The sequence below is a fragment of the Canis aureus genome, chromosome 34, assembly GCF_053574225.1.
Source record: "Canis aureus isolate CA01 chromosome 34, VMU_Caureus_v.1.0, whole genome shotgun sequence".
NCBI lineage: Eukaryota > Metazoa > Chordata > Mammalia > Carnivora > Canidae > Canis > Canis aureus.
In genome coordinates, this window is record NC_135644.1 from 18,100,321 (window position 1) to 19,217,596 (window position 1,117,276).

Sequence of the window (1,117,276 nt, forward strand, 5' to 3'; positions counted from 1 at the left end):
GGAGAAAGTCTCTGGTGTGTTCTTTTCCCTCACCTCTCTCTTGGTGAGGTTATCCTTGTCTCTGCTGAAAAATAGTCTTCATCACAAAACCCCCACACGTACCACTGTCCAGACTGCCATATCAAGCAGCCACTGCTGAGTAAACGCTCTGGAATAAACCTTAGAGAGAGAATAAATCACCTTTCACGTCATGCTCCCTCCAGGTGAGGACTGAGGTCATTGCAAGAGGCATAACAAATAGTCGACATAATGTACCAAACTAATAGATTCTATAAGGAAAACTAAATGGAAAATTTTTCTTGAGTGCGAGGCACCTCTGGCTGAAGAGACAGTGGAGCTGGTGTTATTATAGATGTAGTTGAATCAATAATACTTTTTCATTCATTTCTTTTTCATTTCACAAAAATGCCTATTTTAACCAGCAAAGAGGTAAGGAGATATTATCAAGGGCAATTTTTCATGCTCACATGGATTATATTCTGGGACACATCGTTCTTCTAAATAGCCCCATTTTTTTTTCTCTCAGAAATGTATTCAATTCTCTTCCAGCATTGTGAATTTATCTGGAAAGCTTTGACAATCAATTAAGTAAATGAGAAAATAGAATGCTTGTAATTATGATAATCAAGCTATATGAAACCCACCCTCTTAGGTCTAATACCCACACATCTTTAAGCAATATATTAATTAAGCTTTGGATAATTGTTACAATTAGAATCAAGTTTTTATAATTTTTTAAAATCACACAGAGAGAAAAAGGAAATATTTAAAAATATATGCAGCTGTTGGTTTTTGACACAATTCATCATCATGACTACATTGTCATTCTCCTGGCTGCATGGGAACAATTCCAGTACCCTTTATTGATGTGACTTCTCACTTACAATTGGAGGAAATTTGTATGTAACACCTTTGTCAGATGTCTCTCTGTTTCTCTAAGTCAAAGGTTGAAAAATTTTTCCTGTTAAGGACCAAATGATAAATACTTCAAGCTTGTGGGCTAACAGGGAAAATTGAAGATATAGAAATGTACTGAAATAACAAGAAACAGATTTCCATGGTTTCTGTATTAATGAAATTAAAATATGATAAAATAAGCATATATATATAGCAAGAAACAGATTTCTATAGTTTGTATTAATGAAATTAAAATATAATAAAATAATAAGTATATACATATATATGCAATACACATCCATTGAGAAGAGTAGAATTCTTACCGTGGGGAAAACATGTTGCTTAGTTGGGGTTCAATGTTAGTGTCTCCCCTCGTGGAATCTTCACAAATATTCATCCTGAAACCACCCTTAGCCTGTGGGCAGCAGGTTAGACGTGGTTTGCAGAAGGTAGTTTGCCCGCCCCCAGCAGCATTCTCGACTTTTGTGTGCCCGAGAATCACCTAACCACCAGCTTGTTGAAATATATTGGGAAGCCACACCCTCAAGTTTCTGGTAGGTTCCAAGAATTTGCATTTCTAACCAATTCCGACTCAGTGCTGATGCTTCTGGTCTAAGACTGTGCTTTTACAACATTGCTCGAGATGTTGGTCCTTCAAGAGTCACTCTGAATATAAATCTATAGGTTTTATGTTTTCATTGTTAACTCATGTATTTGAGCTCACCTATTGGACTTAACTTTTTGAACTCTGAGGTACAGCAGTAGTAAATCTGGTTAAATTTCCATTAAAAAGCGAAGACCTATTTAAGCTAATGCAGGGTTGATAACAGGAACTTTTGTCTCTTAAATAGCTATTAGTCTCTTGCTTACAAAGTCAGGCATCAGCAATCAGCATCTATTTGTCTGCCGTAAAGAATGCCTGAATAGCATTTTTCCAGTCTGAGCAAAGTTTTAAAATAGTATGCCAACATTCTAAAGGATATATATGGATGACTCATAAGAATGGCAGTTTTGCTTTGACCTTAATATGTCCTAATTCACCAACCGCATTATCAATATAATGCTCTCTGAATTGGAAGAAGTTGCCATGTTCAACCCATAGGATTTAAAACAGAGGCTTTCCTGAGGCTGCCAAGGGGCAAGGGAGATATCTGTTCCTAAATCTTGGAGCAGCCCATGATCTACTGGACCAAACCATCCCTAAGTTGACTGTTAAGCTGCAGTGGGGCTCTCGGGATGAGCTCTGAACGATGTGAGCGCTAATCAATGTTGAGGTTGTGGAGAAGGTTAATGATAACAGGGCATTGGCTAATTTTAATGATCACATTTCACCAAAGAGATTTTTTTTTTCATAAAAGAAGCAAACTGGAAAATATCTTCTCCTTCTGTTTATTTGTCCCAATGGTTTAAAAAAATCAGCTTTATGGAACCATAATCTTCCTCGTGACAGATGGGCTTATACATTGGCATCGTGCTTTCAATCGACAGTTTACAATTCAAGAGGAAGGTGAAGAAACTGAATGTAAAGACATCTTCAGCATCTATTTGTCATTTTTCAGTTTTATAACATTGATACAAAAAATAGTATTCTGATTAGCAGCTTGATTGGCAACCCATGTAACCCTAAATAGTACTACAAACCTGGAGAGTGCACTTTTACAGACAATTACGTTTGGCGAAATAGTATGTACAATTCTGACAAATAAATACATAAATAAACAATCATTCATATATAACGATATACCTAAATGTCAATTATCATCAACAAGCGTTTCTAGTAAATTACTTCTTTCATTCACAAGTTACTTTGTTGCTTATAAAAACTATCCTCACCTTTACAGAAGAAATGACATAATCAATTCCCCCCACTAAACCCACATATTAGGAAAGGTAGAAAAGGAATCCCAGAAGCTTTATGTAAATGTTCCATTGTCTTTTGATAGAAGAGATTTTTGATTGAAAAACTTCTTTCTTAGCTTCTCTGTCAGGAGTTTGTTTCCCCTGTATCATCACACAAAGGGTTCTAGAATTTGATCCAAATCGAAAATGATCTTCATTTTTTGAGTCTGGTTATTTAAAAATATGATATTATGTATTGAAACTGGCATTTGGTCCGATATAAGAAGACCCAAAGCCTTGCAAACTAGCCAGCAAAGATCAAACTTTTTTCCAAAAATAAATTTTAAAAAGAAATTCTAAGAATACAGACACTAATTATTGATACATTTTGTTATCCAATGCATAATGAACAAAACAGGTAGGGGGACAATCAGAAGGTTTTTATAAAAATTATCTGAACGACTCCTGGTACAATACTGTCTGAAACATTATTTTATATAAGAGAAATGAAAATACATTTAAAAATGGCTTAAATAATTGAAACCATAGTTTGGCCAGTGTCATAAAATTAAGAAAAGTAGAAAATTAGAGCTTTTTTCCTGATCACGTGACTTAAACTTTTTTTTTTTTTTTAACATTCAAAAAATGAAGGGCAAACATGCTTTTGGCTATTGAAACACTGGACAAATGGCTTTGCCTCACCAAGCTCCATGCAGAAGAAATTGTACATAACAAGCAGATTCTAACTATACGTACGGGGAGAAGAAAAAAATGCCTTTAAAATATATACATATGGTCTTTGATGAATATTTACATGTTTGTCACATGGGCACTACCTACCATAAAAAAGTTAGGAAATAGTTCTTTAAGACATATGATTCTCCAATTTTTGCTCCTTTTAAAGATTAGGGCTCTATAATGTACACGCATACACACACACAAAACAATTCATAGATGTACATATGTGATGTTTATAATGTGCAATCCCTTGACACGAAGGTGGCTTGACTGAGTATCAGGTAAATGCAAGATGGTAGTTAGTATAAGACAGAGGCTTGATTCAGCTACGTGGTGGAATCGCGAACCAAGTACAGAGTCATGAGACTTTTCCAATGACTGGAACTCACAGCAGTTGAGGGTTGGGGGTGAGAGAGGGGCTCACCTTGTGTTGATCCATCTCTCCCCAGGCTACCTAATGCTGTTTTCCAATCAAACTCGGCAGTCCAGCTGACTGTTTGATGAAGATGTACTGAAGGACAGGAAGACCTGTCTCATATTGCATTCTTTTGGACTGGGGATAAGAGACCCAGTGTCGTCAAGAAATAGGCCATGACTTCCATTTGTTCATTTTGTTTACTTGTTTGCTATCAACTTCTAGGGGGAGCTTCTAAAAGTTAGATTGAAAGAGATTAAAAGTTATATTCTTTCAGTTGCAGGGCTGTCTTTGAATGAAAACAAACAAGTTTTTTAATGAGCAGAAGCTGTGCAGTGTGTGGGTTTGCTGAATGCCTATTCTTCTGATAGAGGGGGACTAGCTCTACCGGCCTCAAAGTTCTTATTGAGAATTCAGATCAATGTTTCCTGAGATCTAAGTTGATGGGATATTACACATTTTGCAAAGCATGTGATTCAATTATTGTAACTTACTTCCAACCAGAGGCTCCTCCCCGAGGAAAGGCAGCTGCCTTCACTTTCAGCACCCTGGGAAATCAAGGCAATGCACAGAAGTAAAAACTGATTCATTGAAACCGGAAGAAATGATAGAGAAATTGAAGCTTCTCCAAACACCTAAGATATCCAGGGAAAAAGTCAAAGTCTTAGGAGAATCGGATGCACGAATAGTTTGTATTCGATCTTTATTTTGGCATAAATTATATTTAAGGTGATGTTACTACTACTGATGATCATGATTGTAATTAATTATTTTAGCATTTGTTATAACGCATGACATACTGCATTAGCACCTTGTAAACTAAGGATCTCAAAATACTTAGCAAATGCAATTTGCTCTCACAGCACCTGTGAGGTAGGTGTTTTTTCCATCTATTTTATAAATGAGAATACTGAAGCATAGCAAGGTTAAGATGCATGCCCACATGACCCAACAAGTGTGATGGTATCAAGAGAAACTGATTCCAAACTTCTCCACTCTTCCTTCCTGTGGACCTTAGTCACAGAGCTTCCAGAACACCTCCCAATAGCATTGCTGCTAGAGGTACTTGGATGTTTCAGACGTTACAATATTACTGTAGGGCTAAAGCACTCAATGACATTGGTATCCATTGAAAGATGATCTCACATGCTTTGCAAATACGTGGGAGGGGCATCTGATATGACTGCTAAGTTTGTTTATGTTAATTATAATGTATATGTAAATTTGCATCTTCTCCGTGTAATTTATTGTTTTTCTGCCCTCCTGACTTTTTTTTCTACACATGTGCCTTCCTGAGCCATAAACTGTAAAATGCACTTAGCAACACCCTATGGAGGGAAGCAGGTGAGATTACATTTGGCAAAATCTCCTTGGAGGCACCAGGTAATGTTTGTTCTGAAAGAACAACAACAACAACAACAACAACCCCAAAAAACCCCTCTTGTTTATTTTGTTAAGTAGCATTTTATATACATTCCACCGGATGACCAGTTTTAATCCTTGGATGAGCAAGCAGAGTTGTCTTCCAAACATACAGAATATTTGATTTTCAAGTTTAAATTTCGATTTATTTAGCTGTAGCCTCCCTGCCAGGCCTAAGTTCATTTCTTGGTGGAACCGCAAATACTGTACACATTACATGGCAATAGATGTAAAAATTCAATGTAACAGCACACATAATATTAATAATCACATTGAGTGTGTCTTCCTGACTGTGCATTATTTCTGAAAAAGAGTTATTTACTTTTATTTTTGCAGAGATGATATGAAGACATTACCGTGAGTCTCGGTTTCCCAGAACCAGATTTTTATCTCAGATGCACAGTATGTAAATCCTAGCAGTTGTTAGGATGTTGCTTTTTGAGATAAATGCAGTGCCTCAGGACCTGAGCATGAAATCTGGCCCTTCTAACTCATGTATTGTTTCTATGACCAGAGCCTAACACTTAGAAATTGGTAATCCAAGAAAGAAACTAGGAGAGGGAAGAAAAAACTTTACAAAACCCCTACGCCAGTTCATTTCCCCTGGTGACACCAGTAAAATACCAACACACTAGGCCCCATTTCTTAAAAAAGAAAGGAAGTGTATTTACATCGGTAAAAATCCTAACATCTGAGATGTTTCTTGCTTGACATGTCATTCCAGATTCTGTGCATTTCTTCTGGAGAGATCTGATGCACGGTGATAACTCGGCGATACCTACACAAACTGTAGGCCATTTTCCAGTGATTGAAGCCACTGTTCTGGAAAGGATGTATGCCCAGTTTTCGAAGACAGAGTCCCACGTATACATCTTCAAGGTGAAGCAGCCTTGTATGGAGTGAGGTCTTATAGATGAGCTCAGCTACATCAGCTGAAAAGATATAGCCAGTCCCCGAACAGAACGGTGGGTAGTTACTGTCAGGGTACAAATCCCTGGGCATGTACCACTTGCTGCGGACGTCCCGGATCGGCCCTCCGTTGATGACATAGCCAGTAAAATACCTTCTTCTTGGCTTGGTGGAGGGTTTTAGTAGCTTATAAATCAGGTTGTCCATGTTGACAAAAATGTCACTGTCGGTTTTCATGACATACTTGGCTTTTGAACAAAAAGTGGCCACCCATCTCATTCCCATTAATGTTTTGAGGGTAAGGTTATGGTAGGAGTCGATGAAGTCCTCCACGATAATGTCGTGGAAGATCTGGCTCTCCTGCTCCACCATCTGATTCAGAACGGGATCGGCGTTCTTGCCCAGGAGGAAGAGCGTGGCGATCTTGATACCTTTGAAGTTGTTCTCGTCCCCCCACGTCTCTCGGATTGCCTGGCGGGCATCGAATTCTTTGTGGGTGGTGCTGATGAGGATAACCAGGAAAGGAATGCTTTTCTCACATTTGTTGGGCTCATTTATGAGGAATTCAAAAGAATGTGGGTTTATAGGTCGAGTTCTTATGTTGCCAAAGGTGAAGTTTTTCCTGGCAACTGTTAGGTGGCTGAATGGCTTGGAGCCAGTGTAGGAGGAAGTGGGACGAGTTATACTCAGATACCAGAGGGCGCTGGCCCAGCACACAACTGTCAAAACATATAGACAGGAGACCTTTGAAGCCATTGTCTTGAGAGCACGTCTATTCCAAATACCGAAGAATATGCCTTCTTGGCATTAGTTTGTTTTCATCTTGCAAAGGCAGCATATTACTGATAAATCTTAAAGTTCGATAAAGAAGTGTGAGTACGGGATTGTCCATGGGTCTTAGTGGCGGTCTGGCATCTCCGCATTCCCTCTACTTTCTTCCAAACCCGATGGAAGGTTCCATGTCTCATAAATCTTCCTCTAAACTCTGCAAAATCAATAAAGTACAGTTGTGATTCAGATTTATTTAGTCACCTTACATCCTCAAATAAACAATAAGGGTGTTAGAATTACCCACGATGACTAAAATCATAAATGTATTCATTCACTTCCACCACTACTGAAAACTTGCTGACACCGCCATCCTCCCTTTCCTCCCCTGGACAGAAGTGATTTATGTATATTTGTGCCAAATTAACAAGTCTTAGATTATAAACTCTGGAAGAACATGGAGTAAACTGAACATTGGTAATTAAAAAAGAGTTTCCCCTCTTCACAAAAGGACTTCTTTGCTGTAAAATACCTTCTGACACCACAGGCTTCTTTCAAGCACAGGGCCTCCTACCTCTTCTCCACGCTTCTAAGTCTGAGCGTTTGTTCGCTCGATTCTGATGAAGTCGGTTCTCAACATCCCTCTGCTTTCTCTAGCCCTGAATTTGAAAACGTGTGCATGCGCGCTGGAAAAATCTCCGCTCAAATGGTCTCTCTGGGCTCTGACTTACAAGTAATTCCTTACTTTTTCTCACTTTTTCTTAATTTTGGCTCTCACACATGTTAGTCCCTAATTCTTAGTTTCCTAGGAGGCCTCAGATGAAGAAGAGCCTTACCCTCGGGCATGGACACCAGCACCCAAGTGTCTTTTCAGACAGCTGGCAGCATTCATTTTGGAGGCGATCTAAATGGCATCGCTTTTTATGGTTTTCAACAATTCATCCTGATGTTCCTTTGATGAAATTAAGCTCGCCCCTTTCAATTCTTTTAAAGTAAACAGCAGGAATATAGTAAGAGACACAATTGAGCTTGGGGCCACAGATCCAATGAAGATGGACAGAACCCTTTAATTGGTGTTCAAATTAAAAAGCTGTTCTCCAGAACTCTAATCCTTTCTAGGACTTGAGCTGCTCTCATGCCAGTAAAAAAATTTATGCCAGGGTACGACATCCATTCATGTTAAAAATTTTCTCTTCCTCCCCAGTTAGAGCAAAATGTGGTAGCCCTGGAAGCCAGAGATAGTAGATAATGGGTAGCAACTTTAACAAAGTCTGCTTCAAAGAAAACTACGGGCTTGAACAGAGAGAGACTGTGTTGAAAAAACTTAACTGGGATTATAGATTGAATATCAGGCTTCCAAGCCAGATATTCATAATGAAATGAAGAGACACGATAGGCAATAGCAGAGATAATACACATCCTCTTGTCAAAGCCAAGAGCTGACTGTGAATATATGATCCATATGAGACCAGCAATAACTCAGTGTGGTTACGGTCCTAACTAAATGAATATTAGAATGGCTTCAAGCAGCATGACTCTAGGCATAGCCAGGCCTTCATCCAATCCATAACTCAATAATAAGCTCCAGTATCCTTGGCTCCTGAAGGAAATGTCCGCTCTAAGGTGCAGCATGGCTGATAAAAGGGACGTGATGTGCAACAAGCTTTGAAACTTTAAATAGCAAGCGAAATGAAGTGAGAAGCCAGCCATAGAGTTCAGAAAAGGGTTTCTCAACTTGGGATATACAGACAGCGGCTCCATTTGAATGCCAAAGGGATGTGAGTGAGTCTCAAGATGGTATTAGAAACCAAATTCTCTCTGTCATTGTTCCAGATGCTTATAAGCCTATCGTTAACCATCACAGAGCCTTTGTCACTTTTCATACTTTCCTGCTAAATTAGGAAAGTCATCTTGTTACTGGGCTGGCGTACCAAAAGTGGGGACTGGAAGAGGCACCTCTCAGGTTCTCTTCTCGAGACCCTACTCACATGCGTGCATGTGAAGTATTGGATAAATGGAAGTAGAGCCCGTACTCCTCCTCGTCTAGGAGGAAAGACTTCATGGAAACAAAACAGAGAGATGAAAAATTTCATCACAAGGCCACTGGAGTACACAGAAGATGAGAGCTGGTGGACAGGGCATGGGCGAAGCAGGTCGTGTGGGCTACACAGTGCAACTCCACAGAGTGCCATTCCTTTTTTTTTAAAAATATTTTATTTATTTATTCATGAGAGACACACAGAGAGAAGCAGAGACACAGGCAGAAGGAGAAGCAGATTCCATGCAGGGAGCCCAGTGTTGGGACTCGATCCCGAGACCCCAGGATCAGGGGGCTCAACCGCTGAGCCACCCAGGTGCCCTGGAGTGCCCATTCCCTTAGACTGTGGTGGGAATCGTACTCCCCCATCCTACCCAGAGTGAAACAATGAGGCTGCCTTGGGGAAGGTGCCATGCAAAAGTTTTCTAAGCTGAACCTTCAAGGGCAAGTAAGAATGATCTGGATGAGAGCCAGACATTTGAGGCAGAGGGATCAGCATATGCGAAGACAGGAAATGAGAAGCACGTTGTGTGCCAGGACTACCAACAGTGGAGGAAGAGAAGAGGATGGGGTGCTGGGGAGGAGGGTGGTGATGGTGCAGTTTCCAGCTCTCGAGATAAGCTGGGGTGAGTGGTGCTCAGAAAGTGTTCTGAGCTGAATAGCTTGGCACCCATCTTTGCAATCCAAAGGGTGTTAAGGGAGGATTTCACCTTCACCAAATCCTGTCCACTGATTTTGGTGGCAATTTCTTGTTCCATATTCAGGATTTCTTTCTCCCATAGTTCTATGCCCCAGAGGAATAAGTGAAAAATTGTTTTCTCTGATACCTTTCTGTGTGGTTTTCTGGGGGAAAGGACTCCATAGCAACAGGTATTGGGGGATTTAGAAAGAGCTAAACGAGGGAGAAATATAAGAGAAATAGGTGAGCACGTAAGTTTATGTATTCAGAAACACTTTTCATAGAAGAATGAGCATTCTCTCGTGGACAGCTTAACAAACCCGACACTTCTTCCGTTGTTATTACAGGTCTCACTTCAAAACGTGTGTAGTACGCCAGGCGCTGGTCCATGCGCTGTGCGCTCCAGGGCCTGCATTATAGAGAGCTTCACCCCTTACGGTGTTACAGGAGGGGTACTGTCTGCATTTTACAGTTGAGAAGACGGAAAATCAAGAGATATTAAGTAGGTTAAGTAGGATGCTCAGGATCACACAGCTAGGGAGTGAGTGACTAAGTGAGCCGTCATCTCGAGCTTCCCAAGGCCTGTGGGGACCGCACGGGAGGGCCCAGGGTGGCAGAGGAACACATGCTGCTACACTCCCTGCGAGCTGTACCTTTGTTGTCTTAGGTGTGTGTCCACTGCTGGAATTTTTGCCTGGTCCATTCTGGTTGGTTACCCACCGCAAGACACCAGTTCTGTGGGGCTCCCTGATCGTCAGAAAATGATGACCTGCAAAGAGCAGATTCAAGCTGGGAGCGGGGGAGAGCTGCAGCAGTTGAGGAGGTTCAGGGACACTTTGCAGTTCCCGGCCTCTGAAATCCTGAAACACGCACATGCACTCACACTCACACACAATCACTCCTTCTACTGACTTTTTTTTTTTTTTTCCAGACACGAGGACAAAAGTAAGCACGGTACTATTACATCTCGGTCACCAGTAAACACAAGGTATCACCAATAAAAACAGAAGATTTGAAATGGGAAAAAGAACCAGCCTAGAATCTGAAGCAAGGCCAAGGATAACGCGTAGCAATGGCGAGGGGCACCAAAAAACAGCCTTTGCGTGTACAACAGCACAGATTTCTCAGGTGGCCAGACAAACACAAAAAGTTGCCTCTGGAACACAAAGAGCAATGTGAGCAAAGATGAGAGAGAACAGTGATGCTGCTTGAAGTAGTCAGTGATGGGCCAGACATCCATGCTTTATTCCTTGAGTAATTCTATTTTTTTAAATTTATTTATTTATTTATGATAGTCATAGAGAGAGAGAGAGAGAGAGAGAGAGAGAGAGAGGCAGAGACACAGGCAGAGGGAGAAGCAGGCTCCATGCACCGGGAGCCCGACCCGACGTGGGACTCGATCCGGGGTCTCCTTGAGTAATTCTAACTTGCTGTGTGGCTTTCTGTGCCTCGGTAGTCTTAAGGATGAAATAAGGGGAAAAATAACATCTCTATTATCTCTGGCGACATTATAGGTATTAGTGATCATCACCAGCCCTCTGAGTTTCTGGGGGAAATGCTGCTGTACAGGCAGATAGTATGATGTAAAGAACAGGTTCTAATGGGGATGAGGGGTTTATGTCAGTTTATCAGTTCTTGATTTGGGGGTCCAGGGCACATAGGTCGATCGATTCTTCTAAATAGGATTGTGGTCAGTTTTTTGGTGTAGGGAATACACTACAGATTTTCTGCTAGAGAGTTCTGTTCTCTTTCTGGAAAACACAAAGGCAAAGGTCCACTAAAGAGCAAAGAAAATGTCAGCTGAAAAGTTCTAGGGAGGGAGCTGAATGTCACAAAGCAAAATCCTCTGGAGGGTTCTTTCCGTTTCATGAAATTTAAAAGAGTCCCATTTAACAGACTCGTTAATGTACTAAAATACAAAGTTGCTCATAGAGCATTTGTCATTCCTTTTAGTGGCCCGACTACAACCACAGACGCCTCCGATGACACATTCACTTGTCATCCATTAAATACAAATCCCTCCCAATAGAAATATTCCTCTCCTCCACTTGAAAGATTTCCTCCCCAGGGGCTTCCTGGATTGCAGATTACCTTGTTCACAGAACCCTTCAGTAGCTAGCTATCCACCTTCACCTTTCAGCAAGTTAATGGGGCAAAATTTTCAATTTAAGGAGCACAGGTTTCTCCCAGAAATCACATCGCACAATCTGGTATTTTGAGTCATTTATTTTTTAAAAGGCCCCTACATTTGCCCAAATTCTTTTCTCATATGTCTCAAAGTAAATCCAGCAGCAAGTGGGTAGAATCGTGTATAGTTTGGGTGTCAAGCTCATGTCCTTCTCCATCATGGCTCAGGCATGTACAAGTCAGTACTGGCTTCCTACGCTCCAGATGCCACTGGGTTGGCTTGGCAGTCATACGAGCTTTCCTCACCCATGGCCAAGGCTGCACAGGCCCCCTCTGCTCCCTGGGGTCACAAGGAATATAGTACCTCCAGGTTTTGATTGCTCTTGGATTTTCAAATCTACTTCATTTGTCCATCAGAGATGCCCTGAACGCCTGTGAGAGATACCAGGCACTGCTCTACAGTCTGGTAAGACAGATGGGGGCTTACTTTCTAGGAACTGTAGGCGGAAGATAAACGTACAATAAATGAATACAAAAATAGTTTCAGGTAGCGATAAGTGATGTATGCAAGTCGGGCAATGGGATAGAGGCTGAGTCAAGCGGGAAGGGAGCAACTGTAGATGAATTGGTCACTCTCCGAAGGGGTGACACTTAAGCCCTGTGATCTCCAGTCTAGTCATTGCATCTTTTACCAATGTTTTGGTTCTTTGCTTGCCTCCTTGGGATTAAAGCTTCATCAGGAGCATCTTTTGGTTTTTGAACTCTGCTCCTGTCTTGTCTTTGGGTAAATACCTACTAGTATAATTGCTGAATCGTAGGGTAAATCTATTTTTAACTTTTTAAAGAACCGCCATACTGTTCTCCAGAGTGGCTGCACTGGTTGGCATTCCCACCAACCATGCAAGAGGGTTCCCCTTCCTCCACATCCTCATCAATATCTGTTGTTCCTTGTATTGTTTCACAAATCTGAAGTCTGGAAGTCTGAGAAGATGTTGGCAGGGTGGTTCCTTCTAAGAGCTGTGCATGAGAATCTATCCCCTATTTTTCTACTTTTCTCCTAACTTCTGGTGATTTGCTGGCAATCTCTGGCACTCCTGGATTATAGATGCATCAATTAGATCTCTGGATTCATGTTTAGACAGCATTTTCCCTTCCCTGTGGGTATCTGCGTATCCAATTTTCCCTTTTTATAAGGACAGAGTCAGATTAGATATGGGCTTACCCTAATGACTTCATTGCAATTTGATTACTTCTGTAAAGATCCTATTTCCAAAGAAGGTCCCATTGTGACGGATTGGGGGTTAGGACGTGAACATGTCTTTTGGGGGAGGAGGATACAATTTCATCCATAACATCTACTTTCCTGGATAGCAACAAAATGAAATACTTGGCTCCCCAATACTTCATTTCTTCACATTTTATTTTCTTGATTTGAGCAGGTTAAGTCTTGGATTTGGGGAAACCAGCTTTTAAAGGATGAAAAATGTGTAATTAGGATTCAAAGAAGAAAGAAACATGAATGTGTAAAAGGACACAAAGTATGGCTTATTTTTAGGTTGAAAAAAAAACCTAGTTCATTTTTTTTTTTTTTTGTAAGACCACATGAAGAACATGGCATAGTTTTATTTTTTAAAGATTTTATTTATTTATTCAGGAGAGACACACAGAGAGAGGTAAAGACGTAGGAAGAGGGAGAAGCAGGCTCCCCCTGGGAAGCCTGATAAGGGACTCGATCCCAGGACCTGGGGATCATGATCTTGCCTTTGCTCAACCACTGAACCACCCAGACATCAGGCGTGGCATAGGTTTAAACAGTCCTGTGCCTCTGCCACTTTCTCTTTCCTTTGAGATATCTCTCTCCACCCACACAAAATCGACCCTAACTATTTGGGAAAGTTGAGGTAGGAGGGTGGCAATTTTCCCAAAGATTGGGGTCAACAATTCGTGAGACACTAACTTGGTTTGAGAATAAGGACGATTCTCCAGTGTCACCTCAAAACTACCAGCATTCCTATTATCCAGAAACAATTCTGAATATTCAGAGACCATATGGCACTACAAAAGTGGTGTGAACGTTAAAATCCATGTAGTGACTTTAAAACGTGGTACAAAAGACAGTTGAAAAAAAAGTAACCCAATCTTAACCAGTTGAGAGAGGAATAAAAGGAAGACAGAAATTCAGAAAAATAAAATAAAGAAAAGAGAAGGCAGGGAGAGAAAGGGCTAACCACTCATGTTTATGAAAAGCTCTTGTAATGGATGAGAAGCACACTGTACAGCCCATCACGATATCGGGGAGGGGAAGAGAGATCCTGTCTGAAAAATGTTTTGATCTCAAATGACTTTCCTCAGAGCTGGTGTATGAGTGAAATCAAAGAATCTTCATTCTGTGGGGAAATACAAGAACTCAGACCGCAACAGAACTAATTGATAAACGAGCCCCAAAGGCCAGAGATTCTTCTCGGCTGCATTAATTTGGCAAATGGTTATCCTGATGCCCAACCTCCTCCCTTCCTCTCGCTCTTGTAATTATGCTCTAAATAAGCACAGGAGAGGAAGAAATAAAGCACTATTAACACTAGATAATGGTCCTTGAAGGAAGAATTTCATAAACCATTATGTTATACAGCTTGCTAACTTATTATCTCTCCGAATCACAGAGGGCTGGCTTTCTCTCCTGGCCTTTCTTTGAAGTGAGCTGCCGTGGCTGTGGAAGGCTTTGTGCCCCCAGAAGCTGAAATCCCTGAATGCTCATAGGAGTAAGCGTTCTGACTCCGCTGGCTCCGAAAGACAAAGAGCTAATTTGAGCCTTTAAAAAATTTAATTATGAATCCTTTCAGAGACCCCGTAATTGAACTCGCCCAACAGATCATTTGCAACACAGAAGTGGCGGAAAGCAAAAGGGGAATATTCATCATGATTGGGCAGTTGAAATCATTTCCCTCCCAAATCTGGAAGAGATGATTTGAACCTTTCTCCTTTTAGTTCAATACACCTTGAAATTTATTGAAAAGGTCTTTATAAATTCCTGCACTCAGAAGAATGGGGCCAACTTGAAAGAGGAGTGGGCAGGATGAGGATGTCTTTGTGTGGGCTTAGGGCTCTTGCTATTCTGAAAGCCACACTCTATTTCATTGCAGAAAAAGTGCACTTCAAATTAGCGGAGAAGATTATAGCTTTCTTCAAATCAATGTGTTGCCCTAGTTCTAGAATTCAGAGAATTTTTAAACATCGCTACAATCCTCTCAGGGAAAAATGAAAATGAGGATGTCTCATTATTTTAAATAAATGCTTGGCTTCCTTTGCAGTGATGGATATGGTGCCTTGACGGCCATATATGAGACACATTTTTAAAGATGGGCAGAGCTATCACTTATTTAATCATGGGAGCCTGGGAGCCTGGCGGTGTAGTCGGGCCGTGGGTAGGGCTTCTCTGCTGGGAAAGAAACGCCAGGATGTTTTATTACAGATGTGGAAGAGGATGAGAGGAAAGACATCCTACTCATAGAAACAGCAGCTGGGAGAACTTAAAAATGATGAGCTATGCGATACCAAAAAGAGTATTCATTTGGCCCATTATTTTGGGGAGGGGAAGCCGATATAAATGGATCTTATTAGAAATCAGGAAGATGTTGGTGGGTTGCCATCTAAAATTTACAGCATCTAAGGAGATATTTCTTAGCCCATCACAGAGAGGTGCTATTTTAGGTCATATTTCAAAGAATGATATTAGTACCATGAGGGAACTGATGACATCATATGGAAGAGAACTTGCAATTTTTATTTTTCCTTTCGTTTCCTTTTCTAATGTCAATCCCCCTTTATACCATATCAATTTATCAATACATAATAGAAATAATTTTGTGTAGTTGCTGTCGATGGAAATTATCTCGTAGGCAATCTTACGGCACTGGAAGAGCTGGATAAAACTTTCAGCTGTTTAGTCATCTGCTCTGGACTCTGTGCATCCCTCTACCTTTGTTTCTCCATCTATAAAATGAGAATGATAGCATCTGGACATACTTTGCAGGGTCACTGGATGGATCAGCTAAGATACCGTGTTTGAAAATACCTTGTAGGTTATATACCGCTACATGAATGAAGAGTATTATCGTTATTAATATAAACACGATAAATAAAAGACAAATCTAGAGAGGATCACCTTTAAAATGTTTCGCAAGTACCAGTCAATACATCTTTTTTTAAAAATTTTATTTATTTATGAGACACAGAGAGAGAGAGAGGCAGAGACACAGGCAGAGGGAGAAGCAGGCTCCATGCAGGAAGCCCGACGTGGGACTCGATCCCGGGTCTCCAGGATCACACCCTGGGCTGAAGGCTGCGCTAAACCGCTGAGCCACTTGGGCTGCTCCACCAGTTAATACATCTTGACTGACTGGTACTAAAGCAGATTTCTTACTTGGCTGATACTCAAAAGGGGGGAAAAAAAAACTTGGCAGTTGACTGTTTTCATAAGAAGATTCAATTTCATTTTATAATGTGTATATTAAGAGGTCTTGCACTTCTGTGAGAAAGGGGTACACAAACTAGAGGAAATATTATGATTATTATCAACACTGATATGATGAAGAACTAGATTTTTTTCTAATATAACTTTAGAATATAAAAAAATCTACCAGATTTAGATATCTCTCTGAGCAGCACTGACATAGCCATCATTAATGTTTTTTTTTTTTTTTAAGACTTTTTAAATTTATTCATGAGAGACATAGAGAGGCAGAGACATAGGCAAAGGGAGAAGCAGACTCCCCACAGGGAGCCTGATGTAGGACTCGACCCCAGGACCCTCGGACCATGACCTGAGCCAAAGGCAGATGCTCAACCACTGAGCCATCCAGGTGTCCCTCACCATTAACATTCTGTGTACATACTAAGTCTGAACCGGCTATCCCATGATTATTTTTGAGATATTTAAGACAAAGCCAAGTCAAGATTTATCATTTTCCTTCATAGACTGGTCTAGGTTGTAACAGAACCTATCCGTAATATAATATTACATGGCATATGGTCATCTCATCACTTAGCCAAGAGACTTCTCAATTTCCACACAGTATCAGCGTTGTGAATTGCTCTAGAAATGTACGCAAATGAAAGCCTGGGTGCCTGGGTGACAAGGAGTTTTGTTTGGCAGAGTAGCTTTATAACCACACCCTTTTGTTTCTGAAATCTGTGATCTTGCGTATAATTTTCTCAAATTAGTACCTACTGGCTGGTCAGGTGAAAAATACTGCCCTTGGTTGCCATTCCCATCCTCGGTCACCCATGTTGGCTCTTCACAGTCCTTACCTCATTCAATCCCCAGCATCGCTCCCCACAAGCTATTTACCAAACACTTGCTCAGTTTCACCACATCAGATACTATTTGGGGCTAGAGATTTACCCTCTTATACATCCCCCCCTTTTTTTTACAACTTCCTTTTTGCTTAAGATTCTTATTTCTCCAATGGTTAGAGGCCCAGGCTGCCAGTGTTCATTCTCCTGGAGCCTTGAACTCTTCACCACAATGCACCCTACATAGCTCTTGAATCTGTTTGAGGCTACACTGGACTCCTCTCACTTGGATTCCACGGGCAGGGCTGAACGCCTCTGAGACTCCATTCTCGTTCCCGTCTCACTGCACCATTCCCTCTTCCCCACCGCATCAGCTCTCCGCAATCATCTGCCATCTTTATTCTTACTCCTGAGTCTTTACATTTTGTGGGGTAAGGTCTCATTGTCAAAGAGACTGAGACAACTTGGTCTCCTGGACAAAGCACAGGATTGACTGTCAACAGAAAAAGATGCAAGTGGTAGGGCTGCCATGAAGGCTCTTTGGAAACACTTTCCTCCTCAAAAATTTCTCTTAGTTTCAAAATTGCATTAACTTTCACTGATCAGAAACTCCTCACCCCTCCATGATTCCTCAACCCACGTGACGGATGGCTCATCTCTGCAGTATCTGGCATTTCCAGTCTTTCCATTCCCATTGGCTCTCTTGTCTCTGGAAGGGCTTTGAAAAATGATGGGAATAACAGTAACAAAACCTCTTCACCCTGGCATCGTTTTCAATTATTGTCATATTTTTCTCTTTCATTTCATATTCTGAGCCCCTAAAGAAGGGCTCTCTCATGCTTTTCTCTATTTCCCCACCTAGTAACTCTTGGGATCTATCCACATGGAACACGACACCATTCTGAGTAAAGCTGTGAGACCTGCCCTGACACACTTAGGCACCCTCTTCTTCCAACTCTTGCCCAGGGTTCCTCCTTACTGCATCCTCATGTTTCTCTGCTCACATTTCTGGTGGTCTTTGAGGTTTCTTCTCGTCACCCCTCCTCTTCCTGCTCTTCTCATTTTCCACACTGGCACTCAGCCCTCCCTCCAGTCTCATTAGCATGGAGAACTAGCTCTCTTGCAAAAGGCTTCTGCTGTCAGCTTTCTAGCAGCGTTCACTGGAAAGGTGGGTCAGGGACCCATGAACTTGCCATCCTTTCCCATTTTCAGCACAGTTCTCTCTCAGGGTAAAAATGTAAGTTTATACCAAAGCAGAGGGATATTTGCTTTTTCTTTTCCCTGTAGAAAATAGACGTCAGAACACGTGTTTAAGTCCAAGTTCTTAAGCTGGAAAGTTTGAATCGGAGGCAAACCCTAACAGGTGTAGAGGACAGGTTTGCTAACGACAGCACAAGGTAAAAAATGATTTTGTGCTTTTGTTCACCTACACATACGAGAGTTCCACTCTTCTTTATGTTGGAGATGTTAGGCTGTTTCTGAAACTGTTAAAATGTTGTAAAGTCCCATTCAAAGCATATTTTTACTTGGCCCATTAGAGATGAGTTTCCGTGAAATTCTGAGGCTACTTTTTACTTTTAAGACTGCATTTTAATAGTCATTTTTTTCCAGTAACTCCTAGACAGATGGTACAGGTGACTTTTTAAAGAGATATCAAGCTATTTGCTTTCCCTTTCCCTTATTATATTATTTGAAAACCATCAGACAGTTTGAGTTCTATAAAAGTAGAATTTAGGAAAGGTCTGTAAGTATAATTGGAAACAGGTCAGTTGTGGAAGGAAATAGACTTTTTGTTTTAAACACATAAGCCATAAAAATGTAAAACCATCAGAAAATAGAGGAAGAAAATCTTGTCATTATTCTCTATCATACCTCTACACTCAAGAGTGTAGCTACTCCCATGATGAACCCCCACGTCTACAGCCTATGGACAAGGACATGAAAGGGGTCTTCAGAAGGTTCTTGGGGGGAAGAGATTGACTATAGGATGTGGGACTGAGGGGAGAGTAAATAAATTAATATTCTGGATTGCCTAAAAAAAAAGTGCAACCGTTTTTATGACCAGATAGACTAGCATAGCATTTCATTTTTCAAATTTGTTAAATCAAGATTATGACATTAATTATTTTGAAATAATGTTTTAAACAATAGTTTCTATTTAATACTATTTGCTAGGACTATATAAAATGCCTTACAAATCACTATTTGTACATGTAATTTATATATTTAGAGGACACATCATTGCTTCTCTGCCTCTACTCACACTTAGGATGTTCTCTATAATTTATGTAGAATCTCAGTAACAATTATAAGAAATAGGCATCCTTGTTCCCATTTTATAAAAGAGGAAACTGAGGCCCAAAGAGTAAACAACTTACCCCTGTGTCACACAGCTAGCGAGTGATTCAATCTGGATGCAGTGATGCCAGGTGGCTTAGTTGGTTAAGCCTCTGGATCTTGATTTTGGCTCAGGTCATGATCTCAGGGTCCTGGGACTAAGCTCTGTGTCAGGCCTTATGCTCAGCAGGGAGTCTGCTTCTCTCTCTCTCCCTTTCCCTCTGTCCCTTCCCCAGCTCCCACATGTGATCTCTCTCTCTCTCTCTCTCTCTCTCTAAAATAAATCAAATAAATCTTTAAAAAAAAACCCAAACATGGATATGAACTGTAATGTGGTTCTATATGCCATATCATACATTTCACTTTTTACATCAGTCAGATTAAAACATTTTTTTTTCTCCTACTTCCAAGGAATAATGTGAACATAGGGAAAATGAACTCACAGCTGCTGTGCATCTCACCATGGCTCAAGGGTCTTTCTGGCCCTGAGATCTTTAGTTCCACAATGTAAATATGTAGTTATTGTTTTTTAATGAGAACTTGAGAAAGGATGAAGGATTCAACTCCATTCATAAAGCTACTCCCTTCACAATATTCAGATGTCTAGAAAACCATACCAGTAATGATTCTTAAAGCTCAAACAATTCTAGGTCAAAAGGAAACAGTTGATCTTAAGGGATATTTTAACTCAGCTTTGAAGGTCAGATGAACTACTCATCTCTACCATAATAAAGCAGTCATTCTATCTTGGGCTGAGTATAAGACTTGGCATCTGAGGCTCTGGCACTTACTAGCTATGTGATTGGAGTCAAGTATAATTCTCCATTTAGGGAAGATTTGGTAGTTTAGCTATTTCAATCTATTTCTATTCCAATTCCCTTTTAGCTTTTCTTCCAGGAAAAGGGCCAGTTGTAAAAGAAGCTCAAGTCCAAAACTGAATTTCCCAGGTCCCTTTACAACTTGGATAAAGGCATATGACCTAGTTTCCACCAATCAGATGCCTCTGGGCAAGACACAGATGATGGACTGAGCCACATAAGATGGCAGCTGCTTTCCAGTGATTTGGACTGACTGGAAAACACATGGAGTGACAAAGGTGTCTGGTATTGCTCGAACAGCTGTGATAGAATTTTCATTCTCCAGATGTGACATCATAGGTGTGAGTAGAGGCAGTGGAAGCAATGCTGTGCCCCCTAAGACAGCTCCAACGAATTGTCAAGCACTGTTTGGGCTGCACTCTTACGGGCAAGCTACTCTGGTTGGTTAGTAACCACATGGGGGTCTTGCCTCCCAGAGATTCCACGAGCTACTTAATGCCTTTCCATAAATTTCTTTCTCTTTTGCCTGGTAAAATGGCTTCTGTTTTTGGTAATTAAAAACCCCAAACCATACTATTCTCTCTACTTCTTTAGGTATAAAATGAAACGATGATAATCTAATTTTCAGGTTGGTTGTGAGATACATATAAAGTGGCATATAAATTTGTTATTATAAATTGCTGGACATTTAAACATTGTTTGAGTGAACTACCTACCACCATAAAACGATGTGTCCCTGCTATATTCATCTTGGAAAATGCTATATAGCATTGCCCATGTAAGGAGCAGCCTTTTGAATGAGGATCACATTTGAAAACTCTATTTTCTCTCTCAAAGCTATCTAAAAATGTATGGCATGTGTCTCTTGGCTGGATGTCACATGGCCCTGTTGTTGTGATCTTGCTCAGGACAAGATGCCCTGGATGACAACTGAATATCTCTTTTAGGAAACTCTTGTGTACCTTTTTTCTAGGTGAATTCACTGAAAACCATGCAGCCTTCATTTAAAAATAGGCCACCATAAATACACTCTCAAAAATTGCTGAAAATTCATTTGCTTTTTTTGTGATGTGTTAATTTTACCTATATAATTACACATGGTATCATACAGGTGCCTACTCCTAAGTCTGAAGACATGCTGACAACTCATTATTCTCTGTTCTTTTTTTCTTTGGAAGGGAGGATTATTATTATTTTTTAAAATTTTCTTTATTTGAGAAAGAGGGAAAGAGAGACTGCACACATGCAGAATGGGGAGGAGCAGAGGGGAGAGAGAGTCTCAAGCAGAACCCTGCAGAACATGAAGCCCTCAAGAGGGCTTGATCTCCTGATCCCAACATCACAGGCTAAGCCAAAACCAAGAGCCAGATGCCTAACTGACTGAGCCATCCAGGAGCCCCTGGGAGGGAGGATTACTGAGAAGAACCAGTATGCTTTTGTTTGCATTTACTCATTCATTATATTCGACAATCCCATGATTAAAATTTATAAATGTTACAATAAATACACAAACTAAAATGCAAATTCACTACCTCTAAGGAGCTTAAAGTTATATTAACTATAATCTATGTGGAAAGAAATAAGGAACAAATAGAGTTACGGTACTATTACTGAAATAGTTCATTTTTGATGTAGATGACTGGGTTACCTTCATGTAAGAAACAAATTTTGACTTGGATCTCAAATTTTAAAAACCGAATAGATAAATCTCACTAGGAGAAAAATTGGTTGTGGGGAAGAGACATTCAATGGTAAGAGAAAAGCATCTGCAAAGAAACAAAGATGTTAAATTGATTTACTTGGGGAATAGGGAGCTGTTTGGTATGGCACAGTGTTGCATTAATGATAGAATGTAGTTGAAATTAAGTAGGTGGAGGTAGTTGTTGCTCATGAACTCATTTTTCTTTCTCCACCACACTTTCATCATTTCTTCACTTTCAAAATACTTTCATAACTTTACCACTGATCACAATTTGGGTTGATTGTTTATGTCCTATGGAAAGACCCCTCAATCACTAGGCTGGTTTCCTCATTGCTTTTAACTGTGTCTATTTGATAAACTGTAACCTATATAAGGACAAAGATTTTCCCTGACTTTATCACCATTTTTACTACTTTTATTTTTATTTCTATCTTTATCACTATGTTTAAGTATAATAGCACGGTGCAGGAGATACTGTACTTGATAAACGAATAACTCTTTGAGTGAATAGTTTCCGGATAGATAGCCATCAACAGTTAATCTGTCATCCAATAAGATGGCATCAACAAGAGAACTTGTTGAGGGCTCTTGAGAGCTGAGATATCATAGATAAGTGGACTGTATTCCAAAGCAAGCATTTATGTGATGTGCTAGAAGGATACATCAAAAGGTGTTGTGTAGTCTGAGTGTAAATCTTCTCTCATGTCTGGCCATTTTTTTTTACTATGCCATTCATGCCAAACCTCTGTCTCTGATTGAATTCCTGAACTCATGACTTTGTTGTAATGATTCTAGATTAAAAATAATTTTTCTGGATAAAAGATATATCTGTGAATGACAATAAACACACACACACAAACACACACGTGCAACTAGCCTGGCATTAATAAAAGAGAAATTCAGAAAACATAATAGAGAATCTGAACTTTTCTGGGGTGAATATTTTAAAAAATTTTCCACAAGTTGTCAACTGTCAAATCCTTGAATTACTCTTTCCTGAATGTCTTTCTGAACCAATTTTTTATAAATTATCTGGCTTGCTGTTATGGTGGGTCATTTGTGATTACATCCATCTTGTCCAGTTACAGCAGTAACATGTGTAAATTGGATCTCTAAGGAGTGATAAAGTGATGCAAATAGTGCTTTTCACCTTGGGTTACCATAGCCACAGTCATTATTAGCAATAGCAACTGTACTGTGTTCTTCTATGAAATCTCCTAACAAGATGCTTTACCTCATGTCAATTCCAAGCTACTGATAAGAGTTTAAACATCGAAAAGTTTGGAGCCAGCATAACTTCACTGCTAAAAATGCCCTTCCAGGAAATTACCTTCAGAGCTATTATTAGGTTGGTTTTTGTATGCTTTGAGATTCTTTACAGTGGCCATATGTTGCCAGATTCAACAGGCAAATATGCATTTTGGGGTAACAGGAATGGGGCAAAGAATAACCTCTAATAACCAAAGTATTTTCAAGGCATGAAGTGCAATGGTAATAATGATCTCCTTGGTTCCTGGGTATGTGTCAGTCCCCGGAGACTATTAGAGCAGTGCCAATGCTTCTGGGTGCCTGGGGAGCTCTAGGGCACGGCTCCTGAAGCAATTGTCAGAAATCAGGATTATTATTTATCTTCCAGTTGGGTCTGAAAGCTAAACAAACAAATAAAAGCCCAATAGGAGTAATGTATTCATGTAGTATGAAAGAGGTTTTTCAAAGTACTGCCTTGTCACCAGACTGTATTCCAATATACTTACTACTTTGGGTTGTGAGATGCTAATGGGCAGAAACACTGGTTTAAATGAAATTTTCACATTAATTTACTGCAGGACTGCTCAGAGCCTTTAATATGATCTATTCCTTTGAGAATCTCAAGACAGACATAAAATGGCTCACTAAACTTTGTTTATACTAAATGCTTTCTAGCAGCACAGTTCAAGATGCTGTGTGCTATCGGACAGTTAAGACGCTCTGTGACTTCCCTTTTGGAATTGTAAATGACTGTCATCACATTATTGTTACTGCATTTTTTGTTTCTTAAAAAAGAGGTCTAAAGAAAGGCAGACTGGTCACAGCCTTTTGGTTACTTTATGGGGTGAGCATAATCCTATTAGAGTATCTATTTTTAAAGATTCTTGTAAGCCTAGTATCTTATAACTCTTAATTTTTCTAACTTTTCTCTTTCTAACACTGTATTTTAAGGCCATATTGCTTTTGAGAAAGCTTTTGTTTTACTTGGACAAAAAAGATACATACTCAACACCCTCCCCAAAAAAGGTACATACACAAGACAGAAAATTTAGGGGATCAAAATAAACAAGAAAAGAAAACCCACCCATAATTCTATCAAGCAGATACAAGGACTGTTGACAAATAGATCTTTTCTTTATTCATATCTTATATTTTTTAATTATAAACATAGGATCGTGTTGTAATGACCTTTTCATGCAGGTTTTTTTTTTTAGCATCATCAACAGCTTTGCATGCCATTACCTACCCTCACTTTGCTTTCAATTACTACTGTATTTCATTTATGTAAATCATCCCTCCACTGCCAGATATTTTAGTCTAACAGACTTCCTGTGTTTCCCAAATTTTTTTCTGTGAGCATTCTCAGAGACTCCAGGCATGTGAATATTAGAAGAGATGACAGTGTTCTCGGTTCCATAAGCCCTGTCCTAGAAACTTCACATGTCTCAATTGTGGTGTCAGGGAACAGAGGCGCCAACAATGATCTGCTGACTGGAGTCCCTGAAACCATACTCATAGTGCTGCTGATAGACATAACTTCCCAACCTGGCTCATTAATCTGTAACTACAACTTATTCCCAGGCTGCTAATATTTCAGAGGAACGATACAAGCAATCAAAACCTGCAATTTATGGGTCAAATCCACAGAACAGTTCTAAGTCAACCTTTCTGGCTCTTGGGATGAGAATAGTATAGCATCTGGGGGCTTTTCTGATGGCAGCACGAAATGGTTCCATGTTTTGTTTGAAGTCTTCCAGATTATTTATCCCGAGGCTCATTCTATAATGAATGCTCATATCACTTACACAATACACAGTATCGTCAGCACAATAAGGGCAGTTATTAAGAGGCCAAAATTAGCACAACCTGGTAGTCTGTTTGATGAGCCAACTCCAATCATGATTTGAGCTGACTATCAAGTATTGAGAATACCTATCTGGAGATTGTTCATCAAAGTTCTTCTGGGCATCAGGTCAGGTATGACATGAGGGAGCCTGTTGGACTAGATCTCTCTGGTCTAAGGAGAGTTCCACACCATGTTGTAAGGATTGAGATCTTGATTGTCATTCATCCTAGTTGCCCTTACTGTGAAGCATCTTGAAGTAATATTTCATAGAAAGGAAGTCAAATTGGACTAGAAAAACTTTGGCTATCTCTATGTGTCAAATAATTGTGAAAAGCAAAACCAAAACAAAAAAAAAAAAGAAAAGCAAAACCAAAACAAAACCAAAAACCAAGAGGCAATTGTATTTTAAAGGAAATATGGCATAATATGGAAACATATTATAGTCATTAAAATGACTTTAATCTATTAGCCTTCCATCTTTATTTATTGTGGTTTACCATATTTTCCCCTCTCTCTGAGATACGCTATTGGCAGCAAATCGAGAATCTCAAAATCTGTACTTACTGAAATGATTTGGATTTTTTTTTTCTTGTATTTTTGTCTGGGGCATTTTACTTTCCTAATTAGGAACATGGCTTCAGTGGCTACTGGCTAAAAAGCATCCAGGTATTGCTTCTCACCCCCAGTTAGGAAAAAGGGGGAGGCTGGAACAGGCCTTTGAGCCTCATTAGACGGCTGATACATTTCATTTGTACATTTTGCAGAAGCTGCTCAGACAAGTGTGGCAATGCCACTGTGGCCAGGTTTGCTAATTGGGGAATGTGAAAGAATATCCATATAATCTCAATATCTTTGGGGAATTTGCCAAATTGGAGGTTTAATCCCATTGTTTTTCTTGTTTTTCTTATCCTAAAGGCACAGGAAGGCACTATCTCAAATTTCTGGTCTCCCTTCAGATACGAACGTGGCTCATAATGATCAGATGCCATATGTGAATGAACCACAAAAGCCAATCTTCCTTCTGATGGGTGAAGACCTAGAGCCTATCCATACTGAGTTATGAGACTGGATGGAGGAGATGGCTCCAGAGAGGCTTCCTAAAAAACCTTTAAATCTTTAAAAACCTTTTATTTTGGGACGCCTGGGTAGCTTAGCAGTTGAGCATCTGCCTTTGGCTCAGGTTGTGCTCCCAGGGTCCTGGGATCAAGTCCCACATCGGGCTCCCCTCAGGGAGCCTGCTTCTCCTTCTGCCTGTGTCTCTGCCTCTCTCTCTGTGCCTCTCATGAATAAATAAATAAAATCTTAAAATAAAATAAAAACATTGTTTTAAATATGAGAAATAGCAATGGATCAGGACAGAGGGCAGCTACACTTGTGGTGAGTACAGCATAATGTAGGAACTTGTTGAATCATGTGTTGTACACCTGAAACGAATGTAACACTGTGGAGCCACTTTTTAAAAACATGTTTTAAAAAAAAAAGCTATTTGAGGTGGTTTTCAGTATTACACAGGTACGTTTATCAAGTTGTCATTCCAGTGAAATGTGTGACAGCACGTAAGGCAGCAGCAGTTTCTTTGCTTGCCTGAAAAGGATGTCAGTGTGTTGATAAGCACGATTGGTGTACAAATGTCGTCACAGCACCTTATAAGGACAATGTCTCCAGAGTGATTAGCCATTTGTAACCAAAGTAAAAGAACCAGTGGAATCCAAAGCTAGAACTTGGGTCTCTGATCTCAAAAAGAGACTTGTTATCTTCTGGAAAGAGAACACACTGTGCCTTTTAGACAAGCCAAGGTTAAGCTGGTCTTTTTCTCCACCTTCCTATGAGACATGTACACTAAGAAGACAATTATTCAGACAGGGATGGCTATTTTCTAAAGAAAAATCTAGACTTCGTTTGGGTACCATCGTTTTTGACTTCAAGTTTAGTTTTCTACTGGGGGCACGAATGTTTACACGGAAGACAGTGTCATGCACTCAGCCTTCATACAAAGGTACAAAGTGGAGGTTCCTTTTAGTCTGAGTCGATTTAAAGATCCTATGACCCACAAGAATACCATTGCCCTGACCCAGTTCTTTTTTATTTTTGAATTCTGACCTGGGTTAGAGTGCTTCTGAAATGGAGATCAATATACCATATTTTGTTCAGAAAAGTTCTCTTTTTAGTTAATAATTACCACAGAATTAACCCTTCACTGATACAGAAGTCCAACATTGAGCTTGATTTTGTTAAAAATTCTGATTTCATCCTTACTCCTTACAGGTTTTTTAAAAAGATTTTATTCATTTATTCATGAGACACAGAGACAGAGAAGCAGAGACACAGGCAGAGGGAGAAGCAGGCTCCATGCAGGGACCCAATGTGGGACTTAATCTGGGACACCAGGATCATGCCATGGGTGGAAGGCAGGCGCTGAACCGCTGAGCCATCATGATTAAAACTCATCCTTACAGTTTTAATTTCAATGTTGGAAGTAGTCTTAAGAATCATCTACCCCAGGGATCAATCACAGCATTTTGGATACAGATGTTTCTTAGGAGCTATAGGAAGAGACTTTTTAGAATTTCCCTTGGGAATTTGTACTAGGATCTGATCATATTCACTTAAAGATATCATTTTTCATGTACAGATCTGCTATTCCTATAATTTCAGCACATATCTTCCAGTGTCACCCTGGGACTTGGTGGGAGATGGTCAAATCAATTTCTTTTATAGTATTTACATGAAGACAGATCAGAACTTTCAGCTTTCCTTTCTCCATATTAAGACATGTCCTTTTCAAAAAAAAAAAAAAAAAAAAAAAAAAAAAGACATGTCCTTTTCAATGGTGGCACAAAAGTTTATATCCCACATAGTCATTCCATTTATTGTTCCAGTGTCACCTTTCAATGAGGAAATCAGAAAATAGCAACCTTTGGGTATGGTTTTTACCTGACTCATTGGTGCTGACACATCGTCAGGATCTTTCTGAATTTTGTTTAAAGAACTGAATTTCTCTGAGAGCCTCGATGTTTGATCTGCAAGGGTCATTGGTCCCTCTATTTTTGTTTCTGTTAAATTAATTTCCTAGTCTGGGAGTTTTGAGCTCATAACCTCTGCAAGGAGACACAGCCATCTGCCATGTAGCTTAGCCTCTGAGCTGTGGGGCTTAGAGGAAGCTATATTTCAAGGACAAGGAAGCCAAGGAAGGAAAGGGGGACATGCTTATTTTCAGTTTTCACGGACAACAGTGGGAGTGAATCTAAACTCTGGCAGGAGACTGCGTTAGGTGCCAAACTGCGACCGTCATTTGCATAATGTGTAATCTAAGGTGTTGATTCATCTCTGATAGACGGGCACGTTTAGTGAGGGGAGGCAAAATTACACATCGCCCCTCTGCTGCCCCTTAAGAAACCAATCACATTCCTTCTCTCCATCAACTCAGCAGAGGCAGAGACCTTTCTGCTCCACTGAACTTGCTTCTTGTCTCTACTTAGCAAATTGACTGATGGCACTGGCTCTTCCCCTGCTGCCACCTCTGATGCTGCTAAGTGCAGCTGCTCCCCCCACTCCCACAAAGGAAAGAAACTGATGATGTCAATGGTGACTGGTTGGTTTGGGGTGTGTTTTTTTAACTTCATTTTTGTAAAATTGCATCCCATCCCTTGATAGGACATACCCTTTGAAGACTGTGGAGGAACATATAGCTTGCAGAGCAGTGTGCTATTAAAATTGAACCACGTTAATGTAATTGCAGAGTCACTTGATTTTAATATGCTGTTTCTTGAAGGTGGGTCTTTGGCACAGAATTTTGGTTTTAGAGACTGGACATATAACTGCATGTTTACGAGAAGCATCGAATGTCTTTTCCAACAAATGGATCCTGTCATTTTAATAAAATCCTTAACATTAAGTAGTTAGTGCAATTTTTTCTCCCACTCTTGGTCCTCCCAGAGAATGTACTAAGCAACACCATTCCTGTACAGTGGGCACAGCAGCAAAGTTAAGACAGTGTTGTAATTTCTATTTTAAAATACAGTGATCAGAAGGGAGACTCCCACAACTTTGACTTTTGCAATATTGTTTTTTTTAAAGATTTTATTTATTTGTTTGTTTATTTATTCATGAGAGACACAGAGGCAGAGACATAGGCAGAAGGAGAAGCAGGCTCCCTCCCCTTGGGGAGCCCGATGCAGAACTCGATCCCATGACCCTGGGATCACCACCTGAGCTAAAGGCAGATGCTCAACCACGGAGCCACCCAGGTGTCCCTGCAACATTGTCTTAGCTGATATTGTTTAGTACACTCTCTGGGAGGACCAAGGGTAGGACCTTTCTACATCCCTCTTACTATACACTTTTCTTTTCTTTTTAAAAAACGATTTATTTATTTTAGAAAGAGAGAGTGTGTATGCATGTGTGGTGGGGGTGGGGCAAAGGGTGAGAGTCTCATGCATTCTCCCTGCTGACCATGGAGCCTGAAGCTGGGGCCCAATCCCATGACTCTGTGGTCATGACCCGAGTCCAAATCAAGGGTTGGATGCCTAACCAGCTGAGGCACCCAGGTGCCTCACCATGAACTTTTTCTAAACATTAACATGAATGTTTGTTATAAACATCTTCTGACAACATTCTTTCCAATTCTCAATCATCCTCCTTTTTAGCAATGAAGAAACTGGGGCCTATAGTACCTAAGAGATTTTTTCCCATTCTTTTTGGTCAAACCACATAAAATTTCCACCACCATGTAGCTTAAAAATAGTTGAACTCAGTTCTGCAGCTTCATATGGCTCAACCCAACAGCTACCGGGGAGATCCAGGATTCAGCTGAGTCAGCCAGGGTCAAAGGCAGCCTTCCCTCCACCAACTGTGATGCTGCCTTATTTGTTTATATTCTGTGTTGTTACGAGAACATAGCTTTGTATGCATTACATACTCAAAGTATGTGGCTAATAAATATCTATTGTTTGGCTTTTTTAAAAGTGGATTTAGGGGAAGCACCATAGAGCCATGTTTTGTAACCAGTTAGTATACTATTAGATCTCAGTTTTTATTGTTTAAATCTGGGTGGTTATAAAGGACTGTCAGGGGCAGCCCTGGTGGCACAGCTGTTTACCGCTGCCTGCAGCCTGGGGTGTGATCCTGGAGACCCAGGATCGAGTCCCACATCAGGCTTCCTGTATGGAGTCCGCTTCTCCCTCTGCCTGTGTCTCTGCCCCTCTCTGTCTCTATGAATAAATACAATCTTTAAAAAAAATAAAGGACTGTCAGATACTCTCTCTTGAATCATTAATTCCTGTACTCTCTACATATGGTACAAGTTTCCTAACATCCAAATAGTGTCCAAAGAGTGACGGGCTCTTCTCAGAACAGGTGAAATCTTGCATCTCTGAACTCTCTTTCTCCTGTGATTTCTCCTGCCAGCAAGGCTTAGCAATTTCACAGCTCTTATGAAATGACTGAGAAAGCATTTAGATAATTTGCCTTCAAAATATCCCTCCCCTTTCTTTCTCACTCTATTAACGTCTCCTTCCACACTTTAATCCCTTTCCCTACAGCACTTTATCTCTTCTAGAGATAATACTCTAATTTTCGGGCCACAGGTGTTTAGCTCAAATCCTTGTATTGACCATTTTAAGAACATATCTGCACATTTTGGAAGAACCCAGGTGTTTTTCATATTGAGTATGTCCAAAAGATATGAATTTTGAGAGCAAATCAATGACTGCACAATTTATAGTGTAATTACATAGTAATTACTCAATTTGCTGGTGAACACTGACTCTTCTCCATGGGTTTTAAACAGATGTCACAGCAGATGCACTTCATTTAAAGGAGAATTTCTATTAACTGCAGCAGTAGTTGGGCTTATTATTGTCAGTAGTGCTGAATTAAATTGGTAAGAGAGGGCACTGTTGAAAACTATTAGGGAATATGACTCAGGAGAAGGACAGGAATTGTTACACACGGGAGTCTTCCCATGAGTAAGTGTATCAAATATAGTGTCAGTCTTTCAAAGGATTGATGAATATTGGCCTTTAGGGTTATGTGACAGTTATTTATAGTAATAACTGAGTTTTGTACAGAATTTTCTAGTGTGCAAGCTTATTTCTACCCACGTTATCTCATTTGATTATCACTGGAATTCAGGATGTAGGTATGAGTGTCCTGAGGCTCAGAGGTCACCCAGATTCTTACGGGTGTGTGTGTAGTGGAGCCCAAACCCATGCCCGGGCTGCCTGGCTCCCAAGCCACTTCTCTTTTCATCACACCATGCTGCCTCTTCAAGCCAAGAGTCAGTGCAGTCAACAAATCAATTAGGTGGTGCATGTGTCTTTAATCAAATTGACGTCTTGATTTGTTAATTTAAAATCAAAGCAATCGAATATCTTGTTTGTGAAAATAAAGGTTAAGAAGTGCTTGTTTACTTTTCCTTCAAACCCTTGGTTTTAGTGGTATATATTTTCAAACAGCTACAGTTTGAAAACAACTTTTTGTGCAACAAAGGAGACTGCTAGATGTGCACCAGCCTTTTCAACTAAAGCCAGGTATATCTAGGAAAATCACTACCGGCAGCATCTTCTTCAGATGTGTAGAACAACATGCCCATATTGATACGGACGGTATAAAACTATGGGTAAGTTGGAAATCAACGAATATACAAACTCCTCAGTTGAAAGAAATCTTGATAGCATTTCACGGAAGGTTGGGAATCACTTGCATATGTTTATGCTCTTCCTTTCTGACCAAAATGTTTATTTATTTGCTTTTAAGTGACTTGATCCCTACTCTCCACCCCATTCCAGTTTCATATATGTCCTCATCCAAATCCAGGCAGTGGTAGGTTTGGCCAAGGGCCTGCTTACTACTGACCCCCGCTCCCTGCTCTGTAAAAAAAGCCTGGCCTTGGTGAGGCTTGTCATTCAGGGGGCTGCTCAAGAGGCAAGGGCTCCAGAGAATTTCCTTTGGCTTAGTCCTTGGCTGCATTTCCCTGGGGCAAGACTTCCAGGTGGTGATTGATGAGAACAACAAAGAGAAAGGATCTGGTTGTTTGTCAACATGATTCCCACTCAAATGCAGAGCTTGGCTGGAAAAATCATTTTCTTTATATATATATATATATATATATATATATACACATAAATCATCAGCGCTCTCTAGAGATTTCTTTCCCATATCCTTACCTCCTCAAAGACTCTGCAGGCCCTAGCTAACCTGTAGCCCTTTCTCCTACCTTTCCCATTTTCTCACCTAAAGGAGCTGGCTGTCCTGCTGTGCTCTCTCCTTGCTCACCCCTCACACCACTCACCTCTTCCTTTCTCCTGCTTGGGATGTCTACCTCCCTTCGGAACACTAACCTTCCTACATCTTCTCTTTCTATTTCCTGTTCTCTCTTGCCTTCCTCCCTCAAGGCTGAGGATGGTCCTCCCAGACCCACTCAGTCAATGGATGAGTCTCAGCTGGGGGAGTGGTGGCCATGAGGCTAGTGGAGAAGGAAACAGAGGAGGAGGAAAGGCGCAAATGAGACTTGTGTAGAGTGGGGATCATGAAGGGGAGGTCAGAGGCCTCTGCAGCCTAAAAGTGAAACTAATCAAGTGGGGTAAGACTTGGTTCTTCCGTTCTGCTCCAACTTTATACATAACACTTTGTATATCTGTTACATTAGAAATCTAATATGAATGTGATATAAATAAATTAATATTAGAAATATCTTAATCAGCGCAGCCCAGGTGGCTCAGCGGTTTAGTGATGGCTTCAGCCCAGGGGCGGGATCCTGGAGTCCCGGGATCGAGTCCCACGTCGGGCTCCCTGCATGGAGCCTGCTCCCTCTGCCTGTGTCTCTGCCTCTCTCTCTGTGTCTCTCATGAATAGATAAATTAAAAAATTAAAAAAAAAATATTTTAATCAATGATATGAGAAATAATTTCTGCAAAATGTCTGATATAATGAGTGAACTATAGTAGAGATACTAGATAAAAGATGGTTATTATATTATTGTTTTTTAAGACCTAAAGTGACTCAAATAAATGAACTGGGTTCAAACCACGGAGCAAAATCTAGTTTTGATAAACACAGCACTATGTCCTTTGCAAAAGGTTCTCTACATTATAATATACAGATTGTGGTGGTCAGTTGTGAGGTATGTCACAGAAAATGTATAATAATAGTCACCAAGCGCTGAAATTTGTGTATGATTTTGGAGACAGGAGAGTACAAATGTAAAGACCTGGATTCCACTCATAGGCATGTATTAGTCTAGAAACATTCTGTAATCTCTATAGGTCGCTGTTTCCTAACCTGCAAAATGAAGATGCTCCAGAGAATCAACCATTCACAGTTGTTCTTCGCTCAAATGGGATCATATGTGCAAAGCTCATGGCACAGTGCTTATTTAGCACATAGTTGACACTCAGTAAGGGCTGTGCATTATTGGGTTTCAGTTTTAAAAATTAGAGATTTAAGTTTATCCTTGTAAAAATACTGATTTTGCTCACTTGCCCTCTGATTAACTTTCCTAAAAAAGAAAGAGTCAAGGCTCATAACCCATTGGGAATGTGTGACCCATGAGAAATTTATCTCTTATGTAGATTGTGACAAGAAAAATATTAGGAGTCACTACACTATGGAATATCAGAACAAAAGTATTAGAACCCACTAAAGTGGGTTTCTTACCAACTGTATGATCTCTGCTTATTTCTGGCCATTTCAAATGCCCATAGGCCATTTTTCCACAGGGTTACATTAATTAATTTATAAGTCCATTTATCATAAGCTAGACTTATTTCACTAGGGTATCAGGGATATTTTGTGCTTTTAGGAAAGGTACAAGAAGCCATTTGGGGGATCTCATGTAGATTTTTTCAGTGTAGAAAGATTTGTTGACCATATCATATTATAGGGCATTTTCTAAATAAATGCCTTATTACTTTATGGTTTATGCTAATTCATTTGACCAACATCTATAGAGTACCCCCTACTTTCCTGCTCTGTCCTAGGTGTCAGGGAGCCAAAGATGTGTTACACATGTCACAGCCTGGTGAGAGAGCATGGCGCCTTGCACACAGCTGAATAAATATTTGCTGAAGCGACTGGAAAATATGTCCTTACTTAATCATACTCAGAGAGCTAAGAACAAGCTAGCCTAGGAGGAAAGGGAAGGGACAAGTACTCTGGATAGCCACATGTTTGCTGCCTGGAAAAGTCTTTATTGTGCTTTAAGATCTCTCTGTGCTATCTCTCCAGGGCTCAGTAGAATTTACTGAGAATACTTGTCCCCAAATCCCAGGACAGAGCACTGTGAGGTGGCCAACCCTACCCCCAACTCCTGCCCTTAGGACTTCTCTTTTTCACTCTTTTCAACCAAACATTGTATAATGTTCTGGTTTCCATCCTAGTCTGCTCAGTGGCTGAAGCACAGTTCGGGAAGGCCTTTGGTTATAGTGCATCCAAGGCCAGAAACAAACACAGCATCAGAAAAGCAAACTTGGGCAGCTGCCATGCAATGAAGGGAAACTGCCATTCTGTGGCCAGAGAGAGAGCAGGGGCGAGTGTCATTTGCAGAGAGCATGCCTGGCTCCCTGCTCCTCAGCCCTCCACTGTGCACAGCTGGAACTACTTAGCTCCATCTTGTTCATTCCGTCTCAGCTCGGTGCCAGTCTAGGCCAGTCCACTTCCCTAAAGGCTCCTAAGGTCACAAGGCAAGTCAACTACAAAGTCTGCATTCAAACCCAGGCTATCTGACTCCCAGGTTCACACTGTAAACCACAATATAAGTTGTATTCCCAGCACCTAGTTCAGGGCCTGGGAAATAGTCACTCTGTCTGGTTTTCCTTTTTTTTTTTTTTTTTTTCAATATTATTCAGCTTTATTTATTTTATTTTTTTAAAATTTTTATTTATTTACAATAATCACACACAGAGAGACAGAGAGAGAGGCAGAGACATAGGCAGCGGGAGAAGCAGGCTCCATGCACTGGTAGCCCGATGTGGGATTCGATCCCAGGTCTCCAGAATCGTGCCCTGGGCCAAAGGCAGGCGCTAAACCACTGCGCCACCCAGGGATCCCTGGTTTTCCTTTTTACTTTAATGTTTTTGTGATGGTTAATTTTACAGGTCAACTTGGCTGGGCCCTGGTACCCAGATATGTGATCAAACATTATGCTGGCTGTTCCTGTGAGGGTGTTTTAGATGAGATTTACATTTATGCCAGTGGACTTTGGGGAAAGCAGATTTGTCTGTAATGTGGTGGGGGATGGGACGGGGTAGGGCTCCTCCAACTAGATGAAAGCCTGAATAGAACAAAAGGTGCATCTTCCCTGAGCAAGAGGGAGTTCTCCAGCAGACAATTTCAGACTTCATCTGCACTGCCTGCTACTTCTGGTTTTCCGGTAGAATGCCTGGGGATTCCAACTGTAATTCTTTCCTGGGCCTACATCCTGCTGGCCTCCCCTCTTAGATTTCAGACTCACCAAGCTTACACAGTCCTTAAAATAAAATCCTCTTATATATACACCTCTCTTTTCCTTTCAGTCTAAGTCCCCCCCACCTTTTTTTTTTGAGGAAGAGAAAGTGGTAGTGGGGGAAGGGCAAAGAGGGAGAGAGGGGATCTTAAGCAGACTCCACGCCCAGTGCAGAGCCCAATGTAGGGCCTAATTTCCCGACCCTGAGATCATGACCTGAGCAGAAATCAAGAGTCAGATGCTTAACCACTGAGGCACCCAGGTACCCCTTGCTTATTTTCTAAGCAAATTTTTCCTGCCCATGGCCTAAGGTGCTAGCCATATGCCAATAACTCTTAAATTTACACTCTAGCTCAGATATACTTATGAAACTCTGGACCCAAATATCCAACCATATACTTGGCATGTGTTCTTGGATTTCTGAGGAGCATCTGACTGTTGCATGTACAAAGGTAAATTCATCATCTTGCAATCCTGATCCTCTTTCAGGGTTGCCTATCTCTCTTCAATGTTTCCACAACCAGGTGAAAGACCTGGAGCCATTCTGAACAGTGCTCTCTTCTATATCTCACACCTAATCCATCACCAATTCCTGCCAGTGTCACTGCAGAAACTTTTCCTATCTTTACTTCCCTCCATCCCCACTACTACTGCCTGACCTCTCTGTGGGTATTCTTAGTTTGGTCCTACAGTCTTTCCAAGTAGTCCACATGTGCATTCTCTGTTTCCCTCCAATCTTTTTTTTTCTTCATAGCCACAGTGATCTTTCTAAAAGACATAGCTGATCATGTCATTCTATGCTACAACCTGTTTGAAACCATTTCAGTGACTTTCTACTGCACTTAGGAAGAGAATCAGTTCTTAGATGACTACAAGGTGGTTCCCAAGGCTTAAATGATCTCATTCTGCAGTGTTTCCTCCTCGCTCTCTATATTCCTGCTACTCTTAGTCTTTTTCAAGTCTTTATTTTTTTAAAAGATTTTATTTATTTATTCATGAGAGACACACGGACACACACACACACAGAGAAAGAGAGAGAGAGCGAGAGAGGCAGAGACACAGGCAGAGGGAGAAGCAGGCTCCATGCAGGGAGCCCGACATGGGACTTGATCCCGGGTCTCCAGAATCATGCCCTGGGCTGAAGGCAGGCGCCAAACCACTGAGCCACCCAGGGATCCCTCTTTTTCAAGTCTTTAAAAATGCTTCCTCACATCACTGGTCCTTTGCACACACTGTTTGTATTTTTAAAAATGTGGAACATTATTCCCAGCCTATCAACTCTCAGGTTAGGAGTCACTGTGAAGAGAAATTGTGTTCCATATACCTTTCCCTCAGTCTGCTCAGATTTTTTGTTATATAATCTTATATTATTTACCTAAACCAATACAAATAATAATAGCTAAGATTTATTGAATGTTTATCAAGTTCCAAGTGTCAAGCATCATGCTTGACATTTTATTTAAATATTATGTAATTAAAAAGTACAAAAACTGAGAAGCAAGTAATATTCTTCTTCTTTTCTAAAGATGAGGAACCTGAGAACCTGGGTGGGAAGCTGAGTGCTTCTTCAGTAGTGTGAAGACTTGGTGGGTACTTGGTCTCCCACTGGACTGTGTACTTGGAGTGAGATGAGGCCAGGTCTGTTATTGATCAGCACTGTGAGAAGACTGCATGGCATATAGAATGCATTTCATTCTACACTCTAGTTACCTATGAGATAATTTATGAAAGTCCTTACAGTTGCTTGCAAATGAGAAAATGGCATCCCCAATGGTAGAGATGTTTCAGAGTACCCTCCACTCTTCATTTTGTTGACCATCTGCTCCATTTCTAATAAGGCAGCTATTTAGTTTAATTTTTCTCACAGTGAAGGATGATTGTTTTTTGTCCCAGTCCTTCTAGGGCTTCTAAAACAGAGGGAGTCACACACACATAGACTCATGCTTACAAACATGCACACACTGTGTTAGGTAAGCCTATATAGTTGCTATAACAAATAAACACTAAATATCTGAGCCTTGTTGATAGTTATTTCTTATTTGTGTAACGACCTAATGGGGGTGTTCCCACTTGGCCAGATAGCTTTCCACCTGGTCATCTAGGAGCCTGGCTCCTCCTATCCTTGAGGACCCGAGACAGCATCAGGGGAGATTAAGCAGGGAGAAGGCACACCTACTTCCTTAAAATCCTGGTCCCTAAATGAAGCACATCATTTCCATTCATATTGCATGTGAGAAAGTCACCATGTGGTCATACCCAATTCTAAAGAAGAAAAGGAAATGCTGTATAGTTATATGCCCAGGAAGAAAAGAGAGAAAATATATCTGAGTGAGTCAGCAGCCATCTTCACCCTAGCTCCATCCCTATAATACAAAGCAGAAACATGCTTTAAGATTAGTACAAAGTGCCCTGGCAGATGGGAAGATGGGAGCTTAATATTAATATTAATTTTAATGGTGAATATCATAAAGACCAGTGGGGGAGAGGATTTTGAGTGGATCTTAAAGGAAAGGTAAGTCCTCAATAGAAAGAGATCCTAATGGTTTTAACTGAGACCAGTGCCAAAAATGGTGATGTCAGAAGCCAGGATAGAATGGGGGTATGAGAGAAATATATGCCTGTGCCTTGGTCTCTGTGTATATAACTCAGAATTAAGTAGAAATTATTTTTTAAAGATTATTTATTTATTTATTCATAGACACAGAGAGAGAGAGAGGCAGAGACACAGGCAGAGGGAGAAGCAGGCTCCAAGCAGGGAGCCCGATGTGGGACTCGATCCCGGGTCTCCAGGATCACACCCCAGGCTGCAGGCGGCGCCAAACCGCTGCGCCACCAGGGCTGCCCAGAAATTATTTTAATAATCTCTTTTTCCTGGTTTTCCTCTACTCCTTCTATAAGTAATTAAATAACAAACAGAATTACCTCCCTCCACCATGAGGATCTTATCCCTAATGTGAAAATATGAAATAATTAGAGGGTGTGCTGTGTAAGAACTTTAATGTAATGGGAAACTTCTATTTTCAAGACTGTGCTAATTATACAGGATGAGGCTGAACAAAGGGAAGATGTACAATTAGCAGAGCACAACTTATTACAACCAGCTCCATTTAGAGGCTCTTCTGAATCTAGATACGTAATAATTGAAGAGTGATGCAGTATATATCTTTTAGAGCACTCTGGAGAACTCTGGAGATCATAGAAATGCAAGGCTGGGCTACTTTAGATATGACTGTGGTGATGGTATAGGGACACTTTCACACTCTAGTCTAAGTAGCAGAGAGGAAAGAGAAGGGTCTTTGGAGGGGAAAGACTCCCATCCCTTCCTTGGTCTTCACTCATTGGCTGGATGATTGTAACCTTTCAAGGCTACTTTCTCATGTATGGGGATAATACTACATATGAAAACACTTAGCACTGAGCCTATTTTAACGACCCTGTTTTTATTTTAGATCCATCTCCCTTCCTTTCTCCTGCTTTTCTTTTTCTTAAGCAGGATTTCATTCACCTCAATAAAAAATCCTTAAGACTTTAAGAACTGTACAAGAATGACTCTAATATCAGCTGGATGTATTTCCTCTAAATCTACCAAACTTCAATAAAGGCAGTTATAATATCTGGGGCTCTATCTGAGCAGTGTCAAGGATAAAGAAATACCTTAGTTGTCAAATCCCAGGAGGGCTGACTCAGCTCTTCTTTTCTTCCAAAGAAGATAAACTGCATCTCTGGCAATTTGCTTTTTGCTAAGGGGTTTTTGTTTTGTTTTCGAACAAGATCTTCAGTGCAAAAGACAATCTCTCATACATATACATTAAAGGAGCTATGATGAGTCCCATGAAAGTTTGGGCTTTTCCCTAGATTCTGTTGCCAGAATATTAGAAATTGATATGAAAAGCTGAGAGCTTAAAAATCACACAATATTACATATGATTCAATTGCAAAATGCCGTGGGCTTCCCATCCCAGGCCTCAGCTCAGCCATGAATGGCCTATACACTCAAGTGCATCTTCCAATTGACTGAAAAGATAGAGGCCTCAGCTCCTGAGAGGGCATTAGGATTGCATTATCATATCAATAGCCCACATGCAAAGTTCTTGATAAAAACGATCATAATCCAGAGGCAAGAGATAAACTATGAGAGTTTGATTTGTGTAAACAAATCAAAAGCATTTAAAGTCAGCTACTTAATCTATCTCCAAGCATTGCCAGGAATATAAATATCAGAACGGCTTTAGAGATACAACAGGCAAGAGTTGAGAGAGTAGAAGGAACTCTAAAGATTATTTGCTACTTCTTCCTGACTTACTCTAATCCAGCCATATTGACCTTCTTTCAATTCTGTGAACTAGCCATGCTCAAAGCCTCTTGTCTTAAAGTCTCTATAAATCATCTTTCTGCCTCTTTAGAAATGCCTCTTGTAATAGTCAGGATTGTCCCTGTTAAGCTACGTTAACAAAAAGCTTCCATATCTCTGTGGCTTAAGACATTAAAGTTTGTTGTTTGCTCATGCTACATGCTTGCTCATGCTACATGCATGTCCAGTGTGGGCTGGCTGAGGTGGCTTTGTTCTCTGGGGTCACACAAGTCCCAGGTGAAGGGAGCCACCACATCTTGGATCACATCCCTGGTCAGAATGCCACAGGGACAGGGACAGGGAGCTAGAGTAACATTAATTAGATGCTCCAGCATGGAAGAGACACATACTGTTCCCATGCACAAGTGATTGGCCAGACCAAATCCCATGACCCCTGGAATCTCCTGGGGAATGAGGCAGTGCAATCATGTCACAGGCCTGGAAAGGGGAGGCACTGGGAGCAGCCCTCTTGCCTCCCACACCTGTCCTGACTACCTTCTAAAGCCAGGTCTAGCTCTTCACTGTCTGAGCATTCCTTTTATTTTTCCATAGTGCTTATCACAATTTGCAATTATATTATTTGCTAATTTCCTGCTATTGTTCTAATCTTTTTCTTCCATTGAACTATAAGGCTCCTCAGAGGAAGGACTGCAATGGCAGGCTCATTCGATGGAAGAGTTCCCCCTACATGGTCACTCTGCCTAGTATATTGAAATACCAGATATATTTGTCTTGAGTTTGGGGAATCCTTATGGTGTTAATGTCACATCTCTTAGTCAGTATCCTTTTTGGCTGTGTGCTGGTGCCTCTCACTCTTTATCAGAGGATCCTCTCCCTGCATTAACAGCCGAGGCTAAGGCTAAGACAAACTCCGTATTCCTTCAAATGCTGTTATGAAGCGAACTGGAAAACTATCCATTAAAATCTCATAGAAACCCCCAAAGGTGGTAGACCCCAACACACCCAGTGCCAATTGCTGTAAGTTTTGTAAATAATGAAAAGAAGAAAGGAATTCAGTGAACTGGCATTTTGTTGAATTTGCTTTAGGCAGATGACTTTGCAGGGAATAAGCTTAAAGCTACCCCCCCACCCCCACTCACAGTATCTCATGGTCAAACTGAGGCTAGCATTTAGTCTGAAATCTAGTCTGAAATCTAGTCTGAAATTCAGGCAGTCTGAAATCATGCACAAGGAAACTGTAATTATCATCCCAAAGCACAGAGGTGATGGTGGAAGAGAGAAAAGTATGATTCAAGTCTCCTGGTGCCAGTGTGGGGCTTCTTTCCCTGAGTCACACTCCAGGAAGTCTGCAATCATTTCTATAGACTTATTAGCACTCTATTTAGGGCAACAAGCATGGAAAGGAATATTCTGAGTATTTGTCTTGAGTTTTATCACTTTAAATAAAAATATTTTAACGATTACTTGTTATTTTGGACACTTTTTATAACTATTCCATCATTTTCTATATAAAAAGACTATTATTTTCAAGTGAAATAAGAAATAATTGAAGCACAATTGCCTGTGGGACAAGGTTATTTCGGCAAAGAAGTTTCAAGAATCAATTAGCTATAGCCTTGGAGAAATGGATTTTTAAATAGGCATTGTCTCAGGTCACCTAAGGCATATATTTAGTTCCCCGTTTCGTCTTAAAAGAGGCCACCACTAAAATCAGTCAAAGGTTTTGTAGGCACTTGTAAATATGAATTTTTTTAAAAGGCCATTCTTTTTTTAGCTTTCATTTTTTTTTTCTCCCAGATCATACAAGAACAGGGGTTACTTCATGGCTCATGGCAAGGGTAATCACATGGTAGAGCACATAAACAGAAACGAAAGCCCCAAACCACACTTTTCTCTCTCCTCATTAGTCCTTAGATGTTGATTTCTGCTTTTATAGAATTGCTGGTATTTTCCCCCAGGGATGGACTGCATAATTGAGCAATGCCTTCTCTTACCTGTTGGGCCAAGCCTGCTGTGGACCTCTTCTTAATGCAGGTGCAGGGCGCGAGGCATTGTCTCTGTTCGTCTGATTGCGGGGAGTTGTGCCAGGAGAAGCTGCTGCTTAGCAAACCGCAGGATCCTGTGTAGATAGCCCGAGGGGAGAAAACTTTAGAAACGATGGAGATTAATCAGTCTCTGAGAAATGCAAACCAAGTTCTCCCCCTTAAAAGCCAAAAGGCTTGTATGTAGGCTCTAAGTACAATACACAGAATGGTGTCTGGGTGAGCACTGAACACAGGTGGATCAAATGAGAAAAATATGAATAAATGAACAAAGGGAGGTTTAGAGCTGGTCCTAGGATGGCAGCCCAGACACCTACAAGCCCAGGCGAGTGGCACAGATGAGGGGCAGGCCAGGGGTGGGACAACAGGGAATGGCGGGGCTGTGGAAGGGTTCGGAGGGGGTGGGGGGAAGGAGAAGGACTTCAGGGGGCCAGGGACTCAGCTACTTAGTGGCAGAGCTGGGGCTTGTGAGCTCAAGCACCTGACCTTTTGCCCACAACCTTTCACGCTCACGGTGACCCCTGAGACTGGCTGAATCTGAGCAGATCTTTAAATGACACACTGGAGGCCAGTTAGAAGCGGCCTCCAGTTGACTTGAGTCTTGGGTCTCAAGCTTTATACCAAGAGGCATAATTTTCTGTTCTCACTGTTCATGTCCTGGGATGAGGTCTGGGTAAAGCTGGGTGACTAAAATAGAATGGTCCCTCCTAGGAAATCATACTCTGATTGTAGGTGTGTTTGGGGTGGTGTTTAAGTGGTGTGGCCAGATGTGAAGAATGGCAGTGCTGGGGGTATGGGCAGAAGCATGAGGGGGTCCCCCCAATCCACCTGCTGGCTCCTGTTGCTGCTAAAAGGCTGCTCTGTCTATACAAGAGGCAATGTTGTGTGGCGGCTAAGCGTAGGGGATGGGCTGTAATACAGACTCAGCTGCTTACCGTGCCTTAAGCCCTCTAGGTCACATGTATAAAACAGTGATACCACTCCCTGAATCACAGAGGTGTACTGAGGTGTAAATGAATCAATACAGAGAAAATGCCTAGAGCGGTATTTGCACAAGGTAGGTGCTCAGTAAATGTTAGTACCTGTAACACATACCAACATTTCTTGAATGCCTAACATACACTAACTTGCCTACATTTATTATCCGTAAGCATCACCACAAGCCCCTTCATCTGATATTATTATCTTCATTTTAATAAAGAGTAAACCATGACCTTAAGAGACAGTCTCTGGTCTAACATCCCCCTGGTAGGTAGCGGGGCCAGTGTTTGGAACTAGGTCTAGCCATTTTTTTAACCCACCTCTCCAGTGCCTTGCCAGGTTCAACTGAAAATACTATGCAGATCTTTGAAGGGAAAGAAAGCCAGCTTTGGTCAAACACCAAAACCTTATCAAAGGAGTCCTAAAGCAACCAATCAAAAGCATTGGAATGCTTGATAAAATCTGCCTTATATAAAAACTGTACTGTTTAGAATGGGAGTGTATCACGTGACTGGGAGTAAGACAGGAGAGTGTGTGGTCAATTTTTAGTGTGCATAAACTCTCATGCTTAACTTTATTTTTTTTTTAAATTTTTATTTATTTATAATAGTCATACAGAGAGAGAGAGGCAGAGACATAGGCAGAGGGAGAAGCAGGCTCCATGCACCGGGAGCCCGACATGGGATTCGATCCCGGGTCTCCAGGATCGCGCCCTGGGCCAAAGGCAGGCGCTAAACCGCTGCACCACCCAGGGTTCCCTCATGCTTAACTTTAAAATGCTATGCCCTTAACAGATGAATAGTGGTAAACCTGGGGGCACTTGGCTGGTTCAGTCAGTAGAGCATGAGACTCTTGATCTCAGGGTCATGAGTTTGAGCCCCACATTGGGGGTAGAAATTATATAAATAAAACATAAGAAAAATAGTGATATATCAAATTCCATGGAGGTAGCTCTTAGGAATTAAAACACATAGTGGGTATTGACATTGGGAAAATAACACCTGAAGATTTTACTTTAGCATCTTAAAAAAAATTCCTTATTTGTATAAAATGAATCTTTTTTTTTTTAATAAAGACTTTATTTATTCACGAGAGACAGAGAGAGAGAGAGAGAGGCAGACACAGGCAGAGGGAGAAGCAGGCCCCATGCAGGGAGCCTGATATGGGACTAGATCCTGGGACTCCAGGATCACGCCCTGGCCCAAAGGCAGGCGCTAAACCGCTGAGCCACCCAGGGATCCCCCAAATGAATATTTTCTGTACAGAAAAAGAACGGAATAAAACATAAGTATTTACTGAAGTATATGAAGTGTTAATATGAAGCATCTTATGTAAAACATTACTGAAGAAAAGGAAGCAAGGAATAAAGGAAATGAGCAGTTACTGACGGCTAACATGAGCCAGATCCAATGCCAGGTAACTTTGTATACAATTTAGCATTTACTGAGTGAAAAATGACCAAACCAGGTCCAAAATAGGTGTGGAAAATGTATATATGGTCAACTCAATTTTCCATGGGCAGATATTTGCATTCATACATCTCAAATCTTACTGGGATATAACTCTTTATCTTGACCACTTATTTAGTTTTTTTTTTTTTGGACATATACATAAAATATAAATATAATTAACTTTAGCCAAGCAAGGGCAGAGAGGGAAGCTGTCCATTCAACCAAAATATTAAATTATCATAGGTGCTAGGAAAATATAAATAGGAAACACGTAGATGCAAATAGGATGAATGTAACATTACCCTAAGGGATAAGATCTATTTTCAGCAATAATATAGAAAGTAGGAAAGTACTATACAAGGCAAGATGAAAAATATAAGCCACTTTCTTCCATCTGATTTCTAAAATATAATTTTAGTGTTTAAGTTTAGGCATAGCAACTTTACAGAATTTAAAAAGCATCCACATCCAAATGTTGGTTTTGGAATACAAAACAATATTTCAAAGTCAAATAGAAATGAATTTGTTCATTATCTACTCTTTTGGATAATTGCCATTATTGCTATTTCTCCTTGGGCAGATAATTGAAAATTGACTATATAAATTGTGTTTTTCTGGAGAAATTGCCTAGACTAAAAATTTGTCACTCACCTCTTAATCTAAGTTACAATTTTACCAGGCCTAAAAATATAGCTACGCTAGTACATTATTTTATTATATCTCATTAATATCTTCCCTTCTTTTTAGCTTTACATGGCAAAAAAGAATTCTGGGGATGCTTGGCTGGCTCAGTCGGTAGAGTGTGCAACTCTCAGTCTCTTGTTCTGTGGACAAGTTGTGAGTTCAAGCCCCACAATGGGTGTGGAGCCTACTTAAAAAAAAAAAAAAAAAAAAAAAAAGAAAAAGAAAATTCTGTCCATGCCATTTTTGTCTGAAGAATCACATTTGCTTTGTATGTCTCCACATGAGAGTTAGCTAGCAAGTATTTTATGACAAAATAGGACAAAGTAGGTAGATACTATCTGGATATGAGGCTCTGTCTACCCAGATTTGCTGCAGCCCTCTTTGCAGCAATGAAGAGATTTGCACAGTGAATCTCTAACGTCAACATCTGGCCACATGTGATCCTGGTTTGTGCGTGGTCTGTCTGTAACCAAGGACTTGAATAAAGACTGACAGAAGAAAGTTGCCTATTAACTTACCAAGGTAAGTTCTGTGAGTTGTTCGGAAACCAGCTGGAGGTAAGAGGTGATCTAATTAGTTAACGAATTTAGGAGTCAGAACAGGGTTCTCACTCTCTAAGTTTCAATGATCATGAACTTAATTTTCCATTTCTCTTCTCACAGGCTGGATTTCTGGGAAACAGACCTTGAGACTCTGAGATATCCGTGCAGGAAGTTTAATGGGGTGTGTTCTGGGGACTAACACCCGTGCCATGATGAGAAGGGAAGGAAGAAAGGGTGGGAGAGGTTGAGCTGTGATGCAGTCACGAGGAGGCCTGAGCCCACCGTGAGGCAGCGCTGGAGCAGGGATGGGTCCATGTGTGCCACCGCCAGCTTGGATACTGTAACTCCCGCAGGCTAGGTCTTCCCTATTCTACACAGAGTACTATTCTAATCCCAGGATTTCTAGCCCTGCTGCGTTGTCAGTGATCTTTTTTGTTGCCTTTCTGAAAGGGGCAATTGAGCTCCCTTAGAATCAGAACAAACCCTACGAGACACTATTCCCTGGTATGACCGCCAGAGCCTAAGTGACAGGGTTGTCAAAGGAGCAAGCACTGACAATGATCCAACATCTGGGATAAAATACTTAGAAAAAAAAAAAAACAACTGAAATGATTTGGTTTAAAAGTACTTCCATTTCTTTATACGTAAACATGGTCATTCATGCTAATAAAGTAGAATGATAAAAACTGTGGCATGTCTTTGTTTAATGAAGTCATTAAATATTTCTGGAGGCAGTTCAGGATGTATACCATAAGGTGGGAAAAGATTTTAAGTGTATTAACCAAGCCACTCGAAGAATTTCAATTAAAAGCATTCCAGCTTTTTTTTTTTTTTTTTTTTTTTTTTTGCATTCCAGCTTTTTAAAAATGGTTACTTTCTAGGAAAGATGAACTAAGCCAATTTCTTTTCGCAAATACCAACATCATTAGGAAACTCAGAGAGTAGTGTGAGAGACTTCACCATTGGCTGAGGTAGCAGAAAGTTTCAGGGGGACCATTCTGTACAAGGCTGCATATCTATTGAAGTTTTTTCTTCTTCTAGAGTCCTTTACCAGAAAAAGATAATAGGGAGACACAAGATTTGACAAGCAGAGACAGATTATACAGAAACTCTTCTCAGCTTTGCCCCTACATCCTACACTAAATCTTGGTGCTGCAGATTTTGCAAAACACCACTTAGACATCTGATTTAGGAAAGAACAATAGACTTCAAATGGAGGAGAACTTGTCATGATATTAGTGCATGAGGCTAGAATTTTGAAACTCAATAAGAAAAGTGTGGATGATTCAAAAATTCAGTGATTAAAAAGTGACTCAGTATCGACTATCTCTATTCCATCGTCTATCACGCTTCTGTAACAGGCATCAAAGCAGAGAGGAAGGGAGGTTTCCGAAAACCGTTCTTTCATGACATAAAATCACTGGGCACAAACTCCATCTTACACATCACAACTTAAGCACAGAGCCTTGTACCTGGTAGGAGCTCAGTCTCTCTCAATACCTTGATCTTAAAAAAAAAAAAAAAAACCCACAAAAACCTTGATCTTAGATGAACTGATAAAATACAGCTACGGCTACACTGTGGATTCTAGAATCAGCTTCTTAATTCCTCTCCTGTAATACCTACTGTTTCACTCAACAAAACTACTTTGAGTATTTTCTATTATTATGGTATTCTACTAGGAGCTGGAAATACAAAAGAACTCATATCCTTCTTGAGAAAAATAAAAAAGTCAGATAACAAAGTATAGTAATAGAGATACTGAAGTATAGAAGATAGATGCTGAACAGTGTGTGTGGGTGTGTGTGTGCGCGCGTGTGCACGCATAGGCCTTGGTGTGTGATCAAATGCATTTTTCTCTTGAATGACGTGTTCAAATACTGAAAATTAAGAGCAATAGCTCCACTAGTTCGGACTGAAAAATATGAATGCAGTTAATGTTTCTGTTAATCAAACAGGGGATATTGTGAGGATAAAGGAATTTAGCACGGAGCCCCAAATTACATGGCCTGTTTTTTCTGATTTTAAGCTGAAATGCATGTGAGCCAGTCTTTTACCAGTTCAACAATATTTTTATTTTCCTTTTAAGAGCAATTCGCATACTAGGTCTTGGGTATTTAAAGAAGAATAAAGAAAATCCAAGTTTGTTTTCAAAGTCTTATTAAGTAAGAAATTCCAAAATTTGGCACACTATGAGCTTTTCAAAAGTTTGATATAACTTCATGATACTTTTCAGGAATCTCAAATGTCCTAGTGTATGTTTACTTTAAAAAGTTTAGCTGTATAGATGAGTTACTCCACAAATGATTCTGGTACAACATGAATTTACCTTTAAAAGAAGCAAACCGAGAAGAACAGAATAGATCCTTGTTTAAGTTTGGCTGTCAAACCTTTTAGCTACAGTTTTTTCTCTGCCTTTATGGATGCCAAAGCTGATTCTGAAAATTAAGACCATTCCAAAGTTTACCCGCAAAGAAATTCTGCACAGCTTGCATATTGACTGAGTCAACTACTGCCTTGCTGGATTTTTTCAGGTCATGCTCCACATATCTTGCAAATACTGTTATAATAAATCATGCCATGTAAGCTCATGGAATTTGAACATGATTGCTGGTTTTGAACATGACTGATTTGAACATGACTGCCTGCAGCCAGTTAGTTCCAGTGCGAATTGAATGTGACCCATCTGTGGGTAGTTGCTTTGCTTTTTTCTTCTTTTTCTAGAGGCATTTTATTCTAGATCAGTCTTTTTAGGAATGGATACAGCATCTGTCACTAGAGATAATGGGTGAAAGAATAGGCCAGTTTCTGCACAAATACATCACCACTATTAAAAAAAAAAAACAGCAAACAAAACCAACAGTCTAAAATGCATGTTCTATAGACAATCAAAGCAGCAACAGCACCTCTTAATTCAAAGGGTAGCATCTTGACTTGACATGTAGGTGGAAAGTGATCTTCCTCCTGATTTAAGAGGTTCCCGACCATACCCAGGCACATGTAGTGCAGATGCCAGCAACCATATTGACCAGAGAGAGTCATGACAGAGAACCTATAGCAGCTTCTGCAGAGGGTGGGGACTTACAGAGAGGTCACTTTTGCTCTTAATGGGTCATCCTGAATGGAGATTTCTATATTCTAAGATCAGCAAGACTTGCTGAAGTTGTGGCATGGCAAGCAACAGGTCTAGGGTGGGAGGAGTCATTTTTTCTTCTGAAACATAAAGCTCTTCTCTTACCCTAGGTTTGATGGGTACTTAGATGTGCAAAAACAAAACAAAACCAAAAAACACAAAAACCCACACATCTGTTACTTCCAAATTGGGCACATTTTCCTCAGCAGACCTTCCAAAAGAATGAGGATTTAAACCCGCCCCTGTGAAAGTGTCCACGCTTTGGCTAACTGGTAAAAGAGATCTGTTTAGAGATGTCAGGGAAACAGAACTCATGTTAAAAAACACAAGTCTTCTTATTTGGAAAACAAAAATAGGTGAAGCCTATAGATTAATGATCTCATAGAAGGACTAAATTTGAATGTCAGACACCTAAAAAATAGGAGAAATAGGAGAAAGCTTACAATTTTCACTACAACTATGCTACATGAATGCGGTTTTATTCTAGTACTTTGATTAATGCTAGTTTTTTTTTTTAATTTTAATATCCATAATGCCCTGCTCCCTAAAGGTCCTGGAAGCCACCTACACCTCATGCCCTTGACAGCAATATCACCTGGGCTGCTTACTGTTGTTCTTTTGCCTTGAACTTTGATATTTAGGCAGCCCACTCTGTCACTGAGAACACGGTGGGCGAGCTACACCCTCATGTTTTCTTCTTGTGTTACTGTTTTTGCCCGATTTTCTTTTCAAGGAGGAAGCTATACATTTTAACTGGACAGATAGAGGAAAAGAAACTATTTTTCTCCAAAGATAACAATCAACGACCTTTGGCAATATGTGCAGAGCTCTCTGGAATTCTATTTAAAAATTATCTGATAAACTGCCTTTGGATCTATGTGTTATTTTCTTTGTGTGGGGCAAGAAGTGGGACCTACTGAGCTTAGCAATTTTAGCTGGATGTTACTTAAACTGTAGGCAATAAACAAATATGTGCTGTGTAGTACACAGATAGCTGGAATGATCAATGTTACAGTTGAAAGTTACATGAAGAATCACCTGGTTCTCCCTGTATTCATTACACTTAGTGCAATAGTAGCTAGCCCCAAAGATACGGTACCTTATGTAGTCCATCTATTCCTTCCATTAAACACCTCTCAGGGTGGTTCCTAAAAACCAATCCGTTCATTTTTCTCTTTCAATGAAAACTAAAAAAGAAATTTTGAGAAAAGTCACAAATCACGGCAACTGTGCATGTACTCCTTGTAATACATTTCCCCTGGAAAAGAATGGTAGTAAGTACCAAAAGGACTTGTGAAATATGCCTTTAAGGCTTCATATGCTTTAAAGCAAAAAAGTTCTTTCACAGGCTAAATGCTTGCCTAGAACTGCCCACTACTCCAGGATCGTGACACATATGATGGAATGAGGGTGTAAACAGGTCACTCTGAGTGTACTTTTTTTCAAAAAAGGTATTCCTTGGGGGAGTTTTGGTTAAATGAACTGTATATGCTTTCATTTCTCAAGCTTTTGAGCAGGAAGCGAATGAAGCTAACTACACAGGTTTAACTCTGTGTAGTTAGCTACCTGCTAAAGGTCAAAGAGCTGAGTGAGCTGCCATAAAACCCCCCTCTCCTCACCTGGCCCCCACACTCCCTGGACAAGGTCCTGCCAGGGGCACAGACATCAGCTCATTGTCTTCTCTTCCTTACCTGGAAGACGCAGTACCTGAAATTATGCAGAATCAAACAACGTGTATTCCAAAACCAATAGAGCTAAGTACATTGTGAGGTCTCTAGGATGAGAAAACACCACATATGCCCACACTATATCCCCACCACAGCAACCGTTTTTATTTTTGTAAAGCAATTATCAACTTATGTATAAGTGATTACAGTATTTGAGATCCAAGATCCTTGGAAAATCTGATGTTGCAATCAAAACGTAATTGAGCTATTTTGGAATAGAAAGCCTATTTGCTCTTCAAAACACATAAATATCTAAAAATTAAGTGATGACCCATTTAGAACAGTGTTGCTTCACTGCAATCTTTTAAGGATTCGTTTTAAATGAACTTCCCTGCTTGATGGAGTTTCTATAGTCTGATGCTGTTAGTTCCCAACCTGAGGGGTGTGTGTGTGTGTGTGTGTGTGTGTGTGTGTGTGTGTAGGGGGTGGATGGACACGTGGGCAGCAATGATGAATTAATTTCCTCATGTGATCTGATCTGAAAATCCATCTGCACACCAATCATTGCAGCCTAAATAAATCATGTCTTGTACATGTATGTACTATTATTTTTTTCAAATGTGTACATATGACTCAGTGATGAGAAAAATGTGAGTTCATTTTAAAGTGTCGACTTCACTGTAGATTTTTGTTATTCCCATTTTTCAATCCGTGGATTATAAAGTCACAGCAATTACTTATGGGCAGTCACAACATTATAACTGTTAAGAAGTTCTTCTTGGGGGGAATCCCTGGGTGACTCAGCAGTTGAGTGCCTGCCTTCGACCCAGGGTGTGATCCTGGAGTCTGGGGATCGAGTCCCACATCAGGCTCCCTGCATGGAGCCTGCTTCTCCCTCTGCCTGTGTCTCTGTGTCTCTCATGAATAAATAAATCTTAAAAAAAAAAAGAAGTTCTTCTTGGATTGGATGCACTGTAGTAATGTATTTCAAGAGTTGCTGATAAAATAGTTATAATAGGGACTTACTAGAGATAGCTAATATATGGGGATATGATAGATATAATTGAATTTCAACTATGAATGAGTCCCATTAGAAGAATCATTAAACCATTTGGTTATATTAAGTTTAAATGTTTAAACCTAACCCCCAAATCAAACAAGAAACAGTTAATAGCCATTACCTCTACGGACAGAAGTGGAATGGTGGGAGCAGACTGTGCAAAGGCAAAATTTACTCTATTCTCTATACCCCTAAATTGCTTCCATGGTTTACAACCGATATGGATTCAACTATTTATATATATATTTTTTAAAGATTTTATTTACTTATTCATAGAGACACAGAGAGAGAATGAGAGGCAGAGACACAGGCAGAGGGAGAAGCAGGCTCCACGCAGAGAGCCCGACGTGGGACTCGATCCATTGTCTCCAGGATCACACCCCGGGCTGCAGGCGGCCCCAAACCGCTGCGCCACCGGGGCTGCCCCAACTATTTATATTTTAAAAAAATATTAAAAACATCCACACATAATGAAATTAGCAGTCTCTTTGAAACCCAGTGAGGTGCTGGCTCCTGTGTGCCTCTCATACACCCATTCTTTTCCATTAGGCTCACGTTAGAAGACTGAGAATTTTTTCTCATTCTTCATCACTTGGGAGGCTTCTCCCAACTTGAGAGTCATGTTCATCAAGGTACTGGGCTGCACACTTTACACGAAGTCAGAGCTCACACTGAGGGCTACAGGGCAAGCTATGTCAACACATCCGCGTGTTTGGGGGCTACAGCACTACAGAAAATTCCCATCCAACGGTGTCTTATGGTCTATGGGTGCAGAGAGAAAAAGGATTATTGATGCTTGCCACCAAATGTGTTGGGATGCTCCTGGAAGAATTTATAAAATCTCACTTTGTTCTATACCAGGAGGGGACTACAACTGGCTATTCCATAGTGTCTTCTCATGATAACCCTATGAGAGCTGGTATTTGGTGTCAGGGACACATAAGGATCATGTGATATTTAATGCATGTACTCAAAAAGCTGTAGCAAATTCCATGCAACACTTGCTAATATGGCAAATTAATCTAAAATACTTTAAAGTCTGTCCAAAAAAATGCTGTCATGCTGAATTACCCCAGGTTAAGTATTGTCATGTTGTATTATGGCATGACATTCAGGTGGCTCATTGTAGCAAATAAAAACATTTATATCCTTTAGGGAGATTTCATGGAAAGCAGACTGTTATTTTTTTCTAAGAACTATAGTCCAATTTTAGAAATGCATATGTGAAATGGATAAAACATCACAAATATAAGATTTCAGTTTTTTTTTTTTTTAATGCGTAAGCTAGACCTTTAAATTTTAAGTAGAGTCTTGGGGAAGTGAATTATTTAAATCTAAGGTTCACATTTTCTCTTCTGTCACCCACGTCTACAATGACTTTCCTTACTCATTCAAAGGGAGGACAAACAAGACGGGGTGATTTTCCTAATTGATGGCTTTTTTGATTTAGGACCAATATATACCAACTGGTTTTGTTTTCACTATTGTCCTTAAGACTTAATCAGAGCCTCAGGCCCTGATCTTTGTAGAAGAGTATTGAAAAACATATAATATAACATAGTACAATATTATATAGTATAATATAAATTATATATTATAGTTTTATTCTCTACTCTTTCCATTCTCTCCATAAGTCATATATATTTTAATATATAATATAATATTTTAATATTATAATATTATATTATATTTTAATATAATATTTTAATATATATTTTAATATATAAGTCATATATATTTTAAGATATATAATTACATACATAATATTATTACATCATTTTATATATATATAAAATATATATATTTATATATATAAATATATATATATATAAAATCATATAATCTAATCATGTGTTGCCAAGGAGCCAGCACACCAACTCCCTACTCATATGTTGGCTGTTTCACCTTTCTCCCTTTAAATTTCTGTTATATAGAAATAACTTGCAATGAATAAATGTGAGTGGCTCTTTTGAGTCAGCTTTTCACGTACGGTTTCTAAATTCAGGTCCAGGGCATGCCTCCTTCCTGCAGATGCTCTCTCTAGACTCCAACACTCACAGCTCGGTGAGCTGAGGGCCTCTAGATTAGGACATAAAAGGTGTGCACCCCAGTTCTTCCTGGTGTGTGAGGGCTCATCAGGCACAGGTCTCATTCACACAATTGCCCAAACCCATGCGCAAAGACCAGGATCAACAGATTCCTTTGGTTCCTCAACAGAAGCCACTCTTTTGTGAGGGTGAAAAGAAGAGTTATTTAAAGTTGTCTCCAGAGGGTTTTTCAATATTAAGGAATAATTCCAAAGTTTCAAAGATAAGGGTGAGGCAGGGAAGCTGAGTTGCAGATGATACTTTTAGCGTATTTATTGCTTTCATTTTACTTGGGACTTTTACTTGCATATTTATACATTTTGTTTTGCTTTTCCTCCATTGAGAAAGTTTAGGGGAAGAGTTTGAATGAGAGTGGGGTGACAGTGGGTTCTGGGGGAGGATGATACAGGTGGTAGTTTTCCCTTCCTAAACATTTGATTTAATGGTTAAAAAAACAAAGGCTCTAGAGGTTGTTTAATCATGGGATTCCAAACTTTAGAAGGCGCCACCTAAGGGGCCCCGTGTGGCTCAGTGTGTTAAGTGTCTGCCTTCAGCTCAGGTCATGATCTTAGGGTCCTGGGATCCAGCCTGTGTCTGGCTCCCTGCTCAGCTGGGAGTCTGCCTCTACCTCTCCCTCTATCCGAGCCTGCCCCACCTTGCTCATACTCTCAAATAAATAAACAAAATATTAAGAAAAAAAGAAGGCACCACACAAGAATGCTCACTGCTGACTATCCTTGGAGCTGCTTGCATGTCCCATATTTTTACTCCTGGGACCCCTTTCTCAATGACTTTATGTACATGAAATCAAATAATGGGAAAAATTAGTTGGACTGAAATAGAGCTAATAATGAAATGCTATCATTCCCTCAGCATGCTATTTTTATATTCATTCAACAAATGTCTAATGAGAATAGATATATGTCAGGCAGTATTCTTGGTACCTGGAATACATCAGTGCACAAAACAGATAAAAATCCCTCCTCTGGGGAAGCTTATTTTTTAGGGGGAGGATCTAAATGTATATATACTTTGTGTGTGCATGTATGTGTGTGTATACATACATATGTATGTATATAATTCATCAATAGAATTCATTTATTCATTTATTGAAATCAGAAATTTTATTAAAACTAAGAACCTTTGTCTGTGGGTCTTGTACACATCTCATATTTCATAAAGTAATTAGATTGCCCTTTAACATTTGCTTTAAACTTTCCCCCTCATTTCTTAATGAGAATACAATCTCTTCACAGCTTGACAAGAGCAAGCACCAGACACAAGGAATATAAAACCACAAAGAAGCATTTAGACTGTTCTAGAAAGCTAAAAGCAGGTTCAAAACTAAAAGCAGGTGTAGTGATTTGGTTTGAAACAATTTTTCAAACTCTCTCTTTACATCTGATGGACAATCATTTTTAGCAAAAGCTAGTGAAGTAAAAAAACCCTCAAAATATTACATTAATTTTTCTTGGGTTTCTGAAACTGACGGCTTGTTTTCAAGAGTTGATTTTGATACATTTCATCAACATTGAGACAAATGCTTGGATGTAGGCTTCTTTTAATCTGATAATGACCCATTCACAGATGAAACGACTGGAGTCAAGATGCAGTATCAAGCACCATATTTAGGAAATGGTATCTATGGCAACATAAATTAAAGTGTATTCATTGAAATCATAGGATTAGAAAGCACTTTGAAAAACGTCTTCACACAGGAAAGTCAATGAAGAGATGAAAACTCACTTGGCATTCAAAAATATTTATCGAAGCCCTACTATGGATCAGATATTGTATTATATATAGGAATGACTAAATCGTGGGTCATATTCTCAAGAAATCAAAGCTAACAATAGCAAAGTCAGAAATACGATGAACTAAGTATAACCCAGTATAACGTCATAATGATGGGATATTTGAGGGGATGTAAAAAAGTTGACAAAACTGTCCTCCATTTCATGGCCTCTCAAAAATGTTCCTTAAGTCTTCCCCCTACCTTGCTAGAGAAAAACCTTTATTTTTACTAATGCCTACTTAATGTCTAGTGTAACGCACCATGTTCATTTCTGTTTTACCCTGTTTTCATATCTAATTAGTATTTCCCTAATGAAGCCTTTCGTATGTTTTAAAATTTAAAAAATTGTTATGCTAAAGTAAGAATATTTTAATTGTTGAATTTACTCATATGCCATCTCTTTCCAATAAAGATTTCAGGGACAGCGATCCCTGGGTGGCGCAGCGGTTTGGCGCCTGCCTTTGGCCCAGGGCGCGATCCTGGAGACCCAGGATCGAATCCCATGTCGGGCTCCCGGTGCATGGGGCCTGCTTCTCCCTCTGCCTATGTCTCTGCCTCTCTCTCTCTCTCTGTGTGACTATCATAAATAAAAAAAAAAAAAAGAAAAAAAAGAAAAAAAAAGAAAAAAAAGAAAAAAAAAGAAAAAAAAGATTTCAGGGACATAAAGCAGAAGATATAATTATAAGGCAAATACAAAAGAAATGGAAAAAGAGACCCAAGCTATAAACAACCATGAAGTAAACCATAAGAGTTATTGTTACTAAGAGCTGGAGATCTTTTTTAGATTTGTATTTGGCTTCCTGGCAGCCAGTGCAAAAATGAGCAATGTGTCAAGTTGGTTACATAAATTTTTTTTAACTATGAAAGTAATAAACATACCAGTTTATCAGGGGAGATATTATTATTATTATTTTTGACATTAAACTCTTTTACATGGAGAGTGCAGATTAAATGTATAATGGCACTATCCAAATGTTGAAACCTATCTCAAATGACCAGTTAAAATCAAGTCCAGTAAAAGGAAAGGCCAAATATTAACACGACTTAGGGAAGGCAGCTCCAGAAGGAAGCGGATCATTATGATATGAACACATGCCTCAGGATATAAATATATGGATGGAGTAGTTACTCAACATTTCTCCTCAAACCATTTTTTCAGGGGACCCCTGGGTGGCTCAGTGGTTTAGCGTCTGCCTTCGGCCCAGGGCCGAATCCTGGAGACCTGGGATCGAGTCCCACATCGGGCTCCCCACATAGAGCCTCTGCCTGTGTCTCTGCCTCTCTCTCTGTGTCTCTCATAAATAAATAAATAAAATCTTTAAAAAACAAAAATAAAACAAAAAACACTTTTTCACCCGGCAGTAGAGATATGTGCATGGTTGATGATTCAAGGGTAACTCTCTCTAAAAAAAAAAAAAAAAAAAAAAAAAAAAAAAAAAAAAACCAAAACCAAAAAACCAAAATCGAACAAACAACTTGTAAAACCTTGGAAACCTGGTTTTCTGTTTTTTTTTTTTTTTTATTTTTATTTATTTATTTTTTTTTACTATTTTATTTACTTATTTGAGAGAGAGGACAAATGGGGGAAGAGGTAGAGAGACAAGCAAACTCAATGCCAGGCTCCATAGGGGCTCGGTCACAGGACCCTGAGATCATGACCTAAGCCGATGTCAGACACTTAACCAACTAAGCCACCCAGGTGCCCAAGAAAGCTGGTTTTCTATAATACTAACTGATGGTGGATGGATGGTCTCCAAGCTTTGGAATTTAAGTCAACCAGTGGTAGGATTGCCAGTTTACTGTTAGAGGTGTGAAAACAAAGCAGCATAGATCTCTGCTTGTTCAGAATATGGGAGCACTGCATCCTAGCACAGAAATGAATGAAAAAAAAATCAGGATTTTCCTTAGATACAGTATTGGATTGATTCTAGGTCTTGGATAAAAATCCCAAATATTACCATAGAAAAGAAAAGCATTTAATGGAGGAGTTATTTTTAAGGCAGATATAAAATAACCAATTATTTTTGTTAATTCAGGCAAATAAAAGGGCCATTCTCCCCATAGAGCAATGATGACTCTAAGCAGGACAGTCAACCCACAGGCAAAAGAGAATTGTTCCTGGCTTTTTTTTTTCCCTAATTAAAATTTCAAAGGGTGTATTGGTGTTACAATGGTCTTAGAATATTCTTCCCATATGTTTCTGTTCTAAAGCAATATATCGAATTGTTTCTACCTTTCCTTATCATTTTGGATTTCTTTTAATGATTTTTTAAAATTAAATTTTTTATTCTGAGGCGACTACATACAGTTTTAACTTTTAATAATTTTTTAATTCCCTTAACTACGTATCTGCTATATAGGTTCTTGGGAAAATACAAATCATAGTGTGCCAATGGAATTTTAATCTAAATAATCAAAAAGCCAAAGAAAGGAAGGCTGAGTTTCATAGTAGAAACCTATCTGGGCTGTCCTGGTGCTCACGGAGACTGCCTGGTAACCAGGTTACGACTACTCCTTAATCCCTTATTCTTTGTTCAGAACGCATTGTTTTCGATCAGAAAGTAAGTACTTGAGTACCTGAGGCTCTGAAATTTATTTTACATCAATCCATATATAATTTCAAAGGTGGAAAAGGAAAGCTATTTCTTTTTTATCTTGATATTGGTAATTGGAGATCTGTGTGACTGTTTACCTTCCATCTTCCATGGAGGCAGTGAGATTAAAGTGAGGTGAGAAATAGCTTAGTCTTTGATCATTTGACTTTATGGAATTGGGTGACCAGGATGAAAGTCACCCGTTTATCACATTAGTGCATTCCAACTTAAGCATTTTAAAAGCGGGGAATAAAAGGACTTGTTCAATAAGTAGCATGTTAGAAAAACAGGGACAATGAAGTTGATTTGACCTTTCAGTTACAACAAAGGGGTTTTACTCTTTTATGGATAAATTTTCAGGTGTAGGTAAATAACCAATACACAGCAAACAAAGCTTTCTGGTTTTTGTTTCTGTTTTTTGTTTTTGTCTGTTGGTTCATCTAGAGAAGGGTCAAAATCCTAACCTATTAATAAACTAGATGCCTGCTAAATGAGGGAATTTTCACCATCTAGTTTGTTTATTAAATGCTCCGGTTAATGTTACACAAAGTACAACAAAGGAGCTGGCACTCTTGCTACGCTTTTTTACGCAATGGTGATTCAACAGAAAGAATTTTATTCTTTTACATTATGAACTAAGGCAACGTGTTCCAGAGAGTGTGTTTCTTTATTAAAAACATCAACTTCAACCAGACTTATTTGAATAAGACATATATTCATTAGACTCACCGTAAGGTTTTAGTTTATTCAATGATAATAAAGCTGAAAAATAATTGAGTTGGACTAGTGTTAATCACAGGAGAACACATTTTTGTTTCAAACAACATTAGCAATATTTCTAAGCAGTTAGAGACAGAGCTCCAGAATGTAGAAGGACCCAGAAGACTGGGGCTATAAGCTGCAAAAAGTGTGTAATATCCCTGCTGAAGTCTCCATCCTCCTAAAATACCTAGAGAAATTCAAAATTTCTCCTTTTTGGAAAAAATCCCATTTGAACAGTGGGCTGGTTTTGAAGTAAAAAGTGTATCAGTTGACAGGTACAGTTTCAGGTCAAGGAGGGAATGAACAGATTGTATTTAAAAAGGGAGGAGTTCAGGGGATTTATATAAAGATACAGTCTATAGAGCCTGTGAAATCCTCCCATTTGAAAAAAGGGCGAGTGACTCTCCATTATTCACATGTTTGCTAAGCCCCTAGGGCTAGCTACCATGCAGGTCAAACATCGCATTGGGGGCTGAATTTTTCATTTCTGAAAACAAAAATGATGCAATATGTCTGTTTTATCCTCTGAGTCTGCAAAACATTGATCTCCCTCTCTCTCTCTCTTATTTGTATTTGGGAAATTCTACTTTGCACCTTGCTTTTACAGTTAGTCTTCCCCGACATGCCTTGCCTCCACAACTAGACTGGAAGAAAAGAAGCCAAATGAATCATCTTCCCTGTAGCAGACAAGGTTCATTCCTACCTGGTCTCATTGTTTTCTGACTCTTCCTCAGAGACAGGATTTCGCTCTGGTCTGTACCCTTCCAGCGCTCCAGGAAGGGCAGACACCGGCCCCGGCTGAGTCATACTGACCTAAGCTGCTCAGTGGTGGCCTCGTTCCCTCTGTCAGTGATGGGGTTAGGCAGGGGCATTTGCCTCAGTTCTGGTCATGAGACTTGCCAGGAGGTCTGCTGAGGGTTTCTGGGAAACGTTCCTTCACTCTGAGAGAAAGGCATCTAGTGGTGTGTCCACGTGCCACGCTTGCACCTGCGAGCTAGCACTATATTGTGACTGTGAGCAGTAGAGGGGGAGTGGAGAGATGGAAGGAAAGGGAATCTGGATTTTTAAAAAAAAATTTAAAAAAAGATTTTACTTATTTATTTCAGAGAGAGAGAGAAATTATGAGCAGGATGAGGGACAGAGGGAGAAGGAAGCCCCCATTGAGGACACTGGGATCATGACCTGAGCCGAAGGCAGACTCACAGCCAACTGAGCCACCCAGGTATCCCAGGTGCCTTGATTCTGATGGACTTGGTTACTTGACCAGTCCTGGGCTTACCTGATGTACACACTTGTGGTTATTGGAGATAATAAATTCCCTGAAAGCACCTTAACTGATACATCTGTATCAGCTACACAAGTGGGTAGTCAGCTTCATTTCTTTCCCTTCCACATCTTCCAATTCTAAGACTACCCATCATCTCTCTCTCTATCCATCTATCTATCTACCTGTCGATCATCTAAATTCTGTCCTCTCTTCGTTTTGTTCCTAAATATCTTTCTTGTGGGCTCTTACAATAATCTCTAATTGACCTCTCTGTCTGCAGCCTTGGTCTCTGGAAACACCCGGCAGACTGTCGTCACTCTGATCTCTCTAGAAGGGAAACTAAATCCCATTATTCTTCCACTTAAATTCTTCAATAGTGTCCCACTATTAGAAATAGTGACTACAAGTCCAAACTATTTTCATATTTACAAGATGTTCTATATTCTGGTTCTCGACAAGTTTTCTATTCATTTCAGGTACTGTGCAACTGGCTCCTACTCATCCTTCAAGACCTAGCTAAAAAGAAAGAAAGTCCCCTCTGAGCTATTGCCGACCCTTCTGCCCCTTTGTGGCATCTCAGTCTTTTACAGGTGATTTAACCAATACTTGTCTCACAGTATTCCTTGCATTTGTTTGCATGTCTGTCTTCTTCAGTAAACCACAAACTTCTTGAAGCCAGGGGCCATGTCTTATTTTTCTGAATCTCTAATGCTCAATACAGTGATTTGTGCATACTAGGTACTTAATAAGTATATTGTGATTGATTCTAGAAAGAGGCCTATGGTGCAAAGCTGGGAAATTTAAACTCAGAAGAGCTTAAGTTTCAGTACAAGAAATGTATATAGCGTCTCTGCTGTCTATACCTTGGGCTAATAATGACTATGTAACGATATGGGGGAGATCAATATTACAACCAGGATCCCATCAAAAAGATTAAATTATTTTTGTTGTTTTTCTTCCTTTTTTTTTTTTTTGATTTGCATTTGTTTTGGAAAATCATTCAGGAAGTAGTGATAAGTGGTCTCTCAGAAGTCATAAATTGCTAAATAATGATCAAAGTATGAATTGTTCAATAGTTCAATCCATAAAGAAGTAGTTACTGCCTGTCCATTGCATGCTAAATTTTTAAAAATATTTTTTCTTTTTAGGAGCATCTCAAATGACTGTCAATCTTTGTGAATTCTTTTGAGAAACACATAAATACAAGATCCAATGATCTAAAGGTCAAAAAATGTAATTTTTATCCTCATTTACAAGGAGAAAATATGATTTTGGTTAAGGGTGTATTCATATGTTCATAAAAATATGGCAGCCTTGATCCCTGCCCACTTTATGTGGAGATATTTTATGGCGTTTCCTGTAATTCACAAAATGGATTCCTTATAGGACCCTCTGGACACATGTGCTTTGCATTAGAGGTCTGATCAAATGATTATATTGACTGCAAAATCAAGTGGGGAAATATAATTCTACCAAAATTCCTTCATGTTCACCCTTCAGAGACAGTCTGTGTAAATCCAGACAAGCAGACATATTGAAGCCAGATTTTGGATTTATAAGACTGCTCTGAGTTTGAGATCTGCCAAATTGTGACTTGGAAAAGCCACTCAGCTTTTTGAGAGTCCCATTTCTTTTCCACATGTAAAAAATGACAGAACCACCTACATTAGGAATTTTTTTCAGTAAGATAAGAAATGAGAAAAAGGCACATAACCAGAGAAGATGAACTACTGGTTAAAGCATGGTCCCCAGAGCAAAGCTGCCTGGATGTGAATCCTACTACTCACTGGCTGTGTGCCCTTTGTTGAATTCCCTACCCTCTCTGTGCTTTCATTTTTTCCCACGTGTAAATGGGGATGACAATAATGTCTACCTATAGGGTTGTCACGAGGATTAAATGTGCTAATGTTTGTAAAACACTTAGAACACTGCCTGGCACCTAAGAAGTGCTAAGTGTTTAGCAGATACACAGTAATTTGTATTCATCTCCTGACACAGTTCTGGCAAATAAAAATCTTTGTATTTATACCATATCTACATAAAAGGGCAAGTAGAAGAAAAAAATGTAATAATGTAACTAGAAGAAGAGGGAGGCACCTTGTTTAAGACCTTAATTAGGTCAATATGAACAGTAATTTCAAAGCTTTGGCTGGGCATTTTTGTAGTTGAGGGAACAGCCATTAAAATTTTTTTAAAAAAATCACTATTTTAAATAATTCCTGATAGAACAAGGATTGGCATAATTAGGAAAAGGAGGAGCAAGAGGTTGATGGAAGAAGCTAACCAGGCTTTGTACAACAACATTGACATGAACCCCATTCTGAGGAGGGGTGGAAAAGATGGAATCTTTCAGGCAGAGAAATGCTTTGCTTTCTTTGTATTAATTTCAAAGTCCTACCTCTGAGTGCGTGCTTGGGAAGTATGCAGTTGTATGGATTACGGCTGTGCTGGGGATAGTAGTGAAGATGAGTGGTCCCACAGCTTCCTGTTCAAGATTCAGAATAGGAAAGCATGGTCCAGGCTTCCCAGGTGGAGAGATCTCTAAAGGAGCCCGACTCACAGTACTTATCCTGACCTAGCAGGCCAGTAGACAGAGACTATCCAAGTCTACTCTAATTGTCCTCACTGAGCTCCAGTGGAATGCTAGTCTAGACTGAACAACTCAGCCCTGGGAAAAGATTCCTTCAGAAAAAGGCACTAAAACCTCAAGTGGATAGAATTAGATTTCCCAAAAGTTGGGTTGAAATGTTCTTAGCAGATGTGCAAAGTAGTGGTAGGCAAACCTGAGTTCTGCAGAGCAAGACTGGGAACTTGAGTGCATCTTCAAGGGGATTGCAGTGAAAGGATTAATTTCTTCTGGAGCTTTTATTGTAATAGAGGATAGTCTGATGAAGTATATTTTAAAGAAATCTCTGCCTCTTTTGTGATTTTCTTTACCTGCTGGTAAGCCACAGAGAAGTCTGAACTACTTCTTCATTCTTGCATGGTTGTGGTTATGTTGTGTAGAAAAAAAAGGAATAAGGTGAAGAAGTGGGCCTGTCCTGCCTTCACCATTCTGTTTGCCTTTGTGTAGATTTGATAACATCATTTCAAGGTGCCTGAGACTATAGTTTCCACACTGTAACCACTAGACACAGAACAACTGCCTATCCAAGGTAGAGCTGGGAGCTGTGGGAGGAGCAGGGGATATAAAGAAGCAATGGAGAGGGATGGAAAACTCTGGAGGCATCTATGACATTTCTCTTCCCCAACTTCTGATGTTGAGGTAATATATTTATTATTACCCAATAGTAAATATGGCAGTTTGCTTTGACAATACCCTTTCAATAATAATGGTCATTATAAACTCAACACCCAAAAACAAATAATCCAATTAAAAATATGGGCAGAAGACACAAATAGACATTTTTCTACAGAAGACATCCGGATGGACAACAGACACAAGGAAAGATACTCAACATCACTAATCATCAGGGAAATGCAAACCAAAACCACGCTGAGATATTGCTTCACACCTGTCAAAATGCCTGTAACAAAAAACACAAGAAATAACAAGTATTGGTGAGGATGTGAAGAAAAAGGAACCCTCACGCGCTGTTGATGGGAATGCAAGCTAGTGTAGCACTGTGGACAACAGTACGGATGTTCCTCAAAAAAGTAAAATAGAGTTATCATATAATCCAGTAATTTGACTACTGGGTATTTACCCAAATAATATGGAAACACTAATTTGAAAAGCTGTATGTACCCCTATGCTTATTGCAATATTACTTAACAATAGTCAAGATGTGGAAGCAGCCCAGTTGGGATATAGGAATATATAAAGGAGATGTCGTATATACACACACTGGAGTATTTATTACTCAGTCATAAAATAGAATGAAATCTTGCCATTTGCAATGACATGGATGGATCTAAAGGGTATAATGCTAAGTGAAATAAGTCAGAGAAAGACAAATATCATGATTTCACTCATTTGTGGAATTGAAGAAACAAAACAAACAAAGAGGAAAAGAGACAAAAAACCAGACACTTAAATATAGAGAACAAACTGGTGGTTGCCAGATGGGAGGTGAGTGGGGGGCATGGATGAGATAGGGAGGGGGATTAAGAGTACACTTGTGATGAGCACTCTGATGAGTAATGCATAGAATTGTTGAATCACTATATGGTACACAGAAACTAATATAACATTGTACGTTAACTATACTGGAATTAAAAAAATAATAATGATTATTGTTGTAATCATCATCATTATTATATTAGAATCTGTCATTATTGAGCTCTTATGTGCCAGGCATTGTGCTGAAGACTTTATTTACATTCTTTCATTAATCCTTAAAACAATCCTATAAAGCTGGGGCACCCAGGTGGCTCAGTGGTTGAACATCTGCCTTCAGCTCAGGTCATGACCTTGGGGTCCTGGGATCGAGTCCCACATCGAGCCCCCACAGGACTGACATGGTCTGTGTCAGAAGAGCCCTGATATCATTTCAAGTCATTTGTACATTAGACTCTGGCACTGACAAGGAAGCATTTGACCCTCAGGAGGAAATATATACAATAATATGATATGAGCTGGACTGGGTAGGATGTTGTCATAAAATACTAATTTTTCTCACTTTATTTCCCCCAATCTGTTCTATTGGTTCTCCCTTTCCCTCCCTTGATCATTGTCTTGAGTTCTTCCTATAGACTTTCTCATCACTGTGAGGCACTAGGAGAGCTTCATTTCCAAGTTATTGGAAGATCAGGTGTCATCTAAATCAAAATTGCAAACGCTTATCCAATCTAAAGAAACTATTTTCCAGCTCAGGCCTGGCAGGTCATGGATGGCAGGGGTGGTGGCATGGCCTTTGGTTCACGGTGCTATCTTACTCTCCTCTCCTTGGCACCCTGCTCACTGTACTCCCCCTGGCTGCACAGGGAAGGGATGAGAGGAAGACAGCAAGGTCTCACCTGCATGGGGCTACTGGAAAACGGCACCAGTATTCTTTGCAGTGGCAGATGCCCAAATGCTGGCCCTGTGGCTCAGTGTCAAGTTGAGGATTTCTTCAAGTTTCTGCCTATCACCCCATTCCTCAACACCTGGACCTCCTAGTACAGCACTCTTTACTGATGGAGGTGATTCCCTCTCCAGCTGACTTCCTCTCAGCTCCTGATCTTTGGGCTAAGAAGGCTGCCCTGCTCTCAAAGAACCTCCTGGGAAAGATTCTTTAAAAATGGCTCTAGCTGGGATCCCCGGGTGGCTCAGAGGTTTAGTGCCACCTTCGGCCCAGGGTGTGATCATGGAGACCCGGGATCGAGTCCCACATTGGGCTCCCTGCATGGAACCTGCTTCTCCCTCTGCCTTTGTCTCTGCCTCTCTCTCTCTGTGTCTCTCATGAACAAATAAATAAAATCTTAAAAAAAACTTACTTAAAAACATGGCTCTAGCTAAGCAGTATTTAGCAACATGCCATGTTCTGGAATAGGGATGGGGCAAGGGATCTCAGAATCAAGTTTTCTATACCTTGGCATGTTTTGCATGAAATATGATGGTACATGATTCCTAATGGGCTTTGAAGCCTCAGCAGAGACTCAAGAAAAAAAAAAAGTGTTATTGCAAGAGAAATATGACTAGATATATAGGACCAGGAAGTTTTCATTTGATTTAGCTGGTAGAAACCACCTCCTAGTTTTAGCGTTAAGGTAATTTTTCTCACCTTCTCTATTCACTTTGCTCACTGAGAAAATAAGGACCTTGTTTGTTGCATTAATTTTCAACAGAGCTATCATTTTTAGTATCTCCTCTATGTGTATTTCTTGATAGAAGCCTCACAGCAGCCCTGTATGATGGGTGCTCTTCTATTCGCATGCCAGATGAGGACATGGGGGGCAGACGGCTGGCTGATGGTAACAGAATGGGGCAAACTGAGATTTCACTCCTTGCTCATTCCAAAACCTGTGCTTTTCTCAATATTCTTCATTGCATAGTCCCAGCTGAATTTAGGTAGCATGGTGATGATGGCCTTCTGACTGACCAAAATATGGACTGGCCAAGCCATAATTATGGCTCAATGATTTCTTAATTCTAGTTAATTAAAATGTAAAACCTGATTCTCAGCCTTACTTACACATTTGAATCATGCGGGGAGCTTAAAAAAAAAAAAGATATGCCTGAGACTAATCCCCAACCATGAAAATAGAATCTCTGGGGCTGGAAATGGGCTTATATGTGTATTGTGCCCAAGCTCTCCAGGTGTTTCTAATTGTGGTCAGGGCTGAGAACCACCCATTTACACAAAGAGATAAGTGTATGTCTGGGTTGTAGGTGAGAATCATGGTCTTTAAGAAAGTAGACAGTAGGTTTGAAAAGGAAATATTAGTAGATACTTCTATATAATCAACAGGGAAGTTACAAAACAGTGCAAGCTTGATAGTTCAGTTATAAATACTCCATGTTCCTGTGGAATAGGAACTCTACAGTAATAGATGTGATGAAGAAATGAAGATACATTTGCTTTATCTATTAGTGCTTGCCACTTAACTTATTTCAAGTTACCATTTAATTTACTGAAATACATACAATCTGAGAGAAGACCAAAAACAGAGAAGGAAGATTTTTCTGGCGACAGTCTGAGATCATATTATTAAATAAGTCCTGAACAAGGTTAGGGAGAAGGCAGCCAACATAGAAAATGAGCAGGTGAGAGGCACCTGGGTGGCTCAGTGGGTTAAGCATCTGCCTTCAGCTCAGGCCATGATCCAGGGTCCTGGGATTGAGCCACCCATTGGGCTCCCTGCTCAGTGGAATGCCTGCTTCTCCCTCTGCCACTCTCCCTGTTCGTGCACTCTCTCTCTCTCTCTCTACCAAAACAAGAAATAAAATCTTAAAGAAAAAGAAAATGAGCAGGTTAACTACCAAAACATCATTCCTTTAAAGAGAATCAAATAATGCTGTGGAGCTTAATTACCATTTCCCCATTTATTACTATTCCATTTGATCCTTGTACATTCCCAGGAGAAAGTGATGCTATTACTCTTGTGTAACAGGTAAGGATCCTGAGATTCTGTGTATGAACAACTTACCCAAGGGCGGGGGGGCTTAAACCCAGGTTTCCTGGCTGCAAATTGTCCCTTTCCACTACTTCACACTGAAGGGAATGATATGGATTCAACGAATCTTTCGTGATATCAAAGCCGATCCAAATTCACAGAGTGAGAGGCAGACCTGCCATTTGCATCTGTGTTGATTTAATAGCTATAGTGATTCAGAAAAGCTGACTAGTGAGAATGATTGGAAATGAGCAGTGGAAATTGCTTTCAATGTAGCACCCATGAATCAATGGTTCTTGCTGATTTGAACAGTTGGGGAAAGTTTACTGATATAAAATCGGAAAAGCAGTTGTAGAAAAGCCCTAAGGGTGAACAGTGCTTTGTCAACGTTCACAGAGGGCTTTTGACTTCTCATTTGATTTCATGGAGAGTGAGCTGAGTGAAAAAGAATACTGCTCCCTAAAGCAGAACACCCCAGCAAGAAGGAATTTGGGGTTTGGCCACCAAATTCATAAGGAAATCCTTACATGAATAATTCTAGATCCAAGCACTCCTGTTAAATGCTCAGCAAAGCATGACATTCGATTATTTTATGCATTTTGTTCCAATTAGCTACTTGATTTATTCCAGCAATAGAAAATAAGATATTTCTAATATGACCTAGACCAGTGCATTATGGTGTCCATCACTAAAAATTACACTGTTTATTTAGAATTCAGAATTCACATGCCTTCTTAACTGCAACACAACTTGAATGCAATGTATGTGACCTCTTTCTAGAAAACCTAAAATGGGTCTTGTCTACGGGGTTGCTGTGTCACTGTCACCTGAAATCTGAAAATAAGGGCTAGGGAGAGTAAAGGCTGCCCCTGGGATGACAAAAAGCCCTTTTTGTGATCTGCTTCTAAGCTGATTCTTTATATCAATCTATGCATCTGGCGGTTCGCTCTCTGTTCTATGCCCCATGATCCTGACCATCTTCCCATGAATTTCTCACTTGACCTTTTAGGTCAGATCTGGTCTTCTGACTCTGAATCCCCCTTCAGTTATGAAATTCTTAACTTTGACTTATATAATGACTATTTGAAATAGGGGACTATTACTGAAAGCAGAATTAGCACTTACTTTTAGGTAAGGCCAATTATATATTGTTTAAATGCATTGGCTTCTCTACAGCCACCAATTTATGTTGATCCTGTGATATAAGTCAGAAGTCCACATCTATGAATGGGCAGACTAATATACGTGGATGGTTTCAATGCTTTTTGAATAATGTCTTTAAATATTGTATTTTAAAACATGCTTACTGTTTTATGTTTTAAAAAAGCCAACTTTAAAATACCATAAAAATACAGAGTCCTCATTCACTCCGAGCACTAATTATAACAAAAGTGTGGTCTTTTCTGGTCTTATCATTGTACAGACATGGTTTTCATGTTGTCATAATAATATTTTGCCATATTATGCTTGGGATAGTGTGTGCTCTCCTTTTTAATATAGCACTGTTTTACAGAGGCTTTCTAAATATTTATATAGTCCAGATATCCACCATTTTTGCCATAGACTTTATCATATTAAAGTTCCAAAGTTTGTTTAATCACACCCTAATTGTTGAGCATTTGGATTGTTTCCAGTTATGGTAGCTGTAAACATCTTTGCAGAAGAAGGCTTAAAAGATATTTTCTTTAGATAATACCCCAAGATGAGGATTCTAGCTCAAAGGGCACGATCATTTTATTTAGCTCTTGCAGTGCCAGAATGTGCTCTAAAAATAACATATTAATTAACAGTGCCACTGACAAGGTAAGAGGGCATCTCCATTCTTTTTTATCTTCATGAATGTTTATACTATCATGAAAAAAGTGACATGGCCTCAGATCCCTACCAAAAGAATAAAAAAGATTTTCTGCAGCCAAGTGCACCCACAGGACTCCTCAGAGGCACATAGGTTTCCTTGCGGTTGGCCATCAATCTGCTGACCACTCGGCCTCGTGCCCTTGTTGGGTTTTACCTGACCTGCTGGAATTCAGTACTCTGGGCACAGCCTGGGAACAGAAGCGGGAGCAATGGTTTGGAGTTTGTGAAGGAAACAAGCTAGATAAGGTGGCTTAGAATCCTCCCAGCTTCAAATCCCTCATGCCATCTACGTCCTACTCATTTACAGCTATCACTGCGGCTTCCTCCCCAGATCCACCTTCCTACTGTGGCCATTGCAAATTGTCATGCTTATTTCTGCTTTATGCAGTCATAAGCCCTGGCTTCTGCCAGAGGTTACTGGCCTAGAAAAACTGCTTTTAAATCTAATAATATGGGTGTTGTCCTCAAGACAAAGGAAGTTAATGACCACAGCAACTTTGCTGAATTCCACTTCACCTGACTACAGGACTTGGCATTTGAAACCAAGATTAGCTAGAAGGGCACATTGCCTCTTTGACCTCTATTCCTTCCTTGCCCAGAGTCGCTGGGGAGCCACGTGGACAGGATCAGAATTTCTTTCCCCTCTCCTCCACCCATGCTAAATAGTCACCTTGTTCTTCCTTATTATTTGCTCTTAAAGGCATCAGCCCTCTTGGACAGGAAAAAAAAAAAAAAAAAACAACCAACTAGCTTCATGATAAGAAAATGTGTGGAAAATGACTATACTTTTTTTTTTCTTTCAGATTCCAGAAAAATAACTGCTACTCTGCTGGTAGAAGCATCACATAGTGACTCAGAGTCAGGTGTTAGATGGAGGTGGGAAGGGAATATAATGGATCTTGCACCTCATTTGGCTCAAGGAGATAATAATTGCATGGACTCTCAGCTTTATTGTCTTCTCCCTCCCCATCATCAGTTGTAGTTGACACAGAGATAAACAGGAAAATGTTCCCTGATGGGCCATAAATATTGGGCAGTAGCTTTTTCCTCCATATACTCCTGTTGAGTCTGATAATTAAACCTCATTGAGAGGGGTATTACATTTTATTTTTGTACTCTCTTTAATCTTTCTAAATATTTTTCCTTTTCTTCCAAACTTTACTTGTTTGGTATGAGATTGAGGGCATAACAGAAAGCAGAAGTGGTCAGGTTAAAATTGTCTACCTTATTCCCCCATGAGTGCAGAACTGCAGTAGAAAGCCTACTTTCTTGTTCTCTGTTGACCCACCATAAACTAAACATCCCAACAGACTCTATACCCATACGGGAGAATTCTCCAGTAATCAGATGAATCATGCAGTCAGAAGGTATGTCTAGCATTTAACCTAAAATGTTGATTTCTATAACATATTCTTAATACTCTCTCTTTATTCTTACTATTACAATAACTTCATGGCAATATATTTTTTAAAGATTTTATTTATTTATTTATTTATTCATTCATTCATTCATTCATTCATTCATTCATTCATGAGAGACACACAGAAAGAGAGGCAGAGACATAGGCAGAGGCAGAGGGAGAAGCAGGCTCCATGCAGGAAGCCCGATACGGCACTTGAACCTGGGTCTCCAGGATCACACCCTGGGCCGAAGGCAGACACTCGACCGCTGAGCCACCCAGACGTCCCACTTCATGGCAATATTAATATTGTTTTCAAAGGGACTTTGATAGATTATATAATTTTACTCATTCAGTTTATAGAAGGTTTCACAAACAGTTCCAGAATTTAAAAATTATATTTAGAAAAAAAAATACTTGCATACTTCTCTACTGAGAATCTTAAAGTACACGCTCTGTTAAAATCACGTGGCCTCTAGGAGTTGAGAAGGGCACATAATTCTTTTATTTATGGAGTAATTGAGATCACACACCACATTCATTTGGATAAGCAGATTTCTTCATTGTGTTGTTGTATTTAAAAGTCTAGAGCTGATCGTGTTTGTTTATTTTTTATTTTAAGTAGGCTCCTTGCCCAACGTGACCCTGAGCCCAAGAGTCGCATGCTCTACCAACTGAGCCATCCAGGTACCCCTAGAGTTGATCATGTTTAGAAAGGATTAGAAAAGGATGATTAGAAAGGATTTTTGTAAGGTGGTATATGTTCACTATTTTGCTGGAATATTCAGGGTTGTGCCCCGTCTTACCAGACAAATGCTGACATTTCTTGACGTTTACTTCGAAGATGCCATGACTTGCCTCCTGGCCCTTTTGCCGGGTCTTGGAGTTCCCCACATCTACACTCCTGGGCCTTTTAAATGAGCCATGCAGGATCCTTGGGTGGCTCAGCAGTTTAGCGCCTGCCTTTGGCTTAAGGCGTGATCCTGGAGACCCAGGATCGAGTCCCACATCGGGCTCCCTGCATGGAGCCTGCTTCTGCCTCTGCCTGTGTCTCTGCCTCTCTCTCTCTGTGTCTCTCATGAATGAATAAATAAAATCTTAAAAAAAAAAAAAAAGAGCCATGCACATCTACCCAGACACATGTAGGGATGTCAAACAACATCACTAGGGGCATCACCCTTCCTCTTCAGAATTTCTCCCAGCCACCTTCACTTGCTTGTTCTGCTGGTGCTCTCTCATTGTGCCAGCTTCTTACTCAAGCCTGGAATCTGGGTTCCTATTCTCCACCCAGGCCCAGCATCATGTGGAAGTAAATTAACACTGGAGCTTGAGCTGAAATCTTTTAGATTTTTAAGATACTTTGTATTTTCATCTTCTTTTTTGGTTCCTGAAGCTTTGTGCACAGATCTTAACTTTCAGGGGAATGACAGTGTGCCTTATTAAATGGAGTGTTGTACTCATCTGGGCAGACCTTAATTTGAAATAGAAACAAGAGACAAATCCCTAGCTTTAGGAAAGAGCTTTGTAAAGAAACTAAAAAGATTTTGCCAGAGGAGAGAGGGTGCCACTGAATCTTCCAGGAGGAGTCACTGCCTAAAACATTTTGAAAAATATTATTCTTTGCTTGATCCTTCAGATTGTCACACAGTCGTACTATTTCTTTAGCCCTAAATGTAACATTATAGAATCCTGAGCACCAGAAATACTAACACGGCCTTAGTAGGGCTTGTTTACATTCATTTATTACAGATGACTGACAAAGTTTCTTATGTTCATTTATTGAGGGCTCTTAAAAAAAAAAAAAAACTTTTGTGTGTATAACTTTGTTTATTCTGAGACATTTTCTTCATTGACTATATGCTTGACCAGGTAGGCTCTGAGCTCATTCTGATATTGTATTCCTCTGATTCCAAATGTGTGTGTGTTTAATTTTTTAAATTAAGGTGAAATCCACATAACATAAAATTAACCGATTTGAAGCAAACTATTCAGTGGCACTTAGAACATGTAAGTGTGGGGGATCCCTGAGTGGCTCGGCGGTTTGGCCCAGGGCGCGATGCTGGAGTCCCGGGATCTAGTCCCGTGTCGGGCTCCCTGCGTGGAGGCTACTTCTCCCTCTGCCTGTGTCTCTGCCTCTCTCTCTCTCTCTCTATGTCTATCATGAATAAATAAATAAATCTTAAAAAACAAACAAACAAACATGTAAGTGTTGGGCAGACCCAGTGGCTCAGCGGTTTAGCACCACCTTCAGCCCAGGGTGTGATCTTGGAGACTGGGATCAAGTCCCATGTCAGGCTCCCAGCATGGAGCCTGCTTCTTTCTCTCTCTCTGTATCTCTAGTAAATAAATAAAAAATCTTAAAAAAAAAAAAAGAACATGTAAGTGTTGTGCACCACCAACCCTACTGACTTCCAAAATATTTTCATCACTCCAAGAGGAAACCTGGTACCCATTAGACAGTCATTCTCCATTTCACTTCCCTCCAGCCCAGAAACCAGCAATTGGCTTTCTGTTTCCATGGAATTACCTATTCTGGATATTACATATAAGTGGAATTCATACAAGATGTGACCATCTGTGTTTGGCTTCTCTCACTTAGCATAATGTTTCTGAGGCTCATCCACATTATAGCACGTGTCAGTACTTCATTTCCTCATGTGTTTTTACTAGCATAAGACTCTAATTCTTCTTTCCAGACATGACTTGCAAGAATAAATGCAAAGATAATAATCCAAAGGGTCATGTTTCATATTTAACTTCTAGAAAGAAGTACTATGGAATACATAGGTTTACCCAAGATTGGTAGGATGCTTCCCTCCATCACATGGCATCCCCATTTGTTGGGACATTCTTGGTGTTACTGAGAGAAATGAATAGCCTACAGACTGTTGGAGATCTTTGACTTTAAAATTCTTTTATTTGAAAGAACCTCCTTTCATGGTCTTTAGCTCTGTGATTTACATATAAGAATAGAGCAGCTTTTGTGGGTAATGTTGCTGCCTTTTGGTATATTCTGCTCATGACCATACAGCGATACCTCCTACAGTCACTCAGGCTGCCTGTCCAGTAGAGCTAACACCTGCACAGCTGAAATCAACTTAGAGTCTATCACTGAAACTTCAGCATGGATCACTTATCTGGTTTCAAAAAAAAATGGCATTTTGGTAGTGTCAGGAAACAATTCCAGGGTACAACTGTGCTTCCAAAATACAGCAATCTAGTCAATGAGTAGGGCTTTGCCAACAAAGTATGCATCTGTGAGAGTATGTCGAAATGGGCTAACAAAAAGATGTAAAAGAGTCCCTAGAAGCTTTATGAGCTGAGTACTGTTGCTGGAACTGAATGCCTAGTTGGAAGTGCTTGGCAATGGACAGCTGTGTATAGATGTCATCATAATAGCTGCCTTCTTTTTGTTAGCGAGTTCTTAAATTTTAGTGGACCTTGCAGAATACAAAATGCTTTTCTTAGAGCATGATTACTACAGTTGATTGTTGAAAGCAGCACTCTTAACCTTTTCGATGCCAATATACACATGGGAAGTAATATTTCAGCAGCACACTGGGGACAATGATCAAAGCTGATCATGTGTGGAGATGACTGGACCAGAGATTCTGGACATTGTGGGCCCCACGAGCCACCCCTAGGGCCAAAATTCAGCATCTCAACACACCAGCTTGAAGACTCTAATCTAAAACATTGTGTGCAATGCAATATGGTCCATAAGTATTTGTCATTCAAGATTCTGTTAGTCACAGAAAATCTGTGTTTGCAAAAACTGCTTTGAAATCCTGATTCACTGTCTTGGGGTACTGTCTTGAATATGGTGGAGGTAACAGAGCAAACATAAAGAAAATAAATTCTTGTGTTGTTTTCTTGAACCTGTTTGAAACTTGCCTGAGATTTTTGAACCATGCAGCAAGATAGACCTTGGTAGTTAGCAATCAAATAATTTTCCTAACATTCACACTGTATTTTGATAGAAAGTTTTAAATGTTGAATGTTTTTAGGATATGTGATATTCAGAGAAAGGGACTACGTATGTGGTAAATCTTTTAATAGTTTCCCACAATTCTCTGAACAGATGGATAGGACTCTATCATCCAGTGATTACTCTGAAATTAATAACAGTTATGGGTTTGAGTGGCACTCTGAGAACAATACAATATGGGATGCTCCAGTTCTTACTGTTCTTTTTGATCGTTGTTTTCAAAACAGACATTCAGATTTGGCCTTGCCTGCTAAGCACTGAGCCACAGAGTCCCTGAAGGCCTGAAATGACCAGTGCCTACAAATTAGGGAGAGGTACTGACAGCCCCTCAGAAACGCAAACCAAGAAGTTTATATCGCAACAGTCATTCTCAGTGTAGTACCTTTGATCAATAAACACCAAAGAGTGAAAAAAAATGCTTATTGATCAGAGCTAACTGCATCAGAAAAACAGGATATGACTATGGATGTATTTTATGCAAGGCAGAGCCTTCCGACAATAGAAAGAAAATGCACCTATATCATAGCAGATATCTTAAAGAAATCTGTTGATCTTAAAATATTTACCAGCCTGAAACATTTCCTCTACCTTCCTGATGAGAGCCTGCCATTCCCTTCTCATCAGGCAGGTCATTAAATTCAGATTATTTGCACATGGCAAGCAATTCTGAGTGGCTCCAAATGCCTTTCTTCTGCTATGTGGCTTGTTTCAAAAGCTTGAAAAAATGTGTAGATGGAGGGGACGGTGGAAGGATGGAGGGAGGAAGAGAAACATGAAGTGGACATGCTATCCAAACAGTTCACTATGTCTGACGTGAATAGATGAAAAAAGTGAATGAATGAAAAAGCATTTCTGCCTCATAAACTCCTCTTAATGCTTACTATTGCCTGAAAGCCCAGAAAAGCGAATGTCAGATCTGGGGTGTGGACAGGGGTCTCCTAATTCTAAGGTCAGGGCCTTTCTTTTACTCCAGGTTAATTTCCATGGAGAGATGGTTGGGGGGAAAATGGTGTGGAGTGTTCCCACAAAACACTCCCTCATATGGTCTCCATCTCAGATTCCCTCAGCATTCACAGCGATGTTCACGTGACTGACATAAGTGCTCAAAGATGGGAGAGAGAGCAGCCAGGTTTGGAGGTGCCAAGAGTGAGCACAGGGGTCACAAAGGTCTCTGTGAAGGTCACAGAACGTCTTAGATGCTTGTGTCTGCATGTGTGTGCATGTGGGGGCACACTTGCATAATTATCTGTTTCTCTAGTTACCTAATAAATTTTCTGACACTCTTTTTGTACTCTGGTTTCTTTCATTTGATTACAGACCCCTGATGGGTAAAGACTCTGTTAATGGTCTCTCTTGGGTCTTTTGACAGAGCAAAAAGACTAGACTAGACTACTTACAGAGCTCTGTATGCGGCGAAAGCACATTTCCTATTATTGCCTGATTTACATAAAGACATTGCTGGTCATGCAAAGTAATTGGTTGTGTAGAAATTGGTAATACACGCAGTATTATTTCTTCACATATTTGTATACGGAGGCACCTGTTTAAGTTTCATGAGATCCCCATGAATAGCATTTAATTAAAAAATCCCAGTGTTGCACAATCTCATTGCAGTATAGATAGCAAGAAATTTGGGAAATCTTCAAAATATGCTACTTAAAAATTCTTTTTGTTACAACATTGCTTTTACCAGAGTTAGAGATCACCCACTGGAGGAGAGGTCCTTTCTAAAAATTTATGAAATAATTCTACCTAATAGTATATCTTGCAGTCTTCCTTTGAATTTGGTTATCTTTCTACTTATGTATTTTGATAATTTTAGACTCCATGCCACTTGTTTATATAAAGCTGGGGTTTCATAAGCTAATTAAAATAATTGTTTTATGATTCATATGTTGCAAATTTACCATAGAAAATCCAGAAATTATAGAAAAGTGTAGGAAAGAAAGAAGTATCATCTATATAGTTCAGGGATATCCACTATGACTGTTTTGAGTGCTTTGCCCTACCGTCTGATTCCCATAAGCATAAGCACATACAATTTTTCTTTTTCTTCCTCTCTCAATCTGTGTGGGCATGTGTCTATATACTTTCAAAAATACATTGCAATTACACTCTTTAATAGTTTCTGTTTTTATATAACATTTTACCCTAAGCATTTCATAATTTTTTGTAAACACACCTTTTACTGTATAAAAATATGACATCATTTATATGCATTAAAATTTAATTTCATAATGTGCACATTTAACTAGCTTAAAATTTTTGTTTCCAATAACTAAATAATTTCCTTATTCACAAATGTTTGCATCTATATTTATCTTGCTTGTTATACACTTCTAGAACACAGAATATTGGGTAAAAAAGGCAGAAAGCCTTTTTAGAGAAGGTTAAATTACTACAAATTGTGCATGGGAATGATTATCCAAAGTAAACTCATCAGCATTAAACATTATCATTTAAAAATTAGTGCTTCTGCTCTGAGAGGCAAATGATAATATCCTATCGCTATTTTAATTTGCTTTCCTTTGATTGTTAGTGAGTTTGATTTTTAATAAGTTTATTAATATAATTAAGAAAATCCAGTTCATTAGCTTAAGTTTTAAGAATAAACACAGGGAAGCTACAGAAGCCAATATCCAAAGGATAGTGGTCTCTCCAGGTTCATACAGAAAGATAAAGCTCTGAGGTGCCTGGGGGCTCGGTCAGTTAAGGGTCTGCCTGATGATTTCAGCTTAGATCATGATCTCAGGGTCATGGGGTTGAGACCTGCAGAGGGATCCCCACTCAGTGAGAAGTCTGCTTGAGAGTCTCTCTCTCCCTCTGTCTCTGCCCTTTCCCTTGCTTGCGCTTGCTCTCTCAATAAATAAATAAAATCTTAAAAAAAAAAGAAAGATAAAACTCTTAGAATGACAACAGAAAGGGAAAAATTGTTCTTCAATCTTACATGTTTTCAATAACATTCTCATTTTGATATGGGTCATAGATGCTTTCCCAGGTAAAGACATAAGAAAGGGAAGGGGCTTTGGCTCCTTAATCAATATTTATTCTGATGCTCACTAACAGTAAATACTCAAATGATGATTACTATAGAATTGGGTCATACAGTTAGTTTATTGTAACCCAGCATTCTTGAACCAAAGAGAAATTACCTTCTCAGTGACTATATCATCACCTGTTTAACAGCCAAAGGATACTTCAACAAATAAGTGAGCATTAAATTGGAAAAGATCCTATAAGTTTGGGCACAGAGAGTATTCTTTCAAATACTTTGAAAAACCGGGACATCATTTCAGTTGGAATATCTGAAGCATGGATCTTTGATTTGAGCACTCAGAATAACAAGCTATCAGTTTAATCTTTCAATTAATGCATTAGCAATATATCCAAGTATGGAGTTAGGCCTCCCCTTGTCTAGGTCAGAAGAATATTCTCCAGATTCGTAGATGACAGGAATGAATGACCCATTAGCATTGGTTATGGTTGTTCCCATGCTGTTTTACTTAGGAGCTAGCTAACAAGTATGCAACACAGAGATGAGAAATCAAAATACATGTGATTGAATGTGGCTCCACTACCTTTTGGAATTCTGTCCAGAAACACAAGTATAGTACTTGGGCAGCCTATGTGGAGTAAGAAATCTGTCAAAAGAGCCTAGAATTATGTGCTCACTGACTTTTGCAACATTAGCCTGGGGAGAGTAAGCTAGAATTTATGGTCTGACCACTACCACATAGGCAATGTCTTGCTTTGCTACAGTTAATTTTTTTCCTTCTATTTTCACTTATCATTAGGCCAGCAGAAGGCCCCAAACCTAACATGCCTGCTACTTGTGACTTCTCTTCTTTTATGCATCTTTTATGAGGTGCTTTGTAGAGGTGATCTAGTTTATAGAAGACCATTTAGAAGTGCCAGTCATGGAGACAAATTCCTGAGCTATAAACATAACATTGTGAAAACAATAGGAAATTAGGGCAAAGGAAACTTGATGTTAATGTTTCCCTTAAAAAATAGTATACACAAACATATACATAGATGACAGGATATTTGTTTTTTTTTTTTTTTGGATATTTGTGTTTATACCTTGGAATATAATATATGCAGTGTTAAAAGTTGCTTCTAAATTACCCAGTTCTACAATTCATGCTCAGTATGCAAAACTATTGCTCTAAGAGCTAACAGATTGATTAATCAATTAATAATTAATCTTAAAAATATTTGAGTTAATATTTGCTGATAGACCCATTCATTCATTCATCAGCACAACAAACATTTACTGATTCTCTCCTCAAAGTAATACATTATGCCATGGTGAATAGATAGGTGAATAAGGTATTTTCTTTTTCCTAAGAAGCACATAGAGATTTTTGATGACAGTTATTTAGAGGTTCCAGATCTTCCCTGCCTAACGGGTTAAGAGAATATTTTCTTTTGGCTGGGGGGAAACTCCGCATTTAGGGAATTGGGAAACATTTGGGTAGCTCTATTAAATGATAATTACCTCTTGACAGGTATCCATAAAGTTTAATCAGTGTCGCTGCATATGTTTAGATGAGCTTGAAAAGAGGAACATACTTGGTATGTTATGCATTTGAAAGTGCTAAAATATTTAGGAGATTAATAAGGAAACATAAAACTGGAGTGACCTTTAATCTTGTAATTGGGAACTGAAATACATATGCACCTAATCAAAGGGCCCTGTGCTGCGTATCTAAAAGTCAGGAACATTACTGATTCATTGGGTTTCCAAAATAGAGACTGCATGTTTGAGAGAGCATTTCTACAAGCTATAGCCATGTAAGATAAGGTGATAATGTATAGCAAACAGTTAAAAACAAGGCTTTCCAGGTACACAGGCTTGAGTTCAAATTCTGAGTCAGTCATTTATCAATAGTGTGACCTGGCACTGGATCTCACCTAAACTTGCAATTTCCTTGTTCATAAAATGAGGAGAATGATAACACTCACTTTACAGAGTTGTTATGAGAATTAAATTAGATAATGTATAGAAAGCCTTAGGGACACGGCCCGGAATTGAGCAAGTGCTTAATTAATCGCAATATTGTCAGAAAAAAATATCAACATGATTTTCTTTTCAGGTCATGTCTCAAAATAACCAATTTAAGAGCACTTCAATATATTTCACTAGTCTGTGCTTCTCAACTATGTAATTTGGGAGGTTACTTTGTAGCTCACCAATGAAGCAACATGATTATGCAGTTTACCAACTAGTGTCTGGGATTAAACTTCTTTTGGTTCCCTCAGTCAGCCATTAATGGGCTAGTGTAAATAGAAATATCCTTTTGCTTCAATAAAAATTTAATAATAAAATGTAGCATAACTTGCATTTGGTAAGTTATTGGTAATGACCTGATAAGCAACCCATGAGCAGAACCATTTATCTCCAGTTTGTATTTAATTATTAGTTAGTGAATTGATGACCAGGTTCTGATTAAGATTGCCTTGCCAAATTCCAATATGTGTGAGAGGGGACTCCCACATGAACACTGAACTCTAGAATTATCCTTGGGCATACTCCCCATCCCAGTTTAGTCCCTTTTCATTCCCTCTACTGTGTGCAGGAGAAGAGTTCTAAGGAGAGAACCTGTAGAAAATGGCCACACAGAACCATGTTAGTCATCTTTGTTGACAAGCACACACGAAAGAATATATTTAAACAGCAGATAGGGAGGCGATTGATTCACAGCATGTAGCAGTTTCAATTTTTCAGCACTGGAGTCGCCTGGCTGTTAAACACATGCATATTCAGGACTGGATGGAAAAAGTAAAAAGGGAGAAAATAACTCTTCAAGAGTTTCCAATGTATGTCAGGTACTGTGAAGACACTTTCACATGGTGCCATACTTCATCTTCACACAAAATCTCAGAATGCATTATTAGCCCATATTTTTAAGTCAGGAAACCCTGCCCAAAGAACATAAGTAAAATGCCTGCCCCAGGTCATGGAGCCAGCAAGATGTGGAGCTGTAATGTGAATAAAGAGCTGACCACAAAGCCTATCCTTCTTGTACTATGCTACACTGAAGGAATCATTTCACTTTTCTGAGAAGATTGATCAGTTCTTAATAAGTGTTTATTGAACACCTAGCTGCTGCCATGGGTGGGGCTAGGGCAAGGCACGGTGATGTCACTGTGAGAAGCAGAGTTAGACTTCAAGGAGTTAATCATTTCTCTGATAGCTTAAATTTTCTATATCCATTTACAATACACAGAATTCACAGAGTACTTAATGGTCTCATTAAAAGGGGACACCAATGTAAAAAAAAAACTATAAACCTTTTAGGGGAAAATACAAAAGAAAAACTTTGTGACCTTGGTTTAGGCAAAAATTTCTTAGGTTTAGTACCAATAGCATGATCCATGAAAGAAAAAAGGTGATAAATTGGACTTTATCAATATATATAAATTGTGCTCTGAGAAAGACACTGCTAAAAGAATGAAAAGACCAGCTGCACTCAGGGAGAAATTATCTGCCAGCCACACATCTGAGAGATGACTTGTATCAAGAATATCTAAAAAACTCTTAAAATGCAACAGCAACCCAATTAAAAAATGAACAAAAGATCTGAATGGACATTTTGCCGAAGAGGATATACAAATGGCAGCTAAGTACATGAAAGGATACTCAATCTCATTAGTCTTTAAGAAAACGAAGATTAAACCCACAATGAGCTATTGCTATATACCTATTAGGATGGCTACAATAAACACTAAACAAAACAAAAATGCAGACAAAACAACTGGCAATACCAAGCGAAGAGGAGAATATAGACCCACTGGAACTTTCATGCACTGCTGGTGTAGATGCAAAATGTTAACAGCCACTCTGATTCATTTGGTAAGATGATCCAGAAATTCCACTTCTAGATATTTCAGATGAAGTAAAAGCCTGTATTTGCAAAAACAAAAAACAGAAAACACCAAAAAACCCCTAACCTTGAATATATCATTCATACCTGGTCAAATCTGGCAACAACCCAACGTCCCTCAGCTAAGGAATAAACAAATGGTGGCACATTTATATAATGAAATACTACTCAGCAATAAAAAAGGAATAAATAATTGACAAATGTGAGAATGCATATCAATACATATCATGTATAATGTATTTGGATGAATCTCAAATGCAATGTGCTAAGCAAAAGAAGACAGATTCAAAATGCTCTATGCTGTATAATTCCATTCATCTAGTATTCTGGAAATGAGAAAATTACAGAGACAGAGTAGTTCTGTTCTCTGTTAAGGATGGGCGGAGAGTTTAACTAAAAAGGGGGTAGCATAATGGATTTTTTTGGTGACTAGGATGATGGAACTATCCCACGTCTAAATTGTGGTGGTGGTTATAATGACTTTATATTTGCCTAAACCCAAAAAACCAGAAAGTGAATCTTAATTGTACATAAATGTTTAAAATATGAAAATGAAAATTCAGAATAACAACAAAAGAGGCACTGGGATTTAGGAAGTTCAGCAAAAGACTATCCTTGTCTACCTAGCCTTGTAGGAGAGTGGAAGGCACCTGGATTTGGCTGCACTCTTATTTCTTGCAGCAAACCACATCTTGTATGCTCCAGGATTTGTGCGGGCTAGAGTTACAGCTACAAGGTCTCAGAGGCCTCTGCCCTTACTGGGACTGGCCAGTAACTCCCCAGAGTTGCTGAACTGCCTGTTTATGGGCACCTGCTACCCCCAGCTAATTTGGTGCAGTTTCAAATACGTTTTTCTTTCTACTGCCACCTCACTCGTTAATGGTAGATTCAATGGAAAAAATTATTGTCTGAGTTAATCCTGTAAAAGAGAGAAAATAAGGCAATTCTGGAAGTATGTTATCTTTTTAAGATGACTAGCATTCTGTTAAGCAATAATTTCCTAAATGGAATAGCAAAGATAACAAGATTCTTTTTTTTTAAATTTTTATTTATTTATGATAGTCACACAGAGAGAGAGAGAGAGAGAGAGGCAGAGACATAGGCAGAGGGAGAAGCGGGCTCCATGCACCGGGAGCCCGATGTGGGATTCGATCCCGGGTCTCCAGGATCGCGCCCTGGGCCAAAGGCAGGCGCCAAACCGCTGCGCCACCCAGGGATCCCAGATAACAAGATTCTAATTTACAATTAAGACATTAGTAAAAACAAACAGGATTCTTCTAAGACACCTTGACTACTCTTAGAATCTTCCCACAGTTGCCACCAAGCACAGTCAAACTTTGCAATTTCCAAATGTCTCTCATGTACTTCAGGCAATGTTAAGTACATTTTAAAGTAGGGAAATTTTGGGGTGTCTGGTTGAGTTGTTGGTGACAACACCAAGAAAAGATGCCTTTATGAACTTTGTCAGAGGCAAATATCTACTTGACACACTGGGAATAACCTTTGTTTTTCCAACTGTCAGTCTGAATATCTAATATTTTAATTTATGTTCTGATATCTTTGAGAATAAATATGTTCCTGTCATCAAAATAGCTGCATCTACTCGGAGAGGAATTTGTAACTGCATCATTGTTCCCTATTGCCTAATCTGGAGTGCATATGCCATACGGGTGAGTGGTAATGTCACAAATAGTAAACGGGGAGGTCTTTTTGCCCATCATATCGCAGACTGCAATGATTTTATTTTATGAAAAAAAAAAAAAGAAAAAAAGAACTCTAGTTAGATGCAAATAAACCCAGTCCCACTGTTCAGAGTAGAGAAAGATTTTGGTTGTGGGGAAGCATGAAGTGAATATATGACTATGGTGTCTAGAAGTTTCTTCATATACTTATGAAGAAATGCCTTCCAAGTTAGAGCTGTAAAGATGTATCAACTTTTTTCACACAACTTTTTTCACACAATTCTCCTTTTGGGAAGATATTTTATAATGAAATTTACTTCATTACAGAAAAGTCTAACTACATTGTTTGCTTTTTTCCCCTCAACCTTGCAACTCAACAAATATTTGTGACTTTGCTACATGACTGAGGTTTCTAGAGAAAGTTTTATTTCCAAGCTTTTATCTTATTTCCTAGGAGTAATGAGTGGAAGCAACACTAGGAGAGTCATTCTTTGATGCTGGTTCCAACTTTGATTTCCCATTGATAGGTTTGTCAGACCCACTCACATGTACTTGCCTTCTCTTGATACAAATCAAGTAGGTAGAAAGAACTTTATTTTTGTAATTTTTTAAAATTTTATTTTATTTATTTTTTGGTAGAAAGAATTTTAGAGCATTAGGAACCTAAGGGGACCAAAACCACTTTGCATCTAGCCTGTGTGAGTGTGTATGTGTGTGTGTGTATGAGGGGGATGATTATTTAAAATATCTTGTAATGTTTAGGAGAATTCTACTCAATAATCATCTCACTTCCTGTTATTGGACAGAGGGGGCTAGCAAATGAGCTGGCACATAGGTAAAGGAAGTACGCTTTTACTTGGTTACAAAGGTGTTATTCACTTCTCAGGTAATATGTTAATAAATGGCAACAGAGTTTGAATGTTCGTAGAAGATCCTTAGCCAGATTATGAGGTATCAAAGAGGTATAAACTTATTATGGTGCTACAAGGCTTCAGTAAACAATACATTTTGGACTAGAGAATCAATGTCCATGATTCATTGGTTCTGTCTTCATTCAGAGAAGGAAAGGCATTTTCTAAGATACATTACCTGAGTTTAAATTTAGGGTTTAGGAACGCCTGGGTGGCTCAGTGGTTGAGCGTCTGCCTGCTTCTCCCTCTGCCTGTGTCCCTGCCTCTCTCTCTCTGTCTCTCATGAATAAATAAATAAATCTTGGGATCCCTGGGTGGCGCAGCGGTTTGGCGCCTGCCTTTGGCCCAGGGCGTGATCCTGGAGACCCGGGATCGAATCCCACATCAGGCTCCCGGTGCATGGAGCCTGCTTCTCCCTCTGCCTGTGTCTCTGCCTCTCTCTCTCTCTGTGACTATCATAAAAAAAAAAAAATAAATAAATCTTTAAAATAAATAAATAATAAATAAATTAATAAATTAATTAATTTAGGGTTTAAAGCACTTTTCTGCATATGTACCACCTAATCAAATTTGGTATCCCATTACATAGCCATGAAAATGTATTTGCTCCTTATACAAGTGGTATTTTTTTACTTGATACAACAGAGGCAAACCAAGTAAGAAAGCCATTTGGCTAATGGGCACATTCTAGTTATCAATCCAATCGTTTAGAAATAACAGCTATTCTGAATTACCTTGGATCAAGAACAAGAGATTTATTGATCATTTGTATTTTCCCTCTAGGAACATGTCTTACATTCTAACCAACCTTGACAGAACTTACACCTATGGACTCCCACATCCTTCTGAACTCATAAATTTGCCATAGCTCCAAGCGGACCAAAAAGAGAGAACGTTCTCATTAAACTTTCTACTTGGGCTTCTGTTGCCTGTCAGTGTAACTGTTCATCTTCCACCCCCCCACCCCCCACAGCAGTGACTACACTCAGCCACCTCATAATTCCGTAATGAATCACGAATCATGAGGCCATCTAATTACAGACAGGAATCATGCTCACATTTTGCTGGATCTCCAGGGGGTGTTTTTAGGTACACATAGTCACAGTGATCAAAGGGTGATACGAAACTAAATCTGATGACCTCAGCACTGGTTGGGATCCCAGTTCCTTTCAAAATGCCAGGGGGAAGGGTTTTCTGAAGTGGGTCAAGGTTCTGGCCTCCACATTATCTGGTGATGGTTCACTCAAAGGCAGGATACCCAAAGAGATCCCACACTTGCTTTCTCTGGCCTTTGTAAGAGCATGGACTACTAAGCCTTCCTAATTCACCCCCAAGAGGTCAGTCTTGCACAGACCAAGATCCATTACTTATTTTACCTATTTTCATGTATCCATGTTTTAATAAATCTGGTGGTGAAGGAAACCAATATGAGGAGTCTTTCCTGATTTGTATTCATTATTCACTCTGTTATGTTTTGGGCCCTTTAGGTAATTTGGAACAAATCAGGAAATAATTATTTTTCTTTTTTTTTAATCAAAAAGTATGTTTATCTAGGAATAGAATTATAAAACTCATTAAATCCTCAAAATGTGTTCATTTTACATATTTATAAAAGTGTATTCAAGATGCATAAATAAAAATGAATGCTTTTTTTTTTTTGTATTTATGCCAACCTAAATTAGACATTTGTAAAACATTAACAAAGAACTATTTGGGGGCAGCCCTGGTGGTACAGCGGTTTGGCACCGCCTGTGGCCCGGGGTGTGATCCTAGAGATCCGGGATCGAGTCCCACGTCGGGCTTCCTGCATGGAGCCTGCTTCTCCCTCTGCCTGTGTCTCTGCCTCTCTCTCACTCTCTCTGAATAAATAAATAAATAAATCTTAAAAAAAAAAAAAAAAAAAAGAACTATTTGGGAGGACTAACCCAGTCACATCTTTGGGCTTCAGAAGGTATTGGCAATGCCTACACCTGAGTGTGGATGCCTTCCTCGGCTGTGCAGACAAGTATGCTTCTATAATTAGTCACTCTGTTTAGTGAAAAGTATGCACTATACTACATAATTGAAAGGGAGAAGCCAACTTGGAAGGACTGTAATCTATTTAGGGTTAATTTAGGAATATGATGATGGGACCTAATGCTAGTGAGGTTATTTGGAATTCAATGACTTGAGTAGACCAGGGTTTTGTAAAGGAAAGGGGCACTTATGTTTAATGCAGGCTACAACACCATTTGGAACTCCGAAGCCTAAAAAAAGAGAATGTTTTTATTGCAGCATACCTTGCTGTTGAAAACTGAGGTAACTGTGTATATAATAAATGCAGGTATCTCTTCTCATGCACTTAAAAATGGAGTTCTTTCATTCCTTATCTTTTAAACATAGAGTGATTCCATTTCCCAAAGCATCTCCTCTACTTCATGTAATTTACTTTTGGCTGAGTTTTATCCCAAACTATTGGTCCTATATGAGAACTCATCAGCACTAGGTTCATTGTCTTCAAGGCTATGTTTGTACTCCTGTTTTCCTTTGTTCCTCTTAAGACTATTTATTATTTTTTTTTAAGGGTTAGAGATGACTCCAGTGCCCAATAGTCTTTTATTTTTGAACACAAATACACTAGCTTCTATTTTCACACCTGAATAGTTTGCTAGAGTTCTCAGAATGACTCTGTTGGACATGGAGCTGGCTACTGAGAAGGAAAAACAAACCATAATTGGTCTCCTCTTTTGTCTCCACAGATGCTGTCCAGTGTATGCTTGGTTCAAAATATGCAGTTGTTATACACATTCCAAAGTGTTTATTTACTTTTTTTATTGATGACTTCATTAAATCAAAGGTGTTCCTTTATGGCCTTGTAATCCCTACTAAAAAAAAGCCAACTAAATATTGAAAGAAAACATTAGTTTCCCCAATCTTTATTCTTAGGAATATATTCAGCATTTACTTTTATAGTTCAAGACAGAGTCTGCATAGTTATTCACTTACAGTATTTTCAGAGTACCTAATATCATTCTATATGCAACCTAGGTACTTGATAAGTGTTCATTGTTTTAAATGGTTTTAACCATAAACACAGCTTAATTATTATGAAACCTAGAGGTCACTTATAGAATATATATCAGTACTACAATGAAGAAAAAAATGCATTTTATTAACAGATGTAATTTTACTATATGGCTGATGAGTTTTGGGTTAATTCACCCTCTGGGCCAGAATGATAACAATTGTTTTAAAATCATAACTCTAACAGAGTTCTTTTTTGTGCTCTAAAGCAAGCATTTTTGGCAAAAGATTAGTTTTTACAGAAGAAAGAATTTTGCCTTTGGGATCATATTGGTTTTCTCACTATTTCAACCTTAACTTAGCTAAATTGAGCCACTTCTAAAATCCATCACATAAAATGTTCAACCTTAATTCTTCTCTAGCCTCTCAGGGAAAATTTGGTGGAGTTCTTTCTTCACAAAGACCCTGGACATATCCCAAACTCTACGTGTAAAGGGGTGTCAGCTCAATCAGCACATAAATAAATCATTAAGCAAGAAATAGCTGTCTTCTTAAATTTTACCTTTGCACTTCATTAGGCTTTCCTTGGTTCAGATTTCCTTTGTATTCACAAAACATTTTCTTTCTTTTAAAATGTCTTAAGACCTCCTACGGCATGTTCACCTGAATGGCAGGAGTAGTGGCCTGCTCCAGAGGAAGAAGACCCATTTTCTTTCTATCTATATATCTTTTTTTTTTTTTAATTTCTGAAGTTATCTTCTCAGCATTGTTATAGGAATGGGCATGTTTGCTCTCAAAAGAGAATTGCAACTGCAAAGGAATTAGAGAAAAAAATAGTTCTCTTTTGAAATGCCATGTTCTTGGTCTAGCAATCTGAATTTTGTGAACTGATAAGTACTGGTATTGTTTAAATAGATTCATATGAAAATATTTTTAAGTTTTATTTTCATTTCAATTAACTATCAAGTGCTATGTCATTGTGCTAAGAACTATAAGGAATAAAAGTAATCCATTTTGAATCCAAAATAACAGGTTGGAAAGTACTAGGTGGTGGTTATGAGGGTGTTCACTTTTTAAAAAGTCACTTGTTAAACAGTACATATGTATTCTATGTATCTTTCTCTGGGTACTTTTTTTTTTTTTAACTAGAAAAAGCGAAAAGAGATGTTGGAATCTGATCATTTCCTTTTCAAATCTGGGCTTCCTCATCCTCAAAGTTCCCAATTGATTTAAATAATTGATTGTGTGCCTACTATCTGTTCCAGGCATTGCAGTGGGGAATCATCGCTGAACAAGAGGTAGATTGTTCAGAACGTGGATATTTAACAGATGTGAGAGTCTATAATATTTGACTCTGTCCTTAAATATGCATAGATTAAATGTCTTGGTTGACTGTATTTGTAGGAGTCAAGATTTTTTTTAACCTATGGAGATGTTGGGGATGAGAGAGATTCAATTTCTTATCTCTATTTCCAGTTGTTGAACTTCATTGCTTTGGAAAGATTGAACCTCTGAACAGAAAACCAGAAGGAGGCTTAGGAAAGAGCAGGAGTTTCATGTGCCCTGGCCAGTTACAAATCTATGAGGTTCTGGTCCACTGCTCTGGGTTAATGTATCAGAGCTCTCTTAAAAAAAAAAATTTTTTTTTGAGGGGGAGGAAGGGATTGGGTGGGGGGTTGGAGGGACAGAAGGAGAGGGAGAGAGAATCTTCAAGCAGACTCCCTGCTGAGTGGAGCCAGATGCAGGGCTCTATCCCACCACCCTGAGATCACAATCCCAGCTGAAATGGAGAGTCCCACATTCAACTGAATGAACCATTCAGGTGTCCCCATATAAGAGCTTTTCCAAACAATCTCCACTCTTCTCACACTTCTGCTTCCCTCTAAACATCCAGTAAATAAATTTTTTTAAAAAGCCTTGATTTAGAGTGTCACTGAACAATAGTCCAAGAATGAATAAAATAAAAATAATTACACACATAAAGAAAAGGACATGTTTGAATCCACTGATTTGAAATACTTCTTCCTGGGGACACCAGTCGAACCTGTAATTGTATTTCTAACTTTTATAAATGGATTCTTTTTTCATGTGTGCCATTTCTCCAAGGATGGAGCATGGGGGTGGGGGATGGAGGTCTGGTAATGGCAGTGTTCTGAGGGAAATGATGCTTTGTGTTAATCCAACATCATCATCTGAAAATCTATCTTTTGCTGCAGAAGAAAAAAAAAACTATCAAAATTCAAACTTGAATTTATTTTGATTACTACAAAGAGGGTACTGATAACAGGCTAAACGATCCCGAGGTGACCATTATTTTGCCATTTCACACTATTTTCTATTACTTTTTCACTTGGAAAAGTTATCTAGAGTCTTGGAACAATGTTGCCAAGAAATGCCCTGCTGATGAGAGGCTGCTCGCAGAGAGCTGAAGGTCAAATAGGCCCACATAACACTGATTTATAAAGCCCTATGCTGCATTCCAGGTCCAAATATGCTGTATCCCAAGCACTGTCTCCAGGTGCACACAATGGTATACAGACTGAAAATATAAACACTGTAAACCCGAGTGTCAAAGACATGGATGACATCCTTTATCCCCTTTTTCTTCTCTTTGTAAAATGTTCAATTATTATCACATATTTCTTAAGCATCCTAATGCACCAATGATAGGAAATAAGAGCTATACTTATTAGGTCGCTTAAGAAACTGCTAGAAAAGCCAGAGGCATGCAAGTGTCAACTGCTATTCTTTAGATCAGCCTATGTCTTAATAAATTCATAAGGTAAAATAAATCTGGTAATGAAAGATAATTTCCTTATGTCTGAAAGGAAGAGGATAAAAACTAGAAAAAGTTCACTGTTTCATTTGATCTCAGAACGAAAAGGGTGACTGTGATGCTGTGGCCTGATTTTTAGCAGGTCCTTCTTGTCATTTTAATGCATGACACTGTCCTTGACTACCCACTTGCTCAGCATGTTGCAGGTAGTAGGTTGGCCTGATTATTACGGAGGACAATTGCTGCTGTGATATCTAGTTTCTTCATTCATCAGAGCAATTCACTTTCCCATACCCAGGGCCCTTATACTCTCAGTGACTCACAAAAGTGTCACTGTCATTGTCATTCCAGGCATGGTAATATTATAAATTGCGGCCTCTAGTAAAAAATTAGTTCTCTTCATTTAGTATGAAATGGGATCCTTTACTTTAATCAGAAAGTTAAACAAGTATAAAATTTTCCCCTTCTGGTCTAAAACAATCGCATAGCAGAAACAAATCTTTGTAGTTCTTACTTTTGTGTTTAATTCTTCATGTGAGGTAAACTAAATACGGCTGTATCCTTAAATGAACTCTCAAGTTCTTCTCTAATGACCTTCCTGGCTGTTAATTAGACTTTCAAACTAGTACCTTGGGTTGGACTCCAGTGATGATAGAAAAACTCGAGCTGAATAAATCCAAGAGCGCAGTCAGTCATGTATTTTTCATACTATGCTTTTCCCAGGAGCAGTTCAACTTAAGTAAACAAACCCTCGAAATGGTGTCTCAGTTATAATAACATCCTCACAGGCCTAGATGAACACAAAATCAATGCAAATCTATAGAAATTCTGCGCTCTCCCATTATAACGGGAGATGCATTTTGCAAGATAACAGAGTAGCTTATTACAGACAGGGCCGCAGATGTCCCTTTGCGCACTGGTGTGCCTCAGTTTCTCCCTGCGTGGTTGTCTCTTGCTCCCTGTCAGGATGGAGAGAAAAGCTGCAGCAGCCCGGGACAGCACAGCAGGGTAAAGGTGCCCCCTGTACTCCTGGGCTGCAGCCATGGCCCTGCCAACTCGTTCTGAACAACTAGCTCCTGGCCACAGCTCTTCCGACCTCTACTTTCTCTTTTTTGTTTTCCATGGTACTTTAGGGATACATTCATTTTAATATTTAGCTTGCATTAGAAAATCTATGGCTATTCTTCAGTAAGATCTCTAAGTATGCCAGGCACTATGCCAGGTGATTTACGTATCATAACATCATGCAAGTAAAGAATTACTACACCCACCCTGCAGTTCTCCACAGAGCACCAGGCTGTGTGGTGCTGAGCCATATTCCAGGACATCTTTCCTCCCTTCTATACTCTCACTACAAAGTGGCACTTAAACAAACAAGGAAACCGAAGCCTGGGGAAGTTAAGGTTACTCAGCTAGCAACAAACAAACAAACAAACAACCATTCAAGCTGGCATCTAAAGCCCATACTCTTAGCCACTGTCATATGCTGCGGCTCTTAGGGGCACACATTCTGTCTTTGGCTACTAGTCTGTGGGCACCGTGGGAATGGGGACAGTGATTCTAGGCAATCATGGTCTCTCTTGTGTTTTGCACAATGTTGGAATTTAGCAGTTACATTATATGCATATTCTTATCTTTATGAAGAATTTATCATCTGCTATATGCCCAAAGCAAAAGCCCAACCCCCTCAGAATCAGTTGGCCATTTAGAAAACATTTTGGGGGGCTTATTCTTCTTTGTCGGAGAAAAGGTGCTGCGAGGCTTCTCTATCTCCAGACTAAAGCTTCTCTCTCTCCAGACTACCCACAAACACACTATGCTGAGGGGGACAGGTTTTGTTGCAGGTAACGCACTCACCCTGGGCCACTGCTGACTGAGCCCGGCCATCAGCCAGGTTATGGCTCTGGGAGATAAATCAATGTGAGAGCCCCGTGGAGAGCCAGGAGTGGAGGCAACCAAGTCAGTGAGGAGGGTGGGGTCACTGGGTGGCCCACCAGAGTTGCTGGAGTGTCCCCATTGAGGACCAGGAAGGGCCAGGTTATGGCTCTGGGAGATAAATCAATGTGAGAGCCCCGTGGAGAGCCAGGAGTGGAGGCAACCAAGTCAGTGAGGAGGGTGGGGTCACTGGGTGGCCCACCAGAGTTGCTGGAGTGTCCCCATTGAGGACCAGGAAGGGCCAGGCTGCAGAATGCTGAGTCCACCTCCTGGACTTCCTTCCATCGAATCCCCATCACTGTCTGAAAGCCTGCTGCTGAGTCAGGGAGGGGGGGGGGGGTAAAAAAAAATGGTAAAAACACATTATCTCAATCTTTAAGGAACTATGATCTAATGAGGCAGATGCAGGTGATTATAACCCAAGACTAAATATGCCTTGATGGGCTGGACTCTATATCAAAGGACTCTCTAAAAGGGGCTCCTGGGACATTGTCACATGTTCTCGTTACAGGTCTATATGACAAAGCTGGGGATGGAGTGAAAGGAGAGGAAGAGAAAGACAGTGGAACATGGGAAGACTAAAAAAGCAAAAACCTATTATAATTCTATTCCCATTTGAGTTCACATATTTCAGTAATTGCCTACAGTGCTAAGAGAACCTAACCTTTTTCTTAATTTCATGTTTAATGAAAACTATCTCTTAGTATATTTTGAGTGAGTTCAGTGCTCATTAGAGTGAGGGACAACTAGCAAATGGGTTATAGCACTGCATAACGAGGAGGGGCACTGTGCAATGTCTTCAGCCCTGAATTCACTCCTTTCCTTCATCCAAATCAGGAGCTGGCTTTATAACGTGCACCCTGGATGTCCCAGTGCTGGATCTGGCCCTCAGCTACAAAGTAAATAGGAAATCAAATCAAATCAACCACAGGCTTCCCTTTGTACAGACAAGACCTGCATAAGAAGGGGACCTTCTCTCTTTTTCAGACTGTGGTCAGTCCAGACCTAAAATTACAATGGAGAAGGCCATATCCTTCCAGAAACTTAACTGGTCATTTTTTTCCCAGCCCATGACCAAGCTGCCTATACGATGGAGGTCACCGAAAGACAGCTATGAGCAATTGCATATCTTGCCCCTCTAGATTTCCAGGGTCATAAGGGTTGCAGAACTGGCCTATAGTGTGGTATTTTGTCTGGATAGGTAGACCGGATGCTATCACACATAGTCCATTACTACCCTGAACTAAATGGCCACAAAAGCAAATTATGTCCCTGAACTTAATAACAGCTTATACTTCGTGAATGTTCATGGTGTGCCAGGCCCCTTGAAGGCATGTCTTCTTCTTTACCACTTCCTCTGAGGTAGTGGGTGATAATAACTATTATTAGTCCCATATTACAGATGAGGAGAGGGTTACTTGAGAAAACAAGTTACTTGTCCCAAACAACATGGTCAATAAGTGGTGAAGTGATGGGATTTGAACCCACTCATTTGGACTAGAGATGTTGCTCTATTTATTGCTTCAGTACACTGCTTCCCAGCATTAGAAAGAGTATTTTACTCTCTTTTAGAGAGAATGGAGTGAAACCAGAGTCCTTTCTATAGTAAGCGCCGGTAAACAGCTTGTTCTTTTGGCAGGTTTCTACCCAGGCCCCAAGATTTTCTTGGATATCTGTATCACGTCTTTCTCTTTCCACCTCTGGAATTCTCCTGCAGTGATTATGTGTTTTTGTCTCTGCAGAGGTTCTCTGGTTGAAACTCATTGACAGAGAGCAGTGATGTGAAATGACTTCCTCTGCTTTCCAAAGCTTAGCCATTCACTAGATCAGTCCTTAAGCAAAGCAATGCATATTTCAAATTCCATCCCCTGAGTAGCCACAGTCTGCAGTTTTAGCCTGCCGAGCCAAATTAATTAGAGATGAATATCATAATAGGACAGCATTGATCGTAGCATATCACTAAGAAGTGCTGGTCTGTGTTAATTAACATGATTTGCCATCAGCACTCAGTATATTTATATACAATCAGCATGGGCATTTGTCCACATAGACCAATACATTCTTCAGTAGAACTCACCTCAGAAATGCTCCATGTGTTCAAATGTTTGTCCTACCTCTGCCCAACACACACATTGGTGGCCTAATTGCCTCTATTTGGCTGTTTCAAAACATAAAGGTGCAACCTTTGGAAAATCTGAATATTTGATAGTGGAGAAGTAGAAATTGTTGATATAAATGTGAGAAGCATCCTGGGAGATGGACTAAGAAAAGATTCCTTGGCAAGTCCAGCCTGCCGATAGAAAGAATCTGAGTACTTCTCTTATGTTCATGTAGTTCTAATACTGATGCTACACTTGCCATTTCCATGAATAGAACTTTATTTAAAAAAAAAAAAAAACTTAAATAGCCTCTTTTAAAAGGCAAATATCTCCTGAAAAGCTAGGGGTTTATAGGTCATTTATCTACTTCATCAAATTTGTCCAAATTTCTTTTCATTACATTTAATTCAGAAAAACTGAGTTTTGGGCTGCGACTTTTGGCTGGGGATGTCCGGGGAGGGTGGTGTGAATTTTGTAGCACTGGGTCATTCCCAAATGTAGGAAAGAGATACGATTCTTCCTTTCCTCCTCCTCCTCCTCCTCTTCCAGAGAGCTTCATGGGGGCATCTTCCCTCTGCAACTCAGTTGGGTGATAATCCAGACCCAGCTTCAGCTCTGCCATAGATTCAAGAACCTTCTGTGAACTGGCTTGAGCAGTTAACCAATGCATGTAACACGGTTTCTAGAGGAAACTGCTTTGAATGTTGAACGTCTAAGTTACAAACCAACCTTTGGAACAGAATCTATTTGAAATTGGGGACTCTCTGTGCCTGCCTCCAGGCTATATCTTCACCCTCCACCCCAGGACACACTCATCAGACACAGACTGTTCAAGCATGGCAATCAATGCATGTCAAAACAGAAGGCCTGAATGCAGTACATGGCTCCGCACACAAAGCCAAAATATCTGGATGAACTGTAGACTAAGTAAGCTATTCAGATGTTTTAAAATAATTAGTGGGGGAGACAATACATTTGTGTGATTGACGTTTTTACCTTTACATATATATATATATATATATATATATATATATGTAGTATTGAGTAGCCCCAGTCATTGTAACTGCAGTCTTGCTTGCTAAAATGTGCCTTTATTCCTGAGAAGCTGGGAGTGTTGAACTCAGTGGGTGCACTTAAGACTATAGGGGATTAGCTCTGTGTTGTCTTGTAAGATGTGGACTTGGTGTGGATCAGGTAAAGGGGAGCAAGATGAGTGGCCTGGCTATATATATTCCTTTTTATCCTCTCCCTCCCTTTTGGCAATCTACTCTGGATCGGAGGCTTGATCTCTGCTCTGATTTCAGCTATTTTAATCCTCTTAACTTTCTGTCCTCTTTCTTATATGTGTCCCGTGAAATCTGATTCAAAAGCAGGATGTACTCTATCGCAGTTCTTCCCAAAATACTATCAGGGCCACAAGCATAGGAACACATTGGATATTTAATGTGAATGCTGATTCATAGGCCTTCTTAGCTCTTGTGACTCAAAGTTTCTGGAGACTACGTGCTGGGAATCTGCCTTTTAAAGAAACTGTCTAGGTGAGTATAGTGCAGACTTATGAGGATTGCTGCATTATAGCCTGTTCTGATTATTGTGGCTCATGAAACTTTCACTCTTCAATTTTATTAATCTATAGAATCTAGAAATCAAAGTGATGGTGGAAAAGGTATAAATCGAAGTATCTAAGTGCTTCTGAAAATGGAATGTAAGCAAGTTAGGAGCTTGATAACCTTTCATCATAGATACTTGCTCTAGAATCTATTCTTAAGTATGTCGGGCATTTTTCTATCTGAAATCTGATTTCCATAGGAGATCAATAGGGGAATATTTACACTGCCAATATGGTAACCATTTATTATTTGATTTTTACAAAATCCTTGCCTCTAAGCACTTGGCATTCAAAACAAATCATTCCTTCATTAGCCATAATGATACTTTATTGGCTTTGTTCTGAAGTATTCATTTTATTTCCATGATCCCTATTGTATAAAGCAGGCACAAAACTAGCAAACACCAGTTTATCACAGTGGAAATTGAACAGAGAAGCTAAATAAATGCAATCTGAGGAGTTTCCCCTCAGATTAGCAACCAGAAGCGTTCATCTTCTCTAAGAGCCCCCAAATTAGTCTGTGGGGTGGCAGTATGAGTTACGAATGTCTAGAATGTAGAGCTATAACTCTTCTAAAATCATTGATAAGCTTGTTTATTTCTATTAAACCAATTACCAAGTGAGTTGTTTGGCATCAAAACAAACCACCCGATAAGTGAATTTTTTCCACATTTTCATGGGAAGGGTAGAGAGAAATGTAGAGACTGTGGGGACAGAGTACACTTTAGAACCTCTGGAAAATGCTGGCTCACTGGAAACACAGGTACTTCTAGGAATAAGAAAAGCTTCATGAAGGTGTTTTTAGTGTCTGAACTCAACTCACCAAGAAAATGGGAGGTTAAACAAGTTGCTTAAGGACCAGGAACCTCAAAGCTAGACCCAAATTTTACCCTGCATAGTCGGGTTTCACCTGTCAGTCAATGATTAGCAGTTTGTTACTGCTGGGGACTTGTTAGCAGTTGTATTCCTCTAGTCTGGATGTGTGTGAATGGCCTTTGCTACTTCTTAGTTTTCCTGTTTTTTTTTTTTTTGTTTGTTTGTTTTTTTTTTTTAGTTAATTGAGTGCTGCTCCCACTCTTGTTTCAAACTCAAGTGTTCAGTTGGATTTAGGCTCTCAGTTTCCATGAAATGGCCCCTCTCTCCAATGCTCTGCATGCAGAAGGACCTTCATCGATGCTGGTGGACTGTCTAGCATATGGTTAGTTTCCAGAATCAGGCTTGGGTGCATAGGATGGCAGATATTCTAACATGGCTCCAGACCCCACTTTTCACATTATCCTGGATACAATTAGCGCTTGAGTCTAGCTATCTCATCTCTCCTGGCTCACTGAGGAAGCATCTCATTTATCTTATCTTAAAATTATCTTAAATTCAGCAACTCTATTGTCAAATTGTGGCTCTCTGAATGTGGTTGCCAAAAAGTCATGTGACTATGAGGTCAGTCTTACAATTTCCAATTATTGTGAGGTTCTGAAGTTTTTTTTTTTTTCCTTTTTAGAGTTTTGTTCAAAAGATGTTAATTTCTTAGAACTGAAATGCACTTTCCTTTCAGGCAAACCTGACCTATAGAAGCTGCCAACTGAGAAACTACAAGGTGGCTGTTATTCTCCATCGGTGACAAAGCCTGCAGTTTATTAAAGGACAAACAGACAATCTTTTTCTGGAAATAAACCTACACAAATGGTATACAAAGTCACATGGGTCTCCCCATGACTATAAAAGCAATATACTTTATATTTACATTGCCTTCACACGATTAATATCAAGCATTCTTCTTTAGTTTTATCTGTAAGTACACTTAAATTCTTGTCATAAAAAGTAGAAATGTTTTATGAGTGTTTAAATATACACATAAAGCTTAAAAGTATTACTCTTTTTATTTTAAAAAATTTTCTTCAATACAATAACTCATCTCAACTTGAAAGGTCTACCAAACATAATACCTATTATGCTGTTCTTTGTTTCCACTTTTCATCCTGAAAATGCTTCCATTTCCAAGTAAAATCCTCACTGCATCTTTTAAAATCTTTTTACAATGTAAAAAGTCTTCAAGTGTTAAAAAAAAAAAGGTAGACAATATGACTGTGAGCAGCTAAGACTCTCATGGAACAATGCAGTGTGAGGCAGAGGGTCTGTTTTCCCTCGGAGGTATAAAACAGACTTCATAAAGAAAGAGTCCATTTTTGGACCTTGTAGCTTTTGTCCAATGTAAGCATAATGCCTACAGTCCTAATTTGGTCAGTAGCTGTCTAGGTCCTGGGTTTGGACAACCCCCTTCTCCAGCCTCTGCAGTGCTTTCTGCAGACATTTACCTGATCTTAGATCAGAAACTTGGTCACACACTCTTGTGGTACCTTAATTAAATCTTGCAAAATACTCCAGGAATTCCGTTGTTGGGAAAGACTTGGGTATCTAAAGTAGCTGCCCAATCACGTAAATTTCAACTTTTCTAAATATCTCATCAAGCATTCTTTGCTCCTTCCCTTGCCTGCACCCCCACTGGCTGCCCCAACAGCCCCATTCCCACAACATGGATATCTTTGATCAGTCCCGACTGGTGCTTACCAAACAGTCCAATATACCTACTGGGATTGACTCTTTTCTCTGAACTGACTACTGCTGTCTACTAGGCTGGAGCACCATTATATTGATGACCCCTACTTTCTCAAGCTCTTGGGTGGATCTTTGTCTGAATTGGACATATTGGCAAGAACAGTATTTGATCTGAACTCCTCCCCTGGTCAGTTTCCCTCCCCTTCTCCCACTTCAGTGTACCCAACCCCACATTATTAATACCTGGGAAAACATACTCTGTCCAGGTCTCAGAGGGTCCTCTTTTGCCCTTTATTCAAGCACTTGTTGCCTGGGTCCCTACAAGCCTTGGCTAAGGGCTTGCCAATGTTAGGACACATTTTAAAGAACTTGTAAGTATCCAAGGGAACTCCGATACTTTCTCTGACTGGACAAGCAATGCAAATTTATGTGGTTGCTCATTCTGAAGTCATGTGCCAAAACACGATCCCCAGGGGGCTGGCACCCTATACCAGGCATTAGTAAATTACAGAACAAAGGTCCAGTAAATCCCATTCCCTGTTCTTGCGTGTGTGTGTGTTTGTGTGTGTGTATTTTAAGATTTATTTATTTACTTGAGAGAGAGAGAGAGAGAGAGAGAGAGAGAGAGAGAGAGAGAAACAGAGACAGTAGGAACAGGAGGGGCAGAGGGAGAGGGAGAGAAAATCCCAAGTAGACTCCAAACTCACTGCTGAGCCTAACATGGGGTTCCAGTCCAGAACCCTAGATTATGATCTGGGCTAAAACCAAGAGTTGGACACTTAACTGACTTTGACCCCCAGGTTCTCCCTCCTCCCTTTTTTGTAAATAAAGTTTTATTTGTACACAACCATGATCATTGCTTATTAATTTACATGATGTTTATACCTGTTTTCCTCCTATATCAGCAGAGTTGAGTAGTTGTGACAGAGACCGTATAGTTCACAAAGCCAAAAATATTTGCTATTTGACCTTTTATTAAAAAAAAATTGCTAACCTCCGCGTTAGGCTCATCCATTACCTCATCTCTGTGCTCAGATCCTAAACAGAGTCGTACTTGAGAGGCAAGTACTCATTACTCAGGAACCAACTTGGTTGAAGTCCACATTACTTTTCAACAAAAGGGATGGAACCTATTTTCAAATTAGTGACATCTGACAAAAAGCATTAGTATTTGTAGAGGACAAAAAGCCCTCACATAGCTAAACTCAAAGACTTCTAGAAGAAATTACTTTTAAAAATGCAGCATAGAGAGAGGCAAACTTGAGATTATTAACAATTATTGCAGCCCAAGAGGAACTCAGAAATCCTGATCCCACTCCTTAGCTGGTGCTCTCTTTCCAGCTCATGTACTCTGACCACACCCTGCCGCTAGACAATTCATCCTCACTGTTATGGAAAGAGAATTAGCATTGATTTTCTCCCATTAAATAAAATATTACAAAGGCATGCTTATAAATGATTATATCACCAAGGCTTGCAAATAGACAAGATAAACATTTCTTTTTCTTGAGCTCATTTGCTAAATTGAACCTGATAGAGAGAAAGCAAAATTTCTCATGTAAATCAAATGACTAGATATGCTGACATTTCATTTCACAAAGGTAGTCTTTCTACAAGGTTACACATGTGACTACTCAAATTTAAAATGGCTGAAGGAAAGGGTTTTACACTCTATTGTGCTAAGTTGTAATTTTTTCCTCTGCACTGATTAAAATAAAGGAGTCGTCGTGTCAATGGGCAGAGCCCGTTTCATTGCTTTTACCGAATGCAAGGAGGTGTAAATACAAACTGTAAAGTAGAAGAGAAAGATCATGACTCACTGTCTGACAGCAAAGCTATTAAACATAATCAAAGACTCAGAGTGAACTCACGTTGCCTTTCAACACATTGCTAAAAAACCCTTTCTGCTGTAAAACTAGCATAAAATGTCACAATCCTGACACTGCTATTGGAGAAACTTGGTTTAAGGCATTTAAAACAACTTCAAGACTGCAAATGAAGGCGAGTTACTTACCAGAGGATAAGTCACACTGCATTTAGTCTGGACACAGGGCCCCTCAAGCTGTAATCAATAACTGTAAAAAGTTGATCTTTCAGGGCATTATAATCTGAAATTTTAGGACACGTATTGGTAATTAAAATATACAGTTTGTTGAATGAACTCAGGCTCACATATGCTCACAACAAGGTCAATATTTTCTTTTATTAAATACAAGGACAATGATTTATTCTCAGGAAGTCAGTTGGACCATGAGGGAAGGCACATGGTTCTATATTGAGAGGTGAAAATCCTGCGCATGGTGTAGGATTCCCAGATCTTGAACGAAAGGAACAGATGGGCAGGTAGATGGGACATGTAGGTGCAAGAGAACAGATATGACAATATACAAGTGCCCTGAGCACTACCTGAAAGAGCCTACTTATTTTCTGCTCATCTATCTTTAAAGGTATGTGTCCTCAAAATCTACTTGTTACAGTACATCAGTTTGTGAAAATGGCTATGAACGAAAGGGCTTTTATGAGTTCTGTAGGAAGCTTAAACATGACAATTTAAAAGCTGAAGCTAGGGGAACTCTGGGTGGTGCAGCGGTTTGGCGCCTGCCTTTGACCCAGGGCGCGATCCTGGAGACCCGGGATTGAGTCCCACGTCGGGCTCCTGGTGCATGGAGCCTGCTTCTCCCTCTGCCTGTGTCTCTGCCTCTCTCTCTCTCTCTGACTATCATAAATAAATAAAAATTTTTAAAAAATTAAAAAAAATAAAATAAGAGCTGAAGATAGTCTTCTAAGGCCAGCCTCTGGCCGGCCTTGCAAAAATATATGCAATTTAGCTCTGTCTGGTTTACCAGTATTTTATTCATGCTCTTTGGACTTAAGGCTCTGAAGCACCAACTACTTTCACTTGACTCTCCATGTACACTCAGCATGGAGCCTGGAACACACTATTTACTTAATAAATGCATGTGGCCTGGAGGACTGCAAGAAATAATTTTCATCACTTTTTGTTAAGCAATGTGAAAACACAAAGACAGAGATATGACCTATCCAAGGAAGACTGGCTTTGGTTATCAATATCCACTCAACCTCTGACCCAGTAACTCTGACCTCAAACCCTTCTCCAGCATACTCCATAAAAGTCACAAACACTAACATTTATTGTAGGGTCTGATGTGACCAACTTATTAGAGAATTCAGGCTTCATACTCTGACTTCAATACCTGCCTCTAGCTCCTTGTAATTTGTTGTCCATGAAGTTTCTCCTTCTGAAATTCTGGATTGTGTACTTCCACACAGTGGGTTCACTTTGAATCTTCCCTTAGCCTTGGTACCTTCTGCTACCTCAGCTCAGAAAGTCTCTGCTTTCAAATCTAACGCCTGGGCACCTCCTGACCACCAACCCTACTCTACTATGACAAGGAGGGAATCTGACCTGGAAGGAATAATCTCAGGAAGAACTTCAATAGATATTTTAATTTCTGTTTCCTTCCTTGAAGCCTTGTGGATCTTTGAGAATTTTTAGCAAAGGTAGGAGCAGAGACTCTTTTCTCAATGGTAAATACTCAAGAATTTTCTAGTTAGTGCTCATCCTAGTGGGTAACTGATGGCTTTTCTTAGGTGATCTGCATGAAAGGAACTATCACTTCCAACTGCCAACCTTTATAGCAATGGCTCAACAGGTCACTTATCATGAAGGGGTTTAGCATTATCTAGCACTCAGCATATACCATATTGTGCTTCATCTGTACTTTCGAAAGAGCTCACATCACTGCCTACCTTGTGTTATATTTATTGTTTTACTTCCTTCTTGCAGTACTTTGGTAGGTAACTTAGGCGGCTCTTTTGTTTTTCTTACTCATTGTATTCCCCAGAACATAAGCAATGAAATTTGTACAAATAAGGACACTAGAAACGCCTACTAAAAGTAAGAAGAGAAAATGGGAGCATATGCAAATATATGCCATTCTAGTTTGGTGAAATGAATATTTAACTATTGGATTGAAATGAGATTTTTGATTAGTTGTTGTGCCTATTTTAATAGTCATTATCAGAATTACTTATGTGTTCTAAAATCCTATCGAGGCAAAAAATAACATCTACCCCCCCCTACATCTACCTACACTCTTTCACACTTTTGATCACCTACAAGTTAATTTCTGTTGATGCTTCCCACTTTCCATTAAATTTGTCTAATGTGATCCCAGATGACATTATAGTTTCCTGCTCTAGGTTCTTAGGGTTTTCATGTGGATGTTTTTTCTTTATTTAAATATATTATACTTGGTAATAAGGATGGGCAAAATGGAAATTAGTTGAGTTTCTCTTAAGCCTCTTCAACCTTTAGGTGTTCCTTCTCTGCCTGTAATGGCCTTCTACTACTCTTTGGATGTTCTATGACCTCATTTAGTCCCAAATCTCAAACTATGTCTCTCTAGTTCTCCTTACAAAATATGTTCTTAGTCTAGTTCTGCTGGAAAGTTTCCAATATATGAATTAGTCATATGATGTTAATGAATGATAGCAGCTTAAGGCATTTTTTTGGCCCAGAGGGATTTGCATTTTGATAAGGGGCAATGCCCTAACCCAAAGGATGAAATTACTAATGGTAGAACTTAAAGTTTTCAGAGATAGCATCAAGGGGTCAGAGAACCTTCCAACCCCTATCATATTGGCTGCCAGCTCTAACAGTGCAGAAGACTTCCACTCCCACAATGCAGTCCCCTTTTATCACCATGAATAATCAAGAAATTATATTCTATGTAAGTCCCAAGTGCTGACACTGGCAAATGCTGAACTTATTAAAAGGGAAAAATGTCAACACAGTGGTTCCAAATAAGTTTTGGACTTGGTGGGGAGAGGTGGGGGAAGAAAGGAAAACAAGAAGGGAAAGAGAAAGGCAAGAAAGGAGAAGGACTGTCAACAGTGAATGAAAGAAGTATCTCTTTTATCTGAATGTTACTATAATATATTACTAGATTTTTAACACACTTCTGAAATTAAATTGTAAGTATTAATCCAATTTTTTATGAAATAAAAAGATTGATTTATAATCTGTGGGGAAAGGGAACTTAAAAGACACAATAGATTTGAGGGCCATTAAATGTAATGTGTTTAAATTTTAAAATGAATTTCATAACTGTAACTCTCTATCTTAAGCTAGTGTATAATAAGTAATACTAATTTTGACAAACAGGTGTCTCAAGGCTATTTACCCAATTGTTATTAATTGAAATGAATGACCAATTTGTCATTGCTAAGAGTGGTGGAAAAGGAATTTTGTAGTCACATATTTTTGAAGAAAGTAAGAAATGAATTTGCTCAATAGCAAGAGAATTCAGCTGTATTTGTTGAACACATGACTTTTTTATCTTTTTGGAAAACAAAAAATCACACACTTGCAGAACATGGTGCTGGCCTTATGTGAGCTCAAGCATACATACCCTCTTAATAGATGTGGGTAGAGTCAGGAAAGGACTTGAAAGATGAACCCATATCACAGATATCAATGCAATGTGTTTTCAAATGTGTTACTGTGCTGACTTTTAAGTTTCCTTTTTTTTTAAAAAAATAATTTTATTTAAATTCAATTTAATTAACACATACTGTATATTAGTTTCAGAGGTAGAATTTAGTGATTCATCAATTGCATACAACACCCAGTGCTCTTTACTTCAAGTGCCTGCCTTGATGCCCATCACCCAGTTACCCTCTCCCCCTCACTCACCTTCCCTTTAGCAAACCTCAGTTTGTTTCCTACAGTTAAGAGTCTCCTATGATTTGCCTCCCTCTCTATTTTCATTTTATTTTTCCTTCCCTTCCTCTATGTTCATCCGTTTTGTTTCTTAAATTCCACATATGAGTGAAATTATATGGTATTTGTCTTTCTCTGACTGACTTGTTTTGCTTAGCACAACACCCTCTAGTTCCATCCACATCTTTGCAAAGGGCAAGATTTCATTCTTTTTGATGGCTGAGTAATACTTAAGTTTCTTAATTAAACCTTGAAACTTTATAAAGATGCCATTTTATTTATCTTTTAAAAAGAAAAATTAATGAAACAATTGGAAAGCTAGGAGTTACAAATTCTTCTAAAGTGAAAAATTTAGGTAATTGTGCAGCATGAGTTTTATAGAAATTCTAAAGCAAACAATAATAGTAATGGTTATTAATTTAGGTTTCTTGGGAAAAATTAATCTATTTCCTGTATCTCTGAAATAGTTCTACCATTTCTTCTTCTTTTTTTTAAGATTTTAATTTTTCACTTGAGACAGAGAGATACAGAGAGGGAGAGAATGAAAGAGAGAGAGACATCATGATCAGGAGGAGAGGCAGAGGGGGAAGGAGAAACGACTCCCTGCTGAGCTGGGAGCCTGATGCAGGGCTTGATCCCAGGTCCTGGAGATCACCACCTGGGCTAAAGGCAGACACTTAACCTTCTGAGGCAACCAGGCACTCCAGACTCTATCACTTCTCAAATTATCATTTGTGTTTCAATTTCCATCCATAAACAATTTATGAGATACTGCAGATTAGATGCAGATGAAGACTTAGATCTGATATAATTATATATACACAAGAAGATGGAAATTATTAGAGAGAGTTTAAGAGACATGGAGAATAATATCAGAATATTAATCATATACATATACAATTGTAATTCAGAGATAATGGAGGTAATATGATAATCAAACTCTTTTTTGGTTGAAAAATTTTCAAAATTGATGAAAAACATTACTGCACATATAAAGGAAGCACACAATATGTCAACAGAATAAATCTTTATAGATATATACCTAGACAGATCCAGTGAAACTGCAGAACATCAAAGATAAAGAGAAGGTCCTTAACATAGTCAGGAAGCGAAGACAGAACAACTATAAAGGATAAATATCTAACAGTAAGATTCTCAATAATAATGGAACCCATAAGCCAAGAGAATAAAATCTTCAAAGTGCTGAGAAAAAGAATTTTCGATATAAGTATAAAAACCTCCTTTAAAAATGAGGATAAAGGGGATCCCTGGGTGGCTCAGTGGTTTAGCACCTGCCTTCAGCCCAGGGAGTGATCCTGGAGTCCCGGGATCGAGTCCCACATCGGGCTCCCTTCATGGAGCCTGCTTCTCCCTCTGCCTGTGTTTCTGCCTCTCTCTCTGTCTCTCATGAATAAACAAATAAAATCTTTAAAAAAAAGTGAGGATAAAATAGGCACATTTTCATTTAAAAACAAACAACAAAATAGAGTTTCTGATAATAGGTGATCATTAAGGGAATATTGAAGTTTTATACTCCTTAGAAGATGGCAAATGATCTCAAAGAGAGATTCAGAAATGCAAGGAGCAACGGTGAGAACAAACTGTTTAATAAGCAGATAAATCTAAATAAACAGTTTATATAAATAACCATAATCATCATTATGGTTAGCATACTGTTTAATATTAGACTTTACTAATATACTAATAAGTATGAATAAAGTATGAATGTTCTAAAATTTTTAGAACCACTAAAATAATATAAATAACTTCCAAACTAGTAGATGGAAAACAAATAAGAAAAAAAACCTAACTTTTAATTCAAAACGTAAAGGCTCAAAAGGAGAAGCAACAAAGAGGCACAGGAAAAGTGTAAAGTAAAATGATAAAAAAAATTCAAGCATATTAGAACTACAATAAATGTAAATGATCTAAGATTGTTAATAAAAATGGAGATATTAGATTAAATATGAAAACAAAACTAGCCATGTTCAGCCTGTAAGAGGCATGCCCATAAGAAAACAGAATAAAAGGACGGAGAAGGCAGACCAGGTAAACATTAACCAAGAAAAGGCTTGGGAATATAAAATGTTCCTTAGGATAAAAAGCCATAGGAAATAGGAAGGGTTACTACATAATGATAAAAGGGTCAATGCACTACAGAGCTATCATAATAGTTGTAAACTTGTGTGTGCCTAATAAAATAACAAACAAAAATAAAAGGAAAACTAGAGCTGCAGTTCTAGTTAGTGTTACAGTATTAGAATTTACAAAGAGAAATCTCTCATTGTAACAAAAGATTTCAATGCAATCCTTTAAATTATTAATAGATAAAGCTGATAAGAATATGAATATATAAAAGATTTGATAATACAATTTACAAGCTTTATTTATTTATGAAATCTTTATTTAAAAAATGTATTTAAATTAGTTAACATACGGTGTAATATTAGTTCCAGATGTACAATACAGTGATTCAACACTTCCATTCAACACCCAGAGACAAGTTTGATTGACTGAACTCTGTAAACAACTAGTGATATTTCATTTTTATGAAGAAACATGGGATATTTATTTATTTATTTATTTTAAGAGGGAGCAAGTAAGAATATGTGAGTGAGGCAGGGAGGTGCAGAGGGGAAGTGAGAAAGAATCTTAAGCAGACTGCATTCCTATTGTGGAGCCCAATGAGGGGCTTGGTTACAATCCTGAGATCATGACCTGAGCCAAAATCTAGAGTTGGGCATTTAATGGACTGAGCCACCCAGGTGCACCAAGAAACACGGAGCATTTAAAAAAATTCACACACTAAGCCATAAGGCAAGTCTCAATTTTGGAAACTCATGCACATGGAGTTCTTTTTTCTAACTACATGCACATGGACTTCTTTTTTCTAACTACAATTTAAATAAATTAGAAGATAATATAATCAAAAGAGTAATGAAAATCTCCATTTAGTTGAAAGTTAAGCACACACACAGGTGAATAACTAAAAAATCAAGACTTTTTAATGAAAATTAAAATATTTAGAAGGAATGATAATATTATACTGAAATAGTACTCAAGAAAACTTTGCAACCTTATCAAATAAAGAAGTTAGGAAAACAGAGTAAGTTCCAAAAGGCAGAATAACAAAGATGGGCTTTTAAAAATAAGGAAAATAAGAAACAGATTAAAATAGCTGGTCAACAAAGCCAAAGTTGTTTCTTTGAAAAACCATTAAAATAGACAAACTGGTGGCTAGATTTATTAAGAGAAAAAGAGAGAAGATGCAAATAAAAAATATTTGGAATATATATGAGGACATTACCATAGATGCATTGGAGACTTAAAAAATAATGCAAAGATACTTAGAGAAATTATGGCAATAACCTGGAAATTCAGACAAAACTGACAGGAAACATATTCTTCCTCAAACTGATTCAAAACATATAAAATTGCCAAAGCCATTTTGAAAAATAAAAATAAAACTGGAGGTATCATAATTCCAGAATTCAAGTTATATTACAAATCTGCAGTAACCAAAACAGTATGGTACTAGCACAAAAAGACACATAGATCAATTGAGTAGAATAAAAAAATCCAGAAATAAACCCACAACTGTAGAATCAATTACTCTTTGACAAAGGAGGCAAGAATATCCAATACGAAAAACATAGTCTCTTCAACTAATGGTACTGGAAAATTTGGGCAGCTACATGCAAATGAATGAAACTGGACCCACTTCCTTACACTGTACACAAAAATAAATCCAAAATAGATTGAGGACATAAATATGAGACCTGAAACCATAAAAATACTAGAAGAGAGCACAGGTGGAAACTTCTTTGACATTGGTTAGAATAACTTTTTTCTAGATATGTCTCCTCAGGCAAGGGAAACAAAAGCAAAAATAAACAATTGGGAATACATCAAGATAAAAGCACAGAGAAAGAAACAACTAAGAAAAATAAAAGACAACTTACTAAATGGGAGAAGATACTTGCAAATGATGTATCTGATAAAGGATTAGTGTCCAAAATATATAAAAAGTTATATGACTCAACACCCAGGAAACAAACAACCGAGTCATGAAATGGGCAGAAGACATGAACAGACACTTCTTCAAAGAAGACATACAGATGGCCAACAGACATATAGAAAGATGCTCAGCATCACTTACCATCAGGGAAATCTCATACCTGTCAGAATGGCTAAAATAAAAATACAAGAAACAATAGGTCTTGGCAAGGATGTAGAGAAAGAAGAATCCTCATGCACTGTTGGTGGGGATGCAAACTGGTGCAGCCCATGTGGAAAACAGTATGGAGTTTCCTCAAAAAGTTAAAAATAGAATTATGATCTAGCAATCGAACTCTGGGTATTTATTCCCAAAATACAAAAGCTCTAATTAAAAGGTATTCATGCACCCCTCTGTTTATTGCAGCATTATTTACAATAGCCAAACTACAGAAGCAGCTCAACTTTCCATTGATAGATGAATGGATAAAGAGGGTGTGGTGTATTTATACAGTGTTATATTATTCAGCCATAAAATAGAATAAAACCTTACCATTTACACAGTGACATGGATGGAGCTAGAGAGTATAATGCTAAAGGAAGGAAGTCAGTCAAAGAAAGACAAATACCATATGATTTCACTCATATGTGGAATTTTTTTTTAAAGATTTTATTCATCCATTCATGACACACACACACACACACACACACACACACACACACAGAGGTGCAGAGACACAGGCAGAGGGAGAAGCAGGCTCCATGAAGGGAGCCCAACGTGAGACTCAATCCTGGGTCTCCAGGATCAGGCCCTGGGCCGAAGGCAGGGCTAAACTGCTGAGCCACGGGGGCTGCCCCCTCATATGCGGAATTTAAAAAACAAAACAAATAAGCAAAGGGAAACAAAAGAAGAGAGAGAGGGAGAGAAACAAGAAACAGACACTTACCTATAGAGACCAAATTGATGGTTATCAGAGGGGAGGTTGGTGGGGGAATAGGCTATCTAGGTGATGGGGATTAAGAATAGCACTTGTCATGATAAGCCCTAGGTTTTGTATGGAATTGTTGAATCACTATGTTGTACACCGGAAACTAATATAACACTGTATGTTAACTACACTGAAATTAATTAATTAACTAATTAATTAGTAAAGAGCACATGTGGGGGGAGAGGGGCAAAGGGAGGGGGAAAGAGAGAGAATCTTTTTTTTGGTATTTTTTTTTTAATTGGAGTTCAATTTGCCAACATAACATCCAGTACTCATCCCATCAAGTGTCCCCTTCAGTGCCCGTCATGCAGTCACCCCATTCCCTTGCCCACCTCCCTTTCCACTACCCCTTGTTCGTTTCCCAGAGTTAGGAGTGAGAGAGACAATCTTAAATAAGTTCCACACTCAGCTCCAGCCCAAGGTATAGCTCTATTTCATGACCCTGAGATTATGACCTGAGCCAAAATCAAGAGCTGGATGCTTAATTGACTGAGCCACCCAGAGGCCCCCAACTACACTGAAATTAAAAAAAAAAAAGGTGGCTCACAGAAACAGAAATATTAAGTAAGAACTGACAAAACAAAGCCTACTGAATGGTAGATGTTTGTAAATGTACATCTGAAAAGGAGTTGATGTCCAAAATATATAAAAATGTATACAACTCAACCCTCAAATCCCCAAATAATTCCATTAAAAATGAGCAGAGAACTTAGATATTTTTCAAAGGAAGTCATACTGATAGCAGACAAATACATGAAAATATGCTCAACATGGTCATTAGGGAAATACAAATAAAAACACAAAGAAATATTACTTTGCTTCTGTCAGAGTGGCTAGAATAAGAAATAAAGAAATCATAAGTGTCGGCAAAGATGTGGAGAAAAAAGAACCCTCATGCATTGTTGATGGCAATGTAAATTGTTATAAACATTGTGAAAAACAGTGGAGGTTCCTTAAAAAATTAAAACTATTAAAAAATTAAAAATTAAACCAGGTAATCCAGTAATTCCACTACTGAGTATTTACTGAAAGAAAACAAAACACTTATTCAAAAAGATATATGCATCCCTATGTTTATTGCAGTATTATTTATAGCAGCCAAATTATGGAAGCAACACAAGGATCCATTGACAGAGGAATGGATAAAGAAGGTGTATCACACACACACACACACACACACACACACACAGAGGAATGTTATTTAGCTATGAAAAAGAACGTGATCTTGTCATTTGTAACAACATGAATGGACCTAGAGGTATACGCTAATTGAAATAACTTAGAGAAAGACAAATATCATATAGTTTCACCTATCTGGTGAATCTGAAAAAGCAAAAGAAAACAAAAAACAGAAACAGACCCATAAATAGAGAGAATAAACTGATGGTTGCCAGAGGTGCATAGGGTGGGAAGATTGACAAAATAAATGGGTGAAAGGGAATGGTAGATACAGGCTTTCAGTTATGGAATGAATAAGGCGCGGGAATAAAAGGCACAGCATAGGGAATATAATCAATATTATAATAATAGCATTGTATGGTAACAGATGGTAGTACACTTGTGGTGAGCACAGCATAACATATAGACTTGTCAAGTCACTATGTTGTACATCTGAAACTAATATATGTAATATTGTATGTCAACTATTTTAATAAAAAATAAATAAAATATAGAAAATTAAAAATGTTTTATAGCTATGAAAATATTTCAATTGAAAAATGAGCAAAAGAACAGACAAGTCTTAAAAGAGACATAATCCCATATAAATATACTAAAAATGCTCAATTTCATTGGCAATCAGGGTGATACAGACTAACACTAAAATGCCAAACATTTTGTTGTTTCCTCGTTTTGCAGAAAGAAGTTTGACTCTACTAAATGCTATTGCTGCTCAATACTGGCCAGTGTTTAAATTGTTTTAGCAGCTTTAGGAAAAATATTGATACTATTTTATAAACTCGAACTTCAGAAACATAACTTTCAGCAATTCCTTTCCTAGGTATACCTGAGAAACTTTTGCTTATGTGCATCAGAAGGCACTGCTTGTAATAAAAGATCTGGAATGTCCATTAGCATAAGTATGGATAAATAAATTTGACATATTCACATTGGCATATTAGACAATGATGAAAATGAATGAACTATAGTTATAATAATGACTGCACACTGATATATCTAAAAATAATATTTGCATAAAAAGCAAGTAATGAAAACGATGTGTAGTATATAATTTTTATAAAGCTCAAAATCAAGGAAATCAAGCAATATATTGTTTAGGGATATAAACATGCTAAATATTTTTTCTTTATAAATGGCTAAAAGTAATAAAATTCATTATAGTAGAGAATTTTGAGCAGGAAGTAAAAGGCAGGTGAGAGGTGAAGCAAAGTACACAGGTAATGGTATTAAGATTATTTTAATTATTTAAGTTGGGTGATAGTTTCATAGCTATTAATCAAATCATTATTCATAACAGATATTTCAAAGATTTTTTTTGAATGTTCAAATATTATATACTATAAAATCAAAACAGATTTATGTAATTTCTGTGGTCAACACTTACCTACCAAATAAAGTTCCAAGTAATTGGCATGACGTTCTAGATGCAACTTGTTTTTGCTATGTTCCGTCATCTTTCAGCAACGTCAGAACAGATTTCTTTCCCTCACATATACTGCCACATATGCTGCTGCTTTACTGTCCTTTAACAGACGTACAATACATTTTCATACTCTTGTATCTTTTCTTAAACTGTTCCCTCAGCTCTCAATGCCTTCACTTTCTCCCTTGCTTAAACAAATCTTTCTCAGCTGTCAGGATCCAGCTCTTGCTCATCTCCCCAGTGAGGACTGACTGAAGAGTGTCCCTTCTCCCACCCATATTACCTGTACCTACATCGCAGTATAATCTGTATCCATCAGATAGGAAATAGCCAAGCTGTAATGGTAAAGCAACTGTCATACTACAATGGAAAAAAAGACTACATTTAAAGCAATCTTGGAGCAAGCAATTCATCAGAAAGTAAGAGTACGAAGGCCTGATTGAGTACAAGGGCAGGACAGATTGCTGCCAGGATGGGAGATGTGCAGAACAGCGTCAGTGGACTAAACTACCTATGTAGGGACATCTAGAGTCATTCAGAGTCATTACAGTCTGTTCTTGTAGCCACACCTGGCTGAGAGATGTCATCAGTTCCTCAGCAAAGACAAACCGGAGGTATATATGAGCTCTCCACTTCATAGCATGAACATTTTGTAGCATATGATTTTCTTTACCCCTTATGTACCTTCATATAGTTTCAGTAAGTTCCTAAGCTGCCTTTATACAGTAGCGAATTAAACACTCCCTATTGCCAACATTATTATAATTAGATAGCTTTACTCCATTATTGCAATCAAGATTTTGGTTCCTATCAGTCAAAGAGCAGCATTCTTTGGAAGCCTTATTTCTGTAAAGGGTGAGCTTCAAGCTACAACAAGGTTGTTTTAGTTAGGTGACTCATCAGTAGTCATTCAAGCACAGCATACCAGGTTTGGGGTCTGAAGAGAGTGGTCCCCCAGCAGGGACGAGTACTTTATCACTGCACTGACATTATTTAGAATTGACAGTGCAGGGCAATCATAAAAAGACTAATGTTTGGTCAATTGTATTATTCTTAAATTCCCTTTAAACAATGCACCCCCTTACTTGTCTGCATCTGTGATGGACCACTCCTACTGTGTCACTACTTCTTGCTATTTACTTTCTGTTTCTCCTACCAGATTGTAACTTCTTTGAGGGTATGAAAGAGATCTTAATTACCTTTGGATTGTAAAAACCTAGCATTTAATAGATTCTTAGCAGATGTTTGTCGAAGAATGGAATTTGACCTTGTTAGGATGTGCTTGGTGACAAGTACCCAAATACCCAACTTACACTGTTATTAACAATGAAGCAGATACAGTGACTCACGAGACAAACTTGGTTCGGTGACTCATCTACTTTGGGTCAAACACCCACTTTCTTTTTGCCTCTCCAGTCTACCTTCTGGAGTGTTAGATCACTCATACAGATACAAACTGGGTGCCAACAACTGCAGAGGCTACAGAAGTCCCCATCCACAACCGTGAGAAATAAAGAAGAGGAATTCCAGAAGCATCCTCACAAGAACAAGGAAGCTTCTATTCTCAGTCTTATTCTTCATTCTCACTCCTCTGGCCTGGGTCATGTTCTTAGTCCTCGATCAATGACTTCTAGAGCCAGGGGAGAACAGGGCTTCTCCCAGAGTTGGGAAGGAAAACCTGAATATTGTTTAGGTAAAGAGGGAAATGGAAATTGTGAAGCCATCACAGTGCCTGCCAAAAGAATAAAGTATAATTGGTTGTATAGTGGGTTGGAAGGCAGGTTTTGACTTGGAAAAAGGTTTCTGATATTGGGCACAACCTAAAAATGATTAAATGTATATCAAGTATTTCTAAAAAAAATTATTGTTTACATGTTTGGTTATTTTACTAATGTTTTACTTTTTAGAGTATTTGCAGAGAGATGATCTTACCTGTACTGTGTTATTGCCATTCAGAGAAGTAACCAGGAAAGATATTTCTACTCTGGGCTCTTTTTGTTCCAATTTACTACGTGGGCTACTCCTGTAATGCATTTGAAAAGTAACTGAAAACCTAAGGTTATTCATTATTATGCTGTAATAATACTGTTTTACTTGCCACATTTGACTTTGATTATGAGTAAGTCCACAATAGTTTTATTTAGTATTGTTTTGCATCCAAGTCAAGAATGGCAGACAGGCCAAAGGCATTTCACCATAAGGTGTTTTCACTAGTGTTCAAGAGCAGCGTGTACTAACATTCCTGGAAAGAAACAGGCCAAAGAGCCCTGAAAATTTTATACTTATACATTATAATATATGCTTCACTTTTTGGCATGCAATTAGAGAAACTGTATGTACCATCCATCATTCCTGGTGCAAAAAGTGGACCTCTCAGAGAAGCTATTAAATGTGTTCCATTTACCCTAATCTGAGAAGTACCAGACACATTGCTTTATAAGTTTTCCCAATAGAATTGCTTTTAACATACTATAGATTATATTAAAAAAGGCTGTCTCACCACTCATTCATTACTTTACTTCACAAATTTTTTTAAAGCATTTTATTTATTTATTCATGACAGACACAGAGAGAGGCGGAGACACAGGCAGAGGGAAAAGCAGGCTCCCTATGGGGAGCCCGATATGGGACTTGATCCCAAGACTCCAGGATCACACCCTGAGCCGAAGGCAGATGCTCAACCACTGAGCCACCCAGGTATTCTTATTTCACAAATATTTAATAAACTCTTACTTTGGGCTAATCGTTGCAGTGATGGGGAGCTTATAGCCTGTGATATGGAGGCTGATAATAAACACATAAATATATACTGTTAGGGGAGAAAATCACCATGGAGAAAATAAGGTAGGCTAGAATTAGAAAAAAAGGACAAACTGCTAAATACCTACAAAATATGTAGTTGAAGAAAATACAAATAAATTTCCCATACTTTTCTAAACATGAGAAATAAACCCATCTGGACCACAATCTTTCCAACTGCAGCTTACAGAAAGAGTTCTTAGTCTATCTCACTGTCTTCTCTCATGCTTTCCTTTTGTGGACCAAGAAAGCTAACACATCTTATGGATAGCTCTCTGATTTTTTATTTTAAAGGATTACTAAAATTTTCCATCACTACAAGCTCTCTTGTAAGTTATATCAGAGCTATATGTGAGTCATAAATTTAGAAATTACACTTGCTTAGGAAAAAAGTTAAAACAACAATTTAAAAATGTCTCCATTTGGTAAAGTACAATTTGGAATGATAGCTATTTTATCCTTCAACACACTTCCTCGATTGTTATAGCTTAGGCAGCAGAAAAGAAATAAATCCAACCAAGAGCAAGAAGGGCAGGACGAATGAAATCTGGACTGGAATTAGACATCATGAAACTGAAAATTAGGGCAGGCTGAGCTTAGGGAAATGGAATATTTCACATCTAACCATAAAGGAATGACTGCTTATAATACAGTCTTAAGAGTTATACATTTCAATCCCAGAGCTTTTGAGGGAAACCTGGAAAGACAGTGAATGTCCGAACACGGAAAATATCAAGGATACACGGAGTTCAAAGGCAAATGTTTCTTGATTTCAAATATAGACACAAGCTGGTCTCACAATGGAAAGTATATAAGCAACAAGCCATTCAGAAGGGTGATTTTGACTTTTCTCTGAAACTTCTAGCTACTCTGAAAGGCTAAGAAATCTCAAGGTATTATTTGAAATCTTTCATTTCAAAGGTTTGAATTATAACCCTGTCTGGAGAGGGATTCTAAACTGTTTTGTGTTTGTGTATCTGTACATGTGTTTCACATAGAAGATATTAGGGGTATTTGAGATAGAAAGAAGACAAAATATAAAAAGAACACCACTATAGTGACTTATTCTTTAGGAAAATATCATTTGAGAAAACGTAAAGATGAAATTGACTCTGGCTTCTGGATATTTGTTGAATGGGTTCTATCATTCTCATTGTATTCATCATTAAGACTGATTTTTTGGGCTTTTTTTCCCCCCAACTAATCTCTATATCCAATGTGGGACTTGAATTCATGAGTCTGAGATCAAGAATTGCATACTCCACCAATTGAGCCAGCCAGGCAACCCAAGACTGATTTGACTGAATTTTAAAAATGGATTTGATTTTATCAATTAATTTGAATTTTTCATTCATTAACTTATATCCATATATAGTTGTATTTAACCAAGAAAGATTCCCTATCAATTAGGAATGTTGTCTAACTTGTTGATATTATTAATAATCTCTAAAACTTGAATGGGATTTTGTTCTTTTCAAACATTTTCTTATGAGTTATCTGATTATTTCTTGCCCGAATTTTCTTTTATTTTTTATTGTGGTAAAAAAGCAAATAATATAAAATTTACCATCTTTGCCATTTTTAAGTGGATAGTTGAGTAGTTTCAAGTACATTCATATTTGTTGTGCAACAGATCTCTAGAACTTTTCATCTTGCAAAACTGAAACTCTATACCCATTGAATAACAACTCCCCCTCCCCTCCTACCTCCAGCCTCTGGCAACCACCATTCTACTTTATAAGACTTTGACGACTGTAGATGCTACATACAACTGGAATTATGTAATATTTGCCTTTTTTGTGACTGGTTTATTTCACTTAGTGTAATGTCCTCAAGTTTCATCCATGTTGTGGCATATGACAAGATTTTATTCTTTAAAAAAACTCTTAATAATAATGTATCATTGTATATATACCACATTTTGTTTTTCCATTCATCTGTCAGTGGACATTTAGGTTGCTTTCACCTCTTGGCTATTGTGAATAATTACATGGATTTTCTTACAACCCTGTCTATGTCATTTTAGAACTCAGATACAAGAGTTAAGAGCTGATGCTACTGTCATCATAAATTCTTCTCTCTAGTCTTCTCTTTCTACTGGAGGCTACTTGAGATGAGCAGAGGGAACACAGGATCTCAGGCTTGGGAAACTTAGCACATTGTTTGGGGGTTTGTAATCACGAAGACTTTATGTATCAATTCATGGGTTCTCCAGGCTGGAAAAGGCATCCAGTTTAATCAATCACTCTATATTTAAATTTCCTTTCCAAAAGTCCTGCCAAGTATTTTTCTGATCTATGCTACAAATTGCAATGATGGTGTAAGTCTAAGGCATAACTACTGCCATTAGATTGCCCTAGTAGAAAATTCTTCCTCAGGCTAGACTGACATGCAGTTTCCATAAGCTCTACCCAGCTATAGAGTGAGTGTTTGTGTCCCTCACCAAATTTATATGTTGAAACACTAATGATATGGTATTGGGAGGTGGGGTCACTGGGAGGTAATTAGGTCACAAGGATGAAGTCCCATGATGAAACTAGTGTCTTTAAAAGAGGAAGAGAACTATTCCTCTATTACCTGTCACGTGAGGATACAAGGAGAATATGGCCAATAGCAAACCAAGCAGAATTACTTCACCAAATACCATTTCTGCTGGTGCCTTGATCTTGAACTTTCCAGCCCCCAGAACCACAGAAAATAAACGTTTGTTCTTTAAACCACCTGGTCTATGGTATCCTGTTATAGCTGCCTGAAACGACTGAGGCATACTTCTTGGATTATCATAGAATCACAGGATGTCAAGAAACTTTGGAAACGTCTCATCTCCTCTGGGCCCCTCCATTCACAGGCTTATTTCACTTCCTTCAGGACAAATCTTCAAATATCTGAACACAGGACCATACTTCTTCCATTCTCCTGGCTAAACATTCTTGGCTCCTAAGATCCTCTTTTAGCTGAAGTGGTTGTGGGCCTTTTGCCCTTCAAGTTGCTCTTTTCTGAGCACACATCAATTGATCTGTATTTCCTTTAAACTGTAAGACCCAGAAGTGAACAACACACAGCCCTTCCATGCTGACAATGATCTATTAATCAACACCTTTGAACATGATCATCTGACCAGCTATGAATTCAATGAATACTGATTAAGAGCTCAGACTCTGTAGCAGAAAAGACTTTCTAGTTAAGTGACACAGGAAAACTAATCTCATTAAGCCATGGTTTCCTCATCCATTTCATAGAGATTATATAGCACCAACTTCAATAACAGAATGTGAGCAAAGTTCCTAGTACAGTGCTTGGCACACAGTAAATAATTAATGTAAGTTCTTGTAAATCCATTTCCAACTATTCAAAACTGATATTGTGAGAGACAATGAGATATAAAGAGTTAAAGGGGAAAATAATTACTAGAATAATATTTTTAAAAATCTCCATTACTTAGGATAGTTAGCAAAGGAAAGGGTAAGCATAAAAAATTGCTTTAACCCTATAAAAGGGATTTATTACAATGAGTTAATTGGTTTCATTCAATTTGGAGCCATAACATCTGGAATTTATTCTAGCTGAGTGCATGCAATGCTTTGAATTTATTAATCCAGTTCATCAGCAATCTGCTAATTTTGCATGAGCGATACAGTTAACCGGATGTGCTGACCCTGCAATTTTAAGACTGTTTTCTCCTCTCACCAGTACTACCTTGAACTCCTAATGGATTCTGAAGAAGGGGTCCTATATGTACTGCAGTGGTGACAAGATGTTGGTGAACACTTTCTAGACATGCTGAATTACCTTTTGACAAAAACCTTTTACTATTTGGGCTATATTAGCATGCTATTCACATTTTAACTAAAACAATCTCTATTTTTCTTAAGTATGGCACTAAAATATATTTTTGAAGCTGAATTTCCATTTCAAATGTCTCTAGAGACGTGGTGATACAGTGAAGAGTATGTGGACTTGGAGTTGGCTGTGAGGAATCGGAAGTCAGTTGGCTATGGTTCAAATCCTGGAGCTTTTACCCACTAGCTCTGTGACTTGAACAAATTATTTTAACTTGCTACCCTTTCGGCTCTTATCAATAAAATGTAAGTAGGAATATAGCTACTTCAGAGAGTAGTAAATGAAATAATGTATATGAAATGCTTCTACAGTATAAGGTCTGTCTCAATAAATGCTCCTTCTTGCTATTCTTCTTCTTCATCATCATCATAATCTGGATTCATAGATTACATTATCGTTTGCTAGGTGACCATTGGCAAGGTACTCAACTCTCTGATGTCTCCATTTTCTTAACTTTTTAAAAAGGTATAGTTGTAAGTACTTCATAGGATTATTGTAAGATTAAATAAAGTAATATATCTAAAGCACTCGGGACAGAGTAGAGGCTCAATGAATTTTCCTGTATTATTTCTTTCCCCTTCTGTTCCCAATCCTTTCTTCATTCTTCACTAATATATATCTGTATCTACATTGATTTATATTGGTAGTAATATATTTAGGAGAGATGTATTTGTTTTCCTGCTTTTGCATAACTTGCTTTGAGCCAGGGGAAATGTTTCTCAAACATTATGCTACATATTACCAAATATAAGCAGTCTCTGCTCAGATGGCAAGGGCAGAAATAGATTGGAATTCATACTCTCATTGCTCTTGCTCCGTGGATGACCCATTGAGATGTTTAGCTGCTGTTGGGGCAAGAGGTCTCTAGACAGTCTATTGGAATTTCATCTGCCAAATGCTGGAGTTAGCAGAGACCAAGGAAATATATTAAAAAGGCATGGCTCCCAGAATTTACTGGCAAGTCCAAGGTAATAAAAAAGCAAAATTTGATATAACCAGGGGCTTTTCATACTATCATTTTTCACCTTTGCCACATCTTCTCTAGCTGACCTAAGCTATTTCTCAGTAAGGTCTTAGAAATCAGAAAGGGGATTTAATGCCTTGCTTGAGCACATTTTCGCTTGGCCCAGGCTGATTTATATTTAAGATTGTATTCTTTTCTCCAGGGATAGTTGGAATATTACTGGAGTGATTGTTTAAAAATATAAAAACCATGAGCAAACTCAGTTACTTGAAGAGAGAATGAGAAGATGATGGTGGCAGAGGCAGCAAGGGGAAAGAAATAAAATACTGAACATACTAAAAATGAGAAGGGACAGAAAAGTGGCAATTAGCAATGAGGTACCTGCAAACAGTTGAGAATTAAGCAAAGAAAAATGGATGGAAAAACACACGTGAAAGAAAAAAACTGGAAGAATCGAAGATGCAAAAACAATATGCTAAAAAGAAATCCACTGACTCTGAGTACATCTTTCTGTTTCTTCTTTATGTTATCTGCTTAACAGAAAATGAGTCCAGGAACTGGATTGTTAAAGAGAAGAAAATTTTAAAAGAAAAACTTTCATAATTCATTCTCACTTCTCGCGGATCCATGGTTGAGTATTTTTTAAGAGGGACCCTTGTGGCTGTTGGGACTGTCTGCTACAGCTTTAGTGCCTTCAGGAACAAATGGATCATTCTGCTGGTTTCCTGGCCCAGGACTCACATGGTGCATGGGACTCTCACTCATATAGTTCACTTTTTGATGCTGTCTGAATAGTCTCTGAAGTTTTCAACACATTCAGGCCATGTTGACAGCATTTGGAAAATTACTATTGCCTTAGAGCAATAATGGCCTGGAAATTGCTTTTAACTTGGTGTTACAGTAGCAGCCACAAGCAAAGAAACTTGTAAACTGGTAGGAAATGAGATCAAAGACCACGGCTACTTTTTTCTCCCTTTTATATCCTGGTTGGGTAGTAACTAATGATTGGATTGACTATATTTACTTCCTTAGTGATTGGCTCTAGAAAATATCATTGGGGAGTTAATTCTGCAGATCATTCCCTGGACTCATGTTTCTGAATCTTTGTAGCAAAATAATTTTTATAGACCCATAAAACAAGCCTCTCACATGTCAGCAAACCAGTGTGTGAAAGGTTGCCTGTGCACAAGGAGGAGAGGCATGTTGCTTAAGGACCTGAGCAGTCTGGCTCTTCTTTCTGATTCACTCTATCTTGGACTTCCACTGCCTGCTTCTTACTTCTCTGGACTTGTAAACTGAGTAATATTAGGTTAAACCAAGAAATGGCAAAACTCCTGGTGCTTTCAAGTGAATTTAGTCCAATAATGTCACCATGTCAATGGCCTTTGCCTAGCACATTGGGGATGACAAGGTCTCATGGATTCTAGCAATCACCACAGAAATTCTCAAAAACCATCAGAAACATGATGAAACACCCACATTTGTGGAAATCTGCGCCAAAGGTGAATGGCTCTGAAAACTAGTGAGTTTAACAGAAGAATGTTATTCCTGAATTCTCATACTGACTTTACCAGCAAACAGCTTTGCATTCTTGGCAAGTCATTTGAAATCTCTCTGCTAGATGTAAAATGGGGAGAATATGCCCTACCGGATTGTCACAGCAATCAAATGGTATCTGATTGGGATGGTTTTAGAAAGTTAGGAACTAGTTGCACCTGGGTGGCTCAGTGATTGAGCATCTGCCTTTGGCTCAGGTCATGATCCTGGGGTTCTGGGATCGAGTCCCAGATCATGCTCCCCTCGGGGAGCCTGCTTCTCCCTCTGTCTATGTCTCTGCCTCTTTCTCTATTTCTTTCATGAATAAATAAATAAAATTTGAAAAAATTAGAAACTATTTCAACAAATAAGGCACCAAGAGGTAGGTCACTATGATGGTTTCCAGCATACTGGAGCCAAACTGCCTGGATGGGAAACACCCATGATGTCATCCATCTAACTGAATGTGCAGGTGCCCGTAGACTCCCCTCATGTGCCTGTCTCTGGAGATCCTGCTAAGAAAATCAGGTTCTCCTCCCACCCTACCAACAACTCTCCTAAAACTGCCCTCGCAGGCTTACAGATAAACCTCCTTATGGTGAGATCTAGCAGACTTTTAAGTACAGCTCTGCCACTTACCAGCTGTGTGATCTCCCTTTGCTTTTCTTTCTTCTGGTATAAAATGGAAATAAAATAGTTTCCAATACTGGTAAGTACATGCCATTATAAATTCATCCAAACCCACAGAAGGTGCAGTATCAAGAATGAACCTTGGATTTTTGGATTTCTAAATTATGTGCCAATGTAGGTTCACCAGTTGCAACAAATAAACCACTCTGGTGGGGAACGTGGACAGTGGGGGAGGGTTTGTTTGTGGGGGGATGATGTCGGGGGCATATCTGTGTACTTTCTGCTCACTCTTGTTGTGAATCTAAACCTGTTTTTAAAAGAAAAGCCTATTTAAAACCAGTATCTATTCCATAAGGCATTATGAGGATTTAAAAGGGTAGCATAGCTAAGGAGCCTATACAATCCCCAACATCTAGTAAACATTCAAAAAGTGTTGGCTGCAGGACGCCTGGGTGGCTCGGTTGAGCGTCTGTCTTTGGCTCTGGTCATGAGCCCAGGGTCCTGGGATGGAGCTCTGTGCCTGGCTTCCTGCTCAGTGGGGAGTCTGCGTCTCCCTCTCCCTCTGTCCCTCCCCCTGCTCATGTGCTCTCTCTCTCTCTTTCTCTAACACATAAATAAAATCTTTTAAAAAAAGTGTTGATGCTGCCACAGCATAATTTTCATGAAACTCCCAGTGAATGTTCTTTGTTCCCTTTTTCCTTTCATTTCATTATCTTCAATGTAGGGCCATGACAGGTTATTGTTATGCCAGCAGAGTACCAATACTATACGTGTAAGAGCAATATCTTCCATTAAAGGACATTTTGTTTTGTTCACATGAAGTAACTAATTCAACTGACTCATTCCTTTCCCTTCTCTATCACTTTCCCCTACTCTGTTCAGTTATGAGTGTCTCACCAAACTGACCATTAGTTCAGTCCTATGCAGAGACACTGCGACGTCCAATGGAAGCCACCATCCTGCTGAAGTTACAGCCACACCACTATCAGATTTAGCAGTAAACACCCCACTAGCTTACTTCCAGGTGAAGTTCAATCCTTGCCAGTAGTAGATCTTACTGTATGCTGGCTTCACTGCTGTGGAAAAGGCTCACTAGGACTTAATTCTGGCCATCTGCTAAAAGTTTAAAGCTGTAAGTATCTCCAGTGAGTACTGTGACTCCAAATAGGCTCAACTTCTAATTATCTCAGTGCTACTCACCACTTCTACTGATTGATTGACTGATTTTTACTGTGGTGCCCCAAAATGAGAAGATTTGACACAAAGTTTACCATAACATTTTATAATATCAATAAAGTTATCCACATGTCCAATTTAGAATTTTATGCCTCATAATATATTCTACTTTTTGTTACATTGGCTGTGTGGACTGCATTTACAGAAATGTTCAGATCAGAAAATGTCTCTACCAATTAAAAGCTTTTTGCAGTTGTCTTAGAACAATGGGATCAGGTTTGACTTGAGCTTACAGTTCTTGTTTTTGGACATATTCATATAGGAAAACATTATATAAGTTGCAATACTGTGTATAAAACACTGCCCTTCCAAGTGAAATTTTGCCAAGTAACTTTTGTGGGCTGATGAATGGGAAAAACAATATCCTGGGAGAAGACACTTGACAACTAGGGCAAAGGGGCCTGGAAACAAATCCACTTATGTGTAGAGAACCATCAAGCACTTCTGCTCTGACTCTGAGGCATCAGCCCATGATCCAGTCTATAAGCAGAAAAGAAAGTGGAACAGAACAAAAGAGGGGCCATTGAGATGGAGGCCTTCATTTTAAATCATGCTGTGGAAATGGGAGATGTCTGCAGTGAAATAGACTGGTTTCCATCATGCACAAGAGAGGGTGTCCTCAAATGGCCCTAGAAAAGAGTCAAACACACACTGGCAATGTGAAGAAGGAGGTATCAGGAGGAGACAGGATGGTAGTAATAGTGCAAAACAAAAGATGCTGGAGTTACAAACTTACTTGAAACAGCAGCAACAATACCAGGCTTAAAAGTGAATTATTCCAAGGCAGGACAGAAGGAAAGGGCCTGGTTAGCCTTGGACATTGGTGATCTTGGAGGCACAGGAGAGATGGAGGTTCTAAAAACTGCATGTGCAGAGAAATAAGAGTATGGCACACATAGTTGCTTTTCCACATATATTTCAGAAATAAGGGCAGCCCCGGTGGCTTAGCGGTTTAGCGCTGCCTTCAGCCCAGGGCGTGATCCTGGAGTCCTGGGATCGAGTCCCACATCAGGCTCCCTGCATGCAGCCTGCTTCTCCCTCTGCCTGTCTCTGTCTGTCTGTCTCTCTTTCTGTGTCTCTAATAAATAAATAGAATCTTAAAAAAAAAAAAAAAGAAATAATGAGCACTGGGTGATGTATGTAAGTGTTGAATCACTAGTACACCTGAAACTATTACACTGTATGCTAACCAACTAGAAATTAAATAAAAACTTTAGAAAAATAAAGTAAATGAAGCTGTGTGTTACCACAGTAGAACAATACTAGCCAATAATTATTGACAACTAGGCACCAAGTTTTTGATCATTTTACAGATGGAAAAACTGAATTCAGAGAGATTAAATATCTGCCTAATTTAATGCTGTTGGTCACTAGTGCAGCTAAAATTCAAACCTAAGGTTGATTACAGAACCAGACATCTTAATCCCTATGGTTTTGTGGTTAAGAATGTGCTCCATGGAGGGGTACCTGGGTAGCTCAGTGGTTGAGCATCTGTTTTTGGCTCAAGGTCATGATTCCAGGGTCCCACAGGGAGCTTGCAGCTCCATCTGCCTATATCTCTGCCTCTCTCTGTGCATCTCTGATGAATAAAAAAATAAAATCTTTTTTTTTTTTAAAGAATGTGTTCAATGGAGACATTTTTCCTAGGTTCAAGTCTCTATTCCACTACTTATTAGCTTGAGTGACTTACATAATCCCTTACAACTGTTTCCTCATCTACAAAATGGGGATGATACTGCTTGATATGATTGTGTACTCCCTCCCCAAATTCATCGTTGAAGCCTAATCCCCAATATGTTGGTATCTGGAGGGGGGGCCTCTGCAAAGTCATTAGATTTAGATTAGATCATTAGGTCAGAGCCCCAATGATAGGATTAGTGTCCTTATAAGAAGTGGAAGAGACCTCTCTCTGCCATGTGAAAATACCGCTAGAAGCCACTTATCTGTGAACTAGGAAGAGGGTTCTCACCAGGAACCCATATTGGCACTCTGTTCTCAGACTTTCAGCCTCCAGAACTGTGAGAAATAATTTGTCTTAGCCACCCAGTCTACAGTACCACGTTATAGCATTCTGAGCTAAGACCCTAGTACTTTCTTTGTTGTGAGAATTAATTAACATAGTATTTGGAAAGCGCTGAGTATAGGGTAGGGCGCATTGTAAGGAGTCAATGAACATAAGCTATTAAAATCTTTAAAAGCACCAGCTACTTACTGCTTTTGTATGTATTGCTTTTATGTTAACAGGCATAAAATGACACATTTTGAGCAAAACCTACACTAGGAACACTAGGAACATCTTTCTAGACACTGAGCTTTATTCTCCTACCTATAAAGTAATAACACATATTTGCTACCCATATTTTCTAGTGTGAAAACACATGGGCGGGCACTAGGTAGGCAGCACCATGTGATAGACAGGGCATGACATTTGGAGCCGAAAGGCCAGTTTCAATCACAACTCTGTTAGTAGCTGTGTAGCCTTTGACAAACTAGTCATATCTTCAAGTCTTAGTCTCTGCCTTGGAAAAAAGAGTTACAAATAATACCTCCCTCTCAGGAGATTATGGGTTTGAAAGTATTTTGTAAACTGTAAAGTACTGTACAAATATTAATTATTATGTTAACACAGTGTGAAGGTTTGAGAAAAGCAAGAAAACAACACATTACTGGTGAAGTTTGAAGGGCTTTCTAATTTAGGAATTGTTGCAGATACCCTTGAGAACTGAGACACTGTACTAAATTTAGTTTAAAACAAACAAAAACTGAAATGTGATTCAACCTGGAAAAAATATAACTTCTGAATCTCTGAAACAGATTCACAGAAACCTAGAGAGCAGCACTGTGGCCGAGCGACCCAGTGGTTGTAGGAAGTCAGAAACCAGATTGGAGCTTTTACAATGTCATGCGGCATTTGAAAGGGCAGTTCTGTTTCAGGCTTTTATCAAGAGACAATGAGCTCCTTTCTTGCTTTTGGAGCTGGGACAACACTGGCCGAGCATCCTGGGCACTGCAGGTTAGCTATAAGGCCAGGTTGCCTCATCTACTACACACACACACACACCCACCCACACACACACACACACACACACCCGTGGGATTCTGACTAGGAAGGAGAAACAGATCTAATTGGAGAAGGAAAACTCAGGGAGGTCTTCACCACCTCCCACAGCATCACAGGCCAGTGCAATGTCCTTTAGCTCCTTTCATGGTTTCCCCACAGGGATTTTGTCCACTTCACTTTGTACACAATTCCTTTGGATCTGTTTGAATCTGATCTGAGTATAAGTGTACAGAAAGCAGGTAGGAGAGAACACTGAGAACACATTAGATAGGATAGAGGGGTATGGTGATTGACTAAAATAAATCATAACATTTGGTAAGGCAACATGTTGAAGAAAAAAACCAGACTTCATTTATTAAAGATTTTTAAAGATTTTTTTTTAAAAAAGCCTTAAATAATAGGCAGAGGGAGAAAATATATGGATCTGACAATTTTTACTCTCAGCAGAAGTTTCCATGGGTGGCCCTAGGGAGGTATGTCCCTGTACATGATTCTAGGCTATCACTTTCCTCTCATACTTAGCGATACAGTGACTGAGCCAGTGCCCTCCATTTTTCCACAGCTCTTCCCTAATTCCCTAACATCATTCTTATGTTCACTATTTCCACCTGCCATTTCACAACAGAGAATTGGTAGTGGTAAGTATGTTAGAGTTTGCCTGCTGTTCAGTAGAAACCCTAGGGCATATTAAGAAGTAGACAATGTTAGCTTTCCTCCATCCTCCATTCATTATTCTTGTTACCTGTCATCACCTGCCCATTCAAGAAAGTCATTCCCTAGTGATTCTCAGGCAGCCATCTGAGTGGGCAAGACTGACCTCCACTGACACTCACTCATGGTCCAGGCCTTCCCTTTCAATCTCTCCTCTCCCACTGTCACCCCTGCCAAGTCCCCTTCCTTGGATCTTTCTAGTACATTAAAACTGATGGAAAAAAAAAAAAACAAAAAACTGATGGAACACATCGATAGATAGGTATATATATCATAACACATGATATATGTGATATATATTATACATAAACACATAGGTATATATCATTACATGTATGATATATATGATATATGTATGATAACATATTACAACACACATATATGGTGATAATGACTGATAATGACTTAAAGAGCCCCTGATCAATTCATTCACACAAAGAATACACTAGAAAGTTAAAATAAGGGTGAAAAAGAAAAACAAATAAGAAATTGAGAAAAAAAAGGTATTTTCATTTGCATATAAGTCCAGGATTTCTTCTTAATTGCTATTAAGATACTTTCTGGAATAAATGTTAAATATCTGAACTCCATTTCAGTACCAGAATATTTATTGCAAACCTCAATTACAGAAATATCAGAAACAAACTAAGTGTTCAATAAGAAGGGCAGAATTGTAGACATTCACACAATAAAATAATGTGAAGCTATTGGAAATGATATTGTAAAAGAATATTTAATTATATGGAAATGCCACATCACCTTAAGTCTAAGTTATACATGGTTTGCTTTTTAATATTTCTGAAATCAGAAAGTCTCTCACAACCAATCTTTTTTTTTTTTTTAAAGATTTTATTTATTTATTCATGAGAGACACAGAGAGAGAGGCAGAGACACAGGCAGAGGGAGAAGCAGGCTCCATGCAGGGAACCCAGTGTGGGACCTGACCCCGGGACAGGGATCACGACCTGAACCAAAGGCAGATGCTCAACCACTGAGCCACCCAGGTGGCCCCTCTCACAACCAATCTTAAAACAATTACTAAGCAGATGAGTGAATTGTGACTTAATATGTTGCCTTCGTGTGCAAATGTAGCTGCACATAAAAGAAAGGTTTCTGTCCACTCATGTTACCTCTGAGTTATTTGTAATGGTAGGAACACATATGTCAAATTTTAACTTAAGTTTGTACCTCTAATTGTCTTTTAGTTGTCATTTTAATTGTCTTAAAATACATTTTGATATAGCTTTGACATGAAAAATATTGTGTATGCAGAAGATTGTATCTGTCACATGCCAGACAATGCAATTAACACACTAGAAATAGCCAAATCTCCAGGAATAGATTACAGGATTTTCAAAGCCAGGAGAAGCTAGTGTGACTGATTCATACATCATGAAAGACTCTCACCCAGACACCAACATATCAAAAGTTTCTGGCTGACTTTCAAGAGAAGCTGTTTAACTTGCATCCATTTTTAATATAATTAAGCAAAACCCCCCAAATTGAATCTAGCACTTCCCTCCTATCCTCCTCCCAAAAGCCTTGTGAAGCTTTTCTGGCCCTTTGATTTGCCTTAAGATTTTAAAATCAACCCCACAGGTGGGAAAATGTCAAAATAGAGATCTTGTGTTATGAGAAGTGACATGTCCTTAGGAAGCAATGCAGAACTGTTGATGGGCAGCATGGCAAGCAAAAGCTTATACGTATTGTAGACTGCAATTTCATTTTTTCCTTTTGGTAGGGTAATGTCTATAACTGTTATCCTATGCCTGTCCCACCACTTTATTTTGGAAATAGATAACTTTTTTTTTCTAGTTTCACAGATCTATAGGTGTTAAGAAAATGTGTCCCATGATGGAACATACCCAGACTTAGACATACTTGATTTATGTAATGAGATTTAGGGCTTCCAACCTAATGATATTTGGATGAGATTTTTGGCTTCAGTTGATACTGTAATAAGTTGAGATTTGGGAGGATGCTGGTAATGGGATGTATCATGCACATGGGATGGATGTGAATCTTTGGGAACCAGAAGATGGATTTGGCAGGGTGAAAAAAATGCCATTCCTCTCCAAAGATATGTTTTCTTTTGAATCCTCATAGCCTGTAAATATCTTATAGGGCAAACAACGTGATTAAAGGAAGGATCTTGAGAATAGACATTTACCCTAGATTATCTGAGTGGGTCCTAAAGTCTAAACATGAGTATGCTTATGAGGAAGAAGTAAAGGGCGTTTTGAGATAGGCGCACACTGTTGCAGTGGAGAAGGTGTTATGAAGAGGGACACAGACACTGAAGTGATGTAACCACTACCCCAGGAGCATCTGCAGTGTCCATAAGCTAGAAGAGGCAATAAACAGTTTCAGCCTAGAGCCTCAGTAGAAAGAGCAGTCTTGACAAAATCTAGATTTTAGATTTCTGGCCTCTGGAACTGAGAGGTAATAAATTTCTGTTGTTTTAAGCAAGTTTGTGGTAATTTCAGCAGCCCCAGAAAACTGAAGCAGAAGACAGAGGACTATAATAGTAAGATGTGGCATCATCATGACTGATAAACTACAAAAGGTTAAAAATACACTATAGCGGGGATCCCTGGGTGGCGCAGCGGTTTAGTGCCTGCCTTTGGCCCAGGGAGCGATCCTGGAGACCCGGGATCGAATCCCATGTCGGGCTACCGGTGCATGGAGCCTGCTTCTCCCTCTGCCTGTGTCTCTGCCTCTCTCTCTCTCTCTCTCTGTGACTATCATAAATAAATAAAAATAAGAAAAAATACACTATAGCATAATACTATTTTAGCTGAAAAGCAGTAGCTATTAACAAATGAATAAAGAAATAAAGAGATGTATCTGGAAGTTAATATGTCTTAGTCTGCTTGGGCTGCCATAACAAAATACTATAGAATGGATGGGCTTCAACAGCAGAATTTTTTCTCTCTCACAGTTCTGAATGCTGAAAGTGCCAGCATGATTGAGGTGTGGTGAGAGCTCTCTTCCTGGCTTGCTGTCTTCTTAACTGTGTCTTCACAGTGTGTAGAGAGAAAGAGTCTGACCTTTCTTCCTCTTCTTACAAAGACATCCATCCCATTAGGAAGGCCTTACTAGGGCAGCCCAGGTGGCTCAAGTGGTTTAGTGCCACCTTCAGCCCAGGGCCTGATCCTGGAGACTGGGGATCGAGTCCCACGTCAGGCTCCCTACAAGGAGCCTGCTTCTCCCTCTGCCTGTGTCTCTGCCTCTCTGTGTGTGGGTGTGTGTGTCTCTCATGAATAAATAAATTTTTTATTTTTAAAGGAAGGCCTAACTATCATGACCTCATCTAAACCTAATTATCTCCAAAAGGCCCCACCTCCTAAGACCATCACATTGGGAGTTAGAGCTTCAACACATGAATTTTGGGTGGGCACAAAACATTCAGTCTATAACACTACCTATAACATGGTATCTCTGGTAACTGTGAGTTTAGGTGATACTTAAACATATTCTTCTAAATATATTTAAGGGGATACAAATATTTAACCCATTGTTGGTATGAAAAGAACTCTTTCCCTTGATCATGTGGCCCATTTAGGGAAATATAATTCTCTCCAGCAAAGACCACAGGCAATTGTCTTAGAAAAAGACTTCATACCCCTAAAGAAGGGAAAACATTTTTTTTTCTATTGTTATGGATGACAATTCTGGTTTTGATAGCTTTTCAAATGTTTTCAGGTAGTCCAAGAATCATTAGTGATAAGAGAATAGGACTTTGATGGGAGGGACTAAAGGGATGGAAATACGAATAGAGAGGAAGGTTAAGGAAGAAGAGTAAAGGGAGAAGGAGCCCAGTAAGTGGTATGATAATGGTCATTGCCAGCGGACAGTGCTGAACCAGTGTGGTAAAAGTGTGGTCAGTGCTTATAAAGGGACACTGTTTTAGGTTCCCATGGGCATTTTGGGTCAGGCCTAAATACCAGACTACAAGATCTTTGAGTGGGTACTTTACCACAGGAGTGGGAACCATGCTCATTAGGTACTAAAAGTCCCTACTCCTCCAACCATCCAACAATCTTATGAAACTCCTAGGCACTTGAAGAGTAAAGGGGACCTTTGGGTACTAGGGTGATGAAGACAACCTCTGACTGCTATAGTTGGCGGTTAAAATGAAGTCCTCAGCCTGGGATAGAGGATGCCTCTTTTAACATTTTTTTTTAATAGTGAATATGCAATACTTTAAAAATAAGAAAAATGAATACAAAAAAGAAAAAAAAAAAGCCCTATAAATGAAGTAAAAGAAGACTCCATACATCTACGAAAAAACCATTTGTTTCATTTTAAAAGAAGAAGGAGGAAAACTGTTCAGTGGTATCATCTCATGGGTTAAAATACTAGCTGACTGGTCAAGTGAGCGCTTGGCTCACAGTTAGTTCTCTGAGCCTTGGGACTGTGGAATTAGAAGAAGCCGATGAAGAAATGAAGTTTAAAAATGAACTCTAAAAGTGTGAACAAAAGCTGATGGAGATAATCACATCGAGGTCTCAAAGGACAAAGCTGAAGTCCATCACTTGCAAAACTTTCCTTCATGGGGCTCTGTGGGGTTAATGGTATCTCGAAGCTCAAAAAAAGTCCAGATGTCTTGTGCTGGTCAATGAGCTTCTGGCCTGGAACAAACCACTCTGATTTAATTGCCTGTTACCTGGTACAGAGGAAGAGATTATTAGATGTTTATGATGACATGGCTTTGCACTTTCACTCATTCAGTTGGTTTGTAAAGAACATAAATTCTCCCTACCCTCAGTCAGGAGTGAGTGAGCATGTGACAAAGAAATGATAAAGTGCCTAAATCAAAGAGATATTAAAGGCCAGATGTCAAACGTTGCTTACATAAAAATAAAAATGAATTTAAGGATGCCTGAGGTTCTTTTAGATTCCATTCTGCAAGGTGTAAATGCGCTGAGTGCAGAGTCAGACAGACAAGGATGAAATTGCCTCTGCTACACACAATTTGTGCTAAACTGGATATGGTATTAACTTCTTTGAGTCCTTGATCTCTTGACTATAAATTGGGGGATAATGATACCTATCTCATGGGGGTGTTGTGAATGCTAATTATACAAAGTATCTAAAGTATTTAATCCAATGCCTTATATAAATCCAGTTACTATTGTTCTTTGATGTTATATCACCAATGTGAGCTTTGTCACACTACAAGTCTATAAGGGGGGATGCTTTGGGGCAAGGCAGGTTTCCCAGTTATCCTTAAATCGTTCTTACTTCTTACTCTTAGAGTGAGTCTTGGTTACTGCCCCATCATGTACCTGGGCCAATGGAGTTCAAGGCAGGAGCAGACACAGATGGGCAGATTCCTGACAAATATAAGGCTAGAAAAAAGAGGGAGATGAACATGTATGGCATAGGACTGGCAATATTAACTTGCAGTGTAAGGTCTCCGGGTATAAAAAATATAGGCATTATGTCAATAAATAATCATAGCAAATCTCACAAAGAAGCTTGGTGTTCCACAAATACTTGGAAGCAGGGCAGATCTGAGCTGGCAAAGCAGGCCAAACAATGATGCCCTGAGATGAGCACTATGGATAGCTCCAAGGAAAGCCATTTCTTCTCTGAAAAGGAGGCAACTCAATTATTCAAACCATTTATATGAGGAAGCCAACATTTCTCTGCCTTAAAGAACCAAAATCTGTTAAGGCATATTTGATCCCCAACATCAGAGGAAATGTTTATCCATTCAATATTTCTAAATAGAGGTCAGCAATAGCTAATATCTGGACAAAACTATTCAAAACTGGTTCTCCCTGTAGAGAAAAGGAGATCCGATGTGACCTTAATTGGTTTGACTAAGGTTGCTCAGCATTCTCAGAGATCCTAAACTAATTCATGGCTCTGTTAAGAAGGTCCTTGCCTCCCTTAACACTAATGCCATGTTGGAGTTTGGGTTAGTGGTGGGTCAACTGTAGAATGTTTCAACCATAAGAGGTCATAGGTGTGGGAAAGGGTTCCCAGGTGTATGTTCTAGGGCCATATTTATTCCAGTCCATTAGACAGTCTAGCCACACTACTGTTAAGAATCTATACAGGAGTAGATATAAATTCTGCTCTACTTCCTGTGTACCCCTGGGAATGTCTTTTGGTGCTTCCTGGTGTCTGTTTTCTTATCTGAAAGATAAAGAAATTGAACTATAATATCTTAGGGAAGATAAGAGGTTCCATTACAAAAGATAAAATAATTTTCAGTATTTGGATTGAAATTATTAGTTCAGGGATTCAGGAATGCAAAAAATATTCCTGAGGAAAAAGAAAATAGCTGTAAAGGTATGTAGAATTGAGACTCAGGCAAGCACTCTAAGGCGGGTGCACACACACACACACACACACACACTTAAGGAGATAAGGGAGTCAAAGAGCGTGGTTGCAAAATACTATGGTGTCTTAGAACTGGAACAAGGGTGGAGTAACCCCTCAGATCTTCTAAACCAGGAATTGGCAGAAATAAGGGTTTACTTTTTAGTTTTGAATTGATAGTTGTTCTCCAAGTTTTGAGGCCTCCAGATAACAGAATGCAGGGTTTATTATATTGTCCATAATGTCTGAAGGGCAGTGGCTCAGACTACAGGAGGCAGCTATGGGGTAAAATGACCCTTTTGGGGCATGGAGGCTTTGGATTATAGGAACCCCTCCAATAAAGCAGTGTTTTGCTGATGGGCTTTTATGTTTTCTCAGAAAAAGGAGTCTTATTGTCATTTCTGAATAATGATAGTGGGGCTCCTCAGTTGTCGTGTTCTCCAAGTAATGGATGGAAGAAAGCCTTGCATTTTCTGGAACTGCGATTCTCAAAGTATTGTTCTTGGACCTCCATGTGTCTCTGCTACCATTTTTGGAGGCCTATAATATCCTTCCCTTTCCAACTACATATCCTCACAAAGCCTGATTTTCTTCTTATACTTCAACCAAAATGATGGATCACAGCAGTTTGACTATAAAAGTAGATATGAAAGCCCTGTAGTTGTCTGTTGGGCCAGACAGTAACAAGATTTGCAAAAATACAAACTGCCAGTGTTCTTAATAATTATGCTATTGTCTTTAAAAAACATTATTTTTAATACATAATTACTTCATTGCATCTTAAAATTAATTAAACAAAATGTAAATCTCCCAGTTTTAATCTCTAATATGGCAAATACTAACAAAAATAACCCTATAATAAAAAAATTCTTTGGGAATCTTCAGTAATTCTTAAGAGTGCAAAGGGAAGAAAATATTTGACAACTACTGTTGCAGGGGCATCAGGATTCAAGTTTTTCTGAAGAGTCTTTTAAAGGTTTTATTGATTTATTTGAAAGAAAGAGAGCACAAGCGGGGTGGACAGAGGAGAGCATACTCCCTGCTGAGCAGGGAGCCTGACATGGGGCTTGATCTTAATCCCAGGACCCCGAGATCACCCAGGTGCCCCCTGAATAGTCTTTTAATAATAGAGCAATACTGAGCAAAAACTTGGTTTCTGAGTTTGTATGAGATGTTATATTGTCTGGGAAATACAGAGGCTGCCCTAGGACATTTAGATGTTTACCTGGGTTGGATATGGCATGACACATGTGAGGTTGCCCCTTCATGGCTTTGAGTTTCTCCACTTTGTACTGGCTTTGAGCTTGATAGATAATACTAGTTGCCATTACGTTATTCACTTAAACTTCTGCTTCTAGAATACCCCAGTGATGAAAGAAAGTGTTCTGCAACCAGGTATAATTGAACTGACTGAAGAAAAAGTAAATAGAAGTGCAAGGAAAATCTCTCTATTGATGTTGGTGAGAAATAATTCCATTTTAAAATATTATGTCTAGGGAACTGGTGGAAGTTTTATCACTTAGACAATATCACATGCAAAAGTATCTCTCAATATTTTACTGTTTTATAGAAAACAGTAAACAATATTGCTAAGCTTTACCTTTGGAGCAAAAGGATTTATGACTGTGGGCAAACCTCAGTAAACTAGGCTAATTAAAATAAAGTCCAAACAAATTACATAAAAATACATTTAGAATGGAAATACTTTCAAATAAAGCACTAGAAGATGAAATTTTAATGTTTTGGAATATATGTCATATTCCCACCTAATATATAGTGAAATTTAAAAACGATATATATATCATTGGATTTACTTTAAAGAAAGCAAAAGTACTGCTTTGTGTTTTTGAGCCAGTCTTTTAGCCTCTAATTTTTTTTACATCTACTAAATAAGGAGAATGCATCAATAATCACCAGCTGTAACATTCATTCATATGTAGGCCATAAACCAAGTAGGTGTCACAAGTGTATTTTACTCTCTAAGGTAGTATAACGTGTCATCTGCTATTTTATATTTTTTTGTTTCTTCTATACACTGTTTTTACTATAAAGTTCAAAAGCAAAGTTCATCAAAATCTTAGATCAATTATCATAAAACAGTGAATGATGACTCAGTTCAGTGACACTCAAGGCCATCTTCATAGAAAATTATGAAATTTCAGGCAGGAGTAGAATTTTTACCCTTTAAGAATTTAGATATTTCAATAAGATAATTTTGGATTCACTTGATTATTGAGTATTATTTTTCCTTTATATGTTTTGCTGGTGGTGGGAGTGGGGTAGCAATGGAGGTGAAGGGAAGGAATCGTCCTTGGGCCAGTTCAATGATTATTTTTTTGGTTCATTGAAATTTGTGTCAGGAATTTCAGTTTTCACTACCTCTGGGTTTTATCCAATTCTAAACAACCTTTTCCTAAGTTTATGATTCCCAAGGCAGTGGAATAAAAATCATATCAAAGACAACACTAATTCAAAGTCATCAGCTTATAGCTTGTCTACCATGCTATTGCATTTTAAGTAACCAATTATTATGTAAAACTCTGGCTTTAGTGGCATTAAGAATATGCAGAAGTCATGAACTCTGTATGATTATAAAAAACATGAATCTTCATTAAAGAACAGAAAGCTAATTAAAAGCTAATTAAAGGGAATGAGGATTTTTGCATATCTGATATTCTCTACTTATTCATACATCTAGAAAGTTACAAACTGGTCAATGTCAGGTAAGACGCTAAAGTCTTTCTTTTGGGGGTAATTTCAGCATCTTGACATTTGAGAAGAGGAGTCAACTGTTTATGTTACATAATCCACTCAAATAGGGAGGAGGAAGGAATACTCAGTCTATAATGTATATCATAGATACATTACCTTCAGAGTATCTGTGCAGGGAATTCTCTAACACAAGTGGAATTTATATTATAGTACATTCATACTATAGCCTACATCAAAGACTAAGATTACTATACAAAGATTCCAAGTAAACAAGTACTGGAACTACAATTAAGAATTTGAGAAGAGTAATTAGTTGACTCCTTTATCCTCTTTACACAAAATAGCTTTGTTTTTTAACAAAAGCAACAAAGAATACCAAAGCCAAGGGTAACATTCATGAAGAAGATAATCAAAATGAATGAAAAAGATAATATTTATCATTAAAGAAAGATCAGAGGCACATAAGCCTACCCCAAAAGAGGTCAGAAATTGAAAATAAAATAATACACTAATATGGCAAATGCCAGTCCCTGCCTGCTCTTCACTATAGGACTGGACTTCATCTGCCTGCAGGACCAGCCCTGCCCAGACTTAGAGCCATTGATTCATGCTTAATGGCCACTGTGTGTGTGGAGCTGAGTCTTGAGATGTGTCAGCCTAAGGTGGATCCCTGAGATTGTACCTTGATTTCCTTTTCTGTTCTGAGTAGTGATGTGTCAGCCTAAGGTGGATCCCTGAGATTGTACCTTGATTTCCTTTTCTGTTCCTTCCTGTTTTGAAAACTTGGTTTGAGCTCTGGCATTCTGCAAAACTATTCCATTTTCTCCTTTCTTCTCCATTTTAAGGTCTGATTCTTGTCCTACAAATTCCTAGTTGCTGCCTGGATTTTTGTTCCCATAAGCTGCTTGTTCGGAAAACACACACTGTTCTACTTCTTTTAAAGACATATCTGTTGTTCTCTGACAGAGAAAAACTTCTAATTCTTTTGGTCCTATTTTCTGCTTCTATCTTTGTCTGTCTACAAGAGGAATTTCTATAATGGAGGATGATCAAAGGCAGTACAGATCACGAGACAAACTCTCCCTTTTCTGTATTGCTTTAGCTGCTCACAAATTGTTTGCCTATCCTTTGCTTTAACCGCATGCAGACCTGCTAAATTCTTTCCTGTTGTCTTTAGCTCCTCTTGCTCCAACTAGAGGCTATGATCAGATACCAAAACTTCCTGGTTGCATTAAATAAATTGTCTGTAACTGTGTATTTGCTCTAGCACATAAACTAAATTGTCTGTAACAGAGTGTATTTTCAATGATGAATAACACCTGCACAGCATTTTCTGGTTGAAATGAGAGAGAGGAGGAGAGGAAGAGAGGGAAAGACAGAGAGGATGCCCAACAATAACAATAGCAAAATAAAATAGAAAGTTAATCCTACAGGATAAGATGGCTTACGTGAACGCCTCAGTACATCCTCCAAGTGGATGATGTACCCTTTGCTCCTCTTCTCTAGGTAACTTCTAGAATAATATATTTATTCTCAGTGTATCAAGGGCAGGAACCTGCCATTCAGAAAGCCCTGTATATTTGGTCAAAGATTAATCAAACCAAAAGTTCAAGAATGGTAATAAGGAGGGTAGATGTGTAGCAGAAGAATTTTCTCTGGGAGAAAATTTAAATAATGCCACTCTTAATGCATTGTTTCCAAAACCAAAGTATGGTTTCAGCAGCATTGCATATACTTACTGGATAAATGAGCAAGGAAGCAAATGAGTAAATGGGATGAATTTACCAAGAGAGCCAAGAGCCAAGAATTCTTAGGAATTCCATGTCCTGTTCGTGGAATTTTTTCTTGGTGACTATACAACTGTTTAGCAGGTTTTTGTTCTGAACTCTCCAAATGGGATTCACTTCATGGATGCTTTACAAGTTGAATGACCCTAATACTTTAATGGAAATGGTGTCTACTGATGGCAATTGAGTTTGGTGTCATTTATAGTCATCTGAATAGAAGTTGAGAACAATTTCCAGTGTCCAGATGTTTGGCATAATAATTGAACGTTTACCTTCCATTCAGATGTTTTAGTTGGTAAGTACATAACATTCCCTCTGCCAGCAAAGACCAAATAAGTGAGTAAATTAATAGAACAGTCAATATAAAACTACAAAAATAAACAAGAACAAACATAAAACCAATTTTACTACAAAAACCAATTCCTAAATAGCAAATGTTGAGATAAAACAAATACTATTTTTATCAAAATTATCTATCCTGCTACATCTCCAGAGTTTCATTACCAAGAAAACCTACTTTAAAAAGTCACATTTTAAGTACAAGATAGAAAAAGGAAATAGGGAGCTAGAACTTTAGACATGGGATAGCATTGCTATTTTTCATGCATGAGTTTCAATCATGCAGTTGTATTGATAAATGTACCTTTGGGCAAAAATCAAGCGGAGAAGTACAACTCATTTTGCCCAGGAGCAGTGGCTGCTTCTTCCCATTCACTAAGGAAATAATCACCAAGCCAGGGTTCTTAAGACTTTCTTATCATCTCTATCACCCAATACTCTGATAAAGACCCAAGCCTCTCAAACAAAGCAATGTTAAGTGAACAAATTTTTCTTCTGTAGGTAAGAGGTAGGGCCTAGGATTCTGTTATAACAGATGGTAATCACAGAAATGAATCCTATTTTCTATAGATTTGATAAGCCTATGGTAAATTATATAAACTTGAGTGCAAGAGAGGTACCTATAATCACTTAATGTTTATTATTACTGCTATAGCATATTAAGAACAAATTCACTGAATCTCCTTCTACATCAAACGTATTATAAAAGTAATAACCAAAGTAGCAAAGCTTATTTATATGTCATTTAAAAACATCTCAATACACACACGCACGCACGCATGCACACACACACACACACACACACACAGGACAAGAAGACCTAGAGAATGACTAAAATCAAATAAATTATAGTCAGGTAGCCTGGGATAATTTCAAACTCTCTCTGAGTAGTAGGGCTTTGGTAGTCATATTGAAATGGCACTGTTTTACTTGGCTTTGGTTGCTCTAACTAATGGTACTATTTTTAAAGTTGTTTTGTGTTTTGATAATTAATCAACTACTAGGATGACACTGCATCATACGTTACATAATTTAGTTTATACAGTCATCTGGAAGCTAGAATTCTTGTCTACATATTCTACATTTAAATTTCAGTGATTGCAAAAACTAACAAGGACATTCTAAAACAATGCTTGTTAAGAATACATTTGCCATAAGCAGAAAGATATGAACATATTTTTATCACACCTTTGTTCTGGAGTACAAAGAACATAATTAATTGTTTCATGAGTCATGAGGAAGAGAGGAAACTGGGGATTTATTACTTTTTTGTTATTGATGAACCACTGTGGATAAATCCTATTTAAGAACTGTTAATTCACATCTGACACAACTCTTGAAAGAAAAAGACACTTAAGTCTTGTTGAGGAAATCGTTTTTCCTTCCCTGACCTCTAGGATTTGGTCACAGCTTGATGTGTATCTTTGTTTTCTGCCCTCACCCACTTGTGTACTCTATAACCCAAACAAATCCATGTACTTTGCATTTATTTTGTGCCTGTGCCTTCATCAGTCTGTGTTTTCTGTTGAAAAGACCTCCCCACTACTGGACAAATTCATTTAAAAATTGCAATAGGCCATACAAGAAGGGGGAAACATAATTACTAGCTAACGTGTTAAAATGATCTCCCTAGTAATCGAAGAATGGATTGAAAACATGAATAAAATACCATTTTCCCTATTAAGTTTCAAAGAGACAAATTGATAGGTATCTCTTTGCTGATGAAGTTGAAGTGAATCTGGAACCCTCTTATATGGCTGGAGAAAGGATTATTTTACTTTGTAAAATAACTCAATATAGTATATTAAGAGTTATAAAAAATTTTTGGAAGCAGAGATCTGAAAATCCCACTTTTACAAATTTATTTTAAGGAAAGAAACCAGAGGAGCTGAAAAAAATCTTACCTGTGAAAGTGTCGACTTCAATATGTTTTGATATTGAAAAGAACTTGAATGTCAAATAATAGTGGAAATATTAATTAAATTATGGTAAAGCTATCTTATAGAATATTATGTTTACAATCCAAAAGTGATAATTATCAGGATGGTTATGGCAATAAAGAAAACTCTTTTGATAAGTAAGTTTAACAGTTTTTAAAAGCTATATATACAATATGAATATCAATATATAAAATATGTACACATATGCAAGCATGCTTGAAAGACATATAATGCAGATAATAGGTTTTTAAGGATGATGAAATTATGTCTGTTTTCTAGCACATTTTTCAAGCACTCTATAATATTCTCATGTCATTTTTTATAATAATTAGAATTTACTTTTAATTCCCAGTCCAAATAGACCTCTTCCAAAAAAACTTTTATAAAACCTTATTTACATCTATTTTTGGAATTTAGATATATTCTTTCATTATAATTATCAATTTCCTTGTATTAAGTTAATAAGCTGCACATTAATTTGGGCCTAGAGTTTGTAAATGTAAAAAACTCTAATAAAAAACATTACTAGTAACTACTGTGGTGAAAATTTGAGGATGTATATACTCATTTTATATTCTGCTTAGGAGGGACAATAATTGCTATGTGACATCTGCAAAATTCGTGAGGCCTCCTTCTTTTATGACTAATTATTATTTAATATTTTCATATGGATATACTCTATTCAAAATGATCACTAATTTCACCTCTTGATATGGTTTTTTTTTTTCTAGCAACAGCAGAGAAATTATTTACTGCAGTTATTTAAACAAAGTTGACTTTGAACACAATATTTTCCTAAATCTCTGCTACTAAAGATGGGGTCACTCTCAACACAGAGCAACCCTTTTCCTAGAATTGAAGTGAAGACAAATCTGTCCCTAACTCATGCAACCTTAATGGCTCAAAGAAATGCATATGCATATGATCTGGTTGAACAGGATTTGGAAAACAAAAGTGAAAGGGTCTTGTTTCAATTCTGTTTTCCCAAGTAAGCACAGGTATCCAATTTGCTAGAAATGTAGTCTAATATGGCTAGTGAATTTGTACTCAGGCACCTTTATTTTTTTTCTCAGGCACCTTTAGATTAAAAAGAATTACATAAAATGTCTAAGTGCAATTTATCTCAGGTATGTAAGGCTGATTCAACATTTGAACAGCAATTAATGTAATCCACATCGACAGCCTAAAAAAGAAAAATCACATGGTCATATCAATAGATCTTATCTATTGGATAAAATCCAAAGCATTCATAATAAAAACTGGAAACTAGTAATAGAAGCAAACTTCTTCAGCTTGATAAAGAAAATATGCAAAAAAAAAAATCTACAGCTAATATCATACTTAATGGTGAGAAATTTGAAGGTTTTTCATGAAGATCAGATGCAAGACAAAAATGTCCCTCTCACCACTCCTGTTCAACATTGTACTGGAAGTTCTAGCTAATACAATAAGAGAAGAAAAAAAAGTATACATATTTGAAAGGAAGAAATAAAATTATCTTTTTTGCAGATGACATTATTATCTATACAGAAAATCTGAAAGAATTAACAAAAAAATCCTAGAACTTACAAGTGATTATATCAAAATTGCAGGATGTGAGATTACCCTACAAAAATCAACTGCTTTCCTAATTACCAACAATGAACAAGTGGAATTTGAAATTAAAAACACTATACTGTTTACATGGGCACCATAAAAATAAAATCTTAGGTATAAATTTAACAAAATATGTACAAGACCTGTATGAGGAAACTATAATACTCTGATCAACAAAATCCAAGAACTAAATAAATGAAGACACACTCCATGTTCATAGATAGGAAGACAATACTGCCAAGATATCAGTTGTTCACAACTTGATCTATACATTCAGTGTAATCCCAAAGTTCCAGCAAGTTATTCTATGGGTACCAACAAAGTGATTCTAAAGATCCAAAAGAGACAATGCAATATAATATTGAAGAGAATGGATGCCTGACACTACTCAACTTCAAGGCTTACTCTAAAGCTACAGTGACCAAGGCAGTGTGATATTAACAGATGAATAGACAAATAGATCATGGAACAGAATTTTCTATTCTGTGAAGAAATAGACCCACATAAATATTGTCAACTTATCTTTGACAATGTGCAAAAGCAATACATTGGAGCAATCCTTTCAACAACATGATGTTTGTCCTTTCAACAAATGATGCTTGAACAACTGGACATCCACATGCAAAAAAATAAAATGTATTGAGACACAGACCTTACATCCTTCACGAAAATGAACTTGAGATGGATCACAGACCTAAATCTAAAATGCAAAACTATAAAACCTCTAGAAGATAATCTAGGTGACCTTGGGTATGGTGATGACTATTTAGGTACAACATCAAAGGCATGATCCATGAAAGAAATAATTGATAAGCTGGATTTCAAGAACATTTAAAACTCCTGCTCTGCAAAAGATACTTTCAGAAGACTGAGAAGGCAAGCCATATAGACTGTGAGAAAATATCCCTCATCTGATAAGGGACCATTATCTAAAATATACAGAGAAACCTTAAAATTCAATAATAAGGACAAACATCCTGATTTTTTTAAAAAAATGGACCAAAGGCCTTAACAGAAACCTCACCAAGAAGATATATACATGGCAAATAAGAATATAAAAAGATGTTCTCATCATGTCATCAGGGAAAAGCAAATTAAAACAACAGCGAGATATATTACTCCACACTTATTAAGTGGCCAAAATCCAGAACACTGACAACACCAAATACTAGTGAGGATGTGGGGAACAACAGGAACTCTCAGTAATTGCAGATGGAAATGCAAAATGGCATAGCCGCTGTGGAAGACAGGCAGTTTCTTAAAAAACAAAACCTACTCTTAGCATACTATTTACCAGTTGCATTCCTTGGTATTTACCCAAAGGAGTTAAAAGTTATGTCCACACGGAAACCTGTATATGTATATTTATAGCAGCTATATTTATAACTGCCCAGACTTGGAAGCAACCAACATGTCCTTCAGCAGGTGAACGGATCAATAAACTCTAGTACATCCAGACAATGGGATATTACTCAGCACTGAAAGAAATGAGCTATCAAGCAATGAAAAGATATAGAGGAACCTTAAATGCATATTACTAAGTTGAAAGAAGCCAATCTGAAAAGGCTACATGTTGTATGATTCCAACTATAGGATAACTGAGAGGGCAAAACGATGGAGATGATGAAAAGATTCATAGCTGCCAATGGTTAGGGTAGGGTAGGAGTGAATAGAGGGAGCACAGAGGATTTTTAGGGTAGTGAAACTACTCTATGCTGCCATAATAATGGATATGTATCATTTATATTTGTTCAATCCCATAGCATGTACAACACCAACCATAATGTAATCTATGGACTTTGAGTGATTATGTGTCAATGTAGGTTTATCAGTTGTATAAAAAACCCCAAAGTACCACTCTGTTGGGGGACATTGATAATGAGGCAGATCTGTGCAGGTGCAGGGGTGGGAACTATGAGAAATCCCTGTACCTCCCCCTTAATTTTGCTATGAACCTAAAACTTATCTAAAAAAATTAAGTCAATTTTTAAAAAAAAGCAAAAAAGAAAACTCGTAAACTGAAGACTAAAGAAGCATTCTTTTAGAATGAGCCAAGCTGAGGTTCATGCTTCTCAGAGGAAGTGCTGGCAAAAATCCTGTGTTGTGCCTGCAGTCTGTGGTAGGACTGGTTGTTGTGAAATTCTGAATGTGAGGTGCTACTTGTAGGTAGGTGGATTCTTTGGATTCCACATCATTTTTATTCCCATTTCTTCATCTCATTTCTTAATTGCCTGTGTTGGTTTGTACTTTGGAAACATTTGGGAGGCATCATGGTTATTTACTTTTGCAGCATATTTGGAGGCTTTCTTTAAATTACACATTTTACACCTAGGTCAAATCAAGGAGACGAATCCATGTTTGGGATCCTATTTCCTTGATCTCTTTCTGTTTGCCCACTACCCCATTATTAAAAGTTTGGATGAAAAGTTGGGAATTGAGGCACGATCGAAAGCCATAAATATTCTGAAAGGACTGTTTCTTAAAGGTTTAAAGGAAGGGAGAGGTAAAAGCCAAAAATATAAAAGTACACTGAATGTTGGGAAAAAGTTCTGTACAGAAGAGCTAATAGGTTTTACATTATATTTCTAACCAAATGTTGAAAGTTTTAAAGATTATTATTTTTATTAACAAGATTTAGGCTACTTATTTAGATCTGGTGGTGACACAATTTCTTGTCACTCAGAAATTGTTAGAAATTGTTAGGAGTTTAGGCTTAGGAAAAAATAGGAAGTAAATTCACTTCAGTCCTTAAATCAGAATACCATTTAGTGCTCCAAATCTCTTTCTCACACATTCTTATCTGTCTGTAAGCCTCTTTAGTGACTAAGAGGACTCTCATGTACCAGCTTTTTACCTGTACTGCCATTCATTCATTCATTCATTCATTCATTCATTCATGTATTCATTCTCTTGTAATTTACTGAACATTGATTGAATATCTCATACTGTAGGTGCTGGGATTACAATGATAAACCAAGCAGATATATAAAACCTAGAGATATCAAACGCTAAAATGGTAAGAAAACAGATATGTGGCAGAGTGGACTAGGGTCTTGTTTTGATTGGACAACTGGGGAAGGCAGTTTGAGATGACACATAAATGAAGATGTGATTGACAATAAGTAGAGAAGGGGGACCTTGGGAGAACATTCCAAATAGAAGCAACATAGTATAAGGGCTGTAACACAGGAATAAACTGGGGGTATTCGAGGAAGAGAATAAAGGCAAGAATGGCTGGAGCACAGGATTGGGTGGAAGATGGATGGGAAGTGAGTTTGATGAGGGAGATGGGGGCCAGGTCACATAGGGACTTGTAGGCAGTGTGAGGCATTTGGATATTATTCTATAGGCAGCAAGAAACGGTAGAGGGCTTCACATGTGGCCACCACAACCCGATGCTGCCATGCGGGGATGAGATGGAAGTAAGGAGAACAGCTTGGGGGGTTATTGCCTTAGCCCAAGTGACAGATGATGTTTTTGATTTGGGTGGCTGATCTCTGAAGAGGTGGGAAAAGGGTGTACGGACTTGCCTTGTGTTTTATTTTTTTAAAGGATTTTATTTACTTATTCATGAGAAACACACAGAGAGAGAAGAGGCAGAGACACAGGCAGAGGGAGAAGCAGGCTCCATGCAGGGAGCCCGATGTGGGACTTGATCCCAGGACTCCAAGATCATGCCCTGGGCCTAAGGCAGGCGCTAAACTGCTGAGCCACCCAGGATCCCCAATCAGCCGTGTGTTTTAAAGACACATTCATTAGGGCTTGCTGGTTGATTTGATGGGATGAGGGGTAAAGGAAGAGAAGATTCAAGAATGATCACATTAAATAGACTTTTAAAAAATCAGCAAAAATATTCCCAACTTAATGGGAAATAGCGAGCTGCACTTGAAGACGTCCCAGGGAAGTGATATCTGGACTGCATTAGGCATATGCATTTCGTTTCAGACATTAATGCCCCCGGAGGTTGGTCTGCTGTCTGCTGAGGACCCTACACATATAACACTTAGAGCTCTGCAACCAGTCCTGAGAGGCAGCTGCATAAGCTCCCAACAGAAACTCCCACAGCAGTTTCACCACCCGTGGGTAGCTTTGGTGCGCTGCTAGAAGTTAGGCTGCTTCCAATTTAAAATTTCTGTGCTAAAACCCTGCTGGGTCTATTCCAGGGATTTTGAATGTATAAGCTGTACACAATAAGTAAGTTACAGTAATAAAGATACTTGAGCTGTTTTTTATTGTTTCATACCTCTACTTAATTCCGGATTAAAAAAATTGTTTGATTTGGTTTAGTATTTATAGTCCTTCTGAAGTGACAGCAAGGCTAGTTCTTTTTGCTGGATTATTACGTCTAGCCTTTGCGTCTGGGACAAAACTATATATTTTCTTTAGAGGTACATAAACCCTAGTTGGAATGTTTCCCTTTATCCCAATAAGCATTTTTTTTTCCCTTACAGAATCAACTCCCCGGAGTAGAAAATACATATAATCTATACTTATGCACATATACGTGTAACATATATTTGCCATTACTGAGCATATGGTCACACACTGCTTCGTGGTAAGTGATTTGGAGTATGATCTTATTTAATCCTCACAACGAGAAAGGGGTTTGTAGATTTATCCCATTTCACAAATGAGTTAATTGAACCTTGGCATGTGGTGGAACGAGGATTTCAGGCCAGTTCTGCTAAGACTCTTTGGCCCAGGCGCCTCCCTCTAAGGTGGGGTCCCCCCAGCTGTTCCCAGTTACATCCTGCTGTGCAGCTATCACTATGCCTTTTATGCTATTTGAGGCTTCAGTCCTTCTAAACTTTTCAAATTATTCATAACTCTGCCCCGCTAAAATTTTCTATCAAAACTGATTACCTCTCTTTAAACAAATATTAACACAATTTTAGTATACACAAAACTCCAGTGACTTCTTGAGCCCTCTGGCACCAGTTAGAAGAGGGTGTATGTCCACCTGTGGCCTTTGGGAAAGGTTTCTTTCTCTCCCTAACCACCCGTCCTTCCCTCTCTTTCTCATCCAAAATTCAGCAGAAGTCCACAGGGCACAGAGCTCAGAATGTATTATCTGGTTATTAGTTTTTAATTTTCCCTGGAAAGTCTGAAGTGTTCTTGCAGACTCTGGGTTACATCTGGGCTTGTTATCCATCCTGCCTTTGGCACCACGCTGCTCTGGGCTGAGGCCAGCTCCTGGCAAGAACTTCCCCTTTTGTTTTTCAAGCACACATTACCAAGTACTTTGCCGTGTTGATTAGCAGCCTCCTAGCTTGGCTTGCTTTGTCCGCTTCTTGGTCTCTGGGTCACAGCAGGGCATGAGGTGATGAGGAGCAAAAAAACCCAGAAAGCATTTATCCTGAGATCCCCAGATCCCTGAATTCACAAGATTTCCTAATATCAGTTACGTACATATTTCTTTGATGCTCACACAACTGAATGTAGGAAAAAATATTATTTTAAAACAAAACAGTGAGCTTTGCTGCCTTCCAAGGGGGTAGAGGGAAGTAGTGGTACAGGTATCACTGCTGTTCGCAAGTCTGCATTACACTACTTTGCTTTTATGAAAGATCCACATGAGTACCTGCTTTTGGTAACTGAAAGAAATCCAAAGAGGATCTTTGCTTTTTTTTTTTTTTTTTTTAAGGTGAAAAGTGAAAACAGCAGTCAGTGGTCAGGGGTCAGCATTTGTTTTGCAGAGAGTGGTTACAGAGTGAGTGTGCACCCTGAGCTGTGAGCAGTCCTTTCTGGGACCCACACTCAGCCTCTCAGCACTGAACCCCCACAGCTCTGAATTGTGTCTATGAGCACTCGTGCTTTATCTCAATGTATCTTATGCAGCTATTAGTGAGATGTGTCCTAAGGTATCAGAAAAGCCTAGAGAGGTTATTTTTTGGGTCTTGGAATGCTTACAAAATTTTCCCCCTATAAATTAATGCTAAACACTTTGCACTGTTTGGGCTCATCTCAAAGGTTTCTTTCTTTCTTTTTTTTTTTTTTAAGATTTTATTTATTTATTCATGAGAAACACTGAAAAAGAGAGGTAGAGACACAGGCAGAGAGAGAAGCAGGCTCCTGCATGGACAGCCTGATGTGGGACTTGGTCCCGGGACTCTGGGATCACACCCTGGGCCGAAGGCAGGCGCTAAACCACTGAGCCACCCAGGGATCCCCAATCTCAAAGGTTTCAAAGGCACACTGTACTTCTGGATAACAGGCGAAGCCTGGATTGTTTACATTACTCTGGAAAGAAACCTTTCTCTTTCCTTTCCTCTCATGGACATTGGTGAGGGAAGGAGAAATGAGAAATGGGGCACATCAATGAACTTTGTGTTTGTAATAGGAAGCCTGGAGTTGAGTTTGGGGTCAGAGGCTGGAGGGGGTCACCTTGTTCTGCTTGAAGCAATAAGATATCTTCTTTTGTTTTGCTCCAGAAGAGAGAGCTACGCCATGTGGGGAGGATGACCTGAGTCGGCTGAACTGACATTTGAAGAGAATGTTTTAGTAAAGTGTATCTTGAAATGTCTCCTGTGATGTGCCTCCCTTCTATTGCCTCACACTTTTAGTGAAATCTTTCTGCATGTTTCATTTTTTATCATATTTGGTTTGATTTGCTTTGCTCTTTTGTGACAATCCGGGAAAGGATGGATGCTATATCTAAGTGAGATATGGTACAGAGCAGGGACACTACGTGTGGGATGGTGAGAAAACTTGACAAATTCATAAACTTGACAAATTTAGGAGTCATGGGAATATAAAAATAGAGGTGACTATGAACAATGTAAGCCGCCATCCTCTCCTCCACCAGAATTCCTGACATGATTGAAAAGACTGTGAAGCCTTGACTAAACGTGATGTTTGAACCAACTGCACTTAGATCTCAATGGATGTGGTGCCTCAGCTGGTATCTCTAGAGGCCACTAACCAATGTAACAGTTACTTTAAAACTATAATGCAAATTTCATTGATTTTTGTCCATTCTTGTAGTAGCAGAGTAATGCATCCCCCAAAGATGCCCACATCCTAACCCCTGGAATCTGTAAATATATTGGGTAACATAAGATGGCAAAAGAGATTTAAGGTTGCAGGTGCAATTAGGTTTGCTTATCAGTTGGCCTTAAAGTGGAGATTTTTCCTGGATTCTTTGGGTGGACTCAATGTAATAACAAGGGTCCTTAAATGTAGAAGAGGGGAACAGAAGCAAGGGGCAGGGTGATGCTCTGAGAGCAGAAATCCATATCATTTCTGGTTTTCAGGATGGAGAAAGGGAGGCATATGCCAAGCCTTTGCCTCCCTTTCTCTAGGAAGAGAGGAAGAGCCTCTTCTCTAGGAAGAGGCTCTGGGAATCCTCTAGAAGACGGAAAAGCCAGGAAATGTATTGTCCCCTGGAGTCTCCAGAAATGAACCCAGCCCTGCCAACATCTTGATTTTAGCTCAGTGACACTCATGTTGGATTCTAACCTACAGAAAGGTGAGATAAATTTGTTATTTTCAGCCACTAAGTTTGTTATGGTAGCAAAAGTGTATCCGTATCAGTTATCTATTGCCAAATAATAAGCCACCTGAAAATGTAGTGACTTAAACAACAATAATCATTTATTTTGCCTGTGAATTGGCAATTTGGCCAGGGCTCAATAGGGCAGTTTGTCTCAGTTTTATACAACATCAACTTGGTACTTCTTTTGAGGGATGGAGAGTCTACTTTCAAGATGGCTCATGCCCATGGCTGAATAAGTATCAGCTGTTAGGTGGGAGTTTGCTAGGAGCTCAGCTGGGGCTGCGGGCTCTGGAACTCATTCCCTTCCCACACGTGTCTCCACATGGGCTGTTTGGGCTTCCTCACAGTGTGATGCAAGATCAAGCATCCCAAGAGAACAAGGGAGAAGAACAAGGTGGAAGTGCACGACACTTTCATGACTGTGACTGTGGGAAGTAACATCATTTCTCTCCTGCCACACTTATTTGCCTGCTCAGGCCCAACGGGAAGAGACACAGACTCACCTCTTGTCACAGAGGGCAAGTTTCTAGTAGTGCATGTGAGGCGGAAGACAATAGGGAAGCCATTTCTGAAAGACACGATGTGCAGGACTCACTTAGTGTGAAATCTCAGCCCTTGGTGCACTATCTCCCAAGATGATTTCTGGAAGATCACAGCACGTTTTCCATATATGTTTAAAATACGATTTGTATTTACTACCCGGTTTATTCGCCTTCTCTTGCTTCCAACCCTTGTTTCTTGGCATAGCTATGCCTTCTGGATAATGGGTGGTTTTTGTTATTCCCACTGCACTACTACTCTGGAGGAGCCAAATGCATATGTTAGGCTGTAACACCAGAGGGATGCCAGCTTCTGGTCTCTCTGCTTTGGTGTTCCAAATGGGACACTATTTTTTAAATATGCAAGTGGAGTGTAGCAAGTCAAGACCTAATTAAACTTGGAAATATATATGTTAGGCTTGTACTCACAACAACAGAATTACTATTCAGATAGCCTTTACTCAAAGTACACAATCCCACACATTCTTAGCTGATTGGCAATGACAAGGATTAAGGTCTGTTCTGTCTTCTTTGCTACAATATCTTTTTTTAAAGATTTTATTTATTCATGAGAGACACACAGAGAGAGGCAGAGACGCGGGCAGAGGGAGAAACAGGCTCCGTGCAGGGGGACTTGATCCCAGGACCCCGGGATCATGCCCTGAGCCAAAGGCAGATAGATGCTCAACTACTGAGCCACCCAGGTTCCCCTGCTACAATAGCTTTATTTCTATCTTTTCCTATTCAGAAGACTAAGCTTGGCTGAATTATAGGTAACATAGGTAAAATGACAACTGTTACAATTTCTATAATCTCTGCTTTTTTATAGCAAATAGTTTCCATATGGAGATCCTATTCTTTATAATTGCCCCCTTTCTTCTGGGCCATTTCCCTTTAGAAACAAAAGCTACAAAATTTTTGCCCCAATCCCAAGTGACTTCAGCCACCTGACTGTCAGAGATGAGTAATGAATGTGTCCTCTTGCCTATAGTTAGTGCTGTCTGATAGATATTTTGTAGTGAGGAAAGGGCTCCATATTTGAGATATATGGTAGCTACTAGTCACATGTGGCTATTAGGCATTTGAAATGTGACTAGTGTGACTGAGCAACTGAAAATTTCATTTATTTTATTTAAAGGTAAATAGCCACATGTGGTTAGAGTTACCATACCTGGCTAGTATGACTCTAAAAGATGGTATCCTACTGTGACTTCCAGGTCCTCAAGTTTCTGTAAGCTCCCTCACAGCTAAGGAAGAAGGTTTGAAGAAATCAGAGCCCCAGTAAGATTTGGGAGCATGTAAAGCTTTTACATATGGTTATAATTTTAAGTGAGAAGTTCAACTAGACTCTGGTTTTATCCGTCAATAGTTTTATTTTATAAGGTTAGCTTCATTTAGCAAAGACACAGTTATACCGATTATCTTGTGACCATGCATATAATGTCTATTTTTACTAGAAAGAGCATCCTGATTCTTCTCACAAAGCTCCTCAAATCTTGCTCTGACATGGGCAAAGTCTGCCTCAGGTTAGCATCACCTTTCTCCTAATTTTTCCAATAGCTTAGCAGAGTCCAAAAGAAGAGTTCTTCAGAGCTTAGAGTTGAGACAAATATTTATTTTGGATCAAGTATAGCTACCAATAAATTAACTATTGCAACCATAATGCTGTTTAACAAATAATTTTAAAAAAACTCAGTGGCTTACAGCACAAACAAGTATAGATAGGTTGGCTGGGTTCAGCTGGTCAAGGCTAATATAGCTGAGTTGCCTATAGGCTATAGGATAGGTTCAGGTCTGCTCTATGAATTTCAGGATATGTTCTCATAGAGATGTTAGAAGTTCAAGAGAAAAAGCCCAGCCTTGAGAGCACAAAGCTCAGATTACATAGGCTAATATCCCAACAGCCAAAAGCAAGTCACATAGCCAAGCCAAGAGTTAAAAGGTGGGAGGTTTACTCACCCCACTATGAGGCCATGGAGAAGGTATGGATGTAAAACACTACTTATATGGGGGTGGAGAATTAAGACCATTAATTTAATTTACCACACTTATATTAGACTCAATCTCTCTTCCTCTTTCTCATTCTTGTTCTCTCTCCCCCTTCATACACACACATTTCTGTTAGTGGTAACAAAATCAATGCTTTAAAAAAAAAAAAAAACCCTTTTTATACCTGGAAAGGCAATGCTTTGGCTCCTGTCTTTTTTACTTCCATGTTGGGAAAGTTTTTTTAAATCACATTTTTATGGCAAATATATCAGCAAATTTAGTTATCTGGAAACTAGGTTCCTAATTGTGCCTATAATAACTTATTTGCTATTCTAAATGTGGTGTGATAGAAGAATTAGTCTCAGCGCATCAGTTCTGTTACCTTTTCTCTTTTTCTTAAAGCCTTTGGTGTTCATTTAGTTAAAAGCAAACCGACTAATTTAGCACCCAATCTCTTTAGAGCTATCCCACTTGGAGCTCTATAGTATCGGTCTAAAATAATTCCAGCTTAGTCTAAAACTTCAAAGTTTTTAGAAGCCAAATCTTTAATGTTAATGATATATTATTATTTTGAAAAGTAGGTTAGAGAAACAAGATAGATAGAATGATATTATTTATATTAATAAATATTTGTGTTTTTATGTGCTTAAAAGAGATCAGAAAGACTTGGTTACCTCGGGGGAGAGGTAGTGACGTCTCATTTTCACTTTAAACTTTACATGCTATTGTATGTTAGATTTTTAATCAATAAGCAGGTATTATTTTTATGACAAAAAGTTGTTAAAAATAAAAATCATATCATTGTACTTTAAATATTTTGACAGGCTGTCACAGTTGGCAGGACAGAAAGAAATTTCCTATTTCTATTATTTACATGTTTCTAATTTTGAGTTATCTTTTCAGAGGAGGAGAGAAAGAGAGGTGGGTCATTTTAAGGGGTCAGTAAGACCTTTCAGGGTTCAGTATTTTGTATTGTTCTAGTTCCAGTTTTTCTTCAGTTTTTGATGTCTAAATATCTTACTCCAAAAAGATCTGTCCTTGTAGCCATCTCTAAGCACTGCAGACCTCAGCTTCTCTTAAAGATAAATTACTTAAAGAGAAAGTGACCAAGAGTTTTTGTTTTCTTATGAAAGCTCTGTGGTCTCTGTAGCATCATCTTGTGTCATCTTAAAATGAATTGTAGCCAGGCAACAAATGTCATCTATTCTAACAGTAAAAGCTCCTTTTTGCATTGTTCAAACATTCCTGTTTTTACCTTAAAATAATCTTGATTCTTCAGTACCAACTCTCTAACAGAAACAAATACAAAACACAAATTTCCCAGGAGTAGGCTCTTCCTGGGTCACTTTAGCATGTGTCAAGATTTCATAAATCAAATTCATGGCCATTCAGGGAAGTTGGTCCCCCCACTCCTGCCATTTCTGGGTATCTAGCGGTGTGGAGAATGGTCCAGCAGTTAGAGGAAACCCTTTGATATCCGAGTTTGAAACCTGGCTGTTTCCATTAGTACATTGCATAACCTCCGGCAAATCACAACTGCTTTATTATATATACTTCTTTTGTAGATTTTTCTATGTTATTACAGAATATATTTGTGATTGTGTAAGAAGGGGCAGAGAATTCCTTGTTTTTGACATGAAAATCCCTTTAAAACTGAAATTAGAAGGCTATAAATCATGTAACATTGTTTCAATTTTATTATAATGTACTTGAGGGAATGAATTTGATTTTCTAAAATATTTCAAAAGGAATAGCATCATTTTTCACTTTGCAGGGTTCTAGCTATATTGAATTACACATCACCACATAATGTTACCGAATTTTATTTTCATATTATATATTATCCCTCTGAAATCAATATCTGGAACATTTAATTCCTGTAAATGGGAATTTGCTTATTAAAAATGCATAGAATGTAAAACAAACTGATGACTATTTCATCTATATTGTGCAATACCTTCCCCTGCCCTTCAACATATATGCACATTATTTTAATCACACTCTCCCAGAAATTGAAGATGGAGGAATATTGCTTCATTGAGTAGAACATTTCTCAGAAAAAATAATGCAGAGAAAACATACAATATTTGGTGGATAAAAGATTGGAACTGACTTAGGCTTAACAAGTGAAATCTTTTCTCTTCTGCCCTGATTGCTTTTTCACAGTTGCTAGGTGAGTGACCAAGAAAGATTGTGGGCTTTTGGCATGATGGGGTAGTCAGTGGGCTAAGCGTTCCTCAGGGAGCCACCAAGGAGGTGGCGAGGGGGGGGGGCTTCTGGGAAAAAAGAGGACTGAATTACACAGAGATTCTTAAAAGCCACTGCTATGGAATTCAGTTAAAAGAACTGCAGGTCTGAATGTTATGAATGTATAATGTTTATTCTGCAAAGGATTCTGAAAGGTCTCAACTCCTTTAAAATATAGTCATAACACAGGCTAGTAGCTGACATGCCACATTTTAGTGGACATAATTTGAAATGGATGAGAAATTATCACAGGTGTTGGGTCCAAATGCAGTGCAATAGTAAAGCACCAAAGCTCTCACAAAGGACTTGAGAGAGGCTTGAGGTGGTGTATTGATGCCTGCCAAATAGCATCTGTCCTTCAAATGCCTGGCTGAAACACTTTATGCCAAATTAAAAGTGTATCTGAATTTTAGTCAAAGAAAAAGATAGCCTTGAATACTGCCTGTTACCTGCAATGATCAGAACCCACAGATTTATATTCTAATTAATTTTTGATCCTGAACATCTGCTTTGGTAAAAAACGGAGGAACATAAAGAAGTCCTAAGATCTTAAAACTCTTTTCAGTCTAACAATGCTTAGGGGGAAAAATCAAGTTCAGGATATAACTTATTTTTATTGTTATGAAACCCAGCATCCATTACTCTTAGGAAACTTTATGACCATAATAGATATCTTCATAGAAAGCTGCTACTTTTCTTAAGATGTTGCTGGCTTTGACTAGTATACGCATCAGTGCCTAGCCTCTATTCATAGGCTATTGCACTGGAAGCCTTCAATTAGTTTCAACCACAGCAAGTGCCTAGTCGATTCCTGAGGAGCTCCTTCTTACTCACTGTCTCTGGAATCCATACCTCTCATCCTCCCATGAGCAAAGGTGAGGTGTTAGTGCTTTAGCATTGCTACATCCATGCCCCACCAGCCCCTGAACACTTCTGAATTTCCACTGAGTCCCAGTCTTGTTAGAATTCACTGCAGTAGGGGACCTTGCCAACCAGTGTGACACTTAGTCACTCCTCTCCCTAATGGTGGTTCCCTGTCTTGTTTGCTTGTTGCCATCTATAAAATAAAGACAACAACAGTGCTTCTCTCATAAGGTTGCTGGGAATATTACATTTATATAAGTGCAAAGCACAAACTGTGGCACATGGTAAACATTCAAGAAGTTATTAATATGAAGGCAGGTGCTAGGATTTGATTCTAAGAAAAAACAATTTGTAGGATCACAGTGCTACACAGTATTTTGCTTCAGTTAGACCTGCTTTCCTGAATTCTGTTTTACCACTTCAGTCGCTGTGCCTTCTAAAATTTATCATCATCTCCAAAAAAAGATTATGTCAAAATGAGCAGTTAGACAACTGTGTGTGAGGTCAATTGTTTTGCAAGACATATGCAATCAAAAAGTTCTAAGTGTCTATTTACCAATAAAGAATGTTTTCACTGAAAAACAAACAGGTATATGGAACCCATGTGACTACAGGTGTCACACTTTCTTGGAGATACTTTCTTTGGAACTCCTCTTTATTCCTCCTGCTACCCCTGGGTGAACCCTTGGGATATCAGTGCTAACCTGGACCAGGCTTGGTTCCTGATTTAGCTGTAGATCACTGTCCTTTTTGTCTCTTTACTAAGAATCCATCATGCTTTTTGAACGCATGTGAGTTATGACAATGGACAAGTATTCTACTAATTTATTCCCTATGTTTCTCTTTGAATAGATAAATTTTTATGACCCAAATAAATTCTAGAAACTCATCCATTAAGAATTAGATGTTAAATCTTAGAAAAATGTGTATTCTTTTTCTAAGCACATCAGTTCCCAAAGTTGTTACTTCAAAGAGATCATATCTTTTACATGGGTAATAATAAAGATATATTTTTGAATGAAGAGCAGTTATTTTTTCTAGGTTATTTCTAGAGTGATGACAAACAGGAAAACAAAAAAATATAAATGATCAAAAAAATTAACCTTTCCCATATTAATTTTTATGCTGTCTAATGTATGATTTGATAAGATATTAGGTAGTAGTAACTATATTAAACTCAAATAAACATTTGTCTAAAATACACTGGCTCATAATCTTGCCTAAGGTAAGTGTACTGACTGTTCCCTAATATTTTATTGATTATCAAGATGCTATAGTGACCAAAAGTAACTTTTGTGAAATTCAATCTTACTCATAAAGATATAGGCATAGAGATTTTAGCAGATCAAATATGTTGTTGTAATGGTATATTTGAGGAATTTAATGTTTTGCAAAAGTTTCCATTTCACCTCTTTTAGTCATTTACTTTCCACCTAAAAACAGCTGGATCATATGCTGGTTAATTGTGGTTTTAGTTAATAGAATTTTTAAAAATTAGGAATAAAAACAAAAACAACAAAACATGTATATATTATGCCCATCCTGGCAACATCTTTAGTAAGGCAATATTATACAAGTGATGCTTACAGATTTATCCTTATACATATATGACTCTATTAAATATTTTTTTAATTGTGTGAAAAATAAAAAAAAATAAATTTATCTTAATACCATTATAAACACAGGAAATGTTTACATCTAAGAGGGGAAAAAATCCAGATCTTTGTATCTTTGTAAATTCACAATAAGTCTATGGTATGGTATTTCTCTCATAACTGAAAATATTAGGGATTCCCTTTCCTCTTGGTGATTTTTTAAATATAAAATAGAACAATTTAAAAATTATTTTAAAGCAAAGAAGAGTTCTTTTTAAAAGGTTTCTTTACTCTCTCTTTATTTTCACTCTAAAAATTAAAGATGGATTCCCTTTGGTGTCAGAAATTCCACAAACTATCCTCAGATGATTTATTGTTTATTCAAAGATCATTGGAGAGAGATATAACCATACTGAATGGACCTAAATTCCTGCCTTAGACCATGTTATGGGCCTACATAGTCAAAATTACAAATGCCAAACCTCCAAAGGCCAAAAGATTTATTTAACATCAGTGTTTTCTTTGTTAGTTACTTTATTGTGAATAATCATCCTTTAACATTTACATTCCAAGAAGATTTTCTTGGAGTGGTTTACCCTTGAATGAACTTGTTAAATCTTGTCCTTCATACAGCTTTCAGAAGCTCTAAAAATAATAGCTGTTTTACTTTATCTTTTCTTCTTAATCAGGAATGATGATTTGGTGTGGGGGAAAAAAAGGCCAGTAGACTGGTAGGCAGTGAACTCAGTGGTTCAATTTCTGCCCTTGCCTGGATTGGGTAGGTCCCTTGGCTTTGAATTGTTGAAGTAATTTGTAAAGTGAGGGACTTAGAAGGACATAATCTCTAATGTCCCATTTTTTAAATATCTCTTTTTAATCTAAATCCATTTACACACTAATGGATTGCAGAAAAGGAAGCAGATGACCTTAAAATAAGTGCTTTAAAAATCATTTTCCATTTTTTCCTCACTAACTTTATTTCTCAGAGTGTTTTTGAACCTGAAAGCATAGCTTAATGAGCCATAAATAAAATTCAAGCCACAAAATTTCGAGTTGCTTATAAACAAAATATCCACAATGACCAAGATGTTTCAAAATACTTTCTTCATTTTCATAAAACTACTAATTTACAAAACCATATGGTTAAGTAATGTAACTAACTCCCTCTAAAACTGTGAAGCTAAGACCAGCTCAGAAGCTACAAAGCAGGAATAAACATGATCTTTTAAAAAATTCAGTTATGAAGTACAATCATGATAATACCAGCAAATAAATATATTTTCCATGCTCCATAATTTAAAAATTTTAAAGCTTTTCCCTAGAAGACAAAGCAAGACTTATGGCACAACTTAAGTGTTTCTGAAGTACATAGATTGATACAGATCAGTGACATATCAAATTTAAGTGGTAAAGTGGTGTCTTCCTAAGGACCACCAAGCTAACTTCCACTGGAGGGTGGGTGGGTTTGTTTGTTTTTCAGTGTCAATCTAATCAATGCCTTGACTTATCTCTTTCTTGAACCAGGCTCTTCTGGAAAAAATGTGGGGTACCTTGCCTCTCATATTCTATTATAACATCTGTAAATTCCTTGGTGGCAGGAATTTCATTTTAACTTGAATGCCAAAGAGAACCTTTGTTAACCAGACAAGGAGATCAAATTGGACTCAGTGAAAAACGCACTGTGAAAGATAGCAACTTGTTCTGTTATTGGGAAGAATCTGTCTGTGTAAGGGACTTAGTGCACTTCTCAAATAGGAAACCAGAGACAGTGGGTTACCTCACAGAGCAGGGACACAAATGTGATCGCCATGTAGCCATCACACTGAAGAGCGAACAACTGTCCCGGCCAGATGTGGAGCTCTGCTGCTAGGAGGAAACAGTCAGTCAGTCCCTCACAATTGCATCGCCATTCAAGGCACAGTGTGCTTCCCCCAGCTGACCAACTCCTTGTTTACTCATCTCTATCAATCCTTTGATCATGACTTTGATGATCATATTTAAACTTTGCAAACTGGTATTTAATTGTTATAACTAATTTCATAATATACTTATTTCCATTTAATATGTTCAATTCGATTTGGTCTAGGGCAATTCTCCAGTTTTTTAGAGTCTCTCACACCTGAATCACTCAATTAAGGCAATATCTGTTATGAGAGCAATGCACAGAACACCATCGTCAGCAGCAACAGTTGCTCAATATTATGAAGCCCTTACTGTGCTCAAAACACCATGCCAAGTGATTTATGTGCCTTATCTCATTTAATCCCAGTGTATGAGGAATCCCTATACCTGATTTTATAGTTTTTATAAAACAGAGACCCAGAGATATAAGTAAATCCCCACAGTTAACTCAGATTAGGTAACCATCATTGCCAAGATTCCTCATCTCTTGATAAAAGAGATGGACAAGTTTTCCTGAAAGTGTTAATGTCTATAAATGCCTGTTATACAACATTGCTTTTACTTATGTTCCCATTCACATCACGATGTTGATGTTTCTCAGTATTAAATAAAAGCCTATAATGTGGATGATATTCTTATCTCTTGATCCTAGATTGTTCAACATTGACCTTGATTATAAAAGTCTGACCAATTATTTTATTATATGTGGGGTTGTACAATGCGGGGAAAATCTATAGAACAAAAATATTACATGGTTTCTGTTTTTAGTTGAAAAGACAAACAGTACATAGGAAACAATGGAAAATCTGCTTGACAACACGTTTGATCACTGTACGTGTGAAACCTAATGTAAAGACAAGAGATTCTCTGAAGGCTGAGACACTCAGCAAGTTTCATTGAAGGAAGTAATACAACATAATCACCATAGTAACTGTCATGTATTCAGCACCTACTATGTGTCAGATGCTGTCATGGTGGTGTTTTTTTTCATAATTGAAATATCTTTATATACAGTGAATTAGCATTACGGTAGGTATTTGGATATCACAGCTAAGGTAGGTATCTGGGATGCCCCAATCAAGGAGGTTCATTTAACCCAGTGGAGCCTATATCCTTGGTGTACTGACAGAAACACTGGTGACACAGCTTGAGGCTGTATTTCTGTATCAGACTGTGCAAGTTTGAACAGATATGGCAAGAATGAAAACCCTGGCCAAATTTCCTTGGATGGCTCTAGTAGAGCTGCTGGTGACCCATCTTGCTCTCTTGGATGCAACGAGGCCAAAGGTGTGATATGTTTTTTATATGCACAGTCTTCTCACTAGCCTTGACAAGTAAATACCATTTTTCATATTTGCCAGTGAGACTAAGTAAGGTTAAATCATTTGTCTGAGGTCATATGACTAGTAAGAGGCAGAGCGGGCATTTGAATGTTGCTCTGTCCAACTCTAGAATATGCTAGGTTTTGAAATGTGTAAATAAAAGTGTGGGCAGAGACAATTTCTTATTCCTGATGTCCATTTTCTCCTTCTTTAGGAATAGAAACCTCAAATTGTAGTTGAGCATGTGGATACTAGTTAAGTTCTACTTTCCTTTGTCTCTTTGCAACAAGATGTGGCTATGTATCTGTGGGGCATGAGCTAAGGGATGCGTGCAATTTCTTAAAAGAGTAAATACACAACCTTCACTTCCCCTGCATCCTTTCCCCTGGTTAGAATGTGGACATGATGGTGGGAGCTAGGGAAGCTATCTTAAGCAATGAATGAAATCTGCATGTGGAGAATGGCTGGGAGGGAGAGAGGTTTCCAGCACCACCAGCATTGCAATATTAGCTCTGAAATCATGTTTTGTCATTATGTAAGAAAGAAATAGTTTTCCTGAATATAAAAAATAAATCATATCATATCATACTTTAGTACTACAGGGCTCTGTATTTGAAAGAAGTCATCTAGTGGGCCAACCAAGGATATAAGGCAAAGCAGTGATGAACATAACTATGGGAAGAAAAATTAAAGCCAAAGGTGCATTTGATAAACAGAAGGAAATATTCTTTGACACATAAGGGGGTCAGGTTATGAAAGGATTTCCTTGGTGGGGCTGAAAATGTACATTTTAGGAAAAAGGAGCAATTGGATAGGCTTTGCGCAGGGCCTTGTATATTTATTAACCCATTAATACCTTTGTTCAGCAAATACATGTTGATTATAAATTCTTGTGATATAATAAAAACTTTTCTTAAAGATTAACCGTTGGTTAAATATAACCAATAATTAACTATTTGGGGGAATAACTAGTAATAGATAGCCAGAAAACAGGAATGAAAGGTAAGAGATTATTTAATAATCTAGATACAAATTATATCTAGTAGGAGGTGCTGATATACACTTTAGAAACTTTCACTGCAGAGTGAATTCAATTCAAGAATAAGAAAGAAGATGGCATATTATCGTAGTTTATAAGAAAAGATGACTCTGACTTGGATAATCAGTGATCATATTCTAGAAGAAACAATGCTTAATTTGGGACCTACACAGTGATTAGAAGTAAATGAGATGAGGAAAGAAGAATGATATGGGAGAGAATGTTTTGAGCAGAGGTCATGAGATAGGTTGGCTCATTCTGAGAATGAAAGGAATTCAGTAGGGTCAGAATATAGAAAGTGTTGGGCAGAACTTGAAGAGCTTTCAGATGAAGTTCTCTAAATAAACTTAGAAAAAGAGAAACAGAGAATTAAGTTCCAACTTTTCAACAATAAAAATAGTTACTGATTAATAAGAGAGAGGAATAGATGGATGAGGTTGTATTAAAAAAACATATTAAAAAAACATACTGCCAATAGAATGTAGTGGAAATGTCACTGGAGGATATTTAGATCTAATATCTTAGAAGGTCTTACTGCTTTCATTTTTTGTCATCTTAGAGGCCTACTCCACCATGGCTGATACCCTGATGGAAAAAACGGTCAGATGAGGCTCCAAAGATGTGAGTAAGGCCAACTTGGATATTCCAGTCTCAGCCGAGATCCTAATGAATATAGCCATATAAGGAACACCAGCCAACATGACATAAAGCAAAACAAAAACAAAAACAAAAAGCCCCCACAAAACTTAGACCAGCTAATTATAGTATTGGGAGAAAGAATAAATTGCTGTTTTAAGCCTCTGTGTTTTGGGGTGGTTTGTTACACAGCAGTAGCTAACTGATACAGTAGAAGAAACTAAAATCTAGGAGAAGTGGAGACAAATCAGAATCATGTATCTTAAGGAGTCAGAGGAAAGACCATTTCAAGTAGAGACAATCTATAGTACTGAATACGGGAAAGAAATCAGACAGTATCTCACATTGGAAATTATAGGCATTCTCTGTGGTGTCAATTACCAAAGTCAAGTATCTGAACTTGTCATTACTGTAGTCAGTTTGTAAAAGGGGCATTTTCTTTTTTTCACCTACTGAATAAGCACTGCTGTGAGAATTCCTTTCTCCCAAATTATGATACTGTCTTTTTTTAAAAAAAATATTTAATGTATTTATTCATGAGAGACACACAGAGAGGCAGAGGCATAGGCAGAGGGAGAAGCAGGCTCCCTGCTGGGAGCTTGATGAGGGACTCGATCCCAGGACCCTGGGATCCCAACCTGGGAGCCAAAGGCAGACGCTCAACCACCGAGCCACCCAGGCATCCCTATTATACTGTTTTCAAAAGAGAATATAGATAGAGCATCCTATAGCAGACAGTCCTTCTCCTTATTTGCTACTCTTTATAAAGCTAGATGAAGCCTACAGTTCTGTTGATTTCCTGGTCTATTCAAGGTTGCTCAAGTTCACTCATAGTCTTCCACTAGGGTCTTAAATAAGGGATAAGCCCAAGGGTCTGCGCCTTTTAAGTATCAGGTTTCTGCTTCCTATACTTACAGACTATCATGCTCATTAGCAGCTGGTGCAACATCTACTAATATCTTTTAGTTTGTTTGTTTCTATCTCCCACTGATTTTAAGTTGGTATTCAATTGGAGTCTGGCTCTTAAAAAAAAAAGCCTCTTGAAATGACTGAGATTAGATAAGCATTTATCCGTATTCTCTACAGGGTTTTGCACCAGGACCTTGGGCACTCTTGTGTTGTGAATTCTCATTTGGCTTTCCAACATCTCAATGCACCCACTGAGAGCCCCAGACAATTCCATCACGAGTTCAGCAACCCCTTATGTTGCTCTTGCTTCCCTAAGGGCTATAATTTCACTTATCGTGCTGCCAGTCTGCACCCTTGCAGACTTCCTTCCTCTTCTTGGCTCATCAAACTTGTTGGAAATTGGCCTGAATTGCATATCTAGGGAACCTGAAAGAAGAGCCCATTTCATCGGTTTTCTCTTGGATTACCCACAGACTATGATGTCTTTACAAAGTTAAAATAGCAAAGCACAATTATTAAACAAAGCAAAGCAAAACAACAACAACAACAATAAAACTAAGATATTTTCTTTTAGTATCATTTATCCATAGTTATGTTATCAACTAGATGACACTTGGTATTTGATTTTTATGATTTGGGGTAATTTTAAAACTCTTGAAAAGCTCTATTATTTAAAAATTTTTACTAATCAGACCTATATCCAAGCCCATTAAAGTGAAAATATCTGTCTAAGTGCAAAGAAAGACATAATATTTAAACTACAGGACACTTATAGCTTGTACCAACTACATTCATAATAAACACACTTTGGTTCTCAAACCATCTTACTGGGAACAAACAGAGGGGATTTTGCTCAGCTCCAAAATTTTAAAAAATGAGTCTGTATGCTCTTTTTATTGTAGAGTAATACACAGTCACATATACCAATATTCTGAAAATTATGCCATATGGATATGAATCGAGGTAGGCTCTAAGTACATGATTAAGTAAATTACCCCAAAGACCATGGAACAGAAAGGCTCACAGACCAAAATAAGATGCTTACATCACTCCAACCATTAAGTCATTGAAACACATAGCAAACAGAAAGAGGCAAAAGATTTAGCAGAAGTGGAAGTACAGCAGGAGGCTTCTGCCTGGATTCTGGGTTATATAACGTGATACACTATCTTTCTCTTGCTGCTGCTGCTGTGGTCATGAAGAGCTAGGTGATGTTTGAGCAAAAGAGCCTGGCAGATGGAAGGTGTCTATACCAACACACATGTGCTCTATAACAGAAGCAAGTAAACCTGGCCACAGTTAAAGGTTACCAATTAGCCTGATGAGCGGCAATCGGATTTATTTGTCAGAATGTATCACATTAAAAGGTGGCTAACTTAATGCCTCTGAATGTTGAGTGCCCCATATACCTCTTGTACATTTACCATATGATGCATATTAGATACTTAGTACATACTGCTTTACTTACTTTATCCATAACCAATTTGTCTCATAGGTAACTAACATCTATATCCATATCCACATCTGCTTGTTTGTTCCCTTTCCCTAACACAGTTTCTGAATTTTGTCTATGCCTTATAAGACACTAAGTTATTCAGTATCTATGCTTAACCTATCCATCCCATTTCCTTGTCTTCCATAGCAGATTAAGTATTCTCAAATACAGGAAACACATACCACACAACATTTATTTAGCAAATATGTATTGAACACGTACTATGTACTAGGCAAAATTCAAGTGCTGGTGGTACAGCAGAGAACAAAATAAAAAATTCTGCTTGTTTAAGCAGAGAACAAAGAGACGACAACTTCTAATAAATTCTCAGTGCTCAAAACTTATTCATGGTGATACTGCAATATATATCTAAATTTTTTCTTGTAATGATCTTTATTTTGTTTGTATTAATTTTAACTGAATGTGGAAAAATACAAGTAAGTCGTTAGTTACATTGTGATCACCTTTGAAAACAAAGTGATTGACAGTTAAAATAAAATGTAACTTTTCAAAATGACCTGTAGGCAATATAGGAAAAGGTAAACTTGCAGATGGATGTGTAGCTGGGATTAGAAAAAAAGCCCCTCCCCCACATGGGAAGGATTAAATGGGCCATTCAGAGCCAGTTTAAATTCATTTTTTTAAAAAAGATTTTATTTATTCATTCATGAGAGACACAGAGAGAGAGAGAGAGAGAGGCAGAGACACAGGCAGAGGGAGAAGCAGGCTCCATGCAGGGAGCCCGATGGGGGACTCGATCCCAGGTCTCCAGGATCATGCCCTGGACCGAAGGCAGATGCTAAACTGCTGAGCCACCCAGGGATCCCCCAGTTTAAATTCAATATACTTTGGAACAAAAGTGAAACTGATACAAATATAAGGGTAAGCTCTGATTAGCTCTAAGGAAGAAATAAAATGAAACAGCAACATGGTCTTAGACCACCACAAGGACTTTAAAATTTAGCAGTAATTACTTTAAATGATACTATAACAGAAAGTTATTTATTAGGAAGTTTAAATATCAGTTTTCTACATTCAGGTGTTCTGGTATTTTGTACTATTTTAAAGAACTGAAATTCTTATATTTTGGTTGGTATTGTTATTTCAGATCTTTAAAAAAAATCAGAAATCTGAATCATTTCTATCTTAAAATTCAACCAGTTTTAAAATGAGTAAAATTTTATATAAACAAGGTGCACCTGTTTAGAATGCATTCTTCCATACGTAAATAATTTCCAAAAGGAGAAGAACGATGAAAATTGACACAGCAAAGCTTCTACTGCACAAATAATTCTTGCTTTGGTTCAAAGACTTTCTGAAAAGTAGAATACCCATCTGTAAGTGATAAAACTAAAAGAAGATAAATTGGTAATATATTCTTTGAAACACAAATTGCAACTTTCACTCAATAAAAACATTTCAGCTCTTGGAGATAACAAAAAGATATTTAAAAAAGTCTTCAAAGGTATCAAATAAGGCACAGAATTGTTTGAAAATGAGAGTCAAAGGAAAATATTTGGAATTGGTTTATAATTATATCCTCATTTTCCCCAAAACCAAGGCTCAGAAAAACTTTTCTTGGAAGAGCTAAAAAATGTGTGCAAAAAAATATACTCAAAACTCACCTACCCAAAGAGGTAAAAGATCTATACTCTGAGAACTACAGAACACTTGTGAAAGAAATTGAAGGTAATACAAGGAAAGAGAAAAACATTCCATGCTCATAGATTGAAAGAACAGATATTGTTAAAATGTCTCTACTACCCAAAACAATCTACCCACCTAATGCAATCCTTATCAAAATGCTACCAGCATTTTTCACAGTGCTAGACAAACAATTGCAAAATTTATATGGAAGCACAAAAGATCCCGAATAGCCAAAGCAATCCTAAAAAGAAAAACAAAGCTGGAGGCACCACAATTCCAGACTTAAAGCTCTATAACAAAGTTGTAGTCATCAAGACGGTATGGTACTGGTACAAAAACAGACACATAGATCAATGCAACAGAATAGAAAACTCAGAAATGGAGCCTCAACTCTATGGTCCACTTATCTTTGACAAAGCAGGAAAGAATAGGCAATGAAAGAAAGACAGCCTTTTCAATAAATGGTGTTGGGAAAACTGGACAGCAACATACAGAAGAATGAAACTGGACTACTTCCTTAGACCATACACAAAAATAAATTCAAAATGTATTAAATACTTAAATGTGAAACAGGAACCATCAAAATCCTAGAGGAGAACACAGGCAGCCACCTCTTTGACCTTGGTCATATCAACTTCTTCCTAGACAGTGGCCAGAGGCAAAGGATACAAAAGCAAATGTAAACTATTCCGGACTTCATCAAGATAAAAAGCTCCTGCACAGTGAAGGAAACAATCAAGAAAACTAAAAGGCAGCTTATAGAATGGGAGAAGATATTTGCAAATGACATATCTGAAAAAGGGTTAGTATCCAAAATCTATAAACAATTTGTCAAACTCAACACTCAAGAACAAATAATCCAGTTAAGAAATGAGCAGAAGATATTAACATTTCTCCAAAGAAGACATCCATATGGCTAAGAGACACAAGAAAAGATGCTCAACGTCACTCATCATCAGGGAAATAACAAATCAAACCATGATGAAATACCACCTCACACCTGTCAGAATGGCTAAAGTTAACAACACAAGAAAAAAACAGGTGTTGGCAAGGATGTGGAAAAGGGGGACCCTCATGCACTGTTGGTGGGAATGCCAACTGGTGCAGTCACTCTGGAAAACAGTATGGAGGTTCATCAAAATGTTAAAAATAGAACTACCCTTTGATCCAGCAGTTGTACTACTAGGTATTTACCCAAAGGATACAAAAATACTGAATTGAAGGGGTACATGCATCGCAATGTTTATAGCATTATCAACAATAGCCAAATTACAGAAAGAGCCCAAAGTCAACTGATTGATAAATGGGTAAAGAAAATGTGGTATGTATACGCTATACTACACAATATCACATAGCCATCAAAAACATGGGTGAAGCTAGAATATGTTGTACTAAGCAAAATAAGACAGAGAAAGACAAATGCCACAGGATTTCACTCATATGTGGAATTTAAGAAACAAAACAAGAGGAACACAGGGGAAGGGAAAAAAAGAGAGGGAAGCAAACCGTAAAAGACTTAATTGTAGAGAACAAACTGAGGGTGATAGGGGGAGATGGTGAGGGGTGGGCTAAATGGGTGATGGTTATTAAGGTGGGAGACTTGCTCTGATGAGCCCTGGGTGTTATATGTAAGTGATAATCACTAAATTCTACCCCTGAAACAAACATTACACTATTAGTTACCTAACTAGAATGTAAATAAAAATTTGAAATAAAAGTCAACAATGACATCATTAATACTCTGTTTTTTAAGGATTTCACATTCTGAAAAATAAATATCTTACTTTCTTTTTAAAAATTATTGGTTGAACAATTCATTTTTACACTGTGGATAGTTTGTAATTTTTGAGCATTTTATTGTAATTACTTTTGCTTAGTAATTATTTTCACTGGAATGTTAATATATGCCTCCCATTCATATTTTGTGGTTAATTTTTATTTGATGTTTTATAATATTTATACATGTTCATATTTTAAGTGTACTAAATATATACTTCCACAGTTTTAAATTCTAAACACTTTTAAATGCAGTTTTGTCATTTTTCTCTTGTATCACATCATTGTGTATGAATCACTCAATTCCTAGTTAACAGTTTAGATATTTCCAAATCTCCAAATTTGAGGGTGGTACCAATACACAAACAGATAAATGCAGCTTTTGGGATGTTTGTATGAGAAGATGATCAAGAAGTTTAAATGTTCTAAAATTTTAATTTTCATTGGCTTATTACTAAACTCATGATCTTTCCTCACACCTGCTACACCATTAGCCCTTTCTATCCATTGATAGCACCCAGATGCTTCCAATTGTTGAGAACAAAACTCCTGGCTTTGTCCTTGATGAAAGCTTTCCTTCCCTCTTGCTATACAATCATCAGTAGCAAATCCTGTTGACTTTACCGTCAAAACATATTCAGGTATAGAGCACTTCTCATTAGCTTCTCTGCAGATGCCCTGGCCTAAGGTCTCCATCATATCATTCTGGATCACTCTGGTGTCCCTACAGCACTCAGGAACATCCTTTATTTAAGATTATTTATTTATTCATGAGAGAGACACAAAGAGAGGCAGAGACATAGGCAGAGGGAGAAGCAGGCTCCCTGCAGGGATCCTGATGTGGGACTTGATCACAGGACCCTGGAATCATGATCTGAACCAAAGGCAGACACATACCACTGGGCCACCCAGGTGTCCCCTCAGGAACATTCCTTTAAATTTCAGATCCAATCACATCACTCCTCTGCACCAGACCTTCCTAGAGCTCCCCATAGCTTTTGGAGTCCAGATGTCCTTACAAGGAGATCAGCCCTCACCCCTTGCTCAAGACCAAAGAGGAGAGGGAAAGTCTACTGGATTTACTCATATTTTTGTTTACCACGTAGTTTCTTCCTAATGCTCCAAACTTCCTCCTTCTATTGTTACCTTTCTGCTTAGAGAACCCCCTGTAAGCATTCTGTTTAAGTCAGGTCTGTTGGTGGCAAGTCTGCTCAGTTTTCCCTCATCTGAGAATGTCTTGGTTTCCTCTTCCTTCCTGAAGGATGTTTTTGCTGGATGTGGGATTCTGAGTTCTGAGTTAATTTTTTTCAGTACTTTAAAAATGTACCACATACTTCTGGCTTCCATGGTTTCTATTAAGTCCCTGTCATTCAAATTGTTCCCCTCTTAAAAAGTAGGTATTTCTTGCCTTTTTTTTTTTTGTCTTTATTTTTGAAAAGTTTGACTATGAAGGTTTTTAGTATAGGTTTCTCCTCTTTGGGGTTTGCTCTTGCTATGTTTACGGTGTTTGTGTGTGTGTGTGTGTGTGTGTGTTTGTGTTTTGGTCAAATTTAGGAAACTTTTGGCCACTGTTTCTTCTAATACTTTTCAGTACTGCCCTCTTTCTCTTCTCCTTCCTAGATTCCAATGATATGGGTGTTAGATCTTTTTTATTAGTCCAACAGATCCCTGAGGACTAGTCATTTTTATTTTTCTTAGTCATTTTCCTCTAGGTTCAGAATGAGTAACTGCTATTGCTCCATTTTTTTGGCTTATTGATTTTTTTTCTCTTCTGCCTCCCCTATTTTTTCTAAGCCCATCTACTGAGGTTTTGAAATTTTAGTTATTCTACTTTTTCGTTCTAAAATAAACCGATTTTCCATTTGGTTTTTCTTTATATTTTCTATTTCTTTGCTGAGACTATTTTTTTTCCCATTAGTTTTGTGTTCATAATTGCTTATTGAAGCAGTTTTGTGATGGCTGTGTTAAAACCTCCGGCAGAAAATTCTAACATTCTGTCAGATTTGTTTTGGCACCTATTGATTGTCTTTTAAAATTCAGTTTGATATCTCCTGGTCTGACAATGGTCCCTTGCTGGAGGCGCTTCTATTATGTCTTTTTTTTTTCCATATAAGGGAATGAAGGTTCAGATGGGCCCCAAAACATACCTTTCAAAATAGGACTGGGAGCTGAAACTAGAATCCAAGTGTGTCTGATATCAAAGCCAGGCTCTTAAGCTCTCAAATTATAGACAAATATGTTTAGTGCAATTCTATTTTTATAAGAAAAAAATGTACAGCTAGATATGGATTTCTAGCATAGAGAAAATTTAAGAATAGACTTCAAAATTTTAGCTGGTATATTTAATGATTATAATATTTAAATGATTTCCATTTTTGTCTTTCTGTGTTTTAAATTATCTATAACCATCTCAATTTAATCACCTGTCCATTTTATGATTCTGAATAAAGTTCTGGATATCTTACATATTTGCTTAAATTAATTTAAAAATTGTGTTGTTCATGCTTTATTTCTCATGTGACTGTCACAAATTATGTGCTCTAAAAGCAACTCATTTAAATGTTAAAATAAAAAAAAATACTCTTTACTTTTAGACTCTTATTTGCAGGAAGTAGATTTAACACATTTTTGTTAAGGCAGAAAATTTGTTTTCTGTTTATTTTTCTCATATTCTTTAATATTAATTTTGTAGTTAAAGTTATTTAAAATTTAAATCAGATTATTTTCAAACCAGCACTTTTTGGTAGTGAAAATAATTAAATTCCATGATCTCTCCATTCTCTCATCCTCTTCTTTTTTTCCCTCTTCTACAGTCAGTATTTAAAGTAGCAACAAAAACCTTTGGAATGATAATATATTTTTGTCTAATAGACTTGAATGACATGGTATATTTTCACATCATGTTGCCATGACTACAAAACCCTTGAGCTCATCTTCATTTAAATATGTTCACTGTTAAATTAGAGATGTAGCTTAAGCAATTTGGGATACTCTATAATTTTTGTTTAAAACATTGGTTATATGGTAAGTCTTAAGTTCACTCTTGCAGTGAGAATAATGCTAGCATGTTGCTGCCTATAGAACACCTATTCTGTTTCATAATTCTTCCAACAGCAGTTAAAAAGAAAAGGCCAACACTTGTCTAGGAGAGATTTTCAAGTTCTGTCTAGGAATTTGCCACTCAGGTACAGAGCAAAATTTATGTATGTTGTGAAATAAATCAGAAAGCTTTTCCTAAATTCCAAGATGTCTGCACTGACATTGAGACTTCGCAAAAATACCCAGAAGCCCACACCAGAATTGCTGAAAAACCTTCAAATGACAACAAAGGTCTTTCCCTGACTGATTTAGAAGTGTTTGTCTAGATACAGCCTCCCTGAGCCCCTCACTGTGTGAAGGTGTGGCTGTTGCACATTGCAGGGACTCCACACTGACTTGCTAGTCAGGGGTGAACTTTGCAGAGAAAAGAAAGCAGTGGCCCTAAATGAAAAATAGTGATTAGCACCTGAAAATTTATATTTGGCTACCTCTTTTCCAGAAGCCTCACATATTAGAGAATGAAGATATGAATTTACTTTGTGTGAGTTTGTGTGTGTGTGTACGTGTGTGTGTGCACGTGTGCAGGCATGTCAGAATAAGCATGGTATCAGACAAGTACACAATTTTGCACACTCCAGATTGCTTAAGTACTATTTTTTAAAAAACCTGACTAGCTTTGAGGACTTTAATGTCATTCAAATACTTTTCTTTTGAAAGCAAAACCAAAATCTTTAAATAAGTAATAGTATAACAAAGAGAAAAAAATTGGTTTGACCTTGATAACTCTTAGACTTGATCTTTAAAATGATACTTCTTTAAATTTTATGGAATTAAAATAGCAACAAATATATCTAGATTCTTCAAATGGCTACTCACAAATTCACATGAAATACTAAGAATTACTAAATTTTCTAATATCATATGTTATCCTCTATTAAAAATCTATTAGGATGAGGTTTTGCCTAGGCGAAAACCACAAGATCAAATTCTAAATAATTATAAATCTATAATTCCCCATATATAATTGTGGATAAATGTATTGGAAGGGATGACATTCGGCATATGTTTTTATTAGCAAACCTAATTCTGCATAAAGTATTAAGGGTTTTTATAAATCTGAGCTGTTCATAAATCCTAATGCACTGTCTAATCTTCCTACCTCCAGTTTCTTTCAAAATGGAATACTAAAAATAATTAACAAGTCAAAATAGAGAAAGCATCTAATAATCCAGAATTCTAATAATCCTTCACTTTGAATTCCAGGATCACAAACTGACAGTCACTACTTATTGCAAATGACCCCTGGTCTTATTTTGGTTTTCAGTAAAGCAAACCAATAACAAATAAATTAGAAGTGACCTTTTCGTTTAAGTGAAGCGGGTGGAGTAAAATATTTAACAGGTTTAAGAAAGCAAATAAAAGTGTGTGAACTTGGTTTAAATTTCCCTGAGACAGTCCTTGTCTGCTTAGCCTTTTCTTCTGAGGGGAAAAATCAGCCTAAAAGCAGTAGTTTGGGGTTACTGAGCATGTGACTACATTTCTTTGGAATTTTTCAGTGGTGTTCCACTGCACAGAATAAAATCCAAATTCTTTCTCTTGGCCCCCATCATTCTCTTTGACTCACATTCTACCTCTTATGCATCATTTTCTATTTTTTAACCATAGCAGCCTATTTCCATCTTTCAAATATACTAAGCTTATTTCTGCCCCAGGGCCTTTGCATCTGCTTAGGATACTCTTCCTCAGGACTTCACAGCTCTTAATTCAAATGATACCTTTCAAGTCTTTCCTGAGCTTCACTGTGAAAGTAGTCCCCTCAAATGCTCTGAAGATTATTTTAATAGTTTATTTAATTATGTGTTTGTTTTATGTTCAGTCTATTGTTTTCTGTTTAGTCTAACTAGAATAATGGACAAGCTTCTTTTAGAACCATGCCTAGATCTGTGTCTGACACATATGATGTGCTCAATAATATTTACAGACTGAGTGGCCTTCAGGTTATTTCAAAGGTGGGGTCTGTGACAGTCTAATTTTGTCTAAGAACTATCATTTGCATTTTACAACTCACAAAAATGTCCATATACAATATCTCATTATATTCTTAGACCTTTATGCAATCTGAGGAAGTTAAGGTGAGGTGATATTGTCCTCCTTTCTATAGAGTAGGAAGTGGCCACCTTGTGATTCATATCCAGATTTCAGTGGTGTGGTTGATGCTGATATTGTGTCCTTCCCTGTCCTTCCTCCATTTTTCATGAGCCCCAGATGGCTGGGATGAAATGATGGGACTGCAATCATGCACCACAGCTGGCTGTCTGGACTCTGGTAGCCAGTCTCCCCACATTTGGCATCAGTCCTACCCGACCTGACCACTCAGCTATTGATATCACCAGTAGGCACAAAGTCACCTTTTCTTCCTTCCATATTAATTTTACTTCATATAGAGGAAAATAAACTCTATTTGCTTAAAAGCCACTGGGTCTTTATTAGTGTCACAAAACATCATTATGAAAACTTCTATTACACCCTAGGAGAACAATAGATGCTTATGTTGTAGAGGTATTTTCCCTGAAATATGAAGAGTTTCTTTTTGGACTCATGGAATCTTTGGGTTAGAAATTAGTTTTTGTAGGTGAGAAAATAAGTAGAAAGGCATAGTGATCTGTAAAAGATCACTTAGCTACTTAATAGTAGAACTAGGACTGAATGTAGATGGTTGACCTTCCAGTTTACACGATTAATGCCTCTTTGGAAATTAAATCAGTAGTTTTGCAGAGCTTGAAAGAATGAAAAACAAGGAAAACAAGAAAAAAAGTAAGTAATCTGTAGGCTGTGATGATACCCAGTGATTTATATTGAGTAAATACACGTAACATCGTTAATTTACTTGACAAATGTTTATTCCATGGCTATCTTATTGTAGGCTCTATTCTAGACACTAGGGGTATAATGAAGAATAGGAGAGCATTTCTCTCTTCAAGAGCTCATGGTCAAGTGGGGAGACTAGCCAATATTAAATGTGCAATTTTGATACACAGCGTTAGGTGCTACGATAAACACAAGCACTTGGGAACACAGACATGTGGCAGCTAATCCAGATGGTGGCAGCTAAGAAGAGTAGTTCCTGGAGTATACTGTTTCCAAACTAAGATCTAAAGGATGAGAAAGAAATATGTGTACAGAGAGGGAAAATGTTCCAGGCAGAGAGGGACACGCATGTCAATACAGATGCATTCCCATCCAAAATGACCAAAACACAAAAATAAAATAATCATTATCCGTATTCTTTTGTCATCTTTTGAACCACGGTTCTTTGTGAGGAATCACACATGGTACTCCAATACCTGGATTGCCTCGTATGTGTTTTTATCTAGACTATCACTGTATAAGACTCAACATCCTGACAAAGTGGGTTATAGTGAGACCCCACTGGCTGGAAGTGCAGAGGGGCAGGGCTTTATGAATTTTGAAGAAGGCCAGGTTCTCATTTATCTAAATCACTTGCACCTACCTCGGAAAATCTTTGGTGTCTACCTCCACTATGTAATTTAAAATGAACATATTGAGGTGGCATTGTGCCCGATAATATTAATATATTGTCACAAATGAGCAACAGTTTTATCCATGGGCTGACTGCCTTAGGGCATTTAAGGATCTATGCCTTTGTAAACTGACAACCCTGAAAATTAAAATTGTTTTTCTTAAAATGTACATGTTTAGAACCATCTTGCCAATAATTATTAGGAGTCATAAATTAGAATTTCCTCCTCTAAGGATAATCAAAAGTAGATGTTAATCAAAACAAAAGCTGAATGCTTTCTTTTATTCTTTGACCACTGATGACTCATTTCAGATACCTGCCCAAATCTCACATGTTTCTGATTTTATCACATCAGGCAGAATGATTTTGAGTATACATTTGTTTCTTTCCTTCATTTAAAAGTAATTATGGAGAGCCATCCATTTCCTAAGCATTCTTCCAGATACTAGGAACACAGTTTGGTTCCTATCTGTAAAGAATTTATAACAATAGGAAGAGACTGGAGGGAGAGTAGAAGTAGAGGAGCTGCCAGCAAGGACACTAGGAAAGAAGGCATCTGGGGCGAGAACTACTGAATCAGAATCTTGGGAGGATCTGGCCTCAAGAATTTGCATTAAAGGAAAGAAACAAAAACCTCAGGTTATTCTCATACACATCCAAGTCTGAGAACTTTTGTTTTGGCAAGGGAAGGTCACTTAAGAGTTTTAGGCAAACAAGTAGGGTGAGAGGTTAAGTGTTTTAAGAGGTAGCTCTATGAAGCGGGGCAGGGCATTTTAATTTTGTAATGTAAATTGGACTAGTTTGATAATGTGGCATCAACTATGGGAGGAAGGGTGGGATAATATACAGAGGAGAAATAAATTTAGGACTTGAAGAATTACTTTTACATGTTATTTAACAATTTTAATTAGTTGAAAGTTTCATATTTTACTTATTTTGTCTTTTTTGCAAAAGCATATTCCATTTGATCAAAATGCCTTAGTTAAAATATCAAGTAATGAAGGTGATAATGAATTGGAGCGAGGCAAGCACAGAGACAGGGAGGGTGCAGTGACAGCTAAAGATAAAAAAGATGAAAACTACGGCAAGAGGAACAGGATGGGGAGAAGGGAGTTACATCACAACAAGGGAGAAATTAAAGGACTTGGTTTCCAGTTGGGTGGAAAAAACAAGAAGCAAATAGCTGTGACTTAAAAAAAATCATTATTTTGTAATTATTGGATATGGAACTGAGTCAATATGATTTACCTTAATGAGATCACTTTATGGAAGTGGTTCGATGGAAAATAGGCCAAAGAAAGTACAGCTTAGCATCATCCTTCACTGTTCTGAAAACAGCTGCACTGATGACAGTTTATGCATCATCTTTGGATTTAAGACTTGCTATTCGGCTTCGGGCCTCACCATGCTGTGCTGCAATGATGTCCTCATGCGCCCGCTTCTTGCACTGCGCTATGAGCACTTCATCAGTAGGATCCATGCTCTTCTACTGCTACCGTGACCCACACATAGTAGACCCTCTGAACTTGGTTTTAGAATACACAAACTGATTAGTTGTGGTGCTGATTGGAAGTAGCACTTTCTGGCTTAAAATAACTTCCAGTGAACCCATAGTAGGTGCCTCTAGTCTTCAGCAAGGCCACTTTGTCCTCTGGCACTACTCTTATCCTGGAGAATCCAAATGAAAGGTGTTGCATTCAGTCACACAGAGAGTTGGGATCCTGTGTGTCCTATCAGGGAATAGCTTGAGTCTGAGATCTCCTGTGTGAACCTTAGCAGATGGCTTTCCAGATGTTTTTCTTGGTTAACAGCTGGCATCGGTTTGACTTTGCAGAAATAACCGGGGTTTGTCCATAGTCTTTCAGATTAAAGTCTACAAAAATTTTGCGTGAAAGAGTGAAAGTACTGCTACTTGCGAACATTACAATTATTTAATAGAAATTTTAAGAAGTGGAATTTTGAAAGCTTTAGATTTGCTTTCAACTTTAGTTGCTAACCTCCCCCAGTTCGTGACAATTCTAGAATGTTAGGGCTGAATAGGACCTGGAAGATGATTTACTCCAGTCCCTGCCTTAGAAATGAGAAAACTCAGACCCAAAAAAGCTGGGTGACATGCATAAAGCCTGTGGCTCACTGGCAAAGAGGTTTAGAATCCAGCTTTTGTGGTAGTTTGCTTAATGTATAAGGATTCTGTTTTAGGTTTATTTTGACTAAGTGCTTATTTTGCTCCCCCATTTATACCAATTGTCCATTTCTTCTTAAATTCCTTTTATTTCTTTGATGTCTCTCTTTATTTTCCCCATGATTTGTGGTTAATGAAGTTCAGTCAGATGGAGTAACCCTAATACAAACCACCAAATATTATTATTATTATTATTATTACTATTTTTCACCAAATATTATTTGTTATGTAGTAAACACCAAGTCTATTTCTATGTAAATCAATTATGTTCATGATATATAATGAAACAGAGAAAGAAAATTCTATGGTCCCATGAAAATGTCTATCCACTGGGTTTAATCTTGAGTTAGTGAAAAGCTCTGTAGTTACTGTTAAATATCAATGGTACCGTGCTAAATCTTTCACATATGAGGTAAGTAAGGTTACCCTCCCAATATACTTAATAAATTGATGCTCAGAAGTATTGAATAATTTGCACCACTAAATAAATAAGTTGCACCACTAAAAAGTCAACTGATAGTCTGGAACAACAGCCCCTTATTTGGAAATTCCTGAGCAGCGCATGAGCTGCCATGTGAATCTTATCTCAGCAGGTTAACAAAATTCAAGGAATAGTGAGAGGGTTGGGAGGTATCTCACAAAGAAGATGGTTTCACAGACTATTTGAGTCATTAAAACAGAGACAGAGAAAAAAAATTTGACTCAAAATCTCTGTTTTATCCAGCAGAAATTGCCAATGTAAAATACATTTTTGGGATGGTGGGAAAACTCTGCATTTGGTGGCTGCAGATTCACTCCTTGAAAGCCAAATGCTGTGGTCAGGGTTCATATTTCTACAGCACGCGGCCCTCTCCCCAGCTGTGTGCTTGCCACAGTGCCACTGTGTAGACCTCTTCTCATTTTCATTCCATTCCCTTCCTAACCTCATTTCTGGTTAAGCAGGCAGGGCTCTCTGCTTACGTCATAGCCTTCGTTGTTGTGTTTGATGCTTTCAGGTTAAACAACAGCAACAACCATGCCATTGTAAATTTTAAATTAATTACTTAGCTTTAGAATTTTTTTATAGGACTGAAAACATCCACAGAAGAAACAAAAAAGCACTTTATTTCTATATATTAGATCAGATTTCTGCAAATATGTGCAGCCTACTTTGCACTGTATTTCATTTGACTTTATGCATTTTATTTTACCAGAAGTATAATGAGAAATACTTCTTAATGCTTTCAGTTCATAGAAATAAGTAATTGCACACCAATAATCAGGGAAGATATGAGAACTGTCTCCAAGTCTGCGTTCTAGCTCTGCTCCGGACATTTTCTATGGCCTCGGTTTAGGTGAATCCCTTTAACTTCTCGAGCTATCTATTTCACTCACTAAAAAAACATGTGAATCATAAATACCTAGTTATTTCAGAATCTTTGACGTTAGAGGATATTGGAAAAATATTTAAACTACATAAAAACATGTAGGATAAAAATGGAGTGAATAGGCTTCTATTCCCCTCCCCCTTTAAAAATAGCCTCATCCTGTGACCTGAATGCTTTGGAGACCTGGTTATTTAATTATTAAGCCATTAGAAAGGCTGCCTTCCCACCTGCTCCCATGCAACAGGCAAACCACCATCAGATTTTGATGTGTGCTTATGAGTGCGTGCAAAACACTATTCCCGCTACAACCCGACCTTCACTCCCCTGCCTCTCTCTCTCTCTCTCTCACTCTCTGTGTCTTGAAATCTTTACTTATGAATTTTAACACAAAATATCTGAACAGACTGACTTGTTGTGACTACTTTTTACCTTTCAATCTCCTTAACTGGAGAAACAGAAATACCTTCTTCCTGAGATTTTTACAATCTGGCGACTCTAGATCACTTATGCTTATCTATAAACCTGTTCCTTGCATCGAAAAAAGGCTTAGCTTTTTACATGCTATTTCTCATTCACAAAATATTTAGGTAAAACTAATCCTTCATTTAAAGAATTTATTGGGATGAATTACCAGAGTGAGAAAAGAAAGCAATTAGCATTTAGAAAATGCCAGGTCCAAGGTTTCACCAAGGAACAGAGAAAAAAAAAAGTAATTTAGACATTGATATGGTTTATTAAGTAGAAGGAACTCATATGTTTATGAATTAGCAGACAAATCTCAGCAAATACATTCTATCAGTAAAAGGAGACTAAAAAAGAAATATATGCTACTTGCCACAAGGAAAGTGATAAAGGATACTCAGTCTGATAGAAAGTTGAGATACTTTTAAAATACAGCCTCTTCCCTCAAAATAAATATGAAAGTTAAAAATAACTAACATTTACTGAGCATTCTGTATGAGCCACTCATTGAGTTAAGCATTTTAAAGATCTTGAGCTAAGGACAATTATAATCCAGTTTTATAGGTGAGAAAACGGGTGCTCAGAGATGATAGGGAACTTTGTTCAGTGTCATCCAGCTAGTAAAAGGCAGAGCCAGCAGGTGCTGGAGCCCAGGACCCATAGTTGGAACTACTGGAAGATCTGAAATCTCAAGATCTGTAAAATTCTTAAAGAATTCTACAAAGGTGGGGCACCTGGGTGGCTGAGTTGGTTAAGGGTCCAACTCTCAGTTTTGGCTTAGGTCATGATCTCAGAGTCCTGGGATCCAGCCCTGTGTTGGGCTCCATGCTGAGCATCCTCTTGAGATCCTCTCTCTCCTTCTTCTGCCCCTCCCACTCCCACTCTCTCTAAAATAAGTAAAATCTTAAAAAAAAAATCTACATAGGCCTCATTTAAGAAGACAGGTTGGGAAGAAGGAATGTAAATGAGTAAGTGGCTAAGTAAGAAGAATAAGTACAAAAAGGTTGGAAATGTTTAAAATGAAACTGATAAAAAAATTTAAAAATGAGTATTTGGAAAAATAAGAATTCAATTATTCCTATGAATATATACCCCTATAAATATATTTTTATGAATTCCTATGAGTGAAAGTGTTCAGTAGGCACAAACTTCTACTTATAAATAAGTCATGGGACTTTAATGTACAGCATGGTGACTATAGTTAACAATGCTATGCTGTATATTTGAAAATTGTTAAGAGAGTAGATCTTAAAAGTTCTCAATCATGAGAAAGAAAATTGTAACTAAATATGAAAGGTGTTAACCAGGTTTAACATCTATCCTGATCATTTCACAGTATATACGTATATTGAATCAGTACATTGTATACTTGAAACTAATATAATGCTACATGTCAGTTATATCTCAATAAAAAAGTTTTCAAAAAGATATAGAGATCCCCTCCCCCAAAAGAAACATACTGATTCCTTATTCTACTTAAAAAATTAAAAAAAAAATTTTTTTAAGTAGTCTCCATGCCTAGCATGGAGCCAAAGCAGGGCTTGAACTCAAAACCCTGAGATGGAGAACTGAGCTGAGATAAAGACTTGGATGATTAATGGACTGGGCCACCCAGGTGCCCCAATTCCTTATTTTAGGAAAGGAAAAAAAAAACATTTAAGATAGCAACACAAAAACTACATATTACATGAAATACATTCCTTATTTAGTAAGGGTGTTTAATGTATTAACATAAAGTTTGTTCAGAAACAATTATAAATCTATTAATTGAGTTATTTAAATATTTTCACTTTCTACTACCATTTGAGCTGCATGCTACTGCACTGTGGTCTAACACTGTTAGTCTTATCCATTTATAAGAAAGTAATGAAAGCAGGGAAAAGAGAAATTGTTCTAGGAAGGCCAATAAACATTTCATGAATTTTTGCGTTAAAGTCTCTCACGTGGAAAAAAACCTCATTTTGATTCTTTCAACAGCATATTTTGAGGTTTATTGAATGCTAGGTATAAGAGGACAAAGTAAGATGTGACTGATGCTTCAGGGAGCTGCTGGCGTAGAAGACAGCAAATGTAAGAAAAATAAATAAGGTGTGGTAATCTGATCAAGCTGACTTCCTAAATTCTGACTGTGGTGTTTCCACTTCCTGGTCGCAAACAACCCTGGAAAAGTTGTCTAGTTCTTCGGAGGGGCCTCAGTTTTCTCATCTGTAAAATGGATGCATGATTACTCTCTCTATTATCAGGTTATAATGAGGAAGAGTTGTGTTAAAACAGGAAAGGGATCAGAAAAGCCCCTGGTACACTGCGAGCCATCAGCCAGTGTTAGCTGCTGTTAGGAAACCTGTGATGAGTGGCTGAACAGAGTGGGGTGGGGACACAGAGACTGGAGAGGCTGATTACCTCGCGGTGTGAAGGAAACATCTCAGATCATCTGATTGCGGTTATGAGCTGGGTGCCTGGACGCAGTGCCTGGCCCTTCCCTAGTTCTAACCTGAGCAGAACTGCTTTTCTGTCTTTCATACATTGTGTTTTCACCGAAGATTTTTATTTCAGGAGATGATCTGCTCCTTAAAAATATTTTGAATTTTATTTATTATTATTATTATTATTATTATTATTATTATTATTATTTTTAAACTATTTGAATTTTAACAACAAGATCCACTGAAGCTTCTGATCAAGGAAGAAATATGATTGGATCTGAATTTTGGAATAACTTTGGGAATACTTCTTTAGTTATTTAGCAAAGATTACATCGCACAACGTAACAGAAACTGTTCTAAACATTTTATAAATATTAATTGATGGAAGCTGGGGAGGAGGATACGAAAAAATCAGACAAGGGATTTCCCCCAAAACTCAGCACCTATAGTACCGAGAGCCTTCTTATATTCACCTTATAAACAAGCCCTTCACTATCAGTACTTTTTCTTCTTTTTCTTCATATAGTTGTGAGAACTTATAAAGAGTTTGGGGATAAAATTTTTTTCACTACTATGCATGTTGGACTTGTTAGGAATTATTCTGATAGACAGGAACTCACTATGGGCAGAGTGGAGGCTCTCCTAGGATTGGGGTGGGCCGGAGTGATGAATGATCACGTGCCATGATGAAAGCCAGGCATAGCTCTCCACACCACTGGTACCACTCATTGGCAGGGGGATGGGGGTGGTGTTCTGGAAATCTTTGCAGATGCTTTTGGTTGCCATGAAAACGAGGTGCTGCTGGCATTTAGTGGGTGGAGGCCTACGGATGCTAGACATGCTGCGATGTACAGAGTAGTTGCTCATCCTCCAAGGCTTTCATATATGCAAGAAAGTAAAACACTTGAGTATAACTGCAGAAGCCTGTAACCTGACACTTTTACAAAAGGTAAAACACATAGTATTTTGGTATGGTTTTAATATATACTGAATTTATCAGGAATGGAACTACCGCATGTATGAAGGAGAGACTGTATCCTGTTCAGGTTTTTTTATTTGCCAGGAGTTGTTCACTGTTTTGGAAAATAACATCACAAAGCAGTAACACTGCTCTTGGCATTTGAGTTTCTGATCTACTCACCTGAACAGTCAGCCTTTGTAGCTGCCACATTCACCAGGAGCCCATGGTGGGTCTACCCCGGGGCGGATGCAAGTGTTTGATTACTTCATTATGTCACCTACTGAAGTTGTGCTTCAGGGCATTTATATATTTTTCCTTTAAATCTAGGGCATCGTATTTGTTTCTTTGAGATAGTCTGTGCAGATAGCTTATATTGAAATTTCTTTGAGGCAAATAAAGATGTCTCATAAAATATCTGCTATAAAAATGGAGCTTGGAGTATGACTGGGTTGAGAGTCAATGTGTCAAAGTAACACAAAAGCACTTCCAAACCACTCGGTTTCTCCTATTCTATAGTGGATAGGGAATCAATTTCATTTCTTGATTTGACTTTAACTTTTCCGAGCGGAGGCCACTTTTATTCACATGCTGTGGAAAGTGGAGGATGATAAAGCACTCCAAAAACAAGAAGACCCTTGTATGTGTGCCACGCTGGGCCCCAGCCATCAACGTGCAGGGGATTCAACTGGCAGGTCCACACCACGGTCCTGGGTAAGATTTTTGAGGTTATTGTTTATGTGTAATTTGGGAAAACACACTTCCAGCATCAGCTCCATGCTAGCTGCTTGTCTTGATATGCAGTGAGAAGTAATTCAGGAAGTGATACATTATAACTCGGGCTTTTTGTATTTGAGGCAAATGGTTCTTTATAATTTGTACAAAATATATTTTGTACACATACAATAACAAAAATGCAACTAGTCATTATATATCACATTTCCCAGCATGGAAAAATAGTCAAAATACACATTCTTCTAAAATACTGCTGTTCCTTAAAAAACAGAAATCTTGATTTTCCTCTCTGTTCTTTCATCTCTTTGGCCTAATATTTTCATCAACTTGTGCCAATTTATCAATAATGCACTTGTCAGCATATCATTTACATATGTCCAAAGCAACATGTTGTAGATTCTTTCGAGTCGACCTGAGTTTACATACTCTGAAAAAATTGAACTCACCATGGACTATTTGGTTACTTCATGTGCTAGTTATTACTTGAAAAAAGCTTCTCCAGAGACTGCATCAAAATATTTTTTAGTCCAGATGTGGCCCCATGCTCATTAATCATTTTATATTATAAGTACATTTTTAAGTATTAATCTTTTGCTTACACAAAATAAATTGAAACATTTATTAAATTTTTTTTGCAAAGAAAATAAAAGATGGTATCTATAATGGGATAGAAGGAAGGGAGAGGGAGAGAAAGAAACTATGCTTTCTACTCATTAACTTTCCACTCAAACTAAGATAAATTCTTGCTTTATAACTCTAATGGGTATTTCTGAACAGCTTGTTGGCAGGCACCATCTTAACAAGTAGAAATATTTGATTCACAGTTCTAGAGGCCCTGAATATGAATGTAAATTTCTTTCCTCTTTTAACACCAATATTAGCTGTATCTAATATATACTAAATCCTGGTAATTGGTAGTTCACATAGATCCTGGGACCACTTATTGCTATTTACTGCAGCTGTATCTTTAATTAAAACAATAATTTCCATGAATAGATAGAACAGCAAAGCTTAATTCAGGACTAGTTAATACTGACTTCTAATTTACCTATTAGGATTAATCATGCAAAGCAAATGTTACAATAATCAGTCATTACTTTTTAATTTTTGTTCAGCAGTATAGTAAGGGGGACACATTTCTGATTATTCAGAGGTCCTTAGAAAGGGTTCACCCCAAAAGTCCTTCCCAGATAGCTAACTAGATCATAATATCTAATTATATCCTAATTATATTCTAAATATCTATCTAGATAATTCTGAAGTAGATAATTCTTGTAACTATTTAGAATTCTAATTAGACAATTTGGTATCTTGAAAAAATGTTAGACCCTTTTTGGGTTCTCAATATAAGGATTTTTCTCTTGGTTTTATAAATTGGTATTTTCAAAATATTTATTCATTATGAGCAAGATAATATGCAAGGAGCTAATCTGGTTCAAGAGTATCCCTAAGTGCTGGGATTATTGGGAGTAAATGGGAAGGACTACAGAATGTCATCTGATTAACAGCAGTTACACTTTCTCAGGATCACAGAATCTACAAGTATTACTCTCATCTCCCATAAGAATTAGTATCAGTTCCTCTTACTTTAGGATCTAATTATTTTCTGCCTGTGATAGTACTTTTTCTATCTTTTAATTTTCTTTGTACCCCTCATTAAAATACAGTGCCTTAAAAAAAATAAAATACAGTGCCTTATTTTACCATTTATGGGTCATAACAAGATAATTGAAAACCTACTTTTTCATTCATTTTCCTCTTGCCCTCTCATACTCTAAGCCATCACCTAGTCCATGAAGCATATTCTGAAGTCTTCCATTATAAAGGATCTTTTTCCCCTAGATGCTCCAGACATCCTCCCATGTCTCTTTACAGGAATCACCATATTTGATCTAGTTTTATAATTATGTATGTGTATTTCCCAACAGCTAACTGTTATGCTTCTGAGGGCTGGGCTACTTTTATTGCGTACCCTTAGTAGAACCCCCACCGACCAGACACCTCTACACATGCACACACACATATACATATACACACACTCCTAGCCCATTCTCAATAGTATCTATTTGTCTTTTGACAAAGCTTCCTGAGAAATTTTAGGTTAAAAATTTTCAGATGTATTATTTAGTTTGGAAAATTATAAAATATCAATTTCCATTATAAATTCATCAACAATATCAACACCATTTTTAGACTATTATATCCTCAGTAAGTTTTAGGACCTATAAATTAGAGTTTGAAATGTAAGCATGTGAGGACATACCAAAGAAAGTGTGACATTTGTATAGGCATGATTAGATGAGTAGATATCATTGGTTTCTTTATGTGCCAACAGCTTTCAAAATTCCACTGGGAACTTCAGGCACATCCACTCAGTGACATTTATGGCATGTGTTCTGATTGGTTGGTACCTAGGGCTTACTAGCTGTTAAGTATTTTGAACACTGCCACATATATATTGACTCTTGCTTCAGTGTCAAGTCACAGTGTCTCTTTTCCCACTCTGATGGCTGAGTGTATTACTGAGCAATACAGAGAAGAGACTAAGACTTAGTTTTCTCTGGAGGGCTGAGTTAAAGCAGCTTACAGTGACTCCAACACCAAGGAAATTCATGAAAAGAACTCTCAGTTGAACAAATAGAACACGGAAAAGTATATGCTTGTAGAGAAGCTGAGCTTTGTGTAGTTCTGAGAAAATCAAAGTGGTGAGAATATGTTTGTTTGGGGGCTGTTACATTCTTCCATATATTTGACTGTCATTGTTTCAAGAATGTAGTTCCGAAATTTGTAAAATTTCTTTTAAAACACTGTATAAAAGTGAAAATGACATTTAATAATATAGAAGCCCTCCTTGAAATGTTACATTTATACCATTTTTATAAGGATACAGAAATGCACTCATAAACCTCCTTGGAATTTGCATTCTTCTTTAAATGGAGGGTTTTCAACAGAGAAACATGTAGAGAGTTTTAAAAATATGTCTTTTTGACATTATCCCAAGAATTTTTTGAAATATTTATTTCTTTCACAGAATAAACAACATATTTCTTTTTCTTTTGAAGGCATTGGAGATGTGTATAGTTTTATTCTAAAGTCATTATTAGAAAAAATCCTTAATACTTAAGAAATTATAAAGAAATGTGGAACACAATGTGGTAGTACAGTTTGTGTTAGCTGACTGAACCACAGTGTGTCCCAGAGGTTTGGTCAAACATTATTGTGGTGTGTCCGTGAAGGTATTTTTGGAGGAAAATAGCATTTTAACCTGTAGACTGGATAAAGCAGATTGCCTCCCTAAAGTGAGAGGCCCTCTTCCAATCAGCTGAAGGTCTGAATAGATAAAAAAGGCCAACCCTCTCTCATCCCTCCCGGATGGCTTGAGCTGGGACACTGATCTTTTCCTGCTTTTGGATTATAATAATAAATTAGTTATCCTCTCATAGTGTGTTTTTCAGTAAATAAAATATTAAAAGTATTAAATTTTAGATTCATCCCTTTTTCCTCACCTGATTCAAGTGATAATAATCTAATCACTGGCATTCTCCACAAAAATTTATATCCACTTCGGAAACACTTCGGAAACACGATGATTTAAAAACCATCTAATATATTTCATATTTCATAATGAGAAATTCTTTGAATTATAAATTATTCCTTCCCATGACTAACTGCTGTTTTGTAAGGTTATAAAGATTAAAAACAGACCACATCAAATATAATTTGAAACTCCATTCTTCAATAAAACTTGAGTCTCAAGAAATCTTGAGACCTCATGGTCTTTGAATTTATATTTTGAAAGTAATTTTGATTTTCATATTGATTACTTATTTTTGTAATATAGATTTCAGAATCATACATATATCAACAACTTTTACCAGGCTTTTGTGATATAGTAGGAGATTAAATGGTAAAAATATTTTCCTTCATTGAATTTTGTTTTTGTTCTCAGGAGGAGTGGAGAATGCAAACAAGAACAAAAAGAAATTAATATATTAGAAAGACACATGCTCTGGGGAAAAATCAAAAAAGAGGAGAGGGAGAAGGGAAGTGGGACGGAGAAGGGTATGAGACAGCAAGTTTAAATAGTCCGAGAAACCTCACTGAAAAAGTGACATTAAAGCAGACCTGAAGGAAATAAGGGAGTGATGCATGTAACATGCATGAATAGTCCGTGGGAAAGCACTGCAGGCAAAAAGCCAGCAGGTACAAAATGCCTAAGATAGATCTGGTGATTTCAGAACACTGAGGAGGCCAATGTAGCTGGAGTGGAGTGACCAAGGTGGAGAGGAAGAGAATATGAAACCAGAGAGATGGGACCTTGCAGACCATTCTATGGTCTTAGCTTTTACCCCAAAGTGCTTTGCACAGAGGATTTACATTTCATTATTTCAATGATAGTTAACAGGATTGCTCTATTATAGTGGAGAGAATAAACTTTAAGGGGTAATATGGAAGAAAGAAAGGAGACCAGTAAATGAACAATTGCAGTAATTCACATGAGAGAGGATGCTATTCCATGCTGGTGCCTGATTGTTGCAGGTGTTGACATACTTGGCTTTTCATACTATGGCATCAGGATCAGTACTTTTCTTTGGCAAATTCTTGGAGATTTATTTCTATATGTGCAAAATGAATGCAGTTTTTGTTTTGACATATTTTTAGGACAGTTATTTTATTTTTTATAAAGATTTTATTTATTTATTTATTTATTAATGAGAGACACACACAGAGAGAGAAGAGGCAGAGACACAGGCAGAGGGAGAAGCATGCTCCCTGCAGGGAGCCTGACATGGGACTCGATCCCAGGACTCCAGGATTGGGCCCTGGGCTGAAGGCGGTGCTAAACTGCTGAGCCACCCGGGCTGCCCAAGACAGTTGTTTTAAAAAGAAATCACAAGCAATCATGGCTGTGAGTACTGAATTCCTAAAGAATACTAAAGAATAAAGCCATTTATATACAAAAAGATGTACTTTTGGGGATGCACTTAGGTGACAAATATTTTCATGTGGATGGGAGCAAAACACTAATTAGGGTAGGAGTAATGTTATTATAATAACATTTTAATTTGAATTATACTACAGTTTGTTATTTTTCTTTGTCTTCATTCTTTATGAAAAACTTTTAATTTTTTACTGCCTCTTAAAAATATATATAGGATCAAAACAGTCTACAATGAATAACACTGAGTTGGTGTGCTTTTGGCTGTTTTATCACGTATCTGAAAGTTTTGTTTTTTCCCCTCACAGAAATTGTGTGAGAGGGGGAGATGTCTTTGCCATCATCCTGCTTGTCTTAAAACCCACCCTTGACACTAAATTATCTTATAGTGTAGCTTCATGTTGCAATTTTGAATCTATAAGCTGAAAGCATCAGCTTTTCTGGTTTTATTTAATTCCTGGCTAGTTCAACCTTTGGTTTTACATTTGATCATTATAATTATATGGGTGTGAACCAATTCTGGAAATATCAGACCTTATCCTTCCAGGGTATCTCTAGCTTAAAAAAAGAGCACTGTAGAGCAATGGTTCTCAGCCAGGTCAATTCTGTGCCCCAGGGGTCCTTTGGCAATGTCAGGAGATATTTTTGATTGTTACTTTTGTAGAGAAGGTACTTCTAGCACCTAGTGGCTAAGAGTTCTGCTGAACATCTTACAGATCACTGGATAGCTCTTGTTGACATAGTCCCAAATGTCAGCAGCAGTGAGAAGGCTTGCTGGAGAAGAACAACTTAGAACCACTTGATCAAGGGGTGGATGGCATTCCAAGCAGACAAAACTCTCCGTCGGTTTGAAGAAATCAGACTGTACAACTTGGTCCTCCTGAGGCTAGAGAGAGTTAATGCGCCTCCACAAGAGGCTTTTCCATAGAGTAACTCAAGCAGCAGTTCAGCACCTGCCACAGTATATTATAGAGATTGTTTTGGGTTTAATGAAACACAAAGAGCTATAAAAGCATCTTCAATAAAATACCAGTGAGATTTTGCACATTGTAATTGAGGGATAAGAGGGTGACAACATTGCTTCCCTGACTTAAAGGAATATTTTCCCACTTTTTCAATTAATTTCTTTAGTAGCCTCAGTGATGATGGTAAATGTCCATTCTGCATTGAGAATTTAAGCTCCATTGCATGATGAAGAAAATCCAGAGATTACAGCCTACCCTCCATTCTTTTCCTTCCAGTTGATCAAACACACATCTGAAGGCTACAAATTGCATTAGCAGTGACAAACCATCAGGAACAATTCTTCAAAGGCTATTTATCAAATCTGTAAATGAATGGAGCAATCTAGGAAATTCTCCCTCATTATGTTATTTCATCAATGTTAGGTGTACCTATTTTCACTTTTTAACCTTCCTGAAACAAAGTTTACCTGACGGTGCGAAGCATTATGCAGTCACTGACTGTCAGCCAGGTAGCAGTCATGCATCAGTTATGTAAAAATCTTCTGATAAGATAATGTCATCATCCGTGTATCCTTTATGTAATAAAATAAGGCTGAGTCCCTAGAAGTCTGCTAACAGAGGCATAGCCCACACCTTCTGGCCACAGGGAAAGTCACATGCACAGTAAAAAAGAGGATCCAGACTCTCACAAACTGTATTTTGAAAGATTCTTCATAGCTATTAATTCACAGTACCTTTATGAATTATTCTAGAAATAGTATGCAAGCAATTAGAATATTGAAAGCACTCTGGCTTCTGAGACCAGAAAAGCCAAATCACGCTAATAGAATCTTTTCTCAAGATACCTTTGGAATTGTAAAGAACGGCAAGTTTGTTCCTTCTACTGAATCTCACTTGAATGTATCTGAACTGTGTTAACATTGTTCTCTGACCTACTGGAGACAGGCCAGGTACCCTCCATGGTACCTACCATTACTCCCATAAAGTAGAGTACCACACAAGCAAGAGAGAAAACAAAACAACAATTAGACGCAGTTTCCTATAATAACTTCCAGGGTTTGCATTAAGAAGAGAAAGGTCTAAATGCTCAAGTAACAAAATCCACTTCTCAAACAAGCTGCATCAACTTCAAATTTCCCTGTGGAAGAGCACTGCTATGTTTATGAAATGTCACTTGTCTTACAAATAAGAGGAGCTTCTACCTGGAGATGGGCCAATGATATGGAGGACAGTGGTATGCCAAGGGCTTTTTCCAAAAAACAACTTTCTTGGGAAAGACCAGACTCAGAGCAAGATAGACCTTCTGAAACTGGGATAAAAATTAGAATTGGGTACCTCTCACTTCTGGAATGAGAAACCATCACTACTAGTCATTATTCAAAAGGAAGAGCAGCTGAGACTATGGTTCCAGGGTAGGACTGAATGTTTTCGTCCACTGTAGGAAGAAGGGAGGAGGTCATCTCTCTCTAAAGTGCCCAAAGACTTAGCTGAGGGTTATCAGCTCACTCATGTCTCCCTGTAAAAAAGCCCTTACATACACAATCTACATCAGACTATAGAAGTATTTTTCACCTGGAGTGGTTAAAATGCTCTCTGCAGAAACGATCCTCTGCCTTTACCGTAGGCAGGAAGGAAAGCAAGAAGACGTAGTTCCGGAACAAGTGCACTTTCCAGTATTTGCATCCCGGCCCTACAACCCACTGAAAACATTATTTTGCTTTACATTCCTCCCCTTAGCCCCCTTGCACAATTGTGCAAATGTCTAAGGAACCAAGGTCTTCTAGACAGTGCTTAAGAAATAAGAAGTAAAATAAATGTTTCACAATTGGTACAAGAAAATTTCTAATATGCATAGTGTCAATTTTTAAAGTTTCCCATATGGTTTATTTTGATAAAATTTCAATAGTTTTATCTAGTGTGATTTCAGTATTGAAATTTTTGTCTGACTCGTCACTTGCCAAAAGGGTTCTATTTACTTATCCATATTGAACTACCCTGTAGTACTTGCATTGCAACTTTGAGCCAAAGAACAACTGTTGACAATGGCCAAAAATTAAAATATTAAAAGAATAAATTATAAACAAAAAAGCACACAGAACTAGCCTAGGATACTTTTCTAATTAAAATTCTTATACCAGTTCCACAATATCAACCATTTAGATACACCTCTTGTCCCCATATCTGATTGGTTCTTTTGTTCTTCTAGATTGCAATCAAGTTCTAAATCATAGAATTATAGATTTTTCAAATTGCTTAGCAAGCAATTGAATAGTAGTGATAAAAATGAAATAAAATAAGAAAAGTGACAAGTGAGTCTTATATCTACAACTCTGGGAGAAAATTTGCAAAGTTTAAAAAATGAGTTGGAATTTGTTGCTCCTTAGCAACATTTTCCCAATATTATCATATATTCATAGAGTGGGTGGCCTTCCAGGATCATCTAGTTCAAACTTCCACCAGATACAGGAATCTATGTAGCATCCAGTAACAGCAGCCATTCAGATTTTATTTAAATACCTCAAGTGTCTATACCTCTCTGTGGTAACTTTGCTTCATCTTTCACAGAAGCAAATAGCAGGCAGGAATGCCTTAACTTGAGAAGAGGAAATATAGTAGCCTATTCATACACTTAGCCAGTGATGTGCTGGTAAATGTTTAGCAAATGTTAGCCCATGAAAAATAAAACCCTTGATTTGTACCATGCACTGATTCTTCTCATATAAATACTAATGTCAGGTCCTGTGACAGTGGAGTTGCAAAGAGATGTGCATGATCTATTCTCCTTTCCTTTGTAACTTTGATGAGATTTTTGTGTAAAAGGCCAATCCCTCGACTTCAGTTCTATATCCAATTCTGTCTTACTTTCTCAAAACTTCATTTACAGCTAAACTTCTTTTCTCCTAAATCATCAATTTATTCATTCCTGGAGGAAAGTTACTATTAGCATCTAACATGGTGTGCATGATCAGAGCACTCTTTTTTTTTTTTTAATTCAATAGCACTTATTACTATTTGCTAGCTTTCCTTATATATTGTAAATTTTTAATTTTATTTATATTCTATCTCCCTCAATTGGAATGGAAGCCTTACAAGTTCAGGGTCTTTTTTTTTTTTTTTTTTTTAAACTCTTGTCCACAAGCTTATCTCCAGAGCCTTAAATAGTTCTAGGCACATCATACAAATTCAACAAATAGTTACCAGTTTCTGGGAACAACACGAAACTTCACCGTATAGCTTTTGGGTTTTTGATAGCACTTACTGTTAGAAATTTCCTCTTTACATTGGTGGGGATGAGCTGTCTCCTAATTCTACCTGGCGATCCCAGATGTGCACTGATTTATATTAAGACAAGAGAATCAAGTTTGTGTGCAGGTGAAGGATAGTGTATACATGGATCATCAATATACTTTAATCAATTACTTGAGGAAATTATATCAGCTTGAAAGTAATAAAATACATGCTTACTTATTCCTACATGGTCATATAAAGTATACCACATTAATTGAAATTGCTGTTTATTGGTAAACGTCCTGACCACCAAGGTTAAGGAACGGTTCAAAAAACCTTGATAGTGTTCCTTGGTTATAACTCTTGATAAGTGAATTATAAGATATTTGTCCAAATTTAATGTATATTTTCACACTGCAGGTAATATTTAAATGATAAAAATTTTATATAAATTCTAAGCAGATGGACTTTCTTAAACATTTTCGTAGCAGATGACTCCATAACTCATCAAGATGAACTCTGCTCCCTTCTTGCCGTGGGCACATGCTGGTTTGCATCTTTCAGCATTGATATTTGGCTCTCAGGCTGTTGGGCAGGCTTCCCCACCCTAGTTCACTCCTTACATATTAGTGACCTTCACGGTTTCTTCCCTGGGCTCTCTCCTTCTTTCTCTCTGCACACTCTTCCCTGTTGATCTCAGCCAGTCCTGAGATTTCAAAGATCAAAGCTGACAATTTCCCAGATTACTCTCCAGCCCAATGTCTGTCTTGAGCTTTGAAATATGCAGACTCCATTGTCCCACCCATCTTCATTTGAATATCCCAAACAGGTACCCAGCTGAACTACCTTCCTCCAATTATCCGTAAGCATGCTTCTATCTGCCAACTTTTCTCAAAGAATGAAACCACCCTCTATCCAGCTAAAAATAATTTTCTCCCATAACATAGACCTTTATCGTACTCATTCTGAGTTACCTCTTAACTCATGAGAGGGTTAGCTTCATCCTCTTCACTGTGGAATCTCCACCACACAGCTCTGTACCTAACCAAATACAGGTTCTCAGTAAGCATTTATTAAAGTCTATTTTTCTCTAGGATATTAGAGAAAAGATCTATGGACATTTGGGCTTCCATTCTTCTCTAAAATCCAGACACTATATTTATTAAAGAAGTGCCAGTTTTGAGTATTTATTAAGTGAATGTGGTCAAATTCTGTATAGATTATACACTATAATCAGTTTTCCCTTTGCTGCACCAACAATAAGCTTTAGGATGGCTAATCCAGTATAAGTCACAACTTTCAAATATGCCAGTTCAATGCCTGAATGCCTTGTCATTATTCTCATTTTTGATGCCCTTTTCTTTCCAATTACATGCTTGAAGCAGAACACATGAAGTACAATTCTTTTTCCTTAATATCATAGTGGTTTAAATTTAGACTCCTTAGAATTTTAAGGGGGAATGCATATAGAAGAGGATTGAAAAAGTTGTTAATACTTCACAAGAAAATTCAACTCTTCTAAGTGCAATTCTAAAAGAAAATAAAACCAGACCCTGAAAATTTCTCTATTCAACAATGTGCTTTATACTTATATTTGTTGTGGTTACTTCTGCTCTTTGTCATAAGGTCTCCATGGATCCACTGTGTAATTAGAACTAAGGGCTGAACCATGGGCAAGACTTTTGAGTGATTAACTTCTCAAATTCACACTGGGCTTCACTGTAACCTGGAGACGAAACCATTTGAAAGGAGAAATTATGGGGAGGAGGAAGAGTGGTAAGTGTTTGTCAGTCTGAAGATCTTTATTGTTTTAGAAAATCTAACTTTCTTCCCTCACATAAATCTAGAGGGGATGAGAATAGAGGACAACTGCAGGATTATCTAAGTCCACTAGAATGTCATTATGATATCTAAACTGACAGTGAAACTCACCGTCTGTGCTATCAGGGGGACAGGAGCTCCAGAATGGCTGCCCCAATGTAGGGAATCTTTCTAAAATGAGTAATATATTTATATGAATGAAAATGTTAATGGTGTGTGAGCATTTTCATTACTTTGCTGACATTTGATCAGATATTTAGAAGTCTTTTGAAGTGACTAACTCACAAACCTACATTGTCAATTTTCACAAGTAGTAGACAATATAAAATCAGTCTTAATAACAGCTTTGACAGGATTTAATAAAGCAGACAAAGAAAACTTGTAATTTGCACAGGCTAATTTACACATATGTATAACTGAGAAATGATTTTGGAAGATGTTAGCTTCCCATCTGTACCACGCAGAGAAAAAAAATGAAAAAAAAGATTTACCAACTGTCAATAAACAATTTTAAATGCATTCTCATGTTCCCATCCCAAAATAAAAATTTCAGTGCCCAAAATATATTTTCTGAGCTCCCTTGCTAAGGTGGTATTTTATTTCCATGTGATTTTGTAATTTCTATACATGTGTCATAATATGTTGATTTTCAGGACCTAAATTATTATTTTTTAAGACTGAATAATCAAATTCAGTCAGGGGAGCTTGTGGTTGAGAAATAAGACAGTGATTTGGCCAGGTCAAATGCATGTGATATTTCTTCAGCTCTACTTTTCTTCTGAATTTTTGAAATCTCACCTTCTTCCGTTGAGTTTATAATTTCTACATCCCTGAGTTATATTATGAAATCACAATGCACACCAACCTGCCTTAGGCTTGAATGTTGAAATTTCTAGATTACAGAGCTAAATATTCTTTGTTAGTCTTCTTGCTTGCTTTAGACTCTAACTTAAAAATATGTGTAGTCAATCACTTGGTAGCATTCACATAGGATTTGTATATCTCATTGAGTATGGTAAGGTTTTTTAGGAATATGTAAATTTGAATAAGATATTAGCATAAATTTTGGGGCAAGAAATATAGTTCCAGATATATATGTCAGAATATTGTTTCCAAGAAAAGGAACCAAGTTCCTTTGCCCTCCTTTGTTCATGGCATTTGTTCACCATTCTACTATAGAGGCCTTCTCTATCTTCCCCAGGCAATTAGAGGCACTAATTACTGATCTAGTGGGTGGTTACTTCGGGTTGAAGGAATATGAAAGATGTCATTATAAGACCTGAGAGTGAAAAAATAACAAAGTAGTAAGCTAAAAAAGAAAAAAAAAAGTTGGTCCAAGGAGAAGAGAGAAAATTCTGATGTAGACTTGCAGAGTAAATTTTTAGCTGCCACTTCATTCCTGGACTGGGAGAGGTGGGACATAGAAAGACTAGCAAAGATTTCACAGGATCAGACCTCAGAGTTCAGCTTGAACAGCCTGCCAACAGAGCAAAAGCTGGTAATAAGGAGATAGACGGTTTGTTCTCAGTTCTATCTGACGAAGTTAATACAGCTAGTATTGTTATCAATTATTTCTTAAATGCCATGTAGTCTACATGACTTATGAGTATTAATTCATTTAATCCTCACAAGAATCCTATAATAAGTACTATTATTAATTCCATTTTATGAAAAGGGAGGTGGAGGCACAAAAAGTGAAATGTCCAAGATCACACAAGCAGTAAGTGCTGAAACCAGGATGACAACCAGCCAACCTAACTCCAGAGACCATATTCTTGATTACCACTTACTGCCCATCCAAGTAATCACCCAGCAGAAGTGCTACCCAAGAACTTGCCCACCAACCCCACAGACAAATGAGAAAGTGTTAAGTTGTATCTACCATCTGTAGATAATAGCTCCCATTTCAGTGGCCCAGAATAACCATTCATAAGCCTCCAAGAATGCATGGTGGGGAACTTGGATAGCTGGGGGGTGGGGGGGTTCGGGGTGGTGATCAACTGGGCAAGGAGCCACTAGATGGAGCCAGTGGAGGAACTCCCACAAGGACACAGAAGTGCAGCACACACATTTTGATTATGCAAATAGTTTTGATACTTTGATTCATGCAGTTTCAAGGACACTCAAGAATAGACCCCCAACACTGCACGTAAGCTCTGGGCAGCTACCAGGGACACCTATTAGGCTGAGCCTGTCGTGTCTCCCGTGAATCACCTGGTAGAGCACGTGAGACACTGGGGAGGGAAGCTGAGCCTGCTGACTTCTAAAGCCTTTATATTTCAGAAGCTTGATAATTCTGTAATTCCAGAGAGATATTGCTGTTCTTTCTGTAGTTTCTATCTTTTAATGTTGGCAGCTCAAACAGGTTCTGGGATGCTGAAGTAAAGCTACTTATTAAAAAATAATTAACAGTGAGATCACCACGAGCGAGGCTGGGTTTTAACAAAAGAGCTCATGGAATTTTCAGAGTTTTAAAATTGCTATATGGGAGCCTGAAGACTAAAATTAGCAACAATGAATAGAAAATGAGGCACAATGGTTAATGTCCACATTGGCCACAACTGAGTAACTGTCTGCTGTTTTGAATCCTAATCTGTTTAGACATACTCATATTAAATACTTTTCAGGACATAAATATATACATAGTCACAGGGATTAAATGACTACATTTTATTTTTGAAGCATAGTAGTCTTCTTCATATGCATTTACTATTATCACCGCTTAATAATACATATAAACATTTTTTAAAGTCCCATTTACAGGCATTCTCTTCAATAAATAGAAAAGGTACTCTCGACAAATCCTTAGCATGTACGGACACCCAGCTATTAATGAACATGGTGAGGTTTGCCATTTTCTACACACAGACACATACACAGGCATGTACATAGATACACATGTTCAGACACAGATACACACATAAACTACTTCGCATTTTTATGATCTGACTGTTCAAGTGAAAAATGTATGGAAATATGGCACAAAGTGATGGAAGAGAGGCATACGTAGTATTAAATTTCATCAAGTACCTACTATGCGTAAGAAGTATGACATCCCTGGGGACAAAGATGAATGAGATGCGGGACTGATTCCCAAGAGCTTCTAGTATGGAGGGGGCAGAGGTAGGAGATGTGAAGGAGACGGATAAATACAACCAATACGTGATAAGGGCATCATCAGGTATATTGCATTTAGGCACAAATAAGCCACTTAAAAGGCCTCTGTCATGAAGGCATCCGCATCCAACATGAGACTTTTAACAGCAAAAGACCTGTTGGAACTTAACAAGGAGTACCAAGGGATTCATTTGTGATGACTGAATACATGCTTCAAAATAAAAGTAGCTGCCACTTATTGAATGCCTACTTGATATTCATTTTCTCTAATTCTCACAATCTTGGAAGCTTGTTTTACAGGCAAAAATCTAAGCTTCAGAGGGGTTCAGTGACTTACACAATGTCACAGCAGGAGAGTGGCAAAGCTGGAATTCAACGCTAGGTCTAGCCACAATTTCACACCACTAAAGCAAGAACAAGCTTGTCCAGCCTTGGCTCTGCTCATGTTCTTTTCTGTAGCCAGGGCCACTCTTTTCCCAGGGTGTCTGTTCTGAGACCAGCTGCTTCCTCATTTCTGCATTTTGAGCTGTTGGTAGATTATCTTACACTTGGCTGTGGAGATTGTGTTGGGTAAAGACTGCATCAATGGCTTTACGGTTTTGCTTCTCCCCCAATATGCTCAGCAAAGTGTTGGCTTCCTACTTTCCTTGTTAACCCCTGGTGTGGCTCTTGTTGGTCTGGTTGATTCTGCAGCCTTCTGTCTATTGTGAGCATTCGGCATTCTCTGCTGGATCAGTGGTATTGGGCAGGCTGGGGCAAAGGGAAGGGATTTATTCTAGTCCCTTTGGCAAGAAGAATTGCTTCTTTGTTGAGGTTAGAGTTGCAAACAGATGCCCCTTTGTACAGTGTCATGATACTTCCTGGGTAACACTATTAAATGTTTCCTGGGCAGCAGAAGCTCTGGGGTCACTGCTGAATTACCATTTAACTTCCAGTGGTATGTGAGCCTCCAACTGTTTTGTTCAACTGCACTACTGCACTCTGCTCATGATAACAGTAGGATTCTCATGAACTGGATCTTTGACAAAAGGAATCATGACCTGAATCTTTGACAAAACAAGCCTGCTTTGTTCAAACTATGTACTTGAAGTACCACATAATATATGCATCATACATAGTAGGTGTTCAATAAATGCTTATTGAGTAATGAAGTTCGAGAAGCAGCTGGTGTTTGTGTTTGTGTATGTGTGTGTGTTTCAGGAGTGTTCCTCTTTCCCCTGGAAAAGCATAATAATAATCTATGCTGACTACCTAGACTAAGATAATTTAGGTGATCAGATTATAAGAGGTAATAGTTATATAGAGAAAGCAATAAAGATATCGGTTATATCCGAAGATATTTTGGGGTATGGGTAATACTATCCTAACTAAACATTGCCTCCTATCAGAGTGACTAATAATCACCAATAAAATGGCTATTTTATTCTTTCTTTCTCTCTTACACACACACACACACACACACATCCTCTCAGCTATGTGAAAACATATAGAAAGCTGATACACAATTTCCAGGAGAAGCAACATGACAAGAGGATGGGAAAAACTGCATTTTGAGTTCCCTAGCAAAAGTTCACTGGATAAAGTGTTGAGTATTCTCCTCACTTAGAGCCTCAGGGCAATTTACCTTTCTAGAAAAAAACAAATCTAGAAAGGCTTTGAGAGGTCAAAGTTAACATGTTTTCCTTAGAAATTTTGTTTCAAAACATAGGAACATATAATGAAGGGCAATCTATTACATGGAAGGTGGAGACATTTTCTTGTCTCATTTAGTTAGTTTTGGTGAGGAAGCTGGCTTAACACTAGTTACCACATTTCCATTTGGATTTACTTTCAAAAGGGGAATATTTTTCGTCTCGCTTTCAGCTTTATTTAACCTCTGAAAATGGAAGGAAAAATAAAAGGTGATTAAAAAAGGTAAGAGACCCAAGAAACATGGAAACTACCAAATTGGTTTAAGGAGAAATAAATCTTAACAGACCTATAACAAATACAGAGATTGAATCAGTAATCAAAAACCTCCCAAGAATGAAAAGCCCAGGATCAGATGCCTTCACTGGTAAATACAAGGGGAATGTGTAAATTAGCATGGCTTAAAGATGAGGGAGATTATTTCATATGGTAAAGGATTTATATTGTCTTCTAAGGAATGGGTAGGCATTGGTTACAGATGAGATGGTTAGAGGTATTACTTACAAGTAAGGAGCAAAATGAATTGGACATAGCAGGGAGGACAGATGAGACAGTGACAACTTTGTTAAGTGTAATAGTTTATGTTGTACAGGGAAAGAAATTAAGACTCGGTATATAGCTTAGGACCAAACAAATGAAGTTCTTAAACGATGATGTGAAGAGTTGGACTATTACTCTAGATAGGATCTATTAGAGGATTGTGAACAAAGCTATATTAGAAAAGCAGATTTTTAGAAGATAAACTTAATTGTATTCACAATGAATAGAAAACATGGGAGAGCATAACAGAGAGATGACTGGTTGGGAGGTCTTTTTTTTTTTTTAAGATTTTATTTATTTATTCATGAGAGACACACACAGAGAGAGGCAGAGACACAGGCAGAGGGAGAAGCCGACTCCATGTAGGGAGCTCGATGCAGGACTTGACCGGGGACTCCAGGATCACACCCTGGGGCAAAGGCAGGCGCTAAACTGCTGAGCTACCCAGGGATCCCCTGGTTGGGAGGTTTTGATGGTAATTCAGGCAAGATTATCATGGGGATAGGATGGTTGCACTGAGATTGAAAGAGAATGATTATATGGATATGGAAGCTTAGTGGCTAATAAGTATAAATGATGGATTCTAGCTGAAAAATTATTAGACGATTCCACAGTATATAACATGAAAAACTAGAAGGATGGTGTAAACACTGTCAGAAATGGAGTGATTTCGGGAAAAAGAACCAGATCTGGGACATGAACAATGAGTGCAACTGGACACTCAGAGTTTGAGATCCCAGGAGCATATCAGGGTGGATATTTCCTGTAGGGCAAATATCCAGGACAAGATTTTAAGAGAGAATCCAGGCTTGCGAGTCATTGCTCGACCACTTCTAGTACTCTCCCCAAAGGTTTCAGAGAGCTGTAGATAAAGGACTTAAATGTATTTTAAATACTTTAATAGAGGGACTTCTTTGCCTTCCCTGTTGTATTTTTGTGTTCCAACTAGAATGAAGACAAAGAGATGTGCGATGAGATGCTGAGGAGTGCACCCAGCGAGTAAGCTGCTGCTTCTCTTGAATGACCCTCTTTCTGGGCTTCCCTTCTTTTCTGTTCATGCTCAGCTCAGCTCAGTTCTAAGGACTTGGGGGAAGTCTTCTGTGTAAGATTGTGCTTGGTGCTGTGAGAAATATGACCATGTAGGAAATAAAAACTCAAATGTATATAGTCTAGTTGAGTTTTCAGGAAAATTTATGTGTAAATGTGTTTGTGATCCCCACTTGCCCCATTACTGAAGCTGTGTGGGGTGCCTTCATGTAGAACATTGCCACTTTCTCTCTGAGATGTACATTGAGTGTAGTTGAGAAGGTTCGTGTCCAATTGTAAGCTGGCTCATCTGGCAGAGGTCTTGGGAAAAATCTATTCTATTAAAGGCAGTTTTCCATGACATAAGGACACTGAGTGTCAAAAGCAACACAATAAGATCAACTAAACTAAGACAAATGAGCTGTACACTTATGCTTTCAAAGAGATTTCTAGAAAATTTCTCAAGACCCAGTGGCACAATAGCTTCTACTGAGTGAATCAAGACCAAAAAAATCAAATTTTTATATTAAGCTCTTATCAATGATGAAAAAACACCCCATTCAAATCTGTTAATAAAATTCACCACCTTTTCACAATTCACTGTCAGAAAAGTGTTATATTTGGCTAACAAATGATCACTGACCAGTGTAATGTTATTCCTTCCTTTCCTTATCATTTTTATTTCTTTGTCTTCCTACAAGGCTGAGTGGGTCCTCACTCACCCTCAGTGAATGAATAGCTTCGAGAACTGTGCCAATTCAGATTTGTTTGTCGAATACATTTTTATAAGTATCTGATTTTCCACTGCTATGGTTATAGGTTTAATTGGATCATGTGTTGGTAGGTGACATTGAACTGGGAAACAAAGCAAAAAAACAAAACAAAACAAAACAAAAAACCCTAGAAAATAAGAACTCATGAAAAGGTAGCTTCAGTTGAGTCAGGAGCTATACTAGGGGGTTAGACAAACAGAAAGAGGTGGTCAGGGACAAGGAGCAGATGGAAGATAGTGTGGGGGGGAAACAGAGTAACGGTAAAATAGTTCTTTCTTGGTCCCCCCACCCTGGGGAAGAGCTCCTCTTTCAGAGCAAGAAAACTTAGATTCAGGCAAATGTGGCAGATACCTCAGATTCTGCTCATGAAAGACCAAAGAGTCTAAAGCAAGGATGCCTTCTGTTCTTTACCCAACCTGCCTGGTCCACTTAGAACTCCTTACTCCCTGCAGCCCTGTGGTCACTCTTCTTGAGGTTGTAGTAGCTTTTCACAATATAACCTTTGAAATTTCATGCACTCTTTGTACCAAACCGTATCTTTTCATCAAGTCTCAGGTGACTTTCTGTAATAGGAAGAAGTCAAAAGCGATCATCTCTAAGCTTTCTTCCAACTTTAACATTCCGTGATTTCAGAGAAGAAACAGAAAACTCTTTGCTAGGAAAGGAATCCAGGCAGATATAATTTACTCACAAGTCATTTCTGCATTTTCATTGATAGTTTTTGAAGCCATTCTCCTGACGGTAAATCACACAGATATTTCACAACTGCTATAAGCCCCCAATTATGAATTTTTGCTGGTAGTGGCCAAGAGTAGAACAAGTACAAACACTGCTAAAACCACTGAAGCATTATGAAACTTGTTGACAACTTAGTTCTCAGTGTAGCAGTGCCTGCTGTTGCTGATAATGTCCGCAGCATTCCCCTTCTGAGCTCATAATTTGATAGTTAAATACTATATCTTGTCTGCATCACCCTGCTTCTCCAAAAAGCTGTTAGTGATTTTTTAGAGAAGAATGTATACAAAACATTGTTAAGAATTTTAAACATTATGTTTCATTATGGTAATTTCTTTCTTCCTTTTTCTTTTTTCCCTTCCCTTCCCTTTCTCCTTCCTTCCTTCCTTCCTTCCTTCCTTCCTTCCTTCCTTCCTTCCTTCCTTCCTTCTTAGTACTGCTAGAAAAGATCTAGAAGAACCATGAAAAGATAAATCAGGGAGATGAGCATTCAGCAGTCCTTTCTGCAGGCAGCCTTTGCTAAACAGCAATGGATGGCTGAGTCCAATTCAAGTCAGCCTCTTAAACCTTACTTGCTTCAATAGGAGTTTGCTTAACGATAATAAGAAGAGTGGATTATAGCAGAAGATAAAGAAAGCCATTGGCCTGGTGCTCTCTGTCATTCTGTACTCAGAATAAATGGGAAACATATTGGAAAATATTCTGAAAGGGAAGTTTCGAACTTTCTTCAGCAAATACTGAGTTGCAATTAAGCACTTTAGGTGAACGTGGCTCTGAGTCTGAACATTGCTAAATCTTAGATAACAAAATCAATATGGTAAATTCTAGAAAGAAGGCTCCTGTGTGGAAGTGCAAGAGCAAATCTATTAGGAGTATATTAGTCAGAATAAAAGCCAGTGAAATGTTTTTTAAGATCAGCTCAATAGGTGATCCTCAAAGATTTCTTTTGGTTACTTGGGGTACAGGGTCTTCAGGGAATGATATAAGTCAAATTAATGGTGATACTCCTTTCAAGTCTAGAAAATAGTCTCTCCCTTTTATTTAACCAGATAAAAAAGGATTTTTGTTTTCTACCAAGAACTTGTTCTCTCATCTGAAACATGCAAATTAAACTCATTCATACACATTCTTATTTTAGATCTTTCTGACTTTTCACAGATTCACTCCAAAATTGCCATTCCAATGGCTGCCTATGGTGTCAAAACAAATAATCAACACAATAAAATATAATGTTAGTTAGATTCAAGGGGCTATAGTGTCACTCAATCTCATTTCCTGGACCAAATCTGAAGAGCCCCTGAGCTAAATGACCCAGACACTGTCCCCAGGTAGGAGGAGCAGGGGAGAGAAAATGGTAGCCATTTTTACATTGTTTTGTATGGTATTTATTGATTCAAGAAACAAATGCAAAATTCTGAATAAAATGACATCAAAACTTAAAAAAAATAAAAATAATTATTGCTAACAATTCTAAACACCACCTTCAGAACTGTGAACTCTGGACTCTGGTGGTTATTTTGTGCTCTTGTATCTTATTTTACACTTCAGTTTTAGGTTGTATTTTGTTCCTCTCTTCTCTTTTTCCCAGATAATCCTGCCCAATTTATAGTCATTGGCAGTGGGTATACATGAAAGAAAGATGAAGGTAATGACAAGACAATTCAAAACAACTGCTTCAGTCTTCTAATTTACTTTGCACCAAGAGCTATAACCAGAAATAACTCCCCCTGCCCCCCCTGGCCCCGCTACTTTTATTCAACATAGTACTGGAAGTCCTAGCCACAGCACTCAGATAAGACAAAGAAATAAAAGGCATCCAGACTGGTAAGTAAGAAGTAAAACTTTCACTATCTGAAAATGACATAATACCCTATATAGAGCCATAGATAACTTCTATGATAATACAGACCAGTCTACACATGGCACCTGAGGTTCGTAGTATGTAAATATGTTGCCAGTTATCCATACCTTATAAACTTGTAAGCAGATAAAGTTCATTTCATATGAACCTCATGAAAGGGAAAATGTGCTATATTTGGAAGAGTTAGGTATGAGTGGGGATCTCTTCCATTTAGCATAATGATGGTGGGGAACAGGCTTATGGCATATTTGTATAAGACATGAGTAATTTGAAAAAAAAAAAGACATGAGTAATTTGGCATTGTTGCTTTTTTCTTCCTTTCTCTTTTTCTGTCAACAGTTGCCTAGGTCAGCATTCCAAATTCAGGTTTCAGTATGATCACTCCAATTCTCCATTGGCAACTTTAATTTCATACTTTTTTCTTTCCTTGCCTCTATTATTTTACAAGAGAAGGGAGCATGACATTGCAAGTCATACCCATGCACCTCCCTGGCCAGCAAGGCCATAGATGGGTAATGTTATAAACCATGGATATCATGAATTTTGATCTAATCCCAATTATATTACATACCACTTATAAATGTGATTAATGGCAGCCAAAATAGAGATAATATACCAATAATATTTGAATCATCAACAAAGAGTTGCAGATAAGGCATGCCTCGGTGGCTTAGTGGTTGAGCATCTGCCTTTGACTCAGGGCGCGATCCTAGGTCCAGGGATTGAGTCCCGCATTGGGCTCCCCGTGGGGAACCTGCTTCTCCCTCTCCCTCTCCCTCTGTCTCTCTCTCTGTGTGTCTCTCATGAATAAATAAAAATCTTTAAAAAAAGTAGCAGATAATCTCTGAATTTCATAATCTTAATGTAGATAAATCATTTGTCCTTAAATCTCAAAGATAGATTTAACGTACATTTGTTTCTATTTTCTTTGTAACTAAGAATTTTAGAAATGGTATATACACAAAACTTACTAGCTGAAGAATTATTTTCATATGACCTAATCCATTCCATGTTTTATAAGACGTATTTGAAATATACTGTAAGTAAATTGCAGCTCCAATCAAGTCTATAATGGAAGGGTTCTTATATCCTTATACATGACTATAGCCTTAGTCTTATGTGGAGAAATAACGCAGGATGAGCTCTTTGACAGCACTCATTTGATTATTCACTTTTCACATTAATAGCACTCATTAATTTATGTGTTTTCATACTGATTTATTGCATGCCTAATGTGAGTGAATGTTTTAGGTGCTGAACGTATCACAGGAGCAAAAAATATGAAGCCCGTCTTCCTGTGGAGCTTCTATTCTTGGGGAAAGTGACAGATAACAACCACCACCACAACTGCAGTGACAAACAGCTCAACAAATCAATATATAATAAATACAAAGACAAATAAAACAGGGAGAGCCAGTACAATGTGATGAGTGCCATTTCAGATCAGGTGTCAAGAACAGCAGACACTTGAAAGAAGGTCTCAGGAAGGACAAGTTTGAGAGTCACTGAAAGAAGGTTTATCTTTTGCTGAGCTATATTTACACCACACTAATCTAACAAGACAATCAGAAAATAATATTACATCAACCATGTAGTCTAATAAACATAATCCAGCAAGTGATTTGTCCTCTGAATTCTTCAATCTTTAAACCAGCTTTTTTATGGTACATGAATACAAAATAAGATATAGCCTTAGAGGGGATCCCTGGGTGGCTCAGTGGTTCAGTACCTGCCTTTGGCCCAGGGCGTGATCCTGGAGTCCCGGGATCGAGTCCCATGTCGGGCTCCCGGCATGGAGTCTGCTTCTCCCTCTGCCTGTGTCTCTGCCTCTCTCTCTCATGAATAAATAAATAAAACCTTTAAAAAAATATAGCCTTAGATTCACTAGTTCTCAGGGCAAAATAAAATCCATAGGTGGAGTCTCTGATGGTGAATCACCTTTGGTGATTATCACTCTTTTTTTATTCTAGAATTCTGGCAGTAAGTGATAAATCCAGGTAGTAGTTGGAAGCAGTGATTGCTGCTGAATTCTGTCTCCCTGAGTCTGCAGTGAGTAAGTAGCTGTCACATACCAGCAGGGATGTCAGCAAACTAGATGGTGCTCACAGCAATCATTCAACCAATAGAGATGTATTGAATGATTTGAACTTAAAAAAAAAATAAATCATTCTGCTGCTTTATTGAGAATGGACCCTCTGGAGAAAGAGTCAAAATTGGAAAACAGAGGTGTGAAGGGAATCAGGAGTTCAAGTTGGAGATACCTGGTAGATATGTTGAGAGGACACTTGGATTGTGCATGCCTAGGGGTTAGGGACAAAGTCAGGGATGGTGATATGTCATAGTCAGGAGAGCAGAGAAGGCCTCTAAAACCATTGATTAGATATGATTACAATGGAGAGGGGTACACAGAAAAGAGAAGGAGGCCCAGTACCAAGCTCTAGAGCACTCCGATATTTGCAGATCTCACAAGGTCAAGGAACCAGCATAGAGAACCAAGGCTAGTCACAGTACAGGGAAACCAAGAGAATGTGATGTGAGGAAGGACAAACCAAAGGAAGAAAGTGTTTCAAAAAGAAGAGAATGCCTATTTGTGCTAAATACTGCTTCAAAAAAGACTAGTAATTGTAGAGACTAATAATTTAACAGTAATCATCATCATACAAAAAGGTAATGTGTTTGTATCCTTATTATCTGCCAAAAATTAAGAGTTCAGTGGATTTTCCCTTATAATCCTCACAATATCCCAGGCAATCCATCCTCACATGGATTATCTCATACAATCAAACAAGGTGGATACTGATATTGTCATAATTTTACAGATGAGGAAACTGTGAAACAATATTAATGATAAATTAATAATATTAATAACATAATATTAATAACCTAATTCCTGATTAGGAATTGATTTAGGAAGATGGAGACTGTTGATAGTCCTAAACAGACTTGTTTTGGTAGAGCAATGTATGCTCTGGACTGACCGGGGTGGTTTGAAGAGCAAGTGGCAATGAAAAGTAGAGACAGTAGATACACACACACATACAGCTGCTTGCCTAGCACCTAGAATATTCAGTAGTTGATGGCTATTATTAAAATAGTGCCGATAACATTTTATTGCAATTATTCTTTCAGACAGCTGTCTTTTCATTGAACTGTGAGCACTCTTTGAGGGTACACCTTGTATTTTTTATCTCTGTATTTCAGTCCTCACTCCAATCTCTCTAATTTGTTAAGTTCAATTAATGTTGATTAGGGTTAGGATAAGGAAAAAGTTAATGGAGGAAATTCATTTTGGAATGGCTTCATAGATAGGTAGAATTTGAATAGATAGAAAGGTCAAGTATAATATCACCAAAGATGCACAGACTATTGCTGAGTTCAATATATAACATTTTATGAAATATCAGTCAATAATTTGTCCAAAATGTTCATTTGTGGGATGATATAGGTCTATCTAGATCAGAGGTCCAAAGCTCAAAAGCCTACAGAGACCATGCTGCAATGGAAATGAGTAGACTGAGCCAGCTGTAAGCTTTGGAATAAGAAGATTGGGGCACACCGGAGGGAAGCCAGAAAGCTGGAATTCTTATATACAATCTTCTCCATTTTGTAATGCAGGCAACTAATTCAATTTTTTTGATAATACTGTTAAGTGTAAAAAAAGACATCTATGGGGTGCAAATGGTCCAAGGGGCACTAATTTATGACTTTTTGGTCTGGACAATGTCAATCCAGCTAGTCAAGAGTTGATTCTTGGGGGAGGGAGGGGAAATCGATCAAAGAGTAAAACGAGTGAAACCTTTTTGACATAATGTATCAGAATTTTATATAGCAGGATAGCTGCTAGTTTAAAAATAAAAGCTATAGGAGAAAAATATATATTCCAAGTCCTTCAATAAGAGTAGAAAAGAAAAGCACAGGCAACCTGCCACAATTAATATTTAAAGCAGATCTGCCTGAAAAATTGTGTGATCCAAGGAAAATCCAGATGCACGGGGATGGCTCTGAAGATCATTGTGTGGTATACAGTGTAGTATATCTTTCTTCCACTTTGGGTGAAGGCAGCATTCACAGAAGTGGAGGGTGTGAGGTCATCTTTATCTAAGGGAAAAATATCTTCTACAGTTAGGTAAATATTTTATAACTGCTTGGCACATCTCCTAGCATACTGCTTAGATCAAAAGAATGTATCTACAGAGATATGTGGAACATTATATTATACAAAACTATTGCCTGTACAGTGCTGACAAATAATATTCTAATCCATCATTTAGTCTTAAATGATTTTCTTTAGCAAATCAAATTACACTGTCTCCTAGGTAACCTCAAAAGAAGTTTTCTTTCATTCTCTTTTACACATCACACCATTTCTCCTAATGGGGTCTTAGGGGTTTGATATCAAGAGAGTGTGGAACTAAAGTGTTAAACGCAGGGACCAGCTAATTCTTCAATGATTTGGATGTCAACTAAATTACTTCTTTTGATCAACAAGGCAGCAGAGTGCTTTGTTGTCCGGATCTATAGAATGATGTATCATTTATACACAGATAGATCGAAGAAAGATTATGTAACCTAAATTTTTTTTAAATGCAGTATTGGATTTTTAGTGTATTGGTACATGACAATAGGTTAATAGGAAGCTGATTATCCATAATACTATGTATCCCTCTATCTAAATATACAGTAATTGTTTAATATATAGTTCCCAGATTGAATTGAGCCAATTACAGGACATGAGCAAATAAACATGGGATGTAAATTTACAGATTTTTTTAAATGAATAATCAATATTTGAAGAAGTTACCAAAAGAATAGGCTTTCTTTCTTTAATGCGTTTGTTTCAACTGAATAGTCTTTATACGTTTTTTACTTGAAAGTTAAAGATAAATTAGTTCATTAAGCCTCAAAGTTTATTTTTTTTTTTTAAGCCTCAAAGTTTAAATTAAAAATGAAAACTGATTACTAAAATACAGATCAATTCTCAAATCATAGATAAGGTATTAGATACCTAGTAAAATACTGTGAAAATAATAAACTTTGCAACGTGACATTTCTTAGAACTAATATTATATACAATGGCCCATCAAGGTTTACACTATGTAGCTTTGTATCTTATCTCTCCCAGAGAATTTATTATGTGATAGAAGACAGATGCATATGGACTTCTTATTTGGGTTCCTGTGAATGCTTCTTGAGTCTAATCATTTTTAAGCATATGTAAAACTTATGTTTTAATTAGAAATTTAAGCCTGCAAAATTATTAACTAAGCATACCCTTCTGCTCTCACCACAGTCAGGCCAATGGAATTAAAAAGCTCTAACTATAGAATGTGAGAATGGAGTTGTTATCAGGCCAGGAAATTGAAGGCCAAAAAGTAACTTGCGTTAAGTTTCTACAGGTAATCAATAGGGGGGTTGCAACTAGAATCTTAGATTGGTGTTCCTTTACCTTATTAACTTTCATAATTATTATTTTTTTTTAAATTTTTATTTATTTATGATAGTCACAGAGAGAGAGAGAGAGAGGCAGAGACACAGGCAGAGGGAGAAGCAGGCTCCATGCACCGGGAGCCCGACGTGGGATTCGATCCCGGGTCTCCAGGATCGCGCCCTGGGCCAAAGGCAGGCGCCAAACCGCTGCACCACCCAGGGATCCCTAACTTTCATAATTAAAAGAATGATATTCAAGAAACACCTGAGAACTATAAATAAGATTCTACTTTAATTTTTAAATTTGCTATGGACATTAGCCCAACCATTCTTTTTAATGAAGGCACAAAAATATAAAATAAAATAATAAAACTTAATAGATCCAGTAATAATTTCAAATTACAGATCAAAAAGCAAATGTTTAGGATCTTACATCACTATTATTTTGGAAGATGTGTAAATTATTCTACACTAAATTCTAACAACCATATTATGCCTTTGAGCCATGTAAGTATTTATCTCCTGCCTTTTTTCCTTCCCTCTTTGTCTTATGAGTCTTCAAACACAAATCTCGTTGCTTGGTACAGTGAAACATGAAACAAGACAGCTGCTGACTATGGAAAGCCAAAGAGCATGGCAGCTTGCTTTAAATAAGATCATTTAAAAATCAGTTTGCTTTAAGTTCATAAAATGTCATTTCATTAAAGTGTGTTTTCATTTATGAAATATGACTGCCATGCCAATGCTATTTTATTTGCAGTGAAGATATAAAAATGTCTCTTTATTATACAGCAGCACAAAACACATTTTATTTACATTTTGTTGAAATTTTTAGGAAATTCTAGATCCCCATGGTTAGTTTTTACATCAATTAAATAAAATCGTATGGGTTGCTCTATCCATGTATCCACTTCGACAGCATATCTACAGGCCTGGAATTTACAGATATACTATTCACTGCCCTTATTCTCTATCCAAAGAAGTATTATATAGTGTCCAGTGCATGATAAATACTTGTCACAGGTTGTTTAGGAAGCAGTCTGTCTGATTCTGACCTCCTTCTTGGTTAGTCTTGCTGCTAAGATTACTGGCCCAATGACCATGGGTAGAGATTGTAGAGAGGAAGGTATAGAGGAGGCATGCAGACCAGAAACAAATGAAAAGGTGGAGGGTCTGATTACTTTGTGCATCAGTACGGTGGTGGTAGTGGCTGGGACCATCAGGGTACTGGTGACAGAAGAATCCCTATAATGTTTCAGTCTCCTAAAAATTTTAGGCCCTTCTGGGCCACTCAAGCATTGTACACACCACAAACTAGAAAATGGAGATGCAACAGAAATCCTTCTTGATTCAATATGTGAGTAGATGTCTGAGGACGTTTCCCATGTAATTCCTGCAGGCAGGGGAAGAGTCCAAATGTGTAACAAGCTGGAATTGCTTGAGCACTAATCAAGGAGGGTGGGTGAGAACAGTCCCAGTGGCATACTTCTGAAGAGCCACCTTGCCACAGAGAATGTCTTCAATTTGGTATGAAGAGGGTCCCCTCTGCTTTCCGAGTGGGCTGGACTGAGCTTCTCCAATCTACTGCTCCAGAAGTGCCTGTTCCTTCCCTGTCACACTCCAAACAGACAGAAGAACTAGTGATGATGGAAGGTTAATACTGCCTTGAGAATCTTAATCCTTTCAGCTGCTGAAAAAGTTGTCTCAGTCCGCCTGTTACTTAATTCCATTCAATTTCTTTTTTGATCATTTTGGGAAAGGAAAGGTATGGGGTAGGAATATGTAAGCTCTGCTGACTCTAAACAAACTGATGTTCAACTGAAACAGCCAAGAAAATATACCTCAAAAGGACTTTTAAAAGTTGCATGTTAATAGTGAAAATGACCATCCAAACAATGCATATTTTTAAAGGCAATTTGTAGAGAATAAAGAGCAAGTATTTGGATATTTCTTCTATTCAGATAAATGGCAAGTTTGTACTGCCAACAGTTTTTCTTCTTTGGGCCTCTGCATCCTGATCCAACCTTCATTTTCTTTATGGTTAAGTCATTATTTCCAACTGGTACATTGCAAAGAAGCATTGTTTTCAGAAGATGGTACACAGACATACTCGAAGGAAGATTCTAATTCAGTGAAATACTATTTTGGTTAAATAGCTAAGAGTAATTACTTAAATTTTTTTGCCTGTGACTTTATTTAAATATTAAAAAATGTAGTTAAAACAATATGTGAATGTGGTAAAAATTCAAATGATATTAACAAAATAAAATGAAAAGTAAAATCTCCTTTCCTTTACCTCCAATTCTAGTTCTTTTCTGTAAAATAACTTATGAGGTTCAGCCTCTCATTTATTCTTCGAGAATTAGAAGAAAAAGAGGAAAGAGGGAAGGAAGGAAGGAAGGGAGAGAGGAAGAAAACAAGATACACTGGGATTATTCGTGCACTCCTTAGCATGTGGCTTTATTTGCTCTATAGTATACCTTGGAGCCCTTTCGCTATTTAGATAATTTTTAAAAAGTTTTTACTATGGGAATTTTATACAGAAGAGTATAAAAGTTTGATATAATAAGCACCAATATATCTCCATCAATTAAAATTGTTAACATATTGCCCAATTTGCTTATTTCATCTTTCAATCACCTATCTCTATTTCTTTGCTGAATCATTTCAAAGTAAACTGTAGATATCCTTACACTTCATTCCCAACTGCTTCCGGACTCATCACTTAAAATGAAGAATACTGGGCAGCCGGGGTGGCTCAGCGGTTTAGCGCCGTCTTCAGCCTAGGGTTTGATCCTGGAGACCCGGGATCGAGACCCACGACAGGCTCCCTGCATGGAGCCTGCATCTCCCTCTGCCTGTGTCTCTGCCTCTCTCTCTCTCTTTCTGTGTCTCTCATGAATAAATAAATAAATCTTTAAACATAAATAAAATAAAATAAATAAAATAAAATAATAAAAAAAGAATATTATCCTGTATGGCATTCTTCTACCAAACAAACTCAACAATAATTCTCACATATAATCCAAGATCCAGTGATTACTAAAATATCTCCAATTATTTCCCAAGTGCAATCACCAGATTTTTTTTGGGGGGGGGTGGACTTGTATTTAATTAAGAATCACATTTTGAATGTGGATGTCTAATCTTTTAAATCTCTTATAATCTAGAACAATGCCCTGCTCCACATTAAAAAAAGGTTGACTCTATGAAGAGATCAAAATTGGTTGTTTCCTCAGGGTGTTACTTGCTCCTCTACTCACTCATCCTCTTCATTAATTAATCAATATGCTTACATTTCACAAACTGCAATAAATGCATTTTATGCATTTAATCTCATTTAATCCATAAAACAACCTTAAGACATTAATAATACTACATCTATTTGATAAGAAAATGGGAGTTAGAGAGATTAACTCAATTCTCTAAGGTCACATAGCATTTGTGTTTTCTTCCCTTTCTTTATATGTGTCTCACATAGTTTAGTCTAGTACTATACCAAAAAGACTTAATTTTACATAGAAGAAAAAGAGGCCCAGAGAGACCAGTTGTATGATATGCTTAGTCATGTAATTATTTAGTACATAATTTTCAAATGTTAAAAGCATTTAATGAGCTGGTGTCACTAGGGAAGGTCAGCTGGATTCTCATAGGGTGGCATTACATTTGTAAATCTGCCAAGGTATAGAGCAGTGTTTACAAAGTGTGATATGCAAGGTAATTTCAGTCCGTGCATAAGTAATTTTTATATTTGCAGTTATTTATTTTTATGCATTTTAGAGAAATACTGTAACTAGTACACTGACCTCAAATATTTTTTAGCCTGAGGCTCAGTTAAAAACAAAGCTAAGTTAATTTAAAGTAAATGTAAAGAAAAATGTTAGGAAAATAATGGGACAGAAGGCATATAGTTAGGGGAAAAACATCATGATGATGGAGAGGAAGGTATACCTCCAAAGAGGAGGTATCTTTTAGGGTGAGGTCATATTAACCTAATTCATGTCTGAAACCAGAGTGTTAATGTATTAATTCATAGCGAGAAATAAAATAGTTGTGTATACTGAAATGCACATCCATCCACGTGACAAGTAAATTATCTGCCTGTAGGCAGAGCTCAAAATTAAAACAAGGAAAGTTATTTAAATGATTCTTAGGCTTAATAACTTCAGGTCAAATATGCCGAGTTTATTCTTCTTCAGAACGATGCTGGCCTTGACAAAGGGACCTTTACATTGAAGCTCCGCTGTTCAAAATTTCCTATCTCTTAGGTGTTACAAGATGACTGATTCTCTCTTCTGGATGATTAGATCTGTTCACATTTACTGGACAGCCATACCTGGGAGGATATTTTGCCTTTCCAAGGAATCAGTAAATATCTCTGCTCTAATCCATCCCCTGTAGGATATACAAAGTAACTTAGAGGTTATACTTACTTCTCTTATGTCTAATTCATGGTAGGCTCCAAACACTAATAGCTGTTGCTAGCGGTCATGGCCTTGACTGCTGGCTTCTTGTCTCCTAACCCTGTGCATATTCTTCTATACTACTTAGCACTGAGTAATTTTCTCAGAATAACATTTCCCACACTAAAGAATCTGAAACCCACAAAATCCTTCATAGCAGGTCAGCATCTCACTCTGAACATACTTATAGTAATTAAAATATATCATAAGTAAAGTATAGGTTCTTACTGCATGTACTTAATACAGTGAAGATGGAAACATAGTAATTTGCTACCAAAGTTCCACAAAGCTTAAATAATTTGTTTCTGGCTATCTTTCCTTCTTCTACCTTTTGTTACATTTTCCTAATTCAGTGACAGAGGAAACAGGAGGATTTTGAGTGAATTCTTATCACTATTTATACTCAGTCAATGGATCTAAAAATGAAAGTTGTTAAATCTATTACCCAGTTTGTCCTTTATTTTTACCATCCTAGGTAAGTGCTGCTGGCTTGAAACCTCGAGGCCAGGTACGTTCATCTTCAAAGGTTGGCCACATGTCCACCTACCTTCAGGGTAGGGATTAGAGACACATTTGGAGTTTGGATTGAATAGTACAGCAAGCCAAATTTCCAAAGAAGGAGAATAATTATAGAAGCAACTATCTCAAGTCTGTCCCCCAAAAGTTTTCCCTTACAGATTTAAATGAAATTAAGGTGGAATCAATATGTGTATTGACATGCCAGGGGCTATCTCTGCTAAAAGAGTTTTGGTGTATTCTCTCCAACTCACGACTGGATATCATGTTAGGAAAATCATTTGGGATAAAAAGCCCAGTGCATACTGTTAAGAGAATAAAAAGCCATGCTGTGAAACTGGGAGAAAATATTTGTAAAACACATATATCATAAAAGACTACTCACCAGAATATGTATACAACTATCAAACCTCAATAATAAGAACACAATCATCCCGATTTTTAAAAAGTGGGAGGAGCAAATAAGTTAAACAGAAACCTCACCAAAGAATGGATGCAGATGGAAAATAAGCACATAAAAAGTTATTCAAAATTATTGGCCATTAGAGAAATACAAATTCAATTCACAAGATACCACCATACACCTATTAGAATCTCTCAATTAAAAATTTTGACCGCAGCAACTTCTGGCAAGGATTCAGAGCAACTAAGATTTTCCTGGATTGCTAGTGGTGGGAACACAAAATAGTATAGCATGTCAATGGTTTGTAGTTTATTAGAAGTTGAGCATATACTTATCATATGACCCTGCTATTCCACTACTAGCTATTTAGCCAAGAGAAATGAAGATATATCTACACAAAACCTCTACATAAATGTTTACAGTGGCTTTATTCACCATTGCCCCAAACAGGAAACAATTCAAATGTCATTAACTAGGGAAGGGATAAACAAACTGTGGTATCTCCACACGCCGGTATACTACTCAATAGTAAAAAGGATAAACTTGATATATGGAGCAACATAGATCAGTCTCAAGTACATTATGCTCGAATAAAGAAGCCAGACCCAAAAGGCTGCATATTACATGAAATTCCATTTTAATGGTCTTCTGGGAAAAGATAAAATGATAGGAAAAGAAATCAATTAGTGGTTGTCTGGACAGTGCAATGGGGGAAAGGAGGGGATTGATGATAAAAGACTAGGACAGAAATTTTTGGGGTGATGGAAATATTTCATATCTTGTCAAAACTCATAGAACTATACATTAAAAGGGGAAAACAATATTGTATAAAGTATACATAAAAAACATGACAAATGCAAACACACACAGATACATACACGCATCACAGATATATATATATACTTGCCTTATTGAGGCCTGAACCTTACTGACTCCAAACCACAACTAGATCAACAGCATCTATGTCATTTTTGGCCTGAGATTTTATTATTTTCTGGTCTATGGGAGGGCTACTGTTTAGTGTTAGGAAAGGAATTCGGAAAATGTCACTAATACTTTAGGTTCTTTTTCTTGCCAAATGGATGAAAACTGAGGATGTCCTATTAATTAAACGACTGTTTACTGAGGACCTACTACATTCTATGCTCTGCTTTAATGCTAGTTGGCAGAAGGAAACTGCAGACACAAACCTCTGCTTTCATTGGAAAAGATTTTTAGTTAGATTTTTAGTTATCATAAAATAGGTTATATGTCAGATGGTCATAGTTTTGATGGAGGAAACAGAAAAAGCAGAGAACAAGGGTAGAGAAAACCTGTGGTATGAAAGGTGGGTGGGTATTGTAAAGTTAACCATGAAGTCATTAAATATACATGTGCTCTGAATACTATGCTGGACACTGAAGATAAGGTGATGAGGAAAAGCAAAGTCTTTGCCTTCCTGGATCATTCACCTAGGAGAGGAGCGATATTAACTAAATGCTGTATAAAAGTGAAACATTCACTGCAATAATTGCTTTTGAAGAAAATTGAAAGGATTCTATAATTAAGTAAGTCTAGGGGATGTTATATACCATATGAAACCCTTTCCACCCCTCCCTTATTAATATATTAACGTATTAAGAAGCCCAAGAGTCTCCCTAGTGACTATAAATGTTTAATATATATATACCAAATGTATCTGTTTTGTGGAATAATTTGTCTATTAGCATCTCGCAGAATGCTCTATTGAAAGAGACACAGGAATAAATATTCATAGTATATTTTTTAAGTATTCGAACTTTCTTCATTAAATGGTTATTAATAGAAAGATAGAGGGTAAGCCAAAACCACCAAGGAGGAAAAAAGTAGTTTTGTTCACTATTTCCTATTTTTTTGGTCTCTGAATAAGAGAGTGAATCAGGAATGAAAAAGAACTGTGTGCTTTCTCCAGATCTATTTCTCATAAAATCTGCCTGTTTGGCAACATTTTCAGCTTCCAAATATAATATTCATACACCAAACTTCTTGACATAGAACTATAAGGAAATACTTTTAGCTACCCATTTTGTTGTGGTGGCATATTGAGGGATGGAACAAATGAGTTAATATATTGATACTATCGAATGCAAATGTTCTTATTGTGAGATAAAGAAGATTTAAATACTTAATGAGGAAAAGCAGAAGAGATCCATGTGGGTTTGGATTAGAATTAGAGCTATGATTATGAATTTATAATCAAAAAAATTCTTGACATGGCTAGGGGCCACCATCACCCCCCCCAAAAAAAGGGGGGTATTTACTAAAATATTTCTTATTCTACTCATGACCAGCTTTATGTTTCTTTTCAAGTTACCTTCTTTTTTCTTTTTCCTAACCCCATTGCTGTAGTTTCAGCTGAGCTGAAAATTGTTCCCTTCAAAACAAAATTGTTTTGGAGTTTTCAGCAACCACTGCCTTGGCTTAGATTTTGAAATTTCTGAAGTGAAAAAAATTATAAAGGGGAAACTAGACCTTGATTTTTCTGTCATCTGGGTGGTTTCTAATTTATATGACCTGGCTTCAGACAGAAAGCAAATATTACAAATATCTCTGTACTCATTGATTTCTATAGCCTCACCTTAATTTGTCACACCCAGAGATAATTTTGAAGTCCATAGGCAGCCACTATATAAGACAGAGAAATTAAATGGGAGAAGAAAATAAAATAAGTTTCCAAAGATTAAAAGGCTGAAAATTAATTATAAGCAAAATGCAGAGAAGCTATAGTTTGGAGTGAATCATGTCATACGGTTAATTATAACACAAATTTAAAGCTTTCCTTTGACATAGAAAATAGATATTAGTGGATTTTTCCTTTTGAACATAAAAATACAAATTGGTATACGGGTTGGTTTAGTTTAATGTTTAATATCCAATTTCTTTCTCTGATATTTAGGCTTTTTGGGTTTTTATTTTACTGATCAAATAATCATGTTATATAACAGTTATCTGCTTTATAGTGCTCCACTAAATATGATGTTTGATTAAAAAAAGTTTTAACCTAGTGTATGATATTTAAAAGCACTTCAAATAAGGGAATAACAAAGCTGTTACAAAAGGAATAAACTGGTGAAGGCCAGAATGATTGTTTCCAAGTGGGCACTGCCTCAAAGGTTAGCCATCCTCTTTTCTTTTTTGTCCTTTAAAGTTGCCGACTGGTCTGTACTTAAAAAACAAAATACACGACTTGAATTTGAATTGTTTGAAAGGAAAAGATGGAAGGTTTCATACTTTTCTATTTTACTAGCACTTTAGTGTGCAGGACTCCAAACTTTTTCTGAAGTTCAAGGCACCTCCATGACAAGTTATTTGTAGAAAATAAAATAAAATCTATATTCCTCATGATGCATGCCTGAGATTTATTCTTCAATTAGGCTTAGCCCTCTATTCCTTATGGAATGAAATTTGGCCCAAGGGAACAGTAAATACTTAAAGTTGATAGAAAATCACTAGCTGGTTGATCAGCTGGGATTGACCAATCTTTAGACAGCTATTCAGTATTTTTTTTAATGAAATAGGTAATTATAGGTTATTTCCTACTAATAAATACTAGATATTTCTCATGAACATTCTTCATAAGTAAACTAAAGCAAACAGGACTTTGCAAAAAAGAACGAATAAACTAAATAAACAGAAAAATACTTCTAAACCCCTAACTGAAAGAGAAAAACCCCTCCAAATCCCTTTTCCAACATGGCAAACTAAAGAGCTAACTCTGCTATTTAAAGCCATGTTTGAAAAGAGATTGGAAGTAAATAAACATATGGATTTAGTGAATGTAAATTCAAATGTTAGGGTTAGATGGACCTGGAGCCAAATTCCAGCTCTATTTCATAGTAGTTTGACCTTGAGCAAGGTACTCAAACTCCATTTTCTCACAAATAAAATGAAGATCACATCTACGTCATAAGATTGTTTTGAACATTGGATATAATAATACATAAGATGTTTAGCACAGTGCTGACACATGAGAGAATTGTTTTGATTTTCATTTTAATTATAACGACTATGATTGTTTGGTTGTAATTTCCTTTCTGGTTCTATACTGCACTGTCCTGAATTTCTTGGGAAAACCATAAGGAAGCATATTAAAGAAAGTTGAAGGTCCAGATATTACTTTTGAGGAATTCCAACATCAGTGTGAGTGGGAAGGTGGTAATGGTCAGAGGTCAAAGATTAGAATTTCATTAATAGGTCTTTCTAGAAGACCTTGGTGAGCATACTTCTATCTTAGCCCACCTGTCAACCATCTCCCATTATTGTATCCACTTTAACATTTTATTGGTAGGCCTCACTATTCCTGGAAAACACTCTAGCCACTGTAGGCTCTGTGAGTTTGCTTAGACAAGTTTCTTTCTTTGGAATATTGTTGCCCCAGTTCATCACGACCTATCTAAATTATACGCTTATTTCAAGATTGAGGTCAAATGATCTTCCTCCCTCCACAAATACTTCCCAATACCATAGTACAGTATACATTTTTACTTCATTGGTGTTCATTTAGTATTTAATATCATGACTAAATCACTCCTACGAGTTATAGTTACCAGTATGCATGTCTTATCTTCCCTAAAACATTATGAGTTAGTAGATTCCTCTCCTATACCCAGTGAAAACTTCCTGTTACACAATAGTCACTGCTGGCATTCAATGATTGATGTTCAATTAATCAGAAATGATTGTATTTTCTTTTTTTTTTGAAATGATTGTATTTTCAAAGCAAATAGCTATATTGTTCCAGCAAGAGGAATGTTAATCATATATGTGAAAATATTTGGGAAGAATCAGAAGATATTATATTCTACTGTTTTATCTTGAATCAACTATTATAGTTCATACTCTATAGCTATATTTTGTGGGTGATACATTATTTTGTTTTGGATCAGCTTAACATTGATTGCCTTAGGTTCTACCCATGGCCAGATGCCTTAGAATGTCACCAGGGCACCACTGTTTAATATAGTGCTCCTGTACATCTTAATGTTGAATATTAAGCTTTGCAAGGAAAAAACTCCTTTAATTCACTGAATTTAAGATGCTATCAATTGTAAGATGAGTTTCTTTTCAGAGATATTAAAATGTGCAAATATGTGCATCTTACAATGGATAAAGTGTGATACAATAAACTCCTTAATGGTGGTCCATATTAGGATGCTTTTGGTTGCAAGTTACACAATTCAAATCCAAATTAAGCAGAAATAATAATTAACTTCAGATAATGAAATTTCCTCTATAGGTGTGGTTAATTAAGTGGCTTTGAAGTGATATCACATACCCAGGTTCTTAACATAGTTCCTTAGGGCAATAGCTTTGGTCCTCTGCTTGAGCTGCAAGATAACTTACACATCTGGCACCACTGATACACTTAGGTCCATACGCACAGACATGTTGCTTTCCATACAGCGCTTTTTATCAGTGGGAAAACCTTTCTCAGAAGGTACCCTAGTAGCTTTCTCCTCATGGTTCTTTGAGCAGAGTTGAATCTCATGTCTTTTCCCACGTCAATCCCTGGCAGAGGGGATGAAATGACAATCATTGGCTAAAGTGGGTCAAGTTCCAAACCTCTGGTGCTGGTGATAGGATGGTCTTTCTTGAGAACATGAATGTGAGAAGAGCACATGTGTCACAATGAGCTGCTGCTAACAAGAACAAAGCAGGTATCTATTTGAGTAGGTGCCCATGGCAATCTATTTATGCCTCTGTTTATGTATATACTTCTAAAGCCAATTATTTGCTAAAGTAATATTCTGGCTGGATTGTTTAATCGTTATAACTGGAAGCTCTTAGATTCTATGTGAAATAAAAAGAAGTCTCTGGTTTGTAGCAGAATGGTTCACTGACAACTACTTTTTTCTCAGAAACCCTTCTAGTCAAGTAAATTAAATTCAAAAATTAACTAAATTGTTTGATAACTCATAAATATATAAGATATGGACACTCCATAAATGTCACAATTGTAGTTAGCATTCACTATTTTGCCCCAAATTCCAAACCTTCCACTGTGGAAAGAAAAGTAAATTAAATTCAAAAATTAACTAAATTGTTTGATAACTCATAAATATATAAGATATGGACACTCCATAAATGTCACAATTGTAGTTAGCATTCACTATTTTGCCCCAAATTCCAAACCTTCCACTGTGGAAAGAGCCTTTTTGAGGCTCTCTAGATAATGATAAGGTAAAAAAATTGCTTTAATAGGCTGGTTACTATGAATATTACAATTTGAAGAAGATGACATTCCCTAATGGAGAATGATTTGATAGCTGTTAAATATATGCCAAAAGAATAAATTAATTAAGCCCATGCTAATTAAAAAATGGTATCAACCATAGTCTTATGAAATGGTCAGTATTGGTAACATTCTTTGAAGGATTTTTAATTGTATCCTATTTACATACCAAGTTAAATATTTAAATATTAAGCATTCATCTGATTAATTTATAACCTAATAGCTATTATTATATAATGAGAAGTTCTTTGAGCAAATGGGCGGCAGAACCATGAGTATTTCTGGGCATCTAAAGAAGAGAAACTGACAAAGTTAAAAACAACAACCACCACCACCTTACCCTGGAATTTTACCTCCAGTCAGTCTTAGTCTCTCAAATTTGTCTCCTTATATCCATATCCACCAAAATCCCAGGACATGTTACCTTCCTTCATTTCCCACATTAGCCACTGAAATATTTCTTAATAGGGCTTCCTACTTCTACTCTTGTCCATTCTCTATACTCCATACTGCTGTCAGGGCAATCTTTTACACAGATCTAGTCAATTTTCAGTATTCATAGCAGTTAAGACCTATAACATTGCTGTAAACACCGAGTTAGCAAATACTGAACGACTGCTCGTAGAGGACATACAGGGCTTGGTTACTCTATGCCTCTGGTCACAATATTTTCTGTTAATTTATCAACACATAACCTTGTCTAATGTGTGTTTCTATTTCAAGACCTTTTATTTAATATACATTGCTAGCTTTTTAACACTAAACTTATGGCTACAGCAATATGACTCATGCCTGAATGAAACTTACCTAACACATGTATGTTCTCCATAGGCACATGACAACCTTAGGAATACTATGATTATATATAAATATATAATTGATAATTATGATAGGTACTAGAGATTAAATTAAAAACGCTAAGAGGGTGTTCAATGGTGAGGGAATAGGGAAAACCAAAGATCTTGTGAGAATCGTCAAAATGTAGGTGTGTGTTAAAAGCCACGGGAGAAGGTAGGTCCTAGATATGTAGGATAGAAAAAAATTAAAGCAAAAAAAAAATTCTCAGAAGTACCCAAGGGAAGATGTTGCTAGGCCTCTAGCAATTGGTTTGCTTTATTCTAATACCATCTTGTTCTAAAACTCTGTGCACACACAGCACATGGACAGGAAGAAAAAAAAAATTGATCTACTTATCTTTAAGCTGAATTTTCATTAATCCCAGTCTCTTTTTTAAATAGAAATATCCTTGGTATATAGTAATAATGAAGATAACATCTACAATGAACCAAGTTCAAAGCCAGCTCTTTACATGCAATATCTCATGTGGCAATGCTGTCTTTCGGTTTGGTATTTTGAGATAGCGTTAGGTGCTGTCCACATTGAATCATTCTACCATTTGGGTGAGGACTCTGGAGTTGAGAGGAGGTAAGTAATTTACTCCCAGCTTACATGGTCAGTAAAAGGTACAGCAGGGACAGGAATCCACCTCTTGCAAATACCACAACCCACAATCTTCAGTAATTGCCATAAATTATTAATCATCTGAAAATTGGGATGTGTGTGTGTACATGAGTGCTGAATTGCAGCTGTCAACATATCATCAAGAGTTATGAAATTGAGGTTTTAATAAAAGGTGTGACAGAGGAAGCATTTTTTAAAAAATATTTATTTATTTATGTATTTATTCAGAGAGAGAGAGAGAGAAGCAGAGACATAGGCAGAGGGAGAAGCAGGCTCCATGCAGGAAGCCCGACGTGGGACTCGATCCCGGGTCTCCAGGCGGCGCTAAACCGCTGCGCCACCGGGACTGCCCAGAGGAAGCACTTATTAAGCTATAGTTCAGTAGCTTTAAGTTAAAGGATTTAAACAAAATTGCAATGTTGAGAATTCGAAAATTAGTTCTAAAAGATATTATTATAAAAGTATTTTTAGAATGAGGACATCTACATAGACTGTTCCCCCCACCTCAACTATTCATGAAATTTTATTTTTCCTGATCTTAAACAATAAATATCTAATTTACATATAGGTACATTTCACTTGGCTCAGAATTTAGAGCCTACTCTATTTGAAATCATTGCTGGATCATTTACTGTAATGGAAAGGATAGCAAAAATTTTTTTCGACTGAAGCACTGTTGCATTTTAACATGAAAGATTTAAAAACAATTTTACTTATACATTTTTTAGTAGTAAAGGAAGGCAATTCTAAAACAACACCGGGGAAGTAGAAAATAAAAGAGGGACATTAGGACAGAAATTTTATCAGTTTGATCCTCACCTGCTAATGAATGAAAGGGGAAGAATTAGAAAATATCTTAATAGATTCAGTGCTTGGGATTGAATTACTAAAATTTCCAAACTAAGGTCTATAAGACATGTCTGTTCATCTGTCCCATCCATCCATCCATCCATCCATCCATCCATCCATCCATCCCTTCTAAACTCTATCCTGTGATTTGACTCTATGGAATTTGTGGAATTCTAATTGTTGTGCCGTTGAAATTTCTACAAATAAAATTTCACACATTTCTTTTCTCATTTAATTCATTGTGACTTTTCCCGGAGTACTTTCACTTAAGCATGTATACTATCTAAAAATTTCAGTTGGTTTTCTGTTGGTATGTTATACTTTAAAACTATGAAGAGTGAAAGTTTGACTTCTTCCTTGACAATTTGGATGCCTTTTATTTGTTTTTGCTGCATGATTGCTGAGGCTAGAACTTCCAGGACTATGTTAAATAACAATGGTGAGAGTAGACATCCCTGTCTTGTTCCTGACTGTAGAGAAAAAGATCTCAGTTTCCCCCCACTGAGGATTCTATTAGCTGTGGGTTTTTCATATATGGCCTTTATGATGTTGAGATATGTTCCCTTTATTCTGTTTGTTGAGGGTTTGTATTAAGGATGGATGCTGTACTTTGTCAAATGCTTTTTCTGCATCTATTGAGAGGATCGTATGATTCTTATCTTTTCCTTTATTAATGTGGTGTATCACATTGATTTGCAAATATGGAACTACTCTTGCAGCCCAGGAATAAATCCCACTTGATGGTGGTGCATGATTCTTTTAATGCACTGTTGGATTCAATTTGCTAGTATTTTGTTGAGAATTTTTGCATTCATGTTGACCAGGGATATTGGCCTGTTCTCTTTTCTCGTGGGATCCTTGTCTGGTTTTGGGATCAAGGTAATGGTGGCCTCGTATTATGAGTTAGGTAATTTTCCTTCCATTTCTATTTTTTGAACAGTTTCAGAAGAATAAGTATTAAGCTCTTTAATGTTTGGTAGAATTCCCCTGGGAAGCCTTCTGTCCCTGGACTTCTGTTTGTTGGAATATTTTTGATTATATATTAAATTTCTTTGCTGGTTACTGGCCTGTTCAAGTTTTCTATTTCTTCCTGTTTCAGTTATGGTAGTTTATATGTTTCTAGGAATTTATCTATTTCTCCCAGATTGCCCAATTTCTTGGTATATCATTTTTCATAATATTCTCTTATCATTGTAGTTCTGTGGCATTGGTTGTGATCTCTCCTCTCTTGTTCATGATTTTATTTATTTGGGTCTCTTATTTCTTTTCTCTTTTTTTTAAGTCTGGCTAGGGGTTTACCAATTTTATTAATTATTTCAAAGAACCAACTCCTGGTTTCATTGATCTGTTCTACCATTTTGTTGTTATTGTTTCTGTATTATTTATTTCTGCTCTAATCTTTATTACTTCCCTTCTTATACTGGCTTTAGGCTTTCTTTGTTGTTCTTTTTCTAGCTCTTTTAGGTATAAAGTTAGACTGTGTTCTTGAACTTTTTCCTGTTTCTTGAGGTAGGCCTGTACTGTATACTTCCCTCCTATGACTCCTGTTGCTGCATCCCAAAGGTTTTGGACTGTTGTGTTTTCAGTGTCATTTTTTTCCATGTAGTTTTTTTAGGGTTTCTTCTCTAATTTCCTGGTTGATCCATTTGTTCTTTAGTAGGACGTTCTTTAACCTCCATTTATTTGTGGTCTTCTCAAATTTTTTCTTGTGGCTGACCTCAAGTCTAATAGCATTATGGTCAGAAAATATGCATGGTATGAGCTCAATATTTTTGTACTTGTTGAGGCCTGATTTGTGACCCAGTTTGAGATCTATTCTGGAGAATAAAAAAGAATGTGCATTCTGCTGCTTTAGGATGAAATATTACAAATGTATCTGTTAAGTCTATCTGGTCCAGTGTGCCATTCAAAGTCATTGTTTACTTTGTTGATTTTCTGCTTAGATCTGTCCATTGCTAAAAATGGGGTGTTAAGTCTCCTACTATTATTGCATTATTATCAATGAGTTTCTTCATATTAGTTATTTATTTATTTGGGTAAATTTATTTGATAAATAAAGTTATTTGATATAATGCCCTTTTCAGCTCTTATTGGAATCTTCGGTTTAAAATCTAGTTTGTCTAATATACATAAAATCTAGTTTGTCTAATATACATATGGATACTCCATCTTTCTTTTGATGTCCATTATCATGATTCATTGTTCTCCATCCCGTTACTTCCCATCTGTGGGTGTCATTAGGTCTAAAATGAGTCTCTTATAGGCAGCATATAGATGGGTCTTGTTTATTTTATTCATTCTGACACCCTATGTCTTTTGATTGCTGCAGCTAATACATTTACATTCAGAGTGATTAGTGATAGATATGAATTTAGTGCCATTGGTATTACTTGTTAAGTTGTTGTTTCTGGAGATTTTCTCTATTCCTTTCTTGTCACTTTTGGTCTTTCTCTCTCACTCAAAAAGTCCCCATTAATATTTCTTGCAGGCTGTGTTAGTGGTCACAAATTCATTTAGTGGTTTTTGTTTGGGAAACTCTTTGTATCTCCTATTCTGAATGACAGCCTTGGTGGATACCGTATTCTTGGATGTATATTTTTGCCATTCACCATGTTGAATATATCATGCCACTCTCTTCTGGCCTGCCAAGTTTCTGTGGAAATATCTGTTGCTAACCTTGTCTTCCCTTGCAAGTTAGGAACTGCTTTTCTTTTTGCTGCTTTTAGGATTTTTCTTTATCTTAATATTTTGCAAATTTAACTACAATAGATCTTGGCATTGTCTTGCTTTTGTTGATTTTGATCGGCCTGTGCCTCCTGAACTTGGATGTCTGTTTCTTTCCCTAGATAAGTTTTCAGCATACTTTCCTCCAATAAACCTTCTGTCCCCTTTTCCCTCTCATCTTCTGAGACTCCTATGATACAAATGTTATTACACTTTATGGAGTCACTGAGTTTCCTAAGTCTGCATTTGTGATCCAATGTATTCTTTCCTCTCTTCTTTTCAGCTGCATTATTTTCCATAATTTTATATTTTATATCACTGAGTCATTCTTCTGCATCTTCCTTCCTTGTGGCCATTACATCCAGTTCATTTTCATCTCAGTTATAGTATTTTTAATTTTAGTTTGACTAGTTTTTAGGTGTTTTATCTCTACAGTAAAGGACTTCCTAGTGTCTTCTATGCTAGTCTCAAACCTAGCTAGTATTCTTACAACTGTTGCTTTAAATTTGGGATAAAAAAATACTAATATTACTTATATCTCTTTCAATTAGCTCCCTGGCTATGACCTTTTCTTCTTTCTTTTGGGATGAATTCCTCTGTCTTGGCATCTTGTCTAGGTTTCTGTCTTCTCTGTGTTAGGAAAGCCTGTTATGTTTCCTGTCTTGAGAGTAACGACTTTACAAAGAAGAGGTCATATACTGTCCAGGGACTGGCACTTCAGGAAGTGTCTCTGTTGTATGCTGTGTATACTCTGCTGCTGTGTTTTGGCTGCTCTTTCCCTCATGTCAGTCCTCGAAGAGTTTCTCCTCATCTGCAGTGGGGAGTGTGTGGACCTAGGCCAGAGTGTGGTGAGTTTTAACTAGGTGTCCTCTGTTGTGCTTGTTAAGAGACCTGATGGTATATCCACCAGAGCTGAAGCTTTGCAGGACATTATGGTGAGTAGATGTGGTACAGGGGAAGGAGGTGCGGTGGGGAGGTTGTGCTGGTCTTTTGGGGGAGAGGCCACTGCTCTGACTCAGGCACACTTGCCCTAGAAAAACAGCACCTGTAGAGTGCAGGGGGGGTGGGGTATGGTGTAAGTGATTTAGGCCACCACTGTTGGCACTGTGCTGCTCAGTGAAGCCAGCTTATGCTGAGGGGTAGGGGACAGAAAAGGCACCAGCCCTCTTCCCCATCCTAGAGAGGGTAGTTCACACCAACTGCTGTCCAGGAAGCAGCAGGGCTACTGTCCAGGAAGTATCCCAGAAGGGCAAACAATCTCTCCTCATGTGTCTCAGGCTTCCCTCAGATTCCTGCCTTCACCAACTGTGTCTAGGCCATCTGCCCACCTGGCAGCACAGTGCACCTGTGTTCTATCCTAGGTGGCCTAGGATATTTATATTAAATACATTTATTTAATATTCATATTATATTAAATATATTTATATATGTTTATATTTATTGGACCTGGTGTAGTGTGTACTTATGTTGGTCCTCTGGGGAAGTGTCTTGCACTCTGGGACTGATGCAGATCTGTCCCAGAAGGGCAGTCATGCCAAAGCACAGGGCAGTGGATTTTGGAGTAAAGCACAACAAGGAGTCAGTGTCCAGGTTAGCTGCCCTTAACAGGTGTCTCTGCACCTATGCTGAAGGGCAGGGATGGTAATGGTGCCATTCACCTGGCTCTTTTGTTCTGAGAGACAATTCCACTTCTCCCAAATGTGCTCCAAGGAGGCGTAACCATTTCTCCCAATGTGTCCCAGAGTATCCTCAGATAGCACCATCTGCCTCAGGGCTGTCTGGCCTCCTTCTCCACAGGAGCAATGCAGTGACTTCAAGGACGCCATACCTGCTATGCCACAGACCTCTACAACTCCAGTCTTTGAGCCCCACTGCTTGTAAAAATTCACGAAAATTAGCCCCTCTCATTTTCCCAGTCAATATCTTTGGGGAAATGTTTTCCTTATGAGATCCCCTGTATACTCCTCTCTCTCTCTCACCTCTCTCTGTGACCAGGGCTCCCTCCTCTCTACAGCAATCCTTTTCTCCCCAAAATTACATCTCTGTACCTCTTCCTTTCCACAATATGGCCTCTTCTCTCCCTCTAGTTGTGCATTTTGTTCTCAGTCCTCAGACTGATTTTTTGAGCATTAGAATGCCTTTTGAGAGAAGAGGTAAGCCCAAGGTCCTCATACTATTTACCATCTTACCTGTGCTCTGCCATCCAGTCTGGCAGTACTTAAATGGGAGAGATTTCTTTTTCATTCTCTTTACTACTGATGGTGTGAGTAACATATGTAGGGAGGCAATGAATTTTTGTGTAATCAAGTATAGCCAAATTATTTTATAAATAATTTTATTAAGCATTTATTTGCTGGCATACTTAGGTTTTCCTCAGTGTACACTCATTTCATCTATAAACAATAATTTTGGCAATATTGCCTCTTATTTGCCACTTACACATTTATCTATTATTGTTGTTTTATTTTATTTGCTAAAACTTTCATAAAAATAATGAATGATAGTAGTGTTAGTGAGATCTTGGTCTTTGCCTCACCTTTAAAGAACATTATTCCAATATTTATTTGTTTCTCAGTTTCTGGTAGATTATAATTTCAAGAAAAAATACCTTTATTCTTAATTTACCAAGAAATGTATTGGGAACAAATGTTGATATTTTTATAATTATTTTAAAATATCCATAATGATGTAAATTCCTAGAAACATATAACCTACTGATACCAAATCAGGAAGAAACAGAAAATATGAACAGACCAATTAGTATTAGTGAAATTGAAGCAGTAATTAAAAAAAAAAAAACTCCCCCAAAACAAAAGTCCAGGACGAGATAGCTTCAAAGGTGAATTCTATCAAACACTTAAAGAAGAGTTAGTACCTATATTTCAAACTATTTCAAAAAATACAAGTGGAAAGAAAACTTCCAAGTTTCTTCTATAAGGCCAGGTATTACCCTGATACCAAAACCAGATAAAATAAAAGAGGACTATAGGCCAATATTTCTCATGAATATAGATGCAAAAATCCTCAGCAAAATGTTAGCAAACTGAATCCAAAAATACATTAAAGAAAATATACACCACTATCAAGTTGGATTTATTACTGTAATGCAATGGTGGTTCAATATTTACAAAACAATCAGTGTTATACATCACATCAATAAGAGAAAAGATAAAATCATATGATCATCTCATGAGATGCAGAAAAAAACATTGGTCCAAGTACAACATCAATTCACGATAAAAACCCTCTGCAGAGTAGGTCTAGAAGGAACATACTTCAACATAACAAAGGCCATATGTGAAACACCCAGAACCAACAACATACTCAATGGTGAAAAACTGAAAGCCTTATGCCTCAGGTCAGGAACAAGATAAGGATGTCAATTCTTACCACTTTTATTCAACATGGTACTGGAAGTCCTAGCCACAGCAATTAGACAACATAAAGAAATAGAAAGCATCCACTATTTGCAGGTAACATAATAGTATATACAGAAAACCCTGAAGACTTTGCTAAAAAACATCTAGAACTGATAAAAGAATTCAGTAAAGTCCTAGGATACAAAATCAAAATACAGAAACCTGTGGTATTTTATACACCAATAATAAAGGAGCAGAAAGTGAAATTAAGAAAATAATCCTATTTACAATTACACCTAAAACAGACACATAGATCAAAAGAACAGGAAACCCAAAAATAAACTCATAATTATATGGCCAGTTAATCTAAAAAAAAGGATAAATGAATATACAATGGAAAAAGATAGTCTCTTCCACATATGGTATTGGAAAAACTGGACAGCCAATATAAAAGAATGAAACTAGCCACTTCTTTTTAACCATACACAAAAATAAAATCAAAATGGATTAAAGACTTAAATATGAAATCAGAAACCATAAAAATCCTTTAAGAGAGCACAAGCAGTAATTTTTCTGACATTAGCCATAGCAACATTTTTCTAGATGTGTCTCTGGAGGCAAGGGGAATGAAAGCAAAAATAGACTATTGGAACTAGATCAAAATGAAAAGTTACTGCACAGTGAAGGAAAGACTCAACAAAGCTAAAAGGCTACCTAATGAATAGGAGAAGATATTTGCACATGACATATCTGATAAAGGGTTACTATCCAAAATACATAAAGAACTAATGCAACCTAACACCTAAAACCAAATAATCCAATTAAAAAATAGGCTGAAGACATGAACAGCCATTTCTCCAAAGAGGACCTATAGATGGCCAACAGATACATGAAAAGATGATCAAAAGTACTCATCATCATCAGGGAAATGGAAATCAAAACTAGACCTGACAGAATGGCTAAAATAAAAACTCAAGAAACAACGAGTGTTGGCGAGGATGTGAAGAAAGAACTGTCCTGCACTATTGATAGAAATGCAAACTGGTGGAACCACTGTGGGAAAAAGTACTTTGGTTTCAAAAAAAAATTAAAAATAGAACTACCCTATGATCCATTAATTGCACTACTGGATATTCACCTCCAAAATACAATAAAACACTAATTCAAAGGGATACATGCACCTCTGTGTTTACTGCTGCATTACTTACAACAAAACTATGAAAGTAACCCATTTCTATCCATAGATAAATGGATAAAGAAGGTGTGGCACAAATACACACACACACACACACACACACACACACACACAGAGGAATATTATTCAGCCATAAAAAGAATGATACCTTGCCATTGCAACAACAAGGTTAGAGCTACAGAGTATAATGCTAAGGGAATGAAGTCAGTCAGAGAAAGACAAATACCATATGATCTCATTCATATGTGGAATTTAGGAACAAAATAAATTACCAAAGGAAAAAAGAGAGAAAGAGAAAGTGAGAGAGAAACCGAGAAACAGATGCTTAACTGTAGAGGACACACCAGAGGGGAGGTGGGGGGGGGGGCACTGGATGAAATAGGGGATGGGAATTAAAAAGTACACTTATCATGATGAAAATAAAATAAAATAAAATAATTTTTTAAAGTTGAACATGAAGAATATGAAAAACCACAAAAATTTAAGTTGTCCTTGATGCTTAATTATTTTTAAATTCATGTAAGACTTTTTTACATAGTAAACAGTTTGAAAGACAAAAAGTATAGATAAGTTTTGCAATATCTTGACCTGTTTTTATCGTGCCTCCCACAAGTTAACATTACAAAAAATTAGTTAATTGCCAATTATTGGTTCTATCAAATCTGGGCTTCCTTTCCAACTTATCTGAAAAGACATCCTCAGAGGAAAAGAGTTTAAGAATGTTTGTAAAACATTTTTTCCTACAGAAGCAACATGTCTTCATTACTTTTAAAACTACAAATTAAAAAAAAGAGAAAGACAAAAGAAAAACAAAAGCTCAAATGCTCATAAACAGAAGATAATTACTAGTCAATATTTGCTATTTGTTTTTCACATATTTTCTTTCCTCTAATATGTGTATAAAATGCATTAAAACAGTTATAATTTAATATCCTGCTTTTAAAATAGGATTAAGAATAGGAGTTATGTAACAAGTACAGAAAAGAAGGTTCAGGGTTGTTTGTGTTGGAAATTCTTCATAAATTTTTCCATGATCCATTGTTAGAGTTTGGCATTATTATCAATACTGTTACTCCTTAATGCAAATAGGGTTTAAAAATTTTTCCCAGTGTATAATTCACACATAAGTATTACAAACTAACTGAAAAAATAGCAAAAATTATTTGTTTTAAAAGCCAATGGAAATGATAATTTTTTCCTATCAGACTTCAAGACCTAAAGACAAGCTGGACCACTTACCTTGTGCAAAGCAATAGAGCCCAGTGGATTCAGTGTTTTACTGGGAATTACAGCATACAGGATTATCAGAGAACTGATTAGATTGCATTGTGAAATTCTATGCCGATTCATAGTGCAAAAACATAGTGATAAGCTGTAGTAGGAAGCACACTTCACCACTACAAGGAAAAAAAAAAAAAGGCCCCAATAATGTCTTTTAAAACCATTTGACTCCTGGTTTCAGGCAAAGATTTTAAAAGGTTAATGTCTCATTTATTGCAAACATATTACCATAGGGAAGAAAATATTGAATTTTTAGGTCCACTATTCATAAATTAACCGTTCAATGATAAAAGCTTCAAACTAGATCATTCAAAGAAATTGGTAATTTTCTTAACTGCCCTTTAACAATGAAAGATGGATTTGCATACAGCTTTAGAATGAAGTAAGTTAATTCTTTTGTTTATCCACAGGCTATCACTACCCCCCTAAGAAAGTCCCACTGTTAATGATTATATATAAAGACATTTTTATCAGCCTTCTACCAGTAATGTCAGGAACTAAAGCAATTCATCAACAGGCCACTCGTTTCCTTTTTCAAATTAAACAATCTGTTAGATATTCTTTTCCATCAGAGAAGAAATATGATGGATTCTATTTCCTGGACTGTAAACGATTTTTGAGTCTTCTTGTCTGAAATGTTTCTGCTTAAACCTGACAAGGGGGAAAAAAACCTTTCATAAGGCAAAGTCATCCTTAAGGTTAGAGTAGATGTGCTGCAGGAGCACAAGTCCAATTTCCTACTGTGGCAATGGAATATGAGAGAGAAGTAGCAGATGGATATTAGATGCTCATTTTGGAAACCATGAGTTTCAGACATTAAAAGATTAGGCTTTACTAGGTAAAGAAAATTGCTTCATGGTAAACTGCACATCTGTGATGCTGTTGTTAACTCATTTCCACAAAGCTTTCTCTTACTTGACCAAGATGGAACTGTGTGACCCAAGGGCACTCCTCTATCTCTGAATTTGCTTGGTACACTGAAATTCTCACAGAACCCCCTCTTACTGAGCACTGCAGGACTACTCATTTCTTAGCTACAAGTCCCTGGCAATGTCTATTTACACCATAAATTATTTATATATATATATATGTATTTCTACAGAAACCAGCTATCTTGCCAGGGCCTTAATGCAAAAATGACTTTTCATGTGACTTTTCACCACTTTCATAAGTGAAACTCCAACATGCAGCCTGGATTTGGCCAGAAGGGGAATTCTGATAAAATGAAAGAAAATGATGAAGGGCCAGAAAGGACAGCTTGCTATAACTTAACAGGAATATGATATGTTATATCATAAAAAGCCCAGTTTTTTTTTAAACAAACATATTTTGAGACATTGTACATATGCCTAGGATTACCCTATATAGGCAAGGCAATAGGTAAGTTCTTATATGGTAAATTATCTGTCATAAAAATCAGATGCTTGAGGTCTCAGTAGTAGGCTTCCTTTTTTTCACCAAATGAACCAGGAAGACAACTTCCTAAAAACTTTTGCTCTGTGGTTGGCACTACGACCCTCGATATCTTACAGTTCCCTTGGTTTGTGACACAGATTTTGATCCCTAGATTCTGTCTTGGAATTAGATACAGTTTCCTCTGGTCCTCTTCTTAGCCACAGATACTTGTTCCAAACACAGGAGTCTGCTCTGTTGCTTCTATTTTGAAGTCTGGCCTGGTTCAGCATTAAACTTGTTAAAGAGGCAAGCAATTTGGAGTGATTACCACTACCAGGTGTGGTTTTTATTTCCCACCTGAAAATCTTGTGGTTATCAATATTTCACTATGGCCTGGAAATTCCTCCTTTGGGCAGGGGAATTTGTCAGTCTCAGAGGGCTATGTATTGACACATTTGGACAGTGATAGTATACATTTTGGAGCTGGTACAAGCACACAATTTTGACTATGAAATGGAAACAGAAATCCTCAAAAAGATGAGATAGGCTTTCTATAAAGAACATGTATTTTCCAATGTACACAGGAGAAGGCTCATTACAGCCTATCACAAGGACAAGCCCATCGATTTTAAATACAGTTGAAATTCTAATTATCTATACTCTGCCTAATTGTAATGAACCATGCAATATGTCAACCTCTATATGGTTAAATCTTTCCATATAAACAAAATACATCCATAGAAATAGGATTAATAGGTTAGTCTTTCTCATATGTAACCCTTACTCTAAATCATGAGTTAACATTGAAAGATAGTATTGTCTCCTTATTTTTTTTGTCCTCTTTGAGTAGAACCTCTTCCTTTCAGAAAAATACAATATTGTCTATTAAAAATATATATTTTTTCCAAAAGTTTAGCATCCCCCCAGCTTATGAAATAGTTCTCACCTATCTTTAATTTGTCATTTCTCCTTTTCTTTTAACTTCACTATTTTGTTTGGCTGGTATTATCTATTTTTAACATTGTGTGTCAACTATATTCAAAAATTATCAAATCAATAAACATAAGAAGAACAGTGCATGAGACAATGATGGAAAATGAAGTACAGACAGATGTGCACTGGTGGCCTCTCAGAACATTCTCCCTATCTCTTACTAGAGAATAGTTGAAACTAAGCTATTTTCTTCTTGACTTGAACACGGAGTATATATTTGCCATTGGAAGTCATTTTATTTTTTATTTTTTAATTTTTTTTGGAAGTCATTTTAAATCAAAGAAGAACCAGCCTCAGCATGAGTATAATACTCTGGATGGCAGAGCAGAGAGCCCAGAAAAAATCTAGGACCTAGGCCATTATTGAGCCCCTGGACCCACTGCATCTTCGCTCTGCTTCTTTATTGTTTAAATTGACTTAAGTTGCCTTTTCTGTTATTTGTCATCCAGAGGAACAAAACCAACACATTTTGATCTGTATATTACTAGCTGTAACAGTAAAATCTATCACTTTGGTAAAGATAGCCATCCAGTGGAAGCTAGGGCTTTACTTCCTTATAGTTTTCCTTTATTTTTTAAAAAGATTTTATTTATTTATTTACTCATGAGAGACACACAGAGAGAGGCAGAGGGAGACGCAAGCTCCCCATGGGGATCCCGATGTGGGACTCAATCCTAGGACCCCTATGACCTGAGCTAAAGGCAGATGCTCAACCACTGAGTCACCAAGGCATCCCTATAGTTTTCCTTTAAATCTAAGTCACAAAAAACACAAAAGAGAATAGATTATTATTGGTCTCTATGTCTAAACAGCTTAAATATCTAAAAATACTTCTATGATCATGATAATTGGTCAGCTTCTTGTTAGGTTGACAATAACAAACTAGGCAGTAGCCATTAAGTTATAAATATGTCACAGGTCCTTTTCTCAAGAAGCAACATCCTGGATGAGAATGGGCAACATATACATCAATAAGTATATATCTGTTGCTCTAATGAACTGCTCTAAGGTCTTTGGAAGCCAATCTCATCACAGAGTCTTTAAGGGGCTTTCACCAGGTACGTGAGACCAAATCCATGTAGACTACAGATGATTATTTTATATTTATGAAAGAGATTCTGTAATAATGGTATTGATGTAAAAGGGGCAGTTTTTAATCTCAAGATTATGGTCCTTTATTTAATTATTTTTAGAAGATTTATTTATTTATGAGAGAGAGAGAGAGAGAGAGAGAGAGAGAGAGAGGCAGAGACAAAACAGAGGGAGAAGCAGGCTCCATCCAGAGAGCCTGATGCGGAACTTGATCCTAGGACTCTGGGATCATACTCTGAGCCAAAGACAGACGCTCACCTGTGAGCCACTGAGGTGTCCCAATTATGGTCCTTTAAATCTACTTATATCATAGATATAGGCTGTGTTCATATTTAATATTCTTGGAGCCATTAGGACTATTTCAAATCCAGTATTCTGGGATGAAACCATTTCTTGTCTATCAATCTGAACACTGCTAAAACTCTTAAAGACTTTAAACTCTAAGATACTAATTTTCAGACCATTTACTTAAGATGCACCTTTATTCAACTAATTATCTTTCCTACTTACCTACCTTTTAATATGTAGGTATAATTATACATATACAAAAACTCCCTAATACAGGACTCTGCAGGGAATCAGAACATGTCATCCTCAAATATGCCACTCTGGCATATTGATTATTTTGAGCTCTTGGTGCTTGAAAAATAACAAATTTATGAAAGGCTCTCTGGGCTCTCTCTTTCTACCTGAAAGTAGGGTACAAATTTCCTATGAAGAATACACCCTCCCTGTACCAGGAAGAAAACAGTCTTATCACAAGAGAAGGAAGTTGACACCAAGAAGAAGCTGTACAGACAAACCTACTAAAATACCCTTATTTTCCATTATTTCCCCCATATATTTCCTATATAGAAATTTCTGTTCAATTTACTGCTCTAGCTCAAACTCCCTTTTCCACTGTCTTGTCACATCTCCACAACCTACTGTTCTTTGTTAAAATGGTATATAAACTCTCAAGCCTACTTGCTTCTTTGGGCATTCATTTCCTATACATGAAGGCTTCTATGTACATGTAAAAATGTTAACAAATACAACCTGCATGATTTTCTCCCGTCAGCCTGTCTTGTGCCAGTCTAAATAGTAGGCACAGTCACAGAACCTAAGATGGCAAAGGAAAAAAAAATCTTCCCTCTACAATACCACTCATTCTAGCAAAACCATGGCTCTTTGTAAACCTAGAAGTTTCTCTTAAAAACTTGATGTTTCTATATTTCAAACCAAAACACTTGGAAAATTTATTTATGTAAATAAATTCATTCTGGTCATTTGAGATTTAATGTAGTCTTCTAAATATCAGATTTGATTACTTGTTTTCTGTTACATTTGATATTTTCCATCATGTCAATAGTATAAAGATTGGAAAGAACTTAAATATCTGATCAGCATCTCTTACAGTTTTATTTTCTATATTCCTTAATGCCAAGTGAATAGTTTAATAATAAAATTCACAGTAAACTCAAAATCAGAGTTAGACATGTTAAGAATCTGGAAGGGAATATGTTATATAACTATTGACAGATTAAACATACACATTAAAATAAAATTTAGATATCTAAGTTATTAAAACACTCTAATTTAAAGGCAGAAGTTCAACCTCAAATACAAATTTCAACCCTCTAAGGTAATTAAGCCACCTTATGACTCTAATGTCAAATTAATTTAAATCTCAACAAATTATAAATTATGCTATAGGCCAAATATGCCAGATACTATGAAAAAAACACAAAACTTGAAATGCCTCCCACGCGGAAAAATAACTTCCCAAATATCTAGTTACAAAGCAACTTCCTCTCCTCTTAGTTATCCATTTACATTTGTTTAATTTTGATGGATGAAAAGCCAGTGTTGTTAACTTCTCTTTCTTTTGTCTCAGGTAGCAGGTAATCATAATATTAACAATTTATATGTTTTGCTACACCTTATTTAATTTACATGGGCAGTTAGACATATCAGCATGTTGAAATGCCTTCTTTTCATAATTTTGTCTATGGGAACACTGTTGCATAAATCGTCTGCACTAGAGGTAGCCATGGGTGAAATGGCCTTTCTTATTAAATGTCACAAGATTTAATGTCACAGTATAATTGGGATGGAAGGATAATTGCACTAAGCTCAACATGTCTTTTTCTGCTAACACATTATTAATCCACAGGAGTGTTAAAATATGTTTAATAAAGGCCTCATTCACATGGAAATTGTTGGCACTTGCTAAAAATTACACTATTTCATTGCTCAGCCCTAAGAATTTCTAGTGGAATTCACAGCAAGTTTGATTTTCAAGTGAAATTATAATGGGAATCCACACTAAAAAAAAAAAACCTTCAACATTTGTCCTTAAAGTATATTTTTCAAAGGATTAAAAATGGTCTTGTGCTTGAAGCACTAATGCAGTCTAGAATTACATTGGCAGTGCCATAGTTCATGTTTAACAAGTGCTTTGAAAGAAGATGTTTGGATCTGTTCTTAGGTTTATTTCTTTTTATCCTGCCTATACACATAGACACACACACACACACACACACACACACATACACACACCTGAGCACACAGCTAAGTTACATTGCTAACTACTAGCTTCCTTTGAAGGAAGGCAGGGTCATATGACTGAGCTCTAAGGAGTACAGGCAGAAGCCATGAAAACCTGTTCCACAATTCTATATGGTCTATTCTATCCTACTTCCATGAAACAGAAGACCCAGGACAAGACTCTGAATCTGATGCTTGCTGAATATCCATACTGACTTATAAGCGAGAAAAAAAAATTATACTGTGACATTTCTGAGACTACAGGACTGAGTGCAATGCAGTTAGACCATCCTGACTTTTTTCTTTCTTTCCTTATTCTTTCTTTTTTAAAAAAGATTTTATTTATTGATTCATGACAGACACACACAGAGAGGTAGAGACACAGGCAGAGGGAGAGCAGGCTCCCCAAGAGGAGCCTGATGTGGGACTCGATCCCAGGACCCCAGGGTCAGCCCTGAGCCAAAGGCAGACGCTCAAGCACTGAGCCACCCAGGCATCACTCTTTCCTTATTCTTTCCTTTTGCCTTTTACAAAGGGTAAAACCTACCTACTGAAGAAAGAAAGAAAATCATCTTCTAATACTCCATGTTTTGTTATCATTCAGTCAACGACCTTAAGCTATTTTTTGGGCTTCACACTCTCAGTCATTAACCCAAGGATATATACTCAAGCATTTCATAAAGTCATAATCTCGAAGACTTTTTATAAACAAACTCCTCCATCTCCATGCTTTCCTGTAGGATCTGTCCTCTCAATGCTACAGACTATATGAGAATTTTCATTGTTTTTAAAGGAACTTATGGTAAAAGATTCTGTGTTATTATTCTAATCTGGCATTTTCAATACCATTCTTGGTAAAATTTACTTGTAAAAAGTCTAACTGCCCATAAATGTCATTTTAACACATTTGTATTTATCTTACTTTCAATAGAGTATAATTCTTCCTATAAGTGAGAATACCCTGTTTCCCCCAATCTTTCCTTTTCTAGGCTAAACTAAATCACACTGGCCTTTTAATCTTTCCTTACAAATGAATCTCAAAATTTCAAGCAGTTCTAACTTTTTTATATTTCTTTTTCATAACCCACAGTCACATAATTGATCTGTTTGGTGGAAAAGTAAACTGAAGCAGAAAAGAAATCCATCCATCCAGCTGTTTATACAGACAAAACTACTTCTGATTGCATGTACTTTTTTTTTCCAAATAGTTTTTATAGCCTAAAAGAACAGAATCTGAAATTGACATAATACTCAAGGAAAACTGTAATAAATGAGCTTAAGGGAATAATTTTTTACGGGTTTAAAGTGTTAGATGTCTATGCATATTTTACAGTACAACCCATTTGGATTTAATTTAGTTGTAATAATAGTTATTTTCATTTCAGCTAGGCACATTCCCCACAGGTTTCTATCTATTAAATATATTTGATCAAGCTAGAACTGGACATGATTGAAAAACTTAGAGGCATATTTGCCCTAATCTATCTTTGTGACCATCCAAGTGGTAAGAACTCAACACACTCATTTATTTGTAAGAACCAGGAGAAGCAAAGTGAGCTAGTATAGAAAACAGTGCCATGGAAATTTTTAGACCATTTAATTAACATAGCTTTATAGGCTAAAAAAAATCTTAATAATTTTAAGATAATAGGAATGGAGGAGGGAACTCAACCAACAGTTTAGGATCCGCTAATAGAGCAATATAACTTACCTAAAAAATGCATAAGCAATTGTTATTGCCATCTCTTTCTCTGTGGCTTATTGGAGCTTTAGAGACAGATAGACTAGGATCAAAATTCTACTTCCTTCCTTTATTAGCTCTGTAATTTAATATTTCTGATCAACAAATTTCTAATCTGAAAAACAGGATAATGATATTTAACCTCCTCTGTGGTTCTGAGATTTATATAAAATGCAAGGGATACAAGACTTAGCACAGTCCCTGGAATATAGTAGGTGGTTGTGGTGAATTACAGATGGCTATCCACCCCTCACTACTCCTTCGCTACACACTTGGCCATCCAACAACATCCTCTTCCCACCCTGAATGTGGGCCTTTTCTGAGACTTGCTTTGATCAAAAGAAGGCAGTCATAATGTTGCTATATAACTTTCAAAGCTGGGCTTCAAGAGATATGCAGCTTTCACTCTCATACTGGGGATGCTCCTACTTTGAACACAGCCACCAAGCCAGGAAAAGCTCAAGCCACAGACAAAAACCATGTAGAAAGACCCAAGGCACTTGAGTTGACAGCCTCATGTCTGCTAATGGTCAGTAAGTACTACACACCAACCATGTGAGTGAGCCATCTAGGATCCTCTAGGCCATTTGGACCTCCAGATAACTACAGCCCTGGGCGATACTACATAGAAAAGGATAATCACCCAGCTGTGCTTAGTCAACCCATAGACTCAAGAGATGGTAGTTTTACTTTCTTAAGCCACAAAATTCTAAATTAAGCCACTAAGTTCTTAAGTTTTGATAGTTTATTACATAGCAATAGATAGCCAACAGTGTGTACAATAAGCAATTGTTATTGTTTTTCTCCAATGATGAGGGAAAATAGCATATACTGGTATTTCTTTGCTCTACTTATAGACTTCGAGGTCAATATATTCTATATTGTCACTCAATATCAAAGCATTGGGGAAATAAAAAGTAGATGAATTGCCAAAAATTTTTTTTAAAAAGGAAAATTTCACTTATACAAGAGACCTCTAGAAGGACTACTGTTTTTGTTCCATTGTAGTCTTCACTGTAGTGTGAATCCTCTCATTTTATCACATACCTGTGAGTTCTTAAATGACTATAAATCATAGGACAGAGAATACGTTTGTCCTAAAGTCAGATATCACAGCCTATTTAAAGGGTGCAGCTCTCATAGACTCCCTCACTCACTGTTCTCTGCCTATGGCCTTCTAAGATTTACATTTTGTTTGCCTCCCTGCTCCTCGTCCCATCTACCTTTGTAGAGATTGCAGAGCCAGCATCTACTTTGCTTATCTGCTCCCATTTCTTACTCTTATAGACTTTCTGTATCTTCTTTATAGTTTTTAAACTTCTCCCTATGCTTACTATCTCTCTCCCTCCTGCACCCTTGACCTTGACTAGTTATCTCCCTACAGCTATTACATCTAATGGACACTACTTTTAGATTTCCAATCTTGGCCTTTCTTGTCCTACGCTGAATCATTATTGCTATGCCCAGTGAAGCACTAGACATGGTATTATCTTAATTGCAGGTATATAAATGCACAATGTCTTCTTTCCTCAGGATACAAATGAATGAAAATTATAGTAATCTACAAAACAAAATGGTTATGTGATTCTAGGTAAATTTCCTAATAGAGGTGATGGTATCAAAATATATAACTGCATATTCAGTGACAAGTCATATTCTTTGCTTTCAATATATAAGCAAGCTCCCAAATCCCTTGAAAGTTTCTACTTTCAGGGGTGCAAATTCTTGCCATCTTTGGTAGGTTTTGCCATCAAATATAACATGGGGGCAATAAAAAACATGGGGGCAACTGAGCAATTATTATGACATGATCAGTACATTAAAGTCATCCTGTTTTAAGGAGCCACCTTTCCTTTACCAAAAGAGGCTATGACTAATTTAGGAACAGAATATTTATTGTGTATCTGCAATGTGAAGAAAATGCTTATTGTAGATTATGATATAAGATTTTACTATGAATAATACATTTTGTTCAGGAACTTTCCTCTTAAACATAGTAATTATTTTAATTATTTCTTCTCTGGCAATTTTTCAATTGAAATTTTCTCATTGTGTTGTTTTAATTGAGAGAACTCAAGCCACAGAAATGTGAAATTATTCAAAATTGCAGCAGTTTTCATTCTATGTGGATTTGAAAAAAATTCTTTTAAAAACTTCATTTTGAAGAAATGTTTTATGTATTTACTCCTCAGCTATGTGTTTCTTGGCTGCCTTGATCTACCTCCATCTACATGGTGGCAGTACTTTGTATTTCATAAGAGTAGATATCCTAGTGAGGACAATTCATTCCGACTGCAAAGAAAACAGGGATTTGAGTTGAGATCCTGAAAGCCAAAAGTAAAGATTGCACTTAGAAACAACTGGCTATCAAATATGGACTTGAACAAGGAGGCAGAGAAAGCAATTCTAACAACTTGTTAGTAGCATGGATAGAAATATTTAGATGACTAGCATGTAAGGACCACAGGTATGGTGGGAGGGGCTTCCTAATGAGGTTCCTTTCATTTTTACCTTTGTGTAGTAATGTTTAATTTACAAAGAACTTTCATGTCCTTTATCTCATTCAGTTCTCACAACAAACACATGAGGGAGGCTGGCATTGTAATGTTTTTCCCTTTTTCACCTATGGGAAAGGAGGTTCCAAAAAGATTATAGATTTCCTAATATCATTAGTTTCCTTAGAAGGTAATCCAAGACAGCCAATAAGAGTTGTCGTTATCTGTGTCTTCTGACTGCTGGGCTCGGGTCCTTGACTGTATGATTCTGTGGCTCAAATTTTGAGATGCATAAAGTTGTAAGTAGTGATAGATAAAGCCTGGAAATCACATGAAAGATCATATCTGCCCGATGCTAAGGAAGAATTAGAATTGGTTAAGAGGATGTATGTTCAGTAAATACTTCTTTATTAAAATCTTTATGATGTATGCACTGAAAATTATACCTGTGTGGAATTCCTGTTTACTGTCATGAGAAAAGCTAAAGAAGCATTCTAAACAGGAAATCTGTGAATAGTATCATTTCATCTGATCATGCTAATTATTGACTACTGTGGTGACCTCACTCATGTGGGTGTGCTGCACAGCCAAACCAAAAGGATTCTTACTTAAGGAATATTATACAAGAGGTGCTGTTTACCTTATCTGACCTACTTTGTGGTGCTGCCACCTCTAAAAATACATTTTTTTAAACTCAAGATTTTGTGAAGGCAACAAAAAAATTAAGATGAACAAATATTACTATGGGCTGTGAATTTCAGTACAGGGTTAAATATAATTTGCATCTGCAACAAACTTTAGGTAACATGTCAATGGTTAGAATAAGATTTTTCTCTAGAAATTATGAAAACATTTAGCGAAATGTACTCAAAAGAAAAGATTTCTCATCAAGACTAGCACTAGTATTATACTCTTACCCTTGACCATTGATCTATTTTCTGCTTGTTAGGAGCCTAGATTGGTCTATAGTAGAAGGCTATTTCCTTTATCAAGGCCTGTAACACAAATGGCAGATCATCCGGAAATCCTTTGTTTTCCAGTTTGCATTTATTTGAAAATAGAGTCTTAGCCGTATTTCTAAAGTGGTTTTTCTTTCCATAAATATGCTTTACAAATTGCCCACGATTAGTTGTTGATGACCATGGAACTCTGCATTTGTGTGGCACTGCAGTTCTGTCTCTCTATATGCACTCTTTGCTGGGAGCTCATTTAGCTCTGAAAATGATAGCCATAGCCTCAGTAAGCTGCTGGTTCTCCAATCTGCCTGATATCTTTTACTTAGCTACTTCAGGGTCCGACGGCAGTGGAAGGACTTTGTTAGTTCCTGGCTATTTTCAAGAAAATCAAATAACTTTCAGATCAGTCTGCAATAAAATATAATCTGTCCTGAATGAAGATACTCTATGCCAATGTTTTCAAATTGTGGTTAGAGATCTACAGGTCCTAAAAACCAAATCAAATATGAATATGTGATTGAGATTTTTGTTTATAACTGGTAACTGAGTTTTGATGTAAGACATATTTTTAAATTTGGATCATGATTTTAAAAACTTTGAGGGCAGCCCCAGTGGCTCAGCGGTTTAACGCCACGTTCGGCCTAGGGTGTGATCCTGGAGACCCGGGATCAAGTCCCACATCAGGGTTCCTGCATGGAGCCTGCTTCTACCTGTGTCTGTGCCTCCCCCCGCTCTCTGTGTGTCTTATGAATAAACAAATTAAATCTTTAAAAATTAAAAAAATTAAAAAATAAAAACTTTGAAAAATTACTCTTCTTTGTTATTTATTTTTTTTTCTTCTTTGTTATTTAATGTGTAATAGTACATATCCAACTATTGGCTGATGTTTTAGATTTTTAACTGTTATGCTTTTCATGTTTGCTGTGGGGTCATATCTATATTGAAGTGAATTGCTGAAACAATTACATAAGCGCTGTGAAGAAAATTCTTTCATTTGGTGTCACTGATCAAAGACTTCTCAATATGGGATAGCCTGGTATGTGGGAACACAGGCTTCTGAGCTGGTTGGCCTTTGTTTCTAATCTGTTTCTATAGCTCCTTAGCTGCAGGCCTTGGGTAAGTCACTTAGTTTCTTTGAGCCTCAGTCCCCTCACCTGCAATATGGGAATATTCATCTCACATGGTTGTTTTAAGGATTAGAGAAATGCATTCAAAGCACCTAGTATAGTACCTGCACATAGAAAGTTCTCAGCATATAGATACTATAATTCTAGCAGTGGAAGGATGGTTTATAAGAAGTATTAAAGCAAGTTATGGAGATATTAGAGCAGTTTCAGGTTAAAGTAAATGTGACCATAGCGACTGATTTTAAAAATCTGAAATATTTAGGGGCGCCTGGGTTGCTCAATCGGTTAAGCGTTTGACTCTTGGTTTCAGCTCTGGTAGTGCTCGAACCCTCCTCAGGCTCTGCACTCAGCAGAGAGTACGCTTGGGATTTTCTCCCTCTGCGTCTCCTCCCACTTGCTTTTACTCTCTTTCTCTCTCTCTCTTAAATAAACAAACAATCTTTAAAAAATCTGAAATATGTAAAGAATCAATACTTTCATCTGGAATTGAAACAAAAACTAAGTAATCTTCTCTATGACCTGAGAGTAAACTATAAAGAAGGATCTAGTCATCTTTCACAGAGGTCAAAACAAGATAATCTGACAATAAGAGAATCTAGTTAGATACAAAAATTAATTTTATTAAAAAACTTAAGAGTGGCTAAATAATCTAGCAATTGCAATCCCAGGTATATAAATACTCAAGGAAAATGGAAACAGAAGTTGATGCAAAAACTTGTATATGAGTGTTTATACCAGCATTATTTATAATAGTTGAAAGTGGAAACAATACCTTTAGAATGAATAAACAATGGGTTAGATAAACAAAATGCCATGTATCTGTATAAAAGAATATTATATAGCTATGAACAGAAATGAAATACTAAAACATGCTATCAATGAATCTAGATGAACCTTGAAAGTATTATGCTAGGTACAAGAAATCATTACAAAAGGCCATGTATTATATGATTCCATTTATATGAAATGTTCAGAATAGGCTAGTCAGTAGAGATAAAAAAATAGATTAGTGACTGCTTAGGGCCAGGGAGGCAGGGGGATTTGGGTAGTAATGAAAGGGTATAGGTATCTTTTTCAGATCATGAAAAGGGTTGAAATTTGATTATGGTAATAGTTGTACAACTCCATGAATATATTATAAACTACTGAATATCCTTTAAATGGGTGAGTTATATAATTTGTGAATTATATTTTAATAAAGTTGTAAAATAGTGGCTAAACATTGGGAAAGGCCATAATAGCTATGAAGCCATAATACTTAGGGGGTTGGGCTATCTCAGTAACATAGTGGCCATGGAGTTGTAAAGTGGGGTGGTAATGATTGATTCTGGAATGTTGCCATTGTGGGGGGTATTTCTTAATTTTTTGCCAAACTTTATCCTACTCTGGTTTTGAAGATCATTTCAGTCTTGATCATACTGGTAGAATTTTCCTCCTTTAAGGATTTTTATTATTCTGAACTGGCTCTCTCAATACAGAGGAGAAATAAATAATGCATCGAGTAACACAAAAGTAGATTGGTAATGTATAACATCAAATGCTTGCAAAAGCATGCATCATATGGAGACACATTTCTGCTATATACAGATAAAAATGAGATAAATGTCCCATTTTTTTGCTTATTGCTGTCTTTTCCATATCTATAATTAATGATCAACAACCAAGTGTTTAATACCCTGGATACAACTAACTTTCCCACAGAAATAACCTGTCAGAAATGGGGGAAAAAAAAACACATGTGCAGTTGGTAGTGCATCAGAATTGTTTAATTCTGTGGCATAACAATTTTAGCCATAAAGCAGTATACATTGTGATAAAGGATCTGATGTTAGTCTACGTTTATCTAAAGTTAGGAATATATAAGATATAAAATAAAATGTTCTACTACAAACTGACACATAGTTTGGTGATACACAACAAAAATATTTAATTTGGGGATATTCTTATGACATGTGGGAAAAAACACCCACAAAATCACAGCTTTCTCCAACACATGCATCTCGAAAAATTGCCTGTCTCTTGCCACCTATGCAATGTGAAGTCTAATTTATAACAAAGCTTGTAATGGGCTCTTAAATGTGCTGTACAGATGGAGATTTTGATAATATCACTGGAAACCAAAAGCAGAAATGCGATCTGTCTGTTTTTTGGATTTGTTATCTTCATAAAATGGAATCTCATTATTTTTCATTTCTTTGATTATTTTATCTTCTATTATGGATGAGTTATACTCCAGACTCTAAAAGTCACACAAAACATAATGAAAAAGAATGAAATCCTATTCATCATAAAATATTATTAGTTATAATAATTTCTGAATCAGAGAGAACTGAATATTTTGCATCTAATAACTAGTATTGAGAGCAAATGCAGATACAGGCAACTTGGGGTAATAGTAAGAATTGTGAACTGAGGAATCTTAATTGTACCTGCTGTGCAGCTCACTCATCAAACCTCATTCTTCCCATTTGTAAAGAAAAGACCAGTTGGACCATATGACCTCTATCTGTATAACATTTTTTTAAGCTTTGGCAGTTTATGATTCTTTGATATGGCACTGAATAGTCTGAAAGGATGGCAGAGAAGAGAATTGTATATCTTTCTCTACTACATCTAAATTAAGCCACCTTTATAACAAATACAGTTTATCTGCTAAGAGTTTGAAGCAATTATGATTTTAAGCCAATAAAAATGAAAAAAATTGAAGCCAGTTCAGATATTGTTACAAGGGTGTCTAATGTATATGTAATAAACACCTAAGCTAGTAAAGCAAACTCTACAATCCAGTAGACACACCATCTGAGAATGTGTTTAGGAAAAACAGTTAAGGGGCAGCCTGGGTGGCTCAGCAGCTTAGCGCCACCTTCAGTCCAGGGTGTGATCCTGGAGACCCGGGATTGAGTCCCATGTCAGGCTCCCTGCATGGAGCCTGCTTCTCCCTCTACCTATGTCTCTACGTCTCTCTCTCTTTCTCTTTCTCTTTCTCTGTGTCTCTCATGAATAAATAAATAAAATATTTTTTAAAAAAGGAAAAACAGTTGACTTTAGTTCTTCAGGGTAGACCGTTAATTATATTTGAGCCTGTATCTGATTTTTGGTACAAAATTTTTCCAAATATTGCTTTTGAATCACTTCTCGGCCTTTTGGCTAAGATCAAGTGGAAATATTGCTTTTAAAGCTTTTTTGGAGTAGAATTTTCTCTTCATTTTATGAGTACTGTTCTTTATTAGTGATAAAACCTCAATTCTGCATAACATCTGATATGTGAGGCAATTTACATTGAATCTTTTTGCCAATCATATTGGCTATGTCTCCCTAACTTTGAAGAACTAATAGTTTAATTTAGAAAATTTCTTGAGGTATTAAAACAAATAAATACATTCTATAATATGTAGTATGTAAATTCAAATACATATACACAAGAGTGTGTATATATGTATAATATATATGCATACATTTATATAGATATATATGCATATAAATATACATATATCTATATCTATGTCTCTATTTAGAGAGAGAGAGGAAGAACACACACAAAACCAGAATTGAGCATTTGAACATAAACTACATCAATTGATTTACATTAATTTATTTGGTTATTTCAGTTTGCCTCAAATTTTCAATAATGAAATAAATGTAATCTCAGTGTCAGTCTACATCCAAAATGAGAACTGTTAGAATTGGCTAGTTTGTGTTTGTGGCTTTCAGTAAGCAGGACTATCTTAGATGCTAAATCTTAACATTACCTATTCTCTCATGTAAATGTCAAGAAATCTGATGAGATTTAAGTTTCTGAAGGTAGTCTGGGGAATGCTATTTGTTTGTTTATTGTGAATGCTAACTATTTGGACAGAGGCAAAATTGTTCTTAATATTCAAAGATAGCATTATTTGACTTTCATTTTTATGTTTTTCCCCCCACAGCAGAAAAGTGACCTCAACATTTACCCATAAAATGGATGCCTAGATTTGGGACCAAGTTTTTCCCCTGAATGAAACTACAGAGCACTAGCGTTTTAGCTTCAATAATACCTCATTCTAGAACAGTAACAGACAATGCAAGGTAATGGCTTTACAAACCAGAGCTAATTCTGGTAAGACAGGTGATGTGTTAATATATGGAAATTTCACACCTCCTTCATTTCTCTAAGACAGAACCAGATCTTCCTCATTTGGTGGCACTATTTCACAGTGATTTTAAACCTTTTACCCATTTTGTCCCTAAGTGGCAGGGCATATTAGAGAACTAGAAGGATATTTTGTCCCATTAAAACATGGCAGTGGACACATATTACCAACATTAGTAGATGATACTCTGGTCACTAAATCTAGAGTTTAGCTTTGCCACTCACTACTTGCATGCACCTGGATAAGTCCTATGTTCTCTAATTCTTACTTTTATTATCCTTAAAATAAGGGATTTCAATGGACTCTCAAGTGCCTTCCATAACCAACTTGACGTTTGACTTTCACAGCACACAAAATATTTCCACAAATCTTATGATATTTGTTTCACACAACTCTGTTGGTTAATTTATGCCATTCCTATTTTATATATAATTACACTGAGGCCTCCCCACAAAAAACCTTGTAATAAATGTGTCATCCAAATTTCTTTTAAAATTATTCAACTGCTGAGGGCACTAATGTGGTCATCTTAACGTGTATTATTTAAGTGTATCATGGTTTTCTACAATAGTCCTGTTTTATATTTTCATATTATTTATCACAGGGGACAAAATTAAAGGGCAGAAAAATTAAGTGGATCTTAATATTACCAAAAATTCTATCATTTTTTGAAAGTTTACTAAGTGACATATACTATTGTGTTACACATTATTTTTAATTCTACTATCCTTCAAGTGTGTAGTAATATTATCTCTGTTTTGCAGATGAAAAAAAATGAGACTTGGAATGTAGGTACATATTAATAGTTGTATAACAAGTAAATGGTAGAGCCATTTGGAACTTAGATAAGTTACTCCCAAAATGGCTTTCTCTCAACTATAGCACATAGCCTCTCTATCTCTTCTTTTTTCTTTAAATATTTATTTATTTTATTTGAGAGAGACAGAGAGATCAAATGGAGGGAAGGGCAGAGGGAGAGAGAGAGAGAGAGAGAAGCAGATGCACAGGGCTCGATCCCATGACTCAGATCATGACCTGAGCAGAAATCAACAATTGGATGCTCAACCGACTGAGCCACCCAGGTGCCCCTACCCTGCCTCTTTCTTTCAATAAAATGAACAAGTATGTAAAAATGCAAATATATATATATAGATATATATCTATATATCTATATATATATCCCAATGTTAAATCTAATAAGTATAGTTAAATAAGGCACTTAACATCCTAGGTACTCTCTGTTATAAGTGGCGTTCTCAGCAAATGACCTGTCATTCTCTGAGTTTAGGTTGTTCTCATTCCATTCCCCTCAATAGATGCTTAAGGCATTGCCCTAAAGTCTAAATACAATGAACACATTCACAAGATATCTATGCTCTTTTAAGCTAAAAGGGAAAAATTTAATTTCCCTCCTCAAGAGACCAAACTGCAAGTGCACAAACTAATTAACCATCACCAACTGACGTATTTTACACTGCTGAGGGAGATCAGGGAGTCTTGCACAATTATCTCTTCTAGGAGGGCTCCTAGGACCATTTCTTTCTCCTACAAAACAACAGTATTAGAATGTAAGAAGATAAAGTCAGAAGAATTGAAAAGCCTAAATCACTCTGGAATGAATGAGAATAACCATTACATGAATATACCAACACAGAAATGGACAAAACAGCCTTCTTAATCTCTCTCACTAGGTCTTTGATATTTTAAGACTGAGAAACTACTTTCATTTTTATTCTACCAAAATACATAAGCTTACATTTCAATTCACATAAGTATTAAATTGTGTGCTCGTTACATTTTGGTGGGATTAATGTTGGAAATTATCATTCTAAAATGATTAATCTCCTTCCCTTTCCCTCACCGTGAAGTTGTCAATGAAACATGTCGCCAGTGCTAACAAGTTTCCGTGGTGTTTTGAGTTTGGGACTCAGTGATTTCCCTGTTTATTTTTTAAAGGCAAAGCAGAATATTTTAATAAATTACACACACAGGTGGATGAAGACACAATTTTTCAAAATATTCTTGAGCAATCTGAAGGCCTCATTTGCCTGTGATTTAAGAGAATCATTTTTGCTTTTATAGTGTTTAAATCTAAGAAGAATAAAATGGCAAAATAGATTAAGAGAGCACATATGATGTAGGTAGGTGGTCTGGAGCAGACAGCTGTAAGTGTGACTTGTTCTTAGACAAGTTTACTCTACAATCTCTAGGGAGTTTTACAACCAGTTTTAGCTTCATAGTGTTGATCTTTCATTATCATCTCCATCATAACTTTTTCTTTGCCCCTCACATGTGGGCACCCTGTCCATCTGCCCACTATGTCCTTCTATCTTCCAACCTGCTGCATTCTCTCTTGAATGCCTGACTTCCAGCTCCACCATTAAAGTTCAGAGTAAGTAGCTGCCTACACCTTTGTCCATTACCCATGTTTTTCATGCAAATTTGTAAGGCTGAGCTATGAAAGCATAACAAGTTAAGTGGCAGCTTAAGAAAGTTTAAAAACAAACAAAAAATTAAAAAAAAAAAAAGAAAGTTTAAGAACCACTAGGGAAAAAAACTGTCTTGATATGACAACAAATCAGGTTCTTATGATATACATGAAATCATAGTTTGGTTATGCTATCAGGAAACATATGCATTATTTTATTATATAGTCCTGTCATTTTAGTCTTCCAATTAGTCCAGAATATTATTTATAATGATCAAGTCCTGACTGAAAAGTAAATTATGGAAATATGCAATATATATCCAGTAAAAGCAAATAAATCTATGATTTATTGAGCACTATGTACCAAGGACTTGCTTTGCATCGACATGTCTAATGCTATCTGAGTGGGAAGTAGCAAAGTCTATGATGTTTGACATTTACACTCTATAGCCGCTGAAAGCAAAACCTTAATGTTTTCTTGCAGTTGTCCTGAAACAGGAGTGTTATGCCGTGGACTCCGCTGGGTGTACTTTATTTCAGCATCAGCTTTCTAAATATTAACATTTTAATTTCACATATATTTCTTCAAATAATGGGAGCACCATTTGGGTCATGTGGATTTTTAAAAATAGCTTGGTGTCAGGAAATTTGTAAAATTGTATTCATTGTAGTGACTAGTGAGTCACTTTAAATGGTCTAGAACAGTGGTTCTTAATCTATATAGTTACGAATTTCTTTGAGAATCTATTGAAAGCTTTTACTTATACTTTGAGGTCATTTCAAATGGGGTAAGATGGTTAGCAGTTATAAACACATAGGCAGTGGAGACGGAAAAGAAATACAAATGGGAAGAATAATGAAGTTTAGGGTTGATGCACAAAATGTGTACCTTACAGCCCTGTAGATTTGTTGGAGGTAGACTCAAGTTTTGTCGCTGAGCTGTTTATTAACCATAGCATTACGACTTTCAATGCTAATGAAATAAAAATAAAACCTCTCTACATTGTGCTATTAGAAAACTGTGTTTTATTGTATCTGTAATAAAAATTTTAAGTAGGTTACAATTATTTTTTCCCCAAAATAATATATAATTTTAATGCAATCTAATAAAAATCCCAGTGACTGATACTAGTGTCAAGACAGGAAGACAGATTAATGGAATGAAATAAAAGGTTAGAAAGAGATCCAATTATATCAGAATTGTGTGATAAAATTGGGATATTACGGTTGTGGGCAAAGTGTAGATTATTTAACAAATAGTACTAGGAAAAGTAGATAGTTATTTTAAAAATAAAAAAAATTTGATCCCTACCTTATACTTTGTAACAATATATTTCAGGTTAAATTTTGAAATAAAATCATAAAACAATTATAAGTAATGTGCACTTTTATTAAAACTTGGGGTAAGGAAGACTCTCCTAAGCATAACAGTGAAGACCAAAACCATAAAACACTGATAGAGGTCTAATTGCTTATAAATTTAAAACTTCTATATATCAAAAGCATAAAAAAATATTTAGAAATTCAGAAAATATTTAGAAAATATTTAGAAAACATGTATATATAGGGATTCATATATAGATGCATATAAATGGATATATATGTGTATGTGCATATATACATATATACACAGAGAGATTACAATTGAAAGTGAGCTTACAAATTAGTAAGAATAATTTGAATAGCATAATAGGGAAAAAATGGCATAAAGAAACAATTCTTCCCAAAAGAAATTCAAATGTCAATAAACACATGGAAACATTCAACTACCACAGTAATCCAATAAAGGTAAATAAAATACTGAGATGCCAATAAATCTGATAAAAATGGAAAAATAACAATGGCTGTAGCTATGGATCTTAGAAACTGGTGCTCTTACATGCTATTGTGGGAGTGCAAATTGGTTCAAAATTTCAAGACAGCAATTTGACAGTATATATAAAAAGCCTAAAATAGCATTTGTTCTAGGACATCTTTTAGCATTTAATACACATAATACTGGTCAATTATACAAATATATGTGGAGTCTATATTAGTATATTTTTTCTTTTGGTTTCATGTACATAAAGATTAATATTTGTTAGGAAAATTAAACAGGAAACATATATCATGATGTTATCAGTAGTGATTGTGGGTTTTTGAGATCTCAGGTAATTTAAATTAATTTTCTATTTGCGCGCCCATGTTTTGACTACAGTCTCCAATTTGGAAACAAGAGGCATATATCCCTGAGTACAGTCCTGAGATGGTTATTTTCAGAAGCACAGTGGGGTTCCTGAGCACATTTAATATGCGCAGCAAAGAGCAAAGTGTGTTTAAAGAGGTGCAATGACTTCATCAGGATCAGTGAGCAAATTCTCATCAGTGCCAGTCAATTTCTAGTCCTCAAATATTTAACAGCGCTCTACACTTCCATCTAATGAGGCTTTGTGATACAACACGGCAGCTATTCAGCTGACTCCACAATGGGACCTGAATTTTGTTTCCAAAGGACAGTCAAAGAATTAGTAGAGATTCCCTCTTCAATTACACTCACAAGGTCATAGACTTTTTTCTAAGAAAACATAAACACACCACAGTACTAGACTAGAGAATTTGCAAATGGATTAATTGGTGGTAAACAGTTCAACACTAGTTACAGAAATTTAGGAGTAAATTTTGATAATATAATTTAAATAGTCTTGTGGAGAAAATACAAATTCAGTATGCAGTGAGAACAGACTTCATGTCCCATAGCTTCCGAAGTAAAGAAAATTTTGTCTTAATTAAGAAGAAGTCAACACTTTACAAAATGCTTTAGATTCCGGAAGCATGTTGGAAGCTTTTCTACTGCACTATGTTAGGCCCAATAAACAAACAAGAGGCGGCATTAGGTAGATTTTAAACTTTAGGTCAGGAGCTCCTACACTTACTGTGTGATACCCTGTGTACACATTCTGTGTACTTCAATTATCTGATTCATAAAGCAATAATAATAATAGCAATTCCATATGGGTTCTACAAAGATGAAATTAGTAAATGAGCATATTTAACATGTAGCATCTAAAAACAAGCTCTGTTTTAAAAGGTTGTGACGGGGATCCCTGGGTGGCGCAGCGGTTTGGCGCCTGCCTTTGGCCCAGGGCGCGATCCTGGAGTCCCGGGATCGAATCCCACATCAGGCTCCCGGCATGGAGCCCGCTTCTCCTTCTGCCTGTGTCTCTGCGCCTCTCTCTCTCTCTCTGTGACTATCATAAATAAAAAAATAAATAAATAAAATAAAAATAAAAGGTTGTGACAAATAAGTATCCCAAAAATAAACTATCAACGAAATGACAATATGTTTTATATATTTATTTTTTTAATAGATTATTTACTTATTCATTCATTCATTGATTCATTCATTGATTCATGAGAGACACAGGGAGAGAGGCAGAGACATAAGCAGAGAGAGAAGCAGGCTCCATGCAGGGAGCCTGATGTTGGACTTGATCCCAGGACCCCAGGATCACGCTCTGGGCCAAAGGCAGATGCTCAACTGTTTAGCCACCCAGGTATCCCGACAGTATGTTTTATAAACTATAAACCAAAACATTTTGAATATTTGATATGCTCTGACATGGCAAGCTTCCGAAGCAGGCAGGAAAACATTTTGAAAAAAAATAACATGGATAGAAACATAACAACTGGAGTTGCATAGCATATAATGTGGATTGATTAAGTGATAAAAATCTGATTGAATAATATGAGGTCAAGGCAGGAGTAGTAACTAAAACTTCTTAGAGAAGGTGGGGTTTAAAATACTCCCTAGAAAAAAAAAGTACGATTCATTTTGCGAGATAAAAGGTAGGGGTATGAGATATTTAAAATTTGTAGCGGAAGCAAACCAAATTTTATTATCCAATTTCGTATGTCATTTCTTTTTCTGACTCTTTTTTGTCCTCTTCTGTGGGAATCCACTTGTAATATAATTTGTTTTTTGTTACTGAATAGGTAGATCCTGTGTTTTTCTTCTTTAAAAGAACTTTAGAAAAATTTCAAGCATATACAAAGTAGAAGGATCATATAATGAAATCCCAACTTCCTTAACTCAGCTTCAAACTGGTTGTCAATATTTTGACATTCTTATTCCATGTTATGGCTTAATTAGCATATAACTTTAAACATTAGGCTCTTTGTTATGACCAACTTTTATTTTTTAATATCTTTTTAAAAGATTATTTATTTATTTATTTATTCATGAGAGACACAGAGAGAGAGAGAAGCAGGCTCCATGCAGGGAGCCTGATGTGGGACTCGATCCCGGGACCCCAGGATCACGCCCTGGGCTGACGGCGGTGCTAAACCGCTAAGCCACCGGGGCTGCCCCTATGACCAACTTTTAATGTGTAGTTGAGGTAACTATAAAAATATGAATTTTTTCATTACTGTGCAGGATGCCCCAAAGGGGCCTACTGGACTTTGTTCATCACTTCCTGGAATAAGGAAGGATTAAAGGATTTTGTTCAAAAGAAATAGTCTCCCATAAGTTGAATAACACTTTTAAGCAAACTTTTAAAAAACTGAATAATATAAGTACAGAAAACCGTGCAAATTGCAAGTATACAGCTGAACTGGTGAATACTCCAAGTGAGTATGTGTGTGTAACTATCACCCACTTCAAGAAATAGTCTACAACTTGGGTACTTCCCTTGTGCTGTCCCAGGAATCATCTTCCCCAATTTTCACCTCTCACCACAGATTAGTTTTGTTTGTTTTTGAGTTCTTGCATACATATATTATGCATTTTTTTTTGTGCCTCCTCAATGTGAACAACGCTATGCTCAAGACAAACACCCATATTGGTTGTAGTATTACATATCCTTCTATGGTATGGATATACCAAAATTTATCTAGTCTATTTTTTTTTAATTTTTATTTATTTATTTATTTATGATAGTCACAGAGAGAGAGAGAGAGAGAGGCAGAGACACAGGCAGAGGGAGAAGCAGGCTCCATGCACGGGGAGCCTGATGTGGGACTCGATCCCGGGTCTCCAGGATCGCGCCCTGGGCCAAAGGCAGGCGCCAAACCGCTGCGCCACCCAGGGATCCCTATCTAGTCTATTATTGATGGATATTTGAGTTGTTTCTACTTTTTAAAAATATTACATATAATGTTGTAATAACTTCTTACATCTGTCTTTTGGGATTATTCATTGCTATTGGGTAAAAATCTACAAGTAGAATTACCGGGTCACACTGATGAATATTCAGTTTTGGTAGATTTGGCAAAAATAGGTTTTCCAAAGCAGATAAACCAAGTATATTTCTTAAATTTTAGCCACAGTCTGGTAGTTGTCTCTAATTTGAACTTAATTTTCAATTACCCAAAAACCAAGGAAATAATGAGATGAGCATGTTTCTCTATGTTTACTAACCATTTGGATAGCCTCTTTTGTGAAGTGCTTAGTCAAACTGGTTGCCAATATTTAAAGGAGTTTTCTATTATTTTTGTTTAATTGATTTACAGGACCTACTAAGATATTTAGGACACGAATTCTCTGTCCATTCTGAATATGGGCCCTAAACTCCAATTTCAGTTTGCTTACAACCATGACAATACCAAGAGCTGAGCTCAGCCTTTGAACTTAGTTATTGGCAAATTCCTCAGTGGAACAAGAGCTGAGGTCTCTCTTTCTTTTTCCCAGGAAGTTCTGACATCACTGCTACCCTTAATTCCAATTTTCATCCCTAGCCTTATTAAAGCGCCAGTTTACCACATTCTCCTTGGCCTCTCAGCCCATGTCACTTAAGCAATGGCAAACATTTTGGGTTGAAAGGCAGAATACAATTCCAAGTTCACTTGAATGCATTTCCTTTTTCTGCTGGATCTTACAAATCCCACTGGCTGTCTTGTTTGCTCTCCAATACCTCAGACAACTTGGTATTTAAAAAAAATCATTATTGTGCTATTGTAGCTCTTTTTAGAGAGATGGTTAGTTTGATACAAACTATTCTGTGATGTCTGGGAACTGACTCTAGATGTAGGACTCAGAATCTGGATTTGTTTTTTAAATTTAAGCAGAATTTTGCATGTGAAAATATTTGGCAAGGTTGGGGGTGGGGTTGCAGAAAATCCATGATTTTTAATCATTCTTAAAAACGTGAGACTAAAAAATCTATTACTGCTGTAATTTCTAGGAGCCCAAAAGAGGCTTAAAAATGTTGTGGATATTTAAAGTAACTCATACAGATCCTACAAATTTCATATATATGATCCATACTGTAGGGGTAGAAAACTTTCCTTTTATTAATTCTAGGTTCTTTGGCTAGTCTAATAATTAGATTGATTAAAGTGGATTAATAAGAGAAAAGCAAACACATGTTGTGTAGATGGCAGCCCCATAAGAATATGAAATGCAGAAATCAGCCAGATGATTGAGGCTTCTGTAACATCTTGAGCCAAGGAAAGGGGTGGGAGTCTGGGGAATCCAAAGAGAAGGAAGGCCATTCACAGGAGGGCAGAGGAGGGGTTTGGAAAACAAAACTGACCTATTATACAGGTAAGTTTCTTAGGTAAAAAAGGTATCTCTAGTAAGAGTTTTCTTCCCAGGACAGGCCCTCTTTCCAGTGTAAATTTAGGCAGGTGGGTGGGGGGAGAGTGGTGGAGAAGTAGCGTTTTTCCTGAATGTGCTGAGTTATAAATACATTCAGATCAAAATAATCTTTATGCCAAAGAACCATATTTTGGGGTAGCAAACTCTATTCCCCTTCAATACTAAAAAAGTTCAGGGTGCCCTAAAATCTGCCACTCTGACATAAGGGTTATTTTGAGCTGGATGCAATTTCAAAGAACCCAACATACACCCAAAAATTACTGACCTCCCTCTGTCTACCAGGAACAACAGGATGATTCTTCATCACCAGAGGCAACCCTGGACTCAGACTACAGATGGCACCAGAATAATCAACGTAACAAAACTTATTAACTAGCTGTTATCTTCCATTAGTTTCCTCACATATTTACCTTTTCAGTTTACCATCCCTTAGAGTGGAAACCCCCTTTCCTTTGTCTCATCACTTTTCTAAAAAATGTATGGTTCTTTGCTCCTATACTATAAAAGCCCAAGTTCTAACCAGCCTTTGAGATACTCAGTACGGAGTTCTCCCACATACATCTGTGATACACGTGTTAACAGACTGTGCTTGTTTTTCTCTTGTTCATCTGTCTTTCATCACCTTATTCTGAAGCCCCAGCTACTGAACCTAAGAAAGTATAGGAATTTTTTCCTCCCCTAATTTTGGCAACTAGGTGAGATGCCTGGGACATCCCACTAACCCCAGAGGCTACAGTAAATCTTAGGACAACTGACCAAGCAAGTAAAAGGTAAGAATTCTTACCAAAAATAAGTTTTTCTGATTTCTGTTTGTAGGATCCAGGCAAGAAAGGATGGTAACATTTCTCCTTTCCAAATTAAGTTTAAAAGCAAAAAACCTTTGTGTAAACTACTTCTTTGGGGATGGGGCATTTTGGCCAATTGCTATTGATCCGTTTCCTTTCAGGTAGTCATAATTTTCCTTTGCCTTTATCTTTTGTGGCATTTGTCATAAGGAGACTCATAGGGTAAAACACAAGCATAAATCCCATAAGCCTATTGTTTGAGCTGGCCTCACTGCCTGGTCAGTTTACAGTTCTCACCAGACCAGAGTTTGTTTGGACAACAAACTTTGCTGTGGGTAACCAATTAAAAAAAAACAGATGAGATTCTTCTTCTGTCTTGTTTTATGTCTTGAGAATTTGGCTTGAATCCAGTAAAAGCATACTCTCCCTGATTCCTCTGCTTCCTGGGAGATATAGGTTCTTGGACCTGCATCTGCAGATGGCCATCTGTCAAGATGAGGACCTGAGATATGTCCCTACTGTCTGTGCAAGCTTTCAGGGGAATTTTTCCAAATAAGATGGTCTCAGCCCATAAGGACCTTTATCATCTTTTCCCTATGTTGCCTTGTCAGTGCTGGAAAAACCTCATGCCTCAATAGCCTACCAAGTATCATAGACTAATGGCCCAGTGACTGAGGCATCTCATTTTTGTGGGAGACTGAAGTTTTCTTACTATCTGGGGGTGAAGTCTGTTTTCTTTTATTATCTTTGGAAGTGACCTTTCTGGGCCATGGAGGCTGCATCGTTGGCACCCACTCTAGGGATACCTCTTGTATCCATGTGAGCATTTATTCTAAGCTTGGAAAGTTGCTTCTGGGTCTTTCCATAAAAAGGCTTTCTGGTTTGTGTTGCAATTAGAATAGGTATACCTTTGGTGATCCGATGTGTTGAAGGCTTGACAATAGACCTTTGGTTTGAAAAAAAAACATATTTGGAAAATATCTAAAAGGATTTTTAGAGAGCTCTCATCCTAAACAAACCTCTTATTGGTACCTATTGGAAGATCATACTAAACATAAAGGAAAAGAAAGAGAGGGAAGAAACAGGAGAGTTCATTTCCTGGCCCTTAACAAGATTAGAAAGTAGAGTTCAGATTTAGAACAAAAAATCGAGCATTGCAAAAGGCACTAAGGCAGTTGTGAGACAAGTAAGTACTGATAGCCAGGAAATAGCTTTAGTAAAGGTCCTGGGAATACACAGTAAACCTATGTTTACTGTCCCTTATTCTATAACCAGACTCAAACAACTTCAGGCCTTCTCATACAAAACTCTTGGCAAATATATTTTATATCTCCCACCACAAAGAATTCACTGGGCTGTCTACAGTTAAGGGAAAGAAAGACTTCAAAAACAATTGCCCTAGATTTTTGATAATAAGCAAATATGCCCCTGAACTCCTTTTTCTTATGACTTTTTGTTTAAAACATTACTAGTTTAATAAGACTCCATTCTCCTTATGACAGAACACCATTGAAAACATTGGTTATATTACCAAGACTTTGACTGAAATTTCATATTTAAGAATGATGTTCATAGAATCAGATAGGAACAGACAGATTTAATAAAGTAAGATTTACTTTACAGAGCCAGTGCTTGCAGGGTCTCTTGAAAAAACTGGTCTCATACCTGACTTACAGGGTTCTCAGACTTACAGGTGAGTAAGAAAGATCACTTCCTAGCAGGCCCACGAATTTTAAATTTTTTGGGGACCTCAAGAAGAGAGAAATTTGCTGAATCTATATGTATTAAAGGAAACGTCTGATAGCTACTTCTTAGTTTGACTTCCCAGCCTCAAGAGGCTTTTAAAAGTCGAGTCTGAGATTCCCTAATAAAAGTTCCAGTCAAGGAAAATAGTGTGGAGGTTCCTCAAAAAATTAAAAATAGAACCACCCTATGATCCAGTAACCATATGACTGGGCATTTCCCAATACAAAAACGCTAATTTGAAAGGATATATGCATCCCTATTTTTATAGCAGCATTATTTACAATAGCTAAATTATGGAAGGAGCCCAAGTGTCCATTGATGGATAAATGGCTAAAGAATAGTCAGTCATAAAAAAGAATAAAATCTTACCATTTGCAACAATATGGGTGGTTGGGAATGTAATGCTAAGAGAAATAAATCAGTCAGAGAAAGACAAATACCATGCAATTTCATTCATGTGTGGAATTTAAGAAATAAAACAAATGAACAAAGGGGAAAAAATAGAGACAAACCTAGAAACAGATCCTTTACTATAGAGAACAAAAAGATCGTTACCAGAAGTGAGGTGGGTGGGGGGATAGGTGAAATACATGATGGGGATTAACGAGTACACCAGTGATGAGCATTGAGTAATGTATAGAACTGCTGAATCTAAACTAATGTAACATGGTATGTTAACTATACGTTAACATTAAAATTAACATTAAAAACCTAGTAAAATAATATTTATTTAAAAATTTTCCAGTAAAGCAAACTTAAAATAAAAAGAGCCTATATGGCCAATCACTAGTCTTGCTGCAATTTTTTTTTTAAAGATTTTATTTATTTATTCATGAAAGACACAGAAAGAGAGGCAGAGACATAGGCAGAGGGAGAGGCAGGCTCCTTGAAGGGAGAACGATGTGAGACTTGACCCCGGGTCTCCAGGATCACGCCCTAAGCCAAAAGCAGATGCTCAACTGCTGAGCCACCCAGGCATCCCTCTTGCTGCACTTTTAAAAAAAAGACTTTATTTATTTGAGGGAAAGAAAGAGAGAGAGACTATGAGTAAGGGGGAGGGTCAGAGAGAGAAGCAGACTCTCCGCTCACCGGGGAGCCCCATGTGGGGCTTGATCCCAGTACCGTAAGATCATGACCTGAGCTGAAAGTGGACACCTAACCCACCCCCTTGCTGCACTTTTGTAAATAACCAGGCTAAGTTTAATGAAACTAGGCTCACAGCATAAACAAAGTAGTCTTACTTTGGTTATCTTTTATAGAAATGGGGGTGAGGTGATTGTAGGGAAAAATTCTCTGATTCAATGGAAAATTATAACTTCTCCTTATGTATGTTTAGTATCTTTGAACTATTTTCATCTCTTTGTAAACTGGATCTTGCATCTTTCTGCATTTTGTCAGTGATTAAGGTTTCCCATTATCTCTCATCCTTTTGGTTTAGTGTCACTGAGAACTAAAACCTGAATGCCCAGATCCTTATCTAAAAAAGCCCTGAAAGCTGAAGCTGGATGCATCCATGGTCTGCTCTGAACAATAGCCGTGACTGTGACACTGATGTATATGCCATCAGAAGAGACACTCAAACTACAGAACAGGAAATTCATTGGATCCCCACTATTTGTTTTCACTTTATCATCTGAGAATGTTTCAAGACTTTCATCTAGAAATCTTGATTCCCCGACTTCTGGATTCAAAAACTGAGTTTAGAGTTTGTTCTAACCATTAAACTTTGTTTGTATTTTCTTTCCACAGAAATGCCCCCTCATTAAATGCTTGAATGCTCACATCCTATCAAGGCCTCATTTAAGTGGGTGCCCTCTTCTCATCTGTACCACTGCCTCCAGAAATGAGACACAATTCTTTATCTGGACTGACCTATTCCCAGGACTGATAGACTGTTCAGTAAGATATGGAGCAATCTACTTAGATTTGTTTTTTCTGCTTTTTCCAATCTTTATTTTTTGGCTCCTTTACAGATCTCTTATCATACAACTTTTAACTCAGATCTCCCTCCCTAGCCACCAACATGATTTTTATTTTTTTATTTTTTTTTTCAACATGATTTTTAATATACAAAACTTCTTAAATTTTCAAACGGGAGAGTGAAGGGGTTTGGAGTATGCTACCCTCAAAGTATGCCACTCTGACATAAGGGGTATTTTGAGCTAAAGGCAATAGAAAAGAAGCAGACACACATTCATTCACACTCTCTTTCTCTCTCTCTCCCCCCCTCTCTCTTTCTTTCCTTCTCTACTAGAAAGGGAAGGGTGATTTTTAATCATGGGAGATAACTCTAGGCTTTTATCAACTCAGAGACAGCACTGAGTGGAATCTCCATAACAAACCTTACTAAAAAAACCCTTACATTAGTTTCCCTATACATTTATCTTCCCACAGTTTGCCACCTCTAAGAGCTTAGACCCCTTTTCCTTTGTCTTGTCACTTCTTTAAAAATTTATTCTTTGTCTAGATATTATATAAACCACCCTATTGGGTTACTCATCCCTTAAGTCTTCCACTGCACGTATTAAAAAGATTCTGTTTTTCTCTTGTTAATCTTGTTTTTATCAGTCTAATTTCCAGAGATTTAGTTAGAGATTCTCACAGGGTAGAGGAAGAATTTCTTTCTCCCCTACAATTCCAAACATAATGTCTGAAGTATACTGACAGCAAGTTTTAAAACATTGAGAAATCCAAGATAACGTTTACACTCTGGAAAAATGAGCAGTAGTTTGAGGTACTGATATATAAGATGGATGTTGAAAATAGAGTAAGGTGAAAGATATAATATTTGTAAATACATATTGGTGCATTGCGATTTATCCTTTAGAAAATATTCTTTTATCCTTCTAACATGTCAGAGAAGGGGCAACTATTTGATGCTTTTAACAAAAATAATGACCTTGACAAACAAAAGAGAGCAGGGAAAGAGAGGAAAAGGAGGATGAAAATAAAAGAGAATAAATTTCTTAAATTTCTTTAATATATCAACAGGAATGCCTAATCATGAGAGTGACAGATCATAGAATTTCTTCCTTAATGTAGAGAAGATGTTCCATTTTCAAATACATCATGAAGCTTGGAGTCATATGATAGGAGGAGAAAATGGCATAGAGAAATAAAAGAAAAGCCTGCTCCTTGTCATTTAAGGGATAGTAAAAAAAAAAAAAAAAAAAAAAAAAAAAAGTGGAAAAAACAGTAATAAAGATAAAGATGGTAGAGTGTCAGACTCCTGAGCCCAAATCTTGCTTCTTTAGCTGAAGCTGCAAGTGTGCTACAGATATTTAAGGCAACATTGAGAGAAGAAGGATTCTTGTCTGTCTCTCTCCCTGATGGCGCTCTGAGAAAAGCACATAGTGTGAAAGACATTCTTTCCAACGGGGAGCTGCTGCATTCCAGGGTGGGATGGCATGGCCAAGCATAGAGTATTCTCTAGCCTCAGTGCCCACATGGCAGGAATGCTGGTGGAAAACCTGTGGGCCACCTTGGTGAAAGTTCAACATGAATATGAGACAGGTTAGCCATCATCCCTGTGCCTTGATACAGACAAGAGAAGTTAGACCAAAGATGTAGGAGGTTCTCCAAGTTCTACAGGAGGTCCTTGTAGAATGCCCAGAGATGGGCCTGCATCGGTCATTTGTTTGTATCCTCCTTCCTGCCGGTACAAACCCAAGGATTAGCAGGGTGCCTGGAGAATCTCTCCTGGCCAGTGTACAAGATCCTCTAACCCTTCCATCTAGCCCATCTAACCCTTCCATCCTCTAGCCCAAACACCATCTAAGGAAGGGTCAAAGTAAGGAGAGAAAATGAGGAAGCTAATTTTTTTTTTTTTTAAGCAGGTAAATCTAGAGAAATTAAATCATTGGCTCATGGCTGTGTTTGGACTAACTTTAGTATGTCTGTACTTTCTACTACTTAGTATGTGGAGGCTAGTGAAATAGATAAGAGCTGTTTTATAAAATAATGGCATTACATTTGCGTGGCACATCTGAATATACTGTGATACATTTGTGAGGCCACTGAAGTATTAACCACAAAGCCAGTTGCATAACATTTATTACTACTGCTAAATCATACCAAGTCTATAAATGTATGGTAGGCAATGGCACTCAGTTTTCAGAACCATTTCAAAATTTTTTGCTTTGGGGTAAGTTTGGAGAGAATAAAATCTCAATGTTGGCTAAAAAGAGAGAAATCTAGCTGGGTTTCAAAATAATTAAACTGGTCAACCAGCTCTAAGATATTAACAGCTGCTATTTTAATCACTAATGAGGTAGTCAGTTCCTATAATCCGGGAGATGGACCAAAAAACATGGGCTTGGTTTTCCTCTCATTTTAAATCAGTTCACTGGAGAAGGGCTATCCTCTATCTTAGTGCCGTCACTCTGCAAGCTGCTGATAACCTGTGGCAGACAGGGAACACTACTGTATCACCGTGACACATATACACAGAGGAGGAAGCACATTGAGTTTAATGGTTATTAACAAAAACAAACACGATGCAGACCTAAGAAATTATTTCTGGGCACTCTAATTTGCAGGACTCACCTGACTCCTAACAGATAAATACATAAATAGGAAGGGTAACTACCTTCTGGATATATTTGGAGTGTGCTCCTCAAACATTTTACAAACTCCTTTATGGTTTTTCAAAAGCCTCTGTGTTCCTGAAAGTAACATTCTGATCTAATGGATGTGACGTTGGTCTTGCAGTACAGTTCTCTGTCATTACTTTTTTATTCATTATTTTCACTTGATATAACTGCATGAATGGCACAGGAGACTTGGCAGGGCTCGAATAATAAAATATCCAGTTCACAAGAACTACGCAATGTAATGATGTCTAAATGTATCTCCTTTTAAAGTAACAGACCGTCCAGCAGAGATATTTTCGTCTGTTTCAGTTGTATTCAAGGCAAGTTTATTTTCCAGTGGGTTAAAAATCTCAAGGAAGAATAAGGGAACAATTATAAATTGTTGACTAAGTTAATAATAAAATAGTCAGTTGGAGAAATATGATTCTAATGATTACTAGCAATTTATCCTAGCGTTTTCAAGGCATATTTTCTTTAAATATTTTGTATGTACCTCTACTACAGCAAATAATATATTATATTGAAATTACTCATTACACAGCTGTTTCTATAGGTAAATGTAGGCATGTTTTGGACAGGGACAGCTTTTACACTCTTATGATGATGCTGTCTGGCATTCAATCAATGCTATTGAATGATAACAAATGATATTTTACTCTGTTAGAATGGAAAACAGGGATCCCTAGGTGGCGCAGCGGTTTGGCGCCTGCCTTCGGCCTAGGGCGCGATCCTGGAGACCCGGGATCGAATCCCACATCGGGCTCCCAGTGCATGGAGCCTGCTTCTCCCTCTGCCTGTGTCTCTGCCTCTCTCTCTCTCTCTCTCTCTGTGACTATCATAAATAAATAAAAATTAAAAAAAAAAAAAGAATGGAAAACAACGAAAGTGAATCAAATTGGAATACCACTGCATAATTTTAAGAGCTTATTCAGATAAAAAGTTTTGGGATAAATAGAATATAGTATTTCCTAGGCTTGAGCCTAGAATGGGATTAATGGAGAAGAGTACGGTTTATAAAACATGATTTAGAGGCCATTTTGATTTCCTCCCCATTTTTAAAATCAGATATCTCATAATAAAAACTGTAGTGAACATATCTACAGATCTTCCTCTGTACTCCCTTGCAGTTTCCTCCCTTATTTTGCCTCATCATTACAAAGCTAGAAGACTCCTGGAGAGGAAGACCTCTTACTCTACCTTCATCTAGGACTATTACTACATGCTCAAAAAAATACTACAGAAATTTGAAGGGAAAAATCCAATCTCTCCCCACCCAATTCCCTGGATATTAGGAAGCTTTTTTTTTTTTTTTTTTTTTTAACCAGCTGAAATGAAACTAAGGTAATTGAAAAGCAAGAAACTTTGCAAAAGCTTATTACTATAGTGATGTAGAGACAGGCCCAATAATGAGTACTTTGTGTTTCTACAGGATGGTTGGTAGGGAGGCTGCCCCAGTTCCAGTCTCCCTGAGAAGTCAGATACAATTTTGCACTGGGGCCGCACTGGTTTTCTCTTTGGGGTCCCAAAGCTAGGGAACAGCGTAAGGAAAGGTAAGAGTGGAATCCGGCCTTTGTTTGAAGACTGAGAGAAGGAAGAAGGACAGAACAGGTAAGCGCCCAGTTGGATAAGAGAACTAAGGGGATGGAGAACAAGTGGGTTTCTATAGGAATTAATGCAAAATATGTTTCTAAAAGCATTTTTGTTTCATCACCTAAAGAGATCACACATTTTAGTATCATACTTAATCTATGTAAAAGCAGAAACATATTTTAAAAGTTATCCTTTCATGAGCCCATCTGTGGCTTATCAGAGGACTTGCCTGACCACAGAAGTAGACGCGGGATGATACTGAGGAACTACATCAAACTATTTTAATTTTATTCAACACTATTTTTCCCCAAATTGTGAAGATGCTGCAAAAACGAGCAAAATTTATGAAGTACTAATCTGTTATGTGAGACAGCCTAAATTTAGTTTTAAAAATTGAACTTCACTATTTTTCAATCACCTATATAAAGCCTAGGTACTTGAAAGAAAAAAGAATATACATTTAAAAAATCCTCTAGCCTCTGCCCTTCAGGAGTTGGTTTTCAACAATGTATTAGGTAAAGGCTAGGAACTTGAAAGGCAGAGATACAGCCCTCTAGGAGTGAGAGAGAGACAAAGAAAGCAACAATTATGATAAAATAGGATAAGCACTATGATAAAAGAAGCCCAAGGTATTGCAGCATCAAGGAAGAATGGCTTCCAATTCAGCTAAACTCCTTTTTTTTCTCAGCAATGTATCAAAATGCCAGTTACTACATCTTATATAAAAAGCTTCCTATTTTTGAGGATTTGAATGCAGAGGTTATTAATTCTCATTGAATGTCAGCAGCCCTTGAGGACATTTTGAAAATATAGCTATGTTCAGACTCTCAGGTGAGGCAGAAATCTAGAAATTTCTAGAAATTAATTGTTCTTGGGTGGAGACAGAGCATCAACACTTAAAGGAGAAAAAATAATCTGCCAACTGTTTTTGCTGTGCAGTTAAGGCTCAGAACCAGTTCCTTCTCCAGGTTTTCCTGATTATTATGCAAAATTTTAAAAGAGAATCATTGAGGGTTAGAGTTGCTTCCTATAAAATTTCATTTTAAGAGATGAACAGATTGAGGAGAGGGTCCTGAAACCAAAATTGGGGTCATGAGGTTAAACAAATTCAGGATAGGACATGTAACATTAACAGAGAAAGGCAACGTCATGCTGCAACTAAATTCATTCTCTGAAGACTTATTAGCAGGCAAAGAAAGTCAATGAGCAATGTAAAAAATGATTTAAGCCCTGCCACTGCCATTCTATCTGGGGGCACGCTCTGTCAAAGACTATTTAGTGCTTCGCCCTAGTGCCACAAACTTATCACCATCTGTTCCTTTTGTACGTTCCTCTCGTTCTGCTGAAAGGAAATGCTTCCCACTATATTATTAGGTTTCCTATTATACACATCCCATACTGTGGTTTGAATATCAGAGTTTTGCAAGTAAAAAGCAGCATATTTGCCCTCCAAATGTCCTCACAACTCCCAGGACTTGTTAATTTCCAGAGCATCACTGATTTTCAACTTCTGGGATTTCCCTGAAACATGTGGAAATGGGAGAAAAAGATTTTGCTGAAGCTCACAAGCATACCTACATTCTGACCCAGACTATTTTTGTTTCTTTACCTCTATCAGGACACCTGTTATGATTTTAAGAGAACTCTTATTAGAACATCTGTTTCAGTTGCTCTGCTCTCTGGAGAAAATACATTTATTAGAGAAGATATCTGTACTTGATTTTCTTTTTTTTTAAGATTTTTAATTTATTTATTCATAGAGACACAGAGAGAGAATGAGAGGCAGAGACACAGGCAGAGGGAGAAGCAGGCTCCATGCAGGGAGCCTGACGTGGGACTTGATCCAGGGTCTCCAGGATCACGCCCTGAACTGCAGGCAGCGCTAAACCGCTGCACCACCGGGGCTGCCCCTGTGCTTGATTTTCAAAGTTGAATTTTTTCTCCCACAAAATGTTGCAAGGAAATTTTTGAGTATATTGTTGCAAATGGGGAAAATCCTGGCCTCATACTTATTTAGACATCATTCTGGTGGCACTCTAAAATTCAATTTCTCCTTAGAGAAGTAACACTAACAGAGAGAACATAGGTCTGGGGAACCCACAGTGTGGGCACAACCTATTGCCAGCATTGCATTTTGTTTTGTCCTTGGATAAACTAGAATTTTTCATTAACCAAGCTTCCACATCTATAATTGGGAAATTTTTCCTTTTATTCCACTGAGATGATTTCGGTGTCTTCTTGCCACAAAACTAGGCTAAATAATATTGGAATGGCCCCTTCCCTAACTCAGTGCTATGCTTTACAAGCATACAAGACTGATTGCTCACATGCCAATATGATGATGAGTACTCATAAACAGAGAAAAAAATGATAAAATGTATTCACTAACATTTCTGTTGCTTAAGGTTTATGATAGATAATAAATCTCTGAATAGAATTATGTGAGATAGAGAAAACACTTGACTGCTTCATTTATGCAGGGTTTTTATATACTCATTTTCAAAGGACAATGTGAAAAGTGAAGTGTCTAATAAGGTTACAGGGGCAGATTTTTTGTTGTTGTTGTTCACTAGGAAACATCTTGTTTGACTTCTCTTAACATTTTTCGGTAGATTACTATGGGGATTCTAAATTAATTTTACTAATTAAGAATGCTCTTGAATGAAGTAACCTTCACCCGCTGCTTGATATTTCTCTCAAAACATTTCAGGACCTGTAGGAAATTCATTTCAATGTGTCTAATCCCGGAAGCCATATTTCAAATGAAAAAACATCCTTACGTTACATACAAATCAGAAATATGATTGAACTAAAAGAGGTACAGGTGAGTCAAGAAAAGAAATATATTCATTATTAAAGGCATCACAAAGCATAGATTAAGTGATCAATTAATGCATATGGATTGATTAATTGAAAGCAATGCCTCATTGTTCCACCAATCTTAAACTTTAGCATATTATTCCATCACTTTATACAGATGTTGATGATCAGAATAACAATAAAGGTGTTTGTTTTAGTTGATTGATATACCATTATTAATCTAGTGTTATCTTTCCATTTTATAAATGAGATTCCTGACACACAAAGAAGGGACTTTTTTCAATGTAACTGAGATCCTGTTGGTATCAGTATTAGAATTTCAGTCCTTTGGTTGCAATTTTATTGTCTCCCTATCATACAGGACCTTCTATGTACCAAGCATTTACTAAATACTGTGGTGGGGTAAGTAAGGTGCAGAAGGTGGTGAAAGTATATCATAAAAAGACAAAGGAAGATATTTCATGATTTGTCCCTTGAGGTTATTAAGATTTCATATTCACTGGTAGCAAAGAGCCATCAGTTTCACAAGCTGTTTGTATGACCAAGTGGTTGCCTGTTCAAGAAGAGAGTACTGGGCAGCCCAGGTGGCTCAGCGGTTTAGCGCTGCCTTTGGCCCAGGCCTGATCCTGGAGACCTGGGATCAAGTCCCACATCTGGCTCCCTGCATGGAGCCTGCTTCTCCTTCTGCCTGTGTCTCTTCCTCTCTCTCTCTCTGTCTCTCGTGAATAAATAAATAAAATCTTTTTTTTTTTTTTTTTAAAAAGAGAGTACTTAGTATATGTGGAGAGGAAGAGGAAAGGGGAGAGCAGACACTGACATGGTGTAAATCCCCACATACTTTAAGCCTGATGCTTCTGGGGACCAGGGATAATGATAGGAAAATCAAAAGTACGATTAGTTTGTTGTTGTTGCTCTCACCAGTAATTCCTCCTTATAAACTGTATGATTTAAGGATGGGTACCATTCATTATACAAGGACAGTAAGAGAATTTTTATTTATGGGGTTTAGGAATTTAGAGACAATTATATATAGTTGAAGGGGTAACTGAAAAACAAAGAGATACACAGATGTATTTCAAATATACCCTAGAAATTAAAAATGTGAACTCCTATTATTAAAATATTTGGGAAACCATTAGAGTCAAGTTATAATGATGATAATAATAATTAATTATTCCACTGGTTCACCCACCTTTGTTCTTTGCACATGGGAGATATAGATATAGATAATCTGCAATGAATGAGTTAATTGAGTAAACCTATAGGTTATAGATTATCTACGTAAAACTTCATTAAGAGATGATTTGGAGATAGGCATTGTTGGTTTCATAAAAATGTATTTCAAAAGGCTTTCCACAATATGTGCCATGATATTCTCATACACAAGATAGGGATGTGTGAGCAGAATGCTAATCTGGCTAAGCAGAGGCAAAGCTGGTTGAACTACTGTATAAAGAGTGTGAGATTAGTGGATCAGTTTCACCCTGGCAAGAAGACCTCTGTTGGTGTGCCAAAGAGCTCTGTACTCAGCCATGTCTTGCTGAACATTATTATGAATGACTTGTATGAAGATGTAAAGAAAATCCTGTCATATTTGCAGATATTATAGAGCTAAAATCTATAAAACAGCATTAGAGTCCTAAAGTAAATGGACAGGCTGGAATAAGGGGCTGAAACTAATAGGACTGGATTGGTGTTCCGGGAAAGTCCCTGTCTAGACTCAAGACAAAATTATAGAGTCAGCCTTTCACCATCTAATCCTGATGTAAAAGGAATAAAGTCAATAATAACAGTGACAATTTTTATTTTAGGCCTTCTAAGTGTTTCTCTGGTACATTTGATGCTTAAAATGGGGCTATGAAATAGTTATTATCATTCCCATTTTATAGATGAGAAAAATGAAAGCAAAGAAGTAAAGCTGCTTTCCGTGAGTCATAGAACTGGAAAGCAGAGAGGAGGTCAGGATGGAGAGCACAAGCCATCTAACTCAAGATACACTGTAAATTTACACAGAAATTCTGCCCTTAGGTTTCAAAAACCAAATACAGAAGCACAGGTTGCTAGAGGAGACATTGTTTAAAGGTCCCTAAGTGAAAGATTTCTGTGACAGGGTTCAACATGAGGTATCAGTGTTGCCAGAATGGTTAATGGTACCTCTAGCGGCATTTGTGGAGAAATTTATCTAGATCAAGAGAAATAACATTCTTGTTCTTCCATATGGTGTCATCCTGCTTCAAATTCATTCATCATCTAATTTTATGCTCTTCACACTTCCTGCATTTACATTGACACTGATAAAGGTACTCAACTCATTAATGAAGAGACAATAACGTAAAACAAAATACGGCACAACTTGAGCTCAATACACAAAGTTTGAGAAAATTTGAGCAGTTATTCAATTAATCGAGTTGATGAAAATCGTAATCTAGATAAAGTGAAATTGAAGCTTGTGAACTGGTCCATTCATTTCTTTTTCAATCATATTAACATACAAGTACCACACTGTCATTTGGATCAACTGGATAATCTGGGATGACCTTCATGTTTCCCTAACAACCTGACCTTCTTTCCACATTCACTTCATTTGATCATATATAGTCCCTGTTTTTTTTTTTTTTTCTTTTTAGTTGAATGCTACTGGCTCAATTATTCAATTAAGGGGAACTGAACCTACATTTAGTTGGCTTCCAAATACTCTAGTTTTACTAGAGTAACAATTTTATCAGTTTTAGATTTGAATTTTAAATTCAGACTAGATTTTTAGATTCTCTGCAATCTACTTTTTAAAGATATTTTTTAAATGCTCAAATTGCCCTTGCAGACTTTTCATACAAAATTACGAGGTACATAGCTCATATTTTACGACATCAAACTTAAAATATGTATGCTTTCTCTAATATTCTGAAGATTGAGGGAAACTTCAATTCTGTAAACAAAATAATTTTAGAAGCTAATTTAAAAAAGATTCTGGAAGAAGAGTAAAATTGAAGGCTCAACCCTTTCAACAAGAAAGTTGTACTATAGTCTATTTTGCCACTCTTATATATCTTTATTTTTGTAAACTAATGACAAATTATTTATACAATAGGAAAAGAAAACTTAAATACAGTGTTAGATTACTCATAGTATGCACAGAAGCTTCCTCTCTTGAATCATGTCTCAAGTTGTTTACCTTCAGTCTTTGTTCCCTCCTGATAAGCCAACAGTCATGTTCAGTACACATCTTGCAGATATTGGAACTAGTTATTTTTGAGGCCCATTCATTTATATAATGAACTTCAGAAACTATACATTAAGCAGAAAAATTAAGTACAATAGTCTATTTTTAATCATGAAGACAATACTAATTATAATTCTCCAGATAAACATACATAATTATAGTAATTACAATTCAACAATAACTCACTGGTACTTACTATTATAAACTCATAAACTATTATTCAGTACCCTATAAAATTCAAAATCTAATTGAAAGTGCTAGTTTAGCATAATTCCCACAAGCCATCATTCTTTAATATTCTGGAATGAATGAGGTTTTGGTTGAGCTATTAATTGATACTGACAAGCAATAACCACTGGAATGAAACTGCAATTATGAGTGGCAATTAATCACATTTGCTGTCATCTCTGGTGTCAAACAAAATTCAATAATATTCTAAATAGTTTTCAAAAGTTTATACCTTTTATGTTTCAATTTACTTAATGGAAACCAAAAGCAGTTTCTTGGGATAATCAAGTGATACCCAAATTGTATTTATATAAAATATGAATATTACATTTTCTTAGTTTAAGAAGCTTTTGTTTTCCTTCTGAAATTATTTTCAGCATTAATCTGTGTTTTTGCACGCTAGGAAAATCTCCTTATGCTCCAACCCCTACCTGCATTATCCCAGCACATCTTTTTGACTCATAGATCACCTTTGGACATGGCCAAAATTGCACGTGTAGTGAAACTCCTGGGAGCAGGAACTTTAGTAGGCATCATTAAGAACTTGAGATCATTTGAGAGGGATCTTTCAGAAGCTTCAATTGATCAATGTCTCTTTGAATTGGGGAAAGGAGGTAGAAGGATTTAATTTCCTTTCCTTCATTTTTTTTTTTCTAATTAACACGGCAACTAGCAATGTTCTTTCTCTGACCTATAGCATTCATACACGGCATCATTTACCCCAACCTGTTCTGTTCAAAAGTCACTGGAGGGCTCCTTAGGCACTAATGCTGTGACCTTGGGATTGAAATATAGCAACGTATTTGTTCTAAACCAAGCAAGATCACCTATTAGATGACCACTTCAAGGACAATATTAGCAACAAAAGAGCCAATCCCAGATAAATGAAGCACTTTAGGCAAAGTGGAGGTTGTGACCTCAACAGGCAATATCTACCAGATATTTAAGCAGATACACAGGCTTACTTCAATATTCATGAATCCCAATTCTTGTTTGCTCAGTGAGACATGTCTACAAGGAAAAAGTCTTGTTTCGTTTTACATGCTTACAGTTTGTGGCAAGTTTAATGTACTGAGATAGTTAATCCTCAATAAACTAAGAAAAGAAATAAAGCATCTGTTCACTCTAAGCTCCAAATTTGAAAAATGTTTTCTGGAAGGGTCTTCCATAAAGCTGAAAATGCCAACAACTTAAAAATAAAAAAGGATTTATGTGCTATAATTAAAAACTTGAATAGACAGAGCAAAGTTACTTATTTAGAAATATTTCTAAATGCATAGCATTTATATATGTTTCAGGGAATGTTAGTAAAGTGAAGGGACTTACTAGCAAGCAGACAGAGAAGAAAAGAACATTATACTAATTGCTGACACTAATAATGTAAATAGAATGACTTTCACTTTAATTATTCTGTTTTTTCCCTTTACTTCTGTTTCTGCTAATTGCATTTATGCTCATTATTGACTTACAATAACATAAAGAAGTAATGGTCAAGACTTAGATTTCATGCTGTTTGAAAGCTGCCTCAATATAACATGACCTTTTCTTCCTTGGTATTTACGGTTCTGACACAGCTATGTTCTGGCATCTTTTTGTTTGTTTCTTTCAAAAGTTATTTAAGTTCTACTCTGATTTTGGATTCGTTTCTTTCTCTTCCTTTTTCCTGCTGTTTTCATAATAGTAATTTTATAAAATTTCAAGTGTACAGAAAATTTCAAACTACTCAGCAGTTCAATTATTTTCAGTTGTCTAACATATGTCTTGACTAACTCATCTTGGTAGGTTTTCTACAAAAAACCTTGTTTAAGTTCAGATGTGCAGCAAGAATAGTACTGAAATTCTTATTGTTAATTAGAATCGCAATTTGCTCTTGATCCTTGAAAAGTTAGGGTTAAAAAAAAATCTTGTTCCATAGCTTGGAACTTTGGTATCTGAACTGAAGCCTAATCTAAGTACATGATCAAGGCCCATATGCTTCCAGAAGAAACTTTGCAGCACATCTTTGTGTTAGGTGCTCTGGTTAAGATCCAAGTAAGATTTCTCTTCTTTCCCAGTTAAGCACCAATTATGTCTTTGTCTGACAGTTGCCCTTCAGTCAGAAACACAGAATTTTCACAACAGAATCTTCTATTTGCCCTCTCCAGGCCTATTAAATGCCTGCCAGCAAAAAGTGTTATTTAATAAATAGTGTTAAGGGAAATCCCGTTCCTATGTGATCTGAGTTCCAGGCTTGTGTCAAGTTATATGACTGGAAAGGTGCACATCTGAATGATATGTGATTCTCCCACTGTAGAATCACTGATACAGAATTATACTTTCATGTTACTGCAGAGCAATTACAAAGCAGATACAAGAAATATTATGCCAAGAATTCTTCTGTGCTTTCTGTTGAAGCTCCTATCTGCTATGTTGTTTAATGTCTCCTATAAAAGTCTCTTTTCCTCCTAGGGTGAATTTCTTTTACACTGTGATACCTAGGAGAAATGAATCTCTTGAAGAAATAGAATGCTTCCTTTCACCGGAATGAGAATTATGTAACTTAACATTTTCTAAAATAGTTTTAAAAGAAAATTATTGTGGAGGATGTTATTATGTATGAAAAGTGAAAAAGTCTATGCCTGTGAATCTAAATTTGTTTAACAATTGAACCAAGATTCAAAAATTGAAGAGGTTTCTTTTTTAACTGTAGGATGTCCTCAAGACTTTGATTTGCTAATATGTACTCTGAGTCTCTAACAGGGAGATTTAACAGCCACATATCCCAGCTCACTGAAACATATAACCCTTGTTTTCAGAGCACGATTAAAATCTTTCCACATAATTAAAGAACTAAAGAAAAATCTAAATGAATGCCATTTAGATTTGAATGCCAGGATCATACTTTCTTGCATTCCTTTTGACCTAACTGCTAAGAAGCAGAAAGTTAAATACACTACTCAATCACAATATCCAAAAGACCTCTTTAGTTAATATAATTCCTCCATCACATTAAAAATTATAACGCTCTTATCATTATCCACTACAAAATCTTAGAAGCAATAAAGTATAAATGCATGAAACTTTAACATTTATAGCATTATTGAAAACACTGTGAAAAACATGCATAGGGACAGTGGTTTTCAAAAATCAGTTTACTCATCATCACTGTTACTATCATTTCGCTTTATTTAAAATATGAAACTTCAAGAATGATCCCTTTGTTCAAGTGATAGGGGGAGCTTCATACATCCTTGAGATGGCCTTGGATTATTAAAACCAAATAAAAATTCCATGCATAATAAAAGAGAACTCCTATATTTAAATCAAAGGGTTACATTCTTTGAACATTATTTAAAAAAATAATCAGGTATTATTGTCTATAGTCTTGCAGATTAATTCTAATTCTTATTTTTTTAAGTTGTAAAATACGGTTTCCTAATCATCAAAGCCACTATCCTAATATCAATTTAATATTAGCCACACTCTTCAGTTTTAAAAAAAAAATCAGATTTTATTCAAGGAAGGGGACACCATTCCCCTTTAATTCAGGCTCTTTACAAGTACTATTTCAAATCTGTGTCCACATAAATCACCAAAGAGCTTGTTAAAAATGTAGATTCTATGGGTCATTTCCCAGAGACTCTGATCCAGAGTCCTGGAATCTTCATAGTTAACAAGTACCCCCAAGTGAGATGGTGGTTTATATTTTAAAAATTGCTTTTGAAGAGATTGTTGCCATGAGAGAGAAATTTTAGTTGTACTTAATTTCCTTCCCATTTCAAAAGGGCCTAGACACTAGTGTTACTTGGGAAAGGACTTAAAGTTCACTCAGTACTTCAGCATAGGAATGCCCACCCTTCCTTCTAACTGCCATTCCGTCCACACATAAGCAGTGCATTTTGTTCAGCCTGGACATGTGAGTTCTGGACCCAGCAATGTTGTTAACTAGTCATGTGGCCCAACCAGCAAATCTCATAACTTTACTTCATGTCATTCAAATAGAAGACTGGATTACATCATTCCAAAAATCACAATCAGTTTCAAAGTTCTGGCAATCAGTAAACTTAGATTTTTCTTTTTTCTTTTCTTTCTATGTTATTTTTTCTAATCTGTAGGTTTTCAAAATGAGCTTTAAGGCTAGGTTTTATTATTGTTGTTTTGTTTTTGTTTTTATTTTTTTTCTGATAACCTGACTTGTCTTTTTCAGAATACCACACATTGTCTCCATTTTCTTTCATTGATAAGACATAAAAAAACATAAAAAACTTGAGAGCATTGTGACTTCATCTGGAGTTCAGTATTACTCCTCTTGACCTCACTTGGTAAATCCACTGGGCCATCCTTATATTACATAGTTCGAAGCAACAAACATAGCAATAACAACAAAGAATGTGATTGAAGGTATTGAGAGTTTCCCCCCTTTTTTCTTGAACTGGCAAAGTAACTGAATGTAGGTACTGCTTCATAGTTTGCAAAAGATGTAGACTGATACAACTACTGTGAAAGTGACACCAGCAAATAAGGTTGATTCTTCCTTTTTTAGGGTGAAATTTTAACACATGCTCTAGTTGGCCTCCAGTCAAGCCAGTGATCTCTGTTTATGTGGAACAGAAAAGTCCATAATGATCCTTTGTTTTAAGTGAGTTAAATAAAGCAACACTTTGTCTTCTATACCATCTTTGAAGAAAAAACAACAAGCATCTGTCACCTGTGGGATGAAGTGTTGCCCACAATCACCTTGATAATCAGTGTGGGGCTATGGCTAGAGCACAGGCTTCTCTGCTCCTGTGTTCTGTCCTCTAAACAAACAAAATAACAAAACAAAACAAAACACCCCAACAAACAAACAAAACAGGTGCCGCCCTGTGTCCTGACAAGTATTGGTTTGTTCTTGATATCCAAGATAAAATGTTTCTCTGTTTTACTAAAACTTTTAGACCTAAACAATTTAGGTATTAAATAATACATATAAAATCTAACATTTCAAGCAGGTATAATAACTTCCATTCTGTAGCCACATATTTTATTACTTTGCATTAAGATGACATGGTTTTAGGTGAGAAGGTAAAAATATCCGTAACTTCTTACTAGAAAAGGTGAAATTCTTGGCAACAAAGAATACTTGTTGATCAATATTTGTAATTCATAAAAGTATACAATAAAAGGTGTTTAAAATGTCTTCAATCTGTCTCCAAACTCACTTCATAATTGACTTTGGTATACAAATAAAATTAGAAAAAAGGGAGAAAAAAGTCGTGTGTGTTATATAGAGAGCTAGCTTATATCACCACCGATTCTGGAAGTAGATATATAGCATTATTCTACAATTAGAGTTATCTGCAATTTTTAGCCAAATGGCTCATTTTAAGGGATGAGCTCTAGAATATGCAGAACTGAACCTTGGCCTAATCCAAGAGCATATTTCCTCATTTCTCCCTAAGCGTCACCTGTAAAAGTGGCACACTATTACCTACAGAAACCTTATACCCAGTAAGGAGTAAATCAGTTTTGCCACAAGAGAACAATTATTCCTAAATGGCAGCCTGAAGAGAAGCATACCTATAATAACCATTCCTCACTGAAATTGCAGTATAGGAAAATGTCCCAAATACGGGCATCATGGATTAGTGAAGATGAGGATGGCCAGTCTATTTACTGTTTCTGCAATGCTTTCATGATTATTCCCTCACTGTCTTACCTCTAGACTTTAAGAAAGCAGTGAGATTTTTGAGTTTAAATATTTTGATCACAATAAAACCATTTTTATTAAAATAAAAGTTTTAAAGACTGGAATTTATGAAAGATTCTAAAAAGACTTCCTTATGCTACTGTAATCTCCCCGTGGCATCCTTATATTACATTTTTAATATTTCCACTCGCATGCTTGACAATAATTGTTTCTAAAAAATTGTACTCCCCACAATTGTGCATTATAGATAGAAAAATTTAGAAGTAGAGCTTTTTCACATTAAAGAACTTTAAGTGCTTTATTCAGTTCTTATAAGAATGGTTAGCTTCTTCTATTCCACTGCCTCATTTGTGCTAAATTCTAAGCATTGTGATTAAACCATATTCTTTTTATCTAACCTCTGAGTAGGTGAGTCTTCCATAATTATTATTTAAAATATATTCTAGATTATGTTATTGAGCGCTTCCACATAGAGAGATTTTTCTTTTCATTACTTTTCCCTCAGATTACCAATGAAAATGTAAAAGCTGTATTATATTATGTTATGAAAAATGGTGATTTACAAATAATTGGTATTTGGCCTTGGTCCCTTCCACACTGTCCCTGGGAACCATGGAATAATCCTTGGCGATTCCATCCTGTTGAATTAGTTCATATTTGACTGATGTCAATAGCTAGAGAATGGCTCAACATGCATTCAAAGAGTCTGGTATTTCATTATCGTCACGGAGTCATTGTGCATGGTGGTATAATCAAAATCCATTCAGACTCAGATGATTATTCAATACACTTTCGAAGGATTCCTTTCTCCTTTCATCCTTTGTACATTTCCCAAGGAAATAGGATATATCAACACAGCATATGGTAAATGGAATCAGTCATAGCACCACATTGTATCTTCTATCATATGCTATTTCACAATATGACATGCTCAAGTTCTTTTCTGATGAACACTGTAACTCCTAATATAGATTTGGCAATAGCTCTTGCTTCTTCCCCTTTCATAGTCATCCCTGTCATTGCTATTAGCCTATTTTTATGTCTGAATAAAAGCCTGTGTTTCTTACTGAAATGCAGCTTTTTTATAACAGTGTATAAAAGTAAAATGTAAGCAAAAAGATGAAATAGCTCCAGATGTGGTAATTCAGTGACAAGTAGTTGAGCTATACACTGGTAAGAAAAAACAAATGCCCATAAAAGATTGGATTTTACTTTATCCTAGAAACACATAGTGGAAACAACGGGGACTTTGCAGTTCTTTCATGCCTTATGACTCACTGTGTGACCTGGGGGGATGTTAGTTCTGAAATTAGAAAGGTAAGAACACTCATTCCATGACACTGCAGTGAAATTTATGTAAGATCATGTGTGTAAAGTTCCCAAAGCACAGTGCCATGGCACAAAATGTAAGTGCGCTGCACTCAATAGCTTTCTTGTTCTTATGCCTTCTACACTTCCTAATGCTTCCTGAAGATTTCCCAGATAGATTGGATATAAAATGTGAATTTGAAAACTGAAGCCTACACATGTCTTTCATGTACTGTCATGGCATAGTTCAGTTAGTTGAAAGATAAGCCTGTCATACAAATAATCACTCAGCATGTTATGTTATTATCATGTCACCTATTTTAAGGTAGAAGATTCAGAAGATAGGCCTATGCTTCTTACCCTATGTTTCCTTGCCCTATACCATGCGTGTAATTATTTAATAAAAGTTATATGATGAGTTGCATATTTTGTGTGGTGACCAAATGACAGGACACGTAAAGAAGTATTATTAAAGAACACAAGAAATTAGCTCAGGGTATTAAAGGTACAAAATACCTTTCAAGTAAGTCAAAAGAAAATTTGATTCTCAGTATAGTTTTACATTTTGATGAGGAGAAAATAGAGGATAGATCTAAAGTAATCATCAAGCAAATAAATAAAATGTCTTCTATGAAAGATTTGCTGTGAGCTTCATGGATTAGCAATGAGAATCAAGTGTGAAATCTAACTTTCTAAAATATTACATATTCTCATTTCATACACTCATTTTCTTCACATCAGCCTTATAATCTAAGGGGAGAGAAAAGGACAAAACTAAAGGTATGTATGTCAAGGGGGCAGACCATAGGAATATTATTTGCATTATATTGGTTCCTGAAAGTACTGGTTTTACAATTCTTAGTGTTATCTTGATCTGTTATCTAATCATTTAACCCTTGGTTCATCCAGCCACTATGTCCTGAGCACGCCTTCAGTGAGCTGACACCAGGCCAGGTGCTTCTCTGTTTAAGGATATTGTCTTTCTTCTCAATCACTCTTACAGGTTTATTATGAACAGGGTGGCATGTTCCAATTATTTAACAACTTGTACCAAGTAGGAAATAACTATTTAGAAAGGATATTTCTTAAGTATTTACTACATATTAGGAATGATACTAAATGTCTATATACATTAGCGTCATGTATTCCCTTAACCAGCACAATGTAAGTACTACTCTTACTCCCATTTCAAACCGGAGAACACTGAGATTCAGAGACATCACTTGCTCAAAGTCATATATTTGCAGGTAGAAGGGCCAGAACTAGAATGTAGGCCAGTGACATAGATCCCACAGAAGAAAATCTGTACTCTGGTGAGTCATGGTACAGCTTTTGCCTCATGGATGCCCTTATTTTTTGACATTTTTCCTGCACAGTTGTTGACTAAATGTACCATATAATTATGCCTCTCATATCTGTCCTTTTACCTTCTTTTCAATCACTAGGAAAAGTGATTGCAAAATTTGTTTTCTGAATTTCAGAAAATTACATCAGCTTAAGTGTTCAGAAAAAATGCCTTGATGATTAAGAACTTCATATCCATAGTTATAGTTCCAAAATTATAAGTTTAAATTGGGCCTGAGGAAAAGATCTGCCATGGAATTAGAGCAATTTAGGGCCAAGAAAGATGGAAGTCCTTATCATTTTATAGATGAGGATGGAAAGCCCAGAGGATTCTTAATTGTTCCCAGGGCCCAGTGTTAGCAGAGCCAAGAGAGGAATGTAAACATAGGACTCTACATGTTTTCTTGGAGGTACAGAAATAAAAGCAAAAATGACCAGTAGTCAAGGGTTCCCTAAATCCAAGTTCTGCCACTAAATGGCTATGCTGTCTTTGGGTAGTCATTCATACTTTTTGGGTCTCAGTTTCCTAGGGTGAAAGAGCATCTTCTTATTTTTGCAATTTTAGTTTGTTTCTAACTCTAACATTTTATTATCCTGAGTTTCATTACATCATGATCAATTTGGTTATGTCAGACAGACATTATTATTATTCATTCGTGTTTCAGCCTACCACCATTCTACTTCCAAATGCAAATACTGCCCTCATTTGCTCTTTTGAGACAAAAAGATTTTATGCTAAGATTTAAGTTTTGTTTTGGATTTGGTTGTCCTTGAAGCCTTAAAAAATATCGACTAGAGTAGCTTAAGAATTCTTTTCTGTATAAGGATTAAATATCTTAATAATGATGATACAATAAATATTTGATGATATATTTTGGTCACATAATGAGGGATAAAATAATACAATCCTGAAGATGTTTAACAACACATTCAAGTACTGAAGCCCTGATTAAGACTGCTTTTAAATAATAAGGAATCTAGATAAAGGTGACCAGTGGAGAAATTCAAGGACTTAAAGCACATTTTAAAAACAGCAAAATGTGATATACCATATAACTAAAAAAGAAACTATCTTGCCTGGAAATCCAGGCCATTTTAATACTCTTTGTCATTTTAACTGGCTTTCTCCTAAAAAAATTATTTCAGGAAGGGCTCATTAGTGTCCTTATAGAAGACCAAAGCCAACTAGAATAAGGGGACCTGGAAACACATTCCAAACTTTACTAAAATGTAACTTTAATATAGAAGAATTTTATTTTACAGTTGGACTATTTATAATATTGGTTCCAGAGGGCAGCCCCCATGGCGCAGCGATTTAGCGTGCTTGCAGCCTGGGGTGTGATCCTGGAGACCCAGGATCGAGTCCCGTGTCAGGATCCCTGCATGGAGTCTGCTTCTTCCTCTGCCTGTGTCTCTGCCTCTCTCTCTCTCTGTCTGTCTCTACGAATAAATAAATAAAATCTTTAAAAAAATAAATAATATTGGTCCCATGGATGAAAGAGTATTAATAATAGTAATAACAACATACACTTAAATTGTGTATATTGTGTGACAAATACTGTTCTAATATATATATGTATATATATATGCATACACATTAAATTTCATGTTGTACATTTATTTTACTGTTTATCTGCTTTATAGTAGTCCTACTGAGTAGTTTACAAGTTTTAAAAAGATATTTTACTTTTATATTCTAAATAAGTAGTTTTATTTAATTTCATTAAAACTGATAAATGTAAGGTTGTACATTTCTGGGTTTCTTAATGTTTATATGAAAATATCTTTGCCTAAACGGTTGTGCTTGCTATGTACCATAGAATCTGGAAATGTCAGAACTAAAAAGGAAATTGGTAATCATGTATTCGAGGAGTCACCAGTACACATGAAACGAGCATTTTACAACTGAGATAATGCAGGGTCAAAGATGTGAAAGACTTCCAAGGTCATCCAATTAGCTAGGGGTAAAGTCAGATCTAGTTCTTTTTGCTTCCAGCACTAAGAACTTTCTACTACAAGCAAAATCCATGTAGCTACAAACTTAGCAGTAACTAGCAATAAAGACAAAGTTCTAAGAAGAAAAAAGAGCCTTTTTACTACAAGTTTTAAAACCCTAGGACATGATAGAAATGTTCCATAGTCTATTTAAAATACTGGGAAAAGAAGCACTTTCAAATAAAATAGTAAAGTTTTAATATAAGGACACAGCTTAGGGAGTTGAGAACCCCTCTCCAGTGTCCCTTCCAGTGTATCCTCAAACCTGCACATAGGGGAGGCACAGAATTACTTCTCATATATCCAAGTCATGATATGTAACTCATATATCTGTCCAAGTCACCCCTGATCTTAGTAGGGCCACTGTTAGCTCATATGGTGCTTTGAGTAAATTTAGGAAAAATTTCTTCCTCTGGATGGTTAAATTAGAAAAAGATACCTCATATGGGTGATCTGTAGCCCCTCAGGCACAAGATGGCTTTGTGCCAAGAAAAATGTATCCTCTTCCAGGAGTGTGCAGGTGTCCCCAGAGCACACTGCTTAGAGAGTCAACCAATGGCTCTTCATCTCTCCCTGCTTTTATGGGATACAATACACAAACTACACAACTCTGTGTAGTGGTCTTGCTCTTGGACCTGCTGTCTGTCTCATGAATTCCCTTGGAGATTAAAATGAAATGTTGTGGTTGTAGAGCCCTCCACTGAATGCCTCTTATCACTTTGTCTTCTAAGTCTGAGAATGTGTTCCTCTACTTCTTGTTTAAAGGCAACATCTCCACCAATGCCTTCTATCTCATCTCCTTCTAACTCAATCAAACGACATTATTTTTTGGCTTATCTATTTTCACCTTTTTCTGTATCCTGACTCCTTTACCATTTATAATTATTCTAGGTAGCTGATCACTAAAACTCTCCTTTTCCTCCTGGGCACACACATAGACCACATTTCCCAGCCTTGCTTAAGGCCAGGTATGCTTTATGACTAAGATCTGGCAAATGGGCAGGTGGATGAAAACAAAGAAGCTGCATGTGGGCCTAGCCTACAACACTTCTCATACAATCGATCATGTTCTCCATTGTTTGTCAAGTAAAGACGATTTCAGTAGTTCTGTGGGTTTTGGGAGATAGTATGGTCATTACACCAAAGAAACTTGGTCCCTAAATAACTGCAGTATGGACCACTCATGCCAACCCTCACCAGACTGTAACGGAAGTGAATACATTTTGGGGGGTTAAGTCACCGAGATTCGGCAGTTGTTTTTCATGGTAGGCCACTGAATTCCACTATAAAATGTACCACTTTCCATTTGTCAGGCTCTACTGAAGAATCAGACCATCACTACAGGCAGCTATCCTTTACGTGGTATAGGAAATTCAATGATACCATGCCTTCTCACTCTACTTTCAAAGACTTCAAGCCTTTAGGATAATGAAAAGTAACTTCAGCTTACCCAAACATGTGAGAACATCAGTAATTCCCACCCTTTCATGCTGATATTGTAAAACTAACTCAGCCTTTTTGGTTTGACATACCTTCTCCATGATTGAAAAAGGACACAGGGAATTTGGTTATTCTTAGTCATACTACTACAGGGTATTCTTGAAAGAAGAGTAAGTTTCCAGAGACCTCCTGCATTTTAGATCACAAAATCCAGTATGTACGCTTTAAACTCTATAAATTTCCCTCCAAGTACTCAGGCTCTCATTTAAATGATAATAAATGTCATTAATCATTTTTTTGAAAATGTATGCATCATACAAAATTACCTCATTATCTGAGATGAACTTGCATATTCCTTTTGTTTTCTCCCACTCCCTTAGTGGATAGTAATGCAAAGAGATGACAAGGATGTTTACTTTTGAGATTAGAACCACCTGTTAAAATTAATTTCAAGTTGGTGGTAGGATTAGTAGGCTCAAAGCAAAGTAGAAAATGGAAGGAAATATTACTATTGATCATCAAAGACTAGAGTAGAAAATTAAGACCTGAAACCTTAAAAAAAATATTATGGTGAATATATCAAATTGCAAGGTAGGTCTAGCACAGTTGTTCACCAGAGTGAAGAATAAGAGCATAGAGTATTTTTGAAGTACTTTTTCCTTGGAATTACTTCTGTTTTAGAAAAACTTAACATAAACACTAAAAGGGAAAATGAAATTATGGGCTTTTAACAATATTTTTGAGGCTAAAATCAGGTTAAGAGAAGGAGGCAAATTTCCTAAGCTTTTTACATCATACAGATTCATATTATCTGACTGTGTAAAATACTTGCTGTTTGATGCTTAGGTCAACTACAAGGTCCAGGAAAACATTTGGTCCCACAGACCACATGGTACTGAGAAACAGAACCCCAGTGACAAAATGGCATCACGGGCAAGGAGAGAAGCTGGTTTCTGCCTTTCAGTGACAACCCCACACTAGGGGAGTGAAGTATGCTTGTTATGTATAGTTAAGTCACTTTTGCCACCATCCCAGGGATATAGTTGAGAGTACAACATAGCAAGGGAAAGGGTAATTATTTGCTAATTTGAAGGAATTATCTATTAGTGATTTTAGTGGCTAGCTGCTAACTGGCAGGGACACCACTTAAGTATGGTACTGCATTTTGGGCAGCAGGAAAACTGGTATGGACACCATTTAAGAGAAGAGCATAAAGTGATTTGTTAATTCAAGGCAGCAACATGCAGTGGAGAGTCTATGTTCTGAAGGCCGTGGTTGGTTCTAGTTCAATCTCTTTTAAGATGAGCATTCTAGGAAGGTTATTATGCTGGTTATGAACTCCTTTGATTCTGTTTCTTGTTTTGGAAAATAGGATACTAATACCTCCCTCACAACTTGGTGAGCTACACACACACACACACACACACACTGCTGGTTTTAACTATTATAAATAACTACATTGATAACAAACATCAATAATTCATTTAACATAGCTCTCTAAGTATTTACTGAGAGGCTTGTACATTTTCAGTACTGAGTTGGAAACTATAAGTGATTCTAAGAAGTGGTTGGACCTTAGTCTCAAGAAGATTACAACTGTTTGGGGAGTCAAGATATACTGATGAAGCAATAAATATTAATACACAATCATATGTTATTAAAAGGGAATGTGTTTTTTAGGTGATGAATAATAGAAAATGAGAGGTAGGCCTTGAACTTGGTGAAATATATTCCTGAACAGGAGAATATTAGTTATTAAATAGTTTAATAGTATAGTTTAATACTTATAGTTTATAGTTATTAAATATTAAATATTAGTTAAGAAGCAAAAGACAAAAAAAAGCATCCATTCAAGTTAAGTCCTTTGAGATTTACCTTAATTCTAGGAATTTAGTTGGATAGGTTTTGCTGCATATGACAGAAAACCAAAATTAGAGTGATTTAATTTCTGATTTAAGACAAAAAAAAATCTCCCTTTCTCTCTCTCCCCCACTTCCCTCATCCCTTCCCCACACATCTGGAAAGACAATCCCAGGCTAGCATAGCATCATCTCAGAGTCAGACTTCAAGTTCTTTCTATCTTGATGCATCCCCTTGCATGGTACTGCATTTCAGGCAGCAGGAAGGAGGGGAGGGTGGAGAAGGGCTCACTTCACCTCTTTTAAGAAGACATTCTGGGCAAAAAAAAAAAAAAAAAAAAAGATATTCTGGGCACCTGGGTGGTTCAGTCAGTTAAGCATCTGCTTTCGGTTCAGGTCATGATCCCGGCCCACAAGGGGCTCCCTGCTCAGTGGGGAGCCTGCTTCTTTCTCTCTCTGCAACTCCTCTTGCTTGTCCTTTCGCTCTTTCTCTCAAATAAATAAATAAAATCTTTGAGAAAGAAGAAAAAAAGAAGACATTCTAGATATGAACTATATTTCCTTTCACTTCTCATTTTCAGAACTTATTCTTATGGCCATATTGAGACATAAGACTCTGGAAACTGGATTCTAAGCATTTATTAGAGAAAAAAGAAAGGGCATAGATGGTAGAGTGGGGAGTAGCAGGGACAATGAACCTCTAGTAGGCTTGGTTTCTCTTTTCATTTTCCTCCTCTAGTCAGAAAACTAACACTCCTAGAAAAGAGTGGGCAGAAAGAGAGTAGAACTATATTCCCTTTCCAGCACTTTCACTAACTAGGTAAGGGTGGTGCCTCTCTCTCCACTTCCTTTCTCAGCTGAAAAATGAAAGTGAGGTCTTGTAACTGATCTGAAACTCTCTAGATCTATCATGGGTAAAATCAGACTGATGGAGCTGGAACTGGTGACTTTACAAATGAGGAAATGTTCAAGAGTTTAACACTTAAAAGATTAGATTAGGTTGCTGAACTAGAAAAAAGTTTATAGTCCCAGAGTCATGAAAGAAGGGGTTTCCTTCTGCAGTGATTTTGGTTCTGGTACAGAGAGCCAATGGAAATCCTCATTTAGAGGTTGCTGATTTGATGCTTCATGAGCCTCAGCAAGCACAAAATTTCATGCAGCAAAGTCTGCTGGATCTGATTCTTTTTGGCAGACAGCTGGAGGAAAGTGGGGAAAGAAGTTAGAGAACTTAATTCCTGTCAGATGTGGTCACTCACTACCACTGGGACTTTCAGCCAATCATCTAACATCTTTAGGTCTCAGTTTTACTAACAGCATCATTTTTGTAGATATCCCAACAAAATAATGTAAAGACCCAAAGATCTCTCACCTTCCTACTCAGTGATTTGACAAAGATGTTAATGTACAGATATACAAGTTAGGCTGCCTATGTAGAAAAAAAGGACCCAGGGATCCCTGGGTGGCGCAGCGGTTTGGCGCCTGCCTTTGGCCCAGGGCGCGATCCTGGAGACCCGGGATCGAATCCCACATCGGGCTCCCGGTGCATGGAGCCTGCTTCTCCCTCTGCCTGTGTCTCTGCCTCTCTCTCTCTCTCTCTCTCTGTGACTATCATAAATAAATAAAAAAAAAATTAAAAAAAAGATAAAACCAAAGAAAAAAAGGACCCCAAATAATCCGATGAAACACATGGCTGCTCTCCAAGTGGAAGGTTCCAGGAAAAGCAGGATGGCATCCAAGGTAGAGCAACTCTATATGGCACTGAGACCAGGGATGTGCAGCAGTGGTGGGATCGAGCCAGTATAGCTAAGAGCCCTGCTTTCTGAGCAAGTGAAGGATTATTTCCAGTAGCCTATGTGTCCAGCTTATGGAGGCTGAACAGCAGAATCCAGGATGTGATGCTGAATGCTGGAGAGCAGCTAGGGACCATGGGGGCGTGGGAGTGAGGGAAGGGGAAATGGAACATGAAGAATGAGGATACATCTTGACCTTGAAGAGGTTTGGCTCAATGCAGAAACAATGGTGAAAGGACATTTGATGCTAAGAATGCATCATGCTCCTCCAGGTTAGTGTTTTGAGAAGATGTTAAATGGTACCATAGGAGAAAATATGGGTGGCAAGAAAATTTAAGGTCAAAAAAATTATAGCAGTGTTATGGAGAGGAATATTCTATATTAAGCAAGAATCTATCACTATACATGGCTGACACATCTGGATGCCAGAATTATATGAGAGCTGAATCAGAATTTCTTTTTCTATTTCCTATGAGTAGTGAAGGATAAACTTTAACCCAGAGAGGTCTGGCCATTGCTCTTTGCTTCTAGAAGGTGATCTCTAGGGCCCTGGAATATCCTGCCTAATAGGAGTGTCTTTGTTTGCCTGGGGACTTTGGTCACCAGTCTAGCAACATGATATGCGATGAGGCTTAGAAACCACCATATCGGGGAATCCCTGGGTGGCTCAGCAGTTTGGCACCTGCCTTTGGCCCGGGGCGCGATCCTGGGGTCCTGGGATCGAGTTCCGCATCGGGCTCCGGGCATGGAGCCTGCTTCTCCCTCCTCCTGTGTCTCTGCCTCTCTCTCTCTCTGTGTCTATCATAAATAAATCAATCTTGAAAAAAAAAAAAAAAAAAGAAAAGAAACCACCGTATCAGTTTTGACCTCTGGAGGAACTAGAAACTAAAGTTATTATCCCTAATTTCCAGGAGGGGGTAGAAACTAGAGGTCAGCCATGTGGGCAGTCTGTGATTGAGTCCCAACAGAAACTCCAGATACCAAAGGCTGCACTAAGCTTCCCTGGTTGGCAATACTCCTTGAGTTACTGAGTCTCAATGTTGAGTCGTTCATCATGGCTGGAAGAAGGCCATCCATTACTCCTCAAGAGAAGATAAGTGTTTTGTGTTTCAAGAAAGAAGAAGGAGCTTTGTTTCAACCCTGCCCTGGCTTTGCTATGTCTCTTCCTTTTGGTGGTTTTAACTTCTATCCTTTTACTACAATAATAAAACTAATTTTAACTGTAGCAATTTTTTGAGCTCTATAAGTCATTCGAGTGAATTATTGAACCCAGGGGAGTCCACAGGGATTCCAAACTTGTAGCCAGCTGGTCTGGGTAAAGGGAGGGGGGCCCTGAAGATCTCTGAATTTACGACTGGTGTCTGAGATAAGGGCAGTCTTGTGGAGGGCTGTGCCCTCAGACTTGCTGTTTGCCAAACTCACTGCAGTTGGTGTCAGATGTCTTCTGTCAATTTGGCAGTCTGTGGCCTGTACCCTTAACTTTGAATTTGAATAACTCTGGATACCCCTCATCTAAAATCTCCTTCCCCTCTTGGGTCAGCTGGATCCTTCAGATTGACATTGGCCATTCAAAATCCATTGTCCTTCTCTTGTTATTTTTAAGGGTAGCCAATGTACTTATCTGGGCCAGGTACTGGATCAAATTTGGTCAAAGTCAATCATGACAATTTTGTGTTCTGCTCTCCCTTTAACATGAGTCTCCATGTGACCCAGTTCTGACTATTGGGCCCTAAAAAGATTTCTGCGGGGGGTGCTGGTATTCTGGGAAATTTTTTGCCTTCCTGATGAGAGAATGCATATAGCTTTTCTCCTGTTGCTGGTTTGTCTGCCTTGAATGTGACATAATGCCTAGCAGGTGGACCATAAGGCTATATAAACCTACAAGACTAGGAGAGTTAGATTGAGCCTGGAGCACTATTAATACGTTTGAGCCACTGCAGCTACCTATTTCAGGACTTCCTGCTATATAAGAAAAATACACTCATACTTGTTTATAGCCTGTATGTATCTGCTTCTCTGTTGTTTGTAGCCAAATGCATTTATGATAGGTACAAAGAAAGAAGAAAGAGGTCAACCACCATGTTCAAAGTCATAGGTGTGCCAAGGCTCCCATGACTTCCATCCCAACACCTTCCTCCATACTCCTTTATGCCCTGTTTTGTCCTTATGAATCATAATGAGCTTAATTTCTACATACTATTCTATATAGTAAATGAAATAGCCTTCTAATTAGAGAAAGTTAAAGTCATATACAGCTCAATGTTCCATTATCAGACCCTTAAAACCATAAACTGAATGATCAATTTGCTTTTCTAATAATCTTTATTTTTTAAATATATCTTTTCCCTTTTGACTTTCACCAACTCCCAATCTCAGTGTCCCAGTGATTTTGATATGTGGTGCATAATCATGTCATACCATTCATGTTAAAACTACTTTATTATAATCCCATCCATCAAAGCATTAATACTTCTAAAGAACTTCAAAAAGTTTATTGATATGATCTCAGCTGACTAAAAGCATCTATGTCGCCCTTGTTCAAAATAAATTTATTTCTTGCTTGATTTAAAATAAACATTAAATTCACTGCTTTTCTAAGTAAATACTAAGTAGACTTCTTCGACCATGTTGTTTATTTACGAAAACCAGCATCTGAGTTCTGGAGGATAATTCCCATAAATAAAAACTCTCTGTTATTGACCAAGCTGAGAGCATAATTAGTATATATTTTCCCTCTAAAATGTCTGAACTGAATAATGACTAATAAATCAATCACTTCCTAGTCTCTCTAATCTCTTAATGTTTAATTAGGAAACATTAAGACTATTTCCAGTGAGAAAGTACATTTTCTTTTTTTTTTTTTTTAATTTTTATTTACTTACGATAGTCACACACAGAGAGAGAGAGAGAGAGAGAGAGAGGCAGAGACACAGGCAGAGGGAGAAGCAGGCTCCATGCACCGGGAGCCCGACGTGGGATTCGATCCCGGGTCTCCAGGATCGCGCCCTGAGCCAAAGGCAGGCGCCAAACCACTGTACCACCCAGGGATCCCAGAAAGTACATTTTCTACAAGACTTCTATGAGACTATTTCCAGTGAGAAAGTACATTTTCACAAGAACTTTATTTTTTTAAAAAGAGTTTATTTACTTATTTGAGAAATAGAGAGAGTGCACCAGCAAGGTAAGAGGCAGAGGAGGAAGCCCACTTCCCCATGAGCAGGGAAACCCACACAGGGCTTGATCCCAGGATCCTGAGATCATGATCTGAGCCAAAGGCAGAGGCTTAACTGACTGAACAATCCAGGCACTCCTGCACACACTGAGAACTTGAAGCTCCCCTTTCAAAATGTTTTACTCTGGAATATTTTTCTAAATGTATGGTGTGAAAATTACAACAGCATACATGTGAAGAATGTCACTGTCAGTCTCAGAACCTACCTTTCTTTCCTTTCATCTTAGAAAACAAAAAGCCTTAGTATCAAATCATATATAGATCTCTAGAATAGTACAGGACTAAAAAGACTTTGCCTACCCTATATAATCCATGCATTTTAAAAAACAAGATACAAAAAGCAGAATTCCACTTTGCAGAGTTGATTTTCCATCAACATCCTGGTCACATCTTTAAGAATAAAGTACGTTTATACAAGTAGACCAGTGATTACTAGATTCATTTAAAATACTCTTCTATTCCTTTGTAAAAAGCATTCTGCTGAATTTATATCTCATCTTATGGCATAAAAACAAGTAAAGGCTTCTAAATCACTATATATAGTTTTGTCCATAAGGAAGAAACTATGCCAGTGCTTTTTCCTTCTTCCAAATATGGAGATATTCAGGTGGAAAAGATAGACCCTGACTTGCCCACATTTTAACAGAACAAGCGTACAGCAAAACCACCATCTGGGTTCCCCATCACAGTTATATGGTTCGTAGGATACCTCACAGCAGAATTACTTCTTAAGGCTTATTTTAAATCTTGAAACTTATCTTAGAAAATTGAATACAACTTAGTTAAATTGTTGAAAACGCAAAAAGAATAGAGATAAATTATGAAAGGGCAGATCCTTCCCTTTTTCTTTTATCAGAGTAGGTAGAAAAATTATCTCACATCATTTATACAGGATTATCAGTGAAATACATTTGTCTCACATTTTAAAGGGGTATAGAGGCAAATGTAAAGAGTTTCAATAAAAGCAGTATAAAACAGTTAACAGTTTGGGTTTAAACATTAGTTCAGAAGAACTTATAATTTTTAAAAGATTTTATTTATTTATTAATGAGAGACAGAAGAGAGAGAGAGAGAGAGAGGCAGAGACACAGGCAGAGAGAGAAGCAGGCTCCATGTAAGAAGCCTGACATGGGACTCGATCCTGGGTCTCTAGGATCAGGCCCTGGGCTGAAGATGGCGCTAAATCGCTGAGCCACCTGGGCTGCCCAAGAACTTATAATTTAAAATGAAAAATTTAATGTTTTTTTTTTTTTTCCCCAAAATATCCCTCTAAGTTCAGTGTCATTTTGCTAATATTGCCATTAAGTAATGGAGCTCAAGTAGCTCCTTCGGGGACATCAGTCAGTCAGCAAACAGATTCAGGAACAAAAGCCTCATGTTGTGACCTCTAAACCCAATTCCATTTCCAGTAGATGATTTGTCTTTTGGGGTAATAGGTCATATTTGAGAGATTAACCACTATGGAAATTCAAAGCATAGGTTAATTAGGAATAACAAGCTACATAATTATGTCTTATGGAGCCACAACTAGAAGTATGGTAAGCTGGGAGACAGTCATGGAGGATGATATCATCATCACATGTAAAAACCTCATAGGTCCTCAATAAATGTTCTGTAGGACTATTGCAGCAATTGTAGAAATATCTGTCCACAGGGATAGAAAGGAAGTAGAGAATTGAGGCGATTTCTGATTAGTTCAGGCTTTTCCAAACATCCAAACGGAAACATCTAGATTATGCTAAAAACACCTGAGTTACTTCAAAACTTTGTCTACTTCACTATCTGTAGATGGTTTAAATCCTTTGTGAGACACTGTAAAGTGCCTCTAAGAAAGAGGTATTTTATATTCTAACAGGGAAAAGGCCATCGACACTTTTACATATTTGAGCTACCTAAAAAGTGTTTTTAATTTTCATTTGATAATTGCTTATATGTAACTTGGTTGCTATAAAATAAATTAGTATTTAGAGATTAGGAGGAGAATGGAATGAAAGAAAAGGGTTGAGTAAGCAGCAGCATCTTTAATCAAAATAAGTCAGAAAAGCTAAGAAGTCTATCCTCTTGATCATCTAATCAGTGTCAAATCGGAAAGGGCAATACAGCTTTTTTTCTACCTTAAAGGGAGGAGTGCAGGTAAGAATGCAAAATGAGTACCCTGTGTGAAAATCAAGGCCTTGGAATTTACTCTTTAGTAAAAAAGCACATGCATGAAGTCTCTCTAAAAAATAAGAATAACTTATTAAGTATAAAAAAAATGCTACCATTTGGCAAGAACAAATAATTCTGTTTTAAAATAATTTCAGAATTTTACCCAAACAAAGCATAACTAATGCTTTTATTTGGGGTTATTTTAATGACTGATTTGCATGTGCCAAGACTGAAAAGTAATCATTTCAATGATTTTATATGAATATCCACTGTTACCATTCAGTTGGCAACCTTGTTTGAATGAGATCATGTCATAGTCTCAATCTCTCTGCCTCCTCTTTCGAAAGGTTTGAGAAGGAAAATAATTTAATTTTACAGAATTAGATGTAACGGGGAGTAAGAAAAATCTAAGAGCAGATTTAATGGTATGTTAGAAATGACGGACATGTGAGTTGAAACATACTTATCCCCCAAAGACAACCAAAAGCATAAGGACAATAAAGCAACCACAAAACCCAGATCGGTTAGTTTAACACCAGTTGGCATCTCTAAAATGCAATAGGAAGTCAGCATCTGATGTTCAGCATAATTTAAATTAAAAAGGCATGCTACCTAGTTTCAATACTTAAAAGAAAACTGATGAGGGACGCCTGGGTGGCTCAGTGGTTGAGTGTCGGCCTTCCCTTCGGCTCGGGGCATGATCCTGGAGACCCAGGATCAAGTGTGGTATCGGGATCCTTGTGGGGAGCCTGCTTCTCCCTCTGCCTGTGTCTCTGCTGCTCTCTGTGTGTCTCATGAATAAATAAATAAAATCTTTATAAAAAAAAGAAAAGAAAGAAAACCGATGAACATGAGGCTAAATACCAGAAAGAATGCTCAGGCACCAAATAAGTAGCCTAGAGCAGCACTTCTCAAACATTAACCTGCATATGAATCACCCAGAGATTTTGTTATAATATTGATTCTGACTCAATAGGTCTGAGGTGGGGCCTCAAATTTTTGTATCTCTAATAAGCATTCCAAGAAAGAAGTATGCTGCTGGTTTAGAAACCCTTGGAGTAGCAGGGCACTATTACATATAGTAGGAACAGGTACAGGTGCTTTTTGGGCTCATGAGTTGAAAAGCATTGAGGCAATCTGGGCAACTTCTGACCTAAACAGTTCTCTTTCTTACTGAAATCATCCTAGGGTGACTGGACCACCACTAAACAAATACAAAATCAGCAGGATTCTCTTGGAAGTGAAAAAGTTGACTAGTGTTCTACCAAACACAGGACTGGGGAAACGACCATTTTGTAATTGCTTTGGACTGATTTGTTTCAGTGGATTTAACTTGTTCCTAATAAATAAAGTCTGAGTCAGGGCAGCCCAGGGGGCTCAGTGGTTTAGCACCGCCTTCAGCCCAGGGCCTGATCCTGGGGACCCGGGATCAAGTCCCACGTCGGGCTCCCTGCATGGAGCCTGCTTCTCCCTCTGCCTGTGTCTCTAACTCTCTCTCTGTGTAGGTCTCTCATGAATAAATAAATAAAATCTTAAAAAAAAAAAAGTCTGAGTCATATTCAATATGCCCTTTCTCCTGTAAGGAAAAGAGTTGTTTTTTTAACAGTTGGAAGAAGGGAAATTCATTATTAACTTAAGTATGATCCAAGGTTTGAAAAATGGAAAAGAATTAGAGGATTTCTAAAAAGTTGTTTGAATTTAATTTAAAATTGTATCTGGGGTGCCTGGGTGGCTCAGTCGGTTAAGTGTCCAACTTGGTTTCAGCTCAGGTCATGATCTCAGGATCCTGGGATTGAGCCCCATAGCAGGCTCCCTGCTCAGTGGGGAGTCTGCTCAGGATTCTCTCTCTCCCCCTTTGCTCCTCCCTCTGCTGTCCCTCTCTCATCTCTCTCTCTTTAAATTAAATATTTAAAGAAATAAAATTATATCTGATTTTCTATTTTTATTCATATTTTGTGTAAAACAAATCATATTATCTTTGTTTCCATTTACCTTGATCAACTCAGAAATAAAGGTGTAAAAAACAGAATGAAGGCTAGTTTTGGTTCACTATGAACAGAGTTATATAAGAAGAGAATGGGTACAGTTTTGGCAGTGATCTCACCATAATTCAATTTCTGCATGCTTATATGACCTACAGTTTACATTATAATGTCAAAGAATAATCAGCACTATCCTCCTGTCTTTACACAAAATATATCAGTACCATAGATCATATCAGATTGAGATTCAAAATACATTACTTTGTTTAAAGAGGGCAACCTATCCTTGCAAAGTAATGCGTTGTTGTGATTTATTTGGGATAATGAATAATTTTTGTCTAACTTTTGCTGGGTGTGTACCTGACTACTTGGGGACATTACTAATATCTGCATATATTTTTTTTGTCCTTGGAGGACTTATTCATCTGCTTTGTATTGCAGCACAAAGATTTTTTTTTTCATTGATAAAGCTAACTTTGGTCTTGCCTAAATCTTTTTTAAATAGAAAAAGGAATGACTATATTCTACTTAAGCTCTTTTTAAGAATTCCAATCATGTTTGTACTATTGGGGAAAGAATAGAGGCTGCCATAATTTATGTGGACTTAAGGAGATTAACCTACTTTCGTTACTTTTATTGGACTGCTTTCATTTGTCATTAATTTTTAGCGTACTGCCTTTAACAATTAACAACAACAACAAAAAAAGACAAAAAAAAAAAAAAACCCACCCACACCTAAACAGTATATTTATCTTTTCACCATTTTTACTTTAACAATTATAAACTAAGTAAATTAGATCCGTTGCCTTTGGAATCTTTTTAACAATAATAAGGCAGTGAGTTGGAGTACAAGAAACATTTGTCACATAGATTTTGAGGTACATTTGGTCTGTTGAATAAACTAATTTTTCTTCTGTCTAATATCAATTTTGTTATCTATCAGTGCTCTAGAAGCAGGTATAGATTTTTCATGAAAGCTAAGAAAACTCGGTTAAGTATTTTTAAGAAGTTCCTGCTAAAAATCTCTTTAGTTTCATATTTAGTTCAGCAGTTTCTATGATTTACATAATGTTCTAAAATACTATTCGGGTTATACAAGGATGAACTGAAGTTATTTTCTTTTCTCATTTTTCATGTTGGTGAGCGTAGAAACCCAGTTTAGAAATAATCAAAGATGCCTTCTGTGAACAGTGTGGTAAGATCACTGCTCCATCCAGGGTGACTCAAGGGGAAGGTACTCAGTAATGTGTTAGTCTTAAGCAGTCAACTCTGCTACAGAGGAGCAAAAGAGCAAGACAGCACTTACAGACGCGAAAGCGGCGCCCTTCATGTATTCTCACCAATACTGCAGGTCTGATGTCCTCAACCATCCTACTATTTGCAAGACTGTAAAAACATACATATGTTTTTAAAATATATGTATTTATACATGTATATGCACAAAACATACATATATGTGGTTATACACACCTTAAAAACATCTAGGTATGTTTTCATATGCATACATATACCTGTGTGGTTTACTCAGCTATGCCAAATCTTTTTATTTATGTTTTTTTAAATCTTTTGTTTGTTAGCAATCCAGTATACAGATACAGCATAAATCTTTGTATATCTGAGTTTATATGACATGGAATCAGAGAATATTTGCAAAGGCAAGAAGCTGGGAGCATAGCTGACTTCAGAATAAGCATCCAGAAATTGAAAGAAAAATGTTTGGCAGGGGCTTCCAACTGCTAGAAATTGTGGATTTTGGATTACTTTGGACCTCAAATAGGTGCAGAAGCAGGGAAACAGTTTAGATAGGTGGCGAGAAGAGGTCAGAAAGGTCAGAAAGATCAGAATTTGCTGATACTTGGAAATGGGGTGGGGTGGGGGCCTGGAGAGGGAAGGAGGAATTTGCTGGACTGATGTTTTGGCTTCAATCACTCGCTGGATCATTGTTCCATTTACAGAAATGGGGGCAAGGGTAATTGAAGGAAGAATATACATAATTAACTACCATCTCTTTAGATTTTAAGTCTTTTTTTGGATTGGATCCCTTCCGACTATATCTTCATCAGTTCTCTCAGAGACAGATTGCATATATAGATACAATTTTTTCTCTATCTTGTTGGTCAGTAAGTCAGCCTTCAGTTCTTGCAACAGGGATCTGGGACTTTTTTCACTCTTTTAGAAATCTAAGTTTAGCAAGAAATAGGCAGGTCAAATTTACCTCCCAAAACATGGTGTCAGAGTGTTGAGGCAAAAGAGCAGCTAAAACTCTCATTTTTCCTGCAACTTGACTGGGCCACTTTCTACTTCCTCAGTCCTTGCATTAGGGTGGCAGGGAGGAAGGACCTGGGTGTATTGGTTCCTAAAGGACCCTTAACTCTTCTGGACTCTTCTGGGAACAAATATTGTATAAAAGGGACGAGAGATGTTTTGGTTTTTCTTGCACATCTTCCTTTCTCTTGTTCTTCCTCTCAACACAAAAACATATCCTTGTCTCTAACAGTATAATTGCTTTCTTGAGGACTGAGGCATTGGGAGGAAGGGAAGGGTGTTCAAATACATGGTGGAAGATTTTATAGAGCACTGATGAATAAGATTGTGTGTGTGTGTATTTATCTATCTATATAGATACACACAAATTACTTTAGGACATTAATTAATTACTTTAGGACAAAATGTTTTGCAGGATGCTTTATGAAAACCAGACTTTCTTTTGAAGATTTTATTTATTTATTTGAGAGAGAGAGCACACATGGGGCATGGCAGAGGTAGAGTAAGAGGGACAAGCAGACTCTGCACTGAGTGTGGAGCCCAGCTCAGGGCTCAATCCCAGGACCCTGAGATTATGACCTGAGCCAAAATCTAGAGTTGGATGCTTAACTGCCTAAGCCACCCATATTCCCCATAAATTATGTCATTTTAAATGACAAATACCTCAGTTGATGTGATGCCTTTTGAGAATTTTTTTTATTACTGGGGTGCCTGGATGGCTCAGTTGGTTACGCGCTGGACTCTTGGTATTGGCTCAGGTCATGATCTCATGGGTCATGAGATCAAGCCCATGTCTGGCTCCACACTCAGCAGGGAGTCTGCCTGAAAGATTCTCTCCTTCTGCCCCTCTCACACTAAATCAATCAATCCTTTTTTAAAAATAATATTATTATGTATGTCATTCTTTTTCTCTTCTCCCCTTTCCCTCCCTCCTTCCCTAATTTCATTCTTTCCTCTTATCTTTCTTCTTCTTTTTCTCCTCTTTTCCTCCTATACTTCCTTCCTTCCTTCCTTCTTTTCTAACATTTTAGAAAATATCTAATTGTAATACTGTTACACTGAACGAATTTTGTCGAGTGAGACACTTCTGAAACTAGACTTTAGACCTTGTACACTTTAATGGCAAAATATACTTTGACTCAAAATGGCTCTTATTATTCTATTCTGTATAATAATAAAGTTGTCTAAGAGAAATGACATAAACAGCATCTTTCTTTTAATATAAAGAAAAATTAACTAATCTAATTGCTGTAAAAACATAATTTATGCCAAAAATTTATTCCTGTGAAGTAACATAACATTGGTTATATTGGGGGGATGACAAGGGATGTATCTCCTTCAAATCCCTATGCCTTTTATTTTGTTTTTGCCTTCTTCCCAGACTAGACAAATTCAAAGGATAGAGCCACCTCTTTCTAGTAAAATATGCTAGCCCTAAATTAATTCAGTCAACTGACCAAACTCGATTTTTCCTGATTCCCCATCCCCTCCTCTATTGTCTTCCTGGAATTATATTGCAGGTTGCATGTCATAGCTTCGAAGACCAGATGGCCATGGTTTCCCCACAGTGGGCAGCTGCACTATGTAGGGTGGAGACTAGAGAACTCAAGGAAGCAGCATTTTCATTACATTTCTAGAGATATAGAATTCAACTTGTGCAGCCATGCTCTGTGGCCTGAGAGCCAATAAATCCCTACCACAAATAGAAGTCTCCTCCAACACAAAATATATCTATAATTCTAATTTCCTGCAACACAAAATATATCTATAATTCTAATTTCCTGCTTTGATTCTTTACACCCTATAGCTACTTAATCTGGGAAAGTTGAGTCATCTTTTTTCCCCTTCTTCCTGTGTTTCCTTGATGATGTGTGTGATAGAACCTACAATAAAATAGCATGGTTTTGTGAAAGATCATGGTCCTTGGAGTCAGACTTGGGTTTGAATCTGGTTCTAACAACTGTAAGAGTTCTTTTTTTTTAAGACTTTATTTATTTATTCATGAGACACACAGAGTGAGAGAGAGAGAGGTAGAGACACAGGCAGAGGGAGAAAGAGGGAGAAGCAGGTTCCATGCAGGGAGCCTGACTTGGGACTTGATTCTCGGTCTCCAGGGTCACACCCTGGGCTGAAGGCAGCACTAAACTGCTGAGCCACCTGGGCTGCCCCAATTGCTAGCTTTATAGTCACAAGTATCTATGCTCCCTGAATTTCTTCTTTTGTAATATGAGGATAACAAAACTTTCTCCTCGGAACCACTGTATGTCTTAAGTGTATGCAGTGCTTAACACAGAATATCATAAATCCTTAGGAAATACTAATTTCCTGATTCCTCACATTTGCCAGTTTGGATTTGATTACTTAAATTGTGGGAGAATGAAGTACTAATAACACATCACAAATTACCCTCAAGATCACCCAATTTAACTGTAGCTGTGTAGAATTTAATTTTCTCTATGTGTTTGTGTCATAGGTGGCTTAACAGAGACACTGAGAGGGTCCTTAAGGTAGCTCATGAGTCAGCTCAATTACTACTTTGGGGTCTCTCTTTGAACCATTCCCTATAATATTCATTCCATTTATACCTTTTCAATTTAGAAAAAGATTTTTAATTTTACAATAGCTTATAAGTTTTTTTTAAATTAAAAACGCACACCTTCATAAATATTTCCAAATAATATATTTAACCACCTAAAAACAAGGCAAATCCTGAACAAATTCCTTTCTATTCTCTAATCCTCCAAAATTTCATTATCTTCACTTTTACACTCTCCCCAGAACATAATCTCTTTATTTTTAAAAAGAACACTAAACATAGGCATTTTATATATAAGCATAACATACATGTGAGTATAAATGCTATTTTAATTTTCCTATTTTTTATTTTCCTAAGTAAATGAATGGGAAATTTGTGTGTGTTTGTGTTTATAGGTGAGAACATAGTGAATTAAGAAAATATAGGAAGTGTGGACAAAGAAACAAACTTTACTTGATTTGAAACAACAGACAAAAAAAGATTTAACATATAAAATAAACCTAAGTAGATCAGTATTGCCTATAAATAAATGATTCATGATATTTTATTTAGAAAGGGTTTTAATACATCCTAAACAGGGGATATTTTTTAAGTGATTATCTAGCACTTGGCCTTAAACATTTCTTTACCATTTTGTGATGTAAGTTAAACTGTTAGCAGAAAAATGAAGTAGATCATAGACTAGTTAGTTTTGTTCTGACTGTAGAAACTGTTTACTAAAGAATGTAAATACTAGAGCCCAAATAGTAAATTAACATATTTTATGAAAAGGTCCCCAAAGAAGAAACACAAATGGCTAATAAACATGAGAAAGTGTTCAATATCAATAGTAAGCAAAAATATACAAATTAAAATAACAATGAAATTCAATCAGCAATTTAAAATAAAATTATGAGGAATGCATAAGAGCAAAACATTCACTTACTTGTAGGAAGTTAAGTTTTTATTTATTTAATTTTTTAAAACTTTTTTAAAGAAGGTAAGATTTTAGAACATTTGTTCCACATTCTTCTTTATAAAAAAATAATTCATCCCAAAAAGGTAATTCAAAAGTTTTGTGCAAAAAAGCATTAAACTGAATGTTAGAAGTAACCAAAATATTCACAATAAGTAAATGGCTAGGTAAATTTAACAAATGTTGATATATTATAAGATATTATGGTATGATTATGAAAATTAGACATTTGTAAGAAATGGACATAGCTTATAGTATTAATAAAAACTATGATACATAATTATAGAGTATAATTAATATTATACTCTCATTAGCATATTAAAATATACATAGAAGGAAGCTAGGAAGTGCAAAAATATTCGTAACAATCCTATCTAGATGGTACTTTACCTTTACCTTTGGGGGTGCTTTACCTTTTTTGGGGGGAATTTTTTGTTTTTACCTTTTTTTTTACAGCAACATATATTACTCTTATTTTAGTGCATTTTTTTTATTTATTGGGAAGTAAGCCATGCACTATTTGAAGAAAAAATAATTGCATTACATTTTCTTTTTTTTTTTTTTTTTTTTTTTTTTTTAATTTTTTTTTTTTATTTATTTATGATAGTCACAGAGAGAGAGAGAGGCAGAGATATAGGCAGAGGGAGAAGCAGGCTCCATGCACCGGGAGCCCGATGTGGGATTCGATCCCGGGTCTCCAGGATCGCGCCCTGGGCCAAAGGCAGGCGCCAAAGCACTGCGCCACCCAGGGATCCCTGCATTACATTTTCTATCTCGGAAATATGCCTTTGTGACTGGCTTCAATAATGCAGTCCCCAAAGAGCAGCCCTATTCTCACTGTTGGCTTAAATCTTCATATCTGATAGCAGATCATTTATTTGGTTTTTAACACATTATGGAAAAATAAAAATAAAATGACTGAATTATAACGAGGTTCTAACCTCTCCTTAATCTTTTTCAAGGTAACACAGAAAGTGACCATCAATTTCCAGACATGACCTTTCTTTCTGCTCTGACCCCCTTCATTTTCCCTGTCATCTCTATCCCAATTTACCCCCAAACATTTATGTTGAGTACCTCACAAGCCAAATAGAAGAGCTGTTATTTAAAGCTGTAACACAACATTGAGATCAACTATTTTTTTGATGTCCAAAACATTGGGATTATTATTTTAAAGTTAATGTTCATTTGCTATATGAACTTTTGGTGTTTGTGTTTTTAATAGGAGAAGGAAACACAGTATATAAAGCTGAACTACAAAAATAACTAAATGAATAAAAACAGATGTCATGATAAAAACCTTAAAGTACTTAAAATGGCTAAAAAATTCTTTCTTGTTCACATATGATTAATTCAACAACATTTGAGCATTAGCGTTTCCTACTATGTATGCCTACGCTGAATATGCAGGCTAATCTGCTTAAGCATTTTGTATGCAGAATTAATTTTCTATTTTTCTAGGAGATCTTCCCCCAAAAAAGAGCTTAAACTTTTGTGATCAAATCTGATTTAACTTAAATAATAGATGTTCAATTGAAAGAATAATTAAATATTGGAAAAGGTTTCCCATCAAGGTTGTAAAACACTGGAAGAGCAGTAAGAATGAGACAAACATTCAATAAAGATGGACGGTTGCCTGAGTGCTATGCAGGCTAGAGGGTGGTAGCTGATTCAGATGAGCTTTTGGGTTTTCCTCCACCCTTGTTCTTACAATTTTAGGAGCTGTTTCATAGCCTCACTTAAAACTAACATCAAATAGCAAGGAAAATGGGTCAGTCTACTAAAAAATTAAGATTTTATTTGAGGAATTATTATAGCAGCATGTATATAATACATCTGTACAGAGGCCATTCATCCTTTCATCCTTTACTCTAGAAGATGTTTAGTAGGCCCATTTGGGTGCCAAGCACTGATCTAGGAGTTGGGAAATCACAGAACTCCTATGTCCTCACAAAATATATATTTTAGTGAAGAAAACATACAAAAAAAATAAACAAAAATTCATAATAACCAGGTACTGTTAATAAACAAAAATAAACCCAGACAAGAGACAGAGAAAGACATGAGCACCGCTGTAGTTAGCACTGTGTAGTAGAGAGGGGGCTGTACCTATGTCGAGGGGATATGTGCACAGAGACCTGTATAATATGTGAGGGAGCAAGCTATGCAAATATCTGAAGGAAGACAGTTTTAAGCACACAAAACAGTAAAATCAATGTCACAGAGACTAGATGGGCTTTCGTGGACAAGGGAGAGTGGAGGCAGAAGTGAAGAGGGACTAGATCAAAGAAACTGTCATGGGGCACAGCAAAGATTTCGGATAGCACAGACTCCACCCGAGAGCAAAGAGGAGGAGACTGCCATAATCTGTTCTGTGATTTAAAAGAATTGCTTTGATAAAAAAAAATATAAAAAAATAATAAAGAATTGCTTTGGCCACTATATGAAGCACAGACTTGGGAGTTTGTGAGGACACAGGGAGACTGTATGAGAGGCTACTGAAATAATCCAGGTGAGAAACAGTGGTGACTCATCCCAGAGTAGTAGCAACAAAATAGAAGGAGAAGTATTTGGATTCTAGATATATTTTAAGGTATAACCAAACAATTTATCAAAAGATCAGCTGAGAAAAAGGAAGTCAGGGAAGATTCCAAGTTCTGGCTTGAGCTACTAGAAGGATAGAGCTGCTACCAACTGAGATGGGGGCAGCTATTAGTGGTGCTCATTTGGAAGGAGGGAGATCCTTCCAAATGAATTGAGTTTTGAATCATGAACTGAGTTTAGGTCGTCTATTAGATGTCAAGGAAGCAAATGTGAAGGCTGTGGCTTCTGTAGATGTTTGAGTTAGAAGTATCAATTTGAGGGTTGTCAGTGTATAGATAGTATTTTAAGATATTTTAAGACAAGGAAATCACCTAGCAAGTAGCTGCAGATATAGATGGAACCAAAGGTCTACCCTTGATATGCCAGCATTTAGAGTTAGGGAGATGAGGGGGAAAAAAAAAAACAACCTGGTAATAAAAATAAAGAAGGAGCAGCTTGGGAAATAGGAGCAGATTGAACACTGCTCTATGATATGGGTTTCCTGGAGACCACTGGAGACATTGATTAAAGCAGTTTCAATGGAAGGTAGGAAAGAAAATCCAATTGAAATGGGATCAAGACATAAAGGCAGATAACAGGGAAGTAGACAACTCTTTGTAAGGGTTTTCCTGTAAAAGGAGTCAGAGAAGACAGAAGTACAGAAGTCAGGAGCACAAGACTGGAAACAGGAGACTTCATAGGAATCCTAGAACTTTATGTTTAGAAAACAAAAACAAAACATAACAAAAGATATTCCAACAATTACTGCCTTATGATGGAATAAATTTTCTCTTTTGTACTCTGCTTTTGTTCCACAGACCTGCATTAATGAAAGAAGAATTAACAACAAAAGAACTCCACAAAGTATGTAGTTCTATTTCATGTAGTTCATCTCATATAAGAGTATTTGGTCAAAGATATTTGATGTGTGAAAAAACTCAGGCACAGAGAGAGTAAGCGACTTGTCTACTGGCATACGACTATGAGCAGCAAGTAGAATTCCATGTAGTGGGGGGATCCCTGGGTGGCTCAGCAGTTTAGCACCTGCCTTCAGCCCAGGGCATGATCCTGGAGTCCTGGCATCAAGTCCTACATCAGGCTCCCTGCATGGAGCCTGCTTCTCCCTCTGCCTGTGTCTCTGCCTCTGTGTGTGTGTGTGTGTGTGTGTGTGTGTGTGTGTGTGTGTGTCTGTGTCTCTCATGAATAAATAAATAAAATCTTAAAAAAAAAAAAGAATTCCATGTAGGTCGTCTGACTATAGTGTATACACTCTTGACAGAAATCAATGTTGTCTCTGAAAAAGAGTGAACCGGGTTCCTCCCCAGCTGATTATGGAGCGTGCCGTGAAAGACAGGAGCAGGGCAATGTGATAGTGGATGACAAGAAGGAGAAGAGGCACCCTTAGACTGTGGCCAGAGACTCCAGAGGCACAAAACAGATCTAAGGATAAAAAAGAGCCAAATACATAGGGGCTAAGGATAAAGTTCTCCAGATAGAAGAAATGCAAATGCACAGCCCTAACACAGGAAAAAAAACCTGATGTCTTGGAGTAGAGCGAGGCTAGCTCCGGGAACTTGCAGAACAGTGATAGTGCAGTGAGGGTTGGAATGAATGGGGTTAGAGAGACGGGTAAGGGCTGGATCCTGTCTGGCCTCATGGACCACAGCAAGCAGCGTGTCTCATGTTCTAAGCACAACTGAAAGATCATGCTTACTTCTTGGTGCTGGCAGTGACAAAGCTCAAAGCCAAATGTCTGGCCCACCATTCCATGGTATATAGTATTTTACAACATGCTTTTTCTTTTTCTAACTTCCTACCTGACTTAATCTTATCTTTTATACTCATCCAGTTTCCTCTTCAACTTAAAAAAAGAACAATTTTTTGAATTCTTTTCTTTTTAAAAACAATTCTGGGAATAACTTACACACACACATCTTTAAAAATATTCTTTTTCTGGTTTGAGTGGGCAGACTTCAGGTTCTAAATTTGGTATTGCCACTACATATGCAGCTAATCCTGAAAGCCACTTGACCTTATAATGTCTAGATTTCTTCAATTATTAGATGAAAAACCACAACAAGGATAGGCAGGGGATAGGATGGGTGTTTGAATGAAAACTAGTTTTTAAATTATATGCAAATGAACACTATTACAATTATTATTGTGTTATAAAGCATTATGGAATATGAGGTCAAATCAATTTTGTTTGGATGAATACACCTGTATTCATCCAAACAAAAGTTTGCAAATAAAGTTCTATTATTTACGGTTTTGTGAAAAGGAAGTCAATTAGTTTGCCAGTTGAACTCATCTGAATAAATGAATCTTTTTATTACTAAATGATAAAATATGATCTTCAGTTTTAGTTTGAAAAGTCATCAAAAATTTATCATTCTTTTTCTACTCTTATAAAGTGAAGGTGTAAATCAAAAAATGAAGACTTACATCAAATATAGCAAATATTTAATATCCTCAGTATGAAGAAAAAGGATTAAAATCAACCAAACACTGAAGCTCTTGTAGGAAAAAGTGATAAAATGTACACTAGACTTTTTCAAGATCATAACACTGAGAGTATTGTGAGATGGACACCTTTTAAAAACCATTAGTATGATTGCAAATCGAAATTTTTGAAGGAATAAAATCTTGTAGGCTGTATCAAAGGACATAAATCTTTCATACAGTTGACCACAGCAATTTCACACTTGGGAATTTCTCCCAAAGAAATCAGAAATAGAAAAGTAAAAAGAATGTGAATATCAAATCATAGGATATGATTAAATAAATTATGATAAATGCATAAGATGTGATAAAATTCAATGTAAAGGAAATATTTTAGAAGTATTCAAATGATCTTTGCTTACCATTGATTAGAAATTTTATAGTATAATAAAGTACATCCAAATGTATATTCAAAAACAATTTTTGGAAAGGACTACAATAAAATATTAATAATGACTACCTGTAGGTGGTAGAAATATTGCTAACCGGTATTCTCTTTATTTTATTTTCTAAAATATTAATAAATACCATAAATTGTTGCCAAAATAACAAAGCTTATACCCTTCATGTAAAAAAGTAGGTATTTCCTTATTTTGTATTAACTACGTTTAAAAATCTATTATAGTTATGGAATGAAAACTGTGGAAGATATGTCTGTAATATGTATTAAGATACTTGTCAAACAAGAAATCTCCCACTGGTTCACCACAGCTTAGTTCTGTTATAATAAAAATTCAGTGCCATAACAGGCATAGGACCTGTGCTATAAAGTAGAGTAACTGCATTACGTGATTGAGGAGCAACTAATTTACAGAAGATGCTGTGGTTGGCCCTGAGAATTAAGTAATTATGTGTAGAAGAAAATTTTACAAATGAAGACTGTCAGATGTTTTCCCTGTAGAAATGAAACGATCTCGTTACATGCTTTGAGTTAGGTTGGTTATAACGTTGGTAGAAGGTTTCTTTAAAATAGCTTTGCAGTGATTTATACTCTTACTAGGATATATTCTGCTAGGAACAGAGTCAGTAAAAACCAAAATACAAATCAGCCAAATACCAGTTCTCACATACATAAGTGAAATTTTTGGACACATACATAAAAATACAAGATATGGGTATACAGAAGAAGTGATAACATCCTTTTATATTATTCAGTTTGAAAAAAAATATGATAAGCTCAACCATTCAGAGGATTGTGCATAAATTTATCCCCTAAGTGGAAAAAAATAAGTTAAGAAAAAGATTTATACAGCAGGCCTACAAGATTGCTATATTCACCTTCACAAAACAAAAGCATTTGCATCGAGATATATATATATCCCAATAAGAAACTGGAAAAACATTTGAAACTCATATCATGGACCAAAGGCTGGCTAATTTCCTTAATGTAAAAAGTAATTACAAATGGATAAGAATTAGTAATAACTCAATTTTCAAATGCACAAAGAATATAACAGGCACTCAAAAGAAAAGCAAAATCAAAGGTTTCTTAAACATATGAAAAGATTTTCAATCTCATGGATAATATTAAAAATGCAAATTAGAACTACAGCAACAATTCTAGTTGGTAAATTTCCTTCTCATATGGATATAGGTTAATAATTTTGAAACTGCTTTAGATGTATACTGGGGTTGAACAAATAAGTAAACAGATGGTGGGTAGTGAGAGCCAGAATATTCACACTGTCAGAGGGGAAGTAATAGATAAACAAGAAAGGAAGACTTGAACGAACCCTTCACTGCCAGATTAGAGCTGGAAACATGAACATAAATTCATGTTTAACTTAATAGTTGTACAGACAGATAAAGAAATAATCATAGATATATGAATATACATATATTACCTAATTTGGTCCACTCAGAGGACCTTGAAGCATTGATACGCCAATAACAACAAATATACTCTGTGACTAGATCTTCAGTTTTAGATAGTATCTTCTATTGAAGGAACCAAACTACCTGGAAAAATTATTGTTTCGAGGCTGGGACAAGGAAAATACAAGATGATCCCAGAGCATCTTGTATCAGAAAATAAGAATGTGCTCAAGAAACAAAAGATTGGGGCTATGTCAAACGGACCCAGGAGCCAAACTGAAAAAGCTCCCCATGGCTAAATCTGGAACAATTTGAGTTAAAAAGTAAATAATGTAGTGCTGGATTACATTCCAAAGTACGATTGGCCTAAAGTGTCATAGAGGACAACTTGGCAACATATGTCAACTGAAAATGCACCTACTAGTTTACTTAGGAATTCTAATAAGCTATACTTTGTACATGTGGGAAATGGCACATGCACATGAAAACTCACTGCAGCATTTTTGATAATATCCAATGTTTGCAAATATCCCACATATTAATCAACATGATCAAATATGTCTTTGGACAGTAATTACGTACTTTTAATGGAGTATGTTTTTCATCACAAGAGAGCAAAACTGGGAGTAAAAGAGACAAACCTGGGAAATATGATTAACTATGGAAAACAATTTGTGCATTTTGTTTGCCTTCTCAAAGAATCTTAACAGATTTTCAGACCTATCCTCCAAGAGGCTGAATATACTTAATGACCCTACTCTTCAGTAAAAGTACCAAAAGTTTGTCTCATAAACATTAGATTGCTGTTTCCTTTCTAGAAATCTTGTGGTAGAAGTCACATTACAATCTGTCATTTTTGTGGTACAATGACCATGTTAATAACATTTAATATATCTCGGCCAACATTTTAACAATTTTACCTTTTAAAATCTTCATACATGTATCTCATGTGGATAATTTATCCATATTCAAAGATTTACAAAAATCTAATATTACTTTGTGGTTAGGATAGAGCTTTCTAAATAACTGTATGGTTTTGGTGCAATGAAATAAATATACCTGAATTACATGTTATTTAAAACATAAATTGGCCTAGAAATAAAGGAGGGAACGGAAAGCAGATTCTAGGAATTATATAAAATTCTAACAATTGATGATTTAATTTTTTTAATATTTTTATTTATTTATTCATGAGAGATCCAGAGAGAGGGGTAGAGACACAGGCAGAGGGAGAACCAGGCTCCATGTAGAAGCCCAATGCAGGACTCGATCCCAGGTCTCCAGGACCACACCCTGGGCTGAAGGCGGTGCTAAACCGCTGAGCCACCTGGGCTGCCCACAATTGATGATTTTAAAAGGTAACAGTAGATATGGTAAATAAGACCATGAGGAATTGGGTGCCCTTATATTCTGCTGGGGGCAGGATAAATTGGGGTAATTTAGAGGGGAGAGAAAAAATTTGATTTGTGAAAAAAGACTTGTAAATATTCAAACTGTTTACCCTACAACCTCAGTCTTAAGACTATCTAATGAACCAAAGTAGACTATTTCGTCTACATTGGCCAGATTTGTAGACAAAAATGTTCACTAAAGCGTAATTTCTAGTAATGAAAAATAAGAACCATAAATCCTAAGGTTTGGATACTAATTAAATTATAGTATATACCTAAGAGGAACTGAATAGTTATTAAAGTAGTGTATTTGAAGAACATCTGATAGAAAAATGGTGAGAAAAAAATAAACCACTCTGGGTTTGCATGTATATTTGATTCTATTTTTTCATACTGATACTCTTTTTTTGTATAAAAAGAAACAGTTGTGTTTATTGGGCTGAGATTATGAATACTTCATATACCCATTTTAACTGAAATTCTATATATTTTCCAAATCCCCTACAATGACCACATATTTCTGTTAAAATAAAGCTAGAGAGTTTTAACTTAAAAATCAAATAATTGCAAGTTAATTTAATATATTCATAACAAGCCTAAAATGAGGTTAGGTTTTTCGATTTTATCATTAATACCCCCAACAGCTGGCTCATACACAGAAAGCATATGGCACATATAAAATATACTCACAATATCCATGTTGATTAGCTAAGATTTGCCATATCAGAAACAAACAGGATAAAATAACATTCACTATAAGTACTTATCTTACTATCCGTATCTAATGAAAATATAAATATTTTTCAAGTTGGTATTACTCAGTTTGATAGAAGATATACAGTAATTAAAGAAGAATTTTTAATAATTGTTCTAGCAGGGGATCATTTCTGAATTATTCTCTTCATTCTGGAGCTCTGATCTGTGTTCAGTATTTCCATTGATGCTAAGTGATTTCCAATAGTGTGGAGCTAAAGGAGAAATCAGCTGAGTCCACACTCCACTGAAGTGTCCATTTAAATAATAATATATATCCTTATGTAAAATGATAATGCTATTGTCCAGTTAACAAGCTATGTGCTCTAAATTATTTTAAGTCTTACTATGTTTTTTTTTTCTTTTTTAGCCCAAACTTGCTTTGCCATGAATCTTTTACAACTCATAACTTGTTCTCCTTTCATAAGAATTCCACTGGGGATCAAAATTCTGGCCTTTGAATAGCTTTTTTCCACATAAGACTAATTGCCTATATGGGAATCAAACCTGCAATTTTAATCTCATTAGCACCATATTCTAACCAATTTAGCTGATTCCTATTTACGTATTCAAAAACCAGCAAATGGAAAATTATTTTCTTAAGCTTAATGTAAATTCATACTACTCATTTTATCCTTTCCAGCAAAAGGCTTGTAATAATGAAAGATGCTGAATTTATTAGACCCTTTCACATGCAGTTTAGAGTCTTACAAGAAATAAAGGTACAAATTGATTTAAAGAATACTGAATGAGCAAAGAAAAATCTTTGGGAAATTAGAACAAAATGTGACAGAGATGAAGCAAGTAAGTACTGAGTATTGAATATTTGCTCTCTCTAAGAGGTAACAGTAAAGCAAATGATTGGTAATAGTTCAGCATTCAGGATGCCCATAGCAACCTGGGAACCGTTTTCATGTTTCATCTCTGTTTGAAAGATGGGTGTCTGTTATATTCAGATGAAAATCCAGAACAAAATCTCATATGATTTGCAGTCCATCAGTCAATTTTTCACTTTCCACTTGTCAGCATTTCCTGGTGTGTCAACATGGTACTATGCACTTGAAGGAAAGAGTTAATGCCTGATTTGTCTTTTCTTACAGACGTAAACTTTCTCCCTGCCCTAGGAACTTATCTTTTCCTGCAAAGTCACTTAGGATCAAAGTTCTACTGAAGGGGGAGCACTTTGTATCCTCTGACCAGTAAGTCCAATAGCAAGGAGAGTTCCCAGATACTTGGATCAAATGAGATTATATTGGTATAATAAGATAGTTTTTATAGACTTGAGTGCCACACAATTGGAGGTATGGTTCATAAAATTAGAGATAACGATTTTCTCCTAAGATTGTTTGGGACTATGCAATAGACTAACATTTTGAAATGCCTGCATTGCTTATGTAAACCCAGCATCGAGGTATTTGTAGAATTATTCATAAATCTTTGTTAAGGAATGTAGAGTGGATAATGATGGTAAATGGCAGAAGCTTGTGTCCACTACAAAACTAGTTTAAAGTTTCATTTTTAGTTGCCTGGTGACTGTTGACTCTTTAGAGAAACTTCCAGTTCACCTTAATTAAATTAGATAATGTAATTCATGGGTTGTTTCTGGACCACTGCTCTTCGTACTATAACGGAAATCAATGAAAAAGTAAGAAGCTTACTTATAAAAAAGAAAATAAAAAGTGCATATAAAACTTCAGAAAAGCAGTTCTTGATTATATGGGCAGTATACTAACTGGCGAGAATTGGTTAACAGTAGAAATTACTTCAGTATAAAATCTGCAGTTTATTTAACTCTTTCTAGACTGATAACTGTTTTACTTTGAGAAGATTTTCTTATAACTCCTATGAACAAATAGTATCTCCGTTAGAAAATACAAAATCTTACTCGGTAGGTGACCTAGGGTTGCTGCTGCTAATCTGTTAGCTCTGAAAGGAAGTCACCTTCTGCATATTGTGTAATTTTATTTCTCTGTTAAATGCCAGAAAAAAACATCAATAATAACATCTTAAAGTAGAAAGTGCTAACTTCATGTTTTAATAAAAAAAAAAAAAAAGAAATAAAAAGAAAACCCATTTGAGGAGAATATTCTTCTTTGTCTTCATTTTACAAAAACAATTATTCAATTATTTATCAAGCCCCTAATACATATTGGCTCCTGTCCTATTAGTGGTACACAGATTTTTAAAAATCTAAAACAATTTCTCCTTCAAAGTATTTATGATCTTGTAGCATAGACAGTCAATACATTTTATATGTATAAATACATTTGGGTGTGTCTGACGGGCTCAGTCAGAGAAGCATGCAACTCTTGATCTGGGTCCTGAGTTTAAGCCCCACATTAGGTGTAGAGATTACTAAAATAATAATAATAATAATAATAATAATAATAATAATAATAAAGAAACTTAAATAAACAAAGAAATAAATACATAGATGGCATCCAAGACAAGCAGGTAACCCATATGAGGAGTGGTCACAGGGTTGAAAAATGATATAAAGAGCAGGAGAAAGTTATAGACAAAGGAATGCTCAGAAACTATGATCAGTGTACCTGCAGTATAACTATACGTAGGCTTGATAAGACTGTGATAGAAAAATAATTTTGAAAAATAACAGCAATAACAAAATAATAATAGATGAAGTTATATAGTTTCTCCTTCATGCCACGCACTGTTCTAAGCATTTTACATACGCTACCTCATTCAATGTCATCAATAATACCTTCTCATTAACAGTACTATTATTTCCAACATTTCACAAATGAGAAAACATAGGCCCACAGAGACAAAATGACTTGCCACACGTGAGCCAGCTACCTAATTACTGAACTGGAATTTAAGCCTACTCTGATGCTTTGGTCAGAATTCAAGATTAGAGTGGTAAGCATGGCCTTGGATAGCACAGTAAGGTTTGAAACTAGTTCTGAAGGTAATTGGAATCACTAAAAAATTTTAAGCAGAAAAATGTTTAAAAATCAGACTTATGTATTAGAGAAATTTCTCAGGCAGAAGTGTTGAGGATGACTTAAAAAGAACCAAGACACCATCAGAGCAGTCATTAAGGAAGTTCTTGCATCAGTCCAAACAAGAAATAAGGGCCTGAAAAAAAAGAAAAAAAAAAAAAAAAAAAAAAAAAAAAAGAAATAAGGGCCTGACAGAAGGCAGAAGTTTGACAACAAATGTCCCCTGATGATAGAAAAAGTTCTATTGGATTTTTTTTAGCATAAGAAATAGAATCTTCTAGCTCTGTCTAGAGTCAGAGGCAGTTATATAAGGTGGTCATAACAACCTAAGTAGGGAGAAAGGGAAAAACCATAAATGGGCAAATATGATTAAAATTAAAGGTAAACAAACAAAAAAAAAAAGTCAAAAAAATTAAAGGTAAACAGAAGTTAAAGTCCATTCTGCCTAAGTTTTGCTTCAGAATAGAAATTGCTAGAGTATATTAAATACCTACATAGGCAAGCCTGGAAAATTTATGTGGTTTGTCTTGTGACCTAAAAAAGTTGGTTTTTAAAAGTCACTTGTTTGATTAGAATATTCTTTAACCATATAATATAAACGTTACTTTATAATTAAAAAAAAAAACAAACCTTGATTGCCCAGAAAGACTGAGAAGACTTGCTAGATAATTGTGTCCTAAAGAACATCCAAAATCCAAGCCAATTATATCATAAATTTTAGAATAAAATTTTTAGGCAATCTTGCTTGAATGACAGGTTTAATTTCCCTGGAAAAACAAAGTGATTGAAGGTTATAAGATCAAAAACAAAGCTAACAGAAATATTACACCCCAACGAACAATAATGGAAGTGGCTTCACATCCTGTAGAAAGATAAAACAATGAAGAGCTTCACATCATCCTTGAGACATTAATCTGTTTGCAGAGACACTTTTGAGCATTTTGGTTTATGCTTCACTATCAATCTGATTGCTCATCTGATGCTTAACACAGTAGAACTGTGTTAGCCAACAGCATTCAGTGGCACATTGCTAAGAATTCTTTTGTAAACTCCAACATATGTGAGCACCTTCTCCATCTCAAGTGTGTTTCTTTTAGGATGCTTGATTGGCCTTACACATACTGAAGGAAATAATAACACCTGAAGTAGATATGTACATCAACTCTGGAGGCATCTAGCCAAAAATATATGTATCTTCTTACCTTCAGAGGAAAATTTCTCTCGTATCTTTAGATTTTCCAAGCTATATTAGGTTGGCTCAGACTGAAGACATTATTTTTGTCCTCAGTATTATTTTGATTGCTAAATGTAATACCATTAAAAGGGCTAACTTAAAATGCCTGAGTGAATGACAATATTAAAAATAGTAAATCAGTTACTAAATTATCAAAATATTCATGTTCGCTTTTAAAAATAAACTTTTGGTATATTTCAAGTTAAAAATACAAATCACAATGATGATAATGATAGCAAGATGATGATAATTAAAACATTATAGCAGTTTACATTTATTAACCAGGCTACTAATTTACATTTCACCTTTTCTTCACCAAGGTGAAGAAACTACCTTATGGAGTAGATGTGATTATTATTCCCATGTTATGGATGAAAAGACCATGGCTTGGAAAGTTTCAGTAATTTTACCCACATGTCCAGGGAGGAGCTAGGGTTTAGCTGTTTTTTAAAAGTCTACATTATTAATTATTATTCTATATGGTCAACATTATTTGACATCAAATAAAAAATAGTACTAGATTAAACTTTACCACATAAAATAACAGATATTCTGCTTTCCAGTTATATTTATTATAGCTCAGCCTGAAATTTGCTCATTTATACTCAGCTCTATGAAGCTGGTGCTGGGACTCAGAACTTTATTTTTCCTTTGCCCCATGGCTTCCAATTAGATTCTTTCAATAGGACACATTAAAGAGAGATGGGAAGGCAGAAAGAAAAAAGAAAAACAGCCCTTGTTCCCATTTCCTACAGGGAGCTGTTACGGGCTGACAATCCTCTAATGTTCAAAAATAAATATTTTTTAAAACTGCCATGATTTTGCTCATTCAGTTACATTTATTTTTTTCTCTTGCAAAATCGTTGAACTGATATCCTTTTTAAAATGTGGTTAAAATCTCTTTTAAAAAATAGCTAATAAAGTAAATAGGAATTTTGAAATTTTTCTCAAAGTTTAAAATAAACCATGTATAGTAGGGAAGCACAGGTATATGAATTCATAGTAGCAACAGAATTAAGATGGAAGAAAAAACTGTACATTTGTAAGCTAACAATGCTTTTTTATTCTTTTTCCTAATAAAAATGAACTCTTCATGATAGACATTTCCAATATAGACAAAGATAAAAAAAAGATTATTATAATGAGCCTATCCATTAAATATAATCTAGTTTCAGCAAGTTTGTTAAGTTTGGTTCATCTAACACACTTCTTTTTATTTTACTAACTTTGCCTTTTTTCTGAAGCTTTTTTATCCCAGAAACCATGAAATTTCACTTGAGATCTTTCAATATGTATCTCTAAAAAAAAAATCACTTTTTAAAACTACAGTAGCTCTAATAAAATTAATCATAATTTCTTAATGTTTTCTAATATCCAGTTCACGTTCAAGTTTCCAGTGTCTCAAGATGTCTCCTGCTGTTGATTTGTTCAAATCAAGACTCAAATACAGCCTACGCTTGCATTTGTAACTAACTGCTCCTCCATCCATTTCCTTCTTTCTGTACCAGGTGGTAGAAAGTACAATTTGAAATAGAAGCTGTGATAACAGGATTTCGGTTTTTCACCATTAAATGTGATGAAAAAACCAGGTCATTTATCCTTTAAATTTCCTGTTATTCTAAATACTGCTGATTACTTCTTCATGTGTCATTTAACTTGCTCCTGGATCTCCTAAATTTTCTGTGAACTGGTAGGTAGAGCTGAAGATTTGAATAGATTCCACTTTATTTATTTATTTTTAGCAAGAAAATGCTATAGATGGTCTGTGAATTCTTCCAAACATTTAAAGAAGAAATCATAGCAATTGTACTCAATTTTTCTCCATTGAATATAAGTACATTTAAAAATTAAATGTAAATATGTACATTTATATATAACATATACAGATTTATAGGAATACAGTTTCACATTTATATTATATCCATAAAATATTATTTGTGTTTATATAATAAGTATAAACCAAAGTGGGTTTATTCTAGGCATGCATTTTCTGTTTAACTTTTGGGAATTATGTAATGTATTTTACCACATTGATAGAATAAAGAAGAAAAACATGATTATCTCAATGAATACATAAAACTTTTGATAAAATTCAAAATTCATGATAACTCATAGAACATTAGGAATATGAAGAATAACCTATCAGCAATAAAATATCTAAAAAACAATCTATAACAAACATCATATTTAATAACTGAAATATTAAAATCTTTTCACCTAATAGGAATAAGAAAAAGATTCTTGCTGTCATAGCTTCTATTTCCAATTGCACTTTTAATTCAAACTGTGTCATCAGTTTAACAACTTGCCCTCTATCTTGCTTCTTTTATCTACATAGTACCCATCATTTCCTAACATATCTTACGTTTATTTTTACATCTCCGTATTGTCAAAAAGTGAGCTTCGCAATGGAAAGGACTTTGTCCTTTGTGTTTAGTGCTGTATCTCTTTTCTATACCAAGATGGGTGCTTAGTAAGAAATGTATTTTGAGTGAGTAAAAGTAATAAGTTAAAAAGTGTTCACTTTATTACTATTCAAGTCCGTGTTATTAGTTGTCCTTATGTTTTTCATGTAATTCACCATTTCCCTCTTTTCAGGTAACTTTTTCCTCAATATATGATTTACGTTAGAAAATTTAGAAAGTACAGAAAAGTTGTAAAAGGAAAACCTATCACTCAGCAAAAATTATTTGCTAACATTTGGAAGACTGCTGATTAAAAAGAACTACGCAAAAATATATTTTTTGTCTATCTAAAATCATGTAAATTCCGAATCTATTGTACTTATTTTTATTTTCGATATACTTATTCATTATTTTAATGGGTGAATAAACATAGTATTTAATGTCTTCCTATTCAAATAACACTACAATATTCTTCTGCATTTCTATAATTATCCCACACAGCAAATTACTTAAACTGAATTTTCTGAATATTATTTATTTTTGCCTTCTCATGAAAGCCAATCACACTGTTAACAGAAAAAGAGTAGACCTTTAAATTTGAGATAATTTAAAATCCTGAAAACTAGCTGGTGTTTATCTTCACGGTTGATGTATAATAGTATACAATATCTAATGCTGAGCTACCTCCAACTAATACCAGGATATGGATTCTAGGCTAGACTTATATCCACTCCAATTCAATGTTCTATGCCATTTCAGGAAATGATTACCACTAAATAAATAAGACCAGCTAAACAATAGCAGACAATCTATGGGCTTGGCACAGAATTAAGAAACTTCATTATAATTCAAGTATAGCTTCCAAATTCTGAGAGTATTTTAACTTCTTCATGATTGGTAGCAATTAATCTGTTATGGGATTGTAGCCACTGCATATTAATCTAGGGAGCCAGAAAATCCTGGTGATGATGATACAGTAATTTTTTAGCTTGATGGTTATTGCTAAGTTTCTGTTCTTTTTTTTTTTAAGATTATATTTATTTATTCATAAGAGACGGAGAAAGAGAGGCAGAGACACAGGCAGAGAGAGAAGCAGGCTCCATGCAGGGAGCCCGATGTGGGACTCGATCCCCGGACCCAGGGACCATGCCCTGAGGCCAAGGCAGATGCTCAACTGCTGAGCCACCCAGACGTCCCTCTGTTCTTTTTCATTAACTCAGCAACATGTATTTATTGAACAACGAATATGGGAAAAGCACCTTGACTTCAAGGATTTAAAGATAAACTATCCCAGAATATAGGACAATTTATGTACAAAATTATGAAAACAAAGTGCATTTGAAATTTTAACACAAGGAAGGCAATCACAACCTTGTAAGTGTCACCAAACAGATGGGCATCCAGAATACAGAATGTTATTAGGGGATTTGTATGATTTCTAAAATTGGAATTCAGATAAAAAATTACCCTGGAGTGAAGTGGTTAGGGATATAAATACTTAGTAGGCTTTTTAAGAAGAGAAATTGGAGGAGAGGAGCTTTTCTTGGAAGTGAGATAACTTAGAGTACATTAGGGGAAAAGTAAATGAACTACTTTGGCCAAAGCATAGAATTTGTGTCGGGAAGTAGTGGGTGACATGCTGTAAATGTAGGTTGGAGATCACATTGACTATAAAGAGTTTTTAAAGCTAAGCTACTATATTTTGACATTATCACATAAAATACATCAGCTATTGGAAGCTTTAAAGAGTCTAACATAATAAAACTTAGCAGGAGGCTTTTTTACTTTTTTGCAGGTGTTCAAGAACCAGCAGTAGCCTGAGTGGCAGTCAAGTGAAGGGAAACCTCATGGCAGGTAGATACTTTGCAGATTTTGATTTGAAGTCTATAGCCCATGAATTTCTCACAAATAATCACCCATGAACACCCATCAGATCTATTCACTGCTTGTAAATACTTTTGTAATAGTTGAGTCAATCCATAAGGTTGGTAAGAAGAATTGTGAGGAAAAACTTAGAAAGTTTTAGTGCGCAGTATGTCAATAATCTTAACTTTAAAGTATCATAAAATAATCTATATGTTATAAAGTAGTAATTAAAATCCTATGCAATTACATTTATCTCCCTTAGTTTTGTCCAGTTCTGTCCAGGAAATACCTAATAAATATATACCTAGAACACGAAGGTTGCTTTACCTTTAGCTTTCTCCTGGAGATTCATGGCCTCTCTGACTATGTTAAGCCATGCTGTTATATACACTTGTCTCATCCTGTTCTTCTCTTTATGGTGTTTCTCAAAATGGCATCTATGGATAGATAGGTGATGTGTTGTTTAGTGTATATCTCCCCTACTAAATTGTAAGCCTTTACCACTTGTTCACTGCCTAACAACAACACAAAAAGACATTCAGTAAATGTTCCTTGAATGAATGAATAAACCACCTATGGTCCCCTGTCTTACGCATCAATAGTAAGAAGAATGGAATGTACAAGTGATATAAGACACGTTTATTTCACCAGGACACTTAAAACTTCAAAAGATTTAACACTTTAAGAGTTTAGAGAAGAAATGAGACTCTAGAGTCTTGCCATAAATGTCATATGTAATTCATTCATGTACTCGTCTCAAACCAACACTACTTTGAAGGCTAAATGCCAACAAATAAGCAAGCACTTCAAGGTAATGTCCAAGGTACATAATTACTGCAAGAGTTACACACTAGTGGCTCAACCTCATTGACATTCTTTTCCTGCTGCAAGATGAGTGAATTAATATTTCTAAGAGCTGTCTTTAGGGGCAAAAGTTTTCCAAATTTGGAAAACATCTAATTAATTTTATATTTACATTACAACTAGGATGAAGCTATAAACTATTCCATAAATGTCTAAAACCTTGGTTTTTGTCTTATAAGCAAAAGTATTAGTTTTTTTTTAATTTTCATTTATTGCTTTAAAGTTTGAACTTCAAGGTAAAATCAGGAAAATATTTTTAACACATTAAAAAGCTTGATTGAAAAAAACTGAAAACTTGACATTTGAAAACTAGAAACAGCTGCTATTGGCTGCCTTATGTATTAATTTTACTAAAACATAGTATAATTATAACTATAAAGTAATATTAATGTAAATATTTTTGAGTTAAAAAATGTTATATTTGTTTTCATTTATTATTTAATAGACATATTATGAGAAAAAAATAGTTCAAAATATCCACTTTAAGATGTTTTCTAAAGCCCATTTTCTTCTTCTATGACATAGTACCTTAGAACATTAGTAGTTAAAAGGACAATAATTTTATAATCATTGCATTTTAATTTATTGAAATATATCATAAAGTTCTTTAAATGTCAATGGCTCTTTAAATGTCCATTTTTAAAAGATGTCCCATTACTCTACGTTAGGAATTAGCAGCAAATTCATGGAATAGTTCCATTATCCCAGATAGCACGATAGACCTACCAACAGTAAAGGATTGGGGTTCAAACAATCAACTATTATTAAAGATCTTAGAATTACCTCATTAGGATCAATCTCTTCCTACAAATCATTACTCAAAAGATTTTTCTTCTTTTTTTTTTTTAAATATTTTATTTATTTATTCATGAGATACACAGAGAGAGGGAGAGAGAGGCAGAGACACAGGCAAAGAAAGAAGCAGGCTCCATGCAGGGAGCCTGACGTGGGACTCGATCCAGGGTCTCCAGGATCACGCCCTGGGCTGAAGGCGGCGCCAAACAGCTGAGCCACCCAGGGATCCCTCAAAAGATCTTTCTACTCTTAATCCTGAAATAAGTTAGAATCAGCAAGTGAATTGAAAGTTCCAATAACATCATCCAAGGGATGTCAGCCATATTCATCTTTAAATCCATGTACTAGCAATGTATTAAAGAATTATTAATGCTCACAAAAATTAAGCTGTGGATAAACACTCTTCCATTTATAACAAGCACAATATGGGCATTTCCCTCCTTTTAAAAAGTTGTCTGGAGTCCTAGTGTGACACAGAACTTCTTAAATGCTTGCAGTTACTCTAGAGATGGATATAGTCAGATCCTCATCAGATATGGTGAAGTCAAGAGAAGATTCTATGGGTCATAAAACAAATAAAGAGCAAGAGAATTTTCTCCAAAGATCCCAACAATGGCACCCCTTGGGAATTTTTTCCAATTAGCTATCATTTAAAGTAGAGAAATAAAACTGGGGCACAGTGAAGCCATATTTTAGAAGTGCCACTGAAGAAGGTCAACATGCAATTTTCAGGTCATTATTTAACAAGCATTTTAACAATTTCTGAAGAACTGTTCTTGCCTTCTATTCTGTATAACTGATGGTTTGGTAATAAACCCATCAAATTATCAATCTGTTAAATTAAGATTGACAGAGGCTGCAAAGGCCTTTGCAAAACTGTATCTTCTATCCTGAGAGTTCTTACAGGCTTTTAGCAGAACTACTGAATTGTTCCTGTGAGGCTATTGTGACATTAAGTGGATGTTTTCCTCAGAAAAATTCAGATGCAAGAAGATGAAATGATATTTCCGAAGCAGCAAAAACCATCGCTAGTGTCAAACCATAAACTTAAAATATAATCAAGTATCTTCCTCTGTTCAGAACTCAAATTCTTCCCTCTGAGCTTGTTTCTGAGTTTGTATTTTGGACTCTCTCTCTTACACACACACATTCTGTCTCTTTCTGTCTCTCTGTCACTCCCTTTCTCTCCTCCTCTTACTCCCTCCCCACAATCCGCAAGATTTTACTTTAACTATTCTAGAAGGCAGATAAATGAATTTTACTTTAATTACTCTAGTAGAAGGCAGATAAATGAATATAACTAGGGTATCTCCAGGTTCTAATCCAGCCTTGCATTCTTACGTGGTTCACTTATTTCTTCCACCCAAATGTTCTTTTGCAGCTCTTTGCTGCAGAAGGGAAAACATAATTTCTTTCATCTTTTAATGTAGAGCTTTGGAATGTTTTGATAAAACCTTATTTTCTCCTTACTCCTGTTAAAATAAAAAACAAATGAAGACCAACCTTGAAAATTCTTCGATAAGACAAAAACCAGTTAGTCATACAAGCAAAGCTTCATTTATCTTATTTCACAGGACTAACCTGATCTGGGGCATTTCTTGCTTATACACCTGGAAATCATAAGCAAAACTTGAACTGTTTCTCAAAGTTGGTATGAGGTTACCACTGACCAATTCTCTATTGTTTAAGAAAATTTTAATATTATAATTAACCAATTAATTGGTTTTAATATTATAACCAATCACTGTGAAGAATAAACAGTAGTGACTGCTTCCTCACTATATAAACTGCTCTATAACAATATATCCCTGAGCCTCATTCCTTATTTGGGTTGAGGGCTTCTGGTTTGCAAATACGTCTTTTTGGTGTATGTATGATAAACTTGTACGAATTACTATTTTATTATTAAAATAATACTATAAATACTATTTATCATATTATTTATTTTATTACTATGGTTCATTGGTTCTACTTTTGTTATTTCTCAACTTTTGACATTCCATGGCATCAGAAGTGGGATCCAGAGGAGACGCCCGAAGACTCCAAGGCCTGTAAGCAAACAGGTGCTGGTACCCCCCACAGAGCTCACTGAGCTCCTTGCTTTCTTGCCAAACCTGGAATTTGAGAATAAGTCTTTCTTGTATCCAAGCTCTGTTTTCCTTGCATTTTGGGCTTGTGAATAGCTTGTGCATTAAGCATCTTGTGCATAACTGTATTTTGTTTAGTGAAGCTTCTGGTCCCCTTCTGTTCAAAAGTGACTCCCTGTGTTTTGGAACAGTTGTTGGAAAACAGGACTCCTCGTAACTAAGATGTCTTAGGGAATCTAAAGGCAAAGATGGGTTTGACCTGGTCTATGGACCAGGATCTTGTGCCTTTTAAGAAAATGTATGATCTTCTGAAACTGTACTGGCCAAATTAGAGAAACTTTAACTTAGAAAGTCTACCTTCAGGGGCACCCTCAAAAGATTCCAAACCCCTTGGAGACAATGGAGTGCATTCTTTGATTGGTATTTAGAAGTCCTAACAGACCAGATTGCTCTGAAAATAGCTTTAAAAAGACCCTGGCAACATAGAAATGAAAAATCTTTAGTAAAAACTCTTTGGCCCTCTGAACAGGTAACTGTAGCTATGTCCACCTGATGTATGTTGTAAATATATGATATTTTTCTACCTCTGAATGATATTGCCAAAATTAATTTGTAAAGAGATCTATTTAGTTGGCATAAAGAAAAATAAGCACTTTTATAAATTAAGTATTCCTAAGACTCAGAATTATAGAAATTAACTCAAACATTTTTCAAGTTCTTTGTTTTTTAAATAAAGATTATATTTATTTATGAGAGACACAGAGAGACAGACAGAGAGAGACAGAGAGACAGAGACAGAGACAGAGACAGAGAGGCAGAGACACAGGCAGAGGGAGAAGTAGGCTCCATGCAGGAAGCCTGATGTAGGACTTGATCCTGGTTCTCCAGGGTCACACCCGAGGCTGAAGGTGGCGCTAATACCAATATACCAATATACCAATATACCAATAAAATCTTTATTTTTTTTTAAGATTTTATTTATTTATTCATGAGAGACACACAGAGAGAGAGAGAGAGAGAGAGAGGCAGAGACACAGGCAGAGGGAGAAGCAGGTTCCTGAGGAGAGGCAAATGCGGAATTTGATCCCAGGACCCCGAGATCACGACCTGGGCCAAAGGCAGACACTCAACCACTGAGCCACCCAGACGTCCCCACTTTTGACTTTTTAATTTTTTTAGAGGGACAAAAGATACTTGGGCCTAATAATAAATAATGTTTTATGCCACACTGAAAAATTTATTATGAGGAAGAATCTATTTTTAGAAATTATGAAATGTAAATTATAAATTTGTCAGCCCACAATTGCTTACTTCTCAGTGTTCACTAAAGATTCTAAGAGTTAATTTTATTTAATACATGTAATTAAAACTATTGAAAATAATAAGGGTGAAAGCAAATGACTGTATGTGAAAAGTGGGTTAGGCGAATTGGGGGTTAAGGAAAGATATGAAGGTCACAGAATTTCTTTGGTTTTTGTTTTTTTGTAAAGGAAAAAAAAATTAATTTTGTCCTAAAGTAATATAAATTGTTCTAGAATAAGAAAGGAAAAAGGAAAAAAGCTGGATGGATACAGAAAATTGTAGGTTTGTGAAAAAGAAATCTTTACAAAGAAATATACGTGTAGTCAAGCTAATACGGGAATGGATTCAAGTTAAAAAGGTAAAAAAGAAAAGAGGAGTTATAATATCAAAAGTATACTGGGACAAAATTATAATTTGCTTTTCTTTCTGTTATGATGACGAAGTTTATCTTAAATCATCAATCTGCTCTTGAGAAATTGTAAACAAAGATTTTTCTTTACCTTTAATGTAATCTGCCTAGGAAACAAAGCTTCTATGCTTATGAAAATAATTTCCTGTGCTTCATGTTGCTTTATCAGGTCTTCGATTCCTTGAAGAAAAACATGGAGTCTTCTCCATTAAAAGAGCTAAGCTCTACAGTTGTACATTCTAGTTGTATCACTATGTAACTTTGTTTTTAACCTTTAACATCTTTTAATTTCACTCTGGTTGAATGGAAAACAATGTATTGTCTCACAAAGACCTATGATCCTATTTGATAAGTATTTTACATCTTTGGATGTTTAAAAAAAATCTTTTTACATTTTAAACAAACTTTGTCAAATCAAATCTGAATGAAATAAAAAAGTTTATTTAAACTTATTTGATATATTAAATTGGTTGAAGGAATACTGTCAAATAATAAGTAATGTTTAACTCTCTTAGATCATATATATATAATTTAAGGGACGCTTGGGTGGCTCCATGGTTGAGCGTCTGCCATAAGCTCAGGGTGTGATCCCAGAGTCCAGGGATCAAGTCCCTTATTGGGCTCTCTGCATGGAGCCTCCTTCTCCTTCTCCCTATGTCTCAGCCTCTCTTTCTCTGTCTCTCATGAGTGAGTAAATAAGATCTTTAAAATAAAATAAAATAAGTAATTTAAAATTATTTGGAATTCTTTTAAAAATTTGGTTTTATGAGTCAAAATTCTAGCTATTACCTTAAAATATTGTAAATCACAGGAAAAAAACCAAACTTACCGATCAATTGCATTATTTGTGTGTGTATGTGTGTGTGTGTGTGTGTGTGTGAGAGAGAGAGAGAGCTCTCACTAGAGCTTTAACAACATAGTTCTTTAAAAGTCCCTTATCACTCACAATGAGTCATTGTTTTACTTCTCTGAATGCATTTACAATCAACTATTTGGCAAACCTGCTTCATCCTCAAGAATATTCATAGAAAAGACCCTAACAAGAACTCTAAATTACAGATTTATGATAAGTTTAAGGTCATAACACCGAACAGGTTAAGAATTTCTAAAATTCTAATGAAAATCTAATTGATTCATAAAGTTTCTAACCCAAGATGGAGCAAGAATCATACAACATTGACAAAACTGATGAAAATGATTATAAATTTGATGACTTCATTTAAAGTATTGCTAGTTCTTTAATATTTTGCTTCCAGATTTCCAGATTGGTTAAGTATATTCTTTGCAACAAAGATTGAAACACATCTTTTTCTCCCTACCTGATTCCTCCAAAATTCAGAAACTCTTATTAATTACTCTTATTTTTCATGACAGTAGATACAATTGCATAAGTTCATTCAATATGAATCTCTTTTCTTGTAACAGGACACAATTGGACAAATCCTTGGCTTGGCTTCCTAGCCTTGAGAGGCTTTTGAAATCTAATCTGAGATACCCTATGAAAAGTTCCAGCAAAGTACATTTAAAAGAACTATATGGTCAATTGCACTATTTTTGCTTCCCTTATGCAAATAGCCAGGCCAAGTTTATTGAAATCAGATGTAATTTACAAACAAGTTAGTCTTATTGTGGTTATCTTTGATAGATATTAGGGATAATTATAGAGAGAAAAATTATATTTTAGTAATATAATAGTATATTACTAAAATAGCATGGATATCATATTCTTGTGCTGTTAATGTTTCTTGAGGTTTTGTTTTCTACTTATAAACAGGACTGGATACTCAATTCTTTCAGTTCCCTCTAATATTTGGCTAGAATTTTTCACACTAACATTTCCAGTTTTCTCACATTCTTCTGATTTGGAATCACTATAAAACTAAAACTGTCTTTTTCTTGAAGCCACTCAAGCTAAAGCAGGACAACTTGATATAAACTTCTGAGAAACCACCATAAGGGCTGAGGTGTGGCCAACCTTCACGTCCGTTACTTTGTGGACACTCAGAAAGATCACCAGAGACGTTCACACCACAAACCAGGAAAATCTGTCTAGAAATAGACACACTTGGCTGTTTTCACAACAGGCTGCTCTCCAAACTCAGAAACTGTATTTATAAACTACTCAAACTATTGAGCTTTTTCCATAAAGATGCCTCTCATTAAATAACCTGTTTGCTCATCTCACATATAGGCCTAATTTAGGTGGAAGCTCACCTGGAACACCATCTCCTCAAATTAAGCATCTTTACCTAGTCCTAAGTAAGCATGAGGATGCTCACTAATACATTACCTTGTGCCCCAGCAAATAACTTTTAAAACATTATAACCCACTCGAGACATTTAATTGGTTAAACCTTATCTCATGAGATGCTATCCTCTGGTGAATTTTTAAATCATTTGCTCTTTTTCCTCCTTATAGTCACCATTCAGACCTCTCTAGGTGCATTGTATCACCTTGAGGGTTTTAAATGCTTGTTGGTAGCCACTCCCTTGTCAAATGGTATCCATCAGGATCAGACAAATAGATCAAATCAACAATAACCACATAAATAATGAAGCAGGTCCTCAGGCACGATGAATGCAAACACAGAATGTGTGATTCTTCACTCTGATTACATCGATGGTAGGTAATAACAGAGACTAATGCTATACTACTTGATCATACTCTCAGCCTGCTGAGAGAATAACCAAAAGGGGGAATGGTTAAAAAGAAACAAACAATAACAACAACAACAACAACAACAAAAAAACAAACAGAGATCAATCTTGTCTTGAAGATTTCCTGAACAGACAAAACTAGTTAGTCATATAGGTACAGCTTCATTTAGCTTACTTCACAAGACTAACCTGACCTGGGTCATTTCTTCCTAATATTTCAGGAAATCATAAGTAAACCTTAAACTGTTTTTCAAAGTTGGTATGCGGTAACCACTGACCAATTCCCTATTGTTTAAGAAAATTCTATTATTATAACCAATCACTGTGAGGAATAAACAGTCCTCACTATATAAAGTGCTTTCTAACAATATTCCCCTGAGCCTCATGTCATGTTTTGGTTTGAGGGCTCCCAGTCTGCAGACTGTCTTTTTTGTATGTGCACAATAAACTCTGTATTCATTATGACTTTAGAGATACATTGGTTTTACCTCTGTTATTTCTGAACTTTTGACACTCTGTTTCTATAAAGCTTTTATGTATTTGGAGATATTATAGGATTAAAAAACTATCCATTATAATAATTAAGAATTCTGTTATTGATGCAATTCCAATAATTCAAATAAAAAGCTTTAGGAAAACTTTTATTTCTAAGCAACCACTTACAGTGTTGCCAGATTTGCAGTCAAATATAGCAATTCAACTCTCTTCCTCTTAACAAAATATGCCATTTTTTTTCTTCAGTAAAGATTTCTTTTTACTGCTAAATCCTTAAGACTCGTAATACCAAATATACTAGATTACTATCTTATATTACTCTGACTGATGTTTTTCTCTTCCAAGAAATGAAACCAATGATGCTACCCTTTAAAAAATCATTTCTAGGACAATGCCTTCAAGGACAAAATGGTGATTTTATCACAGAATATAAAATCTAGATTTTAAGATTTTTCTCATGTGAAATATAATGATGGAAGCATCAAACAGTACATAAGAAGAGCAATATGCAACTAGTGTAGTTACAATTTTTCATTTGTTAACCAATTTAGCCAAATTAATTGTGGAGTTAAGAAAGAAAAAGGCAGGTTAATTAAAAGCAATGAGAATCTCATCATGTTGCAATTTTGGGAACTATATAATTCCTTTGCTATAAAATGCTAGCAAAAGCATATACAAAAATGCAACTATCGGGGATGCTGGGTGGCTCAGCAGTTGAGCGTCTACCTTCGGTTCAGGGTGTGATCCTGGGGTCCGGGATCGAGTCTCACATCGGGCTCCTTGCGGGAAGCCAGCTTCTACCTCTGCCTGTGTGTGTCTCTGCCTCTCTCTGTGTGTCTCTCATGAATAAATAAAATCTTTTTTTTTTTTAAATGCAACTACCAAATCAAGAAATGACCCATAAAATTTCTCAGGTCTTTCATACTGATCTAAGCAGGCTGATTTGTAATTATTTTCTTTTATTTTTAAAGATTTTATTTGAGAGAGAGAGAGAGAGAGAGAGAAACAAGCAGTAGGGAAGGCAAAAAGGGAGAGAAAGAGAGAGAAGCAGATTCCAGTGAGCAGGAAGCCTGGCATGGGGCTCCATCCAGGGATCAGAAATTATGACCTGAGCCGGAGGCAGATGCTTAACTGAGCCACTCATGCGCTCTGAGAGTTGGTGAATTTTTTAAATGGAGATGCAACCTTCCTTCCCTGTTTAAAATGTAAATACCCTTGGGACAAGTAAGAAGACACTTAAATTCATATGATGTTATAAAAGACTGACAGTGGATCATTTTCTGAGCAGATTTTAATAGGTGCAAGATGATGGGAATCTGGAAGAAAAGAGGCAAGAAGAGAATAAGGGCAAAGGGATTGGCCTTAAATATAAATATGATCTTCAGAAGTTTCCTTAGTGTCAATCCCGAAATTCCAAATAACTTACACCACCTATCACATCAACTTGAACACACTTTCCGTGTTTTCCAGAGTAAAAGTCCATCTCTTTTCTTACATTAAGATGTTTCTCCATTCTTTAAATGGCTAATCTCCCACTGCTTTCAAAGCACTTTTTCTGAGAGGCTCACTACGTTACATAAAAAAATGTCTTAAAGAATGAATTCTAGGTCATAGCACAGGAAGCAGGAAGCATGGCTGCTTGTACCAGTTTTATAAATCCCTGACTTCTGTACATTTTTTATTAACATTCTAACATAAATGTATTGAATTATTACTTATTGCTGTATCTTACTGTTCATAATCTTTTTTTAAAAATTCCAATAAGGGAGCTATTGAAAAGGCTACCAAATATTGACAGGCTCCACTTTTAACCCTAGCATAAGCATATGTTTCTGTTGGCCTTTTAAAACCAGAACATCACTGCGTCCTAGAAAAAGACTTGATGCATTAATAAAATACAAGCTTTGGTGAAGACCTGAGGAAAACTACTTCAGGTCAGAGAATTTCCGCAAATTGAGCAATACTGCAACATCTCCCCACCAAAGGATGTGGAGACTTCAATTCTCTAACATGTCAATACTGTGCCTAGTTATGAAATCAGAGCAGATGGGAAGGGCAAAGGGGAAGGGGAAATTGCATACGTCCTTAGTTGGAAGCCTAACACATTTCATTTTACTCTTTCTAACTTGTCAACACTTTCTACCAAAGATAGACTTCAGAACATTATTAAAATGTCTTTAATGGATTGCTGAAAATCAACTCTAGGCAACTACCAATTCTTTAACAGTACAGATTCCCCATTGTTCCTGGTATAGGAAAAATGACCAGTTAAGTGTTTTGTAATCCCGTGTTCTTAATTAACTGAGACTGCTCTCTCGGGTCAATGGCCTTCATAACTCCAACACCCCTTCTCTCAATCCCATTGGGTTGTTTTTTGTTGTTGTTGTTCCTGCAGTCTGTATTCTCTGTAATCTTTTTGCACAATTCAGTAACTGGGCATCCCCTTTTCTTGGCCAAGCCCTCTTTCTACAACTCTAAGGACAGATTAGATACTGTTGTTTTTTTTTTTTTTTTTTTTTCTGACTTCTATCTCCTTCATTTTCTCCCACAGACTTCAACTGCAGGCATGGCCCAAGGCTGACTCCCTAATTCACTCTTCTATTTCTTTTGTCCTTTTGAAATTCAACCCATTTTGGCCTGAGGCAGAACTGTAAAGGAAGAATATCCTTCCTAGCAGCAGAATCCTTTTTTTTCAGTAGTTGGTGAGGGGTACATCTGAGCATCCTGCCTTGGGATAGATTTTAAATTCAAAATGTTTGGCTATTAGTGACACATCCCCACTTTAGGGTCTTTGCCCTTCCTTTTCCTTCCTCCTGAAAGGCTCTTCCCTCAGGGTACTGTCTCACTCCCACCTTCCTCAAACCTCTGCTCCTCAGAGGCTTCCCCTGACCATCCAATGTAACAGTGCAGACTCCTGCCCTTCCCTGCCTTACTCTGCTCAAAGTTTTCTTTTTCTGTAACATCTAAGATTTCCAATATATATAGTATATTATTTATTATATTTATTAGTTATTGCTTCTTATGTTTGTCTTCCTGACAGACATATGCTCCATTTTGTTCACTGATGTCCCAGTGGCCTCGAACAGTGATTGGCACTTAGTAGGTGATTAATCAGTATTACTCTAATTGAGTTGAAAAACTTTGCTGTTATCTGCCTTCTTTTTCTTTACACTGCCAACAGCCTAGTCCAGGTTTCTTCTCATGGTAATTAGCTAATTAGCATGCTAATTGTGTTTCCTGTTCTTCCTCTCTTTAATCCATCTTCTTTACTGTTGGCTGATTTTCTCCCTCAAAACTCACATTTATCCTCTCATTATCCTTCTCAGAATCCTTCACTGTAAGGCCAAGTAAAAATTCCTTAGTGTGAGACTTGATGCCCTGCTCAGTACCAGTCATGTCCAGCCTCACTCATGCCCTTTCCTCAGTGGACTCTAGTCAAGCTGCTATTAGCTTTTTTCTTTTAAGAAATAATTGTTGACCTCCTACTCATAGGTCCCATGTGGCATAAAATGAATTTACGGTCAGTTTAGGCAACATACGCTAGAAGGATAGAAGTTTAAACAATAGCATTTGTATTAAAGAAGAAATTAAGTCGACAGAAGAAAGACACTTGGCTGACTTGGGTGTATGAGGTCCCCGTCACTGAAATGACTCTCAACTGCACCTTTCATGTTCTGGGAAAGCAAACCATATCTATTGGTAAACGTTCAACTTCATCTTACTCTGTGATTAATTCTCTGTCTTTTAACAGCCATAATCCCTTAAACATAAATAACAAAAATTTTGTCTTTGCACAAATATTCTGATGTGCCTTTCCTCACCTTAAGAAACACTGATTTATAGGCTTCACATGCCTTCCCATCCTGGAGTGCTGAAAAGCCTCTTCAAGCAGAGTCAGCCCTTGCCTCAAAACCAAGATCCAGCTTGGGAGGTAAAGCCTGAAAGGGCCCTGGGCCTCTCGGGAAAGGATGCAGAGATTGGATTGATGAAAGAGCTGGCATTCTCAAATGGGCCAACTGTGTTACTGACACCTCCAAGTGTCTCACAGTGTCATCACTCTACATCTTAACATGAAGGTTGCTAAGATGATGACAGTTCTGCAGCATTTACTCTATCTCTGCCACCGACGCTTACGAGGTTCTTGTTCAAGAAGTCCTCCCATGTAATCCTCTTCATGTTATTCTTCCTCTTCTCTAAACTTCTACTTTATTTACTATGTTATATACATGAAACATTCTAGAATTTGACATTATTTTGACTTGCATTTTTTGGTCATACATTGATCACTGCAGAAATTCTTGAAGACATAATTGTCTTTCCCACAACAGTGGTCACCAACCTTTGCTAATCAATAAGGCCATCAATACAGTACTCAAAAAATTCAGAATCCAAAGCTAAACTCAGAACTGCAGAAATGTGACTACTTGTCCAGAATCTAAGGAATCCATGTTTTCAAAAAGTCCCCCATACAATTCTAATAATTGGCCAAGTGGGGGTATCACTGCTTTAGCTTTAGAGTTTACCTGGAGCTTACTAATAACATAATTTCAAAACACCTTTTTACTTAAAAATTATTTACTTTTTTGTTTTTTGATTTTTATTGTTGTTGTTATCTTGTCTTAGATATTTCTTTGAGGGACGCATACTGCACTTCTACTCAACTAAAAGAAACATTTTTACAGTCCAGAGGTTTTTTTTGTTTTGTTTTCACTTATCAAGCCATGGCTTCATATAGGGAATGGATTCCAGCAGCTCAGGTTTCTTTCCATTGGTTCTTACATAGTGTGCTTCTCTGGAGGGAGCAGGCTGGCACTTTAGTTGAACCCAAGTACGTTTCTCCTCGGCTTCCTTCTTTTTCTAATCATTTTCCTTCTGATTACTCAGGAAGCTCTCTAGACAGAGGGCTTAATATGCTCAGTAGATATGTTAATTCTCTTGACAAGAATCTTGCCCTTAACTTGTTTGTTTACAATGCCAACAGCATGCAGTGTAACACTATAGACTCTTCGAGTCTTGTCATGGTAACATTTGTAGGTATTCCTTTTTGAACAGTGCCATTCCCTTGATATCTAAAATATCACCTTTCCTTTTTTTTTTTAAGATTTATTTATTTATTCATGAGAGACAGAGAGAGAGAGAGAGAGACAGAGAGACAGAGAGAAAGAGACAGAGACATAGAGGGAGAAGCAGGCTCCCTGCTAGGAGACTGATGAGGAATTCCATCTGGGATCTCAGGATCACACCCTGAGCTGAAGCCAGATGCTCAACCACTGAGCAACCCAGGCGTCCCTATAATATCACCTTTCTTGCAGATTGGCATGTATACAGCCAAAGGAAGCAACCCTATGTTTCCTAAAAGACCTAGAGCATATATATCAGGTGTCTATCCTCTTCCCTTTGTATTGGTTATTTCAGTAAATTACTAGAAGATGGTGGGTCTGGCCAAAAGTAAAAAATTATTTATTTTAAATAATATTATTTAATAATATTTTAAATTATTATTTACCACTATTAAAAATAAAAATTCATGACCAAAGCATCTGATTCTAGATATCATTGGATTCTAGTATTTGATTTTGTGACTAACATATAATACCTAAGAAAATTTTAGAATTCAAAACACGTGAAATTTCACCACATATACAAACATATATTATGCATAAACAGTCATATCCTTTCTCATTTTTCTTTTTATATCACATATGTTAGATACTTTCTAAATAACATCATTCTTTAAAGCAGTGAAAATTATATTACATTGGGATAGTGATACTAATTAACTTAGTCACTTTTGGACTTCTTGGGTATTTATCATTTACCCTATAATTACAGATATCATAACTCATATCTTTGAAATAAATAATTTGTTGAATATTGATGTAATTGTACTATATTTTATCTATTTAGAAAATATTTATTCTATTAACAAAATATGTATTTCATTCTTTCTAAAAATGTTCTAATCTCGGACATAGTTTTTGTGCTGGTGTCTGTGATTAGTTTGCTCTCTCATTTTCAGACTTGTAGGACAATCCTCCTTCAACCACACCAGTGTAAGGGGCCATGAAATTAATCTTGCTGGCACATTCTTTTGGTTCCTATATTTGGGCTGATCTCTCTACCACCCTCTTCTCAGGGGGTACTTTCTAACATCAACCACACAACAGGGAGGAAAATTGTAAATGGTACAGATCAGCATTCTTTAAAGCATAGCCCACAGGTCCTTGTAACAGAATAACCTGGAGTGCTTGTTAAGAGTGAAAAATCACTGATCCTTCAAATTACTCAGATACTGTGGTGTGGCGCCTAAGAGAATAAAATTTAAACAAAGACTCATGGTAATTTTTATGCATGCCAATGTTTAGAAAATCAAGTTTCCATGTACTACAATGTCAATGAATTTGCAATCTAGTTTTAAAATTGAGTCTAATTTAGGGGTGCCTGGGTGGCTCAGTCAGTGACGCATCTGCCTTGGGCTCAGGTCATGATCCCAGGGTCCTAAGGTGACCCCTGCATCTGGCTCCCTGTTCAGTGGGGCTTTCTCTCCATCAGCCCCTCCCCCTGCTCATGCTCTCTCTCTCGGTCGGCTCTCTCTCTCTCAAATAAATAAAATCTTAAAAAAAAAAAAGTTTAGTCCAATTTAAGGTACATCCTAGGGTTAAGATCCATTTTATTCTATTTCTCTATAAAATTTGTATATATATTTAATCTTTGTCACTAATACAACACAATTCTTCCCTTCTCCCCCAACCCTCCTCCACTAAAGTGTATTATTTTTAGAAAGTAAGAACACGTCTACTTTATCTGCACATTTCTGTCATCGTTAAGATTCTGCTTTGCACTTAGAAACTGCTCATGTATATTAGTCATTTAATTTTTTAAACAGATCCATGCTCTGTTTAATAGCTTACACTTGAACATTACACAAAATTACTTAGATGATTTAAAGATATCTTCCTCTTTTGTTAAATCATAATGCCTGCCTGTTGTCTTTAGGACTTCGTTAATAGATTTCTATAGTATTTGTTAGAAACACATCTATATAATACCATAATACATGTTCACTAAAATTCTACTAGGTGTCAGGTGACAAAGACTCTGTCCTGGACCAAATCCCCTTCTCAACTAAGCTCTAATTTTGGTTTCTCTCTTTGGCCTGCTTAGTCCATTTTTAGCAAGAATACTGCTGAGTTCACTTAGTGAGACCCCTCTTCCCTTGGTATTTGATGATCCTTGATATTAGATCAAATTTATCCTCCATCCTCTATATCTTAGCCCCCTGGCCTGCCTTCAGTGAGAATCCTATGGTTCAGTCTAGTGAGAATTTCCCTTGCCTCAGCAATTTTCTATCCTCTAATCCTCACTCTAATCCTTGGCTCTAGATCCCTCCTTGTCCTGGTTATATTACGAATGGAGCCCCATCTCTGTCCCCTCTGCAAAACTCCACTCTCCTTACTTTAACAAGTATTGTGAAGATTATTCCTTTGACACAGGCATTGTGCTATGTTTTAAAGACAGAGTTATGGAAGGAGTAGTCCTTGTACTTGAGAAGGTCACCCTCCAGAATGGGAGTTTATCTCCTCAGATTTTTTTTTCTAAAGATTTTATTTATTTATTCATGAGAGACACAGAGAGAAAGAGAGGCACAGACACACGCAGAGAGAGAAGCAGGCTCCATGCAGGGAGCCTCACATGGGACCCAATCCCGAGTCTCCAGGACCAAACCCTGGGCTGAAGGCGGCGCCAAACCTCTGAGCCACCCGGGCTGCCCTTATCTCCTCAGATGTATTTACAAAGCCATATAATCAAATCTGAAGCATAAACATGCATCATGCCCACAGAAAAATTATTGTAACTTGGAAGGACAACGAGGAATTTCTTCCTATAGCTATATCTACATGGGGGGACTTAACGGAATGAAAAATCTAGGAATGCCTAATTTGAAATGGCTTACTCATGCCAGAAAGCTAGCTTTATATTAACATCAAGCACGGCCTGTTATAGTATCAGGATCTATAGAATACTCATACTTCATTTTTAGAAACAAAAATATCTTTGATTTACTCTGCATATTTTCATTTCAATGGTATATTATTAGAAAAGTCTTTGCCTATGATCTCCTTTAAGAAAAATAGAAAATAGTAGACATACACAGATACACAGATACACATAAATATACACTTGAGTGTACATACACTTTCATCTCATAAAAATACATTATCACAGTGGATGTTACCAGGGGAAAACCCATATTATTAATCATTTTCATCACCATATGAAAACACTAAATACTAAAGAAATTTCTAGGGGCTAAGTGTTCAGAATATTCTGGGCAGTCACAATCTCTCTTGTGATACATCGTATTAAAAACCTAAGACAATGAGAAAACACTACTCATCTATCATTCAAACGTTGACAATACCAAATTCTGGTAAGGATGTAAGGCAACGAGAGCTCTTGTTCATTGGGAATGCAAAATGACACAGCCATTTTGAAAAGCAGTGTGGAGGTTTCTCACAAAATTAAAGGAACTCATACCAATATGATCCAGTAATCACACTCCTTGAAATATACCCAAATAAGTTGAAAACTTATGTCCATGCAGAAGTCTGCAGAGAACTATTTAGAGCAGCATTTTTTTCATAATTGTCAAACTTGGAGGAAACCAAGATGTCCTTCAATAAAAAATGGATAAACAAACTACGGTACATTCATACAATGGAATGCTATTCAGCAATAAAAGGAAATGAGCTATCTAGCCACAAAAAGACAAAGCTAAGTGAAACATTGCTAAGTGGAAAAAGCCAGTCTGAAATGGCTGTCTTCTGTATGATTGCCAATTACATGACAGTCTTGAAAAGTCAAAATTCTGGAGGTAGTAAAAGGATCAGAAGTTGCCAGGTTTTAGGGAGGGAAGGGAAGGACAAATAGGGAAAGTACATGAAATTTTGGGCGTGGTCAAAATATTCTGTATTTTCCATTTTATGTCCTATATAGTACTAGATGATACACTATATGATATAGCAACAATGGAAATACGTCATTATACATTTTTCAAAATCCAAAGAATGGACGATAAAAAGAGTAAATTCACACAAGTAATGAACTTTAATTCATAATAATGTACCTACCAATACTTGTTCATTAATTATAACAATGCACCATACTAATACAAGATGTTACTAATAGGGGGAATTATGTGCTTTGGGGAAGGATATGTAGGAATTCTCTATAGTTTCCAATTAATTTTTCTGTTAACCTAAAACTACTCTAAAAAAATTGTTAACTAAAAATTAAAAAACAAAACAAAACAAAAACAGCAAAGCCAAAGACACTAAAGGTTTTAAAAACAAACCAAACCAAATCAAGGCAAAAATCCTGGTAAGATAAGACAACTTCTAATATTGTGACTAAACAGTATTTTGTGCCGGTCTTTCATGGTGATAGAACTGGGCATCTCATCCCTGTTGTTACCACTTTATTCTTGAAATCATCATTATGTTGGTACCTGTGATAATATTGGAATAAGGCAAGAAGAAATACCAGAGAGTATCCATGTCCCATTAGCCTGAAACCCATAATTCTGCAATATTCAGTCTGAGTTTGAATCAGGCCCCCAATCTGTTGAACATTTGTGATTTTTTTCTTTTTAAATAATAACAAAGACAGCTAACAACCTTACTCAACCTAAACCAAATACTGAAGTGAGACCTGAGCTATGCACATCTCAGACTCAGGGGAGCCCTCGTGACTGTTAAGGCAGATTTTGTCAACTTCCCCAGAGCCCTAGGACAACAAGGCGCCTTGCCAGAATTGAAATGTACCTGTGGATTCTCTAGGGGAGAGATTCTTTATTATTGTACTAACAGAAAGGATGAAGAAACTATTTTAGGTTCAATTTTCTTGATATAAAGTCAGGGATATTGGTCAATCTTTATTTAGATCAAGTTAACTTCATATGAAAATTGGGGACCCAGAGTTTTGTTTTGTTTTGTTTTGTTTTTTTCTGTAAAAGAAACTCCTCTAAACCCAGATTCCAGTCATTGAGATGCAGACAAAGCTGGGGACACTTTAGTGTTTTCAAAAAGGATAGAGCTCCCCCAAATAATGGTTTACAGACGTACTGAGATTCAAACCCTTCGGCCCTGGAGCTGTTCTGGGTCTGGTCTGATGACCAGGGCCAGCGGTCTCTGGTAGTAAGCAGCCTCTGCCATCTCTCGCAGAAGTATTGTCCTTTTCTATGTGGGCATGATAAGAAAAAGGCTGAGAAGCACCTGACTAGAGAATCTCTGCTAATAATGTTTTAATCCAAAATTGTTAGATTGGTGTTTTGCAATTCCCATTGTTTCTACATGACATCCTATTTCAAACATAACGATGATACCTGCCCAAGGAATTTTTTCTGAACATGTTTCACACGAAAGGCTGTAAGGCACGAGCTACTACAAAGCTATAAACAAATTCAGAGCATCCTACTACTTCTGTGAATACCAACTCATTTCACCTCACAATTTCATTAATTTTCAAAGACAACAAAACCAAAAGTAGGAATCATCTCTTACCCTACAAGGAAAACTTCTGAACTTGTCTCAGGGTAAAGCGTCAGGGTCTTTACACACTCCCTCCACTCCGGGATTAAGCAGCTCTTGAAGTGTCTCTACCGGGTCTGAGGGGGAAGAAAAATACATTAAAAATAACCTTGGTACGCTTCAGCTAATATTAACATTCTTTTTCAAGTTCAGATTCTCTTTTTGCCACTTCATGAAATTGCCACATATCTTGCCTCAAGCCATCTTGTACAAACTAATCAGCATTTACAGAACACTTAACTTGAAGAAGGAATTCTCTTCCTCTCAAATCATTTATAATCTCCCCCTCATCCGGCTTTGAATGAATGGAGTCTTTCCTTGTTATAACATCATATTTACTACTTTTCATGATTATTTACTTCCTTTCCCTAGATCACGATTTTATTCCTTGATCTCGTTAGTAATAGCAAACGTTTCTGCAAAAGAAGTTGAAAATTGTTAGGCTTAGCTAGTCCTGTCTGAGGCTTTGCTAAAGCTGTTTCATTGCTCTACTCTGATGAAATAAACTAAAACGTTTTGGTCCCTAATCTCCGATGCCTAATTTTTTTCTGACCTAAAGATCTCTACCAGACCCCTAAGTACTGCATCACGTCTGTAACAATACTGACCTGAGCCAGTGAAAAAGTGCTCTCTGCCAGTATGTTCTATAAGATAGCCTTCCATCACCACAAAGTTTCAGGCATTCTTTTTTTTTTTTTTGGAATGAGCAAAGAAAATAAGCCGTCTCTGGCAGTTGATCATGGACTGCTCTAATTCGATGAATCCATTTTCTACAGGCTTCAGTTGGCAAGCCTCTTTCCACTGCCTGCAAACTGACTACAGTTCTTTGCAAACCTCCTTTGCAATTCTACTCAAACACCATCCTCTACGCCACAAAGAGCTATATGTTACTGAAAATACATTTTAAAGAAGACTTTTAGTGGAAATACCTAATTTTGGAGCTCTTTCTTAACCTCTCCCATTTATTACCCATACATATGTTTACCCATAGAACTGTCTCGAGGATAAGTGAAACCGATGGTGTAGTGCTGTGTAAAGCTCAGAGACGTCAGGAAGACAGGCTGCATTCCCACCCCTAAAATATGCCTCTCTTGATCAGCTTGATTTGTCAATCTGTGTATAGAGGCCCACAGTTACAATAATATAAGTTTGATGGTACTTCTGAACTCTACTTCCAAGAATCTTATTCTGTATATCGTTGAAATTCTTTTTCAAAAAGATTTTATTTATTTATTGAGAGGGAGAGAGAGTGTGTGAAAGCATAAGCAGGGGTAGTGGCAGGCAGAGGGAGAGGGAGAAGCAGGCTCCACGCTGAGCAGGGAGTCGGACATGGGGCTCCATCCCAGGACCCTGGAATCATGACCTGAGCTGAAGGCAGATGCTTGACCTATTGAGCCACCCAGGCGCCCCTATCTTCGAAATTCTTAAAGAGCAAATGGTTAGAGAATGGGATAGGCAGGACAATAAATCCTCCAAGTAAGAGTCATACAGCAGCTTTTTAAAATAGCACAGCCCTTCCTTATTAATCTTATTATTACAGACAAAACAAGTGCATACTTTATTCAGTTATGGTTATATTTATATGAAGCTCCAGAAAAGGCAAAAAAGAGGTTATGATGATAATCAGAACAGTGTTGTGAGAGATTAACTGGAAAATGGTAGGAGAGCACTTTCTGGGATAATGGAAAAATTCTGTATTTCTTCTTAAGATTTTATTGGGGGGGGGCAAAGGGAGAGGGACAAGCAGTCTCTGCACTGAGTGCAGAGCCCAAAGTGGGGCTCGCTCTCACAACCTTGAGATCATGACCTGAGCCCAAACTGAGAGTCAACTGACTGAGCCACCCAGGGGCTTCAAAAATTCTGTATCTTGATTGAGATAGTTGCTTATGTAAGTAGAAACATTTGAAAAAACTCCATGGACCTGTGCCCATAAAATCTACATTTTACTATAAATTATATTATAAGTAAATACCTTAATAAAAAATAAAAAACAAAGGGACTCAAAGAGATCTCTCAGTTTTGGAGTGATTTTCAGAGATCACCTACTTTGTAGGAAGGAGTCTTCACCTCCTTCCTGGCCAGTGAAAAGTAATTCTTCATTCTTTCATTTATGGATCTACTTACCAAAGATTTATTACACATAAATATATCCAGAGTTAGCACAATGGCAGCATGCTAGAAAAAATGATGGTTAGCAAAAGAGATACAGCCTCTATTGTGGAGCTTAGAGTCTGGTGGAGGAAAATAGACAATTAAAATGGACAAAGAGAAAGAGTTATGGCTGCAGCACTGAGAGAAGGTCCGTGTTTTACGTAAGAACTTGCATCAAAACAGAATGAACTATTTTATGCTAAACCCCAAGCTAAGCTGAGCTGAAAATATTGGTGTTCACTCAGTCATTAAAAGGTGTTAGAGTAATCAGACTAAAGCAAACTAAATAATGTTTTTCTATTAAACCGAGCCTAAATATTCTCTAAATTGACTGAATCAAAACATCAAAATATTTTTCATGTCAAATTTCATTTGGACATTAAAGTCTTTTTTTAAAACTGAATTTAGGTCTTCCACACCCTACGGCAGCTTATACATACAGCTGTCCATGAGGACAACATGGTGTTAAATGACCCTCTTTCCCATGAGCAAATCCCAGCTGGGAAGACAGGTGCATCTACTTCTGGTGACTCTGCTGCCAAGGAGGGATTTGCAGGCTCTCCCAACAACAGCATTATGCATACTCACCATAAATCCAAGCTTGTGATAGGTACAGTATTCGATATACAAAGTATAACCACGAGCAAAGTATAACCATAAGCATTCCAACATAAAGTACTTTTAGGTAAATGCCACTTCCTTAACACCACCCCTGACCACACTTTTAAATGAAGTCCCTCTGTGGGAATCCAATTTTTTAAAAGATTTTATTTATTTATTCATGAGAGGCACAGAGAGAGAGAGCCAGAGACACAGGCAGAGGGAGAAGCAGGTTCCATGCAGGGAGCCCAATGGGACTCCAGGATCACGCCCTGGCCTGAAGGCAGGCGCTCAACTGCTGGGCACCCAGGCATCCCGACAATCAAATTTTTAAAGCATATGAAAATTTTCCTTTGTCTAACTAGTATAAAAAAATCATCTTGTTCCTTTTTATGGTTTTCTTTTCTTTTTTTTTTTTTTAGATTTTCTTTATTTATTCAGGAGAGACACAGAACGAAAGGCAGAGACATAGGCGGCAGACCGAGAAGCAGGCTCAAATGCAGGGATGTGGGACTCGATCCTGAAACTCCAGGATCACACCCTGAGCCGAAGGCAGGCACTCAACCGCTGAGCCACCCAGGCATCCCTATGGTTTTCTAACCTAGTCGTCCAAAATTCTTTCCAAAATGAGAGAAGTCATTTATAAAATCAAAAAGATGAAATAATATATTTTAAAAACAAATAAATGAAACATGAACCATATAATTATTGAATTTCCAAGCCTTCTAAAGAAGACTATTTTTGTTGTTTATTTGTGAAACTATCTAGAAGAAAACCAACATGATTTTTTAAAGATTGCTTTAAGAGGAAACATGCTAGAAATAGTATTTAAAAAATTAGCCTTCAAATGAGAAGTGTACTTTAAACCAAGACCATGATGGATAATGGATGATTTGTATTTAATTACACAGACATCCATAACCTCTTACTTCTACCATCTTTCCCAGGCTCTGACCAGTTTAGGGTTTCGGTTGCATTCTCCTGGCAGCACCAAGAATGGCCACTAAAATTCTAAAGTAACTGGAACTCTAATTAATTTTCTCAAACATGAGACCCATTCCATATATCCACAGAAAATATTGTCAGATTGTAGTTCAAACTGTCAAATGACACTTTTATTATTTTCTAACTCTGGCCAGTGACAAATTCAAAAGAAATCCTCTATTGGTAATTAGGAATTACAGTTCCTGTTTATGTAGTTTTAACATATTTAATATTTAAGGAATGTGTATATTTTGACAAAGTAATGCATTTTTTTAAATCCCATGTTTTATTTTTATCCCCCAACCAAATAGCTTAATGATTAGAATAGTTAACACAATGGAACACTTTCCTAGCATTTTACTTTAATTTTTCCTTCTCTAATTTTCACTCTACCAATCTCACTTTAGCTTGGTTGCTATTCTTTCTTTCTGCCAATGTAAATATCAGCTCCCTGTGTTCCCAGTTCCTTAGTCATTCTTTGATATTCACTGGTATTTTAAGAAATACTTTAAAGAAAGAAAGATGATGTTGAGTTTGGGAGATTTGAGGAACCTTATATATATACTGGCACTTAAGATTTTCTCAATCTCAATCCATTAGATATATAATTGTGGTGCAAAATTCTAGATGATTTTTAAATGATTTTTTGTATTGTCACAGCCTCCTTCCTCATTAAGTCTCAAAGAGATGTCACAGCATGGCATTCTGTTTGTTGGCTTGTATCTGATAAGACAAGACTGTCATGTGTTCTTAGAGCAAATTTTAAACATCTCCAGACTCAATGGACTTATTAAATACTAAAATCTATATAATAACACTGAAATATTTTGAAAGAGGAAATAGAATCTTTGGAATTAGTGATTAGAACTGAATTATTCTAGCAGTTAAATTTTAGGAATTAGCTTTATTGTATATGCATACCTTAGACAAATTCAAAGGTATTTATTTAGCTGCTAGTATGTGCCAGTCAACATGCAAGTCACTATAGGTACGTGAATAAACATGGCCCTTCTACAGCAACTCACAGTTTAACGATGGTAAGAACACATAAACAGATAAAAAGATAATTTAATACCATTTGGCAAGCATTGTGACAAATGCATACACAGCCCTATGAAAAAAATGTAAGTTGGACACTCAGTTTCCCAGATGAAGTGGGAAGGACTAGGATGTGTTCCATAAATAGTGACTGAGATTCTAACTCTGGGGCAACATGTGTCATCTAAGTCCTTAAGATATTATCCTAATTATTATTACAGATCTCATTAAATATACATTTGGTTTTGCCCTGTTTTTCATCTAATAACTTTTTCTTTAATATTTAAAGTGCGATTAGTTCAGGGAGAATTTCCTCATTTCATAAAACACACACACCTATAGGCTTATTGTGATATTTAATGAAATATATAAAATACTTAATGCAGTACCTGGTATGTGGTAATTGTTCTCCCTGGAAGGAAGGAAGGAAGGAAGGAAGGAAGGAAGGAAGGAAGGAAGGAAGGAAGGAAAGAAGGAAGGAAGGAAGGAAGGAAGGAAGGAAGGAAGGAAGGAAGGAAGGAAGGAAGGAAAAGAAAAAAGAAATGAGAAGAAGAGAAAGAAAATTCAATCATTCTTATTGAAAAAAAATTGGCTTACCATTGTAACTCTGCCACTGGACAAAATTTTCACATATAAAAGATCTGGGGTTAGTTATCAGAATTTCTCATCCTTTAGAAGTCACTCCATTGATCCAAACAGATTGCTTGGTGTTTATATTTGAATGGAGAGCTACAAATACCTTTAAGACTAAGGGCTTGATGGGGCATTCATCTGTAGCTAGAAATCATTTCTCAAGAGGAATAGCTGAGCTGAGGAGATCTCTAAGATTTCCATAGAGATCCAAGGAGGTTCTATAGGGTCTGTATATTCTTCTTAATTATACTGGCTGGACAAATTGTTAAATGGACCAAAGGAAGACTTAGCATCTTTTATGGAAAGGAGACATTATCTAGCACACACTTCTTGGCTATCTGATTCTTTTGGCGGGCAATTTGAATTATTTTATAAAGCTGTAAATTATAGATTACTGAGAACAATTAAAATGATACTTATCCAAAGATGTGCAAATTCCATTTAGTGGAGGGAAAACTTCCCCCAAGGAGAAAAGGCCAGTTTTACATCTATTTGTAGATTCAACATTCCTGACTCAACTGTGTATATGTGGTATTTTGAATTCCCAATTGAGAGAGTTCATAACATCTTATTAATTTCCTCATTAATAATTGAATGAAAGAATCACCTTTCTGATACTTGTATAATAGTTTTGACTTCGCCCTTTTAAAAAATTATCCTTTAACAATTTTTTTATGTTTGTGTTTTTATTTCCCACAATAATTAAAGAAATAACCTAAGTGGTTTTTGGGTCTTCTAGACCTGTATTTTACAGTCACATATTCATATGAACCCAGTGTTCATGTTTGTAAATACATGGTACCAGGAATTATTAATAAAAACAGAGTTAGAGAAAAAGACAATGAAGATACTATCCCAAAAGAGTTTCCCCAAGCAAAATATTAGAAGAATATTAGAATATTTTACTGCACACCATATTGTCATACTAGATACAAGAACTTGTATGTAACAAGCCAATGCCATATTCACGTAGTGAACAAATATTTCATTTTAACCAAACGTTTCCTGCTACATTAAAACCCAATATTGTGAAATTGAATTTTCTCATATTTGTAGATTTGTTTGTGTTTTATTTGTAATTATGTTTCATAAAAGATATAGGCATAAATACCTTATATTTAAGTAACAATTTAATAAAAATGATTTAATATCTGAGGCACAAAGAGAATATTTTTGTCCTTGTTTTTGCTTTTCCCTTAAAAAGACACTATATATTATGCAAGTTTAGGAAAAACTGACCTAAAATATTGTGGAAAATGTGTGTTTCAAATTTTGCATTTGTGGAAACATATTTTCTAAAAGATAAAGTTCTGGTGTCCTGAAATAGTTAATTTATTTAAATTTCATGATCATCTTTAATTCATCTGGATTTCCCATCAGATGATGTACTAAAAGAATAAAGAAGGCTTAAGAAAAATGTCATTGTTCAAAAACAAACCCAAAAAAACCCACCTAGTCCTTTGAAAGCTCCCTTGTATAGCTGCAAAATACCATTAATCTTTTCAGGATTTGATATATTATAAATTTCAGTTTAGAAACATTAGAAATTAGATAGACAATAGCCTATCTCATTAGACTATGAGATAATTTTACTAGTAAAGGACTGCAAAGAGAGATGAATTTATATTGTATCCAATTTTAAACCCAATAAGAAAGGAAATATATAAAATTTCCGTTGTTTAAATTTATATGAGTCATTTCCTAGTCTTCTAAAAACGAGTTGCATCTTGAGAAATGATAGGCATTAAGTGCGAAGTAAGTTTTAATTATTTAGAAAACACCTTTCTGCATATTATTTATTTAAAAGAGCCTTCTTTTTTAGAAATCAGTCTTAAAATTGTGTACTTGAGGCAACTCTTTTGGGGATCTAACAGTACTCTCTGCAGTGGTGAAGGAAATGCCAAATACAATTAACTCCACCACCAGAAAGAACAAGTGAAGATTCAGGTGTGGCTTTGAATACCTTGGAAAGGTAAGGTTTGGGAGGTTCTACACGGTGGGATGTAAGTTTGAAGATTTTTGATGTTACTTGGTGACTGAGAAATTCCCAGCGTTTAGTAGATTAGCATTTAGTAGAACATGCCCATTGTTTTTCATTTGTTTATCCCCAGTTCCTGGCATATAGTAGTAAGGAATTAGGACAGTTGTAAGAAAGGCAGGCACGGACAAGCTCCCCAACCCCCAAGAGGAAACCACCTTTAAAAGGATTCTACACCAGGCTGGAAGGAGCCCTTCACCCTTCCCATGAGAACAACTAGGTTGACCACAGTCTGTAGACAAAAACTTGATTGGGTGGCAGCTCACACCAAAGAGCCCATACAAAACCCCCTAGATTTAAATGCCAAATTGGCAACCCTCTTGGGTCCTCTCTCTCTTCCGGAGCTTTGTACTTTTGCTCAAAAACTTGGCTTTGCTGCCCACCACTCTGGTCTACCTCTTCATTCTTCAAAGCAGTGTAACCAAGAACTTTAGGCACTAAAGAAAAAGAAATTCTGCAACAGTAGGCATTCCATATATGAATTGATGTTTATAGCTAGAAGTATTCAACCAAGACATCATGCTCATGGTCAAAGATTTTTAAAAAGTTTGTGATGATATATGCTGCTCATAAACATTATATATATAATATGCATATATGTCATAATATGTGTATATATAAAACACACACTCATATATACATATATATGGCACATTTGTTGCTTTGTTTTTGTTTTACCTTATGGAGCTAGTACACATATCATTTTATTTCATTGTGACTATCCTTCTGTAGTAGGGTACTTTGCTATTTTTTTTAATTTTTTTAATTTTTATTTATTTATGATAGTCACACAGAGAGAGAGAGAGAGGCAGAGACATAGGCAGAGGGAGAAGCAGGCTCCATGCACCGGGAGCCCGGCGTGGGATTCGATCCCGGGTCTCCAGGATCGCGCCCTGGGCCAAAGGCAGGCGCTAAACCGCGGCGCCACCCAGGGATCCCGGTACTTTGCTATTAAACTAAGTGTTGATTTTTTTTCAATTTCTTTTAGTTCTATTTTTCTACTATATTTAAGTAGCAAAGAATACTTTCTCTATGCCTCAGGGTAGGGTTGATTCAGAGAGAACAAAGAATCACATTTTTGGCCTTTGAACTATTAATTTGACCTTTGTAAGTCAACAGTGCAGACAACAGACAACAGTCTTTAAAACCAAGGCTTTGAATTGCAAGTACCAGCAGCTTGAAAGGAAAAAAAAAATCCAAAAGCTTGGATTTAAATATCAAGAGTCAAATCCTAGAGGACTTGGAGGTAAGAGTTTAGGTCTTGGAAAGAGTAGGAAAAAAAATAAGTGATGCCATAGGAGCAATTTTTCTATAAAACAGAGAAGTGATACCAATAAAAATCCCTTTTGGACTAGAAAAGGAGAGATAGGGAAAGGAGAATAAGAAAATATAGCTGGCCTATTCCCTGAACCTATATTAGAATTGAAATTCTAGAGTTCGGTGACAAATATTTAGTGACTCTTGCACTGGTGACTCCCCCACATCTACTCTAGAAATTGAGAAAAAAACAAACTTGATAGTTACCCGTCACCAAACTAGTCAGCTGTAGTAGGTAGAAATGTCACCTAGGCAGATCTAGATAAAGAGGCGCCCTGGGACCCCTGGGTGGCTCAGTGAGTTAAGACTCTGACTCTTGGTTTTGGCTCATGCCATATGATCTCATGGGTCATGGAATCCTCACCCACTCCCCCACCCCCGCCCCCGTCCCCGTCCCTCCCCATGTGGGCACTGTGCTCAGCACTCAACAAGGAATCTACTTAAAATATTCATGGATATTTTTTAATAAATAACTGAAAAATAAGCTAAACATTGCCAATACACATCTGGATAATAATAATAAATGCTAACATTATTGAGCGTTTAGTTGGTACTAAACGTTTGCCTGCACCACCTTATTTAATCCTCACCTATATAGTAGTATCATTATTCTTATTTAACAGAGTAGGTAATAGGAAATTGTGGCTTGTGGAGGGAAAAGATGATCTGCCCAAGGTCCCAGAGCTAGCAAGTAGCAGATCTGGGATTTAAAGATATACAATCTGAAATGCTGCAACACTGAATATTAACTTAAAAAGCTGTTTTTGAATATTGGAAGCAATTTTGGAAAGTTGGTTCCACATGACTTTTTGCTTTTATTTGTTGTTTACAGTTTTTATTTTAGTGCCCTCACTTAGCCATCATAGCATTGTAGATCTCAAGCAGGGACACTTTATGGATCATCTAGTTCAGTCACCTATAACAAATGATAGAATCGACTCATTCAAGGGCAGAAAGCAAACCAGTAACTCTTGCTTTAGGAAAACCTCTCTCTCTCTCCTCTTTTCCCTTGGATTTTTTTTTTACTCACCCATTTTAGTAATTGTCAAAAAGAGTTGCAAAGGTGAAGGGTAGTGTATTTAGGATCATAAAGGATTAGGACAATGAGATCAGTCAATGAAGGCTGAAGTTAGAACTGGTAAAGCAAACTCCTTTGCGTAAATACAGAACTACAGACAGTATCTAAAGCTATGCTTTTAAAGAGCTTGCTAAATCCATCCATCGTAAAGGAATTCTTTATAAAGGCATGCACCTCACTATCTCAGACCTCTAAGTTATTTTATTGCAAAGCAGACTTTCCTATTTTGAAGATCTATTTTGTATATACTCGATTTTAATGTTCTAGGCATAATACCCAAAATGTAAAAAAAATATCATTTCTGTTTGAAACAATAGACTTTCCATATGCCATTCACACACTGTTAGTATTTTCTAGTCTGTAATTCAAAATGTGTTTTTGTTGTTTACTTTTCAATCAGCTTACTGAAAAGGCATGGGTTTGGACAAATAGAGGTACTCAACACCGATGATTCAATGGATGTGTATGAGGAGAAACAATATCTTTAAAACGTTGAATAGGGTTCACAACCATCTATTTTTTAAAACTATTAGACACCAAAGCACATTGACAAATGGGTCTAATAGTTTCTCTGCAGTGGTCATCACAGAAGAATTGGTAATGCACTCTATTATTTTGTTAGACATGCACTTCTGGTGACATTATAGTGCCCATAAAATGGTCTGATAACTTACAATCGGGATAAAACTAAAGTAATACATTATAGACTTCATAAAAATGTTTCTCTGGAACTTACTCTCACATTATTATAGGATCTCACTGCATCATCTTTCCTTTCTTCTGTCTAATCATCTCATTTCATTTTTCTTAAGATTCTTAAACTGCCCTTGCAACAATTTTTCATGTAAAGACTCAGGCACCATTATTGTATATGGTCAACATTGCATGGCCTGCAGCAACAAATGTGAAGGCCAAGGATGTCATTTTATCCTACACCTCTAGCTCTACTCGCTGACATGACTTTTTAAGCACCTTTAATTTATGTCCTTCTTTCCCTTTTTCCAAAAGGCTAACCCGTCAACCTCCTTCCCACGTATGAGGTTTAAATCATCCCAACATTTAAAAGCACATATGCTCATAAGTGGGAGAACTCTTAAACATAAAAAGCATTCGCCAGTGTCTTAGCTTTTGCTCCTCCTCTTGAGTTTTACATTAGGATTCTTTGATGAGTCCTAAAGCTTGAATAATTAATGAAAACATGGATGTGATCAAACAGTTTGAAAGTAATTGGCCAATCTGCTCCTTTTATCTTTTGCAGACAGAATTATTTACGGAACTACAATACTTACTTAAGAGAGGCTTTTTAAAAATCAGAAGAAAGTCTTTTTTTTTTTTTCTTCATGTTTGGCCATCTCCCTTTATCTTTTGTTGCTGCATCTTCCTTAATTTCCTTCTTTTTTCATGATTCCATTTCATCAATTAGCATTAAACATGGATTATAGATCATGAAATAAATTGCTCCATGTTGCTCCAAAAATTAAGGAAGCCATTATCTCAGTGAGAGTATACAATTTGGAATTTCAAAATTTTGTTTTGAGTGGGATATATATGTTTTTTAATGAGGGAGTAGATTTTTGCATAGAATGTTTTATTAAGATACTACAACCCTAAAAAGTCCACAGAACTTCAAAACTGTCCATATTATTCTCTCCTTAAAGGAAAACCCAAAAAGCTGTCAAAGTTTAACAAGACAAGAAGGACAGTGTTGTGCATCTTGCTTTTGTAAGCCTGCAGGTGCCAGAATTGAAATGTGACTTGAGGCCACAACCTTATGGGCAAGATATGATATTATCTGAACTCCAAACCATAAAAACAATACATTCTTATAACTGTGTCCACTGACATTAGAAAAATGCTCAATACTGACGCTGGCTGTGCCTAAGGTAAATACCTAGAGCTGCTAACTTGGATTCTAAACACTGGCCACATTAGAAGCAAACCAACTTCATAAATGTCAGTAGTCTTTCCGATTTATTTACTGTTAGGGTTGCTAGGGGTTAAATTGTGTTCACCCAGAATTCATCGGTTAAAATCTTAACTTCCAGCATTTCAGAATCTAATCCTACTGGGAAATAGGGTTGTTGTTGATATGATTTGTTAAGATGAGATTGCACTGGGGTAGGGTGGGCCCTTAATGCAAAATAATCGGTGACCTTATAAAATGGGAAAATTTGGACACAAACAAATAGAATACCATGTGAAGATGAAGGCAGAGATCAGGGTGATGCAGCAGAAGCCAAGGAACGAAGGATTGCCAGCCAACCCCCAAAAGCTGTAAGAGAGGCATGGAACAGATTCTTCTTCACAAACTTCCGAAGCAATCAACTCCACCAGCATCTTGATCTCTGCCTCCAGAACTGAGACAACAGATTTCTGTTATTGGAGCCATTTGATTTGTGGCTCAAACACTGCTACAGAAGCCTTAGCAAATTAATACAGTTGTTGAATAAGAAGATATATAAAATCTGATTGATATTTACAATGCATAACATGTATATTTATTTGTGATTATGAGGAAATAAAATTTTCCATCATCCAGTAATTATATCTGAATTGGCAATTCAAAACTTTTAGAATCATTTTAGAATCACATTTATGTCCTCCTTTGGAGAGCAAACCTCATAATGAATAATTTAGATTTTAACATCTGGGTCAAAATCACATCAAATTCTAGGTGTCTACCAAACAGTGATAACAAGAACCTACAATGTAGCTTCAAGAACTGATTAAAGTACTGTTGATGGCTATTTCAATTTGTGCCCCATATTTTGTAGCTGAGGTCGGCTAGGAGTAGATTCAGGTTTCATGCAGCCTACATCTCACACAACTTTGGGATCCCTAATTAAGAAAAGAAGACAGGATTACAAGTTAAAAATTAGATCATATAAAATGAGCCCATGTAAGTGACAAGCCCTGAAGCTTAGTCTTGATTAATTTCACCTGAAATCCACCTCTGCTGATAAGATAATGATAATAGAGCCCAGAAACAATACAACCAGTTTCACAGGGATGAAGTAATGCTTATATCAACACAATTTTGCTAGCTTGTAACCGTGAAATAGAAGTGGAAACTACAGGGAAGGATAGACCATGATGCTGGAAGATACTACAAACGTCCTACATAGATCAATCCAGTCTAATTTTAGGTCACCATTTCTCCACAGACAACTGTACTGTATAGATGATGAGTAAGACTGTCAATGAAAAGTCAGTTCAGGGATCCCTGGGTGGCGCAGCGGTTTGGCGCCTGCCTTTGGCCCAGGGCGCGATCCTGGAGACCCGGGATCGAATCCCACATCGGGCTCCCGGTGCATGGAGCCTGCTTCTCCCTCTGCCTGTGTCTCTGCCTCTCTCTCTCTCTATGACTATCATAAATTAAAAAAAAAAAAAAAAAAGTCAGTTCAGTTAGCTGGCCACCTTGGCAGTCTAATGCTAACAATGAGTGAAAATAGCTATTGAAGTATGAACGAATTGGCTAATTAGAAAATTTTCATATTCAAGTGGTGTAAAACACAGCTTCATATACCTATTATCTCCATCCTGTTACATTCCATTTCCCTCTGTACAATATTCAGTACCAAGCTTTTAGCTATGAGCTCAAGAACCTGTGCTATGGCGTGTGTTTATGCCCATGTGCATTGTGGTTTTTCTTTCTGGTTATCTGCTCTGTCTTCCCAGTAAATGTCGTCTTACCTTTCTGCCTCCTATGTGGTTTAGCCCTAGAGCTGAAATCAAGAGTCGGACATTCAACCAACTGAGCCACCCAGGCGTAGCCCCCTTTCACTATCAATTCATTAGTGTTCCTTTTCTTTTTTCCCCCAAATCTCTGTATCTTTAACATATTATACTTATGTTTAAGTCTATTTCTGCCAAGGATTATAAATTTCTTAAATCAGGGACTCAGTGCTTAGCATAGTGATAGGCACATAATACATTTTCAGGTAATGTTTATAAGAAACTAAAATGAATACACATATTTTAAAAGATTTTATTTATCTATTCGAAAGAGAGAAAAAGAAGGAGAGGGAGAAGGAGACTCCCCACTGAGCAGGACCCCAATGTGGGACTTGATCCCATGACTCCAGGATCATGATCTGAGCTGAAGGTGGATGCTTAACTGACTGAGTCACTCAGGTGCCCCGAAAGTAAAATATCTACATATTACTCCCAATGTGTCTATTCCTTGGGGTCATGTTTCTTTACAACAGGATAACTGGAAATGAGGCATGCTATTTTTTAGAGTGACTGGCATATAATAGTTACTCAATAAATGCTAATTGACTAAAGGAATGAATTACAAGATTTGGGTTTCTGAATAATTAAACTGCAAATAGACATTTTGGTCCTAAGTAGAACTTATTGAAGATTTCTGAACACAGAATGTGCCTGACATAGATTTCTTAATTAACAGAAAATGACTTAACTATCCTTCATTTTTTTCACAAAAATTAGAAAGGACATTTAGACCTCCCTAACACATATATATAGCAATTTGCCACAAAGAATTCCAAACAAATGGAAATACTGACATCACTGCAGGTAGTTGCCATTTTTCACCATGTTTCATTTAATATTTGACAGCTCTGTTCCTTTGATGCTACCAGATAAAGACTACTTCAGTTACAAAAATGAAGAGTGAGGAAGAGCAAACAGTGGGCAGAGGGAAGAACAAGGCAAAAGGCTTTGAAATAGGAGGTGCTTGGAAAATTCAGGGAAGAGTAAGGATACTTAAATGTTTCACAGAAAATAGAGAAGGTTTGGTAGACTGGGATAGATCTGTGTAGGATCTTTCAGACTATGATAAAAGGTTTGAATTTTATCCTAAAGTTTAGTGGGAAGTCATTGAGGTTCAGCAGGGTGTGAGACAGCAAGCTGAATTCAGTGGACCCAAGGGATAAAGACTATAGTGAGATTAGATTTTATGGGAAACACTGGATTAGACCCATGAGTTGGAAGGGTGCTCAGTTGGGTTGGAAAGGTCCAATATACTTGGGGTCAAGAGTCTTTGGCAGAGATTACTGTTCGCTCATGTTAGTATCTTCCACCTCCAACTCTTACTCCACACCCTCCCAAATGCACACACTGATTAGCAGGACTGAGTAACCGAAAATATGTGTATGTATGAATTCTGACTTGAAGTCCCATGGCAGCATCTTATCAGCATCAACATATAAAGATTGCCTAATTTGTATATCCTATAAAATCTACAGCCAGATGTGCAGGAACAGCAGAGTCAAATACGCACTAATTATATTTATACAGTGAAAACATACTGAAACACACACTGAAACACTAAGCACTCTGAAATTAGGTGGCTAGGATATAGCCAATCATAGCAAGGAAACGAACAGCAAAACCACTAGGAGGACTAATTACAAAAACAAGTTCCCTACCATGGAGTTTAGTAACCCTGAGCTTTCATGGTCTTCTAGCACTCTCTCCTACTACAGTGGTTCATATAATCCAACTACTCTTCCAACCAACAGATGGCTGAAGGTTCTGGGGCTCTCTCTGAAAGCCCTCACACTGGTTATTAACCACAGGTGTGCCTAGCTAGCCACCATGAAACAAAGACCATTCATAGCTTTATGGTGACCAATGGACCATGTAAGTTACCTATCAAGGGTTTAAAATATTATGAACTTTTACTATCGCTTCAAATCGAGTATGTGTATATTAATAGCAACATTAACTCTAAATATACTAGGTAACACTACCCTGGAAAGCCTTTTGTAATACTGAATAATGTTGTAAGTGATTTGGAAAGACTATCTCTGGTCAGCTTCCATGTGCCACCCTGAAACCAGTTCACCGTAGGTGTTAGACACTCTATGGTTTTGATAGTGATCTATCCAAACTCTGTATCAGCTGGATTTCCCCAAAGCTCATTAGTTTCTGACGGGGCTGCCAAAATCTCAGTTTCTACATCTGCTCTCTTAAATCGTCAACTCCAAAACCCATCTTTCATTTTCAATGGGAGTAATTTAGAAGATGAGGTTTGATATATTGATCTTTTTTTCCTTCTCAGCTAACTTTGAAGGGATAAAACTATTCCCTCTATGAAAGGATAATTTGTATATAGGAATATGTCTCCTACCAAATCTTGGTTCTATTTATGTGGCATAAATGAACCAAATGTCAATTTTTTTTCAAAATGCGCAGACATTTAATATGTGCTAATTAATTAGCAGGTCCTCTTCAGAAATAACAATTCCCACAGGCTTTTTCAGGAAAGAAACCTAAACAAGAAAGGGTCTCTTACTGTGTTTACCCAACATTCTGCTTATCTATTTTTAGCAGATTCTTCCTCACTTTTCCCTATTGGACAGGATCAAGGAACTGAAACTACATTATAATGAATCTCTTCAATCAGCCTGCTCTTTCCTCCCTATATAAAGGATAACAAAATATCAAGCTGCCAAAAGCCACAAAGCCTATTTTCTATGTAGAATAATGAGTCCTTAGGACAGAGGCTCTGAATGCTCCCTTACAATAGCTAAATGAAATTTATCAAGCTATATGGAAAAGTAGGTACATATTTTATTTTTAATTGTACATTTCCTCAATGCTTTTCAACATTCTTTAAATAGAATAAGCTCTTAAAAACTGGTCTACTATATCTCACAAAGTAAAACCAAAAGACAGGTGAATATAATCTTATGTAATATGGTAAAGACTTCCACATGGGCTGAATAGAACGTGATACTGTATAGTCAGTAGTGCAGGAGTGGACTGCAGAAAAATTGTGGGTTGGGGGCAACCTCAACTCATAAAGTCCCTTCCCTCTCCTTGTTTACAACTGTGATTTAGATATCAGCATTTAAAAAAAAAAAGAAAATGAAGTACTTAGTAACTTAATACTTACCACTATAATAAGTATTTAAAATCCAAATCTTTACAACATTTCAATAAATTGCACTGGATTTATGCATATATCTACATATTATTTACTATTAAAAATGAGGATGCTACGTCTAAAATCTATTTCTCAATAAAAGAAGAGGGAGAAAGAACACATTTAGACTATTTCTATTTAATATTTAATTGCTAGGATCCAGAAAAATGAGTTAACCAATTTTTACTATTTCTTGGATTAATCAGAAGAAAATGATAAGTGGGTCCATTCTCAGAAATGACTGACTACATCAGTGAATTTAGCAGACATTCTTGGTATTATGAAACTAATGGTATCAAATAAACTCCCTTTGGGAGAGAGCAGGAGTCAAATAGAGAGACACTGGGTTTGAAGTTGGAAGATGTACTGCTGAGCCCTTCATTCTGGAACTCATGAATATACATCAGGATTATGGTTCAGAGGAAAGCTACTGTGATGGGAGTTTATTTTTGCAAGTGGACAAAATGAACATTCAGAAAAAAAAATAACAATTTAATTCTTAAGAATCAACACTGTGGGAAGACAATCATTTGTTGCAAATCTCACAGAAATAATTTTATATAATTTGCTATTATTAATAAGGAAATAGAAAATACTTGACAGTTTGCATACGTTTTTGAGATATAAAAGGCTGGTCAATTTTTAATGCTAACAATAGTTTTTTCTTACATGCTATGAATTTTTAATGATTATACATATTAATTAAAATCATGTGTTATCTAAAAATATGAATGATAACTAGAAACTGCTTTCCAGTCTAGTTTGATGTTTCTAGAAAGACTACTACACTTTGATAGTATATTATCAAAGTCTCTTTACTCTATATAGATAATATTTTTAACTTTTTCTATTATACCATGATTACAAGTATCTATAGTGACTGAAGATGCGTTTTATTAGGATTTAGAATGTGTTCTTATCATGGACACATTTGTTCGGATGTACTGCTTCATGCTTAAATACATCTATGTACTGGTTTATATAAACTTAGTACAAAAGAAGAAAATCATTTTAACTCTAAACATGAAATCTCAAATTTCCATAGTTCAAATTTGGTTTGTTTTCCCAAGTTAATATTTATTTAATAAATACATACCAAATATGCAATACATGTATACCCAATATATACCAAATATAAATGCACGTTAATATTTAATAAATATATACTAAATAAGTACATATGAAATATTCTGACACTTAAAATATTTTAGAAGCATCAACTTATATAATTCTCAAAACAATCCCCTAAGAGAGATAATATTATCTCCATTTCACAGATGAGAAACTGAAGCACAGAAAAGTAAGTCATGCAAAGTTACTTGGCTGGCACGTGGCAGGTTTGAGCTTTTACACTTTGGTAGGCTGGCTCCAGAGTCCACAATTGTAACTATGATACCATGCTACTTCTCAGATACCACTAAGTAGTTTGTCTTTCAGATTTGGCTTCTACAATTCTCTCAGTTGTAGAAGGAGTGTTTCTGGCTATTTTAGGAATAGCAGCACCACACTCATTCTACAACTAAGAGATATGGATCTCCTCACATCACCCTTTACCTCTTTCTTACAAACAGGTAATCATTATTCTGGTTTCTAACACCAGTGATTAGTTTAACTGTTCCTTAACTTTATGTATGGATTTGTCATATCTATCTACCTAACATCTATTTATTTGTATCTCTTGTTGCTCCAGTATCCTCTTCATTTTTATTCCTATTCCAATGCATGAATACATCCATTCCACTATGTGAACACATTAAAAAAAAAAAATCATACTGGGACACCTAGGTGGCTCAGTGGTTGAGCATCTGCTTTCGGCTCAGGGCATGATCCCGGGATCCCGGAATGAGTCCCACGTCAGGCTCCCTGCATGGAGCCTGCTTCTCCCTCTGTCTATGTCTCTGCCTCTCTCTCTGTGTGTTTCTCATGAATAAATAAATAAAATCTTTTTTAAAAAATTGGCTTCAGGGTCCAGAGATCTTACTAAATTCACTTACTAATCTAATAATTTTTCTGTAGAATATTATGTTCTATTTTTATATATAACCCATGTCCCCTTTTTTTCTAATCTTGATTCAAGATTCACATTGATTTCTTTTCACTTTATTCACTGGGTAGTTTCTGTAGTACAATATTAGATGGAAGCATTTATACTGCTATCCTTGCCTTGTTCTTGATCTTAAGGGATAAATATTAAACATCTAATTATTAAACATAATGTCAGAAATACTCTGTCAAACTGGGAAATCTCATTACTAGTTTCACAGTTTTATTTTTTAATTCTGAAGAAATGATGATTTTTATTAAATTCCTTTTCTGGGGATCCCTGGGTGGCTCAGCAGGTTTGGCGCCTGCCTTTGGCCCAGGGCGTGATCCTGGAGTCCTGGGATCAAGTCCCACATCGGGCTCCGTGCATGGAGCCTGCTTCTCCCTCTGCCTGTGTCTCTGCCTCTCTCTCTCTGTGTCTCTAATGAATAAATAAGTAAAATATTTTTTTTAAATTCCTTTTCTGTATTTATTGAGATGAACATTTCTTCCTTTTATTTTGTAAATGTGCTAAGTTATATTGATTTAATTTTCAAATCTTGCATCATAGGAATAAATCCAACTTGATCAATTGTGTTATTCTTTTTATATATTATAGAATTTGGTTTGCTAGTTTTTTGAGTAAGAGTTTTTGCATTTATGTTATAAGAAACAGTAGTCTGTAATTATCTTTTCTTTTAATGTCCCTGTTAGATTTGTTTTTGTTTTCCCTGTTAGATTTTAATTAGATTTGATTACAAAAGCATCTTATAGTCTATGCTTAAAAGCAATTTATGTTGACAATTATTTATCATAGGCCTAATAATACTATGTCCTTTAACTTATGAAAATCAGTAGTCTACAGAATCTTCCTAGATAGGCATCATTCCAGAAGGCTACGGTCTTTCACAATTCATTGCCCTTGAATCCTCCACTGAACAAGAAAAAGCATCACTACCTCTTCCTCTCGGGCCCCTTATATTTTATGTATCTTCTAAGCACTTATCACCAATTAACATATTATATGTGTATTTGTTTAGATGTTTATTAAATGTCTTTTTGCCCAATGGACTTCAAAATGCATGAAGTACGTCTTTTATTTTTCCCAATGCTATAAACAGTGTCTAGCACAAACCAGACAACATATATTTGTTGAAAGAATGGAAACATCAGGGCAGCCCAGGTGGCTCAGCGGTTTAGTGCCACCTTCAGCCCAGGGCGTGATCCTGGAAGCCCAGGATCAGTCCCACATCAGGTTCCCTGCATGGAGCCTGCTTCTCCCTCTGCCTGTATCTCTGAGTCTTTCTCTGTGTGTGTGTCTCATGAATAAATAAATAAAATCTTAAAAAAAAAAGAATGGAGACATACTATAATCTCTAGATTGTATATATATATGTGTATATATATACACTATATATATATATTTTTACATAATTTTATATATTTTTTAATTTTATATATTTTTATATAATTATATATATATAAAATGTATCCAGTTTATACAATGTGTGCTAAATTAATTTTCTTGTTTTTCTTCTAGTTGTGGAAAATAAATATTTTTGACAAAAATACAAATGCTACACAACATGGCATTTTGAGTTAAAAGCCAATTTATTAATCTCCTCATTATCTTTATCTTGGAATGGCCTTCTGCCCCCATCCTTTACAAGAAACACAACCCTGTCAGTCATATGTCATCATGTCAAAACTCTGGCTGACAGGGCAAAACAAAGACTCAACAGCTAACAGCTTATAACATGGGGTTTATGAACATGCAGGAATAATAACAAAGAAATAGTCTTCTTTCGAGAATCTTCATGTGACATTTTTGGTCTTTACTATTTGCTCTGCTAGGTAATGTTAGAGCTCAACATGGTTGCTGAGGACTATGAGTTATCAAAAGCAATGTCTGCGAGAGGCCCTACATGAAGTAGTAAGCCAAGAGAATACCTGGGTTTCTGTATTTTTTCTTTTTATTATTTTTTCCAGAGAATAAAGCATAGTTGTAGGTTAGCTCAGATAAAGATACATTATATTGATGAGGTCTTGAGTGGGCCAGTGGGTTTTACTCCTTTCCTTGCCAAGCATGCTGCCCTTCCCTTCAATTCTGCCTCTCTGTCTCCAGAATGTGAATACTGTCTCTCCCTATTGGTCATTAGATTGGCTAACAGGAACTGTAAATGAATTTGCGTCCATCCAAAGGCCTACTGCCACAGCACAGTGGCATCATTTTTTTAATATAAAGGAACATGATAGTAGTTGATAATTACACAAACAAGGTGCATAGCTTGCTAAGACCAAGTTAACAGTATTTACAATTTTTTTAAAAGCCATCCTACTTAAGATATTTATAAATAACATGCATGTCTTTAATATATGCTGCATATATCCATATATGATTATCAAACTTATTGTTTCTTTTCTTTGATATCTTAGCATCCATTTCTGTTCTTAAAAACAAAACAAAAACCCCACATTTCTTCGAATATATCAATGAAACTAGAGCCATAAACAACATTTCCTTTGAGGAATTCATTGAAGTATAAATCTTCCCTGATTTACAATGGGGTTACATCCTAACAAACCCTTTGGAAATATGAAATATTGTAAGCCAAAATGCATATTGCTAGCCTGGGAAGAAATCAAAATTCAAAGAACAGTTTCTACTGAATGTGTATTATTTTTGCACTATCATAATGTCAAAAAATTGTTACATCAAATCACATGAAGTTGGGGACCATCTGTATTTCAGTCTGACTCTAAGGGATGGGGTTGCATTTATAGGAAGGTAGGCTTTCTGAAGATCGCATGCTGAGGTGTGATTGAGAGCAACGTGTTTTCTTGCCTTGAAGCAAAACCTATGACTGACTTTAGAAGCAGCAGATGATATTTCTGCAGGCAATGTCATTGAGCTTTTTTTTTCACAAAGGTCATTCCGAGAAAGGCCCTTGGAGAGGGAAAGAAATAGCCTCAGCGAAAAGAGGGGGGGAAAAAATCCAGTCACATCTTCTCTCAATTGTCCTCTTTTCCTTTAGGTGATGTGAAGTTATGTTTTATCATTCACTGCTATTCTATTGTATGATTTAATCTAAATTCTTGGGGAATGTTTTAGATAATTAAAAATAATGTACATTTGTTTTTAAGAGTTCTTTTTGAAGTATACTTGAATAGACAGATCTTTGATCATGTTATGAACACTTTATGCCACATTAAAAACACACACAAACACAAAGTTCAATGGACTTATTTCCTCTCTTAAATACTTTCCTCTTTCTCAATACTTAATATTTCTTAAATTCTTTTCTCTTCACCTTCCAGAATGGAAAGAAAATCTTAGATTATACAAAGGACTAAAATATAATAGTTAGCAGGTACCTCCTAAATAATTATAAGAATATGTAGTCTGGAAAATATAAAGTATCTACCTATCTATGCTTAAAAGACTTTCTCTTTGAAAAACCATTTGTATACTTTAAAATAGTATCTTATTTATGTCAACACATAAAGGATTGAGCAAAATGACCACTATGCCAATTCAAATTTGAAAAATGTTCTTGGGATCACTTATGCTGTGAATAATATATGAATGAAAAGCAGAATGTTGACTTTATATCATTGTAAATTCAATTTATTTCACTTGGCACCTCATGTCTGTTAGATCATCTATTTCCTGCAATGATTCCCTGTGTCAATATTTCCATTCATATCCATGTCAGATATTTGGAAGTGGGTCTTAGGAAAAATTAGGCAGCTGAAGGTTGTTCAACTAGTAATCAAAAAAGCTGAGTTTCTAATTTAAGATTATCTGACTCCAGTTCTTACTGCTCACAGGCACTATCTCGTGTTGCCTTACTCTATACTGGATGAATTCTGATTCTGCTACACAGATAAGGACTGGACACTATCAGCACTCAAAAAATTATTTTTCCTAGAAAGAGATTGGATTATATTTTTCATCTTATTTGGAATGTCACAGAACTTTCAGATGATCCAATAAAATCTGTGGCAGGAAATGGCAAATTTAACTTCTTACAAGAAGAAATTACTCTAAATTATTCTTCTAAATAATATAAAGAAAAACGATGGGACATCTGGGTGGCACAGTTGGTTAAGCATCTGACTCTTGGTCTTGGCTCAGATTGTAAACTCAGGGTCATGAGATCAAACCCAGGGAAGGCTCTGTGCTCAGCGCAGAGTCTGCTTAGGACTCTCTCTCCATCTCCCCATGCCCCACCCCTGCCCAATAAATAAATCAATAAATATGTTTTTTTAAATGATATCTTCATTGAGGCCAAGAACTTGCATTTCTGTTGTCTTTATTTTCAAGTTATCTCCTTTAAGAGATAGCTGAAGCAGTGCAATAGTGCATTTAATGATTATCACTTGATCCTTTGGGATTTTCAAATAATTATTTTAATCTTTTAAAAAAATCACACAGGATTCTTGGTTTCAAGTATTAAGTTCCTTATATAAATCATTTATGTTTCAGAAAGCCTTTTTTTTTGTTTTTCTTAGAAATTATATTAAAGATTAAAATGGAATAATTACGTTTCTCAGACCTGAGTAAGGCAGAGTCTTAAAGAATGGCGCAACCCAAAGTTCAGCTTGTCATAGCTCTAGGTTAGGTCTTGACAAACACATAAACTGTAGTTCTGAAATGTTACATCCAATTTTACAAATGCTTTCTGTCTTCATAGTAAACTTTCAATGAATGACTATAAATTTCTTGTTTTTTACTTCCTAAGGAGCTCAAATCAAACTTATTCTATTCTCATACTTACTCATATATTTGGTCCACACTTGCCATCTTCATATCACTATTGGGTTATATTTAGAGAACTTCCAAAACTCTATATTCCATTTTTACATAATCTTAAGGGCACTGAAGTCCATCAGTATTAGAGTTTTTGTTGGTAGACTTTTGAAACGTTTAATCATTTCTATATCTGAGATGGTAGAGTAATGATTGTGGATGCAGATTTTCAACCCAAACTTCCTGGATGCTGGTCCTTAAACTATATGACCATGGGATAATTTTCTTTCTACTACCTAAAGAACTACATGAATAACCCATGTAAAATACTTGGAATGGTGCTAGTATTATTAAACACTAAATAATGATACTAATATATTATTAATATTATTGGTGGGAGCTGATTGTATAGACCCATGTGTAGAACCTTATACTTCTTTCTAATAAATTTTAAAAGGCACAGAATACTACTATGTTCCTGATGCTGGTAGAGGTTACAGAGGACAAAAAAAGTAAAAAATTTTGTTCTCGTGGATCTTAAAATTTAATGAAGGTAAGATGGTATTGAGAGAAAAATGGCTTTCTAATTCTGCCAGAAAGAAAATATGTATAATAGATACCAGAAAAAGAAAAAGTAAATAAACTAGGGCAAGTCATTAGGAATGATTTTGCAAAGAAGATAGGACTTAAGTTGTGCCTTGAGGGAAAGGCTTATGATGTTTTCCAGCAGCTTAAGTGGAAATTAAATTTCATTCACAAATAAATTTGCATTCATTTTATTATTAATATGCTCAAAAAAACTCTGAGGACAAGTGCTACAGAAAAAACTTACATGGCAATTATCCTCTTGTCATATTTGAAATTTTGTTCCCTGGTAAGGTCCTTCCTTTGATAACCTTTACATGAAATACTAGAGATAATATGTAGGTAGAATGGATTTAATTAGTATTTGTTTATTTTACATACTATATCATCATGAGCTTAAAGATTACTAAGAGAAAAGCCTATATTGAAGAAATCCTTAGAATGGTGAACATGATCCAGCCAACTGCACTTAAATTATTATTATTCCTGTCTCTGCACTGAAATTAATGACACAAAATTACACCAATCTTTGGATATCAGATGGTTTTCAACTCATTTCTTCCCTTCAGTGCCCAAATCCAATTCATCAGGTATATTAGTTTGAAGATGGATACAGTTGCCAATTTTTACAGAGAAAATAATTTGATTATGGAAAAGAGGAGTGGATGGAAATCAGATTTTCTTCTTTTAATACAGAAATTTAGGTAGTCCAGAGAAAGAATAAAGGCTTTGAAATGGCTTATTACATTTGCCATTTTCTCTCAACATTTTGAGTCAGCAGAAAGCATGGGGAATGATGGTCTAAACCACGGCTTTCAAACTTTCTGACATGGTCTAATTGTGTGCTTGAGCTGGCTCATACCAGCTCATGAGAGCTGATTATTAACTTTTCAGCACTGTTGTTAAAGTTGGCCATTATTAAACATTACATTATAAACAATATCAAATACATGTTAAAAATAAAGTAATAAATACTTGAAACTGAACAATTTCTAATTACTACATTTTACTATGTGCTCTTGAGGCTATTTATATATACCTTTATGATTGAAATATATCATAATGTTGTACACTGTACATCTTGTCCACATCTACCTTCAGTGGAGATGCACTGATAGCCTAACATCTGCTATAGGCAGGTGGTGCATATAATAATTACACTATGCAAACTGACAAACTGTAAACCAGAACACTTTGCCCCCAGACAGTCAGTTGTTAAATATCTTATATTACAACCTAGTAGCATACACATATTTATACATATACATATATATGTGAATCAAAATTTCACATTGCTGTACTCTACTTTCTACTATTTTATTCTATTAAATCTAATACATTAAAGGTGCACCTGGGTGGCTCAGTCAGTTAAGCACCCAACTCTTGATTTTGACTCAGGTCATGATCTCAGTGTCAGGATCTCAAGGTCGTGAGATGGAGCCCTGCATCGGGGTCCATGCTGCTTAAGATTCTCTCTCCCTCCCTCTTCCTCTTACTCTCCTCTCTCTCAATCGATTAAAAAAAAATACATCATGATTAAATAAAGTAACTTCTATAATTACCTATAAGGATCACAATCCAAAGCATGAAAAATAAACTAATCAAAATATAGAAAAATGTATCTCCCTTAAAATATACTCCAAGAGTTTTGGCTCAGGTCATAATCTCCTGGGTCATGGGACTGAGGCCTGAAACAGGCACTGCACTCAGAGGGTAGTCTGCTTAAAGATTCTCTCCCTTTGTGCCTCCTCATACTTGTGTTCTCTCTCTAAAATAATAAATAAACCTTTAAAAATAGATATATACTCCAAGAAATGATATTTTATAACTTTAATAATAATAATGTACAACTTTTGAGAATTTTTCCCTATCAAATAAATATACTTTATATGCTTTGTGTGTGGTTGATTTTATGGCTAGATATATAATGCATTTCATATCTCTCCTATAATTAGCTATGTAGTTTGATGGCTTGACTTCAACTCTAGATACAGGCTCTGATTAGTCAAAAACAATGGTTCTCAAGTTTTAGTGTGCACACAATTTCCTAGAGGGATCAATAAAATACAGATTGCTTGGGCACTTCCTCAGAGCTTCTAATTCAGTTGATCAAGAATTAGCTCCTGGAAATTACGCTTCTAATAAATTCTCTGGTGCTACTGACGCTACTTGTTCAGGGACCATATTTTGAAAAGTACTGGATTAAGTTATTCTGGGTAACCACATTCCATTTGCCCAGTGATTCATTCAAGATGGGCAGCTTTTACCGGGTCACTCCCCTGGTAACAAGTATTTGCTCAAGAAATAGGTGAATAATCGATATCAGACCAAAGACATGTCAGGGCAGATTTGATGATGACTCCTGGGATAGCAACTTCAATTATGGACTAAATTTTGAAACTCACTCTCTCTGCCTTTGATCTACTTAAAAAGGTGAAACAACTATAGTAGCCCACTTGTAAAGAGACTGATGATGAAACCAACACACAGAGAAGACAGAGCCACAGAAGAAAAGAGAAATGAATTGGCTTCCTGAACCACCTCTGAATTTTTTTCTGTTAATAGAGACCCCTCCAGAACTCTCAATATTGTTTAAGCTGGTTTGAGTTGAATTTTCTTTTCTTTACCATGAAAACCATCTTAATTAATATATCTATACCCTTGGTGAAGCAAAGTATTCGAAGACCCCTAAGAAGATACCTAAAATCATTATGCGTTTTATAATAACCTCTATGAACTGACCTATTGCTTTGGGATGCAAAACCCACATTTTGTCTTGCTGCCATTAAGGAAAAGTGTTCGATGCATTCCAATCAGGAACTTGCATTTTGCATTACAAACAAACAAAGTCAACTGGAATAACTGAAGACCCTTGAATAAAAGAAAACGTAAGTATTTTATACTCTAACAAACCAACTTAACCCTGAATTTTGCAATGTTGATTTCTTAAGATTTGTCCTGTCCTCTGCATTTACGATATTTGTTTGAGGGGGAAAAAAATGCTTCCAGACTGGACATAAAATTGGAAATTCTGTGAGTTTTGCTTTCCACTGAGATATCTAATGGGGTTGTATTTGATGAGTCAGCTCTGCAGTCTGACTTTCTTCCAATGGTTTAGTATGAAAACGTCTTTCTTTGACAAAATGCATTTGTCTCTTAGCCTTCTCTTTCATTAATTTCCATGTTTTTAGACCGGGGTTTAGCAAACTACAGCCCATAGCCCAAATAGTCTTCTTCCAATCCGGACCTTACCTTTTTACTTTCTTTATGATATATTTTGATGAACCATTTAAATATAGTCCTATTTATCTTTTTTTTTTTTTTATCCTTTAATCATTAGTCTTTTGTTTCCTACTTAAGAAATCATTGCTTAGTCCATGGTCAGGAAGATTTTTTTTTTTAAGATTTTATTTATTTATCAATGATAGACACAGAGAGAGAGAGAGAGAGAGAGAGAGAGAGAGAGAGGCAGAGACACAGGTAGAGGGAGAAGTAGGCTCCATGCAGGGAGCCTGATGCGGGATTTGATTCCGAGTCTCCAGGATCATGCCCCAGGCCAAAGGCAGGCGCTAAACAGCTGAGCCACCCAGGGATCCCCAGGAAGATTTTTAAATGTTTTCTTTTTCAAATCTTATTGTTTTACTTACTAGATATAGATCTGAAATGATCTGCAGTTCATTTATATGTACAGTATGAGTTAGGGGTCAGTTTGATTTCTCTTATATCCGGTTGACAATTTATTGAAAAGATCAGGTTTTTTTCTATTATACTGTATGATCCCTTTGCCATAAATCAGGTGATCATATATGTATTGGTTGGATCACATTTTAAGGGAACGGTTTAAGGATAATTCTATGATTCTATAGATATTTATTTAGATTATACCATTTACAGTGATCCATTAAAAATAAAGTACTGAATTTTGCCTTAAAATGATGGAGCAGGGCACCTGGGTGGCTCAGTCAGTTAAGCATCTGCATATGACTCAGGTCATGATCCCAGCATCCTGAGATCAAGCCTGCATCTGGATCCTTGCTCAGCGGGGAACCTGCTTCTGCCTCTCCCTCTGCCTACCATTCCCCCCTGCTTGTGCTGTCTCTCTCTCTGTCAAATAAATAAATAAAATCATAAAAAGGATGATGGAGCAATGGCATTTTTATTTTGCTCTATCTTAAAACCTATCAAAATCAACAAATATATATATTAGATAAATAAAATAAAATAAAGAGTTTGCTTCATCCTCCAAATGATATATTTTTCTAAATCTAGTGAAACTTGCCTTTAAATCTGGGAAAACACTGAAAGCTAACCTTGATTCAGTTAGAATTTTCCCTAAAGGTGAATGTCATCATTCTTAGAGGTCCAACATATGAGCATATTTTTTAATATGGGGAAACATAAGGCATAGGAAAACTGTGGAATGCCGCATACTTGGAAACCTGGAATGTCCCATACATGGAAACCCAGGTGGGTTTTAATTAAAATAAGTTTTGATTTGCAAATGTTGAACTTAGTTCATAAAATTCTTGCAAGTGGAGTCAATAAGTTGAAATAAAGCCTTGGTATTTTGAAACACGTTCTCCAAGGGAAGATTTCCCTGACTTCTTGAGGGGCTTTATTTGGTTTTAGGTATAGGGATGCACAACCAGCAGGCCCCTGTATATGTCGCTGGATCTCAGGGGTGGATGAAGCCTGAACATTGCCTAGAACATATCAGGCAATCAATGTATGTATGTTATAGCAATTGTTTATAGCTCAGTAAAAACTAACGTTTATTAACCTTGATTTTCTCATGTGAAAACCTGGTATTACAGTACCAACTGCCATCTCGCTTCAGAGGGATGCTCTGAGTAGCAAATGAGATAACAGATGGGACTTTTGTTTATTACTATAAAATCCTATTCAAAGGGGTTATTGTTTCTAACATTGCTTTCCTCTCTTAGCATATTCAGTTTTCCAGGAGAACAAGGTTGACACTTAAATAAGCAGATGATATTTACATGAAGCATAAGTCCAAACCACATCTCTCTGCTGTAACAACTATATTTGAGAAATTGGTTTCCGAACTTTTAAAGTGTTTTTCCTTCCATATAGCTCCTTAGATTCCTTTTTCTTTTGTTTTCTGGGGGTGTTTTGTTTTGAAATGATGATGTTGATTTTAGGTCTTAGGGTTTATTAGCAGGTAATGGGAGGACCTGGGAAGGGCTGAAATGGAAGTGGCTATCTGTGATAGTTAATTTTATGTGTCAACCTGAGTGGATCATGAGGTGCCCAAATATTTTCCTGAACATTATTTCTGGGGGTTTCTGTGAGGCTATTTCTAGATGAGATTATTATTTCAACCTGGACTGAGTAAAGCAGATTGCCTTCCCTGATATAGGTGGGCATAATTCAATCCATTGAGAACTTGAATAGAAAAAAATAAATAAATAAAAGGTAGAGAAAGGGAGAATTCACTTTCTCAGCCTGACTGCTTGAGCTGTGCCATCAATCTTCTGTCCTGTGACTGGGACTTACAGCCTCTTCTCTCCTGTTTATCAGGTCTTCAGACATGCACTGAACCACTCCACCGACTTTCCTGGACCTTCTGCTTGAGATAGCAGATCATGAGACTCTTTAGCCTCCATAATCATCAAATGAGCCAATTTCTTAATATATATACCTTTACTATGCCAAAAACAACCAACGCAGCATACATATATAGAACGCCGGCCACTTTCCAGGCCACATTCAGACTTCACCTATACTCTCAGATGATCGATATATTTTAGTTTTGTTGATTTTGATGGACCTCAAGATAAGGTAACAAAATAGTGCACCTCGGTGGCTCAGTTGGCTGAGCAGGCTGAGTCCTCATTTCAGCTAAGGACATGACCTCAGGTCCTGTGATTGAGCCCCATGTCGGGCACCATGCTCAGTGGGGACTCTGCTTGAGGATTCTGTCTCTGCATCTTCCCTCACTCATGTGCTCTCCTTCTATCAAGTAAATAAATACATCTTTAAAAAAAAAGAAGAAGAAGATAAGGGAGCAAAATAACAATGCCATCATTCCATCATCTGTGTATATTATTGGTTCTGTTCTCTGGAGAAACCTCATTAATACACGATCCATTCTGGGCTGTATTGCCAAATGCTATAGCTTCTCCAGAAAGTCAGGATGGATATCCCATGCCAAGCTAACATTCTACTTGCAGATCCTTGGCTTTGTAATTTACACACATACACACAAAATTCCTGTTACACATAATATTCCTGTTATTACTATATCTGATAGCTGTGGTTCACCTGCAGTTGTATGTCAAGAACATACAAATCACACAGACAGATACAAAAATCTTAGATAATTTTGGATAAGTACCTGGTGTGGGTAAGTAAAACACTAACCATGTAAGATTCTAGTCTAGACTACTTTTTAAAAATCTGTGATTTGTATGCCAAACAAGTAGAAGCTGAAGCTCATTTAAAGTCAAGGTAAATTACAGCTGTTACTTAAACTGATACATCAGTCCTATCATTCTGACAGAGAGGAAAATTCAATTAGTCTGACAGAACTTCACAAAGAAATTCTGATTATTACCTCTTTCCTTTTACATGTCTTCAAAATGATATGTTGTTAAAACTTCCATTGAGTTTAATGGTAGTAAAAGTTTACCCTCTCCCAAAAAGAATAATTCTTGGTCAACCATTTTCCCACTTAAAATAGAAAGTCAAACACTCCACTGGCACTTATCCAGTGTTTAGGTTAAAGTGCCTTTGTAAGAATGTGCCTTTGTACATATCATTTCAATTTTATGTTAAACACTTTTCCTAAAGGACAGAAAAATATAGTACTGTTCTATGACCCTAAACCAAAATGTAGCCTTCTCAATCTATTTCAGCTTTGTCTTCAAATATTATAGCTTTTCCATCAACTTGGTGAAAATTAGCAGAATATATACATTGCATTTCATATGTTTATCTAATTGATTCTGTACAAAAGATCTGGAAATATAAAGTCAGCAGGGGTGTCCAACAGTTGGAAATAAGGCTTCCTCTCTAAAGAAGAAACCCAAAAAGAAGGAAATAGAAAACACCACCCTAAGTCATGAACTATGAAGTGAGCCATGGAGGTGATGTTGGAATGACTAAGAATTTTGGGAGCTGCAAAGATATGACTAAGTAAACAGAAATAAGCAAATAAAGTGAAATCTTTGTGGGAGATAATATTAAAAATATGTTTGAAAGAACGAAGGAAAATAACAGAGTTGGGACGGTCTACCTTAGTACGGAAACTGGGAGCTCAGAATGCAAGAATACAGTAATTGGAAAGGCCACCAAAGGTTCTATTTGTTCACCCCTCTCTCTCTCTCAAGTATATACATTCTCATGAGAGCTACCTAACTGACTTGATAAGGCTAGCTGCTCAGGTTATTTAACCCCTCCTTTGTGATTTCTACATTCCCCAGGTGAGCCACCAACTTCATGTTAGTTCCCTATGTAGACATTTCTTCAGGAAAGAGTGTGCTGATAAACTAATATTGGTATTTGATCTACTTGGCATTAAAATTCACAATATGTATCAGTGATCCTCAATGTGGTTTAATATTAGAATCACCTGGGGAATTTTAACTATGGATGTCAGTACCATGCCAGACCAATTAAATTAGAATTCCTTGGAATTGGGTTCAAACATTGACATTCTTTTCTTTTAGAGAGAGAAAGAACACAAGTGGAGGGTGGGGTGGGGCAGAGGGAGAGAGAGAATCTTAAGCAGACTCCACAGCCAGCATAGAGTCTAATGCAGGGCTTAATATCACAACCCTGAGATCATGACCTGAGCCAAAATTATCAGTCAGACACTTAACCAACTGAGCCACCCAGGTGTTCCCAAGTATTGACATTCTATATGTGAACCTCACAGCACTCAGAGTTAAGAACCAGAGCAATAATTAAACTGGCAATTTGTCTTACACATCAGTCTCTTATCTCTTTGGTTTTTGTGTGCTGTCTTTTCATGATCAAACTCTATGGACTGGAAAACTGAGATTCTGTATGTGCAAAGCTGAAGACCAGTCTCTAGACTTCTTGCTACTCAAAGAGTGGTTTTATGAATCAGCAGCATTGGCATTATCTGGGAGCTCTTCAAGAAATTCAGAATCTCAGGGAAGACCTAAAACTTATTGAATCATAATTTAGTTGACTTTTTCCTATTTAAGCTTGAGAAGCACTGTGCTTTAATGGTTCTTCAAAGTAGAATTCTTATACCTGTATATCTGAATAATGCCACAAATGTACATTTCTGAGCCCCACTCAGACTGAATACAGTAAGCTCTGACTCTGCAGCTAGGCAGCGTTCCACTGTGACTACTTTGTCACCTCTTTCTCTTTGATCATCAATATTTCAAATACTCCTGAGAGACACAGATAACCATGAGCATGAATTGTTTACAAAATATGAACCATTTAAAATTAATCACCTAGTCCAAAAATACTAGAAGAGTGGCAATTCTCTCTTTGATAAATCTATGCTGTTATTCAGCCACTTAGAAACCAGCATGGCAATAAAAGTAGTTGCTAAAAAGGAATAGGAAAAATATTTTTAAAAAATATTTTACATTTAAAAAAAATTTGTCATTGAGTTATGGTTATTCATGCAGCTGGCAGAGGCTCTATTTAGAAGAAAATAAACCATCCAGCATTCATGTGGAATTGGTCATTCTACCACGCATTCTGAATAATGTATGAAGGATCCAGGGAAGATTAATTTGAATGAAAGAATATTCTGAATAACTTTCACTTTTTAGCTCACATCAAAATTGAAAACAATATTACTGCTAAATCATTCATTCGTTTTTGTTTACATTTTGAAGGTTGCATGGCTGGGAGTCTCTTCGAGGAAAAGGATGACATATTTTAGAAATTACCCAGTGCACATTCATTTTTCTTTCTTCTTTATTAGAGAACAAGTCCCTAAATGGTCATGTTTTTGTAGAGCAAGGGAATAACAGACCCTTCTATTATTTAAGGGAAACATTAAAGATAGAAACCACCTGGTTATCATATCAATAAGAGTCTCTGATCCTGACCCACAAAGTACGTCAGAAAGTAAAAGCTACTACTGGAGAATGATTCGAAAACAAGCTTTTCAGATATGATTGTCCCCAAAACACAACTGCTTGATAACAGAATAACTGTGTTTAAGATGGTATGCTATGACCATTTCCTAGTAGAATTCACACCTTAAATCATATCTTGAATGCTTGTTTATTTTACTAAATTATAAGATGCAGATATGAGAAGTCACTGCCATTATTGTTAGTAGTATCAAAAAAATCACATTGATTCTCTCCCCTTATACACCCTGGCAACCTCCTTTGTTTGAGTAGGAGGAAAGCATCTGACTGAATATTTTGATCTGGAATTCAGGAAGCAAAGGCAATGCAGCTGATATTCTTCCTGAGTATTTCTGCTTCTGAATGTGTTATCTTGGCAGATTTTCAACGTATCTCCTCAGTAAAAGTTAACAAATGTGAGAATGACAAGTCATAAATAACAAAATATCTTACTTCAACTATTTGCAAGTAAAATAATTTAGAAGACTATCAGAATCACAACTGTCCTAAATGATGATTCTGTAAACATTACACACCACCTTACATTAATATAAAGATATATATGCTTTTGATAATCAAGATATTCAAATCCAATAATTTGGGTTACTAAAACCAGAAGGGCGTCTGTATATTTGTTCTTTCCAATCTCCCCTGGAGTGTTAAAATATAAATGAAAGTAAGAACAAATCCAGTATACTAATGATTACCAAGGAAGACTGCCATCAAATCAATTCCCAAGAATTTCTGAAAGATAACATGTGCGACATAAGATTGGTGGAAAAACCATGCAACATTTAAGAAATCACAATACTATAAAAATGGAACTGTCAAAAAGTGAGTTTTTAAAGACCCTTATTATAAATACAAGATGAGGCAGGAGTTAGGGGCAGGAACTAGGAGCAGTGGACCCATTAATAGAAGTGCTGTACAAATAGGTTTAATTCCCCTGTGCTCAAAATTGCTGGCTTCAGAGTTTGATCCAGCCGAAAATGAAAGAACAGCCCTCTGCGTAAACAATATAACAATCTGCCACCAGAAATTTATATTCTGGGTGCTAGGAACAAAGTCAAAAGTGGAGTCATGCTCCAGGCAACTTTTGGATCTCTTCATGAACCTTGAAATTCAACTACATAGAGCATATCACACTAGAAGCTATTCGACCAAATACATCCCAATCCAAACCATGACAACCAGGGATCCTATAATCATAATATCCATGCACTATTCTTAGGCCATTAGAAATAAATAAACTAGACTTCATCCTTCATAATATCAATGATCAATCATATTCAATTAGAATTCTCAAAAATTAATCATGATCATTGTTTTTAAAGGATCAATAAGAAGGTTGAATAAAACTGGTTATGGCTAGAAGGGAAAGAATAGAAAAAAAGCAAAACAAAAAGTTTACGTTAGGGCTCTGGGAAGCTGAAACAGGAAATTCTGTCAGAATACAACGCAAAGGGAAAGGGAAAAAAAGAAAATTATAAAAGAAAAGCTATGAGATATGGATAATCGATTAAGATATCTAATAACTAGGCAACACTGTCAGGACCCCTCTCACGTCTGAGAGCTTTCCCTATCTTAATAAACTTCTATCCCTTTACACACACACACACACAGATATCTAATAACTACAAAATGATCATTCCAGAAGGAGATAACAAAGATAATGGAGAAGAAACAATCAGAAAAAATAAAGACTAATATTAAAAAAAGAAGAAGAAAATATCTAGATGCAACAAAGTTAAATTAAGAACTGAATAAAAAAAAAAAAGAACTGAATAAAAAAATCATTAAAACCATATAGAAATGAAAAAATATGTTCTTTCCATAAGGAAAAAAAATCATACTTTTAACCTAAAACATGAAATTTTAGAAGAAAACATAGAGCTGTATCTATAAGGTATGAGAAATGATGAAACAAATGTCAACTCTTATGATCAGTGCTTTGAATTCCTATTTATAGCCATACTGTAATTAAAACCTCAAAATATTATGATTCATAGGCTTTTAATAGTTTTTCTTGCTAATGTCTGTCAAAATAACAAAACAAAACAAAAATCCAAAAGATTGGGTAGCCTGGGTAGCTCAGCAGTTTAGTGTGATCCTGGGGACCCGGATCAAGTCCCACGTTGGGCTCCCTGCATGGAGCCTGCTTCTGCCTCTGTCTCTCTCTCTCTCTCTCATGAGTAAATTAAAAAAAAAAATCTTTAAAGAAAAATCCAAGAGATAAGAGAAAGGTAAGCTAAGATAAAGTAAAATCTACATTTAATCCCAAATAATTATTTATATTGTAGCTATGAAATATACTGCTTTTATTAAAAAAGGATTCATAATGGGAAAAAAAGTAGACCATATTGCAACTAAAATTGTGAACAATTGCTACAAAATCTGAAAAGCTAATAGAGAAGAAAAGGAAATACATAAAGAATTTACTAAATGTCTTTTCTCATTCACAGGAGAGGTTACTCATTAGATGTGTTCATTGATAACCAAATACATATTTAAATATGTCTATTAAAAACCTAAGGGTAGTTTTTACTACTAAATGAACTAGAATATGATGGTAGAAATAAGACATATCTGTAATTTTAAATATTAATTCGCATATTGGGGAAAGTGTGTATACGCCCAAATCGAACAATCTAAAACAAAATAACATAAATCTGAAAAGAAGGAAATGCAAAGTAACATATTAGGGAAATATTAATAGAAAAAAATCAGAGTTGGTAATATTGATATGAAAATTAGAATTGAAAGAAATTAAAGTGGTCTAAGATGACATAATTAACAAAAGCCTTTATACATCAAACAATACAGCTTTAAAGTATAGAAAGAAAAACTTGTTAGTGTAAAAGAAAATTGACAAAACAACAGTTATATTGAATTTCACACTAGTATCTCAGTTATCAGAATATAAAAGCAAAACCTATTTAGGATGTAAAGGATTTGAATAAGAAAATGAACAATGTTGATATATATGTATATGTATAATGCACATATTATATATAACATATATATAATGTGTACTATAAGGTACATGTATATTTGCGAATATATATAAAATGTGTATGGTATATTCAAAAGGCAGAATAAAAGGGCAAAATAAGACTTTATTTTTTCATGATTGCTTCTGAAAATTCACTCTTGGGGGCTAGGTCTTCCCTTGTCCTTGGACAAGGAATCAGGCAGATTCATCTCTCATTTGCTCAATTTTAGATACTACAAAGTCCTTCCGTGCGGATCTGCTTCAAGGAGAAAGAGGGGCATAGTGATTCCTACTCAGTTGCTCCACTTGAAGCTACTCTCTCTCTCTGCACCAATTCACTGTATTGCCAATACCCTTTGAAGTTTGAAAGGTGGTAGAGACTAATAAGCAGAGAATAGCTCCTAAACTAAAAGATTTGTAAGCTGGAGTCTGTTCTCTCTTAGCTTGGTATTTGTAATGTGCTGACTTGCACTTTTCAGTGTGCTTTGTGAATTCCATGAAGGATATGCATTGCTTGGAATGTCTTGCTGAAATTCTTTGATGCAGTTCTCAGGGTGCTGGTGATCTCTCCGACCCCATTACCACCACTGCACATTTTGGTTCTCAATAGTCTGAGCCCATCTGAGAAGATATCTTTTGGTATTTTACCAAATGCCAGGTGTACTTTTAGGAATAATCCCAATAAGACAATGCCACACAACTCTCTCTGTGCATGTATCGACAGGAAACACGCAATTTTAATCAATCTTAGAGAAAGCAGTTATTCTTGAAATCACAGTCTTCTAGTGGGCTGCTGCAAGTGACTTCCATTTCTTGCCCTTTAGTTCTTTCAGGTATCTGAATGATCTCTTGACAACTCCTCTCAATCTACTTGAGTTTAGACAAGGAGCATCTCCCTCCCCATCAGGCTGTATGTGGAGATATGCCATAGCATTTCAACAACTTTTTACAAAGACATTTTCTCTCCAATCTCTAATTTCCTTTCATCTTCTCTATCTTCTATTACAAATGGTCAATCAGCCAGGTAAGGCGTGTATAGGTAGTTTAGCAATTTACTTTAGAACATGGGAGAAATTGTCACTTGTTTTCTACCCTGCCATTTTGGCCTCACTACAAACCACCACTAACATCCCATTAAACAACCTGTTTCACAGTGAGTTGGCATTAGGGACAACAGGTCCACCCTTAATAGACTATAATTTTCCAATTTTCCAATGTCTATTATGAATCAGATATCAGCAAGAAATATATGAATTTCTCTAGCTCAGGTCATGGAAATTGTTTTACATGAGAATCAAGGCAATCTGGGATTCAACTTGGCATACAATATCCTTAAAGAAGAAATAGCTAAGCATTCTGGGACTTCGCTGTGGCTGAGAAATGTGTGGCACTAGGAAAGTCTCCATTGCCTCCATCATTTCAAGTGTTAAGGAAGAAGGGCAAAAGCTACTTGAACAAATGGACCAGGCCTACTTCCAAACCCTACAATGTTACTTGGGTAATGAGTTCATAAACAAGATGTGGTTCTCTCGGTTCAAGATCAGAGGAGAGAATCGGCCTTAATCCACAAGTATCTCCCTGATTTTGAGAACATCATATGAGGACTTTGGATATCTGAATGGGGACATAAATTTTAAAACTAATCTAGACAGTGATTTTTCGCCTACAATTGCAAAAGTTAACAGATTCAAATGGAAAATTTGTGCTTACTGCTTCTAGCAGAATGCCCTACCCACGCAGGCAGCTTAACTTGAGGACAATTCAAATAGGAAGCACTGGAATTAGTATTCATAGACCTTTGTGCTTAACTAGGGAATATATACTTGCAATGGCTGAACACTTTATCTTTTAGGCCCGATTTATCCCACCCAAGATCAGAAGGCACAAACAAATGCTCACTTATCACTATATGAGCCAGTGATTCAGGGGAGGGTTCCGAGAACCCCTTGGTGTGTAAAGTCCTCCATCTAGTGGGAGTTCAGAATCCAGAAACTTCTAGTCCTCACTAAGAGAGACCCTCAATAAGAGATTAATGAAAATCGCTAAATATCCTGGGGATACATTCCCCAAGAGAAAAGAAGATACAGTGTTCCTCCATAATGCCACCAGAACCATGCCATTATTTCCTCCCATTTTTCATACTGGGAACATACCTCTGCTGTCTTTTATTTCTATATATCCAGAAACCATCATGCAGCTAACCTCAGGGACACGTTTCAGGAATAATACTTCCAACTAACAATGTAGTAGTTAGGATAGTTAGCCAATAGTACTGAAATAGTGTCTGCTCTTGAATTGGAGACTGCAAGGTAAAAGCAAGATGAATGATGACTAGAAGCCCCACTGTATCTCATATTAGAGTGTTGCAGATTTTACCTGTATGCGAAGTAAAAGATGACAGTGGATTACATTCATTAACCAAATATTTATTGGGTAAATGCACTGTTGGAGATATAACAATGTAGTTTGTATTCCGTGGAGGGAGATATATAATAAGCAATTGTATTAAATAAATAACAAATAAATATGTAGATAACACATAAATATGCAGTGTTCTGGGTGGTGATTAAAAGCAAAGAGCAAAATTAAATCAGGATAGAAGGATGGGTAGGTGTTATTTTTATTTTTATTTTTATTTTTATTTTGGCAAAGGAAGAACTCCTAAATAAGGACACATGTTAGTAGAGACCTATAAGTAATGACAGCACATCCTACACGTGTCTGGGGAAAGAAGAATGTAGCAGAGAGGGAGTGGCATAGGCAAATTCCTGGGGTTAGATTCTTCTTGGCAGGGTGAAGGAAGGGCAAGGCCAGTGTGAGTATAGCAATTAGCAAAAGGAGAAAAGAAGTAGAAGTCAGATAAGTCATTAGGGGCCACATGGTGTAAGTCATTGTAGGCCTTATTTGAGCACCTTGAATGTTATTTTGAGTCAGATGAAGGTTTTGAGCAGAGAAGTAAAATGACATGAGTTATTTTCAAAAGGATTATTCTGATCCTGTAGAATACAGAGGGTCAAATGTTGGGCAGGGAGATTAGTTAGGTTATTATTGCAGGAGTCAAGTGGAATCATGACAGTGGCTTGGACTAAGCAAGCCCGTGTGTGTGTGTGTGTGTAAGGCGAAGATGGAAGAAGACAGAGACCAAAATGGAAAAATAAAGCAATTCATACCCATCAAACAGAGACTACCTATTCTTTTCCAAGTAATTATGAGACATTTATAAAAATAAATCATTTGGTAAGACAGCAATTCAAATGCAATCAATTCTAAAAAGTAGAATGGAAACAGGCAACATTCTTCAATCACAATGAAATTAAACTAAATATTAACCATGACAGACTAGACAACAAATCTAACCCACCGGAAATATTTTAAAGTCTCTGTATAACTTTTAGCTTATTACCTGACAGTCTTTATTAAACTAGGATCCATGTAGTGAGTCTTTTTGTGTGCCCAGGCAAAGAGTAAGAATACAACACTGCGAGGCTTATCTTTCTAAAATATATGTTTTATTACATTTTTTCCTCCTGAGTCCAAGGCTTCTTATGATTTCTCCCCACAACCTATCTTTCAATATTTTAAAAATCTCACACTGAGGGTATATTATTTCTAAAGTAAAAGGGTAAAAACTACAGTTGGGAGTTCACACCAGAATATTCACCCTGGGAAGAAAATAACCCTTCAGAGCCAAAGCGAAGTGAGTGGAGTCAGAGGATCCTGAGCTCACTTAGATGTCCATCCAATGGACACACTGAGGCAACAACTACATCTATCGCAATGACCTGAAAACTGGCAAAACAGATCTTCCACAGCTGGTCAAAGAGAAAAGGCCACATCAAAAGGGAGGAAGGGCAAAGATGTGGTCAGTAACCAAACCCCAGGTATAACCAACCACAAAGTGACGAAAGAAGATCAGACCCCACACAAGGCATCTCTGGGCCTGGGGGCCTGCACTGGGAAGATAGAGCCTTATAATGTATGAAACCGAATCCTCACCCTTGAAGAGACAGCATGCTACATAACTTGGCTAAAGACACAGCACAGAAACAGCAATCTGTAAAGTACCTGGAGTATAAGGAGATTTATTTATGAATCTTAGATTGTAAGCTGCAAGGGCAGTGATCTGCAGGAAATTTCTCTGGGAACAAAAGTGTCCATGAGTACCATTTTTTTTGTCCTTCCCCAGCCAAATATTCAGAAGCTTGTGGGAGCTAGTTCTACTATGCTCCATCTACCCTCTTAAAATGGTGTTCCCTGCCCCAGCATTCCCCTGCATCTGCCCCTTTCAATCTACCTGCCAGGACAGACACCCTTCCAAAGTGGCTCCTGCCCAACCACACCCAGCAGGTAGCCCTAGACAGGACCAGCAGCCCTCCAAAAGGGGCCTGCCCTTAGGACGCCTGACAGGAGTCCTTGACAGGGAGGGAGATAACCTCACACACAGTGCACTGGCATATCTTGCAGCTAGGCCTCTTCACTTGATGCTCAGGGAACAAGCCCTGCCCTTGGGTGCACTTGTAGCTGTCACAAACACTAACTAGACAGCTAGGCAGAGTACTGGCCCCAACCACAAGCAAGCCTATGGTGGCTGCAGCCATGCCTTTCAATAGCGAACCCAAGCCAGTGCATCTAAGAAGGCAAAGGGGGTTACTACAGCCAGTTGGGCTAAAGGCCAGCCCCACTCACCAGTCTGCCTACAACAATGGGGCTCAGCCACAATGAGAGGGTGTATGCAGCCCACAGAGGGGACACATCTGGAGCGCCTGGTTCTGGTAATCAGGAGCATTACACTACAAGGCACAACAAAACCTCTTCTACTCAAGGTTAGTTCTTTAAGACCAGGACAAATGGCTGACCTATCTAATACATAGAAAGAAACACAGAGAACTAGACAAAGGAATATGTCCCAAATGAAAGAATAAGACAAAAACGTACACATACAATCAAAATGAAATGGAGATAAGTAGTATACCTGATAAAGAGTTCAAAGTAATGGTCTTAAAGATACCCACTTGGCTTGAGAAGAGTAAATGAATTCAGTGATAACTTCAACCAAAAGACAGAAAATATAAAAATAACCAGTTGGAGCTGAAGAATACAGTAACTAAAATGAAAAATACACTAGAGGGAATCAGTAGAGGATTAGAGGATGCAGAAATATGGGTCAGTGATTTGGAAGACAGGGTAGTGGAATGCATCCAAGCTGAACAGCAATAAGAAAAAAAGAATTATAAAAAAGAGGGATGCCTGGGTGGCTCAGCGGTTGAGTGTCCGCCTTCCGCGCAGGGCGTGATCCTGGAGTGCCGGGATCGAGTCCCACATCGGGCTCCTTGTAGGGAGCCTGCTTCTCCCTCTGCCTATATCTCTGCCTCTCTCTCTGTGTCTCTGATAAATAAATAAACAAAATCTTAAAAAAAAAGAAGGATAGGATAAAGGAACTATGAAATATCAAGCATAGTAACACTTCACTATAGGGATCCCAGACAAAGATAGAAAGAAGGATGTAAGACTTATTTAAAGAAGTAATAGCTTAAAACTCCCCTAATCTGGGGAATGAAACAGACATCCAGGTCCAGGAAATACAAAGAGACCCAAACAAGATGAACCCAAGGAGGTCCAGAACAATAATAGAATAATAGTTAAAATTTCAATAATTAATAATAAAGAGATCATCTTAAAAGCATCAAGAGAAAACAGTCATATACAAGGAAAACACCAATGAAGCTATCTTGCAGGCTAAAAGGGAGTGGCATGATATAGCTGAAGTACTAAAAGAGGAAAAAAATCCAAGAAACAAAAAACCTTGCAACCAAGAATATTCTTCCCACAAGGTTATAATTCAATTGAAGGAGAGCTACAGTTTTCATAGACAAACAAAAGTGAAAGGAGTTCATCATCATGAAACCAGCCTTATAACATTTGTTAAAAGGACTTATTTAAGTGGGAAGAAAAGGCCATAACTAGAAGAAAATTATGAAAGGAAAAACTTCACTACTAAAAGTAAACTTATAGTAATGGTAGTAGAGTAGTCACTTATAAAGGTATTATGGAAGTTAAACATAAAAATAGTAACATCAATTATATCTATAAAATTAGTCAACAGATACATAAAATAAAAAGATGTTAAAAAAAGGACATCATATACATTAAACACAGAGGGGAACCAAAAATTTAGTGCTTTTAGAATGTGTTTGAACTTAAGTGGCCATCAACTTAATATAGACTGCTATACCCCAATGTTCATAGCAGCAATGTCCACAAAAGCCAAACTGTAGAAGGAGCCTCAATGTCCATCGACAGGCGAGTGAATAAAGAAGATATGGTGTATATATACAATGGAATATTACTCAGCCATTAGGACAAATATTCGCCATTTGCTTTGACCTGGGTGGAACTGGAGGGTATTATACTGAGTGAAGTAAGTCAATCAGAAAGGACAATAATTATATGGTTTCACTCATAGAGGGAATATAAAAAATAAGAAAGGGCTTATTGGAGAAAGGAGGGAAAATGAGTGGGAAAAATTAGGATGACAAAATATGAGAGACTCCTAATTCTGGGAAACAAAAAAAGGGTAGTGGAAGGGGAGGCGGGCAGGGGGATGGGGTGACTGGGTGATGGGCACTGAGGAGGGCACTTGATGGGATGAGCACTGGGTGTTATACTATATGCTGGCAAATCTAACTTCAATAAAAAATTTTTTAATTAAAAAAAGAAATGCACTGTGAAAATTACAGACTGCTATACACATAGGTTGTTATGTATTACCCATGGTAACTATAAATAATAACTAAGATACACACACAAAAAAAGAGAAAGGAATCCAAGCATAACATTGATGAGAGCCACCAAACCACAGGGAAGAGAGCAAGAAAAGAAGAAAGGAACAGAGGAGAACAAAAATAACCAGAAAACAGTTAATAAAATGGCAATTAAGTATTACAAAAATAACAAGAAAACAGTTAATAAAATGGCAATTAAGTATTACTTATCAATAATTACTTCAAAGGTAAATGGACTGCATGCTCCAAACAAAAGATATAAGGTAGCTGAATGGACAAAAACAATAAGAAAAATAGACCAATATGTATGCTCCCTATAAGAGACTTCAGACCTAAAGACACATATAGACTGGAAGGAAGGAAGAAAATATTCCATGTAAATGAAAGCAACAGAAACCAAACAAACCCCAAAAAAACAAAAACAAACAAAACAAAAAACACGCCACGATAAAAATACTTATATCAGACAAAAGAGACTTTAAAACGAAGACTGTAGCAAGAGACACAAGAAGGGCATATATACATGATAAAGGGATCAATCCAACAAGAGCATATAATAATTGCCAATATTTATACATCCAACACAGAAGCACCTAAATACTAATGCAAATATAAATAAAGGAGATATTGACAGTAATACAATAGTAGTAAGGCATTTTATCACCTCAGTTATATCAATGGTTAGGTTGTCCACACAGAAAATCAACAGGGAAACAATGGCTTTGAATGACACATTAGATCATATGGACTTAACAGATAGATACAGAACATTCCATCCCGGAATGGACAGAATGTACATTCTTTTCAAATGCACATAGAACAATCTCCTGGATGGGTTACGTTAGGACAAAACAAGTCTCAGTAAATTTAAGAAGATTAAAATCATATCAAACATCTTTTCAGATCATAACAGTACAAAATTAGAAATCAATTACAAGAAAAAATTGGAAGAAACACAAATACATGGAGGTTAAACAACATGCTACTAAATAACCAATGGGTCAACAAAGAGGAAATCAGAACATATATGGAGACAAATGAAAATGGAAACACATTAATCCAAAATCTTTGGGATTAACAGTAAAAGCAGTTCTAAGAGGGAAGTTCATAGAGTTACAAGCCTAGCCCAAGATACAAGAAAAATCTCAAGTAAGCAGTCTAACCTTATGCCTAAACAAACTAGGAAAAGAGTAAACAAAAATCAAAGTTTGAAGAAAAAAATAATAAAAATTAAAGATAAAAAAATAGACACTAAAAAAATAGAAAAGAAAATGAAGCCATGAGCTGATTATTTGAAAAAATAAATGAAATAGATAAGCATTTAGACAGATTCATTTAAAGATAGAGAGAGAAGCCTCAAATAAAATCAGGAATAAAGAAGTAGAAATGACAACTAACATCACAGAGATACAAAGAAGTATGAGAGGTTATTACAAAAAAATTATATGCCAACAAACTGGACAGCTTAGAAAAATTGATAAATTCCTAGAACACAATTTTCCAAAACTAAATTAGAAAGAAAATTCGAACAGACAAATTACTAGTAATAAAATGAATCAATAATCAAAAATCTCCCCACAAACAAAAGTTCAGGGCCAAATGGCTTCACATTAAATTCAACCATGCATTTTTTATTTATTTTTTAAGATTTTATTTATTTATTCATGAGAGACATTGAGAGAGAGAGAGAGAGAGAGAGAGAGAGAGGCAGAGACACAGGCAGAGGGAGAAGCAGGCTCCATGCAGGGAGCTCAACATGGGACTAGATCCTGGGTCTCCAGGGTCAGGCCCTGGGCTAAAGGTGGCGCTAAACTGCTGAGCCACCAGGGCTGCCCCCAACTACGCATTTTAAAAAGAGTTAAACTCTATTATTTTTAAACTATTCCAAAATAGGAGAGGAAGGAAAATTTCTAAATTCATTCTATGAGGCCAGCATTACCCTGACATCAGAACTAGACAAAGACGCTACAAAAAAAGAAAACTAATAGGCCAATGTCCCTGATAAACAGATGTAAAAATTATCAACAAAACACTGGCAAACCAAATTCAATAGTACATTAAAAGGATCATTCTTAACAATCAAGGGGGATTTATTCCAGGGACGCAAGGATGGCTTAATATTCACAAATCAAGGTGATAACATCATATTAGAAGAGAAAAGATAAAAATCATACAATCATCTAAATAGATGCAGAGAAAGCATTTGATAAAATACAACTCTGTTTAGGATACAACAAAGTGAGGTTAGAAGGTTCTATTATGTTAGAACTCCAACATAATAAAGGCCATACATAATAAACCCATAGCTAATATCATACTCAGTGGATATCCACTGTCACCATTTACATTCAACATAGTACTGGAAGTGTTAGCTCCAGCAATCAAACAAAAAAAGAAGGCATTTAAGTTGGTAAGGAAGAAGTCAGAGTTTCACTACTTGTAGATGACATGATAGTATTTATAGAAAACCCTAAAGACTCCATGAAAATTATTAGAACTAATAAATCAATTTGGTAAAATTGTAGTATACAAAATTAATACACAAAATCTGTTGTTTTCATACACTAATAACAGAGCAGTGGAAGAGAAATTAAGAAAAAAAAACTCATTTACAATTGTACCAAAAGAATAAAATATTTAGGAATAAGTTTAAGCAAGGAAGTGAAAAACCTATACTCTGAAAACCGTGAGAGTAAAGGAAGAAATTAAAGATGACACATACAAAAATGGAAAGATAGACTGTGCTCAAAGAATGGAATAATGTTAAATATTAAATTGTTAAATTGTCCATTATACCCAAAGCAATCGCTATCAGAATACCAATAGCGTTTTTCACAGAAGTATAACAAATAATCTTAAAATTTGTATAGTACCACAAGACTCCAACTAGCCAAAGAAGAGCAAAGCAGGAGTTATCAGAATCTCAGATTTCAAAGCATACTACAAAGTTATAGTAATCAAAACAGTATGATACTGGCACAAAAAGAGACACGTAAATCAACAGCTCAGGATAGAAAGTCCAGACATAAATCCATGTTTAAATGGCAATTAATACATGACAAAGGAAGCAAGAATATTCAATGAGGAAAAGATAATCTCTTCAACAAACAGTACTGTAAAAACTGGTCAGCTACATGGGAAAGAATAAAACTGGACCACTTTTTCCACCATAGGCAAATATAAACTCAAAATAGATTAGAGACCTAAATGTGAGACCATGAACTCTTCAAAGAAAACATAGGTGGTGATCCCTTAGACATCAGCCTTAGTATTACATTTAAGGATAGGTCTCCTTAAGGCAAGGGAAACAAAAGCAAAAATAAACTACTGGAATTACCCAAAACAAAAACCCCCACTTTTGCTGAATGACTTATTATTGAAAAAAATGTAGGATAAAGATAGGTATTCTAGGAAATGTTGAGTCCAGAATTTGGTCAGTAATAAACAACTAAATAAATCCTGTTCAGTATATTTGTACTTGTGATTAATATTAGGCAAAAGTTTTAAAAAATGCCTTTTAAAAAAGCATATATCTCTTAAAATTGCTTTCAGTCTCTTAAACTTTGCTTTTCTAATTATCCACTTTAAGCATTAAGGAGAAACGTGTTGACTATCTACTTCAAAAGAAAAACTCAGTTTTATATGGTTTTATTGAAATCATCTAGGATTACAGACTCAGACATTATGTATCTTTGATTTTAAGAATGAGTCATGACATTTTCATTCGACTTTGTAAGGCAAATTTGTAATTTTAAGGCTTAATCCTTTTTCATTCCCAGTTCTGTATCACAACATTTCCAGTTTGAGATTTTTTATTTTCATAGATTTTGTTGTTTGCTTACATTTTGTGCAAAGTACAAATGATAAATTTAGAATTTTAAAATCACAGTGTATTCTCTCCAACTCTACAGGATGGAGAAGTAACTATTTCCTCAACAAATAAATTATAAGGAAAAAAGAATGGGAAGAGACATTTACAAATTAAATTATACTTTAGAGACTAAGCCAAACAATTTCTGAATGTATTTAGGATCCTGATTTGAATAAACCAAAAGTAAATATATAAAATTGGGGAAGACTGATATACTGTTTGGCTATTAAATGATATTACAAAGGTATCTTTTTAGATATGGTAATGATTTATAGGTGTGATTTTGAAAAAGAGTGTACTTCTATTTTAGAGATATGTAAATGATGTATTTATGAACAAAGTGATACAATATCTTAGAATTGCTTCCAAAATTGGGGAAGGGGGGATGGGTAGATATACAAATGAAACCAGGTTAGCATGAGTTGATAAATGTTGATCATCAACTGGGGGATGGATGGGTACATATGGGTTTATTATACAAATTTGCCGACTTGTGTATATATTTGAAAATTTCCATAATGGAACAAGAAGAAAAAAAAGGCTAGCTATTGTTTACTCTTTTCTACAAATGTAGAAGACAGATCTGACTATACTGTTGCCTTGGCAAGAAAAGTGTTATTTATTCACTATTTCTTGCTGGAATGCTTGTTGGATTCTTTTTGCTTAAATTTCAATAGCTTTGCTATATCCATGTCTAGTCTTTTAAAACTAATTCTATAAATTTTGTTAACTATCAAATTATATCTTTAGCACTGAGATATCTTCTCTTATGTGTTTTAGTCCCATTTTTAATGTTCTGATTTCTTCAGCAATTCTATGCTGTTTTCCACATCACTCAACTTTCTTCTGCTCAAATTATTGTTTTTATTATTATTGTCCACATTCTGAGATCTATAACACTTGTCCAGTTGCCCGTTGTATAATTTCTGCTCTTAATTGGTTTTAAAACATTAAAAAATTCTCCTATAACTTCATAACCTACTCCCTTTCTATTACTGATCTCTCTCATCAGACTTCTGCTTGCCTCTCAGATGGCTTCATTTTAATAATTTCTCTTCTCTTACCTTTTATTTCTCACCTAATACAGGCAATGTTTTCTTCTTTTGTCAAAGGGACAAAGCAAATAGAATCTGAAATTTCTTGCTGTATGTATAACATCTTTTTTCAAGAATATGGTTTTGGATGCTTATAGCAAGCAGCTTTATTCATGATTGGCATAACCTGGAATCAACCAAGAATGTTCTTCCATAGGTGACTGGATAAATAGACTGTGGTACAACCAGACAATAAAATATTATCCAGCTCTAAAAATAAGTAAGCTATCAAGTCAAGAAAATACATGGAAGAAATTTAAATGTATATTACTAAGTGAAAGAAGCCAATCTGAAAAGGCTACATACTATATGGTTCCAACTTTATGACATTCTGGAAGAAGCAAAACTAAGGAGACAGTAAAAGATCAGTGGTTGCCAGGAGATGCAGGGGTATGGGAGTGATGGATGGACATAACACAGAGGATTTTTAAGGCAGTGGAGATACTCTGTGCGATACCATGATGATGGATACATGCCACTCACTATAGATTTCTTCAAACCCGCAGAAGGTACAATACTAAGAGTAAACCGTAAGGTAAACTATAGTCTTTGGGTGATAATGACGTGTTATTGTAGGTTCACTGAATGTCACAAACGTACTACTCTGGTGATGAGTGTTGTTAATGGGGCAGACTATGCATGTATGGAGACAGGACTTATTTGGGAAATCTCTATGCTTTCTGTTCAATTTTGCTGCCTTAAAAAATAAAGTCTATTTATTTCATTTTTCTTCCTTCTGCATCTTGAACGCTTTGTGCTCAATTTTATTATAAAGTCTTTTCATAGGCCTCTCTTTGAATTTTCTTATTTTTCGAAGATGGCAAGGCCATCTATGTCTAATATTTCTCCACGGAAACAGGGCAGGGAATTCTTAGGCTTCCTCATTTTCCACTTGCATGCTGTTAGAGAAATTATTTTTTTTTCCAAGATTTTACTTATTTATTTGAGAGAGAGAGAGGGAGAGAGAGCAAGCTCATGCATGAGTAGGGGGAGGGGCAGAGGGAGAAAATCTCAAGTAAACTCTGTGTTGAGCACAGAACTAGACCCAGGGCTCAATCTCACAACCCTGAGATTATGACCTGAGCCAAAACCAAGGGTAAAATGTTCAACCGACAGAACCATCCGGGCACCCTGTAGAGAAGCTCCTTTAAAGCTCAAACTGGAGGGCATGCTGCTACTGTGTTAACATAGTGTGTAAGAAGAGGGGGGCCACTAAGGCTATGAGTGATCTCAGCAGGCTAACTTCATCTCTGCATGCTTTCTCTTCGGTTTTTAAAGAAGCCTTTAGGTCAGTAGCTAGATTTGTTGAGACCCAGCCTTCTTTCAGGTGCACCAACAGTCTTATTTTTCTGGACCAATCTTATTCACTTGTCAGTCAACAGAGCCTCCCACTTTTTATCAGGATACCACTATCCCCGATCAACAGGTCTTGAAACTGCGATTGAATTTCATCTTGGAAGTGACTGGAGGGTTCTGCTAATTTACTGCAGTCATCGTTACTGCAGCTTTTCCCTTCCTTTTTATCTTTTTGAGTCCCTGGCTCCAGTGCCATTATGTCACATGGGATATGGGACCCCTGTGACACAATAGGGCCCTACATGGGGTTTGACTGGTCAGTTTCTCAGTTTACTTCTCCAAATCCAGGAAGGGTTATATCCTCCAGGATATCAACTGCATACTTCCTATGAGACAATCCTTTTTAGAGCTAGTGACTTACAAATAGATTAATTCATGCTCCACCCACACTGATTCTGGCAGAAAATATTTAAAGTTAGTGGTAGTTTTCTTTATTTCTTAGTTTCCAGTGTTGTTGCAGATTTCCCCCTATTTTGATATTTTCTAGATAGTTTTCTTAAAATATAAAGGGATACTTCTCCCCCTCCCCGCAAAATTCTCAAGCAATCATCTTTTCCAGAAAGAGTGGCCACATTTCAGATAATAATTTTAAGTGCTCTGAAAAAGCAGTGTTTTTTACTCATCTTTTCTTAATCTTTTCTTATCCTTGAAACTGCTTCTGACTGATTTCAATGCAAACACCTCTACCACAATAAATAGAAAGTTGCCACTGTATGTTTTTATTATGTCAAAGTAAGAGAAGTCTCAATAGACCACTACGCATGATGTTCAATTATTGTCAGAAAAGAATAACTTAAGAATTAGTATTCTAAAAGCAAAAAAACAAAAAACAAAACAAAAACAAAAAAAAACCCCTCTGAGGAAGATGTCTTCTAACACTAAATTGTCTAGTAAACATAACATCTTTTGGAAGGTTAGCTCACTTAGCTACTCAGAGATGCATTTTTGCACCTTAATTAGTCTTGCTGAATTCATCAAGAATTTATATTACTTTAATATTAAAATTCTCATGAGTCTGTTAATGAAAATTTCCTGTTAGGTGATTGGTAACACTGCTTTGAAATTTTGCCAGGTCTAAAATTATCAGAGCAATGTTTCATGGAAAAAAATTTGAGGGTCTTTATTTTTCCACTTGTTTATGTCGTTTTCTGATGAACATATTTACCTCAACCATTTACTCTTTCACCTTCGTCTTTGTGAAGGTGAAATGATTATCTCTTCAACTACAACGTTTACCATTTTCAATTTCATGTAGATAATTTTTTTTTCATTTTCATGGTAGATGATTAATTATACTATCCACACAACTGACTATCAAAGCACATAGGTTTTCTCTAGGCAGTAGTATAAAGAACATGACAGTTTTCATGCCAAAGAATTCTCTGTTGTCCGAATATTATCAACATTGCAGTTGTAAGAAATAACTTGGAAGGTTGCCTAAAGGATAAGCAGTTCATTAATTCCTCCTAATATCATAAATTTTATCCTTGCATTAGTTAGACCATCAAAAAGCTGCACACTTATACTACATTCTCTTAGATCTTCATTGAAGTGCTTCCTCTGAACTACATTTTAGGGGTTTGCCATCACTTTGCTCCAAGGAAAACAGTATTAACAATAACAGGAATTATTTTGATGTTGACATTATTTTCCTTGAGACTGGTACTCCTACAATCTTCCCTTAGCAACTCTCTGCCTTTATCCAGTTGGCATCAACTCAATCCTTCCATATGTTCAGATAAAAAACTTAGGGGCCATCTCTGCCTCCTCTTTTCCTTTGATATTCCACATGTAATCCTTCATCACATTGTGTTGCCTCTACTCACACACAAAAAATCCAGATGATGACTAGTTTACATCATCTCCCCTGCCACCATCATGATGCAAGCTATGATAACTACTCACCTGGATAAACCCAAAAGCCTCCTGACAGAGAGTCAAATGACCTATTAAAATGTAAGTCAGACCACATCACATCTCTTCTCCAATTCTCCAGTAACGCCATCACATGGAGAAAGCAACAAGGCATTTACCAGGTTCTTCTCGGCCTGGCCCTCATTAACTCCCTGACCTCCTCTTCTGTCGCTCTCCTCATTCCTTTGCTTCAGACAAACTAGTCCCCTTATGAGTGCTTATAACACAACAGCCATTCTAACTTCAGGTCCAACAATACCTGTTAAGAAAAGATGAGTAAAGAACTAGTCAAACACAAACAGCCATTCTGCTCTCGTTGTCTGGCATGTCTTCCTTCACATATACTCATGCCTTTTCACTAACCCACTAGGAGAGGACTCTAACTTGCAACTTTATTTAAAACTGAGCCCATCCACACTTCCCTTTGGCACTGTTTACCCCCATTCCTACCTTACCCCTGCACTTATGGTCTCCTGTCATGCTGTGCATTTTACTTAAATATTTTGACCGTTGTCTGGCTCCTCCAAATTTACTTTGAACTGTCAGTAAGCAGGGATTTTGATCTGCTCTGTCCACTATTACATCCCCAGTGTCTAGAATGGTGCCTTACATATAGCAAGCATTCAATAAACATGTGTTGAATAAGTGATTATATAGAGAATAATGGCAATATTAGAAGCTAACATAAACTGCCTTTTCATATCAGCCAGGCAACATCTTTATAGGAATTATTTATGCTCACAATCTTATAAACTGGGTGCTGTTTTCCTCTATGGGAGGAAACTATGGCCTTCCAAAGGAAAAACTTAACTGAGGTCACATAAGTGGCAATGGAAGAGCTGAAATCCAAACCTACCCTCTTTCTCCTCTAAGTCTCAACTTTCTTAATCACAACATCAGACTTGCTTTCATCAGAAACACATATGACAACTGATGTGGATGTGCATGTGTGTGTGTAGAGGACACTGTTCACCATTTGAGAGAGTTTCTGTTATGTAGATCCATGGAAGAAATATCTCTAGGCCTCAGGAACAGACAAGCTATGTTGCTCTAGATACTCAGCTCTTTTTTCATCTTTTAGACACTGTGAAGTGTCTGTTTGTTTCCTTTTGAGTTCTTGACTGGGAAACTCAGAAATTTTGAGCTAAGTTTTAGCATGCAATATTGGGTGCTAATCTTCATCTTGGCTTTCTACTACTTTCTAAAAGTCCCCATTCCAATTTCCCTTATTATATATTTTATCTTTCTCAGTGTATACCATTTGTATAAATTCCCCTAAATGCCCTTTGGAATGAGATGGCATGGAGAGAAATACATATATTTATAAATTAAATCAAAGAGTTGAGTTCTTACACCAAATTGCTTTGACCTCTTATACAACTGCCTATTCTTCTGTTTTCCTTTAGGGTTATGTTCTCAGCTTTATATCAGGTGAGATACTAAAAGGAACAGCCATGAAAGAAAAATAGCATGCACGTATTTCTTGCTTCTGTTTTCCAGATGCCTATCACCTTAAAAGAAGGCAAAGGACCTTACAGAAAAGGGATAAAGAAGGAAGAAGACTTCTGTGATTAAAGAAGGTAGGGAATGAGGAAACCAGAGAATGACCAATGTAAATAAGAGCAACAGAGATGCACTCTGCTTCTGACATTTTTGCAAACTTCAGTTCGTGGATCTACATATATGTAAGTTGCTTCACACTCCTTTTGGAACCAGGCACAGTCTACACTAACCAATCAACCCAAAAAAGAATGAATACAGAAACGAAGAAGAAAACATGCAAATAAAGTGATATAAATGAAAGATAAAAAATTCAGAGTTAGAAGAATATTATGGTCAAGATTTGAAGTATAATCCTTAAATGAGATTCAGATAATCGTTCTATTGAATATCCTGAAGGCTGAATTAAAATCTGTTCTATCAAATTTCTCTTTCCTGCAAGGTACATTCATTACACATCTTAATGCAGTTGTGAGGGATAACCAATAGTTTAATGTGAAGTACTTTATTAGTCTAAGTCCTTGGTAAATAGTTGTTACTATTATTAATTATGTATTTTCAGTTCTGTACTCTGAATTTGAAACATGATCTCCAGTCCTTACTTCCCTTTATTTCTTTTCTTTTCTTTTCTTTTCTTTTTTTTCTTTTCTTTTCTTTTTGTTAACTTTAAAAACTGGTTAACAGCACATGAGGAACTAAATAATAATGATCACTTGATGTTCTCAGTTAATGTGCATTTTACCATTAACATCATCAAGAAAATATTGTTCACCTATATGGGTAGAACAAACATATTTTGCAAACGCATTATAGCCCTTTTTAGTGCCTTTCCAGCTCTACTTCCAGCATAATTCTGGGATGCTATGTCTGAAATCTGAACCACTTCTATTAAGCGGGAAGTAATTCCCTGAATGCAGGTTTACAGATAGAATCTGCTTTTCCCACTGGTTCTATCAGGATAGGCTGTCTTTGGTCCTTGTGCTCTTGTAGGGATGAGAGATTGGAAAATTTAATTACTATGGTACTGCCCACTTACTGGTGCCCATAATTCTCTTTAAAGAAAATTAATATCTACTGTCTTATACAATACTTCCAAAATATCCTAATGATTTTTAGTTTGTAAAAAAAAAAAAAAAAAAAAACTGTTGGAATAAATACTCTCAGGCAGTTTACAGTGCCTTTTTAAAATTTAGTTTTCTTTAGATAAAGATTAATTAATGTTGTGTGAAGACTTTATAAAGATTTCCAACGTGCTTAAATTTTTAAGCCTAAACTCTTTTATTTATTTATAGAAACTCTAGAGGAGCTATTGCAGTGGAAAGTGGCATTTTTGTTTATAGTTTCCATGGTATGTGCCTTTTATAAATGTTAACATTTATAATGTCATATATTCTTTGAGATTCAAAAGAAAGTAAAAATTCACACTAAAAAAGAAAAAGCTAAATTCTTCAGGTTAAGGTCAATCTGTAACCTCTTAAAAAAATTTTTGATATAATTTTCAATTTTAAGAATTAGTTAAGAAAGCAGATTTGTAGAATCTAATCTCAATTAATTCCAACCCTATGTTCTTAGTCTAATGGGCTTTCAAGAACTTCTGCATCAATCTCCATCTTTCATCCAAACCTCTACCTGAACCTTCTTTGCATAAAAACACTAATGATTTATTTTGCACAGAATTTAGCTCATACTAGGGTCAGTTAATACTATTAAGCCATGGCACCATCTTTTTCACACTACTGCAGCTGAATACAGACGGGAGAAAATTGGAAAAAAGAGAAGTATTATGACATGAATAATCAATGGCCTGAAAGAGAAGAAACGTGAAATCAGACCAGAATAGAGGAATGAGCATTTTTCCCTTAACTTTATTGACTGGAGAGAAATTTAAGGATAACTTGTTGCAGTATTAGAGAGAAACAAGGCTGGCACTTCTGAGATTTACCTAAACTTAGCCACGTCCCTTTGATCTCAATGGCTTTATCTGGATAGTGACATAAAGGGTTGGACTACTTGACTGTTGACATTAATATTTTATGATTCCAAAATTAAAGGTGATCACGATGACTTGAGAAGTATAGAATTGGTTATCAGGGGAAAATTACTAGGGATCTGCTATTAGTGATATATTGTAGTTAGCAATACCATATTGTTTATTTGGAAGTTGCTAAGAGATAAGATCTTAAAAGTTCTCATCACACGCAAAAATGGTAACTATGTGAGGTGAGGAGTGCCTCAGCTAAATTTAATGTGGTAAACATTTTGCAACATACCCATATAGCAAATCATTATGTTGTATACCTTAAACTTATACATTGTTGTATGTCAGTTATATCAAAATAAAGGTGAGTGGAAATGATATTTTTTGCCAACTGCTCCTTGCACAAGGAGTTCATGATCTATATGTTGTCCAACTGTTTTAATGGTAAATATAAGCTGGACTGAACTTTCTACCTCTTTTACCTTTTTATTGTGAAATATATTTAGAGAAGAGTACATAAAACCTTCACAGAGAGTTTAATCAATATTTATGAAGTGAGGTATAACAATCAATCAGGTCAAGAAACAACATCATTACATTCAGATGCCCTCCCCAGCCCATGCAGATTTTTCTAATCACTGCTTTCTTTCCTATCTAGGTAACCACTATCCTGACTTTATAACACTGATTTCCTTACCTTAGTCATGTTACTCCTACTTACTTTATCTCAACATAGTTTAGTTTTGCCTACCTTTGAGTTTTGTACAAATGGAATTGTATTTTGTGTTTCTTTGTGGTTTACAGGATTTTTAATTTAAAAAAATTTTTGAGAGAAATAGAGAGAAGTGGAAGCAGAGAGACAGAATCTTAAGCAGACTTTGTGCTCAGTGCAGAGCCCACTGTGGGGCTCAATCTCAGGACCCTGAAATAATGACTTGAGCTGAAATCAGGAGTCAGACATATAACCAACTGAGCCATCCAGGCACCCCTTGATTTTCAGTTTTATTCAACATAATGGTTAGAAATTTGCACCATGGCAGATTTTTAATTTTAATTGTTGCATAGTATTCTATCATATGACTATACTACATTTTTTTTTTATCCATTCCGCTAGTAAAGGACATTTAGGTTGAATCCATTTTGAGGATATATTAAAGAATAATACTATGAACATAATACATATTTATTACATAGCATATAACCATGTATTTCTCTAGGAGATATATAAATATCTCTAAGAGTGGAATACAGGGTCACAGGATACGCGTATCTTCAACTTAACTAGATAATGCTACCCCATCTTGTGAAGTGGCTTTGGCCAATTTACATAATTATCAGCAGTGCGTGAGCATCCCTGATGGTTTTGTCAACATATAATTGTGTAAATTCATCAAGTTACTTTATTATACTCATTCACTCATCCACCCATCATTCGTTCAACAATTTTCAAGATTTTCTATGTCTTAGTGTGCTAGGCACTGGGAACATGAAGATAAATACAAGAGACACTTTGTCCATTCTAAACTGAAATAATGATAAATCCAGAGTGCCCTTCAGGATTCCAATTTCCATCAACACTCAGTGGGTCAACAAACTATGAACATTATATTTCAGGAAAGATCCTACTGCAGAGGTAAAGGACTTAGTGTATGTATCATCCTGGTTATGATTAGAGAGCATAGTCAATAGCACTTCCAGTTGCTTCACTTTTATTCTCTTGGTTTGATATGTGCATTTTATTTGAGGACTACTTTTCTTTCATGTCACAAGAAATTATTCCTATATTGTTGCTTTGGAGGTTATAGGTTACATGTCTTAACTTGACAAATTACTGATAGAATAAAGAAAAGGTGCCTCAAAGCAGCAACAAATGGTATATCATGCTTCATGTCAGAATAATATCTAATCAGTTCAGTTCTTAAATAGGAACTCTTATTTCATTTAAATTTAATGGACACACTTTTCTGAGTGCCTCTGTTTTTGCACATGCATCTACTATGCTCGTAATTACAAAATTAGTGCATTTAAATCATGTACAAAGTCACTGAATCATTATACGTTTGGTACTCAGATACAAATGTACAAATGTGCATTAATGCAGAACGAAAAGGAAGAAGAAGCTGAGAAAATCTGGCCTTGGATAGCAAGTAAAAGAATGCAGCATAGCAATTCTCTTATTTCCACCCTAATTTGCCAGAGGAGTTAATTTTGGTGACCCAAGTCTGGCAGTGGTCCACACAGCATGCAATTGGAGAATTATAGGTCATCTGTGGACGTATGAAAAAGTGATTCTTCTCAAGTATATTACTGTATATTATTCTTAATCCTTTAAAAGTCATATGGATAAAAAATAAAAAAAATAAAAGTCATATGATTTGGAGATAAATGTTTCTTTTAAATAGGTGTGCTTCTTTTTCCTTTGGTGGGATTCATTTTTAAATATTCTTTGGTGGGTACTTAAACCTATGCAGAATCTCTTGATCATTTTATGCATCTTGTCACGGCATTACTTCAAAAAATATGAAAAAAGTATGGATCACATACAAATTAACCATCAAAGCAGTTGTAGCCTTCACATATAGTTTAGCATGCAAATGGCAACTGCCAACAGAATGTGTAAAGCTCACAGTTTTGGATTTGCACTCGATACAGGACACAAACAGCAGGGTTCTCTCTGCCATGGACAAATGAAGACTGCTGACTTTGTCAAATGCTTATCATCCAGAGCGGTTGCCAGTACTGTTTACAGTCACAAATACAAATTATTTACTACAGCATATTAAGTAATAGGGTAGATTTATAAGTAGCAGGAGAGGCTGATAAAACCACTGGCAAGATGTAGCTTGTAGAAGTAAACAAATTAACCAGAAGGAGCAGCTGGGGAAAGAAGTGCAGGCATATGTGTGTGCATTTGGTTAAAATGCAATGTTGATTTCAAAATGATGGGAAAAGAATCCTCTTCCTTCTCCTATGCTCACCCCAAGGCACAGAATCTAAACAGGATACTTTCAAATTTCATTGTCTGTCTGCTGCTGGAAATCAGGTGTAGTATATGTAAGTCGTCTATTATTGCTGTAAGTCTACAATCCTTCATAACAACCCCCATGGCTATAAAAGGGAATGGCTGTTACAAAAGTGTGTATTTTCATTGTCAGCTACAGAAAAATGAGCAAGGGATGAGAGAGCCCTAGGACTTACAGACTTGCCTCAATCTAAATATGGCTTGCTAACTATTTTTGCTTTATCATTTTGGAAATCACTACACACACGCGTAGAGAACACTTCTGAAAGTTTCAAGTTTAAAAAAAAAGGCTCTTTCTTGGGTTACATAATTTTAATTATGTCTTCCTTCTGGCATTTTAGCAGGTGGCATTTCAGTGATCAATGAAGCTCTGGCATCTGCGCTTCCTTGTATTTTATGCTAGTCTGCCAGTCCACTGATCTAGAATTACATTATTGTCACCATCATTTTTAGATGCCTGTAAAAACCAGGTCTTCTGGCACCTTTCCTCGTTTTTTAGCATGAGGGTTATCCCAAATTCTCTTATATTTTATTCTTAAGGAAGCATTTTTTTTTGTTCCAAAGTTATTTTTCTTTACCTCTTTGGCTCCTTTTATGACCCTTACATTTACATGGCAAGTGTAGGACGCAAGACAGACTGGACTAGACACGTCAAAACCAAAGACATATTACACACTTAATAAATTGAGGTTGAATGATTAGGGATGCCAAATGTGCCTGGGAATGTGGCATCTGGACATCTCAAATCACTCCCATCCTGCATAATGACACTTTGTATATGCCTTTGACTTTGGTGTAGTGCTTAAAGTGTCTCAAGTCTCCCACCTCATCTTATCTTCACAGTATTCTTGTGAGCTAGGCAGGAAAGGCATTCATTCAATCTTTATTGAGTATCTTTTTGTGCCAGGCGCTGTTCTTGGCACTCAGAATAGCAAAATAAGTAAATGATACTTCCCTGTTTAAAAGGAAGAGGGATATCATTCTAGAAGTTATCATCACCAGTCTGCAAATGTGGAAACGTAAGTTCTAAGAATTAATGATTAACTCCTAGTAAGATGTTGATTCCCAGGTTACTTCTAACACCTTTTTGGACTGGTGCTAATTACTGCAAAGAATGATGATGACAAACCCTGAACAGAAATATCCAGTTTGTTAATCTGAATAGAAGTTCTCAACTTGTGCTCGACAATATAAAATGTGGACTTTTAATAGGCTTTTTTCAAGGATTTCAAAATTTTAATTGCACTGGGAAGAAATACTTTTGTTATATGTATCAGATTTATTGCATAAAGTGGTCCTGCAGAGTTGTGAACAGAAAGCAAATAGAATCTTTTTCACTAAGTCCCCTTCAGACAATCACTATAACATTTTTCTTCCTTTCTTCTTCTTTTTAAAGTTGTTTTCTGGTATTTCAAGGATTAATCCAGTTTAATGTAATCATTCATTCAGTTGAAAATTTTTCTTTCTCCCAGCTGAAGCCTGGAATCAACACCCCCAGATGAACAGGGGCTACAGCCAATTTCTTTCAAATCTTCACATCTGGCTCTTCTAGGCTTTTCTCCCATTCACAGTGCTGCCTCTTGGTTCATCAGGTTGGAGTGGGGAGACAAAGGAGAAACAAAAAAGAATAGAGATCTCACTTGACTGGTCTACGTATAACCTAATATTGGGGCCCTATGGATTTTGATGTACAAATCCTGGTTTGTTTGTTGTTTTCCCCTTCTGGGATGTTTCTGAGGGATGTGCAGATTCCTATTGTTAGAGGTCTTCTGGCTGCAATTCTCTGACATGGGCAAGTCTCTTCTGGATAATAATCCTGTGTCTTTCCTCAGTCCCGTTTTGCAGTAGTTTATCTCCCTCACATTAGTTCCAAGTAAATCATCTCATCCTCAAAGGTGATCAACCTCATGACTCTTGGATGGAGTCTACTTCAAGATGTCTTAAGCCTGGGTCCCTTCTGTGGAGTCCATATCAGGCTCATGTGAAAAATGCACCTTTGTCCTGCCCAAGCTCTGGAAGGAGAGGGCATTCCCAGAATGGTGTTCTTGGCTCTGCTCTCAAAGCTGAGCTGTCCTGTCCACCTCCAGCCACTGACCTTTTACACTTTTTATAGACATGAATCAGACACCCATAAACTCAGCCTCCGATGTCCATGAGACTTAAGTGAAGCATGCCCAAGGTCTCTCTGTAATTTTCCCTGATTTGGCATAAAGTGAAGGAGGAAGACCCCTTTTCCTCTTCACTGAAGATGGGAAATGCTACAATATCCTATCTAGCTTGTCTCTGTTGAAATTCTACTTATCACACTTTATCAACATGTAAGCCAAATGGAGGTTGTTCTTGGTTGGCTCTAACTGCCATTAACAAAGTACTACACATCAAGTAGCTTAAACAACAAGCTCTCCATCTCCCTCTCCCTCTCCCTCTCCCTCTCCTCCTCTCCCCTCCTCTCTCTCACTCTCTCTCTTTCTTTCTTTTTAGAGTAGGATCCACACCCAATGTGGGCCTTGAACTATAAAGACCATAAGATCAAGAGTCACATGGTCTATAACTGAGCCAGCCAGGCACCCCCAGATTTGGTCCTTAGTAAGGGCCTTCTAACTGGCTTGCAGATGGGCTGTCCCCTTGCTGTGTCCTCACATGAGGTCATGAAGTGGGGAGTGGGGGGCAGGAGGACAGAGATAGAAAAGAAGAAAGAGGGGAATCCCTGGGTGGCTTAGCGGTTTAGCGCCTGCCTTTGCCCAGGGCGTGATCCTGGAGTCCCAGGATAGAGTCCCACATCGGGCTCCTGGCATAGAGCCTGCTTCTTCCTCCTCCTGTGTCTCTGCCTCTCTCTCTCTCTCAATCCCTCTCTCTCTCTCTCTCTCTATCATGAATGAATGAATGAATGAATGAATGAATAAATAAATCTTAAAAGAAAAGAAGAAAGAGAAAGAGAGCATACTCCTTGTGTCTCTTGGGTCACTAATCCCATCATGAGGGCTCCACCTTTATAATCTAATTACTGTCCAGAGGTTCCATCTCTCAAACCATCACACTGATGTTAGGGCTTCAATGTCTGAGTTTTGGAGGAACACAATTCAGTCCATAGCAGAGGTTGATGTGGCAACTCTTATCAAACTATCTTCTGGTCACTTAAATAACTGCATGTAAAATATAGGAACTTCATTAGGGGTGGGGGTATTTAGACTCATTTTTAAAAGTTTTGTGAAAAAAATAAAAAAATAAAAAAATAAAAGTTTTGTGAATTCTTCCGATGTGCTGAGACAGGAAGAATAATATTTGAACACTCTTTTAAATATATGAATGCTTGAAAAACTAACCTCTTTATTTGTAGTTTGTCTTTTCTTTTAAATAGTAATATTTGTCTCCTGTTTGCATTTGCTTTATTGTTTTGTGTTCTCTAGCCTTTTCACATCTATAAAAACCATTTAGCTCTAGAATAAATGGCCTGTTCAATAAAACTTTTTGTGATGATGGAAAATTCTGCCCTGTGCAATATGGTAGCCAATATCTATCTTTGACTATAGAGCATATGCAATATGGCTAATGGCAATTAGAGATTTGAATTTCTAATTAAATTAAATTAAGTTAAAAAGTTAACTTTAAATTTAAATAGCCACATACATTTATAGTTAGGATCTACCATGTCAGATAGATAGTATAGAGCCAAATGACTAAAATTTTGATTTCTACTTTTTTTGCCTTGTATAGCAATATCCAGAATGACATCCCGCTTACAATGCATATTTTTCTACTCAGTAAATACTGAATGGCTCTGTTATTTCATCATTTCACATAGCCAAAATTAAAACTTAAATATATCTATTTGGTGATATTAGAAAAAGCCACTTACTTGCAATAATATTGCAATACAAAATGATGTCCCTTCCTATTTGCTACCACAACTACGTCTATGCCCTTCTCTACTTTATTCAATAAAGTAATTTTGGAAGGTAGGACTTAACATAGTGTGTATCCTTAATTCTTCAAAGAAGAAGCTTTAGAGCAATGACTACATATGATCTGAGAATGAATGCTTCTATAAAAAGGATAAAATGGTTCATAGGGTTTCCAAGGCCAATCATCAAGGAAAAGATGGATCAAGATGGCCATGCTAGGCATCAGTTAGTTTATATCTATTTCAAAACACACTAAGGATATAAAGGACATATTTAAGTCATGTAGTGCTCACTACTCTTCTGGAATTAATCCCTGTGTGCAATGAAATTTTCTGCTTTATGGATCTGTCCTTGTTTCTCACAACGTACAATGTCTTTATACAAATAAAACCATACCACTTCTGATAACTGTACTTTATATTTAGCTAGATACTTCTGAGATTTACTAGGAACCACCATGTTACTTTTGGTTAATCTAGAAAATTTACAGTATTTCTGCATAGTTACCATTTGTTAGTTTGCTGAAACATCCAGTTTCTATCCATTGTTCACCCACTTAAGTAGAATATCATTAACATTGAACTTCAGTGGGTATGCCATGAGCACACTCTAGGATTTTTCTGGGTACTAATTCTGTCATTTGAAACAATGGGTGGCACAGAAGTAATACTGATGCCAATGCATAGAAGTCATATGTGAATTCCGAATCATTTCTAAAACTCCAACAGCCTTTCATACTACTACAAAAACCTTCATTTGTTCTAGAACTTCACTTTGGAGTTATGCTCTAAGGGATAGAGGGAAAACAGATATCAATTTTCTGGGACTAATCCTATAAGAGACAACCCATGAAGCCGATATTTAATAGTCTTTTAAATCCTCAGAACAAATTCTAAAGGAAAAAATATGTTTTGCTTCTTGACACAAACTATTCTGATTATAATAGTGGTTTTAAGCACACTGTGGTAACTTCATATCATGTAGTATTATTGGAATCTGCTGGGAAATAACATTATTATCAGACTCATTGCCTTTGACACAATCAGGTCCACAGGACTGTTTCAGACTAAGGATGGTGAATAAAGTCAACAGCCACAGAAAATAGAAATACAATTACCAATGTATATTTTCAGAGTTGAAGAGACTATCAGATACACCTTGGTGCATTAAAGCACTGTAACTCATGTATGATTTAAAATTCTTCATTCCTTGAATATGAATGATTATATGAATAAAAGCATTCTGTCCCAGCTTCTCCCTAAAGACTCTCCCAGCTGTTTTATTTTGTATCAGTCTTTTACACTTTTCAGAATCTTACGGTACTTGTTGCTACTACCTGATTTGGCAATTCAATGTCTTCTAGTATCATCTCTCTTCCACAAACGGTGCCTATGGACAAAAGACATGTCTCAAACATGTTCTATATTTTTCATAGTACCTAGCATGATGCTAGAAATAGAAGGCATTAATAACTGTTTGTTTGTTTGTAAGTATAATGGCAACCATTTGGGGGAGGGAGAAACTAGATTTAAAGATTGCTATATTTTACTGGCAGTGATTAAGCACTAACACTTCATTTACTCAGTTAAGGTGACCTGTGCTTTAAATAAGTTTGCAATGGTCTTTTGGTGTGATCATATCTGAAGGCACAGTTGCTCCCTAAAGGTTAAGTCTGGGGCTTATTTATGATAAGTCCAGCATTTGATAAGACTATGAATCTCTTTTTCTTTTAGATATATTTTTCTGAGCTAGAGTCAAGTTGTTGTGTTTTTTTATTTTTTTCCATTTCATTGTTGTATCCCTAAACCAGAGGGTACAGAGTCTCTTTCCTAATTTTTTTCTGGAAAAGTAAGAAAATTGTTTAACACACAGAACCATCTTATTCCCATAGTGAAATACTAACAAAGGCAAACATAGCACCCAGGAGTTAGGTGGAATCTATGCTACTTATCAAAAAGCAAACACAGTACTCTCCAATGGAATAAGAGCTACCACAACAACTTCACCCCTCAGCCAAGCATCCTGCATCTGTTCACTCAGATGGGTAGAAAAGACAGAAGAAAAAAGAAAGAAAGAAATCTGAAAAATATTTCAGCTATAATCTTTGGAAAAATAACAGTTCTGTTTATGAGGAAGGTTGGGGAATCACTACAAAATACAAACTCTAATCCATAATCGCCTATATTGTCATTGGGGTCTATGGAAGCCCTGAAATACCATTTAAGGTAGTGGAAGATAATGGAAAATTTTCTATGGCACTGAGGCAATTGGCTTCTCCTCTGGTAAGTTCCTTTCAACACCACAGAAAAAAAACATTAGTTTTCCTATTTCATCCTTTTCCCATACTCATGTCTCACACCCCTACCTTTGCTCCCCTCAACGTATTGAGGATAACATTAGGCTTTGCAACAAGCCATTTTCCCAAGGTAAGTCATTGTTTTTTAACCCACACCCAAGAAGAGAAAGCGAAAGAAAGTAGGAGTAGTCAGAAACTTAATTCACAGACACCTGGAGATCTGAGTTTTCTGGAAGTGCTTAAGAAGCATGGGGACTGAGAGCTGTGTTCCACTATGGGAGTCAGTGGCACAATGGAAATAAATATAAGTGATTTCTAAAATTGCTTTCAATCAAAGCAGCATAAAGTGACCACGTGATGGAGGTTCAAAATGGAAATAAATCACATGCAAACTCTAAGTGAATATTAAACTATGTCCAAATCTGTCATTTTCAAGATCAAAGGAACTCTTAAATTGCCGAACACAATAGAACTTTTTCAACACACACAAAAAAATGGTGCTTAACATCATAAATGTGTCAGTTTACTGTTGAAATACATTGAACTAATTGTGCCATGAAATTCATATTGTACAATTTCTGGAACAAGATCTGCACAATGTTTACTATAGCATGCAAGTCACCACCATAATAGGAAGGCTATTTTTTTTTAAGATTTTATTTATTTATTCATGAAAGAGAGATAGAGAGAGAGGCAGAGACATAGGCAGAGGGAGAAGCAGGCTCCCCACTGATACGAGACTCGATCCCAGACTCCAGGCCCTGAACCAAAGGTAGACACTCAACCACTGAGCCACCCAGGTGTCCCAGAAAACTGTCAACTTTAACAGAAAATGTTAGCATTTGTTTAAGTAATTAATACTTTCAACAACCACGATACTTTGTGATTTATTGGGCCTCATGAGTTAAATAAAATCCTGAAACTATTCACTTATGGACCAACCACTATTCCTGAGGTCACCTCTCGATGGTGGACCACTGAATCCTAGTGATACTCTAGGAAAACTCTTATAATACTACATAGTTTTTAAACTAATTCTTAAAAGAACACAAATCTTGACTTGGCAATTGACTATGTAAATTTATCCAAGTGACATAACTCTCATAAGTAGTTTCTAATCTATGAAAGAGGGGATAAAATACATCTATCTCACCGAGTTCATTATAAAATTAAATGAGATAATGCATTTAAGACATGTAATAAACACTAAGTGAACATGGATTTTCTCCTCATTTGAAAAGTACCAAATTTATATTTGCAAATGTCTGTTAAAAAATTAAAACAGAAGTTTGGAGTGTGCATATACCTCATATTCCTAACTCCTGTGGCTGCTAAGATTGTTACACAATATTTGTGAGAGCCTGATAAAAATGAAAGTATATTTGAATGAACCCATGACACTGTCTACTTATTAGTGGAATTAAAAGGGGTTGTTGATTAGTGGTTTTTAACAGTGATTACAGGGGCCATTACCCTAAGTTCATAAGAGTGAGTATGTGTTTATTTCAAATGTAATGAATCTTTAACATTAACTTATCTTTTTAAGATTTCAAAGTTCATATAAATGGTTTTTGTGGAAAAAGCCCACTTTACTTTTCTGCATTGAAATTGAAGATTTGGCATCTTTAATTTACTGCGGATCTTATAAAAAGTACTGAACCAAGAAGAGGACACATGGTTAATTATGTGTCACTTTAGAAGAAATGTAACATACAGTGAACAGAAATGACTTCCATAAAGTATACATTTTTACCTAATTGGTTACTTGCACCTTATAAATTAGAGCTAATTAGCAAAGAGATATTTTTGCATCTTCGAGTGGTTAGTTACGTTGTTTGGCCAGAATTACAGGGTCAAGTTCTAAGCTCAAGTCTTCTTGATTCAAACTTACTATTCATTTTATTGACTGTGCTCTCTTAAGAATTAGTAAGAAGAAATGAGTGGCATTCAAGGTTTTCATGAAAATTGGTAGTACAAATATTGACCCAAGATTGAGCAAAAAGAAATTGTCTTTATTGTCTATGTTACCTATTTGAAAAGGTTTTTCACTGAAAATGTGAATCTCTCCCTTTTTCTTTAGTTTCCTTATTTATTAATAAGTTTTATATTTAATCTATAGCATGAGATATTATGAAATTAATTTGTAGAGCCAATTTTTAAAAATTCGTGTTAATAAAAATATTTTAAGACATGTACATCAGGAATACTGACTGAGCAAAATAGATATTGACAATATACAATAAAAACAGAATGAATAACAACTTTATTATCTATCAATAAAAACTTTACTTATTCCAATTTTAAGTAGTGTTAACCAATTCCTAAAGTCAATGAGTTCTATGAAATGCAATAACCTATTAGGTAAATAAAGATAAAATTTTAAGATGGTGTTGCAAAATGAGAAACCAATGTTAAGTACAATGCTTAGGAATCAGTAGTAAGTTATTCTCATTCTTCTTTCATCGAAACTATTCCCTAACCTGAATGACTTCCATTAACCAGAACTTCGATTAGAAAGGAGGAGGTTGGCTGTTTCTTTCCTACTCTATCAGATTATCCATATAGGGATGCCTGGGTGGCTCAGCAGTTGAGGGTCTGCCTTTGGCTCAGGGCATGATCCCAGAGTCCCCAGGTCGACTCCAACATCGGGCTTCCTGCAGGGAGCCTGCTTCTCCCTCTACCTATGTCTCTGCCTCTCTCTGTGTGTGTCTCTCATGAATAAATAAAAAAAATCTTTCTAAAAAAGAATATTCATATAGATTTGTTTTTATTAAAAGAAACATAAAAAGTAAAACCATTTTAATATTTAATAATTTTTTTCTTCATTTCTTTGTTTCTTTTGAAACCATTTCCAAAGATTAAAATAACTTACTGTGCTTGGAATAGAGGCTGATTAAAGAAATACAAAAGATTGATTGTTGAGACATTCCTGTTATAAGTTTTATACCTGAATGCTGTTCAATCATTCTCAGAACCACTTCCTGCTGGAAGTGTGCTGCAATAAATACCTGAATAAAAATGATCTTGGTAATGCACTAGAGCAGAGAAGTAAACTGAAGACCTAAAAGAAATATGTCTGCCATTTTTAAAAAGGACTAGAGAATAGATTTGTGGATATTAACATTTTTGATCATCAGCTACAATAAGAAATACACCTCACATCTTGATCCAACATGCACATACATCAAGATTAAATCACCAAACAATAATACTTTCCAACTATTAAAGTGCTTATCTTATTAGAAGATATTGATATGTTAAATACAATAATAGGGGCAAATAAACTGAACATAGTTCTTAAATTTATGGCATCTACAATAATAAAGTTAGAATGCATAATTCTTAAACCAAAAAAAAAAAAAATTCCAACAACTTGAGCTATTCTAAGAAAGCAAAAGTGAATCAAAATGAAACAAAATGATACATAAAATTAAAAATATGGATAAGAAAGCAGGGCTAAATCCTAATAAAACAACAACTACAATACAAGCATAGAACATGAAACAAAAGGGCATAGAAACTATGAAATTAATAGTATGGACAAAGATATATCAGGTAAATATGAGCCCAAAGAAACCTCCAGTAATACTAACACTTGGAAGCACAGAACGTAAGGCAAAAATAATAATAATAAAATAAAGACTACAAAGAAAGATGTTATATACTTTATAAAATGAGCAATAAATGGACAAGATATATTCATCATATCCAACAACGAATACGTATCCAACAACAAATCTTCAATATATATAAAGGATTAACTGACAAAATAAGAGGAAGATAAATAAAAAATCTAGACTATTTTGTCATACTCCTCAGAAAATGTAGATTATACCAAAAAAATGCAGTTATGCAAAAAACCTCAACAGCAACAAAAAAAATCATTGCTAAGCTTGAGCCATCAGACATATATTGACATATATACTGACATATATATCAGACATATATATTGAGACTGTCTCTCAAATAAGAATACATAATCTGTTTAAGCACACGTAAAAACTTACAAAATTTGACATTTATTACGTCAAAAGAATGCCTCAGTAAATTTCAAAGCATCAACATAATGCTGATTATATTGTATAATTTTTTCTCATTCTCATTTATTTTTTTTAAAGATTTATTTATTTATTTATCATAGACAGAGAGAGAGAGAGAGGCAGAGACACAGGAGGAGGGAGAAGCAGGCTCCACGCCGGGAGCCCGACGTGGGACTTGATCCCGGGTCTTCAGGATCGCGCTCTGGGCCAAAGGCAGGCGCCAAACTGCTGAGCCACCCAGGGATCCCCTCATTCTCATTTATTTTCCCACTTCTATCCTTCCTTCCTTCTATTCCTCCCTTCCTCCCTCTCTCTGGCTCTGTCTTTAACTCCACTCTATCTGTAAGTTTCATTGTGGCACCACCTACATACAGAAAAGTGCAGAAAACTTAATTGTACACTCAATCAATGTTCACAGAACGAACAAATCAGTATAAACAGTATTACCAAAATCCAAAAAGCTCCTTTTTTTATACTCTTCTAGATGCTATCCCTCTTTAAAGGATAACCTGATTTCTAATAGTGAAATCATATAATATGTACTCTTTTTTGTAGGATGTCATTTGTTCATCATTATGCTGTGAGTTTCATCCAGTTAGTAGCTTTCTTATTTTCTCTTTTATTTTCTTTTCATATTTTTAAGGTATTCAAATATATTGCAATATATTTATGGACATTTGAATTCTAAAGATATTTCCAGTTCTAGAGCTTCCACAAAATAAATCTGTACATGTCTTCTAGTGAGGAAATGTACACATCTCTTTTGGTTCTATATAGGTTATAGGTATACGTATATTAAAGGTTATGGGAACACATATATTAAATTAGGTTATAAGGTATACATATATTAAACTTCAGTAAATAACACTAAACAGTTTTCCAAAATCATTGTATTGATTTACATTCTCATTTCCAATGTATGAGATTATTAATTGTTTTGCATCCTTGCCAACTTGATATGATTTTTCTCTTTTATAGTAGTCATTTGGGGAGTATGGTATTTTGTTACAAGTTCAATTTTTATTTCTTTTTTTTTTTTAAAGATTTTATTTATTCATGAGAGAGAGAGAGAGAGAGAGAGAGAGAAGGCACAGACACAGGCAGAGGGAGAAGCAGGCTCCGTGCAGGGAGCCTGACGTGGGACTCGATCCCGGGTCTCCAGGATCAGGCCCTGGACCCAAGGTGGCGCTAAACTGCTGAGCCACCCGGGCTACCCTCAATTTTTATTTCTATAATGAAATTAAGTGTTTTCATATTTCTATTGATCATTTGGATATCCTCTTACAAAGTGCTCATTCAAGACTTTTGCTCATTTCTATATTTAATTGTCTATGTTTTGATTATTGATTTGTAGAAATTCTTTATATATTCTGGATTCAAGGTTTTTGCTAGATAAAAGTATTGTGAATATGTCCTCCAATTCTATGGATGGGTTTTTCCAGTAATTGATACTATTTGATGAACAGAAATTTGTAGTTAAAATGTGACTTTGTTAACTCTTCTTTATTTTTCTTCATTTTTTTTCTACATGGTCAGTGCTATTTGTGTGTGCTATTTAATTAATCTCTGCTAACACCATTTCATGAAAAGATCCCCTTATGAATTTTTTAGAAAACCTTACTATTTTGCCTTTCACATTATTTCTACAATCTATCTGGATTTTTTTTAAGATTTTATTTATTTATTCATGTGAGACAGAGAGAGAGAGAGAGAGAGAGAGGCAGAGACACAGGCAGAGGGAGAAGCATGCTCCATGAAGGGAGCCCAATGTGGGACTCGATCCCAGGACTCCAGGATCAGACCCTGGGCCGAAGGTGGCGCTGAACCGCTGCGCCACTGGGACTGCCCCTCTAACTTGATTTTTAAAAAATATAGTCAATATACTTCTTTTTTAAAAATCAACCCTTTCTGAAATTAGGTCATAACTTTAAACATTCCCTTCAGTATTGAAGGTACTGCATAGTACCACCACTGTAAAATAACTTTAAAAAAATAGCTTAAACTTAGAAATGTTCTCATAGAATTCAATGTTCTTTAAACAATAAAGTGTACAGGACTAGAAATCAGGTGATCTTTCATCTACCAAAGTGGTCAAAATGGAAGCAAATCAGTTTTGGGACATCATTCTTCTTAGCCATAATGTGGATTTTGATCCAGGTCCCTCCCTATAGATCTTTCCTTCCAATTCTAACTTTTTTCTCTCCTATAATATCTTTATGCCATTTTGTTCATTTAAAGGCAAGAAATTGCACTGAGTACCCATTTTATTTTATTGTATTGTATTGTATTTAAAGATTTTATCCATTTATTCTTGACAGACACTGAGAGACACACACACACACAAGAGACACAGGCAGAGGGAGAAGCAGGCTCCATGCAGGTTGCCTGATGTGGGACTCGATCCCGGGTCTCCAGAATCACACCCTGGGCCAAAGGCATGCGCTAAACCGCTGAGCCACCCAGGAATCCCCCACTGACTCTTTAAAATAATTTCAATTATGTTAAAACTTAACAAAATAGGAGTATTTCCCCAAATAAAAACCATGTTACACAACAGCTGCTTTATTTTGCAATATTTCTTTCTACTCTTTTCCTTTCTTTCTACTTACTCATCCATACCTGTTTACATTCTTCATTTATTCAATCATAGTTTTTTAATATGACTCCACTACTCGAGTCTTTAAAGTGTATAATTCACCACTGCTGTCTTGAGCTTCCCTGGATAATAGTCATATTTGTTTATTTCATGATCATTATGGGGAAGTTCAATTTAAATTACAGCCAAAAGCAAAATAAGATTCAAAATAAATAAGACTGAATCAAACCACACAATATATTTAATATCTTACTTTTCACATAAAAAGAGAAGGCATGGGGAATCTAATGATTAAGTAATACTATAGCTTCAAATATACATACATGCGAAAAAAAATCCTTAGATAATGTAACGAAGACAGGTTCTCTTTATTTTGATCTCATCTTGCATTTAACATGAACCTGCAAATAATGTCCTTATAAGGAATAATACTTCCCACTTTTGACCCATTTTGACTTAATAATAACACCCCAGGAAACTAGACTCATTATAATTAAAAAATTATTACTATAATAAGAATAGTATTTGAAAAATAATTATTGCACTGTAATAGTTAAAATTAACAATCCTCAGAAATTCAATATTCTTTAAACATTCCTAATGTAATAAATTGGATATATAGGATTATGAATCGTCATTTTAAGTGATAGTAATTATTTAATAACGCTGTTATAGAATAAAATATTTGCTCCCAATACTACGTTAGTATAAAGCTACTTTATACTTTTAGATATTCAAATAACTGCATTTGTAAACTGCACCCATAAGAAATGTCTAGAGTTCTTATTCCATAAAAACTATTGTAGTAATATGATGCTTACATATCATGGCTAAAATGGCCAGTCATGAAATGCAGTCACACAAAGGGTCATCTTTCCTGTGTAAGGAGCACAAATGTGTCTTTAGGAATAGTGGGCACAAAATGATTAAAACACTGACATATTGACATTCGGGGTTTTTACCCCTTTGCTCATAACAGCAAAAATGAGTTTGTAAATTACCTGTATATGTAACACACATGGTTTGAAAGCTGCTCTTTAGCTGCCACAACCCAGTGGAAATAAAAGGACAGCAATTAAACAAGCATCCTAATTATCATAAACTCTGAGGAATACATGAACAGAGTGCCAGGAGGCATTCATTCATTTTCATGCCAGAATGTGCTTTATTTAAGCATAGTGCAAATCACCAAAGCATTTGAAATCTATGCTAAGGTAAGACATTCTTGTTAATGGAGATGTCTTTAAGCAAACTACACTGAGTGAAGAATGACTGTGCCATCTAGCATCAATTTTCACTATGAAAAGAAGACTTATATTATAGTGAACATACTGACTGTGATGCATCTTCACAATTTCAAAATAATTAGTCAAGTTGGGCATATCAGCCAAAAAATACTAGGCAAACCAGTTGTATTACAGTGAAGAAACAAAACAATAAAACAGAACAACCTATTAATTAACTGAAATTTTCTCTAGTTTGATACTTGAATAATCACTAATCTCAAAGTAGTCTATTTTATTTTTGTCAACTCTGTGACAAAATACTTTCTTATATTGCTCTAAAACCTTTCATTTATATTCATCTGTCCTTGCTTGCCTCTTAAGACCAAGGGGGAAAAAAATCTAGTCACTTTTTATGAACAAACCTTAACATTTATATATTTATAAAATAAATTATATCTTCATGTTATATTCTCCTCTTCTCAAGGTAATAGTCAACCATTCCTCATCAACCTGGTTTCAGGTTCTTTTTGCATAGACTTGTCTCCCGTATGAGTATGTTCAGTTTGTCTACAATAGTGTGTGATATTCCAGTCAGGCCATTCTATAACAGGTTAAGCAGGGTTTCTACATGCTGGTTCTAGCTACTCTTCTAGCTGGCCATCATGAAATTATGTTGGCCACATCATAAGATTGATCACATCACTCTCTGGCCTCCTACTGATCAACCAAAGCCATAGTTGTGCAAATCACTGAGTCCTTTCTATTTTATTTTTTTAACATACTCTATTTAGCCACATCATGCATGCTTATTTAGAGTCAAATGTAATGAAGGGGTAGGAAGTCGTTCCATTATTCCATATTGTGCTTGTTAGAATATTTTTCATTTTAACTGAAATTCCTAATACCTTCAAAGTATCTTCCAAAATCTCATGCTATGGAAATGTGGCTAACTTTGGTGTAGAGGCCACTTTTAGGCAACAGGTTTGAACAGAGACCTGGGTAAGGTAAACAGTCCCACAGGAACCAACAGGTTGAATGCGAACAGGCCCTTTAGGCAATTCACCTCAAAATATCCCTAGGCCTACTTGACCAATGGTCTACTTTATAACCAGGTACATTTTTACCAAAAAAGGAAAATTCCATGTGTTCTCATACCTCTTCACTTCCCTCATTAACAGCAGCCCTCTGCCACTACCCCCAGGTGTTAGGAGTTTGCTGGACAGCTAGGTATCAGAGCCAGGGTCCCCAAAAAGAAAATATGGAGTCAGGTCAGCTAAAATAGAACACCACTAACATCCTGTTTTGCAGCTTAGACAGGAGCACACTAACATTCTGCTTTGCAGCCTTTGCAGAAAGGACTTCTGCAAAATGTCCTAAAATAATACAATTAACCACAAAGCATTTGTCCCCATCACCGGCAAGGAATAGTTAGAACATAAACCCCCAGATGTCAGCAAAAAAGACCAACAGCATGTGGACATTAACCTAATAATAGGTAGACAGACATGTGACCAAAGCCCTGATTGGCATGACTCAGCATACCCTGATTGCTGAAGATAGTTCCAACAAAAGAGTTCATAAAAACCCCTACACTTAGAAGCTCCAAGGGCAACCCTCTTAGGTCCCCCTCCTTTCCTGGGAACTTTATACTACTGCTCAATTGGCTTTGCTGCCCACCACTCTTCGTCTGGTCTACCTCTTCATTCTTCCAAGTGGCGTTACCAAGAACTGCAGGCACTAAGGGGACAAAAATTCTGTTAACACTGGCAGACAGTCTCTCCTTTACTGTCCTGCTGGATGCTCCCTTGCAGCCTATTCAATAAACGTCTATTTCCTTTGTTCTGCCTTGGATGTCTTCTTTCATTACCTGCACTACCCCGTATTTGGATCTTCAGAAATCTGACTTTATGACGCCGATGTGTTGGCCAGCTTTAACATCATGACAACTTCCACTTTTCAAATGGGTCTGTCACATCCAGTGGCATAATGGCTAAGAACCAGATGGCCTCATTTTTAATTCAGGTTCCGCTGCTTATTAGTTGTGAGAAGTTAAACTTGATTTCTTATTTCTTCATATGTACAATGAAAATGATATTAATATCTGCCAATAGGTTTTTTTGTGAAGATTCATTTAATTAAAATATACAAGTCACTAAGAAACATTCTAGTTCATAGCAAGCCTTAGTGGGTGTTTACCTATTAATTTGCAACCCATTTGTCAGAATTGAGGCCAGAATAGTGGTCCAATTATGTATTTATCAAATAGTAGTTTTTCAGAAATTATTATGCTCATGAATCACCTTCCTTAAATGCATATTTCCAGGTTCCATCTGATTTGCTGCTTCTTTTGGCATTTTTTAAAAAGTAGGACATATAGTCACATAAGATAATCGAGACAAATATTTTTTGTTATACTTCTAAATTTTTAAGTTGGTAATTTTCTATTCATAAATATCAAACACAAGCATGGTTCTTTAGTACTTTTTCTAGAAATTAAAATTATTTTACCATATTAATGATAAAATTAATTAGTAGGCATTTTAACAATTCCTTCCATTTAGTTCCCCTAATGAAATTGCTTGTGTGTATTTTTATTCTTTAACTCCTAATTCTTACTCAAATTTATGCTGTCAGAATTTCTTAAAAGCCAGTTCATTCTTAACTTCCACTCAGAACTTTTTGCTTCCAAATTAGTGGCTCTCTCAAGCCATTTATTGCAACAACTCGTTCATTTCCATTTAGTTCACTGTTTTTTTTTTTTTTTTTTTTGAAGATTTTATTTACTTATTCATGAGAGACACAGAGAGAGAGAGAGGCAGAGACACAGGCAGAGGGAGAAGCAGGCTCCATGTAGGGAGCCCAACATGGGACTCGATCCCGGGTCTCCAGGATCATGCCCTGGGCTGAAGGCGGCGCTAAACCACTGAGCCACCAGGCTGCCCTAGTTCATTGGTTTTAATGAGATTCTACTCCAGGTACAAAATTCAAGCCCAAATAATCTTCCTTCACAGAGTTTTCCAAAAGTCATTCAAATTCGTCCTCAATACTACATCCCAAGAAGTATTAACCCATGGAAAACACATCATTAAAATGTAACTTTTTCCCTTCTCAGTTTTGGTTAAGGTGTAAAGGTCACAGGCGATGCCTGCTGGCAAAGAGAATTCTGAGTGTGATCATCAAGACTGCTGAAATTGAGAGTATTTATTTAAAGAGAACTGGGCAAGTAGTCCATCTTCTGAGGCAGAAGGGCCAAGGAGCTGTTATCCTCTAACCTCAAGCAAAAGCAACAGAGAATTCCAAGGAATCACTCAGAGAGTTTGACTTGCATACCCTGCAGTTCTGGGTGCAGTGGATAGTGAGAGGGTCATTGTTGAAAGAATCCTGCTAATGAAGGCAGACTGCCAAGTCAGGAGGACCCCAACGGTAAGATCTTGGATTGAAGCGGTAGTTCAGGAGAAGTCTAGCAAAGGAAGGGCAAGGCTCTCTCAAGGCAGTTGCAGTTCACAAAAGTCACCATGAGAGAGTCAATTTTACACATCTGCTAAATCAGAGAATACCTCATCCTCCCCTTGCTTTTTCCTAACTCCAGTTGGGCTAAAAACAGGTTATCCTGATGAGGAAAGAGGAACAAGGAAAAAATGGGAGACTAATTTTATTTTATTTTTTAAAGGATTTTACTTATTTATTCATTAGAGACACACAGAGAGAGGCAGAGACACAGGCAGGGGGAGAAGCAGGCTCCTCACAGGGAGCCTGATGTGGGACTCGATCCCAGGACCCAGGATCACACCCTGAGCCTAAGGCAGACACTCAACAACTGAGCCACCCAGGCGTCCCAGGAGACTAATTTTAAAGTTTAAAATTCTTTATACTATCTGTACCAAGTAATTTTGATTATTTAATCAAGACTTAGTAATTTAAAGTGACTCTTGGTTTGGCCTGGGTTTTTCCAGTGATGGGAACATATTGTCCCTCATCAAGCTGATTTAAGGGGACAGTGGAAGACAAAAATAATGGTAATTTCTAACTATATCCTATGAGACTTGCCTACTCAAACTGATTACATATGTATGCATGGGGGAAAAAAACTCTAAAAAAAATAGACTGAAGCAAAATAAAATTCTCACTCTATATTAGTCACTGGCAAGTCTGCTAGAAGTCCTAGCTATTGGATTGAGTATGAGAATTTCCTATTTAATTCAGGTCTATGGAAGTTTAGGTTGCACTTTCTGTTTCCTGACTGTGATGGCAATCTTTTGGGATAAATTTCCTACACAAAGCCAGATTTTCTAGTAGGATCCTCATCCAATTAAGCTATTGAAAATGTGCATCCTGTTCAGTTCAAGATGGCCAAATTACTACACAAACTTCCCTCCAGGCCTTTCCAAATCCCACTGAATTGACAGTGAAGTTGCATAAAGAGTATAAATCTACCAACAGTGAAGAAAATAGAATTGAAAGAGAGATCTTTAGTGAATGAGTTTATAACAAATTTCTGAAAATGGTGTATCTCCAGGGTCTAGTCAAGGTACAGGAACCTATAGTATGCTTTCCCTGATCCCATTTTAAAACCCTAATAGAGATTCAGTTGAAAAGTCAAATTAAAAGTGAATAGATATGTTGCTGATGGATAAAACATAATGGTAAAATTTATATCGAAATGTAAAAGGAGACAGTATACATGAACAAAATCTAGAAATAAAGACTTCATACAGGAGCTGAGACATCTCACTAAAAAGATTTAAAGAAAATGACAAAAGAAACAGAGGGGTAGAACCTCCAAAAATTACACAGCACTACAGAAAGTAAGTTGAAATAGCTTACCTACTTGTAAGCACAAAAGATGAGGCAAGTCCTGTTCTAATACATATTTATGAAATTTCACAACTCCAAGGAGAAAGAGAAAAATCCAAAACTTACAAAGACTAAAAATTAGATCTCCTCTAACAGAATAAAAATCATTTTGGTATCTGACTTCTGATGAGCACAAATAAATGTTAAATAATATTAGACTGACGTGTTCAATTTTAAGGGAAAATGATTTTAGATAGATAATCTTATGTCCAATAGAGTCATTAATCAAGGATAAACCACAGAGATACTTTCTGACATGCAATTATCAAACTTATTTCTTTACTTTTCACTTCTCTTCTGAGAAGCTAAATTGAACATATATTCTAGAAAAATGAGGTCTAAACAAGATAGTCTAAGGTATAAAATCCCAGAGACAAGTGTTTCTAAGTAATAACAGCTAAAAGAAGTCTCATAATGACAACTGTGAAGTATGCATAGAAAACAAATAATTCATTGTAGAACAGAAGATCAAGGATTATGGGAGGAAAGAGAATATATAGTATAATTGAAAAAATTTGTAGAATAAAAGACTACACTGCTTCTATGAACTAGCAAAAACAAAGGCAATAAAAAAAATCTCAGGAAAAACTGAAAGCAAAACAATGAATGTTAAAATATGAAATAATTACATCACAATTTTAAACAATTGAAAGTAAAAGAAAATAGAATGAAGAGAGGAAAAAGGAATGAATATGAACCCATTTGGCCTTGATGCTAGAAATACGTACTTTAAGTATCATTACATTAGTCTCACTTTGCTTCCTTTATAACTTAGAGAAGAAGAAAAAAAAACCTAAAGTTTGTTTTATACAATTCATTTATACTTATGTTGTAAATTAACAACTATTCTGACTTCTAAGAAACAGAAGGCAATTAATACATTCTAAGAAACACCAGATACTTGTCCTAAAGATAATTACTGATGAGGGGCTTTTAACTCAATTATTAGAATGTCCGTTCCTGCTGGCCCACGTGTTTCTAGAATTTCAGAGCACTGTGGCTTACTGGGTTCTGTAATGCACCTACTGAAACCATCTGCACAATTGTTATTCAGCTCATCTCAGTTAAATGAAAAGACTGACCTGTGATGGCTGTACAGAATGCAGTTTGCCACATCTAGAGTTGCTCAAACTTCTGGGAGCTATGACCCTATTGATTGATAACAGTCAGTAAATCTTAGTATATGAAGGTCTGTGTTGGCAGATGTCACCTTGACATTAGCTATACTGGCTTCAGAATAAAAATCCCTGAAGACAGAGCTCCAGTATGGAAATGCAACACCTATTATAGGACACAGGCTGTTGTAGATGAAAACTCAGTTTTCTTGTTTTGTAGCCACAACCATTGGTTTGACTCTCTATATGCCTAAGATATGCCTGAACAAGTAGGAGGAGAGATAAGTTAAATAAATGATTGAGGAAACAATATTCTGACCAGTTAGTTTAGTCAGACCTATAAGCTTAGTGAACATTTCTCTCATGAATATCCTTAGTGAGTATTCCTTGCTTGAGTGGTTAGCATTTAAAATGTATATTGAAGTTTATTTTTCATAACACTGTAAAGTGCAACAATTGCTTTGTTCTCCATTTCGTCACTCTTCCAAATCTATATAAAATACATGTAAGATTTATACCTGGCGTACATTAAACATTCAGTGAAGATTAGCTATTAACTATTATAATTTTTTATGAGTTAGAGAATAACAGAGAGAGATATAGAAATAAAGATTGAGATAGAGATAGAGCAATATAGCACTAGCAACAGAAGGAAGGAGGAGGAAGGGAGAGAGAAGAGAGACTGGAAAGGCAAAAATCAAATCGAATATATCACTCATTATCTAACAATTTATAACTGCTAAGCCTGGACTAACAGTGTGAAGATCTAAAACTTTTGGTCATTCCTTAGAACCAAATCATTCAACTGCATAACTACTACTAACCTGAACTGACTTTGATGGTCTCCTTAAAGATTGAACCATAAATGTTGAAATTAGTGAATAAAATACATTATTTAAAGTTATAAACCAGTGACTAGTTTTCAAACACAGAAGTAAATCACAATGTTCCCTGTTACTACTTTGTATGGCAATAAAGATTAATTACTCCACAAAACTCAAGGTGCAAGAGATATCATATCACTTTGATTTTGCACAAATCAAAGCTAGGGCTGAAGCCATAGAACTAATTTAACAGTAAGTCCAATATCTTCTTGCCTTCTTTCTTAGATTGTGAGATATGGAGATACAGAGATATGGAGCTGTATCCTAGTTGTATTTTACCTTTTTCTCTACGATTACACCACCTAGAAAATGGGGTAGAGGACATTCTGATCATTGATCTGCTGCTGTCTTTAACTGATGAAGATATTCTTGGATGGAATAAGTCTAAGTACTTTCCACCCATGGGAAAACAAAATCTAGAATATGAGAACACTAAAGCATGCAGGGGAAAACTTTTCATTCTCTAGGTGATAAATCTAAAATGTCAAGAAAAGATAAGACAGCAAACATTTCTCAACTTGTTACATATGCAATATGAAATATTTGAGTAGATAATGATCATCACCACCCTAATTCTTTTCCATCCCCTTTTTTAAGTGCCCAAAAGTCCGTTTGATTTGAGTGCTGGTCAGTACAATTAGGGAGCCAGTAAGGATAGGATGTTTCAAGAAGTTTTCAAACTATATTAATGACATTTCAATACAGTGCCTTCTGAAATCAGAAGGGAAGGTTTTACCCTCACATCTTTAATAACTTGAGAATCATTTAAAAAGTTTTTCATATTTGCCCCCAGAAAATGTGCTCAGCATTTTAGATTCAACTTTGATTTGTGCTTTTAAGTAGTAAAAGGAAGGAAGGATAAAAGGAAGAAAAAAAGGACAGAAGAGAGGTAAGAGAGGAAAGCAAGGGATAGAAGGACAAAGTAGAAAAGAAGAAGGGAGAGAGGGAGGGAAAAAAGGAGGAAGAAAAAGAGATGAGTGAATGAAAGAAGGAACTTCAACAATCTAAAGGTGATTAATGATACAACAACCAGGGATGCCTGGGTGGCTCAGTGGGTGAGTCTCTGTCTGGCTTCAGCTCAGCTCATGATCCTGGGGTTCTGGGATTGAGCCCCACGTCAGGCTCCCCTTGGGGAGTCTGCTTCTCTCTCTGCCTATGCCTCTGCCTCTCAATCTGTGCCTCTCATGAATAAATAATCTTTTAAAAAAGGATACAACAACCAGATTTCACCTAGCATTGTAATAAATACAAATCCTATTCTAAACACTATAATGCCTTTTAAAAAGGGTACGATTTCAAAGTCATTTTTGGAAGTCTTGGATTTGAAGACTTGGCAGATTCTGATTAAGATCGTTTTCATTCGGGGATCCCTGGGTGGCTCAGCAGTGCCTGCCTTTGACCCAGGGTGTGATCCTGGAGACCTGGAATCGAGTCCCACGTCGGGCTCCCTGCATGGAGCCTGCTTCTCTCTCTGCCTGTGTCTCTGCCTCTCTTTCTCTCTCTCTCTCTCTCTGTGTCTATCATGGCTAAATAAATAAAATCTTAAAAAACAAAAGATTGTTTTCATTCAAAGTTTACTCTGGCTTCATACCATTAACAAATATGAAAACTCTTTATTTGAAAAAGTCCTGTAAGATCATCATAATAATAATCATAAAGATGCTGTTGAGGACTTTGTTCACTGCATTGAAACGAGCCACTTTTATCAGGACCTAGTTGTATTTTACCTTTTTATCCATATATACTAAATCATGTAAGTAATGGTATCACTTTTTTTGCACTACTTTTTAGAAAGGTCACAGCCGTATCTGTGACCCTTATTGGGCAGGTCCTGGACTTCCTGTACACCCATGTTTTACACATCTCAGCAAGCTTATTCTTGTGTCCTCCTTATGCTTTGGCCTAAAGAAATAGTGTACTATTGCAAATACAATATCACTGAGAAAAAAGTTAACTTATATCACATATATAATTTAAAAATCACAAGTATGATTTATATAAAAGTTTGCTTTCACAAGGCTTAAAACTAAAAAAACATAAATATATATATGGTTATATGGTGAATATGTATACACACACACACACAAATGGCTTATATACATATACAATATATAGAACACATTACTCCCAGCCCAATATTGGCTTTTTGATTAAAAGGAAAGACTCTATCCAGAAACTGTTTCAACCTGGAGCAACTTGTTTTTTGGAAATTTTTAGGTAGTAAAGATTTTAGACTACTTAATGAAATAAATTCTTTGTTCCTCTAAAGACTCATTTCATTCCAACACATAGAGCACAGCAAAACAAAAAAAAATGTGTTGGAGGGGATCCCTGGGTGGCTCAGCGGTTTAGCACCTGCCTTTGGCCCAGGGCGCGATCCTGGAGTCCCGGGATCCAGTCCCACATCGGGCTCCCTGCTTAGAGCTTGCTTCTCCCTCTGCCTCTGTCTCTGCTTCTCTCTCTCTCTCCTCTCTGTGTATTCTCATGAATAAATAAATAAAATCTTTAAAAAACATGTGTTGGAGAATAAAATTTATAATGATATACTGGCTTTTAGGATGACTAATCTTAAGATGAAGAAACTTCTGGATTCATAATAATCAACTCTGTTTCCATTCAACTGTTTTCCATGAGAAATTCAAATCAAATTATGCTAAATAGCAATTAGTTATAAACTCTTCAGAGGAATTATTTGGTTTTATTTCCAGTAAAAGCCAAGTCTTCATAAAAGCCATTAATTAGTGTATCTTTTGTCTCAGCAGGGAAACTAAGAATTGAAGCCCTTGAACTTCATTTAACCTTCAAAAGTCTCTGTGGGCTCAACTTGAAATGCTCTAGAGGAGTGGGGGTTGGCGACAGGAGAGAAAATATCCAGGAAAACCAAAATAAAAATGTTTTTTGATGCAGTTTTTTGGACACTAATGAAAACATCCCTGCTAAACTGTAAAATTCCTCTTCTTTATGAGCCAGTAATGTGTGCAGCAAACATTCCTGACTGACTTCATGTTCAACTCCCACGCCCATTACAAAATTTTATTTTTTTATTTGAATTTTTTTGGGATCCCTGGGTGGCGCAGCGATTTGGCACCTGCCTTTGGCCCAGGGCGCGATCCTGGAGACCCGGGATCGAATCCCACATGGGGCTCCCGGGGCATGGAGCCTGCTTCTCTCTCTTCCTATGTCTCTGCCTCTCTCTCTCTCTCTCTCTGCTATCATAAATAAATAAATAAATAAATAATAAATAAATAAATAAATAAATAAATAAATAAATAAATAAATTTTTTCAAGGAGTGTGAATTTAATGTTCAAGGAATCATCAGTTTTGTTCCAGAATCTGATATAAAGTAGTTTCACATGGACCCGCAGTATTAGACTCCTATTGCTACTATACAAAATTACTACACGGTAGCTTAAACAACATGAATTCATTATCTTTGAAATCTGGAGGTTAAAAGTCTGAAGTCAATTTCATGGGCTAAAATTCAGCTGTCAGCAGGGCTGCATTCTTTCTGGAGGCTCTAGGCAGGAGGAATTGGTTTCTTTGCTCTTCCCAGATTCTTATTACCACTTGTATTCCTTGGCTTGTAGCTACTTTCTACAGCTTCAAAACATATTCTCTGACTCCATCATCACCTCATTTTCTCCTCTAACTGTGACTCCTCCTATGCCTCTGTTATATGGACACTTGTGGTTATATCAGGCTGTCTAGATAATCTAGGATAATCTCTTAATCTCAAAATCCTTATCTTTATTACTTCCAAAAGTTCCTTTTGCCTTATAAAGTAACCATCACAAGTTTCAGGGACTAGGACATGGGTATATCTGACATCATTCAGTCCACTATAGCCCATCCTCTTGTCCCTAAAGATTCACATCTATGCACATGCAAAACACATTCACCCCATCCTAATATCCCCTGGAGTCTACACAAATTAACATCAACTCAAAGTAAAAAATCTCACCTAAATTCCATCAGGTCAAAAGTCCCAAATCTCATCATCTAAATAATCTAAATCAGGTATGGATGAGACTGGATATGAGCAATTCTGGGCCAAAATTCCTCTCTATCTGCAGACCTGTGAAATTAGAGAATAAGTAATCTCCTCCCAAAATAAAATAGTCAGTATAGGGTAATAGTTGTAGGCATTCCCATTCCAAAGGAAGAAGATGGAAGGAAGACAGGAATAATTGGTCCTAAGAAAAGTCAAATTCAACGGTAAACTCCATTAGGCTACAATGTCTAGGAGTAATTCTCTGTGGTTTACACTTCTGCTCTCTGGGATCTTACTCCACCCCTAAACCACCTCATTCCTAGTTTCCATGGTCAATAAATAGGTAGTATTTGGTGGAAAATATCTATTTTCAAAGTTAGAAGGAAAATATTTATTTTGCCTAGCGCTTAGTAATGAAATGCTGAAAATAATGATTTTTTTAAAAAATGCATAATGCACAAAAGTGTCCCCATATCACATTGCTCCTAGCAAAAAGACACTTCAAAGTATCCTCAAAATAAAGAGAGAGAGAGAGACTCTTGTTCAGTAGGGTTGCATTAAAGCTGTAGTATCAAAACATCAAGTACACATCTGGAGTAGCATGTAAAAAATTTCTGTTTCTACAGTTATCTATACTATTTCAGAAATACAGCAGGGCTGCCTACGTGACTCAATGGTGGAGCATCTGCCTTCCTCAGGTCGTGATCCCAGGGTCCTGGGATCGAGTCCTGCATTGGGTTCCTGCGGGGAGCCTGCTTTTCCCTCTGCCTATGTCTGTTCTTCTCTCTGTGTCTCTCATGAATGGGTAAATAAAATGTTTTTTTTTTTTTAAATGAAAGAAAGAAATACAGCAGAGTACACCCTGCACAATGAGGTATTTCATTAGGGCAGTTCTGTTTCTGAACTAAATGCAGAGATTACTTTGGGATAATCTGGCTTCTGTAATAACAAATAAAATTTAGAACAGCCAAACCTCTTCTACATAAGACACTGAAAACAAAGTATATTTGACTTAAAACTATGAATTGTTAAATCAGTAGACAAACTAGTGAGTTCTAAATTCTTCCTGACCTCAAATTTTTGTTAGATACAACTTCAACGGAAATTTTTATAATTCAGAGTTAGATGGAAGATTCATTGTTAAAAGGTAAACACTAAGCTAACAATTTATTTTGCTATTTACTAACTTCACAGCTAAAATTGAATACGAAGAATGGCTTGTTTTAGAAAAGAATTCTAACTAGAACAAAGTCCATGATGTCTCTGGAATGTGAGCCATCTCTAACTCTAATTCAACAAGCTAGCTCCAATAATGGAGGGGGAAATTTAGCCATATGACATATACAGAGTAATGATTTATAAAAAGTAAATTATTCTACTGAAATATAATGATAAAGGACAATATAGTTCACTCTACATCCAATTTAGAATAAATTAGAATAAAGTCAGACAAGTGGGTTAGGGCTCTAAAACATGAGGCATATTCTGGTCCAATTATTGCCTTAAACTTCTGCCCTTTTTAATGAAAATTAAGAGGTGATATGGGGGGGATCCCTGGGTGGCTCAGTGGTTTGGTGTTTGCCTTTGGCCCAGGGTGTGATCCTGGAGTCCCCAGATCGAGTCCCCCATCAGGCTCCCTGCATGGAGCCTACTTCTCCCTCTGCCTGTGTCTCTGCCTCTCTCTCTCTCTCTCTATTTATGAATAAATAAATAAATAAATAAATAAAAATCTTAAAAAAAAAAAAAGGTGACATAGGTAGGCTTGCAGTTGAAAAATTTACCGTATTATGTGGAAAGATTTTGTTGAGATGATCTCAAAATTGTTACATTTTGAAAGCAGGGCATCTTTACTGAGATAGAATAATCCCTAATTTCAAAAAGAGAAATGTAGAAAGTTAAATCATTTTCATATCATGTATTTTTTTAAAATTCTTATACAGTAGCATTGTTTTTAAGAAAAGCAGTAAAAACTGTGCAGATTGACCTTTGGTTGTTTTGTTTTCTGCTACGTCTTCATTTCATAATATATTTCAGTCACGAGAGAAACATACGACAGATCCATGGTACCTTTAATGTCCTCCTCCAACTCCAGATCCCCACTCTTGGTACCCGTAATCTCCCTGCCCTTGAACATCCTGGGGTTGCCCAAATCTAAGTCTGTTTTAATAAACCTTGGTGCTTAGAACGTTTCTACTAGGTCACAGATATGAGTAAACAAACAAAACACACACACACAAAAATCACTAACAGAAATACTTATTAATGGTTCACTTTCAGCTCAGAAATGTATGGCTTTTTCAGAAGTGTTCCTTCTAAAAGAGTGTGTGTTATGATAGATCCATCAATATCATATAGATTAAAAATTGCTTCTGGCATGTCTGATTTTTGTTGAATTAAAAGAAAAAATAATATACTGAGTCAAATAAATATACTAAAATGTGGCCTGTTACCTCTAAGTTTTAATGGTCTTTTGTAGTATTTTATGTTACTTTCCCAAAGAAACCTAAAGCTTTCAAAGATAGGGTAGCTCCTTAAAAATAGTTATTGACCAAGTAATTTCAATTATATCCTACTTGATTTGAAAAATGATTCAACTTTAAAACAGCAATAACATATCTCAACATAATTAATATCTATAATGATTCTGTTCATTACGATCTTTCCTACCACAGATAATACTAAAGCCCTGACAATTGAAATTGTACTGTTTTTACCCAGAGTTATGGATCAAAATTGCCTGGAGCAATTTGAAATATAATGGTTTACACTCTTGTGCCCAGTGAGTTGACATTCTAAACAAGATAGCTGAAACAAGCAAGTCAGCAGGCTGAAAAGAAGTATACATCCTTTAATGAAAGCCCACCATATTTGGGGGATTTAGGCAGGGCAGAGGGAGTCTTGGCCTTTTTTCAGTTTCTTCCATATTCTCAACCCTTTTGTCCTTGAGAAAAAGCTTCCTAAATTAGATAGCTGTTAAAATTTTTCTAGAGCTAATTTGAAAGAAAAACTTGCTGAACAGAGAGAGATTTCTGGTCTAGTTTACTTGTAGGACCCAAGAGAAGAAGAGAAGAATAAGATCACAAGAAAATAACAACAGCAGTCGGCCTGGACAGTGCAAATGGCACAGAAGAGTATCACACGTGTGAAGCTGATGAAGAATATGGGGTTCTACAGAGACCAGCAAGTCAAGTGGGATGATAAGGTTGTAGGATAGAGTCAATATTTAGTTACTTTTAAAATGTATGCACTTGCTAATCAGATTCATTCTCACCTTATTCAAAGTGGACTTGCAATTACAGTCACAGGATTCAACAGGTATTTACTGCAGGATTTCATTATCCTAGGCTCTGCTTTAGGAGCCAGATATCAAAAGTTGAGACAAAGTAGACAACATGCCTTTCTTATAGAAATTATAGTCCATGTACAGTAGGGTAGAAAGTAAATTTAAAAACTGAAATTGGGGCAGCCTGGGTGGCTCAGCGGTTTAGCGCCGCCTTCAGCTCAGGGCGTGATCCTGGAGACCCAAGGATCAACTCCCACATGGGGCTCTTTGCATAGAGCCTGCTTCTTCCTATGCCTGTATCTCTGCCTCTCTCTCTTTCTCTCTGTCTCTCTCTGTCTCATGAATAAATAAATAAAATATTTTTAAAAAACTGGAATTAAAAAAAATAAAAAAAATAAAAAAATAAACTGGAATTGAAAGATGTAAGGGGGGATTAGACAATGAGCCTAAAAAATGTAATGGTAGTTGGGAGGACAATGCTCATGTCACTGATCCTCTAAAACAGGAGACTTTGAAAGCTTACGTTTGCCATAAAAAATCTGTTATATCAGGTTAATCCAGACTCAGCCTTAGCAAAATTACACCTACCTAATGAAAGCTATCATTAAAGCAACCAGCAGTGGGTGGAAGAGCATTCATTATTCTTTCATCAGTTATTCCCATGATTCACACAAGTGTTCTTCATCAACTGATTTATTAGGCCTAAAACCCAATATTATAAAGTAATTCTAAGTCTTATCAAAGCAGTGGAACTGTTATGTAAAAGTTTCTGAATATTAAGTGGGCTATAATAAAGAAATAAGAAACAAGTTCCAGGGAGCTCACAATGTTAAAAAATAATCATAATACAGTAACCATGGAAGTATAAATAAAATTGCCACATAAATGTACTGTTATCCAGTTCACTCACTCATCTGCATAATATTGCTGTACTCTGAGAAGACATAACTTCTATGATGCAGCAAAACTACCTAGCCATGCTGATGATAGTGGATAATAGGACAAAGAGTATAATCTCCGTCTCTAAGAGGCCATCAACCAGATTCCTTCACATTATATCCATATTCCTCCCCCTTTAATAATTCGAGGTGACAGAGGTGAGAAATTAGGCCTAAATGCACATTCTGTAGCATATTTCAGAATAAATATAGATCTGTTTCATTCTCCTTTATCTAGAGTCCTTTAAAATGAGAATAATGGTCAAGAGGCAACACAGTTTTAAAAATTAATAAAAAGACTTTGGACATCCTCTTTGTTAATGGTTGTTAGAGCAGGAGGGAAGATCAATGAATATGTTAAATTAAACATAAATAGATGAGCAAGTGGATTCTCAAACTCATTCATTTGGATATTTACTAAATGCTTTTACCACTTCAGAAACAGATTCTTTCCTCATAGAAATAATCGCATGGCTCACATCCTAGCAGGGAACACATTAAATACATAATTACAAGTGTCATGAATGACACTGAACAAGGATCTTAAATAGGAGATTTCTGCATGTTGTCCAGAACCTGCATAGGGAGGCAGAGGGATAGAGAGAAAGAGAGAGAGAGAGAAAGAGAGAGAACATAATCAGAATTTCCAGAAAAATACGGAGATAAAGAGAAGGTAGTCATATGTTTCATTTGAAAAAACTCCAAAGATGATGCATTTCAACTGAAAACCTCTGCTTGGAGCCTAGATCAAAGTCTGAGAGCTTTAAAGAGAGCCTTCTCCCAATTATATCTGGTGTCCCATCTCCATTAGCAAAGGGGGAAGTAAGAGAGGAAAGAAGTAAATTATTTTGGTAGGTAACAATGAGTTCATTTTATTGGTGTATCACTATTAGCAATTTCCAGAAGTGGCAAGATATGGATCATGTTCATTGGGAGCAATTTCTGTTCAGCTATTGACTCATTTCTTCTGTATCTCTCTAGCCTCCCAGACTTAAATCAACCATTTAGTCCAACCTGCACACCACTCAAGCTCCAGTCTTAAGGATAAATCCAAGCTGAAGCAGCAAGTATTTGAACAGTCTTCCTCGTATCTTCTACTGGGGCTTGGAGGCTATTGGAGTACAGCAATGACTTAGTCCTAGGGTCCTACTTAACAGATACTATACCCATTTCCTCCACAATAGTTCAGTGTATATATCTGGGCTTCCGCCTTGATCCCTCAATATTACTGGTGTCCCCAACCAGGATCTCTTTCCTTGCAGTTGTTCTCTTGATAACTCACCTGGTCTTTGTCTTTTCCTAGGTAGCTGGAGTTGGCTTGCTTTTTACACCACTGATGTCTATTAAGATTCTTTCGTAAAGAAGCAAATTTCCTACAACTACCATGCATGTACAATCACCTAGACATTCCCATTTCTGGTTCTTATTCATGCATGAGATATTTATGTTGCCCCTTATTGTATCTTGAAGTCTTTGACCTCATTCAAGGTAGCATCAGCAAGCTGATTAATCCACACAATCTACAGCAGACACTCTTGATGGTGGTTCTTCTCATTTTAGGGTAGTTGCTTCCTACAGGCATGACTGTTATTCAAACTGACAGTGAAAAAATAAAATAGCATGAAGTCACTGAAAATCACCTGGGCCCCATCAGTGGTTGTTCATTGACTTTTTTCCCCCTCTGCTTTTTGCTGAATAAAACTACTAAGGTCTATACATCTGAATTTGTTCTCTGACTTGCAAACAGAAGAATTAGAATGCTTAACAGACAAAATCTCAAATTCTTTGTACTCAGTGCTTATGTGCTAGGAAAAAATAATTTAAGACTTGTCTTCACCATCAAAAATATTCATGGGCACACCAGAATCACAGAATTAAGTCTATGACAAGATGTTCTTATATAATATATTGGCTCTCTCTGTAACCAGATTGTGATTCTTCCTGCCAGCCAAAAAGCTGATATATTCTTGGAAATGTCTCTTACAGAATTGTTTTTTTTTTTTTTTCAAGATAATTTACACTCTAGGAAATTATTTTGTCCACAACAGAAACAGATGCATTCCCCCCTTAAGGGACAAGACCCCCCTGTCTTTCTCTTATATTTACAGACATCAAATTTGCCAAATGATAGTTTATGGTTTTATTAGAGAGATGGCTCTCTCTGTTTCTATGGGAAGTATTGCTATTGTATTCTTGTTATAGAACAGAAGTTCTCAAGGCTGGCTGCACATTAAATCACCTGCAGAGTTTTAAAAAAAATCTTTGTAATGCCTCTGCCATAACCGCTCCCTCCCAAGGACTTTGATTTAAATGACCTGGGAGGGGCCCAGGCAGTGGGCTTTTGTTTTTTTTGTTTTTTGTTTTTTCAAAGCTCCCCAGGCAATTTTATTGTGCAGCCAAGAGTTGGGAACCATGGCTACAGAGTCAGTTTGTCTCTGTCTTCTCTTGTTATTGAGCACTTGCTATTGAGTTACCTCGACAAAATATTGATCACTGATATTTTCACTTTCTAATTCTGGATATTACCTTCAAGTCTGTCTAGGATGGTCACAATAAACTTGAGTGGGGCCCAGAGGAGAGTCAACTGCAGTGTGACCATCCTTCTACTCCTAAATTCCGGGAGCCTTCCTAGAGATTTCCTTGGTCTCTCTTTGTCTAATGCTTTGGAACAGATGGGTTGTTTTAACCAAAATTTTGCTATTTTTATTTTGTTTGAGGATTTAAGAGAAGACTCTCCTCTCATATTGCACAAAAGTCTTAAGTGGCAATCTTAAATCCTACCAAGTATAGTTTATTGCACCTTTCTCAGTGAATTACTTAGCACCAAGTTCATTCTTCCTTTATTTTGTGATATCTATTTACCTCATCATCTTGCATCTCCTAATAAATGCAGGATTCAGTATTCTAATGCCTCAGAAGTTCTCCTCGATCTAAAATGTTCCCTTTCAAAAATTATATGCAATGCTGGTGACAGAAAAGCTATCTTTTTGCCCAAGGTCACCCACTATTCAAAATATTCAATATTTGTTTTATATTTTTATTCAAGTTTTGCTCTTTAGGAAATGCCATTAGTGATGTAATAGGTGGCATCCCATTAAGTTACATATGCTCCTTTCAAATATGCTTTAATGCTGTCATGAAATTAATTGAATTTTGAAAAACAATGCTCTGTATTCTGACAGCTGCAGAAAAAAATAAGGCATTATTAGTCTTTTGGGGAAGGGTTGGTAGTGGAGCTTTACACTACCCTTCTTTTTTTTCCTTTTACAAATAAAGTGTCTATAGTGCTATATGGCTTAGAGTTATTTAACCTAAATTAATGTATGTAAATTAACACATTCTATGATTTAACTAGTAAACAGGTGTATTTAAAAATGAAATGTGCAGGTTTAGTAGCAACTTAAATTGGATCAGTCTCTCCCTGAAAATTTTTAAGATAAGCCTAGTAGTTGCTAAAGTAAGGAGATCATATTGAGTTAAATGGCTTGGTTTTTTTCTACCATCATAATTTCCTTTTGTAATGCCTTTTAGTCTTTTTTTGACTAGAGGGAAAGAGACTCAACTAATTTCTACATTTTGCCGTTGAATGTATAGTAGAGAAAACCCCATGAGATTTCATATGATGAGATAACCTCTCGCCTCCTCTACAAGGCCCTATCCAGATCCAATTTTACAATTTTGAAGTTTCATTATAGTACTCTACTTAATTAATATAACATCTGATTTTATTAGATTTTTCCCAACAGACAAAATCAAATGGTTCCTTTAATGGGATAATAAAACTAATCTAATTTTACATGTATATTTCCATTTATTTTAGCAATCATAAGTCCAAGATTAGGAATGGCTTATTTTTGTCCAAAATATTAATGAGGATAACAGCAGCCCATATCTCTTAAGACTCTTTCCTACCAAAGGTAAATAAATGCAATAATAGAAAGTGCATTCGACTGGCAATGAGGATTCTCACATTCTAATCATAGTTTCCAAGGCAAGTTACCTCACTTCACTGGTCCTTAGTTTCCTTATCTGTGAAATGAGACGGTTATACTATCAGTGGTTATAACTATGAAGCCCCAGGGGAATCAAGGAAGTCACACAAGGCCCAGAGGAAGTGAAAGGCAGTTATGTGGCCCTCACTTCATCCAAGTGATCTCTTATATCTATTTTATAATCAGGACTACCTTTGTTAGGAAAGAAAAAAATTTCAGTTTCCAAAACTAGTTTGAAACACTATTAAAATAAAAATTGGCCAAAATCCTGTTTAATTCCCGAAGTAGAATACTTTATAATAGTATCTAAGCTCCTAGGTCATACGTCTAAGCTTTTGTACTAGAAATTTGAATTTACATGTCAGACAGTGATACAGTATTGGATTTTCATATAAGAGGATGAACAGTTAAGGCTGTGTAAGACTAGTAACATGGTTTGAGACCATCACCTCCTATTTATAATCCAGTATAAGTGCATTGAAATTACTCGAAAAGCTTCTGGAAAAAAAAATTCAATGTCTGGCAACATTGCAGGTGTACTGAGTTAGAATCTGAGAGAAATGGGAAATGTGTCATGATGTGTATTTGGAAACCTTTTCCCAAGTTATTTTGCTGCTCACCCTCAATTAAGAACCATTATTTGTACTGTTGTTTTATGTGTTTTCATTTCTTAGTTTTCTATTTGATTTCCTACTATAAAATTAATACTATCATTAGTAGTAATTTAATTAACTGGTTCTTGAAAGCAGAACTTTCAATTGATACTCTTTTAAAGAACTTTCTGCATAAAGAGTTAGCAGTACAATCTTACACAAACTGCCTGCCCAGGCAACCAGAAAGCTTTCAAAACCCAGCTGAACTTTATTAGCAACTTCTAAGGAACAACAGTGCAAGGTTTCTGCTGACGTAAAGATAACCGGACTTCCCACCGTGTACCTATTTCAATTCCAGTCTATGTCAATTAGCAGAAGCCACTAAGGGCTTAGAGTCTCCTTGCAGAGGACTAACTTGTTTCAACTTAGCAGGCCCATCCTACAAGACAAAATAAGAAAGGAGAAAACTAAGAAACTGAGTATTCATTTTACCTGGAATATGGTCCCCAAGAATATAAATGAACACTTATAAACAGTCCTCCTTCCAATCATTTCTGTGTCTGTGGGATGGTAAATTTGGGACATGGGCTCTTTTATTAAAGGTCATCTTCCATGAAATTTGAGCTCAAGCTGCAAAGTGCAATGTTGTTGCAGGCAACAAGTTGTTCCAAGCTTGTGCTAGTGGTGTCCACCAAGCAACTATTTTGATGAAAGAAAAAGCTGTGGTTTTGTGGTCTCATTTTCAATTTCAATTATGTTATTTCCTAGGATTGTGGCCTTTGCACTCTTCCACAACCTCTCTACCATGAGAAAGGTGGAATTTGGGCACCATCTTAACATAGGAGTTGGAAATTGATAGGTATTAGAGAGGAAAGAACATCTGGGACAGTATGGGTGAACAGAGTAAAAGGTGCCTGCTCTTCAGGAGTATGACAGGTGAGTAGTGGTTTAAAGTTCTGGCTCTGAGACCTCAAGGATCCCAAGTTGGGATCCTGCTTCCTAGCTTTTAGTGAGCTTTCTCAATTCTCAATTTTCTCCTCCACGTCACCACCAAGCTTGACTGTGTTGATGATGAACTGAGTAGACTCTTGTTCTCAGCACAGTGCTTGGCATGTGGTAAGATGTTACTGCTGGTGGGAATGATGGTGATGATACTGAGAATATCAATATCAATGTTGATGGATCTAGAGGAAGACGAGGCTACAAAACTAAAAAGGAGACCAACCACCTCCTTTGAGGAACTTTTGGGCCAGATAAAGAAGACTGGGCTTTTGGTTCCCAGAAACTGGTGAGATGGAGGTTTTACATATGTGTGAGAGGCATGAGGCACAGATGATGGCTTGGATGAGAGGACAGAAAGGAAAGACCAGTTGCTTAGAGGAGTACTGACCAGAAGCTATGGCAAGACTGCAGGAAAGAGATGTGAGGGCTGGCCCTGAGCAGCAGGAGTGCTCCCTGTGAAAGTGACGATGGACACTTAAAGGAACATGTGACTGGCAGCACGTGGGAGGGAAGGGAGACAGAGCAGAAGTTTCTAGGTTGGGCAGCTGCCTAGGTAATGATTTCTGATAGGTAAATTAGGCCATATAGGAGTGTGTGTATGAGTGGGTGGGAGGCAAGAATGGGTTTCAAAAAATGAGTCTAGAATTTAAACGGCCCCAGCTTCCCACAGGATCCCCTGAGGCATCCCCATGAGAGAGCATACATGTTTACCACATGTTAGTTTATTCAAGGAAAACTGCAATGTGTCCATAAACAAGTTTATCAAGCACATATTATTCAGGGAGGAAGATGCTTTAAGTACTGTTCCCAAATCTTTAAGGATCCAGAAAAAAAAGATCATCAGACAGTACCATTTTATTAATACTGTGTGTCATGATGTTTTCAAACTATTCCAAATTCATTATCTAAGTCAAGCTCTGCCACATTCCATCCATTAAAGGGATCAGGTTTTGTTGCAACTACTTTAAAACTAAAATGGAAAGGTTTGTTGGAGTCCAAGTACTGGTTACCAAAGGAACTGGTGCTCTTTACGTTAATACATACTGTATCTATAGCCATAGCTATATATTTAACATATATGTAAGGTTGTATACATAAATATTTTGGGTTTTTTTTTAAGATTTTATTTATTTATTCATGAGATACAGAGAGAGAGGCAGATACAGAGGCAGAGGCAGAGGGAGAAGCAGGCTCCATGCAGGGAGCCCGATGTGGGACTCGATCCTGGGACTCCAGGATCATGCCCTGTGCCAAAGGCAGGTGCTAAACCGCTAAGCCACCCAGGTGTCGCAATATTTTGTATTTTAAATGTATAACAGTTACTTTAAAAAGCAGTGTAGTAATGTCATAATATATTCTAAAACACACAATAAAAACTTAGCCATAAAATGCAAAACTTTAATTATAAAACTTAAAACCTGAGAGAAGTTGCATTAGAAAATGTAGAGGAAAACTCTGCCAAAGTCAATGACTGAGGCTTTATACTGCAAAAGGCCATGAAGTGCTTAGCTCCCCAGTACTGAAGACACAACCAGCAGAAGAGAACTATGGACATTTATGCCACCAAGACAAAATATCTGGATACTCATTCATTTGTTCTGAAAAAAATTATTGTGCATTTACAATGTGTTTCATACTATATTATATGCTGGTGTTTCAGAGCTGAAAAATATGCTCCCTGATCCCAGTAGAGTGGAAGAGTCAGAAAAGTACACGAGAAATTATTATTGTAATACCATGCATTACATGTTATGATGGAGGAAATTCAGAGGAATGGTTCCTAATGTGGGCTCTGGAGTGAAGGCAGGCCCGCAGAGGAAGTGATCTGAGCCTGAAGGATGTGTAGGAATCAACCAGGATAAAAGCTGGGCAAGTATATTATTAAACAGTGGGACCTGTCAAAGCCTACTTCCCATTCTTTGGAGGCTTCCTACTTTCTGGACAGATCTCTGATTTGAACTCTCATATTGACTTACTTTGGAACGTCTTTCTTGAATAGCTGCTCCTTCTATGATTAGAAATTACTTAAAAGTAAACCATAGTTTCTCCTGTCCTCTGGTGGCAAACCTTGGTAAAGAGGTTACCAAATGAATTCTGGTCTAAATAAAGTCCTGCACATAGAATTACAAACTGCTAGAACTAGAAGGGAATTGAATCCAACCCTTTTAGTGTAATATATAAGGAATCTAGGAATTTAGAAGGTGTTTATAAATAAGGTATGGAGTATAGCACCTAAGATTGAGGTAGAAGCATCCTTCCTGATGACGTTATTAAAAGTCATATTTGGCATGCATGCATGCAAACTCAGGCATGACTCACTACATATGCCCTCTCCACCTGCCACCCCCACTCTTCCTTCACTACACCTGCAAAGAAGGTTGGCTAGGTTTCCATATACTATATTCATCAAGTTTGATTTCTAGGTATGGCTGTTACTGTAGTTTCTTTAGCCTATTCTATTTCTAACAGGGATTGCTTTTAAAACTGCTGAGTTCCACACTCTAAGGTAAAAACCCTGATTAACTCTTGAATGATCCTCATCGAGGAGTCCTTGATAAATATTTGAGGGGATGGGAGGGAAGGAAAAAAGAAAGAAGGAAAGGATACAGGGAAAGAGGAAGGAACGTATCTCAAATACAATTTTTAACCATAAGCAATATCTTTAATAAAAGAAAAAAGTAATGGAGAGTTAGTGGAGAGGTTAAGAAAGTGTTCATTAAAATTTTTTAGGGAAGAAAAAGAAGGGAGAAAAAACTCATGCAGAGGAGAGAATGGAAATGAGAAGAGCCAAAGTTATGATTAGACCAATTCTAAATAATAGCAATGACGTTTTGTTTTGCCATGTGGGAGAAAAATATTTAATGGTGGAATCACTGACATTACCTAAGTGTGACAGCGTGATTTAGAAGCGACTTAGTAGCTTGTAAATGGAGATAGGAGGAAATGACATCCTGCAACTAAAACAAATAGCCTCAATTTAAGCCCAATACCTTATTCCTGCCACTGTTGCTACAACTAGCCACCTTTGGCTCACACCATCAACCTCCAATAAAACACAGTTGGCAGCACTGGTTACTGAGGTAATAGGCTATGCCTAACATATTTGATCCAAATTTAAAAGGATCCTGCTGTCTACATCATCAGAGTAAGAAAGATAAATTGATCAAAATGTTAGGTAAATAAACCATTAAATGAGATGTTGGTTGCCAATTCTGCAGCCTCAACACCACAAAGGCTTTTACATGATCCTTAAAACAACAGTCCCTCTCTAGCTAACAGTGGGTGCCACCTGCTTCCTGTAGGTTCCTGCTGTATAACGCCTAATGTATGTTCATAAAGTTGGTAATAGTAAATCAGAATTTTCATGCTACAAATTCAGCACAGGCTCTGTAAGCTTCTCTCAAACCTGGGGTCAGAAGTGTAACACACCATGTGAGTATCAGCACATTGGTTCTCAGCTCTGGCCGCACATTACAATCACCAAAAACTTCCAAATAATACTGATATCCTTAGGCTCCTCCATCGATTCTGGTCAGGGATGAAATGTGAGCACTGGTGTTTTTAAAGGCTCCAAAGTGATACTAACATGCAGCCAGCATTGAAAATCATTGGCTTAGATATTTCTAATAAATCAGAGTCCAATTTGGAAAAAAAATATGCCAAAACAAAAGCATTTAGAAGTCAACACTTGAGTGCTAAATTTGTCATTTTGCTTCCTCAAACCATGATTATATTAATCTCCTTTTATGAAGTATCTGTTCAAGTCTTTTACCCTTTTTATTATTTGCCTGTTTGTTTCTTCTTGGTGATTTATAGGAATTATTTATATATTCTGGATACCAGTCAATCCTTTGATGTATGTATTGAGTTCTTTGTCTGATATATATATATTGAAAATATTTCTCTTCCAACCTGTGGCTTACATTTTCAATTTTTCCTTTCTGGTATCTTTCAAGGAGCAGGTGAAGTCCAATTTATCAATTATGTTCTTATTTGGTTTGTGCTTTACATCCTATATATTCCAAAGTTTTAAATACACTCTTCTATATTTTCTTCTAGAAGTTTCAAATTAGTCAGCTTTTAAATTTAGGTTTATCATCCATCTTGAATTAATTTTTGCAAATGATGTGTAGCAGAGTTGGGGCTTCTTTTCTCCCAATTTACAATTTATCCAATTGTTTAGAACTTTTTCTTGAAATGGATGTTCTTTTTTCAATGGAATTACCTTGGAACTTTGTTCAAATATTGAGTGGCCATATATACATAAGTCTATTTCTGGGTTCTACATTATAGTCCATTGATGTATTTGTCTAACCTTACGCTAATACCACTCTGTCTTAATTATCATACCTTTAAGTAAATCTTGCAATCAGGTAGTATAATCTATAACTTTCTTCTTCTGCAAAATTGTTTTGGCTAACCTAAGTCAGGTCATCAGTCCTTCCAAATAAACTTTAAACTTATAAATTTCTACAAAAAAAATCTGCTAAGATTATGACTCGGATTGTGTTGAATCTGTAACTTAACTTGGAAAGAAATGACATCTTAACACTTTCCAGTCTGTTAATCCAAGGACATAATATATCTTTCTACTTATTTAGGTCTTCCTTAATTCCTTTAGTGATGTTCCATAACTTTTAGTTTATAACCTTTTCACATATTTTGCTAATTTTTTTTCTAAGTATTTTTTGCATTTATATTACTGTAAGCACCTTTTAAATCTTCTTCTTCTGGGGATCCCTGGTGGCTCAGCAGTTTAGCACCTGCCTTCGGCCTAGGGTGTGATCCTGGAGACCTGGGATCGAGTCCCACGTCTGGCTCCCTGCAGGGAGCCTGCTTCTGTCTCTGCCTTTCTCTCTCTCTCTCTCTATCTCTGTATCTCTCATGAATGAATAAATAAAATCTTAAAAATAAGTAAATAAATAAATTTTCATCTTCTAATTGTTTGATACATAGAAATACTGATTTTTGTCCATTTACTTATTAACCTGATCTCCCTAAATTAATTAAATTTAAAAGTTATTCTTTAGAGTCTAAGATATTCTAAGTAAATAATTATGGTTTTGTTACTTGTTTATTTCCAATTAGTAAGCCTTTTGTTATTGTTTCTTCCCTTATTTTATTGGCTTGAGCCTCCACAAAAATGTAGAAGTGGTAAAAGTGAGTTTCTTTGCTTTGTCCCCAATCTTAGGAAAATCATTTAAAATTTCACCATTTTATATGTTAGTTATAGGTTTTCACTGATTCCCTTTTGTAAGATTAAGGACACCTTTATCTATTCTGTTTTCTGGCAGTTTTTGTTTTTAAACCATAAGTGGGTACTGAATTCGGTAAAATGCTTTTAATCAATTTATTGAAATGATCATATATATTTTCTTTTTTATTCTACAAAGACAGTTAGCTATAGCAAGTTATTTTGAATGCTAAATTAGCTTTCCATTTCTAGGATAAATCCCACTTAGCCATAATGTTTTACTTTTTTATGTAATGTTGGATTCAATTTGCTAAGATTTTGTTAAGGGTTTTTCCATCTATGTGCATGAGGAATATTGGCTTATAATTTTCCTTTCTTTTAATGACTTGGTCATGGCTTGCTTTGAGACATACGCTGTCCTCATAAAAAAAAGGTGAAAGAAAAAAAAAAGGAAAAAAAAAGGTGAAAGAATTTGTGTAAACTTGGTATTCTTTCTTTCTTTAAATGTGGAAGAGAGGGACGCCTGGGTGGCTCAGCAGTTGAGCATCTGCCTTAGGCTCAAGGTGTGATCCCAGGGCCCTGGGATCGAGTTTCACGTCTGGCTCCCTGCATGGAGCCTGCTTCTCCCTCTGCCTGTGTCTCTGCCTCTCTCTCTGTGTGTCTTTCATGAATAAATAAAATCTTTTTTAAAAATGTGGAAGAGAATTAAACAATGAAATTATCCAGATGTAGGAATACTTTTTATCATAAAATTAATTTTCAATACATATAGTTTTATTTTTTCAACATTTTATCATATCTTTTAATCAGTTTTTATAGACTCAATTTTGAAAAAATATTTCAAGTATAGTTACATCTAAAGGCTAGATTTTCAAATCCGTTTATGTTAGCAAATGTTTTAAAGTTTCTAATTTTCCAAAAATTTCCCCTCTGATTAGAAATTTTAGAACATGGCAAAAATATTTATTTCTTCTATTAGAGATTCAGAATTAAGCCAAAAGTACATGTAAAAGGCAATTATTTCTCTTCTTAAAATATGTGTAATTTAGCAATTCATAATTTCTATCCTCTTTTCAGTTTTCTAATTTATGAAATGAAGGAATTGGATTAAGTAATCTCTAAGAATTCACCCAGCTACACAGCCTATTAATTCCAAATTATGCTATTACTTTCTTCAGATAAGGCGTTAAATGTTTTACCTAAAGGTTGAATAAATTTAGCCTGTCAATAATCTTAATTAAATCTATTTTTGAGAGTTTCTAAATTATTTCAGAAGAACATTTTAGGTAATTTGGGACTTTATTATTATATGGGAGTAGAAAGTATTATCGATTTAATCACATTGCTATTAAAAGCCAAACAACATCATCAAGATCTAAATGTTGCCCTTTTAGAAATATATACTCTTTAGTACAAATATTTCTTTTAAATTTTGAAAAAAATTAAACATGTCTAACATAAAGACTAAAGAATTTTGCAATTTATTATGGTACCATTCAATAAATATTTCTGAGCACATACAATGTACAAAGCACAGAAGATGTAGCAGTGAACAAAAATATACAAAAAAAAAAAAAAAACTCACAAAGCAAATATTCCTGTAATGTAAATGAGGAGAATGAGACCAGTGAATTAGTTCAGACATTCTTGATTCACAGAAATATTGCTAAGCCCTTTCCATTATCACCATGCCTCCTTTTTTATTTCTGCTTCTATTACATTACTGTAGACTCACTGATAAGGGTATTCAGCATACAGAATTGAAATTTTGTAACTTATGGTTGATGATATAATTTCATTAGAGCTTCATGAAATTGATTGATTAGGTAATTCTTTTACTTAAAATAATAATAAACACCACAGGGATAGAAGTCAACCCAAATACTCAGAATACGATCAATTATATCTACCTGTGTTTTCTACTCCCTAACTCCACTTCAATGCCCTGAACCAGAAGTAGCCAATCTTTAATTCCTCCAGTAAACTAATCTTCCCATCTTAGAAGCACCAAAACAGAGCCCGAGTGGGTGTATTCTCTACTGGAGGGCCAGCTCTATTTTCATTTTCTTCCCACAGGGCCTGGCTAGCACTGGGCTGGCACAGAGTGTGTTTCGTTAATGTTTGCTGAATGAAGCTATTACAGGAACTCATGGTTCTGTCATTCAGTCCCTGTAGACATCACCATCAGATATATGCCTCTGCAAGAAATATGCTTAACAAAATGAACAATCATGAGCACAGTCTCAGCAATTAAATGCATACAATCTTGGCCTTTTAAGAGACTGGAATCTAAACTAAAGTCCCATGTATATACAGTAATAAGGTGTTCTCATAATCATTGTAAAGTTTATTAAAACTTCATAATGAAAGCAATGGGAATGGACTAACATTTGTATAGCAATCAAAACTTTGGTTTTGTTTTTTTTTTTTTAATAACATTAACCTGCTTCACATTTAATTACAGTTAACTTCAAATATTACTGCATCCATTATTTAAAAAAAAACAAAACAAAATAAAAAACAACATAAAACCCATAGAGGATTACCAAGTCTTACTAATGGAACTAAGTCTTCTGGTCTACTTCGTAAACTTGTACAATTTTAAAAAAAATCTTTCGTATCTTCCAAAAATGAAGAAATAAATTTTAAAAACTGCTATGAAAGATATTTTTATCTGTGCTAAATTTCACTTTGCTCCAGTGTGATCCTAAGAAATTCTAAAATTTTATTTTTAATTATAACTACTATTATATTTAATATTACATATTCCTTTCCTAGTTAGCTACAGCACATACAATATTGAAACTAAAAGCAATTCTGTTCCAGACCTACAAAATCACCCTAGCCTCATTTCCTCCACTTAATATACTCTAATCTATGCTTGGGTGGCTAAAACAAAATTGAGTATTACTATCACTACCTTTGTAAAGTATATATTTTTACTCAACTGTTTCACAGCTCAGTTGATTTGGTAGTGAACAGATATAAAATACTTTCCAATTCCTAGTTTACTCAATGTAATACCTCAAACTTTAATCCTGTTATCATTCAAAATAAAACATCGATGCTACCACTTTTTCCTAAAGGCATTTTCATCTTTCATACAACTAGTAAATACAAATATTGCAAACACTATCACTCCCGGGAACTTTTGATTTTGCTTTCCCCACACTGTGGTTCAAAGTCACAGAATATAGACTCCTCACTCTTCCCCACTATTCTGAATATGGAACTAGTAAAAGGCAAGGCCTCCAAAACATTAGCACCCCAGCACCATCCAAAATATCATCCTGGAAGTCCCACTGTGTGCAAAGCTAAAGACATACAAAAACAGTCTGCTCCCTCTCCCATTCTAAGATATCGAGTACACATTTGTACACAGACACACACGAGAAGATAGGAGTTTTATCCATCCAATACAAAAAATATCTTATTACTTTGAGTTAAAAAATTTTGTGATTTAAAAAAGTTAGGATAATTCCTTGTACATAATTGCCTTGCTAATTAAATTCTTCACTTTAAAAACTGCCTCTTTACATCCCATCTACTATGTGAAGAATACTGATGGAGTAAGGAGCACCTGAGTGGATCAGTGGGTTAAGCCTCTGACTGGTGATTTCAGCCCAGCCCAGGTATCGCATGGATTGTAGGATGGAGGCCCTTGTGGGGCTCCACACTCAGCAAGGAGCCTGCTTGAGCATTCTCATGCTCTTACCCTCCCCACCTCAAATAAATAATCTCTCTCTCTTTTTTTTAAAGACTACTGATGGGGTTGGGGAAAGCAATAAATAATGGGCATACTAAAATACTGCAACATTTTTCACTGGGGCTGAGGAGAGACCTGCATTCTTAAGATTCAAAACAGCAAGGATTTGCAGTGGGCCTAGCAATAGTGAAGCAAGACAGTGAGGATAACATTTATTTGAACATACGCAAGGTTAAATTTGGAGACTTAATTGTGAGTCATATAAAGTGTTAATTAACACTTCCTAATCAGATGTTTCAGGTAAACGTGATTCCTCTCAGCAAACTGCTTAAATAGTGAGCCACAGAAGTCCCAGACCTTTCCAGAACTGGAAAATGAGGATGGTCTGAACCAAGCGCGGCAAGTACGAGCTAGGAATTTTACTTTACTTCCATAATTTCTGCATAACCATGAAGTGATCAGAGCAGTCTCAGCTAATCCTGCCATCTCGGGAATAGGGGTAAAGCACATGGAAATCACGGTGTGGTGACAGTGGGATTCAAGGCTTCAACAATTTAAACACAACCCTCAGGATTTATTTATGTTTCACCACAAATAATGACTCAACAGACTTTTACTTTTCTTAATAGCTTCTGGACTTAAATTGCCTAACACTGTGAATCAAAGCAATAAGGAAAAAAGATTGGGCCAAAACTTCAAGACACCCAAGGATGAAACTAGTATGGACTTGAGCACTCTGGTCACACACTCCAGAAGACAATTTTTCCCTGAAATTAGTTTTTTTTCTTGGCTCCAGGTTAACTGCTTCCAGAATCTTCACATTTTCTGGTATAGATTACTTGAGATGAAGGTGTCATACTTTCTCATTCTTAGAAAAAAAAAAAAAAGTGTTCCTGATAGCTCTTTGGTCCTCTTGCTTTTAGTCTGGCTGCTAAAGGAAGGAGCATTCACAGCAGTGCTACAGTTTAGTGTTAACTAGCAGATTTTTTTTTTTTTCCTGCTCACAAGACTAGTAGAAGAATAAATGGCAAAATTCTTGCTTTTGCAGTCCTGTTAGATTTGATTTGCTATGCCTTGAAACACTCCAGAGATTCTTATTTATGATTTAAAGAATGACTAGACCACTGTAAAGGGATGTTAGCAAGGGAGACATTGCATTTGATAAATATCCCGTGAAGGAGGCTAGTTTTACTCAGGGGAGAGAAGGGTGGATTTTTACTCAGTTGGCAAATAAATGTTCAAATTCTTGATCAGACTCCTTCATGGCCAGTTTATATGTTTAACTGGAAAGAACTTCACTGCCTTTCCCACACATAAAGTTAATGACAATAATTGACATTTCAATTCTTAATAAAATTGCAAGTTCCTCTTGCTGAAGAGAGCCAAATACAATAACGAACAAACCTAGATCTCACCTCTAAGATACCTATATTATTAGCTTATTCTTCAAAAATGTGTTCTCTATAAGCTGTAAGTGATTTCTCCAAAATAGCACAGTAATAGAAATGAGAAGCTATCTTCCTGGCTCTAAATCCAGTAAATGTTGAACACTCTCCCAAAGAAGATCCAAAACTAGCAATGGGTAATCCATCACATCCTCACTAAAAAATCTAATTGAAGGCAGATTACCAAACTGCTAAAAGGAAAAAAAAATAGTTGAGATATATTACATTGGGATCCTTTTCAAATTACAGTGGATTTTTTTTATCTGGCTTAGTTTAGGAAGTAAAGGATATTTCCCATTAACTAAGATTTATTTTTGTAAATAACTGATTTGGAAGTCTTTCAAAAATGTATACAATGTCTTTGTTTTTCTTAAGTAGAATATTCTAAACTCTATGTAATATGTAATAGTCAGCTATATTGGTGGCTTCCAATGGACCACAACTCCCACATGTTATGCACTACATAGTCTCTTCCCTTGAGTCTGGACTAGCCCTGTGACTGATTTTAACCAACACAATGTGGCAAACATGAAACTGTCAGTTCTAGGCCTAAGACTTAAGAAGTCTGGCAGCTTCTGCTTTTGTGCTATACAGGAAGCCAGACACCTTATAAGAAGTCCAATTGTCTCGAGCCTCAAGGAGAGCCCAAGTTGAGGAGGTCTGAAGACCCTGGCTGACAGTCCCAAGCTGAGCTTCCAGCCAGTAGCCAAAAACAACCTGCTAGACATGAGTGAACCACCTAATAAGCGCTCTTCCTCAGCTGAGCTGAGCCAGCAGATATCCCACAGAACAGAGATGAGCTACCCCTAGTGTCATGCCTGAATTATAGACATATGAACAAATGATTGCTATTGTTCTAAGCCACTATGTTTTATGATAACAGACAACAAACACTGCAGTCAATCTTTTCTTAATGGCTCATGGTCATCATATTTTTTGAAGAGCACAACAAGCAGATAACAGAAGATCTGGATTCTTTTTTTTTTTTTTTTAAGATTTTATTTATTTATTCATGAGAGACACACACAGAGAGAGAGAGAGAGAGAGAGAGAGAGGCAGAGACATAGGCAGAGGGAGAAGCAGGCTCCATGCAGGGAGCCCGATGTGGGACTCGATCCCAGGATTCCAGGATTCCAGGATCATGCCCTGAGCCGAAGGCAGAGGCTCAACCGCTGAGCCACCCAGGCGTCCCAAGATCTGGATTCTTATTCTAGGTCTACTGCTTATGGTCTTGTGGCTTGGCTATTCATATTCTCAATTTCCACATGTATAATTCCTGACTATCCCACAGAATTATTGTACAAAATGAATGACAAACACATCACAGTGCTTTCAAAACTATTCTACACATCTGAATCTATTCGCTGTTAGCATGTTTAAGTCTCAATTCTAATTTTTTATTTATTATAATCTATGTAAAAGAGTTGGAGCCTATACAAAATTTTGGAACAAAAGAGGTAACAATTTTTTTTTGCATCCATATACTTGATTTTGTATATGATTTCAAGTTGGTGAGCCAGAGTTGCCAGCAGTTTGTACACCTCCTAAACAAGGTGTTGCTCTACTTGTACACAGAACGGGCCGATTTTCACTTTAAAGAAGCAATTGTGAAGTGTTTCAAAATTATTGGTATCTCAAAAATGTTTCTTGAACTTTATAATGTGTCTTTGATAAGACGTTTCCCAATATCGTTCTCTGCAAGCAATTCCGCTCTTTCTTCGGATGCTTTCCAAAAGAAACATGAGAGTCTTACATATATGCAGCCTTTGGCCAATTACTTAATCATTCTGAGATTCAGTTTCATTCTACATAAATTGAGGATAACTGTTTCTTCCTTGCTGTTTTGAATAAGCACTTATTGTTAGAGGCACTACAAAGCCATTCAATAGATGGTAGTCAATAATTATTGTCACTATTATCACTCTAATTTCTTTTGTATGCCATATTAGAAGGTATGCCTCATTTTTATGATTTAGAGACTTTAGGGCAATCTTTTTTTTTTATAGCCCTCTTCTGAAGAAATAAAATAAAGCAAGAGATTCAAATGTGAAAAACAAGGCAGATTTTTTTTTCCTCCCTGAGAATTTGGCAAAAGGCATTTTATGTGTGTGTGTGTGTGCACGCGCGCACATCTCATACTATGAATATGAGCTCCCTAAAGAAAGAGATACAATTTTCTTGTATCTTCTTTTCGGCATCTTGCAAACTAGGGGTGATTAAGAAAAATATCATTATGATAGCAGCAGCAGCGACAACAATAAGAACAGATATGCAAGAGCCTGTGCCTCTGATCCTTTCACAGTGCAGTAAGCTCTTCATATTTTAGTGAGAATAAATGAAACATAACGTGAAGTCTTATGCCTAGTTTTTGAAGCCAGATTTCCTGGCAGCTTTACCAAATGCTTCAAATTGAAAGGGCAAGAGGAACATAATTCTTTCTGATCTTTTCTCACTCTAAGACTGTTCTTAGACTTTAGTTCCTAATCTATGATGGGAGGTATACAGAGATGCTAGATGCCGGTCTCTGATTCCAACTCCTCAACTGTAATTCATTCTCTGAAGCCCCCGAAATTATCTGTAGTCAATGAAGTTCAAAGCTCCTCTGGAGTCTGTTACTGAGCTAATATCAAAGGCCAGATACAGTGTAATATTCATCAGAAAAGCTAATTCATATAGCTCACATTTCACTTTTTTGTTACATTTCAAGCATTTAGAGTCCAAAGAAAATTCTCCACCCACCAACGAGGCAGCTTTAAAAAGTACTCTAAGGCCATCTAGATTGTCCATCAAAGTAATACCCGGTGCTCCCAGAAATAACTGTGGGTTTTAAAAGGATCTGGTGCATCTTTTGATTTTGCCTCATGTAGCAATATACATGGTATATAAGGTGGATGCAACCAAGTAAAGAAAATGAAGATATGAGCTATGTCAACACCTACACTAAACATAAAGCACAACTGCTGTCCAAGGGTGTGTGTATAAAAAACAGTAAGAGAGCATCCAGCTATGAATGGTCTAGTCTTTAGACCCATGCAAACCATACCTCAGCATCCCTCCTAGTCACCTTGGTGAAAAAGTGCAGAATGGCGCACGTGCCACAAATGGAGTTGGGTTGATGTGCCTTCAGTTTTCATAGCAGCCAAAATGATGGACTCACTCAATATTTATTCTTTTTTTTCACAAAACAATGGTGAGAATTTCTGCTATGTACCGGATACTAACATGTTGGGAGTGAGAAATGAAAATCCTGCCCACAAAAACTAAATAAATAAATAACTTGACAGTAATAAACGCATAGGACAGAGAGGAAAGGTTATGGAGAGAATGGGTGGGGTAAATGTACTTTAATTTCATTCCACAAACATTTATTTAGTTCTTCTTGTGAGGCAGGCAATCATATATCCCAGGAAAGAAATTAGATCACTCCTTGTAAAATAATAGAAAGTGGGATAAGGAATACATCCAACTTTAGATGGACTTAAGGTTTAGCAAGGTAAAGTGTGGGGCTTGAGGAGAGAGAAAGATAAGGAGCTGAAAACCTAAGAAATCATATGACCAATGGGGACTTTTTTGTGTGTGTGTGAAACTGAAGGAAAGGCCACCTTCTAACAGTAGAGAACTCTAAGACAGAGCTTGGGGGAAGAAAAGAAAATGAGACAAGTGTGAAAATCTTGAGTTACGAATGAGTAAAATCTGAGGGCTCAGGCAACAATGGGCAGGATACATTTCAGAGACACGCGTCAAAAGTCATGGTGAATGCCATCTTCTTTGTGAGCAGGAACCATGATTTATTCATCTTGCTAGGATGAGTACACATTTTGAACTCTTCATTCAGTACCCCTTTTCAGTACGCATTAACTATTTTATTGAAAAAAGAGTGAAAAGGAGAAGAAAGTGAAGAAAAAGAAAAGATATGGGGGATGCTCTCTGAAGGGTAAGATCAAGAGACAGGTAAGGAAGGCCCAGCAGAATGGGGAGGCTAGGCCTCCACAGGGAGAGACAATGCAAGGTGGAAGACAGGGTGGGGACTTGAAAACCGGGAGAGATAACAAATGAATAGGAGAAAGAGCAAATGAGGTAATGAACTGTTAAAGACCTTATACTCGAGATCTGCGTAGGGATGCTCATTTTAAAACAGGAAAGCTTGGGAAATGGGAGAACAAAAGACACAGGATAATGAAGTGAAAACGAGAGGATGTCCTGGAGTTGCCAGACATCAACGTGTGCAGAAAGGCAGGTGTGGAGAAAGGCAGAAAAGCACAGAAAAAGAGGTGAAGATATAGATATATTTCATGGCACTAATTACATTCTATTCATATTCTTATATATCGTACATCTTTCTCAATCAGTGCATGTCTAAAGATTTTTTAAAATCAAAACTGGAAAAATGGTTATTTGGAGGATTTATAATATGTAGCTTCAAAACAGTGGAATATGTATTTTTTATAAAAAATCCCTGCCACAGTGACAGGTAATTTTCTTAGAATCTAAAACTCTGATTTGGGATAGAGAAGGTTTTAGAATGAAAAACAAAGGAGGGAGAAAAACAAGGAAACAGGATAAGTGTTGATTGGTGCTGGTTGTCAGCTTGTTGACAAGAAGGAAACAGATGAATAGTCACCAAGAATGCTAAGCAGTAAAGGCTCTGACAAAGGAAAAGCAGAGAGTTTTTTTCTTTCGATTCGTCCTTTTGTATTTTTGTTCATGGATCACAGTCTGCAGTGTGTGTAGAGGCACTACCACTGCCAGTACCTTGCTTAACACCTGACTTCCATCTCTGTTCCATTTGCATTGCACTGCATTCTGCTGTGCATTGTCAGTTTTTGCTGGATCACTTGATTCTTTCCTTAATGAAGATTTCTCTCTGTATCATTCAGGAGAGATGATTCATTGAGAATTTTCTCTCTCTTATGGTACAACTGGTCATAACTCCCCACCATAAGTGGCATCTTCATTTATGCAGATCAGTGGTTTTCAAGCTTAAATATGCATCAGATCTCCAAGCCCCATCTGCAATGTGTGATTCAGTAGATCTGAAGGGAGGTCCAGGATTTGCATTTCTATTAAGTTGCATGGTGATGCTGATGCTGCTGGCCCTGGGGCGCATTTGGGGAACCACTGGTGTAGATCCTTCCTACTAAAAAAGATTTTCTTGAAAGACTTACTCCTACGTCTAGAATGACAGCAAGTCAACGTAAGGTCCTTTGATTAGCAGCAATGTTCTCTACTCATATCATTAATTGAAAAGAATGCTTAAAATACTGCTTTTAGTAGCAAAATAATGGCTTACTACACACCTATTTATATCTGGAAGAACATAACAGTTCCTAATTCTGTTCCTAAGTAGAGATTCTGTACATCAAAGTATGTAAAAACCAGCATTTTGCACTTCATATACACTTTCTTGTATGCAACCCTCTAAAATTCCAGTTGATTTTAGCTTAAAACGGAAAAGTGTATATAGTAGATATAAATCACTGAACGTTTTTAACTTTTATTTTCTGTTATCTATAATTATAAAAAAAGCAGATATACATGGAGAAGGTATAAACCTCATGGAAATTTGAAAGACAATTTTGAGTGCTTCTTTATGGCAGTACTTGATTATTATTATAACTCATTTCAAGATATAAGTCTCTATATTTTTTCCCTACTAAAATTTTAATATGAATACTACCACTTCTGATGCTTTCCAGTTGCGGTAAGGGTTGCTTTTTTTTTTTTTTTTCCTCATGGAAATTAGCAAAGTAATGTTTGACAAGGCAAATGTTATAAAAGACAAAAGACAAAAGTTACAAACCAAAACATATTTTTCTCAAGATGGATGTAGTCGAACTGTTTGGGGGTAGGGAGTGTGGGGTGGGGGAATTGTATGTGTGCGAGTGGTATTCCTGGATGGGCAAAAAAGAAAGAAGTGCTAAATGTTCAAACTTAGGTTATATTTATCCCATTGTCCGTTATCAGGAGACACTGTTCATAATCAACAGCTTAGTTGTGCTCTATAGCCAGTACCGTGATGTTCTCAAAACGAAGTCTATAGATCTTATGTATCAGAATCAGCCAGGATGTATGTAAACAACATATATGTAGACTGCATCAGGAATAGACATTTTAAAACTGCTAGAATTCTAAGTTTGTACCCTAAAATTTCAAATTACTTAACTTGTGGGTAATGGCAGAGAAGATTTATGGTAGGTATTGCAGAAGGGCGCAGCATGACACTAGTATTTTGTATTTTGGGAGGGTGTTAAATACAAATTCAAAAGATTGAGTTTTTGCCTTCACATATTCTAAAATCTGTCATACAGACCCAGGATACATTTAAAGGTGACACTAAAAGCATTAACAACAGAACTTTTTGAGCTACTTTATTTCATTTACGAGGATGTTGTTTTTAATAGATCTTTGCATATAAAGTATGAATTACAATTATATGACTGTTGCTAAAACAATCATTACTTTAGTTAATAAGAATTGTCGTGTCTAATTTACTAAAAATTAGCAACCCATATGAGAAAAATTCATTAAAATCCTGTCACATAATAGTATATAGTGTTAATGATTCAGGTACCATATCAAAATAAAGGTTTGTTAATGTATGATTTAGTGACTATAAGATTTGACAATTTCAAATTGAGCCTTTTGTAAAATTCTCAAGGTATTTAACTGAAAAGAAGTTTACCAACCTGCTCCACAAACTCAGCTAACTAAATTAAGATTAGCTTAGATTAGATTTTCTTAGCTTTATTTACAATTAGAAGACTCTAATGAAAAAATCTGTATATAATGTTTCCAAAACAAAACAAAATCCACCAAGCAGAATGTGCCTGAGCATTGTGCCAGCTTAATCCACCCATATGCCTCTAACAAACAATCTATAAAAATAAGTCCTAAACTTCAACACCATTCATTAAAATTACCCAGAACTCCTCCTTCCTCAATCCCTTTTTAAATTGTACTCACTCCTCAGACAGGCTTCTATCTCTAGGACTTTGGGTTTATGAACTTATCTTGGTTCCCCTGCCTTGACCTTGGTTTCTTTCTAAACTAATGGTTCAGGCTCAATTTCTGACCATCTTAGCCCTGGTTCCCAGCATTCATCTAAGTGATCAGTATAACTGTAGATTTTGCTCCATTTTTTGTAAACAACAACAACACAGTAATTTTAGTATCAAATAAGTGCAAGGGATGCCTGGGCGGCTCAGTGGTTTGGTGTCTGCCTTTGGCCCAAGGCAGGATCCTGGAGACTAGGAATTGAGTCCCACATCAGGCTCCCTTGCCTAGGGCCTACTTCTCTTTCTGCCTGTGCCTCCTCCTCTCTTTCTATGTCTCTCATGAATAAATAAATAAAGTCTTTTAAATAAATAAATAAATAAATAAATAAATAAATAAATAAATAAATAATTAATTCTATTCAAAATCACCACATCTTGAAGATTTAGCCAAACTGAACCAAACAATTACTTATTTTATCATATATTTAAAATGCTCTTAGTTTGATACCCCATAAAGTCTGCAGATGTTAAAATTCTATCCCAGATTCAAATTAGTTAATAGTTTTACCTATCATTTATATTGCAGTTTAAAAAGATGAATGTGCAATGTTTTATTAAAAAGCTACGAACTGTGTCCAAACAGATATAAGGAAATGTTGAAATAGGTTCCATGTAGGAGAATGTATGGCTTTTATTTTCCAAATAGCAACTTCAATAAATTAAAGTGCTCAATATTGTACCAGCCAGGTGTCAGAAATGAATAGTGAACCTGTCAGCAGAAATGTTTTCAATTTCTTAAGCACCATCTTGGTCACTGACAGAATTGATTGGCTTTTTGACACAAAGTTGTAGTGGCAGAGATTAAAAAAAAGAAGAAAATTCTTCTTTAACAAACTACCGGAGTGACAAACTGTATCCAAATGTAATTCAATACACCCAGTGTTCTATTTTAGAGTGAAGCTAAGATAAATACCAGCACTATACTATTTTGGCACTTTAAATAATAATAATAATAATAATAATAATAATAATAGTAGTAGTAGTAGTAGTAATAGTAATAGTAATAATACTGATGTGAATCTCAAAAGAAATGTATGTTTAAAAATTAACTAAATGTGGGAAGCCTGGGTGGCTCAGTGGTTGAGTGTCTGCCTTTGGTTGAGTGTGATCCCAGGATCCAGAATCGAGTCCCATACCGGGCTCCTTGCGGGGGAGCCTGTTCCTCCCTCAGCCTGTGTCTCTCCCTCTCTCTCTCTCTCTGTGTCTCTCATGAATAAATAAATAAAATCTAAAAAAATTTTAATTAAATGTTTGGGATTTTTTTAGCCCACATATTTTTCTCCTGGATTTGGAACATTAATTAAACATTCTGTACCTATTCTACTTCAATTTCTTTTATCATAAAAGAAATGCAAGTTATTTGAATAGGTACAGAATGTTTAAGTCTCAAGATAAATCTAAAATAGTATTAAATATAAATATGGTTGTATATTTATTACAGTTTTTATATAACTTGTCTTCAAAGTTATAGAAAGCACTAGAAGAGTAATTCTGTATACACATATATTCACAGGTATATATTCATGATCATAATATGTATACATGCATACAACTTGAACTGGGAATATTACTTATGATACTCATGTTAAACATAAGGCTAATGATGTATCTACTTTGTTGTTTTCTATCTTTATGATTTCCTTACTTAGATTTAAATAATGAATCCAATTTAGAGTTATTTCTTGTGTGACTATAAGTGAACTGAAATCCCACTCTAATAATCCTTGCTCATACAAGTTATTTGGAAACTAGCAATAAGTTACAGTCTAAATATATGTATTTAGTGCATATACATGTCTGTAAATTTTATTAAATCCAACATTTAGCAATTACCTTAGAACCAAGGTTTAAGCCCAAATCTATTTAAAAAGTCTGAAATTCTAGACCATATTAAATAAATTATATTTTTTAGATTATCAAAAATTTCATTTTACAAAACGATCCAAACCCAGGTTTCTTTAAATTTAAAACTCCCAATAGTATGTAGTAGTTTACTATACCACTACCTATTCACAGTGTTGCAGACACAGGAATTTAAAATTAGAATAATGGAAGCAAGAAGTATAATTTAGCAATTATATTAATATACTTTTATCTACTAGGAAAAATAATACACCTATGCTACAACTTCAAGATGATACTTTTTAAAAATCAAATACAAAAAAAAAGTAAAATGTATCACTCTAATCTAAATCCTCATCCATCTTTCATTCTCCAAATTTTGGCCAAAGACATCTGTATGCACTGAGGGTCTATTTTATTTTCACCACTTGGCACAGTCAGTATAAAAACAAAGTAACAATAGGTACTGAGATATGTGCACAATATCTCCATTTCAGACACCACTGTTCATAATGTATTATAAATGAGGTATCGACCTTACCACTAAACCGAGAACAATTCCTACAGTGAGCAGGGGAGACGAGTTTAGGGTAGCAACCTTCTTGCTGCAGGAGATATAACCAATCTTGGGCTTCACACTCCACTAGTTTTGCTTAGTTTCTCATTTTTCCTCAGAAAACTTGATATACTCAGTTTCTATAAACATTACTGTGACACACCTGGAAACACTATACTGTATGAATCATTCTCAGTACTAGGGTTTGATCTCTTTCTTCCATATTGAAAACAAAAATACTCTCCCACTTACATCACCAAACTTGCATGTCTCAGTACATTTACCATGATTGATCCTTTTGGAAGAAAAGGGAAGCTGTGAATGTTTCTTTTTCTACATTTTATTACATTAAAAATGTCGATCTTGGGTATCTGGGGTCTAATACAAATATTCAAACATTGCACCCACTTTAAACTCAGTGGTTGAGAAAATCATTCAGTCTAAAAAGCACAACACACCAAAAAAACATCATTATAAGGAAAAAGTGTTCTGAAGTTCAGGAATGTAAAAAACAAGGACAGGGACTAGTTTTAATATTTTCTATGAAAGATAAATTCTAAGCTAACAATGAGCAATAAATCTAGGAGTGTACATATAATGGCATCACGTCTTAACATCACACGTAGCTCAGAAAGTAAAAGACTGGTATTTCCAGACAATATTCTCTATTTATTGACTCTATAAAGTTGTTAAATATAATACACAGGTATGCGTTTGGCAGTTACTCATCAAATTTGACTTTGTAAGCTATGATGACTCAGCTTCCCATAAAGGAACGCCTAGTCCATTCAGCCCTTACTTCCTCACCCATGTAATACAATCTTAATCAATCCAGTGTCTACTTTTAGATCATTTGTAATTTGCAAATTACTTGTAAGCTCCGGTAGCATTTAAAAGTCCTTGAGATAGTCACCTACAAGTTTAAACTGGAAATTCATCATCATCCTGAGACATATTTTGAAAACAGAGGAGGTAAACAAACACTTGTTTATCAACCACTTTCTATATAACAATTTCATCTATTCTCCTATATATTTTTTCATTTCATTTTTTTTCCTAAATCAAGTCCACTTAATTTTAAACTATTTTTTTTTATTTCAAACCCCCATAAACACAGCTTTTGTTGGGCCAGCACTGATGGATTTAGTAAGACTTTATGGAGAAGATAAGACTTGAGGTTAGCCACAGAGGATGCAAGGAAATAAGACACTTTAGAAAGAGGAAGAGAGAAAGGTATTGAATAAGCAAAAGCATGGCATGTTCTAGTGAACCAATTTGCTAGGAATCAGTGATTGGTATAATGTCCTAATGAAAGATAAAGATGAAAAACAAGGTTAGAATTAAAGTGGGCAGGCAGATAGTAAATGTGGTACAGGCAATTCAAGACAATTGAAGGATTGTGAAGCAGGGAATAACTTGCATGGAATATCATGATAAACTGAAGTATAAAGCCCTGTTGATGGGCTCTTAATAAACGGAATAGTAGGTTAGAAGGGTTTTAGCCTGAACAGTGCAAAGGAAATAGAGCAAAAAGGACAGACACGAAAGACTTAACAAAGGGAAAAACTACCATACTCTTATATTACTATGAGAAGGAAGAAAATAAGAAAATTTGGCAATAACTTGAATAGGCTTTAGCTATTTTAGAGAGAGGATGGCACTGTGGCTTGATGACAAGTCAGGAAAAGATGTATACAAAACTGAGAGTTGCGACGCAACTTGGCAACTTGGACTTGGACAGGGCACTGTTGTGGAATGTGCCAAAGAGCTGACATATAGGTCATGGGAGCTTCCTCATGACTTTTTGCATCCTGACACAGTATGCGAAGATAGCATCTCTCCAAAGCAAGGAAAATACTAGAAAACTGTATTTGTATCCATATTTCATGGCTTCATGCATTAAATTAACTCTGTAAGATTTCACCATTAGGTGATGTACTATATTTATGGTTATATCATCCTTTATTATCACAAGAAATAAAAGGAGGCTTGACATTCCATCACTCAAAACTGCAACCTAAATTTCTTTGCCAAACTTCTAGGAGGTGTCAGATATACAACAAACTACCTACCTATTAGGCGGGTATTAGGCATTCCAATTGACTCAGCCAGGAACAATACAATAAGAAAACAGGGAATTGAAAAATCATGCAAGTCTCCTAAACTGATATATTTCAATATGATTTCAGAATTTAAAATACATTTTATACTGTAAATTATTTATTTGATGTACTCAGATTTTACAATGATAGAAGCTGCAGTAAGAAAAAAAAATTATCCTTCATGATGCTTATATTTGCTATTAGCTGAGCTGTATATATAAGTTGAATGGGTAAGATATCCTAAGACCTTAGAAAATACCTTACCGAGCAACATTTGAGCAATGGTACAAAAATAGCTGAACACGACCAAACAGCCATTTATCTACCTGAAAAAGTGATCACTGGAAAAAAACAGTATTAAGTTTCAACTTCAAGCAATATTTGAGAAAGCTGTGAAGCAATAAGTCACAGGTCAGCCAACTCGCAGAACGACTTGAGTTTCAGTAGATACTACTGAACGAATTATTGTCTCTACATTTGGAACCTTTCTCAAGAATCTTGCACCTAAAATACACTACCTCAGGACCTTAGATCACCTCAAATTAAATTCTAAGAAATAACTGTTTCCTAGTCATCTCATATATAATCAGTTATCTTCCCCAATTGAGAGAGGAGAGAAAAGAGGAGGAACTACTTTTACATTTACTTTTATTATCATTTGAGTGAAATCCTAGCCCCATTTATTGTCATAGCTTGATCCAGAGTGAAAAACCAATGAAAATCTGACATACTTATGCTACTTGTATTACAGAGATACAATCTCTGTTATTTCTGGTCCCTCACTCTTAACATTTTCCCACAAGGCTTTTTTTTTTCAATCTCCATTATCAATAAACACTTGACACACCAAAATCCAATGGGTTTATTATTTACAGTATTATGCCCCATTATCAAATTATTATAATGACTGTTGTTATCCTAGGATTCATTATCCCAGAAAATGGGAGATGTCTGCTCAATAGTGGTTTTCCTTTTGAGGCTGTTGGGTAATCCATCACTTTCAGACATTCTTTTGGACTCTACGCCAGTTTACTGAGTGTGACCACTAGTGTTTATCATTCCATTAGTCCTTCCTCTTTTTTGGAATGGTTTGTACCTTTCCTGAATTATCTCACATACTCCCAGTCTACTTACACAGACAAACTCTAAAGACATGTCTATGCCAAATAGAGAAACAAATTACCCATATATTTCTTTAAAAATGATAATGTAGAGAAGCAAATAGCAATGGACATTTAAAATAACTCAAGAAGAACCTTCTTGTTTCATAGCATTGGGAGATTTTACCACTCACTTCTAGTCATAGCTAGTATTACGTAACCATATAAGTTTGTTAGCTGTATTAAAGGTGAATAGCAGATAGAGCAGTTGTTGTTTATGTCTTTGTACCTATGTAAGTGAATGTAAATAATACTTTTAAAGAATGGAAGGGGGCACGGAAAGTAAGGAAGAAAGCAAAGTGGGTCATTTCATATTCCGCAAAGTTTTCAGTACTCCTGACCACGATCCTACTTTTTTTCTTTTTTAAAGATTTTATTTGGGCAGCCCCGGTGGCTCAGCGGTTTAGAGCTGCCTTGAGCCCAGGGTGTGCTCCTGGAGACCCGGGATCAAGTCCCACATCAGGCTCCCTGCATGGAGCCTGCTTCTTCCTGTGTCTGTGCCTTTCTCTCTGTGTATGTGTCTCTCATGAATAAATAAAATCTTTTAAAAAAAGAGACTGTATTTATTTATTCATAGAGACAGACAGAGAGGCAGAGACACAAGCAGAGGGAAAAGCAGGCTCTCTACAGAGAGCCAGATGCGGGACTAGATCCCAGGATCTCAGGATCACAACCTGAGCCAAAGGTAGACCTCCCAGAGCCACCCAGGTGCCCCACCATCTTATTTTCTTTTACCAGCATGTCCCTCATTACATGTGCAAAATCCAGAAATATAAAAATATTCCTGAATCCTAAGTAAACGTTCCATCTTGACCATTCCTACACACAATACTTGTGTACTTTAGTGGTTTTGCCACACCAATCACTTTTCACAAGGCCAAGCCCACATTCCAAGGCAAAATTACTTTTTACTATACATGCCATAAATAAGAATGAATGCAAAACCACAAAGGTTGATTTTTACTGTCACGAGATCTATTTCATTTTTGCTCTAGGAGAAACTACATAAACATCATATTTATCTATAACAACATGGAGAAATAACAGCCTCTACAAAACATCTCCAGTATGACAAGAAAACTTAAAAATGATATTGGTTCACTAAGTGGCCAGGCTACGCCCCAGGCTAAAATGTATGAATACAGACAAGGTTAAAAGTCCCACTCACGGGGATCCGTGGGTGGCTCAGTGGTTTGGCATCTGCCTTTAACCCAGGGAGTGATCCTGGAGTCCAGGGATCAAGTTCCACATTGGGCTCCCTGCATGGTGCCTGCTTGTGTCTCTGCCTCTCTCTCTCCTGTGTGTCTCTCATGAATAAACAAAATCTTAAAAAAAAATTCCACTCAGGAAAGAGATCAGTGCATGATTTGAGATCCTTGAAGAGAGACAACATACATACCAGGTTCAAGGGGTACAGTGCATATTTATGGCAAGAGAATACACAAGATCCAGCTCCTTGCAATACATTGATCCCCTCTGGCTGGCTTCACTCTGCAGCCGACGTGGGCAATGCAGCTGTATGTAAACCAATTCATGCTACAGCAGAAGAGCCCCAACCCTGACCCTGTGGGCCCTGAAACACAAAAAAGCTGGGGGCATGCCCAAGGTTGATAGCAGCATATATAGCTAGGCCATTCCAAGAAAAGTTTGCATGTGCCAGATACAGAGGAAACAGGGATGTGTGTACTGGCTGTGCTCTAAGCCTTTTGCATGCAGTGTGATTTGTGAGCTTGCCAGCATATCCTTTATTGAGCGCAAAGAAGTTCTTGGGAACACAGAAGAGGTGTCCAGCTGAGCTTGGATCCTTCCCACACTGATAAAAACCATTTTTGAAAAAGACTGCAAACAAGTATTATCATCAATTATAATACTAATATTTTATAAGCAATCCAGAGATTAAAAGTCCCTTTGCTTATATAATCACAGTTGATCTTCTCCACAACCCACAGAATAGGCTGGCCATGTTCAATAATCCTCATTTTCAAATGAAGAATAAACTGTAATTTAAAGAGGTTTAGGAATCTACCAAAAAGCCCACTGTAAATGAGTGGTGGAATTACTTAACATTATGATTCTGGTCAATTTGGCATGCATTTAATATCTTTTTCAACTACCATGTTTTACTAAAGGTTTAAAAGATTGGAAATGATAATGCTTTGCTATCTCTGTAAAAATGCTGATTAGTCTTTATTGGCAATTATAACTATGAAGATATATTTAAAGTTCTTTGAATTGATATCAGAACTTTTATAAAAAGGACTCTATGATTGGGGTTTTATTTTTATATTTAATTGATGGAATACACTGATCGGAATTACGGTTTAATTGTAAACTTCAGTTCTTAAATATTATTTATAGAGGGACATGAAAAGAGTTTTAAAGATAAACTGCTACAGATATGGATATGATCCATTAAAAAAATAACATAAGATGTTACAGGCTGATTCTTTATAGAACACTAAGTATATAGTTATCTATCCAACACTTATCACTTAGTATATTTCAATACCTATATCATGAACTGAAAACTTTGAATTATGACTAGTTCAACAAATATGTATGATGTGCCTACTAGAGGTAAAGCCCTCTACCCACTTACTACAGGGACACAAGGATTAATCAAGCATTGATCCCACATTCTTTCTTTTTAATTAAAAAATTTTTATTTAAATTAAATTAATTAACATATACTATATTTTAGTTTCAGAGGCAGAGTTTAATAATTCATCACTTGCATATAACACCCAATGATCATTACATAAACTGCCCTCCTTAATGCCCATCATCCAGTTACCCCATTCCCCTCCTCCCCTCCAGCAACCCTTAGTTTGTTTCCTATAGTTAAGAGTCTCCTGTGGTTTGTCTTCCTCTCTGATTCTATTTTGTTTCTTAAATTCCACATAACAGTAAAATCTTATGATAATTGTCCTTTTCTGACTTATTTTGCTTAGCATAATACCCTCTAGTTCCATTCATGTCATGCAAATGGTAAGATTTCGATTCTTTTGATAGCTGAGTAACATTACATAGTGTGTGTATATATATATGTATATATATATATATACTTCTTTTTTTTCCATTTGATCTCACTTTCAAGGAGCTTTTACTAAATAATAATAAAGACGACATATATGTAATATGATTATATTATGACACAGAAAGAGCGATATCATTAAACCCTGTATAGAAAAATAATAGTAAGAGTTAGAAGGACAGCAATATTTTTTAGTAAGGGAATCTGGGAAGGCTTCCTGGAATGAGACTTTGAGAAAAATCTTTTACAATGAATGAAATGTGAACATACTGAGTAGGATGGAAATGCTTTATATCCTGGATGAATAAAAAATAATTTGTGAAGCCAGAAAGTGGAGTTCAGCCTACATATTAAAAAGAAGTGGTTTCATAGAAGGTAAGTTCAGAGCAGAAGGAAACAGTTCATAGAAGGCTTTGAATGATGAACAAAAAAGTTTGCATTTAGATAATTAATATGGTTAAGCATCTGAGGTTCTAGCCGTTGCTTCAGTTTTCTGGCAAATCTTAAGTCCTAGGATCCTCATAATAAAATTTGTCTTGGGCAGTCCCAGTGGCTCAGCGGTTTAGCACCACCTTCAGCCCAGGGCCTGATCCTGGAGACCAGGGACCGAGTCCCACATCAGGCTCCCTGCATGGAGCCTGCTTCTCCCTCTGCCTGTGTCTCTGCCTCTCTCTCTCTCTCTGTCTCTCATGAATAAATAAATAAAATATTTTTAAAAAATAAATAAAATAAAATTTGTCTTATTGAATTCTATGTATGAAGATATTTAATGAAATTAAAGGTAGTAGTATCCATTAAAAGTATTTAAAAATATGGGGCATCTGGGTGGCTCAGTCAGCTGAAGCCAGCCACTTCAGCTGAAGTACCTGCCTTCAGCTCAGATCATGATCTTGGGATCCTGGGATAGAGCCCTGCGTCTGGCTCCCTGCTCAGTGGGGGTCTGCTTCTCCGTTTTCTTCCCCTACTTGTGCTTAATCTCTCTTCCTAACTCTTGCTCTGTCTCAAGTAAATAAATAAAACCTTTTGAAAATATGTAAAGAAATAAACTTATTACCAAAACATTGCCTCAGTATAACTTCACGTTTCATATAATTTGGAAAAAACAATACAAAAATTATTGAAAAAACATCAGGAAAAAAAAACAACTAAATGTATGTGTGAATGCCAATAGGACTTAAAACTTGTATTAAGTGTACTGGAGTGTTTGTCTTAAAAATAATTACTGTTTCTGGTAATAATAAGAGTTAATCTTGCCTGAATATTTATGTCAGGTGTTATACAAAATTTCGGTTTACATGTACTATCTTTGATCATCATTAAGCTCTGTCATTTGGGAATTGCTACTACTACTTATAGAAGATGAAACTGAGATTCAGAAATGGCCAAGATCACACAGTAAAATAAGGTTTGGACATGGGATGGTTACCCAGATCAGTCAATCAGCAAAGCTAGTAGTGGTGCTTTTTTTTTTTTTTTTTTTTACCATCTTAAACACCAAACTAGTATCTCTAAAAGTAAACTTGATCTCTGAAGATATAATACATTTCGGTTTTCCAGATACTAACTCAATTTTTCTAGGATAAAAAATAAGGGAACTGTTTTCCTATTTTCTTCTTTTACTTCATCACAGAAATAAATGGTATTTTTAAGGAAAAGCAACAAGCCCAATGGATACTGAACCAAAGACAAGACAGAATGACTGATTCTGCAGGAATTCATTCTATTCACACATTTATATAAACTCTACTGGCACTAATACTAATGTTTAAAAATGTCAAGTCAATTTCAAGTATAATCAGTTCTCGTGAATCCCGGTCCCACAGAGCTTGAAGGGTGATACAGAACACATAAAATTTAATTTCCTATATATATTTTTTTTTAAAAACTGCCTATGCACAACCTCAAATACAGAACTTAGAAACCGGTTGGGAAGATGACCTGATGATCAGAAGGATAACACTGGTGAGATTCCAGAGAGCTTTCTCCACCTCTTCTCTCTTGTGAGGACACAAGAGAAGGAGAGCTGTCCAGGAACCACTAGACACTGAATCTTCTAGCACCCTGACTTTGGATTTCCTAGCCTCCAGAATTTTGAGAAAGAAAATTTCTATTGTTAATTAGCCATTCAATCTATGTTATTTTTGTTTATAGCTGTTCAATGACTAAGACATTAGGACAAAAGACAGTCAGGATGGCTACACTGTCTAAATTGCAACTGGACGACCCCAAAGGACTCTGACTTATTCCTGGTTGTGATTTAAATATTCAAGACCTGGTTGTGATTTAAATATTCAAGACCTCCCTAAACCAGCAATTTCAATGCAAAAAATTGAATAACTATACTATTGTTTATATTTTCTTACAACAGAGGAGATTTAGAATTTTATTTTAAGTAACTTAAAATTTCATTTCAAACAGTCCCAATGTTTAACGAAAGGTCTTTTGGTTAAACCATAGGGCACAATGGAAAATTTTTATTTTAAAAATTATATTACATTACTACTTTCTTATTAAAATTGATAACCACTTTATTATTGAAGTTAATGTAAATATTTCACTGAACTTAAACTTCATATTATAGCTTAATTTTTTCAGGTTTTTCCAAGTAAAATACTGAGGTTTTTATTCCTTTTCCACCCATACTTATTGTTCAAATATGATTTTGCAGGTAACCTCTAAAGTACTTTAATACATTTTTAACCTCTCATACATTCATTTTAATCAATTTTGATATGATATTTCTATGTCTTCCACTAAGGTTTCGCTAAAATGCTCATAGTTAATCTAGTAAGATTTGATTCTACTTAACAGGAAATAATAGTTCCACAGAAGAATGAAGCACTTACTAAGACCCAGAAGTCTTTCACTTAATATCAAAGCCTATTTTTTTTCTTTTTTAGATTTGTCATCCAGAGGATCAAAACATTTCTTTTCTTTTTCTATCAGCATGATACACCTAGATAGATTCACATCCCCAAGGAGAGTTTGTCAATTGTCATTGCATTCACCTACCCAAAGCCCCAAGTTTAATTTAATTTCAGAGTATGGTTGATTAGTATGAGAAGGAAGGAAAAAAGAGGTTGATTATAGGCACGTGATCAAAATAAAATACCAGTGCAATAAGATGCTAAATGAACTGAAATGATATATAATAGTTCCTCAATTATGCTGCTTTTCTTGTCCCTTCTCTTCATTTTAGAAGTGAAGATGATATTTTGGGGGAAGTGAGTAGATAAGTTTCTTTTTTCCCTCCAGCTTTATTGAAATATAATTGACACCTAATATTGTTTAAATCTAAAGTGTACAGCATGTTGATCTGATAAATTTTTAATTGCAAAATGATTACCAAACAAGGTTCTTTTGGAAATACAGGAGCAGACTGTGGCTTAAGACCTCATCTTATTTTTACAGGTTAAGTCCTTATATATTTCAATTACATCACAATTTCTACCTGTTACGTTATTTTAATTATTAATCATAGTCATCAATTGTAATTTATGTATTACTTTTCTAATGATTTTAAAATTTAAGAAAGAGGGAAATAACTGGTGGAGATGAGAAAATGACCACCCAAAAGCCATCCAATCTTCTCTCTCATCCCCTTCCTCTATTCTAGAGGCAAGATTTAAACCTGTGATCCAGCTCTGGAAGTGGTATGTAATTAAAAATCATGGGGTATATGTGAGGGGGGGGCTTGGGCAGTTGTTTCCTAAAGTATATCCTCTTTTATCCTTTGCTATTTAGCTTCTGGCATCTTCCCCTTCTAATCCAACCTGAAAAAGAGAACTGAAACCTGAAGGCACAGAAGGCATCATGCAATCATAATGAAAAAGCCATACCATATACTTACAAGCCACACTTTTTTTCTCTTTCCTTTCATCACCAATAGAACATACTGGAATTAAATCAAAATTGGAGTTCCTGGGGATGCCTAGGGGGCTCAGCAGTTTAGCGCCTACCTTCCGCCCAGAGCGTGATTCTGCAGTCCTGGGATCAAGCCCCATGTCGGGCTCACTGCAGGGAGCCTGCTTCTCCCTCTGCCTGTGTCTCTGCCTCTCTCTCTGTGTCTCTCATGAATAAATAAATAAATTTTTAAAAATTGGAGCTCCTGGTTAATGAATGTGATAACAATAGACAAACTTTCTTAGGATATATGAACCGTTAACATACACAGATGAAGAGCAGAGCACCATCCTAAGTAGTAGAAGGGAAAAACAAGATTTCTCGCCCTACCATCACAGAAATGACTAACCAAGAGATGGAAGGAACGTGGTTCCCTCTAGTATCATTGAGCCATCATGCCAGTCCTAGAATGCTTAAAATGAGTTAATGTTTATTTAAGGCACCATTCACTGTTTTTCTAATGTTTGTAGCTATAGATATTCCCTTGGTGTTTCAAATTACAAAATTCAGAAAGAAAAATATTCAAACTGTCAAATTATGTTTATTTACCATCGATTGTATCACTTGACTGCTCTATAATAAAAATCCTCCTAAGCTGAATTTCAACAAAGGAAGTCAATCACACGTTTTTAAAAACATGGATATATTAGATCCAAATCTATTTAATGTCATAAAGCAAGTTTGCTCTTTTGTTCCTTCCCTGAGTATTGATTTCATTTTTCACTTAACCTGCTTCACACTTAAAAGTTTTATGATTCAAACATTATCAGATACAAGATCTAAAAAATATAAAGCTACTTCTTACCACTACACAAGTTTCAAATTTATAATATTCATTGACATTCAATCCGGTAGGCAGGACAAAGAACTTCTTTCAATAAAGAAAAGATTAATAAATCCTGAATGCTACCTTGAGGTGACACACGTTTGGACCACTTTAAGAGTTCATTTGCTTTTGTCATTATTTCTCCTTTGAGAAAATTCTAAGAACTCAGAAGCATCATTTTTAAGATAATGAAAAAGAAAGCAGTAAAAGCAGGTGTTAAGTCCTATGATAATAGACACAGAAAATGGTGTCCCATGACCAGTCCAATCATTTATGGGCAGTAACATGCCAGGCTATGTACAGCTGGAAATGGAATTATAGTTAAAGAAATAGGAAACTCAGAAAGGGGATTACATGAGAAGAAAGCAAACAAACAAAATAAATAGAGAATGTGACATAAATTCATTTCTACCAGTAATTTACAAGTTTTTATTTTGATAAATTCCATCTCATATTGGGAAATACTAACTCCAAGACCTTTCTTCTCTTTTTAGACATTTTAAGATGTGTCTTTGTTGTTGTTGTTAATATCTGTTTCATTTCATTCACTTTAATTCTCATGGAGATTTAGATTTTATAAACCTCAACAATTCTTTATTACAGCAATATCTTTCAGATGTCTTTAAAAACTCTTTTTTTTTTTGCCATTTTTGTCTATTACGTGTTTCTTTTTGTGGTCACTATCATGATTGTATTTTTAATTTCCATTTCCAGTAAATTTTGTTTGCATACTAGACATTGGATTTTTTTTTTTTTTTAAATGGTAGAGGCTCCAGCTGATGACATTTTCAACTAAAGAAGTTTTACTCTTTCTTCTGCTGGGCAGATGGTGTGGATGTAAGCTGATAATGCAGTTTAGGAGAGAATAATGTCAGGTGAGGAGGCTACTTTGGTAAGACCCAGGCTACTTCTGGTTTCCTTCGTTCTTACAGGATGGTCTTTCACGATGCTGCTTGGAAATCTTTGTGAATCTTTGTCCCTTCAGCACTAAAAGACTGCGAACATTTCACCTTTTTGTAAGACATCTATGACTTAGCTGTTTAGCTCCTGCCTTGCAACGCTTCAGATTTTGACAAATGTCTTGAGGGAGACTGCATGTGGTTTTGAGGTTCCTTAAGTCCCTGATTTTGTAACATCAGCCCTGCTCCATTGTTAAAAGCTGTGTGTGTGTGTGTGTGTGTGTGTGTGTGTGTGTGTGTTTCTGTCCTACAGCAGTGGTCTTCCTTCCAGATAACCCTCAGGATAAAGAGGTTGAGGAAGGAGATCATCAAAGCCAATTTGCCATTCCCTCAAGTGCTTTCAACTCTCACCTGCTATTCTCATGCACCTCTCCTTGCCTCCACCCTTGGTAAGTCTTTATTTCCCAAATATACGCAAATACAAGGAACTCATGCTAGTTTTACAAAGTTTTTGCCCAATGCCCCTCTAGCTCCAGAATTCAGTAAATGACAGAATTGGAAACTATACATGTGTTTTTGAGACTTCCCAAATTCCACTTTTGTTAGTCCAGCCCAATGAGGTGACAAAAAGTTCTGCTAGATTGTTGCTTTCTAGCAGTGACCTTCTGTCTGAGTCTCACCCATATTTGCAATTTGAAGCCTCCGTGTAGGTCCAGTAACTGCCCCCAGGGACCACTGCAGATCCACAACTCACTATTGAAAGGTTCTCCCTGTCTCTGATTTTATTCCTTTTGGTTCTCATTGCTTCTACTGCTATCTAATGCCCCAATATACATGTTTTTGTAATTAATTGGCTTCTCCATTTGTTTTAGTGAGTTTTGGCCTACTATAAATTATTTTATCCTTCTTGGAAATGGAAGTCTCCTGTTCTTTTGAATTTCCATTATGTAGTTGAAACTCTTATTTGCTTATAGAGTATTTTAAGACTAGCTAGACACACAGAGAATCCTCCACCCAGCTTAAGAAGTAAAGGTACCTCTTCCTAACTTAATAAATACTGCCAGTACAATAGAAGGTCCGTGTATATAATTCCTTCCCCAAAATATTCATCATAATGAATTTAATATTTATCCTTCTCATGCACATCTTCATGCCTTTTATTTACACTCACAACCACATCCACACACCATGAAACCCCCACACATATGCATTCAAATGCATTAATTTACTTAGCATTTTTGTAAGTTTCTAAAGTTTACATAGTTGGTATCATACATTAATTTACCTTGTGCAATTTGCTTTTTAAAAAATTCAACATTCTTGGGCAGCCCGGGTGGCTCAGTGATTTAGCGCCGCCTTCGGCCCAGGGATTGATCCTGGAGACCCAGGATCCAGTCCCACGTCAGGCTTCCTGCATGGAGCCTGCTTCTCCCTCTGCCTGTGTCTCTGCCTCTGTGTGTGTGTGTGTCTCTCTCATAAATAAATAAATAAAAATCTTAAAAAAAATTCAACACTCTTATCTTGAAATTTAATAGTGTCGATTCAAGTAGTTTTTGCTATATGCTTTCACTGAACATTTGATTTTTTTTTTTTGCTTCTTTTGCCACTGATCAATACAGTTATGAAAATCTTTATGCAGTTCCTCCTTTCACACATGTGAAAATTTCTCTGGAGTTTATACCTAAAAGGACAATTGCTGGTCAGATGTTATGTACATCATCAAATTGTGCAAATTGCTAAGGTGAAAATATTAAACACCATTCACATTTTATAGGAGTTTCTGTTCTTCTACAACCTCACTAATACATTATTTGGCCTTTAGAGTTTTGCCAATGGTGGCATGAACAGGTATCTCATTTTCATTTTGCTATTTTTAAAATCCATATATTCTTATTTATTGAAGGAATTTTTTTTTTTTTTTTTTTTATTTTATTTTTAATTTATTTATGATAGGCACACAGTGAGAGAGAGAGAGGCAGAGACACAGGCAGAGGGAGAAGCAGGCTCCATGCACCGGGAGCCCGATGTGGGATTCGATCCCGGGTCTCCGGGATCGCGCCCTGGGCCAAAGGCAGGCGCCAAACCGCTGCGCCACCCAGGGATCCCTTATTGAAGGAATTTTTTTGTATGCTCAATATTAGTGGTTTTTTATTATATGTATTGCAAAACCTTTTTTTAACCTGTGGTATTTTTTTTTTACTTTATTAGGTCTTTTAATGTACAGATATTTAAAACTTCAATGTATTAGCTTAAATGCTTGTTTTATATATTTGGGGTTTTATTTCACCTACAGTATCTGAAAAAGGTATGAAATAACTATCCAATTTTATTTTTTTTTCATATGTGTATTCAATGCATTCAGCACTCCATCACTGATTTGCAATGTTGCTTTATCAGCTACTAACTTTTCCAGGTATGCATGTGTTATTTTTTCAATGCCTATTCAAATCTATTCATAGTTGTTCTCATACATACGTTTATTTTCAAAATTTAGTTGCCTATTCATGGCATTTTTCCTCTTGCACAAATTTTTAGTAATAGCTTTCTTAATCTAGATAGGTAAGGTTCTGCTTTATAAGCAAAAAAATTGCCACAAAATTTTAGTGGCTTAAAAAAGTGTGCTTTCCTCCAACTGATGAATCAGGGATCTAGCCTACTTCATCTGTAAGTTCATGGCCATCTAAGTGGCTTCAAGGCCACCTAGATGCATATGATTTCCTCTCATGTTCCATTGACTAGTGCTAATCATCTGGCTAAGCGAACTGTGTGGAAAGTTGGGAAATGCAGAGGTGCAGTTTCTGCTATGTGCATAAACATTTATTGCAAGTCTATTACAATTTTAATTCCATTTCATCTATTCATAAATGCATAAATTTTAGGATAATTGATTTTATAAGTTAAAACTTTACTTACTTAGAGCAGTTTTAGGTATACACCAAAATTGAGGGAAAAGTATAGAGACTACCCATATACTCCCTTCCCCTACACATGCATAGTTTCCATAATGATAATTAAGACTATCAACATTCACTACCAGAGTTGTATTTTTGTTACAATTAATGAACCACATTGACATATCATAATCATCCAAAATCCAGAGTTTACATTATAGTTCACTCTTGGTGTTTGTTATACATTTTATGGTTTTACACAAATGTGTAACATGTATTGATCATTATTATATTATATAGAATATTTTCACTGCTCTAAAAATCCTCTATATTCTATCAAGTGTAAGGTTTGTGTATTGTCTCACTTATTGACTATGGATGTCCAGTAGTTCCAATACCATTTGTTGAAAAGACTACATTTGCCCTATTGTGTTGCCTTTTTTGTTTGTTTGTTTTGGTTTGGTGTTTTGTTGTTGTTGTTTGGGTTTTGTTAGGTTTTTGTTTTGTTTTGTTTTTGTCAAAGATCATTTGACCATATTTCTGTAGGTTTATTTCTGGGCTTTCTAATTTTTTCCATTGACCTATTTGTCTACTCTTTTGCTAACACCACACTGTCTTGATTTTTGCCGCTTCATAGTAAATCTCAAAGTCAGGTAGTGTCAGTCCTCCAACTTTTTTCTTCTTTAATATTATATTGACTGTTCTAGATCTCTTTGCCTCTCCATACAAACTTTAGAATCAGTTGCTGATATTCACAAAATATCCTGCTGGTATTTTGATTGGAATTGCATTGAATCTATAGATTAATTTTGGTAGAACTGAATCTTTACGATATTGAGTTTTTCTATGCATGGACATAGAATATTTCTCTATTGGTTCTTCGATTTCATTCATGAGCATTTTGGAGGTTTCCCCAAATATGAAACTATTCCTCACTTATTTTGTTAGACTTATACCTTAGAATTTCATTTTAGGGATACTACTGTAAATGATAATGTGTTTTTAATTTCAAATTACACTTGCTCATTGCTGGTACACAGGAAAGCAACTGACTTTTGTATGTTAACCCTGTATTCTATCACCTTGCTATAATCATTTACTAGTTTCAGGAGTTTTTAGCCAATTATTTTGGATCTTTTATATAGGTGATTATGTTATCCACAAATACAATTTTATTTCTTCCTTGCCATCTGTGCACTTTTTGTTTCCTTTTCTTGTCTTATTGCATTAGCTAGAACTTTCAATATAATGTTGGAAAGGAGTGGTTAAAGGAAACATAACTGATATCTATTGTTGAATATTTATACTTATAAATGCAGTGTTATCCTCTAATTTATTTAGATTCTCTTTAGAAAACTTCCCACTTATAGAGAAGTGGAATTGACTACCCTGCTATAGAGCCATGTGAGAACAGGATGACTTAATTTTGCCCATTGGTGCATTCCCTCCACAAACTTTGATAGTCCATCTAATATCTGGCTGGCTCTGTGTGTCACGACCAAATACCAGGGTGACTAAAAGCCTGTTTACTCTAGCTTAACACTTTGGATGACTCCTATATATTTTCAGTTGTGATCTAAGAAATAACAGATTCTATCTGCTGTGTATAGCCATGTTGGCCTTATACATTTTTCCTAAAATGAAAAATCAAGTTCCTTCCTTCAAAAAATCAAGTTCCTTCCTTCAAAAATATCTTGAAAATTTGCAATTTTATCACCTTTCAGTTCATAATATTCAGTGTTTCTCTTATTCACAGAGGAAAATGCAACCAGAGTTGTTAGACCCATTGTCAGCTTAGATTTCAGAGTTTTTCCCATATGGCAGTGAAAAGAAGGCAGTATGCACTTGAGAAAGCCTCCTCTAATTGGTTTCTGGGAATCCAGAGAATTGGTCCAATGAGAATAATAACACTTATTATCTCTGATTAGTAGTAACATGAGAAAATAAATGCATATGAATGATTGTTTCTATTAACAGACTACTTTTCATGCTTTTTACATAGTAAGTGCTAAACAGCCATCAAATGGAAAGGTATATTTAGTTTTACATGGCTGTAAGTATGTAAAGTTCAGAATTTAAATACAGATATCCCATGCAGCAACTCTTCACTAACAAAATTGTTTCTAGGAATAAATGAGTCAAAGAGAGGACATCTGAAACTAAAGGAGGTACATTCTTTGTTATTTTTTAAATTGTTAGGATGACAGCAAATGAATACTCAAGTCTATTTCAGCAGCCTGAAAGAATTAATTATATACCCCAAATGCTAAAGTTATTGCTAGAAAATAAATTATACAGGAAACCCAGCTGGTCAGATGCTTCTTCACAAAGCATGTGTATTTTGGGAAAAGTTTTATTGTGGTGTGTGTGCATGTATGATGTGTGCATATGTGGAGTGTGTGTGTGTCTGTTTGTGTATGCTTGAGGAGCGTAGTAAAGAAATGGATGATAGATGGATATTCTTTCTCCAGGATAATTTTATATACTTCAAACCTCACAGCATATTATCTATAGCCCCTGGTAAGCACCTGCATTATAGGAAGCCACAAAAGTGATATCCTTTGACTTTCCTTTGATGGAGTATATTTTTCAGTGAAAATTAAAGAACAAGTTCACCTCTAACTATAGTTTTGAACCAGCCCTCATGTAATACTACTATTATTCAACATTCTGATCCTGCTCCAACCAGCCCTATCTTTTCTACATCCTAAATCCTACCCATGGAAAAGAGACAGGGAATTAAAGAGGGATGTAAACCTTGGAAAGTTAGAGAAGAGCTGTAGAAATTCTGTAGTTCCCATCTAGCCAAACTGGATGAGAAAGGGATTTCCAGGCAGATTCTATGCCCAGTCATGGCTACAAGCTGAGGTTACAATCAGCTGTGCCAAATACAGGACAAATTTCAAGATATGGACCCCTTGAGAGAAAGATTTAGAACTTTTAAAATTAATTGTAGGACTTTTATTGATTTAAGAAAAACTAAAATTGGGCAGCCTGGGTGGCTCAGCAGTTTAACGCCACCTTCAACCCAGGGCATGATCCTGGAGACCAGGGATCCAGTCCCATGTCAGGCTCCCTGCATGGAGCCTGTTTCTCCCTCTGCTTGTGTCTCTGCCTCTCTCTCTGTGTGTCTCTCATGAATAAATAAGTAAAAAAAATCTTAATAAAAAAAGAAAAAAAAAAAACTAAAATTACTAAATAGCCTGACCCACCAGTTTAGAGACTTTATGGCAGACTGATAAAAAAAAAAATTAAAAAAAAAAACAGGAATCACTAATAAGTATCTATATTTTAAAGGAGATAAAGAATAGACCTGGAAAAAAGAGACATCCGACTTTACTTCTATACCCATAAAAAAAGACTAGGACAAATACAACACCATGTACTTAGAAAAGAATAAAATGAAGAAAAATCATCATCTGCCTTGATAGACTAATCCAATCCACTTTTTTAAAAAAATATATTTTATTTATTTATTCATGAAAGACACAGAGATAGAGAGAGAGAGAGGCAGAGACACAGGCAGAGGGAGAAGCAGGCTCCATGCAGGGAGCCCGACATGGGACTCAATCCCGGGTCTCCAGGATCAGACCCTGGGCTGAAGGCGGCGCTAAACCACTGAGCCACCAGGCTGCCCAATCCAACCCACTCTTATGTAAGAATGCCCTAGTGGACCTCACACTGTGCTCACAGTACAGCAGCGGCTATACTTTCCAAAGATTAATCTGAATGCCAACTAATTACTTAGTATATCAACATCTTTATTGATGACCATTAGAGCAAGTGCCTTCCAGATGGTAAGCTTCTCTCTCTGGGCAAACCCTGAAAGACTCACCAAGAATGACCCCAATGCCTACCCTCTTAAAGGGTAGGGAAAATGTATATGATTTTTAAGGACTCCATTTCATGTTCACTTTAACAGTGGTCTTTGATGACCTAAAACAGTAGGATCCAGGTTGACATGTAAAAATTGACTTCAATCTGTGAGTCACTGTAGGCATTAAGGTTTAGAAATAGAGTAAACTTTACAGGGCACCTACCAACATGATATCAGCTAACAGGCCACTGTCCAGCAAATATAAATGAGGCAAAAACAAGCAATAATACACGCAAAATATTTGGGTTTGCCATTTGTTTTTTTTTTAACAAAAGTTTTAAATTCTCTCCCAACAATATAGTCATCAATAAACTAACAAAGAAGTGATAATTTGTTACTATTGAGCTGAGCAACTCTGGCTAAAATCCCAAATTTCCCTAGGACCTCAATTTCTCATCTCTAAGTGAAGGTGTTAAATTATTAGGTGATCTCTAAAAATCAATGCAGCACAAAAACCTTATGGTTTTTGAAGGTAAACTGGAATTATATCCTTCCCATTATGCCTATCAAAATTGTAAGTAACTGTAGGCTAAGTGGAGAATGTCTCTCAGTAGTTATTTTTTAAGATGCTGAGCTGGAGAAGGTGGATAGTATAATAAAAGTGATTATCCTTATACAAATAAGACTGTTTGCTATATTAAATGAATAGATAGCCAAAAATATATCTGTGGTCATCAGAAAGACAGATAAACCAATTCACTTTTTAGAATAAAGTAAGCTGTGCTCCTTTTTTTTTTTTTCCTATTGAGAGGTTTTGGAGAAAACAGACCACAAACTAAGAGGTAAAGAGAAGTAACTTAGGCTTTTAAAGAGAATGGAGCTTCACCTAGAGATCCACATATGTGTACAAAGCCAGAAGTTACACCTAAAGTTGAAATATAAAAGAGGAAAGAAAGCTTGAATATCCTAGCAAGAGAGCAACAGTAGCAGAGCTTCAGCAGGAAATTGGAGAATTAAAGCCAGAACATGAATGAAAGACAAATACTTTAAAAATAAAGAAAATTACAGAATGCAATCATCTGGAGCTTAAGATAAAACAGACATAAGAAAATTATTTTGCCACAAAGAAGTAATTTCATATCTATAACATAGTTCTTAAGAGATGATTCCTGAGTTAGTCTGTGCAAATAAACTTTTGGTTATGCTACAGTATTCCCATTTTTTTTCTTGAGAGAGACGGAGAGCAAGCACAAGTTGGGGGTGAGGGGCAGAGGGAGAGCAAAAGAAAGAAGAATCTTAGGCAGTTTCCAAGCTCAGCCAAGAGCCCGACAGCGGGCTCGATCCCATGACCAGGAGATCATGACCTAGGCCAAAATCAAGAGTTGGACACTTAACCGACTGAGCCAACCAGGCACCCCTAAAGTATTCCCAAATTGTTCAAATATCTCTATATTCACCTTCTTCACCATATTTCATCTCCTTTTGCAAATAAAATTTAAACATCCTCATAAAGAAAGATACCCTAAAATACTATCTTTTTCCGGAAGGAAGAGAAACTATACTATCATCTTTCACTTAAGGATTGCAAGCTTCTTTTTATTGCCCATTTCACTTTCCTATTCCATCCATAAGTATCTATGTAACAGTACAGAATGTTTCAGTGTTATTATATATAGTATCTATATAGCCCCAAACTTGGTTCAAAGCTGGCTTCAGAGGGAATGATAAACCTGAATGAATCAGCTCATGACCTCCTTTAAAACTAACTTCAGAAATGACTGCTTCATGCTTCATCAACTGTCTTTAACATAATGAATTATAAAGCATGGTTAAATCACCTTGCAGGGACTATTTAAAAGCGAATGGAGTCCCTTTACTTTCCAACTTATTATTCCTCTTTGAGGAAGATTAGGAGAAGATACCAGATGGTTAGTTGTCCATCTATACTAATCTTAAAGGCAGTCAAATGTCAAATGATCCATACTATCATTAAGTTCTTTTGTGCATAGTGTGTAAGTCATTTTTGAGGGTCACTAGTAGACTAATCATAGTAAGTAGGTAAAAGAGTTGTTGAATTGCACTGTATTATATTTATTATCCAATATAAGTAGGGTCATACACTAAACTATATCCAATTATAATATAATAATTGATACTAATTGACATAAGTAATAGAATAAAAATAAGCACCTGAATAAAAGTTTTAGTAAGCTATTATCTGGAAAGTCAGAAAATGAGATAAAGTGCAATGCTCTCACACTGCAAAGATAAAAAAAAAAAACAATAAAGCTCCTTAAACCTAAATAGCAAGATTTCTCAGTGCCACCAAACACAACTTTGAGAAAAGAGGTTGTTTTTAAGTTTTTAAAATATGTTCTTACCGTTGCATTCCCAGTAACTTCATAGTTTGAGCTAACCTAGTTAAGTTCTCTGAAATACTGCAATAACGTAAATCACTTCCCTTTGTACTAACTCTCATCTAGTGCTTTCTATAAGCCACCAACCAATTATTTTTCATAGCATTGTCCAGTTCCAAATCTTGAGTTGCATATACTGTTACCAATAGAATATACCTATAGGTCCAAAGCATTCCTTTGCAGGATCATTCTATGTAGGTAGAAAGAAATTCATAATCCAGTTTTAGTAAAGCCTCAATCACGAACTCGGTATCTGAACTTAAGGAAGGCATGTTAGGACAATCTAAGATTGATCTTCAGATTGTAAAATTCTGAATCTGTACAACACTTAGGTAGGAAGCAGTTGGAGATCTGAGGATTGCACTCATTCCTAAATAGAATTTTGACCAACTCTCCTGGTTCTAGCCCTGCTTTACACTTACTTCAAAAGGTACCTCTTAGCACCAAATAAAGCCTTTGGGAGATGTAGGAAGTAAGCTATGTGGTTTCTTGGCCCTCTGTGCAATTACCCCAGGATTTAACTTTTTTAATACTGCTAGGTTAGCTATCACCTGTCCATCCACATTTCAGTTTCCAAGATTATGTTGCTATTGTCTCCTCTTCTGTTTTCTGTCCTTGTGGGTTCATATCTTTTTAAAAGTTACCCTTATTATCACTTTAACAGAATTTCCAAAGAGTGAAATAAAATGCACATGTCCAATTTGACATCATTACTCAGGATCAAATTTTCTTAAACTTGTTTCAGAAAAGGTCTGCTGTGAGGGCTAATTTCAGCAGACCTGTAATTGGCCTGAGTTGGGTTACTAAAATAAGAAATGTACCTGCACAGCAATGACACCGGGTTAAGGCATGAAATGTACTGATTAATAGTGTTGCTTTATAACCACAGGTCCAAAGACTTTGGGGGAGGTTTGTAACAGCTTGTCAGCATTGTTTCTTGGTAATAGTGAGATTGATGATTTGCATTTGGTCCCCATGAGACCCTTACAGGGTCTGCTGTTGGGGCTGGTTATGTAACATAAATCTGTCTACATGACCAGCAGAGTCAACTGGACTAAGACTCCATCTGGGGTTCTTGGCTCTAAGGAATTTTGCGTACATCTCCGTGGTTCCTGATCCGTATGGTCTTTATTAAAGGACAATTGGAGCTGGCGCCTGCCTTTTCTTGAGCACCTGCCGGGAAACAGCCTTTGGATGTGATCTTTTCCTTAATTAAATAATGTTCCTATATTCCAACATTTTTTTCTGCAATAAACTGTAGACTGTATGCATTTTTATTTTGAATTCTGTGACTCTTCTTAAACAATCTACCACTATTTAACAGCCTACTGTTAGTGTAACAGGTAATCACATAATTTTACATTTTCACAGTATTGCTTCAGTAACTTCTGCACAACAAATTAGTATGTTATATTTACTAGGCAAAAATCATTCCTTTTGGCTTTAGGTCCTAATAAATAAAACAAAAGCCTTAGGTATGAGTAAATCAAAACATGCCATTAATTAATCCCAAGACAAACACAGACTTAAGAAACAAAAAAAAAACAAATAAAAACCAGCACCAGGCAGCAAAACTAAGCACATTTTTGGTGCCATGTGGACAAGGTATAAATAATTGGTTACTCCTAATTATCATCCTAATACTCCATCATCTATTATGAAGTAATGTGCCTTGTACTGTGAACTTACTCTCACGAACTAAAGCAGTCAGAATATATAGAGAATTCCACAGATAGATTTTCCATCAACATACCTGAAAATGTTTAACTGAACTGCTATTGTTAATGTCAGCAGTGAAGCTAATAGAAAGGAAAAGGAATCATAGGTGCAATAATTCTGGCCCATATTCATAGGAATTTCCAAACCTCCAATAATCATTTGAATTGCATTTTGAATCAAGGTTAGTGTTCACTCTAAGGCAGGATCCTAGTGCATTTCTAGCCAGAACAGTGTCACCAAATCTTGCACTTGCTGAATGAAACACTAATCAACCACAGTTACATATAAGTCATGGAAGCAATGAGCCACTGTGGATATTACTGGTGGCCAGGATTGCTTCTATCAAGCTCCCACTATCAACACTATATCGTTGACCATATTTCAAAAAGGAAATCAGGCAACTGAGCCAATGTTAAATTCTGGACATAAAGTATAACTTTGGAGCACTAGGTCTGAGATGTCACAGGCAAAGGACAAGTACAATTTTTCACATAAAACAAAAGAACCCTAGAGTTTTTGAACATCTACCAAATGTGAAGCACTGAACTAAGAGTTTTATACCCAAAACCTGAAGAGATGGGACGCCTGGGTGGCTCAGCGGTTGAGCATCTGCCTTTGGCCCAGGGCGTGGTCCCAAAGCCCCAGAATCAAGTCCCAGATTGGGCTCCCTGCACGAAGCCTGCTTCTCCCTCTGCCTCTCTCTGTGTGTCTCTCATGAATAAATAAAAATCTTTAAAAAAAAAAAAACCTGATGAGAAAAATACAATTATTCCCATTTTATGGATGAAAAAACTGAGGCTCAGTTTTATGAATGAGAAAACATAGAGCTTAAGTAATGGGCTGATATTCCCAATGTTTGAAATGTCATAAGCAGAATCTGAACATGTGTGCATCACTATAATGGACTTTCTGCTGCATCACAGTATCTCCTAAAAAAGTTCTATTACTCTTCCATCCTGTATGTGCTCACAGTTAATATTCCCTCTGCATTTGCTAACTTTTATGTAGCTGTCTATCTTGCTCAGTTATTGAGTTTCTTAATAATCTGACATTTCAGCGAAGTAGCCATTCATTCGTTCATTTAATCATACATGCATTAAATAAACAGTTACTGAGTACCAACCTATCCAAAGTGACAGAAAAAAAATTCAGTTATATGTACATATAAGAATACAGAAACCTCAGGCAAGGGATTTTCCAGAATAAAAACCAATTTGCATTTAAGATATATTTTATCACCTAAAATGAATGTTTCACATATCCAACATACATGCCACACAGCATTTTAAACCTTATTTACTCACACTCTTAAATTTCTTTCCTTTGCTAAATCATGACCTTTATAACTTCAACTGATGAACAAATATTTCAAGCTACTAAACAGTGGGACTACCTGCCTGTCTGCTTTGCATGGCTGTGCTCTCACATAAAATATGCTTTTGTCTATACAACAATGGTTGTTTGAACAATCATAATAATGTTTTATTGCACTTTGCCTTTATTTTATAAAAAGTGATCAGAAAATAGAAAAGGAAGGCATTGTTTTAGAGATAATACAATTGAGGCAAAATGAAAATGGTTAGTCATGCCAAAAGTGATGAATCCTAAGCTGATTGGCTCTGTTTTCAATTGTGAGGGAAACCAGTACTATCCAAAATCATAGAAAAGAACTGCCAGACTGCTATCACTGAAGATTTTGTCTGAAAGCCTCCATTTACTGATAGACAAAATAAATAAGCATTTTAAATTATAAGCTTAAAAATAAAGATTCAGAAGCTCATCAGTAATGTGGATTCCAGAGAGTGCATTACAGTCCCATAGAACTACAGCTATACAGTTATTATAGGCTCCTCAACCAAGAAAAGAAAACTTGGAAGTTCACTTTTTTTTGACAAATTTTTCAAGGAGGTTGATAAGCCATTGTTGCCCCCATACCAACTCTTTTTGGCTTCCAGGCCCAATTCCAATGTGGAGGAGGGAGTTTTTCACACACATACACACACACACACAATACCAAGCAATTCTCAGATACCCTGTTGGTGTCCAAGAATTCAACCCACTTCTGACACTACTTACCATGAGGTAGCACCAGATTCTACAGGTTAAGGGCTCAGTCCTACAATGGACCCCCACCCCACCCCCATTTCAGACGCTAGTCACAAGCATCAGGCTGTTTCCTGTGCTTCTGACCCACTGGCTATATACATTAGAAGTTCCCGGGACGTCCTCCTTAGGTTCTTTTAATTTGTTAGAGTGGCTCACAAAACTCAAGGAAACATGTTTAGCTGTTTATTAAAGGATATGATAAAGGACATGAATCAACAGCCAGACAAAGAGGTACACAGAGCAAGATGTGAGGAAAGGGTGTGCCCCCTCCTCCCCCTGTGCCTTCCCCTGCACCTTCCTGCACCCCCTCTCTACTCCTCCTGCACCTCCACACGTTCATCAACCTGGAAGCTCTCTGAATTCAGTCCACTTGGGTTCTTATGGAGGCTTCATGCATAGTCATGATTGACCAAGTTAGTTATTGCCCACTGGAGGATCCAATCTCCCCCCTCTACCCTTCCTACAGGTAGCAGGTGGCACTGAAACTTCTAGCCTTCTAGTCATATGGTTGGTCTTCCAAGCAACCAGTCTCCAACCTTAGGTGGAGTCCAAAAATTACCTTCCTTAGTAGTAAAACATCCATGTCATCTTTATAGCTCTGAAGCATTTTTCCGGAACTGTGGATGAAGACCTTATACATATCTATGTATATATCATTACATATCATTATATTGCAGCCATCGAAGTGAGCAGAATCTCTTATTCCTTCCCTTGCAAAATCATCATTAAATACTTCTCAATATCCAGCTAACCTATCTGAGTTTTCCAAAATGCCATTCAAGTAAGCTGTGAAATTATCTAGGTAAGTTAGAGGAAAAATATTGCACATTCATGCATTTAGACAAGTAGTTTAGGTAAATTGTCCTTTTAGAGATAAATTTGTCTACATTTAGGGTATAATCTTGCTTTTAATTTTTTAAAAAGGTTATAGACCACACATCATAAAAATTATTTATGTAATAATTATAGATTTTATCTCTTTTTAACTTTCTGGGAATGAAATCTCATTTGTGAGATTCTACTGTTTTTCTTTCAGATATTCGACGATCAAATACATTTTCAGGAGTGTTTTTATTGAAGGTAGGGGACAGCTTATATCAGGATAAAACCTTTAAAAATATGTTGGGGTTGGGGATCCCTGGATGGCTCAGTGGTTTAGCGCCTGCCTTCGGCCCAGAGCGCAATCCTGGGATCATGGGATCGAGTCCCACATCGGGCTCCCTGAATGGAGCCTGCTTCTCCCTCTGCCTGTGCCTCTGCCTCTCTCTCTCTGTGTGCCTCTCATGAATGAATAAATAAAATCTTTAAAAATAAATAAGTAAAAAATAAAAATATGTTGGGGAAGAACTTTTCATAGAAATTAGTTATAATTTAGCAATAAGCATTTCTCCTTGTAGAAATTAGGCAATACATTTAACCATTAAATTAATGTTTATTTGTTCAAAATGACCAGATTCTAACTTTCTGGAAATATATGTCTTATTTCATATATGTAATAGACCAAGACAAAGTCTCACTTTTAGTACCTCACCAGAACAACTAGGACATTGGCTGGATTCTTAGAGCCATTCAAAAGTTAATATTTTAAAAATTAGATGCCCCTGCCTCAGAAATTGTTCATCTCTCAAATGAAATAGCCCTGTAATCTTCCCCTCTCAATATTAGTGCTCTTTTTTTTATTAAAAACCTTATAAATATTAGATAGCACATATCTTTGAACTTATTAAATATATTAAGTTATCCCCAGATAGCTAAATCTAATGGGATTTATTATAGGTCTTTGTTACACTGGAGCCTTTGAAAGACATGCCCAGTTTTATGGAATGTTTTATGCAGCCATTTCTTTTTAAGAGCAAACATCTCAGGATACGGAGTGTATTTCTATACACTAGGGTGGAGAGAAAGATTAATTAGATTTAGTTTTTTTTAGTATAATACAAAAAAAATTTAATTTGAAATGATTCAATTTATTTTTTTAAAAAATAAGAAGGATAGTAGTATCAATTTCCTCGCTATTTTGTTCTAAAAGGGTGTTCCTTTTATTGTTTTCAAATCTATTACAATAAAACAGTTAATAGCTTTGCATGTCATTCCTCTCACAGAAAATGCAATCTTATAAAATGGCATTTTTTCATCCTTTAACAATGTAAACGCTTCCATAATAATATGGAAGGTGGAAAAAATCACCATTTCTCTAGAAGCACAAGGACACGATTTTAGTTTTTCCATTTTTGGTCTGCTATTTTTTCAACCTCCTGCCACCTAGTCAATATTAACATGTATATAAAAGCTGTGAAACTGTCTATTATATTATATAAAAAATGTAGCAGAGTAATGTATTTTAATTATTTTGAATACCATATTTTGAGTCAGATGCTCTAAGTAAGATATGGCAGAGAGAGAGAGGGAGGGAGGGAGGGAGGGAGGGAAGGAAGGAAGGAAGGAAGGAAGGAAGGAAGGAAGGAAGGAAGGAAGGAAGAGAGGGAGGGAGGGAGGGAGGAAGGAAGGAAGGAAGGAAGGAATTAAATGTCCTGACACTTTGAGGTATTTATAGACCACACAGCCATGGGAAAGTGCCTGGTTATGAGGTAGATACTTAAATATTAACATAGTGAAAGAATGATTAAGCAAATTAAAATATTACTGCTGGGAACACCTGGGTGGCCCAGTGGTTGAGCATCTGCCTTCAGCTCAGGTCGTGATCCCCGGGTCCTGGGATCCACTTCCTCATCAGGCTCCCAGCAGGGAACCTACTTCTCCTTCTGCCTGTGTCTCTAGCCTCTCTCTGTCTCTCATGAATAAATAAAATCTTTTTTCTAAATAAGTAAATAAATAAATCGCTTCTGTCATTTGAAGAACTGAAAGTAGAATAGAACAGAAGCTACAAAAGAAACTGAGACTGAGGAACCAAATCCTGGGAAGAAAACCAGGATACTGTAATGTCTTAAATACCAAAGAGGAGTCTCAGTCAGGAAGGAGTGGCCAAAGGTATTGAATGATGCCAAGATTTCAAGCAAATGGACCAACTGCCCTTCATATTTAGCCCCTTGAATTTTAATGGTACCCACACTGAAAGGTCTTCTCAGGTGAGTGGTAACTACAAAAGCTGGACTATAATTGGTTGAGACATATGCAGGAATTGGGAAAATGTACTCAAGTTAACATTATCATATTGACACATTTATGAGTGGAGGGAGAAAGGGTAGCTGTTAAAATGGGACATAGGACATACCAGCACTTTGTTTCTGTTCTTGTTTTAAAGATAGAAAGAAAATCTTTAAACATACAATGAGAAGCATCAATAAAGAGGTAGGTAAGATTCCTGATAAAATATGAAGGAAAAATCTTGACAACAAAGTGGAAGGATACCTCTACCCTGACCTTGTTAAATGATCAATGATTTGGTGGAAATGCAGGTATCTCAGTAAATGTGGTGTCTGGATATTGAAAAGATCCTCTGTTCCCAACTTTGATTTTCCCTGTGTATTGACAAGGAATGTTAAAGGTGAGAATGCTGGGGAGATAGGATTCAACGCTGTATAGGTAGATGATATAAGAGAAAAAATAAACATCATATATAGTAAATATTTAGCTTCATGATTTAATATAGCTAATATAATAGTTTGTATGCTAAAACCAATAACTTTATATATACTAGAATTTTTTCAAGGTGATTTTCAGAGTTCTTTTTCTCTTTTCTCTTTTTATTTCTTCTCCTTCTTCTCCTTCTTCTTCTTCTAGTATTCTCCAAATCTAGCGTGGAGTATGACACAGGGCTAAAACTCATGACCCTGAGATTGAGGCCTGAGCTGAGATCAAGAGTAAGACACTTAACCAACTGAGTCACCCAGGCACTCTTGAGATTTTTTTTCTATAATAGGTTTATAAGTACTAACTTTTTAGTATTTATTCACTTCACTTCAGTAACTATCCTTTCTTTGTTTTTTCTTTAACTTTATAAGTATTGTATATATAAATGGTGTTACCTAACATCATATGATGCTAGGTAAACATCATAGGTTTACCATCACAGAAAATCTCATATTTAAAAACAATGTATCAAAAACAGGGGATCCCTGGGTGGCTCAGCGGTTTAGCGCGTGCCTTTGGCCCAGGGCATGATCCTGGAGTCCCGGGATCCAGTCCCATGTCGGGCTCCCTGCATGGAGCCTGCTTCTCCCTCTGCCTGTGTCTCTGCCTCTCTCTCTCTCTCTCTCTCTCTATGTCTATCGTGAATAAATAAATAAAATCTTTAAAAAAATAAAATAAAATAAAATAAAATAAAATAAAATAAAATAAAATAAAATAAAAAACACTCCTGCTCCCCTTGCATGTGCGCTCTCTCTAATAAATAACGTCCTTAAAAAAATAAGAAGAAATACAGGTAGACGGTCAACAGATGCATGAAAAAGTGCTCAACATCACTAATTATTAGGGAAATGCAAATCAAAACCATAATAAGATATTACCCCACACCTGTTAGCATGGCATCAAAAGATAAGAAACAAAAGTATTTGCAAGGAAGTGGGGGGAAAGGAACTCTTGTGCACTGTTGCACAAGGAATATAAATTGGTATAGTCACTATGGAAGTTCCTCAAAAAATTAAAAATAGAACTACCAAATGATCTAGTAATCTCACTTAGGTATATATCTAAAGGAAATGAAAACAGGATATCAAAGAGTAATCTTCACTCTCATGTTTACTGCATTATTTGTAATAGTCATGATATGGAACCAACTTATGTGCCTGTCAACAGATGAATGGATAAAGAAGATGTGGTATACACACACACACACACACACACACACACATCTTATCCAGCCATGAGAAAGAAGAAAATCCTGTCATTTGCGATAATATGGATGGTCCCTGATGCCATTGTGCTAAATGAAATAAGTCAGAAAAAGACAAATAATGTTTGATATTACTTATACACAGAATCTAAAAAAAAGTAAATTCATAAACAGAAAGTAGAATGGTGATTACCAGGGGCTGAGAGTATGGGCAATAGAAAGATGTTGCTCAAAGGGTACAAACCTCCAGTTAGAAGACGAATAAGTTCTGAGAAGCTAATGCACAGTATTTGATTATAGATAACAGTATTGTGCTCTATACTTGAAAGTTGCTGGAGAGAGACATAATGAAGGTTTTGGCTAACACTCTAGTGGTAATCATATCGCAATACATAAGTATATCAAATCATAGATCATACACCTTAAAGTTACACAATGTTATACATCAATTATATTTCAAAAAACTTGGAAAGAAAAAAAAAAAGAATGACCAAGTGAGTTAGAAGACAAGCTACAGACTGAGAGACAATATTGGCAAAAGACACATCTGATAAGGAACTGTTGTCCAAAATATTCAAAGAACTCTTTCAACTCCACAATAACAAACCACCTGATTAAAAAATGGGCCAAAGACCTTCACTGACACCCCACCAAAAAAGATATACAGATTCCAAATAAGTACATGAAGAGATTCTCCACATATATTTCATCAGGAAAATGCAAATTAAAACAAAGCTGGAATGCCATCATACTCTATTAAGAGTGGCCAAAATCCAGAACACTGGTACTAAATGTTGGTGAAGGTGTGGAGAAACACAAACTCTCACTCATTGCTGGTGGAAATGCAAAATGCCACTCGGAAGCAGTTTGGTGGTATGTTTCAAAACTAAGCATATCTTACCATATGATCCAGCGATCACACTCCTTGGTATTTAACCAAAGTAGATGACAACTTATATCCATACAAGAGTCTGCACACAGATGTTTATCACAGTTCTATTCATAACTGCCAAATATTGAAAGCAAGCCAAGATATCCTTCAGTGGGTGAATTAATAAACTGTGGTACAGCCAGACAATGGAATATTATTCAGTACTAAAAAGAAATGAGCTCTCGGGCAGCCCCGGTGGCCCAGCGGTTTGGCGCTGCCTGCAGCCTGGGGTGTGATCCTGGACACCCGGGATCGAGTCCCAGTCGGGCTCCCTGCATGGAGCCTGCTTCTCCCTTTGCCTGTGTCTCTGCCTCTCTCTCTCTATGAATAAATAAATAAAATCTTAAAAAAAAAGAAAAAGAAATGAGCTCTCAAGCTATGAAAAGGCACGGAGGAAACTTAAATGCATATCACTAAGTGAAAGAAGCCAATCTGATAAAGGTGACATATGATTTCAACTATATGCCATTCCAGAAACGGGAATACTATAGAGACAATAAAAAGATCAGTGATTGTAGGAAGAAGGGTCATAAGAGATGAATAGGCAAAGCACAGAGGATGTGGGGGACAGTGAAAATATTCCATATAATATTAAAATGATGGCTATATATCATTATAAATTTATACAAAGATAAAATACCAAGAGTGGGCCATAATGTAAAGTATTGATTTTTGGATGATTATGATGTGTATGTTTATCCTTGGTTTGTATGTACCATTTTGGTGAATGATGTTGATAATGGAGAAGGCTATGCCTATGTGGAGAAAGGGGCAGGGGGTATGTGGGAAACCTATTTACCATTCTCTCAATTTTGTTTTACACCTAAAACTCCTCTAAAAACAAAGTATTTTTTAAAAAGTGACTTAATTTGGCTTGGTTAATTTTATTCTCCTATTTTAGCTTTTTCTCTATTTTTAATGCATACTAGCTCTTTGACTTGGGTTTTTCTTTTCAATCTTTTTAATGATTTCCTTTCTGCCCTGATTACCAAATTTCCTTTAAAAATGACTATTTTTCATTGCTTAGGATATTTGAGAGTAAGGGCTCTATTTTATTGTGATTCATGGATTTAAACTTGGATATCTTCCTTTTAACCTAAAAAGTGGGTACTAGATGAACATTTTTCTTCAAGAACCATTATACAGCTACAGGCATTGTAGCTTCTGAATTGCTTGATTCTCATTTATCCATTTAAATGTTTTCAATTGATCTTTTTAAAAACATAGTGTTTTCTAAAAATATAGCTACATAATCTCAGTTTATAATCTATACAGGAAACATTACTTAAAATGCCTTGAAAATGTTTTTATGCTCATATGTATTGGATGAAGGCATTCTGAAGAGAGAAAAAAACAAAGAGATGATAGTGGAAAGTGGATTTCACTCTTTAACATGGGCATGGCAAAGTCCAGCTTTAGGATGAACCTGAAGGGCTACACCTAGAGCAACAGAGGCAGAGTCTTCAAAAATAACCGAGGGTGTTGATTGCATAAATAGGGAAACAGTCAAAAAATTCATAATACCAGAATGTTCTTCAGTCTCACTGTAACAGGCAAGTTTTATTATGTTTCTAAAAGAAAGCAAGCCAAAGGGTATAAACTTTCAGTTATAAGATAAATAAGGATCTAATGTAGAGCATGGTGACTCATAGTTAATAATACCATATTGTATACTTGAAACTTGCAAAGAGAACACATCTTAAGTGTTCTCACTGCATACACACCAAAAAAGGTATCAATGTGAGAATGTAATGTGATAGATGTGTTAATTAACTTGATGGTGGTAATCATTTCACAATGTATACATATATTAAATCATCATGTTGTACATCCTTACAAAAGGGCAAGCAAGATAGAACACCACCATAGGACTCTACTAGATCCGGATTCAAATTGGAATTTGATCACTTCCAAGGTATGGAATATAAAGCATACAAGTAACCAAGTCACTTAACTACAGAGCCACACTGTTTTCATCTGAAAATGGAGCTAATGTATCTGCCACCCAGCTTGTTGGGATCAAATGGGTAACAGGACTGAGCACCCAGGAAACATCTGGTGGCATTGGTCATAATTACTACTCTAGCAGACTTTTGTGTATGATCAAGTAACTATACTTGATGAATTGCAAACATCATATGTACTATGACTTGTTATGCCCCTCTTTTAAGTGACAAGGAGATACATTTCTTTATTTGAACTAAAGAGAATGTGCTCTTTTTTTGTCCCTCATGTAAAAAAGTAATTAGGCCAGGGCCGTGTTATCCTTGTAAAAGAATTCTTAGAAAGTTCAACATATGACATAGAAATTCTCTATGCTTTCCAATTTTCTCATTACAGTGGCCACTGTTTCAAGAAATCTATTATTACTTGCATCTCTGCCACAGGTATTTGATAAGTGAAAACCATCTTGGTTTGGGTGCATCCATGCATGAGTTCCATCTCCAGACGATTAGGTGAGAAGACACCACCCTAGGCTTCCTGGAAAGAAACCTCAGCCCTCAGGAAAGGAAGTTACAAAAGGGAAACTATAGTGAGGAAAACATGACAGGTTGAGATAGTCCCCATTACAGCTTAGAGGTGTTTGCATGCAGACCTGCCAACTGTAGAAATGAGATCAGGGTCTTGGAGACTCATGACAAGCTTCACCCCTCATGTGCTCAAAACAAACATCCTGAGCAAAAAAGAGTTCAACCTTCAGTTTGCCCTGGCTATTATTATTCCTTACAAAGAGTCCTAAAACCCATCACAAAGCAAGGTGATGGCATCTAATGTTGAATTCCTCATGCCAGTTTGACCCTTAGATGGGCCCCTCTGGAAGTCATCCTCCTTCACAGCTATAAATAGAAGTGGCTCAAGCTCCTCTGAGAGCAAAGGTGGCAGAGAAGGTGTTCTTGACATCAAGTGTACCCTGCAGGCTACAGACTAGACCCTCCGGGCTGCCCAGGGTCCCATGGTCCCATTTGCAGCTGTTTTCTGTGGCTGATTTTCGGCTTGTCAGAAAGACTTTCCTCAGCCTCTGTGCACACCGGAGTCTATCTGCCACGGCAGCTGAGCATGTCTCCCAGGGAGGCTGGCGGAAAGCCCAGGTTCCTCAGGGAATCCAGGAAGTTGGAGAAGGAATTTTTTTCCTCTCCTTAGACAGGAGTGCAGTTGGCTTGCATTTCTGAACCCAAATTGGATAATTAAGATCAACAAATGCTAAATTAAAGAATTATAAAATCTTACTGAACATTTAAAAAAGATAACATAACCTTTTAGAGAAAATAATTGCATAAATGCAAGCTGGATTTTTTTTCCCCCCTTCCCAAACTTCAAATTTCTTAACAGGATAAGGGCCTAATTGGAGAGAAGAAACTGGTTACAAACTGGGCTCACTGATTTGTCCCGTTAAAAATAATAATAAGGAAATCTTATTTTATATCTAAATTTGCTTAGGAAATGAAACTTGAGTGAATGTCTGTTACTATTTGGGTTTCAGCATGACTTCTTTAAAATGTAAACATCAGAATATTAAAATTACAAAAGAATCAAACACATACAATAATTTTGGAATTGAATATAGTTAATCAACCAATTTTGAGTATATCTGCAAGATTTTATCAGGTTTTATTTAGCTTCCAGTAATGAGTTTTAAGTTTTCACATTGGAACTGAGTCTATTTGCAAGGTGAAAACTCATCTTCCAGAAATTCTGAAAGTTTTCCCATTTTTAAATGGAATAATCTCAGAATTTAGAAATCTGCAGTTTAGAAGAAATCCAATCATCTTCCTTATAACAAGTAGCAGCAACCATCTACATTACAATCATAAGACATATTGATTTCTTTTACTATTATTGCTATGACAAAAGCTATCCTTAATTATCTGATTTTTTATTGTTTAAAGGGAATGTGCAAATATGCTGGATTGTAAACGTGAAATGTATATCCATCACAAATTGTGATGATGTTACTCAAGAAGAACATAATGCTTTCTTGTGGAAATGTAAATAAGAGGGCAGGTTGCCTTATCATCGTTTTATATAGTTCATCAGACCACATTGGTCTGGGTGCTCAAGGGGTTCACATCCTTTTAAATGTATCCTCAAGTCACTCCCAGCAACAATGTGACTGTACTGTGATGGAAGAGTTAAAGTACCCTGGCTTTTTCTTCTCTATGCCCGCAAGGAACTGGAGTTGAGTCCCATTAGCAAATGCTTTGGGACTTTACAGCTTGATTTGTCCACTCATTCGTCTGTTCAACTGCTATCCCGGGTAGCTGAGCTGATTATCCAGACTCTAACATCTCTGGAATGTTCATTTCTGTTTGGATCAATACTGGAATAGCCCACATATTTCAGTCTATCCTCTGACACAGACACATTATTTAGGTAGCCTTCTAAATGCTTATGTTGCTTCACAGAGAAATAATTAGAGCTCTTCTCTTGTCTATTCCTCTCATCCTAATATACCCACCACACTCAAATCCTTAGTGGCCTGGGGAAGTGGAATATTTATATTATCAAGTCTCAGAGGAATGACATAAACTAGGAATTGGTAAAATAATCAAATAAGCAAAAAACTTGACCACTGTCTCCCCCTTCAGTACCTGTGTTATCATTTTTCCCTTATTAGTGTCCACAGAATTTTATGGAAGGTACTTAATGGTAGTTTGGATTCCCTCAGAATTAGACCCTGTGAGGAGAGTCTGAGTACTCGAATGTATCTGGGAGCTGATCTCAGTAAGCACCAATATGAAGTGCAGAAATGAGATAAAGATGGGTGGAGGCCAATAAAGGTATGTAGCTGAATAGGTTACTACTTTAGCCAACTGTCTTGCTAGGGAACACTGGGAGACAATACAGAGTATTCCTCAGACTTTTCCTACCTGGCAAACAAGAAGCTGGGAACTTACCTCCAGCTTGAACATGTTATTCCCTGAGGATGCTCCTGGGGACAGTAGTCTCTGGGCATGCCCAACCTGCCCTGCATGAGGTCTGAAAGCCCTCAGCTAGAGAGACCCAAGACTTGCAGTGATGGCATGTGTTAGTATGGCTAATGCTGAGTGCGTTATGGGCAGAAATAAAATAAAGGCGGGGGGGGGGGGGATACCACTCTTCTTTACATAGCAAGTGTGATGTAAAATTATTTTAAGTTATACTTTAAAGGATTTAACAAGACTGCTTTTTATGTAATAATTGTTCTTCAATTGCCAATGATGGGCTAGACTAAAGCATTGTCTATGCAAGAATTCTATGGCAAAGGTTTTGCGAATCTAATGCCCATTCCCATTGAGGTTTTTTGCTATTCTTGTTATACATTTTTACACTTAGGTATGCATAAAGCATTCCTTACCATTTCCTCCCAGAAACAGAAAAGCTCTAAAGAGGCCGGTATGGAATCTTTTGTACCAAATACCCAAAGCTCTCCCACCCTCCCAACCATCTCTATCAGTTTTCAAATTCTTGGTAAAAGCAGAACTGTGCTAAAAATTCAGCAGGATTTTTTTTCTTTTTATTGGCAAGGCCTCGTTAAAAGTGAAAGAAAATCCTGGTCAATTGTTTTATATTTATTCCATGCTATTAGGAATTATGGACTAGGTATTGAAAAAACTATAAAAACTTGTAGTTTATTAATAGGCAAAAATAAATATATTGTTAAATATGATACAGCACATAGAAATGCTTCAAAACACACCCTATTTTATCTGGCCAAGTGAAGCATTTCCCTACCATACGGAAATAAAACTATCATTACATTTTCAAAAGATCTTCTCTCAGCATAAACCTTGGGAGTAAACAGAAAGGCTGTGAGGTCAGGTCTGCAAAGAGTTAATTCTGCTCAACTCACTGAGCTAAAATGGGATTATGTCTGGCAATGGAAGGATGGGGGGGTATTTTGAAATTTCATGGCAATTATAAAGTATTACATTAGTCTGAGGTTTCAAGTTACAACTATTTCATCCTCATAAAACTTTCCTGAGATAAGGTGGTGCTTCCTTCTAAATAGAAAATTTGGTGAGCACTGAAGATTTACCTGCCAGCCCTGAAAAAAAAAAGAAACCAGAAGGTAGGTGATAATGAAGGTAGCTGCTATGTGCATTCTATCTCTGTTGCGGAAAAATCAAATATCATGTCATAGGCCACTGGGTAATGCACTCTCAAAGAATCCCATCTAAGACTGAAAAAGTTCAGTGTTTCTCACTGACATATTAACAGAACTTAACAAGCCTGTATAAAAAAAAATCCTCACTTCATTGTATCTAGATTGGCAACTATATTAGGAGCCTTTGCACAGTAGGTGGATTTATACTTAGTCACTAGGATACACAAGGACTTTAAAATAGGAGTTGACATGCAGCAAAAAAGCATGGTTTATTACTCTGAGGCTTATATGTTATTATGTAGAACAAGCTCTTCATTTTCAAAAGGTCAACTAATATTTCAATTAAGTTTCAAGATTCAATGGATATATCACTATTACCACTCAACAGAGTTCTTGCTAAATATGCATGATTTATTTTAATAATATTTAAGAGATATAATTTATTAACTATTCTTGTTCTGGAGATATTTTGCAATCTAATGGACACACTGAACTGAGTCATGAAACAGCTAATTAGAAATAGGTAGTCAATATGTAACAACCCATTTATGTAAATTTAAGAGTTTTATTAGGCTATAAGATTATATATCACATAATTTATGCAAAACATCCTTATAACCTTTATTTATAAGAAATGGAAGATCCTGAATCTTAGAAGGCTTTAAAGTACAAAATAGAAGTATTACTTTGTCAATTCTACCTCAATTTAAAAATGAAATAAAAATTACAATGTAAAAAGACAAATATATCACTATTAGTAGTCCTGGATATTTTTCATGCGATAAAATAAATCTGTAGTTTGATTCCACACAATTTGATAAAACCATGAATGACCCATCAACTCCTGACACAAACTGTGTCTTTACTAGAAGAGCTAGTGAACATATGTGACCAGAGGAACACTTGTTAAAGAACACACTGGCAACATAGCAATTAGCTTGTAATGTTCATACAAGTGAAAGTAAAATTGTATATGCTAGTCACAGTGACAGACTGAGTCTGGTGCTAGAAGGAAGCCAGGTTAAATTATTAGGGCACGGGCAGCCCAGGTGGCTCAGCGGTTTAGGACTGCCTTCAGTCCAGGGCCTGATCCTGGAGACCGGGGATGGAGTCCCAAGTCAGGCTCCCTACATGGAGCCTGCTTCTCCCTCTGCCTGTGTCTCTGCCTCTCTCTGTGTGTCTCTAATGAATAAATAAATAAAATCCTTTAAAAAATATTATTAGGGCAAAGACACCATCTGAGCAATTTTCTCTCCCCTCCCAGAGACTCAAAGTCTTCAGCATCTAGGCCAATTTTTCCAAAACTTTTATTCTTCCACATTTTAAATCTTGAAACCAATGTCAAGCAGCATTTATACATACTGAGTAGGGAGTATTTTTAAAGGTTTACTGCTAAGCTCAGTTCAAAAGCGTATCAGGCTAATATTGTTGACAGCAATTTTTTTTGAAGGATTAAGACCCTCCAATCTCCCAACCAGCCATGCTCATAATAGGATATGATCTTACTGAGGATTTTAACCTAATGACAAAGCCACATTATTCTTAGTGGGTGCAGCATGAGAAGAGATACTCTCAACATACTTCAGGACTTAAAATATGCAATTAAAAGATACAAGGGCACTCTTATTTTGTCGAAGGGAAGCACTGGCAAAGAAAATCTAAGTGACTACAAGTGACCTGGGCTTTGACAAGTATGCAAAAAAAATATTTTTTGTTAAGTAGATTAACTTGCTCTGCATCCATCAAATATCAGTTATTTCAACGGTCACCTGATAATTACCAACAAATCAATTATTTTCTCAAAGGATGATTGAGGGAAATAACTCTAGAGATTTGTTTTCACAGAGAGACAAGCCCAAATTGGGAAATTCCATAGGACAGCATCCAAATGCTGGACTATACAGACAACTGTTCTCTCTCTCTCCCTGCCTTAACCAGGGCAACAAACAAATCGAATCCTTTGCATGGGAAGGGAACTTTATCTGACGTCTTACACTAGGGTTATCAAAAGACCAGAGTTCGTAGAGTCCTTTTGGACTGGGAGATCCAGCCTGGATTGAGACCCTAAAAATATCTTTAATCTTTCCAAATACAGATATCTATTTATGTTTAAAATAAAATCTTTATAGTAAATCATTTAATATGTTGATCACAGTCCAGAATAGTCTGTCAATTATTTGGGGAGGGTAATATTATTTAAATCATTGAGTCATTTACTGAAAGAAGGTGTGGAAATTGAGATAATGGACTTCAAAATCTGCCTTTCTCTATAAAAAGTAGAGAACAGGCAGACAAGAATACATAGCAACTTATTCTGAGGGGACAGTTAGTTTAGTCAGATCTCCATATAAATGGCAAAGTGACGGTATACTGGCTTTTCCATAAATGAGGAGGAAAATCAAGGACACAAGAAATCCAAAATATTGTAGCATTTAGCAAGTTAATTACAAGCTCATTATATTGTAACTTTGCTTAATGAAATTGAATATACTTTGAGGGAGTGAGGGAGAAAGACAAATTCTTTTTTTTCACCATATCATTATTTTTAATGTCCAACGTTTATAATATGAGGGCCAGAGCTTTCTCTCCAACTCCAGTTTATAAATTTTCGATCGGCTTGTGAGGCCAATAGGGATACTTCTTATCTAATTTGGTTTCTGGGAAGACTTCATTCAGGTCCTCAATGATCATCTGAACAAATGGAATCATGCTCTTCATCTTCTCCAGCTCTTTTTCATATTCTTCAATCCTGGCCTTTGAGAGAGACAAAAACTCAGCACAGCTTTTCACATCTTTTTCCTCAGCATCCACCTGGATAGTATATTTATCCTCTGGCACAGGAACCTTCAGGGCATTAAACTTCTCAAAGTCACCTACCAAGCCAGCCTTTGCCACACCAGCCTTGTAGCAAGCCCAGTCGATAGTAGATAGTTTCTCAGGAAGAGTAGCCAACCTGTAGGTAAGCGTCTCATTCCAGGATTTCAGGGAGTTGGCAATGGCCTTCTGGTTTCGGGGTATGATCTCCCTGAAAGGTACCAGTCAATGTTTTTAGAGCAAATTTTCGCCTGGCCATCTTGAGATCCTTCACCGACCCCAGCAGCCCACAGTCCACAGCCGGAAGAAAGACAAATTCTATTTGACTGTCTATATGCCAGACAGAAGAAAACTACAACAGAACTGTAGTAATAGCTTAATGGCACATTTTTAGGTCTGTGCTTTGTAGTACTTTTAAACTAACCTGTGTATGCCTGTTATACAAATGAAGTCTTATGTTTTATTACAAAGAATTTTTCCAGCTTTATTGGGGTATAACTGACATATAACACTGTATAAATTTAAGGTAGAGCATGTTGATTTGATTCATGGGCATACCGCAAAACATGGTTACCACAATAAAACTAGTTAACACTTTTAATAGCTTATGTAGTCGCCTTGCGTAATGAGGAGTGAGAACATGTAAGATCAAGTCTCTTAGCATCTTTCAAGTATATAGTCCAGGATCATTAACTTTAGTGGGCCTACATCTCCAGAACTTATTGATCATAGAACTGGATGTTTGCCCCTGTTATTTCACCTTTGCACAGATTTTCAAGTATGGGTTTTTTTTTTTCCTCAAAGAAAAAAAATATATATATATATTTTTTTAATTTAGTGGTATTGCAGGCTGCATCTGATAACTTAGATATCTTAGAACTGGTGGGCCTAGTATTTCTTTCCAACTTTTCATTTACGCATAATTTTAAAGCTACAAAAAATTTCTAAGCGTTAAAATACATAGAACATCCATATAATCTCTCCTTGATTCAATATTATTAACATTTTGCCCTTGCTTTACCATTCTATTTATAAAAACATATAATACATATAAATATCTGTATATAAATATTTTGTGTAACTTTTTATAAATATGACATATAATACAATTCTTCTCTGAACAATTTGAGAATAAGTTATACATAACACTACTCATAAAATCTTTAGTGTTTAGTTTCTAAGAATATTATCTTATATAACACAAGACAACTACCAATAAGTTAACATCATTCTAATACTACAATGACTGAATGTGTCCCTCCAAAATTCGTATCTTGAAATCCCAATCCCAATGTGATGTCATTTTGAGATGTGTTTTTTTGGGAAATAATTAGGTCATGAGCCTTATGAACGGGATTAGTGTCCTTATAAGAAGAGTTCATAGAGCTTGCTAGCTCTTTCCATCATGTGAGGATACAATGAAAAGTCAGCAGCCTCCACCTTAGAAGAGGTGTCTCACCAGAACCCAACCACGATGGCAGAAATCTCAGACTTCTAGCCTCCAGAACTGGGAGAAGTAAATTTTTGTTGTTTATATGTCCCCCCTTCTCTGGTACTTTGTTATAACAGCCCAAATTGACTAAAACAAATATCCTTATCTAATCCTCCAACCAATACTCTATTTTATGAATTGAGACAATAATGCCACTTTCTTTTCAAACATTTATTTATTTGTGAGAGAGAGAGAGAGAGAGAGAGAGAGGGAGCGAGCGTGCAAGGTGAGGGGCAAAGCAAGAGGGAGAGAAATTCTCCAGCAGACTCCCTGCCAAGTGCAAAATCCGATGCAGGACTCGATCCCAGGACCCTGAGTCAAAATCAAGAGTCGGACACTTAACCAACTTATGTTTATGTCCCAATAATGTAACTTTTTGCCATGTTATTCTCTTTGGTACAGAATCTAATTTAGGATCATGCATAGCATTTAGTTGTCATGACTCTTTAGTCTCCTTTAATTTGGGACATTTCCAGATCCTTTGTATTTTATGACACGGACATATTTGAATAACATAGTCTTACTTTCCCTCTTTTAAATAGAATAATGTCATTAAGGTTTATCTATTGTTTCTCAATGATTAAAGTTATACATTCTGAACCATACTATTACATAAATGATACTGTCTCCTCAGAACATATCAACAGGTACATGATGACCATTGGCCCTTCACTGATAATGTTAATTTTGATGACTTGGTTAATGCGTATCTGGTTTGAATGTATACTGAATATTACATATGAAAAATTATTCACTAAAACATTTCAAGCCTAAGATGATATTTCCTTCAGAGAAGATTTTCACTTTCTTTTGCCAGACATTCAGGATGTTAGCCAGCATGAACCACCTTAATCTGATTTCAAAGTTTGTGGTTTTGCAGGCTACCCATGTAACATGCACGTGGACGGCAAGCTGATGCAAAGACAAGTTTGCTTCCAGCAACTTACTCCTAAGGTTCAGCTTTTTAAAAGTCCAGTCCCAAAGGAGGGATAGTTACTTAGTGAATCCCTCTATGGAGATTCTTGGATTCTGTCCAGTCCCACAAGATCACCAAGACCACAATTCAGTCTCTCAGATGTTTTTCTTTGGGATGATAAAAATATGTTCGAATGGTAGATGCCTCTCTCTCCCAGATTTCAGCACTGTAATCATTCTTGACCTTTGTTACTTTTAAGAAGGTTTTAATTTTCTTTTAAATTTCATGTAATTTTTGTTGGTGGTAGAAAGGGTGATTCAAATTAATGTGGAAGTTATGTTTAACAGAAAATGATCTGTCCATTGGTATCTAATGGCCAAGGGCAATTTTTGCATTTACCCAAATGATAATCAGGTTTGTTCTGTTCCCTTGGACTCTGTACTTCTCTTCTCACAAATATTAACCCAGAAATACAGAATGTCATCTTCCAAGAAATTCATAAATCTGAAGTTTATTCGAAGTAATTCAAATTAATGGATGTAATTTATTTGTATCCTCAACATCTTTTGTTAGGGTTGTGATCAATCCTTGTATGTAGTTCCAGAGAAGAAATGTAGAGGCATGTGGGTCAGCGCTCTCTTCTCCTGATCACATTGATCCAGTCACATTACCCAAATTGTGACCTCTCCCAGAGTTATGCAAGAAGAGCTTCATCCATTTCTGGCATCTTTAATTTGGAGATTGCCAGCTGTGTGGTGAGGAGGTGGGAGTGTGAGGTGTGACAAGGAGAGAGATAAACTGCCTAAGAATGAAACCAAGCAGAAGCTAGCCATAATACAATGATTCAGGGTGATAGACTAGGTCCGTATCATTGGTTGAAACCTTTGATCTCGATAAAACTGAATTTACCCCTTGGGTCACTTAGTGATACAAACCAGTAAATTTTTCTAAGCTATTTTGAATTGGAATTCTGTCTCTTGCAACTCATCCAAACTGATTAAAATGTTCTAAATTTTAGGTACACAATAAAATTCTATGTATAGAGTACGTCTCCTCTCAGAACTTGCAGGTCCAGTGAGTAAAAGCCAAGTGAGGAGAAGAAGGCATATAAAATGATGAACTGTGTAGTAAAATCAAATCTAAATGGCAAATAAGTTGGAAATGCTAACAGCACATTTAATTTTCACATAGCCAAATCTTTTAGTATTTTTATTATTGATAAGTTGCCTTAGGAAAAATAAAATGCACCCTCATGATAAGTGTACAATACTGTTCCCTAATAAGTCCACAGCACCTTGGTTTCTGCCATTATCCTTATAGAACACGTAGAATCAACAGTGAGACATTAGTAAAGAAAATAATTTATATTCAGAAGTGCTTGCACATAGCTGAGGTGTTTCTATTACCTGTTTCCAAGACCACCATTCTCTCTCTCTATAGATGTCTGAAATAGTCTCGAAATAATTTTCTACCGGGCTTTTTTCCTATTGTCAACTCTACACCTGGCAGCCAGAAACACATCAACCCATATTCCCAGTCAAAACCTTCCAACTATTGATGCTTCAAACTCTATAATCCTGCCTACAGCCTACAGAAGGCTCATTCTCTTCACCTCTCCAATCTCACATCCTACCATTCTTTCCTCCTCATTCTTTCCAGTAGAACTAGGTTGACTGAAGTGTCTCTGACACACCAGGCTCATTGCTCCATAGCATCTGCCTGGAGGATTCTTCCCCAGACAGTAACATGGCAATGGTCCTTCCTTTAATTCAGGTCTCTGCTTCTGAAAAACCACATCTTCTGAAAAACCTTTCTTAATCACCCTACCTAAAACTTGCAGCCCATTCTTCCATCAGTGTCTATACTCTTCCTCTGCTTTTGTTTTTATTATTTTTTAAGATTTTATTTACTTATTGAGAGAGAGAGAGAGAGAACACAGCAAGCAAGGGGAGGAGCAAAGGGAGAAGCAGACTCTTGGCTGAGTGCAAGGAGCCCAAGGTGGTGCTTGGCAGGCCTTGGGGGTCTGGATCCCATGACTCTGAGATCATGACCTAAACCCATGACCTGAGCTTAAATCAAGAGTCAGAGACTTAACTGACTGAGCCACCAGGTGCTCCTGCTTTTGTTTTTTTCTTAGCACTCATACTACCTAATGTGCTGTTATATTACTTACATGTTTGTTGCCTCTCTCCTCCTTCTCCTGTCCTGCCCCCTATCCTAGTCATATTACCTCCCTCCCAACTAAAACGTAAATTCCATGAGAATAGAGTCTTTTATTCACTGCTGCATTCTCAGTCCTTAGAACCGTACCTAGCACATAATAGGGGCTAAAAGAATTATGGTTGAATATATAACTATAATGGAGGCTAAATATTTTTTTATTATTTTTTAAGCTAGGCAATAAATAAATAAGTATTCTTCAAGGAAGATATTGGCTCACCAGTGCAAATATAAGTTGCTCATTGAAATAATGCATCCTACTGAAAAAAATTAAATCATAAACAATGTTGCACATTGCTGAAAGGAAATAGTTTGCTTTTGATGTCTGCACAGAAAATCTTTTATATATTCTTGTTTACTGTTTCTGTGGTATGCACATGACATTTCAGTTAAAACTAATACTTATTACATGTGTATAATATCCAAATATTCATTAATCCACTAGTTATTAGTTCAGTTGAATTGCAGTTCATGCTTGTTTTGGACAACAGCATTTTCTGAAAAACAAAATGTGAGTAAAATATATAAATAGGAAAAAGAATCTATAAGCCTTTTTCTAATTACGGTATACCTATTTGAAAATGAAAATATAACACTAACTTTGCTGTATATGTATTTTTCAAATTAAATTTTTCAAAATCGTCAACTTAAATTTTTTTACAAGTTATTGTTATGTTTTCACTCTTCATTGTTAATCAATTGGGCTCTTGGAATTATAATGTGACTTGAAGGCATAAAACAACATAGATATTGAGTATTTTCTAATTCACTAGATGACCAAGATTAGAAAGGACCCTAAATAATTTTTTGAAGAGGCAGGTCCATGTCACTATGAACACTAGAACATATAATTGTGCACATGACATATACTATATCTGCCACATGCAAAAAGTGGTTCATAAATACAAAGTAATACCCAAGAAGTGAGTATATAATTCTAAGGTACATAAACTCTAAGTTTCCATCTTTCTTAGGTTCATATATTATCTATTTCTTCATTCTGAGAAATTCTGAAATCTCACTATTTGAAAAGAAAGCAAAGCAAATGTAAGGAAAGAAAAACTGAGTAATAATGATTAATGCTGAATCTAACCTTTCTGTTCCAGAGCATCTAGTATCTAATATAGACCAAGTTACATTTAATAGTCTCCAGTCATAAGCTATGAGAAGTTAAGTTTCTTGAAATACAACGTTAATGTATGTAGTTTAAAAAAAAAAGTCATGATTGTGATTCATGGCCCCTTGGATGTTAAGCTGGGTCCTGCTGGGTAAATTACTTTTGCAACAGGTAAAGCTGCATATATAAATATGACAATGAATATGACATTAAAAGAGCTAGGGAACACAGCTAAGTATAAGTTCTCAGTTCAAATAGGAGTTAATCGGGATCCCTGGGTGGCGCAGCGGTTTAGCGCCTGCCTTTGGCCCAGGGCGCGATCCTGGAGACCCGGGATCGAATCCCACATCGGGTTTCCGGTGCATGGAGCCTGCTTCTCCCTCTGCCTATGTCTCTGCCTGTCTCGCTCTCTCTCTGTGACTATCATAAATAAATTAAAAATTAAAAAAAAAAAAACCAAATAGGAGTTAATCATTGAGTTTCTGAATACTGAAATCATTGCTTTAGATAACTTTGGATATTTTTCAGAATTTTATATACATGAAATATTTCATCATAAATATTTGTCAAGCCACTGATGGAATAATATAGTTTTCAAATCCTATCTCACATATAGGGGGAAATTAAGTAGAGGATGTCATTTTCCTATCACCAACTAAAAAAGGGAAATAAACTATCACCCTACAATGACGCTTAAAAAAAAAAACCCAAATACTAGTAATACACTCAACTCCTCACTCCCATTCTCACCCATCCCCCTCAAAAAAAAAAAGGTTTGGTTAGCAGCCAAATCTCTTAATTTCATTTTCAAACTGACTACTTCTCACTGGAGGATTTTTCAGATTTGATTTTAAAATATCCCTTACTTCATTTCCTCAATTTAAATTGAAATGTAAGATAATAAAACAGCATAGTAAACTATATGAGAAAGAACACGAATAAAACAGAAATTATAGCCAAAGTTGGAGGAAGATAGCATTGTCTTTCCATTTATTAGACTACCCTGGGCCTGTTCACTTGAAATCTCCTTTCTAGTGATAGATATAGATAGATACAGAGATGCATACATACATACATACACACATGCATATTTTATAAATTTCACCTCCTTTATTGAGTTTGTTCAGCAGAGGAGAAAAAGTTGAAAATTCAATCACTCTATGCTAAAAGCCAATAAACAAAAGTAGTAAAACTTTCTGAGGCTCCCATGTTGGATTCTTGCCTCCATCAAAAACTCACTTTTGAGTCTTAGAAATGTTACCTAACCTATATCTTGGTCTTAGTTTCAACATCTATAAAATGGAAATGTTAATGACATCTACTGCCTAAGGTTTTGCTAAGTATTAAAAGTCATATTATGCCCATAAAATGATTAACAATTCTGTAACTAACACATAGTAACACTCCCAAAATTATTTACTATTACTATTATTCTCAATGAAAAGCTCAATGAGACAGGAACTATTGTCCCTTTTACTAAAATGATATTTTGGGACTCCTGGGTGGCTCAGTGGTTGAACATCTGCCTTTACCTCAGTGTGTGGTCCCGGAGGTCGAGGATGGAGTCCCACATCGGGTTCCTCTAGAGGAGCCTGCTTCTCCTTATGTCTTTGCCTTTCTCTCTGTGTCTTTCATGAATAAATAAATAAAATCTTTTTAAAAAATAAGATAAAATAAAATGATATTTTAACTATATTTTCCTACTTTTTTATGTCACCCTTACTCCTAGTTACAGACTGGAAATTTAGTTCTAAATGTAATTTTATTTTTCTTTTTATAAATGTAATTTTAAATGAATATGTTTTTAGACCTTAAAAAGTTGTTGAAGGTTTTTTTAATAAAGATACTCACAACCTGAAGCTATCACCTGGTGTTGATGAGAAATTTAGAATAGCTGAAAGTAAAATCTCTGAGTTTAACTAGGAAAAGGGGAGGGAAGGGGTGATCTTGACAGTGATATAGCTAAAATCTATAGTGAAGGGTGGTTTCGGCACTTATAAGCAAATCCGAATGTATTCTTTAAAATTTGACCAAGTCTCAGATGGTAGTCCTGGCAGGTCATGGATGGAGCATTGTCAAAAGCAAGTCCTTTAGAAAGCATTTCCACCATGACTTCAAAATGTCCCATGACTCACTGGCCCACCATCTCAGAAAATAACATCTTTATTATGAAGAAATTCAAAATCAGTTACCCTGACAGGAAAGATAAGTAGATAGAACTGTAAAACAGTGCTTCAAACATGAGATGACACTCTTCTCCTTGCAGTCTCCTTGAAATTAACTGTGAGCTTAATACTTTGAAGATAATGTGATAATCAACTGGGCAAAGATAACAAGATAGTCTATGATATAAAATGCACTTCAATAAAGAGAGATAATGCCACCACATTCATTTTACAAAGAGCTAGTGGGGAAAAAAAACATACTTCACATTATCCCTTCCTACTTCACTTCAACTTAACAATTTAACTCATATGCAAAAAAAAGGGAGGCGGGATATTTTTCTCATATTTTAGTTATTTGCTTTTTCTTAAAGATATACAACTGTCATGGGCAATATTATCTAGTGCCCATCTATTCCACAGGGTATGCCTATATGTCTGATATATTTGTTATGTCATTAATTTTTCCTGCATATACTTTAATGAAGAATGTAGAATTTAATAAAGAATTAGGAGACAGTCTGATTTGGCTTACAGTGTTTGAGAAGGAGAAAGATTGGCATGATAGAAGCTTGGTGAGCAGAGGGAAGAATGTTAGGAGATTAAGTCTAAGATGTAGGCAAAAGGCATGTTCAGGACTGTCCAAATTATCTGAATTTTTCTTCCAAAGAGAAAAAATATCTATCACAAAGAATGAGATTGAAAAGAAGTTCAGTGATTAAGGTATCTTTTGATATATAGAAGGGAGAAAGCACTTGTAAAGAAAACATGTATTGCACTGCACACTCCAGGATAAACTCACCTGTATATAAAAGATTAAAAATCTCACATCACTGAATAGTGGTAAAGAAGTTAGCCATCAAAAGCCATGATTTATATACAGTGCAAAACATCAAAGACAAAAGGGAAAAACTATGTTTTTCTTTTTTTTTTTTTCATTTAAAACGTAAAATATTCTAGAAAACGGGATAAAAAGGGAAAGACTACCTATTTTCCCACCATTTTATAACATTTATAATTTCAGTGTTGTTATGTGTAGGTCTTATATAGCTATAGAACTAGTATGTAATTTTGTACCATGTTTTCCCCAAGAAACATTATAGTATATGTATTTTTATTTTATTATAGTTCTCATATCTACTCTTAATTGTTGTATGTTATCCTCAACTGTACATGCCTAAATGTATTATTGGCCATTTGAGTTGCTTTTGATTTTATATTTTACATAATACATCCATCAACATCTTCAAACATAAGACCTTTTCCATGTTTTGTACTATTTCCTTAGGATAGATTCCCAGAAGGAATATTAATGGATCAGACAGTATGAATATTTTTGTAGTTTTTTCCCTATATGCTGCCAAATTGCTTTTCAAAAGGGCTGTGCCAATTTTAATTGCAACGAATGATTTCTGAAAGCACCAGATTCACTGCATCCTTGCCAACATGGGACATGATTATTTTTAATATTGTCATTTAGTAGATGAATAGCAAGTGCTCACATTGCTCATATAATTTATTAGTCTAGTAGGCCAGAGGATAGGAAAAGAGAATTTTTGAAATTAAGGAACAATTTGACAAAATCTCCCTATTTTAGTAGCTATCTTTGTGGTCAAGATGGTTAAGCAGATGCTGGAAGATCACCAAACAAGATTAGTTCACAATAAATTGCATACCTACAAAGCATGCCGATAGGGAAGTGTAAACCTGGGCAGGAGTCTCTAGGGAAAAGTCATGAATTGAAATCTTTGGTCCAGTCTAATTCAGCAGTATTAATCATGCAACTGAAGACAAGGAAAGCAAGATAATTAAATGAAAACAAATACACATACACTTTCAAAGGGAACAAACACACATATATCTGAATCCAGTGAGTCCATGTCTAGGACCTAACAGATTCTTGCACATGTGATATAAATGAGGAAACTCTTTATGTATCTACTTTGACAGTCATTCAAGGTTGTTGAGTTTAAAAGGTAGGAAGCAAAGTATGTATATAAAATGTCACCATTTGTATAAAAATTGAGAAAAGGAAAAAGCCTTTAAAAGGTTAGTGTTTGCATATGCTTGGCAATCCCTGAAAAGATACTAAGAAACAAATAAAAGAGGTTATCTATTTGGGGAGATGAGGACTAGGGGAGATAGAAATAGGGGAGAGAGAATTTTTACTGTGTATTTTTTGAACCATGTGTATATTATCCATTTGAAAATCCTATACATTATTCTAACAAAAGAAAATAATAACAACAGAATTGGCTCTAATCTACACCCTGGAATGGAACTAGCTATCAGATCGTACATTCCATGAACCACAAGAAGGCTATGGCTGTTAGAGGGAACCAATGATCAGCCAATTTTCTTTTTCCTTTTCTGTTCTTTCCCAGTTATTGTATTATTTATTAAAGTATAATTCATGAGATCATCAAACTCATTCTGTACAGAACTCAGTCAATATGCCAGAGTAAACTGCGACCCCAAAATGTATTATAATAATAACTTACTTATGCTTTTAGGAAAATTCCACTCATTGTTATCCCTAGACCCCTCTGTTCCTTAGCATGTATAATTTCTGAGCTGTAGGTATGAACCAAAAAGAAAAAAATTCAGACATTCGACTACATTTGCTTTCCGGTTTATATGGCATGGTTTTCTGTCCTATGATAATGAAATTTAACAGAATCTTGAATTGTACTTAATAAATAACTAGACCAGGCTATCATTTATCTTCTTCTTTTTTTTTTTTGTAGTTTAAATGAGTTTTTTTTATAAATTTATTTTTTATTGGTGTTCAGTTTGCCAACATATAGAATAACACCCAGTGTTCATCCCATCAAGTGCCCCGCTCAGTGCCCGTCACCCAGTCATTTATCTTAAGATACACTAGCGCATATTACCTCAATTTAAGCATGAGTTAATGAGAATTAGCAAGGAAACTGATGGGAGAGACACACATATCTATATATGTAATCATTTCTATTTTTTTTACTTCTTATGCCAATAAAAATTCTTCATTTGAACCATAAAATGCAAATACATTCCCAATACTATTATACTGAGATTAAGATTTGAAAAGCAAAGTCCAAAATGACTCCTGACTTTCAAAGTAGGAAACTTAGCTGAACCTTACTTACAATAACTTACAATGTGGAAAAAGGAATATTGTACAATGAGCTATTTTCCTTTCAAAATTAAGTGTATCAGTCCAATGTTTTACTTCTAACATAGTTGCCTGGAAGCCCAAAGCTACTATCATTTTTCTAATTATTCTTTTGTTTATTTTAGTATAGATTTTTGTGTGATTATTAAAGCAGTGCCTGCTCCTGGCAAAAACATATTTTTCTATGCTTAAAAGTAAAATTCCCATGATCCCAGTATCCCCCCCAAAACAAATGTTAATATCTTATTCAAGCTTTTTCATATATGTAAATGTCAGTTCTTCCTACATAATAAATTTTGCATTCTGTGGTTTTTCACTATTATTTCATCAACATTTTTCCAAAGTTACTACCAACCTTTCAAAATCATCATTCAATGGCATAAACCATAGTTTAATCATTCTTCTCTTTATGGGCCAAATAGATTATTTTTACCATCAATCTATTACAAATGGCATTTAAAGAACACTGTATTTCTGATTAACGACATGGCATTAATTCCTAGAAGTGGTATTACTAAAACAAAGGGAATATTTTTAAGGCTTCGATACATACACTGGAAATCTGTTGCTTTTCACCTGTCCAGTATCCTTTCTCCCTTCTACTGGTAACAATGCCTTGATTTTCCTTTGAATGTGTTCTTGATAGGACTCCCTAGTGATTCACTGACTAAACTGTAGGCATGAAATGTGAACTAGGTCATACTTCTCATTCCAGGAATTTCATTCTGGAGCAAAGTGACACACGGACAGGAAAGAACTGATGCTGATTCATCCCAGGGATGGTACCCGGGATTCCATCACCTTCTTCCATGACCTCTGTAGCTATTCCATTTCCTCTCCTTTTCTTTTGATTTTGTAAGCTACAAAATACCTTCCCTTGTTTTCGATCTTATTCCTTAAGTTAGTCACAGGTAATTTCTGTAGCATGTAACAAGAATTCTGTAAACACTAATGGATAGCCTTACCAGAAATTTAGGAGAATCTGCAGTTTACCTTCATCTTCATCATCTACATCAACTTTTTTTTTTTTAAATGAATCTACCTTCTCTTGTAATCTTTCCTATTTTGATGAGCTAAAAAGTACGCCATTTAAAAAATGTGTTCCTTTTCTTTTTATCCTTAGTTAAAACTAGAGATGCTTATTTACCCTTATATATTTCTGGGTTTTGTAGATTATTTTTCCCATTTTCTACTGGTATACTTTTAAGTTTTTACTAGCCACTAACAATACCTATTGCTCCCTAATTATTGTTCAAGACACTGGGAAGAATGATGAATATAAACCTCTTTTTCAAGATGTTTTCAGGTATGAAGGGAATGGATATAAACTGGGAATCACATTTTGAGATAAGTCCACTAGCAGAAGAAAATACGGAAAGGTTTCTGTAACAGTGAATATGAAACTGCTATTAGCAGTTTCTGGTGAAAATATTTCCTTGATTTACTTTTGGCATTCCTGACTTAAAACGGTCAAATTTTATAAGGTCATATCTTCATATGTGTCCCATTATATTTGTGTTTATAAAGTATCTATTTTCGTCTAACTTGATTCAGAGTTTCTACTAACTCTTTGTTTCATCTGACATTTATTTTGGAATACATTATGAAATAGGGAGTGTATATTCTTGACAAATAATTACTCAGTTTCCCCAGCACCATATATTTTCCCACAGACTTGTAATTATTACATATTATACTTTATTCTCATATATCTTAGAGTTTGTGTCTAGGGTTCTCTCGCTTTCTTATTTGTCTATATATTCATATACTGTGTTAATTACTGACATTTTTAATATTTTTATTTGATAGCTCAACTTTATCTCAACGCTTTATTTATTTAAACAGTTTTTTGGCTGTTATAACCTATTTGCTATTCTATAGGAGCTTTAGAATCTCTAAATTTTGCAACACTCTCTTTGGATCTTAATTTGGATTGTCTAGATATGTGAAAGTCTATATATGTGTATGCATGTACGGAATGCTATCACCATTTTACCTGACACAGAAAACTAAAGTAGTGATGGGCTATGGAGGGAACTCACCAGCCCTCTGACTGGCATAGACAGATGTACAGTGGAATCTATTAGTTCATATACCCTATTCATAAAGCCTACCCACATAGCACTGTGTACATCTAGTGTAATTTTTCTCGTGTACTAGCATTTAAATTACAGCTTATTGTTTACAATCAAACTCTACCTCTGGCAATTGTTTCTGACTAAGTGCTAAGGGCCCCGAGGAAATCACCCACAAATGTTACTGTCCCACAAGGAATTGAATTGGCTCTGACGTCACCTCTATATGCCATGAAAATATTTCATTGTCCAAAACCAAACAAAATGCTAACTGCCATAACTCAAAACCAAGTACAGTTTTATAACTACATGATTTATACCATCTCTTCAGTTGTAAATTTGCATTTTAGGACAATGAAGTATCTCTTCCAACCACTGTGGGAGCTGTTTTCTGATGGAATCTAGCAGGAGGGTTTTCTTATTCTTTTTCTTCTTGAATCAGAAAAGTACTAGTTCTTTAAGGTCTCTTCACTATCCATACAGGTTCCTCTTTCTGCCTGCTTTTTGTGTTTTATATATTTACGTATTTTTTAAAGATTTGTTTATTCATGAGAGAGAGAGAGAGAGAGAGAGAGAGAGAGAGGCAGAGACATAGGCAGAGGGAGAAGCAGGCTCCCTGCAGGGAGCCCAATGCAGGACTCAATCCCAGGACCCCAGGATCACAACCTGAGCTGAAGGCACACACTCAACCACTGAGCCACCCAGGTGCCCCTGGGTTTTTGTTTTAATCTAACTTAAAGCAGTAGCTTTTAAGCTTAACAATTTTTTTCCTTACTATGGAATATTCAAAAATGAAAAAGCTTGCAAACAATTTGGTATTTCTTGGAGTCCCTAAAGCTCACCTATTGATCACTTTGAAGCCAACAGACCTTTGGAAATGAAAAAAAAATCCTGTTAGAGACATAAATATTTAAAAGGAATTCAATAGACACAACAGCTGAATTGAGTACAAATATTTTACATGCAAACTTACCCCTAGCCCTATAAATCTTAGATGACATCTCTAAATGCATCCCAATTTATCATTTTCTTGATCCTAACATAATATTAATACAATTGCAGTATTATGTCAGATATTAAAATACTTAGATATACAAATTGGTAGATGTAGTCATTCTTCTTAACATTAATTACTATTTCACAAAATGTAGAGCTGTTTAATGGGCAACTGGCATGGAGTTAACTTACACACTTAGTAGTTGAAACACAGTGTTTCTAGATCTGGCTCTCCTTTCAACGGACTTTGGGCAATTATCAACTTCTTGGAGTAAAGTTCTTCCTTTCTCATAGGAGAGGTTGGGTTAATAACCTGGATTCTTCCCAGGTCTAAATATCTAATTCCTACTTAGCTCTCATCCAACATTTTCATAATCAGCCAGAGCTGACTTTTGTATGCAAGGTATGATTACTACTGGTTGGTTTACTTGCTTTTTTAACACACTATTTCACTAAAGTCTTGAATTTTGAGCAGAACAAAGAAAAAAACAGGCAAAAAAGGTAAAGGCTTAAACTGATAGTATATACATTTTTGAATCTAGATAAATAAAATATTGAGATAGTATTATTAGAAGACTTTTCCCCATCTCCTAAAGCTAGACTGTATAGCAGCAATCTTGAAGATTTTTCTTAAATGATGGAAATCCACTCAGAAATGACTGTTAGCCTTGTATTAGTACTAATATCTTGTTATAACAGAACTTGTGAATAAGTTGGCAGTAGTTCATTACGTAGTATGGCTTCTTGCGTATACAATTTCATCCTTCCTCTAATATGAAAATATTGTTCACAAACCAGTTTTTGAAAATAAGATTCCAGACTTTCTTCACATGAGGGTAAAAATAAAAATAACAAATCTTTGGAGCTGTAAGCTCAAGACCCTGAAGAAAACAATTACATGGAAAGCACTGAAAGTGAAACTGGACTTATAATTACACACTTTTATGCATAAAAGAACCTGGGAAAACATCACAAAGTTTTATCTGTAATTGGGCTTACTGGATAACCAAACTGATTTTGAATTAAAGACAAAGTTATTTTGAAATTTTTGAAATATTTCGGCATTTTTTCATTAGAGAGTCGGATCATGAATCTTTTTTCTGATGCATCAACTTTAGGGAAACTTTGACCTCAGATGCTAGGATTTTTGATCAACTTTCACAGATGTACATGAACATGTCACTCTCGATGTAGAAGAAGCAGAAGGTTTCTCATTAAAATTATGCTTTTGGATCTTTCCTTACTACTTCTAATTCACTCTTCTCCTTTAAATGAGGTTACGTAGATTTGACCTTGATAGTCACAAATGCCTTTTAAGATGTTGTTAATTTGAAACAAATTTGTTAAAGGATAATATTTCCCATTTTAGTTCCACTGGAAAAAAAAAAAACGTTTGATTTTAAAGAATTTTTAAAAGGCAGATATTCTGTTATTTTATTGCTTAATCATCTTTGAATCCCTCTCTTACCTTCAACCCTTATCTTAGATAGTGCTGTTATTGTTCATATATATATTGCCTCAGGAGTGACACGTATTAAATTATCAACATGATTACTTTCCAGTTCTTAGATTAATTTGAGTATATTTGTGTGGGTGTGTGGATAGGTGTATATTTACTGGAAAGAAAATGAGATGCAAAGAGACCGGGCCATTGCATGGAGATTTAAAAAACAAAGGTCAGTAGGAGAGATAAATATTCTATACACTTTTCACTTACGTTTTTTGTTCATGATCTATTTCACCCCTATAGAATATAAGCTTCATGGGGGCAAGGGTCTTTGATTTAATCTCTGATATAGTCAAAACAACTAGACCAGTGTCTTTGCACATAGCAGGGACCCGCATAATTTGTTAAATTTTATGTGAATCAACCAGTATTATAATTAATTAGTAATGGATTATTTAGGCAGACGAGCTTTGCCTTATAAAGTATCTTCATCATTCAGGATAGGTGGCTGAACTTGTTTCTAATGCAGGGTGGTTGCATTCTTCTTGAGAGACTTTCCAGTAAAAGGGTGTATGTGCGACACAGAGAGATAAAGCAATGAATTTCTGACGTACTAACCTGGCTGAGGTTTCTCATTCTCCTAAATGTGCTAGTTTCCAATTAAAAACTGGCTTTGTCATTACTTAAATGAAAACAAATTACTATTAATAAAATTAAGTAAGCCTCACTATCTTACCTAATAACGTAGAAACTCTAATCATGACTATTTGACAAATTAAATGTTTATTTAATAAGGTCATAGTATTTTTGCACTGCTATTTATAGTAAACGTGATCTTTTTAGAAAAGTTATTCAGTGTTGAAATGAAAATCTGGCACAGGTCAAAAAGTGAATTTAGTGGCCTAGAGTCTTGACAAGTTGACATTTACTTGAGTTACTAAAATCCGTGTAGAAAATATGGCAGTCTGAGCCCATGGGCTGCCCTGCAGCAAAACAAGTCAAAACTGAAGTGAATTTGCAGAACTGGCAAAACTTGAATTGCTTGTGTGAACTAAGTGGCTAGCGCTATCTATTACCTCCTTTAAGCCTCTGCTCTTCCACCACCCACCCACCCACACACACACACACACACACACACACCCTGCATCATTTCTGCTTTTAGTCAAACACAGACCTTGCTGCTTTATCCTAATATTTACGTTCTTTGATGCATTTCTCTACATTTGATTATATTATGCCCTCACGGTTTTACAAATGTATTTAATTATTTTTTTAAACCCTCCCCAAATAAAAGATCCACAGACTAAAAATACCCACACTCTCCTTAAAATGAGTACAAAAGCTCTGTTTCTGTCTAAAGACTTGTGGCTTTCCCCAGTACCTAACGCAGTGGCTTTACAAGATGTTACTTGACAGCAATGTGAAAAACCACTTTCTTAGCCAAGTGGTTAAAATCTTCTGTAAAAGTTCCAGTTTTGTTACCGATAACTTGATTTTAACTTAATTTTAAGATGATTCATAATTCATAGTCCTATTTCCTCCATACCAACCTATAAAGGAAAATGATTTCTACCAACTCGTAGCATTGCATAAACGGAACACAAAACTAAAATCAACTGCTTAACGTATTTAGTAACCTTAATAAAATCCCAAAAGTTACAACGACTAAAATATAGCAATGTTTAAAAAAAATGTATCACCTGGCAACAGGTAAATTTTATATTGAAACATAACAATAGCAAGCTATGCTCTCTTTAATCATATCAGAAATCTGGACTTTTAAGCCACATGTGATGACTACTAGAGGGAAAAAAAAAAATTTACAACCGATTTTCTACTAGTCCAACTGCACAGTATAAGCATTCGGCTGTATAAGAGCATTAAAAATTCCATTTACCCGTTCATGAATTAAGCGATGAAAAATGTGCAACCATCGTCGGACACAAAACTAAATCACTGCTAGGTGGCCAGTAAGTTCTTCATCTGCCCCAGAATAATCTACATTGCGAAGCTGGGAGAAAATGGAGCTTTTACAATTAGAAACGTGAGAGATGCTGACATTTTGGACAGCTCCCTCCTGATTTTTTTTGTTTTTTTTTTTTTTTTTTTTTTTCCCTTTCCCCCAACTGGCTTTCTGGACTAGTCTCCGTTCCATTTCTCCTGCTTTCCCAAATCAGAAACGAGCCGGGCCCGCGCGGCTTCTGCGGTCTGGGGTTTCTCTGTCGTGCAGCGTGTGCGGGGGGAAGAGCGCACGGAGCCACCTCACCGCGAGAGGAAGGGCGCGGGGTCCGCGTTCCCCGGGGCCGGGCGGGCAGGCTGGGAGCGGCCCGGCCCCCGCTCCCCCGCTCCCCCGCTCCCCGCTCTCCCGCGGCCCCTCCGGCCCGAGCGCGGCCCCTGCGAGGCCCCCCGGGGGCTCCGCCCGCGCCCGCAGCGCCCGCCGACACCAAGTTTGCGCGCCCGGGAGGCGGATGGAGACGCCGGCGGCGGGGCTCCGCAGGGGTGCGCGGCGCCGGTCCCCTCCCGGCGGCTTCACGCGGAAAATAATTGAACACAAAATAAAAGCAGCGTCGGCCCTGGAGGAAGCCGGGCACGTAACCCCGCCGCACTTTGCGCTCCGCGCGCCCCGGGTCGGCGGCCCGACCGCAGCCCGACCAACTTTCCCGGAGCCCCGGGCCGCCCGCGCGGCCGCTGCGCTGCCGGGGGCGCCGCAGGCCGGGTGCGACCCCGGGGGCGGCGGGGGGCGGCGGGGGGCGGCGGGGGACCGCACCCGCACCCGCACCCGCACGCGCGCCCCGCCCCCCGCCCCGCGCCCCGGCCCCTCTCCAGCCCCAAGTCTGCGCGCCCCAGAAGTGGAGCGAGCCTCCCAGCAGGAGCGACGGACTGGACGGAACGCCGCCCCCGCTCGCGCCCCCGCGCCGCGCCGCCCCTCGGCTCCCGCCCTCCCGCCGCCACTTCCCTCCTTCCTCAAGTCCCCGCGCGCGGCGGGACTTTGGGGAGCCCCGGGGCACGCGCCCGGCCCCCCGCGCGCCGGGAGCGCGGCGCCTCCTTCCCCTCGCGGCGGGAAAGTTGCGCCCGCGCGGCCCCCGGCGAGCCTCGGCGGACCTCCGGGGGCGCCTCCGCGGGGCTGCCCCGCCGGCCGCCCCGGCCCCCGCGGCCCCGCGCTCGCCTCTGCGCACACAATGCCGCCCCCGCCCCCGCCCCCGCCCCCGTCCCCGTCCCCGCGCCGGCAAAGTCCGGGGACCCGGGGGCCAACGCGCCGGCCGGAGCCGGGTCCCGAGCACCGCGGCCGGGGCGCCCCCCGCCGGCCCCGGGGGCGGACCTTACCCGCGGGACGCGCCGGCTCCCGCCGCTCAGCTGGCCCGCGGGCCACGGGGACGCCGCAGCCGGGGTCCCGGAGACGCTGCTGCTCCGCTGCCGCTGCCCGGATCCCCGGCGCCAGCATCACTTCTCCGCCGCCTCCGCCTCCCCGAGCTCCGCTCCCGGCCGCGCGCAGGACCCGCAGCCCCGGCGGCGCGGCGGGCTGGGCAGCAGCGGAGGCGGCGGCGCCCGCACGAGCTCGCCCGGCTGCACCGGCTCGAGCAGCCGCCGCGGCAGCCGGAGCCCCCGAGCCCGGCGGCGCTTCCCCGGCGAAGGCTCGGGCCTCGGAGACTGACGGCGCCCGGCAGCCAATCGGCGCGCCGCCCCGCGCGGCGGGGGAGGCCAATCAGGGCGCAAGGCCCAAGGCCCGCCTCCGCCCTCGCTCCGCGGGCTGGTTTCCGGGAGCGGCGGCGCTGCCGCGGGGTCTGGGCGGGCGGGGGAAGGACGCGCCCCGGGGCGAGCCCGCGTGCGGGAGCCCCGCGCCCCGGACCGCGCCCGCCCTGCCCTTCGGCGGCTCCGGGGCCTCGGCGCCTCGCGGGGCGCAGCCGGGAGGGGCGCCGACCCAGGGCGCGCGCAGGCCCGCCCCAAAGTTGCAGGTGCACGGCCCCCCCGGCTCTCCCACCTGCACCCCGCGCCGGGCGCGCTCCGGGAGCCACGGCTCCAGAAGCCACGCGGAAAGAGGCTTTAAGCAGGCCGTCTAGCTGCGCGGGGCGTCTTTTGCTTTTGCTTTTTTTCCCCCTTTTTCTTTGGAAAACCACTGCCGAGCGATCCGGTAGGTGTGTGTGTGTGTGTGTGTGTGTGTGTGTGTGTGTGTGAGCGACACAGACCTCGGGTAAGTGATGTCATGTACGTTCAGCCACGCAACAGAAAAAGAACACGGAGGAGGCAAACTTTGCGCATCACTCTCTGCACCCCCCCCCCCCCCCAAAGCTGGAAGGATCTGCCTTTGTGAAGCATTTCAGTGCCCTCCGTGCAAAAGCCTCAGAATGGTCCAGGGCCCTCAGCCTGTAAAGCTATGTTGCAGTTTAAAAGAAAAAAGAAAAGAAAAAAAAAAAAGGGGGGGGGGGGACTTAAGTTCTACAAGAAGACTTTAGTATGCGTGGGTCTTTCCCCAGGTGACCGGTTCTGTCCTCTGCTCTCTCACAAGGTTGATGTGAAGGTCAAAAACCAAGCGTGTGAATCGGCTACATGATTGACAAAATCGTTGGAATCAGTATGTATTAGTTATGCTGCTGCTGCTGTTTCTAATTATATTTTAAGTGACCTTTTTTTTTTTTTTTTGGCAATAATCACTCCCTTTCTTCATCTACCTTCTTTTTAAGATAACTCAATGAGTCCTGTGGTCCCCAAAATAAACCCTGCCTAAATTTTATGAGCCCTGGAAGCAAAATTTCCTTGCAGAGTAGAGTGGTGTATTGCCATCTCGTCGTAAACCAAAACGTGCGCACATCAGCACCATTCTTCCCAACTTTCCTGTGCCCCTTCCTCCCACCTTCAGTCATTTGACCAATCTAGTTTGGAGGCTAGACCATTTCTTCTTAAGGAACCAACTATGCCGAAAGAAGTAGTGATAAGTTTATTTTTTAGGCTAAAACCAGAAATATGTACCACATCACTTTGAATTTTTAATCAAGAGAAGGTTTTTAGTTGCCATTGGTTAGGGTTTTTATAATTATTTCTTTAGTATTTTTGCTGTTGTGTAATTTACAATCAATCCCTTCAACAACTACATGAGGTGATTAATAATGCAATGAAGTTTAACTTTGGTAGAAAAAAAACAAATGTTTTATTTAAGCTTCATGGGGAAAAGAGTGGATATTTGAAAAAAGTAGAAATATTGGGATGACTGGGTGGCTTAGTGGTTGAGTGTCTGCCTTTGGCTCAGGGCGTAATCCTGGAGTCCCACACCAGGCTTCTTTCAGGGAGCCTGCTTCTCCCTCTGCCTATGTCTCTGCCTCTGTGTGTGTGTATGTATGTCTCTCCTGAATAAACAAATAAAATCTTAGAAATATTAAAAATTATTAAAATTGGAAATTGTAATGACAGTTTAGATCTCTGATAGAAGATAAGTTTAGGATTATCTTCCAGCAAAAGATTAATCTTGACTAAAGAATGTTAAATATGAAGATGTTACCAAACTCTAGAACATTGTATGCTACTTACAAACTCTGGGATGCGCATATACAAATATTTACATGATTTTTCTAGCCACTTCTCCATGCCCTGACAAGTATATTATATTTCAGGTATACTGTTTCTTCATGTTATCTTGTATTTTGCAATATAAATCCTGAAAATATAGAAGTTCTACATACCATATTCCTTAATAATTAAGATAATGAAATGACTCTCCAAAGAAGACGTACACATGGCCAACAAGCCTATGAAAAATTGCTCCACATCACTTGCCATCAGGGAAATACAAATCAAAACCACAATAAGATACCACTTTACACTGTTGAGATTGGCTAAAATTAACAAGACAAGAAACAACAAATGTTGGTGAGGATGTAGAGAAAGGGGAACCCTCTTGTACTGTTAGAGGAAATGCAAGTTGGTGCAGCCACTCTGGAAAACAGTGTGGAGGTTTTTCAAGAAGCTAAAAATAGAGCTATCCCATGACCCAGCAATTGCGCTACTGGGCATTTACCCTAAAGATACAGATGTATTGAAACATTGGGACACTTGCACCTCAATGTTCAGAGCAGCAATGTCCACAATAGCCAAACTGAGGAAGGAACCACGATGACCTTTGACAGATGAATGGATAAAGAAGATGTGAGATATATATATATATATGATTGATATCATATATATATATATATATATACACACACACAATAGAATATTACTCAGTCATCAGAAAGGACGAATACTTACCATTTGTTTCAATACGGATGGAACTGGAGGGTATTATGATGAGTGAAATAAGTCAATCGGAGAAAGACACTTATCGTATGGTTTCACCATATGTGGAATATAAAAAATAGTGAAAGGGACTATAAGGGAAAGGGGGGAAACCCAGTGGGAAAAAATTAGAGAGGAAAACAAACCATGAGAGACTCCTAACCCTGGGAAACAACCAAAGGGTTTTACAGAAGGGGAGGTAGGTGGGGGAATGGAGTAACTGAGTGACGGGGACTAAGGAGGACACTTGATGGAATGAGCACTAGATGTTACATGTTGGCAAATTGAATTTAAATAAAATATTTTAAAAATTATAATGAATGACTATCTTACAGAAGCAAAAAAGTTAAAATGAACAGCATACATACAGATATAAAAGTAATATCTCATAACACTAGTGCTATAAATAAGCAGCTCTGAGCAAAACAGACCTGCACAATTAACAACCTACTACCATTGAAAACCATGAAATATTTCAAATGAATAAAGATGAAAAAATAAGGAAAACTTATTAAAGTAGCTAAAAGATTGATTGCATGCTGATGCCAGTTTATGTATTTCTATGAATTTCATGGGATGTATTGGTTAGAAAGTCTAGTGTTGGGCAGCCCGGGTGGCTCAGCGGTTTAGCGCCGCCTTCAGCCCAGGGCCTGATCCTGGAGACCTGGGATCGAGTCCTACGTCGGGCTCCCTGCATGGAGCCTGCTTCTCCCTCTGCCTGTGTCTCTGCCTCTCTCTCTCTCTCTGTCTTTAATGAATAAATAAAATCTTAAAAAAAAAAGTCTAGTGTTATTTAATTACATGATTATTTAATTAGCTAATTATGTTGAATTAAATGATGTTTCCTTTTGGGGGGGCCTGCTTACATATATCAGTTTTTCTCCCCATAGTGGGAGAACTAACTCATCTTGTTAGTGGAGGAGGAGAAATTTGTTTGGGCACTCCTTAACTCAATAACTACTTGCCTAATTTTGGAAAATACATAAAATAATTTTATATTAATTGGTGCTAAAATCAATAATAGAAACTACTTCGTTGGAGTGAGTTCTGACAAGAGTTAGATCTAGCATGCAGAAAACTGAATAAAAAGGAAAGAAATCAGTCTAGTTCCAGTTCTGATTATGACTGGGTGAGTGATTGCAAGTCACTTAAACTTCCCCAGCATTCCATATCTGTAAAATAGAGATTAACAACAAAATCAGACCTATAGCTGCTTTTCTAGATGTGAGGATTAATTTATAAGTGGAACTGCAAACCACAATGTAGCTTGTTGCAGAAAAGCCCTTCCCAAAGGTAAGGGCTTTTATCCTCTCTCCAATGGGACTGAGTTTGATTCTCATGATGGCCTGTTTGTCGTGGATATATGATACCTTTTTCTACAATAAACGTATTAAGTTCCAAAGAGGTTCTTTTACCAATTTTGTGATAAATTGACTATCAGGTACATTCATTTATTTGTTAATGTTGTCCAGCAGGAATGTTTTTCCCATGGTTCCTTCACTATGCCACTTCCAATATGGTTAGAAGTTTAAGACTGGCCACTTAATTTAAATGAAGGACAACCCATTTCATTTAATATTAGAGGTCAGTTGAGCCTGGGATAAAATCTATTTCCCCAAATAATATCATTAATTAGGTAACTTAAGCCACATAAAGCCTGTTTTCATATTTAAAATTCTAAAACATCTATAACAATAGATATTGCTCATGTTTATGTTAAAAGATTACTATTTAAGTCTTTGGTTTTAAAAGATTGAAGCAAAATTAAGATACAAAAACCACTAGAATGGAATTGAATTCTATTTAGCTCATCACAACTAGTATTTTGTTTTAAATATACTTTATACCAGGACCAGTGTCTTCACTCTCTCTCACATGCACACATGCATACATAAATGGAATAGTCACTCATCAAAATTTTATAGGGAACAAGACTCCAAACCAAGCAAATGTTCCCATTCCTAACCCAATACTCTTCTCACTGTATAATACCTTTCTCCTGAGATTTGAGAATTATCAATAGAGAGGGTGTCTTTGAAACTAAGAGAATGTAAAAAGATATTTGAGGATAAAATGTAGACAAAGCAGCAAGCGTAGAAGACCATTAATAATTATGAGAAAGTGTTTGTTTCGTTGTTATTGTTGCTGTTTTCGTTGGGAGTGATGGCAAAATTTAATCTGAAATCTAGGAAGATAATTAAAAGTAATTTGGTATCGTGGAATCCAAGAAAAGATAAATTTGCTAAACGAATGAAAGTTGAAGGATCCCTCGGTGGCTCAGTGGTTTGGTGCCTGCCTTGGCCCAGGGTGGGATCCTGGAGCCCCAGGATTGAGTCCCACATCGGGCTCCCGGCATGGAGCCTGCTTTTCCCTCTGCCTGACTCTGTCTCTGACTCTCTCTCGCTCTCTCTTTCTTTTCTGTCTTTCATGAATAAATAATTTTTTTTAAAAAAAAGACTGAAAGTTGAATATATCAACCTAAGTACTGAAAACACATCATGGATTAATTGAAATCTTTGGTTTCTTTTAAAAGGACAGTTCTGGCAGGGTGATTAGGATGAAAACCATTTGATCCACACAGAATGAGGAAAGGGTAGTTCCAGTGGGCATATTTCTAATATATTAGGAAAAGTTATGTGATTTTAAGTTCAGTATTTTGAAATAGAGGTAGAGTCCATTTATACAAAAGGTTGTGTAAAGAAGTGTGATCGACAAAATCTTAAATTATTGAGCCTGTATTGTTGTTATTAAAATAATTCGCAAATATGCAGCCCTTTCGTGGGTACATATGTTGTAGAAATCAAACCATTACCAAAATTGAAGAAAAGATATTTAAATACCCTATAGATTCCATCTTCAGTTATTAGGATTTTAAAGTAAATTATTTGCCTGAATAAGAGAATCCAACCTCTTTTAATAATGAGTTTCCTTTCTCCCCTTTAGCCTTAATCATTAAAGAGCAGCTGTATATTACACTGGTCTATTATGCAATAGAAAAGTGGAAAGGAGACTGGTGTGTGTGTGTGTGTGTATTGGGGGAGGCAATGGCAGGTGGGTAGGAGAGGAGCAGTAGGAGCTGAGAAGAATAAAAAGGAGAGGAGGAATAGAGTTTTGAAGCATTTGCGTAGCACTTCTCCCTGGCTTCGTTAATCGATGCTTCTTTCAGAAGCCACTTAAAGCAGAGGATGGTAAAAAATTAATTTTAAAAAATTAATGGCTCCTACATTACCACAACACAATGCTATTTAGGTGCCTAGTATAGTGCAAGGAGCTCAATAAATGTTTGATCAAGGAAAAAATGAATGTATAAATGTTGCATGGGGATTTTTTTAGGGAGAAAGGGAGGGGTTGCTGAAACAAACTGGTAACACTTAACATGGTTCTCATAATTATGACTATTTTAAGTTTACACAAATGAAATCTTAACATGTCATTTTATTTTGCAGGATTTCCCAGGGCTTCTGGTCAGATTACACAATAGAATGTGTCCTCTCCTTACACTGAATCTTCATTTTCCCTTAGCATCCCAGTCCCTCCCCATCAGGCTTTTAACTAATTCTCCAGGTGTTTTAAGGTGATTAGGAAGTGTGGCTGGAGAAGGATCCTATCTGCTTGGGAGAAGAGTGCTAATAAAAGGTCAAAGCTGAGTTCCTAGGGACTGTGACTGCTGAAGCTAATAGCATGAATCATCATTAGCTCTTACTGATGCCAAGTCATGCAAGTCTGTGAAGTTCATACAGAAAGAGAAATTTCGATCAATAGGACTTTATGCTACCATGCAGCTTGATAATTACTTTCTAGAAATTAAGTTTGTAAAGCTTTTTTTCTTTCTTAAAAAATATTCTTCGTTCTGAAAGCCTGCCTTAGTCTTTGTAACTACAGTGCAAGATAAACCAAAGTGTCTTCCTTTAGCAACCTTTTTTTTAAAATGTTGCATTACTATGGAGGTTGGCTGCATGCATACTTTATATTCAGTAACCTTTGGTGTGTATTTAACAGTGGGATAATATCTCATACCAGGACTGATATTTTAAATCCACTTCTCTGCGTGTCTGTCTACAATGCTAAGTCACAAGCATATTTCAATATTCTGTTTGCAGTCTGTTAGTATACTGGCTGTTGACCTGGTAATTCTAGGGGTAGGTAGGCTATGTTGTTATGTTGGTAAGTGAAGCGTGCAAACCATCCCCACTTCTGTTCTACTGTATGTTGATAACACAGAGACCCATGAGCACAATGGAACACCTTTGCATTCACTGGGAAAAATATAATACACTTGCACATCTCAGTGTCAAAGTCCTCATATAAAAATACCCAAGAAAAGGGCAGCCCAGGTGGTTCAGCGGTTTAGTGCTGCCTTCAGCCCAGGGTCTGATCCTGGAGACCTGGAATCGAGTCTCACGTCAGGCTCCCCGCATGGAGCCTGCTTCTCCCTCTGCCTGTGTCTCTGCCTCTCTCTGTGTGTCTTTCATGAATAAATAAATAAAATCTTTAAAGAAAATACCCAAGAAGATATTTTATGCCCTTACTATGTCAAGATATGTATATCTTTAAGGCTTTAAAATGAACCAGGGAGGTGAGAGCATGTTTATGAGCCTAACACCACAGAATGTAAGTTACTTTGCATATAGCGCAGTCATGCCCATTTGCCTTTAGCTACCAGCAGAAAAGACTTTATTTAACCTGTGATGAAAGAAAGGAAGTGGATGTAAATTTAAGTGATAGAAAAATCTAATTTCCTTATTAGCATTCATTTAATCATAAAGTGAAACTCTGCTTTCGCATTTCAAAACTTTCTTAAAATCTAGCTTACATAAATATTAGAAATCTTATAGTCTAGATTTTTATGTCCCAGTCTTACAATCCTTTCTAAAATACTTACAGCTCTATTCCTCTATAGGTGATTTTTCTCAACCAAAGAACCTGAATCCTTAACAATTTATGTGAATGTCTCTGAATAAAAAACTCATTTAAAAAACATAATAATGGCTTCTATTTTTGTATCCTTCAGTGCTTTAACTGAGATTTTACGTGTATACTCTGTATTCAATTTTTTTCTTCATTACACTCACCAGTTAGACATATCTAGTACTTGACTTGAGGACTTCATTCTTAGAGAAGCAATTCTGATTATATATCAAGGACTTTTCAACTGAGACATTAATTATAAATATTTATACCCTGGACATTGCAAAACATGGCTGCACAGGGTAAGAGACTTCAGATTCCCAACGTGATATACATTTGTAACATCTCTTTTAGGCTTTAGGTACTCTAGAAATATGTTATATTAGATATACTGTTAATACATCTAAGAAAGATAGATGACAACATATTTTACTTTACTTGTATTTAACTATCTCACCCTACTGCCTCCTGGGAGGTCAACTCTCATAAAGCCACTGACCTGTGATTTTTAAGTCTGTAGTGTAAATCTCCCTGAATAAATCCAGTGCTAAGCCACATGCCATCTTAAACCCTTCTAACAGCACCCAGGGTTACATCCTCTGGTCAAGTATGCTAAGGATACTGTAACAGGACAGCCCATTAGATGCTATATAAAGTCCCAAGCATTTGTAGCAACTTGGAAATCCCTTAACAGAACATTTAAGTCAAGTACTTTAATGTAACTGATTAGCGTCTTTTTAGTCTTTGAAAGAAATGTTAGGTCTGAGAATTAAACAGGAGACCCTGGAATCTAAAAGCAACAGATCGAATTTGAACAGGAAGATAATTTCCAACAGCTGGTATTGGCACTAGACCATAGATCCTTTTTGTTGGGCTTTAGCCTCTGGGGGGAAGAACATCATGATTTTCTGAAGAGTAATAGGATAATTGCATGAAACACAATTTTAGATCAGCTAAAAGAAGAAAAGAAAGACCAGAAAATGTGCAAGTATCTCTCTTTGCTTGACTTTTAATGAGAAACTAATGAAAATTAACCATAAATTCATTACTCTGTTATATCTATATTCACTGGAAGGGAGTGGCTAGTATACAATGATATAAACACAAATAAGATATAGATTTTTATGGGGGTTTTTGGACATTAACTAAGTAACGGTGGTATGAGAAGACAAATGCTAGTTTTGGTTAACAAAGGAAAATGTATTTAACAAAAGCACAGTTTGGATCATTTTGGAAAACTAAACCACAAAACCTCATCCATCCCATGCATGCGTTCATTTATATCAAGTGGGTAATGGCAGGGAAGTTTAGAGAGTTTTGCTTTCTAAGAAATAGAATGAAGTAATTAAGAATGGGGAATTTTAGAGGCGCAACAACTAACAGAAAGTTGAAATTCTAGGTCTTATGGGATGTGTGACCTGGACACATTACTCATATCTTTGTGCCTTAGTTTCCTCACTTATGTAAAATAGGGATAATAGTAATATCTTATTCTTAGAGGGACTTTGAAATTTAAATGAGATAATAGATTCTGAGAGCTTAGTATCTGAAAGATAACTTATCAATATATATTACCTACGTAAATAATTGTCATTATTGTTAATCAGATCCCCAACATGATACATTTGTAACATCTTTTTTATTGTCAAACCAGCATTATTATTATAAAATTGCGGTGATTGACTTGCCTCAACTTCCAACCATTCTTTCAAAGATCGATCTAGTCTTACAGCTTTTGCTCATGCTTTTCCCATTAAAGCCCATATGTTTCTACATTGCATGTGAATTTCAGGAGCTATTTCAATTTCTTTCTTTTTTTTCTTCTGGGAAGTCTTTCCTAAAGTATTTGTTAGGATAGCTATCCTGCAACAGATAAACCTCAATATATCAAAAGTTTACTATAATAGAAATTTATTTCTTACTCATTCTCATTCTATTGGTATAAGGAAGAGGAGAAACAAAGGGATTTGCTCCACACAGTGCCTTTCATTTTCAACACATAGTTTTCAAAAGCTATCTATGATTCTGGGAGTCAACATGCAGATTAAAGTTGTAATATGAGGTAGGAAGGATTATTCAGGTGTAGCACCTGCCATTTCCATAAACATTTTATTGGCCAAAATTTAATGGCATAGCCATATCAATTGCAAGGGAGCCTGAGAAAGGCAATCTAACTATGTACCCAGAGGAAAAATAAATGCTTTTATTAAACAGTTCATCAGTTTCTCCCACAGGTTGCCCTTTTATAGTTTTACTCAAGCCTCACTATGATCAAAAAATAAACTAATTCCCAACCCGATACCATGTCTGGCTCAAAAGCAAGTTATATGTGTGCTGCATGTTCTTCTCATAAACTATCAACCAGAAGACTAGTTATCTACTGTCCCCAAACCCAGTGAACAATGGCACACTTAAAAACTACTTTAGAAATGAGAATAATGGGAGATACTGAGGGGACATTCATTGACAGCAATCAAGGAAACTTTATTGTAGGTTTTGTGAAGGTCTACATATTACAATAGCTAAAATCCCCAAACCAACAGCTGGTGAGAATCTGGTATAACAGGAGCTCTCATTCATTACTGGTGGGAATATGGAATAGTTCAACTACTTTGGAAGACAGTTTGGTGAGTTTCTTACAAAGGTAAACATTGCTATGCTTTGTTAGATGATATTTGTAAACCACATCATCAATAGTTATGCTCATTGGTATCTACCCAACTATTTTGGAAAGTTATGCTCACACATGTTTAGGCCTACATACAAATGTTGATAGTAACTTTATTTATAATCACAAAAATTGAAAGCAACCAAGATGTCCTTCATAGGTGAATGAATAAGCAAACTACAGTAACCCATATAATGGAATATTATTTAGAGAGGAAGAGTAAAAGTAATGAGCTATCAAGATATACAAAGACACGGATGAATCTTTAATGCATAATGCCAAGGGAAAGAAGCCAGTCTTGAAAAGTTAAAATACAGTGTTATGTCATTTACATGATACCCTAGAAAAGACGAAATGGTGGAGATATTAAACAGACAGATAAGTACTTGCCAGAGGTACAAGGTGGGCGGTGCAGAATAAGTGAAGTGCAGGGAAATTTTAGGTTGGTGAAACTATTTTATGTGACATTACAATGGTGGATACATGACAGGATGATTATTAAAACTCATACAATTTTTTTAAGGTTTAATTTAAGTTCCAGTTAGCTAATATACAGTGTAATATTAGTTTCAAATGTACAACATAGTGATTCAACACTAATCTAGTGCTCATCGCAAGTGCCCTCCTTACTCCCCATCACCTTTAAAAGGTGCTCCTATCTCCTATCCCCATACCTACCTACCCTCTGGTTACCATCAATTTGTTCTCTAAAAACTTGTAGAACTTTATAGCAGAAAGAGCAAAACTTAATATATTAAACTAGAAGGAAATAATTTAGGGGGGTGATGAATCCCAGAATGAAAGTTATATAAATATATACTTGGAAATAGCAATTACCTCTTGATTATGAAATTACATTGACTTTTAAAGAAAGTTATTTTAAAATATCAAAATGGGGGTAATGGGCACCATTATATAAATTCCGAATCTTGTTCAAGGCATTTCTTGGCTTATACAACTTCCACTACTCAAAATTCAGGCTTTCAGAGACTTCTTCCAACCTCATCATTACTAAAGTATAATGCCTTGAACACCTTCCTCACCAAGATCAACACTCTCAAAGTAAGTTTCCACAATTAGAGCCACTGCACACCTCTCTCACTTCTGTCTATGTCTTCAAAAAAATCACAAATCAGGAAATGGCGTTCTTCCTACAAGTTGTTCCTTCCAACTGTCACCACTTAAGGCCATCATCACTTAGCTACCAAGTAAATTCGTACCAGGCTCCTAGCTTGCTTTTGGTGCAGAGCAGCAAATAGCTGTTGCCAAGGTCATCCACACTTTCCTTGGCACCGGAGCTGCTGGATGTCTCCCTGCTCTGATCCACCCAGATTGCCGCGCAGTTTGGACAGGAAGGATCCTCACTTCATTTTATTTTATTTTTTTTCTCAGCTTAGAGTATAGAATTCACTTTATTTCTCTTTTATTTTGCTCTTATCTCTTAAAAATGATGCCAATTTTTGTATTGTAATATTACAACACATCCCTATTCTACAAAGGGATTTATTGCTCCAGAGTTGTTTGTCAAACACATCTTCAAGACCAAAATATTTTTGAGTAATTCTTTCATTTTTTATGAGTTTATTTTTAGAAAACTATCAAGAAAAAAAGATCTGCCTTACTGATGTACCTACATCCTTTTCTTTTGTTAGTTTTGTTTTGAAGTGATTATGAATACTACCATCAGGGTTTCTGTCAACAAAATCTAGAAAAGGAGATATGAAGGAGGTGCCAATTTTTTGGAATGTGAAAAGGGCAATCTATAGAATATTCCATTTTCTACTCTCCTAGCAAGCACTCAATGCTTTCACATCCTTTCATTTCCAAACATTTTTTTGGCAGATAAGTCTAGTACTATCACTGTCCTTAGGCTACAGCTGAAACTAGAAACCCACGATGGACTCTCTCTGGTTTCCATACATGTTTGCTTTGGTCGTTCAGTATCTTAAAACCGTTTAAATGCTGACCCCTAACATTTGGGAGATTTAACATAGAAATTCCAATTTCTGGCTTATCTGTTTTTTAAAGAGGGTTGTCTGTCCACACTGTCCACATTCTCCAAAACAACAGTAGCCTTGTACTAAGAAGAAGCTGCCCCTTCTGATAAGCTAAGCACACTCCAGTTTGACACAGGGTTTGCTGCTCCCTTTTGCTAGTCATGGAAGGTGAATGTTAGTTAGTTACTACTCATTACTAAGCTTACATTTTCAAATCAGCCCTCGTCATATTTAGAAGTCCTGCTTGATCTCACGGGCATTTGTGTTTGCTACCCCTGACTTTACATTTTCAGACCTATAGGAGGCAAGCAGCGTACCAAATCTATACCAAGTTTCTATGTCCTGTGTCTCCTAGGCTAGTCTGTGTTTCACTTGTAAATCCAAAATTTGAAAGGGATAGAAATGTGTTCAACTTCTGCAGTTTCATCTAAAATGAGCAATGTATTTAGGAAAAATATAATGATGGACCAACCACCTAAATTACCTTTTTTTTTTCTGCAAAATGAGAAATGTCTGGTGAATCCGGGAATTTTTCTTTCTTTATTTTTTTTACTCACAAGGAAAAGTTATAGAGTAGTGGAAAAAATAATAAAAAAATTTATACTTAGAAAACAAGCAAGTGGTATTCACTAGCTGTGTATCTTTGGGCAAGTCACTAAACACATGTATGAACTTATCCATAAAATGCATACAATATCTTCCCTATCTCTCAAAGAATTCTTTCAAGGCTCAGGTAGGATTATGAGAGTGAACAGGCCTTAAAAACATGAAGCTCTTAATGTAAAGCATTGTTTTAAAATGAAAAACAGACTCTCAGATGTAAATGAATGAATGAAATTTAGGCATTTGTCTATTTTTTATTGCTTTTGACTGCATTAGGCAGAATAATGTCCTCCCTAGAGATAAACACGTTATCCTCAGCCCCTGTGACATGGCTAAAAGGACTTTGCACATGTGAGATGTTGAGATGGTGTGATTATCCTGGATTGCTATTATGCTGACCTACATGAGCCAAGGATTGTATGAGTCTTCTAAAAGCTGGAAAGGGCAAGGAAACAGATTCTATCCTAGAACCGCTAGAAGGAACTCTCTCCTGTAGATATCTTCATCTGGGGATTTCTGACCTCCAGAAATGTAAGAATATAAATTTGTCTTGTTTTAAGCCACTAAGTTTGCAGTTATTTATTAGACAAGCAATAGAAAACTAATGCATCTTCACAGTATTCGGAGTCTAAATATTTAAAATGAAAGGGAAGCATGCCACAAGCAATATCGTATTTCCTGTATTATATTATTTGGAAATTTGATTACTCTTGCTTTAATCCTGGTCCCACATGCCTTGGGCACATTTACCTCAGCACACTTGTTCTTTATCCGATTATCCTATTCCAATTTTCACGATCAACATCATGTTCCAGAGGCATTATTTTCCCTCTCCAGTATCTTATCTAACTCTCCTCTTCTTGGTATCTAAATATTTCCCCAAATATTGCTTCTTATTTTGTTAAGGTGAAACCAGAACAATAATCTCTGAAAGCTTTTGGGTTACTCACATTCTTTTTGACTTATGTTACTTGTTGAACATTTATTTCTATGGTTCTCTTCTATAAAGTTGTGGTTATTAGTTTGTCAGCATCAAACATTGTCTTAAATCCTGAGCTCAAAAATACTACATACAAAATTCAATCATTTATTTTGAAAACTAAATGCACTGTCATGCTCATGCACAATTCTGATGTTTTCAATTCATCAGTCTTCATATATTCTGTGTAAGCAATTTCAGCCATATCCATATCTATTTTGTGTGGATGAAACCCAAGTCAGTGCTTCTGGTCTTCTAGCCTTTAGCTGCTTATATTCTTATAACTGAGAATACAGACATGATAAAGACACATTTTCACAGCCTCAAGATGTTCGACAATTTGTAGTATTTCCAAACACAAAGGAAATAGAAAGTCTAGGCACCTGAGTCAGTCTAGGCTACTGAGAAGGATGTTTTCAAAATGACATATGATGATTGAATTGATCTTGAGAGTCACACATGAGATATGAGTTAATCTACAGAAAGGGTCTTCAGGGAGAAAAGACAGCAATAGGAAAAGAGAGATAGAGAATGAGGGAGAAGGAGCGAGATATGAAACAGGGAAACAATAATAGAGAACAAAATTAAGGATGATCATGAGATTGCTGAATTGAGTCTGTGGCCATCCCACTCATTTAACACATCACAATATGTAGACATACAAACATACACAAAAGGGCAATGTTTGTGGAGAACCTCAGCCTGCTGTATTTAAGGTCTTTGTGGAAGAGCAAAGAGCAAACAAATTAAAAACAAATAGCCAGAGCTCAAGAGGAAGGTCCAGATTCTAGAGCTAGGGACATAGCAATGGGATTATTCACATGAGGTGAATATATGGAATATATAATGACAGAAGGAAAGAGGGCTAAAAAGAAAAGTCTAAATTCCAAAGAAAGATACTGGTGAAGCTGCCATGGCAAATGCAAAGAATGAACCACTAGAGTTGGAAAAGAACCAGGAAAGATGTGTATCAGTGAAGCTAAGGTTGAAGATGGTTTCAAGGAGGGTGTAGTCAACAGTGTCAGATATTGCAGCAAATTGAAGTGAATTGAGCCAGCCCTCCTATTTCAGGGGCTATTTTTGAAGTAACCAGATCTGGGAAGAGTTTGAGGGTCCCCAATTGGGGGACCAGGTCAGTGACCTCTGGGTGAAGGAAAGGATCTCCAACATAAAACAGGAGGTAAAAACCAAAGACCATGAAAAGCACCAAGATCCCAAATACTGGAAACAATGAAAAACATTGTCACGTCCAGGAAGGTCAATAAAGGGTATGAAAATATAGTCATAGAGCCAGGAGGACAAAGAAAAGTACTCTTAGGACCTGGAGACAGAGCAGTATTGAAGTGTCAAGGATCAGAGACAGATTGAAAGTGGTCTTTAGGCTCCATAATGAAGATGTCACTAGTAAGAATTGAATGATTCCAGGTTATAGTTGGCTGAACCATCTATCAAAGATGAGAATCAACTGCAACTAAAAATTGTTTTCAGGAAGCTTCATTGTGAAAGAGAGGAGACACATTGGAGCTAATGGAGTATGCATAATTAGAAAGTGTGGTTTTGGGATCCCTGGGTGGCGCAGCGGTTTAGCGCCTGCCTTTGGCCCAGGGCGCGATCCTGAAGACTCGGAATCAAATCCCACGTCGGGCTCCCGGTGCATGGAGCCTGCTTCTCCCTCTGCCTATGTCTCTGCCCCCCCCCCCCCACTCTCTCTCTCTGTGTGTGACTATCATAAATAAATGAAAGAAAGAAAGAAAGAAAGAAAGAAAGAAAGAAAGAAAGAAAGAAAGAAAGAAAGAAAGAAAGAAAGAAAGAAAGAAAGAAAGAAAGAAAAAGATGTTTTCCTTGAAGACAGTAGTGTTCAGGATATGGAAAAACAGGTAGAAGCTCTGGGAAATAGGAAATATAATTATGGAGCAAGATCTCTGAAGAGGGGAGGCAAAAGGATGAAATCCAGAAGAGGGGAGGCAAGTTCAACAATAATTTAGTTTCTGAGATTTCTGATATTGGGGAAAAAAGAAAAAGAGTAACCTGTAGTTCCTGTATTTTGTCCACAATAATGATGAAATGAAGTAAAATTTAAGTGTAGTATGAAAGCCGTGTTGCACCATTTAGAGAAGTTTATGCACAACACATTTATGCCTATACATATAGTGCAACACATTTTTCAAAAGTCTAAGCTCATTTAGGATGACAGATCAACAGTTTATTTTTAAAATCAGCTTAGAAAAAGTCAACTCTATAATAAGGTGACACCTGAGTCTATTAATTATATATCCTATTTAGTGCATCATAAGTCACTTATTTATTTGATGAGGAAAAATAAACAGCTCCTCTTTCATAGGCAGAATTTGTTCCTTTGTGTTACCTAAATTCTTTCACCCTATTACTCAGTGGGTGCTAGTAATTTCATATCCAATAGAATTGAATTAACTTGTTAGTTAATATGTTTGAAGTGTAGTTCAACAATTAGAATTCAAATAGGCTTTAGAAAACACCTGTGTCTGATTAAACATCTAAGCCAGGTTTTCCTATAAATATAATTGCATTTCAACACTTGAAAGAAAAAATAATTTATCCATTTATATATTAACACTATCTATATTCTGCTCCACGCACCCAGGTTCTAAGGGACCACTTTCTTGTTCTCTTATCAAGAACAGAATATGAATCATCTTTTGACACAGAGGAAGGTCTGGATTGAAAGTAAAGATCACACCGGCCAAAGCATCCCTAGATTTTTGCATCCATAAGCTTAAATAGGCACCCAGTTTGAGTAAATGTGAGAAAAAAATAGGGAACACACAAAACAGAGAGAGAAAACTGTAGGGCTAAATTAACTTGTCTTAGATGGCCAGGTACCAAGAAGTATTTTTGCAAGAGGTGGGGGCAGAGCCATAGCATTTGGTGGCAACCGCAGTAACACGTTATGTGATCCATGGCTGTCATATACCACAGCCTGCCTCCCAAAATGTGGAGTTTCCCATAATCTTCTCCAGCAAAAAAGCAGAGGTCACAGCTAATACAAAGCAGTAGATACTGCTGATACCAAACCATTTGTGTTTGGATTTAGAATGCTTTTTTGCCCAGCACATTTATCTAAAAACACTACTGATCCACTTTTGGAAATTGTCCCTTTTCCCCTCGGAATCTGGAGCTAGAGCTAGAGCTTTGCCAATCCATTGGTAATCTGTAGTCTCACCATTTTTCTGCTTTCCACATTCTCGTAGATTTAGCAGCAATTCTCCAGTCTCTGGCGTGGCATCTTGAAAAACGTCCGCAAGTGACTCTGAGAATAGTAACCAAGTCAGTCGTATCCACAGAGCTCTCACCTAGGCTTTCAGCTTGTCCTAAATTCTCAAAGCTGAATCCTGTTATTGTAGCCTCTCGCCCACCTTGTGTCTCCCACCTGGGCAGCCTCCTTATCCTTCTATGGTTGAGGGCTGCTTTGAGCTCTCAGGTGTTGCATGGGTCTTCAAGGTTGATTGAAATCCACCAGCCTACATTCCTAAGTCCTGCGATGTAAAGTGCCTGCCTGCTTGGTCTCCACTTTGCCTGATGCTAACTCCTGAGTCTGAGTACTGCTGTACTTTTGGGAGTTCCTTGAGCTAATTGTTCAATCTCCCAGGTATTGCCTACAAGTTGGCTTTAACTTAGATTCATTAATACATATAAAAATATCTATGGAGACTTTCTAAATGAAAGGCTTAAGCCATACAAGTACAAATCTTAAAGAATAATATTTTTTAAAAAGAATAATATTAAATAAAAAGATACCAAAACCCAGATGTGGTTGGGTGCCTGAAAGTCTTGATTTTTTTAAAAAGATTATTTATTTATGAGAGACACACAGAGAGAGAGGCAGAGACATAGGCAGAGGGAGAAGCAGGCTCCATGCAGGGAGCCTGATGTGGGACTCAATCCTGGGTATCTAGGATCACACCCTGGGCTGAAGGCAGTGGTAAACCACTGAGCCACCTGGGCTGCCCTTGATTTTCTTTTCTTAAGATTTATTTACTTATTTTGGAGAGACAGCGTGAGTGATACAATGGGTGGGGCAGAGGGAGAGAGAGAGAGAATCTCAAGCGGACTCCACACTGAGCCCCCAGGGCTCGATCTCACGACCGACAGTGCTATCATGACCCAAGCCAAAACCAAGAGTCGGACACTTAACTACCTAAGCCAGCTCCCCAGTTGTCCCAGGTCTGGATTTCCTTTTATCTCATTGTGGCAGAGGTTCAGTTATATGCATATTTTAATTTTCCTCCTGGGCCTCAGATTGGCTCCATTTCACAGGCTCCTTTACAGGTAGGTGTGGCCATGCCACTAGTTCTGGACACTGAAGTAGAGGCGAAAGTGACACACCCCACTGACAGGCCCAGTCCACAGAAACCTCCCTCTTGTGAGCCTCATTCTCTTCTCCATCCCTGCCCACCAGTCAAGGGGATTCCAGGGCCTCAGAGGAACACAGAACCACCACTTGGAAGGACTGAATTTTTGAAGGAGTTTATGGAGCAGAGTCCTCACCAACCCACTATGGATTGTGATATAGCAGGAGTTAAAAATTTCTTGTCTTAAACTATTGAGATTTCAGGGTTTATCAGTTACACCTGAGGTTACTGACTGTTACCATTATATCTAAGGCCTTTCTTTGCTTCTAAGTTTTCAGTGCTAGAATCTAAACCAATCCATTTACTGATCCTCACTGATGGAGCACCAGTTCTGCTGTTAAGCCCTTTACTTTTTCTCCATCTCTTCATTATCACCTTCATTTAAATCAAAAACAAACAAACAAACAAAAAATATCCTTTAAGCTATTTCTCTGGGTAATTTTCTCCCTACTACTTGCCACATATCTCTACTTCTCAAATCTCCCAGATTAATTTAGGCACACTGATTTTTGGCCAGTGTCCCCATGGTGTCTCACAGCTTAGTGTGATCTGCCACTTTCTAAGTGGGTAACCATGGGAAAGTAGTTAAAGCCATTCAAGACGTAAGTTCTTGGGACGCCTGGGTGGCTCAGCGGTTGAGCATCTGCCTTTGGCTCAGGTACTGATCCTGGGGTCCCGGAATCGAGTTCTGCATCAGGCTCCCTGCACGGAGCCTGCTTCTCCCTCTACCTATGTCTCTGCCTCTCTCTCTCTCTCTGTCCCTCATGAATAAATAAATAATATTTAAGACATGAGTTCTTTACCTAGAGATGACGACATCTCAGAACTATGTTGTCAAACCAAATGAACATCAGTTACCTTGATTATAAAATCATGGTAGTAAGAGGCATTTCATATACTTTAATATGAGTAAGTATCAAATAGATATCAATATTTTGAAAACCTGAACTTTGGCAAAATACGGGCATTCTTTATAAGTTTTTCTTTCCTTCTTTTTTATCCCCTTGCCTTATATTCTTACCAATGTTTGGAGACAAAGGACTGAAGATGTTTCTGCAAAGTGCTGTCATTTGCTGCCCACAGGACCCTCTGACATTCACTCATTCCTTCATTTGTCAAGTATTCATCGAGTACCCATCAGTTACTCCCCTAAGGAAGACAGAAGCAGGACGCCAGAGCTAATGAAAATAAAAAGCTGGAAAAGCTGATGGGGGAGTAAGTGTCTACATACCCTGAGGGCAGGAGGGAGATGAAAGGGAGGACCTTGGGGGAAAATCTTCCGCTGGATCTTCATTGAAGATTGCATTGAAAGCAGAAGCTGCCCCAATCCAGGGTATGCCATTTACACTCACAACTCTCTTCCTCCTGCCTTGGAATAAAAATATCAGTGGAAATTATTCTGTAAATGTGGCCATTATGTTTTACTTCTGCTGATATTGAAGTTCGTTCCTATTCCCCGAGGACACAGGGAAAGGTAGAAGGGAGGCAGTGGTCTGGGCAGGTTGGAGACGCCTGCCTGGAATTTAATATTTTCTGTAGGCAATCTCTTCATGGGTAATTGAAAGTGGGCTCTTTGAAATGCTAGTGATTTAATACTTTTCTTATGAATTAAAAAGTAGGCACATGCTCTGCCTTTATTCTTTATAAAGTAGCCATTTAAACATCTTCCAGTGTTGGAAGTATTTCTGGCTTCAATATTTCAGAACTTTGAAAATTAAAAGGTCTAGTATTTAGGGCAAATAGTCCTTGTCCTGTTTCACATAACCAGGGCTGAACCATTAAAGTCCTGACATTTCCTGGCACAGGCACAAATGCTGCCATGTTTTACAGCCACACGGAGAGTGAGGTAATCACTAGCAGCAGAGGCATTGATGTCTTTCTCTAAGTTATTCACAATCTTCAGGTCCCACATGTGCGGATTCCTACCTGACATCTCCTCTCTGCCACATTCAATTGCTTTTGTTAATTTCATCGATTTTAAAAAGAGCAGTTCTGCTTTCTGCTTGCCTTTAAGGTAGGCGGCCGGATTGATGTATTTCCTTCACTCCCATTCCCTGCGGTTGGTGACACTTTCAATAAATAATCTTATTTTTTTGTTCTCTACTTTGCACTATAAATGTCTTTGGAATGTACAGGCGTAGGCACCTGGCTGCACTCATGGTGTAATATATACGTGCACCTGTGTGTCCATGTACAAACATACATATACACGTAGATACACTCACACAGGAAAAATACAATGTGCACATACCTTATAAATATGTAACTTCGGTATGATATAAAAATTCATATAGTCAGGCACATTACTGGCTCATACTTATATGTACAGATGTGAACATTTCATGTACATATTTTTACAATCACAATGAAGTGTTGGGAAGCCAGAAGGATGTAGAAAAGCCATATTTGATGAGTCTTTTGGTCAATTAGGACTAGTATCAGTCCCTGTCTCCTCACTTAAAAGCTGGGAAACTTGGTAAACTCAGTCAAATAATTTAACTCCCTAAGGACAAACATTATATGGTCTCATTCATTTGGGGAATATAAAAAATAGTGAAAGGGAATAAAGGGGAAAGGAGAAAAAATGAGTGGGAAATATCAGAAAGGGAGACAGAACATGAGAGACTCCTAACTCTGGGAAACGAACTAGGGGTGGTGGAAGGGGAGGAGGGCGGGGCGTGGGGGTGACTGGGTGACAGGCACTGAGGGGGGCACTTGATGGGATGAGCACTGGGTGTTATTCTATATGTTGGCAAATTGAACACCAAGAAAAATAAATTTATAAAAAAATAATAATCTGTATATTCTTCACCAGGGTTAATAAAATCTTACCTCTTATCATACCCCTGAGGTATTTGTAAGTATTAAATAAGATCAAGGACCACAGTGTTCATCCTTGCTGTGAGCTTGAAACGCAGAAAAAGAAGAATGTTACCTGCTACTGGTTTATATTATTTTTGTACAGACATGCATAGCCATTCTCTAATTAATGGTAATTGGTTCCCTGCCTGTCTATAATTTCTGGTTAATTAATGGTTAATCCAGACCTCCGTGTTTTAAAAATTCTTGCTAAAAAATCTTCCCAAACCAGTGGACTCTACAGGTTTTCTAAGTTTATTAAAATGATCAACATGTTAAGTTTCTAAATATACCGAAATTGTTTTATGCACAAAATCTAATAAATTATGATTTTTTTCAGCCAAATCATGAGTAGAACCTTAATTAATAGATGTTTCATGTGGTCATAGGACATATACATGTCTATGCATGCACATAAATGTACATATACGCTGAAGATGTATGCATGTACATAGTACAATCATATACAATGATAAATGCAAAAGCATAAAGATAAACCAGAGAATAATAATTAAATGCATGATAGCAATATCATGATACTTTCATAGAGACTGCTTGGGTGGAGGATAGGATATGGGACTTCAAATAATAACTCCTTTTCATATCTTTGTGTTGTAATACTTGAACCTGTAATCTTGGGCAACTCAGTATCTACAAATCTTGCTTCTACCTACCCAACCTACATGTTCTATAAAAATGATTATATATTGTGTCATATATATGACATATTATATATATATATTATATAAAATTTAACTTCTAATACATGGGAAAATGTACATTTTAAGGCTAATAGACACTTCATGTCTATGTATCTGTATGTGTGTACTTATATGAATGAATTTGTATAACTTTAGGTACTGGATTCATTTTCATAAACTTTAAGATAATAAACATGTTTCTTGTAACATCTGCCTAACCCTATTTGTAACAAATGAAATCTACCCATGCAGCCATTGTTCTAGACTTCTACCCGGGGGTGTCACTGGCATCTAGACATGCAATTTGGGAGCATAACTACAGCTCTCTTGAAAGTAGTTTTTACATGTTATAAACATTGTCTGTTTGATACTTAGCATACACTCAAAAATCACTCCAGAAGATATCCTTATCAATTTTCACATGTGGTTCCATGTACAATGGCTCAAATTTTAGATTTGTACAGTGATTGACTCTTCAAATAAAATTTACCAAATGCCTACCATATCCTAAACTTTTTGCTAGGAATTGGAGAAATTTGGAAGATAGAATCAGATCGTTCCTATCTTTATAAAATTCCCAGTCAATAGGCGGGGTGGTGTGGGATAGAGTGCCATGGGCACTGATCAAATAACTTAACAAAAACATGTACAATTGCAAATGTGTTATGTTTTAAGAAGAAAAGCTGAGAGAAATATTTAAGTAGTAAACATCAGCTGGACTTCGTGAAACATTTTAATTGTGAATGGATGAAAGAAATAAGGATATAAACTATGACTCTTCATTCTATGGTTTTAGTAACAGGATGGATAATGGTGTCTGAGATATGTACTACTAGAAGAGTACCAAGGTTGAGGTTGAAGGTGAGGAGCGAGTGATGCTCTGATTTTGATGTGTTGGATTTAAGATGCCATTAAAACATCCAAGCGAAACTATCAAGTAGGCAGTTATCTATATGATTCTAACATTTAGAGAACTCAGGGAAAGTGGCATACGTTTGGAGTCATTGGTATTATGAAGATAATTGAAGCCTTGGGCATGTATAAAATTACTAGGAATAGTATAGATGAGGAAATAAAAGATATTAGCAAAACATTTTGAGAAACTGTAAATGGCTATAAGAAATTATGTAAATGGATGTGCATTTGTTCATACACTATATCAACAACAAAAAAAATCAATGCAGGTATTATGAATATCACAACTGGTAACATAAATGTTATCCATTTGATGATAAATATTTATCCAACTAATGTTATTAACTTATGACAAATATGTATTCAGAGTTGATGATTTTGATGACATTAAAATTGAACATGTTGGTTTGCTAAAATCAGCCTGAATAGCACTGAAAACTGCTGATATTAATGTTTTCATAATTTGGACATTAACTATTAAACACATACTCACGCACTAACATTCACACATACAAACATATGCACTTAGAGTATGAAATGTAGAAATTAAGACTTAAAGAGATCAGTTAATGAGCTAAGGCAGAGCATTTAATAATTTTTTTTCAGTATTTGTCCTTAGACATTGCCAGCATTAATTGTGTTTTATATATCATCTCAGTTACAAAGTCACTGAAATTTTTATTGAACAATAAATATTTTCGGTTAGATGAATTCAGGAAATAAAATAATTTGAAATTGGCTTTTTAATTAATTTGAGGAGATTTCTATATAGGCAAATAATGATAATATAGAAAGGTATGTTCAACAGAAATATCCTTTCACCAGTCTGTCCTTCTCCTAAAAGAAATGGTTTAATGGGGATGAAAGGAACATCATGATAATTAATAAATAGGGGGAGGAGCAAGATGCCGGAAGAGTAGGGTCTCCAAATCCCCTGTCTCCACCAAACTACCTAGAAAACCTTCAAATTATCCTGAAAATCTATGAATTCGGCCTGAGATTTAAAGAGAGACCAGCTGGAATGCTACAGTGAGAAGAGTTCGCGCATCTATCAAGGTAGGAAGACGGGGAAAAAGAAATAAAGGAACAAAGGCCTCCGAGGGGGAGGGGCCCCGCGAGGAGCCGGGCTGAGGCCGGGGCGAGTGTCCCCAGGACAGGAGAGCCCCGTCCCGGAGAGCAGGAGCTGCACCGACCTTCCCGGGCGGAAAGGGGCTCGTGGGGAGGTGGAGCAGGACCCAGGAGGGCGGGGATGCCCTCGGGCTCCCCGGGACAGTAACAGACACCTGCGCCCCGGGAGAGTGCGCCGAGCTCCCTAAGGGCTGCAGCGCGCACGGCGGGACCCGGCGGGACCCGGAGCAGCTGAAGGGGCTCGGGGGCGGCTCCGCGGAGGGGGCTGCGGGGCCCCGGGAGCAGCTCGGAGGGGCTCGGGCAGAAGAAGAGGCTCCGTGCGGAGGGGGCTGCGCGGTTCCAGGAGCAGCTCGGAGGGGCTCGGGCGGCAGCTCCGCGGAGGGGGCTGCGCGGCCCCGGGAGCAGCTCGGAGGGGCTCGGGCAGAGGAAGAGGCTCCGTGCGGAAGGGCCTGCGCGGTTCCAGGAGCAGCTCGGAGGGGCTTGGGCGGCAGCTCCGCGGAGGGGGCTGCGAGGCGGGAGCGCGAATCCACCAGCGCAGGCTCCGGAGCACAGGGCGCCGGGACACAGCCCAGGATCCGGCCTCCCCCGGGACAGGCAGAGGCCGGGAGGGCCCAGGACAGCGAGGACGCTCCTGCCCCAGCTGAGCAGATCAGCGGCCCCGCCCGGAGCCTCCAGGCCCTGCAGACGGAGTTCCTGCCGGAGCTGAATCCAGGTTTCCAGAGCTGCCCCGCCACTGGGGCTGTTCCTCCTGCGGCCTCACGGGGTAAACAACCCCCACCGAGCCCTGCACCAGGCAGGGGCACAGCAGCTCCCCCAACTGCTAACACCTGAAAATCAGCACAACAGGCCCCTCCCCCAGAACACCAGCTAGACGGACAAGTTCCAGGGGAAGCCAAGGGACTTAAAGTACACAGAATCAGAAGATACTCCCCGGTGGTTCTTTTTTTGTTTTGTTTTGTTTTGTTTTGTTTTGCTTTTTGATTTGTTTCCTTCCCCCACCCCCTTTTTTTCTCCTTTCTTTTTCTTTCTCTTTTTCTTCTTTTTTTTTTTTTTCGTTTTTTTTCTTTTTCTTCCCTTTTTTTTTCTCTTTCTCTTTTCTTTCCTTCTTTCTCTCCTCTCTTTTTCTCTTTTTCCCAATACAACTTGCTTTTGGCCACTCTGCACTGAGCAAAATGACTAGAAGGAAAACCTCACCTCAAAAGAAAGAATCAGAAACAGTCCTCTCTCCCACAGAGTTACAAAATCTGGATTACAATTCAATGTCAGAAAGCCAATTCAGAAGCACTATTATGCAGCTACTGGTGGCTCTAGAAAAAAGTATAAAGGACTCAAGAGACTTCATGACTGCAGAATTTAGAGCTAATCAGGCAGAAATTAAAAACCAATTGAATGAGATGCAATCCAAACTAGAAGTCCTAACGACGAGGGTTAACGAGGTGGAGGAACGAGTGAGTGACCTAGAAGACAAGTTGACAGCAAAGAGGGAAACTGAGGAAAAAAGAGACAAACAATTAAAAGACCATGAAGATAGATTAAGGGAAATAAACGACAGCTTGAGGAAGAAAAACCTACGTTTAATTGGGGTTCCCAAGGGCGCCGAAAGGGACAGAGGGCCAAAATATGTATTTGAACAAATTCTAGCTGAAAACTTTCCTAATCTGGGAAGGGAAACAGGCATTCAGATCCAGGAAATAGAGAGATCCCCCCCTAAAATCAATAAAAACCGTCCAACACCTCGACATTTAATTGTGAAGCTTGCAAATTCCAAAGATAAAGAGAAGATCCTTAAAGCAGCAAGAGACAAGAAATCCCTGACTTTTATGGGGAGGAGTATTAGGGTAACAGCAGACCTCTCCACAGAGACCTGGCAGGCCAGAAAGGGCTGGCAGGATATATTCAGGGTCCTAAATGAAAAGAACATGCAACCAAGAATACTTTATCCAGCAAGGCTCTCATTCAAAATGGAAGGAGAGATAAAGAGCTTCCAAGACAGGCAGCAACTAAAAGAATATGTGACCTCCAAACCAGCTCTGCAAGAAATTTTAAGGGGGCCTCTTAAAATTCCCCTTTAAGAAGAAGTTCAGTGGAACAGTCCACAAAAACAAAGACTGAATAGATATCATGATGACACTAAACTCATATCTCTCAATAGTAACTCTGAATGTGAACGGGCTTAATGACCCCATCAAAAGGCGCAGGGTTTCAGACTGGATAAAAAAGCAGGACCCATCTATTTGCTGTCTACAAGAGACTCATTTTAGACAGAAGGACACCTACAGCCTGAAAATAAAAGGTTGGAGAACCATTTACCATTCGAATGGTCCTCAAAAGAAAGCAGGGGTAGCCATCCTTATATCAGATAAACTAAAATTTACCCCAAAGACTGTAGTGAGAGATGAAGGGGGACACTATATCATACTTAAAGGATCTATTCAACAAGAGGACTTAACAATCCTCAATATATATGCTCCAAATGTGGGAGCTGCCAAATATATAAATCAATTATTAACCAAAGTGAAGAAATACTTAGATAATAATACACTTATACTTGGTGACTTCAATCTAGCTCTTTCTATACTCGATAGGTCTTCTAAGCAAAACATCTCCAAAGAAACGAGAGCTTTAAATGATACACTGGACCAGATGGATTTCACAGATATCTACAGAACTTTACATCCAAACTCAACTGAATACACATTCTTCTCAAGCGCACATGGAACTTTCTCCAGAATAGACCACATATTGGGTCACAAATCAGGTCTGAACCGATACCAAAAGATTGGGATTGTCCCCTGCATATTCTCGGACCATAATGCCTTGAAATTAGAACTAAATCACAACAAGAAGTTTGGAAGGACCTCAAACACATGGAGGTTAAGGACCATCCTGCTAAAAGATAAAAGGGTCAACCAGGAAATTAAGGAAGAATTAAAAAGATTCATGGAAACTAATGAGAATGAAGATACAACCGTTCAAAATCTTTGGGATGCAGCAAAAGCAGTCCTAAGGGGGAAATACATCGCAATACAAGCATCCATTCAAAAACTGGAAAGAACTCAAATACAAAAGCTAACCTTACACATAAAGGAGCTAGAGAAAAAACAGCAAATAGATCCTACACCCAAGAGAAGAAGGGAGCTAATAAAGATTCAAGCAGAACTCAACGAAATCGAGACCAGAAGAACTGTGGAACAGATCAACAGAACCAGGAGTTGGTTCTTTGAAAGAATTAATAAGATAGATAAACCATTAGCCAGCCTTATTAAAAAGAAGAGAGAGAAGACTCAAATTAATAAAATCATGAATGAGAAAGGAGAGATCACTACCAACACCAAGGAAATACAAACGATTTTAAAAACATATTATGAACAGCTATACGCCAATAAATTAGGCAATCTAGAAGAAATGGACGCATTCCTGGAAAGCCACAAACTACCAAAACTGGAACAGGAAGAAATAGAAAACCTGAACAGGCCAATAACCAGGGAGGAAATTGAAGCAGTCATCAAAAACCTCCCAAGACACAAGAGTCCAGGGCCAGATGGCTTCCCAGGAGAATTTTATCAAACGTTTAAAGAAGAAATCATACCTATTCTCCTAAAGCTGTTTGGAAAGATAGAAAGAGATGGAGTACTTCCAAATTCGTTCTATGAAGCCAGCATCACCTTAATTCCAAAGCCAGACAAAGACCCCGCCAAAAAGGAGAATTACAGACCAATATCCCTGATGAACATGGATGCAAAAATTCTCAACAAGATACTGGCCAATAGGATCCAACAGTACATTAAGAAAATTATTCACCATGACCAAGTAGGATTTATCCCTGGGACACAAGGCTGGTTCAACACCCGTAAAACAATCAATGTGATTCATCATATCAGCAAGAGAAAAACCAAGAACCATATGATCCTCTCATTGGATGCAGAGAAAGCATTTGACAAAATACAGCATCCATTCCTGATCAAAACTCTTCAGAGTGTAGGGATAGAGGGAACATTCCTCGACATCTTAAAAGCCATCTATGAAAAGCCCACAGCAAATATCATTATCAATGGGGAAGCACTGGGAGCCTTTCCCCTAAGATCAGGAACAAGACAGGGATGTCCACTCTCACCACTGCTATTCAACATAGTACTGGAAGTCCTAGCCTCAGCAATCAGACAACAAAAAGACATTAAAGGCATTCAAATTGGCAAAGAAGAAGTCAAACTCTCCCTCTTCGCCGATGACATGATACTCTACAAAGAAAACCCAAAAGTCTCCACCCCAAGATTGCTAGAACTCATACAGCAATTCGGTAGCGTGGCAGGATACAAAATCAATGCCCAGAAGTCAGTGGCATTTCTATACACTAACAATGAGACTGAAGAAAGAGAAATTAAGGAGTCAATCCCATTTACAATTGCACCCAAAAGCATAAGATACCTAGGAATAAACCTCACCAAAGATGTAAAGGATCTATACCCTCAAAACTATAGAACACTTCTGAAAGAAATTGAGGAAGACACAAAGAGATGGAAAAATATTCCATGCTCATGGATTGGCAGAATTAATATTGTGAAAATGTCAATGTTACCCAGGGCAATATACTCGTTTAATGCAATCCCTATCAAAATACCATGGACTTTCTTCAGAGAGTTAGAACAAATTATTTTAAGATTTGTGTGGAATCAGAAAAGACCCCGAATAGCCAGGGGAATTTTAAAAAAGAAAACCATATCTGGGGGCATCACAATGCCAGATTTCAGGTTGTACTACAAAGCTGTGGTCATCAAGACAGTGTGGTACTGGCACAAAAACAGACACATAGATCAGTGGAACAGAATAGAGAATCCAGAAGTGGACCCTGAACTTTATGGGCAACTAATATTCGATAAAGGAGGAAAGACTATCCATTGGAAGAAAGACAGTCTCTTCAATAAATGGTGCTGGGAAAATTGGACATCCACATGCAGAAGAATGAAACTAGACCACTCTCTTTCACCATACACAAAGATAAACTCAAAATGGATGAAAGATCTAAATGTGAGACAAGATTCCATCAAAATCCTAGAGAAGAACACAGGCAACACCCTTTTTGAACTCGGCCATAGTAACTTCTTGCAAGATACATCCACGAAGGCAAAAGAAACAAAAGCAAAAATGAACTATTGGGACTTCATCAAGATAAGAAGCTTTTGCACAGCAAAGGATACAGTCAACAAAACTCAAAGACAACCTACAGAATGGGAGAAGATATTTGCAAATGACATATCAGATAAAGGGCTAGTTTCCAAGATCTATAAAGAACTTATTAAACTCAACACCAAAGAAACAAACAATCCAATCATGAAATGGGCAAAAGACATGAACAGAAATCTCACAGAAGAAGACATAGACATGGCCAACATGCACATGAGAAAATGCTCTGCATCACTTGCCATCAGGGAAATACAAATCAAAACCACAATGAGATACCACCTCACACCAGTGAGAATGGGAAAAATTAACAAGGCAGGAAACAACAAATGTTGGAGAGGATGTGGAGAAACGGGAACCCTCTTACACTGTTGGTGGGAATGTGAACTGGTGCAGCCACTGTGGAAAACTGTGTGGAGGTTCCTCAAACAGTTAAAAATATACCTGCCCTACGACCCAGCAATTGCACTGTTGGGGATTTACCCCAAAGATACAAATGCAATGAAACGCCGGGACACCTGCACCCCGATGTTTCTAGCAGCAATGGCCACGATAGCCAAACTGTGGAAGGAGCCTCGGTGTCCAACGAAAGATGAATGGATAAAGAAGATGTGGTTTATGTATACAATGGAATATTACTCAGCTATTAGAAATGACAAATACCCACCATTTGCTTCAACGTGGATGGAACTGGAGGGTATTATGCTGAGTGAAGTAAGTCAGTCGGAGAAGGACAAACATTATATGTTCTCATTCATTTGGGGAATATAAATAATAGTGAAAGGGAAAATAAGGGAAGGGAGAAGAAATGTGTGGGAAATATCAGAAAGGGAGACAGAACATAAAGACTGCTAACTCTGGGAAACGAACTAGGGGTGGTAGAAGGGGAGGAGGGCGGGGGGTGGGAGTGAATGGGTGACGGGCACTGGGTGTTATTCTGTATGTTAGTAAATTGAACACCAATAAAAAAAATGATAATTAATAAATAAACATCTGCCGCCATCTTATAAAACTTGCAGTAAATTAGAGGGTGGACACAGTAGTAGTCATTACCAATTACTTCCTCTTTGAACCTTTTAAATCATCATTCATCAAAAACAGGTTAACTTAAAATGATAATGAGATGGATGGATCCAAGCACAGCTGGACACCTTCCCTTTGTTCCTGAAAAGAACCTGTGCTTGGTAAAGAACATGCTGGCAAGCTCACAAATCACGTTGCCTGCAAAAAGCTCAGAGCAAAACCAGTACATTCCTGTTTCCTCAGTATCTGGCACATGTAAACTTTTCTTGGAAATGCTTAGCTAAAGTGCGTAAATGGCTCTTAGGCACTCCCCCAGATTTCTGTATTTTAGATCTCACAAGATCAGGGTTAGTCCAACTACAGGACAAAGTGGGATGCCTGTGGCCATAATGTCCACTTTGGCTGTTGAATGGATCCACCAGCCTTGGAGAATTACAAAGGGCTGGATTTTGTGTACAGTGTCTTCTTGCTATAAGTAAACACTACACCACCAAAGCCTTCCAGCGCTCTCTCTCACTCTGATTCTTTGAAACAAGACTTGCTCTATTTGAAGGAGGCAGAAGTAATGGTATGCCAACATCTCTCTTTCTTTTCTTTTACTTCTGCCTTCACCATGAGGAGGACATGCTCAAAATAGCTTACTGGTCACAATACTATGGATGAAAAATAATCTAATACAGAGCTATTCTAGCTAATGTGACCCAAACAAGCACAGCCTAGAACAATTCTCCACAGACTTGCTGATGCTTGGGTGAGGCCAACCAAGACCACCAGGAACACCCAGTTGAGCTGGAGAGAGTTGTCTCCATTGTTTTTGAACAAAAGTGTGGATACTTACCCTTAATAGATAGGAACATGTCACTTCTATAGGCTCAGAAGGCTCAGAGGATTTTGAGGTTTCAACATTTTTGTTGAAACTTATTTCCACCACATTCTGGATCCCATTCTTTTCCAAACAAGTCCCTGACTCTGGCAAAAACTTTGATTTCCATGGGGCTCAGGTACTTTTACAATTAAATTACATTTAGCCTTTAATTGTTGATTCACACTTTCAACTTTTTTGTTAATTTTTTCCTAAAGTGATAGGGGTTAGCAATGGGCATTCAATTCAATGTCTCCTCCATGTCTCAAATATTTGATACATGGTACCAGCTACGCATTCGCCTCAACCATTATAGGCATCCTAGTTTACCACTGCTGAGAATTCTTACAATTGTACAGCCATCTTGTGCCCCTTATCAGCTGGCAGCAAATAGAGCAGCTCTAAAAGATCATCCCAGTGTCTACTTTCTTGGGCCACTCCCAGCATCAGGTTGTCCAGGTTGGCTTCTCAAAGATGTAAATTCTGAGACAGAGATTAATGTAGAGGATGTCTACCAGGGTGTGCTCTTGATTTCAAGGGAAAGGAAGGGACATAAACAAAGCTAGTTTGGACATAAGGAGAAGTTCAATGGTGACAGAGGCTCAGTGGAGGCCTCAGCCAACCCTACTGGGATATTTGACACTTTTAAGTGGAGTTTGCCTTTACTGATCACTTATTGAACACAGTCCATATGGGGGAAGTGGCTCTCTTCAGCTAAAGTGATCTTGGTAGGGGGCTGAAATTTGAGGGTTTTCTATGGGCAGCACTTCTGGTATTTGGGAAGTAACTCCTTATCCCTGAAGGAGGATCTTGATTGTGCATTATGGAGTCTTCAACCACATCATTACATTAAGTAAATTACAAGTATAGCAAAATGAAGACAGTTTAGCTTTTAAACTGGACATTTGTCACCTATTTATTATTATTCTGAAGTCTTCTAATTTAAGAGAATCCTTTGTGGCTATACATTTTCCTGAGTTGATTCCCTCTATAGACATAAGTATCAACTTTGATTAGTTTTGTTTGAATGCTTCTTTTTCTAGTCTGAGAGATTATATGGAAGATGCCATTATTTGTCCTTTTAAAAAAAAAGTCACTCTGCCAACAAATACCAAGGGCTCCATAATATTTGTTGAGTGGCTGTTGACTGGATGATGTCAGGCTTTCTATCTACTAGTTTACTTTGCAAAAAAAGATAGTATATCAAAACATAATGACCACATCGTAGACATTGTACTACCATTATTTTTCCTCTACCATTTGAATACCTAAAGTTTTAAAATTTCTTATGATATTTTAGGGGAAATATTTACAGCAAATGGACCTTGTTAAATAGATTGAATTAGCCTTTCCAAAGGACTCTATCAAAGCTGAGATTACGTTATTTTTATATTTATCTAAAAATATTTTTAGTCTTCTATTAGAGTTAATTTCCAGGGGATTGAGGCTCTGCACTCATCAGCACCTCTCATATGCTCTCAAAGCTCTTATTTTGAATCTGAGTATCATACCATAGCCTATTTCTGATCTCCATGTAAATTCAATTTTTCTAAAGTAAGATTTTACATTACTGTTAATACGTGCAGATTTCAAAACTTACATTAGATTTGGTTCTCAATAACATTTTCAGAGAGAGAAGGAGAGAGAAAAAAGTTTTGCATTTCTCTTTTTTTTTTTAATTTTTATTTATTTATGATAGTCACACAGGGAGAGAGAGAGAGGCAGAGACATAGGCAGAGGGAGAAGCAGGCTCCATGCACCGGGACCCCGACGTGGGATTCGACCCCGGGTCTCCAGGATCGCGCCCTGGGCCAAAGGCAGGTGCCAAACCACTGCGCCACCCAGGGATCCCTGCATTTCTTTTTCACTTCAATATCTATGGTTATCTTTCTCTAAGTTCATTTTCTTGGCAACGGGAAAATTTTCTACCCCTCAATTGGATAGTACCAGTAGTCAGTAACTATCAAAACACAGTAGAGAAAGTATTCTTCTTCTATCTTCCAGTTCCTTAAAAAATTGATGTGCCTTTAGAAATTACTCTAGAGATGTTTATAGAAAATTGTTAGTTTGGGGAAAAATATGCCAGATGCACATGTTGCTTGCACATTAGGGAATGGGTGGTATGTTTGCATTCTGTAATTTTATTGCACTGTTGGAAAACTATTGTTCTAATCCAAAAAATGCGCTGCCCAGAGCCCCAAATCTGTCACAAGGATTGATTGTGTGGAAGCTGCAAAAGACAATTCAGCACAATTTTCTGGGGGATAAAACATTTTTACAAGATTCATTGGAAGGCCCAGTCTCAAATAAATAATGCAAAGCCCCTTACATGCCAAGCTCTGCCATGACACTGCCTCCTCTAGTAAAGCATTTGGTCTATCATGGGCCCATTTGGACCCAGGAAATTATCTTCCTGGAAATAATATTTTTATAGCATAAATATAGATGGCACAGTTCTGTAATTAAATCCCAAGTGAAAAATAATTGAGAAATTGTTTCAGAATATTAACAAACATCTGTAAAAAAAAAAAAACTGAAGGTAAAATGTGGTTTCTTGCTGTTATGGGCTGAATTTTGTTGTCCTAAAAGTAGTATTTTGACGTCTGAACCAGTATATCTTAGAACAACTATATTTGGAGATGGAGTCTTTAAAGAAGTAACTAAAATAAAAAGAGGTCACTAAGGTGAGCCCTAGTCCAGTATGACTGGTATCCATTATAAGAGGAAGAACTCTGGACTCAGACCCATACAGAAGGAAGACCAGGTGCAGAGAGAAGCTGACCATTTAAAAGTCATGTAGCTGGGCTTCAGAAGAAACTGACATGCCAACTTGATCTTGGACTTCTAGCCTCCAGAATTATGAGAAAACAACTTTGTTTATGTTATGGCAGCCCTAATAAACTAGTAATGTAAGTCTTAGATCTATCTGGTTGAGAACATACTAGCAAGAATTTGTTATACTTTCTAAGGAGAAATAGTTTTCACCATTACATTGCATTTTCATACATAAAGTCAGTGGTCTGTGTTTATGTAGGAGAATAGGGGATCAGGCCTCTTTTCACATATGTATACTCCAAATTAATGTGAAGCCACTCGTTTATATTCAGATTATATTTTCCTCTCAGAATCATCAAATGTATTTGCAAGAAGGTAAAATCAGTAGAAATTCAGAAGACAGATTTTGCAAAGACTGTTTTGTAATAGAAAAACTTAACATCCATCAAATATGATTTAGAAAAACCTGACAAAACGTAGTAATAATATGACTTGTATATTTATTGATTACATATGGTAAGCAACAAAAATGCAATGTGCATAATTTATTTAAGTAACTTCTAAAATCTTTGTCATTCAGTTGATTTCTGAGAATGGACTCCACATTATCTTGAAGAAAAATTGATATTTTTCATTAAATGTTTATAAACATATTCCATGATAGTCTAGTATAGGTAATTATTTAAAAAACATAATAATCCTCCTATTTTTAATAATACAGAGCAAACAAGAAATGACAATTTTATATTTTCTAGTAATACTGTGGCTTTGATTTAGTTTTTTTTCTCCAAGATTATTAGCATGTAGGTGTGTGTTTGTGTAATGAGCTTGTGTGTTAAATACTTGCCCCTTAAAGACAGTTCCCAAATTATGGAAAACACATATACTTAAAATGTCAATATATTTGGAAAAAAAGTTACAGAAGTATTTTGATTTGTACCCCAGGTGATTTAATTTTATTTCAGCAGAAATTATAGAGAAGGTATAAGACATTGTGATACAGATCAGCAGTACAGAATCTTGCCAGTGATGTTATCCAACATGTTGAAAAACAGAGCGATATACTTAAGTGCCATTTGACTGGAAAACAGAGCCATATTTTTCATCTTTTCATTCCCTTCAGAATAAAAGTAGATTCAAACTGATTATGGAAAACATTGTATAGCTTAATACATGGAAAATCTGTTGTGATAGACATGAAATTTCTGAGCATCAAGTTTACAAGTTCAACAAAATGTTATCAAAATCTCTAGTCTTATTTTGGAACATCAATGTTTCTCAGTGCCCGAGTGTGGACTACAAGTGGCCCTCTAGGATGTTTTACTCAGTGTCACTGTAGCACCTGTTCCTCTTAATTTGCTCTTCCACAGTGAGTTGTTCAGACTGGACCTCCACTCCGGGAAATGAAGGTTTAGCTGCACATTCACTGCTCTGGGCATCAAAACTCATATTCCCATTACTGTGGGCTGTTCCTATTGCTTCACCATGCCAATGTTTGACATCCTTCCCCAATTCCCTTAAATACAAACATGGCATCGTTTTAATTTGATCTACAGAATCGATGAAGTCATGCTCGAAAATGTTCTCATTCTTTTTGGAAAAAGCAGCAATTTTCATGGTGTTGGAAAAGAAGAAGTGTAGATTTTTGTTATTTGCATGGTTTCTTTTGATGTTCAAGATATTTGTATCAGCAGAAGCTATAGACCTTTCCTCCTTTCCTCTTAACCCACCACGGAGGCCCGATTTGGGAGCAGACTGCAGGGTACTGCCAGCAGTGGCCCTGTCAGCCTGTTTACCGAGTGCCATAGCTAGTACATTCCTTGAATATGGCTTTTCAGATTCAAATATACCAAGTAACTCTGAAATTCTAGATGCATTTTCTAAACTTTCAATTTGATATTCACTTGCAGTGTAGTTTGCTTCACTTGACAGTGGTAATAGATTAGGAAATTCTAAAATAGATGTCTTCTGCCTGAAATTATTCAGACACGAGACGGCTACATAATTGTTATTATTATTCTTATTCAAATTCTCTTTACGATTTTCTGGCACCACCTCATCACCAGTGTTAGTAACCTGTAAAACTTCGCCACCATCAGGTTCATTAGTTTTTCCATTTTTCTCCTTCTCAGCACTCTGCACAACCACATTATTGTTGTCATTAAGATCCATTTCACTTTTCCTTTTATTCTTTGTATCTTCAGCCTCATTCAGCTTATCTTGCACATTCTTATTTCCCTCCTTCTTCTCATCTTTTCTTGCTTCGTACATTTCCATTTCTTTGGTTCCTGTAACATCCGCTTTCTGACATATATGGATGGACTGCAGATATGGCTGCAGGGAAGAAATGTTATCTTGTTCTTGTCCTTTATTTTCCAGAGTTTTAATGTGTTCTACTAGTGATTCACTTTTGAATTCAGCGGATGTAGCAACTGTTGTTTCTGGTGGCCATTTAGGTTTACTCATTTTGAGCTCTTCCTCAAGGAGGAAGGTTTTCTTAGGCATCTCTCTGGAAGGGGGCCAAATGATTTTTAATTTTCCCCTCTCCCTGAATTTTCTCAAATCATCTCTTTGCCCTCTACTGTTAACAACATCTAAATGTTTATTAGGATCTGCAAGTATGGCGGTGTTTTCTGCACTATTTTTACACATATTTGTTTTTTCGTTAGGAGTAAAGTCCACTGAGCTGCTTTGATTTTTGCAATTCCATTGATCTTTATGCTGTTTGTGTCCAAAACCTTCATCATAATTTCCTTTAGATTTGAAAAGTTGGCTAAAGTGAGGTTTACAATATATTTGTCCGTGAAGTGATGCATAATTTCCCAAACTGACAAAAAGAAAAAAAAAGAAAAAAATGTTTAACATTCCATATATATACTACAAATTCTTAGGGAATTAGGTTATTAATTATTTCAAGAATGAGTCAGAGATTCAGTGCAATTAACTTAACTGGCAATAGGGGATATGCTTATTAATTGAACATTCTTGTTAGATAATAGTTATTGCTAATACCCCACATGATACATGTCTTATAGTATTTAGAATTTCATACTGTATGTCAAGTGTTGGTATGATAGGTATTTTAGTATAATGCATATGTAGTTATAGTGCAAAATGATAGGACTAAATCTTTGGTAACTGTGATTTATGTGAGGGGGCCCAGGATTTTCAAAAAATCCTGAATAGCACACACACACACAAATCAGCTATTTAAATTTCCTTGTTAAGTAGGTTTTGAATGAATTAGAAAGCTTGCCTATGCAATTGTTTATTTGGCCTCTTTGGGGATATTAACAAGTAGAGTGTCTGTTAAAATTAAAATTAAATTTAATCAAAGGCATCATTTTTTAATATCTGAATCTCTGCATACAAACAGATCCACCAATCACATAGCAAAACTTAAAACCCATGGATAAAATTTATAACAAAACTAAGAGACAAGGTATCCTCACCAACCCTCAAAACACAAGAAGGTAAGAACAAACCAACAGTTATAGTGGCATCTGTATGAGTGATAGCAGAAGGAGCAAGGAAGGTGTCTAATTGTCCAGAAAATATAAGACCACAGGATAGCCAGCCAGTATTTCCTGGAAAGTATCACATGTCAACCAGAGAATAATAGCTGAAATGGGGAAGGGTTTTACTGTCTCCATTAGCCAGTGACTGCAAGGGCCCTGTGGTAGGAAAGTCTGAAGAGGATAGAGAAGTCAAACTCTCAAAACTGAACAATCAAGATCCCTTTTTAGGACAAGACTTTATACTGACAAAAAAAAAATGAGAGTGGTATCAAAATGTCATTGGATAATGATGACATCAATGAAAGAGAAGGTCTTGACTAACATGGGGGGAGAGGACTCAAGATAGGAAATCCAGAAATCAAGCCATTACAGTTTTTGGACAGTATATGAAAACTGGAAGAGGTAGCTCTGTGAAGTTTGGGAAAGCCAGTCTGAATTTTTCCTCCTTCTAAGATTTGGGAAAACTAATGCCTTACAAAAATAAGCAACAGAAAAGTACTGATGCCAAATATTATATAAAGTCATTATAAGAAAAAAGAGTAAGGAGCATTTTTAATATCCCTATAGACAATGAAAACATGCTAGAGAAACATGCTCTTAACATCAGAATTTTAAATATGGGCTAAAAGACATTAAAACATGATAAAGAGACTTGAAAGAACAGCATGAATTGTAATTAGAAAATATCATAAAGGAGATGCTAGAAATCAGGAAAAAACAGAAGTAAAAGAAAAAATTGAGTAATAAAAACTAAACTAAAAGAAATATAAGAGTAAATAAACACACTAGAAAGTATGTTAGAAAAGAAATAAGGGAATGAAAATTTACAATCGGAAATGAAAAAGGAGAAGGATTTGAGAGAAAGACAAATATTAAAGCAAGGCACAAAATATCCATGTACGGATAACAAGAGATCCTGAAGTAAAAAAGAAATCAATGAAATTGGTTAAATACTAAAAAGCTGTAATTTAAGGAAACTTTCCTGATATAAAGAGGTAAGAAACTGCATGTTGAAAGAGCACACTAGGCAACTGACACTGTTGACCCACAATGACCAACATCAAGAACTATTTTGGTAAAATTTCTGGACTTTATTTTTATTTTTTATTTTTTTGGACTTTAAATAAAAAGAAAAAAATCCTTTGTGTTTATCTAAAAAGAAAATAAAAGAGAGCATATGATTGAGAAGGGAAAGAAAATTAGATTATTATCAGTCATTTCCAATACTTTGTGCCAAAAGAAAACAGAATAATACATTTAAGATAGTTAATAAAAGAAAATGTAAGTCAAAGATTTTACTTTCAACAAAACAGACTCCATTATCAAGCTCATAGAATAGACGTTTCTGAGGGAGGTACTAGAAAATAAGCTTGCATAACCAGAAAGGCTACAGAAACATCAACATAAAGGTTGGTGGCAAGCATTCTATATACTGCTACCTATAAACTAAGATGAGATGAGGACAGTGAGGGAGATGATGTGACATGTAATGGCTGTGGACTATGACACCAAAGATATAGCACAATTTTGAAAAGGGGGTGTGGATGAGTGGGGAGCAAATGCCATTTTTTTAAGTTTTCATTATCAAATTAGGGGGGCTGATAGTTTTGCTATTCTAAAACTGTTGTCCAAATGAATATGGGATATTTTAATTCTTATATCTCCTTTGTCTTTGAGAACTAGAAGTCCTGAAGTGAAGGTCCATATGGAGACAGACCTGGCATGGAGAAGAGGCAAAGGCAAGAGCAATGCAGTTCTCAATTCAATTTGGAACTATTCCTACAAATTCATGATATATTTTTTCTTTGTATATAAATATTTGCTAGCTCTTACCACTAATAAAGCCTCAAAATAGTGACCAACCCAGTAAAAAGAGAATTGAGGTTATAGTCTTGAAATGCCATTTCTCACATAAAGAAAGCAAATGACTGACCAGGTTCATGGGAACTAAATGCACCAAATGAGCATGGAACTTCTAGTCCCATCAGACAGTGAGGAGACTATCAAAGATTACTTAGGTCTTGCCAAAAGGAATCAGGAGACAACCAGAAGAGGCCAAGACTAGAATAACTTGAACCTCAGTAGCGATAACAGCATCTGATTAAAACCAATCAAATAGGGAATTGCTGCGTGGCTCAGTGGTTTAGCGCCTGCCTTTGGCCCAGGGCATGATCCTGGAGACCAGGGATTGAGTCCCACGTCAGGCTCCCTGCATGGGGCCTACTTCTCCCTCTGCCTGTGTCTCTGCCTCTCTCTCAACTCTGTGTCTTTCATGAATAATAAATAAAATCTTAAAAAAAAAAAAAACAAACCAATCAAATATATGTAAACCTATGAGTTTATTTTATTTTTTTTACAGATTTATTTGTTTGTTTGTTTATTTATTTATGATAGAGAAAGAGAGAGAGAGAGAGAGGCAGAGACACAGGAGGAGGGAGAAGCGGGCTCCATGCCGGGAGCCCGATGTGTGACTCGATCCCGGGACTCCAGGATCGCGCCCTGGGCCAAAGGCAGGTGCTAAACTGCTGAGCCACTCAGGGATCCCCAACCTATGAGTTTATAATTCAAATATTTTATAATTGGTTACCTCTAGGCTATGATAAGGAACCATTTCATTACACTGTTATATAAATAAATGATACATTGGTGAAGCAAGTAAATAAAGGGAAAAAGCTATGCATTTATTTTTCTTTTCCTCCACCAACTGCACTACCAGGTAACCAAAGAGTAGATGAAGCATCTTCTGTAAAAGTATTCTAACTAATAATGAAAAAGAAAAAAGAAAATGGGAATATCAACATTTTGCAAACATCAATGAATGGATATAGACATTAAGCTTCAATATCTGCTATGATCACAAAACCAGAGGCAGCCAGACACTATGTGCTTATTCTCTTCTTGCCAACATTCCCTATGTTCTTGCAAAAGGTATCAAATCTTAGTTTACACTAGTTTCTAGATTCAGCTGACAGTCGGAAATGCAGGGGAGAAAAGGAGTATGTGAACTGCACGACTAGTGTGCAATCAGCAAATCCAGACTGTGGAAAATTCTACACGTCAGATATCTTGGGCTCTTCACAAATAAATTGCAAGGAATGAAGGAAATGGACAGAAACTCTATAGATTTAAAAGAGATGTTAAAGTTGAAAAAACTGAGCAAAACTATAGTATCTAGGAGAGCATATTTGGATTTAAAAAAACTATAAAAATGCAAGGAAGCAATGATGAAAAAGAATGCTGTTTACTCAGAGAGAGAGATAACTGGAGTTTGGGCACACGGAAGGAGCTTCTGAAAGGGCTGGCAATGTTTATTTCTTGAACTTGGTACTGGTTACAAAGTGTTCACTTTATAATCATTCATTAAGCCATACAGTTGCTTTTTCATTTTTCTATAGTTGTGGCTTTTGGTACAATAATTTTTTAAAAATATCAGTTATTAAATATTTTCGAGTCCTTGCTAAACGTCAGGCTTTACTAGGTATTGACAGTCAAACATTAACACATTTCCTACAGCTGGAAAACAATTACATTAGACGGTGTTAAGTATGGGGCAAGCACAGGGGATGCTCTGGGAGCACACAGGAGGGACACCGGATCCATATGTGGGGCTTAACGCAGGTTTCTTCATAGACATGAAGTCTCAGTTGAGGTCTGAAGAATACTGGCACATTAGTCTGGTGGAGAGGCCTGGGGAAAACTCCTATAAGGAGCGGAAATGACACTTGGGACCAGTTAGATATGAGAAAGATAATGATTTTGTGCAACTGAAAGAAGTGAAGTCTTCATGAAAACTAACATGTAATGGGAGGAAGAAGTGTTGGGAAAGGAGCTGGGACAAGATTCTAAACTGTCTGTTAACTCATAGTAAGATGCTAATATGACTTTTATAGAGGAAACCATATGTTTCAAACAAGGAAATGACCTCAGATTTACATTTTAGAAATATCATTTTCACTACATCATGGAACATGGCATTGGGGCAAGTTGTTGTTGGTGGTGATGGAGGTAAGAGGTGGTGGAAGCAGGGAGACTAACTTGCTAGAAATACTATTGCATTAGTGCAGATAGGACACTTGGAGGGTACTTGGTCTGTGGGGATGGAAAAAAGCATACAGTTCAAGAGGCTTTTATGGGACCTCCATTATAGGACTTGGTCATTGCTTGGGCATAGGGAATGAAGAAGAGGAAAGAGTCAAAGGTAACTTCATGTTCAGTCATTGAGCTAATGCTAATGTCTTTTATTGAGAGAGTATCATACAGATCATGAAGTCAAGGAAGGAATTTTGGTAGAGAGAAGATAATGGGGCATATTGAATTTGGTGTACTTATGAGAAATATAATTGGAGATAAATATTAATAATTGAGATATAAGCATCTGAAAGAGGACAGAACTGGGCTACTGAACAGATTTCAGAGTTATTCCCCATAGATAATGATTAAAGTCATGGGAGTGGATGCAATAAACCATATATATAAAGAATACAAACAGTGATAAAAATAAATGTCCATAACAGAATTCTAGGGAACATTTCAATGATGGACAGAGAAAGAATCACCCACATAGGAGTCTGAGAAGGAAGACCCAGAAGGTAGCAGGAAACCATTATACTCTGGTGTCATGGAAACCAAAGGAAAAAAATGTTGCAACAAGGGGTGTTTGACATTGTCTATCAAAGCCAGGAAAGATATAATCTGATACACACTAGATTTAGCAAAAATAATTACAATTTCAGCATCTCAGATTATAGCTACACCAAATGCCACACTCATTAAAATTCATTTGTAACTGTGTTGATATGGTGCTTCTGTTGCACTAGAGGGGGAGGGAAACAGTATATCTTACCTGACACTGACAATACTCTACAATTATTATGATTTTTACTTAGATGAAACACCCAAACCTAGGTAAACTCCAGCCCACCATCTGATTTTGTATGTGAAGTTTTATTGGAATACACTTGGGCCTCTCAGTTTACAGCCACACTTGTTTGTTTAGTTATCTGTGGATGCTTTTGCACTCAACTAGAAGCTGACTAGTGACAGAAACAGTATGGCTTATAAAGTTGAAAAGATTTACTATCTGGCCCTTTACAGCAAAAGTTTACTGAATCCTGATCTAAAAATTTAGATTTTAGGGGGGTGCCTGGCTGGCTCGGTCTCTAGAGTATGCAGTTCTTGATCTCAGGTTTTTTTTTTTTTTCAGGGTTTTGAGTCTAAGTCCCACATTGGGCTTACTTTAAATAGGGTCAAAAATAGAATCTAGACTTTAGATAAAGTAAGAACTTAAAAAACCTGACTTGCATAGCACTTCTTGATTTTTCTTATCTCTGTGATCTCTAGGTTTGGACAAAAGGGAACTTTCTGGATTTGATCAGAAATCAGATTTCCTTTTGATATTTCAAAAGGAAAAAGGTCATGGCTATCCTGAGAAAAACATAACAGAACCTGACCACATCCCCTTTGATAGTTGTTTTAAACTCATGGCAACAAGATCTAGAAAAATCCATAGCTTCTTTTGTACATGTATGTGTATATGTACAATATCCTCCAATATTTGTGTCGCAGCCCACAAAACATTTTACCTCAGTTTACTGTTGCAGTGGTGGCATCGGAAGCAGGATTTATGAAAACTCTGCTTGTCTGCTACTAGGCACTCCATTGGATAAACAGTCTTTTGACAAAGTATACATATTTCCTTGTCTTGGGGTAGCAGCTTCTAAAAATGAAAATTCGCAGAAGTTAATATGATACTATCTTCAATCCCATTGTAAAACCCAAACAAACAACAGCATATAGACTGCTATGCAGTTAAGAAAAAGCTCTAAGACTATTGTCCTAATATTGCTTCTCTGGACATGAGCCTACCATCAGGTTTGAGGGTCTGGTACAATCAATATCCAACGTTTTCATTTTTTAAAGCATTCTGGAGAGATTTTTTTCAGAGTATCTACATACTTGTTAAAGCTGAGGATATTGTATTTATTTAAATATTTCCTTGATGACTTAGTGTTGACTCTGTGACATCGTTTCTTAATGTTAATACAGTGAGACTCCTGAATACATCCTGAGATGTTCAAGGCCATTTCTCCTCCGTCTAAATGGCTTTTTTGGACTCTCATGTTTGCCTTTTATACTTTTCCTACCTCTTCCCTTGCTTTAGAGTATCGATAACCACATGCTGCTGAGCTCAGGTGAACGCAGGCTCCTATAAATCACAGTAGTTATATTGCTAACCAGTGTTTAGATGGTGGTTCAAAGCTGACATAGAATTTTTACCTCATTATTTTGATCCTCACCACAATCCCACGAAACTAACAAATTAAGCTTTCATATTAGTTCTGTATAAAAGCATATATGCTCAGTGTTCTTTTTATAAATGAGTATGTATTTTAGGCCTCTGATGCTTGATTTGAACTACTAAGAGATCTCCTTTGTATTTTTTTGTTTGTTTTTGGTTCTAGTAGGACGCATATTTCTAATATAAATACTGGGTGGTTTTTGTTTCTGCATTTTCTGTATGCTTTTAGTTATCTTAACAGAAACTGAGCATTTGAAATTAATCAGACAGCTTTGCTTGATTATGCCAGAAGCAAGCACATTAACAAATCATATTAATCTGATAAACTAGATACATATGTTACAAATATGATAGAGGCAGAATTATTAGTTTCAGCAGTTTTTATTTTCGAGCTTGATATTTCTTTCAATCTGTTTTTTTTTTAAAATCTTTTTTTAAATTTATTTTATTTATGATAGTCACATAGAGAGAGAGAGAGAGAGAGGCAGAGACACAGGCAGAGGGAGAAGCAGGCTCCATGCACCGGGAGCCTGACGTGGGATTTGATCCCGGATCTCCAGGATCGCGCCCTGGGCCAAAGGCAGGCGCCAAACCGCTGCGCCACCCAGGGATCCCCTCTTTCAATCTGTTTAGAAGGATGGACTATGCTAATGGTGCACATTAATTATGTCAAATCCTTTTATAATAAAGCCTCATTAATTATAAAAGGTAGGGAAATATAAAGAAATAAAATGTTCTCTGATGTTAAAAAATAAGTACTAAGTTTGTGTGTTTTGAATCTTCCTCCTTCTAAATATATAATCAGATTTTTAAAATATATTGTCCATGTTCACCTGTGAATGAGGTCAACCAAGCTATCATTTGGAGTTTAAGAAAGGTAAAATAAAATTAGTTTAAAGGAAAAAAAAAAAAACAACAACAACAGTGGCATTAGAGAATGCTAACTCCACCCAGGTTAATAACCATAATTAAATGTACAAATGGTCCAATTCCATACTCGTACTTGTGTCAAAGATATCAATCAATAAAAATCATTAAGGCACATATGAAGGGTGTAAATTGTTCCTTAGATCATTACCAGGCTGTATTGAATTCAAATGCGAATATAATTTAAGTCAGTTAAAAACACGTCAATAGTAGGTCAATAGATATTATCTAATGTTGTCTTGAGTAAGTGGATAAAACATGAACTTTTAATAAAAGTCTAAATAATGGGCATGCCACTTTTAATAAATACACAGTTATCATAACAATCATTAATACTATTACGATAACAGTTATTCTCTCTGCCACTTTACCCAAAGTCCTATTTACCTTGACAAATACGGGTCTCAATAGCCTATAGGAGGGCAGTTGTTATTTTCACACAGTGCAGGTGAGTCCTACGTTAGATGCTGTTGTAAAAAGAAAGCGGTGGGAGCAAGCGTCGCGGAGAGAGGGCCGCCCTCGGCCTGGGAAGCTGTTAGCTTTGGGTTACTTTCAGACACTCCTTCAACCGCAAGTCGCCCCAGCTGGGCCCGCGGCCTCTAAGCGGGTTAGTCCGCACACCCTGCAAGCTCATTTACCGCGTCTCCATGCAGATGCCTCTGCGAGGTGGAAGGTGGCTCTGGTCTCGGTGGCCGGAGCATCTGAGGTCGCAAATCCCAGGCTTTGAAACACGTCTTCGCTCTCCTGCCACGCCTTCTGCAACTTGCTCCTGAGCTCTTTGGGAGAGTCGGCGAGATCCAAGCTGTGGCCCGCGAGCACGTCCTCATAGGTCGGAGGCGCGTGCTTGAAGTCCAGGCCGCATCCGGCGGCCCCGGGGCTGCGCGAGGCGGACGGCCCCGCGGACGGCCCCGCGGACGGCCCCACGGACAGCCCCACGGACGGCCCCGCGGACGGCCCGCCCGCCTGCCGCTCGCGCGCCTCCGCCCCGGGGAGCTGCTCCCGTGGGGACCGCACCGCGGGGCCGCTCCCCCGCAGCTCCCGGGGGCCACCGCAGGAGAAGCCTGCAAACCTCGTATTTTCTAGGGACGTCCATCCAAATTCCTCCTTACAGAACGAGTGGCTTTCCTGCTGAATATCGTGGTCGGCTTCTCCGTTTGTGTCAAGTCTCCCGCCGGACGCGGCCGCAAAGGCGGCGCCAGCCTCCCACTCCCGGAGCCACCCGTGCGCCTCCCGCCCGAGGTCACCCGGGGGCCGTCCGGCCGCCCGGCCCGCGCACTGCGCCTCCGCCCGCCCCGGCCCCGCGTCCAGGTGGACGCAGGCGGCCCCTTCCTCCCCGCGCCTGACTTGCCCCTGGGCTCCCGCGGAGGCTCCTCCGAAGGCCACGCTGATGGGAATGGTGATGCTGGGCGCCGCGTCCCTGGCGCGGGTCTCTATCTTAATCTGGCGCCGGAGCGAGGCGGGAGAGGGGATGATCTCGGACCTGCGCTCTGCCCTGGCGGCCGGGGCTGCTGCCGGACACGGGGCGGCCCCTGCGGCTAACCTGGCGGTGGCGTCTCGGAGCTTGGCCAGCTGCTCCGAGCGACCCTCGGGGACCGGGGCCGGGGCCGGGGGTGGGGGCGGGGGCGGGGGCGCGGCGCTGGCTGCACCTGGCGCGGGGGGCTCGGCCGACCCGTGAGCCTTAGGGACACGGGGCAGCTGGTCCCCGGGGGGGCTGCGCGGGCGCCGGGCGCTGGACTCGATGGTTATGAAAGCCGGGGACCTTGGGCGTGTCTTCAGGGAGCCCGCGGGGCCCTGGCTGTGGTCTGCTGGGCCGTCGGGATGCGCGGGCACGTGGAGCTGAGCTGCGGGCACGTGGGGCTGAGCCGCGGGCACGTGGGGCTGAGCCGCGGGCACGTGGGGCTGAGCTGCGGGCAGGTGCGGCTGAGCTGCGGGCACGTGGGGCTGAGCTGCGGGCACGTGGAGCTGAGCTGCAGCCCCGTCTCCCCACGACGACGTCCCCCGAAGGCCCGGGGGTTGGCTCCCCTGCTCCTCGGCCCTGGAGGACACCATGGCCCCCTGGATGGTGCTCTCACAGGACACAAGCATACCCTCCACTTGAGTTTTAATTTGCGTTACTTCTTCCCTGATTTTTTCTAGATTGTTCTCCGCAGCAATGCAAACGCCACGCCGCCTGTTTTCTTCACTTAGGAGCCATCCTGGCATGACCTTTAACAGCGTCTGAAAGGCTTCAAGGCCACCTTTACCAGGCTCCGCCTCCAACTGTTGTACCCGAGACAAAATCTGTTGCAGTTCTTCACGTTTTCTCACGGATTCCAGTATATTGAGAGCACGTTTTCCATCATCCTGCTGGGATTCTTTCGCGGAGGAAAACAAAGACTTGTTGGCTGTGATCTCTTGCTTTGAATCTTTATTATGAGAAAAGACTTGTTTCTGTTGTATGCCCTTGACCTCAAGACCTTTTTCTTCTTGCAGATTATTAGACGGCTGAGGCGCTGTTATACGTTCCACTTGACTTTCAGAAGTCTGTGTTTGCTGGAAATTCCGCGTTTGTGAATCAAGCTGTACATCGGTGACCTTTTGCTTGACTACCTTCTGTGCTGATTTATTCAAATGTCCTTGTTTTCTTTCAGCTCTTAGTCTCTCTTCCTCTGGACCCATCGCTGCTGGTTCCTGATCTGTTCTTTCACTTCCTGGAGGCTTCCCACTCGCAGATTCTCTAAATTCTCTTTGCTTCTCGGGAACGATACGCAGTTTACTTCCCTGGCTTTTCCCTGGGGGGTCTGTAGGCAATGTTATTGTCACTCTTTTCTCCCTCTTGGGTAGGTGATAATATTTTTCAGCTGCCGATTGCTTATGACTATATTCGGTGCTCGTTTCAGTTTTCTCGGTTTTCTGGTGTTGTTCCTTGCTGATGGTTTGAACGTCACAGTCGGGTTGCTTTTTACAGCTTTCATACGTGCGGTCCGTTTCATTGCATTTGTGATCTGCAGTTGGAAGCTTGATCGTTTTGACTTTGAAACTTGGAGACACTGGTTTTCTTGGGGGCAAGTGCAGCTGCTCCTCCAGACCCCTGTGTTGTGTTTGCTGCATACTGCATTCCTGGTGCTCCTGCTTAGCTTCGTGAGCTGATATAGATCTTAACACCTCCCGTGAGCTCCCTAAAACTTCCTTTTTCATCACAGCCTTGTCTTCTGAGGCTGCTGAAACATGTTGGAGCCCCTTGGCGGCGGCTGTCACTGGTCCTGTGGTAGAAAGCTGGTCATCAGTACACACTCCTGGCACTTGAGAATGACTTTGAGGGTTTGGGTCTGGTTGAGCCAAAGTGACCCCTGACTCCGTTCCAGGGAGGGGAGCCTCCTCCTTTGTTTTCTGCAGCACTGACCTGTTTTGATTTGGGCTTCCGGTTTTGACTGTGTTGTAGCAAGAACTCTCGTGTTTCTGTCTTTCGAGCTCTTCTCTTTGTTGTCTGTACTTTTCCTCAGCAATCATTAAAGGGGTCTTAAATTTTCTCATATAAGGTTTTGGACTTTGTGGTCCTGAACCTGCTGAGAATGAATGAGATTTTAGAAGAGGCGCCATTGTTTTTTCCCTGGGTAGTGAAGTTTCTGGAACTGTCTGTGAGAGAGACCTCATAGAGTCCATAGATAACTGTTTTCGTTCATCAAGACTTCTAGATGTGCTCTGTTTCACCTCTGTGTGTTCACTGCTAGCCGCCAGTACTACTCTTTTCTGATCCGTTGAGGGAGTAATTTTACATTCCACACCTGGCAGGAAATTTTCCAGTTCAACTTTTGGGGAACTGTGATTCTTTTTGTCTTCTCTCTGTTTGGGAAATTTGGGTTTGGGGAGTGTGGGAGGTGGCAAAAGTACTCCTGATTTGCCTTTCAGGACTTTAGCCTGAGAATGAGTCTGCTGCGAACTGAAGGCTTCTTCCTGGGAGTGCTGTATGAAGGTTCCGGTGTGCTTTCCTTGAACAGAGGAGGAAAGGAGATGTGCTGGTTTACGAGATGGAGTTGGAGGAGGAAGAGGTGTTGGAAACGCTGATAGACAATCTCTTTCAGACTTCTCATCTTCTGGTGGTGGAGGAAGAGGGAGGCCTGGGAAACTTTCAAATTCAGCCTTTATCATCTCTGGGGACAGTGATGGAGGAAAACCATTTTTTTCAGGCAGCATCATTAAAGGAGGTGGAGGAGGAAGAGGAAATTCAATTTCCGATGATGCATTAGAAGGTGGAGGAGGAGGTGGAGACGGAGGTGGAAGAGAGCACTCACTTTCCTCTACATTATTTTCAGGGTTACAGTTGGTTGAGTTCAAGGACATTTCCATTGCCATTTTTAAGTCTGCGGAAGTATTTGTCTTCATGAGAAAGTCCTGGCTCCTCAGATGAACGCCAGCCTGCTTTTTGTCAGTTGCTTTAAATTTACTGTGGCTTTTGGGGGAGACTTTCACTTCTGTTATATTTGCTATGTCTTGCTCCACAGGCAAAGTCGGTTGAGGGTTCATGTTCTTTTTCTTCATATCTTTATGAGAACATTGTATTTCTTGCTTTAACAAGGTTTGCTTCTGGAAGTCCTCTGAAACTTCATAAGTTTTCCCAACTGTCTTATTGACTGGCCCCTGGGTTGGAATGGGCCTAGGGCTTTGTGTATCTGTTGGTATTTTCAGGTTTGGGGTACTTCTAGGACTCTTTACAGAGAAAGACTCAGTCTTCTGGTGGTCATTCCTCACTTTGCAAGTTTGAGTCTGTTGCCTTCCCACTCTTTTATCGATAGATTGAGTAGAGTGAAAGACAGCATCCTTCTGTTCTCTCACAGTCTCTGATTCCTCAGTTTTTAGATATTCCTTAGCTGACACAGTTGAGGTCAACTGTCTGCTCATATGCTCATCACTATGATGCTGCTCTGTTGTGGTATCGATCCGGACACCCATTTTGTCCCCCGATTCCAACACATTTTTAATAGCGTTGTGGTGTGAATTAGATAGTCTTCTAAGGCTTTTCTCAAGGGCATCATTGTTTTGTTCACGATCTATGACAATCTTTACAGTGCCTTTGGGGGCCTTTGGAAGAGTGACTTCAGTTCTTTTTTCTATTAAGTTCCCGTGACAAGATTTGCCTGTGGTTTGATCTGCTCCCCCTTGCCACCTGGCCACTGGCTCAAATGGTCCTGGTCTTGGCTGAAGAACACTTTTTGTGTCCCTCTGGACAGCCAGCTGATGAATCATTTTCTGCTCTTCTGAAGATCCTCCCATCACACTTTTCACATCTTCTTTCATTACACCTTTTTTATCCACCTCTTTGAAAGCTCTCTGGGCTTCTTTCAGATTCCTTAATGATATTTCAAGGTCATCTCGGATAAGCTCCTTTTTCAGAATTTCTGTTCTTGTGTTTGCAGTCTTTTCAAGGCATTCAATAGCTTTCTCGATGTCACCGGGGATGGCATTGGGCTGTTTAGATTCTCTCCATTGGTGGCTTGATTCCCTAAGTGACTTGAGTGTGGTCAGCATGTCACCTTTTATAGTTTCTTCTGTTTTAGCCACTGTTTTCTGATTTATGGCCTGGCTGAGGGAATTTAGGGTTGATTGCAAATCACCTTTGATAATTTCTTCTTTGGGTGTCTTGCAAAATGTAGTTTGAGGCTCTGTCATAAAAACCTTAACTGTGTTCTGCACATCTCCTGGGATGATGTCAGCCTCATTAACAGTACGTCCCACCTGAGACTGCCTTTTCTTTAGTAAGAGTTTTGTGCCCTCCACATCGCCACCAATTATTTCTTCCTCTCCTTCTTGTTTCCTAGCTGTCAGTGTTTCATTTGACCCTTCCTGCAGTTGTTTAAGATAATCCAAAGCTCCAGTCTCTATGCATGTTGTGAAAAACTGAACATTTCCCCTCTCAGAAGCATCGATTTTCACCCTCTCGGATATCTTATTGTTCGATATGGAAGACAGCAAATTGTGAATGGTACGTTTTACGTCACCCCCTATTACTTCTTCACGCTTAATTGTGTCACCAGTGTTTTCATGAAGAAGACAATAGATAGTCATATTAACATCTCCTCTTTCATCTTCCTGAATTAAGATGCCTTTCTTTACAGACCTGTCCTCAGAGAACAGGTTTTTTATTGCTTGTTGGACATCACCACTCACTATTTCTTCTTTTTCAGCATGAAATTCTGTTGATCGGTTTAATAATTGAGTTTTGGTCAAATTAACGTTGCCCTTCTCTTCTTCACTAACCCAAATCTCCCTTCTTGTGCAGTCTCTTTTTGAAAGTAGGTTCATTATTATATTTCTGAGATCAACCCTGATAATTTCTTCTTTCTGTATCTCAGGAGATGCTGGATTCATTAACTTGTATTTTGCCATTCGAACATCCCCAACTTCACCAGCTTCAATGATGATTCCAGGAGCCTCAATGACTTTTTGAGAGTAGAGTTCTTCTAATGTTTCCTTAATGCTCTTGCCAATAATTTCTACCTTCTCTACTCTACTTTCATTGAATTCGTGAAGGGGTGTGGTTTCAAAGAGCCATGTAGTTGTCTTGACATCAGAAGGAGGGATTTCCTCCTTGATGACTTTTGTGGTGCTTTCGTCGGCTTCCCTAATAGAATCCAAAGTTTGATTTTCAAAAAGCCATACCGCCTGCTTAACATCACCTTTCTGCATATCTTCCTGGGTAACTGTTTTGATGTTTTCATATTCTGACCCTTCTCCTCTCAGCTCATCTATGGTGTGGGTTTCAAATAGCCAAGTGGATGTTTTAACGTTGCCCTTTTGTATTTCACTGACACTTACTGTTCTTACATAAGTATTCTTACCACTGTTTTCAGACTCAAAAAATTGTCTACCTGCCTTTACATCCCCACCTTGAATATAGTCCACAGTGAGCATAGCATCACGTGATTCTTCTGAAATCTGATCCAGTGGCTGGGTTTCAAATCTGTATCTGACAGAACTAACATCTCCCTTCTGAATGTCTTCTTGTGTGACAGATTTAATAACATATACAGTCTCTGACTGATTAATTGAGTCTAGTGGTTTTGTTTCAAAAAGCCACCTCGTTCCTCGTACATCTCCATGAATCACCTCTTCTTTTTTAACTGTTGTCACTTCATGATAATAGCCTTCTCGATCTTGAATTGCATAGAGTGGCTGGGTTTCAAAGAGCATTCTGTAGCTTTTTACATCACCCTTCATTACTTCTTCAGTAATTGTTTTCTTGGTGCTGATACAGTCAGATTCTTCTTTAATCTCATCTAAAGAAAAAGTCTCAAAAATAAAGCACCCCTTTCTTACATCCCCACCTTGTACGTCTGTCACTGTCTTAACTAATTCGTCACCTTCGTGGTTCTCTTTTATCATATCAATTGGTTGGTTTTCAAAAAGCCACCTACAATTTAAAACATTGCCTTTCTGAATATCTTCAGTCTTTAGGGCTTTGATCTTTTTCAAAACTTCCTCTGAACTGGAACTTATGGAATCTAAAGGTTGGTTTTCAAATTTATGCCGCATGCTGGAGACATCTCCAGCTTGGATATCCATTTCCACGGCCTTGATTTCTTTTCCTTCCTCTCCTTGTATGCTGTCCAAATTTTCTGTCTCAAAAAGAAAACATGCCGTACGAACATCCCCACCTTGGATCTCCTCCTGTTTTACAGTTTGCAATTTGGTGGTTGCTTCAGAGTCATCCTTTATGGTATCAAGTGGCTTAGTTTCAAAGAGCCAGGTACAGGCTTTGACATCTCCCTTGTGAATTTCTTCACTGCCAGTCATTAATGAAACTTTTTCATAAAGAGACTCCATTGGTTGGGTTTCAAAAAGCCACCTGCAAGTTTTGACATCCCCTTTAACAATATCTGTCACTTGTTCAGTTTTACTTTCTACTTCTTCCATATTACTAAAATATTTAATCGAATCAAGAGGTTGGGTTTCAAATAGCCATTTAGCAGATTTCACATTTCCGGTCTGTATTTCTTGAGCAGATATTCCTCTGATTATCTGGAATTTATGAATGCTTTCATCAAACTGGTCAATGGGCCTTGTTTCAAAAAGCCACCTACAACTTCTTACATCACCTCTTAGGATTTCTTCTTGCTGCACTGTCTTGACTTGATGATATTTTCCAAGGTGATCTTGAATGGCATAAAGTGGTGTTGTTTCAAAAAGTGATTTGTTTAACTCTACAGCCCCTCTTGTGACTCCTTCCACCTCTATTTTATGTGATGCATCAAACTTAATTAAATTGTTTGATTCAAAGATGTGTGTGAAATTCTTTACATTTCCTCTGTCAACTTCTTCAAGTTTCACTGTTCGTATGTACTCTTTTTTATCTTCTCTAATGTCTTCCAGAGGTTGGGTTTCGAAAATCCATTTTTGGTGTCTAACGTCTCCCTTTTCTTCCTCAGAGGCAGTGATTTTTTGAAGTTTTCCCACATCAGGACTATCTTTTAAAGCCTCTATCGGAAGTGTTTCAAATAGATGCTTAGTAGTTTGTACATCACCCCCTATTATCTCTTCAGATCTTAGAGGCTCTGTATCAGGAACATCTTTTAGAATGTCTAATGGCTGTGTTTCAAACATCCAACACTTTCTGGAGACATCTGTACCTATTATTGTTTCCTTTTCAATGATGACCTCTTCTGACTCTTCTTTGATTTTTTCCAAAGGTTGAGTTTCAAATAACCACTTTGCCCTACTCACCCCACCTTTGACATTTTCTTCCATAGATATTCCTCGGACAACTTTAATTTCTGTGATATCCTTGTTAATTGTGTCCAAGGGCTGTGTTTCAAACATCCAACGTGCTGTTCTCACATCTCCTTTTTCAACGTCTTCTCTGTGAACAGTTTTAATTTCTAGCATTTGACCTAAGCCATCTCTAATAACATATAATGGTTGAGTTTCAAAACATTTTATACTTCTCTTAACATTTCCCTTAATTTCTTTGAGCTCAGACCTGAGTTGTAGTAGGTGAACTTCATCCACTGAATGAAGCTGTCCAAGCTGATCCAGATGTTGAGTTTCAAACATATATCTCACAGTCTTGACATCCCCACCAGTTATGTCCTTTGTGGCAGTTACCATTGATTCTTCTTGATGCATTTTATTCATTGAGTCTAATGGCTTTGTCTCAAACATCCACCGGGCAGTGCGGACATCTCCTCTGGCTAGCTCAGGAATTTTCTCAGCATTTTCTTCAGTGCCAGAAGAATGATCCCCCAGAGTATCTATGGGCTGAGTTTCAAACATCCATGTGGTATATTTCACATCACCACCAGCAATAATTTCTTGACCAGCAATGCCCTTATTGATGTTATCTTCATCTGGAGAGCCATTGTTGATGGAATCTAAAGGCTGATTCTCAAAGATCCATCTCATGGACTGCACCTCCCCCTTCAGAATTTCATCCCACTCCAAGTGTTCTCTTTCTGAGTTCAGAGTTTTTTGAGAACTGTCATTTGTATTTTCAAAAACATACCGGGCTTGTTGCACATCTGCTGAAACTGAGCTCCCTGAGTTCACTTGGCTAGAGACAATTTCAGAAACCTCACTGATATAATCTTTTTCTAAGTTTTTTCTTAACTCAGGATGTATGTGTTTATATAAACGGTTTAATTCATACAGATTTCTTTGCTTAGAATATAATTCTTTCGGTACTAGTGGTATTCTAGGAGGGTTGGGGCATTCAGGGGACTGGGAAAATGCTGTCACATCTACTGGAGTTTGAAATATATCAGGTGGGGGAGGAGGAAATTCTTCTGTCTTTCCCATAGGAGTCGCATTAACTTGTACCAGAGTTGAGGAAGAGGCACCGTGGTCACTATGTTTTGTGCTTGATGTTTCCTTCCTCTGGCTGGTAGATGTGCAGGAAGTGGAAGAGGTACTCACAACTGATGATGGTTTTAAAGTCTCTTCAGATTCACTTATGATCTTTAAGGGAAAGAAAGTCAAAGCTTATAAAAACGGGTATAGTGGTGAAGACTTCCTAGGTACTGCCCCTCACCTGTCCACCTGCTATGACATCTCCTTTGGAAATAACAGGTAATAGACTCCTTTGAGAGACCTATCTGGGAGCAATATTTAGTGTTTGTTACTGTCTTTCTTATAATTCATTGCGCTTTCAGCGTTATATTCCCCATTCAATACATCAACAGCTCAGTACTTTAACATTTTCACATAATCTTGATTGTTCTTCCTCCTTTACTTAATATGCTATGCTGAGTAATCTAGAGGGAAGCAATAAAAGTCTTAAAGTACTTTTGAGAGTTGTTTTGTTTTCCTTGGAATTTTAAGCAGAGTATCTGACATTTAAAATTGACTTTATTATTTTATCTAATGCTAGCTATTAAACTTTAGAGCACATATAATTTTTTCATTTTTTTCTTATGAGAAAAGTTCTAACTCCACTGCTTTTCTCATGTAGAATAATATCCTCCTTATGGAACAGAAAAGTACTGGCTCAGGATTTAGTTGGAAAACCACATCAAACATTCAATAATTTGAAAATGCTACGCATTTGTATCTGGCTTTTCACTTAAAATGTTTCTATGTAGAGAAATTGTCTTACTTTAATCTGCTTGGCTGGGGTCATCTCTTTGTCAGAATAAAGGACCTTTTCCTGGGCAGACTTTTCAAACTGCTCTTTTAAAAACTTAGCTGAAACCTTCGGGATTTCTTCATCCTCAGCTGTATCAATGACTGCAAACAGAAAAGAATACCAGGGATGTTATGTAACGAATAACCATGATGCTTGAGAAGGAAACTAATGCTATGGGAAACTTCTCACAATATATGTTAAATAAAAAGGTTCAAGGTACAAATGTATATATATGGCACTCTTTCATTATGTAAGTTAGTATATGTCAAGAAATATTGGAAGAACCGTGGGGAGTCATAGTGATGGGATTGTTGTTTAATTGTATATATTTCTCAAGTTTTCCACAAGCATGTTTTATTTTCATGCTTAGGAAAAATAAAAGTTATAAAACAAGAAAGGAACAGCACAAGAACAGAAAAGGAAGACCTACTTCCTTTAGGAAAACCAAAATAAAACCAAAATACAGATAGGGTCAAGTAATGATAGGGTCGCAATTGGCTTAAATCTCCTCTTTTAGCTCTTCAAGGCAACAAAGCTTCTCATTCCCCTCTTATAGTCAAGACAACCTGTATGGGTCTTATGCAAACTCTCACAGATTTGTCTGTAGTTTAATCTCATATCTTTAGGTTGAAAAAACTGTATATAGAAATGTTTAAATCTGTTATTAAAAGAAATACAATCTAGGAAACATTTCTGTTCTCAGAGAGCTTGTTAAACATTAAGTTTTATTCTAGGTCCCTACGGCAAAAAGCAATTCAGAGGTGGCTGGCGTATCACCTTCTAGGCTTTTAGGATGAATTCATAAGGCTGATGGGCAGTGAACTATTTTAGAAGCTTATTGCATCCATTACCACACACAGAACCTAATTATATATAGAAATACTACTCTGTCCCCTTTGGGACCATGAGTCACAGTTACTAAATTTACTTAGTGGGAGGGATTGTGCTTTGGAAGGCTTCCATTCAAACACAGATATATCAGCAGGAGAAAGGTATATTGGGGTCAAATAATAACAGATTCTCACCTGTTTCTTGAACATACTGATGGAACTGAGAAGCTTGGCTTCTTTCCTCAGTGTGTTTTTCAAGATGAGAGGCCTATGTTTTAAACAAACAGTTGTCTTTAAGAAGTCAGTTATTTTAGTATTATGCATATATTTTTCATTTCACAATGATTTTCATTCAAGACTCCAACAAACACTAAGAGATGCTAATTGAACTTCTATCCCTTATTTTAATGCATGGGCTCACACTATAACAGAATATATATGAATTAACATCTAAAATGCACTCATATTTTTATGGTGCTCATCTTATTTTTCAAAGAACATCAGTTCCAAAGTGAGGAAATAGACACTGATATGTATTGATAGTAAACACATAAAGGACATTAAAAGCAATTGCTTATAATGAGGTCAGAATTTCCACACAGCTCTGTAAACTGTTTGGAAAGTATTGTCTTTTTAAGTAGTTACCATTTCTGTTCCAAGAACATCACTTTTGTGTGCTTTGGAAGCTTCTTGTTCAATTCTTTCCATTGCCTGGCTGCTTCTGGAAATGTCGACCTGACTGCTGTGGATTACCTCCTGAAAATAAATGAATGAAGAAATATACAATGTTTTAAGAAAAGTCTGAAAATTTTAACTGTTTTATTAATGCAATCTTAGTGACAGAGTCTTCTGAAAAAGGTTAAAGTTTCTCAGTGTATTAGTTTTCTTGGCCGCTATAACAAATTATCACAAACTTAGTGGCTTGTAACTGCACAAACTTAATAGTTTACAGTTCTGTACGTCAGAAACCCTGACTGGGGGTGTTGACAGGTATTAAAAGGTATGTATTCCTTTCTGCAGCCTCTAGGGGAGAATCTATTCCCTTGCCTTTTGCAATTCTAGAGACTGCCCATTTTCCTTGGCTCATGGCCCCACTCTTCTATCAAGCTGAAGTTTTCTCACACTGCCATCTCTGATTCTCTCTTCCAATTCCCTGTTCCATTTTTAAGGAAGCTTGTGATTACATTGGACCAATCTGGATAATCCAGGATTCCCTGTCAGAAGGTCAGCTGATTAGTAGCTATAATATTATTTGCAATCTTAATTCTCCTTTGCCATGTAACTTACATATTCATAGATTCTGGGAATTAGGACATAGATATCTTCAGGAGCTATTATTCAATCTATTACCCTTAGTAAGCTGCAATATGAGAAAGATGAACGTCAAAAGGAAAATGTAAGTCTTGATGAAAAAGAAATATATTTTGTTGTTTATAAGCCAACTTTTCATGTTATAGAAAGACATTCCAGTCTTCAAGTTGGCCACCTAGTTTGATGACACATCCAGAGTTCAAATGAAGACTATAGGGGAGCCTGGATGGCTCGTTGGTTGAGCATCTGCCTTCAGTTCAGGTCATGATCCCAGGGTCCTGGGATCAAGCTTCACAACTGGCTCATCATTCTGTGGGAAGCCTGCTTCTCCCTCTGCCTCCTTCTCCTTCTGCCTGCCACTCCCTCTGCCGGTGCTCTCTCTCTCTCCCCCTCTCTCAAATAAAATAAATAAAATCTTTAAAACAAAATCAAACCAAAACAAAACAAATGAAGACTATAACCATTAAGTATAACCAATATAAACAGACCATATTACGTTAGTGTGTATCTCTCTCTCTCCACACATGGGGCTACTTTTGATTTTGGTTAATTGATTTAGGTGACCCTGGCTGAACTGAATGCTTTGAAGACCCTGTTTATTTTGGTGATCCAGTCCTGCTCTTACTATAGGATGTGATCTGATACAAATATATGATTGATTGGTTGGTTGGTTGATATGATGAGTCAGTTGGCATATTACTAAAAATCTTAACATCAAAAACTGAGGATGTGAAGAGATTACTCTTTAAGAACACATGAATTTGAAGTCGTTTGAAGTTGGGAGTTCACTTTTATCTTGATATCTACTTGACCATCAAACACTATTTTTGAGATCTGATTTTTAAAAAATTTGTCTTTGTAGAGAATAGTCAGGTGAACAAAGATCCATTATTATTCATCAAATAGGAGCACTATTTCTGTTTTACAGAAAGTTAAATAGTTTGACTATTTAAGAGTTTGACTATTTTAAAGTTTAAAATTAATTGAGACCTTGACTTGTTTTTTTTTGTTTTTGTTTTTTTGCTAGTGGACTTGTAGTGTGTGGCTTTTTCCTCCTAAGGTTATTTGGTATACAGGGTAAAACTTCTGATTAACCAAGAGGCAGTAGACATCTACTTAGAGATAGATATACAGTATGGTCTGATCTTATACTTTTCTAAGAAGGAGAATTAAGAAGAAAAGTTGACATCTTCCTAAAAGTTCTACAGAGAATTGAAGGCAAAATGTATGTTTATACTTTAGAATGTAGATTATATTTTATTGGATGTATTAGTTACCCAGATATCCTTTTACAATGTATATGTATATCAAATCATCATGATGTATATTTTAAATATTTTATAATGTTAACTATACCTTAACCAAGCTGAAAAAAATGTAGATTGTATCTCATTAAACTGAAGACCAGTATAATCTTTTTCTCTGAAGCAGAATGGTTTTCTAGAATGAGTTAATAATCCAGATACATAAAATAATAGTTAATAAGATGCTTGACACACGATTTGTGCTAAGAAAAAGTTTACTTAATGAGTGGATGACTAAAATAGCAAACTTCCATTAAAAAATGATTTTCATTTGATCTTCTATTTGCCAGGGAAGGTCCTAGAAATGGGATGGAACAATGAGTGAGCCAGCCATGGACTTTACTTTCTCAGGAGGGAGTATAGAAAATAAATAATCCATATCCTTTCCTTTAAGTTCAAATAATCAAAATCTAATTTAATAGGAAGCGTTACATAATCAAGTTTTATTTGAGGATATTAGTAACATTAGGCTGTAGGGAACAATAACAATCACTGAAGACTACAAATAGAGAAAAGGCATGAGCACAAATAACAACTCTTTCCGTGATAACTGTTTACAACTGTGACAATTTTTCCATCTATAAAGATATGATGGAAATATTTTCTGATATGATACTTTCTTATGATACTGGTTAAACAAACAATGAAAGAGCTAAGGACAGTTTGAACCTGATCCCACTTTACCAAGATCCTTATTGAAGGGTACCATGATCATTACCATGGAATCATATCTCTACTTAGAATTCCATGTGACAAGCTATGGTGCAGAGACATGCTTATTTGGCTCAGTTGGTGTTTTTAAATTTGGAACTAATTAATACCTACAAAAATCAAAATTCCTCCCTGCTTTTGTAACCTTGGAAGATTTGACCACACTGGGTTCATATTCCAACATGTGAGTTGCTTGCCGGAACAAATTAGTGGCCAAACTTTTTAGTTGGGACACGTACTTTTCAGTCGATCACTGTTCCCATCATTCACAAATAAGTAACAAATAAGTGGACATGTTTAAAAAAACCTGCCTGGAACCTATAGAAATTTTGGTTTCTTATACATGCTGCTAACCATCAGGCTGAAAGAACAGAGTTAGTGATTTGAATCTGTATGTTCAGAAAGACAAATGCAAACATTGGGAGTAACAAACATTAAGTAAATGTATTTTTGACATATTTTGAAAGTTATCATTTTCTGGGCACACTATACTGAATATGTATCTACTTGAGTAAAAACAATCCATGCCTGTCAGATCTAAATATATTTTCTTGTAGGAGATGACACAACATAAACAGTACGAGGGTACATAAATTTTGTTTAGAGTTGTAAGTTTCTACTTATGTGCTACTACTAAATAGAACTGTAATTGCTACATTAGTTTGGTATGTAAGTGTCAATACATCAATTTTACTGCCCCCAGGTTGCTGTAATTTATATAAAATCTGTCTTAAAATATGCCAAGATTTTATTTCTGTCATTATTGTGTTTCATATTTTGCAACTAGTTTTGTTTGGATTTTAAATCAGACCTTCATTCTTCTCAATTACTGGTGTCTACAAAGTATAGGGATAGGTAAAAGGATGGATCAGGATAATGCTTAGGAGAAATCAAATTATACGAATAAAATGTAATAAAGAATTCTGGCAAGAACACCATCCATGAATTCACTCAAAACAATTAATAAAATTGGTTCTTGAATATTAAATTCATATATAGCTCTGGCTGCAAGAGTCAAAATGCAGTTTCATTCACAAGTTGCATCAACCAGGAGTCAGAAACAGGGACTTTGTACTAACTTTCTCCTCTATTAGGTATGTCATAATCTTGGGTAAGTCACTAACTCACACTTAAACTTTTTTTTTTTATCTCATTCATCCATTTATAAAAAGTAAAACAGATGATATGTGTGCTCTAATATTGGAATCTAAAGGAAAGGATGTGGCACGATTGAAAGTAATACGATGTTTGTATAGCTCTCACCAATCTGATGTCAGTGCATAAATTAGGCAATCTATCCTTGATATATACTTCTAAGGAGATTTCTCCAGCACAGCAAAGACTTCACATTCTACTTACCCAATTTGCCATTGTTATTATCATTATAGGAGAAGGCATTGTACATTTCTACCAATAAAAATTCAAACTCATTCTAGCACAATGAGTAATGAAAGAATAGGACCAACTTTTTTTATGGTGACCCACTATTAGTGTGACTCTTAGAAGTATACCCAATAGGAAAAAATGTCATAAAACAGTAGAATAGTACATGATAACTGTTTCACTAGAGTGGAAAAACAGTTCATGCTCAATGCCAATAATTCAGCTGTTTTACCTATCACTAATCTCATTTTTAATAAAACTAGAAATAGTTATGATGTGTTAATGCTATTTGCTTCTTTGTCAAACAGACATAAATAATACCAAAAAATGTGCTATTTATGTTAGCAAAACTGTCAGCAGATTCAAAGTTTGAAAGAATAAACAGTTCTTTCTTTTAAGTGATGAACAATGATTTCTGGTTAATATATTGTGTTTCTCTAGATTTGGTTATATTCAAATTCAAACATGTTTGTTTTGCCATTGGTTTCTTTAAAACATTTAAAAAAATAATTTACAGTATAAAGTTTGATTTTCCTAGGGTTTAAACTTCAGGTTAAGGTTTTTTACATCACTATGGACTTTTGAAGTCATGGCTCAGAAGTTATTTTCTGTTTGAAACCTTTCCTGACTTTTCTATAGAAATCTACCTATACCTGCTTTTTTTGTTGTTGTTGTATTCCCATCCTGTCAGAACACATCTTTATTTAAACCTCTTTAACTGAACTCATGCATTCTCAAATCTCAGTGTTTAGCATCCTGGCAGATAGTTGATGACTCCTCCCCGCCACCCCACCCCCAGCCTTAAATATCAAGGAGTAAGTGCATGGGCAAATTTTTTCCAAGAGTGTGAAAATTTTGTGATTTTAAATCTAGTTTAAAAATTGAAATTCTAAAATGTTTCCACATAATCCTATGGTTTTATTTTTTAGTCTTTTAGCTAACAATCTTTGATACTGAACATTTCATAATTGGTCAGTGGAATTATTGAAGATAATGTGTATAACAATAATGTGTTGATCACTTTACAAAGTGTTTTCTGAAAGAGGCCTTTGACAACATTGCAAGGGGTCAGAACATCTATGGATGAATATGGGCAGTGCTGTGATGCTAGGAGTAATTGGCATCATCACAGGGAGGAGAAGGCTGAGCCAAGAAACCAAAAAATGCACAAAGACAACAAATATACACAAAGGGAAAAACACCTTTCAAAATAAAAAAATATATTTCCAATAGCCTTTCTATAAAAAGATCTACATGGTGCTGGGGCACCTGAGTGTCTCAGTTGATTAAGTGTCTGCCTTTAGCTCAAGTCATAATCCCAGGGTCCTGGGATGGAGCCCCAAGGCTGGCTCCCTACTCAATGGGAAATCTGCTTCTTCCTCTTCCCCTGCCCCTCCTCCCTGCTCATGCTTTTTCTCTATCTCAAGTAAATAAATAAAACCTTAAAAAAAGATCTTCATGGTGCTAAACAGACTAGTTTGTATTTTTTAAGTGAATTAGTATTCATTGAGTTGAAATTGAAGTGTTGTCAAGCATCATCTAGAAACAGCAGAATGCATTGAGCAGAATTACTATGACATGAAGAAATTAAATTGAGATATTTATGATGACAATGAAAGACAATACTTTATCCTAACTTTTAGTTTACACAAATAGGGAAAGATATCAAGGGAGAAAGGAATCAAGGCAATAACTCACTATACTCGGAAATGAAGCCTCCAATTTTATTCAGCTCAATAGTAAAGCTATGAGCACGTACTAGTTGGATTGTCGGATCCAAAGAGACTGATGATGCAAAACATTGAACAACATTTTAAAAGGCAAGGTAGTGACATTTTCCTTTGAAATCATTGCATCCCTAAACATGAGTGATCTTATATAGATTCACCTATGGATTTATTCAACCAACAGCTCCTGAATACCAACCATCTCAATCACATTGTGTTAGGCATGTCCCTGTTGTTTTAATAAAAGTTTCTATAATTATATCTCAGTCCACTTAAATGCCTAGCAATCATGTATCTATCCATCTGTCTATCTCTGTATCTGTGCAATTTATAAAATTATATACATATATATTTAATGAAATAAAAAAGTTCAGCTTGAAATTCTCTTAAGGCAAGATTTGTAATAAATACAGATACATGAATTATGTAGCTTCACTACATAAATCTCTGGGAGAAGTATTATCATTCAATTAATTTCAACTTTTTTTCACTGAAAATAATTATGCTTTGGTCACATTTAGCTACAAAGAACAAAACTTATCTTTTCTAATAAAAAATATTTAATTTAAACGTGGAAATATTTTTTGCTTCAAAAAGGTTTTTGAATAAGAAACATCAGCTTTAGCTGCTAGAACTCTGACTGTCCTCATCTTTCCCCAAAATTTTATTTATAGAGCCATAACCCTGCGTCCAGAAATGCTGAAGATTCATAAAAAGAACATATAAAAGATGCACTCTCAACTGCGCCATCAAACATATTAGTTATATAAATAACAATATTTATTTGACAAACTAAAAAAGCAGGACATATAGAAACATTCAATTTGCAGTAAAGGATGCCCTCTAGAAGTTTTATGTAGATGCGTCTTAAAGATTGACATATGTATGCAATATTTCAATCCAACATAGACATAAAGCATCTTAAAACCAAAGTGGCATGGGGATATAAACAAACATAAAAGTATAATAAAAGAGGCTAAAACTTAGAGTCTCAAGGAACAGTGATATTATAAATAAAAGGCTTGCAAGAAGAATGAAAATATTTTAAAGAAAAAGAAAGCCAGAGGCTACATGTATCTTATGTTAATTAATGCAAACCAAAATAGAGAAACAGAAGAATCATACCTCTTCATTACCACCCTTCCCTCACCAATATCCACTAGATTTATAAGCCCTGCCAATTCTTTGTTTAATTATCTCTCAAGTCAATGCCCTCTTTACACTAAATTTCTGACCCATGTAAGCCCATATGTATTTAATCTATTTCAGTAGTCTCCTAACTTTTCTTCTTCCACCTAAACTTGACCCCCTTTATTTCAATACGGCCAGAAAAATCTTTCCTGCAGATCTATTCATCTTCCTCTGTTACGTTTCTACAGTGGCTCCTGATTGCCTTAGAATAAAATAACAGTTCTTTAACATATAGAACTTTCTTATTATCAGGGCTTTGCCTACATCTCCAGCTTCATGCCTCAGTTGTGCCTCACTATATTCACAAATATACTATTTTATCTTTTGTATAAGGTGTTCCTTTTGCCTAGAATGCAATTCTAAATTCATGAAAAATTATTTCAAATCTTAGCTCAGCATTCTCTGCTCTCATATGTCTTCCTTGACCATCTTTTATTCAGAGTAGTTTAGCACCAACTTGTGTCCCAACAAACCTCATTTATATTTTCTATCATAGAATAATTGTACTTTAATTATTTGTTTATGTCTATTTCTCTGATATAGTGAGCTCCTTGAGGGCAAAATAACATACTCATCATTGAATTTTTGTGCCTGACATCTGGTGGGTGCTTGATGACTATCAGCTGAATAAAAAAAAATATAAGGCACAAACTCCAGTCATCCACTTGAGTTAGGATCACTTCTGCTCACTTTCTTTGGGCAACTTACTCAGTCCTTCAATGTGTTCTTGTCTTATCCTCTCCCGCCCCCACAATAAAAAGGACTAACCAGAAAATAATAACAGTGTCTATCTCAGAAGGTTATTATGAGGAAGAAGTAAGTTAATATAAGTGAATACCTGGCTCATAAGTACTATATTAGTGTTTGCTATCTTTACTTAACAGATATTCAATGCACACTTACTTTGTGTCAACTATTCACACAGTAAACAAGGCCAGAAAAAAAAATAGATGGGATGAGAGTAGATTGTCTATGGCTCTACGAATTTTACCATTGAAGTTTACCATGAATTTTTCATTATAGAACTAAGGCCAGAAACTAAAGAAGAACAAGTTCTAATACATACATTTTTTTTTCCACCAGAGAATTAGTAGATTTGGGGGGGTTATTCAAAGAGAGAGAAGCAAAAAGGTGCCCGTGCATATTGTGTCTCTTCCAAATTGCTCTGGCTGCTTGCACATGGGAAGACTCTACAGAGGCATGGACAGAGAGTGGCTTTGTGATCATTTGTTTACTTTTTCTATGGTTCATCTTTCTTGAACTAATACCTAGTGAAGAGTCACTCCATAGTGATTTAATCTACAATTACGCATTTTCCCCCATACTCTTTCCTAAAAATCATGTTGTATGACTATCATTTAGAAAGTATATTAAGAATGTTAAGATTTGGGGCACCTGGGTGGCTCAGTCAGTTAAGCATCTGCCTTGGGCTCAGGTCATAATCCTAGCATCCTAGGATCAAACCCCTCATTGAGCCCTGCATGAATCCCTGCATCAGGCTGAGCAGGGAGCCTGCTTCTCCCTCTCCTCCCCTCTTGTACTCTCTCTTGCTATCTCTCTCTTTTTCAAATAAATAAAATCTTTGAAATAAAAAGAATGTTAAGATTTGTATATTACATATTTCTAAATTTAGTGACAATTCCCGGTTTCCAGCAGCAGTGTCTGAGTGATTTAAACAGGAAAGGTAATTTGTGAAAGAGACACTGGGCAACAGAGGTGGGGTGGAATTCATGGAATCTCCAGGATTCCAGAAAATAAAACTCAGAGGTTTTGTGGCCATTGACAGAGCTGAATAATGCTGCAGAACCATCTGGTGAATGCACCCATGCTGCTGACATTGAACACCAGACACATTCATTGCTGAAGCTATCAATACTATATAATGGATGTTGCTTCTAGAATAGTTATTTCTTGAAATTAGATGGTGCTAATCTCCTGACATCAACCATAATTAAGATTAATTCCACAAAGGCCTTGCTTCTCATGTCATTTCATTATTTCTTTATGCAAAATCTGAGTTGGGGGGTGTCTGATTGGTATGATCTAGTTCATAGTTCTGGGTCTTAGATATCAGGGAGTCTTAGGAGAATAAGTATATGGTATTTGCAGCTTCTCTTAGTGGAAGCTGGTTCTCCCTCACTAGACACAGGAGTTCCGAAGTATAGAAGCAGTTTCAAATGTCATAAAGAATAAAAAGTGCCCATTTACCTCTGCTAAAAAAGTATTATTCATGAACATGAGGTCTTCTTAACCAAATGGAAACCAGCTAAAAACATAAGTGAAGGTGTTTATTTTTGACAACAGATAACATAGTAGAAACCAATGTTCATGTCTTATAATGTAATTGATTCAGGCCTATTTCTTGGCAATATATATTCCACATGACATTGCAAGTACATGTAGAATGACTCTGAGACAGTACAATTTGCCTGCTAAGAGGTCAGAAAGAGTTCTTGCTATATAAGCCTCCCTCCTTCTTTCACTGTCCCTCTGAACCTCTATGGCCATGGGTCTTGTTCACTGGGAGGAATGACATTTTAAATCTTTATGTAAAACCCAAACAGAAGGAATAAGCACAGTAAAATAGATTTGGCTCTGATGCAAGCATTTTAGGGTTATTGGGGCAAACAAGGCAGTATAATTATCAATTATGGCTACAAATGAATTATCCTGATTACTCGGGTTTTCTTCAAAATAAGGAAAAATGGGGAAAAATAAAAGGGTAACTAGTTGCAGTTTCACTGGTGAATGTATCTACTAGCAACACAGGGAATGAAAAGAGATTGAAGTGGCAGACAGGAAGATTAGATTATGGCTGGAGTTTGTCATCAATTCAAGTGAGAAATCAGGTAAATAAGTCACAACTAAGTTCAGTCTCACTTAGAATCCTCATTTGTAATCTGCTGGAACAGAGAGTGGGGAAGCACTGAAGGAGACAGATATGAAGGGCTACCACAGACTGAGTATTTTACACATCAGGAAGTGTACCAGGCTGTTCACACTTGCATAATGTCTAATTTCTTTAAAACTCTACCATTCTTAAATTCTATATGTTGATTACATATAAAAGGGATGGAAGGAAGAATAATATGCAAGATTTTAAAAACATCAAACATATACCATGAATATAATATTTTAATAAGAATTCCATCACCCAGCTATTTTGAACTAATGTTTTTAACACCTAAAAGCAGTAAGTGATGTATTTAATGTGCACTTATTATGTGCTTAGAGTGTATTTAAAGTAGGGACAAGAGAAAAGGAGGGCCATTATCCTCAGTCAGTTAAATATGCTGAAGAATAGCACAATTCTGAAATGCCTTTAAAGAATCCAAAAATTAATCATGTGCAATAATTTGTATTGTGCATTATCCCTTAAAAAAACACTGGGTCTGTTGCTACAATATCCTTTTCACTACTATAGTAGGTAACTATACATTTTTCTTTCTTTTAGGGCTGGTGATTCAGTGAAACATCTTTTCTCTCAAGATAATATTGGTCATCAAGTGCAAAGTTTTGACAAATACAAAATACCAATGCCAGAAGTTCAAGGGGTCTCGAAATTGAAAAGAGGTTGTTCCTAAAAAGGACCAAGGACTATGTGCTTTAAGTACATGCTTAAATAGTTTCATTTTACATAAAAAATATCAACAGTTAATAAAAAAACGAGCCATTTAACTCCTACAGATTTATAGAAAAGAAATCTGATAAAATAAAATTAAAGGACATACTCTCTCATCTATAATGGATTCCCTCCCCATTGAGCTTATCAATACCAGTGTACTGTAAAAGACAGAAACCTACCCGCTTACTGGAGGCTCATATCTGAAGATCAGGTTTGTTCTTTAAGGATGGATCAGAGCAGATGAGTTTCAAACAGGCATTGATAAAAAGGAATGATAGGTCTTTAAAACTTACTACAAGTTTAGTGGTCTATGAAATACTGAAAGATAAATATTTGATCACATATCTCAAGATTATATGAAGAGGGATTATACTGAACGCAAGGGCCAGACACAGAGCCCATGATTATTAAATGATTTAAACCTGCATTTTGTGTGAAAAGATATTGTCTGTCTCACCACTATTTTTATAGGAACAAGTTAACATATTTGCATTTAATTCTGATATAGAAAAAGTAGTTCTGTATGTATCCATAATTCTCTCATGCATAGTTTTTTTCACACTCTCTCCTCCCTGCAAATGATTCCTTCTTTTCTTTGTCTATCTTCTGTACCCTGACTTGATGGTATACTTTGTCATTATCATCATTTCCCCTTGTAATGAAAAAGGTCTAGAAAAATAAGGAGATGAAGGAAAAGGAGTTGAGGGAAAAAAAAGGAAAATACATTTTTTGATCCTCCAAACGAAAAAAAAAAGACAATATAATTTGGGGTGAACTTTTGATATTTTTAGAATTATGGCACAAAATATTTCTGATAAAAGACTCACAAACTGAACCCCAGCCTAAAGTACTGACTTCATCAAAGTTCCCCCAATGTCCCCAAAATGTTTCTGAACACCATATGATATGATGAGTTCTAGTATTCAATCTTTTTAATCTGTACTCTGAAGATAAAGAATGAATTTCAAATGCTATAGCAGGATGAGGTCTTTAGCACTCTTGGTATTTCCCCCAGGGTAAGGAAGATAGATTGAGCGCTTGGCTCCCCCTGTTGGTATCAATCTGGTGGCTGGGATACAATGTGCCCCACAAATGATGGGGTAGGATATGAAGTAGCCTCATCTGGTTCCTAAAGAGATGAATAATAACTTCCTTCTTACCATGGTAGATGACTCTGGGCAGAGACGGAGAAAGAATAAGCACAAGAAAAGGCTGTTAGAAGAAGATGTAACCTTATTCCATGTGCTATGGTCTTGAGATCTGCATAGAAGCTGGAAAAAATAAATTTCCCAAGCAATATCCCAGACAGGATCCCTTCAACAGCATGGCACTGAGGACAGAATGTTTTAATGTCTCTTCCTTTTCTCAGGCCTTGTATTTTCCCAGTTTTTCGGGGTGGAGGGTTATGATAATTTATTTGTAATTATACAAAGTAATAAATTAAATGAACATGTAAAAGAATAAACAAATATGTCTCAATCTAATCATTTTCAACGACCCAAGAGGATGGGTTTATTTTGAGAAATAGCAGGCCCAGAAGAAGTAGAAAGAGATAATAATATCTTACGTCAAATGCTAAGAGAAAATACCCATTTTCATAAAACTAACTGTGGAAAAAACATTTTATAGCTTCTACTAAGTTCTACAAGCGTAATGATCCTGTAATGTTAAGGTTTCTTTTGTTATAATTTTCCTTGCTCCTCAAAAACTAGCAAAGTCTATGAACCTAAAATTCCATAGCTTGCCATTCTAACAATTCAAAACTAAAGCAAATGTAGTATAACATATTGTTTCTATATTTAAGAATTCTATTGAGGGATCCCTGGGTGGTGCAGCGGTTTGGCGCCTGCCTTTGGCCCAGGGCGTGATCCTGGAGACCCGGGATCGAATCCCACATCGGCTCCCGGTGCATGGAGCCTGCTTCTCCCTCTGCCTGTGTCTCTGCCTCTCTCTCTCTGTGACTATCATAAATAAAAAAAACCCCAAAAAACAACAACTTAAAAAGCTTTTAAAAAAATTCTATTGAGTATAATTATACAAAGAGCATATTTCTATTTTTAAACTAATATGAGACTTCAAATTGAAGGAGGGGCTACACAAATGCATTCTTTCTTCCAGCTTTCCCTCCTTGTCTACTACCTCCCATATAAGATGACATAAAATTCCATCATGTTAAAAATATCTGTGTTTTACATTTTCATCAACATCAGATGCTTTTGGGGATCACTGGTAACATGAAACTATGGGCCGTACTTTTGTGTATTGTAGGAAAGGGTCTAGGTGACACTCTCTCAACAACTCTGGGCCCTGAGATAAGAACAAACAATACCACTCCTTTTCCCCTAAAGCAATCCCAATTCATTTTACTTGAAAGTAGTGAAGGGTGTATCTGTAAGTGCACTTGTCTTCTGCAAATGAAATTGAAAATGGGTTCTATAAGAACAAATAGGTTTACAGAAACAGAACACCCACAATATCATTAAGAAGAAAAGCCGTGGTAGTGGTACTCCAATAATTGGGGTAAACATTGCTTCTACAAATTCTATTTTGGAGAATGAGTAAGATGAATCATAGAAAGAAAAGCAACTGATTCAGGATTTTTTGAAATCACTTGAATCTGTGCTTGCAACTCAGTCTTACTTACGGGTTTTTGTACTAACTACTGAGGTTCCAACAGCCTGAGAAATAGTGCCAGGGCACCCTTTCTATGATAACATTTCTAATCCCCGCCCCCCCCCCCCAAGTCACCAGGCAGATTAGCTCATTTAGTTATTAAGAACAGAGTAAAGGAACCCAGGCTTAATGCACACACTGGATGGACTGCCCACCTCACCAAGAAGACAGTTTCCACAAAGGACCAAGGCAAACATCTTGCCAACGTCTTCAGAGTGTGAGGTTAGAATGAGTTTCCCTTGATAATGATGCACTGCAGATTCTCACAGTGCTGCAGCAGGGGAGGGAGGAGTGAATCCCTCAATGTGCTCATATACCAAGAGTATCTGTGGAAAGAAGGTGAAATTGGAAGTTGCAAAGGGACCATGACTAAGACTTTATGGTCACACCTCAGCAGGCAGTTAGCAATTACCATCAACTTCATTTGGGAAGAGCCGACGTTGAGAGTCATAGTGTGTGGCTCCCAAATAATGCCATTGATGTCAGTAGATCACAGACCTTAGTGCTAATTTTACTTTGTGGGTAGACCTTATGTCTTAGGGAAAGAACACACGTTGGTTTCATTATGTAAAGAGCCAAATGGCTAGGAGCAGGTTTGCTACATTATTTAATAAAGTTGATCACTGACTGACATTTATTATATTCACCATGATGTCCTAAGCTCTTGCTTTGTCTGGTTTACACAGTCCCTGTTCTATTCTTTGGTTGCAAATGTAGTCATATCAAGAGAAATGCCAATAAAAACAGAAAGGCTTTGCTATCAGACTGCAGAAGAATGAAGTGGGTGGAGGAGAAGCCTCGGTGAGAAACTAAGAGGCAGATTAACTTAGTTAATCTGGAATGTTCATTGCTACACATCAGAATCACCCAGAGAGTTGAACCATTCCCTGATCCCTGCCCACACGCCAGAACAATTTAATCAGGACCCTCCTAGGCTGTCCAGGGAGGTCCAGGGTACTAACTTACATTTGAAGGTTCAACCTGAGGACCTAGTGACTCAGGTGACCCGAGTTCCCTCAGAGAATCCATGTCTCAGCCTAACAGGGAGACTGGGTTGATTCTAAATCCTTATCTCGTCAGAGAAGAGGTAGGAGGGGATGGATGAGTCAAGGGCACTGAAAAGATGTCCTCTTCAGGTTCCAGATGATGTAGAAACCAGTAGACAGAGGACTCACTGAAGACCCATGACCATTATATTTCTGTACCCCCAAACATGGATGCCTTGAATGGAAGCATGTAGTAGGGGTTTCATGAGGAGTGTGGGGTGCACGTCTAGATGAATCAGGCCAACGTGGGCCTTAAAGAAAGCAGGGTTTGTTGGGGCCTGAAGGAAAAGCCATTCTTTCTTTTCCTTTCTTTTCTTTCTTTTTTTCTTTTCTTTCTTTTCTTTTCTTTCTTTTTTCTTCTTTTCTCTTTCTTTTCTTTTCTTCTTTTCTCTTTCTTTTCTTTTCTTTTCTTTTCTTTTATTTTTTCTTTTCTTCCTGAGAAATACAAGTTCTTATGGAGTTCAATTTGTGTTTTTGCTTTTGTTTTCATTATAGTTGGTGCAAGTATTATTAACTGCAGTTAATTTACCTTGCAACTTGAGCAAGGACTTTTTAAGATTTTTAAATTTTTTTTTTCAAAATAGAATTCTTTTCGATTTGATTTCTCTAGAAAAAAAAGTACGGGCTTCCCTAAGACCTACAGAGCTATAGAAAGGTGGACATGGATAGGAAGAGAAGAGACACAGATGGAGATTCAGTTGATGGGCAGCTCACCTGTGGCAAGGCAGCTGGTGGCCAGGGCACAGGTGTGGAAAGCAGTAATGAAACGGCCAAGTATGAACATACAGAGATAGTTTTGAATGCAAAAGCAGAAGTGAAAACGTCTGTTTATCAAGTGTGCATCTACAAACCCACAACTGGACCAAAGTTTGCATTTCTACTTCTCGCTGAATTGAAAAGGACACTGAGTTATTAGTGCAGAGCAAAGCTGGTTTGCTGTATGGCATCAGGAACTGGGATGTTTTGGCTAATAAATAATAACTCCAGGGAAGTGAACTCTGCTTAAACCAGCTTGTACAGGTCTGGCTGTTAGTGTGATACACACCTCAGTTGGTTGAGGCCATTGTTTTATTGTTTGCTTTATTTAGCTAACTCTTGGTCTTCTGATTCTGAGTCAGCATTCAAAAATTAATCTTATTGTGTTCTTCTCATTGCCAAAGTTCACTCAGCAATAGGCACTGAGACAGAGTTGTAGAAGGTAGTTTAAATGGTTTGGCCAGTGGGAAACGTATGCCCATTCACTGGCCTATCTGGAATATGGTCAGGATGATTCCCTGGCTGGTGTCAGGAAAAGAAATGGTTCTCTGGCAAAGAGGGGCCCTTATTTCTTAGTATTTGTGCATATTAGCATTGTATGTTGACAAAACACTTGATATATATTATTCAGACAATTGGAAGAATGTATTTTAACTTCATTGCGTTGAAGCACAAACCAGAAAATGTCACAAGGAAGGTTCTACACCTTACACATGTTTTTCTCTCCTTTCCACACATCAGCTAAAATAAGCCGAGAAGCCACAGCACTTGTAGAGATGGAAAAAATCAACACGGCCTCAACTCTTTCTCTTTTCCTCATTTATTCAAGCAGCGTAGGCCTTTTTTCTCTCTTGCCGGATTCAATTCATATATTAATTATATTTTCCTCTCAGTACATCGTGTCACAATACTGTGAATAAAGCAGTCTTCAAAAGCAAATGCTATGTTACTCATTTGCTCCCACTTGAAAAACAGGCTTTTATTCATAACGGCATCCCAGGGCTGCAGCGTACCTGCGCAAAGGACCTTCTATACATATTCCTCTCTTTGGCTTTCCCAGAGGTCCCCCTCGTCTTGTCATTTTCTAGAGTCATAGTTAAGCATTTTTTCTTCAAAAGGAGACCTGCTATTATAATGTTTTAAATATGCGCCAAAGTTACTGACTGCTCCAGAACAACAGATGCCCAAAGCATTCAGAGGGATGTTAATTTAAACTAATCTTTAATTACTTAATGAGCTCCTAGGAAATGATTCTGTCTCCAAGGGCCAAAGAATTGGGGAAAAAAAATAAAGTTGAGGTGTGTGAGGTGTGAGGCATAGAACAGTGTTATCCTTCTTTGTCTTTTTACATATACATAAAATGTTTATGAATCATATTCTCCTTTGAGAATAATTACCACTTGATTATGCTCTCTTAGCTTTAGTGGCAATACTGCTGATGATAATAGCTGGTGTTTACTGAACACTTCTGTATATGCCAGGCATTTTAGTAAGAATTTTACATAGACCCTCTTATTTTATTCTTAAAACAGATCTGTTACTTCATCCTCATTTTACAGAGATGAGGTGGTTAACTCAAGAGTATTATAATTGGGGGGGGGGGCCTGCCTTCGGAGCCAGCAGGCCTAACCATCACTTCCTGTTTGAGTGAGGTTACTTTAAGGTGTAAGAGTCATTTAAAAGTAGTATTCAGATTAAAAGACAAAATGAGACACACTTTTGATCACAGCCTTATGCGTTAATAGAGATCTAGGTTCAGTTGGGGCTGCCAAAGAAATCTATGCCCTTGAAAAATTATATACACGGCAGAAAGCTAAAGGTAGGTTTAAAGCACTTACATGAGAAATGCTTTGCACTTGTGGACATTTCACTGATAAAAAAAATAGGTTTAGTCTGCTAGAAAATAATTATGGGTCACCTTTAAAGAGTCTGAAACACACAGATGTCAGATTATATCTGTCACAAGCTGTCAAAAATGTTTTCTATCAACCAAAAATTGTCTAGGGATTGTTTCAGATCCACATAATTTTACCCAGTGCTAATGTTTACATTAGGATTTTTGAAACAGCAGATATATGCAGAAGGATACATACTGTCTTGCAGCTTCCCCTTGGTCCACGTGAGAGGTGGCTGCAGGGAGCGAAGGTCAGGAATGCATCAGGCTCTTGACATGGATTCAGCGCAGCCATTTTCACATAAAAGCAATTACCTAAGCACTGTATTGCACTGATTACTTCCAAACTTTTTGGAGCTCCATCTACTCTTTTCCTACTTAAGCCACTTAGAAAACAAAAACAAAAACAACAAAAAGAAAAAACCGAAACCAAACCAAGCAACCCCAGAAAAGTATAGGCTTCCAGGACTTCAAAATTAATAAGTAAAGAGCTTCTCAGTACTGCATAAGCATGGGGGAAAGAAAGCAAAGATATTCATATGAGAAGATGAAAGTCAAGCCCTGAGTGTGAAAATATGGCACAGAAAGAAATGTCTTAGACTGCTAATGGGTCCAAGCCTTATTTTGGGAGTGAAGGGGAATGCTGTAAAATTAGATTGCAGTGACACTGCACGACTTTGTAAATCTACTAAACAGCCATGGAATTGTCCACTTAAGATGGGCGATATTTATGGTATGCAAATTATATCTCAATAAAGGTGTTACAAGAAGAAAGAAGAAAAAGAAAGTCTTGAAAAAACAGAAACCGTAGAATAGGCAAGTGAAAATGAACTCAGAAAAGAGATGATGGCAGTTTCCCATCAATAACACATTTATTTTAATACCTTCTGCATGTACTTCAAGGCACCCTTTTAAGAATGCGGGAATAGATTAAATAAAGTTTCCCCAACACATTCTTTTAAGAAGCTGAACCCTTGCCCTGTGCCTCCCTCACACAAGGGCTCTGATGGTCCAGAGTGGCTCCTTTTTCTAATTTACATAAGGATGCTCCACAGGCTAGCAGTGATGCTAACAGGCAGAACCAGGAAGCATGACAAGTCTAGAATATATAAATAAGACATTATCTCAGAATTTAAGTGTCTGGCATAAATGAGAGTTCCTATATATTATATCTCCTTTTTTTTCTATTTTAGAACCTTTTTGAATAAAAGATAGTCTGATAAAATAGTCGGATCAATCAGCAGACAGAAGGGATCTTTAACCTGAGAGATAGCTTAATTTTCAAAACTTGTCTAGCCCTGTAGCTGATCTTCCAGACAAATGATTACCAGATAGCTAATTATCCTGAAACATCTGACTTCAGTATATTAGAAAAGAAACAGGCAGATTGAACTTAATTATTACACCTTACAAGATTATTACTAATTGTGACATTAAATATTGTCAGAAATCCAAAACAAATGTTCTTTAACTCTAATTAAACTTGATTTTCAAATTAATATTAATTTTTATATGTTAACAAAATAAGGTTTTTTCTGGCCAGGGGCAGACTTAGCAGAGAAATAAGTCTCAAGTACTTTGAACAAGCAAAGACTGAAAACACCATCCGGGTGGACAACAGCTTAGGTAAGACAAAATTAACTTTCTGCCTCTACCTGTAAATGTCCTCAATCCCTGCTGATAAGAAAAGCAATTTTTAGAATGCATTTAATAGCTTGAAGATTTTAAGTGAGTATCTAAGATGTGATTTTTTCTGTTTTCCCCTTTATAACCAGATTTGACATGTATCTCAAATTTCTAATAAGGCTTATAAATTAGTTATTTCATTTTCTAAGGTATGGTTGACTTTTTTTCTTTCATCTTCCCCGAGACTTCAGCATGCAGTTTAGTAAAAGATATTTACTAGTTTATTCTAACATGTTTCCTTTATATATTATTTATAATACATGGCATTATGACCTAGGTTTGGTCATTCCTCATGGAATTATTGGATATTATTAGCATGTCTAAAGGTAGATAATGAAACTGAAGTTCAGAGAGGTCACTAAAGGCCTGGAGTCCTGCAGATATTCAGACTTCTAGTGCATGGTTTTATTTATTACACTCACACGCATTAATATTTCATGTTCCAGAGTAGGGACTACAGCTTATAATAATAGATTATATTTGGAAGGAGCTTATAGCAAGTGCGTGTGTGTGTGTGTGTGTATAACATTCATATGTTGCTGCTGTTTGGTTTTACTTTTACCCAGTATTCATTTATTCTCCCTTGAAAACTGAATGCTGAGAACTTCCACTTAGGTCAACAGGTACAGAGGCTTCACCCAATCAGTGTCTCCCAGCTGAGAAATTAGTTCTAGGAAGAACATCAGTGTTCCATTTACAGCCAATTAGATGCAGTAAGGTTTGTTCCCGAAACTTCTGGGAAAAGGATCTCACTTTTTCTCTGCATCTTTTTTACTATGAGCTGGGGGAAACCTGGGTGAGAATGGGACCAGTCCAGAGGAAGTGAGGTAAAAAAAAAGAAAGAAATATGTTCAAGGTAATACTTGTTTTATTTATTTTATTTTATTATTATTATTATTTTTTAAACACCACACTGTGTAGTGCTTACAATGGGCCAAGCACAGTCTCAAGCACTTTACAAATATAATTCATTTAATCCTCTTAACCTTATGAGGTGGGTACTATTATAATATTGACTTTATAATTGAGGAAACTGGGGCACAAATAGGTTAAGGAACTTGCCTAATGTCACACAACTAATAGATGAAGGAGTGGGGATTTGGACATAAGTGATCTGGCTCCAGTTTCTGTGCTCTTAGCTATTATGCTATGGCCATAAGTTGAGTCCTTACATTAACAGTAAGGAAATACATACTTAACAATGGATTCTCAAAGAAAAAGAAAAAGAGAAAAAAAGAAGGAAAGGAAGGAAGAAAGAAAGAAAGAATCTGCCAATTTTTCTAGTATAAATATTCTCGATATGGTCGACTTTAAGCTATTAACATGACATTATCTGGTTTACAATATTCCTAAAAATTTAATAATCAGAGAGTTGGTACAAGCCAGATGCTCTAGTACACCACTGGAGCTGACACCAAATTTCCCTTCCACAAGACTGCATTTTTTGTCAATCTATAATGTTCCTTTTGGCTTAAGCCACTTTTGGTTGGGCTTTCCATCTCATGCAATATTAAGGAGTCCTAAACTGACTTCAAGTTTCATGGATAATGAACTGCCTTCATGGAAACTGCTCTTTGTCATATTAGACCCCTCATTATTAACCTCATGAGATGGGCAAATCCCTCATCAGTTGCCCCATCTTAATCAGAAATGGAGGGTTGAGGGGTATTGAATTCGGTCTGTGTGGCACTGACTACATAATTTGCCAGACCTAGTGCAAAATGAGAATGCTAGACCCAGGCCTCTTGTTGCAAAATTATTAAAAATTTCAAGATGAGGGATGCCCGGATGGCTCAGCGGTTGAACATCTGTCTTTGGCTCAGGGTATGATCCTGGGGTCCCGGGATCAAGTCCCACATCGGGCTTCCTGCATGGGGCCTGCTTCTCCCTCTGCCTGTCTTTGCCTCTCTCTCTCTGTCTTTCATGAATGAATAAATAAAATATATATATTTTTAAATTTCAAGATGATGACAGCAAAGCACAAGCCAAGTACTGTGCCCTTTCAGAATGGGGCCCTGAGTGACTACCCAGGGCCATGTGCCCTGAAGGTGACCCCGTGTCTGTGTCACTCAACTGGTAAGCGGCAGAGGCGCCCTCTGATCTTAGATCTACAAGTCCCAAAGCCCCATAGCCCTTACACTCTATTACAATGTTTTCCTGAAACATAAGCCATGTGTTCATACATACCTGTCTGTGTGGAATTTGCTACTTATTAATGATAACTAACTACATTTTGTATTGTTGACTAATTTCAAGTAAACACACAATTGACTCATTTAAAGACTCTTATGTTGCAACAGCTATATATTAAACCACAAGTATATCCAATCTTAATTACTTATTTACATTTTGTTTCCTTCAGGCAAAGTTAGAACAGATCTTACCATAAATTCATTGAGCTATTTATATTGCACAATTTTTACTTTTCAGACAAAGCCAGGAATGGAAAACAAATACTATTTCACATATCAGATTTTTAATCATTCTGATATACTTTCCCCATTTGTCCCCTATCCATATTATGCACACACAATTGCCTTAATTTTTAAAAATTAGGTAACTCCAAATATCCTAGGGATTTTTTTTTAAAAACTGACCAAACAAAAAACCACCTTTTATCTTCCACAACCAAATTGTAAAAGTACCCCACTTACTCTCTTCCTCATGGAAATTCTTTTTCCTCATGGAAAACATGGACCTAAATACAGCTGTGTACAGTGCAATTACTATTTTTCAGAGTGCCGAGCTCAGTCTAATGGGTTTTATTACTGAGATTCTCACATTCAAAAATCATTATAACCCATGACAATATTTGGTGATATATGATAATGGAGGAATGAAATGGGGGGGGGGAAATCTTTTATATAAGATAAAACACAGAAGTTGCATTATGCAATTTTATGCAACATCTGGGTTCTACTACTCAATTTTTGATGATTTTAAAGAAAACAGAAAACTCACCACAATGATCAGGTAAATAATGCTTCACAGTTAATCTATACAAACAACCAGCACAGAGGTTATCATGAATTATAACCTAGAAGCAGAGGCTCAATATAAATGTGGCTCTCAACATTTCTATTTACCTGTTGTCTAACCGAGGCTATTTAATTTTCATTTATGCTTGAAACATTAGAAGCTGAGAAGAAAGATATTCCAGCATGGTTCCCTAGAAATATGACAAAATGCTCCAAGTAATAAGTTAATCAATACATTGGTATGCTTTAAAGATGATTTTCTAAAGCATCTTAAAATAACAATATTTGTTAATGAGTAATGAAAATAAATGTACCACCAAATAGGGGGCTTTCTGAATTGGCACTGAAATGAGAACACTTACACCACACGTGATTTATCCATTACCTGCAGTAGCATTACCTGTTCAGATCTTTTCTCGTGCTGGTATTGGTACTGAGACAAGGTATTACAAGAAGAAGCAATTTTGTCCTTTTCAAATTGTTTCTTCACTCTGGCCAAACCACCAGGCACTGTGCACATTCTGGATTCCTCCATTATCTAAGACAATTTAAGGAAAAGGAAAATTCAGCTTTATATCTGCTCAAGATGGGATTTACAAGCTATTATGCTTTACAGTTGACAATTATTGATGGGTGGTATATTAAAAATATGAACATATGCAATTATTTCAGTAGGCCCTTACAGAAAACCTTAATAAAAAATAATCTCTCCATGTTGTTTTCTCATTTATCAGTCTTTGATATAAAGTCAGGAGGAGCTTCAAAATATTGAGTTAATTCTTCTTATCTCAGATAGGTTTTGATATTTAGAGATTAGACCTGTAGAATCTATTTCACTAATAATACACACAGACTAGTAGAAATTAGAATAATGGACTCAATTTTAACCCACAGTAAGGTTGTCATTAAAATTCCAAATGTCTACATAAGCAACACATTATTAAGAAAGAATATTAAAAACATTTAACTCATTTCAAAATGTACTTGAATCACTAAAGATGAATAAAATAAGCCCCTCTTATATGAAAATGTCAGTATCAGTAATAGTAACAACTACTTAATACTAGAGCTGAGTGATTTCTATGTGTTTACATATATCTTGTCATTTGACGTTTCTCCATATTCTGTGAGATATGGACATTTATTCTCATTTTAAAATGAGGAAATTGAGGTTTGGGCAAGTAAGGCAAGTTATTAAGTTCTCATTGCTGGGGTGTGAGTAGGAGCTGGAATTTGAACCAGGATCTGTCTTCCTGATTGCTTCTGCCTTAATCACTAGTATGAAAGGACAAGCAAAGCAACAACTACTCCAGGGTTGGCAAACCCCAGGACTTAGATTAGAAGGTTTAAGGTTAGAAGCATTCTAGGCTATTGTTGGCATTTTGGAGAACAGAAAGCCTGATTCAATAGGCTTCATTTGGAGCAACTTGAAAAGCCCGAGGAGCCTGGTCAGATCTTATGCCCCTGTGGGAAGTGCAGTAACGTAAGGACTTTGGTTTTGATGATTCAACACTCTCCCCAGCCCAGCAGGCACTCAAGCCCAGATGGGATGACAACTCTCAAGCAAACAGGCCTCATGCCAACCAGCCCTCCTCCAGGAAGCTTCTAGGACCGCTTAAAACTGGGAAGAGATTCAGCAACCCTTCAAATCGCAGGAGGTCTCCTGAGGTCTGGCCCAGTCCTGACATAACCCTGAAGCCTTGAGACCTGAAGGTAACTGGATGGCCGTGAGCCGAAGTTCCCCTATCATGGATAGGAAACTCCTGGGATCATGAAATCATTACCCAGCATATAGTTTCTCAAACAGATCCTAAAAATACAACTATGATCTTGGGGTTTCCCATATTCTAAAATACTGGAGAATGAATTAATACTCCAGATTATCTGAAGTACTAGCAAACTCAAGTGGCTGCTTTTCCAAATTCATAACCTTTCCACAATTCCATGCACTGTCCGATATTTAAAAGTATGAATATTTGCTTCATGAGAAGAAGGGATGAGAATGTACACTTATATGGTTTAGATATATATACTATCAAATCTTGCAACAAATTTCAAAAGGAAATCCTGGTCAGTTACTGCCATTTGATACGTGTTAAAGTCATGAGAAAGTGTGGCATCTATTTTGAAATTTAGGATAAAGAAGGGAAAGGGTGAATTAAGGCCACAAGATTTCTTGTACCCTCCCCTAACATTTAATGTACATAAATGGCGTTCCTCGATTGATCATATGTAGATAATATGTGAGTACTAAATTATGGAAATTAAGGCAATTATTAAGAAGCCTACTCTTTGTAACAACTATAAACAATGTCCAAATCACGTGCAAATTAATCTAGCAAGCCTCAGTAATTATGCCAATGACTAAATACTTTCCTAGTAAGTGCATTTTCACAAAAATATCAGTTCCTAGACCAAATATGTTGCCTCTCATCTACCAAGTGAACTAAAAAACCAAATATACCCAGTCCTTCCCTTTAGCATTGTGCTTTGGAATCAGACCATATGGCACATACAAAAATGCATATAGTTAATTATTTTTACCAGTACTGCTGCTATTACACCCTTATGGCTTTATGGCTGCACACCCACCGAAGTGAGGAAGTCCTCTGAGCTGTAGTTTCATGGTGGTGATAGAGTGTCTTTATTCAGCGCAGCTTGTAAATGGAGATTTACATATGTGGGATGGCAGGACTTGCTCAAGGAGCAGCCTGTGGTCATGAGCTGGAGTGATGTTTCCTTGCTCAGATGGAGGGCTCGTCTGTGACTTTGCCTTGTTTTGCCCCATGTGCTATACATTTCAACTAACCCATGTTATTGTAAATGACCATATAATGGGTTGCTTTGTGTTAAGCGTTTTTATATTTATCTTTATTTAATGTTTCTTATTCTTGGACTCAGAAATAAGATTTGGAATCTAATGGTATGCCCATAATAATTAAGTCATTTCATTTTTATTTTTATATTTTTTAAAGATTTTATTTATTTATTCATGAGAGACACATAGAGAGAGGGAGAGGCAGAGACACAGGCAGAGGGAGAAGCAGGCTCCATGCAGGGAGCGTGAAGTGGGACTCGATCCAGGGTCTCCAGGATCACGCCCTGGGCCGAAGGCGGTGCTAAACCGCTCAGCCACCCGGACTGCCCAAGTCATTTTATTAACAAGTTAATTTAAATACTTAACACAGGACCAACTTAATATTAAATTATTTTGATAATAAGGTAATTATATTACACAGTTATCTACTTTCATTATAAAGAACTGTCCTTGGGTCCTTGGGAATAGGAGAAATAACATAATTTGAGGAGTTGACCAAACAGTGATTCTTTTTTTTTTTTTTTTCCAAACAGTGATTCTAATCCCCAGTTCTAACACTTAAAACCTTGAACTAGAGTTCAAGTTTCATTTCTTATTAAACTGAGAATAACACTATATTTTCCGCATATTCCTTGTGTTAAAAAAGATAAAGGAAATAAAATTGCCAGCACAATCTGGCATCTTAATTTACTGCTTAACAAATGTTACCTCCTCCTTTTCTAGGACGCTCCTGCAGACCACTGCCTTTCCATGGGCATGACTTTTATTTAGGTTCAACCAAATGCCATCCGGCTGAGGCTAGGACCAGGAAAAACTGATCTCAATGTGACTGAAATATAATGGATTCAATTTGGGGCCAAATCAGAGACCTCCAGATTTTACATGTAAAATACTGGGGTTATTTGTGTAAATAGAAATGTCGTCAAAGGCAGTTTCCATGATTTCATAATTGAATAGACATTTGATGCATCTGACCAGATAAGGCAGCAAGGCAGTTATTTTGCTTTTCTTTAGACATTAACCAGGATTTCTTGGAGATAATATATGTGCTCTTCCTCCCCTCCCACACAATATTAACTTAGGGCTAAACCAAATAATAAGGCATTTGTTGGGCCACAGATGCTTTCTTGTATGAGAGAGGAGGCAGCTGAATTCAGTAAAAAAGAGGACAGGAGTCCAGAGACCAGGAATTTAGCCTGGCTTTGTCAGTAATGCATGATCTTCTGTAAGTCACTTCCCCTCAGTTTGTTTTGCCTGCAAATGGGCAGGAGAAGAGAAAGATTACTAAATTCTTTATATGTAGGTTATCTTCATAATAGTGTTAACATTTTGTTTTTGTATTAAATAGTGGGGATAATTTAGTTTTCTTAGGGCCCAATTTAAATATTTTCTTTTTAGCACATTATAAATAAAATTTTGTCATATGGGGATACCTGGGTGGCTCAGCGGTTAAGTCTGCCTTTGGCTCAGGTCATGATCTTGGGGTCCGGGGATCGAGTCCCACATTGGGCTCCTTACAAGGAGCCTGCTTCTCTCTCTGCCTGTGTCTCTGCCTCTCTTTCTCTATGTCTTTCATGAACAAATCAATGAAATCTTAAAAAAAAAAAAATTGTCTTATGGTGTATTCTCCTACTGCCTGAAAAAGTCAAAGTGTTCCTAGATTTAAAAAACTGTTTACTAAATAACCCATCTCTTGCTCTGTACTTTCAAAATCTGTTTGTTTCCCCAAGAATCTTTTCTCCAATTTAAAACACTACTTTGTAGTAAAGTTCCTTAATGATCCAGCAGGGGGTGCTATCTAAGAAGACTGGCAGGAGGCGCTGAAGTGATACTATTTATTTTGGAAGAGAGCTAGCTACTTCTGTGATTTCTGTACATTCATTCAAAATCCACGCTGCATCTAAAATGGATTTTAATGACTATGTAAAAACTTAAATGTCATTTGGAATTACAATATTGTTAATGAGTTTGGCACAGTCAGCCTTGTCTCTAAATAATTTGTAAAGAAGAATGTTAAGAGTAGCTATTTTAGAACACCACCCTTCTTGACTATTCTTTCCCTCTCTTTCTCTTTTGGTTAAATGAACAACTTTGCTAATTTGGAGATTATAATTATAAAAGAGTATCCTTATATTCCATTAAGCTATAAAGCTGCTACTAATAAAATGACTCATCAAACCCTGTGGATTGAAGGCCACAGATGATGGAACCCAACAAATTCTTTTGAATATGACTTTATTATGCTTTGGCTCTAAAAATTGGTGGTCCTACTGAATCCTGCTGTTTCCTATAATCATAATTGGTTTAGCAGAGTGCCTACATTGCTAATCTCCCTCATTTCTATGTTGATTAAGCTACTCCTAATGGATTTAGTGCATACAGAGAAATGAGAAAAGCAAAAAAAAAAAAAAAAATTATACTGCCAGTGAATTTAAATGAACTATACATGAGACCAAAGAGGGCGGCATGCAGACCCACGTTATTAAAATCTGAAATTAATTCCCAACCTTCCTGAAGAGAATAGCTATAGGTTAAATGATAATGATGGCAATAATAACACATTTATACCCTGCCTTATGGCTTCCACGTAAATTGTCTCTTTGACTTCCCCCTAAGACCCTCTGTGGTAGATGGCTATTCCCATTTTTCAGTTAAGCAAACTGAAGCTCAGAGAGGGGTTCAGATAGTAGCCCAAGATCACACAGAGAATAAGTTGCAGTGCTGAAGCTTCAACTCACTTCCTCTTTGATTCATGCTATGTCTGTGCTTTCTGTACTTTATCCCCCTGCCCAGTGTATTGCAATGGAAGGAGGGTGTGTGAAGGGCAGACCGAAAGCCCAGAACCACCAGGAGCAGCTTACATTGGCGGAGAAGCTGCGGCAGTCACCCCTGGAAACAGCTGCCTGGTACCTCGCCATCCGCTCCTTCAAGGACACCGCTTCCTGGAGGTCTGGCACGGCCTCGCTCTGTGCTGCACTGTCCTCTGCAAATCCGCTCGCAGGCTTATTAGGGCCAACAGTCACTGAAAACAAACGTAGCATGCTCAGATATGTGTTTCAGGCTTTGAAAAGAAAATAGCATCAGCTTATGAACAGTAAAGGCATTTTAAATATCTGCTCTCATAAAACAGACTGCAACATTTCACAGTACTGGGTTTTCAATGTCCCACAGTCACTCTCTTTTCTTCAAGCTTTCAAGCAAAGCTACAAAATGCCTATATAGGAGCATATGCTCATGTGAATGCCAGGCAAAAATACCGTCTCCACTCCTACTCCTATGATTTTTTTGATGAAAAATAGTTATTAAGAGCTCCATGATGTTAATAATGAACTTTCCTGAGGCACCGGGTGTTGACTTTAGGTTAAATGCTGTGAGAGCACTAACTCATTTACTTTTCTAACAACCTCATGAGGTAGGTGCTATTCTTTTCTGAAATTTATAGATAAGACCTTAGAGAGTCACAGTGGTTAGAAAACTTTCCCATGATCACACAATTAATTAGAGACAGATTTGATAGGTGGACTAAATCGTAAGCAAGTCTAAAAATTGCTCTTTGGTTCTCTCTCCACCTCTTAACACTCGAGGAGATAGGTGTAGCTAAAATAAATGATTGCCATGAGAATTATAGACTGTGGCTTTATTTCTTTATTCACAGAGACATGTGTTACATGAGAAAGAAATAATAGTAGAGTTAGAAAAAGCTTTGTCAGTCACCCATTTCAGATGGCCTGATATTTTCCCATTTAAGCCATCTACCTGACAAAAATACAGGGTAATAGGAATTACATGCTTGGAAACAGAGTGAAAGACTGACTGAATGATCACAGGATAACAGTTGTTAGAAACAGAAAGGTCTTAAAGATCATATAGTCTACCCTAATCTAGCCAGCTCCTTTTAGGCATATGGAAACATGCCTAAATGTTCCCTTATGTGAAAGGAAAACAAGGGTTCTCCATGGTTTAGTTCTCTTTAGACCAGAGCTGGTCTCAAAACCAGATTTCTTATTTGATCTAATATTCTTTGCTACTATCACTTTGCCTGATGGTTTACTATTCACTCTTAAAGAACTCTAATTCCGAAATCATTGCAAGGGCTCTTTCTGGGACCAATCAGTGTATGGTACATATCTACATAGAGATACATACATGCATACATGTATATTCATAGCTCATTCATACACCCTCTGCCTTTCACTTTAGGACTCGTAGTTTCTGGGACTCATAGAATAGGGCTCTTCCATGTATTTGTTATTTGGATTGGCTTGATTTAACCACTGTAAACCAAGGCCCTAACAATCTCAAGTGACAGATAACCAAGCTGTTTCCTTCCCTTTCCTCTTTTTCCTACCTCCTCCCCCAGCTCCCACATTGAACCATCATTTTCTATTTTTAGTTTTCTTATTAAATATTTTACTTATTTATTTATGAGAGACACACACAGAGAGGGGGAGACATAGGCAGAAGGAGAAGCAGGCTCCCTATGGGACCCCAGGATCATGACCTGAGCCAAAGGCAGATGCTCAACCAGTGAGCCACCCAGGTACCCTGATTTTTAGTTTCTTTTAAGCTTTATATATAAAATAGCAGATAAGAACAACTTTTGTGACCCAGAAAAAAATTAAAAATCATTTTTTTGGCTCCCTGTGTGTGTGGTTTTCCATAGGAACTTCTTATTCAAATAAACATTTTCACATATTTTGATTAAAATTGTATTTATTTTTCTTACTTAACATGCTCTCAAAAAACCCCACAAAATATACAGGAATACAAAGTTGTGATATATACATGCTATGATTGTACAACATTGACTTGTTCATAACAAGTGTCAGTTACTTTTGAAATTCACCTGTCATTCAAAACCTCATATCCATACAAAAGTACATTCCTCCAGTTGATTTTGATAAAAGACATTCTCACATACCACTGCAAGTCTTTCACATGATAAAGAAAATATATCTCTGCTTTACCCTGTGGGCTATCTATCTATACAGATGGATTCAGTTTCTATTCAATTGTACTATTACTTTTTTGTGAGTGATCACTACATAGATTTTATTGGACATGATTCTCTAAAGTTTCTCCACATTAAAATATAAATTTCATTTTGTATATTATTGATGAAAAGATGTCATTTTCTTATTTATCTTAACAGAAAGTCAGCAGTTTATTTTTGCTAAAATTGCAGTGGTATTTATTTTTAAAATATTTGATTTTTATCATTTTTCATCCTACTGGGAATTGCCCAAGACTAATGGTCAGGAAATCAATGTTTGGATTATTAAGAGATTTGGATTCTATCACCTTGTGGGCTTTCATTTTGGACAAAGAAAAGACATTATATTTTAATTTCTCTCTCCTTCCCATTAATAACTTTGCCTACACAGGTAGTCATAAAGTAGAAAACTTACCTTGAGTTAACAAGATGCGTCCATATTGGTTTCCTAGCCTTCTAAACCAATGTCAATCCATTGCTTCACCTGATAAACAAGGTGATGTTTCTTGCCCAGTGTACTATAAGGTGATGTATCTATCTGCTCCTACCTTGATGCTGATGACACCTGATATAACTTTTTAAGGTTGATAAGACAGCCTCCCCCTTCCTTAAGATTTATTTATTTAAGAGAGAGAATGGGGAGAGGCAGAGGAAGAGAGAGAATCTCGAGCAGACTCCATGCTGAGCATGGAGTCTTACTTCGGACCTGATTTCATGACCCTGAAATCATGACCTGAGTCAAAACCAAGAGTCAGATGCTCAACCAACTGTGCCACCCAGGAAGGAAGGAAGCTCTAGAAAGCCCCTTTCTTAGGGATAGGTGGAGAAGGAGACAGGGACATTGGTCCCCTGACCTGGTACTGTGCTATTTCAGAAGGCTTGACTGATACTGAGGTTGGAGAATAGTGGGAAATGAGTTTAGGTGACATAGAAGAACAAGTAAAGATGCTCTTGTCACAAAATACCTATGGAAAAATAGGGAAAATTTTGCATACCTGTAAGTATGGAAATCAGACTGTGAAAGAACATGCCATAAGTCTAAAGTGGTCTGTGAAAAAGGGAAAAATAACCTTTCCAATTATCATTTCTGTTAGAAAACATTATAAATACTATTGCAAGATTTTGTACTAGAACTGATTTGTCTCTGGGGTTTAGGGACAAGTCATTGTGTAAGTAAGTAAATTAAAATCCAAAGAAGTTCAGTGAATACTCCCAAACCTCAAAAGTTAATGGCATAGCTGGACATAGACTCCATTGTACCCTAAATATAAAATCTTTTCTCTCTTTTTTTTTTTTAAGATTTATTTATTTATTTATGAGAGAGAGAGACACAGGAGGAGGGAGAAGCAGGCTCCATGCCGGGAGCCCGACGTGGGACTCGATCCCGGGACTCCAGGATCGTGCCCTGGGCCAAAGACAAGCGCTAAACCGCTGAGCCACCCAGGGATCCCTAAAATGTTTTCTTATGAGAAAATAATTACTAATCCACCCAAAATATTCATTCTTTGCTTAACAGAAGAAATCCTATAAACCAGAAAGAACATGTAAGGAAGCATTTTGAAAGAAAATAAAACACTAAAAAATATAATCTGTTATTATGAAAATGATTACATATTAAGGGTAAGAATATCTTTTAAAAGAAGAATTCTGGGGATCCCTGGGTGGCGCAGCGGTTTGGCGCCTGCCTTTGGCCCAGGGAGCGATCCTGGAGACCCGGGATCGAATCCCACATCAGGCTCCCGGTGCATGGAGCCTGCTTCTCCCTCTGCCTATGTCTCTGCCTCTCTCTCTCTCTCTCTGTGTGACTATCATAAATAAATAAAAATTAAAAAAAAAATAAAGATTTAAAAAAATAAAAGAAGAATTCTGAAGTTCTTAGGGAAAAGATTTATATTATTATTTTTTGTAATATACCACAGATAGCTCTAAATTATGTCTACTTCTATATACTTATGTTTGCGTGTATATATATATATGATGTATATATTTCTATTTTCTTAAATCATGAGAGATTGTGTGACTACAGATCTACCCTCTTGAGTTCAAAATATCTTTTTTTCTGTAGTTTTTGAAAAGTAACTAAATCAATCAACAAAATTTGCCCAGTTATAAAACTCATTATGCCTTCCTGAATTTTACTTTTTATGGAGAGTCCATGTTTAAGGAATTTTTAAAAAGCAAAGTAGTACAATATATGATAGAATGCTCTTCCTTTCCTGACCAATTATTCACATGCCTGTAGTCAGTCACAGAAGGATTGCATGAATAGTCACCCTTCTATGTTTCTGTGGAGTAAAATAATAGCTCTAAGAAGTCAGATATAGAAAACAATGAGGAATAGTCAATGTAATTAATGCACTCTGGGATTTTCTAATTTCACAACTTCTATTATCAAGGAAAGAATTCTTAGAAATATGCACAGATTAATATTAACAGACATTTCAAAAGAATTCATTATGAGCCATTCTTCTAACTAGCTGTTCAAGAAATTTTAAATTTGGAATTCAGTGGTTTATAAAAGGATATGTTCTTACAACATTGACAAATAACAAATCTATCTTCATTTCCTATTAAACAAATAATTGTCTAGAAATCTGAAGTAATAAATTATATATATGATCCTAAGGTCTTCATAGAGTAAGAATTTGGAAGTAAAGGTCACTGGTTTGATACCATAGTGCTGGGATCAGTGGGTTGCTCAAAAATACAGTTAGAGTTAGAAAAATGTCTATTCAGAAAAATACCCAGTGTGGCACAGTTCACAAAGTCAAATGCTCTGTAATGATCTTATTTATAAAGCAAGATTCCAACTCAACACATTTTCTAAATGTAAATATTTCTTACTTTCAAAATCTAGGAACTGTAGCAGAAGATAAAGTTTTATAGACAGGATGACCATCTAATAATATTATAATGGATGTAACTGGATGAAAGGTAGATATTAAACACCAGTGCTTCAAAACTGTCTTACATAAATACTACTTAAATTTTTGTGAATTTTTTTCTCTTTTGCCTATCCAATATGGATTACGTGGAAGTAATTAAAGTAAAAGGTATTTTGACCTCTGCATTTCATTGACAGACCACTTGCTAGTGTTGCAAACCTGATATCAGCTGTGTCTGATTTTACAACAGGCACCTGGCCGAGGTAAAAATCAGAGGAAAAGAAAGCTGTCAGAGATGAGAAAAGAACTAGGGGTATTAATGTTTATAGAAGAGTTAAAATACACACTGAAGGCAGTAAAGAGAATAATACATGCTGTGGAAGAGAACATCACTAACATCAACAGTAACGTGAAAGGAGATTTCAGAGAACAGAGCACAAAATCCAAACTGTAAGTTGATAGCATTGCAGTGAGAGGCTGGGTGGGGATGGGGAGAGGCAGAACAAATAAGATATATTAGAAGAAAAATTGCTGAAAATAAAATTTAGGCATAGATTTAAAATATTTACCATAATCTAGAAGTAAAATTAAAATTGAAACACCGATGTAGCAGTAAATCCTTGTAAAACTTGAATACAAGGAGAGAGAAAAATTCTGTAATTATCTAGATATATGAAGAGTTTCTGCAATGAGGAAACAAAATTCAGACATCCTTAGATGTCTTCTTTATAACACTGAATACTAAAAGGAATCAGAAAATTGGTTACTGGTTACTGGAGTTTTAGTTCTGTGAGCTACAGTCTGTATGAATCCAAGTTGGTACTTGTGTGAGAAGACGGTCCATGTAACAAAAGTCAGCTGAAAAGAAAACAAAGGGCCTTAACATATAATACCTAAGCAAGAAGGTAGAAATAAGATCAGATGTAGCAGTCATAAAAATAAACAGAGGTCAAACTCCACACTGAAAGACAAACAAATAAATCCAACCATATGCAACCCCCAAGAAATAAACCTAAAGCAAGACACAAAATTTAAAAAGAAAGCGTTGGGTAAAAATGTAATAGGCAAATATAAAATGAAGAAAAGTCATCATGGCTATATTCTTTTCCTGCAAAATATCATTAAAGACAAAGTGTACTAAGTGAGATAGAGGGCCATCAGCAGTTGGAAGATACTAATCGACCAAGAAGCTGTAACACTGTAAGCCTCTACATGAGGATTAGCACAGTACAGAAACATAGAAACACCATCAACAACCAGAAAAAGGAGAACTTTATGGGAATCTAATTGCTGTGGGTGACATTCACATATCTCCCTCCATCTTTACCACATAAAATTTCAAAAGGAAATAATTCACATTATATAATAAAGACGGCTTCTTTAATATATTTCTTCATTATCATTAAACAACTCTTGGTTTATCTACAGCAAGAACATGACACGTTCACTCTGCTCCTGAGTTTTCAGTCTGGTTGGAAGGACAGGCACTTATAACCCAAGAGTTAATGGGTTTGCACCAGCTGGGTTGGGAGTCTACAGGGAGGATATAATCCACTCTGGTATGTCACCAAGCAGGTGTCAGGAAAAGCATCCTGAGAAGTAGAACATCTGTACTGGAACATGAAGGAGGTGGCCACACGAGTTTGTGGAAGACCAATGGCATGAGACAGCAGCATTACCGATGAGTCATATTGGGAAGTTGGGTAATGATTTTGTGGAAAACATGCAACGGTTCCTCACCTCTTGGCATGTTACAGAGTATTAGATGGAGTAGAGAGCTCAATGTTTTTTAAAATGATGAAAAATCTTCAGAGAAGTAGAAAATTATTTCAGTTGGACTTTCTAAGCATAAAAAAGCATAAAGTAAAATATCTTCACAAGTAAAAATATAATAGCAAATATATATGAAGTGTTTTCTATGTGTCAGACATTAATCCATTTACTGCTCTCAACTACCCTATGAGGTAGAGACTATTTTTATTTTTTATCTCCATTTTACAGATAAGGAAATGGAGACACAGAAAGGTCACAAAACTTGCTCAAGGACAGGTGCCTGGTGAGGTTCTGAGCTGGAAGGGAAAGCCACACAGGCTGGCTCAGGTTCTGTGACTTTCAAAGTCTGTGCTGCTTCTCAAGGAATGCACATGTCCAAAACCCAAATAATCACTTCCCAGTAAATAGACAAAGGAAACTTCAAACAACAAAGAGATGCCTTTTTCTGTTGTGACCTGACTCATGTTGTATATACAATAAAAACATAAAAAATAGTCCTAGATAGCTAACTCAGCTATCTTATGACTCAAAAGAAATTCTAAGGTTTAATAGTAACTTGAAGTCTTGAGCAAATAAATGAGAATTTAATGATTTTTTTCTTTCAAATTTTCTAAAGTCAATCCAAGAAATCTTTATTTAGTCCCAACTAAGAGCCAGGCAGAAAGCTGGCATGCCATGCGGAAGCCCACAAAGCTGACGCAAACACAGATATCAGCTTCAAGCAGGCGAATGCACTTTCAGTGACACATCCATGGCCTTGCTATTGCATTTCGGATGCATTATAAAGAAGTAAACTGCTTAGTACTCAGGGAAATTGATTTAGAACTCAATTGGGCGAGTGATGGACTAAATTCCATCAAATCTAAATATATGATCTATAACCCAGTTCAGATCTGTGAACAGGATATCATACCGATGGACATAGCATTGGCTCACAGCCATTAGCATGAATACGTTTTCTATAATTCTTAATATCTGCATATCCCTCAGCTAATAATAAAATTCATCTCTCTTAAACATTCAGAATGCTGCTGCCAAGTCAAATTTATAATCACATTTTAAAAAGGATTTTTATTTGTTTATTTTAGAGAGAGAGAGAGAGGGAGAGAGAGAGAAAGAGAGCAGGGGGAAGGACAGAGGGAGAAAGAGAGAGAGAATTTCAAGCAGGCTCCGTGCCGAGTGCAGAGCCAGATGAGGGGCTCAACCTCAGGACCCTGAGATCATGACCTGAGCCAAAATCAAGACTCAGACATTTAACCAACTGAGTCACTCAGGCACCTCAATTTGTAATCAATTTGAGTTTTATATATTTTGATTCATTTGAATATTATAAAACCAAGAAATAGATGGAAAATAAAATGAAAGAGTAAGTATATAGCACAATCTTACATTAATTTACAGTTCTTAAAAACAACAACAACAACAAAAAAACAGAGAGAGGAAGGGCAAAGAGTAAACTGAATGAAAGTGTATGCCATGACAGCACAAAAACTCTACTGTGGCATCCATCCAGCATATGGGCAGAATGAACCAGATTCAATCTTTTAACTTAACCTCCTTATAGTCTTATTCCCTCCAAATGCTCTATGTTGTTGTATGTACACTTGTCACTTTCCTCAAAATCCATTTGTTCATCTGATTACCATGCTTTATACCTTAACACAAATAGATCATCTTTCAGGCTAATAAAAAGAATTAGTTCTTGCCTCCTTACCAACTCTTCCCTAACCGGTACTCTCCCAGTTCATCAGATACTGGAAGAGATCTTGTATTTCTAGTTGCCTGTTAGAGGAAGAAGACAAAATTCAGCAATTTTGTAAGCAAAATATTGGTCCTCCAAAGATGTTTACATCCTTAGCCTCAGAATCCATGAATGCATTATTCTTGTTGGCAAAAGAGACTTTGTAGGTCTGATTAAGTCACTGGTTTTGAGGTAGGGAGATAATTCTGGATTATCCAGGTGGGTTCCACGTAGTAGTCTCAAGGATGTTCATAAATGAAAAAGAGGGGCAGGAGAGCCACAGTTGAAAGGAGAGATGAAGACAGAAGCAGAGATAGGGGTGACGGTGAGGGAGTGGGAGGGCAGTGCAGATCTATATTATTGGCTTTGAAAGTGGAGGAAAGGTCCCGCGAATTAATGAATGCAGGCAGCTTCTAGAGGCTGGAAAATGCAAGAAAGCAAGATTTACCCCTGGAACTTCTGGAAAGAGCTTGGCCCAGCCAGCACCTTGATTTTGGTCCAGTGAAACCCATTTTGGATTTTGGATCTACAGAACAGCAATATAACAAATTTGTGCCATTGTAAACTACTACTTTTATGGTAATTTGCTACAGCAGCAATAGGAAACAAATGCAAACATCTCATGTACACCTACATGCACTGCCCAAATCAGATATCACCACAGGGTGGATTCTTTCTAAATAATATTAGTTCCAGTTCTCCCAAATCACAGCAATTGATATATACAAAGCACCTTGTGATAGAAACATCCTTAAAGTTATTCCTTATGCCCCCCCCCCCCAGAAATATCCATCTTCTTATAGATAAGACTAGGTTTAAATGTCCATTTAGATTTTAATCTCTCTGGGTAAGAGACCTGCCATCTCTAATTGTAATGACATATTGTCATATAGACTCGTCCTGTTTTCTGCAGCTCCTATCACCTCACAAAAGTACTTCTTGTACTAAAGCAGTTATGAATGAATAGAATTTAGTCAGAAATTAGATAATTATCAGTATAGTAATATTTCCAGCTTGGGCATATTTGGAAATTTAATCATATTGCTATTAAATATTTTTAAATTAATTGTTCAGTTTAGTTAAAGAATTGCTCAGTTACAAAAATCAATAACTGAATAGAATGACTTAAATTTCTTTGAAATGGTCAAATAAATTAGAACCATTAAATGCCTATCGATGGTGCATATTTTTACAACATAAGTCTCTTGTTAGACATTCCCCTAGCATAATCAAATTTATATTGCATTATAACAAGGATAACTGTCTATTAATGAATATTGATTATGTGTTAAGCATTTTACGTATACTCTGATTCATCTACATTACATCTAATTTTTACAGCAACCATATCTGATAGGTGGTATTTCCACTTAACTGATGAAGAAAGTGACACTCAAAAGATAAAATCATATAATAAGTGGCTGAGTCCAGAATTGAGTTCAGGTATTTCTGAGCTACTTATTCAACTCTATCTACACAGTCTCTTATGTGAATATTTTTAATTGAGATATAACATTTTATTAGAAAGAGCATTTTTAATTGAGGTTTATGAATCCTCCTTTCTGCTTCCTAAACATCTATAGACAAATCCTTTCTAAACATTTATTTTAGTGCATGTAGGCATATGTCAAAGGGAAACCAATAAAGTTGAATATCTGTGACTCTAATTGGCTCTTTTTACATCCTCATAAGCTTGAGTTTAGAATTAGAAATGAAAGCAAATTCTTCAATTATATTCCCTTGGTCACTTCAGAGATCAAACTGGAGACAGGTTTAGGTATCCATTCAAGCAAGTAGAGATAGGGACTTACTCTAAGGGAAGAGAAATGCAAAGCAAGGATCACTGCCCAAATTTTCTATTGATCTATTCCGCTCCAACATGGGAATTGGTATCGGGCTCTCATCACAGTATCCTCTTTGTTTAAATGTGCATCTGAGATATACAGTAAAGGTATTTGGTAAACTCTCTTCTTAAGGCTTTAGTCATGCATTCAATAAACATCCACTGTCCATCTACTGTGGGCCAAGCACAGTGCTCAAGGCTGGGCATGAATTATATTCAGCCCTACTCTACTTGAAGAGAGAAGAAAAAAAAACCACCAGAGAGATCCTCAAGAAATACAGTATTCTAAGAAGTGGCCTTATCTCTAAAAACAGAAATACAACAGGTTGTATCATTTCAGCATGCTGACTTCTGAATAAAACAAGCTCCCAGATGGCTGGTCCTGCTAAGGAAGTTGGCTTGTCTGAAGATACACCAAATGCGGCCCTCCTAAGGAGGAGACTCTTGAGGAACTTGGTGGCATACACTCCATATCCCCACCCCCTCCAAACCACATTTATTTATATCAAGATGGAATAAATTAAGATGGATCAAGCCAAATCCTATTTAGTGGGGTTACCTACCTAACCTACATTGCAGGTAACCTACCATGAGGCTCCATTTCCCTTCAGATTTCTCCCACTTAACCCAGGCAGTGAGTGAGTTGCTCTCTGGCAATGCTTTTATTTGTATGACGTTACTTTTTAGTGTATCCTTGAGTTTCTTGCCCCCCAGCCCTGCCCCAACTTCTGTCACTTTCCACCAAAAAGCAAGTCCCTCCAGCCCAGGGTAGAGCTAAGTTAATTTTGTAAACCTTTCTACTCTGGTCTCTGTCTTGGGCTCTTATCCATCAGGAGGCAGACCCACATGCAGATTAACCGCCCACTCTGGACCCAGAAAACCCACTATTTAACCTATTTCTGGCACTCATTTTTTACTTTAAGCAAATTGTTTAACCTTTCTAAGCCTCTTTCTTCTTCCCTGTATCATGAGCATGATAACAGAACCTGTGATTGCCTGAAGGGAATCTTATAAAAGTAGAGTTTACATAATATCTTGCACATAGTAACAATAAATACTCACTAGCTTCCACTCTATGTGTTATTATATCTCCTAAGTGTGGTCATGCAGATAACATGAACCAATACAAGTCAGAGGATAAGAAAGGTTATGAAATTTCTCAAGGCTTAAAGTTGTAAGTGAAAAGGATAGGGCTTGATTCTGATCCACCTAAACCTAAAGCCTTCTGTAAGGATATTTCATTCCTCCTTATAAATCAGATATCTACCATGTTTCCTGAAACAAGGAGAACACAATAAGTCATGAAGGAATGGATAACTACACGTTGAGAGTGAGGCAAAGAAGTTGGCATATCCTACTCATATGACTACAGAGATGAGGAAAAAATTACTAACTCAATGTATGTGATATTCAAAGTGCCAAGACTGAATATTGATGTATATTTGAATACTGATGAATCACCATCTTTTCACCAGTGAGCAATGAAGTTGTACTCTGAAAATGTAAAGTTCATAGAAATCACCCTAATATATCACATGATAGGGACAGATTGATTCTATTTTCCCCCAAAAAACATTCCTCATATTTCTCTCTCTTCTATGCAATGTAGGTAAAATCATGAAACTATCACTCAGTTATTTAACATTTTTCATTTCCTTATGCAGCCTCTGAGCAGTGGTCATGGTGCAGCAAACCTTGGTCTGGACCAGTCAGGTGGCAAGGATGGGGTCACTCCCTACATCTCTGCTGCCCCGTGGCTGCCTACCACAGGGGCAAGGAGAGGGGTCCTAGATTTCCTCATTGGGATCCATTCCAGAGTTGCTCTGCTAGGTACCTATGCGTTGCTAAGTACTTCTCCTAAATACCTCCACCAAGTACCATTCTTTAAGTGTTAAATAACCCCTAAGTAGAACTGTCGCTATATTGATTTAGTTTGAATATAGATTTTCTTCCTCTTTGAGTATTCCTTCTATTTAAATTGAATCCCGTCCTTTCCTTCTCAGTCTCTATTCCAGAAAATCCCCAAATTTCACATCATTCTGCATTATTCCATGTCTCTGTGAGTTGCTACGTTTTTGATACAACTTCTTTTCCTCACTCCTTATTTCCTCAAGTACTCCTTCTTTATTCCTACTGCTTTATTATTGCTTTTTCTTTGCCCAAACTCCCTATGACTGTTCCATTTCCAAATGTCCTTCATGCCTGGCTCAGCTACTACTGGGCAGTGCCTTTGTGACAAGAATGCCATCTTCTTTCTGTTGTCGGTGTTTTGTTTCGTTTTGTTGGCTGGAACTTGAGAAATGGCAAGCAAATATAATCACTTCTCAACCACAGAGAGAGAGAGAGTCCTCAAACTCAGTCTGTGATTAGCAGCAAACGTTACCTTGGAAAGGCCGTGCAGGAACAGACTAGTTAAAACGTCCACCAGCACCTCTAAAACCATCAGGACTTCCAGACTACACAAAAGTGACTTTATCCTGGGGTCAAAGCAATTTGTTGATAGATGGAGATGACTCATGCACACTAGCTTAGAGTCTGTCTTTCCTGAAAATGGTCTGCTTCTTTTTTTCTCTCAGAGGCTTTGTAAAAATCCATACAAAGCTAGTTCACGTGCCCTGAACTGTCCTGTTTAGTTCTGAGTATTCTTAGTATTATTAGTATTCTTAGTGCTGTTGGGCACTCAACAGGTCAAACATGAGCAACAGTAATATCATGGGAGATGATGACGTTTTCATAATCTGCAAATCTGCAGCTTCGAGAAACATCTCCCTGGTATACCCACCTTTAAGTTGTTTGCATGTAGGCAGAGGCAGGCAGTTTAATTACTTCCCAACTATTATTTTAAATCATTTCTGTGTCAGCTGCATTCTGGATCAGCCAGAGGTTTCTGGATCTGTTTTAAGGAATTCCCTATACTTTACCCTCTTTCCAACTTTCACTCCTCTCCTTAGGTTAGCATGTGACAAAGGATATTAAAAGAAAGTCCAAATCATAAAATTCTGACTCCAACTTAGGCAATTGATGCTGTGGCAGCTTTTCTCCTACTTATCACCCTTTTTCTTTGAGTAGTAAAATATATTTCAGCCTTTTGTCTTCCAGAAATTTGGTCTCTGAATCTATACAAACTCTTTTCAGTGACCTTAAGTCTTTGTCTAAAGTGCTTTTTCTGCCCAAGTCTACAAACAACAGATCCTTTGATATGTTTTTTTTTCTTTTGAACTTAATGGGTGATAGGCTTGATCAAAGAAGGGAACCCACACTAATTCTACACTTTCTTTACTGAACATTATTTGGAAAACCTAAGCAATGGAGGGAAAAGAGAGAATGCTGAAATAACGTAACATATTGCTCACGACTCTTCTGGAAGTGAATTGACTCTTTCAGAGAATCACGTACTTAGAAAAATTCCACCTAAGAAAATGAACACTGTAAAAAAGATATGGTCTTTAATCATTGGATCTTGAGGAGGAAGACAAAAGGGCTAATGTTCAGTAGAGTGTTAAGAACCCATGTAGGATACCGTCTTTCTTACCAAAGCTATAGATTCTTCTATTGTGCTCTAAAATGAAAGGTAATCGGCATCTTGTTCAAACATTTGTACTATCCCAGATGCTTTCTGGCTCCTGTCCCCATAATTGTAGGGACACTAGAAAATGCTCTATAGATTTTAAGAGTCTTTTAAATAGGGAAGAGGGGTGTTTATAAGTTAAAGTGTAATAATTTTAAAGTATCAAAACTCGGAATCAGTCAGGTTCTGGGTCATTCTCCCTCTCACCATTAAGGTGCCCTCCATGCCCTTTGCATATAAATGCAGACCGTAACTTCAAAAGAACAAGATGATGTCAGTTTCCTAATGATATGCCTGTACTAGGAACGGTCCAAAGAGTGGACGTAATTTAATAGTCTGCCCTGCTTAAGATACACATGAAGAACATAGTTAGTCAGTCTCATCATCCCTTAATTTATTTATACTTATTTATCTTTACAAATTTGGCACTGGCATTTGTTTCCTTTCTCTCAGATTCAAAACCTAGTCCTGTAAGTGTGCCATCAGTTTATGCTGCTTATTTCACTCCTGTTTTTTAAAGGGTGAAGTGTAAAAATCACCCTTTAAATGTTATTCAGATGAAAAACTTGCTCTTTCCACGCACATTAAGGCAGTGACATCTGTGAACAACAAAGAATTTAATTAAAACTTGCAAACAAAAGTTTTCCTAGACCAATGGTATTTAAACTCAAGTGTAAGATAAGGTGAGAGGAGGAAGGCTGAGGGGAGTGAAATGTAAAAAAGCAATTTAAAATTTAGAAATTGGGCTTCATTGTAAAATTCCACATGAAGCTTTAAAATAGAGTCACTTCCCCACACTATTCCTTTTAGGCACCAAAAGCCTTGGGCAGATGGACAAGTCATTTCAACTTAGTTTGGCCTGTTGCTGTATTAGGACAACTCACCTGGAAGGGGGAACTCAGACTGTAAAGTAAGCATCTCTTTGGTTGTCTTTAAATATTAGTTTTTAAATTTTAGACACAGAATGACAACTGCAGGTTATCACCCACTAGCGAGGAGCTCAGCATCTGTTTCCATCTTTTAATTCTTACGGTGGCCTACATGGGCGTACCTATCATGATTTCAGTCAGAGAATCTGTTAGCTTCATCGACTTACATACATTGTGAACATGGAAGGATGGGTACCACATGGTGGCCAGAAATGTTCCTTATGTGCTCTTCCTTTGGGGTAAGAGGAATATAAAGCATTTCTAAGGACGATGTTTGTGCTTTCTCTAACAAGGAGCAGTGGGATCTATCCTAACATTTTTGTAGAAGTGGCTATTAAATTTTTATTATTATCTGAAGCCAAAATTCTTAGATTTTAAAGAAGCAGATGGACAGTTGAGATGAAGACAACCAACTTCACAGGTATGTAGCATCTGACATCATGACTGATACACGGGAGACCATCAGCAAGCATTTACCAAATGAATTTGTCTTGAAATCATAGTGCACGATTCAATGCCCATCTTTCGATGGTTCCTATTGAGAGATTTTGTTGCTTTCTCTCTCCTACTTCTTTTTAAAGAGTAGAAAACAAGTTCCAAATTCTGCAACAGAAGTTATTTAAGCAGCCCGGAGATGTGAAAGTTGGGATTAAAGCTTCCAGGAGGGAGCAAAAATAAACTTCTTGCCTGTGAACCTGTGAGTCTCCCACAATGAAATCCAGCTCATCACCAAAAATGCTCCGCAGGACACCGCATGAGCAAGTGAAAATGAGAACGGCACAAAAATGTTTGCTTGGGAAGTGAAACCAGTCAACTTCAGGCTTTCAGCCAAATTAAATTTCTGCCAGAAATTCTCCTGTTATTACATATCTGCAGAAAGCAATTAGTAAAGTATTGTAGCTAAAAAAATTCCAGATACATTCATGTCTCCATCACAGTTCAGTCCAGAAGAAAATAATAGCCTCCCCGCGCAGTGGGCCAAGCACAAGAGTATAGGCAGGACATGCAAACAAAAATGATATACACGCATTTTTCCTTGGAGGACCATCTAATGACAAGTAGTATCCCGTTTGTTTTTTGAGAGCTAGGAGGAGGGCCTCAGTAGGTTTTCTGGGGGTCCCAGTGCACTTCTGAACTGGCAGCTTGCCAAGGAAAGCAGATGTGACAGCAAGCCCTAGGTCCCACTCAGCAGCAGCGCAGGGCCTGAGGAAAATGTCATAAACCTCACCAAGCCTGACACTTGCCATTACAGAAAGTATCTCAGAAGAAGGAGGAATTAAAAATGTTGATGCTTCGCAGCACTCTGCGTTGTTCTTTATAAAATCTCAAACCTGAGTACGGAGTTGGTGAGTAGCTTAGACCAGATCGAAGTAACACTCATCTATCATGACCAGTCTCCTGAAAAATTCCTGATGCCCAACCATGTGTCGTCTCCCAGGCTCCATCCCTAGTCTTCTGATTTTGTCTAACCATACACGCTCCATCAGCTCTCGGCTTCATCTCTATTATACCCAGTGCATACCTCTGGTGACTATTTTAGCCCAAATTTTACATTGCCAAGCCTTTTAAAATCCAACATAGCCTTTCTTAAAAAGTATTACCGACACACTTGTTCCCATTCTCATATTTTCCAGTTGTATCTTAGTGTAGAGAACATCTGGATTGTTAGGAATAATGGTGAATGTGATGAGAAGTTAGTATATATGTATTATATATTATTTATAGAGACAGGCAGCCTCGGATAGAAACAAAAATTGTAAGCAACAGGAAAATGTTGAATTGGTTTTTGGTGAGGTGAATTTAGCTCAAGAACGTGTGGACAAATGAAACGGGGGAGGGGGAGTCAAAGGAAGCTGTATTGTTGAAGCTGACAATGGGATTGTGGCTGAATGAGCATTAGGCCTAGCACGGTTCCTTTAAGCTATTCCTGAAGCCTGGAGTCAGGAGCCCTCAACTCCAGGCCTCCAACACTCCTGAATTGTTCTTGGCTTAGTTTGAAATGCACGCCCAAGTCCAGCACAGGCTCCAATCCCATCTTGTTTCTAGTCCTCCTTACTTTTGACCTTGCCATTTATTTTCCTGTTTATAGCTTAGCGTCATCCCTCAAATATGATGCATTGCACCATTCATTGGCTCATGATCTTTCACTCTTTTAGTTTTTAAAGATTTATTTATTTATTAAAGATAAAGAGAGAGAGAGAGAGAGCATGCATGAGTGGGAGGATCAGAGGGAGAGAGAATCTCAATCAGACTCCTCCCTGAGCAGGGAGCCCAACACGGTCTCCATTTCACGACCCTGCGATCATGACCTAAGCTGAAATTGAGAGTTGGATGCTTAACCCACTGTTCCACCCAGGCACCCCAGTCTTTTGTTTTCTTTTCAGGTGTTGGATTCTTCTTTGCCTTTGCTGCTCAGATTCCCTTGATAAAGAGTCTGTTCCCTAAAGCCCCATCTTTTAGTGCCTCTCTCCTGCGTGAGTGTTCTCCTTCCATCTTCACTCAGACACTGCAAGTGGATCCAAGATCCAGAGCCATGAGGCAAACAAAAGCAGAGAGGTGGGTGGGCAGGATGTATTGAGGATGGGAAGATAATGCTGAGGGTCAAGATCAGTTTTAGCAGAAAATAAAGAAAACCATGGTCTATATTTCAAGAGTCTAAGAATTAAGTCAAGGTAATAACAAAGTCCAATAAGTGGCTGGGAGCAGCTCTATCAGAAAGGAGACGGTGTCATTAGGGCTGAAGGTAGTTGAAAAGTTTGATTTCTTGAAGTAATGTGATGTTGACATCGAGAATAACGGGAAGGTTATTAGTTTCAAGAGTAGGAATTATTATAACAGAAAGAAGGCACTTAATAGCTTTCTACAACTCCAGAGAGGACAGAAATTTAATTTGAGCTGAAAAGTGCATCTCTGCAAGGTAAGGATGCCTTTAACAACAGACCAATAACTCAGGTAGCTGATTTTCTCTCTTAAACAGTTTTTGGGGTGGTGGGTTTTTTTTGAATGTTCAGCATCTAGGAAAACTTGGTACTTTATTTTCTTATCTTGCTTTCTAGGAAAGAGATAATGGTTCATATGTTGTACTAGCCTCATGTGTTACATAATAATAAAAATGACAGTAATAGCAAGAGCTAATGTGACATTACTTACCAGGTACTATTGTTTTAGTCATTTTATAAATATGAATTTATTTAATCCTCAGAACAAATCTATGAGAAAGATATTAATAGTACCTCCATTTTCAGATGAGGAAACAGACACAGAGATATTAAATAATTTACCTGAAGTCATCCAACTGGTAAGTGTAAGAGCCAAAATTCAAACCCAGGCAGTTTGTTCCAAAGTCTTTGTTCAACTTACTAGGGTTCACCTGAAAGTATTTTCTAATTTCCCAATAAAGTGTTATCTGGGGTTCATTTGGAACCTCTTCTGGCTCTGGGAGATGGTGTTTTGTGATTCTGGTAAACTGAGGGCACTGCATACAACTTAAGGATAATAATAGTTTTAGGGTTAAGGAATTTATTCCAGAGGTCTTTCATAGAAATGAGATTTAAAAAAAAAAAAGGAGGAGGAAAGACAAGGAGAGAGAACATTCTACATCATTTGAGAAATCTTGCTGATTTCACGAACTATCCAGATTGATTAAAATGTAAAGATGATATAAATAATGAAATTTTATACATCAGCTCCTAGAGCTTTAAAAATAAATCTATCCATGGGAGAGCAATCCTGCAGAAAATGTTTATGTTCATTATTATTATTGCTGTTGTTATAAAAATGTAGTTTGGCACTTTCTCAATACAAATGTTCACAAAATATTGTGTCAGGTTCTTCCCACAATGTTATCCAAAGAATAAAAAGAAAAGTCATTCTGGATGATATTGTGGTTACTGGTTTTTGTCTAAAGATCACTCTTTACTTGAACATCCAAAGGCACTTGGAGAGTGTAAAAGAAATGCAGCCCCAGTGGCCTAGCAGTTTAGCGCCGCCTTCAGCCCAGGGTGTGATCCTGGGGACCTGGGATTGAGTCCCATGTCCAGGTCCCTGCGTGGAGCCTGCTTCTCCCTCTGCCTGTGTCTCTGCCTCTCTGTGTGTGTGTGTCTCTCATGAATAAATAAATAAAATCTTTAAAAAAAAAAGAAATGGAAAACAATACGGAGGCACCAGTGACACCATATTTTACAGAAGATAATATACACATACAAATACATATATGTATGTATATATGTGTGTATGTATACATATATATGAGCATAATAGAATGTAATGGAAAGAAATGGTAATAACATAATATGATGAATAGTCAAGAAGCTGGGACCAGTTGGGTTGAAATGGTGAGGTAAATTAAAGAGGTGAACATTGAAGTCTGAGATGATTTACTGCTTCTATTTGAAGGTGGAGTATTAGAAACTATAAATAGTAGTTTTGAGTTGATAACCACAATAACTGGACTGGATCTTTCCAGGAAAAGAAAAAAAAAGGAATCGTAACTTAAATACAAACACCTGCCTTCCTTTCAAATTTCATTTCCCTGATATTTTATAGAGTAAAAGTCGGGACCATTGTCCAGCTCTGGATGACAGATGGGTGATGCATCCTAAAATTATTCCCACTCCAGAATCAGTCAGTGACTAAAGTGGACATGCACTAATACAGTTCATTCCTAAAAAATATATGTTTTTGAGTCCTCTGGGACTCAGGGGGCTAGCATAGTCTCTATTGGAGAAGGTAGGGTGGTAATGAGATTCTGTGCCCACTCTGAACATCCTGGGATGGTTCAGAAGACAGGAGGGACTGAGCAAGCTGCTGCTTGCCAGCAGTTCTTCCTTTGGCCTCCCCGGCTCTAACCCCTGCGTTCCAATTGAAAACTTGCTGCTGGGCTTCACCCCTGCAGCAAAACAGCAGACTTCCACCCTATACAGCACTCAGGAAAATGGCTTGGGATCCAACAGAAGCAGACACAGCAAATTTTAAATAGAGCTTCTAGCTGGAACTGACAACCTTTAATAACATGAATCAACTCACTTTTTTTGTCTCTTTCCCAGAAATATTCCAACTTAGCAATACAACACTTGTGTGGAGAGTCAAAAATTCTAACTTACAAAACATGCACATTAAAAGGTGATCCCTAGCTTTACAAAAAGATTTTTCATTGTTTCCCTGGACAGGGAATTATTTACTGTGTTACCTATGAACCTCAAATTATTTGACAAAAAGTCTTACTAGCTAGATAAGGTAAAGCTAAATTCTTGCTATGACAGTATTGACTAAAAACAAAGTTACCATCAACAACAGAGTAGTGATAAAGGCACCCATAAAGTTATAATGTAATTTAATGGGGAAATGTGACTCTACTTATCAAAATTTAATATAGTTAAAAAACCCTGTCACTTTATATTGTAAATTCTACCTACATTTTATTTCAATGCAATTAAGTTCCTATGAGTTAAATAATTAAGTTAAATGATATTTAAACATTAGTTTATATACAGTCCACATTTACTGGACTTTAAATGAAGAACACTGAGAACATGTTTGGAAACCATTTATAATGCTGGACTTTGCTTGTAAAATTAATGGTGATAGTTTTTTTTTTTTTTTTGTTTTCAATGTTAGTAACTACCAAGTTAATGCATTTAGAAATACACATGCTGATATATTCAGATTCTTTAGGAAGATGCTATTGGATCTTTTACAAACAGAGAAATTTCCCAGAATAAATTCTTTTAGTATCATATTTATTTTAAATCATGTGTATGCCTGGAGCAATTGGGCAATTACTTACTTTTGAACAGTCAGATATATCTAAAGTGTTCAGTTCCCCAAGCAGCAGGATATATCCTGCATACAATTAGAAAAATGTAGAAGACAAATCTACTCAAAGGTCTGCCAAAAAGAGCAATGAAAAACCATGTGCCAATGAGAAGACCATGGGGGATGGGGAAAGAGCTCATCTAACACAGAAGATGAGCAAACTGGAATGCTTAGTAAAATTTAAAAAATAAAGCAATCATCATATTTTGAATTTTAACTGAATTGTATGTGGATATCTCCTTTTCCACATTTTTTTTTCACAATTTTAAGAGAATGGGAAATACAAAAGAAAAAGCAAAAAAACCTACTGCTGGAAAAAAAGGACTTTATCAAGGCGTACCTCAAAAATGTATGGCAAGTCATGGGAGTGGAATGGGATCGGGTTGAAGCTTTGTGGAATGACATATAGCATTGAAACACAAGTCAAGAGAGTTAGCTTCTAGTTCTCTGTGTTTAATAAGAGTTACTACTTAATGTTCCTTTGCCTCAGTGTTCTTATCTAGAACTTAAAACTGCCAAACTAAATAGTCACTGAGGTTCTTTGTGTTATCTGTGGAATAAATTCCTCTTATCCTTGGCAATATTTTAAGAAGTACAGTTACTCTACCAGGAATTTGGATTACCTACTGTATTGCTCACTGGCAGATAATTTTTATGCCATCATTTAGGCTCACAAAATGTCATTAAATATAGCCACAGCATCATCTGTTGTATCTAAACTAATGTGAATAATTTGTTGAATTTGCTGATTTTCAACATTTTTAAGAAAATAAAATCTTTGCTCTTTTTGTTGCCTAATTGTTATTGTCCTCTGGATTTTACTAATTTTACTGTACAAGTCAAATACACACAGGTTAGTTAAATTTGTAAGAGATGGAGTCCAATGATGAGGAAAGTAAATCGTATGAAAGTTTTACTCTGGAGTTCACAGGTAGCATTTCAAAGGAGAAGAGATTTTGTGAATATATGTGATATAATAAAAAATAAATATTTGGTCTTTGTCCCTGGCTCCTGGCACACAGCTCCTATAACTCTCAGAATCTCTTGATTGGTAGTGTCTTTAGTATACTGATAAGATGATTGCTGGTCTCTTGTGCGGGTTGAGGGGGAATGGAAATGGCTTGAGGATGGGTGTTGACTGCCAGAAAAAAACAACTTAATGATTAAAGAGTTAGGACATTCAACCCACTTCCCACCTTTGAGAGGGGTGAAGGGCTAGAGGTTGAATCCAATAACCAATAGATAGTGATTTAGTCAATCATCCTCTGTAATGAAATCTTGATGAAAGCCCAAAACAAAAGGTTTGGTGAACTTCTAGGACAGTGAACACATTGATGGGCATGGAGCCGAGATAGAGTGTGGAGCTCTGTGCCACTCTCCATTCTCCCTTGTCCTATGCATCTCTTCTATTCAGCTGTACCTGAGTTGGTGGCTGAAATGGGGGCAATCTGTGGGGTCTGTTCTGACTCTGGGAATCAGAATAAAAATTGAATTAAATTGTATACGCAGTTGGTGTTGGAGAATTGGAGAATTGGTTGGTGCCAGAAAACACCACACATTTGTTGTCAGGAAACAACAAAAACAATACAACATATCACACCATCATATAAAGATCATGAGTCTATATGGCATAAATCAGTGTTCTAAAAAAGTTTTCCGATTCAGAAAGAGCTGAAGTTACCCACCATTCTGTGAGGAACGAGCCTGTAATTTGAATGAGGAAGTGTCTGCTTCAGAAGCAAAACAAACAAACAAAAAACAAATTAGAATTTAATTAAATTTCAAACTGTAACTTGAATGCTCTCAAAATAGGAGATAGGAAGCAAATAAAAAGGACAATGTAATGTCAATTAAGTACTGTCCCCCAAAGATTGTTCAATCAAAAATGTTGGAATTACACTACCAGGCACTTATTAATTGTCTGCTCTGCTCTATAAATTACTGAATCTAGACATGACTCTTGCTATGAAACAGGTCTTATAAAACAGTCACTCAGTGGGGCACCTGGGTGGCTCAGTGGTTGAGCGTCTGCCTTGGGCTCAGGGTGTGTTCCTGGGGTCCTGGGATTGAGTCCCACATCAGGCATGATCCTGGCATGGATCGAGTCCCTCATTGGGCTCCCCACAGGGAGCCTGCTTCTCCGTCTGCCTATGTCTCTGCCTCTCTCTGTGTGTCTCATGAATAAATAAATAAAATCTTAAAAAAAAAAAGGTCTCTCAGTGACCAGGGTTGTGTGTCTGTGTGTAGGAAAGACAGAGCAGAGAGGAAATAGTTCCCAGGATCAAGCTTAGTAGGAGAGTCCAACCCCAAATCCCCTCATCATAAGCAATATTTTACCAAAGGAATAAAAAGAATACTGACGTGTATTAGGTGTTCAATTGTGGTAAATGTGAGAGACAGAACAGGGATGCTGGCCGACTACTGACAGCCATCAATGGTAGACAACTACAAATGACCTCTGAACTCTGTGGGCTTTTTACCCAAAAATAAATCAGAGGAAAGGCAACCAACCCTCTCTTCCTCTATAATCACAGAAGACTTGAGGCCTGGGCTAACATTTTTACATGAACATCTTTTGAATTAAAGCCCTCTGCGATCATTAAAGAATGTCTACTTTTATTTTTCAAGTGGTTGAAGGAAGCTGTGTCTTAAAGATGCCCAACACCGGATGAAAGCAGAAACATTCACTCCAAACTCTGGACTACATTTTCCCCAAACAGCTGGCACTTTGCCATATTTGCAGACATCCGAAATGCTGACTCTAAAAAAATGGGACTAGTTGTTCATTTACATATTAATAGTAAGAAGGTAAAATATTCAAAGATTAGGCAGAGAGGTAGAGAAATATTTAAGCATAGAATTCAAGACTCCTTCATTCCTGATCCAATATTTTGCCACTGAATGGTAGTATCTTTAAAGCTCAAAACAGGTGCTCTTTCATATTAAAATTCATGGCTCTGAATGTAGCTGAGGTAAATATTTTACTCGTCCTTTGGCACTTGCACATGAAATTTTAAAATAATTTAAACAACCTACAGCTCGTCAGTGACCAAATGGAGCTCTGGTAAAAATAAATATCTTTCAGTTCAGCACCAGCTGGCTATATTTAAACCCTGTATTATGTAATCTTAAAGTGTCCTTGCTTTTAGTTGGTGTCTTAAGATATTCTGTTATAATGCCTGTCCCAAATTGCTTCAGTCTCTAACATCTAAACACTTAAGGCACAACAGGACCAAATTAAAGTGTTCACAGGCAATCGAAGACAGAAAAAAATCCATTTGAAACAGTATATAGGCCATGATACCTTTAAAGTAAAATCTCAGTCTTCTCTCTTTAAGTTTGTAGTTACTATAATTAGGACTGGCAGATCCAACTGGCAGTGCTTTTCTTAATTCTGCAAAACATCTAAGAACCTGATTCTTTAATCCTTACTCCAGTAATACTCCCAAAGGAGAGGAGACTGTGGCTGGGGCAAGATGTACAAAATCAAACTCAGGCTGGAGAAAGAATAATTCTCAATACATTCCTTTGAGCAAGCTGCAACAGTTGAAGATATTTTAAATTCTTCCCCCCTCCCCGAATTCAAAGTAACACAATTTATATTTTTTAGCAAATTCATTGTATATTTTATTAATTTATGGTCATAGATACACTAATTTTTTTAGTTTTCTTGTTTAGCTCTAGGTTGAAGTATAATTTTCACTCATGACTTTTTAGCTTTAAGTTTGATTCATTATTCTTCAACACTAAATATGAAACACTCTAACCTTTTGGCAGAGATTAATATATGAAGCCTTACACTTAATAAATAAAGTTGTGCTAAATATTGTCATAAAAACAAAATCTGACCAGATATTTTCTTTTATAACAATTGCAATTTGACCAATGGTCTTCATCAATCTCAAGCAATCAGTAAGAACATATCACAACCCAGGAAGTGAGTAGGTATCAATGACTATATCACACATACCTTTTGTAATAGTTAGACCAAACTCCAAGTTTGTGAAAATATCATATATCTTTACAGTCCTTCACAGACGAGCTTCCTCCCTTGTTTTGTGGACAGCAAATTTCCCAGTCCCCTGAAAGCAATCGGGAAGTGGAGGCCGGCTCCACTGAAGGGTCTATCAAGCAAGTAGATGGGACGGCTGAATTTATTTTAGCCCTGCGTCTAAAGGATGCAACTTGGCACCTATTTTTAGGAACTGAGCTCTGTATAGGTGGGGCCTGAGTCAACTACTCTTTTCAGAAGTGTGTCTCTGAGGGCACTCTGCCTCATAGTGCCCTCAGTAATGTATGCATGGCTTTAACACATGTGCAGTCAATCAAACCCCTTTTTGCAGCCACAACCATCAAGCTAATTCTCAACTTCGAAACAAAGCCTAAACAATAGCACCGATAAGGAAAAGGAAGTATTAAAGGCTTTAAATCATTCCCATTTTTTAATAACGTCAATCTTTTAAGAATCAAAAATATGAAGATAAATCATGTGGAAGAAATTCTAAATGTATTCCGGTAGAATTCGGATCCTCAGGAAGAGGTAGCATTATTTTTACTTAGAACATGTTCTTAGGTATGGAACATGTTTCTGTGCTTTCTGAGGCTTCACATACAAGGCAAAACGCTATTGTAGTGTTGGTATAAGTAAAGAAAGTGCTCTTTGGTTAAGAAAGTGAGGAAAGAAGGGGTAAGAAGGAGTTCTAGCATAAATCATTTGGCATGGGGAAGAGCAGTCAGGGAAAGGAGTCACCTCACATGCTCCTGAGATAATAATATTAAATGTCCTTTGCTGCCACCCTACTTACTCAGCATGACCTGACCTGGAAGAAAGTAGAACTCACCAAGAATTGCTATTTAGCTCCACAATGCCAAGACCTAACACATCCTAAATAAATATAAAACCACCAGCTTCCCCTATGTTTCCTCTCCCCTCGTATTTTCCTTGTGTAGTGTTACGTATGTGTATACTAATGGCCTCACAGCAAATGCAAATAAAGAGGAAATTACGCTTTGACTGAAGGGAAACACTTGACATATGTATATACTGTTTATTTTGTACAGAATGTTTACAAGTGAGCTATCTCCCGTATCATTTACTAAGAAAGACCAGATATACCTTATAATTTTTCACGTACAATATTGATTTCTATTAAAAGTAGGCCAAGGAGTGATATCCCTGCTGATTAACTCCAAGAAAAGCCTTCTAAAATGGTGTTCGTGTACACTCTCCCCAAGATCTTGGAGGGCCAGGAGCCAGTCTAATCTCCTTATTTTAAAGTTGTGCTCTGCTTGTGTGGTAGCCACTAGCCACACGTGGCCATTTACATTTTAATTGATTCCAATTAAATAAAATTAAAAATCCAGTCCTCATTGTGGCATTTGAAGCCACATTTGAAGTACTCAATCACCATATGTGACTAGGGGTTATGCATCCGTACATATATAGCACTTTTCTATTATTACAGAAAATTCCAGAGACAATGCTGATTTAGACCACAGGATTTCAGCACAGCTTTCCTGGTAACTAAACTCTGTGACCTGGCAAGTTTCCTATGCTGTGAAAGCTTCACTTTACTCATCTGTGATTACACATGACTAAGTCTATCTACTTTAAATGGTTGCTGTGAAGATTAAATAAAATACTATGTATGGGCGCCTGGGAGGCTCAGTCCCTTAAGCATCTGCCTTCAGTTCTGGGTCTGGTAGTGATCTCAGGATTTTAGGATCTAGCCCCGCTCTGCAGGGAGCTGGCTTCTCCCTCTCCCTCTGCTGCTCTCTGTTGTTTGTGCTCATTTTTGCTCTTTCTCTATCTCAAACAAGTAAAATCTTAAAAAAAAAAAATATATATATATATATATATAATATTCATTTCAGTCTAAATGTAGGACAAAATATTTATTTAAAAATGATTATTGTTGGATTACTTTGCTATATATTTAAAATGGCACTAGGTCAAAAATAAAATAAAACAAGATAAAATAAAAATATAAAATGGCACTAGATCTAAAATCACAATAGTTCGACTGCAGTTGAGGAGACGGCTCTTACAATGTGTATGCAGTCAGCTTCACGCTCACTTTTGCATACAGATGCTAATGATGCTTATGGTGGTTTTATTCTTCCCATATATTATTAATTACTCAAAGACATAACTGATAGCTTCATTTTTTCTTCTTATTCAAAACAGCCTGCTTTCTCATCTCATTGCACTGTGTGTTAGATTTCTTCAACTGGTTCTTTAATTTTACTTAGGTTAACCTTTCTTCAAACCTCCTGTTGTTACCCTTTTAGGAAAGAAATATATTTGATTTAAATACATATAGATAAATAAAATCGTATTTTCATATTTTTCTCATTACACATTTTCCGATGCTTATAATCATCAAAAACTTCAATGATTATACATTGTTAAGAGGAAAAAAAATGGATAGGAAAAGAAAACTTGGTGAAACATCATAATATAGTTGGTAACGGATTAAGAGCAATAAGCGTCAGGATATATGCGCTATAGTAGCTTGCATGAATTAATTAACTTAAAATAAAGCAAAAACTTGTAGTTATAGAATTAATTAGCTATCATACAATTTGGTTTACTCATTTTAGTCCTGAAGACAATGAAAATATCAGCACTTAGATTCTTTCCATTTATTATTTTAGTTGTTTCAGACACTGATTTTCATTCTTCATTTGAAAACAATCTAATAAATTGTTATAAAATTACTATGAAAGTAAGATGGATGGATAGGTGGGTAGGTGGATGGATAAATGGGTAAATGGATTATGAGATAGATATATAGGTAGATATATAGATGATAGATAGACAGGTAGAAAGATTTATAAGGTGATTCCTTGTATCAAAAATCTTAGAAAGTTGAAGTGGAAAATTTTGCTCTCCCCCCAATACACAAATATATGTTAAATTATCTTCACAGTGACTGGTACCTATTAAAACCTGTATTATACTCAACTGAAACCTATGTAAATAAGACTGTTGCTTCTGGTGAAATGAGTAGCTAGCATCAAACCAATGTTCCCACTGAAAGCAATTTAAAAAGCTGGATCAATTACAATATATATATATATATATATATATATATATATATATATTTGATATATATCAATTATATATATAATATCATCAGGGATCAATAAAGGCAAAAACTTTCCAAATGTGAGCTGAGGATCTGAGGTGACACTGGAAGTTATTTGTTGATTCTGGGTGTAGCCAGATGCCGAGAATCCATGCTGAGCCCAGGAAGAGCACTGCTGCAGGGGAACAGGAAAACACAACTTTTGACAATTTCACTGGACTAGAATGACAAGATTGGAGAGTAGTGGGACTTCAAATTCAGTTTCCTTTCCAAGATATTTGCTAAGTTCCAACATTTCACAGGATAGCAGGTATAATCATAAGCCCAAACACAGAAAAAAAAATGGAATAACCCACATGTTCATGATACTTAGGAAATAAGATCTACTAGGGAACAAGACAGTTCAAAGTCCTCAAGGGAAAGGAGAAATGACTAAAATAATCTGCAATAACTGCTTTGTCCCTGGAGGTGCTTAATAGTGTGGAATTAGCTAGAGGCAGAATGAGGATCCTGTCACCACCCTGGAAGATGGGAGACAGATGAAACAGCAAAGATTTTGGAACTCGATCAGGCTTGGGGTGATAAAATTGGTGGCTTGAGTAAACTCAAATGCAGCCAGTCTCCCACCTCAAGACATTTATCAAATTCTGAAGCTTCACAGGGTGTGAGGCTAAATATCCAAGCTGAAGACTTCTGAAAGGTAGAACAAAAATAGCATCTGACAGATTCTCAATAAAACCCTAAATTAAGGTAGTCAGCCTCTTCCCCCTTCTACTCTATCTGCCTCACAGAGGAAAGGCTGAACCTCTCTGCTGAAAATAATATCATCTGGGAATTTTTCATCTTTGTTTTTGGAAATACAATGCCTGATTTTCCATTTAAAAAAATGTCACTAGTAACTGAGAGAGAAAAAAAAAAAACAAACAGGGAAAGGAAGCAGATGTTGTATATATTTGAGCTTGCAGATAAGAACTTTAAAATAATAATGACTGATACATTTCAGAAAATAAAGGAAATAACATACAGAGTATATGAAGAGATGGGCAATTTTATAATAAAATTCCAAAGATACTGAAATGGACATTCTGGAATTGAACAATACAATTATTAGACATTAAGAACTCAATGGAAAGTTTTGAAGTCCCACTATTCTCCAATCTTGTCATTCCAGTCCAGTGCAATTGCCAAAAGTTGTCAATGGAGACAGCAAAGGACAAGATTGGTAATCTGGAATATGGGTGGGTAAGGAATAGAAAGATTTGATTTGGATATTTTATATTGAATATCAAAAGTGCTCACTAGATTTTCTGTAGCAATATAAGATTGCTGGATCATACAGCCACAGTCCATAAAAATCTAAGTATTTTTTGCATATGTTACTGAAAACCTACATCAACAGTTTCTTATATTTGTTTAGTTGATGCCTACGTGAAGGGCAGTAGTGCCCGCCCACCCCTCCCCCCTTATTTTGGCTTGCTTCGGCCATCCCTTAGAGTTGCCCATCTTCACATATGCGTCTTATCTAAGTCTGTGATAAAGGATATTGAATAGAATGGAGCCAATAATATACATAAAGTCGGACCGACTACTCCTAAAGACCTCCCCTTGAGGGAAAACTCATACATGAGTTTAGGTCTACTCACAGGTCTGCATTTCTAGGTGTTCTTGATAACCTGAAATAGGACATATCTGGTTAAGGGATTTCAAAATTCTATGTGCTTCTTTACTAGGTCATCAGTCATCTTGAATTTGTTCCCTTTCTGCTTTTGCTGGCACTACCATTTGTGGCTGAAAGCCTATTCTTGACACAAAAGATAAGAAATCATCTAGGAATTCATTTGGTTCACTTTGTTTTCTTGTTCATTAATATTAAGGCTTTCCAAGAAAATGAATGAATCTTTTTACTTTAATTTTCCCTTAACAATAACATCTATACTTTATAAAGGAACTCTGCCAGGGGTTTAAGTAGGTGAGTTACATTTGGTTTCTTTATTATCACAGTAACTGCAACATGGTGTAATCCCCATTTCATATGCGGAAGTTGAGGATGATTACAGTAGATTGGCTCTGGCAAGGCCTTTATTGTGCGTGGTAACAAAGTGAGAGACGAGCGGACACTCTAGAGATGAGAAGAATGGATAAGTGAGGGCTTTAAAGTTGGGACAACTATACTTCAGCCATCTGACATGTGATCCCTGGACCAACGGGGTCAATCTAACATCTTTTGAAGAACAAAAGTTCTAGAATTTTTAGAATGAAAGAAATTGAATATATAAATACTCAAATTCTACATTATTGTCTAAGCCTACCAGTTAGGGTTGAGCAATCTGCTTCGGACACTGCTGGTGGCATGAACCATTCAGCTGTCATGAAAACAGAATTAGAGTATTAGTAACTGAATTGTAGTTGAATTTAATTGTATTTTTCACCTGTTCTAGTGTAATTCTATTAAAACTATGTCATTCTATTAAGGACACATGAATGAGGCCTTCAGGCATATATGACTCATATTTAAATCATATCTCAAAGTCTTTTGTAGGGTGATCATGTGATTTAGCACACAAACTGGGTGCTTTTGAGAGTGAAAGGAGCACTATTAATAATCAGGCTAGTACAACAGCACAATCTGGGACAGTCCAGGGAAAATAGGGACTTGGAATCATCCTACAATAAACCAAATAAACCAAATGTGGACTATCTTGATTCACCATTGATGTCTACATGCAGGGACATTTCTAGTGACCTGGCTTCCAGCATAAAAAAGAAAAAAGTTCTTTCCAAGGTACTTCAGTGTGTGGATAACTCCTATCTTTTAAACATAATTTGGGTTAAACTTGTCCATTATAACAGAGACTGGAGTGAATTAAAGAGTTCCAGGGAATCTATAAAATTTGTTTTTTTTAAAAAAGATAAGTTATAGGGAACTAACTGGTAAAAGAAATTTGACAGAGTACTAGACATTCCTGACAGACTTCTTATTGAATTTTAATTAAAATAAGAGTAAGAAAATAAGTAAATGAGAAAAAGCAGTGCAAAATAGCATGAATTGCTAATAATCGGAGAGAATTTGTGTGTTTTATATTTGTCTAAGAGAGAAAATGAACACAAAGAAGAAAATGAGGAAGAGAGAGGAAAGAAGAGGAGAAAGGGGAGGAAGAGAAAAACATGCTGAAGTTTTTACAGAATTTCCAATGGTGGTTATCACTGTGGCCAAACATGAATCTCTTTTGGATGACACACTGTGTAGAGCACCCTCTGAATCAGAAGGGAACACATAGCTTTCCCAGATAACAGAAAAAGACTTTGACTCATGTTGCTATGATCAAAACTATAAGGTCTTCCCTCAGTACCATGTGAGATACCTTCCGGACCAAGCCAAGCTATAGTCCTAACTCATCTCCACTCCTACCCCTCTCAGTATGTACCTAGCCATGCACCACATCTCTCAGAACAGAAGGAAGAGGATGAAGTGGGCCTTTAGGTTCTTAAGGAAGCACTTTAGAGACGTATGGTGGAAAGCTGTACAACTTTTTATTTTTTATTTTATTTTATTTTATTTTAATTTTTATTTATTTATGATAGTCACACACAGAGAGAGAGAGAGAGAGAGAGAGAGAGAAGCAGAGACATAGGCAGAGGGAGAAGCAGGCTCCATGCACCGGGAACCCGATGTGGGATTCGATCCTGGGTCTCCAGGATCGTGCCCTGGGCCAAAGGCAGGCGCTAAACCGCTGCGCCACCCAGGGATCCCTGTACAACTTTTTAATGCTTTGTACTGTACAAATGATAGCTTACACATTTTACCTGAAAACCTACGTCAATCCTGTAAGGTATGAGGTAGAAGTTTCAAGCTCTACTCAGCAAATTTGGATAGGGCCAAAAATTAAAGACTTCAGATGTAGTTCAGAAGAAAAAAGTAAAAAAAAAAAAAAATGGGAGAAATTATAAGAGCCAAGTGTTCAGTGATGGTAAAAAAAAAAAAAGAAAAAAAAAAGGAAGAAAAAAGAAAAAAGTGCCTGTCCTATCTGAAAGAAATGCCACGCTTACATCAATGACAACACAATGCAAGTTAAGTAAATAAGTCAAGATATCATAAAGAGGCACTGCTGGAGGATGGTAAGGGGCACTGATTTGAGGCAAACTGATAACATAGCCTTTAAAATTATTTCATTTTTGAAGAAGCTGAAAAATCTACATGTAATATTCTTGATGAGTTCAAAAAGATTCAGGAAGAGAAGCTTCTACAAAACTGTTAGAGGTGTTATTCAAGAGAGAATAGGATGAAATAATGGGAAAAAAGAAGGCTAAAACGGGTTGTAAGAAAATGCAAAATATAAGAGAAAGGTTAAAATAGAATTTGAGATAGTAAAGAGCACTTATGAAAAATATTAATTCAGCGTATTGAATTTATTCAATATGGAGAAAAACTTGAGAAATTTTTCCATAATGCAGGAACAAATCAAAACATAAAAGCGATGGCCTGGATAATGATGGATATGAAGGACTGAGATATGATCAAAGAAACAACTGTTTCAAAGGAAGAAAGGGAACGAGAGCAAGGACATATACAATTAAACTTAAAAGAAAAAGTTTTCAAGCTGAAGAAGGATCTGAGAGGATAAAACCAAAGGTGCATCATGACACCTGGATATGCTCTTATAAATTTTTGAATTTTAAAGATAAAAAATAAATAATAAAAAAGACAAGCTGGTCTCAAGGTTCTTCAAAGACATTATATACTGTGATAGAGTAGAATATTGCTTATAAGGCATTTTTGTTTTGTTTGTTTTTATGATGGACATAAATTAGAATGAAGATTTCTCTTTATAGACAAGATTCTGTTATTTATGTATGAAGAATTAAAGGCATATTTTTCCATATATAAAAAAAATTCTCAGATAAAGAAAATGATTATTATAGCCACTCTGGGAAAGAAACTAAGATGTGTATCTACAAGCCTTTTGCATGCGAGTGCAAAAGATGATTCAAAATTAAGAATAGAAGAATAGAAAAATTTTTGGATAAAAATGCTTATTGAGTGCCTGGGTGGCTCAGTAGGTTAAGTGTCTTCTTCAGCTTGGTTATGTTCCCTGGGTCCTGAGATTGAGTCCAGCATCGGGCTCCCCACTCAGCAGCAGGTCTGCTTCTTCCTCTGCCTTTCTGTCCTGCTTGTGAGCTTCTCTCTCTCTCTCTCTCTCTCTGTCATGCTCTCAGATAAATAAAACTTTAAAAAAATGCTTATCATTTGAATTAAAAACCAAATATTATAATAAACCAATTATTTATAATCATATAATATAAATATATAATATTTAATGTATAATATATAAAATATTAATATAAATATATAATATAATTATCAGTTACAAAACTGAATGTAAATGCAAAAACACTTTAAAAATGTATTTGGAAAAGAATATATTTTAGATATTCATGACATTTATCTTATCTCAATAATGCAGTAATTCAGGGCTCTAATCACAACCTAAAATAGATTCTGTAAATGTCGAAAGTGAAGAAAAGCAAGGAAAATAAAATGAGTTAATTTTTTTGGAGTTTAATGAACTTAAACATTCATACATTCATTCATTGAGTGAATAAATCATCAAATATTTATGGAGCACCTGTATGTCAAGTTCTGTGCTAGATATAGTGTTAATAATATAAAAAAAATTCCATGGGACCAAGTAAATATACAAATATATATAAAGTGGGATCAGTTTATGATGGAGAAGAAATCAGTGGTACAGGAAGGGTAAACACTTTAATTTGAGTAGTCAGGGTAAGCACCTGAAGGTGTTGCCCAAATTTAAAATTTCATTAGAAGAATAAATACAAAAAAAAAAAAAAAAGAATGAGGCAGAAAAATTTGATAAACCAATATGGCATACTAGCTTTAACAAAAATTATAATTTACAAAGTTACGTTAATTCAAGTGTGGCGAAATTAGCATTGAAATCACCATTCCTTTTAGCAGAATAAAAATAATCATTCTGAATTAAACTACAGTGCTTAGTAAATGTAAAAAAAAAAAAAAATGGATGTTATTTCCCAGAGTTTGGAAACTCAATTAAATAATTGTGTAAAAAAAAATATTTCAAAAGTTTACCTTACACTTCAAAACATATTCTAAGCAAATAAAATACTTAAGTGTAAGTGCAATAAATAACAATAAGAAATAGATGTGCTTTTTTTTTCAAAGTTATATATAGTCAACATTTCACACATTTCACAACATTTCGGATAAGAGTATGCATAAAATAAAAACTTTCTCCTAGCCCGGACACACAATGCTTTTTTCATATGCAAAGGAGACTGCTGTTAAATTTTTCACGTATCTCGAAATGTTCTCTGTATATAACTGCATACATATGTGTTTATTTGTGCATAAAACACATGTATACATATATGTCTCTATATAAAACCACACTTTTCATTTTTATACAAATGGGAAAATTATATACCCAACCATCCACATTTGCTTTTTGTTTTTACTGAAGAATGATGCAAATCCATTTCCATCACCAAAGCAAATAAAGTTATTCACCATAATTAAACATTTAAAAATCTTAGTTATTTACCATTTCAATAACTGAAGAAACATACTTGAAAATATTCAATACCCACTCTGACTAAAAACTTGCAATTAAGAATAAAAGGAAACTTTAAACTTCACAAACAGCATGTGCAGAAAATCCTCTAGGTAATAGCACATTTCATGATAAAAGTGAATACTTTATATTTATTAAGAATGAGATGGGGGCACCTGGCTGGCTCAGTCGGTAGGGCATGTGGCTCTTGGTAACGGGGTCATGAGTTCAACCCTTACACTGGGTGTACAGCTTACTTAAAAAAAAAAAAGAAAGCCAAAGATGTCTCCTCTTGCCCCTTTATTTAAATGGCATCATACTGGAGAGTCCTGCCAGTATAATAGGACAAGAAAAGAAATATGAGACATAATGAGAAAGGAAGAAGTACAACTATCAGTATTCACAGACAACAAGAGTATATATTTGAAAAACTCCAAAAAATTACTATACCTAGTAGAAGCACAAATACCACCACACATCTACTAGAATATAGAATATACCACAACACATTGAGTAGAAAACCATTTTTAAAAAACGAATATTTCTATATGCTTACATGTGTGTACAAGCACAGAGAGAAAAAAAAACTAGGAGGAAATACCCCTGTTTCTAAGTAGGAATATCAATAATTTTTAAATTTTCTTTAAATTTTCTATCTCAATAGAAAATCATACTGGATTTATAACAATAACAAAACAATAAACCCTGTTTAATTTTTTTCAAATAAGAAACATGCTGTCATTTGTCATCAGACAACATGTTTCTATATGTAGATGAACTTTTCACAGCCAGATATCTTTTATGTCTTATTTTTTGTTGTTTATATTCATAAGAAACAACTAGGTTGTTTATAGAATCATTAATAATCTCCTCGCCCCCAAACCTACACATGTTATTCTACTATTTTCTAGCGTTTTATAGGTTGGAGAAATACTCTGGACAGCTTAGCTTTTGTTGTTTTGTATATGACTGATTTTCTTTCCAAGATGCTTGTATATTTTTATTCTTTATCCTAGATCTTTAAGATTTTTTTAATGAAAGAAGTAACTAAATATTATACAATAATAACAACAGTAGCTTACAAATGAACATTACGTGTATGCCAATTAAATTCCAACACATTTCAAACATCCTCCAATATATTCCTAAGAAATATATTTAAAAAGTCCACCTTTTTGTTTTTTGGTTGTTTTTGTTTATTTTGGAATGAAGAAGCAGAGATACAGGGAGGTTAAATATTTTTCCCAACCCACTTTCCTGAACTCCAACAGTCAGAAATTAGATCCAAGCAATCTGGTGCCAAATTCAATGCTTTCAATTGCCAGGTTGTAAGGTTTACTCTTTATAGCAAAACATTTACTCTCGAAATTCCTTATCTTTTAGAAATAATTACATAAAATATGTTTTTAAATGACTTCACCCATGACATAAGAATAAAACAGGCATCCCTATAGTGCAGTTGTTATCAATAAATGATGTGATACAATTCATCTCAATGTTCTTGATAGACCAGTGTGCCATTTATCATTCTATTCCTCTAAGCTGCAGATCCACCCTCTGTGGCTCTGCTTGGGATCCTGGAACATTTCTCCCTTGCCAGCTGGCAAGATGGTAAGTTTCATCAGTGGAGGACCCTGGAGGGATCCTGAAGGAGAAACTGTGGTTGGTTTCTGCTCATCATCTCTACTGGCAGGCTCCTGTAGAGCTCTGTGGCCAGCAGCACATGGCACCTCTCCATGGGACCTCTCTCTGCACCCTAGAAGCTGATTTCCCAGCCAGTTTCTCAGTGTAGCCTCTCAGTGAATTTTTTTGCCTGCTATTCCTTAGTCTTCTTTATCCCTTTGTACCCAATCTCCTGTTACTCCCATTTCCTGTTACAGCTAATGATTCTTTAAACTTTCCCTTTTCGAGTTACTGTGTGTTTCTTGTCTCCGCATTGAATTCTTACTGAAAAAAAAAAAAAAAACTTAAGTACTACAAAATATAAGTGGCTTTTTTCGGTTGAGGATCATGTATATGTATTCGTGATCATCTCCAAACCTCCAAAATTTCCAAGTTTCAGTAATCTCATTTATACACTAGAAGTAATACAACATATCTTAAAGGATAGAAGTAGATAAACACAAATGTTTATAAAAATACTTGACATATTGTGAAAACGAAATAGAAATGTAGTTATTATGACTTCATAGTAAGCTCTGTTAGGGTGGGTCATTTCTATCCTTCTATTCCTGGGTACCCACTGCCTTTCACAGGGCTTGGTACACTGTGGGTGCTCACTAAATGTTTTGATGAGCATATGTATAAACACATGTTTATACATATGGAGTCTATTTTACTCCATTTCATGTTTGTTAAGTCTATTTGAACTGAATTTCAAAAATGTCACATAAACAAGTCAAGTGCTTTCAACTTTGCAAAAGGTAAATAATATATCACAAAGATATATCTAATATTCTTCAAATATATCCCCGAATCTTCTGGAATCTTGCCTCAAACATATTTGTTGTTATAAACAAGGACAGAAAATCTGCAACAAACCATGTTATCAAAGAGACTAAAACTTTGGTGCACTATTTAATTAGCTATTTTCAGGTACATTTTGAGAGGTTATTTATTCTTTGTCACCTGATAAGATACATATAATTGATTATAATTCTCCTTTTGTGTTCTGTAAGTGCAAAGGTTCTGATGGCAAACTTTATATTATGGCATAATTTGAATACTGCTTAAAGCATTTATTAAGTGGATAAATAACTTCATAATTGATGCCCTTTATTTTCAGGGAGAAGAGAAATGACTTTCATAAATTGTTTTGCACTCTCAATAGTCTCTCCTACAACATTTTCACCAAAAAAGCCTAGACAGATATCAAACTAAAATATGCCATTATGGCCAAGAGGAAGTTGTACAATTTTTCCTTCTTGCATCAGTACATGGGCTTGTATACACATCTACTATTTGTTCCTCCTATTGCAACATTTTTTTTCTCAATGATCTCCAGCAGCTTTGTCAAGGAAATTTCATTGTTTTTGTTTTTTTCCCTAAGAGTGTAGAATTAGTAACACTTTACAAGCTGCTTTGATTGTAGGGAGGAAAGGAAGGCCAGGATTCTGGATTCCAAAAACTTTTTCTAAAAGTAATTAAAAAATTCTTATTTTTAGTGGACTTCCCTGGTGTGTGTGTGTGTGTGTGTGTGTGTGTGCGCGTGTGGTGTTTCTAAAAAGAAAGGGGACAAAGGAAAACCTCTGAGCCATTATATGTGTGTATTTATACAGTGTAATAAATGTATAGACATTTTCCTTTTGCTTCAGATAAATGAAGAACAATATCTGTATAAAGTAGATACTGACTTTGTGACATAACAGCATTGCAGTGAGTGTAGGATCAAATGGTATCCCAAGCAAGAATAGTAGGATCTAATGCTATCCCAAGCAAGAATAATGAATTAAGCCAAAAATATGTCCAAAGCACATATTTGCCTAATGAAATATATAGTAGGATATATAAATGAATGAATGAAGTTGAGTTTTTGAGGCACAGATTTAGCAATACATAACTAGAAACATTGGGCTCTCTCATGAATTGACCACTTTTTTTCAAGAATGTCATAAACTGCTTTGTGTGTCTATTAAGAACGTTTGTTTCCATTCTTCACTGCACTTAGTGTTTTTTGTTATTGTAAATAACAAAGCTTAGTAAACATTTCTAAGTAACATTTGATTTGTTTATATCGAGAATTGACAGAATGTATAAGAATGGCCTATCATGGGCATTTTCACTGTGAACTGAAAAAAATAAGCAAGAAGAAATAAAACTCTAAACAAAAATCCAGTGGGTCATGGAAGACAGAAATCAGAACAGCTGGTGGCATTTTCTTTGAAGCTTTAACTGAGCACTGTCTGTTTCCTCATCTGTTTTTATTGACTAACTAAATAGCTAGTCATGCTTTGCTTCAACTATCATTTTAGATTGATAGGTCAGTTTCTCTTACTCTTCTAGTCTCATTTAAAAAAAACCAATAATATTCTATTGACACGTCATAAAAATGTGGATATTGGCAGCTCTATCTGACACAAAGTAGTTTTTTCAGAGCTCATCATTTAAGTTGATGTATTAGAAGCACAATCCATAGCTGATCACCTCACCCCAAAATGGGAAATCACATAATCACACAAACAACATTCTTTGCCTGTCTGCTAGGCGCTGAGTATGCAAGTACAACTTGTCTTGTGCTTGATGAACTTACAGTTGTTTATTGATTCAAAGAACTTGGAAACAAAAATCTTACAGAGAGACTTTAAAATAGTTCACTCTGATTATAAATATATCTTTTATAGGTTTTATAGAGTGCACTTTCCCTAGCTGGCAAACAAAACCTGTGTTTTAAATTTCTACTAAAACTAGTGCCACTTTGAGTGCTATGCAGCATACTTCTCATGTAATATTCCAAGTAATACCCACAACATGTACAAGAGATACCATTATTAACTTTATTATCTTAAAGTAATATCTTAAAACTAAAGCCAAGAGTAGTTAAGTAACTTACCTAAGACTGCACAATTTTTATGTGCCAAATACAGGATTTTTAAGCTGGACTTGCCTATCACCAAAGTATATATTTCATCAATTTTATCACATGAGTCTGTATATGAAAGAGCACACTCTCACAAATTACAGCTATGTTCAATGATTCTCAGCATTTCAAAACTATTAAGTAATGTATTTTGGATCTGTATTCCACAAAGGGCACATATTTTTTTAATTGGAGTTCAATTTGCCAACATATAGCATAACACCCAGTGCTCATCCCATCAGGTGCCCCTCTCAGTGCCCGTCACACAGTCACCCCCAGCCCCCGCCCACCTCCCTTTCCACCACCACTTTTTCTTTTCCCAGAGTTAGGAGTCTCTCATGTTCTGTCTCCCTTTCTGATATTTCCCACTCATTTTCTTTCCTTTCCCTTTTATTCCCTTTCACTATTTTTTATATTCCCCAAATGAATGAGACCATATGTTTGTCCTTCTCCAACTGACTTATTTCACTCAGCATAATACCCTCCAGTTCCATCCACGTTGAAGCAAATGGGTGGGTATTTGTAGTTTCTAATGGCTGAGTAATATTACAAAGGGCACATATTGATACGTAATTGTGAATAATACAGACAAAGAAATCATAACAACGTGTAGAACACGTAACACCATCACAGGGACATATGTAGAGACTGACTCTGCATTCGAAGGAGGGGCTGCATTTGAGGGAGCATCAAAAGGAGACATCTGGGATCATTTTATCTGTCACTCTAATGCCAGTGGCTCAGAACACCAACTTCCCTTTAAGCCATCTAGCATTTTCTGTTTTGTAGAATCCTGTACTTCTCAAAGTGATTACATAGGGGCACATCAAAGAGGTGAACAATTTTCCACAGACTCATGTCTCTTATTGAAATAGCTATTCACATATCTAGAGGTAAGGTTTCTCTTAGACTGTCTTTGCAGGCCTGATTAATGATAGTTTGACTCGTCTTCTTGCACTTCAAGTCCAAGATATTTTGGGTATAGAAGACATATCAAACCTATTGTTGTGAGGAAGTAAACAATTATAAATACAAAAATGAAGAGTGTAAAAGACATACGCAATAATACCAGCTGGCCTGCCACAGAAAGAAGTGTCAGGCACAGGAGCTCACTTCAGGAATTGCTGTAAATTGATTTACAAATACGGCAACAGGAAAAGAGAATTGATACCACTTCTACAATCACCTGACAGCCTACTAACACATAAACAATTCAGAAAATAGCTTGCCAGATTCAAGAGCTAATTCTATTGAAATCCAGTTAGAAATTGAATTTTAAATTACGTTTAAATGATTCCTTTGTCCTTAATACTCTTATAGCCGCTCAGGGCATCCAGTTTTCTTCCTTTCTTCCCACAGTTCATAATTGTCTATTTTGCTATGGGATTATATATTTACTATCTACGTTCTCCACCGGAATGAAAGTCCCATTTGGGAAGGAAACATATTTTTATTCACCAGGGTATAGCTGGTGCCTGGTTTCCAGGGTTACCCTATGAATTTGTTGCTTGAATAAATGAATATTAATTTTATAGATATATTAGCATTTATCTCAATTTTTTGTGCACATGTCCCTCATCTCCTAAAGAGGAGCTCCTTGAGAGCAAGACTATAATCTTAACTTGTATTTGTGTCTTCTAGGTCTAGCCTAAAGAGATACTCAACCAGTTAGTGCTAAGTGAATTAATCCTACCCAGATGTTGCAATATCGCTTCACTGACATAAACAACCCAACATAAAACTTCCTCAAATGACTATACTGGAGAGAGGAAAGATCCCAGGATTTACTTCAGAATAGTGTTCCCTATTGCTGTCCAAAGAAAGTTTTCGTTGATTTGAATTTTTACAGTACTTTTCTGTATTTATGTGTCATATATTAGTTATTTCCATGCTGACTGGCCTGTACCCAAAACTTGAAACTTTGATCCCACTCCAGTCCAACTCCAGCCTCTCTCCAGACACAGGCTAGATATTGGTACAGATGAGAATTCAGTGGTATTTCCCTTAGCAAACAAATATCCAAGACAATACACTTTAGCATATTAGACCAGAGTGCAAGAAATCACTCAGGAAGTTTCTTAAAATGCACTGCTATTCAGAGAGTCTAAATCAATGAGAGTAAGCTACATTTGCTCTAAACTGTTAAGTTGCACAAAGAAATCTGAATGTTAATAAACATGCTAGGAGGGTGATTTGAGAACCTCTGGGCCAGATCATAAGACTTGAGAGTTTAAAGAGGATGTTTTATGCATCCTTGCATTGCCAGGGCCTATGCCTGACACATAATTGGTGTTTATATCCTTCCTTAAAATGTAGATGTCTATGCCCCCTAGAGAATATGTTTTTTTTTTCATGATATATTTTCTTTTGTTAAACTTCTGCCCTGGAATTCAGTTCCTATTATTTCTTCTCCTATGCTTTGGCTTGACCTCAATAGAAATTCAACCTCTTGGCTTATATTTAATGAGAACCTTCTTTATGGCATTAGCAACCCAATATCACTTAAGATATCTGAATTGTTTAATAGCCAGTTGAAACACAAAAAACTTAGACAAAGTCCTATAGCCACTGGGACCCATCCAAATTTCCTAGTGATAAATAAATAAATATTGAATTAACTCCTTTACAAACTAGTAAAAGAATCTAGGTTTTGTTCTTCAGATAATGCAATGTTCATAAATTAAGCTGTATTCAAAAATATTTTTTCAAGTTATATGATTTTATATTACCTCTCCTAAAATACTTTGTTCACTACTATTTTTAAAATTGCAAATCTGTAAAAATCTTCCATAACGTTGAACAGAAATTGAAATAATGGTCTCTAAAAATATGTGCAAACAACAAAAGGCCAGTTTCACCATCCAAATGACCATGATGTTTTTTGTTGATGTTGCTATTATAAAATTTAAACTTAACTTTTTTACAGCTTTTTACAGTTCTTAAGCACATAGGTATGGAGCCTATAAACATTTTACTATAGTACTACAGAAATTTTAGTATCTTTTAAAAAAGATTTTATTTATTTATTCATGAAAGACACAGAGAGAGAGAGATAGAGACACAGGCAGAGGGAAAGCAGGCTCCATGTGGGGAGACCGATGGGAGACTCGATCCTGGGACTACAGGATCACACCCTGAGCCAAAGGCAGATGCTCAACTGCTGAGCCACCGAGGCATCCGAAAATTTTAGTATCTTAACTTCACTTAATCAGAAAGTTGCAACACGCTTAGAGATTTTTCTATTTTAAAATTTGTCAGTAATACATGAACAATGCTTTCTTGCTATAAAATCTAATAGCATAACAACCTAATGATACATCTTAGAAAGCTTTCTATGCCAGTATCAAGTGAACTATCCCATTTATCTCAATCCTATGTAATATTCTGTGGTACAGATGAACCATAATTTATTTAATAATTCCCCTATTGATAGGCATATAAGTTGTATCCAATAATTTTTTTATAAAATCAATACTATAATAAATATCCTCCACCATTGATGGTTGTACTCATGCGTAGGGTTTATTTTACATCAATAGATAAAAGTTAACATGGAATTTTTTGGTTTATATTTTGAATTTTATTTAACACTATGAAGTTGTCTCTCTAAGAGATCATACCATTTCTGTACTGCAACATATGAGAGGGTCTATTTCTTTATATATCCTACAAATGCAAATTGTTACACAACTTTTGTTTCATTTTGATGAAAAATATTCTTATATTAATTTTATTTTCTCATTTATTTGTAATGCTCTTTACATTTTCATATGCTTATTACCCATTTATAGTTTTGCTTTGGTTCACACACTTTTCTCCAATTTTATTTTATTTTATTTATTTATTTTTTTTTAAATTTTTATTTATTTACTATAGTCACAGAGAGAGAGAGAGAGGCAGAGACACAGGCAGAGGGAGAAGCAGGCTCCATGCACCGGGAGCCCGACGTGGGATTCGATCCCGGGTCTCCAGGATCGTGCCCTGGGCCAAAGGCAGGCGCTAAACCGCTGCGCCACCCAGGGATCCCTTTTCTCCAATTTTAAATTTGATTATCTCTTCTTTGTATATGCTTCCTACATATTCTGGACATTGACATTTTGTTGGTTATATTTGCTACAGTATTTTCTTTCTTTTTTTTAATAAGTTAATATATTCTTCATAGAACAGAAGTTTAGTATTTTTGTGATATCAATCTCATATTTTCTCTTTCTGGTTTCTGTTTTTAGTGTTTCTTATGAATTCCTTTCCCTCTCTGAAAGCTTAATGAAGACAACTTCTACATTTTTCTAATATTTATTAGAGTTTTGAGTTTTATGTCTGGCACTTTAAAACATCTGGAAGAGATTGTGTGTATAATAAAACACAGGATTTATTTATTTATTTATTTATTCATTTTTACAGACAATTATCCAAGTACTAGTTTACTGCTAGTCTATCCATTTTCAACTAACTTGAATGCTAAGTGTTTGGCAAAATAAATTCCACAGGATACAGAGTTCCCTTCTGGAATCTCTAATTCATATCTGATGTCTATATAGGTACAGTCCTGCCTTATTATACTTATTGGCTCCTGCGTAGCCTTATTTCCTATCTATATTGTGATTTTTGATTGTGAACTCATGTTCATTGGAACTTTATGTTCGGGATTTTATCGAGGCCCCAATTGAAGGTACATTCCTCCAGAGAGGATTCAGATTTTGCTTCTAAGCCATTTACCAAATTAGATCCATTACAAATTAATATTAAAATTCCTAGTTTCCTGTCTGTAACATAAATAAAAGTAATGGGCTACATGTTCTGATACCATTTCCCATAGTGCAGTATGTCAGCCTTAGGAAAAGAGAATGAAGATATTCAAGCAATGAGTCAAAAGCACTGTGAATTAATGGTATAAAATAGGTTTGGAAGTAGTGTATCAAATTCTTCCCTGATGTTTATGAAAAGTAATGGTCCTACCCAGTCACTGGAGAATGATTACATATCCCCTAATAAATCTGGAACTATCTAGAATGTTAAATGCTAAAATATTAGTCCAAATAAACTATTAAACAGAGTTTGGCAAGAAAGGATTTTTAAAAAAACAGATGGAACAACTAGTTCTTTGTCTTATGCAATACAAAGCCTGCAATATTCTTTAAGACCTTCTGAGACCCTCTGGCTGGGACTTTGTGTTCTCTTCTAATTGAGGCCTCATATATTATTTCATCAGTTTGATGTTGCAAATAAAGAATCCTAACTGTGACATGCAGAATTTATTCATAGAACATGATTTTAGCCCCATCCCCATATTTATAGATGTGGAAACAGAGTCAAATATAGAAACATGTAGCTCTTCCCAAAGAGAAAGTTTCATGTGCTATTATTATTTGTGTTTCACGTTTATTATTAATAAGTTATTCTTAAAATTCATATATATATATATATGACACTATATATTTTAAAGGGCATGTGAAGCCACATTAACAGGAATAAGAAGTTATGATTATATGTTAAATATTTATAATTAATTTTGATTTCAAGTAAATAAGGTATTTCTAATAAAAATAGACCTGCCCTATGACCCAGCAATTGCATTGTTGGCGATTTACCCCAAAGATACAGATGCAATGAAATGCCGGGACACCTGCACCCCGATGTTTATAGCAGCAATGGCCACGATAGCCAAACTGTGAAAGGAGCCTCGGTGTCCATCGAAAGATGAATGGATGAAGAAGATGTGGCTTATTATACAATGGAATATTACTCAGCTATTAGAAATGACAAATACCTACCATTTGCTTCAACGTGGATGGAACTGGAGGGTATTATGCTGAGTGAAGTAAGTCAGTCGGAGAAGGACAAACATTATATGTTCTCATTCATTTGGGGAATATAAATAATAGTGAAAGGGAATATAAGGGAAGGGAGAAGAAATGTGTGGGAAATATCAGAAAGGGAGACAGAACGTAAAGACTGCTAACTCTGGGAAACGAACTAGGGGTGGTGGAAGGGGAGGAGGGCGGGGGGTGGGAGTGAATGGGTGACGGGCACTGGGGGTTATTCTGTATGTTGGTAAATTGAACACCAATAAAAAATAAATTAAAAAAATAAACAAATAAAATAGCAAAAAAAAAAAAAAACTAATAAATGTCCATAAAATTTGAGCAGAGAAAATGCAGATTTTTAATGAAAGTATTTTGCTCAAAATCTGAAAATATAATTACATTATAAAATTCATATACTTTGAAAAATGGATTTAAAAAAATAATTGTTAATCAGTGAATATGCTTGGTCGCTCCCACCCCCCTTCCCATTTCTGGGGATATCTAGAATTTAGGATTGCCCTAGAATGTTAGTTTTCTATCATGGTGAAAAACAGTCAAATACTCCACTCCTTCAATTTTGTAAATATTTAAAAAAACATGTCAATGAACATTTTAATCACCTCTGAAAGCACAAAAGTCAAGTGTTCCCTTTTCATTTAAACCTGACATCCTTTTTAATCTAGAAGCTGAGTGTAATTAACCTGAATTGTTTTACTCCCAACTTAGAATCTAGAGCTTTCTCTTGCCCAACCTCATGGGGATAAAAAGACATTTATTGAATTGGTAAAGTTCAAACATATAAAAACATCCTTATTTCCTCCTAGATTCCTTACTTTCAATGCTCCTTCATGATTTTGCTAGATCTACCTGGAACTTTCACCCTTCCTGTCAGTAAACATTTGCTGAATTTATGGATATTGCTACTACTTCCTCTCTGTTTTTATTTCTGATACCAAAAAATAGTTCTTTAATAACTGGATTCTAGCTACTTCTCAAAAGCTTCATAGAACTACTTTATTGTTTTTTCCACTCTCTCTCACTTTTTTCCCCTCCATTCCTATTTCTGTCTCCCTTTGTCTCTTTCTCTTCTTCCCCGTATCTCCTCTCTCCCCCTCACTGTTGCTTCTTTTCTTCTTTCCTTCTTCCCTTTCATTAAAAATAATTGCCTCAAAGTAATGCATTCTCTTAGTCATGTGCTAATACTTAGTGAGTTTTTTGTCTTTAAACCCAACTAGGATTGCCTCACCAACACCTGTCACCAAACTTGTCCAGTATGGACCTACTGCATTCATAAACCTCTAACGTTGCCTTTATTTTGGAACACTGATGGTCATATGAGCGGTGCCAACCTGGATAAACACATTGAATCATAAACTCAGTTTAAGATGTGGAGTTCTTGTGTTTCACCTTTGTGCTAACATTCTAATTTCAAACCTATTAGGTAATTCTCAAGTCCCTTTCCCTCGAGTAACCAATTCCTTGTTTGGCTTCCATGTATGGACTCCATGACTTCTGCCAGCCCCATGAGTCTGCCTGGACTCCTTGCTTCCTATCTGGATCTGTCCTTTGGAGGCCACAAATACACCAAATGTGCATTTGTATTTGCATTTCGCTTTGCACTGGCAACAGCAGTAAGGTATAAGCATTTTATTGATGTGTATCTTTCCTCTGCTTTAAGTAACTGCACAGACTAGCCATATAGTTTTTCCAATCATGGGAAAGATCACTCAGGGAGGATTCTGCTCCAAATCTTCCTGAATATATTTATCTTGAGCACATCAAAAACATAATTTTGTATGCTTTTAAGAAGGAAGGAAAAGAGAAAATAGTTTATTCAAGTCTTAGCTTAAATGTCACCTTTTTGTTGTGGCTGATCATAACCATTTTTTTTTTTCAGACACAAATTTTAATATTTAGTTTAACATTGCTTTTAGTACGATGCTGACACCGGCTGTGTGGAAAGGGTTCTGGAGAGATGTTCATAGCAGCACACACCTGCGGCTCTTCTTTGGTTCTGGAGGCTCCAGGGTGGTCAACATTGCTTTGTCAAAGCCATTCTTTAGGCCTTATCATGTGAATGCAGAACACTCCACATACTTGACCACCTTCAGGTCACTGGTCAGCTTTTCAGCAGTCTCTGGAGTGATAGACTTCTGTTTGTTCTTGGCGAGTTCCTCAATAGTAGAGGGGTCATCTCGGAGATCAATTTGGGTCCCAACAAGCAAGAAAGGAGCTTTGGATAGTGGTGAGTTATCTCAGGCACCCACTTTTCCTTCACATTTTCAAATGAGAATGGAGAGACGCTGAAAAACAGACTAGAAACACATCTGTTTGTGGACAATTCAGTGGTTGTAATCTGTCATAATCCTCTTGCCCTGCAGTATCAAAAAGTCCAAGGGTGTATGGTTCTCCACCAATCATAGTCATGGCTGCATACTTGTCACAGTCAGTACATACTCAGATGGAAATTTGTTTGTTGAGTAGGATATCAGGAGACATGTTTTACCAATGGCACCATCGCCCACAACGAACTTGATTGTCTGCATTGCTGAAACAGTTTTGTATCCACTTTAAATATTTCAAATTCGATGATGACCTCAGCTTCTCCACCGGGGCGCTGGAAGCACTCTGATCATAACCATTTTAATAAAAAAATGAAAACCTCTATCATGTTCCATCCCCTCTATCATAGTCTAAAATGAAAACCTCTATCATGTTCCATCCCCTCTATCATAGTTCCATATCATATCATAGTCTATCATAATAAGTCATAGAACTTATTACCTCTATCATGTTCCATCCCCTCTATCATAGTTCCATATCATATCATAGTCTATCATAATAAGTCATAGAACTTATTACCTTCTGGTGTGTAATTTACTTCTACAGCATTTTTATTGTATATGCTTATGTTATAATACAGGCTGCACAAGAGCCGGGTCTTTCTTTTGTTTCTTTTCTCTTTTTTGTCTGTTTTATTCATTGCTGTCCCCAAGCACTTAGACTAGTGCCTGGCAGATTTAGGCCCTCAATAAATATTTACTGATTGAATGAATAAGTGGATAAGTGAAAATACCACATCAAAAATGTTCTCTAGGAATAGATACACATTCTGACTCTATAATCAGAATATTTAAAGATAGCAGTTCTTTCCAGTTGTAAGGAGATAAAATGAATGAATGAGTTTCAAGAGGGATATTTATATTTGTTGTTCTCTTTCTTTGATGCCATCATGTTTTAAAATTAAGTATGACCATACACAAGCTCAAAATGAGTTCCTGGGATTTTGATTATTAATCACTGGAAATTTTCCAGCATTCCAAGGTGCTGATTTATTGCCTCCATGTGAGAGACCTCATGAATAGACCTTTCATTACAATTTCCTCAGAATAGCAAACTCCCAGCTGCCCTTCCAGTAGAGACCATGATTTAACTCTGGAATTTGTTTTGACTCACTGACTATAAAAGCACTGAAAGGAACATGTGGGAATCATTGAAAAACTGCAGGTAAAACCCACTTTAAGAAAAAGAGGGGGAAATGGCCCATCTGAGTAAACAGATGGAACATACCAAATACTTATATGACAAAAAGGATTCTTCATTTTGTACAGGGTGTTATCTTAGGATTATTTTAAGTTCTGCTTCCCTGACATTTTTACTAATGATGACATTTTTACTAATGAAAAGTCTCTTATGTGAATTAAAATAACATGTCTGTTTTATAGGAGATTGTCTGGGGCATGAAATAAGGTATGGATGGGTAAGGAAACAAGTCTGGAGGCAGAAGCCTGTGTTAGGAGTCTTGAGTCCATCATGGTGTTTGTCCAGAGACTAGGTTTAAAGCTTTGTCTGAGTCTCATTAGACAGAACAAGCCAGTCAGAGCAGAACAAATGGTGCTGATGGCCTTCACTGGAGTTGCTCTGTGACTAAATGTCTGATTTATTTATGTTTCCAAACGGAAGCCCTTTTTTATTAAAGGAATAGTTGTTAATTTTAAGGTATCCTGTATTGCACTTCACTTAACTTAGTTGACTTTAGGTATTTAGAAAATGGTTTGCTTCCTGACCTGAGAGGATTCATTTTCCCAAGAAAATAAAGCCCTAGAAAAGATGTTATGGAAAAATGCATAGCCTCACAGGAGATATTTCTGTTCTAATGATAAAAACATTGTTTTTCAGTATACTGAAAAAGGAACATAGGTAAAATTTCTATTTTCTTTATTTTAGCATTAGGAAATACTACAGAGAGGAGACCGTCACTAGCTCTTGAAGGCAATCTTTTTAATATATGGATTGCTATTGATTTATTTTACAAACATGGATTATTTTTACATTTATCCACATACATTTTAATTAAGGTAAATTTGCAGAGAAAGGATAACATAAAATGAACAAGTAGCATCTGAGTCCCTTCCTATGAGAAGGGTAGGTAAATTCTTTGGAGAAATGGCATCTTTTAAGACTAGACTGTCCAAAACAATGACTATTTATACTTAAATTAATTAGGATTCAACAACATCAACATGTTGCTTGGTCACACTAGCCATTTTCTTTTCTTTTTTTTTTTTTTTTTAAGATTTTATTTATTCATGAGAGAGAGAGAGAGAGAGGCAAAGACACAGGCAGAGGTAGAAGCAGACTCCATGCAAGGAGTCTGACATGGGACTTGATCCCGGGTCTCCAGAATCAGGCCCTGGGCTGAAGGCAGGCACTAAACCGGTGAGCCACCCAGGCTGCCCATACTAGCCATTTTCTAAGTGCCTAATAACCACCAGTGTGTTAGTGGTTAGTGGTTAGCACAATGGACAGCAGACTTATGGAGCACTTCTATCATACAGAAAGCTTTTCTTGAAATGTCTCTAAAATGATTTTAAATGAACAAATAAGATACATAAACAACAATAACTCACACGCAAATACATATATTGCATATACATCAATATTCCAGAAACACTGATGACTGAAAGTATCCCACCACTTAAAGAGTAGTAGAAGATTAAAAAAAGAAAAATCAGAACCCTCAGTTTGATTTGTAAAATCTGTCAGAGAAGATGAATGGCCATTATAACAATAAAGAATGAATCTGCTTTAATGGAGCAGAATAAAAAGAGAAATACAGCAGGTAATTTCTAAGGTTTATTACAAAAGCCTTGAAAGAGCGACGTTGGATGTATATTTTATCTGTTAGCATTTTACATGTTGATGACTTAGAAGATTAATATTAAAATTATGGTTTAGGGACTACAAGTGAAAAGCAGGTAATTGTCATATTTAAACATTTAAACTTGATGAACATTACCCAGTCACCTGTGCTACTTGAAGCATCCTTTGATCCAGAATTTTTCTGCAGAAAAAATAAATTTTTTACTCTACATACAGGTAGATCAAACTGAAGTAGATCAAACCATGTAAATCAGTATCTAAGACTCCCGATGTTCACTCTCCAACTTACTGGTTTTAAAATATCTAAAGGAAATTTCACATATAAGATTTTATATCACTGTGGTACAGTTAATCAAGTCACTTATATGAGTTTGTTTTTTTTCTCTTGTATCTATTGCATCACCCAGACTTGTCAAATTATGGATTTGTCATGCTTGACATTTAATTTCAAATGAGCCAAGTCTTCCTAGAATCATTGGAACAGCTAACAATTAGACTACATCCCAAAGAAAATGTGAAAGGAATGCACCAACATGCAGATGAAGGACTATGATTTATTCAGCACAAATACATCAGTAAAGAAAGCAGAGCAAACCTAATAAAGGGTGGTGAAAGCAATTAAACACACCCTGAGAGTAGATGGATCATCAAGCATAGAGAGAAGTCTGGGGGGACCCCAGTGCTTTTCTGTGCAGCACTTGAGAATAAGGCGCAGGCACTAATCCAACAGCCATTGCTATTCTCGAGTCCTGAGATGTATCCTCTGATCGATCTGCATTGATTTTACTAAATTCTAAGAATACAGGTCATTAGGTAGCTACATTGTAATGATCTATTGAAGTTTCTCTCTAAGATTCTACTGTTTATGAAAGAGCTATAAATTAATACTGCCTTCAAGTATGAAACTCTCAAGGCTACTTAAGATGTTTAGTCTGTGAGCCACCACAGTTACTCACATAATCCTACACCCTGACATCTTTGTTACCACATTTTATTCAGACACACAGGTTTATCTTCTTGGAATAAATTCTCTTTGCAGCAGAGTAGTAACATCAATGTACTCTTTAGTTGTGTAGGTTTTGTGAAGCTCATACAAAGCCTGTCAAAACTAACTATATTAAAAGGGCTCATCCTTTTCCTACCTACAATAGAAATTTGGGGCACCATAGAAGAGTTGAAAGGATCCCATAATGAAGGAAGTTCCTTTCTTTTACAAGCAGTGACATAGAAATTACAGTTCTTGTGCATTGTACAGATAAAAGTTAGCTTCCATGTTCACCCCCCAGCGCAGTTTACCCACTCTGTGTTTTCCAGTTTAATTCTTGATATCTTCAGTATATCTGGAAATTTAAAACTGAGGTCACTCTTAAATTTAAGTCATATCCTGATATTCAAATAAAGAGGCTTTTGAAAATGTTTGTGTGGGAACCTAAAAAAGCACAAGAGAGAAGTGAGGAAGGACAAGCGAAGGTGTTTATCTCATGTAACATTGGTCAGTTTGCCAACCTCATCTTTGCCTCCCTATGCAAAGATCTCTGCAGGCCAGCATCATCTGAACATAAATCATTCCTAAAGCTTTCCCTTTTGGCCTCGCTAATCTTATTCTATTGCATTCAGCCAAGTGCTCATAAAGTTGAATCATAAGCCCGAAATATGTGGGGGTAAATTCCTCAAGGCTGATAAGTAATCATATGAGGATATCAATTGGGTATACACAAATGAACTGAAAATGAAAACTAGAAATCGAGATCCCAAATTACCTGTCTTTAGAAATCCATGTCCATCCAGTTCATTAGCAAACTCCCCTTTATTCTTTCCACACCTACCTCTCACTCCAAATTATAATACTTAGTCAACTGGAATCAGAATGGGCTGGATTATATATAAATAATTCAGAAGTGTATAAAGTTTCTCAAACTATAATGAGCACATGAATTATCTGAGGATCTTGTTAAAATGCAGATTCTGGTTTGATAGGACTGGTTGGGCCTAAAGTTCTGCATTTCTAATATGCCTCCAGGTGATGTTGATACTCTGAGTCACAGATGACACTTTGGTGGTTTTTTAAAAAATATTTTGTTCATTTATTTATTTGAGAGAGAAAGAGAGAGAATGAGCTGGGGGGAAAGGCAGAGACAGAAGGAGAAGCAGGCTCCCCAAGCTGGGCTTAACCCCATCCTGGGATCATGACCTGAGCCAAAGGTAGTCATTCAACCAACTGAGCCACCCAGGTACTCCCACACATGGCACATTGAGTAGCAAAGTTTTAAAGTAGAGCATTATTGGCTTTCCCAAATTATGAACTGCCGGCTATATTCCACACTGTTCATCTTGACTGGCAACTTGACAGTTTGGTATATACTCAAATGACATCCTAAAAATTGTATTAATTATGGCCTTTAACAAATATCACAAATACTATAATATGCATTATTGGGCTAAAATGAAAAAAACAAAATGTGACTAATCAGAAATGATAAATGATATCTGTATTTTCCAATAAATTATTTATATTTTGCACTTCTGTCATAGTTGAAAATTATATTAATAGTGCAATTTCTAACATATGAGCTATTAACTTTTTGATGACATTTGTAAAACATTAATCAAATTTATGAGGTTTTCTCCTAAATTATGACACTCTCATGTCACTCTTTATTCCAAATTCATTAAGCACATTTAGTTTAATTGTCTGAAAAAAGAGATGCTGAAGGCATTTTTAATTTTTAAAAAAATTTTTCCATTGACAGTTACTTATATTTTATCCTTTTATTTTCCCACAAGGAAACAAATATATTTCCTTTTTTTTCATAAAAGGAAAAGTCAGATGATGGTCAAATGCATTGTTCAAAGAGCCTAATACTAAAAGTGCTTATTGTACTAGTTTAGAATCAATTAAAATATATTTTGTTTAGTTTTAAAACTTAAAGTAAATATAATAGAGATAGAAGTATTTAAATATACCTCTATTTTTCCTAAATTGTGCTTCTTGAGCCATATTTTCTCATTTTTTTCTTCTTAATGTTTAAAACAAAACTTAAATATTTTCTTATTAACCACTAATGTACAATATATGATCCTAGGAAATCACATCAAAATATTGTGCCAACCTTCAGAGATGTGGCTGTGACCAGTTTCAGGTGACATCTTGTCAAAAGATGTTTCCTCGCCTTTCTTGTCTGAATCATGCACAGAATCATCGAACTGGCTCCCAGGGTGACTCTTAAATGTTGGTGAACATAAACTTCTCCCAATTTCTACTTCCTGTTAAAAGACATTAAAGGGATGCATGTTACAAGCTATCAGTGGGAAACAGATGTGGTTTTCAGGGGGTTTAGAAGGCAGGAATGAAAGAGAAGGGGGGATTCCTATGAGTGATGTTTTCCAATATGCTTTGGGTAAAATTTTGATAACTTAGCCAAGAATTGCAAACACATATCTGACACTTAGTTTACTTTTCTGCCACTAGTTCCACTTCTGGATTAGCTTTTCTTTCATGTGGGTTTTTTTGCTCTCATAAAAGAAAGAAAGTGGAAATAAGGGTCACAATACAATGTAATATATGTTAATAGATGCAACTTCCTAAGACATGAGAAATGTCCATGAGGGACTTCAAAAAAGTAGCAATATATTGACATTATATGCTTAAGACAGAAGGAAATGAGGTTTTTTTTTTTTTTAATGCCATGCTCATCTTGTAATGATAATCTTAGTAAATACAGAGCTCCCAAATTACACACCCATTCGCACTATATAGTAAGTATAGTTTGGCAATTCATAAAGATCGTGAAATTACTTCTTTGAAATAATGATTTAAATAATGATAAAAGTTTCCCAAAGGAAAAAAAAGGATAAAGGGAATTTCAAATAAAGGGAGTCTAGTGCTCCTTATTTTATAGATTAAGTAATAGAATCTAATATAACAAATCATGTCAATCAGACTAATCATTTTAAATAAAAATTATAAAAAGCTAGTAAATGAGTTAAGATAGCTTAAAAAGCAAAAGTATATATTTTTTTAAAAATCAAGTAGTATATTGAAAATTAATAGCTACTCATAAATTTTAGATTTCTGTATATTAAGTTATATTTTCTAAGCAACAGTAATTCAAACAATGATGTAATTAATTGCTCTTCACTTTCATTACATTATAATCATGTAATGAATTGCTCTTCATGTCATTGCTCTGGAATGAACGAGTTCAGTTTGAGAGACAGCTAAAAACTCAAACATTTCTTAGAATAGATACACTTTCTATGTCAATGATAGGATGAAAGGCAAAGCTTTTGGAAAAATAACCTTTTAGCATGCTTATGTTTTCTAATTTTCACATCCATTTAAATATATATTTTCATATATATATATAAATACACAATTAGAAAATAGTGGTATGCATTTAATCATCTCATCTTCAAATACCCTACAAATACATTATGTATACTATCTTCATTACTGTGAACCTGAACTGGAACTAAAAACATTTACAGGAGAAAAACAGAGGAAAAGGAGTTCCCATTTTTTCAGGGCACTGACCTTAACATTTGTGCTTGGAACTATTATAAAGAACCCAAATGTTCATAACAATAGTGATGTTGATGTTGTTGAGACACAGTTTAAGACATGCCTGGCATGTGGGTATGAGTTTCTTAGCTGGTGAACATGCAGAGTCCTCACCTCAGTTCATTCTGGTATCCTCTCCCACTGTCAAGTAAAGTGATTTCTATGAAATGGATGCAGTATTCATTTGCTCTTGTTTCAGCAATTTAACCCAACTCCTAGCATCAGCAAAAATAAAATGAGATAAATAAAGAGAAAATGAAGATGCCTGAAAAGTCGTGATTCCTGCTCAGAAATTTTTCGTTTTGACAAAGGGCGGAATGCTAAATATGGTCCATGGACTCGACTGATGACATGGAAAGATCACCTCTCTGTTTCATATAGAAACATGGTAACGTGATTTAGTAAAATCGTTCAAGCAAATATCTCAGCCAGTGATGACACTAACTTATGCTATATTGGTGTTCTCAACTTCAAACTCACAAATACCAAGAGTACATCATATACTGAGGTGGTAAAAGACTTCACAGTCAACATATGAATGCAGTAGATCTGCTTCCAAGCCTTGACCTCCTTCAGATCCAAGTCATTCTGTGGCAAGTTCCTTAGAATAAATACTTTAAGTCAGTGGGAGGGAGGGGTTTTTTATAGGGACATAAAAGATCTTAGATAAGGTTGAACTGAGCTGTCTCTAATCACAGCAGCGATCTGCTTTAATCTCTTTTAATCTGTTTTATGCACTGTTTCCATAAAAGATTTACTTTAAGTAAGAATCTACAGGCTTAAACAAATGCACAAAATACCAGTGTGGAGGGAAAATATGCAGCACTTGAAGATGAGAAACTTGGATTCAAGCCCTCCTTTCACTATTTATGAAGATGTGTGGCCTTATTTTGGTTCCTTGATGTATCTAAGACTAAGTTTTCTCTGATGCTATATAAAGAGATTTAGTCACTAAATATCTAACATTTAACAACCGACCATTTGTGGTACAATTTTATTTGAAATAAAATTTAAAAAAATAAAAAGTTGTATTCATCTTTTGTAGTTTCCATTTTAGTAAGTGAGGCAGTAATACAGAACATAAATCAATGTAAATATGCAACTATGTACAGATCAGAAAAGAGACATATAAATGCTGAGTGTCTAAAATGGGGGTACTAATCTACTGAGAAAGGTCATGCGAAACTCCCCTGGGGAAAAGATCTGCAGGCGATATTTGAAGGAGAAATGGGGCTTAACTAAGTGAAGAGCTTTTCAGGTGGAGTGAACACGTGCAAATGTCCTGGGCTGTGAGGAAGCTCAGTGGATAGAACTGAGATTGAAGCAAGGAGCCTGAGAGAGAATAAGATGCTGGATGGTTTGCAAGGGTAGGTAGAGGCTAGAATATGATCAGGAGGGCCATATTAACTATTGTGGTCCTAATCAAATGGGAAATTATTGAAGAATTTTAAGCAAGTGTGTGTTTGTGTGTGCACAATCACACGCACACAGGACATAATCAAGTCTGCAGTGTGAAAAGCTCAGTGTACCTCCAGAATAGGTTTTTTTCAACATTGGCATCGTTGATATGTTGAACTAAATAACTCTTTTTTATGGGGGACTATTCTATGCATTGTAGAATATTTAATAGTATTTCTTGTTTCTACTCACTAGATGCCAGTAGCACTAACCCCTGCAGTCATGACTATCAAAAGTGTGTTCAGATATTGTCAAATCTTATGCAGGAAGCAAAATCACCCCTGTTTGAGGGCCACAGTTCTAGGGTAGGATAGACCGGAGGAAAGTCAAAATATACATGGGAAGATTAGTGCTCCAGGCAAGCAATGTCCATCTTGGACAGAGTGGTGATGGAGATAGAGAGAAGTGAATTATGTTGAAAGTTATGATGCAAAACTGACAAGATTAGCTAACAGACTGAGTCTGAGGAGAGAGAATTTCATTTTTCTTTCTGGCAAATACAACTAAAGGGATTGTAGTAAACAATGTCAAAGCATTAGAGGAAGGCTGGTTTGGGACACAAGGCAGATCAAGAGTTGGGCATCAAGATGTCCAAACAGCATCTGGATGTGTAGCCCTGAAGCTTAGAGGAGAGGTCCTAACAGAACAAGCAATTTGACTCTCTGTCTCTTTGTGGTAATGAAAACAAAGGATGTGATGAATTTGCTTTGAGAGTGATAAAAAACAAGTCCAGAACCAATCCCTGAAAAATACTGACTTTAATTTTATGGTAGAAAAGCAAAAGGAGACAAGAAGAAAGAAGAAAATCAGAAGGAAAGGATATCCTTTCCTGAGAGGGGCAAGGAGAGAAACCCAAAGCATAGATGGACATATAACCCAAAGATAGAGAACATAAGGCATTTCCATTGTCACTGAGGGGAAGGAAAGTGCCATTAATGTGGATATAGATAATCTGTATGTTTGGTAGCCTCAAGATAAGTACACTCCAATCTGACATTATCTGTTTTCTCTGATAGGATGTGAGATCTAATGAAAGTGGGAAGAATATTTGAAAGGAGTAAACGAGTGCCTGGGTGGCTCAGTAGGTTAAATGTGTCTACCTTCAGTTCAGGTCATGATTCTGGGGTCCTGATATTGAGCCCTGAGTTGGGCTCCCTGCTCAGGGTGGAATCTGCTTCTCCCTCTGCCACCCTTCCTGCTCTTGCTCTCTCTTGCTCTCTCTCAAATAAATAAATAAATAAATAAAATCTTTTCTTAAAAAAAGAGAAGAATAAGAAAGTTTAATTTCATTGCTGTGGAGAATGGGGAAGTGAGATGAGCAGACAAAGATGACCACGGCTAATGCAGCACTGGGAACCCATTTAGGGTTGGTGATATTAAATTTACAGGGCTACACATAGATCCTGTTGAGTGACTTTGAAAAATCTCCACAGTTCTACTTCAGGTGATGAAAAAGTAGAAAACTGACTTCAGCCAGGTAGAGGTTTTATGAGGAAAAAAGAAAAAGAAAATATGTGTTGTAGGGCAGGCTAAGGTCATGTGGAAGGGCAGGCACAAGAGAATGTAGGTTACTGTTAAGACAATTAAGAGAGTGACGGGAATGATACACCATGGAATGTATGGTGGATTAAAAGGGAAGTGAGTAAAGAAAGGGTGGATTGGAATACAGAAAAAAAGATCAACAGACTGGAATCTTAGTGAATTTAAAGACTGTTTGTACTGTGAATACTTGGCAGAGCAAATTGGAAAGAGAGGAGACCACGATGTCTGCTTTAGTGATTTGAAAAGTAGAACAGCTACATCGACAAGGATCTGGTGTGACCACTAAAATGAAAGCAGAAGGGGTAGAGGAGAAAGTCACCAAATAGGAGAAAAGCTAAAAACTCAGAGGCTATGCTGGTGTCTCAGGATAATGGAAGGTCCTGGAAGGCAGAGAAAGACCGTTAAGTGTCAACACTTTTGGTAAACAAGAGAAACTTAGCCAAAATGTAATAAATAACGTGAGGAAGGGAGCATGGGAGTACACATGACTGGCATGAGCCTCATATGAGTCAGGTTTTTAACAGGAGAGTGGGAGAGAAATGCCTAGAAAGAACAGAGGTTTCAAATTACAAGATGATTCAGGGATGGTGGTGTTTTCAGGGATAGCCATGTTTTTTTTAGGGCATGAAGGTAAAGGAAACATTTAGGAGAATTTGAGGGTACTGAGGAGATTGTTGATTATAAAGAAGTAATACCAGAAGCACTGGTGGAAGCTCTGGCATAAATAATATCTAAATAAATAAAATCTCTCTTTAACGCCTATAACCTTTTCTAGCTTTAAGACACCTTGAAACCAGGAAAATATGGAAAACTTAAGCTTAAAAGTGAAGAGATAATTTTCCTTTGTTATTTATGTACATTTATATCTTTAATATAATGTGTAGTCATACTCTTAGAAGATAAATTATATATTTTTCTATAATATGAGAATGGAAAAACCTTTAATCGTGAACTAACATTTACTTCACAGGAGATCATGGAGCTATGAAGGATCATCTAAAATGCTCAGAACATTTTACCAGGCATCTCAAAATAAAATGGTTTGCCTTATTACCTTCTATTTTTTTCATCTTGGTATGGATCCATAGGTTGAAGAGGTCACTGAGGAGGGAGGGGATGAAAGATGAGCATAGACTAATAAAATGAAACTGTTTGGACTTGTCTGTACTTAAAATGCTGAGCTAGCTCATGTATATTCCCAGATTCGGTGGGTTCTTGCCTTTAGAGATATAAAAATGTTGAAATAGGCAAATGTAGGTAGTTTTATGACTACATAAAGAGAAAGGGAAAATACCAAAATACAAGATACAAGAAAAGAGATCTCTTCATAATGAATTCTGTTGCATTTAGGGAAAAGGAGGACCTCAGTCATGGCTTGAACAATGCATGAATGAACAAGAAGATTGTTTCATGTTCCCTTCTTCCCAGCCCCTTTCCTAGAAGACTTTACTTCTTCCCTCTTTGTACTAAAAGTATCCCTTTCTTCATAATCCAGTGCAGTGTAGCCTCTTCTGTGAAGCTCTTTCAATCATTTCATTCTATACTCATCTTTTGTTTATTCAAAAAATTTTTTTAACATTTAATATGTCTCGAGCACTGTCCTAGGCACTGTGAATACAAAGATAAGGTGCAGGTTGGGTCCTCAAGAAGCTCATAGTCTAGTGGAAGAGAAAGATACACCAATTGAGCCTTATAGTACAAAAATGAATGTGTAGTAAAAAGGAAACATAGGCATCCTGAACATACAGAAGGAGGATTTCTGGGTCAGAGAAAGCTTCCTGAGAAGGTTATACCAGAGCTGAATCATGGACTAGAGTTGAACTCCATTCTCTAGTAACAGGAAAATTTGAACGCAAGTTAAATAGGGGTGACAAGATTAGATTTGTACTTTAGATAAGTATATTTGTCAGCTACATGAAAAATATATACTAATAGGATAAGATGGCAACATTGTACAGAATAAGTATAGTAAGGAATTTATTAAAATTTCCAACTAAGAGACAGAATAAGCCCACAACTGAATACTGAGAAGGGGAGGAGAGAGAGAGAGCACATTAAAAACCATGTGAGGATAAATAATTCTGTAGGATAAAATAAATAATTTGTAGGATAGAGTACTGTGTAAGAGTAGAAGAAGTCTAGCATAACTAACTCTTTGATGGTTCTATGAAATTAATAAAACAAGATGAATCTGTTCCTCAAAACAATTAGTGCCCCAGAGACATGAAGGCCAATTTCAGGCTCCCTTCTGGACCCATCACAGGTGATCTAGGAGGGATCCTGGGACATCAAGCATATGCCACACTCTCAGTTTTGAGGCAGTACTACTCTGGATGGAAGCCACAGAGGGAGTCTCACAAACATATCCTCTGTTCCTCCCAACACATATATCACACATGAAAGTGGAACTTTCTCATGGAAACATTGATAAGGAACAACAGAGTTATCTTGGTTTAAAAATGATGCCTGGGTTTCATTGTTGAGGGTCTGGCAGTGAATGAAGCTTTTGACATGTTGCATATGAGTTTTCTATGAGACATCGAGATGAAGATACCCAGGAGGCAGTTAGATTTCTCAAAAGAGAAGTCTGTGCTAGAGTGAAAGATTTAGGACTCATTAGCAATAAGGTGATAGTTACAATAGTAAAAGTCTATTAAATTACCCAATTAGAGCATGTAAAATAAGTGCAGAGAGCTGAAAAAGGAGCTCAGTGGCATTCGGGGGACAGGCAAAGGAAAAGTATCTGGGGAGGCAAGAAAGGAAGAATAATCAGAAGTAAGGCCACTTTCCCACACAGTGCCTCTGCGTGAATTAGTAGAAAGATGCCTCTTCCTCGAGACACTTTACTCCATCTGTCAGAAAGTTGTCACAATACACTGATCTTGTTAGATCAGAACATGTTACTGCCACCTGCTGACAGACTGTTCTAGTAGATATGCCACTGTGCCTTATTTTTGAGGTGTACCTGTTTCTTGGATGTGTGACCTTGAGTAGCTTACAGTCTGCTCATCTATATATGTACACTCTTCAAGGAAGAGTAAAAGCCATGAACACCAAGCAAGTAGGGCATTTTAATTAAATGCAGCAGGAAGTTTAGAGAAAAATAATCAATGGACAATATCCTCTGGTTTGGGCAGTTATGAGGTGACCTAGGTAAAAACCATAGAAGGAAGACTTGTAGTAGTTGGTTTAGAAAGACTGATAATGAACAGAGGCAATGGTATAAATTCCTATCCTAATCCTTTTGAATTTTAATAATAATAGCAAAACAATAATAGCTAATGTATTGAATACCCATTTCATATTAGACACTGTTTTAAAAAGCACTGGGCATGTGTTACACTCATGTGATGGTCATTTCAACTCTATGAGAAGGTCCTATTATCCCCATTCTAAAGCTGATGAATGAAACTCAGGCTTATAGAAGGGGATGGACAAGGGCACAGAGGTGAGGGTGATACAGAGATGTGTAGGCAGTGGGGAGAAGATCAGTGCTTTGATCCTCAATGGTCTTTCTCGTCTCTTAAGAAATCTCTTAATGAGTTAGGTGAGAAAAGGCACTAAAATTCCATCAGAAAAATGAACACAACTACTGTTTACCCTAGTTCACAGAACTGTTATAGGAATTGCTGTAAATCAACAACAGTAGTCCTCATGCACACGTTCATGTGCAATGTAACTCTCTTCTCCCCTGTCAAAAGTTAGCCTATTTCTTTACGTCTTTGAGTCAGGGTAGTCCTTGTGGAAGCTTTCCCCAATAAATGCAGCAGGTGTGCTGACAACTGACTACCGTGGAGTAAAAGCCCTAGAGAATGAGATGAGATGAGATGAGATGAGATGAGATGAGATGAGATGAGAAGAGAGAGAGCAAGCAGCACATGCTGATATGTAAATGAAGAATCTTTGCAGCTTCCAGCCAAGTCTCTTGGACTGCTCCTTTTCAGAAACAATCACTGTGCTTTGAAAAGCTCAAGCTACTTGAAGAGATCATTTGTGGGTGCTCCATTCAATAGCCCCAGTTGATTCCCAGGTGAAAGGAGCATTAAGTACCTGCAGTGTGTGTGAGCCACCTTGGCTGTTTAGTCCTGTAGAGCCTTCAGATAACTATGACCCCAGCCCATGTTAGATAGAAACTGCATGAAAGGTTCCCGGTAAGAACTGCCCAATTGAGTCAAGTCAACCCACACAACCAGGAGAAATACAAATAAATTGTATTAGGTCACCAAATTTTGAGAGTGGTTTGTTATACAGTAATAAATAGTAAGAAAATACTATCCTTACATGCTATATATCCTATTGTTCAGCTTCTGTGGCCCTCATTTTTCTACTCAGACATAAGAAAATGGAGAAAAAATACTCTTTGAAGAAATCATAAAGGCTGACCTTTATTTTTTTTTAAGATTTATTTCTTTATTTAAGACAGAGAGAGAGAGAGAGAGAGAGAGAGCGCGCGAGAGAGAGAGCATAGGGGGAGGGGGAGAGGGAGCAGACTCTCTGCTGTGTGCAGAGTCAACCTCAGGGGCTCAATCCCAGGACTCTGAGATCATGACCTGAGCTGAAATCAAAAGTTCGCCACTTAACCGACTGAGCCACCCCAGGTGCCCCAAGGCAGGCATTTCTTGAATGTTATTGTGGCAAGTGCTCTGCTCTACATACATCCTTTTTATTTAATATATCTAAAAATACCATGAGGCAGTTACCTCTATTTTGCAGTGAAGAACCTAAGGTTAGAGAGCTTAAGTAACTTGCCCAAGGCCACACAGTAGAAAATGATAACCCTAGTTCTCAGATGCTGGCCTGACTCGTAAGTCGATATTTTTCATTACCATATCAGCCAGTCTTGCTAGTATAATTTATTTATTTATCTAGTGTAATTTGTCCTGGAAACTGAAGTGATGACAGGCCAAATATCAGTTCCTTAACAGCTATAAGCGTGTCCTCCTCCTCATACCTCTCAGCATTATGCCTTATACACAATGGGCATTTAAGAAATGTTGAGCTGAATCTTCAAAATCTCATATTTTACATTTGAATGGCATCCAGGAACAGAAGCAAAGGAAATAGGCAAATACAATAATTGGACAGGGAGATCATGATTGTCACAACATGATCACTCTCTAAGCACATGCCCCCCAAGAACAGTCAAAAGAAACCATGTGGCTTGCTCCCTCATTTTAACCACACTTGATAAAGAATTTTGATGTTGGAGTTATCAGCTGGGTTTACTGGCCTGCCTGATTTCCCATTAACTTCTCAATAACTTGGCATTTAGAACCTTTTATCCTGGCTCCCACTGGTGTGAGGGACCATACTCTGGCTGTTCTCAAAGAGCGCCTGGTGTTTCCTGAATCATCTCTGCACTTTCGCCTCCTCCTGTGCTCCTATGTGCCTGTCTAAAGAGCACTCTCCATTGACCCCACTTGCCATATTTTTCTACAGAAACGACCACCGTCTTTTCATATGAAGTTCAAGTGCCACTTGCTTTAGGAAGCCTTCCCCTAATGCCGCAGCTAAAAGTAAACAATCCCTCCCATGTCAAAACTCCTCAAGCATTTGCAGTCTCCTCAGTGCCTTTTACCCATTCTGGTTTGTATGCTAGTCATTTTTGACACACCTTGTTTTTCCCATTACACTGTCAGCTCATTAAGGACATGCTTTATTCATCTTTATAGCCCACATGGAATTTAACACATTGCTTTCCTTGAACACGGCAGATACTTACTAAACGTTCGTTGAATGGACTCAGATAACTTGGATTTTATATTCACATAAAGCGCTCAGAAGAAAATACAATCTAAAAATGTCCAAAGATGGAGAAGATATGTTTCATAGAGTGAAAGGGGCAGACATAAAGAAAATAGGCTAACTCCCTTGGGTAGAGAGGGAAAACAAAATTTATGCATGACAAACCAAATCTTTACTGCCAATACTTTTAAATATCCCTTCAGATAGAACTAAGCACCTGAAATGCAAAATAACTTTACCATAATTTTTAAAGCTTTAAACAAACAAAAATTCATGATATATAATAGAAGCTAAAATTGTTGTCTATAAATGAGAAAATATGCATTTTTCTAAAGCATTATAAAACAATTTCTCTTCTTTAAAAAAATGGTTCATCAGTTCTCATGATATTTCTATTACTCCTACTGATTCGGCTGCACCCTTACTGGATGAACTTAACAAAACAATAATCAAAGTAGTTGCACATGCATATGAATGCATATTTATCCCACCATGTCTATTCTGCATTGGTTTTAAGGCTCATATGTGATATAAGGTATTCAGGCCCTAGATTCTGAGACAAAGCCACAGGCAAAGGTACCCTAGCTATTTTATAACCTTCTGATCAAAGTGAGATACGGTCTTACAGTGCTGAATTTTTCAAATACATTCCCACTGTGACTGGGCCTGCATTCTAGTCAACTGTATTAAATTTTGACAGATTTTTAGGTCCTCGGGTGAAATGTACAAGATCTATCTGGCCCTTGACAAGACGGCACAATTTAAGGCACAAAGCCCCATAGAATTTCCTGGCATAACGACCTAAAGCAAAAAACTATAAATGCGTAAATAGCATTGACCGTCAAGGTCATTCTATGTTCTATTTTGTGTTACACTTAATTTCTTGTCATTTAATTCTAGATTCACCACTTAAGGCCATTCTTAAACTTGATTTTGTTTCCAGAATAATGTAAAGACATCCTGAGTTTTATCATTCTGGCATATTATCCCTAAACCTGAGATGTGCACTAAAATTCCATTCCCAACACCCCCGCCCCTTCATTCTGCAGAACTCCTAAAATGGATGCCACAGGCCTCAGGAACAAGGCTATGTCTCCTCTTCTTTTACCTTTCCCTCTTAGGGAAGGGGATTAGGGATGGAGAAGGCATGCATTATGAAATGTTCTAAAAATAAAAGACAGTTTCTTGAATTTCTGTAGATTATCTAGTGTGATGCACCAATCAATCCTTACCATATTGTCAAAGAATTTGATAGATATATTATCTTAAAAAGAGCCTTTAGCTCACAAATGCAGCTAGTGGGCAGCTGCAGACTCAGGAGAACTCAGCCACAGGGACCTCTGATCTCCACTGAGGCAGAATCAGGTGTTTTCAGATGATGCTCTCTGTTTTGCCTGTGCCAGAGGGGCCAGTGAGCCTGGACGTCCAGGCCAACACTGTCACACAAACATCACTTCTGGGGCTGGAACAATGTCACTAGTAACTGTGGGTAATCCCTCAACCTTTCGGATTCCTGTTATGGTATTTCTCTGCAGAATGAGCCTGTTCGTCCTCGCTTCTAGAATGTGCAGATGGGTTAAAACAATAAAGCACATGTCACCTGTGAAACCTTGTATTGTGCCTTATATGGTTAGATGTCATTTTCTCTATTTTCCATGTGGAGGATATTAAATGCAGAGGTGTTATAATTATAGTCCTGGCTCATATCCCAATTTTGGTTAGGTCTAAAATGATAACTTATATGTCCTAACTTTTTAAAGAAAATATTCTGCATATGTGCATGCATCATTATTTAATATTCTCAGAAGAAGGACTCTTCAGGGGATGGAAAAGCTGATTCAAGTCATGTGTGTATGTTCCCTAATTTCTTTAGATTAATTGATCTCAGTTAGAAGCTGGGCATGTACTGATCATTTTTCTATTTGCTCCTGACCTAACAGAAAGAATGCTGCAGAACTGAAAGAGGTATGTTTCCAAGTTCAATAAAGTTTCCCATGTACAAAAATAAAACAAGTTGCTATTTGAACTTTGAGTGGCCAAGCATATCATTATGTTCTTTTGTTTTTCACTTTTTTAGAGACCATGTTCATCTGACTTGCCAGAGAAAGCCTGTGCCATTTTATGCTCTGGGAGAACTGAACACAAATTCCCCATGAGATGCAGATTTTTACTGCTATGTGCCCTTATTTTCATGCTGGCATCGCATTTAGGCAGTTAATTTTCCATATAAAGCAGAAATAATGCCTTCTTTCCCTTCTCAGTCAAGAATAAAATTCTGCAACTTGCCCTACTCACTCCCATTTTCTTAAATAGGGCCCTAAAGTATTTTATTATTATCTTTATTAGTTGGAGACTATATCCAGGCTTGAAATAATTCTAATGAAAAGAAAACTTCTATTAAAATATTCTAACTAGTTTCAATTGACCATATTACTGGCAATGGAAAAAATCCCTAATGGCTAAACCTTTTAAAGCTAATCTGCTTTAACACATTTTAAAACTGATGTGCCATTTGAGATATAGGTGTTAGCATGCAAAGTGTTTTCTTTTCCTATCTTACATTCGTTATTTCATTTTCCCTTAACTTTTTGAAAATGAGATAACCTAATGATATTCCCTAGAGTTGCATGAATGAGTTAAAAACAAATTTCTGTATTCAAACTATCATACTAAAGATATGCAAAAGAATAAAGCGAAAAAGGTATATTTGTTTGGATGGTGATCTAACAATTCTCACATTGAATCAACTATGTTTACCTGAGGAGAGCAAAATTCTTGACAGGTGGAAGATTCACATAATAGTGCCGAATTCCTGAGTTGGGTGACATTTTGGAAAATGTCTGGAAGTTAATCAGACCTGGGTTTACATCCCAAGTTCACCACTTTCCAACTTGAGAAAATTACTTTATTTCTCTAAGCTTCCATTTCTTCATCTGTAAAACTCTGACAATATTACTCACTTTGGAGTGATACTAAATATGGCATTTGGTAGAGTAGGCATTCAACACCTGGTGGCCACTCCATAGATTTTTCAATACAAAATTGTAACAATCATCCATGAAATGCTAAGAAAGAAATTAAGTCTTCCAAATTCAAAGAGATACCAAAGAGAATTCTTGAGGAGTATATTTGATTTCTGGCTGTGAACTCTCTTCTAGACACTAAATTGAATATCCAAGAAAAATGTGATATTTGTAAGGTATAAATATTTAGACTCATGAACTAATCCTGCCTTGTTGAGATTTTGTTAAGAAAAGAGCCTGAGACACATGCTTTTAGGAAACTTTTGGCTTTCCCTGTTTTATAGAAGACAGAGTCTTCTAATTATAAAAAAAAAAAAAATAGATGGGTTTTTGTCTTCTTTCATCTCTCATTATGAGCAATGGGAACTTAAACATATCATATACTCCCTTTAACTCTTTTTCTTTACTAAAATGAGGGCAATGATAATCATTACCTGCTGCAGTAATAATGAGAATAATTACTTAAAAACAATGCTTATAAAACGCCTTACTTGCCTTGGAGGCAGTGTACTCTCATACAAAGTTAGAATTGTATTGAATCAAGGCATAGAGATTTTGAGACTCATGAAGGTATTGTGCACTCTAACATAGTTATTTGCTGTTCTTAGGAAACATAACACTCAACACCATAGAGGAACAGATGGCAGAGAAAGCTTTCTGAAGTCCTTCCCTCCTTGGGGACTGCGCTCTCTGCTAGAAATAACAATGTGGAGCTCAAGAAAGCCAGATATGGCCCCTGAGAGAAAGGGTTCATGGAGTGGCACTGAAGAAGTGCAGAAAGGACCTCATCTTCTCTAAAGCTTTTCCTGAGAGAATTCCTGTTTCTGCATTACTGGACTACAGATGGTCACAAAATGTCAAGGGAAATCAGCCCCACAGCGACTGAGGTAAATCCTTTTAAAGGCTCAGTAGAAAGTGAAAAGCACACTAGCACTCAGTGATTTCTCATTTCCTAGAAACTCATTTTATAAATCCCCATGAACAACACAACAAGCTATTTTAAATATAGTAACACAGAAGGGGAGGCTGTAAGTGGATTATCCATATCACATCTTTATGATGCTGAAAGGGAACACAGTGCTCTTATAGGCCAATTAGATCAGCACTTTGCATGCGTGACAGACTGATGTTTAACATTTACAGCAATGTGGGAGAGAAGCAGAAACAAAATCGTCCTATAAATAAACTACTGAACTTTAGCATGTGCCATATTAAGAAATTTTCAATCTTCTTAACTCTGAACCTGTGTGCTTTGAATTATAATGATTTCTGTAGACTTTGCAACAGTTGTGGGCATCATAACCATAATATATTTTGTTCATTCAGCAAATGTTATTGAGCACCTAACAAATGCCAGAACTTTGTCAAATATTCAGATTTTACAGAGATAAATAGTTAAGGGCTTGTCCTTCAAGAGCTCCCACTCTGGCAGAAGCACCTATAGGCTGGCACAATGGTTCTCAGACACAGTGAGTCATAAGTGTTGAACTCTGCAAGTGGGCCACATATACTCCCTCTTCATTTTGTTTCATGGTGATCCCCTTAGTATTTTATTCTTGTTTTTTGGCATTTCAAAGCATCATCTTAATTAAGAAAGAGTGCAAGTCCAAAGACTGCAGTAGAAAACCCTGAGTTTTACTTAGGAAAAAGCATCATTATTATGACTACCATCTATCATGTGCATTTAGAAATTAGGCCATGGAGACTACTTAGTCTCACATCAAGAGTTGAAACAGTCATTTATCAGTGGGTTGTTGCTTTCAAAACTGGCTCTTATTTAAGAAATTACATTTGCTGGGTGCCTGGCTGGCTAAGTCAATAGAGAATGTGACTCTTAATATCAGGGTCATGAGTTCAAGCCCCACATTGGGCATGTAGCCTACTATAAAGAAATTGGGGTGCCTGGGTGGCTCAGTGGTTGAGTGTCTGCTTTGGTTCAGGTTGTGATCCTGGTGTTCTAGGATCAAGTCCCATGTCAGGCTCTTGCAGGAAGCCTGCGTTTCCCTTTGCCTATGTCTCTGCCTCTCTCTGTGTCTCTCATGAATAAATAAAATCTTTTAAAAAATTAAAATTTAATTTCTGGGAGCCTTGGGTGGCTCAGCAGTTGAGCATCTGCCTTTGGCTCCGGGCCTGATCCTGGGGACCCGGGATCGGGTCCCACATCGGGCTCCCTGCGTGGAGCTTGCTTCTCCTCCCCTGCCTGTGTCTCTGCCTCTCTCTCTCTGTGTCTCTAATGAATAAATAAATAAAATCTTTTAAAAAATTTATTAAAAAATTAATTTCTTAACAAAAAAGAAAAAAAAAGAAGTCACATTTGTAAATGGAGAACACCTAAAAAGCTAAGTTAAACAGCTAAATTTAACAACTAATATTCTATGAAGCCCTTTATATTTATCCTAATATTTTCTTTCTGTCCATGCACATAGGAAATAACAAAGAAAACTGACTATATTTAACCCAATTAAAATTTTGCTCCATTTCAAAGAAATTATAATTGCTTCTGAGTTGAAGTAAAACAGTCATGATTTTTTTCTTCCCTATGAACTTGCATCAAGTCCACCCTTGCTCCTTCTCTATAGAACAAGACCTGTCATCCTTTTCTCTAAGGCTAATTCTCTCATTTATACCCCTATTTGCGCACCTTCTGCCACTGTTCATATTTGGCTTTTGTTGGGACCCTACGCTATACGAATTAAATCAGAATCCCTCGGTATGGGACCAGGGTTTAAATACTTTTTAAAACTTTTCCAGGAGATTGTAGTGTGCAGCCAAAGTGAGAACACTGTCCTCTTATTATTTTGGGCATCTTGCTCTATAGTTGTCCAGCATTTCTATTGTATCTTGTCAGAAATATTATCTAGAAGGCAAAATCAGTGTGGAATGTATTTAATCCACTTCATATATTTACTACTCATCAAAAGTCTAAAGACAAAGATTTAGAAAAGACACATCTCAATGTGTATATTTTTGTTGGATAGAGATGCAAATAATTTCTGGCTAGTAGAACTGATAACCCCAGTGATTTATGGTTTGTTAGACATAAACAAGTTTTACATCTCACCTAGTAATCTTATCTTAACTATTTTTGTTGTATTGCTTATAAATATCTTAGTGTTTGGAGGTGCAGGAACAGGTCATAATATCTCATTGCTGCCTTCATTAATTAATGAGTTATATAAAAATCTTTGACTTTATGTTTTCATTTATCTGTTATGATTTTATCTTTATGAAAATTATATTTCAAATACTTATAACTTCTCTCCATTTTTTAGATCCTTCCCAAAGAACATTCCACAATGCCAATATTGATCTAATGTTAAAAATTAAGTAATAAAATGAACTCTTAAAAAGGAAGAACTCCCTATCTTACTTCTCCTCTGCAAAAGCTCTTGAAAGGATTGTCTACTGTCACTACCTCCCCTTCATTACTTCTCACTTGCACCTCAATTCACCCCAATTCAGCCTCTGCTTCTACTGATTTATTGTATTGATCTTGCTGTGGTGTCAATCTCATCAGTATCCTCCTTGCTGTTTAAATCAATGGACACATCTCAGTCTTTAACTCACTTAACACTCTGGGATCTTTCCTCCTGTTGAAATTATCTTCCTCCCTAGGATTTTCTGACATTTTCCTCTTGATTTTTCTCCTACCTCTCTGGCCTTTCTGATTTCTTTCTCATTCTGTCATAGTTCTCTTCTCTCTAAGTATATAGATAATCTCATCTTCATGATTTCCATCTATACAATCTACCCAACCTACCCAAAATATATAATTTTCTTAACTCTGTAATTACTAAGAAAATTGAATATGTAGCCTAAAAATCCTCCTAAAGAAACATCTAGGGGATCCCTGGGTGGCTCAGCAGTTTAGCGTGGCCTTCAGCCCAGGGTGCCCAGGGTGTGACCCTGGAGACCCAGGATCGAGTCTTGACAGGCTCCCTGCATGGAGCCTGCTTCTCCCTCCGCCTGTGTCTCTGCCACTTTCTCTCTGTGTCTCTCATGAATGAATAAATAAAATCTTAAAACAAAGAGGGAGCACTTCCTTAACTTGACAAAAAGCATCTATGAAAAACACTAACATGACGCTTAATGGTGAACAAAGCAGTGATGTCTATTCTTACCGGTCTGATTCAAGATAATATGGTACCAGATAATATAGTACTAGAGGTTATAGCCAATACCAATGACAAATAAAGGAAATAGAAGCATACACCCTGGAAAGGAAAAAAATAACACTGTTCCTATTTGCAGATGACATTGTTGTCTATTTTAGAAAATACCAATTTACACACCAAAACAACTCCCTAGAATTAAAAAGTGAGTTCAGCAAAGTCACAGGATATAAAACACACACACACACACACACACACACACACACACACAAACACTGTATTTCTTTCTTTCCTTCTTTTTTAAGATTTTAGTTATTTATTCATGAGAGATACAGTGAGAGAGAGAGAGAGAGAGAAAGAGAGAGAGGCCCGATGTGGGGTTCTATCCCGGGACTTCAGGATCACGCCCTGAGCCAAAGGCAGATGCTTAACTGCTGAGCCACCCCAGGAGTCCCACTGAATTTCTTTATACTAGCAATGAACACTTGGACAGTGAAATTAAAAAAAAAGAATATAATTTATAATTGTTCAAAATGAAATATTTAGGTTCAAGATGTTCAAAAATGAAATATTTAGGTGTAAATATAACAAACCATGTACAAGACTTAGATACTAAAAAGTACAAAACACTGATGAAAGAACTAAAAGAAGATCTAAATAAATGGAGAGACATATTGTGTTCAGGATTTAGAAGACAGCCAAGATGCCAATTCTGCTTAAATTAATAGACAGGTTTAACAAATTCCTATAAAAACAAGAGCTATGTTTTGGTAGATACAGTCAAGTTTATTCCAAAATAGAGAAATCAAAGAAACTGGAATAGCTAAAACAATTTTGTAAAAAAAATAAATAAAGGAGAGGAATCGACCTGATTTTAAGAATTATTATATAGCTATAGTAATCAAGACAGGTAGGCACATAGATTTATGAAACAGAGTATACAACTTTAAAAAAAAGCCCATAAAAATAAGCCCACCAATTTTTGACAAAGGTACAAAAGCAATTCAATGGAGGAAGCATAGTTTTTAGCTTTTTCAACAATTACTGGATCTGAACATCAATAGGCAAAACAACAACAACAACAACAACAACAACAACAACAAATGAACAAGTGATGAAAAACCTCAAGGTGTCTAAACCCTACAGCTTACACAGAAATTAAATAAAAATGAATCATGCACTTAAGTGCAAAATGTACAAACTACAAAACACTTAGAATATAAACATAGAGGAAATTCCTTAGGATCTAGAATTAGGTGAAGAGTTCTTAGAGTTGACACAAAATAATGAACCACAAAATAAAATTGATAAGTTAGACTGCATTAACATTAAAAATTTTGCTCAGCTAGAGACCTTGTGGAGAGGGTGAAAAGATAACAGACTGGGAGAAAGTATTTGCAAATCACATATCAAGTGGCTGGTATAAAGACCTCTTAAATTCAACAGAAAAAAAAAAAAACACCCAAAATTCAGTGAGAAAATGGGTAAAAGTCACAAAGAGATATTTCACCTCAGAAAATATACAGATGGTAATAAGCACATGAAAAGATGTTCATTATTAGCCATCAGGGAAATATAAACTAAAACTCAGTAATTATCACAACACTATCAGAATGGCTAAAAAAAATGGTATTAATTCCAAAAGGGCAGGCAAGGATGTAGAGAAACTGGATCATTTATACATTGTTAGTGAGAATGTATAATGGTGCAGCCATTTGGCTGCATCATAAGCATTTGGCAGTTTTTTAAAAAAACCTATGCGTGAAACTACCATACAATCCAACATGTGTACTTTTGAGTATTTATCCTAAAAAAATTAAAATTTCTGTTTATGTAAGAATCTGTACATGCATGTTCATAGCGCCTGTCATTTGTAATAGCCCATAACTATAATTAACTTGTGAATGGTTAAACAAACAGGTGGATCCATACCATGTAATACTTTTCAGCCATAAAAAGAGACATATATTCAACAACTTGGATGGATCACCAGAAAGTTATGCTGAATGAAAAAAAGCCAATTGTAGAAGGTTAAAAACTGCATGACTCCTCTATAAACATTCCTGAAATGAGAAGATTATAGAAATGGAGAACAGATAAGTGTTAATCAAGGATTGAGGAGGTAAAAGTAGGTGTAACTGTGAAAGAAAATAGGACAGATCTATGCGGTGAAGGTGACATTCTGTATCTTGTATCAATATGAATACCCTGGTGTGATATCGTACTAGAGTTTTTGCAAGATGTCATTGTTGGGGGAAACACAGTAAAGGGTGCACAGGATCTCTATTACTTCTTACAACTGTGTGTAAACCTACAATTTTCTCAAAATGAAGCTTAATGAAAAATGAATTTACTAACTCATTTGGTAATTAGTTATTAATTAAATGTATATTTTTACGAAGAGTCTGGTTTGCTTCCTCTCTTTTCCCTTTGCTCATTTTATTTCTTAAATTCCACATATGGGTGAAATCATATGGTATTTGTCTTTCTCTGACTTACTTCATGTAGCATAATACTTTCTAGTTCCATTCATGTTGTTGATACATATATATCTATATATCACCTCTTCTTTTTCCCTTCATCAGTTAGTGTACACTTGAGTTGTTTCTGTAATTTGGCTATTGGAGATAATGCTGCTATAAACATCAGGGTGCATGCATCTCTTCGAATTAGTGGTTATGTGTTCTTGGTGTAAATACCTAGTAATGCAATTGCTGGATCATAGAGTAGTTCTATTTTTAACTGTTTGAGGAATCTATACGCTGTTTTCCAGAGTGACTGCACCAGTTTGCATTCCCACCAACAGTGAAATGGGGGTTCCTTTTCTCTACTTCCTCGCCAAAACCTGTTGTGTCTTCTGTTGTTGATTTTAGCCATTCTGACGGGTGTGAGATGATATCTCATTGTCATTTTGATTTGTGTTTCCCTGATGATGAGCAATGTTGAGTGTCTTTTCATGTCTGTTAGCCATCTGGATGTCTTTTTCGGAAAAATTGTCTGTTCATGTCTCCTGCTCATTTTTTAATTGGATTAATCATTTTGGGGGGTGTGGAGTTTCATAAGTTTCTTATATAGTTTGAATACTAGCTTCTTACCAGATATGTCAGGTGTAATTATCTTTGCCCTTTCTGTAGGTTGCCTTTTAGTTTTCTTGATAATTTCATTCACAGCGCAGAAAGTTTTAATTTTGATGTAGCCCCAATAGTTTATTTTTGGGCTTTTCTTTTTCTTGTCTCAGGAGACATACCTAGAAAGAAGTTGCTATGGCCCAGGTCAAAGATGTTACTGCCTGTGTTCCCTCTAGGATTTTAATGGTTTTCTGCCTCACATTTAGTTCTTTAACCCACTTTGAATTTATTTTTATGGTTGGTATGAGAAAGTGGTCCAGTTTCATTTTTTTGAATGCTGCTGTCCAGTTTTCCCAGCACCATTTGTTGAAGAGACTGTCTTTTTTTTTTTTTTAAAGATTTTATTTATTTATTCATGATAGTCACAGAGGAGAGAGAGAGAGAGGCAGAGAAACAGGCAGGGGGAGAAGCAGGCTCCATGCACCGGGAGCCCGACGTGGGATTCGATCCCGGGTCTCCAGGATCGCGCCCTGGGCCAAAGGCAGGCGCCAAACCGCTGCACCACCCAGGGATCCCGAAGAGACTGTCTTTTCCGCATTTTCTCCTGCTTTGTTAAATGACCATATAGTTATGGATTCCTTTCTGCATTTTCTGTTCTGTCCTATTGATCTATGTACCTGTACCATACCGTCTTGATCACTACAGCTTTGTAATATAACTTGTAATCCAGAAGTGTGATGCCTCCAACTTTGCTTTTTCTTTTTCGGGGCTGTTTTGCCTATTCTGGTATTCTTTTATTAATGTGGTGTATCACATTGATTGATTTGCAAATTGAACCACTCTTGCATCCCAGGAGCAAATCTCACTTGATCACGGTAAATGATTCTTTTCATGTATTCCTGGATTCAGTTTGCTGGTATTTTTTCAGAAGGTTTGCATCCATGATCATCAGAGATATCGGCCTGTCATTCAAGTCTTTATCAGGTTTTGGTATCAGGGTAATGCTGGTTTTCCTTCCATTTATGTTTTTTTGGAATAGTTTGGGAAGCATCGGTATCAGCTCTTCTTCAAATGTTTGGTAGAATTCGCCTGCAAAGCCATCTGGCCCTGGCCTTCTGTGTGTGTTGGGAGTTTTTTGATTACTGACTGCTGATTTCCAGTCTATTCAAGTTTTCTATTTGTTCCTGTTTCAATTTTTGTAGCTTATATGTTTGTAGGAATTGATCCATTTCTTTTAGGTTGTCCAATTTCTTGATGTGTAGTTTTTCATAATATTCTTTTATGATTGTTTGTATTTCTGTGGTGTTGGTTGTTATGCCTCTTCTCTCATTTGTGATTTTATTTACTTTGGGTCTTTTCTCTTTTCTTTTTGATAAGTCTGGCTAGAAGTTTATCAATTTTATTATTTTTTTCAAAGAATCAGCTCCTGGTTTTATTGATCTGTTCTATTGATTTTTTTTTTAGCTCTTGTATCACTTATTTCTGCCCTAATCTTTATTAATTCCTTCCTTCTGATGGCTTTACGCTTCTTTGTTTCTTGTTTTTTTTCTACCTCCCTAAGGTGTAAGGTTAGGTTGTGTTTTTGAGATTTTTCTTGCTTCTTGAGGTATGCCTGTATTACTATCTACTTCCCTCTTAGGACTGCTTTTGCTGCATCCCAAAGGTTTGGGACCAGTTATGTTCTTATTTTCATTTCTTTCCATGTATTTTTTAATTTCTTCTTTGATTTCCTGGTTCACCCACTCACTGTTTAGTAGCATGTTGTTTAATCTCCATGCATTTGTGGTCTTTCTGCATTAACTATAGAGAACAAACTGATTGTTACCAGAAGGGAGGTAGATGGTGAGGGGAGGGGAGACCAGTAAAATAGGTGACAGGGATTAAAGAATGCAATTGCTGGGATGAGTATGGGGTGTTTTGTGAAAGTGCTGATTCACTATATTGTACACCTGAAACTAATATTACACTGTATGTTAATTAACTGGAATTTAGATAAAAACTTAAAAAACAAAGAAGAAAACATAACAATATGTAAAATTTGAAATAACACAAGTATGGATCATGTATTACTCATCAAATATATTTTGCTAATTAAAATAGTTTAATTTTTAAAGATGTAGGTTTAGCTATTCAAAAATATTAATTCAATACTTACTTCATAGATCAATATAGCAAAAAATATTTGTTGAGGAACTTGGTTTTACATTTAGTAAACATTTATATTGGTGATTTCATCATTTGGAGTAGCGGTTTGTGAGCTAAGGGTAGGAGCAGAATACGGATAATTGAATATTATAAAGAGGTAATGTGAGTGACCAAGAAAGCCATTTGAAAGTAGCTGTGATGATATAAATCCATCATAACTATGGTTGAGTCAACTGACTTAAGTCATACATATACCTAACACTACTAGTGATAGTAAAAACTCAATTTAAAGTAGGAAGAAATAAAATAAGCAACACTAAAATAAAACTACAAAAACACAATATTTAACCAGCAGTTACTTATTTGGAAACTGCAATTATTAAGAACTCAGAAAGGCACATAAAAACAAATATTTCTAGGAAGCCAAGAAATGTCACTAAGTTCAAACAATAAAGTACAAGCATTTGATTCAGGTCATTACTTTATTCATTTAATTTTACTTCAGAAAAAAATTTCAAATAGCTTGGTTATTTGATGTGTTAGAAGTGGAAAATTAGAATCTTTGAAAGTATATAAATGTAAATTGAGAACACTCTGCAAGCTTAGTGGCTCTATGGGGGGAAGGAATCAAATTGTTATGTAGAGTTGGTAAAAGTGTGAAGGCGAACTTGTAATTTTTATTCTATATGCGCTGGTACTTTTTTTTAACTTTTTGCCAGTGTGGTTTTTTTCCCACTAATTTTAAAATGAATAAAGTGGAAAATAAAAATGAAACCTAAAAAATACTTATAAGTTCTATTGCAAAAAGTAAGATGATTATTCCAATCAGGTAAAAATACTAAAACCTTTCATGAGAAAATCCATGAGAATAAAAGACAAAAACTTCTTGTTAAGAATTAATCATAGGAGAGGGTCAGTTCATGTGAGCTGGTGTGCTGGTAGCTTAGATTTTGTTCTCAAGCAAAATCCAAATGAATACTTTGTAAGAGAAATTCTAAAGGAGCCCTAACAATAACTATAACATTCAAGGTTTCACTAGGAGTGTCAGCTGAATCCCTTTTCCAACAAGAGGAATACAGATTAGGGCAGAAAAACAACAATTTGTGCTGGTAATAATGCAGTTGCTTTATCAAGTCTAGTGATAAGAGTAGCTATATTTAAAATTAGCTATATTTTGGCCTTGGCATTTATTTTTTTTTCTATAAAGCTTCTCATAAGCATGAGTTTTTATATGGCTGGGCAAGGACACAGCTCATGTTTGACACCATTTAGTTAAAAGTGTTTTCTGACAAATGAATTTCTGTATTTCCTTAGGTATAACTACTTTATGAAAGGTTTCTGTAGAACCAAAATATAAAGAGTAATCTGTTTTTCTACTCTGTAATAACATCTGGTCAAATAACAGCTTTCTTGTAGCCCAGAGCATTCTGTAATATTGGCTAAGTCTGTTTTCTGGCTTTGGGCAACATAAATTCCTGGAAGCAACAGTGACTTTCTAAATCTCAAGATTTGTTGGAAAAGCCTGTTTGGGTAAGAAATATAGAAAGATTTTACTGTGCAAATCCAGAAGAGGCCAATACCACAGAGCAACAGCAAAGAAAAAAGAAAAGCTAAAGCAAGTTTTGTCTGTGATAGACCATTATCCTCTTCAGAGAGCATAGCTAATGATTTTCAATTTGGAAAAGAAAAAAAAGCCAATTCTCCCAAGTACTGTGCCAGAATAAGATACAATTCTTTCTTTGAAAGTAATAATAATAAAAAGTTAATCTGGTAGACTGCAGTAGGCAAAATCCAATGGGCTTTATTCTTTTTATTTATAGGAATTAATCTTTTGTCTGACAGGCCAGTTATTATATATATATATATATATATATATATATATATATATATATATATTCAAGAGGTAAAGAATAAGACCTGAATCTCAAAGGGAAAAATTATTCACTTGGAAACCAAATAGTGGTAGAAACAAAATCTACTTAAACAAAGTCTACTATATCCTGTAGAGAGACAAGAATTCAAGGTGGGAGGAATGTGACACTGTACATGAAGTTCAAATGCAGAGGGGGTATGTAATAAAAACTGAGTTGATGGTCTCTTAGGGTTTCTGATCTTGCCAAAGATGGATTTTTTAAAATGGGGATTAAAGGAGAGTATATATTACAAATTTTTCTATCTAAAGAATTGATATTGTCACCATTTTAAATGCTAGATTTATTTTTTGAGATATTTTATTTATTTACTCATGAGAGTCACAGAGAGAGGCAGAGACATAGGTGGAGAGAGAGCCTGATGAGGAACTTGATCCTAGGACCCCAGGATTATACCCTAAACTAAAGCCAGACACTCAACCACTGAGCCACCTAGGCATCCCTTAAATGCTAGATTTATAATGAAACTCTTATAGTAATATATCTAGGTTAATGATAGAGTAAGTGTAGTTTTCACACATAGCACGTTTTCAAGCTTTAACTATAATTCTTAGTTGTCTTGAAGCTAATTGCTTCTTTATAATGTTTATTTGCATGTTAAGTTGTTTATATGCATACCAGAGTGCATAGTTTTGCAGTTATTTCTGACAGAAAGTGGTTCCCACATAGTCATGTTAAGGTTGTAAAGATGGCCAATGAAAAAGAATGAGCTCAAGCTCAAAGGATTCTTTTCTTTAGGGTTCTGATTATTTCATTCCATCATCCACATTTTGTAGTGCCCCTCCATGTCTCACTGCTCTGTTTCCACATTCTCCAGCTTGCTCCCTGTTGAATTGGTGTCCTCAATAATCCAATCAAGTAGTTATTAACCAAGGTTCAACAAGCTCTCCATTACTTCCCTACTTGAGCAATTAAACCCTTCAGCTGAGATCACTAATGAGTACTAGGGCAACCTGGACACAGACTGTGAAATTCATCTTGACCAGATAAGCACTCATTTTTTACTTCCAGAAATGCTGATGCCATCTCCTCTATTCATGTCCTAGAAACACATCAACTCCTCTACTTCCCAGTCTTCTCCCCAACAATAACCCAAGTTTAAAAAGATGCACATTATGGAGGTTTAATAAACAGTTTTTGGATGGATGGATGGATGGATGTATGGATGGATGAATGAATGTGTTATATTTTATATAATCATATTTTGAGAACTCTTCAGTTGTGTCATTAATTTTTTTTGGTTGAAATTACCTTGAGTACTTCAATAACAAATTTTGAAAAAGTGTATGAGTAAAAGGTAAGTCTTTCTTCTACCACAGAGCTCAGAAACTACTCTCAAATACTCTTCTACTCATAGACAATGCATATAAAAGTATGTATATATGTACTCAAATAATTTTGCTATATTTTGCAAATAAGATTACACTCTTCACACAGTCCTGTATTTTAATTTTTATTTAACAATACATCTTGTAAATTATTTTTTTATTTATTCATGAGAGACAGAGAAAGAGAGAGAGACAGAGAGAGAGAGAGAGAGGCAGAGACACAGACAGAGGAGAAGCAGGCCCCATGCAGGGAGCCCAACGTGGGACTCAAGCCTGGGACTCCAGGATTATGCCCTGGGCCGAAGGCAGGTGCCAAACCACTGAGCCACCCAGGATCCCCTCTTGTAAATTATTTATATCATCACATATAGACCCTCTTCATTTTTTCACAACTAGATAGTATTGCAATGTATGAAATACATAATAGTTTTAAATTGTATATGTACCATAACTTATTTTTCTTGCAAGGAATGAGGAGATGTATTAAAACATGATGCTATCCAGGACATGGGAGGAGGGAATTACTAATGATGGAAGGAGTAAGGGGAGGGTAGAAGTCTGAAGATCAAAGTAACACAGACCTGACAAGAGGGAGCTCTTTGATTTCACACAACCAGTATTTCCTGAGTGATTATTGCAGGCAAGATGCTGACTTGCTTTTAATCTAGAAAGACAAATGACAGTTCGGCACAACATATGCTCAGTCCCAGGTGAGTGATTATAGACTGTAATTGCTAAAGGAGTCTGCTGAAAATATTAACACTACATGTAGCTTTCTTCTGAAGCCAAGGGAAAGTACCATAGTTTTTAGTGGTCTGTGTCCATGGGGGACAGTTTGGGCTACTAAGTGGGAGAGGATCTTCTCAGGATAATAATCTAGACAGGCTAGCATGTCACATATGGTTCAATAATTTCCATGCAACTATTACATTTTTTATCATTCATATAAATTCTGAACTTTAGAGATTTTATGTACCTTGATAAAATAGGAAATTTGAAAAAATTCTAAAGAAGTGAATGTTCCCAAAGAACTTTATACCAGTTAACCATCCTAGCCATAGCCAGATGTCTTTGTACAATATTTCATAATTTATATGTTTGTAAACACATATCTGATTTTGCAATTTTTTTCTATTTGACATGTGGTATAGTGGGAAAATCATAGTTTGAGGGATCAGATAAGCCTGGGTTCATATCTCAATTCAACTATTCGCTGGTTGAATCATATCTGTGAAGATTCTCCTGATCTCAGTTCTCAATATTGTTGTGAGGAGTAAATGAGGTCATCTGTACAAGAACCTTGTTGAGTTAAAAACATAAAACACGGGTGTTATGCTAAATGTTGGCAAATTGAACTCCAATAAAAAATTTAAAAAAAATAAAAAAAACATAAAACACACATATGCATTGATAGATATATATATCAATGCATGTAAATTTATATATGCAATTATCAAATATATTTTACATAAATTATTTATATTTCATTAGTATTGTTTAATATATTATTTTATAATATGGCATCACAAACTAATATAACTAATTTTATATATATTACATCATTATTTCCAAGAGTTTAAGTCAAAAAACTGTGATACAAGTTAAAGCTAGTATACTATAGAATAAGGAATTAATTTTCACTTTTAGAACCACTTGCACAAATATCTTCTGCTCTAACATCCATTGTACAATCATGTTATTATGAGATTAATAAAACATTTAATTCTGGTTACTTTTCCAGGCAATATGTATATCAGATTTTGAAAAAACTTGCTGTTATAGTCTTTTTATACTTCAATTAAAATTCACTATTCTTCAGTAAAATTCGCTATTCTTCACTTTCCAGATAAGTATCTGGCTTGTAATTTGCTTAAGTCACTCTCTACAATTCACAAGTAATCATCAACATAATAATCATTTTATAACTATGTTTTTTCTTACAGCCAATCCCTGGATAAACCACAATGGGACCAAGGCATTGGCATATTTAATTGTGTAATCTGTACATGATGTAGTCAAGAAGCCCAAAAAGTTATTAAAGATAATTGGCAAGAATTATTATAGTGTCCAAGAAATGCTGCTCTATTGGGAATGATTTTTAGATTCAACATAGAAACTAAATTCAGAATGCAATCCAGGGACAGATCACAGTCAACTGCAATGCCACATAGGGAAAAATACCTTTCCTCAAAAAGTATATTATTTGGCAGAATGTCTTTTATAAACTGTTTTGGTTTTAGTGTTACTATTGTGCAGTTCTTTGTGATTAAGATTAGAATGTGCTTGAGACATAAGAGTGCAATAATAAGGTCTTTCTTCAAGCATAAAAATACTACTTGCAGATGGAGAGATTAAGAAAACTCTGCTATTGTTATTGAAACCCATGATACTAAAAAGTAAGCATATAATATTATAGGATATGAACCATGTGGTACTCAAGAAAAAAGAATGTACAAACAAAATGTGGTAATGAAGAGCATAACATGCAGAAGAGGCCATCACTGAGATGTTCTAATCCAGAATTTACTTTCAATGATGGTAGACTAGCTGAAAAGCTGGGCAAATATTTAAAAGTTTTTGAAGGCATTGGAAAGCTTTAAAAGTAGTGTAGATATATAGAGCTAAGATCCAAGAAAAGGGAACCCAGAAAGATGAGCCATATATTTGAGGCTTCTTGTCTCCTAGAGTTAGCTGCTGCTGATACTATGAAAGGTGGTAGAGAGACAAAGAAGTTGAGCAGGGCTTCAGGCAAACTGTGGAGGCCACAATAACAAGTAATGTGGGTTTGGATTTCCTCAAGGAGGGATGATTTAGTAAATGTTCCAGGCTTTGAGATTGAATCTTGAAGTACTAGAAGCTAAAAGGAAGGATAAACTGACAATTGACTAACACTAAAAAGGAAAAATAATCTGTTTCAAATTATCTCAATCTCTAATTGGGTCGTGATGATCTGGGATGTCTAATATCCAAAGTAGCCTTCTGGATATAATTATTAATTGTTTCTGGGAAAAAACCTTCAATAATCATAGTCTACAAGTTTTCATATACCATGTCTACACTGTCATAAATAACCAGGAACATGAGAATATAAAGTCAGAACACCAAAAGAGCAACAGACAATAGAAACAGCAGAAAACTTAAAGTTATCAGATACAGTTACCATGGTTTAACATGTTCAAGGAACAAAAAGACAATTTGAAGAATTTCAAGAGAAAATAAATATTTTTAAAAAGAGCCTAATGGAAATTCTAGAAGAAGAAAAAATACAATACCTAACTTAAAATTTTTAATATAATAGTTTAAGTGATATGAGTTATTAGAGTTGAAGAGGGAATTAGTGGATAATAAATCAGAAAAAATATGCATTGAAATAGAAATAGAAGCAAGGAAACAAAATATAGATAAGAACATATGAGATATAGAGGATACTTTGAAAAGGTCTATTATAAGTAGGTGGAGTCTCAGAAAGGGATGGAAGAAGGAAGCAAAGCTTAAAGACATACTTGACTAAAAATTTCCCCAACTGAAAAGATATCAAATTACAGGTATAAACATTTCCATGAAGCCAAGAATTATAAGGAAAATGAGTCTAAGGAAACATCATAAAAAGATGACTAAAAGTCAAAGACAAAGAAGAAGCATTCTGGATCACATTCAAAGAGCAGCAATAAGATTGTTAACTTTTCATGAGGAACCATAGCAGCCATCCAGCAATGAAATGCTATCTAGTGTCACAGTCATTTTATCTCAGCGTACTGAAGATATCATGTCTTATCCAGCAAAATATCACTTTAATATGATGGTGAAATAAAGACATTTTCAAACAAATAGAAATTGAGAGTATATATCCTCACCAGCCACTGATCAAACAAAATACCATAACATGTTTCTTAGACAGATGGTAAGTGATCCCTGATAGAAGTTTGAAGATACAGAAAGCAATATTTGAAAAAAAATATTGGAGTGATATTAATTGCTTAAAATAAAATATAGTGTGTTATAGAGTTAGATACATCTAGAATCCATATCATAACAGCATATTAATTGCAAATGGAGCAAATGAAGTTAATGTATTCTAAAATGTTTGCATTGTTTGAGAAGGAGGGTAACTACTAATTCATATTACATTTAGACAAGAATATTCATTATATAGTCAGGAGAGCTAATCTCAAAGTGTTACCCACAGGTTGAAGGAGCACCCAAGACCTTTCAGTGGGTCTACAAAGACAATATTATTTTTATAAAAAATATTTTTATAACAAGACGTTATTTGCGATTTTTACTCAGCTGGCATTCGATTTGATTGTGTAGAAACCATGATGAGTAAAATTGATGGCTTCCTAGCCCATATCAAGGCAGTAATGTCAAACTGTACTAGTCTTTATTGTACTTTTCTATCCTAGGGGTCAGCTTTTTTTTTTTTCCTGCAAAGGTCAAGATAGGAAATGTTTTAGACTTTCTGGGCCATGCAGTCTCTGTCTTGATTGCTAAACACTGCAGTTAAAGAGCAAAATCCTCAGTAGATGATTTGCAAATAAATGGGCATGGCTGTATTCCCATAAGAAATTATTTTTTTTAAAAAGTATCTGGGTTAGGTTTGACCTATGGACTATAGTTTACTGACCTCTGTTCTATGACACATTTGTGGTAAAAGCAACACACACACATATTTATTTAAGAATGTCCCTTCTTGAAGCAGTAGAAATTACTGATTTTGTTAAAGCTTGACATTTGAGTATGCATATTTTTAGTATTCTTTGTGGCATAATGGGAAGTAAGCATAAAACATTTTGCCTACAGCTAAAGTAGGATGATTGTCTGGAGGAAAAGTACTTAGGTGATTATATCGTTTGCGAAATGAACTAATTGCTTCTTCTGGAATACCACTGCTACTTGAAAAAACAATTAATGGATGAGCTACAGCTATTTAGATTTAGAAATTTGATAGACTAGCCAATGAGACATAAAGGGATGTCTTATAATGGGTTTTTGGGAAAAATTCTTTGCTATCAAAAAAGACCCCCTAATGGTTGCTCTTCCTCCACTGGACATTATCCTGTCTGCATGTGATGCCCAGAACTGTGATAACCATTTTGTAAGGTAAAAAGTGGCTTACCTGAAGACAAAGCCAATCGCATCCTAAGTGACATACTGCTAATATACTGAGTTGATAGGATCGCAGTACAAGGGTTACTACTTGACTTCTATCAGGTCATTAATTTATCCATTTATTTACCAAGCATATATTGAATGCTAATTATATACTAGGCACAGAGGAAAATGGCAGAGTCCCTCAACTCCTAGAAATTCTAATACAAAGGACAGAGAACGAACTTGTAATTAGATATATGAGGAGAATTCAGAGTGCTATGGAAGTGTGACCTAGTTTGGGATGAAGGGAATGCATTTCTGAGGGAATGTATACTGTAAACTAAACCTGAATGAGGAGCAAGAGTTGATTAGGATAAAGGATAGGAAAAGGTTTCCTTTCTGGAAACCAACACACTTAAATTATGAAAGAGCAGGGAACACATGCTAGGAAGTTAAGGAAAGCTTATATGCCTTTAGCAAAAAGAACAGGAGGCAGCCATGGAGGCTGAAGAAGTGATTGGTCACCCTACAATCCTGGAATATTATGGACTGAATTAGAGATTTTTATCTTTATCCCAAAAGATAGACAGATTTATTGATGGTTTAAAGCTGGATCTTGACATGGTTCAATTAGAATTTTAAAAAGATCTTTCTGGAGAAGAGCTGAGATGGTAGTCTAGTAGAAGGGACTCTTTGAGTGGAAAGGAAAGACCAAAGGTGACAAAGACAAGAAAGAAAGGGAGAAAATGGGGGGGGGGGGAGGAGCAAGACGGCGGAAGAGCAGGGTCCCCAAATCACCTGTCTCCACCAAATTACCTAGAAAACCTTCAAATTATCCTGAAAATCTGTGAATTCGGCCTGAGATTTAAAGAGAGACCAGCTGGAATGCTACAGTGAGAAGAGTTCGCGCTTCTATCAAGGTAGGAAGACGGGGAAAAAGAAATAAAGAAACAAAAGGCCTCCAAGGGGGAGGGGCCCGCGAGGAGCCGGGCTGAGGCCGGGGCGAGTGTCCCCAGGACAGGAGAGTCCCGTCCCGGAGAGCAGGAGCTGCACCGACCTTCCCGGGGGGAAAGGGGCTCGCGGGGAGTTGGAGCAGGACCCAGGAGGGCGAGGATGCCCTCGGGTTCCCTGGGACAGTAACAGAGCAACTGCGCGCCCAGGAGAGTGCGCCGAGCTCCCTAAGGGCTGCAGCGCGCACGGCGGGACCGGAGCAGCTCGGAGGGGGGAGGGGGCGGCTCCGCGGAGGGGATTGTGCGGCCCCGGGAGCGCGAATCCACCAGCGCAGGCCCCGGAGCACAGGGCACGGGTCACAGCCCAGGATCAGGCCTCCCCCCGGGACAGGCAGAGGCCGGGAGGGCCCAGGACAGCGAGGACGCTCCTGCCCCAGCTGAGCACATCAGCGGCCCCGCCCCGGAGCCTCCAGGCCCTGCAGACGGAGTTCCTGCCGGAGCTGAATCCAGGTTTCCAGAGCTGCCCCGCCACTGGGGCTGTTCCTCCTGCGGCCTCACGGGGTAAACAACCCCCACCGAGCCCTGCACCAGGCAGGGGCACCGCAGCTCCCCCAACTGCTAACACCTGAAAATCAGCACAACAGGCCCCTCCCCCAGAAGACCAGCTAGACGGACAACTTCCAGGAGAAGCCAAGGGACTTAAAGTACACAGAATCAGAAGATACTCCCCGGTGGTTCTTTTTTTGTTTGTTTGTTTTTGTTTTTGTTTTGTTTTGTTTTTTGATTTGTTTCCTTCCCCCACCCCCTTTTTTTCTCCTTTCTTTTTCTTTCTCTTTTTCTTCTTTTTTTTTTCTTTTCGTTTTTTTTTTCTTTTTCTTCCCTTTTTTTTCTCTTTCTCTTTTCTTTCCTTCTTTCTCTCCTCTCTTTTTCTCTTTTTCCCAATACAACTTGCTTTTGGCCACTCTGCACTGAGCAAAATGACTAGAAGGAAAACCTCACCTCAAAAGAAAGAATCAGAAACAGTCCTCTCTCCCACAGAGTTACAAAATCTGGATTACAATTCAATGTCAGAAAGCCAATTCAGAAGCACTATTATACACCTACTGGTGGCTCTAGAAAAAAGTATAAAGGACTCAAGAGACTTCATGACTGCAGAATTTAGAGCTAATCAGGCAGAAATTAAAAATCAATTGAATGAGATGCAATCCAAACTAGAAGTCCTAACGACGAGGGTTAACGAGGTGGAAGAACGAGTGAGTGACATAGAAGACAAGTTGATTGCAAAGAGGGAAACTGAGGAAAAAAGAGACAAACAATTAAAAGACCACGAGGATAGATTAAGGGAAATAAACGACAGCCTGAGGAAGAAAAACCTACGTTTAATTGGGGTTCCCGAGGGCGCCGAAAGGGACAGAGGGCCAGAATATGTATTTGAACAAATTCTAGCTGAAAACTTTCCTAATCTGGGAAGGGAAACAGGCATTCAGATCCAGGAAATAGAGAGATCCCCCCCTAAAATCAATAAAAACCGTTCAACACCTCGACATTTAATTGTGAAGCTTGCAAATTCCAAAGATAAAGAGAAGATCCTTAAAGCAGCAAGAGACAAGAAATCCCTGACTTTTATGGGGAGGAGTATTAGGGTAACAGCAGACCTCTCCACAGAGACCTGGCAGGCCAGAAAGGGCTGGCAGGATATATTCAGGGTCCTAAATGAGAAGAACATGCAACCAAGAATACTTTATCCAGCAAGGCTCTCATTCAAAATGGAAGGAGAGATAAAGAGCTTCCAAGACAGGCAGCAACTAAAAGAATATGTGACCTCCAAACCAGCTCTGCAAGAAATTTTAAGGGGGCCTCTTAAAATTCCCCTTTAAGAAGAAGTTCAGTGGAACAGTCCACAAAAACAAAGACTGAATAGATATCATGATGACACTAAACTCATATCTCTCAATAGTAACTCTGAATGTGAACGGGCTTAATGACCCCATCAAAAGGCGCAGGGTTTCAGACTGGATAAAAAAGCAGGACCCATCTATTTGCTGTCTACAAGAGACTCATTTTAGACAGAAGGACACCTACAGCCTGAAAATAAAAGGTTGGAGAACCATTTACCATTCGAATGGTCCTCAAAAGAAAGCAGGGATAGCCATCCTTATATCAGATAAACTAAAATTCACCCCGAAGACTGTAGTGAGAGATGAAGAGGGACACTATATCATACTTAAAGGATCTATTCAACAAGAGGACTTAACAATCCTCAATATATATGCTCCGAATGTGGGAGCTGCCAAATATATAAATCAATTATTAACCAAAGTGAAGAAATACTTAGATAATAATACACTTATACTTGGTGACTTCAATCTAGCTCTTTCTATACTCGATAGGTCTTCTAAGCAAAACATCTCCAAAGAAACGAGAGCTTTAAATATACACTGGACCAGATGGATTTCACAGATATCTACAGAACTTTACATCCAAACTCAACTGAATACACATTCTTCTCAAGCGCACATGGAACTTTCTCCAGAATAGACCACATATTGGGTCACAAATCGGGTCTGAACCGATACCAAAAGATTGGGATTGTCCCCTGCATATTCTCGGACCATAATGCCTTGAAATTAGAACTAAATCACAACAAGAAGTTTGGAAGGACCTCAAACACATGGAGGTTAAGGACCATCCTGCTAAAAGATAAAAGGGTCAACCAGGAAATTAAGGAAGAATTAAAAAGATTCATGGAAACTAATGAGAATGAAGATACAACCGTTCAAAATCTTTGGGATGCAGCAAAAGCAGTCCTAAGGGGGAAATACATTGCAATACAAGCATCCATTCAAAAACTGGAAAGAACTCAAATACAAAAGCTAACCTTACACATAAAGGAGCTAGAGAAAAAACAGCAAATAGATCCTACACCCAAGAGAAGAAGGGAGTTAATAAAGATTCGAGCAGAACTCAACGAAATCGAGACCAGAAGAACTGTGGAACAGATCAACAGAACCAGGAGTTGGTTCTTTGAAAGAATTAATAAGATAGATAAACCATTAGCCAGCCTTATTAAAAAGAAGAGAGAGAAGACTCAAATTAATAAAATCATGAATGAGAAAGGAGAGATCACTACCAACACCAAGGAAATACAAACGATTTTAAAAACATATTATGAACAGCTATACGCCAATAAATTAGGCAATCTAGAAGAAATGGACGCATTCCTGGAAAGCCACAAACTACCAAAACTGGAACAGGAAGAAATAGAAAACCTGAACAGGCCAATAACCAGGGAGGAAATTGAAGCAGTCATCAAAAACCTCCCAAGACACAAGAGTCCAGGGCCAGATGGCTTCCCAGGAGAATTTTATCAAACGTTTAAAGAAGAAATCATACCTATTCTCCTAAAGCTGTTTGGAAAGATAGAAAGAGATGGAGTACTTCCAAATTCGTTCTATGAAGCCAGCATCACCTTAATTGCAAAGCCAGACAAAGACCCCGCCAAAAAGGAGAATTACAGACCAATATCCCTGATGAACATGGATGCAAAAATTCTCAACAAGATACTGGCCAATAGGATCCAACAGTACATTAAGAAAATTATTCACCATGACCAAGTAGGATTTATCCCTGGGACACAAGGCTGGTTCAACACCCGTAAAACAATCAATGTGATTCATCATATCAGCAAGAGAAAAACCAAGAACCATATGATCCTCTCATTGGATGCAGAGAAAGCATTTGACAAAATACAGCATCCATTCCTGATCAAAACTCTTCAGAGTGTAGGGATAGAGGGAACATTCCTCGACATCTTAAAAGCCATCTATGAAAAGCCCACAGCAAATCTCATTCTCAATGGGGAAGCACTGGGAGCCTTTCCCCTAAGATCAGGAACAAGACAGGGATGTCCACTCTCACCACTGCTATTCAACATAGTACTGGAAGTCCTAGCCTCAGCAATCAGACAACAAAAAGACATTAAAGGCATTCAAATTGGCAAAGAAAAAGTCAAACTCTCCCTCTTCGCCGATGACATGATACTCTACATAGAAAACCCAAAAGTCTCCACCCCAAGATTGCTAGAACTCATACAGCAATTCGGTAGCGTGGCAGGATACAAAATCAATGCCCAGAAGTCAGTGGCATTTCTATCACTAACAATGAGACTGAAGAAAGAGAAATTAAGGAGTCAATCCCATTTACAATTGCACCCAAAAGCATAAGATACCTAGGAATAAACCTCACCAAAGATGTAAAGGATCTATACCCTCAAAACTATAGAACACTTCTGAAAGAAATTGAGGAAGACACAAAGAGATGGAAAAATATTCCATGCTCATGGATTGGCAGAATTAATATTGTGAAAATGTCAATGTTACCCAGGGCAATATACACGTTTAATGCAATCCCTATCAAAATACCATGGACTTTCTTCAGAGAGTTAGAACAAATCATTTTAAGATTTGTGTGGAATCAGAAAAGACCCCGAATAGCCAGGGGAATTTTAAAAAAGAAAACCATATCTGGGGGCATCACAATGCCAGATTTCAGGTTGTACTACAAAGCTGTGGTCATCAAGACAGTGTGGTACTGGCACAAAAACAGACACATAGATCAGTGGAACAGAATAGAGAATCCAGAAGTGGACCCTGAACTTTATGGGCAACTAATATTCGATAAAGGAGGAAAGACTATCCATTGGAAGAAAGACAGTCTCTTCAATAAATGGTGTTGGGAAAATTGGACATCCACATGCAGAAGAATGAAACTAGACCACTCTCTTTCACCATACACAAAGATAAACTCAAAATGGATGAAAGATCTAAATGTGAGACAAGATTCCATCAAAATCCTAGAGAAGAACACAGGCAACACCCTTTTTGAACTCGGCCATAGTAACTTCTTGCAAGATACATCCACGAAGGCAAAAGAAACAAAAGCAAAAATGAACTATTGGGACTTCATCAAGATAAGAAGCTTTTGCACAGCAAAGGATACAGTCAACAAAACTCAAAGACAACCTACAGAATGGGAGAAGATATTTGCAAATGACATATCAGATAAAGGGCTAGTTTCCAAGATCTATAAAGAACTTATTAAACTCAACACCAAAGAAACAAACAATCCAATCATGAAATGGGCAAAAGACATGAACAGAAATCTCACAGAGGAAGACATAGACATGGCCAACATGCATATGAGAAAATGCTCTGCATCACTTGCCATCAGGGAAATACAAATCAAAACTACAATGAGATACCACCTCACACCAGTGAGAATGGGGAAAATTAACAAGGCAGGAAACAACAAATGTTGGAGAGGATGCGGAGAAAAGGGAACCCTCCTACACTGTTGGTGGGAATGTGAACTGGTGCAGCCACTCTGGAAAACTGTGTGGAGGTTCCTCAAACAGTTAAAAATATACCTGCCCTACGACCCAGCAATTGCACTGTTGGGGATTTACCCCAAAGATACAAATGCAATGAAACCCCGGGACACCTGCACCCCGATGTTTCTAGCAGCAATGGCCACTATAGCCAAACTGTGGAAGGAGCCTCGGTGTCCAACGAAAGATGAATGGATAAAGAAGATGTGGTTTATGTATACAATGGAATATTACTCAGCTATTAGAAATGACAAATACCCACCATTTGCTTCAACGTGGATGGAACTGGAGGGTATTATGCTGAGTGAAGTAAGTCAGTCGGAGAAGGACAAACATTATATGTTCTCATTCATTTGGGGAATATAAATAATAGTGAAAGGGAAAATAAGGGAAGGGAGAAGAAATGTGTGGGAAATATCAGAAAGGGAGACAGAACGTAAAGACTGCTAACTCTGGGAAACGAACTAGGGGTGTTGGAAGGGGAGGAGGGCGGGGGGTGGGAGTGAATGGGTGACGGGCACTGGGTGTTATTCTGTATGTTAGTAAATTGAACACCAATAAAAAAAAAATAAAACTGTAAAAAAAAAAAAAAAAAAGAAAGGGAGAAAATGCCTGGAGAAAATGCCCAGAGACAATACCAAAACAAGTAATATAATGGCACTAAATACATACCTATCAATAATTACTCTGAATGTAAATGGACTAAATGCTTCATTTAAAAGACATAGGGTGTCAGAATAGATTAAGAAAACAAGACCCATCTATGCGCTATCTACAAAAGACTCACTTTAGACCTAAAGACACCTGCAGGTTAGAAGTGAGGGGATGGAGAAATATTTATCATGCTAATGGACATCAAAAGAAACCTGGAATAGCATGCTTATATTGGACAAACTAGACTTGAAACCAAAGACTGTAACAAGAAGTGAAGAAGGACATTATATCATAATAAATGGGACAATCCAACAAGTAGAGCTAACAATTGTAAATATTTATGTATCCAACACAGGAGTACTCATATGTACATATAAAACAATTAATAATAAACATAAAGGAACTCATTGATAATAATACAAGAATAGTAGAAGACTATCCTTATTCTATTTAAACACTCCACTTGCCTCTATGAAAAGATCTTTTTTTTTTTTCTTCTTCGATTTCATTTATTTATTCATGAGAGACACAAAGGGAGAGAGAGGCAGAGACACAGGCAGAGGGAGAAGCAGGCTCCATGCAGGGAGCCTGATGTGGGACTCGATCCCAGGACCCCAGGATCAGCTCTGGGCCAAAGGCAGGTGCTAAACCACTGAGCCACCCAGGGATCCCTATGGACAGATCTTGTAAACAGAAAATCAACAAGGAAACAATCACTTTGTTCTTTTTTTTAAATTTATTTTTTATTGGTGTTCAATTTACCAATATACAGAATAACCCCCAGTGCCCGTCACCCATTCACTCCCACCCCCCGCCCTCCTCCCCTTCTACCACCCCTAGTTCGTTTCCCAGAGTTAGCAGTCTTCATGTTCTGTCTCCCTTTCTGATATTTCCCACATATTTCTTCTCCCTTCCCTTATATTCCCTTTCACTAGAATTCTCGCCTGCCACTTTGAATGACAAAGTGGATCAGATGGACTTGATAGATATATTCAGAAAAGTCCATCTAAAGCAGTAGAAAATACATTCTTTTCAAGTACACAAGGGACACCAGAATATATCACATACTAGGTAAAAAATCAGACCTCAACATGTACAAAAAGATGGAGATCAATCCATGCATATCTTCTCCCCACAACACTGTGAAGCTTAAAGTCAACCACAAGAAAAATTAAGAAAGACCACATATACATGGAGGTTAAACAACATGCTACTAAACAATTAATGGGTCAACCAGGAAATCAAAGAAGAAATTAAAAAATACATGGAAAGATGAAAATGAGAACACAACTGGTCTCAAACCTTTGGGATGCAGCAAAAGCAGTCCTCAGAGGGAAGCAATACAGGCTTACCTCAAGAAGCAAGAAAAATCTCAAATATACAACCTAAACTTACACCTTAAGGAGCTAGAAAAAGAACAAGAAACAAAGAAGCCTAAAGCCATCAGAAGGAAGGAATTAATAAAGATTAGGGCAGAAATAAGTGATACAAGAGCTAAAAAAAAATCAATAGAACAGATCAATAAAACCAGGAGCTGATTCTTTGAAAAAAATAATAAAATTGATAAACTTCTAGCCAGACTTATCAAAAAGAAAAGACCCAAAGTAAATAAAATCACAAATGAGAGAGGAGGCATAACCACCAACACCACAGAAATACAAACAATCATAAAAGAATATTATGAAAAAATACACATCAAGAAATTGGACAACCTTGAAGAACTAGACAATTCCTACAATCATATAAACTACAAAAACTTGGGACACCAGGGTGGCTCAGCAGTTGAACATCTGCCTTCGGCTCAGGGTGTAATCCCGGGATTGAGTCCCACATCAGGCTCCTCACAGGGAGCCTGCTTCTCCCTCTGTGTCTCTGCCTCTCTCTCTGCGTCTTTCATGAATGAATGAATAAATAAATAAAGTCTTTAAAAAAATAAACTACAAAAACTGAAACAGGAACAAATAGAAAACTTGAATAGACTGGAAATCAGCAGTCAGTAATCAAAAAACTCCCAACACACACAAAAGGCCAGGGCCAGATGGCTTTGCAGGCGAATTCTACCAAACATTTGAAGAAGAGCTGATACCGATGCTTCCCAAACTATTCCAAAAAACATAAATGGAAAGAAAACCAGCATTACCCTGATACCAAAACCTGATAAAGACTTGAATGACAGGCCGATATCTCTGATGATCATGGATGCAAACCTTCTGAAAAAATACCAGCAAACTGAATCCAGGAATACATGAAAAGAATCATTTACCGTGATCAAGTGAGATTTGCTCCTGGGATGCAAGAGTGGCTCAATTTGCAAATCAATCAATGTGATACACCACATTAATAAAAGAATACCAGAATAGGCAAAACAGCCCCGAAAAAGAAAAAGCAAAGTTGGAGGCATCACACTTCTAGATTTCAAGTTATATTACAAAGCTGTAGTGATCAAGACAGTATGGTACAGGTGCATAGATCAATAGGACAGAACAGAAAATGCAGAAAGGAATCCATAATTATATGGTTAATTAACCTTTGACAAAGCAGGAAAGAATTTGGAAAAGACAGTCTCTTCAACAAATGGTGCTGGGAAAACTGGACAGCAACATCCAACCCTAACCCTAAACCTAACCATAACACAGACCCTAATTTCATCCCTCTAGAGAAATCTCTGAACGAGAGTACAATAAGCACATATCCTCATCCTAGCCCTAACACTAACCCTACCCTTACTCTGGCCCTAAGCCAAACCCTAACACTACATGTGAGGGGAAAAAAAATGACTTGGTATAGCTGAGTGAAGTAAGTCAGTCGGAGAAGGACAAACATTATATGTTCTCATTCATTTGGGGAATATAAATAATAGTGAAAAGGAATAAAAGGGAAGGGAGAAGAAATGTGTGGGAAATATCAGAAAGGGAGACAGAACGTAAAGACTGCTAACGCTGGGAAACGAACTAGGGGTGGTAGAAGGGGAGGAGGGCGGGGGGTGGGAGTGAATGGGTGACGGGCACTGGGGGTTATTCTGTATGTTAGTAAATTGAACACCAATAAAAAATTAAAAAAAAATGACTTGGTATAAATATGCAATGGAATATCACCCAGCCATAAAAATGAATGAAATCCTACCATTTGCAAAGACTTCAGGGAGCTAGAGAGTATATTCTAAGTGAAATAAGTTAGTCAGAGAAAGACAAATACTATGATTTTACTCATATGTGGAATTTAAGAAACAAAACAAATGAGCAAATGGAAAATAAGAGAGAGGCAAACCAGGAAAAGTCTTGACTATAGAGAACACAATGACAGTTACCAGAGCAGAGGTAGGTGGGGGGATGGATTAAATAGGTGATAAGGATTAAGGAGTGCACCTGTGATGATGAGTGTTGGATGTTGTAAGGAAGTATTATATCACTGTATCACACACAAGAATCTAATATTACACTATATGTTAACTAAGTGGAATTAAATAAAAACTTTAAAATGAAGATATTTCAGGCCATAGTGTGGAAAATGGATCTGAGCTTGAATCCAGGACCTCAGTAAAAAGGCAGGAGAGAGATAAAATGCTTCACTAGCGCAATGGTAGTGGTGTTGAAACATGGAAATGTAACCTAGGTTACATTTCAGTGAATGGGTGAATGTGAGGTTTAAGCAAACACCCAAAGGATGCCTAAGAGATGGGTGCATTAAAGAATGGAAGGAATTTTGACGGACTTTCTTTTTTTCAGGGTTGAGGCAGGGAGAGAGCATATGTAAAATGTTGTAGCACAGGTCCCAGATAAAAATTTCTATAATTTTTGCTAATTTCCCACTTTGTCTGATAGTTCTATATATCCCAGATTTTGCCCATCTAAACTTCCTATTATTTCCAAAGGAAAATTTTAAGATCTCTATTGCCAGAATGTAATAGTGCCCAATGAAATATTTTCACATGATTTACATAATTTTATAAACTCTTATGTGATTATATTTAATTGGTTAAGATACATGGTTCAATTGGTATAACTGCATGATTCCACTACTCCAATTTTTTTTTTTTAGACTTTTATTTACTCATTCATGAGAGATACAGAGAGAGACACAGAGACACAGGCAGAAGGAGAAGCAGACTCCCTGCAGGGAACTTGATGTGGGAGTTGATTCCGGGACCCCATGATCACTCCCTGAGCTGAAGGCAGACACTCAACTACTGAGCCATCCAGGTGTCTCTACTCCTAAATATTCTTTCTCACAGAAGACACCAAACTTGAAATCCTCTGAGTATTTTTTAAAAATTTAAAAGGAAAGCATATGCCAAAGACAATTATACATTTTTGTGTGCTTGTTCTACCAAGTCTTGAATCGCTTTATTCCAGTCATAATAGACTGGAATATTTAAATAATTTTTGACTTTTAACTAGGTAGTTAGAGGTTTATCACTAAATTTATCCCTGAAACTAATATTATGTTATATTAACTAACTGGAATTTAAGTAAAATTTTGAAGAAAAAAAAAAGAGGCAAAACCATTTTAGATAAATAATGAAAGATAACACACAGATTTTCAGAAATTGAAAACACTTTATGTAAGAATAGTCTTCAGTTCATCTATTTTCATAATAAAAGATAATTTCTTATGGAAAGGAACCATGTAATATATATTTTGATTCCTTCTAGTGGGAAGGAATGAAGATTCTTTGGCTCCTTTGGAAGCTATAACAGTATGAAATGATCTATGTAGTTATTTCATTTAGAAATACATCTGTCAATTTAAAAAGTAGGCTTAAGAGAATTCCTCCATGATTTCTTGGTCAAATCACTTCATTTTATTATTTTTTAAAAGATTTTATTTACTTCAGAGAGAGAGAGAGACAGAGTGGGGAGGAGGCAGAGGGAGAAGGAGATTCCCTGCTGAGCAGAGAGCCTGACAGGGCTGGACCCCAGGACTCTGAGAGCTGAAGGCAGACACTTAACCGACTGAGCCACCCAGGCACCTTTTTTTTATTTTTTAGAAGAGGAATTAGATTGAATCAGAAAGTTATTACATACTGTTTTTCCAAAACCTTCAAAGTTTTCATATCTAATATTTTGGAAAATATAAGGTATTTCCTTAGTGCAATCTTAAACATCACATTTATTAAACTTCTGTATAAATTTGGCTAACAAAACAAACAAAACAAAACTGTGATCATGGAAATGCTATATTTCTCTCCAGAAATGGTTCTTTTCATGTAAGAAAAGGTTTCTTTGGAATCCAAATTTACAGACAGAAATGCTCTTATTCCAGAACTCGGAAGCACAAACTAATATTCACACAGTAAAATAATTCGTGAGTTATTCAGTCAAAAATATATACTTGTTTTCAAACTCCTCAAATGAGATTGGGATATTTCCATTTCTCTTCCTTCTATCTCTTTGCTCTATTTCATCCTCTAGAGAGTGAGTGGGACTGACTTTACTTCTGGGCATTTCTTATCATAATAAGGCTTTCACCCTTCATCATCATGCATTACCGCACGTTATCTCATTGGTTTCTTGCCCTTTGGACTCTCGGCATCAATTTCTGCTACCTCTCCTTCAAGCTCCATAACCACAGTAGCTACCATAGCAGTATCAGCAAATGTCCCGGGTCTCTGAATCTTAAGTGTCATGTTTCATCTCTGGAATTTTGCTTTGTTTGAGGATTTATTCTGAAATTTCTTGCTATCTGATCAGTTCTTTGAAGGGCTCATAGAAAAATTCTTACTTTCGTCTTCCTGCATCTTTATTTCCGAGTTAGTCTAAATAACCAGGGTAATCATCACAGCAAACAATACCACAGTTCAAAGTCAAATCATTTTTTTGATTTTTTTTTTAATGCTACTCCTTGGGTCCAAGTCACTATTTTATCTTGTCTGAATTATTGGAATACCTCCTAACTGGTCACTGTTTTTATTGTTCTTAGACACCAATAGTCTACCTTCAATAGCTCAACCAAAATAATCTTGCAAAAACCTGAAACAGAGTGTTAGGTTTCTGCTCAAAATCTTCCACAGCTTCCCATTTCACTCTGGGTAGCAGCCAGACCCTTAAAAGCAGCCTATAGGTCTTTCTCTGACATTCTTAACAGGCCCTGGCGTTGGGGTCTTACTCCCTTGCTATTCTGGGTGGCTGAACCCCTATTTCCCTGGGTTTCCATATAGCTTACTTCTCTATGTATTTCAGATACATATTCAGATGTATTTCAGTGGCTTGGCTGCTCTATCTAAAATCACAGTCTACCCCTCACCTCTGCAGTTGTGTCCTTACTATTCATTATTCTTTTTCTCTAGCACTTAGGGCATAATCTCTATGTATTTATTTATGTTCTCTCACCTGAAAATCAGCTGTGAAATGGAGAAAATTTTGCTTTTTTTCTTTTAACTTTTCCATCTTCAGTTTCTAAACTAGCACCTGATACATAATTGCACCCAATAATTATTTTTGGAATAAATGATCCATTATAGACACCAATAAATCATGACAATTAGTGTAATATGAGAGAAGTATACTTTTCCATTAAAATGATTGTAATACCAGTTTTTAAGTGTAATCTGATAGAGCTCACCTAACTGTTCACTGTCACAAGGCTCTCTCTCCTTCATTAAATAAATATATAATTTTTTCTTTCTTTTCTCTCCCCCCAATAATGCAGAAAAACAACACAAAAACAAATAAATAATCATAGTAGTTGTTACCTTAACATGGAAAAATACTTTCTTGGTATCTCTTCCCTGCAAAATGAATACACCTGTATATCTAATGCCTATGAACACAGCGAATCCTCCATTTCAAAAATGATTTTCGCAATTTGAACATGTAATCAATTCACCTAGACTGAAGCCTAACACATTTACTGTGAAAAGGCAAAGAGAGAATATTTCTAAGGCTTACAAACTATAATTAAGGAAGAAGATACTGTCCTTGTTTTTCTTTAATAAAATTCCCTCCCTCTCCAGTCTGCACTCATTTTCCTGTGTATCAACTGTCTGTCTTTTATTTCTTGATTCATTTTTTTCAAGTTCATTTTTCCTCTTCTATGGGCTTCCTCTTACATATAATAGACAATGTTTTCTGAACATTCATCATGTATTTTATAACAGTTTACTCACTTCCCTCTGTTGTTTTATTTTAACTTCAACAGTAACTGAAAGGCTTTCAGCTTGAAGTGTCAGCATTAAAATAAAAGATTGAGTATCCTCTAAGACAGAAATTGTCTGGATGTCATATAAATCGCTTCTAAATTTCTCTGGCAATGTTACCTTAACTTTCACCTATCATTTGAATACCTAATAATTTAAGATCATTTACATTTCAGAAAAATAGAAGCTAGAGAAGTGAGCCACCATTTTCTATCATAATTAGTACACATCTATCGCTCACTCTCATGATACCATCCTCCGTGCATGATGAAGGTTATACTCCAAGAACCCACTTTCCCTTCAAAGGGAACTCCAATAAAGAAGTGCCTGTTCTGCAGGATTGGAGAAGGAAGCACTCATTAGACCTTGGTGAAAGACAAGTCTTACTAAAAGAGAAAAGAGGATTCTTAAATCTCTTCTAAAATATTGGCTCTGGATGTAAATGATGTACAAAAAAATGGACAGAGAAAATAAAACCCAGAGACACCAAAAAGCAAACTTTTAACAATCTAATAAAATTGTCTCTTGTTAAGAAATGGTAATACCTCAATGGAGCAGCTGTGAAACTGTTAAAAATGATGTGCCTCCATGAGAGTTAAGTGTCATTCCAGATGTGGGGGAAAGGGCTAGATTGTAAAAAGCAAATAACTCTCCAAACCTTTTCTTGATATTGTTTGCCCGGGTTTAGAAGTCTACTAAATAGGCAATAGTTGTTTTTTCATGCCACATTTAAAACCACTCTTTCCTTCCTCCCTCCACCGTCTGCCCTTCCGTCCTTTCTTTCTTCTCACCTCTGTTCTGCTTCTGCTCCTTCCTTCTCTTACCAAAAAAAAAAAAAAAAAAAAGATACAGTACCATTAGGGACCAGACAGGGTTCTAAGTACTACAGAGACAAAAATGATTAACAGGATTTATACTGAGAAAACAAACAAACCAGCACACATACAAGTACACATTGTAGATGTGAAACTGGGAACAAACGTGAAGATAAGTCATCCAATCCTCATTTTACAGATGATGATTTTGACCTTCTTAGAAGTAGATGTCGGGGATCATTTTTCTAATTAAATGGTGAAAACATGGTGCTAGAAAGTTGGATTTCTGATGCCTGGTCCAGTTCATTTTCTCTTAAAGAATGTTGACTTTTAGGGAGAACAAATAGCCAAGTGAAAGTTTAAAGTAAAGAAAAAAATTAAATGCTAAGCTGAACTATACTATTAAAAATTTAAACTTGCTGGGGTGTCTGGGTGGCTCAGTTGGTTAACTGTCTGACTTCAGCACAGGTCATGATCTAAGGGTCCTGGAATGGAGTCCCACATTGGGCTCCCTGCTCAACAGAGAGTCTGCTTCTCCCTCTCCCTCTGCCCCTCCCTCCCACTCATGTGTTCTCTCTCTGCCTCTGAAATAAATAAAATCTTAAAAACAAAGAAACCTTAAACTTGCTTTGACATTCAAAGATGAAGTTATAAATCAAAGATGTTTACTATTTAAGTCTGTATATATTTTTCATGCTTAACATCAAGGGCACTATTTAGTTTCAGAAATAATAAATGGAAAACTGGCCCTAGTAATTAGGGTCACATATACAGGACAGTATTCCATAGTTATGAGAACAGAGAGCTTTTGACTGATACATTCAAGGAAACTCTTTAAATTTAATTTATCAATTTGTTCTTTACTCAAGCCTCTAATTTTACCAGTAGGTTTAGACAGGTAGACATTTGCTACAAAAGAAGAATTGAATCTTAATGAATGCATTAAATAAATAATGAATGTGATGACACTTACATCTGGTTGCCAGGCAGGCCTTGAAGGCTCAATGCAAAGACTGAAATGAAGTTAAGTGGCAGATCTTGTAAAGTTGGTTGAAAGGACACAGTAGATTATTGGACATACCACTAACCTACTGCAGGATTCTCTTACAAAGCAAGAACATGGATCCTATACAGATAAAAATTTACTTGTTTAATAATGTTTTCACTATATAATAAAGGACAAATTAAATAGTTTTTTATATTACAAAGGAATTTATTCACATTTTAAAAAATGCATATCTTTCGGGCATTTAAGTACTGCTTTACTATTTGTTAGAGCAAATATTGGACATAAAAAACCTTAAAGATCAAAGGTCAACTTTCACAGATAACTGAAGATGATTCATAGAAAAAGATAAGCCAATTTCAGATGAAAATTTAAAGTTGAGACATTCAACTAATGACCATTTGACGTGTATTTAAATGAATTGTTTGTAATGATCTTCAATTCCTCTTTAAAATCATTATTTTCGCTTACTGAATGAGTCATAATTTTTGAAATTTTAAGAATCTTTTTACTTTTTGTTAACCAATAGAATAAGACTAAACTGGAAAATGCACAATGCTTTAAAAATCCATATTTAAAATTATGCATAAAAATACAATTATGCTGTGAAATGTTGTAAATACACTCTATGCATAGTATGTAGCCCTCTGTGTGTTGTGACTTAGGAGGCTAGGGAAGATTCTTTAAAGCTCTCAAAAAATTTCTTATCTACTTTGTAGGATAGAAAAATTTAACTTGAACATAATATTTTTATATAAAAAATGATGTTTACAATGTAAATATTGATTATAAAGGTGACTCAATAATAAATCAGATTAGTGTTTAAGTCTGATAAATACTCATTTGAGGGAAGCTTTCAATTTGGGAGAACATATAGTTCAAATGAAGTATATTTATTGAGTGTCTGGCACTTTACTTGGGTTGAGGATATAGAATAATACATAATGTCTATATTTACTGAATAGTAGGACATAGAAATTGTCAAATTAAAGAAGTATAATCAGTGCTATGACAAAGAGAATCAGAGTACAAGAGTATCCTACAGCAGAGTGATCTGACCTAGACTGAAAAACAAAGCCCACCTTATGTAAAGAAAAAGTAGAATCCAGCTGGCAGAGAGTGGGGGAAAGAGCAGTCCAGTCAAGGATTACATGTTTATTAATTTAACATGTTCAATTTTTTTCCTCATATTATGTAAAACATATGAAATCACTTTTTTCTATGTACATTTTCCCATAAAATAACACATATATGAACAATCACTTGAGAGGTAAAGTATAAGTTTCTATAAATAGGAACAATTATGTATGTATGTATATTATGTATTTATACATACACAGAAACACTCCTACCATACAAATATGCACACAGATCTGTATACATATGTCTATATATGTATATATATATCTCCACATATATCCATATTACAGATTTAAAAATATTTACCCTATTGTGCTGCTATATTAAATAACCATTATTTTAAATACTGTACTCTATGTGTGGGATCTAATAGTTCACTGCTAAGTTCATGTTAATTACTTCTGAGTATAATACCTCACATATTTATAAGCACAGTCTCTTATCGAATGTGATATTGGTAGTGACTGCATTTATTCCTTGTCTGGGCTCTTGATTCTCCACCTGTGTACCTATACCCTGAGATGGCTGATGCTCTGTTTTCTCATGGAAGATATGCCACACTTATCAGATACTGATACCAGTAATGTGCCACATTCTCAGGAGATCCCCTATATGAAGGCCTGCTGGCTTTCAGCAGACATAAAGTTAATAACACTCTCTCTTCTTATTTCTCTCTTTTTTTCCCTTCTTATTTCTCATGTTGTGCTGCCTTAGTTTAATAGCTTTTTTTTCTTGCAGATAAGAACAGGTGAGAAAATGAGCCAGAAGATAAATTTGTGACAGACCCCACCCTATATTTAGAATTCCCTTTATTCTAAATAAACACACACACACACACACCTTAGGCTTCTCTTGAAATTCTTGTATCTGTGACATATTATTTCTCATGATGGACACCTTTTGGTGGAGATAGTTTTTCAGGAAAATGTTTCTATTTTATTATTTTATTAATTCATAAAATTTTTTAGACAAAATGTTGCCCTTCACATTGGTTTAATAGCCAAAATTCATTTATATTCTGTTAATCCAATCCTGGTTAATACTTGGAATCATATTTGTTCATACTACATTATTTTAATTTGACTCCTTCCCTAATAAGTCACTATTGGTGACTTTCTATATCATGACAGAGAACTAATAACCCATATGTTAAGTGAATGGGTTTTGGACAAATTCAGACAAAATTTGGTAAAAACCCTCATCCTGGCACTTGTTAGATGTTTGATATTGGACAAACTAGTTGCTTTTTTCAAGCCTCAGTTACAAAATGAGTGTGATAGAGGTACTCATCTCATGATTTTGCTGTGAATTTTAAATGAGATATAATCTGAACAAATGCTCAATGCAATGATGTCAACATAGCAAATTTCCAAGAAGCAACAGTTATGCTATTGCATATTGTTGTTTCTTTAAGATATTTTCCTCCTTCTGAATCAATTTAACAAAAGGGCATCAAGATGAACTTGTTCTTTAAAGAAAAATGCCCAATCATGGTATGGATAAAGTAACTTTCTGTGAACCTAGTTTGCTCCAATTTAAGTCTTTAAATGTCTTAATGGCAGACTTTCCACCAGCAGATATGTTGTCTGCCCCTATAATAAAAACTCATAAAAGAAAAGAGCAGATAAAATGATGATAAGGAAAGCTATTTTTATTGAATGATAAGACCTGGGGTCCTATGGACATTTTAAAGAACAATGTATCTGAATTTAAACTACAACTATATTCAGTCATTAAATTCAGAATATGTCAAAGATAAAGATTTCAATTTCACTAGCCTGTTCAGTTACTAAAATTCATTTAGATATCAGATTTTCTGTTTATGTGGTTCTATGTGGCTAACCTGAAGGTCAGTGAGCTAAAAATGTGATGCCTTTACCAGGAAAAAAAAAAAAAACCCAACTAATAAAAGAATTATCTGAAAGTGAACTTTCCTAGATTAGGAGGTCATCAAAAGAAAGGCCAAAGGGTGTCAAAGCACTAAATAAAGGCTACTCAACTAAGATCATCAAATATTTATTGAGTTCCTGCTATGTGTAAAGCTCTGAGCTGTAAGACACCAGGATAATCCAAATACAAGCAAGACTCCGTCTGTAACTTCAAGGAGCATATAACTATGGAGAGGAGTTAAGTAGATATGACTTCTATAGGCAAAGATTCAGAGAAGTTAGACTAATGAATTCCAGTCAACAATATTGAGAGATTATATGGAGTATTCAGCAAGTTAGGACTGAATCACTACATAGATTACATACATACTGCATACACATAGTAGATATATAGAGATATAATACAGGTTGAGGTCAGATTGCAGAAGGCTAAGCTAATATCAGTAAGGTACCACATTCTCAGGAATTTTTTTCTTAAACATTTCTTTTTTAAAAATATTTCTTAAATATTAAATCTTAAATTTCTTTGTTCCCAAAGAGATAGTGTAGCTCATGGCAGGGCAGCACTCCTTCCTAGAAAAGCTAGGAAAGCCAAATAAAATACAGACATCATCTATTTGAAGTGGAGAATCACAGAAGCAGTGAAAAATAGAGGGCTAAGATGACAAAGAGGGAACCAACTAGAGAATCCCATCCTAGGTATGCCAATTCTGGGAATGAGCAGGAAACTGAAAATCCAGATTGAAGTTTGGTGGGAATTCTTGGGGAAGGCCACTGTGGGGTGGAGGGTTGGGAGTGGACACCAGAGGCTTGGGAGGCTTCAAGCATAGCGCCATTTTTGACCTCAGGATATTTTCCAAATATTGAGATGCATAGGGTAGGAGATTAAAAATTTGAACAAGAAGCCTCAGGAAAGCCGAATGAAAATGTTAGAATTCTGACAAGACGGTGATTAGAGGTAGGACACAGTAAAGGGAGGGATTTGCAGATTATACCATGTTCTTAACCAAAAATGCTGAAGGGCCATGGTTACAGCTGTGGTAGAGAGAACATTATCAGGCTTTTGACCACCTTCAATGCAGGACTGTCCCTGCTTATATTATGGTGATCAATCACCATTCTATGTGCCAGCCAGAAGGAAGGCTGTATTATGGAAGATAAGACTCTCTAGAGCAAGGCAATAAAATAATATTTTATAACAGTATTTAATGCCAAAATGTTTTACAAACAATTGCTAAATATTAATTACAACTTCTACATAAGAAGGATAAGGAATTCTTTTCATATATATGTATTCAAGATTAAAATTTTAAAATATCTATGTAAGGTATTATGGATATTGGTAGAAGACCATGGTTGAAAAGTTACATTATTCAATCTATTGAAGGTAACAGTTATGTATTACATGAATGTGCAGTTATGGACTTCTGAACATTATTATTTACTTACTAGTCTATAATGATTTTGGATAGTCCTCTATACAAGTATATTATAACAACATGCATACTATTATTTGGCTGACTTTGTACCAAAGCATGATAAAAGAGACACTGTTTTCTCAGTACTGTTCTGAAGTCACATGAGGTATTAACAAGCAAGTTTCCAACACATTACTTACTATTGTGCAGTTAAAAATTTGTTTACAAAATATGATTTGCTGCCTCAATATATATTACACAGAAGTTTTTTCAGATATATTTTTCTAAGAAAGAATAACAAAAAACCCTCTTATTTTGTTCAACCCTACTTTTTAAAAGACTTTATTTATTTATTAATGAGAGACATACACAGATAGGCAGAGGGAGAAGGAAGCTCCTTGCAGGGAGTCTGATGCAGGACTTGATCCCAAGATCACACCCTGCGCTGAAGGCAGAAGCTCAACCACTTAGCCACCGGGTGTCCCTGCTCAACCCTACTTTTACCTTTGACCTTGATCTAGACTGTCTTCCTAAAAAAAAAAAAAAAAAATTTTTCCTGATAGTAATCTATTACTTAACTGCCACCTCATTTCTTCCCTCTCCTTTAACTCTATTCTCAGAAGGATGTTTATACCTGTACCACTGGCATCCTATTTCCTAGTTTGTAGTTTTCATCTCCTAAAGTCCAGCCTTTTAAGACTTTACAGCATTGAGCTAGTGCCAATCACCATGGGGTTGGCACACTGTGGCCACTGAGACAAATCTGCTATGGGCAGTTTTTATACATCCCACAAGCTAAAGTGATTTTCATTTGTAAAAGGTTGTTACCAAAAATAAAGGAAAGAAAAAGAAAAAAATATGAGACAGAGGCTGTATATGGCCTTCATAACCTAAAATAATTGCTACCCCTTTCTCCGGAGCTTCTACAATTATTTATACATACTGTTTGTCACTCAATTAAATAAAATTATTCTTGTAAAATAAAGGACCACATGACTGAAAGCCAATAGAGAAAATATGCATTTGGAATAGATATAAAGATGATTCAGATACTGATTTTAGCTGACAGAGATTTTAAAATTACTATGATTAATATGGTGAAGTCAGAGAAAAAGGTGGAAACATAGAAAGTGAGCTGGAGATTTTCATCAGAGAGAAAGTATAATGGAAATTCTGCAGATGAAAATCTCCATCAAGAAAATTGTTGGGGGGGATCCCTGGGTGGCGCAACAGTTTGGCGCCTGCCTTTGGCCCAGGGCGCGATCCTGGAGACCCGGGATCGAATCCCACATCGGGCTCCCGGTGCATGGAGCCTGCTTCTCCCTCTGCTTGTGTCTCTGCCTCTCTCTCTCTCACTGTGTGCCTATCATAAATAAAAAAAAATTAAAAAAATAAAAGAAAATTGTTGGTAAGTGACATATTAAAGAAGGATTAGTAAAGTGTAATACAGGATATTAGAAAATATGCTTATGGAGTCATAAAGAGAAAAAAGGAAAAATGTAGAAAAGTGTCTAAGACACATAGAGTAGAATTATTATAATTAAAATAACTTGAATTGGAGTCTCCTACTGAGTAAAGAGAATTAGCAGAAGCAAACTTCAAGAAAGAATAGCTGAGAATTTTTCAAAACTTAGGAAAGGAGTGGAGCGCTAGAGAACACAAAAAAGAGAGTTCCAGCAATGTGCAGAAAGAGTCTCTCAAGGCTTTGGCTGAGTTATGATATGTATATGAATAGAGAAAACTAAAAACCACATAAGGCTTGAGAAAAAGCCCTTGTAAAAGAATAGGACAATGTCCAGACATTAAAATAGCATTTGTAAATATCTTCATAGTGTCAAAATAATTATTATACATATATCTGTATTTTTAAGAAGGTACAGAAAAACATGAGCATAAGAAAGAGAAAAAGGAAGAAAAACTGGAAATATTGAGTATAAAAATACAACATATAAAATTAAAAATACACTGATTGGGATTAACAGAAAACTAATCATTGTGGAATAAAAGATCAGTGAACTTGAAGTCATAGTAATAGAAAATGCTGAAAACAAAGCATGGAGGAAAAAAAAAGACAAAAATTACACAAACAGGCCATCAAAGAACCAAGAGATACTATCAAGTGATCAAAGATACATGTTAACTGAAGTTTCAGGAAACAACATAGAGAAGGGAGGCAAAACATATGAAGAAATAATAACTGAGAAATGTCCAAACTTGTGAAACTAATTAATTAGTTAATTAATTTTTTATTTTAGAGAGAGATAAAGGAGAAGGAGCAGAAGGAGAGAGAGAATCTTAAGCAGACTCCATACCCCATGCACAGTTCCCAAGTGGGGCTTTATCTCATCACCTTGAAATCATGACCTGAATCAAAATTAAGTCAGATAAAAAAAATAAAAATAAAAAAAAAAATAAAAAAAATTAAGTCAGAGACTTAAACAACTGAACCACCCAAGCTCCCCTAAATTTGTGAAATTGATTATTCCATAGATTCAGTTCAAGAAATTCAGTGACTCCTAGCAAAATAAAGATAATAAAACTACCTTAAAGTATATCTTAATCAAATTGCTTAAAACTTAAGTTAATTAAGAAAAAAAAAAGCAGAGGTAAAAAGACACATTATATAGAGACCAAAAACAAGAATTATCACAGATTTTTCATTAGAAATTATGCATGTGAAAGGAAAATGGAAGGACATCGTTAATATACTGAAAGAAAACATAATACACACACACACAACTGTTAACCTTGAATTCCTTAGTCAGTGAAAAATTTTTTCAGAAATAAAGAAAAATAAAGATTTAGGATCCAAACAAAAGCCAAGAAAATGTATCCCTGTAGACATGCATGACAAAATTATTAGAGAAAGTTCTTTGGATGGAAAAAAAATAACACGTAGAAATTTGAATATACACAAAGAAATAAACTGAGTCAGAAATGGTAAACATGTAGGTAAACATTAAAAAATTTTTTTCCTTTGAATTATTATTTTAAAGATTTTATTTATTTAGTCAAGAGACACAGAGAGAGAAAGAGAAAGAGAGAGAGAGAGAGAGAGAGGCAGAGGCAGGTAGAGGGAGAAGTGGGCTCCCTGCAGGGAGACGGATGGGGGACTCGATCCCTGGACTCTGGGATCATGCTCTGAGCCGAAGGCAGGTGCTCATCCACTGAGTCACTCAGGTATCCCTCCTTTATTTTATTTTTTAAAAGTTAATTTATATGACACTGGATATGGCACTGATTTCTGGGATATGACACCAAAAGCACAGGCAACAAAAGAAGCACAGATAAACTGAGCTACATCAGAATAAAAACTACTATGCATCAAAGGACACAATCAACAGAGTGAAAAGATAATTCAGAGAATGAGAGAAAACATTTTGAAGTCACATATCTGACAAGGGATTAATATCCAGTATGTTCAGAGAACTGCTAAAACTCAACAACAAAAAGATAAACAACCTAATTAAAACATGAGCAAAATACTTCTTTCAATATAAAAATGGCTAATGTGGAAAAATGTTCAACATCACTAATCATTAGGGGAATCTAAATCAAAATCACAATGAGATATCAATTTACACCCATTAGATTGGCTAATATAAAACAACAACAATAAAATTATACATTTTGGCAAGGATGTGAAGAAACTGGAACACTTGTGCACTGTTGGTAGAAAGGTAAAATGGTGTGGCTGCTATGGAAAACAGTATATTGATTCCTTAACACTTAAAAAAATATAATTACCATTAAATCTAGCAAATCCTCACTTGGTTATATACTTCCCAGAAGTTAAAGGTGTCTAATAGATATTTGTACACTTAAGTTCATAACAGTGTCACTGAGTATAGTCAAAAGGTGGAAGCAACCCAAATGACTATTAACAGGCAAATGGGTAAACAAAATGTGGTATATGCATTACTCAGCCTCAAATGGACAGGAGATTCTGACAAATGCTATAACATAGATAACTCTTGAGAACCTCATGCTAAGCAAAATACGCCAGTCAAAGAAAGACAAATACTGTGTGATTGCACTTATATGAGATACCTAGAGTAGTCAAATTCATGGAGATAGAAAGTAGAATGGTGATTGCTGGGACTGGGGGAAGAATTAGGGGATTTGTTGTTTAATGGGTACAGAGTTTTAGTTTTGCAAGATGAAAATGTTCTGGAGATTGGTTGCATAATAACATAAATACACTTAATACTATTAAGCTGTATACTTAAAAATGCCTAAGAAGATAAAATTTACGTTATGTGCATTATAGCACAATTAAAAATAAAATTAATGAAGGTGGTAAGAGTGATGGTATTTAAGGGTGCAAATTAATATTGAGTAGCAAATAAGCCACACAGATCTAATGCACAGTATAATATAGACAATAATATTGTGCAATAATTATATAATGTGATATATATCACTATATCAGAAATCCTATTAGAATATATAAATCAAAGTAACAAGCTGCACACATTAAACTTACACAATGTTATACATCAAATTTATTCAATAAAAATTTGTAAAAATTAAAAGATCATTTACTGTTCAAAACAATAATAGTAATGTTTTTGGAGTTTCGATTATGCACAGAAGTAATATGCATAACAATCACACAGAGGACAGGAGGAACAGAATAGATGTATATTGCTATAAGATTCTTATGCAACATATAATGTGGTATAACTATTTGAATGAAAAGTGTGATAAGTTGGAGAGATATATTGTAACTTCTAGAGCAGCCACCATAAAACAAAGTTAGCAAACATGGAACTAAAAAAAAATCTTTTAAAAAAGCAAGGGGAAAGGAAAAAAAAAGAGCAAATAGGAAAAATGGAAATAAATAGGCTGATCATATATTTAAATATTTAAATTTAATCAAATCAATAATTATACCAAATATAATTGTCTAGATATTGTATTTAAAAGATAAAATGTCAGGAGTGCCTCAGTGGTACAGTTGGTTGGGCGACGGATTCGTTTAGTTGGTGATCTCAGGGTCCTGAGATTGATCCCCATGTTGGGGCTCTGTGCTCAGCAAAGAGACTGCTTGAGATTCTCTCTTCCTCTCTCTTCCCTTCCCCTTTACTCTTTCTTTCTGTTTCAAACAAATGAATGAGCAAACAAATCTTTAAAAGGTAAAAAGTCAATTGAATTAAAAAAGCAAGACTAGAGATACACTATCTACAATAAGCCCACTTAAAATAGATACATAGATTAAAAGTAGAATAATGGTTAAATATAAACTTAGAAAATACAAATTTTAAAATAGCTGAAGTGGTACATGACTGATATATTAATATAAGTCAAAGTCAGTTTTAAAATAAGGAGTATTATTAGGAATAAAGTGAAACATTTCATAATTAAAAGGGTGTCAATTTGTCAAGACAATGATCTTAAATGTGTATATGCCTTTTAATGGAGTTGCTAGATATATGAAATAAAAACAGATCTGAAAGAAGAAACAGATAAATAATATCACATTCACACACACACACACACACACACCCCACAGGTATATTGGGAGGTTCAACATATGTTTTCCTATAACTGATTGAACAAGTACAAAGAAAATCAGTAAGAATACAAATACTTGGATAACAATCCATTTCACCAAATTGACATTTATAGTCAGAGGAGTACATATTCTTTTCAATTGTATATACAACTTCTCCAAAGATATACTATATCATAGATCATTAACCAGGTTTCAATATACATATGGATTGAAATTATATAAAACATACCCTCTGAACAAAAATGAAACTGGAGATCAATAACAAAACTATTTTTTGAAAATACTCAAGTATTTAGGAATTAATAAGCTTTTAAATAAAAAAATTCACAAGAAGAATTCGAAAATACTTTGAAGATGGTAATAAAAATCTTTAAAGGATATTGCCAAAGAAGTGCTTGGAGGGAAACTTAGAGTAAATAACAGTTATATCATAAAAAAAGAAAGGTCTCAAATCAATATTTGAAGCTTCTACCTAGAAACTAGAAACTTATATAAAATACCTATAAATTTTCATTTTAAGCGAAATGACAAAATAATGAAGAACAAAAATTAATAAAATGAAAACCAGAAAATCAATAAAAATCAATAAATCCTAAAGCTGGCTCTTTAAAAAGATCAATAAAGTTGATAGGTTGATAGTCCAGATTGATGAAGAAAAAAAGAGGAAAGACACCAATTATAAATATCAGAATGAAAGGGGGATATCACTCTTTTAGGCCCTAAAAGCATTACACAGGAATTTTATGAGCAGCCTTAGCCCCACAAACTCAACAAGTTAGATAAAATGTGCAGTTCAATGATGAAATGTCAGCTACTACCAGACTCACCCAAGAGGAAAGATAACCTGAATAACCTTATACCTATTAAAGATATAGACACCATAGTAAAAACTTTTCCACAGAGAAAACCTGAGGCCCAGGTATCTTCACTAGCAAGTTCCATCAAACATTTGAGGCAGAAATATCAATTTTACACAATTTTCTCCAGAAATAGAAGAGAAGGCAATAATCTCTAACTCATTTTATGATAGCTATATTACCTGTTATCAAAACCAGACAATAACAAAGCAAGAATACTATAATACAATGGCCTTCATGAACAGGAAAACAAATACATAAAACTCTTTTTTAAAAATTTTAATTTTTTTTACAAATAAATAACACTCCTTAACAAAATAGAAAAATAATAATACAAGGTGACTAGCAGGTTTATTACAGTGATGCTAAGTTGATTTAACAGCGTGGTGTGCTGTTGTATGCATAACAACGGGCTCTAGAGGGAGGGAAAAAGAAAAACCAGTTTGCACCATTTGTCAATTTCCTTGGTGTAACTTACTGTGGTCAATTTTCTTCTAACTATTGCTGTTTATCTTACTGAATGCAGAATTCGAAGAGAGGTGCACAATCAGCATACCACTGTTTTAACATTTAAAAATCAATTCAAATAATTTATTAACAGACTATAAAATCTTAAAAACATACAGAGATTTCTTTAAAAACTGAGTATATTAGTTTCTTAGGGCTGTCAGAACAAATTACCACAAACTTGGATGGTTTAAAACAACAAAGATGTGTTGTTTCACAGTTCTGTAAGCTAGAAATCCAAAATCAAGTTGTTGGTAGGGCATACTTTCTCTGGAGCCTCTAAGGGAAACTTTTCTTTGTCCTTTGCTACCTTTTGGACATTGCTAACAATCCATGGTTTGTCTCTGCTTCCACCTTTAATGGCATTCCTTGCATCTGTCTCTGTCTTTTCTTATAAGGACAATAATCATATTGGATTAGGGCCCATGTATACGCAGTATAAACTCATCTTAACTTGATTATATCTGCAAAGACCCTATTTGCAAATGATGTCACATCCACACATTTTGGGGGTTACAATTTCAACAGATCTTTTGGGGGACACAACTCAATCCATAATACTGAGCCAACATGGGCAGGTGGTATCTACACAAAACCTCCCACTAACATCACTTACACAAATGCTTTCACTCTAAGATTTTAAAAATAGGTAGTTTTCTGGTCACACCACTTTTATTCAATATTATACTGGAGGTTCAAACTTGTGCAATAAGGCAAAATAAAGCGATGAAGGAAATACAGATTAGAAAAAAATAATAAAATTTTGTTTATTTACAGATAACCTGATTGTCCATGTAGAAAATTTTAAGTTGTTATAAATTAGCTACTAAAGCTAATTTATAAATTTAATATTGTCACAAGTATGATCAGTATACAAAAGTCAATTTTATTTCTATATACTGGCAACAAAGGATTGGAACTTGACATGAAAGAATTTAATTTTCAATTATATAAAACATTAAATAATTGGGGATAAATTTAATAGTATATGTTCATTATTGTATGTTTTAAACTGCAACCAATTGCTGATAAAGAACACCATAATAAGTGGAGAGAAGGCATGAACATAGATGAGAAGGCTTAGCATAGTTCAGATGTAAATTCTTCACAAAGTGATCTAAAAATTTAATGTAATTCCAACCAAGATTCTTTCATGTTTTTTTCTAAAATATATGAAATTGGAGAGAATCTGAATATCAAGACAAATTTGAAAAAGAAGAAAAATAAATTTTGAAGGACTTATACTGATTTTAAGAATTACTAGAACTCTAAAGCAATTAAGATAATGTTAAATTATTTCCCTGATGATGAAATCAAAACCACGACAAGATACCACCTCACACCTTTCAGAATGGCTAAAATCAACAACACAAGAAATAACAGGTGTTAATGAGGATGTGGAGAAAGGGGAACCTTCTTGTGCTCTTGGTGGGAATGAAAACTGGTGTAGCCACTCTGGAAAAGAATGTGGAGGTTCCTCAAAAAAGTCAAAAATAGAATTATCCTATGATCCAGCAATTGTACCTGTAGGTATTTACCCAAAGGATACAAAAATACAGATTCAAAGAGGTATATGTTCCGTGATGTTGATAGCAGCATTATCAACAGTAGCTGAACTATAGAAAGAGCCCAAATGTCCACTGACTGAAATGAATGGATGAAGAAGATGTGGTATATATACACACACTGGAATATTATTCATTTATCAAAAAGAATGAAATATTGCCATTTTCAATGATGTGGATAGAGCTAGAGTGTATTATGCTAAGCAAAACAAGTCAGTCAGAGAAAGACAAATACCATATGGTTTCACTCACATGCAGAATTTAAGAAACAAAACAGATGAACATATGGGAGGTGGGAGAAAAGAGAGAGGGAAACAAACCATAAAAGACTCTTAATGATAGAGAACAAACTGAGGGGTGATGGAGGGAGGTGGATGGGAGATGGGCTAGATGGGTGATGGTATTGAGGAGGTATTGTTATGATGAGCACTGGTTGTTGTATGTAAGCAATGAATCACTGAATTCTGCTCCTGAAACCAATATTGTACTGTATGGTAACTAATTAGAGTTTAAATTAAAAATTTTTAAAGAGTTTTAAATTAGCGTGATGATATATAGATCAATGAAAAGAGAATAGATTCCATAATAGACCCACACATATCAATGATTTTTTAAAAGTTCCAAGGAATTAGTTGGGGAATTTCAACAAATGGTCCTTGGTCAATTGGATATTTATATGCAAAGAATGAAAGTCAATCCTTCCTTTATGCTCTATATACCAAAAATATTTCAAATGAATCATAAACACAAAAGCTAAAAGAGTAAAACTTATAGGAGGAAAGTTATGGGGGGAAATACTTTCCCTATTTGTAGGTTAGTTGTCAGTGGGAAGGAAATATTTACAGAAAGAATTTGCTTTAGATGTAGGATACAGAGGCATGAACATAGTACTCCCACTAAATTGCCATACTAAGGACACGTAATGGGGATTTTAGTCTTATTTTCTGATGGATGGATGTTGCCTTTTCTTCTTTTTTCCTTTATACCTTATACCCCACCTCATAAATGTTCCATATATATGAAATTACATAGCATTTCTAGTTTCCTCCCCCCAGTCATATTTTTGTTTTCACATATCTATTACTGCGTAACAAGTCATCCAAAAACTTAGTTGTTTATAAAACAAGCACCTATTTACTCAAATTTTTGCATTTTTGAAAGAATTTTGTATATCTGATTGTCTCAGCTTCATGTGACATTGGCTGGGACTGCTAATGTGGGCCTATTCAGCTGGCACTCAGCTGAGATAGAAATATTCGAGATGCCCACCCATTCTTCAGGGCTTCTATCTGTGTATTCTCTTATGATTTGACACCCACAGCAGTATGCTAATAAATGCTTCCCACGTGGCAATCAGGTTAACTGTTGTAAACTTCTGTGTGTATCATGCTTGCTGATGGCGTATTGACAAAAGCAAGTCACATAGGCAAGGCCAGATTCAGTGTTGGAGAAGAATATACTAGATGTGTATTTAGGAGATGCATTTCATTGGGGGTCTCAAATATAACAATCTGTCATACAAGTAGGAGCTGAGAATAGACAGCTCTCTTTTATCAGACTTCCACTGCTAGTACTGGTTATTTTATTTGGGTTTTGAGAATGTGGAGAGAAATTTCCCTGAAAATCTCTCCAAAAGTTGATTCTGCTAATCTTATTGTTCTTTCTTGTATTATAATTTTTCTAACGTGATTGTTTCCTTTGCAGAGATATTTTCTAAGCCTCTTGTGAGCAGTTTTCACTACAAGTCAACCTAAACTTAATTATAGCTAAATCTTCTAATGATATCTACCAACTTTTAAGCTTACAATTATTTTTCTTTTTTGTGAATAATTTATTGTTACTTTCCCCCACCCCCAAAAAATCTTTTCTACCCAAAGAACTGGGATTTTGGTTGTAAGTAGCCACACAGTCTCTGTCCACTATGGATGGTGAAGAGATGATTCTTATTGGTTCCATCTTTGAATCTTTTCTATTAAACTGTCAACTTCTCCCATTCTCAATATACTCACGAGTTTTACCTTCCAATATTCTTACTTTTCTGTATCTCACATTCACTCCAGAGGCTTGTTTACATGACTTGCTTTGGTCAAGGAGGTATTAACAACCATGATTCAAGCAGAAGTATATTTATTTTCACACATTGGGAGTTATCCTCTTGGAATGTTCCCTCATGGAACTCACCAGCCATGCTACAAAGGCTATTCTGCTGGAGAAAGGTCACATTGAGTGGCCCTGGTGGACGAGATCTCATGTCAAGGAGACTTCATGTCAAGGAGAACCAAGACACGCCAGCAGGATATCCTGCTGAATGCAGCCATGTGTTTGTTTCCTGCCTGGGCCATTTGGATCAGAAGATCTGACCAGTCAACCCCAGAATCACAAGAAATAACAAATCACTGTTTTAAGCCACTAAATTTTGGGATGTTTTGTTATGCGGCAATAAATAACTGAAACATGCACAAAGGAAACCCTATCCTTAGGCAGTTTGGACTACTCATGTTTCCCATAAGTTTTCATTCCACTCTTGTTTTTACTTCTTTCTAGAATGTGCCTATTGAAACCCTATACATCCATCAAGATGTTGAGATATTAAGTATTGAACAAAGTGATAAAGGTATCCTGTGTTTCTAATACATTTTAGCTTATCTTTCTTTACTTCTCACCAAGCAGAAAATCCCCCAGGATTTATGGTTGTCTCTATTTTCATTAACCATCTGGAGCTATAATACTGTATCATTATTTTAAACCCAAGCAACTGAAAACTGTCAACATACTAAGAAAACTGCTATTGTGGTTGACTAAAGCTGTTTAGGAGTTCATTTTCTTCTTCAGCTATCTGGCTCCTATAATAAGTGGAAAATGGACCTAATGATAATGTTACAGCAATCATTTTTTGAATGCTTGCTGCACTATGTTAAGACCTATGTAATCCAAGTGCTTCAAATCTCAGCATTCTGTGCTTCCTGAAGGTGGTCATCATCTAAAAGCTACCATACTATTCTCCTGTTCTGGCTCCACTTATTTATGTCTCTGCTCACAAATCTACCTGGTGAAATCTCATAGTGTTATTTCTCATCATAAAAATTGCAATCCATACTAAGATTACAGTCTCTTTATATCTCCAAAGGTTGGGACTCCTTGGATTGAGATGCAAGAGGGTGGTTGAGAAAAATAGCATCCTAAACAATTTTTTCCCATGCTTATTATTTGGGTCCTGAAACAAGTCAGCTTGTACAGGGGGTCTCATAGATGATAAAGGTAATTATGACAATAATAATTAGATATTTTTAGATCACTGGCTGATCACTTTACTTTTTAAAAATCTAGGGATCCCTGGGTGGCGCAGTGGTTTAGCGCCTGCCTTTGGCCCAGGGCGCGATCCTGGAGACCCAGGATCAGATCCCACGTCGGGCTCCCAGTGCATGGAGCCTGCTTCTCTCTCTGCCTGTGTCTCTGCCTCTCTTTGTCTCTCTCTATCTCTCTGTGTGACTATCATAAATAAATAAAATAAAAAAAAAATCTACAGTGTCCTTTAATGCACCCAGCATCCCCATGAACTATCATCACCAGTTCACAGACAGGAATGAAGACTTATAAAGGCTAAACTGCCAAAAATTAAACAAGTTTCCAAGAAATTACATCAGTTTTTGTCTGTCGCTCCTCTAATCATAGAAGCACAAATTCAGTTCAAGGAGCTTGACGGATGTCCTATTCCATTCCATTTGCACACCCAGGTCTGACTGCCATCAGGCACTTTCAACCCATCCCCAATTCCATCTCCTCAATTTTGTAACCAAAGATCCCTTATAAAAGAATAAAAACAAATATGGAGGAAAGCAGGATGTGGAGGAGTTACCTAACCTGTGTATTCAACTTAGCTCAAAATGGACACCTGCACTGTCTTGCTACTTTAAACTAACAAATAGAGCATATATGATTGTTAGCCTTGTTCCTATTTGATAGTTGAAGAAACTAACACTCAGTAATGTTAAGCAATGTGCCCATGCTCATGAAAGTATCATGTGGTTATGAGTAGAGTAATTAGAAGTGGAGACTGAGCTCATGTTTGTCATAATGTCTCTTGGAGAAGGCCTTAGGGAAAGGGAAATATAAAGAAAACAGTTTACATAAACTGAGGATTTCCAATATTTATTCTAGGTAAAATTTCACATTTCTTGCTATTTAAACAGAAGGACTTTCAATAACTAGAGTTATGTGTTGAGACTTTCAACATAGAGAGAGATACCATGCAGAAATGACAAGAAAGCACTTAAATCAATCAGCAGAAATGTATCCATAAAAGAAAAAGTAATTTCACATTTATGTTCCAATATTGATTTTATAATTTCAAACCTCTAGCAGGAAATGAGAGGAATACCTTCTTATTTTCCCTCAGTGACTGAGAAGCTCAACCCAGCAACAAATGCTGTATGAGCTCAGTTTCCTCAGTAAGTGCCACCCTAGCTGCTGTTTACTTTTCATATGAAAATACTTCTATTCCATGTGAGGTTTATGCTTTAGGGACAACTGGCTTGCTTTTTATTATATACTTATTAAGGAACATCTTAACTTTTTAAAATGAAAATTAATGAAGAAGGAAATAAATTAAGATGAAGTAGCCCCAGAGGGGGCTGGCACTTAAAAGGTATTTACTGAACCTGGTATATTTATAAACAAAGGCCTGTGGTATACTACCTAATTATGAAATTAGGTTTTATTTAAGTTTGCAAATGTTTATACATTAATGCATTTCATATAAAATTGAATCCTAGAACACACAGTTCAAGGTAGCAGATAAAATTTTATTCTATTCCTTTAAAAATACATAAATGAAGAAGAAGATGGTACCAACCTATTCTGAGATCAGGTTGTAATTTTCAGATTATATCACTTAACCCCTTTTTAAAATTTTTATTAAAAGCATTCTTTACTTCCCCAATATATTCTTTCATATATAAGGCTAATATTGTTCTGTTCATTTACTTGGGTTTCTTACAATTGAGTGAAGGAAGCATATTCAGAGATGAGGCTACATTATCATTTCATTGTTTTGGCCAGGAGGGATACAATGGTCTGAATGGTTGTGTCCCTCCCAAATTTCATCAGTTGGAATCCTAACTCCCATTGTGATGGTACTTTGAGAAGTGGTCAGATCATGAAAATTGAGCCACACTGAAATGGATTAATGCTCCTATAAATAGGACCCAGAGCATTTTCTTGGCCTCTTTCTACCTTGTGAGAATATGATGAGAAGTTGGCAATTTGAAACCAGAAGTTTCTCAATAGAACTTGAGATTGCTGGCACCCTGTTTTCGGACTTCTACCCCCAGAAATGTGTGAAGTAAATTTCTCTTGCTCATAAGCTACCTAGATTATGGTCCATTGTTATTGCACCCCAAACTAAGACAAAGCATATGTTTTAGAATCATTGATGAGAAAGGCTTTTATTTCTGATAATCTCCAGCAAATAACACTTAAATTCTCTCATATTTATTCCTCTAGCATAGAATTTGTAGATTATAATTGTATTAGATGAAGTGATCCACACCATATCCTTGATGAAAAATACCTACTTGTAAGGAATTGCCTCCTTCATTAACCTAAACACACAAAACTTCAATGTTTTACTTTGAGAAGGATAATCGCTCGCTGGTGAGGAGCAGTTAGATTGAATTACTCCGTATCTGTTCTTGAATCTTATTTTCTCTACCCTTACTTAGACCACTTAGTCTTCAGATGTAAACTGCCATATATATATATATGTTATATATATAACAATTATTATTCAAGCATGGATACAGAATCTTTCTGTTGTTCTTAGCATGGTATAAAAAGGAAAGAATTTTTGATATTTTTACAAAATAATAAGGTACAATATAAAAAGAACATGAAAATAGAAAGTATCTAAAAAAAAAAAAAAAAAAAAAGAAAGTATCTGAAACTTATATGGGTTTCTGATTCTACCGTAACTAGTATGCCTTCAGTTTACAGCAGATGCACGAGTCAGTCTAGTTAAGCTCAGACATTAAAAGAACTCTGTGGCTAACTCAGATCGAAATTCTGATCCATAGACTTGTGACCTAAATAAATAGTTGTTTTAAGAACCAACAATTGCAATTTTTTTATGTAACAAAAACTAATGTATCATGTTTCAAAATAATCTATTTCAATTCAGAAGGTAAATTCAAGTGTCAATATCATCTTTTAGGTTCTGTGAGCACATGGATGAGAGACAGAGGCAGACAGACACACACACACACACACAGAGGAGCAAAGGCAGAGACGGAGACAAAATTGAAGAGAATTTTCATTTTCAGTTGAGCCTGGAAAATCACATACATTATCTTGCCAGTAAAGGTTAATTCAATTATGGTAAATCAACAGTAAGATAAAACACGATCCTCATCACTACTGACTTGAGAACACATGTTATCACTAGAGAGTTGGTTTTATTATCTTAAAACTATTTTCGGTAAAGCATTAAGCAAAGATATTAAATGCCTTCTATCAAAGAAAAGATCATTAATGATCAAAAACTGCAAAGCATCTATTGTAGTTGGTGTGAAAAATCAACTGTTGAAAATAGAGGTGTAATAAGGATATTTCTGTTCATTTTGCATTTTTTAGTTGAAATTGTGATAAAAACTACACTAGTAAATTTTTAAGGCAATCAATACAAAATATTATGTTGGCCATCTGGTCAGATATCTAGAGGTCATCATACCTTTACCATTACATGTTTAATGACCCTATTATACAGAATTAGAGTAAAATATGATAAATTATCAAAATTTGTATGAAATACTACTACCTAATAAAACAAGAAAATATTTAGGTACAAAACTTTTTTTTTCTTTCTCACTTTGCATAGAACAGTGGGATTTATATCTGAATTTAACACTTGGTTTTCTGATTTATAGAAGGCATCATCCTACTTTTTATACTCATGTCATCATTGGCTCTGTGCATGATGCTTACATAGAAAGATTAATAAAACAATCTACATTGGGCCCTGTTCTCTCAAAGATTGGATTCTTAAAAAAATATCAACAAGGAAAAACCCAAATGTTAAATGATACAATTGAAACATAATTGGACATTCTATTTTGTCAAATGAAGAAAAAATAAGCTTATACCAAACATACAATATGTATATACATATGTGAACACACACACACATAAAAACAAATAATACACATGTAAATACAGGCATGCAAGTGCCACCAGTGTTTTTAATCTTTTAATGTGCTCCATATCATATTGGAGACATGGATTTCCTTGCTTATATCTATAGGGTAAAAGGCATGTTTTGGAAAAAAATTAGAAAATAAAACACAGAATTCATGAATTTGCATGAAAAAATAGTGATAATATAAACACAACAATGACTGATGGAGACAAGAGATAGATGAATGTGTGACAGAGCATGCCCCTAGAGTAGAAATATCATGAGCAGCATCTTTCTGAGCCACTGAAAAATTACCCTCCCTGGCCAGGGTGTTCCACACAAGATCTCAATGTTTAAATATAAGGACCAATGCATTAACAGAAGAAAGGTTGGTCTGATTTTTAGACTCTAGAAAAACATGGAATTTAATAAATGAGCATTAAAAGGAGAAACTTTTTAAACATAAAATCAATTAATTAACATGTAGTATATTATTACATCCAGACATAAAGTTTAGTGAGTCATCAGTTGTATATAACACTCAGTGCTCATTACATCAAGAGCCCTCCTTAATGCCCATTACCCAGTTACCCCATCCTTTCCCACCTCCCCTCCAGCAACCTTCAGTTTGTTTCCTATAGTTAAGAGTCTCTTATGGTTTGTCTCCCTCTCTGATTTCATCTTATTTTTCCTTCCCTATGTTTATCTGATTTGTTTCTTAAATTCCACATATGAGTGAAATCGTTTCTTTCTCTGACTTATTTCACTTAGCATAATACCCTCTTTCCATCTATGTTGGTGCAAATGGCAAGGTTTTATCTTTTTTTGATCCTTTTTGATGGCTGATAATGGTTTTATCCTTTTGTACAGCTGATAGTGGAATATATAAATATATATCATCACATCTTCTTTATCCATTCATTTGTCAATGGACATCTGGGCACTTTCAATGTTTTGGCTATTGTAGACACTGCTGCTATAAACATTGGGGTACATGTGCCTCTTTGAATCACTATGTTTGTATCTTTTGGCTTATTACTTAGTAGTGCAATTATTGGGTCACAGGGTAGTTCTATTTTTAAATTTTTGAGTAACCTCCATACTGTTTTCCAGAGTGGCTGCACTAGTTTGCATTCCCACCAATAATGTAAGAGGGTTCCCCTTTCTTTGGCTCCTCATCAACATCCATTTTTTTCCTGAGTTGTTAATTTTAGCCATTCTGACTGGCATTGGTGTCCTCATTGTGATTTTGATTTGTATTTCCCTGATGCCTACTGATGTTCAGCATTTTTTTATGTTTCTGCTGGCCATTTGTATGTCCACTTTGGAGAAATGTCTGTTTGTGTCCTCAGTCCATTTCTTGACTGGATTATTTGTTCCTTGGATGTTGAGTTTGATAAGTTCTTCATAAATTTTGGATACTAGTCCTTTATCTGAATAGAAATTTGCAAATATCTTCTCCTGTTCTATAGGGAGACTTTTAGTTTTGTCCCAATTTTTGGTACTGGTTGAGACCTGATTTGTGACCTACTATGTGATCTATTCTGGAGAATGTTCCATGTGCACTTGAGAAGAATGTGTGTACTGTTGGTTTAGGATGAAATTCTCTGAATATATCTGTGAAATCCACCTGGTTCAGTGTGTCATTCAGAGCTCTTGCTTTCTTGTTGGTCTTCTACTTAGATGATCTGTCCATTACTGTGAGTGCAGTGTTAATGTCCTCTAATATTATTGTACTATCATCAATAGGTTTCTTTACTTTTGTTATTAATTGATTTATATAATTGGCTGCTCCCAAGTTAGAGGCATATTTACAATTGTTAGATCTTCTTATTGAGAGACTCTTTTATTGTGATATAGTGTAGTTCTTCATCTCTTATTACAGTATTTGGTTTAAAACCTAGTTTGTATGATATGCGGATTGTTACTCCAGCTTTCTTTTGATGTCCATTAGTACGATAAATGGTTCTCTACCCTCTCATTTTCAATCTGGAGGTTTCTTTGAGTCTAATATGAGTCTCTCATAGACAGCATTTTGATGGGTCTCAATTTTTTATCCAATCTGATACCTTGTGTCTTTTGATTGGAGCATTTATTCCATTTACATTCAGAGTCATTATTAAAATATATGAATTTAGTGCCATTGTCTTACTTGTAAAGTTTCTGTAGATTGTTTCTATTCCTTTTTGGCCTGTTTCTTTTGAGCTCTCTCTTTGCTCAAAGGATCCCCTTTAATATTTCTTGCAGGGCCAGTTTAGTGTTCATGAATTCTTACAGTTCTTGTTTGTCTTGGTAATTCTTTATCTCTGAATGACAGCCTATCTTTGAATGTCATTCGATTCTGAATGACAGCCCTGCTGGATAAAGAGTTCTTGGCTGCATATTTTTCCTATTTAGCACATTGAATATATTATGCCAGTCCTTTCTGGCCTGCCAGGTTTCTGTGGACAGGTCTATTGCCAGCCTTATGTTTATACCTTTTAGGATAAGGACCTCTTGTCCCAAGCTGCTTTCAGGATTTTCTCTTTAATCTGTGAAATTTGCAAGCTTCACTATTATAAGTTGAGGTGTTGAGTTTTATTGATTTTGGGGGGGTTCTCTGTGCCTTCCTAGACTTGAATTCATGTTTCCTTCCCTATATTAAAAAGTTTTCAGCTATAATTTGTTCGAATGATCCCTCTCCATCTCTCTCTCTTTCCTCTCCTTTTCTGGGGCATCTATTATTTGACAATTATTTCACTTTATAGTATTGCTGATTTCTTGAATTCTCCCTTCATGATCCAGTAGTTGTTTTTCTCTCTCTTTGCTCAACCTCCTTATTCTCCATCATTTTGTCTTTTATATCACTGACTCTTTTGCTTCATTTATTCTGGCAGTTGGAGCCTCCATTTTTTACTGCATCTCAGTAATAGTATTTTAAATTTCAGCCTGGATTTTAGTTCTTTTATTTCTATAGTAAAGGATTCTCTACTATCTTCTATAATTTTTTTCAAGTCCACCTAGTATCTTTATAATTGTTTTGAATCCTAGTTCCAACATCTTACTTATATCCATATTGATTAAATCCCTGCCAGGAAGTAGTACTGCCTCTTTTCTTCTTTCTCTTACCAGTATCCTGAAAAGAGTAAATGAAAGAAAGAGAAAAGACAAAAAATAGCAATAACAACACGAGAAAAATACAAACAAAACAAATCAGAAGAAAACAGGAAAAAAATAAGAAAAAGCTAAACAAGAAATAAAACAGAACAAAACAATAAAGGAGACCCTGGATGTATTTCGGTTTGTTTGTTAAAAGAAACTAGATCCCAAAATAGGAAAGAAATATTTGATACAAAGGAAATATATATATATATATACATATATATATATATATGTATATATACACTAAAGTAAAATAAAATGCACTGAAAAGAAACCAAAAATTAAAAATATATATAACATATATAAAAATTAAAAAATTATTTAAAAAGAATTGATAAAATAAGAAAATGGCTGAAAAACAAACAATTGAAAGACTAATGAATAATTTAAAAACCCATCAGTGCTATGTACTATTTCCCTCAAGAGCTGAAATTTTGCAGATCTCTAAGATGGGTAAACTTGGTGTTAGCCAGTTGTTCCTGTTGGCCTTCTGAGGGAGGGGCCTGTTGCACTGAGTGTCAGGTGTCTCTGTGGGGACAGAATTGCACCCCCCCTTCCCAGGGGGCAGGACTCAGTGTAATCAGCTCCAGATTGCTGTGTGCTTTCAGCACCAATGAGGGGGATGAAAATGGAGACACTCCTATCTCTAGCCCTGGAGCTGAAAGCTCATGCACCCCACTCTTCAGTGTGCCCTCAAAGAAAAGCAGTCACTCTTGTTTCCCTGGTTTCTGTCCTAACTCTGTGACCGTGTGTTTTTTATCTCAGGCATGCAAATCTATTTCCAGTCTCCAAACTTTAGGGACTCCTGTGGCGCAGACTGCTGCCATTCCTGGGGGTGGGGTGTCTCTCCACAGTTCTGCTTGCTGGGCCCTTGTTCCAAGTGTGGTTGCCCAACTGTGCGGTAGTTCGGGTTAATGGCAACACCGAGCAGAATGCTGGCCCTAGACTCACTGCTTTCAGCTGGCTTCCCCTCTCCTGTGCTGGAAATCATGCCACACTCAGGCATCCCTGTTCCGTCGGGGACCCTGGGGATCCTGAGAGGACACTGTCCCACCTGGGAGTCCACTGTGCTTTGCCATCTGAGCGCCTTTAAGCCAGGGGCATCCCCAACTGTAGCAGACGTCTAAAGGTTCAACTCTGTCCTCTGCTGCTTAGGATTTCCGGTAGCCTGTGTAAAAGCTCCCTCTCCTCTGCAGTTCATCTTCCAACATATGCTTCCAGATTCATGTCTGGGCATCTCCTACCTTGCAAAAAGTGGTTGCTTTTCTATTTGTAGAACTGCAGCAATTCTTTTCTCAGATCTCCCATTGATTTCACAGGTGTTGCAAATGATTTGATACTATTTAGCTGAATTCCAGGACCAGATAAAATTATGGTCTTCTACTCCTCTGCCATCTTAATTCCTCATCAAGGAGAAATTGTATATTAGGTGTTTTAAGAAGACAAGCTCCACCCAATATTTCATCTCAGGTAATCAGGTTACTTGGGTGTCAGAGGAGAAATAATGATTTTGTCTTTTGGGCCTCACAAAACAATGAATCTAATGTTTCCACTATCTTAAAATGGCATTTGATTAGAGTATTTGGTTCTATAGTGATATATGTGTCTTCTTTGAATTTGTCCCAATTTATTCTAACTTCCTTTCAGCCCTACTATCTGTAAATAAATGAGTATCATTTTACAAATTAAAAAGGACTACTAGATAGATTTATGGAAGAAAATCATTAGGTATTTTATACCAAATTTGATCTTGTAGACTAAGTGGTTCAAATTAGCACTTCTGTATTATGAATAGAATCAGATGTTGAGTGAACCACTTTTATTATGCTGTGAATTAATGGTATAAAAGCTATCTTCATTCCTACCCTATCATGGGCATCGCCCTATTAAGACAAAGCAATGTATTAAATAAAATGAAACTTCATAAACTGATAGATTTTAATTGTATTAGAGTTTAGATATCATCTCTCCTTTGCTTAAAAATTGTCCATATAAATTTCTACATAATAACAGCTTAATATAAAAGAAACTAAATATTGGTAATTTTGTTGTAAAATATAAACAGCAGTTACTTTGGGCTTCAATTTTCTTATTAATATAAAAGAAAAAAAAAAGCATTTACTCTCCAAGGTTATTTTGAGGTTGAAATCTGTTAGTACATTGTGCTATAATTTCTTTTTCTACTAGAATGTAATATCCTTGAGGGTAGGATTTATGTCTTATCTTTTTTCTGAAATGTATTTATATTGTTAGCTTATGGCAGTCATTCTAGTTTTCATTTCTCAGCAATAAAATAACAAACCCAAAGTTTTTGTCTTAAAGAGATAATAAAATAGATGAAATCACATTCATAATAAGTACTATGAAGTCAAATTCACAGTAAGAAGATGCAATGGCAGCTTTTCAAGAAATGGATGCTCACTTGATCAAATGTAATGTCACCATTTGCTTACTAATGGCAAGTTCAGTTACAGAACGAATATATAATTTATTTAATGATTCATACAGTCGTCACTGAGAATTTCTTCAAAGGTTCTTGACAAAGCTTCTTATGTAGGCCATCATTATGTGCATTAAACTATTTTATTCTGAAGTGCTTTGGCCAAATAGGTAGAAATAGACCATAATATAACATGCCCATAATAATACAACACCATGATTTATCCACATATTAACATTTTGCTGAATCTTCTTAAGGTTTTAAAAATAGGTATGTTGTCTTAAAATGGAAACATTAAAAAATGTTAAGTAAAAGAAGAAAATTATTAAAGGATATGTAAACTAAAAACTTAAAAAAAAACAATAAAATAGTTGATGATGTTTAATTGATCTAACCATGCATTTGTTTATGTGTTGAAAATCATTGTTTTTTTTTTCCAGTGGCCACTATGTTCAAGTTACTTTTATAAGTACTGTAAACAATGAAAAACATATAATCCACAGTGTCTGTTACTAAAAATTTTATAATAAATGAAGGTAGGTGACACATACACTATTAATGGCAAGGCAATTTAGAAAAACAAATATGTGCTTAAAGACCCAAGTGTCTTACAGTGTCAGGATCTGATGGATTGTTTCTAGCTTAGTAGTGTGAGATCAGAAGGCTTCATGAAATTCTCACACTACCTGGAAGAAGAGATGATATTTTGGTTGGTATTTAAATATCTGGAAAGTGCACATATGAGGATGAAGGGCAATGACTCTAAGAGAAGAAGGCCGTAGGTGTTTTCCATGAACAGAGAGGAGTGGGGTTTAGTTGGTACTGGGAGTGCCTGAAGAGGAACTATGGGAATTTAGGAAAACCTAAGAACTTTGTGTATGTATTACGAAAGTTTAAATTCTTGGATGGAATGTTTAAATTCACTACAGTAGACACTAGAGCATCATTTCAGTGGTGCTGTGCATCTCTTTTAGGCCTCCTCCCCGCTGTCCGACAAGGCAGCCAGAGCAATTATACAAGAAATGTGCTGGCAGATGCTCAATATTTACAGTGTCAGTCTTGAACTTTTACACTTTGCCCACTTACATCTGCTTGTTGTGATTTTCTTCTTTTTCTATTTCACCTTCTCCTTAACCCTTATGGTTCCACTAATATCTGATTTTACCAGATTCTAACCTTTGGTTCAATTCTCTTAGTTTTCCAAAAGTTTTCTCTTTGGTGATAAGATCTCTCTGGTGATAAGATCTTTGAGAAACAGGACTTCTTTTCCCTTAGATTGTTCTCTCTAGCACTCCCTACTTGGTAATAGCAGGTCCGGTGTATATCTTTCATTCTAATAACCCTATGCCAAAGTGGCATTTCATTTACCTCATTTTGTCTTATGGTGACTTTCCCGGTATACAATCCCTTGTCATACTCTAGATTCACTTGGATAATGAATTTGGTTTCATTTGGATAATGAGATAGATAAACAATGAAACTATATTTATACTACTTACATCTCCCAAATGTGTGTTAATTAGAGCTCCTGTTTTCACAGATTTCAAATGACCATCATATAAATCTGCAACAACCAAGTAGTCTGGAGAGATTTGCAGATTTAGACTGAATCACTGCTGAAGTCCTACCTATATCACTGGAGTATTCTTGCCCATATGCAACAGCTGAAAGGTAACTCGTACTTCAAAACAACAGCTCGGGTTTGTGGCAATTACTCCATCATTAGTCATGTTAGGAGCAATAAAAAAACAAAAAAAGCCAAAAATCTAGCAAATTGGCAACCAGCTTTGAAAGTGAAAGAAAACTATTCTGCATACATAAGACAGATGCTGTTTAAATTTCAAGTAGTGAAGTGGAAAAAAAAAGGTTCCATATAACCATAATGTGTGGCACCTCAGCTAGTATCCAAAACTCATTCCTGAAATAGTTTCTTCCAAATCAAAGCCCGAGGGAATGTGAATCTTAAATCCTTCATCTTGTAAATAGCAGCCATAGCTGAGAGAAAACAAAGACTACTGTGTTCATCATGGACTCCTGGCCGGAAACTTTCTACCACATAATTTCCATCACCACTTTTACTTTATCTCGTACTATCATTTTTTTCATTTATCTTCTAATTCTGGTTTTTCTCTTTCTTTAAAAAGAATTGATACTTGAAAAGAATTAGTGTTTTCCAAAATGTGTCCAGCAAAAATACCAGATATAAAAGCAAAAGCTAATTCAAACATTCTATTTTTTTATTGTGGGTGTGAAAAGATAACTCCTGTGCTAAATATTTTCAATAGATGGACACAGAAGATACACATTTAGGATTCAGAAAGGGTTTTAACAGATTGAGAACTGAGGAAAGAGTGAGTTGAACCGTGCATTTCTTAATTATGTGATTTTTCTGTGTAAAGTCTCCATTATTTGTAAAATATATCCGTGAAATACATAGGAATGATGGTTTTCATTTGTTAGTAAACAAAATACAGGCAAAAAATTTAAAACAAAAACAAGTTGAAAAATCAAGAGACACTTCAATTTCTGGCCAAAATGGCAAAGTTTGCACCAGGCCAATAATGACATTGAGAACAACTAACCAACACCAGTAAAAAATAAGTCAGTTTGAAGACATCTTAGAGTCACAGATCAAAAGAGCCAGAAATAGAGAAAATAAAATGAGAGAGAGAGAGAGACAAAGTGTGTGTGTGTGTGTGTGTGTGTGTGTTTAGAAAGTAACTCACTAACATAAGCCCAAAGCTTTGCATACTAATTTTTCCTTCCACACATTTGCCTACTTTTTGTTTAGGACAGAAAGCTAAGAACCTGGACAGAGGGAAGCAGCTAAGCAGAGGCTGAGAGACCTGCAGGGTTTCAGCAATCTCACAATACTGGGGAGGATAAAAACCAGAATTCAGACATACGAAAACAGCCAGAATTTCATGCAAGGTCATGAAGAAAAAGAATAGGCACACAGAAATAAGAATCTTCCAGTTTGCTCCTCAATATAGAAACGTGGGATATAATCTGGAGTACAGAAAATACAAATAAATTTCAGAAAAAAGTCAGACATATCAATTACAGTAAATATGTATATGACTCTTATAATTAGGCCATCTAGAGAGGTGAGAAGGTATGGATTAGAAAAAAGATTTGAGGAGAAATTGGTAAGAATTTCACCAAGATTAAACACACACACACACACACACACACACACACACACACACACACACACATAAAACCAAAAAGAAGAAATCTAGACCCTCAAAACTGGTATTAATCAAAGAAAACCATACCTACGAGTATCAGAGTAAAAATACTTAAAAACAAAGGCAAAGGTCCAAAATAAACTAGAAAAAAGAAAAGACAAGTTAATTATAAAGGATCATCATTAGGTTTATTAGTGATCTCTCAACAGAACGATGGAAACTAGATGGCAATGAAATAGTATCTTTACTCAGTGATTAGAGAAAGTAATTGCCACTCTAAATTTAATATACGGAGAAAATATTATTCAATACTAAAAGCAACTGAAAAATATCTCCAGACACACTCCCTTTCTCCTACCCAAACCCTAAGAATTTGTCACCACCAGTTAACACCAAAAGTGATACTAAGAATCCTTCAGGAAGAAGAAAGACTATTGTAGACAGAAATATGAGAATGTAGGCAAATAGAAAGAGAATTAAAAAAAGTGTCTGAGGGGAAAAAAAGAATGTTAAATGATTACATCAATAAAAAAGTGACTTGTAAGGTTTGAAATTTCAGAAAGGGAGACAGAACATGAAAGACTCCTAACTCTGGGAAACGAACTAGGGATGGTGGAAGGGGAGGTGGGCAGGGGGTGGGGGTGACTGGGTGACGGGCACTGAGGTGGGTACTTGACGGGATGAGCACTGGGTGTTATTCTATATGTTGGTAAATTGAACATCAATAAAAAATAAATTTATAAAAAAATACTAAAAATAAAATAAAATAGAATCAGAGGGGAGAGGGGGGACTTTCCAAAATATTTTATTACTACTAAATATATACTTTTTATATTTGAACAGCATTTTAAAAAGCAATTTCAGATGACATATTCACTCTATAAAGATCAAATCTTGCCTTGAAAAAAAAATACATGTTAAAAAACATATTAAAAATAATAAAAAATGAATAAAATAAAATAAAAATATTCATTTATAAAAATAAATGAATAAAAGTTTATTCCAGAAATTAAATGGTGACTTAGCATTCAAATAATAATCAATGAGATTGATTAAATTCATAATTTAAAAAGGAAAATTTTATGATAAAATGCTAACCTCTGGAGCATCCTAGTGGTTCAGTTGGTTAGGCAGCCAATTCTTGATTTCAGTTCAGGTCAAGATCTCAGGATCATGAGATCAAGCCCCACTTGGGGCTCTGCACTGGGGATGGAGCCTGCTTAAGATTCTCTTTTTCTCTCTCCCTCTGCCCCTCCCCGTCCTAAAAAAAATTCACTTTCCATTTAATGATAAAAAGTCTTAACAAGATTGAATGACCAAGTACTTACTTATGATTAGTAAGTGATAAGGACTTATGATTACTTAGTAAAAACCTATAGCAAACATCACACTTAATGGTGAAATATTTAAAGCCTTCTTCTTGAGATCAAGAATGAGACAAGAATGCCAGTTATTACTGCCCTACAATGCTGTACTAGAGGTTTTGGTCAGTGCTTTAGGCAAGAAAAAATGTGTGAGGATGGAATAGAAAAACTAATTTTTCACAGACAACATAATTGTATGTACAAAAAAATTTTTAATCTGTAGATTAATTAGAATTTAGCAAGTGTCTTGGATATGCAAAATATACCCCTCAAATCATAGTACATAATAGCAATTTCCAAAAAAAATTACAAAAAGAAATTTAAATAAATATCATTTACAATAACATTAAAATGTTAAATACCGGGCAGCCCGGGTGGAGACCAGGGATCAAGTCCCACATCGGGCTCCCTGCATGGAGCCTGCTTCTCCCTCTGCCTGTGCCTGTGCCTCTCTCTCTGATCTCTCATGAATAAATAAATAAAAATCTTTAAAAAAATGTTAAATACCTAGCAATAATTCTAGTAAAAGATGTGGAAGATGGAGAAAACTGTTAGATTTTATTACAAAAAATTAAAGACCCAAATGAAAGAGGATATATACCACGTTCATAATATGGAAGATTCAATATTATAAAGATGTATATTCTCACCAAATTGATTTAGATTGAATGCAATAACCAAAAACACTCTCAGGAGCACGCGTGTGTGTATAAGATGGAGAGAGATAGAGAAGATATTTGTCTTTTATTATAATCACTATGTATTTAGGTATTTTGTTACACCACAATAGATAACTAACATGGCAATCTAATTCAAATTTTACCACCTAATATTTGTGTGAATCTGGATAAATCATGTAAATTCTCTGATCCTTCATTATCTATAAAATGAGTTATCTCAAGTTTTCTTCAGATCTAAAATCATTGTGAGTTTTAGATAAATGTTTCAAATTTATGAGGAATTATTCAGCTGAATTTATGGTCCCTATGTATTATTGAGACATTTTTCTCTCTAAGCTTTTGCTTTTTAAACATCTTAAAATGAATGCCTTTGTAGGCAGGTAGGTCATATAAGAAATTACTCTGTTTCAGTACTTATTTGTGTGCTTTTTATTGTCTTAATTCTGTCTTCAGAATTAAGGTCATTAGTGTTTCAAATTTTCTATATTCAAAGTAATATAGACTAAAGCAAGGTCATCAGTGTTTCAAATGTTCTATATTCAAAGTAAATATACTGCACAGCATAGTGTCCTCACTGAAATAATTCAAGGATTTATTTTCTAAGATGATGTATTTACTATAATGATCAAGGTTTTCATTTGTTTATTCTATGCCCCAGACACTTTGGGTTACAAAAAAAATTCCATTTCTGGAACTTGTATTTAATCAGAGCTCAAGACCTGCTAATTTTATAATTTAAAAAGGGTAAATTAGTGTCTTCCATAAAATTTTAACATTCACAGTCATAACATTAAGCAATATTATAAATCTATCATTATGATAAAATAAAATTTTATTTTTTATTTTTTAGAGAGAGTTTGAGTGGGGAAGGGCAGAGGAAGAGGGAGAGAGAGAATTTGAAGCAGGCTCCACCACCCAACGCTGGGCTCCCTGTCACCACCCTGAGATCATGACCTGAGCCAAAATCAAAGAGTCTGTTGCTTAACTGACTGTGCTATCCAGGTGCCAGTAAAATATTAAGGTAGGTTTCATTTGGTACATAGGGATAGAAAAGTTAAACTAACCTTAAACAACTATTAAACAAAAGAATTCTTTGAGTCAGGATGAATTTTTAAGTTTGTATTTATGAATTCCTATAAATTCACTCTGCCTCATTGCCTTCATTACTGCAACTTGTAGGAGTAATCATATTCACAATAGTTCAAATGTGCTTTTGCATCCCCATAGACTTATCAAAATAAATGTCTGGCAAATCAGAGCTAACATTACTCATAAGCAAGTGGTGATTTGCCACCGTCAGCTCTGTTTTGTAGTTAATGTTTAAAATTTTGTTGAATTATTTTCCAGTTGTACTAGTTTATTTAATTCTATTGATATTTTAGGTAGATGTAGATATCATCAGAAAAGAGTTTTTCATTTCCTTTCTAATTTTTAGCCTTCAGATTTACTCTACTTTGTAATAATATTGATTTAAATCTGTAATATTATGTTAAATAGCAGTTGAAGTAGATGTCCTTATTTTCTCCTGTTACAGGGATTTTATTTAATATTTTTTCATTAAGTACTGAGTTTCTTCATTAATTATAAAATTTCTTCGTGTTCAGTTTGCTGACTTAAAAATACTAAATAGGTGTTGAACATTATACAATGCCTTTAAAAATGCATTGAGATGATCATATGATTATCTCCTTTCAGTGTATATCATTGTTATATATAGCAATCCATTTATAGAACAAACACACTTTATCATATCATTCACTTACTAATAATTATTTGATTGTTACTATTGTTACTATTACAGAAGGTGCTGTAGTTAGCAATGATGTATATATCTTTTTTTTTTTTGGCTTATGTGTGAGAGTTTTTGGTGCATATATACCTGACGTGAAATTGTTCAGTTATAAGTTATGAGCTTCTTCAAACTGCATATACAGTATCAAATTATTCTCCAATATGTTGCTAAAACTTAAAATAGCCAAACATATAAATAAGAATATAATGCAAATGTTTATACTTTTTTTGTAGCTCCCATTACCTGCAAGGAAAGGCACAAATAATCAGTGTGATGTTGCCCAAGATAGTTTTCCCTCATGTACGAACCTTGGCTTTCACCATCTCTACTCCTCCCCTTTGTCACATTCTCCCCATACCACATTTTTTGTCTCTTCTTTCATATTACTTTGTTAGAATCCCCTTACTGCAACCATCTAGCCATAGGAATGAAAAGTTATGTTTAGCTCCCTCTAGACAGATTTGTTCTTTTCTCTACAATTTACTCTTGATCTTGCTTCACAATTATTTGCTTCCTTGACCTTGTTTCCTCTTATACCTGAATTCTGAGGTTCCATATCTTTTTAATGTGTGTTTTCCTAGCAATGACTTGCGATGTTGGCATAGAGCAAATACTGTTGAATAAATGAGCAGATAACTGAATAAATGAATGGAGAGGGAGAGAAAAATTAGAGGGCTTTCTAAACAAGGACAGTAAAACCACTGAGACAAATGTATTTTTATCACAAAGGCGGGACTTGCCAAAGTTAAATTTGTTTTTGCTCTTTAGAATTGTCTTTATTTTGTGACAAGCCCTTCTTCTGTTGAATGTAGGTGCACTTGGGTGTGCATGTATCTTCCATATTGAGTTTTTGTCAAGATCAAATTGAATAATATAGCGAGTGTTTCTTGGATAAGTATCACATAAAAGTTATTCAAGGAATTAATATTTTTGTACTGAAAATAAATTTTGTTAGGAAAATTTGGTGTGTTCAACTATTTTGATCCCATTATGAATATAAATTTGATTGAATATGCCGGTACTTTTTTTTTGTTGTTTTGTTTTGTTTTTTAGTGATTTGACTAAAATGAGTAGCTCCACATAGATTTATTCTGTGCCTATACATAACCACACACACAATTCTTAAATCCTTATCAATGCTTTAATATTCTGGGTTTTACAACCAGACTGGTCAAAGCTTCCAAGGTCATGAGGATCGTGCCACTAATAATTATCTCTAAATCAATGAGATTACATTTCAGGTTATTAGTATGAATATAATGAAGACACTTATTTTAAAACATTATATAATACACATTAGCATTTATTACTCTAGGCTTACCATTTGTACAATGGAAAATGAAAGAAAAGCAAGAAAGGGATTTTTCCCATTAACTTTATAATCTATTCCAATAACAGTTAAAAAATAAAAACTAAGATTGCTCTGAATAGAATTTCTTGGTCAAGAGCTTAATCTTAAGATATAGGATACTGTTACATCCATTATTCATGGACTTTAATGGTCATTTAATGAACTATAATCTGTATGGATACTAATTGGAACAAGATGAAAATAAAGTATGTTATAAAAAGTTTGTACTTACATGTAAGATTTATATTAAAATCTTGACTATGAGATTTTAGAGCTGCTTTGAAAAGTTCTTCAAGCACTGAAAACTACTGTGGGGTCATGAATATATTAGATGTGAATACATTATTAACATTTCATTTTTATCCTATATTTTGGACCTTCTGTAAGTTTCAAAATTGAAAAGGAAATAAAACGATTAAACAAAATAAGTCCAGGCAGCCTGGTGGGTCAGCGGTTTGGCGTCTGCCTTCAGCTCAGGGCCTGATCTTGGAGACACAGGATCAAGTCCCACATTGGGGTCCCTGCATGGAGCCCGCTTCTCCCTCTGCCTGTGTTTCTGCCTCTCTTTCTCTGTGTCTCTCATGAATGAATAAATAAAATCTTAAAAAAAAACCCAAAAAGACAAAAAAAAAGCCCAAAATAAGTAAAAATATAATTAAGAAAGTTGATACCAGGGGATACCTGGGTGGCTCAGCGGTTTAGTAACTGCCTTCAGCCCAGGGTGTGATCCTGGAGTCCCAGGATTGCGTCCCACATCAGGTTCCCTACATGGAGCCTGTTTCTCCCTCTGCCAATGTCTCTAATGAATAAACAAATAAAATCTTTAAAAGTAAAAAAAAAGGTTGATACCAATTTTACAGATTTTTAAAATATAACTAATGAATCATTCTTATAATGACAATTTTTAAAAGAAAATTGTCCAGCAAATTTTAGGAATCACCAATAAAAAAAGGGATAGGGAGCTTGAAAGTAATATTCCAAAAGTGAGAGCTTTAATGAAGTTCAATATTATTACTAACAAATTTTCAACTACCATAATATAATAAAAATAATATACTTGGGAGCAGAGATATCAGAATATAATTAGTAAATAGTTATATCACCATAGAACTTTCCTGCAAAAATCATTGAAGTCATTGACTAAAGAACTACATTGCAAATAGAATGATATAGCTTAACATTCAAACGTTTTTGCAGTAAGATGATTTATTCAAACAAGATCTTGTAAATAATCACACTATAAAACATACATAAAACACATGGCTTCTCTGGAATGATAAGTGTCAAAATAATTTTATGTGAGAATCATCTAGGAAGTTTTGAAAGCATGTAAAGCACAGTTGCTCACAGACAATTAAAAATAATGGGGGGTGGGGATCCCTGGGTGGCGCAGCGGTTTGGCGCCTGCCTTTGGCCCAGGGCGCGATCCTGGAGACCCGGGATCGAATCCCACATCAGGCTCCCGGTGCATGGAGCCTGCTTCTCCCTCTGCCTGTGTCTCTGCCTCTCTCTCTCTCTCTCTCTCTGTGACTATCATAAATAAATTAAAAAAAAAATAATGGGGGGTACTTTGGGGGCGCTGGCTCAGCACAGTCTGCTTGAGATTCTCTCTCATCCTCTTTTTCTGCCCCTCCCCCGGTTCGCTCTCACTTTCTCTCTTTCTTCTTTCAAATAAATAAATAAAATCTTTTAAAAAAAATAATAATCCTTCTAAGTGATTCTAACATGTAGCTGGGGTGAGAACCAGAGTTCTGGAAGAATTAGGGGGTGATTTGGAGACACATTCACTTAGACCACCCCTGTCAATATAAGAATCCAAGAAATAGACTTTGAAGACCACTGGAATAGTAGATTGGTTATACTTAACAATAAAAAATAAATTAAAAAATAAATTTATTATTAAAAAATAAAATAATAAAATAAAATAAAAATAAATTATATTTATTATATTTTATAAAATATTTTATAACTTTATAAATATAAATATTTATAATAAAAATATTATACCATTTTATAAATATCTTATAAATAAATACATGTTACTTAGTCCTTTGAGCAGAAGAGGGTGTGATGAATATTGAATATATCAGGCAGAGATAAAACAGTAATTATGAAATAGTAAAGAATCTACCAGATATTGAGAAAAATTCCTTCATTTGAAGAAGTTAAGAAGAGATAAAGCCATCAATGAATTTACAATTTGTATTGTCTAGCGTGAGACACCTTGGAATTACACATTGCCGAGTTGCCTTGAGTCCTACTCTCAAAAATCATAATTATAAAGAACTTTCCAGTTAGAATACATATACACAATTTATATAAGATGCAGTATTATATATATTATATAACATATTGAATGTATAGTAATATATATAATACACTTAATACACCTATATATACACATATGTAAGTTCATTTTAAAAAGAGTAAATAACAATCTATCGCTTTTGATAAGGGCAATGTGCTAATAGGTTATTATGCATCTTTCATTTATTATTTAAATATTATGTTTAAATATTATTGAATATAATATGTTAAATATTATATAAACATATTTTTAGCTATTATTTAAGTAACTAAAAGCTTTGTTAATGAACTTTTTGCCTGATAGATGAAATAGAAATGAAGATTTAGTACTAATTTTTAGGATCACATTCTTTCATCTTAATGAGATGAAAGAGACATCTTTTCACTTTTAATTTTGGCTGAATACAATCTATGTGAAAATTGAAACAAATCCTCTAATATAGATGGCAATAATTTCATCAGTGGACACACATTGATTATGCTTCAAAGAATGAGTGATATTAGTATCTATTCCCTAAAAGCTAATAATGAATTTTTAGTGAACCACCCATGTGTTTTTAATACTAGAAAATAAAAATACCAGCGTAAAAAAAAAAATCATCTCACTACAAATAGAAACACTTAGCTTGGCCATACAAATGACTGCTATAAAATGTATCTAATTTTTATGTATTAATAAAAATGTGATATTTTTCTCAGATGGGGAAGTGTAATAACTTTAGGAATTCATAACCCCTGAAGTATATAACTCATTTCCTGATATTTTTGCCAAATGTCTTATTAATAAAAATTTAAGGTTATGGAAATCTTTTTAAAATTAAATTTGCTTTAATCAATAGAAAAAATCTTCTGACTACATTGCCACTTCTCAGTAAAAAAAAAAAAGAAAGAAAGAAAGAAAAGAAAGAAAAAGAATGCAAACACTGCAAATCTGAGTTTAATTCAAGACTGAAGGTCTTAACCCTGGCTGGCTAATTGGGCATGTTTGACATTTGCTTTATTGCCTTGTTCTTTTTCACTTTGAATTTCTTCTTTAATGAAGACAAAATTCTTGACAACCACACTGCCCTAGAGATTAGATTTGTAGCAAAGAGGTCAAGTTCCTCTATATTTATATTTCTCCTAAATTCTCATTCTTTTTAATAACATTATCCATTCCTTACCCTCTCCGTGGTAACTTATGTCACCTGCTAACCTTTGTCATTCCTGGTATTATTATTGGCGTCACTCTTTCTTGTAATCAGAGTGTATATTTTGTTATTAGTTTAAAATATAACCTCTTTTTAATAGGTTGCCTCTCAGATGTTGATAACAGCAGGGACTGAATGGTGCCTTGAGGAGTTATCTACTTCTTAAATAACTTCAAAGTTTTAAGTCTAAACCATCTCAGGGAGTTGAAAATATTTCATTGTTTACAGAGAGATTTTAGGGTTTCCTTGGTACTTTGTCTTCATCACAGTGGTATTCAGGTTTTTCAACATCTAACCTAAGTAGACCTCCTTTGGTCTCTTGTGCATGCATTTATTCATTCAGCAAATACTTGTTTAGCATTTACCACATCCTAAGAACTGTGCTTGACTGTAAGAATGCAAAGATTAAAAAAGAAAAAAAAATCCCTACCTGCCAGGTGCTCATATTAAAGATCAAAGCAAGCAGACTTTGGTGTACACTGGGGTCCCAGGGGATGTATGAAAGTTTTGCATGTTATAAAGAAACAGAGAAAGGGAAGGGAAGTGAGAAGCAAAATTTCCCCAGTGGAAATAAACACTAAGCCAAATTTTGAATTATTGGTAAATGTCAGCAAGTGGTGGGGAATGTGCTTCGTATCTCTGATGGGCAGGAAAATACACTGTTTACGTCTCCTACTGCAGGGATCATAGCTGACTGACAGCCCCAGCTGGACTCATGACTCTATTTACATAGAAGCCATACTTTTCTTGGCCTCCTCAAAGCTCAAAACTGAGAGTCGTGGGGAACTTGTTCAGTCCTATTTGGGGGGCATGTGTGATTCTTCTAATGAATGACTTTGGCTCCACATCTTTTGGCCCAATGAAGCCTTCTTAGAATTGTGCCAAAGACAGAATATTCATTACAAGTCTTTCTTTCCTCTCTCTCTCTCTCTCTCTCTCTCATTCTCTCTCTCCAAGGCAGACTTCTTACCATGTACTGAATGGTTTCTCTCTCATTTCTTCCTTCCCTTTAATCTTTCATATTTGTTACCCTCAAATGATTTCTTTCATAACTAATCCTGTTCTGGAGACTGCCTAGAAAATCTGAACGAACATAGGTGGTCCTGAGAGTGGTCCAAGGAAAGTGGGGTTTGAGGACTGGCTCACCTGTTGCTTGGTAAATGAAGAGAACACCATCCTGAGTGATATTTGGATATGGTTAACCCTTGTAAATGTGGTGGTCTAACTGAGATGATTTCACCTAAAGGTAACCTGGGAAAATGTCCTGGTACAGGGGAAGCCCCATGAAGGTGGAAAGATTCAAACATTTAAAAAATATGGAAGCAACAATTCCTCCTTCCTGAGAGTTGGCTGGTTGTTGCTACACTGCATTGACTTCTTGCAAAGGGATAATGAGAAACTGAGGAATGTTAGCAAGCAGTAACAAATTACATTAAGGGCTGGAGGTTCTCTTTGGTAGGTTACAAAGAGTGTTTTGTCTTCTGAAGTAGAACAGTGGACCCAGCTGGGGCAATAACTCATGACTTGATATTTAGATTCATAGAGTTCCATAGATGTCCAAATGTTCAAACAAGGCAGGTCCTTTATGCTGAATTCACAGCTCTGGTTAGGATGGGCTGTGCGCAGCTGGATTAATGAATGCCCCTGAGGATGCTGGCAGTGAAGAATCCCTGAACTATCCCAGTTTGCAAGGGAGGCTCACCTCTTCCTTGTAAGGGGTAGGGCTTCTGCTGTGCTAGAAGATGCTATAAAGACTTACCCCTTTCAAGACAGCAAGTACATCCTTCAGGAGCTGTACCCATTTCCTCCCTGGGCTACCACGTGGATGACTAGAGCTAAATCCTAATATCATCTAGGTGAAGGAATACATATGGGAGGAAAGATAGAACACACTGAAGGAAATATGAGCATTAGCTAGCACTGGGATTGAATTTTGAACACATCTCATCAATGGGGTGAGATGTAAGGTTAAGTAATCAAGAACTTATTCACTTGGGGGCAGTTTCAAGGGGGCAGAGGATTTAACACCTTGGTGTTACTCTAGGGGATGATGCAAATTTTCTGCTTGGGTGGCTGTTACAGGCCAGAAGAAGTAATTCCCCATGCCGAGCAAAGTAGCAATTCCTGAGTTGCGCTGGCAAATGGTAGAGGAATGAGCAGAAGTAAGGGACTTGAGCATATACTCAAATAAATATATTGTATAAGGCCAGAAGACCCACCAGGGGATTAGGTTCTACAGGAAGGCCCAGAGAACACAGCATGTACCAGGACCATGAGAGTGCACTGGAGAGAGAGAATGCACCAGAATCATTAGGGAGCTTAGTGGTGACTTTTCTCTGTAGGCCAGGGATGATGCTAGGAAAGGCAGTCACAGCCTGTTGACCATGTGGTTTGCCAGCCTGTTGGAACCACCACCACCTAATAGGCTGGCAACCCAAAGTCATGCTTCCTCTGTCTTACTCCCAGCCAGTGACTGATTATGATACGGGTGCCAGTGCACTTTCCTTTGGGAGGGTCATGGACTCCTTTAGTGGTAAGTTTGGTTCAAGGACTCCCCATTAGCTTGGCTGAAACCTGCTTTAACTATGTTGCAGGCTGGGAATCTTGCTCATTTGTCCTTCCCTACTGCTCTCCTTTAACAGATGCCAGACCAGAATGCCCACCTTGCCTACTATATCTGCTTCCTCCCCTTCATTCATCACAGGCATTTCCTCCAATAAACATCCTCTCATATAATTCTACCTGGAGAGCTGCTTCTTAGAGGAATAAAGAAGCAAAAGCACAACTTGTTTGAATCAATCAATGTTTTCTCTGACTGTAACACTGGGTAAAAATGGAAATGTAGGAGAGTATGAATTTTAAAGAGATGTGGCAAAATGGTGGAAAGTGGCTGAATTATGATATATTTTTTTTGTCTTGCCACACTGCAGTGTTCTGTCTTTGTTTAGGGGACTAGGGAGCCATCAAAGGGGAATGCTGGATAAGATTTGTATTTTATTAGATTCACTCAGCTTTGTCAAGAAAGGAACATAAGGTGTACTTGATTTAGCAAAGAGGATAGAGTACATCTAGTAAAACTGACTGTTGGAATGGAGAGTAATGGATGACGTTAAAAGAGATTATGTGATAATCAACAAAGGCTGGTTTGATTGATTACAGACTGAGTATGATAAAGAGGAAATTGACAAGGATAAATTATAGATTCACTTGAACAAAGGGTAGGGAAGATAGTGAACACAGAGTCTTGGAATAGAACAGAAAAGGCACCAGATATCATGAGTTTGGGTGCAAAGGGAAAACATAAGTAGTGTTACCTGTTGGATATATGGGTTGAAGGTCAGGAGAGAGAAATCAGTAGGACAAAGATATAGTAAATGTTAACATATATAATAAACTTTCTCAAAATGGTTAAGATTGCTAGGGTGGCTATCCAGAATAAAAAAAGAAGATTGCTGAGAAATGGAACAAGTTATATAATCATTTCCACTTATACACACACACACACACGCAATACGACTGACACTAGAATATTGAAGACAGCTCAAACTAGGGGGAAATGGCATCCTCCACTAATTTATATGGGCTGACTAGCAATAATATGTACTTAAAAATTGCTACAAAGATTTTCACACTATGTCTAGTAAACTACACAATTGTGGATATCAATCGAAAGGAAAAGAGAAGATTATTCAGATTTGAATCTACATTGAATTTAGTTTATGAGGTGGTGTCTGGTTCCTTATGACCAACTTAAGTATGGACTCAGGGGGTTTCTGTGAAAGAATTCCTTTCCACAGGAAAAGAGGCCAGCTGTGTTGTGCCTAAACCTGTATGAATGTTTTAATCTTCAAAGGAGACTCATGGATGCACAATTATGGTTGAATTGGACAATCTACACAAGTAGGTGAGATTAGGTGGCAATAAATATGCTCTATTGCTGCCGTGTTAAAGAGCAGGAGGTTTAGAGTGATGTCTAAGTCCAGCTCCACTACTTATTAGCCATGTAACACTGAGCAAATGATTTAACCTCTATAAGTCTCTGTTTTTCTAACTACAAGAGAGGACTAACCATTTGGCACAGAAAATGGCACACCATAAATAGCTAAAGAATGTTAGTTATTATTGTTACTATTACATCATTCAGTCTGATCAACATTTCATGGGTCCGTTTCTTCTGAAGATATTTCCTCTCTTTGGCTCTGGGAAATTAATTTGTATAATGTCCTTCTCTTTGTTTCACTATGTGCTTTTTGACCTTCTGTTGGTCTGATGTTCTATTGGATTGCTCTGTGTCTCATATTTCCTTTTATATTTTCTATCTTGTTGATTTTTTGCTCTTTGCTCTGAAAGATTCTATCACATTTTATCCTCCAATCCTTTCACAGATTTTTAAAATATGTAATCATATTTCAATGTCTAAGAGCTTTATTTTTCTGTAATCTTTGCTTTTTATAGAATCATATTCCTGTTATATGGAAGCAATAATTTCTTGATTTTTCTCTGGTGTTCTGTCTAGATTTTTTTGTATCTAGCTAGCTAGCTTGCTAGCTATTGACACAGTCCTTGAAACATCTGTTTCTTCTCAGTTTGGATGGTCTTTCATTTATTTTGGCCTTATTTAAATCTGCTGGTTTTCGTCAGATATCTGGTGATCCTTGACTATCCCTTTTGTTTTTGCTAGCATGCATAGGTCTTCCTTTTCCCTAAAAGGAGAAGCCTGAATGAACTAGGAGTGGACAAGAAATAGTAAATCAATTTAAAAAGAGAGAGAGGATGAAAAGAGTTATTGTTTCTATATAAATCTCAACAACAGATAGTTACTAAAAATCATTACTGCTGAATTAATTGTAAGCAAGGTAATGATAAAACTGCTTAAATGCTGAACTTCTAGACTGATTTGCATTGTTTATTTCACAAGTGTCTTAAGTTCTCCTACTCCCTTAAGAAAACTGATACTAGCTATTTCATCAATATCTCACAGTATGGTAGGGTAAGATTAGTAAGTGTAACTCACCTTGTACCTAAGTGAAAAGATTGTGTCAAAATGTACATTTATTGGACACCGAGGCTCCTTCCACAGTTTGGCTATAGTGGCCATTGCTGCTAGAAACATCGGAGCCTCGGTGTCCAACGAAAGATGAATGGATAAAGAAGATGTGGTTTATGTATACAATGGAATATTACTCAGCTATTAGAAATGACAAATACCCACCATTTGCTTCAACGTGGATGGAACTGGAGGGTATTATGCTGAGTGAAGTAAGTCAGTCGGAGAAGGACAAACATTATATGTTCTCATTCATTTGGGGAATATAAATAATAGTGAAAGGGAAAATAAGGGAAGGGAGAAGAAATGTGTGGGAAATATCAGAAAGGGAGACAGAACGTAAAGACTGCTAACTCTGGGAAACGAACTAGGGGTGGTAGAAGGGGAGGAGGGCGGGGGGTGGGAGTGAATGGGTGACGGGCACTGGGTGTTATTCTGTATGTTAGTAAATTGAACACCAATAAAAAAAAAAAAATAAATAAATAAATAAAAAAAAATAAAAAAAAAAAACAAAATGTACATTTATAAGTTTAAAGCTAAAGAGAAATATGTAAGATATCCAGGTATCATTTCTGGAGTTTCTGATTATAAGTGACTTTTTGTTCTACTGACTAAATACAAATAGTATCACATTAGGAGAGTGTACTAAGTGGCAGACAGATTGTCTTTTAACAAATATAAAGAAGAATAATGTTGTAGTTACTATATTTATGTATATTTTCACAAATGTACTCTTTATATTATTTTAGGGTTTCCTGTATAATCAATTTATTTAGTATAATTTTTTTTAATATGAGGAAGATACATTTTTTAAATATTTATCTGCTATACAAAGAGAAATCCACTAACCAGAACTATTATCATCACCTGGAAGCTTGTTAGAAATGTAGACTTTAAGCCCCTCCCAGACCTACTGAATAAGAATCTGCATTTTAACAAGGTCCCCCAGGTGATTCTTACACTCATTAAAGTCTTCACCAGCAGATAGGAAAGAGGATCAAGTTGTGAGTCATTATTCCTCATTCCAGAACTGGTTATTCCTTTTGATATGTATTATGTTGAAAACCATACTTCAAAATCTTGGAAGCTTTGGTATGACATATTCATAAAAAAAAGTTAAGGGAAGAACAATGGGCAGCATTTCATTTCATATATTTGCATGAAAACTCATGTACTTGGGGACAGACATGCACTGGAAAACTAGTGAAAATAAAGGCAAAGAGAAAATAACTAGCTTGGTCATATTAGAAATGACAATATTGAATCAGCGAGAAGATATACTAATGGTGGATATTTTAACTAGGCAGACAGTTTCTGGATGATTCAGTATAAAAGCAGGAGGGCTGATAAATCTTTCACTTTAATTGATGGGAATGTCGATTTTACCACTGAGAAGGAAGAACAAGTGACAAGAAATTTTACTACTGTTGATCTAATTTTCACCATAATGGAAAAGCCAACTGATGAATTGGAAATAATAGGATGTTGGAGAAGCAGTTAGCTCTTTTGGTCTGTGATAACAAGGGAAATCAAGGCATAGCCAGACTGACAGGCTAGATTAGGGGAAGTAAATTTCAAAAAAAAAAAAAATTGACAGAATGTTGGATATGATCCCTTAGCCTGAGTCTCTAAAAGAAATGTGGTCAGAAGAGAAGCATTCCATAAAGAATTCACTTACAATTCCAATGAAGAAAAAAGAGAAATGTAGCTGAAAGAACCACTGGAGCTGAATGGTAAGCTTCACAAGGATATAGACAGACTTGAGAAAATATGAGGAATAAACACATGGATTATTTATTTCAGAATAATGACAGGCAAGTTCAAATCTAGAAAGACTTAGGCCAATAGGTGTAGACTATATTGTGGAGATTTTGGTATAATCTTCTTAGCCACGAGGAGGAAACCAGATTACTCAAATCTTATTTTCTCTTTGTATTTGTATTATAATGATTTGCTCACATTTGTCTCCCTCACTAAACTGAGGACTGAAACCTAGTCTGATTCATTTTATATTACCAAAATACAGTAGGAAGTAAAAGCTCATTAAAGTAGAAACTTATTCAACTCTGTTAAATAGATGAAAAGAAGAATAAACATTGGTAACGGGGAATTACAACAACTGCTATTATAAAAGAGAAGTTATCTTAAAATATTATTATATGTATTTAAAAAGCTGTGATGATGATGACCAAATAATCTTTTCATAATTTTGTAAAATTCTAAATTAGGCAAAAAGGAGTTTCCCCTGAACTCAGAGAGGAGGAACAGTAAGCACAGTACCCTGGTCGTCTTATATTTGAATGGTGTTACTTGGACACAGTTAAAATATCAGAATATGCCAAGGTACATTACTAAACATGTACTTCTTTAATTTCATGTTGGTTATGCTTAGTTTTCAGTTTTCACAATCATATATGTAAACAACTTATTGTTTACTTTCGCTTATTTGTGTGATGTAAATAAAATTCACATTATGCATAAATTCCAACCCTGTTCCCTTCCATAGCTACCCACTTCTCAGAGTTTCTTCTGTAACCATTCATAGGTTCTCAAAATATTGCTACACAAATATGAATCTACATTTTTATTCATTTCCTCTTTTTTTTTTATACAAATAGGAACATAGTATATACAATTAGTAAACATAATCACTTCCAACTTCTTTTTTTTTTTTTTTTTTTTTTTTGTGATTTAAACACTTCCAACTTCTGTTTGGGTAATCTGTCCACATACCTACATAAAGAGATTTCTGTTTCTACTTTTTTTTTTTTTTTACAGAGAGAGAGAGAGAACATGAACATGGGGAAAGGGTGTAGTGGAGAGGAAGAGAGAGAGGGAGGGAGAGAATCTTAAGCAGGCTCTACAATTCAGCACAGAGCCCTATGCAGGGCTCAATCTCACAACCTTGAGATCATGATCTGAGCTGAAATCAAGAGTCTGACATTTAACTGTCTAAGCCACACAAGGGGGCCCTGCACTTTTTATTATGGAAACTTTCAAAACAAACATAGGTATGAAGAGTAATATAAATGAATATCAGCACTAATCATCAATATTCTGCTACTCTTGCTTCATCTATTCCTCATTTCTATTTTTTTCTTGGAGTATTTTATTTTATTTTAAAGATTTTATTTATTTATTTATTCATGAGAGAGAGAGAGAGAGAGAGAGGCAGACACACAGGCAGAGGGAGAAGCAGGCTCCATGCAGGGAGCCTGATGTGTGGGACTTGATCCGGGGACTCCAGGATCACGCTCTGGGCTGAAGGCAGGTGCTAAACCACTGAGCCACCCAGGAACCACTTGGGTGTATTTTTAAATGGATCTCACTTACTTCATTTCATCAATTAATATTTTGGCATATATCTCTAACAGATAAAGGTATTTATTTGCATAACCACAATGCCACTATCATACTCAGCTAAATCAATAATAGCTTATTTATATAACCAAAAACTCAGATTGTGTTCAAGTCATTCCCCATCTTTGCTCAAAATCTATTTTGACAATTAGTTTATTTGAATCACTATTCAAATAAGTCTGTAGATTGCATTTGGTTGATATGTCTCAAAGTCTCTCTTAATCTATAACATTTCTTTCTCCTTTTTCCTCTCTGACCTCCCTACCCCCCTGTTTTTTTTTTTAATTGAAGGATCATTGTCTTATAGAATTTTCCATATTCAGATGTGATTGCCTGTAACCTCCTGGTATTTAACATGGTCCTTTTCCCACTCTATTTCCTGTAAAGGAATAGTTAGAACTGGAGGCTTTATTTACTAAGTGCTTTATTAGATTCAAGTGTAATTATTTACAAGCATCCTTCATAAGTGATTCTATCTTCTTCTTGATGCATCTCAGCAGGATGCATGTATCATGGGATAGGTACACTTGGAGTAATTAATCAGCATGTTTAGGTGGTATTAGCCTGGTTCATTCAGTATAAAATTCCCCTTCAAGTCTTCCTTAATGCTGTGAGCAGTCATTGATGATTGTTGCCTAGATCTATTATCTCATACTGAATTGCTAAATGATAATTTAATAATTCTATCATCCTTCTTTTGTTAGTTTGCTCTAATTTTTGATAAAGAACTTTTACACCAACTTTTGGGGGACTGTGAAATATCTACAGGAAAGACAGGATATTGATCATATTTTTGGAATAATAAATTGGTTTTCCAGCATCCTGTAATAGTGACTGATGGGATATTTTTTTTATCATTTTGAACTCATAAATTTTAATATATTTAATATATTTTAATTTGTGTAATCATAATTCCTTTGAAACTTTAATTGCCCTGTATTTCATCATTCAATTGCATTGCTTTTTTTAAACTGATGCATACTACTCTGTTACATGGATACACCATAATTTATTTAACTAATCCTCTATTGCTGGGCATCTAGGTTATTTCTGATCTTTTGCTATAACATAATACTGTAATAAATAACCATATATAAGTTGTTTCACACATGCATGAATATATATTAAGGATAAATTTCCCAAAGTGGAATTATACACATTTAAAATTTTGTACCAGAAGCCCTAGCCATAGCAGTCAGACAACAAAAAGAAATAAAGGACATCCAAATTGGTAAGGAAGAAGTAAAAGTTCTGTTGTTTGCAGATGACATGATACTGTATAGAGAAAATCTGGAAAACTCCACTAAAAGAACTATTAAAATTGATAAACAAATTTAGTGAAGTCACAGAATACAAAATCAATTTGAAAAAAAATATTGTAATGAAGCAGCAGGAAAAATTAAGAAAATAATCCTATTTATAATTGCAGTAAAAATAATAAGATACCTAGGAATAAATCTAAACAAGGAGGTGAAAACTATAAAACACTGATGAAAGCTGAAGATGACACAAGACATGGAAAGACATTCCATTCTCATGGATTGGAAGAACAAATATTATTAAAATGTCTATACTAGCCAAAGCAATCTACAAACTCAATGCAATGCCTATCAAAATACCATCAACCTTTTCCACAGAGTTAGAACAAAAAATTGGAACAGAAAAGGACCCTAATAGTCAGAGGAATGTTGTAAAGAAAACCAAAGCTGGTGGCATCACAATTCTGGACTCCAAGCTCTATTGTAAAGCTGTGATCACGACAGCATGGTACCAGCACAAAATAGTCACATAGATCAGTGGAACAGAATACAGAACCCAGATATGGATCCTCAACTCTATGGTCAACTAATTTTCAAAAAAGCATGAAAGAATATCCAATGGATAAAAAGTCAGTCTCTTCAACAAATCATGCTGGGAAAATTGGACAGCTACATGCAGAAGAATGAAACTGGACCATTTTCTTACACCATACACAAAGATAAATTCAAAATGGATATAAGATCTAAATGTGAGACAGGAACCCATCAAAATCCTAGGGAAGAACACAGGCAGCAATCCCTTCATCCTTGGCCACGCAACTTCTTAATACACATCTCCAAAGGCAAGAGAAACAAAAGCAAAAATGAACAATTGGGACTTCATCAAGTTAAAAAGCTCTACACAGCAAAGGAAAGAAACAACCAACAAAATAAAAAGCAAGCTATGGAATGGGAGATGATATTTACAAATGACATATCAGATAAAGGTCTAGTATCCAAGATCTATAAAGAACTCATCAAACTCAACACCCAAAAATACAAATAATCCAATCAAGAAGTGGGCAGAAGACATGAACAGACATCCCTCCAGAGAAGTCATACAAATGGCCAATAGACACATGAAAAAGTGCTCCACATCACTTGGCATCAGGGAAATACAAATCAAAACCACAATGAGATACCACCTCACACCAGTCAGAATGGCTAAAATGAACAAGTCAGGAAACAACAAATGTTGGTGCAGATGCAGAGAAAGGGGAATCCTCTTATACTGGTGGTGGGAATGTACAGCCATTTTGGAAAATTACTCAACCATAATAAAGAATGAAATCTTGCCATTTGCAATGACATGGATGGAGAAAGTATATAATGCTAAGTGAAACAAGTCAGAGAAAGACAAATACCATATGATTTCACTTATATGTGGAATTTAAGAAACAAAACAAACCAGCAAAGGGAAAAAAAAGAGAGAGAAAGAGAGACAAACCAAGAAGTAGACTTGTAACTATAGAGAACAAACTGATGGCTACCAGAGGGGACATGGACAGGGAGATGGATAAAATAGTTGATATGGATTAAGGAGTGCATCTGTTGTGATGAGCACTGAGTGATGTAGGGAACTGTTGAATCCCTTTATTGTACACCTGAAAAAATATAATCCTGTATGTTTTTATTGGAATAAAAAAATAAAAATAAAATTTTGTTAAACATTGTCCAGTATAGGGGTTGTACAGACTTGAAGTTCTGTGAACAATTCATGAGAATGCATGTTTTCTTGTAGCTGAGCCAAGAGACTACATTATCAAACTTTAGGTGTTCCTCTCTACCTCTAATTCAATAGGTAAAACTAGTTATCAAAATATAATATACAAATTCAATCTTCCTATGAGTCAGTTTGAGCATTTTTTCTATAGGTTTGACTTAATTGAAAATACTTGTATTTCCTTTTCTGTGAATGAGGTATTTATATACTTTGTTCATTTTTTAATATTATTTTATTTTATAAATCTCTAGGTACCTCTCAAAAATAAAAAAGATAATCTCTTGATATCTGTTGACATTTTAAAAATTATATTTGATTTTTCTTAGGTGTTTTACGAAATGTAAATTTTTTGTTTTCATCTAGTTGATTTTATGGCTTCTGAATTTTTAATTATGAAGATTTTTCTATTTCACGTTTATAAAGGAATTCTTCGTATTTTCTCCTAGAATTTTTATGATTTTTTAAACATTTAAGTTGTCTATTTGCTTGGAATTCATCCTGTGTATTGTATGAGGTAAGGGTTTGATTTACATTTTTGAAGATAGCTATGTAGATGTCCAAATAGTATTTCCTAAATAGTTCATTTTCTCCTCATAAATTTATTTTCACAGTAGGTTCCTGGATATTTTGGCACTTATTTCTATGCTTTTAGTCAGTTCTATTTTCTTGTTTGTCTAATCATTCACAACCACTACACTGAAGAGTTTTTGTGGCCACCATAATATTTTAATATGTGTAGAACAAACCTTTTAACTCGCCTTTTTTTTACTTTCATGGGTTTTTTTGTTTTATTTTTTATTTTTTATTTTTTTTAATTTTTTAAAAATTTTTATTTATTTATGATAGTCACAGAGAGAGAGAGAAAGAGGCAAAGACATAGGTAGAGGGAGAAGCAGGCTCCATGCACCGGGAACCCGATGTGGGACTCGATCCCGGGTCTCCAGGATCGCGCCCTGGGCCAAAGGCAGGCGCCATACCGCTGCGCCACCCAGGGATCCCTCTTTATTTTTTAAATAACTTTAGAATCAGCTTATTTAGCTACAAAAGAGTTAGTGTTTTACAGTAACTGGGTTAATCTTTAAATTACCTTAATAAACTGATATTTTTTTTACCACGTGCAGTCTTCCTTTCCAAAGTGCAATGTAGGTCATTCCTTTTCAAATGTTCTTTTGAAATGTTTAAAATTCTTCATATAATACATGTATAGTGTTAGGTATTCCTAGACATCCTACCTTGTTTCTATTGTAAAAGATATTTTTTTCTATTATATTTTTTACTTGGATGTGGCATGTCTATCACAATATTTATATTAATTTTGGACCATGTTACCTTATCAAGTTATTATATTTTTTTGCTCTTTCTTTACATTTACATCTTTACATGAGTTAGGTTTTCTTATGTACGTTAGGGTAGCAGAGACAGTCTAGTCTTCCTGCTTTGTTTCTTTTTACAACCCAGTGGATCTTCTCCTCTGCTGCCACCTAGAGAACTTCCTGAATATACTACTTTTCTGGGTGATTATTTAGGTATTGCCACCTCCTCAAAACCAAACTTGGTTCACAGAGGCTTCTGTTGCCTTACTAACTCATTACCACTTTTGTGTACCAGTGTTCAAAACATAAAATGCATAAAGTATATTTTTCGTGCTTCACCTTCCTTTTTTTTTTTTTTTTTTTTTTTTAGGAAAAGTACTTTTGCTGAGATGGACTGCTCCTAGGCTATCTCATCATTCTCCATGGCTCTCCATTTTTTCCCCATAGGACTTCTGCTTACTGTTCACTGATGTTGGCAGTTTTTACATGTATTTTGGAGGCTTTAATTACATGCGTCTTCCACTTTTATCCAACATGAAAATTAAGGCTTTATTTTTTAAAAAATTTTTCTTAAAAAAATAAAAAAAATTTTTCTTGTTGCATTTCGATATTTCTAAGAAAAAGAGAAAGTATTAACTAATGCCACAATTTTATAGCAGAATTCTACCAAATGCCACTATCAACCTCTCTCAGAAATTGTGAAATGAGGATAAAGAGAAAAAAAGATGAGATAGTCTGTCACAAATTTTAAAGGGTCTGAGATTTGACCTATGCACAAACTGGTAAGTTAGCCTGCCATAGGGTCATGCATGGTGCCAGAAGACATGAATTTCCTGGGGTCAGAGACCAAAAAAAAAAAAAAAAAAAGCTTATTACAGCAAAAGATGTATACAGATGCATGTTTACATCAATTTCTTGAGCCTCATTTCCAACAAGGGTGATGCACAAAGGCCTACATGGATACCTGTGCACACAGTAAGTTATGTTACACAAGAGGAACTCTAAGAAATTCACTACCTTATTACACCAGTAAGTACGCATGCTCTTTGTCCCAGAAGACATTACACCTCATCCTTAAAAGTTGTTTGCTGAAAACACAATCCTAAGATATTACCCAAAGCATTAGGACCCTACATTCTTACACTCCCAGCTTTAGCAAGATGTGTAGGAGAGATCCAGGGAGGAGGGTATCTCAACATCGTCATTTTGATATTCAAAACACAGAGGAAGCAAATTTTGTTAAAAGCCAAAAAAATGTAAACAATGCCATCCTAGGTAGAGTTATATATTGTAATATTAAAATATATTTTGTGAGCACTCAAAAAAAAAAAAAAACCAAACAGACTACTGAAGAAATAAGTTCATGAAGATAAACTATATTGAGTTTCCTCTCAGAAAAAGTTTTATTTTTTGCAGAGCAAAGAAATTTGGCAGGCATAATACATTTGAATTTTAGAAGATTTCCTTATGGAAAATTGAACAGTATATAATGGTAGATTTTACCTAATTTTTAAATATTTTTTTATTTATGATAGTCACACACAGAGAGAGAGAGAGGCAGAGACACAAGCAGAGGGAGAAGCAGGCTCCATGCACCGGGAGCCCGATGTGGGATTTGATCCTGGGTCTCCAGGATCGCGCCCTGGGCCAAAGGCAGGCGCTAAACCACTGCACCACCCAGGGATCCCAGACTTTACCTAATTTAATGAGAGTAAGATTATTATAACAAGTGATATTTAATTCAACAATTTAACCCTGGAGGGAGGTTGATTGTGAGCATACCTGTGACCAACAAAAATTGATTCTTCTTTTAGTTACATTATAAGTAGTATCTAAAATGGAATAGTTGAAATACTGTTGTATTATGACACTATTTTATGACTTTATTATAAATTCATACTATCATGTCTCACTTATAGTTTTTGAGAGTCACATGAAGCACAGAACCATAGAGATTGGTTTAGTATTTTCATATGAAAAGCTCTTGAAGGAACTAAGCTTAGTTTCCATCAAAAATAAAACAGACAATAAAGAGAATTTTAGGTCTATTTTGGAAGAAAAAATTAAGGTTGTTCTATTTGGTCACTAAGGGTTGAGACTGGGTCTACAGGTAAAAGATAATGAGCTGACAAGTTTGAATTCAACATAAAGAAAAAAAATCTAGAACATGTCCAATGATGGAATGGCATTTCAGATAAAGTAAATTCAATCCAAGGATGGCTCCTGGCTCTGTGGGTTCTTAAGTTTTTGCAATTTGGGGGCCATCTTAAAAAAAAAAAAACAAGCAGGAACACACAACTGGAATATAACATAGCTACAGAAGTAATCATTTATTCAGAATGAGAAAATATCGGACAAAGTACACATTTCCAAAAGATGTCAAGTATCACAAACATCATAAAATTCAAAAAGTTACCTAATATTTTAATTAGTTAAGTGTCTGATATACCTCTATAAAATTCCCTACACTCTATATTTTTGACTATGTATTCTCCCCATCTTTTTTTGGATAATACTGTTTAGAAAGATAACAGTTCTTCCTCTGGCAAGGTTGGCTAATTTATCTGAAAACTATAATTTAGAAATGTTTCTTTCAGCTTCATATCTCAGTCATTGTAATGCTATATTATTTTCCAACTCAGATTTCTGAGTCTGTGACTATAGCACTTCTAATTCCATATGAGCTCCTAGTCTTTAGCACAGTTTCCAGGTGGATCTTTAACTGAGGTTTAAAAAAAAAAAATCAACCTTTTTAGATGTAATTAGATGCTTCTAGTAACACATAAATTATTGCCAACATCTTTGAAGACTCAAAATATCCACAAATTAAAGAAAGTGTTATTTTTAATAAAACATTGCTGTTCATTTTAAGTAACATTGTTTTAGGTCATTTTCCTTTGGTGTATTATATCTAATTACTTTAATTCTGTAATCCATAGAAGTCTTATTTATTGTTTCTATAGATTATCATGCTAGTTTTCTAGATTAGTGAAAGATGAACAGCTTTAAAGAAAACATGTCACAGAAGAATAAAAAAGATTAGAATATGAGAAGGATGAGAAAGGTAAAGCATATAAGACAAATCCTTATGGTGGCCAGAATATTATTCAAAGAAGGAAAAGTATTACAAACAGAAAGAAATTTACTGATGAGTTAGAATTTTAACAGTGCTTTCAATTCACCCAAAGAATTTTTAATCCAGCAACTGACAGAAAAACTATGTATTTTTTTCTGGGATGCTTGGTCTCCTCTGCACCCAAAGGAATGTACATATTCAGCTCAGCTCTGGCTGTGAATAACACAGTTATCATTTTCCACCTTAGAAGGGGCTGTCTTGTGCACCAGCTAGCTCAACACCCCATGGTAATAGCATGTAGTATTGCTTAAAAGCAGAAATGATATACATGCTTTCCACAAAAGAATTCTCCTCATTTGTAAGTGACAAGGGTCTTTTAAAAAAATAGTGCAGTTCATATACAAGATTTTAGTTTTTTTTCCCACTTGGGCAATTCCAGAATTTCTTCCCTCCTTTTTCTCAAATCATTTGGATCTTCTATACCTCCTGTTCTTTTTTTCATGGAATTGTGTGTTCCTTTACCATCTACACCATCCTTGATGACTCCCAGGGGAAAAAATATTGACAGCTTCTAATATCACATACAGTTTATGGAAACCAAATGTAGCAAGCTTCTCAGCATTTTTATTTCCAGATATCTTACAACTCTCCAGAATGTTTTTCTGTGACTTTTTAACACAACATCATCCCGATGGATTGACTCATTCATTCAAAAGTAACATCGAACATCTAAAACATACCAAGCACAGCATTATGGTTCGGGAATACAGTGAGAAATAAAATTAACATAGTACCTAGCCTCGTGAATTTTACATTCTTAAGAAAACAGATGGGATGGGCAGAATTGTGCCTCCTATACCCAAATTCATACATTGAAACCCTAATTTCCAGGACTTCAGAACATTACTATATTTGGAGATAGGGGCCATTAAAGGGGTGATGAAGTTAAAATGAACCCATGAGGGTGCACTAATACAATCTGACTGGGTGTCCTTAAAAGAAGAGAAAATTTGGCTGCATAGAGAGACACTAAGATTGTGTACACACAAAGGAAAGACCATGTGAAATCACAGTGAGAAGGTGACCATCTGCAAGCCAAGGAGAGGGCCCCAGAATAAACCAAACTTGCCAGTATCTTGATCTTGGACTTCCAGCTGCCAGAAGTATGAGAAAATAAGTTTGTTTTTTAACCCCCGCTTCCAGTGCTATTTTGTTATGATAGCCATAGAAAACCGATGAATCCAACCTTAAATCATCACAAAAATACTTTAAAGTTACAATTGAGACAAGAGTTATGGTTCTGATGTGGCATGCACAAGACTAAATAGATTTTTGGAACAATACTACCACTCTCGTACATACACTAAACTCAAAGATAGAGGGGTGTCAAGAATTTTTAAGCTGATTCTAGTCTTGGCTCAGCAAATAGTAGTGTAATTGGTCAGTTCTTTCAAGAAGGTCATTTTTCCTGGCATTATATAATACCCGGCCAGTACTTTCCAGATACCCCTCTTTGTCTTTTTCTCCTCTATCGAAGAATTTAATTCATTGCACCCTATGCTAAGTTCTGGATAAACTGATGGCAGCTACATAATTTCTCCTACTGAGTAATTCCTGTAACTAGAGATTACTTATGGGGTCAGTCATTCTACAACCTTCTCTTTGAATAATGCTCAAATCTTTATAATTGTTCTAGAAATGCATAATTATTCTAAATGATTCTCAGTTGTTCTAAATAATTCTCAACATTTTCATCACCCAGTAATTCACCAGGTGACCTTAATTTCTTTGCATCTCAGTTTCCTCATCTGTGCATAATAGACTTGAGAACTACAGTACTATCTCAAATGTTCACTCCAGCTGGATCATTGCAGGACTTCCCCTGGTAGTGACTGCAGTGACCAAGGAGATAGAAGATAGGACCTTGCCCCAGGCTAATTTACTATGAAGAGAAATGCTAACAACAACAACAACAAAAAATCACTCTTGTTTCTTCTAAAAAGTAGGAAGAGTAGAAAAACGGAAAGAGCTCCAAAATTGGTTCAAAGCTGTTATCTTGAAATGTATCATACCAAAAGAGTTATAATAAAAATATTTATTCCCATGGTACTTTATTTTTATTTTAAAGTATTTTGGTTGCTTTCTTTTTGAATTTATCATTTCTTGCCAATAGATACTTAGACTGTCTGCTATATAGGAATCCTATAGATGTCCGGCAAGATAACAAGAGTCACTTCAATTCACTTGAGAAACACACTGGTACATTGTATCGGATGTTACTTATAAATGGAGATTACACATGGAGAGCTAATGTCAGCATCTTCAATTCTCCTATATTGGTGAGAATCTATACATTTTATTCTGGATAATGAACATTTTTCTTTTATAATTTGCACTGTATTTCTATCAAGCCTGAGGCCTAATATCTTGCCATTACAAATTTTTTAGCTACATTTACATGCAGAAAATCAAATTCACTAATAGAATGTCTTGAAAATAGCAGTTATTTAAAATTTATTGACTTTTTTTGAAATCAAATGGCTCTGCCACTATTACTGTGATGAACTCAGGAAAGGTACTAAACTTCTCTTGCCCTCAGATTCCACATCTCTACATCTCATAGGGCTAAATGAAAATCAATGGCCACATGTACATAAATGCAGCCCCAAAAGATGGCTGCGATATAATAAGCAATTAATAAATGATGGGAGCCTCTGCCTTTTTACATGGCTCATAATATCCTTATGGAGAAAAGATTTGGTTTTCCTTATAATGCTTCACAAATCAAAACGTCCCATGGACTTTTAACTTTTTTTACATAACCTTTGAAATGGAAAGATTTAACAGCTTTATTAGAATAAAGAACATAGAGATTATTTCATGCCCTGACAAGAAAATCATAACTAAACACCTTCCAACAACAAAAAGGGACATCTTAATTTAGGCACTTCTACAACAGTAATCAAATGTTTTGCAATTTATTTGATTTCAGTTTTCAATTTAAATGAAGGTGTTATAACAGAAACACAATTTATTAAGACAAAGTCCAAAAAAGTGCTAAAATATATTTTTGTATTTTTTACTTTCAATCATAGTATCAACTGGAGTTATTTGTTTAAATATAAGTTCATTATTTTATTTACCACCTAAAAACCTCCAACAGGTTTCCATTGCCTTGAGGATATAACATTTAGAAATTCTCTTAAAGTCCTTTGTCTGATGTCATTCTATGCCATTTTCTTTGGGAGTAAACTCTTCAAGTACTCCAAAATATTCATTTAATAGATACCCAACCATACCCAACAACATCCTAGTCCCAAGTTTTTTGTATTTCTTCATCCTTCATTAAATTGAGCTTCTGCTGTCTATATCTGAAATACCTCTCACTGCCTCTCTCCACACAGATAAAGGATAAAGTGTATTGTGCACTTTATAAATCAGTTCAAATGCCACCTCTCCTTTGAAGTTTCCTGACTGCCCCACCCCACCCCTTGAAAACCACTTTTTAGTTGCCTCTGTACTTCCCAGTGTTATTCCTTTAGCACTTTTCAGTTATCTCTTTACAGACCTTAATTCATCATTCTGTACTTAGGTTTTTAATATTTCTATATTCTATCTTAATGAAGGGAATTCTTAAAGGGAAATGATGTTTTTTCATCATTTCTATCTATCCTAGTCCTCCCCAAGGGTTTGTTGGCTGAATAGATGAGATTCATTTGTGTTTAAAGTTCACCTGCAACCAATGAATATTACATCTTTTTTTTTTTCATTTTTAAATTATATCTCTATTTTCTTCTCTTTCTAATGTAGACGTGTTTTTTGTCTCTTGGTATTTCTACTTTAAAACTATTTGTTTATTTTATGAATTATTCAATAGGAGAAAGATAATAAATAGTGGTTTTGAGAAATATGCAAATATGACTAGTGACTTTTCTTTTTTAAGTTTCATAAACTACCAGTTAATATGCCATAAGCATTTGACAATCCAAGCATCAAATGGGAAGCACATGTCTTGAAATACATTAACACCACATTTATTACATTTGAATATTTAAAGGGCTGTTCACCAGATAAAGATACCAGTATCATATTGTTTTGCTCACATAATCCATTAATTAATTTTTGATTCATTCAACAAATATTTAGTGAAATTACTATATGCAAGACATTAGATCTGATGTTCAGGGAAATATTTTTTACTCTCAAAGAATTTAAATTCTAGGAAGATATGGCATGCATATAAATAAGCCATTGATAAATGACATGAAGAATAATGAAATACACTAAAAGTTCAAAGTGAGGAAAGATAATTTCCTTTTAGAAATAGAGAAGAAAATTTTTGTATATATGCTGCGAAGCAAGCACAAGAAGAAAAGTTTTGAATTGTACCTTAAGACATTAATAGTGTCTGGACATGTGATCATAGATAATTATCTATCTTTCAACCTTCCGACATTTGTCTGTTTTAAATTCTAGGTGGAGAAAAGTGCATAGATGTTTAAAAACTACCATAACCACTTTAGATGTACTTAAATCACAGTAAGAATAACATTATGACTGACATGAGGATGGTAATAACTATATGTATACCAAATATTGAGTCAAAGCCTAACTGATATGTCTAAAGATTATTATGACTAGATTTTTAACAGATTTATCTAGGCTTATGACTGACTCTCTAGCTGAGGCTATTCAGTTATTTTTTTCTGGATATTTTACATAACTGGAATCTGAAAAAATCTCAGGAAAATAATGGCATATAGCCATCTAATTATATTTGGGCCACATTCAACCTGAAAATAGTCATGTAAATCTTTTAGGAATTATTTGTATTTGCTCTCTAAAAAATCATGTCATTTTGCAAATAATTAGTCTTACTTTAGTGAGGAAGTAATAATTTTTCAAATAATATTGTATTTCAAGTAAAAAAAAGTATTTAAAATATTTTGAATTAAATAATATTTTTTACTATGTCTGGTTGACATAGAAGATGAAGAAAAGAAGAATGTCAATTAAAATGTTGCATAACATTTTAGGAATACCAAAGGGAATGGACATATTCTCCATTGATCTCTCATTTAGGGTTCTTTTAGCTAGTATTATATTCAGGAAATTATAAACTTTCAAGAAGATGATGATTCCCACAAACATAATAAACCAAAGCAGAACAAACATATAGATTTCTGAAAATAAAAAAATATGTTTCTATACTAGGGACACTTAGAAATCCCAGGTTTTGCAGGACACATTTCATTTCTGTTTTAAATAGTTGACTAATAGCAGGCTATTTGAAATAGAAAAAAATTTTATTGGTAAAATTTTCATTGATAATAATAACTAGGTTACCACCAGATTGTGGCATTATTCCCAATACCATAAATTTTTGTAGTTTTATAGTTGATATTATACAAATAATGTTAATTCTAAATTCAGAGCATAAGATTTACTGTATGTAGAAATGGTGAAAAAAAGATATATTGAGAATATTGTTTATTATAAAGATAACTGTATTGAAACAAGGTAATTGCTTATCAAACATGATCCCTAACCCTTAGCCCAGTTGCTAGAATTTTTCTGAATCAGTAAAGTTTCTTTTCATTGTGTCCTTCTAGATATTACTCAGAAAAGTGAGATATGGGTGTGCATTCATGGGGGACACAGGTTATAACATTTATGGAGGAAATGTGGAGTTGACATTGTTATTGATGATATTCTTTTGGCATTTTGTAGTGCTTTGTGTAGGAGTTATTTACCCAATAGGAACAGAAAGCAAAGTGTAGGGTACCTGTAAAACTAATTCATCTACCCCACTAAAATATTTTTTTAATTCACACGTAATTTTAAGAAAATATTGAATTAATCACTACAGAAAACAATTAGAACTTGTCTAGATTTTCTTATACCCATTTCATTCTTTACTACTACTGCTTTTTGAATAAAATATAGGACTGAGATCATAATTTTTTGAGTGCTAGACTATCAAAGACAATTGGAATTATGTCAAAGGACACAATAATCAATATGAAGATGTTCCCAATGTCCAACTTTGAGACAATTGTAACTTAATTCAAGAAAGTAACTACAAATAATTGAAGCATGTATGTGTTTAAATTCACAAGTCTTTAATGTACTAAAATCCAAAAAAATAGAAACTAACAAAAAAGCAGCTGGTGAACTTATTAGTTAGTTGTTGCCACAAAAATACTGCATAAAAACCACACACAAACTTAATGGAATAAAATAATAATTATTTATTCTTTTTTGCATATATGAGGCTGGAGAGGTTAATTGATCTAGGTTAGGTTTAGCTGGGCTTAGTTCCAAGTTGCAGGTTTGATTAGAGTTTTTACATCTTTCTCAGCCTCCATGGGTGGGTAGGTTTCTTTAGAGCATGTTCTTCTCATGGTTAATACATGCAAAAAAGAAAGTGCAACCACACAAATGTATTTCATGCCTTTGCTTGTTTCATATTTGCTAATATATCATTGGCCAAAAGAAACCACATAGTTGGATTCAAAGTCAAGGGGTCATAAAATATTTTTTGCTTTGATTGGGAGAATCTGCAAAGTCACAAGCAAAAAGCATGAGGAAAAAAACCAAAGGCCAATAAAAAATTAGGGCCAGTAATTATATCTATTATACTGAAAATTTCAGGATGCTAAGAAAATAACTTTTTTTGGAAAAAATAGTAAATAAAGAGAATGAACCAAATCTATTCAGCTTTCTTATAGAAACTATACCTCTGGGTAAACAGATAGCTGAGGGGATGGGTCTCGTTATACTCAATTTTCAGCCCCTTAAGAATTCATAAATCTAAATATCTGTGGTCATTAACATAAGAAAAAAGAGATATATGTTACTCTTCTCAGAAGAAAAAATAGCACTTATGAAATGGCCATAAAACAAATAAGCAAATAAACAAAAAAATCAAACTCGATTAACCAAACTTTAGACCCAATTACTAATTCGAAGGACATTGAGGAATCAGAAGAACTTAGGGATACAACTGCAAAAGATGCAGCTAGGGAAACTGAAGGAAAACTGTCTACATTTCTTCAACAGATAATTTTTAAAAGAGAGTAAAAGTGTCTTATGAAACCCACTAATAATCAAAACATGGGGACTTTTTCTCATCTTTAATTAATAGGAAACTGAAATTGATATTTCTCTAACACGTTCCCTAATATTTCCCAGCAAATATTATTTTTAGCTTTCCATAACTGAAATACTTTCATATTTATGACAGGAAACCCAGTGGGCAACTTAAGTTTTACACTATTATCAGGGTTGGGTTTTTTGTAAGCACACATTTCAGATGGGAATTAATTACCCCCAGACATTTGTCTACTTTATACCAAACATTCTACTTTTGGTTAATGTAAAATCATTTACAGCTCTACTTGAAATCTCTATACAACAAGTATTTTTTCTTAAAATTAATTTCCTTCCAGCTACCAGGAAGAAAATAATAATTTTAAGAACAGTACTAAATTCTAAGAAAATTGTCACCTTTCCATATAGAATCACACCAGAATGACTTGAAATGTCTTGAATTTTCAGTTGCCTATGGTTGGAAAATAAAAATACCGTTACAACAAAATTATCTCTTACACAAGTTTATAAAATGGGGTGGAGGGATGGGGTAACTGGGTGATAGACATTAAGGAGGGCATGTGATGTAATGAGCACTAGGTATTATATAAGACTGATGAATCACTGAACTCTACCTCTGAAACTAATAATACATTAATTAATTGAATTTAAATTAAAAATCAAAATGAATACTGCATCTGAAACAAATGATATAGTATATGTTGACTGATTGAATTTATTTTTTTATTTTTTAAATATTTATTTATTTATTCATGAGAGAGAGAGGCAGAGACATAGGCAGGGAGAGAAGCAGGCTCCTTGCAGGGAGCCTGATATGGGACTCAATCCCTGGACCCAGGATTACGCCCTGAGCCAAAGGCAGACACTCTACCGCTGAGCCACCCAGGCATCCTGGCTGATTAATTTAAATTAAATTTTAAAAATGCTTTGTGTTTCCATATAAGACTGCAGATTTTAATTGACTTGGGTAACAGTCTAAAATACTAGATTAGATAGAAATAGAAGTAGCCCTTGAATGAACTGTAAAGGTATATAAAAATGTATAATCAGAAGGTCTTCCAACATTAAATTTACAAGTAGAATTATATATAAGAACTTGCATATACATTGTCTATACATTGGCAATGGTGTCTGCTTTTGGCCACATTAAAAGAAACCAGTAGCTAAACACAGCCAATAACAGGCTTTCATTCTTCATTTTCCTTTTTTCAAATATCTTCTTCATTTCTTAAATTACAAAATCTTAGAGTATATAATTTTACTTTTGTGACTTATTTTATTTATTCTGGTCAGTTCTTTTTTTTTTAATAATTAGCTTTTGCTCTGCTTATTATATTTTTGTTTCTATTTTCTAGATTTTTTTGGGAAAAAAGTTTGTTTTTATTCCAGCCATTATTTAAACTTCATTTTTTTCTGCAAATATTTATATATAAATATATACATTATATGTAATTATTTCTCTTTCTTCCTCAGAAATAGCTACATTCCATCTCTTTTTATCTGAAAATAAATTAGTATCCATCTTCCCCCTTGCTTCCCAAATTTTTCTTTTTATATATGATGTGTTTAAAATTATTTTATCATTTTGCATTATTTGTGTTGACCACACCTTGAGTATGTTTGAAGCTACATTTATGATAATTAGTAAGGTAACTCTGTAATTCCACTTAATATAAGTGTCAATATGGACATCACTGCTTTACGTTATCAATCTCCTGCTAGGCTAGAAAAGTTCCTAAGTAGTTTCTCCACTAAGGGTGCAAAGTTGTAGTTTCTAGATATGCTTGTACTTCAAAATATATTTCTGCTGTCTTGACAACTTGGCTGGGTATAAAAATCTTGGGTCTTAAATTATTCACCCCAAAGCATTTTACATTTTCTCTTCTAGTATATGTTTCAGAGAATTCTGAGACCACTTGATTTTTCTTAAGTTAGCCTATTTTTATATCTGCCTGAATGATGGAGAGGCCTTGGTGATTTGGGCACTAACTTCTCACATGCTTCCTTTTCAGACAGAATTCCACCTTTTATGAGTCTTAGTAGAAGAAAAGCATCATTCTCTCCTTGTGGAAGCTGTACATCCAGATCTTTCCTCTCTTCTTAAAAAGTGAAATTCCTGCCTTTTTACCAAGTCTGGTTCTGCAGCATTTTTTCAAGTTCTACAAACTGCATGATAGAATTTAAAAACGCTTTTCTCTCAGTTAGCTGGAGAGAATTTCTTTTGTATACAACTAAGAGACTAACACATTGAGAACTTTTTCCTTTCCATATATTTGTTGTTGTTGAATATAAATATAACATGTATATATGTGTATGTGTAAATTTATACATATATGAAAACATTTATTTAATTTTTGTTTTCAGATACCTCATCCTAAATTGAGGAGATTGTTAAAGGTTATAGCCATATTACAGAAATAGGGCACTGCCTCCCTCTACTCGGGTTCAAACTGGTTTAGAGATGTCTTAGCATTCAACACTCAAAGATACTTGCTAGTTCTGAGATCTAGCTTTCTTTTTTTTTTAATTTTTATTTATTTATGGTAGTCACACACACAGAGAGAGAGAGAGGCAGAGACATAGGCAGAGGGAGAAGCAGGCTCCATGCACCGGGAGCCCGACGTGGGATTCGATCCCGGGTCTCCAGGATCGCGCCCTGGGCCAAAGGCAGGCGCCAAACCGCTGGGCCACCCAGGGATCCCACAAATACTGTATTCAGTATTAATTTCTGTGATTATCATTGGTATCTGGCCAACTGGAATTTTTTTTTTTTGGAATTTTTTAATCAAGGAGTCAATTGAATTATAAAAAACGTAATATAACAACAACAAAAAAATTTTTCCTGTTTCAGGGAAAAATCCATTCTAAAGCATTATAATGGCCACTAGTTTCCCTGCTTATTAGTATTTTCTGGTTTCTGATTCTGCTGTCCTGTGACTAAAAAAATTTACAGTAACAAAAATTATTTAAATTGGGCTTTCTCAGCAAGCCTCATGAATCACTCTTCACCCTAACTCTAGATATTGCAGGGGAGCAAATTTTGCCACTGCAAGATATGTCTCTTTAGCACACTGATTATTGTAAGCTGGATTTTTTTAAAAAAAACTTCAGACATAAGAAAAGCTCTGAAAACCAATAGAAGAGACATTTTGTAGGAGACATTTACATGTATAAGGGAAATAGCCATTTGTTAGACTGTCTCCCTTAGTGCCAGGAGGAGAGGAATGACTCTAAATCTCCAGAAGTGGTTATTAGTGGAGGGGCATGGACTTAAATCTACATAACAACCTTACCCTTGTTTCCTGCACTTTCCTGGTAACCTCTCATAACTGACTCCCTGTGCCAACATCTTTTGTTTTTAGCTGGAAATGGTAACATTATAGCTTACTTTATTTCAGTGAATTACTCTGTTTTCCTGGGTCTCTCCCATGTATACAACAGGTATACATGTTATCAAACTTTGACTTTTTTTCTATTAATCCATCTCATATCAATTTAATTCTGAGACCAAGAAGAAGAGTTTTGAAGGGTAGTGAAACATTTTTCCTCCCCAATACTATTAATATTTTAAGTTCAGTGCTCTATAGAGGGTTGATGATTTCACTGATATACTTTTATTATAACAGTGGTCTAATAGGTGATTTTTAAATTGACCATATACTTCTATAATCTAATGTAATCTACCATATAGTAAAAAGAAATGCCTGAAATTTGGGAATATTTATATGACTGTCTTCCGTAGTATCGAGGGGAACTTGAATTTCCCCCTATATGTATGGTGAGGGAACAGAGGACTAGCTAAGGACAAAGCACATTGACAAGTCCTTGAAACAGGGAGAGTGACGTTCCTCCACAGACTCAACTGCCTCAAAGTTCATACTTTGCTAAGGGCAGAGGGCAATCTTAGCTTGACCCCCAGGAGCCTGTAAGTCTACTTTAACATATAAAAATTCCTTTAGAAATTTCTTTTATCTCTAAACTCCCAAGATACATGTTGGGAATCATCCTCCAAGCACATGGCCCACTGGTACACATCTGAAGGGTCTCATGACTCAGGTTTTATTAGACGATAATAAGTGACCTTTTTCCCAACTAACGCTAGCCCCCTCAAGGTCCTGGAAACCTTGCTTCAAAAATTCCTTAGAGAGTACTCTATCTTCAAACCCCTCCCAACTTCCAGGTATATAATCAGCCACCCCTCACAGGCCCAGGGCAGCAGCTCTTCCTGCCCATGGGTCTTGTCCCTGTGCTTTAATTAAACCACCATTTTGCACCAAAGATGTCTCAAGAATTCTTTCTTGGTTGTCGGCTCCAGACCTCACCTATATTCCAAAACTTCATCTGTACATGTTCTGGATTAGTTATGTTGTAATTGTGAAGGTAGGGGTGGGGAGAGTTGCATTTTGAAAGTAGTATATATTCACAAACCACACTAAGATTTTTTCAATGTTTAAAACTTACAATTAAATATTTTCAAAACACTTTTCTGTGTCCAACTCCTTCCAATTCCATAAAGCATATGACTTTGCCTGAGGAAGCATATATAGCACTTGAGTGGGACTCATATATATTTAGAGTTGCTATTGCAAACTTGTTATGTCCAGAGTTTAGCAAAAGAATTCATAGGTTTTTACTTTGAGTCTGTAATGAAAAGTAGTCATGTTTTGTGTGTGTATGTGTATATGTGCATGTATAGGTTTTGTTAAGTACTTTTCATACTACGACAAGTTAAATATATAATTTAAAATCTAGAACAGATGCCTATTTTTTCAAAAATTCACTGAAATGTAAGAATCTTTAAATCAATTTTGAATAAAAAATTTAGAGATTTTAAAGTTTGTCTTCTAAAAATTAACTATCTTCATATTTTAACTTTTAAGTTAATTTTATAGGACAGAGTTTAGAGTCACATGCACTTGATGTGTAAGATGAAGGAATTACAAGTAATGCATTAAGGCATTTATGACATTCACAATGACACACATTTTCCCTCTCCCTATTTCTCAAGTTGAAACTCTTTTATGTGACCCAACAGAAATAAAACTCTAACTCAAAAAGTCTTCCAGTAACTTCTGGTAACTGAACTTCATACAGAAATTCATGTTGTGCAAGTCATGCATTTTTGGAAAGTTACCTCAAAATGTCATTTCTGAGTAATTTACATTTATGAAGGGACAAGGACTGAAAAAGAAATTCATTAAATGAAACCTACTCCCTATCTGAATGAGATATTGAACCAGATTGTCTTAGCAACTAACCTACTTCCTGATTTAGACTTTTGTGTGTAGTTTTTTAGACTCCATGAGTTATTAATTTGCTCTCAAGGAATAAGTTCACACCAGAACATATTACATATTTATAAGCTGAGGATCTTTAAGTTAATAAAAAATTTTTTAATGCCTATAAGGTGCAAGACACAGTTCAAAGACTGATGCAAGAAATAAGATAAAGAATGTAGTAAAAAAAATAGGCATTTCAGAAAACTAGAAATTATTCAAAATCCTGTGAAAATAATTCTCATATTCTTAAGACCTATCAGTGCTGAATATATTACAATCATCACCAAAGATGTAGAGATGATCCTATATTTTGGGTAAGCAGACATCCTCCTTCTTAGTGGAAACAAAGCAAAGCAAACTTTCCTTTATTCATTTTTCTGTCATATCTAGGAGTTTTCAGTTTAGATATGTTTTTATTTAAATTTAGTTAAATTTTTATTTAAGGCCTTTCTGTTAAGGTATAAATGTTATTTAGAACAAACAGATATTATTTTTTCTTGAAGTAATTTAATTAGTCTTTTGGGAATGAGAAAAGGCAAAGGTAATTCTCAAATGCAGATGGAGACCAGAATTGCAGACTGAATGAGTTCCTAAATTTGAGAGGTGAGTCTGTGTGTGTGCATGTGTGTGCACGTGCCTTTCTGTGAATTGATGGTAAGAAGGGGTACCAAAATAAGAATACCAATGTATCTTTTGGCTTAAGCTGACTATAATCTTATTGCATTACACTAGATACCTGGAATTGTGAAATATGCTAAAAATCTATTTCCTAAGATAAATTTTAGAATATTGCTTAGATTGACAAATTTTATAAGTTTGTAACCTTGGCTTGGTTTACTCTCTCTAGAATTTGAATCATTTTCTGTCTTTTCTTTCTTCTTTAAAGTTATGGCTTTTATAAAGCAGAATAGATTTTAACTTTTTCAGTTGTATTGAGGTATAATTGACAAGAAAGTATATTTCAAATATACAATGTGATTATTTGATATATGTATACATTGTGAAGTGATTACCACAGTTAATCTTACTAACATATCCATCTTCTTTTCTCCTAGGTCATTTACACATTCACTTATTTCTTTTCAAGTAATTTCTGCATTTCTACTATGTACCAGGCACTTTCCTAGGAATGGAGATATGGAAATAATAAGATTTAGCTCTTGAATAAGACTCAAGGAGCTTACAACTTAGTGGGGGAGCCTGAGACATAAAGTAATTATATATCATTGTGACTGATCCCTTAACCATACTGTTCAAGGGGTAATAAAAGATGTAGTGGTGGGAAGGGGTGGAGAAAAGGGGACATAACAAGGAGATTAGTTATTAGAAGGTGATGAGTAAAAGTAAAGGTTGAATCGAGTTAAGCTGGTGAAGACAGGGGAAAGTAAACCTCAGGAAGTTAGAAGCATTACATTCTTTTTTTTTTTAAGATTTTATTTATTTATTCATGAGAGACACAGAGAGAGAGAGAGAGAGAGAGAGATGCAGAGACACAGGCAGAGGAAGAAGCAGGCTCCATCCAGGAAGCCCAATGTGGGACTCATTCCCAGGACTCCAGGATCATGCCCTGGGCTGAAGGCAGGCACTAAACCACTGAGCCACCCAGGGATCCCCAAAGCACTAAGTTATGAGATAGGAAATAGCATTTGATGGCTTGGCATGAGGACTAAAGCAATTTCCTTCAAGGAACAGCCAAGGGCAAAGAATTTTCCTAAATTCTCAATCACCTACAAATTTCATATCAGCCTAAAAGGTCAGTTATGTGGTATACTTGCTAAGAAACTTATATTTGAAAATCACGTTCATAACAAAACTGTTCTATGGTAACTGTTTTTATCACCTTTAAAAAAAAATCTCCAAATTATAAGGGATGGAGAAACTAATCTTGTGCTAATTTTACAATCAACTCAGAAGAGACTTTCTCATTCTTTTAAAGGTTAACAGCAATAGAAGAAATATTATCAAGAATCTGGTAGATGTGACAAATTTCACAGAAAAAGATTTTTATTGATCATGCATCTTTAAAGCTACATCACAATTGATTATCAATTCTAATTGATTCTGGCCAACATTTCTTGAAAATATATCCAGCAATTTTGAGAGGCAGCACTTATGATAAAGCATCACTTAGAGCACTGATGTTTTTGTCTTAAAAATTAAATAAAACTCAACCAACAAGCCATATATCAAATGGTCATTTCTAACATTGTGCATAGAGTAGCCATTTCCTAGAATCAATCAATCGAGTTTTGTTTTTAAAAAATCAAAGCACGCATCTTGTCATTTGTAAATTTTTATTTCGTAATATTTATAGACTTAGAAAAAAGTTGCAAATATAGTACAAAATTCCTGTAAACCAGTTTCAACCAGTTTACTCTGATGACAGTATCGTTTATATGACTGAAACCAGGAAATTAACAGTGATGCACCAGTAACCAATCTACAGATCTTACTCAGATTTTAACAGTTTTCTCATTAAGGCTCTTTTTCTTGTCCGGGATCCAATCTAGCATCCCACATTGTACTTAGTAGTTACGTCGCTGTGTTTCCTCCAATCTGTGACAGTTCCTCAATCTTTCCGTGTCTTTTGGGACTTAGTACTTTTGAAGAATATTGGCAGTTATCTTGTAGTATGTCCCTCAGGTTGGTTTGTGTGATATGTTCTCATTATTAGATTGAATTATATGTATTATTGGCAGGAATACAGCAGAGGCTTTGTGGTGTCCTTTTCAGTGTACCATAGCAGGAAGCATATGATGTCCATGTCTCATTCTACTGATAAGTTATTCTCTTTCATTTTGCAGTTAAAGAGTGTCTTATGAGAAGATGCTTTGAGACTAAGCAAAACACAGTATTTTTCATCATACTTTTGTTTACCAGCCCTAGAATCCATCGATTTTTTTTGCCTGCCACAATTGTGAAGTTTATCTAATGGTTGTTTTATATTTCTACCATGCTTTCTATATAAATCAATTGGAATTATACTGTATGGAAGCATGTATTCCTTCCCATTTTTATATTCAGTTACTTATATTAATATGAACTCATACACGGATATTTGGTTTGTTATATTGGCTATAACTTGTTAATATTGGTACTTATTTTGTTGTTCATGTTGCCTTCTATTTGGTCATTGGGAACTCCTTCAGATAAAACCCTATATCCTTTATAGATTCCTCCATCCTTTTTTGAGTACTTCCTTACTTTCTGGCACATCAAAATGTTCCAAGAACATGTATTTTTCCCTTCCCAATCCTTGAAACGAGCCATTTCTACAAGATGCCCTGATTCCTTTAATTGGATAATGAGTTTTAGAAATCAAGATCTGGGTGCTAGTAAAAATGTATACTTTTGAAAAGTTTTATAAAGATTCATTATATTTAAAGTTTATTATATTATTCACTGATAATGTTGCCATTATTCCGGAATGCTATGGATAACCTAACCTTAATGAGCACATAATTAATACCATTTTCTTAATATCTATCCCAGGTTATCTCATTGTGTAAATAGATGTTGGCAATCCTAGACTTCTATGCAGAGATATCCTGTGGGTGGTTGTCAGTGGTTGCCAAGCTGCTTGCTATTTTCTTGGTTTTCCTATTAAAGTTTAGACAATCTTTATCTTGTTGTCATCTACCTTCCCTGAGGCTTTCAAATCAAGATTGGTCTATCTTTGGGTCTTTTTTCTTAACTTTCTCCATACCAAGTCCAACCTCTTAAGCAGACATTGTATTTCTGCTGTCTCCTGACTACTCAGAACTAACACAGAGGTGTGTCAGGTTAGCTTATCTTGCCTTGCAGGGGTCTCTATTAAAATATCTTTTTTCTTCTCTCTGCCCCAGTTAAAACTCCTGAACCCTCAGAATTGCTGATAGAGGCTAGATGTTGAGTGGAAAGTAATGGATTTAAACATGGAAAGTAATGAATAGTAAACGTGGTTGTCCTAGGATGAATATCACTGACATTTACCCTCCATTCAGATTTTCAAGTTTTATTTGATGTCTAAATGATACTGTTAACTCAGTGAATTCCAAGGTTAGTAATACAGCAAAGTAAAACATTTGGGAATTATGGAATATATTTGGACAATATAATTCCTATAAAATCTTCAAAATGCATAAAACTATCTCTAGATAATCTTACTTATTTTTCAACATGTGAAAAGAAAGGTCAAAATCAATAGAACATATTTATGGTGTACAGCCTCTGGCATAACCTCATTTATCTAAATGTGTGCATTATGATACCATTTCACTGTACAAAAAAGTTAAAGTAATGAAATACAAAGAATTACACTTTGACATGTACCTGCCAATCCTGGATAAGTGACTGACAACAAAATGAATATCATGTAATATGTGAATATTTCATATTGAATGTTTCAGTTGAAATGAACACTGATATTTTATGCACACTTGAAAGAACTACAAATATCTTATGAAAGTCCTCTATCAGGTAGCAACATCAGTGACATAGGCATTTTGAGATACTGGCTATGTTGATCAAGGTCTGACAACACTAGGAGAAGATTTTCAAAACCATAGAGACTATTAGAATGCCTCATTTGGGAGGAATCTCAAAGCATTCCTTTGGCCATTCCAAAGTGAATGATTAAAAAAAAAAAAACAAACCACCTAGTAAATGTAAACATATGAAATGTGAAATTGTGTCCCTTAGTCTCAAATACAGATACAGACATTGCCAATAAAGCTGGATGGCATGTAGGTCATGCATGAGTTCTTGCCCTGGTGCAGCCTGGTGCTTTGCCCCTCTCCTCCTGCCCTTATAGGAGTGATGGGTATGGTTTCCCAGCTCCACCAAAGCTCTACTCTGCCAATCTTGGTCATATTTTTTCTCCTTCCACAGGACTAGATCATTTGATCTTAGAAATATGATGCTTCTCTTGGGTGGGGACTGAACCCTGAAGAGTATTATCACTGTTGTTTTCAGAGCTGAGTGATCAGAAATTCCTAACATCACTTTGCATTTAGACTAATACTAACATTAATTGTTTGAAAGATTCTGAAGTAAAGGTATTAAAGTAATTATGCAATTTAAAAAAGTACTCATAAATAAAATATTTTGGCAGTGCTAGCTAGTAAGTGAAAAACAACTAAATGTTTGAGCAGATACACATGGTACAGGTTCTTGTAACTATATAGATTTATTATTTCTTATCTCTCTCTCTCTTTTTGACCTGCCTGTTAGCTGGGGTCACTTAGCTGTGTTTGTAATTGGTTTAATTGCTATTCTAATTGATTTCCATTTTAAATGAAGACAAAAGGGGAAAATAATTATAGCATGTGTTTAGTATTAATCCAACCAGTATGAAGGACCAAATTTTGTGCAAAATGTGAAAATAAAGAATTATATAATATATTGAACAATAGGAGTTCTGAAGGGTACATGGCACATATGCAAATAATTACAACTTGATAAGCAGTAAAGAATAAGTGAAATTATGAGAGCGCTAGGATTGTGAGGTTACATAGGGCAAGTAAGTAGAACTGATTTCAAAGAGAAAGTGAAGTTTGAGTTGAGTCTGAATAGCTCGCTAGTACATGAGTGATTGGCCTCAGCTTAATTCTCTCACCTCAATGTCATAATTCTTGTTTGAGTTGCAGAAACTCAACTCTGATATATTTCATGAAACAATTTTATTCAATACTTTACATGGATCTTTGACATGTGTCTTCATAATCATAGAACATTTTACTTTGTTTAAAACAGAATTCCCTCATACATCAACCTCAGTATCCTCTGCATTGTTTCAAATACAGTGAATTTAAAAAATATGTTACTGATGCTCAAATACAAAAAAAAAATCTTTAGGATAACATCTGTGAAATGGAAATTTTTTTCTGTCAATTTGTATTTGTGATCCCTATATTTTAACTTATAGTATTGGACCATACTTTAATAAGATGGCTGTAGAGGAAAGTGCAGAAATGGGGCTATGTTTGTTAACTTCTTTTTGGAAGAGAGATGATAATATTTATTGAAATAACAACTCGTAGAGAAGAGGATAGGGACTTCTTCATCTGATCATAATTAATACTAGCATAGCCATCTGCCATATGCAATTATAAATGTGTACAAAATATATAATCAATACAATAAATTATTGGCTTTCTACAGTATGTGGTATCATGCTGCACTATCTGTAAAAAGAAAATTTATGAGTTGAGCTCCCTATGTCCATCCTGGCTCTTTGTCTTGGGACAATATACAAGATTCTCCACAAAGAAGAGAGAATTTGGAGTGAATCTCATCAAATTTAGGGAGACTGGTACACACTTTGGTATTCCCACAGAAAAAGCATTAAAGTCAAAAGTACAGAAATTCAAAGGGACCAGCTACCAACTGACTACCAGCTAGAATAAAAATTGACAGTCTTCAGAAAAAGACAACAGAATTAAGTCTTACAGTACACTAAATGTCTAATTATATAAATTATTAGATATACAATAAATGGATAAATAAGAAATACATACATACATATCTAATGATGGCCTGAATGTTGGATTTAACTGACAAAAAATTTAAAGCGACTACTGAAAGTATGATCAAGTTCTTAAAGTGAAGTAAAGTCTTAATGAATGACAAGAAGAGGAATTTCAGAATAGAAATGGAATCTATAAAAACAACTAACGGTAAATTTTTGAACAGAAAATTACAACAAATGATATAAAATTTTTTCCAGATAGTTTTAAAACTCACGGTGGAAATAGAAGAAAAGGTTAGTAAACTTAGATCAGTAGAATTATCTAATCTGAAAAAATGAGAGAAAAAAATTGAAATAAAAAATAAATAACTATGGGCAAATAGCTCTGATTGAATCAAACTCCCCAAAGATAACAAATATAGGCTCCGGATAAATACAAATACAAAACAAAACAAATTAACAATAACACCACCAACAAACCCAACTGACGGCTCTAGAGAGTGACTCAAAACAGACAGAAACTTGAGGTAAGTTGGCACTTAGCAGAAGGAATAGAAACCTGGGTTAGTTTCACATTTTAATGGCTGCTAGTGAGACTGAAAATACTAATCTGTGCTGTGCAGGAAGAATAAAACTCTGATGGAAAATTTACAGTTTTGTTGTCTTGCAAACTATAGGTTAGCCACTGGAAAGGGAAAAGAAAGATGAGATATAGCTGTTGGAATTACCAGAATTTTTATTTTTGTTTTTTTGAGAGAGAAAGCATACTAAGGGTGGGGAAGGAGAGGACAGAAAGAAAGGGAAAGGGAGAGAGAATCTTAGGCAGACTGCATGCTCTGTGCAGAGCCCCACGTGGGCCTTGATCTCAAGACATTGAGATCATGACCTGAGCTGAAGTCAAGAGTGGAATTCTTAATTGAGTGAGCCATCCAAGTACCCAGGAATTAGCAAAGATTTTAAAGCAGCTATTTTAATTGTGTCCAAAAACTAAAAGGAAATAATTTTGTAAATACTGAAATGATAGTATACACAAACTAAAATCTTGAGGGAGGAATGAAGAGTCCCAGAAATGGTACACATGTGGGGAGATAAGTATATATACATATATATATACATATATATATACTTCTCTTTATATATATATACTTCTCTTAATTTCCTTACAAAGAAAATTACTGTTTAAAAAATTTTAAAAAGAGTAACACTGTAAGATGGGGACTATGACATGTAGAAACGAAGAGTGAAACAACAATAGCACAAAGAAGGGGAGGTCATATGTGCAGTTTACGCTATTATAAACTTCTTATATTTATGAAGTGTGACGTGCTGTGGGAAGTGGAAGGTAGTGTGATATTAATTTTAGCTTGATGATTTTAAGTTTTCATCAGTTAGGGCTACTATAACAGAGTGCCACAAACAGGATGGTTTACAAAACAGAAATTTATTTATTACATTTCTGGAAGCTGGAAATCTGAGATCAGGGTGAGAGCATGGTTGGGTTCTGGTAAGAACTGTTTTCTGGGTTGCAGACTGGAAATTTCTTGTATCCTCATCTGGCAGAAAGAGCTAGCTATAGCTCTCCAGCCTCTTTCTTCTAAGGGCACTAATCCTATTCATGAAGTCTCATGCTTATGACATAATTACCTCCCAAAGACCCCCCCACCTCTAAATACCTTCACACCGGGATTAGAATTTCAATATATGAGTTTGAGGTGGGGGAGCAAACATTCAGTCCATTGTAAACATTCAGTCCATTGTAAAGTCCATTTTATACTCCAGCAAACACTAAAAACATTTTAAAGAACTATAGCTAAAAGTTTGTTGAGAAAAAAACTAATAATAGAAAATGTTTATTATTACCCTCCACCAAAGAGGCATCAAAGGAGCAAACAATTAAGTAGGATACAGAATACATAAATTTAGGCCAATAACACAGAATGTGAGAGTGGATGAAATGCCAAACAGCTGGAGAAGTTGGCCGTGGATAAAACAGGCTTGTCTTTGTATCCTTTGAAACAATAACTGTAACAAGGAGATAAGAACAATGATAGCACTGGGACACCGATTTGTCTTATGTGATGGAAACCATATCATTATTGCAAATAGGAACCCAGTGGGATTGGAAGGTACTTATATACTTAGATGAAGTGAGATCATTTTTAACCCAAACAGTTGTAAATGGGAGATCAAAACAAAAGTGGTATTTACATAACGATCTAGGAAAATCTCTTTCATACTTAGCGATGTCCTCATCATTGTAAAGTGGGGCTTTCAAAACAACAACTGGGTTATATCAGAAGATCAAGAAAATATTGCTTCTCTCAGGACAGGTTAAGGAATGCAAGATGCCTGCTAAAGAGAAAACAATAGATCCCTTAACTGCCTATACTATTTGAGGAGCTATATAACGAAACGATTAACCCCTTTTCCTTCATTTCTAAGAGAACTGAATATAAATTACTAGGCTTATATTGTGGCAAGAGACTTCATTTAGCCATTAGAAAGTTTTTCTTCGAGTTTCCATTCCAAATTATTGAAGATGACTACCAAAGAATATCTGTGTTGGAGTATTTAAGGCTCTGTCTACAATAATCATGGAAGGATACTTCTGCATATACATTGAAATGCATAGATATTAAGTGTATAATTCACAGGTTCTAATAAAAACACAGCCCAATGCAACCACCAGTTATGACTTAGGACATCTCTTACATTTCTATCACTCTAGAAAACTCATTATTTTTTAAAAAATTATTTTTTTACTTATGAGAGAGAGAGAGAAAGAGAGAGAGAGAGAGAGAGGCAGAGACAGGAGGAGGGAGAAGCAGGCTCCATGCCAGGAGCCTGAGGCTGGACTCGATCCCGGGACTCCAGGATCACGCCCTGGGCCGAAGGCAGGTGCTAAACCGCTGAGCCACCCATGGATCCCCTAGAAAACTCATTCTTAAAATCTATTCTTATCCCACAAGGCAACAACAACAGTTCTGATTTCTATCACCATAGCTTTATTTTGCCTTTCCTTAAATTTCATAAGAAAGAGTGTGCATTCTTTGTTATCTTCTGTGGTTTAGGGTAAGAATTATATGGTTTATTCATGTTGCTGTATGCATTAATACTTTCTTTTTATTGCTGGTAGCATTCAATTATATGGATGTACCACCAATTGCTTATCCATTCTCTTTTTGATGCATATTTGGGTTATTCCCAGTCTGGGACTCTTCAATGAAGCTTCCATTAACCTCCCAACGGTCATAGATTTTTATTTATCTTGTGTAAATACCTGGGAGTGAAATTCCTGTTTCATAGTGAAAAAAAAAAAAGGTTAACTTTGTGTATGTCAGCGATTAAGTAGCTGTATCTCCAGCAACATTTAGTATTATCGATCATATTAATTTTAGTTATTCTAGTAAGTACATAGTGGCATCTCAATATTCTGGTATCTCATAGTTTTAATTTGGACTTCCCTGATTAATAATGGTGAACGTATTTTTGTAAGTATGTGTTCAGATCTTAGACAAATTCTTAATGAGTTGTTTTTGCTTAAATTATTGATTTATACAAGTCCTTTTTATATTCTCTAGTCCTAGGTCAGCTTCATGAATTTGTGTCTGTTGTTTGACTTCTATCTCACCTACACCAATGCAGAGGAAAAAAAGAAAAACCTGGACTTAATCAAAATTAAGAACTGCTTTTCTGGGGCACCTGGGTGGCTCAGTGGTTGACCATCTGCCTTCAGCTCACATCACATCATGATCCCGGGGTCCTGGGATCAAGACCACATCGGGCTCCCCTCAGGAAGTCTGTTTCTCCCTCTATGTCTCTGCCTCGCTCTCTGTGTCTCTCATGAATAAATAAATAAATAAATAAATAAATAAATAAATAAATAAAATCTTTAAAAAAAGAAAAACCTGCTGCTTTTCAAAAGGCAAAGGAAAAAAAAAAGCAAGTCACTGAGGAAAAACTCGGCAAGTCACTTATTTAAGAAAAAGTTTGTATCAAGAATATGCGAAGAACTCTCAAAGTTCAATAAGAAAACAACTTAATTTTAAAATGGGCAAATGACTTGAACAAATATTTTGCCAAAGAAAATATACAAATGGCAAAGGAGCACATGAAAAGATGCTCAACATCTTTAATCATCTGGGAAATTTGACACAATGTAATACTACTACCACCTATTAGAATGTCAAAGATTAAAAAGACTGACCATACCAAGTGTTGGCAAGGCTGTGGAGGAAGTGGGATGCTCATAAACCGCTGGTGCGAATGTAAATTAGACATATTTAAAGTTTTATTTATGGAAGGGTTAACACAAATAGAATCCTATGTATATAATAGATATGAAGGATTCATATTTTCTTGTACTTTTGAATCAGTTCGGGTAAGTTAGGTATTAAAGAATTTGTCATTTTATCAAAATTATCAAATTTATTGATAAAATATTTCTTACGAAATACTGTTACTGTCCTTTCAGCCTTTCAATATCATCAGATCTGTAATAATGTGTTCTGTCATTCTTGATATTGTGTATTCTCTCCTTTTTTTCCCCTCGATCAATTGTGTTGTTTCATCAAATTTATTAACATTTTCAAAAAAGTACTTTTTTGCTTAACTTTGTTTGCATGTTTTCTCTTTCATTGGTATTTGTCTTAGTTGTAGAATTTCCTACCTGCTACTCACTTTTGTTTTAAATTGTTCGTTATTCTAGGTTTTTGGTGGTACATTAATTTACTTTCAATGTTTCTTCTCTTTTAACATAAAAGTTTAAAGCCTATTGTTCCCTCAAAAGCTATATTATTTACATCTCACAACTTTTCATATGTATGTTTCTGTTTTCATTCAGGTTGAAAAAATATTTGATTTTCTCTTGTGAAAATAGAAATTTTCTATTTGGCATTTTAAATTGCATTGTTTACTAACTTAAATCACAGAACATGTTCTAGTGGATTTCAGTTTTAAACATTATTTATATTTACGTTTTGCCTCCCTATATGGTCTATCGTAGAGAACATACCACACACACTCCTTAAGAATATTTATCCTCTGCGTGGTGCCTTGTTCCACAAACATCAATTAGGGTAAGTTGTTCAGCAGTGTTTAATCTTCTTAGGCCCTAATTTTTTTTTTCTAGTTTTTCATCAGTTTCAGAGAAAAATGTGTTAAAATCTGTGAGCATTGTGAATCTATTTCTTCTTTTAAGTCTGTCAGTCTCTCCTTGACATTTTAGGTACATAGATATTTATGATTATTATGACTTACTCAGGTATTGACCGTTCATCATTATGAAACCATACTTTTGATTTCTGGAAACACTTCTTGTCTTGAAGCTCTGTCTGATAGTAATATAATTATACCAACTGTCTTGTGTCTAGTGTTTGCATGGTGAACCTTTTTAGTACTTTTACTTTCAACCTATGTTTTCTATTTTAAGATATGATTCAGTTGGACAGTATGTTGTTGGTGCTTGCTTTTTTATTTATCTAATTTGACTTCCTGCTTTTTTTGGAATGCTTAACCCATTTACACTTGATGTTATTATTGATATATTTGGATGTGGGTGTACCATATTTGCAATATTTTTGTATTTGTCTAATCTGTTCTTCCTTTGTTAGTCCTATACTGCTTTATTTTGATCTAATCAAATTTTAAACAGTATGTTTTAATTCTTTTTAGCTTTACCTCTTTAACTATTTTACGTTCTATTTAGCAACAGTGCTGCTGTTTACAGTATTTATCCTTATCTCAGTCTATCCAGGGTTAGGTTACCATTGTACCACTTTGTATAAAATATAGGAAGCTTGCTCCACATAATTCCACATATATATATATATATATGAATAAACACATATATATATATGTTTTTTAAACCCTGCACTATAAGATTTTATTTTTGCTTTTATTATTTTTTTAAGAAAAAGAAAAATTAAGCGTCCTGCATTTAATCCACATATCATTTCTAATGTTTCTCTTTCCTCTCTCTAGAGCAGAGTTTCTTCTTGGCATCATTTTTCTTCATCCTGAAGGATTTCCTTTATTATTTCTTCAGTAGGAGTCTTCCACAAATACTGTCCTCGAAACCTCAAACCAGTAGGATGGCAGAGTTTTTCTTGCAGCTGGCCAACCTGTGCTGAGCAGACCGGGGAGTGATCTCAGGGTAAAAGCCATATAAATGCAGAGTGCATCCAGCACATATTCTTTTTCTCAGTGGAAAAATATCTTCCAGTTTCTGCCTACATTTGTTGCTCTGAGTGTCCTTTACATAGTTGTCTTTCATAATTTATCCTAAGTTCATAAGTCTTATCTGGGATAGATTTGTCTGCTCTGAAGCCCTCCACCATCACTGACGCTAGTACTCCCTCATTTGCTCAATTTTAAAATTCAGTTTTATAATATGACGAGCATCTGTGTTACAAATAACCATTACCTATAAATATATCCAAAACGTAGTGGATAATTAATGGAATCAACTCTCTGCACACAAAAATGCATTTTTGAGAATATTTATTACAAGATGAACATGCAGCTACAATTCATCTTTGGTTAAATGCTCATGGATTATAGGACAACTCATTTTATCTCTCTCAGCCTTTGTTTCTTTTCTATAAGGGGTTTCGACAAAATGATTTCATGTCTGACAAGCTAGGTATAAAGGTTAGACATGCTGTCGTATTTTCATCCTGTCCATGGAAAATAACTGGGAGAATGAAGGTTTGTCTTCAATGGCATGAATGACCTAGGGCACCACTTCCTATGCTTTAATGGAAAGTTCTTAGAATGCAGATTTTGTTCAGTTTTCTCAGGTGGGGACTGAGACTCTGCAGTGCTCTGAGGGGTCCATATGATATTGAAACTACTGCGTGTGGAACACACCTCAGTGAGAATCTGCAGTAGAGAGTAGCACTGCATAGATTTTGGATCTTTTATCCAGAGATTCCTGGGTGTGCATCCTGCCTTGTGACTGCCGCATTGCTATGTGACTTTGGACAAATAAATGTACTATCTCAGCTTTATATACTCAAAATATCAAATAATTACACCTACTTGGCAAAACTGTTGCCGCACTTATATCTTCAATGTTTGTAAAGTACTTGGAATAAAGCCTAAAGTTAAATACACACACACACACACACACACACACACACAACACTAACAGAAGCTCTTGCTAGTTGAACAGAAGATCTTGTTATGCTTAGAGAAAATATATTTCCCAAGATTTTCTAATAAGGAAACAGCACACTTCCATATAAGCAGTTCCTTCTTACTTAATACTTCTTTCTTAAAATACTCTATTCCTATTCCCTGTCAAATTCAAAAATCATGTCTCTCTTTTCTAAAAAAAAATTTTCATTTGCCAAACTATGAAAAACTTACTGAAAAGGAAAATGGCCTACAAAATGCAAGTGATATGAAACAATTAAGCCAGATTCAGTCAGTCCTTTAAAGTATTCACTAGAAAAAGGTAAGTTAAAGTAAAACAAGAAGTTGCGAAAAGCCCTTTTGGAACATGAAACGTGCTTTCAAAATTCACATCATGTCAGACAAGTCGATGTTAAATTTAGGAAGCATTATTAAGGTATCTGGAACATGAAATATTTGATTTACAAAAATTGCCACTCTTCTTCTGACAAGCCAGCTTTTATCCCTCCCCCTTATCACTAGCTACACTTTAAGTCTGGATGACAATAAAGTAGAATAAAGATTAAAACAGTCCCCTGGAGACAGCTGTTCTTATGCTTCCCACTCACAATAAGGGTGCCAGATCTGGATACGCAAAAAGCTCTTTTGACTGTATAAATTCTTTATATTCTCTGTCAGGAATACCTGTTTGCTTTAATAGTTAAAGTTCAAGATGCCTTCACTTTACTACAATCTCTATTTTTTATTCAAAGGGATATTTTATGGGTGGGACCTGCAGAATGTGAACTACGGTTTAATGCACACTATCCAGTTTCCCACGAAAATGCATTGTTTTCCTCTTTATTCCTAAATAGTATATTTTCCTCAGCAAAATGTGATCCAGTAACAGGTATAGATCCTTATTAGTTTAAGCCAGTCAGTAACTGGTTGCTGCTTCTCCATTGACATCAGTGAGCTGCTCATTATTCAGATGCTTATGGAAATCATTTACCAGACATGTACTTGAGAAAAGAAGTGTTGTATAAGTCGGTTTGAGTGGCTATAACAAATTATGAGAAACTGGGAGGCTTCAACAGCCAACATTTATTTCTCACAGTTGGGGAGGTTGGGAGGTCCAAGGTTCTGGCAGATTCAGTGTCTGTTTAGTGCCTTCTTCCTCATTTGGAGACAATCTTCTTGCTATAATCTCACATGGCAGAGACAGAAACTCTTCCTCTTCTTTTGAGATCACTAATCCCATCAATGGGGCTCTAGCCCTCCTGACTTGATCTAAAACCAATCCCCTGTTAAGAGTCCCACCTGCTTCCAAATACCATCATTGCACAGGGGCCTAGGGTGTTAACATATGAATGTAGGTAAATACCTTCAGTCCATAGCAAGTGTCCACTTTACATCCATTTTTATTATGTATTTTTCTGTTACTTGTATTTAGAAGTGGCGAAATACTAAGCTAATTATGGACACTCCTTTGTACAGAAGCAATGCCCTTCACCCAAGTTGTTAACTATTTTTGCAATACTATGTATATATACCATTTTGTTTAAATACTGCTTCTCTTAGAGTCTGATAATTAAAAATGATTTTCCTAAGGATAGCTGAGATAGCTACGAAAGATTTTTCATTAAGTTTTCTAACACAGTCCTATATTCACTCTTGCAGGTCAACATCTGATTTTGCAGAATGACTTAGAAAAGCCATTGCAAAATGGCCGTTTTGAAAAAATAAAAAAGTCATACTATTAACATAGTCTTATACATTTTAAAGGGACTAATTATGTCCAGCAAGTAAAAGTTAAATCACAAGCTTGTGTAAGAAAGTGGGTGACTAGGAAGTCTAAGATATCAGAAATAATGAATGTCTTAATGAAACAAAATATTTGCATTTTAAAAATCTCCCCAAATTAATATCAGAGCCCAATAAATTGCTTAAATTTACACCTTTAAATTAAATTATCTTTATCTCCTAGAAGCAACTGGATTTTTCATATCAGTTTCATTTATTCAACAAACACTTAGTGAGTGCCTACAATGAATCAGGCAGTATATTATGTTCTAAAAAACAATTAGCAATATCACCCACAGTTCCTGCCCTGGTATAGCATATATTCCAGGACGAAACAGAGACTGATTGAAACTATAAAACAAAGTAATATTACAATTGTATTAAATGCTAAGAGGTAGAGATTTACTATTAAGAGAACATGTGATAATGGAAAAATAATCTCAACAGAATGTACTCCCCTTATGTTCCCTTTTAGTTCCTTGCTCACTCAGGCTATTGAATTTAGATGGCCATGGCATTGCCCCAACACTTATATTAAATGATCTATCTTCTCCCTAGAAACTGAGATGACACTTTACCATATACTTGTATATGTATTTGGTTCCATTTCCAGACTTTGTACGCAGTTTCATTTCTCCATTCATGAACTATTTTAATTAGTAAGGCCTTATGTTTTAGTATTATATTTATTTTAAAAATAAACTTCAGAATCAGTTTTGTAATCTATCAAAGGAAAGCACTATTGATATTTTTATTGAGATCGCTTTTACATGTTAGCTTAAAAGAACTGACATCTTCCCCAAATTAAATATTCCTGTCTAAGATCGTGATATGTCTTTTCATTTATTCATGTCTTCTATCAGGTTCCTCAGGTGAGCTTTCATTTACTGAGACTATAATCATCGTATTATAAGCCAATAAAGTCTAGAAGTGAGAATAGTTCACCACGTTATTTCAGAAAAAAAGTGACTAGAGGATGAAATACTACCCCCACCTGTCATATTATTACTCTGTCAATTACCAACATTTAACTGAGTTCAACTAGAAAAGAGACAACAACAACAACAAAAACCCCAAAATGCAACAAGAAGTTTTCTTGCCATGAAATGACATTTTAGACATATGTAACGATCAGGCAAAATTACAGTGATTTCCTTACACAAGGAAGAAGTAAAGGAAAATAAATGCATCTTATCACAATATCTTAAAACATAAACCTAGTCATTTTAGATTATTCATGTCTCCCCCATAAGGACCTTTTCAGACCCTAAAGACATTTATCAAAAAGTAACAGTGAACAACCTATAAGTATGTATATATACAGTATGCAAAGAATTTTATGTAAAATATAGACGTTTTTCATAACATAAGTTTCTAAAATCTGCCATTTACAGTACTCCTGTAATATTCAGGTTCATGTTATCCATGAACATTTCACATTATCTCAGTAGACAGTGTCCCTTTCTATTGCCTAGAACCAGAAATGAAAAGTTAAAATGATCCAAATGCTAATAGTTCATGAAACTGACCTACAGGGTTTTTTTAGGTCTCTTACTTTTAATTCTCTGTCCTGAATGTGTACAAATGTTTCTTGGAAGAGGTTTTAAGAGTACAGGGAGAGTTGCTGCTTATTTAAACAATTTTAATGAAGGACTAACCTTTTACATTTAACATTTGTTCCCTTCATTTGCTTTCTGGCAGCAGTTCATACTTTCTCTTTTTTCTCCCAAAGGACATAGCATAATGAACATACACGAGATTATTTAAATGAATGGTTTTAATGAGTTCTTTGAATAGATTCTTTAAAAAGCAAGCATAAAATTGCTTTCCCAGTTGGGATACTTTAAAATATTTTTAGAAAATTCATATATAAAGCCTTAAAATTCTAACCATTTTTAAAGAAATAATAATTGAAAGGGTTTTTTTTCCTAACGTGATTTATTTTCACTCATACTGCAGAAGACATTACAAAACCCAGTAGGATTTTGAATTATTTTAATGGATTATCACATTTCATATTAATAAATAGTAACTTGTTAAATTTAAAGGCTGCAGCTTTTTTATACTACTTTCATGTGTGGAAATATGTGAACTCTGCAGTTGGTCAATATTGGCTAGATATAAGTAAGTTTACTTTATATAGTGAACATTGTGCTGTGCTGCGCCTTTAACCCCTTTGAATTTTTGCTCAAGTTGTCAGAGTCTTAAGTTTGGATGAAATTGATCCCATCCCCTAGCCACTGTGATTGTTTCAGATTGGCATATACCTCATTTGTTTTCATCAAAGTGATGTTCAAACTTCTGCTCAATGATTTTATTCAATCCAGGAATTAAATGGGAATGAGAAGAAGAATAGGTCCAGGAACTTCTGGAAACTTAAGCCACCATGAGCATTAAGGATAAAGCAGACACATGGAGCAGGGCGTAGTTGAGAGATTACAGAATCAAAGTTTGATAAAGCTCTTCCTGACACTGGCTGTGGCCTCAAACTTTTCTGTTGTGTGAGGAAATAAATTCTCTTTACTATTTAAGATCCCCTGCAATTAAGAATATGGAAACCAAGAGTGACATAAACTGCCTTTGGCAAGTATCATTGCCTTAATTTTGAAACCATTTATCCATTTGAAAGCATAAATTATTTGATTGCCTCTGCTTGGATTCAAGCTATTCAGATAGCTTAGACCCTTAAAGCTGACATTTAAAAAATTAAACTACCTTGTTAATAACTATTCATTTGGGGAATATAAATAATAGTGAAAGGGAATATAAGGGAAGGGAGAAGAAATGTGTGGGAAATATCAGAAAGGGAGACAGAACATAAAGACTCCTAACTCTGGGAAACGAACTAGGGGTGGTGGAAGGGGAGGAGGGCAGGGGGTGGGGGTGAATGGGTGGCGGGCACTGAGGGGGGCACCTGACGAGATGAGCACTGGGTGTTATTCTGTATGTTGGTAAATTGAACACCAATAAAAAATAAATTTATTAAAAAAAAAGAAAAAAATAACTAAAAGTCATATGTTGATCAGTCTTACATTATTATTGTAACACCTTGTGTGTTCTGTTTGTCAAAAATATTCATACATGCTATTGTACTAGCTTCTGTAAAAAAATTAGAAAACAATAAAATCAAATTTCTCATCACTAGTGTTATATACACATACTTGGAAAGTAGAGAACATCTAATATAAAATAATATGGTGACAAAATAGTTTCCAGATTATTTCTTCTTCTGTAAAAAGACTTTATGACATGACTGGTAAGTTTCCTTCCTGCTTTAATGTCCTGATTCTATGGCAAATGAAGTATGAGGGGCTTGAGGGGAAGTGGTTGAGGCATGCAGCACAAAGAGATCATCAGGAAAGCTGGAATCCTCTTGTCCTTTATAAACTGGTCATCGTTTTTCTAATTTACATTCTTAAAGAACAGATGCAGTGCCTGATTTTTATTTCTATATATTTTTCACAAAATATTCTATGATGATAATATTTAATATTTTGTGATTAGATATTCTTTATTAAGTGTCTTTACATATTCAATTATATGCATAAAAAACACTGATTTGATGTTAAAGACTTTAAAAACTTAGAATCTCAAAGGTTCAGAACTGGAAAGATTTTCTCATATCGGGAGAAGTCTTCCAGCATGTTTTCCATGTTGTGCCTCTTTGGGAATTTCTTTGTTAGTGAAAGATTCGTTAGTCCCTAAGAAGCTCATTCTACTTCCATATAGTTCTTATAGTTAGTACCTCCATTTACATATTTAGTTAATATGTATTTCTTGGAATTCTAGAAACTCATTTAACATACAGTAGCTAAATATATTCTTTTTAAAAGATTTTTATTTATTTATATGAGAGCAAGAGAGAGAGTGCATGTGCAGGGGGAGGGACAGAAGGAAAGGATGAAGCAGACACCCCACAGAGCAGGGAGCCAGACTTGGGACTTCATCGCAGGAGTCTGGAATCATTACCCGAGCTGAAGGCAGATGGCTAACCACCTCAGCCACCTAGGCACCCAACAAATATATTCTTCTGGAAAAATATGCTATACTTATTATCAGATTGTGCTTATTTCTGTCAGACTTTCTTAAAACACAGAATCATTTATATAAAGTGCAATGGCTTATGACCAAATAAGAATTTCAGCAGTATAGAAATAGTGACTTAAAAATCACCACTGTCATTTTTTTTAAATCATGTAAATAAAATTCTTTTCTACTTCCTATTATAGTTATATGGGGCATGATTAAATGGTAAAACTATTATTTTAGTCACAATCCCAGTAAGAATATTTAATATGGTCATTAGTAGAAAATTGCATGCTTAAACATGTTATGTGTGAGAATAAGACTTCTGCTCTCCTTGCATAGGATAAAGGGGTCTCTCTTTGCCATCTATTTCTTCATATCAGCTTTCTGATCATGTAGTACCCAATGTGCTAAAGGAAGCAATAAAAGTATTACTTCAGTATTCTTTCAGAGAAGCCTCAACTACTTAGTGCTGAAAAACAGGATCAATATCTAAATCAATATGATTTATATGTCATTTGTGCTTTATGGGCTTTACATGTAACAACCGGTTCATCAAAGCTGCTTTGAATTAATTTCATATAATTCAAGAAACATTAGTTCCCCAACTAAAGGAGACTTCAAATTTGTGAAAGTGTTGTGTTCTTCCTTAACTCGGGGAAAGTTTGACTCTTAAGTGTGGGTCTGTCTTGTATGAAAAACTTGCTACAGGGTTTCTGCAAATGCTTTATTATTTTTTTAATGGTTTCTTAACTAGTGTGATGAAATGAGTTTTTTCTTTTTTTTCCCACTACCCTATTTATCAGGCTCCTGTAACTTAATAAGGCAAGGCAATGGAAAGTGACATTTTGTTTAACTCAAAGCTGGAAAGTAGAGAGACATATAGTACATATAGTACATATATAGACATATAGTACATATAGTAATATATTGACTATAAATAAGGTTTCTCAAACTTTGGATTATATACAAATCGCATGAGGACTTTAGTACATTTGAGATGGCCCTAAGATTCTAACAGGATTGTAGGTATTGCTTACACTGCCAGTACAAACACCATCCATTACAATATATGCTAATTAGAATATACACAAACTATAGCTTGACTTTGTTTGCAATTGCTCTTATTGTCTATAGTTTACTCTGATATCAGAACATTATGAGAGCCTTTACTCTCTTCTATCACCTACCTTCATGATCTCAAGCTATAGATCTGTCTCTTTATAGTAGCAGAATTAGATGGAGCAAATAAAGACCATTAACCCATTTAAAATGTTGGCTAAAAGTGGAGTGGAACTATGAAATGGAGGAAAAACAAAGGATTAAAAGTACCAAAAAGTCAGATGTGGGGAGGGGGAAGAAAGAAAGTAAAAAGGGTATACGTATTGGCAGAGGTCCCTATGGAACAACATGACCTTATTGTCTGATCTGAGTGTATGACCAAATCTAAGGTCAAGGATACACCCCTGAACCTCTGCTATGCTCTACAAAGTATAATATAGGGCTTGTAAGTAAAGGACTGGATGAATAAATCTCACTGTTAGAAGGATATTTCTCTTATAAAATGTGCCTTATCTCCCTTAAGTACCATACTCCTGTGGTTATGCCAGTTTTAAAATGTACTTCAGCAAAAATACTCAAATCTGCAAATACCAAATATTAATAAATCAGAGATCTCAAATCCATTCATCTGTGATGCTATTAAGCTGTTTGTATAGAATTCAAAATCATGTAATTTCTGGGGACACAGTAGCATTTTATACAAATCTATCATTGTTGAGTATCTATGAAGCCTTGTATATCCTTTTATCTTTACTGTTGATATTTTATAGAAATTTTAACCTATTCATTTATGCCTGTGTGAAATTATATGGGTAAATAAACTACTGGAATATAAGTGAGAGATATTTAATGATAAGCAAGAATCAGACATATTCTGCTATAATCACTGTGCAATGATAAGCTAGATTATAATGGAATACTGTAAGTATATAATATAGAATACTATTCTTGCTAGATTGGTAGATAGATGGATAGATAGATCTATATATATACCATCAATATTTGGTGAATGACTGACCCACTTCCTGACCTGCAACACCAACATCAACATAGTAAATATATAGACACAGATATTTAGAAAGATCTAGATCTATCTATATTTATCTACCCATATCCATATTAATACCTATCTACTATCTATCTGTCTATCTATCTATCTATCTATCTATCTATCTATCAAAAGTGATGTTGGTGATACAGGTGAGGAGATATTTTACTAAATATTACTGACTCTGTCTTCTAAGCACATGTTAGAATTGCCTCTTATATATGACTGGTTGAGTCATATGACTGAGCTGTAAGTAGAAGTGATATTCATCAACTTTGAGTTATAGTACTTAGTGACTTATGTAGGATTCTCTCTCCTGTTCCTTCCCTCTGATGGTGAACTGACAATGATCAGGCTGGTTTCTGCTCTGAAAGACCATGTCTCTTAAGGGCTACAATGAGCAGAACCTCCCAAGTGACCAAGGGTAGATACATAGCATGAGTGTGAGCATGAACAAAACCCAAACGTTCTGCTTACAAGTCCTGTTTGTTGCTGTGACATAATTAAGTCTAACCTGCATGATTCTTTTTTTTTTTTAAAGATTTTTTTTTTTACTTATTCATTTATGACAGACATAGAGAGAGAGAGAGAGAGAGAGAGAGTCAGGCAGAGAGAGAAACAGGCTCCATGCCAGGAGCCCAACGTGGGACTCGATCCCAGGACTCCAGGATAGCACCCTGGGCCAAAGGCAGGTGCCAAACCGCTGAGCCACCCAGGGATCCCCTAACCTGCATGATTTAGGTGGGCAAGATGTGGATCAGTAAAGGCTATTCAATGTCATTGAGGTCATAATGACTACCTGAGGCAAACTTAACTCAAAATATTGTTCAACATTCCTGAAATGTATATAAAAGTTAAATATATACATACAAACACAGCTAAATCAGAGGCGACCAAAGTATTCACTTTGTCCAATCGGTTCATGAAGATGGACATGTGAGAAACAGACTGATATTTCTAAAGCCACAAGTATGTAGCCACTTAGGTACAAATGGTAAAAGGAGATCAAGACCAAATTTCTTGTCAATTGACTTGTCAATGTGTTTTAGCAGGTGTTACTTTTTTATTAAAAGTCATTTAAAATTTTCAGGGCACCTAGGTAGTTGAGTCAGTCAGTCAAGTCTGACTCTTGATTTTGGCTCAGATCATGATCTCAGGGTCCTGAGATAGAGCCCTGTGATCAGGCTTCACACTCAGCGGGGAGTCTGTGTCTCTCCCTCTCCTCCTGCCCCTCCCCTTCCATGCTTTCTCTCTTTCTCTCTATAAAATAAATAAATCAATATTTTAAAAAAAACAGTCATTTAAAAATCTTTTATTTGTGGTAATCAAATTAAAAATATTTTAAGGTGATAGCATTGATATCACATATTCATATTTGAATTTATAGAACTGACATGTATTTAAAGAAAAGTATAGTTTAGATGGCCTTATCATTATATCAAACACAATTTCGACTTTTTAACTTTCACTGATTGTAATATCTTTCTATATTACTTTATGAGAAACACAATTCGCTTATACATTAACAGAATGACAATATGGTCAATGTGATTAAATATTTGGAATAGTTAAAAATAAATAAATAAATAAATAAAATTTGGAATAGTTAACATTATCATTTTAAATGATATTGATCTAAAGCAGCTGTGTAGTAACAAATTCAAGCTCCAATTAATTTTTATACATATGTGTAGAGACAGCATATCTGTAGAATCAAATTATAATGCCTAACACAATGACCACTCTTACTCTAACCTATTTATGTCCTCTAACAAGAATATATCAGTTATCTTTACTTCCTTTCCTTCAGTTTCCATATCCCCTTCTTCTGCAAGTCCTGTCAGATCTACTTTAAAAACATATTCTGACTCCAACCACTTCTCGTCATCTCTTCACCTGGACGATTATAACTGCCTCCTAACATTGTTGCTTCCATTTTCCTTAGATTAGCCAATATCATCATAAACTTCCTCTGCCTAAAAGTTCTCAGGGACTTTCCACTTTTTAAAAAATAAAGTAAAAAATCCTTACCATTGATTATAAAATCCTACATGATGTAGATCTTGCTTACCTCTCTGACTTCTTTTTTGTTCCTTAAGTATTCTCCTTTGCTATGCTTTAGCTTGGCTGGCCTTCCTTCCAGCAGGTTCATAAAACCATCCCACATCTGCCTTAGTTCTTTGTGATAACTTGTTTCTCTACTTGAAATTCTCTTAACCAAAATCTGCATTGATGACTCATTTATCTTTGAGACATCTGTTCGAATATTTCATCCTTAGACATGCCATGTCTGATCATCCCTTGAAAAACTTTCTTTCCTCTCCCATACCTTTATTCTTCCTTAATGCAAATACATTTTTTATTCCTGTCATTAACGTTTGTTGCTACCTATTTAAAATGATCTTATTTACCCATTTTAGTCTACCATTCCTTGAATATATAACTCTATGGAAATGAAAGCCTTGTCATTTGTCAATCTCCTGCAGCTTGAATGAATGAATGAATGAATAAGAGGACGAATGGAAAAAATGTTGAAATGAACTATAAATAGCCAAAGAGGTATTCAGTGCCAGTTTGGCACTCTGTTGCTTATAAATTATTCAACAATTTTATTTATCCTTTTTCTTTACATTTTTATTTTTGAACATTTGGCTTTATATTAGAATATTAAGATGTGAGAAAGAAAATTGGCCTGACTGGCTCTGAGACAGGAATTTGGAGATTGTTTTAATTTACAACTCCTTCTAAAAAATAACAAATATTCTTGATAAAATGAGCAAAATTTAGTGGAATTTATTCAGATTAACAATCCTATTTAGGAGCCAAGAATATACAATATTAAAGAGTCTCTTCCATAAATGATGCTAGGAAAACTGGAGAGCTGGATTGAAAAGAGTGAAACTGGAACACTTTCTTATATCACACACAAAAATAATTTCAAAATGGATTGAAGACCTACATGTGAGGCTGAAACCATAATATTCCTAAAAGAAAACATAGGGAGTAATCTCTTGAACACTGGTCTTAGCAACATAATTATGGATATGTCAAGGGAAACGAAAGCAAAAGCAAACCTTTAGGACTATATCAAATTAAAAACCTTTTGCCCAGCAAAGAAATCATCCACAAAACAAAAAGTTAACCTATCGAATGAGAGAAGATATTTGCAAATGATATATCTGATAAAGGGTTAATATCCAAGTATATAAAGAACTTAATATCAAAAAACCGCAAAAAATCTGATTAAGATGGGCAGAGGACCTGAATAGACATTCTTCTAAAGGAGACATCCAGGTGGCCAACAGACACAAGAAAAGATGCTCGACATCACTCATAATCAGGGAAATGCAAATCAAAACCACAATGAGATATCACCTCACACCTATCAGATTGGCTAATATTAAAAAGACAAGAAATAACATGTTGGCAAGGATGTAGAGAAAAAGGAACCCTCATGCATTGTTAGTGGGAATGTAAAATGGTGCAGCCACTGTGGAAAGCAGTATAGAGGATCCTCAAAAAATTAAAGATAGAAATACCATATGATACAACAATTCTACTTTGGATATTTACCTGAAGAAAATGAAAACACTAATTCAAAAAGATCTATAGATCTTTATAGATCTATAGATCATCTCTATATTTATTGAAGCATTTATTTATATTAATTAAAATATGGAAGCAACTGCAAGTATCCATCAATAGATGAATAGTTAAGAAGACATGCAATATATATGATATATGCAAAAGCTGTACCATATACAGGATATGCAAAATATATATATAATGGACTATTACTTAGCCATAAAAAAGAATGAGATTTTGCCATTTGTGACATGGGTAACCTAGTGCTAATTGAAATAAGTCTGACAGAGAAAGACAAATATATACAATTTTACTTATATGTGAAATCTAAAAAACAAAGCAAAGCAAACCAACTAAACAAACAGAAACAGATTCATTAATACAGAGAATAACCTGGTGGTTCCAGAGGGGAGGGGGACAGAGGAATGACAAAATAGGTGAAGGGGATTAACAGGTACAAACTTCCAGTTATAAAATAAGTCACAGAAATAAAAAGTACAGAATAGGGAATACAGTCAATAAAATTTTAAAAATGCTGTATGGTAACAGATGGTGACTACACCTACTATGATGAGCACTGAGTAATGTATAGAATTGTTGAATCACTAAGTTGTACACCTGAAACTAACATAACACTGCATGTCAACTATATTCCAATAAAAATAATAAATAGGAGGCTCTTAAAAATTCCATTTAGTAAGTTAGAGTAACTCCCCTTTCCATAAATTACTGACCTTGGATCATCCCTGTGACAAATTAATTAACTTTAACAAAGCGTGCCTTTATTGTATCACCATTTCTCTTTATATAGCCCAAGAAAAATCTTTGCATTGCTTCTTCCAAGATTGTTTTTGCTTTTGAAGCAAGTCTGGAGTAAATTTTGAACATGATTATAATCGATTGCTTTAAGAACTTCCTGTTACAGATTTATGAGGTATTGTTGCTGACTCTCCAAATAATTTAGATTTAATACTAAAAATAAACAGTCCTAATGAGGTAAATTTTCCCTGAGAATATCCTAAAGCAATACAATGTTACTCTTCTGTAAGCTTTTGTATGGACTACACACTGCTCTATAGATAACAGTATCTGTGGTTTTGTTCATGCAGTTCCCTAGCCCTAGATGGATTTGCCATCCCACTTTTGCATGCTTAGAACATCTTTAATGTCAAAGGCACAGTCCAAGATCTATGTATTCAAGAAATCTCCTTTGGATCTTCTAGAAATCTTTGATTTTCAACAATGGCAATTCATGCTGTTTGGATGACTTATGGAAATATGTGAATATTTGAACTTTTTAAGTCTTTGAAAGATTAGTGGGGTGACAGGAGCTAGGGATACCAAACATACTATTCTGCCCAAGATTCTGATAGCATTTCCATAAAGAAACTGAAAAAAAAATTCATCCTTTTTAAAACTCCTCTTACCATTCACTGACCCGCTTTTAGCCTCCAGTTACCCTTTAGATACATATTCCAATCCTATACTAAAGATTCCTTGACTGACTTCTGGATTTTTCCCTGATTCATCCTTATTTTCCCCACCAGGCAAGTGCTCAATGAATGTCTTTTTTTGAAAAAGTAGATGATCGTATGTATTTTAATGTGTTCCATTAGCCACAGTACATTCACATTAATTAACGAATCCAAAAACAGTAAAATTAATGGTAGAAATTTCAGGAATGCTGATCTGGAGTTCTGCTCCACGGAAGAAAAGCAGAGAAGATATTTTGAGGGAGATGGGGAAGAAGATGCCCATCTGGTGCACTATAAATAGAAACTTTTCTAGGTAGGTTCAATATCTCTTTCCAATAACTTACTTCTGAAGCTTGTACAGTAAAATTATCATAATTATTGCTGACAAAATAGGTTCAATATCTCTTTCCAATAACTTACTTCTGAAGCTTGTACAGTAAAATTATCATAATTATTGCTGACAAAATAGGGGGGAGAAAAGAAACATATTTGATCGAGATTATTGCTACATTTTCTTAGTGCATACATTTCATTTCATTTCTTTGTTTTCTAAAAAGAATACAAAATAAATAAACAGATATATTAGTTGTTTGCGGGCTAATTCAGCTCTCATGTTATTCCTGATTTTTTTCTCTTTTTTAAGTATATGATTATGCAAACTTGGATTTATTAAGACAATTTAAAGCAACCCCATGGCCCTGAAATGTACTGGACATCAATTCAGAAGTCTTCAAGTAATATTCTGAGGATTTAATTTGATGCCATCCTAGTGAATTTAGATGAAGCATGTTTCAGTGCTCTCTGCAATATCTCCTTTTGATGCTGGGCAGGTCACTTTCTGTCCAAGGGAAGAAACATTCTAAATGATAATTAATACACAATAACACCAGCATTGTTTTTAATGGCTCTGATCCTGTCCCACAGAAGCGAGGGTTAACTTTGCTCTCTGCAAAATATTCTACTCTTATCTGCAAGTTTGCTGGCAAATCCATGTGATACCATACAGAGCCCCAGAGAGGGAGACTGAGCGGGGCACTTTATATTAACAGCACTCTTCATATTCATGTTATGCTAATTAAGCCAGCAGAGCAATCTGATGCAATGATGGTACTTAAGCTGAGCTTTCTAATAGCAATACTATGCCTCAAAGGGCACAAGTCAGTGTCCTGCCAATGAGTTTAATCCATGCTTGGAAAAGTAAAAGGTCAGGCTACAATGTGCCAGTAAGTGCTTCGAAGTAGGAAGCTTGAATGAAACCCAATTCTAGTCTCTCTGATAAAGTCCTTATAAAAGCCCCTGACTTTACTTTCATTATCAAGTCTTTTGCAAATATTAAATATGCTCATGTCTGCTTCCATTGGGATAAATATTGATCCCAATTTCTCCAATTTATAAGTGTGTACAAACTGCCTCAGTCTCAAAGTAAGCTATAGTCCCATACTAAGTGTATCCCCAATAAAACATGCTGTTTTTAACCTGAGATTCATGAAGATGTCTCAAGCAAATCCTTATAAACTTGCCCTCTTCAGAAATTCTAAACATCTCTTTGCAAAATCCCTTGCATTTGTGAAAACAGCCAGTAACATGGTCATCAAAGCAGAGGGTTGCAAAAGTGGGTCCAAGCTGATCTTGGTGGGAGACCCAGGATCCTTAATTTTAAAACATTTATGTGCACTTGTCATAAATCCAGCTTTTCTCACTAAATGATACATTGCTAGCTACTTGCTCTGTGGGCACTAGATGAGCCAACAAATTTTGTTGTTGGCCTTTTCTATTCGTTTTTGTTGTTGTTGTTGTTGTTGTTGTTTCTTTTCTCTTGTCATTCAACTAACATATCTGCTTTCCACCAACAGCTGAATTTTCCAATGTTGCCGTTTCCTTAAAAACAGCCCCATTTTTAGTGCAATGTACTCACCACATATAGATATTCTGCAGAACAAAATGGATTTTTTTTGTGTATTAATAACCTCATTTTTTAAATAGTAAGTCTAGCAACACCGAAACATTCTCAAATTACAGACCGTGAGACATGAAACTGGCAGGGTAAAAATAAATGAAGCGCGATTATAATTGTGATTTAAAATTATTTTTAATTTACTCAATTATGCTTTCCTATTTTCCTAAGCCTCAGCTACAATTCATCTCCATTTCCTTAAAGCGACTGTGTTTATCAGTTCCACTAGGTCAGTCTCATGTTTAATAGACCTTGCTTGGAATCACAGAGATGCTCCTGGAACTGCATCCTGTGAAATAGAAGATGTTTAACCCTGGAGCCTCATTGTCTTCAATGCAATAATTTGTGGGCAAACTATCAAAAGCACCATAAGGGTGTCAAAGTCCAACCTCAAGAAATGAACAGCAGGGAAATGAGCCCTCCTGCACTGAAACTTCAGGGCAGTCAGGAAGATTTCTGTATCCAAAAGCATAACTAATCATCATAAATGGTCTTTAAAAAACTGCCAGCGTTTCTCTCTAACTTGTTGCCTATGCACTGTTTTCCTTGCTTTTCGATTTTCCATCCAGAATGAAGGAAATATTTCATCACGTTTCCTTTCCCCTGCATTTCTAAAACCAGACACATACTGTAAGTATACAGCTTCTGAGAAGCAATTAGAGTTAATGGGATTAAAAATCTAATCACACTACTGCTCTTGGCTTGTATCTGCAGAGTAAAGCTTAGCATTGCAAATGCACAAAAATGAATTATTACACTAGTCCGTAGAAGGTCTCCATAGCCCTTGCTTTATCAGGCTCTCTCCAGGGGCAACTTTCATGGTGTGATTTATTTCTTACAACAGGGACATTTGCACTTTCTTGCTTTTAAATTGCTTTTGATATACGTTAAAGACAATGGTGAGAAAAGACACCAGGGTGGTACAAACAGCACTAAAATACATTAAAAAATTAGCAGGAGTCCAGAGTGAAGACAATCACCACGGAGACTCCCCTCTTTCTTTCAGGAAGGTTTCTACTTTAAGAAGTTGAAAGAATCAGAGATGTTCCTGATAAAGCATTAGGGAAAGTGGAACAGTCACTGTAAAAGGCAGAGGGGCCTGTGCTGGAGTCCCCCTGACCTTCTGTGACAAAGAGGGGATTGGAATAGGTGTCCTCTAAAATCCTTTTTGCCATTGAAATTTCATGAGCATTTGATGTGAATGAAATGCTGGTAATAGATTTATCGTGAAGATAATTTAATTTTTAAGATACCAGAACAAGAAGAGAAAGACATGACAGGAAGCAATTACACCATGGAAAGATGGGGAAAGATGGATGGCTTATTCTTGATACTCTTCTGTCCAATAAAATACAATAATAATGATAATGATAATAGTAATAATAACTCTAACATATATTGAACACTTCCAACTCCATGGCCCTATCCTGAGCATTTTCTATATATTCTCATTTAATTTCACAACTCTATGAGGCAGCTCCTATTATTATTATTATTATTATTATTATTTATTTATTTATTTTCTGGCACAGAGAGAAATTAAGGCATAAGACTGTTTAGTAATTCAACAAGGTGACACAATGCAGTGCTAGGGCCAAGACTGGAATATAGGCAATATGGCCCCGGATTCCAGCTGTTAACTGCCATGTATAAGTTAGAATATTTGCTTGAAAATCACCAGTCTGATTTTGTTCTTATGCAGAGAATTCTCAAACGCCTTTCAAAAAGTTAAAATTCTATTCGCAAAGAAAAATAAAACCTGTCCTCACTTTCTCTTTCTATTAAATCTAAGTGCTTTCCTTGTGCCATTGAGTCTGCTTATATATATATATATATATATATATATATATATATATATATACATTTATATATAATATATACAATTCCTCAAGGATTTTTAATTACTGCCCCCCGCAACTGTCTGGCATGCATCTAGCCAACTTACTCATAGTCAGTGGGTCTTGACTGTCAGTATATTCCTGGGGAACACCCAGAGAGCAAACTGAAATTTTTTATTATTTTAATCCAAGAAGAACACAATTTGCAAAGTCTCCCATATTTTAAGGGCAAATATAAACCACTCTTAGATTCCAAGACTGCCAATCATATTGGATTCTTAAGATTTTCCCTCTTCATTAGTTTGCAATTATCCTCAACTATCATCAACACTCAGCAAGTAGCTAGCAATCACATCCAGAGAAGGATGTATCACAGGAAGTTCCTAACACAGTTTCAAAAGGAAATCAGCTGTATGTAATACAGAATATTTATTGTAGTCATATCTTATGTGAAGTTAGATTATAAAGCCAATGATTAATGTGAAGATCAGCTAAACAAAAAATTGTTCCAAAAGAGAACCTAAATCACTCATACGGGTTTGTCTACGTGGTTTGTTTAAACAGAGCTGTCTTTTGATAGGGCCTGTATATTTAGTGTTTCCTCCATGCAGGACTAGACCACAATTCTTGTGCTGAGCAGAAGATTCAATACTTCACTTATACATACAGTGAAAAAAAAAAAAAGTCATACCCAACCTCACATCCTTGCAAAACCGTGTATAGATTTGCAAGCACAAAATATACATTTTATGCAGCAATCATGAAATTCATAGAAACAAAGATAATTGTTAGTGTTAAGCCCTAGGTTAGTCCATCTATTGAATCATAAATGTAAATTCATGTGTATTTGCCCAGGGACATAGTATAAAATGAAACTTTTCAGGTTCTAGCAAATAAAACAACAATATAAAATGAAATAAAATGATATTTTTTATCTTGGATGTTGATGTTTGAAGAAAATTATCTTAACCAAAGGACAGAGAAAAGGTAGACATAAATTTTGGGAGGAACATTTTTCTACATTTTTCCCTTGTTCAATTTTAATAAAGAATAACTTTTCCAAAATGATAATTTTATTAAGAACATAAAATGTTAATATCCTTTGAATACCATTAAGGAAAATCTCCAAATAAAGGGAAAAATCAACAATAAATATGGTACTCAACAAAACGAAAATATGTGTGATTGATGATACCTATCTTGGATCAAATATTATACAATACTCCAGCACAAAGCTTTTAAAGACAGGTATTATTGTATAAAAGTCTTATAATAAAGTGAAATTACAAAATGATTAATGCGTAAATATCATTAGTTACCTATTCAGTTCTATTCTAACCTTTGTTCAATTAAAAGAACTCTAATTTCTAAAGAGTAATAATACAACTAGATTCAAAATAAACATTTGCTAGACTGCTGTGCAACCAGAGCTAGTTATGTGATACATTTCTGGCCATTGTGATGAAAGAGGAAGTCAATAGGAGGATCTTATAGGAGTAAAGATCCTATACTTTTAAAATGTATACTTTTAAAAAGGGATGGAATCTATCTGTATTTTTTCTGTGCTTGGTCTTTCCATTTCTTCCTGCAGCGTCATTCTACACATAGAGCAGCCATCCTGAAACCATGAAACAATGTCTAAGAACAAAATCTACCTGGTAAGAATAGCTAACTAAAGAGAAGGAGCCTGGGTTCCTGATAGCTATTTACCTGGACTTCTATTTTTATGTGAAAACAAAACAAAGAAAAACAAAACAAAACAAAAAAAAAAACTAGTATGTTTAAATCACTCTTTCTCAGGTTTTCTAGGGATTTGTTACTTGGATCTGAATGCAATCTACAACTTTTATATATATCAGTATAATTAAAATCATGTTTTGCCTTTTAAGAAAATGAAGGCAGAATGAGGGAAAGACCAATTGACGTCACCATGCAAGAATTAGGACTGAAGAAGGAAGGAAAAAAAGAAGGAAAAGAGGAAGGAGAAAGACGGTAGGGAGGGAGGAAGGTGAACATTAGAGAGACTATAAGAATGCCTTATGAATGTGCTGTAGTAGAAAGAAGCCATGTGTGATTCGGAATAAGGGTCTTTTGAGAAGGTAATGGACCAGAAGCAGTGACCCTGAGTCCTCATCTCAGAATCTATTGGCTTAAGAACTGATGGAACATTCTACTTCCTTTCCTAAGGCAAGGCTAGACTTACAAAGTCCAAAAGTGACAATTGCAATTTCTTGTTGCTACTTTAATTTGATCAAATCCAAACATTCAGACATGTTTATATGCCTGATCATCATAGGAACATCCAATAAGATGACACCTCCAAGAAATCTTCTAGATTCCTGTTAATATGGTATTGAATCTTCTCTTGAGGTAGCAATAGCATTAATCCAGGCTCTGCAAGTGGCAATCTGATATACATTGTACATTTGCCATTGAGAGTATCCAATAAAAAAAGTTAGCTCCTATAAAATCATGCATGTGTTACTTGACATAGCTCTATCAATATCTGTAATCATAATAATGTCTATGAAAATACTTAAATAATTTTAAAATTGAATTTGACATTATCCATATCTATACAATATAACTGAGGTAGACATAATGAAATCAGAGCCTTTCTTAATCATTTATTACCACAATCTACACTGACTGTGAAGATAGTGGAGAGTATAAAATTACAGCCCTTTATAACAATTGCTGAAACACTGCTATTGTCCAAAATTCAAGTTTTATTTGAAATGAGACTTTAGAATCAAATTCATGGATAGTCTGAATAAAAAACACAGAGTAAAGTTGAATATAAATGGTTCTTTCTTATTTTAAAATATGACAAACTGACCAAATGCTACAGCAGAAAACTAAACCTTTAGAAGACTAATGATTTATTAGTTAAGAATTCATGTGGGAATATTAATATTAATCACCAAAGAGAATTGGTGTTCATGGTGATAGAAAGCTATTTTCTGGATGTGGAGAGGTGTGAAATCTGTATAATTCTAGACATATTTGTCCTAATTGCAAAAATCCCAGAAGAATGGACTTTCTTATGTCTCCGTGAGGTATTCCTTAAATCTATTGCTTAATGAAGTTAAGTACTGGCGTGTAAAAACCTCAGCACTTCAGATAGTACCTAAATTAAAATGTGTTATAATGTGAATTTTATAAATTTTAACATGAGTGACCATTAACAGTATAAAGAGGTTCAGTATGAAAGAAAGATAAGAGTTTTAAAAATATAAGGGATTGGCAGGAAATGGAGACTTTATAAATTGGTTTAGTGGTGTCTTCTTGTATAACAATGAATTACAAACTGCAAATAATATTTAACTATTTTTAAAAATTACGTTTCCATAAAACTAGGTCTGGAGGCCCATATCCTAGACACTCAGAAACAGCTTAGGTTCAAAACTTCATTTTTCCAAGTTAGGGAATAAAATAAACTAGAAAGTTTAACTTCTCAAATTAGCCCATCGATACCCAAAACATGTCTCAATTCAAGTTCTAGAGAACATAATGAACATTTCTGTGTTATGGGAGACATCATTTCATAAAACCACTTTTTTTTTTAAATGAGACTCAAGTTTCTCTCCTACACCTCTCCTCCCAACCCCCCCCCCTTTCTCTCTCTCTCTCTCTGAAAAAGCAGAAAGATAAAGGACAGCCTGGGGCTTGAAACACTCTGAGGGCTCAGGTAGGAAAGGAGGAGAGGTGACCTCTCCTTACTGCAATCCCCCAGGCCTGGGAATCATGTGCTGGGATGATTCAGCTACAGCCTCTCAGCTGCTGCAGCTTCCAAAAATAGAGTTGGGGTGAGAATCTTTTACAAGTAACAATCCTTAGTAATGATCTCAATGACAATGGCAGTGCCTTACATCTTTCTATTTTTTCATTTAATCCTTCCAACAATCTGAGAGGGTGGAAAGCATTAACTCCATCTTAAAAATAATAGCTAAACTTGATGTGTGTGCTATTTTATCCACATATATAGTTGCCCACATTTTCTCCCATTCTTATATGAGCATGACATTCCTCTTATCAAGAGGCCAAGTCTATTATGCTTTCCCCCAGTGACTTGCATTTACCAGCTGAATGCAACAGAAGTGAAGCTATGCCAATTTAGCCTCAGTCCTGCTCTTAGTCTCTCGGAACGCAGTTGTCATGTTGTTTGGAAGTCCAGGATACCTTGCAAGAGAGAGGTCATGTGGAAAAGTGGGATAAGATATCCATGAGGGAGGGGCAGTAGGGGAAAGAATCAGACGAGCCATCTGACCGACAGTACCAATTACCACAGACGTATGAGAGGACGTCTGGGACCTTCCAGCACAGCTCATCAGCAGCTGAATACAGCTGCATGAGTGATCCCAGGTGACATATGTGGAGTATAAGAACAGCCCAGCCAACTTCAGAATCAGGAAAAATGCTAAATTGTTGTTTTGTGCCATTAAATTTTGGGGGCAGTTTTGTTATGCAGCAATAGAAAACTGATAAGTGTGCTTACACTTTTGAAGTTTCCTTAATCACCTCATTTAATCCACACAATCCAATTTGGTAGACAATGTTAATGTCCTCATGTGATGGATGAGGAAACTGAAGTCCCTAAAGATAAAGTGGCTTTCCTAATGTCTTGCTGCCAAGTGGTGGAACCTGAGTACAAAGCATGATTTTATGATCAATCCCTGCCTCTTATGTGAGAATAGTGAGGCTCAGGGAAGTGAAGCAGCTCACAGTGGGATCAGGTGTCAAGTCTGCCTAGGGCAAAGAATGTGGTCTTTTGGGGTGTGACAAGCAGTTCAGTGTTGCTGCAGCTTAGAATTCATGGGCAAAATTTGCAGATGAGAATAGAAAAGTAGGTTGGAGCTACACTGAAAGGCCCATTCATCATACTTTAACGTCTGCTCCAATGACTCGTAAACCCTAGTCAATAATAGAATTTTGCCTAATCCATGACAAATGACAAAAAAACACAAAAGCGTAACATATTCATATGTGACATGTTATTTTAACCCCTTCAAAAGGACTCTCCCTTCATTTATAACAATGTCCTTTCTAGTTAAAAAAATACACTTTCTTTTGTGAAATAATGGAGAAAACAGAGCTGTACTTGTTTTCTTAATGTTACTACTTGGCAAAAATGTGTGTGTGTGTGTGTGTGTGTGTGTGTGTGGTTGGTTTTTTGTTGTTGTTTTGTTTTGTTTTGTTTTTTTGTTTTGTTTTGTTTTGTTTTTTTCTGCCCTGTGAAATCTAAAAATCTAGAAGCCACAACTACAGAACTACAGACAGGGAGCTTTGGAAGATAACACGATAATTTTGTTAAAGAATCAAACATAATTAATTAGGACATTGTAAATGCTTAAATATGTAGATGTTTTGCTTAAAACTGTGTAGTAATAATCATTCACAGTTGGTAGTTATCTTCCATTCTGGACTCTTTCCTTTGTTGTTATATTCCTGTTTATTCATGCCTCTTTGGAATGTGTTTGGAACCAAAGAAAGGAGAGACAAAAAAAAAAATCTAAGCACCGTTTTTAGCTCTTCCTAGCATCCCTGGTTATACCAAGAGTACTGCTGAGTGTATACAATTAATTGCTCATTTATTGATGAAATGACTTTTTAAAGAGGGAGTTTTGTATTATCTATACATTTTGATAATTATTAATATCTCTGGCCTTGAACATGATTGGACAGCTTCCACTGTATACAACAGAAAGATAAAATATTACGGCTCTAAAGTGCTTTAGGAAATCATTCCAAACTGAACTAAACAAAAAGAATGGTGGCAACAAGCTTTTATTTTAGCACTCAGTTTTAATTTATGAAATTCAATGATGGGCAGTAATTTAGAGAAATTGCTTGTAGTGTAAAGCATGCTTTTTCTATCTTCAAATCAGTTGAAAAAATATTTTAATACAATTTAGATTTCATTCTACAAAAGCTCCCTGTAATTATGCTTCCACTAATTAAGGCTTTTATAGTTTGGGTTTAATTCAGCCTTCAACCTATTTTTCCATCTTTTTTTTTTTTTATCTGTGAGCTGTCAAAAGTAACAACTGTACTCTCATTTTTCCTTGTATAAAAGTCAGAAACTACTCCCAAGACCTCACCACAATTAAATACACAAATGGAAAGGCAGATATTATAATGGGAAGCAAATTAGTTTTTGCCTCAGTGACAACAAGTACTTGAGATTCTATGAAGATACTTCAAATAGCAAAACAACCAGGGAGGGCACTTTAGTTGCTGAATAAACAAATACTACATGCAGATATTCTAATCAAGAACATTGCCAAATACTACCTTTAGCATTTGGCTTGCAGTTCTAATTTAAATTCTTCAATGTGGAGTAACATCTTGGAATTTTAAGGGACTGCTAGCCACCAGCTTTGTAAACTATTTGTAGGTAATTGACCATTATTTGTGCTGATGACATATCCTTTTTTATCCAAATGTGAAGTCTCTTGTTCAGTTTCTACTTCTTAAATGACATAAAGTTGGAAAAGATGAGTAAAATGGAAATGTAAAGAAAAGCATGAATTTGATACTGAGCCATCCAGATTCTTAAAGTACACATCTCAGAAGAAGTAATTTTATAGTTTTAAGGTCAGTGAAGAAACTATAGAAATGTCATTGGTATAAACACAATGTATAACACATTTTATATGAAATTTAAGAAGATACACATATGCCAGACTTATACCATCCTTGATTGATGACCTGGTCCTAGAATCATGAATATGCATCTTCTTTTTGTAGCAATATTAGTCGTACTTGCTGATCGATTGTCTAACATGAACACAATTACAAATAAATTTAACCAACTGGAAACACGGTTCATAAAATTTAACAGCATAAAGTGCAACACGGTATTGACATAGAGATATAAAACCAACGTAATGAAAGAATGTCTTGAACGAAGTGAGGGAAAACAACAACAGCAGCAACAACAACAACAACAAAATAAAGCAAAATTCCCCAAAGTTATAAAATGCTGAAGTCCATTTCGTAGCAGCAATGCAAAAGAACAAAATGAAGCCACCCTTGAATAGTCAATCATGACCAGTTCATTATTTGCCCCATGCAAGTTTCCTTTAATGCCTTTAACACTATAAGGTACATTTCATAATTATTTTCCTCATTTTAAGGATTAGGGGAAAAAAGGCATAGAGAATTTAAGTTGCTTAAGTACACAGAGCAAGTAGGAGGAGATAGATTTTGAACCAAAGCACTTTGCTCCAAAGCCTGTAATCTCAAAACACTATAATCTGTAAAATAATAATGCATTTCAAAATTGGAAATAAGGCAAACTGATAAGTATTTGATTTGTTAATATCATGCTAGAGAACTTGTTAATAAACCTGTTTAATGCTCATTAACTCTCTTGGAGGATGTAATTATATTTTACTAACAAGGGTCCAGGTGTTTCACCTGCCTTTGCCATTAGAAGTTAATCCAAAAACAAAACAAAACAAAAACCGATTAGGTATGATTTTAGAGTTGGAGGATTAGTAGGAGAGATAACTCCAAAAATTTTCATTTTATCCCTTAGCAGGATAACAACCGGTTTTGTATTTAACAATCTTACATTGGTATTTCTTTCCTTACCGACTAACCAAAACTATGCTTTTCAAACACTCTTGGAACCAACTCTCTTGCCTTGTTGTTGGTGTCCTAATTAATTAGATGAATCTCTCACATGTGGTCATATCTACTTTTCTTTTTAAATATTTTTTTCCAACTTTCTCTTGGCAGATTAGAGTATGGAAAGTTTGAAATAAAGAGGCATCATGGTGTAGTAGTAGAAGTGTACAGATATTGGAATTAGAAAAACTTTGGAACAAGTGCTGATAAGGCAAACATGTAACCCCTCTAGGCCTCAATATCATTATCTATGAAATGAGGGTAATAATTCTTAGCACATAAGAATTGTTGAAAGGATTATAAAGAATAACATACCTGAGGTAACAAAACTGCAGTTAGCCCATTCTCTCTAAAATTTTTAGCTCTTTTCCCCTCATGTTTTACAGCTGAGATAGATGAAACTTATAACTGTCCTGCCATCACAGGACAGTCTTTTTTTTTATATAAATATTTTATTTACTTATTCATGAGAGGCACAGAGAGAGAGGGAGGGACACAGGCAGGAAGAGAAGCAGGCTTCCTCCAAGGAGCCCGATGCGGAACTCTATCCCAGATCCCAGGATCACGCACACCCTGAGCCAGAGGCAGACACTCAACAGCTGAGCCACTCAGGCAACCCCACATGATAGTCTTTCAAACAACACATTTAAATAAGCATATGTTGGGGGAGTGGGGACAGATTTGAAAAATGTAAAAATATAGAAAAGTAACCAAAATGAACATAAATGTCAAAGTTAAAAAATATGATAAAAATTAAAACATTTTTTTCTTTTTGAAAATAAGATTCTGTTTTTCAGTATATGAAGAAGTTTCATACCAAAGAACTATATTATATATTTTACATTTGAAGAAGTACTTAAATAAGGAAGTTCATATTCCAAAATTGTCTTCCAAAGGATTGGTTTTAAAGTATTGTGTGCCAAACACTGTTTTAGACTTTGACAAAAGCAAATGATTTTTTCCCCTAGAAAATTCATAAATGCTGCCCACAAATCCCAGGCTAAGAGCCCTTGTTTTGAAGGAACTATAAAAAATGAGGTGATAATCATTGCCAAAAGTCAGAAATGCTCTAGATGTCACCTATTTTATAATTAAAATTAAGATGATATTGGCATTTGACATTTTCCTTTGAAATATATCCATTATCTGTATCTATTTAATGATAGATTCTTGTTTTAATAAAGAATATAGAAATGGGCCAATGGAAGCAAGGCATCTAGCACACCTTTCAGTGTTGTTACTAGGTTCTATGGGGATGCTGTGCTTTCATTGTTTTTGAGCTATGTTACAACTTTATAAGTTTGAGATAAGTGATAGCACTAAAAATGAATTTTCCCATAGATACAAATTGTATTTAGTGGAAACTGGTAATTGTTCTTTGACTATTGACCTATTTTGCAGTTTTGCATGTGTTTGTAAATTAAGTACTTTCTATCTAACAACATGTGGTACAGGGAAGGGAGAAGAAATGTATGGGAAATATCATAAAGGGAGACAGAACATAAAGACTCCTAACTCTGGGAAACGAACTAGGGGTGGTGGAAGGGGTGGAGGGCGGGGGTGGGGGTGAATGGGTGACGGGCACTGAGGGGGGCACTTGACGCGGTGAGCACTGGGTGTTATTCTGTATGTTGGCAAATTGAACACCAATAAAAAATAAATTTATTATAAAAAAAGGAAACATCAAAAAAATTAAATAAATAAATTCTTCTTTGCACTAGCTGTAACATTTTACTGATTCGTTCTTCAATTAATGAATTAAAGAAAATCCTTGGCACATATTTCTTTTATATTTGTATGAAAAATCATGATTTTCACCCTTTCTGGAAAGTCATTCCTCAGGTATCAATCTATATCCATAAATATTTATGAGTTTGTATATTTATAAAAACTTCTCAGATCTTTGGGTAAAGTGATGTTTTATGAAGAGGAGCCAAATATACCCTGTCACTTCACATATCACTGCTCTCTATCTGGTTGTATTCATAACTCTGTTGAGGTGTAGAAGCCTAAGTCAAAATAGCAGCCATCCAGGCTACCCATAAAAACTTCTCCAATCAGAGCAATAAAGCATTGCAGTGAAAGGAAAAGGAGATTCCCACTGTCTAGGGGAACTATGGAAAAAGATAATCAAATAGATAATTTGTCTGGTTAATAGCTTAAGGACAAAATGCTCTTAGAACTAAGTCCAAGTCCTTGTTTCCAGTATCAGTCTTTCCTGGAACAGTGCAGACCATTCTAAGTTTAACCACAATAATCAAGAAACTTGTTCAAGGTCTTCCATTAAAAAAAAACACACACACAAATATATTTAATAGTTCTAGGAATCAAATCATCATTTTTATATTACCCTGTGAGCAAACACTGGATGAGGAGTTTCTCAATTGCAGAAGATTTGACAGAAATCTTAGCAAAGATAACCAAAGTTTAAAGAGCTACATGTATTTTAAGGTGACATGGACCAAGGTGGCTAATGAAATTCACTGGGTGGTGACAACATTCACTTTCTTTCTGACCCTTCGGGTGCTCTGGCTCTCCAAGAGTTACATTTAGTGGAGTGGTGCCATGCTAAGTCCTACAGAGGCTCTAGACCTTCTAACTTTTGGAGAACTTAGTCCTTTTTATACCAAACCTACTAAAATCCCCCTGAATATAAGTTGAGTTACAGCTATCTTTCCAATATGTTACTTTTATAAACATTTAATTAGATATTTACATATTTTGACTTTATTTTTTCCCAGCCTTTTTTTCCCTAACCTCTTAGGACTTTTCACCAACCTTAAAAAGCTCATAGATCCTAAATCATGTTAACTAAAATAACTAATTCTTAAAAGGTTCTTTAATGGATTTGGAAACCCATGTAAGACACAGACTCATATTATTATGCTTTCTTAGGGATGACAACATTCACTGAATAAAAACAGAGCAAAACCACTTACCTTTTGCAAGTGGAAGCTAGAGGGGGATTGTGGCGCTGTTTTGCTTTTGTCTGTACAATTCTCCTGCCTTGGGTACTTTGCTTTACTCCAAATTATGGAAGTGAGTGGATGACCCAGGTCCAAACAATTTTTTACCACCAGGGGTCAGTAATCTAAGCCTGCTGGAGATTAGGGTCTTTGCCAATATAAGTGGGAGAGGATATAATCAATATAATGACAGAAGCAGAAACAGGCACAGTTGGCTACAAGAACCATGGGAGTCCTGCTGTTAAGTCTTTCTTTGGTGGCAGCTCCCACAATATTTCCCAGGGTCTACCTCAGGACCCAGCAGCATTTGAGTCATCCTAGTCTGATGACTCAGTACATGTTTTTTGCAACCCAGTGGTATGGGATCAAATCCCAGCTCTGCTGCTTATTAGCTGCTGTGCCCTTCTCCCATTCACTAATGTCTCTATGGCTTGATTTCTTCAACACTAAAATGATAGTGATGATGATGATGATGACGATGATAGCAATAGCTAGGTCACAGAGGTTTTTGTGAAACTCAAATGAGTTAAAGCACTTAGAATCATGTTTAGCATATACTGAATAAGTGTTAATTGTGTTTTTTAATTGGATTGCTTTTTTGGTATTGAGCTGTATAACCTCTTTATATACTTTGGATATTAACCTCTTATTAAATATATCATTTGCAAACATCTTCCCCCATTTAGTAGATTGTCTCTTTGTTTTGTTGATGGTTTCCTTGCTTTCTATCTGATGTAGCCCCAATAGTTTATTTTTGCTTTTGTTTCCCTCACTTTAGGAGACATATTTAGTGCTAATACTGTTCTTGATCCCAGTTATATAAACAAATAAACTGTTTTTTTCTTAAGCTACTTTGAGTCAGGTTGCTGTAACTTGCAATTGATATAGCCATGATTATTAAAGGCACCTCTTGGTCCCTCGTCTTCTATTACACGGATATTAACTCCCACAGCCTCTCTTTAAAAAGCATCTGTTTCTGAGGAGAAATGCAACATAGTGAGTAGCCCAGATTTCAGAATGGCTAAGGTGCTGTCATCTCTTGTCACTGGCCCAGCCATGAAGTATTCTTTTTTTAAGATTCCTAATGACCACCTCAAATTAACTTCTCCAAGGTAACTTTTAGATAGGAGATAACAACTATTTACTTTGGAGATTTGACCAAATACACACAAAAAAATCATAATTGTTTTCTATATTTTGAAGGAAGTATATATGAACTAATGATAGTTTTAAAAAATACATATACCTTAAATAAAATAATCATTAACAATACACAAGAGAGAAAATTAAAACATACCGAAATCAATAAACTGAAAGATTCAAGCAAAGAAAATTTAAGGATTAAAATGTGGTTTAAAAAAATTAGTAAATTTCATGCCAACCTTAATTGTACCAATTATTCATTTTTTTGGTTGGAAAAAAATTCAGAGGCTCAAAGAGAAAAGGATGCCATTATCCATATTTCACTTCTCATTATTTGCCATTTTACCCAATTATATGCATCAAGGCATTTGGTGTCTAAGGATTCCTGCTCAGGAATATTTCTAAACTGGATATAATTGAACTGGACATGAAATCAAGTCCCGTATGGAAAATGAATCTGTACTCTAGAGACAAATCACCTTGATTAAAAAAAACCCAGGCTAAAGATCACATCAGGGACCCAGCTCATCTCTTGGAGTATCAGAGGAAAGAGTAAAAAGAGAGACTAAAAGGGAAGACTTTCAAAAATTCTAATTTGAATTTCTTTCATATAGGACATTCAGCATTTTGATAGGCCTGGAGAGGGCAAGTCATATGCCTACCACCAGCCAGTCACTGTGACAACCAAGCTCTTTTTTTTTGGCTAGACTGAGTCACCTGCCCCACTCCAGAAGTAGGGTGGTACTCTATACACCTTTACATGAACTGAAATAGAAGGATGTTGTTTGCTATAAGAAGTCAAATATACATAGGACAGATGGTCACATGATGAAGAAAACCTCTGAAGGCCCACTATTGCAAAGAATCAATATTTTTGCCTGATCCTAAGAAGGCAGTAATATTTCCAAGTAGGCTCTAAAGTGAGACCAAAAGAGTCCTCTGATCAGAGCAGGGACAGAATAAAGATAGAGCAGAACCATTTCATGACAGTCCCCAAAAGTGTTTCACCTTTGGGTGCTCTTTTAAATTTTTACATATTGAGTTACTACATTTAAAATTAAAAATAAATTATCTATCATTTATATTATATTTCCCTTTTTTTAAAAGATTTTATTATTTATTCACGAGAGACACACACAGAGAGAGAGAGAGAGAGAGAGAGAGAGAGGCAGAGACACAGGCAGAGGGAGAAGCAGGCTCCATGCAGGAAGCCTGATGTGGGACTCGATCCCAGGACCCTAGGATAAGGCCTGGAGCCAAAGGCAGATGTTCAACTGCTGAGCCACCTAGGCATCCCCTTTCTTTTACTTTTTAAAATAAATTAGGAAAAAAGTGATATAAATACATATGAATTACCTTATTAGTCCTATGGTAAAGATCTGTAGTTGGTATGTGTTTGTGATTTTTCTACTGTGAATTCTGAAGAAAAAAATGTTTTCTTTCTGAATAGCTAACAATGTTTCTTGTAGAATTATTTCAATTAAAATATTTCATTGTTCTGATACCCATTTATGTGTATTTTATTATGTTGAATTCACATTTAATAAAAGCATGATTTAATTCACCTTTCCTTAGATATTATTCTGAATGATTCACATATATTTTGATGTTTTTCCTTACTAACACAAGAGTCACTATTTGAAAATTTCAATTTACTTGGTAATATTTTGATGTTGTTAATTATTTTTAACACTATGTCAGCAATATGATTGATGCTGTAGAGCTTTTTAACATTCAAAACAGCCCCTCTTGAAGGCATTTATTTTGCATTTTAAAAATACCTGACACTGATATACATATATATCAGTGAGAATATATATATATTCTCTTCTAAAGAGAAAAATTCTGAAAAGTAGGTTTTCAATGAAAAGACTTATCTTGAAAATAATAATTTTAACACTTCCTGTCTCCTCTTAGGAATTGTTTACCAATACCAGTTTATGAAATATGCATAATCACAATGGTCCTTAAATAATACATGGGATATGATGCTTGTGGCTATATTGCACAATATTTTTATGGAAAGAGCATGATGAACAATCTTGGACGTGGCAGCTTATTTGAGTTCTGACTCTACCACTTACTAGGTGCAGGTCCTTGGACTGACTATAATTGCAAAGGGCCTCATTTTGCTTATATATAAAATGGAAAGAATAATACTAGGCAAGACATTTTAATACCTAACTGAAGATTTTCATAAAAATAAAGTGAGACAATATCTGTGAAAGCATGCTGTATATCTTTAAGGTCTATACAAATTGAAGGCTGTATTGTTGCAGGCATCTTTGCAGGACTCCTAAAGTTATGTTTGCTGTAGAATTCCAAAATGCAACAGGGTCAATGGCTTTTTAAAGCCTGAACTGGGTCATGATGGCTTCATGTAAAATGGAAGTGGCAGCAAGAGGAATCTGGCTTTGCCACATTCATGGGGCTTTCTGGCAACTTCGGAAACTTTGCTAGGGCATGGGTTCTTCTAAGAGTTTTGTAGCAACATTGGTTGCCTCATTTACTGGTACAGTTACAGCGAGTTAAGGAAGGTAGTGGGCCCTGACTTTTGAAGAGAATAATTATTTTCTTTCTGGAAAATTTCAGAATTGACTGGAAGGAACTTGAAGGGTTAGAAATTCACAGAGAAAATTGAGAGTACAACCAGAGAAATATATTTTATTGCTGTTCCTTTATTATATCATTATCATAAGACTAGTGTCCTATAATTAGTGGTATCCTAGAAAGACTTGTATCAACAGGGGATCATATTTGGCAACATTCTCTACTCAAATAAAATATATAATTATTCTGACATATTCTAAGTGTGTTTTTATGATTTTCTCTTTTATAGAATATTTGTTCTGTTGATAATTTCTTTTTCAAATATTTTTTAGTTTGGGATGCAAGATATACATGTAGAAAAGTTTTGAAAAGATAGGCATAAAGAATAATATAAAAATCTCTGAAAAAGTGCTGTTGTTAGTATTTTTTAAAGATTTATTTATTTATGAGAGACAGAGAAAGGCAGAGATACAGGCAGAGGGAGAAGCAGGCTCCCCACAGGGAGCCTGATGCAGGATTCAACCCAAGGACCCTGAGATCACAACCTGAGCCAAAGGCAGATGCTCAACCACTGAGCCACCCAGGTGCTCCGATTGTTAGCATTATTATACTATTATTTTTAATCCATCTATGTAGTATTCTATTTCTGTTATTTATCTATTAATCCATTGGTTTATTAACCAATTTTGCATAGCTAAAAATATATTTTGGATATAATTTTTGATGCTGCACTTCCTTCTTATAATATTATATAATCACATTTCCCCACATCATAGACTCATTTCTTGAAAAAAAAAATAGTTGCTGCTACCACCAAATAGATATTTCTTAACATTTCACTTACATCAATAGATAGATCAGCCAGACAGATCAAGAAGGAAATATCAGCCTTAAATGACACATCAGACCAGATGGACTTAGCATGTATTTATAGTATATTCCATCTAAAACCAAGACAACACACATTATTCTTAAGTACACCTGGAATGTTTTCTGATATAGATCATATGTTAGGTCACAAAACAAGTCTTAATAAATGTGAGAAGAATAAAGTCATATGAAGCATCTATATTACCACAAAGGTATGAAGCTATAAATTAATTATATGAATAAAACTGAGATTAAACAACAGGTCACTAAACAAGTAATGAGTAAAAGAATAAATTAAAAGAGAAATAAAAAGGACACTGGGGTGGATCAGTGGTTGAGTGGCTGCCTTTGGCTTGGGTTGTGATCTTAGGGTCCTAGGATTGAGTCCTGCATCAGGCTCCCTACAGGGAGCCTGCTCTTCCCTCCGCTTATGTCTCTGCCTCTCTCTCTGTGTCTCATGAAAAAATAAATAAATATTTAAAAAGAGAGAGAAAAAGAAAAAATATCTTGAGATAAATGACAATGGGAAAGCAACATAACAAAATTTATAGCAGGTAGCAAAAGTAGTTCTAAGAGGGAAGTTCATAGCTAAAAATGCCTACCTCAAGAAACAAGAGAAGTCTCAAACTAACTTAAAACCTCAAAGTATAGAAAAATAAGAACAAATGAAGCCTGAAGATAGTAGAAAGAAATATTAGAGCAGGAATAAATGAAATCGGGGCCAAAACGACAACAGAATTCACCAGTGAAGCAGTCTGGTCCTGGATTTTTGTTTGTTAGGAGAAAAAACAGACTTTTATGGAATGTAACATAGTCACGGGAATGAAATCTTTCATTTTTGCTATACTCTACTGATTAGAAGCAAAGCACAAGTCCTGCCCTTACTCAAGGGCTTGACTATTAGAAGGCAGAGACTACTGAGAATCATCTTAAGATGGTTTCCCACCCTTCTGTGATTTTAATAATTTCTACAGCAAACATGTATTATGTTTATAATAAGAAAAAAATAAAAATTTCCATTTTTAACAAAGGGACCATATTTTTAAAATGATATTGAAACAACTGAATATGATACTGAAATTCTAAAAAATACCATTCACAAATATCTCCAGAAATACAAAGAAAAGGACCATTCAAAGATGAAAAATTCAATAACTAAAATTAAAAATACACTTAAAAAAATACACTTAAAGTAATCGATGGTAGAATGAGAAGCAGAAGAATGAACCAGTGACCTGAAGGGCAGAGTAATGGAAAGTAATAAAGCTGAACAGGAGAGAGGAAAAAGAATAATGAAAAATAAATATAGATTAAGGGACCCAAAAATACCATCAAGCATATTAACATTAACATTATAGGGAGGTACATAGAGTCCCCAAGAAAATCAACCCAAGGAGTTCCATGACAAGATGCATCTAAATTAAAATGGCAAAAAGTAGTGGTAGAGACTTTTAAAGGCAGTAAAAGAAAACATGATACAAGGGAAATCCCTTAGGACTATCATCTGATTTTTCAACATAAATTTGCAGGCCATAAGGAAGTAGTATAATATATTAAAAGCACTGAAAGAAAAAAACAGAAAAACTAAAACCACCTGCAACCAAGAATACTCTAACCAGCAAGGCTATTATTCAGAATGGGAGAGATAAAGTTTCACAGACAAACAAAAGGTAAAGGAATTCATCACCACTAAAGCAGCCCTACAAGAAATGTTAAAGGGGATTCTTTGAGTGGAAAGATAAGATCATAAGCAGGAGTAAGAAAAGTTGGAAGCACAAAAGTCGTAAAATTAATTACATCTATAAAAATCATTTAAGGGATTCACAAAATAAAAGGTTGTAAAGTATAACACCATATGCCTAAAATATGGTGGGTGTGGGAGGAGAAGAGTAAAAATTTAATGCTTTTAGAATGGGTTCAAACTTAAGCAACCATCAACTTAATATAGACTGCTATACGCATAAGATGTTAGGTATAAACATAATGGTAACTACAAATAAAAACAGGAATAGGCAAAAAATAAATGAAGAGGAATCCAAGTATATCACTAAAGAAAGCCAGCAAAGCAGGAGAGAGGAGAGCAAGGGATGAAAGAACAGAGTAGAACTATAGAAACAACTACAAAACAAGTAACAAATGGCAATAAGTACGTATCTATTTAAAAATTTGTAAACTTTACTGTACATAGCTTAAAAATCCACATATAATTATTCTGAATGTAAATGGACTAAACACTCCAATCAAAAGACATCATGTGACAACATGGATAAAAAAGCAAGACCTATCTACATGTTGCCTGTAAGAGACTCATTCCACATGAAGATTGAAAGGGAAGGAAGGGAAAGCATTTATCATGAAAATGGACATGAATAGAAAGGTGGGGTATCGATGCTTGTATCAAACATAATAAAATTTAAACCAAAGACTGTAACAAGAGACAAAGGACACTAAAGAATCATAAAGGGGAAAATCCAACAAGAAGATAAAACAATTTTAAGTATTTATGTATCCAACATGGGAGCATCCAAATACATAAAGCAGTTAATAACAAACATAAAGGAATTAATAGACAGCAATACAATAATAGTAGGGCACTTTAATATCCCATTTATATCAGTAGATAGATCATCCAAACAAAAAAGCAATAAGGAAATATTGTCATGTGAATGACACACTGAATTAAATGTATCTGATATATTCAGAACACTCCATCCTAAAATGATGGAATACACATTCTTTTCAAGTGCACATGGAAATTTCTCCAGAATAAATCACATTTTAGGCCACAAAAGAAGTCTCAAGCAGTTGGTTAAGCACCTGCCTTTGGCTCAGGTTATGATGTCAGGGTCCTGGGATCCAGCCTTGCATCGGGGTCGCTGCTCAGTGGGGAGTCTGCTTCTCCTTCTCTCTCTATTCTTCCCCACTGCTCATGGTCTCTCTCTCTTTCTCAAATAAATAAATAAATAAAATCTTTAAAAAAAAAGAAGTTTCAACAACTTCAAAAAGACTGTAGTCATACAATACATCTTTTCTGACCACAATGCAATGAAACTAGAAATCAACCACAAGTAAAAATCTGGAAAGAGCACAAAAACATGGAGGTTAAATAACATGATACTAAACAGTGAATGAGGGATGCCTGGGTGACTCAGTCAGTTAAGCGTCTGCCTTTGGCTCAGGTCACGATCTCAGGGTTCTGGGATTGAGCCCCACACAAGGCACCCTGCTCAGCAGAGTGTCAATTTCTCTTTTTCTCTCCCTCTGCCCCTCCCCACCACTCATTCACTCTGTCTCTCAAATTAAAAAATAAATAATGAATGAGTCAACTAAGAAATTTGAAGAAGAAATAAAAAACATGGAGAAACGAAAAAGAAAATACAATAATCCAAAATAGCAACAAAAGCAGTTCTAAGAGCAAAGTTCATAGCAATCCAAGCCTACCTCAAGAAGCAAGAAAAATCTCAAAAAAAGCAATTTAATCTTACACTTAAACAAGTTAGAAAAAGGATAATCAAAACCTAAAACCAGTAGAAGGAAGGAAATAATAAACATTACAGCAGAAATAAACAAAATGGAAACAAATAAACAGCAAATAGATCAGTAAAACAAGGAGCTGGTTCTTTGAAAAGATCAACAAAATTGATAAACCTTTAGGCAGACTCATAAAAAAAAAGAAAAAGAGAGAGAGAAACAGAGAGAGGATGTAAATAAATAAAATCCGAAATGAAAGCAGAGAGGGGCACCTGGATGGCTCAGTTGGTTGAGCATCTGACTCTTGGTTTTGGCTCAAGTCATGATCTCAAGGTCATGAGGTCAAGCCCCCCACCTCAGGCTTCTCGGGAATTCTGCTTGAGATTCTCTCTCCCTCTGCCCATCCCTCCAAATGTGCTTGTACTCCTGTGCACCCTCTCTCTTGCTCTTTCTCTCAAATAAATAAATAGATCTTAAAAAAAGAAAAAAAAATGAAAGTGGAGAAATAACTAACATGATAGAAGATGTTAAGAGAATATTATGAAAAGTTAAATGCCAACAAACTGGACAACCTAAAATAAATGGATAAATTCCCAGAAACATTAACCTTCCAAAACTGAATCAAAAAGAAATGGAAAACTTGAACAGACTGATTACCAGAAATGATATTAAATTAGTTATCAAAAAACTCCCAATAAACAAAGGTCCAAGCCCAGAAAGCTTCACAGGTGAATTTTCTCAAACATTTAAAGAAGAGATAATACCTACTATTCTGAAACTATTATAAACATAAGAGGAAGGAAAGCTTCCAAATTCATTCTGATTCCAGCATTAAGAGATGAACAGACATTTCTCTAAAGAAGATGCACAAATGGGCAATAAACACATGAAAAGATGTTCAACGTCACTAATGGGCAGGGAAATGCAAATCAAAACCACAATGAAATATTACTTCACACCTGCTAGCATAGCTAAAATAAAAAACACAAGAACTACAAGTATTGGTGAGGATGTGGAGAAAAAGGAACCCTCTGGCACTGTTGGTGATAATGCAAATTGATGCAGCCATTCTGGGAAGCTAATATAAAGGTTTCTCAAAAAATAAAAATTGTATTACTATATGATCCAGTAATTCCACTTCCAAGTATTTATCCAAAGAATACAAAAACACTAATTTGAAAAGAATTATGGACCCATCCTTATTGCAGTATTATTTACAATAGCCAAATTATTGAAGCAACCAAAGTGTCCATCAATGGATAAAGAAGATATGGTATATTTATACTATAGAATAATAGTCAGCCATTAAAACAGAATGGAATCTTGCCATTTGCAAAAACATGGATGAATCCACAGGGTATAGTAAAATAAGTCAGAGAAAAACAAATACCATTGATTTCACTCATATATGGAATTTAAGAAATTAAACAAACAAAGAAAAAAAGAGACAAACCAAAAAACAGACTCTTAACAATAGTTACTAGAGAGGAGATGGGGGGTGGAGAATGTATGAAATAGGTGAAGGGGATTAAGAATACACTTATTGTGATGAGCACTGAGGAGTGTATAGAATTGTTGAATCATTATATTGTATACTTGAAACTAATACAACACTGTACATTAATTATACTGGAATTAAAATGTAAAAATAAAATAAGGGAACCTGTAGCTCAGTCAACTGAGTGTCTGATTCCTGGTTTTGGCTCAGGTTATAATCTCATGAGTCATAGGATCAAACCCCATGTCAGGCTCTGCACTGGGTGGGCAGTCTGCTTGAAGATTGGTTGGAACCAATCTCTCTGGAACCAATCTCTCTCTCTACCCCTACCTCCCCACTCTGTCTAATGGATAAATCTTTGAAAAAAATAAAATAAATAGTAAATGAATAACTAAAGATGTTTTATGTTAGACAATTGAAAGATTCAATATTTTAGATACCAATTGCCCCTAAATTTATAGTTTTAATGTATATTAATTAAGACCCCAGAAAGGGTGTATGTATAAGATCTCAGAAAAGGTGTATCTGTAAGTTAATAAAATGTAAGTTATAAACTTAAATGCACACACAAAAATAATAGTATAGCCAAGATAATTTTGAAGAAGATGAATTTGGTTGAGGAAGTTTATCAATTTCTAATATTTATTATAAATCTACAATAATGATGTTAGTGTGATGTTGGTGTATAGATAAACAAATATACAATAAGAATTGGAATAGTGATTCCAAAAATTGATCCACATATAGAGGATAACTTTATTTTTAACCACTGTGCTACAATACTTTAGTGTGTGTTAGGGTCAGAATGGCTCTTTCAAGCAATGACTCTATAACAAATAGATATCCATATGGAAAAAAAAAGTCTTGACCTCTAACTCAAACCATAAACAAAAAATTAATTCAAATTGAACCATGGATCTAAAAGTGAAAATAAGGGGATCTCTGGGTAGCTCAGTGGTTTGGTGCCTGACTTTGGCCCAGGGCATGGTCCTGGAGCCGCGGGATCAAGTCCCACATTGGGCTCTCTGCGTGGAGCCTGCTTCTCCCTCTGCCTGTCTCTGTCTCTCTCTCTCTCTCTTTCTCTCTCTGTCTCTCATGAATAAATAAAATCTTTAAAAAAATAAAAGTGAAAATAATAAAGCTTCTAGAAGAAAATATATCATCATAATATTAGAGTAGTCAAATATTTCTGAAACAGAAAAGTAAGCATTTACAGATTAACCTTCATTAAAATAAAGCCCTTCTGATGAGCAAAAGTCATCATTAAGAATGCAAATATGCAAGACACAGAGAAATGGTAATCTGACAAATGACTTGTCTAGCATACATTAAAAAATCCTACACAGCAAGAAAAATACAAAAATACAATTTAAAATGATAGCAAGAAGACATTAAGCCACCAATATATAAAATATCTATATGGCGGATAAACATTGAAAAGTTGGTCAACATCAATAGTCACCAGGGAACTGCAAATAAAACCATAATTAGAGCACTGTATATCCACAGGAAGGATTAACACTAAAATAACTGACAGACATAAATAATGGCAAGGATATTAAATAACTAAACTCTCATGTGTTGATAGTGGAAATGTAAATTAGTCCAATTACTTAGGAGAACTATTTGGTTAAATCTATTAAAGATAAATATAAGCTAGCAATTGTGCCAGCAGTTCCATTCCTCTCCAAGAGAAACAAAGCGTATATCTACTCAAATTCATGTGTAAAAATATTCATAGCAGTTTTATTCAAAACTTAATAGTCAAAAAGTAAAAACAACTCATATGTACACCAGCAGAAAACTGAATAAACAAACTGCACAATACTTCTACAACTCAGCAACAAAAACATACAAACTACTATTATACACAGCAGCATGGGCAAAGCTCAGAAAAATTTTGTTGAGGGAAAAAAGTCGGACACAAACGAATACATATTGTGTGATCCCATTTATATGAAGTTCAATAACATGGAAATCTAATCTATTTAGATAGAAATCAGAATAGTTATTAACCCTGAGGAGAGTGTTATTGGCTGCTAAGGAGCATAAGGGAAACTCCTGAGGTGAAATCTTGGTCTGAGAGATGCTTAAACGGGTGAATGGAAACATACATGTGTAAAAATCAACCAAGAGGTATACCTGAAATTTGTAAACTTTACTGTACATAGCTTAACTGTGTAAAGATAAGAGGCACACACACCAATGGTAAAACCTTGTCCATTTATGTCTGTCTCCAAATCTCACAGCATTACAATAAGTACCAGGATCTTCGCTTAGTCTTCATATTAGTATTTAATCTCATTTGACCTGAGTTACCCCTATTTCTTTTTTCAAAGTCATCTTTTTCAACATTCTACTAGTTTCTGAACTTCTAGTTAGTGGATATTTAATCAAACCCAGACCAGTAAACTCACTGAGTTTATGACATGGTACTATGATTTGCCTTTCCCTTCTTCGCAAAGAAACATTGCACCATATTTTGACCCTGGCTGCGTCCTATCACCCAAATCCATTCTGGCTTCTAGGACTAGGAATCATCTTGTCCATTCCTTCTACTTAACCCCCAAAATTGAGGTCTTAGAACACAGGCAACCAGTACAAAGTAACACAGCTATCTACTCTTAAATCCACAACTCATTCCAACTTGCCTCTTTTTGAAAGGAAGGTTCCGAGATAATTCAACTTTATTTATAATGTCTGGAGTGGAGGGAAAGAGAGCCACAGTAGTATAAGAAAAGCAGAAGAACTTCTACAGAAATTTTGGAGGATCATCATTTTAGAGTTATGGAAACCGACATCTGGAAGTTAAAATGAATTGCTAATATCATCAGTAAGTTTTATTAGTGTTCGTCAAAAAGTATTCAGATACTATTTTTCCATGTTTCTAATTCAAATGGATTTATACAAATAACAAAAACAATAGGTTAAAAAAGGTTATCTTCATGGAATCAAGTATCTTTATTTCAAAATGATTTCAATATTGGCATGTATCAACCATTAAACTACCCCTGCAACAATTTATTGCACACCCATTATGTACCTTCCATGAACTTACTGAAATACATGCTATAAATAGAGATCCAAGACATCTACAATTTACTTTCATTCTCAGGAGTAATATAATATTCACAAGGTCAATAAAAGGAAAAGCTCTTTTGTGATCAATACCTTGTTTCAGGAGGGTTGCTTATTATGTGTAAGGAAGGAAGGGAATCTGGCCAGCTAAACACCAGATTCAGGACTAGTGGGTAAATGGCATGTTTGATGTTGTGGTCAGAAGATTTCTCATACTTCTGAAATATGCCCTATGAGAAATTGATGGATGCCATTATGCATCAAGTTAAAAATAGGTGGAAGCACCTTATATTAATCATAATCTTGATCTTACCCATATTGCTGATATCATCCAGATCTAGAAAATATCCATTAGCAACATACACAAAATAGAATCTATGATGCCAGCTTGGAAACAATGTTCTGAAGAATAAGGAACGTGGATCTGAAGAAAAATACATATTGGTGATTCTCAATCTTATCTATACATTGTCATCATTTGGGTATTGTTAAATTATAATATTCTCAATAATAATATCCCAACAACTAATTATTCTAATTTAATTGAGCTTGAAGACTAGATATTCCTATATATTTAAAATTTTTCAGAGAGCCTACCTAGGTGGTACAGTTGTTTAAGGTCCAACTCTTGGTTTTAGCCTAAGTTGTGATCTCAGGGTTGAACCCCACTTTGCTCAGCACGAAGTCTGCTTAAGACTTTCTCTCCCTCTCTCTCTGCCCCTTCCTTCTGCTCGCTCTTAAATAAATAAATAAATAAATAAATAAATAAATAAATAAATCTTTAAAATTTTCCTATACTACCACTGAGAATCATTTATTCATGTGAAAATAATGAATACAGATTTTTAAATAACTAAGGAAATCATCTGAAGTAAGAGACCAAATATAAGAGAAGAAACAATGAGGCAGCCCAAGTGGCTCAGTGGTTTAGTGCCACGCCCGCGGCGTGATCTTGGAGACCCAGAATCGAGTCCATGTTGGGCTCCCTGCATGGAGCCTGCTTCTTCCTCTGCCTGTGTCTCTGCCCCCTGCCCCCCGTATCTCTGTCTCTCGTGAATAAATAAATAAAAATCTTTAAAAAAAAGAAGAAACAGCGAAGTATGTCTTCCAACATGCTCAAGTACACCATTTCTTTCTAGAAATCAGTATGAATGCAAGACATTACATAACAAAGATATGATGATAAATTCTGATTTAAAAAATGACAACTATAGAATAAAACAGTGAAGAACACCCAAAAGAGCACTGGTTTTAAGGAAGAAGTAGCCAGAAATATTATTCAATAGTATTTCAACAATAATGTTATTACCATAAGCTAATAATACTATTATAGTAAAATGCTAGAGAGACACGGTCACTATCATACTCCAATAATAACACAATCTCCAATAATGGACACCTGCCAATCAAAAAGAGAAGCAAATAGGGGCTAATTGAAGTTTTTGACTATTTCTTTTTTTTTTTTTTGACTAGTTCTTCAAATGTACCTTAGAAAGTCAAATTTAAATTTCTAAGATAATCTTTGCATGCCAGAATTCTTATCAATGTAACTGGAAGCAGTGTATTTGAGGATAGCAAATAATCAGGAAAAGATCTGCAAAATGCTATATTACTAAGGACAATAGCTCTCACTTCTCAAGCAGGTATATTCCAGTGGAAAATACGTCTTATCTGATCCACTTATAGACATAAAGAGCAGTAGTTCTCAAATGTTAGCAGACATCAGAATCAGCTGGAGGGTTTATTAAAACAGATTGCTGGGATGCCTGGGTGGCTCAGCGGTTGAGCATCTGCCTTTGGCCCAGGGCTTGATTCCGGGGTCCCTGGATCAAGTCCCACATCGGGCTCCCTGCATGGAGCCTGCTTTTCCCTCTGCCTGTGTCTCTGCCTCTCTCTCTCTCTCTGTGTCTCTCATGAATAAATAAATAAAATCTAAAAAAAAAAAAAAAAAAAAAAAAGAAAAACAGATTGCTTCCCCAGAGTTCCTGATCCAGGAGATTACGGATAGGGTCCCCCCACTTTGCATTTCTAATAAGTACCTACATGATGCTGAAATTGCTGATTGGGGTATTACTCTTTGAGAATCACTGATACAGAGTATTTACAATGGCCTGATGAATATTTCTAGTATTTGAGAACTGGAACAACTTTCTTCACTGTCTGTTACACTGAATAACTTCCACTATACTAGCTCCACAATTCTAAGGAACTTGTGGTAAGATAATAAAATAGCCCATGGTTGATGCCCCTTTGGACATTCACTTCATGCTGACCATCCAGTGAAGCCCTCCTTCATGAATAGACCTACTGAGCATAACCATATTTGGCTGGAAGATGAGAGGTGAGTAATGTTTACTAGCATTCTATTTTATCAGCTGTTTCCATTTCTCATGCAAGTAGGATAAATGAGTTAAACACTTTTGAGAAGCAGAGTCTTCAAAAGGTCTTTTGATTCTATGAGGGAACTGGGACCAAGGGCATCCAAACTTTTAAATGATGGAAGGGATCTTAAGTTAACTTCTCTCACAGTGGTTTTCCCTTCTCTGGGATTGGCTCCACATTAGAGGAATGGATTCCTGATAGCCATGCTAGTATTGGACTCTCCCCCTCACCACATTTTAAATACAGTGGATATATTTAACCAAAGCCAGACCAAGGATGTTCCCTAGATTTTTAAGTGAAACTATGAATCAGTATTTCTTGGTGGAAGATGTTGTAAAATATAAAACTCAGCTGCTGAGTAAAGGAGGCTGTGTTTCCCAGCATGATGATCATGATGAATGGGATAGATGTCATATTCACCAGCATGTGGTGGAAGAAGGTTCACACTGATAAAGAATTGAACTGACATTACCAGAGAAGAAAATAATATGGATAGAAAAAGGAGAGAAAATGAGAGAGAAGGAGACCTGGCAAAGTTCAGTGAGCTCTTTAGAGTAGTTTATAATGTTCAACTGTATATTTTGCCATTGTATTAGTGTAACATTTCTCCATGTACCAAATTTGCTTTTTTTTTTTTTTGGCTAGTTGTTATTAACTGCATTTAATTTGAGAGACTCTTGTTATAAGCTTATAAGTCAAGAGGATGCTGCTTGAAAAAAGAAAGCCATTGTAGTTAAAACTCTTAAGGACAGTGAGAAGAAGAAAGGTAACAGAAAGAGGATAAATGGAGTAGCAGATGTGTATTCCTATTTCCTCCAACTAGGATTACTGCTGTGGGTGAGGGTAAGATATGTGAGAGAAGACCCAAGGGCAGAAGGCCCTTTCTCGATCCCTATTTAAAGGCATCTAAGAATAATTTTGTATAGTGTATTGTGTACCAACTTGTTGCCTATCAAACAAGTTAAGGAGCATAACAGTATGGGCAGTGACAGGAGGGTTTTAGCTAGAACTCCTAAACTTCCCTTAGTTCCAATGGGATACAGATATTTAGTTGAAAGCCCGTGAAATTACCCATTGTACCTACTGAAATGAAAAACACATGACCGTTTCCTAGATATTGGGGTTCTGGCTCTAGAGTCTCAACAAAAGAGACTCAGGTATCTGTAATCAATACAATCTGAGGGATAAAGTGGACTCAAGAAGAGAGATATGGCTATTGCTTCCCTTGAGCATTATTTCGGCCAACAGTATGTAGTGCAAAGTGACGAAACACAGTGTATGGCATCAGAGGCCAGTAGGCCACACTTCAATTAGAGAAAATGGGGCTGTTTTCCTGGAGAACAGAGAAGCAGGCACAATAAATTGTTCCTCTCCCTCTAGAGTAGACACGATCTTGAAAAAAAGTTGAGAAAGGAACTGAAGAATTAAGAAATGAGAACACAGAGAATTTTATTCTCCAGAGAGACACTGCTTATATTATTAAAGCAGGTGAGGTTTTAACAAATAGATCTAAAATTAACTTGTCTCATCCTCAGCCTACCACCCTCCCCAATAACCAGTAGATAGGGATTTGGGATAAAGATTACATCAGTTCTGGAGACTTAAAGGAGATACATTTTTCTCTGCACATGTGAATGTAAAGTGACCAGAAATCTAACCATTGTTGTTTTGTCCCTAACTAATTTGATGGTTTATGATAGGTTTCAAATGCTCTTTATTATTGTTTAATTTAAATCATAGATTGTTAGAATAATCCAATTAATCCTTTTGTGTAAGGCTCGGTCTCTTCTGGATAAGATGCTCGATTTCATTAGCTCCTTCTCTTTTTCACTTTGATAATATTAAGTGTACAGGGAAGGATGCATCTCACAAAATCTCCTGTCAGAGCAGAATCCTTAGGCACAATATTCCTTGGCTACTCTGGTCACTGGGCCAGATCCCCTGACCATCTGAGATTGGTGTAATCCAAATCTATGTCCTTCTTAAGAGTTCAGTGGTCCTTATAGTTGATGACACTTGAGTTTGGCTCCCTATACCTCCCTCCATGACTTCATGCCACCTTCTCTCCATATTTTTGTAACCTATCTTTGAATATCAGAAGGCAGATTTTTAAAAAGCTGTTTTTTAAAGCTCTTGAAAATTTCTACTTTCCTCAATAGCGAAATGAAAGCTAGGGTTCAACTAGTGAAAAGATAATATATTAGAAAAGATAAAAATAAAAAGGACATGTGTGGTTTAAAATGTAATTTTTATTTTATTATTATGGTAGGTGGAATAATGGACCCCAAATCCATGTGCTAATCCTTAGAACCCGTGAATATGTTAGAGTACATGACAGAGGGAAATCAAGGTTGCAGGTGGAATTAAGGTTGCTAATCAGATGAAGATAGACTATCCTGGGTAACCTGGGCTGTCTCAATGTAATCAAGAGTTCTTAAAAGTGGAAAGGTGGACAGAAGAGGAGGTCCGAATGATGTTATATGAAACAGGCTTAACCTACTATTGCTAGCTTTAAAGATGAAGGAAAGGGCCATAAGTTCAGGAATATGGGCTGCCTCTAGAGGCTGAAAATGGCAAAGAAACTTCCTTAGAGGAGCCAATAAGAAATGTAGCCCTGCGAACACTTTGGTTTTTGTCCCAATAGGAATCATGTAGGACTTCTGACCTCTAGAACTGTGATATAGTAATTTCTTATTGTTTAAGCCACCAATTTTTAAGGTAATTTGTTAGAGTAGCAATAGGAAACTAATACCACTATTGAAATTGGGAATTGGCTTGATAAACCTAAAGTGATGCTCATCTTCAACATCAGTTGCCGCTGCTTTCCCCAACTATTACTACTCTGATCATTTCCATAATTATTAATTGTAAGCCTTAGATTTAAGTTCTTTAGCAGTGAAGAGAAACACAAAAACTAAAATATTAGTTTTCCGATTTGAAAATAACTATAGAAAAATAATACAGTTGGAGCACATTTCAAACTAATGGTAAATATGAATCTTTTAAAGTTATATTCTCAACTCAGTGACCCATGTTCTCTTTGCCTCCCATTACCAGGAACAACTGAGAGCTAACTACTTAAAATAAACAATATTCTCAAGGTTTTGGGCTATTGCTGACTGTATTATGTCTGGTGCACTCTGCCTGCTGGGTCAGTGGACAGCTGCTGTTTTATTTATTTGTAGACTCCTGGGCTACATTTTAAGCATGAAAAACACTGTATAAGGCTGATGTTTCTACTGTTCTGTAGTCTGTCCACTGAGTAAATTCTTAGACAATGAGATTGTATTTCTTTGTCAGGAAGTAAACATTCACGATAATTCATGTCAGGAGAAAATTCTGCACAAAGCTTGAATAGTAAAATGATGCCATCTGAAAATGTGACTCTGTTCTGTCAAATGCAACACTAGTGTTAATGTAGATTTAGAAGACAAAGAGTTGCCACTAAGTAAGAGGATTTTGTCATGTAAGGCAGATAGATCTGGATATATGTTATAAAAGCAAAGATTATTACAATTGGCCTCTTGCTCCTTCTGAATGCCACAATAAAATAGACACTAGTGCTCAAAGACTCTTTTTAATAACAATTATGAAAATGATAGCTGGCAGCAGATTAGAATGGTAGTTCTTTTAAATCAAGACAGATAGCCTTTGACATTTTAGGTAGGAATGGATGCATAGATTATTGTTCTGGCCAGATTTCAAAAAATGATAGATTATTTACAGTTGTCACAATAATGGAGAAAGGTAGGTAGGATAGGACAGGAAAAATATTTTATGAAGAAACTTGAGAATTGTTTGTCAATATGAAACGAGCGAATACATCACCCTCCAAATAAATGGGATAATAGAAGAGTGCTTCAGAAAACCAAATAAGCTCAGGCAATTATCCTTCAAATCTAATATATATAATTGTCAAAGGCACAGGATTGCTTCAAAATGGATTGGTTTATTCAACAAACATCAACTGCATGCTTGCCCTGTGCCTTTCACCCTGCTAGACACTAGAGACACCAAGATAAATGTTGACATGGTCTTTAACCATGAGAAAGCTGGGGGAGGTATCAGACATATGCATAAATATTTTTGGTATGAACATGAGGATATGTATTTATTTAAAGATAGTTGTAGGGGATCCCTGGGTGGCTCAGCAGTTTAGCGCCTGCCTTTGGCCCAGGGTGTGATCCTGGAGACCCCGGATCGAGTCCCGCATCGGGCTCCTGGCATGGAGCCTGCTTCTCTCTCTGCCTGTGTCTCTGCCTCTCTCTCTCTCTCTCTCTCTCTCTCTCTCTGTCTATCATGAATAAATAAATAAAATCTTAAAAAAAATAAAAATAGTTATAGAAAGTGAGTTGAGCTGGTTATTGTGCTCAGAGGATCTATTAAATCCTAATTGATGAGAAATTAAAATTATCCCATAAACTAAAAAGCAACATAAATTTGGTGTCTTTTCTTAAAAATATTTTATTTATTCATGAGAGACAGAAAGATAGAGAGGCAGAGACATAGGCAGAGGGAGAAGCAGGCTTCCTTCAGGAGCCCAATGTGGGACTCAATCCCAGGACCCCAGGATCACACCTTGAGTGAAGGCAGATGCTCATGCACTGAGCCATCCAGTTGTCCCTGGTATCCTTTTTGATCACAGTTCCCAGAATATACCAAGCAATGGAAAAGATATTCCTGAATGCATGTCTGGTCATCTGGTAATTACAGAAGCTTAAAGAATGTGTAATCTAAAGGAGTCAAATTCTAACTTGGAAAGAGAATTAAAAAAAAAAAAGAATTAAATGGCTCAGTGAAAACTGTATAAACCTTTTATACTAAAGTATTAAATGCCTAATATCAAGTCATCCCTCAGATGTTTCACAGAACAATACTGAATGTAGGCTGACAGCTGTCTAACTGCAGAGTTAACAAGATTTTTTATAAATATAGCTACTACCTATTATATGTGAAAGTATAACCTATAATCCTTTTAATATAGTGAAAAATACACATAGTAGAGCAGGTCTAACAGGTATTGACAAGTAGAAAAGAGGAGAGAAAAGCCTACATGCTATTATAGTTGTAACAATACTTAATATTAAAAAGCAGACTGTAAGCTTCATTTTCTGATCAAGAGACAAAATCTAAACTCTGTTTTTGCCTTTGCTTTAGGGATGCAATAAATCAACATTTAAATGTTAGCTCTATGGAATTCTCAATAATTTCTGAATTTAAATGGTTCATTTAAATCTTGCCGTGAATGTATTACCCCACCACTCTTGAACTTGGCACCATAAATCACAATTTAGATCAAAAGTGATCTATAGATTCAGTGAGATCTCTATCAAAATTTCAACATCATTTTTCATAAAAATAAAAAAATAGAATTTGTATGGAACCTCAAAAGGCCTCAAATAACCAAAGCAATTTTGAGAAAGAAGAACAAAACTGGAGGCATCACAGTTCTTGATTTTAAACTATATTACAAAGTCATAGTAATCAAAATAGTATGGTACTGCCATAAAAGAAGAATAGAAAACCTCAAAATAATCCCATGTACACATAGTCAATTAAGTTTTGACAAAGAACCAAGAATATACATTGAGGAAAGAAGAGTCTCTTCAATAAGCAGTGTTGGGAAAATTGGATTGTGATGTGCAAAAGAATGAAACTGGACCCTTCTCTTACACAGAAATCAATTCAAAAGGGATTAAAGGCTTGAACTTGAGGCCTGAAACCATAAAACACCTTGAAGAAAATCTGGGGAGTAAGCTCCTTGACATAGGTTTTGCAGTGATATTTTGGATTTGGCATCAAAAGCAAAGCAAACAAAAGCAAAAGTAAACAAGTGGGACCACATCAAACTAAAAAGTTTCTGCTCAGCAAAGGAAATCATCAACACAATGAAAAGACAATCCACTGCATGGGAGAAAATATTTGCAAACCACAAATCTGAACAGGGTTAATATCTAAAATATACAAGGAACACACACAACTCAGTAGCAAAACAAAACAAAACAAAACAAAAACAACAACAACAACAAAAAAACAACCCAATTAAAAACATAGGCAAAGGAACTTGAATAGATATCTTTCCAAAGAAGGCATGCAAATGGCCAACAAACACATGAAAAGTGCTCAACGTCACTAATCATGAGATATCATCAGAAAAATGCAAATCAAAACCACAATGAAACATCACCTTAAAAAAAAAAAGAAACATCACCTTACATCTGACAGGATGGGTATTATCAAAAAGACAAGACAACCAATGCTGGCAAGGATGTGAAAGAGAGGGAACTGTTTGTTATATGTTGGTGGAAATGTAAACTAGTGCAACTACTATGGACAACAGGATTGAGGTTCCTCTGGAAGTTAAAAATAGAATTACCATATGATCCAGCAATCTCCATTCTGGAGATTCTCATATATACCCAAAGGAAGTAAAACCATTACTTGGAAAAAGTATCTGTACTACCATGTTCATTAATTGCATCTTTTTCACAATGGCCAAGGTATGGAAACAATCTAAGTGTCCACCAATGGATAATGAAACAAGAAAATATGGCATGTAAAATTATTCACCTTTAAAGGAAGGAAATTCTGTTACCTGTGTTGAGGGCATTTATGCTAAGTGAAATATGCCAGACAAATACAAATATTCCATGATATCACTTAGAAGTAGAATCTTAAAAAAAAAACCCCACACCTTATAGATATAGTATAAAGTGGTTGTGAGGGGCTAGGCTTGGAGAAAATAGGTTGAGAATAGTACAAGTGTATAAGCTTTCAGTTCTAAAATGAATAAGGTCTAAGGATCTAACATTTGACATGGTGACTGTAGTTGAAAACAGGGTATTATATAATTGAAATCTGCTGAGCGTAGAATGTAAATATTGCCTCACATACACAAAGGGTAAATATGTGACGTGATGGATGTGTTAATTAACTTGATGGGAGGAATCCTTTCACAATATACACATATATCAAATGAAGTTGTATACTTCAAGTATTTTAAAGTTTTGTTTATCGGTAAAGCTGGAAAAAATTATCTCACAGCTGGATGCTGAGAAAGAGTTGGGTATGTGTGGGCTGGTTGGGGTGGGTTGGAAGAAAGGTTATGTTCTGTTACTTGGCATCTTACAAAAAGGGTTCAAGCAGCAGAAACACTTAGGAAGTCTCTTATCCTTCAATGCTGGTCCTTAATCTGCATGTAAGGATAGAGAAGACAATTGTCATGGGAAGGAAGAGGCTGTGTGCAAGCATAATCAGTCAAAAACACAAACAAAAACTAGTATACATATGCTTATGAGTGGAGTTTTAATTGAAAAATAATTTTTTTTTCACAAAGAGTAGCAGTAAAAAAAGACAGAAATGACACAACTGGTGCCTATCTATGTAAATAAAGCTGCTATTAGGCCTTGGTTTGAAGCCTAGCCAGAAAAAGCAAAGCCTCAAAAGGGATATATTATGTCAGCACCACAGGGTGCTAACAGTTCTGAAAAGTATGAACTACACACAAAAAAGATAATAAAAAATTCTGGATGGAACCCACAGTTGTCAAATCCTCTACCTTTCTAACCCAAGTGTTTACTACAACACTTGGACAAAAAACAGTTAATGATATTTGTCTCTGTCATTGTTGCCGACACTCCCAAGTGGGTCTACTAATGTATTCCTGATATTTCTAACAACAACAAAGCATAAAACCACAAAACAACAATTTTTAAAACATCTGCAAAGAAAGATACTCAAATGTGTTGGCTGACCTATCCAACACAGACTCCTTAATTAATGACCACCCTTTTTTAGAGGGAGGGATGTTTCAGAGCATCTGTCTTTCCTTATTCAGATCATGCCCTTGTCATGCGTAGGTTTAGCCCTGACTCCTCCTAAGTCACTCAGGAATATCTCAACCTCACCTCCTACTGCTAAGTTGTGTCCTGAGCCCTCAAGATTAGACTCAGCCTGTCATTTCCCACAGTAACAAATGGAGAATATTCTATGTTGCTTCAAAGGGCAAAACCTTACTGAAAAATTGCGGATGGACTCAGGAGACACATTCTCCTCAACATGAGGATTAACCTTCTAAGTAAGAGAGCCATTTGACAATAGAAAGAACTGGTTTACAGAAGCATGAACTCTTTGAAACTGGAAGTATTTAAAGGAAAGCTAGGCTGCCATCAGTCTGAGATATAATACAGATTTCAACCTTGGGAGGGAATTTGACTCAATAGCATCTGAGGGCAGTTTTATCCTTTAAGATTCTTATCATTCTACGTCAGTCACTTTAATTACCATATTTTTATGGAAATGGATTGTCTCTGGTTTTTAATGATTAGCTATTTTGGAACCACATTTCCTAGTTAAAAGGCAGTATAATCTTCTCATGCTGGGAGAAGACTTTTTAGTAATGTTCATATTGGAATTGGAATAATTTCTTTGGAAGAATGTATGCTTTTTAATTTCTACATTTGGAAAAGCATCTCTCAGTAGAAAATGATGAATGAGAAAGATCTCATTAGATATATTCTATTGAGGCATTTCTGAGCAATACGCCAAAAAACTCCAGGGAGAACTCTGGCAAAATATGTTGCTATGGAGAAGGTGTTTATAGTAAACTGATTTTAACTTTGCACTTACTTTTACCTTTCAAGCATTAAAAGCCATTTGGTATAGATTTATTTCTGCTTATACAGCATCTGTACTCTAGCTACCACTTCTAAGTTATTATTAGTGGCATTACAAGAAAATAGGATCTGTGCTTTCTGTCTTCATTTCCATCCCATTATTCTCTTAGAAATGATAGGAATGTTACCTACATTTTTTTTTTTCATTTAGCAGCAAAGAAACTCAGATGCTGAACATCCTTGGAGGCCAAAACTTTGGCTTTATTCACTGATGAAGAATAAGAAAGAAAATATGATGATTCAACACAACTATATCTATGAATGTTTCACTTTGAGTATTGGAAATCATTTTACTTAGGTATATATATTATAAACCTCGTTTCCTTTCCCAAAAAACACATACACAAAAACAAAACCCAGAAAGAAAGTAGCTGGTTTCCTAGTTGGTTTATTTATGGTGTATGTGGTAGGAGCAGCATACATTTATTATTTATTCCGAGTCTTGCATCTGTTGAGTTTATCTACTTCTGTTTTATGCAGAAATCCTCAAATATCATTGAAAAGGGAAATTTGGACAATAGCATGAGATAAAGCTTTTTACTAGCCAAAAAAATCTTTCAACTCCATGGTGGCCTATACAAAAGGGATCTGAAACCTGAGAGCCTTTATAAGCTCACCACTGCACTTTTTTTTTTTTAATTTTTTAATTTATTTATGATAGTCACAGAGAGAGAGAGAGGCAGAGACACAGGCAGAGGGAGAAGCAGGCTCCATGCACTGGGAGCCTGATGTGGGATTCGATCCCGGGTCTCCAGGATCGTGCCCTGGGCCAAAGGCAGGCGCCAAACCGCTCTGCCACCCAGGGATCCCCACCACTGCACTTTTAATGCAGGGCTGCCCCAAGATGCACAATGTAGTTATAGATTTTCTCTATGGCTGAAATATTTTATAATTTAAAAAGAGTAGGTAGTAACTGATTACTACTTAACATTTTCTAGAGTAGAAAAGACAGGTCAAATGACAATCCCAGTACATTATGAAAGAGCTTCCTGAGCTGGCAGTGGTGGTGTGTTGGGTCTACACCCTACCATGAGTTTATGCAACATAGAGATAAAAGCACCTTCTAGCTGCGTATTCACTAATAATGCACCAAAAAATGGAATAACTATGAATCATCAGGCAGTTTACCCTTTGGGAAGCTGATAGACACAGCTTGATGTCAAAGTAACATCATACTTCAGACCTAGAGAAGCTGGCACGTGGCCAATGACAAAATTGCTTAGGCTGGAATAACCATATGCAAAGGACAGAGGACATTAGGTTATCAAATCCCTGCCATCAAATGAGCAGAAGCAACACATCTACAAGCAGTGTAGGCTAAAAAAATCGCTATAAGGTTATCTTGAAGCTGAGTCCTAAGGATGGAATGCTAATGCATATATATGACCTGGATGACAGACAGTGAAAGAGTCAGCTCATTTTAACAGGAATTTTTCATCCACCTATTTCTAAGGTACTTAATGAAAACCCATCCTGTGCTTAGCACTCTGGTAAAAACCATGGAGAGGGAAAGAAAAGAAAGACCAATGAACCTAGCTATAGGCCTAAAGGGGCCCAAGATAGCACCACTGGACAAATGTCTGCATGAAATCAAGAGCCGGAAGGAAGTCAATTTTTTAAAAATTTTTCATTGAGTAAGAAAATCCAACAAACAAACTTGAGAAGCTTCTTTTGGGTCATATGCAGGCTTACAACTAGTCCCAAAAGCATGCTCAGTATTCATGGCAAATAAATCACTGTAAGCAGATTCATGTTGCATTACCCTCTCCATCCCTTAGCACTGCAGCCTGGATAAGTTCCAACAATACAGTCTCTGAGCATTTAGGAGCAAAATGAAAAAGAAGGTTACGCATCCTCCACCTGAGGCATGACTATGAAGTGCGAAAGCAGAGATTAAGACGGGAACAATAGGAAGAACTCTAGAACAATTAGAATCTACTAGGAGCTTTTCAGACGGAGAGGTTGGAATGCCACAGAGTAGCCCCTAGAGCACACTGCCCAACAGAATTTTCTCCCATGATGGAAATGCTTTGTATCATGCTGTCTAACACAGTAACTGCTAGCCAGATATAGCTATTAAGAACTTTAAATAGGGCTAGTGTGACAAAGAAAATGCATTTTTAATTTAACTGTAATTAATTAAGATGTAATCTAAAGTGACCACATGTAGCTAGTGACTGTAATAGACAATGCAATATTGTCAAATAGAATGTATATACATACATATATAAGTATATGATACGGTACACAAGTCCACAGCTGTGGGAATTAGAAGAGCTGTGACTATGTTGCTGAGATCAAGCCTCTACAAAAGGAGTTTACTCTAGATGGACTAAGACACTACAAAGGAAGGTCTTTGCGTTCCAGGACCTAATTCTAACATGTGTGCATGTGGATTTTTTTTTTTGGACACCAGTTGGGTATCCTGTAATTCAACTCAATTCTCACACTATCTACCTAGAGATAGCATCAGATCCCATAGGTTAAGGGTTCAATCTATAAGAATGTCCCCCCTGCCCCCTGACCCCCCACCCCCATTTCAGATGCCAATCACTGAAGAGCAGAGTTCAAATACATCTCAGTAAAAACACAATTGCTGTTTGCTGTTCCTGTTTCTATAAATCTTTTTAGAGACAATGATATCACAACTTTTCAATTTTACTTTTGAACGTGAAATATTTTTAAAGGCCGCTGTGTGTGTGTGTGTGTGTGCATGAGAGAGAGAGACAGACAGACAGACAGACAGAGAGACAGAGAGACAGAGAATATCTGTAGAACTCCTGGCTTTTGTTTTTGCTTTTATTTTGTACAGCTTGAATTTCCTTTCCTATGAGAATTTCAAAAATATTTCAAGACACAAGGAAAAAATTTGCTCCTAACATTTAAAAATAAAGGTAAGTGAAAAAGAGATTAGATCTTAAATTATGAGATCATCTTGATCAGAAATAGAAATATTTTATATCATCTTTATCATTAATAAAAAACTCTGACATCTAATCAAAGCTGAAATCAGAACATTTTGATTAATTTAAATTGTGCTCCTGACATGTTTTCACAAACAAGGGGAAGGGGAAGAGAACTGCATGTATTATGATGCATTACCATGCTTTAGAGCAATTTGTCTGATAGCATCCAATAAATGACTTACATTGACATAAAACAAGTTAGTACACTATTAAGTACCATAAATCATCATATTTGGTAGTTGGTATAGATGAGAAACATTAATGGAGCTTGAATTTGTTTCAGGTGTTTGAAACTCATTGCATTCACTCTCCACTACACATTAAACAGACAAAGAAATATCTTTCCAAATAAGAAAATGCATTAACTATTTGGTTTCCATGGGTGCTAAGCAGGTGCTAAAATAAGGGTAGATTTCCATCTCTAAAAGTTGGTTTATCTCCAAAAACAGAGTATCATGCTACAAAATCCTGAATTTCAACTCTGACAAAAGTTTCCAGGCTTCTAAGTTCAGATGAAAGGCTTTGTCTGAGAAATAATAAAGGGCAATTATATTAAAGAAGTTATTACTACATCAATCCCGAGGCTTGATTCACAGTGAGAAAGACCAGAAAGGAGAGCCTATGGAGTTAAGGAAGCCAAAAGGTCTAGTCCAAAATAGAAGGAACCCCTCCCCCCCACACAGAAAATTTCCTAAGCAATTGGAAAATCCATCAAAAGACAATATCCTCTGAAAAGGATTTTCATCCTTTTTGGAGGGGCTCATTTTGGAGAGCATTTTGAAGGGGCTCATAATGTATTATAGAGATTGAAGCTTGCTGTCAAATCAGCACCAAAAGAGCAATAGATAACTATAGGTCCTGGAATTTGAGTTCAAGACAAGAGATAATTTGAGTTCCTTGAACTTGAGGCAATGACTTGGAAGGAATGTAAGTCAAGATAAAACCAAGGCACGTGATGTGATGAGCATTGGGTGTTACGCGCAACTGATAAATTATTGAACACTACATCTGAAAAGAATGATGTATTATATGTTGGCTAATTGAACTTAAACAACATTTTTTTAAAAAAAAGATAGAACTAAGGGTCCAAACAACAACTTTGACTACATTAAAAACAAGACAAAGAACTCTACCCCTGAAAATGTAGTGAAACTCAGTGAGTGGAAATATGATATAAATTTAATACAGATCTAACTATAAGGCTGCCCATATACTCAACTTCTGACTACTGATTAGGCTTCTTAAATTTTCCTTGTTAGGAAAACAATTACCTGCAGAAATCCTGAGATTATAGGCAGAGAGAAATGGCTGAAGCATTCAAGGTTTTAGAAGTATAGATCTGTGAAGCCAAGAATTACATTCTATAAGGGGATATAAGAATAATAATCTGTAAGGTTCGGAGAAATCCAAGCAAAAGAGACAGTGGTCCTCCACTCCACAGTGCTAAGGCTTCAACAATGATCAAAACAGTTATTTAACATTTTATTTTGAAATAACTTTAGACCTACTGAAATGTTGCAATACTACAGGGAATCCCATATACCAATCATTCAGCTTTCTCTAATGTTAATATCTTAAACATAGAACAATTTTGAAACCAGGAAATAATCAGACCTTATTAGAATTTTACCTACTTTCCCACTAACCTTCTTTGGTGGTCCAAGTTTCAATGGACGAGCTTATCTTCACTTTTGTGATGTCTGTTAGGTCACCTCCAATCTGTGGTAGTGTCTCAGTATTTTTCCAACAAGGCCTTACACTTTTGAAGAGACATGGCCAGCTGTTTTATAGGATGCTCTCTACATGCATTTATCTGATGTTTTTTCATTATTAAATTGAGATTACATAATTTTGATGAAGACACCACAGGGGTGATGCTTTGCCTTTCACAGTATATCACAACAGGAGGTACATGATATCAAGATGTCATATTACTGGTAACATCTAACTTTGATCTCTTAGTTAAGTTGGTTTCTTCTAGGTTTTTCCACAGTAAGTGGAAATTTTTCTCTTAGGGTATTGCCAAAGGAATTTCTACATTGGATAGCCTTTGGATTGCTGGTAGACTTTCAGTGACTGGGACATCATCTCCATGGCCTTTGGTGGGGTCAAAAGCTCTGAACAAAGTCCCAAATTCTCCCTACTTAATCAACCTTCTCAATGCATTTTATCAACTTCTTTTATTTATTTTCCCATTTAGTGTATCCTTATGGTGAGAGGATTGTCCAAAAGAACCTGGTCAAGTATGAAAATCAGCAATGGGAGAACAGGGAATGGCAAAAAGAGTCATACATGGGACTCCTTGAATTAATTCAGCCAGTAAGTAGAAATGTTGGATAAATATCTGGGGAAGGGGGCAAAAAAAGTGGGTTCACAATAGAAGCAGCAGGGCTGGCAGCAATATTCCCCTAACACTAGGGTGAAAACTCTCATCCATCATCCAAGTAAAATGTCAAAGAATGCCAATCCATGACCTGACAGTAGGTTTCCCAGATGAAGGTGAGTCAATATTGTTTATCATTCTGTGGTTACTGGCACCCTATTCTTTAACAATGTCATATTGTGACTGCATATATCACTATGAGACATGAATGAACTGAGAGGGCAGTTTCTTCTGGAAGTCTTTAAGGCCATGCAAATGTGTTCAGTTGGGAATTTTACCAGCAGATCACAGAGCTGTTTCATTTTTGTTTTGCTTTTTATCCCAGCTAACATAAAGTACTGGACAACAGGCAGTAAAATAATAAACATACAAATCGATGAAAAGAACCAGCAAAGAGCACTAATATTTAAAACGAAAAGAAATTACACCTCCAAGAAAAAAACTGGATAAAATGAAACACCACCATCCTTGTGGTGGCTTTGAAGTTTGTTCTGTATGTGTGTGTGAATATAAATACAATAAACACTTTTATAACATGTAAGCCTCATCTCTCTTGGATTTGGATTTGGAGTCCCTAAATGCCAGTGACTTTTTTTATTAACTGGAAAGGACAATGAAGGTGGCAATGTATCTCTGTTTAGGGTTTTAAAAAAGCTTTGGAAACTATGATTTAACAGATTATAGTCCTTTGTCTCATCATCTCAAAATGGGGTTATAACTCATGTTGGAAAGTTTCATTAGCATTTGCTCCACTGAATATTCAATGAAGCCCTGCTACGTGAGGTCTGTGTAAAAGACTAAGGTGTTGTCAGATGTGAAATAAAAACTTACTTGCCCCAAGCACCTTTCCATTTTTACAAACCATAGAGTGTAATCCTCTGCCTTGGTAGGTGAGAAAACAGAAGTCACTGAGATTAAATATTTTCCCCAAAGGCATCATACTAAGTTACAGAAGTGATACCAGAGAATACGAAATAAAAGAAATACCCATTTCATACCCATTTGGTGCTACAATGGTACAATTTCTTAAATTTTATTTGGTGCTATCCCTTAAACATCTCTTCTCCTTCAGGTGTTATATAACTTTATCCTCACAAAAATCTTGTGCTGTATTAATTTCCTCATTTTATAGATGTGAAAATTAAGGATTAATGAGGTGAAATAACTCACTCAAGTTTATATGATGAAGTAGCTGAGCCAAGGCTTTCAACTGATGCTTTGTCACCAAATATTATGTTCTTATATCCTATGCAGAAATTAAAATTATGATTCCATATATTCCTCTAATAAAAAAAGTAATGATCTTTCTCATTAAACTATTTACTTCAGTTCTACAAAAAAAACCTACTTGCCCATTTTTCAGGCAAAGAAAAAGTATGTTATTCCTTCAAAGACCTTTAAAATTTTTCCCACAGGGAAAAAATATTTAGCTATTTTTTTAGTTTGGTGGACAGATTTTTCAGTAATAACTTCCAAGACTGTAATAATCTCTGTCCTATTCAATGCTTTTACAAAATACATCATGCTTAACAGAAATTATCTCAGGAACACTGATGAGAGAGGAGGGCAGAAGATGGAGAGTCAGAAGGCTGTGACAGGTAACTGCCTGAAAAGAAACTCCTGCTCTGAGATTAGAGATAAATTAATCCCATAGTCCCCACATGTCTGGGTTTAGGGAGCAAATGAAACTTTAAGCATCCAGTAGAGTGATTTTGTAGTAGAAGCCAACTGCAATCATGATTCATCTGTACTTTTAAAGGTCTGATTTTATGCAGAACTGAAAGTAGGAAACGACAAACTGGTCATTAAATGAAAAACCAGAGGCTTTGATTATTGGAGGGAATGAAAATAACAGATTTTGGAAACTATACCATATTTAATTATTTATATCCTGCTTAATCATTGATGCATATGTAGGCCCATACTCTCTTAGCCATGTGTCTTCATATTCTCATCCAAGCTTTCAATTATATAACAGATTGAACCAATGTATTATGAGACAGCACAACTAAAATACAATGATTGTGTTTCTTTCTTTCTTTCTTTCCTTTTTTTTTTTTTTTTAATTGAGTCCAGCTCATGTATGAATGGTCTTTGTCAACCTGATGGCTTAAGTAAAAGAAATAGTCTCTCTTTGGGCATTAGGTAAATCCAACCTGATGGCACAAGTGAGTGCGGTTTTTGAGAAAGATCACAACTGTGCATTAAAAACACAGGTGGGTCATTTAAATAACTACTGTGAAAATCAGATCCTTTACCATTTGGAGTCTAAAGATATGAATAGAAAGAGGCAAAATTAGTTAATTGAATCAAGAAACACCTGATTCACTGTGAGATCATAGTAAGGGCTGAAGTGATCCTTCAAGGGATCCTTTAAGTGGTCTCACTGTCCCAGTTCTGTGAGCAGCAACTGTGAGCTTGAAAGAAAGAAGGAGGAACTTAGACCATCTTGTTCCACTCCAAGTTAGTCTAAATGCTGCTCCAATTCAGAACTGACTGGGTGGAGTTCAACTGATTTTATTTAAAAATTGCACATACTTTCCACATAAACTAGCCGTAGAAGTAATATGAATCAAAACAAGTGTGTCCCACAAACTTTTGAATGTATTTGTTCCTTTATAATATTCTCTCTCTTTCTCTATCTCCTTTTTTTGGTCAAACTCCCTCTCCTTCTGATAAATTCACTCTTTTAGGGTACTTGTGTGTTCCTATCAAATACAGATCATCCCAAACCAAGAGTTAGTGATGTTCCTGATTACTTAACATTAAGCATTCATCTTATCAACTGCAAATAGAAGGAAGTCAAAGACCTGATCTTGAAATATGGGGTTATGTTCATCAGGGAAGAACAGCAGAAAAGTCTAAAATCACATATTACCCAATCATTTTTTTAACAATGTTTGAATAGCCTATAAAATAACTGTAGCAGTTTCCTAATAGTTCTATAACAAATTACCACCAATTTAGTGGCTTAAAATAACACAGATTAATTATCTTATAGTTCTGAAGATCAAAGTCTGAAATCAGTTTCACTGCACTAAAGTTGAGGTGTCTGTAGGGCTACAATCTTAACAGATGCTCTAGAGGAGACCTGGTTTCCTGGCCTTTTCCAGTGTAGAGGCTGCCTACCTTGCTTGAGTTGTGGCCCTGCATCCCTTCCACCTCTCTTCTGATATTATAACTCCTTCTCTGACTTTCACTCTGACTTTCCTGTCTCCCTCTTATAAAGACCCCATTTTCATGTGGGATAATTCAGAAAAATCTTTGCATCCCAAGTTCCTCAACTTAATCACGTTTTTCAAAGTCCCTTTTGCCATATCAGGTAAAACATTCACAGGTTCTGGGGATTAAGAGACGTGGACATCTTTAGGAGGCCAGTATTCTGGCTTGAACAATAACTATCATCGATCTAGTGGATAAGCCTAAGAGAGTTTTGTCTACAGATAGTTGTTAACATGGATCATTTTCTGTTAGACTCTCCTCCTGATGTTTGCATTAATGAGTGACATATTAAAACATTCTGATTCTTGAAAGTATTTAAATAAACTTGCCAGTGGTAGATTGTGTGCAAGTGCCTACAATTCTTTCTCTCCTTATATTCATTTACCTTTGCAGTGTGAGGTTGTAGTTCCCCCCATCAAGTCTATTTTAGCACATTATTAATCTGGTTTATTTTGTGACTATTTTGACAAACAGAATATAGAGAAGTGAGGTGTAAGTTCTGAGCATAGGCCTTAGAGGCCTTATGCAATTTTACTTTCTTTTTTGAAACTCCTATGGCATGTACATAAATCTGGACAACCTACTGAAGGAGAGACTACGTGTGGCAGCACTAAGTTGTCCCAGCTCTGTAGACATCCTAGAAGAGTCAGAGTCCAGATGACTTGGCAGCTGACTATAGATGCAGGAGTGAAACCAGATTAAGCTTCCCAGCTCACCAGAGACTTGTAAGCCATAATAAGTGCTTACTGTTTAAAGCTGCTAATGTTGGGATAGTTTGTTACGTGTAAATGCTAACTGATACATTGCCTTATATAATAATTTATTTCTTAGTGTTGTAAGTGGGTATGCCATTCTTTTCAAAATTTATGATCTTAAAATTCTTATGGTTCTTTGAAAATCTTTTAAAATCATGTTCTATATCATTTATTTGGGATAATGCCTGTGTGAATTTATGTCTACGTGAATTACAGTCTGCCTCATGAGCATAAAAACCTTCAGTTTAAAAAATCATTCTAAGTTACTTTTCCAGAGTGTTTTAGAAATAATTACAAAAGATTATGTCTCTTATTAATTTTCTACTGAAAAAATATTGGGATAAATTGTTTTTTTTTAAAAGCTCTGGAATACACTGAATATTAGGGGGTAGTGGTGTTGATATCATCCTTCTCTAATGAGCTTGAGTACATATAGAAAATAACATTGACTCTTGTGGTTTCTTTCCTCAATTAACAATTTTTTTTCTAAACAAAGCTACTATTCTTAAATAAACACATTTTAATAAATACAAGCATATATCAGAGATATTGCTGGTTTGGTTCTAGACCACTGCAACAAAATGAGTATTTCAATAAAGCAAGTCAAATGAATTTTTTTGTTCCCTAGTGCATGTAAAAGTTATATTTACACCATACTATAGTCTTCTAATTGTGCAACAGCATTATGTCTAAAAAACCTTAATTAAAGTATCTTAAAAATACTTTCTTGCTAAAAAACACTAACCATCATCTCAGCAAGTTATAATCACTGACTGTAGATCACCATAACAAATACAGTAATAATGAAAAACTTTGCACTATTTCAAAAATTACCCAAATGTGATTTAGAGAGCAAATGCTGTTGGAAAAATGGTGCTGATAGACTTGCTTGATGCAGGGTTGCCATCAACCTTCAATTTGTAAAAAAAAAAAAAAAAATGCAATATCTGCAAAGTGTAGTCAAGTGAAGGACAATAAAACAAGGATATACTGAAAAGATGGATTTTGAATTTTGCTGAAGATGCTTTGAACAAATATATGTGTGTGTGTATCTGCAAATATATATGTATATAAAAATATTCCACACTTTAAAAAATTCTACAATTCTACATTGAACCTCAATAATTTTATAAAAATTTTCTTAAAAAGTACCTATTGCTAAAGAGCATCCTTCTACAGCAATATTGAAACAGTTTATTATTATTGAGATGATTTACTAAATTGCAAGAATCATATCTGAAATTATTTTGTCCTTGCTTTTAATATCACAAATATTGAGTACCTTCCCCACATCACCAATACTCAGTAGAGCTTCTGTAAATATTTTTACATATTTGTGCAAATAAAAATTACCTCATTATTATTTAATAATAACAAAATATTGATAAGAAAGAAAAAGTTCTGTAGAAACAAATGATTAGGGCAGCCTTTGTGGCCCACCGGTTTAGCGCCTGCCTTCGGCCCAGGGCGTGACCCTGGAGACCCAGGATCGAGTTCCATGTCAGGTTCCCTGCATGGAGCCTGCTTCTCTCTTTGCCTTGTCTCTGCCTCTCTCTCTCTGTGTCTGTCACGAATAAGTAAATAAAATCTTTTTTTTTTAAAGAAACAAATGGTTAAGTTGTATATAATTATCGTGCTTTGGTGTGAAATATACAATTTCAAACTGAGTTGAATTAGGATACTTTTCACATGCCTAATGACATACAAAACACTTCATTAGAAGAAAGCAAGCTAATTCTTCACTGGCTTCTCATTTTACTTTTCCTTTTTTTTCTCCTTGTCCTAGAAGTCATATGAAATCTACATAGATTTTTGTAAACATTCATAATACTCATTTATGTAAACTGATCCTAAAAATCATGTGTATCTGCTGTAGACGAGAATTTCTAAATGCTTGATCCATGTTTCATACATTTAAAGAAATAACATTTTATGACATAGTACAATAGAATACCTCCAATTCAGTGTGTTAAATACACTAACCAAATTTCATTTTTACTGCCTAAATGTTGGTTTTATCTGTGTCTTTCCATAATTATTTTTATGGACATTAGATTCAAAATCACACACCATACCAATAGTAACAATCTATCTTCCATGTCAAACAGAAACCCTTATTAATGCTTCATATTTTTACTACACTGAAGCATCTATCCCTACTCCAGATGAGGCTAAGTTATATTACATAATTTATAAGGATTATTTTTTCTACTTTTGGCCATTACTTTTGTCAATTATCTTAAGTAAATGTTCAAAATTATTAAACTATATTCAACAGATATTCAATAGAAACACTTTTTATGGCTTTACTTTCCTTAATATATAAAAAAATGACATTGTAGATATCTATGTTAAGTGTATCCCAATCTCTAGATATCCTACTAAAAGATATCATAAAACTACAAACAAAAAGGATTGTGATAGTAGAATAAAAAGGAAAGAAAGAAAGTTCTCAAATTACGGATTGGCAAGTAATTAAGAAACCCTCTAGTTTCAACATTACCTCACTCATAAATGTAACTTCATATTCCTTATTCTCATTAAATCAAGTTGAGTTATTTGAGGTACAAGCATGGTCTCATTGTAAATACTAAATATGTCTCAATAGGAAAACTGGGAACAAGTATTAGCAAAATAATTTATTCTGAAAAAATCTCTGTTTTTGTTAATCCTCTGAATGCTAACTATTCACTAAGAGTAGAACTGCACCTTCTTGACAAGTGTCACTAGATAAAAAATATTAACAAAGCATGGAATTTGCTTCCCATTGGAAAACCTGAGATCATTTACTAATTCTTTATTAAATTAAACTATAATCTCTTACATGGGGGCCCTAATGGGCTCAATAAATTCAAGCAATTCCAGTTTAAACAGTAGCTGCTTTTAATTGAAAACAGAAGTATAAATGTGGTCCTCATTAATAATGTTATTAATCCTGTATCCTGCATTTTATTAAATGTTCCCTTTAGATAATAGACATGTTTTATATGTGACATGATAGCGCACCCAAATCACTGAAGCATGATCATCATCTACTACAAAATATTCCAGACTCTATCCCTAGTAGTTTACATATATTATCAATAATCCTCACAATATCCCTATAAAGCAGCAGATTAAGACATTTGCATTCTCAAGGTTAAGTGTCATGCAGTTATAGAAATAAATGGCAGGTTTTAGGATTAAAATCTAGTTCACTGTGGTTCCAAAGCCCTCACTTGTTCCATTTCACCATTGTTACTGATAAATCCTCACTGAGGTCTAACTAAATGCAGCACCATTTGTTAGATGTCTGAAGTACAAAAAGTGCTAAGAAATTGTCCCTGCCTCTAGGGAACTTGCAAGCTAGTCATGGAAACAAGGGACATACAAAAGGAAACAGCCTATCAGAGCTGTTTTTGTGGGACTGAAAGGAGGTTGAGTCCCTGCTGGAACAGCCCATAGAGGAAGTCAATGATAGAGGACGCCACATTTCACCCAGTATTACACAGTTGCTTCAGGACATCTGCCTAGATAGAGTACAGGTGAGGGGAAACCACACACACACACACACACACACACACACACACACACACACTACAAGCTTAGAAATAAGTGGCAGGTTAGGCAAGCTGCCTAGTTTGTCAACTGTAAATTTCCATTCTCAATTCTTACCTTTTGGCAGTACTCAGCTGGTCTGTTTCCACTCCTAGGAGCCTCAAACACACTTCTGAGCTCATCCAGGGCAATGGAGAAGCGCTCAATCCTGCGCCACCCAGTCAAGGAATCCTCCTTTAGTACTTCAGGCCCGCCATATTCCCTAGAGTTGTCGCTCTTGCCCTCAGGGCCCTTCCCAGAAGGCTCGGAGTTCAACATTTCTTCTATACTAGGGGGATCTGCAGGTCCAGGTGCTGATACTACCTCTTCTTTGGGTTTAAGTAATTTATTTTCTGGAGGCTGAAAGAGCCTGCAACGACTGCCCCCAGGGCAACACTCACTTTTCTGGTAATCACTGGATTCCCATTTCTGCCTCAGGAGGATCAGAGAGCCCTTCTGTATTGGGAACATGGGTGGCTCCAGGTCGTCCTGCAAAATCAAAAGTATCTTTGATCAAAGAGACAGTCAGTCCTGTGAGTCATTTTCAAAATGAGTGCCAGCTCTTGGGGTTTGTGTTACAGTGTAGCAATCCAGCTGGCTCTATAGTTTCTGGCTCTTGACTTGACCCTACAAAGTATGTCATTTAACTTAGATTATGGAGAGGACTGATTTGTACAGCCATGGACATTTGAAAATAGAGACAAAAACTAGGAAGATATGATTTTATTTCCTTTTCTATGTAATATCACCCAACAATTTACATAATGTTCATTCATTGTTTAGTATGTTCTGAGAAAAGAACAATTTAACAAGCCTAACATGAAATAAAGAGGTTCATTTCCTGTCTCTAGTTCAGGACTTCTTTTGAAATTACTGGTTTTTGCAAATGTCTTACTTTATAAGTAACAGACTAATAGCTTACAGTCATTAAGTTTTTGTTATAAGGCAACCCTTTGATAACAATTTTATGTGTATATCTCATTTTAATTTTAACATCATCACGATGAATAGGTTGCTACTCTGATTATTATTTTCCAGGTGAGGAAACTTAAACGTATTTTGCCCAGGGTTCTTAGTGGTAGAGTCTGGATTTGAAATCCATCTGCGTGATTCCAGAACTTGCCCTCCTAACCACTGGAACCTAACGTCTCTTTTGTACTTCTGGCATCCAATTCATATCCATTGTGAACCAGATTAGAATTTCACCTTGTTTTAGAGTTCTGTGATAAATGGAAAAAAAAATCAAATGACAAAATATACCCTTCCCAGAAATAAACCTACACACACAAACAAATCACAGACAACAAGAATTACACACAAGCATAACTTTTTTTGTCATAAAATAGCTACTTTCTATTCTAACGTAGAGATTCTACACTACAAATTTGGGGCTTTAAAAAAATAAAAATTTAAAACAAACAAATAAATAAATTTTGCTCTTGAAGGATGATGTATTTTCCTGGAAAAGTATTAGCAGAGTAGGTATGATAAACAATCTCACTTAGATTAAGGCCTGGAAGTATCTCAAAAGGTCACCTAATACAATGGCTCCAGACTTCTTTGACTGCAAACCATATTACAAAACACATTCTATGCATTGGTACTCAGCATACATACAACATAAATAATTAAGAAACAGATTTTTGTTTTCATGAAATACTTTCTAATACTTTCTTTTAGTATGCGAACTGCCTGGTGATGTTTTCTACTCTGATATCCTTCACTAAAAAACAAAAAAAAAAAACAAAAAAAAAAACAACTTGCTACCCACTAAATTGATTTAATGGTCTACTAATGATTCATGGACTGCTGACTAGCTCTACTTACAGCAGGAGTTCAAGCCCAGGTTGGGTTTTACTAACAGTGAGAGTTTGCAAAAGCTTCATTTCTCAAATGGATTTAGAAACATTATGGCTTTATTTTGAAAAATACATTAGATAATGCATATAAAACTTCCAGCGACTATGAGACACCCCTCCCCCAATAGCTCTTAATCCCACTCTGTGCCCCAGCTCTTGCTAAAACATCATTTGAATCACTCAAATATTTATGCTACACATGAGCGTCCTAGATAGCAGTGCTTGGACGAAGGACGAGGGTATTTTAAGCCTCAAATCCATCGACTGAACAGACTGGAAAATTTGGCTTTAATAATATTGCTAATTAATAAGTTTGGATTAGACACTTATTATAGAAAGTCTCAAAAAACAGTAGCACCCAACAAAACCTGAATATGTTTGGAAAGCTGATCAGCATATGCTGAGAATCTAATCAACATATGCTGGAAATGTCTGTGACACATGTGTAAATGGACTTCAGAAAAGATTTTATTAACAAGGGAATGACTGAGACATTGTCACAGCTGGTAATAGTGACCTCGTGAGGTTATTTAATGAAAGAATTGTTCCTGAGCCAACCTTGCAAAATTAAGAACAGAAAGCTAGGGAAAAAAAAAAAAAAACAACACTGCCAAGTAGAGGAGGAAAACCATTTATTTTCTCCTCTAGAAAAAAGAAATCCTAATATATTTTTTTTTAATTTTATTTATTTATGATAGTCACACAGAGAGTGAGAGAGAGAGAGAGAGAGAGGCAGAGACACAGGCAGAGGGAGAAGCAGGCTCCATGCACCGGGAGCCCGACGTGGGATTTGATCCCGGGTCTCCAGGATCGCGCCCTGGGCCAAAGGCAGGCGCCAAACCGCTGCGCCACTCAGGGATCCCGAAATCCTAATATTTAAAACTGATTTGGAATTTCTGATTCTAGATGAAGATGGAATAGACATACTTTTCTTTATTCTTCCTACTAAATATGGCTAAAACTCATGGAAATTATATATAAAACCGACGGAAGAGGACTTTGAATGATAGAAGGCAGACTGCCTCGGTACTTTAAGATTTGAGGAACAATATGGTGGTGAATTCCCTGGGTTTTCTTTCAGTCTTATATAGCCAGAACTTGTTGCTGGAAGAGACAGTAACCCAAAGACTTCTTATGAGAACAAAGAAATTTCCCCAAGAAAAACCTCTCTAGCCAAAGAAACAGGCAACTCAGCATGATAAAAAAAAATTTTCGACCATGATGGCCATACCCCAGGTAAATTCTGAACTATTATCACTCATGAAATATGTTTATGTATGAGGTTTTCTCACCAATTGTCCAACTTTCTGATCTTTAAGTAGGTGTCCTATGACTAACACTTGGCATTAACACAGATTCCAAAGATGAAGGTCTCAATCCTAAGACTGTTCACACTTCAGAGACCAATCAAAAGTCCCAGGTTACCATCTGTAGTTCTGACCAATTGGCTATCAGTTGGAGGTTCCCATGATCCCTCTACTCAGGTTGGATAAATTGTTAAAACGACTCACAGAATTTAGGATGGAACTTCATGTATATTTACCTGTACATTATAAGGGATGCAACTCAGGTATAGTCAAATGGAAGTGATGCAAAGGTAATGAATGAGGTGGGTGGTACAGAGCTCCCATGTCCTCTCCGAGAGCATCACTCTTTCAGCACCCTGCCGTGTTCTGAAGCTCTGTGTTGTTTAGGGGATATTATGGAGGTTTCATTATAGACACGATTGATTAAATCATTGGCCATTGGCAATTAACTCAATCTCTAGCTCCTTTCTCCTCCTCAGAGGTCAGGGGGTGTGGTTAAAAGTTCTAACTCTCTAACCATTTTTGTGTCTTTCTGGTGAATAATCCCTATCATGAAGCTATTTAGGACCCCAGCTACCAGTCATTTCATAATCATACAAAAGATACTCATCACTCCAGAGATTCCAAGAGTTTTAGGAGCTATGTGCCAGGAACTAGAGACAAAGCTCATTATATATTTATCATAAACACCCTGAAAAATGCCAATTTTGTTCCTTGTTGTCACCTTCTCCTCCTACACAATAATGGTGTCAGAAAAGAGTGAGGAGCCAGGATTTTCATCCCCATATCATGATAATGAGATCTCACTCTAAGGTATCAGTGAAGGTCTTGTGAAGATCACGTAGTTCTGTACCACCTAGGGATAATGAGATATTTCTCCTTTTCCCCTTCCCTGCTTATATCAGAGAGCACAGAGCTCACAGCTACAACTTTCACCATCATCCACGGTTGGTAAGGTTTCTCTTCCAACAATGGTGTCAGTGGAACCCACAAGGAGAGCAATAATTGCCAGAGTTGGGGGTAGGGAGTTGAAGCCAGGGTGATATCAATGAAATCCCTCTACCGCCTAACAGTAATGGATCACTCTTCTCCTGGCAGTCAAAGGGGACTGCGAAAACTGGACTTCTACTCCTGCTTGAAAATAATAAAGCTGATTTCCCTTTCATCTTCTGAAACAGATATAAGTAAAATCCAAAGTTTGTAACACAATTGCCCAAATGTCCAGGATATAACTGAACACCACTGGTTGTACCAAGAGCCAGGAAAACCTTATGTGAAGGAGAAAAACAATCAATAGACACCAACACAGAGATGACTCAGATATTTGGAAACTTCTGAAAGAATTTTAAAATAGTCATCATAAAATTGCTTCAATGAGCTATTGCAATCCTGCAATCTTTTTAACAATGGAAAAGTACTAGCAAACAGGAGATATAAAGAATAATGAAATGGAAATGTTACAATTGAGATCTATCCATAACCAATAAAAACACTGGATGGTCTCAGAAGGATGAAGAGGGCAAAAGGAAAAAGGTCAATGAATATGAAGATAGAATGTGAGAAGTTACCCAATGTAAACAACATAACAAAAATACAATGAAAAAAGAAAAAAGAATAGAACCTTAAGAAACAGAGATCATAACAAAAGTTCTAATATTTATGTCACTGAGGTTCCAGAAGAAAAGAAGACAGATGATGGTGCTGAAAAACTAGTCAAATCATGCCTGGAAATTCCCCAAATTTAGTCAAAGACATGATTAAAAAAGCTGAGCTAACCTCCAAGACACATCAAAATCCAATTTCAGTAAACAAAATTAAAAAAAAAAAAAAAAAAAAAGAAAAACAGAAAAAACTTGAAGGCAGTAAGAAAGAAATGACACAGAACCTTAGGGGAAATCAATTTAAATGACAGTGAATGTCTTATCAGAAATCACGGAGGCCAGGAGGAAGAGTCACAATATTTTTCATGTGTTAAAAAATAATAACTACCAACCCCAAATTCTATTTCTACCAAAAATATCCTTCTAGGAATGAAAGAAAAATGATGACATTCAGCTGAAGAAAAACTAAAAGAATTTGTTGCCACCAAATTTACCCTAGAAGAACGTTTAAAGGAGTTCTTGAAATACAAAGGAAATTAGAAAATAATTTTGGAACATCAGGAAGAAAGAACAATAAGAAGATAAAAAGTCACGTATAAATACATTGGTCTGTCTCCTCCTAAGTTTCCTTAGGAAACTGATGGTTGAAGCAAAAAGTACAACATTGTTTGATATGGTGCCCAGTATACATAGAGGAGTTATTTAAACAATTATACCATAAATTAGGGAGGGTAAAGGAACAAAAGAGGTAAGGTTTCTACACTTCACTCCAACTGGCAAAATACTGACACCAACAAACTGTGATAAATTATACAACATGATACCTAAATAAATCATAAAAAAATCCATCATGTATGTGATATGTTACAAAAACAAACAGATAAATCAAAATGGATCCTAAGAAATACTCAAGTAACTCACAGAAGTCATAGAAAAGGAGAGAAACAAACAAATAAAACCCAGAAAAAACAAAGATAAAACAAACTGAAATGTCAGAGTTGAGCCTGTAATATTACATGACAGCTAAATGATCTAAAAACATCAATGAAAAGCTAGAGATTGCAGAGAACATAAAAACCATTATCCAAGCATATATGAAAGGGTGTCGTGCTGACTGGAAAAAGCCAACCTCAGAAGGTCACATACTGCATGATTGCCTTTACATGACATTCTTGAAATGACAAATCATAGATATGCAGAACAGGTTAGTGATTGCCAGGGGCTGTGAATGTGGAGGGCAGGCTAGAGATGACTAGGAAGGGGTAGCACAAGGGAGATCTTTGGGGGAAGAAGGTTGGAAAAGTTCTGATCTCTATCGCTATGACTATAAAGAATTAGGAATGAACAACTACAATAAGAGGAGAACAATCTACAGAGCATAAAATGGCATAAAACTATGTATACACATGTGTCAATGTCAATTTCCTAATTTTGATAATATAGAGTCATGTGAGATATAACGATCGAAGGAAACTAACTAGTGTTCATTAGATCACTCTGCACAGCCTTGGCAGCTTCTGTGAATCTAGAATTATTTAAAAATAAAATGTTAAAAATCAAATAAACAAGTGATGTGACAGTCACTCCTCCAAGTTCTATTCTACTTAGAGGGCAGCGGGAGAAGCCCAGACAGTAGTACCAGCACACCTGTTGTGCAGTGACACAGGATAGTGAGCCATGCTGCTGCAGAGACCACCAGTAAGTGACATCTCTGTGTCAGTCGTCAATTTATTGCCTCTCAGCTCCCCCAGTGTAGTCTTCAAAATATGCTCCTTGATAAAATACTAGTTCTCCTCTAAAGTGCATGCAATATTTAGCATTCTCAGTAGGGGGTGCTGGAGGGTCAGTGCAGGAGGAAGAGGTTTTCTGCAATTTCCTGCAAGGTGGGTGTCCGGGGTTGTATGAGGTGAGAACATCCCCTGGAGCCTGCTCAGTCAAGGGATAGAATGCCACCCTATGATCTTCCAGCCTTGGTCTGGAGCTAAGCTTTTCATAGCTCTCTCAAACAAATCTGGAAGCTGCCAGAAGACAGTGGTTGATTCTGCAAGCCTGCCTGTGGCCCAGGAGATTAAACACAGATCTGCTGCGCCCTCTGCCAGCCTCCACACAGCCCCTGTGCTCTGAACGCCTCTTACCATGATAGGCGCTATGATTCCCGGTGCATGGCCTTGCCACCAGGTGCTGCTCACCTATTCAGCGTGCACCCTGGAGGGTGGCCTCCTGCTTGCCTAGAAATCCCAGAGCCGCTCCAACCTGTCTAAACCAGCAAGCTGTTCTGCTCTCCAGGGGCTGAGGCACACCTTCTCCAAAGTCAGAACCCTTTGTAAATGTGCCCTTCCTTGCTTACTCTTCCTCAGCCCTAGGATGCCATAAAATGTTTTCTTACGCCTTATGGTTATACTTTATTGTAGTGGTTATTCCTTTATATTGAATTTCTCCTGTTTAATCCGTCGTGTGGTTTGTATTTCCTGATCGGACCCACCCTGCTATAACCCTCTTGCTTAATAAGAGAGGTTTACGAACTAATTCCAACAGGTCAGAGGATACCTGTTTTTAGTATTGTCATGATAACACATGCCGCTGTTTCCCTTATTACCAAGTGTCCTGGTGTGTGATGTGTGCTTGGTAGTAACCCTCTTTCCCATACTTCCTCGGGAATGACTGCCAACCTGATGGAGGGCAGCATTTTCCCAGAAGTGTCCCATCGAACTCTACTCCTCCATGATGTCCTTCAGAAAACATCACAGCAAGAATTATCTAGACAAACGAAATTTTAAAACACAATATCCATCCCCTGCTGAAGAGAACTACAATGTGAACTTCCACATTAGAAGCTGGGGAAAGTCTTTTTTTTTAAAGATTTTATTTATTTGTTCATGAGAGACACAGAAAGAGAGAGGCAGAGACACAGGCAGAGGGAGAAGCAGGCTCCATGCGGGGAGCCCCATGTGGGACTCGATCCCGGTACCCCAGGATCACACCCTGAGCCAAAGGCAGATGCGCTTAACTGCTGAGACACCCAGGGATCCCTGGGGAAAGTCTTTCAGGGAAAAAAGAAGCCCAAGTAATTCAGTGTTGCTGTAAACTCATCTAATGAGAGAATCTTTTATCACAACTTGCCCTTAACATCCTCCGGTGTCTTCCATCAGAGTCATTTTGAGAAACGTTAACATAAAGCAAAAATCACTATAAAAGGCAAGCCTCAGATTCTATGTGTGTGTATATAGAATTTGACAAGTTTTTATTTTTATTTTTTGACAAGTTTTTAAAAAGTGTTTGTTAATTATATTTGACAACATTTCTATATTTTAATTTTATTAAAAAAAAACATCTGGCATCTGTAAAAGGCCACATAAGCTGAAACAGTTATATATAAAATGAGAAGACTTTGCTGGCATTCGGGGAATTGTAAGTCAGAGTCTGAATATATATGAGCCAAGGGAGATAACCGTATATTTTATAAAACAAGAGTCATTTAATTAAAAAAAAAAAAAACTAAGTAAATAAAGATGCCAAGGGGCTACACAGGTGATCTCCCTGTGAAGATGCTGCAAAGGTCACCAATTTGGTACAGCATCTTCTTTCACACTCAATGAGACAGACATTGATTCATGGAGGATCTACTGTTCACCCACCCAGAGGCCTGCTGCCACCATGGGCGTCACCCAGGTGAGCAGTGCTCAGCAACAACTTGAATTCAAGAATTCTTGTCTTCGCTTTTCTCTGTCAAGTGAGTGTCTGTTCTAAGTTGGGATATCACTACGTCAAATCATTGAGACTGAGGTAGGATAAAACTGAAAAATGTCCACAGAAACTATGGGATTAATTGATGACTTAGAACAAAAGCATCAGGGCATAACACAACCACTGTTGGCATTTCCATGGAAACGCATGCTGTTTTGCACAGTCACAAATGGCTCATGAAACATTTTGGTGTGACCAAAGTAAATGAACTCTGCATTTCTCCTCGCTTAGGGGACAGTTTTGGTAACACAAGCGATTTGCATAAAAGATTCTCCTCCATCATTCTCTCTCTCTAGGATTTAATCCCTCTGTTTCTTTCTTTTTATTTTAATCCCTCTGTTTCATGCATTCCTTATTTCCTCTCCTCCCACAGGACCTTTGCAAATCCTCTTCCTTCTGCCTCAGTACTCTTTCCTGTCCTGTTCCACTATCTCCTAATGCTAATGACTCACTCAGAGAAGCATTCCCAACTTATCAAAGATGTTATAGCTTACTATTTACTAAATATCCAGGGCGATTTTGAGGAAGGCGATCTGAAATCAATACTATCAGAAACACTAATAAAGAGCAATTGTTTGCATGGACTGACAGAAACAAAATCTGACCGAGATTTTGTACGTATGCTATGAACGGATACTCACATGAGGATTGCAGGGCCTTTAGAGCCTGTCGCTCCAGGTGATCTGCTAGCTCTTGGGAAAGAGTATCAGGTGTGCAGAGGGAAACATTTTCAGGTAGGGGGAAAAAAAAGCCTTCTCTAAAACTAAATTGTCAATGTATTAAAAACTGGATTCTCTCAAAACTGTTCTTATATGTTGTGATCTCTGTAATTCTAAGAATTACTTCTTGCCTCTATTATTGTAACAGTCAGCTTATTTCTAATCAGAATAATAATATAAGGTCTGTGGCCCATGTCATAAAACAACAAGAACAACAACGATCTTGCCTGTCAAACTCACCAATGTGTTCAAAGAAAAATTAAGTCTTTGAGTAACTCTTGGTGCAAAAGAAAAATTACCAAATGCTTTCGTGTTCTACTGAAATTCCCTCAAGTCAAATTTTAAACAAGCTTTGTAAATAGTCTCATATGGTTGATTTATTAAGACTACTTGTAAATCATAAGTCTTGTTTCTTGTATTTGAAGACATGCTTTGGCATACTTTTCTACTAAGAGTGTTTCAAGTTTAAAGCAGAGTTATTTGTCAACTTGAAACACATTCCCAAATAGACGAAATAGGATTATTACAGATGATAGCAAGTGAAAAGTTTTAAATAGCCTGGTATGTGGCAAGAGTAACAAAAGTGCTGACACCTTTGGACTACATTTCCAAAAGGGAAATTTATCCTAAAGTAAAACTTTAACAGAAGAACATTCCTTATATGCAAATGTCCCATGCAGCATTTTTATAGTCACTAAACAAAAAGGAAAACCCTAAAATTCAAAGCAAGAATGCTTTATTCCATTACAGTAGAGTCACACAATGAAGTTATGTAGCCATCTGAACTAGTAAATATGAAGAACACATAGAAATGGTAAAATAAACTTACAGTAGAACATTAAGCACAGAAATGCACAGAAGAGAATGTATTTCATTATTTCCAACTGCATGCATGTGTTTAAGAACTGGGAGCATTTTAAAAAATGAAAATAATCGCGTTTATGTCCCAGGACTTGAGGCAACTGGCTTTTCCACACCTTGAAAGAAAAAAAAATACTGTCTTCAGAAGCATTAAACTGTTTATTTACCACCTTTCGTGGAAGAAAAACATGATGCCTTTTACTACAATTATGGGTGTTTTTGCAATATTTTTAAATTTCTCACCCATTACTCTAATATTTATAGCATCAAATTCCAATATTCTCAGTTTTCACTAAGCAGAGAATGACCATTGAAGGTAATTTAAGCCCAAGAGTCAGTTTACTGCAGTCATCTCTGTTTTAAATTACAGCATTACCGAACCCTCCCCAGAATCAGCATGTGATCCCTTTTTCCCTCTGGTGGTTTATATATGAATATATACATATATATCACTTATGATATAATACCTGAGACTGACTGCCAGTGATGTCATTTTTATTGTTCCTTTGCTCTAAAATCAAGTAACTAGCAAAAGTTATTTCAGAAAAGAACACAAACTCCGCTCTAAAACTTGAAAAGTCTCCTCAACGTACTCCCTATAGGGACCCGGATGGCAAGCCTTTGGCCAGATGAAGGGCAAGTGGAGTTCTTCAGGGGCTTACTTAATGCTATTTCACACTTAGCTGATCATTTACTATTTATTTTGAAGTTCTGAAAGCATAGCAGACTGCAGAGGGTCTAGGACGCATGACAGAGCTGTTCTGGACAATCATTTCAATCATAAATCAATTTATTTTTTTGTGTGTGAAAAATCACCAGATGCCTGTCTCCATTTGCATTATTTCTATTGGTTTCTACATGTTCTCTCTTTTCCAAACACCCACCATCCTCTTAAACATTGCATCTCAAAAATGAGAGCGTCTCCTGAAAACCCTTTAAACATTTTTTTTTTTAAAGGATCAAACATTTTTTAATCATCATAGCAATTTTCACCAACTACAGTTAGGAAACTTTTTTGTTAATCAGAATGGACCCTCTATCGACTTAAGAATAAAAGAAACATCAGACTGGAATAAAAATGTATTGTGGGACAGAAGTGTTTTTAGCGGGCTTCTCATCTCTAGTAACTACAGCTATAAGCCCGGAAGGGAAAAATATTTTGAAATATAATGCTAGCCTCCCTTAAAACAGTAGCTAATGATCCCAACAAGATGACAGAACATAAAAAGATTGTGGGGCGTATCAGCATCTGAAAGCTGCAGTTTCAAACTACAAAACAAAAGGTTTCCAAGAACCTGCCAAATTTGTGCTGTCACTGAGCCAGATTCCCTGCCAAGGAAATCCTCAGTCTTGCAACCACAGAAAGCAAGTTAAGGTTAGGGAAATCATCAAACTAGCACCTTCACAAAAGAGTAAGTATCCCAAGTGTTAAATTTACGACACTGATACTAGTGTGAGTTAATATATTTTTCTGTTTTGGTTACTTTTTCAATCCCTGAGCATTTAGTATTTTTGTTGTGATTAAAAAATATTCTCAAACAACACTCCTTTTTTCTTCAGAATAAAAAATCCTAAAGGTAATGGCTAAAAATGTTTGTAAAAGAAAAAAAATTAATTGATCTTTCTGGGAAGAGACATTTTAATTAGTTTTGGCAGATAGTTGCTGCACATCTATCTACCTGATAAGAATGATGGAAAAAAATTGAGTCAAGAGTTTCAAAGGGATGGCATTTTCAATATTAAAAAAAACCAAACAAACAAAACTAACTAAAGCTTTAATATTAAATGTTGCCAATTCCATTAATTTCTCTGGCTATTTTAACCTCATCAAAACAGATTTTCAATTAGTTTTCCTTCTGAAAATGTACCCAAAATTAGTACATTACTTAATTTGCCACTAATAAGATACATGCATAATTCATAAACATGAAGAAAAAGATAGGAATAATGCATTTGTTTATTTTTCTTTCTTTTATCTCCTCATCTACATTTATTAAGCGATCTGACAAAGCACCTTGCTAAGACAAGTTGTTAAAAGAATTTATGAAGCTGTATATTTACAATAAGCTTTTCTTACCGCCATGTCCTTTTCTGTCAAGTTCCTGTCCTGTGACTCAGCTACCACAGTTACATATCCATTAAAGGAAAACACAAATTTAACAGTTCTTTAACTCACTGATCTCATCTAACTAATGAACATCAAGCATGATGGACATACGTTGCTAGATAGCGGTTACAAGACACCAAATCTCTCATAGCTAGCTCTGGGAGCTACATTATTTAGTAAGTCATGCAAGAGAGAAGTGCACTTTCGACCATAACCCCTGCTTGTGCTAGCTACTCAGCTTACAGGGTTTACCAGGTGAAGGCTGACTGAAATGGCTTTTGTTTACAAATTCTATAGAACAAAAACCCACACTCAAAGGACTGATCTTGCAGCACCCCAGGAAACTGCAGGATGTGGATTATTACTATGTAATAAAAGGAGATATTCATTAAATGTTTTATGGATTATCCCAAGCAGGTTGGGTACCAGACAATATTTGTTATTTAGCACAAAGCTTATGTTCTGTTACACAGGTAAGCCTCTACCGCTCTCATGTACAGAACACATCTGCAGGGAAACCATCATCCAAAACCTGTTCTTGTGACGTTTAAAATGTGAATCTCAATGCTAATAACAAAAAGAAAAGCAAACTTTTAGAGTTAACCGTGGGAATCTGCCAAAGAATTAGAAAGGCTAAGTCCTACCTTTAAGGATTTACAGTCTGGTCAAAAGCACTGCTTCTTACTTACCTTTATTTCACACCAGCATCACCTGAGATGCTGTTACCACTGTAGATTCCCATGGCCCTGATTGGGGAGTTCAAGATTCAACAGGTCTGGAATGTGGCCTGGGAATTGGACTTCTTACAAGTGCCACAAGCGATTCTGATACCTGAAGCCCAAATTTTAAAAATACTCTGTTGGGACACCTGGGTGGCTCAGTCGGTTGAGCTTCCAACTCTTGATTCCAGCTCAGGTTGTGATCTCAGGGTTGAGAGATCAAGCCCCACATCAGGGTCTGTGCTCAGCCAGAGGTCTGCTTGGGATTCTCTTCCTCACCCTCTGCCCCACCCCCAGCTTACATACCCATGTGTTCTTTCTCTAAAAGAAATAAATTTTTAAAAATACTGCCTCAACAGAAAATATCAATGAACTGAAGAAGATACAACAGCATTCATTAGTTCAATAAATACTTATAATAGCTTACTATAGGAGAGGTACTATGCTCAGTACTTATAATACATTTATAAAAATAACTTATAAAAACAGAAAATAAGTGTTAGTGAGGCTATGAACAAATTGGAACCCTTGTGTATTGCTGGAGGTATATAAAAGGTTTAGTTGTACTGAAAGACAGCATGTTGTTCCCCCCCGCCCCAAAATTAAATGTACAACTACCATGTGCTCCAACAATTCCACTTTAGGTATATACCTGAAAGAACTGGAAGCAGGAACTCAAACACATATTTTTCTTCCTCTGTCCACAGCAGCATATTCACAACAGTCAAAAGGTGGAAGCAGACCAAGTATCCATCATTGAATAAATGGATAAACAAAATGTGGTATATACACACAATGGTATTTCATTCAGCCTTAAAAAGGAAGGAAATTTGGCACATGCTATTACATGGCTGCAACTTGAGTATGTTACACTAAAGTGAAATAAGCAGTCATAAAAGGATAAATATTATATAACTTATATGAGATAGCTAGAATATTCCTATTCACAGAGATAGAATACTAAATAGTCATTACCTGGGGCTGAGAGGGGGAGGAGTTAGTGTTTAATGGGCCCAGAGTTTCAGTTTGGGATGATGAAACAATTCTGGAGATGGATGGTGGTGATGCCTGCACAGTAATGTGAACGTATTTAAAAAAAAAAATGTTAAGTAGGCTCCATGCCCAGTGTGGAGTCCAAACACAGACTTGAAATCAAAACCCTGAGAGCAGGACCTGAGTCGGGATCAAGAGTTGGATGCTTAACTGACTCAGCCACCTGGGTGCCCCAATGTGAATGTACTTAATGCATACTTAAGTATGCTTTACTTAAATATGCATACTTAAAAATGGATTAAATGATAAACTTTACATGTATATCTTATTATAATAAAAAACGTCATTGAAAATCATGCTAAGAGTAATCATAAAGTATAAAAAGTACAACTGAAAATGTATTGTGATAAAATTAAATAGGCTTCTTGGTGAAAAGAATTTTTGTATGTAGTCCTGAAGGCAGAGGGGACCCAATCCCTAGTGCTTCCACCATCATGACAACCACCCTCCAACACAAACACACACAAATCAAGGGGCAATGGAAACTTGGTAATTCATGATATAATACAAATATTAGTCCATCTCAGACATGGAGAATCAGATATTACTTAAATTCTATAAGTGAGGGCACAAATGAATATAAAAAGCACATAGGCAAGCAACAACAAAATCAAAATCCCTTTCTTATTGAGTAAGCAAAGAGAAAAGGAACAGAGCAATAAGGATGGGTAATGATACAGACATGCTGCGTATGGAGTAGTAGCAAAAAACAGGGACTCAGGGCTCAGAGACTATTGCCCTATATTTTGTATTAGGCCACTAGAGCCTTGAGTTTTAGTTTCCTTGGGGATAAAATGTAACTCGTAATACTTTCCTTGACCTGATAGTTGTCTATATCACTTCAAAGAAAAAATATATAGAACTTCAAAAGTTTTACACCAGATCAGAATAATGTCTTTATGCTGTACCAGACATTCCATAGAGATTTGAGTACAACATTAAAACCAATCAAAATATATTTGGAATTTTCCTTAAAGTTTATCAATTTTTGAATTCATAAAACTAGATTGATTTTGAATTTTTTTGAATTTTTTTGTGAAGATAAATTATCTGTTAAGGATGGATTTGATTTTTAGAAACAGTTCAAGTAAAAGAATTAAAATGGGATTAGTTGAGGGGTGCCTGGGTGGCTCAGTGGTTGAGCATCTGCCTTCGGCTCAGATGGTGATCCTGGCATCCCGGGATCGAGTCCCACATTGGGCTCCCTGCAGGGAGCCTGCTTCTCCCTCTGCCTGTGTCTCTGCCTCCTTTTCTATGTCTCTCATGAATAAATAAATAAAGTCTTAATTTTTTAAAATGGGATTAGGTAGTTTATTATGTTTTCAGGAAACTTCCAGAAATGCTGAGATGAAGACCAGCTATCCAGAGTGGCAAATGCACATCTGAAGATACTATCACTTGGTCTCTCAGTGTCTTGGTTTCTTTATACTTATGTAAATTGGATGGTCCTTTCAGAGTTTGGGGTTCAAAGAATATGCCCAGTCTATCCCTGAATGACATGGTGATGGTAGAAAGTTTATAAATTCTCCACCTTCACATTTTTAGGAAACCCTCAGCCTTAGAGGTGAGTCAAAACACTCAAGGTCCCACTTTGGGGAATGGATTCAGGTGGTGAAGGTCCACAATCAAGTGTTCCTAATAGAAGTCATAAAGCATCCATAGTCAAATATCCCTGATGGCTTCTCAGGATGAGGTTGCAGTCAGTCTTTGCACTTTCAGGAAAGTGTATCTCCTCTATTCCCGTGGGCGAAGCTGTCCACAATGGTTTGATCCAGAGCTCACAATGGTTTGATCCGGAGCTCAATTACAGGTACACAGTCCTCTGCTCTGTCCAATGCATTGGAAGCTCATGCCCATTTGCAGCAATGCTTTGGAGGGATGTCATTCTCAAGAATTATTTTCATTAAAACATGGCCCCCAGAACAACTATATTTGCATACAGAGCCACTTCCTACAGCAAATCCCAACCTATGGCTGTTGGGTCAGGACTGGTTTCAGCAAGATTATCCCAAAGATTTCCTTTCTCACAGGGAGTCCCTATATTTAGAGGTATACCAATTTTTTTAAAAAAGGCATTTTTTTTCAAATGTAAATGGGACTACTCACCTTGAATTACAGATTCTATTGACATAGCTCTTAGACATTTCCAAGGTTCTTATTTGCTGAGGGAGAGCGCTCTCCAAGAACTCTTAACCTACACTGTAGTGAACGTGGCCACTTCTCTAGCTAATAACAAAAGCAGGTTGAATCTGCAGCAGGACACACCTCTAGTTAGATTTGCCTTGACCTACTCAATAAACCAGTATATCAGGCTATATCAGTAACTGACAGACTATGTTCTGTGTGTCCTGTGGAGGGACCTGTGAGATCTGGAGAAGAGGAATATCAATGGTGAAGATAGTGGCCTCTGCACAACAAGACAGCATGGCATGTCAGTAAAGAAGAAAGAGTCCTAGCAAATGAGGGAGCCCTTCATGTTTTGCTGGGAAAACACAAAAAAACCCTTTCAAATATATTTTATGAGAACCTCTTTCAGCCCTATTGAAGTTTGCTAACTTAGAACGGTGAGGTAAATGTTTCCCTCTGTGCTGAGTATCCTGAGCTCTGGTCTATTCCAGCTGGGTTTTGCCAGGCTTCCCTCTCCTCCCACAAGATTGTCTTAATCTATAAGAGAAGCTAAAGTTCTGATATGTTTAGAATGTGATGGTCTTCAGTCTAGCTGATGAGCATCCCACTCTGTCTGCCTGCAATTCGAACCATAGTAAACAATAGAGTCTTATTTTGAGTCTCTTATCTTTTTTTTTTCTGAAATAGGTCAGGGTGCTTATAATAGTATATATAATTATATTTATATATGTATTCATATGAATATATGAATTAATTTTTAAAATCATATTAAAATATTTCTGTATTTATATATCTGAGTATATATACATATGTCTGTGTGTGTATATATATATATATATATATATGAAATTATTGTACTTCTTAACATTTGGGAATCCATTGACATTTCACGTGATTACAAATTACAGAAATTCCCACCTCAGTGGCTTAAACAGAAAACCATATGATGGTACTTCACACAAAAATGAATTCAGAAGTAGTCCAGGAAAGGTTGTGCCAGCAGCCTTCCCTCATCACCCTGAGCATGTGGCCTCCATCCTTAAGTTCACAGGAAAGCTGCCACGCTCCTAAAAATTGCAACTATATTCTAAGAAAAAAGAAAGTGGAAAAGCCAAAAGCTTTCTCTGAGTGAGGCTATTTTCTGTTCATTTCCTCCTGAGAAACCCCTGACGACCTCACAGTGGGCAGAACTGTGTCCCACAGTCAGATCCATCTACAAGGGAATCTGGGAAGCTAAGCCTTTTTCTTGGGCACACTGTCACCTCAAATAAAATTTTGTTTCTCTTAGAAAGACAAATAAGACTGCGCAGTCTTGAAGCAGTATCTGTCACAATGTTTTAGTATAAATACATCTACAATGCTATAATTCTATGCTTTTATATTTAAAATAGGAGGAAAACAAAATAGTGTCCTGTCAGAAGTATCTAAAAAGAAGTTTGCTTGTGTAGGAAAACTATGGGAGAGAGAATGTTTTCTTAGGAAAATCTTACTTTTATTCTAGATGCTCTAATTTTGTAGATGTTCCCTCTTGGCTGCTTAGGGGCCTATTGGATCACTCCAAGTAATCTTGACTTCCTGGGCACACAGGTAGACAGATTGAATTCTAGAGGAATTTGTCTGCATTGTGATCTATTGGAATCAGATTCTGCTCATTATTTTGAAACTAATAAATTAATCTGCTGCAAATGCACAAATGGGTGCTATTAAGTTAGCTATTATCGTTTGTTTTTTTTTCCTACAGATTTCTGGAGATAAGTTTTTTTTTTTTTTTTTTGGAGATAAGTTTTAACACAAAGACTGTGAATTTGAGACTGGGTATGACACTTGTGAGTTATATGACTGAAATCTACATTTACCATCACTGAACCTTGGGTTCCATGTGTATAAAAATGAACATAATATTTAACTCAAAGTTATTTGTGAGGGTTTGAGACATTGGCATTACTATGGAGTGATCAAATACAGAGTCCACATTCAGACTGACTGGCTTCAAGCTCCTACTCAACCACCAGTATTTATATGACATTAAATGTCTTACAGGATTTCAGGGTTCTTGTCTCATGGAGCCAAAGAATGAATCTCATGGACTCAATACTGTGAAGTGAAGTGAAAGTTTATTAAGTGAAGGTGCGAACAGAAAGGAAAGAGAAAGCTCTCTAGAGTGAGAGGGGTCGCAAATGGGTTGCCACTGAGGGGTTTTAGGGCCAGTCTTTTATTGAAAACTTGACAGGGGGACGCCTGGGGGGCTCAGTGGTTGAGCATCTGCCTTTGGCTCAGGTCGTGATCCTGGGGTCCTGGCATTGAGTCCCACATTGAATTTCCCGAGGGGAGCCTACTTCTCCTTCTGCCTATGTCTCTGCCTCTCTCTGTGTGTCTCTCAGGAATAAACAAATAAAATCTTTTACAAAAGGAACAAAAGAAAGAAAGAAAACTTGACCATGGAGCTTGCGGCCTTGGGATTCTTGTGCTGTCTTGGTTAGAGCAACACTATCGATAACAAATACTCTTAATAACTTACTTTTTTGAGGTTTGGTCATTTTCTGTGATTACACTGAAGCTGCCAAAGAAAAATATCCCTAACATCCAGGGCCAAGTGGTCTGGTCTATCCCCTTATCTCTTTTTCACTCTGGCTCAGTGCTTTTGCCTGCCAGGAAGTTTCAGAGCCTAGTCAGGAGTTCCCTTCATCTCCCTGTCAATACATTATCCCTTTCTGTACTCAGATGTATTATTTAAATATCTAAGCATTAGTTTCCTCATCTAAAAATTGAGATGATAATAATATCTCCCAACAGAACTCTTGTGAGATGAATAAAGTAAGTGTAATCATGTTTATTAAAGAACTTAACATAATACCTGGTATGGAAAAGTGTTCAGTGAATGTTAGCTTTTATCAGTAGTATTTGAGTGTAGTGATTGGCATCCAAAAAGTGCTTAAAAATATCAGTCATCTTCTTCTACAAACTATAGAGGGCCACAGTCTTTGAGATAATTTAATTTTATATATTTTAAGCTAGATATTATTTTGAATTTATTAAAAGTTTTTCTCCTCAGAGGTTGTAATCACAAAATCTAATAAACCATGTGACTTTTATTCCATTTTTCTAATAGATGTTATTCTAGTGTGGAGATTTTCACATATATTGTTACAATGATATATTATTCAGGACAATGTTGCCTGTTTTTTTTTTTTCTTTTTTTCTTTTGATTTGGCTTGGTTTTTTGGATAAGTGAATCAAATGGCAGAAATACATTGTATCATAGTATCTTAAATCTTACATGTTTAATCAATGAATTTTATTACATAAAAAGGACTGTAAATTTATATAAACAGATGCAGTTTAGCCAGTCTTCAAACTTATTGCTTGAAGACTGAAGTAAGACTTATTTGAAAACTTAAAATATAGGATAGTTATGATATATGGAAAAGATACAGGGGGTAGTAAAAGGATTTTATTTTTAAGATTAATTTATAAACTGGTTACATTGAACTTTAAGTTCTGGTGACTTAAAACATTTTTTTTCAAGAATTTGCCAAAGTCAATGAAGAGCAATTAACAGCTCAACATCTTAGTTTAAAAAGGACTTGGGGTTTCAACTATATTGGAAAGACTAAATGCAGTTCTTATCTTAGTGTTTCTTTTTCCCACCCTTGGGAAGACAAAAAAAAAAAAAAACTGACTAAAAGTGATCATCATCACTACTTCCTTGGAAACATACTGAAACATATCATCAAAAAATCAATTTGCAAGTACCTAGAAAATCAAGAGTACTGGGTAAAATCTGCTTGGCACGGTAAAAAAATAAATCCTGTCAAATCAACTTAATTTCCATCTATGACAGAGTGACAAGAACAGTAGCTGCAGAGAACTTGACAGACAAAATATATCCTGACTTTTGGTCAGAATGTAGAGGCAGTTCCACATAATATATAGAGAAGATACAGTTTGACCATCACTTCATCTTTTTAAGCTCCTATTAACCACTGTGCTTAATATATCTGGAAAAGATACTCAATTGGAATATTGACAAGTAAAGTAATTAGTTAGATAAAAAGATGTTAGAGTTCCAGACCAAACTATCATAGGGTTGATTCTGGTAGCTTTCTTATTTAAAAATGTTAATGTTAAAATACATCAGCGTACATAGGTAGAATTAAAACCAAGCAGGAATCATCATCACTTCACTGCTTCTTTTTAAAAAGTCATACTTTTTGCAACCACCATGCCTTTCCTCCTAACTTCATTCATGCCTTTAATAAATTATAAAGGTCAAACTAAAGATTCGCAACTGGACTTGGTACACAGAATGATAATGTCTATGCAGTGTTGGAATGGGATCATTCTTTGAGCTTCTGGGGTTTAAAAGAGAGTAGTTTAATGGCATGGAACCAGAAGTGTCACTGAATCACTGCTTCTGCCCAGATCCATTTTTACATGTGATCCCCAGAGTTTCTTTCCACCAAGAAGGGTTTAATGCATCTGTCTCATCTCCAAAGACTCAGGACATTTAACAAAACAAAAACCAGAGAACAAGTCCTACTTTTGTGAAACATTAGTAGTTCCTAAGCAGTAACTCAGAAATCTGAGTATGTATTAAAATGTCAATACAAACCACTTTATAAAAAAGTATTAAGGTGAATTTTGATAAATATTAACTCTAATGTGAATTTTGAGGCAGCATATTAGCAGATATTATTTAGTAACAGTGTTAAAGGATCTGATTTCAGTACATCATCATCCAAGCCTAGACAATTTAAGTTCCTGAGTGGACACAAATAAACATAGCAAGGCTTGAAAGAGTAGTGCATACTAGGCCAGCAATAGAGTGTTTCCTTAGACATGGACTTGAAAATAATTTTCATCTTATATACCAACTCTAATTCGTAGTGGCTAGACTTACTATAAAGAGTGTTATGATCAGCAAGTGAACCAGAAGTACACCGATTCTTTGATTTGATTGGGTGGGAGACTTTGCCTTCTTCCTATAATGAGTAAGTTTATATCAGAGCCTAACTATAGTATTTATATTTGTACAATAAATCCAGAGGAAGTAATAATTCTTGAATATCAATTTATTCACTCTCAACTAGGCATTTGTGTCTTCAGTTAAAGACTTTCTTCAGGTACTATTGGGCATATCTGATTTGTGTAAACCAACCTGGATGCTAAAGTCCATATTCTAATATGCAAAATGTGCAACCAGGACCTTTTAGAGAACTGTGTTTTAACAAGACTAATTTTGGTTGGGCTGTGATAATTTATTTAATCTAAACAATTATTTATGCCTGAACTTCTATATCTATGAATGAGCCCTCAGAGTGGGCTGGAATGTTATTTAAAAAGATTCACTTTGGGGCACCTGGGTGGCTCAGTGGTTGAGCATCTGCCTTTGGCTGAGGTCATGATCCCAGGTCATGGGATAGAATCCTGCATCAGGCTCCTGTGGGGAGCCTGCTTCTCCCTCTGCCTATGTCTCTGCATCTCTCTCTCTCTCTGTGTCTCTCATGAATAAATATATAAAATCTTTAAAAAAAGATTCACTTTTATTAATTCATTCACTTGACACAAATTGACTGATACTCAGTTATGTGCTAAAAAAAGTTATCAGATATTGGATTAAAACCCATGCTGTCTTAGTCCAGGATCTCATAGTCTAGGGAGAAATTCCAGTGAATTAATCTTTAACTTAATTCATTGACATTAATTCAGAGTGCTCTGTCAGTGGTGCTATAGAAGTACAGAATGGGGAATTTGCATTAGTCTGATTTTAAAAATTATTTCTTGCATCAACCACAAATATCCCTGTAATTCCCCCCCAATGAGCATGTTCTAAGCCTTACGGCCATTACAGAACAAGTCTAATCCTTCTTCCACATGAGAAACCTTTAAAAATTTGGAGAAAATTCTATTAGGTCCCCTAAATCATATTCTATCCAAGCAACCATCCCCAAATGTATCTTACTGGAAATGGTCTTAATTCTCCTAAACATCTCAGCTATAACCTGTCCATCACCTATAATCAGAATTAATCATGCATTCTCTTAGCATTAGATAGATAAATCACTTATCTCTCTTCCTTTCTCCTAAGACTTAGAAATCTTTAAAAAAAAAGTTAATATTTTGATTCATTTGTGGTCGTCTGCACATTTTGCACAGGGCCAAAATCAATAGATTTTAATTGAACATAAGGGAAAGAATTTCAATGTCTAGCAAGCAAATATAGAATACCAGGGACTTTTTACAAGTATTTTACAAGAATACCAGGGACTTTTTACAATCCTTATAGAGGATTACAGTGGCTAGTAAGATTCTTAGAGATAAATGACATTTTGAAATCTTAGGAATTCCTTCTTTTGCAAAGGTCATGTTTTTTACTAGAGTCCTTTTCTGACTAACTGTAACATAAAGAAGTGATATTCAAAATATTTAACAACTAATATCACATTCCTTAATATTGAAGCAAGATCTTGGAAGCCCTGACTGTATTTTGGAAAGTTGTAGGAGTCTCAGGAAGAACCAGAGGTTATTTAAAAACAATTTCAAAATTATTTCAATGCTTTAAAAATCATTAAGACAATAACAGTGCACAGTGGCTAAATAACAGCCTTTGAAACACAGACTTTTAGCATTAGAAGTTTTAACAGAAACCCTATAATAGCCTTGATGTTTCTTTCAGCTTAACTAAACTTTAGACAGATTTCTTATTGACTCTAGGTCTCTAATCTTCCATTTCTTAAGCGCATTTACTTTGGAAAACTTGCAATTATAAATTATTTGTCCATCCCTCTGACTTATAAATCTTTTCTCAGACTTTTGCCAGTTTTACAACCCAGGAATGTTGATTTCTCAAGGACCTAGAAGCCATCCCTTTAAAATAATCATCAAGAAAGGTAGTACTCCTATTTCTGTGGGAGGGTGGTACCCTAAATTCAATAAACACAGATGGTCTAATCACACTGACCAATGTCTCCACTAATGGCCCCACCTCCACCCTGTACTTTTCAACTAGCTCATGCCTGTGCCTAAAACTCTTCCTATCTTTTGTTTCAGGGAAATTAAGCCCAATCTCTCCCGCTATTGCAATGTTGTTGTTGTTGTTTTTTTTTTTAAGAATTTATTCATTCATTCATTCATTCATTCACGACACCGAGAGAGGCAGAGAGAGGGAGAAGCAGAATCCCTGCAAAGGGCCTGCTGGGGGACCAGATACCCAGACCGGGACCATGCCCTGAGCTGAAGGCAGATGCCCAACCTCTGGGCCACCCAGACATCCCTGAAATGGTCTTGAATACAATTTTCCTTATTGTTTAACTTTTCCAGTGCAATTTTCTTTGACAGAACCCGTATCTTCAAAACCTTGACCTTTCTAAGACACCATACTCCTTACAGTTGGTAGTTGGAGTTACCATATAAGCAAAAGGAGAAAGAAAGAAGTCATCACTTTTCTGGTCCACTATAATATAAATAATACTCCATGGAAACTTCTTTTTAGAAACTTGAGGTCAAACTTCAGTATGCCTAAGAATTTCTCAGGCTGCTTTTAGACAACATAGATTATCAAGTTCTGACTCAGTAGATCTGAGGTAGGACCAGAAATATGTATTTTAATATGCATCAAATGAGCCCTGTTCTATAAAGTCTGCTCTAGATTGTAAGTTTGACAAGGAACAGGGTTATTTCTATCTTGGTCACCATTCTATTCCCAGTATAGCATCTAGCATTCCATAAATACTTGTTGAGTACATGACTGTTTTTGCTTGAATCTTTTCCAATATAGATACATATTTTCCTTCATGGAAGTCTGATGCATAGGGCCAGAATTTTACATATAATCTGCTTCATAAATTTGTAAATGCCAGAAGAAATTTTTTTGGTAGAAAATAATAAATGCCCTAATAATAACAGTATTACCTTGATTTAATTACAGTTTGCAAAGAAGTTTTGCTCATATTTTCTCATTAGATGCTCATAGCCACTCTTTTAAGAAAACATTATCTTCCAATTATGCAGATGAGAACACTGAGTTTCAGAAAGAATTAGTGATTGCCAATTATAATACAAATAACAGATGACAGACAAGAATAGGGCATAATTCTTTTGACTCTTAATATAGGGTCATGGAAAAAGTTTGGCAAAAAACTCTTATTAAATCTTGTATTCTATTACTTTAGATCTATGAATGTTTAAAAATTAAAAAAAAACATTTATTTTAGATGGTTTATTTACAGGGTCATATTTTGCACCTTATTCTTTGAATGAAAGTTATAAATTTAAAATTATATTGAAAATAGGCTTCGCTTAAATAAATTTATTTAGCATGTATTTCTAAGCTTTCCAATTTCCTTAGAAGTGTAACTCCTAGTTTTTATTTTATTTTTATTGTTATCTCCTTGTTATCTTTTGAACCAGACATCAAAGGGAAAAATATGAAAAAAAAATTACTTCCCATTGCCCTAGGTACTGTAAAAAGGTTCTAAGGCTTAAAAAATACACAGTTGAATCTAACTGATATTGTAGGTTGAATAAAGTAAAAACTGAATCTACTTTATCCTAATTAAGAATCTTTTTTTTTTTCTAATTAAGAATCTAAAAGATTTTTGGAAACACTCAAGTTATTCTTTATTCTCCTTTAGTATTGTATATCCATTAGCAATATTTTCCGAATGGATACACTTAATAACAATTTTATTTTCTAATAACTATCACATTATGTTGTATAAAATTTTTTTCAGATTTTATTTACTTATTTATTTGTGAGAAGAAAGAAAGAGAGTGAGAGAGAAAGAGCAAGCGAAAGGTGGGAAAAGGGCCAGAGGGAGACAGAGAAGCAGACTCCCCAATGAGCAGGGACACTGATGCAGGGTTTGATCCCAGGACCTTGAGATCATGACCTGAACTGAGGGCAGGTGCTTAACCAAATGAGCCACCCAGGTGCCCCTATGTTGTACAAAATTTACATTTAGACAATCTATAAAGTGGTTCCCTATTTTAGTGGAGGAACAAATATTAGGAGTGTATATGATACTTTGATTTTTATTAACTCATTTCAGAGAATAGTCAAATATACTTCTGAGATTCCAACATAAACATTCTATGGAGGGATTAAATATCTTCTGTATCTATTCCTGCATGTAGCCACTTTATAAAACTTTTTTGCATAATTTTGAAACTTATGAATATTGCACATAATATTATTGAAATATGTGCAAACATAGGCCTCAAGAGAAACATGAAAGCTATAGATAAAGTGGGGAGAAATCCTTCACAAAACTGGAACCAAAGGCAATCTTCTCAGCACCTTAGTGATATCAAATAGGGAGTAAGATTTTATTTTACTAATAAAATGCCCCCTTTGTATGGCTCATTCAACCAAGTATGCTGAAGTTTGATTCTAAAAATGTCCTCTCATGTTTTTCTTCTCCTGCATTTCTAGCTGAGCTCACTGAAAGGGCAGTGTAGCCCGCTGTCTACAGTTACTTGGGCATTTTCTCATTGGCCCTCCATAATTTGGATTCCAGTCTTGCTACAAGACTGAAATGACATACAAATTCAAACTAACCTCTACATTATAGTACTCTATGGACACTTCATAATCTTTATCTCATTGAAGCTCTTAGTTCTTAAAGTTTCCTACTTCATTGCTTTTCTTAAAACTATGAGAACTGTTTTGTGATAAGACCTAATTGCTTTTATTTTGAAAACTGACCTGTAAATTACCAAGCATTTGAATCATTCACACTAATTACTAAGCAGTGGAAAGTATCTATGCTTAAAATAAATGTATTCATAAATAGCCCTGATGTGAAGAACAGGATGGTCTCTACCAATTTCTCTGGAAAGTCTCTGCATTGGCAGGATCAACATGGAGTTGGCATAACTTTGTGATAGATCAGCATTCTTTCAAACTTTTTTGACAACTTTACTTGTTTATTATATTTATACTGTATATACTCACTCTGAAAAACTGCTTTTAGTTGGCTGTGGAGGAGGGTAGGGGTCTTGCTTAAAAATATTTTAAAGAACACACCCCACCCAACCTCCATCTCCCTGCATTGCACCCCTAGAGGCCCAAAAGCTTCTGGGCATCCAGCCTAAGACTAGCAGCTCAGTGCAAAGGCTGATAACACTGCATGTACACCGTGCCCAGCCATCCTGCACACAGATGCCAAAAGCCTCCCATACTACCACCACCACCATTACCACCCACTGATGCTACTGAGCACAGCACCCAGGCAATCACTAGGCTGTGAGGGATCCACTTAGGACTAGTCATTCACGGCAAATTTTGCTAACATCATCACCCTACCTCCAAGCCCTTCTGTTGTCAAACTCTCTCAGAGCTGGCCTGCCTCAGCCTCTCCAACACCACAGAGAACAAGCACATCCCACAACAGGCAGAGTCACTGCGCACTTCAGAACTGATAGGAAACACAACTCAGACACAATAACAGGATGGAAGCAACACACAAAGGAGACTCCTCTGAAGTGTCAGGTTCTGGTGAATAGGGCACACTGCACTGCAGTGCACTACAGGGTCTCTTCTTCATAAAACCACTACTTTCAAGAACAGAAGATGTAGGTGACTTCCCTAACACAGAGAAACAGACACAGAGAGGTAGACAAAATGAAGAGACAGAGAAATATGTCCCAAATGAAAGAACAAGACAAAATCAAAACAGGAGACTTAAGTGAAAGAGAAATAAGTAATACACCTGGTACAGGTTTTAAAGTAATGATCATAAAGATACTCAATTGGATTTCAGAAAAGGACAGAAGATAATAGTGAGATGTATAACAAATAAATAAAAAATAATGTATCAGAGACAAGGAACTAAATAAATGAAATTAAAAAAACAGTAGATGGAATAAATAGTAGGCTACAGGAAGCAGAGGCACCTTATCAGTGACCCCGGGGGGGGGGGGGGGAAGAGTAATAGAAAGCAATCAAGTAGAACAAGAGACAAACACACACCACATAATTAGAGTAAACTTAGAGAATTCAATGACTTCATCAAGCATAGTAACATTCACATTCTAGGGATCCCCAAAGAAGAGAGAGAAAAGAGGGGCAGAAAATTTTTTTTAAAGAAATAGTGTCTGAAAACTCCCTGAATCTGGGAAGGGAAGCAGGTCCAGATTCAAGAGACAGAGAGATCCCAGAAAAAATTCAACTGAAGGAGGTCCACACCAAGACACATAGTAATTAAAATGGAAAAAAGTGATAAAGAATTTTAAAAGTTGCAAGAGAAAAAAAAGACAGTTACATGCAAAGGAAACCCCATAAGGTTATGAACTGCTTTTTCAGTGAAAATTTTGCAGGCCAGATTGGGGACCGGGGGCGGGGTGGTGGTGCATGATGTATTCCAAGTGCTGAAAGGGACAAATATGCAGCAAGAATACTCTATCCAGCAAGGCTGTCATTCAGAATAGAAGATGACATACAGAGTTTCCCACACAAACAAAAGTTAAAAAAATTCATGATCACAGTCTTACAAGAAATGTTAAGGAGGACTCTGTGAGTAGAAAACAAAGACCATTAAGTAAGAATAAGAAAAATAGGACCTACAAAAGAAAAAAGTTTAACTATAAAAATAGGTCAAGAAAAGCACAAAATAAAAGGATGTAAGATATGATATAAAATACCTGATAATATCAGAGTTGACTTTAATTGTAGGACACCCAGCTGGTATCAGAGAATTTCTTGTTGGGGTGGGGGAAATTACTCCTCTCCACATATTCAAATTATGTCCAGTATCCCAAAAGAATTACATATACAACAGAGATTTTTTAAAATTAGAGAATAATATGACAAAGCCACAAAAATTCCTAGAAAACATGTTACCAAATGTGATATGTATAAATATACATATGCATAAGTAATTTATGTTTATATATAATATGCCTACAAATATATATTATATATACAGCCATCTCTGTGTGTGTGTGTACAAAACTGATACCTATATATAAACCCAATATCATATTGGTTCTATTTGTCTGGAGAACTCTCTAATGCTAATATTAATGTTAATACTAATACTAATGCCTTCCAGATAGAAAGGAGACATTTCTGAGTGCTGTTGAAAAATTAGGTAAAATAAAACCACAAAAGTTACCATTTCGACTTTGCCTGACATAAATACCATTGTGGTCTGTGCCAAGAGCAGTGTTGGTAAAGTGTTAGAGGGGGCTGAAGATAAAAAATGAAAGTGAGTAAATGGAGATGGTGCCTTTAGATGACTTCTTCCTTGTGGTATTTATTCAACACCTATTTGTTTACTCAGTAAAGTTTTTGCTTGCGAAGGGTAAGACCACATATTTATATTCTATACAATGACTATGACTTCAATTGAGCAGTAGACGCCAATATTTCTTATACTGTTCTTTCTTAAACTGTTACATGACTTTTGTCCAGAACAATGAACTATATCGACAATTGACAGGCAATCCAAGGTTTGGATAGGGGTAAAGGAGGGAAACTTGTATAAGACACATACAATTTGCCTTGGAAAGAGCATAGAAACCATTATCTGCTATGGTAGACTGAATAAAGGTCTCTAAAGACACTCCTGTCCTCATTACCAAAATTGGTTAATGTTACCTTATTGGGACTTTGCCAATGTAATCAAGAATCTTGAAATAGAAACATTTTTCTTGGTTACGTGGGTGGGTCCTAAATAGGTATCATAAGAAGGAAGCACAAGAAGACTTTACCAGAGAGGAAAAGGCAAAGTGAAGATGGAGAAGAGGGAGGTTTAAAGAGGTGCTGCTGGCCTTGAAGATGAAGGGATGCAAAGAAAGCAGCTCTAGGGCTGGGCAAGTCAAGGAAATAGATTTTTTCCTGAGGACGTGTAAAGGAGAGCAGTCCTGTCTTTTAGTTCTCTAAAATTCATTTTGCACTTTCTCCAGACTATAAGTTATAAATAAATAAATTTTGGTCATTTTAAGACATGACGTTTATGGTAATTTGCTTCAGCAGCAATACTGATACACTCTCCTGCCTGGTAAGAGTTCACATTGTGGAAGACTTAAAACAAGACCTGATTGATGATGTGGCAGGTTGAGGGGAATTTTTTAGCAATATTCATCTAGAGCTTTGATAGTCTGAGGAGTCTGGATATTATTCTGTGAGTCAAAAAGGAGACTAATAGCTTTTACATGGAGAATTAACGCTATAGAACATTCTAGGACATATTTTTCTGATAGTAGAAAGAAAAAAAGAATGATCATGGAAGCTTTGGTGGGTGGCTGGGTGAATCCATGTGTGACATGACAAGGATTTAGATTGTAGTAGACAAAGTTTTAAATGACTCAACAATGTTTAAAACATGAGACTAGAAGGATAGTGCTCTTGGCAGAATTGGTAATTATAGGGGGACTGTGGGGGGGGGGCTGTTATGGTGGGGAAGACCAAATGATCCAAGAGTTTTTTTGCATTCCAATGGAAAGGTTCATTAGAAACAGAAATCTGAAGTCACTATTTTGATGAATAAATTAAGGCTACCGATGGATCTCTCTCAACAGATAAAGCACAGAGAGCAGATGAGCTGTGTAAGAGTAAAGAAACGAAGGTTGCAAAGTTGATGTAGAAGGTGAGAGGTGAGAGAAGGAACTAAAGATAAAGAATAGCTTAGGGAATATCACTTAGAGCAGAAAGGTTTTCAGCTTTATGATTTCTACTCTAGTCTAACAGCCTGAATACATACCAGATTTCATAGGGTAAGGAACAGACAGGTGAGAAGAAAGAAACAGGTTAAATCTGTATATTTCCTCTTTATGATTTTTTCCCATTTAGGTCATAGATAGCTTTAAGACTTCTTAGCTGCAGGAACTCCACACGTGATGGTCTGACGTATTTCCTTCTCCAAGCAGGGCCTCTGGAGGACTAGTATTACTTTTGTTGATGATGAACTTTAGGGCATGGCTCAGTCAATATTGTGAGCTATAATATTGGTGTTTCATGGTCCTAGTCTTATCATCTGTGTCTTGGGACCCCAAAGGATTTATGCATTTTTTCTGGTTTCTTTTATGCAAACCATTAGGCAGAAATTATTATTAAGGCTGCGTTGCTTCTCCTTTATTTTTGCATTTTATTTGGAACATGGCACTTGTTGAAGTTAATTTCAGGCATTACTATGCAGACTGTGATAAAAGATTTAGTTTCCTTCATTTAGTCTTTCCATTGTCTTTGTTTTCTGTTCTCCTTTTCTTCCTTCTTAATGGTAGAAAGAAATAATACCCCAACTTGCTAAAACAACACTTCATGTTTGGCCATATTAGGCAGTTCTATGAAGGTTAATTTCAGATCTTCTGGAGTCAACAGAAAATGGAATGATGCTTCATTGACCATCATTCCATCTACCAAGATAACAATTTCATTTTAATTGTGAAACTGCCAGTTTTGAGTAAGGTGCAAAATGAATCACCATGTAGTTTAATGCATTTTTGCATTCTTCTGCTTGAGCAAAAATAGAATAACAGATGGCCATAAATTCAGGAAAGCTTAATGAATTGGCAAGTTATGACAAAGTAACTTGGAAGGGAGTAACTTAAGTGTCTATTAACAAAGGAGGAAAAATCTTCAAACATAATTTTGGAAAATATAACAAGTTATGATTTATGACTTCTGTTTTCTTTAAATTATTATTTCCTTGATGTGATTAAGAAAATCAGATGTAGATGAGCATAACTCTCTTAAAAAAAATTAAAGTGTCGTGAATTTTGACCAAAACTGTTGGTATTCAGTTAAACTCCTGAACTCTCCAGTTTCACCTCTCCAGTTCTCCTAGAAAGTTCAAATTCTCTAATAAACCTAAGACCTTCAGGGAGTACCTCTGAGGCAGAAGATGAATTTTCCAGGATGGTACTGATCATATAAATTCCCTATTGAAGTGTGCTCTATATCCTAAATGTTTATGAAGCATAATAATTTTACATGTAAATGCCAAGGACATAGAAAAGAAGATGAAAGAGCATCCTTTGAAGATTGGGGGATTTGTGGGTAGTGGGTATTCTGCTCTTTTACCATATATTTTTGTAAAATTGCACTAAATAGGTATGTATTTACAGACCTCAGTGAATGCATACTGAAACTGGAAAATAATATATATGATAGTTCTTTAAAATTTTCTTAAAATTCAGGGATCCCTGGGTGGCTCAGCAGTGGAGTGCCTGCCTTTGGCCCAGAGTATGATCCTGGAGTCCCGGGATCGAGTCCCACATTGGGCTCCCTGCATGCAGCCTGCTTCTCCCTCTGCCTGTGGCTCTGCCTCTCTCTGTGTATCTCTCATGAATAAATAAAATCTTAAGAAAATTTTTGTTTTCTTAAATTTTTTTTAAAATTTTAATTCCAGTATAGTTAACTTAGTGTTAGTTTCAGGTGTACAATACAGTGAGTAAATAATTCCATACATCACCCAGCGCTCATCACCAGTACACTCCTTAAGTTCCATGACCTATTTCACCCACCCCCAACCACCTCGCCATGGTAACCATCAGTTTGTTCTCTATGGTTAAGAGTCTGTTTCTTCATTTGTGTGTGCGTATGCCTCTCTCTTTTCCTTTACTCATTTTTATTTGTTTCTTAAATTCCACATGAGTGAAACCATATTGTATCTGTCTTTCTCTGACTTATTTCACTTAGCATGATACTCTCTAGCTCCATCCATGTCACTGAAAACGGCAAGATTTAATGGTTTCTTATGGCCGAATAATATTCCTTTGCATATACTTACCACTCTTTATTCATTCATCTACTGATAGAACTTGGGTTGCTTCCATAATTTGGCAATTGTAGGGCAGCCCAGGTGGCTTAGTGGTTTAGTGCCGCCTTCAGCCCAGGGTGTGATCCTGAAGACCCAGGATCAAGTCGCACGTCAGGCTCCCTGCAGGGAGCCTGCTTCTCCCTCTCCCTGTGTCTCAGCCTGTCTCTCTCTCTTTTTCTCTCTCTCTCTGTGTCTCTCATGAATAAATAAATAAAATCTTTTTAAAAAATTGGCAATTGTACGTAATGCTTCTATATACATAGGGGTGCATATATCCCTTTGAACTAGTGTTTTTGTATTTGGGGGGTAAATACCCAATAATGTGATTGCTGGATCATAGGGTAGTTCTATTTTTTAACTTTTTGAGGACCCTCCATATTTTTTTCCAGAGAGGCTGCACCAGTTTGCATTCCCACCAACAGTATAAGAGGGTTCCTTTTTCTCCACATACTCGCCAACACCTGTTGTTTCCTCTGTTTTTTTTTTTTTTTTTTTTTTTTTTTTTACTTTGGCTATTCTGATAGGCGTGAGGTGATAGCTCCTTGTAGTTTTGATTTGCATTTCCCTGATGATGAGTGATGTTGAGCATCTTTTCATATATGTCTGTTGCCCATCTGGATGTCTTCCTTAGAGAAATGTCTGTTTATGTCTTCTGTCCACTTTTTAATTGGATTATTTGCTTTCTGGGGTGTTGAGTTTTATAAGTTGCTTATATATTTAAAAACTAACTCTTACTGGATATGTTGTTTGCAAGTATCCTCTACCATTCAGTAGGTTGCTTTATAGTTTTGTTGGTTGTTTCCATCACTGTGCAGAAGCTTTTAATTTTGATGTAGTTAAAATAGTTTATGTTTGCTTTTGTTTCCCTTCCCTCAGGAGACCTTTCTAGAAAAAATGTTGCTGTGGCTGATGTCAGAGACATTACTGCTTGTGATGTCTTCTAAGATTTTTATGGTTTTAAGTCTCACATTTAGGCCTTTAATCCATTTTGAGTTTATTTTGGTATATGGTGTGAGAAAGTTCCATCTTTTGCACGTAGCTGTCCAGTTTTCCCAATGCCATTTGTTGAACAGACTGTCTTTTTCCCATTGGACAGTCCTTCCTGTTTTGTCAAAGATTAATGGACTACATAATTGTGGGTTTACTTCTGGGTTTTGTGTTCTGTTCCATTGATCTATATGTCTGTTTTTGTGCCAGTGTCACACTGTTTTGTTTCCTATAGCTTTGTAATATAACTTGAAGTTTGGAGTTGTGATACCTCCAGCTTTGCTTTGCTCTTCAAAATTTGCTCTGGCTATTTGGGGTCTTTTGTGATTCCACACAAGTTTTAGGAATTTTTGTTCTTGTTCTGTGAAAAATCCTCCTAACATTTTGATAGGGATTGTATTAAATCTATAGACTGCTTTGGTTAGTATAGACATTTTAACAATATTTGTCCTTCCGGTTCATGAGCACAGAATGTCTATTTCTTTGTGTCATCTTCAATTTCTTTCAGCAATGTTTCATAGTTTTCAGAGTACAGTTCTTTCACCTCTTTGACCAGGTTTATTCCTAGGTATGCTATGATTTTTGGTACAATTGTATCCTGTGGCTTTGCTGAATTCGTTTATCTCTAGCAGTTTTCTGGTGGAGTCTTTAGGGTTTTCTCTATATAGTATCATATCATCTGAGAATAGTGAAAGTTTTACTTCTTCCTTACCAATTTGGGTGCTTTTTATTTCTTTTATTGCTGTGGCTAGGACTTGAATAAAAGTGAGAGTGGACAACCTGGTCTTCCTCCTGACATTAGGGGGGAAAGCTCTCAGTCTTCCCTATTGAGTATGATATTCACTGTGGATTTTTCATATAAGGCCTTTACTATGTGGAGGTATGTTCCCTCTACACTTATTTTGCTGTGAGTTTTTATCATGAATGGTTGTTATACTTTGTCAAAAGCTTTTCCTGTATCTATTGATATGATCATATGGGTTGCATCCTAAGAATAAATCCCACTTGATCATGGTGAATGACTATCTCAGTATCTTTAACTTACATCTGCAAAATTCTTTGTGTCATATAAATTAATACATCCATAGGTCTGGGGATCAAAACTTGAACATTTTGGGGGGTGGGGATATTATTCTGGCTACCACACCAAATACAGCTATTTTTTCATTTTATTTTTAATTTATGATAGTCACACACACACACAGAGAGAGAGAGGCAGAGACACAGGCAGAGGGAGAAGCAGGCTCCATGCACCGGGAGCCCGACGTGGGATTCGATCCCGGGTCACCAGGGTCGCGCCCTGGGCCAAAGGCAGGCGCCAAACCGCTGCGCCACCCAAGGATCCCTACAGCTGTTTTTTAAAAGATCAATTTGACAATCTTCATTTTTAATTGATATTTTCTCCATTTAGTTAGAGAAACTTGATATTTTGGGTCTTATATCTGTCACCTTACATCATTGATTCTCTTCCTGTTTCTATTTCTTCCTTTTCTCTTATTTTCAATTTTGTTATTATCTTATTCAATTTGTTATCTATTATATTAGGATTTATGAATCTTTATACCAGAAATAAACATTTTCACTATAAGGAAGAAAAGCTAGTACAATTAACTAATCACTTAAAGAAAAATAGAAGTACCATTAGGGTTGGAGCTAAGTGGAAATATGAAGTACATATTTAAAGTAAACCAAGTGTTTATTTTGTTCTTCTATATGCTGATAGGATCTAGGAGCACTGTTAACCCAGCAACATGAACCTACTGTGCAACCTCAGATCTTCAATTATGACTTCTAATACAATTCTCAAATAAAAGGATCCAAAGTGCTTTCAAGGAATAGAATTTTCATATCTGTGTCAGTAAGGATACCAGATAAGTTTAGGATATATTGGTATGCCCCCAAGTAAAGCAAACTTTCACAGATTAATAGCATCATTTCAAGAGGACACAAGAACCCTAATAAACTAGTGATAGTACTGAAATAAGTTCAAGTTTTCTTGTATAGATCTATTATTTCTAGGATGCATTGTAATAAGCATATGTGAGCAATTTACTTTGTTTTAGAGTCATTCATAACTCACCCTGCATGGCTACAGAAGTATTTACTTGGTGTATGATTTGTTGCAATTTATTTCAATTCAAGGTCTATCATTTCAACAGATGACAGTTCTGTATTTTTCAAAAGTGCCATTTTTAGGTGTTGATATTTAGGTTCTGGTAGAGTAGTAGAAATCAGTTCTATTGGTCTACTTTATGAAATGTAGAGAAAAGAAAAATTAGCAATTTAATCTCTGAAGCCCTGTGTAAGTGTTTCATTTAGCCACCATCTGGTTTATCTGCCATGGTTAAATGCATGGTTATGTGCTTAAGATTCATATGTATGACTTCAGGCTGGGCAAAATAATTCTATGCTCTATGTTCAGTTTCAAATAATACTAAAATCTACATGTTTTCACGTATTCAATTAAATTTTAACTTTGCAAAATCCTGTTCTGCTATATTATTTTATTAATCTTCTTCACTTTAATAAGCTTAAAGTCATTTTCTTTTTTATGAAACATAATATTCTCTTACAACCTAAATATATTTTGTTTTGCATTATTTTGTCTAGGCTTAGAAATGTATATATCCAGTTTCTAGTTAGCGTTATCACTTAGTACCACTGAATTTCTTTTTTGTGTGTGTTACATGAGGATTTTGAGGAAGATATCCAGTATCTTAGAATTCTCTATTACTCTTCAATTAATATCCATGCAAAAAGTTCTTTGAAAATTTGTCTGAGATACATCTCAAAATTCTTAATATATAAAATAGGAATTTTTTAAGTATAGAAAGTCTAATGAAGCATTCTATATATGCATTACTAAAATAACAGGAGTTTAAATTTCCTAGTCAACTAAAATATTAGAAAAAACAGAATTCATTAAGAACAAAGTAACTTAAAATTTTTTTAAAAGAACAAAGTAATTAACTCATGAAAATATTATCTAAAAAATGTGTAAGATTTGTAACTTGAAACTTCCCTAAATATCTAAAAAACAAATTTTTCTATAAAATCATAAAAATTTAGATTATCCAGTTCATTAAAAAGTTAACAGAGGGACCCCTGGGTGGCTCAGCAGTTTAGCACCTGCCTTTGGCCCAGGGCGTGATCCTGGAGACCCAGGATTGAGTCCCACGTCGGGCTCCCTGCATGGAGCCTGCTTCTCCCTCTGCCTCTCTCTCTCTCTCTCTCTCTCTGTGTCTCTCATGAGTAAATAAATAAAATCTTTAAAAAAATTAATAGAAAACACTAGATTTTATAATTGTTACACAGTTTAATAACCACACTTTCTCTATTAATGACTATGTTCTACTTTACGTTTCCATAGAAGTTCAGCTATATAGTTCACTGAGATTCACTGTCCAGCTTTTAGAACTGAGTTGTTTTTTTTTTTTTTTTGGTGGAAGTTAAAGTATTTATTGATGTGTTTAAACTGTACATTCTCCACAGATCAGATTAAGGAGTTTGTAGGTGAAGTTTATCTGTGCATAGTGGGAAGACACATGGATAAGGTGAAGGGGAGGAAGAAGAAGAAGAAGAAAAAAAGTGACAGGGAAATAGGAAAAAATACACCACAGGTTACCAGAACCTTCAGACTAAAATAAAATAAAATAAAAATAAAAGAAAAGAAAAAGAAAGAAAAAGAATGAAAGGAAAAGAAAAAAGAACAGAAGAAAAAGAAAAAAAAAACAAACAAACCGTGAGCATCCTCAACTACTGAAATTAATTTTCAGTGCACAAATCAAAATTACTCAGAAGGAAAGGATGCCATGCTACCAACTGACAATTCTGTTTGAGGTAACTGCATTCATCAATACAGAATAAAGCTATAGAGTTATTCCTTTTAAAATTTATTTTAAACATCACATTTCTTAGTTTTAGAATACTTTACCTCTTTTTTGAGACTACACTAACATTCCTCTTTAAATAAAATCCTTATTTAAAAAAGAATTAGCAAACATTGAAATTATTAAATAATTTTTTAAGACATTGAGCTTTAGGCAGCTAAGCCTCTTATTTCCTACCTGTGCTTTTTCAAGAACATATGAGTTGATTTATGAGCTTGACACTACCTAAAAAGAAATAATTACTGGTTTACAAATAGGTAATTTTCAGTTACATTGTTCAGAGTCATTCTGCCCTTGTAGCTAGGAATGTACACTGCATCAAATTATCAGACTCAAGTTTTTGTTTTGTTTTTTACTTTTATAATAAAATCAGTGTTTACAATAAAGTATATTTTAAGCTTTTGCTTATTTGTAGGTGTCATCCCATATAACCAGTTTGAGACCCTAAGGTATATGAATAGATTTCAAGGTGCATTAAATTTATATAATGTGGTTTTATGAGTTAGAGTAACCAGAGCTCCTTTTCAACAGAACAGATCTTTTATCATCAAAATAAAGATTATCTAATATGTAAAAACAGAGTTGTTTATATGTACTCATAATTGAAATCTCAGTGTCCACTCAAAGTTTCTTGATAGACTAGGGTTCCCAATTTAAAGTATGTGTCTTCTGCCTTCTTGTGTCTTGTCTAGACTTATAGAATAATATAGAGTTATTACAGTTTGATCAATTTCCAATACTTGAATGTCTTGTTCTTAAGAGCTAAATGGTCTCCTGGGTGTTTTGAGTTATCTATTTTCAGAGACTGCCTGTCACGAAGCTCAAGGCCTTTGGTGATGGTGCCTCAAAGGCTGTCTTATTCTAGGGCAATCTGAGTGGTTCCTGGCACTCCCAGAAGCGGGAATGCCAGGAGCATGTGAAAATGTGAGACATAAGGGACTTACTATCTACAGAAAGCAAGGAAGAGGAAGAACTTGACCATCTAGAAAATTATTATCTCCTGATAGGACGAAAGACCAGCATAGAGCTTCAGAAGTTCACACTCAGATACAGAAGTGATGAATGAATAATCAGGAGGGTTTTTTACACCTACATAAAAATGCCACTCCTCTAATTTTAACATTAACATTTTTATGTAGTTTTGTAATTTCTTCTGGTTATTTGAGTGTTAAAATTCGCTTTCCCACACATGTTATTAAGTTAATTGGCTAGAAAGGGTTTCTTCCACATCTCAGGGATTTCTCAGAATTATCAGGAGGAAACAATAATTTTGAATCATATCAATATTAAACTTTACAGATTGGGAGCCATAATGTTTACTGTTTTCTAAAAAGGAGAAGAATGTTCCTTCTGTTCTTGAAACAAGGAAATACTTATGGTGGATTGCTCTAAATTTGAGATAAAAACAAGCACTTGATACTTTCATAGCATCTTATAGTAAAGATAAAGAAATGCAGAGGTATGACATAGAAGTTAAACAAAGATTTAAGTATGATTCCTAAATTTTAAAAAAAGTCATTTGAACTTAAACAGTTTGGAGTCACGGCCTACAATGCCACTCTCAGAGAGTGGAGGGCAGAGAGGGGAGAGGAGCCAAAAGAAAAGACTAATTTACCCACATGTGGTTCTCACCTTGCTGACTCATTCTACCATTTTTGAGTTCCATGCCAAAATAATATTAAATTGTTACTAAATGCTAAAGACTGCATTGTTGCTGAAAATAAAACCATAGATTAAGAATTTACAACGAGATTGTCATTTGATTTTCAAAATATAATGCAGAAAAAATATAATGCAGAAAGAAACTAATGACATTAATTATCTACTGCTACCTATCAATATTACCATAAACTTAGCAACTTAAATAATACATGTTCATGATCTCAAAGTTTCTGTGGGCATGGTTTAGCAGAGGCGTCTGCTGCAGAGTCCCACAAAACTACAATCTATGTTATCAGCTGAGGTTGCTGGTACCAAGCACTACACTAGTAGAGATATAAATATGAAAAAGCCACATAGATAGAACCCATTCCTCTAAGGATTTTATAACACAATGGTAAGGTTATACACATAGACAGGTGATTTCACTATATTTGTTACTTAGGATATACAAGAGCCGAGATTTGGTGATTGGATGTGAAGGGCAAGTTAAGGGGGCCAGGCAAGAAAGCCACTTGGGTTTTAACTTAAGTAAACTATGTGGCTTCTGTGCCATGCAGTGATGTTTAATACACAAGAGTAACAACTGTCAACAATTCATCTATAAATATACTTTCCTAGAATGAGATAATTATGCTTTATTAATTCCACATGGTCTGCTTTCCATTATACATTTACATATAAATAAATATGTACAGGCATTGTAAATATCTCTACCAAAGAAAGACCTCATTTCCTCTAGCTTATCCTTAATTAGCAATGTCATTCCCCGGACTTGGTTGATTGAGCCAAGAGTAGCTATTCAACCCCAGAGGAACCAATCCATAAAGTAATCTGAATTAATCAGATTCCCTTTTGAGAATTTGAACTAAGATACTCAGAAACATAATAAGTTGCTAGCTGAGGTAATGGTAGATCATTAGAGTAAAGGTCCATGAACTCCTAAGGCTGAGCTCCCTAGAGCTTCATGTTTTCCAGACATGCCGAAACCCAGTTGCTTTTTTCTTTAAGTTTTAAAAATATTCATTAAAAAAAAATCTCTTTATCTTGGGCTAAATTAAGTGGCTTTTGTTGCCTTCAGACATTTTTTTTCCTGGCTAAAACATTTTGAAGGTTGTTGATGTCTATTGAGAAATCAAGAGATATATTTTTAAAATTTAATTTAAAAAATCATAGATTATATATTTAAAATCATATACTAGCTTGAGTACAAAGATCTCTATATATGATATCATTTATTAAATAATTAAGCTCTAATAATTACCTGTTATTTATAGATAAGGAAATTTTTTAACAGACCTCACTGTCTTCAAGATACTTTATGCAAAATAACACTGGGAGTGTCGTCAAAGGCTTCTTCATTTTCTTACCCTCCTTTTCAATTCAGTCATCTGATCTAATGAAATGGAATAGTAGAAAAAATCCACAGATGAAACTAGAGATTGTTTGGAATGCACAGGAGAACTGGGTCTTGATACATTAGGAACCTAAGAATTAGGAATCATAGTGAATCTCTGAGCATTCACTATGAGAAATGGCAAGCAGAGCTCAAGGAATAAATTTTAGATTCCATGTCAGATGAGTTGTTTCTACCTGAATTTAAAAACAGAAAGACCATCTAGATTAAGAATCCATATTTGCTATGTCTGATTTTTTCTTTTATGGGTCTTTTGTATATTCCAGTATTTTCATTAACAATGAATTTGAATGTCTTGGCTTACAATCAAAGCTCAGAATTATAAAGGAAGAGACCTGAGGTTCTTTTATGGCTCCAGAGCACCTATAATGGGGGCTTAATTAATACTTGTTGGCTTTTTGATTGTTGTTTGGTACTACTTTCATAGGGAAAAAAAAATCCCCTATTAAATGTGGAAGAAACCATATCTTTTCCCAGAACACAAAGCAAGCACAATATTATAATCAGATATCACTGAACAAGGTATGTGACCAGATTATGAACACGGCATTTCAAACCCTGGAGGACACTGAAGAGGCCAAGAACGCTCATTTTTTATCTTACCTTTTCCTCAGGGGTTATACAAAATTAAGGTGATTTTTCTCCATCAAATATGATCTGTCACTTTGAACTATATTGAAATTTTAGGGAATGCCCTAGAAAATGGTATGTACCATATTTGTACATCTTTGTATCTTATTAAGATAACAGGATCTAGAAATTGGTCATTTATAAAATCATATATTGATGCAAAATTCCTTTTTTTCTACAAAATATAATATTGTTTTATTTAGGACCTATTGATGGACACATTCTGGCTTCTAGACACTCTGCTAAGAATAAATCTGCTGTGGAGGACAAGACACAAAACCTGACTTCAAGGAGCCAACAACTTACTTTAAATTGTAATATGCTTAAAATAGGAAAAAATCTATGTGGAAACTGTTTTAAATGACTTGTGCCAAATCAATGACTCCATTTCTTCTGGCATTTTTTCAAAAGTTTTATTTATTTGAGAGAGAGAGTATGAGTGGGAGGGAGAGGAAGAAGAATCTGAAGTAGACCTCATGCCGAGCTCAGAGTCAGATGTAGGGCTCCATCCCACAACAGTGAGATCATGACCTGAGCTGAAACTAAGAGATGCTTAACTGACTGAGCCACCCAGGTGCTTCTCCTCTGGCATTGTTATGATGGACTATTGTATACCAGAATGCAAATGACCTCCCTCCCCTTTAAAAACATGTTTCCTTGTTTTCTGAGCTTCTATCAACAATTAAGAAGGCACTGGGATTAAATATTTTAAAATATGAATATACTGTAAATTTTAAATCCAGTGATAACTAATTTCATAAGTTAGAATCTGAATTACTTCCTCAGTACTGAAAATATTACTTTCCTTAAGGGAAATGTGCCGGAAGACCTAAGGAAAAGTGCTTTGGAGTAGGTGGGACTAGATAAGATACTTTTCAGTGTGCTCCCTCATCAGGTAATTTTATTCAGTCAGAGAGCAAGAGAGAGAACTTGGATTGGCACATTAAAGAATGATCCACCAGATTAACAAATATGAGTTCCCTTGAAAATCAACTTTGGCATGTAAATATTACCAGAAATCAAAAACACCAGTAAGCCTAAATTCAAATGGATCACATAGTATCACAATTTCTCTAAATGTCACAGTTTTCTCCCAGTTTTGCATTGCTTAAGGGCACTTTCATCAATTGATTAAAACAGTGTTCAGTTTATACTCAAGTATTAAATAAAGATATTGAGGGTTCCTGGGTGGTTCAGTCGGTTAAGCAGTCTGCTTGCTGCTCAGGTCATGATCCCGGGGTCCTGGGATTGAGTCCTGACATCGAGCTCCCTGCTCAGTGGGGAGTCTGCTTCTCCTTCTGCTTCCCCATCCCTCACCACAAAAATAAATAAATAAAATCTTTAAAAAACAAAATACAGATATTGAGTACATTAGAATTGCTTTTCTCCCCATGATTCATAGTGTCAAGTGCCTTGGGGAAGATCTTACAATCTTTGAGTTTTAGGTCAAATTCCTGGCAGTTTACTTCTGATACAGGTTAATTTGTCTTTCTCCTCCTTTTTCAAAAGTAGACATTGACAATATGATTTACAACTCCAACCCCACCTAAATCCTTCAATCTGAACTGTTCCTTTGTCTGAAACATTCTCTTTATCTGAAATATTTCTTAGTGTAATCATTTAAACTACACCTGCTCTACTGGCTCCTGTCACTTCGCTTACAAAGAAACCTACCTCATTTTTTTTTCAATTTTGCACTAAAGAAACAATAGTTCCCAATTTTAAAAATGTCTGTTCATTCATACATAATAAATCTGCCTCAGAAGGCTTCTTTTTAGTGTCAGCCATGAAAGTTTTTCTTGCCTGTTTTTTCAGTCAATAAAATGATTACTAGAAACACATCGTTCAAAACATCTCCTGGAGTTAAAAACCACACATTTGAAAATTCCAGCCAAATGTCATCTGTCCAACATGTTTTTACATATTTTTAGTTGCTGAAGAATTATACTAGCCAAAAGAATGAATTATTTCTAAAGCAGGAAAGAGAACAGTGAACGTATGTTGGAAAAAAAAAACAGCTTCCTAGGAGGTTTCTTAGCTCTTAGTGAAATACAGCACTTGAAAACAATACTATATGGAACAACTTTTTTATTAGCTTTTTTTCCTATTAACCAAATACCAGGAATTGGTATAACTTCACACCAGAAAAGTTAACATATATTAAATCATCCTGTGACTATAAACATGCATTGAATTTCCAGGACTATTGCTCTTTTTTTTCAAATTTTGCTCATATGAGCTAGCATATTTAGGTTTGCTATTTCTCCTTCCTAGAAAACAGAAAATTGATATAAATGACGTGTTTTCCCCTGTGTCTCCAAATAATTTGCACTGTTTATAACAAATTATATAAGCATCTTGTGATTCTTTTCCAAATTCTCAATTCATAAAGAAACATACTCCAATTAATTACTGAAGCCACATGCAGTGTATATATAAATATGTACCGTTTGCCAGTTTTGTTTGTAGTGTGGTTCCTTGAAAATGTCTGAGACTTTAGGCTGAAAACCAAGATTGAGAAACATATACCAGATTTGTCAGGCTTTCTATGCAATGTCTTTATATAGTTGGCACTTCTAAGCCAACTAATGTAGTTACATCATGTAAACCACACCTGCTCTCCTGACCACCCTTATGCATTTATTTGCTGTAAGGTATTAATTTTGCTTCTTAATATACTCTGTACTCTGATCCCTTTACTTTAATCCAACACCAGTCTTCCTTTTCAAGGTCACAGTTACGAATACATGCAATTCCTCTCAAATACAGTGACTACTGGTACAGGTTTTCAGGCGCTATACTAGGAATCATGAATGAATTCGGCTGAATGAATTACTTAAGTTTTCCGTTTGTTATTTTCTAACTTACAAAATGGGGAAAATAGGCAATATTAGGTTGAAAAACTGATGAAGCGGTTGGGCAAATCCCATCCGCAGATACTTGATAGTTTTGTGTGCCATATATTTTTTCCTAATGTGAGTTTTCATTCTTTAAAATAAGGAAATTTTTTCCTCAGGTTATCATAGAATCTAATCTATTCTTTTACAGCAAGTTCAGTTCACACATTAACAGCCTGCCTGGTCCCTGTAGGCATCTAAGTTTGCAATTCTGAGCTAGAAGAGGTCTAAGGTTCCATAGAGCCATTGGAAGGTAATAAACTGAAGGATTTTTTTTTTTTACAGTACATTCAATTTCATTACTGATTCGTTATTAAACATTAGACCATGAAACCAAGATATTAGGACATTAAATGTGGACAAACAATATAAGTACCATTAGCCTACAGGGAAAGCAATGAATGATCTCATTTAATTTGTGGGAAGTTGGATAGCAGAAATTCTGCAAATGAAATTAAGTGCTATGCCTCATTGAATGAGCTCAGAGCTCTCCAAGGGGAGATCTGAGTTCCAGTATACAGCAAATAACAGACAGTGTCTTTAATTTAGTTGTAATTTTGAAATGGTTAGTTGGCAAAAGATATTGAAAAGAAGGATGTGAATGATCCAACCCTGCAGGAAGCGGAGAAGTGCCCATGTCAATGAAGCTCTCAAGGTTTTCAACTAAAATGAAAGTATGTTAGATTTTTATTTGTACTGTCCATTGATCAAATAATTTTCAGTTTTCCAACTCATTCTCATACCCCCTTCAAAGAAGCTGGATCTAAATTTTGGTCAGCTTCTTAATTAGACCTTTCCTCTCAGCAAGTTCAATGATCATTTTTATAACTACTTTAATCATTATTTGACATTTTCTGCTCTATCATCACTTAGGCACATTTGTTGATTTCTGTGAATCATAAATTCTGGGATACACTGAAATATATGCCACTTTTACTTAGCTTATTTTGAAAATCTATCTTAAAAACGTATGCAAATGAAAGGAAGATTTAGATGTAGAGGTTGTATATGGAGCAAAGTGAAGGCAGAGTTTGGCACTGCAGGTAAAAACTGTAGTGTACTGCATGCATTCTTCAGCATAATTACTCTCTGATAAAACCATTATAGATAGCAGATGTTTTATTTTGTACAGACTTTTTATTAAAGACATCTACAAGTTTCTTCAAATATGTAATTAATCTATAATTTAAGGCACGGCAACTAACTTAACCCTATAGCAGCAGAGATTTTCTAATTTCTCTTTTTGTTTTAAGAATTTGTCAGGAAATAATCTTATTTTAATCCACCACTCAGCTCTCGTTTATTGGATAAACCACTAAGTGCAGAAACAGATGACTGATTTTGAATCCTGACTCTGATACTCAATAGTTCTACATTTTCTTTAAAAAATCCCTTTCCCTCAATAACCGCCCATTTTCACATCAGGTCAATGGGGATAAAATACCTACCCCATTGAGTTGTTAAAATAACAGGTATGAAAGAATTTTGCAAATGGTTGATCATGATTTTAGGCATTAGGTACTATTAATTTCTATTATAAATTAAATTGAGATTTAGCAAATGTTTAAATGTCACTTGACTATGTTAACTGGACTCATTTCTATTAGCTCAAATAACTTAATTAATTACAATAAGGCAAGAAATAAAGTTATTCTTCTAGATACAAGTAACTAAGAGATAACTTTTCTAGACAAGCTGATAGTGGGACCATTTCAAGCTCTTCTATAAGCTCATTGTGTCCAACATCCAAAGAAATGGCTAATGATCCTAAAGTTCACTTTTAAAACAAACTAATTAACACTATGCTAATAAAATTTTGATATATGTAATTTTTTTTTTCAAAAAGCTTGACATGGTAACAAAATAAAATGGCATAAATCATTCAGCTTGCCTAGAAAATCCCTAACAGCATGTTTTTAATTAAAATATTATCCACATACAATGAATTGCATAGAACTGAAGTGTGGAAGTTGATTAGATTTCCAAATGCATATGACCATGTAACCCACATCTTATAAGAACAGAAAATGTTTCCGTTTCCATTACTTCAGAAAGCTCCGCACGTCTTCCTCCAGTCAATATTCCCATATATAACCACACTAATTATTTTCATTATAACAGATGATTTTACTTCTTTGAACTTCATAAAAGCAAAACCATTAATATATACCTTTGGAACCTTAAGGGAAGAATCCACTTCTAAGGTCATTTAGGTTGCGGGCATAATTCAGTCTATTGTATGTGTAAGACTGAGGTTCTATTTCCTTGCTGGCTCTCAGAAGACATGGTTCCAAGTTCTCAGAGAACGCCCACATTCCTTGCTATATGGTCTGATCCGTTTTCAAAATGGAGACTCTCCCTTATGTTAAATTACTCTCATGCTTCAAATATGTCTCACAAACAAGAGCCCTGTCTTACTTAAGGGCTCACCAGATCCACTAAGGATAATCTCTCTTTTAAGAACAACTAATTTGGGATCTTAATTACATTTGTGAAATTCCTTCACTGCAGCACTGAGATTAGGGTTTCATTTAATGACTGGGAGAAAGTACAAATACACTCAATGAATAGAATCTGAGATCTCAGAATCTGGCCTATGTATTAAGTGACCTTGTATTCAGCAATGTCACTATATTCACATTTTGGTTCTAATAATTGCCTCATAGATTTCTCAGAATTCTTTATGTAAACAGTCAAATAGTGATAATTTTACTTCTTACCTATCTTTATATCCTTTCTTTCTTTCTCTTGTTTTATTGAACTGGTCATGACTTAAGTTCATTGTTGATAAAAGTGGAAATGAATATGCTTGCCTTTTCTAACCTGGAGTATTTTATCATGAAGCATATGCAACATATAATCAAATCATTTTTGAATGACATCTTATAATTATATATTCGATTTCTTTAATAGCTATAGTGTAGCTAGATTTTCTACTTATTTTCTTAGTTCTGGCTGTGATCAGATAAATACTCTTTAATGTTTTTTTTTCTGAAATGTGTTGAGACCTATTCTATAGCTTACTACATGTTCAATATCATGACTAGTCTATGTGTTTTTTAACAGAATATTTATTCTTCTCTACAGGATCTCTATTGTTGGTCACAGTGTTCTATAAATATCAAATACATCAAATAAGTCAAAGTAGTTGACAATGTCACTGAAATTTTTTATAATTTATTCATGTTTTATGGAGTCATTCTATCAATTATTAGCAATACAGGGGCATAAATATCTCTAACTATCATTATAAATTTTTCTATTTCTACCTTTAAATCTGTCAGTTTTTTACCTCATATACTTTGAATATTTTTTATTTAAGCATATAAACATTTATGATTTTATTGTCTTCCTGACTAATTTTTATCACCATCAAATATAGCCTTAATCACTGGGAATATAACATATTTTCAAGTCTACTTTATTTGATATTAACATAACCACACTGTCCTTCTTATGTTGTTTGCATGTTATATCTATTTTCATATTTTTATTTCAACCTCTCTTAATCTTTATTTTTTAAAGATTTTATTTATTATTTGAGAAAGAAAATGAACGAGAGAGAGAGAGAGAGAGAGCACAAGCAGGGGGAGGAGCAGAGGAAGAAGGAAAAGCAGACTTCCTGCTGAGCAGGGAGCCCAACACTGGGCTCCATCCCAGAACTCCAGGATCATGACCTGTGCTGAAGGCAGACACTTAACCCATTGAGCTACCCACTCATCCTTAATCTTTATTTAAGATTTTATTTCTTTGAGACAGACAGAGAGAGAGTGGAAGAGTAGGGAGCAGAGGAGAGAGGCAGAGGAAAAGGGAGAAGGAGAGAATTTCCAGCAGACTCCACACTGAGCACAGAGTATGACATAGGGCTTAATCTCACAACCCTGAGATCATGATCTGAGCTGAAACCAAGAGTTGGATGCTTAACTGACAAAGTCACCTAGGTGCCACTCAATCTCTCTCTTATCTTTAAATTTAAAGTGAAAAAAAAATAAAAAAAAAATTTAAAGTGCATTTCATGTAGACAGCATATATTTAGGTCTTGCTTTTTATAATTTTTCTCTATATATTTCTATAACCATCCTACCTTTCCATTTTTTGTGCTGTTGATTTCATATATTTTATATCTACATATGTTATAAACCCCACAATCCAATGTTATAATTTTTATCATTAAGCAATGGCATCCTGTTTTAGCATTTAAAAAAAAATCACTACTTCTGCTCTGCTTATTTTTCTTAACTACTAGGCATAATTTAAAATAAATTTTCTACTTCTCCTTTAAAAGAAAGTATATAGACTTTTTCTTTTTAAAATTTTGCCTTTCTCCTCAGCCACCAGGATATTCTTAACTTCTCGTGACTTTTTAATCATAGATTAAAAAAGAATTTTAAAATCTGGTTATATTTAAGTAAAGGGGAAGTTAAAAAATAATATTGAGGATCTATATATCTGACAAAGGAAGTCAAAAAATTTAAGTGTTCAATAAGGCTCTGTTCTCCAAAAAGGGTAGGTAGGCACACCTTAGAATAAATGGAAAATATGTTATAATTAATAACCGTAAATGTCTTCTAAAACTCATAGGGACTAGACACTAGAATATCTACTTTTCTAGTTAATAGTTATTACTCAAATATGATTTCACCTAATCCCCTATATTATGTTCAGAGATTTGAATGATGACTCTATCCAACTAGAAAAGTATTTTCCCAATTCCCAAAACACTACCAATTTTATCTTATGTAAATACTATTTGTTCTAGTTGATCGCATTGAACCAGTATTAATTTATTATGAAAAAAATTTATTATGAGAAATAATTATAATAAGTCTTTCTAATCTAAAAGATAACCTTGAATATACTTTTAGGCATAAAGGCTAAATAGTTTTCCCCACTTTTCCAATAAGTTGAGAATACTAGAGAGGTGTGATTATTAAAAAAATAAAACAAAAAACACATCCTCATGAGGTTCTCTCTTACCCACAGAGAGAATTGTTGGAAAAATTTTTAATGGTATGCCCTAAGAAAGGATCTTTTGCTCTCTAAGATGTATTCATAATTTCTTTAGAAATTATGCCTGCCTATATTGGTTCAACATTTGTATGTGACACCTGACTAACGTCTGATATCAGGATTAATTAGGTCTTTTTGCTAATTGTTCAACCGACTTCTTCCTTATTGCTATTTAATAAATCATTACTACTGCCTAAGTTGTGTAAGACTCCATTTTATTTTTATTTTTACTTTATTTTATTTTAAAAAAAATTTTAATTTTATTTATGATAGTCATACAGAGAGAGAGAGAGAGAGAGAGGCAGAGACATAGGCAGAGGGAGAAGCAGGCTCCATGCACCGGGAGCCTGACGTGGGATTCGATCCTGGGTCTCCAGGATCGCGCCCTGGGCCAAAGGCAGGCGCCAAACCGCTGCGCCACCCAGGGATCCCAAGACTCCATTTTAGCATCCTTTTTTTACACTATGCTAAGCCATCCCCACATGTACATGCATATGCACACATGTACACACAAATGTACCTCAATTCTAGTCATTCTGAGAAGTATAAATTACAACCATCTAATAAATATTTATTTGTAAGGTTTATATAAGTTACAATAAAAACAAAGGTCTGATTTCAAGAGTAGACAACAGTTATGTTTTAGGGACATAAGTAGACACTCAATAATTAGTTTTGGCCGGTGATTTACATACTTTTCTAATCATCACATTATCCCTTAACATAGTATTAGTATCTCTGCTTTATAAACAAAGGAATTTAAATCTAGAATATTTATTTCACTGAGCCCAAATCACAAAGTTAGTAAGTGCCAAATTCAAGAAACATTATCTTAAAAATTATTTAATGAGAGCATGGTTTTGAAAGCGCATTTTGTGGAGCACAAGTTTCTTAATGACATAACACTTATAGACTAGGTTGGGATCCCTTTTGCTTACCCTCTTACAATGCTGGAGTGCTTCAATGGCTCATCTTAATTATAATAAATAAATCATTTATTATTGTCTCCCTCCCTTGCTGTATTATAAATTTCATGAGAAAACTGTACATCCTGTTGTGTTTCAGCTTTTAGAATGGTGCTTGGCATTATAAGTCCTTGATGTATTTGTTAGATAAATAATTGAACGATTATGCAGCAAGTCTCTAATAAAGGGAAATATTTCCTAGCATATGTCACAATTTTCACAGTTGAGATAATGCTAGGTTATAATTGTGTAAATTGGACCTCACATAAAAGAATGTGTGTGATCACAATCAAGTGTTAGTTTGATCTCACCATTTAGTTTTCACTAACATTTCATCTGAAGTTTTTGGGAAGTAATGACAGTTGCTATTGACTGCTTAGGGTTTGTGGAATAGAAGTTAATGCCTCTAATCAGCACAGTATCATGGAAAATAGTTTTGTTGGGTCTCTCAAGAATAAGTAGCCACATGTTATATGACATCACGATTATATAAAAGTTATCTTAGCTAAAGATTATGTTCAGACCTCTGGTGCACGTGAAACTGTGCTCAATATATCTCATTTAGTCCTCATGACAAATATAATACTATATTATATGTCCTATTAATTTATCCATTTTGCAGATACAGACACTAAAGCTTAGAGAGGATATTAACAGGATAGTGACAGTAGGCTAGTCTTTAAATCCATGCTGCCTGCCTGAAGAGAGGGATCCTAGCTACTACCTGGTACCATCATTAACCAGCATAAGATTCCATAGTGTACTAAATTCTGTGAATTATTTCTCACTAATAATATTGAAAAATAGATTGCCTCAGAAGAAAAGGGTTAATTATAAGAAAACAAAGATTGAAACTTTTCCCTTAGCTTAGAGGAAGAGACTGGCCATATGCTGCTATATTTAGGGTATCCCTTTCGAAAAAAGGTAATATGAACTATCGCAATGGTTAAACATTTTGTTGTTTGACCTCTGAAGTATCAGACAGTAGTGTTGGCATCTTAATGATATACAATAAGGAATTACACTGGAAAGTGGTGTTAAAGGGAAAAATTAAAACCTCCTTATTTTATTAAATTCATCTTCTCTTTGAACTTTCCCAAGAGTGATGGATTTCCTCCATAACACTCTAAATTCAGTTGAAGGTTTGAGTAAAGTAACAGAATAAAATCATGTCTTCCTCTTACCTCAAAGAGTAATCCTTGGGTGGAGCAATGTACAACAATTACATTCAAAATGTATTATGAGAAAAGTCTCAGAAAAAAAAGTCTCAGATCTAACTCTCAAGTGCTGAGAAACAATAACATTTTTTTTCTCTGTGCTATGTAACCTGTAATTGAAAAAGTCATTAGAACTAATAAAACTGACAGAAAACATTTTTTTTTGCACCATAAATATCTCAGGGCTTGGTGTATGGCCTGAGAAGGGACGGAAATTTAGGGAAGAGCAAGAATAAGGAGAGAAAGTGGAGGAAGGTGTCATCTTCTTGGCATTTTATATCTTTATAACTGACACAAAATTGCACATTCTTAAAGCAGGCAATTTGATAAATTTTAACACATGGACTTGCCCATGAAATAATCTGAACAATCTAGATAATGAACATAACCATCACCATCAAAAAAATCCCTCATCCCCTCAGGTTCCATCAGGTATCTTTCATTCCATATCATTTTTCTGAGGCTCATCTGATAGTTCATTCCTTTTTATTGCTGAGTGGTATTCTGTTGTATGTATTTTCCACAATTTGTTTATCTACTTATTGCTGGTGGACATTTGGATTATTTCCAGTTTGAGCTACTGGAAATGAAATTACTATGAACATTTGTATGCTAAGGCTTTGTATGGACACATGATTTCACTTCCTTTGGGTGACTATCTAGAAGTGGAATGGCTAGATCACGGAGGTATTTATTTAACTTTTTTTTTCTAATTAATAGGTTTTAGAGGGCAGTTTTAAGTTTACATTAAAAACTTGAGTGAAATGTACAAACTTCCATACACACCTACCAGCCCCTCCAGTTTTCCCTGTTTTCAACAGCTTGTATTACTGTAGCCCATTTGTTACAACTGGTGAGCCAATATCGATGCATTACTGTTAATTAAAGTCCATGGTTTACATTAGGCTTCACTCCTTGTATCGTACATTCTATGGGTTTTCACCAATGTATGATGACATGTATCCACCATTATAGTATCATATAGAATAACAGTTTTGCTGCCCTAAAAATCCCCTGTGCTATACCTACTCATCTCTTTTGAATGCATTTTTAAAAATTGACAAAGAAACATTCCAAATGTTAGAGGATCTATTCCCTTTCTGAAGCAGAAAGAAACAGAGAGCAGGAAGAGGGCAGAGATGAAAGAGATGGAGTTAAAGTAGTTCCAGTGACCATCCCTTGCTGAGAGAACTGCAAATTGCAAAGCAACTAATGTCTCTTTTTTCCTTTTTAAAACAGAATGGAAAATTGAGGGTTAAATTACTGAACATTATTCAGACAACCCTGACTGGGCAGGACTCAAGTACAGAATTTGCTACTCCTCTTAGGAGCTACACCATCAGGAAAACTGGGACACAGGGATCATTTTTAAATGAACAATTAACATTTTAGAATTCCAGCTCACCAGGGGGCACTGCTGGAATATAATAATATTTTACAAAGAAATAAATTAGCTAAAATGGCCTTTAAGAGATTGTTCTATAATGGAGAGCACCAGAGCCTGCATTTTACCCTCTGAAATTCTAGCTCAGGCCATTTTCAAAGATCAGAACATGGAACGAGACAGAATCGGATTTGAGTGTAAGAGTTATGTCTTCATGGGATGTTCTGAGACATGCTGGGACAACCTCTGCTTTCCAAAATACCTCCTCCCTTGGCTTGTCACATTGCTTTCATACCATCTGAGAGGGGAAGGGCTGTGAGCTAATTTGCAGATGTTTCATGTTAATGTAGCTGCCTCTTTATGTGCCCTTTTAGTATCACTCAGTTTGTACCATCATATCTTAGCAGAGGACACGGATAGAATAGGGGATTGGAGAAAAGGGAAGAAGGCCCAAACAACATAATTTTAGACCGCTGGGAATTTCTGACATGATCCATTTGGTGGAAAAAAGTTTATGGCAACCAGAGAGCAGTACGAGGGCATTAGGTACCCCGGAGTCAGGTAAAGAGGGTCTCCAACAGTGGAAGAAGCAAGCCAAAGGGAAAATAAGAAAGCTGTAAACAACACACTGCATCTGTCAGAGGACTGCTGCGGTCCTATCCTAGGCATAAGATTCCCACTACGTTCAATTTTAATCTGCCAAGAAGAAAGATAAAGGAAGGTAAAAGGGTAAATTTGTCAACAATCTTCCAATGAATCCAACTCACCAGCATTCATCTCTGTTTCTACCCCGACATGTTCTCCTTCTAAATATATCACATATTGCCAGAAAAGTGGGGAAAAGCAGGAGGAGCTGATAGAGTATAATTAAGTTGTTTGTTAGCTGACACTGACCATGCCTTGCCCACACCTTTCTGATCTTTCAATGTAATGGACACTGTTAGTGTCTTCATCTGCGTCTGTGGGTTTTTTTTTTTCTTCCTGAAAAAGCAAATATCAAGTAATTAACATGCTTCTTCCCCCTACTTAGCACTCCTCACAGTCAATGATTACCTGACTCCTTGGATGGGATAGTTTTGAGGCAAGTGTTTTGCATGTTTCCCAGGATTTTCCCATGGGTTCTAAGCTCCTCTAGCCCCCTAAGTGAGCTGGCCCAGTAGAACACCCTTTATCCACTGCCTCCCCTTTCCAGGACCACATCCACATCTCTCTACAAGTTACGTGTGTTTCCCAAATAGGTTATTGTTCACTCAAATCTCTCTAATTCTATTCCTAGAATAGAAATCAGATAGTGAACAAAGAAGAAATTATTGTGTTACTAACATCTGGGAGTAATTAAAGATAATTTTTTCTTTTCTTGGTAAGATCCATTTATTAGGGTTACCTTTTTCTTTTCCCTTTTTTTCTTTTAGATTTGTACTTATTCATTCATGAGAGACACAGAGAGAGGCAGAAACATGGGCAGAGGGAGAAGCAGGCTCTTTCCAGGAGAGCCTATGTGGGACTCAGTCCCAGGACCCCAGGATCACAACTTGAGCCAAAGGACACTCAACTACCGAGCCATCCAGGCATCCCTAGGGTTACCTTTTTCAGACAACATGGAACCAAGGCTTCAGTTAGATTAAACAGACATTATAGGAGTAGTTATCATATGGCAGACATTTTACTAGGTTTGTTAGCATGTTGTTTTCTTCCTATAGCCTAATTATAATCTAATTGCACTGGCAGCTATCATTTTCATCCATTCAATTCATAGCCTTTGTTTCTCTAGGTTTCAACAATCATGAGATAAAAGACAATATTACAGTAATACCCAACATAGAATATTTTCTCGTTATGTTTAGATTATTGGGTAGACTTCCAAAGCCCCCTTCTGAAAATACCTATACCAAAGCAAAAATATAGGAGGGAGGGTTAACCTTGATTGTTTTCACAGAGTATCTTAATCATGTAGCATACGCCATTTACATCTCCCTCTACCCTAGTTTTGCTTCCTGAAACATCTGTCGTCCAGATTATTGATTAAAGTCAAAGTGGCTTATTTCTGCTACCCTGTATCAGTGATGCTTTGAAAGTAACAGAATACTTGGTTTACAGTAGCTCAACACTAATGGCGCTGAATTATCTCCTATAACAAAAAGTTTGGCAGTCAACAATTTCAGAACTGATGCAGTAGCTTGATGCTATCTTCAAGGACCTTTTTTTTTTTTTCCTGGTCTGCCCAACTCAGTGTGTTGAAGTATTATTTCTCATGGTTACAGAATGCCTGCTAAAGCACCTCATATTACAACATTTTAAGTGGTAAAGAAAGGAAAGAAACAGTCAAAAAGGTGCTTTTCCTTGTTTTATTAGAACAATTTTTGCATAAATACAAGAAAAGTTCTCTTTTTGTCACATGCACTAGAACCGGATCGAGTGGCCACATTAACTACTTGCTCATAGAATATACAGATTGACTTAGGCCATTCATTATTTATCTTCCTAGCTTGGACAGAACTCAAATAAAAAAAATAGGTATTCTGCTGACAAATACAACAAAGGGATGGTTGATAGATGTAATGAATGCTGTTGTCTGCCATGCTCTATAGTACCCCTTGATGTCTACTAAAGTGCTTCTCTGCAAAAAGCCAGCACCATGATCTTGGTTAATGAGAATTCCTCTCTCTTTGCTCTTTTAACCACTTTACTGAAGTATGACCGACACACAAAAATGCTATACATATTTAATGTACACAACTTGAGTTTGGAGAGAAGTATACCTCCACGAAACCAGGAATACAATCTACACTATAAACATATTCATTAACTCCCCAAATTCCCTCCTGCCTTCTTTATTATCATTATTATTACAATTATTATTATTATTGTTATAAGAACATGTAACATTAAGATTTACCCTCCTGAAGTAGGCAATACAGTATTAACTCTAGACTCTATGCTGTGCAGATCTTTAAGATTTATTCATCTTGCATAACTGAAATATTGTATCTTCTGATCAGTACCTCCCATCTCACCTTCCCCTCAGGTCCCCAGAATCACAGTTCTGTTCTCTGTCCTATGAGCCTGATTGCTTTAGCTTCCTTATATAAGTGGCATCACATAGGATTTGTCATTTACTTTTGGATTGCTCTTTTAAGCATTGTAAAGTTGTGCATCACTTAATTATAATGTCTTACAGATTCTGGGGGGGGGGAGCAAAATTCTTTCTATTTTCAGTCCTCTTAAACAGAGTAGCCCATGGTGATGAGTTGAAGGATCGAGAACGATAATCTCCGTATTATGATCCTTCTTGTGATCAATATGGAGACACTATTACTGACCCGTGCCTGTATATCTGCCTCCTTCTACACCTGGGATTTCTTCCTTTCTCACACCATCCCCCCAAGACTATATGAAACAGACCCCTGGTGATACCATAGTCTCCAAAGAAATATCTGATTCCTAGAGTGAATACAATTTTCACTGTGTATCAGACCCTCATATACACACATCCACCTAGATTCTACTCGTCTGTTTTTCTTATGTGTCTACCTCTTCTCTTTCAGGATTCTTAATTTACTCATATAACTTTATTTCTTATCAGAGTTATGAAGATAAAAGTTGAAAAGAGTGAAATTTTTTAGTCTCTGCTTTCCTGGCCTGAATTACCTTCGATTTTTCCCAAGACTCATATTTATTGTTTAAGTCAGAGGTAGAAAAACAAAAGATGAAAAACAAAGGCTAAGTTTCTGAAGATACCAAATTTAGCCAATAGGCTCAGTGAGGCATCATTTATCCTGTAACAATAATAAGATATTCAAGTGCAAAGGCTTCTTCTAATTTATGTTTATTTCTGTCCTAGATTCATTTTAAGCGCATAAATAAGAATGGAAACTGCATAACTTTTCTTTAATTATCTGCAAGGTGATTAAGTCTATAAAATAAGGTATGATGACATCTTCCAGATTGGCATGGCATTATTAATTCTAGAAATCTTTTGCAATGGCCCATCTTTTGCCTCCCAACAATTGACCTTGTCTGCAGAATTCTTTATTGTACACTGTCTTCCTTGACAATCACATTTAGCACTACTAGGACATCTATATGCTGATGACTGCTAAATCTTTATTTTCAGCCTAGATGTCTCTTTTGAGTCTGAACCAGCTATAAGACATTTTTTTCTTTATTATCCTATAGGTATTTTAAGCACAGATCCAAAATTGGATGTATCTTCTTTGCTAAACCTACTCCCATTATTGCTATTTTTATTTGAGGGCATTAAACCATGGAGCCACCCAATCTTTCAAATAAAAAATCTTAAAAGTTATATTTGATTCCCTCCTTCCTTAATCTCCCACTTTGACAAGTCAATAATAGTCCTACAATATTAACTCCTAGCTATGTGCTGGTTTCTGTTTACCTACCTCCAAACTCTTACCCTAGTTAAAATCACCATCTGTTTTCACTTTGAAATTATTATATTATCTTTAAAATATTTTTTACTTTATTTAAATTCACTTAATCAACATATATTATTAGTTTCAGAGGTAGAGTCATGATTCATCAGTTGAATATAACAACCAGTAATCATTACATCATGTACCTTCCTTAATTTCCATCACCTAGTTACCCCATCTCCTCACCCCTCTCCCCTCCAGTGACCCTCATTTTGTTTCATATGATTAAGAGTCTCTTATGGTTTGTCTCCCTCTCTGATTTTGTCTTGTTTTATTTTTCCCTCCCTTCTCCTATGCTCCTCCGTTTTGTTCTTAAATTCCACATATGAGTGAAATCATATGATTATTGTGCGTCTTTGACTGACTTAGTTCACTTAGCATAATGGATGAAACTAGAGGGTATTATGCTAAGCAAAATTACTATGTCATCTTAAAAGTGATATTTTACCTACCAATAAGTCTAATCTCCTATGTTCCAATCTATACTCTGTAACACAGCCAGAGATTTTCTAATTATGTTTAAGACATAATTCTGCCTTGCTTCCTTACAACAATCAATTCTTCCCTTTACTCACAAGATGAGCTCCAACTCTCAGTATGCTAACAAGTTTCCTTACTTATTATACCTCATTCTTATCGCACTTCATACCCCACTTTGGTACCACTTTCCAGAAATACCAAAATACTCAGGATGTTATGAATTGTCTATTTTGTTCCTTTTGCAGATGTTGCTACAAAAAGAAATCTGTAATCCTTCTCTTCATTCTCCATACTTCAGCATTCCCATATAATGGCTAGCTTGAGACCTTTAATGACACTTTCTCTCATCCACTTAATTAAGAAAACTTCATCTCCTCATTGCCATCACTGTAGTCAGTATACCTCTCTATTACAGGCCTTGGTTTTCTGGGTCTTCCTTCCTTTTAGATTGAATATTCCTTGGGGCAACAGAGAGTGTATTATTTACCTAGGGATACTCCAGGCAATATCCTACTAGCACAAGTAGGATCTCAGTAAAATAGTTGTTGAATGGATGGATAAACATGGATTGTACATTTTCCCAACTACATTTAGTTTCTTGTTCTCTTCCTAAATTATTATGGATAATTTACACTCCTTTCCAGGTCTATATGCTTATATTCTCATGCTTATTCCAAACAGATTTTGGAGAGCATTACCTTGAAAACAAATCTGTAATCTATTTAAAGAAAACAAGGACAGGAAGAGGAAAGAATAAAGTAAAGAAAGGAAATGGACCTCTCATGCCTTGTTGTTTACACGGCTCTAGAGGAACTGAGCTCAGATCTTTACATTGCCTCTACACTTTCATACTGTAACAAGTCTCCACATATCAAAATTGACATTTTTCTGACTCTATAATTTTCACTGATAATGCTTTATGTTAAAACAGATATACTTTTCAGGAAATGAAAATTACAAATTTGGGTTCATAAACTTGATTCCAAAATTTTTATATCCTTTGTTGGAAATAACGTTAGTAAACATTTTAACTCCCTGTACTGTATGTACTACTTGAATGTATGATAAACTGAAAAAAAAGTAGCTCCAAAGATATTTAACATTGATTTCAGTTTGTGAACCTCCAGATAGTTCTAGGCATGATTGTGAGCATTGTGAATTTGCTAGAGATGCTAAGCGCTGAAGCCAAGGGGATGAAGAAAGAGGAGTTTCTGAAGGAAGCTAAGACTTGTCAAATTCCTTCTTCTAGAAGGGATTAGGTCAACAAATTGTATTACTTGGAATTATGGATGGAAAGGGGAATTTTTAAGTTTTAGAGCTTCAAAGTCAGAAGTATATGCAGGGGAGAGGTGAATGACAAGCACCTTTAATTAATTAAAAAGAGGATTCAAACTTGCTGCTTAAATTCAAAATATAAGGTGTCAAAAGCAGTTACAGAGAATCAGGACATAAAGTGGAGAAATTAAAATCAAGAGGGACAAGTACAAGAAGAACTAGTGTCAAATCAGTCTCAATGTAGGATACTTGCCTCTGGTTTGATGTGTGCAGTTACCTCAAGCATGTCAGGTGTGATATTATATGTGGCTAAAATATTTACACTTAAAGGCGAGAGATAAACAGGGATTTGTATTCCCTTACTCTTTCTTCATTACTCTTCCAGCCTGGATCACTGGTTAGGAAATAGTACAAAAATACAGTCAGGCCTGGAAGGAAAAGTCTGTGATTAACAATAATAAAATAGAGATTTCATATTTCCCAGGCTCTTGAGAGTAAATCTTTTAATGTTCTGGGAAACAGAATGCCAAGATCTTACCTGATAGAATAATAGTTCACCAAAGTCATTCTTGTAGTGTCTATTCAAAAATGACCTCAATACAATAATGTCACCCAACCCCTACATTTGTAGAGGAAAGATTTAATAATTTTAAATCCTTTGGAGATATTCCAGAACCTTCCCTAAGGTCTTAGAAACTCTTCTTTCCTGTAACCCCTGCATAGACAAGCTCCACCCATTACCATGTAAGTACTGAAGACTCTTTATAGAAGGCAGTCTGGGGCCAGAAACTTAAGAAAACTGACATCAAATAGGATTTCTTTTCCTATAAAACTATAGCTCAGGGTTTGGCAAATATTAGATAATAAAGGTTTTTGAAGCAACTTAAATCCTTTGAATTTGTGAAGAAATGAATTTTATATAATCTGTGGACTAAGTTTATGTACCATTTTGACAATGAGACAAAGGGGAGTTCTTAGAATAATAAAACCAAGAGACAAGTGTAGGATTAGAATGAGCCAATACCAAATGCTGAAAAGGGAATTAGCACAGAAGAAATGCAATTTCATAGGATTTGTAGAAAAGCTTTACCATCAGCAATCAAAGGTCTACTGTGGGAGGAATTCGATATTTCACATGGTTGTGACAGCTGCTGTAGAAGCAGAGTAAATTTATGGAGTTTTCCTTTAGGAAGAAAAAGATAGAAAGCAGATTTTTAAAAGCCATATGGGCAAACTATAGCCCAGAAGCTTCGATTTGAAAGCGATCAGTTCATCCCAGACAATAACGCGTAATGGGGACATAACCCGGACTAAGTGTTCTGATCTCAGGCCTGCCACTAATGAGCTATACCACCTCAGACAAGTCTCCTGACAGCCTGTGTCTTGGCATTCACATTTGCAGGAGGAGGAGGCCACATTAAATGATTCCTGCGGTTCTTCCTTGTTCTGTGATTCAGTGAAATGCTAAAGAATCTAGTAGAAAATATATTTCACACTGCCTCTAACTTTGTACAAATAAACTAAAAAAGCCATGGTTTAGATAATATAATAGAGACAACATTCTATCTGAATACTTTCTCAGCCTCATCCCCAACCCTGCATATAATCTAAGCTAGAATGTACTTGAAAAGTAACAGCGTGTTCAGTTGCCAGCATGAGTTGCATATTGGTTGACAGAGTCATCTTTCCTGTTTTGAGTGAGAAAATTTGAGAGGGTCATAAAAGAACTCTATTCAAGGAAGGTCAAAAAAAAGGCAGAGCACATTATTACTCTAAATATGGCTTAAAATAGAGCTTCACTGGTACCATTTCTAACAAAATGCTTATGTATCTACAAAAATAGTTCTGAAAGATTCCAGTTTCTTTTGGGGACAGAGGGCAGGAAAAGAAATAGGGTAGTTTTTACTTTTTTCACATATCTTAACCATGTGAAATTAGTAGGCAATATTTCTAGAGTCCCACACAAACATCATAAAGATGCATAGAGAAGAGATCAGTTGTGGCCCTTGCATGTTGCAGTAACTTGTGGGTATTTGTGGTGCATGTCCTCCATCTGACCAAGAGATGCAAACAGAAAAAGAGATGGGGCCCCCTTACTCACCCCCAGTCCACATTCTTGGTTACTTTTCGAAACATTCCCTAAGTAGAGAGCATTAGGTAAAGCTAACCTCTTCTGATATGTTCCCCAATGTCTTCAAGATGAAGAGAAAAAGAGTTTGGTAAAGTGTTGAGTGTCCATAAGGTCATTAACTTTGAAGATAAGGACCATATTGCTTGTACTTTCAGATGTATTCAAGCTTCACAGGCTGATTTACTAACAGAACCTCGTGAAATGTTTCTGTCACAAACTGGCAAACCATACAGGTTCAAGAAGTAATACCCCCATGACCAAACTGTCCTGGCAGCCTATGCCCACCTATGATTTTTTTATACTTTTTTTATCCCCAGTAAGCGAGTGTGAAAGGCAATATGACCCAAAAATGGACTCTAATATTATAAAGTAACTAGCTCACATTTACTTGTTTTGGCAGTTTGGCAGGACAAGACCCCTCCTTTAATGAACTATCTGCAACAATAAAATTAAGGATGGGAGACACTCCAGGAAGGAAGAATATGGGGAAGATTCATCTTAGATTATTTACTTTTTAAATATATTGTGCCAAAGACAACACTGTGGGGAAGTTGGCTGCCTAACAGATTGTGTTTAAAAACATGGAGGTGTCCTAACAGAAAATAATGGAAAACAATAGTATAGTGAAATGAAGAATTACACACCTGTACAAGTTCCCAACCTTCATTAGCATCATTTATCAAAATAAAACACGGTAGCTTCAGTGTGCTAAGAAAAATTGAGTGTTGCTTCCCAGCTTTGTTCACCCCCACTGAAAAATATTAGGCTATTTGCAAACCATGTTTCTTTTTGTTAATGCGAAACTGTACAAATCTGCATCCCTAGGAAGATAAAATGTTTCACTGTGGTGAGTGACAAACATCCCTGGATTTAGCGTGACAACTAACACAAAGTAACAGCCTGCCCTGCAGAAAGCTGCAAAAACAAGCCCACTCTGAGAAGCAGTCAAGGGTGTCTATTTTCTGTTTTTATTCCATTTTCTTACATTGTCCAATGTAAAGAGCCAATTACCCAATGCTTTATGAAGACTATATAAGTGCGCTAATTAGATGGTCTAGTTATCTGAGGGATTCTGAGTTCACCCTTATCTAGGTTCAGATAAAGAAAGGAAAATTGGAGTCATCAGATCATAGAACCAAAAGCGAATAAAACACAATTTTATACAAACACAAATAATAATAACTCCCATCGACTAATTTCTGGTGTCGCTGTTTAGTAGGCTGTTGAATCACTAAACAAAACACAGAATTTGCAAAAATAATATTTAATCAGAAAATAAATAATGTGATGTTATAAGAATACTTCCTCATAGAGCATTCAAATAGATTTCTCTCTGTAATTCAACACGTTTCAAATGACAGGACTTGCATTGTATTCCTTAGGGCATGAATCCACCAACACAGAGATCTCATTACAGCATCACAAAATGTTTTCTGATATCCAATTCCATCCCTCTTTTTTAAGGCTCCCTGGACTACCTTAAATATACCTGGTCTCCCACTGGAGTTCAGGTTTCCCTGTAGCCAAGGTAATTCTAAGAGTTACCTGATGCTCTCTTCTAGGCCTCCTGCTCCCCTGACCTTACCCCGCCCTCTATGCTGCTCAGCCTGTAACTGACCATGTCAGACAGACCTTTCCTTTCCTGGGTTCCTTTCTTGTTCTACTGTCCTTACTTGCCCTCTCCCCAGGTCTCTTTTTTTTTTTTTACTTCAACCGTAGGGTATCCTTTACCTCTTCTCCACCATGCTTTTCAAGACATACGTGTTTTTCATGATGTTTCTGACCATATACTTTCTTTACCATCTGTAAGGAATGATGAATTAAATTTCCTCTGTAGTTCTGACCATACCAAACTATAGTTTTAAATTTTAATCTGTTGATTTTCCTGTTAAAGAAGCACACTCTCAGAATTTCAAGTCTGACAATAATTCAGCTATCAGATATTCACGGTTAAGATGGAAAAAAATGAAATGACACTGCATTTTTTCCAAGTCAATGCTTTTTTTTTTTTTTAACTTTAGGTACAATTACTATGACCAAGAGATAGTTGACTTAAATGACTTGGAGGTGAAATGATTTATTCTCCTTCATTTTGTGAGCTTGTTTTAAAGTCTTTGACCTAGCTCCCAAGTGATTATGCTAGTAACTGCCTGCTCTTAGAAATACAGGTGAGGGTGTTGTAAAGAAATATTTGGCCTGAACATGAAATTTCTAATGGATTCCCTACCCTTCCAGAAATATGCTACTCATATCTTTCCTTATAGGGTATAATTTTTCCCTAGAGAATGCAAAATTATATGAATTCCTCAATCACCCAATATCCCTTATAGGTAAAGAAACTACTCTTTAAGATTTTATTTATTCATGAGAGACACAGAAAGGGAGGCAAAGACACAGGCAGAGGGAGGAGCAGGGAGCCCAATGTGGGACTCAATCCTGGGACTCTGGGATCACGCCCTGAGCCAAAGGTAGATGTTCAACTGCTGAGCCACCCAGGCATCCTGGAAATTACTCTTCACTATCCTTCTCCATCTTTTGTCTGTCAGGTGCTTATTTAAAAGCTTTCATGTGCTTGGTCTTACTTAATCATCACACATCCTGTAATAGAAATGTCATATCCCCATTTTCTCACATGAGGAAACTAAAGTTGAAAGAAGTAAGTTTATTTGCCCAAAGTCACACCAAGAGTATGTGACAGAGGGTCCTCTTATGTGTTGACTAATAAATACCAACCTGAATCAAAATATTTACTTTTTAAAAACGAAGACTTTGAGTCTTAACAATATGTTGTATATCAAGTGTGAGAAGTGTATTATTCAAAAACCTCATCCAGTTCTGCTCCTTTTTTCTTTCATATAACTAGATAATAGGTATATCTTTTTATTCTTCTCTGTCACCAACCATATAAGTTATCTGGAATAGTCAATAATTTATGAGACTTACATCTTTTGCATATGTTCAGATAGTTTCAGAGAGTCTTCTCTTGCTTAAGAATCAATATTATGAAAGATCCTTTTCATCTACTGATTAAAAAGACAAATTGGATTAAATTAAATTTTTATCCATTGACATTGGTTCAACAGTTTATGACATGTTCTTTCATGTTAAAAGAACTACTTCAGTCTAAGAAACATTTTTTCATTTCTTCACAACTGAAAATTCTGTTTTAATAATTTTACCGAGTTCATCTCACTAATCGAATAAGGAAAAAAAGAGTCTTCTTTTTTCTGGCTTCCTTATTGTCATGTATTTTTCTCTTCATTTATGCACATGTTTTTTTTTGCATATGACACCTGTCGTTTGCAAATTACTTTGGCATGTGATCAGGTATGGAAGACATATACATTTTCAAATAATTTGCACATTTTATAAAAGGAAAAATTTACTCTTTAAAAACTATTCTGATATAATGTCAAATAACTGTAAAGCAATTGCTTCAAATATTAAAGATTTTATTTATTTATTCATGAGAGACACAGAAAGAGAGAGGCAGAGACACAGGCAGAGGGAGAAGCAGGCTCCATGCAGGAAGCTTGATGCGGGACTCAATCCCAGGATTCCGGGACCATGCCCTGAGTCGAAGGCAGATGCTCAACTGCTGAGCCACCGAGGCGTCCCACTTCAAATAATTCTAAAAACATGCAGTTTGGCAGAATAAACTATTAAATATCCTTGATAATAATTGCTACATTACTTATTCATTTTGTTTTTCTTTGCTTTATAGGAGATGCCTTGGAAGAAATTTAAACTAGATTTTTAAAGCTATATATGAAAATGCACACACACAAATATTCAATTTTTAAAATTTTAAGTGAAATAATGAGTAGAATTGATAATGAATTTTTCACCTTAAATATAAGGCTTTCTTAGAAATAATGCACCTAATGCCTGTTAAAATCTATGAATGCTTATACGAAAAAGAAATACTTAGGAATCAACTTAACCAAAGCAATAAAAGATCTTACGCCCAAAACTATAAAACACTGATGAAAGAAATTAACTGAAGGAGACACAAACACATGGAGAGATATTCCATGGTCATGGATAGGAAGAATCTTGTTAAAATGTGCTTAAAGGAATCTACAAATTCAATAGAATTCTTACCAAATGATCAATAGCATTTTTCACAAAGCTAAAACAAATAATACCAAAATTTGCGTGGAACCACAAAAGACTCTGAATGGCCAAAGCAATCCTAAGGAAGAAGCACAAAGCTGCAGGTGTATCACAATCCCAGATTTCGAGATACACTACAAAGCTGTAGTAACCCAAACAGAATGGTACTAGCCCAAAAATAAACATGCAGATCGATGGGGCAGAATAAAAACCCCAGAAATAAACCCATGATTTATATGGACAATCAATATATGACAAAGAGGCCATATACAATGGGGAAAAGACAGTCTTTTCAATAAAAGGTGCTGGGAAATTGACAGCTGCATGAAAAGAATGAAAGTGGACCATTTTTTCATATCACATAGAAAAATAAACTCAAAAGGGATGAAAACCCTAAATGTGAGACCTGAAACCATAGCACAGGCAGATATTTCTTTGACATTGGCTGTAGCAACATTTTTCTAGATATGTCTCCCAAAGCAAGGGAAACAAAAGCAAAAATAAACTATTGGTAATACATTAAAAGCTTCTACACAGCAATGGAAATCATAAACAAACAAACAAACAAAAAAACAGCCTACTGAATGGAGAAGACATTTGCAAATGATCTATCCAATAAGGAGTTAATATCCAAATATATAAATAACTTATGCAACTCAACACCAAAAAAAAAAAAAAAACCACTCTAATTTAAAGAAATGTACAGGGGACCTGAAGACATACAGATGGCCAACAGACAGGTGGAAAGATGCTCAACATCACTCATCATCAGGGAAATGCAAATCCAAGCCACAATGAAATATCACCTCATACCTGTCAGATTGGCTAAAATCAAAATGAGAAGAAAGAACAAGTGGTAAGAATGTAGAGAAAGAGAAACCCTCATGCCCTATTGTTGGGAATGTAAGTTGGTAGAGCCACTCTGGAAATCAGTATGGAGCTTCCTCAAAATTTTAAAAATGGAAATAGCATGTGATATATAGCATATAGCAGGGATGCTATAATTCCACTACTGAATATTTACTCAAAGAAAATGAAAACACTAATTTGAAAGATATATGTATCCTATGTTTATTGCAACATTATTTACAATAGCCAGACACAGAAGCAACCTCATTGTTCATCAATAGAAGAGAGGAAAAAATGGCACATGCACACACACACACACACACACACACAGTGGAATATTATACAGTTATTTTTTAAAAATGAGACTGTGTCATTTGAAAGAACATAGATGAACCTATAGAGGGTGTATTGCTAAGTGGAATCAGTCAGACTGAGAAAGACAAATATGATTCCACTCATAAGAAAAGTAAAACAAAATGAATAAACAAAAAGCAGAATCAGACATGTAAATACAGAGAACAAACTAATGGTTGCCAAGGGCAGGCGAATGGAGTTGGGCAAAATGGGTGAAGGAAGAGGGACTTACAGGCTTCCAGTTATGGAGTGAATTAGTGACAGGAATAAAAGGCACAGCATGAGAAATATAGTCAAGGATACTGTAATGGCAAAGTAACAGGGCAGATGGTAGCTACACTGTGGTGAGCATAGCATAATGCATATTGTAAAGTCATTAAGTTGTACACCTGAAACTAATATAGCAATGTGTGTCAACTATACTTAAAAATCCTATTTACAATATTATATTGAAAGTTGAGGGTAATCTTAAAATTTTTTGATTTAAGTAATACTGAGTTCTGAATTGAAATTCATATTTCCATTTCATAGAAATACATGGTTTTTATTCTTTAGCAGTTTCTGAAGCCAGAACAGTTGGACTAAGAGTGCAATGAAATTTAGCATTGAAATAAAAAACAAAGTGAGAAAAAGTGGAGATTGCCATCATTGCATTATGTTCAATTAAGCAAGGCAATTTAGTTGAACATATATATTCCTATGAATCATCATACTTTTAGAGACTGACCTTGAACATTTTAACAGTTCTGAAATTTGCAGATATTCTGGCATAGATCATTATAACATAGATCCATTTGCTTCAAGTAATTCCAGTCATTTATTCACAAGAAATTAAAGAAATTTTCGTTTAACTTAACTTTATCTTATGCAAATAGTATAATTTTGTCTGCTATGGGAACCGGAAGAGACAGACAACTATTCTTCTGCTTTTATATCATTTTGTCTTTTTCCTTGGAAGAGCTGACCATTTCCTACCATGTATTTTAAATGTCTAAAACACTGATTTGGAAAAGGCTATAAACATGACACCAATTTCAGCAAAAATATTAACTCTTCTGTAGTTTGGGAAAATGTGCATTAGAAAATCTGAATTTGGGCAGCCCGGGTGGCTCAGTGGTTTAGCGCCTGCCTTCGACCCAGGTCCTGATCCTGGAGACCAGGGATCGAGTCCCACGTTGGGCTCCCTGCAGGGAACCTGCTTCTCCCTCTGCCTGTGTCTCTGCCTCTCTCTCTCTCTATGTCTCTCATGAATAAATAAATAAAATCTTAAAAAAAAAGAAAATCTGAATTTTTAAAATAGATATAACAATTTAAGAAGCAACCCTCATATTTTCCTTTTTAACACAGATAAGTGGTAGTTAATTGTATTGAATTATAAAATATTAATTTGGTTAAAAATGTAATGAACATTTATGACATTCTTTTAACAAAAGTATAATGTTCTGTGAAAAGTAAAACAAGTAGTGGTTTGATTTTTTTTAGTAGTTGTTTAGTTTTTAAAGCATTTCCTTATATGTTTCCTTAGAAAACTGTTTTTATGACCTTGAAGATATATCAACTCTTCATATCACTCTCCATTACATTATTCATAGAAAGCAATTATTAAGATAGTTAATATGGAGCCTCTGGGTGGCTCAGTCGGTTAAGCACCTGACTCCTGATTTCAGTGCTGCTCATGATCTCAGGGTCATGAGATCAAATTCCACGCTGGGCATGGAGCCTGCTTAAGATTCTCTCCCTCTGCTTCCTCCCTTACACATGTGCATGTGTGCTCTTTCTTTTTTTTTTATTAAATATTTTATTTATTCATGAGAGACAGAGAGAGAGAGAGGCAGAGGCACAGGCAGAAGGAGAAGCAGGCTCCCTGCAGGGAGTCCCATGTGGGACTTGATCTCAGGACCCCAGGATCATGATCTGAGCCAAAGGCAGATGCTCAACCGCTGAGCCACCCAGGCATCCCCGCGCTCTCTCTTAAAACCAAACCAAATGAACCAAAAAATTCACTCTCAAGGAAAAAAATAAACATTTAACATGAGTTCCACCAGACATTTTTAGGACATATATAATAGTTCTTTGTATGATGCTGCAATTTTTTTCAAAAGTAAAATCATATTAAATATACTTGCATTTTTAGGTAACGATATATAGTAGACATTTTACATATGTGCACATAAAAATAGATCTTTTTAAAGGTACATTGATATTTTGGGTGTAGGGCTCATATAAGTAAACAATATATTTAAAATTTTTCTTTGCTGTATTTTTAAAAAGCCACATTAATTTTTACCCAATTTTCGTGGTTTCTCTTATTATTTTCATAATACTTGGTTGTTTCTTTGGACTTTTGACTCCTACAATATATGAAAATAGTAACTTTCCCACCTTTGTAATATTTATACTATTTTTTCTCACATTTATGAAATTGCCTAATATTTGTAGAACAAGGTGAAATTGATTTTTATGAGTGGCCTTTGTTTGGTCCTAATTTTTCTTTTTAAGATTTTATTTATTTATTCATGAGAGACACACAGAGAGACAGAGAGAGAGGCAGAGACACGGGCGAGGGAGAAGCAGGCTCCATGCAGGGAGCCCGATGTGGGACTCGATCCTGAGTCTCCAGGATCAGGCCCTGGACTGAAGGCAGCGCTAAACCGCTGAGCCACCCGGGCTGCTCTGGTCCTGATTTTATTTTATTTTATTTATTTATTTGTTTGTTTGTTTATTTATTTATTTATTTATTTATTTATTTATTTATTTATTTATTTTTGGTCCTGATTTTAATAAGAGTAATTGATACCTTTGCTATTAACAATGTACTGGTATTGGTTTCAGGAAATCTCTTACCCTAACTCTAAATCTCTCCCTAGCCCTGATACTTATCCTTAGCTTAAACCTTAATTATGATCAGAATTTTTCTACCTAGTTCTAGTTTTGCAAGAGTCTATTTGTTTTAAAATCAGAAAAAAAAAAAAAAATCAGGAGTGCAGGGCAGCCCGGGTGGCTCAGCGGTTCAGCGCCACCTTTGGCCCAGGGTGTGATCCTGGAGACCCGGGATCGAGTCCTGCCTCGGGCTCCCTGCATGGAGCCTGCTCCTCCCTCTGCCTGTGTCTCTCATGAGTATATAAATAAAACCTTTAATAAAATAAAATAAAATAAAATCAGGAGTACACCTTACGTATCCTAATTTTTTTAATTGAAATTGTTTTTGGAGAATTTTTTGAAGTTCTTTAATTGTAATTCACTTTCCTCTTTGATAAAACAGCTGTATTTGGAACTTCTATGTATCCAACCTCAGAGTGGATTCTCCTTGACACCTTTCTACTCTTCCGGAGCCCTGTTTCTTCCAACATGCACCGATTTTATTCCCTGAAAAAAACAACTTTAAATAGGTGGATAGGTCCCCAGACTGGCTGACAGAAATCTACTTTGCCAGTGATACAAAGATGTAACTAGATTACTAATAGTATGATTTCAGCTCGTTACTGTAGTTAGAACTCATAAATTTAAGCTCTAGACAGATCCCAGCTGTTCTTTTGGCACATGTGGGTGTTAGCAATATGGAGGGTCAATATATTTCCAACATTTCTTAGAACTCAGCAGGATTTTAAATTAATAATGCCTGTCTTCTAACCAGTCACCAAAGCCATAGCTGTCCCGCCTGCCCAGCAGGCCTATGTCATTCTCGGCCCCATGGGTCTAAGAGCTTACCTAATGCTTTCAGCGTCCTGACATACCACAGGATCTGTCCATCTGCCAACCCTTCTCATCAACGCTGCCCTCTTCCTTGCCACTATCAACTCTAGCTTAGACAAATGCTATTGTATTTCTACTCTTGACCTTTTAATTTCCCCTCTATTCATTTCCTTACAGCAGCCAGAAGGATATCAATAAAACATACCTCAGATCACATCACTTTCTCTCGCAAAACTTCAAATGTTTTTTACTTGTATAAAGGATAAAACATCACATTTTACCATGATCTACAAGGTCCTTCAGGACCGACCTACCTCACCATCCTCAGTTGATAAAACTTACAACACTGAAGCCTGTCTGTACTTCCCTTGTTTTTGACAATCTTGCTGGCATTTTCTGACTCTGGAACGGTCCAACCTGTTATTATCTTCATGTGGGAGGCCCTTCTCCTGACTCATTGTCTGGATAATTCCATCTCCAGGTCTCAGTTTCAATGACACTTTCTTAAAGAAATCTTCCCTCATTCCTTAAGCTAAATTCCTACCACCTATTATGTATCTCAGTGCACAAGATTATTTTTCTTTCCCTATTACATATAACAATTGCATATTTCTAATAATTCCCTTATATAAAATCATATGTGTTTTTTCCTCTCTGTATTTTAAGGATCTATGTATAGAAAGGTATGGTGTTCAATAGGTATTGCCAAAATTAGAGAGTAATGAGTAAATTAATGGATGAAATAAATATATTTCACTAGCACTAAAGATTTGTCTCATCTGCATTTGACAACTCTGGTCACCATCCAGAAAGTGTGTGGCATCATTATTCCTCACCTTGTTCTTTGTCTCAAATCCAGTCTCAAGGAACATCCATTTTTAGCTTATGATTTTGGACTCTCAACCGTATTTGAGACAAGGCTGACATACATCCATCAGCCTTTTAAGGTCATGGCTATGGCCTACTAAATTTCTCACATCTGCCTTTGCCTCCATTCAACCAAGATCCAGATGCAGAGATTCCTACTCAACAATGACTTTTGTTACCAGCCTATATTTTGAGTATATATTATCCTATTAATGATCTGAGGTCTTTCTTTACTCAATAATCCTCCACATCCTTTTGAATATACCTTACTATTTATAGAAGTTAAAGAAAGCATTTTAAAATTCTTACATGTGTTTGGAGTTTTAAAAGGTAATTAGTATTTTAATCCAGTCTTTCCACCTCTAAAAAGTATGGCAGCTATGCCAGTCTGAAGAGATGATTATCTCTTCATATTTAAAATGTTCTCTTTTGGTGATCCAGTCAGAACATCCTAATGACATACTGGGATCTCTATACAGAAGACTAACAATAATAAAAGGAACAAAATGTAAAACACTACATTTTACCTGATCTTAATAAAGAATCAGCAATAATTAAATTTAGGAAATAAGTAGGGGTTGGAAGGTAGGCTGTGCATTCTTGACATGATTTGAATTGATTTATCCTCCCCTACTGGGCTTTTATCTTTGAAATTGATGATCTAGATGATACCCAGGATAGGCCATATAATCCAGATTTGAGTGAGTCAGCCACAAAGCCAGACAAAAGCATTTATCTTGCTTAAAAATCACTGAGTCCTTTCTTTCTTTTCAATCAACTTCTAGGATGAAAATGTTATATTTTAATTTAAATGAATACTGAGAACTACCTGCTATAGAAGATCAAGGTGACACTTGTCCAGACACTTGGCACATCAAAAAAAAAGTAGGAGAGTAGGTTCAATGACAATAATCCCACCTGCATTAAGTATTTCCTGAACTATTTATGATGTCATATTCTAAAAGCATTTCAGTAAATTATTTCTTTCTTTAGAGGCTTACCCAGGTAAGCATTAAAAACTTTCTTTAGTGTCTATATTTTTTCAGGAAGCTATTCCCTCATACAAAGTTCATTCTTCCTGTTTCCTAACATATTCTCATCGGCTGATATGGCCATTATATATATTAATATACATACATACACATATATGTTATATATATACATAATATTAAAATACAATATACAGAAAAAAAATCCAGGATGATTTCCATTCTTTTAACATTTCCTTTGTAAACTTTTTGTTATGTTTGAAAAACTACATTAGTGTCTTTATCAACATGTATCCTTTTTAGAAAAATTAAAAACCAGAGAGCTTAAAAAACCAGAATTACAGTAGATTCTTAAAGTAAATAAATTTAAATCTGTGTTTATGACAACTCCTAGTTTTGAAAGTGACATAGATAAACTGTCATTCTCTTGAGACATACATTTGAATTGTATACACTCTGAGGGCAGGGAGCAGGGAGCAGATCTCTCAGCTGGTAACTGAGACCAGAAGACTTCATCACATATCCATTTCAACAGGACTTTGTTGTTCTCTGTTTCATGATGCATATCTAGTGAACTCTACTGAAGTTATAAGTCTTCGCTAGTGGTGAGAAATAATCCCTAAGAAAAACTGGCTAGTAAGTAGTGCTACTTGTGGAAATGAGAGAGCAAAAAGGCCAAAAATAGTGAATGTTCTTACCAGAAAATATGAATTTGGAAGAAAGCTAAGAATATAATTTTTGTGACTTAAATATAATTCATTGTTCTTGAACATGAATTCCATGCCAAGTACTGTTCAACATAAAAGAGATATAATGATGACCAAAATGGACCTGTGGGCTGACCACGAGAAGCAAAGAGTCTAGCAATGAACTCTGTGCCTTAAACTGTAATGTATTCATGTGTGCATATACGCATTTCTTTTTTTTTTTTTTTTTTAAGATTTTATTTATTCGCAAGAGACACACAGAGAGAAAGAGAGAGAGGCGGAGACACAGGCAGAGGAAGATGCAGGCTCCATGCAGGGAGCCTGACATGGGACTCGATCCCAGGTCTCCAGGATCATGCCCTGGGCTGAAGGTGGCGCTAAACCGCTGAGCCACAGGGCTGCCCTATATATGCATTTCTTTACTTATTTCAACAAGGCAACTTTTATATGACTTTTACTATCTGTCATATATTTTTTTAAAACTTGGTACATCTAACTCATTGAATCCTTCAACCTTGCAAGGTAGGTTCTATCTTCATTTTCCTTATCTGGAAAATGAGTGGTGTAGTTGAGCAATTTGCTGAAGATCACACAACAAATACGTTGTGGAGCCAGGCTGTGAACCTCAGCAGTCTGGCTTTAACTATTTCCTCTTCTCTCTAAGAAACCTGAGACAAGGGACACATGGGTGGCTCAGCAGTTGAGCCTCTGCCTTTGGCTCAGGGCATGATCCAGGCGGGATCGATCCCGGGCTCCCTGAGAGGAGCCTGCTTCTCCCTCTGTGTCTCTGCCTTTCTGTGTGTCTCTCATGAATAAATAAATAAAATCTTAAAAAAAATAAAGAAAGAAAACTGAGACAAGGTGAGAAATGGTAATGATTAAAGCCATGGCTCCAGATGGCAGGGTGGGGGGAGGGGTGCGAAAGATTTAGACAAAATGGAAAAGATAATCAACTCTTTTCATAAACATGTGAAAAAGAAAAAAAAATGTGATTCAATTGAGTACTGATTCACAGGAAATTTTTTGATAGGAAACAGACAAAAAGGCAGTAGCTTTATAACTGATTGGCTTAATCAGTTTTCTCTGAAAACAGTAAGAACAAGTTTTCCTCTGTAAGTTAAAGTTACAGATTGGAACACTTCTGCTAACCATGTTATTGCAGAAATGTTCCTCTCAAGCTGAACAAGAATATGGAGGAGGATGTTTATAAGCTAAAGAATGTACAAAGCACAGGCAACATAGGCTTATGAGGAAGAAAATGACTTCATAAACATGTGTTTCGAAGGAAGAGAAAACCTGAAACATTAGAGAGCAGGAGCTAATGATTGACTACACTATCTCATAGGGTAGGCCAATGCTGCAAAATCAGTGATTGAGCCAGGCTACTTCTAGTGATTTTATAAACCCTACAAATGAAGAAGCAGGAATAAGAACCTCTGATGTTACGGTTAGCTATTTAATAAAAAGTTTGGGTCATGGTTCAACTCTTATAGAGTTGTAGAACCTCCTTGAAAAAAGAAATATCTTTCCCAGAAATATGAATCATCATGAACAACATCCTGGATCTTACATAAATTCTACTGTTTTTGTATCTGAATATTCATTGTATATACCTTTCTTTGATATGATTGTAGCCCTCATCTTTCCAATGAGAGGATTATAAATTATTTCATGGTATATAAGATGTATTATTACTTCCACCAGAAAAATCAGGATAAAGATCCCAACAGTAATGTGAGCTTATGCTGGAGAGAGTAAAAATTTGACCAGGTAATGACCGGTAACAATAAAATAAGAAAAAAAGTCAGAAATGGCAAACAATTCCATTAAGGGCATTGAAGAAGGAGGAAATTACAAATCTTTTCCAAAGGACTTATTTCCACAGAAAAGAAAGTGAAGCTTGTCATGTTTTATAGAAAATAGGTGGCAAACGTGGCTAAATAGATATAGGAAGGCTGACTGATGAGATTTGCAACAATAGCATAGCTTCCATTTATTGATTTATATTTGTCTATCAGTCAGGGATTAGCCAGAACAATAGAAACCATTCTACATCTTTTAATCAAAAATTGCCACTAAAAATAGTTAACTGAAGTATAATGCCCATCCATAAAATATACATAATTTTACAGCTCAATGAATTTTCTTAGTATAAACATGCCCATGTCCTATGACACAGATTTAAAAATAGGACATCATCAGTACCTCAAAAGCTCACATCATGCTCTATTTTTGTCACTTTTTTACCTAAGGATATCTATATAAGATTTATAGCGTAATTGGAAGGGTTGAAAACAAGGGTCATTGAGGCCACTTCTAGCCTTCAGGAAATCTGTAAATATAGAGAACAGAGGGATGTCACCATAAATGATCTCAGCTTTTTACAGCACTAAATTGGGTGTCTTGGAAAGAAATCTGTCTTGCCACATCCCTTTGCCCAAACTTCTGTCCACGGTTACCACCAGAAAATAATGGCTTCTCTTCAGCCTTCCAAATATTTTGCTACTGACTTTAACTGGTTGAACATTTCTTCATGAGAATTTTACAAAGGTAGAGATGGTACTGGGCATCAACTGAAAGTATCTGATCTAGTCTGTTCTACCAGTTTAGCTTCTGAGCTTCCATACACACTACTGTGTATATCTAAATTACCACATCACAAGAGGGTGTTATCATTCATCATATAAATGGGGATAAAAAATGGCAAAAAGAAGTTTCATAAATAATGCCATCCATTTTTAGCTGGTACTTATTTATTGATCAGTCACAATCATCCAACGATATTATGTAACTTCAATACCAATATAACAGCTTGGATAAACTATTGAAGGAAGGAAGGAGAGAGAAGGACAGAAAGGGAGAGAGGGGGAGAGAGGCAGAGAGAGATACAGATACATGATGAATAAATTATTGGTGATAGATATGTTTAGCTATTATTGTTCTTGTTTTTATAAATAACCAATGCTACCATAAACACCTTACAAATGCCTTATGTCTGCCACTACCTGTGGTATGTTCCTTTCCTCCAGTAAGAATACAACTATTAATGGTTCTCATTTCTTGGGTGAACAAAATCTTCTTTCATCAGGTCTGAGATGCTTGTGCCCCTGCCTTTATAAGATTACTATAGTTCTCCACTAATAATTACACTGGAAAGAGAAACAATAAGAGATCCCTGAAAAAAATCCCTTGATTCTGGACATCCTCTAGGGGGACATACTCTCCTTGTCGTATAGCAGAAACCACAATTCTCCTTGATGGTTGGGATTCAGCATTCCAGGCAGTATAGTAGTCCCTCTTTGTTATTGGTTCATGGTCAGAAGGTACTTAATATGGCCAGATGGAAGCCTCAATTTCCAATGCAATTTGGTGACAGTTGTGTCTCCCATAAAAGCATGGCTCCCTTGGACAACCAAGTCCAAGGAGGTATATACAAAACCCAAAATTAATACAAGCTCTTTCACTTCCCCACTGTTTCCAGGACACACACCTTCTTTGGGTCGTGGGATAAATGTCTTCACTTGTTTATACAGGGCATATGTTAAAATTCATATATCACCACACAAGCGCTAAGGCTTTGTCATTGCCCAGCTTTGTCATAATTGAATATGCAATAGTCATTCACCATTCTCTCAGGTTTTTTTTTTTTGTTTCTGCATGATGAGGACATGATGGGATCAATGAATGTGAGCACCTTATCCCACTTATTCTTCTTTCAAATTACTTATAGCAAAGTCTTAATCAAAATCACACCAGATTATTCTGAAGAAATGGACAAGGTGATTCTAAAATACATATGGACATGCAGAGAATCTAGGACAGCCAAGCCATTTTTAAAAGAATTTGTGGGCAGCCCGGGTGGCTCAGCGGTTTAGCACTGCCTTCGGCCCAGGACCTGATCCTGGAGACCTGGGATCGAGTCCCAGGTCGGGCTCCCTGCATGGAGCCTGCTTCTCCCTCTGCCTGTGTCTCTGCTTCTCTCTCTGCTCCCTCTCTGTGTCTCTCGTGAATAAATAAATAAAATCTTTAAAAAATAAATAAATAAATAAATAAATAAAATCTAAAAAAAAAAGAATTTGTATTTCAAAACTTACCACAAATTTGTAGTAATCGAGATAGTGTGGCTTTGATAAAAATACATACAAGTCAATGAAAAGGAATAGAAAAATCAGAAATATTCCTAGGTCTATATATTGTAAGTTAATTTTTGGCAATGAAGCCAGGGTAATTCAATAAGGGAAAGAAAGTATTTTTTTTTATTTTTTTGTATTTTTTTAATTGGAGTTCAATTTGCCAACATATCACATAACACCCAGTGCTCATCTTGTCAAGTGTCCCCCTTCAGTGCCCATCACCCAGTCACCCCAACCCCAGCCCACCTCTATTGCCACAACCCCTTGTTCGTTTCCCAGAGTTAGGAGTCTCTCATGTTCTGTTATTTCAGAACTGCTATTTCCCTCACTGCTATTTCCCACTCATTTCTCTCCTTTCCCCTTTAATCCCTTTCACTATTTTTTTATATTCCCCAAATGAATGAGACCATACAATGTTTGTCCTTCTCCGAATGACTTACTTCACTCAGCATAATACCCTCCAGTTCCATCCACGTCGAAGCAAATGGTGGGTATTTGCCGTTTCTAATGGCTGAGGAATATTCCATTGTATATACAGACCACATCTGGAAAGAAAGTATTTTTGATAAAAGATGCTAGAACAACTGGAGTGAAATTCTACTCCTCGTTTCTCACTGTAAACAATAACATAAATAGGTCTAACATGAAAGCTGTAATTATAAAATATATTTTAAAACTAACTAAATAAAATAAAATAAAATATATTTTATACAAGAAACATGAAATCTTTGCAACTTTAGCATAGGTAAAAATTTCTTTACAAAGTAAAAACCTAAAAAGATAGGATTTACCGCATAAAAATTAAAAACTTCATTCTCTGAAAGATAACATTACTAAAATGAAAATGCAAGCCATAGGTTGAGGGAAAATATTTGCAATATACATATCTGTAAATGGAACTCCATCCAGAATATATGAAGAACTCTTACAATTGCAGGCTAACAACCCAATTTTTAAAATGGGCAAACGAATACACAATTCACAAAAAAATGAAGAATAGCCAATAAGCACATCAAAAGATGCTCAGTATCATCAGTCATTAGGGGATTGTTAAATAACAACATGATAAAATATTATCTCATACCTACTAGAATGGCTAATGTTAAAAATATTGATGAAATCAATTGTTGATGAAAATTTGTAACAACTGGACCTGGCCTTGCTTTATATGTAGAAGTATAAAAATAGTACCACTTTGTGGGAAAAGTTTTGGCAGTTCCTTGTAAATTAAACATGCCCTTATCTTGAACTTAGCAATGCCAAGTATATATACTACACAAGAGAAAAAATATATATGTCTACAAAATGCATAAAAAAATGTTCACTGCAGGGGATCCCTGGGTGGCTCAGCGGTTTGGCGCCTGCCTTTGGCCCAGGGCGCGGTCCTGGAGTCCCGGGATCGAGTCCCGCGTGGGGCTCCCAGCATGGAGCTTGCTTTGCCTTCTGCCTGTGTCTCTGCCTCTCTGTCTCTCTCTCTCTCTCTCTCTCAGTCTGTGTCTATCATAAATAAATAAATAAATAAATCTTAAAAAAAAATATATATATATATAAAATGTTCACTGCAGTTTCATTCATAAGAGCCAAAAACACTGAAAATAACCTAGTTACTTTTTATTTGGAGAATGGATAAACAAACTGCAGAGTATCTACACAATGGATTCCTACTCAGCAACATAAACTAATGAATTACTGACACATTTCACAATGTGGATGAATCTCAAAAAATCCATTACGCTTAATGTAAAGAACCAAAGGGCTATATACTGTGATTCCATTTATATACAACTCTAGAAAAGGCAAATGCAATATATAGTCAGAGAAAGCAGAGAAGTGTATGCCTAGGGCCAACGTGGAGGGTGGAGTTTGGGAAGGACAAATGGGGCCCTTTGGGAGTGATGGAAGTGGTCTAGAAATTAATTGTGGTACTGGTTAAAAAGGCATATGCATTTGTATAAACTAATTAAAATATACATTTAAAATGCATTTTATGGTATACAAACTAAAAATATAGTTGATTTTAAAAATTGGTTCTTGATCAGAAGCAATATTTGAGCTGTAGTATTATATAATATATACATGATGAGATTCAACATGATGATGTACAAGGCCTTCAGGAAATCCATGAGTGTGGTACTGGAACAAGCACCTGGGAAAAAAGTCAAGTCCATATCCAAACTGAGTGTCCAGGAGATTGGGAAAAGGATAAGCAGAAAGACTCAAAACTACACATGATCCTGTAGGAACTGAATTTATGATACTGCTTAAGAAAGAGCCTATCATTTACAAATATCATTATATCCCTCATTTTTTTTTCAACATTTGAATTTTGGTGAGGTTTTTGCTAAGGGCCATAAAAATATCTGGAGGAACTTTCTCAATTGTTGTAAACTGATTTTATCCTACTAAGCAAAACACGTTCTCATCATTGTCATACATACAGTACATATTATTGCCCAAACAATGCAGCTTCATTTGTCATTATCCCTTTAATTTGACAGGTTCAGTTAAGATCTAAGTTAATGCTATTAAGGAAAAAAATAATTGTCACATGACATTGAATTGTAGTAAAAAATTAATAGTTTTACAAATGTATTTGTTACTATGCAATGTAAATTATCAAGGGCAAAAACATCACTTAAAATAGTTATATTTTATTGAATGTTTATGAGAAATTATGTTAAAATTGCATTATTGATTTGGGAATTCACAAATATCTTGGAATGTATTCTGTGTGAATATAGTGGGTGGTATCTTACACTTTGGCATTGAGTCTCACTGGATTAAAGACTGTTAGCCAAATGTTACTTTTTGTACCCACAGCCTGAGGTGAATGCATGCAAACTGATTCTGTGTTCAGCCACTTCTAATTTTCACTGACATCCCTATAAAGTGTATTTTGGGTTTCTTTTATTTATTCATTAAGCAAAACCTTATTTTCTACTAAAGCATCACATCAAGTTTCACTACTTTGTGAACCATATTTTATACTAATGTTTATTTTAATGTTGGAATATTGTAACCTATAAAGAAATATCATAACAAGAGAGTTTGAAAAGGAGTTAAAAACATGTTTATATATGATATGTCCTAATTATGTCACCAGATTCATATCAAAGGTAATTTTTTCAAACTACAAATAATTTCTATCAAGCAATTTAGAATAGAAAACATTAGAGTTGAGGATGATTCCATACATGAGCTATTTTAGTCATTCAGAAAACTGAGGGCTAGATGAATTAAATAACCTATAAAAGCTGTGCTGTTCCCAGGCCTGAAAACTTTGATTTAATCAAATGCCAGCTTTCCTCTCAAAATTTGCATCTAAACACATTGAAAATGGGGAGTAAATATAAATACATAAAATCCTGCCAACACATATCATTCAGGATATAAACATTTTTCTTCCACGCATCTTTTGCAATACCTAAGTGACTTTTTCTGAGCTTTTACTTGTCTATAGGCTCATATATATCTATCTCTTTATGGCAGGAAGCCCTTTTAATCAAAAATAGTTTTTTCTTTTTATTTATTTTTTTAAAGACTTATTTATTTGAGGAAGAGAGCACAGTGCATCCATGTGAGTCAGAGGGGGTGGTGGGCAGAGGTAGAAAATTTTCAAACAGACTCCGTGCTAAGCATGGAGTCCAACCTGGGTCTCAATCCCACAACCCAAGAGATCAGATCTGAACATAAACCAAGAGACAGAGGCTTAACCAACTGAGCCACCCAGGGGTCCCTCAAGATAGTTTTTAAAAATACTTTTAGATTTTCAGGAAAAAAGAGACAGAGAGAGAGAGACAGAGAGAAACAGAGAAAATAGCATAGATATACCCTTGTACCCTTACACGTATTATGAACATCTTAATATTAGTATGGTATACTTCTTACAGGTAATGAACAAAGGTTGATACATTTTTATTAACTAAAGTATGTGGTTTATTCAAAATTCCATAATTTTTAACAATATCCTCTTTTCTATTCCAGGATTACACCCAGGATACCACACTTACATGTCATGTCTCCTTGGGTTCCTCTTGGCTGTGATAGTTTCTCAGATTTTCCTTATTTTTGATGACCTTAACAGTTTTGAGGTTTATCGGTCAGATACTATAGGATGTTTTTCTCATAATTAAGCTGGGGTTATGGGTTTTGAGGAGAAAGATCAGAGAGCTAAAATGACATTTTCATTATATCTTATCAAGAATATAAGCAATAAATATGATTTATGACTGTTGATGTTGACCTTGATCACTTGACTGAGGTAGTGATTGTCAGAATTCTCTATTTATAAAGTTACTCTTTTTTCCTCCTTTTTATACCATCCATTTTGGAAAGAAGTTGCTATGCACAATTATATTTAAGAACTAGAGAGTTATTCTTCCCCTCCTTCAGGTCTAAGTATCTGCATAAATTATTTAGAATAAGATATTTGTCTCTTTTCCCCCATTTATTAATTTACTCAATAACTCATTTGTTAGGTATGGACTCATTCATTCCTTACGTTGGGTTATAATCAAACATTATTTAGCTGCTCGATTTGTTCTACATCAAGTTTGAGACCATTTTTGGTTGGCTCTTGTGCCCCTTTGACTACACCCATCAGTGAAGGTTTTGTTTTATTTTGCTTTTAACACAAAGTGCTCCAGGCTCATTTGTAATTTCCTTGCCTTAGTCCTAGAATCAGCCAGTTCTCCAAGGAGTTCTGGTTCTTTTCATTGGAGAAGGGGATAAGAAACCAGTATCTGGGTGCTCATTGAGCCCAGAGGCCTAGGTTTAATCAGGGGTTCAGTGCATTTAGTCCTGCCATGGTGATATTTGTGAAGCAGTGCAAATATATTATGAAAGATGATCTGTAGTAGTTTTTTGATATGTTGCTCTATCTTAATTGAAGATTTTCTCTTACATTTTCTGAGGTGAGACATGATACAATTACATTTTATATGAAAGCTGTGTATTAAGTGTATCAAAAGCAATATTGTGATTCCCCAGTGACTTCCTCCCATTCTTTTGTTTTGTTAATACCTCTTTGCTCACTTGAGTTTATAAAATGCTCCCTTTACTTCCAGGTCCCACGAAGTTGGTAAATAAAATACAATGAAAGGTCAATAGCCTCTTACCTGAGCTCAGGCTCCTGGGCACTCTACTTAATTGAAATGGATTCACCAACATTTTAGTTTTTATATCTTCTAGGTATTCTAGAATATATTCATCTGAAAAATGTATTTTATGATTTTGTGAAATTGCCCCTCACCAGAATGATTTTAAGAAAGAGCGATGAGTTTTCTGGGAGAGGAAAGGGAGTCTGGGAAAATGGCACACTACACACTACACATTTCAAGAAAGGTTTTCATATATGTCAAAAGAAAAACAGTAGAATTTTCTGCTCCAATGTGTGAGCTAAATTCTTTTAAAATACTAGATTATTTGCCTATTTTGTACCGGTACCATACTGTTTTCATCATTACAGCTTTGTAGTATAACTTGAAGTCCGAAATTGTGATGTCTCCAGCTTTGCTTTTCTTTTTCAAGGTTGCCTTGGCTATTCAGGTTCTTTTGTGGTTCCATACAAATTTTAGGATTGCTCTGTGAAAAATAGAAAACTCTGAAAGGAAATGCATTAAATGTGCAGATTGCTTTGGGTAGTATAGAAATGTTAATGATATTTGTTCTTCCATTCCATGAGCATGGAATGTTTTTCCATTTGTTTGTGTCCTCTTCAATTTCTTTCATTGGTGTTTTACATTTTTCAGAGTATAAGTCTTTCACCTCTGGTTAGGTTTATTCAAGATATGTTATTATTTTCAGTACAATTGCCAATGGGATCGATTTAATTTCTCTTTCTGCTGCTTCATTATTGATGTACTGAAATGCAACAAATTTCTGTACATTGATTTTTCATCCTGCAACTTTACTGAATGGACATTTACTTTGTCAAATGATTTTTCTGTGTCTACTAAATGATCATAAGGCTCTTATCCTTTCTTTTATTAATGTGGTGTATCACAACGATTGATTTACAGATATTGAACCACACTTGCAATACAGGAATAAATCCACTTGATTGTGGTGAATGATTTCTTTAAAATGTATTTCTGGATTTGGTTTGCTCATATTTTATCGAGAATATCTGCATCCATGTTCATCAGGGATATGGGCTTATAGTTCTCTTTTTTAGTGGAGACTTTATTTGATTTTGGTATCAGGGTAATGCTGTCTTCTTAGAATGACTTTGGAAGTTTTCTTCCTTTTCTATTTTTGGAATAGTTTGAAAAGAATAGGTATTAATTCTTCTTTAAATGTTTGAGAGACACATAAATCAATGGCACTGAATAGAAAACAACTATATGGTCATTTAACCTTCAACAAAGCAAGAAAGAATATCCAATGGGAAAAAGTCTCTTCAACAAAGTGTTGGGAAACTGGACAGCCACATCCAAAAAAGTGAAATTGTACCACTCTTTCACACCATACAAAAAATAAATTCAAGATGGGTTAAAGACCTAAATGTAAGACATGAAACCATAAATATCCTAAAAGAGAGAACAGTCAGTAACCTCTTTGACATCAGTCATAGCAATTTCTTCTTAGATAGGTCTCCTGAGACATGGAAAACAAAAGCAAAAACAAACTTTTGGGACTTCATTAAAATAAAAATCTTCTACACAGTGAAGAAAACAATCAACAAAACTAAGAGGCAACTATAGAATGGGAGAAGGTATTTGCAAATTACATATTTGATAAAGGATTAGGATCCAAAATATATAAAGAATTTATCAATCTCAACACCTCCAAAATAAATAATCCAATAAAAAAGGGGCAGAAGACATGGACATTTTTTCCAAAAAAGACATCCAGATGGCCAATACACACATGAAACAATGCTCAACATTACTGGTCATCAGGGAAATACAAATCAAAATGACAATGAGATATCACTTCACACCTGTCAGAATGGTCAAAATCAAAAGCACAAGAAATGATGAGTGTTGGTGACAATGTGGAGAAAGAGGATCCCTCTTGCACTGTTGGTAGGAATGCAAACTGGGTGGATCCATTCTGGAAAACAATCTGGAGGTTTCTCAAATAGTTAAGAATAAAACTACCCTACAATCCATCAATTGCACTACTAGGTATTTACCAAAAGAATACAAAAATACTAGTTCAAAGGGATAATTGCACCCCAATGTTTATTGCAATATTATGGAAATGGCCAAAAATGAATAGCCAAATTATGGAAACAGCCCTAGTGTCATCAACTGATGAATGGATAGAGAAGATGTGGTATATACATACAAACATACAAATACACACACACACACACACACTGGAATATTAAGCAGCCATAAAAATGAAATCTTGCCATTTGTAGTGATGTGTTTGGAGTTACGGTGTATCAAACTAAGTGAAATAGGTCAGTCAGAGAAAGACAAATACCATATGATTGTACTCATATATTGAATTTAAGAAACAAAACAAACCAACAAAGGGGGAAAAAAGAGAGAGAGGCAAACAAAGAAACAGACTCTTAACTATAGAGAACAAACTGATGGTTACCAGATGGGAGGTGGATGGAAGGGAGGGGTAAAATATGTGATAGGATTTAAGGAGTGCACTTTTAGTAATGAGCACTGGGTGTTATAGGGATAAAGTGTTGACCCACTATATTGTGCAACTAAAACTAATATTTTACTCTATGTTAGCTAATTGGACTTTGGATAAAAACTTTAAAAAATTAAATAAAGTGTTAGATTATGGATTTTCCCAGGAGATTTCCTACTTGAAGAATGAAAATAATAAAAACAATCTCTAATGAGGGCTTACAATCAACTTTCACAATACTAGAACTACAAATATTTTCATCTTTACTATAAAAAGGTGAATAGTATTCAATGTTAAATTATTTGTTCTTGGGGCACCTGGCTGGCTCAGTTGGTGGAGCATGCCACGCTTGATCTTGGGGTCATAAATTAAAGCTTCATTTTGGACATAGAGATTATTTTTTTAAAGAAGTTAAAACAAAATATTCATTCTTCTTTCATGTTTATGTGAAATTATTCATGTTTGTAATCTGCTCAGTGTATTATTCTGGCCTTTCATCCCTCTTTTACATGCGAAACCTGTTCAATGCACTTAAATCACCAGATAGCTACAAAAACATAGTTCCAACAGAGGTATATCAGTGTTGTTCTTTTAAAGTAAAGGCTTATAGGAAAAATACTAAGATGAAATTTTATTTTTAATTTAATTTACTTTAAAATTGATATTCTTTTTCAGATGTATTTTCTAAGAACAAACTTAAATGCTATAGGTATTTTAAATATAGCAGACTACTAATTTCATTTTGAAGGGATTTAATTCCTAAAAAGAAATAATATCCATAGTGTAATTATATACACTGTATTACTTACATATATATGTATGTGTCTATTAACCTATCCATCAATTCATTTATCATCTATCAATTAATTACTACATATATTATTGGAAAAAGTATATATCCACATGCATTCCAAATGTAATTCTTTTTTTAACCATCCCCTAAAATACAATTAATTAGGATATTTTATGCTTTTTGTAATCCTGATGGTGTCACAGGCTAGAGTTACTTAATAGGATAAACACTTTTTAGATTTTTTTTTTTACCAAAATGAATTCTGAGATATAATATAGTCTACTTCTGAATTTGTCAATGTTTACTTGGTTGTCCTTAGTCAGTAACTAACTATAATTTTATCTTAGTATCTTCAATCTGATATCGGAGAATTGGTCTAGGTGATGTTTGATTTCTTAGAGTACTAGCATTCTAAGATCAGATTTGGTTCTTTGATTCTATTCTTTCCATGCAGAATCAAAGAAAAGGAAATAATTAACAAATAATCATTTCATGTCCTTTCCAACTTATGCAATGTTTCATAACAATTTTCTTCACAAATAGTATAAACATGCATGACCAAGAATAAGAACCAACTGCAAAATTATGCCTTTCAATGAAAAGGTTTAGGTTTTTCCTTCAGTCCATGCAATAACTTAGGAAATAGTTATTTTTGTAAGGAAAAATGAATCTATCTTTTGTCTAATTTATTCCATTCATGTTTCTGGGAATAGCATTCCTTAATATTTTAGAAGCAATCAATAGCCGATGATACCTCTTAGCTACTCTACTCCAGAGAACCAACTTTATCTTCATTTTATGCAGAGTCAATGCTCTATTTAACTCTAAATTATTTATTATGTACCATTCGGGATGTAGAGGAAGCCGTGTTTTAGAAAATGAGGGTCATGTAAAATAAATTAATTCTAAATTATTATTCATGTATGTCTCGCATAGGCTTTGGATTTAGTCTGAGGTACCACTGAGCAGCAAATAAAACCAAGTGCTTCTTTGGAGTAAACTTTCTAAGCAGATTTTTGAACCTGAGACACAAGAGTGTGACTACACTAGCCTCTGCCGGATTGTAGGTGCACCTATAAACAAGGAGACTTTTGTGTTTGATTGAATCGCTTCACAATCCTTGGTTAGACATTGCTTTGTAATGTTAGCACCTTTGATAGATATAAGACATATTAGTATCTACATGGAATTCAAAGCTTCATTTCTATTATTACCATTTTGTTTGGTAGTAGCTGTGTTCTTAACCACATTGGCAAAATGTTTTGAACTTCCTCAAGGCAATGTGCTATGTCGTCATACACTTTAATTATAAAACCATCTCTGTAGCAAAAGAAACTGTTACTAATTTTTTTAGAATTTCTCTGAAACTCTGTAAAAATTCCTCTAAAATTTTCCTTCGCCATTCTAGAAACAAAATTATAGAAATAATGTATACCAGAGGAAGTCAGGATCAGAATTATGTTTTTTCCAAGGTATCCATGGATTAAATAGCCTGCTGACTACAGAGAGCAAACACAACACCCTGTCTTTCAAAATACAAGAGAATTTGATTCAGTTGCAAAGTAACAGGTCTAAAAACAAATCCTCATTAAGCTTCCCATAAATAGAAAACTAGGAAATTGGCATTATTACAATACTGTTCTCTAAAGTAGAGACTTGTTTGAATTTCAACACTTTTTACCCTACCGTCCTTTTTCACTTCCAGGATTCCAAGACTGAAATTGCATTTTGTCATTATCTTGTCATAGAATCCTCCAATCTGTATGGTTTCTCAGTCTTTCCTGGTTTTTAGAACCTTGACCGTTCTGAAGAACATTGGTTAGATATTTTGTAAAACGACTTTCATTTGAATGTATCTCTTATTTTCTCATGATTATAATGGAGTTATTGGTTTCAGAGAAGAATACCACAGAAGTGAAGGCCTTTCTCATCACATTGGAGTATCAGATGCTAACGTAACTTTTCTGTGGTGATTTTAACCTTGAGAACTAAGGTGATATCTCCAGGTTTACTCACCAGACATTTATCATTTTTCTCCTTCTTCTTTGGGAGATAGTTCCTAGGTCTAGCTCTCATTCATAGAGAAGAAAAATCATTTCCTCCTCTTTGAAGGACTATCTTGTTCTATTTTTTATATTCCTCTGTAAGGAATATGTATCTTCTCCCCATTTATACTCACTTATTCATTCATTTATCTCACTATGTACTAATCAATATTTGTCTTGTTCTTTGGGTAATTTCTTTTTATTATTATTATTTTTATTGAAGTTTAATTTGCCATCATATAGCATGACACCCAATGCTCATCCCATCAAGTGCCCCCCTCAGTGTCCGTTACTCAGTCACCCCATCCCCCTGCCCACCTCCCTTTCTACTACTCCTTGTTATTTCCCAGAGTTAGGAGTCTCTCACGGTTTGTCTCCTTTCTGATATTTCCCACTCACATTTTCCCTCCTTTCCCCTATAATTGCTTTCACTATTTCTTATCTTCCCCACATGAGTGAAACCATATAATGATTGTCCTCCTCCAATTGACTTACTTCACTCAGCATAATATCCTCCAGTTCCATCCATGTCAAAGCAAATAGTGGGTATTCGTCCTTTATGATGGCGGAGTAATATTCCATTGTGTATAGAGACCACATCTTTATCCACTCATCTGTTGATGGATGTCGAAGCTCTTTTCACAGTTTGGCTACTGTGAACATTGCTGCTATAAACATTGGGGTGCAGGTGTCCCGGCATTTCACTGCATCTGTATCTTTGGGGTAAATACCCAGTAATGCAATTGCTGAGTCATAAGGTAGCTCTATGTTTAACTCTTTGAGGAACCTCCACAGTTTTCCAGAGTGGCTGCACCAGTTCACATTCCCACCAACAGTGCAAGAGGGTTCCCTTTCTCCACATCCTCTCCAACAGTTGTTGTTTCCTGTCTTGTTAATTTTCCCCATTCTCACTGGTGTGAGGTGGTATCTCATCGTGGTTTTGATTTGTATTTCCCTGACGGCAGGTGATGCAGAGCATTTTCTCATGTGCTTGTTGGCAAATCAAAAGTAAAACTTTATATGTACTTACCAAGTTCTGCACAGTTTACCATCTAAATATTTTTAATATATGTACGACTTTCTATTCTTAAACTTGGCCCACACGTTTCCCAATTTTTGCAGTGACAATTGCAAAATACTCCCCTCACCACTGCTACCACCACCAACTGGCCTCCTTCTTCTAGACTTGAAAGCTTTAAATATGCTCTTCATACTGTGGCTAGAGTGATCACTATAAACCAAAGATGTAACTTTCTTATTCCTCTGCCGTAATTAATTTATAACTCTCATCCCTCCACCACCAGCCACTAGTCCATCATTGTCACAACTAGATACAGAAGTTTGGCACCGAAGGTCTTTAATCTCTTAGCCCTGCCTATTTTTCTAGTCCCCCCATGCCCACTGCTTTGCCTTTATATTCTGGCACTATACATTTTTTCCCTAAATGCATTACCTATTTTATGCTTACATAAATTGGTTAATGCAGAAACACTCTTCTCATCTTTTACCCCAGCCTATGTTTATTCAAACTTGAGCTTAATTCCAGCATCATTTTCTCCCAAAAACTTTCTTCAAGTTCCTATATTGGGTAAATATCCTTCCTGCTGGGCTCTCCAACTCTCAGGCCACGCATCTATCATATCAATTACCATGTTGTATTAAAATGATCTGATTATATGTCTGCTTCTCTTACTAAACTATGACTCCGTTAGGGCAGAGGACATGTTTCCATTCTTCATCTTTATGACCTTAGTGCCTGGCACAACTCTTGCCCATTGAAGGCATTCAATAAGCATTTTACACAACCGAGGAAAAGGAAAATCTAATTTCAAATCCACTTTCTGACACTTAAAAAGCTTACTATTCCCATTATGCCATTTTTATCTTCTGTCAGTAAGATTATACCAGATGATTTGTCAAATAGAAAAATATTATTGAAATAATTACAAAAGGTATACAATGCTTCTACTTGATACGCTGGCTTTCCATTGGTTTGTAAGGGGCAGTCACCTATTCTCTTCAGTAGGATGACTACAGCTGAAGGTTTTGCAAATATAAAGAGATTGGGATTTAAGTCTTTCATTTTCAACCCATATAACTTTGACCAGTTCACTTATTCATTTTTTAATAGTTGATGGGACTGAAGATAAATATAGTAAATCGACCCTTGAACAACACAAAGGTTAGGGGCACTGACCCCCATGCAGATGAAAATCTATATATGACTTTTGAGCCACTAAACACTCAACTACTAAGATTCTATTGTTGACCAAAAGCCTTACCAATAATATAAATAGTCAATTAACATGTTTTGTATGTTACATATGTTATACACATGCTACATATGTAGCAAATAATAGTGGTTTCAGGGTTTGAATCTGTCTCCAGAGCACTCACATTGTTATTTTTTTTTTTTCTGCTCTGCTGGATGTCAGGATAACAAGTTCAAAAATCTCACAGTGATCTTCACATTTCTTTCTTTAGTGTGTGGGGTGGGGTAGGTCTTTATTCTTGAATGTCAAAGTAACTACATTGGAACTTTCAGGGAAGATGCCAGAACAAGAGGATCCTAAGCTCAGCTCACTCCACAGATAAAACCAGGTAATGGATGCATATCAATGTAAACAACCCAGAAACGACCTGGACACTGGAAGAACAGACTCTCCGTAGCTAAATGTAGAGAAAAGGCTGCACAAAAGAGGGTAGGTAGGGTGGAGAAAGGTGGACAGGAGCCACACAAAACCCTGAGACTGTCCACTGGAGGGAAGGATGTCACAGATGGCAGTGAAAGGAGAGAAAGAGAGGCCCTCACCCCAGGCACCCCAGGCATGGGAAAACTGCACAAGGGTGACAAATCTTTACATTTGGCCTTGAAAACAAGGTCCAACTTCAAGAGTTCATAATCAGTGGGGCTTAAAACTTGGAACTTAAAAATCAGTGGGCTTGGCTCTGGGAATGCTGAGAGGGCAAGAGGAAGCTGAGCTCCTGCCTTTAATGAGACAGCAACAATGAACAGTCCCACTGAGATACAGAATAGAAGCAACAGTTTGAAGAATGCCTGATGTATACTGGAGGGAGGTTTGTTTAGTAATTTCTGAGTGTGTAGTAGAGGGGTGTAATCTTGGGTCTTCTCCAAGAACAAAAAAGCTGGCAATCACCGTTTCCCTCCCCTGCCCCTGGCTAGATACACAGATACCTGTGAGAACCAGTGCAGTGCCAAAACTCACCACCTAGATTGCTAACAGCACACCCCACCTCCATGCACTTCTGTGGATCTGCCCCATAGAACCCTGTGGGCCTCCAAAGTAGTCTTTCTAGGCAGCAGCAGGTCCCCTGTCACAGCACAGATCTTGTAGGCACCACACACCCCCATGTTCTCCTGCAGACCTGAATTGTCTAATACACTCTTGGCCAGAGCCCATCCATAGTGGTGCCACAAACCTAGCAATGGCCAAGCAGTCCCAACAGAAGCCAGCACCACACCAAAGTAACTCCTGCTCAAGGGAGAGGGGAAGATAACCACTCACCCCCCCACCCACTGCAATCCCAGCAATGAGCGGGGGACAGACAACAGGTCTGACTGCAGACCCCACCAACCAATGAAAGCTTCTCAGAGAACAAAACAACAACAAAAAAAGTGCCTAAAGTTCCACGTTACCACATCTCTGGCAAACACTTGTTTTGACTCAACTAAAGCCCAAGGTAGCTTGAGACTGACTTACTAACACCACAGGGACCAAACCCTGCCACCAACAGGCAAAGCCACTACAGATGACTGGATTAAAGGCAAAAGCGGTTCAGCTACAAGAGTAGTGTATACAAAACACACATAGGAGACACCCCTGAAGTGTGAGGTTCTGGTGAACAGGGATATTGCACTGCAGGGCAATATAGAACCCCTTCTTCATAAGGCCACTACTTTCAAGAGCAGGAGACATTTCTGACTTTCCTAACACGTAGAAGCAGATATAGAGATTTAAATAAAATGAGGAGACAGAGGAATATATCCCAAATGAAAGAACAGGAAAAAAATCACAGCAAGAGAGCTTTAAAAAAAAGGATATTAATAGGAGGTGGTATATTTACATATATAATGGAGTATTAATCAGCCATAAAATGAAATCTTGCCAATTGCAACAACATGGATAGAGCTAGAGAATATAATGTTAAGTGAAATATCACTCAGAGAAATACAAATACCATAAGATTTCACTCATATGTGGAATGTAAGAAACAAAAGGAAAAAAAAGAAAGGCAGAACAAGAAACACTCTTAAATATAGAAAACAAACTAATGGCTAGCAGAGGGGAGGTAAGAGGTAAGAGGATGGGTATAATAGGTGATAGGGGTTAAGGAGTGCACTTGTGATGAGCACCGGGTGACATGGAATTGGTGTTATATTGTACATTTGAAACTACTATTACACTGTATGTCAACTTCACTAGAATTAAAATAAAATAATAATAAATTTACTAAATTGCTTCTGTATGGGCACCTTCCTGGCATTTTGTTGACACTGAACTAGAACACATTTATTTTGCATGTGATTATTGTGTTAACATGAAACTACCTGGAACTTCCCTTTGCTTCTTTAGTAAGTGGACATTAATGTCCACTTACACCTCAAACCTAGAAGATCATAAGTATCAAAGTCTCCTAAGTTGTACCAGCTGGAAAATACGTACTTTATGAGGATAACATTATTTAATGGTACTGAATTCTCAGTTAAATGTCTCAAAGGACTATAAATTCAAGCCCTGTACCACACTAGATGTATAATATTGTAAAAGTTGTCTTCTGTAGAAGTTTCTAAACAATGCTCTTGATTTATGGACAACTTTGTGAAAAGAGAATATTCATATTCCCAACAATTTGATGAGTAAAACATTATAACTAAAACATGAAGAAAGTCTATGTTAAGAAATTATAATTACATAATTATCAGTCAATAGAGAGCCTAATTCAATGTTAGACAAAAAATGTAAGATTTCTAGGCTCTGAAAATTCTCTAGTGAACCATTTAAGAAAATGAAGCATGAAGACTGTAGATCCATAGGTGAAACTGACAAGAAGGCGGCATTGGAAAAATAAAATTACAAAAGTGAACTTAAAGAATATTCTTCATAGTTAACCATTGGACAAAATGTATTTTAAGTTGCATTAATTATCACAGCCAATCTAAAGAACATGTAAAATGCCATATTTTATCATTTGTGCGTTCTTTTTTTCCAAATGGTGATTGATCATCTTCTCTTAGAGCAACATGTGATTGTATATATCTGATATCAATATTCTTACAAAGTAAGACAAATGATGGTTTAAAAAACACACACATATAACTCATTAAATTTTGGTGACAATTGGAGGTGGAAGTGTAAGTGTCTATTTTAACTTTTTAAAAAATCACTTTTCAAATTGGTGAAATGAATTTTACTTATGGAAAGGGGAATGGTGTTATGTCTACTTAGCTGAATGTGACCCCTACAGACAATTGCTAATAGTTGACTGTTTCTGGATAATGACTAACTTCCAATATAACACTTTACTGCAGAACCCAGAACAAACCAAACTGGAACTTGGGCCCAGGTTGGCAAGGGGGGAGAGAAGTTTTTCATGGTAGGTCAGGAAGACCAAACAATATAGTTCCATCTAGGTAGCTCAAGCAATCTGACCATTATATACATATTCAATCAAGATAATTCTGCTAATGAGACATTAATTAGAATTTAATCTAGTGATTGGGCTAATCAGCTAACTTGCAGAATAAGACATTGACTACAGGCACTAACTCATTCAACAGATTTGCCTGATACCTCATCTACAGGCCATGAGAGATGCAGGGGACACCTCAAGCAGCGAGAGGGGCCCTGACAAGCTCCTTCTGGGGAACCACACTCAGCATCTCAGCAAGCAGCAGCCATAGTTTCAGACTATGTTTGTGAGCATCTGTGGTTTATCTTGATTTATTTTGTGTATCTATCTATTGGCAGGATATTCCTAAAGTGTCAGAAAGGCTTAAGATAGGTTATTTTCTGGGTCTGAGAACATTCAAAAATTTTCTGTATCACTTAATGGTAATTTCTTCTTTGTTTCCGCCATTTCAGCTTACAGAAGTTTTCATAGGAACATGCTGCTTTCAGAGAGCAAGAGAAACCTGTCCCATAAGGGATTTTTTCTGGGAGTTTCTGAGATTTTTCCAGAATTTTGATGACCCTGGCAGTTTTGAGAAGCTTTGGTCAGGTATATAACAGAATGTTCCCATACTGAAATTTGTCTTATCTGTTCTCTTGATATGACTGAAGTTACAGGTTCGGGGGGAAGAACACAGAAGCAAAGAATCATTCTCATTACATAAAGGTACATGCTATCAACAAAATTTGACTGTTGATATTGACTTTAAAATCATTTGGCTGAGGTAATATTTGTCAAGATTCTCTACTGTGAAGTTACTTTTTCCCCCTTTCCGTATTGTACCTTTTGCAAGGCAGTCACTATCTGCAACCTACACTTAAGGAGTACAGAGTTATGCTCCCCCCTCCTTCAACGTGGGTATCTCCAAAAATTAGGAATTTTCTGTATTGGATATTTGTCTTTTCACCCCCTTTTAGTTATTTAGTCATTCATTAACTTCTATCAGTATGCATTCATGGATATTTATATTTTGGATAAATAATCCAATACTGCTTAATTTACTTTGCTACTTTGTGAAGATTTTGTTTTCTTTGCTTGTTTTTAGCATTGCTTTAATTTCTGGTACCACAAGAAGCTTTAGACTCTTAAAAGTTTCTTGCCTCAGTCCTAAAATCAGTCATTTCACCAAGGAGCCTTTAAATGCTATTTTATCTGGTTATAATAGTTCCAGTTCCTATTTCTTTATGGGGGAGAGGGAAGGGTGTGCCATGGGATTTTATTGGTACCATATTAATTTTCTATATTTTAAGTTTCACCTTCATCTGGGTCATTAGGTTTAGGTGTATCTAGTGAAAATAACAATTAGGTAGATTTCTTTTTTCTAATTGTAGAATGCCTCTTTATCAGGTAAAAATAATCAACTTGTATTATATACATTTATTTATATGTCTTCACTTACCTTTAATCTTGATTTGCTTTTTTAGTTCATATTCCCTTCTATATTTCATTCCTTTTATTGAATTAAACAAATTTTATTTCCTTTTCTCCACTCCTTATTTATATACTATAGTATCATCTAAATTTGGTCACATTTGTACTTTTTATATTATGTTGTCTTATATTTAAATTTTACTTATGTTAGCAACTTGGGTTAGATTGGCAGTAATCTCTTGTTCTTTTGAAAAACTCTGGGCATACTAGTGGTCACTACCTTGACAATAACAACCACATATCCTATTCAAACCATAATTTGAGAAAGCAGTGTAAGTTGGGAAGGGAGGAAAAAATTTAAAGCATTTACATTTGCACATGAAAAAATTTAAAGGACATACACAGGAATATGAAAAAGATAGCTCACTGGAAAGATTCAAGCAGTTGGAATAATCATTCACCGTATTACTAGCAAGTGAAGTAAGAATTTGTTTCCTTAAATGTAGTAATCAAACTGTTATTTTTTTTATTTTTTATTTTATTTATTTATGATAGTCACACAGAGAGAGAGAAAGAGAGAGAAAGAGGCAGAGACACAGGCAGAGGGAGAAGCAGGCTCCATGGACCGGGAGCCCGACGTGGGATTCGATCCCGGGTCTCCAGGATCGCGCCCTGGGCCAAAGGCAGGCGCCAAACCACTGCACCACCCAGGGATCCCTCAAACTGTTATTTATGCTACCTTTATCTTAATATTGATCATTCTACTAAAGAAATAGGTGTGATTTTTGTTTTTTTGGAGGAATAGTAAAGTGAAAGGGCCTTCAAGAAGACTATTTCTACAGATACAGAAGACGTTTAGCTGTACAACAAGTGGAAAATGTGCATCTTTGACATAGACAAATTTGAAATTCTTCTCTTGTCATAGATACACAGGTGCCTGAGTTTATTACCAACTCTTTAGAAACAGAGGAATATGAGAAAAATAAAACTACAGAGGTGAAAAAAAAAGTATGAGAATTACATAGAGCTTCCAACCAGCTTTAAATTTTTAGCTTAGCAAACAACTTGATTATTGACTAAGGTTAGCAGAAATGAAAAACATATTTGAAGACTCAAGTCAAAAAGATAAATATGTTATACCCATCTGGCAGGCAAGCAGTGTTTTCTTGTGGAATAGGGGAACCATCTCTAGAGAGAAGATTGGGTTTATTCAGAGTTACACAATCCAACTGCAGAGACTTAAGGAGAAGGAAATAGAATTGAGTAAAATCTCCCTGCAATTATTTTACAGGTCACTACTTTGAATCTAATATTGGAAAAGTTTAGTTTTTTTAAAAAATAAATTAGAAAATTAAGAGCAAAGTCAAACACAAATGCTAACAACAGCTTTTGTGGTAAACCGACCACCATGATCCCACCTTTGTGTAATCCCCTTGTGTCTGACCAATGCCTGTGACTTGCTTCTAACCAAATGCAAAAATGTAATGAATGTTGCATTCTTCATGCCACTGTCTCTCTCTCTCTCTAGCTTAGAAGCAGCAAGCTACCAATCATACAGCTGTAAGGTTATGAAATCTGTCAATAACTTGAGGGAGCTTAGAAACAGATCGTCCCCATTTGAGTCTCCAGGTAGGAACCCAGTACTGGCCAACACCTTAGTTGCAGACTTGCAGAGGACTCCCACTAAGTCATGCCTGGACTCCTGAGCCATGAAAACCATAAGATAATAATAAGTATATGTTGTTTAAGGCTGCCAAGTTTGTGGTAATTTTGTTATTTAGCAATAGAAAAATAACATACCTACTTATATTAAGTTATTCATTCGTTTATTCAATCTGTACATGCTTAGGCACGGGCTGAGTCCAGTGCTAAACCAAGGTTTACAGCCTAATGGGTCAGACATTCACTATACTGTGCAAGAATTTGGAGGAAATACAGAATTCTGTTGGAGCTATGGAAGGCTTTCTGGAAAAAAAAGAATGTTATATAATATAAAATTTGAAATATAAATTTTCTAGGTGAAAAGAATGTGAAAAGAAGAGAATTCATGCAATTCTCAGGATGAAACTGAAAATAGATCAGCCTATCAGTTTAGGTGTGTGTGTGTGTGTGTGTGTGTGTGTGTGTTTAGTAAAAGTGGGAGGTAGCAAAAGATTGAAAAAAGAAGCACATTTATGCAGGTTTATTCTTGTAAAACATGTTACAGAGTTTGGGACGTACCCTAATAAACTGCTGTTTTCCTTCAGATGTATGTATCTATGGTATTTTGTCTTCACTTTGTTAAAGTTTCTGGATCGTGAAAGACACAGCAGTTTTTTTTTTTTTTTCTTTTCATCATCATTCTGGCCTCAGTTCACTCCATCTCCAACTTTCTTATATGAAGTAAACACTGTGATAGTTGGTTGGAGTAAATGACTAAGAGAGCATTGCAGAACCTGCCTCTCATATCAAGGCTGTTGTGTACAGCCATGTGAGTTGAAATATTAAGAACTCCAGAGGATTTCAGTCACATAGAGCAATGTTTCTCAAACACCAGTATGCATAAGAATTACCCAGGGATCTTTTTAAAGTGCAGGTTCCAATTTGGTAAGTCTGGGAAGCGCCTCAGAGTCTGAATTTCTAACAGGATCTGAGGTGATGCTGATGCAACTTGCAATTGCACAGAAATAAATCATAATGTAAATCACAATTTACATAGAATATAAATCATAATGAGTCCTTGGGACTTGGTTAGTTACAACTAATAGAGCAGTCGGGGCATCATGAATTTCAGAAATCTCAAGTGTTAGGTTAGGGCTATGTGGTAAGACTCAATTAATTATAGTTAGAGATTTTTTAAATATGAAGGGGTTTTTTGAGCTCTTTTGAATAAAAAATTGTTTTAATGTGCCCAATTCCAGTTCCTTAGGCTATGTACTGTGATTAAAATAGAGTTAAGGGCTTTGTGAGCATTTCATATCTAGTTCAGTATTGAGCCAGTACCAGCTCTGAAATCCCAGACAGAACTCTATGACGGGAAAATTGAGTTGTCTTTGAATTTGTGAATATGTAGACAGGGAAGGTTATCTCTGGTGATGAACAAGAAAAATGTATATCCCCACTATCCCTCCCTGTACAAACCAAGGGCACATGCCCTTCTGTTACTGACCCTCTCAACTCCTGCCCCAGGTGGGCTCTCAGATCAGCCCCACACTCCCAAAATCACTCTCCAGACTCAGTTCTCCATTATTTCATGGACTTGTTCTCTATTAAGCCTATACTGATTAAAAAAAAAAAGCCTATACTGATGAATGAAAATATATCTCAAAAAATCATCGTGATACTTTGTCAAAGCTTTGTTTCACCAGAGAGCAGTTCTGAAGTGGAAATTTGCACGCAGCAAGTTTTTATGGAAAGTGCTATTGAAATCAACGGCTGTGGGAATGTGAAGACAAGACTGAGCTGAGGAAAAAGTGAGGTTGTGATGAAGTCACAACAGAACTGCTGCCTTGGGGAACTATGGCACTGGGAGGGTCCCAAAGCATTGCCTCCAATGGAGGCAATAGGGCCACTCACTATATCCCCACATAAAATAGTCATTGTATTTAGACTGCCACTGGACAGTGGTGATGCCACTGGATTTTACATGATGCAGCTCTTTTCTGCCCAGAGCAAACATCAGGAGGGAATACTCAGCTGCCAGCCATCAGCCATCAGCATTCCCAGCAGCTTGGTGGGGAGAGGAGGCAGGGGAGGCCTCTAGTCCTTAGGGAAGGATTATATAAACTTCATAAGGGGGTATCTACCATCACCCCTTCTTAAATAACTTGTGTTTTAAGAGCCTTAAATGCCCTAAAACAAGAATGCAAAAGAGCAAGTAATGCAGCCATTTCATGCTCTATGACAGAAGTCATTTAGGATATGAAAGTTTCTCATACCATCCAGGCAAATGCTTCAAAACCTACCTTAGTGAAGGACCATGGTGTTTTCTCCATGTTATTTTAAATCTGTCATAAATAGATACATGGTCTTATCACACGTGACCAGGACACAGTCTGCATCAGGAGAGTTGGGCAACATCTGAAATATTTAACTCTTCAACGAGATAGGTCACACACTTAAGTGTTTTAGCAATGCCAAGTCACTACAAACATCTGTCAAAATTACTCTCCATTTTTGTACTTATAAAGGACTAGAATAGTTCACTGAGGGGCACTGGTTTTGTGCACTATTCAGATCCACACACTGCAGTTTTTGAAACCCTGTTTCAAGTGGTCACCTGGTGTCTCTCTTTAAAAGAATTAAAACCAATCTAAAGAACAAACAATCACAACAATGAAAACTACAGCAGTAATACCATCAATTACTGTTTTGCTTGGAAAAATAGATATGTAAGATTTTTTTGTTTCTCACCTTGCTTTCAGGGCTCAAGTGAATTTAAGTTCACCTGCTTTTAAGTCTAAGGTTTTTTCTAGGTTATTTTAACCTCCATCTCTATCAGGAAAGGACATTTGTCAGTCAATGCCCTTGTTTCATGCAGGTAATGTTCCTTTAGCTGCTTTTTAAAATTTTTAGCCCCTTTCATACTTATGGGACATTTTCAGACCCTTACTGTGCTGTTTCTGAATCAAACACTGACAGAAAAGGTCTGTGTTCAAAGCCTATGCCTGCTGAATTTGAGTCAGCCTCCTGTCACAGTGTCATTCTAAAGTTTAAGCTGCTGGAAGTTCAAAAAGATGTGAAAAAAGAGCTAGACAGGACACTTATATGAGTAGTGGAGCTCCTATTAGGTCTTCTGAATACCAGAACTGCTCTGACAATCCACTTGGACTTGAGCCGAGAGGCAATATTTTTCTTATGTGCTGGGAAGCAGCTGCCCACCACAGGCAGAACTTCTTAGAAAGTATAGCTTTTACTTTAACCATTAGATTCCAAAAATAGCATGTCCTTAATAGACACTCTTCTATTCCCTCCTATTCACAAACACACAAAAAAAATACAATTCTGTTTCTGCTTTGGACTCTGATCATCAAAACACCAAAACAGAGACTCTGTAATAACTAACTGATCTCCAGAAACATAAACCCTTCTAGATTAGGGGAAAGATTCCTGGAAATCCCTAACATGTCCAAGCCTAGACCATGGGGAAGAGCTTCTGATAGAAAAGAATATGTCTACCCAATACTAAATAGGGATCCCCTAAATTGGGGGGGAGGGAAACTAGCAGTAGAGCTGCACTATACTTGTAAGATGGTTAACCATATTCTCATATCATGAACTAGTAATTGTTAGTGTGGGCATCATACACATTGAAATACAACAGAACTTGATCTTGAAAAAACAAAACAAGGGCTGTTACAAATCAACTAAAAAATATATCTCAAGGGATCCTTGGGTGGCACAGTGGCTTGGCGCCTGCCTTTGGCCCAGGGCACGATCCTGGAGACCTGGGATCGAATCCCACATCGGGCTCCCGGTGCATGGAGCCTGCTTCTCCCTCTGCCTGTGTCTCTGCCTCTCTCTCTCTCTCTCTCTCTGTGACTATCATAAATAAATTAAATATATATATATATCTCAAGGCATCATCGCCACCATTATAATCATTGTATGAGCTTTTACCATGTGCCAATTACTATCCAAAATGTTTGCACTTTAAATCATCTAAGCTTCTGAATAAACCTATGATATAGGTAGGTTTTAGCATGATTACCATATATATCATAGGCCACACGTATATCTTCAATATTGGAAAAATGTTGGGCTTCTGGGTGGCTCAGTTGGTTAAGTGTCTGACTAGCTTAGGTCCCGATCTCAGAATCCTGGGGTGAAGACCTGTGTCAGCAGAGTTTGCTTCTTCCTCTTCCTCTGCCCTTCCCCCGGTTTTCTCTTTCTTTCTCAAATAAATGAATAAAATCTTTTAAAAAATGTTATTGAGAACTATATTGGTTTCTCACTAAAAATCAACTAATTAGATGATTAAATTATTCTGCATTAAAATAAGAACTTGCCGGGCAGCCCCAGTGGTGCAGTGGTTTAGCGCCGCCTGCAGCCCAGGGCGTGATCCTGGAGACCCAGGATCCAGTCTTAGGTCGGGCTCCCTGCATGGTGCCTGCTTCTCCCTCTGCCTGTGTCTCTGCCTCTCTCTCTCTCTCTCTATGAATAAACAAATAAAAAATCTTTTAAAAAATAAAATAAATTAAGAATTTGCCTTATATTGAGGGAACTTCAAAGAAAGAAGAATGTCTTTTAAGCCGAAGTACTGGTGTAAGATGTACTGATGGCATTTGCTTTAGCTTCAGCATCAGCCAGACAGCAACATATGATGAATTCTGTTCAGATTCTGCACATACATAGTCTTGGCCTTTCTAACGAAAAACATCAGTAAATTGCATGCTGTGAGCTTCTCACTGTAACTTTCAGGTATGCTTGGAAAAATTTAGCAAACCATTGTTACGAATATGTTTTCTGAAGTTGATTAAAGAAATAGTCACTTTCATTTCTAGAATATGTAGCCATCCTATAGGAATTACTGGTACAGATTTCTCATTCTATATATAGACCAAGGTAAAAAAAAAACACAAGTCTTATTATTCAGGTATCTAAGTGCAGAGGATAGAATATAATGACCCTTTTTAGACCTCTCCTTTCATTCTTTTCTCTTTGGTCCCCTTTTTTTCTGTCCTATATCTAAGTAATTCTCAATAAATCCACCCCTAAGAACTCAATTTCAGGTTTTAGAGAGCAATGTACAGTTTCATTCTATAGTGATCAAAAATGAGGAAGGTAGAGTTTCATTTTCAATCCACTTGACCTAATTTTTTTTTTTTCAGATTTATAGTGTCAAAGTGTCTCTAGAATCACACTCTAATGCTGAAACTCGGGGGCTTATACAGTTCTTTTTTCTGCTTATGCATGCCCAGTACCATCTGAAGAAGCAGGAATCCTGATGCTTCCCTTGGGACCACCAGAACTACTGCAACTAAGCTATGCAGGAGCTTCAGATTCAAGAATGAATCAAACTGAAGCACCATCCACTGGAAGGTGATTGAGTTATACCAGTGTACTGAATTCTTTATCAGAACAATATGATCACAATACAAGGAATAAAAATCTAATTGCTTCTATATTTACTTCAGATATTGCACCTAAAACTCCTACTCATCTTTAGAAACGTGCAGTAGAAACGCAGTAAAAGATAGCAGTAATTTTCAGGCTGAAAACCATCTTTAGGAATGGATTTTCCTGTCTATGTTGTTACATGTGCCAATGGGTTCTACTGGATGAATGGATTCACTGATTTAACTGTAATTTGCTTCCCTGATCATTCATTCAGTAGATGTTTATCAATCTCTGGTCTAGTCAACAATATTCAAGGTACTCTGATAAACATGAAGGCCAATAAAATGGATCTATAATTTCACTATTAGGTGTTAAATTACATGGTATATGTGCAAAGCACAAGAGAAGAATGGATAAAGGAATTATGGGTGTAATGATAAATTCATTGAGTAGTATTTGGGTTAGTCCTTAGAAATAGAATTTTATTAAACAAAATAAAGGGAAGCAAGGAGTATGAGAATATTGAACAAGTTACATAATCAAACATTTCTGAACTAGAATCTAAACCTTTCTAATTCTAAAATCAGAAGATGTTAATATTCAAAGTTTTAAAAAAAATCTGATTCTAAAATTTGGAAGTTATGCTCCCTCTAGTTGAAAAATATGAGAGACTGAGTTAAGTGAAGTCTGGACATATCATGATGTCCACTTGAGACATATTAGAAAACTTTTATTAAACATCTACAATGTGATATGTGTATGTGTGTGTGTGTGTGTGTGTGTGCATGTAGGGACGGAAGGAGGGAAAGAGAGAGAGATTCATTTGAACATACCCATACTTAAAGCATAAATAGAAGCAAAATACACGGAAGTCCACATAGCATGGTTGTATAACCTAAAATTATTTATACAAACACTAACACATGTTTTTACATACATCAACATGTTTCAGGAAAAATTAAAAAAAACAAAACAGCAAACCCAAACTCCTGATAATGCTATTATCTTTGGGAAGATAAACTAGTAATTCATAGGAATGGAAAAATAGGTTTCCAACTTTATACTCTGTTGCACTAATTGCTTTGGGTGATATGTGCATATATTGCTTTTATAATTAAATATCTAGTCTGAAATTAGATTCTAACATTTGTACAATAACAAAAATATACAAAAATATGTTGTTTTCAAAGATCACATGGTAATGCACTTTAAAGTATCAGTGGAAATCATTTTAAGTTAATTTCCTGTGCAATTTGAAAATGATCCAGTCATGAGAGTTCCAAAATGATCTAGTTGAGAGTCTTTCTCATCCTGTTCAATTCCCCTTTCTCTGGGAACATTTGCCACATGGCCATGACTTATGGCAATGCAACTTCTAGGCTTCAGCAGGAAAGAATGATTTCCATTTGCTTTCTTTTATGATTATGAGTTCCTGGAGAGTTACAAAGTGCAGAATGAAGGGGAAGTATTCTGTTTGACAGGAGTTAGTAGTAATAAGCTGTCATCCTTTAAAAGGAATTCAGTAAATATTTCTTTAGAGCAGCTTCTCTAATAACTTCCACAGTAGTAGAAAACAACATGATGCCCCAACTTACTGCTATCCGTCAACCAAGTGACAATAGGTCTGACAGTTAAAGATAGGCCTTTCCCACTAACCCAGAGAATTAAAGAAATCGTTCATTGATTTCTTCTATTCTATTCTACAGAAGGCTTGAACTCTCTGACTATATATATATATATATATATATATATATATATATATATATATTCTATAGACATTCAGTGTGCAAAGCTATTTGGATAAATTTTCAGTTTATAAATATTACTGTGCTTTCAAGTATCTTTTTTCATTTTCTCCCTCTGTCATAATACTGGGCAATGAGAATATTTTCTTTGAGACTAAAGCAAGTTATAAATATACAGGACTGATCACTGCCCCGAAGTTGGGATGTATTTCATTAAAGTCAAACTCAAGGAGAGATTAACAAATCATAAATTTGAATAATACACACCATTTATAGTAAATTCAGTTGGATTTACATAAAAGGACAATAAAAACTATTTGAAAGGATGTCTCATTTTCTCAATTTTCATCAAAATAAAATAAAGGCCTGTAGACATTTAACTTCCTTATCTTAATTAGAAGGGGTTGGAGTAAAAAAAATACATTAAATAATATATTCTGTCATTCTGATCTGAGAAAATATAAGGAAATGATTCCCCATGCTTCTAATTATTGTTTTAAATAATTAACACTATACAGAAGACCACAGTAATTTACTTCACTACATACATTTAGCATCATTCACCTTTTCAGATTTCACTTGTTTGGCACGCTTTGTATTTGTCAGCTTTGAGATCAGGGATGAGGGTTAAAAGCATTTCAAATTGTCATAAGATTGAATGAATTCTGTGCCAAAAAAAAAAATGACCAACTTAGTGAGCTGCCCAAAGTTGCACTTGAAGGGAAAAATGTACTATTTCTGAAAAAGAAAAGTAATGGAAAAATATAAGCAGTGAAGTTCCTTTACCAGTAATGCTACCTCACTGAGCAGTCAGCTACATATGCTTTGAATAAAAATCATCACTTTTTCTATTATCTGTAGGGTTTTTTTTTTAAATAAAGAACACACCAAAAAAAAAAAAAAAAAAAAAAAGAACATACCACAGCTTAAAAACCATGTGAATCAGTTTTTCCTTATTTGAAGGACTATTTTGAAGAACATAATTAAACATTTTTAAAAAATGGTTAATGTGCAACAGCAACAAATAATCCAATTTGAAAATGGACAGAGGAACTGAATAGGGTGTTACCTAAGAAGATATACAGATGGTCACCAGACACATGCAAAGACGCTCAACATCATTAATCATCAGAGAAATGAAAATTAAAACCACAATGAGATATCACCTTAGACCTGTCAGAATGACTAGAATCCAAAATATATGACATAACAAGTGTTAGTGAGGGGATGCAGGGAAAGAGAAATGCTCATGTGTTTTTGGTAGGAATGTAATTGGGGCAGCACCGTAGAAAACATGGAGGTTCCTCAAATATTTAAAAATAAAAATACCATATGATCCAGTAATTCCACAAATAAGTATTTACCTAAAGAAAACAAAAATATGAAATCAAAGAGATATACATACCCCTATGTTTACTACAGAATTATTTATAATCACAAAGATATGGAAACAACCCAAGTGTCCATTGATGAATGAATAAGAAAGAGGTGGTTTACACACACACACACACACACACACACACACACACACACACACACAAACGAATAGTACTTAGCCATAAAAAGGATGAGATCTTGTCATTTGCAGGAACATAGGAGCACCTAGAGGGTATTATACTAAGTGAAACAAATCACACAAGACAAATACCATACGATTTCACATATACGTGGAATCTAAAAGAACAAATGAATAAAACAAAAAGCAGAAACAGACCCATAAATACAGAGAAATGGGGAGGAAGACAATGAAGAGTTTGGACAGAATAGACAAAGGGGAGTTGGAAATATAGGCTTCCAGATATAGATTAAGTCATGGGGATATAAAGTACAGTATAAGGAATATAGTCAATGATATTATAATACTCTTGTATGGTGAAAAATGGTTAGCTATGGTGACCATAGCATAATGTATAGACTTGTTGAATCACTATGTTGTATACTTGAAACTAATACCAACTACATTTCAATAAAAAAATACTTAATTGTTCTAAATAATGCTGACCACTTAAAATTCTCTATCAAGTTAGTGTTTCCAAGTAGAAGGGATTAAGCATACAAAACTGTGTCAAGTTTGTAAGTGTCAAAGGTAACATCAACTCTTGAAAATTTCCAAAGGAAAGTAATGAGCATAAAGTTGAGCCAATTTAGACATACATATATTAGACATACATCTATTTTGTTCTCATTGCAGTTATTCATAATATACACAGAAAACCCATATTTCAAGCAACATTATGTCTTTCTGGGGATTTTGGGGACATAAGCTTAAAAATATGTGAGCAATCATCTTTTTTTCCCTTTAGATGAAAAATTAACTTGAGGCATACTCAAATAATTCAAAAGTGATGAAATCAATTTCACTCCAACTTTTAAAAGAAAGAAAATGCCCTTTACAAAGAGGCATAGAAAAATTTTGATCAAAAGTACATTTTAATGGTATAAACAGTACAGGGTAGAAGCAATAGTGTAAAATAGTTAACAATTTCCTGAAGCTACCTTTTGAATAAAGAGGTACTACTTTCCTATTGATTTGAGGGCAGATTTATAGATAGACATATTAATGACATAAACATTGGTCTATGAGCTCAAATGAGTGAACTTGCATCTTGGACAGCTCAGTTTGGAATTTTTAAAAAAATTTTAATCAATAGCAGTAAACAGATGCCCCTAGAAAATTATTGGAAATTTACTTTGAGACCTACAAATAAAAAATGGGCACATCACTACTACATACCAATGGCAAATACTATAGTGCCTTTGCATTAAAATACAAAGATGCATTGTTGATACGATGCAGTATCTCACTCTATAATGTTAGAACAGGAAGGAGTGGCCTAGATGAACCAATCCATTACGTTCATTGCAGAATGAGGAAGCTCCAGTCCTATAAGGTAAGGTGACCTGTCTATGCCACCCAGACAGTCAGTGCTAAACCTGGCCAGAGAGTACAGATATCCTAATCATTGCAGCAGCACTCTTTCCACTTAAATTAGTTAGTATAATGCTAATAGCTGAATTGCAAAGATCCCAAAAATGTAAAGGTACAAAAACAACAGGAGTACATTTATGGCTCATGCAACAGACCTGGGTAGATGCACCCTGTCAGTGGAAGATCTCTCATTAACAAAATTATCCTGGTACCTAAGCTGCCTACAGCTCTGAGGCCTTCTCTTATCTTTTCCTTTTCTTTTTCCTTCTCCTTTTCTTTTTCCTTCTCCTTTTCTTTTTCCTTTTCCTTTTCTTTCTTTCTTTCTTTCTTTCTCTTTCTTTCTTTCTTTCTTTCTTTCTTTCTTTCTTTCTTTCTTTCTTTCTTTCTTTCTTTCTTTCTTTTTCTTTCTTTCTTTCTTTCTTTCTTTCTTTCTTTCTTTCTTCTTTCTTTCTTTCTTTTTTTCCTTTCCTTTTCCTTTCCTTTTCTTTTCTTTTTTCTTTTTTCTTTTCTTTCTGGCTCTTTAATAAATGGCTCCCAAAGTTGTCTGTCATCTCCCTCCTAATTGGCTGGAAGAAGAAGTAGCATATAGGAGAACACTGAAGAGAAGTGTTTTGGGGAACATTGGCCAGAAATAACAATCATTACTTTTGATGGCATTCCACTGGCTAGCACCTAGTACCTTGACAATAAGAGAAGCTCAGGATTGTAGTCTATTTGCCTACAAGAAAAAAAAGGCAAATTTTGGTGAAAATCGAGTAGTCTTTACTTCATGGTAAATGGCATTAATCTGCATGGGTAATTTAGAAAAGGCACCCTGCATCCCAGCCCTGAGTTTTGTAAATCAAAAAGGTAACTAGGTAAATGAAGAAACATCTAGTAATCTCTACCACTATACTTTACTACTTTATGGTATGTGGCCCTAACCTATAAGAGTGCTTTAGTAAAGGGCACCCTGCATCCTAGCCCTGAAATTTATATCAAAAAGATTCTGGGTGGCTGTTCCATAGTTATCTTCTCATGGTCAAGTCACTGGTGATATCACTAACAGCAGCTTCTCCTGCGTGCCCAGTTTGGATTTAGAAGCTCACTCTTCTTTCTGTGCTGACCTTCACATCTGTCTCTGCTTGTAGTTTAACACACAAATACTAGGGGAAAGAAAATGTTATGTCCACTTTAAAAATGAAGTAACTATTTTATTCAGAATGGACATCTATTTATATGACGTGAATACATTTTTAAAAATTTTTTTATTTATTTATGATAGTCACACAGAGAGAGAGAGAGAGAGAGAGGCAGAGACATAGGCAGAGGGAGAAGCAGGCTCCATGCACCGGGAGCCCGACGTGGGACTCGATCCCAGGTCTCCAGGATTGCGCCCTGGGCAAAGGCAGGTGCCAAACCGCTGCACCACCCAGGGATCCCCCGACGTGCATACATTTTACAAATGAAAACATACATTGGACACCAGTTGACCTAGGATGACAGGAGCATTTAATTTGAAATTCAAATTTCAAGCTTCTTTGTGAATTATTTTTTTAATTCATGACTTATTATTTTTTACTTACATACTTACTTATTTTAAGTAGGCTCAATAAGCAACATGGGGCTTGAACACAGGACCCTGAGATTAAGAGTTGTATGTTCTACTGACTGTTGAGCCAACCAGGCACCCCTATTAATGACTTTTCTTTTTACAAAGGGTCAATTTATGTAGACAAATGGATAAACTGATTAATATTTACATATTAGGACACATACTTTTAAACATATACATTTTTATATGTTAAAGTAAAAAGATGTGAGAGAAAACAAAGAAATAAAGGCTTAGTTTTGAATTTTTAAATGCTAAAACAGAAAAATTAAAAGAACTCAAACCATAGGCAATAGATTTGGAAGAACCACATAAACTTAAGAAAAGGATATCACATGGAGAGTATAAACTAAATCCTCTGTCTTAAACAAGGGAGGTGGGGAGGAGGAGATAGCATGGATGTCCCTGAATGAGGGACTCTGGACTCTGCTCCCTGGGTCAAGTACAAGTAATGTGAAAAATATAAACAATAGTTGTTTATATTTATAACAATAAATAATAAATAAATAAACAATAAATATATTGTTTATATATATATAAACAAGTGACCTGTCTATGTGTTTCATTTTAGCCTTTCTGTTTTGGGTGTAAATGTATCTCACTGTCATTTTAATTTGCATCTTATTGATGAATAATGATGTTCACGCCAATTTCAAATATTTTGTGGTGATTTACATATTCTATTTTGGGAAACACCTTTTAAAGGCTTTTGCTCATTTTTTAAATTCTTTTTTTTTTCTTATTAATCTGTAGGAGTTTTTTCTTTCAGTTTTACTGAAATATAATTGACAAACATTGTATAAGTATACAGCTCAATAATTTGATTTACAGATATTGCAAAATGGTTACCATTTTAAGTTTAGTTACCATCTATAATCATGTAGATGCAAAAAAAATATTACCCCCTTGTGATGAGCACTTTTAGTATCCACCTTCTTAGTAACTTAAAAATGCCGTACAGCAGTGTTACTGTTAGAGTTGTCATGTTGTACATTATATCCCTACTATTTATACTGGAAGTTTGTACCTTTTGAACATTTCCATCCAATGTAGGATTTTTTTAATGGCGTCCCTGTTTTTTTCTATTTTCTTTAAGAAATAACTTTATTCAACATAATAAAGGCCGTATATAAAAACCCACAGCTAACATTAGATTTAATGGTGGATAATAGAGAGCTTTTCTCCTTATAAGGAATAAGACAAGAACATCCATTCTCACCACTTTTATTCAATATAATAATGGAAGTCCTAGACAGAGTAATCAGACAAGAAAAGGTACTCAAGTTGGTTAAAAAAAAAAAAAAAAAAAAAAAGGAAGGAAAACTCTATTTGGAGATGATATGATAATATATAAAGAAAACTCAGAAGATTCCACACAAAAAAAATACTGGAACTGATAAATGAACTCAGTAATGTCACAGGATCAAAATCAATACGCAGAAATCTGTTGCATTTCTATACACTAATAATGAAGTACAGAAAGAGAAGTTAAGAAAACATTCCCACATACAGTTGTGACAAAAATAATAAAATACCTAGGAGTAAACTTGGCCAAGGAGGTGGAAGACCTGTACTCTGAAAACTATAATACACTGATGACAGAAACTAAAATGACACACAAACAAATGGAAAGATATTCCATGCTCATGGATTGGGAGAATAAATATTGTTAAAATGTCTATATTATCCAAAGCAAGCTACAGATTTAATGTAATCTCTATCAAAATACCTATAGTAGTTTTCACAGAACTAGAACAAATAATTATAAAATTTGTATGGAACCACAAAAGGCCTAAAGGGGTCAAAGCAATCTTGAAAAAGAATAACAGGGATGCCTGGGTGGCTCAGCAGTTGAGCGCTTGCCTTTGGCTCCGGTTCTGATCCCGGGGTCGCAGGATAGAGTCCCACATAGGACTCCCTGCATGGAGTCTGCTTTTCCATCTGCCTCTGTCTCTGCCTCTGCCTCTCTCCGGCTCTGTTTGTCATGAATAAATAAATAAAATCTTTATAAAAAAAAAAAACAATAACAAATCTGGAGGCATAATTCCCAGATTTCAAAATATATATATAAACGTGAAGTAATCAAAACAGTATGGTACTGGCACAAAAACAGGCACATAGATCAATGACATGGAATAAGAGTCTAGAAATAAACTCATAATTATATGATTAATCTACAACAAAGAAGGCAAGCAAATATAATGGGAAAAAGTCTCTCCAACAGTTGGTTGGTGGGAAAACTGGATATCTACATGCAAAAGAATAAAATGGGACCACTTTCCTACAGCATACACAAAAATAAACTAAAAATTGATTAAAGACCTTAATGTGAGATCTGAAAGCATAAAAATCCTGGAAAAGAGCACAGGCAGTAATGTCTCTGACATCAGCTGTAACATTTTTCTAGATATATCTTTTGAGGTAAGGGAAATAAAATGAAAAAAATAAAACAGAAGACCAAAGGAACCATTGTGACTAAATCAAAATAAAAAGCTTTTGCAAAGCAAACAAAATAAGCAAAAACAATCAACAAAACTAAAAGACAATCTACTGAGTGGAGAAGATATTTGCCAATGGTATATCTGATAAGCAGTCAGTATCCAAAATATATATAGAACTTATAAACTCAACACCAAGAAAACTCCAAATAATCCAATTAAAAATGGACAGAAGACATGAACAGACATTTCTCCAAAGAAGACATATTAACAGCCAACAGGCACATGAAAAGATGCTTAACATCACTCATTGTCAAGGAAATGTAGAGCAAAACCACAATGAGTGCTAAAATAAAAAACAAACAAACTAACTAACTAACTAGTGCTGTCAAGGATGTGGAGATAAAGAAACCCTCATGTACTGTTGCCGGGAATGCAAACTGGTGTGGTCACTATGGATAACAGTATGGAGATTCTTCAAAAATAAAAAAAAAAAAATAGAATTACTATATGATTCAATAATTCCACTACTGGGTATTTACCCAAAGAATAAAAACATTAATTTGAAAATATCTATGTACCCCTCTGTTTATTTCAGCACCATTTCCAATAGCCAAGATATGGAAGCAACCTGAGTGACCCTCAATAGATGAATGGATAAAGATGTGGTAGAGAAATAGATAGATAATGGAATATTAGCCATAAAAGAGAATGAAATCTTGCCATTTGCAACAAAATGGCTGTATCTAGGCAGCAAATGCTATGTGAAATAAGTCAGTCAGAAGAGAACAAGGATCACATGATTTCGCCCATTTATGCAACATAAGAAACAAATGAACAAAGGCAAAGAAACAAACAACAACAACAAAACAGACTATTAAATATAGAGAACTGATGATTGCCAGACAAGAGGCGGGTAGAGCCATGAGGGAAATAGGAGAAGGGAATTAAGAGTAAACTCATCCTAATCAGCACTGAGTAATGTATAGAATTGTTGAATCACTACAATATACCTGAAATTTAACACTATGTTAAAAAATATATATCTGCTTCTCTCAAGTAAGAAAGACATTGTCTTATTTTTTATAGGATGTTATTATTTCATCTTTCAAATAAGAGTAGCTAATCTACTCAAATTTTCATATAGTGTGAGGAAAGGGTTAATTCTTATTATTTTCTATGTAGTTACTTGACTCCTTAGGGGTCTTACTAATGTTTTTAAAAAGAACATTTCTTCTACGCTGTATTGAGTTGCTGAACCTCTATGTGACTGTGTATGTGGAAGTCTCTTTTTAGACTCTCTTGTTTTATTCTGCTTGCACCAATGTCACACTCTCTAAATCACTGTAATTCTACAGGAAGTCTTGCAATCTAACAGGGCAAGTACTTCAACTATCTCCTCGTTTTCCTCCTCTTCTCTTCCTTTAAGATCGTCTTAGCTATTCCATCTATATTTCCATATAAAAATATTCCGTGATATGATAATATTCCACAATGAATTTTCACTTATTTCCTATCTAAAATTTCATATAAATTTTAGACTGAATTGGCCAATTTCAATAAGAACCCTGTGATTTTGACTGTGAATACATCATCCCCTGAAACCTCAAACTCTATCATTTTGTTTTAAGGGGCAAATTGAGTCATATCTGAGGTAGGAAATCCTTCACATGCGACTTTGATTCTTAAACACCAGGAAACAATGGGAGTTAGGGCTCTGCCATTAAGAAGCCCTCAAGCACAGGGCTTCCTAATTGTCAGAACTCAGTAAGTCACAATAAGTAAGCTGGCTCTGAGTTTGGGACTCCAAGTTTCCAACTGTCATGTGAACTCCACCTAATTCTCAAATCTCACAGGTCTCTCTTTACTTCCAGTAGGGTCTCTTGAAGCACAGATTTTGGTCTGTACCCTGACAAATAGCAACAGGATAGAAAATGGCCAGCAATCATCTGCTCACCTCACAAAGACCTTCTTTCAGAGTAAGAGTTCATCATTGCTTCCTCAACTTTCATATCTTAAAAAATATTATTTTTGTAATATAGCTAGCCTTTTTTAAGCTTTTTTTAAAAGATTTTATTTATTTATTCATGAGAGACAGAGAGAGAAAGGCAGAGACATAAGCAGAGGAAGAGAGAGGCAGGCTCCCTATGGGGAGCCAGATGCAGGACTCCATCCAAGGATCCCGAAATCATGACCTAAGCCAAAGGCAGATGCTCCACCACTGAGCCACCTAGGTGACCCTAGCCTTTTTTACTTTTGCAGCAGGAATACTGGCTTGATGAAATCTACCCCATTCAAGTAAAAAATGGACAAATTGGGGACCAATTTGAGTCAAATTTTAAAACAAAAACTCTGAAAATCTTTCAAAACCATATTTCTTCCTTATAAGAGAAATTGTCCTCAGAAAGCTCCTCAGAAATTTAGACTTATAGGAGATATGACATCAGCTATCAGATTTGTATATGTTTATATACTTTATAGGTCAGATTATCATTTTACTATACACTCAAAAAGCTATTAAGTATGCCCCAGGCACAACAAAAATAAATAATAAAGTGAGGAAACAAAAAGTGAATTGGGTTTGAGGTCAATCTCTGGGTGAGAAACAGATGATATTTTGAGCCCATACCCCTGACTTTCAACTGTAGCTTAAATATTTCTCATATAAATTCACCTATACTTCTGATTTATATAGTGCCCAGCGAGGCATATGAGAAATAAAGGCATTTTATAGGACTAACTCATAGAATAATGTTTAATAAATATTTGAGGGTGTACTAGGCATTGTTCCATATAATCTGAAAAATGAGAAAAGTATATAATGTGTAGTCTGATATAGCTGGTTATAGGTTAGGGTGAAGAGACTAGATGAACACACATGAGAAGAAAAATAATTTAACAGTATACTAAAGCAGTGGATGATATTGATAATTGACATATTTTTATTATTGCTTTGCACTATCAGATTATTAATTCTAGATGACTGTCACTGTCCTTTCATCTTGAGGAAATCTTAACAAGGGCTCCTTTTTTTCCTGATAATTCTTTGGCAGATTATCAACAAATATCCACATAAACTCAGAAAATTGTGAGTTTTAGTAGATTTAAGATGTTTCTTTTCTTTTCTTTTTTTTTTTTTTTTAAAGATTTTATTTATTTATTCAGAGGGAGAGGGAGATGCAGGCTCCATGCAGGGAGCCCGATGTGGGACTGGATCCTGGGTCTCCAGGATCACACCCCAGGCTGCAGGTGGCGCCAAACCGCTGCGCCACCGGGGCTGCCCAAGATGTTTATTTTCGATTTATGTTCTTAAATCATTTCCAGAGATTTTAAATAGTTTTTTTTCTTTTTTCTTTTCTTCTATTGCAGGTGAGTTTCATGGGAGAGCAAGTCTATGGAGCCCTTCAGTTTGTCATGCTGGAAGTGAAACTCTGCACATTCTCTATTTTTAGCACTTAAGAACTTTGGGCTCTGCTTAATTAATACATAAAAAGTACATTATGGGACACCTGGATGGTTCAGTCAGTTAAGTGTCTGACTCTTGATTTTTGGCTCACATTGCAGTCTCGTGAGATTGAGCCCCTAGTCACGTTCCATGCTCAGTGGGGAGTCTGTTTAAGATTATTTCTCTCCCTGTTCTCTGCCCCTCCCCCTACTCTTCTGCTCTCCAAAAAAAATAAATAAATAAATACATCTTTTTTAAAAAGTATATTATGGAGGTCATTTCTTCACTTGCTACAAGCAAAGGAATTAAAGATCAATATTTCCAATAAAATGGAGGCATTTTTTGGTCATTTTCCAGTAGTAGCAGTTCTTTCTCTAAATAAATATACTTTATACTTCCCTCCTTGGCTCTAGCTCAGGACACAGCTGATAAAGCAATGGTGATGAAGCTAGTGAGAGCCAACGGTCTATGCTTCCCTTTGACTCATAATTTTTTAAGTAACAAAATAAAATTTCCCTGGAATATTTATATTTCACACATCAGGCACATCAAGACATGTTGTCAGTTCCCATTTTAATTACTTTTCTAATTGGTTTTCATTTTAAATCCTACCATAAACCCCCTTCCTGCCACCTGCTTATTCACAGTAGAATGGGGAGAGAATGGGGAGACACAGACAGTAGGCAGAAATTATGGTTCAAATAAATTCTTTTTAATCTTAAGTATTCAAGAATATGCTACAAATGAGAATTCTGCCTTCACTACTGGAGGGCATGAAATAATATAATCAATAGATAGCATGAACTCTTTGTCATTTAAATCAGTTTGTGTTTTACATATGAAATTCTAGACACGTAGGCATAAAACTTGCCAATTTAAGTGTCTCCAGTATACTCAAATACCATAGGTTCTAGTCTATTTTGTATACTACTAACAATGTGAGATACACTTTTCATAATTCTACATAGTGTGATTTTCTGTCTCCTTGTCACAGAATTCGCAGAAGTATTTGTTTAAAATGCCAATTTTAGTTCCTATTCAAGTCATTATCTTTAGAGATTGAGAACATAATGATGCATTTTTAACGAGCCCTCCAGGTGATTTCAATGCAACTGAAGTTTGAGAGCCAGTCACTCCATACTTGGTTTTCTGTGAGAGGCTCACTGACATGCTTTTCTGGAGGAGCTAATGCTGTGTGACAGGAAGAATGTTGGGATGGACATCAGGAAGAGGCTGCTCTGCCACTCAGGAGCTGATGATGGCCGAGTGGCTTGTTCCTTCTGGGTGCGGTCTCTTCATTTATAAATGGGAGGAACATTTCAGTTCGCTTCTTAGGCTAATGTGAATATCAGGAAAGATAGATCAATTCAGCAAAACCACTTTGCAAAATGGAATACTCTTTACAAACAAAGGGGATATAAGATAGAGGTTTTCTTGTTTTTTATGTTTTTATTCTTTTGTTTTTGTTTATTAAGTTTTTATTTAAATTCCAGTTAACAGGGGCAGCCAGGGTGGCTCAGCGGTTTAGCACCTGCCTTCAGCCCAGGGCCTGATCCTGGAGACCCAGGATCAAGTCCCACATCGGACTCCCTGCATGGAGCCTGCTTCTCTCTCTGCCTCTCTCTCTCTCTCTCTCTCTCTCTCTGTTCTCATGATTAAATAAATCTTAAAAAAAAACTGTAAAAAAATAAAAATAAAAAAATAAATTCCAGTTAACATGTAGTATAATATAGCTTCAGGTATACAATATAGTGATTCAACACTTCCATACAACACATGATGTTTATGTCAACAAGTGCACTCCTTAATCCCCATCACCTATTTCACCTCTCACTTGCTCCTGTAACCATCAGTTTTTTTCTCTATAGTTAGCAGTGTTTCTTGGTCTGCCTCTATTTTTTTCCTTTCATTTTGTTTCTTAAGCTTCACATGAATGTAATCATATGCTATTTGTTCTTCTCTGACTGACTTCACTTAGCATAGCACTCTCTAGCTCCACTCATGTCATTGCAGATGGCAAGATTTCATTCTTTTTTATGGCTGACTAATATTCTATTGTGTCTATACACCATATCTTCTTTATCCATTCATCAGTCGGTGCCTACTTGGGCTGGTTCTATAATTTGGCTATTGTAGATAATGCTGCTATAAACATAAGGGTACATGTATTAGTACATTTATATTTTGGGGGTAAATACCTAGTAGTACAATTGCTGGGTCATAGGGTTACCTCTAAGATCTATTTTACAACTTTACTAGCATAGAAAGCAAAAAAATATATATTTTAGAAAAATATCGTTAGAGGAAAAAAGAAGGAAGTATGAGAAAGCCTCCTTTGAGTTATTTTCACCAGGTGATTCAGGAGCTAGAAAATGTTGTACATACAATACATTATGTCCAAACCTTACATTTTGATGGGCACCTTAAATTTGGTGAATCAGAATAAGTTATGGGTGACATGCAATGATTAATAATGAGGATATTAATTATATTTGTTGAATTATGGCACCTATATTTAGTTCCCAAAGAATAGAATGATGGTCACAACTTGTGATATTTATCAAAGTGACACCAAAGTCACAATATATGGATTTACTCTTCACCTACTGAAATTTATAGACTTTGATTAAGTCATGTGATAATACATGCAGGACATCCTGGATCTACTGTATATCAAAAGGACAACACTGCTGACAGCTTCCCCTTGAAACATCTGCAAGTGACCAAATTCCAGAGAGCATATGTCTGAGAATGGTACCAATGACATACTGTTAATGGATGAATCACTTATCTGCCAAAAGTCCTCCACCTCTCTACTAACATTCTGTTCCCATTAGAAGTCACTACTTATTTTTATTCAAGGATAGAAGGACATTTACATTAGCTAGAGTTTTTCTTGTACAACATCTGAAGCCCATGTTAAGAACAATCAATCTAGAAATTTACAGGGGAAACTATCATCATGACTATCATTGGGTGGGGAGGGAAGGGACTGATGTATATCCTTAGTAATACAGCTAGAACAAGTGTGTCAAGTTTCAGGTTTTCCATAATCTTGTTTCTTTTGTGTATGTTTCTCGATATGGCTAATTTAATCACATTGATACATATACAACATTTAAAACAGAATTACTGTTTAGAAAGGGACCACTGAAATAATATACCTAAAGGACTCAAACTCAAATATCTTTAGAATAATCAGCTAAGGTAAGTGGAGAGAGACTTATGGTTTCTGCATGAAGGGACAATAAGAAAAACAGATGACTGCTCTGTCAACTCTGATTCACCTGCCTCTCATTTCTGAGAAAAGAAACATACCCATAAAAATCATGCAGCTTTTTAGTAGAAGGGCCCAGATTACAACCCAATTCTACTAGTGTATTCAATTTTGGTTTGATTCATAATCAAAGCTAAGGCTATTTTAACATACCTGTTATAATTTATACATTTCCTAACCCAAATTTGCCAGACAGAAGATTTATACATTTTACTTTAAAGCATCCAATTTATGACTTCCATTCCTTTAGATATCTTAGTAGCATAATTCTGACTATCCTAAAGTTTTTTGAGTGCTTGATTTATATCACTAATTTGTATAATACTTTTTTCTTATTTTCTTAACTGTGCTTATCATGACATTCTATATTTTATGTCTACAACTATACTCCCTTTCAATAAGAAGTATACCTCTACATACTTGTATAGACACTTAAATTGTTTTCTTATACCTCTAGAGCCTAGGTGGCCAATAGATACATTTTATATTCAGGTTACAGACAGTGAAATTTTTTTTTGCAGTGTCATGATACTTAATGGATTATTAACCAACAAAATTGTGGGATTTTATTGTAATGGATTCTTGAACAGAAACTAGGAATCCAGATGGCTGGTATATTTAATAGGCAATATGGGAAAAGAAAGTAGGTGAGGAGAGCTGCCTCAAAAAATATTAAACAACTTTTAAAGCTTTTTGACATCCTGGAAATACTGCTTACACATTGCAAAATGCTTTTATATGTTAAATACCACTAACAAATGGGTAAAGCTCATAAGCATATGTTCTCACTTTAAACAGGGGACATAACACACATAAATGCAAGGTCCTAAATAAATTATGAATTTATAACCAGATGCTATAAGGGTAGATAAAAATATGCTCTCAAAAAGCTAATAGCCAGCTCATTAAGGACAGAGTCACCTTCTGCTCTTCTAATAGTTTTATTGTAAATGAACACCACAGAAAACAGATATTGTGAACAAAGCAGACACAATTTAAAAGAGTGAAATTAAAAACAGAAAGGAAAGACAATTTGAGAAACTTACTCCTAATGACTTCTGTATGTACTTAGATGCCAAAAAAGTAAAACTCCATTTATTAAACCATGACTAAAGCCAATATTTTATAAACTAAAAAAATTGAAATATTTTATTTTCAGGAACACTTATTGTAGGTAATACTTAGTTCATAATAATAAGTAAAGATTTATATTTATTTAGAGTACCCATGCCTTTTAAAGGTTGATATTTCTAGAGAAAAATAGATCTTTGTGAGTAATGGAAGGGAAGAAGGAGGAAGGAGATGTTGAATTCACCAAGTGTCAAGTGCCAATGGAAATGCTGAAATTCAAAAATAAACAATCTGGAGGGAAGCTTGGCTGGAGGATGCATTTTAAAATACCTACTGAAAATGATATCTAAAACAAGGAGGGTAAATAGGTAACTAAGGAAGAAAATGTAAAGAAAGAAGAACTAAAGCTCTGACTTTGTCTCAGTTTTGGACTCAGAATAGAAGACCCTGAAGAAGAGAAAGGAACATGGCTTTAAGAGAAAAAAAATTAAAGGATAATATTGTTTTATTAAAGCCACAAAATGGTTTGATTTTAAGAAGAGCTAGAGATGCAAACAGAATGGACTACCCATACTTCTGAGTCACAGCTTCCTCCCCTGAGAGACAGGACTTAGAAATGCCCAAAGGTTGCCTCCAGTTCAAGCAAAATTTGGTCAATGGGCAATTAGATGGTTGCCTGCTTTACTGTAATTTCAGGGGACTAGGGGAAATGAAATTCAGATTTCAAGGGCTTATTTATTTACTTTTTATTATTTTTTTTGTAAATAGCTAAAAAATGCTTTTATTTTTATCTACTTTTTTAATGTTTCAAAAGTTTACTTAAATTTTGGTTAGTTAACATTTAGTGTAATGTTAGTTTCAGGAGAATTTAATAATTCATCACTTACATATAACACTCAATGTTCATCACAACTGCACTCCTTAAAACCCATTATCCATTTAGCCCATCCCCTACCCACCTCCCTCCATCAACCCTCCGTTTGTTCTCTATTGTTAAGAGTCTCTTTCACAGGCTTATTTAAAAAGTGAGTGGATGGGCAATGAAAATTTCTGATGGAATCAACTTTATCAGGGATTTTCAAAATATTCTCAGCATATAAAATGTTACAAATATTTGCACACATTTATTTAATCTGCAGGATTGGCTATTCCAGATATAATTATAGCTATCTTTTTATTTTTCATGAAGTTCTTATCGTTATATTAAACTTAAAGGATAAACTGTTACTATTAATCACTAAAACATTCCTGAAACTGCTTTGATCTTAACATTAACTGGGAAAGACTAGTGAGTAAAGAATGAGCAAGAAACTGTAGCAATGAAATCACCCATGATAACTAGAAAAATCAGAGTAACATCTTTCCAAGCAAGAGAGCTCTGCCTCTGCTCTCTGTATATGATTACCCTTATAGTTTAAATGAGAAATATTTAAATAACAACTAAAAGAAAGTATTTGTAGGAATATTAATAAGAGTACAGTATTACTTGTGCCAACCTATTTAGAGAAATAAAGAGGGAATGAACCCACCAATACGATATAACATTTATGAACCTACATACAATAATATATTTCCTAGAAAGAGATAAACCATATACTGATAAAATAACAAAAAGAAAAAATCTATACTGATAGCGTATGAATGTAATATACTTTTATCAGAAACATATAAACACAAACTTAATATGAATAGAAATGTAAAAAACATAATGAATTGATTATATGTGAATATACTATATCTGTATTTATAAGAACCCTATATCCTAAAGAGAAAATACATATTTTAAAACATACAGAATACAACATATGGAACATGTACAAAATTTTTATCAGGTACTAGGTCTCAAAAGAACTTTTTTTTCATTGTCATGTTGGACCCCATTCTGTAACTAAATGAAATATAACTTCTTTACAGTTATGTGTGTTTATGTGACTGAGTTCTTGGAAATACAATGGAGTGCAAGTGACAAGTACAACTTCTATATCCCTTACTACAAGGCAGTTATTTGCCTTAGATATGCTTTCTTTCTTCTTTTCTATAAGGGGGACTTCAGATAGGCATCAACTAGCTTTCACTCTGCAGATAAGGAAAGTACCCAGGAGAAAGTAGAACAACAAAGAAAGAAGCCTGGTTACCTGAATGACCTTGTGGAGCAGAGCTGTCCTACTGGCCTGGACAAGGCAGATTGTTAAGTGAGACAGAAACACACTCTATCCTATTTAAGCCACTCGATCTTTATTATAGTAACTTAGAATTGATGTTAAAAATATGTTCCAAAGGATTTAAAACCTCTGGGAATCTGCAGCTCTTTTCCAATTAATGAAGACATGTTTATATAGGATTTCAATCAGTTTGGTATGATAAAACATCCCATGCTCTCATTAACACACGCACTCAATTGCTGCCAAGTTGATGTCAGGACTATCTAAATCCTTTTATCTACACTACATTGTTCTCTATTTTCAGCTTTCCCACAATTTAAGATTGCACTCAAATGTTTAATGAAACTGTTGTTTCAAACAAAGGCTAACATTTTGCATATCATAAAAATTATGTGTATATATAATAAAACTGCCAAAAGGATCAGAGATTCTACAAAGCATTTAGATTAGTAGGCAATTTCATGCATTTCTACCTTAAATAAAAACTCTTAAGTTTAAGAGTTTTTTTCTGAGTAGACATAATAAACTGCAACCTTGGCTTATAAAAAATATAAAACATTATTTGACAAGTAATTGTTGATAAATTATTCCTGAATGCTCTGTTTATATTTATTTAAAAATATTTTTAAAGAGTCAGGGGAAAGGAATATGGTGATGGCAGAGGGAAAAAAAGTGGAAAGGAATAATAAATATTGATAAATAGATTTTAATCTGCTGACTTTCTTTACTAAAAAGTATTTGCCGAATTGCCAAAAATATATTTCTAAATATTTCTAATTACCAAATTTACCATTTGATGAATATTTAGTGAATGATAAATTTACAAATACTTTAATTACTGAAAGATTTGTATTTTTGTTTAAATGTCACCATGCTATACATTATATCCCCATGACTATAGAAAATATTTTTTTATACTTGTTTAATGTAACAAGGGATACAGAAGTTGTACTTGTCACTTGCACTCCCTTTTATTCACAAGAACTCAGTCACATAAACACACATGAGGGACTGGCTCATTGCCACCTTATTTATTATGCCTATTTAAGTATTCCTTTAGAAGAGACTATCGTTATGGACATGTGTTGTAAGACCAGTATTTAGGACTCCAAACACATTTCAAAATAATCAAGATGTAATATAAATTTAATGGGACGTATTTTTTGGCCTTTGTCCTTCTTTATTATGTCCTCCTTGGGAAGATTTGAAATTCTTCCCAAATAAATTTTTCTATTGCTATACTGCATACAGTCAAAATCAAGGCAGGAAAATAGAAGCCAAACAGCTATTTTTAAAAAGAGAATTTTACATAGAGAATTAGTTAAGCTGATATTAGAAAGCCAAGGGAACAAATACTGAGATGAAAAGAGGTAACAATTGCAAGAACTGGCTAGTAGAATTAAGGCTCAAAGACCAAAGGGAAGAAGTAGATAATCAGAAGCTAGCAGTTTGGAGGAACTAGAACCAAAGATCTAGAACCAAAGCCTCTGAGAAGCAGACATGTAGGGCTAATGTTAATATTTCTGGAACCTGAAAGAGGACTCTTGTGCAGCTAGGCCCAGACCCTGAGGGAGGGAGGTCAGCTGGTTGATGCTGTCATTGCTGCCAAGGCTGCCTCTGAGAGTAAAGAAGCTGGGAACTAGAAGCACCTGCTGTTGTCCAAGGTGGAGGGCCAACGCTGGAGCAATGCCAACAAAACGGCACTCCAAGGGGGAATCTCTTTCTCCCTTCCTATCTTCTGCACTTGTTTCAGTGTTCCTATTGGCAGAACCTAAAGGGAACCAGTTGGTAAAGAAAACATGGTTGGCGGTGTACCCTCCTAGTGTCAAAATGCTGAGTGTGAAAGGTGATTTCATAGCTGAGAAACAACAGCTTAAGAAAAGTAACAAAGTTATATTTTTAAGATGATGAATAAAATGTAAACATTCCATAATAAATTTACTATTTTACTATGAAATTGAAATCCTTGTCACATAATTTTATTGTACTGCATTTAGCTTTTGTTATTGGTAAACGTGCATTTCAGTGGGGAAGAGAAAGGACAAATTCTTGAAAGGTGAGTGAAAATAATATAATAAGCACAAAAATTTAAGACTATCACTGAAAGAAGAAAATATTTTACTTTCATTTCAATTGTGTTTAGTGCAAGCAAAATTTTAACAGAACAATTAATGTAGATGAGAAGGAATTAGAGACTAAAGGATATCTGTATGTGTGCTAATGAATAACCGCCACACACCAAATGAGAAAGATAGACTAAAAGAAGATTAAGTGGTGAATGAGGACACTAATGAGTGGCAGCTGTGTAACATTTTTCATGATTTCCCTACTTTCCTACATGAAGCAGAAATCCCTGGCTCTAATCAAGGTGTGGTACGGATTAGAATCATTTTAAGGCTCTAGTGAGTGAGATCTGTTTCAAGCTCTGCCTTTTAAGTGTTAGGAAGGGCTCAGATCCTTGCTGGCCGTTGGCCAGAAACATAAGTTCTTGGCTAAGTGGGTATCCCCTAGGGCAGCTTGAAATAATAAGAAATATATACATTGGTATTTGCCTACTGGTTCCTGACACAGAGCTCCTAAAATCCTTATAAATAGAACTGCTAGGAGAATCTTTTGTCCTGACATATAGTCTTTGACCCCAGTTCCTGACACAGGATTTCCAAGATCTTTGTAATTACATTAGTGATAGGTACATCTGACACCAAACTCCTAAGCCCTTGAATTTCCTGAGTGATAGAAATGGTTTGGGGGTGCCTGGGTGGCTCATTTGGTTAAGCAGCTGCCTTTGGCTCAGGTCATCACCCTAGAGTCCCTGGATTAAACCCTGAGTCTGGGCTCCCTGCTTAGTGGGAGTCTGCTTCTTCCTCTCCCTCTGCCCCTCTCCCTGCTCCTGCTCTGTCTCTCTCTCTCTCTCTCTCTATCTCTTTCTCTTGCTCATCTCTCTCAAATAAGTAAATAAAATCTTGAAAAAAAATGGGTTTTGTTCTGAAGGATGAGTCTTGGTAGGCTCCTACATGGGGACTAGACACCACAAAGACCCATCCATGGTTAAAAGTTTGGGAATTTCAGTCTCACCTCCCAGTCTCTGGAGAGGAGAGAGGGCTGGGGGGTAAGGGTTAGTTTTGTGAAACTGAGTCTTTAACCTGTAGGGTCTGTGCAAAATTCAGTTAGGGTCAGAATCGAACTGAATTATAGGACACTGAGTTGGTATTACAGAAAACTGCTTGGTGTGGGAACCCTATACAACCTGTCCCCCCAAAAACCCACATCTGGTGTCAGCAATGTTGCAAGGGAGGTAGTAGTATAAGACTAAAAGAGAGGGATCCCTGGGTGGCTCAGCGGTTTAGTGCCACCTTCAGCTCAGGGCGTGATCCTGGAGACCCGGGATTGAGTCTCACATTGGGCTCCCTGCATGGAGCCTGCTTCTCCCTCTGCCTGTGTTTCTGCCTCTCTCTCTCTCTCTCTCTCTCTCTGTTTCTCATGAATAAATAAATAAAATCTTAACAAAAAGACTAAAAGAGAAACAGAGAAACACAAAAGGAGTATTTTTCCCATACAGCAGCTCATAGCATAGCACGTCACCAAGATGCATGCCACAGTCTCTCTGTGACCTTAGCTCAGAAATGACCACCCATCTCTTCTACTGCATTCTATTCTCTCCAACGAAATTCACTAAATCCAGCCCCTGCTCATGGCCATGAATACAAGAAGTCAGGGATCACTGGGAACTGCCACAGATGCTTCAATACTGAAAACAACAGGGTGGTCTGTGTTCTAGGTTCTGACAGGATCATACAAAAAGGGTTGATATCAAATTTTTGAAGACTATGGAATCTTCTATTTGAACTATTTTTGTAATAGGCCTGTCAATATATTTAAATAAGGTAGAATATCAAATCAGGAACAAACACAAGTGTATGCCTCAGAGCCATTTTCTTTTTTCTTTTTTTTTTTTTTTTGCCATTTTCAATTTCATAATGATTCTTCCCCAAAGCTATAGTTCTGTGGGCTTATGGTGATTGGTTTAGCAGATCAATACTGTTATGTGACAATAATGACCATTTTTGACCTTTAAGGCTTTTCTCTTAAGAGTACAAGTTGGCTGCCACGACTCCAGGCATCACACCTTAGTTCAAGACGTAAAGAAAGGAGAAGAAATTGCACTGCAAGCACTCTTCTCCTCTCCTGGGAGAAGGAAACCTCAGAATCTCTGTAGCAGATTCTGCTTACATTGCAATATTCCTCTAGAGAGGACATAAAGAGATGAGAAAACACTGACAAGTTTAGACTGATCATAGTTTGACTCCCAGGGATGGAAAAAAAGGAGTACATCTCTGTCTTTTGAAATTTCAGGTCTTAGCAGATCAGATGGTGAGAAATGGCTTTTGGATATATAATGAACAATCTGCCACACATACAGCCAGTACTACCAAGTGTCTCCCTGTTTTGCATATTTTAAATTCAAAGAAATTGTTAGTATTCTAATTTATTTCTACCCTCTATTTTATATTAAATTATTAGCTGTAGAAAATAAATGAAGCCAGATAAAGTCAGATGAATCAGGAGCCTTACGGCAATAAACTTGAGCTTTAATTTTTGAGTTGTTAACTTGTCTTACTTTTAAACAAAAATATATTAGAACAATATGAAACTACAGAAGCTTTATACATGAGATGTTAATAGTAAAACTTTTGTTTGTTTTTTTTACAAAGAAATCCTTATCTTCTAGAAAATCTGTTATCTGATGTATTACTCCAGTCCTCTTTTCTTTAAAAAGGTCTCCATTTAATATATTAAAGTCTTTTTTTTTTTAATATATTAAAGTCTTATTTAATTTTAGACAGAGGACTATAAGGTTGTTGTTGTTTTAATATGCATTTTAAACCTGTGCATTGATGCTTAAGGTTATTTAATGTATCTGTAATGATAGGGAATTTAGACTTTCTAAAACTTAAAAATGACATTGTAGAGACAGGATATTGCAACAGACTGTTAAATTAAAAAATGGCAAAAACTATATTCAGAAACCTATAATATGATAAAGGTTATATTTCAAATTCATGGTCAAAACATTCATGGTTTAATAAATGTTATTAGGGTGATTTGACAGTCATCATATTTTACACAAAATATTTTCATAAGAAATATGGAGAAATAAAAATAGGAAAAAACATGAGAACATTTCTTTAAGCTATGAAATGAACAAAATTTTTAAGACTAGAAAGATCAGAAACTCCAATATATAAATCAAACATTCTAAACTGCAACACACATACAAAGAAAAGTATCAGTAATTACATAGCATAAGGCTATGTAATATAGGAAATACTCCTTTAACAATTAAAAAACTGCTTAAGAAAAAGTAAAAAATATACAGAGTACATGAGAATAACCTATGTAGAAGTAAATTCAAGTAGTCTGCAAGTATCTGAAAAAATGGTCTATCTCATTCATGAAAAAGATAATGAAAATAAAACTGATAATACTATTTTCTCCTATAAGATTAGCAAGGAACAAAATGATTGAGAATAGAACGGTAAAATGCACATGAATGCACTGATGTCTGTAAGCTCGTCAATAACTTTCAGAAAATACTTAATAAGTAAGACTCAAATAATAACTGTATCTAGAGAGGTGAACAGAATGGCTATTGGGAAACATTTTGCTGAAAACTCATGTTATTTCTAATTCGAATTGCCATTTAAAAATAATTAATTTAAAATTTAAAGACTACTCCAAATGTTGCACTAATTGCAATGTAATTGAAAATCTACCACTATCATGTAATTATATAAAATATTACCTAACAACTCTTTCTCAAACATACCAGACCAAATGCCAACTTCCAACTGCCAGAGAGTTTCCTGCTTATTGAAGGAGTTTCCTGATTTGTCTGCCTGTGCAATAGGCCAGAAGTACCTATAAATTAGTGCTCGATAACCAATAACTGACAGAAGTGAATATATAAATAAGCTTGACCATCCCTTGGGTAAGATATCTGAGCCATGTGTCCAATGCTGGCTCACAGTTTCTCCAATGGGCTTAAACTCAAATTAGATGATGGAAATTATTTGGGATTAGACCCAAGTAGTTCCAAAGTACACAGGTAAGTTTCAACAACAAACTGGCCAAGAAACTCAAGTGATGAACCTCTATTGTACTATGTATCCACAGGTCTCCTTCAGGTCACACCTTTTAGGGACTTTCCTTTTAGGGACTTTCCTATAACAGCTGAGCAAGAAATAAAATTACCAATGTCTTGTTCAGGATGGGTTGCCTCCTTATGTTGGAGTGAATAAAAAAATTATTGCTGCTTAAATCTAAGTATATCAGAAATTGCTCTGAAATAAAACAATGAAAAAAAAAGTTTTCTATCATGTGGGCTATGTACCTGAGTGTTGACTTGGCATAGAGAGAGAAGTCGATGGGAATACAGAGGCCGAAGAAATCCTGAGAAGGATTTGACTAGTTGATCAAAGCCCTGGAAAATCTAAGTTGTAAAATCAGAGAAAAACGTGTGGGGAACTAAGCATATAGGTGGATTTATGAGTGTGGGAACAAAGTTTGCAAATTTTATACTGCCGCTTAGTGCCCATTAGAGACATCCACCTCCGCCACAGAGGAAACACATAACAACCAGATAGAGAAGGTCCTCTGAAAAGCAGCCAACCTCCTCCTCAGCCCTCCATCCCTAGATTATATGATAGGCCTATAACTGATAGGCCCAAAAGAGTAGGAATTGACACTATGCATGGGATCCAAAGCATGGGCTTCTTCTCAACTATAACATACTAGGACAGGCCCCAATATCTTTGATAGGATAATAAATCATGAGTCATGGGAGAATTCCACATATCAACAAACCTTGTTTACATAGCCCTTATTCGGCCCCCTTAAATATCCTATACTACTTTGCCCCACAGCAGGCTGACGCTTCCCAATTCCTACTGATACCTATTAATCAGATCTTTTGGTAAAACAAACAAACAAACAAACAAACAAACAAACAAACACTTATTCCCCTAACAGGAATAGTAATTTCTGTGGGTGACCACAAACTAGCTGGAGTAACTGAACCAAACCAGGCCCAGACTTGCGTCCCTCATTCACTTAAAAGGTTCAGGAGCCTAAAGGGTGAATAGTTGGTAGACGCTTGAGAAAGGGCTTGAGCAATGGTTCTCAGGGCTCACTCGTACATGATCGCCCACATAACACAATAGATACAACTTATTCTGACCTGGTCATAAATGTAAGTAAGGGTCTCTGCTGTCCTTGCTGGTTTACCATACCTAATATTCCTCTGAAGTATGCACATCTGGAGCAACAAGCTTATCTATTTACCAAGGTCTTCTGGCACCTGTGAGTCTGTCTTTCATGGTGAGAAAGGGGAACTTTGGAGGGTTTCACAAACCTGCTAAAAATAAACACCTTCTTGGCTTTGTTTTGCTCATGCTATAAAATGTTGTAAAACCTTGAATAAAGCTGGCACTGCTTGGACATCATCCACTGTGTCCCTCCTGTCCCCACCTCTTTACTTTTATTTTCCTCATCCCCTTATCCTCAGGACCCTGATCGTGTTGCCGCAGCGCGCACAACAAATTTCCTGCAAGTAATATCATGATACTTTACCCTTGTTATTGCCTTAAAGGCAATGATAACATAAAGAAGATTCAGTATTTACGTACAATGTGATATTCTTAGCCATAAAAAAAAAAAAAAAGATGAGCTCTTGCCACTTGCAACAATATGGATGGACCTAGAGGATATCATGCTAAGTGAAATGAGTTAGACAAATACCATATGATTTTACTTGTATGTGGAATCTAAAAAACAAAACAAAAGAATGAGCAAACAAACAACAAGCATAAACAGACCCATAAAGCAGAGAACAAATGAGCGTTGCCAGAAGGGAAGGTAGGGAAGGGATGGGCAAATTAGTGAAGTAGAATGGGAGCTACAGGCTTCCAGATATAGAATGAATAAGTCATGGGGATAAAAGGTACAACATACAGAATATGTACTAGTGTTGTATGGTGACAGATGGTAAATACACTTGTGAGTATAGCATAATATAACATTGCACATCAACTATACTTTGATAAAAAGATAAATAAAAATATAAAAGCAATGAGAAAAATAATCCATTGATCAAAAAAGAATAGTCAGAAAGCAGGAAATATTCTGTAGAAAATAATATAAACAAAAATAGAAAAATATGTGGGATGTAGTTCAAGCAGAACTTACAGGGAAATTTGTAACTTTAGAAATCTATATATGAAAGGAAAGATTAACAATAAATTATCAAAGTTACAACTTAAGAAGCTACATTTGAAAAAAAAAACTAAACCCAGATTAAGTAGGAATAAGTAACAAATATAAGAGTTGAAATAAATAAATACAAAATAAATGTTAGACTTACGTAAGTCAAAATCTAGTTCTCTGGAAAGATTAATAAAATAGATAAGCATCTAAGCAAAGCAAAGCAAATCAAGAAATAAAGTATTAACACAAAATACCAATAACAATAATAAAAATTGTGTTATCATTAGAATCTATAATTGTTAAAAAGGACTACCATAAAGAGTATTATGCCTACATTCAAAAATTCAAAAGAACAATTCCTTAAAAAAATAAATTATTAAAACTGACTCAAAATAAAATAATCAAAATCACATTCTACCTATAAAAATAATCAAATTCATAGCTAAAAACCCAACCTCAACAAAAGCTCTAGTGGCAGAGATTTGCATTGGTCAATTTGTCAGACATTAAGAAAAAAATCACACCAATCTGACAAAACCTCTGTTAGACAACTGACTAGATGGGGGATACTTTCCAATCATTGTATAATGTGAGCACAATCCTGACAGCAAAATCTGATCAAGATGTTACAGGAAAATTATAGGCCAACAGCCCTTTTAAACATACATGTAGGGCAGCCTGGATGGCTCAGCGGTTTAGCACTGCCTCCTGCCCAGGGCGTGATCCTGGAAACCCAGGATCGAGTCCCACGTCGGGCTCCCTGCATGGAGCCTGCTTCTCCCTCTGCCTGTGTCTCTGCATAATTCTCTCTCTCTCTTTCTCTCTCTCATTCTCTCTGTCTCTCATGAATAAATAAATAAAATCTTAAAAAAAAAAAACCCTCTCATCTCTCCACTCTATCCTCCAATGTTAGAAAAAAAGTAAACATACATGTAAATATTAGAAAATCAAATGGAGAGCTAAATAATGGGAAAATGCATTGTGATCAACTAGGAATTAAGTGAAAATCAATAATGTAATTTAACCACATTTAAAGAATAAAGGAGAAAACTCACGGTCAGCTTAATAAATAAAGAGAAAGCCTCCGGCAAAATTCAACATCCATGCATTAAAAGTTCTCAGGAGACGTGGAAAATAAGAGAATGTCCTTAATTTGACAGGGCAGTTACAAAAATCCTACAGCTGATATTACGCTTGGTGGTTAAAACTGAATGATTATTCTGTAAGATCAGGATGTATGCAAGGTTGTCCACTCTAAGTTCTTATAGGTATTGTACTCAGGGTTTTAGGCAGTGAAATATACCAACAACAATGGGAAAAAAGGAATAAATCTGTCTTGATTCACAGACAGCACACTTATTTCACAGAAAGTCCTAAAGGCCTACAGGAAAAATCCTAGAATAAGTAAAATAAGCATGATCATAGGCAACGGAGCCAATATACAATAATCTATTGTATTTCTTTATACTACGAAATTGAAATTTTAAAATGATACTATTCATGATAGCATCATAAAACATGACATTTCTTTAAAAATGACATTTCTAGGAATAGATTTAATAAAAGATATTTAAGATTCTGAGTCTAGGGCAGCCCAGGTGGCTCAGCGGTTTAGGGCTGCCTTCAGCCCAGGGCGTGATCGTGGGGTCCCGGGATCGAGTCCCACATCAGGCTCCCCGCATGGAGCCTACTTCTCCCTCTGCCTGTGTCTCTGCCTCTCTCTCTGTCTCTCATTAATAAATAAAAAAAAATCTTAAAAAAAAAGATTGAGTCTAAAAAACACAAAATATTACTGAAAAAATTAGAGACAATTTAAATAAACATAATTATATCACATTCTAAATTAAACAATTCTATACTATTAAGATGTTTACTCTCCCCAGATTGATCTATAGATTCATTTTAATATTAATCACAAGTCTTACTAGGTATTTTTGTACAAATTGACAAGATGATTTGATAATTTATATGAAAATCCAAAGGACCTAGAATAGCCTTAACAATTTTTAAATGTATTTTTATTTTTTCTTCAAGTTGTTTATAAGTCAAATCAGCAAGGTAAGTCACGTCTGTATAAATGGGGAACAATATATATAAGTGGCGTTTCCAAAATTGTGTTTTGTGGAACACCAGTACCTTCAAAATGCCAGTATGAGTTCTGTGATCTAACAAAATTAGTGAAATACTGCAAGCAAAATGCTCACCTTGAAGGTTTTAACATTTTATAGTCTGAGTGATTGTAAAGCAAATATAGCTATTTAGGTTTACTTAACATATTGTTTCTCAAACTTTTTAAACTAGGACCATTCTAAAAAACTTTATCCTTCAATTGAATATCTTCTAACATCTTTACCTGTGTGCAACACAGTGTGGAAACACACACTAGCATTTTCTTTTCAGCACCCTTTGTAGAGGAGGAATAAAAGCAGATGTTTGCCATAATAAAAGGAGACAGAAAAGTTATTTCATTACAAAAAAAATATAATAGTAAAATTGTACATAACATTATATTTAGAAAGTCTATCTTATTTTATATATGACTTCCATTTTAATGAATATATTATACATAATTCCCATTTCAATATTTCTCAGAAATTCTTTGATGTGAAAGAGCTTATACCAATAATTCAGGATAACAGAGAATTTGTAGAGTTTCTACATTATCAATGTATACTTATTAAGCATGCCCTTTCTGTTAGTTTATTTTGTGTTCATATTTAATCATAGATTCTTTGCAGGCCCAGAATATATCTCCTATGTCTTTTGTATTTTTCCACTAAATACAATAAAGTGCTACATATGTATTCACTGAGAGTTCTGCGTTTTTAAGCAATATCTAATAGAAAGCATTTAGATTAAATATCTCTAGGTTTCCTAGTTTTTTTAAAACGGGACTTACAGATTGTTCTATTTGTTACTTCATATATTTAATTTAAAATATACATATACCGGGATCCCTGGGTGGCGCAGCGGTTTAGCGCCTGTCTTTGGCCCAGGGTGCGATCCTGGAGACCCGGAATCGAATCCCACGTCGGGCTCCCGGTGCATGGAGCCTGCTTCTCCCTCTGCCTGTGTCTCTGCCCCTCTCTCTCTCTCTCTCTCTCTGTGACTATCATAAATAAATAAAAATTTAAAAAAAAGAAAACTTGAAAAAAAATAAAAAATAAAATATACATATACCTGCATTTAAGTTTTTGAGATTATTCCTAGCTAGTTGGTTGTATTACTAGATGTCATATTGCTACTTAACAATCATTCTGATTCATTCATTTCATTAGAAACAATTTAACATTTTGCTTGTAGTATCTGTTTATGTATATCAACAAAACCTATTTGTTCAGATAAATGCATTGAATTAACTGCTAACGAAATGGGTTATAATCTTAGCTAGAAGGACATACTCTATACATCTACATTTAAAACTGTATATACTAATCCTGCCACCTCAAATCCATTTAAATATGTCCACTCGAGTGATTGAGATAAATGGCTTGAAGACACAATATAGTACACTGGATCAATAAACCAGGCTTTGACTATAAATAATGGAAAGCACTCATGAAATAATGGAATATTCATATCAGCAAATGGAAAATGTCATTGATCAAAATCAGAAATATTACACGGGAAGATGGTGAGAATCCTGACCAACTTATATACCTAAAAGCATACTAATATCCCCAAACCATTTTATTTAAAAAGATGTCAAAATCTATTACTCTAAGAGTATCTAATTTTCAGTTATATAATTTATCTAATACCAAACAGGAGACTGGCCAAATAAAGACTACTAGAATAGACATATAAATAATTATAAGAAGGATACATATTTTACATGTACTAATTTCAGAAAAGAGATGGTTAATAAAACATCTTTATTGAAAGGAGCAGCTATTAAATCAAATAATCTAGCTAGATCTGAGTGTATCAACAAATACATTTCAAAGCATAATGAGTGAAAACAGGAAGAATAGGTTTATTGAACATTGATAATTTTATGATTTTGTTTATGTAAATACAAAAAAAAAAATCCCGTTTTCTGGGATGATTAACTTCAGAAAGAAAAGAGAAGTATCTTATAGGAAATGGGTTTAGTGGTGTATCTACACCGTCCAATTTATTTGAAGGAGATGTAGGATGGAGAGAAGGAGAGAGAGAGAGGGACAAAAAGTTCTAAAGCAAAATAAGCAAACAGAAAGTGCACTTAATATCATTCATAACCAAATAATCCATAATCTCAATGTAGGTTTTCTAATATTTCCTTAAGTATTTAGAGACGAGAGGAGAAAATGAAGAGGTGAAATTTTGGAGTTTACTACTATCAATCCACCTGTGCTTATGCAGTGAGGAAAAAAGTGGCTTCAGAGAAGTGCATCTATTCATAATGATGCTCTGTCCCCTGAGTGCCACAGCATTAATTAATGCTTAAAGGAACATACTTGGTAATGTTCCTTGGGAATGGCAGTTGTACAGCAAGTTTTAAAAATTTAAAAATTTTCCTTTATTGCATGCTGTTAAGACCAGTTTGTGTTAATTAAATTGAAGGAGAGACTTCAACAATACATTAAAAGCCTTATACACCATGATCAAATCGGACTTATTCTAGGGTTACAAAAATGATTCAGTATCCATAATCAATCAACATGATACACTCCATTATCAAAATGGAGAATAAAAATCATAATATCATCTCAACAGATACAGAAGAAGCACTGGAAAAAACTCAGTATCCATGTATGATAAACACTCTCAACAAAGTGGATGGAGAAGGAACATATAAAGATCATACTTATATGATCAATTAATCTATAACTAATGAGGCAAGAACATAAAATGGGGAAAGACAGTCTCTTCAATAAATGGTGCTGGGAAAGCTGCACAGCTATATGCAAAAGAATGAAACTGGACCACTATCTTACATTACCTACAAAAATAAACTCAAAGTGGTTTAAAGACTTAAATATAAGACCTGAAAACAAAACTCCTAAAGGAAAACACAGATGATGAACTCTTGGACACTGGTCTTAGCAATATATTTTTGATCTCTCTCATCAGGCCAGAGCAACAAAAACAACAATAAATAATTGAGATTACATCAAAATTTAAAAAAAAGTTTGCATGGTAAAGAAAACCATCAACAAAATGTGAAGACAACTTACTGAATGAGAGAAGATAGTTGCAAATGATATGTTTGATATCTGATACAGGGTCAATATACAAAAATATATATATAGAATTCATATGACTCAACACCAAAAAACAAATAATCCAATTAAAAATGGGCAGAGCACCTGAATAGATGTTTTTCTAAAGATGATATACAGATGGCCAGCAGACATATGAAAAGATGCTCAACATCACTAATCGTCAGAAAAACGCAACTAAAAACCATAATGAGATGTCACTTCACACCACTCAGAATGAATAGTATCAAAAAGATAAGAAATAACAAGTGTTGGGAAGCATGTGGGGAAAAGGGAACTCTTGCACCCTATTGTAAATGGGTGTAGTCACTATGGAAAACTATAGATGCTGAGGCAATTCCTTAAAAAATTAAAAGAAATATACAATCCAGCAATTCCACTTCTGGATATTTAATATTATAACAACTTTGTGTAATGACAGACAGTAAATTTATTGTGGTGGTCATTTCATTATGTATGTAAATGTTGAATGGCTATGCTGTACACCTGAAATTAATACAATATTGTATGTCAACTACACTTCAATAAAAAAAACCTTGAAGGAATGAAATCATACCTACTTTATTTACAATCTCAATTTTCTGTATCCATTTACAAGAGACAGTAACTTCTCCCTTCCTCATCATCTTCAAAAGAAGTGCAAACCAAATAAATGCCTACAGGGACAGAGTTATTTGGAGGCTGAGCCAAAGGCAGACACTTAACTGACTGAACCACCCAGGCACCCCTCAGGCTTATTTTAAATGAAAAATAATATAAAGTTCCTAAATGCTCATAGATAGAAGATAGGTTGAATGAACATTGCCACATCCACACAATGTATCTTTTGGAACGTAAGACATCTGTAGCATACATTGTCGATGACCATTCATAATTCCTTGGCAGTCAGCATTCACACTGACAAGGTCTTGCTCCAAGCCGGGTGACTCTCTGAAAATTTTCTCTGGAATATGTGGGAGGTAGTCTTATTATCTACACTTTACATTTGAAATACTGTTGACCTGATTGAGTTGGTAATTCTTTTTTAAGACAAACTTAATACTTTTGTTTTGAAGTATAATAGAATTTTTTAAATATAAGAATATTTTTCAAGTAGCGACCCATATCAAATTTAACTACTATTCACTTTTGCATTATCCCCCTCCTCCCCTCCATACTTCCCACCCTCCTTCCAAGAATGCAAATTGCTTTCCTACACCATTCTCCCCTTATGTCTTATCTGAACAAGTTACAATGATACAGGCATAAGTATCCCCAGCATCTAGAGGTACTATACAACCAAATTGGGCTAATGAGGCTGTAACAAAGGTTTGCTGTATCTCTATAAAGGATGAAGACATGTCTACAATCTCTATCTCCTGCTACTGGTTTAGAATGCAAAAACAACTGCTAAAGCTCCAGCAACCATTCTGGATTACAAATTGATGTAAGAATTTTGAGGTGATTGAGAGGAAAATTAGGTAGCTGGGTGCCTGATGACATCATGATATCACCATACTAGCCCTAGTAACTTAACTCTATCACACAATAGATAAATCAACTTCTACCTTCTTTAAAGTAAAATAATGTGGGTTTTTTGGGGGGTCACATATAGTGGAATATAACTCTGTTTGTTATCTATTGAAATTATATAACTTTATGAATATGTTTCCAGTAGAAATTATTAGCAGACCACTGAATGTGAAGCTCACTTGATTACCTCCTTCAATTCCAATCTAATTGACTCCTGTTCAGAAGCTTCCATAGGCTCTATGCTTATGATTTAATCTACCATTCTCTTTCTTAAACTTTATGTACACAGAGTAAATGTAGTTTTGTCATGTGTACTTTTATTAATTGAGGCAAAGGATAACATACTTTTTCTGCAACCCATTTTTTTCACTCCACAATTTTTTAAAGATGTTTCCACAATGATCTATAAGATATAGTTAATTTTTATTGTAAATTTTAAAAAATATTTGTGTAGACATATTTCATTACATCTCTACCAATGGGCATATATAGTTTCTAATATTTCACTCTCACACACCAGTCCAAAATGAACATGTTTGAATCCACCTCTTTCAGAATATGACTAAATATATTCTAGAGTTGATTCCTAGATATACAGGTACGGGCCATAAAAATTGTACATTTTCAATTCCCATAGTTGTTTCAGGTGGTCTCGTCTCATAAAGAAAGGTACAGTTAACGGCATTTTTATACAACAAGGACAATCTTGATTATCTTTATAGGTTCACTCCTAGGAGGAATTCCTAGGTAGGTCTGGCTTTTTACTCATACCTATACACACTTACTAAAACCAACCTTGAAAAATTTAAAAATAGTGAATATAATCCTCTGGTTTCCTATCTTGTATTTGCTTGGTGAGAAGGATGATGGAGGAAAATAAGAAAGATTAAGGGGACCAACAGCCAAGGGAAATTTAATAGTAACAAAATAAAATAATCAGTATGCTGAAAACAACATTTTCCCTGCTTTCCATTACTTGCCAATTGATGGGCAGAGAAAGATAAATGGCAATGCGAAAAAGATAAGATTTTCTCTGAATAATAATTCCTCTCTGTCCCATGGCACCTTCTATTTGACTTTTGTTCAAAGGTCTCAGAGTTGTATATCTACAGATAAGCTTTAGTTTAAAAATTCAAAAAATAAGGTTCTTTGAGACTTGTTCAAAGTCTTTATGAAGGCCAGTGGAGCCCCTGATTATAAACCTATCACATACATTCACCTTAATAAACCCCCTCCATCTTAGAAATTGTGACCATGTGCCCTTAAACAGTCAGCAATGTCTAAAATGCTTACTCCCTTCAAAGTTACATTTTAAATGTTAATTTATGGGGAGAAGAGCTTTGCTGAATTATCATTTACAATATGTCAATCTCTTACTTTGAAGTCCGGGAATGATGTTTGTAAACAGTGAAAACTCAGCTTTATTTTTTTGCAATCATTTAGCTTTCAAAATGCATCAAAATATACCTCAAAGACAGAAAAATCAAATTATAATCTTTGACATGTTTTTCAAAGATGAATGTTTTCTTATAAGACACTTTTTTGCATAGCTTCCCTTGGATTTTAATGACATAATTTAAAATTATAATACATTTCCCCAATATAGGAGAAGGTTCATTTTAAATATGAAATCAACTTTAAAATACTTTCTCAGTATTTCTCCTGTTAATTAGAGAAATAGCAAGCAATTATTCAGTAGTATAACTAATTATTTATATTTCAAAAATATATATGCATCCTAAAGTTAATGTATTATTTTATGACTCCTTTTTAAAATTTCAAAATAACCAACTTAATATCACAAAGTGATTGCCATCAGATTAAAAGTCTCCTGTAGAAAGCTAAGAGTTTCTTTTACAACAACACCATTTCCCATTAATATTACCTAGTTTTAAGACAAGTGGGATTATTGACAAATTAAAAAAAAAATAGTTCTATACACTTACCAAGGTCTCAATAGTCAAACAAAAATAGACTGCTAATGTTTTACATTATGATTAGTTCAATGCTGGCTTATGTAATTGAAAGGTGTCTTACTGGCTGGTGCTGTATGAAAAATGATTACTATAGTAACTCAGGCTTTCTATTAAAGGTAAGTGTGTGGGCCAGTTCTAAAATAGATTCTAACAATTCAATTTCTATACACCTTATTTACTTGAAGTTAGTCAGCATCCTCAAAAATATAGCCATTCTGAAAAATTTATTAACTAGGACTTAGATTACCACCATGAGGAAATAATAGTCACTTGATGCAAATAAGACTAGTGGGCTTTTTTCCTGCACTTAGACACAATATCATACATCAAACACAAAATGTTAATTCAGATTCCTTTGACAAATGATAAAATGCTTAAGTGATTATGTACATTAATCCATTTATCTAACTTGTTTGCCATTATGTGTTTCATCATCATCCATAATACATTTGACAAGTAATCCTCTTCTGATTTGATAGAAAGAAATTTGGGAAGTTAAACTAGTTTTATTTAACAGCAACAGAAATCAGTGTGAAGGATATCATGTCCTTTCCAAGCTTGTGAAACCAGGAGGCCTGGTCTGCTAAACTTGATGATTTGGCATCCTCAAATCATGCATAATAAATTACGTTTGAGTACAGTACATCCCTAAACATTTTTCACAGTGCCTTCTAACCTTTCCTTTGTTGGGCGTCTGTTTCCAATGAACTAAAAAATTCTCTTAGAAAATATCTCAAAGTTACTTTTTAAAGCACAGTATCTGGTATCTTTTAATAGTTGTTTTCATAACAGCAGATGTACAAACATTCAGTGAAATGTATGCTCAAGGTTGGTGTTTTCTCCTTTTCAAAGAAGAAGAGAAAAGGAGGTTCAAAAAGAAAATGCAACATTTTGAAGTTGTTATCTCTATTCACTATTCAGCATCCTACAGTTTTTCCTAAGGGACTATTCTATAAATCATTTTTAGATGTAATCAAAATAACTTCATACAGACCTCTCAAGCCAGTACTTTGACAAGACTAGTCAAGAAATAGATGTGAGAGCATCTACCAATTGCCTACACTGTACTAGACACTCTGCAGAATATAGAGAAATAGACGTCCCTGCCTTAGTACTATATTTCTTCTCACCGTAAATTACCTCTCCAAGTAGGTCTAGACAACTGATAATTATCCATTCCATCTGGATTATTTAAGTCTCTACAATTTAAATATTTTGAGGAGATATAAGTGAGCCATATTTCTTACAATATTAAAAGGACCTTAAGTTGTACTGGTGCCCTCTTTACAGCACATTAAAGGAAATGGTTATTTCTATCAACTTGATAATTAAACAAAAAGTCCGTTTTCACAGTTTACATGATAGTGTTGTTATTAAACAACCTTTGTTTCTTAATCACCATGTTTGCAAAGGAGCATTGGCTACAAATATTGACTTCTGCTTATTTAAGACTTTATTGGATATGGTTTCTTTCTTTGCCATGTCAGCAAGATGAAGGAATAGTTATGGCTTTTCCTGTCCCAATTACAACCTGGTAACCTAAATCATTCCCCTGTTTCATCTTTATGTTATCTGTCTTATCCTAGAGCATGCAAAGAGATATACACTGCACAAAATAGATTACTGTATTTACAGGAGCTCACACACAATTTAGAATGGCTTGCACAATCCAAGCCATTATAAGTAAGGTGTGTTAAACTGGCTTTCCAATTTACCTCCATTTTCCAGGTAGTGTCAAATACTAAGCTGAAAAAGGGCCAAAGTCTTGGATTTTTTTTTCCCTATTCTACTTTTTTTTCCCACAGAAAGGTAAAGGCTAGGTAGAAGTTAAAAAAAGGGGGGGGGGGCGCTGTAGAGTATAGGAAAGCCCAGCAAGAAATTATTCTGCATTTCTATACCTTTATTAAAGTTTGTCTCTATTATTGTCTATTTCTCATTTATTTCTGCATCTGAAAATTAGAAGACACAAAATTGACGTAGCATGCCCAACTGATTAATGTTGTAAATAGTAGGTAAAGACTATATGTATAAGCTGGAGATAAACTGGATTTTCATTTTCAAAGAATGATTGTATCCAGTGCCTTCTTTGGAGACTAGCAACAGACTTCAACTCTGGCTAATTTACTAAAAATGAAATACATGAAAAAGGTGTAAAGTGGTTCACAGAGGAAGGAGAAGCTAAAGGACTATGACATAGAAATGACAGGAAAAAGAGCTATTTAGAGTTGAGGATTCAAGAGCAAGAAATAAAGACCATCTCTTTAGGGCAGAACTCTGGAAACACAGAAATTCCAACTGTTTTCACATTTTTTTGTTTGTAATCACTGTTCAATGTTAAAGCTCCTGGAAGCATGCCCCATGGTCAGTCTTAAATCACAGGTCTAACCCTTAGCCAGGGGAAACGGATTATTTTTGTAGATGGTGTCATGAATACTGTGTCTAATGAGGAAGAGAGAATTTCCCCAGATTCTGGATCTGCTGCTAGATGACGGGAATGGATGTTCAGGTGGCCGAACTGATTTCTATGACAATTAGTAATAGATCTTTGAGTAAAATTAATACTTTCACGCTTATTGTAACAGAAAATACTGACTTATGTTAGTTTATTATAGAAATGACTTTTATTAGTAAATTAATTTAGCTCAATAAAGAGTCAATACAGTGTATGCACACACACACACTCCCAGAACAGCCTTTTGTATATAATGACCTATTTTGCTCTACCCTGTAGATATGACCTTGTATAGTTTACAGAAAGAAAAAAGTAGATTCAAAGAGAGGGGATATTGTTATGGTTAAACAGATAAACAGGGACAGAGACCAGAACTCAACCTTTCTTGGTTTTGTTTTAAATATTTAAGTGTCCTATGGGTTTATCAGTTTCATTTTGTATTATAAAAATGAGAAGGACTCAAATCCAATAAATATATTTTTTAAAGATTTTATTTATTTATTCATGAGAGACACACAGAGAGAAAGAGGCAGAGACACAGGCAGAGGGAGAAGCAGGCTCCATGCAGGGAGCCCGACGTGGGACTTGATTCCGGGTCTCCAGGATCACACCCCAGGCCAAAGGCAGCACTAAACCTCTGAGCTACCCAGGCTGCCCTCCAATCAATATTTTTATGTAATAACTTCTATACTTTTCTATAAAGGTGTTTCAAATAATTTTACTTTCCTAATCAATGATGATGTTACATAATTTGCTAGCCTACCTATGAATATTTACTTAAGGTTGGACTATAACACATATAATCCTGTTATTCTAACATCCCAAACTTGTATTTTCTTTTCTAATAAAAAGACTTTTTTCCATAAATTTGTATTACGGCACTTAAAAAAAATAATTTAGCTTCTCCCTTCCCCCATGTTGTATCTCTGTAATTTTTAATCAAATGTATTATTATGAACTCTGCTGAAATTAATTCTAATTTTTGCCAGTTTCTATATTTGTCTTCCCCTATTTTAGTTTAGGTGTGTATGAGACAAAGAAATAGAGAATGTATTCTATTTATAATCCTGACACAAACCATAGGATTTGCATACACTCTTCCTGCTGCTTATGGGTGGTGTTTTGGGTTTTTTGGTTTTTTTTTTTTTTGGATTTGTTCTTTCTCTTGCTCTCAAACCCTTTTTGTTTTTTCTTCATTTATTTAAATCTTAATTTGGGCAGGGCATTTTAAGAGTGTTTTCACAGATTTAACTTGGCCAGATTTAAATTAAAGTTCAACTGGTTCAAGAACATGTTGAAGCTGGGAGCTATGCTCACAAGTGTGGGTACCTCAAATGGTGTGGTGAGAAGAAACAGCAGGAACTACAATGCTTCAAGAATCTGGGAGATGCTCTTTCTTCCCTGACCTCTCACTGCACTGTTAATCTGGTAAGAATAATGCAGGTCTTCCTCTGGGAATTGGTTTTCGTTTGCTCATATATTGTATTGTGTTCAGGTAGTTTTTGAACATACAAAAACATAATATCAAAGGCACCTATAAAACCATTCAAAGGCAACTGATGCCAAAATTTACATATTTGACTTGTGTCTCTTAAAAAATTAGTATGTTAAGTACATTGCAAATAATGGTCCCATTCCATTCTGGTGTAGGAGAGATGTCAGGGTTCAAAGCTGATGGCCAAGAAAGAATTCTTGAGACGTCTCTGGTGCAAAAAGGTGGTTTTCCTAAAGCATGGGGACAGGACCTGTGGGCAGCAAGGAGTCACTCCCAGGGTCATTAGGAGTGGCCCAGTAGACACTTCCAAGTTGGGAGGGGGTTAGGGATGGTGTAAGTCTCTAAGGAATTTTGGAAACGTGGTTTGCAGCATCCTCAGGGAGCTACCTATTATTAGGAAATGGCATTTATTACCGTTTAGTAAAAACTCAAGTCATGAGACCCTTCAGATGTCTATCAGTGGGTCATATGCTTGGAGGATGATTGCCAACATATGTCTTGGAAGGTGGAGGTAAAGGAAGTTTCCAAAGAAATTTTTCTATGTTGAAGCAGACTTACAGGATCCTGGGGGTCGGGCTACGATTGCCTTTTGCCCTTAGCAAAGTACTAACATCCAGGCAGCTGAATCCTAGAGGAATGCCACTTTGCCTGCTTAAAGGACTGGTCAGTGGGCCACAGGAAGTAAGGAAATTGAATGGTCTTTCTTCTGCCTTTGTTTCCCATATCACATTCCTTCATGTGTGTGCATATGTGTGTGCACATATAAGCTCCGCATCTGGAGCTCAGCAGTTGAGGTTTTGGCTCACGGATTTACCCAGTCATTACTTTTAGATGATGCCGGCTCAGTCCTGGCCACAGCCACGAGCTGGGATGAACTAGAAATTCAAGAGGAAGTGGAGTCTGGCAGCAACGTCATGTCCACAATCCGACTCCCTATACAGCCATCCTGATACATCCAGTCCTTCCTGTTTAGGCTCTGCCAGGAAATTAATCGGGTTGGAGGTCATGCTTTGTGCTTTGCCAGAAGTGACACTGCAAGAGATGCTGAAAAGCTGTCCAGTCCAAGTGGTGGCTGCCTATGAGAAACTTGCAGAAGAAAAGCATGTGAAGAAAGAAGGTGCCTTCCAGATGACCCAGAATCAGGCCCTGCAACTGCTCTTTGATCTGCGTTATCTCAACATTGTTCTGTTTTGATTTATTCCTGCAGCAAACAGGACTCCAGAATTGAGAAAGTGGCTGACTATCTGGAAGCACTCATTGACCCACTTGACCTGGATGTTTTCACACCACACCTCAATAGCAACCTTAATCACCTAGTGCAACGAACTTCTGTTCTATTTGGATTGGTCACTGGGACAGAGAATCCTTTCATTCCCAGGAACCCCATAACATACTGCCCCTGGCGTCGAGTCAGATCGGGTTTGGACTTCTTCCACTGAGCATGACAAGTACCCGAAAGGCCAAATCAATCAGCAGAAGTATGGAGACAAAAGCCCAGGTTGTCCCCCCAGCACTCTCCCAAGCAGGTGACCCAATGCATCCCGGCTCCTTGTTCAGACAGCTGGTCGGTGAGGAAGAAGACGCATCTACGCCTTCATTATTCAAGCTAGGTTGGCTCTCTAGTGTGACTAAATAACATGGGAACGTATCCGTCTCTCTCTAAATAAATACTACATCATTTCTTCTAAAAAAAAAAAACAAAAAAAAACCTCATTACTCATGGCTCCCAGCTAAGCCTGCTAGGGACTCCTGAGAGCTGGTACATGGCATACACACACACACACACACACACACACACAAATATTCTTATATTTATATAATGTAGTATATATATATGTATATATATAATGTTAGGTAAACCTGATTTCATGGCCCTGGGCAGCTCTTTCTACCCACAGGTCCATCCCCAACACTTTAAGAAAACCACCTTTGCACCAGAGGCATCTCAAGAATTCTTTCTTGGCCATCAGCTTCAAACCCTAACATCTCTACTTCATCAGAACGGAGTGATTATTTGCAGTGTACTTAACATATTTTTTTAAGAGACACAAGGCAATATGTAAATTTTGGCCTCAGTTATCTTTAAATGGTTAGAAACATGCCTTTTATATGAAGTTTTTTGTAAGTTTGAAGCCAGTGGCACAGGTGGTGAAATAATTCACCCAAGACAAAACAGAAGAGATAGAAGTTTGTTGAATACAGTGCAAAGGAGCAGCGAGCAGGACAGCAAAGTAGAGACTGTCTGCCAGGAGTGGTGGGGGCTGAGGGGTGGAACTGTATTTATGGGGAAAGTAAGGAGGTCTGGGAACAAATGGAATTCTCCTTTTTGGAAAGTCAGTAGCTGGACATGCTGTTACAGAATGAAATAAAAATACAAGTTCCTTTTCTACAATGTAATCTTCATGGAGGTAATATTATATCTACACATTATTGTAGCCCTTTATGTCTGGCACAATGGACTTGAACATTTTAATCAATGAAATAAATAGTGATTATACGACTGCTTAGTGAAAAGAGTCCATTTTTACTTTTCCTTCAGAGTTAAGCTTTTGCTATCTGGGGATTTTTGTTCTTCTTAGGTTAAATCTAATAAGTCGAGACGAATTTTTCTTTATAAAATATTGCAACTAAATTCTTCTCAGTCTTTATGAGGTCTATGAAATATTACAGCATATTCAATTCCTAAATACACAAGATCTTCTTTAATGATCTTCTTTAATGTCTATCAACTGCTTATAATGTAGTATTCAGTCATTTTGTTTGCCTGTTCAACTGAGTCTGCTACCCTCTGCTTAGAATTGTCACTCATTCTACAAGTTTGATTAAACATATATTCCCTATAAAAACCAAATTAAAAAGGATTAAAATCACAAATGCAGATCAATTTCTCTAAAATTGAAAAAGGGAAGAAACCTTTTTTCTTGGTCTTCCTGCCTTTATAATATTGAGAATGTTTTCTTTTCATTTTTAATTTTGCATAAGAACTGCCTATTAACCATCCTGTAGTTGTATTACTCCCTCCACATCCACTCCCACTTTTGTTATTTACATTTCTATGTCCTTCTTTAGTGATTAAGTTGTCTTTCCATTTCAGAGTCATGGCAATCTGGGCCTAGAGATATTAGCATCTTGCTATTTTACTTTCTTTCCCATGTTCTTTTTTTTTAATTTTTATTTATTTATGATAGGCACACAGTGAGAGAGAGAGAGGCAGAGACACAGGCAGAGGGAGAAACAGGCTCCATGCACCAGGAGCCCGACGTGGGATTCGATCCTGAGTCTCCAGGATCGCGCCCTGGGCCAAAGGCAGGCGCTAAACCGCTGCACCACCCAGGGATCCCCCTTTCCCATGTTCTTAATGCTAAGAATGAAAGCAAATATTTGAAAAAGCAGATGGGATGATAAAGCAAGAGGAAAGAGGTAGGTAGAAGTTATAGGTACTGAATTTTGACATAATATGCACAGCCTTTGGCCTGAGATTTAAAGAGGTCTTACCACTGAGGTAACTTACAACTAATGTTCTCCAAATTTATTTTTTTAAATATCCTGATTTCCTGCCCCCCCCCCCCATTTTTATAGAATTCTTAATAGCACAATCTTCCAGTTTGGTTAAGTGAAATTCTAACACCTCCAGGTGTTAAAAATTATTCCCCTTTCCAGAAAAGATTCTTACACCCCATCCCATAAAAATTTAATATTACATACAGAAATGCTTTGATAACTGTAAAACAATCTATTCAATTTTCTACTGGCTTTCCAGAAATTTGTATAGGTTTTTTTTTGTATAGGTTTTTTTTTTTAATTTTGCATTGCCTGAAATATCAGAAGCATCTGTGTTTACTTGTAACAATTGAATGAAATCTGATTTTGAGGCTTCTCTTCTACCCCATGTAAAAATTTGTAGCTTAACGATGGTTCTAGTTAAAATACTGTATTATATCCTTGTAAGTCACTAAAAGATTAGATCCTAAATGTTCTCGCTAGAAAAAAAGAAACAGCAATTACATAATGTGACAGAGGTGGTAGTTAATGCTATATGGTGATGGTTTTGCGACATATAAATGTATCTAATCAACATATTGTACCCTTAAGTATACCCAATGTTATGTGTCAATTATATCCCAATAAAACTAGAAAAAATATATATAATTAAATAAAAGGCAAAACCATATAGCTGATAACAAAGGGTCATAGCAATGAAGAACTGGACACATATAAGGGAAGAAAGCAATTGGGAATGATATGGGAATGAGAATACCTGGTATGTCCAGGGGTTCTCAATCAGATGTATGAGCTATCTGTAGAAAAACCAAAGGTTTGTTGGTAATAATTAATGCTCCTGGTATTTAGTACCCAGGGTCCAGTGACAAAACACCTGTTGTAATGCCTAAAACAGTTCTACACACTGAGGAACTGTCCAGTCCAAAAATGGGACTGGATGCCTGATAGGGCATTTGATAAAAGAGCTTGGTTAGAAGAGGTAAAGAAAGCAGTTTGTACTGTATTCAGTATAAGAACAATATGAATAGTCACCTACCCCTCCCCAGATATTTGCAGAGGGAAAGGAGAATGTTCATTAACACATGCAAGTCACTCTAAAGCTACATGGTGGCCTCTTAATTTGATGAACAACAGAAACCATAGGAACAGCCCCTATCTGTAGAAAGATAGCACAGTGGCACACACAGGAGGGGGTAGGGGGAAGATCACATCCAAATTCCCATAAATTCGGGTTTCTAGGATTATTAGTTCCCAAGAAAGTAACATGGAACCCTAACCAATTTATCACCTCCCAGGAGCCTGTCCAGAGACAGGAAAAGACCAAGGCTTTGTTGGTACTGTGGGGCTGAACTGTCTATAAGAATGGTATGGAACTACAACCCTCTCTAGTGAGACCTATAAAACTCCTAGGGACCCAGATCAGTCCTAAAAGATCATCTCATGTGCCATTTAAAATATTTCATATAAGAGCATTTATGTCCAGAGCCAAGCACAGTTATCAACCACTGCATGGTTAATAGCGCGTAAGAGTGTGGTTATTAACATGGTGACAGAGACAAGAGGACTCTTTGAGACAATTATTAAAAAAAAATTGCAGAAGTGGATTTTCCCTTCCATTTCCAACAAAGTAAGCCTAACTTTCCTGACCTTCATGATCCCTTCCTCCCTATTACTTCTGAGTAACAGTACAAGGCAATGCTGTGAAATTAGAAATGAGATCTGGACATGCAAAAGCAATAATGCCAAAGAAGGGGAAAATAATCAAAAAGGGAATTGTGGTTAGTAATTGAACAGAAATACTTGAATTTGTAAATCTTTTTTTTTTTTAATTTTTATTTATTTCTGATAGTCACAGAGAGAGAGAGAGAGAGAGAGAGGCAGAGACATAGGCAGAGGGAGAAGCAGGCTCCATGCACCGGGACCCTGACGTGGGATTCGATCCTGGGTCTCCAGGATCGCGCCCTGGGCTAAAGGCAGGCGCCAAACCGCTGCGCCACCCAGGGATCCCGAAATACTTGAATTTGATAGACTATTTACCCCAAAGAAATATGAAAGCATGTTTCAAGTGTTCTGTTGCTATAATGGAATAGGGATGCATGAAGGAAATTAAGAGTAAGCTATATTGGAAAATTAGATTACTTATTTCCTATCTTGTTTTATTTTTATGGTTAAGTAACTGATAAAGCATTTATTAAACACCCACTATGTTTAAGGTCCTACTCTAGTTCCTCAAAGACAGACTAAGAAAAATATACAAAGATTCACAAAGCAATGGTAACTTAAAGGAAAACCCCTGGATATAAGGGCCAAATTCTATCCCTGCTCTGCCCCTTATTAGTCCTGTAGCTCCGGATGATCCTTGATGCTCTTGTGTCTCATTTTCCTCCATTCTAATTTAAAGAAGAACAGGATTTGGATGACCTCTAATTGGACTGTTGTAAGATTCCACTGAGATGTGTATACATGTAAGGGATCATTATTCTCACTGTTCTTGAGGAACTTGTAGCACAACAGTAGTATCTAAAAACAAGAAGGCATCTTAGAAAAATTCTAATCCATTTAATAAAGGAGAAAAAATCAAGGGTGAATCACAGATTATATATACTAGATTAATTAAACATATTAGACAGTATTATTTTTTCATGTTCATCATTTCTGGCTATAAATTCTGTCAGTTTCTAAGCAATTTTTGTTTTCTTTTAGGGAAAAAAGAAGATAATTAAATAATTTATCCTTGGGATACTCTAGAATATTTTACCTTTCAAATTAGCATATCCTAGAAATAAATTTGTGTTCAATTGCACTATTCTAGTACCATATGCATACATATTGTTTCTCATACTAAAGTTAAATATACAAAGGTGCAAATATACACACCTTTTGTTATTCTCTTTTAAACCACCATATACACATACTAATTGCTACTCTTACCTCTGACCTATCAACAATCTGTTATGCATTATCTCACCCTCTACAACGACCCTATAAGGCATAGTATTCCTTTCGTTGTTAATATTGTAATAATTTTCATTTTATCAAAAGATAACTGAGGCTTAGTGATGTTTATTATCTTATTTCAATTTAAAAAGCTCATAAATGAAAAGGCCAGGTTTAGAACTCAGCTCAACTCTCCTTTTAAGCCCGACACAAACCTACTTCTCTTTGATTCCCCAGTAGCTTTGATCTATTCTGCTCTCAAATCTATAAAAGCACTCCACATTCTTTGACAAAACTGGGAGAGATGCAAAAGTAACATCAAATATAAATATATATTCAAGGAAAGAAACAGAAACCTGATAAATTAGTGCCAAAGTCACCAAATTCTGAAGGCTGCCAGTTCAGCCAGGAAGTCAGAATACAGATGGCCTATTTATTATAAGAGAGAACTACTGAAATATTCAAGTAAGAGCTATTAACATGTTTGTCTCATTTATTGATACGAATCATAAAATGCTAGTATCCAAAACACAGAAAACTTAAAGAACAAGCAATCCATATACTATTATCCCATTTTAGTTGTACAGATTGTATATTACCAGAACCTTGCTTCATTTACCTGTAATTTATATTTAAAATAAGGTTGTTAGGATTCAGTTCCTGTCAGTTACCGCACCATTTCCTTTATTTTTCCCCTCAGAGACTGAAAGCATTATACAAAATAAAGTTATCTTCGGATTGTGCTAGAATGTATACAAGATTGCAGGTGGCAATTCAATATATTATTCATCAAGTTCTTAAATAATTACTCTTTTTTCATTGATCTTTACCCAATTCTCTTCAGCATCTCTTTGGAATTAAGGAATATGGTTTGAAAATGTTTTCTAGAGAGCCAAGATCAACAATTTCTAGTTATAAAACAGATGTACATATACTGTTCTCTGGAAATAGGTTTTGTAATACATTCATTTTTATGAATAATTTAAAACTTTCACTCTTTTTGTTTCTCTTTGCAGAAGATTTTTTTTCCTTTGCATAGACACAAAGATGACCTTGATTTGCTTTCCAAAAATTCTCAGCACATTTCAGGTATTGTCTTTGAAACATATGTCTCATCTAGCTTCTTCTCTACATAGTATTTTTACAAATTGAACAATATGCCACCTTGAAAACCCTGAACAAAGCACCTTATATGATTTACTAGTGCTGATTCTTCGAGCTCACTACAACTGGCCAAAATAAAAAACTACTGTGTTTGATTCTAACACAGATAATGAACAGATGACATCTAATAATTCATGTATTCTTTATAGCACTTATTAGAGTTTATCGCAGCAAGATACTTCTAGAATTACATTCTTTAACTAGGACCATTTTCCTTGAATTTTGGTTTCTCCTATAAGCCCAACAAAATGCAGCTGTCTCATGAAAAGAAATTAATTATAAACATATTGCTGTTCTTCAGATACTTTTCAATTCTAAATCATTTTCTCTAAGGTTACTTGTCTCCTCTCTGTTATTAATAATTTATCAGTATGCAAATTACATTTTAAGTCATGTCTTTCATAGTCTAAACTTCACAACTTTGCCCTATGTGACTATTGTCAAATGTTTCCATAAGCCAGAACTTTCTTGTGAAATCTTAACATCAGTTCCTTTGTTTCACTCTAACTATGACTTAGAGAACTGTATGGATGCTAAGCCTTTATTTGGGGAATAGGCAATAATGAGTTTTAGAGTTGCTCTTACCCATAAATTGTAGTAATTTATTACTTTGCTCTTTTTCCATAGTTAATTTATCTTATATCTGGTTTCTTATAACATTATTTTACAATGATATTTCGGTAATACAAATACATCTATGATAGCAAATATCTATTACTTCCTTATTGAAGTCCTTCTTAACAACAGAATGGAAGACATTACTGGAATGTGAGAAGACATCACACCTATTTTGTTCTATGGTGAGGTTCACCATGGTAACTTAGGTAGCAAGATAAATCAATAAGGAAAATTGATGTGAGGATTAGGTTTCAGGCAAAAGTATGCTGCAGATGAAGAATGTCAGAATCATTTAAGTTGAGCTAAATAATCTGAAACGAGTTACAAACTGATCTGGTCTTGAATACAGTCTACCACAATATCTTATATATAGGGAATATTCAATACCTTTGTTGAGTGGGCTTTGCAATAGCTATAAAAGTTTTCTTAGAAACCAGATTTCTAACTCCACAAATAAAGAAGCTGTGTATTAAAGTTTACTTATAATTTCTGAGTATTCAGTTCTTTTTTTTAAAGCTTTCATATTTTGCTGGTTTTTGGTTTATTTATTCATGAGAGGCACACAGAGAGAGGCAGAGATAGGCAGAGGGAGAAGCAGGCTCCATGCAGGGAGCCTGACGTGGGACTCGATCCCGGATCCCCAGGATCACACCCCGGGCTGCAGGCAGCGCTAAACCACTGCACCACCAGGGCTGCCCAATATTCAGTTCTTAACGCTAATTTGCTGATATTATTTGCACCATAGTCAACAATAAATGATTTCAATACTATGAACTCCTGAGCTCATAGTAGGACATTCTACCAAGTATTTTCCTTCATGTTTCAAATCTTATTAAAGGCCAGTTTAGAAGGACTTGAATCAACTTTTTTTTTAATTTCATTCAAATAAGATTATACAAATTTTCCCTCAAAACTCATTTTGTGTATTCATTGTTTCTGTAAAATAATTTTTTATATATTTTATTTATTTATTCATGAGAGACACAGAGACATAGGCAGAGGGAAAAGTAGGCTCCTCTCGGGAAGCCTAATGTGGACTCAATCCCAGGACCTCGGGATCATGCCCTGAGCTTAAAGCAGATGCTTAACCACTGAGTCACGCATGTGCCCCTGTAAAATAAATTTTTAAGAGAAGCTTTTCTACCCTCTTACTGTACTCATTGTGGGTCATAAATAACAATTTATCATTTATAATTCCAGTATCTCTTTCTATATACTTCCTCATGATTCTCAAAGCAAAAGAATCAATGCAAACATAATGGCAAAAATTGAAAACTAGTTAAGCTATTTCATTGCAAAATGAGATAAATGAAGTGGTAATGCTAATCAAATAAGCTGAGAAATTAGGCTTTTATTTCTTAAATGAATATTTAATTTTATAATTGTTTTAGATTTGCATAAAAGTTGCAAAGATAGCACAGAGTTCCCTTATACCTCTCATCCATTTTCCCATATTGTTAATATTTTATATTACATAGCGCACTTGCCAGAACCAGGAAACCAGTGTTAGCAAATTACTTTTAACTAAACAGTAGATGTAATTTGGATTTCACTAGCTTTTCTATTGAAATCTCCCCTCCCCCCACACCTAGAAGATAAAGGATCTCATCCAGAATGTTTCATTCTATTTAGTCATCATATCTCCTTAGCCTCATCTGATCTGAGACAGTTTCCTAGTCACCATTTTTTTTTATGACACTGACAATTTTAAGGGGTATTATTCAATTATTTTGTAGAATGCTCTCAGTTTGGGTTTTTGTGATGTTTTCTTCATGATTAGAATGGTATTATGGATTTGGAAGAAGAATATATCACAGAGGTGAAATGCTCTTCTCATCCTATCGTATCAGTGGTACATGGTATCAACATGAGTTATCACTTGTAATGTTAACCTTGATCACTTAGTTCACATAGTGTTTTCCAGGTTTTTCCATAAAGGTAATCCTTATTTCCATACACTATTTCTTGGAAAAAAAAGGTACCAAATATAGCCCATACTCAAGGACATAGGGGGTTAAGTTCTAAATACTGGTAGAGGCAGTAGCTTAAGTGTTTTGGAATTCTTCCACAAGATTGATCTCTTCTCCCTCATTTAACTATGAATCCTGGTTTTCACGGAGCAAAATACTAATCTGGCAAAGTGAGGTGAAAGAGAAGAACATTTTCAGATAACTTTCCTTTAAGGAAAGAAGAGACCTTAGAAAGTGTGTTTTCTCCTTTGAAATTCTCAACAGGTACAAAAAAGATTTGGAAACTAGATTCTAACATTTTATAGTAATACCATAGGTAAAAAAGAAAAAAAAGAGGACAGGACATTAAGATCACCATCACAGTTCTTAAACATTCATGCATATACCAACTATGGCCTTTAAGTATTTTTACAGAAGGATAAAAGACCTTACATGTCAAAATACTTCAAAAATATTGTATTTTCAGGTCAATTTCTCTATGAAAAATGTCAACACTCAGTCATCCATCAGCTTCCAGGAACATCTGGTATGCACCCTAATGCACACTGTTGAGTACTCGATCTTCCCTCTACAAACGTTTGCCAAGACAGACTGCTTAACTATCCTTATCTATTCCAAACTCCACATCCTTTAGAGGATTTACTGCGTTCACAGTCCTATCCCAAACTCCAAAATGTCATCTAACATTATCTCAGAACCAAGTGGAACACACATAAGACGGAGGATATCAAATACTTCATTTACTTCTAGATCAGTTATAGAACCAAATAAGGCAAAGCTTTCTGTTTCTTTGATACCTACATTTTTAGAGGAAAAACGGTTGGGAGAGAATTAGTAGTGGAAAACAAAGCATCAATTATGCATGCTGGTCTCTCATTTTACAGAGTCAGGAAAGACTAAGAAAGACTCAGTAGAATTGAGATTAGAAAACAGCTCCCACTTCTTACAACCCACAATTCTTAAGCAAAATAAATGTGTTAAAGAAAAAACAAGACTTTTACTATATCAAACATTTTGAGCACTACAATAGGCAATGTTTTATCAGCCACTATGAGAATTTGTCCAATTAGTGAAGCAGAAGAAAATAATTTATGTACTTTAGTGATGTTTGCAAATGTTTTCAATTGTCTTTTAGTTCAAAAGAACTGGGGATTAAATTAAATGGTGGCTAGCAGCCTGAAAGTGTTTAACACTGTACAAAGTTAGAAAATCGCAGATTCAAGATACCTGCCTGAAGAGGAACAAATTCAGTATAATAATGATTATTATACTCAGCCCTTTGCTTCAAGTCAGGTTCAGCTATTTTGACTTTATTTTTGCACTACATATTTATTGTGTAATAAAATAAATTTTCATTTACATATTTCCCCAAAACTTCCTCACTGCAGTGAATGTTCTTTTCTCTTTCTTCTATCAAGTAATCATATTCAGTCAACAGGAAAAGACATCAGAAAACTCAACTTCTCAACCTCAAAGACCTTCAGCAAGAATTAAAGGTTATGCATTAATTCCAGGAGAGGCGAATTGATTTTAAGGTCTTTATTAACCAGGTGAAAAAGGAAATGCATTATTCTTGATGACAAATGCATAATGGTTTAGGATCTCATCCTACAGTATGCTTTGGGCATTCTTCCACAGAATTACACAAACTGAAAAATTTTACTCCTATTTATTCATCAGCCACAAAAAATCATTATTCAACCAAATGAGAATTTAAACACGTAATTTAGGTTTAACCTTTAAGGTCCCTCTGCCTTTTTTCTTGTAGTCATGTTATTAAGTTACAGGGTTTTTAGACGCATTTATAACTTAGCTCTAAGATGGTCTTCATATCTTTATGGGCTTGGTATAGATTTCTTTTTTTTTATATTTTATTTATTTATTCATGAGAGACACAGAGAGATGCAGAGAGAGAGAGGCAGAGACACAAGCAGAGGGAGAAGCAGGCTCCGTGCAGGGAGCCTGACGTAGGACTCCATCCCGATCCCAGGTCTCCAGGATCATGCCCTGGGCTGAGGGTGGTGCTAAACCGCTGAGCCACCCAGGATGCCCATGGTATAGATTTCAATGTCAGAAATACTGAGCAAGATTTTGATACATGCAGAAAATGAAAAAGGTCCATGCAGGTGCAACTGAGTGAGGCAAGGAACCATGCAGCAGTTCACAGTTGAAAGCCAGGGAACTGTGTCCCTATGGAAGAGAGAACACATTCCATGGAAGATAAAAGGAAGGGATGAGGAAAAAATGCCAAGCCTATAAAATTATCAGGGCTGTAGCCAGTTCCATTTAAATCCCCTGCCCTTGTTCAACTGCCTGCACTTGAGTGGGGCTGGGGAAAGAAAAAGAGATTGAGGAATTGTTGAGGGAACAGGTTCTAGTCAGAAAATACCAGAGAGGCAATTTAGCAAAAAGTACTCTGTGTCTTATCTTGGCTGATCTAATAAAAAATAGAACAGTCAAAAAAAGGCAGCATATGTAGCACTGAATAGGAATGAATGTTAACAGGCATTTAACCATCAGAGACCTATCAGCCCCAAAAGGCTTGCAGACTGCATCTACTATTTCTTTAGTCCTTTGTCTACGAGAAATGCCACCCATACACTAAAGAGTGAATTTGGTGAGAAATCCCTGGCCATCCTTCATTCAGCAAAACATTTCCAAGTCTCTTTGCATCTTAGGTAGGTGGAAATGAGGATATAAGCATAACAGCATCTACCATTCACTCTGGTCAGTGGCTTAGAGCTTCATCTTGGCACCACCAAATGAACTGAAACAAAAAGCCAAATGAATCATCTGACTGCATTTTAAGCACACTGTACTATCCTAAGTGGAAACTGTTTAGGTTAAACTGCTCTCCCAATGTTATCTTCAAGGAATACATAAATCTATTTTCCTCCTATGCTTGAAATTGATTAATGTTGAAATATAGTCATTCATCTTCAAGACTGAGTATACTTAGAAACCGAAAGCTTTTTAAGTTAAGATTCAAAACTTAATGGGGGGTGTTTTCTGCTCTAACGGTGTATCCAATTTTCCCGGCTATAGCTTTATCATCATCAAAACTGTCTATACTTGAGTGAATATTGTACAAAGAAAGTTAGCCACTTGCATAGTTTCTGCCTTCAAGAGATGGTAAAATAGAAACAATAGAAATTGTGCATGTGAACACATTACTGTGGTAATTCAAACAACACACTATGTGTCAGTTATTTCAAAGTGACTCAAGAATACACATTTGTATCATTCACAGACTTTTCCAAAGTTTTGCACATTTTCTCCATTCTAGTTATCAACACATATCTCCACGGAACCACCCATGCTAGAAACCTGAGACTAATTCTAGACTTTCCTTCTTATATTCATATTAATTAATTAATTATGAATTAATTAATTCATATTAATATTCTCTTATATTCATATTAATGTTGCCCTATTGACCTTACTGTCTAAAAATTATTTTGATCAATTTCAACTTCTATTTCTATTGCCTTAGTCCATGCCCTTATTTCTGTCCTGGAGTTCTTTAATAACTTTCTACTTTGTCCAGCTCCCTAACTCGTACAACCAGAGCAATATATCTAAAATAGATAATAAAAAACATCTAAAATAAATAATAAAATCCTCCAATGGTAGACCATTACCTAGACAGCGAAGCCCAAACAGCTTTCATGGAAAATCATCCTTGCTGCTCCCTAGCTTGCCTCTCCTGTCACCACCTTTCCACCTGAACCAAGAACTCCAGCCATACTAAACTTTCTACACTGTCTAAATGTTCCACATTTTTCTCCCTCTCATCTTTAACTCTACCTTCTCAGAAGCATTTCAATGTAACTCCAGGGAACACCTTATATGCTCTCTTAAATAATTGTTCCTGCACCTCCTTCATCCCATACTACACTCTGATAATCAGATGTTTTCATGGCTGTCTCTGTCTCCTGCTTTGTTCTGTTTATCTTTGTATCTACACATAATTGGTACCTAATTAATATCTGATGGATGAATACAGAGTGAAAAAAAATGGATGGATGAATCTTGCCTGGCTATGTAATAGGAAATACTTTTTGGTTAAATATTGTAATTAACAGGGTTTTTTATTAGAATTCAAAGGAACACTGGAAAATATTACTTATTTATAAGTCTAATAGCATGGAATTATTAAATATATATTAATTAAATAAATACTGGTAAATAGTCAAAGAACTCTCCATCACACTGGCACAGCATCTGGTTCTAAATGTTTATTTAAATGCCTGATTCTAATTTTGAACTGTAAACTTATTAAAGACAAGCTAATGCTTTCCTGTAAAAAAAAAAAAAAAAGTGCTTCTCAAATAAAAATGTGTCCGTTTTATTTTGTAGTGAATATAATCCCACTCCTTAAACGTACTTAATCTTGCCCATCTGCACATGGACAATTTTCCTCTTCTAGGAAAAATTCCTCTCTTTATTGAGAAAATTAAAGCCTATATTTCACAGCTTCCCAATTTGTAATTATGGATAGAAGGCTGCCAATACATTCTTGATCAGAGAAGGACCAGAGCACAGTAAGAGGTGGTGAAAACATTAAGTAAGAACCAAAAATAAAGGGCACTCCCTTAGCACATTTCTGGGCACCGCTTAATTATTGTGAATGATCTGTGTACAGTTGAGGGGCTGGTCTGGTTATTTCCTTCCATGTAACTCCACATTCTAAACATCCTCAGACAAAGTTTCTTTACTTACAAGGACAAACAACAACAACAACAACAACAACAACAACCCTAGATTTCTATAATTCACAAAGTACTAATTAGAAAAAATTGTGGGCAGCCCAGCGGGTGGCTCAGCGGTTTAGTGCTGCCTTCGGCCTAGGGCATGATCCTGGAGACCCGGAATCGAGTCCCACGTCGGGCTCCCTGCATGGAGCCTGCTTCTCCCTCTGCCTGTGTCTCTGCCTCTCTCTCTCTCTGTGTCTCTCATGGATAAATAAATAAAATCTTAAAAAAAAAAAAGGAAAAAAATTGTGATAGAATGCTACTTTTAATCTGTCCAAGTAAAAGCATTAAGAAGAAAACAACTTCCATCTATTGTCAGCATCAATTCCTAAAATGCTTTAACACACAAAAGGATTTAATGCAAAATATCTTAGCGAAGATGACTGGAATGAAATTAACTTTATGAGAAACCAAGTAGGTGAGTGAGAACTTCATCCTAAAGACTGGTATTTAGAGGCTACCGTGCCTCTGTAATGAAGAAAGCAGGCAAAGATTACGCCTTTAAGACAGACAAGTTACAAATAAATCAATTACTCAAGATGACAGAGGGAAATAAAAGGAGGTCCAAATACAGAAGTTGTTCTTGGGTTTACTAATGATGATGCTTTGTTAAGTGTCAAGAAGATCTCTTCTGATAAATGGGGTCCAAAGGAAGATGTATAATAAACAAAGCAATACTATAAGGTTAACATTTATAAATACCTATTTTGCTTTTAAGAACTCTATAATCAGCACTCCTCTTGCTTTATCAGGTACACCTTCCCAGTCCATCATTGCTCACTGTCCTCTGGGAACATTTATTTCAAATCTTACCCTTCAGTGAAGCTTGTGTGAACCCTACCTCTCCAGGTAGCTCATAACCTCACCTTCCTTTTCTTAAAGATGAAATCAAAACTCTCTCTGTTCCCCTTTCAGGTAGACACCCAAACAAACCACCAGCATTATGATAATTTAAGACTCAACTAATGCAGTAATTTAGAAATAACAACTTCTCTGAACTCTGCAATTCAACCTGATTTGCAATCCAAATTGTTTATAATGGTGAAGACAGAGTCTTCTTAATGCTATGTATGTGACACCTTTAAAATAATGCCTCTAATGTCAACATATATACTTTTTGAAAGATGTCAACTACTAGTATCATGCTAAATAAAATATGACTTATTAAATCTGCAGTTTGCTTATCTACCATTTTATTATAGAACTTTATATGGACTAAGCACTAACATGTTTGTCACATGTTTACTATCTTTTTTACTCTGAGATAAGCCTTCCCACAAAGTAAAGAGAATGGAGAGCTGCTTAACAAGTATCACATGCCTGAGGCATTTATTCAGTATACTTCTGTACTACCAAAGGATTCTCTGAGCCTTAGCTTTACTCTGCTCCTGAATTTACCCAACTCCACCATCTCACACGCAGAGACCTGAATTAATCTGTCTAGCTCTAAAAGGGGGAAAAAAATAATGGACAAATAAATGTAAGCTTTGAAATCAGAAAGAATAGTTTCAAAACTTGGATCAGTTATCTAACTTGAGTGAGCTCCAGTCTTCTCAAACTGAAGTAGGAGTATCGCCTGTATTTCTCTATAGAGTTGCTATGAAGCTTGAAAGCAATCATATCAGGGATCCCTGGGTGGCTCAGTGGTTTGGTACCTGTCTTTGGCCCAGGGCATGATCCTGGAGTCCAGGCATCGAGTCTCCTATTAGGCTCCCTGCATGGAGCCTGCTTCTCTCTCAGCCTGTGTCTCTGCCTCTCTCTCTCATGAATAAATAAATCAAATCGTAAAACAAACAAACAAAAAACCCAACGATCATATGTATGTCAGCATTATAGAATGTTTCTTTCCATCTTTCTTCCAGTTCTGGGAATTTCAAATCTGTTTGATGGAGAGATCTCTGATCCACTAGAAAGCAAGTCTGAGGACTTGACATCATTTATATCATCATTCATTGGTTGAATATCATGAAGTGTAAAAACACAGTAAGGAAAATAATTGAGTCATCACAAAAATACAGGTTCATTCTAAGTAGTTCTGTGCAGAATCTCTGAGAAGTGGTAGCAAAAGCGTAGGAGTAATCCCAGGGAGAACAGGTTGCTAAAGCAGCAACAGACAGGGTGACATGAGTTGAACAAATGTGTTGTTGTTGTCTCAGGTTGGGTTACCTTAGCCTCAAAGGCAAAACCCTGATTTTATCTATCTGTGACCTGAAATCATCTCTAGAAACAGACTCCCACTAACTCAAGAGATCCGAGTTTAAAACCAGAATGCCAAATTATTTTAGAGGGGAATGATTTTTGTTGAGATGAAAGATACTGGAGTTCTCTCTTTCACACTTACTTACCACCTCCATAGGCAATTCTAGAGAATGCCAAGTTAGAATCTGTATATTAGTGTGTTAACTTAACATGAAAACTCTAATCTATAACTGTCAAAAGGCACTGGACAGGTGAAATTCTGCAGTCAATATGTTATCTCTTGGTAAGGGAAAACTAAATCACAAATGGTAGGTTGCCCGGTGAGTGTGTGATAAGAATAAGTAAAATGTGTGACCCAATGCCATTAAACCTTTGAGCCATGAAAAGAAAGTTTATACTTTTTCACTCCATTCTGGAGTCATAACTACAACCTGGACCAGACAGATAGTATGTTTCTTAACAGTGTGTCCTTGCCCTGTGGGGAGCCTCAGGTAGTGTTGGCCTCTTCCTACAAGCCCGTGACTGATCCACCTCCCTGTTGTCTATTATAGCCCTTCAGTAATTCACATTAATACCTTCCATCTGAGTACAGGTAGATCTTACAGCCTGGGACCTTTTGCCTCTATACTGTGACGGTATCGCTCTCCTTTTTTTTTTTTTTAAGATTTTATTTATTTATTTATTTATTCATGAGAGACAGAGAGAGAGAGAGAGAGGCAGAGACACAGGCAGAGGGAGAAGGAGGCACCATGCAGGGAGCCTGATGTGGGACTTGATCCCGGGTCTCCAGGATCACGCCCTGGGCTGAAGGTGGTGCTAAACCACTGGGCCACTGGGGCTGCCCAATATCACTCTACTTTTAAACACTGTTTTTAAAGTTTGACTTTTACAGGGCAATTATTCTTTCACTTTGAATTCCTGGCAAAAGCATGGAACTCTCATCTTTGGAAAAGAACAGTTCCAAAATGTGTGATGACAATGATGAGTCAGGAAGGTATCTTTATATTTAGATTGGAATCCTCAACAGTAAAGAGAGGTAGGGGAAAGAGAAGAGCAACAGAAAATTCTAATCATGGAAGCTGTTAGATTTTGGTTTGCTATGTTCTATAGTACAGATTCACAGAAAATAATTTTTAACTCATCACAGTAAACACCTAATTAACTTGGATCTTAGTTTTTCTGCTGTAAGGTTACACATGCAGGGACATGAAATATCCAAATTTGATCTTGCTCAAGTGTGTCATCCTTCACAGTCAGTTTGTAGACCAAAATCTCATCAGGGCAATTCAACAGGGCAAATGTAAGAAGCAGCAGACATAGTACTGCTCCTTCCTTCTGCCCCTTTTCATGGAAAGATTGAATGTGTATAGGAGATACCACACACCACAGGAAATCCCCCAATTATAGAATTCAATAAAAGGATTTTCCTGTAGGGCCTCCTGAACATAGTAAGTCATCCTGAGGACTTGTTTGAATTCTCTTTTCATTTGTAACTCTTATAGCTCTTTTGATCACCACTGTCTACTCTGCAGTGGTTCAATACTTGCAAGATGCCAGAGGAATAGAAATCTCTAAGTCCTGAAGTGTATTTGCTTAAAAGATACATGTTCTCAGATTGCCTAGAAAAATGATCACACCTCTCCATTAATTGTAATAAATTCCATCAAAAAATGCTTCTGTGATGCAATATGATGCTTTCTGTGAATATATAATAAGGCTATCACCATTTCCCAATTTGACCAACTTTCTGAGCCACCAGTACAATGACATCACGTTGGATATTTGGTAGCTTTATTTCAGTGTCTCCATACACTCTGACCTTTCCTGTCATTATTCTGAAAGTGAAGAAGTTCTATAAATGTTCAGTGAAAGAGACATATATTTATTTTCTGAGAGCTACTGCCTACCATTTTTGTTACTTTACAAACCATTCTGACTGAGATTTGAACTCTTTGTGGTTATTGTCAGGTAGAATAAATTGTAAGGAGAATTAAAGAAGCAAAAGAAACTCCTTGCTTTTACCATCTTTATCATATCTACGCAGAAGACATCTGAAATATAAACATTAAAAAACTGTCTAGAGAAGATAGGGAGGGAACCCATAGGATTTAGATGAAGGAATATACACCTGCAGACATGCAAACCAACAGAATAGGACATCCAGGACAATGGTTCCCCTGTCTTAACCCATCCTGTGGATAAAGGTCATATACGTGATCCTCTCCAGGCCACTGAATAAGCTTAGAGTTAAACTCAATGCTCTCCTCTAGTTGTAATTCCAGCCCTTTCTCTCTTGTTCTGAAAAGCAAACGCAAGTCAGTGAACATGACATTATTATAGGGATAACCTTGAATCCACTATAATTTATAAGACAGCTAATCTTTCAAACACTTGAACACCTGACACTACAACTGATCTCCATGTGCTCCTATACCATAGTTAAACCTTATGAGTTAAACCTGTAGCAAGAATTATTATTCACAAAGCATGTGATAGAGATTGCATGACATAAAAAGCCTGACTTGTAACTTAAGAAACCTTTAGAGTCTGCAGTGAGTTTTGCTTTTGCTTTGCTTGGGTAGGTAGTGAGGTGGGAACTAGAGAGAACGATTATATAAGAACAGAGAAGGAAAGCAGAGAGAAAGAACAATCAATCTGTCTATAATATGGAATGATGGATTTGTGCATTTGGGAAAGAGCAGGAGGCAGGGGAGAAAAAAATTATTCAGTAATCAAGCATTTCCTTTTCAATTGTTTGATGAGTTTGCATTGGTTGTCATTTTTTTGCCTACACTGGGATAATGCTTCATGAATACTATCCCCTTGGGTTTCTCTACAAATGCAAGATGTGTTTCTTATGAGATTATTCCCCAGAGCCTCATTCTGAAATAAACAGTTCATTGCTTATAAGGGTTTTATAGAGCAAGTTCTCTTTCAATAGATATATGACTCAAAAAAAAGGAACTGTATAAAAACTGTTCCTACACTCTCATCCCCCAAACCAGGGATTTCTAACTTGCTCCCTTTTCTCTGGTGAGTCCTGAGGCTCTTTTTCCCCTTCTTTTCAGAAAGTAGCATACCATCAGTATGCAAATTGTTTGGCTCCCAAATGCAAATGGCTGCCTATCTAGAATATTTTACAGTCTTTTCTCAACAGTGCATAATAAAGTAAGCCAGCACATAAATCATATAGCAAAGCCCTATGTGCCATAGGTAAGTTCTTAGAATTTTTAACTACCTAGAAAATAGACTATAACACATGGTATCTACAATTTTGGCCTTTAAATTCAGTTTTAAACTCTCTGCTTTTGAAGATCTCATCTTAAAAATGAAATGGATGCCTGGTTAGTGTGCTTGGAAATGCCTTAAAGGATAAAGCAAGAAGCACAGATTCCTAACATTTATTTTTATGAGCAATGTGTTCAGTACTTTTCACTATGCTATTTGTCTTTTAAGTGCTTTGTTAATATGCTGTAAAAAACAATTAATAGTCCCAAGACACCAGTAACCAAGTAGTATTAACCACTTTCTCAGACATTCAAAATGATTTAAAAAGGTTAATACTTACTTCCACAATAGAAAAGGGAGAAAATAATAAGCCTAGTTTAATAATGAACTGTCCCCACCTATTGCCCAGACCTAAACACATAAAGTTACACCTTCAAAAAATATTATTTCTCTACTATGTTCCACTGCCTGAGCTGAGATCATAGGATGCAAATAGCCAAGATAAAAAAGGCCATTTGGTCATTTACCTTGACCACCTAAACCCTGTTCAGTTGTTCTGAAAGAGAATTCATTGGAAGAAACATATTCAGGCAGGATCAATAGGAGGTATGCAAATCCTTTCTTGCTCTAGCACATTCTGGCACAGCACATAAAAATTCAACAGGGCTGGACATCACACTCTAGCACAAGGTCTCCCTGGGATGTGGGAATTTTTAAGCCAAATAGTTAGGGATGCATTGATCCTTCCCTGTTGGCATTAGAAACCAGGGTTCAATAGCAGTATCGTGTATTAGTAATATGGATCCCATCCTCTCTTGCCAGCTCAGCACTGAGAGCTTGGGTAAGGGGCTACATGTGTGACATAGTAAGCCAGTATCAGGATTTACCAAATGAGCACTCATGGCTGGTAGGTAAATAGCAAACCTACTCTGCATAACCTCCCAGTTAACCAAGTTTGATTTCCTTAAGCACTCTATCATAGCCTTATCCACTGAAATTCAAAGAGAAACATTTATTTTTCTGGTGAAGCTAACCTATAGAGCCAGTCCTAATTTCTTTCACTTCACCCTCCTGATTCCAAATGATAGACCCCACACTGTCAAACCTTTATCATTTAAACTGTAGGAGCTGGGATCCCTGGGTGGCGCAGCAGTTTGGCGCCTGCCTTTGGCCCAGGGTGCGATCCTGGAGACCCGGGATGGAATCCCACATCGGGCTCCCTGCTCCCTGCATGGAGCCCGTTTCTCCCTCTGCCTGTGTCTCTGCCTCTCTCTCTCTCTCTGTGACTATCATGAATAAATAAATAAAATCTTTAAAAAAATAAATAAATAAACTGTAGGAGCTGTGAGGCCAGTCACTGAAATTGATGTAGGAGACCCAGAAAATGATTGAGAAAAGCCAGGTAACCACCCACAAGAAGAAAATCATGTTCTCCCAAAGTAAACTGGAAGGCCCTTTGGTAATAACAGCCAAAAGACATACAATACCCATTCCAGAAAGTGTAAGAAATCTGCCATCCATGGCTGCAGCATGGAGACAGAGAAATGCCAGACTCTCAAGTCCGCTCCAAAGACTATAGGAGGAAGTTCTGAGTCTTTGGGCTTTGGCTTCATTGTTAACAGATTATTTGGCAGATATTGGTGCTATAATTCAATGATATTTGCCAGGTGTTTGGGAGCCCCATGAGCATAATTATATTTTTAGTAGACTCTGGAATGGCTACTACCAACTTTCCCCTTGATATGTCAGTACTCAGCAAGCTCAACATCACAACAGAGTAGCTGAAATGGACACAATTTAAAAATGTATACATTGAATTCAGTGCTGTCCAGATGACACTTATCTTGGAAGACCTAGTGCAAGACCATTTAGTATGCATTTTCTTCTCACCTCTCAAACCTCAGGTACTTCTCTCTGGGCAAGAAAAGTTTTAACTCCACAGACCCAGGCTGCTCAAATCCTGCAAATTCCAAAGAAAGGCTTCTCTTCAAGCCTGGCTCTTAGCTCCTGGGAAATAACCTCTGAGTCCTGGGAATATTCTGTAATATACAAGTAATATGCTTGAGGTCATAGGCCATGATATAGGAGTCTGACCAGATAAGTTTATGCTATAATATGTTTTATGGCAAATGCCTGTTTTTGCCTTGTGTGTGCATGTGTGTGTGTGTGTGTTGTATGCTGGAGTCTTGAGTAGCTGAAGTCAGTTGTGCAGCTTACACAACTGACTCCTAATAAAAACTCTAAATGCCAAGGTTTGGATGAGCTTCTTGGTGGCAACACTTTGAAAGCACTGTCTCATTTCATATTGTTGCTCAGAGAAATAAGTGTGTCCCTGTGTGACTTAACTGGGAGGAGGCATCTTGTACATGGTTTCTCTTAGACTCTACCTCATGCCACCTGTTACCTTTACTGGTTTTAATCTGTATCCTTTCATTGTAATAACCTGTAACTGTGAGTATAACAGTGTTTCTGAGCTCTATGGAATCCTTCCAAAGAATCACTCAGCCTGGGAGTGTTGGGGGCCCTGACATACCTTCCTGTTAGGCAAGGGGTGTTTTGGTTACTCAGAGGTCATGCCATTACTGCCACACACATTACACATCCATGACCTTGTGGCAATTGAGTACACGGATTTGAAGCTACAACTCAGGTGAGGATGGCCAGTATGAAATGTTTAACATACAATGTTTTGATTTAGAACTGCTTTATCACATGAGTAGGGGACAAGATAATGGCTGCAGCCTCAGGTGGATGTGTTAGCAACAGCCAGCCAGTCAATAGCAATGCCTTCCAAGTTGCTGTTCACTCATTCTTCAGTATAGCGTGCTCTTCAGATTTGCTAATCACCTGAGGAAGTTTGAGAATGGGGGGACAAAAAAATGGGAAAGTTTATAGGCATCAGGTCCCTATAGGTTCCTGTAAAACTCCAGGTATTTCCTATCACCCTCCAGCTCATGGGTCTCTAAGTGGCACATGAAAGGAAATGGACTCCTACAAGAAAAGGCTGTCCTTAGGACAACATTAAGAAGTCCAGCCAGTCTCCTAGTAAAAGCAAGGGCAGTGCTAATGTAATTTGTCTTTAACTGTTCTAGGGCTCTCTCTCTTTCTCTCTCTCTCAATATGTGGAATAGATATATGTCTATACCATATTCTATGTATCTATTTCATATTAATAGCTAGATAGATGTGGAGTATATTATATATATCCACACACACTTTGGGACTTCTTAGTATCAAAATGACTAAATTATGAAGAGTTCTTTGAAGGAATGAATCTGGATATCCTAATAAAAAAGCTCCACCTTTCCCAGTCCATTCAATGTAGAGACATCTGCATTTGAACAGTAAAAGCTTCTGCTTAGTTTCTAAGACACTAGTTGTTTCTGAGGTTTGAGGAGACTGGTTACCTAGTGACCTACCCAGGAAACATTCCATCAGACCACTTTGCTATTTAAACTCAAAGGAGGAGGAGGATCTTTATCCATTTCTTCCAAATGAATAGTGTCCTCCTCTAATATTCCCCCTATCTTATGTACTGAGCAATTGTAATTATCCTTCTAAGGGTGAGGACAACTCAGTTTCTCCTGCTGTGGTCAAGGACTATGGTACCCTGTCAATATGATAAGTCAGACCTTTGGCTTCCAGTCCTAGCTGGTCAACTTAGCTCTGGAATATCCAAGTGTCAGGATCCAAACTTTATGGTTGCAGTCTTATATGTTACAGACAGAAGCAGAATTAACCATATCACCAATCATGGGTGGAAAGAAATAGCCCTTCTGTTCAGCATCATCTGAAAATTAGAGTCCAAGTCTTGTCCTTGACCTTAATTATCTTAAGCACCACCCACAGCTAATTTTATAGGGCTGTGCCGAGAGGTCATTTCCTTTCCTAGGAGACCAGCCTGCAGATGATCACTGTTGGGACAAATTAACCCTTTCCTCTTAACAGGCAATAACAATGTGTAAGGTATTAAAATTTTTATAAGACATTATTCCTGTCCTAGGGAAAGCTTGCAGATCTACAGGGTGAAAGCTAGCAGCATCAAGATCGTTTTAGCATCAGTAAAGAATATCCACTGCAGAGAGGCATTGCCTGGAGGAGTCATTCAGTTTCAAATTTGATAGTTATCTCATTTTAGCTTGGTCACACAGCATGAAGAACCTAGTCTACATTGTTGTTCTCTGATTTTCTTTAACATTTCATCCTTAATATGAAAGACTTAAAAAATTAACCTAAATAACTCAGTATGTTTTAGTTGATATTTAATAAAACCATCAATACTGTTATTATTGAAGATTTGCTAAATGGCTCTCACGACTCTAAGATGGACAAGAGAAAAACAATTCAAGAACATATATTCAAATACTATCCCTAACTCCTAATACTTTTAAGCCCTAGACTAATCACTTAATCTCCCCACACCCTGATTGCCTTATTTACAAAATGAGAAAAGTAGAAGAGCTTACTCATCAGAATGCCAGAATGCATATAGAGTGAGGAGTATTTTTATTTTACCAACTGGAGATATGTAAATTATAACAGGCAGCAAGTTAGAGTGTTTTCCGATATGTATCTTTGCCTGAGGAATTTTCTTTCCTCTCCTAAACATCAAGCAGATTCATTTAATGTCTAAATCACACTTCCTTTCTGACAGGAATCCCTTCAATCTAGCATTTAAATTGTGTTGCGTTTTTGTATTTATATAAACCTCCTCTCCACAATAAGGCTAAAGGCTTCTGAAGGGCAAGTAACATGCCTAATGCTTCTCAGTGTCCCTATAATACCTAATGCATTACCAAGACCGTAGTAGAAACTCATTAGGTATTTGTTGAGCTGAATAACATCGCCGCTAGACAGCTAGGGAGATAGCACAACATGTTTCCTCACACTTAATTCTCACACAGTTACATTATCAGGTACAAAACCTCTAAGTCTTCAGCCTCTCACTGCTTGAGCCAAAACATTGCTCCTTTATTTTAGATGGGTGGCTGATGTCAGCAGGCTCATAATCACAACCCTCTGAGCCAAACATCAGGAGGTTAATAGAAGCTGTTGTTGGAGAGAAAAACATCCTGTTGTTCTTTGTCTCCAAAATTTCCCAGCAGGCACAAGGACCTCCTACTACATGAGGAGCTAAAAAGAAGGTTCCATTTGCAAAACAATTATCTCATAACCATACTTTTTGTTACCCCCAGTGGTTCGATGAATGCAGGGATGAGGGCACTTCTAAGTATGCTTTTATTTGCTTCTCAGCTCTAAAAACACAATGTTAGACCAGTTATTACCAATGACAGAAGAAAATAGTTCCATCCCCTGTGGCTCTTTGCTTTTTCAGATATTACTTCAACTGTTAAATAAACCTCCTTGAGAAATGAACATTTTAGTAGGTTAAAGGTATAGAAATAGCTAGTACACTATTTATTCCATAGAATATTCAATGTAGTAATGGACTTTTTCCATTAAAACAATACTACCAATTTTGTCAATTATACTTCACTGAGAGATTCTCCTGTTCTTACAGAAAAAATTACACATCTTTACCTGCAAAACTCTAGAGGGTCTCCAGAGTCTATCAATTTAGTTTTGCTTAAGAGGCTAAATGATAGGCATTACATTGGTTAGTATCTGTGTGTGGGAGACTTGACAGCAAAGGACACAAGCAGAAAAGTCCCCAAAAGAGGAAAAAATCATGGGTTACCCACCACTCAGATTGTTTCATTCACTAAGCTCAATGTTTCCTTTTATCTTTCCCATCCTTCTAAAACTACTTAATCAACTTAAATCTTAAACTGTTTACTCAATAGGTTAGATGTTCATTGAAAAAACTTGAGTGGCCCTTTTCTTCATAAACTTAAGGAATTGTTCAGTTTGTGTTGAATAAACAGTTATCTAGTGTTTTGAGGTTCTAAAGCTCTCTCAATTGTCTAAAAAGAACTGCCGTCTGCTACATATATCCCATTCAAACCAAATCAGTCTACATGTAATTTTCAACTTTGCACTTCAGTTAGTTAGTGTTAACATCTAGGCTTTGCTGCCCTCTGCTGGGCCTTTGGGAACCAACTAATCCTCAAACAGAAATCAGTGGCATTTCTATATACTAACAATGAGACTGAAGAAAGAGAAATTAAGGAGTCAATCCCATTTACATTTGCATCCCAAATCATAAGATACCTAGGAATAAACCTAACCAAAGATGTAAAGGATCTATACCCTAAAAACTATAGAACACTTCTGAAAGAAATTGAGGAAGACACAAAGAGATGGAAAAATATTCCATGCTCATGGATTGGCAGAATTAATATTGTGAAAATGTCAATGTTACCCAGGGCAATTTACACGTTTAATGCAATCCCTATCAAAGTACCATGGACTTTCTTCAGAGAGTTAGAACAAATTATTTTAAGATTTGTGTGGAATCAGAAAAGACCCCGAATAGCCAGGGGAATTTCAAAAAAGAAAACCATATCTGGGGGCATCACAATGCCAGATTTCAGGTTGTACTACAAAGCTGTGGTCATCAAGACAGTGTGGTACTGGCACAAAAACAGACACATAGATCAATGGAACAGAATAGAGAACCCAGAAGTGGACCCTCAACTTTATGGTTAACTAATATTCAACAGAGGAGGAAAGACTATCCACTGGAAAAAAGACAGTCTCTTCAATAAATGGTGCTGGGAAAATTGGACATCCACATGCAGAAGAATGAAACTAGACCACTCTCTTGCACCACACACAAAGATAAACTCAAAATGGATGAAAGATCTAAATGTGAGACAAGAATCCATCAAAATCCTAGAGGAGAACACAGGCAACACCCTTTTTGAACTCAGCCACAGTAACTTCTTGCAAGATACATCCACGAAGGCAAAAGAAACAAAAGCAAAAATGAACTATTGGGACTTCATCAAGATAAGAAGCTTTTGCACAGCAAAGGATACAGTCAACAAAACTCAAAGACAACCTACAGAATGGGAGAAGATATTTGCAAATGACATATCAGATAAAGGGCTAGTTTCCAAGATCTATAAAGAACTTATTAAACTCAACACCAAAGAAACAAATAATCCAATCATGAAATGGGCAAAAGACATGAACAGAAATCTCACAGAGGAAGACATAGACATGGCCAACATACATATGAGAAAATGCTCTGCATCACTTGCCATCAGGGAAATACAAATCAAAACCACAATGAGATACCACCTCACACCAGTGAGAATGGGGAAAATTAACAAGGCAGGAAACCACAAATGTTGGAGAGGATGCAGAGAAAAGGGAACCCTCTTACACTGTTGGTGGGAATGTGAACTGGTGCAGCCACTCTGGAAAACTGTGTGGAGGTTCCTCAAACAGTTAAAAATAGACCTGCCCTATGACCCAGCAATTGCACTATTGGGGATTTACCCCAAAGATACAGATGCAATGAAACGCCGGGACACCTGCACCCCAATGTTTCTAGCAGCAATGGCCACAATAGCCAAACTGGAAGGAGCCTCGGTGTCCATCGAAAGATGAATGGATAAAGAAGATGTGGTTTATGTATACAATGGAATATTACTCAGCCATTAGGAACGACAAATACCCACCATTTGCTTCAACATGGATGGAACTGGAGGGTATTATGCTGAGTGAAGTAAGTCAGTCGGAGAAGGACAAACATTATATGTTCTCATTCATTTGGGGAACATAAATAATAGTGAAAGGGAATATAAGGGAAGGGAGAAGAAATGTGTGGGAAATATCAGAAAGGGAGACAGAACATAGAGACTACTAACTCTGGGAAACGAACTAGGGGTGGTAGAAGGGGAGGAGGGCGGGGGGTGGGAGTGAATGGGTGACGGGCACTGGGGATTATTCTGTATGTTGGTAAATTGAACACCAATTAAAATAAATTTTAAAAAAGTCATTAAAAAATTAAATGGTTAATTCACTCGTTGAGTTTGAGATTCCAGCTAAAAGGAAGAAATGAATGGATATGAAAACTGACATTAAAAACTAAAATTTAAAAACAAATAAAAAACAAAACCAAAACAAAATTTTATTCTTTCTTCACAAGTGGAATTCCATAATCTACATTTAATACCTAAATTTATTTTGCTGAAATATTGCAATAGTGTGTAATAAGTTAGGTGCAGTCCTGTCTTCCATATACAAATGAACATTCCATTGGCATTGAACACATTATTCAGAGTAAAAAGGATAAAAATTTCCTGTTCCTCCTCCTGAAAACTTTTATACTCTCTCTTCACACCTAAATTTTAGAAACATAAGAGAAAAAAAACTGTATACTTCTAACATTTCCAAAAATGTATGGACAGGCTGCATTTTTTTCTAAGCATAAAAATGTAATACAATTGCATAATTAAGTTTAGAATTCTTGTAGAGCTCTATAGGATTTAGGCATGCAAACAAAAACTTTTTTCTTCACATATATACAAATTCAAATATTTCCAAACTTATACTTCTGTTATTGCTCAGAACATTTTTCCGAAGTTAAAGAATCATAATTATGAAATATCAGGTGAATTTCCCTGTGTTCCATGCTACTTAAGTGGTTATGATAGGTCATATATTGTAATAATTCATTTTAACATGAAGAATATAAAATTCGATGATAGAAATTCATAGCAATATCTAAAAGGATTTTTAGTCATCTTAATATATTGAATTGTTTGATGTAAAAAAGAGACTAAGTTATAAAATTCCTTATAGATTGAGTTATCAAACTAGGTAAAATTATTTCTATCATGTGCAGCCTATACAAGCAATTTCTTTGAAAAGCCTGATAGGTTGGAACTGATACTAAATGCAAAGAAGCAGCTGTTTGTGTGTTCTGTGTATTAGTTCAGTATGATTGTAGGCAGAAATGAGTTTTGTGATCACTTCCCCTAAGAGAGACTAATACAAAAAGAAAACATTATTAGCATCACCACCATCAATGTAATTACCATGTATGAAGATTATCCCATATATCAAATAGAGAATGCAATGCTTTACCTTTATAATTTCATTTAATACAACATGAATAGTTATTTATCACCACCCTTCACTTTACAGATGAGAATGTATGGCTCAGAAAATGTAAGTTTGATAATTAATTTTGATTGAATTTTGATAATTAATTTTAATTATATTATTTTGATTTTAATAATTAATTTGATAATTATTTTTAATTTTCATAATTAATTTTAATATTATTATACACTGCCAAATAGCTCCAATATATAAATATGAAAAGCCTTTTATTGCTTTAGGAACAAAATGTTGTCTAAGCAACAATCAGAGCCACCTGTTAGTTCAGCTAAGCCACTCAATTTGACATATCTTTGATCCTTAAAGGCCTCAATTTTAGGGTCATTAGTTCTATGTTAAAAATGGTCTTGAAAAAATTTCAAAATCCTGAAGTATGAATCCTTTTACAAAAAAAGGACACTACTTAGGATTTCTTTGAAAAATCTCTTATTCTTAGAGAAAACCCAAAAGAACACCAAAAGAGCCTGCCCCAACTGACAAAGTCAGTAAAGCTACAGAATACAAAGTCAATATACAGAAATCTGTTGCATTCCTATACACTAGTAATGAAGCAGCAGAAAGAAAAATTAAGGAATTTATACCATTTATAATTACACCAAAATAGTAAGATATATAGGAATTAACCTAAATAAACCTAATAAACCTAAACTAAAAGACCTGTACTGTGAAAACTATGAAACAGTGATGAAAGAAATTAAAGATAACACAAAGAAATGGAAAGACATTCCATGCCCACGGACTGGAAGGACAAATAGTTAAAATGTCTATACAACTCAAAGCAATATACACATTTAATGTAATCCCTATCAAAATACCACCAACATTTTATTTTTCTACAGAGCTAGAACAATCTTAAAATTTGTATGGAATTGCAAAAGACTCCAAGTAGCCAATACAACATTAAAAAGGCAAAGCAAAGCTGCAGATACCACACAATTCCACACTTGAAGACATATTACAAAGCTGTATTAATCAAAACAGTATGTTACTGGCACAAAAGTAGACACAGATCAATGGAAAAGAACAGAAAACCCAGAAAAGAATCCAAAATTACATGATCAATTAATCTTCGACAAAACAGGAAAGAAAATCCAATGAGAAAAAGACACATGAACCATAAAAATACTAGAAGAAAGCATAAGCAGTAACCTCTTTGATATCAGCTGTAGAAACTTTTTTATAGATTAGTCTCCTGAGGCAAGGGAAACAAAAGCAAAAATAAACTATCGGGACTACACTAACATAAAAAGCTTCTGCATAGCAGAGGAAATAATCAACAAATCTAAGAGGCAACCTAAAGAATGGAAGAAGATACTTACAAATGACATATCTGATAAAGGGTTAGCATCCAAAATATATAAAGAACCTATCAAACTCAGCACTCAAAAAACAAATAATCCAATTTAAAAAGGACAGAAAACATGAACAGATGTTTTTCCAAAGAAGACATCCAGATGGACAATAAACACAATGAAATGATGCTCATCATCATTTACCATCGGGGAAATCCAAGTCAAAACTACAATGAAATATCACTTATATCTGTCAGAATGGCTACAATCAACAACACAAGAGACAACAGATGTTGGCAAGAATGTGGAGAAAGGGGAACCCTCTTATACGGTTCGTGGGAATGCAAACTGGGTACAGCCACTTTGGAAAACAGCATGGAGGTTCCTTAAAAAGTTAAAAATGGAACTACCCTATGATCCAGCAATCACACTACTAATTCAAAGGGAGACTGCACCCCGATGTTTACGGCAACATTATCTACAATAGCCAAATTATGGAAGCCACCCGAGTATCCACTGACTGATAAATGCATGAAGATGTGTACACACACACATACACGCAATGAGATATTATTCAGCCATAAAAAGAAATGAACTCTTGCCATTTTCAATGACATGGAGATAGAGAGTATTATGCTAAGCAAAATAAGCCAAAGAAAGACAAGTACCTATTTGATTCCACTCATATATGGAATTTAAGAAATAAAGCAAATGGGAAAAAAAAAAGAGGCAGACTAAGAAACATTCTTAACTATAGAGAACAAACTGATGGTTACCAGAGGGAGGTGGGTGGGGGTATGGATGAAAGGGTGATGAGGAGTAAGAAGTACACTTGTGATGAGCACCTATGATGGAAGTGTTCAATCACTACATTGTACAACTGAAACTAAAATTATACTATATGTTAACTGGAATATAAATAAAAACTTTAAAAAAACTATCCTATTCTGAAAAAAAAAGTTGGAAACAAACTTAATCATAACATATACACACATTCAAATTAAATTCTTGCATTTTTCTTCTGAATAAGCAAGCACATAAAGTATGAGAAGCATCAGTTGGAGCCCAAATCTGTAAAACCCCATGTTCTCTTACATTTCTTGAAAAAGAGAATAACACTCTGCTTTGTTGAAGCTATGTTAAGGAAAAAATCAATTTATAAAGAGTTTATTTGATGGGACCTGAACTTCTGCTAAGAAATTATTAAATCTAAAAATATGATTAATTCGGTCATAAAAAAAGAATGAAATCTTGCCATTTGCAATGACATGGATGGAGCTAGAGAGTATTATGCTAAGTGAATTAGGTCAGTCAGATAAAGACAAATACTGTATGATTTCATTCATATGTGGAATTTAAGAAATGAGCAAAGGAAAAAAGAGAGACAAGCCAAGAAACAGACTTTTAACTATCAAGTACTGATGGTTACCAGAGGGAGTGGCAGGGGGGATGGGTTAAAAAGGTGATGGGGATTAAGGAATGTACTTGTGATGAGCACTGGGTGTTGTATGAAAGTATTGAATCGCTAGATTGTACTCCTGAAACTAATATAATACTGTATGTTAACTACATTAGAATTAAAAGAAAAAATGGAAAAAATGAAAATAAAAATATGTTTAAAAGCAAAGTGTGCTTTCCATTGCAGCTGGTGTTGGAAAGCACCTTCTGAGTGTATGCAATGGCTTCTCTTTGTTCTGGTAAACTCTATGAAGAATTGATCTATATTTGTAGCTAATCAAGGAGCTTTGCTTCATCGCCCTTTTGTCTGCATACAAAAGCTTATGTCAGGAAAGCTTTAAGAAGTAATCAATCCTAAGGAAATAAATGGATCAGGAAGAGAGTATCATGAATAAATACTTTATTGCACTATTTAAATTCACTGTTTTTAACATTGCCATATCCACAAAGGCAACATTATCCCTATCTTGTTTTATAGTAATTGACTTTTAATTACAATACAACTATGATTAAATCAATCCATCATCCAAAATTATGTTTTACTGTATGTTCTAACATGTTTAAACTATTTATTATCAGTTTCCCATGGCCTGTAATTAACCAAAGTTTTTCTATGTCTCCATTAACTTCAGCTAATCGAGGTTATCCTTTGCTTATTATTCACTTTTTAAAACTCATTTCTTAGCCATGAATCATGATGAGAGAGAAAATGATAGCTGAAATGTATCTTTTTGGAAGATACACAGAGATGACAATAACCTTTACCTACAATACCAGAATGTTGCTTCATAAAATACCAGAGTTGAATAGAAATAACCTCTAGCTTTATGCTAATAATGAGTGCTAATTTTTATTAGTGCTCACTATGTTTTCAGAAGGGCTCTTCACAAAGTACTAGACATGCAGAGATACATCCTCACAAGAATGCACAGAAAGAGCAAACTTATGTAATGTGTTTTAAATTGCTTAGCTAATAACAGACAATGCAGGACTTGAGTCTAATGCGAGTGACTCTGAAAATTTCATCACTCTTCCTCTGCTATAGACAATTATAAGATTCTCCCTTATAGCTGTTCACAGATGGTGGAATAGTTTTGCATGGAATAAGTGATACACACTTGTGTGCACACAAGCATGTGTTTAATTTAGGATTTCTATAGTTCATCTTTATTCTACAGAAAGCCACACTTTTCATAATATAATTCACTTTTTAACTCGCAACCTTTCTAATTTACCAATCCAACTTTAAAAACTAACTACAGTGACAGGGTGATAGGTGCAAATTCATTTGAAGGACTGTAATTTATTCAGGCCAGTTAGGTGGCAAACAACAGAAATTCACGTCCAACAGGTTTAAGAAAACAGGAAAGTATATTGATGCATATAACCAAACCATAGGAATCAGAGATTGAATGCAAGGCAACCAAGAATTTGAACTCTATAAGCTTTTCTGCTCAACATCTGGCATGTCATCTCTCTCTAGCTTCTCTTGTCAAGACTATCTTATCAGTGAGGAAGATTGGGCTATCAGAATCTCTAGGTCCCAGAACTGACATCTTTATAGACAGAGAGAAAGGAACTCTACCATCACCTCTAAGTTTAAAAATCCTGTGAGATATAACTATAGAACTCTCATGAAAGAAATTGAAGACGACATAAAGAAATGGAAAAGTATTCTATGCTCATGGATTGGAAGAACAAATATTGTTAAAATGTCTATGCTACCTAGAGCATTATATACATTCAATGCAATCCCTATCAAAATACCATCAACATTCATAATAGGGTAATTTGTAGTAGCTTTTTAAAAAAAGATTAATTAATTAATTAATTAAGACAGTGAGAGAGTGAGAGCAAGGGGGAGGCACAGGAAGAGGGAGGGGAAAGCAGACTCCCTGCTGAGTAGGGAGCCTGACTTGGGCTCCATCCCAGGACCCCAGGACCATGACCTGAGCCAAAGGCTGATGCTTAACCAACTAAGCCACCTGGGTACCCGTATAGTAACTGCTTTCAAAAGCAGTGAAGATTTTTTTTTTTAACGTGGAAAAAAATCAATTAAAAAATGTTCAAGACCAGTGTTGTTACTCTTGAACTCTGCAAAAAGATGATGACTATAAAAAAAAGGCTCAGTTGGGAGTAAACATTATAAAGAGAAAATTTTCGAGAGGATCTTTTGGTAGAGGAATTGCTCTACATACCACTCTCTCATGCCTCATCCTTAGATGAGGAGGAGTAGAGAAACCAGTTGGCTAACCTTCAGCTTAGTTGGTTGGGCCTTCACTGGGATTATATAGAGAGACTTCTAGTGTTTCTTTCTAGGCATAGGGGGTTGCATTTTGAAGGAAAGACATTGCACTGAGCTCAGTCTGAACTCTAAGAATTTATCAGAGTCAAGGATGCATGAATGTTTCTGATGGAAGAGATGGGGATAACATGGAATATGAGCTTACTCTTGCTCAAGAAGACAGAAATGAGGCTCCAACAGACAGTCTGTGGAGGATGGCAGACAGGAAGTGGGATGTGGCCACCAGAAGACAGTCCATACTCAAGATATGGGAGCTGTGCATAGAAAACCCTAGCAGGGAAGCTCTGAGGAGAACACAGGTGACCTTCTAGAGAAAAGAACTGACTCTAACCTTCTGCCAGGTACAGAGCACCAAAGCCTCTGGAGCAGACAGATCTGTTGCTGAAAGTCAACAGTCATCAAATGGTTATTTTCAATTCACCTAAACATAGGCCACTGGACAACTTGGTTGGCAGGGAAGTGAACTGTTCAATGGGTCTGGCTCCAATAGATTCCAATAAATGCTAAATTCTTGCTGTTTTTGAAACAAGCACTAGAAATTAGACTGTGGGGGGGGGGAATGTAATTTGTGTTCTGGAAACTTATTTCAACTTAAGAGTCAAATTACCATAGCGGATGTGATAGAACATGATTATTATTTTCTTAATGTTACGTATAGACTCCCTAGATTTATACTCCAGACTGCTAGTGTCTAGGATTCCATTTTCATACTTCTTATCAGAATGAATTGTAAGAGTAGGAAAATTCAGGCTCTCATACCCACAAATCTCTCCCCTTTTGATCCACATGGCTCTCTTTGAGCTATTCTTCTCACAAACAATCAGGATAGTTGAACCATCTCCTTGTAAAGATCAATCCCAGCATGACTCAATATTCTGGCCTTTCTAGAGAGATACTTGAGCTGCCTCACTAAGATTCCATGAAATAATTAAGCCTCAGGTTCCTAAGGCACTCTTTCTAAGCAGTAAATTACCATATCTCCTCTAAATCTAGAATACTACTAGTCATGTACCACCTCTGGGAGAACTGAGGGAAGACGCTCAAGAATTTTTTGTGTTCTGTGATTGAAAGGAGGAACCCAGACTGAAAAATGCAAACCTTAGCTGTGTTGGCCATCTCAAAAGGTCTTTTCTCTTGGGTAAGAAGATTGTTAATAAATAAATAAATAAATAAATAAATAAATAAATAAATAAATAAAAATGGTTTAATTATCATCTGCCCTTTATCTCCCAGAGCATTTTGTGCGATATGGCATTGCTTATGTTATCTTATGCTGTTTGTTATCTCTGCTATTGGATCATGAGCTCCATCAAGAACTGCTTCTTTATTCAATATCTATTCAATATCTAGAAAAAAACTGCTTCTTTATTCAATATCTAGAAAAAAACTGCTTCTTTATTCAATATCTAGAAAAAAAACTATCAATGTCTGTTAAAAAATGACAGTTCACTTTCAAGTCTTCAAATAGTATTTTAGAATAAAGAAAATTACAGAATGAGAATGATGCTTGCTCACTCTCTGATTTACAAGGTTTGTCTGTTTGCACAGACATGGTTCCTTATAGAGAATCCAGTATCACCAACAGGAAATAAGCATCAGAGAAACTAAAAGGAAGTAACAGTATCAACTCCACAAAAATACAAAAGTTCTGAGGTAAAACACAGATTAACATTTGCAGATCTGCTTTTACAAAACATAGATACCTATAAAATTGCCACAGTTTTTATCATCTTGACTAAGTCTCTTATGAGTAAGCAGGATGGAAATGACATCAAGGCTCAGTTGCCAGTAAATTGAGCACACTGGATCAAAGAAGGAGAAGCAGAGAAAATCTGATGCTATGATATATGTTCATAAATCATCTAAGAACCATCTGTAAGTATGAACTCAAAATACAAAGGAAAAAGGAAAAGTTTTATTACATTGAATGTATTTTCTTACATTAAAATGAAACTCATGTAATTGTCATTGGAAAATAGAATTCAATTTGTGTGTCACTGAGGCAACAATGCAAAAGAGAAATAATAAAATTCAGTTCTAGTCCCAACTTAGCTATCCAAAAGCTGTGCAATTTGGAATAAGTCTTTTACTCTTTCTGATACTTAGTTTTCCCTTCTGAAAATACGTAACTTCATAAGATTCAATCTCTTTCTTCTCATCTGAAAAATTCTATAACCCTAAGAATGTCTATGACACCCTTAAAAACTTCCACTTGCACTGTTTTGGTTTTGCTAGGGAATGTGTATTTAAAACAAAATGAAAAAAAACCATTTCCAAGAGTGAAAAAGAGAGCAAAATAGTCCTTTCTTGGCAGACTCTGTCTCACTCCCATAAAAGCATCCTGACAGTCAGATTGTATAGATGCACCTGCAATTTATGGGATCACACTTGTAGGCTGGGAAGAAAGAAAATATTGTACATGGAATATGATGAATTACCTACAGGGGTTTATACACTGAATATAGAAAATGACCTTGACAACAATACAATTATGCAAAAACACATGGTAATGGTAACATCACAAGTCAGTACTCAGAAGAGTCAAAAATTTTGAGAGATACAACTTTCATAAAGGTTTGAGATTCTGGGATCCCTGGGTGGCGCAGCGGTTTGGTGCCTGCCTTTGGCCCAGGGTGCGATCCTGGAGACCCAGGATCGAATCCCATGTCGGGCTCCCGGTGCATGGGGCCTGCTTCTCCCTCTGCCTGTGTCTCTGCCTTTCTCTCTCTGTGTGATTATCATAAATAAATAAAAAAATTTAAAAGAAAAAAGGTTTGAGATTCTATTTTGGAGGAACATAGAAAGCAGCATCAAAATGAATACATGGTAGAACAAGTCATATTAAAGAAATAAAATGTTAGATGAGATGTGTATATTTGTATGACATTTAAATATGAGGTAAAGCAAAGGTTCTTATATACATGTGCATTGATACATACACATGAGAAGTGAGAAATACATAAATTATATAAACCTATAAAATCTGTTATAAGTTACATTAATACATGTGTGACTGTAGGAATAAATTATAATATAAAATACAATTTTTTAGGTCTTCAATTTTACTCTGACAAGTAAACTTCTATATCAGAATATTCAATAAATAGGGACATGGGTTCATAGATGATATTCTCTATCTTTTTACTTATATTGAGAGCTGTTAAATATACTACAGGAGAAAATCAACTTTCTCCTAGAGAGATATTTTCTAAACAAATGAAACTATACTATAAATAATATTACATGATCTAACTTTATTAAAACTATGGGTTGCATTTTCAATTTATTCTAGGGATAATGATAATATTCCTGCTACTAAAAAAAAAAAAAAAGTATTGTAGAGGCACCTGTTTGGTACAAACATCCAACTCTTGGTTTCAGCTCAGGTCGTGATTTCAAGGTGGTGAGATGGAGCCCTCCCTCCAGCTCCCTAATCAGCGCAGGGTCTACTTAGGACTTTCTCCCTCTCCCTCTCCTTCTGCCCCTGCCTGCTTCATATGCATACTCTGATAAATAAATCTAAAAAGTCTTCTAATACATTTGATTTATAAGATTGAATTTTTAAGAAATATTTATACATAGCTTTGCAGAAGGAAACTTACCTTAGGATCTATAAAGCACAATAATTTATAGGCTAAGTAATATTTTAAACTCCTCGTCTTTTCCCTGTTTTTTAATTTCTTTTTTCTTTGACTTTAGTTTTACAAATATAGTTTTGTAAGTATTTTACAAATTTCCCTTATTCATTCTTTTATTCTATTGTTCATTCATTCTTTAAGCATCTAGCTATTATATACCAAGATCATGGGAAAGGGAGGAGGGTGTTGGGGAAGAAAGAGGTAGAGGAACAAGAGGAGGAAGTAGAATGAGGAGATTCCTCATACATAAGGAGCTGATAGCAACCCTTTAGACCTGTCTCTATCCCCTCTCTACCCTGTGTTAGCTCTCTCTCCAATCTTACAGTTTTGCCTTCTATGTAGATCATTCCTAAGACATCGTCCTAGTCTAGAAGGTCTTCTGAGCTCTTGCAAATACTTCTCAAGGCCTAAACCACTCCCACTGAAAAGTGCCATCAACTTCATAAATTGGTGCATGATAGAACATCTTCATCTTCTGTTCTAGTTCCCTCTATGTTCTCTCTATGGTTTCATTGGCACCGCCAATCCCTTTTATTCAGGTTCAGAATCTAAGATTTGTCAACGATTTTCCACAATTTCTTTCCTCTTACAATGATTAGTTGCCACATAATATCTACTCTACTTCTACAGTGTTTTGTATTAGTTTAATTTCTCCCACTTCTATTACCCAAAATTTAGACCCTTATTTCTCTTGCCTGGATTATTAAAACAGCTTCATATATGGTTTTCTCACTTCTCTTACTTTTTCACATTGATCCAGTATACAATTTGCCAGATATTCTCTGCAAATTATTACTTTAGTGTTTTGGTAAACTTTACTACCTTTCTCTAAAATTTTCAGTGCCCTGACCCACAGGGATATATGATTAAATCAGATGATGCATATAAATAGGTGAGTTCTAGAAGGGTGCTTCTGAATAGTAAGTACTCCATTATAATTAGCTATTTTTTTCTGTCAAAGGTGCTTTTGAAAATTTTAATATAACATATTAGATATAATTTAAATATGATGTTAGTTTCAGATATACAACTAATACTTTTGTATTCATATATATTGCAAAATGATCACAGTTAAGTCTGGTTAATATCTATCACCACACCATTACAAAAAAAGTATTTTTTCTTGTGATGAGAACCTTTAAGATTTACTCTTAGCAACTTTCAAATATACAATGTGGTATGATTAACTATAGTTACCACGCTGTACATTAAATCACCATGACTTAGTTTTAGATTCCATATGTAAGTGAAATATTACAATTTATGTTTCTGACTTATTTAATATAGCATAATGTCCTCAGAATCCATCCATGTTGTCACAAATGGCAAGATTTCATTTTCTCTATGGCTGAATAATCTCTTGTGTATGTGTAGAATGTATGTGTGATACATTCTATATGTGTGCATATATACTCTACACACACATTTTCTTTATATGTTCATCTATAAGTAGCAATTATATACATCATTTCCCACAAAAAATGTATCAAATTATTTAGTTCTCTGCTTGTTATTCTTTTAGAATGCCTAAAAAGCCAATAATTAAGAGCACTGCAGACTGCCTAGATTCAAATCCTGTGGATTCCAAAATGTTATACTCAGGAAACTGCCTCTATATCCTGATCTACATAGTTATGATATTGGTATCTATTTCACAGTGTTACAGTGATGATTAAATAATTGGTACACGTACAAAGTATAGGGTTAACGTTAAATATTCAGTTAATGTTAGACATTATCAATAGCTATTCAGAGTCTTCTAAAATCCTTCTCCAATTTACTGAAACCTTATTTCTTGTTCTTCCTGTTCATAAATCCTATGTTTATTCAGTTGGAGCTAATTTCTATTTCTTATACATACCTTGTCTTTTTCACCTGTGTGTGTTCAAGCTCTCTTCTTAGACTATCTTTGATCCTGTCCATTTATACTTCCTGAAAACCACACATTTTCCATATTTATATATCTAATGTGTGTCTTTGACATAGGAAGAACCTAATAACCACTTGTAGAAAAATGTATTGCTACCATTGTAGTCTCCTGTATTTCACTACGCCACTGTTTATGGTGCTTCTAAATGCTTGAATCTTGAATTGATTTATATATATTAATAATAAGATGCAGAGATGAATGTATAATCTATAACTTTCTCTCTTTTGAATAATATCATTTGCTTATGAATACATTATAGTATTTACAAATCAGGTAAATGATTTACTGTGCTCATAAAAACACCTCAGATTGGGCTAACTTGCTTGAACTTTTTTTTTTTTAAGATTTTATTTATTTATTTATTTATTTATTTATTTATTTATTTATTTATGAATGAGAGAGAGAGAGAGAGAGAGAGAGAAAGAGAGAGGCAGAGACACAGGCAGAGGGAGAAGCAGGCTCCATGCACCAGGAGCCCGACGTGGGACTTGATCCCAGGACTCCAGGATCACACCCTGGGTTGAAGGCAGGTGCTAAACCGCTGAGCCACCCGGGAATCCCACTTGAACTTTTCTTATAAGAATTTCAGTCTTTTCTTTAGTTCTATTAGACTCACCAAACCTGCTTTTTGAGTTCGGAAAGTGATGCGTATGATTTTGCAAAGCTACAAGGTGGACTTTTATGTGATTTTTAAAAAATATTAACCATGCTGTATAAAAAAGAGACCTCTCCTAGGTTCTGTATGGCTGGTTATATTAATCTCCTAGGGTTGCCATAACAAAGTATCACAAACTGGGTGGCTATAGACAACATAAATTTTATTGTTTCACAATTCTCAAGGCTAGAAACCCCAAATCAACAGGTCAGCAGAGCCATGCTTCCTCTGAAGCCTGTAGGGAAAAGTATTTCCTCATTTCTTGTATTCCAGTGATGACTGCCAATTCCTGGCATTACTTGGTTTGCAGCTACATCACTCCAATCTCTGCCTTTGTTATCACATGGTGTTCTCCTGGGTGTCCCTGTCTTCACAAGTTGTTTCTTCTTCTTAAAAGAGTACTAAGCATATTGGATTAGGGTCCACGCTAATGACTTCAACTTTATAATATCTGCAAAGCCCCTATTCACAAAATAAGATCACATTTATAGGTAGCAGGGCGAAGACTTCGAAATATCTTTTTGGAGGACACAATTCAATCCAGAACACCTGAAAGGGTCCTGAACCTGCCACTGTAGCATTAAAGTTATTTTAAATGGAAGGCTTTTGAATTTCTGAAATCCCTTTTGACTGAGAGAACCTCCCAAAAGAACTCAGAAGAATGCCTCATGAACTCTGTTGGAGAACAGTTCTAATCCTCTAATCCTGAGATAAGAAACTGGCACCACATCATTTTTTTTTCATAAAATCCCATATGTATGGATGTGATTAAATCTATTCTCCATTGCTAACTAGTTTTTTGTTAGGTTCTACCTTGGGTAGCAGCTGCAAATTAAACTGAGGGCAGAGGAAAGTTTTTTCTCTTTTCAGACACACTGGTGAATTCAATTTAAACTTATGAAGAACTACTTGGAATTTTTCTTCAGTCTTTTGGCCATGGAGTGGAAGGGTCACTGAAAGGTCCAATGTCTAAGACTTCATCAATGCTGCTAGAAATGCCTTTTCTCTACAACATCTGCCAGTTAAAAACATGGTAGCGTGGTAGTGCCAACATCTAATCTACGTGACGCAGAAATAATCCTGGTAAAAGGTAAAGATTATCTGGTAATTATGAAATGATTAGGCATTTCTAGTATGTACCAGGTGAAAAAAACACTAGAGGAAATAGATAAATGTACCAACATAAAATCTTGGAATGCCATATAGTCACTTTAGCAGTAAAAGGGCTGAGCTGAGCTAGTTCAGGTACTCTGATTATCCTAATGCCTGAATTAAAGCTAATATATTTAAAATAAATATTAAAAATATTTTATATCTAAAATCCCATTCTAAAATCCTTCTAAGAAAATAAGAAAGCTCTTATAGGTGTTTAGATTCACCATTACTGCCTCAGAATAGTTTAAACCAAGCTGGAATTCCAGTATAGCCCTTCAAAAACAAGGACTATTTCTGGGAAGATTCCTTGGAATAACCCCATGGTACTTAGAGGCAACACATCTATCTGTTAGTCTTCACATTAAGTTAGTAAGAGAGGAGAGAGGAAGGAAGACGTAGTATTACAGTGACATTCGGAGATTAACCACAACCACTATTTTTTGACATGTTGCTAATATAGACTTATCCAATCTAAGATCACACAGGGTTCCCTGACCATGACCTTTCACAAATATCTCACTAAAACCTAATATTTGAACACCAAAAATGAATGTAGTTGTAGATAAGAATATGAAAACTAGAAGGACTGATGTTTAACATCTGGAAACTTAATTTACATTGAAGTAAAGTCCATCTGGTTCAGTGTCCTCTGAAAAGAAAACAAAAGGAGGAAACGTTCCAATCGTTCTTCAATGGTGAGACACACTGACAACACAGACCTCAGGCAGATGTGTCACTGTATTTAAGACTATCAATGGAATTAAATGTGTCAGGAGAGTTGGTAACATAGTGACTAATAACTTTTCCATTCATCTTATACTTTTTGTTTCAACAAATTTACCTCCACACTATTCTCTACCTCTAACTGGCACAATTCAGCCTCCTTTTGAAGCATTCAGTAAACTATCTGTTGTTTAAATACTTCATCAAGAGGTGCCAAAGAATAGACACCAGAATCACATTGTACTCTTCCATTTTTTTCATAGATCGTTTCTGCAGTGCCAGAAAGATGTATTCCTTAAACTTGAAGAAAGGGGGCAGATTTAGTGTATGATACTCTTAGAATCATAGTAGAGGCAAATGTTCGACTCCTGAGTTTAATCTCAGTCTTCCTGATTCATTGTTTATCCTTGTTTAGAACCACTTAATGTTGCTTCATTATTTTACCTTAAACAAATGCACTACTACTTTTCCTAGAGGTTACTTGAAGTTGATCCTCATTGAGATTCCCAAGTGAAATTTCTAGAACAAGAAACATTAAGTAGATTGTCATTCTTATTGTAGGAGAATGTTTATTGTGGGGAGAACACCTCAGAACAAAAATGGCTCTTATTTACTGAGTCATTGTTTGTGCTGGCTGCTTACTATGCATTACTTTTCATCGTCCTTACTGCATATCATAAGGATAGTTATTTTTATCTTCATTTTAAAGATAAGGAGACTGAGGCATACAGGCATAAGGGTTTAACATGTTGCCCCACATTATGTAGGTAGGACAGAGCAGAACTTGGGTTGAATCTAGGTATGTTAGATTCCAAACACCTATGGAAGCACCTATGGTACTTCCTTCATAAAGCAGTGGTTCCCACAACTGTGTGACTATGAATAAACCTTCAGATTTTCAGGTCTGACCCAAGTCATGTACCCAGGGGATAAAAAGTTCATGGTATGAAACCTGGAAATCTGTATTTTTATCTCCAGGTAAGTTTTAGGGTTCACTATTTTAAAAAATATAAAAGACATTGTAATTATCCATATCACTGTAACTTCTTTTTTAAATACTATTAAGTACTATTTGAGTATTGAAAGAATTGTGAGTTTAAGGGATTTTGTTTTCTAGTATAAAAGATTAACCCTTATCAAGAAAGCAGAGACAACCTAATTTATGATAGTTGCTAAGGGAGTTATTCCATATATATCACAAGAATTAGCAGAGTTTGATGGTTTCAGAGAGGAGGAAGGACAGTTTCTTTTACAATATAAGCAAGTAAATACCTTGATTAACTACTAGTGACGGTTATGATAGCATGTAATTCATGATCTATAAATAAATGTTTAAGTACATAAAATAAAAACTAAATTTCTACTACTCATTTGCAACATAATTCATTTCACAACCAAAAACTTAATAATTTCACTATAAATGACTTAGGCAAGAGGTTGACTGTATCTATATGGTGTCTTCAAAAACTAGTAGTAGTGGTTGATATAGTTTTACTGGGGCTGTCACTAAGAATCCAATCTTCCTCAAATTATGACAGTCTTCCTAGGATGTAAAATAATCTATCTTCTGTGTCACACTAAATCAACAGAAATGCAACAGTTTCTCCTAATTTTTGCAATCCCATTAAAGTCTGAATCAAATTTAGTAATCTTAAACTATACTTTGAAGCATAAGCCATTATCTACGCAGTTTCCCCTAATTTTGTTAGATAATAATTTTAAAAAACAAGTTTTGTACTCTCCCTTGTCTGTTAAATAATTATTCTTATTATTGTGTTATAGATGCTTTGATGAATTCTTAAACTCATCAGTAATTTGTATCAGTTGATCTTAATAAATGAGAGAAAACTAGAAATCTTCACCAATTGTTGTATACATTATTGCATCTGTCTCTCCTTGATGATTTAGTTCATAAATTCTACCATTTCTATTTATTTATTTATTTATTTATTTATTTATTTATTTATTTTCTCAACAAATGGTCCACAAAACATTCCTCTTTCCTTCTGAAGGTTTTACGATGCATTGTTATCATTAACCAGTCTTTTACTATTAAACTTAAATGGCCAATTGACACAAACAGTTCTGAGACCGTTCTTCCACCACTGATTAAGACTGGGGTGGCAGATAAACAAAGATAAACTCAAAATGGATGAAAGATCTAAATGTGAGACAAGATTCCATCAAAATCCTAGAGAAGAACACAGGCAACACCCTTTTTGAACTCGGCCATAGTAACTTCTTGCAAGATACATCCACGAAGGCAAAAGAAACAAAAGCAAACATGAACTATTGGGACTTCATCAAGATAAGAAGCTTTTGCACAGCAAAGGATACAGTCAACAAAACTAAAAGACAACCTACAGAATGGGAGAAGATATTTGCAAATGACATATCAGATAAAGGGCTAGTTTCCAAGATCTATAAAGAACTTATTAAACTCAACACCAAAGAAACAAACAATCCAATCATGAAATGGGCAAAAGACATGAACAGAAATCTCACAGAGGAAGACATAGACATGGCCAACATGCATATGAGAAAATGCTCTGCATCACTTGCCATCAGGGAAATACAAATCAAAACCACAATGAGATCCCACCTCACACCAGTGAGAATGGGGCAAATTAACAAGGCAGGAAACCACAAATGTTGGAGAGGATACGGAGAAAAGGGAACCCTCTTACACTGTTGGTGGGAATGTGAACTGGTGCAGCCACTCTGGAAAACTGTGTGGAGGTTCCTCAAACAGTTAAAAATATACCTGCCCTACGACCCAGCAATTGCACTGTTGGGGATTTACCCCAAAGATACAAATGCAATGAAACACCGGGACACCTGCACCCCGATGTTTATAGCAGCAATGGCCACGATAGCCAAACTGTGGAAGGAGCCTCGGTGTCCAACGAAAGACGAATGGATAAAGAAGATGTGGTCTATGTATACAATGGAATATTACTCAGCTATTAGAAATGACAAATACCCACCATTTGCTTCAACGTGGATGGAACTGGAGGGTATTATGCTGAGTGAAGTAAGCCAGTCGGAGAAGGACAAACATTATATGTTCTCATTCATTTGGGGAATATAAATAATACTGAAAGGGAATATAAGGGAAGGGAGAAGAAATGTGTGGGAAATATCAGAAAGGGAGACAGAACGTAAAGACTGCTAACTCTGGGAAAGGAACTAGGGGTGGTAGAAGGGGAGGAGGGCGGGGGGTGGGAGTGAATGGGTGACGGGCACTGGGGGTTATTCTGTATGTTAGTAAATTGTACACCAATAAAAAAAAAAAAGACTGGGGTGGCAGGTATTGGGGATAATATTCATTTAGCCTTCTGAGCAGACCTGGTGACTTTGCCAGATCCAGCTGCCTTCTTGTCCACTGCTTTGATGACACCCACAGCAACCGTCTGTCTCATGTCATGAACAGCAAAACCGCCCAGAGGAGGATAGTCAGAGTAGCTCTCAACACACATAGGTTTGCCAGGAACCATATCAACAATGGCAGCATCCCCAGATTTCAAGAACTTGGGACCATCTTCCAGCTTCTTTCCAGAACGATGGTCTATCTTTTCCTTCAGCTCAGCAAACTTGCAAGCAATGTGAGCTGTGTGACAATCCAGCACAGGTGCATATCCAGCACTGATTTGGCCTGGATGGTTCAGGATAATCACCTGAGCTGTGAAGCCAGCTGCTTCCATTGGTGGGTCATTTTTGCTGTCACCACCCACCTTGTCACGATGAACATCTTTGACAGATACGTTCTTGACATTGAAGCCCACATTGTCTCCAGGAAGAGCCTTACTCAAAGCTTCATGGTGCACTTCAACAGACTTTACTTCAGTTGTAACATTGACTGGAGCAAAGGTGACCACCATGCCAGGCTTAAAAACACCAGTCTCCACTCGACCCACTGGGACAGTACCAATACCACCAATTTTGTAGACGTCTTGGAGAGGCAGACGCAAGGGCTTATCAGTTGGACGAGTTGGTGGCAGAATGCAATCCAGGGCTTCAAGCAGTGTGGTTCTGCTGGCATTCCCATCTTTACGGGTGACCTTCCATCCCTTGAACCAAGGCATGTTAGCACTTGGCTCCAGCATGTTGTCACCATTCCAACCAGAAATTGGCACAAATGCTACTGTGTCGGGGTTGTAGCCAATTTTCTTAATGTAGGTGATCACTTCCTTAACGATTTCCTCGTATCTCTTCTGGCTGTAGGGTGGTTCAGTGGAATCCATTTTGTTAACACCAACAATTAGTTGTTTTACACCCAGTGTGTAAGCCAGAAGGGCATGCTCACGGGTCTGCCCATTCTTGGAGATACCTGCTTCAAATTCACCAACACCAGCAGCAACAATCAGGACAGCACAGTCAGCCTGAGATGTGCCTGTAATCATGTTTTTGATAAAGTCTCTGTGTCCTGGGGCATCAATGATGGTCACATAATACTTGCTGGTCTCGAATTTCCACAGGGAGATATCAATGGTGATACCACGTTCACCTTCAGCTTTCAGTTTATCCAAGACCCAGGCATACTTGAAGGAGCCTTTTCCCATCTCAGCAGCCTCCTTTTCAAATTTTTCGATAGTTCTTTTGTTGATCCCATCATATTTGTAGATCAGATGGCCAGTAGGGGTAGACTTGCCCGAATCTACATGTCCAATGACGACGATGTTGATGTGAGTCTTTTCCTTTCCCATTTTGGTTTAGGTTTAGTGGTGGTTTTCACGACACCTGTGTTCTGGTGGCAAACCCATTGCAAAAAAGTACCATTTCTATTTAGATGTTACCTTTATTTCATATTTTTTTCCAAGTCATTTGACACAAAGGCAATATAGAACGGTAGTTAAGAATGTAGACTGTTGATTGAGGATTCAGATCTTGGCTCTACTATTTATAAATATTACACAATTTGCTTAACTTACATACTTTGGTTTTCTCATATATAAAATGGAAATACACATAATAACTATATTAAAATGTAGTTGTAACTATTCAATAAGTAATGAAAAAGCATTTAGAATATAGTTTGGCCAATGGATACAATTTTAATAAATATTCAATAAAAATTATCTGGAGGCACCTGGGTGGCTCAGTTAGTTAAGCATCTGCCTTTGACTCAAGCCCAATCCATGGGGTCCTGGGATGGAGCCCTGATTGGGTGGGGCTCTCTGCTCAGTGGGGAGCCTGCTTCTCCCTCTGCCCCTCCCCTGTTCATGCTCATTCTCTCAAATAAATAAAATCTTTAAAAAAATTATCTGTAAAAAAAGCTATAAACTTTCATTTATAAGAATGAACTTAGGGTGCCTGGGTGGCTCAGTTGGTTAAGCATCTGCCTTTGGCTCAGATCATGATCCTCGGTTCCTGGGATGCAGACTTGCATTGGGCTCCCTGATGAGCAGGGAGCCTGCTTCTCTCTCTCTCTTTCTGTCCCTTCTCCTACTTGTGCTCACTTGCTCTATCTCAAATAAATAAAAAAATAAAAAAGTAAAAGAGAAAGAACTTATAAAGAACTTTGGGTTCTTTAGATCATAAATGAGAAGGTCTAATAAATTTACAATAATTTACCTAAACCAAAAAGGTACTAATTTGTCTAGGACAGAGCTAATTCTGTTGATTTTAAATCAGAAATATTTTTGTAGCAAGGATGTAAAGCATCCATTCAAGCTTTTGATTTTATGATTATAAAATACCCTTTCTGTGTTTCACTCAATTCCCAAATTCTTCCCACAAGTAAAGCCTATATCACAAGGAATTATCCTATTGGAAGGACAAAATAATTATAAACAACTGATATGTATATAGGATGCAACAATGAACAAAATGTTTTCCTCATAACTTCTCTTGCTTTTGATTCTTAGAGATCTTTATTACCCTCATATTAAAGGTAAAGAACATAAGTTAATAAAAATTAAGTGAAAGTTTTATTAAAAGCTGTCTTTTCTGCCTCTATGATCTTATCTCTTCATTTTACTCTTTTTAGGGACCAAATAGCAGTTTGGTCAGGTACTTTGATGGATTTATGATTGTTCTTTTGCTTAAAATAAATCAATAAATGGGATTTTTGCTTCTTACTAATACTAGTGAATTAATATATAAAAGACCAACTGACCTCCTGAGACAGGAAACTAAAAAGCTGGATAAAATCTTCAACTAAATAAAATTGATTAAAAGAAATTAGCTAGAGCCATCAAGACATTAACTACCTGAGGGTTGAAAATCAAGAAAAGGGAAACAGAGGTGAGCACATTATTTGAGACATCTTTTCATGTATTTGCAGCAGGCAACTAAGGCTGAGAAGCCAAGTAAAAGAGGGTGAGTAGGAAGCGTTGTTAAGAAGCTGAGGATCTTATTAGTTTTTTTTTTTTTTTTTTTTTTTTTGAGAGACAGCGAGCAAGTGTGGAGGTAGGCAGAGGGAGAGAATTGAATCTCAAGCAGGCTCCATGCCCAGGACACAGCCTGCCAAAGGGCTCCATCTCACAACCCTGAGATCATGACCTAAGCCAAAATCAAGACTTGGATGCTTAACCAACTGAGCTACCTAGGTGCCCCTAAACCTTTTGTTAATACAGAGCAGAGAAGACAAAATTTGTCATTCACAGACACTACAGAAATGGGTCACTGATAATCACAGAAAGTTTGTAGTTTGAACCTTAACAATTAAGAATAAGGATATATTAGAAATAAACTTATAGCTCTGTCCTTACAAAGATTAAAACCTAATTGTAAATCAGTAGAATCCCTGATTGAATTAGGTGATCACCCTTTACCTCAACTCCTTGCCAAGAGCAAAAATAATTCTCTTTAAGGAAGATAACACCTTAGGATGTAGATAACTGCCTCACTGTCATGCCTTAAGCTTTAGGAATTTTCTGCAAGATATAAAGCTACTGTCATTAATTTAAAGAAAGACTTCAAAAAGCTCATTTATGCCTATTCTAGAGCTATTCAAGAAGTATTATGAGAAACAAACAGCAAATAAATATAAATAGTTCTCATAGAACAAATAAAGCCAACTGTTGTTTGGACAGTAGATTTAATGGTCAGGAAAAACCATGAGATGTATAAGAACACCAACCCTTCCATTTTGAAGCATTTTTGTCATTATAGCTTTCATAATCAGCTGCATAGAATCCCAGGAAAACTACTGCCACTCCAAAAAGAAAGCTTAAAAGCTTTTTAACAGTTGATCTTTTCATTGTCAAACTTTCTTGATATGGAGAGTTTTCTTTCTAAATTAATACTGAGTTCACTCAGATAAAATAATGCTAAGAAGCAGCCACCATCCCAAGGCCTAGGGAAACAAAAGACTGAGAAGTAAAGCTACAGGATATCAAAGGAGGATCCCACAAAGCTGATTCCAAGAGTTCTAAAGAACCAGAACCTCTAAGCTACTGCTCTTATGGGATCCTGCAGGACTGACTGAATGAGCTGGAGATAGAGGGAAAGATGGGGGAAGAGGATGGGGGAGATGAAAGGGGAGAAGGGGAGAGAGGGTAAGAGAGAGGGGTGGAGGGGAGAGAGAGAGAGAAAGAGATAGGAAGAGAGAGATTTCTAAAGCCATCACCATGAACCTGTGAAACCACTGTCTTGTGATATAATGATTCAAGTGCCTTTTTTCTTCCTGGGAAGATAGACGCTCACCAACAGGAACTGGGTTTTCCAGACTATGACCACATTGGTAAGATTCATTTCACTATTGCCTTCCTTGCCTTCCTCCATTTCATAATCTATTAGTATAAATTGTCTATGCAATATATACAAACTGTCACATGTATATAGATCCCCATTTTATGTCTATGTACCATAAACACTTATTTCTGACCCATTAAAACAAAAGAAAAAAATCAACATTTGTATTGATAGAAAAGGGTTTATCTAACAATTTCAACCATTGTTGAACCATCAACCATTCAACCAGTTATGGCATAATCAATGAGAAGCAATTAGAAAAGCACAATCAAAGGCAACCCAGTTTTCAGAACATCAATACACCCCTCTTCACATAGAGCTATTTAATATTATTTTTCAAACTATATACAACACAAAAATACAGTGACTGTTTCACATTTTTAAGTGACAAGATACATTTTTATTTTCAAAAAAGCTATTTCTAGACAGTAGGTATACTACTAGGTAGGTATTATTAAAAACACAGTTCAGAGTTGACACAGAGGCTTGAAAATTAGAATGGATCAAAATATATTCTAAATAGGCTCTTACCACACATTATTAATGGATAGGACAAAAAAAGTGGACATATTTCCATCATGCAGCAAACCTGGTACAAGTAGGCTATCAATAAATATCAGCAAACCAATGAATCACTATACTGTACACTGAGACTAATACTACATTTTTCATGGTGTCCTAGTTTTTAGAAATATATGGAACATTGCAACAGTCAGAAAAGACTGAAATTCATGACTGTCATTTTTACATTTATAAAAGTAAGATTTTCCTCTTTGTTAAAAGTAAAAATTAGCCAGAAAGTGCTAAATAAATAATAAACATAATTTTAAAAAATTACAGGGAAACATGAAGGTTAAGGTAGAAAAAATACTCATTTTCTAAAATTATTTTTGTATTATAGCTATCTTGTCAATAAAAAAACTAAAAAGAGATCTTTAGCCTAGCAGAAACCTTAGCAGGGCTAGCATCTCAGCCAAACATGAAAACAATATAGAGTGTTTTAAGAAAATGAATTCAGGGAGGCAGGACCCAAAGGATAAAGCTCCCTGTTATCACACATCATTTAGCATCAGGGATTCTAGTACTTAAACTGCCCTTCTAGAATATGCAGACTCAGGACTGTTCTGATTTGATAAGGTGTGGAAGCTATGACAGTGCAAATGTTGAGGCAATTTAGTCAAGAGTCAGAACCATATTAGACATAGATAAAGATATAGCTAACAGGAACTTCATTACAGCGATTGGTTCACATGATTATGGAAGCTAATCCATAATCTGCAAACTGGAAAGCCAGAGGTGTGTGAAATCCTCCGAATCAGGAGTGCCAATATTGTTAATTCAAGTCCAAAGGCCCAAGTACTGGGGGCCAATGGTCTAAGTCCTGGTTAAAGTCAGAAGGTCCAAGAGGTACTCGTGTTTGAGAGCAGAAGATGGGTGTCTCAGCTCAAACAGATAGAGCAAAATTGTACTTTCTCCACTTTTTGTTCTGCTCAAGCCTTCAGCAGATTAGATCTACAAATTCAAATGCTAATCTCTTCCTGAGACTAAACACACCCAGAAACAAAGTTTTATCAGCTATCTGGGCATTCCTTAGTTTGCTCAAGTTAACACAAAATTAACCAACACAAATACCAACTCCTCTTTTTTATTTATAATACGCAAATAACCAAATCATCCATCCTACCTGTTCTAGAACTCTCTCTCATTGCATATTCAGTATGATGACTGAATCACAATGTGAACTGTTCAAATATTCCAGGAAAATGTCAACAAAACAAAACAAAGTGGGTTACTCAAAGTAGCTTTGAGTATGGCTTCCTGTACTCTTCTCCCTGTCTCCAAAGAGAAAAGATAAATTTAAATAGTCTTCATTGTAAAATATTTTTGTGAAAGGAAAATCCATTCACTTTATAGAAAAGCAGCCATGATATAAAATGACTGGACATACCCATAGTTAAAAGAACTGTGGAAACGTACAAGAGAAGGGTACTTAAAGATAGAGAAGTTATCAAAAGATTCAGAATGGTTTTCTGGAGAAGCATCATTAAGTAGATTTTTTGTTTGTTTTTGCCTAGTTTTACTTAGGAGGAAGCCCATCAGAATCTTCAGAGTGGTTTATAAAAGAAGGGCTGGCTGGCTCAGTTTGAAAAAGCTCTCTAAGTCTGATATGCCCAAATTGGACGGTAGCCAGAGTTGGGATAGAAGACTATTTCCTTCATTTTGACAGATGTCCAGACACCTCATTCCATCAAACTACCCTAAGGCCTGTAGAGAAGCAATCTGGAGTGTCAGATACCATAATTAGATCCTTTACATCATTAACTCATTTAACTTTCTTTTATCTATTTCTCATGAAAAAAACTCAGAAGTAATAAGTAAATTTTAGTTAAAGAAGTCATTCATTTGCTCTATCTTGAGTTTCCACTGTAGTTTAATATTTATTCTTTCTTATTGAAGATGAGTATATGATCTTCCTTAAAATATATTTTCAAAGTTGCCCACTGTCCTTAAGCCAATAATTATTGAAATATGTACGCATATTTCTCTAACATCACATCAGAGAACTACAGGCTGTATATAATTCCTTAAGGGTGACAGCCTACGCCCCAAACTGTCCTGTAATTCAACAAATACCAGCAACACAAATTGTGTGAAGCCAATAAGTTACAGTAACATTCTTTTGTGGTATTGCTAGCAGAGCTTTCACCCAGAGGAGCCCTGCCTGTGGTTTCAAAATTCTGGTTATATGCTTTATTACAGTTACGGAAAGGAAAAAAAAAATAATAAGACAAAACAGAAGAGAAAACAGTTCTACACTACTGCACCTCACCCAGGGTTAATTAGAATGCTCTCCTTTGGCCCTTTGAGGCTTCAGGTTGTGACAAACAGAATGCATCCCAAGCAACAAACACCAAAAATTAATATGCCCTCTGCAAAGGCCGTAGCTTTAAATGAAGTCAACCATCATCAGATGTTTGCCACAAATAATGCACCTACAAATGTTATTAACATTGCAACCTGCTTGACATAGCTAGTCATTGTGTTTACAACCTAAAGAAAATAAAACATAAAATGAAAACATTTTCTTGTCAGGGTCAGGCTATCGTCATTAATTTTATTCTTCACTACTGTGGGTTTTTTGTTGTTGTTGTTGTTGTTTTGTTGTAGATTTTTTGCCCCATAGGAGGCTGTTAGCAGTTAACTCTCCAATTACCTTACTGATATGTAGAGAACAAAAGAATTTTAAACTAAAGAGTTATTTCAATAACGGTAATTAAAAAGACGCTATAGCAGTGCCTGGTTGGCTCAGTCTGATAAGTGTCTAACTCTTGGTGTTGGCTCAGGTCCTGATCTCAGAGGCCTGAGATAGAGCACGCTTCAGGCTCTGTACTCAGCAAGGAGTTGGCTTGAGATTTTTTTCTCCCTCTCTCCCCACTTGTGTGTTCTTGTGCTTCCTCACACTCTCTCTAAAATAAATAAATCTTAAAAAAAAATAAAAAAAGACAGTACACAGATGTGTTGGCATTATGTACTTGAAACACATACTCAAAAGAATACACAAAAGGAAACAAAATCTAGTGACTTGCGGTCCCTAAAGAAATACCCATTCTTTTGGAAACTTTATCTAAACAAATATTTCTGAAAGTAAAGAAATAGTCTTGTAGCAAGTGTTTTTTTAGGAGACTATTGGTAATTCGAAGACAGACTGAATCATTTTAAAATACAGAAAGATGCCATTTAAATTCTAGGATCAAGAACAACCTACAACATTTATAAGAACACTTTCTATCATTAATTATTTAATGCATAAATGTGTGTCAAATTTCTTAACTTCCTTTAAATTTTAAAAATAAAACTGCTTTATCAAGAAATGTCACCTGAATAATACAATGCTGATTTATACGGGCAATGCTTCATCACCACCTTAGATATCATTCTGCAGGTAGTGGGCAAATAGAGAATGGAAGGAAATCTTTTCTTCCTTTTTTTGTAGCGTTAAAAAGAAAATCATGGGTCCCAAGTGGTGTCATTTAGGCCAGGTCAAGTCATTAAACTGGGACTTAATACCTAACCTAACTGCAGAATCAACCTCCCTCAGGAACATTAAGTCTTAACTCGTCATTCAGGAATTTTCTGATCAGTACCAATGAGGTAATCGGTCACATGGGCCTTCTCCATCCCTCAAAGATGTGGTACCTTCCTACTGTGCTGCCACCACCCCCACCCCTAGGTCAAGGAAAGGTGGCTTTGCCTGGAACAATCCCGTCTTTCCCTTTGCTAGTCACTTTCTTGCCCTGCCCTCTTTCCTATAAAAATCTTCTGTTTTGCACAACTTTTCAGAGCTCCCCTCTGCTACATGGGATACTGGTTGATTTATGAATAATTTAGTAAAGCCAGTTAGAACTTCAAGTTTACTCAGTTGAATTTTTATTATTTAACAGTAGTCAGAAGGGAGTCAGAAAATCACCTTGGAATCACTTAAAAACAGTTACTCTGAAAGAGAATATACAGGTTCCAAAATGACCTAAGAAGGACAAGTCATGCGCAGCCAAACCAGCTTCCTAAAAGGATGGGAGGAGTGTAAGTATTATCACTTCCTCAGAAGAGATCCTTTAAAGAGGAGAGGGGATAGAGATTTTGGATGTCAGTGATAGCCTATTCCTGAGCCAGTCTGTGTTTCTGGTCAAACTTGATCCTTAGGAGGCTTTACATGGGAATAGATACTGAGCTCTGCCATTTGGGGAGTGCCTGCTTAGTGCAGTCCTTGTCACCTGGAACATGGAGGAGTCCGATCATGCTGACGCACCAAACAATGGGATCTGTGCAGTTCTGCATAGGATATGACAATCACATGATGTGATTAAAAACAGAATAAAAAAAAACAGAATAAAAAAAAGAATTACCATGCACTGCAAATTAAAGTGTAAAAATTATTTCTTGAAACCAAAGGGGAACAGAATTTGCTGCCCCAAAATAGGTCTCTTTGGCAAAAGGATTATTTTAGACTGATTATTTTTTTAAGACAAACAGTACATACAGGAAAAGCTCTTACAGACTCAGTGGAAGTTACGCTTTTGTAAGAAACATTTACATTTATAATGGAAATCTCCATTTATTAGGATGACCTCCCCTCTGTACCAGGAAGAGAAGATGACTAAATTTCTAAAAACTCCTTTCAACGGAGAAGTCAACTACTAAAATCTGTATAACAACCTTATTTACTGTTCTTTTCCTAATAACCTCTCCGAACTAGCCTCACCTACTCCCAGTATTTTCTTTTGTCTTTAGCTGCAGATGTTATTTAAAGTGTTAGCTTGGGCCATTTCAAAAAGTTTTTCAGTTTTACTGGGTCTCTACTACGTATATAGAAAATACATGTTATTAAACTTCTGTGTGTTTTTCTCCTGTTAATCTTTTATTATAAGGGTGTCTCAGCCAGGAACTTAGAGAGGGAAAATTATTTTTCTTTCTCCATAAAACTTCTATATTAGCTTTTACATGTCTATTCAGAGATGATGAAAAATATAAAAAATGCTGCTCTGCTTGATATATTGAGAAGCAGAACTGCTGGGTATTTATATATTCAGCTTTACTGCAGAACACAAAATTGTTCTTCAAAGCTATATTCTTACATGCTTATATCTTCCTCCACTATCAGTACCGCACAAGAGATTTGATTTCCCCATTTCCTTGCTTACACTTGGAACTATCAGACTTCTTTAGATTTGCGAAACAGAATAGTGTTAGTTTTTAGTTGTTTTGTCTTTCTGTAATTTCTGAGAAGGTTGAATAGTTTTCTATGTCAATATTGACAGTATGTGATTTTTCTTTTTGAAGTGCTTGTTTACATTTTCACCCATTTTTATATCAAATGTTTTTCCTTAATGGTATGTAGTTGTTTTAAAAGCATATATTCTGGATACTAATTCTCTCTCAGATATATGCACTGAAATACTCCCTCTCAATCTGGTCTTTTCAAGTTCTTCTCACTTTGTTGGTAGCATCTCTTCTCACACAGATCTTATTTAATATACTAATCTATCTTTTACAATTTGCTCATATTGTGTCACTCTTTAGCTGGGTATTAAAGTTAAAAAAAAACCTATATTCTAATCGTTTCAATTGCTACTTCTTCCTATTTTTGTCTTTTTATAGCATTTATTTTGTGGATGATTTGAGATTGAGATCTGATTTTAGTTATTTTATGGATAGCCAATTGTCATAGTAACATATATTGGACAGCCATTCTTTCTCCAATACATGTTGCCACTTCTACCATTGACTAAGTTTTCAAATGTGTGGATTCAGTGTGAATACATGGAATTGAAAAGGATTATCTTTAACTTTCAACCTGGCTTACAGCAGTATTAGGACTTGACCCTTCACCACCAATCTGAAGTCCAAGTTTCCAAATTATGGCCTCTTTCTACTGAAAGATTCTGGTGTCTAGCTAATTCTGTGGTTTGGAAGAACTCTGGTCCTAGAATATTTTATTACTGTCAGAAAGCAGAGATACTTTTATGAATTATGGGGTGGTGGTAAATCAAAACAAAACAAAACAATCCATACAACTTGATGGGGCTCATATTGTTCCAGCTGTGACAATCTGAGCCACTACAATCACAATCTTCATTAATATTATGAATCATGAAAATATATTGAGCTTGTGAAATGTTATTCATTTATTATCATATGGAAGGAAATAACTAATATAAATTATAAGAAGTTTTAGCTATACAAAACATGGATATATATTAAAGGATAGGTTTTGGATTTTAGTCATTTCAATAAATATAGCCAATGGTAATACACATCGGAAATAGCACTAGCTAATAACATTAATTAATAATATCAATGTTAATACACATAGGCATTTTGATTCTACTAAGTGTAGGTCTTTTTCAAGTAGATGCCATGCCCAGCATAGAACCCAACGCAGGGCTTGAATTCATGACCCTGAAATTGAGACCTGAGCTGAGATCAAGAATTAGATGCTTAAATGAGTGAAGCACCCAAGTGCTCCTAAGTGTATGTCTTTTTATAAGGAATAGGTTATATACCATTTTCTGTGTAAGTATAAGTAAACACAATAAACTATGTAAGGCAAAGTATCCTGCAAAACTAGCAAATGCTCATCACCAATAGTCTCATTATAGCTAGGTGGATAAGAATTCAATATTATATTCTAAAATTGTTAATTAGACAAATATTCTGAGTAGGACATAAGAAAATGATTCTGTGAAGTTAACTTAAGACATTAATTCTGTGGATGACTACCGATGTGTAACAACACTAATAATGCATTCCTAACATTTTAATAATGCTAAGTAAATAGACAAATATTATGCAATAATAATCCCACAGGATATGTAATGTTGGACAATGAAATCATACATATACAATGTACACTTTAGAGAAAAGATACAAAGTTAATATATGTAATAATTCAAATAAAAATAAAGAAGTCTTATCAATATACACAGGAAGCCAGATCTGAAGAGAGGTGAAGATCTGACTCACTGTTAAAGAGGCAACCAGATCCCAAGACTCAACAAAGAATCTATCTATTGATAATCCAGATTTGTAACTTAGATGGGGCTGGGACAATGTTTTTTGTTCTTCCTTTTTGGTCTGTAAAGATTATTTGAATGCATGAACTATATTAAAATATTTTTGTTCTGAAGCCATTTGATATTGTGTTACAATATCAAAATAAACAGTATTGTTATAACCCTAGGAAAGCATAAAAATGGAGTATAGAAAAATAAGTAAAAGGCATCCAAACTGTAAAGGAAGAAGTAAAACTGTCACTATTTGTAGAATGACATAATAATGTACATAGAAAATTTTAAAAGACTATCAAGAAACTTAGAACTAATAAATGAATTCAGTAAAGTTCTAAGATATAAAAATCGATATGCAAAAATCTATTGTCTTTCTATATACAGATAACTAACAGAGAAATTCTAGAAATCTCATTTACAGTTCCAACAAAAAGAATAAGATACCAAAGAATAAATTTAACCAAGCAGATGAAAAAAACCCATATATTGAAAGCTATAAAACATCAATTAATGAAATTAAAGATGATACAAGTAAATGTAGAGATATTTCATGCTTATGGATTGAATGATTCCATATTGTTACGATGTTCATACTATCCAAAACAATCCAAATTCAATGCAAGCCATGTCATTATTCCAATAACATTTTTTAGAGAAGCTGAACAAACAATTCTAAAGTTTGCATGGAACCACAAAAAACTACAAATACTCAAGGCAATTCTGAGAAAGAAGAGGAAAGCTAGAGACATCAGGCTCCCTGATTTCAAACTATACAACACAGCTATAGTAATTAAAGTGGTATGGTATCAGCATATAGATCGATGGAACAGAACAGAGAGCCCAGAAATAAACCTACAGATAAACAATCGATTTATGACAAAAGAACCAAGAATATAAAATGGAGGAAAGGGCAGTCTCTTCAAAAAATGATGTAGGGAAAAGTGGACAGCCACTTGCAAAAGAACGAAACTTGGCCACTATCTTACACCACATGTAAAAATTAACTTCAAATGGATTAAAGACTTAAATGTAAGATCTGGAAATAACAGAACTCTTAGAAGAAAACAGGCAGTAATCTCCTTGACATGGTCTTGGTGTTACCTTTTAAAAGAAATCTGACACCAAAAGCAAAAGCAACATAACCATAAATAAGTAAGCAGGATTACATCAAACTAAAAAGCTTCTGTTCAGCAAAGGAAACCATCAACAAAAGGAAAAGACAATCTACTGAATGGGAGAAAATATTTATAAATTATGTATAAGAAAATAATATCCAATATATATGAAGATGGGGCACCTGGGTGGCTCAGTCAGCTAAATATCTGCCTTCTGCTCAGGTCATGATCCCAGAGTTCTGGAATCAAGCCCTGCATTGGGCTCCCTGCTCATTGGAGAGCCTGCTTCTCCCTCTCCCATTGCCCCTTCCCATGGCTCTTGTGCTATCTCAAATAAGATCTTAAAACAAAACACAATATATGAAGAACTCCTACAACTCTGTAGTGAAGAAACATTCTGATTAAAAAATGAGCAGAAAATCTAAATAGATATCTCTCCAAAGAAGACATACAGATGACCACCACGTATATAAAAAGATGTTCAACATCACTTACCATTGGGGAAATGCAAATCAAAACCACCATGAGATAATCACCTTACATCTGTTAAAATGACTATTTTCAAAAGACAGGAAATGACAAATATTGGTGGGAGGATGTGGAAAAAATGAAACTTTTATGTACTGTTGATCGGAATGTAAACTGGTGCAGCCATTACGGAAAATGGTTTGGAGGTTCCTCAAAAAATTAAAAATAGAACTCTAGGGACACTTTGGTGGCTCAGAGGTTTAGCGCCCGCCTTCAGCCCAGGGCGTGATCCTGGAGTCCTGGGATTGAGTCCCGCATCAGGCTTCCTGCATGGAGCCTGCTTCTCTCTCTGCCTGTGTCTCTGCCTCTTTCTCTCTGTGTCTCTCTTGAACAAATAAATAAAAATCCTTTAAAAAAATAAAAATAGAACTTCAATATGATCCAACAATTCCACTTCTGGAAATTTAGCCCAAGAAAATGAAAACACTAACAAAAAATAAGGGATCCCTGGGTGGCGCAGTGGTTTGGCACCTGCCTTTGGCCCAGGGCGCGATCCTAGAGACCCGGGATCGAATCCCACGTCGGGCTCCCGGTGCATGGAGCCTGCTTCTCCCTCTGCCTGTGTCTCTGCCTCTCTCTCTCTCTCTCTCTCTCTCTCTCTCTCTGACTATCATAAATAAATAAAAAATTTAAAAAAAAAGTTAAAAAAAAATAATATGCACCTCCATGTTACGTAGCATCATTTACAAATGACAAGATATGAAAACAAACAAACAAAAAAAAAACAAATGACAAGATATGGAGACAACCTAAGTGTCCATAATAGATGAATGGATAAATGGTGATGTATAAATGCATCTACATACAAAGATATAAAAAAGAATGAAACCTTGCCATTTGTGACAACATGATGAACCTCAAGTGTATTACACTAAGTGAAGTAAGTCAGACAGAGAAAGACAAGTACCATGTGCTCTCTTATATGTGGAATCAAAAACAACAAGCTAACAGACCAGATTGATGGTTGCTTGAGGTAGGGGCTAGGAGAAATGGATGAGGGAAGTCAAAAGTTAAAAAGAAAAAATAAAAAAAACCTTAACAGTTCACAATTTTGTTTTGTATTTGGCATATCGTGTTCAAAGTTTCATAACTATTCATTCTACATAGAGACTCAGAAGATTTATTCATTAAATGTACAAAGTGAAGAGTAGTGGCTCTGATGTTGGGAACAGATTCAGTATTCAAAAAAAATTCAACAGGACAGAAAGAAAAAATGTACTTGATTTTTTTTCCTTTAGGCCAACAAGAAAAGGCTGTAAATTTGACAGAAAAGAGAACTTACAACTTACTATTCTTTTTCTCGCTTAGTAGATATAACTAAGTCATCATCCAAAAATGCTGTCAGTTTACATTTTTACCAGTGGTATATGAAATTCTTCCCCACGTCTGGAAAACCAAAAATGCTTGAGTTTTTACAGTTAAATGTATCTACTTATAATATCTATTAGCAGTATTGTATCTTATACTCCCTGATGGAACAAGTTCTATACCAAGAAATAATTATGAATATACCATAAACTTATGCACATTGTTTGATACAATACCATTAAGTTCAGAATGAATTGTAAATAACCTACATTTCAAATTGTTGATGATTGGCTAAGTAAATTGTGTTAAATTATTCTATACCTGCATTGTAAAGTATTATTGTCTTATTCACTATGAATATTTGCTGAACATGAACAGTAAGAATAATTCAGGTTAAAATATGTAAATTATGATCTCATTTTAGTAAAATGTACATATACAAATAAAAAGTCTAGAAAATTAGATATTAATGTGTCATGTGGATACAAAGGTAATTGAGGGTAATTATATTATCTCAATATTAATAATAAACATGAGCTATTTAAAAAAGCAAGTTACTTGTCAGGGGGAGAATGATCAAAAACCTCATCTAACAGCATTTTATGAGAAAAATTCTAGAAATTGTAGTTGATCACACACCCAATTTTCATTTAGTTAACTAAGTTAAAAAATATATGAAAATAAGCATTAAACATATATTGCCAAGGATTTTGAATATAATGAGTATCAGTCCATTACTGCTTGTATTTGTTTATGTTTTGCCTGCTGTCTAAAAAGTTTGAAATACTTAATGGAATTATTGCTTTAGTAATTCAATAAAATTAATTAAGCATTTGCATATGGATAAAAGTGCAAGAAAATTATTTTCCAAGTTTTATGAAAAATGTTTTATAAATTAAGTATTAAGCTAAGTACACAAATGCAGTAGTGCAGATTCATCAATGTACAGTCCTCCATATATTAATGAGAAAAGTAATATTTCTACATCTAATATTATATTTTTCAGATTACAAAAGAATGCATATGTTAAGTCAAATGAAAAAATTCAGAAGTCGGTAGAGCAAGAGATTATCTCATCCCAACTCACCCATCAAGGCCTATTTGCCTCGCACAATTCATATTAGCAGACTGGCAATGTACTTTCACTTTTCTCTTGCTCATCCAAATATATACACTCACACAGTTGTTTGTTGTCAGAATTGACTGACATAGTACACCTTTATCTGTAACCTGTCTTTTCATGTTTCATTGTAAGTAGTTATTTCCATATTCAATAGACATTCCTTTAAAACATGTTCTCTAATTATGTGCATGTACATACACATAGTCACACAAACATTTTATATAAATGAAATTATGTATAAATGGAATGATACATACCATCAAGGTACTTATTATTTAGGTTGAAGTTCTTTGTTCCAGTATTTTTTTCTTGTTTCTTCCACTCCTCTCTTTCCTTGACCCCAATTAGTCTCCTCCACCTTCTAACCACCCTATGATGACACATACCAATGGCCTCATATAGATCATAAAATGACTTCATGCTCAGGGGATGCTAGAGAGAGGCACAATTTCAATGAAGTATAAGTATTATAAAAACATTGCAATTAGGAACAGATTTTAATCATAAATAATTTATTTAAAATGTAGTTATTAAGGGTACCTGGGTGGCTCAGTTGGTTAAGCATCTCCCTTCAGCTCAGGTCATGATCCCGGAATCCTGGGATTGAGCCCCATGTGGGGCTTTCTACTCAAGAGGAGCCTGCCTCTCCTTCTGCTGTTCCCCCATGCTCCTACTCTCTCTCGCTCTCTCTCTCAAATAAATAAATAAAATCTTTTTTAAAAATGTAGTTCTTATATATTAAGGCCATGCAATTTGTCAAAACAATCTGTGCTACAAAATAAAATAATTAAAAATATACTCCCTAAATGACAGAAGAGCAGGCATGCAAAAAACATTGGGGTAAAAGTGTTTTCTAAACTTATTCAAGATGCAAAAACTTAAACTTGTATCAGAAAGATGCCAGACTGCACCTGTTTCTGGAGGGAGAAAAGCAGTTTACTTGCAATTCTTAGCTTAGCAGGCATAGAGAGAACATCAGGATTTGTGCCTCTGGCCACTCAAGTTTGAAAATCTGACCTAGGTTTAGAAGGTAAGTTTTTAAAGCTAGTTAAACATCATCTCATTTTAAAGCCATGTGGGGTCTAAAAGATAATTAGTTCAACTTTTTTTTTAATAGAAATTAAGACCCAAAGAGGTTATAACAGCATGCCTAAGTTTTCACAGCTAATTAAAGACAAAGCTGGAACTCAAATTGAGGTCTCTTATAGTCCCCAAATTCTCATTTTCTCTGTATTTTCTTTGTAATGCCAAATCAAAACCTCAGTGACAATGAAAAACATATAAGGATCTGTATACAATTCTGTAGTCCCTTAGGAATGAAGAGTTCTCTCAGACCTGTGGTTATTGAGAGAAACCTTTGCAGATGGTATGAGTACTGACTAGCTCCACAGTTGTATGAGCAGGTGATGGCTGCCCTGTCAGCCTGTGACAATCTAGATTCTAGAATGACAATTTCCAGTGATGGGTGAGTCAATTACAGTTCCCAATCCTGCACCCTACTATTATTCCACAAAGTCTGTAAAAGTCACCACATTCAGTGTTTTTTAGCTTCAGATATAACTTCATCACACTACTTTGAGTTTCTGCAGTCAACATACAGAGAGTAAGCATATAAAAACTACATGTGCAAACATACACCTAAACATATGCAGAAAGATGCTGGAGTTTTTATTCATTAACTATTTTTTAGCCTTCAACCCATTGCTGAATCATGAATTTTCTCACTTTAGGAAAACAGAGGCATAAAAGTTCTAGCCAACTGTCTGGTTAGAGGTAGCAATTCCCACTCAACACTATCCTCACTTCTCATACCACCTGCAAGTTTGAGGGTCCCCAACCTTTAGGTTCTGTAATTCATTGGAAGGACCCATAGAACCATGCTAAAGAGGTTTTTATTCTCTTTAAGATTTTATTTATTTATTCATGAGAGACACAGAGAGAGGTAGAGACACAGGCAAAGGGAGAAGCAGGGAGCCCAATGTAAGACTCAATCCCAGGACCCCAGGACCATGCCACGAGCTGAAGGCAGATGCTTAACCACAGAGCCACCAAGGTGCCCTGGTTTTTATTCTCTTATTTATGATGTGTTACAGGGAAAGGATACAGATTAAAATCAGCAGGGAGAAGAAGCATATAGAGCAGACTTCAGAAAAGGTACCAAATGTAGGGCTTCAACTGTCCTCTCCCCATGGAGTCATAAACAAGTATGTAACAATAAACATAGCATACTACCAACCAGGGAAGTTCAACCAGGCCCCATTTTGTAGATGTGATTGATATACCTCCCGTGTGGCTAATCTCAGAATACCATCCCTTCCAATGATACCCATGACCCAGAGATTCTAAGTCATGTTGCTAGTCTTTCTGATATTGTTAGCCTCCCCCATAAGACTATCCAGCGAACCAAGGCCCAAAAACAAAGACACTCCCATCAAGCAGAATATCCCAAGGGTTTAAAGATTATCTCCCAGAGGCCCAAGGCAAAGACTAGACCTTTTTTTGGACAAGGGTAAATTCTTTATTACACAGAACTTCTTCTGTTGATAATCTCCAAAGGAAAAGCTAATTTCAGAACTCTCAATGTCCTGCCCCAGAAATAGTTTATTTAAATGATTACAGACTAAAGTGTGCCTTGGAAAAATTAAGGTGGAAAAGACCTTTCCTAGTTCTGCAAGAAAGGATTTTTATGTTGGTGTGATATGGCACAATTAGATTATTCCCATCATGAGATGTCAAAAAAAGAGAATACTTTCTGAGACAGAGGCTGAGGGAATTATTATGTAAAGGACTAAAACAACAAGTTCACATCTGGAAATGACCTAAATTTCACAAATAATGTTGTTGCAGGATGTTTTTTTCCTCCATTGGTGTCAGGGGTTCTTAGTCATGCTGCTTCAAAGAATAAAGAGGTAGACCAGAATGGTGGGCAGCAAAGCAAGGTTTATTGAGAGAGAGCAAAGTGGTAACATTAAGCTCTCAAGGAGGGAGGGGACCCAAGAGGGTTATCATTGGAATTTCTAAGTCTAGACATTTTTATGGGCTTGTTGGAGGGTTTTTTATCTAATTAACCCTCTCTGACCCTGTCATCCAATCAGGTTTTTGTCATCTATCTATCACATGGGAAAGAGTGGAGGGCTCCTTCTAGGGTGGTGTAAAATCCTTTAAGAGTGGTTTTCTCTTAGGGCAGGGGCCCCTTGTCCCTGCCTGCTTGCCTTCCAACTATTCTTCATCAATATTATTTATAAGAGTAGTTTAGGTCTTAAAAATAAGTAAAAATCTGGGCAGCCTGGGTGGCTCAGCGGTTTAGCCCAGGGCGTGATTCTGGAGACCGGGGATCGAGTCCCAAGTCAGGCTCCCTGCATGAGGCCCGCTTCTCCCTCTGCCTGTCTCTCTGTGTCTCTCATGGATGAATACAATCTTTAAAAAATAAAATAAAATAAAAATAAGTAAAAATCTATTTTCCACAGAGAAAGGAGGAAAGAAGAACAAGCAGTAACTGAAGATTCTTATTTCTCTTGGCTGTCAAAATTGTTAATTCTGACCTGCAGACGAAGGAGACAATAGCATTTTGTCTGATATCATAACCATACCCTTTATCCCATATACCCTTTTGAATAGTAATGTACATTAGGATGAGAAGGACATTTTAAAAATTATAACAATACTTATCTTTCATCAATATAAAAAAATACCTAAGGAAAAAATAACTCGAAAATTTTCTTTTGTGAACTTAAATTTTCATTGAGGATGTTATGGTAAGATTGTCTCTTTTTTTTTTAAAGATTTTATTTATTTATTCATGGAAGACACACAGAGAGGCAAAGACATATATATATTATATATTTTTCATTTAAATATATTTATATATTTTATATATATATTTTTTAAATCTGATTAATCCTCCCTGCACCTCTCATCCAATCAGGTTTTTGTCAACTATCACTTGAGAAAGTTAGAGGGTTTCTTCTCGGGTGGTGTAAAATCCTTTTAAGGGTGGTTTCCTCTTAGGGTAGGAGCCCGTTCCTGCTTGCCTTTCTCTCAGCTATTCTTCATCATAATTTTTGTTGTTGTTTTCATCAGAATGTTAATGGGAGTAGAAATAAATGGAGAGTAAAGAGTGGTTTCATCAGCTGCGACTGGGACAAGGCTCTTTCCCAGCTAGACCCAAACCCATGCAATGCAGGCATAACCCAAATTCTCCTTATAGATTAGTCTCTTTGCCCCCAGAGCTGCCCATGTCTTATTGTCCAGCTTTGAACTAACTTTTTTTCCCCTGAAATGTTTGACTCTTGCACAACCGGGGGGGAGGGTTGTGGGGGGAGACAACAAAATGTGTTGCTGTTGGTTCTAAGACTTAAACTTAAGTCTTCATAATGAAAATGTTTTCCCATCCGCAGGTTTACCCCATTTCTTGAGTGTAGGCAGAATCAATGCTAGAGCATGCGATTCTGATTCAAATCCAAGTCCAGTTCTTACTATTTTAATCTTAAAAATTAATATAAATTCTCAAAGCCCCCATTTTCTCCTCTGTAAAATAAGGATACTAGGGATTTTATTCCAAGCTCACAGCAAGGATTAAATGAAATGTCTTATGCTCCTTATCTACTGTAACGCTCTGTACCATAATGAAAGCCACGACCTAAAGAAAGGCAACTTGGAAGAATAATCTGCTTTGTTTCTTGACTATGACATTTCCTAGATTCAGACATAATTCCAATGGATCCTGGACCAGGAGACAAATATGAATGATTGATACTTGGCTATACTCAGAATTACCGCTTCCCTTTGTCCACTAAGCCTCTATTTAATACAAAGCACTGCCCATAGCTCCTGCTTTCCATAGGCTGAATTCTTCCAGAATTTGCTCCACAGAGCTCTAAAGAGAGCCCATTCAAGCTAGATGACCCCAGCCCTGCTCTGGTATATCTGAACTCTAATGTTAACAGTTCTTTTCTTCTGAAGGTCAATGGCCTCAAGTAAACAGCCTCTAGCTTTCCTGCCTTAGCAGTATACCAGGCATATTTTGACATGTCAAAATCTCTAAACTTCAGCCTCTCCACTTAGGTTTTATATTATTGTCAACTGTCTTAAATGCTCTCATTAAAGTATTCATCAAGGTCAAGAATATTTGTTATTTTATATTTATTTAGTTTCTGTAAACTGCTTTGCTCAAATAGCTTACTTGCTCCTTTAACTTATTCCAACTTAGCAGACTCTTGCTACCCTACTTTTTAGGTCCATGGTTCCCATCCATACTTTGTCTCTCACTTGCATCCTAACAGCATATTACTCATCCACAAAATTCCCTTGGAGTTTAATCTTAGATTGAAAGGACTTGGCCAGTATCAGTGACTGAAAATATCAAGGCAACTTGGAATGTTGTAGAGTCCACAACATAGGAATACTTGAAACTTGAATCCACGAGCTCCTTTGGGGAGAGGGTCAGGGAAGCTCACCACTTAGGGCTAGCAGTATCACATGGCCCAGGAAAGTTCCAACACCAGTGATTCCTTCCCTGGGACCAGCAAACACCTTCCAAAGAAGGAGCAGATTTCTGAAGAACCTCAACTTAATCACAGGCTCCAGAAGTCCTGCTTTACTTGTGATTATAATGCTCTTGCTCTTGATTCCTCAATCAATGTTATCACCAGTATTATAATGTAAATATAATTCTTATAGTTAATGCATTAGATTTTAGTTTTTAAAGATTTATTCATTTATTTATTGAGAGAGAGTGAGGGAGAGAATGTGTGAGTGGGGAGACAGGAAGAGGGAGAGAGAGAATCCCAAGCAGACTCCACACTAAGTGTGGAACCTGACATGGGGCTCAATCTCATGACCCTGAAATCATGGCCTGAGCCAAAATCAAGAGTTAGACACAACCAACTGACCCACCCAGGTGCCTCATTAATGTATAGACTTTTTAAAAAAAGAATACTCAGAAGTTAAGCACATTTCTAACACAAAAGTTGACTTGTATTGAAAGTTGTTTTTGAACAATGGTTCCTCCCTGCCTCTCGTATCTCTCTAGAATGATATACACTCTCTCTTACCTTTAAACACAGCTTCACTTGATCAATCCCAGTTTGACTCTACCTCCTTCAAGTCAATAAACCACAGGCATTAGCTTCTAATAATTCTCAGATTTTTTCTTTGATTTACAAGTAATTATAGCCAAGAGGTAGACAGCATAAAGAACTTAAAATCCAAGTTGATTCTTTTCCCTTTTTTTCTGTTCTTCCTAAGGGGAGAAGAATAAAATAATAAATATTAAATACAAATGTTTTATTAGCATTATTTTTCATTAAAATCATATTTATGCCCCAAATTACAATTAACACAACAGAGAATGAATTATACTTACTCTTACTTTAAAAACCAACGATAATGAATTTTTCCCCATCATGAAATGCTATATTGACAATGATCATTAAAATGAAATTAGCTACCTTTGAGTTTTATAAATTTTATGAATAACTCTAGTCAAAATACACAGTAAATGAGCTTGAGTCTTCACGAAATTGGTGTTTAATAATAAGTGAATTTAAATTAGATAAATAAAAGGTATAAAGGGAATTTATAGATTAAATTTGCACCTGAAAATATAAAGATGTTTTATGTTAAGAAATCCAAATTATACAATACTTAGATTTTAGGTTTTCAAACTCCTATTTGGATCCCAACAGAACATTTACATTTTACATGGTAAAAATCATTAGGCCAAAATTCAACATCCTTTCATGATAAAAACTTTCAACAAATCAGGTATAGAAAGATCATAAATCAATCTAATAAAAGCCATGTATGACAAGCCCACAGCTAACATCCTACTTAATGGTGAATGGTTGAAAAGTTTTCCTCTAGAGCAGGAACAAAACAAGGGTGCCCACTCTCAACCTTCTCACGGAGAAATTAGGCAAGAAAAATAAATACAAGGAATTTAAATTGGAAAGGAAGAAGTAAAATTATCTCTGCAGATGACATGATCTTATATGTACAAAATCCTAAAGACTCCAACAAAAACTGTTAGAGCTAATCAATGAATTCAGTAAAGTCACAGCATGCAAAAAAAAAAAAAACAGAAAAAAATTTTCACTTTTATACACTAACAATGAGCTATATGAAAAAGAATTTAAAAATTATTTCATCTACAATAGCATGAAAACCAACAAAATAGCACACCTGGGTGGCTCAGTGGTATAGCACCTGCCTTTAGCTCAGGTCATGGTCCCAGGGCCCTGAGATCGAGTCCCACATCAGGCTCCCTGCAAGGAGCCTCCTTTTCCCTCTGCCTATGTCTCTGGCTTTCACTCTGTGTCTCTCATGAATAAATAAATAAATAATCTTTAAAAAAAAAAAAAAAGAAAACCAACAAAATATTTAAGAATAAGTTAACCAAGGAAATGAAAGACTCGCATGCTGAAAACTACAAGACATTAATGAACAAAATTGATGATAACACAAATAAGTGGAAACAGATCCTACATTCACAGATCAAGAGTTAATATTGTTAAAATGCCCAGGCTACTCAAAGACATCTAAAGGTTGATTACAATCCTTATCAAAATTCCAATGACATTACTCACAGAAATAGAATACTCAAATTTGTATGAAACACAAAAGACCCTGAGCAGCCAAAGCAGTCTTGAGAAAAAAAACAAAGCAAGACAGTCACATTTCCTGATTTCAAAACTATATTCAATCCTATACTAATCAAAACAGTATGGTACTGGCATAAATACACACAGACCAATGGAACAGAATTAAGATTCCAGAAATAAATCTACACATATATGGGTAATTAATATTTGACAAGGGAGCCAACTGAATAGTCAATGAATAAGAGATATTCTCTTCAATAAATGGCATTGGGGAAACTCACTATTCAAGTTCAAAGGAATGAAATTGGACCCCAAATTTCCACCATCTACAAAAATTAACTTGAAGTAGATTAAAGATTGAAATATAAGACTTGAAACCGTAAAACTCCTAGGAGAAAGCCTGAGAAAAGCTCCTTGACATTGATCTTGGCAATGATTTTTTGGATATGACACCAAAAGCACAAGCAGCAAAACCAAAAATCAACAAATGAGACTACATACTAACTATGAAGCCTGTGCACAGGAAAAACAAAACCCCACAAAACCCCACAACCAACAAAATGAAAAGGCAAACTACAGAATGGAAAAAAAAAACTTGCAAATCACGTATCTGATAATTAGTTAATATCCAAAATATATAAGGAATTCATAGAACTCACTAGCAACAACAAAAAACAATCCAGTTAAATGAATGAGAACCTGAATAGACATTCTCCCAAAAGTAGCATGCAAACGGTAATAAGTATAGGAAAAGGTGCACGACATCACTGATCAGGGAAATGCAAATCAAAATCACAAGATTTCACCTCACATCTGTTAAGATGGCTATTATCCAAACAATAAGAAATTAGGATATGCTGGTGAGAATGTAGAGAAAAAGGAACTCTTATATACTGTTGATGGGAATGTAAATTGGTTCAACCACTATAGAAAATAATATGGAAGTTTTCAAAAAATTAAAAATAGAACTACCATACAATCCAACAATCCCACTCCCAGGCATATATCCAAAGGAAATAAAAACAGGACCTCAAGAGATACTGCACTCCCAAGTTTATTACAGCATTATTTACAATAGCCAAAACACACACACACACACACACACACACACACACGCGTAAACACAGTAGAACATGATTCAGCCATGGGGAAAAAAACCTGTCATTTTTCACAAATACAACATGGATGAAATTTGAGGGCATTATGCTAAGTGAAATAAGCCAGATAAAGAAAAATAAAATATGGCATGATCTTATTTATATGTGGCATCTATAAAGCTGTACTCATGAAAAGAGAGTAAATTGGGGATTGCCAGGGACTGAGGGTGGGGGAAATTGGAAAAGTCAAAGAATATAAAATTCCAGTTATAAGACAAATAAGTTTTGGGGATCTAATGTACAGTGCGGTGACTATAGTTAAAAACACTGTATTGCATATTTGAAAGTAGATCTTCCATGTTCTCACCACAAAAACAAACAAAAGCACCCCACCATTAAGCCCTGGCTTCTTGGCCACAAAACTGAAGCAGGCTGACATAGCATAACAGTGCTCCAGGAGACATATGCTCATCCTCAGTATACATATGTATATGTACCTTTCTCAAAGTCCAAGATACTCTTGCTGAAACTGTAAGAACCAGTGAAATTAAGTACCCCCAAGGCTTGTGTTTATCTTATGTGTCTATTTCTGTACAACATACAGATCCTATGAAATTACAGACTATCCATGCTAAACTGCATTTCTTCCCAGAAACAACTTATCAGCCCCAGTACCATATTTGGTATTTTGAAGCCCTCAGACTTGCATTTCTGTGATTTTTTTCCTCCTTTGTTTTATCCTCTATGCACAGAATTCATTTTTTTCTTAAAAAAAATGCACAGAATTCAAAACTTTCTATTCCCTTACTACTTCTGTCAACCTTTCTCAGAGAATTAATAAAAATCAATCCACTGAATTATAAGCACTTTATCTCAGATTTTATAGGTTACCTCTTTATATATATTCATACAATGCTCAAATAAGGTCAAATAAATGAAGTTCTGCACTCCCTGTAATGAGGTCTTTGAAGGTAACAATTCTTCCCAAAGTGATCTGTAGATTCTATGAAGCCTTATCAGAATCCTAGCAGGTATTTTTGCAGAAATTGGTAAACTGATTATAAAATTTATATGCAAATCTGAATGACCCAGAATAGCGAACACAATTTTGAAAATGGAGGAACAGAGTTGGAAACTTTACATTTCTCAATTTCAAAATTTACTATAAAGTTATACTACTGAGAACTGTGTGATACTGGCCTAAATACAGACATATACCAGTACAATATGGAGTCCAGAAATAACCTCTAATAGCACAAAAGAACTAGAAGAGAGAAATGTGAAAGAGAATTATTAACAAAATCAATCAGACTGGCTTATAAACCTTAATAAAACTGGTAAACGACTAGCCAGATTGATCAGAGATGAAGGCATAATAATAAAACTACATTAATAGAAAATCCACGGGGCACCTGGGTGGCTCAGTCAGTTAACCAGCTGCCTTCAGCTCAGGTCATGATCCCAGGGTCCTAGGACTGAGTTCCACATCAGGCTTCCTGCTCAGCGGGGAGTCCGTCTCTCCTTCTGTCCCTCCCCCCCTTCCCCCCCTCCTCATGCTCTTGCTCTCTCAAAGAAATAAAAGAAGAGAAAGGAAAAGAAAAGAAAATCCACAAGTGTTATAGGGTAAGAAATATATTAAAAACTTTATGCCAAAAGTGGAACAGTTAACATGTAGTAGACCAATTTCTTGATATGCAAATTATACAATTTGACACAAAAGAGAAACTATCATACTGTGTGACTATCATAAATAAATAAAAATTAACTGTGTGACTATCATAAATAAATAAAAATTAAAAAAAAAGAATATAACTAAAGATAACTCCATAAATAAAAAGATTATATATATATTTTAATTTGTTTGTTTATTTATTTATTTATTTATAACTCATTTCTTCTTCTGATTTGAAACATAACTGTGTGGAGCAATAGTTTTAAATTTCTGTTGAAAGGCTTAAGATGTTTAAAAATATAATTTGCATGATTACAACAACCCAAAAGAGAAGAGGGAGAATGGAGCTACATTAGAGCAAAGTTTCTTATAATTCAGAAGTTAAGTTGGTATAATTCAAATTTGATTGTCTTAAGATGTTAATTTTAATCTCCACTGCAACTATTAAATTGAAATAAATCAATAAAATATATTTTTAAAGAAACAAGGGAAATAAATGTACACAATAGTATTAATGAAGTTAAAAAGTGGGGAAAAAAGATAAAAATATATAGAAAACAAAGACCAAACTGGCAGACATAAAGCCTACATTATTAATTACATTAAGAATAGACTTTTTTTTTTTTTTTTGGAGAGGAGCATGAATGAATTTTAAAACATATGTAGATTCATGTGTACTTATAACAATAAATATACACCCTAAAACTCTTTTCTGCTATTCTTTTATAGTCACGCCCTTCCCACATTATTTTCAGCAACCACGGATTTGTTCTTCAATCCCTATGTTTTTCAAGAATGTCCTATAACTAGAATTACACAGTATGTAACCTTTCATTCAATACAATGTGTTTGAAATTCATCTAAGTTGTAGTTTAGCAATCACTTATTTCTCTATATTGCTGGCAGAGTATTCCATTGCATAGACGTTCTGCAGTTTCTTTATTCATTTCTTAATTAAATGATGTTTGGGTTGTCAACAGTCCCAGGCAATTATGAACAGTATGAAAAACATTTGTGTATGGGTTTTTTTTTGTTTTTTGTTTTTAATTTTTTAATTTATTTATGATAGTCACACAGAGAGAGAGAGAGAGGCAGAGACACAGGCAGAGGGAGAAGCAGGCTCCATGCACCGGGAGCCCGACATGGGATTCGATCCCGGGTCTCCAGGATCGCGCCCTGGGCCAAAGGCAGGCACTAAACCGCTGCGCCACCCAGGGATCCCCTGTGTATGGGTTTTATACGAACATACAATTTTAATTCTCTAGATACCCAAGAGTAGGACTGCTCAATACTATAGCATAATACCCACTTAACTGTTTAGAAACTGTATTATCAAAAACATTCAAACTATTTAGCATTTATATTCCTACCAGCAATCTATAGAGTTCTAGTTGCTCCACATTCTCATCAACACTCAGAACTGTAGGGGCAGCCTGGGTGGCTCAGTGGATTAAGCCTCTGCTTTCAGTTCAGGTCACGATCCCCTCTGCTCAGGTCATGATCCCCTGCTCACATCATGATCCCATGGTCCAGGGATCAAGCCTCTTGTCCAGCTCTCTGCTCAGGGTGGAGTCTCCTTCTCTCTTTCCCTCTGCTACTCTCCTCTGCTCATGTTCTTTCTCTCTCTTTCTCTAATAAAATCTTCAAAAAATAAAATTTGAGTTAACAAAACAAACAAAAATAAACCCCACTCAGAACTGTATTATTCATTTTTGCCTTCTGATAGATCTGAACAGATTTTTAGATTTTAATATAAATTTTTATTTCAATAAATAGATTTTTAAAAATCTCCAATCAAAACCATAGGTTAGCGAAATGGATAAAAATATGATCCAGATATGTGTTGCATTTGACCGGTAAACTTCACATGCAAAGAAAAAAATGGTTCAAATAAAAAGATGGATATACTTGTATGATACAAATAAATATGACTATATTTATATTATAAAATATGACTATATTATAATAAAAAGGAGTGAAGTATTAATATACACTATAATAATGATTAATCTTGAAAACACATTAAGTGTGAGAATCGGTCACACAACACATGTTGTATGAATCTATTCATATGGAGTGTCCAGAATAGGTAAATTCTTGGAGACGGAAAGTGGATTAGTGGTTTTCTGGCACCAGGAGGAGAAGGAAATGGGAATTATCTGGCATAAGAATAGGCAGGTGGTGAATGTGTAGCTTTTTATTTTATTTTTTTTGAGATTTTATTTCTTTATTCATGACAGACACACAGAGAGAGGTAGAGACATAGGCAGAGGGAGAAGCAGGCTCCCTGTGGGAAGCCTGATGCGGGACTCGACTCCAGGACCCTAGGATCATGATCTGAGCCAAAGGCAGATGCTTAACCACTGAGCCACCCAGATGCCCAGAATGTGTGACTTCTTTTAGGGTGATGAAAATGTTCTAAAGTTGGGCAGCCCAGGTGGCTCAGCGGTTTAGTGCCACTGTCAGCTCAGGGCATGATCCTGGAGGCCCGGGATCGAGTCCCACGTTGGGCTTCCTACATTGGGCCTGCTTCTCCCTCTTCCTGTGTCTCTGCCTCTCTCTCTCTCTCTCTGTGTGTGTCTCTCATGAATAAATAAATAAAATCTTAAAAAAAATGAAATCAGATAGTTGCAATGGTGCAAAATTCTGTGAATACACAAAATGACTAATTGAATTGTGCGATTTAAAAGAGTAAATTTTATGATATATGAATTTTGTCTCACTAAAGCTGTTCTGAAAGATGTATTGACAAATAGAATTAAAAAGTATATATGAAAGGTCAATATTCCTTAACCGAGTAGATTTTATCCCAGTGTTTGATCTTTGCAAGTACAGAAGCTCAATTTTTTCAGTACATTCAGATGTAATGGGGGTTTTGCCTCAACACACTTGAGATATAGTCACAAAAAAAGAAGATATAATACCACAGTATTAATCTTTTATTTAAAGTGAGGGGGAATCCCACTCCTAAGTATTTGCCCAAGAAACTTGAAAGTTACCTTAATACAATGTCTATAGTGACCTTGCTCATGTATGATCACCAGAAACTAGGAAGAGTCCAAATATCCTTCAATAAATGAACAGATACAAAAACAGTAGTGCATTAATATATATCATTCAGTCATAAAAAGAAACTACTAATACTCAACTCAAAATGGATGAACTTTGTGAAACACACTATTGAGAGTAAAAGTAGTCAGACCCCAAAGACTGTACGTTTTCATTTACATGGCATTCTTGAAAAGGCAAAGTTAAGGGAAAACAAAATGTATCAATGTTTGTCAGTGACTAGGATTAGGGGCTGTGATTATGTAGAACAGAGTAGAAGAGAAATATTTTGTGACAAGACTGTTTCCTATCTTGATTGTGGTAGTAGTTACATAACTGTGCCAAAACTCAGAATTTTATACTAAGAAATTTTACTATATGTAAGCTATACTTTATAAAAATGTAGATGAATATATATATACAGAAAGGGGAGAGTGGGAAAGAGGGAGAGATAATATAAAATAGCACAGTTAAATTTAATGAATGGATGATGGAAAGATAAAGGAGAGTTTTCTATACTTACTTTTCTCACATATCCTGTATCCTTACACGTCCTGTGCCCATATTTGTAAAAGACATGAATAAATGCAATCAGCTTATCCCTATGTCCCTGTATTGCTAATTGCATTCACCTCCGGGCAAAAGAGAAGTACTTCTTTTTTTTTTTAATAAAGATTTTACTTATTTATACATGACAAAGAGAGAGAGAGAGAGAGAGAGAGAGAGAGAGAGACAGGCAGAGGGAGAGGCAGGATCCATGCAGGGAGCCTGACGTGGGATTCGATCCCGGGTCTCTTGGATCATACCCCGGGCTGAGGGTGGCGCCAAACCGCTGGGCCATCGGGGCTGCCCAAGAGAAGTAATTCTAAGCAAAAAAGCAGTGAACCTGCTGCTTCCTGATAGTAGAAAGCTCTAGGAGAATAAAAAGAATTTATGAGCTATGATATCTGAGGGTGTCAGATGGAATCGCCTTCAATAAATGGAGAAGCTGCAGACAGGAGAAACATTCAAGACACACATGGTTGCACTGCAATGCTCTGAAAACTTGTCTTGTATAGCCAACAGAAGCGCCTGCATGATGCTGCACCCTGGGGATGGAGAGAAGGAAGTTGAGGTATCATTACTTTTTATCTCCTCTATGCTGGCCTTCTTTTTGAGGATATCATTCCTGCCTCATCTCATACATATTTAGAACCTCTTTCCTAATCAATAATTTGTAGCCACAGTCAGAAGTTAATACTACCTGAAGGTCTTATCACCAGACGTGGGCCTGCACAAAGTACCCATATGTCTCATTCTCCAACTCCATGTATTAAAAATAACCTCTATACGTGAAAGGAACAAAGGGAATCTGTAGGGTTTAATAACTGATAAGGAAATAATGTTATTTCCAGAAAGCTCTACAAAGCAAAGGAAAGTAAAATTAAAATAAAGATAACTTCAAAACAACAACCTTCCTTTAAAAAGTCTACTTGGAGGAGACTGTGGGATGAAAGCTCATTCATCATCCCCGTATTCATCAGCTTATGAAAAATTATAGTGTTAAAAAGGCCCACTGTCTCTCACAGATATAAAGCCAGAAAATTGATTTGTGAATCATGTGAAGTAATGGCAAGTACTAGCAATGAGGTATTTTGCAAGCCTCTAAGCTGCTTTTTACCCATTCTTAATGCCATGGGGAAGTAGGGAGTTTGGGATCAAAATAACATTTTTATACAGAATTGGTTTAGAATGAGTTTTCCAATCTATGAGATCTATGAAATTTTTTAGTTCTTAGGTAGAGAAAAGTTTTCTTTTCAGCACATGAGCTTCTCTTAAGCAAAATTTGGAAGCTAAAATTAGTCATTTTTGCATGCTCCCAAGTACATCTTTTAGAATTATTTTCTTGGTAAGGGCTAAAGCATAAAATATTACTTAAAATCAAATTGAACAATTTTTTCCAGAAATAAAAGATTGCTAGCCATCTAGGTTTTCACAAAGTAGTAATTTTGATTCAGAATTTCCAAATATCATCTCTTTTGCAACTTTTATACCTTATATAATTTTCAATTTAAGTTTCTCTTTCATTCTTTTCATTTCTGAATCATTTTATGCATTTTTTAACCAGTTGTGTCTTATGAAGAGTAGGAAAACCACTGTTTACATAAAAATAATGCAATAATTTATTGGGTTTAAGTTAAAAGAGCTGGTTATTAACCACTATTCAAAGACTGATTTATTTGTATTTTTCTAATTTTTTATTGTGGTAAAATACTCGAAGTAAAAATCAATACCTTAACCATTTAAATGTACAGTTCAGTAACATTATATATAAAAGTGTACAACTATCACCACCACCCATCTTCATAACTTTTTCACCTTGCAAAACAAAATCTATACCCACTAAATTATAAGTCCTGTGCTCTTCTTGCCCCAGCCCCTGGAAATTGTCATTCTACTTTGTCTTTCTAGTTTTGAACACTCAAAATACCTCATATGCACAAAATCATACACAGTATTTTTCTTTTTGTAACTGGCTTATTTTGCTCAGCATTTGTCCTTACATACTTTAGTGTATGTTAGAATTTCCTTCTTTTTTAAGTCTGGATAATATACCAATTTATGTATAGGGTGTATTTCACTTACCTATTCACAGATGGACACCTGGATTGCTTCTACATTTTAGCTATTGTGCATAATGCTCTGTGAACAAGAGTACAAATAATCTTTTTGAGGCTCTACTGTAAATTATTTTGGTTATATACCCAGAAGTGGAATTGCTGGATTATATGACAATTCTATGTTTAGTTTTTTGAGGAACCATCATACTGTTTTCCTCAGGAACTGTACCATTTTACATTGCCATCAATAGTGCCCAAAGGTGCCAATCTCCACATTTCTCTCTTCTTTTCCACACTTATTTTCTCTTTTTTTGATAGTAGCCATTTTAATGAATGTGAGATAGCATATCATACTCTTGATTTGCACTTTCCTAATGATTAGTGATGTTGAACATCTTTTCATGTGCTTATTGGCCATTTTTAGATCTTTGGAGAAATAGCTATTCACGTTCTTTGTCCATTTTTGAATATGGCTATTTTACTGTTCCTGAGATCTGGTTCTGTATTCTGGATATCAACCCCCCAAAATATGATTTGCAGATCTTTTCTATTACTCTGTAGGTCAGCTTTTGTTCTACTGATATTGTCTTTTGAGGCAATTTTTAATTTTCATTAGTAAAACTCATCTACTTTTCTTTTGTTACTTGTGTCTTTGATGTCACATCCAAGAAATCACTGCCAAATCCAATGCTATGAAATTTTTGCCCTATGTTTTCTTCTGAGTTTTATACTTTTAGGACTTACACCTGTCTTTGATCTATTTTGAGTTAATTTTTGTATGTGGTATTTGGTAAGAATCTAATTTCACTCTCTTATATCCAGTTTTGCCAGTATCATTGTTGAAAAGATTGCCTTTGAACAATTGTGGCATCCTTGTCAAAAATGATTTGGCTATGTATGAAAGGGTTTATTTCTAAACTCTCTATTATTCATTAGTTTACATCTTTTTTTGTGCCAGTATCATCTTGTTTTGATTATTGTAGCTTTGAAGTTTTGAAATCATAAAGTATGAGTCCCCTAGTTTTTTTTTTTCTTTAAGATGGTTATAGAATCTTTTGAGATTCTATATGTGTTTTAGGGTGGGTTTTTCTATTTCTGCAAAAAAAAAAAAAAGTTTGACTTTTGATAGGGATTGTATTAAATCTGTAGAACAGTTTGGGTAGTTTTAATATCTTAATAATATTAAGTATAAACATGGAATATGTTTTCATTTATGTCTTAATTTCATTCAGCAATGTTTTGTAGTTTTCAGTGTACAACTAACTCCTTCACTTATTTGGTTAATTCCTTACTATTTTATTCTTTTGATGCTGTTTTAAGTTGTATTGTTTTTGCAATTTCCTTTGCAGGTTATTGTTAATACAGAGATATGCAACTTTTGCATGTTGATTTTGTAATCTGCTACTTTGCTGAATTATCAGTTCTAATAGGTTTTTCGTGGAATCTTTAAGGTTTTTTACATAGAAGATCTTGTCATCTGTGGAAAGAAAATTTTATTTCTTCCTTTCTAATTTGTATACCTTTTATTTTTCTTGCCTAACTGCTCTGACTAGAATTTCAAATGTAGTGAACGAAAGTGGGTATCTGCCTTGTTCTGATATTGGAGTAAAAGCTTTCAGTCTTTTCTGAGTATATTTGCTGTGGGTGTTCCATCTATGGCTTTCATCATGTTGGATAGATTCCTCCTCTTCCTAGTCAAGTACTTTTATCATATGATGTTTAATTTTTTCAAATGATTTTTGTGCATCAAAATCATGACCATTTGTTTCCCTCCTCCCTTCATTCTGTTAATGTATTTCATCAATTGATTTTCACATGTTAAATGATCCTTGCAAACCAGGAATAAACTCTACTTGGTCATGGTCATTTTAACATGCTGCTTAATTCAGTTTGCTAGCATTTTTTGAGGAGTTTTGCATCAATGTTCATGAGGGATATTGATCTGTAGTTTTCTTTTCCTATAATGTCTTTGTCTGGCTTTGGCATCAGAGTAATGCTAGTCTCACAGTGAGTTAGAAGATATTTCTTCCTCAATTTTTTGGAAAAGTTTGTGAAGAATTGTGGTAATTCCTCTTAAATGATTGATAATATTCACCAGTGAACCTGGATGGGCTCCCTTTGCTGGGAGATTTTTGTTTACTGAATCAATATCTTTACTTGTTACAGATCTATTTAGCTTTTCTATTTCTTCATGATTTACTCTTAGTAAGTTCTGTGCTTCCAGGAATTTATCCACTTCATCGAAGTCATCCAATTGTTCACAATACTCTTAATATCTTTTCTATTTCCTTAGAATTGTAATGTTTCCTTCTCATTTCTGTTTTTAGTGATGTCTTTTTTAATCAGTCAATCAAGCTAAAGGTTTGTCAATTTTGCTAATCTTTTTAAAGAACTAACTTTTGGTTTCATTAATTTTCTTTCCTTTTTTATACTTACTATCTCTGCTCTCATCTTATTGTCTTTTTGCCAGCTTTGGGTTTAGTTTGTTCTTTTTCTAGTTGTTTATTGTGTAAAATTAGGTTATTCCTTGTTTTGGTTTTTTTTTTTTAACAAAAATTTATAGCTATAATTTTCCCCTTAACACTACTTCCATGCATTCCATGTTTCGGCATACTATGATTTTTCACCTGTATGTATGTTTTTAACCTCAGTTGTGATTTCATTGAATCACTGGTTCCATAAGGGTGTGTGTAATTTCCACAAATTGGCAGAGTTTAGTTTTATTTCAGTTAATGATTTCTAAAACTCCAGCCATTGTGATCAGAGGAGATATTTTGTATAGTATCTTTTATAATCTAGTATATAGATTTAATTTGTGGCTTAACACATGTTCTTTCCTGAAAACTCTCTCATGTGCACCTGAAAGGATATACTTCTGTCGGGAAGAATGTTTTTCCTTGTTAGATCTGTTTGTTGTGTTAAGTCCCCTATTTCTTTATCTTCTGTCTGGTGGTTCTATCTATTGAGTATGAAGTACTGAAGTCTCCTATTAACACTGTAGAACTGTCTATTTCTCCTTTCAATTCTGTTTTTGCTATATATTTTGATGGTCACTATTAGGTACATAAATGTTTTAATTGTTATGTTTTAATTGTTGTCTTCTTGCTGCATTGAAACTTATTTATACAATGACCTTTATCTCTTCTAACATTTTTTTAACTTAAAGTCTATCTTGTCTGATATAAGAATAGCCAAACATATTATGAACAGCTATACGCCAATAAATTAGGCAATCTAGAAGAAATGGACGCATTCCTGGAAAGGCACAAGCTACCAAAACTGGAACAGGAAGAAATAGAAAACCTGAACAGGCCAATAACCAGGGAGGAAATTGAAGCAGTCATCAAAAACCTCCCAAGACACAAGAGTCCAGGGCCAGATGGCTTCCCAGGGGAATTTTATCAAACGTTTAAAGAAGAAACCATACCTATTCTCCTAAAGCTGTTTGGAAAGATAGAAAGAGATGGAGTACTTCCAAATTCGTTCTATGAGGCCAGCATCACCTTAATTCCAAAACCAGACAAAGACCCCACCAAAAAGGAGAATTACAGACCAATATCCCTGATGAACATGGATGCAAAAATTCTCAACAAGATACTGGCCAATAGGATCCAACAGTACATTAAGAAAATGATTCACCATGACCAAGTAGGATTTATCCCTGGGACACAAGGCTGGTTCAACACCCGTAAAACAATCAGTGTGATTCATCATATCAGCAAGAGAAAAACCAAGAACCATATGATCCTCTCATTGGATGCAGAGAAAGCATTTGACAAAATACAGCATCCATTCCTGATCAAAACTCTTCAGAGTGTAGGGATAGAGGGAACATTCCTCGACATCTTAAAAGCCATCTATGAAAAGCCCACAGCAAATATCATTCTCAATGGGGAAGCACTGGGAGCCTTTCCCCTAAGATCAGGAACAAGACAGGGATATCCACTCTCACCACTGCTATTCAACATAGTACTGGAAGTCCTAGCCTCAGCAATCAGACAACAAAAAGACATTAAAGGCATTCAAATTGGCAAAGAAGAAGTCAAACTCTCCCTCTTCGCCGATGACATGATACTCTACATAGAAAACCCAAAAGTCTCCACCCCAAGATTGCTAGAACTCATACAGCAATTCGGTAGCGCGGCAGGATACAAAATCAATGCCCAGAAATCAGTGGCATTTCTATACACTAACAATGAGACTGAAGAAAGAGAAATTAAGGAGTCAATCCCATTTACAATTGCACCCAAAAGCATAAGATACCTAGGAATAAACCTAACCAAAGATGTAAAGGATCTATACCCTCAAAACTATAGAACACTTCTGAAAGAAATTGAGGAAGACACAAAGAGATGGAAAAATATTCCATGCTCATGGATTGGCAGAATTAATATTGTGAAAATGTCAATGTTACCCAGGGCAATATACACGTTTAATGCAATCCCTATCAAAATACCATGGACTTTCTTCAGAGAGTTAGAACAAATTATTTTAAGATTTGTGTGGAATCAGAAAAGACCCCGAATAGCCAGGGGACTCTTAAAAAAGAAAACCATATCTGGGGGCATCACAATGCCAGATTTCAGGTTGTACTACAAAGCTGTGGTCATCAAGACAGTGTGGTACTGGTACAAAAACAGACGCATAGATCAGTGGAACAGAATAGAAAATCCAGAAGTGGACCCTGAACTTTATGGTCAACTAATATTCGATAAAGGAGGAAAGACTATCCATTGGAAGAAAGACAGTCTCTTCAATAAATGGTGCTGGGAAAATTGGACATCCACATGCAGAAGAATGAAACATGCCTGATTTCTTTTGTTTACTATTTACATGGATTATTTTTGCTGTCATGTCACCTTTTATATATTTGTGTCTTTGGGCTGAATGTCTCTTGTGAACAAGTATGTAGTTGGACCTTATTTTTTTTAATCTATTCTTTAAATATTTGTCTTTTGGTTTGGAGACTTTAATATACTGACATTTGAGTAATTGCTGATATATACCTGAAACTAATATAATACTGCATGTTAATTTTACTTCAATAAAAATGTAATTACTGATAAGGAAGAACTAACTTCTGTCATTTTGCTACTTGTTTTCTATATGCCTTTTAGCTTTTTTGTCCTTCATTTCTTGCATTACTATCTTTTGGGTTTAGATTTTTTGTTTTTTACACTGTAATGTTTAAATTCTTTTCTCATGTCCTTTTGTATATATTCCTAGCTATTTTCTTTATGGTTACCATGGAGATTACATGTAACATCCTGAAGTTAGAACACGCAAATTTGAATTTATGCCAGCTTAACTTAAATAATATATAAAAACTCCTCCTTTAACAGTTCTTTTTTTTTAATTTTTTTTATTAACAGTTCTTTCCACACATCCTTAATGGTTGTTGTCACAAAATTACATTTTTATACAGCTTATGTCCTAAAACAGAAGCTAATAATTTTTAAAGGTCACTTAAATTACGTACAAAAAAAAAACGTAGAGCTACAAACTCAAGTTACAATGACAGTAGCTTTTAGACTACTTTAAGATGTATTATCTTAAATCATATAGAAAACAAAGAGTTACAATTCATTGTTACAATAGTAGTTTTTATAGCTGTCCATATAACTTCTTCATATGGCTCTGAGTAGTATGGACACAGACATATTATCTGGTGTCCTTTTGTAATTTCATCTTGCAGTACTCTTTGGAGCATTTCTTTCAAGGCCTTGTTTTTTAATTTTATTGAAAACTGGATATTTGACTCTAATAATGTGGTAACTCTGGAATTCTGGTTCTCTCCATTGCCCAGTATTTACTGTTTTGTTATAGACTGCCTAAGAATCAGCCTGAGGTGTAAACTTAAAGTCATTCCAGGACTTTTTTAAGCCTTTATCTTTCCCTGGGCATGTATGGTCATTTTCTAATTTTCCATGTATATGCAGTTGCCTTCTAACACCTTAGTCTTAATATCTGGTTCCTAAAAGGGGACAAAGAGAAAAATGACGGAGGAGGAGGAAATAAAAAAGGTGTTAGCCTTTAAATACCCTAGAGATCACTTCTGCTTGAGGGAACAGGCTTCCAACAATGGCAGGAGGTCCAACATCAATAGCCATCACACTCTTTGTAGTTCTGTGTGAACAGAAGCAGACCTTAAGGGTCACAGCACAGATCCCCAATATTTGGAAGATGAGTCCTATTTGTCCATCCTGGTTTCTACAACCTGTATACAGGTTGCTCCATGAACTCAGCTTCTTGGCATGGGGCTGAGGGTGAGAGATAGGTAGCTAAAATTGACGAAAATTAACTGCAAATTAGCATGGAAACCTATTTGAAGAAATAATGGTGGAAAATCTCCCAAATTTGATGAAAGACATAAATGCAATCATCCAAGAGGCTGAATGAACTCTGAGATATACTCATGGAATACAAGTGTTTTCTTGACTTTCTCCACACCTACCTTAGTTGCTTTAAGCGTATTTAAGACAATGGTTTTAAAGCCTTTGTCTAGTAGATCTGCCATTGGGTGTTTTTCATTAATAGTTTGTTGATTTTTTCCCCCTTTCAATGTACCTTACTTTTCTATTTCCCCTGGAAGTTTTAAACCTTCAATAAACTATGGAGTCCAAAATATGTACATCAGATTCTTCTGGTTTGATGAATATTTTGGTGGGATGACAGATTCCTACTGCTTCCTACTCTGCCTTCTTCCATATCCTCTGATGTAACTTATTTTTCCTAAACAAATTGATTCAAAACACTGTTTCTCCCAAAGCTTTTGGTCTAACATAAAACATTGTGGCAAATATCAATTAATCCCTTAAATTTCAATAATTTCAAGTCTCCTTCTCCCCCCAACAGCCCAGTTTCATTCTTCCTCTACAAGGATTTTCTAAATAATAATAATAAAGTTAAATTTTTTAAAAACTGGAATATAGCATCAGTAAGGCAGCCACAAGACTGACCAAAGGGTTCTTAAATAAAGACTACCAAAGTGAAACAACAAAAAGAAAAACAAGGCCTCATTCTAAATTTCTAGCAGAAAGATCAGTCTGAAAGTGAGACTGCCCAGCCTTCTGAAAGTCAACTCAGGTTCAGTATATTACAGATACTCAGGCTGGTAATAAATAAGATGCACGGGTAAGGTTAATTTTCCATTTCCTGTTTTCTGAAGTAGATTGTCTAGATGAGGAACGAAAATTCTGCTGGTTCATATTCAGCAAGGAAAATTGACAGTTTAAGTAAATACAGGAGAGTGGATCTCATGAGTATAGTGAAAAAAGTTAGGTATTTTAGAGTGGGAGCTTGGACCTCTTAGAATTATAATTACAAAAGTTTAGTTAAGCTTCTAGTATGGTTGCTGTACTTCTGAGCTTCAAATTCTTTCTATACTATCTCCTCTAGCCAAAGTAGAGCCATGTGACAGAAGAGTAGAAACATGTGATATTGGGACACTCCATGTCATATCATCTGGAACCACTGAGTCTTTTAAAGATGGGAATCCAACCTAGGAGAGCCAATCCAACTTTTGGCTTTCATTCAGAGTACCTTGACTGGCACAAGTGACTGAGCCAGCCATACTTCCAGGAAGGAGGCTGACCTAATGAATTCAGTTGAGTTACCCTGTAGAATTCCTTTGTCCCTGTTCCCATATTTTATCAGTGGGAAAGATGGAATGTACCATCTCTGGAATTGTTTCTTTCCATGTTGAAGCCAGCTAGTGACTCCTAGCCCCAGAAAACTTCAAAATTAACTGGGGAAGGGGACTTATTTATTTATTTAATTAATGCCAATGCCTGCAGTCTACCCTGTAGATTCTGACTTAATTGATCTGAGGGAAAACACTAGTTTATATAGGTTTTTGAAAGAAGATTCTAGGGTGTAACTACTGTTGAGAGCTGCTATTCTAGAGATCTTAAAATGTTAACATACAGTAAAATCCTATTAAATTCAGTAGGTTTGAGGCAGTGCCTGAGATTCTCCATTTCTTATAAGTTCATAGGTCATGGAAGGCTGATGTTGCCTTCCATGGACCATACTTTGAGTTGCAAAACTCTGGAAGGAACTGTTTTTGCAAACAAATATAAACAACAGCCAACTAAATTCACTTTCTAAGGCATATATATAGTAAACTTATCCATACTTATTGCATACTGATGGGAGGGAGAATGTAGTAGTGCTTAAAAATTGGTGAAGGTACAACAAACACAGACTTATTTATCCACCCATTCAACACATCTATGTTATTGCTGACTGCCATGCTTTTACCTCCACTACCATTTGTGACCTGCAGGAAAGGTATAAACTTACTAATTCAGCCTTCCAAAAGAATCTGAGCAAGAGGTCAAGCGCATAAAGTACTAAGATCTCTACCTCCACTTTAACCAAAGGAAATCTCTGGACAATTACCTTCTTAATCCAACTCAGTTTGATCAGTCATACCATTTGGCCCTACTCTCTACACTGTGTCATTCTAACTTGTTAGATATTTTTACTTATAAGAAGAGACTAAGATATCAATGTAAGTGAGATTGGAGAATGAAGAAAATTTGTCAAACTGAATTATATGTCGTACAAAGATACACGTCAGGTCAATAAAGTTCTGTTTCTAAGGGACACTGCCAGGGCTTGTAGGATAGAGAGAGAGAGAAGGAAAAAAAGAGAGAAGGGGAAAGGAATAAGAGAGAGAAAGTGAGAAAAAGAGAAAGAGAAATGACACAGATACCAGTATTCATTGTTAATGAAGTTTAACCTTAAATTCATTGCTCACTGAACATGTATACTAAAACTATGAATTTGACACCAACCTCTGTTAGGCAAATTTGGTGGCAATACTATTAGAACACTGACATAAGGCATCACTTTGGGTTAAAATAATCACATTTTTCTACCATTTTTTATAAAAGTAAAGCATTTCTATTTTATTATTCTCAGATTTTTACCTCCTAAAATTATATGACATATCTTAGGAGGTTAATAGAGACAATATGACTATCCATTTATCTTGGATAATATTATCTTTTAATAATGAAAAATCAACTGAGATTGTCTTTAAAATATCCATATGATTTGTCCTAAAGGACATCATCAAATTTAAACTGTTCAAAAACTATCAAAGTTTGCTAATTCCATCTATTTCAAGTTGCTAACTAGTTATTGATTATTTATACCTCAGATTCTAGATTCATGCACTTTTCTTTCTTTCAGACCTTATATCCTATTTAAACCAATAATAAAAGTCAATCATTAAATGCCTCGTCAGAAATTTCAAAGGCCCATGGAGAAATGCCTTACTTAAAACGATTTCATGTTAATATTTTACTAGATCATAGAACTCTGCAATAAACTTAATGTTCCACATACCTCTAAAATGCTGCAACTTTTTCCAGCACAGGATTCCTTGTTCTTCCTCAAGGTATAGCCAAAGCTTAGATAAATGTCAGACTGTTCCCTCAAAAGTGATAAGCTAACAAAGAAGAAATGTTCTATGCCCACTTCTCTGCTAGGCACTCTATAGAAGAAAATACAACATGGTATTGTTTAAGATTTTATTTTTAAGTAATCTCTACACCCAATGTAGGGCTAGAATCCACAATCCCAAGATCAAGAGTTGCATACTCTACCAACTGAGCCAGCCAGACACCCTATACAACATGGTTTTGATTCATTCAGTTTATTATTTTACTGAATTATCCAAAATGGCTTCCTAACACCTCTTCTTGCTTCTACATGTGCCTTACTCCCTCCACCCACTCATGTCACCACTCAACAATCTGATTTTTTTCAAGGTTTTATTTATTCAAGAGAGAGCACAGGAAAGCAAGCAAGACCTGGGGTTAGGAGTGGGGGTGAGAAAGGGCAGAGGAGAGGCAGCCTCCTCACCAGAAAGCACAAGGTGGGCCTGTCTATCTCAAGACACTGGGATCATGACCTTGGCATCATGACCAGCCACCCAGGTGCCTCAATCTGTTCTTTATATAGCATAAAAAGCTATGCTTTAAAAACCATATGTAATGAAATAACACATGGAGTATTTGTGCACTCCTTCCTCATGACAATCCCTAGCCTAGTCTTCAATGAACAGAAAATTAATATGGCTAAATTGAATTTAGATATCACCTGGAATTAGGGCCCATTGATAAAAACAGAAAAAAAAAAATACTGGTCCTTTTCTACCTGAAAGAAAAATATGATTAAAAGCCTCTGAATGGAAAAGTTTTTTCTAGAAGGAAAGAGTCTTTCTGGAACATTAGAATTTTTTGCCTTTTCCCCTGGGGGAGGATCATTGTTGGCAACATATTTTTCCTTGATGCATTGCCCTTTTCATAGGGCGGTCTGGTTTGTAAATGGATCTTTTCTTGAAGATATTTTCCCAACCACTAAATATTTTGTCTTGAATTGGGGTCAGGGAATGGTTCTAAACATAGGGACTAGGACTAGTCTGCCATTGTATATTGCTAAGCACAGGATAGGCTGCTGAATCATAGGAGACAAGCATAGAAGGAAGGCAAAATATTAAAGCTAACTCAATTTCTTATAAAGTAGCTGTTTTATAGTAATTCCTACTATTCAGTAAGATAGAGTAGGCCATGGATGATAGTAAGTTTGCAAGTCCCTCTTTTCCACTATCCCTTTCCCCTCACTCTGTCTACAAGAAACCCCTCAGAGGAGCCAATGGGTCATAACAGTTGAAAATTGAGAATAGACCTATTGGTGGAGAATGAGTAATTGAAGAAAGGGTGTGATTTTCCTAACAGCAGGGAATTATGGAGGGGGTCCACAGGGGAGACAGAACAGAATCATAGACATGGCCAACATGCATATGAGAAAATGCTCTGCATCACTTGCCATCAGGGAAATACAAATCAAAACCACAATGAGATACCGCCTCACACCGGTGAGAATGGGGCAAATTAACAAGGCAGGAAACAACAAATGTTGGAGAGGATGCGGAGAAAAGGGAACCCTCTTACACTGTTGGTGGGAATGTGAACTGGTGCAGCCACTCTGGAAAACTGTGTGGAGGTTCCTCAAACAGTTAAAAATAGACCTGCCCTACGACCCAGCAATTGCACTGCTGGGGATTTACCCCAAAGATACAGATGCAATGAAACGCCGGGACACCTGCACCCCGATGTTTATAGCAGCAATGGCCATGATAGCCAAACTGTGGAAGGAGCCTCGGTGTCCATCGAAAGATGAATGGATAAAGAAGATGTGGTTTATGTATACAATGGAATATTACTCAGCCATTAGGAACGACAAATACCCACCATTTGCTTCAACGTGGATGGAACTGGAGGGTATTATGCTGAGTGAAGTAAGTCAGTCGGAGAAGGACAAACATTATATGTTCTCATTCATGTGGGGAATATAAATAATGGTGAAAGGGAATATAAGGGAAGGGAGAAGAAATGTGTGGGAAATATCAGAAAGGGAGACAGAACGTAAAGACTGCTAACTCTGGGAAACGAACTAGGGGTGGTAGAAGGGGAGGAGGGCGAGGGGTGGGAGTGATTGGGTGACGGGCACTGGGGGTTATTCTGTATGTTGGTAAATCGAACACCAATAAAAAGAAATAGAAAAAAAAGATTAAAAAAAAAAAAGAATAGAATCAGGGGACAGGACTGGCTATGAACTGGTTACTCAACTCAACAACTAGAAAACTTTCCAATTTCCTCCTACCTTCCCCTATGCTCCACATGAGCAATTGTTACTCTTTAGGCGATAGAAGAAATGCAAACTCCTTGGAGTGTTCTGATAAGAAAGAGATTTGGAGAAAAAGTATTAAAGTATGTATAGTAACTAAGATAGCAATTACACCTTCATTTGTCTCAATAGTTTATCAGGACAAACTAGATTTTAAACTGGCAATGACTGGAAAAATCACTGTACCAACAGGATTAACTTACATGAATCATATATTCCAGGTAGACGAGGGCTCTGGATCAGGAGACCTAAGTATAGCAATTAAACTGTCCCAGTGATATTCAGCGCTCAAAAATTAGAGCTTATCACTCTCCTGCTTAAAGCTCTGCAATGGCTTCCCTTTGCATTTGCAATGAACTCCAAATGCTATCATGGCACACAAATGTCTAAACTCTTTCAAATTTATATTCATTCATCTTTCCTCAGCAGTCTCATTTTCTTGATATTCCAATGAACTAAGCTTGTTTCTACATCAGGCCTTCAGAACTTTTTACTCCCTCCACCTAGAATACTCTCCCCAGATCTTGCATGACTGAGACTTCCTCCCAGGGGTTTCATCTCAAAACCCATCCCTCTGGAAAATACCTTTTTAAATATCCTATCTGGTGTTCCTACCACTCTAAATCATTCTTGATAAACTCATTCTGCCTTCTTCCTTATCTTTTTCCTATGTTGTACTATGCTCAAAAAATCTCTTATATTGTCTGTTTTCCCTAGTAGAATAGAAGTTCATAAGATAAAAGAACATGTCTAACTTATTTACCACTATTCCTAGCACCCAAAACATAATCTAAAAGATTAAAAAAATGCTCAATTAATATTTATTGAATGAATGATTCAAGACTAGTAATCATTTTTATCAAAACACTTATTTTGTGTGTTGCTTTTAACACAGGAAGTCTTAAAGTGGCTCCACTTCAGAAATCTGATATAGAAATCTTCCATACTAGTATATGAAAAAGTAACAACTCACACAGAGCAGCTGTGGGGAGGGAGGAGAAATCATGGAATAGAAGGAGTCCAATATGAGAGGAAGAAGTCTAGTTTTACTGTATAGTCGTTATGCGATTTCATGGCTCTAGGTCAATAAATAGAATGATCGATTGAATTAATAGTTCCAATGTTTCATACTCCCCTATCAATTCCCCTTTGTCCTCTAACATTGTAGTCCTCTCAGTGTGACTGAGATGAACCATGCGATTTTTTATAGCCTAGGCAAAGGGATGTTATTAATCATCATTCAAGCAAAGGCTTGATAAGAATATATATGTATTTTTATGTATAATTGGTCTCATCTACTCTTGTACATCTGCCTCTCCATGCGAACATACTGAAATCTGCTGGGGAAATTTGTGACATATATAAAAAATAACTGAGGCCATTCTAAACTACTAAACAGCTGGCCAACCTTCCAATATATGAGACAATCCATACCAAATCAGCAACCCACAGCTGACTACAAAAATATGAAAGAACCCGGCTAAGACCAGAAGAGATGCAGAGCTAATTTGAAGACAAAAATTTTGAGTTTGTTTGTTAAACAGTGATTAGAGTAGTAAGACTGCAATAGCAGATAACTGGATGAAAAAGTTCAATGCTGATGACTCTCAAATCCACAGCTATAAATCCATGTCTCTAGCCTACTTATTTCTTTTGAACATAACTCTAATACTGCCTATTTTTATAGTGTTAATAAAAACAGCAGCAAAATCTGCTGAGTATATTATATGCCATGCACTGGTATGCATTTACTATGAAATATTTCTTTTCAAGTCTGTAAAATTTTTTACATATGGGGAAATTGAGGCTTATAGGTTGAGTATTTCTCCAAGTGTCCCCCAGTTAGTAATAGATCTAGGACTCAGACACAGGAGATTTAATTCCACACTGTTCTTATCCCAGAGGTTTTCTCCCCCTTACACTCATAACAATTGATCAGCAAGCATGTCCTGAGGATAGTTCAAAGTCAACAATGTACAACGTGGCTGAGTTCTATCTTCTCTCCAGTCTTCAACAAACCTATTTTTCCAATTATAATTTTTCATTTTACCAGTAAAATTTTGAAATAAAAATAAGGCCATATCCTAGGAAACTTTCTTACCCTACTTTCCTGCACATGAGTTAATAAGAAGGTCCTGTTTGACACTTAAGCATCTTAGCTCTTATGTCTCCTTTTCAACATGCCCACTCCGACTGCCCTAGAACAGAATCTCACCATACATGAAAGTCTTATGACTAATAACACTGTCTCTGATCTGGCCACCTCACCATTTTCCACCACTCTTATACTAGAATAAGCTTTCTAAAATCCAACTCCCACCCTTTCTGCTCAAGATTCTTTAGTGCCTGGTCACAGCCTTTTAGGTGATAATTAAAGTCCTTGATATGATCTATAAGCCCCTTCATTACCTGATCTATACCATGTCTTTCATCAGTATCTATCCATGTTCCCTAAAACATCTTGTATTCAGCCATCCTAAACTACTGTAGTTCCCTAGATTTTGTTTTTGTTTTTTTATGATTCCAAATTTTAAACTTACTGATCCCTCCTATATTTGGAACTTCTATCCTCTGCCCTGCTGATCTTATACTTTATTCTTTAAGACTACTCAAGCTTTAGTTTCTCTTGGAAGCTTTCCTAGAAATACATCTACCACCACTCCAGTTTCACCATCTCATCTCTGCAGGTGATTAGAAAAGCCAAGATTGTGCATTTCTCTATTATGGTTCTTATCACACTGGATTGTCATCTTTGGTTGTCTTGTTTCTCTGCACCCAACTGAGAGCTCCTGAGTGCAAACACATGCCTTGTTAATCGTAGTGTCCTCAGCATTTCACACATGGCAGATATTCAACAAATACCATCTGGATGAAAGAATGAATAAATGCATGAAGCGTTTTCTTTATTTTCCTACTTAGGCTAAGAACAAAACTCATTTGGTTGATGAGATTTTAGGAAGGACATCTTAAAAGGAAGAAGTATTTAAATGAGAATGGCAACTAAATGGAAAGGAATATTCTAAAGAATTCTTACCTTATCCCTCTCTAAAATGGTACCTCCCTGAACACAAAATACTTCTGAACAATTCTGATATATGACTAAACAGATTAAAATTAAACACAGCCTTGTCTGACACATAATATGTAATTACTGTATTTTCTTTTTTATCTATAAAATATTCCTGCAACAGTACATACAATAAGCTCTTCCCATTATATAGAACCACATAAATTTTGACAATATTTTGTTTATTAAATAGCTTCATTATAAAATGCATGGAATATTTATCTATTAATAAGGTCACATATTATAAGGGAAGAAAGGCAAGTAAAACCTCATTTGCAAAGTCCATGCAGAAAACAAAAGGATTATAGTCAACTCTTCCTGTAATCTGCCACAATATTCTATAACACCAAACTGAAGTGTTCAAATGAGGCATTTATTGTGAACACTCACCATGTGTGGCCTCTTCAGTAGTTCTGTCTACCATGGAAGACACAATCTGACCATTTCTTTACAAGGAAAACTAATAATCATTTCAATGTAGTTAGTCTAAGTAAGTAGTCACTTTACTCTTATACTTAACAAAATACTTTATTGAATTTAAAGTGATATGGAAGGAATTACTTTTAAGATATTTTCTGGAAAATAAAGCACATATATAAATCTTAAAGAGAGGTAATGACCCATTTTTGCTTACTCTATAAATATCAATTACTGCAATTTTTTGAGCCCTGTAAATAAGATCAAATAGGGTCTACAGTAAGGCAGATAGTAGTGACCAAAAAGTTATCACAAAATAGTTGAATTCCAATGTGAAAGTAGTGCTTGATTTTTCACATATAACATTTGTCTTTTAGCTGTAGCTTTCAAGGCCTTAAGAAAAAATTAATTTTATGCCTTAAGGTAGGGCCAACAGGAGAGACATTCTGAAGAAAGGATGTATCATTATGTACCCTTCAAATCACACTCTGTAGGCCTGCTCTGATTAGGCCAATTCTGTTCATAAATATCACTGAAGTTCACATGCTATTTCTCTTGAGTTCACCAAGTTCATCCAATACTTAATAGAAATATCCAAATAACACAAAAAATGTCAGTCTTGTAGAAAAAAAGTATTATAATGTGACCTTGTATTTTAGTACACACACTCACTTGGTAGACCTATAATTTTGGGATAATATCTGAAATTAATCTAAAGATACAATAGAATGAGCCTAATTGCCAAAGCAACATCACCTTCAGCATATACTTCAATTTCTATACTTCATAAATATACTACTGTAGTCCTACTGTGTATGCCAGAACATTCTAGTATTCCAGTGGGATATACTGGAGAAGTGGGGTTCTTCTATAAATTCACCGCTCATGATCTGCATGTACTGTATTTGACTATGTATGGTAATTCTTCATTTGATAGAACAAATCGGATTGGATGTTGTCATTTGTGGGGGAAAAAAGAGCTCTATGTTTTAGGATGGTTGAGTGCCCCAGATACAGTCTTCATTTCTGAGACTGGATCATTATTTTGGAAAATTAGAATCTACAGATTTATTAAACATGTTCAATGTTTTGATACAACTCATATGTCATATATCAGTATGGAATTAATTATTAGAGCCATGAGTAATCCATGGACTGAATAATGCAACATAGTGAATATTAAATCAATAAGATATGTATTTTGTCACATTAGGGGAAGCTTTTGTTAGGGAAACTTATTTAAAATAAATATATTTAGGTCCTTCTCCTAGCTTGTTTCTTTTATCTGGGATGTATCCTTTGAAGTCAATCTGTGGATCAGCACTGGGAACCACTGATATAAAACATGCTTATCAAGGATAAAGAGACAGAACCCAAGATATGAAGGACCCAGTAGACTTGTAATGATTAATTTAATATATATATGTAAAATGCTTAGCACAGTGCCTTGCATACAATAAGTGCTCAGTAAATGTTCATTATTGTTGCTGTTTTTTGTTGTTGTTGCTGTTTTCATTTAGGATCAATATTTATATTTTAATTAACCCCCTATGAAGAGAAATGGAATATATTGAATTTTATCAAATTTCTCATATAGAATATCATTTTTTCCATGTGTGGGCAGGCAAATTTCAGTCTGTTTTAGTACATATAGCAGACCAAACTATCTGGTACCCCTGTATTTAACCAGATGCCTTTCATTTACATAGATTTTCCCATAGAATGTGTGCACAGAGTTAAATTCTACTAATTGGATCATATTCCTATCAGGAACCACAGGATAGTGAAGGAAATTTTTGGAATATTTCAAAGTATTTTGTACTTGACTTCAAAAATCCCAGATCTGCCATTTGATAGTTGTTAAGACCTCATTAACCTTTCTGAAAGTGTTTCCTCATTTATATACAAACCTCACACAATTGTTAGGTGAATTTAATTAGATTATGCATATAAATCATGTGTTTAAAATATACAGTAGGCATATAAAGATCTGTTCTCTTTATCTTTAAAGTTCCCTTTCCCAATCTCCAATACAAGCCAGTAAATTAGAATTTGTTCACGGTTTTCAGCGAAATTTCCATATATATTCATACCAAAACTTCAAATGATTTAGAGTTTCTATTTTAAAACAACACTATTTTGTACTCTCAACACACATCTTCAAAATTGAGTGTTATCTTACAGTTTCATGTTTATGTCACTGAGCGTTGTGTCTGTGTGAGGCTGGCAGAGTCAGATGCACTTGGAACATTGACAACCTGAAATGTAAATCAAGAAGGGAAGCCTATTTTATATTAGGATATGAAGAACTTAGAGATTTAAAGTGTGGCAGATGTACCAGTGGTTAAGAATGAAGGATTTAAAAATCAAACTTTCGGGGAGACAGAACGTAAAGACTGCTAACTCTGGGAAACGAACTAGGGGTGGTAGAAGGGGAGGAGGGCGGGGGGTGGGAGTGAATGGGTGACGGGCACTGGGTGTTATTCTGTATGTTAGTAAATTGAACACTAATAAAAAAAAAAAAAAAGAAAAAAAAAATCAAACTTTCGGGGTGTGTGGATGGCTCAGTTGGTTAAGCCTCTGCCTTTGGCTCAGGTCATGACCTCAGGGTTCTGCGGTTGACCTCTGCCTCTGGCTCCCTGCTTAGCAGGGAACCTGCTTTTCCCTTTCCTTCTACCTCTCTCCCTAACCCTGGTTCATGCTCTCTCTCTCTCTTTCTCGCTTGCTCAATAAATTAAATCTAAATAAAATCTAAATAAATAAATAACCAAACTTTCTGTGGTTAAATCTCAAATCTTCTACTTACTGTCTGTACCTTTCCTCCCTGAGCCCCAGTTTATGAAGAAGGATAGTGGTCACCTCATATGAAAAGAATTAAATGAGATAATTCAATGTAGTGCTTATCAAAATGCTCAATATTATAGTGATACTCTCAAAGCATACATAATAGCCTTGTTTTAGTTATAAATAATAAGTGCTAATGTCACTGAAATATACTTTGACTCTCTCAAAACACTGGGTATTACCCTTTGAGGATGTTTATCAATCCTTCTCCAGGGGTACTGGTAGGTTCTACTTTATAATTTATCATGCGAAGAATTTCTTCCCCCATAATTATCCTTTGCCTCTTCCCCAACCTTTTTCCTCCTAACCATGCACCTTTTGGAAGAACTATCCCATCGTAAATCAATCCCTCTTATACTTCTGAATGTTCACAGAATGCTACTTCTACCTCTTTGCTTTAAATGAAACTTGGTTTTTTCCTGCTATCACTTTTTTAGAGAATTCGTTCTGTCAGCCATTCTCGTATATTTCAGGCATTGGAGGCAAAAATTAGTATGGATCAAATTAACCTTTTTTCACTTCAAAATTATTATTCTTCTACTCTGATACAGAAAATCTCTCCTTTTTCAACATTCATGACATCTACCCTCCATCCACCTGCCATGTGCAGACCTACTAACCATGTGGACCTACTATTTAAGGTCTTTGGCACAAGGCCTCCAATTGCTTTTTTTTTTTTTTTTTTTGTTCTTCACAGAAGAACCAGGAAGCAGGTGCAAATCATTCAGCAATCTGATCATTAATATTCTTCTTATCTCAAAAGTCTTTTCTTGTCCTGTACCATAGGAACCTATGCTCAGGGTCACATTCTGGACCTCACTCTTCATCCAACAAGCATGCATTAAGGACCTACTATGTGCTAAGCACTTCTGATCATAAAGCAATGACGTAAATAGAGACTAATTCCTGCTCTCCTGTAACTTGCTTTCACAGAGGATTATTCTAATCACGACATTCTCATGCTCTTTTCTATGTATTCTTGCTTGCTGTTCTCTCTGATAGCTCTGCATACTTAATAAAGCCTAAATTTTCTTCCAGAGTAATGCTTCACCATGGCTTTACTTCCTCTGTAGACTCTATTGTATCAATGCTTTAATCATTGTCTTGTTATCTTATCAGTGTTCTCTGTTCTTGGGTCACTTCCAATCCACTAACCTACTACTTTAATTTAAGTACATGATTCCTTTGCCACAGGCTTCAGTGCCTGCTAGAGGAAAAAAAAAAAAATCACAGAACTAAGCCTACCATAGTAAAATTAAAGCATCCACCTTTAGTTGGGTTTCAGTAGGACAGATGATTTTCTCTTTATGGTTTTAGTTTAAAGTATTTACCATAATATGCAAAGACCCTTTGCATATGGATATGCTACTCCTTCAAATCCATATCCCTAAACAGGATATCTTCCTGTTTCTTTCTTCCTGTTTTGCAAGAATATTAGGTCATTTAACAGCAAATTTATTAGTTACAGTCATCCATTCTGGTGTTCACTTATATTTTTCACTCAACAAATACTTAGTGAGAGCCTATCATGTTTCAAGATTTATTCTAGGACGTGGGATACATCAGGATAATGTAGGATAAAAGTAATGAAGATATCTACCTTCATCTAGTTTATATCCTAGCAAGGAAAATAGACAGTAAGCAATGACCATGATATATAACATGTTAGTATGTTACCATGATCCATATATATTGCTTATTGTTACATAACATCAGTGTTATGGGTCAGTGCTGTGTGTAAAAGCAAAAGTTGTACAAGGTTAACAGGATTAGAAGTGTCAGGGTGCTCACAATATTAAATTGGCTGGTCACAGGAGGCCTCATTGAGATTAGTTTTCAGCAAAGGCTTATAAAATGAGAAGTTCAATGAATCTCAGAGTTAGGCTTCAGGCTCAGAAGAAAACAATTTATCTTATATAAGGTTTAATTCTCCATCTCTACAAGTCTCTTACAGGTCTGGCATCTGTTCAATTCATTCTTTTTCTCCTCTGAAATTTGTATTTTTCTTCCCATAAACTAGTCTGATTTACCTATACATGAGATTAAGAAATCTCCTCTTACCCTGGACTACATCTGGTTATTTCTTCTTCTCTTACCAGGTGAGTTATATGAAAAAAAAAGAACAAGCACATATTACCCCAACATGGCTCAGATACATACTTATATGCTACAACAGTCTTCTGAGAAATTTAAAATTTTATTTTGGACTATTTTAGACATGGCACACATTTTCTACTTGGCCATGGCTTCCCCCACACCCAATCATATTATAGTATGCCTTTTCCATTCATTTGTGTTACCTATTTGGTCTCAATCATTTGACCTTGTAAATTTGGACATATGCTTTTAAGTATTTCTGATAGAATTAAGAGGGCCTTTTGGAAAGTGACTAGCATGTTCATTATACTACCTGTAAGTATTTCCAAATAAAACAAAATATCTGGCAATAGCAGTGTATGATAATAAAGAAATTACACATAAGATTTAGAAAATTTACCTTCATCATTACTAGGAATGGATTATTTTATGTAATCCATCCCTGTAGCCAAAATAACATTGTTTTTCCTCAATGAATAAAATATATTTGAACCATCATACTATCTTAACATTCTGGCATTTGAAAATAAGACAAATCTAAAACCACATGTCCACAACCCAACTACATGGGAATTATTCCCTGAATCATGCTGAGAAAGAGTCATGCTCCTCACTTTGCCCAATCCTAAAATCATAATAATTTCTGCCTCCAATTAGAGATTAGGCCCCCAGGACACAAAAGAGTAGGAAGTGAATAAGGGTGAACAGTGCTAGATGGTTTCCACAGAAATCTAGTTATTGAGAAATGGCACAAATAAGAAGTATTCTATGAGCAGCTCAATAGAGTGAGGGAAGGAGGTAGGGGGATGAGAGGCAAAGTGGGGGGGGTGAGAGGCAAAGCGGGTGAGGGGGAAGGCAAGGGGGAGAGGCAAAGAAGGGGAGAGGGAGAGATTATTCTGGAATAAAATCATTAAGTTCTTGCTCTGCCAACAAACTGCTCTTGAAGAGAGTCTGGAACTGATTTTGTATACTTATGTTATAATGCTTTATATCTTTCTTTCCTGTTCCCTTGGCATAACAAATTAGATCAGGACAGGGTACATGAAGTAAATCAGTTATTTATGGGATGACCAGTGACTCCTGAGATCCTGGTATAAAAGCTCTGTCTACAGTTAACTCAGAAAGATAATCTCTTAGGGACCTGGATTGTAAGAGATAATGGTAGAGATAAGAAAGAGACATAAACACAGAGATAAGAGACAAAGGTAAGGGATGAGGGGATAGAAAAGAGATAGAAAAAGAAAGTTCTATTTGGTAGTGTCAGGAAAAGGCAAATTAATGATAGGAAGCATTTTCTTGGTAGAGTGTACAGTGATAGATAGGGGAGAAAAAGTTCCATGTTGCTAAAAGTCAGTAAGACTACTGGTCATTAGAGTTGCTTGTACCTTCAACTCATTCTAACTCCATGAGGAGCATATATCTGGATGAGCTATATTGTCTGAAGAAAAATTGCAGACCTCCCTTGACAGAAGAGTAAAAGGCAAACAAAACCGTCCAGTAGCTATGTTTTAGATTAATATCTGTTAGGAATCACATCGGGGTTTTCCAAATTTAGATCTGAAAAGAAAATAGAGAATAAGAATATTCCTTGCACCCTAAATATTAAGAAATACCTAACCTGTATACCTGGGACCTATTCAAAGAGGAGAAAATAAAGTGGGAAACAGAATCTATAAAAATATTTTGCAATATAAAAGCAGCTTTTATTCGAAGAATCTGAAATTCAAAAAAAATTAGAAATCAGCTTTAATCAGAAACAAATTATTAAAGTTGGCATTCTACCTCTACCCTTGGCTGTGATAAAGATTTTTCTTTTTTTGCGATTATGTCTAGCTAAGTAAGCATAATGGTATGCCCTTAAAGGCAGAAAGTTTGTTATTTTTTGTAGTAGTCACTGGTTCTTATTAGCAAAAGAAATTGCTATCTAAAGTTTGATACTGCATCTAGAGTTCCAGAGACAGTCTTAAATTTAAAACAATCTTTATTCAATTTTCTACATTCTTCATGGTGCTTCCACATCAAAACACAGTTCTCTCTCATCTAATGAGCTTCACTTATCCCTCAACACACTGCCATAAAAGTACTTAATTTTTAAAATTCGTTAATTTTAATAAAAAATATTGATACCTTCTACCCTCAACCCAAAATACCCAGTTTTCACTTTCAGAAAACAATTTTTAAAATATTTTTAAATTTATTTATTCATGAGAGACAGAGAGAGAGAGAGAGAGAGAGAGAGAGGCAGAGACACAGGCAGAGGAAGAAGCAGGTTCGCTGCAGGGAACCTGATATGGGACTGGTCCCAGGACCCCTGGGTCACAGCCTGAGCCAAAAGCAGATGCTTAACCACTGAGCCACCCCGGTGCCCCACATTTAGAAAAATTAATTGAATACTAAAACAAATCCATATAAACAATAAATAATTACAAGTAAATAAATACATACAATTTGATACTACATATTTTTTAAAGATGTACTTGCTAAAAGAGGAAGAAAGTCTTGATCATGAGGGTGGGTGATGGAGGAGTTTGCAAGTGAGTCTCCTTTTGTGCATGAATCATTCTGTGTCATATTCTTCATAAATATTTAACTGTTTTAGGGCTCATGATACCTATGTACTCAATGTTCACTTAAAAATTGATGTATAGCACAAAAAAACATTTGGACCAGATTAAGGCTTCAATTAGATGGTGCTTAAAACACATAATAGGGCATGTATATTCAACAAATAAATGGTAGAAGATTATATCCTTCCACCCCTCGTCCTTTGTGCAATTCTGAAAACCCAAACATGGTAGGTTTATCCCAAAATTTGTGCATAATTCAAATTCATCCATATATTATTCTGAATAAAAACTAAATGCCAAATTGATGAGTGTGTGCTGAAACTAATAAAAATATCACATTTCATGTCACATTCATTAGGTACAGTATTTTGAGAAAAAGTCATTATGTTAAATATACAAAAAGTCATTAACAGTTTTATGCACATGGAGTCTATAAAGTTTGATGTCTTTATGTTGGTCTCAGCACCTATATGTTATCTGGTCCTGCCTACTTCCACTCTTTTTTGTATCACTCTTGTCTTACTCATTCTACCCCAAACACTTTGATTTCCTTTTTGATCTTCCCATATGCCAACCTTTCTTGTCTCAAGGTCTTTAAAATGGCTGTTATCTCTGCTGAAAATGCTCTTTACTTCACATGTCTCATAGAATGCAAGCTCTCTGAAGACAAAGATTTTGTCTGCTTTTATCAATGCTCTATCCATAGCTGTGGTCATCAAGACAGTGTGGTACTGGCACAAAAACAGACACATAGATCAGTGGAACAGAATAGAGAATCCAGAAGTGGACCCTGAACTTTATGGGCAACTAATATTCGATAAAGGAGGAAAGACTATCCATTGGAAGAAAGACAGTCTCTTCAATAAATGGTGCTGGGAAAATTGGACAGCCACATGCAGAAGAATGAAACTAGACCACTCTCTTTCACCATACACAAAGATAAACTCAAAATGGATGAAAGATCTAAATGTGAGACAAGATTCCATCAAAATCCTAGAGAAGAACACAGGCAACACCCTTTTTGAACTCGGCCACAGTAACTTCTTGCAAGATACATCCACGAAGGCAAAAGAAACAAAAGCAAACATGAACTATTGGGACTTCATCAAGATAAGAAGCTTTTGCACAGCAAAGGATACAGTCAACAAAACTAAAAGACAACCTACAGAATGGGAGAAGATATTTGCAAATGACATATCAGAGAAAGGGCTAGTTTCCAAGATCTATAAAGAACTTATTAAACTCAACACCAAAGAAACAAACAATCCAATCATGAAATGGGCAAAAGACATGAACAGAAATCTCACAGAGGAAGACATAGACATGGCCAACATGCACATGAGAAAATGCTCCGCATCACTTGCCATCAGGGAAATACAAATCAAAACCACAATGAGATACCACCTCACACCAGTGAGAATGGGGAAAATTAACAAGGCAGGAAACAACAAATGTTGGAGAGGATGCGGAGAAAAGGGAACCCTCTTACACTGTTGGTGGGAATGTGAACTGGTGCAGCCACTCTGGAAAACTGTGTGGAGGTTCCTCAAACAGTTAAAAATAGACCTGCCCTACGACCCAGCAATTGCACTGTTGGGGATTTACCCCAAAGATACAGATGCAATGAAACGCCGGGACACCTGCACCCCGATGTTTATAGCAGCAATGGCCACGATAGCCAAACTGTGGAAGGAGCCTCGGTGTCCAACGAAAGATGAATGGATAAAGAAGATGTGGTTTATGTATACAATGGAATATTCCTCAGCTATTAGAAATGACAAATACCCACCATTTGCTTCAACGTGGATGGAACTGGAGGGTATTATGCTGAGTGAAGTAAGTCAGTTGGAGAAGGACAAACATTGTATGTTCTCATTCATTTGGGGAATATAAATAATAGTGAAAGGGAATATAAGGGAAGGGAGAAGAAATGTGTGGGAAATATCAGAAAGGGAGACAGAACGTAAAGACTGATAACTCTGGGAAACGAACTAGGGGTGGTAAAAGGGGAGGAGGGCGGGGGGTGTGAGTGAATGGGTGACGGGCACTGGGGGTTATTCTGTATGTTAGTAAATTGAACACCAATAAAAAATAAATTAAAAAAAAATGCTCTATCCCCACGACCCTAGCACACAGTAGATACTCAATAGTTGATGTTAAACAAATGACCAAATGACATGTCTGCTTATAGACATATTAAACAAAAGAACTGTCACAGCCCAAGAAGGGTATGATATGAAAAGTTTGCTTTTACATATTAGCGTTTATTTGTTTTGCTTTTGTTTTGTTGGGTTTTGTTTTGGTTTTGTTTAGTTTTTCTTGAAGGCAACCATACTACCCACACCACCTTGAATAACGGTGCTTTAGAATAGATGGGAAGATGTGAGTAAATTTGAATAAGTAATCAAGGAGTTTTACAAATGTACAAACCTCTGAAATAATACCATTCAGAAATATTTTTCTATTTTCCTATGAGGAATGTTTTTCAAAAAATTCTCTAATAAGAATTGCTTTTGATACATTCTTTGCAAAGTTAACTTACAGAGAAACCAATAATTGCCTGTGTTTTTAAATAGGCCAATTTTTTAAGATTAAATTTTTATCTTCTGAAAACCTATCACTTTTTAAGATGCTGCTCAAAAAGACACATGAAGGGATGCCTGGGTGGCTCAGCAGTTAAGCGTCTGCCTTAGGCTCAAGGCATGATCCTGGAGTCCAGGATCCAGTCCCACATCGGGCTCTCTGCATGAAGCCTGCTTCTCCCTCTGCCTATGTCTCTGCCTCTCTCTCTCTCTCTGTCTCTCATGAATAAATAAATAAAATCCTTTAAATAAAAAGACACATGAATACTAAATATTTCATTTGAGGTCAACAGACACATGAAAAGATGTTCATCACTAATCATCAGGGAAATACCTGATGTTCATCACTAATCAAAACCACACTGAGGTTATTACCTAACACCAGTCAGAACAGCCATTATAAAGACTAAACATACCAAGTGGAGAAAAGGGTACCCCTTGCACTGTTAGTGGGCATGTAAATTGATGCAGTACTATGGAAAACAGTATGGAGATTTCTCACAAAATTAAAAACAAATACCAGTGATCTAGTAATTCTACTGTAGGATTTTTTTAAAGCATATTTTTTGTTTTGTTTTGTTTTAATTTATTTATGATAGTCACACAGAGAGAGAGAGAGAGGCAGAGGCATGGAGCACCAGGAGCCTGACGTGGGATTTGATCCCAGGTCTCCAGGATCGCACCCTGGGCCAAAGGCAGGCGCCAAACCGCTGCACCACCCAGGGATCCCTGTAGGATATTTACTCAAAGAAAAAGACAACACTAATTTGAAAGATACCTATGTTTATCACAGCATTATTTACAATAGCCAAGATTTGGAAACAAGTCTAAGTGTTCATTGATAGATGAAAAAATGGAAGAACACATGGGATATATTTGTATATATGTGCACATACACATATATACAATGGAATATTAGTCATAAGAAAAGTGAAATCTTGCTATTTGTGACAACATGGATTGATCTACAGGGTATTATGCTAAGTGAAATAAATCAGACTGAGAAAGAGAAGTACCATAAAATTTCAATTGTGTGTGTGTGGGGGAAAAAACAAACATACTAGGGAAACCTGGGTGGCTGAGCAGTTAAGCGTCTGCCTTCCACTCAGGGCATGATCCCAGAATCCCAGGATGAGCCGCCTCATCGGGCTCCCTGCATGGAGACTGCTTCTCCCTCTGCTTATGTCTCTGCCAATCTCTCTCTGTGTCTCTCATGAATAAATAAAATCTTTAAAAAACAAACATACTCCAATGCTGAGAACAAACCAGTAATTGCCAGAGAGGAAGGAATGTGGGGAGGGGCAAAATAGGTGAAGGAGTATCAATTTCTAGTTATAAAATAAGTCACAGATGAAAAGTATAGCATAGGGGATATAGCCAATAATATTAGAATAAGCTACTATGGTGACAAATGTAACTATAGGTTGCTCACCCCAAGAACTATGTGTCAAATTCTCAAATCACTATTATCTGAAATTAATATAACACTGTATCATAAGAAACATATTTTAATATACATTGTATTATATTAATATAACATTATCAACTATACTTGATTTAAAAAAATTTTAATTGTGATTGTGTGAATCTGGGTGATTAAAAATACATTATAATATTTGTATAACTATACTATATGCATGTTTCTATGTTATCCATGTATTTTCTCATTTGATGCTTATAATCATACTACATCAGAAAGGACAGTCACCATATCCCTATTTCATACATAGGAAAAATGAAGTGAGAAGAGATTATATTATTTAATAAATAAGAGAACAAGCCAGGAGTAGAAGATATATATATGACCTCTGGGGCAGTACTTGCTCTTCCATTCAGAAATCCACTCCTGAAAATGCATTCAGAAAATCAGTGGTATTTCCAGCAAAGAATCATAAAGCTTGAAGCTAGTAATCATATCCTCATTAGAGAATCCATTTTTAGCTAATCAAGCTCTGTGGCCATAGCCTTATCCCTTAAAGCTTTTCAAAAAAAAAAAAAATCCCTTACAAATTGCTTGTTTGCGCTATATTTCATACAGTGTTAAGGAGAAATATTAGCAACTCCATGCAAGCATCACAAAACAGGTGAAATTGCAGAGCTAAATAGGACTCTCTAGGTACCCACAATAGAAATGAGTTAGGAGAAAAATCTATGAGTAGAAACAAACTGAAACACAATCTTTTCTCATTCTGTAATTTTTTTTCCTTTTTACAAATATAATGGTCTCTAATATGATATATCCCATAGAGTCTTTAAAGTTATTCCTCATTCTACAAAGTCTGGCTTTCACAAAAAGTCTGATTTAAACTTTACAGAATCATTATTCACTTCAGTCAATGTGGTTCATGAATCTCCTATTCCATGATTTATGCATGGAAATTGCCAGCACTGTCAAGGAATATCAGCCTGAACTCTGCAAAAGATTTGTGTGTATGTAGAGAGTATCAAATTCAAATGTTAGTTTGTGTGTGTATGTGTTTTTGATGGCTAGTTTTTGCTCATATTTTCCACTATAGAATTAGACTGAATGTATTTTAACATGTCAATTTAATTTCTGCAAAAATTTTGTAACTGAGGTGATATCTAGCCAATGCCTATTAGGTTAATTTACATAAAGGTCATTTTGACACAAGACAAACAAGTTTCATCTGCTCTGCATTAGCACAGTTTCCTAAAAATTGCTAATCTGAGTCAGAACTGTGATATATGCAGCCCAGGATTTAGCCTTTGTTAATCAGTACAAGAGTGGTTTTCTCAAATATTAGATAAAAAAAAAAAATAAGGACCGACTCAATATGAACTTTCAAATCCTTTAATTTAAAAAAAAATCTTTCTTGGACACATAAGGGAATCAAATAAGAAATTTTGTGATATAACAGTGGTCTAACAAAAGCAAGGCAATCTCATCATCAGCTCAGATGCATGTACTGCCCAGTCCTGCAGGTGCTTTTGCAAGGTGACTAGTCTCAAATTGGGAAAGATGCTTTTAGACTCACCACTTATGAATAAAAAGTGCCCCTAACTCCAGGATCTAAGGACTATTAAGATGAAGCCTGAGAACTCCCTTGGAGTTTGGCAGAAGCACTTATGCTGTTCTTAGGCTCCTTGTACATCCAATTCCTTAGCCTCTATTAGGAAGACCCTGTCTTGGCCATTTTATGCTCAGTGTTGATAATACTTGTGAGAATATTATTTTCACAAATATAAAGTATTTAAAAATGTGCCTGGCACATATTAAGCACTTAAAAATGTTAGTTTTGTTTAAATTGTGCAATAGTGACTTCCTAACTATAGTATTTTTCAACTTTTCTTTCAGAAATATGGACAATTATATCCAAACATATATTGATTACAATAAGCATCTTCTCTCCATCTCTTAATTCCTATATGAAACCCAGTTTATTTTAGTGGTGACCACTTCCCAACTTCCAACCAACATCTCCACTTGGGTATCTACTAGATATATCAACCTTAGTATGGCTCCAACAGAATTCTTAATTTCTTTATGCCCTCTACTCCTAGCCATCTCTCTATCTCAGTAATAACATTCTCCCAGGGGCACCTGGGTGGCTCAGCCGGTTGAGCATCCTATTAATTTCAGCTCTGGTCATGATCTCATGAGTCATGTGATAGAGCCCTACATCAGGCTTGGTACTCAGTGGGGAGTCTGCTTGAAGATTCTCTCCCTCTCCTTTTACCCTTCTCTGCCCTCTTCCCCCCACCTCATATAAATAAATAAATCCTGGAGCACCTGGGTGGTGCAGCCAGTAAAACATCCAACTCTTGGTTTTGGCTCAGGTTATGACCTCAGGGTCATGGGATCAAGCCCTGTGTCAGGCTCCATGCTCAGTGTGGAGACTGCTTAAGATTCTTTCTCTCCTTCCTCCCCTCCCTACTCTCTCTCTCTCTCTCATTCTCATAAATAAATCTTTAATAAAATAACTAAATATTTATCAAAGAAAATAATAGCATTCCTCTAGTTACTAAAGTTGAAAACACTGTAGTCACCCTTGATCCTTTAATCTACAGATCACTATTTTCTTCCTCAGTATTATTTATGGCAAAGTCATAGGCTATTTCTTCTGCTCTCTTGGCTTGTGATAGCTTCAAATCACTCAGTGTTTTGCTATATCTTGGTTTTGCTACTCCCACTGCATTTGACTGTTCAACTGAAAGAAATGGCTATTTTTAAAAAAGAATATTAAAATGTTTCCTACCTCCCAACATTTATTTTCTGAATCCCAAAGACACAGAGATACAAAGGAAACTAATGTGGCATAAAAAAATCAGTTTTCAAATTCTGCTAGTGTTTATTTTCTTATTGAGGAACTTCCCTGGATATATTGTTCTAAATCAGCAGGTCTCAAATGGTTTCCCACCACAACAGGTGTTATTTGCTTTCTTATGAATGATATCCACTCAACTGCTATGTTAACCATAACCCCCCCCTTTTTAAGTCATCCAAACAAATATATACAAAATAGTGAGAATCTGATTATCACTAGCTTAATCTTAAATTAGCTATAATTTAATAAAACTAAATTGACAAATTCAGCATTAAAATTATTGTGATTATTAAATGCTATTAAAAGTATTACACTGTATAACACACATGAACCCTAGCCACAATGATAGGAAATAGCTGTTTTTGAAGATTGTTTAGGCGTAAGCTGTTAAACTAGTTACCTTATTTAAATAATACATAAAAAGTAAGTGGTGCTGTCTTAATCAAGATCTTTATTTACCCAGATCCTGTACAAATAAAGCTCATACAAAAACATCTTTTCATCTTTGAGAAGTTTGCAGCATAGTGCAAATTGAAAGAAACAAATCAAATAAAGTGACCTCTTTTAGGTTCCCACAAGGAAAAACCATTGACATACAAGGTTCCTCTAGTAGAAACCATGGAGGTATTTTATTACCCTTTGCTTTCATGCTGAACAACCACACCTACCCATTATCTCAACTATGTGTGCAATATGAGTGGTAAGATCTTGCATAAGATAAGACAGATATTATCTAATTTTCCTACACTCATTCTAACCAAATATACTGAAAATACAACCTTCATTTTCTTGTGTTCAAGATCTCCAGAAAAAAACAAGTTTTGAAGTTACAATGATTAAGTATATTATCTTTTTGCTCAGTTTCCTTTATAGCAACCATTCACTATTTTGTTAGGCAGATATTTTCCACTCAGGAGGCAGCAAGCCTGTAGAAAAATTTACATTTTATTTAAGTTCCAGACACATGGCAAAATCATTAGAATTTCTGTGCATCCTTCAAGTTCCCCTTGAAAAGTCTTGACTCTTCCAATAAAAATCAAAACAATGATGAGCCTTCCCTAATTCAGTAGCTTTTTTGGTTATGAAACATCCACTTCAAGAACTAGGTGCTAATACCGCCAATGAACAATTTTCACAGTTAATACATTAAACAGTTTCCAGTTAAGCTAAAGCTTATATAACACTAGTCTTTTCTCTGCCTTCTCATAAATTCATGTGACTATTGGGTGGTTACTCTTTGTAACATCATTTATCTGGAACAATTGACTTGGACTCTTTCACCTCTCCTTTTAGACTCTTCATCTCATTTACGATTTTCCAAGTAGATTTATCCCCCTTAGTACTACCTCTTATTTTCCTTCTTTCACTTTGTATATCAGATCTTGCTATTGATAATCCTGATTTATTCACTATGTTATCTTTACATGCTGTTTCATCTACACGTGTTTTTTGTTTCTTAAGAACTCATTCAGTTACTGTGAGGCTTGTCCATAGAGTTTCAGCACTTGGAAAGTTCTTTCATTTAATATGAAAAAGTATTCAAGAATCCATTTTTATAGAATTGGCAAACATGAATATATAACTATTAATTCGGATCTGGACAACACATTCTGGCATTTAATATTTCAGGCAAAGTTCTAATTTTCATAATATTATAACATTTTACAGATGAATTGCAATAAAAAACAGTACAAAAATTTCTAAAAGGTGCCAATAACATCTAATTTCTCACAAAAAACCCTCATGACTATTGAACTATTACTAGACTTTGCACTTATGACAAAAATCTGTACCTACAAAGTATATACTGTCTTGCAACTTGACCTCTTTTCTCATAATTCTCTAGAGAGACAGTTATTTTCTTTTTATTATTATCTATTTTAGAGAGACTAAGCAAGCAGTGGGGACTGGCAGAGGAAGAGGGAGAAAGAAACTCAAGCTGACTCCCTACAGAGTACAGAGCCCAACATGGGGATCGATTGCAATATCCTGAGATCAGACCTGAGCTGAAACCAAGAATCAGATGCTCAACCTACTGCACCACTTGAGCACTCAGGGAGACATTTTTTAAAAATTTTATTTATTTATTTGTGAGAGACACAGAGAGAGAGAGAGAGAGGCAGAGACACAGGCAGAGGGAGAAACAGGCTCCATGCAGGGAGCCCGACGTGGGACCTGATCCTGCGTCTCCAGGATCATGCCCTGGGCCGAAGGTGGCGCTAAACCTCTGAGCCACCAGGGCTGCCCGAGACAGTCATTTCCTGATAGCACATGTAATAATTAAATTTATTACCTTAGTACAAATTAACTCAGATCATATCACAAGTCTTGGAATATATTCAGAACACACTGACCAAGGCAAACAGCTATAAATTTAATATTTTAGCTTTGTAAATCAGGTCTAAATTCATTTGTCAACCAATTTTTCCCAACAAAATGGAAAAGCTTCCTTTAAAATAAATATTTTAAGGAAGCCTAGGTGACTCAGTGGTTTAGCACCTGACTTTGGCTAAGAGTGTGATCCTGGAGTCCCAAGATCGAGTCCTGCATCAGGCTCCCTGCATGGAGCCTGCTTCTCCCTCTGCCTGTGTTGTGTCTCTGCCTCTCTCTCTCTCTCTCTCTCTCTCTCTCTCTCTGTCTCTCACGAATAATTAAATTTTTTAAATCTTTTAAAAAATAAAATAAAATTTTAGCATTTACAAAATAATTATGATAGTCTCTTGTGTAATGAATGTATGTGTCTACTTTAGGTTATTAATAACACCATTCCTTTCATGAAGATGAATCTATGTAGCCACCATCATTGCAATTCTCACTTGGAAATATTTGGAAGGTAGATTGATGAGGAAAAATATGTGCTTAAATGGTATGTAAAATAACTAGTTTTTATTCTGAGCTCTGTTGATAAATGCATATATTTCATTTGATAGGATTCTTAATATTAAAGAACCACTGTTTTCCAATATGCAAAATAATGTCATCCAGGGTGACTGTGCTCATGTCCAAGGCTGATTTTTACAGGAAGTGGGTTAGGGACTCACATTGGAGAAATGTACTTCATGAACATATTCTACCCAATTGTAGTAGGCAGAATAATGGCTTTTCAAAGTGGTCATATCCTAATGCTAAAAAGTAAAAAGTGGTAGGTTACACTGCAAAAAAAGCATTAAATTTTTAGGTAGATTTAAGGCGGCTGATCAATGGATTCTGGGAGTGGCAAGTTTTCCTAGATTATCAGGGTGGGCCAAATATAACAATAAAAGTTCTTATAATATGGAAGAGGGAGGTAGTTACATTACTGTTAGAGTGATACAGCATGAGGAATCTTGAGTAGCTAGCACCAGCTTTGAAAAGAGAAGAGGACCACAAGTCAAAAACTGTGGATTAAATCTAGAATCTGGAAAAAAGCAAGGAACTGGATGCTCCTCTTGAGCCTCCAGAAGGAAAGCAGACAAACTGTTACCCTGATTTTAGCCCATAAAAAATCATTCTGGACTTGTGACCTCCAAACAATATGATAATAAATTTATTTTGTTTTAATCTGTCAAGTTTGTGATGATTTATTATAGAGCAAAAGAAAAAAATTGCACCAAGTCATTAAACAAACAACAACATAATATCAAAATGGAAGAGGGAAATCAGTTTCCAAATTATAACAAAATGTCTACATTACCCCCAAAAAAATTACACATGCAAAGAAACAGAAAAATGTGACCCATACACAGGAAAAGCATAAGGCAACAGAAAGTGTGAGAGGGCCCAGATGTCACATTTAATTGACACAACCTTCAAAGAAGCCACTATGAACATGTTTAAGAACTCAAAGAAACCAGAATTAGAGAGAGAGAGAGAAAAAAGGAAGATGTGGACACAATGTCACAAAGAGAGTAAAGAACCAAATGGAAATACTGCAGTTGAAAATTATAGTGACACAAAGGAAAAAATAAAATCACTAGAGGGATCAATAGTGTATTTGAACTGGCATAAGAAAGAATCAAAGTACTTGAAGACAGATCAATAGAGATTATACAATCTGAAGAACAGAGGGAAAAAAGAGCACAAAAAAAAATAAAATAAAAGGACAGAGCCTCAGAGAAATGTGGGACACCATTAAATATACTATTTACATAATCAAAGCACCAGAAGGAGAGTAGAGATAGAGAAAAAGAAGGAAACAAACAAAAATAAGAAAAGTGACTAAAAATGTCCCCCTAAAATAACAAAAGAAACAAACAAACATTAATCTAAATCCTCCAAGAAACTCAATGAACTCCAAGTAGCTGTTTTGTGTTTGTTCCAGCCTTTTTGACAGGGATGGTATTAGTTAGGAACGCCTGGAGCACTTAAATGAGCCTGTGGCAAGCCCATACAGACATTTCCCAACCGGAGCCAAATGTTGGGGCTGTACAGGCCATTGTGGTTCATATAATTGCACCCTAACAACAAACATCAGGAAACTTTGAGGGAAAAAATGTTTATTATTCACAAGTCTTAGAGGATACATGGCACACTGGTACCCATACAGTGAGGTTGTGAGTAAAGAGGCAGACAGAACAGACACACAGAAAGAGAAAGGAATTGGGATTTTACTGAGGTTGACAGAGGAGTGCCTAGGCCTTCACATGCTTACTCTTCATATTTAAAATAAGAAGGAAAATTAAAGTGCAGAAAGGGAAGCACAGGATCATTTAATTAGTCCATTATCTAGGTCACCGAGGGCTTTCTAAAAGCAGAACTTTAGTAGTAGAGGTAGCTTGGATCTTTTATCTGGTTGTATAGCTAGCAAAATGTTCATTTAAGATGTAGGTCTTTGAAATGGATGTCTCAATGATCAAAAGCTTAATGTCAAGCATTTATGTTACAGTAAAAAAAAAAAAAAAAAAAAAAAAAAAAAGCTAAATGTCAGGCATCTACACTACAGCAACATAAACACAAAGAGCTACAACCAGACACCTCAGAATATATTCTGAAGAACAAAGACAAAGAAATTTTTGATAGTACAAGAGAAAAATCACTTGTCACATTCAAAGAAACCTAAATATGATTAATCATTGACTTATAGTCAGACATAGTAGAGATTGGAAGACATTGGGATCACATATTCAGACTTCTGAAAGAAGAAAACCTGTCAACCAAGAATCTTATAGCCAATAAAACTATCTTCAAATATTAAAAGGATACAAAGACATTTACAAAACAAAAAACTGAAATAAAGATCTTAAGAGTGAAAGCAAGTGATACAGTAATTCAAATCTACACACACACAAAAACAGAGCACCTATAAAGGTAATTATATAATTATAAGAGACAATATAAATGAATACTTCTCCTTTCTTCTGTTTTTTTTTTTTTTTTTAAACAAATAGGTTCGTAATTCCATTGTTGGAACCATACCAAATAGAAATATAATGAATCTTACAATAGCAGCACCAAGGAGGGAGGGAGGAGGAAAGCTGTATTGAAGTAAATGATACCAGATAGTAATAGCAATCTACAGGAACAAATGAAGGAAACTGAAAATGGCAAAAAAGAAGTTTAATACAACAAATTAAATATGTACTTTCCTTCCCTTTTCTCAGCTTTCTTAAATGGACATGATATTATACAAAGAAGTAATTAAAAGAATGTATTTTTAGGTAATATATAAAGATGTAATATACAGAACTAATAGCAACACAAGGGGGAAGAGAGAATAGAGCTATGAAGAATTTCTATGTTTCACTAGGATTAAGTTATTATAAAGGTGAAGTGGAAGGGTTCCTGAGTGGTTCAGTCAATTAAGCATCTGACTCTTGATTTCAGCTCCAGTCATGATCTCAGGGTTGTGAGATCATGCCCCCCATCAGGCTCCATGCTGGGTGTGAAGTCTGCCTGAGATTCTCTCTCCCCCTCTCCTTTTGCCACCCGCCCTTAAAAAAATGAAATGGATTCTTATATCATAAGCCCTCATTTAACTACTAAGATACTTTTCAAATATAGTAAAGAAAAAAATCATTAAAGAAATTTAAGTGTTACACTAAAAAAATTCCATTTAAAAAAAAAAGCAGTAAAGGAGGAGTAGAGAAAGAAAAGGACATGAGACATATTAAACAGTAAAAGGACAAATTAAATCCAATTTTATCAATGGTGATTAGTAAGGAAATGAATAATCTATTCAAAAGGCAGAGATTTTAAGACTAGATAAAAAAAGCACGATTCAAATGCTGCTGTTTATAGGAGACTCTTTGGATTCAAAGATACAAATATATTGAAAGTAAATACATAGAAAGGCCTAAGTCATGCAAAAAACAACCAACCATAAGAAAGATGGAGTAGCTATAATATTATCAGGCAAAATAGACTTTATATCAAAAAATATTACTGGAGACAAATATTTTATAAGAATGCAGGCCAGGACTACCTGGGTGGTCAGAGGTTGAGCATCTGCCTTTGACTCAGGTGATCCTCAGTTCTCGGGATCGAGTCCCACATCAGGCTTCCTGCGTGGAGCCTGCTTCTCCTTCTGCCTATGTCACTGCCTCTACTGTGTCTCTCATAAATAAATAAATAAAATATTTTTAAAAAAGAAAATATAGGCCAATTCATCAACAAAATCTACTGACAGAATTACTAAACTATTCCAATAATAATGAAAGTTCAAGAATCTACTTCCGATGTTTGAACTACACAAAGATCAATAAAGAAAAAAAAAAAAGAAATGAAAAACACTATCAATTAGACCTAACAGCTATCTATCAATACTCCACACACTAATAGCAGAATATACATTCTTCTTAGTGTATATGGAACATTATCCAGGATATAGTACATGAAAGGCAATAAACCCTCAAAGAATTTAAAAGGACTGGGATTATATAAAGTACAGAGTGAAACTAGACAGAGTAAAACTAGAAATCAATAACAAAAAACATTGGAGTGAAAATTTTACAACCTATCTATATAGCAAATAGATCAAATAAAAAATTGAGGAATTAGTAAATATTTGAGGCAAATTAAAACAAAAATATAGTATATCAGAATACAGCTAGAGAAGTGCTTATGGGATATTTATGGCTATAAATGCAAACATTAAAAAAAAACACACATCTCAAAGCAATAACCTGGTTTGCTACCTTAAGGCACTGTATAAAGGAAAGCAAACTAAACAAAAGAACAAAATAAATAAATATTGAAGTATAAATCAGAGGATATCAGGGTGGATCAGCAGTTTGGCGCCTGCCTTTGCCCAGGGCATGATCCTGAGTCCCGGGACTGAGTCTCATTTCGGGCTCCCAGCATGGAACCTGCTTCTCCCTCCTCCTGTGTCTCTGCCTCTCTCTCTCTCTCTATCTCATGAATAAATAAATCTTTTTTTAAAAAAGTATAAATCAGAGAGATTAGAAAAAACAAAGAAAAGAAAAATTGAAAGTTGGTTTCTGAAAGAATTTTTTCTTTTAATCACAAACCTTTAGGTAGACTAGCAAAAGAAGAAAAAGAAAAGAAAAGAAAGAGAAAGAAAAGAAAGAAAAGAAAGAAAAGAAAAGAAAGAAAAGAAAAGAAAGAAAAGAAAAGAAAAGAAAAGAAAAGAAAAGAAAAGAAAGAAAAGGAAAGAAAAAAAAAAGAAAAGAAAAGAGAAAAGAAAAGAAGAAAAGGAAAAAATTACTCAGGCCAAGAGTGAAATAAGGTACATTAGTACTTACTTAAAAAGTAAATAAAATGATTTAAAGCAGATACAGTACAGTTCTATGCAAAGAAATTGTATATCCTAGATGTAACTGGCGAATTCCTAGACAGACGCAAGCTTCCAAAACTAAAACAAGAAACAAAAATATCTGAATGGGCCTACACCAATTAGAACATATGTAATAAAAAAAAAAGAACATATGTAATATTAGTAATTTTAAAACTCCACAAAGACAAGCACATTCCTACATGATTTCACCAATGGAATTCTACCAAACATTTAAAGAAACAATATCTGTTCTCCCCAAAGACGATCACAAAACAGAAGAGGAAGGAAAAGCTTCCTAATTCATAAGGTCAGTTATTACTTTGATACCAAACCCAGACAAAGCCATCACAAGAAAATACAGATCAATATATTTTTATTAATACAAACTCAAAATTCTCAACAAAATACTATGAATCCAAACATATCAAAAGAATTATACATCATGAATAAATGGGATTTGTCTGAGGAAGTTGAGTATCTTAAAAAGTATATATCAATTAGCATAATATACCTTATGAATAAAGCACAAAAAACACATGATCATTTCAGTATATATTTAAACAGCATTCAATCAAAAACAAGATACTTCTACAGGAAAAACACCTGATGGGTTGTCTAGGATTAAAGAGAAAAAATGAAACCAAACTTAATGGTGAAAGACTGAATGCTTACTCTGTAAATCAGGGAGCAGAAAAGAAACAGGCCATCATCTCTCCCACTTTTTCTTTCTTTCTTTCTTTCTTTTTTTTTTTTTTTTTTGACACTACACTAGAGATGCTAGCCAGTTCAAATAGACAAGAAAATAAGATGAATACATTTTGGGAAGAAATAAAACTATATTTGTGACATCTTGCATACAGAAAATCCTAAGAAATCCACTAAACAAAAACAGAACTCAAATGAGTTAAAAAAAACTGTACAAAGTCAATATGTGAAAATAAACTATTTCTATTTTTTAAAGATTATTTGAGAAAGAGAGGGAGAGAGAAAGAGAGCATATGTAGGGAAAGGGGCAGAGGGAGAGGGACAAGCAGACTCCCTGCTGAGCAGGGAGCCATACATGGGGCTTGATCCCAGAACCCCAAGATTATGACCTAAGCTGAAGTCAGATGCTTAACCCCCTGAACCACCCAGGTGTCCAAAAATATATATATATATTTCTATATATTACCAATGAGCAATTTGAAAATAAAACTTACATTTATGATAGCATCAAAATTAAATTAAGAATTTAACAAAAGAACTATAAAACTTATGCTCCGAAAACTATAAACCATTACTGCAAGAAACCAGAAGATATAAATGACCAATAAATACATGAGATGTTCAACATCATTAGCCATCAGAGAAAGTATATCAAAATTATTAGATACCATTACACAGGCCAGCAGTATGGTTGTAATAAAAAAGATAAGAACTAGTGTTCATAAGCATATGGAGAAATTGGAAGCTTCAAACACTAATGGTATAGCTTCTTGGAAAAATAGTCTGGCACTTTCTAAAATTTTAAACAGGGTTACCATATTACCCCGCAACTCTGTAAGGATTCAAACATAGATACTACCCAAGAAAATTAAAACAAATACACACAAAAACTTATATGTTTATGTTCATAGCAGTATGATTCATAATTGTTAAAAAGTACAAACAACCTAAATGCCCATCAACTGATGAATGCACAGTGTATTCATACAATAGATATTATTTAATAATTACCAAAAGTGAAGTAGTCACACATGATGCAGTAGAGGAATCTTGAAAACAGTATGCTACGTGAAAGAAGCCAATCACAGAAGACCGCATATTGCATATTCTATTTATTAAAATATACAAAATAGAAAAAGCTACAGATACAGAAAATAGACTAATACTTGCTTATGGCTTCAGGATTTGGGGTCAAATAAGAAATAACTGCTGATGGGTGTGGAATTTTTTTGAAGTGATGAAAATTTTCTCAGATTGATGTGGTGACCATTGCACGACATTGTGAATGTTAAAAAAACACTTAAGAAAAAAAAAGAAATTTTGGTTAAAAGTTTATGGACAAAGTAGATCATATAATCTATTTAAATATAAGCCTATGTTTTTAGAACTATATATGAAGGTGCAATTTCATAGAAAGTGTTGCTCACTTTCTAAATAATGATGATAATCATCACTGGCAAATGTTAACATTTCAAGACTGATTAGGCTGAACTGTGCAATTCTTCAAATATCAGCATTTTCAGTTTATTATTAGTCTTTATTTTTCCCCTCTGTAGTTTCCCCCTAATGTAACTGAATTGATTTCCTGCACTTCAAAAAGAAAATGGCAGTACATAAACATAATGATGATTATCTGAAAAAAATCTCCCAGTTTGAGTGTAAGGCTAAGTGATATTAAGAGAAATTCTAGACTGACTTTGTTAAATGATTCCTTTACTGTTTTTCACATTCCCCAAGCGACAATTATAAACCTCTGCCTGTCACCTACAAGTGACAAGATGAGCCAGATTGACAAATATAGTTTAAATGTAAATCTAGATTTAAATACTGTATTTGAAATACAAAACCATTTTTATGGTAGCTACAACAGCATGTCTTACCATTAAAAGCCATGGGTTTGGGCAGCCCTGGTGGCTCAGCAATTTAGTGCTGCCTTCAGCCCAGGGCGTGATCCTGGAGACCTGGGATTGAGTCCAGTGTCGGGCTCCCTGCATGGGGCCTGCTTCTCCCTCTGCCTGTGTCTCTGCCTTTCTCTGTTTCTCATGAATAAATAAATAAAATCTTTAAAAAAAAAAAAAAAAGCCATGGGTTTTTTGGAGAGAAGAAGACGGCAGTAGAGTGAGAGGACACTAGGCTCACCTCATCCTACAAGCACAACTATCTATCAAATCATCCTAAAAAACCCCGGAAAAATCGATCTGAAGACTGACAGAACAAAATTCACAACTGAAGGAAGAGAAGAGGCCACATCAAAGAAGTAGAAAGTATGGAGATATAGTTTGGGAGAGACACAGACCAAAGGTACCAAAGAGGAGAGGGAGCTCTAGTTACAGAGAAGGGCTAAAAAGAGGAGCACAGAGGGGAATACACAGGAGAATGTTTGTCCCAAGCCTGGAAAATGAGAGAGGTTGAAGTTCAGGAATTCTTGCAATCAATGGGACTTAAATCCTTGTGTTTTAAAGGTCAGCAGACTTGGCTAGGATAGATCCCAGAAGGCAATGCATGGCTCTTGGAGAGAACAGGCAAACAACTGGGGAGGGGGGCGGCAGGCAGTATGGAAACAGCAATCTTAAGAGCTGCCAGGTCACACAGTGGTGAGGAGATTTTTGCTGTTCTCAGAGCTTGTCCCTGAGAGGCAGGATTCATGGAGACCCCTCTCTGGGAACAGAGAAGCTGGCTGGCACCATTTCCCTCACCTGCCCCTCAGCATAAATAGGGGAAGCACGTGGAAAGCACACTGGCTGCCTAACTAGTTTACACCAAGCCCCACCCTGCTGTGCTCTGGTGGGACTCCTTCTCAGTCAAGCTTGCCTCAGTCCTAGCACAGCAGGCCTCTCTTCCAGAAGACCAGGACAAACCCTTGCCCACACCACATCTCCTGGCCAGTTTTGCAGGGTCTCTGGTAGGGGTGGTGTGGACCAGAACACACCTAGTTAAAAACTCACCACATTCAGGACAGGGACCAAACATGTCTGCAGCAGGCAAGGAGAGCCCCTGCAGATGACTAGCCTGAAGGATAAAGCAGCCAGAACACAATGGCAGAGCATACACTGCACGTGTCAGAGGCACTCCCTTAAGTGCCAGGACCTGGGCACTACATGACCTCTTCTCTTCAAAAGGCCATCACTTTCAGAAGCATGAGACATAATTGGCTTGTCTAACACAGAGATGGTAGAGACTTAGACAAAAATGCAAAGAAGGAGGAATTCATCCCAAATGAAAGAACAAAGTAGGGCCACAGCCAGAGATCTAAGACCAACAGATATAAATAACATGCCTGATGGAGAATTTAAAGCAACAATCATAAGGATACTCACTGGGCTTGAGAAAAGAAGACATCAGTGAGACCCTTATCACAGAGATAAAAGAGTTAAAAAGAATAAGAGATGAAGAATGTAATAAGTGAGACTGGAAACAGGCTTGATGCAATGAACAGCAGGCTAGAAGAAGCAGAGGAATGAATTAATGACTGAGAAAGCAAAATAATGGAAAACAATGAAGCTGAACAAAAAAGAGAAAGAATTATGCTAAATGAGAATAGGCTTACAGCAATCAGTGATTCCATCAAATGTAATAATATTCAGGGGCACCTGGCTCATTCAGTCAGAAGAGCATGAGACTCTTGATCGTAGGGTCATAAGTTCAAGCCACACACTGGGTGTAGAGATTACTTAAATAAACTACAAAAAAGGATTAATATTCATGTTATAGAAGTCTCAGAAAAAAGAGAAAGAGGACAGAAAATGTATTTGAAGAAGTAATAGCTGGAAACTTTCCTAATCCGTGAAAGAAAATAGACCTCCAATTCTAGGAGACATCAAAATCAACAAAAGCAAGCCAAAAACAAGACATATTTTAATTAAATTTGTAAAATTACCCAGATACCAAAACCAGATAAAGACACCACTAAAAAAGAGAACTATAGGACAATATCCATGATGAACATAGATGCAAAAATTCTCAATAAAACACTAGAAAACTGAATCCAACAGGAAAAAAATCATTTACCACAATCAAGTGGGATTTATTCCTAGGTTGCAGAGGTGGTTTGGTACTGCAAATTAAGCAATGTGATACATCAATAAAAGAAAGGATAAGAAGCCTATGATCCTTTCAATAGATGCAGAAAAAGCCGTTGACAAAGTATAACATTCATTCATGATAAAACTCCTCAACAAAGTAGGTTCAGAAGGAATATACCTCAACATAATAGAGGTCATATATGGAAAACCCACAGCTATTATCACCCTAAATGGGGAAAAACTGAAAGCTTTTCCTCTATAGTCAGGAACAAGACAGGAATGTCCAGGTTCACCACCATTATTCAACATAGTCCTGAAAGTCCTAACCACAGCAATCAGTCCAAAAAGAAAAGGCATCCAAATCGGCAAGGAAGAAGTCAAACTTTCACTATTTGCAGATGACACTATATGCTATACAGAAAATGAAGAGACTCTCCAACTGCTAGAACTAGGGACGCCAGGGGGCTCAGTGGTTGAGTGTCCGCCTTCAGCCCAGGGCCTGATTCTGGAGACTCAGGATCGAGTCCCACGTCGGGCTCCCTGCATAGAGCCTGCTTCTCCCTCTGCGTGTGTCTCTGCCTCTCTCTCTCTCTCTCTCTCTCGAGTAAATAAATAAAATCTAAAAAAAAAAAAAACAAAACTGCTAGAACTGTTAACATGAATTCAGTAAAATCACAGGATACAAAAATCAATGTATAGAAATCCACTGTATTTCTATATACCAGTAATGAAACAGCAGGAAGAGAAATTAAGGAATCAATCCCATTTACAATTGCACCAAAAATCATACCTAGGAATAAACCTAACCAAAGAGGTGAAAGACCTGTACTCTGAAAACTATAAAACATTGATGAAAGAAGTGAAGATGCCACAGAAAAATGGAAAGACATCCCATGCTCATGGATTGGAAAAACAAATATTGTTAAAATATCTATACTACCCAAATCAATCTGCACATTTAAAGCAACCCCCATCAAAATACCACTAGTATCTTTCACAGAACTAGAACAAACACTCTTAAAATTTGTATGGAACCACAGAAGACCCCAAATTGTCAAAACAACCCTGAAAAAGGAAAAATAAGGCTGAAGGCATCACAATTTCAGACTTTGGGTTATATTATAAAGCTGCAGCAATCAAAACAGTATGTCACTGGCACAGAAACAGACAACACAGAGTAATGGGAAAGAAAACCCAGAAACGAACCCACAACTATATGGTCAATCTGTGACAAAGTAGGAAAGAAAGAAAGCCACTGGGAAAAAATCTCTTCAACAAATGTTGTTAGGAAAACTAGACACAAGATGCAAAAGCATGAAATGGGACCATTTTCTCATAGCATACACAAAAAATAAATTCAAAATGAAATAAAGACTTAAATGCGAGAAGTGAAACCACAAAAATCCTAGAAGAGAACACAGGCAGTAGCCTCTTTGACAGTTTGCTGTAGCAACTTCTTTCTAGATAGGTCTCCTGAGGCAAAGGAAACAAAAACAGAAATAAACTATTGGGACTACATCAAAATAATATTCTGCATAGCTAAGAAAACAACAAAGATTAGAGGCAACCTATGGAATGGGAGAAGATATTTGCAAATGACATATCTGATAAAGGGTTAGTATCCAAAATATATGAAGAATTTATCAAACTCAACACCTAAAAAGTAAGTAATTCAATTTAAAAAATGGACAGAAGACATGAATAGACATTTTTCCAAAGAAGAGTGACATACATATGACCAACAGACACATGAAAAGATGCTCAACATCACATATTATCAGGGAAATGCCAATCAAAGCTACGATGAGCTATCACCTCACAATGTCAGAATGGCTAATCAATAACACAAGAAACAACAGGTGTTGGCAAGGATGTGGAGGAAGGGGAACCTTCTTGCATTGTTGGTGGGATTGCAAACTGGGTGAAGCTACTCTGGAAAACAGTACAGAGGTTCCTCCAAAGTTAAAAATACAACTACCCTATCATCCAGCAATTGCAATACTAGGTATTTACCCCCCCAAAAAAACAAAAATACTAACTCAAAAGGACACCTGCCTCCTGATGTTTATAGCAGCATTATCTATGATAGCCAAATTGTGGCAATAGCTCAAGTGTTCATCAACTGAACAAATGGATAAAGAAAGTGTTATATATGCACACACATATACACATACATTGAAATATAACTTAATAAAAAATGAAATCCTGCCATTTGCAAGACATGGATGGATCTAGAGAGTATGTATAGTAAGTGAAATAAGCCAGAGAAAACCAAATATCATATGATTTTACTCACGTGGAATTTATTTATTTTTTAAGATTTTATTTATTTATTCATAGAAACACAGAGAGAGAGAGAGGCTGAGACACAGGCAGAGAGGGAGAAGCAGGCTCCATGCAGGGAGCCCGACATGGGAATCGATCCCAGGTCTCCGGGATCACACCCTGGGCTGAAGGCGGCTCTAAACCACCGAGCCACTGGGGCTGCTCCTCATGTGGAATTTAAAAAACAAATGAGCAAAGGCAGGAAAAAAAAGCAAACCAAGAAACAGACTCTTTTTATCAACTATCCAACATACATCAATAGTTTCAGATGTAGTGTTCAACAATTCATCAGTTGCATATTAACACCCAGTACGCATCGCATCACATGCTCTCTTTAATGCCCAGCACTCAATTACCCCAACTCCCCACCTACCTCCCCTCCAGCAAGCTGGTTTGTTTCCTATTGTTAAGAGAGACTCACATGGTTTGTCTCCCTCTCTGATGACTTCCCATTGTTTGCCCTCCCTTCCCCTATGATCCTCTGCACAGTTTCTTATATCCTACATATGAGTAAAACCATAGAACTCTTTCTCTGATTGACTTATTTTGCTCAGCATAAATCCTCCAGTTCCATCCACTTCAATGTAAATGGTAAGTATTCATCCTTTCTATGGCTAATATTCCATTGTGTTTGTGTGTCTTTATCCTTTCATCTTTTGATGGACATCTGGGCTCTTTCCACAATTTGGTTACTGTGGGCATTGCTGCTATAAACATTGGGGTGCAGGTGTCCCTTTGATCACTATATTTGTATCTTTGGGGTAAATATATAGTAGTGCAATTGCCAGGTTGTAGGGTAGCTCTATTTTTAACTTCTGGAGGAAACTCCTTACTGTTTTCCAGAATAGCTGTACCAGCTTACATTCCCACCAACAGTGTAAGAGCGTTCCCCTTCCTTCACAATCTTGCCAACATTTGTTGTTTCCTGTCTAGTTAATTTTAGCCATTCTGACTGGTGTCAGGTGGTATCTCATGGTTTTGATTTGTATTCCCTGATGCCAAGTGACATGGAACATTTTTTTTCATGTATTTGTTGGTCATTTGTATGTCATCTTTGGAGAAATGTCTGTTCATGTCTTCTGCCCATTTCTTGACTGGATTATTTGTTTTTTGGGTATTGAGTTTGATAAGTTCTTTATAGATCTTAGATACTAGCCCTTTATCTGATACATCTTTTGCAAATCTCTTCTCTCATTCTGTATGTTGCTTTTAGTTTTGTTGACTGCTTCCTTTGCTGTGCAGAAGCTTTGAATCTTGATGAAGTCCCAATAATTCATTTTGCTTTTGAAGAAACCCTTAACTATATAGAGAACTGATAGTTACAGAAGGGAGGTTGGTGGGGGGAATGGGTCAACTAGGTGATGGGGATTAAGAAGTGCACTTATAATGAGCACCTAGGATGTATGAAAGTACTTACTTGCTACACTGTACACCTGAAACTAATATTGTATTGTATGTCAACTAAATGGAATTTAAATTTAAAAAAAAACTTTAAAAAGCCATGGGTCTGTTTTTTAATTTCTATGCATGCAACCCACAAGGGATATAAAAATTTCCCAGGTTATGTGCCAAGAATTCCCAGGATAGATGGGCAACAGTGACTAAAATGTCAAATCCCATTTTCAAGCACTAGAGAGCCTGCTCTCATGTTCAGAAGTCTCCTGAACTCTTAAAATCCATTCAGAGATATTAATTAGACCAGGTTATGCTACATTGGTTGTGTTCTGGTGTACAGTAGCACTCTGGTTATTGGCTTTCCTAGATCCTTGGGAGCCCTAACACAATGGGTTAGGCAGGATTTTTTTTTAAATTATTATTATTCCTTTCAGGGATATTTAAGTCATTTGTAGTGTCAGAGACTAAAAATTCTTTAGGAGATCTTAAAATTTAGAGACATGTGGAAACTAGACACTTTTCCACATATCCCATAAACTAATTTCAACCCACTCTTGCTCTCTCCAGCAATGGCTCAGGGGGGCACACAACCTACATAGCCATATGTGGTGGCACTGACTTTGTGGTCACAGAAATGGAACACAGTAGGACAATAGTTCCTTTAAACATTAGCAACATCATTTTAATCTGAAAATACTACCTCCACTAAAATACATTTCTACATTCAGAATCTGGCCTTTAGTATCTGTGTGGAACTAACATTTAGAAAATAAGTTTACATACATCAAAGGAATGCTGCATTGTGGTTAAAGCACATAAATTTCAGCCTGAACTTTATTAGTCTTTTCCAAATCTGAGTTTTCACTTAGAAAAATAAAGACAACTAAAAATATTCATAAAGCTATTTGGAATTCTCAAATAAAAAGATTAAGGGACTTCTACAACTTTCACCTTAAATATGAATGCTTATCTATATATCTGATTTTCAAAATATCTGAAGATGATTTGGCTGATATTTTTAACATGTTACTCTAGTTGGAACTAAGGCAAGATATGAAACTCCTTGCGTTTCTTAGTTTAGGTTCTATGTACTTCAATAGCAAATATAAAAGAGTACAATAGATTTATTCAGAGGCAAGTAAACAAAGCAGAATTAGTCTCTTACATAAAAAATGGATATCAACTATTTATGCACTCATTCATTCACTCAATAGTCATTGAGTTCCTACCCAGCACTGTATTAGGAAGTGAACATATATTGGGGAAAAAAAAAAAGGTCAGATATACTCTCTGCTTTTGAGGCTTTTATACTCCAATGGTGTAGAAGCTATAAGTAATGACATCATAAAATGTAATATTCACAGTTGAAATAAGATTCAGTTTCTCCCTTATACTCAAAAGCAGCATAACAGCAAGACATTGTGGCCAGTTTTGTAATTCCATGTGCCTCTAGTGCTCATAACAGTGTCTGTCAGATAATCAAAGTTCAGTAAATATCTTATAAATGAATATATATAAGTATTGAGTTCCATAAAGAGATATGAGCTAGAAAAATATTTTTGGAGTAATTGTCTCTAAGTAAATTGCCTCTAGAGAGAAGATAGCCTTGAAAGAGAAGAAAGCAAAGGGCTGAATCTTCAGGAATTCTAACATTTGGTCAATGGGCAGAGGAGAAACCTGAAAAGGAGAGTTGTCTCCAGAGGGTGAAGTGGATAACTAGGGTAATGCTTTGGCAGTAAAAGAAAAGAATGTCTCAAAAGAGAGTGATCATTCACGTTGGCTGCTGCTGACTAAGACCAAGTGAGAGGAGAACTGAACAAAAATGTCTGTGGTACTGAGAGATAGGTCATTATTGATAGATTTTCTAAAAGTTTAATAAAATGATAGGGGTGGGTTTTCGGTGGGTTTTAAAGGCAGTGAAAAGTTAAGGACATGACATAAGCTTTTGGCTATGAATTGAGGGGAGAGATGATACAATACCTTGAGTCAAAGACATCAATTTCAAATACTAATGGAAGAGAAATTTCTGAGAATATGAAGACAATGAGATACAAAGCACATTCAATCATTTATTTATTCAAAAAGTGTTTACTGAGATACCAATCTGCCCCCAAACTTGGGATATATGGGTGGAACAAAACAAAAAGCAAACAAAATAAGAAAAGTTCCTTTTCTCATGTAACTTAGATCATGAAAATTGATGGATTGCACCTGGAAATAAGAGCACTCTCTATTCTAATGGTAGTAAATGTAAAGTTTGGAGGAGAGAATTATGAGCACCTGGAGCTATGTGTGTCAGTCAGAAGACTGAGTTATGTTACATTAATTAATGAACAGTATCAAAATCTCAGGGGTTTAATACATGCAAAGTGGAAAGACAACTAACCTTGCAAAGGTGGAAAGACAACTAACCTTCATGAGGTAATTCAGAATTCTAAGCATTCTTATGGCACCTTTTAACACAATACTTCAGGATTCACAGAAGCAGGGGCAAAGCATATGGAGAATCAATTTTAAATGACACAACTTCCATTTTATTGACTGAAGAACGTCAGCTTTAAGTTTAACAAATAACCCTTCCATATGTCCAGGAACACAAAGGGTTTTAGAAATATTGCAAGCACATGCAATATCTACCAAACAGTAAGTTCTAGTTTTCACTTAGTCCTAACATATCCTATTACCTACTTTTCCTAGGCCAGAGTTTGTCAATTCTGACATCATGTAAGAAAATCAACTTTGGAGACCTCAAAAAAACTACTGTATGGACCCATGCCTAGGGATTTGGGTTTAATTTTTCTTGAATAGAACACCTATAACTGGGAATTACTTTCTTGTAGAACACTCTTAAATTTTTTCATCAAGGTGGATATAAACAATGTTTATAGCATAATTCTAGTCTCTTGGTTTATAGGGACCATATTTTTATTCCTATTAGATGTGACTCATTAACCATAGGTTATTAAACAAAGCAATAGATCTACTTTATGCAATTAAAAGACATTAATTTAAAAAGAAAAGGAATTTTCATTTTTATTCTATAAAGCCATTTTCTTAAACTATAGTTCCATTTATTTCTAATCACTTATCTTCCCTTGGCTCATATGTCAGGTATACCTACAGGTTAAAGTTCTTACTGATTTTATCTTTCGGTGTACTGTTATTTCAAATACATATTTAAATGGGTAGTTTAACCTTACATTTTTTATTTTAAGATACTATGATCCTAATGATTTTTTCCCCATCATTTGCTTTGGAAACAGTATTGCATTTTACATGTATTTGTCACCAATTTTCTTAAAAACATTTAAACTAAAGTTAGTAATTTTTTAGGTGTCTGACAAGTGTCCTCTTCCTCCAAACTTCTCCCTCAAATTCTTGCTAGTCTCACAAAGCCCATCACTAAATACCATTTTTAAATTATCGTTACAATGCATATATGCCTGTGAAAAGGATATAGGCCTTAAGCTATAGCAGTTATTAGCTCTTATATGAGGATTACTGTCATCTTAGAAATTGAAGTGCAATTCCCAGTGTCTCTTGTCATAGAAGAGGTAAAGCATAACAAGACAGCAAAGTCTCTGAAGAGCTAACAGAGAAGTACTAAATGAGAATTGCCAAGAGAGGGCACCCTGATTGTTCCCTGAAGTCAAGGAGTTGGGTCACCAGAATCCCCACATAGGCCCAGGAGGTCTAGAGACAGAAAAAAAAAAAAAAAGTGGTGTGATATTGACATATAAATGTCAAAATACAAAATGAAAGTTTGCCTACCTCCCAATTTTCCTTTCTTTCAAATTCTTCTTTAGATACACTGGCATCTCAGTGGACAAATCACTGACCACTCTTGTTTCATTATAAAGATACCATGAGAAGAGTCAGGATTGTGTGGTAGAGTGAGCTAAACTGATGTGAGTGTCATGTGCCTGGGTTCAAATATACAGCTCAGATACTAAATGGCTATATGAATTTGAACAAGTCACTAAACTTTTTTAGTTTCCTCATCTGAAAAAAAATCAGAAAATTGAATATAAAGCAACCAAAATATAAACCATGCTCAATAAAAGGCAGTTTATTGTAATTATTATTATCCATAGCAAGGTCTGTGCTCTGGGTTAAAACACAGCTCTGCCATCTCATATGCAAAATGAGAATGACAGCATGCACTCCAAGAATATAGACAATGCTCAAATTGTGGAACCCTGATCACCACTCTTACAAGATTGCATAAACAGGTACATATATACAGTCCTATAACTGTCAGTAGTTAAGGATGTGAATAATGGCCACATATTCAGAAATAGATAGAAAATAAATGAAAACTCCTGAGATATAACACGTGACTTTCCCAAAAAAATAAAGTAAAAATAAATTAAAAAGTGACTAATTTCAACCTTAAATGGAAACTATGTTTATTAATTTCCCCATACCTCCGTGCTTCCAAAGACATAGAAAGTATTTCATTAAATGCCCTTAAATGTCTCCTAGTATCCACTTAGAATTTTGTGAAATGAGACCTAAAATGTCATTTCTTATTTCAAAACACATGATAGAATTGCATAAAATGTCATTTAAAGTATTGGCTATCTTTTTACCTGTAGATGACTGGACCAGAATATAAACTGTATACTACATAATGTGTCAAATTTACCTACTGAAATACTGTAATCTTGTCTTTTATTTTTATTACTAATAGCCACATATATATTTCTTACACACCTTATTTCTGAAATCCACAAACATTCTGTTGTGAAATAGTAAAATGATTTCTTTATGAAGTACATCTTAATTTTCTTATGACTTGGTTTTACTGGATGCAACTGATAGCATAATTAGTAAAATTCTCTGAAACACTTTACGGTAAATGGATGTTATTGGTAATGATCTACTACAAGCTAAAAAACATCTGGTGACCCTATAAAATAAATGAGACAGACTCTATGTCATATATTAATGATGCACCCTACCTAAATTTGTTATAAAAATTGTAATTTTTACTTTGCCTTCTGCATAAACATGATGCTTGAGAACCACTCTTCATGTTGGCCACTTTCTTCTATAATCAATTTAACTGATACTAATCTGTTCAGTAAAAGCATTGAGAAACCTTAGGAACTGGGCAAAATACCCCCACAATTTTAATGCAGACACATAACATTTGTAAAACCTGCTTGATTTCACAAAAGGTTAAACATCTGCCAACATCTGTTCTTCACAGCAGTAGGTCTGTAGTTTACCACATTTTCCAGAATCTCACTAATGGGGGAATGTCAGTTCACTGCTATGCTATCAAGAAGAAAGGTGTAGATTTCTTGTTGTCTTAGAATTTAACTCATAGGCTATAGGATTTTCACTGTTAATTTTAGCAAAATCACAAGTAATAGCCAAGAAAAGAGAAAAATGCCAAGAGGGGTGGGAACAGTATTTTAATATGCAGCACAGTTATTTTACATTTTAGAATAAATGTTGAAAGATTTCACTGATTTTCCGAAGAATTATTTTTACATTTTCTGATTTCTCCATAACACCTTTTTGATTCACAGTTATTCTTGCTTGATCATGAATTGCTCTTTTCAGCTATATCCTTGTACATGAATAACAATGATGCCAGCAGTAACAGCAGCTGCTGCAAAAAGGCAAGACTCTTTTTAAAGTAACTTGCCTGCATTTTACATTATTCAAGACCTGGAAATAGATTACATTATAAATCTGGAAGACAAGCTGTGCAGTCCAGAGGCTAAGACCCTCAATACAGATACAAAGATCTTTAAGAAACTTTACATTTCAACTAACAAGCCAATAATGAGTACATTAGAATAGGCTAATGCGTCAGTAAGACACTGTAGATTGTACCGTGCATAAAACACTCTGAATCATTTCTTGTGATTCTTAATGTGCAAAGAGGAAAAAAAACAAAGTTATTTTAATGGCAATTTTTGAAAATAGAATAAGTGGTAAAAAGATGTATTTCAGGTTCTGATATAAAATGTGGTTTTAAACAAATGCCTCTCTAAACATTTTGTGTTTAGCCAAGTATTATAAGAACATTGAACCTTTATTGTTCAGTTTGTTACAGAAATGTTTTATAAGAAAAACAGTTCTATATTTTTAGTATTAATGAGAAGAAATGGTGATTTCTATCTCACCAACTCGATGTCGGCAGTTATCTCAAATTCTATCACTTTCTCATGGTGGCCATTTTATTTTGGATACATGATTTACAGATCAGAATTCTATGAGATAATTCTAAGACAGTTTAAGAATATATAGCACATACCTCTCAGTGGGATGATAAAAGGAGGTTTCACATTAAGAGAAGAAATAGGGGGGATGCCTGGGTGGCTCAGTGGTTAAGCGTTGGGGTATGGCTCAGGGCGTGGTCCTAGAGTTCCTGGATCAAGTCCCACATCAGGCTTCCTGCATGGAGCCTGCTTCTCCCTCTATGTCTCTGCCAATCTCTCTCTGTGTCTCTCATGAATAAGTAAATAAAATCTTTAAAAAAAAAGAAGAAGGAGAACTAGGGGCTTCTGAAGGAGGCTGGCAATAATCCAAGTGAATAAATGCATTCAAGATTCACAGAGATACAGAAGTAAGTATACAACAGTTCTTAACCTTTGAAGAATTTATAATGCTTTTATTGATAAAATCTATAAGGTGCTATGGGAATAGAAAGGAAAAAAGCACCAAAATATAACTACATGGGAAAGTGGCTATCAAGCAATTTACAGACTTCAGTGAGGAAAAAAAAAATCTTTGTGGAAAGTTGGGGAGGTTAAGAATGTTTCAGACAGTTTAAGGCTGCACATAGGTCACCTGGGATAGGGTGACAAGATTTTCAAAATTAAAAAGCAATTGCACCAATAGTCCCATAAGGAGTGCTGAGTAACCAAGGAAAAGCTATGCCTCATTAAGATTTTTATAAAGGGTAATTTCACAGAGATGAAGTACCTTCTTGCCTCATCCCAGAAGGTGCAGCAAACCAAAGATACATTCTCAAAAACTGGTCTATTCTACTGGGCCCAGTGTTTGATAACATTGTGCCAATGCTGTGCAGGATGATAGTTACCAAGGAAACCCGCACCCACCAATGTAAAAGCAGGAAACTGCCACTCAAATGAGTCCATACCTGAAAAAGAATAGACACTGTATATCTACCCCTGGGATCAAATATAGATATTTTAGCTTATTTATTTATTTATTGTTTATTTAAAGATTTTATTTATTTATTCATGAGAGACACACACACACACAGAGGCAGAGAGAGAGGCAGAGGGAGAAGCAGGCTCCCTGCAGGGAATCTGACATGGAACTCGATTCCAGGACTCTGGGATCATGCCCTGAGCCAAAGGCAGACACTCAACTGCTGACCCACCCAGGTGTCCTCAAATATAGATATTTTATATCCAAAAAACATACTAATATATAGGACCAAACCACCTTTTTAAGAGCAATAATGCCTCAAACCTTATCAACAGAAACCTATATCTTATTGACCTGAATGGTAGACTCTGGAATACCTGATTTTTATCCTCTTTAGTTTGACCTTCCACTTTAACTGAAAATAAAACCATGTGCAATTTTCACTTGATTACTAGTACAAGTGATTTTATATAGAAGAAGTTTTCAGTTTGTACATTTGCTTCTCTGAAACTCTATTAAATAAAACAAAACCTAACTACAGGAGCAAAGCTACCCCCACTCATTTGGAGGGCTGAGGAGTGAGGGAATACACAGCATAAATTCCTTAACCTCATCCTCATTCGTACTTGCTGAACTAATGATAAATTATTGTACCTAAAAATTTTTGTTTTTAGTTTTTCGTTTTGGTTTTTACCTTTTTCATGTTTATGTTCCATGACCTGGCATGCTTTATCTCCTCTCAATTTCTTTGATTTGTTGTTTTGTCTTTTCTCTAATCATTTATTCAAAGCCACATTAAGATGTTAGAAGGACTTAGGACCTAAAATTATGATGCCCCATGTGAATGTAAACATTGTACCATATAATACCAAATCATGAAAATTGGAGGACATTTAGTAACCCTATTCCCCTGGTTTCTTCCATTTATTTTTGTATATTTTAACTCCTACCTGCATCTCTGTCGCGGTATTTTACTTTACAGCATGATAGACTCGTTAGGGAAGGAAGAAGAGAATGGGTAAAGGGAAAGGAGAATAAGGAGAGAAGGGGGTCAAAGTGATCAATCAAGAATATATACTACAGCAAGAGATTTTAAATTTGTCTATTTACTAAAATATAAGTATACTAAGTCACTAATTCTGGTGTTGCCACTTTTGTTTCATTTTGTTTGTGCCTGGTTGGAGGATTTCATTGCTTTCACAATTCGCTAACTGGCCTTGTTACCATGCCTGTCCTTCATTTATTTCACTCAACTTCCATACCAGTGATTTTCAGTGCATCCTCAGATGAGCAGGATCACTATCACTTGAGAACTTGTTAAAAATGCAAATCCAGGGACACCTGGGTGGCTCAGCAGTTGAGCATCTGCGTTCAGCTCAGGGTGTGATCCCGGAGTCCCAGGATCGAGTCCCACATCGGGCTCCCTGCATGGAGCCTGCTTCTCTCTCTGCCTCTCTCTGGTCTCTCATGAATAAATAAATAAAATTTAAAAAAAATGCAAATCCTCAGGCCCCACCTAGATTTAGAAACAGAAAGGACAGGGGGTGTGTAACCATGTTAGAAATTAGTTGGAGAGTTGGGGACCCTGCCCCAATAAGAAAATATGGAGTCAGGACAGCTAAGATAAAACAGCACTGGCATCCTGTTTTACAGCTGAGACAGGACCACACTAGTATTCTGTTTTGCAGCCTTTGCAAAAATGACTTCTGCAAAATGTCCTAAAATAAGGCAATTAACCACAAAGCATTTGTCAATATCAGGGGCAAAGGGCAGTTAAGACATAAGTTCCCAGTCAGCAAAAAAAAGACCATTGGCATGTGGACATTAATCTAAAAGGTAGACAGATATGTGACCAAAGCCTTGATTGGCGTGACTCAGCACACCCTGATTGCTTAAGATAGTTCTGCAAAATTGCTCATAAAAACCTCTACATTTAGAAACTCCAAGGGCAACCCGCTTGGGCCTCCTCCAGGAGCGCTATACCATTGCTCAATAAACTTTGCTGCCCACCACTCTTTGGCCTACCTCTTCATTCTTTGAAGGAGCAGCCTGGCCAAGAACCATGGACACAAAAGGCAGAGAGTTCCTGCAACACCCAGAGACTGGGTTTTAACAAACTCTACAGGAGGTTCAGACATATGCTGACTTTTGAGAACCACTGCTCTATATATCTAGTGGCATGGTTTTTCTTTCTTTTTTAAAAAAATATTTTTTATTTATTCATAGAGACACAGAGAGAGAGAGAGAGAGAGAGAGAGAGAGAGAGAGAGGCAGAGACACAGGCAGAGGGAGAAGCAGGCTCCATGCAGGGAGCCGGACCTGGGACTTGATCCAGGGTCTCCAGGATCACGCCCTGGGCTGCAGGTGGTGCTAAACCGCTGCACCACCGGGGCGGCCCTGGTACAGTTTTTCTACAGCACACTTTTCTCCATGTTCCTATTCTTCTGCCTAAAATACTGCAGCATTTCCTATCTCATCTACACAACACATTCCAGCCTCCTTTTAACATAAAAACTATTGTGGTCTGATTCATACATTTCTCTTCTACCCTCATCTTCCATCAATATAGCAGACCAGCCACACAGAAATTTATTTACTTCCCCTGTTACCTATGCTTATGTTGCTTCTGACCACCGGAAAACCCTGCATGTCCTCTTTTATCCAGAACATTTCTAGATAATCATCATGTTTTCCCTCCTCCAGTTTCTCCCCAGCTGTCCCTTAAAGCATATCTAGGCATTTTTTCTTCACTGTGTTCTCTTATCATTCTACACAGGTACCTCTAACCCTTTGCTTTTCAAGATAAGTTTTTAAATTTATCTCTTTCTGTTGAAGAGGAGAGTTACTTGTCTTTCTTTTACCACCCCAAAATATGCCATCTTGGCCTATTATTTTAAATTAAAGTCACTTGAGAAGCAGCAAGTGCAAGGACACTCTGACCTTCCTTCGACTCCCTGAAGGCAAGAAATAAATCTTCCATATGCAAGGTACCCTCCCTGCAGCAGGAAGGTAGAAGGCATCCTTATCACTAGAAATAGAAAACTTAGGGCTAGGAAAGCTATATAAACAGCCTTGTTATTTCACTAATTTACAACCCCAAGCCCAAACCTCTTCATCTCATCAACTCTTCACAAACTTATTCTTTGTTCAAAAGGTATAAAATCTTCCTACTTTTGTCACTTCTTTCAGACTCATTTTTGTTTTTCTTTTATTAATCTATCTATGTCAACTTAATTATGAGGCCAACTAAAGAATGTAGAATGGAAGAAGGGAACGCTTTTTTCAACGTATTTTTTTGGATAGAAATACCAGAGGGGAAGTGGAACTTACCTCATGGTATCTTGTTCATTGCATCCTACATGCCTGACACATATAGGGCTAATAACTCCTTCTACTGATGAATAATAGCGACAACATTCCATGATCTAAGGATCGCTATTTTGTGATTTGAACTTTCCACAATATAGTTGCGAAGCCATTTCAGACTAGATATCCAAAACAAGTCAACGAATAAAAAGAAACTGAAAATACTCAAAACAAAACAAAACATGGATGTTCTGGATTAAAAATAACTGAACAACTTTTAAATTCCCATCAGAACTTGCAATAGTATTAAGGGGCCAGAAGGAAACAGGGTCAGGAAACCAGAATAGTTCAGAGTCTGTGCCTAAGGGTTTTTGCTTCTCTAAATTACTTTTAGAGGACAAAGACAAGGCCTTGGACCAGAACAGCTGAAACTGCTGGAATTGAGAGTTCTAAAGACAATCATGATTGTAAAAAACAAAATACACTCATGAAAACAAAAGGAACTAGAAAATATGTTATGGCCAAGAGAGAGAGACTAAAAACAAACAAATCTACCTGTCTATTTTGAGACACAGAGAAAACAATCTCAAGAATTTCTAAGAACAAGCTACTTTCATATTGTGAATGTATAGTGGTAGCGTTGTCAGGAAAGCTGTGGAGCAAAATAACTAATAAAAAATTCCTGGACTTACAGTTTTAGTTCTGACACATAAAAAGCTTGGAAGTCACCACTGTACAACCTGAAAGCCAACAGCTCTTCTTAGATCCATCTAGGAACTGAGGTCACAGGGCAAATTGCCCTTAATCACCAGAGAGACAGGTGAATATAAAGAACAACAGCTGAGGTCAGTTTGCCAGCTGGAGCATAACTTGCAAGAACACATAGGTAGTAATTGGCCAATTCTCAGAGGCTGAATAGGGACTGGCTTGAGCATTAAAATGCCTGGGGGCCCACTCCCGGAAAGCTCCTACACTTTCACAGGCTTAACCTCAAGAAACTCCCAGTTCTCGGAAACTAGCCCTTTATCTGATATGTCATTTGCAAATATCTTCTCCCATTCTGTAGGTTGTCTTTGAGTTTTGTTGACTGTATCCTTTGCTGTGCAAAAGCTTCTTATCTTGATGAAGTCCCAATAGTTCATTTTTGCTTTTGTTTCTTTTGCCTTCGTGGATGTATCTTGCAAGAAGTTACTATGGCCGAGTTCAAAAAGGGTGTTGCCTGTGTTCTTCTCTAGGATTTTGATGGAATCTTGTCTCACATTTAGATCTTTCATCCATTTTGAGTTTATCTTTGTGTATGGTGAAAGAGAGTGGTCTAGTTTCATTCTTCTGCATGTGGATGTCCAATTTTCCCAGCACCATTTATTGAAGAGACTGTCTTTCTTCCAATGGATAGTCTTTCCTCCTTTATCGAATATTAGTTGCCCATAAAGTTCAGGGTCCACTTCTGGATTCTCTATTCTGTTCCACTGATCTATGTGTCTGTTTTTGTGCCAGTACCACACTGTCTTGATGACCACAGCTTTGTAGTACAACCTGAAATCTGGCATTGTGATGCCCCCAGATATGGGCTAGTTTCCAAGATCTATAAAGAACTTATTAAACTCAACACCAAAGAAACAAACAATCCAATCATGAAATGGGCAAAAGACATGAACAGAAATCTCACAGAAGAAGACATAGACATGGCCAACATGCACATGAGAAAATGCTCTGCATCACTTGCCATCAGGGAAATACAAATCAAAACCACAATGAGATACCACCTCACACCAGTGAGAATGGGAAAAATTAACAAGGCAGGAAACAACAAATGTTGGAGAGGATGTGGAGAAAAGGGAACCCTCTTACACTGTTGGTGGGAATGTGAACTGGTGCAGCCACTGTGGAAAACTGTGTGGAGGTTCCTCAAACAGTTAAAAATATACCTGCCCTACGACCCAGCAATTGCACTGTTGGGGATTTACCCCAAAGATACAAATGCAATGAAACGCTGGGACACCTGCACCCCGATGTTTCTAGCAGCAATGGCCACGATAGCCAAACTGTGGAAGGAGCCTCGGTGTCCAACGAAAGATGAATGGATAAAGAAGATGTGGTTTATGTATACAATGGAATATTACTCAGCTATTAGAAATGACAAATACCCACCATTTGCTTCAACGTGGATGGAACTGGAGGGTATTATGCTGAGTGAAGTAAGTCAGTCGGAGAAGGACAAACATTATATGTTCTCATTCATTTGGGGAATATAAATAATAGTGAAAGGGAAAATAAGGGAAGGGAGAAGAAATGTGTGGGAAATATCAGAAAGGGAGACAGAACGTAAAGACTGCTAACTCTGGGAAACGAACTAGGGGTGGTAGAAGGGGAGGAGGGCGGGGGGTGGGAGTGAATGGGTGACGGGCACTGGGTGTTATTCTGTATGTTAGTAAATTGAACACCAATAAAAAAAAATAATAAAAAAAAAAAAAAAAAGAAACTCCCAGTTCTCATGTGAAGCTGAGAGAAAACCTGTCTAGGGCTTCATACAGAAAAAAGGCAAAGTAGCCATTTTGAAATAGGCCCAGTCAAGGAGACTCGACTCAAGGGAAACTACTTTACCAGGGCCTTATCAGATTTGAAAGAAGGCAATTAAGTTTGACAACTCCATATGGCTCTAGCCTTCTGAGTTAAAAGGAGAAAAAAAGTCTAAGAAATGCCTTTGAATATCACAGTTCAAAGATTCAGCATCCTGTACACTTTTTTCAGAGAACACCCTCATGGTACTGATCCAGCTTTGCCATCAGCCATAGAGAAGTTCCTCAGTTTATGTCCCTCTGTTCCTCTGTTCCTCCATAGGCAATGAATGATGGTGTGTACCGGCATATAAGACCACTTACTAATATGCAAAACAAACAGGCTAAGTGTTGGAGTTTGGGGAAAAGGAATCATGGACATTTCGTAATTATAGGCTTTATATTCTGAATTGTTTATCATGTGCTAAGCATTGTGCTGACACATTATTTCCTTTGATTCATTCATTAGCCTGGTGTGACAATTACTTTTATTTTCCCATTTCATTTTATTTTATTTTTAAAGATTTATTGACAGAGAGGGGTGCAGAGAGAGAGAGCTGGGGGTGGGGGCAGATAGGGGCAGAGGGAGAGAGAGAGAGAGAGTCTTAAGCAGACTCTGCACTGAGCATGGAGTCCACATGGGTCTTGATCTTATGACCCTGAGATTATAACCTGAGCTGAAACCAAGAGTCAGATGTTTGTGCCATGCAGGCACCCTTGTTTCTCATTTTATATGAAAAAGTAGAGATTGAAAGAAAGCTTATTTGCCAAAAGATCACATAGATGGTGCATGAAGATGCATTTAATCCTAGCTCTGACTCTAATATATGTTGGCTAAACAATCTGCCTTTCAAACCCACTAATGGTAGAAATTGAGGCTTTTGTGAAAAAAACTTTCCTATGACTTTGACATCAGAAGAGTTCTTCCTATGTTCTTTTTGAAATATGAGTTTAATTGGTCTTAAATTAGATCAGCCACCTTCCAAAGGCTTAGAATGCTCTGTTTTAAATTCTTTTCATTCTAATGTATTCTTATCCAGAAAGTTTAGAAGAAACATTGTAAATCTTATAAACTTATTTTAAGAGTTCTTTTTCCAGAAAACACTTACATTGCAAAAATTGTTCAATGGCTCTTCTATGAAGATATCCTAGCTAAATCATGGCAGTTATATAGGATATAAAAAGACTACCATGAATGAAGACATTGAGGAATTGGGAAACAATCCAATCTCTTTAATATCAAATTTAATAGTGCAACTTATCTTAAGGTACTCAAAGTACTATTAGATTCATATATATTATAGAAATCAAATCAAATTGTGGGGGGTTGAATGCCCTTGAAGTTCTAAAATATTACTTCATAACATATTGCTGTATCCCTTGTATCCTCTACATCTGCTGATCAGGGTAACTGAAAGACTCTAAACTCTTGGCTCCATACAATAAATTTTATAAATTAAAACTTTTCTCTTAAAAAATAATTTAATATTAATTTTAAAAGAATTATATGCATAATTTGTTTTTTCCCCTCATCTTCTTCATGTTGTCTATAATTGTTGACCATGTCAACTAAATGCCTGTTTAAGGCATCATGGATTTAGTTTTTGGAATTACTTGCAGATTATGTAATTTTTACTGTATTGTGAGGTAAAATGACAGATTGAGATCATACGGATTTAATTTTTTTTAAAAAATATATGTATAAAGAAGCTCTTTTTAGGATAGTATTAGCTTTATAGAAAAATTGTAATAATAATGTAGAGAGTTCCCAGATGCCCCTCATCCAGTTGACTCTATTATCAAAATCTTACATTACCATTTGTCACAACTAAGAAGCCAATGTTGGTACATTACTATTAATTAACTCTGTACTTTATTGTCCTTTTTCTGTTCCAAGATCCTGTCCTTTGTGCCAGATCAAGTTTAGTTATCATGTCTCCTTCATCTCATCTGATCTGTGACTATTTTTCAGACTTTCCTTGTTTTATAAATCCTCTACAGTTTTGAAGCTAAGAATTTTATATAAAGTTCCTCAAGTGAATCTGGCAAATGCTTTCTTCGTGGTTAGTCTGGGAATACTGGTGTTTGGAGGGAAGATCACAGAGGTGAAATACCATTCTCATCATATCATATGAAAGATACATCAACATGACTTATCACTGATGACCTTACACTTGGCCAAGATAGAGTATGTCATGTTTTTGTAAAGTAAAGTTACTTTGGTACTCTTTCATAGTCTACTCTCTGATAACAAGTCATTAAGTGCAAATGGAGGGTCATAGGAGGTGACTAAGCTCTGTGTCCTATAGGGAGAATTTACTTACATACATTCTTTAAATTATCCTATAAGGAAGATTTGTCTCTTCTCCACTCATTTATTTATCCAATCATTTAGTTTTATAACTATATATCCATAGATACTTATTTTATATGTTGGACTGTAATGTGACACTATAGTATTTATTTTGTGGCTCAAGTTTTTCCAACTCTGGCTAGTAGGAGCTATTTCAGGTTGGCTCCTGAGTCCCCTTGACATGCCCCCATTTTTTGGCACTTCCTTAATTTCCGGTACTGTAAAATGCTCCAGCTTTATCTTGTGTTTTACCTACTTCATCTCTAGAATTGGTCACTTTTCGAAGGAGCCCTGATTCTTTTTGTCAAAGGAAACCATGATCTAGGTATGTGGTATGCTCACTATACTATTCTGCTGTCACTGTTTCTTGGCCCTCTGAGCAGACTGGGCTAAGAAATGCTTACATATGTATCTCTAATTATTTCTGTATACATTCATCTATATTAGGTTAAACATGAATTTATACTCATGTCTCTACCTCTAGTCCAGTTATGCACAGCTCAATCTAGCTTTCCAAGAGTGGGAAACTTGGCTCTAATCATCCACCTCACATTCACTTCTTTAATTTCAGTATACAAATCATTTTCCTTTTGAAATAGAACTTACCTTATTATTACAAAACCTCTTAGAATTTAAGATAGTATTTAAAAAAACAAGGTAATTGCTAAATCAATAAAAAATTAGAATTTTTAAAGTTAAATAAATATAAAACTGTAGTTATAGTTTGCTCTTAAAACTGTTTAAGGATCCTCACACAGTATTCCTTTCTTTATATATATACAGTTTTCCAGTAGGTGACTTTAATAGCTCTAAGTTAAAAAGACAAATTCCATTCAGAATGGCCAACCTCCTATCCCAAGACTTTCTACACGTCTTGGCTGTGATGAAAATAAAAAGAAAAAAGGCACATTTGAGTCAAATAAGATATAATGGATTTTATTCCACCTCCTGAAAACACTCCCAAGACACTTACCAGTCGTAAGTGTGAACAATCAGGCTTCTTCCCTCTGGGTTTCTCTGCTGCACAGGCAAATTTTCTCAGGGTCTCTACAGATTCAAACACCACAAAATAGGAATCTCACCTATTAAGTAAAACTGGATTTGAGAATACCCAGCTGTACCCTACTCCCATTCCATTCCTACCCTCAACAATAGCTGAACTTCAGTGACACTGACTCATCCTGTCCAAGATGAAGTGAGCACTTCTTAATGGATTTGACTAAAGGCAGTTGATCTAATCATATTGAACAACTAATCAAGTATCATCATAATTTTATTAGTTGAAACAGAGAATACACCATTTCTTTTAAGTCATTTCATAAAGTATTAAATTCTAAAATTTCATTTTAGATGCTTCCCATAAAACATAATTAAAAAAAGAGGAAAATTATGACATAACCCCTGCCCCCTTTCAGATGGCTTGTTCTAAAAATTTTCAATTTTAACTAAAAGTCTGCAGCTTGACCTACATGTCTTCTTTTCAAAAATCTCATAGCAGTGTGACTTTTCAAAGATCTCCTGGAAACACACTTACAAACTCCTCCATAGCAGCTTTGTGTGAATTTGTCCAGCCCTTGTCTCCTTCCTACAGATAACTGTGTGTAAAAAAGTTACAGGGTTTTTGTGCAGGAAAAGGCAAACTTCAACAAGAAATCATATCTTAACACCTTAAGTCCAAGGCAGAGGTCCCAGAGCTGAAATGAAGATCTTGCTGGAGAGGCCTAGCTTTGGTACAGTGGGTGATACAGAAGTCACTGTGGTACTGTGTAGGCAGAACTCGCCAGAAATCCACCCTCCAGAATGCCAGGGAAAGCTTCTCAAGGGAATGTGTTTCACTGTAAGGTATCTGCCTGAGAGAGATGTTAAGGTAAACGCTGCCTTCCAGTGCTGTACATTGCAGGAGCAAAGTATCAGAGATGCCACTCATGTTGTAGGAGCTAGAGTGAGCCTGGGAAGCTGTACAAGAGGCTGACTAGCAACACACCAGGACCAGGGAGCACAGCTCCTCCTTCCTCCAATGCCTGTCCAGTACCTTCTACTAATAAAGGTACCATCAACTGGAAAACAAAATATTTATTCATAGGGCCTACAGCCATTGTTGTACAGTAGACAATAAAACATGATTTTGGAATTGAGAAGCCATAAATGTATAACTGGCACACTTTCTTGTGCATACGTAGTTTAAATTAAATTAAGATCTGAGAAGCTACCCCATCTGTGGCTCTGTGACTTCCAGATATTCAATTAACCTCAAATTTTGTACACTCTTACCTTGAGGAAGTAAGACTATGCTTTTCTGCCACTAGACCTGAGCAGTGAGGGGAAGGAGAGAGAATATTCTCAAATGAAAAAGAAAAGTCACATACTTGTAATTCTTATCACGATTATCTTTCAAATGCAGTCCCTCCTGTTTTTTCCTTGCTTTGTTTAATGTCTCACTATTTCCAAGCACTGAGTTTGTTTAAATTTTTGTTTTCAATTTTTATAATCATTATTTGTGGATTTCACTCGACTACTTTGCATTGCCAGCATGACTGGAAGTCTGGGTTTTCATTAAAACGTAGATTTTCAAGTAAAACAGAGTTTCATGGCATGTTTTTGTGTTTCGGTTCAGAGTAGAAGCTGAAGTGTCCAAGTGCTTAAAGCTCCAAATCTCACTTCATCGAGGTTATGAAATATTCTCCAAGATGAGCGTGTGTTTGAGTTTTCCTCTAGAATGATTATTAAGACAACCTTTCTGGTTAGTGATAATCACTGGTTTTGACCAGTAGCTATTGGCCCTCTGACAGTTTATGTCCCCTCTTGTAGAAAACTGATTTATCACCCTTTTGAAGTCTCCTGGGACCCAAAGAATGTAAGCAAAGGTGACTTGTGTTCACATCTAGGCTAATATGTGATTGAAACAGGAAGATGTTATGAATTCTTTTCTTCTCCAGCTGGAAGAGGAAGTATCCATAACCATACATGATGAAAGTACATAACGTGGAAGGAGCCTGGATCTTTGAATTGCCTCATGGAAGCCTGCCCACCGAACACATGTTTTGGGATATAGCATGAGTAAAAAACGTCTAGAGTGATGAACTACTAAATTTTAGGGTTTATTTGAATAGCTACTGGCAACATCCTAATCAATACACCAAATTGAAAGTAATATTTAAGCTCCTATAAGCTCCTATATGACATTAAGATACTAATAAGATCACATTTGTGTTTGAACCAAAAAATATTTAGTATTTTTAGAATTGAATGTGACTTTATCCAGTTTCTTACTTAGATAAGTTAGACCTAGAACCTACATTTAAATACCCTGAACATATGTGGGATTGTTTGAAATATTATAACCTAGACCACAGATATTCTTTGACTTAAGTTCTGGACCAAAAAAGAGAGGAGTAGAATTAGGAGTATATGAATTACTCTGTTTTAGATCTGGCATCACTTGATATGTACAATGCCCAGAATCTAAGAGTATGAAAAGTAATAGTCCCAACTTACTTGTCCTCTAAAAAAAATTGAAATTTGTAATTAACTTTAATAATGTGATGCTGAAAAATAAAAATATATCAGCTGTAAGCATGGCACTCCTTCTCAGTTTCCCTCCATAAGTACTCTTTCTTTGCCATTGTTGTGTGGGCATTCACAGGTCTAATTTTTTCTTATAAATAAGAATGCAACTAGAATAGCAATAATGGAAATGTGAATTTAGCCCTAAAAATAGGTGCCAAATGTTTGAACATTCAAATATGACTGCTGCACCTCATCCGTGAAGTGTAGGAACATATCAGCAAGAAATGTGTTGCAAGTAGCATCAAGAAAGATGGAAGTCTGAGATCACCTGACTTCCAAAACTCTGGTAGAATTAGCACCAGAAAAACTTTTTTTTATTAATCAAAGAAGCAGTTAAAAAAAAACTAAAAAAAAAAAAAAAGGCAACTAATTACAATCCCTTCTTCTTCTTCTTCTTCTTCTTCTTCTTCTTCTTCTTCTTCTTCTTCTTTTTTTTCTCTTTGTTATAGTAGAGCATGGAATTGTTAGCTGGGCAAAGAAAGTACTAGAAGGCAAGATTACAACACATATGCCTTTATTTTTTTTTATTCTTAACTGGAAACATGTGGCCAGAAGGCCAGTGTTTTCTTTCAACAAATGCCAAAGGGTATAGTGGCTGAAATGGAGGTGAGAAAGTATGAGTTTAGGGGCCTAAACACGTCTCTAATCACTACAGCATGGGAGTCCAAATACAACATGTACTTTACATGGAGCATTCATCTAATAATCCAAATCCCACTTGTTAAGAAAAGATGGGATTCCAATTTATTAATGTATTTGGATCTGAGAAAAGTAGAATCTGCAGGTCAAAGGCCTTTAATCTTCAGTGCTAAATGGAGCTGAATTAGAAATGGGCCCAAATGGATATACATCTAATCTTTGGTGGGCTGGGTTGAATCTCATTATACATGAAGAACAAATAAAACAAGGAATAGTATTTCAGTTAATTATCTCACAGGCTAGATTAAGTATGTCTTAGTCCTCTTTTCTTTTTGTTTGAAAGAACAGGAAATTTATTACCTTTATAGCAATCTGATTCTGTACGAGGAACAAAAAATTTTACCACAACAACTCAATATTATACAGAAACTGAAATTTTATCTGTTAAGATTCAGTTCTCAAAAAAACCCCACCATATTAATCTATTTGCATCAATAATATGATGTATTTTATAGTCATTAATAATATATACACGATTATAGCATTTATCATCATGTGTTTGAGTTTTATATCTCAAAACTCAAAAACAAAAATTTTACTCATTCTGTCCTTTCATCTCACTTTTAGAAGCATTCCTTTTTTGTTTGGTATAGGTATCAGTCTGTATATTCCCTGTGTACCAAATGAAGCCTACCTCACCTCCAAATGCTAACTTGGGACCAACGGAACAGAGAGTAACCCTATCCTTCCTTATAAGTGATTGGTTGAAGAATGGACATGTGAGCCAATTTGGACCAATGGGATGTGAGAAGTTTTTTGGAAACCATGATACAATCATTCTTTCATCTTCTGGAATTAAATATTTAATATATATATATATATTTTTTAAGATTTTATTTATTTATTCATGAAAGACATAGGCAGAGGGAGAAGTAGGCTCCCTGTAGGGTGCCTGATGCAGGACTCAATCCCAGGACTGGAGAATCATGACCTCAGCCAAAAGCAGGCTCTCAATCACTGAGCCACCCAGGGTCCCCTGGAATTAAGTATTTAAATAAGTGTTTGCCCATTATCTGTTACTGTTATATATTGATCCAAAGCCTGGAACTGATTCCATGATCTTAAGAATAGCCTCACTGATTTGAAACCAGCTCATGGAAAGAGGCAGAGCCAAAAGTTCACAGGGAAAAACAGTGAGAGACACTGAATTTACTGTTAGTTATATTAGCTAGCAATTAATATCCAGTTTACTGTTTAAAACAGCTTTATATTAATTTTTCCTTAAGGCATCTAAATGATTAATTGAAAGTAATTGTTATAAATATGACAAGATTTTCCGTATA

At 36.2% G+C, this 1,117,276-nt stretch overlaps 2 protein-coding genes, 4 long non-coding RNA genes and 2 pseudogenes across 9 annotated transcripts; 4 read left to right on the forward strand and 4 right to left on the reverse strand.

Annotated features, from left to right (window-relative positions):
• Positions 1 to 2,270: 2,270 nt before the first annotated feature.
• B3GALT1 (beta-1,3-galactosyltransferase 1) lies at positions 2,271 to 505,722 on the reverse strand. 2 transcript variants are annotated; one of them, XM_077883654.1, is made up of 4 exons: positions 505,526 to 505,722; positions 334,888 to 334,991; positions 41,823 to 41,947; positions 2,271 to 7,205 (listed from the first exon to the last, which is right to left on the reverse strand). In XM_077883654.1, the coding sequence occupies exon 4, from the start codon at positions 6,974 to 6,976 to the stop codon at positions 5,996 to 5,998; it is 981 nt and encodes a 326-aa protein (XP_077739780.1). In that variant the 5' UTR covers positions 6,977 to 7,205; positions 41,823 to 41,947; positions 334,888 to 334,991; positions 505,526 to 505,722; the 3' UTR covers positions 2,271 to 5,995. The 2 variants fall into 2 exon arrangements, with proteins under 2 accessions (XP_077739780.1, XP_077739781.1); XM_077883655.1 differs by lacking the exons at positions 41,823 to 41,947; positions 334,888 to 334,991; positions 505,526 to 505,722 and adding an exon at positions 7,825 to 7,979.
• On the reverse strand, positions 158,162 to 158,341 carry LOC144304746 (small ribosomal subunit protein uS14 pseudogene; annotated as a pseudogene).
• Positions 191,402 to 202,918, forward strand: LOC144304812 (uncharacterized). Its single transcript, XR_013371779.1, has 4 exons — positions 191,402 to 191,523; positions 197,864 to 197,913; positions 201,037 to 201,272; positions 202,561 to 202,918. It is a non-coding gene; the product is annotated as an uncharacterized LOC144304812 (long non-coding RNA).
• Positions 276,569 to 321,571, forward strand: LOC144304969 (uncharacterized). 2 transcript variants are annotated; one of them, XR_013371976.1, is made up of 6 exons: positions 276,569 to 276,666; positions 301,605 to 301,650; positions 308,348 to 308,446; positions 315,645 to 315,703; positions 319,386 to 319,437; positions 321,342 to 321,571. It is a non-coding gene; the product is annotated as an uncharacterized LOC144304969 (long non-coding RNA). The 2 variants fall into 2 exon arrangements; XR_013371975.1 differs by having other exon boundaries at positions 319,386 to 319,425.
• A 401-nt stretch (positions 505,723 to 506,123) lies between the features above and the next one.
• LOC144304659 (uncharacterized) lies at positions 506,124 to 526,278 on the forward strand. The gene is made up of 3 exons (XR_013371586.1): positions 506,124 to 506,330; positions 506,706 to 506,771; positions 525,042 to 526,278. It is a non-coding gene; the product is annotated as an uncharacterized LOC144304659 (long non-coding RNA).
• A 14,098-nt stretch (positions 526,279 to 540,376) lies between these two features.
• Positions 540,377 to 614,418, reverse strand: XIRP2 (xin actin binding repeat containing 2). 2 transcript variants are annotated; one of them, XM_077883543.1, is made up of 9 exons: positions 614,236 to 614,418; positions 589,581 to 589,741; positions 584,302 to 584,439; positions 562,262 to 562,372; positions 561,812 to 561,884; positions 560,757 to 560,887; positions 550,831 to 560,119; positions 548,550 to 548,683; positions 542,136 to 542,276 (listed from the first exon to the last, which is right to left on the reverse strand). In XM_077883543.1, exons 2-8 carry the CDS (start codon positions 589,635 to 589,637, stop codon positions 548,589 to 548,591), a joined length of 9,894 nt encoding a protein of 3,297 aa, XP_077739669.1. In that variant the 5' UTR covers positions 589,638 to 589,741; positions 614,236 to 614,418; the 3' UTR covers positions 542,136 to 542,276; positions 548,550 to 548,588. The 2 variants fall into 2 exon arrangements, with proteins under 2 accessions (XP_077739670.1, XP_077739669.1); XM_077883544.1 differs by lacking the exons at positions 550,831 to 560,119; positions 614,236 to 614,418 and having other exon boundaries at positions 540,377 to 542,276; positions 589,581 to 589,738.
• Positions 580,767 to 592,995, forward strand: LOC144304908 (uncharacterized). Its single transcript, XR_013371889.1, has 3 exons — positions 580,767 to 580,863; positions 585,424 to 585,614; positions 589,513 to 592,995. It is a non-coding gene; the product is annotated as an uncharacterized LOC144304908 (long non-coding RNA).
• Positions 614,419 to 636,305: 21,887 nt separating the features above from the next.
• On the reverse strand, positions 636,306 to 636,872 carry LOC144304907 (cell division control protein 42 homolog pseudogene; annotated as a pseudogene).
• Positions 636,873 to 1,117,276: the final 480,404 nt, after the last annotated feature.

Excerpts from the sequence above, each read along its gene's own strand:
- B3GALT1 (XM_077883654.1), bottom strand. The coding sequence starts at position 6,976 with ATGGCTTCAAAGGTCTCCTGTCTATATGTTTTGACAGTTGTGTGCTGG.
- XIRP2 (XM_077883543.1), bottom strand. The coding sequence starts at position 589,637 with ATGGCGAGGTACCAGGCAGCTGTTTCCAGGGGTGACTGCCGCAGCTTC. Across the intron at positions 584,440-589,580 it reads GCCGCAGCTTCTCCGCCAAT|ATAATGGAGGAATCCAGAAT; the intron begins GTAAGCTGCTCC and ends AAATTGTCTTAG. Across the intron at positions 560,888-561,811 it reads TCAGTATGTTCAAGAAACAG|TCATTGATACAGCTGAGGAT; the intron begins GTGAGAATCTGT and ends TTCTGTTTGCAG.